Source organism: Anabrus simplex, chromosome 4, assembly GCF_040414725.1.
Source record: "Anabrus simplex isolate iqAnaSimp1 chromosome 4, ASM4041472v1, whole genome shotgun sequence".
NCBI lineage: Eukaryota > Metazoa > Arthropoda > Insecta > Orthoptera > Tettigoniidae > Anabrus > Anabrus simplex.
Window position 1 is genome coordinate 441,334,465 of NC_090268.1, and position 1,153,433 is coordinate 442,487,897.

The 1,153,433-nt window shown below is 40.9% G+C and overlaps 1 protein-coding gene across 1 annotated transcript; it reads right to left on the minus strand.

The window, feature by feature from the left end:
• Window positions 1-103,435: 103,435 nt before the first annotated feature.
• On the minus strand, window positions 103,436-621,495 carry LOC136872326 (opioid-binding protein/cell adhesion molecule-like). The gene is made up of 5 exons (XM_068227439.1): window positions 621,121-621,495; window positions 357,216-357,429; window positions 330,740-330,902; window positions 130,620-130,756; window positions 103,436-103,503 (listed from the first exon to the last, which is right to left on the minus strand). The coding sequence occupies exons 1-5, from the start codon at window positions 621,493-621,495 to the stop codon at window positions 103,436-103,438; spliced, it is 957 nt and encodes a 318-aa protein (XP_068083540.1).
• Window positions 621,496-1,153,433: the final 531,938 nt, after the last annotated feature.

A 1,153,433-nucleotide genomic window follows, 5' to 3' on the forward strand; every position in this document is an offset into this window, starting at 1 on the left:
CATGTCGCATGGTCGCCTTAGCCCCAAAAGGTAATACCACAAACATGGTTTACAAATAATTTCTGGGGTAAATGAAACGCAGTTTGTGGGTCAGATTTCATATGAATTTTCAGGTAATGTCTTAGTACAATGCCGAGGGAACGATTACTTTGATCAAATTACAAAATCCACGCGAGCGAAGGTGCGGGTAATTGCTAGTCTACTAATATTATTGGACGCAACCTTTCCACTGACAGCTTTGAGCATTTTGCTTAGCCGCGCAGCTCGTCTGCTTACTCCCAAATTTCCACAGCCCAAAGTGTACAACAGTTTCGTGACTCACCTCTTTTCTCGGAAATCACCAGAAGAAATCGTGCTGTTTCTTTGGGTTTTTCCAGTTCTCGTTGCAAAAAATTGTACACTGACTGACAGAGCAAATGCAACACCAAGAATGAGTGGTCAGAACTTTATGCCAATTGCAGGGTAGACTGACGTCACTGAGGTATGCTCATGATGTGAAATGCGCCGCTGTGCTGCGCACGTAGCGAACGATAAATGGGACACGGCGTTGGCGAATGGCCCACTTCGTACCGTGATTTCTCAGCCGACAGTCATTGTAGAACGTGTTGTCGAGTGCCACAGGATACGTGTATAGCTAAGAATGCCAGGCCGCCGTCAACGGAGGCATTTCCAGCAGACAGACGACTTTACAAGGGGTATGGTGATCGGGCTGAGAAGGGCAGGTTGGTCGCTTCGTCAAATCGCAGCCGATACCCATAGGGATGTGTCCACGGTGTAGCGCCTGTGGCGAAGATGGTTGGCGCAGGGACATGTGGCACGTGCGAGGGGTCCAGGAGCAGCCCGAGTGACGTCAGCACGCGAGGATCGGCGCATCCGCCGCCAAGCGGTGGCAGCCCCGCACGCCACGTCAACCGCCATTCTTCAGCATGTGCAAGACACCCTGGCTGTTCCAATATCGACCAGAACAATTTCTCGTCGATTGGTTGAAGGAGGCCTGCACTCCCGGCGTCCGCTCAGAAGACTACCATTCACTCCACAGCATAGACGTGCACGCCTGGCATGGTGCCGGGCTAGAGCGACTTGGATGAGGGAATGGCGGAACGTCGTGTTCTCCGATGAGTCACGCTTCTGTTCTGTCAGTGATAGTCACCTCAGACGAGTGTGGCGTCGGCGTGGAGAAAGGTCAAATCCGGCAGTAACTGTGGAGCGCCCTACCGCTAGACAACGCGGCATCATGGTTTGGGGCGCTATTGCGTATGATTCCACATCACCTCTAGTGCGTATTCAAGGCACCTTAAATGCCCACCGCTACGTGCAGCATGTGCTGCGGCCGGTGGCACTCCCGTACCTTCAGGGGCTGCCCAATGCTCTGTTTCAGCAGGATAATGCCCGCCCACACACTGCTCGCATCTCCCAACAGGCTCTACGAGGTGTACAGATGCTTCCGTGGCCAGCGTACTCTCCGGATCTCTCACCAATCGAACACGTGTGGGATCTCATTGGACGCCGTTTGCAAACTCTGCCCCAGCCTCGTACGGACAACCAACTGTGGCAAATGCTTGACAGAGAATGGAGAACCATTCCTCAGGACACCATCCGTACTCTTATTGAATCTGTACCTCGACGTGTTTCTGCGTGCATCGCCGCTTGCGCTGGTCCTACATCCTACTGAGTCGATGCCGTGCGCATTGTGTAACCTGCATATCGGTTTGAAATAAACATCAATTATTCGTCCGTGCCGTCTCTGTTTTTTCCCCAACTTTCATCCCTTTCGAACCACTCCTTCTTGGTGTTGCATTTGCTCTGTCAGTCAGTGTATGTCCGGCCTGGCGATGTAGAGGGCAACGCATCCGCCTGTCACTCGGAGGTCCCGAGTTCGATTCCCGGCCTGGTAAGGGTTTTTAAAATTTAAAATGGTCAATATCCCTGGCCTGAGGACTCGGTGTTTGTGTCGTCCTTAACGTTCCTTTCCTCACTTCCGCAATTACACTTAAACCCAGGTTTCTACCATATGGTGAAAAAGTGGCACAAGATCTGCAAAGGTCGATGCCACGAACAAATATCATTTGTGTGTTTTCAGACAAACTTTGCTTTATGGTAGTGTAAGCTGGGTGGACTCAGGATTTCCTATTCATAAGTTAGAAGTAACAGACATGAAGGTAGCGAGAATGATTGCTTGTAAACAGGTGGGAAAAATGGCAGGAGGTTACACGGAACGAGGAAATAAAAGCTAATTTAGGATTAGACTCGACGGATGAAGCTGTACACATAAACCGGCTTCGGCGCTTGGGTTATACCAGGTGAATGGAGGAGTGTAGTTTACCTAGGAATATAATGGACTCTCTTATGGAGGTTGAGAGAGGTAGAGGGAGACCAGAAGGACGATGGCTGGACTCAGTTTCTAACGATTTAAAAGTAAGAGATATAGAACTAAACGAGACCAGAGAACTATTTACAAATAGTGGATTTTCGCGGCGATTAGTAAATTCACAGATGCTTGCAGACTGATCGCTGAAAGGTATAAGAGACTATAATGAAGTATGTATGTATGTATTGTACCGGGAACACCGCTACGAGAGAAGTTCGAAGTATGTTTGTTGAACTTCGCGCGAGATGGAAGGTAGGCAGCCCGCCGAACGCAGTGACGTACCCAGCGAGTGACGTGGCCGCCGTTAGCCAGCTCTCCGCTACCATATATGGTAATGATCCAGCTCGTCCTCAAAAGTACATCTTTGAGCTAATTTATCGCTATTTTGACACTGCCATCTTAAAGGCCCTTACAATAGACATCATCTGTTCAGATTTCAAGAAAATCCACCGAGTATTATAGAAGCTATAAGGGTAGATAGTACCCGAGTTCTAGACACTTCCATGCGAACGTGTATAAAAGGAAGACCACCCGACCTACGAATTCAGTGTCTGTCACTCCGCCGTCTCTGTGACACGGGTGACAAGAGAAGTCTTGTGTGTGTCGAACTTCTAGTCGACAGTCTGCGATATCCAAGTTCGGTATTTCTCTAAGTGTTGTATCAGGACTTTGCCATATTCTTGAAGTGCCTGAATGGGACTTTGTTTTCTGCGAGCATATTGACACATTGGGACTTTGTTTTTTTTGTCGTGTGTCGTGATTGGACTTTGTTTTTTTCTTAAAGTGCCATATAAGAACTTTGTTTTTTTTCTGAAGCGTCTCATTGGAACTTAGTTATTTTCGCCGAGTGTCGCGAGAAGACTTTATTATTTTCTTAAGGTGACATACTGGAACATCGTCACGGAACTTTATTTTCTTCGAGTGTCGTGTTGGGACTTTAACATTTTTGCACATTGGAACTTTGTTATTTCTACACATTGGAACTTTGTTTTTTTCTTAAGTGCCACATAAGGACTTACTTATTCGACGACGATTGAATTTTCACGTTTGTTGTGTATCGCATTGAACTTACGCGAACTTATATTTTTGAATCAATTTCTGGAACATTGAACTTAGGGGACATTAAACATTACGTTTAATTGTGAAATATGCGATGCTTTCCAAGTGCTGCACAGGGACTTATGTTTTGATTCTTAAAGACTGTGACAATTAGGAATACGCATATCGCATTTCCCTAAAGCCTAGAACTTTCCAGTATTTTGAGTGATCCATAATTTATGAAGTCAGACGTTTTCTTTCAACTATTATTTTCTTTAATGGCTATTCACTTCGCTTATTAATGCAATAGGACAGTTTCCGAGTGCTACTTATTCAGTTCATTGCCAATATGTTTTCAACCTTCAGAACTGTGCATTTAGGACTGCAGTAACAGTAATCCTCTAGAACATCCTGACTTACAGTGAGCTTGCCTTATGAACTTGCATTTCTACCAGTACTTGTTCTTCGAGTGATTATTCTAGAACGTTTTTGCAGTAATCATAATTAAAAAGGTCATATCTGTTCAGACAGTGCCCTGAATGTGTGGAGTGCCGTACAGGAAATTCAGGTGTGAATTACGTCTCGAATCGAACCCAGGAGCACGTACCAATCTTCGAGACATTCCAGAACGTCGAGACACTTCCGGAACCTCCAGACGTTCCAGAATTCCTCATCCGAGCAGGTGTGGTCCCTGCCCAGTCGATGTCCAGCACCATCCCAGGACTTGGAGGTACCAACCAGCCACGACATTTCCACGCTGCTGTATGAAGGTGATATGAACTTGCTTTTGATGATCAATAAACTCAATTTATCAAAATAATCTCTCAATTTGATAACTATACCTCTCTCTGTACCAGATCCAATGATAAAGCCACAACAGAGATTAAGCCTCATGCTCGTTCATTTAATATCAAGCGCCTTAAAGATATGAACACATTTTTACGGGTACAGAGAGGAGGTAGTATACGTGGCACCCAACGTGGGGCCAGATTTTATTGGAGCTTAACATGAAAGACTTACATGCAGCCCAAACTGTGGTGACTAAATTCAATCAGAATAGGAGTGTTTGCAAATTTCAGTGGACACTAACTTAACTGAAATATAAGTGCATAATTTAAGTGCTTTGGTAGATGTGATTTGCAAAGACTTGGTTTAATTAATGTGTGTTGAAACATTGGCACTAGGACTTAAAACTTTGAACTTTTGACTGAATGCAAGTTTCGAAAATCTTTCAATTTTTTTTTTGAAGTGTGTCAATCATTATTTCTGTACTTGGTACTAGTGTTATATATTTTAATAAAATGGAGGAGATTATGGCAGCGATTGAAGCCCTTAGGCTCAGTATGAAAGTAGCAACTGAAAACTTAGAACACCGACTTAGTGAGTCCAGCTCTAATCTTGAACGTAGGATTGTTGAGACCAAAGAACAACTTAACGAATCCAGTTCTAACCTCGAACGCAGATTTAATGAATCTAGTTCCAATCTTGAACAGTCATTAAGAGAACAATTAAATGAGTCTAATTCTAATCTCGAACATCGGCTTAATGAGTCTAGTTCTAACCTTGAACGTCAACTTAGGGAATCCGTAGTTCAAATTAATGCTGAAGTAGATAAGAAGTTTGTAGAAGCGAATGCCAACCTAGAACAAAGGCTTACTCAGGCTGGTGCTCGCATTGAACAAAAATTTAGAGTCCAACGCTAGGGTAGATGAAAAATTTTCCGAAATCAATGACCAATTGAAAAGTAACGTGGAGGTCATGAAAGAAGAAATTAAAACCCAAGTTGTAGCTCTTCTTAAAGATGACTTCAAAGCCATTCTCCCCACTTCTCAGGCAATTGCTAAAGAGATGGAAGGCTTAAAAACTCAGTTACAGGAATCACATTCACAATTATCTTTAGCCCAGGTTAAAATAGCCTCTATTCAGGAGAACCTTAGAGATACGCTTAAAAATGACATTCAAAGAGTAATCAATGAAGTCAGTCTTATAAAGAGTAAACAGGGAGAGTTTGATAAACAATTTACATCTCAATTAGATACTACACACACTCAGGTTACGCGTATATGTCGAGACGTATCCGAATTAAAAAAGGATCTCCAAGATGAAGTTAAGGTAGTAGAAGATACTATTAAACAACAGGTGAAGGATGTTAAAACAGAACTACAAGAACAGATAGAAACCCTTGGTAGTAAAGTCTCTAATTTAGAACTGAAGGATACTCCCTTACTTTCTTCTAGTCTATTAAAAACTAATGAAAACGCAAACATTACTACTATCATCCGAATGACCGATGAAAAACCTGCCAAATTCTCTGGGAAGGAGGAATACACCGCTAGGGAATTTTACTCAACATTGAAGAATATTTTCAAGAAAATAAAATCAGTCCTGATCGACAGCTTCGTGTCGTTTCCAAGTTACTAGAGGGACGCGCTCTATCATGGTATTCCGCTTTTAAATATTGCTTTAACACTTATTCTGAATTCAAGGAAGCTCTATTGAAGCGTTTTTTGAATTCAGAGACGCAACATTTAATTAAGTTGCAGTTGTATGCTAAGAAGTACAATACTTCTATAAACACATCCCGTTACGCAGATTATTTTATCGGGCAACTTAAGAAGATGCAATTTTTGGATCCACCATTGCCTGAGCAAGAGCTGATCCAGGCGATCACGTTGCAATTCCCAGCCCAAGTTCAGGAGATTTTGGTAGCTGCTAACATACAATCTTTAGAACAAATGGATGGGATACTTCGTAGACTGGACACAGCCCACGCTCAATGTTTACCGAAAGGGAGTAAGACTAAAGAAATGACTACCAGTCCTGTCGCCATTGTGACACAAGGACATCCGGATCCGGAAATACCAGAGGAACGGCCTATATCACGAAACACACCTACCCGATATCGAGGGTGTAAAGGACGGCCGGACCGAGGGAAAGCGCCATACCAAAATAGATTAACATGGAAAAAGCCAACAGAGGCCCAACAAGTAGAGGATAGGGTTTCTTATCGAGATGAACTGAATAGACGATGGCGAGATACTCAAGAGTACTTGAAAGAACAGCGAAAGTGCGAGGATCAAGAAGGAGCCGCCTCGCTAGAGTATCAGCAAGCCGCTGGTAAGAAAAACGAAACGCCTGTCCCGAACCCTAACACGACGGGTGCAAAAAAAAAACTCCAATGTTTTCTTAAGAAGATTGCCTGAAAATGGAAGGAGGGAAGAGCCGCTCTGCATAACTCAGGTACATTATTGGCACGTAGAGGACTCGGAACTACTCCATGAAGACATGACACCGTCTAGGCCAAGAATCCAACGTAGCTTGCCAGTAATCACCATTAGGGTTGGCAATATTAAAGTAATGTCATTGGTAGATTCAGGAGCTCAAGCCTCACTTATTTCAGCCAGACTATTAGAAGCCATAAAGGAGAGACGTGATGTACTTGTGATGCCTGTTTCTCAACTTATGATCAAAGGGATTGTTCCAGATAAGTGCATTAAATGTAAACTACAAGCGTTTATGGAATTCGTCGTGGGACATGTTCAATTTGAGCATGTTTTTCTAGTAATCTCTCAGATGAAATGCAATGTTATCCTTGGATCGGATTTTCTCATCAAATATGGAGGAGTGATTGATTACACAGCAAACGTCATTACATTTTATAACGTTGACCCTGTAGAATTACAGCTGATCGAAGGAGACGACGGTCGGATACAAGGGATAGATACCCCGCAAGAAGAATTCGATGGTGGAAATAGCGATGCTGCACCAGTCGAAGATGAAGAGGGTGATCCCGAAGAAGTGGGACCCGTCGAAGATGTACCCCTAATAGATGAGATGTACGACGACGGTCCAGACAATGTCAGCTCCGTAATCAATGTGATTGAAGACCCAGTGGCCAACAAAGATGTTGCGGATTCAGTCAAGGAAATCTTCGAAACTTATCCAGACGTGTTCAATGATAAACCCGGAGAGATCCGAGATTTTAAATATCATCTGGATGTCAAGGATACTTCCACTTATAAAAGACGTCCCTATTCCATAGTATGGAGATGCAGAGCATAAGCAACAACACACATCATGGAACCGCCGAGGGAATACATAATGCTTCGAGCCTAAAAACATACTTCGAGAGAGAAGCCTAAAGAAAATCCTTGTCGAATTTTCCTTGCCCTAAGAGGGGGGGACATGTACCGGGAACACCGCTACGAGAGAAGTTCGAAGTATGTTTGTTGAACTTCGCGCGAGATGGAAGGTAGGCAGCCCGCCGAACGCAGTGACGTACCCAGCGAGTGACGTGGCCGCCGTAAGCCAGCTCTCCGCTACCATATATGGTAATGATCCAGCTCGTCCTCAAAAGTACATCTTTGAGCTAATTTATCGCTATTTTGACACTGCCATCTTAAAGGCCCTTACGATAGACATCATCTGTTCAGATTTCAAGAAAATCCACCGAGTATTATAGAAGCTATAAGGGTAGATAGTACCCGAGTTCTAGACACTTCCATGCGAACGTGTATAAAAGGAAGACCACCCGACCTACGAATTCAGTGTCTGTCACTCCGCCGTCTCTGTGACACGGGTGACAAGAGAAGTCTTGTGTGTGTCGAACTTCTAGTCGACAGTCTGCGATATCCAAGTTCGGTATTTCTCTAAGTGTTGTATCAGGACTTTGCCATATTCTTGAAGTGCCTGAATGGGACTTTGTTTTCTGCGAGCATATTGACACATTGGGACTTTGTTTTTTTTGTCGTGTGTCGTGATTGGACTTTGTTTTTTTCTTAAAGTGCCATATAAGAACTTTGTTTTTTTTTCTGAAGCGTCTCATTGGAACTTAGTTATTTTCGCCGAGTGTCGCGATAAGACTTTATTATTTTCTTAAGGTGACATACTGGAACATCGTCACGGAACTTTATTTTCTTCGAGTGTCGTGTTGGGACTTTAACATTTTTGCACATTGGAACTTTGTTATTTCTACACATTGGAACTTTGTTTTTTTCTTAAGTGCCACATAAGGACTTACTTATTCGACGACGATTGAATTTTCACGTGTGTTGTGTATCGCATTGAACTTACGCGAACTTATATTTTTGAATCAATTTCTGGAACATTGAACTTAGGGGACATTAAACATTACGTTTAATTTGAAATATGCGATGCTTTCCAAGTGCTGCACAGGGACTTATGTTTTGATTCTTAAAGACTGTGACAATTAGGAATACGCATATCGCATTTCCCTAAAGCCTAGAACTTTCCAGTATTTTGAGTGATCCATAATTTATGAAGTCAGACGTTTTCTTTCAAATATTATTTTCTTTAATGGCTATTCACTTCGCTTATTAATGCAATAGGACAGTTTCCGAGTGCTACTTATTCAGTTCATTGCCAATATGTTTTCAACCTTCAGAACTGTGCATTTAGGACTGCAGTAACAGTAATCCTCTAGAACATCCCGACTTACAGTGAGCTTGCCTTATGAACTTGCATTTCTACCAGTACTTGTTCTTCGAGTGATTATTCTAGAACGTTTTTGCAGTAATCATAATTAAAAAGGTCATATCTGTTCAGACAGTGCCCTGAATGTGTGGAGTGCCGTACAGGAAATTCAGGTGTGAATTACGTCTCGAATCGAACCCAGGAGCACGTACCAATCTTCGAGACATTCCAGAACGTCGAGACACTTCCGGAACCTCCAGACGTTCCAGAATTCCTCATCCGAGCAGGTGTGGTCCCTGCCCAGTCGATGTCCAGCACCATCCCAGGACTTGGAGGTACCAACCAGCCACGACATTTCCACGCTGCTGTATGAAGGTGATATGAACTTGCTTTTGATGATCAATAAACTCAATTTATCAAAATAATCTCTCAATTTGATAACTATACCTCTCTCTGTACCAGCTCCAATGATAAAGCCACAACAGAGATTAAGCCTCATGCTCGTTCATTTAATATCAAGCGCCTTAAAGATATGAACACATTTTTACGGGTACAGTATGTATGTATATATGTATGTATGTATGTATGTATGTATGTATGTATGTATGTATGTATGTATGTATGTATGTATGTATATGTATGTATGTATGTATGTATGTATGTATGTATGTATGTATGTATAAAGAGGTGAATATGGATGGAGAAGTCTCGTGAAGGATGAAACATTAAAATGTGAAAGAAAATGAAGTATGGGTATTCAGCAATGAGCAGGACCACTAATGATGTGGTTGATCAGGGTAAGTGCCCATAAGCAGTATTGTAGATATTACAACGCATCTTATGAGTGATAGCTCTCTAGGTAATCTCGTGTTCCATTCCAGGAGGTGAATAACACATTTGCAAGGACTGCAACGCTACTTTCTCTGCCGGATCTGATGAGGGATGGTTCACGAGGGAAAACGCGTGGCCGGTACCGTCACCGCAACTCTTTCTTCTCCATCTCCATTTCACCACTGTAGTTCATAACGACATCCCATTTCTGCGTGAAATAAGAACTTACAGTCTGCTGAGCATTGCCTAGCTCCTCACATTATATTCGATAAGACTTCTCTGTACCGGTGTGTAATTTTTATATTAAATGAGTTCACTGAAGCAGCTTTACCAATATGTCCGTCTGTTCTGCTGGATCGTTATTTCGTATTCTTTTTATTATCTCTGGAATTATCCGCCGGTGAATCATGAGATATTTACAGGTATCTTGAGTTCAGTCAACTTTAGGAAATCATAAAATCAAATCACCAAATGACCACTCCAGTAACTGCAGGAAAAAGCTTACCCTAGCCCGCAATACACTCTGTACCTGACGGGTTGCTAATGACTATCACGTTCATTAATATTCTGATATATGTGATTTTCATCGCTAGTAATGTGATTGCATGCAGACATATTTTATTACTATCTGTCAAGCCTGAGAGTATATGTCTTCTTGTCATGAAAGAATACTATTCTCTTCTCTCTTCTAGATGCTCTTTGGTTCTGTGACATTCCACAGCTTCAAAATACACCCAAGAGATGACAGGAAAGAACGTTTCTGATAAGAGAAAATATTCAACGTACGCACAAACTGGAAGGTACCGCATCAAGTCGAGTAGCCTTCTGTATGACCATTAATTAAGCGCAGACACAAAATCTTGGAAAGGAGGGTGTCCACTTACGCGAACCATTATTCAGTCATGGTCAACTGTATGTTGTATTATCTCCGGCAAGATCGTTTGAAAATGTTAAGATCGAGATACACCTGAATTGTGGAAATACAGGGAAGCAGTGTTATAAACTACAGTACATTACGAATGCGTCAAATATTATTTACCCGTAGTAAACATTCATAACACTATTGATATGTGCTGGCAAGACAATATGACTACGACAGGCATATCAAGACGAGTTATCCGACCTGTTCATAATGAATTCTGCAGCACGGGTCAACTAATGTGTTAAGTACAAAGGGGCATTATAGCGTCTTCAAGTAAGAAATTGAACCCAAAAAAATAAGGAGTTTTTGTGAATCATAATAATCTAGCGACATGTTGGAAATGAAATGGGAGAATTTTTTCTTATAGCAGGAAATTTGATTTACTGCAGGGTCATTGTGCACATCCAACCGCCTCCCTGCCCACTCGAAAAATCTTGCGTCTGACCATGAAATGATATTTAACGTAATTCTAGTTTAAACTCATCGCGAGAGGTCTATGCGGCTCTTTACGTCCGCTAAATATCTGGTACTCCGGTGCTGAAGATGAAAATGTGAAAATCTACAGGATGTTTCCTATCATTTGACCGGGTCATAAATAGAATGAATGTATCCCCCATATAGCAGCAAGGTTAGGAATTGTGCCAGCTGCCGAAGAGTCTGTTGCACTCCTCTTGGGCAGTGATTAATGCTCGACAAATGAAATGAAATGATACTGAAGTGTGTTGGTGGAATGAAAGATGACAATAAAACCGGTGTATCCGGAGAAAATCCTGTCCGCTCCGCTTTCTCCAGTACAAACCTCTCATGGAGTGACCGGAATTTGAACCCAGTGGTAAGAGACCGGTGAGGTGCTTCCTGAGATAAGGAGGTTCTATGGTCACTTTCCAGGTCTCACTTCCATGTTTAATACGGATTTAACATTTGAGTTCAATATTTTTAGCTTCATTTTAATGCGTACGTGAGGGGATATTCATATTGGTCGTAAACGTGCAAAAGCTTTTTGCTTTATTTATACGACTCACCGCATCTCTTTATTATTTTTTTTGCTATTTGCTTTACGTCGCACTCGCACAGATAGGTCTTATGGCGACGATGGGATAGGAAAGGCCTAGGGGTTGGAAGGAAGCGGCCGTGGCCTTAATTATGGTACAGCCCCGGCATTTGCCTGGTGTGAAAATGGGAAACCACAGAAAACCATCTTCAAGGCTGCTGACAGTGGGACTCGAACCCACTATCTCCCGATTACTGGATACTGGCCGCACTTAAGCGACTGCAGCTATCGAGCTCGGTGACACAGCATCTCTAATAGCGCCTCTATCCTCTCGCGCCGTGTTTCCTAATTAGCAAAATTTCCTTACACATTCTATAAACATTCCATCCAGAGTCAATCTACTACTCTAGCTTCATTTTTTAAGTCTTATATTTAATTTCTATGTCCCGAAAGCATTCTGCAAGAAGACAGGGATCATTCGCATAATCCAGTTCTTCCAATCGGTTACTAATCCCCACTGATTGCCCCCCTTTCTACCCCTTATATCACTTAAGATTCAATCCAATGTCATCATATATAAGATTGGCGACAGAAGACATCCTTGTTTTACATCATATTTCACAGCAAAATGATAAGTACGAGGTGTATGCATAATTCGCCGGTTTCTTGTGGTAATGAAAACACGTAATATTCAAGGGAAATTCACAGTGTGTTTATTAAAATTATTGGCCATCGGCTTCTACATACGTCATCCATTTTTCGGCTAAGTTATGAATACCATGCCAGGAAAAAACACTTATTTTGCAGCAAGCCATGAAGGCCCTTGGTGCAGTGGAAGGTAAAGGCTTCCACTATCCCCACACTTGATGGGGTAGAGTAGTTAGCTCTATGTCAGGCCAATTTTGACCCCAGGAATTAATCCGGTACTCATTTTTGGTGTAGGCTGAATGAACCGCAGGGTCATGTGTACCTCCGGAAGTAGAAATCTCGTCTCTTAACTTTTAAAACTTCCTGACGATGTTCGAACCCACGTCCTTCCGGACGAAGCGAGCACGCCTTTACCCCCTCGGCCAGGAAACTCCTATATAAAATACATATAGCCGAATATTTTCATATTATTGTATGTCCAACCCGAATGGGTTCGGGTATGAAGTGAAAATAATTTTTGTAGAGAGTTTTTCCGACCGGATGCAAATGTAATATTTTATTAAACGTTTGTTCTAGTAAATAGTTTCGTGCTGCGCCCTCGTAAAAATTATCGATGAGATGAAATACACTCGTTATATTTCCCTTCATAATCATTCCCGAAATGGGTTATACTCTTCCAGTTTTGCCCTAATGTTGAAGATTTATCCGGTTCAAACCAATTACCAGTTTAGAACTATACGTCTCATTCAGGTTCAGTTTTCCAACGCTCCACATGCATTTCACACTGCGATGTTTGAACTAGGGTTATCGTTAATAGGCTCAAGAAAAGTGGGTACGATAACCTGGATCAGCAAATGCATAGGTGCAGAGTTATCCGACATTTAATTCCGTTCATACTAAAAAGGAGTGGAATACACGACAAAACTTACGGTCCCGAAAGACGAAATACCAAGGAGTGTAAGTCAGGGAAGTGTGGCGGCCAAACATATGTGCAATCGTACATATCCAGCGCCCAGGACAAAGCATGAAAATGCCCGCGGCTGAAAGCAGCCATTTTTCACTTTGCGAAGCTCATATGGTGTTACGTTCTAGGGTACTTCTGCCTTGGTGTAAGGAGAGGTACTTGACGGAATCTTGTCTGTAGGTGGGTTGTGAAGAATTTGGTATTTTATGAAGGACTAGGAAATGTACCCGTGTTTCGCTACGGTATTCTACAGTGTATAGGATATGGAAGTAAATTAATGTACATGCTGTGAATAAGTTTTTTGAAACTGCATGTATCTTAGCGTCAACCACAAGGAGTAGGGGGAGGTTCCCATACGTTGTTTTCAATGTAAAGTGCGATTTGCGGAATTATGATGATAACGGCAGGCTCACTTTCCTACTTCCATTCACAATCGCGTAGGTATGTTTTCATTATCATGGAAGGCCCCAATACCTACTGCACGGTCACAATCCATTTGGGGATTTTTCCTTATAATAGCACGCGCCATTTCCTACTTCCAGACAGATTATAGTTGAGGAGTTTTTTTATAATAGGTGGTAGCTTCCATACCACCAGTGAAAACTGACCTGTGCTAGTATCGTTATCATGACAGGCCCCTTTTCTTAATGACAGTCACCAATTTGCTGAGTTTCCGTTATAATAGCAAGGCCACTATGCCTAATGCCAGTCACATTTTACTTGGGTGAAACTTTTTATACTGACGGGCACACTTGCCTACTCGCGAACACAATTGGTTAGGGGAGTTTTGAACGAGAATGTGTGGTCTCTTAACTTATGGCAGTCAAATCGAGAAGGGAATTATTAATTACAATGGTAGTCCCTCCATACTAATCTTAGTTACAAACAAGTTGGAGAAGGATCCCATTTCTACTTCCACTAAAAGTCGATCTGGATCTACAATAGCAGACGACCTCCAGCTGGGAGTCACTATCGATGTAAAATATTAATTATAATGGCAAACACACCCTCACATCACTACAAATCGACTTCATTGAATATATATAGATACACATACGAAGTATATTCATGTCTACAAGATTGCAAACCTTCATTTACAGATTAACTGCTGCTAAACGATACATCACATCGACAAACGGATTGTACCACAATAGGCCTCATTTAACGGTTTAAATGTCTGGTATTAAGGTAATTTCTTCTGTCTCATCTATTTACGAGTAAAATTGAGTTACAAACGTTGAACTGGGTGAAATTTTGGTAAGGTTTTCTCACAGTGTGTTACTTTTGGGTACTACTATGACAGCTACAAACATAGAATTCGGCTCACTTATGGATACTGGGTGGGGTCAATATTCGTGTAGAATTAGATGATTCTGCCTTTCGTAAAAGTGTTTCGAACTACGAATTATACGTGTACAAAGAGCAAAATGTAGGTATAATAGAGATACAGAGACAAATCTATCATGTAAGGAACAGAGATATGAAGAAACGTCATAGGACCAAAGTTGTAGATCACTCCAAATTGAACTGAGATTGTTCCGTCCGTTTCGTGATAAGACTTACCGTTTAGATGCGAAATACCTCGATACGAAGCTCTGCAAGGACAAAATTGCCTCAAAAAATTCCGAAATTTTTCGAGGTGAAAAATGATATTTTTTTGCTAGTGACTTTACTTCGCACCGACACGCATAGGTTTTATGATGACGATGGGATGGGAAAGGGGTAGGAGTTTGAAGGAAGTGGCCGTGGCCATAATAAGGTATAGCCCCAGCATTTTCCTGGCGTGAAAATGGGAAGCCATGGAAAACCAGATGCAGGGCTGCCGACTGTGGGATTCGAACCCACTATCTACCGGATGCAAGCTCAGAGCTGCGCACTCCGAACCGCACGGCCAACTCGCCCGGTAATTAAATATTTAAAGAACTTGTAAACTTTCCGTCGATTACAGGCTATGACACATAATTTTGCCAAATTCAATTTTATACCTCGCCCGGCAGACTGCCTCAATATTGCTTTGGGGGAGGGGTTAAAAATGAGGACCTTCAGGAAACCAAAGCTAAGAAATATGCAGATGATCGTTATTACACTTGCAACGGGTAACTGTACGGAAATTTCGCCAAAATCGTCAATGTACAGACAAACAGTACGTTTAAAACTGCACACCTCCACTTCGAGATTCACTACTCCCAAATGGTACGTCATATAAATAACCGGTTTGCGCCGTCAGACGACGCGTTTTCCCTGCTATATGTTTAGTTCTTAAATATGTTCTCGTATATCCTATATTTATGGCTTAAATTAAGTTAGAAATTAGAATATTGTAAAATTTCGGTATGTTGTATGTTTAGTCCTCAGCCTTGGATCCTCAACAGCTCCGCCGTCAGCTGTCATAGATGTCCTAGGCATCACTGAAGAGGCGTACTAGGGAAATGAGGAGAGAGGTAGTTTCCCGTTGCTTTCTTCACCGAGCCAGAGGTTGCAATTACATATCAGTCTGCCAAGCCCACTGAAACATGCACCAACCAACCCTATGAGCAATATTTTCATAGCAGGGACTGGCTGCAGAAGGAATGGCATTACTAGCATCACTCATACCTCAGTCACTTTCATTTTGTGAAAGCCAAGGATAAAGCTGAGACAGATCAATGAAAGTAACAAGATTGCTCTAGCCCATACCAGAAGACATAGTGTACTGTAAACACTAGGTCCGCCAGCACATTTCGGTACATTTTAAAATTCTACATTACTGTTTTTCAAACTTATGTATGAGATTGAATCATGAAATTTGGTCCATATATGGCCTATAATTTTGTCAATGTGCGCACCAAACTTGATGACTCTATCTTTGCTATAAGTGTGCCGACAATGAGATATACGTGTGAAAATCACCAAATTTGTGAACAATCCAGAAATACAGCCAAATCTAATGTATAAGGGATAGAGATATGAGAAAAGTCATAGGACCAAAATTGTAGATCACTCCAAAGTTGAACGCAGATTGTTCCATCCGTTTTGTTTCTAGCCGCGAAATACAACGAAACAAAGGTCTGCTGGGACAATAAAATTGCCTCAGTATTCCGAAAAATGTTTGGGGGGTTAAAATGAAAAATTTATTTATTTTGGAAGCTTTACGTCAATTACAGGGTAAGACATATAATTTTGCCAAATTTCAACTTTCTAGCTCGTCTGGCAGACTGTGCCACAATCTTGCTTGTTGGGGGGGGGGGGGTTACAAATGAGGACTTTCACGAAACTAAAGTTAACAAACATGCAGATGGTCATTATTACACTTGAAACGGGTAACTGTGCAAAAATTTCGCCAAAATAGTCCACTGTACATAGCCTGAAAAACCAACCGTTCATTATATCTCCATTATTAATCCTCCTATCGAAAAAATGCACACGAGAAAAAAGTTTTAGAAATGGATATTCATCAAGGTTGGTCGACTTCCAGTCAGGTTAGTATTGTGTATATTGTGAGAGAGTAAAATCAATATTTCGGTTCCGAATAAAACCCCAGTCTATTCCGCGTATTTGAAACGGTATGGACCTCAACACGTCCCTTTGGACAGATGAATGCTAAATATGATATTTGGTTGACATATCTCTAGTATTTTTCAAGTTATAAGAAATAGGCTTTTATCGCACCCTCTCTTGAGTTAAGTCCGACGGGATTTGTATCGAAAAACGTCCCGTTAATTATATCTCCCTTTTTAATCCTCGTATTGAAATGATGATTACGAAAAAAATTCGAAATTGATTTCCATTAAGAAGGTAGATTTCCCTTAAGTTTGGTTGTGTATATTTTGTGGGAGTCCAAAATCTCGGTTTCGGTTTCGTATAAACCCCTAGTGAATTCGGTGATTTAGAAATAATATTGGCGCTAAAACCTACCCAAGGACAGGTGGATTCTAAGTATGGAGTTTGGTAGAAATATATCCAGTACTTTTCATGTTACAGACAAACAGACAAACAAACAGAGACCAATGCTAAAAAATATTCAGATGGTCATTATTACACCTGGAACGGATAGCTGTGCGGAAATCTCGCCAAAATAGTCAATGTACAGACACACACTAGTTACGATTTTATAATAATAATAATAATAATAATAATAATAATAATAATTATAATAATAATAATAATAATAATAATAATATTTTTTTACGTCCCACTAACTACTTTTTAAGGTCTTCGGAGACGCCGAGGTGCCGGAATTTATTCCCACAGGAGTTCTTTTAAGTGCCAGTAAATCTACCGACACGGGGCTGTTGTATTTGAGCACCTTCACGATCGAACCTGCCAATTTGGGGTTAGAAGGCCAGCGCCTTAACCGTCTGAGCCACTCAGCCCGGCGATTTTATTTATATAGAAGATCCTAAGGACGTCTTGCACGAGTAAGTATAGGCAGTAACAGGGGATCCATAGTCGCCACCCTACGCTCCTTGGTTGAGACCTCCAAGTGTTAGCAATCGAGTTACCTTTTACGAAATGCAATAAATACGATTGATTTTTTTTCATTTATTTATTCAGGAAGAGCGACAGTAAGCAACAGCACTACGTCGAATCAGAGAGATCAGAAATATGTACATTACCACAATACCACCCTAACCTACAAGGACAAATTATTATTGATGGCTGAGTGCATTGAAGGTCATCACACATCACACTTGAGCACTGGTTTACAGACTAAACCTCAATTCAATGATAATTAAGTTCATCATATTCGTAGGTTATGACAAGTGGCTAATTGGTGGGATGCATACTCAACAGGTGGCGGTAGGTACTGACACACCAGTAAATATACTGTCTACACCCCGTGTTACTAATTGACAAACATAATTATGCGCATATTAACAGAAATGTTGCGGAATAATCGGCTACAATAATTACCACCAGCAGTAAAAAAGGGGGAATTTTCAACAGTTGCTCTACACAAATCCAGGAAATAAAGAGTAAAATATGTACACATTATCCTGGAATTGACTGAGCGGCGCGCCATATTAGAGAACTGAGTAACTCGTTTGCCCTATGAGACACGACATCGCTCGGAGGCAGGACCGGTTGAAAGTATTTTGAGGCCTCCTGCATGGCGTCTTTCAGGGTCTCCATTTGTTTACCTCAGGTCTATATAACCGAAACAATTCACAGTACTGGATGTTTAGATGATAAAGATTATTATTATTATTATTATTATTATTATTATTATTATTATTATTATTATTATTATTATTATTATCATTAGCATTCTTATTCCCGCCTACGTAGCGTAATGGTTAGTGTTGTTAGCCGCCGTCTTCGGGGGCTCGGGTTCTATTCCCGGAACTGCCAGAGATTTAAGAATGGCAGGAGTTCTGGTATGTGCTTGAAATTGTACATCCAGATCACCTCCATTCGGGGCGTGCCTGTAAAAAACTGCACCACCTGGAGATGAGGACAAGAGTTGACTTCTTCTCCTCCTCCTTCTTCTTATTATTATTAGCGTTTAGCAAGGAAATGATATACACAATAAGGAAAAGCACTGATGCATTTCAGGCTTTAGTATTATCTTTTATCACATCTGAATGCCCATCTTTTGAATCCACTGTAGCACTTCCGCTATTGATGAAAGGAAGTCTTCTAATCTACTTGGACAATCCCGTAGATGACAATCGCTTATAATGTGGGGAATGTCCGACTCGTTGGCTGAATGGTCAGCGTACTGACCTTCGGTCCAGATGATCCCGGGTTCGATTCCCGGCTGGGTCGGGGATTTTAACCTTAATTGGTTAATTCCAACAGCTCGGGGGCTGGGGGTGTGTGGCGTATCAACATTAGAAATCATCCTAGCCATTATTGTTAATGTGGGGAATAGAGTGGCGAGGGGATCCACAATCACATTCTAGAGATGATAGAATGTTCTACTTCTAGAGAGAATCCCTGCTCCTTCCATGATCTGTCCTGATCCTGTTCAGTCTGGAGAGAGAGTTGCACGTGGCAGTTGGGATACGTTAGCAACATTTCCCCTCTGAAGATATTATGCAGGGCAAATCAGTGGAGTTATCTCAGCAGTCTTTCTATCGCACCAAAGCACTGAAGTTCGGAGCAGCATCACAAAAGGGTGGATGCCGTGATTTCAGTCTTTGGAGATTAAGAGCTGGTATGAACGCTGTTCGCGGGCGCAGTATTTTCCTTCTCATTCTTCTACACGTGTTCCCCGGGTGGTGCTAAGCGAGCAACAGAAATAGGAAGTCAGTATATCCTAGGATCTCATGGCTATCAAATTATATCAAATATAATCTGTCACCACTAACTTAGTTTCAAAAACTACATATTTTTCTTCTAAGCATGTAAACCCATTACGCTTTAGCTTTTCATCAGTTGGGCGCAGTTAATGCAGAGTCATACACTAAGACAACGTCTTGTCTTTGTCTGTGGGAAATACCACGTTCAAAGCACAGATAACTATATGGCCTTTCTTAACGAATTATTATTCTAAAATTTGTGTCTACAGCTTCTCGCCAATTTCCTAGATGGTTTGAGTCGAATACACACTGAACGTCTTGTAATTCAGATGGTCTTTATTCTTCATCGTGGAGTTGAAAATTAGTTGAATCATTTTCATAGCACAGCACAGAAGATGGAGTAAACAACTTTTAAATTCAGAGATATTCACACTCAATTTCAGTACCGATAAATGGTTTTCCACAAAGACTCCTGTCGAAGTTACCACACTATTCCAATTGTACACTGTTCTTATTTAAAACCATAACTGACGGACGCTCGCTACCTCAGTTGTTGACCTTTTTATTACTCTACACTTGGTGCTGTATACTCTGTACTCGTACAGCCACATCATCTTGTGACCTCTTTAGAAATTTGAATAACACTCCTAGCTGCCGTGATGTTTCTTTCATCAGCTCCACATTACGCTTTCTCATTTGAGTACCTGAGAACATGATAAACCATGGGGTAAAAGTTTGGATTTCGCTGAATAGCGCACAATCAGTAAACATGCTAAGTTTATTTAAACAGGACATAGGCCTACACGTATTGACTGATAGATATCGACAATTGAACTAGAATTGTACAAGGGTGCGACTCCATTTCGAAATGTTTGTGATCGAGAAATACCGGCAATTCAAGTGAAAGGCGAAATGAATTTATAGGACCATAGATTCAGCCAGATATTCATCCTAATTTTATTAATAATGCTTTATTTTATTAATGCTTTAGTTTATTAATAATGCTTTTACAGCTGTGAGTGGTGGTGTGCCATTAAACCGGTCCTGATAGTAGATAAGATTATTTACTAAAATCCTTTGGCAGGGCGAGTATTGTATACTAAACCGGATGCTTAAAACCATACTGAACCAGACTGGTTCCAGCGATATCATAAATACCTATGATAACAAAATGATCGACACCTGTTAAAAACGAAGAAGCCTCTAGATCTCCGTAAAAACTCACAATTCTAGCCATATAGGCAAGCAAATAATGTTGAAAACAACCTAGGGATATAAGCTACAAATTTTAAGTAAATAAAATATAATACAGTTTGAGAATTTAAAAAGAAAATTACAATCCTTTCCTTAACCATCCTTATAAGGTCGATTAGATTAGTAATTTACCTTGTTCCACCACTACGAGTATTAATGGGAGTCGACGCAGCGTTCCACTTAAGCCCTTTTAACTATATTCAGTGTAGATATTTTAATAGCAACACTTTGGGATATTGAAACAAGGATCACAATACAGAAAAAATGTGTAACTTAATTTAGCTAGGATTTCAATCAAAATGGAAATGAGTTTAAGAACAAGCGATTTCAGCCTATTTTTCCGGAATTGCATTTAGGCCGGAAGTGATTTTCGATTTTTTAAAATTTTGATTTAAATATCCATGACTCACAATTTGAAACATTTCCGGGCCCTTTAGCCCTTCAACGTTCGGCAAAATTGAGAAAATTGCTTAACTTTACGTTTTTTTGCTGTATGTGGACCTTTACCTTGTCTCCTGAGAAATGTTTTCAACATTAAAATCCTGAATATCAAAACCCACTTGAGAAAGATATACCATAAATTTCCGAGGTCAGTGTTTAAAAGAATAATAAGAGCTCAGTTAACGAAATCGAATTACGTCATTATAAACAAGAAAGCAGAGGTTCAAAACATTTCGTTGTACGGATAAATTAATTATGTGCCACAGATCTTAAAGAACCACTACTCAATATATTCATCATTGGACTTGGAGAGTTGTTAACTGTACATTCTTCTTATTCAAAACAGGAATACTTCGATAGTAATAAGTGTGTTTTGCACTGTGTATGGTGGTGACAAAGTAAACGTCCGTTCGTTCGCCATATAAAACGCCGGGAAGGTATGCATGATAACTTAACAGCCTGGACGGACAAGTTGCCGTCTTAACTCCTAGCCATTCCAGTGCAAGGGCATCCTGTGTTACGTAGTTGTAGAGCCTCCCCAGGCTGAATATTCCTGTTCTATGGATCACCATATAAACCGACAAGATGATTTTGTATTTTTTCAGAGTTACGTGTCTGTACATTCATGGCTTCGTTTTTGATAATTTCTATGGTTTGTAGCACACATAATTACAAATTCCTATATATTATATATAAATGTATATGTATAGAATTTCCATACAATATGAAGAGATGTATTAGAAGACAAAAGCTTCATTCAACTTTTTAGCAGGTGGCAGTGTCCCGGGAATTGATGTGTCATTTCCACGCATTACACCTATGCTGATGCGCTGAATAATAAAAGTAATTGATCGGATATTAGAGCAATCCGTTGGCCAATATATTTGACTAGCAAATGTACCCGTGCTTCGCTACGGTACTCTACATTGTATAAGGATATCGAAGTAAATTACTGCACATGAAGTGAATAAGATTTTTAAATTGGGTGTGTCTTGGTTTTATCCGAGAAACAGCATTGTGAAATCCACAGACGTTGTTTCCAATGAAAGTGTGATTTGCGGGATTGTGATGATAATGGCAAGTCCACTTGTGTATTGCAATTCACAAAGAAGTTGGTAATATTAATTTTACGCCAGGCCCCATTGCCTAGTGCGAGGCCAAAATCGATTTGGGGAGGTTCCATTTCAATGGCAGATACAATTTCCTACTATCAGATAGATTGCAGTTGAGGATCTTTTAATATATTTGCAAGGACCTTCCTTACTGCCAGTCAAAAGTGAGTTGCGTTCTTATCATTATAATGGCAGACGCATTTTCTAATGCCAGTCAGCTTACTGCCAGTCGCACTGAGTTGGTGAGTTTCTGTTATAAGAGCAGGCCACTATGCCTAACGTCAGTCACATTTTAGATGGGTAAACTTGCTTATAATGGAAGAAACCCTTGCCTACTGACAAACAGGATCGGGTAATAGAGTTTGAAAAAAATTTCACGCTCCATTGTCTTCTGCTAGTCGAACCGAGAAGCGAATTATGCATTAAAATAGTGTACAGGAGATGGACGACGACCCCATTCTTACTACCTGTCAAAGTCGACGTCAGGAGGAGTGAATACAATAGCAGACGCCCTCCTTCTGACAGTCACTAGAGATTTGCAAAGTATTTAATAACAATGGCAGACAAACCCTTTCTAGATCGCTACAAATCGACGTCATTGAAAGAATATAGTCGTCGTACGGACGTATATGGATGTTCACCTTCATTTACAGAATAACTGCTGCTAAACAGAACATCAAATCGAAAAAAGGATTATACGATAAGACTCACTTTCTGGCCACACTTAGCGATATAAATAGGTGGTCCTATGATATGCTATCATTTCACAAAATTTCAATTTTCTATCTCGCCTTGTAGGCTGTGCTGCCATCTTGATTTGGGGGAACGGGGGATAAAATTTAGGAAATTTCCGAAAATTTTTAAGCCCACGAAACCTATAGGTTTTCGTTTTGGATAAATTATACGACTGCGTTCTTATGCTGAGCCCAAAATTTGAGACCCCCAGCGTGCCCCATTGAGGGAATTTCGAGAATTGTCGATTTTTCTAGGGATTCTGGGATCATCAGCTTCTCCCGTACCAAGTTTCAAATTTCGGAGATTTGTGGAAGTGCCTCATTAATTCACGTCTTTTTCATTTTTAAATGTTTATATATACATCGCTCCAGACCGACTTGCTTTTCTTCTTCTTTTATCGATTTTGGCCAGCTGTGGACTACGTAAATAACTCCTCATGATTTAAACTTTCTTTGGCGCCAGTACTCCTTCATCCTCCTGCTTGCTGCTTCTTTTCTTTCAGCCGTTCATTGTTGTTTCTTCTTGGTCGCTGTTTCTGGCTCTAGGAAACCCTTAAACGAGTGTAGCTTTTTTCCGAAGGTGGTTCTATTGCGGATGTCTTGATGTGTGATGTTCATTTCTTGCAAATCCTTCTTCTTGTTAACAAACCATTTTTCATAAGAGCTGCCTTTCCTATTGGGCTTATTGAAGTGGTTAAAGATTTTCTTGTTAAGTCTGTCATCAGGCATTCTTGAAATATGTCCAAAAAATTTAACTCTTCGCTTTCGAATGACATCTGAAATCCTACTGCACGTTTTATACATTTCTTTGTTACTGCGTAATCAATATGTGTCAGGACATTTCTCTGGACCGAGGATTTTTCTTAGAATCTTTCTTTTCTTCTTCTCAATTTCTTCAATGTCTTTCCTGGTTGTTAATCCCAGGCATTCTGAAGCATACAAGCACTCTGGTTGAATTACTGCATGTTAGTGGTGTAGTTTTGTCCTAATAGAGATCGCTTTCTTGTTGTATGTGTTTTTTTTAAGGTGTAATGCAAGCTCCATTTGTGTGGCTCTCTCGCAGTTTGCTTCTTGCTTTTAGATATATAGATAAAATTAAGGACCCAGGTACCACTCGATCCAACGAATCGCTGTAATACCTTCCTTTAGCATATTCTCTACTCGTGGCTGCATCTCCAGCGCTCATTGATAAAGGGGAATATTGAACTGGGCAAGTGTGTCTTTACTGGAAAAATCCCACAGGAAAGATCTATCCCTCTTGCATGGTAAAAGTGTCATGAATTATATTCTGTTATATTGGAACATTTTCGACACCGAATGCAACCCGATCATATTCGCGGTGTGGTTTTTGTCACGTAGTTGTGAGCTCGTATTCCGGAGATAGAGGGTCGGTTACACCACAACGGGCAGCCCTGAAATTCGTTTTCCATGGTTTCCCATTTTTCACCAGACAAAGGCTAGTTATTTGTTTACAATGCGACATCGTTTAGTATCGGACGACGACGTGTGGCACAGGGTTCCGTTGACGTGTATGGAACATTCCACAGCCAACCAGTTTTTTAAGAATGGCGTTGACCGTCTCGTTACCGTGTGCGATAAGTGTCTATACAGTGCTGGCGATGACTTCTGAGGTGTGATAAGTTCTGATGTAAAACAACAAAAACAACGACATTCAACTTTGATCTGCATTTAGGGAAGTCGCTCAGGTGGCAGATTTCCCACCTGTTGTGATCCCATCCTTTTCTTAAATGATTGCAGAGAAACTGGGAACTTATTGAACATCTCCCTTAGTAAATTATTCCAGTCCCTAAATCTCGCACCTATAAACAAATGGTTTTTTTTCCAATTTCTTCTCTTAAATTTTAACATTATATTTATATTGTGATCTTTCCCACTTTTAAAGACACATCTCAAACATATTCATCTACTAATATCCTTCGACTCCATCTCTCCATTGACAGCTTGGACATACCACTTAGTCGAGTAGTTCGTATCCTTTCTCTCAAGTCTTCCCAGCCTATCCTTTGCAAAATTTTTGTAATGCTACTCTTTTGTCAGAAATCACCCAGAAAAATCGAACTGCTTTCCTCTGAATTTCTTTCCAGTTCTCGAAAAAAGTAAACCTGGTAGGCGTCCAATACACATACAAAGTGCTTAAATAAGTTTAAATCAGTTAAAATGGAGTTAAACTTATTTAAATTTATGGTGACAACACACCCGTGTGAAATCAAATATTTTGAAATATTTCAACACTGATGATGGACCTTAGAGTCCGAATACCAGTTCTGAAATAAAATTTAGTGCGTTGATATGTATATGATTAATTATAATACTACTTACTACAATCTCTCAATACCATCATAATAATGCGCACAGTTTGTACCCTTGATTTAGAATAGCTTACTATTTATGAGATTACCACAATGAAGATCTTTCCTAATGTTGACACCTATGTACTCACAATGATCCTCATAAGTATATTTCACCCCATCAGCGCAGTTATTATAACGGACGACTTTTCCTATTAGTGAAAATCACAGCCTGATTTTTAACACCCGTTTATCTTTATACCATTGCCTGCTGCCTATATCACAACATTGTCGAGGTCTTTCTGCAGTTGCTAACAATCTTGTAAATTATTTATTACTCTGTGCAGAATAACATCATCCGCAAAATCCTTAACATTGATTGCAATTCATAACTCACACACATATATATTTTACCAGTAAAATATAGCCCGAATTTACTATTTTATTTAAAATCGCATGAGTTATGTCTCAGTGCAGCTCCAGGTAAATTATAGCTAGGACTTGGTACAAGAGGAAGGGCCCTATCTACAAGAAAACTTGAAAATTCTTTAAAGAATGAAGTTTGTTCAAATAAATGCACGTTGAATTGCATATCACCTTGGTGTAGATTTTCATCGTATTGACATCGTCTATCAGGTAACCCGTACTCCCAGGTCACCATGCTGAAGTTGACTGGAAATCTTTCTGCAGGCCTCATTCATCACCACGGAATGAAGCTGGAACACCCAGGTTGGTTCGACATGGGATCGAACTCGTATCTCTGAAGTTCTAGACGGTCTCAGACGACCTCCGACGATCTTGCGGGGCAATCACTCGTTTTATTACTTACACGAGTGTCCACAATTGCACAGTCCCCCGACACTTATTTGGCACCAACGTTTGATTTAATATTGATGTAATATGAAGTCGATCTTCACAAGTCCCTTGTAGATATAATTTAAAGGTTATTTAAAGATTAAGATGCAGATAGCATCGAATTTATAAAAGACATAAATCACAGTTTATAAGCATACGTTTTAGAATAATTAAACTGAACACTGTTCATATATTATGCACAGTTCGTGGTTGCTTTCAACGCTAATATGGTGACACGTGTCACTAGAATAAATATACGACTGAACAGGAGTTTATCCAAAGGACACTGCTGCCAGTAACGCACTAATACATTATTAATCACTTTGAGGAAGAAATAACATCAGCAATTATTCGGCACAGTTCAAAATTCAACTCAGTTTGAATGAAGTATTGTTCACTTCAACCCGGAATTTAAAGAAATAATGACGTGAGTAATTATTATACACAGTTGTAAATTCACTTCATTTTGAAATGGGTATCGTTCACTTCTACGCAGAGTTAAATCACTTGTGTCGAAGCACACGAGTATAAATTGTGTAATGGATAATCACTAGCATTTATGGTAGTGAAAAAGTTTAAAAACTTTCATAATCACTTCTACTTAATAAATGAAAGAAAATAAACTGACAGAGTTTAAAGAAATACCACAGTTGATAATATAATGCAGCGTTGTGTCATTTTGAAATTTAAAACACTTATTGATAAGAACCTAAGTTCCACAGTTGTAAAGTGGTGAGAACCTAAGCTTCATAATTATAAAGACTTGTCGCATGTCGAAGTTGCTACTCACGCACAGATTCAAAGTTCCAATTAACTGACAGAATCTAAGTCCACGACAAAGAATTGTAGAATTCGAAGATACATTTTTGTCAGCACTTTGTCTCGACGATGGTGTAGCGTGGTGAGTCAGACTGGACTCCCAGCTGTGACAGACTGACTTGGTTGGGTCGAGCTCATCTTATGTACGAGTTGTGCTTCTACGTCATCAGATATCATAATTTCTATGAAGTGGAATAACTCGAGAATCCCTCGATGGATTTACTTGAAACTTAATATTAGAGACGTTTACATGATTCTCTACAAAATTACGTATCCCTCTATTTGAAACGGTCATTATTACAGGAGTTTTGAAAATTTCCCAGTGGAACATTCGGGAAGATGTGACGTTTCTTCTAGAACACGCCAGTCCATGCTGGAGTTTTGAAAATTTCGCAGTCGAACATTCGGGACCGTGTGACGTTTCTTCTAGAACACGCCAGTCCATGCTGGGTAGCACGTGGTGGAACAGGCGGTAGCCTATCTTGCTCCTGCGTCCACGTCACTCGCACAGCCATAGCTGCTTCAAGCCGGCTCGTTTCACCGAACGTAGACATACCAAGCTCGCAGAAAATATCTTGCGTGATGATTAAATATTATTTATCTAAAAATACGGCATGTACCGCTCATTACTGGTACAATATATAAGGAAATATAAAGGTCCAGTTATACTGCCTTGAGGAATTTCCTCTTAATTATTGCGGGGTGAGATAACGCCTCGCCAACTTTAATTCCCTGAGTACTATTTTCTAGAAATATAGCCATCCATTCATGCACTCTTTTGTCTAGACAAATTCCACTCATTTCTGAAAGTAGTCTCCACCCTGTCAAATACCTCAGGTAGGTCTATCGGGATACAGTTCGTTCGACTTCCTGAATCCAAGATATATGCTATATCTTGCTGGAATCCTACAAGTCTAGCTTCAGTGGAATAAACTTCTATAAACAAGAACTGCCTTTTATCGAACCAGTTGTTAATTTCACAAAAATGTCTGATATAATCAGAAGGAATGTTTTCCCAAAGCTTGGATGTAACGCATGTCAAAGTTAATGGTCCGTAATTTTCAGCCTTACGTCTATCATCCTTTACTTTATGATATCTGTAGAAGATTCCATTTGCCTTAATCAGTACATAAACTGTAATGTAATAATCGTACACATACGCAGAAGTTGGCAAAATGGTGCTGCGAATTCCTAAAAGAAATGAATCAGTCATGGCAGAAATGTCATAACTCACATGATTACAAATTTTGGTGTGAGAAAAAGTCATGGATTTTTCTTTCTCAGTATAATTTCATCAGTAATGAAACCATAAGAGAACCAAAATTATTTAAGGATTTGCGATTTGTAATCTCTTCTTTGTTCAACGAGTTTTGTGTAAACAGACTCATGTATTTTCTGTAATGAATGAAGCGTTCATGAAGGTTAACATCAATGAGATGCTACATCATGTCTCAATTGCCTTTGAAAATTTTATAAAATTATAGAAATACATTATACTTGCTATTTACTTGCAGTAAACCCTAGATTTTGAAGGATCTGATGATTCATTCGTCGGTCAGAAAGGCAATCTAAACTTCCCCATCAGTATTAACATTTGATCTTTCAGTTGGCCATAGTAAAATTTCTCAATCAAATTCTAAATATTCTGAAACAATATACTTCATTACTTTTAATACGACCACTGTTTCATTGATATTGATAGGCAATGCACTTGATACGAATACAAGTTATATAGGATGTGCATCTTTCGCATTGATATTATGAAGTAAATATAAGCATTTTTGTATATTCAAAAGAGATTGACTTGAAAGGGGAGAGAAATATTTTAATTTTTCTTGAGCATTCTTCCCGTACGCAAAACTGAAAGACATGGCTTCTTAGAATTAACATACCAGCAATGTTTGAAGCCTCATATTGCCAAGACGTCAATTTCTTCAACAGTGCTCTTATTTGATGCTGTTTTGATCCTAATGAAATATTTTTCAGGTAGGTAGTTAACATTACGGTGCCACACGATTTTTATGATGCGAAAATATCTTTCATTTGGAAGTAAACTGTGTTATTTTGTGAGGACATTCTGTTCTTCTATTTATCTCTCTTGAGATCTATGTTAGACAGCGTAGACAGGCACAGCTCTCAGCGAACACATGTAGTTCCCGTTTTCGATATGTTCATTCGAGGAATACCTAACCGAAATGCCTTGAAACATCATGGTTACTGTTTTAACTTCAGTTGACAATAATACAAGTGTTAGCATTCATGAAATAAAGCACTCGACAAGATTGTCACCTTGCTGATTGTTGAAATCGATCCGCACAGAAAGGGCATCAGTCGGTGACTCAGGATGTTTCTGTAGGGGCCATCATTTTCAAGACACTGCCAACAGAGTGTTTGTGAGTTAGTCACGGCATTTCAGCACAGGCTTGTATATATCCCCTTACAAACATAGGCAGATAGATAGATAGAGAGACAGATAATGTATTTATCCTGCTAAAGTTGAGGAAAGCTGTCCGTGTCTTACACTTAACCAATAATATTATTGGCTTTATATCCCACTAACTATTTAACGTATTTCAAATATGTCGAGGTGCCGGATTTAGTCCCACAGCAGTCCTTTTACGTGACAGTAAATCTACCAACAAGAGGCTGACGTATTTGAGCACCTTCAGATACCACAGGACTGAGCCAGGATTGAACCTGCCAAGTTTTGGCTCAGGAGGGCAGCGCCTTAACTGTCTGAGACTCTTAGACCGGCAATTACACTTAACCAGTAACATAATCGAAATAATAAATAATTAAATACATATCATTAAAAAGCAACCTCTTATAAAATTAAAAACGATTTAGAACTATTGAACCTCGGCTATCAGAATTCTATTTATACATTACGAGTTACAAGACAATTAAAAGAGCATGCACGGCAAGACACAAATCAATTTCCTGCTTCCTCGACTAATTTATATTTAATTGCCCCCACCCGTCCGCTTTATTCTTCCCCTGCACCTTTCTAAACTCGTGTGGATACTCACAGTACAGGAGTCCAAATCCATTCCGACGTCATCAGGCCGTATTTTGGTAAAAATGTATACATGTATTCGCTTTTTCATCCTGAAGTTCTTTATGTAAAGCTTGGTACTGTATCCTACAAGGCAATGGCAGTTCCTCTATATAGATTGGTTGTATTGGGATCTCAGAGGTTAGTCTCGAACGAGCGCATTTTGCCAAGCAGGTAACGTTTTTAACACACATGGTCTGGTTATCCTTCGATAGGAGTTCCCAAATGTTGTCTAAGTCGTATGCCATGATGGGGTCTGTTTTTTAGCAGATGTTTTCCTCTTATCAGCATGTAGGTTATTAGGAACGCTCTGTCATCTGTTGAATATATTTGGAAGGTGGGAATGGTTAAGAGAATCAAATAGTGATCACAGGAAATGTATACTCTCTGGCTTGACAGGTAGTAATCAAATATGGCTGCGTGCAATGATATAACTAAGGATGAAAATCACATAGCGTGTATCAGAATATTAATGAAAGTGTTAGTTGCTTAAAACCCTGCTTAGTACAGAATGTATTGCGGGTTAGTGTAAGTCTTCGCCTGCAATTATTGACGAGATCATGTAATGATTTGATTTTAAATTACTCAAAGTCGGTTGAATTAAGGACTTATCAGTGTCTCATGATTCAGCGACAGGTAATTCCGGAGGGAATAAAACCAAAATGAAGCAAATCGGTGCAGTACAACGAACGGACGGATTTTTCATAGCATTTTTAGTAAACTCTTTTAATAAAAAGGTGGTTATTATTTTCTTCGTGTTTATCCGGAATTAGAGTAAGCAATTCAGCGTCGACAGAAAACTGACACCGTACCCAGGCAACCAGTGTACGTCATATGGTTGGAATAAGGACATATTTTAGGTGGCTAAAAAGATGTTGATGCAGGAGATGCTAGACCTGTAAAGAGGGGCGGTAAACAAAGCAATGGGGAATAATGTTAACGGGGAAATGTTAATTGAAATTATGAACACTGCGGAAGGAAGGGAAAATTATTTCTTCCGATTTATCGGAACTCAGTATCTCCCCTATAGTTGATTGAAAGGATGCATTCATTTTCTTTACTCTCCGCATGTTGTAAGAGGCTGCTAAGAGGGAAACAACTAAGGAATCCTTACTCGCTCTCTCTTCTCCTCAGTCACAAAACATATCCATCAGTCCATGTTTCTCCGTGTAGCAGTGAAACTTACATATAGCTTTCAATCTCATAATATGTACATTGCCAATATTTTATCTATAACATTGTGCACTAAATCAGTGACCATTTTGTTGGACGTAGATCTTGATAGGTGGCGCTATCTTGTGGCATGGTATGTGAATGTTGTAAGCTGGATCAGCCGCTATATTGTTGGACGCAGGTTTTGATAGGTGGGGCTATCATGTGGCATGGTATGTGAATGTTGTGTGCTGGATCAGCCGCCATATTTTGCACGTAGATCTCGATAGATGGCGCTAAATTGCGGCATGGTATGTGAATGCTGTGTGCTGGATCAGCCGCCATATTATTGTACGTAGATCTTGATAGGTGGAGCTAAATTGTGGCATGGTATCTGAATGTTGTGTGCTGGATCTTCCGCCAAACTTTGGACGTAGATCTTGATAGGTGGCGGTAAATTGTGGCATGCTATGTGAATGTTGTGTGATGGATCAGCCGCCATATTGTTCGACGTAGGTGGTATGTGAATGTTGTGTGTTGGATCAGCCGCTATATAGTTGGACGTAGATCTGGATAGGTGGGGCTATCTTGTAGCATGGTATGTGAATGTTTTGTGTTGGATGAGCTTCCATACGTTGGACGTGGATCTTGGTAGATGGGGCTGGCATGGTATGCGAATGTTGTGTGCTCGATGAGCTGCCATATTGTTGGACGTAGATCTTGATAGGTGGGGCGGGCATGGTATGTGAATGTTGTGACCTTGATCAGCCGCCATACTGTTGGACGTAGGTCTGGATAGGTGGGGCTGGCATGGTATGTGAATGTTGTGTGTTGGATGAGCTACCATATTGTTGGACGTGGATCTTGATAGGTGGGGCTCTCTTGTAGCATGGTATGTGAATGATGTGTGATGGATCAGCCGCCATACTGTTGGACGTATATCTTGATTAGTGGGCTATGATGTGGCATGGTATGTTAATGTTGTGTGCTGGATCAGCCGCCAAATTTATGGACGTAGATCTTAATAGGAGGGCTATCATGTGCCATGGTATATGAATGTTGTGTGCTGGATCAGCTGCCATGTTGTTGGACGTAGATTTTGATATGTGGGGCTATCTTGTGGCATGGCATGGGAATGTTTTGTGTTGGATGAGGCGCCATATTGTTGGACGTAGATCATGACGCTACATATTTTTCTATTTATCACAACTCTTTATCTGTCGGAAGTGTGGAATGAAGGGATGATTCATCTGTACCACCTAAATGTCGCAAGAGGCCACCAGCATGGGAACAACCAAGGAATCTGTACTTGATTTCTCGTTTTCTAAGCTCAAAATCATATCCATTAATCTCTCCTTTTTACATATATATGTAGGATCTCTTTTTATACAGGGTAACGCCCCCTCTCTGCCCAGTTGATGTGTGGTGATTTGAGTTGAGTTAGAGCTAAGGGATCATCTGTGGCCTGCTAATAGGAAGTGTCGCTGCATTTAGCTTGAAGTGAGAATGGGAAACTACAGACGACCACTTGCAGGTGCCTCTATCGCACATCTAAGCCTGCTGACAAAAATTTCCATCCACCTAGGAGAGTGGCTATTGTTAGCAGCTCTATCATCCGCAGTCCTGTAAGCGGAGACAGTTAGATTTTGAAGAGCGAAAAGAAATCCATTCACCCTTCGAGTACTAGGATTTCGGATCCTAAAAGACTCCGGTAACAAATTCGGAGTTTAAATGAAAAAACAATTAAAAGTCACCCTTATATCACCCGGTAGAAATCGGGATTGCCAGAAATCTTGTGCAGTTAAACATAACATTGAAAATGGAATACAATTTTACTCACGAGGGCGTATTTTGCATTATGCAACTGCAAACAGTTAAGGCAATATCGTCAATTAAATCATCGAGTGTTGTCTGCCTTAATGGCAGTTTAAGGGGAGGTATGGCTGAAATTTTGAAGGATTTTAGGCGAATATATATTGCAAAATAAAATAGCCCAGTCCTTACCGTACCGGAAAGTAATAAATTAGTATCTGTCCGACATCGGTAAAGCTATTAGCATTCATATAGCGACAGTTCTGAGGTGAGGATATGGTTGTTTCTTTTTAAGTGTTGTTTTCTCTGTTGCTCATTTTGGTAGTTGTTGCTGTGTACAAAATGCTCCTGGTGACGGAGTTTACCGTATAACCTGCAAATAATTTATCTACAAGATGTGTATATGTCAGTATTAACACTTGCTTTTAACTTTTTATGTAAGGTAAGGTAAGGTAAGGGTTATTTTGCCCGAAGGCAGGTCCGAACCTCCGCAGAGGTGTTCCTGAGCCGAAGTTTACGTGCGGCAGGGTGGCCAGTTCCTTTCCGCTCCTCCATTCCCTTACCCCCTACCAACAGCGCGTGGCAACCCATCCAACTCCTGACCATGCCCAATGTTGCTTAACTTCAGAGATCTCACGGGATCCGGTGTTTCAACACGGCTACGGCCGTTGGCAACATTTTATGCGCAGTATGTAAAACAGTTTTAATTTTTACATTTAATTAATGCCATGCGTTTCAAAATGATGACCTTCAGATCTCAAGAATTAAAAAAAAATCTTTACAGAATTATGAAATACCGAGCTCGATAGCTGCAGTCGCTGAAGTGCTGCCAGTATCCAGTAACCGGGAGATAGTGGATTCGAACCCCACTGTCGGCAGCCCTGAAGATGGTTTTCCGTGGTTCCCCATTTTCACACCAGGCAAATGCTGGGGTTGTACCTTAATTAAGGTCATGGCCACTTTCTTCCCATTCCTAGGCCTTTCCTATCTCATCGTCGCCATAAGACATATCTATGTTGGTGCGACGTAAAGCAAATACATAGCGAAATATGAAATGTATAGCATACTTTACTTTTACATCCATAAGGTATATTTTTACTAAATTTGGTTTCATTTCTCACAAAGTTGTGTCACAAGGAGCGTTTACTTATTGCGCGTCAAAATCTGTATAAACAAAATAATACCTTTACACCCAAATTACCTAGCTGAATTAAACTTAGTAAGCAGCTAATAGTAAGGTTGTATGTATGTGACATAAATTTCATTACAATAGGTTGAAAACTGAACAAGCTTGAAATTTCAGTTACACCTTCCCTTCAATGGATTTCTTCCATGAAGAAACGTAAACTTCATACCAAAAATATCAAAATTTGATCATTGTTGGAAACTCTGTTTGGGGCATATTTTGAGTCTTTGGCTAGATTTCCAAGCTGAGCATCAATTTTACCTGTTGTTTTGTTGTTGACATATTCAAGGTGGTATTCAAGATGGTGCAGTTCCGTTCAGTCACACCCCGAACTATAGTTGAAGGTGGGTGGAAATATACCAAGGGGCTTGCCAGCCATGTACTTTCTACTTACAAGTTTCGTACGTGCATTAATGTTGAATGGGGTCCCTAATCGCTGTTTACAAAGGGGCACTACAACGTGCTCTCTTTCGGTTGTGAAACAAAGAGCAGTCGTTTTACTACATACGTTCTGTAACTGTGCATTTGTAAACACGCCAAGAATGCAGAAAATGAAGTTGAATATCTCATTACTCTGCCAAATAGTTGATTGTGTGTGCCTTGAAATATCCATTGGGAGTTAATTGCGACATTTCTCGACGAAATACGTGTATAGAAGGCATTAGGCTATTTGGAAACTCCTGCACACACAGCCAGTGAACTTCTTTTGCATTTCAATCAAACCTCCCATAGATTAAAATCATGTATGTGTATTCCTCGTTGCTGACCACATCAGTCATTGTTGATAGCAACTGGAGTGCTGCTGTACCAAATAATAGCTTACTACTGAGCGTTCGAAAACAGAAGGGGGCGCTATAGAAGCGTAACGTTGGGGACCATGCAGCAAGTGTTCGTCTGATATTAATCTCTTCGTATTCTGACGTAATTCCACTTCAGGCAGTAATACCCCTCTGAAAATCTGATATTATACTTCCCATTCATCATTAGTGCATGCGGCCCACGTGATATATTTTAACCACAGAACAACCCTCCTGCCAATCTACAGTCTCTAACAGAAGGAGAAGTCCGTGTAATTTGGACGTGCGTGTAATTGGAATCGATAATATTTTTGACATTTTTATGTTTGGTCGCCCCTGTTCGAGGAAAAGTCAGCAAAACAGCCAAGGGTAGCTCTCTTCTGGGAAATTGATTTGCTAATGGACTTAAGGTTGAAGGGGGAAGAGGAAAGCAATCTTAATACTCGCATTCCGTGTAAGCTTATACGGTGACAAGTAAGTGTACTGTGAGTAGTTATTTCAGCTTTCACAAGTACTGGCCAAATATCTTGGACTACCGGAGAGTGGGCCACTAAAGCAGCAATAACAATTACGTTTTGTAATTTGAGACCGGCCCCGTGGTGTACGGGTGGGGTGCCCATCTCTTACCCGGATACCTCGGGTTCGATTCCATGCAAGGTCAGAAATGTTTACCTGGGTCTGAGGACTGCTTCGAGGTCCACTTAGCCTACGTGATTACAGTTGAGGAGCTATCTAACGGCAATTTATGTGACAAGTATTATGATGACGATTGGATTCAGCGAAATAGTTGTAAACATTGGGCTCATGAAAACTGCGCCAAAATTCAGGATGAATGATTTTATCATTGTCCTACATGCCGCAGGTGACGACCACAATCCATAGTGCGCTATTTTTTGCTTAGTATTTCATAGTAAATAGGTTAAGTAACTTATAAGTGTTTATATTTATTCTCCTTTCTTAATCTGCTTACCCTCCAGGGTTGATTTTTCCCTCGAACTCAGCGAGGGATCCCACCTCTACCGCATCAAGGGGAGTGTCCTGGAGTTTCAGACTCTGGGTCGGGGATACAATTGTGAAGGATGACCAGTACCTTGCCCAGGCGGCCTCACCTGCTATGCTGAACAGGGGTCTTGGTAGGGAACGGGAAGTTTGTAAGGGATATACAAGGAAGAGGGAAGGAAGCGGCCGTGGCCGTACGTTAGGTACCATCCCGGCATTTGCCTGGAGGAGAAGTGGGAACCACGGAAAACCACTTCCAGGATGACTGAGGTGGGAATCGTACCCACCTCGACTCAGTTGACATTCCGAGGCTTCGTAGACCCCGTTCCAGACCTTGAACAAATTTTCGAACTTCGTGGCAGAGCCGGGAATGGAACCCCGGCCTCCGGGGGTGGCATCTAATCACACTAAACACTACAGCACAGAGGTGGACAGTGTTTATATTTACCAGTACCAATTACATGATCAGCTGTTACAAGACAACAAATTTTAGAATATATTTTAGTTTTAATAATGTCCTAAAAAGATAATACCCGTAACCGTTACACAACGAATTTGGACCAGAATGGAGCTCTTCAAACCAATAGGCGCGTACTTGTTCCTTATCTCATTTGGCACGCTTTTCTACGATTGTCCACCTCACACAATAGAGTATGTGAATCAATGCAGAGGAATGTGGATACAATGCTGGGATTATAAACGTAAATATCATTACAATGGGGGTATTTATTTTAATCTTCATTCCACACGCTGTACAATATTGAAAGTACTCATTAACATTTTACATCCACTAATCAATAGTTACAGCGATACAATCTCGGTATCTCATATAGCTAAAATTTGAAATAATCAATTCATGATGCTTGCGGGAGGCTCGCTGTTCATTGACATTTGCACATCTAGGTGAACTTAATGACTTGATGACCCAAGATCGATCTTTTTGTGGGCTATAGTCATTACAATGCGTAGTGTTTTCTAGTGCCAGCTCTGCAGTCTGGTGGCAGCGTGCTTGCTTCTCACCCGGGGAACGGGGTTCTATTCTCGGGGCCAGGCCAGGAATTTTTACTTAGATCTGGGGGCTGTTTCAAGGTCCACTCAGCCTATGTGATTACAGTTGAGGAGCTATCTTACAATGAGTTGGCAGGCCCAGTCTAGAAAGCCAATAATAACGGCCAAGAGTATTCATCGCACGGTTTATTATGCCACCTCGTAAACGCCAGGGCCCTGCGCTGAGCAGTGGCTGCTTGGTGAGTCTAGTAGAATGGATCTACATGTATCATTTCGTTATTACTGGATGTATGAAACACTTCAATGGTGATTATTGGCTAAAATGATGCTTGAAAAAATAGGAATGGGAGACTACTGCAGTAAATGGATTCAGAATAAAGATAAGAAATTCAGCAAGGAAGTAACGATTAAGGTGAAGGATATTGAGAATCAGGTGATTATGTCAGAACGTGAGACTAAAAGTATATTATCGGAATTCTGTAAAATTATCCAAAATACGTTTAAAAGGAAGGAAAGGCATTCGAACAAAGAATAAGGGGTATGGTGAGGTGGCTAACGGGGATAGATTTTGGTACTCCATCGTCAGCGATATAATGGAAGGCCAGCTGAGAACAAGTGTTGAGTAGGTCAGCAGTATTATTAGCTGTCGTCGGAGTCTCATTGTCAATAGTGTTCGGGTGGTTGTCGTTGATTTCGTTATGTTGTGGAGCTGAGCAGCGGTAGTTGTTGTTGAAGGGAGTGATCAGTAGTAGAGCTCGTCATGGTTGTCGTCGCTAAGTGTATTGGAGCGTACGGCGGAGAGTAATGTTAAATTGTAGTTGCTCTTGTTTAGTCATGCTGTGTTATTTTCTTGTCGAGTAGTTCACTGTGTGGAGTGGTCTCGTGAAATGATTGTTTGAGTTACGGACTTGTCTGAATTCGAGGCAAATCCAGCTTCGTGATTGATAACATACTATCTGTTCCAAGCTGTGTGTATTAACCTGCTGAGTGCATTGACTGAGCGTGTGAAGCTAAGCGGAAAGTGAGCTGTCAATCAAGGTTACGAAAAGGTATAAAAACTTTCTGTGGGGAGGATTTGTAAATAGCAAGTAATGAACCCATAATTCTACGATGAGAAAATTTTTATTTTTATTTTCTCAATATTTATTTCAAATAAAAGTTACTTGTTTGAGAGCGGCGATTTCATGAGGCTGGATGTCTCGCGGGAGCGACCTCACATGTCGAGCCGAGCCGCAAGCTCGTGAAATACCGTGACACTTCGGTGGACTTCGAATATTCAACAATTTTTCATATTCAAGGAATTCTTCGTAACGAGATATTTTGGCAACACAGTAAATCCTGAAATAAAGAATCAAAATGATTCTTAAACCCTACGTGAAGACAGAACCCCCAGGGTAAATATAAATGCAGTTAAGCCCAGAGATAAATCTGCGTCAGATCCGCGGACTACTGACACGTGCCAAGGTCGATGAGTGAAGAAAACCCGCGAAACGCCCGGGCAAATATAATTTATTTCGGCTGTTGCAAGGATGGGAAAATCATGAAATTAACAAAGAAATAAATTGGAAGTCTGTCCGAAGTTATGGAACAAATTTCAGGAATATCGGTCTATTGGATGCGGAATTAGCATATTGCATAACCAAGCTCCATGGTGTGAGTAGCGTCACCCCATAGAGTATAAAATAAACCTCCCTCCGTATATTTCTCAGTGTCTGTCTGGTTCCTGGAGCAGCGGAGCCCCCGTCGCGAGTCAACAGAAATGTGTAAAAATTTGATGTCCAAATAAATTACTACATGTTCGTGGCTATCGTTCAGATCTACTGTTAGATATGGAAGTTGATAGAAATTTTCTGAGCTGCGGCTAATGAAACTTTGAAGGTTTAGAAGTAATTGAATTTCTCTCGATATTCAGCGTGTGTCTCTTAAGGAGGAGTTTGAAGTTAGCTACTGTGCCTGGTTTCTTCTTTATTGGAACACCTGGCCGTAATCGGGCGAGAAGGGGACAGTCTTGTGAACGCACTAGATGCGGTCATGTGAGCAGAGTGTTCGTCGCTTGCTAAACGTTTGAAGGTGCGTTGGAAAGTGTTGTGTAATTTAAGTTATATTTACACTGACTGACAGAGCAAATGCAACACCAAGAAGGAGTGGTCAGAACTTTATGCCAATTGCAGGGTAGACTGACGTCACTGAGGTATGCTCATGGTGTGAAATGCGCCGCTATGCTGCGCACGTAGCGAACGATAAATGGGACACGACGTTGGCGAATGGCCCACTTCGTACCGTGATTTCTCAGCCGACAGTCATTGTAGAACGTGTTGTCGTGTGCCACAGGACACGTGTATAGCTAAGAATTTAAGGCCGCCGTCAACGGAGGCATTTCCAGCAGACAGACGACTTTACGAGGGGTATGGTGATAGGGCTGAGAAGGGCAGGTTGGTCGCTTCGTCAAATCGCAGCCGATACCCATAGGGATGTGTCCACGGTGCAGCGCCTGCGGCGAAGATGATTGGCGCAGGGACATGTGGCACGTGCGAGGGGTCCAGGCACAGCCCGAGTGACGTCAGCACGCGAGGATCGGCGCATCCGCCACCAAGCGGTGGCAGCCCCGCACGCCACGTCAACCGCCATTCTTCAGCATGTGCAAGACACCCTAGCTGTTCCAATATCGACCAGAACAATTTCCCGTTGACTGGTTGAAGGAGGCCTGCACTCCCGGCGTCCGCTCAGAAGACTACCATTGACTCCACAGCATAGACGTGCACGCCTGGCATGGTGCCGGGCTAGAGCGACTTGGATGAGGGAATGGCGGCACGTCGTGTTCTCCGATGAGTCACGCTTCTGTTCTGTCAGTGATAGTCACCGCAGACGAGTGCGGCGTCGGCGTGGAGGAAGGTCAAATCCGGCAGTAACTGTGGAGCGCCCTACCGCTAGACAACGCGGCATCATGGTTTGGGGCGCTATTGCGTATGATTCCACGTCACCTCTAGTGCGTATTCAAGGCACGTTAAATGCCCACCGCTACGTGCAGCATGTGCTGCGTCCGGTGGCACTCCCGTACCTTCAGGGGCTGCCCAATGCTCTGTTTCAGCAGGATAATGCCCGCCCACACACTGCTCGCATCTCCCAACAGGCTCTACGAGGTGTACAGATGCTTCCGTGGCCAGCATACTCTCCGGATCTCTCACCAATCGAACACGTGTGGGATCTCATTGGACGCCGTTTGCAAACTCTGCCCCAGCCTCGTACGGACGACCAACTGTAGCAAATGGTTGACAGAGAATGGAGAACCATCCCTCAGGACACCATCCGCACTCTTATTGACTCTGTACCTCGACGTGTTTCTGCGTGCATCGCCGCTCGCGGTGGTCCTACATCCTACTGAGTCGATGCCGTGCGCATTGTGTAACCTGCATATCGGTTTGAAATAAATATCAATTATTCGTCCGTGCCGTCTCTGTTTTTTCCCCAACTTTCATCCTTTTCGAACCACTCCTTCTTGGTGTTGCATTTGCTCTGTCAGTCAGTGTACGTAAAACTTTGGGAGAAAAAGAGATTGACGACGCTCTCTCCACGATCAATGATAATACTACTGAGCTAGCATCTGTAGTTAGTTTTTTGAAGTAAGTGATCCATCTCCTAATCAACTCAAAGGAGTACAGGCCAGATTGTACCACTTTTCTAATAGGGTATGTGATCTATTGTCCTTGAAGTTAAATGACCTTCAGGGTAAGGAAGCTAGTGCTGTTGCTGAAAACCTTTCTAAAATGTCTAGTAAAGTTAGCCAGTTGTTATCTGGATCTGCTATTCCACAAACCGACCAGCCTGTGGTAGTAAATATCGTAAGTGGGTAGGACCCCTCTAAGGAGGAAGGAGGTAGTACTGCGGAGGCTATCCAACGAACATCTGCCCCATTAGAAACTGTGTCCGATCGTCGCACGTCCATTCCACCCTTCGTGTAAAATAATGCTCCTTCTGAATATGCTTCTCCGCCACTTAGGCCCCTTCCTACTACGTCCCCGGGTTTCAGCAGTTTGCCCCATCCTTTAGCAATGTTGCTCAGAGGTATTTCTAAGTTTTCTGTTAACACAACCAGTGACGTAATTTCATTCTTAAGGTTTGTAGTTGAGTTTCAGGATCATGCCCTGGTTTTTTCTCTTTCTCTGTGTCAAATTTTGCAGATCATTTATCCCTATGCAAACGGTGTTCTCTCAGACAAGATAGTTAGGGCAATTGCTGAACAGTCATCCATAGAAGACTTCCACACCCATCTGTTAGCTAATTTTATTCCAGCTCGAGCTAGGTCATCTCTAATTCAAAAGTACTATTATAGAGTGCAGCGACTTGATGAAAACCTGGCAGACTTCATAAAGACATCAAATTCTACACTAGGATATTTGCTCTACACTTCCCTGAAGATCAAATTGTACAGGCTATTTTGGAAGGAATTTCACCACCTTAGAGATCATACTTGTGTTTTGCGTCGCGTCCGCAAACTTTCGCCGAGTTAGAGGCTATGGCTGTCTCAGCCGAAGGAGTGAGATACGCCGATACCTTGCGTGTCGCGAAAGAACACCTCCATCCTCTAGTAGTTTTCGGCCTCACCCCGCCGACCCATCACACCCCGTAAATGTTACGCTTGCGGGTCGCCTGACCATCTTCGCAATAAATGTCCATTGATCAAATCTAGTAGGACAAATAATGTAGCAGGTTCATCCCAAGACTGCTTTAAATGCGGCACGTTTTCATATATTGCCATGAACTGCCCTAATGCTAGCAGCACCCCCTCCTGCTCAACTTCTGGTGCAACTTCCACCAAGGCCAATAATAATAAGTGACTAGTGGCTTCGGCTGAGTCGGCGAACCTATCTTCCCGAGGCTCAGCCCCAAGTAATCATGTCGAAATTTCAGGGAAAACTCAGTCTTCAAATTTAACTTTTGAAGGTCCCAAAGAATGTCTTAGGATTGCGGCTGATACCCCCGCACCTGTTCCTTTTCTGAAAATTGAATTGAATAATGAGCCCGTAACTGCTCTTTTAGATTCAGGCAGTGTTTGTTCATTTATTTCGGCTGAGTGGTATTCCAAATTAAAATCTATTTGTAAACTTCCTGATCTTTGCTCGTCTTCGGTTCAATATGTTTCGGCTAATTCTTCTCCATTGGAAATTTTAGGATCCTTAAATGCCAAAATTCGTATTTCTAAATTTACTTGGAAAGTTATATTGTTTGTGGGAAAGCACTTGTCTTGCCCCATTATATTGGGAGCCGACTTCATGTCCCATACTGATCTAGTGCTCCATCTTCAGAGCAAGTCGTGAACATTCAAATTTGCTTCTAATGTTAAAATCCCTTTACTTAAATGTAGTTCTGTGTCATGCTCATCTGTTTCGCCTACCCAGGATGAGATGTTAGATCTTAGACATCTTCCTGAGGAGCAGGCTGATAGTATTCGTAAGTTGTGTCAGTCATTTCCAGAGGTGTTTTCTGATAATCTTGGTTTTATTGACTTTATCGAATACAAGATCGAGGTTACGGATTCGATTCCTGTCCGTTTTCCAGCTTATAGGCTATCTCCACCTAAAATGAAGGCTTTGAAGGAGATCATTGATCAGATGTTGAAGGTTGGCATTATTCGGCCCTCTAAGTCGGCGTATTAATCGCCTATTTTCCTTGTTCCGAAACCGCAAGGTGGCTTCAGGCGTGTGATTGATTATAGGGCTCTCAATCGGAAGGTAGTGTTACAATCTGTGTCACTTCCAGACCTTCACTCTTGTTTTTCATGGTTTCGTAAGGCTAAGTTCTTTACCATCTTAGATCTTAACCAGGCTTATAATCAGGTACCGTTAGCAGAGGAATCTAAACACCTGACTGCTTTCGCCACTGATTGGAGTTTGTATGAATACAACCGCGTGCCTTTCGGGCTCCCCACGGGAGCAGCTGTGCTTACGAGACTGCTAGATAGGGTCTTCTCCGACATCAAGTTTGAGTACTTGTACCACTATCTTGATGATGTCGTCGTATTTTCGGAGACCATCGAAGAACACTTAGATCATCAGAGAGAAGTTCTCAATCGCCTTCGTAAGGCTGGGTTAACTGTGAAGTTGTCTAAGGTCGTCTTCGCTAAGCCTTCCATGTCATTCCTAGGACATATTGTGTCGCCCGATGGTGTTGCAGTCGATCACGCTAGAACACAGGCCATGCGTGATTTCAAGCCTCCCAAGGACATCAAAGGTATTGCTAGGTTCATTGGTATAGTGAATTTATTCAGGAAATGTATTCCAAATTTCGCCAATAGAGCGGCTCCCTTGAACTTACTACGTAGGAAAGGAGTCAAATTTGAGTCGGGGCCTTCTCAACAAGCCGCTTTCGGAGATCTCAAATTAGCTCTGTGTAATTTCCCTGTTCTGGCTATGCCGGATTTCTCGAAGAAATTCATCGTCCAAACCGACGCGTCGTCGTCGGCGGTGGCAGCAGTCCTTCTTCAAGAGACTGAACTAGGGAGGCGACCCATCGCCTACGCATCTAGGACACTTTCGGCTCAAGAAGCCAAGTATTCCATCTATGAACTCGAGGGTTTGGCTGTCTTGTTTGCGCTAGAAATGTTCCGCCTTTATCTGGAACATGTCAAGTTCGACTTGGAGACTGATAACCAAGCCTTAAGCTGGGTCTTAGGTAGGGCGCGTCGTACTGGTCGTATAGCCCGCTGGGCCATCGGAATTTCTGCTTTCCAATTTGACGTTAGGCATATCAGAGGTACTGAAAATGTTGTGGCAGACGGACTAAGCCGCATGTTTTCCAATGATGTAGAGACCCTTGAACTGGATGATAGTTCTTCACCTCCCGAGTCCATGCTACCTCAGGTTAATGACATTCTAACCGATGCTCCCATGTTGTTTAGGGATCTTGAGAAATATCAACGCGAAGATCCGACGCTGGCCCCTATCATGGAAACCCTTTCTTCTGGGGAACATGTTGTCCCTTATGTGTTGAGGAATGGTGTTTTATGTTGCCTATCGAGGCATGATAAGAAGATGAAGGTGGTGGTTCCAGCCGTTCTTGTGCCCATGATCTTCAAGTACTATCATGAGAACCCATTAGGGGGGCATTTATTTATCTTCAAAACCCATGAAAAATCCGGGAGATGTTCATTTGGAAAGGTATGGACGGTGAAACTCGTGAACTAGTTAAAGCTTGTAAATCTTGCTTGCTTACTAAACCCACCATGTCCACTAAGGTAGGCCTATTATCTTCTCATCAAGCATCGCGCCCAATGGAACGTCTGTATATCGACTACGTCGGACCTTTCCGCCAATCAAAGGGGAATGCCAACAAGTTCATCCTTGTGTGTGTAGATGGCTTCACAAGATTTTCTTGGTTATTTCCGACTAAGCTGGCTACCGCTCAGTCCACTATTTCCTGTTTAAATTCTGTCTTTACTTCTTTTGATCCGTGTCAATATAATGTGTCCGATAATGCCAAAGCTTTCACATCCAATCTCTTTCGTAACTTTTGTTTCGATCTATATATCTCTCATGTAACAACTTCTGCTTACTATCCTCAACCATCTCTGGCTGAACGGGTCAATCGTAATCTGAGGTCGGCTCTTATTGACTATCATCATGAAGATCATTCTAGGTGGGACACGTCCCTGCATTGGTTAGCTTTTGCTTTGAATTCGGCTGTTCAGGAATCTCATAAGTTTACTCCAGCTTCCTTGATGTTCAAGTTTGTTCCCAACACGCCGCTCTCTAACCTTTGGTCTCTTAGTGATATTCTCCCTGAGACAATAGATCCGGAGAACATTAAAGATCTTTGGAAGAAGGCCAAGGCCACTCTTAAAGTGTCTCATGAAAAGGTTAGGGAAAGATATGATCGTGGACGGAGACCCACCAATTTGAAGGTAGGCGACCAAGTAATGGTCAAGAATTTTGTTCCCGGGGGCAAGCTTGCCCCCAGATTTCATGGGCCGTGTATTATTCTCGATTTCCTCACACCCGTTACTTTATTATTAAGCAATCCAGCCACGGAGAGGATCTTTAGGGTTCACCTGTCGCAGGTGAAACCTGTGTAATTTCCGCGCTAACTTAGCTTGTTTTTATTTTTTACCTTTTGAAAGAAATCTGAAGGTTATATTTTGGGTTTCATGTTGAGGCCTTCTGCCCTTTGAATCATGTTCTTTGTATTTAAATATTCATTGCACAACCTCCCCCTTCAGTTGAACTGCTGTCCTGTCCACGTAGGCCATTATCAAGCTCCCGTCTCCTGCTCAAACACACCAGTGGCTAATTAAAATGAAATAAAAACTTCCACGCCGCTGGCCCCTCAGCCTCACCACAAAGACTGTACCCTAAAATCATTATGGTCCAACAAAAGTCTGCCGCCGAGATCGTAATGTTTCAGTGCCCCCGCAGCCGTGCGGCGCCGTACCGCCACTGTGGTGGAGTACGGATCCGCTCTACTCCAGTGAGGTCAACCAGTGTACGGCGAGCCGGAGCCCTCCTCCCGACCAAGGCGGATGTGCGGTGCACCACCTGCAAACTGCCCGCGGACTGTAAACAATCGTCTCGTGTGCGGCGTGCTTCACCACCACTACCCCTCTCATAGTAACGGGAGAGGTGTATCTCAGGGTAATTGAGGGGCCCGAGCGGCCTCCTCTGGACATCGTGTATGTCGATGATATGGAAAATCACGGTGTGTTTTTGTATCCTCGAGGTCCGAAAGCTGTAGTAACAGAAAAAATAAAAATACTTTTAAAGAAGTCGTTTCACGAGAGAGAGAGGGTTGAAAAAGCCTTGTGATATAAGAGAATGGATTGAGAGCGAAGAATTTATATATGTGGAGATAAGAGTGGCAGAAATGTTGAAGGCAAAAGGGAGCCTGGATTGTACGTAATACCACTATGAGAATGTGATGAGAATGAATTTCTGAGACAGGCTATATTTGCCGAGGAAGAATTTTTGAGACAGGCTGTATATAAAGTGTGAGATTTTTGTGGCAGGCTGTAGTATATTCCGCTAACAGTCCGAAACTGGGACCTGGAGAAGGTCGGTTCGAGATAATTATTGTGTAAAGCACGGTAAATTTCAGATCAGATCCCAAGTGAAAAACGATTTGGTGAAAAGTGTAAATCTTGGTAGTATAAATACAAGTGACTAGTAATGTAAAATCAATATAATGAATATTAGAATAATAGGAACTCACGGATAGAAGAGCATTTTGAATACATGGTTGGTGTTATTTGACTGTAATGAAAAGTTCCAATCAATAAAGTTCATAAATTACAAAGCGGTAATTTATCATAAAATGGGAAATATTTGCGGGATGAGATATTGGACGTTTGTAAAGCAATATGTTTGACTGTGTACATTTATTGAATTTCGTTTCACTGGATAGTCATAGATATGAATATTTGGAAAAATGACGGTAGGCAATTTGAAGGTTTCATCCTATAACTGCTGTGTGGATTTCTTTTGGTGGTGATGATTATTATTTTTGGACGACATCCACTAAATGTTAGACGTGTGTTGGAAGATATTATTCTTTCCTAAACTTCATTGTGCATGCTGAGGTCGTGTTTGAGTTGTGGATTGTTCGCCACGCGATATTTATTTTCAGTTTCACGTTCAGAAACAAGATAGAGACTTACTGCATTTTCCGACTTGCGTTCCTTATGTGGCAAGAGTTGTTTCGTTGTGTGTTAGTAGTTCGACCAGATTTACAGCTAAAGATATCAGAGTTCGTTTGAAATTACGATTTCGCCTGATATGCTAGGGGAAGTGTATACGACCCAGTTTCCGCCCGACAATAGGTTTAGAACCTCACATGTTATCCTAGGAGTATACTGATGATGAGACGTCCTAGTTCACGCTCAACGATAGAATTAGGAAGGTACGTGAACATAGAGGTTAGTGTTAGGGTGTACATATGTTAAGTAGCCCCGACGATAGGTCTGGGATATCAGCTGTACATACTCAAGTCTTAGATTAGATGTTTTTGCGAAGTGAGCTGGTCAATGGCAGTGTCTGCAGTGATATACGCAAGGTGTAGAGAGTTAGCTTGGTAATAACGAGGCCAAACCTACGCGCAGCCCTCAACAGCTGGAAGGCGTTTATTATGGAACCGCTATCGGCAAATGAGGGTTGTCTAATATTGGATACTGAGCTCATAATGATTGAATATTTTACTGCAGTTCTCCATGCGTGTTGAGTTCAAATAACTTCGATATTTTATTTTCTTTTATTTTAGGGACTTAATTGTCTTGTCGTTCTGACGTCCGTTTCGTTTGATAGTGTGCATGTTGACACTCAACGTATTAGTGTGAGACGTGAGTTACTAATGGGGATTCGATTCGTCAGCCAGTAATATATTTTAATTTCAACGTTTGTCGTTCTTTCATTTTTTACGTAGTTGAGTTTGATCAATTGATAGCTTTGTAGGTAGTGTGTTGGGACAAACAATAAGTAGATGGATCTGTGATGGTAGTCATTGTTAAGTAGGAAAGAATTATGTAATTTGTGTATTTTTTATCTTTGTGGACTTGTAATTTTATTAAGGGTAACGTAACCATTCATAACCTGAAAGTCGGTTTTATAATAATATTTTTCAAGTGATTTACCACTTTTTAATTAACTTCAGTGTTTGACATTTCTTCTAAATGCGTGATGAATAAGTGTTTCCTGCATTTCGCAGTTTTGTTCCTTCAGAACGACGTAACGTAAGATCCTCGCTTATCGTGTTGTTGTTGGTTCCTTCTCAACAGCTGTTTTGGTGTTGCACGTTTAGCATCGGGTTTATTTTATCACTTAAGGGTGTCATGAAATGACAAATACATGGTGGAATTTTGTTTCAATTGTGAATGCTGCTGTTAACTGGTAGTGAACACCATGCTTTTCAATAATATTTCGCAACCTATCAAAAGCAACTGATAGTCAATTTGGTTCGATTAAGGGTCCATTCGGCGGGTGTTCCGTATCCGAAAGGGTATTCGACTGGTGGATAAACTCGATTAAGAGTAAATCAGGCGTTCTACTTGCTGAAGGTCAGATTTTCCACGGATCGTGTGGATTAATTCTCAGTTATCGTTTGGATTAATAGGTGCCCGATTTTTCAGGTTTTCCTTTCATTTTTTTTTGTTTCGCCGTCCACTAATTCATGATATTCCTACTTTCACCGAAGCAAATTCTTCGACATTGTAAAAGAAAATATAGACGCTATGCAATGTGACTGCGTTGAAACATTTCATAATTAATAATTAATTTTTGATCAAGGATTTATCTAAATAAATTTTGTGCCATTAAGAATTTAATAAAAGTTATTAAGTACATATTTGCTCCTCATATCAAGTACTTAGGCTCTCTTCTGAACACCATCATTTGGTTAAGATCGTGACCGAAACATTCCCGCAACGACCCCAATTTTAGGAGTTCAATATTGCTCTACTGTAGCAGCTGTGGCCGACCAACGATGGAACGGTAAGTCAAGGGTTCAGTAAGTACGGAACTGTTGCATTCCATCCTCAAATATAATTAAGAGTGTGCAAGAATCGGGTGATTCTGAATCAAATTTCATCAAAAAACACGGTGTTTTATCCGTAACAATGTGCTTATTGAGTATTTGTACTGATGTTACTCTATAGGTGCTAAAGCGCGCAACATTTAAATTAAATGCTGAAGTTACAATGATAAAATGTATGACTTTATTTCAAACCTAGCAACTTGAACTCGTCTCTTTCCCATGATTTAAATTTACAAGCACAAACAATTATGAATTGCCATATTATAATGCTAATAAAGTTTTTGTTAGTTATAGAAAGAAATTTTAGGCAATTGCACTTATTTATTAATTTTACTCGAGAATAATATTAAGTTGAAACTGAGACCTAACATCGATGTTCCTACTACAAATAATCTACGTCTATTGAATACAAACTCCGAACTGTCAGTCCTATTAAAAAATTGAACCCATGAACTGAACTCCGAATTCAGCGATCTACAAAACGTTCTGTCGCACTTTCTCCCTAAGTGTAGAAGTCATCCAGGAGGAAATGAATTGCTGTTTCATTGTTTATGCTTTATCCAAAAATACCTAATTATAAATTGAACTTCTTCCTGTGGGCAGCATTCAACATCTAGCTGACAAAATTAAAACCAGAGACAAACTGTGTGGTAGTTCAATCAATCAATCAATCAATCAATCAATCAATCAATCAATCAATCAATCAATCAATCAATCAATCAATCAATCAATCAATCAATCAATCAATCAATCAATCAATCAATCAATCAATCAATCAATCAATCAATCAATCAATCAATAAATCAATCAATCAATGATCTGCATTTCGCGATGATGCCCGCGTGGCAGATTACCTTTAAGCCATATCCCTAGTATTTCCGTAACCAGTTCGAAGAACTTGGATATTCCTCGGATATCTCCCGTCATACGTGATTGCAATACCTAATTCCTCTTTCTGCTGGCCCCTCAGTGGAAGGTTAGCGTGTCTGTCTCTTAGCAGGAGGTCCCGGGTTCGATTCCCGTTAACTTCGGGGATTTATACCTGGATCTGACAGTTGGCTGGAGCTCAACTCAATCTACTTCATTACAAATGGGGAGCTATCTGGAGGTGAGGTAACAGAGCCGCTGTAGAAAAACAAGAATAACAGCGAAGTGGACTGGTCGTGCCGGCCATAAGACGCTTCGTATTCTACAAGCCTTCGGGTTTAGGAGCGCTCTGTTGTAGAGTATTGCCCCTCGGGGCTGTTGGGCCATGCGGTTTGGTTTGGCTTAATTCCTCTTCTTAAAAATTAATATTTGTCCCAGTTATGTCCTCATGAATTACACATTCATCTTAATATTCTAATCCTTCCTAATTTTAAAAGCTCCTCTCACGCTTATGTGTCTAATGTCATTCCATACCAACTCTCCACTGACAGCGCGGAACAAATGAGCTTCTCCATCCACTCTTAGGTACTAATCTTTTAGCCTGCTCTACTCACTTTCTGCATATGGTGCATCTGTTTGAGTGAATAACTTACAATTATTCAGAAAGTTGAACACCACCATGAGAATGATCTGGCAACGCTAGATATATACCCACTCCCTGTCCTCTATCACATAACCCCTCCTAATGCTCGCCGACACGAGGCTTTGTCACACGTTCAATCACAATCACCATTGATCTGCATTTAGGTCTGTCGTACACGTGGCAGATACCTTGTAAGTTGTTCATCTACTCTGTTCTTAAAATATTTCAAAGAATTTGGAAACTTATCGAACATCTCCTTCGATACGTTATTCCAATCCCTAAATCCTTTTCTTATAAATAAGTACATGCCTCGATTTGTGTTCTCGAATTTCACATTTATCTTCATTTTATCATCATTATTGCTTTCAAAACCCCACTCAAGATTTTTCGTCTATTAATGTCATTCCAAGCCACCTCTCCACTGAGAGCTCGGAACATTCCGCTTAGTCGTGCAGCACATCTCCTTATTCCCAAGTCTTCCCAGCCCAAAATTGCACCATTTTTGTAACACTACTGTTTTGTCGGAAATCACCCAGAAGAAATCGTGCTGCTTTCCTTTGCTTTTTTGTCAGTTTTCGTATCAGGTATTGCTGGGGAGGGTCCCCTACACCAGAATCATTCCCTAATTGGGGTCTTAACTATGACAGATCCCCTCCTTACGTCCTTATTATAATCCCTAAGTACGCTCATAACCAAATGCAGACATCTGTAACCCGTATTTACGATCACGTTTATGTTATTACCACTACGAAGATCTTTTCTTATAATAATTCCTAGTTACTTACACTACAGTCAACCCACCAACACAGTAATTAAAACTGTGAAACTCACGACCTGATTTTACACTCCGTTTAAATCTTACGATTGTCTTCTTTCCATCTCACAACTCTGTCGAGTTGCATTCTTAAGTGCCTTGTAGTCCTGTATCTTACTCCATACAGCATAACATCATCCGCAGAGGGCCTTATCTCTGGTCCCTTTCATATCATCTATATATGTGTATATACACAAGAAAACAGAGTGGACCAATAACACTATCCTGATGGACCATCGTCTAAATCATTACGGGATCAGATAACGCTTCACCTACTCTAATTCTCTGAGTTATATTTTCGAGAAAAATAGACGCTTATTCATTCTTTTTTTTGTCTATTCCATTAGACCTCATTTTCGTCAATTATCTTCCATGATCTAACTTGTCAAGGCCTTGGTCGGGTTAACATTAATTAATGAATCCTCTTCTCTTCCCGTCAGGGACAACCATCAACTGTGGAGGGAGTATTCGTTTATCGTAATTAAAATTATTACACGAGTTAGTGTTGAGCGTACTACAAACATACCAAAGATATTCCAATTAGTGAAATGCCTTCGAAATATATATTACGTACCCAATACATATTATACAACCTTAGTTTCTGAGGTATTTCATACTGCAACCTTTCCACCCCACGCCGTTTGCCGCATAGAACCAAATGACTGCATGCTAATCCCTAAAAAATCGGGATACCGCCAAATAGCACCATACGCCAAAGCGCCTGATGGAAAGGGACCTTTTTAGTCTAGAGTCAAATGCCACCTCATCAGGAAGGAACAAAAAAAATTCAGAATGATGGGTGAGCAAATGCTCTTCCGACCGTGCAAGGGTCTACTGCACCCTTCCGTTCCAAAGAATCAAACCACCGACCTCCCAAGGCCATGGTGCGTTCGCGGCAGAAGATCAAAAAAAAAAATCACATAACTAGCTTAAAGGCATAAATGAACGGAAGGAAACCTGGGATACAATGTTATTCGGCAAAATGACAGGCAGACAAAAGTTTAAATACCTATTTATTGAGCCTTGATAAATCAAATTAATTAAAGGTTGATCCTGAATATTTATAGTATATCAATGTTGAATATGCAATGTCCAACGGACTAAATACAAATTTTAAAGTGTCAAAAAAATGTATTTCTCCTTTACTTCTATCTTCTTCCCGACATGATGATAAATATTACATCATAATTTGTATAACATACTTTTCAAATTTTAAAAAAAATCAGAAATATCCTTATAAATGCGACGGTTATCATTAATAACTTTCTTCACTATCAGAAGAAGTAATTATTTATACAACAAATTAAATTGAAGATAACTTGAAGTGGTCACCTAACTAAATTAATTATATTACAAAAATAAACAAATAATAAATGAATGCTAGTCGATATAATCCTAATCAAAATAAAATGACTGATGTCGGGTCCAGAAATCGAACCCACATCCCAATGAATCCAATGACAAAAATTACGAAAATAAAACTCGATTTGTCATCCACATAAAGAGTGAAACACGACTAAAAGCATGTATAAAAAAAGGAAAATATGTACACAATATGAAAAATAATCAATAACAATATACACATGCAATTGGCTGTATATAAAAAAAATGTGACAACAAAAATCCATGGTTGCCTCAGAACTCGAACCAATGATATCCAAGATAGCATCGACAAACGGGACTGAAAAAACTGCCTTTCTTAATTAATCATATGGTCAACAAATAAATGATAATACTGGCGTTCCAGTTAGTTAAATATTATTATAAGATCATACATGAAAAAGTCAAAGAACCCTTTAAACAATAATCAGTGTCGCACGGCCTTCATTCTAAGTGGAATAGCTCGAACAATACAGCATACAGTAATCCTTTAAAAGGGACAAACCTTCTTCACTCTCCCCTCATCGTAAATCTCTGGACGTCAAAGCCCGGCTAATAATGGCTCGGTGTGGCAGAAATATCCTTTCAACATCTCAAGGTGAAAGCAAATCGTTTCCCTTGGAACACATATTTGTTAAATAATCTTATTTCATTATATATTCTCATATCATATTTCCAAAGCTTATAAATTCACTGTCCTGCCACAATTATATAATACAATATCAATCCACTGTTCATTGTCTCATATTCACATCCATCAACTCAGAATGACCAGCTTCGATTCCATCCGATTACAGAATACAGCCTAGGTTTTTCCTACATTTTAAAATCAAATCAATAAAATCAAATATGGATTTTAAACATATCCATAAGGATATTCTCATATTCAGAAAGGGAAATTATTCGACATTAAAGGAAAACGCTAATCACAATAGGAAGGCGTCTGTTCGATGTCTAGGCATGTCACAAGTTACGCATATAATTAATACAGCCATCTACAAATAGATCATCATGCGAATTACATGAAAATAAGAGTGCCTTGCTATCCTAATGTTAACAGTCGATAATCCATTTTTACAAGCATAATCACCATGCATTATCATAATAAGCTTGGATATCACGTAAATAAATTATACAAAATTACGGCTCGGCTCATTGCCAAAAACAAATCCACTATCTATTACATTTACCTAATCTAAGCACTCTGACTAACTAATATTTTATCATCACGTCAAATACATGCATTACGTTAATTATATATATATTTAAGCCCATGGAGTAGACTATTACTTCCATGAAATGAACATAAATGAATATGAAGACCACTCACAAGTTCTCTTTCTAATTAAAAAGAAATACATGCAATTTACATGTCTAATCTAACTTACGTGATCTGCATAATGAATAACCGCGCATTTATTAAAAAAATTATTTCATTTTAGTACTTATCATCATGTCGTAACAATCCAAGGTTCGGGTCCAGGGTAAGACCCTAATTCTTTCCTTTTAAGCTTCCATGGTGTTGACGTTGGTCACGGGTTCATGTCCGTTGCTACTCCCGCTGAGCACGTTCATAATCCAATGGTTATCTTCTACACTTATAACAGTTTTTATGAGATTAAGACTTGTTGCGTCACTTTAACACAAAAAATACAATTAATTGCACTTTAATGAAATTAATACTTGTTGCATCACTTAAAAAGTTACAATTATACCGTTCTTGCGATCACATAACTTCAACCTGTTTTTTAAATACTATTGTGTGTAGACAATTACAATATTCTCGAAGATATAAACTGTACATTTACAGTCTGAAACACTAAATAGATCAGAACACCATCAAACCGTGGTTCTACTTTGGATCCTTCGCGTGAAGTGGATACTGTTGTCATCATCGCGGTTCCTTTTATAAACTTTCCCCCTTCCATGCAAGAGACAGTGGATAATCCCCACTACTTTTTTTAATTAATAGTTCCACGTGTCGTATGACATCGGTAATACACTCAAACGTGTGACTCAGATTCTTAAGTAGTCTGGTTATGTGCGGAACCTGAAATGTTCGGCCATTTATTTAAAATAAATTATCAAAATAATGCCCCAACAATGTCTTCCATGAGGGTGCTGCGTACAAGGGACGCTTAGCTTGTTATATAATGCAACGATTGCGTATTCTTCCACACGTTAATATATTATAAAGAATTAGAATTTTGGCAGATGTCTATAATTAAATCATATCACATCCCGAGGTTTCCCATATTAAATATTATGCATGTCTCGAAATCTCATCATAATAATGCGATTCGCGAGCTGGCAACATCGTGTTCGGCCATTTTTTCAACGGGTGACGGTATCATTATCGATTTTTCTGGCTTGAGATTTTCTTCCCTCTCTCTCTATCTGTGTATCCTTTTAGTTAAGACGGAGTGGTGTTTAGCAGGTTACAAAGGTTGTGTAAGCATGTGCAACCTAATGCAACTTTTTGTAACAAGTACGAGGGAGCTTTACAAAGGTTTTTCACTGCCAAATAATTAATAAATAAATATGTACATGACCGATAAGGTCACATCTGCCTTTCCGTCGGACTCAAGAAATTTGGAAAGGGTTACAAATTTCTTGACTGATTTCAATTCATTGACGAGACTCTCATTTACATATTTAATTGTGGTCTCTTCGGCAGTGTATTGTTCTCATGAGCTCTCGGTTTTCAACCCTAAACCTTTGGTTATCCCGTTCGAGTATAAAAGCAACTTGACCCAAAATTTCTCAACGTTGTTCTAATTCTTCACAATTTTGACACGATGGGATATCCTCGTCTTCCTGGTTTTCAATCCTTGTCATCTGGACTTCAGCTTCCTCAAGATTCTCATCTTCTTCATCCAGTGGAATGTTGTCATCATCTTCATCTTGATCCTCTCCTTCCTCCTCGGAGTTCTGGTCTGGCTGGTCCAAATTTGCTCTAATGCTTCCTGGTGGATAATATGGCCGTAAATTGGCTGCATTATATATGGTTTCGGTTAAACCATCCATGCTTTGGACTTTATAGGCATTATTTTCAAGGTTTTTGATTACTCTGTAAGGTCCAATGTACAACTCCGCAAATTTGTGATAAATTTTGCTGGCGGGATCTGACACTGCTGGTCTCTTTACCAACACATATTCTCCTACCCTCAGTTGTCGATGGTATCTCTTACCTCGAAGTCGTCGCAGTCTTTTCTCTGCTTGTTGTCTCAGATATTCAGCTGTTGCCTGGATACAAAGTTCTGCTGAAAATCGCGGATCTTGTGGACATGGTATGGCATTTTGCCATGGTCTCTTCGGCATCTCATCAAAGTGAATGACGCTGGATATCTGGCCGGTTGACTCGTGTACAGTCCCATTTATGCACTCTTCAACAATTGGGAGGACATCTACCCAACGCCAATGTTGACGGGGGCAATAGATTCGGCAAAACTTCCCGATCTCCCTCATGATACGTTCTGCAGGATTAGATTCGGGGTGACGAATAGAGCTTAAATGGTGTTTCACCCCTAATTGGTCAATGTCACGCTTGAAAACCCCAGAAGTGAACTGGGAACCATGGTCTGTCAGAATGCATTCCGGTTTTCCCATTTTAGGAATGATTTTAGTTTTAATTTGGTTGATGGCCGCTCGGGTATTGGCTTTTTGGACCGGACATAATTTTACATACTTTGAAAATACGTCCACACACACAAGAATATATTGCAGGCCACGCCCAGCACGTGGTAACGGGCCGTAAAAATCCAAAGCATATAGCTCCTTAGGCTTACTTGGCAGCAAAGGTCGTGGTAACTGCTTCAACAAATAGGTATTAGGCTTCACCCTTTGACACGTGTCACAAGTAACCAATATTCGGCGGACTATTTTTCTAAGATTAGGCCAAATAAATGCCTCTTTCAGTGTTGCTGACACTTTATCTATTCCTGCATGACCTATGGCTCGGTGGGCTAACCACACCAACTCATTCTGTAGAACTGGTGGTACCACAATTCGGTATCGTGTATGATTTTCGTCGATGAACTTATGCAAAATGCCATTGAAGTAATTATACTTCTCCGCTCGCTTCTCCAACTCTGTATATCCTACCGTGCCTGGTTGGATTCTTCGCTTGAAAAAGTCAATCAGCCGACTCGTCTCCTGATACCTCTCTTGTTCCTCACCGATGCTTTTTAATTTCTCTAATGTCTCACGATCCTCATCCACAAGCTGGATCTGATGGACGAAAGTACTCCCAGGATCAGGATTCCGACTGAGTGCATCAGCAATGACGTTATTTTTGCCTGCACAGTGTTCTATTGTTAAATCATACTGCTGTGCAAACAAACACCACCGATTAACTCTTTCGCTAGTCATGGTTGATTTTAACATAAAAGTAAGAGCCTTATGGTCAGTTCGCAATACAATGGGGAAACCATAAATATATTTCCGCCAATGACTTAGGGCTGTTATAATGGCTAACATCTCAAGCTCAGTTACGGTATATTTCAATTCATGTGCTCGTAACTTACGGCTCATGAATGCCAAAAATGAGATCTCCGGTTCCTTTTCGGGGTCGGCGCCTACTCCTACATTTGATGCGTCCGTCTGTACAATGAACTTCTTTTTATAATCTGGGTACCCGAGCTTTACGCTGTTTGTGAGGAGTTCCTTCGTTTTTACGAATGCTGCCTCACATTCATCATCCCACTTCCATCGATTATTCTTTTTCATCAAATTTTGCAGAGGGGCAACAACCTCTGTGTACCCTGGACAGTGGTCAGCGAAGAAATTACAAATACCCAGAAACTGCCTAATATGTTTCACCCTAGTTGGTTTCGCAAACTTCTGAATGGCCTGAATTTTTACTGGGTTTGGGGTCACACCTTCAGAATCAATAATATGACCCAAAAATAAAATGCTCCTTTCGCAAAATTGGGATTTCGAGATATTAATTTTGAAATTGTTTCTGTCCAAATCTATAAGTAATTTCTTGATATTTTCGAGATGTTGCTCTACAGTCTCTGATGCAATCAAAATGTCATCGACATATTTTATCGTGAAGGCTTTCACTTCAACACTCAAATTTCGATCTAAAGCTCTTATGAGGGCAGATCCTGCATTCATTATCCCAAATGGGAGCCTGTTAAAAACATACGTAGTTTGATCAAACATAAAACCTGTTAATATTTTAGTTTTTGGATCAAGTTCCACATGGTGAAATGACGAAGTCAAATCAACCCCTGTGAATAACTTCATAAGATGAAATTTCTTCATAATATCCTTGATACAAGGAGTCTGGTCATACTCGGGGACTAGGCGCTTGTTTATTGCCCGTGCATCTAAACATACTCTTAATGAGCCATTCGCTTTCTCTACAATTACTAACGGACTTAGGTATGGTGTGGGGAATTTAGAAATCAGGCCGCTATCTTCCATTTCACGAATAATCTGGCTTACTTGATTATGGTATTTCTCTGGTACAGGATAAGGACGCTGTCGAAAAGGTTCCCAGCTATTTACCACTAATGTGTATTGAAAATTTGGAATCTTCCCAGGTCTTGATCCGAAAACTTCCCTATGTTTTTCAATAATTTGTTGCAAACGAATTCTCTCTTCATCTCCGATCTTGGCCTCACTGATCTTCTTCTGGACTAAGGATTCAAATAACAATTCTTCTTCTTCTTCTTTCACCGCCGTGACCATAATTTCTGATTCATCGATGACCTTCTTACTTATCTCTTCCCTTTCTAAGAAATTTTCTTCCCTTTCTGGTTCCGAACATAATTGAGTGTGCCAAATCATCTCTTCTTGATCTAAATTTTCAACGTCATTCAATTTCATCTCCTTTTGGACTGAGTCGAATATAAAGCGAATCTCGTTACTGTCCATGTTGATATTTGCTTTATATTCTCGTAGGAAGTCTGACCCAATAATAACATTGTACTTCATTTTTGTTAGTACAATGAACGGATGTGAAATAATATTGTCCCCCAGTTCCAAATCAAGATATGCTTGAGTATTGCAAATCGTAGTTCGATCGGGTATTACACCACGAACTTTAATAATCGATGTTGGAATTACTGGAATGTGGTTTTTCAACTTCAATTCTTCCAACAAGGCCTTTGATACGACGCTGACACTTGCGCCTGTATCCACCAAGCATCGAACCCGTACTCCATTTACTCTTATGTAGATTACCGGCAATTCTCTTACGACCTTTGAATTCCATTGGATCTTGTCTTCTAATAACTCATCCGGCTGTATCACCCACGTGTCGATCGTCAATATAGTCCATGTATGAGTCTGAGGATTGATAACCTCTGAAACTCCGACTATCTCCTCGCTTAGCAATCGCGCTTTTTTTTTGATGGATTTCCTCGTTAGCCTGATATTCAGGGGCACGAGGATTTAACCTGTTCTGATTAGCTTTATGATTCTGTAAAGCGAGACTTTCGGCTCCTTGGCATTCCGCCCTTTCCGTCAGCCGCCGTATGGGTTGTTCCCATATGTCTTTCCCTTGTCTAGACCCATTTAAGTCTCTAACATATTGCTGAGATTCCCTCTTTCTGTTTTCGAGATCTCCTTGGTAGTACTCTTTCTGGTGCCTGAAATTCTGATCGTTCCGACGTGGCCATCTAGAATAGGGCCGACGATCTCTGTTAATGCCCCTTTGCCTGTACTGCTGTTCGACATATTGTCGTCTAGGTTCTCCCCAAGAACGAGAATTCCATCGGGTGTCCCTAATATTTCGATTACCAACATATCCCTGAGTGGTATTCGTGCCTTGATCTTTGACTACTATTGTACTTTGCTTCTCTTGACAATCCAATGTATTCACCATTTCTGATTGTCTAGCCCTAATTTGATGTCCACTCGATGTTTGGTCGAGGTGTCGTAAGATCTGTTCTGCTTCTACAGCCGTCTTTGCATTCGCAGCAATCAAGATTCGCTGAACATCAGCTGGGAACTGTTTGGTAATGGCCGATAGAAGTTCCACTTCAGCCGGAGGGTTATCCAGCTCCCTCATTTTCACTAATTGCCCAGTGAAAAATTCACAAAATCGTGTCGGGCCCGTCATGGAATAACGACGTGAATACAGCTCCAAACGCAATCCTAATTGCGTTTCCATTCCCCAGTATTTATCGAGAAACATTTTCTTAAAGGTATCGTAGCTATCAAAACAATATTTGAAAGCTTGAAACCATACCAAGGCTTGGTCCTCTAAGAATTTTTCCACGACCCTTAATCTACGTTCCGGAGCTACCTGATGGTCAACCATGTAACCGTCCATCTCAGCCAAAAATTTCTTTGGTGTTACAGTACCTCCTGGTTTGAATCGCTTCGGTTTATCTTCATTCATCCGAATTATATTATAAAACGGTATGGATTCAATCGGCAATGTTGTAGAATTATGCATCTGTGCCGCCGATATCTGATCTGCACTATTATTCACACCCTTGAATAAACCCATTCCTTCTCCTTCTATCTTAAGATCATAAGGATTAACATAGCTTTTTTTTATTGGATCTGTTTTTATTCCTAAATCCTGAAAGTCATCCTGTAATTCCAGTTTCACAATCTTTTCTCTCAACTCATGTATAAGGTCGTCATGTATATCTACTTTTATCTTCGTCTTTTGCATCTTATGCGACCATTCCTCGATCCTATCTGACATCCTATCCTCATTCCTCCGTACCTCCTCTTGGACCGTGACTATTCCATCGAATGCCTGTTTTCTGACCTCAGATATTCGCTTATCCACGTTGGTAACAATTTCCTGTTTCAACGCATTGGTTTGGTTCCGAATGTCATGCATATCGACCTGAGTCTGATGGACCTCCTTCTTAACATCTTCTATTATCCTATCTGTACGTTCCTGGTGATCTGTCACCGTTTGAATATGAACATCGATTTGTTCCGCCATACTTAATGTCTGAGCCTCAACACGTTCGACGCGTTCAATTACCGTGCCTAACGAGTTTTCTAGCCGTTCCTGTTTTTCGTGCGTATTATCCAGTCGTTTTTCCAACTGTGCTGTGTTCCTTTCACATTGTGTCTGGTACCCCGTTATCTGTCCTACCAGTTCATCATAACGTTCAATTGTTTCCTCCAACCGTACGTTAAAGTTCCCCATCTGTTTATTAATTTCATCTCTCCCTTCCTTACACTCCTTCTGTATTCTCTCCATATGTTCATTAACCTGATCTAATTTCTGATCAATCATGTCCTTAACTGTTTCACTACTCTTTTTAATGTCTTCACTATTCTGACCTATCTTCTGATCAATCACTTTCATATTTTTATTAATGTCCTCTTTCATGTCCTCAAACCTTTTATTACTCTGATCTATCTTCTGATCAATCATGTTCTTAACTGTTTCACTACTCTTTTTAATGTCTTCATTATTCTGACCTATCATATTTTTAAATTCCCCTTTCATGTCCTCTATCAGAGCCCTAATGGCTTCCACATCCATTTTACACAATATTTCAATAAAATGGGCCCCCTTAAGTCGAACCTCGGATTAGGAGAAATCAACTTGAAAATGAAATGAATTCAAGGTCAACCTAATCCAAAATCATAAAATTTTCACAACAATGTGACTTGAATTAATTATATAGCCTGAATACAGCTATCTCAAAATTATTCAACAGTATAATTTATCAAGGGTACTTTTCATCACAATATTTGAAATATGTAACCTATCATTATTATATTTATATTATTATTATTATTATTATTATTATTATTATTATTATTATTATTATTAATTTTGAATAAGCTCGTATAATAAAAATATCGCAAGTTATATACCAACACAGGTGGCATATGCCAATAAATTAGGCCATCCTTCCAGTATTGAGGCAGATACACCTAATACACTGGGTAATATCGTCCCAAAACTTTCCACATCAATCCTAACTTACTGAAAATTAACAACAAACACTAAAGGCCTGAGGTCACCTTTACCTACCGCGAAACACTAACACAAATTTAATAAATGATTCACTATGAGTAATGAGGCCTGTTACAACCAGTACCTCCTGACAAGTACCCATGAATACGATTACCTGAAGGGTATCGATATTCATTTTTCCTCAGATTTAGGAAAACCATTTTAATGTTTCCCGGGATTTCATTAAATCCCTACATGATTTTGGGTACCTCAATTACTATGAATGACTGTCCTGGTTATCGTCACTTAGACTATAACCACGATTATGTTTTCATTTTGCCATAAATATCACATTAATTTTAATCTGTCATTCACTTCTCATACTGATCCAATTATCAGCATCCCATAAATTGAACAACCATCGTGTCCCTTCATATAATAATTGGTCAGTCCTATATTCCTAAATATGGCATTACCATGCCTGACGCCCATTTTCGCAAAAGTTATCATTTGAAATAATTATCTCTATCGAAAACATCGAAAAATTCTGAAAATGCCGAAAAATTCAAAAATTCCGAAAATGCCGAAAATACCTAACATTGTAAATGCCTAAAAATGCCGAAAATGCCTAAACGCTGGGCGCCAAATGCAACCTTTCCACCCCACGCCGTTTGCCGCATAGAACCAAATGACTGCATGATAATCCCTAAAAAATCGGGATACCGCCATATAGCACCATACGCCAAAGCGCCTGATGGAAAGGGACCTTTTTAGTCTAGAGTCAAATGCCACCTCATCAGGAAGGAACAAAAAAAATTCAGAATGATGGGTGAGCAAATGCTCTTCCGACCGTGCAAGGGTCTACTGCACCCTTCCGTTCCAAAGAATCAAACCACCGACCTCCCAAGGCCATGGTGCGTTCGCGGCAGAAGATCAAAAAAAATATCACATAACTAGCTTAAAGGCATAAATGAACGGAAGGAAACCTGGGATACAATGTTATTCGGCAAAATGACAGGCAGACAAAAGTTTAAATACCTATTTATTGAGCCTTGATAAATCAAATTAATTAAAGGTTGATCCTGAATATTTATAGTATATCAATGTTGAATATGCAATGTCCAACGGACTAAATACAAATTTTAAAGTGTCAAAAAAATGTATTTCTCCTTTACTTCTATCTTCTTCCCGACATGATGATAAATATTACATCATAATTTGTATAACATACTTTTCAAATTTTAAAAAAAATCAGAAATATCCTTATAAATGCGACGGTTATCATTAATAACTTTCTTCACTATCAGAAGAAGTAATTATTTATACAACAAATTAAATTGAAGATAACTTGAAGTGGTCACCTAACTAAATTAATTATATTACAAAAATAAACAAAGAATAAATGAATGCTAGTCGATATAATCCTAATCAAAATAAAATGACTGATGTCGGGTCCAGAAATCGAACCCACATCCCAATGAATCCAATGACAAAAATTACGAAAATAAAACTCGATTTGTCATCCACATAAAGAGTGAAACACGACTAAAAGCATGTATAAAAAAAGGAAAATATGTACACAATATGAAAAATAATCAATAACAATATACACATGCAATTGGCTGTATATAAAAAAAATGTGACAACAAAAATCCATGGTTGCCTCAGAACTCGAACCAATGATATCCAAGATAGCATCGACAAACGGGACTGAAAAAACTGCCTTTCTTAATTAATCATATGGTCAACAAATAAATGATAATACTGGCGTTCCAGTTAGTTAAATATTATTATAAGATCATACATGAAAAAGTCAAAGAACCCTTTAAACAATAATCAGTGTCGCACGGCCTTCATTCTAAGTGGAATAGCTCGAACAATACAGCATACAGTAATCCTTTAAAAGGGACAAACCTTCTTCACTCTCCCCTCATCGTAAATCTCTGGACGTCAAAGCCCGGCTAATAATGGCTCGGTGTGGCAGAAATATCCTTTCAACATCTCAAGGTGAAAGCAAATCGTTTCCCTTGGAACACATATTTGTTAAATAATCTTATTTCATTATATATTCTCATATCATATTTCCAAAGCTTATAAATTCACTGTCCTGCCACAATTATATAATACAATATCAATCCACTGTTCATTGTCTCATATTCACATCCATCAACTCAGAATGACCAGCTTCGATTCCATCCGATTACAGAATACAGCCTAGGTTTTTCCTACATTTTAAAATCAAATCAATAAAATCAAATATGGATTTTAAACATATCCATAAGGATATTCTCATATTCAGAAAGGGAAATTATTCGACATTAAAGGAAAACGCTAATCTCAATAGGAAGGCGTCTGTTCGATGTCTAGGCATGTCACAAGTTACGCATATAATTAATACAGCCATCTACAAATAGATCATCATGCGAATTACATGAAAATAAGAGTGCCTTGCTATCCTAATGTTAACAGTCGATAATCCATTTTTACAAGCATAATCACCATGCATTATCATAATAAGCTTGGATATCACGTAAATAAATTATACAAAATTACGGCTCGGCTCATTGCCAAAAACAAATCCACTATCTATTACATTTACCTAATCTAAGCACTCTGACTAACTAATATTTTATCATCACGTCAAATACATGCATTACGTTAATTATATATATATTTAAGCCCATGGAGTAGACTATTACTTCCATGAAATGAACATAAATGAATATGAAGACCACTCACAAGTTCTCTTTCTAATTAAAAAGAAATACATGCAATTTACATGTCTAATCTAACTTACGTGATCTGCATAATGAATAACCGCGCATTTATTAAAAAAATTATTTCATTTTAGTACTTATCATCATGTCGTAACAATCCAAGGTTCGGGTCCCGGGTAAGACCCTAATTCTTTCCTTTTAAGCTTCCATGGTGTTGACGTTGGTCACGGGTTCATGTCCGTTGCTACTCCCGCTGAGCACGTTCATAATCCAATGGTTATCTTCTACACTTATAACAGTTTTTATGAGATTAAGACTTGTTGCGTCACTTTAACACAAAAAATACAATTAATTGCACTTTAATGAAATTAATACTTGTTGCATCACTTAAAAAGTTACAATTATACCGTTCTTGCGATTACATAACTTCAACCTGTTTTTTAAATACTATTGTGTGTAGACAATTACAATATTCTCGAAGATATAAACTGTACATTTACAGTCTGAAACACTAAATAGATCAGAACACCATCAAACCGTGGTTCTACTTTGGATCCTTCGCGTGAAGTGGATACTGTTGTCATCATCGCGGTTCCTTTTATAAACTTTCCCCCTTCCATGCAAGAGACAGTGGATAATCCCCACTACTTTTTTTAATTAATAGTTCCACGTGTCGTATGACATCGGTAATACACTCAAACGTGTGACTCAGATTCTTAAGTAGTCTGGTTATGTGCGGAACCTGAAATGTTCGGCCATTTATTTAAAATAAATTATCAAAATAATGCCCCAACAATGTCTTCCATGAGGGTGCTGCGTACAAGGGACGCTTAGCTTGTTATATAATGCAACGATTGCGTATTCTTCCACACGTTAATATATTATAAAGAATTAGAATTTTGGCAGATGTCTATAATTAAATCATATCACATCCCGAGGTTTCCCATATTAAATATTATGCATGTCTCGAAATCTCATCATAATAATGCGATTCGCGAGCTGGCAACATCGTGTTCGGCCATTTTTTCAACGGGTGACGGTATCATTATCGATTTTTCTGGCTTGAGATTTTCTTCCCTCTCTCTCTATCTGTGTATCCTTTTAGTTAAGACGGAGTGGTGTTTAGCAGGTTACAAAGGTTGTGTAAGCATGTGCAACCTAATGCAACTTTTTGTAACAAGTACGAGGGAGCTTTACAAAGGTTTTTCACTGCCAAATAATTAATAAATAAATATGTACATGACCGATAAGGTCACATCTGCCTTTCCGTCGGACTCAAGAAATTTGGAAAGGGTTACAAATTTCTTGACTGATTTCAATTCATTGACGAGACTCTCATTTACATATTTAATTGTGGTCTCTTCGGCAGTGTATTGTTCTCATGAGCTCTCGGTTTTCAACCCTAAACCTTTGGTTATCCCGTTCGAGTATAAAAGCAACTTGACCCAAAATTTCTCAACGTTGTTCTAATTCTTCACAATTTTGACACGATGGGATATCCTCGTCTTCCTGGTTTTCAATCCTTGTCATCTGGACTTCAGCTTCCTCAAGATTCTCATCTTCTTCATCCAGTGGAATGTTGTCATCATCTTCATCTTGATCCTCTCCTTCCTCCTCGGAGTTCTGGTCTGGCTGGTCCAAATTTGCTCTAATGCTTCCTGGTGGATAATATGGCCGTAAATTGGCTGCATTATATATGGTTTCGGTTAAACCATCCATGCTTTGGACTTTATAGGCATTATTTTCAAGGTTTTTGATTACTCTGTAAGGTCCAATGTACAACTCCGCAAATTTGTGATAAATTTTGCTGGCGGGATCTGACACTGCTGGTCTCTTTACCAACACATATTCTCCTACCCTCAGTTGTCGATGGTATCTCTTACCTCGAAGTCGTCGCAGTCTTTTCTCTGCTTGTTGTCTCAGATATTCAGCTGTTGCCTGGATACAAAGTTCTGCTGAAAATCGCGGATCTTGTGGACATGGTATGGCATTTTGCCATGGTCTCTTCGGCATCTCATCAAAGTGAATGACGCTGGATATCTGGCCGGTTGACTCGTGTACAGTCCCATTTATGCACTCTTCAATAATTGGGAGGACATCTACCCAACGCCAATGTTGACGGGGGCAATAGATTCGGCAAAACTTCCCGATCTCCCTCATGATACGTTCTGCAGGATTAGATTCGGGGTGACGAATAGAGCTTAAATGGTGTTTCACCCCTAATTGGTCAATGTCACGCTTGAAAACCCCAGAAGTGAACTGGGAACCATGGTCTGTCAGAATGCATTCCGGTTTTCCCATTTTAGGAATGATTTTAGTTTTAATTTGGTTGATGGCCGCTCGGGTATTGGCTTTTTGGACCGGACATAATTTTACATACTTTGAAAATACGTCCACACACACAAGAATATATTGCAGGCCACGCCTAGCACGTGGTAACGGGCCGTAAAAATCCAAAGCATATAGCTCCTTAGGCTTACTTGGCAGCAAAGGTCGTGGTAACTGCTTCAACAAATAGGTATTAGGCTTCACCCTTTGACACGTGTCACAAGTAACCAATATTCGGCGGACTATTTTTCTAAGATTAGGCCAAATAAATGCCTCTTTCAGTGTTGCTGACACTTTATCTATTCCTGCATGACCTATGGCTCGGTGGGCTAACCACACCAACTCATTCTGTAGAACTGGTGGTACCACAATTCGGTATCGTGTATGATTTTCGTCGATGAACTTATGCAAAATGCCATTGAAGTAATTATACTTCTCCGCTCGCTTCTCCAACTCTGTATATTCTACCGTGCCTGGTTGGATTCTTCGCTTGAAAAAGTCAATCAGCCGACTCGTCTCCTGATACCTCTCTTGTTCCTCACCGATGCTTTTTAATTTCTCTAATGTCTCACGATCCTCATCCACAAGCTGGATCTGATGGACGAAAGTACTCCCAGGATCAGGATTCCGACTGAGTGCATCAGCAATGACGTTATTTTTGCCTGCACAGTGTTCTATTGTTAAATCATACTGCTGTGCAAACAAACACCACCGATTAACTCTTTCGCTAGTCATGGTTGATTTTAACATAAAAGTAAGAGCCCTATGGTCAGTTCGCAATACAATGGGGAAACCATAAATATATTTCCGCCAATGACTTAGGGCTGTTATAATGGCTAACATCTCAAGCTCAGTTACGGTATATTTCAATTCATGTGCTCGTAACTTACGGCTCATGAATGCCAAAAATGAGATCTCCGGTTCCTTTTCGGGGTCGGCGCCTACTCCTACATTTGATGCGTCCGTCTGTACAATGAACTTCTTTTTATAATCTGGGTACCCGAGCTTTACGCTGTTTGTGAGGAGTTCCTTCGTTTTTACGAATGCTGCCTCACATTCATCATCCCACTTCCATCGATTATTCTTTTTCATCAAATTTTGCAGAGGGGCAACAACCTCTGTGTACCCTGGACAGTGGTCAGCGAAGAAATTACAAATACCCAGAAACTGCCTAATATGTTTCACCCTAGTTGGTTTCGCAAACTTCTGAATGGCCTGAATTTTTACTGGGTTTGGGGTCACACCTTCAGAATCAATAATATGACCCAAAAATAAAATGCTCCTTTCGCAAAATTGGGATTTCGAGATATTAATTTTGAAATTGTTTCTGTCCAAATCTATAAGTAATTTCTTGATATTTTCGAGATGTTGCTCTACAGTCTCTGATGCAATCAAAATGTCATCGACATATCTTATCGTGAAGGCTTTCACTTCAACACTCAAATTTCGATCTAAAACTCTTATGAGGGCAGATCCTGCATTCATTATCCCAAATGGGAGCCTGTTAAAAACATACGTAGTTTGATCAAACATAAAACCTGTTAATATTTTAGTTTTTGGATCAAGTTCCACATGGTGAAATGACGAAGTCAAATCAACCCCTGTGAATAACTTCATAAGATGAAATTTCTTCATAATATCCTTGATACAAGGAGTCTGGTCATACTCGGGGACTAGGCGCTTGTTTATTGCCCGTGCATCTAAACATACTCTTAATGAGCCATTCGCTTTCTCTACAATTACTAACGGATTTAGGTATGGTGTGGGGAATTTAGAAATCAGGCCGCTATCTTCCATTTCACGAATAATCTGGCTTACTTGATTATGGTATTTCTCTGGTACAGGATAAGGACGCTGTCGAAAAGGTTCCCAGCTATTTACCACTAATGTGTATTGAAAATTTGGAATCTTCCCAGGTCTTGATCCGAAAACTTCCCTATGTTTTTCAATAATTTGTTGCAAACGAATTCTCTCTTCATCTCCGATCTTGGCCTCACTGATCTTCTTCTGGACTAAGGATTCAAATAACAATTCTTCTTCTTCTTCTTCTTTCACCGCCGTGACCATAATTTCTGATTCATCGATGACCTTCTTACTTATCTCTTCCCTTTCTAAGAAATTTTCTTCCCTTTCTGGTTCCGAACATAATTGAGTGTGCCAAATCATCTCTTCTTGATCTAAATTTTCAACGTCATTCAATTTGATCTCCTTTTGGACTGAGTCGAATATAAAGCGAATCTCGTTACTGTCCATGTTGATATTTGCTTTATATTCTCGTAGGAAGTCTGACCCAATAATAACATTGTACTTCATTTTTGTTAGTACAATGAACGGATGTGAAATAATATTGTCCCCCAGTTCCAAATCAAGATATACTTGAGTATTGCAAATCGTAGTTCGATCGGGTATTACACCACGAACTTTAATATTCGATGTTGGAATTACTGGAATGTGGTTTTTCAACTTCAATTCTTCCAACAAAGCCTTTGATACGACGCTGACACTTGCGCCTGTATCCACCAAGCATCGAACCCGTACTCCATTTACTCTTATGTAGATTACCGGCAATTCTCTTACGACCTTTGAATTCCATTGGATCTTGTCTTCTAATAACTCATCCGGCTGTATCACCCACGTGTCGATCGTCACTATAGTCCATGTATGAGTCTGAGGATTGATAACCTCTGAAACTCCGACTATCTCCTCGCTTAGCAATCGCGCTTTTTTTTTGATGGATTTCCTCGTTAGCCTGATATTCAGGGGCACGAGGATTTAACCTGTTCTGATTAGCTTTATGATTCTGTAAAGCGAGACTTTCGGCTCCTTGGCATTCCGCCCTTTCCGTCAGCCGCCGTATGGGTTGTTCCCATATGTCTTTCCCTTGTCTAGACCCATTTAAGTCTCTAACATATTGCTGAGATTCCCTCTTTCTGTTTTCGAGATCTCCTTGGTAGTACTCTTTCTGGTGCCTGAAATTCTGATCGTTCCGACGTGGCCATCTAGAATAGGGCCGACGATCTCTGTTAATGCCCCTTTGCCTGTACTGCTGTTCGACATATTGTCGTCTAGGTTCTCCCCAAGAACGAGAATTCCATCGGGTGTCCCTAATATTTCGATTACCAACATATCCCTGAGTGGTATTCGTGCCTTGATCTTTGACTACTATTGTACTTTGCTTCTCTTGACAATCCAATGTATTCACCATTTCTGATTGTCTAGCCCTAATTTGATGTCCACTCGATGTTTGGTCGAGGTGTCGTAAGATCTGTTCTGCTTCTACAGCCGTCTTTGCATTCGCAGCAATCAAGATTCGCTGAACATCAGCTGGGAACTGTTTGGTAATGGCCGATAGAAGTTCCACTTCAGCCGGAGGGTTATCCAGCTCCCTCATTTTCACTAATTGCCCAGTGAAAAATTCACAAAATCGTGTCGGGCCCGTCATGGAATAACGACGTGAATACAGCTCCAAACGCAATCCTAATTGCGTTTCCATTCCCCAGTATTTATCGAGAAACATTTTCTTAAAGGTATCGTAGCTATCAAAACAATATTTGAAAGCTTGAAACCATACCAAGGCTTGGTCCTCTAAGAATTTTTCCACGACCCTTAATCTACGTTCCGGAGCTACCTGATGGTCAACCATGTAACCGTCCATCTCAGCCAAAAATTTCTTTGGTGTTACAGTACCTCCTGGTTTGAATCGCTTCGGTTTATCTTCATTCATCCGAATTATATTATAAAACGGTATGGATTCAATCGGCAATGTTGTAGAATTATGCATCTGTGCCGCCGATATCTGATCTGCACTATTATTCACACCCTTGAATAAACCCATTCCTTCTCCTTCTATCTTAAGATCATAAGGATTAACATAGCTTTTTTTTATTGGATCTGTTTTTATTCCTAAATCCTGAAAGTCATCCTGTAATTCCAGTTTCACAATCTTTTCTCTCAACTCATGTATAAAGTCGTCATGTATATCTACTTTTATCTTCGTCTTTTGCATCTTATGCGACCATTCCTCGATCCTATCTGACGTCCTATCCTCATTCCTCCGTACCTCCTCTTGGACCGTGACTATTCCATCGAATGCCTGTTTTCTGACCTCAGATATTCGCTTATCCACGTTGGTAACAATTTCCTGTTTCAACGCATTGGTTTGGTTCCGAATGTCATGCATATCGACCTGAGTCTGATGGACCTCCTTCTTAACATCTTCTATTATCCTATCTGTACGTTCCTGGTGATCTGTCACCGTTTGAATATGAACATCGATTTGTTCCGCCATACTTAATGTCTGAGCCTCAACACGTTCGACGCGTTCAATTACCGTGCCTAACGAGTTTTCTAGCCGTTCCTGTTTTTCGTGCGTATTATCCAGTCGTTTTTCCAACTGTGCTGTGTTCCTTTCACATTGTGTCTGGTACCCCGTTATCTGTCCTACCAGTTCATCATAACGTTCAATTGTTTCCTCCAACCGTACGTTAAAGTTCCCCATCTGTTTATTAATTTCATCTCTCCCTTCCTTACACTCCTTCTGTATTCTCTCCATATGTTCATTAACCTGATCTAATTTCTGATCAATCATGTCCTTAACTGTTTCACTACTCTTTTTAATGTCTTCACTATTCTGACCTATCTTCTGATCAATCACTTTCATATTTTTATTAATGTCCTCTTTCATGTCCTCAAACCTTTTATTACTCTGATCTATCTTCTGATCAATCATGTTCTTAACTGTTTCACTACTCTTTTTAATGTCTTCATTATTCTGACCTATCATATTTTTAAATTCCTCTTTCATGTCCTCTATCAGAGCCCTCATGGCTTCCACATCCATTTTACACAATATTTCAATAAAATGGGCCCCCTTAAGTCGAACCTCGGATCAGGAGAAATCAACTTGAAAATGAAATCAATTCAAGGTCAACCTAATCCAAAATCATAAAATTTTCACAACAATGTGACTTGAATTAATTATATAGCCTGAATACAGCTATCTCAAAATTATTCAACAGTATAATTTATCAAGGGTACTTTTCATCACAATATTTGAAATATGTAACCTATCATTATTATATTTATATTATTATTATTATTATTATTATTATTATTATTATTATTATTATTATTATTATTATTAATTTTGAATAAGCTCGTATAATAAAAATTTCGCAAGTCAAATACCAACACAGGTGGCATATGCCAATAAATTAGGCCATCCTTCCAGTATTGAGGCAGATACACCTAATACACTGGGTAATATCGTCCCAAAACTTTCCACATCAATCCTAACTTACTGAAAATTAACAACAAACACTAAAGGCCTGAGGTCACCTTTACCTACCGCGAAACACTAACACAAATTTAATAAATGATTCACTATGAGTAATGAGGCCTGTTACAACCAGTACCTCCTGACAAGTACCCATGAATACGATTACCTGAAGGGTATCGATATTCATTTTTCCTCAGATTTGGGAAAACCATTTTAATGTTTCCCGGGATTTCATTAAATCCCTACATGATTTTGGGTACCTCAATTACTATGAATGACTGTCCTGGTTATCGTCACTTAGACTATAACCACGATTATGTTTTCATTTTGCCATAAATATCACATTAATTTTAATCTGTCATTCACTTCTCATACTGATCCAATTATCAGCATCCCATAAATTGAACAACCATCGTGTTCCTTCATATAATAATTGGTCAGTCCTATATTCCTAAATATGGCATTACCATGCCTGACGCCCATTTTCGCAAAAGTTATCATTTGAAATAATTATCTCTATCGAAAACATCGAAAAATTCTGAAAATGCCGAAAAATTCAAAAATTCCGAAAATGCCGAAAATACCTAACATTGTAAATGCCTAAAAATGCCGAAAATGCCTAAACGCTGGGCGCCAAATGCAACCTTTCCACCCCACGCCGTTTGCCGCATAGAACCAAATGACTGCATGATAATCCCTAAAAAATCGGGATACCGCCATATAGCACCATACGCCAAAGCGCCTGATGGAAAGGGACCTTTTTAGTCTAGAGTCAAATGCCACCTCATCAGGAAGGAACAAAAAAAATTCAGAATGATGGGTGAGCAAATGCTCTTCCGACCGTGCAAGGGTCTACTGCACCCTTCCGTTCCAAAGAATCAAACCACCGACCTCCCAAGGCCATGGTGCGTTCGCGGCAGAAGATAAAAAAAAACACATAACTAGCTTAAAGGCATAAATGAACGGAAGGAAACCTGGGATACAATGTTATTCGGCAAAATGACAGGCAGACAAAAGTTTAAATACCTATTTATTGAGCCTTGATAAATCAAATTAATTAAAGGTTGATCCTGAATATTTATAGTATATCAATGTTGAATATGCAATGTCCAACGGACTAAATACAAATTGTAAAGTGTCAAAAAAATGTATTTCTCCTTTACTTCTATCTTCTTCCCGACATGATGATAAATATTACATCATAATTTGTATAACATACTTTTCAAATTTAAAAAAAAATCAGAAATATCCATATAAATGCGACGGTTATCATTAATAACTTTCTTCACTATCAGAAGAAGTAATTATTTATACAACAAATTAAATTGAAGATAACTTGAAGTGGTCACCTAACTAAATTAATTATATTACAAAAATAAACAAAGAATAAATGAATGCTAGTCGATATAATCCTAATCAAAATAAAATGACTGATGTCGGGTCCAGAAATCGAACCCACATCCCAATGAATCCAATGACAAAAATTACGAAAATAAAACTCGATTTGTCATCCACATAAAGAGTGAAACACGACTAAAAGCATGTATAAAAAAAGGAAAATATGTACACAATATGAAAAATAATCAATAACAATATACACATGCAATTGGCTGTATATAAAAAAAATGTGACAACAAAAATCCATGGTTGCCTCAGAACTCGAACCAATGATATCCAAGATAGCATCGACAAACGGGACTGAAAAAACTGCCTTTCTTAATTAATCATATGGTCAACAAATAAATGATAATACTGGCGTTCCAGTTAGTTAAATATTATTATAAGATCATACATGAAAAAGTCAAAGAACCCTTTAAACAATAATCAGTGTCGCACGGCCTTCATTCTAAGTGGAATAGCTCGAACAATACAGCATACAGTAATCCTTTAAAAGGGACAAACCTTCTTCACTCTCCCCTGATCGTAAATCTCTGGATGTCAAAGCCCGGCTAATAATGGCTCGGTGTGGCAGAAATATCCTTTCAACATCTCAAGGTGAAAGCAAATCGTTTCCCTTGGAACACATATTTGTTAAATAATCTTATTTCATTATATATTCTCATATCATATTTCCAAAGCTCCACTGGCTTATAAATTCACTGTCCTGCCACAATTATATAATACAATATCAATCCACTGTTCATTGTCTCATATTCACATCCATCAACTCAGAATGACCAGCTTCGATTCCATCCGATTACAGAATACAGCCTAGGTTTTTCCTACATTTTAAAATCAAATCAATAAAATCAAATATGGATTTTAAACATATTCATAAGGATATTCTCATATTCAGAAAGGGAAATTATTCGACATTAAAGGAAAACGCTAATCTCAATAGGAAGGCGTCTGTTCGATGTCTAGGCATGTCACAAGTTACGCATATAATTAATACAGCCATCTACAAATAGATCATCATGCGAATTACATGAAAATAAGAGTGCCTTGCTATCCTAATGTTAACAGTCGATAATCCATTTTTACAAGCATAATCACCATGCATTATCATAATAAGCTTGGATATCACGTAAATAAATTATACAAAATTACGGCTCGGCTCAGTGCCAAAAACAAATCCACTATCTATTACATTTACCTAATCTAAGCACTCTGACTAACTAATATTTTATCATCACGTCAAATACATGCATTACGTTAATTATATATATATTTAAGCCCATGGAGTAGACTATTACTTCCATGAAATGAACATAAATGAATATGAAGACCACTCACAAGTTCTCTTTCTAATTAAAAAGAAATACATGCAATTTACATGTCTAATCTAACTTACGTGATCTGCATAATGAATAACCGCGCATTTATTAAAAAAATTATTTCATTTTAGTACTTAACATCATGTCGTAACAATCCAAGGTTCGGGTCCCGGGTAAGACCCTAATTCTTTCCTTTTAAGCTTCCATGGTGTTGACGTTGGTCACGGGTTCATGTCCGTTGCTACTCCCGCTGAGCACGTTCATAATCCAATGGTTATCTTCTACACTTATAACAGTTTTTATGAGATTAAGACTTGTTGCGTCACTTTAACACAAAAAATACAATTAATTGCACTATAATGAAATTAATACTTGTTGCATCACTTAAAAAGTTACAATTATACCGTTCTTGCGATCACATAACTTCAACCTGTTTTTAAATACTATTGTTTGTAGACAATTACAATATTCTCGAAGATATAAACTGTACATTTACAGTCTGAAACACTAAATAGATCAGAACACCATCAAACCGTGGTTCTACTTTGGATCCTTCGCGTGAAGTGGATACTGTTGTCATCATCGCGGTTCCTTTTATAAACTTTCCCCCTTCCATGCAAGAGACAGTGGATAATCCCCACTACTTTTTTTAATTAATAGTTCCACGTGTCGTATGACATCGGTAATACACTCAAACGTGTGACTCAGATTCTTAAGTAGTCTGGTTATGTGCGGAACCTGAAATGTTCGGCCATTTATTTAAAATAAATTATCAAAATAATGCCCCAACAATGTCTTCCATGAGGGTGCTGCGTACAAGGGACGCTTAGCTTGTTATATAATGCAACGATTGCGTATTCTTCCACACGTTAATATATTATAAAGAATTAGAATTTTGGCAGATGTCTATAATTAAATCATATCACATCCCGAGGTTTCCCATATTAAATATTATGCATGTCTCGAAATCTCATCATAATAATGCGATTCGCGAGCTGGCAACATCGTGTTCGGCCATTTTTTCAACGGGTGACGGTATCATTATCGATTTTTCTGGCTTGAGATTTTCTTCCCTCTCTCTCTATCTGTGTATCCTTTTAGTTAAGACGGAGTGGTGTTTAGCAGGTTACAAAGGTTGTGTAAGCATGTGCAACCTAATGCAACTTTTTGTAACAAGTACGAGGGAGCTTTACAAAGGTTTTTCACTGCCAAATAATTAATAAATAAATATGTACATGACCGGAAAGGTCACAATACATATTAACTATGTTATAAAATAACGGATATTCATACTATAAGGTGTGACAAAAATGTTGCTGTTTAAGGGCGTTACTGCAACGGAAATGCAACGTAGAGCGACTGCGATACGCGAATATATGCACGGACATACAGGCAGAAAGTGTAGTGTTTCAGTCGTGTTGTGCCTACGTGCGTGCCTTAAATGCTGCCACGCGTACTATGGCGATGGTATTACCAAATGCGTCCAAACAGGACCAACGTGCTGTTTTCTGTTCTTGGCTGCCGAAGGACAAACACTGGTCGACATCCATCGGAGAAAGAAGATTGTACATGGGGCAGCATGACTGTGGTGCACCGAGTTCGGTGCTGTTCGCAAGAAGCCCGCCTCATCAATTATGGACAACGAAGGTGGATGAGGCGATTAGAGAACATCCTACATTCCTGATCTCTCCCCATGCAGGCCTTGAAGTGTCGACGTTTGCGAGATGTGCAGCAGGCGATGTTTTACCACACGGGGTTTTCAACCTGGTTCGTTGGTGGGATGAGTGCCTCATTGCCCACGGATATTTTGCCTGATTAGCATCCCGATTCAGGATTGTACGTTAGTTGAACGGAGAATTTGATTGCCCCTTGTACATATGAATGGACGAAGACCATGAATAGAATTCCCCTCTCCCTACTCATGGATGAACACCAACCTAGAGAGAGAGCACGTCGGGTTCATAGCCATACAGTTAATTTGATCTCTGAAATCTAAATTATCTACTAACTTGCTGAAGTCCAACAAGTTGAGGCTCAGGAAATACTTTTCTAAATCCCAACTGTCTTCTATCAAACCAATTAAGAATTTCGGAAACTTTTCTAATATAACCGGAATGAAAGCTTTCCCAAAGCTTACATGTAACACACGTCAAACCTTTAATTACCTGTTTTATGTGTATCACCCATTCTTTTGTATACTGGGGGTACAATTGCAACTCTTCATTTAATTGGTATACCTCATTCATGTAAATAGCAATCAAATATTGTTTTTCAGATATGACACTATATCCCATTGCTTTTACTATATCCGCAGATATTTTATAAATCCCAATTACTTTTTTAGCGTTCAATGTGTATATCTATTAGTAAATACCTTTATTATCAAATGAAAATTCCCTACCTCACCAGTATTTTCCCCTGCTCTACCTTAACGTTCTCCTTACATGCAACTATCTTTACATACAGCTGGCATGTACAGTATATGCCCGTTGCTCACTTATAATTCCTAGAATGTCCTCCCAAGGACCCGTTTCTGGCTAAATTTACGTGCACATCCCATTATTCTCGTGTGACTGTCAACAACGTTTTCTATCATATTATCTTTAGCTGATTTCTTCGCTAAAATGAATATCTTGGTAATTTCCTTCAAGGAGTATTTACTTGCAAACCTTTCCTGACTCTACTTCCTTCTAACCTGCACTTCCTCTTTAACCCAAGAGAGGGCGCGTAAAATTACCCGTGAGGAGGCGCGCGCGCGTTGTTTTGACCGGATCAGGGAAAACTAACACAAATTAAGCGAAAACTATTTTTACATTTTCAAAAATTTAAATAATGGTGAACCCACTTTTAAATAATTTCGAAAGGTATTTTAACAATACAAAGATTGGATGTTAAACAATTAATGTCCATTCTGCGTCATCCCTTGATCCTTGAATTTCCGTACCGCACCGAGCACATGTCACTGCCGAGTGTTCTTCGCAGATATATCGCTGGCATACACGCCATCCAGTCTTGGCTTTCCTTCCCTTTTCCTCAGTTGCAGTAGGTGCATCTCACAGGACCTTATAGTTCTCGTGGAGCTGCGAGCTTCTCTTCTTCAGACAATCGTAACATTTGGCGAATGTTTCTTTCCTAAAAGTCTTTCGATTTCTCGATCCCTATTTCTATCCGTGACGTGCTGGACTTCATTATATACAAAGGTACTATTTCACCCGGAAATAAAACAAAACCGACACATTCTTACCATATTAACTGAAAACTTAAAAGAAAAGTTAACTCATAAAAAAGCGCCAACGGCCGTAACCGTGAGATTTGGATGGGTTTCCACGCGCTGTTTTTGGGGGGTAAGGGAATGGAGGAGCGGAAAGGAACTAGCCACCCTACCGTACGGAAACTCTGGCTCAGGCACACCTCTGCGGAGGTTCGGACCTGCCTTCGGGAAGAATACACCCTTACCTTACCATAAACACGCATACGTCATGGGGCGCGCCAGGAGTTTTAGACCGAGTCCATTGAACAATGCACTCTCAGACTAGAACTGAGGAGCGTGAGGGGTGAATTGTTTACGAACACTGATAGTGGACGAGTCTATCGTAAGGTACTGAGGGGATGGAAGCTAGCGCACAGTGCGCAATTTCAGGAATCTAGCGGGCCAAAAATAGTATCTCGGAAGCTAATGGACCGATTTGCATCAAACTTAGTATGTAACTGCTATTATTGGAGATAATTATGTGTGTGGTCAATCAAGTATAAAGAACAAATTACTACGCAAGGAATAGAATTAGTAATCTTTGTAATTTTAAACATTTTTCGTTATAGCTTTAAGAAATTAAATAGATGTTAATAGTGGGACATGCTGTTTAGAATGTTTAAAAACAGATACAGGAATACATCTACTTGCCAAACAATTTATTCATCAGATGCAGTTACATCATAATCGCTATCGTCACTTTCATTATCTCCTTCGGCAAAACCAGATACAGGAGGCTCAGACAGTAAGTTGAGCACTTCTCGTGAAAGCGGAATCAACTTCCTCCTCCTTGATTTCCATAAGCTGGTAATATAAGGGTCCGATGATATAAGCAGCCTATATCAAAGGTCAGTATTTGTGTCTTTCTGGAAGGTTTCCTATTATCTTTATTCCTGGTCTTCTTCGGAGAGGTGTCCAATAGGTATAATACAGTGCCATGACCCAAGAGTTTGTGCAAAGTTACAAGCATGTAGTACGATTTGTATTTTTGTAAGTACAATTGTATAGTTTTCTTTGCGTACATGCCAAATGTCACTTTATCAATGGCATACCCACACGAAAGATTTTCTACGATGACACGTAGATGGTTTATTAAATGTAGATCTACTCCAGTAATATCCGCAGAAGTGGAAGCCTCTCTGAAGAAACTACTAGCGGTTTCCATCATTGGTATTGCCAGCACTTTGCTTCGGATATCAACCAATAGACGCGTTTCCTCTCTGAACTTCTATAGTGAAGTCATCTACAGTATTTATTTATTGCGTGTGCATTTTAGGCTTTAAATCAGTGCGTAAATATATTGTATTGAATGAGAGTTATGCGGTAAGCCTACGTGTGTGATTTATTTCTTTAACATAAATACTGTGATCTTTTGTAGTCATCTGCAGTATTTATTTACTGCGTCTGTTTTCTAGCTTTTATTGTCTGGATAAATTTATTAAATGCAATTAAATACATCACCCGCCCCTCAAGTCCATAAAATTATTTGTCTATTTTCTCTCGCAATTGGCCTTATATTTCGGTGCTGAGGTTTCTTATGTGCCGCAGTTTACCTCTGACTCTGTACAAACCAAAAGTGGTCCCTGTAAAACCCCACGTCCCCTTCAGTTCATAAATGTAATTTGTACGTTAGTTTCTTCAGCCTTTTGTCTTGAACTTACATACTGAATTTCACAAATTTATGTGCCGCCGTTTTCCCGTGATGGCGCTGAGCGGAGCCGTTCGATATGGCAACCCTGTTGTCATAAGAGCAATATATGCTTTCATAACATGGAATGAGCTATAGTAGGCTAATGGCAGGCTCATCCTGACATTGTTGAGATGGACGTCCTTCTGCAAGGCTCATTCTCTGCTCGAACCAAGTTTTATTGTACTTCAGAAATTCTTCCAGCGTGATCGAATTTTAGCACACACAATTCTGACAGATTTCCTTATTGACTTGGATATATCCTCGGAACAATCCTCAAAGCCTACGTGTTCAATTACAACATTCGCAATATCATCGTTCCGCTTATATTCCCTGCTGTTCTTCAACAGCTTGAAAACCGACCTCCGGGTTACAGAGTACGTGGCTTCTGAAAAACGTTAATTACTCTCATGGTCGCGCCTGGTCGCAGAAAAAAGTCACAGTTTTCTATTCATTAAAGTATAGATAACTCATCCAAAAGACTTTCATTGCGGAAATAAAAGGCAATCCATTTTGAAAGTCAGCTCAAATTTGTATAATTAGATAGCGCTTGGACACCGTGTACCTGAATTTTAAGTGCATGTTCCAGAAAACAATATAGTAATTTTCAGAAAATGCGACATACTGTATAAAAATACATACATTCATCTAATATAATCACATTGCAAGATAAAGAAATATTTAGTTCTAATGTCTTTACTGAGCCCTCACATAACAATAACTGCGCGCCCACCTCGCCAGAATATGATGCCCTAACGGAGGAGAGCCACTTTAGGCCTCCGGTGAGAATAGATAATCAGACAGCGCGACTTTTCAACACTTAATTACTGTACCCAAGAGTCTTATAAACACGACTCACAGAAAATGGGCACCAAAGACAAGAGTTGAAAATATTATTTTTGGCCGGCTGGATGCTAGAAATTACCCACTGTGTAGCGGTCCGTTACGTTAAGAGCTATGAACATTTATTTCTGAATCCTGTCGAAAAGACGTGACGTGCCCTCCCAGGGTTAATCGCTTCATTCTCTGTTATAATATAGCTAATCTTTCCCGTTCCATAAGGATAGATAACATAACCAATATTTCAGTACACAGAAATATCGCAGCAGCCAAAAAGTTTGAAAGAATCTATAGTTTCACACGTATTGTGTCCCCCTGAACGCGTGGATCAGTGATTCATAGGTGGCCCATAACTTGTGAACGAAGAAAGTTTTAAGACATTAGATTTTCTATTGGTTATACGTCACGTTCTCTCCGGCAGGTCTTATGGAAACAATGGTAAATACTTTCAAAGTTCTTTCAGATCAATCGAGAAAAGACTAGCCACGTGGGCGACAAACCTAATGTAGAGCAATGATGAATGCAGATTGACAGAGGAACGGAAAGAAGGAACAACTCTTTCTTTTGACGGCTTCCCGGCTACGTAGAAGAAACAGCCTGGATTTGTGCTTCGTCGAGGAATATGGAGGACTCTGAATAGAGTGAGGGTCAAACACGCGATATTTGGCGATCTTCTACATAAGCGGGGGAAAGTACAATATCCGGAATGCGATTATGACTGGAAGCCTCCACATTTAAATCACAGAGATATGGATGACGGCTTGAACGCTATCCCATCCACACATCTGTGGAGAGAAGGGAAACATTTACATTTTCATTATACATATTTTATGCAAGTTCAACACGATAAATAAATAACCAACAAACTGTAAACCCTATGAACAAAAGGAATACACCATTTATAATTAATTTTCTTATAGAAATGTTCACATTATGCATTTTGTTTTTAATCTTGTAGTTTCTCAGAAAATTGCACTTCATATGTGTTAAAGGAATTTACGGTCCAGGGTTTTCACACATTCAATGCGCAGTCCGAAAATTGTACATGAAGTACTTGATCGAATAATGGAAAAGCAGCCCGCCTGTTGACGAGGATTGTCAAGTGTCGGGTTCGTGGACAAAACATTCAAAGACAAAGACACTTCCGTACAGGCCATGAAGGCCCTTGGAAGAGCGGAATGTAAAGGCTTCCACCATTGTTAACCGCGGCACTTGATGTGGTAGAATGGTTAGCTCTACGCCCGGCCGCCTTTGCCCCCAGGAATTAACCTGGTACTCATTTTTGGTATAGGCTGAGTGAAACTCAGGGCCATATGCACCTCCGGAAGTGGAAATCTCGTTTCTTACATTTTACGACTTCATGAGGGAGATTCGAACCCACGCCCTTCTGGGCGAACCGAGTACGCCTTTGCTGCCTCGGCCAGGCAGCCCCTGGACAAAACATTCACCACCTGAATTTTGGCTGGCAGGGGAGGATAGGTGCTTTCATACGGTTCGTAGTTATTAGATTGCATGCAAAAATTCCCCGATGTGCTCATGTGGAGTTATTTTGGTCGTCTATGCACTAGGTGCAATAATCTCATGCTTCTGTCTTCGCGCTATATTTTCTGCTTCTCCAGTAATTCCTCATCCTTTCACTGCATCTTTTCTTGTTTCATCCCTTCAGGAAGTTTTACGCTTTCTGTATTTTTCCTGTAAACCCGCGAATTTTCTAATGCTACTGATAATGTAGGCAGTAGTAGAGCAATTTATGTTCTAATACATGGCGTCAGCATTTATTCTGCTGGGTCGGTACCCGACGTCATTGATCCCGCCAAGGTCATTGATCCCATGAGATTAACCGCACCCACGTGCTTAAAAAAGTGAGGTTAGCGTCCGTCAGGATGATAGCTGTCACCTTAACAGCTATCAAAAGCACCTAGATTTCAAATTACGCGCCCCCTACGTAGTTAAGATGGCAGCAGTGAGGTTAGAGATGCTACGGTCTGTCAAGATAACAGCTGTCAAGAGCACGTGCTTTTGTTTTACAAACTAGGTCACGTGGCCGGTTACGTGGTCATGACGTCATGGGGTCATGACCTTGGCCGGGGTCAATGAACTCGGGTGCTGACTCAACAGAAAAATGCTGACGCCATGTTTTAGAACATATATTGCTCTACTACTGTAGGCCAGTCTAGAATTTCTGCTTTATTTGTGCTAAATACTTTCTTAACTTCGACGAAACCTATTATTTGTGTTTTGCGACTTTTGTCAAATTAGTCTTAGTCTTTCCGGACCAAGCTAACATTAAAAGAAATCTGACATTTTTTCAGTTTGGCTATAAGTTTCTTTATTCCTTCGAATCCAATTACTCTTAACATTTTGTTGATCCAAGTATCTTCCTCATTGTTTTTCTCTCCCTTTTCTCCAGTTCTTCAATTTCTCCTGTTTTAAGACTAAACATTCGAATACTGGGCGAGTTGGCCGAGAGGTTAGCGGTGCTCAGCTTTGAGCTTGCGGCTTCCACCCAACTGTCAGCAGCCCTGAAGATGGTTTTCCGTGTTTTCCCATTTTCACACCAGGAAAATGCTAGGGATGTACATAAATTAAGACCACGGCCGCTTCCTTCACACTTGTAGGCCTCTGCTAACCGATCGTCGCTGTAAAACAAATTCTATGGAAAAGAACTCCATAAAGGTTTTCCTGTTTTATGACAATGATGTTATAACGAATTTTTATTTTAACTGAGAATTGTTAATTTCTCACATTAGTCGATAAGCCGGGCCAATTTCTTGAGCACTATTCTTTACGTGGGTCATTAGGCTGTATTATTTTCCCAATTAATTCTCTCTACGACCCCGTACAGAAACGGGCAAGTGTTGGACACGCACACAAACTTATTCTGCTGTATCTTGCGTTTATGAGTCCTGGAATATTTTTGATGTTCAATACGAATTCTAATTAACTTATTATAATATTATATTCGTTTACGTCCATTTGGGACCGTGTTACACATTACTGGAAGCCTTGTTTGCAGTCCAATATCTTTGCATTCATTTCTGACAGCCGGTCTTCCTTCCTCTGTCCATCCCCTATTCAGTTTCCGCTCGTCATCGAAGCCTCTGAAGCTGTCAATCACTCGCCTGTACTTTGTTCGATTTGCGATGTCTTCCCTATTAAATTCAAACTGCTCATTGTCCTTTCCTACCTTCCTCAAACATTTGTCGGAAAATTCAAGTGTACTGTCAATCCAGTGTTTTAAAAATCTGTTTTGTCAGGCTCTTCTCGTCAATTACAAACAGATGTTCATAAAATTTGAGTATTCTTTTCTTTATTGACTCAATAATTCTCCCCTGCCCTCGTAATCCAAGCTGGCCATTTACGATATTTGGACCCAATAACTTATCTTAGTTCCGACATTCCCGTCGTTTGGAGACATAAACACTCTGTCTTTATCACTGTGATGTAGTGTCTTAGCTTAGCTCGCTTTGAGATGGCTTTCCTCTTCTATAACGTACATGTTGTGGAAAAAGCAACGGATACCTTCTCTCGCCTGGTGTACTTGGTTTCTCTCTCGCCAGTTTTCAGCTGTTCTATTTCTCCGAGGTACTTAAATCTGTCAGTTACGAATTCTACTGATAATAATTCTTTCCTTTTAATCCATTTACCCTCCAGGGTTGGTTTTTGTCTTGGACTTTCGAGGGATCCCACCATTACCGCTTCAAGGGCAGTGTTCTGGAGCCTGGTACTTTGGGCCTGGGGATACAGTTGGTAAGGAGGACCAGTACCTAACCGAGGTGGCCTCACCTGTTACACTGAACATGGCCCTTGTAGGGGGATGCTAGAATAGGAAGGGATACGCAAGGAAGAGGGAAGCAAGCGGCCGTGACATCAAGTTAGGTACCATCCACGGATTTGCCTGGAGGAGTGGGAAACCACGGAAATCCACTTCGAGGATGGCTGCCCGGCAGGGGCGGGAGCTGGAGGGAATCGAACACCATCCTCAGTTGACCTCCCGAGCCTGAGTGGACCCGAATCCAGCCCTTCACTTTCAAATTTGAGAGCCATGCCTGGAATCGAGTCCGGGCCTCCGGGAGTGTCAGCTAACCACATTAACCACTACACCACCGATGCGGAAATAATAATATCATTAATAATAAAAGTTAAGTTCACATTAGCATTCAGGTGTCCATATTACACAGTCTATGTGCTGTGAGTTGTGTGGAGTTTGTTTGTATCTCTGACTTTTGCTTGTGTTTAACTGTAACGTCAGAGTGTATTAAAAAACTCGTTGTTTCATTTTCTACCGTTATACTGCCCGTACTGGCTTTAATTACAAAGTGCTTTATTAACTGCCTTACCATGAGGAGAGATCAATACTCAACAATATCTTCAACAAAAACTAAAACGAAATCACGGACTGTAAAACGTGAATAGCCCTTTGAAACTAATACCGCAGTAGTGGATGTTATTGAGTTAATGGCTTCCACTTTTATTTGCTACATTCAGCGTCCCTGGTCAAGTTTATTTCTAAACTACGCGCTGTACAGATTCAGACTTGTGATTCATTTTTCCATTCTAACAACAATTTAAATGTTATTCACAACATGCGTTGCATCGAAAACTGCTGAAATTTCTGCTTCACAAGTAAGTGAATAGTTAGATGCACTCACTACACAATTCTGTTGTATGGGATAAATCTCCTACGGAGCTGATGTACATGCATATATATAATACCATGCGGAAGCAGACAATATGGTCTTGAAATCAACAATAAAAAGGCCAAAGTGGTGATTGTAGATCGTGTTAATAACAACTGGCCTGATTGCTGATTATGAAATTGTCAGTCCTTTCGAGTATCTGGGATCTATTTCCACAAATACCGGAGACTGTGAAACTGAGATGCGCAAGCGCATTGAGATTGCGAGAAGTTCAACAGAAAAACTTACTCGCACCTGGAAGGACATCTCCATCACTTCCAAGACAAAGCTCACCTCATTCGAACACTGATCTCCCCTATCGCGACCTATGCAGCAGAAACTTGAACGATGAAGACGGCGGATGGCCGCAGGATTGATGCTCTAGAAATGTGGTGCTATAGGAGATTACTGCGAATAACATGGACAACACACCGTACTAATGAATAGATCCTGCAACAGCTCGGCATCAGAACAAGAACTCAGATATTCTGGTCATATTGCCAGGATGAGCTTACAGCAAGCAAGTCACCATGCCCAAAACGGAGACTCCTGGAGGTAGATCACCAAAAGGCTTGTCACGTGATGCCACTACACCCTTACGAAGGGCTGAACTCGAAGAAAGATGCAATATCAGCAATGCCGCTGCAGTAACTATTATTAAGTCCCATTGCCATACTTAGACGGAACCTTCCGTCCTGCGATCGTAAGGCGAAAACATACCTTGACGGAAACTTCCGTCCTGCTGCATGGAACATTTATAAGTTCATTATCGCGGTTAGCTGTTCAGAGAGATTTATTCTATTTATTTTGCAGCCTACCCTATTGATGTCAGATGATACCTGAAGCTATTTTCTCTGTGTAGGTAGTAACTCTGAGCTGAAATACAGAAAATAAAAAGCACCTCAGTTTGCTGCTCGTTGTAAACGATCATGGCGGCATCCAAGAGATACATGGATGAGGTTATTCGTAACTGGCTTGAAAACAGTGATGTTGAAAGTGGAAATGATCCTCTGGAGAGTGAAAATACTTCTTATTCTCCTTTTTCAACTGACAGTGGTGAAAGTGATTCCGATTTCAGTTCCTAGGCGATAGTGCCAATTGAAACTACGTTAAAAACCAAAATTCAGCAAGAGCGGGTGAGAAGTCTAGTAAAATGATACTTGGAATTGTAATCTTGTTGACAATAACCCTGTTTCTGTATGATGCAAACCATTTTCTGACGAGGGGGTTGGGAAATAATCCGAAAGGAATGGACAGAGTGAATGAATTTCTAAACCCAAAGTCCTGGGATCACGTTACTAAGGAAACCAATGCCTATGCCTGCACATTTCTTGCTAATTTATCTGCTTCCCTCGAGACCAGTAATACTTATGAACGAACACATAGGGTTCCTGTTACTATAGACGAGCTAAAAGCTCTATGTATGTGATTACTTAAATTTATGTTAAAGTGGCTAAAAAATTATTGGTATATAAGGGAATATTTCCTTTCACAAGTAATGGTAGGCCAAAGGGTTAAAATACGAAGTATTTCCAGCAACACAAAATACAGTGTGTATCAGAACTATATAGAAGCATGGTTGCTTTTCGTGTTATGTTAAGAACTGTGGTGCAATCGGATTGGCGGAGAAGATGTTCTTCAGGGGTGTATGACGGAGACGGAGATAATGCTCCACGCGTATGCACAAGTTTCCCCGTTCGACTCGCATGGGACTGCCCTTTTCTCTGACAGGCAATATCCACAGTTTGTTTATTAATCAGCCGTAACTGCACACACAGTACAGGAACACACTTAACAGCCAGATCGTTTCCATTCTCGTCTCGAATATGTAAGGCTGCCGCCCCAGGATTCTGTATTCCTCCGTTCACAACATTGTAAGTGCAATGAAATACTGAACAAAGGAACTAATACGGCCAGTGGTTAGATTGCGACAGGTGTTCAATATGCCATCCTCCTACTTCGATGCACAGTTCGCAGCGATGTAGTAGTGACGTTTGGACTCTGTTCAGGGTGTGTGGTGTGTCTCGAATAACCCAGAAAGCTGCCTGTAATACGTTCATCTTCTCTCTTTATGGGGTCCGCATTGTAGTGGATTTGTTCAGAACAAACCCTATACCGCCTACTGTGGCTGGGAAACTTGTGCACTCGACCCGAGCATTAACGCTGTCTCTCACTTCCTACTTCCCCTCCCTTCCCTTCCCTCTACCAACACGCAGCGGCTGTCTCTCTTGTTCCCCCTGTGGCGGTAGAATAACACCCATGGTATCCCCTGCCTGTCGTAAGAGGCGACTAAAAGGGGCCTCAGGGGCCCTGAACTTTGGAGCGTGGGTTGGCGACCACGGGGCCCTCAGCTGACTTCTGGCATTGCTTCCACTTACTTGTGCCAGGCTCCTCACTTTCATCTATCAAATCCGACCTCCCTTGGTCAACTCTTGTTCTCTTCAGACCCTGACGGTATTACGTATAGAGGCTTAGGGAGTCTTTAATTTTCATGCCCTTCGTGGCCCTTGTCTCCCTTTGGCCGATACCTTCATTCTTCGAAGTGTCGGACCCCTTCCATTTTTTCTTTCTGATTAGTGTCATATAGAGGATGGTTGCCTAGTTTTACTTCCTCTTAAAATAATAATCACCACCACCACCACCTGTCTCTCTTGCATAGCAAATACGGTGAGATCGTCAAATTGAATCGTGAGGCCGCAGTAACCAGCTAACCAAATTTTCTCTAAAAGAAAAATTATCTCTCCCAATCAGATTGCACCATGTTTATTAACATAACACGAAGACCATCCCTGATGATTTTCTCTATATAGCTCTGATACACCCAATACAACAGCCAGGTAAACTGGAACGTGGAAGAAATGAAGTACAGCATCTCACACAACTTCTGGCTTACGGTCAGACTCCTCATCACTGAGATCTAACTCACATATTGACTGTTTCTAAATCGTTTTTACCTAAGACTGCATGAGATCTGGAGTAATTGCTGAATGGTATGGACAATCTTGGAGAAGGAGTACAAGATCGAAATAAATAAATCCAGAACAAAGGTAATGGAGTGCAGTGGAAGCAACTCAGGTGATATAGGAAATATTAGATTAGGAAAAGGAATATTTTTAAAGTATATGAACACTTAACTTGGGTAATAGAATAACTAAAGGTGGCAGAAGTAAGATGAAGGAAGGTCCTTCTTAAGAAAATAAATATGCTCACTTCAAACATTGATATAGGGATTAGAAAAATGTTGTTGAAGTCTTTCGTCTGGAGCGTGGCATTGCGTGGAAGTGAAACATGGACGATACATTGTTCAGAAAGAAGGAGAATAGAATGATTCGAAATGTGGTGTTACAGAAGAAAGCTGAGGGTGAGGGGGGTAGATCGAATCATGTATGTTTTTATTTTTGCTAGATGCTTTACGTCGCACCGACACAGATAGGTCTTATGGCGATGATGGGACAGGGAAAGGGTAGGAGTGGGAAGGAAGCTGCCGTGGCCTTAATTAAGGTACAGCCCCAGCATTTTCCTGGGGTGAAAGTGGGAAACCACGGAAAACCATCTTCAGGACTGCCAACAGTGGGGTTCGAACCTACTGTCTCCCGAATACTGGATACTGGCCGCACTTAAGCGACTGCAGCTATTGAGCTCGGTGGATCATGTATGACATGATAGTGAATTGAATTGGTGAGGGGAGATCGATTCAGCTAAATTTGACCACAGGAACAGGTTGAGTGATACAACACACTTTTAGTCACTCAGAAATATTTCAGTTGGTTTTTGAGGGAACTGTAGGCGGTAGACCAAGGTGTGAACGTGACGAGTAGACTAGAGTGCATGCAGTGTGTATTATTTACGTAGAAATGAAAAGGTTAGCACAAAACAGGGAGGCATGGAGAACTGCGTCAAACCAGGCTATCGACTTATGACTTAAACAACAACAACAACAACAACAACATTAAATGCGTATAAAATTTACAATGCTACAACCACAACGAAACAACCATACAGCGACCTAAATTTATGTCTTGATTGTTAATAATACCAAATTCAATTCAAACCAAGAAATGTAGAGTATGTAACACACAAGGGCGACAAAGTGAACGTTCAATGAGGATGGTACTGGCATTCCAAACACTTGGTAAATTATCGTCTAACTTCAGCACATATAATAATAATAACAACAATAATAATTTGATCACAGTGACAAAATTGATGGAAGAAAGCATTTGTAGTTCAAAGTATTTTACTATAATCTCTGTTACTCAAAAAATAATACACATATTCTAAGAAATTTCTGCTTCACTAGGATTGGAGGTGATTATTGTCTTAAACTAAAGAGGAATGTTGGGAGATTTTTGCACACCTTGATTGATTTCTATATGCTTCCCATTCGTGGCATGGCAGACGTCGAATCGATAATAATCAGTTTCTTGCCTCGTACGCTGGAGCAAGTCTGGAGTGGAAGTTGCGATGGCAGCTGTGTCCGTCTTCTGAGATGCACAAAGTCACATAAATCCTTGCCATAAGCAGTGATCTTAATGCAGCCCCAACAGAAGTAGTCCATTAGAGTGTAGAACAGGGCTTCCAGGCGGCCAGAGAATAGGTCCACCACTAAGAATCCAGCCATTCGAAAACTGAGCATTCGGCGCGATGCGTACATTTTAAGGTGCATCGTAACACATAATGTGTTCTAAAGTTATGTTTATTACGTACAATTTGTTTTACGTCGCACCAACACGGAAAGATTTTAAGGCAGCAATGGGATTGGTGTAGGAAGGAATTGAGCGTTATCTTAGTAAACGTACAGCCCCAGCATTCGGCTGTTGTGAAAATGGGAAACCGGGAAAACCCCTCCGGTAGTGGGGCTCAAATTCAAGGTCACAGCTGCGCGCCACTAAACGCACGGCCATCTCACTCGATCTGTATAATTATTTTCCTGTGATGTTGTATAAGAATTTAGTGGTTTGTCAATAAGGCCTAGGAAAAACGCCAAACGTTGTGCGTTTATTTACCACCCCTGTCACGTTAAAATATCTTGGTTCATTTGTACCATTCCTACCTTCAACACTTCCCTCAGACTAACGCAATACGGTTTGGCTAGATAAGTATTTGTTCTATGAATCTATTCCTTCTTAGACTCGAATTTCACCCAACTTCCCTCCCTTGAGCAACGTCATTAGGTTTCTATACACAATATGTTCAACCACATTATGCCCAATACCTTTCCTTGACGCCACATTTAATATAACCATCTTACTAATAAACGGTGTATAACATTTATACAAGGTTTATACCTCGTTTACGCGAAATTCGTTACTAACAAACCGTGTATAAGCCTCCTGTGTATACATCTGTTATAGTTATTCATAATAATAATAATAATAATAATAATAATCGTATGGCCTCAGCTACCGTGTGCAGACATTTCAACTTGACGCCATCTGGCTGTCTGCTCGTCAATTTCGACGTTCCGTTTAACTCTGGCCCACTAGATGGCAGACCGAGTAAACCGAAACTCTCTTGGGCGTCTGTGGCTGAGATTTAATGAATTTTGTCGGGTAAACTTCAATTGTGTCACCAGAGATCTTTTACATGCCTACATCGTACGACATGGAGTGTCGAATGGAATTTTTTCCGCCCTTCAAAAATCCGACTACCTCTGCCAGGTTTGAACCCGCTATCTTGGGATCCGGAGGCCGACACTCTACCACTGATCCACAGAGGCAGCTTGTTATTCACTGAATTGCTTATACAGACCAGGACCCTTGTATAAGCGCTGTATAGCAGCGAGTAGCGGAAAAAGAAACGAGTGAGCAGTTTATTTTCGTGGTATTTATTGTCTACAGTAATATAATCGTGGTGAAATATTCGACTTATCCATTTAACATTGAACACACATTGAATGAATGGATGATAACTTTGATAATATTCACGATATTTTAAACATAGAAGACATACACAATTCAGAGGTTATGGAAGGTAGACATCTTCGTAAAGTAAAACACTTTAAAGAGACGGAATGACAATGCATAACTACAAAAAGAAAATTATGGTTGGGCATATTTTTGTGTGATAATGTGTTACTGCTTAACAGACTTTTGAAATTGCGAGTTTATTATACATTATCTGAATCTACAAAGATCTTTATCAAATTTGAGTACCCTAAAAGGGACAAATTCCTCGGCATAAAAAATGGTATAATATGAAAACCGTACTTAATATTATTTCCATACTTTGTAGTTGAATATGCAGAAATATGGTGTATAAATGTCCAATAGAAACTTTTTGATCAAACTTTTGTTTTAAGCTACAAAACAGTTTTTCCATTCTCTTGAAAAGTAAGGATTTTGGAATGTGTACACTTTTCAACTCGCCGATTCAATTACAATTGCTTACGTATTCCGTACTATCCCAGAAAGGAGCTATTGATCTTTTCTTAAGATTTCCATTTATTATTTGGCGTTCATTACACAAGCAAGCTGAAGAAATGTTGATATCAGTATAAGCGAATTTCCAGGTGTCTCACTTAGTGTTGCCACTGCCTTTTCGATATGCCGTGCCGCTGTGCGACCTTCCGGAAAGTTTTGCTCGTAGATAACCAGCAGAAGCGATCATAAAGGCGGTGAACGTGCAAAAAACGCCAGTGAACTATAGGAGGACATTCCTATGCCTTGGAACGAGTGTATACGTGCTGTATAGTACTACAATGTGTATACTATGTGTATTAGTAATAAAAATATAAAACGCTTATACAGGGTTTATTCCCTGTATAAATATACAAGTGTTAAACAACTGTATAAGGACTTTTTATTAGTAAGACAGTAAACGTAAAATCGTTCTTTCTACAACATGAAGTATTAATATACCTGAAGATCTTTTGCCACTACTTCCACCATATGTGAGTAACCTGCGTGTAAGTGTAATGGCGGAAGTGTAGAGTGTTGAATGTGAGGAAACGAAGGTTAATCACGAGACAAAACACCATGTTCCCAAGCCAGGGATAGTAATCATTTACAATAAAAAAACCTGACCCAGCCGGGAATCGGACTCGGTCGTCCGGGTTGCAGGCGGACCATACAGCGGGACTGGACTAATTCTTTACTTACTAAGGGCCGTATGTAACAACGACATTATCTCAGTAGAAAATTTGACCGGAGAAAGGTTGACTGGTAAAATCGGATATCAAAGATAATAAATAGACTTTCAAGATGACAGCTCGTAGATGCCTGGAATATTTAAGTGAAATAAAAAATAACAACGACGAAATATGTGACCAAGGTTATGCAAAAATCAAAAACATCCTAGGTGAACCAAAAACCGCGCTACATACAGTACTTTGAGGATTACGATGAAGGTGATTCTGAAACGCATTTTAGGGTACTTAAAGCTTTGACACTGTGGTCATATCCATGATCGAACACAACGTGACATTCCCAACAAATAGGTAGGCCTAAGATGAATTCTCGATTATGGCTTATATCTTGTATGGTACGCCACTGGTTATGATTTTTTAATGAAGAAATAAGGGATAATGACTTATTTTGGGAGTGAAATACACGATGTGCAGGCTATCATTTTCCTTATTCTCTATTATGTAAGAAATTATCCGCTTCCCGCCGTACGAGGCGACTAAAATGGCCCCCAGGGGCTCTGAACTTAGGAGTGTGGGTTAGCTACGACGGGGCTCTTAGCTGAATCCTGGCATTTCTTCCACTTACTTGTCCCAGCCTCCTCCCTTTCATCTATCCTATCCGATATCTCTTGTCAATTCTTGCTCTTTTCCGGCCTCATCGGTATTACGTATGGAGGCCAAGGGAATTCTTCATTTTCACGCCCTTCGTGGCCCTTGTCTTTCTATGGGCGATGTATCAGATCCCTTCCACTTTTTATCTCCGATCTGAGGATGGTTGCCTAATTGTACGTACTCTTAGAAAATAATCACCACCTCTACCTGTTAGAAAGTAATCAGTTCTTGGAAGAAACTATGTCTACATTAAGGCGGCCACACACGCTACGTTTTGCTTGACGATTTGCATGCGCAAGCCAAAGTCGCAGAGTAAAACTGAACGTGTGTGTTAGTAAGTCGTGCGATTTAGTAGGCTTGCGCAGTCTTGTGCATGGCATGACTGAAGTCTGGAGCTGCTTGAAATTTTCCCGCGTGTACAAGCAAGACGCCGTGCAAGTTGTAGCGTGTGTGGTGACCGATTGCGTTCAGTTCCAACTTGAGTTAAAACTGCGTACGGAAATGTGTGATTTACGTGTGTTGCCGCGTACATTCTTATCTGAGTTCATTGATATCTACAGACAGAATACTTGTCTGTGGAAAATTAAATCGAAGGAATAATCAGATCGGAATAAGAAATATGTTGCTTACGATTTGTTAATAGAAAAACTGAAAGAGGTTGATCCCGAAGCAAATAAATATAGAGTTATTAAAAAAATTAACTCGCTTCGAACCTGCTTTCGGAAGGAGCTAAAGAAAGTGAGAGACTCGAAGAGATCGGGAACTGGCACTGATGAAGTTTATCATCCTACGCTGTGCTATTTTGATGAACTGTTATTTTTGGCAGATCAAGAAACTCCAAGGTCAAGTGTCTGTACAATGCAGGAATCAATGCAAGAGGATGACATAGTAAATCAGGTAAGGTAAAAATATATTTAGAGATATTATTGTGATATAATTATTATCTAATTAGTTCAAAACATATGGAAGCCTTTCTTTTACATGCAAGTTAAATTATTGTTTCCAGAACGATGACGACAATATTGATGAGGTTGAAATAGAAGAAGTAATATCACCGTCAGCTCCATCTTCTGCGTCCTCTTCTTCAAGGCGTCCAAAGAGAAGTAAAAATCCCGACCCAGCTGATGAGGTACTGCAGATTGTTGCAAAAAAACTCAAGTCCCAGGAGGAGGGAAAGTATGTGACATTTGGCAGGCATATTACAGAAGAATTGGCTGCACTTGATGACAACATGGCAACATTCTGCAAGAAAGTCATCAACGATGCAATTTTTGAGGCTCAGATGGGGACACTTAACCGAACAACAACTGTAGTGACGCGGGGAGTGTCATCCCACCCACAGTCGGTTGTGTACATCCGGACGGAGGACGACATGCACTGCGGAAACTCACAGACTTCCTCAAGCTGTGTCACTGGAGAATACCTGTCAAGTTTTCAAGTAAGTAATAGCAAAACGTTATGTAAGCCTACATTGAAAATCACACTTAATCGATCATTCGGTCCTGCCACTCTACCCTGCCTTCATTATTAAAGAATTGCATGAACATATCTCTTACTTCCTTCGCCTCTTGACCATAATTCCTATTGAATCCTCTTTGTAGTGGAATGAACACATTATCGGCTACCTCTGTATCCACAGCGTTGATTTCTGCATGACTGAAAGGTTGTGGAGACCAGTACGACATAGATCGACGACGTAAATAGTTATGCAAACAGCAACAAGCCAAAACAATAGTTTCTATACGATCTAATCTTAAATTGATTTCTGTGTGAAAAATTCTAAATCGTGAGGCCATTATTCCGAAAACATTTTCCACTATCCTTCTTGCTCGTGAAAGCCGGTAGTTAAACACTTTTTGTTCTGGAGTGAGATCCTTTTGACCGAAGGGCTTTAAAAAGTCTCTGCGCAAGGCGAATGCTTCATTTCCCACAAACACAAATTCGGTTTTGCTATTTTGTGGACGTCTTGCTTTCGGCAACTGGAGATGACCATCCGCTAATTTTTGGTAGGACCTTGTGTTTTCCAATATTCCCCCATCTGAAATTTGGCCATTAGTTCCAATGTCACAGTAAATATATTCATAATTTGCATTCACAATAGCCATTAAAACCAAACTGTTTTATCCCTTGTAATTCCAAAAGAACGATCCACTTCCACCAGGAGGGATTATTTTTATGTGTTTCCCGTCAACAGCCCCCAAGCAATGCGGGAATTGCCATCTCTCTTCAAATTCTGCTGCAATTTGTAACCACTCTTTCTCGCTTGACGGGAACTGAAAAATAAAAGAAATACAAATATTAGAACTTTCTCTCTTTTTTATTTCAGGTAGCAGAAAATGATCTGTGAAGAGCTGCGCACGTGCACGAGTTCCACATAACGACGACATTTATTTCCTACCGATGCTTATATTTTTATAATTATATATTTGTATTATTCATCAATTTAAATAAATAATTAAATAAATCATACCTTTCAGTATTCTTCCTTTAGTTCCTCATAAATTGCTCTGCATGTTTCTGGAATAATTACTCCAAGGGCCTGACTAGAAATAGCTGCAGAGAACTTCAGATCTCCATAATTCCTTCCAGTGGCCAAGAAACGGAGTGTTACAGTGAGCCTTTCGTGAGGAGTAATTGCTTGTCTCATGACTGTGTCAGATTTTCTAATTCAAGGAGTTATCTTATTAAGAAGAGTCAAATACGTATCTTCATCCATGCGCAAGTAATTATACCAGTCCTCTGGTTCTAACCTCAATTCACTCAGTAAGTTCGTGTGCGAAAAATCATTTCGTTTCAGTAGCCAGTCCTTCGTCTATCTCTTTCTAGAAAGTGTCTTTCTTCCTTTCTTCTTTTTGCAAATTATGGCAAGAGCTAGGTATATACTATCGTCCGACATGTTTCCACATAAGCTTGCGAACATAACTTCTGAGAAAGACTGAATGGTGTGTGCCAGTCTCTGCGTTCCGTCTTGCTAGCGACTTAGGTTTGCGCATGAAAATCGTCAAGCAAAACGTAGCGTGTGTGGCCACCTTTAGTCAGTTTTCAACCCAACACTTCTGTACGAGATTTAACACTGGAAGGACTCAGAATATCTAATTCATAAGTTGGAAGTAACAGACTTATAAGTTTTGATAAATATTGTTGAAGAAAATAGATGGTAACAATGGCTACTTGTTACCTGATATGAAGAGATACCGGCTAAGATAGGAATGAACACGGTATGAAGCCGTAATCTGATCCGGATTCGTCCGTGGGGTCATGTGAGTCGAATGGAAGAGGATCGATTACCGAGGAGAATAATGGATTCGGTTATGGTGGGCAAGAGAACTAGAAGGAGAGCAAGGCCAGGATAGTAAAACTCAAATGTTTGGCCATTTGATGAGAAAAAATGTGGGGATACGGAGCTAGTTACGAATATACGGAGATGGAGGTGAGTGGTCAATTCATCCTTTTTTTTCACAAGTTGCTTTAAGTCGCACCGACACAGATAGTTCTTATAGCGGTGATGGGAAAGGAATGGGTTAGGAGTTGGTCAGAAGCGTCCATGCCCTTAATTAAGGTACAACCCCAGGGTTTGCCTGGTGTGAAAATGGGAAACCATCTTCAGGGCTGCCGACAAGGGGTTCAAATCCGCTACCTCCCGAATAATGGATACTGGTCAGACTTAAGGGACTGCGCCTGTTGAGCTCGGTTGATTAATTCGCAAAGACTGACAGACTGAACTCCGAAATGCATAACCGTCTATAATGAAGATGAATGCATGTATGCATTTCATTTAACATTTTTTTTCGCAGCATGCCCCATTACATGGCAGTAATACTACATACTCTGAATAATCGTATCACCAAAAATTACTGCATGTTACTGCATGTCAGATACATTTATAACGAAATGACTTTGACAATGTGCATGCATGTGCAAACTAAACTACATTATTTGCATTTATTTTCACAGTTTTCAAAGACAATTGATTTCGCGAAACGTAAGAATTGTTTTAAATAAATTTTCAGTAATCTGCTCTTATCATTGGGCATGGCCCTGAATCTAAGATACCCTTCATTAAAATGATTGTTTCCCCTTCAAGAAATTCACTTTGAAATAATAAGCAATAGGATAAGATTTTAGCTTGAAGTAACATTACATTTAAAGAAGTTTTACAACAGTGTACTATAATGTTCGGTTTCGGTCTGTAACAGAAGCACATGGCATCGCTTTGAAAGCCAGCAACAGTTTGTAAGTGAGTTAAAACGACTTTCCCCACGAGACTGAAATAATATACGTGATTGATGTTCTCCCCTCGTGCGCTAATCAAAATACGACACGTCGCTAGGGTACCGACAATCATCGTCTGTATTAGCAGTGGATAGCGAGCAGACAAAATATCGCAATTACGAGTTTAAGTTATTACCTATAAAGAGGACATCAGAACAAAGGGAAAATAAATGGTAATTATTGAAGTTGATAGGGAATCATCGTTCCAGTTCATTTCGGGTTGGATGGAATAACCCGAGAAGGGAAGAAGCATATTTCATATTTCTGTCTGACTGAATCCTGCATTAAAGGAATTTTCTGATAGTCACTGGACACAAAAGATCAGAGTATGGATTCACAGACAACACAGCGGTATTTTGCAAGTGCAGAAAATGAGACGCACTTGAATGTAGTCCACGACTCGAAAACAAACATTAACAACAAAAAATATAAAACCTCCGACTCTACACTGCATAAACAATTCATGGACTGGTATATACACGTATACAAAGGTTAGACCGGATAAAAAGACATACATTCAAATAACACGTTCAAACAAAAAGGCTAAAGCGTCGGTATTTAGAAATGTACGCACTACTCGCCTCACGGCAAGAACCTCCACAAACACAGTATTGTGCTACGTTATCCCTGCTGGGGAAACTTCGGCACCAGAATTGTTCCAGGAACTTGAGACAATACAGAAAAGCATATCAGTCCTAAAATCTCACATATTAACTTCAGACCAACTACTGGACTTCAGGACTGACATATTACAGAGAACTGGACATCCTATAAATCACAAAATAATACCCTAGGCTAATTCGGCATAGTCGGAGAATCTAAGACAAAACCGATAACCGAAATATTACTTGATTAGGGAAATGTAAAAGATCCAGAGGAAGGCAGCACATTTTGTTCTGGGTGATTTCTGACAAAAGAGTAGTGTTAAATGATCTGGCTGGTAGGACTTGGAAATAAGGAGACGAGCTGTTGGACTAAGCGGTATGTTTCAGACTGTCAGTGGAGAGAAGACGTGGAATGGCACTAGTAGATGAATAACCTAGAATGGAATTTCTAAAGGTAGGAAAGTCACGATATGAAGGTAAATGTGAAAATCAATCGTGACAAACTGGGGCAAATATGCGTCTATAGGAAAATAAATTATGGAAGTACACTGACTGACAGTGACAATGCAACACCAAGGAGGAGTGGTTCGAAAGGGATGAAAGTTGGGGAAAAAACAGAGACGGCACGGACGAATAATTGATGTTTATTTCAAACCGATATGCAGGTTACACAATGCGCACGGCATCGACTCAGTAGGATGTAGGACCACCGCGAGCGGCGATGCACGCAGAAACACGTCGAGGTATAGAGTCAATAAGAGTGCGGATGGTGTCCTGAGGAATGGTTCTCCATTCTCTGTCAACCATTTGCCACAGTTGGTCGTCCGTACGAGGCTGGGGCAGAGTTTGCAAACGGCGTCCAATGAGATCCCACACGTGTTCGATTGGTGAGAGATCCGGAGAGTACGCGGGCCACGGAAGCATCTGTATACCTCGTAGAGCCTGTTGGGAGATGCGAGCTATGTGTGGGCGGGCATTATCCTGCTGAAACAGAGCATTGGGCAGCCCCTGATGGTACGGGAGTGCAACCGGCCGCAGCACATGCTGCACGTAGCGGTGGGCATTTAACGTGCCTTGAATACGCACTAGAGGTGACGTGGAATCATACGCAATAGCGCCCCAAACCATGATGCCGCGTTGTCTAGCGGTAGGGCGCTCCACAGTTACTGCCGGATTTGACCTTTCTCCACGCCGAAGCCACACTCGTCTGCGGTGACTATCACTGACAGAACAGAAGCGTGACTCATCGGAGAACACGACGTTCCGCCATTCCCTCATCCAAGTCGCTCTAGCCCGGCACCATGCCAGGCGTGCACGTCTATGCTGTGGAGTCAATGGTAGTCTTCTGAGCGGACGCCGGGAGTGCAGGCCTCCTTCAACCAATCGACGGGAAATTGTTCTGGTCGATATTGGAACAGCCAGGGTGTCTTGTACATGCTGAAGAATGGCGGTTGACGTGGCGTGCGGGGCTGCCACCGCTTGGCGGCGGATGCGCCGATCCTCGCATGCTGACGTCACTCGGGCTGCGCCTGGACCCCTCGCACGTGCCACATGTCCCTGCACCAACCATCTTCGCCACAGGCGCTGCACCGTGGACACATCCCTATGGGTATCGGCTGCGATTTGACGAAGCGGCCAACCTGCCCTTCTCAGCCCGACCACCATACCCCTCGTAAAGTCGTCTGTCTGCTGGAAATGCCTCCGTTGACGGCGGCCTGGCGTTCTTAGCTATACACGTGTCCTGTGGCACACGACAACACGTTCTACAATGACTGTCGGCTGAGAAATCACGGTACGAAGTGGGCCATTCGCCAACGCCGTGTCCCATTTATCGTTCGCTACGTGCGCAGCACAGCGGCGCATTTCACATCATGAGCATACCTCAGTGACGTCAGTCTACCCTGCAATTGGCATAAAGTTCTGACCACTCCTTCTTGGTGTTGCATTTGCTCTGTCAGTCAGTGTAAAAAGCATTTATAGATGAGCCTGATATGAGAAAAGGTGATAATGGAACCCAGATTTAAGTTATTAAGTTATCTTATCTTATATTAATGAACGTGTAAGTAGGTTCTCATATCCAGGTCCCCGTAAGACAGACACAAAAAATCACTCAATAAGGTGGATGAATCAGCGGACATTTTTATTCAACACCCCCACCCTCCAAATTTAGACGTGCCCTAACCATCTCAAGAATGTGAGATCCTCTCTATATACATATGTGTAAATATGTTTATATAAATATATCCTGATTCATTTTAATCATAGTAATTACTAAGGAGATTCGTTTTTATTTATTTAAGGTGTATTTGTTGCACATAATGTGTTATTGAATTATCTATAACTGGTTAAATAATGTAAATCTATCTATGTATATCCTAACTCTCTAGAAAGAACACGAAGAACCATTCTGCTACAGATACAATATTGGAACTAAAGAGTTGTATCACTGTCAGTAGCTTCTTGATTGACAGTTGTGGTGATGGTGCTGGTGACTTTTGTTTCCTCCAGAAGTACACCTGGGCAACAATCCTCACAGAAAAAATGGAATAAGTCTGATCTTCGAAAAGTGGAGATATCAGTGAAAGAATGACAAGGAGCACAGATGGCGTGAGAATGAAATTTTCTCTAGACCTCGCAAACAGAATACCATCGGGTTAGAAAAGAACAAGAGTTGACCAAGAGAGGTCTGATAGGATAGATGAAAGTGAGGAGTCTGGCACAAGTACGTGGAAACAATACCAGGTTCAGATAAGATAACCGTGGTTGAAAACCGAGGCCCAAACCTTCAAAGCGCCGGGCTGAGTTGAGGTGTTGGCCTTCTGACCACAACTTGGCAGGATCCATAGTGGCTCAGTGCGGTGGTCTAATACTACAGCCTCGTGTCGGTAGATTTACTGGCTCGTAAAAGAACTCCTGCGGGACTAAATACCGGAAACTCGGCGTCTCCGAAGTAGTTAGTGGGACGTAAATCCAATAAGACAATTATTATTATTTTATTAAAGTTCAGAGCCTCTGGTCACCTCTTACGAGCGGCAGTGGTTACCAAGTTTCTACACTACCGCCCCCAACCACAGGGGGATCTTGATTGAAAACTGCATCCTCACCATTAAACTGTTTGTTCACAGCTGTCTGTCCGTCTATACCTTCTCTGCCCCTTGTTAAGGTCACAGCACGATCAGCTGAGCAGAAAAAGAGAAGAGGTCAGCTTTATTTCCGGCGATACACAACAGTTTGTTTGAAGAGGAGAGTTTATTTTAAACCCCACTGGGATCAAGTCATGTGTGTGATCTCAATTATCTGCTAAAGGCGAGCTCCGCTACTAATATGACAACGTATTTTTAAAGTTTAATCATCTTTAACACGACGTCCTTGCCTTTGACTACATAACGTTACAACGTAAAATGTATCTACATAAGACTTTCTGCATGACAGAAGGCTATTGCATATTTACGGATTATCCCTCACAGTATCGTTAATAGGACGTCATCTGCTATTGTGTATGAAACTGCAATATAATAACATGACGCAAGGATGACACAGATCTAAAGTATAAACATGTTCACGAGACAAAAAAGAAACTGAATTAAATGATAAAGTCTCGAAAACTTAATTATGTAAATGAACAATGTCTAGAAAAACTGCAACAGATTATACAGTATGTCACTGAGAAGATTTCCATTATTTACACTGGAGGAAGCACACTACGAATGAAGGAAAAAGGTCCTATGAACATTGGACGCAAATCGAATATCTTGGAGTTATGGTCCACTACCCATTTTATCAATGATAATGATGTCCCAGTAATTTAAGGAGGCTCTATGTAACAGTACAATCATTACTATGAGCAACGATACATGGTTTAACTCACAGTCGGGTAACCAATAAGCTGTACGGTACGTGTCGAAATACCCTGTATTAATTTATATGATTCCGGGACACTGAATAAAAGATCGGGTCGATTACAGCGCGGTGACACAGATGAAGGGAATGTGCATTAACTGTGTGTGTACCTGTGTCCAGATACTGAAGATTTCCAATGCCAAGGGTGATGGAGTTAGCAGTCGCAGCCAGCTGATGGAATCAAAGGTTATAAACATGGACATGAATCACCACTAAAAACCGCAAGATGGACGTCCCGTAGCTGACCGAGGTGTTATTCAGGGACAATAAGGCTGACTAATACCATTCTATTATGCATGACGTTGGGAGTACGGAGAATTATTTGTATAATGCTATAGCTATTAGTTGATAAGAATTTTAGTTTATTACATTGTAAATGTGCAAAGGCATGGCACAGAGTTTATTTAGTGACACGTCTGAGTGACGTAACTTGTAGATATGGGTAAATTTGTTTGTGGGGAGGTTTGCTCTTCTTTTCATTTTATTTGACGTTACGTTTCTGTGTAGTTGTTTGGAATATAATGGTTAGTTTCATTAGTTTTTGGGATGGATTGTGTAAGAGGGGCTGGTATTCAACCGGTGGATCTATCATGCATGCCAAGTATTACTAGCGTATATTAAACTGTGTAAAAGAAGAAATGTAGCTGTGAAATCGCCCAGACCTCCAATAACATTTAGCGAAGGCCCATTTTCAATGTCGTATTTTGTTCGTTTTTAAGGCGTGATTCGATAACTGTAATACCCTACTTACACTTTGAATCATGTGAAGATACTATTGTGCTTGTTTTTAATTAACGTGTGAATTTGTGTTGTTATGATGTAAGTGTATAGTGACAAATTAGTGACTATGTAAGTCACGTAGGCCCATCGGGTCAAGATTAAGACCATTTTAAAGGATCCATGATAATAATAACGTTAATAATAGAGACAGGTGTTTTGGTATTTAGATTTCTGTGTTTGCTGGAATACTATCGGACCAGCTGTGTGAAATATTGTATGCGTAGATAAGGAAATAGTTTGCTGACAAATGCATCAGGCGACGATGTTAAGACGGATTTGAAGTCAGGACTCAGCGTGTGAATTTTTGAAGTCAGATTGTGATTGTACACATATGGAGGCTTATGAATTGAGAGACGAATTATGAATCACCTCACTGTAACGAGGGTGTTACTTTTGTATTGCGATTTGATATGAAAACGATATATTTTAAAGGGACGAAATAGTTTTCCCTTTGATAGCAGTAAGTTGTCCCGCTGCCACTGACCCAGCCGAAAGGGTGGCAGACCGGGGGAACCCGTATTTACGAGCGATCCTCTCGTCTACTTTTGGTACCTTAGATATCGCACTGTGAAATTGCAGTCCATCATGTTTTTTGTCCCTAAGGGGAGTGCTAATTGATTTATTTCCTCAGCCCACTTAGACAGACTTAAGAAATCAAAGACCCAGTCTTCTTTTTCTTTATTGTTTTCACGAAAATAAAATCTTTAGTAGGGATTTCAGGTTCCCTGCAGACGTCGTGGATTCCACGTATGGCTCTGGGTGTGTGAACAGCAGTCTCACAATTTTGGGACAGATGACTAGCGTTTTACCTTCTTGTGTATAAAAATTGTGTACTTCTCGTGAGTGTTTATGTGTTTAATTGTGTTGTGATATCATTTAGAGTCAACCATGGTGTCTACTATTGGTGCGGTGTGTCTTTGTATGTATGGGTCGGGGATCGATCCGAACCCAAGACTTTTGAAGCTTATGATGTTTTTATTATATTATCTAAGTTTATGCCAATGGGAAATCGATTTATGTTAGATTAAGTGTCACTCAGATTTGCTTACATGTAAGTATTATGATTGTGTTTTTACCAGTGAAATTGGTAATAGCTTCAGTGCTGAAGTCATTAAATAGTTCTTTAGTGAATGGTAGTACTCGGTTTTATCCTTTAATGTAAATAATTACCAACAATCGAAAATTATTTGACATTCGATTTATGTATTCGCCTTGTATATTCACGTCATTTTTCATCATCATCAGGATTAAAATACACCTCTTGGATTTTTAAAATTTAAAGAGCGTTCTCATTCGTTAGTTGTTATGACACCCATATTCTCCTACCCTTTATGCTTCTAAGTTATTTATATATATTTGATGCCCACCTGATTTCAACCCAGTTAGCTATCCTATAGATGTATCGCCGGAGACTCTCTGGGTAGGGAACGGATGCAGTATGCACCTGCGGAAGTGGAAATTCCGTTTCTTAAATTTCACGACCTCCTGAAGGGGATTCGAACCCACGTCCTTCCGGGCGAACCGAGAACGCCTTTACCGCCTCGTCCAGACAGCCCCTTATTGGTAGTGGTAGCGGACCATAACTCAGAAGATATTGGGTTTGGGACCATTGTATGGATCCTTTTTCATTCGTTTGTTGCGTGCTGCAGCGTCTGTAAATATTAGAATCTTTTTCAAGGACATTCTGTATATTAAATTGGAGAAAATATTCATTTATTTATTTATTTATTTATTTATTTATTTATTTATTTATTTATTTATTTAATTAATTTATTTATTTATTTATTCACTCCTCTCAGTTAATAGACACATCTGTCAGAACCATGATGTTTCTTCCTTCAACAGTTGTCGATTACAACAGAATATTTTACTAGCCAGTGCTAGTTAGGACGGATATCTACGAGGTACGTAATATACTACATAGTGCAGCCGACTTGCTGGCAGACTAAATATTATTACCAAACCGAACCAAACGAAGCCAAGTCCCATGGTGCAAAGCTCCGAAGGTTTATCGCCTACGAAGCGACCGTTGCTCGGCCCGAAGGACTGCAGATTACAAGGTGTTGTGTGGTCAGAACGACGAATATTCTCGGTCGTTATTCTTGATCTTATAGACTGGGGACGCCATCTCACCATCAGATAGCTTCTCAACTGTAATCAAGTAGGCTGAGTGGACCTCGAACTAGCCCTCAGACCGATGTAAAATTTCCTGACCTCGCGGGAATCGAACCCGGGGCCTCCGGGTAAGACGCAGTCATGCTACCCATGCAGCTCAGGGCTGGAAAATATTACAATCAAACTAAAATAATACGTTCAAACTTTTAGTTATTATTATTATTATTATTATTATTATTATTATTATTATTATTATTATTATTATTATTATTATTATTATTATTATTATTATTATTATTATTATTATTATGTAATACGTTTACGATCCAGGCTTGGCTTTTCCCTCGGACTCAGTAAGCGATACCAATCTACCGACTCAAGGGCAGTGTTCTGGTGCGTGAGACACTTGGTCGGTAACGCAACTGGGAAGGACGATCAGTAAATACCCCAGGCGGCCTCATCTGCAATTCTGAACAACAGCATTGTTGGGGGATGGTATGATCGGGAATGATAGGCTACAAAGAGGAAAGGAAGTGGTCGTGGCCTTAAATTAGGTACAATCGCGGCATTTGCCTGGAGAATAAGTGGAAAACCACGGAAGAGCACTTCGAGGACGTCTGAGGTGGGAATCGAACCCGCTCTATGCATCTGAGCTCCTAAGCCCAAGTGGACCCCGTTCCAGTTCTCGCACCCCTTTTCAAATTTCGTGGCAGAGCAGGTAAGCGAACCCGGGCCTCCGGGTATGCTAGCTAATTACACTAACCACTACACCACGGAGACGGACTATAGTAAGTACATATGAAGTTAATCATTATTCCGCATCAAAGTCAATGTCGGTTACAACATGATTTCCAGCTGACACTGTCTGATTGCAGGATGACAAACAATCGGGTGGAATATCCTTTGATATGTTTTGGCATCCTTACTTTATTTGGGTTGATATTCAACGCATTGTTATGTTGAAGAGTAGCCTACATATGTCTGGTAAGGAAATAGCAGCCTTCGATATTTTTTCCAAACAAAGCGATCTCCTATTATGATAATCGCTGATGTCCTCAACATAATGCCAGGCGAGTTGGCCGTGCGGTTAAGGTCGCGTAACTGTGAGTTTGCATCCGGGAGGTAATGGGTTCGAACACAACTATCGGCAGCCCTGAAAATGGTTTTCAGTGGTTTGCAATTTTCACACCAGCCAAATTCTGTGGCGGCACCTTAACGGCCCCTTCCTTCTAACTCCTATCCCATGGTCGCCGTAAGACCTATCTTTGTCGGTGCGACGTAAAGCAAACTGAAAAAAATTCTCAACATATCTGTACAGTGCGGTTGGAAACAATGTGAAGCGAGTATACGAGCATTATAGAGTTGGCCATACTGATGAGTAATTTGAAAATATATATACGTCAATATCTCGCTTCGCGGGCGATTTCAAATGGTCTTCGCGAGATGGTGTTGCTGAATCTGCAGATGGCATGAGAGCCACACCGAGAAATGAGCATCAGACACAAACACATTGTGGGTTTCAGCGAGTGTCACCGTAGCGTGCTTGCTCAAGCCCCTCCCCTGGCGCTCTCAAGCCGGTCATACACCAGGTTCACGTTCCTTACGACCATTCTGTATTTAAATATTGTGAACATTGCGCATTCTAGATATCTGCATTTTGAAAACCTTTCATCGAAGTGAGTTTTGCAGCCGTAAAAATTTAATCTCTTCACCTATCAATAACAATAAACTTGCGATTTATTGTAATAATAATAATAATAATAATAATAATAATAATAATAATAATAATAATAATAATAATAATAATAATAATAATAATAATAATCATCATCATCATCATCATCATCATAAGAGGAAGAAGAAGAAGTTAACTGAACAGATCTTCACACATCTTGGAACAAGAAATCAACTATAACCTGAATTCATGAAGTCAAGACAGATTTGGAAAGAAACAATATAAGATAAGAAGCAGCAACAGAGTGCGAGATTTTTAAAAATGGAATGATTCCAAGGTCCGGATATGAAGAGAACAGGCTCAAAATGGTCCGAGGAGGGGAGGTAGAGACATGGTAAGCAGATGAACGAGAATTGGGGAAACAGAAGGAACAACAAAGGATGAAGCATTAACGTTATCACGTGGTACCTTGAGGACGCTAACGGAGAAAGAAATAATAATAATAATAATAATAATAATAATAATAATAATAATAATAATAATAATAATAATAATAATAATATATACATATTTAATGAAATGTAAAATCATAGATGGGAGATCGTCTTTGTTCTAGAAAGACTGTTGCAACAGGGTGAAATATTCTTTTCTTTTTTTTTTTTTTGTTAGGGGCTTTACGTCGCACCGACACAGATAGGTCTTATGGCGATGATGGCATAGGAAAGGCCTAGGAGTTGGAAGGAAGCAGCCGTGGCCTTAATTAAGGTACAGCCCCAGCATTTGCCTGGTGTGAAAATGGGAAACCACGGTAAACCATCTTCAGGGCTGCCGATAGTGGGATTCGAACCTACTATCTCCCGGATGCAAGCTCACAGCCGCGCGCCTCTACGCGCACCGCCAACTCGCCCGGTGTGGAATATTCTTGTCGACAGGCTAGGGTTAATTGTGGAGTTGGGTTTGGCACGTAATAAGACAACCCGTGAATCCGTCGCGTATTTTTAAATGTGGGAAGTTTCCGATAAGTCCAGGTCGTGAGGAAACAAATCAAGGAAAGGTTGTTTCTGGAAACGGCCAAGGTTAAGAGAAAAAACAATGTAGATGGTTATTGTCAGGAAAAATAAAGACATGTGTCGAAATATAAGATGAAGATTAGAATATTAGTACGCCCTTGCTAAGGCTAGGAAATAATTACCAGTGATTTTTTAGGTACAGTGGAAATATTCCTAGAAACGGCCATAATTTCCACCGATTTTAATTTTGCACTGTCCAATAGAAATTATCAACAAATAAAACTAAAAATGTAGACTACTTGCGATTTGCATTGAATACTTTAAGCTCATCTGACACAATTTTAGGAACCACTTGTCATCCTTTACTTGTCAGGTTAGCATCGAGCAGCTCTGCGTGTTCAAGCTGCTGCAAGAACCAAACTGTTCCAGGAAAGTTCTACAGTCCTGTGCCGAGAGAAACGGGGAAACAAAATCCTTGTTGCACCTTTTGCATTACTATTGCACAGTTAATGAACGGAGTTGTCTGGTGGTTCCTGTAACGACAGATCATCATCACTTCCAGCAATAAAATAACTAAACGGACGAAAAAGAGGAGATACGTCACGCAGGACTCGGTAGCGGAATTTATAAGTTAAAGTTAATTGAAATTATAATTTTCTTTACATCGCTCCGACGCAGATACATCTTATGGCGACGATGGGATAGGAAAGTGCTAGGAGTAGTGAGGAACCGACCGTGCCTTTAAATAAGGTAAATAACCAAAATTTGCCTGGTGTGAAAATGGGAATCCCCGACAAAGCATGTTCAGAGATGCCGACAGTGGGTTTTGAGCCAATTAGCCTACTTCCAGAAGGGGAGCTGACAACTACGTGGCTCAAAACCGACAGTCACTAGCTCGCTACAAGTGAAATCGTCACGGAGGGATACCTCCGATACTTTTATAACCAAGGAACTGATAATAAATTAGTATTATATGTACGATATCAATTGTTATTCATGCTAGAACATTTCTGTGAAATTCACTTTGGATGTACTCGCAATTCTCCCGAGGCTGAGTGGAGCCCGTTCCAGTCCTCGTACCACTTTTTAAATTTGGTGACAGGGCTAGGAATCGAACCCGAGCCTCTGGGGGTGGCAGCTAATCACATTAACCACTACACCTCAGAGGCGGACTGCTGAACACCACAACACACTCAATCGGGCTCGACACACAGTGCTCAGTAATCCAGGGCAGTGCACACACAGACCTCAGTATTGCAAGACGACGATACTTAGACACTGACTGTGGTGCAACATCCTCCACACACTCCATATTTCAACACAACAACCAGTCATTAATCGCGGCGATCCTGTATTTACATCTCGGGTGATGAAATATTGGAATCTTCGGGGAGAGAGAGGGAACATTTACTGTTCTTGTTCCAGAAGGCCCTCGGAAAACCAGACGAAAGCACGATACGAAGAGAGGTGGTCTCCGGTATGCCCCAATAATCCCGTCACCGGGCGAGTTGGCCGTGCGAGCTTGCAACCGGGAGATACTGGGTTCGAATTCCACTGTCGGGAGCCCTGAAGGTGGCTTTCCGTGCTTTCCCATTTTCACACCAGGCAAATGCTGGGGGCTGTACCTTAATTAGGTCACGGCCGCTTCCTTCAAACTCCTAGGCCTTTCCTATCCCATCGTCGCTATAAGACCTATCTGTATCGGTGCGACGTAAAGCAACTAGCAAAAAAGTAATAATAATCCCGTTCAGGAAACACCGAAGGAGACTAGGACAGAGCTGACGCCCGATTGAGCACGTAACAATATAAAATAAGTATGTGTTCGTGTTTGTGTGTATGTGTGCATCACATTTATTTGTAGGCTATACGTTAAGGGAGTCATCCACAAAAGATACGAGTGCATCCTTGTATAGGAATGCAAAGGTGCAAATTTGTATAGAAGTAACATACCGAATGGTTCACCAGCTCCTTACTTTTTCGGAGATAGGTAACCCAACTAACGCGTATAAGAAAGTCATCCGAAAAACATTAGTACCTGCTTCTTAATGGCCTTAGTACAACAATACCGTTTATATAATGCTCACGAATATGCTAGGAATTATATTGCTTAAACTATAATAAATTTGGCAAATGATCGTAACTGGGAGTAACGCTATGTTACGTTTGGACGGGAACTGTCTATAACAGGGGTTTCCAATTTGTAAGGGCTCGAGGGCCATTTTGGAAACCTTAGTCGTGTTCGCGGGCCGCACTTGAATAGGCCAGTTTTCGTAAAATTCTGCAAATAGTACAGAAGCTCCATTATAAAATAATATGCATAGTTAATTTTGATTGCTTAAAACATTATTTTAAAATTAAATAAAAGGGTGATATGTGGAACCGGGCTGAGTTGCTGAGACGGTTGAGGCGCTGGCCTTCTGATCCCAGCTTGGCAGGTTCGATTCTGGCTCAATCCGGTGGTATATGAAGGTGCTCAAATACGTCAGCCTCGTTCCGGTATATTTAATGGCATATAAAAGAACTCCTGTGGGACAAAATTTCGACACCTCGGCGTCTCCGGAAACCATCAAGAGTAGTCAGTGGGACGCAAAAATAATAACCTTATTACTTGAAATTTGGATTTTAAATGTTTTAAAATCAAAAATTATCTGTTGAGAACAAGTGAATACTTGAAAAAAGGAACTAGTATTAACGAATAATTAGTTCTAACGTGGGCCTGTAAGGTGTATAAAAATTAATACGTTTTTGAGCGAGTTAATAAATATTTTTGTGACTTTTCTTCACATTATTTCTTACAGTGCTTTTTCGGGCCGCAAAAATCGCTTCGCGGGCCGCCATTTGGAAACCGCTGGTCTATAAGGACTAAAACATACTAGCTATGCATTGAAGCTCATGGTAGCTAAGGTGGCTAAGTCACGCGTCTCTGTTGTTGCATCAGCCAAGCTGTTTGGGATCCCACCTCTACCGCCTCAAGGGCAGTGTCCTGGAGCTTCAGACATTGGGTCGTGGGATACAACTGGGGAGGAGACCCAGTGAATCGCCCAGGCGGCCTCACCTGCTATACTGAACAGGGGCCTTGTGGGTGATGGGACTATTGGAAGGGATAGACAAGGAAGGGGGAAGGAAGCGGCCGTGCCCTAAAGTTAGGTACCAACTCGGCATTCGCCTGGAGAAGTAGGGAACCACGGAAATCCACTTCAAGGATGGCTGAGGTGCAAATCGATCCCCCTATGCTCAGTTGACCCCCGAATCTGAGTGGACCCCTTTCCAGCCCTCGTACCACTTTCCAAATTTCGTGGCAGAGCCGGGAATCAAACCCGGGCGTCAGGGAATGGCAGCTAATCACACTAAACACTACACCACAGAGACGATTTCGTATTCATAAAACTAAATTATAAGGATCTTTACGTTATATGCGTTAGTTGGCTTGTCTATCTCCGAACAATAAGGGGCTGGTGAACTACCAGGTATAAGTACATAGTGTAAATTACATTTAATCAACGAAGATGGGGATATTCTGGGTATGCGGTGCTTCCTCCTTATAAACGGGATAGCGAACAAAAGGTGCAGATCTCTGCACATGGTCACGAGGGTATGCAGAGGTTGTTGTAAGCATGTAAAGGATAGGGCATATAAGACCCCAAATAGAGTATAGTGCCAGTGTATTGCACCCGACAGGGCATGACCCAGGACCTCTCGTTAATAGTGGTGTTTGAAATTACAGACGCAATGATCTTTGAGGGAATAACACTAGAACTAATTAATATCCATATAATTTAGACAGGTAATATGAGCCTTTTAAATTTATTCTACAGGATTTCATTACCTGCGACCTATTGCGCAATATCTTCCTTTGTGTAGCTGGAACCCGCCGCGGAAACACAGCCCAGCTAGACTCGGGTGAGGCTGCAATCGGGGATTCACCATGACGTAACTCGAGAGAAGACATCCCTTTCCCACGACTAGGAGAATGAGGGGAAGCCAACTTTTTCGAAACGAACTATGGAAACCTCCATGAATTCAGACTAGCCAACTTGATTATCTACGATGTAAAAATTAATGAAATCTGAATTCTGGAGGCCAAGGCTATTGACCGCCCTGGTAGGGGGTGGATACGTCTGACCTTGCAAACAGACGTGCTTTCTTGTGTGTGTGTCCGCCTCTGTAGAAAGGTGAGAAATCGACTAATAATGGGAAATATTCATCACGCCAAAATGAAGCATTCGCTAATAAATGACACGGTGATTGATATTAGTATTTGTAAGATTCCTGTTGTTACTCATTTGAGTATAATTTAGCTAGGGATTTCAGTATCCTACTTTCACCCCAAGGGATTGTCAGTTCAGTTCCCTATGCCGGCATTGGTATTCCACAATGCTAGAATGAAGAGTGGGGTGTCTCACGTGTTTATGGTATAAAATATGTGATTCTTATGTTGTTTTGTGTGACATGTTGTGACTATAATTAGCGTCGGCGATGGTTCTGACCCATCGACGCGGCGAATTGCATTCTAGTGAGAGTTGGTTCAAACCCGGGAGTTTGTTCCACATTTATATAATTTCTTTAATGGTATTTCGTTGGGAAATAACTGTGTGTATTTAGTATATGGTTCGCTCAGACTTGTTGCATGAATGTTAATTGAATTTGTTAATAATGGCATATACCCTCCGTGTTTATGGTAAATGTTTCCGTTCGTTTCAGGTCACGGCAAATCGCTTTGCGATAAACAATACTCGGATCCATCACACACGAATACAAGTCGATAATAAACCACAACAATTGTTAATAATTAATGTAATTCATTTGTGAATGTAGATGCGTTATTCGCATCGTCATCAAGGTCTAATGAACAGCTTATATTAACTTAAACTTTAATCTGATCGTGTGCTCATTGTAGTTAAGTATGCCCCGTTCCTCCTACCGTGTATGCCATTAAGGTAATGTTATATAAGCGCCTATTTTATTATTTTTTAACCCGTAAACGCCCTGTAGATATGGCGGAGCCCTTTTGGGTAGGGGGCGGGTACACTATGGGACACAAAGGAGGATAATTTGATTCAAAAGCTGGAAAAATCCAAAGTACAGCAGCTCGATATTTTCTGGGTGACTTCCGATAAATCAGTAACGTTACTAGTTTGTTGCAAAGTTTTATCTGGGAAGACTTGACAGAAAGGAGACAAGCTGCTCTACTATGAGGTATATTACGAGGTGTCAGTGGAGAGATAGCTTGGAATCATATTAGTTGAGAAATATGTTAGAGTGGTGTCTTTAAAAGTAGGAAATATCGCAATATGAAGATAAACAGAACAAACTGGGACTGAAACGGGTTACACTCAGCCTCGAGGAATCAACTGAGAAGAAGGGGTTCGATTCCCATCTCAGCCATCCCCGAAGTGGTCTTCAGTGGTATCTCAATTATTTTCCACACAAATGCCGGGATGGTACATAACTCAAGGCCACGGCCACTTTCTTCCCTCTTTTCTGCCTATCCTTTCCAATCATCCAATCGCCCGGAAGGCCCCTCTTCAGCATACCAAGTGATACCGCCTGGGCGTTGTACCCGTTCTTCTTCCCATTTGTATCCTCGACCAAGTGATTAACGTTCATGTACTGCCCTTGAGGCGATTGAGGTGAGATCCCTCACTGAGTCCAAGAAAAAATCCAATCCTGGACGGTAAGCAGACTAAGAAGGAAAGAAAGAATGAAAAAAGAAAGAAACAAAGGAAGAAAGAAAGAAAGGAGGAAAGAAAGAAAGAAAGAAAGAAAGAAAGAAAGAATTCAACACAGCTAGGGCGGCATCCACGCAGACAGGCAGGCCGCTATACGCGTCAACTCGAAAGACTTGCATCTGGCCTCTAGAGAGGATGCACACCATTAATTATTATTTTATAACCTATAACTTTCATAAATGATTTCAGGCAACTTGGAAATTTATCGAATATTTCTCTGGATAAAATTTTCCATTACCTAATTCCTCTACCCATGAATGAGTATTTGCTGCAGTCTGCCATCTTGAATTCCAAATTTATCTTAATACGATCTGTTCCGGGGTTTCTGTGGAACGCAGAGATGGTAAAAGAAGGTGCGGGTTTGAATGGGTCCAACTTCAATATCAAAATTATTTTAAAACTTAAACTGAAGGTTATATTTTCAGAAATTCAAACTTAACAATTTTTTTATAATAATGAAACATCAGGTGCAATGACAACTTTAAAACAACTCAAGGAAAATACAAGATTAGTGAACTTGACAGATTCTGGGCTTCAAGCCCCTCGTTTAATAATTCCAGAGATACCGGATCCAGTTTACACAATCTTTAATCCAACTAAGGGATCATTTATCTAAGGACAGAAATCCGCTTAATTCAAGAGCATGTGCTCCCTAAATACAATCTCAAGCCTCCCAGAGGCAATCTTTCCAATTACAAAATTTGAAAAGAGCTAACAGGCTCTCCGTTCCTTTCAGCTCACTCGAGGCAACATAAACTTACAATCACTGGCCTCTCAAGGCACAACTTACGATTTGAAAAAATATTTATACAGGGGTATTTAATACCCTACCTACGGGGACCTTCATAGAAAAGAAACAGGTTAAATAACTGACCCAAACACAAAATGAATGGAGGCGTACCCTGCACTCCAAGATAATAAACAGTAAAAAACATAAAGGGCTCTAGGCCGATGAAACAGGGGCTATTCTCAAACTACTGAGGTGACTCGTATAGAATTCACTTTAACACATTACAGAACGAAAAACAGTTACAAAACGTAGTCCCCTCAAACCCAAAATGAAGGGGAGCTCGAGAGGATAATTCACTCTCTATCCCCGATATAAAGTTGAAGCTTTATGAAATTTTTACAATAGTCCGAAGAATATTTACATTCTAGAAACGTTTGTTACATAACTAAAGAGTCTGACCTTTCCCTCGGAGGTAGCAAGAAAGAAAGACGTTATGTGGCCATTACCTTGTAGATGTTCTGCTGAGCGATTAAAGAGGCCGCCCGCCTCCTGCTTGGCACACACTCAGATAGACGACGATCTTTTCACCAAGAAACGTAAAACGCCGCAGTTTATAAACCCTCAGGGAAGGTTCGAGGTAATTCAAGACCAAGCCAGCCACACCATCTCTGTTTTATTGGTGTTCAAAAGTACTACACAACATCAAACAAGAAGCCTGTGATAGGTTGAAAATTAATTACAGGAAATTTCTCATTGGCCAGATTCAAAACGGGCGGAAAGAAAAAGGAAATATTGCCAACCCAAAAATAAATGAACTTCAATCAATTACAAAAACCTAGAAATACAAAACTTCTTTAAAATATAAGTTCCTTCACCTTGCACCAGAGAGCATGATCATAGCTTTTAGTAGTGTCATCTGTAGAAGAATGTCCAAACTTCTTGATGAATGGCAAACAAAACAAGGAGAAGTTCACTCAGTCTAGAAAACTGCACAATAACAAAATTACATAATATTTCGGTGGTGACATCTTCTGATTAAAGTTCTAAGTTCCTGTTGTAGTAGTTTCCACTTTAGTTCGATAGAGCGGTTGATTTAGGCGCTAATTTTTAATGCGCGGCTTTGAGGTGTACCTCCCGATACACGATCTTCCCGACTTTAATCTCTCCACTAAGCCTTATTCGTCTACTAAGATGACAGCTGGGAGCATACCACTTAATCGAGCAGCTCGTCTCCTCACTCCATAGTCTTAACAGCAAAAACTTCACAACATTTTGGTGATACTACTCTTTTGTCGGAAATTACCCTGAAATTATCGCGCTGCTCTCCTTTGGATCTATTCCAGTTCGCGTATCAAGTAGTCCTGGTGTGGGTCATGAGGTCTTACAATACATTTATAAGGCGCCTACTTTAAGTCTTTACTACTACCCCTAAATACCCTCACAACAATGGAAAGAGATTTGTAACCTTTGATTACAACCTTGTCAACATCACTGCTCCAATGAAGATATTTCCTTATAATAACCCCTAGGTACTTTCAGCTTTTCCCATAAGGTGTTTCCACCCTATCAACTCAATAATTAAAACTGAGAGAATTTCTTCTGTTGGTGAAACTCACAAGTTGACTGCATTAGGAATTCATTTCTTCATTCTTCCTCACACATTTTTCCATTTTTCAAGTATTGGACCCGAAACTTCCTCTCCAATTTTCCTTGAAAAACGAATAGTTCATTTTGTTATTCACGGAATGTGCAAAATTATTATTATTATTACTATTATTATTATTATTATTATTATTATTATTATTAACTCTTTTGCGTCGTACCGACAAAGATAGTTCATATGGCGACGATTGCATAGGATGGGGCTAGGTGTGGGAAAGAATCGTTCGCAGCTCCGTTAGGAAAATGGGAAACCAGTGAGAACCATATTCAGGGTTGAACAAAGTGGTGTTCGAACCCACTATTTGATAGCTACGTGATCCAAATTCCACTGGTAGTTGCTCGTTAAACCACTTATAAAATAAAAATAGAGAAAGGTAAAGAAATCACTGAAGTAACAATTTTTCATTCGGGGCGTGATAGCCGAGTGGTATGATCACTGGCTCCTCAGCAATTTGGTCGCGTTTCGGAATTTGGTTTAAGCATGTGAGATATTTAAGACGAAACGTCTATTTCCTGTCATAAAACTGCAGGTTCACTGGTTGTTATTAAAAGTCATGTGATATTATAAGTTTGCTTTTCAGTCATAACAGTGGTATAGGAGTAGAATATCTGTCTCTTATCAGGAAGTCAGGGATTCGATTTCCGGTTTTTTCACGGTAATCCTTGACTGAGGTCTAGGATGGGTTGCATTCAGACACGTGAGATCAATTGAGGTAATTTCTGATAGGAGAATTAGCAGGCCTGGTCAATAAAGTCACGTGATACTGTTGAGGACACTGTAACACTCCATTATATGGAGGACATCTGGCTGGGCAGCAGTCATCTTGGTAGACAATGTTCTAATGAACTGTGGCGTGGCGGACTTATTCATTTGTTACAAACGTTCAGAGCTAAATATTCACGTAATATGTAGACCACTAATTAATCACTTTTGATGAAACCGGCATATGATTCACACTTTGTGGATGGGAGTAGTGAAAATCATCCACGATATACCTTGCCTGTCGTGAGAGGTAACCAAAAGGAGAACCTCAGGGACTCGTTGGAGCTAACGTTGTAAAATACTATTTCCCTAGCTGGGCTTGGAATTGAAAGCTCCTCGGTTTCATCTTTGCTAACTCACCTTCCTTGGTCAACTCTTGTTCTCTTTCCACCTCGACGGTATTCGTTTTACAAGACAGGAAGTTTTCATATACTGATATCTTCATTCATTGAAATGTTGAACTCCTTTCTTTTTCCTTCTGATTGCTGATTATCAGAATCCGAATTTTAAGATGCAGATACGGAAGAATGCGCACGTACTAAAGCGAGTAACGAATATACCCTTCACTGCAGAACGGTTGTGCTATGAAAATTGCATAAATATTAGGGTAACGGTCTATCAGAACGCAGAGAGTTTATGTTACTCTTGATACATTATGGAAGAACAGGCTAGTCAACAGTTCCTATTACCGAAATTAGTCTGCATTCTATTTTAATACTGCCTAGAAGCATGGACATTTCTTATAATAGATGATGGTTACCGTGTTGTACTTCTTCCCAAAACAATGACCACAACCAACACCATCGTCACATATATTTGAAGTAAAAATTTAATACATTACGAAAGTCTTGGTAGTCTAATAGTTGTTTTCTGGCGCATTCAGCTGAGGCGTATTGATTGCCGCATTGCACACCTGCTGTGAGTGTGTGGCATGCACGTTCTGAAAACCGTTTAATTTCCGACAGAATACATTATTCATGGGCTCGGATTGACTGATCGCAGGGTATCACCACAATCATTTAGCTAATGTTCCAGCATTTTACAGAATATTTTCGATTACAATGTCAGACAATACACCCTCTGATTTATTAATACTTGTTAACTTGATACATCTTCATTATAGAATGTTATGCCTTTCAGTGCTCAGTCAGCAAGCAACTGTGAATTAACTGAGTGATTCCGCAATCCTCCATTTGAAACTAGCTTTGTGACTTCGTTTACTACCACAGTTCTTATTAATAAATCATTATCCTGATCCCAACTCTCAATGTACTGTATTTTGTAAATTGTGCGAATGTGACTGTGATAGATATCATCCATTAACTTGCAATCAAAGACCAGAATCTGATGGAATCAGATGGCATCACGACGTCCAGTGGCATAACCCAAACGAACGGAGTACTACAGGGGGATCCAATGGGTCCTATATTATTCAATATCGCAAATCCAATGTTACATGAATCATCCATGAGAAGGACAAGAAAGTCATGATGTACATGTATGGTGATGACATCGTCATAGGAGGACCAATACTGCAAAAGTTGCGAGATACACGCAATATACTTTCAGAATGAGATATAGAAAATAAATTCACAATTAACACCAGAAGACAGTTCAAATGACACTCCGGAAAGGAGGAAAGATTGCATCAAAGACCAATTGTACTTAGGGGCAAAACAAATTAGCAATTGTAAATCAGTTCGAGAGAAAATAATGCCGGTTTTAACATACGGAATGGAACATACATGGGACCATTTAAAAATGAGTGACCTAGAAACTCTAGAGAAATTGAAGGCATCATTACTCAAAAGGACACAAATTCTCCCGATCAAGACTTGTATACGTACTAACAAAAGAAGACTATCTAATACCAGAGATCACAAAAAACTCAACGGACGCCTTTCAGCAAACATTAAGAAGACGAGAACAAGAAAAGAATTGATATCTAGTGGGAATTTTACAGCACTGACGCGATGACGAAAAGGGACTGTACCCAGTCAAACTACGAGTTGAGAAATATGTGCATCAATGAGAGATTCCATGAAGTGTGTGAACGGTATTGTAAGTGTTGTGGAAGATAACATTTGCAGTTTTGCAAAAGAGACCAAAGTCAATATGTGACAACGCTAAACAAACATAATGTACATTGTGAGCACTTCTTAATTATTATTATTATATCGGGCTGTACACCTCCACGCCGCTAATTCAAACTTTGCGCCAGTTGAAACTCCTCTACTGGAGGAAGTCTGAACTTTATCTAATGTGTTAATTTTCAAGTTTCTCAGAAGGTGTCACTACTTGTAAATTTTGAAGTTTCTGAACTGGGTCGTTTTCGATGTATTTTTGTTTTGCCTGTAGTAAGAAGTGTGGCATTCTCTTCCAGATGGCACTACCGCAGAATTACTATTATGTACCCTAGTGCGAAGTGAAAGAACTATGTTTTTGGAGAAATTTTGTGTTCATAAGTTTGTTCTTTGTTAAATTTCCTTCAGTCATTGTTTGTGTTGGCAATGTTAATCCTTTCGTTCCGCCAGGTTTCAGATTAGCCAATCCCGAATTTCTTTAATTAATTTATGACCAATCTGGTGTATCTTCTTCAACTTGGATATGTTGCTTAACCCTAGCCAATAAAATTCTTGTGGGAGGGTGTTCTCATTCCTGAAACGCCTCGAACTTTCCGCGAGGGTTTATAAACTGCTGATTTTCGGGTCTCCGCGCCACTTCAGTAACATCTATCAGTGTGTAAAGTACGTAGCAGGGGGCGGGAAGCGCCTCTTTCTTCGGGCAGCAGTTCAGCCACAGGTAATGTCCGTTTAATAACATCTTTTCTTGCTAGCTCAGCAGTTTAACTCTCGGGGCAGGTCCGAAGCCTTTCTACCATGTAACTTTTCCCCTAAAATGTAAAGACACTTCGTATCAATTCTATCTTTTGAACTACATATTGGGATAGAGAGTGCTTAACCCTCTCGACCTCCCACTCATATTGCGTTGAGGTGAACTTATTTTCTCATCCGTTTCTTCCTTAATGTAATGTAAATTGTCTTCTTCTATAAGTCGCCTCTCTAGTATGGGATTAGCCTTTGCAGTAACGGCCTAGGGCCAAGTTGGTTTTATATAAAGTATATTAGGAGTGCAAGAACGCCTCCGCTCAAGTTTGTATTCTAGAGGCCATGTAATATTTCTGTTTCTTTATGGAATAGGCCTCAGTAGGTTGGATGTTTTTACCCCTGTGTCTATGTCCTTGGAGGACAGCTTGAACGTGGAGTTTTGGTGTGGCCTTTGATAGGCTTGAACTTAAGAGCGGGTTGCTCTTTCTTAAAGTTTGGTTCTGCGTGCCTCGAGGAGGCTTTACTGTGTAATTTGGAGCAAGTGCTCCTGGGCATGATTGGGGTTTTCTGCCCCTCTGTTGAATCTTGTTTTTGGGTAAAGTTGGGCTAATAGCTCAAGAATTGTGTGTCTGGCTCTCGGAGCCCAAATCCTGTAATCACTGTAATTGTACATTTTCGAATTGTGTTTCGGCTACTGAGTACCTGTTCTATTTGTTATTTCTTAATCTTGAAAAGAAAATATAACCTTGTTAAATTTTATCTTAACTTTAATTTCGTATTTTGAGACCTGTTCACCCCCGCACCTTCTTTCACCTCTGCTAATCCACCAAACCACGGTAACTATTATTATTATGTTCGGGGGTATCTGTGGAACGCAGATGTGAAAGAAGGTGCCGGGATGCCGGGATGAACGTGTCAAACTACAAAATCAAGAATGGAATTTAAAACTTTAACAAAGGTTATATTTTCTCTTCTTTCTTTTTGGAATTTCAAAAATCAACAATTAACAATGTAACAGGTCCCATAGGCAAGTTAGAAATGAGTCAAGTAAAATACAAGGTAGTGAATTCTACAAGTCCTGGGCTTCAAGTCCCTCGCTTACATTTCCTGAGCTACACGCTCAAATTTACAAAGATCATAACTTTACTTAAGGGCAGAAATCCCCTAATACATGGAGCCCTTCCTCCAACAATTACAATATCATTCCTCCCAGAGGCACTTTTACAACACTAGAAAAGAGCTCTACCGAGCTCGATAGCAGCAGTCGCTTAACTGCGCCCAGTATCCAGTAATCGGCAGATAGTGGGTTCGAGCCCCATTGTCGACAGGCCTGAAGATGGTTTTCCGTGGTTTTCCATTTTCACACCAAGAAAATGCCGGGGCTGTACCTTAATTAAGGCCACGGCCGCTTCCTTCCACTTCCTAGCCATTTCCTATCCCATCGTCACCATAAGACATATCTATATCGGTGCGACGTTAAGCAAAAAGGAAAAAAAAAGAGCTGACAGGTTATCAGTTTTTCAAGCCCATTCATACTTCACAATTACTTGCCATCAAGGCACAACTTACACAAACGAAACGGGGGTATCTCGTGCCCAACCTACTGGACCTTAGCAGAAAAGAACAGGTTAGGTAATTGGCCCGAAACACCAAGTTGATTGGAGGCGTGTACTAGCACTCCTAAACATGCATTCTTAAAACCTAAAAGGCACTAGGCAGATGGAAGAGGGGATATTCCCAGTCTATGGAGGTGACCTGTATAAGAAAGAAATTTAAAACATTAAAGAAGAAGAAAAAGACAGTTGCCAAAACGTAGTCACCTCAAACCAAAATGAAGGGGAGCTCGAGAGTATGCATCACTTTCTATCCCCGAATTACGGTTACAGATTTTATGAAGTTTTTACATAAGCCCTCAGAAAATTACATTTTTAGAAAAGTAGGTTACACGGTAAAAGTTTCGGACCTTTCCTGCGGGTTAAACTGCTGAGCTAGCAAGAAATAAAAATGTTAAACGGCCATCACCTTGCTGAAGAACTGCTGCCTGATGAAAGAGGCACCAACCGCTTCCTGCTTCACATATACACACTCAGTTAGATGTTATTCAAATAGCCAAGAGACGTGAAAATCCGCAGTTTATAAGCCCTCGGGGAAACTTAGAGACCTTTCATGAATAATCAAGCCACACCCACTCACTTTTATTGGCTAGCTTAAAGTTGCACACCAAATCGTAGAAGAAGCCTTTGATAGGCCGAAAATTAATTACAGAAATTAGGGATTGGCTGAATTCAAACCCGGCGGAAAGAAAAGATCAATATTGCCAGCCCACAAATGAACAAACATAATTTAGTGAAGAACAAACTTAAGAATACAAAATTTCTTCAAATAAAGTTCCTTCAATTCACACCAAGGTGCATGATCATAGTTTTTGTAGTGACATCTGTTGCAGAAAGTCCAAAATTCTTGATAAATGGTAAACAAAACTCGTAGAATTTTATACAGTACTGGAAACTTCACAATCACAAAATTAAGGAGGTGACATCTTCTGAGGAAAAGTTTAAGTAGATCTAGTTTCAAGTTCAGTGCTTCTCCTGTAGAGGGTTTATTGGCGCAAGATGTAAATGTGTGGCGTAGAAGTTTACCGCCCGGTATTATTATTATTATTATTATTATTATTATTATTATTATTATTATTATTATTATTATTATTTTTATACATCGAGTTGAGCCTCTATGGACTGCGTGGTAACAACCAATTTCATTTCGGTGTCTAGGTCTTGTTCTTGTTCCTGCCAGTATCTTCTGAGCCCAGCGACGAGTTCCTGTTAAGCTCTTCAGACAAAGGCCCTTTACGTCGCACCGACACAGATACGTCTTATGGCGACGATGGGATAGGAAAGGCTTAGGAATGGGCCTCAATTAAGGTACAGCCCCAGCATTTGCCTGGTGTGAAAATGGGAAACCACGGAAAACCATCTTCAGGGCTGCCGAGAGTGTGGTTCAAACCAGCTATCTCCTGATAACTGGATACTGGCCGTACTTAAGTGACTGCAGGTATCGAGGTCGGTATGATTATTATTATTATTATTATTATTATTATTATTATTATTATTATTATTATTATTATTATTATTATTATTATTATTATTATTTCGGCAAGCCCATTAATAGAGCGCGTTCGAACTTGTTAATTGGTTTTCGCCTTCCTCTTCTTCCAAAATATGTTCATAAATTCACAGTGTTTACCCTCCATTCTTCTGACCACCTTCTACCAGTCCTGCTGCTAGTTTTTCCATACATGTGTATATTATTTACCGAGATCCCTAAAACTTTGCGATTTCTCATGATTTCTTCCCCCATAATCAATTTATTCACGTCCCCTCTTGTTTCCTCCCACCAATTTATTCTCCTGTTTTGGGATTTTATTACACTGAAAAATCTCCTTGTGAGTCTCAAAATGTGTCGAACACTTTCAGTTATTATTGTCGTTCTCCGCTATTAGCTCCTGTCTTCGGAAGCGCGGTACTGCTTTACATTTACGACTCGCAAGAGGGTTGGTATGTCGTTAAAATATTACATGCGGATCACCTGGATTGCGGTTACATCACTTCGGGGTGAGGACACGACATTAATACTGCTACTATTATCAATAAATCGTTAGAAACTAAATCTGACCATCTTAAGTTGACCTCCCCTTCTCTTAGAGAATAGGAATTTTCGTGGTGTGAAAATGGGAAACGATGGAAAACCATCTTCATGGCTGCCGACAGTGGGGTTCGAATACGCTATTTTCTGAATTCAAGCTCTGCGCCGCTAACTCGCTCGGTGAACTGAAATTAGGAGCATCTCCTTCTTTAACGTTACATTTGTGTAGAACAATTCACAGAATTTTATTAGAATTTGAACCCAACGCATTCACTATGGAACTCCAGACTGAGTAGCTCAGATGATAGATTGCTGACCTTCTGAGCTCAAATTTCCTGGTACGATCCCGATTCATTGCGGTGGTATCTGAAGATGGCCCAAACCTCATATTTTATCGGAGCGTAAGGCAACTCCTGCTGGACAAACTTCTGGCACCGCTACGACGCCGAAAACTATAAACGTACATAGGACCTAAAGCAATAACATTAGTGTTTATTGGAGAATGCCAATCGTTTCTTATTCACTGTTCCTATCTGTTGCTCTGATAATCAGTGTTGTAACTTGTCTTCAATTCAGTCTCTTTTACGTCGCACAGGCACAGATAGGTCGTATGGCGACGATTCGATAGGAAAGGCCTAGGAATGGGAAGGAAGCGACCGTGGCGTCAATTAACGTACAGCCCCCGCATTTGCCTGGTGTGAATATGGGAAACCACGGAAAACCGTTTTCAGGGCTGCCGACAGTGCGGTTCGAGCCCACTATCTCCCACACCTATGATCACAGCTGCGCGTCCCTAACCGCACGACCAACTCGCCTGGTAATTTGTCTTCTACCACAGCCGTATCCTCCATTTAAGACGCAGGGAATATGTCATCCTTTGTCCCGGTAATGTAAATTGAAGATTGAAGATTCGTTCTATTGGTGCATTAGAAATTTTTGCTCTCTCATACTTAGTTTCCCTCTCCGGACTCGAATGGGTCCAATGCTGCGGCTGCTTCAGGCACTCTTCGTCAATATGCATGGCACAGAGACACATTCGACCAGTCCGCATGCGGCATCAAAGAGATATTATTTTTCCATCTAACGACAGCAAAATATCATTTGATATTCGTTCTCTTGATTGCTTTCTGGAGAGTCCAACCAGTTGAATATGTTTGTGCTGGCTGGATGAGCGGTATTCAGAGAACTGTTTAGGTAAATATGCGCCTTTGTGGGGGAAAAACATTCAGCGTTTATTACGAGGAAGAGATACTGTGATCCTCTCAACTGTGGTTTCAAATTCGATAGCATTCCTGCGGACGCTCCGATATTCACACTTTTATTGTCAAAAGGATATGCTAATAATTAATTAGAACAAGTCAGTAATTATTACGTGATACATAGAAAAACAGCAGATATCCTCCGTGGCTCATGCGCCAGTGCACTGCCCTCTCACCGCTGGAAAATGTTTTCCTCCGGGAACTCAGGTTTTACCTGTCATCTTTCATTCCAGCAACATTCTCCAGTATAATTTCATTTCATCTGACAGGCGTTAATCATTGCCCCAGAGGAGTGCGACAGACTTCGGTAGCCGGCACAATTCCTATCCTCGCATGACTAGGGCATTCATTCCACTCGTGACCCGGTCGAATTACTGGAAGCAGGCTGTGAATTTTCATTTCCAGAAACACAGGCACGTTAACGTAACTCGAGGTCACCTTCAATACCTCAGAAGATAATTCATATATAGTTGGTCAAATGTGACAGCATATGGGTAATCCCGGCTGGGACAAAAAGGATATGATCCAGCAGTTCCAAAGAGGTCAGTTAGCGGTGGTTTTAACGTTTGAATACTGTGTTAATTATGGTTCAATCACTGCATATATTAATATATAAGTATTGTCTCCTTATGTTGCCATCTATTGTACCTAGGTCTTCCTTCTGATTCTCTTGGTTGGCTTCCCTGAATCTACGATATAGACCCGCGTATGAATCAGCTATCGGGAATGGGTCGTAAGTTCACGAATGCGTTAATTGTTGAGAGATTTTTACGCTACGTCTGAAAATTCCCCAATCATTACAATGTAAGTGGCCCGTTCTTTGATACTAGCTACGTGCATGGTATTTCAGTAAATTTTAGAACTTAGGTTTAGAGATGACTTTGATCAAAACAATAGTAAATTTAGATAAAAGTTATGAGCATTTCACACCAAATATGTAACCACAGATGATACCTGGTGTTAGGCAACACTTTATACCATTCCCGAGCAAGTTGGCTGTGTGGTTAGAGGCGCGCAACTGTGGGCTTGCATTTGGGAGATAATGCGTTCGAACCCCACAGTCGGCAGCCTGGAGGATGCTTTCCGTGGTTTCCCATTTTCGTACCAGAAAATGCTGAGGATGTACCTTAATTAAAGCCACGGCCGCTTCATTCCCACTCCTAGGCCTTTCCTCTCCCTTCGTCTTCGTAAGATCTGTCTGTGTCGATGCGACGTAAAGCCAATGGTAAAAATGAACTCACCCTAGTGTTGTCTACAGAAGAATGCGAGAACATTGTCAATATACCTAGTATTACATCAGCCATTATTTAGTTTCCTGGGACAAGTTTCTCCCTAGTTTCGGGTGCCAATAGAAGCAAGGAATGATGACATGGTGTTTGACTAATACTAGATGGTATCAGGGATTACACTGTAATACCTTGAAAAGATAAGAACATAATTACCCTCTGGAACGTTGCGTGATCTGAGAACACAACCCTGTCAGACATTATTCTATAACCTTGTAAAATTCCATTTGTTGTCTTTGAGATTGTTTTAAAAGTATGCCAAAAACGAAAGATATCATACCACTATTAACTTTTAACAAAAATGAACCGTTGAACCATATAAAGGTTTCTCTCTATTTTCTCTTCTCCATCTTCGTTCAGACCTAAGGCCCTGCCACTTCATCCTTCGCCCACTGCGGATTACCGTAACAGAAAACATCCACAGTTCTGGCGTTTCAGGCAAGCAAATCAATGTTGAAAATATCGTACGGTTATTAGCTATGAATTTAACGTAAATAAATTATATTAAGGTATGAGAATATATACTTTATTGATTCCTAAAGATTACAATAGTTTTCTTAATCATCGTTATCCGGTCGAGCAGGTTCGTAGTTTGCCTTTTTCTACAACTACCAACGCTAATGTGAATCAGTGCATTGTTTCACTTAAGCACCAATAGGTGCGCTAATGTGAGTCAATACAGAGATTCATTTAAGCCTATATAACTACATTCGGTGTGGATATATTTCAAAATATAAAAAAACGCCTGAAGATATTGACTCAAGGAACACATTCCTTTTCTTTCTTAATCTTTTACCCTCGAAGGTTGGTTTTCCCTCGGACTCAGCGAGGGATCATGCCCCTACCGCCTTAAGGGCAGGGTCCTTGAGCTTCAGACTATGGATCAGGGGATACAACTGGGGAGGGTGACCAGTACCTCACCCAGGCTGACTCACCTGCTATGCTGAACAGGGGCCTTGCGGGAATGGGAAGATTGGAAGGGATAGACAAGGAAGAGGGAAGGAAGCGGCCGTGGCCCTAAGTTAGGTAACATCTCGGCATTTGCCTGGAGGAGAAGTGGAAAATCACGGAAAACCACTTCTAGGATGGCTGAGGTGGGAATCGAACCGACCTCTACTCAGTTGACCCCCCGAGGCTGAGTTGACCCCGTTCCAGCCCTCGTACCACTTTTCAAATTTTGTGGCAGAGCCGGGAACCGAGCCCGGGCCTCCGGGTGTGGCAGCTAATCACACTAACCACTACACCACAGAGCCGGACAAGGAACACATTACAGAAATAATTATGTAAATACGTTCATTTGGCTAGGATTTTAATAAAAAATGAATACAGAATCAAGCGATTTTAAGCAGGCCGAAAGTGATTTTCGAAATTTGCTTTTTTATTTTGATATAGCTATCCAAGACTCTCGATTCGGAATAATTCCGGGCCCTTCAGCCCTTTAACTTTCGGCACAATTTGGGAAATTGTGTGTTTCGTGGTGTGGGGACCCGCACCTTGTTTGTTAAGAAATGTTTCCAACGTAGTAACATAGTAATGGTTTTCGGTACAGCAGGGCGGTTCATCACAGATGATTAAGTATCAGGTAGAAAACTCGGGACTGCAACGGGTAGGCCATTTTGAATACACTTCTAACACATCCGATGCATCAAATTTTAAAATCAGTAATAGAAAAATTCTTCAAGCGATATGTGGTAAATTGTATAGGTGGAGATATATTTGAACTGAAAGGTAACGAGATTCCTCTGTTTCTTTTCCTTCTTCCTGTGTCGTCAGTTTACCGAATGTTAGAAATGATGATGGAGAAATGCTTCCCAAATTAAGGCTGCGGTGTCATGGTGGTCAAATCACTGACCAAAGTTTTACGCACAGGAAAGCCTCGTCCACCTACCTCCACGTTTTCCGTATCTTTTCGCTTCTATGATCAGTGGGGAAAGGAATTTAGGCACTAATAGCTTAGAGTACAAATGTATTCAACCAAGGAACAAGTATCTGCTAGCCCGCACAACAGGTCTGCAGTGAGATTTACATAAATATTAGCTATCTGAACTATCCGAACCCCTAACATGTATGCAACTCATATACATAACTGTAGTGCAGCTAGATGATACTTGCGCCTTGTTCAAATACTCTTTCTATACAACCAATTAGGGCCTGCAATTCTATCGGTACTGATCAGCTGTGTTTGTCGCATGGCGTCTCAGAGATGCCATTTAATTTTCGAGGCGTGAGCACGAGTAATGATTGAATAAATTTTAGGACATTTTGAAAGAATGAATATACATTATTGAATCTAATTTATTGTTATAAAACCAACTAACAATGGGCGTTAGGCAATATAATTATAGGAACATAAAATGTCTCTCTGACATAACAAAGGGGCACAGCTCTACACACGTCTAATCGCTAGCTCAAATCTCATTTGTATTTGTGTGGTTATATTTTTTCTTGCAACTTGTAAGTCTAGTACGCCAACTGGGGTCTTCAATTCACGGCATTTCCAGTCAGTGGCCTTGATAGTTCCTTTGAAATGAGAGAAATAATTCAGTGTGGTGTCCCTCAGCAGCGGTGCGACCACTCCAGGTTTAATAGCGGTACATAATTATTGGTTCAATCGTAATGCAGTTTATAACACTTCCTTCGATACAATATTCACTGCGCTTCGACCACTCGGGAGTATCTGGATGTTAATATTTTCAAACAGTCTTGCACGAGAATACAATTGGCCGCGGATGAAACTGGTTCGGGTATGTGGAATGCCATATTTTTAAGAGTTTGTTTATTGCTAGTGATACAGAAGGTTAGTCGACCTGATACCTTCCCGTCTGTGCGTACGTCGATTGTTTTCTCATAGCAGCTCTTAAGTTATTAGGAGCGTTCTGCCATCTGCTGAGTAGGCTATATTCAGAAGCAGGGGAAGGTCAAAGTAATCAAAGATTATCTAGCAGAGAATATTATTCTTCCAACATCAGATGAAATGTATACTCTCAGTCTTGACAGGTGCTAATCAAGCATGGCTGCATGCAATCACATTACTAAGGATTAAAATAACAAAAATCAGAATATTAATGAGTGTTTCTCGCTTAGCAACCTAATGAGTACAGAGGATACTCTGGATTAGGGTAAGCCATTTTCTGCAATTTTTGGAGTGGTCATTTAGTGACTTAATTTCTTTCTTTCTTTCTTTCTTAATCCGTTTACCCTCCAGGGTTAGTTTTTCTCTCGGAGTCAGCGAGGGACCTCACACCTACCGCCTCAACGGCAGTGTCCCTGAGCGTGAGAGCTTCGGCCTAGGTATACAACTGGCAAGGAGGACCAGTACCTGTACAGGCGGCCTCACCTGCTTTGGACAAGGAAGAGGGAAGAAAGTGGCCGTGGACTTATATTAGGTACCATCCCAGAATTTGCCTCGAGGAATAGTGGGAAACCACGGCAAACCCCCTCGACGATGGCTGAGCTGGGAATCGAACCCAATTTTACTCAGTTGACGCACCGAGGCCGAGCAGATTTCGTTCCAACCCTCCTACCAATTTTCAAATTTCGTAGGAGAGCCGGGAATGGAACCCGGTCCTCTGAGGGGTTGCAGATAATTACGCTAAACATATCAATATCTGACGATTCACCAGCAGGTGATTCCGGAGAGAGTAAAAATAATAATAAAGCAAATCAATTCAGAACAGTGGACGGACTAGACATTTTTATCAAACCTTTAAAATATATAAATAGTACATGAGCTATATATGTTCAAAAACAATGGGTGCTGAGTCAGATTTTTCCCACGGGGTCATTTATCCCTAGTTGAGTAGTAAGGCTATGTAGGTACGAGAACGAGGTCATTGACCCCTATTTGAGTAGTAAGGATATGTATGTTCTAGACCATTGAACACACAATAGCGTCATAAACTTGCGTACGAGAACAAGCCTAACCTCACAGACTCCATTGGATGGGCCTAATTGGTCAGGGAATTATCCGGGGTGCCTTTGACCCCCTAGGTGACGTTATGACGTTATACGCATACGTACGAGGGAAATTATAACCTCACTGACCAACCTGGAGTGTTTTACTGCTATGTGAGGTTATGACGTCATACCCTTACGTTCGAGGGCAATGCTAAATTTATGGGCCAATTTGAAGGAGCCGAATCGATCGGGCGTCCATGGAGGAGCCACATATCGGTTATGTGACTTGCACGAACGCTATCCTAACGTCACACACAGGCTTTCCGTTGTTTCTTTCGTATCTGAACCAGAATACGCGAATTCGTTCAACACTTCTTCTTTTTATTTTTATTTGACTTGTTATATCTGAATGCTGCATATCCACCGTAACCTCATAAATATAAATGCTCCACGTTTCCTTTCTCTAAACATTAGCTTTGGCATTGTTGTAGAAGTATGAGCAATTTCTACTTCCTCTCATGTCAGCACCTAATGTGAAGAGAATTCTGAGTCCTGTGGATCCATCAGTCATAAACACCGCTATTGTTCGCAACTATGAAAAGGAATCTGAGTTGGAAGACGAGAAGTGGTATGAACAAGATGCACTAGATGAAAGAGGGCAAGATGAATCGCTGAGGTTTTATGTGAAAAATATTGCAGTGAAGTGGGGAAAGGAAAGGCGCAGCCTCAATATTCGAACCTGTAGGTACAATCTAATAACACAGGCGCAATGTGTGGCGCCTAAGTTCAAAGTAGGTGATATTTATTAACATTGTTAGGGATTTAATATGTGACATTGAAAGTACACGTTTGTCTTAATCTTCATATTATGTAAAGTAAATCATTTTATCCATTACATAAATAATGCACATAGCTACCATGAACACTGCTCTAGGGTTAAGGATAGAATGAGTCCATGTCATCGTAGGACATACTTGCTTGTTGTTTTAAGGGGCCTAACATCGATGGTCATTGGCCCATACTCTAATTGAGGAGTGACTGTTGTAAAGGTGGTAGGATTTCCACTTGAAATTTTTTAAAACCTATTTCGCCCACATGCATTACAGTAGTTGAATACTGTCGAAAGCCTTGAGAAATTGAGGCCAGAAAGATGAAATTCCTTAAAAGTAATAACATTCTCGATCATTGTAACGTTCCATATGCCTTTTAGAATAGAATAGAATACAATACAATAGAAGAGAATAGAACAGAATAAGTCCAGATACATGGCTTAACGGTTAGCGTACTGGCCTTTGATCATAGGGGTCAGGGATTCGGTAAGCGTCAGGGTCGGAAATTTTAACCATTATTGGTTAATTTCACTGGCACCGTGAGTAGGTGTATGTGTCCTCTTCATATTAATTTCCTCCTCATCACGACACGCAGGTCGCCTACGGGAGTAACATCAAACGGCCTGGCACCTGGTGAGCCGAACATGTCCTCGGACACTCCCGGCACTTAAGGCCATACTCCATGTAATTTTTTCTAAATTTCAATTATTAAAAAGGATCTATTTTTGTCCTAGCCATTAAGAGAGTTGTTTTAGTTTAGGACAACATGTATATTATTTTATTATTAATTAGTGCGAGTATTTGTTATATTACGAGAACGTGCGGTTTTCTCCTTAGCTTAACACAGACATTGTGAATTAACTGAGTGATTGTACGATTGAATGAATGGAAGGATGGATGACTGCGTGCCTGAATGAGCTGCTCGTGTATGCATGAATGAACAAACACTCCTCTCTCCCAGTCCAAGAGAGTCACCAAACCGGGAGACAGAATTCATAATTAAATCAGTGATTGTATGAGTTGAATGCTCTCAGTCTTCATCTACGGAGCCCCAGCAAGTAAGGTGAAGCCATCCCAATGAGGTTGTATAAGTGAATGTACGAATGAACTCTCGCGGTCACGGATATCCCCTCGTGCCGTTCATTATACGTTTCCTTGCGTTTTTCAACAACTTTCTTAGGGTGAAAATAGCGCCTTTTGAAGAAAGACTTCTCAGTCCTGTATGAAATTTAATCTGGACACATGGTCATATTTACTGTATTAGTACGGATTTAGCAGCTAGGAACTACAGTCGTTAAACTATAATATTACTACAAGCAATATCGAAGTTAGTGGCACTTACCATTGAGGATATGCACTGCTACAGTGGCTGACGCCACATTCCCTACTGCGCACGTGTAGTTGCCGGAATGTCTCTTCTGCGCATGCTCCAGTGTGAGCGTGGACACCACTGTGCCAGAAGCAAGAGTTGTGTTCACGCTGAAAAGAGAAAATGAACTTCCTGTGAACAAGCCTATATCTACAGATCAAATTGAACAAGAAATAGTGAGGAGTTAAATGGCTATGGTTTTGTTGGTGATATGCTTATAATTTCTTCCAATTACTCCTGACATTTAAATTCGAATATAACAGAACACTATAGGGAAAATTCTTGTAACAAGCAGTCGAAACCAATTATCAAAGTAGGTCTACAATGAAGGTTGGAACAAGCTTCATATTTGTTGTGTTGCATATTGAATCTATCTCAACGTTTCAGCTACTATTAACATTTTGATTTCTACACACCGCAATTGCAGCACTGACACTTACTAGAAGCCAGTGCAGAGTGTTGCTATTTTGGTTTAAGTGAGATACATCGTCTAAAACGTCATTGTACTACTTCTACTAGAGGTGCATCTTTTCTGATCTTCTGAGAGTTTGAGCAAATACTTAAAAATGTTCTGTAGTCTTCTGTTCACAGAAAGAAAGCAATATAACTTCATGAAATGTATCTCGCCATGTGAAAGCATGGCTGACCTGTTCGAACCATGCATTTCCAGCTGCTAAAGTTGCATGTGAAATAAACTGAATAAAGTACAAGAAGATGCAAAATGTTATTTCAATTCTATTATGAAATCTAATTGAAAGTTATTCACTGAAGAATGATTTATAATGGGAGATGTTCAATATATTTGTCAATGTTTTTGAAATTATTTAAGGAAAATGTAGGTAAACAACTAATAAGGGATCTGCCACCTGCACAACAGCCCTAAATGAAGATCAGAGGTGATTGATTGACTGATTGATTGATTGATTGATTGATTGATTGATTGATTGATTGATTGATTGATTGATTGATTGATTGATTGATTGATTGATTGATTGATTGATTGATTGATTGATTGATTGATTGATTGATTGATTGATTGATTGATTGATTGATTGATTACCACTCGTTACACAAGAAAGTGAAAGCGACAAATGCTACTGCTATTGGTAAAAGTAAAGACGACTTAAGTTAACGGCAATGGCTGGGAAACAGAAGATTTTCATCCTGTTGGTTATTGTGTCGATTGTAGTAATACGGGCTTACATGAAACCTTTGACAACGAAACAAGATGTACAGAACCCATAATTCTACGGTGATAAATGATTGCAGATATTTATTTCAGCTAAAATAACTTTTCTTAGAGTAGCCATGTTTTATTTCTAGAGTCTCTCTTCCTCAGTGGGAACAAAACTCACCGCAGCGAGCAAGCCACCCGCTCGTGACATGCCGGGACACTTCGGTTGATTTCGAGTACTGGCTAATTTAACAATTTAGGAAAATCCTTCACAAGGTGATATTTTGGCGACATAGTTAATCCAGGAATAAATGACTGAAATTATTAATAAACATTCAATGAAGCTAGAATCCACAGGGTGAATTTAGATGCAATTGAGCCTGGGGAGAAGTTGGCGTCCGTACTGGCGGATTTGCGGCACCTGTAAAGGTCATATCATGAGAAAGCGCGCCAAGTTACATGTCAGAAATGAATTTATTACGCCCGTTGTAAGTATGGGAAAAATATAAAAACATCACCATTGTGAATTGCAATTTTAGTGGAAATTTTGGAATAAATGTCAAGAAGATTGGTCCATCGCTTGTGAAATTATAGGATTGCACCACCAGGCTTCATGATCGGAGTGGCGTCACCTCTAGTTTTATAAAAGGAAAATTAAAATGCGAAGTTTAAATAATGTGTTAAAATTATTTGAGATATTGTTCTAACTGATTAAAGTTAGGAATGTTATAACGATCATACAGTCGATGTGAACATTACAAATTCGAATATCCCATGAGTTCAGAAAAATAATCGAAATAGTATTATTATTATTATTATTAATAATAATAATAATAGTAGTATTTACAGCAGGATAAAATTGTCTATGTTAAAACAGGTATTTAACAGTAATGTTGATTAAGATTTGCGTTCGTTTCGAAATCGTGTGAAGCCCGACAAAGTTATATTTATTCATGGGAAGTTAATATTTGTGACACCGTGTATTTTGTGATATAGGAAATCACGGTGTGTTGTTTTGTCCTTGAGGTTCGAAAGATGAAATTAAATGAGTGAAAAGATTCTTATAAAATTGTTCGTCATAGGAGTATCGAGGTTTGAAGAAATGGATGTGTCGAAATGAAATGTTATAAAAATAGTTGTGTAGCCGTTGATGTCATATGAAGCCTGTATTTCATGAATAATGCCGCCGTGATGATAGGCGATGGAGAATAATTTTTTAGACAGGCTACATTTGTCGATGGCGAAGGTTTTTTGAGACAGCCTGTATATTAAATGTGATATTTCTGAGGCAGGCTGTATATGAGGTTCCGTTAGCAATCCGGAACAGCTGACTGATTTGATGATGGTCAGATTTGAAGTGAGTGCGTTGTAACGCCTATTATGATTTCAAGACAAGAACTCCCCGTGATAAACAATTTCTGTAGAAGATTGTAGCTCTTGGCAGTTAAGTCCAAATGAAGATTTATGTAAAATTAGCATAGTACATGTTATAGTAAGTGACTTCACGAACAGAAGGGCATTCTGAAACACGGTTGGTGTTATTTCATTATTGTAACAAACTTTCATTCAGTATATTTTTATTACGATACGAAATGATCATTAAATCGGAAACATTGTGGGATGAGATATTGGACGTTATTAAAGTGATAGTTTGGCCCTATAGATTCAATGAATTTCGCTTCACTGGATAGTTCGTGGATAGAGATGTTTGGAACTGTGAGATTGTAGGCGATTTGGGCCTCACACTAGAATTACATTGCGGATTTTGCGATGGCGATGATTATTATTTTGGCGATATTTACGTAAAGTTAGACTAGTGCTGAATTTATTATTATTTTCCCAAACTTTACTGTGTGTGTTGAGATCCTGTTTGAGTCGTGGATTGTGTAGCCGCGCGTTATTAATTTTTCATTTCACGTTTTACTAACGAGAAGGGACTTAGTTACATTTCCAGACTTTTGTTCATACTGTGGCTAGCTTCGTTTCATTGTGTTCGAGTTTCGACCAGGCTTCAGGGTAAATATCAGCAATTATGTTTGAAGTTACGATTTTGCCTGATACTGTAGAGGATGGGTAGACATCCCATTTTCCGCTCGATAACGGATTTTGGACATTGCGCGTATCATAGGTGTACACGGATGAGGCTCGACGACAGGATTAGGGTGTCGTCTGCATTAGTCAAGTCTTAGGTTAGGTGTTTTGCGAAGTGACTTGAACGATGGTAGTGTCTGCAGTAGTGTATGTAATTCGAAGAGTGTTAGCAAAGTAATATTGAGACCATATTTCGGCACAATCCTTACCAGCTAAAAGGTGTTTACATAAGAGTATGGGACCACTAGTGGAATAAACGTGAGGGTTGTCCAGCATGGATACTGAGCTAACGGAGATTGATTATTACCGCTGTTAGCCACGCACGTTCGAGTTCATTGAACTTTAGTATTTTTCATTTCATTTCTTGACTTAATTAGTTTATCCTTCAGATGTCTGATATGCTTTGATAGTGTGCCTGTTGACACTTAGCTGATTTATGTGAGACTTGAGTTACGAATGCTGCTTCGATTCGTCAGCTGTTAATTTATTTTATTTTCAATTTTCGTTATTTAATTTTATAATAGGTGAGACTTTGGTCTATCAGTTCCTTGTAGTTAGTCTTTTGAGACAAACATAGGTAGACGGATTTGTAATGGTAGTCATAATAGCGAGAATGGAAAGACTTCATTTGTGATTTCCTTCGGTATTTATTTATTTTATTTTATCGTGTGGGCTTGTAAGTGTATTAAACTTAACATAACCGTTTATAACCTGAGATTTGGTTTTGTAAGAATATTTTCAAGTGATTTACCATTTTTTCTTTAACTTCAGTGTTTAGCATTTCTTCTAAATGCGTGATGAATAAGTGTATCCTGCATTTCGCAGTTTTTGTTCCTTCAGAACGACGTAACGCAAGATCCTCTCGGATCGAGTTGTTGTTGGTTCCTTCTGAACAGCTGTTTGGGTGATGCACGTTTCAGCATCGCGATTATTTTATAACTTAAGGGTGTCACGAGATGGCAATATATGGTGGAATTATATTTTCAATTATGAATGCTGCTGTTAATTTGTAGTGATCACCATGCTTTCTAGTAACATTTCGCAACCTATCCAAAGCATCCGATAGTCAATTTGGTTCGATTAAGGGTCCATTCGGCGGGCGTTCCCTTTTATGACAGGGTATTAGACTTGTGGATAACCTTAATTAAATGTAAATCTGGAATTCTGCTTGTTGAAGGTCATATTTTCCACGGATCGTGTGGATTAATTCTCAGTTATCGTTTGGATCAATAGGTGCCCGATTTTCAGGTTTTCATTTTCGTTTTTCTTCTTTTCGCTGTCCACTTGTTTATGATCTTTATGAAGAAAGTACTTCGATAAACATAAATGCAATGCAATGTGACTGCATTTAAACGTTAAATAGGCCTAATTAAAATATTTTTGATGAATGAATTTATAAACATAATTTTTTGCATTTGATAATTTAATAAAATTTAGTAAGCACATATTTGCTCCTCATTTCAAGTAGTTAGGCTCTCTTCTGAACACCATCGTTTGGTCAAGATCGTGACCGAAATATACCCGCTACGACCCCAAGATTTAGGAGTTCGATATTGCTCTATTGCAGCAGCTGTGGCCGACCAACAATGGAACGGTAAGTTCAAGGGTTCAGTACTGGTGTCTTTTTACGAACATGCAGACAAGTGAGAAACGATGTTTCTATAAGGTCAGCATTGGTGGGATAGTAGATAAATAAATACTCGTTTGGTAGCTTTTACACTAGGATTTATTACCTCTAATAACTCAATTACACACGTTAGCGCTGTCTCTCAGTCCTCACTATTCAGTCGCATCAAGTGTTTCTGTTACAAGCTAAGCAGTTACGCTACACATTCAGATGCATACGTACTGCATGCTATCACTTATATCCTAAAACAGTTCAGGATTTAGCTTGCAGTACATTTTTAACGACCACACTGTTACAATTTAAGCGCACGCACAACTGTCTAACAAGTCCGTATGAGATGCACGGTTCACAATAACACGTGAGACTTTGAAAAACGTTTTCCTTTGTGTATAGTTCTGACTAGTACGTCAGTGTGTGAGAATAGCAAGTGTACATACCCGCCTCTTGGTCACGTCAAGTCTACAGGTCGATTGTGTAGGAGAGGTAGTAATAAACATTTTCCCTGTTTCTACGTGTCGAGTCGTCTTTTTTTATTCCAAACCTCTCTGCTATGTTCATACCGCGTAAAAATAATTTCGTCTGGGTATTTCTAACCGGGTGCTGCCCTTGTAAGGCAGACCCTGCGAAGAGAGTGGGCGGCATCTGCCATGTGTAGGTAACAGCGTGTTATTGTAGTGAAGGATAGTGTTATGTATGGCCTGTGAGTGCAGGGATGTTTGGGCAGCTCAAACACTCAGTCCTCGAGCAACTGGAATTAACCATTGAAGGTTAAACCTCTGACTCGCCCGGGAATAGAACCTGTGACCTCTGAACTGAAGCCCAGTACTCATAGCATTCAGCCAAAGAGTCGGACTTCATATTGCGTGGTGCTGTTGATGGTGATTCGTGCACCGGGTGAGCAAGTTAAACCTTGACCAGATTCCTTGACGTTATTCGACATAAGTATGCTACGTACCGACGCCGAGTTTCACCATCTTCCTGCCTCATTATCAACATCGTCAAACATCCAGACACGCAGATTGTCAAAGGACATCGATTAGAAAGATCAGGTGAGCTGTGTATTTTCTCCGACACTCCAGACACTAAAGTCTAAATAATTTAAAACAACCAAGTCCATACTTCGTATTATGCACGTTATGTAAGAGTTAGGTGAATAAAGGTTCTTGCTATTTTATTGAATCTCTTCTTTTGAACATTTTCTTTGTTCCCACCTGAGCTTTTTAAAAAAAGTTCCAAGTATGAGGGGCGATCACAAAGCTTTCGTTCGACGGCGTGGAATGCTGAATTGGAATGCAAATCAGGCAAAATCGCCGTGGGTATTGGGGCACTCATCCCACCGACGCACCAGGTTAAAGTTCCCCGTGTGGGGACACTCCGTGTGTTGCGGCGTGATGAAGTCCGCGACGGCCTGCTGCACATCCTCGTCTGACAGGAAGCTTCGACCCTTCAGTCTGATGTCAAGATCGATTGTCAACACATGAATGGTTATGAGCCGGTCCACCCAAAACGCCCTCTTGTTGTTGTCCGTAATGGATGAGGCTGGCTTCCCAGATCGACCGGCGCCTTGTGTAGAAACGCAACCCGCACGGATCTTAGTGCACCATTCCACAATTGTAGTTTTCAAGGGACATCTGCCCGGTGTATGTCCTTAGGCAGCCAATATCATAATAACAACACGTTGGTCCTGTTTGGACACATTTGGTAATAACTTTACCATAGTTCACGTGGCCGCATTTAACGCTCGCACCTCGTCACGACACGACTGCCACACTAATCCCTTTGCCTACATGTCTGTGCTTAATACCCGCATTGGAGTCGAGGTACGTCGAATGTCCGCTGCAGCGATGCCCTCAAACCGATCACGCCTCATAATAATTATTACTTATTGGCGCCCCGCCCCATGCATTTCTCTTGATACCCTTTACAAATTTGTCTTTCCTTGAGAATTTGAGATGGAAAACCTTCCGTAAACGGATAACATTCACTCCTGTATCTCAGACATATTGCACGAAATATTAGGCATTAAAGGCAAGGCGATTAGAATTACGACTGTGCCGTTTTACTTTGAGCTCAAGGACCATTGAACATAGCATGATTGCGGTGGTGGTCTTACTGTTTCCCCCAGAACTGCAACACGGTGACTATTCTGTGTTAACTTAATCAAAGGAAAATATAGAAGAAGTTCCATCATTCGCAGAATTAAGGTATCGGAAGACAAAATGGAAATAAGCTCACCGGACAAAAAATTAATCACCCTAGTGCGCACACACAGATGGATCGTTAAGCCTGCATAGATGGCGTAGCGAACGAGTCCTGTGCTCAACCGCACGAGCATTGTACCAGTGTGAGCACAAGTCTCTAGCAATCGGTGAAACATTGAGGTTCCAAGCGGACATGGGTAGATGTAAGAATGTGACAGAGTTGCGAAAAGTGGCAATCGCTTTTGGCTGTGCCCATGGCCGTACGGTGCGTTAAGTTGCTGGTGTTTCGCAGCGGACTATTCAACGTGACTGCAAGCAATGGTATACTACCCGTGCCTAGGAAACACGACGTCAGAATTGTACTCGTAAAAATTCCTGGCTGAGAGGGACCGGACAAACTTTTCACGGCTTTTGAATCATTATCGCTTCCAAACGCGACAAGAAATGCTGAAGTCAGTGAATGAAGTTCTATTCCAACCTGCTAGAGAAAGAAAATTACGACGGGATCTGAATGCAATGAAGATACTGATAGTGTCACCTCGCGAGAGATCTTTGCACATAAAGCTATACGTCTTCAATGGGCTGGAAATCATCGAATGAGGACAGCAGCTGACTGGCGGATCATAATGTAATCTGACGAGTACGTTGTTGACTATATTCCAATGACGGACGTCGTCGAGTACACCGAAGGCCAAACGAAGCATTTCATACCGGACGTGTGCAAAAATCAGATTCAAGCCGGATATGGGTATGTGATGTTTTGGGAGTGGTTTTCGTATCATGGATTGGACCCGCCCACTGAGGTGACCACTAACATGAACCAGCATGTTTACTTAAACTTTCTGAATAATCGGGTGTTGCCTTTTAGTCAACATCTGCATGATGAATATGCTACTGATACCCCGATTTTTAAGATGGCAGCAAATTTCATTGAACAAGAAGCATATGTGATTGGTTTTATGGACCCTCCGTCACTCTGTTACATCTCCATTGGCCTACACAATCACCTGACGTGAACCGCATTGAAAATCTGTGGGACGTGTTGGAACAGCGGGTAAAACTTCAACATCATCATCCCCGCAATTTGGTGGATTTGGGCGATCAAATCCTCCGCTAGTCGCTTAGCCTGGATGAGACATACCTGCACAACCATGTGGACTCTCTTCCTAACCAAATCCAGGCATTTATCAAGTCCGGATACACGATATTAAATGGTGCTTATAATGATTTCTACACGGGTGATTTTAACGCTTTTCTTGTGAGCTAACCAACAAGAGCGAGAAAATTAAAGTCCTCCTATGCTGGACACTCAGCACGGACCAAGAGAGTTCGCTTGGAGAAAGTGAAATTGAGGGGTCTAGCACAAGGAAGAAAGTCAGACTCAGATAAGGTCGCTGCAGTCACCAATCCGCTCTTCGAGTTGGAGAGTTCATGGGGGTTGTGATCGCGCAGCTCATCATGAATCATGGATTATGGAGAGCCTTTATTTCCTCCAGTATTTCCTATTTGTGTAAAGAATGTAATAATAGTTACCTTGCAGCTTGAATCATTTTCATTATAATAAGAGCAGTGTGGCACCACATAGTAGAAACTAGAGGCGAGGTGACGGCTAATAAAGTGGGCTCTATCTACGTGCCTGAGCACTATCTAAGGCACTGCCGCCTCTCGGGACCCATTACAACACACACGTGCTATAAAGTGCATATTAATGCTCGGTGAAGAGCGATACCACCAACGGGCTGTTGCCTGGTAACCGCACTCTGCTTCTGTGTTATCTACTCCACTCGATTAGTGTTTCTTCACGACTACTTCCAGAAACTTGAAGTCCCAGACATCTACCTAGTAAGTATTTAATTATAAGTGGCATTGAATATCTTATTATGAAAATGTAATTAGCCGACACCCCAGAGACTCGGGCTCGATTCCTGGCTCTATCACGAAATTTTAAAATATTTTCCAGGACTGGAACGGGATCCACTCACCTCGGGACTTAATCTGAGTATAGGTGGGGGGGGGGGAGAGTTCGAATCTCACCTCAGCCATCTTAGAAGTGGTTCTCCCTGATTTCATATTTATTCTCCAGCAAAGTACCGGGATAGTACAGAATTTAAGGGCATAGCCATTTCTTTTCCTCTTCCTTGTCTGCGGGACAATTGTTTCAATATTTTCGTCCCACTGACCATATTTAGGCAGTTTTCGCAGACGCAGGGGTACAGGAATTCTTGTACCGACATGGGGCTGACATATTTGAGCACCTTGAAATACCACCGGATTGAAACAGAATCGAACCTGTCAAGTTGATTTAGGAATACAAATCACTACATATTCACGGAAGTCTGTCCGTGTGATACATGAAATTCTCAGGAAACAGAAGAATATCGAGCAATATCCTCTAATTAAGACAAAGTTTTCAGTCGTGAAAGAAGTGTACGGTTTGATTTAAAAAAAAATTGATAGTTCTTATGGTGACGTGGGATACGAAAGGCCTAGGAGTGGGAAAAAAGCGGCCGTGGCCTTCTTTAAGATACAACCCAGCATTTGCCTGGTGTGAAAATGTGAAATCACGGGAAACCATCTTCAGGGCTGCCGATAATGGGGTGAAACCCACTATCTCCCGGATGCAAGCTCATAACCACGCGCCCCTAACCGCACGGCCAAATCTCCCGCTTTTACCGAATTTAATCTCGCACGGTCTTAAGGACCCGGTATGGAAATATACAACGTTAGGCTTCCTCAAAGTAAAATGTACGAATTTTAAATTTGTTGTCTGACTGAAAACCCTGTATATTTTGCATATACGATCTAGTCTAGAGTACTGCTCTGAAGTGTGGGTCCCTTCAAAGCAGTACTTACAGCGAGTACATATCAGATTCTCAAAACGGATTAGCAAAAAGTGTTTGGGTATCAAGCTGTCATAGATAGATTATGATCTGCTTTGTACAAAGGGGCATATTGAGTCTTTTAGAACTAGGCGTATTCATGTCAATGCATGTTTCATACACAAATGCATCAGCAATTTCCTTGATTTTCGTAATTTTCTACAATTGTTACCAATTCTTGTTCCGACAGACCGTCACCTTTCAGTTACCCAAGTGCAGAACTGAATTACACAGCAACTCTTGGTTTATGCAAGCCCTAAGTTCCTTGAATGAAAATAGCGGGTTGGTGGATGCATTCCATACGTCAGCTAGTGAAATTCGTGGACATCTTACGGACGCCTCATAGACAGAGATTTCCTTGTATCCTGTTCTGCGTATTTGGTGACTGTAAGTTATACTTCCTTCCTTCTTTCCTTCGGTCATTTCAAGTGTATAAACATGTCCTTTTTTTTCTTCCGTATGGGTTTGTAAATATGTATATATCTTACTTTAGGCTATATTGCTCAGTTATTATTAGTATCAGTAGTAAGTGCTGGTAATATTGTTATTAATTGCAATTTATTATAGTGAAACCTCGATATATAGAATTGCCTCGGTAGTTATCGAAATTTTGAGATATAGAGAATATCGTTTTTGAGCATGTATGGCACGTAAGTGAATCATATGTATCTACGGGCTCATACTGAGTACATTATTTTTAACAGAGTCCGGCTCCATGGCTAAATTACTAGCGTGCTAACCTTTGGTCACAGGGGTCGCGGGTTCGATTCCCGACAGGGTCGGGAAATTTAACCATCATTGGTTAATTTCGCTGGCACGGGGTCTGGGTGTATGTGCTGTCTTCACCAACATTCCATCCTCATCATGACGCGCAGGTCCCATACAGGAGTAAAATAAAAACATCTGCACCTGGCGAGGCGAACATGTCCTGGGACACTCCCGGGACTAAAAGCCGTACGCCATTTCATTTCATTTTTAACATTTCCTAAAAATAAACAAAACATCTCTATTTTACATCATCTCTTCAATTACAACACTATTATTGTAGTAGCTTTTTAGAAGACGGGGTAAAGTCGTGAAACAATAAACATATCTCCGTTAATTTCTTTTGAAAAAAATCCGTTAGTCTCTTCTGTTTGTTACGGTGAACCTTTCCTCCTTTCACGTTGAAACTTCTCGTCATTACCACGCAGCCTAGAATCGAGAATGATGTTTTTCATCTACGGTATCGGGGGTTGCTTTCGTACGTGACCGGTAATTAATTCACACCTGAGAAACAGCGAGGCTCCGCCGATTTTCCGACCACTACAAGTTTAGTTTTCCGGTTCCCGTCATATTAGCTCCCAGCGTCATTGTAACCCTTATTGTACTTGTTAACTGTTCCTTACAAACCACAAACGCCGTATTGCACAGTTAATGTGGCACAAAATTCGAGTTACACAGTATTTTTTTGCTTCAAGGGAGGAAATGTTTACTTCGAGAAATCTAGAAATTCGTGTAACAGAATTTCGAGTAATAGAGAAATAAATACACGCGAAGAATAGGACAAACTGCCGGGAAATTTGAGTTACTTCGAGATACTGAAAACTGGAGAAATAGAGGTTCGAGATAACGAGGTTCGGGATATCGAGGTTCGAGATATCGAAGTTCGAGATATCGAGGTTCGAGATATCGATGTTCGACTGTATATCATGTGTAGTTGTAGAAGTAATAACTCTGTTGATGATAAATAAACACATCAAATACACATTTCTTAAGAAAGGAAAACATTAACACACATTCAGTCAATAGAAATGACTAAATGCACTTCGAGTCTGTGTTCATCTGCATTCGTGCATGCTTTTACAGTATTATCTTAACCTACATATTCCTTCGTCCACATATCCGGTTCTCATGGTTAGATCCGATATTCACGTATAATATTCCTTCAGTACGCCACTCACCCTGAGGCCCCTGGTTCGATTACCGGCCAGGTCAGGGATTTTTACCTGGATCTGAGGGCTGGTTCGAAATCCACACGTCCTATGGGACAACAATTGAGGAGGTTTCTGACGGTGAGGTACCGGCTAAGAATAACGCCGGAAGAGGGTTCGTCGTGCTGATCACGTGTCGTCTCGCATTCTGCAGGTTTTTGGGATGAACAGCGGTTGTTTGCTAGACCTAGGACAATCAGGATTGCTGGATTACATTCCTCGTTAGTTTTCAAATATAACATGGATACAATCCACCCTTTCTTGAGTTCTAATTCTTTGCTGGATGACGTACTCCGTGCACACCTTACAGTACATTGAAGAACGCCTTTCGCAAATTAACTTCCGACATTTCGGGCACGTAGGACTCGTCTCAGGTTCAGACACTGCTTCTTCCAGGCGCACATGTGGCTTCAATTATTTTTGCCTGTCAGGAATGTCAAGCAGCGGGACTTGCACATTCAGTTACCGAGATCGGCTTTCCGCTGTAGCTCCAGAATTTTAGTGTTAGGCAGTAGGAAACGTACTTCCGTCATCTGTTAGGTAAGAAGCGTAAACACGTTCCAAAACCCGTTATAAGTGAAAATGAAATATAAATTCATTAAATTACAGTGACATATTTCATTCTTGAAGGAACATCATCAGATTCTATCAAATCATATTTTCATTAGTTACTTTTTACTTACCTATGTACAGTTTAAACCCACATATAAGTCCTGGAGTATTATTAGAATATTGGATATGTTATCTATTAATTAACGGGCCGATAACGGTAATGTTCAAAATATATTCCACCGCGCTGTAAGCAGTGTTCATAATGGTGAAGCAGGTTTTGAAACAAAAATAGCTGCAAGTTCCTCAAAAACGAGAAGATGATCGCATGAAATGCAGGCGCTGCCTTGGGTGGATCTCCACAGATGAACACTTTCTCCTTTAATATTTGGCCTCTCCAGAACCAAGAAAAAAGAGTTGTTTGGCGATTGATGAAGCAGTCCAAGTGACTGACTATCATTGGAGAACCACTCAGTGTGCAGGAAATGTGGACGCTCGTACACTATGCCTAAACATCTTGCACAATATGCAATGCTGGCTATAGTTAGGTACAATTGAAAATTAGTGGATATGCTCAAACTCGCAGTCCAAAAACGGAGTTGAAGGCTCCGAACTAATGTCAAAATTTGACTCTCATGAAAATGCAATTTTAGGTTTCTTGAGTGAGTTGGATAATATAAGCTATTGTTTTATTAGGCACATTTTTAACAAAAGTAAATGAGTAATATTAATATGAATAATAACATTGGGTTTACGTTCCACTAAATATTTGACGGTTTTCTGCCACGCCGAGGTGCCGGAATTTTGTCCCGAGGGAGTTCTTTACGTGCCAATAAATCTACCGACAGGAGCTTCACGTATATTAGAACCTTCAAATACCACTGGACTGATTCGGGATCGAACCCACCAAGTTGGGCTCAGAAGGCCAGCACCTCAACCATCTTAGGCATGCAGCCCGGCGAGTACAAAAAAAGTTCACATAAATTCCCATAAAGTTCACATAAAAGGTAAAGGTTTGTTTTCAACATGATAAACTAGAAGATTTTACATTTAGATTATTTGTGAACTGCATCTGTGGTGTAGTGGTTATTGTGATTAGCTACCACCCCCCACCAGAGACCCGGGTTCGATTCTTGGCTCTGTCACAAAATTTGAAAATTGGTACGAGGTCTGGAAGCGGGTCCACTCAGCCACGGGAGGTCAACTGAGTTGTGCGGGGCGGGGCTCGATTCCCACCTCATCCATCCTCGAAGTGGTTATCCGTAGGTTCCCACTTCTCCTCCAGGCAAATGCCAGGATTGTACCTAACTTATGGCCACGGCCGCTTCCTTCCCACTCCATTGTCTATTCCTTCCAAACTCCCCACCTACCCACAAGGCCCCTGTTCAGCATAAGAGGTGAGGCCGCCTGGACGATGTACAGGTCCTTCTCCCCAGTTGTTTCCCCCTACCCAAAGTCTCACGCTGCAAGACACTGCCCGTGAGACGGTAGAGGTGAGACCCCTTTCTATGTTCGTGGGTAAAACAAACCCTGGAAGGTAAGTGGATTAGGATAGAAGCAGAGAAAGGTAAGAAGAAATATGTGTGACTTAAGGTGATGGAAGCGAAATACATACAAATTGTGTCTCTAAAATCATAAGGTAAGAACATAATAGTCTAGTTTTCTCTTAGAACGGTACCAAACTGGGATTTAAAAAAGTAATTTGCCTCAAATTTGGCGCTTTCTCTTAGTGTAATAATAAAAGAGCAACTTAGAGGGTTAAGGTGTACAACATTTAAAATCTTTGCGCAAGATCTAATTCACACTCCTAAAGAGAATGTTCCTCCTAACAGTGAATCGTTTGAAGAAAAATGTTAATCACAGCATCGAGGTTCAATTTTCCTTGTGTCATGGTAGTGGTCAGGTGAGATTTTAATCTTCTCGAGGTCGAAAAATAACATTCTGATGCACATAAAACAGCGGAAATTGTTAAAGCGATTTTTAGCATCTTAAAATTCTTCTGGTATAAATTAATCTCGATGAAGTTTTGGATGAGTCAGGTCTAAGTAATTCAATAAAATACAAGAACGATCGTTTGAAGTAAAACTTCATATTGGCATGTTCCCTATTCCCAGAGGTTTCCGAGGTAGAATACATTTCATGTACATTTGGTTTTGAGCCAGTGGAGTGCACGTATCTGTCTCACCCACCCAATCTCTGTGAGGTTTTGAAATGGGTTAGAGATTTCCGCATGTAATTTTCGCCATAATCGAGTTTGTGGGACATTAATACGTGAAGAAACTCGCCGTTTGCTGGTAGTAGGACGAAGCTGCACCATGTTCCTGTTCCTGCACTACACGTTCAGAAGACAAATGGGAACTTGGAAGAATACGTATTTCACTCAACATAGTGAAAATTGGTAAATATTCTACAATCAGGAATTGAACGTGTCGGAAAGCAGGAGCACTACCATCGCATAAGCCATAAGCATACACCGTATCTGCATATTAGTGTAGATGTGTAGCGAGCGTACTAACACAGTTCACCGATGCTTCTCTCTGATACACTCTCAATCTCCCGCACTACTTCACTCGTAACACATAAAGGTCAACTACGCGTTCAGCGGGCTGGCATAATGGCAGAAAAGCACCCCGCGCAAAGAGTTTGAAAGCAACGTGGTGGGATGGGCTACAATAAAACGTTGAAGTGGTTGGGTGGATAAGACACGTACATCCGCGCCACTAGCACAAAAAGAAATGTATGTAAATATGTTCTACCTGGGAAACAATTCGGAATAGAGCATACATATGTCCATATGACGTTTGTTGTTTAAAATTACCGTTCTTCTCATATCCCTGAATACTGACCCTTCCTCCTTCGACAGTCTGTAGAGGCCTACCTCAGACGTAATTGAGAATAAAGAATAATCTTAGTGGGTTCCTCGTGTCAGTCGTTATTGCGATGGGCAAGAATACCTTGCTATTGGCAGGCTATTGCTATTGCTATTGGTACGACGAAAAATTATAATTAGCTACTTATTTCTTTCTTTCTTTCTTTCTTTCTTTCTTTCTTTCTTTCTTTCTTTCTTTCTTTCTTTCTTTCTTTCTTTCTTTCTCCTTTCTTTCTTTATTGTTATTATCTCATTTTTTATCTTCCTCCTCCCTCTATGTGGTGATGTGCAATGCTGCCTGTAGTCGGCGCCCCTGCCTGGCCTGCATATAATGCTCCGCAATCGTTGTCCAACCTTAATCCGATACGGAAATCCACCTGTCTTTAAACAATCGGTGAAAGGACGTATTGCTGATGTTTAATTTCAAGACTTCGTTTCGGTGACTCCACCACCTGACTGAGGACACGTCCATGATTCTCATTTATGGACACAATTACCGGCCTTCCCTTCCACTCTACACTACCAGTACGATGACATTTCGTAACAAAAGAGAGCGTGCCTCTATTGCTTGGTGCCGCCGTATTAAATTGTACGCGATATTGTTCCGCCACTAACTTCAAACTCGGCCCTCCTTGATAGCCATTTTCGTACGAGCGAAAATAATACTCCACTATGAAAACCTTTTCCTCTCTCGTGAGGCCAATTCTCAACTCCAATTTCACAGCACAACGTTCTTTGAACTACTAGGAACACATAATGCTGATGCAACGAGATGCCGACGAACGAAATGTGCATGAGAGATGCGCGAAATCCAATACTGTGTATTTTGACGCATACTGTATATGAAAATTAATTTATAAATATAGCACCGATTAGGATAGGATGGGGCCGTACCTAAGATGATTTCTAATGATAAAATGGCACACACACCCAGACTCCGAGTCATACCAGTTAACCAATCAAGGTAAAAATCGCCAACCCGTCCTAAAGGTTAAGTTTAAGCAGAGTGGTTTACAACGCGACACCTTGTCTCAACTCTGTGTGCACATCAAACTCAATTAACAACAGATTCCCTATTACCCACCGTTTTCTTAAACATTTCCAAAGAACTTGCAAATTTATCAACTATTTCCCTTGATAATTTATTCCAATCCTTTACTCTACGTCCTATAAATGAATATTTACCCAAATTTGTCCTCTTGAATTCCAACTTTACATTCACATTGTCGTATTTCCTATTTTCAAAAGCTTCGCTCAAGCTTATTCGTCTACTTACGTCATTCCACGCCAACTCTCCACAGACAGCTCGAAATGTACCACATAGTTGATAATCTCGTTTGCTTACTCCCAAGTCTTCGCAGCCCAAAGTGTTCAGATTTTTCGTAACACTACTCTTTTGTCGGAAATCACACAGAACAATTCGTTCTCGTATCAAGTAATCCTGGTGTGGGTCCCATGCATTGGGGTCTTACCGGAGACCTATATGCTATCACCTTTACATCCTTACTGCAACCCCTAAATACCCTCATAACCATTGAAGGGAATTGTAACCTTCCTTAACAACCTCTAAAACCCACAACCAAACAGCTCCCACTGGCCATCGGCAACCAAGTAACCCCTGCTCAGCCCGAAGGCCCGTATTACGAACCCTCTTGGCCGTTGTTCTTGGCGGTCTAGACCAGCACCTCTATCTCATCGGCAGATAGCTTGTCAATTGCTTTAGGAATTGAGTTGGATTGTCCACCTTACCAGTCAAAGTACTCGCCATTCTCTTCAGTTGTACTGAAAGTTAATAAAATCGCTGGTGAAACACTGTGGCAAGGTCTCAATGTCAGTTCTCCTCTAAATCATGTTGCTGCATAGTTCCCTTCAGCATTAGACCATCTCAGTTTTAACTGTATTTACAAGATTAAAGACCGGTTATTTTACTGATATTAACTCTCTCGACATTGACATACAGTTGATCAAAAGTACATTAGTTAAGCAATTACGGGTAAAAGCAGACAACATAGCTTTGCAATTACATGATAAACATATGATATGATATGAAAAGAGCTCTCATTGTTGCGTAAAAACAATATGGAGTACTGTATGGTACAAATCGAGAATGAAACGTCAGTTCATCAACTAAATAAACTAGTAAAAGCACATCGCGACCTTTGTGAAATATAATGTAGATGGTTATTACTTTATAGAGAAATGTGAATGAGCAAAACGCTGCCAGTCAGATTCGCGTGGCACGAACATAATTTCATGTCACTTCTGTTTGACACAAATTTTTAATTTTTCTGTGTTACGCTTACATTAATTTATTTATGTGTATCTTATACAGCAACCGCCTTTCTGTGTTCATGAATGCTGAAAACAGATGCCAGAGATTTCTACATAACGGGTTGCCTAAAGGATCGCTGCTAGGTTTTATTCTGTTCAGATGGAACGTAAAACAACTCTGGCGGGACAAAATGAATGCACTGTGCTGTCTCAAACAATCTAAAAGTAGTTAGTGAGATGTAAAACCAAGAACATGATTATCTATTAATAATACTAATAATAATTGAATGGCCTCCTTATTGGACGTCATCTGGCTGATTGCTCGTCAGTTTCGAGATTCAGTTTTAGTGTAGGCCTATTATAAAGCAGAGTAAACCCAATCTCTATTGGGCGTCTCTTGCTGAATTTGAATGGATTTTTCAGGTAAACACCAAGTGTGTCACCAGAGATCTTTGACATGCCAACATCGTACATGAGACATTTTCCGCCATTAAAAATTCCGACTACCTATCCCGGGTGTGTACCCGCTTACTTGTCATTAGAGTCCGTTTCTCTACCACTGGTGCACAAAGGAAGTTCATACTGAGAAAGTAATTGGCAAATTGCGTCGATGCTTGTACGGTATCTCGTACACGGAACCTTTTTCGTATGAATAATTGGCATGATGATGACATCTTGTCCTGTGAATGGTTGTGGTATAACACATGGCAGTGGCATGCGGTGAACACATTCATTACCACGGCTGCAAAAATGATTTTTAGATATAAACAATCGTAGCCCCACAACAGTCTATAAGGTCAACATTACCATTTTATAAGTTTGAAAAGATTTACCCGAGAAAGGTCTTTCAAGAATATTTTCAACCACACACTCGCACATACTCACAAATTGATATTCACGACATTGATTACACTGTTATAACTTCATCTAGAGAAGATTTTAAACAATGTACTTAAAGTTTCACCCCGTGACGCTTCGTGATTCCTTAGTACAGCCATAGTTTTCACAAAAATACACTGGGGCTAAATATTTGTTTTTGACTTAAAAACCTAACCTAAACTGAACATGCAAAATTTAACTGTTATTTTACCGTCGCCGAAGTTATATAGTTTCACTCGCTTACTGAACATGCGTGCTTCAACGACAAACGAGGGAAAGTATTCGTCACGACGCATGCGTTATATTAATGAAGAATGGTACAGAACTCACGAAAACTTCACCTATAATCCACGAGGAACACTACAAACTTTCATTTCACTATATCCCACTATAGAGAATGCTTTCACTTTACGCTTAGCTCTGTGTTCATGCTGGCTAACCTAAATATTTTTCTGCGGCTATCGGAAAACATAATCTGCACGTGCCATCAATGAATTGCTCAAACAACTTTACGCTCACCGAAATCAAAAAATAAAATAAATTCTAGAGTACCATTGAGTTCATAAACTGGCTCTAATTTTCTTAGCAAGACGATGTGCAAGTGGCTATACTGTTAACCTGTTGATACTTTTCTTGTAGTCCTTAGCGTGTGGCGCTGATCACTTCGAGTGTCAAGTCCCTTACCTAAGCTAGCTGGCCTGTCGCCGTAAATTGCTGTCGGGGGAGGGCCCCGCTCCCAGGACAAGGAAGCTTCAAATATATGCGTCAAACAAGCGACTTAATTTCACTGGGGTATCTCGCGTTCGCGCCATCAAGGAAACCCAGCTCGCTGGAGAAGCTGAACTGCGGTTGTATGAGCGGATTGTCGAAACAGATGTACTTAGCTTGGCTTAGATGTTCACAGTTTTTTTAATCTTTATAAGCAGTGTTCTAAGGACTAATAATAACATTGAAATACAAAATTATTTACCCCAGCAGCGCTGGGGTAGATGGGGTTCACTGCACGCCACCGATATATGGTATCCTCTAACTGTCTTAAGAGATAAGTGAAGGGAATTCCAAGAGCTTTCAACCTAGACGTAGACTGGTGAATACTGTGCACCTATCTGAGACTGTGATCGACTCCACTTGCTTAAGACAGGCTCTTTAATTTCATCTTTTCTATCCGACCTCCTCTGGGCAACTCTTGTGTTCTTCACTCGATGGTATTAGATTTGTGGCGTCTAACGGGTGTCTTTCTTTTCCACGCCATTTATGCTCGTTCCCTCTCTTTGGCGAAACCATCATTTTCCGAAGGGCCATGCCTCTTCCGATTTTACACAAATCAGTGTTATGAGAGGATGGTTAATCAGTTGTACTTCCTCTGAAAACAATAATCACCGGGCGAGTTGGCCGTGCGCGTAGAGGCGCGCGGCTGTGAGCTTGCATCCGGGAGATAGTAGGTTCGAATCCCACTATCGGCAGCCCTGAAAATGGTTTTCCGTGGTTTCCCATTTTCACACCAGGCAAATGCTGGGGCTGTACCTTAATTAAGGCCACGGCCGCTTCCTTCCCACTCCTAGGCCTTTCCTATCCCATCGTCGCCATAAGACCTATCTGTGTCGGCGCGACGTAAAGCCCCTAGCAAAAAAAAACAAAAAAAAGAAAAGAATAATCACCACCATAGTGATAAAATATCACTCACTCTCTGGGTTCCCTCGACGCTCCTTGGCCGAAAACCTTCGACGTATTAGTGCGACTTGTAGAAAGAAATAAAATTCTCTGGTTTCATAATGAAGCGGAATGTATGCATTACGTTCTAAATCGATGAAAATCTAGCATCAATTATCCTCACAGAAAAATATGTAATATATAACGCTATGCCCTCGTAGTTTGAGAAACATGCCACTTCATTTCAGTTGACGTAATTGGACAGACACTACCCAGTATACAAGTCATTTTAAATAGTTTAATTCGGTAATGAGTAGCTCAGACGCTACAGTGCTGATCAACTGAGCCCTGCTTTTCAGATTCGATGTGGCTCAGTCCGCTGGTATTCGAAGGTGCTCAATTGCGTTAGCCTCGTGTCATCGATTTACTGGCACGTAACATAACTGCGGCGGGCTACAATTCTGGCACCTTCGCGTCTTGGAAGAGCATAGAATTTCAGTTAGTGGGATGAAAACCAATCTTTTCTTTATTAATATTCAGTTCAGACAACCTTTATTAACTAAAGTTGGCCTATGAAGAACGTGTGGGAGAGTCGTGCCTTCAAATATGTGAGTTGGAAAGAGGGGGCATTTTTGTCATAAAATAACGTGATGCATCCATTCTGGAAATTGCTGGTCGTGAGGGACGAAGTGTATCTGACGTGCGACGAGTTTGTACAGAACGATTCACAGAAGGCTGTAGTACACCACACAGACCACTCTTCGAGAAGATCAACATCTCATCCGAATGGCATTGCAGACCGGATCTGGATCCTCGTCGGCTCTGGCGCAACAGTGGAACAGTGTAACGCATCGCACACTACCAGGAGTGACAGTCCAGGGCCGTTTATTACGGTCTGGAATACCGGCGCGTCGTCCACTGCTCCGCCTACCTTTGACTAATGTGCATAAACATGCTAGACTGCAATGGTGTACGTAACGGCGTCAGTGGGGACAGGAATGGCAGCATATAGTGTTTTCGAACGAATCCAGGTTCTGTTTGTTTGAAAATTATGGCCGCATTTTGGTTCGCCACAGACAGGGGGAGAGGCATCACAGTGACTGCATTCGCACAAGACATACAGCGCCAACTCAAGGCCATATGGTGCGGGGTGCTACTGGGTACAACCACAAATCACAGTTGGTGCTTGTCCAGGGTACTGTAACCAGTTCGACCTTTGTGAATGAGACCCGTACTCATACCCTTTTTGCACGACACCCCCAGACGCCATATTTCAGCGGGATAATGTGCGACCACATGTCGCTGCACGAACACGTGCCGTCTTGTTGTCACGGGATGTCACACTGTTGCTCTGGTCCGCCCGATCACCGGACTTGTCGCCAATCGAAAATTGTGGGATATGGTGAAGCGACGGTGTGGCGCTGTGACCCAACACCAACCACAAAAGATGAATTGTGGAACCACGTTAACGCAGCATGAATCCCTATACCCCAGGACGCGATTCGCGACTTATACGTGTCGATGCCACCACGCATGGAACAAATTATTAGTGACCATGGAATACCCAGTGCCTGCTAGGCAACAGGACGCACACTGAACCTAGGTGTCTGTAAAGCCAATCGTTTCTGCAGAACATACTAATGAACATGTCCTATGAATGTGAACTTCCTATATCTAGTCTTTCACGGTGATGTGTTTTTTTTAAAAAAACATGAGTGTACATTAAAATCTGCTGTAGCTTAACCCTCTACCGCATGAATTATTTTTCATTTATTACTAATTTAGCACGTCTGTCAAGATTTTCACATCCGCGAAATGATTTGTTGACACCCTCGCGGCCTTCTTGGGAAGGGATGTTGTCAAACGGTGCTCAGTGCTGACAACCTCTGTAATTAGGAACGAATGATTGAGTGGTGCTTCGATAGCCGGAGGGACAAGCAAAGGGGATCAGGGGGCATAAGTCCCCAGGTTAGAAGTCGCGAAGCAGCCTTAGGCCTCTACTTTCGTAACACGATTGGTCTGGACTGGTTCTTGGCGTGCGGACGGTTAGAATAGGACCTGCACAAGACCACTAGTCGTTGTTGGTAACGGATTATAATTAATATTATTGACGGGAACGAGATCATGCGCTACTTTACATTGGCCAATAGGAATGCAAGTAGCTACTTCAGAAATGAAAATGGCGTGTAACAGTCTTCACTAGGTAAAAAAACAAATGTCCTTCTTCGGGTGGGATTTTGGGTTCCTGGGCATCGCAATGAACACATCTCTCCTCTGAGATGCTTTCCAAGTAATATCTCATTAGTTTCCACTTAATATAGCATTACAAATAAGATGACAGAGGGGCCGAAGTTATACCTTTCATTTCTCTTTGGTGAAGAAAATTTCAAGCTTTAATATTCAACTTACGTTCAGTGTTTTTGATATACCAACAGTTCGTAACTGGGGTTGATACCTTAACACTGGTATGTGATGTGGTTTTCCATAATGTGATATATATACGAGTTTCACGATTCTTGCGCTAAGTGGTGGTGCAGGGGGTGTATTACGGCTTCCCGCGAATTTGGTATTCAATGAGTCAAGCCTAACGTGACGTCACTGGGAAGATACAACAAGCTTTGAACTCGCCTCTCGCTTTAAAGTTTTGGTTGTGTTAAAAAATCTTACTTACCGGTACAAAACTCAGGACATAGTTTATCATTGATTCCCAACGAACGAGGCACTCAAAAGTACATGAGTAGATCGGTGTAAACGAATGGGCAAGATAAATATTAATAATGTGAGAATATGGTTCAGAACATTTTCTTCCGAATGATTATGAATAAGACTTGAAAATTGAACTACTGGGTCTACCAATACGGAATATACTGAAATCGGACGCTGTTCCTTCCCAGAAAATACCGAATTGGTATGGGAATAAAACAGACGCTAGTGCAGTAAGCCACATTGATTTTCCTTAATCTATGCTTTTATGTTTTTTTAATTTAAAATTACATTTCAGAGTTAAAATGCTTGTTATTAATTGTAACATGCTCACAAAAACCAAAAATAATTTTCTTTTCTGTTTAGGTTATAACGGTGCGAGAGCACCGCAGTGGTACGAGATCAGTTAGGAGAAGGGCCGTTACAGCATTAGACTCCTTATCTCCGAAAAAAAAAACTAGTGCAGGCAACCAACACAGAATCCGCTCCTCATCCAGATGTATTAATAAAAGACCAGGAAATTTGGGGGCTAAAGAAAGAATTAGTGATTCTGTGGAAGAAAAATACTCTCCTGGAGCAAATTATTGCTGTTATGAGGAAAGTTATATGTAAGAATCACGTGATATCTGCCAAGTGACCTATCCCTTACAAAATGAGACGTGAAACTATAAAGAAGTAATGGCAATTTTGTCCCAGTGTTTTACACCTGGTCAAATACGATATTTTCCTAAAAGGAAAAAACGTGTCAGATGGAACCCTGAAGATACTGCAAATGCACTCACTTTAAGAGCGCTTTCCTCCCAAAGCGTTCCCTTATTTGAGGAAAAGGAAATGCCCTTTAACCCTGTCAGTCAACACTTCAGAGTTGGACAAAAGTGTTTAAATGCAGACCGGGCATATTGAAACAAGTGATAAATTTAATCAAAGCTAGGTCACAAATGTTCAAACCATTGGAGGCTATGGCTGTTTTAAACTTCGATGAAGTGAATGTTGACGGTCACGTGAGATATGATTCATTCGACGATGTGATACACGGGCCACACAAAAAATTCAGGTGACGATGATTCGCAGTTTATTTTAAAAATGGTTACAGCCTGTGTATTACGACTTCGGTATAACATTGACAAGCACGTAGTTGGAAACAATTATCAAAGAGCTTTAAGGGGCCGGAGAGCGTGTCGTTGCTGTTACTTCCGACATCGGGGGAAAATGCAAACGTATGGAAAGAACTTCGCGTATCTACAAGTGAGGCATATTTTTCCAACCCTGTGGACAGTAATAGGGAAGTCTGGGTGTTCATTGACGTCCCTCACTTGTCAAAACTATTACGTAATAATTTCCTTGGCGATGGAATCACATTGCCAATTGGAACTACTGCCACAAAGTCTCTAGTAGAAGATCCCCTCAGCCATCAGAAAAGTGGCTTTGCAGTCTTAAACCATGTATTAGTTGAACGTAACTGCACGTGCTCGTCAAAATGTCAGAATGGCTGCACAGCTGTTTTCACGTCGCACTGCCCAACCAATTAAACGTATTCTACATAAACATAATGAGGGTAACATTATTGAATTAATAAATTATTTATTCGATGTTTTGAACTCAAGGGTCCCTAACGACGAAAAAGCTCCCCTTGGAAGTGGTTATGGCCTCAACATCGAAGTCAAGAAAGCACTTTAAACATATTTTTAGAATATGCGGCTGGGGAAAAGAAGCAGCCTCCTTCCGTTCCAGAAATTGTTTTAATATCTGCACACATTTAAAAGAAGCGCCTTAAGGAACGCTATCTATAGAACAAATCTTGAAACAGCTAGTGCATGAAGTTGGGATATTGACCAGAAGATGTCACTTCTAAATGACAGAGTAATATGTTACTTTAAAGTTTCCTAATTTGACTGGACTTCTTTGTTTCGTTTTGATGTACATCAAGAAGTTCTCACTTTTCTCCATAAATGTCTCTACTAAAAAACTGAGGTCATTCGCTCTGGTGCAAAGTGGAATAATTAGTGATTGGAAGATGTTTTGTATTTATAGGTTTTCTCAACATAATTGACTTTCATTTACTTTGATACTTCAAGGTTTGCAACACTTCCTTCTCATCCCGCCAGCGTTTGTCTTTGACCAATGAGATATTTTCTGTATTTATTTTTCAGCCAATATAACGTTTCTAGTACATATTTTATCTGCCAAAGAAATGGGAGGGTGTGTCCGAATTTAGTCCAGAGCCTTATCGAACCCTCCCCTCGGGTATAAAAGCTGCGGATTTTTCAAATTACCTTGTCTTATAGATCGTCGAATTACTGAATGTGTGTGTTAAGAGAGGAGGCAGGCAGAACATCAGCCCAGGTAATGGCCGCCAGTTTTCTATCCTTGTAGCCCTCTCCGCAAACTGACGCGAGGGAAGGTTCTAAACTTTAACTAAGTAACCGTCTGTTTTCTAAAATATAAACTTTCTTCTTTTTCATGTAAAATTTCGTAATGACTTAAACTATAAATCGGGGATAGAAAGTGCGTTAACCTCTTGAATTCCCCTTCAATTTATCTTGAGGTGACTACGATTCTGTGACTGTTTTTCTCCCTGTAAAACAGGGCCTCTCAAACGCCCAAAATCTCACGCGTGCAAATCGAGGCGCAAGAGCTCCGTGCACTGAGCATCGGTCGGGCTCGGCTAAGCTCGGCTAAGCTCGGCTCTACTCGGCGCAACTCAGCTCGGATTTGGAGTGCAGTGGAGAAGTGTTGACGAGGGAGAGAGGGGGAGCGAACAAGACAGGCGTGAGGAAAGACAGAATAAGCGGTATTGGTCCAAATCGAGGAGTGGGGGTCTGCACTCTGGTCAACCAAGCGAAGTCGTCTCTTGAAGCGCATGCACCCTGGGAGGCCCTGCTGTAAAGCATTTATTTTCTTTCGAGTCACCTCAGTAGTGTGGGATTAGCCTCTGCATCATCGGGCCACAAGTCCAAGTAGGGTTTTAAAACTTGGTTCTCTAGGAGAGCAAGTGTACGCCTCCATACATTTTTGAGTTGGGGCCAGTAATTTAACCTGCTCTGCCTTTCACGAAGGCCCAGTAGTATGGGTACTAGATAACCCTGTGTTAAATAAATTGCAAATTGTAGGTTGTGCCTAGAGAGGCTAGAGATTGTAAGGTTTGGTCTAATGTTGGCTTGAGTAGGCTGTAGGGAAATGGGAGCTCAGTCACCTTGGTAAAATTCGGAGAGCATGTAAGATCTTTTCTGATATTTGTGTAATAATTATTGGTGCCTTTGGAGGCCGCAAATTGTAACGGTTGGAGCAAAGTACTCTGGAAAATTGTGTCTTAGGAGGTTTCTCTCCTTGTCTTTCTAAACACTGTATTAGCGACGTTTGTAAACGTGTAAGTTTGGAGCTCGAAGCTCAATCCTTGGGTTTTCTAGTCTTGTATCAAAATTACTTTTGTACAAGATATCTTGTTCTTTTACTAAGTGAAGATATTTTTGTTAACATTTGATTTTCTGTAAAGATATATAATCTTTATTTATAGAAATTTTAAAGTAATATTTGATATCTCTCTGTTCTACGGAAACTCCCTAACAATATCCATAAACTCCCTTATTGGACTCTTGGGAAATGTGAAATGCATTGGGGCAAAGTGCATTTTTTGACTTCTAGACTGAATAAAGACTGGGTCTCGGTATATTTTTTAACAATCCCACTCCTTTCGAAGTGAAGAAGAGAACGGGTCCCCCGATACTAACTGGGAACGCGAACGACATGGCTCTATCTCGTGGAGCCTCTGCTTATGAGGACAAAAGTAAACCTTCTATATTTTCTGCCCCCCTGGCACCCGAGGAACGAACTGAAGAAGAATTCCAGAATTTCATTTGAAGAAAACTTTGCATCGAAGTGACTGACAACAGGTCCGATATTTTGAGTTTTGATGGAAGTGAAGAAAACTTGCTACTTGATACTGATCTGAGTAGTTTAACGATTCCAAATGAAGATGTAACCGACGATGCTTTAAATACTTGGCAGGTTACGTCGCCTACAAGTGTAAAAGCATTGACAGTTCGTTGGGAACACAAACGGATATATGTCGTCTTGATCCGAAACTATCCTCTTAACAAGACTGCATCACTATAATTTCTAAAGATGGCCTCACTTCTCCTTCCCCTCAGTGGTTGGCTACGACAATGGAGTTTGGAGTTATTTTTGCTGCCTTCCACGGACACTGTATTTTAAGGTGACACAAAGTAATGGAACATTAACATCAAATATACACACGAAATTTCCCCAAGTCGATAGGAAAATAATTACCTTGTATGTAAGGAGAAGGACTTTCATTCGTATCAGACATTTGTGGAAAATGCCAAATGGTAAGCAATGAAGAAGAATGCAGTAAAGAATATCCTACTATGGGTTGTGTCTCCTTAACTGCCATAAATTACACTTCCTGCCTTACCATAAAAATTACGCTTTAGTCAGTCACAATGTCGCTAACTTCACATTTTTGAAGGATATTTAAATTATACCGTGGCAAAAATAGCCCACTGAGCGCCGTAGCCTGCTAAGCCGTGGTAGCCTGCAGACAGCGAAATCCACATCCGTCTTGTCTGATAAAGAAGAAAACTGTTAAAACAATTTTAAGAACAACTTATTCATCGTAATATGATTTTAACAAAGAAAAAAAAGAAAAGCATACCTAACTAAGGCTTACGAGGCTGGTACATACATTACGGTACCGGTATGCACTATCATTTTCCCCACGATATATATTTTCTATTTTTCTCCTATTCTTTAAACATATTCATGATTTGAAAATACGTTCCAAGTCATGAAGGAAAAACTTTCCAGTTTGAAAGCGCAAAAGGAACGATAAATATTACTTTGCATTAAGCATTTAATGCAAGAGAATATTACAGACCGCAGATGTGTTCTTCCTGATGACATCACAAGCCGCTGACCAATGGCAGCACACATGCCCGGAATGGCCTATCTACTAAGTACCATGGGTGAATTGGATATTGGGATTTACGCATGGTTTAGTGTGCTGTTGGGACTTATGTTTTGCTATTACTGCCTTCTTGATTTACTGGCATCCAGGAAACGAAGCCGCGTGACTACCGTGACAGTTCGCGCGCTTCGCTTGGTCCCGAGGCACCTTACATTTGGTGTGACGGTGTGGGCTGCCGCACTTTTAACATTCAAAGACCGATCATTACTGCCTACTGGCCAAGGGTACATATTGCAAAGCGCAAGTGTACTTGCACGACCGTAGGTCGGTAATGTCTTTGAGGTTGAGCCAGAGGTACTCCTGAAGCCTATGGTAATGTGATGGGGAGGGTCTACGTAAAATGAGCGGTGTTATTGGCAGAGTGGAAGGAGTAACTTCGGCTGTAAAAAAAGAAAAAGAAAACAAGGCATCACTGGTATAAGTGACTGAACAGTTAGAGGTATGCCGTGAAACTACCTCTGTATAGAATCTCCATCCATGTAAGTAGTATAATTGGATGTTTCGGCGGCCACCTCCACCTCAGGCTCCCAGTGGCCACCTCCACCTCCACCTCAGCCAGAGGCCTCCCAGTGGCCACCTCCACCTCCACCTCAGCCAGAGGCCTCCCAGATGCCTCCTCCACCTCCCGCGGGAAATTTGAATTTGTAAACAAAGCCACGTGCTTTTTGACAGACAACAACGCATCGCTAACCTCAGTACTGCCATCTTGACGGGCCTAAACCTCAGTAGTGCCAACTTAACCTAACTAGCGCGAGGTAAAAAAAGCCACGTGCTTTTTGACAACTACGTGCTTTTTGACAGATTTGTAAACAAAGCCACGTGCTTTTTGACAGACAACAACGCATCGCAAACCTCAGTACTACCATCTTGACGGGCCTAAACCCCAGTAGTGCCAACTTAACCTAACTAGCATGAGGTAAACAAAGCCACGTGTTTTTTGACAGCCACGTGCTTTTTGACAGATTTGTAAACAAAGCCACGTGCTTTTTGACAGACAACAACGCATCGCTAACCTCAGTACTGCCATCTTGACGGGCATAAACCTCGGTGGTACCAACTTAACCTAACTAGCTCGAGATAAACAAAGCCACGTGCTTTTTGACAGCTACGTGCTTTTTGACAGCTGTCATCCGCCATCTTTAAACTACAGAGCGCTGTGCTACCCTCTTTCGTCACCTGTCATCGACAGTGCTGCCATCTTGGCGGGCCTAAACCTTAGTGCTACCAACTTAACCTCACTAGCTCGAGATAAACAAATCCACGTGCTTTTTGACAGCCACGTGCTTTTTTGATAGCTGTCATCCGCCATCTTTAATCTATAGAGCACAGTGCTGCCCTCTTTAGCTACTTACCTTTGAAATGTGGTGGCGGATAATTTGAAAAATGCTTTTCGACAAGCAGCCATCTTTAATCCAGAGAGAACAGTGCTGCCCTCTATGTGGTGGCGGCAAATTGAAAAATTCCACGTGCTCTTGTTTGAAAACAAACTCACGTGCTTTTTTGACAGCTGTCATCTGCCATCTTTAATCTATAGAGCACAGTGCTGCCCTCTTTAGTTTGAAATGTGGTGGTGGTAAATTCCACGTGCTCTTGTTTGGAAACAAAGCCACGTGCAGCTGTCATCCACCATCTTTAATCAACAGAGCACTGTGCTACTATCATGCGGGCAATTTCATCACCTGTCATCCGCCATCTTTAATCCACAGAACACCGTGCTGCCCTCTTTATGGCTACTACCTTAAGCACGTAGTAGCGGACAATTTGAAAAGTTCTGTTAGCTATCATCCGCCATCTTTAATCAACAGAGCACCGTGCTGCCATCTTTAGCTAGATACCTTTGAAATGTGGTGGCGGCAAATTGAAAAATTCCACGTGCTCTTGTTTGGAAACAAACTCACGTGCTTTTTCGACAGCTACCATCCGCCATCTTTAATCAACAGAGCATAGTGCTGCCCTCTTTAGTTTGAAATGTGATGGCGGCAAATTCCACGTGCTCTTGTTTGGTAAACATAGCCATGTGCTTTTTTGACAGCTGTCATCCGCCATCTTTAATACAGAGAGCACCGTGCTGCCCTCTTTATCGTAGTAGATGTAAATTCGTCACCTGTCATCCGCGGTGCTGCCATCTTTAGCTAGATACCTTTGAAAAGTGGTGGCGGATAATTTAAAAAGAAAAATTCTACAGCAGCCCTCTCTCGACGCTAATTGCATAAGATGGTGGCTATACATGACTCCTTAAGGGTGCTTACGCAAGATGGCTGCTATACACAGGTTCTTATGAGACGCCCTTGGGATGCTTGCGCAAGATGGCAGTTATACATGGCTCCTTATGAGATACCCTAGGGATGCTTGCGCAAGATAGCGGCTGATCTTATGGGATGGCTTAAGGGTCCTTGCACAAGATGGCTTCAGACGCCCTAAGGATGCTTGCGCAAGATGGCGGACACAAGATGGCAGCTATACATAACTCCTTATGAGACGCTTTAAGGGTGCTTGCGCAAGATAGTTGCTACTCTTAGCTTAGAGGCTAACGTGTCGTGATAGTTCGATTCATTAAATTTAGGGCTTAAATGCAAAATGTTAAATATATCGAAAACGGTGCACCGTAGAGCAAAACGGACAAAATTTTTCTGCCTAATACCTAGGTTCGCAGTATGAGGAACAAGAAAATCATAGTCTAATGATGGGATCAACGGTTCGGTTCCTACTTAGGCCCTTTGGCATTTGCTCTGTTTTAGCTTGTATTGAAGCGAGTCTTCGTAACATGATCAGGTCTAGCTATGGTAGAGAGTATAACGTACCGTGCAGGTTCGATTCATTAAATTTGGAGGCTTAAATGCAAAATGTTAAATATCTCGAAAACGATGCATCGTAGAGCAAAACGGACAAAATTTTTCCGCCTAGTACGTAGGTTCGTAGTATCAGGAACAAGAAAAAACATAGTCTAATGATGAGATCAACGGTTCGATTCCTACTTAAGCCCTTTGGCATTCGCAGCTATCTATTTCTACAAGATGGTGGCTGCTCTTATGAGAAACAAGATGCCTTGAGACGTCCTAGGGATGCTTACGCAAGATGGCAGACACAAAATGGTGACTATACATAGCTCCTTATGAGACGGCCTAAGGGTGCTCGCACAAGATGGCGGCTACTCTTATGAAGAAAGCTAGCTTAGAGGCTACTGCGCAAGATAACAGCTGCTGTTATGCATGTGGTGGAGGGCAATTTGAAATTCTATGTGCTTAATCAACAGAGCACCCTGCTGCCCTCTTTAGCTGAAATGTGGTGGTGGATAATTTGAAAAATTCTTTTGACAGCTATCATCTTTAAACAAAGGCGACTATACATAGGCTGTTAAGGCCTTATCATTCTCCTCCTCCTCCTCCTCCTCCTCCTCCCCCTCCTCTACCTCCTCCTCCGCCTCTTATGTCAAGGCATAGCTTTATATCGAACAAGTTTAAACCTGCATCGCGAAGGCAAGCGTGTGCAGCGATAACATTATTGTGCATGTTTAGACTTTCGAAACATAAGAAGAGTAGAATCAAACGCTGTACTCGATACGACATGTGATCAGAACATTGATTGATGCGTTCAGAAAACAAAATAAGTGATCAAGACTAGAATCGAACAATGTACTCAATACATCATGTGTTTAGAATATGTCAGGGGATACGCTTGTTCTAAGAAGATCAGATTGAAACATAACAAGACTAGAATAGAACACTGTAATCGATGTTGTTAACTTCAACATGTGATCAGAACATTGATTGATGTGTTCAGAACACAAAATAAGTGATCATGACTAGAATCGAACACTGTACTCGATACAACATGTGATCAGAACATTGATCGATGTGTTCAGAACACGAAATAAGTGATCAAGACTAGAATCGAACACTGTACTCAATACAACATGTGTTTAGAACATGTTAGGTGGTACCCTTGTTCTAAGAAGATCAGAATGAAACATAACAAGACTAGAATCGAACACTATAATCGATGTTGTTAACCTCAACATATGATCAGAACATTGTTTGATGTGTTCAGAGCAAAAGTACAATTTTGATGATTTGCGCAGCTAACTCGCTCGGTAAACGATATAGCCAAAGTATATCTTCAAATTATTTACCTTCCATCATTCGTCTTGTGTGTAAAAATCAGTCGAACAAGTTATCGCATAAACATGGCTGAAAAAAAATCGTGATAGGGTATGGAACCCAGGGGTTACATCTTGTCAGAAGGGCAAAAAGGATGAAAAGACTCTTCCTCCTCCTTACCGCACATTCCTTGGCTAAAGGGCTAATGGGCTAAAGGGCTAATGGGCTAAAGGGCTAAAGGGCTAATGGGCTAAAGGGCTAAAGGGCTAAAGGTGCGACAACCTCGTCGATCGCTATCAGCAACAACGCTTGTACATTGTAGAAAATTAATCTTTATTGGTAAATGGTTTTCTGTTCAGAACAAGGAATGGAACCTAGGGGTTACGTCTTACGTAATAAAATCCCCGAGGTGCGATGAGTTACGTTTTTCGAACTAGTGTTTGGAACACTGAACTTTTCAAGATGGCAAGAGTGAGGTTAGCAATGTTCTGTTGTTGGATTTTAAATTCCGCGCTACAGCATGCATAAGGTGGCAGCCCTTGAGGTTTACCGCCGTAAAGATGGCAAGAGTGAGGTTAGCAATGTTCCGTTGTTGGATTTTTAAAATTCCCCGCTATAACATGCAAAAGGTGGCAGCCTTGAGGTTTACCGCCGTAAAGATGGCAGCAGTGAGGTTAGCGACGCTCCATTGTCCTTCAAAGTGAGGTTAGGGTTCGTCAAGAAGACAGCTGTCAAAAAAGCACGTGGCTATGTTTACCAAACAAGAGCACGTGATCGTGACGTCACGGTCACGTAATCAATCCTTAGCTCGACGTCGCTAAGAGCAGCATTAGGATTAGGTATTCTTAAAAGTCTTGGGAACAGAGCAGCAGTATGAATTGCTATGTTTCAAACCGTGTACACATCACCTATCGATTTTACATACATCGACCATCGAACTAAACTTCATCCGCTAGATCGTGCTGCTATCTTAGCATGACTTTAAAGTACAATGAATAGCCATGTTTCAAAGCGTGTACACATTACCTATCGATTTTGCACGCATCGACTCTCGTACTAAACTTCTTCCGCTAGATTGTTCTGCTATCTTAGCATGACTAAGATGCATGAACTGAAAGTATGAAGAATAACCATGTTTTAAAGCGTGTACACATTACCTATCGACTTTGCATGTATCGACTCTCGTACTAAACTTCTGCAGGTAGATTGTGCTGCTATCTTAGCATAACTTATACGCATGAACTTAAAGTACAGAGAATAGCTATGTCTCAAAGCGTGTACACATTACTTATTGATTTTTCATCCAACAAATATCGTACTAAACTTCTTCCTCTAGATTGTACTGCTATCTTAGCATAACTTATACACATGAACTTAAAAGTAGAAAGAATAGCCATGTTTCAAAGCGTGTACACATTACTTATTGATTTTGCATGCATCAAATATCGTACTAAACTCCTTCCGCTAGATTGTGCTGCTATCTTAACACAACCTATACGCATGACCTTAAAGTAAAAAGATGTGTACACATCACCTATCGATTTTGCATGCATCGAATCTCGTACTGAACTTCGTCCGCTAGATTGTGCTGGTATCTTAGCATAACTTATACACATGAACTTAAAAGTACAAAGAATAGCCATGTTTCAAAGCGTGTACACATCAACTATCGAATTTGCATGTATTGACTCTCATACTAAACTCCTTCCGCTAGATCGTGCTGCTATCTTAGCATAACCAATACGCATGACCTTAAAGTAAAAAGAATAGCCATGTTTCAAAGTGTGTACACATTACCTATCGACTTTGCATGCAACAAATATTGTACTAAACTTCTTCCGCTAGGTTGTGCTGCTATCTTAGCATAACCTGTACGCATGAACTTAAAGTACAAAGAATAGCCATGTTTCAAAGCGTGTACACATTACTTATTGGTTTTGCATGCGTCAAATATCGTACTAAATATCTTCCGCTAGATTGTGCTGCTATCTTAGCATAACCTATACCCATGAACTTAAAGTACAATGAATAGTCATGTTTCAAAGCGTGTACACATCAACTATCGAATTTGCATGTATCGACTCTCGTACTAAACTTCTGCAGGTAGATTGTGCTGCTATCTCAGCATAACTAAGACGCATTAACTTAAAGAACAAAGAATAGCTATGTCTCAAAACGTGTACACATTACCTATCGATTTTGCAAGCATCGACTCTCGTACTAAACTTCTTCCGCTAGATTGTGCTGCTATCTTAGCATAACCTATACGCATGGCCTTAAGGTACAAAGAATAGCCATGTTTCAAAGCGTGTACACATTACCTATCGATTTTGCATGCATTGACTCTCGTAATAAACTTCTTCCGCTAGATTGTGCTGGCATCTTAGCATAACTTATACACATGAACTTAAAAGTACAAAGAATAGCCATGTTTCAAAGCATGTACACATTACCTATGGATTTTGCATGCATTGACTCTCGTACTAATCTCCTCCCGCTAGATTGTGCTGCTATCCTAGCATAACCTATACGCATGACCTTAAAGTAAAAAGAATAGCCATGTTTCAAAGTGTGTACACATCACCTATCGATTTGCATGCAACAAATATCGTACTAAACTTCTTCCGCTAGATTGTGCTGCTATCTTAGCATAACTAAGATGCATGAACTGAAAGTACGAAGAATAACCATGTTTTAAAGCGTGTACTCATTACTTATCGATTTTACATACATCGACTCTCGTACTAAACTTCTTGCGCTAGATTGTGCCGCTATCTTAGCATAACCTGTACGCATGAACTTAAAGTACAAAGAATAGCCTTGTTTCGAAGCGTTTACACATTACCTAATGATTTTGCACGAAACGACTATCATACTAAACTTCTGCAGGTAGATTGTGCTGCTATCTTAGCATAACCTATCGATTTTACATGCATCGACTATCGTACTAGACTTCTTCCGCTAGAGCATATAGCAATCGCTTTTGTGTATCCCTAACCCATGTGCATGAACTTAAAGCATAAAGATGAGCTATGTTCTAAAGCGTGTACACATCACCTATCGATAATGTATGTATCGAATATCGTACTAAACTTCTCCTGCTAGAGCGTACGAGTATCGCTTGTGCGCGCACGAACTTAAAGCATAAAGAATAGCAATGTATAAAAATATTGTAAACAAAGCAGGAGCATTACGTATAGTCAAGATTAAATGCGTGCACACATCATGTATCCATGATGCACACAGTACTAAACTTATTCCATTAGAATGTACAAAGTTCGCATGTGTTTGTACTGCTATCTTAGCATAGCCTATGTGCATGAACTTAAAGCATAAAGAATAGTTATGTGTAAAAAATCTTGTGAACATAGCAGAGTGTTAACTACGTAGGTGTAGACATTGAACATTACATGCTGAGGCAAGATACTACGTGACCGTGACGTCACGACCACGTGCTCTTGTTTGGTAAACATAGCCACGTGCTTTTTTGACAGCTGTCTTCTTGACGAAACCTAACCTCATTTTGAAGGACAACGGAGCGTCGCTAACCTCACTGCTGCCATCTTTACGGCGGTAAACCTCAAGGCTGCCACCTTTTGCATGTTATAGCGGGGAATTTTAAAAATCCAACAACGGAACATTGCTAACCTCACTCTTGCCATCTTTACGGCGGTAAACCTCAAGGGCTGCCACCTCATGCATGTTGTAGCGCGGAATGTAAAATCCAACAACAGAACATTGCTAACCTCACTCTTGCCATCTTGAAAAGTTCAGTGTTCCAAACACTAGTTCGAAAAACGTAACTCATCGCACCTCGGGGATTTTATTACGTAAGACGTAACCCCTAGGTTCCATTCCTTGTTCTGAACAGAAAACCATTTACCAATAAAGATTAATTTTCTACAAAGTACAAGCGTTCTTGCTGATAGCGATCGACGAGGTTGTCGCACCTTTAGCCCTTTAGCCCTTTAGCCCATTAGCCCTTTAGCCCTTTAGCCCATTAGCCCTTTAGCCCATTAGCCCTTTAGCCAAGGAATGTGCGGTAAGGAGGAGGAAGAGTCTTTTCATCCTTTTTGCCCTTCTGACAAGATGTAACCCCTGGGTTCCATACCCTATCACGATTTTTTTTCAGCCATGTTTATGCGATAACGTGTTCGACTGATTTTTACACACAAGACGAATGATGGAAGGTAAATAATTTGAAGATATACTTTGGCTATATCGTTTACCGAGCGAGTTAGCTGCGCAAATCATCAAAATTGTACTTTTGCTCTGAACACATCAAACAATGTTCTGATCATATGTTGAGGTTAACAACATCGATTACAGTGTTCGATTCTAGTCTTGTTATGTTTCATTCTGATCTTCTTAGAACAAGGGTACCCCCTAACATGTTCTAAACACATGTTGTATTGAGTACAGTGTTCGATTCTAGTCTTGATCACTTATTTCGTGTTCTGAACACATCGATCAATGTTCTGATCACATGTTGTATCGAGTACAGTGTTCGATTCTAGTCATGATCACTTATTTTGTGTTCTGAACACATCAATCAATGTTCTGATCACATGTTGAAGTTAACAACATCGATTACAGTGTTCTATTCTAGTCTTGTTATGTTTCAATCTGATCTTCTTAGAACAAGCGTATCCCCTGACATATTCTAAACACATGATGTATTGAGTACATTGTTCGATTCTAGTCTTGATCACTTATTTTGTTTTCTGAACGCATCAATCAATGTTCTGATCACATGTCGTATCGAGTACAGCGTTTGATTCTACTCTTCTTATGTTTCGAAAGTCTAAACATGCACAATAATGTTATCGCTGCACACGCTTGCCTTCGCGATGCAGGTTTAAACTTGTTCGATATAAAGCTATGCCTTGACTTAAGAGGCGGAGGAGGAGGTAGAGGAGGGGGAGGAGGAGGAGGAGGAGGAGGAGGAGGAGGAGAATGATAAGGCCTTAACAGCCTATGTATAGTCGCCTTTGTTTAAAGATGATAGCTGTCAAAAGAATTTTTCAAATTATCCACCACCACATTTCAGCTAAAGAGGGCAGCAGGGTGCTCTGTTGATTAAGCACATAGAATTTCAAATTGCCCTCCACCACATGCATAACAGCAGCTGTTATCTTGCGCAGTAGCCTCTAAGCTAGCTTTCTTCATAAGAGTAGCCGCCATCTTGTGCGAGCACCCCTAGGCCGTCTCATAAGGAGCTATGTATAGTCACCATTTTGTGTCTGCCATCTTGCGTAAGCATCCCTAGGACGTCTCAAGGCATCTTGTTTCTCATAAGAGCAGCCACCATCTTGTAGAAATAGATAGCTGCGAATGCCAAAGGGCTTAAGTAGGAATCGAACCGTTGATCTCATCATTAGACTATGTTTTTTCTTGTTCCTGATACTACGAACCTACGTACTAGGCGGAAAAATTTTGTCCGTTTTGCTCTACGATGCATCGTTTTCGAGATATTTAACATTTTGCATTTAAGCCTCCAAATTTAATGAATCGAACCTGCACGGTACGTTATACTCTCTACCATAGCTAGACCTGATCATGTTACGAAGACTCGCTTCAATACAAGCTAAAACAGAGCAAATGCCAAAGGGCCTAAGTAGGAACCGAACCGTTGATCCCATCATTAGACTATGATTTTCTTGTTCCTCATACTGCGAACCTAGGTATTAGGCAGAAAAATTTTGTCCGTTTTGCTCTACGGTGCACCGTTTTCGATATATTTAACATTTTGCATTTAAGCCCTAAATTTAATGAATCGAACTATCACGACACGTTAGCCTCTAAGCTAAGAGTAGCAACTATCTTGCGCAAGCACCCTTAAAGCGTCTCATAAGGAGTTATGTATAGCTGCCATCTTGTGTCCGCCATCTTGCGCAAGCATCCTTAGGGCTGAAGCCATCTTGTGCAAGGACCCTTAAGCCATCCCATAAGATCAGCCGCTATCTTGCGCAAGCATCCCTAGGGTATCTCATAAGGAGCCATGTATAACTGCCATCTTGCGCAAGCATCCCAAGGGCGTCTCATAAGAACCTGTGTATAGCAGCCATCTTGCGTAAGCACCCTTAAGGAGTCATGTATAGCCACCATCTTATGCAATTAGCGTCGAGAGAGGGCTGCTGTAGAATTTTTCTTTTTAAATTATCCGCCACCACTTTTCAAAGGTATCTAGCTAAAGATGGCAGCACCGCGGATGACAGGTGACGAATTTACATCTACTACGATAAAGAGGGCAGCACGGTGCTCTCTGTATTAAAGATGGCGGATGACAGCTGTCAAAAAAGCACATGGCTATGTTTACCAAACAAGAGCACGTGGAATTTGCCGCCATCACATTTCAAACTAAAGAGGGCAGCACTATGCTCTGTTGATTGAAGATGGCGGATGGTAGCTGTCGAAAAAGCACGTGAGTTTGTTTCCAAACAAGAGCACGTGGAATTTTTCAATTTGCCGCCACCACATTTCAAAGGTATCTAGCTAAAGATGGCAGCACGGTGCTCTCTTGATTAAAGATGGCGGATGATAGCTAACAGAACTTTTCAAATTGTCCGCTACTACGTGCTTAAGGTAGTAGCCATAAAGAGGGCAGCACGGTGTTCTGTGGATTAAAGATGGCGGATGACAGGTGATGAAATTGCCCGCATGATAGTAGCACAGTGCTCTGTTGATTAAAGATGGTGGATGACAGCTGCACGTGGCTTTGTTTCCAAACAAGAGCACGTGGAATTTACCACCACCACATTTCAAACTAAAGAGGGCAGCACTGTGCTCTATAGATTAAAGATGGCAGATGACAGCTGTCAAAAAAGCACGTGAGTTTGTTTTCAAACAAGAGCACGTGGAATTTTTCAATTTGCCGCCACCACATAAAGGGCAGCACTGTTCTCTCTGGATTAAAGATGGCTGCTTGTCGAAAAGCATTTTTCAAATTATCCGCCACCACATTTCAAAGGTAAGTAGCTAAAGAGGGCAGCACTGTGCTCTATAGATTAAAGATGGCGGATGACAGCTATCAAAAAAGCACGTGGCTGTCAAAAAGCACGTGGATTTGTTTATCTCGAGCTAGTGAGGTTAAGTTGGTAGCACTAAGGTTTAGGCCCGCCAAGATGGCAGCACTGTCGATGACAGGTGACGAAAGAGGGTAGCACAGCGCTCTGTAGTTTAAAGATGGCGGATGACAGCTGTCAAAAAGCACGTAGCTGTCAAAAAGCACGTGGCTTTGTTTATCTCGAGCTAGTTAGGTTAAGTTGGTACCACCGAGGTTTATGCCCGTCAAGATGGCAGTACTGAGGTTAGCGATGCGTTGTTGTCTGTCAAAAAGCACGTGGCTTTGTTTACAAATCTGTCAAAAAGCACGTGGCTGTCAAAAAACACGTGGCTTTGTTTACCTCATGCTAGTTAGGTTAAGTTGGCACTACTGGGGTTTAGGCCCGTCAAGATGGTAGTACTGAGGTTAGCGATGCGTTGTTGTCTGTCAAAAAGCACGTGGCTTTGTTTACAAATCTGTCAAAAAGCACGTGGTTGTCAAAAAGCACGTGGCTTTGTTTACCTCGCGCTAGTTAGGTTAAGTTGGCACTACTGAGGTTTAGGCCCGTCAAGATGGCAGTACTGAGGTTTGCGATGCGTTGTTGTCTGTCAAAAAGCACGTGGCTTTGTTTACAAATTCAAATTTCCCGCGGGAGGTGGAGGAGACCTCTGGGAGGCCTCTGGCTGAGGTGGAGGTGGAGGAGGCATCTGGGAGGCCTCTGGCTGAGGTGGAGGTGGCCACTGGGAGGCCTCTGGCTGAGGTGGAGGTGGAGGTGGCCACTGGGAGCCTGAGGTGGAGGTGGCCGCCGAACCATCCAATTATACTACTCATGTACACAGCTGAAAAGTTATATGTTGCCTCAAGGCAACAATATACAAGTTGTGATGGTGCCGTCAATACCGTGAATACACATTATTTGGAAATATATGTGTGAGTATGTGGTTCAAAATACTATTATTCAAGTGAGTTGTAATTTCACAATTAGTTTAATATCTAAATTTATTTATTTATTTATTTATTTATTTATTTATTTATTTATTTATTTATTTATTTATTTATTTATTTATTTATTTATTTATTTATTTATTTATTTATTGTCTGATTTGTTAGTTTCGTACAGTTCCAATTAGTTATTGAGTATCCGGGCTGAATGGTTCAGACGGTTGAGGCGCAGGCCTTCTGATCCCAACTTGACATGTTCGATCCTGGATCAGTCAGGTGTTATTTGAAGGTGCTCAAATACGTCAGCCTCGTGTCAGTAGATTTACTGGCAAGTAAGAGGTTTGCTGCGGCACCAAATTCTGACACCTCGGCGTCTCCGAAAACCGTAGAAAAATAGTTAGAGGGACGTAAAGGAATTGGCATTATTATTATTATTTGTTATTGAGTACGTCACGGGAAAATGAACCCATTTGATGAGCTGCATATCCATAAGTGGCTGGAAGGTGTGACCATTCTTAAAGAAAATAATATCTAGGAACAGCATTGCGAGACAAGAGGTTTTGTCCCTTAACCTCCGATTTGTAGAAGAGGATCTGCCTAGTAAAGGCCCTAACGGAGTGCTCGGTTCACTGAATGGTTATAGGTTCCATTCCTTGCCATTAGAATCATTTAAGAACAGTTTCGTAACTCCGAAGATTCACACAGCCTACACCAAAAATGAGAACCAGGTTAATGCCTGGGCTCAAAGATGGTCGGACATAGAGCTAACTACTCTACCACACATTGTACCGAGGTTACGAATAGTGGGAATTTTTATTTGCACTCCTGCAAGGGCCTTTTAATTTGCTTTTCTTATATTTGTATAAGTATCTAATGTGAGCACGAGACGCAGTTAAAGTGTGAGTGATCACGCAAAAATGTAGAGCATTAAACGCTGGAGTGTCCTATCATAGTTCGGTAAGTGTGTCAATTGGGAATATTGTCTCGCGAGGGAGGTGAGTATTGCCAGAAATGTAACTATGACGGGCACGTTCGAGGCGTATCTTTTAGCACGTTATATCTTATATTCCCCAAAAGGTGTTCTTTATTGTAGCGTCACCTTGGGATACGCACGCTTTGGAAATGAATACCTTAAAACACAGAACCTCTGGGACACTTTTATTATTTCTCTCTTGCTATAAGCTCATCCGGAGGGAGCGCACTTGGCGCTGAGGTTCACTCATCCTACATCAAAAATAAGTACCCGGTTATTCACCGGGTGCAGTGATGGCTGGGGTAGAGCAAACCACTCTATCTCACCAAATGCCGACTTTACAGATAGTGGGAGTCTTTACCTTTCACACCTCGAAGGCCCTTCATGGCCTCTACGGAGATGACTTTCCTTTATTTCATCCTGAGGGAAAAATTCACCGTTGTTCCGCTGATGTACGAGCTTAAGTATGGGAGTAATTTGTGGTGATGGTGAATATTGTATTATTTCATACTGTGACGTAGTAGCCTTTTTCCCGTACTCAAAAGAGTACGGAATGTGACACTTTACCGCACTGTAATTACTTTCCGCACTGTCTTATAACAAATCTCCCCTAATTGGTTGAACTCCGCTTCACACTAAAGTAAACACGGATACTCAGAGATAAATAAGTTGAATCAGAGATAAGGCTTTCTGCAGACAATGTTATTCTGTACAAAGTAATAAATAAGTTACAAGATTGTGAGTAACTGCAAAATGACTTCGATAATGTTATGAGATGGACAGTAGGCAATGGTATGATGTTTTTAAATGGGGTTAAAAGTAGGTTGTGAGCTTCACGAATAGGAAACGTCCTCTCAGTTTTAATTACAGCGTTAATGGGGTGAATGTTCCCTTTGGGGATCATTGTAAATACCTAGGTATAAATATAATTATAGATCTTGATTGGGGTAATCACATAAATATGATTCCAAATAAAGGGTACAGATCTCTGCACATGGTTATGAGAGTATTTAGGGGTTATATTAAGGATGTAAATGAGAGGGCATATAAGTCTGTGGTAAGACCCCAACTAGAGTATGGTTCCAGTGCATGGGACCCTAACCTGGATTACTTGATTCAAGAACTAGAAAAAGAAGTACAAAGAAAAGCAGCTCGATTTGTTCTGAGTGATTTCCGACAAAAGAGTAGCGTTACAAAAATGTTGCAAAGTTTTGGCTGGGAAGACTCGGGAGAAAAGAGACGAGCTGCTCGATTAAGTTGTATGTTTCGAGCTGTCAGTGTAAAGATGGCGTGGAATGACATCAGTAGTCGAATAAGTTTGAGTGGTGTCTTTAAAAGTTAGAAAGATCAAAATATGAAGATAAAGTTGGAATTCAAGAGGAAAAATTGGGGCAAATATTCGTTTATAGGAAGGGGAGTTAGGGATTGGAATAACTTACCATGGGGGATGTTCAATAAATTTCCAATTTCTTTGCAATCATTTAAGAAAAAGCTAGGAAAACAACTGATAGCGAATCTGCCACCTAGGCGACTGCCCTAAATACCGACCAGTATTTATTGATTGATCATGAATAGAAGGACGAAAATCATAAGCCTAGAAGTACCGAGTGATTTTCGCTAAAAACCACGCCATTTACTTATGTATTCCACATTTATTTCTAAACTGTTAGGTAGACAAATGTTAGACATGTAGCGTACCTTATTACTCAGAAATGTATTTAACATACTCATATAAGTATTAGGGCCAGCCCCGTGGTGTAGGGGTGGCGTGACTGCCTCTTACGCGGAGGATTCCTGTTCGATTCCCGGCCAGGCCAGGGATTTTTACCTGAATTTGAGGGCTGTTTCGAGATCCACTCAGCCTACTTGATTAGAATTGAGAAGCTATCTGACGGTGAGATAGAGGCCGCGGTCTAGAAAGCCAAGAATAACGGCCGAGATGATTCTTCTTGCTGACGACAAGACACCTCGTAACCTGCAGGTCTTCGGGCTGACGAGTCGTCGCTTGGTAGAACAAGGCACTTCAGGGCTGTAGTGCCATGAGGTTAGTGTTATATAAGTATTACATAATTTACTTACATATCTGGTGATTATAAGGTCAAATTTTCGAAAACTGAATGTTTTTTGTTTTTCATAAGTTCTTTTTCACCATTTTAATGATAAAAGACACTCATTTTAAAACCTTACTATATACAAAACACGCAGAAATGTTTCTAGTTTCTAGTTTCTAAAAATATTTTCTTGAAGGTAAACACAGAAACAAAAACAAAAGGAATGAAAAGTTCCGAGCTGCACACAGTTCTGTCATCCACCGAGAACTACTTGGAGTCATTCTCAGATAATGTTCTTTTCCTGTCAGGCCTCATAGGTCTCCAGAAGTGCTGCGCCTCACAATTATGCTTCAAAAGAAACAATATAAAAATAAACTCAGTAATTGGTCGAAGATAACAAAAGGTATTCATAGAAACTAACAGCAACTGCAAGGTCATAGCAACTGAGACCTCACGGGGATGAGGAAAGGGCACCTGACTTTATACCTACCCTGACCTTGACTGAGTCATTTGCGGCTAGTGAGTAATGTGTGAAGAAAGACCTGACGCTTTGTCTTCAGTGTCTTACTTGCCATAATGGTGTTTCTCCACCTGATTACAGCACTATGGTTCCGTACTCATTTACACAAGAAATGCCCTCTCTGTATTCGCAGCTCAAGTAACCTGCCGCCATCACAATAATGTATAGGTTAATCCATTTCTAAAAGAAAAACATCACACATATCGCAGTATAACATAAGTTCGTATTATCTTCGTTAATAGATGACCACGGGATTGTTGGACTTTAGTGAACTGTTCTTTGCTTCAAATAACAATAACGTTTAGACACTCATGTTCATAAAGACTTGAAACACTAGAGATAGGAAGTTCATATTCACAGGGCATGTGCATTATTATGTTTTGAAGAAATGGTTAACATTTGAACCATGTCGGCCCGCAGGTTCAAGGTCCACATTGATATCTATGCGCACCACCACCGACTGGTTAAATGTGCTTGGATCAGTGTGACTTGAGACGACGTGCAGGATGCCTCGCAGACGTATATACTTTCAAATATGTGGGTTTGAAAAAGGGCGCTTTATTGGCATGACAGAACGTGATTCATCCATCCGGGAAACTGCTGCTCGTGTGGGACGAAGTCTGTCGGCAGTGCAACGGGCGTTTACAGAATGGTTCACAGAAGGCTGCAGAACACGACGAAATGGCTCTGATCACACCACCCAGACCACCCCCCGAGGATATCGACACCTCATCCGAATTGCATTGCAGGAGAGATCTGCGTCCTCCTCGGCTGTGGCGCAACAGTCGAACACATCGTACACTCTCAGGAGTGACAGTCTGTAGCCGTTTATTACGGTCTGGGTTATCGGCGTGTCGTCCATATCTCCGCTCTTCTTTGACTAATGTGTATAAACATTCTGGACTACAATTGTGTATAGAACGACGTTACTGGGAGGAATGGCAGCTGATAGTGTTTTCGGACGAATCCAGGTTATATTTGGTTAAAAATGATGGCCACATTTCGGTTCGCCGCAGACAAGGGCAGAGGCATTATATTGACTGCATTCGTACAAGACATGCACCGCCAAATTATGGCGTCATGGTGTGGGGTGCTGTTGGGAACAATCATAAATCACAGTCGGTGCCTGTCCACGACACTGTGACCAGTTTGACTTCGTGAATGACATCCTGCGACCCGTAGTCATTACCTTTCTGCACGACACCAGATACGCCATATTTCAGCTGGACAATGCGCTACCACATGTTACTGCACCAACACGTGCCTTCTTGTTGTCATAGGATGGCAGACTGTTGCTCTGGCTCGCCCCATGGCCGGACTAGTCGCATATCGAAAATGTGTGGAATATGGTGAAACGACGGGTGCGGCGCTGTGACCCATTGCCAACCACCAACGATAAACTGTGGAACGAGGTGAGTGCAGCATGGATGGTTTTACCCCCAGCACGCCATTCGCGCCTTATACGCGTCGATACCATCACGCATGGAACAAGTTATCTGTGCCCATGGAGGACCAAGTGCGTACTAGGCAACAGGACACCGCTGAACCAAGGTGACTGAAATGCTAATGGTTTCTGCAGAACATACTCCAGAGCATTTACTGTGAATATGAACTTCCAATCTCAAGTTTTTCAAGGATTTCTGTTTTTTAAGAATATGAGTGTATTTTAATACAACATAACCCCATGCGTGCATCTCTTATATCTTCGATACCAGGACACGAATAAAAACAAAGAAACGTCAATGTATGATTCAAACATGGAAGATTTGCAAAGTGAGGAACCAAAATTATTTACAATTAAATTCATTTAATTTAAAATAACTAACACCACCACAGTATGAAATATTGTATGCTTGAGCCACTAAAGTGATAAGATTAAGTTGCTCGTTTCGAAATTTAAGCCGAGTCGCAACGTAAAGATAACTTTCTGTGGCAGTTGCGCAAATAAATGATAAATAACATCCAATATTATTAAAGTAACTAAATATTAAATCTGGGTTAAAGCTTAACGAATCTAAGAACAATAAACCAAGCTTGGTGCCAAGTGTAGGTATGGAGATTAGTGTGGCAGTCGTGTCGTGTCGCGGTGCTTGCGTTATTACCAAATGCGTCCAAACAGGACCAACGTGTTGTTATTCCGTTCTTGACTGACGAAGGACAAATAAGGTGGATATCCACCAGAGAAGGAGACTGTGTATGGGGTACCATGCCTGTCGAAAGCAACCGTTGTGGAATGCTGCACCAAGTTCCGTGCGGATCGCGTTTCAACACAAGACGCCGGCCGATTTGGGAGGCCAGCCTCATCCATCACGGACACTAACAAGCAAAGGTCGTCATGCAGAAGGTACGCCAACTTAAGTAGGAAGCACTAAGGTCCTGATCTCCACCCATGCGTTTATAACAACTCAAAAAGAAAAGGTCTTGAAGTGTCGACGCTTCCTCTCGGACGGGGGTGTACTCCTTCACGTACCAGGACATGGCATTGGTGGGTTGCGTGCCTCAATGCTCCTGATTCAGGTCTGTACGACCATCGTACGGACATTTTTGATCGCTCCCTTTAACTCTGGAGAATACGTAGCCGTGAATTTGACAACTTGAAGCCGTCTTCCCCGTTGAATTTCTTTGGACGCAGTTCTCTCTCTATGGCTACCCTCACAAGCCGAGCATAGAAGTCTTCTACAGGTGCGATGACTCTCACCTGGCCAAAGGATAATTTGACAGCGCATACTGTACAAGTGTTCTGTTATGGCGGACTGGCTTATAGTTTTTATTTTAGACTCTTTCATCCAGATATACAGGAACATTTATATATTTTCATAATGACAATGAGCCACGAAACCGTACATTCATTAACACAACGTACTGGATCTAATGAACATAATAAGGAACATAATAAGGAAAAAATGAGACCGGAATTTGCTAACGGCCGGGAAGCGTGCGATTGTGAAAGACTAGCAAATGTACCCGTGCTTCGCTACGGTATTCTACATTGTATTCGAATATCGAAGTTAATACTGTACATGCAGTAAATAAGATTGTTTTAATATTGCATGTCTCTTAGCGTTATCCGAGAGACAGCATGTGGAGGGTCCCCATACGCTGTTTCCAATGTAGAGAGTTTGTTACGGATTTGTGATATAACGACAGGCTTACTTGTCTACTGCCATTCACAATCGAGTGTGGGAAGTTTACATTATAACTGCAAGCCCCATTGCCTACTGCGCGGTCACAATCGATTTGCGGAGTTTTCGTTACAATGGCAGCCCCTCTTTCCTACTTCCAGACAGATAACAGTTGAGGATTTTTTATGATAATGGCAGGCAACTACCCTACTATCAGTCGAAATTGAGTTATGCAGTTATCATTATAATGTCAGGCCCCTTTTCCTACTGCCAGCCGGCTTACTACCAGTCGCACCTAGTTGGTGAGTTTCCATCAAAATAGCAGGCCACTATGCCTAATGCCAGTCACATTTTCGATGAGGACATTTGTTTATAATTGCGGGCACCCTTGCCTATTGCCAAACACAACCTGGTAGGGGAGTTTTAAACAAAACAAAACTGCATGCTATTTTGCCTTCTGCAAGTCAAATCGAGAAGTGAATTATTCATTATAATGGTAGGCCTTCCTTTTACTGCCAGTTACACAGGAGCTGGAGAAGGACCCCATTCCTACTGCCAGTCAAAGTCGGTGTGGGGAGTACTGATTACAATAGCAGACACACCCTTTCTCGATCGCTACAAATTGACATCAGTGAATATATATAGATCGGCATACGAAAGTATATGCGTGTTTACAATGTTGCAGACCTTCATTTGCAGATTAACTGCTGCTAAACGTACGTCATATCGACAAACGATTGTAACCACAAGACGCCAGATTTAGTGGCCTAAATGGCTGGGCCTATGATATCTCATCTATTCTTGGATCAGACTGAGTTAGGAACGTTGAACAGGGTAATGTTTATGTAAGATTATCTCACATTGCATTACTTTTCGGATAATTATGTGACAGCTACATACATAGCATTTGGTTTACATATGGCTACTGGGTGGGCAAATTTTAGTGAAGAGTTTGATGATTCTATATTTCCTATAAGTGACTGAAAGTATGAATTACGCATGTGAAAATTCCAAGTTTCCTTAACATCGATTAATAGAGAAAAATCAAACGTAAAAGGGATACAGATACGACAAAAATTCATAAGACCAAGGTTGTAGATCATTCCAAATTGAACGGAGATTGTACCATCCGTTATGTGATAGGACTCCCCCAAGTTCTGCACCACCATTAAAATTGCCTGCATATTTCGAAATTCTTCGAGGATAAGAAGGGAAAAATTTAAAGCTCTTGGATATTTTCTGTCCGTTGCAGGCTAAAACGTATAATTTTGTCAAATTTCCATTTTCTTTTTCTTCTGGGAGATTATGCCGTAATCTGGAATTTGGGCGAGGAGGGTAAAAATTGGGACTTTCAGGAAACTAAACCACAAAATATGCAGATGGTCGTTATTACCCCTTAAACGGATAGCTGAGCAAAACTTTCCCCAAAATAGTCAATGTAGAGGCACACAGTCGTTACGATTTTATTTATATAGATAGATAAGGAATCTGTTCCACGTAGAACACTTTTTGGGCTATGTCCGCTGGACTTAACCTGCAAAACTGACCATTCATGATATCTCCGTTATTAATCCTCCCGACAAAAATCATTAAATTTCAGCCATAGAGGCCCAAGAGAGTTTCGCATTAAACGGTCTGCCATCTAGTGGGGGCCTAGAGTAAAACGGAACGTCGAAATTGACGAGCAGACAGCCAGATGGCGTCAAATTGAAATGTATACACACGGTAGCTGAGGCCATACGATTATTATTATTATTATTTATTTAATCCTCCTGATGAAAAAATGCACATGAAAACAAGTTTTAGAGATGGAATTCCATCACGTTTGGTCGATTTCCAGTCAAGTCGGTCTTGTACTCTATATATTGTGGAAGAGTAAAATCACCATTCCGGTTCCTTATGAACCACCAGTCCATTCCGGGAACATGAAATGCTATAGACCTTTAAAACCTACCTTTGGACAGGTGGATGCTAAATATAAAGTTTGGTTCGAATAACTTCACTAGTTTTCAAGTTGAAAGAAATACGCTTTACACCCACCCGCACGGTCCGTTAATGATACCTCCCTTATTAATCCTCGTATCGACATGATGCACACGAGAAAAAAGTTTTAGAAATTAATTTCCATTAAGGCAGGTAGATTTCCATTAAGTTTGGTTGTGTACATTTTGTGGGAGTGCAAAATCAGGGTTTCGGTTTCGTGTAAACCCCCAGTCAGTTCAGAGAATTAGAAACAATATTTACCCTAAAACCTACCCAAGGACAGGTGGATTCTAAATGTGCAGTTTGGTGGAAAAATGTCTAGAAGATTCTAGCACTCGCGTACATACGAAGTAAATAAGGAAGAACATAATACAGTTAAGAGAGTTGAAATTAATAGAAAATGGATTATAACTGAGGACAGCTGGATAACGACAAATATGTAAATGCCAAGTGAATGTCTTGGAAAATCAAATGCTCCTCAATAAATTATGCTTGTGTGAGTTATGGATATAATAAAGCGGTATCAGAGGAGAAATTTAGGCGCAGTGATTCTTAGGTAAACAGATAAGAAAATGACTAATGGTGTTATTACTTTATCTATTCGAGGGCGGTTATAACTCCAACGATATTCCGCCAATATCCCGCAGATAGACCGATAGACGCCTCTCTTGCCTTCTACTCAAGGAACAACCACGAAATTAAAAGCATGATGATGAAAATGGCAATACGTCACTTCCCTGCTGGCAAGCAGTCAGAGACGTTGCCATGGTAACCTGTAGGTTCGTTGTCACTCTGTCAGATACTCAATACTCAATAAGTGTGTCAAACAATGAAATATACTTGTAAAAATCACCAAACTTACCAACAATCTAGAAAGACGGCCAAATCTAACGTATAAGGGAGAGAGATACGACAAAATGTCATAGGATCAAAGTTGTAGATCACTCCGAATTGAAGATTGTGCCATCCGTTTTGTGATACGACTTACCGTTTAGCCAACAAATAGCTCAAAAGGAATGTCTGCACTGTCATTAAAATTTCCTCCATATTTCGATATCTTTGGGGGTAAAAAGTGAAACATTTGAACATCTTGGAATTTTTCCGTCGGTTAGGGACCAAAAGCTATAATTTCACCAAAGTTAAATTTTCTACCTCGTCTCGCAGGTTTTGCCGCCATCTTGATTAGGGGGACGGGGGATAAAAATTAGGAAATTCCCGAAAAGTTTTAAGCCCACGAAAACTAAGGTTGTCCTTTTGGATAAATTGTACGACCGCGTTCTTATGCTGAGCCCAAAATTTGAGGCCCCCCAGCGTGCCCCCTTCAGGGAATTTTGAGATTTTTTGATTTTTCTAGGGATACTGGGGTCATCAGCTTCTCCCGTACCAAGTTTCAAATTTCTGATATTTCTGGAAGAGCCTATATACATCGCTCCAGACAGACTTGCTTTTATATATATAGATTGCTTAGCCTTGGGAACATTATACCATTGCGGTAGGAAGAGAAGGAATGTTAGCCATTGGGGATGAGACTGGAAAGACGAATGTACAAGAACGCTAAGGAAGGAATGGTTGAGTACACACACTCTCAAATTCAGAACCCTTGAGCGTTATTATTTTTGGTCTACACTAATGGCTGGCGGAGAATACAGTGAAAGTATTCTATGAACCTACCGATAAGAGGATGGGAATTATTTATTATTATGATCTAAGGCAGTCGCCTAATAAGTGCTGATGTAAGAATTAATAGCTCTCGCCAGGATTTTCAACTAGAATAGAATACTCCCATCCTATAGTTCAGAATCACCTGCAACTGTGGAGGGAGACATCAATAAATAATATTTTGATATATGCATACAGTAACAGTTTGTAACAGTTTAATGTATCTATTATTCGTTTAAAAATACAGTTACTCCTAATTACTATTTACACACAATTTCTAAACCGCAGTTTTTTGAAAAATATTTATTTCTGTCCTAGACTTTAACAGTGTTTTATAATCTAGGACAGGGATGGCTAACCTTTACCGACTGTCCTATCAATTAAAGGTCTTCTTTGTTATTTTTTACTTTCTAGCGTGCCATCGGTTATTTTACTTTAAGATTATCATGAAAACCCCCCATCTGACATCATTCACGTGTTAGTTCACATTTAATATAAATACATTCGACTCAATGTTTCTTGGATTTATTTTACAAATATCACTGCAAGTTACATTTTTAAAACCGGTAAACTTTAAGAATAGGGAATGTTTTTCTAACATAGTACTTTTTAAAAAGACGGTTATAGAATTAATTGACACATGTATATATGTTACGGGGTTACCCGTGGAGCATCAGAGGTGAAAGAAGGTGTCGGGATGAATGGGTCTAAGTACAAACTCAAAGTTAATTTAAAATTTTAACAAAGGTTATATTTTCAGACGGAACAACAAAATTATAACAACTTTCCACTTGGTGAAATAACAATTTGGAAACAAGACTTAGAAAGATCCAAGATTCCAGAATGTTAACACTCTTGGGCTACAAGCCCTAGTATTATAATTTTGAGCTCCTAGCTCAACGTTTACAGGCGAGCACAAATTGTTCAAAGGGCAGAAAGTCCCTAATCCCTGGAGCACTTGCTCCCAACTTCAAATATCAAGCCTCCCAGAGGCACAGTTACCACACTAGAAAAGAGCTGACACGCTCTCAGTTTTTCAAGCCTATTTAAGACAATACCTGAAACTTACAATTATTTGTCATCAAGGCACGACTTACAAAAAAGAAACAGGGGTACCTTGTACCCAACCTACTGGGCCTTAGTAGAAAAGAACAGATTAAGTAAATGGCCCAAAACACCAAATTGAATGGAGGCGTGTACTTGCACTCCTAAATATGCATTCTTAAAACCTAAAAGGCACTATGCCGATGAAACTGGGGCTATTCCCAAACTATGGGGGTGACTCGTATAAGAATAATTTAATACATTACGGAAAAGAAGAAAACCAGTTACAAAACGTAGTCACCTCAAACCAATATGAAGGGGAGCTCGAGAGGGTAAATCACTCTCTATCCCCGAATTACAGTTAGAGATTTTATGAAATTTTCACATTAGCTGGCAGAATTTATATTTTAGAGAAGTTGGTTACATAGTTAAAGTTTCGGACCTATCGCTCGGGTTAAACTGCGGAGCTAGCAAGAAATATAGTTAAACGGCCATTACCTTGCTGAAGAACTGCTGCCTGCTGAAAGAGGCACCTCCCGCCTCCTGCTTCATATACACACACTTAGTTAGATGTTGATCAAATGGCCAAGAGACGTGAATATCCGCAGTTTATAAACCCTCGGGGAAAGTTCGAGACCTTTCACGAATAATCAAGCCACACCCTCTCAATTTTATTGGAACATACAAAATTTACACTCAAAGTCGTATAAGAAATCCAGGATTGGTCGGAAATTAATTACTAAAATTAGCGATTCGCTGGATTCAAAACTTGCGGAAAGAAAAGGTAAATATTGCCGACCCACAAATGAATGAACGAAATTTAGTAAAGAAAAACTTATGAATACAAAATATCTTCAAAAAAAATGTTTACACTTCGCACCAGGGTGCATGATCATAGTTTCTGTAGTGGCATCTGTTGTAGAAAGACCAAACATCTTGATAAATGGTAATCAAAACATGTTGAAATTCACACAGTCCTGGAGACTTCACAATCACAAAATTAAGGTAGTGACATCTTCTGAGTAAAAGTTTAAGGAGGTATAGTTCCAAGTTCAATGTTCCTCCAGTAGAGGAGGTTTCATTGGCGCAAGATTTAAATGTGCGGCGTAGAGGTGCACCTACCGGTACAATATATATTAATTCAAGCGTAATATTAAAATATCTTATGTGTTCGCATGTCACCTAGTGGCATGTGTGCCATAGCATCACCATCCTTCATCCAGGACAACATGTATCTTGCCCCTGTTATTAATTAGCGCACGTAATGTTTTGTTACGAGACCGCACAAATTTCTCGTTAGCTTGCAATAAACATTGTGAATTAAGTGAATGACTGGATGGATGAGCTACTCGTGCATGAATGAATAAAAACTCATCTCTCCAAGTTACGGATAACCAACAACTGGGTAGAGTGTCCTTATTACTGGATGAATGATTGGGTGAATGGATGAATGAATGGATACACCAATGAATGCATGTCTTCAGTCTGTATCTAAGAATCTCCAGCAGATCCGGTGAGATAATTCCCATGTCGATGGATGAGTGGATGAATGAATGAACTGAATTCATACATGAATGAATGAAAACTCCTGTCTCCAAGTCACGGACAACCACCAGCTGAGGAAGGAGCCCTTATTACTGAAGGTTTTTAGCTAGCGGGAGTGGGGTGAATACCATGAGTTCCTTAACTGAGTCAAATATTACTGAAACTTCCTTTTTTGTTGAGGACAAGTACGTAATTAACCCAGGGTGTTATTACATTTAATACTCGATTCACTTTTGTGCGCAGTGAACTTTCGTGGTCAAATATTTTTTTCCGACCCCGATGCGCTAAGATATTAGTATACCTGGGGTCAGTCATCAATGACACGGGAAGCCGTAAAAACCGAGATCAAAAGGATAATAATAATAATGTTAATGGCGTAACATATCACTAACTACATTCATAGTTTCCGGAGACTCCACGGTCCGGAATGTAGTGCCACAGGAGTTGTTTTATGTGCCAGTATATCAACCGACACGAGGCTGACTTATTCGAATACCACCGGACTGGGCCAGGATCGAAACTGCCAAGTTGGGGTCAGAATTTCAGCGCCTCAACCGTCTGAGCCACTCAGCCTGGCAAATCAAAAGACGTATTTTCCTAGCTCGAGCTGCAGTGGTTAAACTCACTAACATCTGGCAGAACGGGGTAATATCAAAAGATACGCAGATTGAAACACTAGCTACGTCTTTTTCTACGGCTGTGAGACTTGGACCGTGAATGCTGGAGAAAATATCGAATTGATGCCTTTGAGATGTGGTGTTGGCGGAGAATTCTACGTGTTGCCTTGGTGAAAAAAACCCTGTTTCTAGGAATTGAGCATCAAAGAACGTCTATCTTCCAGTGTGAATGAGTGTTAACTCCTCGGTCATATTTTCACAACAGAAGGAGAGAACTTGGAAAAGACCGTTTTGCAAGGCAAAATTGAAGGTAGTATACCACGAGGAAGAACAGCAAGTACATGTTTAGATCAGGCGAAAATGATCACTGACCTACCTCTTCAGATCATTCTGAGGAAAGCTGAAATCCTCTCTGGATGGAAGCAACTTTTCTAGGCTGCAAAGCAGAAATGAGAGAGTTATGAGGTCTCGATGCTCAGCAGTGAGCAAAATGAATGATGATAACCGATAATCAAATAACATGGAATATGTCTGAAATAAGAAATTGCATTTATTAAAAATCCTTAGGGCAGAAAATTCGGTAACTTACCGTAGAGAAATTTATTGGAACTGAACAATATCTTATGTCATTTGTGATATTATGATTGAACTGCGACAGGTAGGAAGTGGAAATGTGTTTTGGATCGAAGTATTCATTACATCTCGCCATAGATTCACCGGACTCTTACCAAGTAATGAATGGGTACTGTCCATGTATGACATGACGCATTTCTCGAAAGTGTAGTTTCCATTATACGTTCTTATTACGGTATGTACAATCTCTCATACGAGGCTCCACTCCCACGGCAGGTAGATAAATCGTTAAACCATGTGAGAAGAGATTTGTTTTTAGATTAGCGGAGACGGATTTTTTCACTACATTAAGGAGGGATGTTTAGCATACAATGAAAAGAATGAGTTAATACATGTAATTTTTGACCAAGAAATTAGTACGTCCCCCCTTAAAATAGTAATTGCCACTTCCACAAATCACCATCTCGCCAGCACTAAGACTAGAACTAGTATCTCACTTACTAAAGCGAATTTTCTTCCCCTCTGGTGATACTGCGGTGCGCCCGGAGATTAGGCAGACTTAATATATCTCTTGATGTACGTACAGGTCCCCCTTTAACTCGATATAAAACTTTCAAAGCACACGCTTGGGATTTAACAACATTGCTCGCATGGATCTAAACGAAGTAGCCTGTGCACTGCACGCCTCAGAGTCCACAATTCCGTCTTCAAACTCGTTCACAGTAATAATTTAGAGTTCTTCCCTAATGAATACAGTCAGTGTCTCTTCAAACGGCAGACCTCAATCTTAATTTAGCTTCAATGTTCAACTTTACGGCTAAAATCGTCTGGGATAAGGTTTCTACTAACATGTATCATTTCAGTTTCATGGTCCCAATGAAAGTTTAAACAGATTAATAATTAAAATAATATCTAAATAATACAGGCTCCCAGGCTCAGGTTGAAGCGCGCTAGCCTCTGACCACTGGGTTCCGTGGTCCATATCCAGGTCAACCTTTGTGAGACTTGTACAGGACAAAGCGGACACGGGAAAGGTTTTTCACCGGGTATTCTGGTTGCCCTGTAATCTTTCAATCCAGCAACACTCTCCAATAAAATATAATTTCATTTATCAGTTGTTAATCATCACTCCAGAGGAGTGCGAGAGGGATTCGGCAGCCGGCACAGTTCCTATCCTCGCCGCTACATGGGGCTTTATTCATTCCATTCTTGACCCGACCTAATGAGTGCGGATATAATACCTGTCGCCCAATGGAAAACCACTGAAATCAGCCACCGAAATATTGGCGGTAAAACCTAATATTGAGGTGTGGAACAAATATCATAATGAGCTGAGCATTAATCCCTCTCCAATTCTCACAACATCGGTACTATGTCGGTCGGTGCAAAATCATGGGTCCCAATCAACCGTGTTTGCAGCTGTCAAAAGCTTGGAGCAATGTTCAACAGAAGCTACTACCCCAGGTGGTAACCAATCCACTGTCACCTTCAGTGACGCATGTAAGCGTTCGGAATCTGGGGAGCCTGCTCCAACATGCTTGGAGACAGAGGAGACTCCTACAAAAAAAAAAAAATACAACTAGTGAAACTTCTTTACGACTTTTAACATAAATTGTTTTCTCAAGTTCGGTAAACTGAAACAATTTATTGATATCCTATCCTTGCATAAAATCGTGATTGTGGCAATAAAGGAAACAAGATATACCGATGTACTTCTCCTCCTGAATTAAAACTTTATCTTCATATTGTGACCTTTCCTACTTTTAAAAACAACACCCATATTTCTTCGTCTACTAATGTCATCCCACATCATGTCTCCACTGACAGCTCGGAACATACAGCTTAGTCCAGCTGCTCGACTCCTTACTCCCAAGTATTCCTATTTTCTCAACACTTCTCTTTTGTCTTAAATCGCCCAGAAACGTGGTTTCCTTTGTATCTGCCCCCACTTCTCGAATCAAGAAATCCTTATTTAGGTCCCACATACAGCACCCATACTCTGATTAGGTTCTTACCAATGACGAATGACTTATAACCCCTCTTATTTATATCACCACTAAAGAAACTAAACGCCCTACAATTACGGTCCTAATTTTCAGGTATTCATAGGTTAGAATGCAAACTTTCAGAAGGGAGGACCAAGTATACTCCAGTCCGGACAACAGTTCCGCTACGAGATTCGCCGAAATATTAGAGGCCTCTCCTACATGTTATGTTACTCTCGCTGCATTATGAAAAGCAGCCGTAGAAAAGGCGACATTTCCTCCCTGCCAAATTTCAATTGAATTCTCTCCTATAACAGCATAAGCATCCTGGTTTTACGCATAATCGTACGAATGATCATTAACCTTCATTTACAACCCCTTTAATGTGATTACTCTGAAGTTAATATGCACTGAGTGGCCGAAAGTCATGGGGAGAAACTGAATGTGATGTTAATAACTAGTTGCCCCTGCGCGAGCCCTCAAAATGACAGCAATAGGGCGAGGCATCGACTCAACAACGTGTTGGAAATCTTCTGGGGGGATCTGGATCTTACACTGCTACCCATAATTAATCTTGTGTAGTTGGTGCGGGGTTCGTGGAGCGTACACCAGCATCGACAGCATCGCACAAGTGTGGATTAAGATCCGGGGATCTGGTGGGCCTACACATGGTCGTATTTTCACTGGAGTGCTCTTCCAACCACCTGCGTGCCACCACAGAGCGGTGGCATGGCGCATTGCCCTGTTGAAGCGCGGCACCTCTATCATGGCACTCTAAGGCCAGAAAGGGATGCAGATCATATGCACCTGTCAGCGTTCAATGCAGCCGGAGAATGGCGCTTAATTGCGACCGTGAGAATGCCACGCAGGCCAGGACTGAGGCACCCTCCGCCTGGACACAACCTACCTGACACGCATTATCCATAGCTTGATGGGGCATACGCCACACTCCCACGCGCCCATCAGCTCGATACAACTAGAACCGGGATTCATGGGACCATACCACATGCCGCCACTCTGCCAAGGTCCATTGCCGATGTTTGCGGTCTCATACACGTCGTTGAAATCTGTGTCGAGGTATTGTTGGGAGATCAGAAGAATGCACATGCCCGGTGAGGCACGGGGAGAAGAGGTTTTCACCAGCAGAGCCAGTGACGCAATGGTTACCATAGCAACCCCACTACTACCCAGGCGACTATAAATTACCTTCTACTGGCAGCTCTTCATTCTTGTCAGCTGTAATCCAGCAAACTGCAAAGTGTGAGTCAATGTTTTCGTGTAGCAGATAAGAGCCGATTTGTCTGGGCAGAACAGGAAGTTCGTGCTCGCAGGCCACATTCCTCATTCTTGCGTTCTTCTCATCTCTACACATTATCAGCAAAGGGACACGAGTTGATCGTCGGCTGGTGAAGACTATGCGATATAGTTGCCTCCTAACAGTCCTGGTAGAAATGGGTTCCTGACTCCTAACATTCAACTGGGCCGTGATCTTACTCACAGTAGCCCGTCGAGCGCCCGGTTTGGTTCGGTGGAGGCGATGTGATATCCCTTCATTAAACACCTGAGGTATTACCGTGCGGCGGTTTACGCGAATCGTAACATTCTCTCTGCGATTTTGAAGATACACCCTCGTCACTGCTAACCTCGGAAACCCTAATCCACGTGTAATATCCGGAATGATATGTCCATACGCCGTGCGCCGATGATCATCCCACGTTCAAAGTCGGTTTACTCGCGACATGTTGCCATCCTCACGACACTGGTGCCTGTGGCAGACTGTTTAGCAACGCCGCAGCTCTCCGCAACGCTCAGGGGTCATACACTGCACCTTCCCGTGTCTTTTGACCACTCAATGTACATTAACACCAGGGTACTTACAGCAGTCCGCATGAGGCACATTCACTTCAACAACATAGTAATTAAAGCTGAAGGGACATTACTGTAATTTACGAATGACCCATTTGAGTTTGTTATGTTCATTATACAGTATTTAGAATAGATAAACCCCTTATCTTAAGCTTTTAGTAGTGTTTTAGCAACTTCGTTTTGTGTAAGTTCGGAAAGTTGATTTAAATGTGGAAATGTGATAGATAAGTGAATGGAGTCTTAAATATTCTGGGCCTGATTGTTGATCTAACTAAGTCGATTCTGCATACTTACATTTATTTATTCAAGAATTATAAACGTATTGAAACGAAGAAAATGCTGGATATTTAATAATGTCGAGTATGTTTACAACATATTTTACTTCATAAACTTAAATATTTAATGAAGATATCATGGAAGTACGTAATGGAAATGCATAAGATGTTACAAGCTTTGAAACACTGGTTGAAACATTCATGAATTGCATCGTTTATGAAACTAATGATGACTCTTTGATCATTTTACTTAAACAATCAATACATAAACAAACATAACAATACACTTATGAACTGACATATGTTAATCAAAATAATGTGTTTAATTAATTGTTCGACTACTCAGTAAGTAATTCACATTTGAGTTAGTAATAAAATGTTCTGAGAAACTTGAAAAGTAATACGTATTTGAACGAAAGTGCATAGAAAATGTTTCTGTACTAAACACATTTTCCAGTCCATTTCCCTGGCGTTGATTTTCCTAAAATTCGCTCATTTCTATAATATTTTAATTTCAACCTCATTTGGTCGTCATTCCATCCTTGTTTCAAATACACACATATGCTGCACACAAGACGCACTGTTCATTTTTTACGTAGAACGAGGAGTGTGCGTTGTAAGTTGCATTGCCTAAAGTAAAAGGGACACGATATTGTGTAAGGTTAGTGTGATTATCTACCACCCCTCGGAGGCCCGGGATCGATTCGCGACTAAGTAATGAAATCAGAAAACTGGTACAAGGACTGGAACTGCGTCTACTCAGCCTCGAGAGGTCGAATGAGTATAGGGGTTCGATTCTCGTCTCAGCCAACCTCGAAGTGGTTTTCCTTGGATGCCCACTTCTCCTCCAGGAAAATGCCGGGATAGAACCTAACGTAAGGCCACAGTGGCTTTCTTCCATCTTCCTTGCCTATCCTTTACAATCATCTCAGCCCCCCACAAACCGCCTACTAGGTGGGGCTTTTTGGGCGAGTCAATGGTCCTCCTTTCCAGTTCCATCCTCGACCCAAAATCTCACACTCCAGGACTTCGCCCTTGAGGTGGTAAAGGTGGGATCCCCCACTGAGTCCGAGGGAAAACGAACACTGGACGGTAAACAGATTAAAAACAGGAAAAAAATAAAAGGAGGCGAGATAAAGTGTGACTGACTTGCGCAGCCTCAAAAATAAGAGATTTAATGAAAATTCTACATATACTAGCTTTATATTCCCTGATCAAAAGTAATTAAGAAAATTCAGTCAAGAATATCTACTGTGAATCGTATAAAACTGACATTTCCGTGTGTGTTTACTATAATTTTATCTCAAGCTTTTTATAAAGGACGGAGAGTCTCGCGTGGTAGACAGTGACTCTGGATATTGGCAGGGAAATTCTTTCAATCTAATGAACACAGATGGTTTGAATTCCACAAAACCCTGTGCTGCTGCGTTCAACATGAAATGAAATGCCGTGTGACCTCCGGAGAGGCAACCTGCGCATCATTATGAGGATGACATGATGAATACATATACCCTGTCCCCGTGCCAGGGAAGTTACACTATTATGGTTAAAATTCCCGAACCTTCCGGGAATCGAATCCGGGACCCTTGTGACCAATTGCCAGCACGCTAACCATTTAGCCATGGAACCGGACACATTTCCATTTCCGGGATAGTTATGATCGGGATTTTTTCAGTTGCAGAATTAAAGGAATTCATACGTACTTTCGGAAATTAATTTAACTGAGGAAAATGATGACGAATCTCCGTACGGTGTGGTGAAATTAGTTACTAAAAATTGGGTTAAAATGGTAGCAATAGCTGTTCAGGGAAGAAAGGTTCCGTAGGAACTTACTGATAAATTCGAAGTAGGAAATGTCATGAGGAATAAGTGTTATACACTATATCAAGGCACAGGGCAACAACAAGGGAACGTACAATGAAATGATACAGTGTAGAAGGTAAATTTCACAATTAAGTTAAATTTTCGACTGGACGTCTGGTAATATTACAAATATATATTGATACGTAAATATTAATAAACTACCCTAGCTCACTGTGGTGTAGCAGTTTGCTGTGATATTCCACAGCACTCGTGCTGGCGTCTTACTTCCAATATGGTTCAAACCTTTGCGATTTATTGATATATTTATTCGTAAAATTTTGTGATTAAATTTTGCTGAATGCAAGGTTCTCTAGGTAGATCGAATACTTTTTTATGACTAAAACATTCGCACCTTGATTCTGTCATTATCACTGTAGACAGCAATAATGTGATTAAGACCATGGCTGGAAAGTGCCACCGTCTACATTCCTCTTACATACTGTAGCTGGTCTCGAATAATACACTGACTGACAGAGCAAATGCAACACCAAGAGGGAGTGGTCAGAACTTTATGCCAATTGCAGGGTAGACTGACGTCACTGAGGTATGCTCATGATGTGAAATGCGCCGCTGTGCTGCGCACGTAGCGAACGATAAATGGGACACGGCGTTGGCGAAGGGCCCACTTCGTACCGTGATTTCTCAGCCGACAGTCATTGTAGAACGTGTTGTCGTGTGCCACAGGACACGTGTATAGCTAAGAATGCCAGGCCGCCGTCAACGGAGGCATTTCCAGCAGACAGACGACTTTACGAGGGGTATGGTGATCGGGCTGAGAAGGGCAGGGTGGTCGCTTCGTCAAATCGCAGCCGATACCCATAGGGATGTGTCCACGGTGCAGCGCCTGTGGCGAAGATGGTTGGCACAGGGACATGTGGCACGTGCGAGGGGTCCAGGCGCAGCCCGAGTGACGTCAGCACGCTAGGATCGGCGCATCCGCCGCCAAGCGGTGGCAGCCCCGCACGCCACGTCAGCCGCCATTCTTCAGCATGTGCAAGACACCCTGTTTGTTCCAATATCGACCAGAACAATTTCCCGTCGATTGGTTGAAGGAGGCCTGCACTCCCGGCGTCCGCTCAGAAGACTACCATTGACTCCACAGCATAGACGTGCACGCCTGGCATGGTGCCGGGCTAGAGCGACTTGGATGAGGGAATGGCGGAACGTCGTGTTCTCCGATGAGTCACGCTTCTGTTCTGTCAGTGATAGTCACCGCAGACGAGTGTGGCGTCGGCGTGGAGAAAGGTCACATCCGGCAGTAACTGTGGAGCGCCCTACCGCTAGACAACGCGGCATCATGGTTTGGGGCGCTATTGCGTATGATTCCACGTCACCTCTAGTGCGTATTCAAGGCACGTTAAATGCCCACCGCTACGTGCAGCATGTGCTGCGGCCGGTGGCACTCCCGTACCTTCAGGGGCTGCCCAATGCTCTGTTTCAGCAGGATAATGCCCGCCCACACACTGCTCGCATCTCCCAACAGGCTCTACGAGGTGTACAGATGCTTCCGTGGCCAGCGTACTCTCCGGATCTCTCACCAATCGAACACGTGTGGGATCTCATTGGACGCCGTTTGCAAACTCTGCCCCAGCCTCGTACGGACGACCAACTGTGGCAAATGGTTGACAGTGAATGGAGAACCATCCCTCAGGACACCATCCGCACTCTTATTGATTCTGTACCTCGACGTGTTTCTGCGTGCATCGCCGCTCGCGGTGGTCCTACATCCTACTGAGTCGATGGCGTGCGCATTGTGTAACCTGCATATCGGTTTGAAATAAACTTCAATTATTCGTCCGTGCCGTCTCTGTTTTTTCCCCAACTTTCATCCCTTTCGAACCACTCCTTCTTGGTGTTGCATTTGCTCTGTCAGTCAGTGTATAAAGAACTTCATTACCAGAACATCCATATAATTCCAACATTGGAATATTCAAAGAATATGGTTATAATTATCTGAGAACGAAGTGGATGGTTCAAATCCAAACAGAAGTAGATTCAACGGCAAAACTTCTTAATTCCACCTATGGAGTTAAACATGTTACATGGGTACATATAATCATTACTAACTACACAATTTACCATTGCATACCTTGAAGAGGTACGACGGGCCTCTTAGAGCATGTCACACTCTCTCAGATCACTGGATTTGTTATGGCGAAAGATGAAATATAACAGAGAAGTAAAAATCGATAATGGGCGAAGCGGCCGTTGCCTACAAAGGAATCATTCCCGGCATTCGTCTATTGCAGGAGAATGGAAACTACGGAAAACTATACTGACGACAGCCAACGGTGGGTACCAGCCCCTCTCTGTCTCCCGAATGCAGAGATGTAGAGCCACGACCGGTCCTCTGCTCGGTTGGTCAGTCGAAGTGCGGAGGTAGTGCGGAGTTGTAAAGCCACGGACCAGCCCTAGCCATCCTGTCTCCGAATTCGTCGACGGTAATCATAAAAACATACTCAAGGGAGAGGTTTAATATGTTAGCCCTTATTTCTGGAGTCGTACTAAGTCCTTATTAACCATTTGTATATTTTTGATTTTATACCCTTACTAACCGTTTGTATATTTTTTGATTTTTATACAAACAAATAAGTTCGCAGGAGAGGGGCATAATTTAATTTCACCGAATACGAATATTCCGTAGTGGAGTCAATAAATTCTATTGAAGCTGTTGTGCGCTACAGTATGTCTTGATAGTTCTTCGCTAGTCAAAGCAAGTTTTTGCATATCCCGTAGCGAAACGATTTAGATGATCAAGTCGATATTGTCCGGATCACAACGACGCGATAAAGACGCGAAAAGAAAACAGGACAAAAGACTATGCAATCCTTGAACTGTTAGCGCCAGTGCACGAACAATTTGACTGTAGTTCCTACATACGTGACATTTCACGACCTTGTATATGTTGGGTATTCAGCCGAAGGCTGGTTAGATCCTCAACAGGTCCACCATTAGCTGTCATAGATGGCCTAGAGGCGTACTAGGGAAACGAGGAGTAAGGTAGATTCCCGTTACTTTCCTCACCGAACCAGAAGTTGCTATTAATTATCAGTCTGCCAAGCCTACTGAATGCCTGCACAAACCGACCCTATGAGCAACATTTTGACACCATTCGCAGCAAGGATTGGCTGCATAAGGATGGCATTACTAACATAACTCATACCTCAGCCACTTTCATATTATAAAAGCCAAGGATAAGACTGTGACATGTCAATGAAAGTAACAAATTTATTCTAGCCCATACCAGAAGACACAGTCTTGCAGGCAAAGGCAATCCACGAACTTATGACTGTAGTTCGCACATAGGTGTACACTGTGTTGCCTCTACCGAAATTGCCAGTCCACGAACTTATTGACTGTAATTCGTACATAGGTGTACACTGTGTTGCCTACACTGTAAGCACTAGTCAAAGAAGTTATTGACTGTAGCAAAAGAACATACGCCGGTGTTTCCTATACTTTGGAAGCCTGTGCATGAACTCATTGACTGTAATAGCATAAATGCAGTATGTTCAAACCCTTCAGTCTTTAAATTAGCAGGGTTTGTCGCCAGTGTAACACATCTCTCCAAACACTGGTAGCTAATACGTCGTTGAGACCATATATTTTTGCAGCAGAGTAGTGACAGCACGAGGGGAGGTATAGAGGTGAATTTCTTTCTGCATGTGCTTCGAAAAGGGACTTGTACTGGTGTCTAAACAAAGCACTAGCCGCTTGTGTATTCTGGAGGTGCATCAGCCCAACCGATGATCTCAACGCGTCAGTGGGATGAAACGCTAGTTATCACACCAGCTGAGGAAGATAATAATTACAGCTTGAACAATTTTCATGTCCTTTCAACCCTGAGTTAAATCTTAAAACAGCAGTTTACATAGCGGGAGTGCTCAGCTGTGATCTTGCATTGCGGAGATAGTGGTTTGGAACCCCACCGACGGTGATTTTCCGTAGTTTCCCATTTTCACACCAGGCAAATGCAGGAGCTTTATCTTAATTAAGGCTAAAGTAGCTCCCTTCTCACTTCTATCACTACCCTACCATCGCCATAAGACCTATCTGCGTCGGTGCAACGTGAAAAAACAGTACTTTCCTCGGAAGAACCTACTGGAAAATTGGAGAGAGCACTATCTACATATCCATTAAAGATATCGAGTTTGGGCCTGTTTTATATCGTTCCCCAGCCGAGAGAACTAAACAAGTTTCATTTACAGCCTCTGTGACTTGGCAATATTTAGTATAATGCTACTCAAATTTTACCATGGGACTTAATATCGTCGCAGCGCTTAGGAAAGCCGCAATGCGATAATATTTCAGCTTAGAATTCTGACAAAAATGTGGTGTTACCTAAGGTTCAGTATTACATGAACTATATCAACGAATTTTTGTTCTAAGTGATACGTGTTCTCCGGGTTAGTATTTCTCTTCTTAACATTATCACATAAAGGTATTTCGAGTCCCAACGACGATACCCCGGTGAATCATCAGAACCTATTAGTTTTTATGCAATCCTAATGTGAAAACATCTTCCCTGTCGTTCGGTAATAAAAACTTCTGCAGGTTCGTAGATTCGAATACTTGCATTTGGGGCTGAAATAATAGAATAAGGGGTTTATAATGACTGAACGCATAGAACAGTGCTACATGCACTTATTTATTTATTTATTTATTTATTTATTTATTTATTTATTTATTTATTTATTTATTTATTTATTTATTTATTTATTTATTTATTTATTTATTTATTTATTTATTTACTTATTTATTTATGTGGGGTACCAAACAGCAAAAAGCCGAATTACAGAGTTCCACTATGAAAAATATATTTACAATGGAGTAGCACATTGCAAAACTTAAACAAATATATGTAAGAACAATTAGTAAAAGTCATCTAATAACAAAAGTAGCGGAAGAAATTTAAAAACTAACAAAATAACTGTAGAGTGGCAACAATTAACAATGAAGCATAAGGGCAAACGAAAAGAACGAGGAAAATTCAAGATTGAAAGTAAGACGAGGAGAAGAATTTACTGTATAACTAGCCACAGCAAGATAAATACAGATATGACACATAAGTAAAACTATAGTACAGTACAGTAAAACTTAAATAAATATTACATTACTTACAGTAGAGGCGAGAGCAATGAAAAGAGAAATAAAGGAGTTTGAAGGAATTGAGGTAGGTTAACGAAGAATCGATGAAAGGAGGCATACGATGAAAAAACGTCCAAGTTATTATCAGAAGATAAAGAGTTAAGGAGTGTTGAAATGGGGATCAAGGAAGTTCTTTGAACAAGAGAGGGGCGATAATACTGAATATGAAGTGGTGGATTTATCCTGGTTTTGCGAGTAGGGACATGCAGCGAAAAGTAGGATGCAGGTTCAGAAGAACAAAGTAAACCGTTAACAGAGTTATATAGGAATCTAAGGTCGACAACACCCTGCGAATAGATAACGAGCTAAGGTTTATCTTATCCAGTATCTAATTGCTGCTCAAATTTCGACAATAAGGTACTCTGGCTCTAACAATGGCACAGAAGAAGGCCAATGTGATTCAGATTAGTGGGTGAAGAGGTAGACCAAATGGGAGATGCGAATTCAATAATCGGTATGATGCAAGATGCATTGTAGGGTCTGAGGGCGTGGATATCGGTGATTTCAGTAAACCTACACAACAAATCGAGAAGTGACATTGCTCTTGAGGTTATCGTTTGTATATGGGGTACAAATAACAATGAAAAACAATACTCCTAAGTCATTTTGTTCTGTTAGAATTAAGAACGTGTTATTGGGGAGGAAATATTTAGTAGGAATGGGGAATTTACGAAGCGTGATCGAAATAGAGGAAAACGTGGAAGGATTCGGCTTAAGACGCCATGTAGAGCACCATTCAGGGAGATACTGTAGTTCAGCCCACTCCGTAAGGAGTTTACGTCTGGTAAATAATCGATTTGTTTGAATATTTTGCAGTCATCTGCAAATAGTAGAATTTAAAAAAAGGAGGATATAATATTAATGAAATTGTCAATAAATAGGGGACCAAAGACACTGCCCTGTGGGACGATTTGTCTTCTTGGTTGTTCAAGGAATACGTAATATCCTTCTCCAAAACAAGAGCTGAAATGCGTTCATAAGCTTCCTATATCGCTTACTTTTGGTCCAGCTTTCACAACTATACTTAGCTATGGGAAATACTAATGACTTAACCCTTCTTTCGAAGGCAGAGATACATCTCAACACTTGAAGATCTAATGCAGGCCTCAAAAGGATGCCGCACTTCCATGGGGAAGACTTCGACGAATGCATAATGAAGGCCAACACTAATTATGATCGCAAATCACATCCTACGCACTCTACTAGACAGATGTATTTATCATCAAAAAGCCATATCCCCAATTACAGATGATTCAATAAAATATTATATACAACAAACACTCTACACCTTAAATAAATAAATAAAGAACAAACCTCCTCAGGTACTTTCCATGCTTAAACTAAATACAGAGACATGAATGTACGCATATTTATATACGCCCCTGTGGTGCGGTGGTTAGTGTGAGTAGCTGAAACTCTCAGAGGCCTAAGTTCGATTCGCTGCTCTGCCAAACTGGTACGAGGACTGGAACTGCGTCCTCTAAACCTCTAGATGTCAACTGAGTAGAGGGGTTCAATTCCCACCTCAACAATCCTTGGAGCTTATCGTTGTTCCCCAACTCTTTTCCAGGCCACGGTCGCTTCCTTCGCTCTTCCTTATATATCATCTCTAACCTTCCCACCCCCTACAAGGAACCTGTTCAGCACCCAAGGATAGGTCATGGCCCTCCTTCCCTCTGTATCCCTGATCCGAGGTTTCACGCCGCAGGATACTGCCCTCGAAGCGGGAGAGGAAGGATCCCTTGCTACGTCGGGGAAAAAACAAACCTGGACGGTGAACTGGCTAAATATAGCCTATATATTTACATATTTGTATAGAGAGGAAGTTACTTTCTTGAGGCAGATAGAGGACGACGAAGATTTAAAGGATGATGACTTTAAAAAGGCCGCCTCTGTGGTGTAGTGGTTAGTGTGATTAGCTGCCACTCCCGGAGGCCGGATTCGATTCCAGGCTCTGCCACGAAATTTGAAAACTGGTACGAGGGCTGGGACGGAGTCCACTCAGCCTCTGGAGGTCAACTGAGTAGATCTGGGTTCGATTCCCTCCTCAACCATCCTGGAAGTGGTTTTCCGTGGTTTCCCACTTGTCTTCCAGACAAATGCCGGGATGGTACTTAACTTAAGGCCACGGCCGCTTCCTTTCATCTTCTTTGTCAATCCTTTCAAATCTTCCTATCCGCCCGCAAGGCCCTTGTTCAGCACAGCAGGTGAGGCCACCTGGACGAGGTACTGGTCATCCTCCCCAGTTGTATACCCCGACCCACAGTCTGAAATTCCAGGACACTGCCCTTGTGGCGGTAGAGTTGGGACGCCTCACTACGTCCGAGGAAAAAAAAACGACCGTGGAGGATAAACAGTTAAAGAGGAAAAAGAGGTGAAAAAGTCCACTGATTCTCCCACCTCATTCAGTGATTTTGTGCCCTCAGCAGCCACGAGTTTTCCTGAAGCACATTTTACCATTTTTTGCAGATAGAAAATGGACCATTGTCTAGTTCTTGTTTCGAAATTGCATTACGTCGAACCGACACAGGTAGGTCTAATGGTGGCGATGGGATTGGAAAGGCCTAGGAGTGGAAGGGAAGCAACCGTGAACTTCAATAGGGTACATCCCCAGAATTTTTCCTGGTGTGAAAAAGGTCAAACTCGAAAAACCATCTTCAGGGTTGCCGACAGTAGGGCTCTAACCCACTATCTCTCGGATGCAAGCTCACAGCTGAACGCCCTTAACCGCAAACTCGCCCGGTCCATTGCGTGGTATTACGGCGAAGAACATGTAATGGAATCCGCTCCAACAGTGCTGAGCAATCCATTCTGTCCGTCAGAGGGCATTGCCAAATTTGCTGCGTGAGTGTAATGTCCTCATCCCACTGTCTCACAGAAAATCTCTCACTTGGAATAAGACGGAAACACGCCCAAATTTTTGTAGCTGATCCATTTCATGATCTTTATTTGGACCCTTTCCAAGTTCTGCATTAAATGCACCTTTGATGGTTGGCATACCACGTAACAGCATTGTAACGGTGGCCCGACTATAGTGCGGAACAAAGTTGTCAAATTTCTACAAAATGCATGATGCAGTTTCCTTTCAGAAAGCCAAGTAATTTAAGGGTAATTACACTTACAATTTATGCACTTTTGAAATATCTCGTGTGAATGGCATAATGATCATTGTGTGTTCAAACTGTCCTCGGATACTCCCGGGCCTGAAAGCCATACGCCATTTCATTTACCGGCTCTAATTTACATTTAAAATGTAGCTGTATTGCACTTTTAAGTATTCAAATTAAGAGGCCAATTTTGACACGAGTTACTGAGCAGGATGAAATCAGACTGTAGAAATTTACAGTACACTATTTAACACCCTAATGATCCGAGCAGATCGCCAGCATACAGAAGGTTTATTGTAAATCTTGTTATAGCATTTATGAATATAAGATAAATAGGATAAAACAATATTATATGAGGAATATTGTATGAGGAATAAATAGTTGTGTTGATTTATTCTGAGACACATTCTCATGCAACCAGAAAAAATTTTAGAGTTATTTTCGGGGTTTTGTTTTATATAATTTAATTATGTGCTTTTAATTATCAGTGGTGGTGGTGGTGGTGGTGATTTTTAAGGGGATGCACAACTGGACAACCATCCTCTATTTACGTTAATCAGAGAGAACAAAATGGGAGGGATCCGACACTTCGAAGAATGAAGATATCGGCTAAAGAAGGACAAGGGCCACGAAGTGCGTGATTCGCAACCTAATATCTTCGGGGTTGAAAAGAAGGGAATTTGACCCTGTGAGGTCGGATGGGATAGATGAAAGTGAGGAACCTTGCACAAGTAAGTGGAAGCAATGCCAGGACTCAGATAAAGGCTCCGTGGTCACCCACCCACGCTCCCAGATGAGAGCCCTTGGGGCCCCTTTTAGTCGCCTCTTACGACAGAAATCCTAATTATCAGAGTTCGGCCTTGAGTTTCTGCTCACATTTTGGAAACACAAACTTACAGGTACAGAGCCTTTCCTCACTCTTTCTTAGTCATCAACAGCTGCTGGCTTCTTAGATTGGTCATGAATATTTAGCAAATTTAAACATTTGCAAGAAAAAAATGTAATTTTATATTGCCGCTTGAAGTCACTTATAAATCGGAATATAAGAACTACATACATTGAAAGTATGTTTAAATTATATACACATTCTTAGAAATGCTACATATTTGACTGAAACCTTCCTAAAAGTTGAAATAACGCCTGATCTAATGAATGTCTGTACTACTGAGAAACGTTCTAATGCAGAGTTTAAAGCGATGAAATTTCAACAATATACATTCTCTAGTTACAAATAATTTGTGAATGTCCATTTAGTATGTCTGGACATAAAGGTGAACATGGAAATCCCATTTCTTTTGTCCTCGCTGCGTTGAAGCTAGCCCACAACTCTGATAGATGGCGTGAAGAAGACGGAGAGCGCGCACATTTGTGGGCGTCTCCCCTCATCAGTGTTAAGGACTGATGGAGAGTGGTGTTCTGTCGGCCCGTCAGCTGGCATGTTGGTGTCATCAGGAGACCATTCATCACGTCCAGTGTGCTGCCATAACAGCCGTGACAACAACAGCATGCTCATATTAGAGAGGACTTACGCCCAGGCTCCGAGTTGATTAAATTATACTAGTGTTGGTAGTATCAAACTCATATACATTATATCAAATACGTAAAAAATAATTAAAGATTCCTATAAAATATACTCCTGCTCCATAAATTGATTGCATTAAGTTAAAAGAGGGGTACACTGTACCACCCAAAATTTGACCGCTAGTTAAAATCTCGGTCTGCAGAATATCTGCAGATTTTGCTGAATGGTATGTATAGGAGGAGACGATGAAAATAAACAAATCTAAAATAAAATTAACGGAGTGCAGTCGAACGCACTCGGGTGATCTATGAAATATTACATTAGAGAATGACGTCTTAAAGGAAGAAGGTAAATAGTGTTAGCTGGACAGTAACAGTAGTAACGATGGCAGAAGTAAGGAGGACAACAAATGCAGCCAGGCACAAGAAAGGAAAGCCTATCTTTCTTTCCTAAACCGTTTACCATCCAGAATTGATTGTTCCCTCGGACTCACTTCTACCGCCTCAAGTGCAGTGTCCTGGAGCGTGACACTTTGGGTGGGAGGATACAACTGGGGAGGAGGATCAGTGCCTTGCCCAGGTGGCCTCACCTGCTATACTGAGCAGGGGCCTTGTGGGGAATGGGAAGTTCGGAAGGGATAGGAAGGGATGACTGAGATAAGCTGTTGTGGCCCTACGTTAGTTATTATCCCGGCATTTGCCTGGAGGAGAAGTTGGAAACCATGAAAAACCACTTCGAGGATAGCTGAGATGGGCATCGTGCCCCTCTGTACTCACGTGACCTCCCGAGACTGAATGGACCCCATTCCAGGCCACGTACCACTTCTCAAATTTCGTGGCATAGCTGGGAATCGATCCCGGGCCTCCGGAAGTTGCATCTAATCGCACCAATAGCTACACAACAGAGGCGGACATATGTTTCCCATAAACCGCTTAGTGACATGCCTCATGGATATATCGAGGTTATTCGAATTGTTTTGGCAATGAGATGTAGGAATTTAGTTGGTAGAGGCACTGTATGTGGCCAATGGGTATAAATTAGAGTGGCTGGATTCCACCCAGTGCTTGCTTTCCCTTTTTATCGATAACTAAAGCAACTTGAAAGCAGAGTCGCTTTTTTGGAAAACACTAACAATATAACGGGGAACATTTATCGTAATTAGCTTATTTCGTTTCATTTCCCTGTATTGCAGTACGCATGATAGTATATGGTCCATTAAGTAAGAAGGTAAACATAAATAGAAGGCACATCATTTATTATTTTATTATTTCCTTGCATTTACTTAGACACATTACTTTACGGCTTAATGCACCAAACATTTTAGTTCCTTGCAACATTACGCATATCATAAATGGCTCGTCCTATAATTGAAGGCAATATACATATAACGAGGATTGCTGTATATTATTAGAAGTGCATTGATTTATCGACTGGCTTTCTAGCTGAGCCTGTATAACGGATGGATAGTGTCAGGTATTGAGGTTCGAAACCAAGTCTCTATAATTTTTTGAGTGTTCTGTGTTGTTATTAGAAGAGGTAGTTCGCGATCTCTCGGGACGATGTTTGAACAGCCATGTCTCCACCAACGATCATGTTCAGTCGGAAAGCCAACATTTCTAGCTATAGCTCGACAGCGTAATTTCCATTGCAGCAGACTTTTTCGCAGAGTTAGCATCTTATCCCACTCCCCCTGACAGGCTTTCAAGGGGCCGTTGATAGTGCATGGACGTCTATTTCCTTTTTAGAAGTCCAAATGCACAGAAGTCCATGGGTGGCCCATCAGGTGCCTTCTCCGGAATGTCAGTAAAAGGAATTGCACGTATTCCAGTTTCCATGTCAATCCTGTCTCCATTCTTTCCATGGAATTGCTTATTGTACTCTTGCTGTTGTTGTTGTTTGTTTGTTGTTGTTGGGTTATTACATTAAATTTTATTATTACACTAATGTAAGTGACCTTTACCACTGGGGTATTTCCCATTTGCGATACATTTGATAATAATAAAAAAGAGCAGAGGAGTAGAATGAGAGGTGTTACTGGATGCTTTATCTTTATATAACCCTACCAGATTTTTCGCCCTCCCAATGAGTTCTGGGATATTTGTGTATTAAATTGGTGTGCAGATGGTATGCAGATTTCACCTTCACATTATTCGTGATACGGCGAATAGTTAACTTGCCATTGTAGCAATACCCAGCGATGACCATGGAACCCTTCGAAAATTTTGCTGGCATTATTTATACAGTGGTTGATAATTATCCTCGTCCCTAGGACAATAGTAAATCGAGCGGGGTTTATTACAGTCACTAAGGTACACATATGCTTCGTCTAATGTCACAAAATGTTTCCACCTGTCCTCTAGTAGATAGCTCTCATACAGCTTTCTTTCGTTTGTGCGGCCTTCCGAAATGTGACGAGGCAACAGCTTGTGAACTCGGCGCTTATGCCGGATTTTCAAATTTCAGGTCCTTGTTGATTATGATATTAACTGTTCAAACAAATACCCCAAACTTATGTGAGATAGTCCATTGGTGGGCCGAATACCATCTAAGAGATGGGCCTTCACTTTTCTCAACACTTCTGGTGTACGGTTGTTGGCTGGCCATGGATTTGTCTGTTTCCTCCTCTGGAATTAATCCCAGTCTGCCTTTACCAATTTTATTCAATACAGCACTAATTCCATTCTCTGATACCAGGAAATCACGCTCCTTGCACATCCGATTCGGCATCGTTGTAGCTAATGTCACGACTAAAGCCTGGATTTTTAAGCTGTAACAGGTTAGATTGCAAACTAATTTGGTTAGTAGAAAGTGTCGGCCACCCGCTCTTCCATAATGCAGCAAGAGTAACATAAGCTATAGGGGCTCTAATGGGCCGTACCCCTAATTATTATGCAATCCCCATAGAACAATCGTTGTGAAGGTAGACTGTACTTGCTTCTCGCTTCAGTAACTTTGCATTCTAACTTATTAATGCATGAGAGTCTGGACTATCTCTGATACCAGGAAATCACGCTCCTTGCACCTCCTATTCGGCACCGTTGTAGCTAATGTCACGACTAAAGCCCGGATTTTCATGCTGCAACAGGTTAGATTGCAAACTATTTTGGTTAGTAGAAAGTGTCGGCCACCTGCTCCTCCATAATGTAGCAAGAGTAACATAAATTATAGGGGTTCTAATGGGCCGTACCCGTATTTTTTATGCAATCCCCATAGCATAATCGTTGTGAAGGTAGACTATACTTGCTGCTCGCTTCTGTAACTTTGCATTCTAACCTATTAATGCAAGAAAGTCCGGACTCAAGTGACACTATACACACACGTTCCCAGTACTGAGGTGAGTCATCATTCCCTGTTTTAAAGTGTTTAAGTTGATAACGGAGCCGCCAGCGGCCTTTAAATTCATCACCAAAGATCTCGAGCGACCTTCGGCATGTTCGGAATAAATAGCCGTCGCACGATGTCGTGGAGGAGTTGGCTAACTGACCCCGAATAAAATAAGAATCTCTCACGGTATTGAGTTAACGACTGCTGACGACATTTATACAGCAGCTGGAAAATATATTCTCACGTGGAGTCCGAACCAATATGCGAGCTCGTCTAGTGACTCGTATAAAGGCCTATAATATCAACTACCTCCTCTACTAATGTGGCATCAAATATTTTTCGTGTTAATGAAATTCTTCCCCGTATTTCTCTTGCTTGTCATACAGATGATACAAATCCATTGTGGATTGTAAGATGGGCTCCAGATACAATTTAGACATTCACTTCTAACAGTCTGATGGAAGATTTGGCTGGGAGCAATGAAAGACGGTTAGAGTTTTTCTTGTCTGTCAGAATGCGGTGTTTTAGCTGTTACCGCGCAATTGATTATAATATGTGCGTCAATTTTGTCCGTCCAGCAACATCTTGGCACACACAGGTTTATTGTCGTTATTCTTTCTTTGTTTTTATCTTAATCCGTTTGTTCTCCAGGGTTTGTATTACCGTCCGACACGGTGAAAGATCCCACCTTTACCACATCACTGTCCTGGAGGGTGAGATTTTAGGTCGGGGGCTGGGACGAAGATCAGTACCTAGCTCAGGCGGCTTCGCCTGCTATGCTGAACACGGTCCTTGTGGGGGTATGGGAAGAGTTGAAGAAATAGATAAGGAAGTGGGAAAGAAGCTGCCGTGCCTTTAGGTTAGCTACCATCCCGGCATTTGCCTGAAGGAGAAGTGGGAGACCACGATAAACCACTTAGAAGATGGCAGAAGAAATAATGGAATCCCCTCTACACAGTTAACCTCCGGAAGCTGTGCGGACCCCGTTACAACCCACTACCACTTTTAAAATTTCTTGTCATAGCCCGAAATCGAACTTTGGGTTCTCGGGGTGGCAGGTAATCACAATAACCACTACACCAGGAGATGGTTCGTTATTCACTGTTAGGAAAAGTAAATTCAGGTTCACTGTCGTCGAGTTGCATCTGAAATGATGCGTGTTTTAGGAGACATTGAATCCACCCTTCCTAGAGTAAAAACTTTATTTTCGCCCCAAGTCATGTTATTCCAGAACGTTTGAAAACAGTTTATTGTCTTTTTTTAAATTTCGGCTACAGTATCTAGATTTAGAATTCTTGTTCTGTTTCATAAACATCTGACTTCCATTTTTCGTTCTTCCCAGTGTTCAGCGTGAAAAATTTAGGTTCCTTGTTTCCTAAACCCGAAGTATATCTTCCTCTTCTCCCTTAATCATTCCTTCTTTCGTCTCTTCCATGACCCAGGATCACGAGTTTAACGAGTAGCTCAGTCAGTAGCCAGCTGGCCTTCTGAGCCCAGCTTGGTAGGTTCGATCCTTGCTCAGTCCGGTGGTATACGGTGGTGTTGAAATGATTCAGACTCTTGTAGCTAGATTTCCTCACAGTAAAAGAACTCATGTGAGACAAAATTTTGGCACCTCGGTGTCTCCGGAAACCGTAAAAGTAGTTAGAGGGACTTAAAATGAATAATATCATTATTATTTTACGACCGTCAGCCCTGCCGAAGCAATCCTTGGTATTACCTGGAAGGGATGAGTGAGCCAGGCCTGTGACCTCCCAGCCGGCCTGAGGGTACGGCTGTCCTCTCTTTATATCGTGCTCTTCGTCTGGTTTCCTTATGTTCGTTCTCTAGCCGCACTGCGAATATTCCAGTTCTTCATGAGAGGTGATATAAAAAGGACGTTAACCACGGACAAGACAGAGGAGTTGGAGAATAGTAGTGCAAGCTGTCATCAGAACTATTTTGTGTGGTGAGTGCTTCACCAGAGTTAATGTCAGAGTCAGCGGTGTCGTTATATTCTGCTGCTGCTGTTCATGGGGAGAGTGATCATTAGTAGTGCTCGTCGCTGTGTGTGTTGGAGGAACACCGCGGAATGTTAAAGTGTGATCGCTGTTGTTATTTGCGTGGAGCGGCCACATGATATGATTGCGTGAGCGATGGATTTGTCTGGGGGCGTGCCAAGAAACAGTCATCTTGTGTCGTGATTTCTAACAGACTGTACCTTCGAACGTGATTGCGTGAAGTTTTTGAGTTACAAAGCGGGCGAAGTGAAGTGAAAAGGTGTGCTGTCAGTGAATATTACAGAGAAAGGGATCGTCGTTCCAGGTAATAACCAGAGCAGGCGGCCTGCAGCGAAGAGGAGAAACGAAATGTTAAAAACCCACTAATTTCGTAACTGTTGGTACGAATTCTAAAATATAAATGTGTGTGTGGTATATAAGCGCAGAAAAGCTTTGTTCCGTAAATTAAAGGAGTGTTAGGTAGAAGAAATGTAAGTATTGTGAACATAGGGACCACAGGTCTTCGGTGAGTAGTATCGGCTGCCTACTTCCCAGGCACTCAGGCTTAAACGGACCTCACTGCTTTGCTGAGACCCTGTCCAAGTGACCTTCTTCCTGCCATCATTTTGACCTTCCGTCTGTCCATCACCATTCATGCAAATCGTTTCCGACAACCGCCGGGGTAGCGTCGATGTAAATTCTTCCGCCTAGTTTGAGGGAGACATTTAGAACATCTGCTCTGAGGTAATGTGCGTACTGATATTTACCTCGAACGACTATCCCTTCCTCTGTAATATTGATTGACAGCTTACCTTTCACTTTAAGTCACACGCTCTGTAACTCCACTCAATATTTTCACGCACGCCGGTTCGAACACACAGTCTGTTAACAATCACGACACAGGATGACATTTTCTTGGCACGACTCCAGACAAGTCCATTGCTCACACAATCATTTTAATTGCGTGCAGCTAAAATGTGAACCGAAAGAAAGTGGTGTCTCACGTCTACGCTCCATGTCCTGGGAGGTTGGCAGCCGAAATGAAATACTGTACTTATGCGTTCTTAGAGCCGAATCTTATCACCGTAGACCTATGGTTCCTTTGTTTATATTACTAACACTCCTTCAATTTACGAAGCAAATGGTTTCCGCACCCTGTACATGTGCTTGTATTTATGGGGACACACTTTAAATAAGATCAGTCAAGCAGACAGTGTTCAGTTTGTAACAATATAAAGTTATGCATCGGAGTGAAATTGGCTGCAGAGTGACCAGGATGGAAATATACGGAGAAGATTAGAGGAGGCCTATATCCAGGAGCGGACATCCCGTGGTCTGAGAATAGGAGGAAGAAGAGGTCTTATAAAATAATAAATGCGATGAACGTATACTACCAGCGACTACATATCCTCCTTCAGCAATATAATTAACTCAGATTCTTGACCAGAGATGGACTTAGTCTGGACATTGCGACAACAACAATATTTCTAAATGTTTTCCACAGATCTTTGAGGTAATGTAAAAGGCTGTCAGCGTGCTGTTTCAGAACAGGTTCCTATGTTTGCATATTCTCGTGGAGGTTGTTCTTTGGGATATCCTAAGGCGCAAATTAACGGGCTCTCGTATTCTGGGCCTGAAGTTGTGTAACGTGATAGCCTTACAGATACTAGCCTTTTTGACGTGTTTAATTACCTTAAGTATCATAATTGGCAAGAATTGCTTGTATACCTGTTGGACAGAACAGCTCAAGAGTTCCACGAGACTGTGCTTTGTTTTAACGTTCGTATGATACAAGGTTGATACTGCCAACATCAGGCAGAGTGCAGGATTACTTCATAAATATTTGGTCTTAGATCACTGAGTATTTTTGTGGGGGAAAGATGAAATACTGATACAGGGTCTATATCCAGCGCGCATGCTTGTTTGTCTGTGTTTGTTAGAAAAGTTACATGAAAATTGTTTTTTTGGAAAATTCATATGAAATTGATTGATTAATGACATATTTATTCCGCCAAGATTACGGCCATATTATCTTATACCATATCTAACGAGCAACTTACAGCACGCAATTTAATACTCATATCTGCTTATCTCAACATTTTATAGTTTATGTAATATATTAACAGAAGTATTGGTTTGTTATGGACATTACATAAAAAAGCAGGACAGAGCGAGTTGGCTGCGCGGTTAGGGTCGCACAGCTGTGAGCTTGCATTCGGGAGATAGTAGGTTTCAATCTCACTGTTGGCAGCACTGAAGATGGTTTTCCTTTGTTTCCCATTCTTACACGAGGAAAATGCAGGACCTGTACCAACAATTAACGCCATGGCCGTTACCTTCCCAATCCTTGCACTTTCTAGATTTCCGTCCACGAAAATCTTCGATGTTTTAGTGCGAATTTAAACAAGTAGCAAGAATGAAACGCATGTGATGTGCGGAACTGGAAAAACATGATATTTCAGAGTTGAAGCTGGACTTCATCGATGTTCAGCATTTAGTCCACCATATTTTTCCATCCTTATGGACTCAATATTCGAAGGGAAGTGATCAAAAACCCCTCGGATCATTCTAAATGCCGATAATAATCTATTAAGTGCTGAATCATCTGGAGAACTGGACTTTTCCTAGGAAGCTTGGAGGCCTGTGCTGGAGAACAGAGGCATTAGACCGAGTAGAACAAAAACTGAATTCATGCCCTTTGTAAGAATTGGAACCTGTGTCACTAACAGACGCCGTCAGGTATCTGGGTTCAATGCAATCACTGTCTGTTTGTCTGTATCTCCGTCTGTTCCTTATACAAATCCATACCGTTCCACAAATATGAGCAAAATATTGTGTACTTATTTTTTAGTACCCTGCGGATAACCCCATGTACAAAAAATTAAAACATCCCTCTCTATTCCGTATATCGAGGCTCCATGCCACACTAATATAGGCTAATATAGGGCAAATATCCAATTTGTCGTACAAGGGCGAGACAAAGCTCATTTTAAGCCTCGCGACGCGAAGAGAAAAATTCAGTAAAGCCCTACGGGCCCCCAAAACCATGTCTTAATGGCGTAAAACCAACCGTTATGGAGATATTGGCAACACACTTCCGCGCTATAGGAATCGGATGATGAAATGACCAGCCGGAACCATTACACCGTCAGCTCAAGGATTCTACAGTAGAAAACAGGCCTGGTGTTCGAACTAAGCACGTGCGTATATGTAGGATAGGCCAAGAAGAGAATCTGCTACACACATGACTGTCTGAAATAATAGCATCGGTACGGAGGAGGAGAAGGGGTAAAAGAGTCCAAGATGGTCGACGTTATGGTTGTGTGTGTACCCCTCTTTCTTATAATTTGGTTTACATCAAACCGACATAGATAGGTCTTATGGCAACGATGGGAGGGGAAAGGCCTGGGAGTGGGAAAGAAGCGGTCGTGACTTTAATTAATGTACAGCCCCAGCATTTGCCTGGTGTGAAAATGGGAAATCACGGGAAATCCTCTCCTGAGCTGTCGACATTAGGGTTCTAAACCACTATCTCCCGGATGCAAGCTCTCAGCTGCGCGCCCATAACCGGACGGCCAATTCGTCCGGTGTGTACACCTCTGAGCGAGAGTGGGAACTGGGTGAAGTATAAATGGAATAAAATAGGACCCATATTGACGGAGAATTCGTAGTTTTCGAGGTCACTGAGATGAGTAGTGATACTACGGATGTCGTTTAAGTAAAAATTCGGCACCCATAGGCATGGTTATCAGAAGGGGTGAAAAATAAAATGTCCAAATAGACCGAGATATTAGATGCATGTGTGTACAATATCTTCCAGCATAGCTCTAAACCAAACTTCGTACAAATACGAATTACTATCTAGAAAAGTTACTGGAGAGGTAAGACACCCCTAGAAATCCTACGGGAGGGTATGGCAAGCAAGAATATTCGAAAATACCAACGCTAGCCTCCATTCCATAGATTCCACGGTCGCTGTGATGTATTCTAACACTCAGCACGCCGATTAAATACCAGGCATGGTGAGAAGTGGTGATGAAGAAAATGTCTAGACTGACCGAGATTAGTTTGACTAACGAGAAATACAGTGATCTATAACTAAAATTTGAAATTAAACACATTGAAATAACTCTGAAACTACAAAATAATCCATAATGTATCAGTCAATGTTACAATAAAGAAATCTACAACAAATCGCTACACGCCTATTTAACAGGTAATCAAATACCTAAAAGTAAATAATCAATAACGAAGTGGCTGGGTAATACAGCTAGTTTTTTATAACGTCGACGAAACCTAATAGTTAGTCTACTCATCCAAGATCAAGTTCTGATATGAATATACTTTGAAATCCACTGAACACACTGGGGTTATAGTAAGACCAGAAGAGTTCTTTCAAATTTCTCTTACACTATTCGTTATAAAAATCTGTAGGCTATTTACGTGAAACACCCCCTTCATCGCAAATACTTTTTCGTATGTGCGTAATTTCGCTTACCCTTCAAATGACGAAGAAAATTACTCATTACTACGGGCTTCATGCTCTGCAGTCATCGACGGACACCCTCGCAGACCCACAGTTACTTGAATGATTCATAACATGAGAAAATCAGAGAGGGCATAATATTTAGCTCTGTTTGAAAATTAACCCTATCTAATGTAGGAAACGTGAGATGGAACATTTTCTCTTTGTTGTCGCTGTCTGTCTGGATATCTTCTCTCTCTGTCTGTCTGTCTGCCTGCCTGCCGGCCTGCCTGCCTACCTGCCTGCCTGCCTGTCTGTCTGACTGGTTGTCTATCTATCTAAACGTGGAAAACTACTGGACTTACTTAAACAACACAATTTATTTGGAATCTACTCACTCAGAATTGTGATATCAGGTGCATATGATGTCAGGGTAATCACAATGAGTTGGTATTATAGGAAGATTTTTCTCAAATTTTCCGCCAACATTAAGTCTATTCAAGGACTGTACAGAACGAACCTTTAAGAGCATATTTCCATTCCTTTGTGACATGTACGTATTTATCGTACGCCGGATAATAACGCGGATTATTAAGAAAAATTATATTTTTGGTCCAAGTCCCGTTGGACATGTCGTGAATGTCACATCAAGAGGGGTAACGGGGAATAAATATAGAGCGAGTATATTCTTTCAGATGGGGCAGATATTAAGGGAGGTATCATCAAAGTCAGAGCGCCATGCCAGTTGTCAGAGATATAACATGCAAGCTGAGAACCATGGAGAATTTCTCAAAACTTCGGACCAGAGACTGTACCGTACAATAAATTCGGAAATCGACCTCATTCTCCCTCGAACTTGTTCAACATCATCACATTTCCCGTTACTGAAACGCGCTTTCGTAGGAAAATACCATTTTCATACGACGCATTGTACGTGTGAATACAGCCTCGTTTTTCACATAATTTATTGAAGACAGTATGTAATAAACTAGAAATCCCCGTGCGAAGAACTGGTACAAATTCTAGTTTTTAATAAATTTGGCTCAAAACCAAAAACTACATTTCCCTGGTACGTTAACGTCAAGAAATGCCTCGAAGAAATGGCCTGCGACTAGTTGACGCGCACAAACGAGAACAAGCACTGCGACTTCTGGGACGTTCGAAGATGCGAACTGGACAACTGGTGCAAAGTGGAGAGATGAACGCCGTGTTCGTCACAGCGAGCTAATGACAATCTACTGGATCAATCAAAAACTGAGTAATCGCCAGAATGTATGTCGTGGTCCCTAGTCGTCCGATTAGCGAAGAAATAAATAAATAAATAAATAAATAAATAAATAAATAAATAAATAAATAAATAAATAAATAAATAAATAAATAAATAAATAAATAAATAAATAAATAAATAAATAAATAAATAAATAAATAAATAAATACTTTCTTGTCGGTTTTCGGTGACGCAGGGGTTCCGGAATTTTTCCTCACAGGAGTTCTTTCACATGCCAATAAATCTACAGAAACCAGGCTGACTTATTTTAGCACCTGCGAATACCACTGGACATAGCCAGTATCGAAGCTAGCAAGTTGGGGCCAGAAGATCAGCGCTTCAACAGTTTGAGCAACTCAGCATGGTAAGAAATGAAATGGCGTATGGATTTTAGTGCCTGGGATGTCCGAGGACAAGTTCGGCTCCCCAGACGCAGGTCTTTTGATGTGACGCCGGTAGGCGAGCTGCGCATCGTGATCAGGATGAAATGATGACGAAGACGACACATACCCAGCCCCCGTTAAAATTCCCGACCCTGCCGGTAATCGAACCCGGGACCCCTTGTGACCAAAGGACAGCATGCTAACCATTCAGCCATGGAGCCGGACACTCACCCTGGTGAGAATATAAAGAATTGCGCTTCAGTTGCTAAACATGTTTAGAAGGTTATGTACAGTATAAGGAACTAATTGAATTATAATCGAGGAACGCCAAACTGTGAACACTGAACGCTGACCATTCGGAACGCTGCATTGTACGCAACTGAGACCACGACATTGCACAAGAGAGCTTGTATTCCATTGGAAAAGGAGGAAAGAAAGATCCTGAGAGATATATGGGGTACCAAAAACCAGGAAATATGGGGGCATATATCAAAGCAGGAGGTATAGGAGAAAGTAGAACCAATTTGAAGTGTATTACGGAAAGGAAGGTTGAGTTTTTTGGAATATTTCATGTGGATGGATGCCGAAAGGTTAATAAGGAAGATATAGAATGCGACATGCTTAACAGGAAATAACTGGATGAAGGAAGTTAAGGAGGATTGGAAGACTGTTGGCATAAGAGGTAAAGGACAGTGCGTGATATATCTGTTTACGTAAAGCTCGTCGAAAATCACAAATGGACCGATACTAACATCAAGATCCAAAATCACAGCAGTGGAGAGAAATAGGAGGGGTGAAAGAATGAAGTGGTATTGGGAAGAACGAAGACGTGCTGAACGAGTCACTCGACTTCCTAAGGGTGGAAACGAATAAAATTATCTTCTTCTTCTTCTCCTTCCTCTTTACCTGTTTACCCGCCAGGGACGGTTTTTCCCTCGGACTCAGCGAGGGATCCCACCTTTACCCCTCAAGGACAGTGTCCTGGAGCTTCAGACTCTGGGTCTTGGGATAAAAGTGGGGAGGATGACGAGTACCTCGCGCAGGAGGCCTCACCTACTATGTTGAACAGGGACCTTGCGGAGGGATCGGAAGATTGGAAGGGAAAGACAAGGAAGAGGGAAGGAAGCGGCCGTGGCTTTAAGTTAGGTATCATCCAGACATTTGCCTGGAGGAGAAGTGGGAAACCACTGAAAACCACTTACAGGATGTCTGCGTCGGAATCGAACCCAGCTCTACTCAGTTGACCTCACGAGGCTGAGTGGACCCCGTTCCAGCCCTCTTACCACTTTCCAAATTTCGTTGCAGTGCCGGGAATCGAACCCGTGTCCCCGGGGGTGGCAGCTAATCACAATAACCACTACACCACAGAGGCGGGAAGAATACAATAAATAAATAAATAAATAAATAAATAAATAAATAAATAAATAAATAAATAAATAAATAAATAAATAAATAAATAAATAAATAAATAAATAAATAATTCGGAATTTAGTTATATTTAACTATAACTGAACTTAATTAAACTATTTAAATCACGATAGTATTTGAATCTAAGAATCTATGTGTTATATTCGGAGGATAAAAACAAAACACGCTGTAATTCGTCATTCGTAATTTAGTTCCTAAGAATTTCTGAGAAGGCACTAGCATGAGGGCCGAGGAAAAAGGAACATACCCATGGTGGAAACGAGGTGAAACGAGGTTAGAGAGTTTTCCATCCGTACATTCATCTGTTAATTTTTCTAAGGTACAAAATATTTATAGAAATAACGGAAACACTTTAAAACAATAAACCAAACCTATTGGGCTCGTATATCCATTACAAGGGAACTGAACGTATATTGCCAAAAGATAATATAAAAGTAATTACGAAAATGGAACGGCCTTCAACTGTCCCCTACATTAGGACCCTGGGCTACGTTTCTAGGACATGCACACAGCACATCACACACAAAAGCACAACTCTTATCCAATGACACGCCCAATCGCTGCCACAAGCATTAAACATTCACTCAAAATTCAACATACATTCACGACCTACACTCCGATGCTCGCAGCCCAGCAGCCTCTGGTTCGAAAAGAACCCCAATATAAATGCTCAGATCGAGCGACAAATAATAACACTCAACTGCTGGACACCCAGCCACCAATACTACGCTTCAGAAGGGAAATGAAAGGAACAGGAGGGGGAACAACCAATGTTCAAACAGAAAATCACATACAAATAAGGTACACTCAAATCATAGCGCAGACGCACTTCAACAGTCTGTAAGAGTCCTTTGAGTCTAAGAGAAATTATTCGAGGTTTCTGTTATACAGTTTTTTAAAGAAAAAACTCTGTGGCACTACTGAACAGCTCGGTTGAAAGCGTATCCATATTGTAATAGTCATAGCGTCCGCCATGTCAACTGGCAGTGGGCCCGGCCCGGCACCGTACAGACCCACCCCTTACGCTTCAACTGAGCCAATCACTAGCAGCGCTTAAATGCTCGCGGTCCCGTTGCAGAGGAGTATGGAAATGACTCCACGATTATCTGGAGTGTTCCATCTCGCGATGTTCCTGAATCCATCTAGCATCTGGACGATTCTAGAAGAGCCAGCGCAGGTATATAAGAGAGGAACGACCTGCCTGCAGTTAGTGAGAGTTAGACTGAGTTAGAAGTTGGTGTGGTTCAGTCGTGAGCGACAGCCAGTGTAGTGAAGTATGTGAACTGCCGTGATTATCGGACTAGTGTGCTACAGTGCAGACTGTCGGCGAAGGAGAGAACGTGTAGCCGTGCGACGTGGGACCTTGTGTGTGAGTGTAAAACTGTGTAGTCTGAGAACAAGTGAGAAACGAAGGGAGAGAGAGCGCGCGAACTGCGTACGTGTATGTTATGAGCAAAAGTTGTGTGTAGTCTTGTGTAGTTTTAGTGCCTAGCTAATAAATCTTAGAATTGAAGCTACCAGTCTAGTGTTAATTGATCCTACTACCCCGCCAACTCGTTACAATATTGTATAGCCCCTATAAGTTATACTTGTGAAATGTTTTATGTTCGCAGGATGTGAAAATTGTGAAGGTGTTGGTTATCGTGGTGGTTCAGCATGCGGCAATGCGAGAAGGGTGGAGTTATGTGCTCGAAAGTTTCTGTACAGTTGTGAGGAAACGTAAATGAAGGAATACTTCAGGTACATGGGATTTTGTTTGTACTAAAACATAATTCAGACTGACAACCTACATGTGTGATTTATTCTACGATTTTAATGTTTTTTTTTCTTGAAAGCTGTGAATGTCACGGCCCATCTATTTCACTTATCAGACGTAACCGTTTAGGAGATCACACTTTTTTCCCTTTTACCTGCCGAACTCAACACCACGCTCCAGTAATAAATACAGAATGCGATGCACGCTTTTACCACGGAATGCATTTTAATCAAGAAATCAATCATTGTCGTATTGTACGGCGTGTTGCGGGCTTGCTGGGGCGCTTTACAGATTACTTAATCCCACATACTGCAGCGTCTCCTGATTAAGATGAGATTGATGGCGAGCTAACTGGATTTGCTTCAGCGCCTCATTTATCAGACACCTCAAGTATTGGTAACGTTATCAGCTATTTTAATTAAAACACAATGTACAAGACGTGTTCGATATCAGACTTCATTTGGGAATACTTGGAACGACTGGCCGATATTCACCATCGCGAAATGTAATTTGTATCCGTTTTAATATCTACCAAAGGCAATATTTGAAAACTTCTCCCAACTAATGGTGGAAGGCATTTAGATTCGACAAAACCGCACCTAACAGAAGGACAATGTTGTGTATTGCAGACGAAATAGTGGCCCGTCTGTTTTGTTCTAATTATAGAGTAAGACCGAGCTTGATAACTGCAGTAGCTTAAGTGCTGCCAGTATCCAGTATTCGGGAGGTAGTGGGTTCGAACCCCACTGTCAGCAGCCCTGAAGATGGTTTTCCGTGGTTTCCCATTTTCACACCAGGCAAATGCTGGGTCTGTACCTTAATTAAGGCCACGGCCGCTTCCTTCCCACTCCAAGCCCTTCCCTGTTCCATCGTCGCCATAAAACCTTTCTGTGTCGGTGCGACGTAAAGCAACTTGCAAAAAAGAGGTAAAGAATTGAGGCATTGACAAGGGTGTAGGTAGAAATTATAAATATAGAATTTTACAGGAGGAGGAAAGAATATATTTTTCAAAAATTATGAAGCAGATGTTGCTGAAAATAAATCGTGTGAAATCATGGAGTAAACTATTTATCCGTTTAACACATAAATTTATGCAATTATGATTCAGACGATACAGATATTGATTCCCATAAGGAACCTGAAAGTTTTGACCACAATGGGTAAATTTATAATACCAATATAGTTGGCCCGTTATTGGACATTGTAAATTTTCCACCTGACAATCAATCAATCAATCAATCAATCAATCAATCAATCAATCAATCAATCAATCAATCAATCAATCAATCAATCAATCAATCAATCAATCAATACTGATCTGCATTTAGGGCAGTCGCCCAGGTGGCAGATTCCCTACCTGTTGTTTTCCTAGCCTTTTCTTAAATGATTTCAAAGAAATTGGAAATTTATTGAACATCTCCCTTGGTAAGTTACTCCAATCCCTAACTCCCTTTCCTATAAATGAATATTTACCAAATTTGTCCTCATCAATTCCATCTTTATCTTCATATTTTGATCTACCCTACTTTTAAAGACGCCACTCAAACTTATTCGTTTACTAATGTCATTCCACGCCATCTCTGCGCTGACAGCTCGGAACATACCTCTTAGTCGAGCAGCTGAGTAACTCATTCCTGGTTCCCAGTGTTTCGCCCCGGTGCGCTAATTTGGGCTCATCAGTTGGTAAATAGCACGCCTACGAAGATGAGTGGCTAGTGCACACCGTGGAGGCCACTGCGTTGGCTACTTGAAACCAATGGACATGGCAATACACTATGTGAGACTTTTTCTTTTTCAAAAAGTGATGCCTACCTCGCCATCAGGTGGTGTAACCAGAGCGTTCGGTCTCCAGGGAGTTGGAGCGGCGTCTCTTCGTCTGAAGTATCAGGTAGCGCTGGTCGCCCTATAAACGACAAGCCGAACGAGCATCGGCGGTTCAGTTTGAGCTCAGTCAAATTCAAAGTGCGGTAGGCTTCCTCCACTATGTACGTCAAACGTTCCTTCACATCTGTGTGTTCCTTCCTATGTGTTAATAGAGCCTCGCCAGAACTTGGACAAGTCCTCAAAATCCGGAACTTCTTCAGATTCGAAAGACCGGACAGTGAAAATTCCACAGACCGAAGTGTGTCCCCTCTTTTCTCATGTATCGCCAAAGGCTGGAGAGATGTCTTTACCCTCATTCTCGGTGTCTTCCTCGGCAGGAGTTTTCAATGGCACGAAACTTAAACTGACGCAAGACTTACTTTCTCAGGGCTTCCTTTTGTTTTGCATGAACATTTGTTCGTAAAATTCTTTTTAATTGTATACGCAAAGTTATTAGATCTACTTTCCCTACTGAAGCAATTCAGCAACGGGTAACAATATAACAGAAAAGTACCTAGAATGTACAACTTAAGAATGTTTACGGTTTTATAATCCGGTAGTATTTCTTGTTTTCCTTCAGAAATAAAGTGCCGAGTACGAGTCATATATTACATTTCTGATAATCTGTCGAGTTTATAATTAATTAAGTGAGCAGTAAGATCACACATGGTTTAACACATGGTGGATGCAAGGCAGTAATCAGACGGTCGTTGAGATCAAAGCAGGAACATTACTCGTCCAGTTAGAGTAATATGTACGTGATTAACGTAGCAGTAAATACAGTTAGCCTAGTGTGAAACACATTAACGAGGAACTAGGACAACTAGCCATTGTGAAAGACTATTGCATATCTGGCTCTGAATGAGCTTGAGAGCATAACATACATTGAAGGAACTTCTTGATCCGAATTCGATTAATTGTAGAAGAACGATCTCGTCAACATTCGATACATTATCAGATGGTAAAGTAATGCATGTACTGTCAGTTTTTTAACATCGAAAGTTTCGCGCGATTTAGTTGTTCAGGATTTTAATATCTGTTGATCCATCTCCCCGGCTTTTCACTTTACCCATCTCTGAGTTGGATGAGTTTGCAGCTTGCTGGACCTTGTGCATAAAGTGTTGAAGTTTGCCTGATGATGGAACGAGGTTTCCTGTAGAATAATATTTTTTACTGCTCTCAAAAATGCCATGAGTAATAGTTCAGTCGATTTGGGACACGCTCTTTCCAGGTGGCGGTGGTGACTATTTTAATCGTTTGTAGTGGCTCAGGCTCACGCTCATTTGGAGTTTAACCCTCTTGGTGTATACGTCAATTTGAATGTTGCGCCGAGCAACTATCCCAGCACATTGGTATTGATCTTACTTTTACTCGTAAGATTACTCCCGAAATATTAAATTATGTCTCTTATTTCTCAAATCACAGACCCGTACTACACTGAGTTTTTACCCACATTCCCAGTGTACCACGTTGTAATGAATAAAATTTATTATCTACATAGGCTAATAATTGTCTTTTATTTCAAAACCCTGCGGCCGTTACAAAAATGACAGTCTAGCGTCAATGTCTTGTCCCCTTTTCGAAAATTAAATTAGAATATATAGAATCTAAAAAACTTTGGCTCCTTCATGAATCTTCAACTTACTGGCCCGCGTTTGATTCCTAGGCAGGCCGATGATTTTAACTGAATAAATTTAATTCCTCTGGCTCGTTGACTGGGTGTTCGTATTCGTCTGTATACACTTCTGTTCGTCGCACTACAGAAGTATGCTATAGGCTCATAACGAATGTATTCTTTAACATATGGTTTGTGTCAGGAAGGGCATCCGGCTGTAAAGTTGGGCCAAATCAGTGACAATTGCCGACCAAAATAAATTGGAGAAAATGCCAGGAATAATAGCAGTAATAATAATACTTTGAAGAAGAAATAATATAACATCATATATTAGCAATGACATCGGTAAAGCAATGTATTACAAGAAACTACATCGAAACAGGAAGTTACACTGAAATGCAGGAAGAGGACTAAAAACAAAGAAGAAAAATACAAAACAAGAATGACTGCTTACTAATAGATTAACATAATTACAATTAATTATTCTCATACCAAGTCACACATAAACAATCTCAATCCATAATACTACAGTTTACACTAGATTGAGCCGTGCCATGTCATTCTAGTAACTTATCACTTCATTTACATCAACACATAGAATGTTATACGAAACATTGAAGTATTTTCATAAAACATGTAATGTTTTTGTGTAACGCATGTAATGCTTTATAGTTATTATTTCCTCGATTTCTGTATATTCGTATTTACATCGTTGCGTAATAATGCGTTGTCAGCTCGCTTGAACCTTCCCATAATCAGTATTTCCCGTAAGGAATGAGTGAGTCAGGCTGGGGAGCGATGACCTTGACCGTTACGTCTACGGAAATTTTCGAAAATGTGAGAATAGAACAGTGTTTGCATCCAAATAATTAACGAAGTCTAGTCATCCAATGTCAAGAATAATTGTGTGAACTCATTTTGGCATCCTAGATTAAATTCGTCCTATAAAATTCAAATATTTTATTCGTAACCATATTGTTCCTAGTGCTTCAAATAAAGACGCTAAATCGTGCTGGATTGCAGCACTAGAAGGCGCACTCATATGGAAAGGAAATTGAAAAATTAATCACAATATTAGTATTCACGGTATGTTCACATTATATTTCATGACCTATCAGCAAATTGTTTTGCCGTCTAGTTCGTAGCCCCTGCACCATTCCCCACCTTGTCGACAACCCGCTGTAGCGGGTAGCCGTGTGTGCACCACAATGAAACTTCCTGTAGGGGACCAGGTAGACCACCCACATTACTGTGGAGTATGCATCTGAAGCAACCGGTACAAATCCATTTCCTCCTGCTCTTTGCATTTATGGTACGATTGTTTGCTCATTCAGTCTTACGTGGCAGAATTATCAATCGATTAACATTCATTGTTATCTCTTTCTCATCTTTCTCCGATGTTTATTGCTTTGGAGATTTCTTTTTGTCGGACTTCACAGAGTCTCAAACTTGTGCTACATTTTCCGGGACTAGGTTGAAATTAGAAGTATAAAATATTAAAAAGTAGTTTGTAAGTTTCACTGAAAATTCAGTTGATAACGTGACTGAAAATATTCGAAAATTTCGAATTCGAGAGTAAGTGTACAGAATTACTCGTTTCTAATTCGGGAGTTCATTAATGTTTGCTTTCCATTTCCATACAAGGGAAATAAATTCCCTCGATGGTCGGGGGCTTTGCATAGTATCCTCAGCGTGTCGTAAGACGAGACTACAAGTAGTTCACAACTTGGGAGAATGTTTTGATGACCAGAGGTCACCTGGCAGAGTGGGACATTGTTTCCATCTGCTTGTACCAGGCTCCTCATCTTCACCTTTCATATATGGACTCCCGTTCTTTTCCGAGCCAGGCGATATCGGGTGCGTGAGACCCAGGGAGTCTTACATTTTCAAGTCCTTCGTAGCCCCATTCCTTTTTTTCTCAAAGAAGCAAAATTCTCTCAGTTCCTCCTATGATTCATGTTATGAGAGTATACCCGGTTTCCTTCTCCCTAATACGGGGTTTAGGATCAGATGAGGTGAAATTATATGGCATTATTATCACCACTACTACCAAAATGCCAAATATACTATAAATATAAGTCACTTATAGTAGACTATATTGATTTCAGTAAAATGAGAAAGTGTTAAATACCCGTATGTAATGTTTTTAACCCTCTAAAATGTAAAATATACAACTTGTCTATCCCCAGTAGAGTTCAGTCTTGCAGTGAACAGAAATTGATATGGTTTGAGGGTAGTTAATACTTGTGAGTTACTATGGAAATATGTAAAACATAGGAATACATGAGCTCCCTAGCTATCACGTGCCCGATGAACTACGTTGGTGGAGAGAAACAAGAATAAAGTGGCTACAAGTAAACTATTATTTAGAATGAGGGAGCTGCCTTCCCATGAACATTTTTCAGACTGGAACTGGGTACGCCCTGAGCAGAACTTCTAAAAGAGGTGAATGTCTTCAGTGATCCTCTCAATATCCCTTCTTCCCTTTCTCATTGACTGTGTAGCACTCCGTCCAGTTGTTGAGGAGAAACATCACATATCTCCTTTAGGACTGACCCGAACAAGGCCGGTACGTGCACAGCATTCTTAACCTCTGCTCTCTAGCTTGTATTCATGACACCCCAGAGTCATATTTCAAAAGAAAATAAACAACCCAGGAGGTTCGGTCAACAAGACAGATACATTATTAGTAGTAGTTTATCCCGTTAGGAGATATTATATTGATATTCCTCTGTGTCTTCGTTGTCACTTTATGTTTCATGAAAATAAAAAATCACTCGTGTTATTATTATTTCCAAACATATTTCATGACTACCTTGTCAATATTAATTGAGAAATGACATAACCACGTGTACACCAGGGTTCCTCAATCACGCATAAATTACTGTAGTAAAACAACAACAACAACAATCAATCAATAACCTCGTACGAAACGTTCCCAAGTTCAACATTTCGCTACCCCTCCAAAAATAACATAGCTCCTTGTTGGGCTGTTGAAGTGAAATACTCAGTGATGTGGGTATACAAAGTAGTAGAGAGAGTTTATTGATGTGAATATTACATCGTCGTATAAAATATTTGATGTCAGAATGTAATTTGTTTGTTAATATCTCATTCGCTATTCGAGAGTTATTTTTCTCAGATACAAATCAATAGTCCTGAAGGGCCATGGCCTAACAAGCGGCCACTGCTCATCCCAAATGCTCTCGTGTGGACGGCACAACGAATCCTCTCGACCGTTACTCTTGGCTTTCAAGACCGGGGCCACTATCTCACCGTCAGATAGGTGTTCAATTCTAATCACGTACGTAGGTCGAGTGGACCTGGAACCACTCCTCGGATAGGGCTAAAAATCCCCGACCTCGCCGGGAATCGAATACCAGGTCTTCGGGTAAGAGGCAGACATGGTAACCGTACATCGTGGGGCCGGCATTTTAGATTGAAAACAACTTAAATTTTATAGAAAATATGTTTAACATAAACGTAGTATGCTACATCAGAAGTCGGTAAAATACGATCCACTGATGTCTGTGGTAGGATAACAATCTCGGCATCCCATACCTGTCGTAAGAGGCAACTGAAAAGGGACCCCAGGGGCTCTTGACTTGGGAATATGGGTTGGCGACCACGGGGCCCTGAGTGGTGTCCTGGCATTGCTTCCACCTACTTGCGCCACGCCCCTATCAGACCTCCCTTGGTGAATTCTTGTTCTTTTCCGACCTCGATGGTATTAAAGCATTCGAGCCTATGGAGTGTTTCATTTTCACGTCCTTCGTAGCCCTCGGCATTCTTCGGCCGACGTCTTCATTTTCTCGAAGACCAACTGGAATTGTTGGATGAGAACATTCGGAAGTCATTTCCCGGGTTCGAAGTCTCGTCCTCCCTACTTTCATTGCGTCAACGGGTAGAGCTCAAAAGCATATGGGCAATGGAATGTTCGTAAGAGAAAAATAGGCACTACATAAAATATAACGAAAGTAGGATTCTCTATAACGTAAGAGGAATACATTAATATTATTAAATGAGAAGAATCTATGTTGAGAATATCTCCTAAACATTTTATTATACTGATAAAATCACTCGGAAAGTACACGAGATGATGCCATATTACAACACATAAACAAAGAAATAATCAAGACTGATGCAATAATTGTATATAGTATGCCTTAACGTCCTTTCACTTTATTCACAGTTGTAGTTAACGCTTGGCATACCTTAAATCATTTGATTAATACGCACTGATATTATATTATAACGACGAAAAGATCATAAGAAATCAAATTTATTTCATTTTGGTAAAACAACAACTTAAGAAATATGTGACATTCGTTAAGACGTATCCCGGTGCTGATGTAAATAGTGACCACAATCCAGTTGTAATGGACCTTAAAATGGTACGTTTCAGAAAAATTAAAAGAAATGTTAAACTATCCAAGCATATAGATATTAAGAAACTATTGGATCCCAAAGTAAGAAATAATGTTGGAACTGCACTGGAAAAGAAGATGGAATTAATAAGATACACTGAATCATCAGAGGTAGAATACACATGGAACGCCATTAATGATAGTGTGATTGAAATCCAGGAAAATGAAATTGGACAATGCAACAACATCAAAAGACAGAGTTGGATGACAGATGAAATTCTAGAACTTATGGATGAAAGGAAAAAGCACAAAAATACAGATCACTTTCAATACAAAATTCTAAACAATGCTGTACGCAGAAAGTGCAGGGAAGTCCGAGAATTATGGATAACGGACAGATGTAAAGAAATTGAGATCCCTCAAGAGAAGCACGACTATTTTAACTTGCATAAGAAAGAGAAAGAACTTGCTGGTTTGAAACGGAGACGATGTGGTCAAATTTGGAGAGATGCCAATAATGAAATCATCTTGGGTGTGGAAGGGAAACTTAAACGATGGAAGGAATATTAAAAAAATCTCTTCAAAGATGACTGAAATGATCCTCCTTCACCTGACGAGAGAATAAATGAAAATAGCCCTGAAATAACAAAACGTGAAGTTGTACATGCCGTAAAACTTCAAAAGAAGGGTAAAGCAACTGGACCTGACGGTGTGTACGCTGACGTTCTCAAAGTAATAACAGAACAGGAATCTACCGGCCTCAATATCTTAACATCATTATTCAATCAAATATATGTATCAGGAGAAATACCATCAGACTGGCTGAAATCAACCTTTATACCACTACCGAAGAAGCCTAACTCGTCTCAGTGCGATGATTATCGTATGATAAGTTTGATGCCTCACGTGCTCAAAATATTCTTGCGAATTATTCACACTAGAATATACAAAAAATGTGAATCCCACATGGATCAGAATCAGTTCGGTTTCCGAAATGGCGTTGGTACACGTGAGGCACTCTTCTCGTTAAATGTGTTGTTACAGAGGTGCAGAGATATGAGTGTTGATGTCTATGCCTGTTTTATAGACCATAAAAAAGCTTTTGATTGTGTCAGGCACGATAAGTTGATAGAGATTCTGAGATCAACAGGTATTGACTCCGGTGACTTACGTATAATCAGTAACCTGTACTGGAATCAGTTTGCAAATGTTAAAACTGATCAAGGAACTTCAGAAACTGCTTCGATTAGGAAGGGCGTCCACCAGGGTTGTGTACTGTCACCTCTGTTGTTTAACATTTACTCAGAAGCAATCTTTAAAGAAACATTGGAAGACTATGGAGGGATCAAAATTAACGGGAAAATCATCAACAACATCAGATATGCAGATGATACTGTTGTCATAGCTGATGACATGCCTGCCCTTCAGTGCATCATAAACTCCTTAGTTCAGCACAGTGAATAGTTTGGATTATATGTTAACCCCTCAAAGACGAAACTGATGGTGTTCTCTAAGAAGACAATTCGGACAAATCTCACAATAAAAGATAAAATAGTTGAGCAAGTGTCTTCTCTCAAATATCTGGGTACCGTCTTGGATGACCAATGTAACTCCAAACGGGAGATAATATCTAGAATTGAGCAGGCCAGGAAACAATTCATTACCATGAAGAAATTCTTTGTGAGGTCAGATCTCAGTCTCCAACTACGAATTCGTATGATCCGCTGCTGTATATTTTCTGTTCTCCTATATGGATGTGAAAGCTGGACTCTGGATCCAATCATAGAAAAACGTATTGATGCCTTCGAAATGTTCCTGTATCAGCGTCTCTTGCGGATATCCTGGGTAATGAAAATCTCAAATGCTGACGTCCTTCGTCGGATGAAAAAGCAAAAAGATCTACTGCTCACCATAAAACAGACGAAAACGCAATATCTAGGACATATCATGAGAGGTGAGGGGTATCAGTTATTACAGCTTATTATCGAAGGGAAGATACAGGGGAAGAGATCTGTTGGGAGAAGAAGAAATTCATGGCTGAAAGACCTTCGAAGATTGCACTGCTGTACTTCAGAAATGGCATTCCATTCTGCGCTGTCAAGATCAGAGCTAGTTACGTGGATCGCCAACCTCCGCTCGGAGACGGCGTCTTAAAGAAGAAGAAGAAGAAGGTGGTGTATTTATCTATAACAGTGATACTCGATGGTATCTGTTATTTAAATATGCTGATCATACGTCTTATTAGTACATTTCTTTTACACGCAAGATCGAAATTGAGCTCCGGTAAACGGAATATTACAGTGACTTGAAAACGATCAAATTACAGCTCGTGACCTCTATTTTATACTGATCTCTTTTAAAATCAGTACGATCAGCGGGTCACTCACAATCTCAAATCGTCCTTTTATAAATTCATGAGTAATGGTTCATCTCGCAAGACCTCCCACTTTTTTACTCATGTTGCCAGATCTTGGCAGTCATCTTTAGTCTGCGTTCCACCATATGGCATGCGTCATTACCGATCCACTATTAAAGTATTGCATTTATATGCATCAAAAATTAGCATTAAATACATCGGTTCGAATGAGGCCTGACTCATAAATTTCCATACGTTATCTCAGACGAAGGTGTTCTTTTTCTTCTTCCTCTTTTTAGTTAATTATGGTGAAGTGGCACTTATGAATGCGGTGTTGAATTAGTAAAAGATATTTATTTCTTAGGGGTTAACACACCTTAATTCAGCCCACTCTCCGGCAACCTATATTTCCACGCGTAACGTCATCTCTCCTCCTCGCTCGCACAAGTGAGAGCGCGATCTCAAGGTTCCGGGGTAATACGTTATCCTTTTCTCGATACAGCGCAGGAAACTGCTTCATTCGGGCTGGCGTATCGCAAGTCACATCCCGTTTCGGCATGTAGACTGCTAATTACGATATTATATGTCGCAGAATGTTGCGGGAAACGGCATATATGATTGACTAAACCTCCTAAAATGCCTATGGCATTGTGAAGAACGGTTACAATGCATATGGCTTTCAACAAAATAAATTCAAACTGATTACCATTACTTTATTTGTATCTAACAAGTAGTTTTTGAGAGATCTGTACGGAATTTTGAGTCAACAAGTGCACCGAAATTGGAAAGCTGACTCATGGCCTACGAGACTACCAGAAATGAAATAATCAATTCTCTAGAGTATGATGAGCTCAGGCCTCTGTGAAAATAGAGCATTCTTCTTTCTCTCGTCGGTTTGCCGGCAGACGCGCCCAGCTTACCTGCCTCCCGTTGACTCACTTCCCGCTATACAGCGCAGCGACAGCACATGATGCCCGCACTTCGCAGTTCAGGTCCGTGCTTAGAACTTTTATGAAGTGTTATTTCGGGGTATAATTGTCATAATGCCTCCACATGTGTACACGGTAAAATAAAGGGTATTTATGTCAAAACAAATTCTTGCAGGGAAGTCGTAAGGCAATTTATAACACAATTCCCTGGTGTACGCCGTCCACTTAGGGAACGTGCGGAAACTCGTAGAGAAATCCAGAGGAACTGGTTCTTTACTTCATAAGAAGAAAAGTGTTAAAAAACGTGCACTTAACGACAAAAAATAAGAAGTCGCAGACAGATTAGAACATACGGCTACAAGATCCCTAAGACGACTTGGACAAGAAACTGGGGTTGCGATGAGCTCAGCATTCAGCATGGCGGGCTATGAAAATGTTAAAATTAAAGGATCAATTTAAAAAGTGCATGAAAGAAACCCCCACACTTTGCACGAACTAAAAGGACGTATCCTGAGAGAAATATCACAATTATGGAAGACGATCTTATGCGTGAGAATCGGACTTTCCTAAGATGATGTCAAAAATGTGTGGATGCAGGAGAAGAACATTTCCAACGTCTCCTCTCATAAGGTACAAGCTTATTTTCTTAATTCTTAATTACTAAGTTTATTAAGCTTTATTTTCTTAAGTTTAATCGTTATCTCATGTCATTCATGGACAAAGTGGGCGAAGTGCTGTTTCTGTTCCTATGCCGAGGAACGGGAAGCGATGCGTCAACTTGAGGCAGATAAACTGGGGGCGCGTGCTGTCCAGTCGATGAAAGAAAAGCACTGTGTATGTCTTTAAGTCATGGCCATCCATTAGTAATTCACATCACAGCCAGCACGGTTGCTAGGCAGTGTGAAGTTCAAAATTTTGTGTCGCTACTTTCAGACGACCCACCTGCAAGAAGACATTCTTTTTGTCAGAATGAAGTACGAAAAAAGGAGACGATTGTATTTGATTGAATCCTCTTGAATACAAGGCATGAGTGTCTTGGCAACCATCCTTGGAGTTGAGTTCATCCCATATAACATGTTATCTGACCTAGGAATAATTTCCATATGCACAACGTGATTGAAGGTTCACCTTGATGGTTTACATCATCGCTGTTAGTTACCAGCGTCTCCGGCCTTATATTTACTCAGTCAAATTTCCCAACAGTTAATCGATAGATGTCTGAGAAGTTTGTGAAGACGTGGCTTAAAAATATCCACACTTAAAAAACACCAATTCAAGAGTTTTATTATAATGAGAAATGTGATGACAAAATGACAGAAGCACTTTGAAGTGATTAATATATACCTAGAACCGGGTTCAGTAAAATACTACTGTGAGAGCAAAGCAATTTCTCCAGAGTAGTATTTTGCTCCAACCAATTTGCTTAAAAGTGTGCAATAAAATATGTATTTCTTATTTTTAACACCTGTTACTTGGGTAGTCAAGTAAATAATGACGGCAGAAGTAAGGAGGGCACGTAGACAAGCACCTCGAACATTGATGTAGGTATTATGAACCCGACAGGGGCATGATCCAAGGACTTTTGGTTGACATTGATCTCCGTAATTACGCACGCAATGCTATTTAAGGGAAAGAATGCTGAAACCGATTAATATTCATATAATTAATAGAGGTAACACCGAAACTAATTCATATTCATATCATTGAGATAGATAAATTGTGTCTTTAAAAAAATATTCTACGAGATTTCTTTGTCTGCAACTTATTGCGCAGTATTGTCCTTTGTGTGGCGGGGGCTCGCAGGTGAAGCCAAGCCAACTTAGACCCGGGAGGGGTTATGAATGGGGATTCCCTGTGACATCACTCGAGAGAAGACATCCCTTCTCAAGACTCACTGAATGAGGGGAAACCAACTTTTTCGAAACGAAATATAGGAGCCATCTTGGACTCGGACTAGCCAACTTAATTACTTACGATCTAGAAAATTAATGAAACTCGAATTATGGGGTCATCTCCCGATTTAAAAGGGATAAATATCACTGGGACATTTATTTAGAGTGTTTAATGTCCTCTTCCTTGATAACTTTTAGAAGAAGAAAGAATACTGTGTGGTTTCTGCGTGGAAAAGTACTGGGCCATCTGTTTATTCTCACGACACCTCCTCGAGAAAGGGAGTTCACCACGCATGGTGGGGGAAGCAGGAGAGATTATAATTAATTTAAGGAGATTCACCGAAGGATAAGTGAGTGGTGATGTCTCAACCGCATCAAATAAATACTGGTCACCGATTAACCGTACTATTTTACCTCGAGTACGCCGGGAATAGGCGCTACGCAAATTAGTGGAAGGGGTATCGCTCCCTTGTAAAAACTACTGCAGTAAGGGACAAGCGTCATTCGGGGTTAGCGGCTCATCGACGGCGAAGCTATGCTCGGTTAAGCCCTCGTTCGTTCTTTGTTCAAGTGCAGTTAACTCCCATTTTAAGTGAAATAATACAATTTGCATAAACAGTGTATAGTTTTGATCTCTGTGACGCCAGTGTTAACTTTTTAGAAAACCGTGATGTGTAAAGTAATATTATTAGTATTACTATAGTACAATAATCTTACGTAGTCGATTACGAGATCGTGACCGGACGTTCACATTGAACGCTATCAACCGGAGTGTGAATTAAACAGTGACGTTGTGTGTGTACAGGATTAATTGCCAGCGGCTCCACCAGCATCGAACAATGGATCTTCAACTTCAAAATGGAATGGAAATGAAAGTAATCACCGTGGTGCCCATGGAGGAGGAGTAAGCTCAGAATGGACCTCCCGAGCTGACGAAGGTGTCATCATGTGATAGAGATGAGTACAAAGTCTTATTATCTGGCATGCAAAGAGGGATGGGAATATTTATTGTAAACTGACGCTATAAGAGATTAAAGATGTAGTCCTATTGAAATAGAGCGCCGGAATGGGCGCGTAGTTATTAATTATTAATTTAGGAAACCGGCAACAGGTCTGAGTAATTGATTGTAAATAATTTATGGAATATAATACTTTAGCTTTTCATAGGATAGAGATTTCTTCAATTATTTCTTTCTTGGGAGATTCCGTTTGTTTATTTACGTCAGAAAACCAGGAGTAATTAGTTTAGGGGAATGCAGTGAGAGTAGTTATTAGAATAATCATTAATGTGATAAGTGTATGGCAAGTAAAACGGTAAGTACTATTGTGTGTAAGGCACGTAACTACGAGGCTCAGCGGCCGAACTGACAGCCACAAAAACTCCACCCTTTGAAATACTTAGATAGGAAGTGATAAGATTAAATTGATTATGTGATTAAATTTATCAGGAAGTGATCATAAGGCGTGTGTCAAATATATTCGTGTGAATAGTAATAAATGAATGAATGTAATGCCGCGTGACGATAAAATGGCCATGCGCTGACCATCGATTAATGAGCAGTCAGTAATCTGATGTTAATTGCCGAGCGAGCACTTAATTGTGTTGTAATTGCTGAATAGATTCCGCACGATGACCATGTATAAGTATTGTAGCAGGTATGCCATGTAGGACGGCAGAAATAATAATAATAATAATAATAATAATAATAATAATAATAATAATAATAATAATAATAATAATAATAATAATAATAATAATAATAATAAATCGGGCAAAGATTACCATTGTAATACCGGGGTCGCGTTGTGATAATGACGTGATACTGTTGGGTAAATATGTGTTGAATTCAAGGTGATTTGCGCGTGTCTGTGAGAGCGCAGTTTATTGTAGAAGTACTTCCGAGAGAAGTGTTACCGTTTCCTTTTGAAAGGAAATGTTACGCCTGTTAATGGTGGGTTGTCGACCGCGTGTGGAATGGGGGCATTTCGTCTGACCTTGCCCAGTTGTGTTTCCTTTTTTGTGCGGGCGTTCCGTAAGCTGGGGAAGGAGCGACATTGCTGTTAAAGAGAAGTTGGCTTCTTGAACGGCGAAATAATGTGATTTACCTAACACGCCAGAGCAGTGTAGTTATTGACAAGCGACCCGGCCGATAATGATAATGTTTGCCAATGAATCATTGTTAATTGTTCGAGTATAATATAGATAGGGATTACAGGACCCTGCCTTCATCGCAAGAGGTTGTCAGTTCGATGCTCAACGTAGGCATAGGAGGCCTACAGCGTCAGAAGAAATATCAAAGTGCCTTTTACGTATTTTGTTGCATATCATGTATCATTTATGTGTTCTTTGTGTCATGTGTGGTTGTACATAAGGTCAGTGGTGGTTCTGTCCATCAGCTTGGCGATGTCTATAATAGCGAGGGTCGGTTCGAACCCCGGTGTTGTATCATATGTATGTATTTTTTTTCTTTTACGTCATTTCATTGGGAAATCTAGGTCTTCATTAGAATAGGGATTGCTCAGACGTGTTTTCGGACGCATGTTAGTTTTATGTGTTAGCGATAATATAGCCTCAGTGTTATGATAAAATTACCATTCGCTATATGTCACGATACATCGCTTCGCGATAAACGTACTCGTTTCTATCAAGTATAACGGACAGATGCCCACCTAACAAACCACCACAAATATTTATAAATTTTAATGTAACTCATTAGTGTTATTTAGTGCGCCATTTCCCATCATCATCAAGGTTGAATAAACCGGTTTGTGAGTTAAATATTTTAATTCGAATGTGTTCTCATTTTTAGTTATATATGCCCCGCTTCTCCTCCCTTGTACGCCTTTAAGTTTACTTTAGTTCAGCGCCTATTTATTTCATACTTCTTGACCCATGTGCGACCCTGTAGATTCCATGCCGGTGCCATTTAGGTAGGGGCGCGTGCAATTAGAAGGATGTTTTTGAAGACTTTCATCTTGAGCGTGGCGTTGTATGGAAGTGAAACATGGACAATAACTAGTTCAGAAAGAAAGAGAATAGAAGCTTTTGAAATGTGGTGTTACAGAAGAATGCTGAAGGTGAGATGGGTAGATATAATCACGAATGAAGAGGTACGGAACCGAATTTGTGAGAGGAGATCGATTTGGCTAAATTTGACCAGAAAAAGCAAGAGAATGATAGCGCACATCTTAAGACTCGTACGGTTGGTTTTGGGGGAAGTGTAGGTGGTAAGAACGGTAGGGGTAGACAAGGTTCGAATATGGCAAGAAGATTAGAGCACATATAGGATGTTTTAGTTATGTAGAAATGAAAATATTAGCACAGGATGGGTTGGCATGGAGAGCTGTATCCAGTCTATGGACTGATGACTCAAACAACAACCTTACGTTATACAGGCTGGTCGGAAACAACACGATATGGGTGTACGAGTGTTTCGCATAAATAATTTGAAAAAAAACAAGTTTGGTACCTCGCGCCGACGTCATTTCATGAGATGCTGAATTTACTGTTCATAAACTTTAGCATAATAGTATTTGATTTGATCCTGTGTTGACTTGTGTAAAACAATTAAAACTATCTAAAATGGTGTGTGTTCGGTCCACCTTGGCAATACACTTTTATGATTAAAAATTATTTATTCACACATGTTTCAGGAACATAGTACATTCCTTTCATCAGTTAAGTCCTATCAAAGAATAAAAAACACTATGACATTCTCATTTGTTTGGCCCAAAAGGACCTATTACATCATAAATCACCATATCTATATATAAATTAAGAGTTTTGTCTGTGCATTGCTAAGAATGTAGAAAGGATGGTATTTCTGTATCGGTCATGTCGATAGTAACATGAAAATGCACTTTTTAATTTTTCGTAATGTCTGTAATGGCTGAATAGAATGTAATGAAAATCGGTATATGAAATCCGGGAATAATTCGCTACAATTCAGGCCATAAATAATCTTAGTCACGCTGAGACAAATGGTAGTTTAAGGGGAGGGTCTTAAATATAATTCTCAAATATTTGTGTTATTAACGGTCCTATCGACAAATACTACATAAATAAAACGATATAATATTACATTTTTGATTATTAATATCTTACACATGTTTACCGTACCGGCTATCATTACAGAGATATTCATGAATTTGGATTTTTGTTGCTAAGTCCATATCAGCGTCGAGTCGCGAGAAAATGGTTAACAGAATGTAATGAAAATAGCTATGTTGAGTCAGGGAATAAAGAACTACCGTCTACGGTATAATTAATTAATTTAATAAGACGCCCTAATATTACACAGTCGAAAGAAAACTAAATGTTAAGGTCTACAATACAGAAACCGCATAACATTTAACAACAGTAACATTACATTGAGCATTGTTTGTTGTGATGTAATTTGTGTCTCTGTTGCCACTCACCTCCGATAGATCGGATTACTGCTGTGTAGCAATTACTTTTTTTTAAACTGCTTTACGTCGCATCGACGCACATGGGATTCATGGCGATGATGGGATAGGAAAGGGCTCGGAGTGGGAAGAAAGCGACCCTGGACTAAATTAAGGCACAGCCTGGTGTGAAAATGAGAGAACATGGAAAATTATCTTCAGGGCTGTCGACAGTGGGGCACGAACCCACTATCTCCCGGATGCAAGCTCACAGCCGCGCGCCCCTAACTGCACGGCCAAACCGCCCGGTCGTACCTAGTACGTACAACAGCCTGCCTGAATATTGGCGGGAAGTAGCTGGGGAGTCAGGTAACTTTCTCCTTTAGCATGCCATTCCTCTGGTTCATAAATTTTCTGATACTACTGGTACGTTACCAACTGGTTCATCATAGCATTCGAACTACTAATTCCTTACTGTGATGCACTGATTGGAATGAGCAGTGTGAATATTTAACGGAATAATGGCAGAGAAGTGTTCACGGCTGTCTGCGGCCTGGTCATTCCAGATCTGAAATTTCGGACTCTTAGATCGGCACCGTAGTACTGTTTATTAAAAGTGAGAAAATGTGCGCGGTTCATTTGATCGAGTATTTTATATGATAACATTGCTTTTGATCTCTACTTTGCTACCGACATTTTTGTAGTGGCCTAAGTTGACTTCAGTTAGGAAAACCATAAATTTAGTCCTTCTGAGAATTCCGCAGCGAAGCACGGGTACATTAGCTAGTCAATCAATAAAATACATTAGTGAAAAATTTTGACGACCAGTACCATCGTAGCATACTTGCTAGTGAGCGATTCTGTCAGCTTGGAGGTCTGTGTTCATATTACACCCTTGGCGAATTTGTTCTTCTTCTTCAAGGGGGCACTAAAACCGGTCTTAATACACGTGCAGGTTTAGCAAAACCGCATCGCAGAACCCATTGGAATTCATCGACTGCTCGATCGTTTTGTCTAATTTTTGCACGTGATAAAATGGACCCAAGACCAATCCTTGTAGGACTTCATGTGAAAGATTGAAATTGCAATTCTTGCCTCCTACTTCAACAGTTTGTTTCGATATTTAAATTTTTATAGAATGTTGAGCAGTTAACGTCTAATACTGGTACCATATGCTATCTAAAATAATATGCTTTTGGTCCACCTATATGTGTTGGTGGACAATGAAGATTAAGACCTAACAAAGAGTTACACAAGGAGACTGACGGAAGAATAGAGTCGATGAAGAAGGGATGAATACAATTTTATGGACATTCCTACGTATGAATCAAGAAAGGCTGACTCGAAAACTCCTTACTCATTTCGAAGAGAAAACATTGTTCCCAGGTGGTTTTTGGAGATATATGATGATATGGAGAGAAAGGGCATTAATCATGAAAACATCAAAAAAGGAACCATTTTCGACAATTAGTTTCAGACTTCAGCAGCTTCGGAGAAGGAGCAGAAACGAAATCAAAAAAGTGATTTTTTGAGAAGAAAGAAGGAATAAGATAAGCCAACGAATGAGCTATATTGGCAGAAGATCAAAGCCAGGGGAGGAAAAGATAACCTAGGGTAACCTACTTGTTTTCTGTAGTCCATTGTGGCCAAAATTGAACAGAAGAGGAAGAAAAGTCATCGTACTATACTATGCATACCACAATGAAAACTTCATTAATATCGACTGACCTCTTAAAGAAGGAAAGTATCGATAAGAAGAAGGGAAGTGCCACGAAGGCCGTGATAATGAGGGACTGCCTAATAACGTCAAAGTCGGAAGAGGACAAAGATTTTTACGCGATCTGCGCAACTAATTTAATAACTATATATCACAGTACCGTGGTGTGCATCATCCGCCTTCACTACTCCTTACCCCTCCATTTTGCATCCCTCCATTTACAGATCCGACATATTGTCAGCCAACCGTGTCGATGCATCTTGAGCTCAGAGGGGCAGTGCTTTTCAGAATGTATGAAAGGGGGAGGAGAGATTGGATCAATTAAATGGAAGAAATACCGAAGTCAGCTGACCACTTAAACGTACTATACCCGGAAAAGTTCTTGGGTTATTGAGCATGGGAAAAGTCTCAGGTAGTATACGATCTTTAGGAGCCGGTGAAGAGAAGGGAGTTTGCAGGGCGAAATAATAGATGTTATTTTGCTAATAAAATTTATTCAAAGTCTGCTGAAGATGCAAACATAACCCTCTTCTTATTTCGCATTTAAAACTGAGAATATGACTTGAAAATATCTTCACTCATATATGGTCAATACAAAATTTAAATTCAGAAACTCCCTGATATAAATGAAGTTGAAAAATCTCTTCATTAAATTCATAAGTTGAATGCAGTTTCATAAGTCTTTAGAAGTTCAAAAATAGACACTTATTTTCATCAATCACACTCGTAGGAAACCTACAGTCTTTTTAAATTCATGCCTAAATTTTGTTTAAATTATTAAATTGAAATTCATAAGTTGAATATGGTTTAATAAGTCTTTAGAAGTTCAAATATAAACACAGGTTTTCATAAATCACTCTTAAATGAAACCTACAGCCTTTTTAAATTAATGCCTAAGTCTTGTTTAAATTAATAAATTGATTATCACACGACAATGAACTTTCATAAATTGGTGCTTGTAATTCGTGGTTAACGTAACACTAAAAATATGATTTGAAAAAGTACCTCTTCAACAAGTCAATTATTGTCTAGTGGAATAGATTTAAAGTATTCAATTGGTTCATGTTTGTGGGTTACCGTAGTCACGTCCTAGTTCGTGAACCATGGGAAACGGCTGAGTGGCCTAGTAAGTGGTCCGGAGAGTCAGGATACCAGTTGCTATGGAATGGGAGTGGGCATCTCGGACATATTCTGAGTCCTGGCCCTCTTGTGCTCAGGCGGCTAGGGCTATAAAATTCGCCGGTGGTCCATAACCCGTTAGAGGAGAGATCCTCACTTGGACTATGTGCAAGTAGTGCAGCATCCTGCTTCATGAATTTACCGAGCTCAGAACACTTTAAGCAAGCCTCGGACCTATGGGAGTAATGGAGTCCCACTCACACTTGACAGGCGAGGGACTCCTTGGAAACAACTTGCCGAACGAAATGGAATTCGATGGAGAGCTATCAATATTAATGGGGCTTATGGAAGGAAGAAGGTAGAACTGGCTGAGTCAGCAAGGATGATGCATCTGGATGTGCTAGGAGTAAGTGATATTCGGGTAAGGGGGTTAATGAGGAAGAGATAGGAGATTATAAAGTGTACTTGACGGGTGTTAGAAAGGGAAGGGCAGAGTCTGGGGTAGGGCTCTTTATCAGGAATACCATTGCACGCAACATAGTTTCTGTTAGGCACGTAAATGAGCGAATGATGTGGGTAGATTTGTCAGTGGGAGGAATTAGGACAACAATTGTGTTCGTATATTCACCATGTGAGGGTGCAGATGAGGATGAAGTTGACAAGTTTTATGAAGCATTGAGCGACATCGTGGTCAGGGTCAACAGCAAGGATAGAATAGTGCTAATGGGCGATTTCAATGCGAGAGTTGGGAATAGAACTGAAGGATACGAAAGGGTGATTGGTAAATGTGGAGAAGATATGGAAGTTAATAAGAATGGGAAGCGTTTGCTGGGCTTCTTGGCTAGTATGGGTTTAGCTGTTATGAATACATTCTTCAAGCATAAGGCTATTCAACGCTACACATGGGAGGCTAGGGGTACCAGATCCATAATAGACTATATCTTAACAGACTTTGAATTCAGGAAATCTGTTGGGAATGTACCAGTTTTTCGCGGATTTTTCGATGATACAGACCACTATCTGATCTGTAGTGAACTAAGTATCTCTAGGCCTGGGGTAGAGAAAGTGAAATCTGTCTGCAAAGGAATAAGGGTAGAAAATCTCCAGGACGAGGAAATTAGACAGGAGTACATGGATATGATTAATGAGAAGTTTCGAACAGTAGACAGTAAGCAGGTTCAGGATATACTGTAGAAAGTGAATGGGTGGCACACAGGGATGCTTTAGTAGAAACAGCAAGGGAATGCCTAGGAACAACTGTGTGTAAAGATGGGAAAAGGCGAACATCTTGGTGGAATGATGAAGTGAGAGCAGCCTGTAAACCTAAAAAGAAGGCTTATCAGAAATGGCTCCAAACAAGGGCCGAGGCAGACAGGGATTGGTTCGTAGATGAAAGAAACAGAGCAAAACAAATAGTTGTTGAATCCAAAAAGAAGTCATGGGAAGATTTTGGTAATAACCTGGAAAAGCTAGGTCAAGCAGCAGGGAAACCTTTCTGGACAGTAATAAAGAATCTTAGGAAGGGTGGGAAAAAGGAAATGAACAGTGTTCTTAGTAATTCAGGTGAGCTCATAATAGATCCCAGGGAATCACTTGAGAGGTGGAGGGAATATTTTGAACATCTTCTGAATGTAAAAGGAAATCATCAGGGTGGTGTTGCAAACAGCCAAGATCATGGGGAGGAGGAAAATGATGTTGGTGAAATTATGCTTGAGGAAGTGGAAGGGATAGTAAATAAACTCCATTGTCATAAGGCAGCGGGAATAGATGAAATTAGACCTGAAATGGTGAAGTATAATGGAAAGTCAGGGATGAAATGGCTTCATAGAGTAGTAAAATAAGCGGGGATTGTTGGTAAGGTACCTTCAGATTGGACAAAAGCAGTAACTGCACCTATCTATAAGCAAGGGAACAGGAAGCATTGCAACAACTATCGAGGTATCTCATTGATTAGTTTACCAGGCAAATTATTCACTGGCATCTTGGAAGGGAGGGTGCGATCAGTCGTTGAGAGGAAGTTGGATGAAAACCTGTGTGGTTTCAGACCACAGAGAGGCTGTCAGGATCAGATTTTCAGTATGCGCCAGGTAATTGAAAAATTATACGAGAGGAATAGGCAGTTGTTTTATGTTTCGTAGATCTAGAGAAAGCATATGACAGAGTACCGAGGGAAAAGATGTTCGCCATAATGGGGGCTATGGAATTAAAGGTAGATTATTAAAATCAATCAAAGGCATTTATGTTGACAATTGGTGTTCAGTGAGAATTGATGGTAGAATGAGTTCGTGGTTCAGGGTACTTACAGGATTTAGACAAGGCTGTAATCTTTCACCTTTGTTGTTCGTAGTTTACATGGATCTTCTGCTGAAAGGTATAAAATGGCAGGGAGGGATTCACTTAGGTGGAAATGTAGTAAGCAGTTTGGCCTATACTGACGACTTGGTCTTAATGGAAGACTGTGCCGAAAGCCTGCAGTCTAATATCTTGGAACTTGAAAATAGGTGCAATGAATATGGTATGAAGATTAGCCCCTCGAAGACTAAGTTGATGTCAGTAGGTAAGAAATTCAACAGAACTGAATGTCAGATTGGTGATACAAAGCTAGAACAGGTCGATAATTTCAAGTATTTATGTTGTGTGTTCTCCCAGGATGGTAATATAGTAAGTGAGATTGAATTAAGTTGTAGTATATCTAATGCAGTGAGCTCGCAGTTGCGATCAGCAGTATTCTGTAAGAAGGAAATCAGCTTCCAGACGAAACTATCTTTACATCGGTCTGTTTTCAGACCAAATTTGCTTACGGGAGCGAAAGCTGGCTGGACTTAGGATATCTTATTCATAAGTTAATAGTAACAGGCATGAAAGTAGCAATAATGATTGTTGGTACAAACAGCTGGGAACAATGGCAGGAGGGTACTCGGAATGAGGAGATAAAGGCTAATTTAGGCATGAACTCGATGGATGAAGCTGTACGCATAAACCGGCTTCGGTGGTGGGGTCATGTGAGGCGAATGGAGGAGCATAGTTTACCTAGGAGAATAATGGACTCCGTTATGGAGGGTAAGAGAAGTAGAGGTAGACCAAGACGACGATGGTTAGACTCCGTTTCTAACGATTTAAAGATAAGAGGTATAGAACTAAGTGAGGCCACAACACTAGTTGCAAATCGAGGATTGTGGCGACGTTTAGTAAATTCTCAGAGGTTTGCCGACTGGACGCTGAAAGGCATAACAGTCTATAATGATAATGTAGGTATGTATGTAATTGCTTTTACCAGCTTAAAATGCTAAAATACACTCCTATCACCTGAGAGTTTGTAGGCTGGAACTGGTGAATGCGGCTCTACGAGCAGCAACTGGAACTCCAACGATGTTGTCAGCAACACGACGAACCAAGTACCACCAACGTCGTACTGTGTCCAACGTCGAGTCAGGTTTTGAGTTGACATGAGGCTTAACACTCGGTCTAGATTTCTGGTGTCATTTAATGTTCTTGACACATGAGAAAGTTCAATTGACACCGGATCGTGAGTATGAAAGTATAGCACTGTCTGGTTAGTTGAATATTTGCAAGTCAAGAATAAATTGTATTGCACTTAGAATCACGTGAACTTTAACACGCAGTTCATAGTGTGTACTTTGTAACTCATTCCGTTCTCTCACTTCAAAGTAATGCTCAAAAATAGTAATGGCTTTTAAAATGAATTAAAGTTCGGTCTGAAGGGTTTGGAATACATGTCACAGTTTTATAAAGTATTCACACTTCTTAAATAACATGAGATTTTAAAGACACAGTTCATATAATGCGAGATGTTTACACTATAACACCCTGTTATTGACACCCAGAACACGCCGCATTAAGTTCGAAGCGAAACTTAAAGTTCACAGTTTATGGAAATAGCGAGTTAAGTCCAGTCCATGTCTTATACCCACACGATGCGTTTAAATGTTACTAGCTATCACCAACACAAATTTTAAAGAAGTTTTCAATGTTAGTTAGTTCCAATTAAGTCAGTACTACGTATTTCATATAAATGGCGTAAAATGTCCTTAAGGTTTGCTCAGTTGCCTGCAATGACTGTTCAAACACTAGTCATATCTGAGTAAATTGTTCACATTCGGCTATGATATTTACCGAGGTTCTGATTATCAAAATATTCCAAGTTATGCGAAGTCACAGTTCAATGTTAAACACACGCAGAAATGTTATTAAGTTCGGAGATGCACCGATAATAATAGAGTTCAAATAATCACACGCAGTCTTTTTCCAAGTCCGTAACACAGCATAAAATTTACAAGTATCGTCTTGATACACGACGAAATATCTCTAAGTCTTTCAGTACGGTATAAATTTCATAACTCGGGCGGATCACTTCGCGTAACGCGACACCATGTGGCATGGTCGAGTTGTGTATTGCAACTGGCTGAACTCTGAGGGGCAACGACCTTATATACGAAAAGCTGGCTGGGTCTCTGCGATGAAAATTTGTTTCGTGAAAGGAAACTAGTAGGTGGATTTCCTTCACATTTTGGCTACTTTACTTTTCAAATACGAGCTTCACGCTGGTGGACTTCATATTTTCGTAGTTTACGGCGTTTAGTAGATATTAAAATCCTTCGAGATCATTCTAGGCGGTGGGTTTGCAGCACGTGGCGAATACGTCACCCAGCCTGTTCCTTGCTCGTGACGTAGCGCTGTCTCTCTCTCACTCCCACAGCGACCAGCTGAGTCTCACATGTTCGCTCGGCACGCTGTCTCCAAATGTTAGAGTTATCGATTCGGTGATAAATATGAATTACAAATATGATGTTCCAGGCCGTAGGTATTCCTGGTACAGTACAAGGCTGAAATTTATCTGACGTGACCAAGAATTACACAGCAGCTGGCGCTTTTCATCTACGGGTTCAACAAGAAACGTTTCATAAGCTCTTTCGCCAATTTTACATTTTTTCTTGATTCTATCTTTCTTCGAGATTCTTTGAAATAATCGTGTCTCCTGAAAACAGATATACAACTAGTTAGCTACTTTACCACTCAGTTGCCTAGCTGTGGGTAGAGCTATGTTCAGATTGCAATGCACAAGCTGTAGTTTTCACTTCTTTGGAGAAAAAAAATAACTACAGTACATAAATGAATTAGTTAATTAATAATACATATTATTTTAGTGAACATTAAATGCAACGTGTGCAGTAGGTTTAGTCAGAGTTTAAAATAAATATGTATATAATAATTTAACTATTATATGAACACAGCAAATCCTGGGAAAGGTGCATAAAAGTATTTTGCTATTGATATACCTGGTATATGCTAAAATATGCTTCATAATCATATCGTAAAAGTTTATTCTCTCTTCACACAGCACAGTATAACATCGTTGAACTTATCATGTAAGTAATTTAAATTAAAACATATTACTCATCTTGTTTATGGATAAGAACTAAAATAGCTCTCATTTATATCAATATTGTAAATGAAAACCTACAACCTGTTTTCCAGTCATTGACCTGGTCAGGGATGTAATGAATGAAGCAGATATAGGCTATTAGTACGATGGGGTCGCCACTCCCAAAGTGATTTATTAATGACTGATGGATGCTATGAAATGAGAATGGAGAGTGTTGCTGGAATGAAGTATGACAGAGAAAACCGGAGTACCCGGAGAAAAACCTGTCCCGCTCCGCTTTGTCCAGACATCTCACATAGAAAGACCGGAATTTGAACCACGGTATCCAGCGGTGAGAGACCGACGCGCTGCCGTCTGAGCTACGGAGGCTTATATTAATATTACACAACTTTATTATCAAATTTGAAATATTCGTGAGCAGAATCATAAGATGTATAGGTGACCATTTCTTAAGTTTAATAATAATGTTATTGCTTTTCGTCGCACTAACTACTTTTACGGTTGTAGTAGACGCCATGTTGCCGGAATTTAGACCAGCAGGAGTTTTCTACGTGGCCGTAAATCTACCGAGACGAGGCTGACGTATTTGAGCACGTTCAAATACCACCGGGTGAGCCAAGATCGAAACTTCCAAGTTGGGGTCGGAAGACCAGTGCCTCAACCGTCTGAGCCACTTATCCCGGCTTTCTTAAATTTTAACTCAAACTTCATAAAGAGGAATTCTTTCAGCCCTGGCGGTAGTTTATTGAAAAATTTTAAATCGAAAATATGATGGCATGATGCTCTTGCTTTTAGTCTGCATCGAGCTACATCAGATTCATTATTATTACTTGCATTATGGTTACGAACGTCACATATGAGTCTAACCGCATTTTCCTTCAAAAAGACGTGAAATAACTGATTACAGTCCTTACAGATAGATGAATAAGAAGAGTCTTGCAATTTGTAGTCATTCATGACTTATTAATAACGAGCAGTATATTTCTTTTTTATAAAATTAGAAATTGTTGTATTAGGCTGCAGTTTTCCCATAGGAAAGCACCATATTTAAAGCACTATGAAGAAAAGTATAGTAATGAGTTGAGAGTTTTTCAGGAATGTCATTAATTTAAAAGTAAACTCGTGTCCTCATCACGAGGCGTTGCAGCTCCTTTCAGGCACACCCCCAATGAAGGTGAGCTGCATGTAGCATTTCAACCAAATATCAGCCCTCCTGTCACTCTTAATTTTTCTGGCAGTACCGGGAATCGAACCCGATCCCCCGAAGACGGCAGATAATAACACTGACTGTTACGCTACAGAGGCGGACACTTCGTCACTAATAGCTCTGAACATAAATATTACTCTGAATAGTCAGCTGGCAATAAAATCAAAGTGTCAATCCTGATTCAGTTTTGGATCTAAGTGTACTTCTAACACTTTCACTGGTTCGTTGTTTTGTAAGGATATGTTTGAATGAAGATTCAGTGTCGTTTTAGACGTTTTAATGCAATTTAGATGCAACTTATTTGCAGAAAACTACTTAATAGCAAGGTTTAGTGCGTCATTCGACAAACGTTTGTACCCCTGTGCTAAGTTTACCATCGGTTTATAATATTGTGCCATCAGCGTAAACTATTGCAAAAGTACCTGCTCATACACTATTGAAAAATTATATCTATCAAGGCCAAAAATTAAAGTGGACCCAACATCGATCCTTGTAGGACTCAATTGGAATGATTGAAACTGCAATATTTTGCTCCCTACTTCAACCGTTTGTCCCTTTATTTCAGTTACGATATTATATTGTTGAGCAGTTCACATCTAATACCAAAACCATATGCCATTTTGCAATAACGTGTGGGACCATTTTGGTAAAGAGTCAAATGCCACATCATCTGGAAAAAGCCAAAAAAGGGAATGCCATTCCAAACTGATGGATGAGCAAATGCCCTCGGACCGTGCGAGGATCGACCGAACAACCCTACGTTCCTGTAGTTAAAACATGCAGCCTCACGGAGCCGTGGTACTTCGCGACAAAATAAAATGTTAATACTAATTTATAGGCATATCAGAACGGAAGAAAATAAGCATGCTATCAAGACTACGGCAAATGAGAATAGCAAAAAATCTTCGTAAGTATATTTAATAACTCGTGTTAAAACACACAAAAATAGTGACCCTGAATATAATGCTGTACATGTAGGACAAAATAACTATAAAATCTGAGGAATGACTCCGCTCAGTTTTCAAATGCACGTTCGATGAATGTTCTTTCTTTTATTTCCAGACCGTACGATAAGCACATTGAATTCTCGATGTTCAATTTGAAATATTCCCTAATGCATGCATTTATTTGTAAATGCGATGATTTATCATTAACCCATTTCATCTACATTGGGAGGAAACATTCTCAACTCCCCAATTCTTTAGCCAACATTGAGTGGTCGCCTAACGGAGTGCTAAAAATCCTAAATATCGCCATATAATCCAAATACACACAATAGACAACACAAAATAAGTAAATGTTAAGCCCGGTTTTCGAACTCACTTCGCACACAGCAACGACCCGACAGTGACAGAAAAATGTAGATGTCTGTATTTCATGGAAAATTTTGTGTGACGAATTTCCTGGGTTTTCCTTGGGACTCGAACGGATATTCCTCTGCTCGTCACCAGGATAGGGTCATTGAAATCCCTATCTATTCATTTTATAGGAGAAGGAACTAAAAGGCTGTATTTTAATCTGGCGTTTAAATACGAGAGGATTACCTAAGTAAACTACCACCAACTAGCTATGCGAGGGTACAATAATCCCCACTCCAATTTTCATATCTGGTTTTATAACGGTCTTCTGACATTGGTGATGCGGGCTAAACTTGTAGCTCATAATTCCATGACAGATAATTACATGCGGAAATGAGAATATAGTTGATTGTATTAATATCTTTTCTAAATAGCGACGCCTCTTCGGGGATTTCCCTTCCTGCATCTGGTTCCACAGCTAGCGTGGCTACTCCACCTTATCCTCTGCGGAGCAATTTCAATATTACAGAATTTTAATAATCCTTCAAAATTTTATCATATGTCAGAAAAGCTTACGTATGACGTGCAGATCTTTTATTTAGTAAGTAATGCAGTCATCCCGAAATATCCTGTCTTAAATCAAATTAGGAAGTTTGAACTACTATATTCGGCCATTTTTAGTGGGCGGGGCGATTACAGTGTTGTCTTCCCTCTTTGTTCTTTCCTGAGCTAGCTTTCTCCCGTTGGGGATTTTCAGGCCACAAAGTACTTGAGATGGCTTCAAAAAGTCGGGGAGGGTGGATCTTGCGCAATCGGATGCAACACAACTTCCCATACTACTAAACAAATCTGGAAAATGCCTTGTTTTTCTCAATCAATCACCGATACGGTTGTAATACCAAACAAACTATGACTGCTCATTGGTTCAACTCGAGGGAAAGTCCAGTAATTGACACAGACAACAGAGTTCGCGTGACTGCTCCATACAGTGAACAACTCAACACTGATACGTAACCAACGGTCACATAACCACGGCAACACGACAGTGGTAGTTAGCACTACAATACTCTCTAATTCTACTCACGCCTGCTGTTCCCCACACAGACTACAAAGCAGTCGACAAACGACAGTAGAACACGCGCTCAGTACACAGCGATACTCGGACGCCGGTGAGACTCAGATGGCAATCTGCACTAGCCGTTAAGCACCAGTCACTCACTCCACGTCGGTGCACACACAGTTCTCCGGTTAGTACTTCAAGGCAGCACTCCCACAGTACTCAGATCAGTACTCCAAGGCAGTACACACATGCGCTCCGCTCAGACCCCGATAGAACACTGGCGACAGCCAACACTACTGCTCTCCCAGGCGAAATACTTCCATTACTTACTGGCTGTTCGTTGATTGCCTTCTTTCTAAACCCTAGTGACGAAATGCTGGAAACGTCGGGGCTCAGCTGGATATGGAACATTCTCGTTCCACCTTCCAGAAGACGCAAGGGGAAACCAGATGAAAGGAACAGTAGAGAAAAACCCGTGACATGTGTTCAGGCCGGCTGGGAGGACCTGGGGATACCTTAGTTATCCCTTCCGGGAAACACAGAATGGATCTATGCCAGGAATGACAAGTAATGGTATGTTTTCATGTGCTTCAGAGCATTCGAGCTCAAGTCTGTTCCTTGTTAGTTATCGAAATGTATCGGGTTAAAAACAATTCTTTTCTTCATGATGAACTGTTTTTCTCAGACGTTTCGCAGTAAAACTGTTCCGTCAGTTGAACGACAGCACTGAACTTGCGAACGTGACCATTGATATTACTGTACAATGGTCTTCTGAACTTGGCTATGTTGACTACATGTGAAAAGAGCACTATGTCTCCCTCTACTCTGCAGTTACCAGTGAGTCGTGTATTTAACATAAAACAAACCCTTAACTTTGTCAGAAAAGTTATTTAAGGAAAAGAATACTGAGAATAGGAACGGGAATTGACAAATAATTTCAACCAAGCTGCACCTGCACTAATGAAGCTGAAACCAATTAGCAGTTTACTTTGGTTTAGCCGTCTTTTCAGTGAGGTTTACGGGGAATACAACTCATCAGCCTTCCCTTTGTAAGGTGTCGTGAGATGAAAGAGGAAGTTAAGGCACACTGAGAATTTCATGACAGACAAAGGGCACACAGTGTCTAATTGTTAATTTACTCGAGCTGGGGGAAGAGTTTGAGTTGAATACTGTAGGTAGAATTAATTACGGTGTTTAGGTGAGTTAAGAATGTAACAGAACTTTCAGTATAATATAAACAATAATAATCCACAAAAGACAGGCACTATTTTGCGGTCGTTTCAAATGAATGGACGAAAATAGGTTGACCTAAACAGATCTTTCACCTATTTGATTCAAAACCTATAACCACGAAGCCTTGGTTTAGAAACACCAAAGAAGAACCTCAAGTGCTATACAGATCAAACCGGGAGACACCTTTGACAGAGATCTTTTCCGAAAAAAATATGGTGACGAATGGGCTAAATCAAGACGAACAACCGAAAAGAAGACACAGTGTTTCTCGGACAGAGGAGCTTAAGCAGACCCTCTCAGAAATAATGAGGGAATTCTGGGCTCAATGAAAGCGAAGTTCACTGCGAAATTTTAAAAGATGTAACGTGGTCCTCGATGTGCCTAGGGAACAAATAATGATAATAATAATAATAATAATAATAATAATAATAATAATAATAATAATAATAATAATAATAATAATAATAATAATAAGGTTATATCGAGAAAATAAGAATGAGTTTTATATATGTCAATAATATCGTAATGACCGTGAGTCTGTACATTGACTATTTTGGTGAAACTTCCGTACAGTTATCCGTTTCAGGTGTAATAATGGCCATCTGCATGTTTTTATATTCGGTGTCTGTTTGTCTACATCTTGAAAACTACTGGATATATTTCTACCAAAATTCATACTTAGAATCAATATGTTCTTGGGTAGGTTTTAGGGCCAATATTGTTTCTAAATTCCTGAACTGACTGGGAGTTTATATAAAAGCGGAACCGTGATTTTGCACCACAACAAAATATACAAAACCAAACTTAATGGAAATCTACCTGCCTCAATGGAAATCAATTCTTAAACTTTTTTATCTTCTGCATAATTTCGATACGAGGATTAATAAGGGAGACATAAAAAACGGGACATTTATCGGTACAAGTCTCACCGGACTTCACTAAAGTGCGGGTGCGTGTAAAGCGTATATATTATAACTTGAAAACTACTGAAGACATTTCAACCGAACTTCATATTTAGCATCCACCTGTCCAAAGAAAACTTTTAAGTTCCGAACCATGTCAAATTCTGGGAATGGACTGGGGGTTTGTAGGGAATCGAAACAGTGATTTCACTCTCCCACAATACATACAAGACCAGCCTGACTGTAAATCGACCAACCTTGATGGAAATCCATTTCTAAAACTTCTTTCTCATGTGCATGTTTCGATAGGAGAATTAATAAGGAAGTTATCTTGAATGGTCTGTTTTTAAGGCTACGTCCAGTGGACAAACCCCGAAGTGTCTTGTACGTAGAGCAGATTTCTTATCTATATAAACTAGCAAATGTACCCGTGCTTCGCTACGGTATTCTACATTGTACACGGATATCGACGTAAAGACTGTGCGTGCAGCAAATGAGATTGTTTTAAAATTGCATGTCTCTTAGCCTTATCCGAGAAATAGCATGGGGAGGTCCACATACGTTGTTTCCAATGTAAAGTGAGGGTTGCGGAGTTGTGATGATAACGGCAGGCTCACTTGCCTACTGCCATTCACAATCGAGTTGGCAAGTTTACATTATAATTGCAGGCCCCAATGCCTACTGCGCGGTCACAATCGATTTGGGGAGTTTTAGTTACAATGGCAGACCCATTTCCTACTTTCAGACAGGTTACAGTTGAGGAGTTTTTATTATAATACCAGGCAACTTCCCTACCACCAGTCAAAATTGAGTTGTGCAGTTATCATTATAATGACAGTCCCTTTTTACTGCTGCTAGCCAGCTTACTGCCAGTCACACAGAATTAGTGAGTTTCCATGAAAATAGCAGGCCACTATGCCTAATGCTGGTCAAATTTTAGATTGGAACATTTGTTTCTAATGGCGGGCACCCTGGCCTAGAGAAAAACACAATATAATAGGGGACTTTCGAACAAAACTGCATGATCCCTTGCCTTCTGCAAGACAAATCGAAAAGTGAATTATTCATTAAAGTGGTAGGCCCTCCTTACTAATGCCAGTTACACAGGAGTTGGAGAAGGACCCCATTTCTACTGCCAGCAGTCAAAGTCGGTGTAGGGAGTACTGATTACAATAGCAGACACATCCTTTCTCGATCGCTACAAATCGACATCAATGAATATATACAGATGGACATACGAAAGTATATGAATGTTTACAATATTGCAGACCTTCATTTACAGATTAACTGCTGCTAAACGGTACGTCATATCGACAAAGGATTGTACCGTGAGGCGCAGTATTTAGCGATCTAAATGGATGGTCCTATGATATTTTCTCGCATCTAATCTATTCATGGGTCAGATTGAATCAGAAACGTTGAATGGGTTGAAATTTGTGTAAGATTATCTTACATTGCATCTTGTTAGTTTTCAAGTTTGTAAGAAGTACGCTTTACACGCACCCGCTCTTGCGGTAAGTCGGCTGGGATTTGTACCGAAAAACAGTCCGTTAATGATATCTCCCTTACTAAATCCTGTTATCGAAATGATGCACATGAGAAAAAAAGGTTTAGAAATTAATTTTCATTAAGGCAGGTTGATTTCCATTAAGTTCGGTTGTGTATACTTTGAGGGAGTGCAAAATCACGGTTTCGGTTTCGTAAAAATCCCCACTCAGTTCAGGGATTTAGAAACGATATTTGCGCTGAAACCTACCCAAGGAGAGGTGGATTCTAAATATGAAGTTTGGAGGAAATATATATTTAGTAGTTTTCAAGTTATAGAAGGACAGACAAACAGACAAAGAAACTAACAGACAAACAGACACCAAAGCTAAAAATGATGCAGATGGTCATTATTACACCTGAAACGGATAACTGTACGGAAATTTCGCCAAACTAATCAATGTACAGACACACAGTCGTTACGATTTTTTTTTTTTTCGCTAAAACCTACCCAAGGACAGGTGGATTCTAAATATGAAGTTTGGTGGAAATATATCCAGTAGTTTTCAAGTTATAGAAGGACAGACAAACAGACAAACAAACAAACAGACACCAAAGCTAAAAATGATGCAGATGGTCATTATTACACCTGAAACGGATAACTGTACGGAAATTTCGCCAAATTAATCAATGTACAGACACACGGTCGTTACGATTTTATTTATATAGTTGACGGATAAACATGAGCACGTTGAAAAGTGCAGACTTCCACTTCGAGATTCATATCTCCTAAACGGTTTATGATATTAAGAAACGGTTTGCGCCATCAGACGCCTCATTTATCGCTCTACATGTTTGTTTCTAAACCATATCCTCGTATCTCCCATATTAAGGGGGTATATTGAGTTTAAGTTTTGAAAAGGGTGAAATTTGGGTGCATTTTTAATATTTTACATTACTTTTGCTTACTTATGTATAAGCTAGAATCATAAAATTTGGTACACAAATGTCCCGTAATCGTGCCAATGTGCGCACACAACGTGATGATCCTATCATTCCTACAAGTGTGTCAAACAATGAAATATACTTGTAAAAATCACCTAATATACCAACAATCCAGATATACGGCCAAAGTTAACGTATAAGGGAGAGAGATACGACAAAATGTCACAGGACCAAAGTTGTAGATCACACCAAATTGAAGCGACATTGTGCCATCCGTTTTGTGATACGACTTACCGTTTAGCCAAAAAATAGCTCAAAAGGAATGTCCGCACAGTCATTAAAATTGCCTCAATATTTCGATATCTTCGGGGATAAAAGGTGAAAAATTTGAACATCTTGGAATTTTCCCGTCGGTTAGGGACCAAAAGCTATAATTTCACCAAATTTCAATTGTCTACCTCGTCTTGCAGGTTGTGCCGCCATCTTGTTTTGGGGGGATGGGGGATAAAAATGAGGAAATTCCCGAAAATTTTTAAGCCCACGAAACCTATAGGTTATCGTTTTGGATATACTATACGACTGTGTTCTTACACTGAGCCCAAAATTTGAGCACCCCCAGCGTGCCCCCTTGAGGGAATTTTGAGAATTTTCGATTTTTCTAGGGATCCTGGGGTCATCAGTTTCCCTCGTACCAAGTTTCAAATTTCTGAGATTTCTGTAAGTACCTCATTAATTCACGTCTTTTTTCATTTTTAAATATTTATATATACATCGCTCCAGCCCGACTTGCTTTTATATATATAGATGACGGATAAGCATGAGCACGTTGAAAAGTGCAGACTTCCACTTCGAGATTCATATCTCCTAAAGGGTTTATGATATTAAGAAACGGTTTGCGCCATCAGACGCCTCATTTATCGCTCTACATGCATGTTTCTAAACCATTTCCTCGTATCTCCCATATTAAGGGGGTAAATTGAGATCAAACTGTGAATAGGGTGAAATTTGGGTGCATTTTTAACATTTTACATTACTTTTTGCCTACTTATGTATAAGCTAGAATCATGCAATTTTGTACACATATGTCCCTTAATCGTGCCAATGTGCGCACACAACGTGATGATCCTATCATTCTTATAAGTGTGTCAAACAATGAAATATACTTGTAAAAATCACCAAATTTACGAACAATCCAGAAATACGGCCAAATTTAACGTATAAGGGAGAGAGATACGACAAAATGTCACAGGACCAAAGTTGTAGATCACTCCGAATTGAAGCGACATTGTGCCATCCGTTTTGTGATATGACTTACCGTTTAGCCAAAAAATAGCTCAAAAGGAATGTCTGCACAGTCATTAAAATTGCCTCAATATTTCGATATCTTTGGGGGTAAAAGGTGAAAAATTTGAACATCTTGGAATTTTCCCGTCTGTTAGGGACCAAAAGCTATAATTTCACCAAATTTCAATTGTCTACCTCGTCTCGCAGGTTGTGCCGCCATCTTGTTTTGAGGGGATGGGGGATAAAAATGAGGAAATTCCCGAAAATTTTTAAGCCCACGAAACATATAGGTTATCGTTTTGGATATACTATACGACTGTGTTCTTACACTGAGCCCAAAATTTGAGCCCCCCCAGCGTGCCCCCTTGAGGGAATTTTGAGAATTTCCGATTTTTCTAGGGATCCTGGGGTCATCAGTTTCCCTCGTACCAAGTTTCAAATTTCTGAGATTTCTGGAAGTACCTCATTAATTCACGTCTTTTTTCATTTTTAAATATTTATATATACATCGCTCCAGCCCGACTTGCTTTTATATAAATAGATGACGGATAAGCATGAGTACGTTGAAAAGTGCAGACTTCCACTTCGAGATTCATATCTCCTAAAGGGTTTATGATATTAATAAACGGTTTGCGCCATCAGACGCCTCATTTATCGCTCTACATGTTTGTTTCTAAACCATTTCCTCGTATCTCCCATATTAAGGGGGTAAATTGTGATCAAACTGTGAATAGGGTGAAATTTGGGTGCATTTTTAACATTTTACATTACTTTTTGCCTACTTATGTATAAGCTAGAATCATGAAATTTGGTACACATATATCCCTTAATCATGCCAATGTGCGCACACAACGCGATGATCCCATCATTCTTATAAGTGTGTCAAACAATGAAATATACTTGTAAAAATCACCAAATTTACGAACAATCCAGAAATACGGCCAAATTTAACGTATAAGAGAGAGAGATACGACAAAATGTCACAGGACCAAAGTTGTAGATCACTCCGAATTGAAGTGACATTGTGCTATCCGTTTTGTGATACGACTTGCCGTTTAGCCAAAAAATAGCTCAAAAGGAATGTCTGCACAGTCATTAAAATTGCCTCAATATTTCGATATCTTTGGGGGTGAAAGGTGAAAAATTTGAACATCTTGGAATTTTCCCGTCGGTTAGGGACCAAAAGCTATAATTTCACCAAATTTCAATTGTCTACCTCGTCTCGCAGGTTGTGCCGCCATCTTGTTTTTGGGGGGATGGGGGATAAAAATGAGGAAATTCCCGAAAATTTTTAAGCCCACGAAACCTATAGGTTATCGTTTTGGATATACTATACGACTGCGTTCTAACACTGAGCCCAAAATTTGAGCCCCCCCAGCGTGCCCCCTTGAGGGAATTTTGAGAATTTCCGATTTTTCTAGGGATCCTGGGGTCATCAGTTTCCCTCGTACCAAGTTTCAAATTTCTGAGATTTCTGGAAGTACCTCATTAATTCACGTCTTTTTTCATTTTTAAATATTTATATATACATCGCTCCAGCCCGACTTGCTTTTATATATATAGATATAGATGACGGATAAGCATGAGCACGTTGAAAAGTGCAGACTTCCACTTCGAGATTCATATCTCCTAAAGGGTTTATGATATTAAGAAACGGTTTGCGCCATCAGACGCCTCATTTATCGCTCTACATGCATGTTTCTAAACCATTTCCTCGTATCTCCCATATTAAGGGGGTAAATTGAGATCAAACTGTGAATAGGGTGAAATTTGGGTGCATTTTTAACATTTTACATTACTTTTTGCCTACTTATGTATAAGCTAGAATCATGAAATTTTGTACACATATGTCCCTTAATCGTGCCAATGTGCGCACACAACGTGATGATCCTATCATTCTTATAAGTGTGTCAAACAATGAAATATACTTGTAAAAATCACCAAATTTACGAACAATCCAGAAATACGGCCAAATTTAACGTATAAGGGAGAGAGATACGACAAAATGTCACAGGACCAAAGTTGTAGATCACTCCGAATTGAAGCGACATTGTGCCATCCGTTTTGTGATACGACTTACCGTTTAGCCAAAAAATAGCTCAAAAGGAATGTCTGCACAGTCATTAAAATTGCCTCAATATTTCGATATCTTTGGGGGTAAAAGGTGAAAAATTTGAACATCTTGGAATTTTCCCGTCTGTTAGGGACCAAAAGCTATAATTTCACCAAATTTCAATTGTCTACCTCGTCTCGCAGGTTGTGCCGCCATCTTGTTTTGAGGGGATGGGGGATAAAAATGAGGAAATTCCCGAAAATTTTTAAGCCCACGAAACATATAGGTTATCGTTTTGGATATACTATACGACTGTGTTCTTACACTGAGCCCAAAATTTGTGCCCCCCCAGCGTGCCCCCTTGAGGGAATTTTGAGAATTTCCGATTTTTCTAGGGATCCTGGGGTCATCAGTTTCCCTCGTACCAAGTTTCAAATTTCTGAGATTTCTGGAAGTACCTCATTAATTCACGTCTTTTTTCATTTTTAAATATTTATATATACATCGCTCCAGCCCGACTTGCTTTTATATAAATAGATGACGGATAAGCATGAGTACGTTGAAAAGTGCAGACTTCCACTTCGAGATTCATATCTCCTAAAGGGTTTATGATATTAATAAACGGTTTGCGCCATCAGACGCCCCATTTATCGCTCTACATGTTTGTTTCTAAACCATTTCCTCGTATCTCCCATATTAAGGGGGTAAATTGTGATCAAACTGTGAATAGGGTGAAATTTGGGTGCATTTTTAACATTTTACATTACTTTTTGCCTACTTATGTATAAGCTAGAATCATGAAATTTGGTACACATATATCCCTTAATCATGCCAATGTGCGCACATAACGTGATGATCCTATCATTCTTATAAGTGTGTCAAACAATGAAATATACTTGTAAAAATCACCAAATTTACGAACAATCCAGAAATACGGCCAAATTTAACGTATAAGGGAGAGAGATACGACAAAATGTCACAGGACCAAAGTTGTAGATCACTCCGAATTGAGGAGACATTGTGCCATCCGTTTTGTGATACGACTTACCGTTTAGCCAAAAAATAGCTCAAAAGGAATGTCTGCACAGTCATTAAAATTGCCTCAATATTTCGATATCTTTGGGGGTGAAAGGTGAAAAATTTGAACATCTTGGAATTTTCCCGTCGGTTAGGGACCAAAAGCTATAATTTCACCAAATTTCAATTGTCTACCTCGTCTCGCAGGTTGTGCCGCCATCTTGTTTTGGGGGGATGGGGGATAAAAATGAGGAAATTCCCGAAAATTTTTAAGCCCACGAAACCTATAGGTTATCGTTTTGGATATACTATACGACTGCGTTCTAACACTGAGCCCAAAATTTGAGCCCCCCCAGCGTGCCCCCTTGAGGGAATTTTGAGAATTTCCGATTTTTCTAGGGATCCTGGGGTCATCAGTTTCCCTCGTACCAAGTTTCAAATTTCTGAGATTTCTGGAAGTACCTCATTAATTCACGTCTTTTTTCATTTTTAAATATTTATATATACATCGCTCCAGCCCGACTTGTTTTTATATATATAGATGACGGATAAGCATGAGCACGTTGAAAAGTGCAGACTTCCACTTCGAGATTCATATCTCCTAAAGGGTTTATGATATTAAGAAACGGTTTGCGCCTTCAGACGCCTCATTTATCGCTCTACATGCTTGTTTCTAAACCATTTCCTCGTATATCCCATATTAAGGGGGTAAATTGAGATCAAACTGTGAATAGGGTGAAATTTGGGTGCATTTTTAACATTTTACATTACTTTTTGCCTACTTATGTATAAGCTAGAATCATGAAATTTGGTACACATATGTCCCTTAATCGTGCCAATGTGCGCACACAACGTGATGATCCTATCATTCTTATAAGTGTGTCAAACAATGAAATATACTTGTAAAAATCACCAAATTTACGAACAATCCAGAAATACGGCCAAATTTAACGTATAAGGGAGAGAGATACGACAAAATGTCACAGGACCAAAGTTGTAGATCACTCCGAATTGAAGCGACATTGTGCCATCCGTTTTGTGATACGACTTACCGTTTAGCCAAAAAATAGCTCAAAAGGAATGTCTGCACAGTCATTAAAATTGCCTCAATATTTCGATATCTTTGGGGGTAAAAGGTGAAAAATTTGAACATCTTGGAATTTTCCCGTCGGTTAGGGACCAAAAGCTATAATTTCACCAAATTTCAATTGTCTACCTCGTCTCGCAGGTTGTGCCGCCATCTTGTTTTGGGGGGATGGGGGATAAAAATGAGGAAATTCCCGAAAATTTTTAAGCCCACGAAACCTATAGGTTATCGTTTTGGATATACTATACGACTGCGTTCTAACACTGAGCCCAAAATTTGAGCCCCCCCAGCGTGCCCCCTTGAGGGAATTTTGAGAATTTCCGATTTTTCTAGGGATCCTGGGGTCATCAGTTTCCCTCGTACCAAGTTTCAAATTTCTGAGATTTCTGGAAGTACCTCATTAATTCACGTCTTTTTTCATTTTTAAATATTTATATATACATCGCTCCAGCCCGACTTGCTTTTATATATATAGATGACGGATAAGCATGAGCACGTTGAAAAGTGCAGACTTCCACTTCGAGATTCATATCTCCTAAAGGGTTTATGATATTAAGAAACGGTTTGCGCCATCAGACGCCTCATTTATCGCTCTACATGCTTGTTTCTAAACCATTTCCTCGTATATCCCATATTAAGGGGGTAAATTGAGGTCAAACTGTGAATAGGGTGAAATTTGGGTGCATTTTTAACATTTTACATTACTTTTTGCCTACTTATGTATAAGCTAGAATCATGAAATTTGGTACACATATGTCCCTTAATCGTGCCAATGTGCGCACACAACGTGATGATCCTATCATTCTTATAAGTGTGTCAAACAATGAAATATACTTGTAAAAATCACCAAATTTACGAACAATCCAGAAATACGGCCAAATTTAACGTATAAGGGAGAGAGATACGACAAAATGTCACAGGACCAAAGTTGTAGATCACTCCGAATTGAAGCGACATTGTGCCATCCGTTTTGTGATACGACTTACCGTTTAGCCAAAAAATAGCTCAAAAGGAATGTCTGCACAGTCATTAAAATTGCCTCAATATTTCGATATCTTTGGGGGTAAAAGGTGAAAAATTTGAACATCTTGGAATTTTCCCGTCTGTTAGGGACCAAAAGCTATAATTTCACCAAATTTCAATTGTCTACCTCGTCTCGCAGGTTGTGCCGCCATCTTGTTTTGAGGGGATGGGGGATAAAAATGAGGAAATTCCCGAAAATTTTTAAGCCCACGAAACATATAGGTTATCGTTTTGGATATACTATACGACTGTGTTCTTACACTGAGCCCAAAATTTGTGCCCCCCCAGCGTGCCCCCTTGAGGGAATTTTGAGAATTTCCGATTTTTCTAGGGATCCTGGGGTCATCAGTTTCCCTCGTACCAAGTTTCAAATTTCTGAGATTTCTGGAAGTACCTCATTAATTCACGTCTTTTTTCATTTTTAAATATTTATATATACATCGCTCCAGCCCGACTTGCTTTTATATAAATAGATGACGGATAAGCATGAGTACGTTGAAAAGTGCAGACTTCCACTTCGAGATTCATATCTCCTAAAGGGTTTATGATATTAATAAACGGTTTGCGCCATCAGACGCCCCATTTATCGCTCTACATGTTTGTTTCTAAACCATTTCCTCGTATCTCCCATATTAAGGGGGTAAATTGTGATCAAACTGTGAATAGGGTGAAATTTGGGTGCATTTTTAACATTTTACATTACTTTTTGCCTACTTATGTATAAGCTAGAATCATGAAATTTGGTACACATATATCCCTTAATCATGCCAATGTGCGCACATAACGTGATGATCCTATCATTCTTATAAGTGTGTCAAACAATGAAATATACTTGTAAAAATCACCAAATTTACGAACAATCCAGAAATACGGCCAAATTTAACGTATAAGGGAGAGAGATACGACAAAATGTCACAGGACCAAAGTTGTAGATCACTCCGAATTGAGGAGACATTGTGCCATCCGTTTTGTGATACGACTTACCGTTTAGCCAAAAAATAGCTCAAAAGGAATGTCTGCACAGTCATTAAAATTGCCTCAATATTTCGATATCTTTGGGGGTGAAAGGTGAAAAATTTGAACATCTTGGAATTTTCCCGTCGGTTAGGGACCAAAAGCTATAATTTCACCAAATTTCAATTGTCTACCTCGTCTCGCAGGTTGTGCCGCCATCTTGTTTTGGGGGGATGGGGGATAAAAATGAGGAAATTCCCGAAAATTTTTAAGCCCACGAAACCTATAGGTTATCGTTTTGGATATACTATACGACTGCGTTCTAACACTGAGCCCAAAATTTGAGCCCCCCCAGCGTGCCCCCTTGAGGGAATTTTGAGAATTTCCGATTTTTCTAGGGATCCTGGGGTCATCAGTTTCCCTCGTACCAAGTTTCAAATTTCTGAGATTTCTGGAAGTACCTCATTAATTCACGTCTTTTTTCATTTTTAAATATTTATATATACATCGCTCCAGCCCGACTTGTTTTTATATATATAGATGACGGATAAGCATGAGCACGTTGAAAAGTGCAGACTTCCACTTCGAGATTCATATCTCCTAAAGGGTTTATGATATTAAGAAACGGTTTGCGCCTTCAGACGCCTCATTTATCGCTCTACATGCTTGTTTCTAAACCATTTCCTCGTATATCCCATATTAAGGGGGTAAATTGAGATCAAACTGTGAATAGGGTGAAATTTGGGTGCATTTTTAACATTTTACATTACTTTTTGCCTACTTATGTATAAGCTAGAATCATGAAATTTGGTACACATATGTCCCTTAATCGTGCCAATGTGCGCACACAACGTGATGATCCTATCATTCTTATAAGTGTGTCAAACAATGAAATATACTTGTAAAAATCACCAAATTTACGAACAATCCAGAAATACGGCCAAATTTAACGTATAAGGGAGAGAGATACGACAAAATGTCACAGGACCAAAGTTGTAGATCACTCCGAATTGAAGCGACATTGTGCCATCCGTTTTGTGATACGACTTACCGTTTAGCCAAAAAATAGCTCAAAAGGAATGTCTGCACAGTCATTAAAATTGCCTCAATATTTCGATATCTTTGGGGGTAAAAGGTGAAAAATTTGAACATCTTGGAATTTTCCCGTCGGTTAGGGACCAAAAGCTATAATTTCACCAAATTTCAATTGTCTACCTCGTCTCGCAGGTTGTGCCGCCATCTTGTTTTGGGGGGATGGGGGATAAAAATGAGGAAATTCCCGAAAATTTTTAAGCCCACGAAACCTATAGGTTATCGTTTTGGATATACTATACGACTGCGTTCTAACACTGAGCCCAAAATTTGAGCCCCCCCAGCGTGCCCCCTTGAGGGAATTTTGAGAATTTCCGATTTTTCTAGGGATCCTGGGGTCATCAGTTTCCCTCGTACCAAGTTTCAAATTTCTGAGATTTCTGGAAGTACCTCATTAATTCACGTCTTTTTTCATTTTTAAATATTTATATATACATCGCTCCAGCCCGACTTGCTTTTATATATATAGATGACGGATAAGCATGAGCACGTTGAAAAGTGCAGACTTCCACTTCGAGATTCATATCTCCTAAAGGGTTTATGATATTAAGAAACGGTTTGCGCCATCAGACGCCTCATTTATCGCTCTACATGCTTGTTTCTAAACCATTTCCTCGTATATCCCATATTAAGGGGGTAAATTGAGGTCAAACTGTGAATAGGGTGAAATTTGGGTGCATTTTTAACATTTTACATTACTTTTTGCCTACTTATGTATAAGCTAGAATCATGAAATTTGGTACACATATGTCCCTTAATCGTGCCAATGTGCGCACACAACGTGATGATCCTATCATTCTTATAAGTGTGTCAAACAATGAAATATACTTGTAAAAATCACCAAATTTACGAACAATCCAGAAATACGGCCAAATTTAACGTATAAGGGAGAGAGATACGACAAAATGTCACAGGACCAAAGTTGTAGATCACTCCGAATTGAAGGGACATTGTGCCATCCGTTTTGTGATACGACTTACCGTTTAGCCAAAAAATAGCTCAAAAGGAATGTCTGCACAGTCATTAAAATTGCCTCAATATTTCGATATCTTTGGGGGTGAAAGGTGAAAAATTTGAACATCTTGGAATTTTCCCGTCGGTTAGGGACCAAAAGCTATAATTTCACCAAATTTCAATTGTCTACCTCGTCTCGCAGGTTGTGCCGCCATCTTGTTTTGGGGGGATGGGGGATAAAAATGAGGAAATTCCCGAAAATTTTTAAGCCCACGAAACCTATAGGTTATCGTTTTGGATATACTATACGACTGCGTTCTAACACTGAGCCCAAAATTTGAGCCCCCCCAGCGTGCCCCCTTGAGGGAATTTTGAGATTTTCCGATTTTTCTAGGGATCCTGGGGTCATCAGTTTCCCTCGTACCAAGTTTCAAATTTCTGAGATTTCTGGAAGTACCTCATTAATTCACGTCTTTTTTCATTTTTAAATATTTATATATACATCGCTCCAGCCCGACTTGCTTTTATATATATAGATGACGGATAAGCATGAGCACGTTGAAAAGTGCAGACTTCCACTTCGAGATTCATATCTCCTAAAGGGTTTATGATATTAAGAAACGGTTTGCGCCATCAGACGCCACATTTATCGCTCTACATGCTTGTTTCTAAACCATTTCCTCGTATATCCCATATTAAGGGGGTAAATTGAGATCAATCTGTGAATAGGGTGAAATTTGGGTGCATTTTAAACATTTTACATTACTTTTTGCCTACTTATGTATAAGTTAGAATCATGAAATTTGGTACACATATGTCCCTTAATCGTGCCAATGTGCGCACACAACGTGATGATCCTATCATTCTTATAAGTGTGTCAAACAATGAAATATACTTGTAAAAATCACCAAATTTACGAACAATCCAGAAATACGGCCAAATTTAACGTATAAGAGAGAGAGATACGACAAAATGTCACAGGACCAAAGTTGTAGATCACTCCGAATTGAAGTGACATTGTGCCATCCGTTTTGTGATACGACTTACCGTTTAGCCAAAAAATAGCTCAAAAGGAATGTCTGCACAGTCATTAAAATTGCCTCAAAATTTCGATATCTTTGGGGGTGAAAGGTGAAAAATTTGAACATCTTGGAATTTTCCCGTCGGTTAGGGACCAAAAGCTATAATTTCACCAAATTTCAATTGTCTACCTCGTCTCGCAGGTTGTGCCGCCATCTTGTTTTGGGGGGATGGGGGATAAAAATGAGGAAATTCCCGAAAATTTTTAAGCCCACGAAACCTATAGGTTATCGTTTTGGATATACTATACGACTGTGTTCTTACACTGAGCCCAAAATTTGAGCCCCCCCAGCGTGCCCCCTTGAGGGAATTTTGAGAATTTCCGATTTTTCTAGGGATCCTGGGGTCATCAGTTTCCCTCGTACCAAGTTTCAAATTTCTGAGATTTCTGGAAGTACCTCATTAATTCACGTCTTTTTTCATTTTTAAATATTTATATATACATCGCTCCAGCCCGACTTGCTTTTATATATATAGATGACGGATAAGCATGAGCACGTTGAAAAGTGCAGACTTCCACTTCGAGATTCATATCTCCTAAAGGGTTTATGATATTAAGAAACGGTTTGCGCCTTCAGACGCCTCATTTATCGCTCTACATGCTTGTTTCTAAACCATTTCCTCGTATATCCCATATTAAGGGGGTAAATTGAGATCAAACTGTGAATAGGGTGAAATTTGGGTGCATTTTTAACATTTTACATTACTTTTTGCCTACTTATGTATAAGCTAGAATCATGAAATTTGGTACACATATGTCCCTTAATCGTGCCAATGTGCGCACACAACGTGATGATCCTATCATTCTTATAAGTGTGTCAAACAATGAAATATACTTGTAAAAATCACCAAATTTACGAACAATCCAGAAATACGGCCAAATTTAACGTATAAGGGAGAGAGATACGACAAAATGTCACAGGACCAAAGTTGTAGATCACTCCGAATTGAAGCGACATTGTGCCATCCGTTTTGTGATACGACTTACCGTTTAGCCAAAAAATAGCTCAAAAGGAATGTCTGCACAGTCATTAAAATTGCCTCAATATTTCGATATCTTTGGGGGTGAAAGGTGAAAAATTTGAACATCTTGGAATTTTCCCGTCGGTTAGGGACCAAAAGCTATAATTTCACCAAATTTCAATTGTCTACCTCGTCTCGCAGGTTGTGCCGCCATCTTGTTTTGGGGGGATGGGGGATAAAAATGAGGAAATTCCCGAAAATTTTTAAGCCCACGAAACCTATAGGTTATCGTTTTGGATATACTATACGACTGCGTTCTAACACTGAGCCCAAAATTTGAGCCCCCCCAGCGTGCCCCCTTGAGGGAATTTTGAGAATTTCCGATTTTTCTAGGGATCCTGGGGTCATCAGTTTCCCTCGTACCAAGTTTCAAATTTCTGAGATTTCTGGAAGTACCTCATTAATTCACGTCTTTTTTCATTTTTAAATATTTATATATACATCGCTCCAGCCCGACTTGCTTTTATATATATAGATGACGGATAAGCATGAGCACGTTGAAAAGTGCAGACTTCCACTTCGAGATTCATATCTCCTAAAGGGTTTATGATATTAATAAACGGTTTGCGCCATCAGACGCCTCATTTATCGCTCTACATGCTTGTTTCTAAACCATTTCCTCGTATATCCCATATTAAGGGGGTAAATTGAGATCAAACTGTGAATAGGGTGAAATTTGGGTGCATTTTAAACATTTTACATTACTTTTTGCCTACTTATGTATAAGTTAGAATCATGAAATTTGGTACACATATGTCCCTTAATCGTGCCAATGTGCGCACACAACGTGATGATCCTATCATTCTTATATGTGTGTCAAACAATGAAATATACTTGTAAAAATCACCAAATTTACGAACAATCCAGAAATACGGCCAAATTTAACGTATAAGAGAGAGAGATACGACAAAATGTCACAGGACCAAAGTTGTAGATCACTCCGAATTGAAGTGACATTGTGCCATCCGTTTTGTGATACGACTTACCGTTTAGCCAAAAAATAGCTCAAAAGGAATGTCTGCACAGTCATTAAAATTGCCTCAAAATTTCGATATCTTTGGGGGTGAAAGGTGAAAAATTTGAACATCTTGGAATTTTCCCGTCGGTTAGGGACCAAAAGCTATAATTTCACCAAATTTCAATTGTCTACCTCGTCTCGCAGGTTGTGCCGCCATCTTGTTTTGGGGGGATGGGGGATAAAAATGAGGAAATTCCCGAAAATTTTTAAGCCCACGAAACCTATAGGTTATCGTTTTGGATATACTATACGACTGTGTTCTTACACTGAGCCCAAAATTTGAGCCCCCCCAGCGTGCCCCCTTGAGGGAATTTTGAGAATTTCCGATTTTTCTAGGGATCCTGGGGTCATCAGTTTCCCTCGTACCAAGTTTCAAATTTCTGAGATTTCTGGAAGTACCTCATTAATTCACGTCTTTTTTCATTTTTAAATATTTATATATACATCGCTCCAGCCCGACTTGCTTTTATATATATAGATGACGGATAAGCATGAGCACGTTGAAAAGTGCAGACTTCCACTTCGAGATTCATATCTCCTAAAGGGTTTATGATATTAAGAAACGGTTTGCGCCTTCAGACGCCTCATTTATCGCTCTACATGCTTGTTTCTAAACCATTTCCTCGTATATCCCATATTAAGGGGGTAAATTGAGATCAAACTGTGAATAGGGTGAAATTTGGGTGCATTTTTAACATTTTACATTACTTTTTGCCTACTTATGTATAAGCTAGAATCATGAAATTTGGTACACATATGTCCCTTAATCGTGCCAATGTGCGCACACAACGTGATGATCCTATCATTCTTATAAGTGTGTCAAACAATGAAATATACTTGTAAAAATCACCAAATTTACGAACAATCCAGAAATACGGCCAAATTTAACGTATAAGGGAGAGAGATACGACAAAATGTCACAGGACCAAAGTTGTAGATCACTCCGAATTGAAGTGACATTGTGCCATCCGTTTTATGATACGACTTACCGTTTAGCCAAAAAATAGCTCAAAAGGAATGTCTGCACAGTCATTAAAATTGCCTCAATATTTCGATATCTTTGGGGGTAAAAGGTGAAAAATTTGAACATCTTGGAATTTTCCCGTCGGTTAGGGACCAAAAGCTATAATTTCACCAAATTTCAATTGTCTACCTCGTCTCGCAGGTTGTGCCGCCATCTTGTTTTGGGGGGATGGGGGATAAAAATGAGGAAATTCCCGAAAATTTTTAAGCCCACGAAACCTATAGGTTATCGTTTTGGATATACTATACGACTGCGTTCTAACACTGAGCCCAAAATTTGAGCCCCCCCAGCGTGCCCCCTTGAGGGAATTTTGAGAATTTCCGATTTTTCTAGGGATCCTGGGGTCATCAGTTTCCCTCGTACCAAGTTTCAAATTTCTGAGATTTCTGGAAGTACCTCATTAATTCACGTCTTTTTTCATTTTTAAATATTTATATATACATCGCTCCAGCCCGACTTGCTTTTATATATATAGATGACGGATAAGCATGAGCACGTTGAAAAGTGCAGACTTCCACTTCGAGATTCATATCTCCTAAAGGGTTTATGATATTAAGAAACGGTTTGCGCCATCAGACGCCTCATTTATCGCTCTACATGCTTGTTTCTAAACCATTTCCTCGTATATCCCATATTAAGGGGGTAAATTGAGATCAAACTGTGAATAGGGTGAAATTTGGGTGCATTTTAAACATTTTACATTACTTTTTGCCTACTTATGTATAAGTTAGAATCATGAAATTTGGTACACATATGTCCCTTAATCGTGCCAATGTGCGCACACAACGTGATGATCCTATCATTCTTATAAGTGTGTCAAACAATGAAATATACTTGTAAAAATCACCAAATTTACGAACAATCCAGAAATACGGCCAAATTTAACGTATAAGAGAGAGAGATACGACAAAATGTCACAGGACCAAAGTTGTAGATCACTCCGAATTGAAGTGACATTGTGCCATCCGTTTTGTGATACGACTTACCGTTTAGCCAAAAAATAGCTCAAAAGGAATGTCTGCACAGTCATTAAAATTGCCTCAATATTTCGATATCTTTGGGGGTGAAAGGTGAAAAATTTGAACATCTTGGAATTTTCCCGTCGGTTAGGGACCAAAAGCTATAATTTCACCAAATTTCAATTGTCTACCTCGTCTCGCAGGTTGTGCCGCCATCTTGTTTTGGGGGGATGGGGGATAAAAATGAGGAAATTCCCGAAAATTTTTAAGCCCACGAAACCTATAGGTTATCGTTTTGGATATACTATACGACTGCGTTCTAACACTGAGCCCAAAATTTGAGCCCCCCCAGCGTGCCCCCTTGAGGGAATTTTGAGAATTTCCGATTTTTCTAGGGATCCTGGGGTCATCAGTTTCCCTCGTACCAAGTTTCAAATTTCTGAGATTTCTGGAAGTACCTCATTAATTCACGTCTTTTTTCATTTTTAAATATTTATATATACATCGCTCCAGCCCGACTTGCTTTTATATATATAGATGACGGATAAGCATGAGCACGTTGAAAAGTGCAGACTTCCACTTCGAGATTCATATCTCCTAAAGGGTTTATGATATTAAGAAACGGTTTGCGCCTTCAGACGCCTCATTTATCGCTCTACATGCTTGTTTCTAAACCATTTCCTCGTATATCCCATATTAAGGGGGTAAATTGAGATCAAACTGTGAATAGGGTGAAATTTGGGTGCATTTTTAACATTTTACATTACTTTTTGCCTACTTATGTATAAGCTAGAATCATGAAATTTGGTACACATATGTCCCTTAATCGTGCCAATGTGCGCACACAACGTGATGATCCTATCATTCTTATAAGTGTGTCAAACAATGAAATATACTTGTAAAAATCACCAAATTTACGAACAATCCAGAAATACGGCCAAATTTAACGTATAAGAGAGAGAGATACGACAAAATGTCACAGGACCAAAGTTGTAGATCACTCCGAATTGAAGCGACATTGTGCCATCCGTTTTGTGATACGACTTACCGTTTAGCCAAAAAATAGCTCAAAAGGAATGTCTGCACAGTCATTAAAATTGCCTCAATATTTCGATATCTTTGGGGGTAAAAGGTGAAAAATTTGAACATCTTGGAATTTTCCCGTCGGTTAGGGACCAAAAGCTATAATTTCACCAAATTTCAATTGTCTACCTCGTCTCGCAGGTTGTGCCGCCATCTTGTTTTGGGGGGATGGGGGATAAAAATGAGGAAATTCCCGAAAATTTTTAAGCCCACGAAACCTATAGGTTATCGTTTTGGATATACTATACGACTGCGTTCTAACACTGAGCCCAAAATTTGAGCCCCCCCAGCGTGCCCCCTTGAGGGAATTTTGAGAATTTCCGATTTTTCTAGGGATCCTGGGGTCATCAGTTTCCCTCGTACCAAGTTTCAAATTTCTGAGATTTCTGGAAGTACCTCATTAATTCACGTCTTTTTTCATTTTTAAATATTTATATATACATCGCTCCAGCCCGACTTGCTTTTATATATATAGATGACGGATAAGCATGAGCACGTTGAAAAGTGCAGACTTCCACTTCGAGATTCATATCTCCTAAAGGGTTTATGATATTAAGAAACGGTTTGCGCCATCAGACGCCTCATTTATCGCTCTACATGCTTGTTTCTAAACCATTTCCTCGTATATCCCATATTAAGGGGGTAAATTGAGATCAAACTGTGAATAGGGTGAAATTTGGGTGCATTTTAAACATTTTACATTACTTTTTGCCTACTTATGTATAAGTTAGAATCATGAAATTTGGTACACATATGTCCCTTAATCGTGCCAATGTGCGCACACAACGTGATGATCCTATCATTCTTATAAGTGTGTCAAACAATGAAATATACTTGTAAAAATCACCAAATTTACGAACAATCCAGAAATGCGGCCATATTTAACGTATAAGAGAGAGAGATACGACAAAATGTCACAGGACCAAAGTTGTAGATCACTCCGAATTGAAGTGACATTGTTCCATCCGTTTTGTGATACGACTTACCGTTTAGCCAAAAAATAGCTCAAAAGGAATGTCTGCACAGTCATTAAAATTGCCTCAATATTTCGATATCTTTTGGGGTGAAAGGTGAATAATTTGAACATCTTGGAATTTTCCCGTCGGTTAGGGACCAAAAGCTATAATTTCACCAAATTTCAATTGTCTACCTCGTCTCGCAGGTTGTGCCGCCATCTTGTTTTGGGGGGATGGGGGATAAAAATGAGGAAATTCCCGAAAATTTTTAAGCCCACGAAACCTATAGGTTATCGTTTTGGATATACTATACGACTGCGTTCTAACACTGAGCCCAAAATTTGAGCCCCCCCAGCGTGCCCCCTTGAGGGAATTTTGAGAATTTCCGATTTTTCTAGGGATCCTGGGGTCATCAGTTTCCCTCGTACCAAGTTTCAAATTTCTGAGATTTCTGGAAGTACCTCATTAATTCACGTCTTTTTTCATTTTTAAATATTTATATATACATCGCTCCAGCCCGACTTGCTTTTATATATATAGATGACGGATAACCACGAGCACGTTGAAAAGTGCAGACTTCCACTTCGAGATTCATATCTCCTAAAGGGTTTATGATATTAAGAAACGGTTTGCGCCATCAGACGCCTCATTTATCGCTCTACATGCTTGTTTCTAAACCATTTCCTCGTATATCCCATATTAAGGGGGTAAATTGAGATCAAACTGTGAATAGGGTGAAATTTGGGTGCATTTTTAACATTTTACATTACTTTTTGCCCACTTATGTATAAGTTAGAATCATGAAATTTGGTACACATATGTCCCTTAATCGTGCCAATGTGCGCACACAACGTGATGATCCTATCATTCTTATAAGTGTGTCAAACAATGAAATATACTTGTAAAAATCACCAAATTTACGAACAATCCAGAAATACGGCCAAATTTAACGTATAAGAGAGAGAGATACGACAAAATGTCACAGGACCAAAGTTGTAGATCACTCCGAATTGAAGTGACATTGTGCCATCCGTTTTGTGATACGACTTACCGTTTAGCCAAAAAATAGCTCAAAAGGAATGTCTGCACAGTCATTAAAATTGCCTCAATATTTCGATATCTTTGGGGGTGAAAGGTGAAAAATTTGAACATCTTGGAATTTTCCCGTCGGTTAGGGACCAAAAGCTATAATTTCACCAAATTTCAATTGTCTACCTCGTCTCGCAGGTTGTGCCGCCATCTTGTTTTGGGGGGATGGGGGATAAAAATGAGGAAATTCCCGAAAATTTTTAAGCCCACGAAACCTATAGGTTATCGTTTTGGATATACTATACGACTGCGTTCTAACACTGAGCCCAAAATTTGAGCCCCCCCAGCGTGCCCCCTTGAGGGAATTTTGAGATTTTCCGATTTTTCTAGGGATCCTGGGGTCATCAGTTTCCCTCGTACCAAGTTTCAAATTTCTGAGATTTCTGGAAGTACCTCATTAATTCACGTCTTTTTTCATTTTTAAATATTTATATATACATCGCTCCAGCCCGACTTGCTTTTATATATATATAGATAAAATTGTTTCTGTTTGTCTGTTTGTCTGTCTGTTTGTCTGTTCCACCATCACGTCGAAACGGCTGGATAGATCTCAACCAAACTTCATATTTAGAGTATACTGACCCCGGGGAAGGTTTCGATATGCATATCATTTTAAAATCTTTGAAAAGACGGGGGTTTTATAGGAAAAACGATTTTCCTCCATTTTCTCTTATACTATTATAGGCAAAATATCGAATTTGTCGTATAAGGACGAGACAAAGCTCAATTTAATCCTCTTGACGCAAAGAACAAAACTCGGTAAGCCCTACGGGCCCGAAAACCATGTTTTAAGGCCCTAAAACCAACCGTTACGGAGATATTGGCACCACACTACCCCTGCTCTAGGAATCGGATAAAGAAATGAACTGCCGTAACCATGGCAACGTCAGCTCCATGATTCTAGAGCAGTGAGATTACGCATGTACGTTTGGGCATAGCTGTCAACCAAAATAGGTACAAATAAGACTTAATATCTGGGAAAAAAATATACTGTTGTGTAAGGCACTCATAGGACTCCTTTGGGCGGGGATGGAAAGGGGGTGAAGAACGAGTGTAAAAATCTATATAAATAAAATTGTTTCTGTTTGTCTGTCTGTTTGTCTGTTCCACCATCACGTCGAAACGGCTGGATAGATCTCAACCAAACTTCATATTTAGGGTATACTCATCCCGGGGAAGGTTTTGATATGCATATCATTTTAAAATCCTTGAATAGACAGGGGGTTTATAGGAAAACCAGAATGGTTTTTCCACCATCACGTCGAAACGGCTGGATAGATCTCAACCAAACTTCATATTTAGAGGATACTCATCGCGGGGAAGTTTTCCATATGCATATCATTTTAAAATATTTGAATATATGGGGGGTTTATAGGAAAATCAGAATGGTTTTTCCACCATCACGTCGAAACGCCTGGATGGATCTCAACCAAACATTGTATTTAGAGTATACTAATCCCGGGGAAGGTTTAGATATGCATATCATTTTAAAATCCTTGAATAGACGGGGGTTTATAGGAAAACCAGAGTGGTTTTCCCACCATCACGTCGAAACGGCTGGATAGATCTCAACCAAACTTCATATTTAGAGGATACTCATCGCGGGGAAGTTTTCCATATGCATATCATTTTAAAATATTTGAATATATGGGGGGTTTATAGGAAAATCAGAATGGTTTTTCCACCATCACGTCGAAACGGCTGGATGGATCTCAACCAAACATTGTATTTAGAGTATACTAATCCCGGGGAAGGTTTAGATATGCATATCATTTTAAAATCCTTGAATAGACGGGGGGTTTATAGGAAAACCAGAGTGGTTTTCCCACCATCACGTCGAAACGGCTGGATAGTTCTCAGCCAAACTTCATATTTAGAGTATACTCATCCCAGGAAAGGTTCCGATATGCATATAATTTTAAAATCTTTGAATAGACGGGGTGTTTATAGGAAAACCACAGTGGTTTTCCTCTATTTTCTCTTATACTATTGATTTTCTGTAAACTTCGTTTACCGTACGTGAAATGTCTCTTCATTATAAACAACTTTCGTTATGTTCATAATTTACCTTACTCTTCACATGACGGAGAAATTTACAATTTTCTGCTGGTATCATGCTCTGCATTTAGTGACCGACAGACCGACAACGAACCTACAGGTTACCATGGCAACGTCTCTGACTGCATGCCAGTAGGGAAGTAACGTATTGCCATTTTCCTCATCATGCTTTTAAATTCGTGGTTGTTCCTTGGGTAGATGGCAAGAGAGGCATCAATCGGCTCATCTGCGGGATATTGGCGGAATATCGTTGGAGGTTATAACCGCCCTCGAATAGATTAAGTAATAACACCATTAGTCATCTTCATATTTGTTTACCTAAGAATCACTGAACCTAAATTTCTCCTCTGTTAGCGCTTTATTATATCCATAACTCACGGCATTTATTTATTTGTCGTTATCCGGCTGTCCTCAGTTATAATCCATTTTCTATTAGTTTCAACATTCTTAACTGTATTATTTTCTTCCTTAATTACGCCGTATGTACGTGAATGCTAGAAACTACTGGATGCATTTCCACCAAGATTCGTATTTAGAATACACCTGTCCTTGATAGGTTTCAGGGCAAATATTGTTTCTAAATCCCTGAACTAACTGGGGGTTTATACGAAACCGAAACAGTGATTTTGCACTTCCAAAAAATATACACAACAAAAGTTTATGGAAGTCTACCTACCTTGGTAGAAATTAATGTCTAAACCTTTTTTTCTCATGTGCATCATTTCGATACGAGGATCAATAAGGGAGATATCATTAAAGGACCGTTTTTCTGTACAAGTCCCATCGGACTTAACTCACGAGCGGGTGCGTGTAAAGCGTATTCCTTACAACTTGAAAACTACTGAAGACATTCGAAACAAAATTTATATTTAGCATCCACCTGTCCAAAGGTAGGTTTTAAACGTAAATAACATTTCATGTTCCGGAATGGACTGGCGGTTTATAAGGAACCGAAATGGTGATTTTACTCTTCCACAATATATACAGAACAAGACCAACCTGACTGGAAATCGACCAAACCTGATGGAATTCCACCTCTAAACCTTTTTTTTCATGTGCATTTTTTCGTCAGGAGGATTAATAAGGGAGATATCATGAATGGTCACTTTTGCAGGTTAAGTCCAGCGGACATAGCCCAAAAGGTGTTTTACATGGAGCAGATTCCTTATCTATATAAATCAAATCGTAACGACTGTGTACCTCTACACTGACTATTTTGGCGAAATTTTCGTACAGCTTTCCGTTTAAGGGGTAATAATAACAATCTCCATAATTTTTGATTTCCTGAAAGTCCTAATTTTTACCCGCCTCGCCCAAAATCCACATTGTGGCATAATCTGCCAGAAGAATAAGAAGATAATTGAAATTTGACAAAATTATACGTTTTAGCCTGTAACGAATGAAAAATCCTATATCATTAAATTTTTCATTTTTTATCCCCGAAGAATATCGAAATATGCAGGCAATTTTAATGATGGTGCAGACCTTCGGAAATTCCTATCACGTAACGGATTGCACAATCTCCGTTCAATTTGGAATGATCTACAACCTTGGTCTTATGACTTTATGCCGTATCTGTATCCCTTTTACGTTTGATTTTTCTCTATTAATCGATGTTAAGTCAATTTGGAATTTTCACATGCATTATTCATACTTTCAATTACTTATATGAAATACAGAATCATCAAACTCTTCACGAAAATTGGCCCACTCAGTAGCCATATGTGAGCCAAATGCTACGTATGTAGCTGTCACATTATTATCCGAAAAGTAATGTAATGTGAGATGATCTTACAAAACCTTTACCCTGTTCCACGTTTCTAAATCTGACCCAAGAATAGATGACATATCATTGGACCAGCCATTTAGGCCACTAAATCCGGCGTGTCTTATGGTATAATCCTTTGTCGATATGACGTACGTTTAGTAGCAGTTAATCTGTAAATGAAGGTCTTCAATATTGTAAACACGCATATACTTTCGTATGTCGATCTATATATATTCACTGATGTCGATTTAGCGATCGAGAAAGGGTCGGTCTGCTATTGTAATCAGTACTCCCCACACCGACTTTGACTGGCAGTAGGAAAGGGTTCCTTCTCCAACTCCTGTGTAACTGTCATTAGTAAGGAAGGCCTACAATTGTAATGAATAGTTCCCTTCTCGATTTGACTTGCAGAAGGTAAGTGAGCATGCAGTTTTGTTTAAAACTCCCCTACCCGATTGTGTTTGGCAGTAGGCAAGGGTGCCCGCCATTATAAAGAAATGTACTCATCTAAAATGTGACTGGCATTAGGCATAGTGGCCTGCTATTTTGATGGAAACTCACCAACTTGGTGTGACTGGCAGTACGCTGGCTGGCAGTAGGAAAAGGGGCCTGTCATTATAATGATAACTGCACAACTCAATTTCGAGTGATAGGTAGGGTAATTGCCTGCCATTATAATAAAAACTGTAATCTGTCTGGAGGTAGGAAAGGGGGCTGCCATTTTAACGAAAACTCCCCAAATCGATTCTGTCCGCATAGTAGGCAATGGGGCCTGCAATTATAATGTAAACTTCCCAACCTGATTGTGAATGCCAGTAGGCAAGTGAGCCTGCCGTTATATCACAAATCCGTAACAAACACTTTACATTGGAAACAACGTACGGGGACCTCCCCATGCTCTTTCTCGGATAACGCTAAGAGACATGCAATTTTAAAACTATCTTATTTACTGCATGTACACTATTTACTTCGATATTCGAATACAATGTAGAATACCGTAGCGAAGCACGGGTACATTCGCTAGTCTATATAAATAAAATAGTAACGACCGTGTGTCTGTACATTGATTATTTTGGCAAACTGTTCGTACAGTAATCCGTTTGAAGTGTAATAATGACCATCTGCATATTTCTTAGGTTTAGTTTTCTGAAATTCCTCATTTTAACCCCACCCTCACACCTAAAGCAACATTGAGGTACATTCTGCCAAACAATCTAAAAAATTTAAATTTGGCAAACATATATGTCAGCCTGTAGTGGACGGATAGCTTCCAAGATTTCATTTTTTACCCCCGATAATTATCGGAATATTGAGGCAATTTTAATGTCGGTGCAGACCTTCGTTTTGTGGTTTTTCGCGGCTAAACTCTAAGTCGTATCACAAAACTAATGGCGGAATCTCAGTTCAATTAGGAGCGATCTACAACTTTGGTCCTATGACACCTCGTCCTTATATGTTAGATTTGTATCTATTTCCCGATTATACCTACATTTTTCTCTTTGTAGAGGTATGAGTAGTAGTTCTAATCACTTATACGAAAAATAGAATTATCTAAATCTACACGAACATTGGCCCACCGGGTATCCATACTTGAGACAAATTGTATGTTTGTAGCTGTCACATCAGTACCCAAAAGTAATGGACTGTGAGAAAACCTTACCCAAATTTCACCCTGTTGAACGTCTCTAACGCAATTTTATCCACAAATGGATGAGACAGGAGAAAATATCTTAAGTCCGGCCATTTAGACCGCTAAATGAGACGACTTATGGTACAATCCGTTTGTCGATATGATGTATTGTTTAGCAGGAGGTAATCTGTAACAGAAGGTTTGCAATTTTGTAAACATGTATATACGTCGTATGTAGATCTATATATATTCAATGAAGTCGATTTGTAACGATGTAGAAACGGTATGTTTGCCATTATAATTACTACTTTACATCGTTAGTGGCTCTCAGTAAGAGGGCGTCACCACATCGACTTTGACGGGAAGTTGAATGGGATCCTTCTCCAACTCCTTTGTAACTAACATTAGTAAGCAGGGACTACGACTGCAATCAACGATTCCCTTCTCGATTTGACTGGCAGAAGCCAAGGGAGTATGCAGTTTTGTTAAAAACTCCCCTAACCGATTGTGTTTCAGAGTTGTCAAGTGTGCCCGCATTATAAATAAATTTACCCATCTAAAATGTGACTGGCATTAGGCATAGTGGCCTTGCTATTATAATGGAAACTCACCAACTCGGAGTGACTGTCATTCAGAAAAGTGGGCTGTCATAATGATAACAGCACAACACAATTTTAACTGGCAGTACGGACGGTGCCTGTTCCTATAATACAAATTCCTCACCTGTAATCTGTCTGGAAGTAGGAAAGTACGCCTGCTATTGTAACGTAATCTCCGCAAATCGATTTTGAGCGCGCAGCAGTTAATGGAGCCTCCCATAATAATGAAATCTTACCTATTCGATTGTGAATGGCAGTAGGCAAGTGAGACTGCCGATATCATCACAACTCCGAAACTCGTACTTGGAAAAAACGTACTGGAATCTTCGTCTGCTGTTTCTGGATAACGCTATGAGACATGAAATTAAAAAAGCTTATTCAATGCATGTACAGTAATTTACTTCGATATCCGTCTACAATGTAGAATACCGTAGCGAAGCACGGGTACATTTCCTAGTTAATTTATAAGACTCCAAATTTGGCATAAAGTATTAAAAATAGAGAGCAGGGTCTTAAAGAGAGGCAAACAAAGTGTTCGACATTTCGATTCTCAAAATTGCCGAAACGATTATTTATGCCTAACTGTCCCACCTTGGAATACGGTCAAAAAGATAAGAATTTGCTAAACATCGCCACCTTCAAGAAATGACATGCCCAGCTGTACTACAATGAAAAGGAACAGTTTGGCCACCTTCACTTGAAAACCAATTTTAAAAAGAAATATATATTTTTTTATTTCAATTACTTGAATGGAGTAAGATTTTCTGAATTAACAAAATATACGCCCTAGCAGCAGAGGTATATTTTAAATATATTTTGAATATGGTGGCACCATTGTCGCTCTCCTTCCGCTGAAAGCTAGCATTACATTTGCAAAAGTTATATTTAAAAACACGATTATATTCACCTTTCTCCGGAACCCACCACATTCAGCATTCAGGTTCAGTACACTTCAACTGCCAAACAGTATACAGTAGAAATCGGTTATAAAGATATTCAAGGGACCTGAATAGCTTCGTTACAAACGAGTGCCGTAGTAACCGAGATTCGTATTATGAAACCTACAGTAAAATAAACTTAATTAAGGTTCATCCTCTTCATTTTCGAAATATTCTGTTCAAATTGTACTTTACTGGGTCGGCAAACAAATAAATCACTAAAAATGTGAGACATCACAAAATAAGCCACAATTTACCATATTTCCTGTCCTCATTTGTCCTGGCTAACTCAGTGGCATCGCCCGCGTCCTTAATTTGGTTTCCAAGAACCACAAAATACAATCTCTTCAAGATGTAAGCAGGAAAGGAATTGCATTTTAATGAGTGAATGAGGATACAATTTTCTTGAAATATTTTAATGCTATAACACATAAATATTGTATATGAAAACAAATGCTCTTGGATAAGTCAATATACTTTCTGCTACTATTATTGTCCCTTGCCATCAAGTGGCAACAGGACCTCGCCTATGTAAAGTCTAAAATCTTTAATCTTGGAATCCGTATGTCAGTTTCATAAACACTACACTTTATATTGGGACCGATGATCTGCGATGTTAGGCCCCTTAAAACAACAAGCATCATCATCATCACATTTTATGCTTAGATAAGATTGAACAGACTCGACTATCTGCGTCATACTTAAACGTCCTTGTATAAGAAATAAGCAACAGCAATCTTCGCATATAAATGAAAACCAAGATTAAAATTATTCCCATTTAATTTAGGACATATAATCCCCAAGAATGCTTAGTTTAGGTATTTCTGACACCCCCGAAAAACACTGAAGCTAATATGAGCCCAATTTCATGATAAAAGGTGAGGATTGATCATCTTAACCCCTAAAATGCATACAAGGTTTCCCCTTAGCAATTTACAATTTAATGGCAAATACGAACATTGAGACACAAGAAAGAACAACAAATCACAAATATTCCAATGGATCTGATATAAGTACACTAAATGCATATGGGTCTTGAGATCTTGGTGATGAAATAACATCTCTAAATCATCTTCGGTGGCGACGTTCATTGTCCTCACCTATACTGGGGGAGAGGCAAGGCAGTCTTCCCCTCGCTCTTTCAAACAATAACATTCATCTGTCTGCAGACACACATAGACACACGGCAAAGCCTCCTTCGCATCTGCTTATCGTCACACGGCTAATGGGCCCCCTTCCTGTCTGACAGTACTAGACAGCTCTCAGCTGAGCCAAATCTCATCCCTTCGCTAAGGAACAGATTGCGGTCGTTTATGGACTCTCGATAACACATAATAACACATCTCTCTGGTCTGGAATCATTTTTCTCAAATTCTTAACTCACAGGCCTACATGTTTGACCTCTTTTGAGGCCATCCAGAATATCCGGAATATAATCACTAAATCTCTTTTCTTCATGCAACTGACCCCGGTTCATGCCCCGTGCATAACCATATGTTAGCTTGCCGGAATCATTTCAAAAACCCTTTCTAGAGCAACGTTGGGATTTAATATCCTCAGCATCTTCTGCATATCTGAAAAGCTCATGCACATTAACATAACATGCAATTCTTATTCTTTAGATCGCCTGGCACTCCAGTAGGAGTCTCCTCATTCGATACTTATACTTCCATACTTTAATTTTCAATGAGCCTAGCTCCACAAGCTTCCATAAATAAATCCCCAAGAGATTAACATTACTTTACGTGACTAGAAAAATCCTAATTTAATCCTAACACCCTCTTAACGGTACGCAAATTATACAAAGCTACTAACATAGAGAACACATGCATTAGTCCTAAGCATATTTAAATGTTTGCCATTAAGGCATAATGAAAGTTTATTTACGAAAAGAAATACGCGAAGCGGAACTCTCCCTCTCTCGTGCTAAAAGAAATATACTGTATGTTCAAATTTATCTGTTTCATTGCACATCACGCTCCTCAATGCTGGACTGGGTATGGACTTTGGCCCAACATTTTGCTAGCGTCGTCTTGGGCGGCTAGTTCTCGATTCATTTCCATGGTATAGTAGATCATGTTTCCGTATGCTTGAGCGCTGGTTTTTAGGAAGATCTCGTGCTTAATCAGTTCTTGCCGTAGATTACCGTACCGCCAATAACTGCAAATATACGCACACAATTAAGATATCTGTTCTCTCACTCCCGTCACTATTAGTTCAGTATATCGTGGGTTAGAACTGAAGAAACTATAGAACATGTCCCTCATCCGGGCTTGTAATTCGTCCCGTGGATCTCCTAATCATAAGTAGAAAACATTTGTTAAAAATTGTAGCAGTCATCTGCGTACTGATTTCCTGATTAATGTTTATTAAAATATTACTTCCTAGCCCCGTGTAATTGCTATTTTTCCAGGATACGGATGACGAAGACTGGCCAACACTAACACTGGCTTTGTGTGATTGCTACAACCTAACGACGCACGCTGTCTCCGAGTGAACGCCATCTCCTCTCAATGCTCCTTTATACGTTCTTGACAAAGATGCCACACACGGGGAAACCCTGTAATACAAACACTTCTCCTTTGCGCAAATTAAAGCTCGGTTCCCACGTTCATCCCGCTGAAATCATACTAAAAAAGGCAAGCACACTTAGAACATCAGATCAGATCGAAGCACACAGTAAATTACTACAACGTTTCCTGTTGTATTAACTTTGCCGAAATTTGTTCAGATGAGTAATTATTATCATATTTTCATACCTGCCAGGCCTAATTCATGCCATGTTTCTTCCTATAAGTGTGGTGTCTCTGAATCCTAATACAATATTAGATTCATTCAATCCTTTTCCCTGGCTTTTTCGCTCTTTCACACACCTTTGCACGCCCAATCTAGCTTGCCTTGCCTTCCTTCGAGCTCCAAGCTTCTTTTCGTCCCTTTCCAGTGTCGACTCCCGATACAGCGTCCCCGGTGCGTTAAGTAATATCTCTATCACCATGAAACGATATGGTTAAAATTTCAGCAACACATTTATCCTGGCATTTCCAAATCATTTGGACTGCGGAATTAACAAGGCCAAACTCACGAATACGTCAGTTTTTAAATTCCATTCTGCATTTGAATTACGTGCAACAATTTCACTTTTTCATCCAACATTAAAACTTTCCTTTTAGCAGTCATACTGCGTTAAAATGGGTAAACTTAGCGGAAACGTCTAGACGAAACTGACCGCAGGCAGGTATCAGTCAATCAATACTGATCTGCAAATAGGGAAATCACCCTGGGACAGATTTCCTATACGTTGTTTTCCTAGCCTTTTCTTGAATGATTGCAAATAAATTGGAAATTTATTGAACATCTCCTTTGGTAAGTTATTCCAACCTCTAAATCCCTTTCCTATAAATGAATATTTGCCCCGATTTGTCCCCTTGTATTCTAATTTTTTCTTCATATTGTGATCTTTCCTATTTTTAAAGATACCACTTGAACGTATTCGTCTACTAATGTTATTCCACGCCATCTTTCCATTGGCAGCTCGGGACATACCACTTAGTGGAGCAGCTCGTCTCCTTTCTCAGAAGCTTCCGCTAGGTACCGTTAATACCACAAGAATTCAGGTGAGGTACAATGGGATGGTGAATCTGCCTGCATTCCCGAAGTCTATGACAAAAGGAGACAGGAAATAATTTGCCAGATTTCCAGATTTCAATAAAATATTACTTAAAATATATTTATTCTCAAGAAATCTCATTCCAGGCTGAGGTTGAAATGACGCTATATGCGAGGTAGACGCAGGCAAGACTGGAAAACACATTTCATATGAGGAATATGTACGTACCACTGAAAGCATGACGTTATAGGCAAGTTGTCGCTTAAGCCGATGTCGTTTTAACAGACTTCAACTGTATTTCCCTCGATAATATAAGTAATATTGCCCAAACCACCCCAACAATTTTGAGGAATCAAAGCGACGGTGTCCGCCGAATTTTTATTGACATATGGCAAAAAGGTCGCGTGGATGCTGTGTAAGGAGGTCAAGGGATAGGCCTGGCCGCTTCCCATGCTCTTATCTGAAATATCAAGGCCTGACAATAAACGTTTGCTGCGTCCGCGGTGACTTTTGCGAATTAAGGTACTGGTGTGAAGTTTCAAAGTGGTAGTGAAATTGTGAATTACTTACACACTTACTTTAATTTTGTTTACTGTACAATGAACAGTTTATTTCTATTTCTTCTGTCACGACGGATGTTTGTAATGAGAGAAATATCTACCTACAAACTCTCACGACTTCTCATCATACCCAGTTACGTAGTATTGTCGGACATTAGGAGCCCCGGACGCGAGTGACGCTACTGTGTAAGGGAGCCACCCACTCGCTGCACAATAAAACGTCAGGAACGAGCCGGGCATGCAAGAACAGCCACCTCTGTCACCACTCAGTTTTCTCGTTGGAGGCCTCCCGATAGTGGCACAAAGATCTGGAATTGGACGGTACACCACTGGGATTCGAGAGGATTCTAGGATTCTAGAGAATTCTCCTATCGCAAGGTATTTGGAAGGACAGCCCTCCCTATTTAAGGCGGACCACACGAGCTCGAATGGTTCAGTTTTAATTGAATCCAGTCAGTGAGTTATCACTGTAAATGAGTGCTGTTGAGGAGCAATGGGTCAGTCGGTGGACAGTGACAGTTCAGTTTGGGTTAAGTTCTGTCAGTGCTTCTATTCGAGTGTGGTCAGTGCAGTTCTCTCCGCGATGTGAGTGTCCGTTCTATCGTCGAGGAGTGGAGTGCCTCGTTTCCAGCTGATGTGTGTGTGTGTGTGTGAAGGTGTGTGTCTCTGGAGCATCGTGAGATAAGTTGATAAGAGGCACAGAACACATTCTGTTGGGTGTGTACGGACAGTGTACGATACACAGAAATGCGATATTGTGTTCAGTGCGGGCAGTGAACTAACTGGCTGTGATAGAATACAGTGGGAATAACCATCAAACAGACTTAGACTGGCAGTTGTGGAAGATTGTGTATATTGATTATTTCAAACAGAGAGAGTGTAAACTGGTGTAATTGTACTCTGTAGTGTGTAAGCAATTCATACATCATCGACGTAGAATTTTAACGCTACCTCTTTTGTGCTTACTTACTCACCTGCCTTAGTGTTAGGCTCGTTTAACCCCAAACATGTCCAGTCACGTCTAGTCCGTCAAGAGGGAAATCCAACAAGGAAATCTCCGTTTGTTTTCGGCTACCACAGCTACATTTCATTCACACATACCAAGTCCCAGACCAGTGAAGTTCAAACCAGTCCCGTCAAGTGGAATGGGAACCAATCCGGGCTTGATTATGATGCGTCAGTCCAGTCCATTCTCATTGCTTTGACAACACGAGTCACATTCTGATCAGTGTAGTTATTTAGTGATTTTACTTCTTTCGTTTTGTGCATGAATATGGAAAAATGGATTGCTAAGAACTAATTGAATTAGCGAGAGAACGAGACGAGCTTTACAATGTGACGCACCCAAACCAGCGCAGCAGGGATATGATAGCTGCCATTTTGGAAGGAAATAGCAGTTCAACTGAAAACTTCTGGTGAGTAAAGAAGTAATTTTTAATAATACCATTTATTTCAACTATTATTTTAGCAATACATTTTTAACTCACGTCAGTGATTTTAGTGTTTTTAAACTGGAAAATTAAAATGTAGATTGAACTAACTGACACAATTTAGCAACAAATGCGGTCATTTTGCCAAGGCACAGATCCTGCTGGCGAGATTAAATAGCTTGTCAATGATTCACTGATTTTCATGGCTTCACAAGTACCTCTTCGATCGGAAGTTGGAGGGATAGCGGAAAGCTCGTTCACTTCCCTGATACCTTCAAGAAATCGATTTCCGAACACATTATCACCTTCATTTTTTCGAATATACACTGACTGACAGAGCAAATGCAACACCAAGAAGGAGTGGTTCGAAAGGGATGAAAGTTGGGGAAAAAACAGAGACGGCACGGACGAATAATTTATGTTTATTTCAAACCGATATGCAGGTTACACAATGCGCACGGCATCGACTCAGTAGGATGTAGGACCACCGCGAGCGGCGATGCACGCAGAAACACGTCGAGGTACAGAGTCAATAAGAGAGCGGATGGTGTCCTGAGGGATGGTTCTCCATTTTCTGTCAACCATTTGCCACAGTTGGTCGTCCGTACGAGGCTGGGGCAGAGTTTGCAAACGGAGTCCAATGAGATCCCACACGTGTTCGATTGGTGAGAGATCCGGAGAGTACGCTGGCCACGGAAGCATCTTTACACCGCCTAGAGCCTGTTGGGAGATGCGAGCAGTGTGTGGGCGGGCATTATCCTGCTGAAACAGAGCATTGGGCAGCCCCTGAAGGTACGGGAGTGCCACCGGCCGCAGCACATGCTGCACGTAGCGGTGGGCATTTAACGTGCCTTGAATACGCACTAGAGGTGACGTGGAATCATACGCAATAGCGCCCCAAACCATGATGCCGCGTTGTCTAGCGGTAGGGCGCTCCACAGTTACTGCCGGATTTGACCTTTCTCCACGCCGACGCCACACTCGTCTGCGGTGACTATCACTGACAGAACAGAAGTGTGACTCATCGGAGAACACGACGTTCCGCCATTCCCTCACCCAAGTAGCTCTAGCCCGGCACCATGCCAGGCGTGCACGTCTATGCTGTGGAGTCAATGGTAGTCTTCTGAGCGGACGCCGGGAGTGCAGGCCTCCTTCAACCAATCGACGGGAAATTGTTCTGGTCGATATTGGAACAGCCAGGGTGTCTTGCACATGCTGAAGAATGGCGGTTGACGTGGCGTGCGGGGCTGCCACCGCTTGGCGGCGGATGCGCCGATCCTCGCGTGCTGACGTCACTCGGGCTGCGCCTGGACCCCTCGCACGTGCCACATGTCCCTGCGCCAACCATCTTCGCCACAGGCGCTGCACCGTGGACACATCCCTATGGGTATCGGCTGCGATTTGACGAAGCGACCAACCTGCCCTTCTCAGCCCGATCACCATACCCCTCGTAAAGTCGTCTGTCTGCTGGAAATGCCTCCGTTGACGGCGGCCTGGCATTCTTAGCTATACACGTGTCCTGTGGCACACGACAACACGTTCTACAATGACTGTCGGCTGAGAAATCACGGTACGAAGTGGGCCATTCGCCAACGCCGTGTCCCATTTATCTTTCGCTACGTGCGCAGCACAGCGGCGCATTTCACATCATGAGCATACCTCAGTGACGTCAGTCTACCCTGCAATTGGCATAAATTTCTGAACACTCCTTCTTGGTGTTGCATTTGCTCTGTCAGTCAGTGTATTTATGTAAAACTGAAGCACTTCCAATTGACGCCTCGATCAATTCTACATCAGTTGAGATTGGTTTCTGGAAAATACCAAACGTTTTGCCAGTTTGCCCAAAGCACATTCAACAGAGCGACGTGCAACGGAAAGCCTGTAGTTAAATATGGTTTAGAAAAATCGAGTTGTCGTCTGGCTTAAGGTCTCATTAAATTGGAGCGTAACGGGAAGGCCACGTCAGCAACTAAATAAAATGGGATTGTCACATTTGTTCCAGGTATTTCTTGAGGACTGCGTACAAATGCCTTTCCCACAGACGATTCATTGAAAAGGCTGCTGTCATTATTTCGGCCAGAATCTCCAACATCGATCATTATCAATTTGCTCAGTGCGTCACCGATGGCCTTTAAACAAGTGAGTGAAAATATTTTTAATTGAAATACTGAGAACCTGCTCGTGGAGGACATTGAATGGCACAATGTTTCCCATGTATGGTGCCAATGCAGTTAGAAATTTGACACATTTCACTGAATGATTCTGCAATCCTGAGACAGTCCTGAGACGTTGGTACAGTCATACATATCGGTTGTAGAATGTTCCATATTGCTTCGTTCAGATCCGAAATGATGCCATGAACAGTACTCACTGCTACACGAAAGGTGTAGCTGAGGGACGTGAAACTTTCCCCAGTGGCCAAATATCTGCTAATAACAAACATAAAGTAATAAAACTAGTAGTAACCATTAAAATATTAAAAAGCAACTGATGACTGAAAATAATACAATTCATAACATAATAAAATAGTAACTTAAAGTCGAAAAAAATATTTATTTGTAGATTTATTACTTTATGTTTATCTGTATTGATTATTGATATCATTGTTCCAGATCTGAAGGCGAAAATACAAATGGCAAAACCTAAGAAGTAATTTCATGAGGGAGCGACTTAAACTAAAGACGGCAATTTCAGGGTCTGAGGAAAGTAGTTGGCCATTCTTCTCCGTGATGTCATTTTTGGATGAAAGCTTCCGAATGAGGAATAGCAAAAGAAACGTTTCAGACGAAAGAAAAGAGACAGCGACGATTGGAACAGGAAATTGGCAATTAGCTAGCAATAACTGTGGGACTCGTACATAAAACCATGCCAGTTGTGATACCTCAGGTGACCCACAGCTACAAGTCAGACCAGGAAATTCAAGGTCCACTGCTGAAACTGCCGCGTCAAGGGGGAAGAAACGGAAGCAAACTACTAATTATGATAAGATAGACAGGCGATATTTAAAATAATTAGGAAAATTATCGTCGGCTGCTCAGGACGATAAGGACCAAGACCTATTATTTTTCAAAAGTTTGCTGCCAAAAATCAAACAATTGAACTTAAATGAGGACTTGAGATTTAAAGTCGAAGGTCGTTCAACTTCTTCTGCGCAAACTCCAGCCAATTGTCCATCCTTCACCTTCCTGTGAATCATTCCAATCTTCGACCTCTAGTACTTACACATAAAGCAGCAAATTCCAAGATCAACACAAAGAGCAATTTCCCTTCTTTCCCGAACACTGTTATGAACAGAAACAACCTCCTGAGTAATAAAGCACTTCTTCTTGCACTCAGCAGTTAGTGGTTATTATGTTTTTCCTTTAAACGATTTTCTTACATGTCTGTGCGTTGTAATTATGTTAATATCATTGTAATTGCAATATTTATGTTAAAATAAAATCATTTGAATTGAAATTTATTTGTGTGGTGTAATAAATAACAATTTGCATTAAAATTATTATTTGTGTTAACTTACCTTAAAAATATTGCTAGCTAAAACTCTGGTTGTATGGCCTTTCGGTAATTAGTGTTTCGCTTTTCAACTTCCTTCTGAACCAGGTCATTAAGCTTCACAAAAATTTCATATCTCATTCGGAAAAAAAATATAAAATTTGAACGGTTCGTTCACCAAGTCGGGAAACAAGTGAGAGTAAGCACCATAGATATCCTTCCTTAAATTGATCGGATGAACCCACAATCGCGATCTTGCTTTCTTTCTCGATGAACTAACCGGTGCAAGTCTATAAATTTAACTGGCTCACCTTCCATTTCCAAGACAGAAGGAAAACTGAATTATATCCACACCTTCTGCGAATGTGACTGGACTGGACGGGCTTGGCCTTGACGGACCTAGGCGTACCCAGACGTGACTGAACTGACCCGTAAAGACTTCCTTGGTGTGAAACAAGTCTTACGGAAATATTTGTTTTTATTGAGCCCATTTTATTAGAAGAAAATGAAATTTAGGTATACTTCGAACACTTTGTTTCAGGTAGTGGTGTGTGAACTTGCATAAGATTATTATGACTCGGAAAATAATGACTTCCATTCATATTGTATCTAGTGTTGTGACAGAAATTTAAAATTTATAATTTTAAATGTAATTTACTGGTCTTTGCATCACTTTTCATGAACTGAGAGAGTGATCTAATAGATATTTTCAATGTGTTTTCCCTTACTTGATGTTACATTGCACGCGAAGTTTAGTGGCCTTTGAGCAAGGTGTTCCCAAGATATGAACTGACACGTGCCTTAAAACCAACTAGAAATTACCTTAACAAACACCTGACCTTCTTTATGTTGCGGCATGCAAACATGGTAGTGTAACTTTATGCCACACAGGAGTTTCTAATTTTTATGTCGAGTACTTCAGCAATTACACCCTCATGTACAAGAAAAACCTAATCCAAATCTTATTTCTAGGACGTTTCTCGGAGCAGCCTTGTATGAAACCCACCATACAAGCTGGAACACCAAACTAAACTGAACCCACGGCCCAACAACCCAAAAGGGCCATGGATTAGCAAGCGACCGCTGCTCAACCCGAAGGGCTTCAGATTACGTGGTCTTGTGTGATCAGCTCGACGAATCCTCTCGGCCATTATTCTTGTTCCTTGGTTCGACTCCAGAGAAAGTCCTGTAATTCACACTGTAACCAGTTATTCTTGGCTTTCTAGACAGGCCAAGCTGCAAAATCGAACTAAACACTATCAGAAAATTACGACAGAATATGGAAAATGTGAATTAATTAAACCCTATTTAAATCTGCATTTTATAAGATAAAAACACGAACTTAATGTGATTCTGAGTTCGCGACTATAACTGCACGAAGCTGAAACGTTTAATTAATTATTGGAGTCTTTAAAATATGTAGACAAATGATATGAAATAGCTGCTTACCCCTCAAAGTATGTATTAAATTAGAAATTTCCTAAGCTTCGTTTATAGATATACCGTACACATTCTTTGAAGGATATTGTGTCCTCCTCTGAAGTATAGTCGTTATTAGGATTAACTGTCAGCCCCGGAGGCCTGGGATCGTTTCCCGTTTCTTCCACGAAATTTGAAAAATGTTACGAGGCTTGACACGTGATCCATTCAGCCTTTGAAGATCAACTGAGTAGATGGAAGTTCTATTTCCTCCTCGTCCATCCTTGAAATAATTTTCCGTGGTTTCGCCACTTCTTTTCCAGGCAAATGCCGGAATGGTATCTAACTGAAGGAACAGGCTGCTTCCTTCCCTCTTCCTTGTCTATCAATTCCAATCTTAGCATCGCCCCCAAAAGGCCTCTGTTCATCATAGCAGATGAGGCCGCTTGCGCGTGGTACTGGTGCCCTCTACCCAATCGCTCTCACTCCAGGACACTGCACTTGAGATGGTGGGGGTGGGACCCCTCGCTGAGTCCGAAGGAAGAACTAACCTGGACGGTGAACGATTCAAGAAAGAAAGAAAGAAAGAAAGAAAGAAGGAAAGAAAGACTGAAGGATATTCTATGACATTCCTAAAAAATAATCTTTTAATCAGTGACCAACTGGCAACTCAGTAAATTTCTCTGTAGTGCAACTGTTTAGTGATCACTGGTGTATTATATATCTACCTGAACGCGAGAAGATTCATCACTAACAACATGTACGAGATGCGTACAGCTACTCCCTAGCAATTGGTATCCCGACCATTAGTTTCACCTACTATGCAACTCAGCTGTTGCCCAAGTGTAGCGCACTGCCCTATATAATTATAGCATTATATTGCGCTGTTCGCAGTCTCAACTTCAATTATCTGTTTACGTATTCGTGTTTGTCAAAGGCCTTGACTATCTAAATTTGTCATGGGACCCAGGCCATTCCTCTTCTTAGCAGAGTGTTCGGACATATTGTTTGTCACAAGACATTTGTAATCCATACGTAACCAGGCGATTTGCTTCTCAAGCGGCACTCGGAATGAATTGTTAATCATGAGGGTTTTGTAATCTGTATGTAATCAGGTCACTAATATTGGATCTGAGGCCACTGAATCAGTATAAATGGATCTGCAAATTCACGTTCGTTGTCAGTGTACTACAACATATGTACTTGCACTTTGTACGCTGGAGGAACTTCACTTAAAACTCTAAATCAAATCTATCTTATTTCCCTTCGAATTGTTCGACTTTAGAGAACCACTTGGTCTTCAAATAAAGTATCATGTCTACGAATTACTATTTAACGAGTCTTCCTTGGTTTTGATTTAAGGCTAAGGACGGAACCTAAGGAATAATTTTCTGCACTTAATCGAAATTGTGAACGTGTTACGTACGGTTGACTAGGAGACAAAAAACTTGGACATGGCTAAAGAATCTCACACGATGATCCAGTAATAATAAAAATGATAATATCGAGCAGACAAGCCACGAGTAAAATTCAGATGAACGCTCTCAGAAAGTTTTGAAATTATGAGAGAGGAAATACAGTGAGACAGCCTCTCCCCTCTCCTTTCATTGTTTTCTGGTAAAGTTAATAAGAGAGTAGCTAATGAGTTAGCTATACAGGGTGTTCCATGTGGTATCTCTGTGCGACACAATAGCAATGGACACAATTGGCAATCGCTCACGGCCTGCCACTTCTATCTTTCAATAAAATATTAAGTGAAACAACTTATTATTCTCAGACTACATGCAGCGAACGTAGGGCTACATATGTCACTTGAGAAAACACGATACATCACGAACATCAGTCAATCTCCTTGTACTCTGGATGTGGAGCAGGGAACGATCAAGAAACAAAATATTTTTAAGTACCTGCGATAATGGATGAATCACAATCTCTCTGAAGCTGTAGCATTATCATTTGGAGTTAACAAGCTTGATCATACATACCAATTAACGAAGATAACCAACATTAAGAGGTGTTTCTCCTGTAATATTAAATGAAGCACTACCAGACGGCCATCCGCCCTGAAGGCTTGTAAGCTTCAGATTGTCTAGTATTCATCAGAAAGAAGTCCACGGACAAACTTGAAATCCAGGAAGAAGATATTAGGACCAGCAAGCAAGGGAACAATCAAAAAGGTGACCCGACGAAGAGTTCTACAATTACTATAAAAGAAATCATGGTCTTGGCCGGGAGGAGACTCTTAGAATATTATGGACACGTCTGCAGGATACATCCTGCCAGGCTTACCAACAAGCTTCTCGCTTACTGGAAAAACAGGAAGACCAAGTCATCAAGGTTGAGGAAAAGTAAGAAAAGCTATGCAGTGAATGGGAATAACAGGAAGAGACTGAAAAGACCAGAATTTTACTTAGAGGTTCTTTAAACAAATGGTACACTCTCGACAAGGGAGAGGAAGGAACAACACGAACACAGAATGCGCAATTACTGGATAATATACAAACCCACCTCTACTGAAATCTTTGAATTTCATTGTCTTCGATTGGCCTATGGAAACAAGAAGAAGAAAAAACGTTTTCCATACATGCTGGTAAATGGGTGCAGTGAGTCCACCAAGGAATTTCTAAAAATGTTCATGATGGCACTAATAATAAATAAGATAAACTATAGAAACACCAAGTTAGTCTTCCAAGGTCACGGAAAAATGCTGCAAATCTCGTATTCTGTTACAAGAATCTTACCCGAAAGCCACGACGGAAGTGATAGAAAAATATGTAGGAACACGCACTCAAACTACTACGAAATAAATGAGTTATCAGATTCGTTAGCAAAATATGCATACGAGTAAAATACAATCTTTTAGCACAAAATGAGTATTGGAACATTAAAAATCTGAAATTCAATTTCTTTCTAGTATTCACAATCAGCACCATGATTTTCTATCAATCGTTATACAATAAGACCAAATAATGGACACTTGTATACTTCCTCCCGTTCATTTCTCCCTGTTGTCCTTGGTTCAACTCTACAGAGATATGCAGTTACCATTACCACTTTCAGTTGTATTTCTCCATTTGGTGGCTGACGTGGATATTCACTTCCTGGTAGTGATAACATGATTGCAGCATATATGGTCCTGACCTAGTGTGACGGAGCACTTCAGTCATATATGTAACTCACAAATCAATCGATGAAAGATTCCAAAACATAATTAACAGGTAATACAAATACTGTAGGTTCTATTCTTTCTTTCTTTCTTCCTTTCATACATAATACGTTCAGCCTCCACGGTTGGTTTTACCCTCGGACTCAGCGAGGGATTTCACCTCTACCGTATCAAGGGGAGGGTCCTGGAGCGTGATACTTTGGGCAGGGGGATACAACTTTGCAGGAAGACGAGTGCCTCGCCCAGGCGTCCTCACGTGCTATGATGAACAGGAGCCTTGTGCTGGGAAAGACAAAGAAGAGGGAAGGAAGTGGCCGTAGACTTAAGCTAGGTACCATCCCGGGACTTTCCTGGAGAAGAAGTGGGAAACCACTACACTAGAGAGGCGGACTCCGTTATATGTTTGTTGCCATTTTTATCTTTACGTTTCCACAAAATATTCATTTTTTAAAATGTATAGCTTCATAGAGGTTCGAAATCATGTTTTCGAGGTTCGCAGACAAGTATGGTGACCACTAGACCACCACCCTGGTTGATTGCAACCTAACTCTCCAAGTATTCATGCCTTGCATTCGAAACGGGAATTCATCAATTTTTCGGAAATTGTTAGGTTGCGTACCTGACACGTTTAAACAAAATTTGTTCGTCTTTTAGTGTTCTATCACCTCCACGTGGTCCGAAGTGCATCCCGCGTCATGACAATTGACCCCACTTTTTCTAAAATGAAAGCACATTGACGAAAACCCTTATACACGAGTTACAGTTGAATGTCCCCCGCACAGGCATCGGGGCTCGTTGAAATCCGGCCTCTCCTTGTAAGAAGTTGACTGTAGTACATCATTGTACGCCATATTGCGTGCACTGTAGGTGCAAGTCAAGGAAAGCAGTATTATTGTATAATGCTATTCATTCTAATAACTTTATTCATGTATCGTCGAAGGTTTATTTTGTAATGTATCGGAATTTGCACGTATAATGAAGCGCAAAGTTATTGATAGTTAAAATAAGAGCGGTACGTTAATAGTGTTTCATATGAAAACTGCTATATCTCTTTATATTTCGTTTTAATCGAGTAAATAAGAAGAATTATGTAATTGAAACAGCTCTGAGGATTACTGAATTAACCTTACTTGAAATGTGAGGTAGAGAATCCCTCCATTTACCAGCTGAGTGCTCCAGGGTGGAAATAGAGTGAGTACCTCCCACACAATATCAAACAGCGATTTATCTCAATAGAATGGATTTGAATGGATTTCTATGTTAAGACCTGGCAGTTCAAATATCGCTAATGACGAACGATCCACACTCACTGCTCATGGCATTATTCTGGATGACTGATGACTCAGCAACTGGGATGTTTGTATTTCGCAATTACCTCACCATGCAGGGATCATCTACACATGCTTGTCATATCGTATCATTTAAAACAGAATTGTAAAAGGAACGTAATATGAAGTTGATTTCATTCAGTGGTGAGGTTTATAAGGATGCATGCTCAGTGGGAACTAAAGAGCGCTCTGCATGGTGAGCCGTCTGTGTCCAATTAAGAACATTATTATAACCTGCACTTTAAATCACAGCCTGGTAATGAACAAGGAATAAATAGATAATGCACAGTAAGAATTCTCAAATATTACCATAAAACTGTTAGTTTATAAAAGTTAAGCGACACTTTATAGTTTTATTTCAAAATGAACGTTACTTCACACGTGGGTAGAAAGGGAATCATAGGTTAAGTGTGAGTAACGATCAGACATTACAGTGAAATGTCTATTACTATGAGATAAATCACTAAGAAACAGAGAAACGTTTTCCGAAATTTATTTGTCGTGCATTGCCGATTTTCATCCGATAGCAGATATGCCAGAGACTACATCTAGGAAATTTGGGTACGCAGATGACTGGGCCCTTGCTGTTAGCCATATAGACTTCGAAGTTACCGAGGGTATTCTAACCAGAGACCTATCTACTATGGGACGATACTTTCGTGACTGGAGGTTACAGCCAAGAGCAGCAAAGACAGTAGTTGCTTCGTTCCATCTCAACAATAAACAAGCGAATAGAGAACAGAAAGTTCACTTTGATGGCAGATTACTCTCACATACCAGGTATCCAAAATTTCTAGGAGTCAATCTAGATAGTTTCAAAGAACATCTTAGCAGAACTGCCGCCAAACTCAGAACCAGAAATAATATCCTGCAGAAACTGTGCGGCACTACGTGGGGGTCAACAGCTTCTACACTTCGGACTTCTGCCCTTGGACTAGTTTATCCCGTGGCTGAATATTGTGCTCCAATCTGGATAAACAGCGCTCGTGTTGATACTCAGCTCAACCAAACCATGCGTTTAATATCAGGGACAATCAGATGTACTCCAACATACTGGCTGCCATCATTAAGTCACATACCACCTCCATCCGTGAGAAGAGAACAAGCACTTATCAAGGTGTACAATAATATGTGCCACAATTCTTCTCTTCCTGTACACCTTGACCTCCCTGTTATTAACAGGAAGATACTTCGCTCTCGCCACCCTCCATTGAATACTGCAAGGAAGCTTGCTGAAAGTAATTTCAACATGATTGACAGCTGGAAGCAATTACGGAAGACCTCTGCAACACCAGAACAGCAAGCTATGCCATGCATCACATCTAAGCCACCAGGGTTTGAGCTCCCCAGAAAAATTTGGTGTACTCTAAACCGAATCAGAACTAATTGTGGTAGATGTGCAGACTCGCTTTATAAATGGAAGAAAATTCCACCTCCCGAGTGTAGTTGTGGTGCTGAAAGGCAAACTGTTCAGCATATTATGCAAGAATGCCCTCTCTCAGCCTTCTTAGGAGATCCAGCCGAGTTCCTGATGGCTACTCAAAACGGTGTTAATTATATTAGAGATACCAATCTGACATTTTGACTTAATGTGTTCAGACGTGAAAATAATTTTTAAATACTTTTATTGTGATGTGATTGTAAACCATACGATAAGTAATAATAATAATCCGATAAAAGATGATCTTGAACAGTTATGAACCTGAAAAGCTTTTGATAAGCTCTTATTAACTGATACACATACCCCGATAAAACTAAACCGGAAACTATAAACCCACCTACAGCAAAAGAAGTTGAAACAGTGCTTAAGGAAATGAAGAACTACAAAGCGTGTGGAGAAGACAAGGTTTCCGCAGAGATGTGGAAATATGCTGGCAGTGCAAATCATACATCCCTCCATATGATATTATAGAAGATTTGGATATCAGACAAATATTCCCAGAACAATGGACAACAGCTATAATTAATACAATTCATAACGAAGGCGAAAGGAATAATCCAGACAACTATAGAGATATTTCCGTCCTTGAGTGCACGTATAATATTTTCTCTATGATACCATATAATTGGATTAAAGAACAACTTGATCAAGAGTTAAGTGAATATCAGGGAGGTTTCAGACTTTGGAGAAGCTGTTCTGAACAAATAACAACTTTAACGCTAGTCATAGCATACTACAGAAAACAAAACAAGCCCCTTTCAGTACCGTTTATAGATTTCAAGAAAGCTTACGACTCCATCCACAGACCATAATTATTAAAAATTTTAAGGCATTTCGGACTTTACCCAAAGTTAATGAAACTGGCTGAACTTACTCTATCTACTACAATTTATAAAATGTTGTTCAGAGGAGAAATCTCTGAACCATTCTTGTAACAACTGGTTTAAGACAGTGTGACGGACTTCTACCTGTCAAGGGCAATGCCGTGGAGCTTCAGACTCTGTGTCAGGGATACAACTGGGGAGGATGACCAGTACTTTGCCCAGGCGGCCTCAACTGCTATGCTGAACAGGGGCCTTGCGGGGTGATGGGAAGATTGAAAGGGAGAGACAAGGAAGAGGGAGGAAGCAGCCGTGCCTTAAGTTAGGTATCACCCCGGCATTTGCTTGTAGGAGAAGTGGGAAACCACGGAAAACCACTTCCAGGATGGCTGAGATGGGAATCGAAGCCACCTCTACTCAGTTGACTTCCCGAGGCTGAGTGGACCCCGTTCCAGCCCTAGTACCATTTTTTTCAAATTTCGAGGCAGAGCCGGGAATCGAACCCGGGCCTCCGGGGTTGGCAGCTAATTACACTAATCACTACACCGCAGAAAGTCCCCTTGAAAACAAAATTAAGCTGGGAGACCAAGAAATAAAAATTGTAGAAAAAAATTTAGATTGAAGATAGGACGATGTACAAACAAAATTTCACAAAGTCTTCATAAAATGCATGACTGAGTCTGACATTTTAAAATTCAACACTTTCTCCCTAGGAAGATCAATCAATCAATCAATCAATCAATCAATCAATCAATCAATCAATCAATCAATCAATCAATCAATCAATCAATCAATCAATCAATCAATCAATACTCTGCATTTAGGGCAATTGCCCAGATGACAGATTCCCTATCTGTTTCTTACCTAGACTTTTCTTAAATTATTGCAAATAATTAGGAAATTTTTTGAATACATCCCTCGGTAAAATATTCCAATTCCTAAATCCTCTTCGTATAAGCGAATATTTGCCCCAAATTGCCGTCTTGAATTCCAAATTTATCTTTATTTTTTAATCTTTCTTACTTTTATAAACGAGAATGGACAAGTTAAGGAAATCTGGAGTAATAATTTTTAAAAGTAGGTAAGCGAGGCCATGTGGACAATCATAGAGAGTAATATTGTTCCTAAGCCTTCCCTATAGAAAGAGCTGCGGGCTGCAGCCCTCATAGCCTGGCGCTGAGCAACCAGTGTCATTCTGTGTTACAGGCTGCATAAGTATCAAGGTGTCTTGCTGGAGGTAATTAACACCACTTAGAACGGGTGGCTTTATCCAAATTCTCTAACCCGGATGGACGGCTTGTTGTATTGCCAGTCACTAGACCGACGCGGTTTGTGCTGACCTGGATAGATACAGGTCACGTAGACAACATACTGTTTGCATGGAGATGAGATCGTTGTATCTGGCAGAATCATCTGTCGTTACTTGAATGACGTTCATCTTTCACCTCTGTGTATCTTGCTTTTCGTTGGCAATAATGACATTAACGTATGAATGGCGACGTGATATTTTCCCTGATGATTCTTCGTCTTCTACCTCTTCTTCTCTTTCTTCTGCCGCTTTTCCCACCACCCGTGGGGTCGCGGGTGCGAACTATGTAGCACATGTGGATCTTGTCCTGTTTAAAGGCTGGATGCTCTTTCTGATACCAACTATATGCGGAAGGATATAATCACTATTAGGCCTATGTGTTTTTGGGATCTCTGGTGGTGTAGTGGGCTGTCTGGATATGAAGAGAAGAGTGTTGGGGTACACATTAACAACCAGTCCCCGAGCCAGAAAAATTAATCACATGCGATTAAAATCGCCGTCCTTGCCAGGAATAGAACCCGGAGCCCTCTGAACCGAAGGCATGTCAACACTACCTTTCAGCCAAGGAGTTGGACATAGTTTCTGTCATGAGTACCGAAGGAATCAAACACTGTTTCGACAACGCCTTAATTTCCCGTTTCCAGGGGTTATAATAATAATATGATAAATATCGCACAATGTGCATTTAGTTGTAACAGAAACTTGTCAAAGAGTTTTGTCTTTTGTTGCATAATATCAGATGATATCGGTCACAGTACGCTCCGCATAATTTACACTTGCAGTTATCGTCCGGGTCATGGAATTTATCTGTTAGGCATATATTGCCAATACATGACGTAGATCATAACTGGCTTGTGTCCATTCCCTATATATCATCGCATCCGTTGAATAAAACTCTGGCCATATCTCTTGTCTCTTCTTACTGAGTTCCTGCAGTACATCCAAGTAGTCTTTGGTAGCTGGTAGAAGCAGGTCGAGGCGGAGCTCATCGATGAAAAATTGCTCTCTTGCTAGTACATATGTAAGTCGGGATAATGTGTACTTTGACAGACACAGTGCTCTTTTGAAGAAGTTGGCTTGGACCTTTTCTATGTCTTTTCCAGAGTTATGTGTTGTAATGTCATAGTTATTGCTTCTGACCACATGACGTGTTTTTAAAGGCACTGAGACGTCACAGCAGTGTGTTATTGACATTCTATGGAGCTCCTTCCTTTCAACTTTGCATATCAGTACATTATCCAACAGGCTCTACACATTCCGTGGTGGTGGTTGTGGTCATCATTAGTACCACAACTAGGCTAGACTCTTCTCTTAAAGATAATGATGAAGAAAGAGAAGATGAAAATCTTTAGTGGAATGAGATCTATGCCCAGCAATATTAATACAACTCAGGTCAAAACAAGGGAGGAAACACGAAAGTGGGCAGCTCATACAAATAAATTTGCATACTAATATCACCTATGGTTACCGTACTCATTAGTTCATTCTCTAAACCGTCAACCACCATGTGGCGACTAAGGTCATGCCCATTCCGACAAGGAAGATTTGTAGGCCTACGATAATTATTTACTGCAACACACCAAAATTGAACGTACACAATATAGTTCCTTTTTATGTGTCCAGACCTGAAGAGAAAAACACGAAAGCAAAATACGATAAACCACTCATATTCCCACTCTAATATTATGCATGAATGTATACAGAGTTCGTCGGTAGCGTAAGTGAGTCCATTTGGTAGAGTTGGTTTTGTTGTCAGTAGCACAAGATCCAAGAATACGCTTGTCTGCAGCAGGTCACTATGGCACGACTCTTCACACGCAGTACGTTCGACTAACCTGCTTCAGCTCCTTGGGTGCAACGCTAAGTGGCACTTCATTGTCTGTCTATTCACATGCGTCTACACGCAGTCTTACCAAATGTTACCGGTTCATTCAGCGTACTATTTAAACACGCTTCAAATGTTGAAAAAATTTCACCTCAACTAACACATCAATTGAATTATTTGATCTTTATTTAAATAAAGCACACTATTTACTCAATAATGAAACCTCAACACACACGTGATAGGAGTATTAGGTACTCACAGTTGATTGAATCGAGACCACTTCCGAAGCTATTCTCAGCGCCGGAGTTCCTGCCATCTCTCGACCCATCCCTAGAGAGTACTTGGATACGTTGAGAGTATCGAGCTCTCAAGGTTCAACACCATCAATAATGCAAGATATAAGACATCGTTCGCACAGGTACTGCTAAATACATCGACTAATCACAATGGTAAATACGGTCTGGGGATGAAATAAAGGGAACAAATAGTCATAAAATAATTCTGAAATAACTATTATTAACAATTTACTTGTTAATTCCAATGGTCCGGAGGCTGGGTGTTTGTGCTGTCCCCAACATCTCTGCAACTCACACACCACGCATAACGCTATCCTCCTCCACAATAACACGCAGTTACCCACACATGGCAGATGCCGCCCACCCACATCGGAGGGTCTGCCTTACAAGGGCTGCACTCTGCTAGAAATGGCGACACGAAATTAAAAAAACAATTTACTTGGGTTTTATTACTGACTGTAAGTGGCGTTGCAAAACTTACTTACTTAAGGTAGTTTTAGTAGAATAGCGTTATTCATTTCATCTCATTAATTCCTCTGATGAGGTTGACGTCAGCAAGAGCACCCGGCTGTTAAAACTCGTTACGAAGGTTCGTCTCACTTCATACCCAACCTCGTGGAGGAACAGGACAAGCTTTGGACATACAAACACGTATTCTAAATTGCGTTATTATCTTAACATGCATTTATCTGATAATTTGATAATAAGTTTATAATTTTTAAAGGGTCGAGGGCCACGCTGGCAAGCGTAGGCTTGTTTGCGGGCCGCACTTTAATAACAGGTCAATTCTCGTAATATTCGGGGCCTAGAACAGAGGTTCAAGTTTGAAATAATAATATGTAGAATTCAATTGAAATTAAGGTTTAATAATAATTTTAATTACTCTAAAACCTTTTCTTTACAATTGCATAAAAGAGAGGCATTACGAATAAACGCTATTATACCCAGGAAATTTAATTTTGAAGAAGAGCACCCAACAACGTCAGTTCATTTGAATTAAAATTTGAAAAATGGCAAAAAAGAAAAAAAATACCTACAGACAAACTGAAATTAATAATGTGGTCTAAACGAAACTCAAAAAGGACAATTTAGCGGAAGTAGTGTGAAGGGAACAATGATATACAGTTGTAATAGCCTAAAATCCCAGCAGTGCACTTCCAGAAGTATTTGCCTGAAAATGTCTTCGAGTTTGTAGAATGTGTACCAGCCAGTATTACCAAAGTATTTCTTGGTATTAATTGCATGCTATGTTGCATAAAAGTCCACATGGAGGTTAGTATGGAGTTCAAGAATATGTATGAATAAAATAGCCATTTTGATAATGGTTAAGACCCAGAACTGGTATTTGTGAGGGCTCATATTCCGTCCAAGTTTGGATTTTTTTAAAAATCAATAATAAGCTATTCATATTAAGTGAATACCTAAAACCAGGAAATAATATTAAAGAATGGATTAGTTTAAAATATTTTTAAAAGGCCTTGCGGGCTGCTATTTGTAAATCCCTGTCCGAAACTATTATAATTCATTGTATTTCATGTTATGTAAAACGTTATATGTTTCTATGAATGTTGAATAATGAGCCCGAAGGCTGGTTGCATCCTTTACAGCTAGACCATCAGCTGTCACAGATGATTTAGGAGTCAATAACTGGGGAAATCAGAAATGAGGTAGTTTGCCGTTGCTTTCCTCTTCAAGCAATTATTTACTACCAGTCCAGCTATGCTTTATCTCCATACTACTGGAAATGGTTGTTTCCAGTCTGGTACTTTCAGGTTTTCCTATGGAACCGAGAGGTTATCTCTTTATGCCACAGGCCTGAAGAAAATCTATGTTTTGAAATGTGGTGCTGGCAAAGAATGTTACGCATACCTTGGACAGCATTTCGCACCAATGTTTCCATTATAAACCAGATCAACCCCAGAATCAGATTATCATCAACACGTAAACAAAAGAGTTATATAATTCATTGGACACACTGTGCGACATTAGAATGGCTGCATAGAAAAACTGATAATTCTTGGAATAGTTCCCGGCAAGAGAGACCGCGCAGAAATTTTCTACTCGATGGTCGAACATTATCAAGAGTATAACCGGGATGAACTTCTTTGGTACAGCACGTCTGGCTGAGGACAGCAAGGGATTGAGACAAAACTAACCAACAGCCTCCTCGGAGAACACAATTCTCAGAATAAAATATAAAAGAGAGAGAGAGAGAGAGAGAAATGAAGCGGGGTATGGCTTTTAGTGCCGGGAGTGCCCGAGGGCGTGTTCGGCTTGCCAGATGCAGTTCTTTCGATTTGACTCCCGTAGACGACCTGCGGATCGTGATGAGGATGAAATGGAGATGAAGACGACCCAGCCAGCGAAATTAACCAATTATGGCTAAAATTCCCGACCCTGTCGGGAATCAAACCCTGGACCGCTGTGACCGATGGCCTGCCACGCTAACCAATGAGTCATGGAGCCGGGCATATAGAGATATCATTCTGCGAAGCCCAAGGAAATGCGCGCAGAGCCTCTAGCTGTCTCTGTCATTGCTTCCACTTTCTTCTGCTCTGCGGGTGGGGGCGATAGAATAACCCGGTAACCTGTCGTATGAGGGCAAAAAACGAGTGTCTTAACTTGGGAGTGTGGGTTGGCGACCACTGGGCCCTTATCTGAGCCCAGCATTGATTCCAGTTACTTGTATCAGGCTCCTCACTTTCATCTATCCTATCAGATCTCCCGTGTTCAACTCTTGTTCTTTTACGACCCCGATGGTATTAGGGCATTCGAAGCCTAGGGAGTCATTCATTTTCACGGCCTTGGTGGCTCTCGTCTTTCTTTGCTCGATACCTTTATTTTTCGAAGTTGCGTATCCCTGCGATTTTCCTCTCTGGTTAGTGTTATATAGAAGATGGTTGCCTAGTTATGCTTGATCTTAAATCGAATCATGTAATTGTTGCCCTGATATGCCCGGGATGGGTAGAGTATGATCATGTGATCTTTTCGGAAGGGAAATATTACACTTATTTTATGGTGACGCTTCTCTCCTTTCTGATTTTTGTTGGATCAAGTACTGAAGTATGTTGCAGCAATCAGTCGTCTTCACAGTTTGAGTCAGTATCTGCAACACTTCAATGAATTGTTTTTCATTTGTGGAGACTCTACGCGGGTTGTGTTCAAGTATAACATTTTGAAGAACATCACGGCTTAGTCTGAATATTAACACTCAATTATCCAACGGTTAAGTTTAAAAGAAAATATACCACAGCGGGAGGTACACGGAGTAACTCACTGGGCAAACTCTTATGAGTGAAGTCAATCAGAGGTCGAACGATGTATACTCAACTGCCATAAGAATATGAGTGACAAGGAAACTATTAGCAACAGCTTGGAAACCTCTCTCTGGGGGGTAGAGACTCTCGATTACCCAAGAATACTAAAAGATGGTGAGAATTGTGGCGAGAGAATAGCGTACTAATGCGTTTCCAACGAAGTGTTAAGAATCGCGTTACCCTCTACAGGCGAGAGTGAATTACATCTAGCCCGCGTAGAAAGCCTCTGAATGGTCCTGCTTATTACCGAAGTCACAGAAGCGAACAGATACCAGATAATAGGAGAACCGCTGTGATCCCCACAGAAAATATAAAAGAAGCCAAAATCACTAATGAATTCAGGACTGTATATAACAAACAAATAAAGATTCAAGGACATATCAAGCTTTCATGACGTCCTCTCTAATGTGACTGAGCGTGTATCTGCAAAGGAATAGGTAATGATTTACAAATCTGTGAATATCAAATACTGAAACATATATCTGAGTAATATACACAGTACAACCTTAAGAAGGATAATTAATGATAATAATAACAATAATAATAATAATAATAATAATAATAATAATAATAATAATAATAAAGTATAGAAAATAGTAAGAATTTGAAATGAAACTAAAAGAGTGTACGTTCATACATTCAGAAAACCTGAAAACTACAGCAATGCAAGTCAATCTCTTGGAATAAACAGCCAACAGAACTGGTTTAAGAATTTCAGTAGAAAAAATCCAATTTATGTCATACATAAAAATATTCTCCCGAATTTCAAACAAAAGAAATTGGTCTAAAATTGGAGGTAAAGAAATTCAGATATTTGGGAGAAGTAATTCAAGGAAGAGCTTTGGAAGAGTCCGGTGTAGAGGAAAGGATACGGAAGATGGAAGGAGCATATTGTATAACTAGGATATATAAAACAAAATGTGTTTATCTAAAACCTCAAAATACAACACTACGACGCAACAGTCAAACGGGAATACCAGTGGGCGAGTGAATGGCTAGCACTGAATTTGAAGTTGAATAAATTAGAAGTACCGGAAAGAAACATTATACGGAAACAACTCGGTCCACTAGGAACTACAGAACTCTGGAAATAAGAAGTGTTCATGAAATATACCGGAACATGGAAAAAAGCAGATACAAAGTTTGAAGAGGCGACTTATAGTTCTTTTGGACATGTATACAGAATGGGTGACAACAGGTTAACTACACAGATCTTCAAATAACCTTGGAACAAGAAGTCAACAAAAACATAGATTCATGAACTCAATAAAGAATTGGAAAGAAACAACATAAGGGAAGAAGAAACAACACAGAGATAGAGAATTTTAGAAAGGGCGTGTTAACATACAAGGATTTTAAGATTGGGAGGTAAAGAGAACAGGTTCAAAATGGTCCGAGGCAGCGCTGCCAACCGTACGATCTGCTGTGTACCATCGTACGATCCACCCGCGAGTCGTACGTCTACCCTACGATCGTATGTTGTATCGTAAATTTTGTCTTGTTTTCCCTTGAAATGCGTAGATTTTTGGTCCTTCTTTTATTTGTGCAAGTTACTGTATAATATATCATAGATGACAAGTTGAAAAGAGAGGGAGAGGCTTTTCGCATAATGAGATTCCCAAAGGAAATTTACCAAGAATGGGCTCTCTTCTTTCTCAGTTACTTCACGGTCTCGCGCCTGTACTGTAATCAGTGGATTATAGCATTCGCCTTCAGCAGATTGACGATGACTGGAGGAATTTACCCCTTGTCAACGTCAATGATGATATTAAAGCCTGCTCTGAAGTAGATTCATTTTGGACTAAGTTACAGGAGGTGAAAAACACATTTGGTGAATGTAAGTTACCCTCACTTCCAGAATTTTTACTCTGTGTTTCGTCACTCCCTCACTTGAAAGGTGATTGTGAAGGAATATTTAGCAAAATTAATCTCACTTAAGTCAAAAACAGGAATATGCTAATTACGTTTACTGTGAATTGTTACTTGCTGGCCAGTCAGTGTGTTCAAGTCAGTGGTACGTGTAATGATTTCAAACCGTCGGAGTACATGCTCAGAGGGATGACTAAAGAAGAGTTGTATAACCAAACAGCAAACTCAAGCACTGGTACTACAGAACCTTTTGCTGTGAATGTGCCTGGAGTTTCCATAGAGGAAGTTGATTATGATGACGATTTACAGCTATGATTTAAGTCACTTCAGTGATTTTATATCTCATATCGACTGGTTCTTTGCAAATTATCTATTTCTTGAGTAATCTAAATAAAACTATTTTCGTATCCTTGATATTGCGCAAGTAGGCTACTGCATCTGTAAAGAGACTTCAAAGAGCGAATATTTTAATCGTTATTTTACGTCGTACGACCCTCTCTTTAAAATACGATCTTTTCGGGGTTATTGTATTATCCTGATCAACTCAGAGGTTGGCAACACTGGTCCGAGGAGAGGAAAACGACACCGAGTGAGCAGATGCAGGTGTATTGGAGGGAGATAAAGGAACAACGAAGGATGAAGCACTGAAATTGCCACGTGTATTCTGGAAGACCCCAACGGTGAAGAAATAATAATAATAATAATAATAATAATAATAATAATAATAATAATAATAATAATAATAATAATAATAATAATAATAATAATAATAATAATAATGGTCCCAGGAATTAACCTGGGAGGAGTCCTTGTGGCTTTTGTCATCACATGGCACTGGACAAATGGGAGTGAAACGCGTCGTTGCTTGTCATCTGCAACTATAACGTATTGGGTTCAGCAAGAGAACTCAACTTAGCCTCTTTCACTCCAACTCCAGCATGTAACCTACAAGAGGTGTCCCTGTTAAACCGAGCAACCCAGTGGAAGGTTGGGTAACCAATCCCAGCGGGAAACTGGGTCGGTGAGCCGATTAGTGCTGGTGGCTTCAAGGCTTACAACCTTGATGGTTAAGAACCCGTTACCTTTTAGGTAACCACCATTACGACTCTCGTAATACTCGAAGCATGGAAACAAAGAATATTTAGAAATGTACCCCAGGTGGTAAACAATCCACCCCCACACAGTCTGGAGCAAGCAGGTCATCGTATTCTGGGGAACCTGCACCTTCATGCTTCCCACTTCTATCTAATTCTGCTAAACGACAACCGAAGAGAAACATCGAGTACTTTGCTACAATAAATATTAATTCCCTACTGAAGGTAGGTAAGCTCAAACAAACGCTTGACCTGCTGGAAAAGTACAAGGTTATGATAGCAGCGCTACAAGAGACTCGGCTTACCGACGAGGATACAATAGAGTCCGGAGTGTATAGAATCTACAAGGGGAAACCTGGTGAAAGAATTATCAAGTCACTTCCACAATTTGGTACTGGGTTCGCGGTACACCACAAGATGGTTGACCATATTTTAGATTTCACTTCACCTAACGGAAGGACCTCCTCGTTGTCCTTCAGGTCTCGTAATAGAGCATACACAATCGTAAACTTCCACTTACCCACGAATGACACAAACCGTCCAAACCTGGAAAATGTAGAAGAATACTGGGCCACCTTAGAAGAAACTCTAGATAAGATCCCTTCCCACCATTGCATCATACTCATGGGAGACTTCAATGCACAAGTTGGTAAGGAGTGGACGTACCGGAAGATAGTAGGCCATCATCCAGCCCATATGAGAATAAACAGAAATGGAGAACGTCTCATTGAACTCTGTGACAAGTAAAACTTAGTCCTGAAATCAACAGCCTTCAAATGTCTACCTAGAAAGGCCGAAACCTGGAAGAGTCCAAATCCTATGCTTGGTGAATTCAAGTTAGACCATGTTGCTATAGCACGGCAACATCATACGGACATACAGAACGTCAAGGTATTGCGAGGAGCCAACATAGATTTTGATCACTACCTTTCACTTTTCAAGATTAATATGCAACCCTTTAGAAAAACATCAACTCTCCAAAGTAGTCATAAGATGCCCAGGTTCAATACTCTGCCACTGCGCGATGAGGATTGTGATTTTCAGGATACCCTCAGGAAGAAAACAGAGAAAGAAGGATGGCCTACCTTACAAAAGACCTTGCTGGATGCCGCTCAAGAAACTATCCCTGCATCATCAACCAAAGGCAAACACCCATGGTGGAGTTCAAAGTGTGATGAGGTTATAGAAGAAACGCGTAAAGCCTGGACTAGGTGGAACCAACATAAAACTGAACCCAATTATGAACCCTTCCTCATGCAGAGAAAAGCTACAGCTAACACAATCCGCAGTGCCAAGATAAATTACCTCAGGAGCCTAATGCAACAGCCTGAAAATAATATTCAGGGAAACAACTCAAGAGACCTGTACAAAGGACTTAAGAAGGAAACGACCCAGTACACAGCTCCTACCCTCATCCTCCACGGGCCAGAAGGAAAACTCCAACTGAACGATAAAGACTGCACCAAGACTCTTGCAGATTATTTCCAGAAGTTACTAAACGCAGAGGAACCTAAATAAAAGCTTATTTTCCATGAGCCTTCACACAGGAACCCTGATCCTCAACCACCTATGAGATAAGAAATAAAGGACATCATCGGTGGCCTCAAGAACAAGAAGGCTTCAGGTGAAGACGGCATAGTTGCCGAGATGTGGAAACATGCAGATGACCAGTCTTTGCAGAGTATCCATCAAATCATAAAGGACATATGGACAACAGAGTCCCTACCCGAAGGATGGACGTCTGCCGCGATTCATCCCCTCCACAAGAAGGGAAGTAAGAGAGACCTCAACAATTATAGAGGTATTTCCTTGTTACAAATTACCTGCAAGATCCTCTATGTAGCCCTGCTCAATACAGTCACCACACAGCTAGACTCACAGTTAGGTGAATACCAAGCTGGTTTCCGTAAGACTAGATCCTGTCCAGAACATATACACGATCTTAAGACAGTTCTCAATTACAAAAGCCGAGGTGGACATCCCTGGGTGGTGGTCATAGTACATTTTCAGAAAGCTTATGACTCTGTGGACAGAGACACACTTTTCTCCATACTATGGGAACTTGGTCTGGATGGGAAGACCCTGCGATTGGTTGAAGCAACTCTGAAGAACACGACGTCCAAGGTCAGGTTCAGAGGTGAACTATCCGAAAGCTTTCAAATCAGAACAGGGGTTAGGCAGGGTGATGGTCTCTCCTGCATTCTCCTCAACTGGCTCCTGGAAAAGATCATTAGAGAATGGAGAACTATGCTACCACCGGGAGCTGGATTGAAGCTTGGGTACAAGAGAGACAACCTCATTGTCCCGTGCCTAGCCTTTGCCGATGACCTCATTCTACTGGCAAACAATATAGAAGAGGCTACCTATAGCTGAGACGGGCAACGCGTACCCAGCGGCATTCAAAGAGTTCGGCAAACGTTTGGTCTCCCTGGCACTCAGTTGCCTGACAGGGGGTGATTTATGACGGCAGTGGGCTTTAAAACGGAAGTTCGCATTCCCTTTCAGAAATCCTCACACCTCTGTTGCCAATGCACCTCTTGTTAAATAGACGTCAGTCTCTTTTTTCAGCTCAGACAATTCACACTTGCTTTGTTCGCTGTTTGAAAGTTTTGGATTATTTCTTTGCTTCGTTAATTAATATGTGGGAAGTGTGTTGCTTTACACTTCGCTTCATGCAGTAATGTGGAGACCGTGGGAATCACACCTAGAAATTATACAACCGGGGAGAATGACCAGTACCTCGCCCAGGCGGCCTCACCTGCTATGCTGAACAGGGGCCTTGGTGGGGGATGGGAAGATTGAAAGGGATAGGCAAGGAAGAGGGGAGGAAGTGGCCGTGGCCCTAAGTTAGGTACCATCCCGGCATTTGCTTGGAGGAGAAGAGGGAAAACACGGAAAACCACTTCTAAGGATTGCTGAAGTGGGAATCGAACCCACCTCTACTCAGTTGACCTCCCGAGGCTGAGTGCACTCAGTTCCAGCCCTCGTACCACTTTTCAAATTTCGTGGCAGAGCCGGGAATCGAATGCGGGCCTCCCGAGGTGGCAGCTAATCACACTAACCACTACATTATAGAGGTGGACAATTATTATTATTGTTACGGAGATATCCGTGGAAGGCAGAGGTGAAAGAAGGTGCGGACAGGAATAGGTCTCAACTACAAAATTAAAGTTAATTTAAAACTTTAACAAAGGTTGTATTTTATTTTCAAAATCAACAATTAACAGAGTATAACAGGTACCAAGTAGCAGATCAAACAAATTAACAAATTACAGTTTGTTACCAGAGTTGGGCTTCGAGCCCCAAGTCTAATTCCTGAGCTCTCAGCTCACGATCACAATTGCTAAAGGGCAGAAAACCCCTAAGTACAAGGAGCACTTGCTCCGAATTACAATGTTACGGGAAAAAAAAGAGCAGACCCGCTTTCAATTTGACAAGCCTCTCAAAGGCCACAACAACTTTCACCTCAGACTGCCCTCAAGGCACACCAAGAAACAGGGGTATTAGATACCCAACCTACAGGGCCTTTACATGAGGAAAAACAAACATCAGGTTAAGTTACTGGCCCATAATGCAAAATAGAATGGAGGCGATAACTTGCACTCCTACACAACGTTTTTGTCTAAAAACCTATGTGGCGCTAGGCCGATGATACAGGGGCTAATCCCAATCTACGGAGGTGACTAGTCGGCAAAATAAGTTTAAGACTTTAAGAAGGACGAGAAAAACGGTTACGAAAACATAGTCACCTCAAATTCAAAATGAAGGAGAGTTCGAGAGGGTGAAGCACTCTCTATCCCCGCTTTATAGTAAAAGAGATTAGAATTTTTTACATACACCGAAAGGAAATTTGCATTTTAAAGGAATAGGTTACATATTAAAGGCTTCGAACCCTCCCCGAGAGTTAAACTGCTGAGCTAGCGAAATATAAAGATGTTAACAGGCCATTACCTTGTTGAAGAACTTCTGCTTGAAGAAAGAGGCACTTCCTGCCCCCGGCTACATATTCACACACTAAGAGAGATGTTACTGAAGTGGCCCCGAGACAAGAAAATCAGCAGTTTATATACCCTCGTGGAACATTCGAGACCTTTCATGAATGATAACAACCCGCCCACAAACTTTTATTGGCCAACAGCAAAAACTAATACACAAGACGAGGAAGAAACACCTCATTGGTGGAAAATTAATTACGTAAATTCATGATTGGTTACATTCAAAACGGGCGGAAAGAAAGGATTTATATTGCCAACCCACAACCCACAGAACAAAATAAAACTTAGGGATACAATATTTCTTCAAGAAAGTTCATTCCATTGCACCAGAGTGTGTTACCATAGTTTTGGGTAGCGACATCTGTTAGAGAATGTTCAAACTTCTTGATACGGAGCAAACAAACACAAATCAAAATAGACACAGTTCAAAACACTTCAAAATTACCAAATTTACAGTAGTGACATCTTCCGAGAAACCGTTGAGTTAATACAGTTTGTTAAAGTTCAGACTTTCTCCTCTAGAGAAGTTTCAACTGGCGCAATATTTGATTTCGCGGCGTGGAGGTGTACTGCCCGGTACAATTATTATTGTTATTATTATTATTATTATCCCAGTCCCTAGTTCGTGATTTTACTTTTCCTTTGCCGGGCGAGTTGGCCGTGCGGTTAGGGGCGCGCAGCTGTGAGCTTGCATCGGGGAGATAATGGGTTCAAGCCCCACTGTCGGCAGCTCTGAAGATGGTTCTCCGTGGTTTCCCATTTTGACACCAATCAAATGCTGGGGATGTACCTTAATTATGTTTTTTGCTAGTTGCTTTACGTCGCACCGACACATATAGTTCTTACGGCGACGATGGGACAGGGAAGGACTAGGAGTGGGAAGAAAGCGACCGTGGCCTTAATTAAGGTACAGCCCCAGCTTTTGCCTGGTGTGAAAATGGGAAACCACGGAAAACCATTTTCAGGGCTGCCGACAGTGGGGTTCGAATCTACTATCTCCCGAATACTGGATACTGGCCGCACTTAAGCGACTGCAGCTGTCGAGCTCGGTAGTACCTTAATTAAGGCTACGGGCACTTCCTTCCCACTCCTAGGCCTTTCCTAGCCCATCGTCGCCATAACACCTATCTGTGACGGTGCGACATAAAACAAATTGTAAATAATTGTTATACTTTTCCTTTCTTTACTGAAAGCGAGACACTGATATTAGCAGCATAAAATGAATATTTTAATAGGCCTACTTTGGTATCAATTTATGTTTAGTCTTTGTCGAGTTTATTTGCCAATTCTTTCACCCTGTTTTTCTTTCTTTCTTTCTTTCTTTCTTTCTTTCTTTCTTTCTTTCAACATCTGCGACCACCGCACGTGTTAACCACGAAACAAATTATCTGCAATATCGGTTTGTGCTGTGGTTCATGATCAATGTATTTACATATTGACTTTAGAATAAATTAAATGTTAACATGTTTAAATAATCGACGCAAAATATGACAACCTTGCTTTTGACAGCGCTCACTTGCCTTTTAAACGACATGCGCCTCTTGTGTCCAGAGGAAAGGAGCCGACTGTCAGCCCTCATTATCACTAGGGCGGGCAGACTGACAACACTCATTATTACCAGCGTGGGCCAAGTTTTGAGATCAGAGAATACCGCGTGGGTATGCGTTGAGCGTCAGGACTATACAACTTACAGAGTCTTTATAGTGTAGCGGTTAAGACTGGTCTGAATGTCAGCATCCAGAAGACTGAATTTATGACCAATATCAAGGAGGCCCCTTCTACAATTCCTCTCACAGACGCTGCCATACGAAAAGTACCTGCAGTTAAGTACTTGGGAGAATGGATCTCTGCGAATCAGAGCGAGAACCTAGCCATAGATGCCAGATGTACCAAGTCTGAAAGGGTTTATCACTCGTGTCGTAGTATCTATTCATCTAAGTGCCTCTCCAAGAACCTCAAACTCAGACACTACAATTCGGTCGTCAAACCATCTGTTCTGTATGCTTCCGAGTGCCTTGTAATGGCTAGGAAGGGTCCAATCAAAAAGCTGGAGTTAAAAGAGAGGAAGATCCTGAGGAGGACATTAGAACCAATCAGAGAGGAACGAGGCACTTACAGAATCTGCCATAATGATGAACTGTATGAACACCAGGAGGACGTCGTCACGTCTATAAGGAAAAGGCGCCTGACCTTTTATGGACACTTGGCCCATCTGGATTCCAAAAGACTCACCAACAGGATATTCACGGTAACAGGAAGAGGCAAGGCTTCTAAGAACAAATGGATCACGTCAGTTAAGTCAGATATGGAACAACTAGATATCCCACTGGGACAAACTCATGACCGACTACTGTTCCGTCAAGCCATCCGACACGGAGTTTTCCCAACGTCCCTTACAAGTAAGAAGACTACAGGAACTAAGTGGATAGAAGAGAAAAAACTGGCTCATAGTCAGCAATGAAGTGTATTGGAAGAAGAAGAAAGCAACAACTTTACCGAAGAGTGGATACGAGCCCCGTGATCCTCAGTAGGCCTAAACTATAAATAATAATAATAATAATAATAATAATAATAATAATAATAATAATAATAATAATAATAATAATAATAATAATAATAATAATAATAATAATAATAATAATAATAATTCGTTTTCCAATAAAGCATTTTACATCACTCCGTTTTCAGATAAACTTCGTGGTACGGGAGTAAACGGCCGGTTGAATTAACGACAAGACGGAAGTAGCATACATTTTTATTGCGCTGTTCAGTGGCGATGTTAAAATTCTACGGCCTCTCTTACACTGAAATTTCAAAATAAGGAAATAATTGAAATAGTTTAAATAAATGGATTACTACACAGAGAAGAGTAAATAATAAACTAATATGCAACTATAACGAAATAATACCCCATAGGCCCTATTACTTTCTCTTGTGAGTCTTTCTACCTAATTCTCGCTCACACACTCATTCATACTACAACTATTCAGTCAGCCCCTCTCAGCTGATAGTCTCAGCAGGCGACCTGAAATCTTGATAGCGACCAAATGGCTTTGATCTGAGTTGGCACATATTTCCATAATCTGGTTCTGGGCACCAAAAAGCAGCTATTAACGTTTTGTGTCGTTCACAGGAATAGAAAGAAGGAAGCCCGAACGGGTATTTAAGTGCTGAAAAGATTATAAATAGGCTAGTTTATAAGAAAGGTACAGTTATTAGTAAATACTTTCTTTTGAAAATCTGAATATTATTTCATAAACATCTGGCTCCTTTCTTGAATGTTCGGTAAGGTAGCCTTCAATTTATAGGGTTCCGAGTTCGGTTCTCAACCGGAGATTTTAAATACGTATAATTCCTTTCTCTGGCAAAGGGATAGGGAACTGTTGTAGGACTTAATACACAATTCCTCATCTATATACAACACACACCACATACAAATATTGTTAACATCAAGAACAGCATCTTTACGTAATACTGGGTCAAATCTCTGTAAATTACCGAGCCCAAAGTGTTGAAAAGTAAAAGAAGACCAGTAAGAACAACACTATTTCATAAATAATTTTGCTGTATTTACTCTAGCAAAAGTTGTATACTCGAGTGCACAAAAATTTATCTACATCCTCGAACGTAGGTAGGCTATATTCGTGAACAGTGGATAGTCGCCGCCCGCTTCGTCTGGTGTCTCAGTGGATTTCCTGGAAGGCCAAACCAGGACACTCGTATTCTAGCTGTACCCCAAAAATAATAGAAGTTCATCCCTAGGTATATTAAAGCAGGCTTGCCACGATACCTGGCTTCTATAGTCCATTTTCTATAATAATAAAAATAATAACAATAACATACGACTCAGTAGACAGAATTACTCTTTATAGGACATTAAGAGAACTATGACTTAACGACAAGATCAATAGGCTGGTGCAAGCCACCTTGCACAACACCATAGCCAGAGTAAAGTTTAAAGGACAACTCTCGGAGAGTTTCGCCATTAAAACAGGGGTGAGACAAGGAGATGGCATCTCATGCATATTACTTAATTGCGTTCTAGAAAAGATCATTGGAGAGTGGAGAAGATTCCTTCCAGAGAACACTGGATGGGGATTAAAGCCGACACCCTAAGGATATCATGCCTAGTCTTTACAGACGATCTGACTTTATTGGAAAATGACATACAGGCGGCTACTGCTCAGCTCCAAACATTCCACTCAATAGCGGCTAAAGCGGGTCTTTTGATCAACATAGGTAAGACCGAGTTTGTTACTAACATCAAAAATACCCCTGGAATGCTGAGAGTCAGTGATAATATCTACATCAGGAGAGTGAAAAGTGTAAAGTACCTTGGGGAATGGTTCTCAGAGGACCTCAGCGAAACAATGGCTCTTGAACACAGGAGACTCAAACTAGATAAGGCTTTCCATGCCTGTAGAAAGCTATATGCTTCAAAAAATCTGTCAATGAATGTCAAACTAAGACACTACAATGCAGTAATCAGACCTTCAGTCCTCTATGCAGCAGAGTGTATATATTTAACTAAGAAGACCCCACTAAGAGCCCTCGAGGTACAAGAAAGTAAGTTCCTGAGACGGATAGTGGGACCAAGAATTTTACCAGATGGAAGCCGATGGTATCAACCAAATCGTGAGCTATATAAACACCAATAAAATCTCATAGATGCCATCAGAAGAAGGCGACTGGCTTTTTACGGACACCTATCCACAATGGACTCAAATAGGTTATCCCATAGGATCTTCAAGGCTGCTAACAAGGGCAAAGCTACTGGATTCGTGTGGATGAAGCAAGTGGAGAAGGACTTTTCGGTACTCCATATAAATCATAATGACATAGCTGATCGGAGTAACTATCATACAACTCTTAAAACTAAAACCTTTGTAACATCCCTCACAGAAGTTACCCACAGACCGGAAGACGGGACCATGAAATGGTCTGAGGAACGAAAGATTGAATTTAGCCGGAAAATGAAGGACTACTGGGCCATCAGAAAAGCTCGAGGTACCAACAAGAAAACAGCTGACAAACCAACCGCTAAGAACACCAATTGTGGTAAAGAACGACGATGGCATCAAGAAACAGATAAAACACAAACACCGTGGTCCATAGATGGCCCTAACGAAGTAAAAACCGTTCGAATTCAGTACTGGTGTCCGACAACGACATGGTTTGTCCCCAATAATATTCAACTTAGTTTTGGAGAAACTGAATCGTGAATGTAGTAAACAAGTTAAAATATAACTACTCGAAGATTTCTTAGAAAGGAAATTCGCCTTCATCGCTTAGGTTTTGCAGTTGACCTTGCAGTCTCTTCTAACATCAGACAAGAAATAAGCCAGTCCAAAGAAAATCTTCATGAAACAGCGGCAAGAACTGGTCTCCAAATTGCATTACAAAATTTGCAGTGTCTGGAAGGAACTGGACCAAAATTCGACAACGCAATATAGGCTTATTTAGAAAAATCATCTAGTCGAAATTATTCAACCAGCTGGGACAAATCAGGAAGGAAACAATGAAAGAACTGTAAAAAACAAAAGACGTTATCAAATTACCTGGAAAAAATGCAAGAAAAATCTTTGTCAAAAAGTGCAAATTTATGACACTACGAAACAGTTAGCAAAACCACAGCAAATTCATGCATACGAACCCCTGATAACTGGTAGCAGGTCACATGTAAGAAACATCAAAAACAAGACGGAAAATATTCTCAAAAAAATCGTAGGACCAAAATATAAAAATGCAATTTGAATGTTAAAAACATAGAACATTTATCAAAACAAAAAAATCACAGGTAAGGTTGAAAGGCCAAGTTTCATCCCCGCACCTAATTTCGTCCCCCTAGGGATTTCCAGTTTGCACGGTTAGTACCTAACGTTTAGCCGCACGCACACGCGTAGCCTCATCCTGTTGTCTCGTGCGAGTTGGTTGTGTACATCACATTTAGTTTCCGTATGCAAGGAGGATTCAATTTTTATGATGATCTGAGTTAGTGCAGCGTTCAAATTAAGAGCCTGTTATTGCCAGTGTGAGCACTGGACTACATTTTACTCGTCTGGTGTTGTTTCTGGCGTGTAATCGCTGCAGTTAGCGTTAGTTATTGTAGCGGCCATTATAATAAATCACGGAATGTTCGTCATTTCATCTCCATTCATTTTATTTGTTATTTATGAAGTTTACTTTTAGTTTCAGATGGGAAAACGCATGAAGTGGGGTAAGGAGGCTATCAAGACGGCTATTGTAGTGAGGGGCAAGATAGTGAGTAAAAAATGTGCAAGTAAAGGGTTTAACATCGCACGAACAATACAGAAGTACTACATGTTGAAACGAATACCAAGCAGACATTTTTGATGAATGGCGTTCAAATAATTACTTATAGGGATAGTCAAACGCATTAGGTTAGAAAGGAAATTACGAACACATTTGTGGAAGTTTAATTTTTGACGTGTGTATGTCATATATTGGCTACCTTACGTTATAACAGTTTCATTCTATCTCGCCCGTAAGTGGAGAACATATTCAGTAATATATATATATACCAATTTGTAGCCTTGTCCATTATATTCCTGTAATTCTACAAGTAGAAATCCGGGAGAAACATGGCCTCCTAGCTTATCAGTTAGAAACAAAAGGCTATTAAAGTTCCACGGACACCCGCACAGACACTTCTTAACCAAGAACTATCCTTGAAAATCTGGAACAATTGGTTAGTGCAAATAAACTATTTGCATGAAATTGACATTACCGAAGAAATCATTCGAGATTCGGAATCTTACTAAGAAAACCAACATTTTCGGAGTTGCGTAAAGGAAAATATGCAGGATGGACAGAAAAAAGCATAATAAACACTGTCCATTAATGAATAAATATTGGGAAAAGGAGAGGAATCATGGTGCTAAATGAGTTCAAACGTGTTCCTTATTTGGGCATAACGAACCAAGAATAATAATAATCCCAAAGATTAAGCAGTTCAGCGTGTATGTTTATATGACAATTTTTCCATCTTTGATCGTGAGGAACCCAATTCCACCGTTTGTCCTAATAATTCTGGCACACGCTGTATACATAACTTTCTATACACTCTTATTCGTGAACATATTCGAAACATAATCGATGCTCCTTCTCAAGTAGCAAGAGAAAGGTGAGTCCCCAGAAAGCAATTAGTATGAGCTATTTCTTATGTCCTGCAGTGGTTAGAGGTTATTGAATTTTTTTGTAGCACAACTGACCCCAGGTATTACAGCCGACACAAACCGCCATATGTCGCAATTCATATGTTGGTCTACAAAACCCTCGTGTGCGGAATCTAATAACGCGGCCTGCAGCTGCTGCTTGGGATCACAGTAGGTTGTTCTGCACAGGGTCTTACGATATACTTAGCTAATAATATACCTCATCGTCGTAGAATAAGTTCAGCGAAATAATGAGGCTTATTATTTCCTTGTTAAAAGCTGAGATCAAGTTTCTCCTCTTCAGCCATGAAGACAATAAAATGAGCTTCACTGAAATTTAGTTGAAGTCGGGAAAGAAGGGCGGAGATCGACCAGTGCTACATATGTCTGTTTCTACGAGGCAGAACTATACAACCACGTTATTCCTTACTTCTCGAAAGGGACAACTGAACATGGGAGCATGGGTTGGAAACCACGGGGCACTTAGGTAAATGGTTCCAGTTTATGGGACTTGATTTGAGAACTGGAAAAAATTCAAAGAGAGAGAAATCGATTTTGTCGTGGTGATTTCCGACAAAACAGTAGCTTTATGAAAATGCTGCAAATTTTGAGCACGGAAGACTTGGGAGAAATGAGACGAGCTGCTTTGATTAAGTGATACGATCCGAGCTGTCAGTGGAGAGCTGACATAAATCAATCAATCAATCAATCAATCAATCAATCAATCAATCAATCAATCAATCAATCAATCAATCAATCAATCAATCAATCAATCAATCAATCAATCAATCAATCAATCAATCAATCAATCAATCAATCAATCAATCAATCAATCAATCAATCAATCAATCAATCAATCAATCAATCAACTATCAGTGTATCACCACTGATCTGCATTTAGGACAGTCGCCAGTGTGGCCGATTCCCTATCTGCTGTTTGCGTAGTAGACGAATAAGTTTGAGTGGATTTTTAAAAGAAGGATAGATCAATACGTAGTATTTGAAGATGAAGTTGGGATTCATGAGGACATATTGCGGCAAATATTCCTTTATAGGAATGGGAGTTAGGATTGGAATAATTTACCAAGGGAGATGTTCAATGAATTTCCAAATTCTCTGCAATTATTTAAAACAAGATCGATTGATTTTACGATTGGTTTTACGTACTGGCTTAGGTTTCAGCATTTTTCTGAGTCTGTTACCTATAGTTTAAACTATTTTCTATCAAATCATGGAGTAGTAGGATCACTGATGTTATTAGTGCCGATATTTTGGTCCAGGTGCGCCCATGACTTGAAAAGACTTCTCAACATTTGTACTCAGATTCATTATATGATGTGCGACATGAGTGACAAGCCCTGACAATTATAATTCTCGATAATTATAGTAGTTTCTTTTATGCATCGCGTATTTCCTTGATCATTTGTAATAGTTAGTAAATGTCGGATCAAACAAATACATTCAATAATATTTATATTTGTAGTACTATCTGGCGAAAGTATACTTACACTAAACGTGCAGCTTCCCACCCTATTCTTTCGTCGACTTTGCGACGCGAGTCGCAAAGTCGCGATTATTGTGGCCTGTCAACCGATACCGGTTTTGAGAGCCCTATCTTGATCTGATATTTCCCCGCTTGCTTTAATTGCTTGTGGAGTATGGGTTCGTTTTGACGTGAGGTCATGGTTGGCCAGTGTGTGGCCTGGCGCTGAGCGCGGGTTTTAGTGCAGGATTACCTTTGGCCTCTTATACTTGAGGCCATCGGTTTCGTAGTTGCCTAGCTGGTTGATAAGCGGGTTGCTTGCGTTTGGTAGCCGCTTATAAAGCTTGCTAGCCATGAGCCTCCGTCTTTCCCCCAGCGTGGTAATGTCGGTATACCTTGTGTGCCACTCAGCCCCTGTGATAAGGCGAAGTGCCCGGTTCTGGACAACTTGCACCTTATACAGGTTGCTGTTGGCGGCAATGCCCCATATTGGACAGGCATACTCGAGTAGCGGCCTAATCATAGTGACAAACAGTTGGAGCCTGTTTTCTGTGGAGAGGCTATTATTAGCGTTAAGTAGGGGGTATAATTGTGATACCCTAGTGTGGGCGATGGCCGAAATTTGAGATATATGCTGACGGAACGTCAGTCCTCGATCTAGGGTTACCCCCAGGTACTTCGAGGTTGGGGACCATCGGATAACTTCGCCAAAGAAGTCCAGACCGCCCTCAAGTCTCGAAGTTCGCTTCGTGAAGAGAGTAGCGTGACTCTTATTAACGTTAATTTTAATTCTCCACTTTTCGAACCAGGGTTCGAGAAGGGAGAGGCTGTCCTGAAGGTATGTTTCAACTCTGGGGGCCTGCCATGAGACCGCAGAGATCGCCGTGTCGTCAGCATATAGGTAGGTTTTAGCCTTCGGAGGTTTAGGCATGTCGGAGATAAATAGGTTAAACTGGCAGGGGCTGATCATGCTGCCTTGGGGCACGCCCGCCGTAATAGTACGTGCTGATGATAGTGCCTTTCTGACTGAAATTTGGAATTTCCTCTCTGAGAGGTAGCTCGTAATTAGAGCGGTCAAATGAGGCGGGAAGCCGAAATGTTTCATTTTATAAATAAGCCCTTCATGCCAGACCTTATCGAAGGCTCTATAAATGTCCAGAAAACAGACTCCTGTGTATCTGTTGTCATTAAAGTTTTTGGTTATGTCTTCTGTCAGTCTGAGTAGTTGGTGTGTCGTGGAGTGCCCTTTCCGGAAGCCGAATTGCTCATTCAGTTCCAGATTGAGGTCGTCTATAGTCGCTTGGAGACGGGATAGGAGGATCATTTCGAATAATTTCGAGATGATAGATAGGAGAGAGATAGGCCTGTAGTTCTGTGGGAACGTCCGGTCAGATTGAGGTTTGGGTAGCATAATTACCTTCGCTGTTTTCCAGCAGGCTGGAAAATGAGCGAAACGAAATATGGCATTAAATAGCTTAGTGAGAAAGGTGATAGCCTTCTTGGGGAGGTGCTTTAAGAATACCGCTGAGATCCCGTCCAGGCCGGGGGTTTTCCTGTTCTTTAGCCTTTTAATATGGGACATGACCTCAGCGGTAGAGACGAATTTGAATTCCAGAGGCGGGTGGGGTCGTCTATTTCCAGTAGATCTTCCTCCACCTCGTCTATGAAGTCCTCATTCGCAGGTTCAGCATTAGGAGAACACGTAGTTTCTAACGTGTCCGCCAGTGCTTCTGCCTTTTCCTCATCAGTGTAGGCTAACCCTCTCTGGCCGTGTAATGCAGGTATGCCTGTCCTTGCACCCGTAAATTTGCGTGCCATGCGATAGACGGAGCCGTCTGCTGAGCTTAATTCGGAGAGTTTCGACTGGAATGCAGCTCTACGATGGTGTTCGAGTAGTACTCGTAGGTTGCGCTTGTGTCTGTTCCAGAGCGCCTTCATTCGAAGGTCCCTGGTATTCATCCACAAGGCTCGAACCCGGTTCTTCAGTTTGAGTACTTGTAGAATCTCGAGTGGCAGTGAGGTAGCTTTAGGCTTTCGGGTAGAAGGTCCCACGGCGGAAGTCTTAGCTGCATTCCTTATGGCCGTCGTAATAATTTCTGCTTGGAGGTCGATATCCTCGGCTGAGCGAATGCTAGGATTGCCAGTGATAGCCTCGCTCAGTGTACTGCGATAACGTTCCCAGTCTATAGTGCGCATGTGTAGCGGGATGGTATCCGGTTCGTGCTGTGGGGCGGCGTCGAGGGTGAGAAGGACGGGAGTGTGGTCAGAGTCTAAGAAATCTTCAGTGGTGAGACATGGGAATAAATTGAGGTTCCGTGAGAGGGCCATATCGAGGTGGTCTGGAAGTAGGCTAGGGTCGTAGGGGTAAAAGGTAGGTTTATCGGAGGGATGAGCTAGTACGTTGTTATTATCGCAGTACGTGGCGAGAATACGGCTCCGTTGCGTAGTAAGGCGGCTTTTCCATCTGGTGTTTTTACAGTTTAAATCTCCCGCGAGGATTACTCTTGGTTTGATTCGTAGTATGGAGTCGAACTCGTCCGTATTAAGCTCAGCTTTGGGGGGTAAGTAGCACGAAGCAACAGCTAAAGGTCCTCGACTGGTCTCTACCTCCACTATAGTGGCCTCTAGGTGTGTTAGGCCTCGTGGGGTTGGTAAGCGAGTGTGTTTAAGTGTGTTAAACGTGCAGCTTAGTGAAGGGAGCAGGTATATATAGGTGGGAATGAAGGAAAAACATGGTAGCAAAAGATCTTAGAAGTCGATGCTAATTAGAAACTAATATGTAGAGGTCCCCATGAAGAAAAGAAGAAGAAGATACACAATAATTCCAAACATGACAAATAATTTCTACGTTTTTAAGTAAATACAACAGTGATATAAATATCTGATGAAGTCAGTCACACCGATAGTATGAGTAACTAATAACTAAAGCCAGTTTCTGATAACCAGTACGAAGAACGTTGGTTTTTTCTTTTCTTTTTTTTTTTTTTTTTTTGCTAGTTGCTTTAGGTCGCACCGACACAGATAGGTCTTATGGCGACGATTGGACAGGGAAGGGCTGGGACTGGGAAGGAGGCGGCCGTGGCTTTAATCAAGGTACAGCCCCAGCATTTGCCTGGTGTGAAAATGGGTGCGAAGAACGGGTACTTCTGCTATATATATCTAAAATCATGGGAATGTTAATAATGCTGTTGTTGTTGTTGCTTTTGTATGAACTCATGACTCCGTTCGGCTCCGTGGCTAACTGCTTAGTATTGGTCCAGGGTTCGATTTTCCGCCGGATCGGGTTATTTGTTCAGGATCAGAGACGGAGTGTTTGTACTTTTTTCAACATTACATTATTAATCGTAGTATGGCCACATTGCTTTAGGTACGCAGGTCGCTCATGGACATCAATTCGAAATACCTGCAACATTATTTTTATGAACGTGCAAAAATTCGTCAGCCTCGTGTCGGTAGATTTACTGGCACGTAAAAGAACTCCTACGAATCAAAAGTCAGACATAGCGGTGTTTCAGAAAACCGTAAAAATAGTTAGTAGGGCATTGCTATTATTATTCTACAAAGGCCTCTGGAACTGAATTACAAACGTATTCCCTCGAACGTGTGCAAATAAGACTGCTGAACGTAGTGCAAGTAATTGCTGTTGTTTTCTTATTTTTACAATTTGCTGAACGTCGCACCGACACAGATGTTTGTTATGGCGACGGTGGGATAGGAAAGGCCCAGGTGTTGGAAGGAAATGACCGTGGTCTTCATTAAGGTATAACCCCAGCATTCACCTGATGTAAAATGTGATTCCACGTCAAACCATCTTCAAGACCGCCTACGGTGGGGCTCGTGCCCACTATCTCCCGGATGCAAGCTAACAGCTGGGTGCCCCTAACCGCACGGCGAACTCACCTTGTACAAATATTTGTGAAAGTGTACAGGATGGCCAGTAGTTCACCGTGGGTCACAAATTACTTCGCCTCAGCCTTGGATAACAGTATACTGACATTTTTTCCCATTCATACTGGGTCTGTGGCAGCACCCCACCTATCCCCAAATTGCTGGTTTAAGTCTCGACGACGAACTTCTCTCCGGGATTGGGATTACGTAAAATAGATGCTGAGCACAAGCACTACTTGAGTGATCAGAATGCGACCTCTGCCCCCGGTTGACCATCGGAAAGATCTCTTCTCCTCTGTGAACTGTGTAAGTGGTTCCGAGAATTTGGCGACGCCAGTAAAAAACCTCCGTTATTGGGCACATAAAGCCGGAAAAACTTCTTAGCTCCCGATTTTCTCTTTCACTGGCCGCTCAGAATAGAATAGAACAGAATAGAATAGAATAGAATAGAATAGAATAGAATAGAATAGAATAGAATAGAATAGAATAGAATAGAATAGAATAGAATAGAGAACTCCCATGCCCAAGGAAGATAATAGAATAGAGTAGAACAAAATAGAAATGAATAGTATACATCCATCCCCTAGCAATAGAATAGAATAGAATACTCTAATCCCCTAGCTCCGGATCACTAGAAACTGGGGTCTGAGTAATCATTCATTGCAATCCTGTCCGCCTCTGTAGCGTAACGGTTAGTGTGATTGGCTGCCGTCCTCGAGGGCCCGGGTTCGATTCCCGGTACTGCCAGAAATTTAAGAATGGCATGAGGCCTGGTATGTGGTTGAAATGGTACATGAAGCTCACCTGCAAGGTTGGTGTGCATGAAGAGAGCTGCATCACCTCGGGATGAGGACACGAGTTTATTATTATTGCAATCCTAATTATTTGACACATAGATACTTTTGTTACAATTTATTTAACTATTACTACCTCAAATAATACAATCACTATTGATCAATAATTCGAACCGATCTCTAAATTATAGTTTCCAAGAGCTTTATTTTTTATGTTTGTTCTAGAATTTAACATTGTTATGTAGTCTAGGACAACAAGTATGTTACGCCCATTAATTCGTGTTGGTGCAAGGATTAATTTGTGTCACCAGTCTTCCCCTGTAGGTAGGGGCCGTAGAATATCACACACAATATCTCCTGCCTGCCCTAAGGGGCGACTAGAAGGCACCCCAGGGGCTCTCAACTTAGGAGCGTGGGTTGGTGACCACGGGGCCCTCATCTGAGTCCTGGAATTGCTTCCACTTACTTGTGCCAGGCTCCTCACTTTCATCTATACTATCCGACCTCCCTTGGTCAACTCTTGTTCTTTTCCGACCCAGACGGTATTTTTTTACATGTTGCTTTACGTCGCACTGACACAGATAGGTCTTATGGCGACGATGCGACAGGAAAGGGCAAGGAGATGGAAGGAAGCAGCCGTGGCCTTAACTAAGGTGTGCCTGGTGTGAAAGTCGGAAACCACGGAAAACCATCTTCAGGGCTGCCGACCATTATCTACCGCATACCGGATACTGGCCGCACTTAAGCGACTATGCACCTCTGTCCCGACGGTGTTAAAGCCTAGGAAGGTTTTCAACTTCACGCCCTTGGTAGCCATTGTCTTTCCTTGGCCGATACCTTCAATTTTAAAGTGTTGGATCCCTTCAATTTTTCCCCTCTGATTAATGTTATATAGAGTATAGTTGCCTAAGTATACTTCCTCTTAAGACAATAATCACTACCACCACCAGTCACAAGTTATCCTTAGCTTACAATAGATATTATGAGTGAATGAATGAATGAATGAATTATTTAATGAGTTGAATACGCTCAGCCTGAATCTACAGAACTCCAGCAGCTGAGGGAGGAACATATAATGTATTGTGACCTAAGGAATTTCACATACAATTAACATATATTTACTTTAATGAAAACAATAATGATATCGACAATATAACCAAAATACTAAAAGTTAAATTTGTGCTTGGTTTCTTTGATTCTCTTTTACCACATACTTTTTACTATCTCGACAAATGTTGTTGTCCTACCCGTTGCGATATTTTTTGTTCAACAATAGTATACTTTTATAAAATTATTTCTCTCTTTCTATTTTAGTTTTAAATCACTACCCAGTATTTGACCGTTATTGATTCTGTTTCTCCGCATACTCTCAACAAGTGTGCCTCCTTCATTCATTCTCCGCTTAAGAAACAAAAATTTTCTTCACTTTTCTCTCTCAGTCCCTTATTCTTATAGACTACTCCCTCGCGTTGCCTAGGTAACCTACAACCTGATTAGATAGTCGGTACTCCTATGAATTTTTAGAGGTAAATAACCCCCAGTACCTGGAACACACTCTGGAGAATTTCCGGGTGCTCCTGGGACGTACGTCTTACACGGTTACGCCATCTTGGTATACCAGATATGCGTCTTGCTTGAAAGCTCTCAGCATTAATTCCATGAGTCGCTTGAAAGTCACAGGTTCGTTACACAGACTTAAAGGCATAACGGTGAACCGCCACAACCACTGGCTAATGGATAACGCTATTCAGAGCCTCCTGGAATTATTCTGAATTCAAGTCGAGAGTTGAGAACAATTGGGATCTAGTTCATTCTAGGCGATGGACAGCACTCATTTTTGGGGACGTAATTCAATTTACAATAATCGACAGACAAACGGAGCTCACCGTTCATCCCTTTGACCAGCACTATAGGGAATGACAGTGGACTACTGGATTCTTCGATTACCCCATGTTGCTTCATGTCACTGAACATCTCGTCATCACCTTGGACAGAAGTGCTGAGCTGTTTTTATAAAGTCCGTAGAAAATTCTAATAATTCCCACTTATAGATGATCCTTGGTAGCATGTCCAGCTTCTTCTAGGAGCTTCCTTATTTAATTCTGCTTCTACCACCATTTTGACATGAATGTGTCTTATGTCTGGGGGAGGGCAACCGAAAATGTGCGCAACGATTCTAAATGTATGACTGAAGTGACGTCATATTATTATTATTATTATTATTATTAAGAAATACATTGCAATTAGGAAATATCCTGGTAGCAAGAACAACTACAACGACAAAAGTACAATAAAAATTCCATGGAAATAAAATATTAGAAGAAATACTACTAGTTCAGCATTCTAAATTCCGTATCATCGTATACAAATTCACACACAACTTAAGTATTTCCAGTGCTTAACCTCGCGGCTTACTACAGTATAACTACTATAAGCATTAGTCATCAGCGTAGGCTTTGTTCGCCAAAGATGCTGAGGCTACAAGCTAAGTTCCTTTGACATAGAATTGCAAATAAATCGTTCGTTATCAGTATTTGAGTTTCATTTATTGAAAGACATTCATGATCATAAGCTGACCGCAAAAATTTTTCTTTCAACACCTGAGAGTGGTGGGTGAAAACTGCGTTGTACGTGTGGACATCCAGATATGCTCGATAGGGTTCATATCGGGGCTCGTGGGTGGCCATGGTAGTCGTTGGACCTCCGCTGCATGTTCCTGGAAGCATTCCCGGGCGACGTGGGAGCGATATGGCAGCGCGTTATCATCTAGAAACACCACAGAACCATCTGGGCGCTGGAAGGCCAAAAATGGGTGGAGATGGTCTCCGAGCAGCTCAACATACCGCGTACCATTCAGAGTCTCTTCCAGAACAACTAGGGGGCCCATTCCATTCCAGGAAAATGCATCCCAGACCATAACAGACACACCAGGGCCCTGGACCACACCTTCCAGGCAGGCGAGATCCATCGCTTCGTGTGGCCTGCGCCATACACGGTGCCTCCCATCGGCATGGTGCAGTTGAAATCGTGATTCATTCGACCATATCACGTTACGCCATTGTTCCAGTGTCCATCCCTGGCGACTGGCGACAAATGTGCGTCGTTGTGCCTGATGACGTTGGGTTAACAGTGGCACCCGTGTGCGGCTTCGGCTCCCATACCCCATAGAACCCATGTTCCTATGGATTGTCCACTGAGAGACGTGTCTAGCACGGCCTGTGTTGAATTGAGCCATGATTTGTTGCACGGTTGCCCGTCTCACTACTGACAATCCGTCTCAGATGTCGCCGGTCACGGTCATTGAGGGTGGCTGGACGGCTGGTCGTTCGTCTGTTGTGGACGGTGACACCCGCATTCAACCATTCATGATACACCCTGGAGACGGTTGATGGTGTGAAGCCGAATTCCCGCACCACTTCCGAAATCGCACTTCCCATCCGTCGGGCACCGACCAGCATACCCCGTTCGAACGGTGTCAGGTCACGACGACATTCCATGTTACACCTGTAACATGCACAGCCACTGCTCACAAGGTCTCCTATACAACTGCCACTGGCACAGGGGGCGTGTGGTGCGCAGACAAAACACCTGGGCATCAGTGCTCCGCTATCCCATGACATTTGCTCAGTCAGTGTAGGTCAGTAGCGTCATCTCACGGTGCGCTTTCTCCTGTAACTAAGTGCTTGAGAAAACCTCGTATTAGTGAACCTTGTTCTACTCCTCAGTCCAGAATTAGTACTATGTGTTATTTCAACGAATCTAATATTAAACAATAAATTATTAAATCAATCAAAACTTATCTACGTTTAGGGTAGTCTCTCGGGTGACAGATTCTCTATCAGCTACTTATCTAGTTTTTCATAAATAATTTCAAAGAATTTTGGAAATTTATCAAACACCGAAAGCAAAACAAAGCAAAGTTATCTCCGTACAGGCCATGGAGGCCCTTGCAGGAATGGAAGGTAAATGTTTCCAGTTTTCGTAACCTCGGCACGTGATGGGGTGGAGTAGTTAGCTCTACGCCCGGCCGCCTTTGCTCCCAGGAATTAACCTGGTACTCATTTTTGGTGTAGGCTGAGTGAACCCCAGGGACATGTGCACCTCCGGAAGTGGAAATCTCGTTTCTTAAATTTTACGACTACCTGACAGGGATTCGAAGCCACGTCCTTCCGGGCGAACAGAACACGACTTTACCGCCTCGGCCAGGCAGCCCTTTTATCAAACACCACTCTTGTCAAATTATTACATTCCCTAACTCCTCTTCTTATAAACGAATATTTTCCCCAATTTGTCCTCTTCGGTTCCAAATTTATCTTCATATTTTGAACTTTTCTATTTTTAAAATACCACCAAAAACTTAACTGTCAACTGTTCTCGGAAAATCCACACCATCTCTCCACAGAGATCTCGTAACTTACCACTTAGTCAAGCAGCTCGTCTCCTTTCTCCCAAGTCTTCTCATCCCAAACTTTGCAACATTTTTGTAAAACTACTCTTTTGCCAGAAATCATCCAGAAGAAATCGAGCTGCTTTCGTTTTGATTATTTCTCGCGCTCTCATCACGGTATCCTGGTGAGGGTACCATACACTGGAACCACATACTAATTGCAGTCTTACCAGAGATTATATGACCTCTCCTTGACATCCTCACAACAAGAGCTAAATACCATCGTAACCGTATGAAGAGACCTGTATATTTTATTGAGAGTCGCGTGCATGTGTTTATCCCAGTGAGGAAGTTTCGCCCCATCAATGCAGTGATTAAAACTGAGAGGACTCTTTCTCTTTGTGAAAATTAGAACCTAACATTTCACCCCTTTTTTTTCCATCGTACAATTGTCTGCTGTTCATCTCGCAACATTGTCAAGGTCTTTTTGAAGTAGCTCACAATATTCTAACTTATTTATTACAGTCTAGCAAACGTACCCGTGCTTCGCTTCGGTATTCTACATTGTATAGGGATTTCTTCGTAAATTACTGTAAAGGCAGTGAGTAAGTTTATATTAAATTGCATGCCTCATAGCGCTAAAATAGAAACCAAACAGGGTTGACGGAATACGTTGTTTCCGATGTAAGGTAGGCATTGAGGAAATTTTGTAGATAATGACAGGCCACATTTCCTACTGCCAATAACAATCGAGTTCTAGAGTTTCTACTACAACGACAGGCTCACTTGGCAAGTGCAATTCACAATAGAGATGGAGAGTTTTCATTATAAAGACAGGACCTTTTTCGTAATAAAAGTCACAGTCGAGTTCGAAAGATTTGATTATAACAGAGAAATACATCTCTATCTAACGTATGAACAATCAGGACACGACAATAAGTCATACAACCAAAGATGTTGATCTCTCCAAATAGAACGGCGGTTATACTATCTATTTTGGAATACGACTTATCGATTAGCCACCAATTATCCCGAAACGAAGGTCTGCACCGTCATTAATATTGCATCCATATTTCGATAGTTTTCGGGTCCAAATTTGCATAGCTTGGAATATTTCCTCAAATGAAAGAGTGTGCAGGATTCGGGATTAGCACTCGCATACGTACGGAGTAATTAAAGAAGAAATTCGTACAGTTAAGAAAGTTGAAATTAATAGAAAATAGGATTATAACTGAGGACAGCCGGATAGGAAAATATGTAAAGACCAAGTTGATATATTGGAAAATGAAATGTCCCGCAATAAATAATGCGGGTATGAGTTACGGATATAAGAAAGCGGTAAAAGAGGAGAAATTTAGGCGCAGGGATTCTTAGGTAAAGACGTAAGAAGGTGACTAATGACGTTATTACTTAAGCTATTCGAGGACGGTTATAATCTCAACGATATTCCGTCAAAATTCCGCAGAATGGCCGATTGACGTCTCTCTTGCGTTCTACCCAAGAAACAACCACGAATTTATAGGAATGGTGACGAAAATGCCAATACGTTATTTCCCAGCTGGCAAGCAGTCAGAGACTTGGCACGGTAACGTGTAGGTTGGTTGTCGGTCTGTCGGTCACTCAATGCAGAGTATCATACTCACAGAAAATAGAAATCTTCTCCGTCATTTGAAGAGTAAGCTAAATTATGAACGTAACAACAGTTGTTTTAAATGAAGAGGCGTTTCATGTAGAGTGCACAGATTTGACAGAAAATCAATAATATAAGAGGAAATGGAGAACTCTTTTGGTTTTCCTATAAACCCCCATAAATTCAAAGATTTTTAAATCATATGCATATGAGAACCTTCCCCATGATGAGTATACTCTAAATATGACTTTTGGTTGAGATCTATCCAGTCGTTCGGCCGTGATGGTGGAACAAACAGACAAAGAGACACGGAAAATGAAAACCACCGATTCGGTCTTGAGTTGACCTAAACGGATAAATATCTTTAAAAATTGGCAAAACAAACGAAATTACAGAGAACGGACATCTTATAATTTTATTTATATAGACTATATGTAGTGTATCATCAACCTAAAAAGTCTTAGATTCCAGTTTTTTACTCGTATCATATATGCTTTGAGGAATTCTGCCCTTACTGATTACAGGATCAGATAGTATAGAATCCCTTTTACATCCTTGTGATATGAGTGTGCGAGCCACTCTCTACCTTGAATGTGTGTGTCATTGCACACGAAGTTGACGGTACCTAAGAGAGGCTTCTATTCTCCGAATTATAACTGTTAGAACGGAAGAGAATGGTGTACATTCAAATTTATCACATTGGATACATCCTGTACTCAATGTTCCCAGGCAAATTTGTAATGCAAAGCGCGGACGGCAAAATAATTGAAGATTTCTTGTTACGATGAGGACGCGAAATTATGCTGGTCCAGAATGTCTACAGGACTCCCTATCATTGTCTTCATATTTTCCTTAATTTAATCCTTGCTTCCCAGTTTATTCAAATTTGAAGCAGTATTACACGAAGTTACTAAATTTAGATTATCTTGAATGTAATGGAAATGTCCGACTCACTAGCTTCAATAGTTAGCGTCATAATTTCAGTTCAGAGCCCCTCAGGTTCGATCCCCGTTGGGGAATTAGCAACACCTCGATAATTAGCTTGACTCTGGGGACGGCATGTTTGTGTTTGTGTTGATAAACACGTCCTCAGGTACACACAACACACCGCCAACCACCACAGGTACACCCGACAGGGAATACATACCTTCCGAGCAGCGTTGGTATCGGGAAGAGCACCTCTAATCACTTAAGGCCGTCCCCTAATGGCAGATTTCCAATCTCTTGTTTATCTGTACACTTTTTAAATAATTTCTAAGAAGATTGACGTGTATCAAACATTTCGCTTGGTAAATTATTCGTGTTCCTAATATTCATCTCCCTACAAATGTGTATTTGCCCAAATGTTTCTGCTTGAATTCAAAATATATATTTATTTTTAAAACTCCATTTAAGGTAATTTGTAGTCCTCTCTTCGCTGCGAGCTCGGGACATAACATTTAGTCGATCTGCTCATCTCCTTCATTCCTTCGGAGTGCAATGTTTGTAACAGTTCTGTGGCACTACTCTTTTGTCGGAAGTAATTCAGAAATAATTCTGCTTCTTTCCTTTGAATTTATTCCAGCTCTCGTACCAAGTAATTCTGGTTATTTATGCACTCATGTTCATAAGAAACAGAACACCTTGAAAGACTAGAGATAGGAAGTTCATATTCACAGGACATGTCCATTGGTTTGTTCTGCAGAAACGATTAGCATTTCAGTCACCTAGGTTCAGCGTGCGTCCTTTTGCCTTGCAGGCACTGGGTCGTCCATAGGCACTGATAACTTGTTCAATGAGTGATGACATCGGCGCATATAAGGCCCGAATGGCGTCCTGAGGTATAGCCATCCATGCTGCATTCACCTGGTCCAGAAGTTCAACTTTCGTGGTTGGCATTGGGTTACAGCCACGCAACCGTCGTTTCACCATATCTCAGCTCTGTAATTTTCGACTGTTAGATCGGCACCATAGTACTGTTCGTTAAAAGTGAGAAACTTTGCAGTTTTTCATTTGATCGAGTATTTTATATGATAACATTGCTTTTAATCGTTACATTCCTACATTACATTTTTGTAATGACATATATTGACTTCAGTTAGGAAAACCACAAAGTCAGTCTTTCTGAGAATCCCGTAGCGAAGCACGGGTATATCAGCTAGTTTTATATATAATCTGCTGCAATCCGCGATCTCACTCGTTTTATGAGAGAATCCGCCAAAATTCGTGGTCTGACTCATTTTCTGAGAGATTACGGCAAAGTTTCTCCCATCTTCAATCTTTTTATCTAGCAATCGATTTCGTACTTCCCTGGCTAGGTCCAGGTATTCCACCCGGCTAGTTGGGTCCCTAAATCTTTGCCATTTTCTTCTGATGACACAGAACACAGTTCTCTGCGAAACGTCAAGAATTTTACCTTATTTTCTTGGCACGGCATAAGCCCAAAAGCCTATATCATGTCTATCAGTACGGGCCGTGAAAGCATCAGTGGCAACTGTATATTTTTAGCTTACAATGATAATTTTATTACAATATATTTATATTTAACGTTACATTACAAGTGTAATAGCATATAGCAATAATTTCAAAGCAATGAAGCAGAACTTCGTAAAGCTAACAAAGAAATAGTCAGCATTTCTGGAATTTTACAATTAGTGGACGGATCCTACCATTTATCCTAACAGTTTAATATCCTTCAATTCAAATTTACCTATAGTCGGTTCATAGATCAACTTTTTTCCCTTTTAAAGTCTTCTGGTAGGTCCGTGGAGATTAATAAAAGAAAAATACACCGGAATATGAAAGAAACACACATGGATTCACCGTGCTAAGGCTCTCCTTTCCTCCTTCTTCCTATGTATTTGTGAAACACGGGCCATTAAATTCAACAGACAACACCACATCTATGCGTTGAATGTGTGGCGTTGGCGTAGAATAATGCGTGAACAATGGACTGAAAAAGAACCAATTTGTCTATCATCAAGCAACTTAACGCCTCCAAATGTTTGTCTTCCCGTATAAAGCAGGATATTCTGCAGTTATTTGGGCACATCACATGAACATATGGAGAAATTCACCATGCAAAGGAAATATCGAAGGAGACACCGTCAACTGGCCTGTAGATTTGTTCGTGCTTGCGGGCGGAGACAGCTCATTCATTGCACGGTGGAGGGTCGTTTAACAGCGGTATGGAGGAAGAGGAAACTTCGAGCACCTTATTCTTTTTATTATTAGTGGTAGTTAGTTTACGACAATTCGCACCATTTATCATTACGTTTTGATATACTAAACTGGGACTTACTGTACAAAATCGAGAGAAAATAAGTAACTTAAAGCAAAGAATTTGGTACTATTAATGGGACAATAATTATGAGTTCTGAATACAGGCAATTTTTATTAGATTTGTAATTTTGTCTGCATTTTAATACTTAATTTAATTTTTTGTACGAAAGAAGTCAGTTCCCAGACTAAGCAATCTTTAGACCGGTCTCTCTTGTCGTACGAGAATGTAAGGTGGATGGTCTCAAGATCTCTCATTCATCTGCTAGAAGCGACAGACATGAATGTATCCAGAATAATTGGCGGTCCAAACAGGCGGAAACAATGGAAGGAGAGTAATCAGAGTAATGAGGAACTGAGGGTCTAATTTAGGAATGAACTCGATGGATGGAACACGCAGAAACTGGCTGCAGTGGGCGATCGTGTTAGGCGAATGGAGGAGTGAGAGTTACTTAGGAAAATAACAAGATCGATCATCCTGGGCAAGAGAAGTAGAGGGAGAGAAAATACGACCATATTTCGATTGAGTTTATAATGGTTTAAAGACAGACGCATGAGCCAGTCACAAACAGAGGATTATAAAAACGATTAGTTGATTCACAAAGGCTTGCAGACTGAACGCTGAAGGGCATAACAATATATAATGACAGTGTATTACTGTATGTAGGTATGCTGTTGAAAGAAATATTACTTTTGTATGTTATATAGGTATCAGGAGGAAGAAATGATTTAGCTTCGTGTGCTTACATGTACAGAATTTACCATTAAACAACTTAATTTATAATTATACATGTCTTAACCACAAAAATAAGTAATGTGACCCAATATGCCTGTAGGCTCAGTTCTTAAAATGTCATTCCGTATAAGCAATCATAATATTCGTGCAAATAATTTTTTCAAAAGAAACGAAGCTAATTCAATCTGTTTTAAAAAGAATAAAGTGTTACGATTACTGCCCCAAAATGGAAAAATCATACCCTTTAAAATAAAACCTACTCGCTTTAATATAATCTACTAAAATTATGGTATCGGTACTATTAAATCGTTGAATCCCAGGCAGGAGGCCATTTCCCTCACACGATTATTACTCCTGCTGTATATGAGAATCTTATTACCAAACCGGACCAAATCAAAAAGTAATATTTTATAGGGGAGAGAAAACGCTCACTTCTATTTCAATGGAATACACGGATTATTAAGCAAAGTATTTCTCATAAAATGTTTACAGTTTAACCCTTTTTTTGCAAAGGATGTGTTTGGTACGTTTTACCACTGAAACTGTAAATCATTTTATCTGAAAGTCACAAACTTCTATGCAGCGATCAGAAAACTCACTGAATTTAAATATACGGCGATTAGAATAAATTTATAAACAGAGAAGGCATAGATTAGTTAAATTATTTATTTAATGCGTTTGTTTACCCTAGGGTTGGTTTCTTTCCCGGACCCCATCTCTAACGCCTCTACGGCTATTGCCTTTACGTCGCACCGACACAGATATGTCTTATGGCGACGATGGGACAGGAAAGGCATAGGACTGGGAAGGAAGCGGCCGTGGCCTTAATTAAGGTACAGTCCCAGCATTTGCCTGGTGTGAAAATGGGGAAACCACGAAAAACCATTTTCAGGGCTGCCGACAGTGGGGTTCGAACCCGCTATCTCCCGAATACTGGATACTGGCCGCACCTAAGCGATTGCAGCTATCAAACTAGGGGGAGGGGGCAGTGTCTTGGAGCGTGAGACAATTTGTCGTAGAAATAACTGAGGCCGAGGACCAGTACATTGTCCAGGTAGCCTCAACTGCTATGTTGAACAGTGCCCTTGTGGGGGATGGTAAGAGTGGAAGGTAGAGGGGAAGAACCTTCTGAGGCCTTAAGTTAGGTACCATTCCAGCACTTGCATGCAGAATAAGTAGAAAACCACGGAAACCACTTCGAGGATGCCTGAGGTGGGAATCGAATCCCTTCTACTCAGGTGACCTTCAGAGGCTGAGTCGACCCCGTTCCTGACCTCGTACCACTTTTCAAATTTCGTGGCAGAAACGGGAAACGAACCCGGACCTCCAGGGGTGCAAGCAAAACGCACTAACCACTGCACCACAGAGGCAGTCTAGTTAAATAATATTAAACGAAATCATTCAATATAACATTGTAAATCGATCAGTGCTCTGCTGTTTCTGGTCACTTGGGCCGGAAATGTCTCCACATTGCCTACATGGATATGTTATGGTTTAGGCAATTCAAGCCACGGCATTTGGTACTTGTTGCCATTAAGCGTTATTTTCAAAACCCTGCGGGACGTAGATTGGGTCTTTTGGCGATTTATTTTTCTTTCATATTTTGGAGTTCCTAACCTACGTACGTTTTCTATGTGTTTTTTCAAATTTGGTATCATTTGGAAGTAAGCGTCTCTTATACCGGCTTAAGGACCAGTGAAGGCGAATAACTATAGGCTAAAAAAGAGTGTAGTGAGTTGATTGGTCCTCTCCTGGACCATAGGGGAGGAGAGAATGCAAATCGGTAGACCAAGTTAATATGCCCACTTCAACAGAACGTCAAAAGTGCTGAAGTCCGTGTCCAAGGTGGATAATGGGGTGACGAGGCCAAGTACACCGACTTATAATAAATTCACACCAGTACTTTCTATGCCACGGCCTAACGTCTGGTCCTCGCTGGCGAGGATGAGATGGTGGTCCAATTTTGTAGAATTGCCCCCTTCATTAAAGCATGCTATTTATTTATAAATCTTCCCTCAGTTTTGGGTTAATACAATGGACAAAGCATAACAGAGTAATGTAATTGAACCACATAATGGTAATATAGAAATAGTTTGCAGTTCTGGAACGTTTAAATTGAACGGCTTCCAAAACTTCACAATGAAACTAGGAGTAGTTTCTCTAGCTCCCAGCATTAATCCTATCGCTTAAATATCCTGCACTCCAAATTTGCTTTTATAATAAGTTATGGTCGGTTCATATATCAGCTTCTGGCTGGTTTGTGGATATTTAAAACGAACTGTGGGATCTATTACATCGTCGTTGCCGGGACGAAACCTCCTATGTGATAATATTTTGGAGATATACTGACCGGCAGCACATACATTAAGACAAGCGAGATTGCCTTGGCAATATTCACACAATATTGCTCCTTAGATGACAGAACCTTACCGGCCAAAGTTCTAAGCTACAATCTTTCACATAGCAGGTTCTGTACCGAAAGTGGCGATATATCCCACATCCTCTTGATTGCTTGTTGGCTGTGATGTAAATTCTGCTACTGTTATCTTTATCGGCAAGTCTGGATACCTCTTCGGTGACCCTGTAACTTTTCTTTCTGAGGGAGTTTGCTGTCAAGGATCGAATCTTGTTATGTTTGGTGTTCCGCAGCATTTCTCCATGAGGAAATATCCTAAACCATGAGGAAGGGTATCTGTCATCGACAATATCGACAGGGGTTTCCAGGAATAGATCGAAGAGGGCACACATGAACTGACAGAATGGTGGAATCATTACACTCACCTCACTCCCTTAGTCAGCACCTCGTCGCCGTGCCTCCAGATCACGGACTCGCCGGGCTCCTCCACCTGCGTCGCCAGGCACAGCAGTTCGACTGCACTCCCTGCCACTGACAGAATGGTGGAATCATTACACTCACCTCACTCCCTTAGTCAGCACCTCGTCCCCGTGCCTCCAGATCACGGACTCGCCGGGCTCCTCCACCTGTGTCGCCAGGCACAGCAGTTCGACTGCACTCCCTGCCTTGTAGTACCTCTCCAGCACCTCGTGGTTATTCTCGTCCATGATGAACACTTCGGGCGCTGCGAACAGAGATAGTTGAACAGCCTTAGCTTGGCGGACATGGCGAAACAAGTGAGATTATGTATACAAATCTAATTACAGGAGCACAGCGACGAAAAAGGAAAGAAAACGAATTAAAGGAATCCAGTCTATTGGAAAATAAGAGGACCAAACATTATTTTCTGCTATAATTTTGTTGATAGGATAAATGAGGAATAAAAATGGGAGGATGGAGCACGTCAGTACATTTTCCCTGTGGGTGGGAGGTGTGGAATGCATCCACTATACGCACTGCCCATCGTAAGAGGCGATTAATTGGTGGACCACGGGATCTCAACTTCGAGGAGGTAGTTGATGACAACGGTACCCCCTGGCTCCTCACGTTCTTCTTTCCTACCGACACTTGCTCCTTCCGACCACGACGGTATTAGGTTTGCGAGACCTAGGAAGTACTTATTATTTAGCCGACTCCTTCGATCTTCCAAGTATTGAGCCTCTTCCAATTTTCTTCTGATTACTGTTGATAAGAGGACAATCACCACCATAAGACCTATCAGTGTAGCTGAGACGTAAAGCAAATCGTCATTCCTTCCTAGGTCTTCCCATTCCCCTTCTTTCTTGAACCGTTCTTTATGGGCATGCACGTGGTGTTCTTGTGCGAGGCAATCGATTCACATGTCTTATTATCGAACTCCTTAGCTTCTCTTCTCCACAGTCCACTTCCAGTTCCATTCTCATGTCATTGTTCCTTTCATGGACTTTGCTGGTTGATTTGGAGGAGAATTCATAATATTTTCACGATTCGATACGTATGTGCATGGGAAGTTTTCTCTTGTTTCGGAATATTATATCCGCGCCCCAATTACCACACTTTTGGAAATAACCTGTTCTGGTTTCTTTCCGATAGGTATGCCGATTCGAGTGAATAACTGTGATTAGTGTAATGTTAGTAAACCAAAAATTCTGCATAGTTTTTCCGAACATTTGCAAACATACTTACGGTAAGTGTATTCAAAGATTCAGTTGACACAATTTGCCATATTACGGCAATTTCAGATTAATAGCAAAGCAAAGCAAAGCAAAGCAATGTCACCTCCGTACAGGCCCTTGGAGGGGTGAAAGATAAAGGCTTCCACTACCCGTAACCTCGGCACTTAATGGGGTAGAGTGGTTAGCTCTACGCCCGGCCGCCTTTGCCCCCAGGAATTAACCTGGTACTCATTTTTGATGAAGGCTGAGTGAACCTCAGGGCCATGTGCACCTCCGAAAATGGAGATCTCATTTCTTAAATTTTACGACTTCCTGGTACTCATTTTTGATGAAGGCTGAGTGAACCTCAGGGCCATGTGCACCTCCGAAAATGGAGATCTCATTTCTTAAATTTTACGACTTCCTGACGAGAATTCGAACCCACGTCCTTCCGGGTGAACAGAACGCCTCTACCGCCTCGGCCACGTTGCCCTTTATTTCAGATTAATATCACTGAGATATTTTAAAACGTTAAATGTGATGAATCATACACTTTAGGGACTCTTTTTCACGATGGCGATCTCAAAATACTGCAGGAAACTTACAAGTAAAAGGTAAGTAATATAACAGAATCCGGTTTTCCAGGCAGTAATAGGTTGGAATGAAAATAATTTGTCAAGGAGGAAGAGCTGGCCAAACTCGCTCTTTCGTAATACAGAGAGAGTAGGCCTAATATAAATTCTATGGGTTCTGACGGCCACAACCTTAGGTTTATGCAACGCTCATAGCATAACCGTTTTGCACGTTACTGTATACGTATTACTTGCTGCAGTAAGATCGCATTCTAACCTACTATTGCATACAAATCAGGATTATTATTATTATTATTATTATTATTATTATTATTATTATTATTATTATTATTATTGCCTAGGCATTAATTATGATTCCAGTCCTTTGAAGTCTGCTCGGCGTATGAAATACTCTGTCGTCGCCATAAGACCTACTGTATATGTGTCGGTGCGACGTAAAGCAAATAGAAAAAAAATAGAAAAAAAGATACTCTGATCATTTAAATTACAACGTAATATTGCAAATGTACGAGATATATTGAATCACATGCACGGTTCACCCACAGTGTGTCTTAGAAAGATTAAAACCGAGCTTGATTGCTGCAGTCGCTTAAGTGCGGCCAGTATCCACTCTTCGGGAGATAGTGAGTTCGAATCCTACTGCCAGCAGCCCTGAGGATAGTTTTCTCTGGTTTTCCATTTCCACACCAAGCAAATGCTGGGGATGTGCCTTACTTCAGGCCACTGCCACTTTTTTCCCATTCCTAGTCCCTTCCTCTCCCCTCGACGCCATAGGAACTATCTTTGTCGGTGCGACATGAAGCAACTTAAAAGAATACGAGGAAAAAGTATTAAACTTTCAATATAATACACTCTTCGGAAAGATATAAATCCCAGTTATTATTTGAAAATCCCCATAAATATATACAGTAATAAAAATGTGAGGTATGTTAGCAGATTAACTAGAAATATCTTATATTTGAATATTTGCATTTATCTACCAATATCTAATATTTACGCCTTCGTACCTCAGATGGCAACGCACCGGCATCTCACCGCTGGGTTCCGTGGTTCAAATCACGATCACTCTATGTGAGATTTTTCCTGGAGAAAGCGGAGACGGGACAGGTTTATCTCCGGGTAGTTCAGTTTTCCCTGTCAATGCGATCCTCGTCGGTGACCTTTCTCTACCGGCCGCAAACTATCGATAACATTCTGCGAGATGCTGGCACAACATTACAGTCTCTCCGTAAAACTCTACCACCTCTCGGTTTATTTCACCTGCGGTTACATGTTTTGCCCTCAAAAATTGTATAACTGGGCGGGTTCTTTAGGGAGACCAGTTTTCCAAACGGATCAACTTTTGTGTTTAGCTACAACTATAGCTGTAGGTGGCGGGTGAATGAAAATCTGCACAGTTGCCGAGCGCATGCATTATAATTATCGCACACTAGTAATTTATTTATAAAAGACCAAACTCCCGAAATTTTGGTCTTAAAATCTTAGTTTTCATCATCCCCCGTATTTCCACTTTTCTGTGTCTGAATTTACTAAGAACTGTACTTTTTCGTTTTATCTTCTATTCTGAGTTTCACATTCAATAGTATATCAGTTCCACCTCAACTAAACATAATATGGCATATCGTCGCTGCCGGGACAAAACCTGTTATGAACAATATTTTAGGTTAGAACTTTGGCCGGTAAGGTTCTGTCAGCTAAGGTGCAATATTGTGTGGATATTGTCAAGGTATTCTCGCTCTGCATAATGTATGTGCTGCTGGTCAGTATATATTCAAAAATAGTATCACATAGGAGGCTTTTTCCCGGCAACGACTTATGCGTAACTTTTTTATTGATCGTAAAATGAATATAACTTTCTTTAATAGTTGCTTTACGTCGCACCGATACAGATAGGTCTTATAGCAACGAAGGGATAGGAAAGGGCTAGGAGTGAGAAGGAAGCGGCCGTGTAAATCCCTGGCTTTTGCCTCATGTGAAAATGAGAAACCTTGGAAACCATCTTCAGGGCTACCGTCATTGGGGTTCAAATCCTCTATTTCCACACAGCTAACTCGCCCGGTAATATATGTGTTAAATATGTTGGAGAATATGACGTTGTTGAGGGACGTTGTAGTTGTATTGTGACACTGGAGCACTGTTTTTCTATTCTTTATTTTGTTTTCTACAACAAACACAAATAAAATGTGAAAATAAGGAATTATCATGCACTGACCTGTGCTTTGCTGGTGGAAAACGAACAGGGAGATTTCAGCTCTTTGGTAACAAAATTACTTTGTTCTCTTCCAAATATTACGATGGAAGAAGAGAAACATTAATAATCAATTTCCGTTAGACAGCGTTCAAACGATTATAACAGAGATGAAAAGAGCACTAATTCCTTTGTAGATGATAAGATTTGATCTAATAAATTCCATTCACGCTGTGAGGGGGGAACTTCTAGCAAAACCGTACTTGCCTTCAAAGGGATCAATCATCCGCCATCCAATATGATGTTTAACTTTTCGGTGACTTTGATGGCAGAATGAACTCGTATTTTGACAGGGGTAAAACATGCTGTTCCAAAGAGTTTTTAAACAATGGAACAATCTACCAACCATGTTTGTATTTACCTTATTGGCAGAAATGTTATTGCTCTCCCGAATTAAAATAAAACTACAGAACGAGAAGGACGGTTTTTAAAACTGATGTTTCAACGTATTGCAATGGCCAAAAGATTTTGATCACATTCTTAACAATTTGCAGCACGGAGAATATCCAACCTCATGTCCCTTTATATTCAGAATAAGTTCAAAATGCTGCCTTAATTACATAGGTTATCACAGCTTCGTGACTACAAAATTAAAATGTGATACTGAGTTAAAAAACTTTTCTTTGATTTTTCAAAACATTTAATGATGAAAATTGGGTAGTCCTCCTCTGCGGCGTAGGGGCTAGCGTGATTATATGCCACCTGGAGTCCTGTGTTCGATTCCCGGCTCTGACAGGAAATTTGAAATATGGTACGAGGGCTGAAACGGCGTTCACTCAGCCTCGAGAGGTCAACTGAGTAGGGGCGGTTCGATTTCCACCTCAGCCATGCTTGAAGTAGGTTCCCGAGGTTTCCCACTTCTCCTACAGGCAAATGCCGGGTACTTAACTTTAGGCCACGGCCGCTTCCTTCCCTCTTCCTTGTCTGAAAATAAATCCACAGCCTGTTTCCTGTCATTCGACCGGGTCAGGAATGGAATGAATCAAGCCCCCATCTAGTGGCGAAGATATGAATTATGCCGGCTGCCAAAGCCTGTCGCACTCCTCTGGGGTGATGATTAATGAATGACAGATGAAATGAAATGATTTTGGAGAGTGTTGCTGGAATGAAATATGACAGGGAAAACCGGAGTACCCGGAGAAAAACCTGTCCCGCCTCTGCTTTGTTCAGCACAAATCTCACATTGAGTGACCGTGATTTGAACCACGCATCCCAGCGGTGAAAGTCCAGCGCGCTGCCGCCTGAACCACGGAGGCTCCCTCTTCCTTGTCTATCCCTTCCTAACTTTCCATCCCATCATAAGGCTCCTGTTCAGCATAGCAGGTGAGCCCACCTGGGCGACATACTGGTCACCCTAAACAGTTGTATCCGCCGACCCAGTGTCTCAAGCTCCAGGACACTGCCCTTGAGGCGGTATAGATGTGATTCCCCGGTGAATGCGAGAGAAAAACCAACCCTGGAGGGTAAACAGATTAAGAAAGAATGAATGAAAGAAGGACAGAAAATAGGGCAATGCAAATGTTGACAATTTGAAGAAGATTTTCGCTCAAGCTAACCTCCGTGGAGTAGGTTAGGTGGAAATAATTCAGCGACATTTTTGAAGTTAAGAGAATATAATCGAAACCGACTTTCAACCTATTAGGTCGTGTTACGTACATTTAGTACGTGTTGAAGAGAGCAACCGACGCGAAATCGGGAGGTCATGGGTTCGGATCCCACTGGTGTCTGGTTGGCCATTTTTGTTCTGTACTTAACATCTCTTCAACACGTACTAAATGTACGTAACACGACCTAATAGGTTGAAAGTCGGTTTCGATTACAATGCGGTAGTGAAAATTCAATATTCATTGACTTGGCCCTCAACGGGCAAATTAAACGCACTCTACAGTGTGATGGTAGTAGTACCAGACCTGTAGCTCAGATCCTTTCCAACAGAACAAAGTTGGCCTAGGCCACCATAGCTCAATTGGTAGAGCAACCGACGCGAAACGGGAGGTTGTGGGTTCGGTTCCCACTGGTGTCTGGTTGGCCACTTTTGTTCTGTACTTAACATCACTTCAACATGTACTAAATTTACGTAACACGACCTAATAGGTTGAAAGTCGGTTTCGATTACAATGCGGTCGTGAAAATTCAATATTCATTGACTTGGCCCTCAACGGGCAACTTAAACGCACTCTACAGTGTGATGGTAGTAGTGCCAGACCTGTAGCTCAGATCCTTTCCAACAGAGCAAAGATGGCCTAGGCTACCATAGCTCAATTGGTAGAGCAACCGACTCGAAATCGGGAGGTTGTGAGTTCGGATCCCACTGGTGTCTGGTTGGCTATTTTTGTTCTGTACTTAAACATCTCTTCAACACGTACCAAATGTACGTAACACGACCTAATAGGTTGAAAGTCGGTTTCGATTACAATGCGGTCGTGAAAATTCAATATTCATTAAGAGAATATATTTTCACTGCTGTGTATATATAATGAGCCTCCGTGGCTCAGGTTACAGAGCGCCTGCCTCTCACTGCTGCGTTCCGTGGTTCCAATCCCGGTCATTCTATGCTAGACTTTTGGTGAACAAAGCAGAGGCGGGACAGGATTTTCTCCGGTTTTCCCGCTCAACTTTTATTCCATCAAAACTCCCCACTATCATTTCGTTTCATATTTTTGTCATTAGCATTGCATCAGAGGTGTTTGACAGGCTTTGGCAGCCGGCGTATGTCTCTTAGTGCCGGGAGAGCCCGAGGACATATTCGGCTCGCCAGGTGCAGCTCGTTTGACTTGACGGCCGTAGGCGACCTGCGAGTGGCAGCCGGCAGAAAACAAATGGCTTATGTCTTTTAATGCCGGGAGAGGTCGAGGACATATTCGGCTCGCCAGGTGCAGGTCGTTTGATTTGACGGCCGTAGGCGACCTGCGAGTGGCAGCCGGCAGAATAAAATTCCTATCCTAGCCGCTATATGGGGCCTTCACTCATTGAATTCCTTACCCGTTCTAATAACTAGAAACAGGTTGTGGATTTTCATTCTTTCAGTATATATATAAAGTTATTCAGAGAATAAATAGTCCTTAACGAGGACAAAGTATTTTAAGCACATTAATAACTATAAAGTTGATTCATAGTGAACATTTTAAGGCTTTGAGAACAACATTATTCATGAACGATACTGGTACGTTGAATCTAAAGTGGAATTCATCAAACAACTTGGGTGTTGTTCCTCTAGCACCGATCACATCACCGCGATGTCATCCAGTCCACATTCACGTCGGTAAAAGCGATATAGTTTTGCTTATAAGTTCTCTTCTCTTCCTAATGTACGTCGCTGGGTTGGCATGCGTGTGATTCACACGGAACCGTGGGTCAATAATACATCCATATATTCAGTCCAACATTTATTTTCTCTATGAGAGTTTAAAACCAGCATCAGCATAGGTATTCTGTGTGAACACACGAATCCTGAATTTGACACCCTTTTTCTGTCGTAAAAGGCGACTACAAGGGATCCCAATTTTTCCTAACTTGGGAACGTGGGTTGACAACCACAGAACACTTAGCGGAGTCCCGGCATTCCTTCCACTACTTGTGCCAGGCTCCTCAAATTTATCATTCCTATCCTACCTTCCTTGATCAATACTTGTTCTTTTCCGAACAAGATTGTGTTAGCTTTGCGAACTCTAGAGAGGTTTTTACTTTCATGCCCTTCATGGCCCTTTGTCTCTCCTGGATCGATACCTTCATTTTTCGGAGTGTCGTGTCCCTTCTATATTTTCCCTCAGAACAGATTTAACAGTCGATGGTTGCCCAATAATTCCGTGTAAAACGTAATCACCACCACCACCAGAATGTTACAGAAATGCAAGTAGCCGTTTTGTAATAATTAAGTCACTTGTCCTTACACACACATAGAAACTTTCAAGGATATTATTAAATCACAGATATCACAGGACGAAAATACAAAATTGGCTGATTATTGCACAAAATGGGCCAGAATGCCAATAATGAGAATTGGAGATAATGGTGCGGAATACTTAGCGAGACTTTGATAACGGCAATTGTGATATTACTAAGCGTATTTTGGTGGACACCTAATCCTTTCAAAATATTCGAGGTCTACTTCGTAATATCTCCCCTGCCACCAAATAAAATTCATATAACTGAACAGTTTTTAAGTTTAAAGTCGGATATTGTAATGTTCACTGTGATATGGTAGGCATGGTTAAAGGTTACGAACATGACGGCTCCAGTGCCGATAGATTTTGTATTTTCATCCTGTGATGTCTGTGATTTAATAATATCCTTGAAAGTTTCTATGTGTGTGTAAGGGTAACTGACTTAATTATTCCAAAAAGGCTAATTGTATTTCTTTTAATGAGACCAGCGATCAAGAGGACATAAGTTGTGGAGAGACACCCTGTTAAGGACGTCGTGGAAGGAACTACGGAGGGAGAGAAGGAACGAGGATGTTAGGAGACAATATTCTTAGACGATCTGGAAGCAAAAATTTACGAGAACATGAAAAGAGTACCTCCAGGCAGAAAAATTGGAAGAAGACACAGAACACTGGATCTGAAATAGTGCAGAACACTGACGATGACGACGACGATGATGATGATGATTATGAGCGACAGTTCATTAACACACCTGCAATAATAATAATAATAATAATAATAATAATAATAATAATAATAATAATAATAATAATAATAATAATAATAATAATAATAATAATAATAATAATAATAATAATAATAATAACGTACATCGATGGATATACTTTGTATACTGTTCAGTCTGCAATCATCTGTGAATTTAAAATATTCCACCACAAAGCTCTATTTGTAACTGGTTATGTGGCCACGTTTAGTACTGTATCTCTTATCTTTAAATCATCATACACTGAGTCAAACCATCGTCGCCTTGGAGTCCCTCCACTTCTCTTATCCTCCATGACAGAGGCCATCATTCCGCTAGGTACCCTGTTCTCCTCGATTCGCTCAAACGACCCAATCATCGAAGCCGGTTTATGCATACAGCTTCATCAATCGAGTTCATCCCTAACTTAGTCATTATTACCTCATTCTGAGTACCCTCCTGCCTGTGTTCTCACCTGATTGTATCACGAATTAATTTCACTAATTTCATGTCTGTTACGTCTAGCCTTTGAATAAGATATGCTGAGTCCACCCACCTTTCAATCCTGTAAAGGAAAGTTGGTCTGAAAACAGACCGATGCAAAGATAGTTCCGTCTGGGAGGTGACTTACGGAATATTGTTGAACGCAATTGCGAGCCCACTGGATTAGCTTTACAGCACCTTAATGCAAACTCACTTATAGTACTACATTGCCATCAAGGGTGAATACACCGCCAAAATTAAATTAAATGATCCACATTTTCCAGCCCTGTATTCCAATAATAATAATAATAATAATAATAATAATAATAATAATAATAATAATAATAATAATAATAATAATCTTGAGGGCTGGCAACAGTGGAGTTTGAACCCACTACCTCCCGAACGTGCGCGCACCGGGCGAGTTGGCCGTGCACGTAGATGCGCGCGGCTGTGAAATTGCATCCGGGAGATAGCAGGTTCGAATCCCACTATCGGCAGCCCTGAAGATGGTTTTCCGTAGTTTCCCATTTTCACACCAGGCAAATGCTGGGGCTGTACCTTAATTAAGGCCACGGCCGCTTCCTTCCAACTCCTAGGCCTTTCCTATCCCATCGTCGCCATAAGACCTATCTGTGTCGGTGCGACGTAAAGCCCCTAGCATAAAAAAGAACGTGCGCGCCCATAACCACATGGCAAACTCGCTCAGTAACGTTAAATTTAACATTTTTTTTGAATCAGTGAACATTCCACTAAGATAACCGAGTCAAAAACATCATCCTCTGGTCCTGGATATGTAAAGGTAAATTGAACTTTGCCCGCCTCTGTGGAGTAGTGCGGTTAGCTGCCACCCCCAGAGGCCCAGGCTCGAATCCCGCCCCTGCCACAAAATTTGAAAAGTGGTACGAGGCCTGGAACGGGGTCCACTCAGCCTCGGGAGGTCAAATGATTAGGGGAGGTTTCCATTCCCACCACAATCATTCTCGAAGTGGCTTTTCGTGGTTTCCCACTTCTCCTCCAGGCGAATGCCGGGATAGTAACTACGACAGCCGCTTCCTTCCCTGTTCGCTGTTCTAACAAAACAGTGCGGAACGTAATTACAGTACGGCAAAGTGTAAATTTCCGTACTCATCTGAGAATGAGAAGACAATTACGTCATAGTATCAAATACACTACTATAGATCCGCACCTCGGCTTGCCAAGGCTACCAAGCGAACACTGCTATGCTTGAAGGCGTGCAGATCCAAGGTGAACGGTGGTCAGCGTAACGTTATTCTATGGTTTCTACATTACAGCCGCAATCTCACCGGCAGATAGACCTTTAAATATTCTCACGTAGTCTGACTGCACTTCATACCACCTCGCAGACCGAGGTAAAAACCCACGATCTGGCTGGAAATCGAACCTTGGTTCTCCAGATCGGAAGCAAGCACGCTATCCGTAGAATGCGAGGCCGGCATTGACACGTTTAGTGAGACGAATATTACATGAAACTACTGTAAAGAAACGTTGATGTAAAAGGGTATGTTCTCGTTTTAATTGTAAATTGACTGGATAAGAAATGTGACATTATAGTAAACTCATGTACATTTTTTGAATAAGCGACTCTCTCAGAGGGACAGCCCCTTACAGTACATGCCCCCACATCGTTTTACTTCCAGTTACGACAATAGGGAACATGCATGATCCGGGGTTTTAATTAAAAATATGCTAATCTGATACAAAATTGCATGCAGAATTCAAAAATGTGATCAGAATGTACAAATAATAACTCCAAACATGATAAAAATCTACGAAAATGTCACGTCACGCAAGTACGCGATCTCATTGGCCTGACGTCATCGTACAGGTTGACTGAATTAGCAGACGAAATAACACGTAGTGTGCTGTGAGAAGCAGGATACACTTCGCGTATTTCTACTTTACGTTAGTGTCTAGTATGGTTAAATTCGAGGTCTATACATTGGATAATAATCTGAGTGGTATATTTTAGACTTAAAATGAATCCTGCGCAGACAGTGAGGCAGAAAACTTATAAATGATGTAGAGTTCCGATGTGCAATAGCACATACCCTATAATGTAACAAAGAATAGGCGTGTACAGCATGAAAGGAAACGACGTGAATTTAACAAATGTATAACTCTACACAAAACCAATGCTTGTCTGTTGGAGTCTTATAAGTTAACAATGCTCAATTATAATAATTATCATAATATTAATGAAATAAATAACATAATTGCACACAGGTGAAAATAGTGATGTAGGTGTTTAAAATATAATCCAACTTAGCCTAAGTTTTAGGTTATACAAGCCAAGTCAATAAACGGAAGGGTAAAAATACCGCGCGAGTTGGCCGTGCGGTTAGGAGCGCGCCGCTGTGAGCTCGCATCCGGGAGATAGTGGGTTTTGAACCCCACTGCCGGCAGCCCTGAAGATGGTTTTCCGTGGTTTCCCATTTTCACACCAGGCAAATGCTGAGGCTGTACCTAAGGCCACGGCCGCTTTGTTCCCATTCCTAGGCCTTTCCTGTCCCATCGTCGCCATTATGTGACGGTGTGACGTAAAGCAAACGGCAAAAAAAAAATAATAAAGTCACAGCACCCAAAGACATTCCTGTATTGAGCGACTAAAATGTCACCAGGACATTTTTCTTTCCTGATCTGCTCAGCTTGTTAAAAGCCAAATGTAATTAATGTTACTGGCTTCACGCCCCGCTAACTACTTCTACGATTTTCGGAGACGCCGATGTGCAGGAATTTAGTCCTGCAGGAGTTATTTTACGTGCCAGTAAATCTACCGACACGAGGCTGACGTATTTGAGCACCTTCAACTACCACCGGACTGAACCAGGATCGAACCTGCCAAGTTGGGGTCAGAAGGCCAGCACCTCAACAGTCTGAACCACTCAGCCCGACTTGTGAAAACTAGATGAAGTCATATTTACCTTTATCATGTTTAACTTTTTCCCTCCACAAAGATATTTAATTCTCTTTCATGGGCCCCGAAAGTGGGTAGGCCAGTTGTCCCAACCATAAATATATATATTTTTGGGAATGATAGATTATAGCCCTATAGTACTATGATCTTTCTTTCTTTCCTTCTTTCTTTCTTTATCAGTTTATCCTTCAGGGTTGGTTTTCTCTAGGACTCAGCGAGGGATTTCACCTCTACCTCTTCAAGGGCACTGTCCTGGAACGTGAGACTTTGAGTATGGTGATGAAACTGGTGAGGAGGGCCATTACCTCGCCCAGGGGGCCTCACCTGTTATGCTCAACAGGGGCCTTGTTGGAGGATGGGAGGATCGGAAGGGATAGACAAGGAAGAGGGAAGGAAACGGCCGTGGCCTTAGGTGCCTGGAGGAGAAGTAGGAAAATACGAAAAACCACTTCGAGGATGGCTGAGGTGGGATTCGAAACCCTTCTACTCAGTTGACCTCCCGAGGCTGAGTAGACCCCGTTCCAGCCCTCGTACTATTTGTTTTCAACTTTCATGGCAGAGCCGGGAATCGAAACCGGGCCTCCGGGAGTGGCACACATTAACCACTACACCACAGAAGCGGACTAGTACTATAATGCTACCTATATGTTTATGTTAGTGCTGAAATCCGATTTCTTACTTTACATTTTCGGGCTTTCAGCATTAGTAATGTTATTCTTTAATAGGGGAATCAGTCTAGAAGGAAATGTTGAAAGTGATGTGATATCTATCCAGGTTCGTTGTTATCCTAATACTATGGTTTACAGTACATTGCACGCATATAAAAGACGCCACTTACAAACCTGCTTGTTATCCGCGAATTTCTGCGGCCACAAAAGTCGCATTTTTCAAGAATGATGACATCTATACATGGTAGATTGTCTGACTGTGCTGTTTTGAACCTTTCTTCTGTCATATCGAAGTTATTCGCGATCATGAATAATAAACAATCGGCTTTTAGCAACGGCTGATGCACAACGGCTGGTAGAGCTCCATGCGGTACTGGATCGTGACGTCACAGCGCGCCGCTTACGTCAGAGGCCGTTTCACTCGCCTTGCGGAAAGGCACTATTAAATATTTTTTTAATGGTAGAAAACAAGGCAACATACCACAATGTAATACGTTTACGTACTATTTCATTAGTGTACTTTTCAAAAAAAAATATTTTTGAAAATGATGCATGTTCCCAATTGACACCAGCTGGGTTCCGGACTCCGCGGTATGAAATGTTCCACCTTGCGTGTTCATGATGCACCTGGCCAACGCAGGCATATGGATAAACTGATGATACGGAGCACGCAAAAACTCCGTCTTTAGGCAATTCGTAATTAAGAGACTCTCTACAAATCTGAAAGTCCTTTGAAGTAAAGTGGAAGCTGAGAAGAGAACCACGTAGCAATTTATGGAAAGATCGGGGATATTTGGAGATAATAGATATACATTTCACCCCCTTTCGGTTCCTGGCTAGCAGGGGAACCGCGTTCGATTCCCGCCCATTGCAGGGATTTTAATATTTGTTTCCTGTTTGCACTGACTTGAGAACTGCGCCTTTTTTGCCCTCCTTAACATTAGATTACATTCTATCCTCACAGACACACATGTCACCGACAGGCATCAACTGAACCAGGCCTGTCGGGAGGCCACGTGGCAATATCATTCAGGTGCTAATAAACCAGGTAGTGTTGCGGTTTAATTTGTTGTCGATAAGCACCTAATGAAATACCTTGTTCCAATCAACGATCGTACCATTAAAATCACAATCAATCCCAAACCAATCACTCCCATTGTACCGCTGTCGACGTCAGTAGCCCGTGATAAAAAGCAAACACAGTGCACGCTGAAATTTACACATTCATCAGAGGAATACCTCAGAGAAACATATTATGAGGGGAAATTTCATTTTTTTTGCTAGTGGCTTTACGTCGCACCGACACAGATATGTCTTACGGCGATGATGGGATAGGAAAGGCTTAGGAGTTGGAAGGAAGCGGCCGACAGTGGAATTCTAACCCACTATCTCCCGGATACAAGCTCGCAGCCGCGCGCCTCTAACCACACGGCGGGGAATGTCAATGAGAAAATAGCCTGCAGAGAAGAACGATGTCCGAAGTACTTAGGGAAAAGGTATTGTGTTGAGGGGATTCAGTGAATAATGACTGCAATTGCTTACAATTAAGAACATGTATTTTTGAGGTTTTAACATCAATATGTAGTTTAATTCCACCGAATGTGTTAAGAACAAAAATAAAATACGTACATGCCAGGAAGGACTTCAAGCATTTTACAATGTTCGGTCATTAGTCACTTTGCAGGAATATTTTGAGTTGTAACACTTTTCCAGATTATAATAAACTATCTATATTACCCGGTGCTGCTCGAGCACTTCATTGAATGTTTACTCTTAGGTACAGTACTTTACTACCTATTAATTACTTGTGAAGCAAAATTTTGTATATTTCGTTACCGCAACGTTGACGGATTAAGACTTAGTTTGTAATTTAAGAGTTAATATTATGTGCTTAATAAAAATTTCATTTAGAGATAATTTTGTTTCTCGTTAATTAAACTAATCTCGTTCAGTTTCAACATTCTCTTCATCACCATTTCTCACCATGCCTATGCAGGTGAACTGGTACTTAAACGGCATCCACAGTGTCACAATACATCTCAGCGACCGCAGAAACTATGGATTCGACGCTAATATCGGTCGTTTCAGATTATTTCTTCCCCTAGGTTTGTTGGGGTTGTCTTACCCCTCGAGATAGTAATTTGTGTTTATACAAGGTTCGGTTTAGAATTATTCTCGAATATACTGTAGACACATACAACTACAATCTCGGCCATTTTGATCACTTTATCTTTGACACCTATCAATTTTAAGACCTATATTACCGGTTTGAAGTGATTATAATTTTTAAAAATTGTGATGTTGATTGATTATTTATGTTTAAGTGTATAATTTTATGTTTTAGTTTGCAAACATTTAGTTTAGCTTTGAACTATTTCCTTGTGACAAATAATAAAAATAAGTTATAAAATAATGTATTTACGCGTTCCATTATACAGTAGACATTATGGATACGATTCCAACTGTCACCAGTCAACCAAGGGGCACCGAAAACTATGTAGTCAACACTAACCTCGGTCAGTTTGGATATTTTATGATTCACCCCTTCTGAATTACGATGCCGATGGGTGCTCAACTTGGACTTATACCCTCACGAGTGTCACTTTTCATTTCAGTGACCCCGAAAACTATAGATTTGACGCTAATATTGGCTGTTGTCGATTAGTTTTCATGTAACAGCATCCCCTAGGGGTATCTTGCCCCGAAAGTATATTTTAGAGATAGTAAATCATATCCATACCGAATGTGGCTGACAGCTGTTCTGGAACTTACTGTGCCGGTTACGACCTGTACATCCCGTATTTTTTGACTATTAATTGTACTTTCTCGTCACGCAAGACGTTCCGTGCGAAGTTGGTTTGTCTACGTTCGGAGAAGCGTGTAGGCGAGCCAGCGACTGCTGTGTGTGTGTGGCGTAGCTGCAGGGACAGTACAGACTACCCGCCTGACGCCACGTGTAGCCTGCATGGCCTGGTCTGTTCTGGATATGAACGTCACGCCTTCGCGAACATTCGATTGAAAAAACATAAAAGTTCTATTATAATAATAATAATAACAGTGACATGAGCAATACGTCATTTTGTAGAGGATAACATAAACGTCCCAAATTGTGAATCTCAAGAAAATCCGTCGAAGGATTCGCGAGATAATCAGTCTCAAAGGGATCACGTTATCTGATAACGTAGGAGCCCCAAACTGAACATAAGGAGAGCTCACTTTACCCAGATCAGACAGACGTAGCCGGGAGGCCAGCCTGACTCTCCACACCACAGTGTTGTTGTTCGTCGGAGTGCTGACCGAGGCTATCTCGAATATTTAAAGTCTTCATGCGGGACTTAAACTCTGAATGTCAAGTCGAACTTATAAATTGTGCGCGTGTGAACTCTAATGTATAACAAAGTATTTATAATGGATATTGAGTCCATCAGTTAAGTTGAACTTATAATTTTTGCGCGTGTTTGAACCCTGTTCATGACAAGTCGTGTATTGGACTTAGGTGACAACAGTAAAGTAAAACATGTGTGTATGTAGAAACTTCTCGATATAACTTGCTTTCGTTCTTGTGGAACTGAGTTCATTGCCGCGTTGCCTGTGTGAAACTTGATCTCCGAACCAATATTAATTTAAATGTGACACTACTGTAAAATTCTAGGAAATGTGATATTTCTCTTTAAATCTCAGTCAGCAGAGCTTAATCTCTGAACATATATCATTAATTTCAGTGCGACACTATTACGTTATACTCTTAACTGTGGCATTCTTTTCTTTAAATCTCAGTCAGCATAATTTCCTTAATAGACATGAGTATTTATGAAAATGTTCGAATTTTCCCATTAATGTTAATGCAAATGATTACCATGATAACAGTATAATCGTGTGCTAGGGAACAAGTGATTCACTCCGAACTCAAACTATTTTCTTTATCCAATTCAAACAAAACTGTGTATTATTTCTTCTGAACTGTGTGTAAATTATTTGTGTGTGACTGACAGCAGTGTCTTTGATAAACTCTCGAACAGTCACCTATTTTATTTAATGTCAAGTGCGCCTAACAACGAACTGTGCTTTTCATTTCAACTTTATTTCTCCGTCAAAGTGTTTAGTATTATTGCATGATTGACAGCAGTGTCTTTGATAAAATCTACAGCAGTCATACATTTGTTTCAATGTCAAGTGCTACTTTATTTAGTGGAATATCAGCATGAACAGTGCCAAGTGCGTGAACAATTTTCAGTTTCATCATTTCCATTCATGAACTGTGCTCTATTTTTCCAAACTCGATGCTACCCGCATCTTCATCTTTAGTGAACTTATAAATTCTACCTACAAGACTAAGAGTGATTTCGACTGCATGTCACAATCACATTAAATGAAACAGTGCTGTTAAACCAAAGTGTCGGGGGACTGTGTACATTTGTTGGACACTCGTGTAAGTTATGTGACGAGTCATTACCCCGGAACATCGGAGATCGTCGGAGAGCGTCGGAGATCGTCCAGAACGTCGAACGTTCGAGACCCAAACCCATATCAAACCAACCTGGGTGTTCCGGCCTTATGTCGACGTAATATTTGCAACCTGCAGAACGTGTCCCAGTACCGTTCAGCCTGATGCACTGGGAGCACGGGTCATCAAAAGGCGGTGTTGAAGACAGCGACTATCAACAGTAAGATGATGTGCACTTAAAAATGCATTTTCTGAATGAAATGAAATGGCGTATGTCTTTTAGTGCCGGGAGTGTCCAAGGACAAGTTGGGCTCGCCAGATGCAGATTTTTGGATTTGACTTCAGTAGGCGACCTGCGCGTCATGATGAGGATGGAATGACGATGAAGACGACACATACACCCAGCCCCCGTGCCAGGGAAATTAATCAATTAAGGTTAAAATTCCCGACTCTGCCGGGAATCGAACCCGGGACTCCTGTGGCCAAAGGCCAGCACGCTAACCATTTAATCATGGAACCGGACATTTTTTGAATAAAAACTATTACTCAATCTATTTAAAAAATTCTTGTAGATAGGGCCCTGCCTCCTCTGCCAAGCCCTAGCTAGAAAGCACCCAGAATTGCCCTGAGACCTACTTCGTGCTAACTTTAAAATTAATCCAAAAAGTCGGGCTATTTTACTGGTACAATACATACATATACATCCATAATTTCGGACATTTTGGACATTTTCTTTACCACACCTTCTCATTCCCGTTGCCGATGAGGTATAGCGGTATGTGGATTGTCAGTATTCATCTAAGCTACCCCGAAAGCTATGAATTCGACAGTAATATTCGTACTATCGACATTTTTAACGGCATCCCCTTCGCCAGGGGTGCCAGGTGTGCCTTACCACACCACAAAGTTTTTCCGGACAGTATCGTAAGACATGTGTGCTGGAGTATAACACATACATTTGTAATCTCAGCCATTTTGGACATTCTTTTCCACTCCTTATCAACTTCCATTCTGACTGGGCCTAACTAAGACTTAAACGATATCCAGAGTGGCATGGTGTTAGGGGTGTCCTGCATTTAAGGAGATTTTCTTCAGATATTAAACCCTACGTTTGGTCGAGAGCTATGCTGAAACATACACACATTCGACCGTAATCTCTGTTATTTTGCATATCTTCTTTCTCACCCCTTCTCACCCCCTTACCTATGCGGCTGTACTTGGACTTAAACTACATCTGGAGTGTCATTATTCATCTCAGCTAACCCGAAAAGTATGGGTTCCACAATGATATTGGTAGTTTCTTATTACTTTTACACTTCACCCACTTTCCACCATCCAGAGGATTGCACACGCATACTTCCATAATCTGGGCCATTTTGGATTTCCTTCACCTCTTCTCAACCCCCGCCCATGCCGATGGGACATGAACTTTGACTTCAACGACACGCGGAGTGCCACTGTTCATCTCAGCGAAACCCGAAACACATGCATTGAACACTATTTCCGATCATTTTTACATGCTAGCCCCTCGCTATTCAGCCCCTGGGAGTGGTTTACCCTTGTTTTTTTCAGATAGTCATAAGTGTAGCAGAATCGCTCCCTGTCCTGTCCTACATTTACGCACGTGCCTACTTCGAGCACCAGGCCTGTATTCTACGTAGAATCCTTCTTGAGCTGACGTTGCCATAGTTACGGCTGATCATTTATTTATCTGATTCCTACAGCGGGATAGTGTGATGCCAATATCTCCATAACGGTTGGTTCTGGACTCTTAAAACATGGTTTTAGGGGCCGATAGGGTCTTACTGAGTTTTGATCTTCGTGTCGTGAGCCTTAAAATGAGCTTTTTCTCGGCCTTGTACGACTAATTCTATATTTCGCCTATATTACACTATGTTAATGTGCCAATGGGCCTAAATCTAGCAAATGGACAGGGGACAGGGCTGTTTAAATGTTCTAAAAGGTAGGATAAGGTGGTACATTTTCGATGAAAATTTAATTAATCATTCACTCACACTTAATTTGTGGTACTACCAACATTATTCTTCATTAAGAAAGAAGTAGTCAAGTTTAACAATGGCACATATTTACAATAGTATTATAAAACACTCACTATAAGAATTTTACGAAGCAGAGAAGCCTGTCTTTGGTCGCAGTTGTACCGCTGGTGGTACAGTTCTGATCACACAAAGTACAATTTGGATCACGCACATTTTCCATACACAATGTATCTCTTCCATTTTCTCCCAACACATATTTCATGATACCGCTCATTGCAGTCGTGGCATTGAATCCATCGTCCTTTTATCATCTAATTCTCACAATTATAATTCAGATGACAAAGTCCACACTGGTTTTCTTTCGAATTTATCATCTTGAGGATTTGCTGTGCTTGACATGCAGGGTACCGTTGGATTTATGTTTACGCTATTCTCATTCTCAAACAGAGATTTTTTGAATTTAACAAAATGAAAATTATCTGATGTTAAATGGGAATAAGATATTACTTTTATTTCTTATTTCGGCGTGGATTTCATTTTCAGGTGCCGGTAAGATTTTGTTTTCATCGAATCGTCGGGTGATACAGCACTTGCAACAGTACAAGTTAATGTTGAATCATTTCCGATAATGGTCGGATTACCTGGTTTTGAATTAGGATTGAATTGCAGTTATTCATTACATTCAGCGATACAATGGTGGGTTCATTTTGGATTGACTGCATGAAGGAGTCTCAGGAATTTTAGGCAAGGGTATTTTTTCTTCCATAATCACAAGAATGAAGATCAACGGAGGTGTATAATTGACTATTTCATATAAACGTCCTTTTCTGACCTTTTGTGCGACATCTGCGGTGAGAAAAATGCAAACATTAATGATCGAAATTGTTCCATTCCGTCCGATCGAAACAGTACCGCATATACTTCAATAATGTGCCCATAAACTAGTTACTGAGAAATACAAGAGGTAGTGCACCATCATACTCCCGTCTTGAGGTTCATATATATATAGTGATATTGTAAATAGCACTTTAAACTTTCGCAAAAGTTCCCAGAGCTTAGTTAAGACAGCTTCAAACTTATAACAACCTGAAATACAATGAAGCATCGCTCAACTTGGAATGTAAAATTGGCGGTTTCTTGCGAACTAATACAAACAGATGTATTAATTTTCACATTTACAAGGGAGCTTCTTCTCTCTTCCAACAGCTGGTCACACTTAAGTGGTAATAGATAACAATGAAGAATAAAACATAGCGGGTTTTGTAAGTTTAATCGGAATTGTACTTATACCGAAATTGTACAAGTCTACCCTGAACAAAATTTGGTTGAGATTGGTAAAACAGTATAGATTTGTGTAAGGAACGGACAGACAGACAGACAGACAGACAGACAGACAGACAGACAGACAGACAGACAGACAGACAGACAGACAGACAGACAGACAGACAGACAGACAGACAGACAGACAGACAGACAGACAGACAGACAGACAGACTTATATATACTGAGAGATAGTAGCTAATGTAAGAAATATGTACACAACATTTTTCATAAACATTGTGTAACAAGTGTATTTTAAGTAACAATCATTTAAACTGCAAAAACCTTCAAACTCTTCTCCTGAAAAATCATGGATTGTGAATTTTTACTCCTTCGTTCTCAGCCATCGATTAGTCAATCCCTAAAAACTGTTTATAGGCTCACTATTTCCGTAGATTTGATAAGTACTTTTATTGCAGATATGACTTGACAATTTGCCTTGCGTCGCGCCGACACAGACTTATGGAGACAATAAAAGTGAATGTCATAAAACTGACACACATTAGTTAGAAATGTAACTAAATCATTGGCTTTAGACGGAGAATACTTTCAAGCTTTAGTATTGAGACCCTCGGGAAACGTCTATATGGCCGAAGGAAGTGTAACTCACCATTTCTTTAATAATAATTATGCTATTTTTAATGCTACACTAAATATATTTACGGCACTTTGAGACGCCCAGGTGTCATAATTTTGTCCCACAGAAGTTCATTTACGTGTTAGTAAATCTACCGAAACAGGGATGACATATTTGAGTACTTTAACGTACCAACGGTTGTTCAGGGATTGAACCAACCAACTTGAAAATTCAGAAGAAAAAAAAAGCTAACAAAATATAATATATACACCGGGCGAGTTGGCCGTGCGCGTATAGGCGCGAGGCTGTCAGCTTGCATCCGGGAGATAGTAGGTTCGAATCCCACTATCGGCAGCCGTGAAGATGGTTTTCCGTGGTTTCCCATTTTCACACCAGGAAAATGCTGGGGCTGTACCTTAATTAAGGCCACAGCCGCTTCCTTCCAACTCGCAGGTCTTTCTTCTCTCATCGTCGCCATAAGACCTATTTGTGTCGGTGCCACGTAAAGCCGCTATTAAAATGTAATCTATACAAATAAATTTGTAGGGGGTCTACTGTCTGTAATTTCGTTTGTTTCAATAGTTTTCAGACATTTACCCGTTTAGGTCAACTAAAGGCCGTATAATTGGTTTTTATTTTTCGTGTCTGTTTGTTTGTTCCACCACCACGGCGAAACGGCTGGACAAATCACGACCAGTCTTCACATTTAGATCACACTCATCCCTCGGAAGGTTCTGATATGCATATGACTTATCGGTCTCTGAATAGACGGGGGCTTTATAGGAAAACGACTGCAGATTTTTCCCATTTTCTCTTATATTACTGGGCTATATGTGTAACGACCCTTCATTATAAACAACACTTGTTATGTACATAATTCCACTTTCTCTTCAAATTACGGAGCAAATTATCATTTTCTGCGGGCTTCATGCTCTGCTTTTAGTGGCAGACAGACCGACATCGAACCTACAGGTTACTATGTCAACATGTCTGACTGCTTGCCAGCAGAGGAGTAACACATTTTCATTTTCGCCATCGTACCTCTAAACTCGTGCTTGTTCTTTAGGTAGAGATGTCATTCGGTCATTTGCTGTATATTGGCGGAATACCGTTGGAGGTTACAGTCATCCTCTTATAGCACTAAGGGGAGTTGTTAATATTTCAACAGTACAGCGGAGTGTAGCCCATTATTTCACACCATAAGGTGTTTTCTGTAATTTGCTATAATTTTTACTGTAGTTTATTCTACTTCTGTTTTCCGCTTTAATTTCTTGCCTCTGCCTTGCCTCTTTAGCTTAAGTAATGACACCTTAAGCCACCTTATTATCATTTTTCTATAATTAATGTCTAAATTCAAAAGTTATTCTTGGAGAAGTCTTCCACGTCAACAGTCGAGGTTTGCTTCTTAGGACGCAGAGCAAGGTCTCTACGAAACGTAAAGAATTTCACCTCATTATATTTACACGGCATAGCTCAAGAGTCTATATCATGCCTATAGATACGGGCCGTGAAAACATCAGCGGAAACAAAAATGATGCGTTTATTTTGAAAGGAGATTCCACATACCAATTTTCACTCCTGTAACATCTTACGTTTTTGAGAAATAAGTATCTTCATAAAAATACTTTAACTCCTTCCCCAATAGTGTTAACCACCCCTCCAATCTTAAGTGCATTTTCCGAAAACAAAAATACATGCCTTTTTTCATTTTTCGAGGCAATTTCAAATACCAATTTCCAGGGCGAAAGCATCTTCGGTTTTTGAGACGTAAATATCCTATGAAAGAATTTCAACTCCTTCTTCACTCCTTTGAACATCCTCCCAGCCCCCCATGTGGATTTTCCGAAAACAAAATAAATTCGTGTTTATTTATTTTTAAAGTTTTTACGTCTTTAGCATATTAAGGTTTTGAGATAAATTTTTTAAATTGAACACATTTTTCCACCTTTCCACCCCCTTAAGTGGAATTCCAGATAACTAAAATTAAGTCTGAATTTTCAAAGGAGATTTCACGTCTGTAACGTATTCAGTCTTTGAGATACAATTATCCTCTTTAAAAGAATATATCTCCTTTTCCACCCGCCCCCTATGTTGATTTACATCCCCTACAAAAATACATGTTTCTTTATTCTTGCGGTAAATTCTAAATACTAATTTTTACGTCTGTAGCATAATTATTTTTGAGATATAAGTATCCTCATAAAAAATAATTCAGCCCATTTTTCAGTTCTTTCACCGTACTTAATTGAATTTTCTGAAAACTAAATTATGCGTGTTTCTTTTTTCAGAGGAGATTCCAAATTCCTATTTTCACGACTGTAACATCTTCAGCATTTAATATATAAGTATCCCCATGAAAGGATTTGCATCCTTTCTTCAATTAATTTAACCCCCACCCCTCATTAAGTGGATTTTTAAAAACAAAAATATGCGTGTTGCTTTACTTTCAAGTAAGATTCAAAATACTAATTTTCCTGTCTGTAACATAGGGAAATCAACCCATATTTCAGTCCGTTTTACAAGTCCCCTTAAGTGGAATTTCAGAAAATGAACAGCACGTGTTTCTTTGCTTTTAAACGAGATTCCAGATACAAATTTTTACACCTGTAGAATGCCAAGACTTTGAGATAACTCAATTTTAAAATGGACCACAATTGTCACTGTTTTCAACCTCCCCCTCCCCCTTTCGTGGATTTTCTATTAGAAAAAAATATAGAATTTTTGCTTTGAAAGTAAATTCCATGTACCAGTTTTCACGTTTGTAACATCCTCAGTTTTTGAGATATACGTATCCTTACGAAAAAGCATTCAACACATTTTCACTTATTTTTACCCCACTTAAGTGTATTTTCCGAAAACAAACATTCTTGTTTCTTTCGAGGAGATACCAAATAGCAATTTTCAAGTCTTTAAAGTGTTAAGTGTTGATATATAGATATATACTTATTTTTACTCACCCCCATTTTAACTTCCTTAGCGACAGAATATTCAAGAATCCCTACTTAATGAGCACCTTCACTGTAATTTAATTGTGCGTTCAAACTTTCATTTATTTATCTCCAGTAGGTTTGGCTCGGCGATGATGAATCAGTCAGGACATGTTATTATATACTGTATACAGATATTACTTTAAACATAAGTGCTTGCTGATTAACTTATGCTTTGCGCGTTTGTAACAGCATCTGTGAAAGAGCTTGCCTGAATAACCGTTTACAAAATTAACCCTTGAATATTTAGGATTGGTTCGTGGAAATAGGTTACCTAATATTTCACGGCAGTCCAGGAGGGAGAGTAGAACTCATAATCCGGTGAGGCTACACACGACAAGCGAATAGCAGCCTGAAGGCGTCTCTCATTAACATGTTCTGTAACATTGGCATAAATTCAATTTAGCTACATTATCCAGCCTTGCCCCAGCATATCATTAATGCAGATAATTCATCGTCGCCTGTCATCCACATCACTTGGGCTCGCTCTCCACAGCATGTTCTGCGAGTGATCCTGCAACCTTGGGCTCTTCTCAATACGAAGACCTAAAAAGGGGCGTTGATAGCTCGTGCAGGATTTAAACTGTGCGCTACTATGCTGAGATAAGATATCGAAATACATCCTTGTGTGTCTGTCATTCTCAAATTCTGATGAATCAATTTTTTGTTGCTAAAGGCCTTCAAAACGTAGCTAATTCCCTATACAACCGGTTTTGAATTTTCAATTTCTTGTAGCTAAACAACAATCCACAACAGCTTGGTTTAGCGTAAAATAGCAAAACTTGCAAAACTGATTCCCAATGAGTCTGGAGAAACGCCGGGATTGCACCAAAGACACATGACATCCAGCTTAATACATCTCTGTTCGCTATCATGCTGTTCCTTCATCAAGCATATTTCCCACTGCTTCATCCTGCGCAGCTAAACGCCCAAATCTTACCAGAATGAGCCCTCTTGCGGAACATATTACACATTAGTAGAAAATGCCAGGCCATGCATTTACAGTATAAGCACAACAAAAATGATAATATCCTCTTAATATGCGATTGTGGGGCAAAAGTCAGGCTCCATGGCTAAAATGCTAGCCTTTGGTCACAGGGGTCCCGGGTTTGATTCCCGGCAGGATCGGGAATTTTAAACATAATTGGTTAATTCCGCTGGAACGAGGAATCGTCATTGCATCCTTATCCTACGGGAGTCAAATCAAAAGACCTGCACCTGGTGAGCCGAAGTCATCGGATATATCCCGGCACTAAAAGGCATACGCCATTTCAATTTAGGGCAAAAGACCCAAAACATCATGCATCTATTAAAAAACAAAATGTGCATTTATATGCGCAAGAACAGTGGTCACATTTTGTTCAGATACTAGTGATTTGCATAAATAATTTACCAGCATATTCATACAATGGTGGGACAAATACCAGGCGGCCTGCGAGCGCCGTGCATTCAATATAAACGTTCCGCATGCACAAATGATGAATGGGATGTCTGCTAACTGATTTTCACAGGGGCACTACTAACAGCAGGCACGTTTCTTCAGAATATGAAGAGATAACCAGGCGGGTCGCTCGCAGTATGTTTCTCACCGCTACGCGTCTAATGCACCCCCTCGCTTACGACCGCATAGTACTAGGCTGATGTATGTACTAGTGTACAGCTCCACTACTTTTGCTGTCTGCATATCGGCAACGGCTAGTGTGTTCAGCAATGACGAATACACAGACATCATTGTAATCTGTGAATAATGTAGTGAGAATGCTGCCGAAGCTCCAAACATGCGTCTGCGTTCTACAGAAGTATTTCGCAGAACAGTTTTAGTTTTCGTTTCATACAAACAATTCTTTTATAGAGTGGAATGTCTACACGTGTATAAATTAATAAGTTATTTTTTCTGCACGTTTGGCGTATTTACAAATGCACCCTGTTGTGGAACGTGTGCAGTAAAATGACTGCTACTTGTATCACAACATCCACAATCCAGCCCGTTGTAACACTCCTTCGAAAATAAGTGATTATGCATCCCGTGCATCACCGTTGCATGAGGGACATTTGTAAGTAGAAGGTACGGCGTTCGTGAACCACCTGTTATATATAAATGATTTAAGTTCCGGTCCCTACTTATTATAAAGGATTCAAGAAAGTAACAAATACCTTTAATTTTAATAAAAAATATAACGTCATTTGCTTTACGTCCCAGTAATTACTTATACGGTTTCCGGAGACACCGATGTGCAGGAATTTAGTGCCGCAGGAGTTCTTTTTCGTGACAGTAAATTTACTGGCACGAGGCTGACGTATTTGAGCTCCTTCAAATACCACAGGACTGAGCCAGAGTCGAACCTACCAAGTTGGGGTCAGAAGGTCAGCACCTCAGCCGTCTCAGCCACTCGGCCCGGCAATAAAAATGAAAGGGGTACAGTACTTTCAGTTCGTGGTCCTCTATTTATGCTACAGCTGTGAACAACAAGAAATCTTACCTGTAACCTTCAGGAATATCCTCTTGACCCGAGGTGGATGAGTCGCCACTTGACACTCATACAGCCCCTCGTCTCGCCTGTTAACGTAGAGGATCTCCAGCCTCCAGTTACTAGGGTAGCGGAAACTCAGCCTAATCCTCTGATCAGAGCTATACTCCACCTTGCCCACCGTGAGCAGGTGGATCTGCTCCAGCTTGCGGTGTGACCACGTTACCTGCAACAACATATGGCGACATCTTTAGAACTAGTGAAGGAGAGCAATAATCATGACAAAATGAAACAATAAAAAAAAGAGACATTACCACACATCGATTGCAGGTATTTCAGTCGCCTAAACAAAGAATACTGTAATGTTTTCGAAACAATGGCGAGCGGTTCATAATATACAGAAAACAACACGATTCAACACGGGAAAAGCACTAAATAGCGTTGTTCCCTAATCGTACAACACCTAGCGTGATGATATTCTACGCGGGTCACATTCTATTCTAGTGCATCAAATTCATCCCTGCGACATTTTAAAATCTTTTACAGATTCTTCTACTCATTAATCAAAATGATATTCTATTTTAAGTAATGTTGCATGGAAAACGAAACAAAGGAACAAATACCTTTCTTTCTTTCTTTCTTTCTTTCTTTCGTTTTTTTCTTAATCTGTTTACTCTGCAGAGTCGGCGTTTTCCTCGGACTCAACGAGTGATCCCAACTCTACCGCCTCAAGGGCAGTGTCCTGGAGCGTGCGAATTTGGGTCCCGGGATACAACTGGGGAGGAGGACCAGTACCTCGCCCAGGCTACCTCATCTGCTATATGAACAGGGGCCTTGTGGAAGATGGGAAGATTGGAAGGGATAGACAAGGAAGAGGGAAGGAAGCGGCCGTGGCCTTAACTTAGATACAGTCCCGGCATTTGCATGGTGGAAAAGTGGCAAAGCGCATAATACCACTTCGGGGATAGCTGAGGTGGTATTCGAACCCTCCTCTACTCATTTGACCTCCTGAGTCTAAGTGGACCCCGTTCCAGCCCTCGTATCACATTTCAAATTTTATGGCAGAGCCGGGAATCGAACCGGGGCCTCCGAGGATGGCAGCTACGCAGGCGGACAGTAAAACGGTGCTGTTGGCCAATAGGAATACCTTTATCATTGCAACTTATATTCCTGGCCAAAGCTTAACACTTGAAAGGATTTTTATCAAAGTTTCCAAAACATCTTCTTCGTCGGCGGGTGCAGAGTGGGTCTCGGTCCACAAGTGGCCACGGCTGGTCCATGGTCTGACAGCTCTGCACTCTGACCGGCCAACCGAGCAGAAGAGTCGTGGCCACGGCTCTGTATTCGGGATACGGAGAAGGGCTGGTCCCCACCGTCATCTGAGAATGCTTTTCCGTGGTATTCCATTCTTCTGCACTCGGGACAGTTCCTGTATAGTTAACGGCCACCAACCTTCTCAACCTCACCGCACATCTCATTCCCCGATACAAGTCCCCCGGCCTGAGGGACAGCGTCACCGTCTAGGAGGCCCGCCTCCCCCGTCATGGGACTAATTAAAACATTTGGCAGTAGTAAATATTCTTGGATGAATTAGAAGTGGCTCTGTGTGAATTCAGCAAGAACAGCATTTATTCATTGAAATAGACCAATTTGTCTACCAAAGGGTCTGCTATCAGTCTTAGGGGGAGCGAGGTTGCGCAGTCGATCCCCCTCCCGCCCACACACACTCTTTGTGGAGAAAACATTACAGAAATTATTTTTAAAAACAATTTGTACGTTGCCTTATCACCGTATTAATTCCTTTATTTTCTTTAATTATAAACAACAATTTTAGCCGAAAATGTCGTTAGTCATGCCAACCGATTTGTATAGCGCCACAGCAAGTAGTGGAGACTTTGCATGTGTTGTGAGGAAGGGCAGCAGTGGTATATGATTTGTATGATTCACCCACTTACCGCGCGCATTCGTCAGTCTGGCATTTTCCTCAATATCCGTTAGTTTCTTAATGTGTAGTCGAATACTAAATGATGTTTAATATTATGATAACACCAAACTTCTATTTAATTGTAATACATGTGTGAGATATTTACTTTGGTGAAAGTTTGATTGTTTAGTATTGAATCAAAATCTGAAAAAAAAAACTATTATTACCGCACTTAAGTTGGTAAACAGTCAACCTTTACCTCTCCGTCGAAATTCGCTCACAGAGCAAAAGAAAACTTTGTAGCTATTTTCAGTTTCGATGTATAACACCCACTCCTACCCCACCCCCACCCGCGCCGTCAACTATATCCCACAAATCCGGGTACATTTGTTGACTGTACACTTTTCCCCCATCTTCTAATACCCAATCGCCGCTACTGTCTGCTATGACAAATTCTATCGAAAAACTGTAACGAAATCGCATACAGATATACCAGGAGTTTGACACTATAATTAATTGAAGATAGTTCATCACTCAAGCAGTGTGCCGCACTTTACCCAACTCTAGCGCATAAGTATTTCTTCTCACACTTAATGGTAAGTTATTAGTGGAAGAGAGCCTCAAAACTAGCTGGTTACCATCGGCGGAAACGAATTTTAGTTCCCACGGGCGAGCTACTTCTCTAATGGAAACAAGAAAGTTGGGAACAGGCAAAACTTCTAAGTGGATGAAAAAAACAAAATGGTCTTGATTAAAAAAGTGAATTCACATCGCAGCTCTGGCGAGGCACAAGTTTGTTGTAATCTACTTGAGGAAGTGACTGCATTGTGATGAGCTGAATATTTACCTTCCATTCATCTCCGGCACGTCAACAGGCGGCTGCTGTGTGCATAACTCAACTTCATCGTGATATTACGTCACAATTCACCGAACACTTCTACCTCAGTAAGATGGAAGACCAGCGAGAAGACTTAGTATGAACCGCTGAAGGCAGATGGGATGTACAACAAGTTCCTCGGATCAGGCTGGGAAGTATCCTGCTAATTGTTCTGCTGGGTGGGGAGAGCTGAGAGATAAATCTCGAAATGACTAGGGAACCATGTTGATTGTTAATGAACTACCATCTTTGAAAAGGTAAATTGTACATCCTTCCGCTTAAGACCAAAGCATATGGGGCCGTGTTCTATCAGGCTGCCTCCACATGTACCACTTTGTGATTGTCCTTGGGCAGTCTCAAGATCTTATGGAAATACAATATTGCTTTCACACGTACACACACTGCAGTCAAGTTCAACCACTGTCACAATCTGTGGACGATATCACCCACAAGAGCATCGCTGTCAGTGGTAGAACGCAATTCACACGTACCACTTTGCAACCACACGCCAACCTCGCGCACGCAGGCTCACATTAGTAGTTCCCTCCGTTTCCAGCCGATGATACGTATTTCCGCACTATTAATTAATTAAAACATTTCATCTTACATTCTCAAAGACCGATACAGCAGCCGGGATGAAGGACTCAGACGGCTGAGGCTGCCCTTCTGACCCCAACTTGTCAGGTTCGATCATGGCTCAAATACGTCAGTCTGGTGTCTGTAGATTTACTCGCACGTAAAAGAACTGCTGGAATCAATTGCGGCACTTCGGCGTCTCCGAAAACAGTAAATAATATTATTATTTATTATTACTTATACAGTAAATGAAACTGAATTTCGCTCCAGCTTTCTGTAATAGGATTGATCTATTGTACCCTATTGCGATGCCGCCGTCTTTGTCGACGTAACAACAGCTACAACAATGATACCTCTTCGCAGTCCATTTCAATACTGTGTATAGTGGAGGGTGGATGGATTGTGGTCGATACGAACTTAAATAACCACAAGGAACCACGCAATTGTTGTTAATAGTGGTAGATTGTAACCACAACCGAACTATTCAAGAAACCCCAGCTTTGCAGTTGCAAAATTTTACGTGTGAAGGCAGCCTGCAGTGAGCGCTGCTGAGCGTCATCAGCGCTACAAATACTCTCAGTCATCATTCTTCGCTTTTTGAGCAGACTTAGGCCTACAAGTGGCCGCGACTTTGCCGTGGCTCTACGCCTCTGCATTTGGCAGACGGAGAGGGACTGGTCCCCACACCGGCTGTTCTGAGAACGGTTTCCCGAGGAATTCCGTTCTTCTGCATTAAGGCGAATGCCGGGACAATTCCTAGCATAGGCCACGGCCGTCAACCCCCTCGTAAACCCCCTCACCATCTCCAATCATCTCCTTCGCCGTATCACGATTTCCTGCCTGAGAGGCGGCGTCACCGTCTAAGAGGCCCGCCTTCCCCTTCAGAGACGGAACGAATACGTATTAGTAATAATTCTAGGCGAATACTGGCGGACAGCAGCTCAGATTTACTTGCGTAGACAGAGTTAACTTCGAACCAGTCCCGAGATGCTTTTAAGATTCTTCACCTTGCTGCGATTTGATCCATTGATCTCCGGGTAAGAGGCAGGCTAAACAGTATAGGCCCACTCATCCATCCTCTTAATAACACGAAAGAATCTCAACAAAGACCAGTGCATCAGGTGTGTTCCTCACCACCACGTACACTGTTGTTGTGGTTGTTGTTTCAGACACCAGTCTAGAGAGTGGTTTGATGCAGCCTCCATCCCACCCTATCCTATGCCTACCTTTCCATTTCTGCATGACTGTTGCATCCTACATCTACTCTAATCTGCTTGTCATATTCATACCTTGGTCTACACCTATCATTCTTACAGCCTACACTTAACTCATATCCAACTGAAGAAGCCCTGTATGTCTTACGATGTGTCCTAACATTCTAACCCTCCTTTAGCAAAATCGATTTCCGTTCACTAACTCCATTCAATTCCTATTCATTCGTAATTCGATCTGCCCATCTCGCCTTCACGATTCTTCTGTAACACCACATTTCAAAATTTTCTGTTTTCTTTCTTTCTTGGCTAGTTATCGTCCGTGCTTCACTTCCATACAATGCTACGCTCCTGAAGATAGTATTCAGAAACATCTTCCTAATTCGTATATCAATGTTCGAAGTGAGAAAATTTCTTTCCTTGAGAAAGGCCTTCCCTCCTTGTGCTAGTCTGCATTTTGTGCCCTCCTTACTTTTGCCACCTTTAGTTATTTTGCTACCCAAGTTACGAAATTCTTCTACTAGACTTCAGTTCGTAATCCAGAATTTCTTGCATCACCTGACTTCCACTGCGCTCACTTTTATTATGAACTTTATTTTCATCTTGTATTCCTTCCCCAAGACTCTGTCATTAACATTCTGTCATTTTTCCACATCTTCTTCAGTCTTAGATAAATAATAATATCTTCATCAAATCCCAAGATTTTTATTTCCTCTCCTTGTATTGTGATTCCCTTCCCAAATTCCTGTCTGATTTATTTTACTGACTGTTCTGTTAACATTGAAAAGGAGGGAGGATAAACTGCATCCTTGCCTCACTACTTTATGGATTGCTGATTCTTTTTCAAAGCCCTCTATACTTATCAGTGCAGACCGATTTTAATACAGATTATAGGTGATTCTTCCTTTTCAATATCTGACTACGTTCACCTTCAATCTCAAATAGTTTGGTCAAATCAACATTATGAAATGCCTTTCCAAACATCTACGAACGCCATTTACATGGGCTTGTCCTTCTTCATTCGATCCTCTAAGATCAGACGTAAAGTCAGGATTGCTTCACGTGTTAATTCATTTCTTCTGAAGCCAAATTGATCTTCTCCCAACTCAGTTTCAAATTGTATTTACATTTTTCTTCTTCTGTAAACAATACGGGTTTAAAATTTGCAGGCGTGGGATACTGAAAGATACTAAATTTATGGTGCGGTGGTTTTCACACTTCCCAGCACCCGCTTTCTTGGGAATAGGTATAATAACATTCTACCAAAAATCGGATATCACTTCTCCTGTCTCATATATCTCTCAAATTAAATAGAATAACCTCATAATGCTGGTTTTTCCTAAGGCAGTCAGTAATTCAGAAGGAATGTCATCAATTCCACGTGCCTTGTTCCTATTTAGGTCTTTCAAAGCTCTGTCAAATTCTGACCTTAAAAATTCGTCTCCAATTTCATTGCCATCAACGGCCTCTTCATGTTATAGAACCATACCATCTACGTCTTTACCTTGATGCAGCTATTGGATATGATCATCCCATCTTTCTGCCTAGTCTTCACCGTTTACATGCTCAATGGATATGAACTATGTGGAAATGTACAGTCGTAATATTGTAAGATGAACTCTGACAGTCCTTAGAGGGGATTGGGTGCCGTTTATTGCCTGCCTGGATGGAGAGAAAGAGTACGGGGTATGGTTATTATAGAAACGAGTGCGGACCCACTGCGTTTGTCATGGAGATAAGCCTACTGACGGGCTCGTGTTTCTTGGAGTTGGCAACACAAAACAGCGGTCTGAACGAGCGGACAAGTGATCCAGAAGTGAAGAGAAGGAGAAAGGAATGCAGGAATGGGGCAACACAGTGCAATGCACTAGCTGTCAGAATGCTTCTTCCAGTTGTATGCCGATGACCTTGGTTTAATATCTTAGAATATAAAGTGAAGCAATACAGGTAGTTTGTTATGAAAATAACTATTTACCAAGATCCGTGTGATGTCGATCGTGAAGAAATATGAGGAGTCCCCAGTAGATGGGGCATGGAATATGCATACAGTGCTTATATATCTTAATGGGGCGCACTGATGCCAGGTCTACTGCACATACAAAGTTGTGCAATACCAGGTACATGATGCGACAAAACCGTTATACAGGTGTGCATTTTGTGAAGAACATGGAAATTTCCGATAAAATTGCTTGCTGCACGTAATTTAATCTCGATTCCTACAGATGGAACGAGACAGTAAGCAATGCACACATTTTATTAAATTAGGGGCACGCAGCTGTGATAGTGGGATGGAACTCCACTATTGGCAGTACTGAAGATGAGTTTCCGTTTTTCAAATTTCCACACTGCACCTTAATTATGTCTACGATCGATTCCTTCCCTCCCCTAGGCCTTTCCCATCCCATCGTCGCCATAAGATATATCTCCGTCGGTGCGACGTAAAGCAACTTGTAAAATAATAAATATAATTGTTACCGTGGTTGGTGGATCAGCAGAGGTGAAAGAAGGTGCCGGGGTGAATGGGTCTAACTACTTTGTCAAGAAAGAATTTAAACAGAAATGGAAGGTTATATTTTTTGAACAGCAACAAGTTAACAAATCCTCACTTCGTGAGATAACAATTACATAGCAAATTAAAAACAAGATTCAGAAAAGAAAAAAATTCAAGATTTTAAATCTTTAACACATTTCGGCTACAAGCCCTTAGTTTTAAATTCTGAGTGGTAGCTCAAAACCCGAATTTGTTTCAAGAGCAGAAATACCCTAATACGCCGAGCCCTTGCTCCTCATTACACTCTCCGGTCTCCCAGAGGCACGTTTACAATACATAAAAGAGCTGACCCGCTCTCAATTTTTCGAGCCTATTAAAGGCCATACCAGGCTTTACCATTAATTGCCCTCACGGCACAACTTACAAAATGAAACGGTGGTATCTTGTACCCAACCTACTGGGCCTTAGCAGAAAAAGAACTGGTTAAGTAAATGGCCCGACATACAAAGGAATGGAGGCGTGAATTTGCACTCCTACATGAAACTTCTTAAAACCTAAAAGGCACTAGGCCGATGAAACAGGGGCTATTCCCAAACTATGGAGGTGACCCGTATAAGAAAGATATCTGAACATTGCTGAAGAAAATAAATTCAGTTACCAAAACGTAGTCACCTAAAACCAAAATGAACGGGTGCTGGAGAGGGTAAATCACCCTCTATCCTCGAATTACCGTTACAAATCTACTTACGTTTTTACATAAGCTGGTACAAATTTACATATATATAGAGATGGGTTACATGGTAAAGGTTTCGGATCTTTCCCGCGGGTTAAACTGCTGAGCTAGCAAGAAATAAAGATGTTTAAAGGCCATTACCTTACAGAAGACCTGCTGCCTGATGAAAGAGGCGCTTCCCGCCTCCTGCTACACGTCCATACACTAGGTTAGATGTTAATCAAGTGGCCGAGAGACAAGAAAATCAGCAGTATATAAACCCTCGGGGAATGTTCGAGACCATTCATGAATAATCAAGCCACGCCCTCTTACTTTATTGGTCAGTCTTGAAAGTACACTCAAAATCGAAGAAGAAAGACACGATTGGTCAAAAATTAATTACAGAAATTCTGGATTGGCTAAGTTCAAAACCGTCGGAAAGAAAAGTTTAATATTGCCAACCCACAAATGAGAGAACGACATTTAGTAAAAAAACTTATGAGTAGAAAATTTCTTCTAGAAAGTTCCTTCACTTCGCATCAGGGTGCATGATCATAGTTTTTAGGCAGTGACATCCATGAGAGAATGTCCAAACTTCTTGATAAATAGTAAACAAAAACACGTCGAAATTCACAGTGACATCTTCAGAGGATATTTTTAAGTAGGTCCAGTTTTAAGTTCACTGTTTCTCCTGTAGATGAGTACTTTAAGGCGGAAAATTGAAATGTGCGGCGTAGAGGTGTACCACCCGGTACAATAATAATAATAATAATAATAATAATAATAATAATAATAATAATAATAATAATAATAATAATAATAATAATAATAATAATAATAATAATAATGTCAATGCTGGTCTACAGTATGTGGGGAAATAAATGACCACACAGCGGGAAAACACTAACATTATTCGTTTGGTTCCTCTTTCCCTTTTTCGTTTCTTTCCTTCCTTTTGTCCATACACAATAACACATAGTCAACAACAGTGATCGGTCACATTTAGCAACAAACAGAGTTCTTTAATAATTTTAAGACAAGAGAACGGCTCTCGGAGCTTCTTTGACACATGGGGGGAACTAGAGATTCTAAAATCCCAAGAGCTACGAGCCTAGAGTACTGTAGTTCATCTGACATTTGTTGCCGTTTTACATGTCAGGGAATCCAACGTGAGGAATTCAAAAATAATCAGGAGCGGAGTTAATACTACAAATACACGCCAAGACTAATTTAAATTCCAGAAGTTTAGTGAAATTTAGAAAATAAATGCCGGGACACTAAAGCGACACGGGATGCAAAAAAGCACAAAGCCATCCCGTGACTTAGCATAGGAATAAAACCTAAAGGGATATGAGGCCAAATGATACAGTGAATAACCCGAAACTAACTTGTGACTAGGACGAAGGCAGACATTAAGGACCTAAAATGAAAGATGCACGAACATTTCGAACGTTCCAGTGACAAGAAATTAAACTGAGAAAAAGAAAACAAGGGTCTAAATTCGTGCTTTCTTTTAGGGCACTATAGGTATTAGGGCGAATACATTCGGTGCTTGAAGAACTTTTTATAACCTGCATGATTTAGATGTAAATTGAGTTACAAAATACCTACACTAAAACTGAAGTAAGAAAGGCTCTAGGGAAGCACTATTATATACCCTGCAGCCACTAGAATCTTCTGGAGGATGAAGAAGCCTACCTAACATGTTGCCCCCGCACGCTTGCTGCTTCGCGTGAGGTGAGAACCTCGTTTCAAGAAAATTCGCAAGAAGCAACCTAAAGATCGGACAGAAATAATCGGTTGCCAACTTCTAACTATAACATTTCCTACTAAATTAATATAAATCAAAGCGGAAGATTCCACCTTGATAACTTACGAAGTCAGTAGTGAGCAGCACGGGCGAAACCGGAGCTAGGAGCATGAGGTGTCGTTCGCTTCGTCTACGTGACATGTGTGATATTTGAGAAAACTTATGTTGATACATTTTTCCACGGTTTTATTGTTTTGAAATTGTAGAAAGACATCTCGCATACACCTTTTTGAGACTCACTGATTTTTACTGAGGGAGTCAGTACTGTAACTAAACTGTAGGCGAATTCTAAATCAAAAGGATTAAGTCCAACACTTCGAAGAGTGGAAGTACAACTAAAGGGAAGGGCCAAGTAGGGCAATGAAATGAAAGACTCCCTAGGCCGTGCAAATATATTACCGTCGGTTTGGAAAGGGAATAACTAATAACTTCAACATGGCCAACACGTAGGGAGCCTAGTACAAGTAAGTGGGAATAGTGGTAGACTCAGCTAGGGATACCGTGGTCTCTAAATCACATTCCAATTATAAGGACACATGTTGCTCTTCTTCCTTTCCGATGTCCGTTAGTCAACTATATTTCATTTCTTGCATAGGCTGAGTTTTTTTTTTTTTGAAATATCTGAATGCACTCAGGAATTGTATGCTGGAGTGGAAAGGACACAGGACTTCATTAAGGGGAGACTGAGACTTTAGACCGGACAAAAATGCGATTTTTCACTTTAGGTTTCTCGTTTAAAATTAAAGTTTTCTCTTTATAACATAAGAAACGTTTTGTTAATATCTCCAATACTTCCGGAGTTATAAATACGTCATTTATCGGTAAGTTTGTTGCTCGTTTCACATAAATTTTCTTTTTCAGAACCTTATCCCTGAAAACTTTGGAAGTTCCCAAGAGTGTAAGACGAAATTTTGCACGCATGTGTATTTCATAGAGACGAAGATATACCAGAACTATAAACTTATCTTTATTTGTTAAGTTTTAAAAATTGAAATAAAAGTTAATTAAAAAATTACAACTTGAAAATAACTTCATGAAAAACAATATTTATACATGATGGACTTCCTTGATGCTAGTGATTCACTGAGTTTTCTATGTACAAAGGACTACGTCCCCCTTAAGAATGTTCCATATTTTTATGTTCCTAATAATTTAAAGAGAAATAAACACAAATGTTTATAATTTTCTAAATATTCGAATGTGATTTAATAGAATCTATTACAATTATAAAACATATTCATGTGTTTAGAAATTGTTACGGGGATACCGTGCCGGACAGAGGTGAAAGAAGATGCGGGCATGAATGGGTCTATCATGTTATAGTTAATTATACATAATTGTATATGCTTATATGACTTCTAAATATGCAGGCATATATTTTATGAGTAATGTCATATTCAGTTTCCATTTAGTATTCATTTACATTGCAACGGAAAAGTTTAATACACCCTATTTTTCTATGTTCAAAGCTATAGGAGACTTAAGAGAAGTTCCAGATTTTCAAGTTCTTAAGCATTTAAACGGAAATAAACATAAATATTTGAGTGTGATTATGTTCTTTCACGAACGAAATAAGTCATTCTATTTTAATTAATTTGTTTATTTTATAGGTTTATTACTGTTACCACATTTTCTTAGAGTTAATTTTTAAATGTATTCCTCAGAAGTAGTTTCGTCAGAGTGAAGAACCTAACAGCTATAAAATTTATTTCTTAATGTGTTTCAACTTACTGACGAGGAATCAAACCTACGCACTTCAGAATGAGCCGAGTAAGCCTCTCCTACCTCCACCAGTTAGTCTATGTTTTTATTATTGTTCTTGTTTGTAGGTCAAAACATAGCAACAGATGAAGGCACAGTGCTGATTTTAAAGACATGTGAATGAGGAAAAACCTACTCCTTTCACAGATACATGAATGGCAAAATGTGTATGCAGAAAAGACGAGTTCACAGTAGACAGGCATAAGGGAGACCACTGTGTAATCACATTAGTATCCAAGCGAATAGCATTCCTCCAGACAGTATGGTGAGGGATTCTCCTTCAACTGCAGGTGATGTGCACGTTTTACGGAGATTGGAAAGAGAGATGATTCGGGAGTGGGGTCGTCCTGGAAACGAAAGTGAAAAAGCCTTTGAATACAAATTGTCAGAGACAGCTGCTCGAAGACGTCTTGCAAGAATACTGATCACCACGTCATTTCTACCTGAGAGTCAGCAGATTTTTAAACTATAGTATAAGCGATCCTTGGTGATCAAGTCATGCCCAGTCCGCTCGCCATTTTCTGCTGGCAATGTGAGTCAGTTATTAACCCCCGCGTCGTATATCCAAGGTGGGAAGGTGCGTTTGAGCGCCGCTAACCTCTCACAGCGACGTGTGTGTGGTAAGGAATGGAGTAATGTCCTCTATATTGTAGTATTTCAAATAAATAATATAATGGCATATGGATTCCTGAGAGGCCATGAGTGACCTGTACGTCTGTGAGGCTGGGGCCCTGACTGGTATGGATTCTAATGTTGGCACAAATACCCTGGTCTCAAACCTGATAAATTAATCAATAAATGTTGAAATCCCAGATTCAGCCAGAAATCGAACGCGGAACGCCTTGAGCCGAAGACTTGCATGCTAACTAGTTACCAATGGGCAGCGGGTTACAAAAAAAAAAGTCGAACCGAATGTACAGAATTAGAAGTAGTCGATAAAACAGAATTTTTTGAAATTATGCAGGATGTACCATAAATACTTGGAGAAATAGCGTGGGCGGGTTCCTCGTACGCAAACAGGGTAAAAACATCCTATAAACATACACCCTGAAATGCTTCACTTAGGAGGTATTATTGAAAGAACAAAGATTTACAAAGATAAATTACCTGTATGACATTGGTTGCTCAAAGGAAGTGCTCAACTCATGGAAAGGGGAAAAAATGTTCAGTATGTCTTCTTCGAGTACGTGTTTCCAGCCGACGCGTAATGTAGGCAGAGCCACAGTGGCGCGATCAGGGGGCGGAGACCAGATTGCGGCGGGTGTTGGTTCACTGTTGAATAACACTTTATCGCAAGGAAATGGACGACAGTTTTATCATGGTCAACAGAGCACGCCATGACTTTTCACCGCGCAAACACTTCGACCTCGGCCTGGAACGAACCCTCTATCTCGGGATTATTGGACCAACGCGCTTACCATGCACCCACCAGCCAGGATAACGCTAAAATCACTCGAGTTTCTGACAAAATGAATTATTTTAAGTCACTTCAATTGTTGAAGTGTACATAGAATCAGTACATTCGATAACAATTATCGCGTCCTCTTCTAGTGGTTAGTGCGATTAGCTACCACCTTCCGGAGGCCCGGGTTCAATTCCCGGCTATGCCACTAAATTTGAAAAGTACTACTAGGAACGGTGTACCGTCGGACTCGAGAGGTCAACTGAGCAGAGGGGATTCGAATCCCACCCCAAGCATCCTCGAAGTGGTTTTTCGTAGCCAACTGGGCTAGGTACTGGTCATCCTTCCCAGTTGTATCTTTGACCCAACGTTTCACACTCCAGGACACTGCACGTGAGGCTGCTAGTGGTGGAGACCCTCGATGATTCCGGGGGAAAAACCAACCCTGGACGCTGAACATATTGAGGAAAAAAGAAAGAAATAATAATAATAATAATAATAATAATAATAATAATAATAATAATAATAATAATAATAATAATAATAACTTTACCATAGGTACAACTACTCCTTTCATTTGGGGCGAGCGCTTTTTACAAGGCCATGTGTTATATGAATAGGGAACCTTGAATCAGAAGAAGTTTCGAACTTTATCTTCAGATGTCTCTACTGTAGACTTATCTGCCCCCTCTGGTGGGAGGATAAACAATTAATTTTCTAAGAAATTTGTAGTTTCTAGGTTTACAGAACTGCAATATTTGTAGATTTTTTGTGTTTAGGTTACTAGCACTGCTATCCCTTCCATTTCCATCAAAATTTTCCACCAATCACAAATTTTGTATATTTATTGAATTAGCCAATCAAAATGGAGGATGTGTACAGCGCTTAGGCCTAGAATTCTGGAACTTTCCTCTCCGCTGTAAAAGCTGGGAATTTTTGGGCCGTGTTGCCTTTTCAGTCGATCCAATCAAGATGTTAAGAGTGTGTTCGTAGGGAAGGCAAGGGGGCAAGCCTTGCCGTCGTCGGAAGGCCTGCCAGTTCAAGGTAATGGCAGAAATCTTTTAACCGTGTAATATTCTCAGAAAGCTAACTTGAGGAGAAGGTTTCAAAATTCATTCTTTACGTAAATCTCAATCCTTTCAATGTGAATGTTCAATGAAGTCTAAGGACTTTATTCTACGTAGGGAATAAAGTGTTAACTCTGTTTTACTTCTGTTTTACCTGTCATCGTTCATTCCAGCAACACTCTCCAATATCATTTCATTAATCATTGCCCCAGGGGAGTGCGACAAGCCTCGGCAGCCGGCACAATTCCCATCCTCTCCGCTAAAAGGGGGCTTCATTCAGTCCATTCCTAACCCGGTCAAATGACTGGAAAAATGCTGTGGATTTTTAAAGATGCTCTTTTGAAGTATGTAACTTTGGAACTACAATTCTTTCTCCAAATTACTGTGTCCCTGTTTATTTTAGGGTTGTCAAATCATTATTGTTACTGGAGCTGTCGAGCTCACCTTTGTCTATCCAATTGTTATTTGGTGTTGTTCATCAAGTGCTAAATTTAAAAAAAAGGAAGAAGTGAAATGTCATACTTTTAGAGTTTTAAATTAAGCTTTGATCGTTTCTCGGTCAACTCATTCAACCCCGCACCTTCTTAGGTGTGTGTTCCACAGTATTGCCGTAACAATAATAATAAAAATAATAATAATAATAATAATAATAATAATAATAATAATAATAATAATAATAATATTAATAATAATAATAATAATGTTGCTCAATGATAGCATATTTAAGCTCCTCATTGTCCTGCACGTGCATTCTGGGTGGTGGTAATCGAGCAACAGTAATCAGACAGCCAGGTTGTCATTGTGATCCCATGGCTCCAATACATGAGGATAAAAACAGTCAAATGTCATGTCCATACAGGCCATCAAAGTCCTGAAATGGGTGGAAGGTAAAGGCTTCCACCATCCGTAACGTTGGTACTTGGTGAGGTAAAGAGGTTAGAATTACGCTCAGCCGTCTTTTCCTCCATGAATTGACCTGATACTCATTTTAGAGTAGGCTGAGAGAACCTCAGGGCTATGTGCACCTTCGCAAGTGGAGATATCGTTTCTTAAATTTTCCAACTTGCTGACGGGGATTCGACACCGTATCTTTACAGATTAACCGAGGACACCTTTACCACCTCTGTCAGACAGACACTACACTGTATGAGAATTCGGAGTACAGAAAGTTCTTTACAGAGCCAACTACAATTTAAGAAACTCGGACATACTATCCGGATCTGTTAGTTCAATATTGAAGACATAAGCAGATCTAGACCGGAACTTCGTGATTTATCTTGTTTACAGAACGTGTTCCTAGTATTGATCTACCCCTGTGAAGCCTGGTCGACATTTAACCGAATACGAACTAAACATGGAGCATGCGAGAATCTGGTGTTCAAATGGACGGACAGTGTGAATGTGCGGCTGATTGGCAGACTGTTCAGCACATCACTCAAAAGTGTTCTATGCATGATTACTCACGAGATCTGAAAGACTCCGTTTTAACACTTCAAGCAACTCAATATGTGCAAGGTTTAAGTCTTAAATTAAGACATTTTATTTTGCACCCAATGCAGTGAACATACACACAATATTAACAATGAACACAAAAATGAAGCTTTGTACGGTGTATGTATATATGCCATTTATTCCTCGTTTTGGTGTTAGAAATCCGACACCACTATTTGTTAAAGTATTTCTAAAAATAATTTTACTTATTTTCAATACCACCAATTACTTTTACTGTTTTGGGAGACGCCTACGTGCCGGAACATAGTTCCGCAGGAGTTCTTTTACATACCACTAAATATACCGATACGAGGTTGACGTATTTGAGCACCTTCAAGTACCACCGTACTATCCTAGCCTGCCAAGTTGGGGTGAGAAGGCCAGCGCTCTACCATCTGAGCTACTCAGTCCGGCTCAAGTATTTTGATACGCCCTCTATTACCATGTAACTCTAAATGGAGTGAACGAATAAGAGTGAATATCAAGGGGATGGTAGCCCTGTCTACTATGAATTGTTTGAAGAGGAAGGTACGCTATTTTGAACAGAAATACCAGATGGTCTCCAGCCCCGTACTTTCTACATGCCCCTCATGCACCAGTGGTGAATGGGGTGCCTAATCTATGATTTTCAAAGTGGCGGTGTATCGTGTTATATTCCGAAAGTGAAACAAATAGCAGCAGTTCTACTTCACTCGTTCTGTAACAGGGTGCATTATTGTGTAAAGACGCCAAATATGCAGAAAATGAAGTTCAGCGACTTATGAATTGTTATATCGTGTGATTCTACAGTCCGTTCCAATATCGTTTGCTGCAGTCCAACTAACGTGCACATTGTTATAGGGTTGCTATTCTCCTGCAGGTGTACTGTGTGGTTCGAATGTTCAGTGAGCACATTTTGCACAAAAGTCTGAACCCTAGTGAAATGTTATATCATCCGTTCGCAAATCATGGAGCCTTGAAATAATGTAGCAGTTCCTTTCACCACATAACTATGTTAATGTGTCGTGCCTTGTGACAGGGTGTAACGAGCAGTCGAATCTTTGCATTAAACTTGGTATCAGTGCAGTAATTAATGTCTTAAACGCCGAACTGGATGGCGTCTCTACTCTGCTCTTGTCATGTTTCCAGCAGTGCAGCGTAGCGGATGTGATTAGGCGTTCGCCTAGCATTTGACGGAATGAGCCAACGGGGGTTGGAATCATGCATCGTGCAAATATTTTGCATCGATATGATGATTGAACATGTAAATACAGGCCCACGTCTGCCACTTTTAAACGAGAGAATGACGTTATTATTCATCGTGTGCCCTGCGCTTACTCCGCTGGTTAGGGCCTGAATGTACGGCAATCACTGCTGTCGTTCTGCATGTTTTCCACAGAGGGATACGTTGACATGGGGAAGCAAGAAGAACGCGTGCGATGCACTAAGTCTGTACCAGAAACGGTATACAGAAAGGCGACACCCGGCTGCTACGACATTCCGCCGTGTTGAAAGACGCCTGAAGACAGTAGGCGTGATTTCCAACCAGACACCAGTCCGCGAAAGGCCTGTTACATCGGATGAAATAGAAGAGGCTGTTATGTAGACAGCTCGTAATAATCCAAACATCAGTACAAGGACGATTGCACGACAGGTGAACACCAGCCCACCGTAAGTCTAGTGAATACTGTATGAACATAAATTTCACCCATGCCATCTTGAGCTACAACTAGAACTCCATGGGCGGGATTTCGATGCACGAATGGAGTTCTGTAGGTGGTTGTTACGCAGGCTGGACAATGAAGCATCATTCATATCGCGTATCTTGCTCTAGGACGAATCGCGCTTCCACAATAATGGAAACGTCAACCGCCACAACATGTACTACTGAAGTCCGGACAATCTTCACTGGGTGCGACAGGCGGCCCATCGTGTACGATGGCGAGTGAATGTTTGCTGTTGAATCATGGGGGATCACCTGATTGGACCTTATTTCCTTGAGGGCTATTTGACGGGCCCAGACAACCTGCACTTTCTGCGTCAGGAACGCCCACTGCTGCTGGAGGATGTGCCCTCGCACAATCGTTTGACGATGTGGTTGCAAACAGGATGAAGCTCTACCATATTCGACTTTGCCCGTTCGTAATCATATGAACGAGGAACTTCAAGGGAAATGGATAGGACGAGGAGACTCCTTTTCTTGGCCTGGCAGATGACCGGATTTAACGCCGTTAGACTTCTTGTAGGGACATTTAAAGGACTTCATTTACACTGAAGCGCCGGAAAAACCCGACCAGCTCCGGCAACTCATCACGGACGCCTGCCGAGCAATTACACCTGGAATGCTTCAGCGCGCAGTACGATCTATTGGACAGCGGGCCCGAATATACATAAGCCAAAATGGTCATCACATCGAGCATTTGCTGCGATAAAACATTGTCAGGGCAGTTGTGTTCCTATTATTTCCGGTCTATACGTGTCCGGCCTGCAAACTAATCGGCCTTTGTTAGGGCCACCCACACATTCATACGCACATAGTTTGCATGAAAGTGCGTAATGAACTTACATTGCGTGCGGTAAGTATTAAACAAATATTTTAAAAATGTGTAATCTTCGCCCCCGTCTCGTACCTCCCACCTGAAATGCAAGCCCGCTCGACAAAGCCTATACCAACTACACTATGGTTCCGCACGTCACACGGGACACTTTAACAGCAAGTATTAGGTTTACTGCGGTCACAATATCAATTTAGTGTTTCACCAGTGTGGCAGGTTCATATGATCTAGAAGGCCCACTCATGTCTTCCAGTGTTTAATACGAGTATAATATTATGGCATCCTATCATGGTCAGGCGGTAAATACCAAGAAATCCGGTTCTGTTGTCTGAGCATACCGCCAGGGCAGATATTTTCGGGACGGAATGAATATTGTGGATTTCATGAAACTACATTGGAAGGGCGGTTGAATCACGTTGTATGTACTGGCATTACACTCTATTGAAGTGTTGGTTGTTATGTAGAGATGAGAAGAATGCAAGAGTGAGGAATGTGGCCTGCAAGCACGAACTTCCTATTCTGCCCAGACAGATCGGCTCTTATCTGCTCTTATCTGCTACACAAAAACATTGACTCACACTTCGCAGTTTGCTGGATTACAACTGACAAGAGCGAAGAGCTGCCAGTAGAAGACAATATAAAGTCGTCTGGGTAGTAGCGGAGTTGCTATAGTAACTATTGCGTCACTGGCTCTGCTGGTGAAAACCCCTTCGCCCGGTTCCTCACCGGGCACGTGCATTCTTCTGATCTCCCAATAATACGCTGTATGTGTGTTGAAGGATCCATTAGCCGGACTGAGTGGTTCACACGGTTGAGGCGATGGCCTTCTGACTACAACCTGGCAAGTTCTATCCTGGCAGAGTTCGGCGGTATTAGAAGGTGCTCAAATACGTCAGCTTCGTGTAGGAACGTTTACCGCGATATAAACGAACTCCTGTGCGGCAACACGTCTCCAAAACCCGTCAATCCTCGGCGCTAGCAAACCACCTGCTACATTCTAAATGTTATATTAAATTCTAAACTGGGCAGAAATGTGCGACATTCAAAAAGTAAACCGCTAACTGAAAAGCTTATTTCAAAAATGTAACAAATCCAAAAACTTAAAAATTTAGATAATGATGGGAAAAGTCCGTAGATAGGAGGCTCCATAATATAAAATAAAACGTCAAAATGGCCCACATCCACGCCAAACAAGGCATGTTGTGCTTCGAAGTTCGCACTTTCAAGGCGGTCTAGAGCAGGTCATTTTCTCCTGGTTTCCACAAACGCAGCCAGTTCTTTCAGATCGCACAGGTTTGTTAACGTTTGATCGCAGTCTGACGCACTGTGTACATCTCTTTCGTTTGTTGACTCCTACTGTACATACGTTTGAGGTTCTTCAGGGATTGGGTACTCTTATTTCATGACGCGCATTATTTATGATTATTTCTCATCTGTGTTTGCAGCTAATGAAAAATGACTAATGAAAATACATCGAATTGTAGAAATATGTTATTTATGACCATGAATGGCAGGGGGGGTTATTGCACAACAACGGGAAAGGTAAACAATAAAAAACATAATGAAATGAGTCTGAGAGACTCCGTTTACTGTAGTTTAAGGTTAAAGAGAGCAAGATGACCAGAATCAGTATTTGCTACGTGGAGAGTCAAATGAAAACATCCGTTATGAGAGAGACGCAATGACTTAGAATCAACTATCTTCATAGCGAATCTGAAATCAAATTAGAAGGAGAGGAAAATGTTATTAATAATTAGTTGTTTATTGTATCGTGGGATACAACTGGGGATAAGGACCAGTACCCCACTGAGGTAGCCATACCTGCTTGCTGAACAGGACTCTTGTAGTAGGATGGGAAGATAAGAAGGAAGGGTTTAATCTTGTAACTTCAAACTCGTAACGTTGTCTGACCTATAAGGTTAAAACTTAGCTTCTTCCGAACATTGCAAATTTTGTCTAATCTCTATTGATGAATGGTTGTTCTCTTCAAACCTCATGCTGGTTACTGTACATAACCGTTAAAAATTGAATTTTCGTTTCTTTCAATTTTTAACCTTGCGTCTCGAGAGAAGGACATTGAGCTACCATATTTTTGACAACGGCAGTAACACTTTCATCGATCGTTATCTGCAAGAGGGCTTCTACTTTGTTAGGTATAGAACATTTATCTCCCTGTTTACTTCTTCTGACTCTAAATTTACAATAATATCTAACCTCTATAGGTAAAAACTTGGTTTCATCCGAACTTTACAACTATGTGTGTCTCCCTTACTTTTACATTTAATCTTGTAACTTCAAACTCGCGATAATGTCTGACCTCTATAGGTTGAAACTTGGTTTCATCCGAACATTAGCACTATACGTAACCCTTTACCCTTTTACCTAATCTCTGTTGATAAATGGTTGTATTATTTCACAATTTGTTGCATACGCTGTTTACTTAAACACTTTATTCTACTATTAGCAGAGAGAGGACACTGTGTTCCCCTGCGAGCAGTGTAAGGTAACGTTCACAAGACAGGATAACCTTACACGTCATAATAAAATAAAACATCATCAGATATCTGCTTGCGACTATAACCCTACTATGTTCCCCTGCGAGCAGTGTAAGGCAACGTTCACAAGACAAGATAACCTTGCACGTCATATAAGAACAAAACACCCTAGCATAACATCCGCTTTATGTGTAGTTTGTGGGACGTATTTCGCTAATGTGGAGCAATACCAGGCTCACTTAGCAGAAGTTCATCAGATATCTACTTGCGACTATAACCCTCAGGCAACGCGAAGAAAGCGTGTAAATACTGATGTAGATATAGAAAGCTGAAGTAACAAAAAACCATTGAAAAATGAAGAACTTCAAACTATACACTGCTAACACTGTAACACTAATGTACCATCTTCACATTTTCAGGGTCACTTACGAAGTAATTAGCATAAAAACAATGCTTGTAGAAGTGCTAGTAATAAAAAATCGAAGAAATTAATACTGCATTTAAAAGTACGATTTTCAGTTGCAGAATTCGTACTAGTCAGAAGTTTCAAAGCACGGGAAACTTTTAAAATTGCTTTCAACCGGACGTACAACAGCTTCTTGACAAAACTTTGTGTAATCGTAATTTATTTATAGTGAATTTCGAACGTTTTGTGTTGTATATTAATAGCATAGATGAAAGTGAAATAAGTGAAATTAAATCATTTAATACCAAGAATGTTGTAGTTAGTGAGTCAACTAATTTCAGTGATGTATTTAGGGATATCTCGAACGTTAATTCAACGAAGAGCGAGGAATTTCAAGAAAAATAATCAGGGTGGACTTTAGTTGAAATTTTGTATCTAGAGGTTAACATCAATAAGTACAATCCCCTGCGAGGATCTTCATACATTCAGCTGCCGACATGGATTAAGCGAAAAGAATCTGTTGTGAACGTTCAAAGCAATCATGAGGCGTGTTTTGCATGGGCTGTTGTGTCGGCTTTAAATCCTGCGAAATCGAATGTAGTGAATAGAACATCAACGAATCCTCACTATTCAACACCACTAACTTTAGATGATATAGAATTTCCTATACAATTAAAGGGGATTAAGCGCTTTGAACAACTAAATAATATTAGCATTAATGGGTGCGGTGCAGACAAAAGTCTGTAGTAGGTCTTCTGTATTATACATGTAATAAGAAGAGTTCTCATGTTAACTTACTCTATATCGAAAACAGTGAGAATAGTCACTTTTTTTGGATTAAAAATTTGAGTAGACTTGTTGGTAGTCAGTAGTCAAAACATAATGGTAAAAAGTGGTTATGCGACGGATTCTTGCAGTATTTTAGAACTGTAGATCAGTTAATAAACCATTCTAAGTGTACCGGGGTGGTACACCTCCACGTCGCTAATTCAAACTTTGCGCCAGTTGAAACTCCCCTACTGGAGGAAGTCTGAACTTTATCTAATGTGTTAATTTTCAAGTTTCTCAGAAGATGTCACTACTTGGAAATTTTGAAGTTTCTGAACTGGGTCGTTTTCGATGTATTTTTGTTTTGCCTGTAGTAAGAAGTGTGAACATTCTCTTCTAGAGGACACTACTGAAGAACTACAATGGTGCACCCTAGTGCGAAGTGAAAGAACTGTTTTTGGAGAAATTTTTATTTCAAAAGTTTGTTCCTTGTTAAATTTCTTTCTGTTATTGTTTAAGTTGACTGTATAACCCTTTCCTTCCCCTTATTTGAATTTAGCCAATCCCGAATTTCTTTAATTAATTTATGAACAATCAGGTGTATCTTCCTCAACGGGGATATGTTGCTTAACCCTAGCCAATAAAATTCTTGTGGGAGGGTGTTCTCATTCCTGAAACGCCTCGAACTTTCCGCGAGAATATATAAACTGCTGATTTTCGGGTCTCCGGGCCACTTCAGTAACATCTTTCAGTGTGTAAAGTACGTAGCAGGGGGCGGAAACGCCTCTTTCTTCGGGCAGCAGTTCATCCACAAGGTAATGGCCGTTTAATAACTTCTTTTCTTGCTAGCTCAGCAGTTTAACTCTCGGGGCAGGTCCGAAGCCTTGTCCATGTAACTTTCCTTTAAAAATGTAAAGACACTCGGTGTCAATTCTATCTTTTTAAACTACATATCGGGATAGAGAGTGCTTTACCCTCTCGAGCTCCCACTCATATTGCATTGAGGTGAACTTATTTTTCTCAACCGTTTCTTCCAGTCTAGCGTAATGTAAATTGTCTTCTCGTATAAGTCACCTCTTTAGTGTGGGATTAGCCCTTGCAGTAACGGCCTAGTGCCAAGTAGGTTTTATATAAAATGTGTTAGGAGTGCAAGAACGCCTCCTCTCAAGTTGGTATTTTAGAGGCCAAGTAATTAACCTTTCCTTACTTAATAGGCCTCAGTAGGTTGGGTATTTTACCCCTGTTTTCATGTCCTTGAAGGACAACTTGAAAATGGAATTTGGTGTGGCCTTGGATAGGCTCGTACTTAAGAGCAGATTGCTCTTTCAAAAAATTTTGTTTCCTGCGCGCCTCGAGGAGGCTTTACTGTGTAATTGGGAGCAAGTGCTCCTGGGCATGATAGGGGTCTTCTGCCCCTTTGTTGAAATGTGTATATCGTAAAGTTGGGCTAATTGCTCAAGAATTGTGAGTCCGGGGCTCGAAGCCCAAATCCTGTGAATACTGTAATTGTACATTTGTTACCTTGCTACACTGTACCTGCCATTCTTGTTATTTCTTGATTTTGCTAAGAAAATATAACCTTGTTAAATTTTATCTTAACTTTAATTTCGTATTTTGAGGCCCGTTCACCCCCGCACTTTCTTTCACCTCTGCTGTTCCACAGATACCTCGGAACACTAAGAATGACTGCAATCATGTATGTACAGAGATACCTACTACAGGCAATAATGTTTTAAAATTCACGAATTATGACAAGCAGATGTGGGTGCCTTTTGTGATTTACGCAGACTTTGAAGCCATCCTCAAACCATTCAGCACATGCGCGCCTAATCCTGACAACTCTTTCACTAATACTACACACATGCATGTCCGTATAGCTTTGCGTATTATATCAAGTATAGTTATGACAGCACGCTTAAAAAGTTAGAGCTGTATCGAGGACTTGATGCTGCTAAAGTATTCTTAGATCGACTTGAAAGGGATGCAGTACGACTTAGCAGTATTCTAAATACTAACATTCCTATGAAACAACTTACCGAAATCCAGTTACAAGAAGATGAACGTGCTACAAATTGTAGTGTTTGTGATGGCGAATTTTCTGAAAATGACCCTAAAGTTTTCGATAATGACCATTTAACTGGCTTGTATAGATGTCCCTCTCATAATAGCTGTAATCTTAAGTAAAGAGTTCCAAAATTTATTCCAGTAATTTTTCATAACTTATCTGGTTACGACTCACATTTTATTATTTCACAGTTTGGGGCTTCAGATGAAAAAATGGATATAATTACTCAGAACAAAAAGCGGTACATTGCATTTACAAAGTGCGTAAAAGTAGATCAGGAGTATACTATAAAATTGAGATTTCTTGACTCGTTTCGCTTTATGGCGAGTAGCCTTGATATACTTTCGAGTAATTTGCAGCCAGAACACTTTAAGGGAATTCGACGTGTTTCTCCTGAAGAAGAGCAGTTTAATTTACTTCGGCGTAAGGGTGTCTTCTGTTATGAATATCTTGACTGCTCAAAACGCCTCGAGAAACGCACCTTACCATCAAAACAATCATTTTACCGCTCGCTGAATTAAGCTGATATTAGTGATGATGACTATTTACATGCACTGAAACGTCTTACTTTTTTGTCGTGTCTGTATAGGTGTAAGCATGTACACTGAGAATGATAGAAATATAGCAGCACAGAGATGGCAAATCAATAAACCAATAATGAAAACTATGAAATACAGCCAAAATTGTAGTGCAGTCACGAATAATCAGGGATCATTAGAGAGTACAACCAAGTTATGAACTTGGACACTAGTCCGGCTAACGCGGTAACGTAAACAAGCAGCAGTCCATCCAAGTATGGCATGCCATACAGCTCTCCACAAAATCCATGCATATACAAGTACTCAGATTTCAGTTTCAAAGTGAACCGTTTTAACAGAGCGCAGAAGGAAGCATTTTACTGTGTCCAATTTCCAGAGGGACCCGAGGTTAAGTACAGATAATAAAGGGCATGGAAATACGTGTGATAAAAATCAGGGAAAGAGAAGGAACTGTTTTTTCATAATAATAATAATGTATTACCACAAATACCAAAAACGATATTTACATGCGAAAGAAAGTGAACAGATGTTTAAAGAGAACAACAATATTTTCAAAATAGATACTTCGGATTTTTAAAATAAATGGGACGACCATTAAATAATACAATTTTCTATCCAAAACAGCTAGAATCAAAACAAGAGATGAATTTTTCAATAGTTTTCATTAGGAATATCCTACAAATGCTAAACACATATTACCCTTTAATACAAAATTTTAAAAGAATTCGAAAAGGCATATAGGCCACTGTACAATCGCAAAAGGAAAAGAAAAGAGAAGTCCGGGACAGGAACGTGAGAAAAAAGGAAGGACGAGGAAGAGAACAGTACCTAAGGCTGGCAACAGGGATTAGGAAGGATAGAACCTACAAATATTAATACAATCCTGAAATTCTAACAGAAGCTAGGCGTTAATATGAATACAGTTAGTCCTATTCTTGCGTTTGTTCATGAAGTCTTTTAGTATCCAATGGTTCATATCACAGTAATTTTCACGTAGTAGAAAGCGAAATTTGGAAAAAATCGCAGTGTAGTTCCAAGACAAACACCAATGTCAATAGCTCTGCCTAGTGATATTTGGTAACGTGAACAGTCATTAGGAGCCAGTTCGGCATGATGAAATAGGGGAATACAGCTCTAAAGAGAAAATTAAGTATGGGAAGGGAATATAGATTTAAAGTTCGCTCATCCGTCCAGCAGTCCTTGAGCTTCAATCATGAACAACAAACACCATTTTAAAAACATTGCACACGGACCAGCCGCTGGCGCAAATAAAAGAAAGTCCTCCCTCCACACAAGTCGTCTTCTTCATCCAACTCGCCGATAGAGCCCAGAGCAGGCCTTATTTATATTACGATGGAAACGTCCAGAAAAGACGAGAGCAGAAGGTACACACTGCGCAGCGAGGTGATAGGGGAGGAGAGGAGGGAGGGCAGGCGTGCGAACAGTACCAGCTGGACGGGCGAAGAGAGCACACACACAGAGGTTAGTAGCAGCATGTCGAGCATAGCAGACGTAGAATCACGTAGAATAGTAGAAAAATTAGGAGCACGTTATAGCACAATGTATCTGGGATCAGTTCCACATTCAAACGCTAGGCGAATACTCTGACTTATATTTAAAGACGGATGTACTTTTCTTAGATGATGTTTTCGAAAATTTTCGCTGTATTTGCAAGAAATCCCTCAGCCTTGATCCATGTCAGTAATTTACAGTACCTGTGTTAAAATACACACAAGTGAATTTGGAACTGCTTACAGATATCGATATGGTGCACTTTATAAAATCGTCTATTCGAGGTGCTCTACCTCAGTGTAGTGGGCGGTATTCTAAGGCGAATAATAAGTACATGCCGAGTTCTGACTCTAGTCAGGAATCTCAGTATATTGTTTATCTCGATGCTAACAATCAGTATGAGTGGGCGATGAGTCAGCATCTACCATTAAGTAGCTTCCGCTGGCTAACGCAGTGCGAAATTGACGATTTACAGGTGCACACCCTAGACGATGAAGCTAATAAAGGCTATTTCCTTGAAGTTGACATACAGACTCCTAGAGAGTTACACACACTTCTCATAATAACTTATCGTTCTGCCCTCAAAATATGAAGTCTCCGTACATCACATCAACAACAAATATGCTAATTGCTAATTTGTGTGACCAATCTAAGTATTTAATCCATTATCGGAATTTAAAACAGTGTTTTCAGCATGGTTTGAATTTAACCAAAATTCATCGCGTACTAGAATTCAATTAGTCACCGTGGCTAACACCATATATCGATCTCAACAATGATTGAGAACAAGTGCAGTTAACGAATTTGAGAAAGATTTCTATAAGCTCATGAATAACAGTGTCTTTGGTAAGACTATGGAAAATGCTGACAAACGCGTAGATGTAAAATTGATTACAAACTGGGAAAATGTTAAGCAAAGTAAGTAAAATAAGTAAACCGAATTTCCATAGCTGTACTATTATACATGAAAATTAAGTTATTACACAGATTAATCGTGTTAGGGTTAAGTACGACAAACCTACCTACGTTAGCTTTGCTGTTGGCTTTTAATTAGCTAAAACACTGATATATGAATCCCATTACGATTATATGATGAAGAATTACGTTCATAAAGCGCAATTGCTCTACACAGATACCGATTAGCTTACTTACCAAATCAAAACTGATGACTATTACAATGATATAAAGCCAGACTTAGGTAGGTTTTATAGTAGTAACTATCCTGAAAATAATTAATATAATCTGCCACTAGTAAACAAAAAAGTTCTAGGTAAAATGAAAGACGAATATGCTAGAAATATTATCGATTCATTTGTAGGCACTAAATCCGAATCATACTGCATAATGCTCTTAAATAAACTACAAATAAAGAGCTTGAAAGGAATTAAAAAGAACGTAGTTCAGAATGAGCTAAGTTTAGAAAATTATACAAATTGTATTAATAGTAATACACCTATTTTACATAAGCAAACGGCTGTTATTAAAAGCAAGAAGCATCAGTTGTACAGTTATTTAATTCATAAGGTAGCCCTTACTAATGAGGACCGCCAAACAGTTTGTGATTCCAAATTCTACCAACGCTCTAGCCTGGGGGCATAGTAATATTGATAGGTATTACTTCACATAAAGCAGATGTGTGTGGGTTTGTGTAAATATTATGCTAGAGCTGTGTACTTTGTAATATATACGCTAAGCTGTCGTACATCACAATTTACTCTACATATTGTATAAAGATAGAAAGAAGGGAGAGGTACGCTAAGAGCGTAGTAGAGCGGATGATTTAAGTTTAAACTAGTACATATAAAATTAGCAGAATTACATTATTAATTGTAAGATAAAACATGTACATGCAAGACTTGCGTCGAGAAGGGAGAAGTACGCAAACATCACTACGGTAAAATAATTCAAGATAAAACTTGTACATACAAGATGTAAATATATAATGTCGAATTGGCATATTCTTTTATTTTAGATTAGGTATTACTTTCTCCTCCTCCCGCTCCTTCCTCTTAAATACTCGAAAAAGAAGACTAGGTATGTCAAGAAAGACAGTGTTCAGCAGATTCGTCAGTATGTTATCGTCTTAGAAGAGCAGCTCAGTAAGTATGTTGAGAAGATAATTTTTTCTGAACAGTGTTTGATTCTAGTCTTGCAATGCAGTGTTCTACAACATCCAACTATAGTATGTGATTCTAGTTATAATATGTTTTAGAACGGTAGTATGGGTTCAAGTCCAAACATGCACAATGATGTTATTACTGCAGGACGTGCACACTCTTGCTTTTGCAATGCATGTTCGATAGAGATGTACCTTGACAGAGGAGGAGAAAGAGCAACTTAGTAAGTATGTCTAGAAGGAATTTTTTTCCTGAACAGTGTTCGATTCTAATCTTGCATTGCAATGTTCTACAACATACTATAGTATGCGATTCTAGTTGTAATATGTTTTAAACAGCAGTATGTGTTCAAGTCTAAACATGCATCGCTGCAGCTACGCGAAATGTGCACTTGCTATGCATATGATCGCGTTGTATGTTTGGTAGAGCTACACCTTAACAGAGCAGTTAGAGGAGAAGGAGGTTATAACTACCGCTATCTCGTGCAAGCTGTTCAGAATTCTAGTATTTGTTTTAGAACAAAGGTATCCCTAGACATGTTGTGTCGTGTATCGTGTTCTAAACACATCAATCAATGTTCAATCGCATGTTGTATCGAGTACAGTGTTCGATTCTAGTCTTGTTATGTTTCAATCACTTCTTTCGTAATCTGATCTTCTAAGAACAAACGTATCCCCTGACATGTTCTAAACACATGCTGTATCATGTATCGTGTTCTATTTTAGTCTTGATCTCTTATTTAGTGTTCTTAATACATCAATCAAGGTTTTAATGCCATGTTGAAGAAAACAACTTCAAGTACAGTGTTCGATTTTAGTCTTGTTACGTTTCACTCACTTCTTTTGTAATCCGCAAGTTTAATGATGCACAATGATGTTATCGCTGTTCACTCATGCCTTAGCGATGTATGCTCGATAAAGCTATGCCTTGACTGAGGAGGAGGAGGAGGCTGTAACAGCCACCCCCTTCTCGTATAGTAGGCTCTAAGCGCTAATTAGAGTCGGGAATGGCATCTTGTCGTAAACAATTGATAGTCTCCTTCAAGATGGTAGATGAGAGGTTAGGTTCGCGAATGCACTACAGTTTTACTTTTTAATGAAGTTAGCTAACGGAATTTTTCAAATTAGCCGCCACCACATTTCAAAAGTAGTTGCTAAAGATGGCAGCAGGGTGCTCTATTGATTAAGGATGGCAGCTTGTCAAAAAAGCACATAGAATTTCAAATTTCGGCCACCACATTTCAAAGGTAGTAGCTAAAGGTAGCAGCACGATGCTCTGTTAATTAAAGATGGCGGATAACAGCTGTTAGAAAAGCATATGGAATTTTTCAAATTACCCGCTCGTAATGTTTAGTGTCGTAAAGATAGAAGCACGGTGCTCTGTTGATTAAAGATGGCGGATGACAGCTGTCAAAAAAGCACATGGAAATTGCCCGCCACCACATTTCAAAGGTAGTAGCTAAAGATGGCAACACGATGCTTTGTTGTTTAAAGATGGCACTGTCAGCTGTCAAAAAGCAAGTGGAAATTACCGCCACCACATTTCAAAGGTAGTGTCATAAAGAGGGCAGAACTGAGGTTAGCGATGCAAGATGGCGGATGACAGCTGTCAAAAAAGAACTTGGAATTTTTCAAATTACCCACTACCACGAGCCTATAAGGTTTAGTGCCGTTAAAATGGCAGCACTGAGGTTAGCGATGCGTTGTTGTTGAGGTTTTTTGCCGTTAAGATGGCAGCAAAGATGTTAGCGATGCAAGATGGCGGATGGCACCTGTCAAGAAAAGCACGTGGCTGTCAAAAAAGCAGGTGGAATTTCAAATCTCGCGCTGAGATTCAACTTTCCCGCCCGTGAGGTTTAGTGCCGTAAAGATGGCAGCAATGAGGTTAGCGATGCGTTGTTGTTTAAAGATGGCGGGTGACTGCTGTCAAAAAGCACGTGGCTTTGTTTACAAATTCAAATCTCCTGCTAAAATTCAAATTTCCCTCCAAAACTCAATTTCCCACTGGAGGAGTAGGCCTTTGAGGAGGGCCCGAGGAGGAGGAGGCTGCCGAACTATCCACTTTTACTACTAATGTTCCCAAATCAATATTGTCAAAGTAGTAATCAAACATTCGAATGCACCGTGAATGTTAATGTACCCATTGTAAAATGCTTACAATTTTTATTTGATTAACTTCCCACAGACATAGATAGGTCAATGGGACAGGAAAATGTTAGGATTGCGAAGAAGCGAGCGTGGCTTTTATTGTGGTACAGCCCCAGCATTTGCTTGGCTCGAAAATGGGAAACAAAATATACCCTTCTTCAATCTGGGGTTTGAACCCACTATCTCCCATATGTAAGTTGATAGCAACGTGACTCAAACATCGCGCCTATCGCCCGGTATTTTTGTGCAACAAGAGGATGTTTCAAAGATAATAAAAGAAAAAAAATAAGCACTTTCAAAAATGGCTTTCACGGTCGTAGATATTTTTTGAACCAGGAAAGTTGATACGATTTATTGCTGGCTAGAATCGGTGTTTAGACCACTGTGAGACGTGCGACTTGAGCTCATCAGTTAAACTGGCACGCCCCTCCAAGACTCTGTTTAGCTGTGGCAGAGCAAATGCGTGGTCCCGCCGTGTTACCAAACAGGGATTGCTAACCTGTAAAGGAGAAGTGAATTCTCTGTTTTCAAAATATGTACTCCCCATGGAGATACTATTTCAAAAGTGGCTTTCACGCCGTAGATCTTACGATCACAGGAACAGGACCAGCGTTTGGGTGGTTAGGCCGTGTGCATTTGCAGAGTTCGGCCAGACCTGTCATTTGGGCTCAAATACAAATAAATAATACAAATAAGGGATGGTATTGTATCTTACATGTTTGTCTTTGAATAAGGATAATTATTTTAAATGCATGTATCAGTACAATTTGTATTACAATAGGCTAATGGTTTCCCCTCCGTTTCTGCTGCTCCGAAACTAGGGAAGAGAGTATCGTCGTTGCCGGGACAAAATCCTCCTATGTGAAAATATTTTTGGAGATATGCTGACCCGCAGCACATACGCTATGAAGAGCGAGAATGCCTTGACAATATTCAGACAATATTGCACCTTAGTTCGCAGAACCTTACCGGCCAAATTTCTAAGCTAAACTATTTCACATAGGAGGTTTTGTCCCGGCAACGACGGTATTCTGGCCTATTTTATGGAATAACCAAAGGAGTTTCCATACAAGGCGGAAATGTGTTGGTATTGACCTCAAGCGCTGCAGACACTCCCGTAGTGATCGCTTAAATCTTCTTTTTTTTATTTAACCTTTCAATCCGAGTGACTGCAAATTAACTTCCTTGCTAGCCGTAATATGAATGATCAGACCAAGAAACGATTCTTTTGTTCTCAGTTAGTTCTTTATTTATTCGAACATCCACCTTTGTTAACACTGACGTTTCCCCATTTTCACGCCACGCAAATTGTGCCTCAATCAACGAACTAATCGATTCCTTCCCACTCCTAGCCCTTTCTTGTCCGATCGTCGTCATAGGACTTATATGTGTGGAAGCGCGTAAAAGAACAACAACAACAATAACAACAAAAACAATAATAATAATAATAATAATAATAATAATAATAATAATAATAATAATAATAATCATAATAATGGGATGTGGACTTCTGTGAGATCTCTTTGAAGTCTTTCGAGCGGACACCTCATAGGCGACCTGCCCCTCTGTGAGGATGGAGCCCTATCTATGTTAAACACATACACACACACATCCATCCCCCGAGCCATCGACCCGATCGGGAAAAGGACCCAAGACCTTTGGACCAAAGGTCAGCGTGCTAACCATTTACCCATGGAGAGGGGCAAGCTCATGTCCTCATACTTAGGTGGTACAACTACCTTAAGGCACACTCTGAACTGAGGTGAGCTGTATTTACGATTTTAACCATATGCAAGCTCTCCTTCCATTCTTAAATCTCTGGCCGTACAGGAAATCGAACCCGAGCCTCAGAGGACGGCAGTTAAGAGCACTAATCCTTATGCTACGGGGGCAGACGTAAATCAAATTGTAGCAAGAAAGTCCTTTATTGAATTCTCAAGCAATAGAAGTTGGTTGTCGTTTGGACAAGTTCTGTTGGCTAAATTTCAATGTGCTCATTTCAATATGATGAGAGGCTTTGAGACTAGACATTTAGTTCGAGAAGCGGAGACCGTCCTCATTCATTTCTAATGCTTCGGCCACTGGAAGTTGTCTGTATTTCCCCGGTTGCAGATCATAATGTTCTGAGAAAAAGGGTCAGTAATAAAAATGTCCGAAGGAATAATATACCAAAAGTCAGTACGGCCAATGCAAATAGATAAAGTGACCAAAATACTAAATACAAATATAAATTATACACATTCATCTTCTGATTTTTTTTTACTCGCAGTTTAAAGTTCATGAATATTTGACAATATTTTTTCGTTAGGCTGTCTCAAAAGAATGTAGATTTTGCGTTAGCAACGTTTTCATTATGATGTTACTCAGCTTGTAAACGTCGTACGGATACGTGATGACTACCTAGCACGCTTTCAAACTTTGAATGAAATGCTTCTACTGTGTTGTTCGTTCACTCCTATTTGTGGCAGGATTACCACAATGGTATCTCATACGTTAATAATAATCACTTCCCATTGTTCTTACACATTACTTTTTGGACTTGACGTATAGGTTATTCCTTCTTTCGATTTATCATAAAGGTCATTTTACTTTGGTCCTGTATTTCTTCCGGACATGTAGACTTTTCGACGTTTGTTTTCTGGAATATTTTGACCCCCAGATCTCCTCACAAATGAACTGCTTGACGTTAAATGTGGACTTCAGCAGGTTTTACTATATGTTCTGATGCGAAACTACAGATGATAGGCAGAGCCACCGTGTGGTGTTGAAAAGAGATCTCTACAGTACACACCAAAGCTGTGTCGTGCTTGTCAAACCTCCCTGTGATGTTAAATAGAGACACCTGCTCTCTATGTGCACATGATCAATATTGTTTGAATTATTTCATTATATTGAACTGCTGTTATTGGAATTATTTTCTGTTCTTCAATGATTCTTCCATTGATATTGTACTTCATTTTCATATTACAATTAAGTTTGGAATTAATGCTTCCGTGTTCATACTGTACCGGAAACGCCCCTACGAGAGAAGTCCCAAGTATGTTTTTTGAACTTCGCACGAGGTGCAAGGTAGGCAGCCCGCCGAACGCAGTGACGTACCCAGCGAGTGACGTGGCCGCCGTAAGCCAGCTATCCGCGACCATATATGGTAATATTCCAGCTTACCCTCAAAAGTACATTTTGCGCTATTTTATCGCTATTTCGACACTGCCATCTTAAAAACCTTTACAATGGACGTCATCTATCAAGATTTCAAGAAAATCCACCGAGTATCATAGGAGTAATAAGGGTAGATAGTACCCGAGTTCTAGACACTTCCATGCGAACGAGTATAAAAGGAGGACCACCCGACCTACGTAGTCAGTATCTGTCACTCCGCCGTCCCTGCGACACGGATGACAGGAGGGGTATTGTGTGTGTCGAACTTCTAGTTGACAGTCTTCGAAATCCAAGTATTGGAACTTCGGTATTTTCTCTAAGTGCTGTGTCGGGACTTTGTCATATTCTTGAAGTGCCTGATCGGGACTTTGTTATTTTCTGCGAGCATCGTGTTGGAACTTTGTCATATCGACACATTGGAACTATGTTATTTTTTCGTGTGTCGTGATTGGACTTTGATATTTTCTTACAGTGTTATATAGGATCTTAGTTATTTTTTTGAAGCGTTTCATTGGAACTTTGTTATTTTCGCCAAGTATCGCGCTAAGACTTTATTATTTTCTTAAGGTGACATACTGGAACATTGTCATCGGAACTTTATTTTCTTCAAGTGTCGTGTTGGGACTTTAATATTTTGACACATCGGAACTTTGTTATTTCTACACATTGGAACTTTGTTATTTTTTTGAAGTGCCACATAGGGACTTAGTTATTCGACGACGATTGAAAGGACTTTGAATTTTCACGAGTGTTGTGTACCACATTGAACTTACGTTTCGAACTTATTCGAACTTGTATTTTGTGAATCAATTTCTGGAACATTGAAATTTTCCGAGCGTGTAGGATGAACTTGTGCCCTATCGACATAAACTTTCGTGTGAACGATATGACTTTTTTCCCAAGTGCCTCATTGAACTTACGTCTTGTAAAAACTGTGGAACTTAGGGGACGTTCAATATTACGTTTAATTGTGAAATATGCAATATTTCCCAAGTGCTTCACGGGGACTTGTGTTTTGATTCTTATCCTAATTAAAGACTGTGACAATTCAGAATACGCCTGTCGCGTTCCCAGAAAGCCTAGAACTTTCCAGTATTTTGAGTGAATCCACAGTTTATGTAATCAGACTTTTTCTTTCAAATATTATTTTATTTAATGGCTATTCGCTTCGCCTATCGACGGAACAAGACAGTTTCCGAGTGCTATTTATTCAGTTCATTGTCAATGTGTTTTAAATCTTCAGAACTATGCATTTAGAACTGTAGTGACAGTAATCCTCTACAACATTCTGACTTACAGTAAGCTTGTGTTATGAACTTGCCTTTCTACCTGTACAAAGTCAAAATCATCTTGTTCTTCGAGTGATTATTCCAGAACGTTTTGATTTAATATCCCGAGTGCAGTAACAATCATTAAAAGGTTATATCTGTTCAGAGAGTGCCATGAATGTGTGGAGTGCCGTACAGAAAACTCAAGTATGGATTACGTCCCAAATCGAACCCTGGAACGTGTGCAAATCTTCAAGACATTCCAGAACGTCGAGACATTCCAGAACCTCGAGACATTCCAGAACTCCTCATCCGAGCAGGTGTGGTCCCATCCCAGGACTCGGAGGTACCAACCAGCCACGACACCTCCATGCTGCTGTACGAAGGTGATATGAACTTGCTTTTGATGATCAATAAACTCAATTTATCAAAAGAATCTCTAAAATCGATAACTATACCCCTCTCTGTACCAACTCCAATGATAAAGCCACTCTCTAGGATAAGATCCATGCTCGTTAATTTAATATCAAGCGCCTTAAAGATATGAACACTTTTTACGGGTAGAATACTGAGAATTGCATTTACACATTTCAAAAGCAATAACAATACATTTTGTAATTATTTGTGGAAGTTACTATTCAAAGTTCCAAATTTCTCTCCACTTAATGTATAAAGGCGACTTTTGCAATAATAAAAATATTTTTTTCATAATCTATCAATTGCATTTTATATTTTCATGCTCTGAAGTGTGCATTAGTGCAGGCATCGTGCACTGGCAGAAGCGTGAAACATAGCTCGATATTTACTATCACCTAGACAGTTTTACCCTTTCCCTGTAAAATTATACATTTATAAATCAAACGGTTCGCCTAACATGTTCACACACAGTACACGGCACGTAGTAACTGATCTTAAGACGGGAGAGATAGAGGTTCTTCGTATGAGCCACCCATATCCGACATAGGTACGCTCCTGGTGCTGCTCTGTCGGTCTGTATGTAGCAAAGTTCGTTTATGAGCTTCTAATAAGAGTTAAGTTTGAGAAACTGGAGCGTTAGTTTTAGGTTTGTTTAACATGTTAAAGTTTATGAAGTTTGACAGGGAAATGATTTGTTTCATATTCGTTACCTGGCTGACACAGAGATTTAGTGATTTAGATAATGCATCGATTGGCGTACGTGGGTGGTGGCCCATCCACATATTGACCATGCCAGGTACTGCTTTTGGAAATCCAATAGGCTATTCACACTACAGTAGTTTTCGCTAACTTACACTTGGATAAGTTGTTTGCAGTTGCTGTGATTTTTGATTACAGCTGTATTCGGCTACCATGTTTGGGTTTTAATTCGTTATTATGTTCACCGAAGAAGAGGGAGGAGATGAATTGGGTGACTTTTCGGTTGAAGGAGCAGATCATTTACTGTTATAAAATGTCCAAATTATAATTGTTTGAAGGACGTTGCAGAGGATGTAAAAAGGGGTCTTATCTTGTGAGGCTTATTGGCTTATTGTTTATTGAACAGGGATGGAGGTTGTAGGCTTAATTAAGATACAAGAAAGAAAGCTGCTACTTAGCGCATTGTTTATCTGCTCATGTTTAATATTGTGTACCATCCGGTAAAGCATAGAGCGCTGACGATCGTAACTGTCAGTTCTCAGATTGGTCAATCATTCGCACATGAACCGACATGAATCAGGGATGATGGAGCCAGCCGACTCATTAAGCGATTACAGGGAGCAGAGGGGTGATTAGTAATTAATGAAACCTTCCACTGAAATTTCGAATCAAGTTGAATGAGCAAAGTCTCTCCTCGCACAAGGGATGCGCCACTTCATAGCGTGAGGGTAAACGATTCAAGAGTAGAAATATTTTTACAATATTTATTTCAATCAGAGCTAAGTAAAGAAGAACGCAACACTACAAAGAATGTAAGGGAATGTTTATTTATATTTCACGATGATATTGGACTTGAAATAATTCTCCCTTGCATTCTTTCTTCCTATCTTTATCCGTTTACAGTCCAGGCTTAGTTTTTCCCTTGGACTCAGAGAGGAATCCCACCTCCACCGCATCAAGGACAGTGTCCTGGAGCGTGAATATGGTTCCGGAGGATATAACTAGGGAGGAGGACAAGTACCCTGTCCAGGCGGCCTTCCTTGCTATGCTGAACAGGGACTTGTGTAAGGAGATGGGAAGATTAGAATTGGTGGACAGGGGAGGGACGGGGAGGTGACCTTACCCTTGAGTGAGCTAATGTATGAGAAGTAGGAAACCACGGAAAACCACTTTGGGGATTGTTGAGGTCGAAATCGAACCCTCCTCTACACAGTTGACATTCCGAGGCTGAGTCGACCCCTTTCCAGCCCTCGTACTACTTTTAAAATTTCGTAACAGAATCGGAAATTGATCCCGGGCATCCGGGGATGCTAGATAATTACACTAAGCACTATACGACAGAGGTGATAGTACATTCCAAAGTGACAGGATTGTTATTGTCCCTTAGAGGAAATATCCACAGTTCGTTTATTAAACAACCGTAACTGCACACAGTACAGGAACACACTGTAATTAAGACACACGTTTTCAGTCAAGGAATGCTCCTCTCGTCTGTTGGTCGCAGTAACCTTCTTTATTATTTAACATGTTCGAAGATGCAACGCTGCCTCCTTCGCTCACAACATTGTAAATGGAGTGAAATACTTAACGAAGGAATCAATATGCCCAATGATGTTCGTCGCAAACGATGCCTGTATTCTTAGTACAAGTACTTCTTCTCTTCCTACGGTGTTCGCACAGTAGTCAGTTTGAGCAGAACAAACCGTGCACTGCCTACCGAGGCTGAAAGGCAACTATGCGGAACGAATGAGAAGCTTGTCCATTCGCAGCGGGCATTACCTCTGTCCCCCACTTCCTCTCCCTTCCCTTCACTCCTCTGACGCAACATCAACATGTTTATATATTTCTAAATATTTGAGTGTGATTTGATAGAAACTGATGATGTTCCTTCAAGATCGAAATAAGTCCATCTATTATAATTCAATTGTTTCTTTTTCAAGTAGAATACTGTTACCATATGTTCCATTTTAACGTATTACTTAAAATTCATTTCGGCAGACCTATAGGAGCTAACAGTTATAGATTCGTTAAGCAGGCATTCCCCATCACCAATGGTATGCAAATATGGCTCATAGGGTCTGTTCGAACATTTGAATGGGCTTGGCAGACTGATATGTAATAGCAACGTCTGGCTTGGTCAGGAAAGCAACGGGAAATTAACCCTACTCCTCGTTTTCCTTGTACGCTCCTCCAGAGGCAACTAGGACATCTGTGAAAGCAGATGGTGATGTTTTGAAGATCTGACCAGCTTACTCAACATTCTGACTGATAATTAAGCGGATGTTAATCTAGTTTTAATTAAAACAATAATCCCCATCACCAGCCACATTGACACAACAGATAAAATAGAGGTTTTGTATGAATGTGCCACTTCCCACACCCTTTCTCGTTTCATGATGTGCTGTACGGGAGCGAACATGCATGAACATTCTACGCTAATAACTGCATAGAACGTTGTTTTCAATGTACAAGGATTGATTCTTGTTTGTATTTTGCGTTCGATCCAACATAACATGCAATACACTTAATTACTGCTGTAAAATCGTGACATTTTACAGAGAAAACTGCCGTGTCGCAGCCGGAGCGAACCCAATTACCAAGTGAAGAATTAAATGGATAGAGAAATCTACCTATATAAATATAAATATTTGTATGTTCCTGCATATCTTTGGAACGCTTGGAGCAGTTTTAACCAAACGTGGTACACATATAACTTACTATTTGGAAAAACACTACCCGGGAGCGGAGGGGGGAGGTAGGAGATACCCTTAGCCCAACGGGGAGAGGAGAAATGTACAATTAATCCAAAGGCACGCTCTCGGTGTGGGATTCTTGGCGTTTTGGGGCATTGAGATGAATAGTGACATTGCGGATGGCATTTAAATACACGTTCAGGTCCCGTTGGCATCGCAGGGGTAAGGGTGTGAGAAGGAAGAAATATGTCCAAATTGACCGAGATAATGGATGTATGTGTGTATCTTCCAGCATAACTCTCAACCGAACTTGGCACACAAATATCTTACTATGCGGAATCAATATTGTGGGTACAAGGCACTCCTAGGTATGGGGGAGGATCAAAAACTGCCTATATTAATGTAGAGTCCATAGTCTTCGCGGGTCGCTGAGATGAATTGTGAACTCCAGATACGTTTAAGTCCAAATTCATCCCCGATTGGCATGAAGAGTGAAAAGGGGTGGAAAAAAATGTGTTCAACATTACCGTGATTATGGTTGTAGGTGTGTATGTTCCAGCATAGCTTTCATCCAAACTTAGTTCACATAGGACTTACTATCTGGAACAATTCTCTCGGGGGTACGGCACCCGTACGAATGTGGTGACATGACGGTCGATATTAGTGCCCTATCCATAGTTTACGGTGTCGCTGAGATGAATAGTGTCACTCCCGAAGCCGTTTGTCCATGTTCAGCCGTGTCCGCATGGGGGTTTGAAAAGGGTTGAAAGAATAAACGTCCAAAATATCCGAAATACTTGCCGAATCCACAGTGACTGGTAACAATACCATTGACAGGTTGAAGCCGTGTACATAGAATCCACGTGTAATTACATGAAATTATCTATACATGTATATACCATCCCTATTCTGTCTGATATTCACAGCAATACTGAGGTAACGATACAAATTCAACGTATTTTGATTGTTATCACTCTTTTACCAAAAAATGTCCGACTCATTGGCTAAATTGTTTTCATACTGGCATTTGGTTCTAGGGGTCCCGGGTATGATTCTCGGATAGGTCGGATATTTTAACTTTCATCTCTTAATTCCGATGGTTTAGGGGTCGGTGTTTGTGACTTTTCCAGCATTAGATTTCATCATCGCTAGAGCCCCTTTCGTACAGACGGGCAGGTCGCCTGCACAACATCGAAACGACATCCTCTCCGCAGGCCACACTCCCTTGTTATCACTACAAGAAAAATATAATTAAACTCCCATAACTTCCCCCCGCCCACCAAATTCTATATGTTAAAGAAAATTACGATTCCTTGAATATAGTGATGATGCCAAATTTGCCATATTGACACTCACACTATATTCTATCGACATGAGGTTCATGTTCATCTCTGGTTGTTTCGCCCTCCACAACGATTCTGAATAAATATGATTATTTGGAAGAGTGAAAATGGAATATTTTATAGGTTACAATACAATACAGTATAGACCATCATATATTAAATGTTTAAAGAAAAATACCTTATTTCAGTAAAGCAAATGAATTATCTCCATTATTATGCCATATGCAACGATACTAAACTCAATATACAAGCTCGAGATGGAATCTCTACCGCTGATATTGGGGAGTGACAACACATTTTTATCGTGTATACTTATTTTTAGGTACTTCTACGGTAATGATATGATTCGCGCACTCTTCGCGTACCTGGATATTCCTCCATGGAACACCCCTCATTCATCATTCAGGCGAATTTTCCACTTTATTACACATAGCAGTGTTAACATCATCCACTGTCATAAGAATGACCTATGTCGTACTTCCTACTATGAAATTACCACGTGCGAAGTGCGATGTCTAAGAAATGAGGCTGTAGTTTTGTTTTGCGTAGATCCCAACCAGAATCGAACAACATATAGAAGGTAAAACGTTCTGAGATGCATTCGCTTACAGAATCTGGGTCGCCATGTCAGCAAAACCATAAACGAGCACAGTATAATAATCAATCAATCAATCAATCAATCAATCAATCAATCAATCAATCAATCAATCAATCAATCAATCAATCAATCAATCAATCAATCAATCAATCAATCAATCAATCAATCACCACTGACCTGCTGGTGGTACATTCCCTGCCAGTCGTTTACCTGGTCTTTCTTATATAATTAAAAAGAACATGTTCGGCTCACCAAGTGCAGGCCTTTTGATTTGATTCCCGTAGGTGACCTGCGCGTCGAGATGAGGATGAAATGATGATGAAGACGTCACATAAACCCAGCCCCCGTGCCAGCGAAATTAACCAATGATCGTTAAAATTCCCGACACTGGCGGGAGTCGAAACCGGGACCCCTGTGACCAAAGGCCAGCACGCTAACTATTTACCCATGTAGCCGGACACATTGAACTAATGCTCGGAAACTAACGTTATAGTGAACGCAAAAAAATATTGGCAAAAGTAGCAGACTGCAGTGATAGAGGAAAATAAAATAAACAGATTTCTTCCCGCCCAGTAAGTCGAGCTATCATTAATAAGGGAAAAATCTTCTCCCCATGATTAAGTGGATTTTAAGTCCGACTCGTTGGTTGAATGGTCAGCGTACTGGCCTTCGGTTCATAGGGTCCCGGGTTCGATTCCATGCCGGATCGGGGATTTTAACCTTCATTGGTTAATTCAAATGGCCCGGGGGCTGGGTATTTGGCTATCCCCAACACCCCTGCAACTCACACATCACGCATAACACTATTCTCCATCACAATAACACGCAGTTACCTACAAATGGCAGATGCCGCCCACCCTCATCGTAGGGTCTGCCTTACAAGGGCTGCGCTCGGCTAGAAATAGCCACATGAAATTAAAAAAGTGGATTTAAAGATTTTCTGCCTCTCAGCCTGGCGAATCCCGAGGCATATCTATTAAAATGATGTTAGCTAGACGAGCTATTTCATTACGGCTGATGCCATTATGGATGCCAGCACCGTCGTGTAGGAGTACGTCTTATCCGGAGGCTTGGAGTTCGATTCCCGGCCAGGTCAGGGATTTTTACCAGGATTTGGGGGCTGGTTGGAGGTCCACTCAGCCTATATGATTACTATTGAGGAGCTGTCTGACGGAGAGGTAGCGGCCCTGGTCTAGAAATCCAACAAGAACGGCTGAGAGGATTCGTCGTGCTGACTATACGACACCTCGTAATCTACAGACCTTCGGGCTGATCAGTGGTCATTTGGTAGGCCGTGGCCCTTCGGGGCTTTTGTGCCATAGAGGCGCGATGTTGGTGGGTCATTATGGATAATAAAGGAAAAGTTACGGCACATGATGCGACGCAATTGTGGGCTTTGAATAATGTAGTGTACCAGAAACGCTGGTCCAGCATTGGTTTCGAAGTACGAGTATATCAAACTTTAAAACATCCTCCGCGTGCCGAGCGAGCAGCCTGCGAACATGTAGTGAGTGATGTAGGAACCAGGTCCAACTCGCCAAGGCTAAGTTACGTCATTCATCGAACATTCCATACCTTCTACTCTTAATAACTCGTATTTTAATTATGATACGAATAATATCACCGTACACCCCATTTTAATACCTCCAATACTATCAACTTTCACTAACATCGGCCACGGATTAAGAAAGTTATTGATAGAAACGAAATAGATGCAGTCTCCGCGACTTCAATATAAAAGAAACGCGAGAATTGGACACAAGGGTCGGTAGATGCAGAGTGGGTCTCGGCCCATAAGCGTCCACGGCTGGTCCTTGGTCGAAGAGCTCTGCACTCCGACTGGCCAACCAAGTAGAGGAGGGGTGGCCACGGCTGTACTGTGGCTCTACGCCTCTGGATTCGGGAGACGGCACAGAGCTGGACCTCGCCGCTGGCCCCAACAGTCGGCTGTCCTAGGAATGGTTTTCCATGGTTTTCCATTCTGCTAGACTAAGGCGAATGCCGGGATGGTCACCAAACCCCTCACTTTCTCCGAGCATCTCCTTCACCGTAACAAATCTCCCGGCGTCACTGCCCATGAGGCCCGCCTCCCCCTTCAGGAGAGGAATGACAACATTTTAGTAGTAGTGGACACAAGTCAGCCGTACCTGACAGCTGGTGGTTGTCATTGCCACGATACAGTAGAAGTCTTCGATACTCTGCAAAAATATTGTTATACTTCTTTGTCTACGGACGGACTTAACCGTGTAGTTAGCGAATGCGATCTTGTGCATCAGAACTTACAATTCTAAAGTTCATAAACTGTGCATCGATACTTAAAGCTTTTATGAGTAAAACTTTGAAATACTAGTAATTTTCTTAACTCCACAGTGCTAGTCTTCGTGTGAAATATTTCCACATTATTTGTGAACTCAGGACATTTTGTGAACGAAGCCGATTTTTACTATTCATAAATTGATGATATTTTACTCCTAACACCCAATTGAAGCGACTGTCATTTAAGTCATTATGAATAATGTTCTTTTGGCGTCTAGCAGTGTTCATTTCAATGAATAAACTCTTCATATAACTGTAAATAGAATCAAAGTGATCTTGAAATCCTGGAGAACCCGTCGAGTGTTTACGTCCTCAATTCTCCAAACATTTAGAGCACTAATTAACTTTGATTTTTGTGCTTAATTTCACAAGTGCAAGTGATGTTAGGAAGTGCTTCCACTAACATTCGGCTTCAAAAATCTTATTTGAGTTCTTTATTTTTTCGTCTCAGTTTAAGGACTAGTGCAGTGAAGTGTCTCTTGTCCGATTCCATTCACACTCAACTCGAAATATCAGCTTATCTTTAATCCCCTCACGGGAACTGTGAAAATCAATTATAAATTAAACTCCCTCACTCGTCCATCCTACAACTCCAGTGGACTTGTACATTTGCTTGCTCTATTGTTCCACGCGATCGAAGCCTGCAACTTGAACTCCGAGACCTTCCAGAACATCTAGAACTTCAAGACCATCCAGAACAGCCCTGAAGGGATTGGGAACGTGATACCATGGTGCCGAGGGATGTTCCATGGTGAGGACGGGTGATCAGCGGTTCAACGCGTGACATCGCCAGCAGCAGCGCGAAAGAACATCGTGCCCAACTGACCCCCAACTGTACTGAGGTGATACAATCTTGACTCTCTTTAATAAATCAGCTCATTAAAATAGATATGACCTTCATTCGAACTAAAACCGCCTCACTCTCTGTGTCCGCTCATATTTAATGCACCGTCCACTGCTTACATTCATCTCATGCTCTTCAAGCTCTAAAGTACGGGCTTTTCCTGGTTCCTTAGTTTTAGGAAAGTCATATCGGTGATACTACCCATTCAATTCAGATATCAGTTTCCTTCAGTTTCAAGTATTACCTGAACCGTTGAATATCCCAGCTTGCCCCTCACTTCGTAAAAAGGAAGTGTCACTAAAAGAAATCTTTCCTCTAGGTCACGAAACTGTACTTGAAATAAAGATATGTAAGTTTTTCTTTCATGAACGAAATAATGTGTGTAGTTAACAACCAAGTAGTTTCTTGTGACATATTCATAATGGGAGAAGTTTGCCTTCAAATAGAATTATTTTCAATTACATATACTTAAAAATTATAATGAGTCCCATGTCTGAGTGACAGAAACAATTTACTGCAATTGACGTATGGAATGAAATCATTCGAGTCCACAATGTATGCGCCTGATTACTAGCAGCAATGAGCACTTTATTACGCTACCTGAGATTAATGTGAAAGCCATTTGTCTCCATAGAAATAAGGGAAAACTTAATTAAAATAGGGCATAAATAACGTATCTGTTATTTACTGTCCTCGGCATTATGTCACTGCTGGTAAATAAATCACTCACGCAGGCATTTGCAAGAATGGTTTACTGCTATTTAGACATATTGTTCATTAGTCACCTCTATTTATTGAGCATCATCCGGGGGTTATTTTAAGGTTATCAATGATTCCTTCTTATTCTTGAGAGTTTCCAGAAGATTTTTCTAAATGAGAGAAGTACTCTGCATTCCTTCAGCTAGTTCTAATATTTTATTTCATACGTCCCAAAGATCAAATGTTCATATTAAGTGGCAGCACACGACGTAAACACTAGGTAATATTCCTTTGTGTGTATGTATGAGGGCCATTCGAAAAGGAATGAGCCTTAGGCTATATAATGAAAACCACTGAAAAGATCGTAATGTAATTGCCTGCGGAAGAAGGCGCGGTTCCTATAAGAGCGCTGAAGTCCTAAACTCACCGCTGGAGGGACATGGGTGCACACCACGTTACGACAGAGAGAGCACGCGTGTGCTTTGATGGTCCACTGCACCCAGGCGTGCTAACAACAGTGAAGCGAGCGAGTTGGCCATGCGGTTAGAGGCGCGCGGCTGTGAGCTTGCATCCGTGAGATAGTGGGTTCGAATCCCACTGTCGGCAGCGCTGAAGATGGTTTTCCGTGGTTTCCCATTTTCACACCAGGCAAATGCTGGGGCTGTACTTTAATTAAGGCCACGGCCGCTTCCTTCCAACTCCTAGACCTTTCCTCTCCCATCGTCGCCATAAGGCCTATCTGTGTCGGTGCGACAAAAAGTCACTAGCATAGAAAACAAAGAAACAGTGAAATGGAGGCTTCAAAACAAGAGCAAAGGGGGTGTAGTGCATTTCCTGGCAGCAGAAGGACTGAGGAGCAGGACAGTTCATCGAGGAATGGCACAAGTGTACGGAAAGCACTGCATCTCCGTTGCAACGGTCAAGGCGTGGCAGGCGATACAGGGAATGGGGCACGGTCTGGAACGCCACACCGCATTACCGATGCCATTTTCCAGCAGATGGATGCCCTCATAATGTAAAACGGGTGAGTTACGGTAGCAGCCATTGCTACAGAGGTCGGAGTGAGCGTCGAAAATTTTCACGCCACCATTAAGGACAGATTGAAATTTCGCTAAAAGTGCACCCAGTGGGAGCCTCACAGTACTCAACCAGAACAGGAAGTATGTCGAATGGACCTCTCTCTTGAACATCTGCTGCGCTGTGCCAAGGATGGAGATGAGTTCCCGTCACGCGTGCTCGAACCCGAATCAAAACGACAAAGTCTCCAGTGGAAGAATGCAAGCATGGTCAGTGCAACTAAAAAAATCCAGTATGAGGTTAGGAAGGCTCTGAGAGGCAAACGATTTTTCTCGGACACCGACGTCAAGCAGTACGTCCGGAACTGGTTCACAACGCAGCCCCAGACGGCCATTCACCGCCTAGTGTCGCAGTGGGACAAGTGCCTCAACAGCGCTGGGCAATACTTTTGAAATAACGGTACAGGTGTTAATTTTCTAGCCCCCGGCTTGTTTCTTTCTAAATGGCCCTCATATTATTCCAACAATAGGAGAAATTTTCTTGTACAATGAGAAAATACAATCAGTCGTCCACATTCGTTGATGCAGTGAGCTTTGAAGCCATCTCTTTTCATTTTCGACTCGACTGTGAGATTATACAGTCTGCAGAAAATAACTTTGATAAATAAATTTATAAACTACTTGGAAAATCTACATGAAGAAGAAACAACCTCATTGAAATAAAATTAATTTAATTAAGTTGATTCAAGTATAATACTATTGTTTATGTTTACCTTTTCACGTAGTTCATAAATTTCTTACTCAAAATTAGTTTTGGCGGGAAAAATAAATAAATCCTTTATTGCTAGACATTTCATACTTCGAAAGATGGAGAATTCACTAACTTTTAATTAATTTGGAAGTGTAATAATGTTATTAAATGCCGGTATTCAGAGCAAAATATATCTCCTGTATATTACGAAACAGTGATTTTCACGTTCATGCAGACGTATTTTATATAAACCATACAACATGCAGGCTTACACCTACTTAACTAAGGTTATTTACAATTATACGGAAAAAAGTTATGTGTTGATACTTTCGAATTACGGTTATTTTAGAGTCCATTAAAAATTACTTAATTCCTCTGCTCATTAAGCCTTGTTGTTTTCGATTATATAACATCCCGTACAGAAAGTATATTTTAGGGGTTCATCGCGGACACAACGGTGACAGCAAGCGCAGAGCCCGCAGTGGCGAGGGGACGGCGTCACCTGAAAGAAGCGGCATGATTACGCCTAGAGAAAGTAAATGAAACAGTCGCCAGCGGAGAGCGTATCGACACGACGCCACAGAAGATGACTAACGCAGCAGTAGTCGAAACGTCTGAGAGAAGCGAGAGGAGTAGACCACGGCATAATAGCCCGGAAGATTTTTATTATATAAATGAAACAGAGCTCACCAGCTATATACGTGCTCAGGATAAATAAATAACCTAATATATAATAATAAAAGGAAGTTCTGTCTATGTGTCTGTGCGTGCGCGAAGCCCAGCAAAATCTACAGCACGTAGAGATCTTAAGTTTTGAACATAGGTAGATGGAAGGGGGTACGAATGCACCTCGAAGCCGGAATTTTCATTTTCGCTTTCGTTGGTGAGTTATGAACGAAAAGCCATCGGAAAATGTGTATGGGGATATGACAATCCAACATCTGTCTCTGTCGCTAGGCAACGTACATAAGGTAGGTAGGGAACACAATTCAAGGAGCCATTTTACGTCCATGGCGAAGGAAGCCGCTTTTGGTCTTATATGGTGTGAGGGTATATGACCCTCTCGGATGGAGACGTAAATTCTTGAGCTATTCGAGGGGAGTGGGATATGTGTCGACGCCGGGTTTCATTCTCTTCATTCTTACTATCATATATTATATTATGTCATTTCAACTCATTAACTCATCGGATTAGGTTGTCGTCTTGAAAGATATCCAGTCGTAAAAACTCGCTGCGAAGATTCATCTCACTACATACCCTAACCGCGTAGAAAAAGGGGACATGTGTTGGACATGTATGCATTTAGAGGAAATATATAGCACACAAGATAGACGATAAGAATAAACAAGAATACGTATATCAGTCAAGATGCCATTTTAAGTCCTGGAATAGGAAGCCATTTTCCTTCGTTCCATGATGTCTGTCTGTCTGTCTGTCTGTCTGTCTGTCTGTCTGTCTGTCTGTCTGTCTGTCTGTCTGTCTGTCTGTCTGTCTGTCTGTCTGTCTGTCTGTCTGTGTGCATGTGTGCGATGCCGACCCAAATCTACGGCAAACAAAGATCTGAGATATTTGCCACAGGTGGCCACAGGTTTTCACCAAATACGCATGGCTATGTCAAAGAGTAATTCTTGCTCCAAGAAGTGAAGCTATCAATGTCATCAACAAGCAACTTTTACAAGAATTACCCGATATTCTACAGAGTTACAAGTCTATCGACTACATGGCAGAGCTTCGAAAGGCTTGGAGTCACCTGGAGTACCCTCGAACATCTTAGAGCGGACGATTGTGACACCGATTATCCTTCTTAAGAATAAGAATCCTGCCCTCTGCAATGAACACGACTCTGAAACTGATGACTAATATTATTGAAGCCATTCTCATGAATGGGCATGCCGCGAGCGAAGTAATATTCATTCCTCGGATTCGAAAAATTTCTTCGGAAATACAGTTTAAGTTTAGATGTCTGTAGTTCCCCATGTGGTTTAGTTTCGCTATGAACATCAAGAACAGTGTCTTAAAGTTGTAGGACTCCATCTTAGAAAAGGCTGCTTCTCCCATTGTCAACTGTACGTGGTTTGTTCAAGAGTTGGAAACGCAAACGCACTATATATTTCAGCGCCGTTTGTAAGGACACTAATATTGTATTAAACAGTTGAATGAATAAACTTGGTCAAAGCCGCGGGTACATGCTATTAAATAAACTAGTAAATTAAACCGAACTTAAAACTGAATGAGTCCGCTGGAATCGTAAATACAGTACAATCATTTTCTTACATAACTTGCTGACGAATGTGAAAAACCAGTTTCCCGCCCTACTCTCCGAAGCGACTTATATGGATTGACTTGCAGTCTTGGCTGAATATTTTCTAAGCTCTCCTGTGTGAGAGTTCTTCTCTCTCCCCGTTTGTTTAAATTACATAACCAGTACTCCACCACTTGTTAACGAGTTGTTGTACGCAACGTTTTGGTGGTATTGTAGAAATCGGAACTGCGAAATTAACCATGCAGCACAATTTAAAATTAAAATTTTCACCGGGCGAGTTAGCCGTGCGCGTAGAGGCGTGGGGCTGTGAGCTTGCATCCGGGAGATAGTACGTAGATTCGAATCCCACTATCGGCAGCCCTGAAGATGGTTTTCCGTGGTTTCCCATTTTCACACCAGGCAAATGCTGGGGCTGTACCTTAATTAAGGCCACGGCCGCTTCCTTCCAACTCCTAGGCCTTTCCTATCCCATCGTCGCCATAAGACCTATCTGTGTCGGTGCGACGTAAAGCCACTAGCAAAAATTAAAATTGTTACTAGCGAACTGATGTGTCATCTGTCAAGCTTGACACAAGCCATATGACGCTCGCCTGGCGATTCCATTGGCCGGTGAGCAGAAGTGGGAAGTCTTAAATTAAACTCCCCGTATTTTCGCGGACAGTCTGGATATTAGATATTTCTGAAATCATTTCTACGTTTCTACCAAACTGTTCTGCTCCAGAATAGCGGAGCACTAAGCTGCTCTTTAGGTATAAACAACCTTTTCTTACTTAGGAACACAAGACATGTTACTGACTAGTAAAACATCCGAATTGAAGGTTTATTTTCTGTTGCAATCAGTCCTGCACCTGTGCATTCTACAAAGGTTGGGTTTCCAATGACATCTAATGCATACCAGCACAGGGTAGTGCAGTTCCTCTTTTGTTTTCAACGTGAAAATTGTTCTGATACTCAATATTCCCTTGAAAGTTTGCACCCCGTGGGTTGACTAGATGAACAACTACCGAGCTACTTAGCCGTGCGATTAGAGCCACGCAGCTCGCATTCGGGAGAAAGTGGGTTCGAGCCCCAATGTCGACAGCCCAGAAGATGGTATTCTATGGTTTCCTATTTTCACACCAACCAAATGAATGGCTGTAGTTTGATGAAAGCCACGGCCGATTGATTCAGTCTCCTAGCCCTTTCCTACAACCACCGTATGCGTGAATGGGACGTACAGCAAATTGAGGGAATGTAGGAAAACTGATAGACAATACGCCGTCAGGGCGACAGCCGTAAATGCAGGTCACTGATTTATTTATTTACATAGTTTACGCCCCCATAGGAGCACTTTAATCTGTCATATACATTAAAGTCTTATAGTATTAAATAGAGCTGGCTTTTCAGCTACTTTTTCCCTTCCCAAAACCTCTTCATCCTGTCAGACCTGGCCGCCCATTGGTTGTAATTCCTTCGTTCAAACGTCATGAGTTTCAATCGTAAGTGTTTATTCCTTAGAAACCCCTTCTCCCCTCTGCTTTAAACTTTGATCATTGATAAATTTAATTCTTCTAAATCATTCGTGATCGCCTGTGAACCATGTGTTCTATCTTTTATTTTTCCAAGAGTAACTTACTAGCAGTCTGAATATATGACAAAAAAAGGGAATTCTCCTTTTCCGCATTGTATTTTTATTGATTCGCTTTCATGATATACCAATTCATTAGGTAATAGTCTCCATTGGCCATCAACTTGGTGTTTATTATCGATGATTGGCCTGAAGATCCTTCTATCTACTTTCTGCAATTCATCGGTTGTTGATTTAGTATTCAACTTGAACAGTTATTCACTAGCGTTAATTTGCTTCGAGTTTTACAAGTGTGTTGTAATTTCGAAATTTAGCATTCATGGAGAGAGATGTTTTAAGTTGGCCAAGTGAATCGCTGTGCTGATTTCAGTTTAGATGTTCAGCTCTCGATCGATGTTTTCTCTTTTGTGTTCCAGGTTTTAATTTCCGCAAGATATTTGACCTTATTCACAATATTAATTTGTTTGCTATTGCTGAGGTGAATGGCTGGTGTTTCAAATCTGAAGGACATTTCAGTCTTTACAAACAAAATTTGCAGTCCGATTTTTTTTAAATTTTCTTGAGTTTTCAGTTTGAAATTTAGCTTCCTCCACACTACTTGCTAGTAAAACAAGATCATCTGCGAATGCTAGGCAGTTAAGTTTAATATTTTTGCCTATCTTGAAGTTTGATTGACATTTCTTTAACCATTCTCGCATGAACTTCTCCAGGACAGAGTTAAACAGTAAAGGTGAGGGTCATTCTCCCTGTCAAAGTCCAGTGTGGATTTCAAACGGCTCAGAAAATTCAGCTCTAAAGTTGACTTTCGACTTAGTATTATTAAGAGTGAATCCAATAATACTGATACGTTTTTGGTGTAAGCCCAATTATTTGAGGACTTCCAGTAGTGACTCACGATGAATACTGTCATCAGTGTTTTTGAAATCAACAAAAGTGATGTTTAATCTCTTGCTCCGAACTCTATGTTATGATCGACTTAAGACTGATGATTTGAACGGGAGAGCTTCGTCCTGGTCGGAAGCCTATTCTCCCAGTTCCTATTCAAGTTGTTGCTGAATTCTTGTACGTATAATGTTAGATAATATCTTATAAGTAACATCAGGCAGACATAAACCCCGATAATTAACGGGATCCGATCTATCACCTTTTTTTTTTTTTTTTTTGTGCAGTGGCTGGAATATCGCTGTATTGCATTCCTCAGGTATTTCTTCAGTATTCCACATGCCTATGATATGTTTACTGTATGTATATTTTTAAGGGTTTGTTTATTTGCATTCTTCCATATTTCTGCTACCAGTTGATTCTTGGAGTTTTATTTTTTGGGAAAGGATCAAAATCGAACTGCCTTTGCTGGCAGGACCTAGTGTTTAGAGTGCACTATGTCTTCTGGTACGGGCTAGAGCAAATTTGTTACTTTCATTGATCTGTCTCTGTTTTATCCATGGCTTAGACAATATGAAATTGACTGAGGTATGAGCGATGCTAGTAATGCCATTCCTTGTGCAGCCAGTCCCTGCTATAAATGGTGTGAAAATGTTGCTCATAGGGTCGGTTGGTGCATGCATTTCAGTGGGCTTGGCTGGCTGATATGTAAGAGCAACTTCTGGCTCGGTGAGGAAAGCAACGGGAAACTACCTCACTCCTCGTTTCCCTAGTACGCCTCTTCAGTGATGCCTAGGCCATCTATTACAGCTGATGGCAGAGCTGTTGAGGATCCAACCAGCCTTAGGGCTAAAGACTGAACATTCATACATACATACATACATACATACATACATACATACATACATACATACATACATACACATATTAATGGTTAAGTAATTCTTTGAAATAGTCGGCCATAGTTTTAGCATTATCCCTATTATTGTGTGTCATTTCGCGATTCATATTTTTATTCATAAGTGTAGGTGGAGTGTACTTTGAATGATATTGCTGGAATGATTTGTAATAGTCTCTAGTTTTACGTTGAATAAATGCTTCTTGTATGGTATTCAGTGTTTCTTTATGATAATTTCTTTTAATTCTTCTCATTTCTTTGGCTGTTTCTTATTTGGCATTCATGAGTTCTTCCCGGTATTTTTTTCAGTTTTCCGTTGTTGGTCGGATAAACATGCCTTGTGCCTTTCTTGAATTGCACTGTCACATTCCTCCTTCCACCAGGCATGTTCCTTTCTCGTAATGGGAGCAATTTCCTCAGCTATAGTTTTCAGTTTGTCAATTATCGTCCCCATTTTGTCACTGAAGGGTGTTTTAGGTCCCGCTATATATATTTTATAATTCATTAAATGACTGGGATAAACATTTCTTCGCCTAGTGGATTGAGGCACTTTTGTCTCCGTTTAGGTGTTTACTTTTATTTTTGATGTATAATGATCTGAATCAATGTAAACCACCCCCCACCCAGGAGGACATTCATATTATAAACTTCTTTGCAGTAATCTCTATCCATGACTACAAGGTCAATTTGAAACACCCCCAATTTTATATTGTGACATTTCCAAGTCATTAATTAATTTATTTAATTATTTATTTTATAGTGTAACATGTAAAGGACCAATTCGACTAAATCTATTCACTTTGAATGTTGGATTTGAACAATGGGAAACGCTTTTCATACACGTTGTTTTACGTCGCACCGACACAGATAGGTCTTATGGCGATGTTGGGATAGGAAAGGACTAGGAGTGGGTAGGAAGAGACCGTGGCCTTAATCAAAGTACAGCCCTAGCATTTGCCTGGTGTGAAAATGGGAAACCACGGAAAACCATCTTCAGAGCTGCCGACAGTGGGGTTCGAACCCACTATCCCCCGGATACTGGATTCTGGCCGCACGTAACCGACTGCAGCTATCGAGCTCGGTAATGAGAAACGAACGTAGTTCCAGCATAGAAATGCAACATATTATTGAGGGGATACGGCGCTTCTTCAATCTATTAGGATTGCTTATGACGTCACACACTTTAACCATTCGTACTCGTAGGTCGGATACGTTCCGACATATGTTTACTCGAAGAACAGCGCATGTGAAGGGGCATCATTTAAATTTGTATCATCTCTTGGTCAGTATTACGTCTGTAAAGGTTCCACTTTACGGTCTGTGCGATATATGCATTAAGTAAAGATGAGTGGCCACTGAACGGAGAGGCACACTTTACACTCGAAATAGTACAAAGGACTGTGCTATTTGAGGTAATGTACAGAAAAAGGAAAAGCGAAGGAAAACCCACTTCGTCTTCAAAATATTTTCAACGAAACTAGGTATTATTCAAGGTGATTGCATCTAGGTGTGCTATATAGAGGGTACAAGTAAACAACAAATTCTTCATTTCCAGATTTACGTAATCATGTGAAGAAATTCATTTCACATTTTCGTACAGTTTCAGCCGTAAGAACAGCTAGCACTACACCCAAACCTTCCCAGAATAATAGAGTTATCTAACCAGAGTGCTAAGGGTCAGAAGATATTTTTTTACTAGTGGTTTTACGTCGCACCGACACAGACAGGTTTTGTGGCGACGATGGGACAGGAGAGGGCTAGGAGTAGGAAGGAAGCGTACATGGCCCTAATTGAGATACAGCCTGGTGTGAAAATGGGAAACCACGGGAAACCATCTTCAGGGCTGCAGACAGTGGTATTCGAACCCACTATCTTCCGGATGCAAGCTCATAGCCGCGCGCCCCTGACCGCACGGCCAACTCGCCCGGTAAGGTTTAGGAGATATTCTCAGCTGACTTTATGGAATGGCGATCAATAAACGTGTGGAATGAAGTAGATGTAGCGAGCTGATACTCTTTAATTAAACTGTGATTAATATATTATCGCAAACTAGTGCGATTTTAATACACTGTCAGCTTATTTTAGATATAAACATCAGTTATGTCTGATATATTGTATTACCAGAAGTGTGAACGCTACCGAACAATTAGCTAAGTAGCTCATGCCCGCAAAATTTAAATACATATTATTTACTGAATGGAAAGAAATCTTGAGAGTGAGTTGGGAGAAGATAAATTTAGCTTCAGGGGAAGTGTAGGAGCAAGTCAGTCAGCAGCTACTAAAGGCGATAAATGTGTCACCGATGCTGAATAAGCAACAGGCTGATGACCTGAACTTCCCGCACCGAGTTTACCGCTCGGAGTTATTTGTCATACTCTTCTGTCTCCAAGTTCCTTCCCGCTCCAACAGACATCTTCTCCACCCTCAGCCCTACATGACACCAACCACTCAATATCCTAGTCCGTCTCCAACTCTATTTGATAATGTTAATAACAGACACACAGCTTGGTGTTACTGCGCCTTACAATGGCAGCGAAGAGGGACAGGTTTTACACTAAACACAAAAATCATTGAGAGAAATTCCTCATGCAGTATTATTTGACTTTTATCTTTTTATATATATATAAATGGCATGAGTAAAGAACTGTAATAACGAGTCCGGATTACTGGGTTCTGATAGGTTAGAATGCAAACATACTTTAGCAAGTAACAAGTATACCCTACACTGTACAACGGTTATGCTATGAGATTTGCATAGATTTAGGAGTACAGCCTATAGAACTCCTTGAATGGATGCTACTCTTCCTACATTATGGTACAACGGGTTGCATGACACTTCCTACAAACCAAATTACTTTGCATTCTAACCTATTACCACCTAAAAATCCGAGGTCTAGTAATAAGTGACAAGGATTTTTGCGTATGATGTCATTCTGTATGGAGTAGTAAATAAGTTACAAGATTGTGAGCAACTGCAAGAAAGACATTGACAATGCTGTGAGATGGACAGCAGCTGATGATAAACGGTGCAAAAGTCAGGTTGTGAGTTTAACTATTAGGAAAATTGCTCTCGTTTTTAATTACTGCGTTAATGGTGTGAAAGTTCCTTACGGGGATCACCGTAAGTACCTAAGTGTTAACATAAGGAGCAATCACGTAAAAGGGATTGTAAATAAAGGGCACAGATCTGTGAATATGGTTATGAGGGTATTGAGGGGACGTGGTAGGGCTCTAAAGTAGAGGGCATATAACTCTCTGATAAGACGCCTACTAGAGTATTGTTCCGGTGTATGAGACCCTCACCAGGATTACTTGATTCGAGAACTTGAAAATATCAAAGGAAAAGCAGCTCGATTTTTGCTGGGAGATTTGTGACAAGAGAGTAGCATTACGAAGATGTTGCAATGTTTGTACTGGGAAGATTTGGGAGAAAGGAGACGAGCTGCTAGACTAAGTGGTATGCTCCGAGCTGTCAGAGGTGGGATGGCGTGGAATGACATTAGTAGACGAATAAATCTGAGTGGTAATTTTAAAAAGTAGGAAAGATCAAAATATGAAGGTAAAGTTCAAATTTAAAAGTACAAATTAGAAAGACAGGGACAGGAATTATTTAACAAATAGGATGTATAATAAATTCCGGACTCTTTGCAAATTATTTTAGAAAAGACTAGGCAACCAACAGATAGGGAATTTGCCACCTGGGAGGCTGTCCCTAACGCAGATCAATGGTTATTGATTGATTGATTGATTGATTGATTGATTGGTTGGTTGGTTGATTGATTGTTTGAATGATTTCTTTTTGATTGATTGATTGATTGATTGATTGATTGATTGATTGATTGATTGATTGATTGATTGATTGATTGATTGATTGATTGATTGATTGATTGATTGATTGATTGATTGATTGATTGATTGATTGATTGATTGATTGATTGATTGATTGATTGATTGATTGATACGTCAAACGTTAGGTAAAAATATATGTATTGCAGATGAGTGTAAATAATCTCGTGAGATTATGTTGATGAGAACTGTCATCTTGACACACGACGACTCGGCTATGAACATGAGTTTTCTCATAGTCATCGATTTGGAATGTTCTTATTAATAGGCTGTGTATCTGATGATGGTACACATCTGTTAAGTTTCTTATATTTTATTATGGAAATTTACGTTTGTTAATTCGTCTGTTGAGAGCCCAAGTGATTACGCAGTGTAGCTGCATCTTGCGCTGTGTGAATGAATAAGTACGTTAATTAATTAATTGATTAAGATAACTGCAAACCTAATAATTGTAGATTTTTATTAAATGTAACATGCTGTTCTTATAAATTTACTCCCCTGCTACGAAGCAGTGCAAAGTGAAATTTATGGTTACTTTTTAATTTTCCGTGTGGCATTCATGATTAGCAAAAGATTGATAAGAATTAGCTAATTTTATTAAACTGCATGTTCAGTTTTCAACTGAAAAATTACTTTATATACCACGGTAAAATAATTTTCTCTGGCTAACAAATTAGCGCATAAAATTAAATAATTCATTGGTCCACTGTGAATTTCATTCACGAGTGAGCACTTTCCCGTGATACACATAACATGTTGTGTTATTACAAAGAGCTACATAAGTGGAGTTTATCCTCAAATTACAAGTGTTAATGGAAACTTAAGTAATTAAAAACGTACTATTTTCAAAATAATAGTGTGCTGGAACAAGTCGCGTCACAGTGTTGTGTGGTCATCGGTCCCGGCCTGTAATTGAAGCTTGTAACTCAGTTTTGTTTCCGGCCGTTTACAATTTACCGCGGGATTGTTTTCCCTTTCCCAGTTGATGAACTGCTAATAATCAACTGCCTACACTAAAAAGCTTTGAAATAATTGTTTCTCCCCAAACATTTCACAGTTCAGCTGAAAACGAGCTAGGCTATATGACAGAATTCACCCCAGCTCTTCACCAGAGTCCACTGCAACAAAGCTTTGAAGTTTTCGTGGGGCCTTACATGCCCTGGAGGATCACATTATCTGAGGAGTTTCACACCGGGCCCGCATTTTATGGAATTTTCCATTCCTTTACTTGCAGATTCATTAAAATCGAAAATGTCGGCGAATTATATTTGCTCCGATGAGGTTGACGTCAGAAAGTGCATCCGTTCGTAGAATATCCCTGCAAGGGTTCATCGCACTTCATTTCCAAAACCGTGGAGCAACGGGACAAGGGTTTGGTCATACTCTCCGCGACTTCAAATGCATAACATTCCTCTTTTATGTCTAAGGTATTTTGGGTATGCCCTTAATTTGATTACTTAATAAATACGTTTATTTAATGTCAAAATTAGCAAACAGTCGACTAAGTAAATTACCTAAAGCAACAACGATAACTTTTTCGTCAAACATGCTGGTATTTAAAAAAATTACTCTCCCATATCACAACCATGAATCATGATAAAAGGAATACACGAACATGTTTGTAAATTTAGTGCTTTAATACTACTACATAGTTTTGAACACTACATATTGAACTGATGTTTGCTGCATGTGTATGGACATATCTCACAGTTTGATATTAGATAAATGTTCAGGTCCTAGTTATCAGAAGCAGTACATTAACTTGTGGTGATTTGACTGTCTAATGTGTCTTTCGTTCTCCGCCGTGCGACGTTTTCATCAAATATCTTGGAGCACACCTTCTCTGTGAAATAGTGTACAGACACGTGGCCCGGATCCTCGAAAGTGGCTACAGTGAGAGCAGAACTCATGTATAGCATACATATGCAATCTGAGGTATACTTTGACCATGTATCCCCATCATTTACACACTTATCTTGGCCATGTCTAAGCGTAATTCGTATTTACCACACCCAAATCACTGGGTGAGGTAGCCGTGCGGTCTAGGGGAGCACAACTGTGAGCCTGCATCCGGGAGATAGTAGGTTCGAACCCCAATGTCGGCAGCCCTGAAGATGGTATACCGTGGTTTCCCATTTTCACACCAGGCAAATGCAGGGGTTGTACCTTATTTAAGGCCATGGCCGCTTCCTTCCTATTCCTATGTCTTCCCTAACACATCGTCACCATAAGACCTCTCTGTACCGGTGCGACGTAAAGCAAATATCAATGAGAAACAAACGTCCCAAGTCATCCTTCATAAAGTATTACATTCTCCACAACCCACCTACATCAGAAATTCAATATCAGTGAATGAATGAACGAACGAATCAATCAATCAATCAATCAATCAATCAATCAATCAATCAATCAATCAATCAATCAATCAATCAATCAATCAATCAATCAATCAATCAATCAATCAATCGATCGATCGATCGATCAATCAATCAATCAATCAATCATTCAATCAATAAATCATTCAATCAATCAATAAATCAATCAATCAAGCATTCAGTCAATCAAGACTGCTCTGCATTTAGTGTAGTCGCCCAGGTGGCAGGTTCCCCATCCGTTGCATTCCAAGCCTTTGCAAAGAGTTTTTAAATATATTGAACATCTCCCTTAGTAAGTTATTCCAATCTCTAACTCCCCTTCTTATAAACCAATATTTGCACCAATTTGTCTTCTTGAATTACAAAATTGTCTTTATGTTGTTATCTTTCCTATTTTTAGGCATAGAAAATTGTAAAAAATTAAGTACAAGGAATGTCGTGATAAGGGTATTCTTTAATAATTATTTACCGTCATGTCTTAACGGATGTAAGATATTTACTATTATGATTATTATTATTATTATTATTATTATTATTATTATTATTATTATTATTATTTTAGGCCTAGGATGGACCACGTGGTTCTTAAATCTGGTGAGCTTTTTTCCTCCTCTTAGCCCAGTATTCCTTCATTCTAGCGCTATGGATGTATTTTCTTTCTTTCGTCCTTTTCATTCCTACTCTTGTACGCAGTGATTTAGCTGTTAGTGACTCGAGAGGGTCAGAAGTTTGATTAACTTTCTGAACTTATCTCGGTTAGAAATGTCAATGTGATGTATGTTTATATATTATTGCCTTTCAGAACTAAATGCGTCCATTTGGCAATTCGTTGCTTCCCCTCTAGATACGGTGTTGAAGATCCTTGAAGTGAGTCTCTGGCTGTCCATCCTGACTATGTGACCATAGAGCATTAGTCTTCTCTTTCTCAGAGCTGTTGTAATGCTCTCTGTTTTACTGTAGAGTTCCTTGTTGTGCCTGATTCTGAACCTTTCTTTCTTCTTTCTTTATTCGTGTCAGAAGTATCAACTTTACTGTACCCATCTCCTTTAATGGGACCCATGATCCTCCAGAGGATCTTTCCCTCTTTGACTTTCAGTTTTCTGAGTTGTCCTTTCCGGGTCATGTTTAGTCATTCTGAGGCATACAGTACAGATGGTACAGTAGTGTCTAAGATTCAAGGAGAGGGATTTACACTTGTATATGCTTATTTAATTCATCTACTTTTCATTGCAAGGTCCTCATTAACATTTGGGGTTATCTATTCTCCAAGATATTTGAATGAGTTGGCCTTTCGTATTATTTTTCCCCCAAAGAAATGAATTTGGGTGCTTCTCTGATGTTGGTCAGACATTCTGCTCAGCTGACAGCGATCTTCAACCCTACTTTAAATGCTATGCGTTCGAGGGAGGATAGATGGTTCGTAGCTTCATCCGTACTTGAAACTAAGAATGTGAGGTCATGTTCTTCTTCTTCTTCTTCTTCTTCTTCTTCTTCTTATTATTATTATTATTATTATTATTATTATTATTATTATTATTATTATTATTATTATTATTATTATTATTATTATTATTATTATTATTATTATTATTTCTGGTTCTAATCCAATCAGCATAGCATTTCACATACGAAGTAATGAAGATATGCTTAAACTCATTACAAACTTAAACCGGAAATACATTTGAGAAGTAAAATCTAATTCTTTGGGTAATCTGCAGTGAAATGATAGGGATCTAACATTAAAATTACTATTTACTCATGTGCAAGCGAAGGGCAATCAAAACTCGAAATGAGTTTCAAGTGTACCAGAGACCAAGCCTCACTCAAGCGCAGGAAATGAGGTTGAGAGCGCAAACCGTAGATAAGTACGCAAGTAGGGAATAACATTAATACACGAAGGTAAATATTCCTTGTACACGAAAGAACTCCATCGATATTTCTGTTCGTACCGCTAATAAATGTTATCAAAGCGTATGAGTTGTTCCATAACCGTTTCATTTCCTTACGCGCATGTGAAAAGTGTGCCCCTACCAGACACGCAACCCACTTTGCATCCCTTTAACACGACATTCTTCACATTCATTTCCGGTGTAGAACGCCTTGCCTTGGAAATGCGATTTCGTTTTAATCATATTCGTTCAGGTTTACGGTAGAAATATGGAAGTTCCAAATCATTCGCTTGATAAAAGTAGTTCGTATTATAGTAGCGGATACGAAGAAAATGGGAAGTGTGTCAGCCTTGCTCTAGTTGTGACTACTTCTGTTTTGTTCCTTGGAGGAGTGAAATAAAAAAGATGTTAATAGTTCTTCTGTATTTTCGCCACCAAATAATTGTTAACTCCGTGTGTGGGGAATGGCAACATACAACAACGGTATCCGCAACCACCATACATACCCCCACACCCGCTTCGCCGGCTCAAAATGTTGAAGAAGTTTCTTTCTCTTTCTGCGGACCGATATGTTGAATGTTAACGATAAGATAACCTCATTGAGCTTTTCGAAGTTCAATTGATTCTCGTTGGAGAAAATCAATCAATCAATCAATCAATCAATCAATCAATCAATCAATCAATCAATCAATCAATCAATCAATCAATCAATCAATCAATCAATCAATCAATCAATCAATCAATCAATCAATCAATCAATCAATCAATCGATCGATCGATCAATCAATCAATCAATCAATCAATCAATCAATCAATGAGTCAATCAATCTATCAATCAATCAATCACCACTGATCTGATTTTAAGGCATTCGCCCAGGTGGCAGATTCCCTATTAATTGCTTACCTAACTTTCCTTAAATAATTGCAAAGAATTTTAAAATTTATCGAACATCTCCTTAGGTATATCTCGTCTTCCCATCAAAGAATATTTGCCCAATATTGTCCTCTTGAATTGCAAATTTATCTTCATAGTGTGATCTTTCTTACTTTTAAAAGTATCACTCAAACTTATTCGTCTACTACTGTCACTCTACGCCAGCTCGGAACATACCACTTAGTGGAGCAGCTTGGCTCCTTTCTCCCAACACCTCAAAATCCACAATTTGCAACATTTTCGTAACGCTACTCCTTTGTCGTAAATCACCCAGAGCATATCGTGCTGCTCTTCTTTGGTTTTTCTTCAGTTCTTGAATCAAGTATTCCTCGCTAGTGTCCGCCACTCTGGAACCATACTGAAGTAGATGTCTTACCAGAGACTTATATGCCCTCTGGTTTACATCCTTACTAAAACACCTAAATACCTTCATAACCATTTGCAGACATCTGTACCCTTTATTTATAATCCCGTTTAAGTGATTGCCGCAATGAAGATTTTTTCTTTCATTAATACATAGGTACTTAGTTATCCCCATGAGGAACGTTCACCCCATCAACAAAGTAAATAAATCTGAGAGTTTTCCTGTTTATAAAACCCACCGCCTGACTGTTAACCCCGTTTGTTATCCTACCACTGTCTACTGTCCATCTCACAACAGTGTTGAGGTCTTTTTGTAGTTGCTCACAATCTTGTAACTTATTTATTACTCTGTACAGGATAACATCATTCCCAAATGCCCGATCTCTGATTCCAGATAAGGCTTTCCCACTCCCCTTAATTATTTAAGTTCTATTTTCTGGAACTATAGTCACCTACTCAGTGACTCTTTCATCCAATCAGATTGCTCTCATTATTGTCAGTAGTCTTCCACGATCTACCCTATCAAACGACGTAGATAGGCCAATGTACTCCGTATTGGTGAATCAGATGATCATTGTCGACCCCCACACAACGCCTTCCGGAGAACTATTTTCATAAAAGTATGTGAACATTAAATTTCGGTGAAATTGACTGAATGCTCAATAAAATGTCATTCGATAAACGAGGCTTTGGTTGGATTCCTGACCGAGCCGTCAATTTTAACTCGGAGACTGAGCGTTTGTGTTCGCATTAATAGATCACAGCAGAAGCAAGCAATAGTGAATACATCCACGTCATACGCTTGACGTTAGAAAGAGCATCTACCCGTAAATCTGGGTTAATGAAATTCAAATTGCCACGTCCGAAAATTAATTCAAATGAGGTCAAGGAGAAGATAAGATTTCGATGAAAATATGTCTTCGTAATATCTCCTGGGACAAGTTCGTTTATTATTTTCTTTATTGTATGGCTCTGTGTGGGAGTGTTTGGGGGCATACTTTGTTCGTCTGGTGCAGGTTTTTCTAGCTGACTCCCATGGGAAATTTGCACGTCAAAATGTGGGGTGATGATAATGATGCGCTGAAAATATAATAAACGTGGCTCCTGTACGGGTGCTCCCCCGACACTGCAGTGAGCCTGAAACTCTAGCTCATGTTTTTGCTTAGGAATGTTAGGTACAACAGAGTAAGATCTAGAACTGCAGCAGCATTCTCCCAGAAAGTTACGAGGTGCATGAAAAGGTGCCATGTGTTGCTCACGGTGCATGCAACTAGAGGAGAGATATATTCGCAACTGACTGAGAAGAAGACTCTGGACCTCACCATGTGAGGTCGACTCCAGTAGGCTAGTAGAGGTAGGCGCGGAGAAACGTGATATCTATGAACCAACCGTCAGTTACTTCGAAGGTTCATACAACATCTCCCGTATAAGGATGTTAGGACATTTCATCGGAACAAGAGGAACCGTATCAGAATTCTTAGCTGAGTTTTACAAAAGTGCGGTTATTCCCAAAAATCTATATTGTGATTATCCATCTTAGCCATTAAAGGCTCAGTCCAAATTGTTATAAACCACATTTATAGTGCTGCGTACTAGAAGGATTCACTCCAGAAATCTCTCCATATTTATGTGTTATGGTATACATTTTCAGATTCAGGCAGCCTACCATTCTAGGGAGTAAAATCAATAGAAATATAAGGGAGGAAGAGTGTGAAGCTCGGATGGCACGTAACTTACCCCTGTCGAATAACACTAAGGGGTCTGCTCGCTGCTTAACGTCCCCACTCGACGGATGAATCGCCATCAACAGCCTCATATGCCCTCACTCCACATGAATACTTGGCAGAGGTTTGTAATTTAATTTAAGCCTTTCGCAGGCAATGTATTGAATACAAATTATAAACCACCACCTCTCCCACCTTGCCAGCCAACATTCTGATGGGTTTTTTTCAACAACGGGACTCAAACCAGTTAACAAGGTGTCAGACCAAGATGCCTTAGTGATCATGGCACAAAGCGGGTAACCAGTACGTTTCGGAATTTGGAACACTTTTCTGTGAACAACCTATATATTAATCCTAGTGCTGCAGGCCGTCTTCCAAGTGTGCTCTTTCATGAAGCGACATCGTGTCTCTGAGAAACGGACTTCGAATTAAACTTAGATGGAATGGAAGTCATCAGATGGCATCAATGTCAAGTATTGCTCGTTCCGAATAGTTTAATTTTCCGTTCTGAAAACCTTTGAGGCACAAACGAGGATTGTAGGCTATTATTCGGCTTCAGAATTGGAGGTATTTTCATGCTGACATTGAGGCTATATAGGGCAAAATGGCAGCCAACACAATGATTTTTCTGTAAGTAACTGAAATTGAACTGAAATAACTGAAAACTGGTTGTTGTGTTAATGAAGAAGGCATTTTGAACTTTGCGAGTTTCATGTTTCTGAGACAAATTGTATGAGAAAATATCCCCTTTTAGTGTAGAAGAGTCAATCACTTTTAACTAATATTAAAAGTAGTATAGAAAAATTATTTTCATGATTAAATCAAAATAATGACGAAGACTTCATTTTATAAAAATTGAATAGGTCAGTGTTTCAGATTTATAAATTGATGTTTGGTAAGACTAAGTTACAATTACGATGTTCTTTCAGAAACTGTTTCCTTTTAGTCTTTACACTGCAGCATTCGACAGATAAACCTGAGGAAGATCCAGAGTTAAGAAACTTTGCAATGAAATACACCCCGACGCATTTTTCATAAAGGTAGATAGTACATCTGAGACTTAATTAAAATATGGGCGACAGATTAAGAAGCCAAACAGACACTAAATGTGATCGTGAAAATTCTCTCAGAGCTCAACGGCAGAATATTAGAGCCAACGGTCCATTGCCATATGCAAGAGGACTCCCCTTTACACTGTATTCAGGTTATTTGGTTGATTTTGTTGCAGTTTACTGAGTATGACTTTGTTCAGTTTATTAATGTTTCATTTTACCTGGCATGGTTCAGGCCTTTAGGCCTTCTCTTCCTTGCAACCAGGCACTGAAATATACGTGTGCTACCATTCACCACCGGCTTAGCACGCGTGGATTTCGTAATTTGGTAAAATTAATCCTTCCGCGGTACTGTACTAAGACATTATCTGAAAATACCTAAGGTATAAAAACTCACCGAAAAAAGTGTATCATTTACCCCAGACACTCTTTGTAAGCCACGTTTTTGGTCCTAAGATGCCCATGTGACATATAACTGTACATGTGAGAAACAGTCTTCTCTCACGGCGAATAGAAACAAAGACAAAAAATATTCCTTTATATATAAAGGAGATTCCAAATACTAATTTTCACGTCTGTAACATCTTCAGTTTTTGAGATATAAGTATCCTCATCAATTGAATTCTTGTTTTACTCCTTCCGCCTTCGTTCAGTGCATTTTCTGGAAACTAAACAAAGAAAATATCCCTGTACATTTAAAGGAATTTCCAAACACCAAGCTTCCTGTCTTTAACATGTTAAGTTTTGACATATTTGAGATATACCGGTACTAATTTTAAAAATTCACCAGCTTTTACAAATCTTTCCAGCACGTTAAGTGGATTTTCCGAAGAAAAGAAGTGTTTATTTATTATAACTGTTTTGGCTAGTTGCTTTAAGTCGCACCGACACACATAGGTCTTATGGCGACGATAGGACTGGAAAGGGCTAGGAGTGGGAAGGAAGCGGCCGTAGTCTTAATTATGGTACAGGCCCAGCATTTGCCTGGTGTGAAAATGGGAAACCACGGAAAACCATTTTCAGGGCTGCCGACAGTGGGGTTCGAACCTAATATCTCCCGAATACTGGCTGCACTTAAGCGACTGCAGCTATCGAGCTCGGTCTTTATTTTAAAGGAGATTCCAAATACCAACTTTCAAGTCTGTAATATCTTCAGTTTTTGATATATATGTATCCTTATAAAAATAATTCAACTCCATGTTTACTTATTTTCACTCCCCCCCCCCCGATACTCACCCTCCCCGTTAAGTCGATTTTCCGAACACACAAAGATACGTTTCTTTATTTTTAAGGAGGTTCCAAGCACCAATTTTTGCGTCTGAAGCATCCTTAGTTCAAGAGAAAATACATATTTCTTTATTTTAAAAGAAGAATCCAATAACAATTTTCACATCTATAACATCTTCGGTTTTTGAGATGTCAGTGTCCTAATAATAAGAACTGAACCCCATTTTCAGTCCATTTTGCCTCCCCCCCTCGCCTAAATTTGCTTTTCCGAAAACACAAAACACATGTTTCTTAATTTTTCAAATAGATTAAATTACCAATCATCACGTCTGTAACATGTTAAGTTTTTGAGATATACAGTACTGTAGATATGTTCATTTTAAAATATCACATCATTTTTCAGTTTTCCTTAAGTGGATCTTCCAAAAACAATTTATCTAAGTTTATTTATATTTACAGGATATTCCAAATACCAATTCTCACGTGCGTTACATGTTACGTTTCTGAGATATACTGTAGGTATAATCCTTTTAAAAAATCAATCGATTTTCCACCCTTGTTCCGACCCATTAACTGGATTTTCCAAAAACAAACAATTCTCGTTTCTTTATTATTAAAGGAGATTACAAATACCAATTTTCATGACTGTAACATTTTCAGGCTTGAAATATAAGTATCCTCCTAAAAGGTATTCAACCCATTTTTCGCCTTTTTTCACAACACTTGATGGGATTTTCCGGAAACAAAAAAGAGTGCTCGTTTTTTTATTTTTAAAGGAGATTACAAATACCAAATTTTACGTCTGTAAACTTCTAAATTTTCGAGACATAGATATACTCGTTTAAAAATTCATCCGCCATTTCACCCCAAGGGACCGAATATTCAAAAGTCCCCCTTTAGTGTTCACCTACGCCCTAATATAAATGTGTCGCCGAAATTTCATTTCTTTAGACTTAGTAGTTTTGCTTTGGCGATGATGAATGAGTCAGTCAGTCAGTCAGTCAGTCAGTCAGTCAGTCAGTCAGTCAGTCAGTCAGTCAGTCAGTCAGTCAGTCAATCAGTCAGGATATGTTATTTTGTATATACAGATTACATTGTATTACATTACAATAATCACATACATTAAATTTAATTAATAACAATACAAAAATGATGACTGGTGAAATTAATTTGAAATAAATTAAATATAGTAATGTGAAAATTTCTGAAAACTAATATAATACATGCCAAAAATAAGAAGTGTATAAAATTAAGTAATATTGAAAAATAAAGCGATTCAGGATATTAAACTGATGTTCGAGCAGGGCATCCATGACGACAGAGTGATTGTGAGTAGCAGCGTCAAGTTCACATATGATTCTTACTGGTGCATAAAATGTCTCCAAAGTGCTTCTTTGGAAATGCGAATAGTGCTTAACCCTCTGATACTTTCAGGAAGGAGGTTTCACTCTCGACAGGCAATTACTGTGAATGAATTTTCGTAAATGGCATTTCTATGGGCAGGTAAACAAGGATGGAATTATTAGTAGATCTGGTGTTAATAGTATGAGAGGTATTTAAAGTATGAAGTGAGCTAAAATGACTTTAAAGAGTGCAAGACTTAACGGAGATGGAGTGTGACGGATGTGTAGTCGGGGCCGAGATAGGTGGTTATGTGAATTATATGAAGGAGTTACATGGTCATAGTACCGTAGGTTACAGACGTACCTCACACATGTATTTTCACCACGTTGAAATATGCTCAGTAACTTGCACGTAGCGTCTCTATAATTCGCGTCACAATATTTTAAATGATGGAAAACCAGAGCTGGTACCAGCATTTGTTTCAGTTTTTCAGGAAATAATTATTTGCACCCGCGCAGCATGTGCAATGCAGAGAACGTTTTCTGGATGATGGTTATAATATGCATTTTCCATGGCATATTATCACCGAATGTAACGCGAAGGACTTTTACTGATGACATCAATAGTATGTTAGTATTACGCGACATTATAAATGGAATTTTCTGGTCTTCGAACACAAGTAAAGAAGTACCTGAATGCTTCCTAGTGATCATCGTTCTGGACACCTGAGCCAGTAAATTCTGGGATCGAAAGACAGTCCTTGAGAAGAGCGACCCACTGTATCACCCTGGCAGATTGTGCGGGGTACTTTGATACTGAGTGGCCCTGACGGTAGAGCTCTGGCCTTCTGAACCCAACTTGGCAGGTTCGGTCCTGGATCAGTCCGGTGGTATTTGAAGGTGCTCAGCTCTGTCAGCCTCGTGTCGGTAGATTTACTGGCACTTAAAATAACTTTTACGGGACAAAATTCCATCAACTCGGCGTCTCAGAAAACCGTCAGAAAGTAGTTCGTGGAACGTAAAAATGTAACATCATTATTATTAATTGAAATCTTACAAAGACGTTCCTTCCTCGATTTATGACGAAATATAATACCCGATTCCTGGCGAGGTCATTTATTTCATTAAGTGGAAAGTTCATGAAAGAAAATCAAGCAGGAATTTTAATTACGACTGATCTCTTTCAGAGTGTGTAGTGAACCATTTGTTAATTCAGAAATCACTGCAAATGAACAAAATATTTGAACTGTGGTGTTAGGTTCTGAACTAATGCGTGCACTTCATTGAGAGCAATTTATTTTATGTCATAACGATTTACATTATATGTGTAAAATACTAGATCCACTGAGGGATGAACAACATAGTTCATAGCAAATTAATTTCTCTCATGCTGATTGGATGTATATGGATACGAAGACAGAACTTACAGAGGCAATGGGAGTACATAATAATATTAACGGTCAGTGGTATGTTATATACTCATCTCTTTCATTTAGATTCAATATATAGAAAGTATGCTTTTGAAGATTCTATCTTGATTTCTCATAGTCTATGGAGCTGATTTACACGCAGTTAAGTACTAGATTTCAATGAGTCTAAGGTATCCGAAAGCCCGCATGTAAGTTCTGTAGGAAGACTTGCATACATATTAGGTTGTTTAAAGGACCGTATCCCTAATGTTAATGAAACTATTTAAATAACATCGTTGTTCGACCCTGAAAAATATTTCTACTCGTTGAAATCTGAGCTTTCACTGCTTACAAATCCGCTCGCTACTCGTTGCACAATCGTGTTGGTTGAGTTCTGCTATTCCTCAGTATAAAGTACGAATAAAAATGTATTTTTACTCACAGAATCGTACCTCACTGATATTGAACATAGGTAAATGTATATCCCAAATGCAACTTGAGCTAGAAATGTGTCATTTTCAGGATTTTGTTTATCATCTCCTGTAACGTTTACTGTACTCGACTAAAATTAAGTCGAGTACAAAGTTTAAGAAAAAAGATAAATATTAGTTTTATTACTTCAAACAATCTTTAAAATTTATATCATTTAAGTTTACCTAATTCAAGAGATTTTTAAGATTTCCCTATAAATTTGGTGCGAACGGATCTCGTAATTGCTTTTTAAAATTTTTGAAAATCTTAATGATGCCGGTCTAGTAGTTTATGGGAGTAAGGGATATATTGCGCGGAAAATATCCTCTTCTGAAAATTTAGCCACTGATCCAGCAATTAGGCTATTGACACCAACGAAAAACAGCCAGAAAATATCAATGCAGTAATAAAGGAAGCATTTACGAAGAAACGGTGGACTTCTGTAAGCAAAAATACAAACTCTCATCCTTCTCGGCAATCGGCTGGATGTTAGGCGTTCAAGGAATCATGACTAACTTTTTGTCAAACTTTGCAATACCTTCGGTAAGAATAAAGATTTTATCTATAAGATCGCCATTACTACTCACAAGAAGTCCATCACGTCCTTCAAGAACCATACTTGTAGACCTCAGATAAATGTTTGATGTGCCTCACACTTTTGCCTACTCGTATGTAACTTCATACTATCTCGTGTAGGATTAATCCGATCATCTATGTATATTATTATTATTCAGGTAAATAATAAAATATCACAGTAATTCAGCACGCAAACGAACAGAAACAAGGCGTGAATTACAATCGTAATACTGAAATCTAGAAAGACATATCTCAACAATTTTCTCTTGTCGTTTAGCCCTCTTCTCTGTAGCGCCCTCAGATATGCTTGTGTTTCCTGAGAACGGAATAGTCCTTCCTAGAAGTTTAGTGTTCGGCATTGCCATAATTGCAGTAAATACATGCACAAAATTTCCTTCAAATTTGATTTGAAAGAAGAATACTTCAGACATTGTCAGTAGTAGTGGCATTGCAGACTGTTGTTTAAGAGAAAATACAACAGGACAGCAACGCGTCACTTTCTTTAAAATGATATTTGTATGTGGCGTCGACCTCTGTACATCTTTGCCACTACATGCACCATATGATAGGAACCTGCGTGTAAGTAGAATTGCTGATGTGTAGAGCGTTGTATGTGAGGAAAGGAACGTTAAGACCGACACAAACACCCAGTCCCCCGGCCAAGGATATTAAACATTTACAATTAAAAACCCCTGACCAGGCTAGGAATCGAACCCGGGACCGCCGGGTGACAGGCGGACGCGTTGCTTCCAACATCGCGGGGCCGGACCACGCGCCCCTCGATAATAATGAGAGGAATAATTGGAATGGCCCGACCCTTAAGTGAATAACGGTATCGTTAATAAAAGGGAAGAGCCGGAAAACACACTCAAACTTCAGAAAACTAATACCGTGGACTACACTTCATTACTTTTCCATTGGATTGATTTACATTCATTTTGTTTTGCAACTGCAAGACTCTGTTCATACAAGTCAGGAATTTCCTCAGATCTTCTCCAGACAATATTGTCAGCAATTCGCACAGTTTTGATTTCCTCTATTCCATCCTTTAAGATCATAAATAAAGTTGGGATTGCTTCAGGTATTCCCACATTTCTTCTTCAGTTTCAACTAAAGTAACTCATAGTGGCAGCCATTAAGTTCGCGGACTGGCCGCCTATATTTGCTGTAGTGTACTATAGCACAGGGGTGGTGTTGTTGGTGTGGTGGTGGTGTGGTGATGGTATTGTGGTGATGTTGGGGGGGGGGTATTTTAAGAGGAAGTATAACCGGGCAACCACCCTCTATATAACACTAATCAGAGAGAGAACGGATCTGACAATTCAAAAAATGAAGATTTCGGACAAATAGACGTATGGGACACGAAGGGGGTGAAAATGAAACGCTCACTAGGATTCACAAACCTAATTCCGTTGAGAACGGAAAAAAACAAGAGTTGACCAAGGTAGGTCGTATAGGATAGACAAAAATGAGAAGCCAGGCACAAGTAAGTTGAAAAAATGCAAGGACTCAGCTAAGGGTCCCACGGTTTGCTACACACACTCCCAAGTTCAGAGCCTCTGGGGATCCTTTTAGCTGCCTCTTATCACAGGCAGGGGATACCGTGGGTGTTATTATACCGCCCCCACCTGCAGGGCGACTATAGCGGGGAGTTTGCATCACAGGACGTTGCCGTGACAATTCTTTGCTAGTCCCAGCAAGAGGCAGTTGCGTGTTTACATTATAAGCAGAACTACGGTCTTTGTCGGGAAGGTTAGTTGAATGTCAGTGGCTGAACTTGAGAATGTCGTAGCTTGAGCAACGGAGAAATTACAACTTCTGCCAAAACTTAGGCAAATCCGCTAGCGAAATGTTTAAGATGATCACGTCGAAATCGGTCGGAACACCACGACGGGAAAAAGACGCTAAAAGACACGTCAAAATACTGTAATCATTGAACTCTTCCACGAACCTATTGACTGTAGTACGTACATAGGTTTACGGTGTGTTGCCTATACAGGAAGCGCCAGTTCAAGAAGTTACTGACTGTAGTACATGATTGTTCGAAGTGTTGCCTACACAGTAAGCGCCATTTCAAGAAGTTACTGACTGTAATACACGATTGTACGAAGAGTTGCCATGAACTTTTTGGCTGTAGTTGTAAGTCCATCTGTGGACCAGTCGTCTTAGAATGTCGGATCCAAAGGTCGTTGAGGTACTCCGAATATTGAAGTGCGGGAAAATGTCCATTCGACACTCTGTTTTACAATGCCGTCTTTCAAATTATTTCTGGTGATACGTTTGTTACTCATCCGCGAAATTTTTCTTTAAAACTGCAGAATGTGCCACTGTACACTGCCTTTTGATACAGTAAACCGGAAATTCAAAATTGATGATGAGGCGGCCTGGATGGAGTCAACAAGCACGTCATAGCTGAGGCTGTACATTTCTTCTTCTTCTCTTTACGTCAAGGCCCGCTAGGAACCACGTGTCAATTTCAATTCAGCCTTCTTTTTTGTTTTCTCTTTCGTTTTTTCAGTATTCCTTCATATATCACTTTGCTTTATTCTCCACTTCACAGATCGCTTATGACCCGCGTTTTGCTTTCATTCTTCCTTAGAATCCTCCAATTCCTAAAACTTTCTTTCTAAAGTCTCTATTTCCGTAGTTTCGCCTTTTCATATTTTATCCCCACCTAAATCTTTCTTGACCTCTGGCTAATTTTTGACCTTTACTTCAAAAGGTTCAACAATATCCGTTTTGTCAATCTTTTATCGTCCATTCTATAGATATATCCAAAAACTTCAGTCTCCTTTCTCATATTGTTTCTGTTATATTACGTAGGTGGATCAAAAGGTTAGTTGCACTAACGCGCCGCAGCAGCGCGCTGTGTGTCGCAAACGTGGCCGCAGCGGAGATAGGGACAGACACTGCGCACACGTCTGTCAGGCAGGTCCTTGTGGCGTCTCGTCTAGTATTGTGTGAATAGAGGCCAAATGCAATGGCGCGTTAACTGGACGTTCACTCCAAATATGAGGTGCGTGCGACAATCCGATTCCTATGGGCCAAAAGGAAGAATTGCACGGATATTCATCGTGAAATTAGTGCTGTGTATGGGGAGCGGGCCATTTCCCGGCAAGGTATAGTAAAGTGGTGTCAGCAATTCAAAGCCGGACGCACGGATATCACGGACAACTATCGCGAAGGCAGGCCCGCAACGTCCAGGACCCGTGCAAAGGTCAACAGTGTGAATGCTATCATTAGACAGAACCGGCGCATTAAACTGAACATGTCGTATGGCAGTGTGTTCGCCATTGTTCACGAGGACCTTGGATATCGTAAGCTGTGTCAAAGATGGGTCCCACGTCTTCTCACCGATGAGCACAAGGGACTACGTTTCCACTCCTCCCTGGCATTTTTGAAACACTAAGCTGCAGACGGCAACGGGTTTCTGTGGCGAATCGTCACAGGCGACGAAACGTGGGTCCACCACTTCACCCCCGAAACGAAGCGAACATCAATGGAATGGGTGCACCCCGCATCACCACAACGAAAGGAGGCCAAGGTTCAACCTTCAGCGGTAAGGTTATGGCGACAGTGTTCTTTGACATGGAGGGTTTGCTGCACGTGGAATTCATGCCGAAAGGAACGACGATCAACGCGGCGTCGAATTGTCAAACGTTGCACCAGTTGCGTAAAGCGATTAAAGAGAAGCGCCGGGGGAAATTGAGCGCCGGTGTGATTTTGTTGCACGATAACGCAACACCTCACAAGGCCCGCCAAACGAGAGGACTGCTGCAGCGTTTCAAGTGTGAGGTCTGGCAACATCCACCCTACAGTCCCGACCTAGCGCCATGTGACTTTCATCTGTTCGGTAAGCTCAAAACGGAGATCGGTGGTCGACGTTTCCAGACCGGTGAGGAGGTGAAGGCCGCTGTTTCTGAGTGGTTGCAGAACGCTGGAGGAAATTTCTATGCATCCGGCATAGACAAGTTGGTTGTGCGTTCGCAGAAATGTTTGGAGTCTCTTGGAAACTATGTGGAAAAGTGACGTTACAGTGTATGTCGTTATAGTCAGTGTTGCTGTTGTATAGGTGGTGTAATAAATGGCCATAACTGGGAAGTGCAACTTATTTTCTGATCTGCCATCGTATCTGCGGTTTGGTATAGTTCCTTATTGCTTCTTAATTTTCCTTGTTCTGTCGTTTTCATTATACCTAAGATTTATCTCATGATTTTTCTTTCTAGTACAATTATTTTTATTATTTTTAGTGAATGAGAAAGAAATTACCAATAATGACAAAAACACTCAATTTGGAAGTACAATTGTTGTGAAGGTTATAAGGAATACTTTTGAGGAACTTAATACGATATAAAGTGTTGAGATGGAGATATCGTACTTGATTAGAGACAAGAAGGGAAGACTGCACGTCTCGCTTCACTGCGACTAATTTGAATTCTCCTCGTAGCCTTTCTCCCTAATAGCCTCTTGAATGTAGAGAATACTTCACAGTGCTCAAAGCTCTTCCATCCCCTCGCTAATACGAGATCTAACACGTAAAGCTCTGGGTTTCCTTGTCCTACAGCTAAGAGAATATATCTCAAGATAATACGGTCCAAGGCGCCATACATCTGTGCAAGGAAAAAGGACGTGTGATAATTTTTTGTTAGAAAGGGTCAGCTTCTTCTAATGTTTCCATCGTATTCTGAATACTCCACTCGATGTTCCATTCACAGTTATTACTTCTGATCTTGGGGTATGAAAGCTGGTAAAATTCATCATTTTCGGATATCATATCTCCTTATTATTTTCCACTGTGGTAGGGGAAGGCAGGACACATCCACGCTGTCCCTTAACTGTCACAGAAAATGAGCCAGGGGCTTTCATCCAGGGAGCGTGGGTAAGCGACCAGGGTTACCGTAGTTCAATTATTATAATCCTGATATAAAAATAAATGTTCTGACAGTTAGCGCAGGTGGGAGGGATTACTGCAGTGCCGTCGTTGAGAAGTAAAAGGTTTGGCAAGTCCAAAAGGACAGCAGACTCATCTCCATAGCGATCGCTGTGAGTCCGCCCTCGTTTCAGTTGCAACGATACACCTGTTCCCATCTCTCCAGGTAGACAGTAAAAGAAACCCTCCCTGCGTTACCTGTCAGATCGCTTCTTATAACATTAGGGATATGATAGTGGCGTCCTTCGATGTTATGCATTTAATTGAAACAAGGGGATGTAGTCTAACGCCCCCACCCACAGGGGCCACTTCCCACTCCTGCACCGCCACAGAAAAGTCGGGCACAAAACGTAACGATATCATTTACCCTCAACCTGACTTCAGTCACATAACGTACGAACTGTGATGTGTCAGCAAATTTTTGAAATACAAAGCTTTAAACAGATAGGCCTATGCCAATTAGTATGGTAATTGTAAATAGAATAGTAAGGAATTCCGAGTAGTCTTCACTTTCTATCAATATTCCGATAAACAAAAGGTGGATATATAATAAGAACTTTCGATTGCGTTTTAGTGAGCACATGTAAATGATAACTTGCACGTACTCGTGCTATTGCTCCACTCCACGGAGGATTGTTCCCAGTTGATTTAGTGTTTAACCAGCCATTCTCTTAATGTTTCGTCACCTGCAACTAGCAGCAGTTCACAACTTCACCTTTACTGCGACTGAAATTACAGTACAAGAGAAATTTATAATGGTGAGATTTCACAATGCAATCAATAAACAAGTGATATGGAGCTTTATTAAAAGGATGAAGGGAATTAGATTATGATATTAACTGAGAGAGAAAAGTATAAATCACACATTCCCTATGGAGAGAATTAGCTAATCTAAAACTTGAACCATAGCAGATGTGAATATAACAAATGTCTTCTTTGAACAACTTAATCATCCCACGCTATGGTAATAGGTGTCTTTTCGTGATGATGAATGCAGTTATAAAAGAATAAAATACAAGGCGATCTACTCAACGTTCCATCTTTCAAAGAATGGGAGGATTGCATAAGTAGAGGGAAGGTGCACGAAAGAGTTGTTGATTTATCATTATCTGTGACTAATTTTTTTTCAGCACTACAGATAGAAAAAGTAACTACAACATACGTGACGCAATAACAACACTACGGCAAAACATCATAGTGTTTACAGTTGTAACACGAAACATGTAATGTTATGACCTACACCACTACTGAGCTTCATCCTTTCCTCACTTCGAGGAGCGCTCTTTATATGAAAGCATTCTTTATGTTGTAAAGAGAGGCAATTTCAACCCACTATCACAAGCAAATGTGTTTTAACCACTGCTGTGTATTCGGAACTTTTTGGTATGGCAGTCGTCAAATATTCTGCGATGTACCCAAAGGGTGAGACATGGGTTGTGATTGTTGTTTAAATTTTTAAAGAAGGTCGTAGCTCCTTTGAGAGAACTTACAAGGTACATAACACTGCCTTCTAGACTCAAACGGTTACTATTAGCCAACTTTAAACTTCAAGAGCATAATTCCTACGAACTTCTAAACACCTTGCTTCACCCTTTCACCAGCACAGGTCTACATATTACGAGCCGGAGAGAATCGGACAGAAGTGTGAACTATTCAAATGTTATGTCAGGTTCTTATTCGAAGAAATACTAGACCGTGAATAAAGATCACCCCAGTATTCGCTCTGCTTCTGAACACAGGCTGTGTAACAATAACGTTCACACCGAGCAAGTGGCCGTGCGGTTTGCGTCGCGTAGCTGTCAGCTTGCCTTCGGGAGGTAGTGGCTAGAGCCCCACGGTCGTCAGCGCTGAAGATAGTTTTCTTTGGTGTCCCATTTTCACATCATGCAAATGGTAAGGCTGTACCTTACAGTAACTGAGGCCACGCTCACTTCCTTCTAACTCCCAGATATTTCCTATCCCACTGTCGTCACTGTTGGTGTGACGTAAGGCGAAATGTAAAGAGAAAATGTTCACTCTGAGTTTGAAGAGGAGTTGAATGCATTAGTTCCCCAGTTCTGCTAATTAATTACACATATTTTTCTTATTGGAAACCTCATGCATAGTTAATACATCGCTCCACATAGGGATGGCGTCAGTTTCCATAGAAATCCTTCCAGAGCATGCCAAGAACTATGGAAAAAGTTGGTTTATAAAGGCAGAGTACACAACGAGAACTCTGCAGTAAATTAGAGGACAGTGGCTACTAAAATTTGAAGGCTTGGTGAACGTAACTAACCAACTTAGTGGCCAGAGATGGAGGAATACCATTTATTAGCTCTAAATTGCGTGCAAAATACCTGTATTCTATTCAAAACCTCTCCTCAGTGAAGTGAGTTTATATGATGCTGCATATATTTATCCGTCCGTCGGATGGAGACTTTAAGCCTTGAGGAGACTCCCTGTATGTTTTTCGACAGGAGTAGGCTATGTGGCGACACCGTGCGTCACGCTCTCTCTACCTCGTTATCAGCACCAACATCCTCATCTTGTCCCCCACCCAAAGCAGGAGGTCGCTCAAGAGCGTCAAATGAAAACAACAGAAGCAAGCCTCTACGGAGGCCATACGATATCAATCAATCAATCAATCAATCAATCAATCAATCAATCAATCAATCAATCAATCAATCAATCAATCAATCAATCAATCAATCAATCAATCAATCAATCAATCAATCAATCAATCAATCAATCAATCAATCAATCAATCAATCAATCAATCAATCAATCAATCAATCAATCAATCAATCAATCAATCAATCAATCAATCAATCAATCAATCAATCAATCAATCAATCAATCAATCAATCAGTCAATCAATCAATCAATCAATCAATCAATCAATCGACAGTGATAGTAATTATTAATTAACTGGTGTAAATCGTGAGGAATTTTCTCTATACCTATATTCCAGGAAAATTTTCGGCGACGGAAGGAGGTGACTGCTATGAAATATTGAGGGCATTCTTACAAAATAAGCTCCTAAAGAAATAATGTATAGGGTGTTCCTACATTCTCATTTTTCACAACATGTTAAAGGAAGCACAATTTAGAAATTCGTGTTTTCGTTACATCACAATGTCCAGCCGTCAAATGGAAAATATCTCAAATTCTCCTGAGTTTGGGAGCAAGGCCAGAAGATAAATTTATCCTGCGTAACTGTAACTACGCACTTAGCAGTATTGAAGTATTACCTTCGTGCTGAATATTGACCTATGTGCAGTGATACAATTCCACAGTGTCCCAGTTTGGCATTCAGCCTGGGCTATTTCAACATTCACGGATACTGACCCTGAAGTTATCAATCAATCGAACGTGATTCTATGCCATTTCCGTACTCAGAATTCTGCTTCTCTTCGTCTTCTCCTTCTTAGTCTTCTCAGTCGCGTAACCCATGACAGAGTACCGTGATCTCATGCTTACTCGGAGTCCACCAACAGTCACCATTTTCTACGGTGGTCTGCTTTCGGGATTGCCACTCGAAGATGTGCATGAGTTGGGTCTTTGGTCTGGTCTATCCATCTTCTGGGAGTTCTTCCATGCTGCCTGATAGCATTTACTTTTCCTAGAACAACTAGTTCTACAAGGCTATTTCCTTTCTTTAATATGTATCCGAGGAACTGCGGAGTTCTCAGTCTATCAAGAGTGGAAAATCCATTCAGGGTAACAAGCGGTTCGATTATGGAGGAGTTAGATCTTTTCTTCGTCCAAGATATTTTTACCATCCTCTACCAGAACAATATTTCAAATGCGTGAATGCGCTTTTTGTCCTTTGCCTTCACTATCCACTACTCACAGCCATAGAATACTGACACAAACTAGAGCTTTCTTTGTGCTCGGTCACGCCGGAATAATATCTGTAACGTCTCCATTATTACATAACACACACGTCCTTTCCTGATACCTAGGTATGATGTGACATTATTTTCATATCAGTGTTCGGTATTATCCAGAATAGTTGTATTAGAATAGTGTTTACGGCTCTTATGTTTAAGGTCAATCATTTGTAACATCGTTGTCCCTTACAGCCCATTCCGCAGTTCAGTGGTAGAGAGCCTTACTCTTATCCCGAGGAACAGGATTCAGTCCCGCCCGCCAGCAAGCAATTTCTATCTCGATCTGAGTACTGATTCGAGGCCTATTGTAACTAGAGAATAGAACTGAGGGACTATCAAATGGTGAGAAAGTCAACATTAACTGCCAGACTAATCAGGCATTAAATGGTAATCTGCCTGCTTTCGGGCTAAGCAATGGTAGGTTTGTAGGCTATTTCATTGTAGAATTAATTTTACATGTTTGTTGATTTGTGTCTCACAGACACAGGGCTACAATTTTTTTCATTAATTCGGGATGTCTCTTTGCTATTGTCTAACTTAAAATATTACTTGATGGGTTCTCCCTCTCATTCTATAATTGATATTTATTGTAAAGGTGGAAACGAAAATGAACAATAATGTAGGAAATTACGCCGTCTGATAAAAGTACTTCAACCCCACTCCGAGGTGTCGATACCTTGTTTTAAAGAGGAAGGTGGAGCATCTGATTTCCAATAGCTAGGACGGATATGAATCTCGATAGTTCGAAGAGAAGAAATAAAATTTTCATATTTGATGAAGGAATGAAAAGAGCTACAGCAACGTACGGAGAAACTGGAGACACTGAACTTTTTAGGAATAATTTCTTACGTCATCAAAGATAACTGAAACCCGCGTCAACATTCAGGGGAAGATATCTTCTATATAAATAAAAAAATTGTAGGGGGTCCGCTGTCTGTAATTTCTTTTGTTTTGACAATTTTTCAGATATTTATCCGTTCTAGGTCAACTCAAGACCGAATCGGTGGTTTTTACGTTTCGTGTCTGTTTGTTTGTCTGTTTGTCTGTTTGTCTGTCTGTTTGTCTGTTCCACCATCACGTCGAAACGGCTGGATATATCTCAACCAAACTTCATATTTAGAGTATACTCATCCCGGAGAAGGTTTCTGTATGCACATCATTTTAAAATCTTTGAATACACGGGGGTTTATAGGAAAACCAGAATGGTTTTTCCACCATCTCGTCGAAAAGGCTAGATAGATCTCAACCAAACTTCATATTTAAAGTATACTCATCCCGGAGAAGGTTTCTGTATGCACATCATTTTAAAATCTTTGAATACACGGGGGTTTATAAGAAAACCAGAATGATTTTTCCACCATCACGTCGAAACGGCTGGATAGATCACAACCAACCTTCATATTTAGGGTCCACTCATCCTAGTGAAGGATTCGATATGCATATAATTTGAAAATCTTTGAATACACGGGGGGTTTATAGGAAAACCTGAATGGTTTTTCCACCATCACAAATCGAAACGGCTGGATAGATCTCAACCAAACTTCATATTTAGAGTATACTCATCCCGGTGAAGGTTTTGATATGCATATTATTTTAAAATCTTTGAATAGACGGGGGTTCATAGGAAAACGAGAATGGTTTTCCTCCATTTTCTCTTATACTATTGATTTTCTGTAAAGTTCGTTTACCGTACGTGAAACGTCTCTTCATTAGAAACAACTTTCGTTATGTTCATAATTTACCTTACTCTTCACATGACGGAGAAATTTACAACTTTTCGCTGGTATCATGCTCTGCATTGAGTGACCGACAGAACGACAACGAACCTACAGGTTACCAAGGCAACGTCCCTGACTGCATGCCAGCAGTGAAGTAACGTATTGCCATTTTCCTCATCATGCTTTTAAATTCGTGGTTGTTCCTTGGGTAGAAGGCAAAAGAGGCGTCAATCGGCCCATCTGCGGGATATTGGCGGAATATCGTTGGATGTTATAACCGCCCTCGAATAGATTAAGTAATAACACCATTAGTCATCTTCTTATTATTTCTTTACCTAAGAATTAACCTAAATTACTCCTCTGTTACCGCTTTATTATATCCATAACTCACACTAGCATAATTTATTGAGGGGCATTTGATTTTCCAATACATTCACTTGGCATTTACATATTTGTCGTTATCCGGCTGTCCTCAGTTATAATCCATTTTCTATTACTTTCAACTTTCTTAACTGTATTATTTCTTCCTTAGTTACGCCGTATGTAGGCGAGTGCTACAAACTACTGGATGTATTTCCACCAAGACTCATATTTAGAATATACCTGTCCTTGATAGGTTTTATGGCAAATATTGTTTCTAAATCCCTGAATTGACTGGGGGTTTATACAAAACCGAAACAGTGATTTTGCACTTCCACAGAATATATACAACCAAACTTAATGGAAATCTACCTACCTTGGTAGATATTAATTTCTAAACCTTTTTTCTCATGTGCATCATTTCGATACGAGGATTAATAAGGGAGATATCTTTAACGGACCGTTTTTCTGTACAAGTCCCATCGGACTTAACTCACGAGCGGGTGCGTGTAAAGCGTACTCCCTACAATTTGAAAATTACTGAAGACATTCGAACCAAATTTTATATTTACCATCCACCTGTCCAAAGGTAGGTTTTAAACGTAAAAACCATTTCATGTTCCGGAATGGACTGGCGGTTTATAGGGAACCGAAATGGTGATTTTACTCTTCCACAATATATACATAACAAGACCAACTTGACTGGAAATCGAACAAACGTGATGGAATTCCACCTCTAAACCTTTTTTTTTTCATGTGCATTCTTTCGTCAGGAGGATTAATAAGGGATATATCATGAATGGTCACTTTTGCAGGTTAAGTCCAGCGGACATAGCCCAAAAGGTGTTTTACATGGAGCAGATTCCTTATCTATATAAATCAAATCGTAACGACTGTGTGCCTCTACATTATTTTGGCGAAATTTTCGTACAGCTTTCCGTTTAAGGGGTAATAATGACCATCTCCATAATTTTTGGTTTAGTTTCCTGAAAGTCCTAATTTTTACCCGCCTCGCCTAAAATCCACATTGCGGCATAATCTGCCAGAAGAAAAAGAAGATAACTGAAATTTGGCAATATTATATGTTTTAGCCTGTAACGAACGGAAAACATCCTAGATCATTAAATTTTTCACTTTTTATCCACGAAGAATATCGAAATATGCAGGCAATTTTAATGATGGTGCACCTTCGGAAATTCCTATCACATAACGGATTGCACAATCTCCGTTCAATTTGGAATGATCTACAACTTTGTTCTTATGACTTTTTGCCGTATCTGTATCCCTCTTACGTTTGATTTTTCTCTATTAATCGATGTTAGGTCAATTTGGAATTTTCACATGCATAATTCATACTTTCAATTACTTATACGAAATACAGAATAATTAAACTCTTCACGAAAACTGGCCCACTCAGTAGCCATATGTGAGCCAAATGCTATGTATGTAGCTGTCAAATAATTATCCGAAAAGTAGTGTAATGTGAAATAATCTTACAAAACCTTTACCCTGTTCCACGTTTCTAACTCAATCTGACCCAAGAATAGATGACATATCATAGGACCAGCCATTTAGGCCACTAAATCCGGCGTGTCTTATGGTATAATCCTTTGTCGATATGACGTACGTTTAGTAGCAGTTAATCTGTAAATGAAGGTCTTCAATATTGTAAACACGCATATACTTTCGTATGTCGATCTATATATATTCACTGATGTCGATTTTTAACGATCGAGAAAGGGTGGGTCTGCTATTGTAATCAGTACTCCCCACACCGACTTTGACTGGCAGTAGGAAAGGGTTCCATCTCCAACTGCTGTGTAACTGTCATTAGTAAGGAAAGCCTACAATCGTAATGAATACTTCCCTTCTCGATTTGACTTGCAGAAGGCAAGTGAGCATGCAGTTTTGTTTAAAACTCCCCTACCCGATTGTGTTTGGCAGTAGGCAAGGGTGCCCGACATTATAAAGAAATGTCCTCATCTAAAATGTGACTGGCATTAGGCATAGTGGCCTGCTATTTTGATGGAAACTCACCAACTTGGTGTGACTGGCAGTAAGCTGGTTGGCAGTAGGAAAATGGGCCTGGCATTATAATGATAAGTGCACAACTCAATTTCGAGTGATAGTAGGGTAATTGCCTGCCATTATAATAGAAACACCTCAACTGTAATCTGTCTGGAAGTAGGAAAGGGAGGCTGCCATTTTAACGAAAACTCCCCAAATCGATTCTGTCCGCGTAGTAGGCAATGGGGCCTGCAATTATAATGTAAACATCCCAACTCGATTGCGAATGCCAGTAGGCAAGTGAGCTTGCCGTTATATCACAAATCCGTAACAAACACTTAACATTGGAAACAACGTATGGGGACCTCCCCATGCTCTTTCTCGGATAACGCTAAGAGACATGCAATTTTAAAACAATCTTATTTACTGCGTGTACACTATTTACTTCGATAACCGAATGCAATGTAGAATACAGTAGCGAAGCACGGGTACATTCGCTAGTCTATATAAATAAAATTGTAGGGGGTCCGCTGTCTGTAATTTCTTTTGTTTTGCCAATTTTTCAGATATTTCTCCGTTTTAGGTCAACTCAAGATCGAATCGGTGGTTTTTACGTTTCGTGTCTGTTTGTCTGTTTGTCTGTTTGTCTGTTCCACCATCACGTCGAAACGGCTGGATAGATCTCAACCAAACTTCATATTTAGAGTATATCATCCCTGGGAAGGTTTCGATATTCATATCGTTTTAAAATTTTTGAATACACGGGTGGTTTATAGGAAAACCAGAATGTTCTTTCCACCATCACGTCGAAACGGCTGGATATATCACAACCAAACTTTATATTTATGGTATACTCATCCCGGGGAAGGCTTCGATATGCATATTATTTTAAAATCCTTGAATAACCGGGTGGTTTATAGGACAACCTGAATGGTTATTCCACCATCACTTCGAAACGGCTCGATAGATCTCAACCAACTTCATATTTAGAGTATACTCATCCCGGGGAAGGTTTCGATATGCATATTGTTTTAGAATATTTGAATAGACGGGGGGTTTATAGGAAAACCAAAATGGGTTTCCTCCGTTTTCTCTTATACTATTGATTTTTTGTAAACTTACCTTACCGTACGTGAAACGTCTCTTCATTAGAAACAACATTCATTATGTTCATAATTTACCTTACTCTTCATATGACGGAGAAATTTACAATTTTCCGCTGGTATCATGCTCTGCATTGAGTGACCGTCAGACCGACAACGAACCTACAGGTTACCATGGCAACGTCTCTGACTGCATGCCAGCAGGGAAGTAACGTATTGCCTTTTTCCTCATCATGCTTTTCAATTCGTGGTTGTTCCTTGGGTAGAAGGCAAGAGAGGCGTCAATCGGCCTATCTGCGGGATATTGGCGGAATATCGTTGGATGTTATAACCGCCCTCGAATAGATTAAGTAATAACACCATTAGTCATCTTCTTATTATTTCTTTACCTAAGAATTAACCTAAATTACTCCTCTGTTACCGCTTTATTATATCCATAACTCACACTAGCATAATTTATTGAGGGGCATTTGATTTTCCAATACATTCACTTGGCATTTACATATTTGTCGTTATCCGGCTGTCCTCAGTTAAAATCCATTTTCTATTACTTTCAACTTTCTTAACTGTATTATTTTCTTCCTTAATTACGCCGTATGTACGCGAGTGCTACAAACTACTGGATGTATTTCCACCAAGACTCATATTTAGAATACACCTGTCCTTGATAGGTTTTAGGGCAAATATTGTTTCTAAATCCCTGAACTGACTGGGGGTTTATACAAAACCGAAACAGTGATTTTGCACTTCCACAAAATATACACAACCAAACTTAATGGAAATCTACCTACCTTGGTAGAAATTAATTTCTAAACCTTTTTTTCTCATGTGCATCATTTCGATACGAGGATTAATAAGGGAGATATCAATAACGGACCGTTTTTCTGTACAGGTCCCATCGGACTTAACTCACGAACGGGTGCGTGTAAAGCGTATTCCTTACAACTTGAAAACTACTGAAGACATTCGAACCAAAATATATATTTAGCATCCACTTGTCCAAAGGTAGGTTTTAAACGTAAATAACATTTCATGTTCCGGAATGGACTGGCGGTTTATAGGGAACCGAAATGGTGATTTTACTCTTCCACAATATATACATAACAAGACCAACCTGACTTGAAATCGAACAAACGTGATGGAATTCCACCTCTAAACCTTTTTTTTTTCATGTGCATTTTTTCGTCAGGAGGATTAATAAGGGAGATATCATGAATGGTCACTTTTGCAGGTTAAGTCCAGCGGACATAGCCCAAAAGGTGTTTTACATGGAGCAGATTCCTTATCTATATAAATCAAATCGTAACGACTGTGTGCCTCTACACTGACTATTTTGGCGAAATTTTCGTACAGCTTTCCGTTTAAGGGGTAATAATGACCATCTCCATAATTTTTGGTTTAGTTTCCTGAAAGTCCTAATTTTTACCCGCCTCGCCCAAAATCCACATTGCGGCGTAATCTGCCAGAAGAAAAATAGGATAATTTAAATTTGACAAAATTATACGTTTTAGCCTGTAACGAACGGAAAACATCCTAGACCATTATATTTTTCACTTTTATCCCCGAAGAATATCGAAATATGCAGGCAATTTTAATGATGGTGCAGACCTTCGAAAATTCCTGTCACATAACGGATTGCACAATCTCCGTTCAATTTGGAATGATCTACAACCTTGGTCTTATGACTTTTTGCCGTATTTGTATCCCTTTTACACTTGATTTTTCTCTATTAATCGATGTTAAGTCAATTTGGAATTTTCACATGCATAATTCATACTCTCAATTACTTATATGAAATACAGAATCATCAAACTCTTCACGAAAATTGGCCCACCCAGTAGCCATATGTGAGCCAAATGCTATGTATGTAGCTGTCACATAATTATCCGAAAATTAATGTAATGTGAGATAATCTTACAAGAACGTTACCCTGTTCCACGTTTCTAACTCAATCTGACCCAAGAATAGATGACATATCATAGGACCAGCCATTTAGGCCACTAAATCCGGCGTGTCTTATGGTATAATCCTTTGTCGATATGACGTACGTTTAGTAGCAGTTAATCTGTAAATGAAGGTCTTCAATATTGTAAACACGCATATACTTTCGTATGTCAATCTATATATATTCACTGATGTCGATTTTTAGCGATCGAGAAAGGGTGGGTCTGCTATTGTAATCAGTACTCCCCACACCGACTTTGACTGGCAGTAGGAAAGTGTTCCTTCTCCAACTCCTGTGTAACGGTCATTATTAAGGAAGGCCTACAATTGTAATGCATAGTTCCCTTCTCGATTTGACTCGCAGAAGGCAAGTGAGCATGCAGTTTGGTTTAAAACTCCCCTACCCGATTGTGTTTGGCAGTAGGCAAGGGTGCCCGCCATTATAAAGAAATGTCCTAATCTAAAATGTGACTGGCATTAGGCATAGTGGCCTGCTATTTTGATGGAATCTCATCAACTTGGTGTGACTGGCAGTAAGCTGGCTGGCAGTAGGAAAATGGGCCTGGCATATAATGATAACTATACAACTCAATTTCGAGTGATAGTAGGGTAATTGCCTGCCATTATAATAGAAACTCCTCAACTGTAATCTGTCTGGAAGTAGGAAATGGGGCTGCTATTTTAACGAAAACTCCCCAAATCGATTCTGTGCTCGTAGTAGGCAATGGGGCCTGCAATTATAATGTAAACTTCCCAACTCGATTGTGAATACCAGTAGGCAAGTGAGCCTGCCGTTATATCACAAATCCGTAACAAACACTTTACATTGGAAACAACGTACGGGGACCTCCCCATGCTCTTTCTCGGATAACGCTAAGAGACATGCAATTTTAAAACAATCTTATTTACTGCATGTGCTCTATTTACTTCGATATTCGAATACAATGTAGAATACCGTAGCGAAGCACGGGTACATTCGCTAGTTATAAATATTTTAATAGTAGAATTTATAAATCATGCGGGTTTCTCATACCTGACAAAACAATAGTTGCTCTAAAACTAAATGAGATTGTGCGTAATTTTATAGACCGAAATAATTTGCATAAAAGACAAAGCACTAGCTGAATTTTAGAAAATGGAGTAGGTCTAAATTTGCGTGGATTAATGGTGTCCGTAGGTCTGCTGGCCCCTGTAGTGTTAGTCCGAGGCCGTACGCCAGGAACACCTCACGACTGGGGTACCACTCATAGAAGAGGGCATGCAGTCCCAGCTAGCGCTGGCAATGAACTTTCTAGCAACTTTTTGTATTAATTTAAGCTTACTATGATAATACTGTATACACGCAGGATGTTTCGAAACAGTACCATGATTGGAAAATCGGATATTTCGAGATTCGTTGCCCAGGTAGCAAACTGGCTTGTTGAACTGTCCTCTAGAATTCGGTCGTTTTGGGAATCGTCGTCCAGGTGGCAAACTGGCTTGTAGAACTGTCCTCTGGATTTCGGATGTTTTGAGACTCGTCGCCCAGGTACCAAACAGGCCTGTACAACTGTCCTCTAGAATTCGGATGTTTTGAGACTCGTCGCCCAGGTAGCAAACTGGCTTGTTGAACTGTCCTCTGGGTTTCGGATATTATGAGACTCGTTTTCCAGGTAACAAACTGGTTCGTTGAATTTTCATCTGGAAATTGGATGTTTGGAGACTCGTCGCCCATGTGGCAAACTGCCTTGTTGAACTGTCCTCTGGAATTCGGATGTTCCGAGACTCGTCGCCCAGGGAGCAAACTGGCTTATTGAACTGTCCTCCAGAATTCGGATGTTCCTAGACTCATCGCCCAGCTATCAAACTGGCTTGTTGAACTGTCCTCTGGAATTCGGATGCTCCGAGACTCGTCGCCCAGGTAGCAAACTGGCTTCCTGAACTGTACTCTGGAATTCGGATGTTCCAAGACTCGTCGTCCAGGTAGCAAACTGGCTTATTGAACTGCTCTCTGGAATTCGGATGTTCCGAGACTCGTCGCGCAGGTAGCAAACTGGCTTATTGAACTGTCCTCCAGAATTCGGATGTTCTGAGACCTATCGTCCAGGTAGCAAACTGGCTTGTTGAACTGTTCTCTGGAATTCGGATGTTCCTAGACTCGTCGTCCAGGTAGCAAGCTGGCTTGTTGAACTGTACTCTGGAATTCGGATATTTAGAGACTCGGATAATTTGACACGACACGGGCGCATCTACACTATCCCCAAAATGATTCTCGTGGCAGTGATTATTAGGGAGCGGATTTTTATGTAATTACATAATTTTTTGCGTAAGTTTTAACGCAAGTTACGAAGTTCGTTATTCCTATTGTGCATCCCCAAGTGCAAAAACTGAATCTTATTTCACATAAAAACACATATTTTCTTTTTTTTAATGTAAATACTTATTTTAAGAAAATCTATAATAAGCACATAAATCGGCAATATTTGTTGATCAATAAAATTTAAAATGGTTCTGTGTTATAAAACAATGCTCATATTTTCATTTTACGATTACGGTATTGTCTTTAGCAGTGTATTTATTATAATGTATCTGAATGTTTCGGCTATTTATGGACTTCCCTCCATAAGTTCTAAAACTTGCTTGTCACTGGCTACGTCGTTACATTTAGACAGCGATTTGGTTTGCTGCACAAGATGTTTCCTTGCATGTCATTCCAACTCTTTATGAGTCAGCCCTCTCGGGGTTTGTTTATAGAATATCACCGAAAGGCATTCACGGGGAGATAAGGTGACGTAATTCCGTTACGTCATAGGAGACTCGGAAGAATATTGCCCCACCATTAGGTAGTGGAATTTCATCACTCCTAAGAGTAAGGTTAGCTGTTCGGGTCCATATATCATTCCCGTGGTCGTGCGATTTTGTATGGATTTATAAGAAATATTTCCTTCAGTATCCGCTGCTATTCTTTTTATTGAAACAGTGATTCACCGTAAATGCGTGTGTCGTAACCTGCAAAATAATGCCAAAAGAGAAGTCTTCAACAATATGTAGTGGAATTTAAAAGCATTTTCACTACCGATGGAAAAGTATTATTTTGCCAACTGTGTGGTAAAACAGTACGTGCAGATCAACGTTCTCAAGTAATCCAGCATTTGTCTGGAAATAAGCATACTGCGGCTGCTTCGCGTGTGCGTTCGCGACAATTACTAATAGCTGAACCAGCTACTTCAAATGCAGGCCCATCTAAATATTCCCAGTATTATTTAGATGTGTGCAGAGCATTTGTTTGCGCCGACATTCCTCTTGGTAAAATAAATAATCCAGGACTGAGAAATTTCCTAACAAGGTACATTAATTTTGAGCCTCCAGACTAATCCACATTAAGGAAAAGCTATCTCCAAAAATGTTACGAAGAAACTTTACCGAGAATTCGGGCAGTATGTGATAGCGAAAAACTGTGGGTGAACATTGACGAAACCACTGATTCATGTGGCAGAAAAGTAGGAAATGTTGTAGTTGATGTGTTGAAGAATGACAAAACTGCTTGCGAACATTCTTATTTGCTAGCGTGTAAAGAAATGCTTGCTGCAAACCATGTCACTGTAGCTAGGTTATTCAATGAAGCCATGCACTTAATTTGGCCAAAAGGTATAAAATACGACCATGTATTGCTTTTCCTTACTGACAGTGCAGCTTACGTGAAAAAGGCAGCCGAAGGCCTTTCTGTGAGCTTTCCGAAAATGATACACGTAACTTGCGTTGTTCATGCTCTACACAGGTTATGCGAAACTGTGCGGCCTCAGTATCCTCAAGTGGATAAATTAGTGTCTAATGGCAAAAAAGTCTTCGTAAAAGCACCCTCAAGAATCGATCTCTTTAAAGAGAAAAACCCGGATCTTGCGCTTCCTCCTCTGCCTATTGTTACGCGGTGGGGTACCTGGCTTAGCGCTGTGGTATACTACGCAGACAATTTCGAAAGTTTTGCATCCGTTGTGAACTTGCTAGGTAAAAACGAAGCGTCGTCAATTGAGATTCTTCAAGAGATACTAAAAGACAGCTCTTTGAAAAATGATTTGGCGTTTATATCTGCCAATCTAAGCTTCTTGTGTAAAACTATAGACATATTTGAAAAATTCACTAACCTGTTGTCCGAAACAGTGAAGGAAGTGCGCGCTGTTGAAAATAAATTAGATTCACTCCCGGCTTCGCAGGTACAGGGACTGTTAAAGGTCAGATATCAAAATTTGTTCAGGAAAAACAGAGGATTTCAAACAATGTACCAAATTTCTAATGTATTAGAGGGTGCTCATGTTGGCGAAATTGATGGCGTTATTGTTGGTGACATTCCTCTCTTTAACTATGCTCGTCTGACTTCCTGTGATGTGGAGCGATCGTTTTCGCAGTATAAGGCGTTCTTTATAGATAATCGGCATGCATTTGTGATGGACAATTTGGAGATGACCTTTGTTGTTCACTGCAATTCTGAGACTACTTCTAGCAACTAATATTCCAGCGTGTGATGGGTGAGTACGAACTGGTACTATTTTTTTAAAGACGATAGGTTGCTTTTGCCATATTTAAACAAATCATTCATAACCATTCATAATATCTACTCTGAAATATCAAAAAATAATATACCATACAGCACGTTTCCATACACAGATATCATTTTGCCTTAAGGAGCACGTTTGAACATTATACTTATTTACTTCTTGAGCACGAGCAGTTATGTGATATTTAAAGGAAAATAATTTCAATTTTTATCACATATTTTAAAGTTTTTCAGCACATAAAAAATAAATATTTTTCACATTTTTAGCACATAAAAATCCGCTCCCTAGTGATTATCGTGTTAAGCGGAAGTACAAATAGCCCATTATCCCTCATTTCAGTTAATCATAAAGAAAGTTATACTGCCTCTTTTGCATGGGCCCTTGCTGGCAGAGGCACTGATTTAATAAAGAAAGAAAGAAGACCATGAAGTGTGATATCCAACTGGGCATGTGGCATTTTTGAAATGAACGTCGTGTCCTCTAATTCGGATTCCAGTGGAATTGAAAGCGCATGGGCAGATTATCAACAGTCATTTGAAACTACAAGGCTCATTCTCTAGTTCACGCATGTCAAGATCACGAGCTGACTGACAGCTCTGGGTGTATGAAGAACAGCTGTTACGAGTGCTAGCCCAGGACGTTATCAGATAGCGCAAGCCTGGAGGGGTGTATATTAAATTTTCATAACTACAGTACTCCGTACAATATGTGTATATATTCCTTCACATAAGGACGTAAATAACTAAACAAATAGGGTATAATAAAAGTAGCAACTCCTGAAGCACCCATGTTGATACAGGAGTACACAAACATACCCTAAAAGAATACTAGAGCCCGGATGTTAAAATAGTTATAGGTTACAATGCAAACTTTCTTAAGCGGGTAACAAGTATAGTCTCACCTGCACAACGGTTATGCCATGAGCTTTGCATAATAATTTGTGGTACGGCCAATCATAACCCCTTGACGTTATGTTACTCACGCTACACAACGGAAGAACGGGCCAGTCGACACTTCCTAATACAAAATTAGTTTTCATTCTAACTTATTACTGCCTTAACGTCCGGGCCTTGCAAATCACTAAGTGAATCATTATGCCACAGCCTATGCAGCTGTATATTTCAACTATTACTTGTAGTTCAAAACAGGTACCTGGAGCCTGTCACAGGCAGGTGTGCACAGCGCAGCCGAGTGTGGGGAAGCGACTTGCGCCTCGTGCACAGGCTTTCTGTGCGGATAGCGGGCAAAATTTGACACCCGTGGTTTAGTACCTCTCAAAATCTAATTAGAATACGGAACTCCCGTGCATGGCTAAGCTGGACGTTATTTCAGGCCGTCCCAGGTTCGATTGCCGGTCATGTCGGTGATTTTGACGTTCGTTGCCTACTTACTTTAAACATGTCTGTATTCAGACCAAAATCTCTGCACGGAATTGAAAGCTGGTTGGACTCAGATTATCTTATTTATTAGTTTAATGTAACGGATATGAATGTAACAAGAATGATTGCTGGTAGAAACTGGTGGGAACAATGACAGGAGGGTACTTACATTGAGGAGATAAAGGCCATTCTATGAAAGAAGCTGTACGCATAGGCCGGCTTCCGTTGTGGGGTCATGTGGAGCGAACAGAGGAGAATATGTTACATAGAAGAACAAAGGACTCTTGTCGTAAACGATGAGAGAAGAACAACAGGAATTATGAAGAACGTCAACCAAATAACAGAGCGAGCAACAGGGAAGCACAAGGTAGATACAGTGTATTTTGTAGGCCATTCCCTCTCACAGCGCTCTCATTGGTCGACCGCGCGAGACGTATACTGGAGGGCTAGGAGTGCGCGCCTGCATACAGTATAAACGCCGGTGATTAAGAAAATGAAGTTGTTTTAATAAATAATTGTTTAAATAAAATGGTACTTTACATACTTCCTGCAATCATTCAAGTGATACTTTCGATAAGTAATGGAAGAAATTCTGAGTAATTACATCTTAAAAGCCGACTGTAAGTTCAATACATACATAGAAACACTGGAATAGCTGTTGTTGGATTAATTGTGTTTAGAAATCACGTTTTGATGTCTTACGAAGTTGTTGAAGCTGAATCTGCCCACAGCCGACTTTTCTTCGCTGAATACTTCATTCATAGCATATAATTTGATGTTTTTTGTTGAGATGACGTATTGTAATGAAAGTACTAGTTCTGACGTACGGAGAGACAATATTCTCGTCAAGTTCGGGAAATTGTGATTTGTGTATAGAAGTCAAAATCTGCATTACTTTTTCATATTTATAAATATGAAGCCCGTGAGAACAGTACCTCAAACTGCATAACGTTTTGTCATCATTCACCGGTTGTTCGAGTAAGGCTTCCCTTGAAACGATTGATAACAAGTCATGAGGCACTTCCTGTAACAATGGAGACATTTCGCCTTTATCACCCAAGCTGTGTCCGGCTCCATGGCTAAATGGTTAGCATTCTGGAGTTTGGTCGAAGAGGTCCCGGGTTCGATTTCCGGCCGCATCGCGGGCTTAACATTCATAAGTTAATTCCTATGGTTCTCGGACTGGGTGTATGTGTCGTATTCAACATTATAATTCATTTTAGGTGGGTCCCCATCCTCACAGATGCGCAGGTCACCTATAGGACGTCAACTCGAAAGACCTGCAGCAGGACACACGCCATTAATAGTCCAAGCTATTATCTACTGAGCGACATTTGAATGCCAGCTAGCCTTAAAGATATGTAATTGCATCTTGGTTTACGTCTTCAATTTTGAAGTCCTGACTTCCATGCTTAACAACTCCCACGTTTCTCCCGACGAATCTATGGGATCAGTTGTTAAGCGCCCCACAACAAAATATGTGCATAATTCATTGGTTCCGAAGTTCAAGATGATTCATTACTGCCTGTAAATTTATTTAACATTTGTTCTACGTGCCATCGACACGGATGGGTCTTATGGCAATGATGGGACAGGAAAGGCCCAGGAGTGGGAAGAAAGCGGGCGTGGCCATGATTAAGGTACAGACCCAGCATTTACCTGGTGAACAAATTGGGAAACCACGGAAGACCATCTTCAAGGCTGCCGACAGTGTAGCACGAATCCCTCTATCTCCCGGATGAAAGCTTACAGCTGCGTGCCCCTAACCGCACGGCCATCTCCCCCGGTACTGCATGTAAGTAATACAAGTAGAATTCTGTTACGAACTTCAAAAGGGGACGGATTGCTATGAGGGTCGAATCATAAGTCATGGCAGCTATTTTTTTCTCGCGAACAGGGGACAACACGGAAAATGTAAGATATGCATTTGGAAATATAGGGTATGTACTTATGCATAGTGTCTGAAGACAAGTTCTGACTTCAGGGGATTCTCGTAGGAAAGCGACAGAATACAGGCCATTGGTAAATATTGTTTTATTATGGTATAGACAGCAAATACATAAGACTACGTACAGAGGACATGTCTCCACTGGTTACAGACCTTCGAAAATATCGCCCAAGGTTTCCACTGTGCGTTGCCAGTGGTGGCGCAGGCGCTGAATACAGTTCGCTGCATGTGAATCACTGACGTGTGACACCTCTCTCCGAAATGCTGTTACGATTTCCTCTTTGTTAGCAAACCGTTGTCCACGTAATGGCTTCTTGACTTTGGGCTGTCGCGTTATCGTGTAGGATTATGGCGTTGTCCAAAAGATCTGGAAGTTTGGTTCGCATTGCACGGCGCAATTGGTACAACTGCATTGACAGTGTGCCCCTCACGCACTGGATGACACACAAGAACACCTCGCCACTGTTCTATAGGGCATGGCATGCACACCTAATGCTTCCCGCAGCTCTGCATGGCATTGGCGTGCATTTAATATACGGTCGTTGCTCCTGCTTGTTGACTTCCATTTTGTGACGCTCTCACTCACACCCTGAATTTGGAGGCACCCTTAGATCCACACTGTTCTTTACATACACCATCTAGTGGCATCATACGCAAGTACATACCGTACGTTTCCAAATGCATATCATAGATTTTCCGTGTTGTCTCCTGTTCGCGAGAAAAAAAATAGTTGCTACGATTTATGTCCCGACCTACGTATAAAAAACTCCTTGGCCACGCACGCGTGAAAAATTATTCTCCAACCTTACTTGTTTAATTTGGCAGTTATGTAAAATAAAAGACATACTTGCACTTTTCATGTGTTCAAAAAGTCCCAAGAGAGACAAATAGAAATTAGGAACCCCTTCTGAAACGAAGTAACGTTTCTCGTTTAGCAACTCTCACTTGTGTAATCACCCCCACAAAGCGTTTCAGAGTATTTCCTGGCCCCTTAAGTTTACGCCATATCCACTTCTAACTGCAGTCTTTTCATATTAGGCACTCTAGAGTTTAACACGTCGAAGGTGTCATTGATTAGCTCGATGAAGTTGCTTTCAACGTACTTGTTTAAAGTATGCTGCACTGCCTGCGCTATGCGCCTGGAAAATAACTACGCGGCCATTCTCAAAATCCACATGTGTAACCCTTGTGTACGTTCAGTCTTCAGCTCTAAGGCTGGTTGGATCCTCAACAGCTCTGCCATCAGCTGTCATAGATGGCCTAGGCATCACTGAAGAGGCGTACTAGGGAAATGAGGAGTGAGGTAGTTTCCCGTTGCTTTCCTCACCGAGCCAGGAACCGCTATTACATATCAGTCTGCCAAGCTCACTGAAATACATGCACCAACCGACCCTATGAGCAACGTTTTCACACCATTCATAGCAGGGACTGGCTGCACAAGGAATGGCATTACTAGCATCGCTCACACCTCAGTCACTTTCATATTGTCAAAGCCAAGGATAAGACAGAGACAGATCAATGAAAGTAACAAAATTGCTCTAGCCCATACCAGAAGACATAGTACACTGTAAACACTAGGTCCTGCCAGCAAATTCATGTTTAAACAACAATGGACAAAATAAGGGAAACGTTCTATGAATCTGCATATACTGAAAGAGCCTTATCACATCAGTCACCGCGACAGCTGCCGACAGGAGCCCTCCACGTGACGTCAGCATGGGGCGATGTTACGCGGGAAATAAGGTGTGGGAATCGGGAATGAGCCCCTTGAGGGAAGCAAGCTAGCAACAATAAAGCTTGCTGGCCGGTGGCTATGCCGCTTCGCAACAATTAGGTGCCAGAACGTATTCTTTTTTCAAATTTCGTTGCAATATTTTCATTGGTGTTGGAATTGTTGAGGAAATGGTGGGTTTAATAGCGACTGGGGCACTTACGTACATCAGCTGTTGTTCCCATCGAGCAGACTGGAGAGTCAATAATTGTTAAGCCCACGCGTGCCTTCCCCTTTCTTTCACTAATACCTCCCTTCTTCACATTTTCGAAACTCTTCCTCTTTCCCCTATTAGTATTGATGAGATATCGTGATCCATTCGTCTTATCTTTAACAGAACGACCACCACAACAAGAACAACAAATTTCGTTCATTTGAAGTGTAATTCTGTCCGAGCGAGCACTTTACACCTGCAAATGACATGTTCCTGAGATTTCTGCCTATAGTGCAATGATGATGATGCCACAGGAGCTCAATCTGAAGAAAATTCTGCTTGATATAAAAAAAATGTGGGTTCGGTTCTGACCGGTGTGTAGTTCACAATACTTTTACTGTACTAGATATCTCTGCCGCACATACCACGCCGATGGCTTTCTTTTAAAACCTCGTATGTCCCAATGCTCTTCCTATTCATTATATTACTTAAAGACTGGTCACGGCTCCTAGCTACAAATTTATATGCAGTCCATCAGGACAATTTTCGTTTTGTTCATTTTCCTATGCTGATTTATAAAGGGAAATGATCCTCATATACTGCAGGAGTGCGTAAATTCGTCATGCGAACATCATCCCTATAATACGGTACGTAAAGGCGGGTTCTCACTAGGAAGCTGCAAAATGCAACGCAATGGTTGCTGCAACCGTTCGTAGCGAGGCGCGCTGTGATCCATCTGGTTGTCGGTATTCCGGCGAACACAAAGCGGCGCGCAGTGTGTTCGTTGACGTGTTCCAAGCACATTTCTTTGTCAGGACGCGCAGACGTCATGGGGTGGACTGAGGAATCCTGTCTAAATTTAATAGAATTATATCGCAATTCTACATTATTATGGTACCCTTCAGTGAAGTTCCAAAATGATTTCAATCTCAATGACATCTCATACAAAAAAAATACGTTTAATGAAATGAAATAAAATTAAATGAACTTTACCTCAATGTGATATTTTAATTCACTGACGATTGTCTGACACACTTATGGTACACATTTTCTTATGATTACCGGGCCAGTTGGCCATGCGGTTAGGGGCGCGCAGCTGTCTACTTGATCTGGGAGATAGTGGGTTCGAACCCCACTGTCGGCAGCTGGTTTTCCGTGGTTACCCATTTTCAGACGAGGCAAATGCTGGGGCGGTACCTCAATTAAGGCCACGGCTGCTTCCCTCCCAGTCCTAGCCTTTTCCCATCCCACCGTCGCCATAAGACCTGTCTGTGTCAGTGCGACGTAAACCAAATAAAAACATAATTTATAACTTGCTCGGATATTCTGAAGAGATACTGCAAGCTGATGAAGCTATCACCGGTGGCTAAAAATCTCAAATTAAGTGCCAATTTATCTTGAACAGATATAGCTTTTCTAAATTTCGTGTCCCTTGTTTTTATTTTCGGTTCAACCAAATTTAATAAATACTGGAAATCGGTCCGTGATATACGAGTGAAAATCTTAAAATATCCGCTTATTTCTTGCGATTTCAAATCCAGAAGCAAATTGGAATTAGCTTTACCTTTGTAAAAGTCACCTTGCCACCAACAACGGGGATGTTCATAGTCCTCGATTAGGTAATACAGCAGAATATACACAGCAATTGTGAAGAGTATACTGGACGACATTGTTGCATGTACGACAACGAACTTTGCGGAACTACTGGTGTTCTCATTGAGGGTTGACGAACGTACATATTATACATGGTTCCAGCAATCGTTGCGTTGCATGTTGCAGCCTCCTAGTGAGTAGCCGCCTTAAGGTTCATTTTCCTTTACATACTAGCGTAGGAAATGAACACAACGAAAATTATTATCTCATTGATTGCATATAAATTTGTAGCTGGGAGCCGTGACTAGTCTTAAGGAGTAATAGGTAGGAAGACCACTGGGACGTACGAGGTTTTTAAGAAAAGAAACCAATCGATGTATAGCCCACACGACTTAAGCTGAAAGTAATTTTCGAAACAATTATTTCAATGACATTTGAGTAATTCTTGAGAGCCAAAATATTGAATATCAGAAAGTGAAAGTCATGTATTTTTACTGCATTTTGTCAGTATCTCAGCCAAATCAAAATAAGTACAATTTACCTGCGGATGTTTTGGTTATTATACTTCTAATGAATATGGTTCTGTCATTCAGCAATGTCGGCGCATGAGCATTTAGCAGACAATATTGGCTGAATTTGTTCACCAGAAAACAGTGAAGTGTTTCAGTGATTCTAAATAGCAGGTAAAAAATAATTATTAATTATAAATGTCTTCTGAAATTCAAATCAATCGATTTCAGATCCTGGTTACGTGTTCATAACAACGCCTGACTCAACATCATGTACGAATGCTGGAGGCAAGAGGAATATGAGTTATCCTACATTTACTAATATTCATTAAACGAACTAGGAGAAGAAGAAGATAACATTGAAACAGCGTATGGAATAATTTGACAGGTATCTTTTTTAAATAATTTGGAGGAATAATCCTCCCTTCAGCATTGGACAGTTCGGCCAATACATATAGGGCCTCAAAATTCAGATGGCATTTAAAATATGGGATCACTGCAATAAACGAGTAATTTCACTCAATGCTGAACTGACACATTAAAAAATTCTTATCGTACCGGAAGCTCTATATACACCAGAATTCTTAACTTTATGAGGTCATTCTAAAATTGCAGATATTGAAAAACAAGAGCGTATAATTCTTACGAAAGTGGAATATGGATCAAAAGGCGAACTGAAGACCTCTATGGTCACACGGATAGTTTCATCAATACTGTACTGAGGGGACGTTTGATATTTTTCCGACACATTTTAAAGATGGATACTAATAAAATCACAAGAAGATTCTTTAACGTAATAGATTCCCAAAACAGGAAACTAAACTGGCAGAAGGAAACAAGAGACTACCTGAATGAAATGAACATCGAGGAAAACATCATGAGAAATCACGAAGTCTTCAGGACCTCAGTAAATAAACACACATTCGCGGTCAAAACTAGCAGCACGACTGGTTGAAAGTGGTCAGTAGAACAGAGGAGGCAACACAGTGAGTTAATGAAGAGAAATTGAAAATATAGGAAGGTGAAAGTCATAAAGCCAATGAACAAGTTTCAACGCGCTCTATGAATTGGCATAAAGAAACAAGATGAAGAAGAATTTCCACCGAATTTGAAGTAAAAAGTTTCATTTGCGATACTAATCCCAAGTTCCAGTGCAGGAATGACCTGGCCACAGTCACTGGTGAAGACTGTGCCCTGCTATATTTCGGTTAGTGTGCAAATTCCCCATCTCTCTCAGCATCTCCGCATCGAGAGTTGGACCCGCGGTGTGGGGGTAGCGTCACTACAACCTACCTGTAGGCCCTGGGTTCGATTCCCGGACAAGTCTGTGATTTTTATGTGGATCTGAGAGCTGATTCGACGTCCACTCAGCCTACGTGATAACAATTGAGGAGCCATCTAACGGTGAGAAGGCGGCCCCGTTCTAGGAAGCCAAGAATAACGGTCGAAAAAGTGTCTTCGTTTTGACAACACGACACCTCATAATCACCAGGCCTTCGGGGTAAACAGCGGTCGTTGGTAGGCTATGGACCTTCGGGGCTGTCGCGCCAAGGGGATTGGTTCGAACACGGTCATGAACACACACGTTATTATTATTATTATTATTATTATTATTATTATTATTATTATTATTATTATTATTATTATTATTATTATTGTTTCGTTTCGGCCAACTAAGGACCACGTCACTTCAACTGTTTCCCTTGAGCTTTAATGTTGTTCCAGTATTCCTTCATTCGTATACGGTGTTGCCTTTTCGCTCTTTCGTCCATGCCCTTCCAGTTTTGATCTTCGGCTTTGGTAGGAAACTCTGATGTTCTTGGAGTTTTTTCTTAATTGGGACACGCTCCTGGATATCTTCAAATGAGATCCCTTTTCTCCTGGAGGAAAGTGAAAATGCGGTTGGTTAACCGTGTTGAATTCATTCGGGCCATGTGTCCATAAAAAGTAATCCTCCTTTTTTGCATCACATCAGTTATTTTCTCCACATGCGAGTACAACTCCTGTTTGTGCCGTCTCCTAAACTCGCCGTTGTCTTTGACTGGACATAAGAATGTCTCAAAATCTTTCTTTCCTTGGCCTCCAATTTCTCCATCATGCCTTTTTTGTTCATGGCGAGACATTCCGCTGCATATACGGCCTCTGGCCGGATGACAGTGCAGTAGTGTTTGATTTTTCCATTCAGAGATATAGATCTTTTGTTATAGACATTTTTAGTCCGATGGTAAGCCATTTCCATTTTATTCCTGCGTGAAGAAAAGGCTTCTTTTTCGGACAAGTTAGGTTCTATCCATTCACCAAGATACTTAAATTTTTCAACTCGCTTGACTTTTCCGTGAGTCCCTTCTAGCTCACTTGGCTCCAATTTGATGTTTGTAATGAATTTAGTTTTCTCAAAGGAGATTTGGAGGCCCACCTTTGCGCTGTGTTTGAAGCTGGTTGATCTGCTTCGTGGGCACATCCAAGGAATCGGCGAAAACAGCGAGATCGTCTGCAAATTCTAGACAGTCAATTGAAAGTTTCATGTTCTTGTGGCCTAGTCTGATTTCGCTTTCGACTCCTTCATAACTCATTTATCTGCGCCATTCACGGATCAATTTCTCAAGAACGCAGTTGAACAACAGAGGTGAGAGACCATCTCCTTGCCTAACTCCTGTCCCTATTTCAAAGGCATCTGAAGTCTTTCCTCTAATCTTCACTTTTGAGATGGTGTTGGTGAGAGTCTGTTGGATGATCACTCTTGTTTTACCGTACAAGCCAAATTCCTTTAAGATCTGAAGTAGGGTAGTTCTATCAATTGAATCATAGGCCTTCTTAAAGTCGATGAACGTTACTGAGTAGATAGACTAGGCCGCTCTGCGGCCAAGTACAGTTATCTCATTAATATTCATAAGGTCAAGGTCATTGACCCCGGAAGTCCCGTTAAGGTCATTGACCATGACGTCATCGATGACGCTATTAGGTCAAAGACCTTTAATGACGTCATCAATGACGTCGTTGAGCCAACACCCTCTAGGTCATTGTGACTTAGAGGTTGTTGACACAACCCTTGGTCGGGGGAGAGGTGTTGGATGAGTCTAAGCCCTCCTCACCCCCCTAAGACCAGTTTGGTCGACAGTCTGCTTAGAAGCAGACTGCAACGAACTGCCCGTGCGTGCTCCTTTTATAGACAACTAGCGAATGTACCCGTGCTTCGCTACGGTATTCTACATTGTATTCGAATATCGAAGTAAATAGTGTGCATGCAGTAAATAAGATTGTTTTAAAATTGCATGTCTCTTAGCGTTATCCGAGAAAGAGCATGGGGAGGTCCCCGTACGTTGTTTCCAATGTAAAGTGTTTGTTATGGATTTGTGATATAACGGCAGGCTCACTTGCCTACTGCCATTCACAATCTGGGAAGTTTACATTATAATTGCAGGCCCCATTGCCTACTATGCGGACAGAATCGATTTGGGGAGTTTTCGTTAAAATGGCAGCCCCCGTTTCCTACTTCCAGACAGATTACAGTTGAGGAGTTTCTATCATAATGGCAGGTAATTACTCTGCTATCACTCAAAATTGAGTTGTGCAGTTATCATTATAATGCCTGGCCCATTTTCCTACTTCCAGCCAGCTTACTGCCAGTCACACCAAGTTGGTGAGTTTCCATCAAAATAGCAGGCCACTATGCCTAATGCCAGTCACATTTTAGATGAGGACATTTCTTTATAATGGCGGGCACCCTTGCCTACTGCCAAACACAATCGGGTAGGGGAGTTTTAAACAAAACTGCATGCTCACTTGCCTTCTGCATGTCAAATCGAGAAGTGAACTATTCATTACAATTGTAGACCTTCCTTACTAATGACAGTTACACAGGAGTTGGAGAAGGAACCCTTTCATACTGCCAGTCAAAGTCGGTGTGGGGAGTACTGATTACAATAGCAGACCCACCCTTTCTCGATCGCCACAAATCGACATCAGTGAATATATATAGATCGACATACGAAAGTATATGCGTGTTTACAATATTGAAGACCTTCATTTACAGATTAACTGCTACTAAACGTACGTCATATCAACAAAGGATTATACCATAAGACACGCCGGATTTAGTGGCCTAAATGGCTGGTCCTATAATATGTCATCTATTCTTGGGTCAGATTGAGTTAGAAACGTGGAACAGGGTAACGTTCTTGTAAGATTATCTCACATTACATTACTTTTCGGATAAATATGTGACAGCTACATACATAGCATTTGGCTCATATACGGCTACTGGGTGGGCCAATTTTCGTGAAGAGTTTGATGATTCTGTATTTCATATAAGTAATCGAAGGTATGAATTATGCATGTGAAATTTGGTACACATATGTCCCTTAATCGTGCCAATGTGCGCACCTAACGCGATGATCCTATCATTCTTATAAGTGTGTCAAACAATGAAATATACTTGTAAAAATCACCAAATTTACGAACAATACAGAAATACGGCCAAATTTAACGTATAAGGGAGAGAGATACGACAAAATGTCACAGGACCAAAGTTGTAGATCACTCCGAATTGAAGGGACATTGTGCCATCCGTTTTGTGATACGACTTACCGTTTAGCCAAAAAATAGCTCAAAAGGAATGTCTGCACAGTCATTAAAATTGCCTCCATATTTCGAGATCTTTGGGGGTAAAAAGTGAAAAATTTGAACATCTTGGAATTTTCCCGTCGGTTAGGGACCAAAAGCTATAATTTCACCAAATTTCAATTGTCTACCTCGTCTGGCAGGTTGTGCCGCCATCTTGATTTGGGGGATAGGGGATAAAAATGAGGAAATTCCCGAAAATTTTTAAGCCCACGAAACCTATAGGTTATCGTTTTGGATATACTATACGACTGTGCTCTTATGCTGAGCCCAAAATTTGAGCCCCCCCAGCGTGCCCCCTTCAGGGAATTTTGAGAATTTCCGATTTTTCTAGGGATCCTGGGGTCATCAGTTTCCCTCGTACCAAGTTTCAAATTTCTGAGATTTCTGGAAGTGCCTCATTAATTCACGTCTTTTTTCATTTTTAAATATTTATATATACATCGCTCCAGCCCGACTTGCTTTTATATATATAGATGACGGATAAGCATGAGCACGTTGAAAAGTGCAGACTTCCACTTCGAGATTCATATCTCCTAAACGGTTTATGATATTAAGAAACGGTTTGCGCCATCAGACGCCTCATTTACCGCTCTAAATGTTTGTTTCTAAACCATATCCTCGTATCTCCCATATTAAGGGGGTAAATTGAGTTCAAATTTTGAATAGGGTGAAATTTGGGTGCATTTTTCACGTTTTACATTACATTTTGCCTACTTATGTATAAGCTAGAATCATGAAATTTGGTACACATATGTCCCTTAATCGTGCCAATGTGCGCACCTAACGCGATGATCCTATCATTCTTATAATTGTGTCAAACAATGAAATATACTTGTAAAAATCACCAAATTTACGAACAATCCAGAAATACGGCCAAATTTAACGTATAAGGGAGAGAGATACGACAAAATGTCACAGGACCAAAGTTGTAGATCACTCCGAATTGAAGGGACATTGTGCCATCCGTTTTGTGATACGACTTACCGTTTAGCCAAACAATAGCTCAAAAGGAATGTCTGCACAGTCATTAAAATTGCCTCCATATTTCGATATCTTTGGGGGTAAAATGTGAAAAATTTGAACATCTTCGAATTTTCCCATCGGTTAGGGACCAAAAGCTATAATTTCACCAAATTTCAATTGTCTACCTCGTCTGGCAGGTTGTGCCGCCATCTTGATTTGGGGGGATAGGGGATAAAACTGAGGAAATTCCCGAAAATTTTTAAGCCCACGAAACCTATAGGTTATCGTTTTGGATATACTATACGACTGTGCTCTTATGCTGAGCCCAAAATTTGAGCCCTCCCAGCGTGCCCCCTTCAGGGAATTTTGAGAATTTCCGATTTTTCTAGGGATCCTGGGGTCATCAGTTTCCCTCGTACCAAGTTTCAAATTTCTGAGATTTCTGGAAGTGCCTCATTAATTCACGTCTTTTTTCATTTTTAAATATATATATATACATCGCTCCAGCCCGACTTGCTTTTATATATATAGATGACGGATAAGCATGAGCACGTTGAAAAGTGCAGACTTCCACTTCGAGATTCATATCTCCTAAACGGTTTATGATATTAAGAAACGGTTTGCGCCATCAGACGCCTCATTTACCGCTCTAAATGTTTGTTTCTAAACCATATCCTCGTATCTCCCATATTAAGGGGGTAAATTGAGTTCAAATTTTGAATAGGGTGAAATTTGGGTGCATTTTTCACGTTTTACATTACATTTTGCCTACTTATGTATAAGCTAGAATCATGAAATTTGGTACACATATGTCCCTTAATCGTGCCAATGTGCGCACCTAACGCGATGATCCTATCATTCTTATAATTGTGTCAAACAATGAAATATACTTGTAAAAATCACCAAATTTACGAACAATCCAGAAATACGGCCAAATTTAACGTATAAGGGAGAGAGATACGACAAAATGTCACAGGACCAAAGTTGTAGATCACTCCGAATTGAAGGGACATTGTGCCATCCGTTTTGTGATACGACTTACCGTTTAGCCAAACAATAGCTCAAAAGGAATGTCTGCACAGTCATTAAAATTGCCTCCATATTTCGATATCTTTGGGGGTAAAATGTGAAAAATTTGAACATCTTGGAATTTTCCCATCGGTTAGGGACCAAAAGCTATAATTTCACCAAATTTCAATTGTCTACCTCGTCTGGCAGGTTGTGCCGCCATCTTGATTTGGGGGGATAGGGGATAAAAATGAGGAAATTCCCGAAAATTTTTATGCCCACGAAACCTATAGGTTATCGTTTTGGATATACTATAAGACTGTGCTCTTATGCTGAGCCCAAAATTTGAGCCCTCCCAGCGTGCCCCCTTCAGGGAATTTTGAGAATTTCCGATTTTTCTAGGGATCCTGGGGTCATCAGTTTCCCTCGTACCAAGTTTCAAATTTCTGAGATTTCTGGAAGTGCCTCATTAATTCACGTCTTTTTTCATTTTTAAATATTTATATATACATCGCTCCAGCCCGACTTGCTTTTATATATATAGATGACGGATAAGCATGAGCACGTTGAAAAGTGCAGACTTCCACTTCGAGATTCATATCTCCTAAACGGTTTATGATATTAAGAAACGGTTTGCGCCATCAGACGCCTCATTTATCGCTCTAAATGTTTGTTGCTAAACCATATCCTCGTATCTCGCATATTAAGGGGGTAAATTGAGTTCAAATTTTGAATAGGGTGAAATTTGGGTGCATTTTTAACATTTTACATTACATTTTGCCTACTTATGTATAAGCTAGAATCATGAAATTTGGTACACATATGTCCCTTAATCGTGCCAATGTGCGCACCTAACGCGATGATCCTATCATTCTTATAATTGTGTCAAACAATGAAATATACTTATAAAAATCACCAAATTTACGAACAATCCAGAAATACGGCCAAATTTAACGTATAAGGGAGAGAGATACGACAAAATGTCACAGGACCAAAGTTGTAGATCACTCCGAATTGAAGGGACGTTGTGCCATCCGTTTTGTGATACGACTTACCGTTTAGCCAAAAAATAGCTCAAAAGGAATGTCTGCACAGTCATTAAAATTGCCTCCATATTTCGATATCTTTGGGGGTAAAAAGTGAAAAATTTGAACATCTTGTAATTTTCCCGTCGGTTAGGGACCGAAAGCTATAATTTCACCAAATTTCAATTGTCTACCTCGTCTTGCAGGTTGTGCAGCCAACTTGATTTGGGGGATAGGGGATAAAAATGAGGAAATTCCCGAAAATTTTTAAGCCCACGAAACCTATAGGTTATCGTTTTGGATATAGTATACGACTGTGCTCTTATGCTGAACCCAAAATTCGAGCCCCCCAGCGTGCCCCCTCAGGGAATTTTGAGAATTTCCGATTTTTCTAGGGATCCTGGGGTCATCAGTTTCCCTCGTACCAAGTTTCAAATTTCTGAGATTTCTGGAAGTGCCTCATTAATTCACGTCTTTTTTCATTTTTAAATATTTATATATACATCGCTCCAGCCCGACTTGCTTTTATATATATAGATGACGGATAAGCATGAGCACGTTGAAAAGTGCAGACTTCCACTTCGAGATTCATATCTCCTAAACGGTTTATGATATTAAGAAACGGTTTGCGCCATCAGACGCCTCATTTATCGCTCTAAATGTTTGTTTCTAAACCATATCCTCGTATCTCCCATATTAAGGGGGTAAATTGAGTTCAAATTTTGAATAGGGTGAAATTTGGGTGCATTTTTAACATTTTACATTACATTTTGCCTACTTATGTATAAGCTAGAATCATGAAATTTGGTACACATATGTCCCTTAATCGTGCCAATGTGCGCACCTAACGCGATGATCCTATCATTCTTATAATTGTGTCAAACAACGAAGTATACTTATAAAAATCACCAAATTTACGAACAATCCAGAAATAGGCCAAATTTGACGTATAAGGGAGAGAGATACGACAAAATGTCACAGGACCAAAGTTGTAGATCACTCCGAATTGAAGCGACGTTGTGCCATCCGTTTTGTGATACGACTTACCGTTTAGCCAAAAAATAGCTCAAAAGGAATGTCTGCACAGTCATTAAAATTGCCTCCATATTTCGATATCTTTGGGGGTAAAAAGTGAAAAATTTGAACATCTTGTAATTTTCCCGTCGGTTAGGGACCGAAAGCTATAATTTCACCAAATTTCAATTGTCTACCTCGTCTTGCAGGTTGTGCCGCCAACTTGATTTGGGGGATAAGGGATAAAAATGAGGAAATTCCCGAAAATTTTTAAGCCCACGAAACCTATAGGTTATCGTTTTGGATATACTATACGACTGTGCTCTTAAGCTGAGCCCAAAATTTGAGCCCCCCAGCGTGCCCCCTCAGGGAATTTTGAGAATTTCCGATTTTTCTAGGGATCCTGGGGTCATCAGTTTCCCTCGTACCAAGTTTCAAATTTCTGAGATTTCTGGAAGTGCCTCATTAATTCACGTCTTTTTTCATTTTTAAATATTTATATATACATCGCTCCAGCCCGACTTGCTTTTATATATATAGACGGATGGAGGGTGGAGAGGGAGTGAGCAGAGAAGAGGGGACGCGGTGTAGAGGGGATACGATGAGATCAGAGGGAGTGAGCAGAGAGGAGGGAATGTGGTGGAAAGGATGTGGAGAGGGGAGAGAGCGGCATTGAAATTAAAACTCTAGGAAGAGTGTGCAAAATATTTATTGTACATCGTACTAGACTTGGACATACTTTGACAGCTTACTTTACAGATTCATCATAAGACTTGGACAAACTCTGGATTACAAAGACTTGGACATACTCTGACAGCTTACTTGGACATTTACAGCTTAAAAGTGTACAGACTTGAACAAACTGTTGATGAATACAGCTTACAAAGACTTGGTTATTAGGAATACAGCTAACTTGGACATTAAAACAAGTGTACATCAAAGATTTGGACAAACTCTGAATGAATACAGAATACAAAAACATTTCCAAAATTGCGAATACCTATTGGTAACTATAATGACCAATAGGTAGACTATGTATACCATTCCATAATCGTTTGTCATCACGCATCACCAAAGATCTTTTATTTTGCCGAACAGTGAATACAGTATGATTTTTGGAGTGAATGCGTACCTCTGGATGCAAGCAAGAGGTGTTGGTGTATAGTACACTGCGATAGTCATTGACATTCAGAAATTGGGTGACACTTTTTAGAACACCTTTTGCTTTGCAATGACCATTGGCATTTTCCGTAGAAAAAGCGTACATTTTAGGCGATAAACCTACAAATTCTGTCATCACATCACCAGCACACTCATCCTACATTAGACCTGTACACTTCTTGTTCATAGGAGTAATTCCAAATATGTTGTCCGAATCGTAATTAGAAGTGTCAAAATAGTTAGGATGCTTTTTCATTACAGAGTAAACATTTATCTCATGTATTAAATAGATCAAACTATCCGTGTCCATATACAAAAGTCTTACATCAGCAAAATTGAGTTTGGCAAACTCGTAGTGAAATTGGTACATAACTAATTTTGAAAAATCAAGTATAACCATTCCTAGGTAGATAGGCTTGTTGTAAAGAATCTCTGTCTTATTTAACTCGAGAGTGAGTAGATCCCCGTCAATAACCTTTGCAGAATGAAAATTGGGCATTGCAATATACTTCCGGGCACCATAGCGCCCTTCCCAGCTGTTGACTAGGAGAATGCGCCGGTGTTTCCGAATATCCTCCATGGATTTACCATAACAACAATTGTTCATCAACTTGAAAAATTTTACCTCAAAGTCAGTTGTGGCACGTTGTCTGTGTTCCGTATTCAATTGCATGTATGGCTGTAGCCATGGTTTTTGATCAAATGAAATAGCGCGATGGATGTATCGGAGCTGTAAACCGTGTCGTAAACATTGCACTAAATTTTCTATGTGCAACACGTAGCGTTTCTTCGGACTTAATGTTGCCAGTAATTTTTTATTCCCTGACTGTGAATGTGGAGGCGTTCATTGTTCTACACAAAATGGAAGGTCTGAATGGTAATCGTGAATCTCCTGAGGATATACCAAATCAACCTCCAAAACGAAAGAGCGATCAACCTCAGCTGCAGCTTGTTCTAAATTAAAATTTGAAATTTCATTTTGCGTCAACCAGCGAAAGTTTCTATAATGAAGTGATTTTTCCATGGCATAGCCGTATAAGTTATTGCAGTCAAAATATGCCAAATAAGATGTGGGTCGATGCGGTTTAAATGCACTCATGTAGGGATTATTAGCCATTGCATGTTTTTGCACGAGTGTGACAAGACCACCTCGTATACCGCGTTCGAAAAATAATAGCATGTCAATGTCAGTGAGCAATTGCAGTTCAATCTGGGTGTATAGTAACATCGCGTCCCAAGTAAGGCCAGCAGACGTGTAGTAGTGTACGGGGTCCAACCGATAGATATTTTGACACAGTTTTCGAAATTTTTCAAACGTTTCAGTAAGTAAGAGTGTGTCAATCTTTAAATAGAGGTCTGAATATTCACCTAAAGTATTTACTCCAAACGCGTTCCAGACTTGCTGAGCATGTGAGTAGTCTTCGTCAGAAATGTGACAATTTTTTAATTTATTGAAAAACATTTCTTTTGGCGGTAATGCAGTCTCATTCAAACGTGACCAGTCATGTAGATAATCGTACGGCAGGACTCCTTTCCGAATAGATAATCTAAAATGTTCACTATCTGGAAAGTGTTGACGAATAAAATGCAGATCTTGAGGAAGAAGACCCGTAACTAGTTCATCTAACGAAAATGGCATAAACCGGAATGAATCCAAAAATCGAATGCACACATTAGCCCTCCATTTTGCGAAGGCAATGAAATTCTCGTGGTTTTGAGCAATTAGCGAAAATTTACATTTAGTACCTAGTTTTGCAAAATCCTGAACCAGATAATGAGAGTCGTAGCCTGAAAGGTTGTGGAAAAAGCAGCTAATATAGTTTACGTTTTTGAAACCCAAGTTACAGGATTGATGAGCAGCACCTCGAAACTGACCTGTAAAATGATTGTGATCTCGTACCTTGATATCTGTGGGTGAAAAAGCTTTTTGACAAATGTGGCAGATGATAGATGTGTTAAAATGTAGAATATCTGCATCTGACATTTGAAGTGGAACTGGCTCGATTAAAAGTTCACCTAGACGGTCGGCTAGAACGTCTAGCTCCTTTAAGAACCAAGCTGTACACTCTTCGCCACGATACGATTTAAAATAGGATAATGTGGAATTATAGGAGCATACGACATTAAATGCACAACTATACGGTATATGCCGTTGAGTTTCTTGAGTGTATGATTTCAAGTTACTCGGCTCGCATGTGTCAATGGGAACTGTAAAACATTCAAAATCAGCGTACACAGTGAAAGGCAGAGGGTCCTGCCGATGAAAATTTCGAAATTTCATAATACTATTTTCACCTTCAGGGAGGACAATTTTTACAGCAGGTTGTGTTGAACAGTCGGTGTAATGACAATTCAATTTTGTCTGACTAGGAAAATATTGTAAGCAACGGTCACAGGTATACACCCGATGTTTACGACGACTGAGCTGTGAGCTAACTAGCCTAGACAGATCTTTGATGAAGCAGTAATGGTTGCAAGACTCACCAGAAATGTAGAGCAAGTTAATGTGATTTTGTTTCTTTACTTTAGTAATATACAGAGGTCCTACAATTTTACTGTTTTCCACGCCATATACATTTACAGAATACAGAAGATTTTGCCGTTCAAATCGTTTCAGGTTACAAAGATCAAGTGGAAAATCTATATCACTTAAATTGGGAGAGCACATCAATTCAAAAAAATTCTCTGATAATGAGAAGGTCTAGTAACATGATGTTGAGCCGGATGGAGGGCTGCTGCTAACGCCCAGATAAAGCAGTAGTCATCATTATTTTCGACATTGATAACTGCACGACGATTCTGTATCTCTGTAGGAAGTGTTACATGCTTAGATCCAGAATTTATAGGATCGAAACGACAAACATTTACCTGTAGGTGCGAAATCATTTCAAGTGATTTCCCACTATCCCGTTCTTGAAATTCAACAAATCTCGTTAAAAGTTTTTGTACAACATTAGTTTGATACCAGTCATATAAATTGTCACTACGAGACAATGCTTGCATTTTCGTAACCAAATGTATATCGTCTGTAATTTCTTGACCTTCTTTTAAAATCACAAAAGTACAAAGTAATTCTGTATTTACCTTAAGTAATACATGTTGGTGCAAACATTGAAGAATTTTACTTTTAAAAATAGGGAAACATGACTCGAGAAATAAATCAGGATGTAGAATTTTAGAACTATTGTGAATTTTTCCAGAACATACTCTACTCTGGAAACATTGAGCGGCATCTTGCCAAGAAAGATCTTGAGCCATACTTTAAAAATATACACACAATTCTCAAGACAGTAAAGTCTTAGCCAGAAAAATCACTTTCAACAAGAAAGATCGTGGACCATACAGTACTTAGACATACAATGTACAGTTTATTCTGAAGACAGTGAAGGAAAACTTTGAGTTTATTAACAATCGTTGGAACACAATTCTCAAGAGAGTAAAGACTTACCTATGAAGATCACGTTCAACAAGAAAGATCTTGCACCATAATTAGACATACAATGCACACTTTATTCTTAAGATAGACCTTAAACCATTAATAAATACTATAGAGGGGACACAATTTTTTTCACTCAAAGTAAGTTGCCTTCGACAAACTCTACCAGGCATCGCTTGTTTGAAATGCCCATATATTTCAAGTATAATTGTCTTTCTAGCAGTGCTGAAAGTGTAGTTTCCGGTATCGCATTGAAACGATTAGGAAGGAAAACTACAAAATCTTCACAGTACTCTGGAACCATATTTTGTCCCAATTTTTTCTATGTTTGTCACTCGATAGGGAGTATTTACTGCTAAATCTTGAAGCCGTCGCGTCTCCGGACCGGCAGATAGGCCGATGCTGTTTACTGCAGAGACAGGGTCCATTGTTTAGAAATCTAGGAGTAGAAACGTAAAACAATAAATGCTGAGCAATATTTCACAAGAAATATGCTCTAGGTCAAAATATACTCACCAGAAAAGTAGATGTACACTGCAGGAATAGTAGATGCACACTGATTCCCGGTCAAATCTTTAGCCCGTATTTATAGTACGACAATTGGGTGTGGTCATCTTTTACTGACCTAAATAATGCATATATAAGACGTACAAGTCAGGCTGCAAGTCATTCAGAAGCAAATCGTCATGGAACGGTGTAATCTCTTCCGAGAATGGTAAGGTAGCTATCATGGCATTACTTTTTAGAAACAAATTAAAATAAGTACTTATATAGTACTTTTGCGCATAGGCTGACAGCTGAGGAGGTAGAGCAGCTGATTCGGCTCGTTGAAGGGATGCTGTGGGGTAGAGAAGACCCCCTACTCTTGTAAGTGTGCTTAAAGCTCTTTATTCTAACGTTACTAGTGTGTTGTGACTTATTGGGATCGAGTAGCTCACACGGTTGAATTACTGGTCTTCTAACCGAACATAACGGGTTCGATCCTGTTCCAGTCCAGTAGTACAGCCTCATGTCGACAGATTTAGTAGGATGTTGCGTGAGCAAGACTTACGAATAGCACAGCCTTATTTATGTCCAACACACATCCGTCTGCTGAGTCTCAAGCAATGAAGAGTAATTTGCATATGGATGAGCTTTGTCAGCCCGCTAACTTTCGGTAGAGAAGACTCTGGCTTCGAATTCTGTGAGGCCGGGAATTTTTACTGGGTTACATATCTATTTGGCCGGCCCCGTGGTGTAGGGGTAGCGTGCCTGCCTCTCACCCGGAGGCCCCGGGTTCGATTCCCGGCCAGGTCAGGGATTTTTACCTGTACCTGAGGGCCGGTTCGAGATCCACTCAGCTTACGTGATTAGAATTGAGGAGCTGTCTGACGATGAGATAGCGGCACCGGTCCCGAAAGCCAGGAATAACGGCCGAGAGGATTCGGCGTGCTGACCACACGACACCTCGTAATCTGCAGGCCTTCGGGCTGAGCAGCGGTCGCTTGGTAGGCCAAGGCCCTTCAAGGGCTGTAGTGCCATGGGGTTTGGTTTTTTACATATCTAGTTGAAGCATGTTAGCGCGCTTCTGCTGATAGTAGGATTCGAACCTACCATCTCTCGAATGCAAGCTTGGTTTGTTGAAAGGTATTTGAGAATTGTACTGGACAGAAGATGGTAAATATACGAGAGAGAGAATGAAATAATTTGGCCAACTAATGCTCGGCTCGTAAAAACGTTATGGTCTACACTTAACTCTCGCCTGACATAATTATGCAAATTTTTTTACGAATGGAGAACCGAACACAGTCCTAAACCTGACAGCGATAATTTATGATACCACACTTGAGCAACAATATCATCCTAATTGCACATACTCCAGGAGACATGACACATTCACCTTCTTAGTTGAATAAATCAGCGTTAAGGCTTAGGTCAGGAAGCTTTTACTTAGTTTTAAGAGCTGGTCCGTGTTCCACTCAGCTTACGTAATTTAACGAGCTATTTACCTCAGAGGTTCCGTGGCTCAGGCGGACAGCGCACTCGGCTGCTTGTTGTGGGCTTCCGTGGTTGAAATCGCGGTCAGAGCTCCGTAGCTCAGGCAGTAATGCGCATGGCCTCTTGCTACAGGGTTCCGTAGTTTAAATTCCGCTCGGCTGGACAAAGCGGAAGCGAGACAGATTTATTTTTCACCTCAACTTCGCGGTAGGAAATACTATTTACCTCCGAGCTTTCGTAACTCAGTCAGCAGGTTGCTCGACCTCTTGTCATGAGATCCCGCGGTTTCATTCCCGGACACAGCAGAGACAGAGCAGGTTTTTCTCTGCTCGTTTGTAAGGGTTCTTAAAGCTCTGGAATATGTTGTAACTTCGTATTTTATCATTGCCTGTGGACAAAGACGAGATGTGCAGAGAAGCGGCTATGTATGGGAAAGAACAAGATGTGCTCGGTACAAGTATGGTCTCTTGAAAGCATTTGAATGAAATAATTTGGCTCATAAAATATTTATGGCTCTCACTAGCATTCATAAAAAAATGGTTACGACCCAGGAATCGAAACCGGTGAGCAACAATTTACGACACCAAACTTTTACTTAGACTAATATATCTTACGGATTTTTTGGGCTGGTTCAATAAACAGTTCCGAGTTCTATTTGCGGGTAGGAATGTTTTAGACTAGAGAATCGTAGTCGCGCCCGACACCTCGTAATCTTCAGGTGTCCGAGCTGAGCAGCGGTTACCAAGGCCCTTCCGAGCTGTAGCTAAAAATAAGATAGTATTTCCTCAGATGAGACCACACCTTTGAACAGACGAAAGTGGATGTAACGAAATTCTTAAACCAGTTAAACGGACTTCGTTCAAGTCCTCTTAAATGTTATGGCTGAGATGAGAAGTGAACCCGAGACGTGTGGCACCTGGAGTACTCTGTGCCCCAGGCAGCCGAGCCGACACTCTTCGCCTGGCTTCATTCATTCTATTCTTGACCCGGACTCTCCGTGGCTCAGGTAGCCTAGGTCTCGTAGCTCAAATCTCGGACAAAGCCGAGACGGGTGAGATTATTCCCTGAACACTCTCTGTCAGATGAGTGTAACAGGCTTCGTCAGGGATGCAACTAGGGAGGAGGAGCAGGTAATTCAAATCCCAAACAAAGCGGAGGCGGGACAGGTTTTTCTCCGCATACTCTGGTTTTCCTCCAACACTCTCTAGAGGAGTGCAACAGGCTTTAAGTCGGGGATACAACTGGGGAGGAGGAGCAGGTCTCTTACCTTTTGCTTCACCTGTGTGTCTAACGTTTCTATACCTATACAGCACAACAGACAACGCCAACTTTTATTTATGCTTGGGTATATACTCTCTTTGGGTTTAGCAAGAAGACATTTTGTAGCAAAATCCTTTCTGCAGATTGACCTGAGCTATCAACTCTTGAAATACAATTTGCCTCAGAGCCTCCGTGGCCCAGGCGGCAGCGTAATACTAGAATCAGTAGTTTAAATCCCGGTCACTAGACAAAGTGGAGGCGGGACAGGTTATCTCCCCTACATAGTTGGGCAAGTACTTACGGCTTCTAGCAGCTAACCAGAGAGCTCAATGTAGCAGAGTCTGCTTAATGTTACTGTTTCATTTTCTGGAGACGTCGAGATGGGGGCACTATCTCAACGTTTCTGAAAAAAAGAAGCGGTTGTGGCCTTAAATCGAACTCAGAAAGTAGTAGCTTACTAGAGGGGCCGTTTTTGAGCGGTCTAGATAATGTTATAGAGACATAGAGGTTCTGTAAGCTTCTTTCTCACGTTATAGTCCTACCCGAGAACTTCTACAGACGGCTCTGAATGTAGTTAGGTCAACAGAAAATTTAAATACTAATACTAAATTGTTTTACAGGCCAATGATGGGGGAGGAGGAGGAGGAGGACCTTGAATGGTTGGAGGAGTTAGAAGAATTGAGATTTATGGAAGAAATAGAGGAGGAGGAAGTAATTTTTTTTAAAATAAGAAATTTATTTCTACATGTGTGTGTGTTACACCTTACAAAGCACTGTTACATTTACATTCTTCTCCTCACTGTACCCGTCACCTCCACACCTTTCGTCCTTGCATTCCACTACCACTTAAAAACAGTTTTGATTTCATTGCACCTGCCACAACCAGAGCAGCTAGTTTTTCTCCTACGGAAGCGTCTGGTGCCGTGACACGTTGCAGAGCTTTCTTCAACAGAATTTTATCAGCTATTCGGCGGAGTTCAGGATTATTATCCAGTTTACTCTGACGATAGGCGAGATCGTGCTCCTTGCAAAATGAGTCTAATGGATTAATGCCTTTATCCCCTCGAGCTAAGCGAATGCTGAGATTGGTTCCAGGGCCGCAGAACTGATAGGCTGGAATGTGCATTTCAAAAGGTAGGTTGTCAATCACTTTATCGATGAGCCCACCACCAGAGAGCATTTTCATCGTCGTCCTCTTCTTTCGTCTTGATGCTACTGCACCCTTCTTTCTTCTCGACGTCACACCCATGATAGGAAGAGAAAAAGTCCTTACACGAGCTTTTATTGCCTCTGTGGTAGAGTTTTATGAGTTGACAGGTACGACACTGTTTAACGGAAGGTATCCTTGCAATGGACACTTCGTTGTGATGCTCAAATTGACTGCACGGTTGGAGTTCCGAAAGCACGGGGTCTTGAGTCCACACCCTGGGAACGTCTTGCCAGATTTCTTTTACCGCATTTGCCGCCACGTAGAGAAGAAACGCTTTCGGTAACGCTTTCAACTCTTCTGTCGTAAAACTATAGAGTTTCTTCTTGCAGGCGAAAAACTTGACTATAGCACGCTCAGTGGGATTAGCGTCTAGTCCTTCAATATAACTCCACTGAGATGAAACAGACATGATTACAGCACAGTATTCGCTTCCTCACTAACGTCACTTACAACAGTGTTATTTGTTTTACAGCAAACGTTCTCGACTTCCCGGCATGCATTGCAACACAGCCAATCAAACAGCTTCCAGACATGTAGAAGGCAGTTATTTTTTTTCTTTCCAAGAAGAGTAGACAGTGATGGACAGCCTAACTCGTGAAGGTCTACGAGTTGGCAGCTCGGCGAGACAAATTCGCGTAACCAAACACTTTTCTCCAAGCCTTTTACGAAGATAAGATCGGCGCCTGACAGATGTGCATTCATAACCAGTGAGAGGTAGTGGTATGGAATCTCCCCTTCTTCCTACTTCAGACCCAAATGTCGTCTTAACCATGCAGTTTGCTTCCGATCTTCCTCTACTTGCCAGTGAAGGGGATAGGGTGGTTTAAAACTAAAACTAGTTACTTTTGGCCTCCACAGTCTAGTACAATCGAGGATAGCAACGTCCTTGTAGACAAACTTGTTTCCGTCTACCTTAAAACCCTGCACGTCCACAATCAAGGTCTTCGCCATAATAGAAACAGGTTACAACACGTTCACACCGCTTTAGCGACTGATCGCTATCACGACTATGGCGAACACTTAAAGATCTTCCCCCTCCACCTCCTCCTCCTTACTTGTACGCCACTGACAAAATGAACATTTTCTGGAGCTATAGTCTTCTATTTCGAGCGGAAATTTCGGAAGTCTGTGTCCAAGCTGGCGGGCAGCGTGGTGCAGGAGAAACTCTTTAGGTAGGCAGAATAGTTCATCGTCTGTCAGTTGCCGTAGTACTCCGGTCTTGTAGAACTTGTCAATAGCCCGACCAATGATTTTCCGAGCTTGAGGAAATAAATCAGGATCTACTAGTACATCCTCTTGTTTTTCCATGCAGAGGGGGTAACAACATGGCTCTATAGGACCATTCCAGTCGCGGAAGGTTACAACTTGAGGTGACGACTTGAGATGAGGGGGTAATCGTTCCCATGCTGGTGCTATAGCACAGAATGCATAGTGCACTACGTATTCCGCTGGTAAACACTCCAACTGGTGATCGGATAATGCCAAGGGAGAATGATAATTCAAATAAGCATTTATAGCTTGACCAACGGCGTCTAGATAGCGGAGAAATGTATGCTGAGACATGATGCTCTCGAGATTATAGACTTCAATTACAATAAACACAACTTTTTATCATGGGCGTTGGCCCGTCAAAGTCTGTTTGATTATCACCTCTATTCTTGTAGTGGCTTTGACATTGGCGACAGGCAACAACCTCAGGTAATAGCTTTAGATGGAGTGGTAGATGCTTCCAGGCATATTCGACGTCGTGTGCTGCATATTCAGTGACATGTGAAGCAGGTAAGTAGTTTAGTAATTGTCTTGGCATACTTAACAAGGAGCCACGCTTCTTGTGGCTAGCAATAGCTTTACTCACGAGATGCCTGTATAGTGTAAATAAATCGTCGACATTTTCTATACACTGTACACTTTGTTCTTCCCAAGTAGATTCCATAGCGTAGACTGATGTTCTCGATGTAACAGCACGTCTATTTACATTCTTGTTACCATGTTTGAAAGAGGGTAATAGGTCACGTTAGACTCGTGAATTATAAGACAATAGGCGGTAGTATTTGGCGGAATATTTTCAGCCGTTTCAAATTCGAGGCGAATGTCTACAGGTGAGTCTTTTACCGATTCTTCATGGTGTGAGCAGTCGATGATCACAAGAGGTGCAGTGTCCTTGAAATCTGTTGGTGTGAAGAGAGGCGATCCTTCCTTCTGATAGTACGAAGACTGGAACTTGCAGAACATCTCGTACAATGTGCTGAATTTATTTTTTGTAAAGTCCAGTTCCATGTTTTCGTACGGATACGTTATACTATTAAGATAGGCACGAAAATTTCTCAGTTGACCGTGATCGAATTTCGAAGCATCTTCAGCATGTTGAAATTTTTTATTAGTTTGGAAGCCAAAGATTATGTAGAGAGGCTTTTCAGTGAATCGTGAGGTTTTTACTGCCCAGCTGTGTCTATCTGTTGTCGGCAGTGTTGGATACTCGTGCAGGTCCCAACTGCGAAAATGGATAGGAAGTGGTGTGTCATTTTCTACAATTTTCAGTAGACGAAGTTTCATCTGATCGGAAGGTGTTACTTGAGGCACTCGCCACAGTATACGATTGAGCAAAATTTTACAATCTTCGGGCGTTACTGCCGCCTTCAGTGCATTGTAGTCACTACGGTCACGTACTAGAATAAGTTCTTGTTTTACGTTCGCCATAATTCTCCTGTGATTCTCGGCAAAGCCGAGAATTTTCTTTAATTTCAACATGCCTGTAAATGATCCATCCGTTTGCACCATCCAGTCGTTGTTGGAACCTGGACACCAGGCACCCGTTCTAAATGGTTTACATTCTTCACTCCCGTACGATGCATACATTTTCATGGCACTCGTAATACCAACATTCTTTGTAGAATCTACCTCTACACCGTTAACTTCATAACGCGCTTCCGAAAACAAGAAAGCGAGTGCATTATTGTTAAGTTTGGATGTGCCTGCCGATGTTCCATCTGAAACTTTTACTACTTTTCCCTCGATGTAGAGGTGACTCAAGTAAGGGAGTGTATAGACATCTTGTTGATTGATTACTAGTCGTATTTCGTCGTTGTTACCGATCCCATAGGTGAAGGGTTGGTATGAATGGTACTCAACTCTGACGACTCCCTCCTGCGTCTCCGCTGTGTCCACGATTTCTAGCATATCTTCCATGATGTAGCGTATATCCTAGTTTCTTCAGTATCTCTCTGTTAACACGTGTGAGTGTAAGCGCTTGCCGAGCACAAGTGAGACGATCGGTAGACGGTCGCATTCTTTTGTACACTACTTTCATGATGGCTTCAGATGTAGTGTGTAGGCCACGTCCGTCTGCGAGTCGAGGTTAATAAGATTGTTTGCTCTGTTTTCTATCCGAAGTGTAATGTCGCTGACACTCGTCACACTCACTGGATGGTAGAGTACAACGTTAGGTCTCTCTCGAATTGTAAAGCCGCCGGGCTCGGTAATGATGAACTGATATAGCGTGTGACTCGGCTGATGATTAGTAAAGACGTCTGTGATGATGTTACACGAAACAGTCACGTGATTATCTTCTAACAGTTTTATAGGCTGATCCGACTCGTGCACCTTACCGCCCTCTAGCGTTCGCTTAGAAAATCCCAGCAGAGGACCGATAGAATCTTCCTGTGTTTCGAAATCAATTTTAAATGAAGATCGTATACTACACTTGTGAGTAACGTTGCTCGCCGTAAGATCAAAGTATCGCTTCTTAGTAACAAAATCGTCGATTTTAAATTGCCGGACCAGTACCTCTTGAATTCTGTCGTTAATATCTTCTACGGAGTGGGTTCCTGGAGGAAACGTTAACACATATTCGTCATAGTAGAATTTATTTTTTCCCTCGTAAACGTTGTAAATCTTGTTGTGTGCTTCGAATGCAATAAGGCCTAGTTCGTAGGGTTGACGTCCCAGTTGAATAGGTTACTGTTGTTTCCGCTCCTTTTCCTCTTACCGTGAATATTCTAGCCGCACCTGACATCACGCGTACACTAACAGTCCTATTGTCGGCGCTGGGCTTCATATAGAAACCTAAGACAGAGACGGTCACATTCAGAGGAGTTGAAGCGTTGCAAATGATCCACGTTGTACTCTATCTTTGCACTGCTCCCAAAATAGCGGACGAGTTCAGCAGGAGGAGGCAGGTTTCCATAACTGTCAAAATAGCGCACTCTATGTCCCCGCTTAACATAGGCTACATAATGCGTTCCTGGTCCTGAACTTTTGTCCAGGTTGACGATACCACTTTCGTTTTTATGCACACGTTTCGGTAGAGCATCACGCATGAATACACCCCGAAAGAAACGTATTTTTAAACGTTTTGCAAACTTTTCCACCTCCTCGTGGCTTAGTGCCCTACGGGGCAGTGCGCTTATTAGTTTTTTGGTGTCATGTAAATACCTAAACCTTTTTTGTAGGGCGCTAGACGCATGTTCACCCCTTTACCTCTTAATGCGATTGCTTCCATCGTCTTGTTATGCCTTTCACTTTCCTTTATTTGCTGTTTAGCCTCTTCAACGGCTTTTACTGTTCTTGCTACAGCACTCGCTCCTCCCAGTAGTGAGCCTAGAGCGGCGAGTCCGGCAAAAAGAGCGGGTAGAAATCCTCCTCGTTTTGGTACCGGAATAATTCGAGCACGTTTTCGGAAAAGTAATTTTCTCTTTGGACTTACGCGAGCTTTTGCCGCACGAAGAGCTTTTCTTAGCGCTACTTGTTGATTTTTTTCACCTTGGTAGGCGATACGTGCTGCATGCACAATATCGCGAAGTCCTCCTCTCTTCTTCTTCGTAAAGCGTTGCTTCACCATAATGCACTGTACACGTTGACTCTACACTATCAACTGATGCTACACACTCTAGCATACATCTATTTATCTAAATTGTTTCCTCCAGCGTTAGCCTACAGGAATAACCGCTGAATATTCCATCATAATGTACAAGGGAAAATCGTTAATAGTTTTTCCTTCACTCACCTCCTCCTCCGTCATCTTAAGGAGAAATGTAAATTTATCTTCTCCTTTAACAGCTCCATCGATGAAGTTATAAAACTCTTCCCCATTCTGCCTAATTATCAGATGTTTGTCGTCCGGTTTATATGTTAAAATGCGAATAGATCCATCGTACGGCATTATAAATTCGCTAAGTCCACTTGCCAGCACATACTTTCTTGCAGTCTTATCTTCTACTTGTCTACACATTAGTTGTACGAGAAAAATAGACGGCAAGGATTTAATGTAAAGAGATAATCTGCTATCTACAAATCGTTTCGTTGCAACGTCATGTGAATTGACAGGGACTCCAACATTAGTCAACCTTCTTCTTTTTGTCATTTCAACTACTTCTTCCGTAATTGTACACACTTTATCGATCTCACTCGTAAGAAAATGTTTTGTGCACACATCCTGGGCATCAACCGGATCTGCTACATCCGCTAATCTTAACGCATTCATATAAAGGGCTTTGTCTCTAAGGTTCCCAATCTTGCTTATTTCTCGAGAAACAAAGTGTTTTGTGCAAGCGTCTTGATCATTCACGGGATCGGCCACGTTGATGATGCGTTTCCTTTTTACATCATATCCTTCACTATCTAACTGTGGAAGCAGCTGAAGATTTCTGTCTACATAGCTTTTATTAGCAGCATCGTTACTATTCGCAGGTATTCCCGCACCTTTTATGCGACGATTCTTTGCATCGTAGTGTCCATCGTTACCTTGGAATAGAGTCTTTTGTTCTACATAAGCTTTTGTACACACATCTTGTTCATCAACAGGGTTAGCCACATTGACTAGACGTTTATATTGAGCATCATAGTTTCCCTTTATTCGTTTCAATCGGAACCAGTCAACATATTTTTTGTACACGCGTCGCTAGTAGTTGCGGATTTTCTACATTCATTAAACGCTTTTTATTAACATTATAATGACCGTCCGAAGTACGTTGGATTGTTTGCCTATCGACATACCTCTTATTCGCCGGATCGGTTTCATTTACAGGGTCTTCAACAGTTTTCTTATAGCAATATGTTCTTCCGAAAGCATCCATCGCGGCACTGCTCAATAGTGTGTCTATTACGTGAGTATTTAACTAGATTCATTCCTCTCCCACCGTCAGTCGTTATGAAGATTATAAAACAGAAAGATACACTTCCCGTTACGAATGTCGTCTCACAACTAGTCCCGTGTGCATCAGTAGAGCTGCATCGTCATGGTACACTATTACCATCATCTATTCGATGTATCGTAGCGGGTCCATCTGGCTGCGGAAAGAGCAACCTCTTAATCACACTCATTACTTCACGTCAGGGATTACGCTTCCAGAATATTTACATCTTCGCGAAGTCCCTTTATCAACCACTCTATCAATATCTGAAACAGGTTATGGATGGATTAAGTGACATTGGTATACAATATTTTTCTTTCTCCGCCAACCAGGATGTAATACCTACAGATGAAGTACTACCATATTCTCTCATGATTTTCGACGATGTTATAACAGAGCAGCAAAACGTAATTCAATCCTACTTTTGCATGGGACGACATAAAAACGTTGACTGCTTTTATTTGTGTCAGACCTATTCACGTGTACCGAAGCAGCTTATCCGTGATAATAGTAACCTCATAGTGTTATTCAAAATGGATGAGTGTAATATGCGTCACGTCTACGATGATCATGTGAATACTGACATGACCTTCCAAGACTTTAAGAAGATCTGTGCTATGTGCTGGGATAACAGTCGCCACGGGTTCATTGTTATCGATAAAGATCGTCCCCGGAACGAAGGACGGTATCGTATGGGGTTTGATCACTTTATCACTATTTAATTGACTCCTTCACAGGGCGAGCGTTTACTTGTATCCCTGCCGACGTCATGAGCAGACATTTAACGCAGGAGATTATCCGGGCACGAAACAATATTCGTCAAAAGTATCGAGAACTTAAACGCTATCGTGCAGATAGTGATCTACTCTTGCAAAAACATATTGCCGAACCACTTCAAGCTATACTTAGGACACCTTCAAAGAAGAGTCTCCAGTCGATTGGAACGCAGACGACACCTTTAAAGAAGAGTCTCCAGCCCGTTAGAACGCAGACCGTTGAAGAAGAAGAAGAAGAAGAAGAAGAAGAAGAAGAAGAAGAAGAAGAAGAAGAGAAAGATGATCAGGTGTTTACTCCAGCCAAGTCAAAAACACCTCAGTTTCTACGTACGACAGTTCTCGCAGAAACGCCAACGCGGCAGTCTGCTTTGTCTGCTGTTACCTCTACACCAGAGTTCAAGAGCTACCTGAAAGAGACGTACGGTGAACTCGCAGCCAAGTATGTTAAGAGATTATTTATGGGAAGAACGGATCGAACGTATGGCGTTCGTTACGAAAATGATCGGTTCTACATTGGCAACACTGAAGTAACACTGGACAGCAAAACAATAGTTGTAAAAAGAGTTGGTTATGCAGTAAGTGAAGGTCTTCTCGAACTACTTTTTTCCTACATTCCTAATTCTGAGGTGTATACAGAGAGTGATCTTGAGAAGTATAAATCCATCCTACGAGCGACAAATGCGTACAGACGAAATTACAATTCTTCGGCGGCAGTAAATGCTAACAAGAGTTACAAGTACCGAGAAGTTATTTCTAAATTGTTCCCAACCCAGCAAAATATTCGTCACCTTTCGGCTAGTGGGTTGCGCACAAAGATGTGGATGCCTCGTGTAGACTATACCTACTGGAACGATCCTAACAAGTTAGTTGAGCGATTGCTCTTGCTCGATGCATCTCGCAGCGCAGGACATACGGGACACGAAGGTGAGATTCGTGAAATAGAAGAAGAACTACGCCGTGCTAACTTTATCGTGTAATGTCTCCGCGGAAGAAGAAAAAAAAAACATCTTCTCATGTAAAAGAAGGGATTGCTCGTGAGTTGCACAAGACAGCCCGTCGACACTATCGTCGTAGACGAGTCATCACACGGGGAAAGGATGATCTTTGGCAAGCAGATCTCGTAGAAATGATTCCCTACGCAACCAGTAACAGCGGTATCAAATATCTCCTGACTGTCATCGATGTCTATTCCAAGTTTGCCTTTGCAGAGCCTGTACGTGCTAAAACAGCAAGCGTTGTCACAGCTGCGTTCAAGGCCATTATCAAGCGTGCGGGACCCTACCCACGTCTTCTTCAGACAGATCAAGGCAGAGAGTTTTATAATAAGGAATTTTCTACTTACCTGAATTCGCTTAACATCCATCATTATTCTACGTACAGCAACCTTAAAGCGAGTGTTGTAGAGAGGTTCAACAGAACGCTTAAGACCATCATGTGGCGTGAATTTACTGTACGTGGTTCCTATCGCTGGTTAGATATTCTTCAAAACATTGTCGACCGGTACAATAACACCGTTCATCGAACAACTGAGATGAAACCTCGCGATGTTCGTGACAACCGCCTGCTCAAGACTGTGTACAGTAGAGTAAAAATAGCAGACCCGAAACGTCATCGATTCAAAACAGATGATTTTGTACGCATTAGCAAACATAAATCGCTTTTTGATAAGGGTTACACTCCAAACTGGAGTACCGAAATCTTCCAGATTGATAAAGTGCAACTTACAAATCCAGCTATATACGTACTCCGCGATCTTGCAGGACAGCCCATCAAAGGAGGTTTCTATGCTGAAGAACTTCAAAAAACACAGTATCCCAATAGTTACCTAGTGGAAAAGGTTCTGCGTAAACGTGGAAATAAACTGTATGTGAAATGGCTAGGGTTCAATAACACGTTTAATTCTTGGATTAATAAATCAGATGTGTTGTAACTCTCAGCTCAGTGCTGCTCTCTGCTCACCCGATTCTCCTCTCGGCATCGTTCCCACGCCTCTACCCGTAAAAGGAAGCACACACGTTCAGTCTGGCTATTTGCTCTTTAGACGTCCTAATGGCCGCTTCGCTGACGTATTACTGTCAAAACGGAGGCTTGCTTGTTAATGTCGTAACTGAAAATAAAATTGACATAGTTGCTGTCGGTATATTAGTAGAATTATGTAGAAGAAACAAGAACATGTATTATATGAAGAAGAAAAAATTATATTTTATGAATTATAAATCCGACTGTAATGTATTTGATACTACTTTAAATTTTCTCTCCTTGTTACGATTTATAATCAGGGAAAACAAGACTGATGATATGGACGTTTTTGTAAAATGTGAGAGGACTGAATTAAATAGTTTAGAACTTAATTATCATATATCCTATCTATTTAAATTAAGAGAACATGTGCCAGAAGTTAGCTAAACTAGCTCAAGGCAACGTCTTTCTGATTGTCCTCAGAATAAATAGTTTGCACACTCCCCTCGAGTTTTTATTATTTCACTAGCGCGCTCTCCCCTCTCCACATCGTCATCCCCTCTTCCACATCGTTCCCCACCGTATCCCTACCATCCGTAGTCTATAAAAGGAGCACGCACGGGCAGTTCGTTGCAGTCTGCTTCTAAGCAGACTGTCGACCAAACTGGTCTTAGGGGTGGGGGGTGAGGAGGGCTTAGACTCATCCAACACCTCTCCCCGACCAAGGGTTGTGTCAACAACCTCTAAGTCACAATGACCTAGAGGGTGTTGGCTCAACGACGTCATTGATGACGTCATTAAAGGTCTTTGACCTAATAGCGTCATCGATGACGTCATGGTCAATGACCTTAACGGGACTTCCGGGGTCAATGACACCTTATGAATATTAATGAGATAACGGTACTTGGCCGCAGAGCGGCCTAGTCTATCTACTTTACTGCAAAAGGCTTGCTCCTTAGTTGAAGATATGAAAGGACAGATTTCAGATTCATAATCTGCTCCACACATGACCGTCCTTTCCTGAAACCTCCTTGGTAATCACCCAGCTCTGGATCTAGCTGTTATTCTGCCCTGATTTGAAGAGCTTTCGAGATAATTTTGTAGGTTATAAGTAGGAGAGAGATGACGCGATAGTTGTTAACATCCGACTTGTCGCCTTTCTTATGAAGTGGGCGGATTAGGGCAGATGTCCAGTCACTTGGAAGTATTTCAGTATTCCAGATTTCATGTATGATGTCCGTTACTTTCTCCACTGCATTGTCACTAGCAAACTTCCACAATTTAGCTATTATCGAATCTTCACCGGCACTTTATTATTCTTCAAGTATTGGATAATCTGTCTGACTTCCTCTTTCGTAGGTGGAGCTGAATCTCGGTGGACTCTTGTTTTATCTTCAAATGTGAATCTGGACATTGAGGTCCGCAGTTAAGAAGGGATTCGAGGTACTTTGCAAAGATCCGGCAGTTTTCCTTGTCGTTATGGGCTAGGTTTCCATTGGAATCTATGAACTGTAGGCTCGGTAGGCCGTATTTCCTCAAGTTGCTTTTAAATGTTTTATAAAAGTCGCGTGTATTGTTCTTCTTGAAATCCTGCTCAATTTGAGCCAACTGGTGTTTATTAAAAGCACGTTTAACGCTGTGGATTTTTTTTTTTCGCTGCACACTTTTTCTCATTCAAGAAGTTTGTCCAGTTGACTTGGTTCTTTAGCGAGTTCCATTTCTGCCAGGCAAACTGTCTTTGCCTTATCGCTGCATCGCATTCACTGTTCCACCAAGCATGCTTCCTGGGCTTAGTAAGCTGAACTGTCTCTTTAGCTGTTTGGACCAGGGGCCTCGCGCAGTTGTTCCCAGTTCTCTGCATCCACCGATTGTAGTTTCTGAGTGAACTCATGGTTAGATCCTAGTTTTTCCCTATCAAATCTTTCAATCCTTTTGGCTCGAACCCTCCTTGTGTTTCTCTGGAGCAGTTTGAATTTTATTATTATTATTATTATTATTATTATTATTATTATTATTATTATTATTATTATTATTATTATTATTACTATTATCATTTCGTGTCAGAGCGTTTATACAATACAAATTAAACAAACTACACGACACTTTACAGTGCGGTCACATTGAGTCCATCCATTAACCAGCGACAGCAATACCCTCCTTGGTCGTTTGAACGAGGTCTTGAAGTGTACACTGGACAGTTATACATGTGTGAGTTAGCTTGTATTTCTCCGCAATCACAAAGTTCTGTCTGTCGTTCTAAGTACTCCCCTTCTTGAGGTTGTCCAGAGATCTTCCAACACCACTCCTCAAAGGATTAAACGACCTCCTAGTAGCCCAGTTGAGTTGATGCCCAGGAGGTGAAGATTTATGAGGTAACATCCACTCCGAAACGTGCTGTGCCCTACTTCGCCACACTTCTGTCCACGCTGTTACTGGTGATTTGTTTGAAGTGGCGGAGACATCGAGGAATCTCTTTCTTGATTTTAATCTTTTAGGAGGCTGTCGAAGTCCAAATAGCAGGTGACTCCTCTTGTACTCCACCTTTGTCCCTCCAAATACCAGGGGTAGCGAAAACAGGCAGGCAGTAGGGGTTGCTTTCAGAAAGCCCGTAACTACTCTGCAGGTTTCATTTAAAGCTACATCCAGCAAACTGAATCAAAAAGGGCTTTCGTATTCCACCGCAGAGGAACTGATTGCCAATGAATTACTATCAGACGTTCCCTTACGGGGAACAAGTCACATTTGACAGAACAATACCGTCGGATTTGACCGACTCGTTGGCTGAATGGCCAACGTACTGGCCTTCGATTCAGAGGGTCCCGGGTTCGATTCCCGGCCGGGTCGGGGATTTTAACCATCATTGGTTAATTCTAATGGCGCGGGGCTGGGTGTTTGTGCTGTCCCCAACATTCCTGCAACTCACACACCACACATAACACTATCCTCCACCCTAATAACACGCAGTTATCTACACATTGGAGATGCCGCCCACCCTCATCGGAGGGTCTGCCTTACAAGGGCTGCACTCGTCTAGAAATAGCCACACGAAATAAATAAAACCGTCGGATGAGCACTCCTCTTGGTCGAGGAAAATTTACGAAGGATTTTGTTCCAGGCTGGGACCTTCTGTCCAGTATTCATTCAGTGTGCCCTGTATGATAGCGCCCCGTCCAGGGTGACTCCAAAGTACTTTGATAAAAAACGTATGCTCCAATAGCCTCCTCTCCCACTGTCAGGAACTGACAGTTCGTTTGGTTTGTTAAAATGTTCCTCTTAATAAGAGAATGATGCCCCAAGTGTCCATCGGTTTCGCCGTTATCATAAAATGGCCCAGTTCATGGTTTGATTCAGATATTAGGAAATACTGTCAGACATTCCCTTACGAGGAACAAGTAACATTAGACAGAACACTTAGGTTCGGGTTGGCGTGTCTTTATATCGATCTCTTATCAGCTACAGTGGGCAGCTAAAAGCTCCTTACTTCCGACAACCTGCGTGACTACGGAGCTGTCACGCAATGGGATCAGCTTTCCGGCCCCCAACGGCAACAAATGCATTCCACCGGTTCCATTCCAGTAAATTGTAGTAAACATTTCATGAGATATCCAGAGTAATCTCAGTAATACGCCTGGGATCACATTCTGCAACACAGTTCGGAATTTCTGAAGTGAAACTGGATGTACCATAGGCACTTTGTTTACCCCTGCGGGTGGTGTGGTGGAATACATTACTGATATTTGCTGGTTGTCGTTAGAGAGAACTGAAGGATTTAACCCCCTAGGGGCTTCCGAGTGAGTTGGTTATACGGTCCGGGGTACATACCTCTTAATTTGTACTCGAGAGAGAGTGGATTCGAACTTCACCGATCTGACTCGGTGCGACGAAAAGGAAATAGCAAAAATTTGTAGTTTTCAGCGAGTGATTTTGACGACGGCGCCCATAACTGAGTATTGCTTCGAGCCAGCGTTGTCTTCTTTTATTCCAATTTGCTTTACGTCTTACAGACACAGATGTGTCATACGGTGATGAAGCGATAGGAAAGGGCTAGTAGTATGAAGGAAGCATCCGTGGCTTTAATTAAGGTACTGTCCCAGCATTTGTCTGGTGTTAAAATGGGAAACCACGAAAAACCATCTTCAGGGCTGCCGACAGTGGGATTCAAACCCACTATCTTTGGAATGCAAGCTCAGATCTGCGCGGCTCTACCCGCACGACCAACACACTCAGTCCTTCCTTCCCTTTTATATTCGGTGAAATATGTACTCTAGAATAATGTTTTCAACGATGGTCGACAGTGAAATTTAAATCGACCCCAATCTGTTGGAAATGGAGCACAAATCAAGTGTTTGAGAAAGGAAACTAGCCGACCTAAAGCTACTATGCAAAGCAGCTAATACATTGCCTGACAAAATGATTGAAGCACCCAGAAAAGAAATGGTCAGATATCAATGTAACTTCGTACACGTACACATCAGCGGTGGTTTTGGAAATGGTTGGAGTTGCAATTCTCTGTGAGAGATAGAACGGCCACCAGAGCGCGTTAGTTTTGTTCGTGTTTAGTGTCCTTACAAGGCCTGGTAGGGCGTTAGCAGCGCCAGATGTTGAGTGATCACTATGAACGACACGAAGATGCAGCGTTATCAGCACCTGACAGATTTTATTTCTAATATTTGTACCCTTTATAAATATTTACATACTTACCAGTTTAGATTAATTACTGTAACTCTTCTACATAAGGGATATATTAAGGATATTTGTAATTAGGCACTATGATGTTTCTTATTCTGAATAAATAAATCCACAGTTAAATTAAACCTGACTTCCTATTCCCACTTTCATCCACCTACGTTCCACTACAATCGATTTGCACCATAAACCTAGAGATGAGAACCGCAACTAGCATGAGACAGTTGATGTAAGTGGGAGACATAACTGGCGCACCGTCAATCCCCCTGCTACAGCGAGCTCTCCCCCTCGAGCGAACAATTTCAACCTAATAGAGTTCTAGATACTCTCAAGTATTACAAGATATGACAAAAAGCCGTACCTTTCGGATGAGGGAGGAAAATCTTCCGTAAGGAAGGTATTCCCACAAATTGGATTTTCAAGCGTGGGTTTACTAGAAAGATAAACGGATCAGTGGAGAAGCCTGTAATTCCCAGAGGTGTACGACCTTCTTATAATGACGAGAATTTTAATTGAATGTCACTCTTTACTTCCGTGGGTGTGGCAGATACAACACAGGCAGTTTCATAATTCAATTCATACGCACCTTGGTGGAACAACTATCCGAGGTTTCAAGAGTGTGAACTTACTACTAAGCTCCTCTGTTTATGTTCCTTGCTTGACCTCGTTGAAGACATGTCCTCTTCTGACCTGTACATTGTTAAATTCATGTGGCCTAGGGCAGACCGTTCCAACGCAGCACTTAAGGTCTAAAGATCCCTTAATCAGCTCCATTTATGCCCAGCACTGACCTTCCCAACTCTATGTTGTTGCTCCTCTGTTAATATAAAGTAACGTGATGGCAGGGTAGTAGATAAATAAATACTCGACTGATATATTCTGCACTAAAATTTATTAACTAACTACTAAGTAACTAAGGCAAACCGAGAGCACAACTTTCACTCATAGTACAGGACACACCCAACTTTTAAGCTCTCACTAACTCAGTCAGTCTTCGTCCATTAGCACACACAGTGTCAATCGGTCACACAGTTGCTCCTGTTGACGCTGTCACATTGCTCAGTTCACAGCCTGCACACATCAGTCTCGCAGTTCGATGCCCCTTAACTCCAGTAGAACTTCCGTTGCCTTTCCCGGCCGATATCTAGTTCTCCCTTCCACTCCGCTACAGTACACACGTTCGCCACACAGCGACTGACCCAAGGGACCCACGTACGGAAGGAGTACTCAGTTTTCGGACAGGAGACTCTGTACAGACTGTCAGATCACTCTCGGACTGTCGGCACTCAACTCCCCGACTGAGTTCCGCTGAACTTACCCTGAGCGCAGCTGCTACGGTCGATCCCAACAACTGGATGACAGATGACGCTGAGATCGACTCCAACTACTCGAACTAACCTGACAAGTCACTCCAGTCTTACATGTACCTCGGCTAATTGTTCCAGGATAGTCCGGAGGCTGGATGCATCCAAAAACCTAGCGAGATGGAAGGATCCAGGTTAATCGTTCTCCTATTTTCCATTTGCGCAGCACTGCCAACGGGCGAATGGAGAGGGGGACCGGCCGGATGGTGAGTTCCTGCTTCAATCACTGGCCCCGCCCAAAGTGAATGCGGACGTAGAGGCCACCCGCGTCGCAGTAAGAATGCACGTGCAGGGTTACTGATCTTGCAATTTTACACGATATCGCAAACCAGTTTAGAGATTTAAATGGATAGTTTTATTTAGGTTCATTCTTTACCTTAAGGCAAAGAAACGGGCTATCGCCAATTCACTTCTTTTCTCTTTTACAATTTGTTTTAAGTTGCACAGGCACAGGCCCATCCTTTTATGCCGATGATGGGATAGGAAAGGCCTAGCAGTGGGAAGGTAGTGACCGTGGTGATAATTAAGATGGAGCCCCAGCATTTGCGTAGTATGGACACTGGAAACCACGGAAAACCATCTTCAGGGCTGTCGACAGTGGGGTTAGAATCCTATATCTTCCGGATGCAAGCTCACAGCTGCGCGCCCCTACACGCACTGCCCACTAGCCTGGTAAGTTCAATTCTAGGAGCTCTTAAATGCCTTTAGATATATTCATTAAGGTGCGAGGAACAAGAAAACATGCCGAAGTGCTACACATTTCTACTATCACTCTATGCATAAAACATAGAATTGCCACTACGAGAGTATATGTGTACCTTGTTTAAAGGCTGATTGAGGAATGATGACGTCATACCTGACGTCATAACGTGTAGAGAGAGTCAGGAAATCAATATCAAAAAACTAAGTCCGATTTGTCGCTATTACTTTTGCGCAGATAATTTCATCAGTTAACAATACCCTTAGCAACTGGCGTCTACATTGTAGGCAACGCAGCATACACTCATGTACACTACAATCAATAAGTTACTGGACTGGCTACATTGTAGGCAACGCGGCGTATGATCATATACTACAGTCATATGTTCGTGGTTAGACGCCTACTGTGTCGGCAATACAGTGTACATTTGTGTACTACATTCAATATATTCCTGGATTGGCACTAACAGTTCAACGATCACATATTTTTTGACCCTTCTCACGACACTTTCCGTCGTGGTTATGCGGACAATTTTGGCTTCATATTCCCAAACGTTTCGCTAGCAGATTTCAATATTTTTAATCAGAACTTGAAATTTGCCTTTTACTCAAACTACGGCATTTTCAAATTGCGCCGTCCACATTCAACTACCCTTCACAACAGAGACCATGGTCCTATCAATACTGTTGCCTCTTGCTGGAACTAGCTAAGAACTGCCACGGCGATATACTGTGGTGCAAACTCTCAGCTGTAGTGCACCACAGCGACACTAGACGGCCAGTGCACGAACTTAATGACTCTGAGTTAAAAGCAAAGGTACTCAGCAAGGGGACATTTGACATTTAACCAACACTGGAAGTAGAGCTCGCCTTTTATGACAGCCAGGGGATACCGTAGGTTACTGTATTGCACAAAGGGAGAGGTACAAATTCACAAAGAAGGAGAATGTACTTGGAGCCCCTGTGAGAACGAGGAAGGGAAAAATGACCCAGTATTTGGTGCGAGTACAGCCACCTTCAAAAATCAGGATAACACCAAAATCCCTATTCTCGGGTGGGCGTTTTCGGTGCTGTTATATAATATGAGGGTTCGTCCTGTATTGTCATGGTCTCACATGCATATTGCTCATTTCTATATAATAGGCATCAAAGAAATTCTGACTGTGCAGCGTTCCTAAATTCACGTTTTTCTGGTGTTTCAGTTATCTTGAATTCTTCTTTCGAGGTTCCACGACACAGCTGATATGTCATTGTCCTTATGTGACAGTTCTGCTTTTCAGCACCCATAGCGTCGCCTGCCTGTCGGAAGAGGTGACTAAAAGGAGCCTTCAACTTAAGCCGTATTTTAGTCGACATATACTCGGACGGTAAAAGGTGATTTAATATAACCTGAGGATGTTCTTGTAGATCGAAACATGTCATTCCGTTACTAGGAGTTTCCTTTGACATAAATATACCTTATGCCTTGGGAGTATTCTGAAAATTTGTGTTACGAATTTGTTGTTGTTTGCAAAATCAGTCCAGAGAGTGGTTTGATGCAGCATTCCAACCCACCCTATCCTGTGCTAACCTTTTCATTTCTACGTGACTACTACACTTTCATCTACTCTAACCTGCTTTTCATATTCAAACCTTGGTACATCCCTGCCGTTTTTATCGTCTACATATCCCTCATAAGCTAACTGAACAAATATTGTGTGTCTTAAGATGTGTTCAACAATTTCATAATTCTTCTGGTCTAATTTCTCCAAATCGTTCACATCTCACCAATTCTATTCAGCACCTCTTCATTCGTAGTTCGATCTATCCATCTCACCTTCAGCATTCTTCCGCATACGACATTTAAAAATCTTCTATCCTCTTTCCTTCTGAGCTAGTTATCGTCCGTATTTCACTTCCATACAATGCGACACTCCAGACAAAGGTCTTCTGAAACATTGTTTTAATTCCTATATCTTCTGCATTGATTCATTCTTCTTGGTTTATGATTCCTGTTCCGAATATTTACTTGATTTCGTTTACAGCATGTTCTACATAAACGCTCAAAATGAGAAGGAACAAACTGCTGGCTTGTCTAACTCCTTTCTGGATTGCTGCATGAGTTTCGTAAACTTCAATTCTTATCATTGCAGACTGATTCTTGTACAGGCTGTAAATAATTCTTTCGTCTCGGTATCTGATTTCGATCACCTTTAGATTCTCAAATAACTTGCTCCAATCAATAAAATCGAATGTATTTTCTAGATCTGGGAATGCCACATATGTTGGCTTGTTTTTATTAATTCGATACTTCAAGATTTAGCAAAATTACCGGCATGGACTGTGTGACGGAAATGTAACCAAGTAACCGTGCAGGCTGTGATGTGAGGTATGAATGGATGACCAGACACTGTTACCTAGCAAACCTTCTGGCTATGTCTTATGGCTAGCGGTCATCTGAAATTAGCATGAATGACCATGAACAGGAGATGCATTTTTTAGCATTTGATTTTCACAAAGGGAAAGGTGGTTTCTCTTTTTGACAGATAAGCTATAGTGTTATATTTCGTGTTCCGACAGATTGAGAAAATTTTAAAACTGTATTATGTTAACGAGGAAGAGAAAGTACGAAAGTCTGCAACCGGACACATGTGTATTAAAGCATTGTTAGACTCACCTAGGGGACCCGTGGTAGCCAACCAATACTATAAGACTGGAAGCACGCTTGTGGGTAGGGCGGAGATACAGGTTGCTTTACGTAGCACTGACAAAGATAGATATTACAGTGACGAGGCCATGGGAAAAAGCTAGGAGTGGAAAGGAAGCAGTCGTGGCTTTAACTAGGGCACTGCCCCAGTATTTGCCTGGTGTGAAATTGGAAAACCATGGAATGAGGTGATAGAATACCTCCACGATATCCTTTGCTCGTCGTAAGTAGTGACTCATGGGGCTTTCAACTAGGGAGAGTGGGTTGGACACCACGGGACCCAGGTTTAGTCTAAGAATGCTCACCTGCACGTGAGCCAGCCTCCTCTAAACTTTCCTGATCTGACCTCCCATGGTGAACCTTTTTTTCTCTTCCTCCACAACTGTGATAGCTTTGTGAGGACTAGAATATGTTTGATTTTCACACCCTTCGTGGTCCCTTCCTTCCTTCCTTCCTTCCTTCCTTAATTTCAAATTCTACCCCGCGCGCGCGCATTGAGGAGAGTGTTGGGATAAACACAAACACCCTGTACTCGAGCCAGAAGTATTAATCAGACGCTATTAAAATACCCGACCAGGACAGGAATCGAAAGCATGACTCTCTAGACGAAGGTCTCAGTGTTGACCATTCAGACAGTTAGTTGGACCACTTCCTTCCTTTTTCCGATAACTTCATTCTCTGAAGGGTCAAATTTGATTCGTTTTCTCCTCTGAGCAGTGTTGACAGTTGTACTTCCTCTTAACCTTCCGCTGGCATTGCTTACCATTCTCTTCACTTCACTCGCGACGCTCACTTCGCTTGTGCCGTACGAGGCTAAAGAGATCTATATTGTTGTTTCCCCGTAAAGCTGCACCTTTGGAAGTTATGAGTAGACTGCGGTTAGTAGTAATTGTCGACCAGCCCGCTCTTCCGTTGTATAGTGATTAGTAACATAAATTCTAGGGTTCTGATGAGCCGCGCCCCTACTGTTTATGCAAATCTCATAGCATAAATGACGTACAGGGTAGTGTATAACCCACTTGTTACTTCAGTAAACTTACATCCTTACTTACTACTGCCTAAAAATCTGATCTCCAGTTATGAGCGGGGCCAATTAGTCCTCTCTTAGAGAAGTCAGATGATAAAGTAATTCTCGAAACTGAAGGTGAGTTCGAACATTCTGATTAGAGACAACTGTGATCACGACAGCACATGCGATGTTTCTGGGGACGAATCTGAAAGCTGAGTACACAATAGCAAGCTGTGTCATCGAAGGCCTCTTCGTATACTTTTAACATCACCGGATATCTAAGGAATCAACGCCTAGATCATTTTCCGATGTAACAAAGATGTAAGAAAGTTCTTCAAAATCTTGGCTTTAGATTTGACCTTCAATCGCGTACCTAGAAGAGCTTCAAGTAGTGGCATTCATTCACATCCTTACATCAGAATACAACAAAATCTGGGGTCGCCTAAAGAAGAACTCAAACCTCTGCCCCAACCAGTCCTACGCAGGTAACATATGCCTACAATGAAAAGTTTATTAATCGCAAAACAATGACAACTGCACTAAATGTTATCTACCGATCTGTGGTCAGCACATTGTCGTTATTTGTCAGAGGAGTCCTGTGATCGTTGAGGTACGCATGGAAGACAGTGACTAAATGAGCCCAGAGTTCACAACACAACATGGGTGAACAAAATAAGTATTTGATATAATCATGTTTTCTTGATAATAATTTGAATGTATTTTTTTCAATTTGCTTTACGTCGCACCGACAAAGGCCTTATGGCGACGATGGGATGGGAAAGGTCTAGGAATGTTAGGAAGCGGCTGTGGCCTTAATTAAGGTACAGCCCCAGCATTTGCCTGGTGTGAAAATGGGAAACCACGGAAAACGATCTTCAGGGCTGCCGACACTGGGGTTCGAACCCACTATCTCCCGATTACTGGATACTGGCCGCACTTAAGCGAATGCAGCTATAGAGCTCGGTTTTGAATGTATTACATTGAATGCTAAAAATAATGATGCCCATGATAACAATAATTTATTTTGTAAAATAATATTTTTAATTTTTAATGATCAGTTCCTACTTACTTCACTTAAATATGTATCGCCGTTGTATAAATAAAGCCTCTCATCTGACAATGCACCTCCTCTCCATTGTTTTCCTTAAGAGTAGACATGCCTGCCAGTCACAAATTGATTCGGAATTCAAGAGCAAACATCCACAGTTCTAGGCCCTTCAGGCAAGCAACTCAATGTTAAAAACATCCTAGGGATATGACCTACGGATTTTATGCAAGTAAAATATGACAAAGTATGAGAATATATTATTTATTTTTCTTAATTATCGTTATCCGATCGACTGAACTACCTGTTTGCCTTTTTCTACCACTGCGAGCGCCGATGTGAGTAAATGCATTGTTTAACATAAACAGCACTAGGAGCGCTAATGTCAGTCAATGCAGAGTATTACTTAAACCCAGATAACTATATTCCGTGTGGACATTTTTCAAAAACTCTAATGAAGCCTGAGGGCATTGAAACAAAGAACACATTACAGAGAGGTTTATATAAATAAGTTGGTTAGGCTAGTACTTTGATGAAAAAAAAAAGGAAGCAAGTGAAGAGAAAAATAATTTTTGGCTGTTCTACGGAACTGCGTTTAGACCGGAAGAGATTTCCGAAATTTGTTCCTTTGAGTTTGATAGAGCTATTCATGGCCCACAATTTAAAACATCTGTGGTCCATTTGACCCTTCAACTTTCGGCACAACTGAAGGAATTGCATAAGTATGAAGGATGAGTTCTCCACCTAATCAATATTTTATTTTACATAGTGTCAATATTATTTACATAAAACCTCTTATTCTAAGGAAGAGGACCCCACCCCCCGCATATTTTTGGCACAAGAACGCACTTTGAACATCTCACAAACCACTGGACATAATAGTGGCATTTATTACGGATGGCTTGACACCTGAATCTCGGTGATTCTTGATAGACTGTAAGGACTGTATCCGATTCCAATCTCAGTAAATATAATATCCGAAAATAGCCCCTTAACCATATGTATAGGCTATATCTTAACATTAAATAATTTTATAACAGTGGCATTCATATTTATTTAATGGCATCCTTGTTTATTTTTAATTTTAGTAGTATTTGTTCTGTACAGTCGCTATTAAGTAGGTTCTCTAGCACCTAAAGATGACCTATTTACAGGTCGAAACCTGTATTTAAATAATGTTGACACTATGTAAAATAAAGTATTGATTAGGTGGAGAACTCATCCTTCATACTTGTACTTGAACTAACAATACGGACCAGGAAACTAATAGATTATAGTATGGAATTGCATAATTCTACGTTTTTTTGTAATATCGGGATTCCTACTTTGTCTGATAAGAAATATTTTCAGCATTAAAATTCGAGTAATTTTGCGTTTATAGGAAGAATAGTTGCAGACTGGAATAATTTACCAAATGTCCTAGTTCTCTGCAATTATTTAAGAATATACGAGGTAAGCAACTGTTGGGGAATCTGCCACCTGGGTGACTGCCCTAAATTCAGATCGGTGCTGACTGATTGGTATGCAGCCCATCATAAATATTTTCGTTGTGTTTATTTTTCTCTGCACGTATAAATAAACCTTATTTTACCGTACTGAAAGAATGTATGTGTGCATGACGTACTTACGCACTGGTAAAATAAAATGCATTTAAGGATCATTTTCCTTTACACCTTGGCATAGGAAAATGTGAACAACGAATGTTATCCTGATGTTCTATGTGTGCCTGGGAGGCGTGACTAGTCTTAAGGAAAATAAAGGATATGACGAGCATTGTGACGTACGTACTATTTTTTCTTCAAGCTCTATATGCATATTTCAAATGAAGATGATTCAAAATGATCATGTACTGTACAGCGTAACGTTACCATGGTGTTTGTAATAATCAGAAACAGTCTATTTCGGTAAATACTGTATAAAAGGTTTAAGGAATAAACGAACATTTTGTCAGTACAATTCGAACATGTAATTCGTTGCCTAATGGCCTAAGGGACACCCTACCTCAACCGGAATTTAAAAAGAAATGTTGTCAGCGGTACGTGAACGGATCAATTGAGTGTAAATACAGGTATTCTGTTTTAATATTTTGTTATGTTACTCCGTGTATCACATTTTTACTAATTTTTTGACTCATTAGGACAGATTTATTTATTCTGAGTCATTTTATGTACGTTTCTTTTTCTTTCTTTTAATATTTTTTGCAACTGTGAGTAAAGTTTAATATAGTGTGAGTGAGTGTGATAAGTTATGTTAAACTGTGTGTGCGTTATAAGATATGGCTTCTCAAAACAGCAGGCTTTTTATAGCCTCAGTCACGGCATGTAAATAAAATCTTAAGGATAAGAAGAAGAAGGAAGGGAATGCATATAAAAGGCGGCCAAACCAAGAGTTATACAAATACTGTGAAAAGATCACGGACCTCGTCAGGGAGGGACGCCTAGAAATTTGTGGACACGGCTACAGGATGCATCATGCCAGCTTCTCGTTTACTGGCTAAAGAGGAAGACCAAGGCACCGTGGTTGATTCAGGTAAACAAAGATCTACAGCAACTGGGAGGAACATAAAGATAGTTAAAAGACCTGACGTCTTTCAGGAGGACGATTACACACATGAGGTTCCATGACATACCAACAAGATGGAAGACAGGCAATCTCTGGACAAAGGAGAGGAAAAAACTACCCCGCCGGAGGATGAGCAAGTATTGGTCAAACATCAAAACTCACCCCAAACGCAATAGTTGAATACCTTGGTCCTTAGTCGACCAATACGAAATAACAATAATAATCTGCACATATAAACTTTCTTCGCACGGAAATTGGTAATCTATATCACGATTCCTTCAAGAATTTACGTCAATTCACATGCATGTATTCAAGGCATGTTAAACAGATAATCTTCTAGGAAAGCAGTAGCGTGAAGTACAATAAAGCTGAACAAACTGGAGACAGAATGTGCCAGATCACAGAGTTTATTGGACTATACAGTTCCTGGTCCGAAGTTGTGCGTACTTCTGCCCAATTTTTCTCGGTGACATTGTTGTTCATCTTCACTGGGAGTGACGCTGTGGCTGCCGGCTCATGAAAACAACCATTGACGATAACCTCTCGTTTTACCTGTCCTATCTAAAAGAGTTTGAGTCTTTAACCCAACTTGAAATGGCCACGCCCTTGTTACCCTTCTACCGAAAAAGGTGTACATGAGAAAAATGTTCTTAGATATTTATTCCCATTAAGGCTGTTAGTTTTCCATTAAGGTTGATGGTGAATATATTGTGGGAGAGTAAAGTCACTCTTTCGACTTCCTACAAACCTCCAAACCAATCCGGGATTTGGGAGTATTATTGACCCTAATACCTACACAAGGACAGATATAAAGTTTTGGTATAAATGCATAGAGTAGTTTACCAGTTATAAGAACTCAACAATCGGACGAACAGACAAATCGACAAAAAATGTCCGCTCGAACTTAAACTAGAAACGGTCCATTAAAGATATCTCCTTTATGCTACTCGTATCGAAATGATGCAAATAAGAAAAGTTTTAGAAATTGATTTTCATTAAGGCAGGCAGAATTCCATGAAATTTTGTTGTGTATATTTTGTGGGAGTGCAAAATCATGGATTTAGAGACAATACCGGCCCTGAAACCTACCCAAAGACAGGTGGATTCGATATATGAAGTTCGGTAGAAACATATCTAGTAGTTTTCATGCTATAAGAACTCAGAAAGACAACAGCCACAAAGTATGCAGATGATCATTATTACACCGGAAACGGATAACTAAATGAAACTTCCGCAGAAATAGTCAATGTACAGACATACGGTCGTTACGATTCTTTTATATACGAGGGCTGATCAACAAAGACTGAGACATATTTTTCAAAGTAGTCCCCTCCTACTTCAATGCACTTTTTATAGCGTCTCTGCCTGTCCTTGAACACATGATGCAGGCCATTCTTTGTCAGGTCCTTGAAAATCACCTCACTTTTCTTGAGCATTGCTTCAGAGTTCTCAAATCGATGCCCCTAAGCTTTGCTTTCAGTGCTAGAATAAAAAAACACAGGCTGTAATATCAGGACTATAAATTGAATACGGTACACAGGTAATGTTGAATCAAGCCAGAAACTGCGTGACTTGATTTGTGACGTGAGGCCGTGCGCTGTCATCATGAAGTCGCCACCCAGTCCGAGAAAGCTCTGCTCTTTTCTTTGCAATGTGCTTGCTCAGTGTGCCAATACTGACGTGTAGTGACAGTAGTGTAACAGTAGTGTAACAGTAGTGTAACAGTAGTGTAACAGTAGTGCTCCTCTCGCGTCACCTCCATTGTCTGCACGTAGCGTCTACACAACAGAGCATTTCTACCAACCTGCCAATACGAGAGTGCTGCCGCCTACGGACATTATACATAAACACCCCCTCTTTTCAAATATTTATGTTACAGATAGGAAACTATCACGAAGCTGCAGAAAAAAATCAGTCTCCGTCTTTGTTGATCAGCCTACGTAGATAATAATAATCGTAATTATAATATTTATACAAAACAATAATAACAATAAAAGCTGCAAATACTGTAGCTTAAGTATTTTGTCACCAGTGAGGTTCCGTCTCACGAACAAACCGCAGCGTTAAGAAATTAGGCGCGACCAACAGGAGTTTAAAGCAATAATCACCGGTACCTTCGACACTCTACCATTAATTCGTAGAGGGAGGTTTAAAGAATAGTAAGTCCTATTCCTCTAAACTACATTTCACTGGAGTGGGGTTGTGTTGAGGTGTTTTGTAAAATTGAGTGGTAGCCAGTGGAGAGCGCCACCTGGAGTGTGATTAAAACCTCACAGGCTTATGGAAATTCTCATTTAAATAATCGTGTCTGCTAATTTGCTACGGCGCTGCCGCTGACATACAGCCGCTAGATAATTCTTGGCTGGGCCGCGCTGTCATTTATATTCATCTGAATTACATCTGGCCAGTGCTCTGTATTCCCTGCTGTCCTGAGAGCAGCGGCACGTAGCTCGTGAAGTAAGTCTAGGGAGTGTGATCCCAGACACACATAACCGTGATTGATGAGAAACTGTAAGAGGATCGGACGTCTGTCAAGACCAATATTTAAGGCACATTGAAGTGAATAATTAGCCGTCATGTCCTAGCAACGAACAAATTATATTATCTTCTCCTATAATTAGGTTAATCGTTGTAGTTATGAAGGAGGATGTTCGTAAGTTGTCATTACCAACTCTTAGTTATTGAAGAAGGGACTTGAGTAGAAAACACCCTGATTGGAATCTACGTCCGGAAACATATCGTTACCATGCTACAGGTACAATATTTCAAACCAAGTTTTAAAAATCTGCCGCATTTTCGGAGGGGAAGGAGCGATAATAATTTTAATTTGTTTGCTAGGGGCTTTACGTCGCGCCGACACAGATAGGTCTTATGGCGACGATGGGATAGGGTAGGCCTAGGAGTTGGAAGGAAGCTGCCGTGGCCTTAATTAAGGTACAGCCCCAGCATTTGCCTGGTGTGAAAATGGGAAACCACCGAAAACCATTTTCAGGGCTGCCGATAGTGGGATTCGAACCTACTATCTCCCGGATGCAAGCTCACAGCCGCGCGCCTCTACGCGCACGGCCAACTCGCCCGGTAATAATTTTAATTAGTTGTGGCCTAGTTAATTATATTTCTAACATGAATCCTATCATTCCACCCCTTATTCTGGTCAAATTTCACCAAACTGCTCCCCTCTCAGCAGTTCAATTAAGTGTGTGTTCATTGCTAATTCTTCTGCCCACTTTAACTTCAGCATTATTCTGCAACACATCATCTCAAAGGTTTCTATTGCCTTTCTTTCTGAGCTAGTTATTGCCCATCCCGTGCCACGCTCCAAACGACAAAAATATGCTTCTAATTTCTAAGTCGTCCGCCTCCGTAGCGAAACGGTTAGTGTTATTAGCTGCCGTCCTGAGGGGCCCGGGTTCGATTCCCGGTACTGCCAGAAATTTAAGAATGGCAGGAGGGCTGGTATGTGGTTGCAATGGTACATGCAGCTCACCTCCAATGGGGGTGTACCTGAAAAGTGCTGCACCACCTCAGGATGAGGACACGAGTTTATTATTCACCACACATAACACTATCCTCCACCACAATAACACGAGTTACCTACACATGGCAGATGCCGCCCACCCTCATCGGAGGGTCTGCCTTACAAGGGCTGCACTCGGCTAGAAATAGCCACACGAAATTATTATTATTATTATTTCTAAGTCAATATTTGAACTAAGGAAAGTACATTTCTTAAGAAATTCTTTCCGTGCTTTTGCTGTTCTGCATTTCATATTCTACTTACTTCTGACATCTTCGGTTATTATACTACCTAGAGTAAAAATATTCATCTACCTCCTTTAAGAATTCTTTTTTTTTTTTGCTAGTTGCTTTATGTCGCACCAACACACATAGGTCTTATTGCGACGATGGGACAGGAAAGGCCTAGGAATGGGAAGGATGCGGTTGTGACCTTAATTAATGCACAGCCCCAGCATTTGCCTGGTATGAAAAAGGGAAACCACGGAAAACCATCTTCAGAACTGCCGACAGTGGGTTTCGAACCCACTATCTCCCAGATGCGATTTCACAGCTGCGCGCTCCTAACCGCACGGCCAACTCGCCCGGTAAGACTTCATGTAATAATCTAAAATTTGATACCTCACCTACCAACGTTCGACAGCGCTCCAGTGGGTTTATCTGGTACTTAATTTCGCTAGCTGTACTCGTGCGATTTAGAAACTTGTCCACACCTTCCGCAGACTCCTTTAAATCAAAAATATTATCATAAAATCTCAGAGTTTCGATTTCCTATTCTATCTCCAAATTCCTGTTTGAAAACTGAAACCTTGCCTCACTCCCTTTTTTATTGGCCCTATCATTTTTCACAGCCCTCTAATTTCATCACTGTGGAATAAGTTTGTACCAGCTTGGGGGTACCGTGCGTGTATCCTGCAATACCCAGCCAAAAGGCATTGTTGCCGTGATTCAGGAGAAAGTCTCAGGTTATCGCATGTCTGTTGACACCAGTATTTAAGTTATCACGTTCGTTCATGTCCTGCAAACCAACACAGGATATACAGCGTACGATCTCACTACTTGTTGTACCTATAAAGTAACATCTAATTAATAAGCAGAAAATTACCAAAGCTGTTATCACACGGGACGGAAATACCTTTTGAAAGGGTGTCATGTGTATGTGCCTTGAATACTATTTACTTCAAGAATGGCACCTGCAAGAAGAATCAAAACCAAAATAAGCTTTTCAAGAGGAGTGTTTGTGTAGTCATTCTACCTTTTGGTGTGGGTGGTAGAATACATTATCCGTTTCCCCTGCCTCTAGAGAAAGAACACCGACACGTAAAAGAACTCCTGCGGGACTAAACTCCACCACCTCAGCGTCTCAGAGAAGCGGCAAAAGTAGTTAGTGGAACTTAAAGGCATTATTATTATTATTATTATTATTATTATTATTATTATTATTATTATTATTATTATTATTATTAAGAATATGGGAGTGTGAGTTGGCGACCACTATGCGTATAGCTGAGCCTCACACTACTGCCTTTTATTTGTACCATGCTCCTCACGTTCATCTCATCAATTCGACTTCTCTTGCTCAACACTTGTTAGATTCAGACCTGTACCTACCACGGTTTACTTTGGGTCACCAGTACTGCTTTCGCGTTACTTTGCTTGTAGTATAATAAGCGGGTTCTGCCGCACCTCCGCCGCCGCACGCCTCCGCCCGCCTCCTCCTCCGCCGCCGCCTCCGCCTCCGCCGCCGCCCGCGGGAAATTTGAATTTTGGCGGGAAATTTGAATTTTGGCGGGAGATTTGAATTTGTAAACAAAGCCACGTGCTTTTTGACAGCTGTCATCGACAACAACGCATCGCTAACCTCACTGCTGCCATCTTGACGGGCCTAAACCTCACTAGTGCCAACTTAACCTAACTAGCATGAGGTAAACAAACCCACGTGTTTTTTGACAACTACGTGCTTTTTGACAGACAACAACGCATCGCTAACCTCAGTACTGCCATCTTGACGGGCCTAAACCTCAGTAGTGCCAACTTAACCTAACTAGCGCGAGGTAAACAAAGCCACGTGCTTTTTGACAACCACGTGCTTTTTGACAGATTTGTAAACAAAGCCACGTGCTTTTTGACAGCTGTCATCGACAACAACGCATCGCAAACCTCAGTACTACCATCTTGACGGGCCTAAACCCCAGTAGTGCCAACTTAACCTAACTAGCATGAGGTAAACAAAGCCACGTGTTTTTTGACAGCCACGTGCTTTTTGACAGATTTGTAAACAAAGCCACGTGCTTTTTGACAGACAACAACGCATCGCTAACCTCAGTACTGCCATCTTGACGGGAATAAACCTCGGTGGTACCAACTTAACCTAACTAGCTCGAGATAAACAAAGCCACGTGCTTTTGACAGCCACGTGCTTTTTGACAGCTGTCATCCGCCATCTTTAAATTACAGAGCGCTGTGCTGCCCTCTTTCGTCACCTGTCATCGGCAGTGCTGCCATCTTGGCGGGCCTAAACCTTAGTGCTACCAACTTAACCTCACTAGCTCGAGATAAACAAATCCACGTGCTTTTTGACAGCCACGTGCTTTTTTGACAGCTGTCATCCGCCATCTTTAATCCATAGAGCACAGTGCTGCCCTCTTTAGCTACTTACCTTTGAAATGTGGTGGCGGATAATTTGAAAAAATGCTTTTTTGACACCAGCCATCTTTGAGCGCCGTGCTACACTCTTTAACTAGTTACCTTTGAAATGTGGTGGCAGGCAATTCCACATGACAGCAGTCATCTTTAATCAAGAGAGCACCGTGCTGCCCTCTATGTGGTGGCGGCAAATTGAAAAAATCTACATGCTCTTGTTTGGAAACAAACTCACGCGCTTTTTTGACAGCCGTCATCCGCCATCTTTAATCAACAGAGCACAGTGCTGTACTCTTTAGCTAGATACCTTTGAAATGTTGTGGCGGCAATTTGAAAAATTCTATGTGCTCTTGTTGGGAAACAAAGCCACGTGCTTTTTTGACAGCTGTCATCCGCCATCTTTAATCAATAGAGCACTGTGCTGCTATCATGCGGGCAATTTCGTCAGCTGTCATCCGCCATCTTTAATCCAGAGAGAACAGTGCTGCACTCTATGTGGTGGCGGTAAATTCCACGTGCATTACAAACCCATGTGCTTTTCTGACAGCTGTCATCCGCCATCTTTAATCTAGAGAGAACAGTGCTGCACTCTATGTGGTGGCGGCAAATTCCACGTGCTTTACAAACCTATGCGCTTTTCTGTCATCCACCATCTTTAATCTAGAGAGAACAGTGTTGCACTCTATGCGGTGGCGGTAAATTCGACGTGCTTTACAAACCTATGCGCTTTTCTGTCATCCACCATCTTTAATCTAGAGAGAACAGTGCTGCACTCTATGTGGTGGCGGCAAATTCTACGTGCTCTTATTTGGAAACAAATTCTACTCGCTCTTCAGCTGTCATCCACCATCTTTAATCAAGAGAGCACCGTGCTGCCCTCTTTGTGGTGGCGGATAATTTGAAAAAATTCTTTTCGACAAGCAGCCATCTTTAATCCAGAGAGAACAGTGCTGCCCTCTTTAGCTACTTACCTTTGAGGCGGTTAATTTGAAAAATTCTTTTCGACAAGCTGCCATCTTTAATCCAGAGAGAACAGTGCTGCCCTCTTTAGCTACTTACCTTTGAGGCGGTTAATTTGAAATATTCTATTTAACAAGCTGCCATCCTTAATGAAAAGAGCATCGTGGTGCTATCTTGCGGGTAATATTTTACGTCACAGCTGTCATCCACCATCTTGCATTGCTAACCTTAGTGCTGCCCTCTTTAGCTACTTACCTTTGAAACAAAAAATCTATTTGACAAGCTGTCATCCGCCATCTTTAATCCAGAGAGAACAGTGCTGCACTCTATGTGGTGGCGGATAACTTGAAAAAATCTTTTTGACAAGCAGCCATCTTTAATCAACAGAGCACCGTGCTGACATCTTTAGCTACCGCCATCTTACATCGCTTACCTCGCTGCTGCACTCTATGTGGTGGCGGTAAATTCGAACAAGTTTAATCACGCATCGGGAAAGCTAGAGTAAGCACGTGCTGCAGTGATGACGTCATCATGCATGTTTAGACTTGTCCGTTTTCTTAAGAGTAAGTCGGTGTAAAGGAATGTGGTAGCGGTAAATTCGAACAAGTTTAAACATGCATCGGGAAAGCTAGAGTAAGCAAGTGCTGTTGTGATGACGTCATTGTGCATGTTTAGACCTGATCGTTTTTCTTAAGAGTAAGTCGGTGTAAAGCAATGCAATAAGTACAACATTTTTTGAATGCGATCAAATATTTATTTACAAATGTACTACAACAGTGTTCGTTTTTGCTGCTGACAAGGTTGGTGTGCTTCTTAACAACGTATGCTTCTGAAATGCCTCCTGCAACATTCAAATTAAACAAAGCATTTAGAAATATATTATACTAAGTATGTTATGCTTTACAGAGAAGATCATATACTTCTTACCTTGCTGTTATTCCTTTTCGGAATCATCATCATCATCATCATCATGAGGTACTAGAGAAAGTTCATTCATACACTGTGTACAGTGTTCAATCCTCGGATTTGGTCCATCCCAATCATCATCACCATTTTCTCCTCGATGCTTGTAATGTCGTTCACAAGTTCTGCATAAAGCTACTTCGATTGACATCTTACTGTGTAGAGGAAGGATGTCCCAAAAATTATGTACGTAAGAGGCAGCGTACGTATATAAAAATCCTGGTGGTAAGTATTGAATAAGATGTTTCGGCATCAACGATCTACGTTTATAGAACATCTTAATAGCCTCACTCACTCGTGAAACATAAATAAGATGTTGCGTATGAGCATGCAAACAGCATGCACATTTACAGTTTTGTTCCATAGCGTACGATGTCGAAGCACACACTAATGAAAATGATAAAGATCTATTCTTATTTATAGTCTCGTAACAATATTCGTTAGCGGATGGTAAGTAACATCACTCATATGAATAATAAGACAATAGGCTGCTGTGTTAGCAGGAATGTTTTCAGATGTTTCAAATTCTAAACGAATATCAACTGGAGATTCTTTTATAGATTCTTCGTGATAAGAGCAGTCTATAACTACAATCGGTGCTTTATTTTTAAATTCTTGAGGTGTAAATAGCGGACGATCTTCTTTCTGATAATACGATGATTGAAATTTACAAAACATGTCATAGAGCATCCCAAACTTATTTTTCTCAAAGTTAATGTCGATGTTTTCGTAGGGATACGTAATTCCGTTGAGATATAGTCTAACGTGTCTTAATTTGCAGTGATCAAAAAGTGAGCTATCTTTTTCGTGATTGAATTTACGATTAGTTTGAAATCCAAAAATAATGTACAAGGGCTTCTCAGTAAAACGTGATGTTTTAACAGCCCAGCTATGCTTGTTTGTAGGTGGTAACACAGGATATTCATGCAGCTCCCAACTTCTAAAACGTATAGGTAATGGTGTATCATTTTCTACAATCTTGAGCAATCGAAGTTTTTCACGATCAGATAAGGTTACATGTGGAATCAGCCACAGTATACGATGCAGTGTTATTTTCGATTCTACAGGTGTTTCTACTGCTTTAAGAGAATTGTAATCACTTCGATCACGGATTAGAATAAGCTCTTGTTTTGCGTTGATTATAATACGTGTAAAGTCTTCTGCGAATCCAAAAATATGTTTCAGTGATAACATACCCGTAAAAGTTCCATCCTCATTAATCATCCAGTTGTTACTAGCTTTTGGACACCATCCAGCCATCCGCAAAAGATTACTTTCTTCATCACAGAAAGAAGGGTAGAGTTTCATTGCACTTGTAATACCAACATTCTTCGTTCGATCTATTTCAACATTATTTACTTCATATCGCGCTTCAGAAAAGAGAAAAGCTAGAGCATGGTTGTTTAGTTGTGAAGTGCTTGGTCCACTTCCATCAGACTTTTCTAATCGTCCTTCAATATAGAGGTAGCTTTCGTGTGGTAAGGTGTAAACATCTTGTTGATTATTAATAAAATGAATTTCATCATTGTTATTTAATCCAAACGTAAAAGGTTGATAGGAATGAAGCTCACTTCGTACTACACCTTCACGACTTTCTACTGTATTCGTAATGTCTAGCATTTCTTCCATTTTGTTGTAGTAGTTTATATCCCAAATCTTGGAGTATCTGCTTATGGGTATCTGTTAACTCGATGAGTCTCTGCACACATGTAGTATGTCTTCGGAATGTACACCGTGTTTTATAGATGGTTTTCATACTGGTTTAAGATGTAGTTTGTAAGCTACGTACGCATGCTGATCTAAATGAATAAGCTGATTATGTTTATTTACAAGTCTAAGAGTAATGTTGCTAATGTGTTTTACAGACACAGGATGATAAAGAACTACTGCTGGTTTCTCACAGATAGTATATCCACGTTCCTCTGTAACAATGAAGTCATGCAGGACGTGCGAAGGTTGTAGATTACTATTCAAGTCTGTAATAATATTACAAGTAATGTTCACATTATAATCATCGAAGAGTTTTATAGGTTGATCAGACTCGTAACGTACGTTCGGTAGGAGCTCCCTCGATGAAAATCCAAGCAGTGGGCCAATCGAATCAGGTTGTGATTTGAAGTCAATCTTAAATGATGATTCAATAACACATTTATGTGTAATGTTGCTTATAGTGATTGAGAACTTGTAATTATGATTACTAAAACTATCTTCCCCAAACTGATCAATTAACGTACTTTCAATATAGTCGTGAATATCATCTACTGTATAACTACCTGATGGTAGTGTTAGCACATACTCATCGTAATAGAACTTGTTTAAACCATCACGCACATTATAGATTTTATTGTAGCTTTCAAACGATACTAGTCCAAGACTATGCGGCTGATAACCAAGTTCGATTGGTGGATTAAAATAGACGGTTGTTTCAGGTCCTTCTCCACGTACAGCAAACGTTCGTTCACTGTTCGTCATCACGCAGACACTAATGCACTTTCTCTACTGTCTGGGTTTGATATAAGAACATAAGACATAATCGTCCGCACATGCGTGTATTAAAGTTTTGCACACGGTTTTTATTGTAAACAATGTCTGCACTGCTTCCGAAATAACGTATGAGCTCAAAAGGAGGAGGTAAATCTCCATAGCTATCAAAATACCATACTTTAGATTTACGTTTTACATAAGCAACGTAATGAGTTCCAGGTCCACGACTGTCGTCCAAGTTAATTACGGCACTTTCACGTTCACGTGGGCGTACTGGTAGTTGATCGCGCATATACACTCCTCGAAAATAATGAATTCCTAGTTGTTTAGCAAACGTAAAAACTTCATCATGCGTTAGAGCTCGATATGGCAGTGCATTCAGTAGACGTTTTTTGGAGAAATGTAGATACCAAGCCCTTTCTTGTATGGCGCTAGCTTCATGTTCACACCTTTGCCTCGTAACGCAATTGCCTCCATCGTCTTGTTATGACGTTCACTCTCTTTCAACTGTTGTTTCGCTTCTTCTACAGCTTTGACAGTTCTCGCTACAGCACTAGCACCACCTAGCAATGACCCTAAAGCTGCTAAGCCAGCAAACAGCGCAGGAAGAAATCCTCCTCGTTTTGGTACAGGAATAATTCGCGCACGTTTACTAAATATTGCTCTGCACTTTGGAGAAATTCTCGCTCTTGCTGCGCGTAACGCCTTAGTAATAGATACACGAGGATTGTATTCCCCTCGAATAGCTTTTTGCGCAGCCTTTATAACATCTTTCCATCCAACAGTTTTTACTTTCTTCTTCTTCTTCATGTCGTTTGGATATCGTTGTTTCACCATGCTGGACACGACTTTACTAGTCAAGAGCAAATCATAAACTAACCGTTACCTCTTGTTTCGTTTAATATATATATTACTATTACATACTTTATGATTCAGTTATCATGAAGATTATAAAGCAGCAAGACACGCTACCTGTTACCGACATTGTAACACATCTCTTACCTAGTTCTAGTACAACTACAAGAAAACGTCATGGAACGTTGTTTCCTTTTACTGTTCGATGTATTATATCAGGTCCGTCGGGATGCGGTAAAACAAATCTTTTACTCACACTTATTACTTCTGTAAATGGTGTACGCTTCGAGAATATTTACGTTTTCGCAAAGTCACTCTATCAGCCGCTATATACTATTCTACAAACTGTAATGCACGATCTAGTTAAAGATGGAATAAGATATTTTAAATTTAATTCACATGAGCAAGTACCATCACCAGACGATGTGCTTCCTAATTCTCTTATGATCTTTGATGATGTTGCAACAGAACAGCAAAACGTTATTCGTGCATTCTTTAGTATGGGTCGGCACAAATATGTTGATTGCATCTATTTGTGCCAAACCTATTCTCGTGTGCCTAAGCAGTTGATACGCGACAACGCAAATGTTATTGTGCTTTTTCGGCAAGATGAGCGCAACATGCGACATGTGTATAACGATCATGTTAACACTGATATGACATTCGATGACTTTAAACGTATGTGTGCTAAATGTTGGTCATTACACCGTTACAGCTTTTTAGTTATTGATAAAGAAAGTGATGTACAGCATGGACGATATCGCATGGGTTTCGATCATTTTATATGCATTAACACAGAATTGCAGTAACTACTTGATTAAAAACCACCATCATGTTAACATCTAGCAAGGAGATCACAAAACATATCATCCAAGCTCGAAACAATATTCGACGGAAATTTAAAGAGCTTAAACGTATTCAAGCAGACACGGATTTATTTTTAAAAACACAACTAAGTACACCACTCAAAGAAATTTTTAATTCTACTTCATTACCGCAGTCTACTTCAAGTTTTGCTTCTATGCAAACATCATATCATAAAGAGAAGCATGAAGAAGAAAAGCATGAAGAAGATACTGAAGAGAAGAAGCAGGATGTAGATCAAGAGAAAGATAAGGAAGAAGAAGAAGAAGAACTTAATGATACATCACCATCTAAGCGTGTTGAGTTTTTAACTACAGATGTTATTGCTGAAACACCTACTACATCGACGCAAAATCTACCATCTTTGTCTGAGGTTATGATTACACCAGAGTATCGCAATCAGTTTAGAACTTTTATTCAAGATACCTATGGATCTCTCTTTGCACCTTATATAGAAAAACTTTTTACAGGACAAACTGACACTACCTACGGTATTCGCTACGAAGATGACTGTTTCCGGATAGGAAATTCAAATGTTAAGATTAACCCGCCATCGGTATCGTTGTCCGCACTTACGCGAGAGGTAGCGTGTATAGGGGCTCCCTAACATCGGCTTGGTATATGATTTTAGTTCTTATACGAGCTCTTCTCGGCAGTTTGAATAAATTATACTAGTATTTGGTTATTTAGTATATATACTTACATATTTGTATATATCCACAATTGTTTATTACCTAAATATTTGCTACTACAATTTCGACTCGTACACTGTTTTCGTTCTTTTAGAAGGTAATTATAATTTTGTTTTAACAGACTGGTTTTATGTTAACTATTTATATAAATTTACATAACTATTACTAAATATTATGATAAATAACAAAAATCCTTGGCATTACAAATACATTACAGTACAAAACAAATGTTAATATGATTTGTAGACCACATTATTTTGTATCATTGTCCTGTTCACTAATTTCTTTCAACTTCTTGCGAAAAGCATTCACTTCATACTACTTTTGTTAGTCCAATGTGCTCTTTTCACGTTGAGCGTTTGCACGCATCACAGCAAGCTGACGTAAATCGTTTTTTTCGAACTGGGAGTAGGCACATCTTGATTTCCGCCCGGAAACGTCTGAAAATATATACAGTAAACACCATAGCTTTTTTTGGTAATGATTATAAGCAAGTTTTACAAAGTGTTCAATTAGATACTTGTAAAAATGGAGAAGTGAGAATTGTTAGCAATACTTACCTGGGGCTGCTGGTGTCGCATTTCTGACGGGAAGTTCTTGTCCAAAGATATTTTTTATGGAAATTCTGAGACCAGTTGACAGAACATCGACTAAAGCACGCCTCTACAGATGTGGCTTTACGATTTCCAGGGCAAGATTCTTCAATCCAGCTCAAAATAACAGATTCACTAGGCCTATTAGACATTATAATTTCACTGTGATACTGTTTACTAAAACAGTACACCAGCACGGAATGCGCAAAAATTGTGACGCCAAAGGTATCGAGGCTAGAATGTGCCTAACACTGCCTGTGACGCGACCGGTATCGTAGCGAGGCGCGGACTAACACTCCAGACAGAACGCACTTCCCCCACTCCTCCACGTGACACGTGTGCGTGAATCATCGCGTAACGAAGGAAAACATGTGACTCATAAACTCATTTGAGAATACCTGGAGTTTGAAAAGTGTGAGTCTTAAAGCAAAAAACTTTTCTTAATAAGGAATGTTTTTGTTAGGGGCTACCTAACAACGATACCGATGGCGGGTTAATAGCAACAAACTCATTGTAAAAGGTGTTACCTATAAACCTACGAAAGGACTCTTAGAACTTCTTTTCTCACGAATACCTGACAAGGATATAATTTTACAAGATGATCTTAAAAAGTATAAAGCAATACTTTTTGCTACTGATGCAACACGACGTAATTACAGGAGAACAGAAGCTGTAAATGCGAATAAGAGTTACAAGTATCGTGAGTTTATTTCTAAGCTGTTTCCGACTGCACGTAGTCTAGACGTTATCTACAAGCCTTTGTTGCCGTATGTGGATGTAAGATACTGGAATGACCCAAACTTACTCGTTGAACGATTACAACTTTTAAGAGCATCACAAGAGGCTGGTCACATTGGTCACGGATCAGAAATTCTAGAAATAGAAAGAGAACTACGTTATGCCGGTATTATTTTGTAATGGCTCGTCAAGAGAAGATCTCACCTGTAAAGGTAAACATCGCACATGAGTTACATAAACCAGCACGTCGCACCTACTGTCGCAGACGCGTTATTACACGAGGAAAAGATGATCTCTGGCAAGCAGACTTAGTAGAAATGATTCCATATGCCTCTAGTAATAAGGGGTATAAGTATCTACTTACTGTTATCGATGTGTACTCAAAGTTTGCTTTTGCACAACCCGTGCGTTCTAAAACAGCAGCTCAAGTTAAAGAAGCATTTAAACATATTGTTGAAGAATCGAAACGCTGCCCAAGGCTTCTTCAAACTGATCAAGGTAAAGAGTTTTACAACAAGGATTTTTCTTCTTACCTCAAGTTACTTGGCATTCAACACTACTCTACGTTCAGCAATCTCAAGGCAAGTGTTGTAGAACGCTTTAATCGTACACTCAAAACAATGATGTGGCGAGAATTTACAGCGCAAGGTTCATATCGTTAGATTGATCTGCTACCGAGACTTTTATCTACCTACAACGATACACCTCATCGCACTATCGGAACAAAGCCACGTCTTGTTACAAAGAATACACCTCGTCTAGATGCTATTCATCTTGTAATTAAAACAGCTGATCCACGTCGCCATCGCTTTAAAGAAGGCGATTTCGTTCGCATCAGCAAACACAAGTCTATGTTTGCAAAAGGATACACACCTAACTGGAGCACTGAAATTTTTCATATCAGAAGTGTTAAGCTTTCTAATCCAGTTACGTATTTACTTCGCGATCTCAGAGGACAGCCTATTGAAGGAGGATTCTACATCGAAGAACTGCAGAAAACAAAATATCCTGATCACTATTTAGTTGAACGTGTTATTCGACGTCGTGGCAATAAACTGTATGTTAAATGGCTTGGTTTTAATAACACCTTTAATTCATGGATTAATAAAGAGGATGTACTTTAAATCTTATGTGTGTTTTCTTTTAATCCTCTACGTTTCCTTTCTTCTAATTCACTAGGACATGCTGTAGGATTAAACAACACCTGTAATATGTTTTGACAATTCATATTCATTTTAGACTATATACATACATTTTTATCCTTTGTTCATGTTACGGTCTTTGACACTCAGTTTTCGTTTTATTACACCTACAACGACAAGTGCTGCTATATTCTTCTGAGCAGCTAAAGCACTAGGTAATAACACATACACACACAGCATAACTTTACGAAGCAGATTTTAACAGCTACACGACATACTCTATGCAGGCAGCATGTAACTACATGTCAGGCGAACGTGTTCTAGGGCCGCAGGGGAGATGAAGCACGAAGAAAAGAAGATCAATCACTCTATTGATGAGTCCACGCCCAACATGCTTCCTCATCTTTCTCCCAGCACGTTTCTTCACCTTTTCCTTGTTTACTCTCTCCACAGCCATGATAAGTGTTTATAAGCGAAGACAACTCGTTAGTTTTAGGTCCGTGATACAGTTTAATTAGTTGACATGTACGGCACTGTCTCACAGAAGGTCTTCTAGCTAAACTCACGTGTTCATGATGTAAACTACACGTTTGAAGCTCTGACAAAACAGGATCTTGAGTCCACTCACGAGGCACCTTATCCCAAATCTTCTTTACAGCATTTGCAGCTACATTGACCAAAAATGCCTTTGGTAATGCATTTAACTCTTCTTCAGTAAAAGTGTTTAGTTTCTTTTTGCATGCATAAAACTTTACGATCGCCTTTTCAACTGCGTTACACTTAGTATCTGTTAGAAATGACATGATGTCTTTACTCTACAAATGTTTCTTTTACACTAAGGTTATTTCGACACTGCACTTTACATATGTTGTTCACTTCCCGGCATGCACTGCGACACAACTAATCAAAGAGCATGCATACATGTTGTAAAGACTGTTTAGTTGTTTCTCTACTATGCTCTTTCGGAAGAGTTTTAAATGATGGGCACCCCAATTCATGCATGTCGATAACTTCACATGATGATGGTAGAAAATCACGCAACCATTCTTTCTTTTCACAACCCTTTAAAAGAACAAGATCTGCTCTTGACAAATGTGCATTCATCATTAAAGGTAGAAAACGATAAGGTATTCCTTTTTCTTCCCACTTCAAACCTAAATTGTTTTCAATCCACTGAGTCTGCTTTTTATCTTCATCTGTTTGCAAACAGTAAGGGAACGGTGGACTAAATACTAAACTAACAAGTTTTGGTGCCCACAACACACAGCAATCTAACACAGCCACCTCTTTAAACACAAACTTGTTTCCGTTTACTTTAAAGCCTTGCACATCAACTATTAATGTTTTCGTCATGTTTGCACTCCACACTCTATCACTGTTTCCCGAAGACTAAAGCTTTTAGTCAACGAACGGGTTTAAACATGCATGATGACGTCATCACTGCAGCACGTGCTTACTCTAGCTTCCCGATGCGTGATTAAACTTGTTCGAATTTACCGCCACCACATAGAGTGCAGCAGCGAGGTAAGCGATGTAAGATGGCGGTAGCTAAAGATGTCAGCACGGTGCTCTGTTGATTAAAGATGGCTGCTTGTCAAAAAGATTTTTTCAAGTTATCCGCCACCACATAGAGTGCAGCACTGTTCTCTCTGGATTAAAGATGGCGGATGACAGCTTGTCAAATAGATTTTTTGTTTCAAAGGTAAGTAGCTAAAGAGGGCAGCACTAAGGTTAGCAATGCAAGATGGTGGATGACAGCTGTGACGTAAAATATTACCCGCAAGATAGCACCACGATGCTCTTTTCATTAAAGATGGCAGCTTGTTAAATAGAATATTTCAAATTAACCGCATCAAAGGTAAGTAGCTAAAGAGGGCAGCACTGTTCTCTCTGGATTAAAGATGGCAGCTTGTCGAAAAGAAATTTTCAAATTAACCGCCTCAAAGGTAAGTAGCTAAAGAGGGCAGCACTGTTCTCTCTGGATTAAAGATGGCTGCTTGTCGAAAAGAATTTTTTCAAATTATCCGCCACCACAAAGAGGGCAGCACGGTGCTCTCTTGATTAAAGATGGTGGATGACAGCTGAAGAGCGAGTAGAATTTGTTTCCAAATAAGAGCACGTAGAATTTGCCGCCACCACATAGAGTGCAGCACTGTTCTCTCTAGATTAAAGATGGTGGATGACAGAAAAGCGCATAGGTTTGTAAAGCACGTGGAATTTGCCGCCACCGCATAGAGTGCAGCACTGTTCTCTCTAGATTAAAGATGGTGGATGACAGAAAAGCGCATAGGTTTGTAAAGCACGTGGAATTTGCCGCCACCACATAGAGTGCAGCACTGTTCTCTCTAGATTAAAGATGGCGGATGACAGCTGTCAGAAAAGCACATGGGTTTGTAAAGCACGTGGAATTTACCTCCACCACATAGAGTGCAGCACTGTTCTCTCTGGATTAAAGATGGCGGATGACAGCTGACGAAATTGCCCGCATGATAGCAGCACAGTGCTCTATTGATTAAAGATGGCGGATGACAGCTGTCAAAAAAGCACGTGGCTTTGTTTCCCAACAAGAGCACATAGAATTTTTCAAATTGCCGCCACCACATTTCAAAGGTATCTAGCTAAAGAGTACAGCACTGTGCTCTGTTGTTTAAAGATGGCGGATGACGGCTGTCAAAAAAGCGCGTGAGTTTGTTTCCAAACAAGAGCATGTAGAATTTTTCAATTTGCCGCCACCACATAGAGGGCAGCACGGTGATCTCTTGATTAAAGATGACTGCTGTCATGTGGAATTGCCTGCCACCACATTTCAAAGGTAACTATCTAAAGAGTGTAGCACGGCGCTCAAAGATGGCTGCTGTCAAAAAAGCATTTTTTCAAATTATCCGCCACCACATTTCAAAGGTAAGTAGCTAAAGAGGGCAGCACTGTGCTCTATGGATTAAAGATGGCGGATGACAGCTGTCAAAAAAGCACGTGGCTGTCAAAAAGCACGTGGATTTGTTTATCTCGAGCTAGTGAGGTTAAGTTGGTAGCACTAAGGTTTAGGCCCGCCAAGATGGCAGCACTGCCGATGACAGGTGACGAAAGAGGGCAGCACAGCGCTCTGTAGTTTAAAGATGGCGGATGACAGCTGTCAAAAAGCACGTGGCTGTCAAAAAGCACGTGGCTTTGTTTATCTCGAGCTAGTTAGGTTAAGTTGGTACCACCGAGGTTTATTCCCGTCAAGATGGCAGTACTGAGGTTAGCGATGCGTTGTTTTCTGTCAAAAAGCACGTGGCTTTGTTTACAAATCTGTCAAAAAGCACGTGGCTGTCAAAAAACACGTGGCTTTGTTTACCTCATGCTAGTTAGGTTAAGTTGGCACTACTGGGGTTTAGGCCCGTCAAGATGGTAGTACTGAGGTTTGCGATGCGTTGTTGTCGATGGCAGCTGTCAAAAAGCACGTGGCTTTGTTTACAAATCTGTCAAAAAGCACGTGGTTGTCAAAAAGCACGTGGCTTTGTTTACCTCGCGCTAGTTAGGTTAAGTTGGCACTACTGAGGTTTAGGCCCGTCAAGATGGCAGTACTGAGGTTAGCGATGCGTTGTTGTCTGTCAAAAAGCACGTAGTTGTCAAAAAACACGTGGGTTTGTTTACCTCATGCTAGTTAGGTTAGGTTGGCACTAGTGAGGTTTAGGCCCGTCAAGATGGCAGCAGTGAGGTTAGCGATGCGTTGTTGTCGATGACAGCTGTCAAAAAGCACGTGGCTTTGTTTACAAATTCAAATCTCCCGCCAAAATTCAAATTTCCCGCCAAAATTCAAATTTCCCGCGGGCGGCGGCGGAGGCGGAGGCGGCGGCGGAGGAGGAGGCGGGCGGAGGCGTGCGGCGGCGGAGGTGCGGCAGAACCCGCTTATTATACTACTTTTGCTGATTGATCTATATTTGGTCTTTTATCCTGATTCCGCAAACATATGCTCGGTGTGTAATATTGAATCGATGATGGTATAGTCCTCGAAAGACTCTTGCGCGTTACAAAGGCAATACAACCTTTGTAGTTGATGTTACATGGTTTAATTTCAAGTGGTCTCCTCCGCTTTCTCATGTACCTTGAGTTCACTCTTTGCTGTTTCAAAAGTTGAGTGTCTCCTTAAACGACTTACCTAAATAATATTTGTTCTATTTTAACTATTTCGACGCTACGTGTTAAAGCGTGACAGTTTGGTAGGGTGTTTTCTCCTTTTCATAAAAAGTATCCCTGCTATATTACCTGTCACACACCTTGATGAGAACTCGTTATCCCATAAGTGCCTATTTTATTATGTAATCCATACTTATAATAATTACTAATAACTATCAATACAAATTGTTATGTTTGTAATACCTACAGCCTCTTTCATTTTCACGCCCATATTGGCTTCGTTCTTTCTTTAGTTAATACCTTCATTCTAGAAGGGTGAAACCTCCATATTCCTATCAATTTAACTGTAGATGTCGACTTACATTCGGGAGATAATAGGTTCGAACCCTTGAAGACCGATATTTCCTGTTTCCCATTTTTACATAAGAATGTACCTTTATTAATGGCACTGCCAGTTCGTTCCCAAATCTATCCCCTCCCCATCACATCGTCACCAAAAAACCAACCTGAGTTGGCACGACATAAAATACTTTGTAAAAGAAATCAATGTGATCTTAAGCCAACTATCAAAACTACTACCACCAAGAGCCAAATTCAGGGAAGTCTCCCTTGTAACACTGGGCAGAAAATTGCATTTGACCGTGAAGGAATCATTTCTTGATGGTCATGCTCTGGTATGATGTATAGCAGGGCTTACCAACGGCGGCCCGCGAGTGCTTTCTAAAATTTATTTTAAGAAATTTTAAGAAAATTTACAAAAATAACTTCATTCCTCATTCAAAAATGTATTAATTTAACACACATTATATAACCAAGACAGAACTAAAAATTTAAAATACAAACTTGGGCGGAAACAGAGCCCTTACAAATGTCAGTGCTAGGTCTTCACCATTATAGAAATGACTATGAGATCCACACCAGCCACGCCGTGGACATTGCACTCAACGTAGCACGCAATGAATAACAACAAATATTTTAATTACCTTTGGTGTAAGAAGTAGTTAAATTATTTAGTTCTTCTCTCATTGGTGGTACCCGGCTTGTCCACTCGAAGTAATTTTATGGGAAGTACTCCTGGAATTAAATATATCGCAGGAATATTAGGCACTGTGACGGGAACTATTTATTTATTTATTTATTTATTTATTTATTTATTTATTTATTTATTTATTTATTTATTTATTTATTTATTTATTTATTTATTCACCAATAACAAGATACAGCTACACTTTCCAAATCGAAAACTATGAGAATATCCTTCGTTAAGCTTTGTTTTGACTGCGCTAATTAATTTCAGGGTGCCTTTGGTTGTTTTCCTTTTTTCATTTGTCACATATTAATTCAAATGAACTGAAATTGTTGGGTGCACTTCTTCTAAATTCAATAGTCCTGTGTATATTTTACGTTTCCCTCTGTTATGCAATCGCATAATGGCTTTCTTAAGAAATTGGAATTATTAAACCTTCGTTTCAGTTGAACAGTGGATATTATTTCAGACTGGTCCCTGTGTTATACTTGCGGAATTTTTCGACAATTGGCCTGTTGTTCAAGTGCGGCCCGCGATTGCCAATGTGGCCCTCGACCCCTTACAAATTGAAAACCACTGAAGTATAGAACGCATCCCTTTGATTTATTTTGCATTTTGAAATCGATAAGGAGGTACTGTTAATCAACATGTATAGTAAATTATATTCAGAGTAGTAAAATGACCCGAATTTATTAAATTAACAGAGTATTATGCCTCAAAAATGTTTCCAGTTGATTGTTACACTTCCGATGTCGACGTCAGCAAAATATCCGTCATTCGAGCCCCCTTTAGCTTCTCTGCTCCAACAGTTCCAGTATTACCAAGAGTGAAATTTACTAAGTTTTTCCTATATGGTAATATAAAGGAAAATTGTTCACAAACTCACTTGAAGTTTTAGTGTGACTCTGAAGCCACATAGCTCAATACACTATAAAAATATTGGTCTATCCTCAGTTCTGTTATTTGTGATCGCAAGATTCTACCTTCCTCAGAGGCTCAGTTTTTGTTGAGCGAACTGTAGGAGCTGAGTAATAAATAATGTCCTGCGGTGTCCGAAGATGCGCGGTGATTAGTCTTCTAGCTGACGCCGTATAGGCGACCTGAACACCTTTAGGGATGGTGGACTACCTAATACAAATTCTGATGATGAATACGACACAAGTACGCAGCTCCCAAGTCAGACGAATTTACCAATGAAAGTTAAAGTCTCCGGCCCGGCCGGGAATAGAACACGGGCACTCTCGGACCAAAGCATTTAGGCATAAAGCCACGAGCATTGTGAACGAGTTGGCTTTCTGATGATTGAAACTAAGGCCAACACAGACACAAATAACCTCGAGAACCGACAAAAGGTTAACGGAAAATTAAGATGGAAAATTTGGAATAGGTCTATTTGAGGCAGATAGTGTATTTTCCCAGTAGGATGGATAGAAAAATCAGGAAAAGAATAGCAATTACCTGAATAATTACTGGTTGCTTAGGTTCATTCTTAAGATTGATTGTTGGCTCAAAATCAAGAGAATCACACGTGTTCTCACGTATGAAGTTGAGACATGTTCCGCAGCCAAATAATTATTATATCTGGTCAACTTATTTCTAGTTTGTCAAAGAGGGACAAAAATAAACTAGCTACGAAGGATCAACCCCGTAATACTGCAAAAAAGCATAAAAATAGACTAATGATTGTACAAAAGGAGGAATAGTCCGAGAAAAGGAGTTGGGCTTGACACGTAGTAAGATGTGCTGCTCATAAACGTACAAAGGCAGTAATGGAGCGGTATCCGACAAGAGGACATCCGTTGACAAGGTTGTCAGATATAGCGTGGTACAAAGATGGGCCGTTAAGGATGGGAACTCCGCAGGACATGGCAATCTGGGAGATGACGTGCGAAACTTTTCTGTGAGAAGAAGATTGATCATGATCTGAATATGATGATGATAATAATTAGAAGTAGTAGTTGCCATTGATGCTTTCACGGCCGGTGCTTATAGACATGATATAGACTTTTGGGCTTATGCCGTGTGAAGGAAATACGTTTGCAGAGAACGTTTCTCTGCTCCTTCAGAAGAAAATCTCCACTGTCCACGAGACAGGCTTCTTAAACAATGAGGTTTGAATTGAGACGTTATAATAGAACTGGAAGTGGTATGTTCATTCAACAAGAGATGGCACTGTGCGACCAATGGCCACAGACTCTTGCTGTATGCCCGGGTTCGATTCCCCGCCAGGTCAGGGATTTTTCCTTGGATCTGACGGTCCTCTCAGCCTACGTCAGGAGAACTGAGGAGCTATCTGACGGTGAAACAGCGGCTCCGGTATAGAAAACCAATAACAATTGAAGAAAGGATTCTTCGCGCCGAGTACGAGTCAGATTGAGCAGCAGTCGCCTGGTAGACCAAAGGCCCTTCGGGCCGTTAGCTCCACAGTATCCGTTTCTCCATCTTAAATTTATATTTCCAAACCACTCACTACCACACATTGTGGCAATCAGTATTGCTTAATTTGCAAGTATCAAAGCATTTAAAAGCAGCAATACAAATCACCGTACCAGTTCAGATAGGAATTTCTTATAAAGTGTGTGACCAGTGTGAGTGACGTTGTATTAGTGAATGTACATTTCCGAACCACAAATACCTGTCTGTTGTACACGTAGAGAGGCATACCCAGGATTCAGCACCGTAAAATGGAAATTGAATCTTGGTGAGGACGTGTTATTGATCAGCAACAAGGAGCTACTGGTGTCTGGAGAAATAAGTAAAATGGAGATCAGCTAGATAAAAAGTGATGGCATGGCTCCTGGAGGCTACGACAAGGCAAGAGAAATGTGCCCACTGCGTGCTCATACTGCAGTAGATCACCGCCAGTGAGATGATCAGATAACTCCCTCATTTCCTTGCTGCTTCAACGGAAAATACGTGGCTAAGGTTATAAACCTTCGTAACATGATTCCAAGAAGGAGCAGAATGAGAAAACTGTGAAACAAAACTTACAGGTTATGGGCCTCATTGGCATCCGCTTACGGAACCTTCTCGTAAAACTCTACTGTGAACCAGAATGCGACATTTGGATATTCTAATTTATTTCGAATCAATTTGAAAGCTTTCCAACAGGATCGAAATTTCTTGAGTTCAGTGAAACCTATAGATATGTTTTTCTAATGCCGTGTGGACTCCGTAGAGGCCTGATGCAGTTCTTCCAAGTAGACACCTGCAGGGGTCCTGCACATCAGGACGGGGCCCTGGCTGTGATAAATTCCAGTACTGAAGACGGAACGCACACCCATTCCCCGAACGATAGGAAGTAATCAATTAAGGTGAAAAACACCAACCGGCTGGGAATCAAACAGAGAGCTATTCCACCAAGGAACCGGGTACTAATCAAATGAACATATTAAAAGAAAGTAACATGAAATTAATGTTATGTTCCAGGAGGATGAATTCAGTGTTATTTTGGGGTTCCCATTCGTCCCGCCTTTCACCTTATCAGCCAAGGTTTTGATAATAATATGCCGCAGGATCCCGGCTTAATCTTCCAAAATACCCCATTTCGAAATATCCTTCCCGAGAAAAACTATGGATTGTAGAATGTATTTCATTTTACATGTATGCACTCCTGGTGGCTAATCCATTATTACATGTATGCACTCCTGGTGGCTAATCCATTATTACATGTATGCACTCCTGGTGGCTAATCCATTATTACATGTATGCACTCCTGGTGGCTAATCCATTATTTCAACGTCGCACTGACAGAGATAGGCCTCACGGTGACGATGGATAGGGAAGGGCTAGCAGTGGGAAAAAAAGACCGTGGCTTTATTTAAGGTACAGGCCCAGCATTTGGTGTGAAAATGGGAAACCAAGAAAAATCATGTTCAGGGCTGCCTACAATGGAGTTCGAACCCATTACCTCCCGGATGCAAGCTCCCAGGTGCGCGCCTCTAACCGCAAGGCCAGCTCCCCGGTAAACGTTGTTTCTATTAAAGTTCTGGTATCGGGCAAGTTGGCCGTGCGGTTAGGAGCGCGCAGCGGTGAGCTTGCATCCGGGAGATAGTGGGTTCGAATCCCACTGTCGGCAGCACCGCAGATAGTATCTGTGGTTTCCCATTTTCACGACAGGCAAATACTGGGGTTGTACCTTAATTAAGGCAATGGCTGCTTCCTTCCCATTGCTAGGTCTTTCCTATCCCATATGTGTCGGTGCGACGTAAAGCCACTAGCAAACATGGTGGTGTGACATATGGTAATGAGTTTCACTTCTCCCTCCATGCTATTGTTGGCAGTATTGTCTATCAATGTCCAGTTACATACGACACTAATGTAGTTGGTTCCTGGGCGAGGCACTAAAGGCGTGCTCAATTCGCCCGGAAGGACGTGAGTTCGATTTCCGTCAGGAAGTCGGAAAATTTAAGAAACAAGATTTTCAATTCCAGAAGTGCAAATGAGTCTGAGGTTCACTCACTCTGCATTGCAAATGAGTACGAGGTTACTATTTGCTTCCTGAATTGGATTTACGCCGAACCGAAAAATATACGTCTTATTATGACGATGGGATAAGAGCGGGAAGGAAGGGGCCGTGGCATTAATTAACGTAAAGCCGTACAGCTTGCCCAATGTGAAAATGGAAAACCATGGAAAATGTTCTTCAGGACTTCAGAGAGTGGGGTTCCAACCCACCATCCCTGAACACACGGCCAGCTCGCTCGGTACGAGGTTAACTCCTGGGTGCCTGTCGCTTTTCGAATGTCCGTTTTGTCCCGTGCGTACATGAACTTGCTTTGCGATGTTTGGAAGAACTTGCGGAATGTAGCTTACCTTAAACATTTCCACACTGTCAGTTCCCAAAATGAAATTAAGATGTCTTTCTTCATTAATAAAATAATGCTCTGCACGTATGACAAAAACAGCTTTAAAGACCAATTTTAAGAATTTAACTTGTAGTTTGTTACTACCCCAATATAAAAATAAAGAATTCTTGAATATGCTCATAGATCTATACGACGGGGATTTATTTCCTCTTCTTCTTGTTCTACTTCTCCTTCTTCATCTGTTTTCTATCCAGAGTTGGTTTTGTCCTTTGACTCAGCGAGGGATACTACCTCTACCGCTTCAAGGGCGGTATCCTGGAGTATGACACTTTGGGTCGGGGATACCATTGGTGAGGAGGACCAAAATCTCGTGCAGGCGGGCTCACCTGCTATCATGAACAGAGGCCTTGTGGATGATGGGAATATTGTAGGGGACGGACAAGGAAGCCGCCGTGGCCTTAAGTTAGGTACCATCCCAGCATTTGCCTGGAGGAGAAGTTGGAAACCACGGAAGACCGCTTCGAGGATGGCTGAGGTGGGATTAGAACCTGCCTATGCTCAGTTGACTTCCCGGGGCTGAGTGGATCCCGTTCCAGCCTTCGTATCACTCTTCAAATTTCGTGGCAGTGCAGGAAATCGAACCCGAGACTCCGGAAAGTGGTAGCTAATCATACTAACCACTACTCCACAGAGGCGGATGGACTTACTTCTGAATGTAATTATTAAGATGTCCCGTTCATTTAAAAAATGATGATCTAGTTTGTCATTAACTAAGAATAAGAATAAGAATAAGAATAAGAATAAGAATAAGAATAAGAATAAGAATAAGAATAAGAATAAGAATAAGAATAAGAATAAGAATAAGAATAAGAATAAGAATAAGAATAAGAATAAGAATAAGAATAAGAATAAGAATAAGAATAAGAATAAGAATAAGAATAAGAATAAGAATAAGAATAAGAATAAGAATAAGAATAAGAATAAGAATAAGAATAAGAATAAGAATAAGAATAAGAATAAGAATAAGAATAAGAATAATTGAACCGGGAGCACACCTTCCCCGGTCAGTTAAACTGGGCGCCTTATATAAGGCCATCTAGGTAAGCAAACTGGATCTGGTGTACTACAAGGTACTTGGGTCTTCAGCTGTTAGATGTCTCTCCCATCGGTTTAATTGCTCCCTCTAGCGGGATGAACACCATTTTATAAAGCAAGTTTTTTGCAGTTGGCAAACCTTAGGTTTTGAGGATTGTTTTGTTTATGTATCGAAGTTGTCAACACTTCAGCTGGTTCCTTCCTCAATAGCAATCAACCTATCAGAAACTTGTATTTTCTGTAGCCAATTAAAATTGGGGGTGTGTACAGGAATCCAGCATACCAGTAATGAGTTCTATAAAATGAAGGGCGCATTAGGGCGGTATTGTCTGAATTTGCTCTAGTAATTGTGAGTGCGGCGTGTCCATAGGGAGACAGGGGCGCGGCCTCTGTGATGAAGTCCCAGCGACTCAAGGGAATAGCAGAATTTTCATAGATGTGTGACAGGTCCTGTGGATAGTGTGACGGGAAGGTTTCAACCTTTTTATGTAATGTTAATTCCTAAATTTGATGGGATAAAGGTAGAATATTCGGCTCTGTTCTATTTCCTGCTGGGAAGTAAGTAATGTACGGTAACAAAGAGTGATCACCTTTGTCGGTTCTCATTCAACTTTTCATGGGTTGAGTATATTTTATTTCTTAAGACCTTTTAGCATTAATGTTTCTCATTTAGGCAGCCCGGTGTAAAATTTGATTAGCCTCTGTGTCTTTGAGCCATAAGAAAACAGATGCCTCTGCGGGGCTGCACTATGATATATTTGGAGAGCAGACTCCTACAACATGTATTTTCCTGGAGCATTTCTTGCTCTTATCAAATTTTGTACCTGGCAAAAGCAATTCAGCTCTTTCCTGGGTAAATTAACATTTGCAATTCTGTCAAGTTTTTGTGCCTGTTATTCGGACTTCTAAGTCCACCATATTGTTAGAGCTGACGATCTCATTAATATTGTTGTTATTCATTCACATTATCTATTACTCCAATTTTCAACTCAGAAAAATGAAAGGAAAATAATTACATTTCAAAATTTGTTGCGTTAAATTCTGCTCTACTGAATTCCTTGTCCAGCCGTTCAAACCGGCCTCTTCCAGATCTTCTGTGAGCCACTGAAAAGCCAGGAATAATAATAATACTAATAATAATAATAATAATAATAATAATAATAATAATAATAATAATAATAATAATAATAATAATAATAATAATAATAATACCTGCCCAGTGTATGGGACGCAGAGCTGACTGCGACCAGGCGGGTCCACAGGTGGCGGATAGTGGGCATCCCTCCAGATATGGAGGGCAGCTGCGATATAAGCAGGGAAACCTGACAAATAAGCAGTCCCGGACCAACAGCGGCATTGCCACCAGGATGTGGTGGGACTATGGAGGGCACCATAGTCTCTAAAAAATGTCACATAAATCCAGTGACGGCAATGTGACAATGCGAGTGAGTGCCGCCTAAAAAGCACTCTGCCATTCCCGTGGCGTCTGTTCCCCATGTTAGGGGCGGCCTGGAAAACTTCTTGGTGCAGCGAACCAAGTCGTAGCAGATGGAAATGCAAATTTCTAGAAGCACAAGCTCTAAACAAGTATCAGTCATGAAAGGTGCAATGAGTAACTCATATCCTCGTGGTGGCGAAGCTACCGAAGCTGGGCATTCGGATCCGGGGGTCCAGCAGCATTGCGCAAGTCAAGACCAGTCGGAGGGTCTTAGAATCCCAAAGACAAATCACAAATGTAAACACAGAACGTTCATAAGGACACTGAATGTAAACTCGATGTTGAAAATAGGGAAACAAATGGAACTGACTAAAATGATGGATGAACAAGAGATGAAAATATTAGCTATACAAGAAACAAGATACTGAGACGAAAATACGGTACAAACACACAACTACAGGATTTATAAAGGTAAACCAGCAGAGAAAATACAAAACACTAAAGGTCTTTGGATGTTTGGAACAGCATTTGTAGTACACAATTCACTGGCAGACAAGATAACGGAATTCAAATCCACCTCACCAAATGTCAACACTAGCTTTCAAAAACAAGAACAAGAAATACACAATAATAAATGCACATGCACCAATAAATAAAGACAACCAACAAAATACACAGAAAGTAGAAAAATTTTGGGAAGGTCTGGAAGAAATCCTAGGAAATACTCCAGAGAAAAATATTGTAATTCTGCTAGGAGACTTCAATGCACAAATTGGAAGGAATGAACCATCAAGAACCACAGGAAAATTCACGGCTCACAGCAAGACAAACACGAATGGTAAGAGGTTGATAGAGTTGTGTGAAAAATTCAATTTGAACATCATGACCACCAAGTTCCAGAAGAAGCCAAAGAAACAAACAACATGGATATCACCTAACAAATTATTGGGCGAATTTCAGATTGACCATGTTGCAATCAGTTATGAAAACTCCAGAGAAATTCAAGATGTACATGTAGCTAGAGGAGCAAACTTCGACTCTGACCACTATCTGAGAAAAATTAAGATGAAATTAACACCAGAAAGGAGAAAAAGTAGTGGTACAAAAATTACAAGATACAGAATAGAAGATCTGAAGTTCAATCAGCAGACTGTGAATGAATACCAGAACAGGATAAATAAGATTCAAAGTCACAGTTGGACTGAGATGGCAACATCAATACAACAAGCAGCGGAACAAACAATCCTACGAAGTAAAAAGAAGAAACATCCGTGGTGGAATGAAGTTTGCGAAGAAGCACTACAAAGAAGGGCTCAGACATGGAAGAAATTGAACTCAACTAAGAGACCAGAAGACTGGGAGGCATTCAAAGCACAAAGGAAAACAACAGCTAAAACCATAAGAGGTGAACGGAAACATTATGACACACAACAACTAAAGAAACTAGAAGAAGATTTCGTGAAAAACAATACACGTGATTTCTACCAGACATTCAGGAGGAACTTAACAAGATACAAACCGCCAACCCTATGCTTCAAAGATGACGAAGGAAATCTAATCACTGGAAATGAACAGAATTGCCAACACCTTGCAAATTATTTCCAGAAACTACTGAACTGTAAAAAACCTGAGGAAACTCTAATGTTTGAGAAACCCAAGAACCAGACACCGGACTCAGAACCACCTAATAAAGAAGAAACCAGGGGAATAATAACAGGACTGAAGAACAATAAGACGTCAGGTGAAGATTCAATAGTTGCAGAGTTATTGAAATATGCCGGAGAACACTTAGTGACTCAGCTAGAAGCACTTTTTGAGGAGATTTGGCAGACAGAGAGCATCCCAAAGGAATGGAAGACATCATTAATACACCCGATGCACAAAAAAGGAGACAGAACAAACGTTAACAATTACAGAGGAACATCATTGCCACCAGTTGCCTCTAAAATTCTATCCAAGGCACTACAAAACAGGACTGAAGGGATAATAGAAAAAGAACCTGGTGAATACCAGGCAGGATTCCGGAAAGGGAGATCATGCAGCGAGCAAATTTTCAACCTAATTTCCATAATACAACTACGTGCACTCACAGCCAAAAATCTAGTGATTGTATTTGTGGATTTTAAGAAAGCCTATGATTCAGTCGACAGAGCAACCTTGATAAGCACGTTAGAAGAGTTTGGGATAGATAAGAAAACTAGAAATTTAATCAAAGAAACCATCACAGACACTACATCACAGGTTAAGTTTATGGGTATGTTGTCAAAACCATTCAAGATCGAAACAGGTGTCCGACAAGGGGACGGGATGTCACCACTCCTGTTTAATGTTATACTTGAAAAAGTGGTCAGAGAGTGGAGGAAGAGACTGACGGAATTAGGGGTGGAAAATGGAATATCACTGGGAAGATCTGGAGTCAAAATTGACTGTCTAGCATTCGCAGATGATATGGCAATACTGGCAGAAGACACTGAAGCAGCCAAGGTACAAATTGAAACACTTCAAGAGACTGCTGTAAAGACGGGACTTCAGATATCCTTCGAAAAGACGGAATTAATGATTCAGGACAAAAAGGATCCGACACAAAATATTGTCACCAAATATGGAACAATTAAAAGAGTACAGAAGTTTAAATATCTAGGGGAATGGATAACCCCAACAGGACTACCAGGAATAGCACTACAGGAAAGGGCAAGAAAGAGGGAAGCAGCATACCAGTTATGTCGAAATGTCTACAATAAAAAATCAGTTTCATTCACTGTAAAAATCAGACATTACAACACTGTCATCAAACTAGAAAGTCTATATGCGATCGAATGTATTCCACTGAACAGGAAGGGCTTACTAGAAAACGTTGAAAAGACAGAAAGGAAGATCTTGAGGAAGATACTAGGGCCCAGGAAAGTGGGTCAAGAATTTAGACTGCGACCAAATGAGGAACTATACAAAAGGACCGAAAAAATCACAACATCCTTCAAGAAGAGAAGACTCTGCTTCTACGGACACATTAAAAGAATGCCACCAGAGAGAACAACCAAGCGAATTCTGGAATACATGGAGAACAGGAAGACACAAACTAGCTGGCTTAAAGGGGTCAAGGAGGATATGGAGGAAAATAATATATCACAGCAGGTAGTATACAACAGACAGGAATACAGAAAAATCATCAACAAAATTAAGGGATTCCAAGATCAAAGTAGCAAAAAACGGACCGGCAACAACTGATCACGAGAACGTAAAGAAGCCCACTCCGAAAGGATAAAGAAGTACTGGGCCGATCGAAAGAGGAAGAACCGTAAATGAATGATGCTTAACGTGGTCCATAGTAGACCCATTCGAAAACAATAATAATAATAATAATAATAATAATAATAATAATAATAATAATAATAATAATAATAATAATAATCGTAATCACGTACACTGTGCAGGTATTTTAATATAGCGCCATCTGACATAAAAATGGCCTGGTTTAAAATATTACTTTATGAGAATCCTTAAAATCAAAACCCACGGATAACAGCCCCAAAGGGCCATGGCCTACTAAGCGAGCGCTGCTCAGCCCGAAGGCGTGCAGATTATGAGGTGTCGTGTGATTAGCACCACGAAACTTCGCGGCCTTCATTTGTGGTTTTCTAGACCGAAGTCGCTATCTCACCGTCAGACAGCTCCTCAATTGTAATCGCGTAGACTGAGTGTACCTTGAACTATCCCTCAGATCCTTGTAAAAATCGCCGATATGACCGGGAATCAAACCGTAGGCCTCCGGTAAGAGGCAGGATTTCCACACCTACACCGCGGATCCGACATGAGAACCCATAGTTAGGCATACACTTATAATGAAACTAAATATTGTCTCAAATTAAGGTAATAAGTCTCGTGTCGTGTCTGACGGTTAGGGAATGGAATTGTGGATTGCGAGATTTATCTCATTCACACCTTAAGAACTATTTAGAACAAGCATTATGATTGCTCAGCAAGTACAAACAATGAAATTATCTCATCTATAGTTCATGCAAGAAATGCAAATACACCGTTCACTGAATAAAATAAACGAATAACCTAATATATACATGCGACTTGATAATAACGTATACAAAATATTCACAGTGAATGGATTGAGTTTTATAAATGTTGCCAAGATAATCTCAGACGAATAGCAAATCGTTCGTCGAAGTTTTCAGAGTAATAAAAAGAGGTCCAGTGGAGGAGCAGATTGATATTTGGTATAGTTCGTAGTTCGTCTTACACTCGCCTATCTCCCCGTATTTGAAATAATGAATGATACAATCAACAAACGTAATAAATGAACTCCCAAAGCTTGCAAATTGCCGAAATTGTGCCCACGATGACTGAAGACAGTTTTGACATACATACGTCTTAGATCCGGGGATAATATTAAAATTTGTGTAACGGAATAGTGTCAAGTAACAAAATGTGTGACTGGAGTGTAACCAAGCAACCGTACAAGTTGTGATGTAAAGTATTGTTACCCAGCAACCGTGCATCCTGTGATGTAAAGTACTGCTAATTAGCAAATCGTGCTGGCTGTGATGTAAAGTATTGTTACCCAGCAACCGTGCATCCTGTGATGTAAAGTACTGTTAACTAGCAAACCGTACAAGTTGTGATGTAAAGTATTGTTACCCAGCAACCGTGCATCCTGTGATGTAAAGTACTGTTAACTAGCAAACCGTACAAGTTGTGATGTAAAGTATTGTTACCCAGCAACCGTGCATCCTGTGATGTAAAATACTGTTAACTAGCAAACCGTACAAGTTGTGATGTAAAGTATTGTTACCCAGCAACCGTGCATCCTGTGATGTAAAGTACTGTTAACTAGCAAACCGTACAAGTTGTGATGTAAAGTATTGTTACCCAGCAACCGTGCATCCTGTGATTTAAAGTACTGTTAACTAGCAACCGTGCATCCTGTGATGTAAAGTACTGTTAACTAGCAAACCGTGCTGGCTGTGATGTAAAGTATTGTTACCTAGTAGCCGTGCATCCTGTGATGTAAAGTACTGTTAACTAGCAAACCGTACAAGTTGTGATGTAAAGTATTGTTACCCAGCAACCGTGCATCCTGTGATGTAAAGTACTGTTAATTAGCAAACCGTGCTGGCTGTGATGTAAAGTATTGTTACCCAGCAACCATGCATCCTGTGATGTAAAGTACTGTTAATTAGCAAACCGTGCTGGCTGTGATGTAAAGTATTGTTACCTAGTAGCCGTGCATCCTGTGATGTAAAGTACTGTTAATTAGCAAACCGTGCTGGCTGTGATGTGAAGTATTGTCACCTAGCAACTGTGCATCCTGTGATGTAAAGTACTGTTAATTAGCAAACCGTGCTGGCTGTGATGTGAAGTATTGTTACCTAGCAACCGTGCAGGCTGTGATGTAAAATACTGTTAACTAGCAAACCGTACAAGTTGTGATGTAGATAGATAGATAGATAGATAGACATGATTTATTTTAACTGGCAAAGTTAGGGACACGTGTCCCTGTCTTACACTTAACCAGTGAAATACATAATTAACATAAAAATATATAACATACTGAATAAATGAAAAAAGAGAATGAAACAAATTACTACGGTACTATGCTATCCTGCTGCACATAAAAATAACTATTATAATACACAGTATAAATTAACATTTTGCTTCCTGCGAAGAAATTAACATACAACAAAGAACGAATTACAATTTCAATAATAATAATAATAAATAATAATAATAATAATAATAATAATAATAATAATAATAATAATAATAATAATAATAATAATATAGATAAACCTACTAATATTTACAATTAATTTGTCCAATTCCAGAAGTATATCGCATTGACGAAATGTTCAGTTTTCATGAGTTTACTGTGGGTGAAAAACATTGCAAAATGGGGATAGGGATAAGGATAACTATGCAGGAAAACCACAGCTGAGTACTTTCTAACACTACTGATGAATAATACTAATAATAATAATAATAATAATAATAATAATAATGATAATAAGAAGAGAAAGAAGAAGGACCATGGGAAGAAGAAGAAGAATAAGAAGAATGACCATTAGAAGAAGAAGAAGAAGAAGAAGGCTGTCGCACTACGAGCTCGTTTCATAGAGATATTTTGAACACATACTTTTAAATCTTCCGTGGTTTGATATCCCTCTGACCTCCTGCGGAAGGAAGTTCCATTCACGGCTGGCCACAACAGTGAAGGAATTGTTGTAGGTTGAGGATTTATGCTTAGCAATAGCGAGCAATGTCGAGCTCAGCGCTCTGGTGTTTTTATCATGGTGTTCAGAAAGGCTATGAAATCGTTCATACAGGTAAGATGGGGATTGTAAGGTAAGGATTCGGTGCAATGAAGTCAGGGTATGCAGCTTGCGTCTGTCTTCAAGGCGTAGCCATCCGAGGTCGACGTAAGACTGGGTAACATGATCTGAAAATTTCAGATTACATATAAATCTTACACAGGCATTCTGTGCACGTTGTAGTTTATCTCGAAGCTCGGTTTTCACATCTTTGTAAACTACGTCACAATAATCGAATATTGGAAGAACGAGGGTTTCAACTAGTTTCTTCTTTAAACTGAACCGAAAAGTAAATTTGAAATTGTTTAATGTGTGCAACGTAGCAAAAACTCGTCTACTCACAGATATTATCTGAACCGTCCACGAGAGGTGCTGGTCAATGGTTACTCCGAGATTTTTTACGCTCTTGCAAAAGGGCAAAACTTGATTTTGAAGTTGTACGTCGGGGATGGACATGCGGAAATTGTCGGAAATAAGTCTTGGGTGGGCAATTACTATAGTTTGGGACTTTTTTGGGTTCAAAATAAGTCCATGCTGGTAAGACCATTTACTTATGGCCTCTAGATCCATGTTAATTTTCTCGATTGCTGTCAAAACGTCTGTTGGTTTTGCATGGATGTACAATTGTACGTCGTCAGCATAGATGTGACGTTTACAATGTGTCAGCTGTTTAGCTAGGTCGTTGATATAGACAGAAAATAGCAAAGGAGCAAGGGTTGACCCTTGTGGGACACCTCTTTTTACATATTGCCACGAAGAAAATGCACCTTGATTGGTGACACGTTGTTGACGTTCGTGTAAATAAGCTCCCAACCATCTCAGAGTACTGTAGGAGAAACCTAGGTGATAAAGTTTGGATAGGAGCAACTCATGGTCTACAGAGTCAAATGCTTTACTGAAGTCCAATAATACTAGGATAGTCAGTTTTTGCTCGTCAATAGCCTGTCTTATATCGTCAGTCACGCTCAGTAAGTCAGTACATGTACTGTGATTGCGTCGGAAACCTGACTGGTGTGGGTCTAATATGTCGTGGTCGTTGAGATAGTTGGTGATTTGATTATGCACTATGTGTTCGAGTCCCTTGGCTACTATTGACAGTATATTTATAGGTTTGTAGTCACTGTTTAGTCTAGGAGATTTTATCTTTGGTAAAGGATGCACCAGGGCCATTTTCCAGACAGTTGGAAATACACTATTTTGAAGGGAGAAATTTTATATGAATGTCAATACTGGAATAATAGCGTCGATAATTTTCTTTAGCATTATGATACATATATTGTCCACCCCTGTGGATTTAGTTTTGATTCGCATGATAGCCGCTTTCACTTGAAGGGGTGAGACATAACTAAAATAAAATTTGTCTCTGCCTACGGGTGGTGTGTTGTAATTTGCACCAAAAAGATTTTCTTTTGCTTCTTCGTTTAATTGTACATGGGAGGATACGAAGTGGTTATTCAATTCATCAAGAGAAACTTCCAAATCGTCTACCTTGTCCGGTTTATTTAGTCCAAAATGGCGGATTGACTTCCATAAAATAGCGGGTCTTACGTCAGGTTGTATAAGGTCATGGGCGTACCGTAGTCGAGCGTTTCTTACTGTCTGAGTCGTTTTATTACGTAGTCGTTTGTAATAGATAAAGTTTTCCTCTGTCGGGTAATGTTTATATTTCCTATGAGCTGCATCCCGCTTAGCCATCATTGCTGTAATATCATCATTTAGCCACGGGGAGAGTCTTTTGCAGACGCGTGCTGTTCGTATAAGGGCATGTTTGTCAAAAATTTGTAGTATCATGTTATTGAAAGTGGTGGCCATGTCGTCAATATTAGTTTTATGAGTTATCTCCTGCCACGGCATCGAAAAAGCGTCTTCCAATAATTTTTCGTTGTTAATACGGCTATAGTCTCGGTAAGTCGCGTGCTTAGGTTTATGTTTAGGGCATTGCAGTGCGTAAGACATAAAGATGATGTCATGGGCTGACAGTCCGGGAGCAGATGTCTGGCCGTGATGTAATACTCTGTCAGGGTTGTTCGTTACTATTAGGTCCAGTAGTGTGTGTGAAGTTTTAGTGTGGTGAGTGGGAGAAAGTGGGAGGACCGCCATGCTGCATGCCTGAAACGTATTCAATAGATGGGTGGCTTCGGAAGAATCTGGATCTAGAAGATTTGTATTAAAATCTTCCATCATTATAAAATGTTCGTACATAGGTAACAGTCTGTTAATATCAGTCTCTAAGTCATTCAGACGGCGAGCTTTAGGCGGTTTGTATACTACACCTACCAAGCATTTAACAGTAGCGACCTGTATCTCTATGAACATGTACTCAGGTTTACGCTCGTACTGTTGAGGCGACTGACAGATAATTTGAGGTTTCAAGCGCGAAGAGACAAAAGCACAGATCCCACCTCCCCCTTTGCCAAGTCTGTCATTCCTCAGAAGGCAGTAGCCAGGTAATTCAAGATTCTTAGCTTGATGTTTGACTTTCAACCAACTTTCACTGCATAAGATGATATCAAAGGACAGTAGAATGAAAATCGCTTTTAGTTCATCTATACGAGTTTGAGAAACTAAACTCTGGGCATTAAGGTGACATATGTGAAGTGCGCTTTTATGTCTATTTAGAGCTGACTGGAGAATGTGTGTTGTAGCTTCAAGGGGTGGGGTTCGGGTCAATGGACTAGAAGGTAGACAGGTTGAAGGGCTGGGCGGGGAAGGGGAAGTGTGACAAGGAAAAGTATTGCAATGGTCAGAGGGATTACTGCTGTCAGTGGTATGCATTGCCAATTGCTAAAATGAAAACTAACTAGAAGTAGAACACAGCATGCGAATACAACCAATGAATAATCAGCAATTTACGTATTTTAGATAGCTAAATTGTCTATAATAATAATAATAATAATAATAATAATAATAATAATAATAATAATAATAATAATAATAATAATAATAATAATAATAATAACGTGCAACAGCTGATTACGCGTACAGAATAACTCAAGTAGGAGCTTATTCTACGTAGTGTAGATGTTAGATCTATGTAGACGTAAATACGAGGGCCTGATTTAAATTTGAACCAGTTAGGAAAGTGATTAAAGAGTAAGTCAATCGACAGATGGTAGGATAAGAAGACAGATAAGCTAATCGATATTAAGATCAATTAATACGGTAAATGGATGGATAGATAGATAGACAGATGATAGATAGATAGATAGATAGATAGATAGATAGATAGATAGATAGATAGATAGATAGATAGATAGATAGATAGATAGATATTTTGTTAAACTAAATAAAAAGATAGCTTCTCGGCTGTGACTTACGGTAAAGGATGGGAAGTAGACTCACATTGTCAAGTGATAAAGCAGCACTGCAACAGAACCTTACGCCATAGGAAGTTCCTTTAACTGGCAAACTCTTAATTTCATCCCGTCCGTCTTCTTGAGTATGATGTCTCCTGAATCAGTCCAAGTGTCTGTAAGTCCAAAACGCTGGATAGCTGTCTTCAAGATGGACATTCTGACAGCCGTAAGATCTTCACGGATTGTTGTAGATGATCCTTTCAGTTTCCTTTTCTTCGTGAAAACGTCCTGCCGTGAGCGATAAGACACAAATTTCACTAGGATAGGTCGTGTTTTTCCTGGAGATCGAGGTCCTACTATGTGACACCTATCGATGTCATTAAGTCTCACATCTGCACCTACTGCTTTGCACACGTTGAGCACTAGTTCATCGCAGTTTTCGTTCGAAATTTCAGGAATGCCGAAAATTCTTACATTATTTCTCCTGCTATATTGCTCCAATGAATCACACTTAGCGTCCATATCCTCCTTCAGTTTGCGGATTTCCGCCTCCTTCTTATCAAGTTTATCAGTTAACTCTGACAACGCTTCTATAATAAATTTTAAAATTTTTTCAAGTTCCTTTATGACCTCTTCTGTTATGCGGGTCGAGATGGCCTGCACAACTTTTTCAAGGAAGCTGTCCGAGTTAATGAAGTCGTCCAGCGCGCACTTCACGAGGCGGTCTACGTTGGCAGCACCGGTAATGGCTGGGCTTCCAACTCCGTTGTTTCGGCGACCCATTTTCTTTACAATGCGAATTTGGAAGAAAAAGAAGATCAATACCAACAAAACGTGTGTGTATATTGATTGGTAAATACAAATGTTACACTTCCGCAAATTTTTGTCACTTTCACTGCTGTATAACACCTTCAAATCACTTGATTACTGTGGAGCCTCACTCACTCACGTCCATCACCAAGCAGCACAACAGACATGTAAAGTATTGTTACCCAGCAACCGTGCATCCTGTGATGTAAAGTACTGTTAACTAGCAACCGTGCTGGCTGTGATTTAAAGTACTGTTAACTAGCAACCGTGCATCCTGTGATGTAAAGTACTGTTAACTAGCAACCATGCATCCTGTGATATAAAGTACTGTTAACTAGCAACCGTGCATCCTGTGATTCAAAGTACTGTTAACTAGCAACCGTGCATCCTGTGATTTAAAGTACTGTTAACTAGCAACCGTGCATCCTGTGATGTAAAGTACTGTTAACTAGCAACCGTGCTGGCTGTGATGTAAAGTATTGTTAACTAGCAACCGTGCTGGCTGTGATGTAAAGTACTGTTAACTAGCAACCGTGCTGGCTGTGATGTAAAGTACTGTTAACTAGCAACCGTGCATCCTGTGATGTAAAGTACTGTTAACTAGCAACCGTGCTGGCTGTGATGTAAAGTACTGTTAACTAGCAACCGTGCTGGCTGTGATGTAAAGTACTGTTAACTAGCAACCGTGCATCCTGTGATTTAAAGTACTGTTAACTAGCAACCGTGCATCCTGTGATGTAAAGTACTGTTAATTAGCAAACTGTGCTGGCTGTGATGTAAAGTATTGTTACCTAGTAGCCGTGCATCCTGTGATGTAAAGTACTGTTAATTAGCAAACCGTGCTGGCTGTGATGTAAAGTATTGTTACCTAGTAGCCGTGCATCCTGTGATGTAAAGTACTGTTAATTAGCAAACCGTGCTGGCTGTGATGTGAAGTATTGTTACCTAGCAACTGTGCAGGCTGGGATGTAAAGTATTGATACCTAGCAACTGTGCATGTTGTGATATAAGGTGTAGTTACCTAATAACCGTGCAGGCAGTGTCTTTTGGCAGGCGGTGATCTGAAATTTGCAACCGTTGATGGATGACCATGACCGAGAGAAATGCAAGACATATTTATAATTGCTTGATTCATCCACAGGGAAAGATGACACTATTTTTAATGTTGTTGAAAACATTTCTTAGCAGAAAATGTACGGGTCCCCATACTACGAAAAACGTAAAATTAAGCAATTCCTTAAAATGTGCACAAAGTTGAAGGGTTAAAGGGCCCAGGAAGGTTTCAAATTGCCAGTCTTGGATAGCTGTATCAAGCTAAAATGTCGAAAATCACTTCCGGCTTAGGTGTAACGTTTACTCCTCATCTATTTTGTTCAAATCCAAGACAAAAAGTAACTTATTTGCATAATTCTTTCTGTAATGTGTTCCTTGGCTTAATACCCTCAGGGTTTTTGATTTTATTGAAAAATATCCACACCGAATGCAGTTATAAGGACTTAAGTGAAACTCTGCATTGAATCATATCAGCGCTCGTAGAGGTAGAAAAACACAGAGCCTTAATCTAATCGACCGAATAACGATGATCAAAGAATATAATCTCATACTTTATTATATTTTATTTACCTAAATTTCGTAGCTCATACCTTGAGGATGATTTCAACATTGAGTTGCTTGCCTGAAGGGCTAGAACAACTGTACAACGAGATGGAAATAAGGGATTGCCGGGGCGGTTAGGTCACAGCACTGCAAGGCACAACAGTCTACACTGAAGTCGTGTGTCCGTAATACCATGTAAGGAGCTCTGTTCTAAGTTACACGCACTGACACTGCTATGGAGTGTCTCGTAGAAATGAAAGAAAATGGACATAAACTACCACCATAGCCGGAGAGCTCTTTTACTTGAAGATTGCTTCATGAATGCGGGAGCTTGTTGAAATCTTAATTTACTTCCAGTACGTTACCCTGTAGCGTCTTATTAGGTCGTAGCAGCAACTTGTTCGTACCAGTCGAGATTTAATAAGGTTTCCTTACAAAGCTATAAACATGTCATGACGCAGCGCTGTGATCTCTTAATAAGAAGCCAAGCATGTGAACAAATGTTATTCAGAATGTGGAAAATCACTCCCCGGCATCCGACAGGGCTGTACAATCTACTGTTCTTTACTTTTTCACACACGCCCACACAATAAATATATTTAATTTAATATACTCCCTGCCATATAAGCGTATTCACTAAGGTTACGACCTGTTAATACTGAAGGCAGTTATCTTCTTAATGTGAGGTTCGTTTCTGTGTCACTTACCATACAGTTTAGTGACCCTACTTGCCGATACGACGTATTACAGTTACCACATTGGCACTACAGAGTTATGACCTTTTTTTCGTGACTGGCGAGATTTACGTATTGCCAATGTCGTAGGCCTATAGTTAAAATCCCTAGTGTTACATTTTAGGGTAAAAGTAAAACATAATTTCTTCTTCTATAGGATTGTAAATCCGTTACAGTAAGTTGAATTGTGGCATGAGTCAGTAGTGCATTTATTAACGTAGTTGCTGTGAAATGACGAAAGCACCAATTTATTAATACGGAGTTATTTAGTCTATACAATAATAAATTTTATTGCGCACAATGTGCAAAATTTACATATTACATCAAGTAAATTACAATTCACTCAAGGAGCACTTTGTTCAGAGCAAAATTGCTTCAGAGGGACTGTTATCTTCTTGCACTTCATTACGTGATATGTATCACACTGTTCATTGCACAGTACACATACACACTCCTGACTGGTCCGGTGGTAGGACTTCTTGGCACAGGTACGGTGATGAAAGCCGTGTATTGCAAAGCGTGTCACCAAATGTCTCAACTCATATTCCTCTTTCATCCAATATTTATTTATCAGTGCGTCTGTACTGTAAAAAGCTTTCCTCGATCGAGTCCCTTTTCTCTCGCACTCCGTCTATATCACGTATAGAATTCATGCAGGATGTATAAGAAGCAATAAAAATATACAAGAACTCGTCCTAAAAGCAAAGCAACGTTATCAGTTCAGTTGAAATGGAGGTAAATTTAATTATTAACCTTGTCACGACTGTGGCTCGGTTTGAAGGCGTAGCCGTTGCGTATTCTTATTGACCTTCGGCGTAAGTACATGTTCTATATTTGCTTGTGTGAATTATTACAGCTTATTTTTACTTCAGTCCGACGAGTAATAGGAAATTTCAAGAAGGAAGCTGAATTATGTACACCAGGCAAACAGAGAAGACCACGGTTATAGTAACGTGTATATAAAATAAAGGCAGAAATACATAACATTAAATAGTGTGAGGGTGAGAATATCTTGTTTGATCATTTTCTTGGCCAAGGGAACCTCCATTATGGATACACACTGAAGTTAGTTTGTAGATAGTTATGTCTGACGACTTCAATATATAATTGTCAAGTTGGCAGCAGTGATGAGCCGTATTTGCATGTTGGTGTATAACCTTACGTGCTGAGGACTATACATAGCAGTATACTGAGGGTTCAGAAAAAATACCACGTATCAGACAACACTTAAGACTGGTTACACCTCCCAACCACACATCGATGAGCAGTACATCAGAACGATATTCGTTGTGTTCATTTTCGTACGCTAATTTGATGACTATGATTCTTGTTGTTTAAATAATGAGCGGTTAGGGGCGCGCATCTGTGAGCTTGCATCCGAGAGATTGTGGGTTCGAACCCCACTGTCAGCAGCCCTGAAGAAGGTTTTCCATGGTTTCACTTTTTCACGCCAGGCAAATGCTGGTGCTGTACCTTCACTAAAGCTACGGCCGTTCCCTTTCCCCTTATAGGCCATTCTTATCCCATCGTCGCCATAAGAACTGTCTGTGTCGGTGCGACTAACACCTTGGACAATGGCCCCTAGTGGTACGAGGTGACATGAAATGTAACGACAATCTAAAATTTCAGAATTCATGCACTCGCTAGAATTCAAAACGATGAACAATCAGTGGATCCGACCCACAATTCCCCATTTTACCATAAAATAACTTAAAACAATGGTATAAACTGACAAAGGACTGATTCCAAAGCAAAATCCTAATTAGATGATGCTTATTCTTTTAAGGGGTCCAAATCCAGTCACCGGCCTCTCATAATGGTTCCACATGTATCGGTACAAATCACACGTGACGTACCACTCACTGGTAACGCAAACATGTGGTGTTCCTCACATAATGGTATCGCTCGTAGGCAACGCAGACCCATGGTGTTCCTCACAGGCGCGGCCCACACCCGTGGTGTTCCTTACACAGTGGCACTAATCACAGGCAACACCAAGATCCTTGGTGTTCCTTACACAGTGGCACTAATCACAGGCAACACCAAGATCCTTGGTGTTCCTTACACAGTGGCACTAATCACAGGCAACACCAAGATCCTTGGTGTTCCTTACACAGTGGCACTAATCACAGGCAACGCCCAGATCCGTGGTTTTCCTTACACAGTGGCACTAATCACAGGCAAACCTATGGTGTTCGGCATGTAGTGATACTAATCACGACTGCTGTAAACCCATAGTGATCCACCACCGATAATACAAATCACAGACCCATGGTGTTCTTCACATAGTGATACCAATCGCAACTAAAGTCGACCCACGGTGTTCCTCGCGTAATTATACTAATCATAGGTGACGTCATGGTTCAAAATCCATTATCCCTTGGTTGCCCTATTTAGTGGCCTCTTACGACATGTAGGGTCACCGTAGGTGTATTTCTCATCTGCGACCCCCACCTACAAGGGGCCCTATGCTAATTTTTGAAAAAGAAAATGTTAGGAAGGCTAGTGGCTATAAGTCGCACCGACACAGATAGGTCTTATGGCGACAATGGGATAGGAAAGGCCTAGGAGTTGGAAGTATGCGGCCGTAGTATTAATTAAGGTACAGCCCCAGCATTTCACTGGTGTTAAAATGGGAAAACACGGAAAACCATCTTCAGGGATGCCGACAGTGGGATTCAAACCCACTATCTCCCGGATGCATGCTCACAGCTGCGCGCCCCTAACCGCACGGGCAACTCGCTCGGTAAGGGAAGTAAGAGAGGAGAGGTGAGGTGAGAGAGAGAGGAGGTTTACACAAGTACATAAGTCGAAGGAATGCGAGATTCGGCTTGTGGACCCGTCGTCACTAACATATGCTCGCTATTTAAGAGTCACTGAGAGTTACCATTTAGGACAGGCAGGGGATACCGTGAATATATTCAACTGCATTTGGGCCGATAATCTAGATGTTAGGCCCATTTAAATAACAAGCACCATCATCATAATCATCATGTTACACCGCCCCTACGTACAGGAGAAATCGTTCATGACAGCTTTAATTTTTTGAATTTTTTGATAAGTAGAATCCGTACGTAATTCTACTACGACTGAAGATATCTCACGGTACATTCCTTAAATTATCAGCTCCATCACCCTAATTCACTACTTGTTCTCCTCTTCAACGATATTTGAAGGAGACATTTAGCCATGACAGAGACTAAGCATTAGGGAGCACATCCTTAACTGGTGGAGCTCTCAGCGAGATTGCCAGGTAATATAACCACTTTGGTAGCAGCAAGTTGAGGAGCAAACATTTGTGATCCACTCTGTAAATTGAGCCTACAGAATGTCCCCCTGTGTTTACGTGCTACAGCTTTCAAACCCTTGAAACAGCAGCAGTCAACAAAACTAGGAAACCTGCTACAATACACTGGTGTATTGGAGTTCGGTAGAGGGTCAAGTTTTAAGGAACAAGGGTGGGAGAACCATATTGTGATAGCAGTCGCGGTCTTGTGGCTTACTACTTACTTACAAGCTCTGTCATTGCCCCAGTAATGAAGTAGCCTGCAGTAGCACAGTGAGTTACTCGTGAATTCTTCTGATCATGAAACTGTTCCCATTGAATTTTTTTTATTTTCAGTCTGAATACCAACATAATTAAAGGAACCGGAAAAGGAAGTCAGGACTTAATCATGGAAATGCAAATTAAACAAAAATTCTTATCGATATATTTTGGTTTAATATATCAGAAACCTTGCTTGTTTCCCATTGTTTCTTTACGCGTATGTAGATTTCTATATATTCATCTTCTTCTTAGTACTTATCAGTGTCTTGGAGTCTGCACTTCTCATGGAATTGGCCTAGTTTTAACGTTCAATGTGTCCCCAGACGCCAGCTATATACTGAGGGAGTTATTTGCAACTGCTTGTTTCAGTTGTGTTTGGTAGTTGGGTGTGTTGTATGTGTATAGAGAGAATTACTAAGAAGAAGTGGGACAATCCACACTTCTAGCCCTTCAGGCAAGGAAACATCCTAGGGATATGAGATACAAAGTTGAGGTAAATATAATAAACTATGAGAATATATTCTTCATTTATTCCTAAAAATTACGTCCTTTTCTTAATCATCGTTATCCGGTCGATTAGATTAGCAGTTTGTCTTTCTCTACCAGTACGAGCGCTAATGTGAGTCAATGCAGAGTTTAGCTTAAGCACTTATAACTACATTCGGAGTGGACATTATTAAAAAACCAGAAAAAAACTTGGGGGGGGGTATTGAACAAAGGAACACATTGTAGAAAGAATTATGCAAATACGTTAATTTGGATAAGATTTGAATCACAAAGAATATGAGTAAGTAAACAAGCGAGTTCAAGCTGTTTTCTCGGAACTGCTGTTAGGCCGAAAGAGATTTTCGAAATCTGTCTTTTAGCTCGATAGACCGATACAGGACTCACAATTTGAAACCTTCCCGGGCCTTTAGCCCTTCAAATTTCGGCAGAATTGAGGAAATTTATTGCTCAATTTTACTTCTTTCGTAGTATGGATACCCCTACATTGTCTGCTAAGAAATATTTTCAACATTAAAATCGAAGGATCATAAATATATCTCTCGGTGATGGCCACCCGTCAATGGTTGCTAATTTCATATGACCGCCAGCCATATTGAACCCTTAACTTACCATTCCATCGTTGGTCGGCCACAGCTGCGACACCAGAGCTATATTGAACTCTTAAATCTTGGGGTCGTTGCGGGAAGAAATTCGGTCACGATCTTAACCAAACTATGGGGTTCAGAAGAGAGCCTAACTACTTGAAATGAGGAGCAAATGTGTGCTTACTAATTTTTATTGAATCATTAATTGCACAAAAATATTTTTTGAATATAAATCCTTGACCAAAAATTAATTATTAATTATTAAATGTATCAAACGCAGTCACATTGCATAGCGTTATTTTTCTTTTACAATATCGAAGAATTTTCTTCGGAGAAAATAGGTATCTCATAAATTAGTGGACAGCGAAACCGAAAAAGTGAAAAGAAATACTGAAGAATTGGGCACCTATTAATCCAAACGATAACAGAGAATTAATCCGCACGATCCGTGGAAAATCTGACCTTCAACAAGTAGAATTCCAGATTTCCTCTTAATTAATGTTATCCACCAGTCGAATACCCTTTCGGATACGGAACACCCGCCGAATGGACCCTTAATCGAACCAAATTGACTATCAGTTGCTTTGGATAGGTTGCGACATATTATTGGAAAGCATGGTGTTCACTTCAAGTTAACAGCAGCATTCACAATTGAAAAACAAAAATTCCACCATGGATTGTCATTTCATGACACCCTTAAGTTATACAATAAACCCGATGCTAAAACGTGCATCACCCAAACAGCTGTTCAGAAGAAACCAACAACAACACGATCCGCGAGGATCTTACGTTACGTCGTTCTGAAGGAAACACTTATTCATCACGCATTTAGAAGAAATGCCAAACAATGAAGTTAATTGAAAAGTAGTAAATCACTTGAAAAATATTATAAAACCGACTTTCAGGTTGTAATGGTTACGTTACGCTTAATAAAATTACAAGTCCACATGGTAAGATAAAACAAAATACAGAATTATCTCCTATTTAACAATGACTACCATCACAGATTCATCTACTTATTGTTTGTCCCAACACAATACCTACAAAGTTATCAATTAACCACACTCAACTACGTATAAAAATGAAAGAACGACAAAAATTGAAAATAAAATATATTACCGGCTGACGAATCGAACACGCGTTCGTAACTCAAGTCTCACACTAATACGTTGCGTGTCAACACGCGCAATATCAAAGCAAAACGGACGTCAGAACGACAAACAATTAAGTCCGTAAAATAAAATAAAATACTGAAGTTCATTGAACTCAAACACGCATGGCGAACTGCAGTAAATATTCAATCACCGCTAGCTCAGTACCCAATGCTGGACAACCCTCGTGTTCAGGCCATTAGTGATTCCATAATCTTAGGTGAACACCTTCCAGCTGTTGAGGGCTGCACGCAAGCTTGGCCTCGTTATTACTAAGCTAACACCCTTCGCATTGCATACACTACTGCAGACACTACCATCGCTCAAGTCACTTCGCAAAAACATCTAATCTAAGATTTGAGTATGTACAGCTGACATCCCAGACCTATCATCGGGCCAACCTAATGTCTACACACCCTAACACTAACCTTTATGTACACACGCCTTCCTAACCCTATCGTTGAGCGTGAACTAGGACGTCTCATCATCAGTATACTCATAGGATAACATGTAACGTCCTAAATCAATTGTCGAGTGGAAATTTGGTCGTATACGCTTTCTCTAGCATATCAGGCGAAATCGTAATTTCAAACACTCTCTTAGATGTTTCGGCTGCAAACCTTATCGAAAATAATAGCACACAACGAAACAAATATTGCCACAGAATGAAAGCAAGTCGGGAAATGAAACTGAGTCCCTATCTTGTTACTAAACGTGAAAGTGAAAATAAATAACCCGTAGTGAGCAATCCACAACTCAAACACGATCCCAATATGCGAAATGAAGTTTGGAAAAATAATAATAATTTCCAACACACGTCTAACACTACTTGACTGTCACCAAACAATAATCGTCACCACCACAAAAATCCACACTGTAATTTTAGTGTGAAGCCCTCAAATCGCCTACCGTCATTTTCCAACTATTCATATCCATGACTATCCAGTGAAATGAAACCCAATGAATCTACACAGACAAACCGCTTTAAAACGTCCAATATATCATCCCACAATGTTTTCGATTTAATGATAAATTACTGCCTTGTAATTTATGAACTTTACTGATTGGAAACTCGTCATTACAGTCAAACAACACCAACCGTGTATTCAGAATGCCCTTCTATCCTTGAGGTCACATTATTTTATTATTCAATATACTGACTTTACGTAACTAGTCATTTGAATTTTACTACCTAGATTTACAATCTTCACCAGAAATCGTTTTTCACTTGGGATCTTACTTGAAATTTTATTGTGCCTCACACAATAATCATCTCGAACCAACCTTCTCCAGGTCTCAGTTTTCGGATTGCTAGCGGAATATACAACAGCCTGCCACGTAAATCTCACATTTAATATACACCCTGTCTCAAAAATTCTCCAGTCCCGAAAGCAAATATAGCCTGTCTCAAAAATTCATTCTCATCGCCTTCTCACGGCGGTATTATATGAAATATACCGGCTTCCTCTGCCTTCAACATCTATACAACTCTTATCTCAACATATATAAATTCTTCGCCCTCAATCCATTTTCTTATATTTCAAGACTTTTCAAACCTCAATCCTCTCGTGACAAACAACTTGTATAAAAATATACCTTTTTATTTTACTGTTACTACAACTTTCGGACCTCAAGAATACAACAACACACCGTGATTTTCCATCTCACCGACATACACGATGTCACAAAATTTTACTTCCCATGAACAAAACATTATTTTATAGGATATCAATGGAATTTTCTAGACACCCGCAAACCTTGTAGAACATACCTGTTAAATCCACTTTTAACATAGGAAAATTTTATCCCGCGATAAACATTTTTGTTTTTATTATTATTATTATTACTATTATTATTATTATTATTTCGACAAAAATTCTGTATTCCAACGATATTCGAAATTAAGACATTCACCACGACTACGTTATCGTTATCACCTTCTTAAATGTTCTCAATTCGGACAATATCTCATAGAATATTAACATAATATTCAAACTTCGTATTTTATAGTTCCTTGACGTAAATTTTACGGCACTGAAGAGTTTCACACAATGACCAGAAATATAATACCTTCGCCTGATCATTACTAAATATCAACCCGACATACGCGATGAAAAGTGGTAGGACAAACAATAATCTAACTACAACATTGATACAAAATATTCACAGACCTGTAATGTAGCCACCATCCTGGATTATGGCTGCATCTAGCCAGCAGACCTCTTTTATCTAGCCTCCCATGACTAGCTGGGATGTCTTCTTATGTATATGCATATAACTCAAATTACACAACACTTTACAACGCACTTTCAAAACGTCTACCAGGCGACGAGCTCTCTTCTCAAATGACCACGTCCACAGGGTTCGCAAGGCTGTTTCCTCTCATCCTATTACGGTCCAGATGTTCCAACAGATAAGAAACCAGACCTCGCAGCACACATCCAGACTCTAACAAATATTATACGCACACACTGCATACAAAGAGAAACTCAATTACTTATTCACCCAAATATCTAAACCTTCAAATTTCCCATTAGCGGCAGCTCAGAATATTTCTATCATCTTCCATTTTAACAGTATATTTGAACCATAGACACGGACATGTAATAAGTTACTGGGAGAACAAATCTCCACACTTTTCTGCTGACGAGTGACGTGGGCTTCGCTGCTCCAACAACCAGACAGAGAATGTGAAATATAAGGCGGGAGATTTCTTTTATACTCTATGCAGTGACGCTACTCACACCATGAAGCTTGATTGCACAATCTGCTAATTCCGCATCCAATTGACCGATTTTCCTGAAATTTGTTCCATAACCTCGGACAGACTTGCGATTTACTACGGTGTTAGTTTCATATTTTTCCCGTACTCGCAACAGGGGAAATGAATTATTTCTGCCCGGGCGTTGCGCGGGTTTTCTTCATCCGTCGGCCTTGGCACGTGTTGCTAGTTCGGGAGCCGGGCGCAAATTCTTCTCTAGGCTTAACTGCATTTATTTTCACCCTGGGGGTTCTGGCTTCACATAGGGTTTAAGAATAATTTAGATTCTTCATTTCTGGATTTACTATGTCGCCAAAATCTCTCGTTACGAAGAATTCCTTGAATTTGAAAATTTGTTCAATATTCGAAGTCCACCGAAGTGTCCCGGTATTTCACGAGCTCGCGGCTGGCTCGACACGGGGAGCTCGCTCCCACGAAACAGAGACTCTTGAATTGCAAACATGGCTGCTCTCAAAAAAGTAGTTTGTAGCTGAAATAAATATTGGGAAAAAAATTCTCATCGTAGAATTATGGGTTCAATATCGCATATCCTGCACGGTTGCTAGGTAACAATACTTTACATCTCAGTCTGCGCGGTTGCTATGTTATACTTCCATCACACATTTTTTGTTACATAACACTATTCCATTACACGTGTTTTTGGCTGACCCCAAGCCCTAAGGGTCTTATTCAAGAACAAAACATTGATACAAAGTCGACTTTTGTATCCACCAAAGTCACGATTTTCCCATTCATAGTCGAGACTTTGCGGTAAGTGGACTTTGGCCGACATTTTTCTTCAAAGTTGCCAATGGCCCGTACTTTGACTCACAAAGTCGACTGTAGAGGATAATACAATGGCGGACATTCAAAACATAATATATTTTGTGGAAGGTTTTGAATACTTCCAGGATGTTATGCAAGCCCCTCATACTGTTCATCGAATTCTACGAGATGCGCGAAACCCGTCTGAGTTCTACAGAGATAGCGAATTTAGAATTAGGTACAGGTTCGATAAAACGAACTGCGATAGATGTCTGCGTGGGTGATGTTTGAAGGTGCACTAATGATGGAAAAATCAAATAGGACTACCTATTCCTTAAATACAACCGCTAATTGTTTTAAGATTTTAAGCCACGGGAAAATATGAATTAATTGACATATTAATTTATTATTTATTGTAATGTTCTTACACATAACTGATTGAAGCTATGAGTGTGCTTAATGTGCTAGTTAGAGGCCTGATTTAATTTGAAGTATTTTCTGCTGAGTTACGTGGTGTAAGCCAGCCAACCGTTAGCAGAATCACTAGTTTGTCATGTTTCACAAGCTGATTTTTTTATTTTCTTCTATGGCTGAAAAAACATACATCTTCATTACAGACTGCCATGCCTTTCAGCGTTTAGTCTGTAAGCCTCCGTGAATTTATTTATCTTCTACTTGAAACTGGTTCTGTGTCATCGTTTATTTCTATACCTCTTATCTGTAAACTGCATCTAACCATCGTCGTCTTGGTCTCCCTCTACCCCTATTACCCCTATAACAGAGTCCATTATTATCCTACCTAACATATCGTCCTCCATTCGCCTCACATGGCCTCAGCAACCAAAGCCGATTTATGAGTACACTTTCATCCATCGAGTTCATTCCTAATTTAGCCTTTATTTCCTCTTATCTACTTCCTTCGTGCCATTGTTCCCACCTGTTTGTATCAGCAATCATTCTCGCTAATTACCGATGAAATGCGAAAGCAAATTCACATCCAGACAAAAGATTAAGTGAAAAATTACGATACGCTAGGCCTGATCAGAAATAACTAAAAATGCTTGACGGAAGCCGGTCTTCTCTTGCTTTATTTCACTATTACAGACATTTTCATTGACAACCTGAAATGCGATTCATATAATCTCGACTCTAAAAAGTATACTTAAGCCAAAGTCTACTCTGTAGAAAGTACCGTCTATGAAACATACTATCGAAGTAGAGTTTGTAAAGTACCCGCTTAAGGTCTTGTTCTTGAATACGGCCCAAGTAATATTTATGTGAAAACTATGGTATGGCAATCTAATTGTAACGTTTTACCAAAAAGGATGAAATTGTGTCCTCCTGCTTCAGTACACGCTCTACAGCAACGGACCAAAGAGGCTTAACGACACCAGGCATATGCAGTAGAGAGTACGACGAATATTTCCCCGCATTCAGATGGAGTGTTCTATTCTGTATCTCTCCCTCTGCTCCAAAGTGTGTGTTGTCAGATCACAGACATTGCATTCTGATGTCACAGGATGTTTGACAGAAGATGTCATAGGGCCTATTGACGGTTTTGAAAAATGACAGCCATAATTCATTTATTCCCTTCCGGGCTGAGCAGCCCCTTCGGGGCTGGTGCCCCTTTGGGTTTGGTTTTTGACAGTATCAAGCTTTAAGGAATTCCACATATTTAACTAAAGTAGTTATTTCTAGCACACAATACAATTTCACTGAGAAATACGCGAGTATTCTCCGCATCATAAGTATGTGTGAAGACTGCAGTTGTTTTGGCCTTGTCTACATATGAGAATTCTTTTGGATGTTTAAATTCGTTCCCTCCTCTGTTCGCTATCTGTTCATCTCAACAAGTAGTAAAATATAGCCGCACGTCGTAACGCTCGACCACGACCAGCTATATGCCCCTGGGGAGCTGCGAGTGTTCATTGATCCTTGCACCGCACAGCTGTCACTAAGCGCCCACTGACCAACATAGCTGGAGGTCCTTTTATTCATATTGTGACTGCGTTCAGACTGTTTACCTCTTTATTAGGAGTAAGGGGAATCACGCTCATCACCCCTTATTGCTTGCTATTCGAACTGCACTTGGTTATGCCCGCACAATTAAACAATCCATGCAGTGAATCTGCAAAAGGAATTATGAAAAACGGCGTAAAACCAATTAAAAATAATCGTTAAGTTTACATAGGATTTATTTAACTCAAAGAGGCTTACAGACAGGACGCCGGAAGGCATAACAGGCTATAATGAAGATGTGTCTACGTCTGCGTGTATGGTGAGTTGTTTGGGTCATGCTGCAGAACTCCAAGCCACACATTCCTCTACTGCATAACAATATCCTACATCTACTGTAATCTGTTTGTCATATTCATGCCTTGCGTCTACCTGTACCTTCTTATCGTCTACACTTCCGTCAAATAACCAACTGAACAAGTCTTCGGTGTTTTGCAATGCGTCCTATAATTTTATCTCTTCCCTTCGTCAAATTTCTCCAAAGCTTTCTTCTCATTAATTAGATTTTGTATCCATTCATTCATGACAACCGTCTCCCCTTCTGCATTCTTCTGTAATACCTCATTTCAAAAGCTCTTAATTTCCTTCATGATTAACTGCTTATTATCCATGTTCCATTTAAATGCAATACCACGTTCGGATGAAAGTCTTCACAAACGTTATTCTAGATTGTGTATATCAATGTTAAAAGCAAGCAAATTTCTTTTCTAAGAAAGGCGTTCCTCCCTTGAGATGGTTTGCATTTTATGTCCTCCTTACTTCTGCCATCGTTTGTTATTTTGTGAATGAAACCATACTTTCTAGTGTCGACTCAGTAAACTGTAGCATAAAAACTTTCCAGTCTGTCAAACACAACAATTTCAATGTAAATGATAACACTATAAAAATACCTGCAAAAAGTGCACACTACTATACAAAGAATGACATGTTTCGTACTACAAGGACATCCTCAGATTCTGAGTCCTGAAATAGTGTTTGGTGACAACGCACTTAGCATCGGCATTCTGAGTAAGTACATAAGATTTTTCTTTATGTTAATACTTTTAAATTCATTATTAGTTAATATTTGTTCATATTATCACCTAACTGTCTGTCATTGACAAGTTTAAGCAACGTAAACAATACTGTACATATATACGCTTGTTTTAAGTGATTTAATAGATCCTGAGTATGTTCATATAGAACAAAGCGCGTCATTCCTTGTGTAACATCTGTATTTTCTACAGGTATGTTTATAGTTTTATAATTTATATTGAAATTGTTGCGTGTTTGACAGACTTGAAAGTTTTTTATGTGGTTAGTTATTCCACTTTCTAAGTAACAATATGAATCTATTTCCTTTACGAGTTCATTTTAAGATAATATTTCCTTCATCTGCTGACTTCGTTACTGCATTTCATTACTTTCATATTAGATTTATTTACATTTTTCTCTTTCTCTGATACTGCGCGATATCATTACAAATTTCCTCAAACTTGATAGACGAAACTATAAAATTTCATGTATACATATAAAGTATCTCCTTCCCAGCGTTGTCCCGCTGGTGCAGGCTCTGCTTTCTTGGTCAGTGAACGCCATTTGGCAGGTTGTAGGCCGACGATTATTAAGTCACCATTTATTGTGTCTTGCCAACGCTCCTTCGGTCATCTTCTGGGGTGTAGAACTTCAACATCAAAATGGAGGACAGTAACCGGCGCTGAATGCAGACTATGGCCATACCATCGTAGCTGTCTTCCTCTCATTTTAATCACAATTGTAGCAACATCAATTTGCTCTCGAATGTGTCTTTTCTGGCATGCTCAATGAGGGAGATAACCCGGTAGCAACTTAGAGTAGTGTGATAGTAAAATAAAGTTAGAACACGTAGAAATTTCCACACAATTTACGAAATGCTGTAGTCTATTCTCGAAGCAGCTTACATTTTCGGGAAAGGCTCTTAAACAGCTGCAGGTAATTCATTCCAGTCATCAATTCTCCGATTTAAGAACGAGTTTTCTGCGATCTACCTTCTTCTTCCTGCGGATGACCTGTCCTACTTATCAAGTCGACTGCTCAATTCTCCCCAAGCTGGCTTATTCGTGTGAGCATAATACATGGCACATAACCGTGTTCATTTCCTGCTACTCTCCCACCCACGTTTTTCTATTATACTTCTCACGCTACTTCTAGCATTGAAATCATTAAGCACGCATCTTTCAGCCTTTCGCTGTACCGTCTCAAGTTTCTTAATGAGTCCTATTTGGGATGGATCCCATACGGCTGCTCTATATTCCAGGACTGGCTTTATGATTGATATACTGTATAGCCCAGCACCTTCGCCTGGGAACTGCTGCCCTTTAGCACCCACATCATGGAGTGTAAGGACTTACGCTTTGGTAATTAGTAATTACACTTCCTACGTGGGTGTCCCACTTTAACTTCCTTTTTACGTGGATTCCTAGCTACTTGCATGTGTCACCTTCAACCAGAGCGTCTGACCCAAGACAATATTTAAAGTCCGCTTCCCTATGTTTCTTTCCCATTCTTATGGGACTGCATTTTCGAAAATTTATTTTCATTTTGTTATCGAGTGCCTACTTATGGAATATATTATCGCTGCAATTCTGTACTTGTTTTGTATATTATGCAGTCGTCCGCAAACAATCTGCATTCATTTGGAATTTCGTTCGGCAGATAGTTGATAAATGCCGTAAATATCAGTGGACCTATAACACTACTCCCGACATTATACAAACTTCGTCGGAGTATTTAATTCCCACCTTTACACTCTGTCTGTCAAAAATTCCCGGATCGACAGAACCATCCTTTTATTAATATTTATTTCCGCCAATTTTCGGACCAGAATGTCATGTGGTAGTACATCAAATGCTTTAGAAAAATCAATTACAATAGCATCAACTTGAACACCCCTGCCTGATGACTCGTTAATATGTTAAATGAGCGACAAGATTTGGCTCTACCGGGCGAGTTGGCCGTGCGGTTAGGAGTGCGCAGCTGTGAGCTCGCATCCGGGAGATAGTGGGTTCGAACCCCACTGTCGGAGCCCTGAAGATGGTTTTCCGTGGTTTCCCATTTTCACACCAGGAAAATGATGGGGCTGTACCTTAATTAAGGCTACGGCCGCTTCCTTCCCATTACTAGGCCTTTCCTGTCCCATCGTCGCCATAAGACCTATTCTGTGTCGGTGCGACGTAAAGCAACTAGCAAAAAAAAAAAAAAAGCTTTGGCTCTGGCAGGAGAAACCTTTTCTAAAACCGTGTTGACGGCCATTAATCCATGAACTTTTCTCCCAGTGTTCTCTTAGATATTCTGATATGAGGTGTTCCATTTGTTTACATCCAATGGACGTAAGGTTAATGGGTCTATAGTTGTCCATTAGCAGTCTGTTGCCCCCTTTAAAAATCGGAACTAAGGTTTCTTTCTTCCAGTGATCTGGAAATTGCGTATTATTGAGAGACACAGTAAATGGTATTTCCATGGCATGTAGTCGTTGTTCTGAAATGTTATCAGATGATCGACATTCGGGTCCATACAGCTCAACTGGCCATACTACTGTCCGATATATCTTGGATTTGAGACGAAGTGGCATCTTTTTGAATCGCAAAATCCATAGGTGACTTCCTTCCACCGCAACCAGGTTGCATTTAGCCTGGCTCTTATTTCAGCAGTGAAATTTCCATCAGTCTGTAGGCGAGACCCAAGCATTCTGTCTTTCTCCAGCGACTTGAATGGTACAGACGCTTGGATGTGACTCCAGACATTCCGCATTTTTCACGTTCAGACGGAGTCCATACCGGAAAAGGCGATTATCTCAGTCTTCAACTTAACGTTGGAGTTTCTCTCGGGTTACATCTGTTACCAATACGTCATCTGCATACAGAAGAGTGCAAGGAACGTCCCGTTGAAGGTCGCGAGCGATGATGTCCATGACAGGAACAAAAAGGGATCGTGATATTGCTGAGCACTGGTGGACTCCAACTTTTACAGGAAAGTTTTCCGAAGTGCCGGCAGCACCTGGTGGTGTTCGTGTATAACATCTTGACTACGTTCCCAATTGACTTTGTCACACCATGGTGGCGGAGCGTGTGCCTAAGTGGGACACGATCGAAGGCCTTTTCAAGGTCAAGAAAGGCAATGTGCGGCGGATTTCTCTTCTCACGAATGCATAAATCTAACCAAGATTAACATTAACGTTGCACTAACTACTATGAACCGAGGTATACTGTGTCTCACCTGCTGTAACTAAACTCCGCTGGATGGAACTACTGTTAAACGAATCATAAAGATACGTTTTGTGCAATTTCAGGAAACCTTGTTCCATTAACAAGGAGTATAACAGGCAGTTAATCATAAAATAAAAACCACTTATTTCGGAGACGTTGATTGTTATACCTTTCATTTAACAGAGTTTGGTGCTAAATTACAATTGGTATCGAGCGGCATTTGGAAAAAAATGAAATGATAATCTTGAAAAAATATCTGGAGAAATGGGTACATTAAAGTGAGAACTAGTGTTGCCCGGTCATTGCCATCGTTTTCCAAACAGCCACCAGTTACAGCGATCAATAGACCATGAGGAATGATGACAAGAAGAGGATAGATGCACTTGGGCATTGGTGTTAATGGCGTCTGATAAGATTACTGTAGTAAATAGATGCAATGTAAAGGAAATCAATCAGGTCAACTGCGCACTACCATCTTGTATTTCAGTGAATCTAAAATGTACAGATAATACAGAGAGAATGCACAAGTTATCGATGTCCTTCATCCTCCCCACCCTGGTCGACCTACAGTGGGATGACCAGCTGCACTGGACGTGTAATCTGATGTCTGTCAGCCGTGCGGTGTATCAGTGTCCTGATGTGGCCGTCTCGTCTCTTGGATGAGTGCTTTCTCCCACATGTGAGGGCGGTGTGAGTCATTTCCTGGGACTACATATCTCGCTCTTCCATGTCTCTGCCGGACATGATGGTAGCTTCTTATTTCCAAGAGATATTCTTTGCTCCATTTTTCATAAGATCGTCTGTTGCCTGTTGTTTGAAATCGGAATTTTCGTTTCAAGTCTATGTGCAGAAGTGATTCAGGTCCAGTAGGTGCATATTTCATTCGTCGTTCGAGGTTTAGGATGTGAGCAGGAGTTAAAGTGGTAGTGCCTTCATCCTAGAGTAATGGATGTAAAGTTATTGCGGCCTCCACTCTGGCCAGGATTGTGTTAAGTGTTTCATGGTCCCTTTGACTGCGAGCTAAGACCTTTCTAATATACCACTTGATTGTGCCGGCCATATACTCCCACGAATACCATGGAGAACTGTATTAGTAAGAAATGCGAGGTTGCAACTACAGTGCAACCTCGATATCTTACATCACCTCGGGAGCTAAATTTTATTTCCAGTTACCGAAATTTCAAGATATACCGTTTTTGATAGGACATAATAGAATCATACGTGCTTATACTGAATACATTCCTTTTAACAGTACATAAAATATACAAACAAACTCTATTTCACGGCAACACTTTAATAATAACCCTTGTTTCGAGGTATCTGTGGAACAGCAGAGGTGAAAGAAGGTGCGGGCTGGAATAGGTCTCAACTACAAAGCTTAAAGATGAAGTTAAAACTTAAATAAAGGTCATATTTTCAACAGATAACAACGGTTAACATTTCTCACTAGGTGAAATAACAAAAATATCAGGTACAATGTAATTTTACAATTCCTGGGCTACGAGCCCCAAAGTCTGAGCTCTCAGCTCACAACCAAAATTACGAAAGGGCAGAAAACCCCCTTCATTATATGGAGCTCTTGCTCCCGCTTAGTAATGTCAAGCCTCCTAGAGGCACCTTCCAAAATGCCAGAAAGAGCTGACCTGCTCTCACTTTTTACAAGCCTCCCAAAGGCCTTGGTTACACATCAGAATTCACTGCCATAAAGGCAACCTTTACAAACATTCACAAGGGTATCTCGTACCCAATCTACTGGGCCTTCACAATAAGAAAACAAAATATTAGGTTAAATTACTGGCCCAAAGAACAGAAGGGACTGGAGGCGTGAACTTTCACTCCAAAATACACTTTTAAAACCTACGTGGCTCTAGGCCGAAACACAGGGGCTAATCCCAAGCTAGGGAGGTGACCCGCATGAGAAAACTTTAATACATTAAGGAAGAGAAGAAACGGTTATGAAAACGTAGTCACCTCAATTTCAAAATGAAGAGGAGTTCGAGAGGGTGAAGCACTCTCTATCCCCGCTTTACAGAAAAAGAGATTTGAAGTTTTTACATACACAGAAAAGTAATTTACATTTTAAAGGAATTGGTTACATATTAAAGGTTTCGAACCCTCCCCGAGAGTAAAACTGCTGAGCTAGCAAGAAATACAGATGTTGAAAGGCCATTACCTTGTTGGAGATCTGTTGCCCGAAGAAAGAGGCGCTTCCCGCCCCCTGCTACATATCCACACACTAAGAAAGGTGTTACTGAAGTGGCCCGAAGACAAGAAAATCAGCAGTTTTTATACCCTCGCGGAAAATTCGAGACGTTGCATGAATGATTACGACCCGCCCACAAAATTTTATTGGATAACAGCAAAAACGAATACACAAGACGAGGAAGAAACACCTTATTGGTGGAAAATTAATTACAGAAATTCCTGATTGGCTACATTCAAACCAGGCGGAAAGAAAGGATTTATATTGCCAACCCACAACTGACAAAACAAAATTTAGTAAAGACAAAACTTATGAATACAAAATTTCTTCAAGAAAGTTCATTCCATTGCACCAGAGTGCGTACTCATAGTTTTTAGTAGAGACATCAGGTAGAGAATGTCCACACTTCTTGATACATGTCAAACAAAAACACATCGAAATTCACACAGAGCCATCTTCGGAGAACCTGTTGAATTAATACAGTTTTTAAAGTTTAGGCTTTCTCCTGTAGAGGAGTTTCAATTGGCGCACAATTTAAATTTGCGGGGTCGGGGTGTACCAACCGGTACAACCCTTACTATATTAACTTTTTAGAAGATATCATACCGTACATACAGTAGTGAAACAAAAAACAAACCTCAGTTAACATCTTAGGAAAAATCCGTTAATCCCTTCTGTTTGTTACTGTTAAACTTTTCTACCTGGAAGTTGAAATTTCTCGTCAATTCCACGCAGCCAAGGTTCGAAAATGGAGCTTGTCGTCCGCCACTTCGCGGGTTACATTCGTACGTGACAGGCAATTAATTCACATCCAAGAAACAGCGAGGCTTCGCCGACTTTCCGATCTCTAGAAGTTTTCGTTTTTATGTTCGCGTAATATTATCTCTAAACACCACTCTAAGCCTTTGTTTTGTTAATTCTTCCTCACAAACTACAAATACCGTATTGCACAGTTATTAAGTTGCACAAAATTCGTGTTACAGAGTATTTTTGCTTCAAATGAGGAAATATTTGCTTCGAGAAATCGAGTAGTTCGTGTAATCGAATTCAGAGTAATGGAGAAGTGAAGATTAGGACGAACGGCCGGGAAATTTAAGGTACAGTACTTTGAAATGGAGGTTGGACTGTATTTCCTTGTTGCAGATATAGGAGCGGATCATAAACTGCTATTTATCACGTGGAGCCTTTGCGGGCATAGCGAGTATTAGGCTCTGTGATTGCTGTTGTGTGGTGAGCGTCGTGCGAGATAGAATTAATCCGAGCTGAGCAGCGCACATAAATCAAAATAGCCGCTCTCCAGGGGATAAATGTAAGAGAATGTCACAGTGAATTGGTGGAAGTCCTTGGGAATAATTCCCTCCCATATGGTGAGGAATATTTCAGCAAGGACTTGCGGCAACCGGTGATCAGCGGTCTGTGTGCGGACCGACGTGGCGCGTGCCGTCATAGAGCAGCTCTTGGAGGAACACAGACGATGGACGCCACTGGAAAGCGCAAGTGGCATGGAGAAACGCACTATCCACAGGATTTTGCGTACAGAGCTGCAACTGCAGCAAGTGGTCCCGTCCTGTTGCCAGTGTGTTGTATATAGCATACACCGTTGAACTTCCGTTAATGCATGCGGTACCCAACACGATGCAATTTTACGCAGTTGTTAATGGTACACACTCACCGACAGCCAGCTATGCAAAGTAACGAACAAAAAGCACAACATACATAAAAATCAAAACAAAGATACAGGTGTCTCTCCCATACAGTCAAGGTGAAGATAGCAAGTCAATGTACCAGTGGTACAGTCAGCATCACAAACACTTGAACGTCTCTCAAAGAAGGAATAAAAGCCAAAATTAACATAATTTATACTGAACCACACATCATAAAACACGAAGGAAGCGTCCAGGTGTACAGGGATTTACTAGGTACAATAGTCTGCATGGCAACAGGCGATATATATAATATTACAAATACAATATTATATTACAATATAATTACTTTACTTTCTAGTGGCTTTGCGTTACACCGACACAGATTGGCCTAATGGCGGCGATGGGATAGGAAAGGCCTAGGAGTTGGAAGAAAGCGGCCATGGCCTTAATTATGGTACAGTCCCAGCATTTGCCTCGTGTGAAAATGGGAAACCGCGGAAAACCATCTTCAGGGCTGCCGACAGTGGGGTTCGAACCCACAATCCCCCGGATGCAAGCTCAGAGCTGAGCGACCCTGACGGCATGGCAAACTAGCCCGGTGACAATATAATAAAAATATAATACTATATTACAAATATAATGTTAGATATCCCTTCATGTTATCGTACAACTTTAGCAAACACTGCGCTTTCTATAATAACATGCAAATTACTTAGATGATACAACTATTTTAGCTTTACCATTACAAGTACCTCAATTATTTCATGTTAGTAAGATACCTCGAGAGAAGACTTCCATTCCACTTGTAGTTTTGGCCGTCATCAGTATCAACCCCACGCAAAGTGATAGGCCACACTGCATCGTCTTCCACAATGCACGTGGCGGAATATTTTCTACAAAGCCCTTCCTCAGTAATTGTCACAGATTAGGTGTTCCCTCATCCAAAAAGTAATCTGGAACAAGATGCTAATTGTGCAATTACCTATGTCCAGATCTATTTTATTTCGAGCGACACCATTTCACTTTGTACATTGCTCCTCACACTACCAGCTGAGCTTCCTTATTCTGCACGCTGTGTTTTTATCGATGTTAAGCCGCCGCACGTTTTGTGTACTAACACGTGATTCTACACAAGAGGACACTGTAATGTAAGACTAAGACGCGAGAAGCGTCTACAAAGATACCAACGCACGACGTGTAATTCGAGTGTGCGCCGATAATTATCTTCGTTGTGGAGAGCTATTCTTTAAGGAATTCAGGAACAATCAAAACAAAAAAAACCAAACAAGAAGTTAATAAACTTACGATACAAGACAGTTTTATGGACAAAGAACAAATCACTTTACAGATTTGAGCCTAGGAAAACCATCCAGTCCCGTCATTTGATGAAAGACCACAACATATGTCTGCAGCGACAGTGCTTGTACTCTTTAAGATGATGATGTTCGACAGTTCCATGACATAATTAACTGAATGCCAAACATGGAAAATATCACTTCAGAACAAATACAAATCATAACGGGCAATAAAAGCTAAACGAACAGCTTGTCATCCTCCACTCAAAATATACATGCGATCAATTCCCCGATTCAGATTCGCTCTTCTCTACCCTGCAATGAGTACAAAAGTAGAAGTTTTTAAATAAACCAGAAAACTATGTCCTTTACGTCACCCAAGTTATTTAATTTAAACGACTGTGGTGAATGGAAATGGAAAGTTCAAAGTTGATATGAAATAAAACCTTAGCGTTAAAACATTCATCTGATGCGTGTGTACAAAATATGGCTATAAACGACTTTTAAATAAAATATTTTCATGCCCTATGTTTGCTTGTCCGCGAGTTAGAAGGCAGACAAGAAAAACATCATTAAACTAATAAAAATGGAGAGAGAATATAAATGACATCCCTCTTTGTTCTACGTTGATTCTACCTCTTTCTGCACCACAAAGGGAAAGGCGTGATTATGTACGCAGAATGTTCAAAGGCCAATTGAGACATTGCAATGGGGAAGGTACATTGGTACTAACTGCTCAAAATACGAATTTTAGTTTCACTATTGAAAATACAGTAAATGGTCGTGCCAAGGAAAGTCACGCGCTCCTGCGTAATCACACGACATTGAAAACGTGGCCGTTATAAAGGCATAGCGATTGATGTGGACTAGGTAGTAACTCGAGGTAGAAACAAGGTCGCGTTTTGTGTCTTTCATCTCCAACGACTGTCAAATGAAATCTGAAAATGTGGGCTGATAACTGCTTACACGGAGTACGAAGAGGACTTTTTTAATAGTCTTCATGTACATTCAGTCGAAAATAGAATTAACATATTTAGTTACCCGCAGGTACACTCTCCTCAGAAACAATTGAATCTAACGATATAGTGCCCATTGTGGGTTCTTTGTATTTACATGGGAGTTTAATTATATTTTTATATTAATATTAAAATGAAGTGTTACAAAATTTTAAGTTCAAGTAATATAAAATACCATGTGCCAATTTCTTTTGAGTGACGATACATAACTCAAGAATTATTCGAACAGTGTTACTTGAAATTCATATTTTCAGGACACTCGTTCTGCCGTGCGATTGGGAATTAAATATTATAGAAAAAATAAAGGAACAATACAAGACCATGGTTTGAAACGAGTGTTGAATATTTCAGGCATAAAAGTGACAGATAATATTATATATAAGGAAAATAACTCTTAATTCGTAAGACTAGAACATTCTCAGCCTTTACTTATTACGACATTGGTGTGATTCAACACACACTAAGGAAGGTATAAATTTCGCAAGGCTTTCCTTGTTTGGTCAGAATACTTGTGTCTTCTTATCACCCTCTGCAATTTTCATCACGGGGGTTACCTGTTCGTGAATGTGTTATAGCTATAATACCAACACGGTTAATGGAGACATGAACGACGCTCAGAGAAAGCTTCCTGACATGCAGGATCTTTTCTATTACTACTGTTCCGAACATAAAAGTTCGTTTTAAATCGCTTTCCAATATGTTATTCATCTTTTGGCCTCCTTCTCTTCCTCCTCTGCAGAGGTTATTAATACCTCAGCATTTTAGCAACAACTGATTTCTATTACCTGTGATCCTGAGGTCATTTGCTCGCTTTTCTGGTTGACACAGGTATCAAGTTTTGTGGCATCGTACCAATAACAGAACACTACGAAGAAATTTGCAGCTTTTTTTATAATATAAAATGTGCATGCATTTTCATATAGTTTCAAAATACTGAGTATACCCCCAGTATAACTACAAATCCGACAAATTAGCAGGGAAGTCTCAATTTATAAATCCATTGAAACAACATGACAAGAACGGAAAGAGCTGATTGGTAGTTGTGGAGATTTTCAGATTTCATTCCAACAGGTGAGGGAGATATTTCTCTTAGAAATAAAGTTGTACTTCGAAACGATTGAATATTGTTCCTGTTCTTTTCTCTTTTTTTGCAAAAGTTTAGTAGAGGGCTAGTAGTAAAATGCAATGGTGTCAGTAACTCAATTTTGACGAAAATTGGAGATTGCTCATTTTCATACCAATATTCTCATTATACGTGAAAATTTTGGAACACAAACTACAGCATACATTTATCTCAGGGTCATTTATATAACTGTCTCTTGAAACGCATGAGCACAACCTCTGATGTTGCTACGGTAATTTCCTTTTGGACACTCGCTGATAATATGCTGGATGGTCTGCTTAGAACCACCAGAATTACAATTAGATGTAGAAATAATTTTCCATTTGTAGTGGAAATCTGCGCAGTTACCATGGCCAGATCGTATCCTTTTGAGAGCAGACCAACTCTTCCAAAGAAGCTCAAATTCACGTAGCAGTAACGAAACCAATTCGTGGCAGAATTGACCCGGGCCTAGCATCTTGTATTCCCTTTCATTCTTTAGTTATATTGAACTTTGTATTCTCCAATTCTATTGCAGTTGTTATGTGTGGATTTAGAAACGAATCAGATGGACCTGAGCGATGTCGCGATGTATTGCTAATTGGGGATTATTAATTGATTTCTTGAATTCCATGAGGAGAGCATTGTTACGTCGAAGACTTGCTGAGGATAGGTACACAATATGTGGGTCCACACTTTATTGTGCCGGTGATGAGATGCATCGTGGTGTTGAGCCACGTTAAGGGCTTTTCAACCCAAAAGGAATAGAGCAATGTAGGGGGCCCATATTTTGTCCCTTAGCAGATTTTGACTTGTAGTAATTCATGAATATTACGGCCAAGGATATAAATATGTATATACTATATGTTACTGACTATATTCTCCAGTTACGGGCAAGTTACTGTGAAACTCTTATAACGTATGATATACAATATTTGACATAAATCTATAAAGGGGCTGCCTGCCCGAAACGGTAACGGCGTGCTTGGTTCGCCTGGAAGAGCATGGGTTCAAATTGTCGTCAGGAAGTCGTAAAATTTAAGAGATTTCCGATCCAGGAGGTGCATATGACCCTGAGGTGCACTCAGCCTACACCAAATTGAGTAACAGGTTAATTCCTGGGGGCAAATGCGACCGGGCGTAGAGCTGACCATTCCACCCCATCATGTGCCGAGGTTACGGATAGTGGAAGCCTTTACCTTCCACCCCTCCAAGGGCCTTCATGGCCTGTACGGTGATAATTTTGACTTTTTTTTAACACTAAAATACCCAAACTACCAAAAAAATGTGTTCGTAATTTCGCCTCCCGCCAAATTTATGGAAAGTACAATATTTTTTTATACATTTTTTTTCATTCTAACCTTACCAGGCACTTTTCATATCATTAATTAATTCAAGGCCATTTGTGAAAAATATTTTCTTGGTATTGTTGGTATTATTTTTAATATTGTCTTTCAGTGTTGCTCGCGGGATGTTAAACGCTTCAGTTGCACGTTCGTAAAGTAATTATTTTGTGCCTCACTGCCTTAATGGCATTTTTCATAGACTCCTTATCCCACTACTTGCGTTTCCTTCTCTGAAAATTATAAGCTTCATAAATAACAAGTCAAATGAAGGAGGACGAAATTACGAACATTCCCTGATTTAGTGTAATGGCCGCTAAAGTAACTCACGCCAACCACCTCACTGTAGTGATTACATGCCGGGAACTACACCGCAAGACTGAAATTCAGTAAAGTATTTCATACACATTTTAGTGCTCACTCTTGGAATGACAGGCTCTTAATTTGAATCCTGCACTAACTGATCTCAGCGTGAAAAATGAATCCTCCTTGTACACGGAAATTAAATGTGGTGCACACAACCAACTCCCACGGCAAGACAACGGGATAAGGCTACTCGTGTGCGTGCGGCTAAATATTAAGTACCCACCGTGCAATTTGAAAATCCCTAGGGGGACGAAATTAGCAGCGGGGAAGGAATTCCCCCACCCCCGTACCTTACTCGGCAGCCGGAAACACAAATTCCAAAGCTGAGCATCGAATTAATGTTGCCCGTACCACATCATTTTTGGATTGCATTGTTGCGAGTTCTTACTTTGAACTGGATGTTAAGAAGATGCTGCCTAAAGGGGAGTGTTCTAATGTAGCTCTTAGATATTTTGTGAATCTATTATGTCACAATAACTGAATACACATGGAATTGTTTATTAGCCACTTTGCGTTTTAGATGGAAGCAACGTAATGATGTAGAATGAGGATTTGTTCATTTTTCTAGCAGAATGTGATACGTTTCTAAACACTACTTGTACCATTATCAGCACCCTTAGGTGCATTAATCTCTAGATAGCAGTTTTTTAATTAGCAAACATTTAATAACATGAAAACTTCGGAGGGACGTCAGATTTAATAAAAAGACAGTTTTTCAAGGCAATCACAAAAATTACAGAGCTTACAACGCCTTAAAGGGAGGACAGACACCCCATGATGCCAAATAGATGAACGTAATTCATGGAATTGTACGCAGTTACTAACTTTGGATAGGTTGGATTTGTTGGATGAGAACTCTAATGTATTTTACAATATGTAAATCACATTAATTCTAAGGAATTTTCTTGCTACTAGATTTGACGTCCCACTAACACATCGAAGGTGACGAAATGATGGAAAATGCCCAGGACTGGGAAGTTAGCGGCCGTGGCCTTAATTAAGGTACAGATAGAGAATGAAAACGGGAAACAATGAAAACCATATTCAGGGCCGCCAACAGTAGGATTCGAACCTACTATCTCCCGAATACCAGCTCGCAGCTGCGAAATTCCGAGTTTATCTAAGAAATAATTTATATTATTGTTTCCAGAAAACCGGATTATACAGATAAACAATAGCGTATGCTTTATGTTGTTAAGTTCTTCCTACAATATTATTGACGAAAAAATGATCATATATAAAATTTTCCTTCCCCTGAACATTTTTTTGACTTACTGCCTTTCTTATGTAAATGTCTCAGTAGCCCCCTTTTATCTACTTCGAAGTTTGTAAACATATACCAGGTGGTCCTCCAGCCCCTAACGTTCTACATAAAAGTTTTCCGCATGCATTAATGATGAACGGGATGTCTAATAACTGATTGTCACAGCGGTATGACTGCCTCAGGCAGGTTAGGTCAGAATACGAAGAGATACAGCCGGAGGGCCACTCGCTGTATGTTCTTCAGCGTTACCCGTCTAATGCGCCCCTTGCGTTAGTACGCCTAGTTTTCTAAAGCTCAGTAGTAGTCTGGTATTTGGTACAGTAGCACCACAGTTGCTGTCTACATATCGACAATGGCTGGTGTGTTCAACAACGACGAATACATAGACATAATTTTATTCTGTGGAGAATTCAGCGGAAACTCGCAGACGGTATGCGCGGGAGCTCCCCTATAGCCACCTGCCTTCTGTACACATATTTTGACGAAGAGAGCAGCTTTTATGAGCTAATGGATCTTTCAAGGCACATACAAGCAACTCTTTGGTAACGTGGAATATCTGCATATTTAAAATTCAATGAATGTTTTAATTAACTTGATTAAATTTAGAAATTTAATTTCTTTTTTCAGGTGTGTGTCGGCCCGGCGGTGCAGGAGTAGTGTGCCTGCCTCTTACCCGGAGGCCTCGGTTACGATTCCCGGCCAGGTCAGGGATTATTACCTGAACCTGAGGGCTGGTTCGAGGTCCACTCAGCCTATGTGATTCCAATTGAGGAACTTTCGGACGGTGAGATGGCGGCTCCGGTCTAGAAAACTAAGAATAACGGCCCCCGTGGGCATTCGTTGTGCTGACCACACGACATCTCATAATCTGCCGGCTTTCGGACTGAGCAGTGATCGCTTGGTAGGCCAGGGTTTATTTTTATTTTCGGGCGTAATACTGTTACCATATGTGGTGGTTTATAAAGGTATATACTCAAAGTTAGTTTCTGCAGAATGGAGAACCTAAGAGTTAGAAATGAACTGAGTTGAAACGGAAACGAGATGGCTTCAAATGTTACCAGAAAAATTAAATGGTTTATTAAACTTTCCTTTGGGCATCCTTGGCGTATTTAAAAATGTACTCTGTCTCACTACGTCTGTTGTCATATGACAAGTATTTGTTTCACACCAGACTATACTATAGTCGTCTGACGAGAAGTGCCGTGGATGCGGTGTAAGCCGAAGGCCTTCCCTATCTGGAGGCTTGCACGAGCTTCGAGTTGCCGACGTACCTCGAAGGGCTGGCCACGAACAGGTGCGAAGTTGGCTCGAGGATGAGCCTGACTGTGCTAACGAGAACACGTACGTGTCTCTCGTTCCGCTGTCCCTCTCCTCACCAGGGGCTCTGTACTTTCGCAGTACTAGTCAGGCATCTGTACTTGTTAGTATATTTCCGAAATTTCATTGTCTACTGTGTACTTTTAAGTACCAGTACCAACCGGGGCACGACACCTACAGGGAGGCCTACCTCATCATCGTGTTCCTCACTAGACTCGGGGGGGGGGGGGGGGGCAGGGAAGGAGGTCTCCACCGCCGCCGTCGAGAACATCGAGAACTGGGCGATAAGCATTCGCCCCACGGACCCAGGCCAGATCAGCCGCTACGAGAGGAGCTTCTCTGCTTACTTTCAGGTCACCTGAATACCAGGCCAGAGGAACTGCCCTACCGGCATCGGCAGCCAGGAGACAGCCACCCATACGTTATAGTGGACGTCTACAGTCGGGACGCAGACAGCCAGGAGGCAGAGGCACAAGCAGGTGGGAACGGACCCACGCTTCTTGGCTCCTCTGGAGCCGAGGACCGAGGACGACGGCGGTGGCGCTCCCGAGCGCTGCGACGGTGCGACACAGGTTGATTTGCTGTACTTCACGAAGTACACGCAGACCAACAAGGCCGCCAACCAGCAACGCCCTCGGGCGTTCAGAGGCCGCTACTCAGGCCCGGCCTACTAGCAACTCGTTCACGATGCAGACATCAATATGCGCCCTACAGGACAGTGTTCGCACAGAGATGCCAGCAGTGAGTGACGCCGCCACCAGCCAGGAGGAGGGAGATGACGGCGACGCAGTGAGGCCACCCGCTATCCCGAGGACACCAGGCCTGGAAGAGGGCCAGAAGGACGAGGCCTCTTCCCCTGCCGAGATGAGACCCCCGGGAAGGAGACGCCGCCCCAGGACCAGGAGGAAGAAGACGACGACGGCCCACTAGGTGAGGGCACCCCAGCCGCAACCCAAGACTGCTCCCAGGACAGCAGTCGACCGAGGAGCCAATTAGAAGAGGACCTCAGAGGGTAGCTGCAATCAGGTGAGATTCAAACGTCCCCCTCAACAGCTCAGTGTTTCCGCTGTTTGACGTCATCGTCAGGTCGGCTGTGGGCTCCAAGTGAGGTGCAACCGCTGTGGTGGTGATCATCATTACACGGCCTGCGCTACACTTATGGAGGCGCCGGTGCGCGCCAACTGCGCGGTGGGCCACCCTGCCTCTCACCACAGTTGCCCTGTATACCGAGCCATGGCGTGGGCAGTGAGGAACGAGCCCGGCGTCATGACCCACCCCCTTCCAGGAGGCCCCCACCTCGGTGGGCTTGGCCTCATTCTCCTGGATCGGAGACTGGGTAGAGGGACCCCAAGGACGTCGGTGCGACAGGCCCTAGTGGCTATCGCCGCATGGCTCGGCTGCCGGCAAGGCCCGCGCTAGTCACAGGACTGATCCTCTGAATAACTGGACTGGCGTGGAATTGGCTTATGACTTGTGCATGATACCTGTTCCCAACTAACGCAATTACCTGGACCTCTTCAGAACCACATCCTTGCATGTGCTATCTAAAAAATATCAGGTTTTACATGTAGGCATCTTTCTATTTCCGCCTATGTGGTTTTGTCCTGACCCTTACTACCCGATTACACCACTATTGATACCCACCAGCACATCTGGCCTGGTAGCATGCTGAGCATGGGGACAGGCAGATACTCCTGTAGTATCACACTTCCACTCCTCCCTGTTATCTTTCTCTTCTTAGAACTAATAGCATGTCGGAGGCCATGTAGATCACGCGGGGCGGCGGGCTTCGGGGGCCCCCCGAAAAAACAGGAGTTGGCTCAGTTCAGTGAGTAGACTCGGTGAGTTAGCGAGGAGGTCAGTGTGAGCTCGGCTGGTGACAGCGCCAACGACTGTGACTGTGGGACTGAGTGAGATTGTAATGTTAGTGACCAGAGTCCGTGTGAATTACTGTGAACGAACAGTGAAGAGGGAGAGCCAGAACTATGTAATTGCGTAACATGTACTATTCGTGTATGTTAATGTGTACTCCAGTAACTAGTTAATAAATATTAAAACTACAACGTAACCAGGTTATGTCTTAATTGAATTACCCTACCACCAAGTTACAGTATATTAAGTGTAAATGGTTTTTAAATGTCCTAATATAATCATTTCCTTTTTTGAAATATACAGCATCTTACACAACAGATCATAACCAACACAATTCATACAAAACCACGACCTGGAGGAGGTCATCTTAACGAATAAATAAAATGATCCGGAAATTCGAACTTGTTTAGTGGCTGAACTTTCCACGTCCCTTTTCTTGTTTTTCAGCCTGTAATAGTAGTTATTTACCCGACAGTCGCCAAATGTGAGCTTTTACTTTACGAACGGAATGTTTAATAAGTCTTCGCGTACGGCACGCGAAGGATTTCCAAGCGAGTAACATTAATATATCATTTTAGAGGCCGTTGCATACAATATTTCATTTCGTACTATTTATTTATAAATAACTTGCATTCGTTGTGTCGCAAGTCGTTAGTTTTGATCCATGCATTGGCGATTTAATGTTCTCTAGTAAGTGTCTTTCTATAAAATAAATTACAGATATAAACATCACAGTTTACGTTATTGGAAGCAGCTAACGGTCCTCTAAGCTACCAGAGTCGTAAACATGGTCCTCTGGCCCTGGATTAATGAACGTAATACGAACTTTATGATATACTAGTGGGCCCTTGGTGCTCCGCAGCACTTGTTATAAATAGGTTAGGTAACTCGTCTTGATATGCCTGTTGTAGTCATATTGTTTTGCCTGCCCTTTTCAACAGTGTTATGAACATTCAACATTGGTACATGATAACTGATTCATTCATAAGGTAGTACATAATATTTCTTTACATATAGTACTCACTGAGCTTCGACCATTCGGGCGTATCTGGATCTTAACCTGTTGTCCGAGATAATGTAAGATGCAATTGGCCGTGACTGAATGTTGGTTCGGGTAAGTAGACACCCACTAATAACTACTTGTTTATTACATGTAATGGGCATACAAAAGGCTAGCCGACTTGATAACCTCGCCTCTGTGCGTACGTCGATGCATGTAACTTATTACGACAGTTCAGCCATCTGTTGAGTATATTTAGAAGACAGAAAAGGTCAGAGAATCAAAGAGTATATAGCAGATAATATTCTTCCATGATTAGAGGAAGTGTATAATATCCGGCTTGACAGGTAGTAATCAAACATAACGGCATGCAATGATATTACTAAGAATGAAAATCACATGTATCAGAAAATTAATGAAAGTGTTAGTCGCTTATAAACCTGTTGTATTGTGGGTTAGGTTAATCCTTTGTCTGAAATTGCTGGAGTGATCATTTAATGATTTGATTTTATGATTACTCAAAGTTGGCTGAACTTAAGACCTATCAACGTCTCGTGATTCACCGGTAGGTAATTCCGGAGAGAACGAAACAAAAATAAAGCAAATTGGTCCAGTAGAACGGACGGATGGACATTCCAAAGTTGTTTTTAGTAAACTCTTTTGATATATAGACACGATATTTATCTGTTGGAAATGGATTGACCAATACGTTAGTTAGTACTGTGATGGTGGCACATTACTTGAGCTTGGAATGAAATGACGTCATATTCGTGCAGATGAGTAGTGAAACACGGTGCTGAGATGAGATGGAGCAACGTAAAATTCAGTTTACCTTGACGTACTTTCACTCTGACTCTTTCTTCAACCAACCAGAAACGATTTGTAATAAGACAGTGCGGAAAGTATTTACTGGGTACAACAAAGTGCCGATTTTCCGTACTGCTTTGAGTTCGGGAAGTAGACACCTAAATCATAGTCTATACAGGGTGTTAGGTGTATACGTGCAGATATTTCTTGTAGCAATAGAGAACGATGTGACTAACCACTATATATCAAACTTTTAGTAATCCGCGGAAGTTATTTTCGAGAGCAAAGGAATACGATGTTTTTAGAATAGGTAGTGTGCCTTGTTCTGTGAATGAATAGCTTTCCGTTGATAACAGGCAAGTCACGCGCCATCCGTGCCAAACCGGTTTCTGTTTATGTTTCAGAGCAAATATACTACTGTAACAGCTCAACGCTAATGCAATGCCACGAGATGTTACGTAATATACTTGCCAAACTGGTTTTATGTTTACGAGCAACTGAACTACGATAACAGCTGAAGGCTGCTACCGGTGTACGTACCTACATTTCGTGCTTCCTGCCGGGCTGTATGGCTCAGACGGTTGAGCTGCTGGCCTTTTGACTCCAACCTCGCAGGTTCGAACCTGGCCCAGTCCGGTGGTATTTAAATGTGCTCAAATACGTCACACTCATGCCGGTAGATTTAGTGACACGTAAATAGAACCCCTGCGGGGCTAAATTCCGGCACCTCTTCGTCTCCGAAAACCGTAAACGTAACGCAAATACCATTATTATTATTATTATTATTATTATTATTATTATTATTATTATTATTATTATTATTATTATTATTATTATTATTATTATTATTGACTACTCGCCAATAATGTCTGCCCAGAAAATACTTCTCATCGTTTATAACTATGGATCTCGTCAGTTGTATAATGTCCTAAATATGATGATTTTCAAAATTGGCTTTACGTCGCACCGTCACAGATAGGTCTTATGGTGACAATGGGACAGAAAAGGTGTAGACGTGAGAAGGAAGCGTTCGTGGCCTTAATAAGGGTTCAGCTCCAGCATTTTCCTGATGTGAAAATGGGAAACCACGGAGAACCATCTTCAGGGCTCTCGACAGTGGAGTTCGAACCCAGTATCTCCCCAATGATAGTTCACAATTTCGCGCCCCTAAACGCACGACCAACGTATTCCAAGCTCTAATGCCGGGCTGAGTACCTCGGACGATACGGCGCTGGTATTCTGATCCCATCTTGGCAGGTTCGATGGAGGCTCAATTCGGGGGTATTTGAATGTGCTGAAATACGCCAGTTTCGTGTCTGTAGATTTACTTGCATTAAAAAAAGTCCTGCGGTACAACATTCCGGCGCCTCGGCGTCTCCAAAACCAGTCAAAGTAGTTACTAGGACGTAAAAAATTACATTATTATTTCGTGCTTACAAACGAAAAGCATATGTGTAATGGTAAAATAAAGCATAACTTACTGCTTCCTTTGCAGTGTTTAATAAATTTATCAAAATAAAAGTGGCCAGTCTGAGTTGCTCAGACGGTTAGAGCACTGGTTTCTTGGTTCCAACTTAGCAGGCTCGATCTTGGGTCAATCCGGTGGTATTCGAAGGTGCTCAAATACGTCAGCCTCGTGTTGGTAGATTTACAGGCACGTAAAAAGAACTCGTGCGGGACTAAATTACAGCGCCTCCAAAAACAGTACGAGTAGTTAGTGGGACGTAAAGCAAATAACATTACCGGTATTATTATTAATTTTCAGTCTTATTTTTATTGCTACTACTCATATTGAACTTCTTCTTATTACTCTCTTTCCTCGTCTGATTATTATTATTATTATTATTATTATTATTATTCACCTGTTCATATTTTCGTCTTATTCCTCTTTTTACTCTCCTTTTAAGTCGTATACTTGTTATTCATATTTGATATTTTGTTATTAATATTATTGTTAGTTGTATATTATTATTGTTATTTTTACTATTTAGATTTAGTTTATTTCGTTCATTTATAACTTCTCTTTAGCTTCAAGTGACACAATACTTTTTCCGTCTTTAATTCACCTGTTGTGTCGTGTGCAGGTGTACATCTACGTTTCTGTGCTGTGCTTCAAGACAGTGCTGCAAGGTCTGTGTTTGTTTCCCCAGCCCGGGTTGCGTTTCGTTTCTCATCTGTCACAGTTACATCTTACGTTCTGTTACATGTTTAAGTTTGACCTTGTGATACATCGCCTTTAATCTGCTCTGTAGCCTTTTAGCATGGTCAATGACCTCAGTGCTTATTTTGTTCACATATCTGGACTAAGAACTCGTCTCACTTGGCCCAGCAAGTTCAAGGCCAACTACTTCTCTCTGTTTGTTTGTTTATTTACCCATGTATGTATGTCAACATTGTACTATGTCAACATCGTACCATGAAAATTTACTCAATAAACGGAGTGTTTGGGGGGATCTCTGTCCTGGGTGGGGTGCTCTGCGGGCCTCCTCTGGGGTCCGTGTTGTTGCTGCGGTTATCTCTCTGCGCGGTCAGGTATTTACTAACAGGGCCGATGACCTCGATGTTAGGCCCCTTTAAACAACAAGCCTATTTACTAACATATTCAACTCAATTTATTGTATGTACAAGACATACGTCCAACTTGAATTATTTCATACCCACAACTCTACTTCGTTACTACATGGCCCAAGAGCTACACGTCTAGCTGACGGCCCACCCACCCCTCTACGAGTGTGGGAATGAAATAACTAATTTGATTGAATTGTTTTCATATTTCAGTAGTGATGAATATAAAACAAGCATTTTTTGAATTTTTATACGTGTTAATGATGATGATTGCTGTTTTAAGGTCATCGGCCCTTAAAAACGCAGTGTCTTCTGTTTTAACTCGTAGTGAATAAGAAACAAAATATAAATTTCTCGAACACACGTAAAGAATCAAAAAACCGAGCTCGATAGCTGCAGTCACTTAAGTCCGGCCAGTATCCAGTATTCGGGAGATAGTAGGTTCGAACCCCACTGTCGGCAGCCCTGAATATGGTTTTCCGTGGATTCCCATTTTCACACCAGGCAAATGGTGGGGCTGTACCTTAATTAAGGCATGGCCGCTTCCTTCCCACACCTAGCCCTTTCCTGTCCCATCGTCGCCATAAGACGTATCTGTGTCGGTGCGACGTAAAGCAAGTAGCAAAAAAAAAAAAAAAAAACACATGCAGTGTAGGATTGAGCAACTGCCGAAATGCGTTCAAGGTCAATGTCTAGCGTTTTAACAAGCACGTCTTCCGCACTCGCGCACTGAAACGCTCGATTTATAATTTTTGTTACCGGTACATCAATTTCCCTGCTCGGATTTATGAGAATATCGACCTATCGAGACTCAAAATACTAAGGCGATACTGTACTGTACTCCCAAGCCATTACGTTGCAGAAATGGCGTAACATCTGACATACCAAAGTAAAACTCGTAGCAATTGTTCAAAGTGATCACCCTGGGCTTCCCTGCAGGCTTCACTTCTCCGAATCCAGTTGCGACGCATTCGAGCCAAGACACCAGGGTTGTGTCCGACTCGTTGGCTGAACGGTCAGCGTACTGGCCTTCCGTTCAGAGGGTCCCGGCACTAATAGCCATACGACATTTCATTTCATTTCATTTCACCAGGGTTGTTCAGAATATCCTCTGCTGCTTAAACAATACGTTCACGGAAGTCGTCCTAAGTGGTTACTTCAGTTCGATATACTTTGTGTTTCATGTTCCCCCAGACATTAAAGTCCATTGGAATAACGTCTGGAGATCTGGCTGGCCAATTGATAGTTCCACATCGTCCTGTCCACCGTTGAGGAAATGTCTGCACCATTGTGTAAAATCCACGTGGTTCTGCGTAGTCGAAGCGACACGTCCTCTGAAAGCTCAAGTAACGTACTGTATCCACAGGAGCAAGGTAACATTAATAAAAAGATGATTAGTCCACGTAACCGACTTCCTACTACACCCATCCAGATATTAATTCATAACCGATGCTGGAAATTGCCTTCTCCTACTGAATGGGGACGTTCCACAGCCCATGAGTGGGATATAGTGGGTTCGAACTCCTCTGTCGGCAGCCCTAAAGACGGTTTTCCGTGGTTTGCCATGTTCACACCAGGTAAATGCTGGTGCTGTTCCTTAATTAAGGCCACGGTTGCTTCTTCACGATCCTAGCCCTTTCCTGTCCCGTCGTCGCCGTAATATCTATCTGTGTCGTGGCGACGTACATCAACTCGTAAGAAAATGGTAATCAGCTGTCAAAGACACTGCACCCGTTGAATATGGTCAGGATGCACTCGTTCTTCATGCAGTGCCCTACGTATGATCCAAGTTGGTACACCAACGGCACGTGTTATACTACGCGTACGACGCCCGGGATCATCGTTTACTATTGTTAGGATGCCCGGCTCCATGGCAAAACGGTTAGCGTGCTGGCCTTTGGTTACAGGGGTCCCGGGTTCGATTCCCGGCAGGGTCGGTATTTGAACCATCATGGTTATTTTCCCTGGCATGGGGCTGGGTATATGTGTTGCCTTCATCCTCATTTGATTATCATCAAGATGCGCAGGTCACCTACGGGAGTCAAACCAAAAGACATGCACCTAGCGAGCCGAACCCGTCCTGGGATCTCCCGGCACTAATATCCATACGCCATTTCATTTCCATTGTCAGGATGTCTTCTTCCGCGTCTAGAATTACACGTGGCCGTTTAGGCCATCGCTTCTGAAAGCGTGATGTAACACAACCTGCATCGCGAATACGCTGCAGTACAGCAAGTATCGTTGCTGGATTCGGCACCCGTCTGTTGGAAAGCCTTTTCCGATTTTCCCATAGATTCATTGAGGGCGACCCGTCTTCTGTTCTGCCACACGATACACTAGCAGCATATCATGGTATTCGTGGTATTCATACACTGGCATTATTCAAATACTACTACTACGAAGTAACTCGCGTACTAGTACAGACGATAATTCGCCTCTCTGACAGCTGTTATTCAGGTCAAGGTCAGACAGACAGCTCATACCTCTAGTCCGGGGGTTTCATGTAGGGGCGGGAACACGTCCCACCACACCCCCGTCGCTAGAAACAGCAGACGACCGACCGGCCCGTGACAGGTCTAGTGAATTTGTCAAACTGCTTACGTGAAATATTCTCCCACAGTGTGATTTCAATACCATGGATTCTTGGGAGACCAACTCGCAGTATGCAGAAACACCCCGTGTTGACGTGTACGTAAATAAAGTTTCTTACGTCAACGAAAGAATGCGTGGGATAGGATTTCCAAGTGAGTAGTATCAGAACTGAATTGTCAAAGCACATCGAACGTTTTGCTTCATATCAATAAGGGACATGTTATAAAAATAAATAAATTAAACGTACTTCTTTTCGTGCTTCCAAACGAAAAGAACTTGTTTAATGGTAAATTAAAGCATTCTGCTTTTGCAGTGCCTATTAAACGTATCAAAATAAACGTTGCCAGGTTGAGTGGCTCAGACGGTTCAAGCTCTGGTTTCATGAACTTAGCAGGCTCGATCCTGGCTCAGTCCGCTGGTATTTGAAGGTGCTCAAATACGTCCGCTTCTGATCGGTAGAATTACAGGCACGTTAAAGAATACCCGTGGGCAGAATTCCGAAACCGCGCGTCTCCATTGGCACGTAAACATTTATTATTATTATTAATATTATTATTATTATTATTATTATTATTATTATTATTATTATTATTATTATTATTATTATTATTATTATTACTGAGCGAGTTGGCCGTGTGATTAGGAGCGCGCGGCTGTCAGCTTGCATTCGTCGTAAAGCCACCTACCAATATTATAATAAAAACTGTGTTAGTCCATTATTACTAACTATTACGAAAATAAAATTAAACGCCCCACTCAAACTTCGTAGCTGGTAATCTGTCAGAAAATACTAAAGAAAATAGTGAACTTTTAACAAGTCCGAATTATTATTAATCTTATAATTGCGGACATGTCTCCGGAATTACCGAAACATGTACTTACAAATTGTTTTACGTCGCACCGACACAAGTAGGTCTTACGGCGACGATGGGAGAGAAAAGGGATACAAGTGGGAAGGAAGCGTTCGAGGCCTTAATAAAGGTACAGTCCCAGTATTTCCCTGATGTGAAAATGGGAAATTACGGAAAACCATCTTCCCGGCTGCCGACAGCGCAGTTCGAATCCACTATAACCAAAATGCAAGCTCACAGCTGCGCGCCCCTAACCACACGACCAACTTAATCCAACCTCTAATGCCGGACTGAGTAGCTCGGACGATAGAGCGCTGGTCTTCTGATCCCACCTTGGCAGGTTCGATGGCGGCTCAGTTCGGTGGTATTTGAAGGTGCTCAAATAAGCCAGTCTCGTGTCTGTAGATTTACTTGCATTAAAAAACACTGCGGTAAAAAATTCTGGCATTTCAGCGTCTCCGAAAACCGTGAAAATTAGTTAGTGGAACGTAAAGACATTATTATTATTATTATTAGTAGTAGTAGTAGTAGTAGTAGTAATATTATTATGATTACGGAAGTTCTAATTAAGCGGGTCCATTACAGTCATCACTTTACCTATCGGCACTTACTGTCCAGTAATAAGCCTTCTGTCCGCCTCTGTGGTATAGTGGTTAGTGTGATTAGCTGCCACCCCCCGAAGGCCCGGGTTCGATTTCGAGCTCTGACACGAAATTTGAAAAGGGGTACGAAAGGTGGAACGGGGCCCATTATGCCTCGGGAGGTCAAATGAGTAGAGGTGGTTCGATTCGCACCTCAGCCATCCTGAAAGTGGTTTCCCGTAGTTTTCCACTTCTCCAGGCAAATGCTGCGATGGTACCTAGCTTAAGGCCACGGCCGCTTCCTTCCCTCTTCCTTTTCTATCCCTTCCCATCCCCCTGCAAGGCCCCTGTTCATCCTAGCAGGTGGGGCCGCTTGGGCGATGTACTGGTCATTCTCCCCAGTTGTATCCCCGACCCAATGTCTCACGCTCGAGGACACTTCCCTTGAGGCGGTAGAGGTGGGATCCCTTGCTGAGTCCCAGCGAAAACCAACCCTGGAGGGTAAAAATATTAGGAACAGGAAGAATAAGCCTTATATTACAAATGCCCGGCGGCAATTCCACAGTACCGGTAGCTCTTTTTCCTTCGAGCAATGTTCACGATGGATGAAACTACGCTTTTTGAAATTTGTCTCATTAATAACAATTTCACTGAATACTTATAGCCTTTTCTTTCAGTGTCCACCGTCCTTTCATTGACCTGAAAAGTTTATGAATAAGCATGGACAACTCGCATTGTCTATTGTCAGAAGTTCATCGTAGACTGTCGCAATAACAGCACAGAAATGTTGCGCCCATTTTTCATTACTTATTAACTATTTCCTTTAATTTTGTCAGCTTGGATCACTGAGTAATGTCAATGACGTCTTATAAATCACACACAACTACACAACACTTGATTCGCATGCATGTGCTGGTACGGATCTTCAACGTCACTGCAAGAATTCCGTGTACTTTTCAAACAGACTACCCTAGACCGGTTTTCGAGTACGGCAAGTGGCCAGGCACGTGAGTCAACCTCTCCTACTTGCCAAGCCTTTAGGGGAAGTGCACAACAACATGTGTTGGCTTGCGATAAGAAACAGGTTCAACAAGCCCTATACTCTGCTACTGTACTTCCACTACGCGTGGACAGAATGACGTAACCGGCGCATCCTGCTACGGCCGTTCAAAACACATTAGGTCCTGAAATATTTGGCTCTGTTATGGGCAAACTAATAGGACAAGGTAAAAAGTACATAGCATATATTGTGAGATGTATTTTTCTTTGCCGACTAGCTTAATATCTGCACGTATACCCCTAACACCCTGTATATATATCAAAAATAAGAGTTGGACCGAACCCCTCCCTTACCGAGAACAATACCCCAGCATATATACACACACATCGGGAGATTATGAGGCGTGAATCGCGACCAAGAAAGGCCAGATAAAACGGCCTTGAACCGGAAATGACCCTCATTACCAATGCAAAAAAATATGGGAATAATGCTACTAATTTCGTGAGCAAGGCATTTTTGAACTTCAAGGTAAAATTACACTTACGACGGACTCACCGCTTTAAATGTAATCACATTTCATTTCCCGCCAATTCAAATATAATCCACACGGAACAATTAAATCGTTCCTCCCGCGAGATTACAATCATTCTTCACATACGCGTCTTTAAACTGCGCCATCTCATAACAATTACCCAACAACAATAAGCTCCCACGCATCATGGAGAAGAAAAAAGCCCCGAGCAGGTATCGTCATGGCACAGAGGGGGAACATCTCTGGACCAAAGAAGCAATGATCAAAACCCAAAGAGAAACACAGGCATGCGATTAGCCTAATATAAGGAAAACAAACACGGCGGCGTCGCTGGCAAGCCAGCGACCAAGATAGCCACAAAGCTATATTAAATAACACCGCACCCCAAACAAACATAAGGTACAGAAACAAGATCAAAAATGAAAATTGAGCCGAGCGATACGTGATCCTTTCACTCCCCTCACTCGTCAACACACACCCAAACATCCAGACATTACCGGTATCGGCAACAATATGACCTCAACTCCAGTTAACGGTGGAAATCCAATTCAAATACTATGACTCTCACGGTCATCGACAAAGGCCTCATACATCTCGGAATCAGGGTACACGGCTCAAACAATCCAGCAGTGGCATCAGAGAGGATCCCGTAGTCATACACAAAATCATCAGGTTACGCGCCTCGTACGACACGAATGGAACTTCACGTCGACACAAGGGCGTGCGTTCTTCTGACGGCGTAACACTTTATAATGCAGTGCACACAATTAAAATCAATCTGAGACCCAGCTATCAACATAAACCAATCACAATAAAAACAACAAGCACGCAGCCCATTCACGCAGCAGAGCAGAAGGATGCGTATCAATCAGCTATGAATAAAAGCGAAAAATCCACGAGAGAAACGTAGAACCAATATTAAAACAGGAATTAGCATCCCTGAAATATTAGCAGTCAAAATTAAAGGAAGGATGGTAGTATAGGCTAAGTTTGAACAGATTAAAAACCAATCTGAAGCATAAAAATGCCACTCCGATCGGCGTGGGCTCGATTTTATATTCTTCTCTCTATGAATAACGCAAAGATTCGATCCAAAGAGATATTACAACTATCTCGTCGGAAAGAATGCTGTCTCGTGTTCACAACCGAGAGAGCTGCCCTCTCTAGTGCAATCTTAGAAATAGTCAATCAATGAGAAGCCCGGAAGAGGCCATTAACAATGACAGAAAGATAACTTTTATGTAGCTGCTATTCAAGCATGGCTCAGAGTTTTGTCTGTAGATTGCTCAGAATATAAAAAAGATGGTATTTCTGTGTCAGTCATGTCCACAGTAACAAGGAAATGCACTTTTTAATTTTCCGTAATTTATGTCTGTCTGTCTGTCTGTCTGTCTGTCTGTCTGTCTGTCTATACACGCATCACTAGAAAACGGCTCAAGAGAATTTAATGAAAATTGATATGCAAAGTTGAGGAATATGTCGCTACGATCTAGGCCATAAATAATTTTATTCACGCTGAGCGAAATGGTAGTTTAGAGGAAGGCCTAAAATTTAATTCTCAAATATTAATGGTTAGTGATCATATCTTAATAAAAACCGGTATGCAAAGTCAGGGAATAAGTTGCTATAATCTAGGCTTTAAGTAGTTGTATTCACGCTGATGGAAATGGTAGTTTAGGGGAAGGCCTAAATTGTAATTCTCAGATATTTATGTTATTAGTTATCTTATCTGAATGAAAATCGTTAGGCAAAGTAGGAGAATGAGGTGCTATAATCTAAGCTATAAATAATTGTATTCAGGCTGAGAAAAGTGGTAGTTTAGGGGAAGGCCTAAAATTTAATTCTCAAAAATTTTTGTTATTAGTGTTCGTATTGACAAATACTACATGGTTAATGTTATATACAATTAAATTTCCGATCATTTATGTCTTATACATTGTTACAGTACCGGCTATTATCACAGAGATATTCATGAATTTGGATACTAAGTCCATATCAGCGCCGAGTCATGAGAAAATTGGTAAACAGAATTTAACGAAAATCTTTATGTAACGTTGGAGAATAAGGAACTACTGTCTACGCTATAAATAATTTTATAAGAAGCCCTAATATCACAGAGTCCAAATAAAACTAAATATGAAGGCCTACAATATGGAGAGCTTATGAAGTTCATCAACAATGAAATAACATTGACTATTGTTTGTTGTGATGTGTTTTGTGTCTTCTGTTGCCAGTCATCTTCGATAGATAGGATTACTGCTGCGTACCGATTATTTTCTTAATTTCCTTTACGTTGCACCGAACGATGGTGACGATGGGATATGAAAGGGCTAGGAGTGTGAAGGAAGCGCCCTTGGCCTTAATTATGGTAAATCCCCAGCATCTACCTGGTGTGAAAAGGGGGAAAATACCGAATAACATATTGAGGGCTGCCGACAGTGGGGTTCGAATCCACTATCTCCCGGATGCAAGCTCACAGCTGTGCACCCCTAACCACAAGGCCAACTCTCCCGGTCGTACAGGGAGTAACAGCCTGCCTGAATATTGGCGGGAAGTATCTGGGGAGTTAGATAACTTTCTTCTTTAGCATGCCATTCTCTGGTTCATAAATTTTCTGATACTACCAGTACTGGTACGTAACACACCGGTTCATCATAGGATTTGAGGTATTCAATCGCTACTCTGAGGCACTGATTCGAATGAGCAGTGTACATATAACGGAATTATCGGAGAGGAGTGTTCACGGCTGTCTGCGGCCTGGTCCTTCCAGCTCTGAAACTTTGGACTGCTAGATCGGCACCATAGTACTGTTCGTTAAAAGTGAGAAAATGTGCGGTTTTTCATTTGATCGAGTGTTTTATGCGATAACATTGCTTTTAATCACTAAATAACCTATGTTGACTTCAGATGGGGAAAACACAAAGTCAGTCTTTCTGAGAATCCCGTAGCGAAGCACGGGTACATCAGCTAGTATGAAATATAAGTTTTCCATACGTAACTCTTTTAACCATCACCTGTAATCGCAGTACAGTATGTTTTGGACCGTCGTGGTCATCCTCAGTAGAGGACGGTTAGACATGCACAATGACTTTCTTCATCTCTTGACATGTCACATGCAACGTTTGAGACAATTAGAGAGTGTAGCCATCTCTCAGTAGGACTTTAAAGCATTCAACAAAATAAATCAACCCCAGCATTTTCCGGACGCTACGCTATACAGTCCAAGAAAATTCAAGCGACTAGTGCTACTGCGTTCGTGTTGGCAGGTTTTCCTCCAATACTCGTTAATTCCAGAGATCCTTACATACTAAATGCAACGGAACGAAAAGAAGAAAGCCTGACTGTTTGAAAATGCTTCGCCTAACATCAGACGACAGCGTTTTGAATCAAAAGGGTGGTTTATAGGCAACCAGGAAATAAGAACCCAGTTGAGAGAAGTTGAATTTGGTAAGTGGTGCGATCTCGTTCAGAAAGGAAAAGAGTTATCCTCTTCGTCAATATCATCCAACCAATCAGTGGGTTAGTCGCCTTGAAGGATTGTCTTGTTGTGAATGGCATGTTGCCTTGAAAATGACAGGCAACGTGGCGACTGTACGAACTATTCTAGGCAGGACGGCGGACACTAAGCGTTGTCGGCGCTGCCGCAACAAGTTAGAAACTCTTCCTCACGTTCTCGGTCACTGCACGCATGGAAAAGCTCCACGAAATACTAGGCACCATAACATACACAACATAAAGATGTGCATCAGGAAAAGAAAACAACATATGAACCAACCATTCAAGCACATTCCCGGGGATTCTCCTTTAAATTGCATCGAATTGCAGTGCGTACAGACTTTGTCAATTTTTAAGATTTGAACGAATTTTACATGATGTGTTGTATTGAAAATCCGGTTCGTATGAAAAAGCAGTTCGGTGATATCAAGCTGATCATTCAGGTATTGCAACTGCATACGTCTTCGCTGTTGATCTAATTGTTCTTGGCGTTGTTGAGATATTGTGCTGCACTTGTCGATTCAACTCGTAAAACTTCAAGTCTGTTTTCTCGCTAATCTCCCGATTCTTCTGCTTGCCTTTGAAAAGTACTGATTTTTAACACGTTCATTGTCGTCTAAACATTCTTGATAAGTGCGGTTTATATCCAGTGACGTTCTGTAATTGCGTGTACAGAATGGGGGCCTATGTTCGAAGGTGGGCGAGGGATTTACAGATGACTAATGCATGTGGTACTATGATTTAAGACTAGAGGCTGCTGTACTATGACTATGAATATTTTATTATTACTTAAGAATATGAAGTTAGATCATTGTTATATTGCAACTGTATACGTCATAACTCTTGATCTAATTGTTGCTGGCGTTGTTGAGACGATTGCGCTGCTCTTCTTATTCTCGATTGATCTCACAAACTCGTACCATGGCTGGAGAAAGAACAGACCACGATCAACTACTTTTAGAGTTTTTCGAGCACAAAACACATTTATTGATGTGCACTCACATGTTTTAACATTTACAAAAAACAGGCAATGTGTTGCTTAATTACTTGAATGTACATCTCAATCACGGCATGTTGGATTCCCATTTCAAAATAACAGGCAATGAGTTGCCTAATTACATGAACCTCCTAGCAAGAAAGGTCCTTAAAAAACGATAACGTTTTCCCATCCTCCTGTATTCACCAGTTCATACCAAGCTATAATGATATAGCGTAAGTCGTTGTCGCCTAGCGACAATCTGTCCATAAGTTCGATCCAATCTTGGTTCGGCTTTGTAATTAAATTATTCCATAAAATTTCTCATTATAAAAAACTGTAAATCCGATTTCATTCAAACCACTTCATAAACACGCTCGTATTCGAATTAATCGTTGTGTCAAATTTTTTTTTTTTTTTTTTTTTTGCTAGGGGCTTTACGTCGCACCGACACAGATAGGTCTTATGGCGACGATGGGATAGGAAAGGCCTAGGAGTTGGAAGGAAGCGGCCGTGGCCTTAATTAAGGTACAGCCCCAGCATTTGCCTGGTGTGAAAATGGGAAACCACGGAAAACCATCTTCAGGGCTGCCGATAGTGGGATTCGAACCTACTATCTCCCGGATGCAAGCTCACAGCCACGCGCCTCTACGCGCACGGCCAACTCGCCCGGTGTCAAAATTTTAAGTCAATCGACCAACTACTTTTAAAGTTATGCAATCACAAACATACCCAGGCCGAATCTATATATATATCTATATATATGAAAGTCATTGTATGTATGCGGGTGGGTGGGTGGGTTTGAACCACATCTCCTCCCAAACCATTGGAGCGATTTCAACCAAATTGGATACACTTATGACTTGGTATCAGGAGACAAACCGCGTGGGGGTAAGACATCCCAAACATCCCTGGGGGCGGGGGGGGCGGGGGTGTCATATATAAAAATAAATGAAAATAGTGTCGAATCCATACTTTTCGGGGTCGCTGAGATGAATAGTGACACTCCGATTTTTTTAAAGTTCAAGTTCAGCCCCCTTTGGGGTGGGGGCGAGGGGGTAGTGATATATACAAATAATCGAAAATAATGTCGAATACATAATTTTCGGGGTCGCCAAAGTGAATAGCGACACTCCGCATTTTCAGTATCAGGAGAAAAACCACGTGGGGGTAAGACACGCCAGGAACCCTTAGGGGCGGGGGGCGAGGGGGTCATATATAAAAATAAACTAAAATAGTTTCGAATCCATACTTTTCGGGGTCGCTGGGATGAATAGTAACACTCCAATTTTTCTTTAAGTCCAAGTTCAGCCCCCTTTGGGTTGGGGGCGAGGGGGGAGTGATATATATAAATAATCGAAAATAATGTCCAATACATAGTTTTCGGGGTCGCCAAAGTGAATAGCGACACTCCGGATTTTTGGTATCAGGAGACAAACCACGTGGGAGTATGACATCCCAGGAACCCTTAGGGGTGGGGGGCGAAGGGGTCATATATAAAAATAAACGAAAATAGTGTCGAATCCATACTCTTCGGGGTCGCTGAGATGAATAGTGACACTCCGATTTTTTTAAAAGTCCAAGTTCAGCCCCCTTTTAGGGTGGGGCGAGGGGGGAGTGATATATACAAATAATCGAAAATAGTGTCAAATACATAGTTTTCGGGGACGCCAAAGTGAATAGCGACACTCCGGATTTTCAGTATCAGGAGACAAACCACGTGGGGTAAGACATCCCAGGAACCATTAGGGGCGAGGGGCAAGGGGGGTTCATATATAAAAATAAACGAAAATAGTGTCGAATCCATACTTTTCGGGGTCGCTTAGATGAACAGTGACATCCCGGGAAATTTTTAATTTCAAGTTCAGCCCCCTTTAGGGCGGGGGGCAAGGGGGAGTGATATATAAAAATAATCGTAATTAGTGTCGAATCCACAGTTTTTAGGGTCGCTGAGGTGAATAGTGGCACTCTGAACTTTTAAAGTCCAAATTAAGGCCCCTTTTGTGGTGAGTGGTTAGGAAGGGATTTATGTATAAAATAATCGAAAATAATGTCACATCCATGGTTTTAGGTGTCACTTAAATGAGGAGTGACACTCCGGTTGTCGTTTATGTCCAAGTTGATCCCCAATTGCCAGGCGGGTGATAAGGAGTCAAGAACAGAAAATATCCAAATGACCGAGATTAAGGATGTTTTTTGTACGTTCCAGTATAACTGTCAGCAGAACTTAATACAAATATTACCTACTACCTGAAAAAAATACTAAGGGGGAAAGACACCCCTTGAAGCCTTAGATAAGGGTACGAAATGTAATTAAGACTGAAAATGACCGATATTAGTGTTGAATCCATACGTTTCGGGACTACGGGAACAATTTCAAACAAACTTGGTCACTTATGACTTATTATCAGGAGACAAAGTACTTGGAGGTATGACAACCCTAGCACACCTACGACGGGATGAGATGTAGAAATAATTGAAAATAGTGTCGAATCCATTCTTTTCGGGGTCGCTGAGATGAATAGTAACGCTCCAATTTTTTTAGAAGTCAAATTTCTGCTTCCTTTCGCATAGCGGTGAGAAAAAGTGAAAAACAAAATTTCGAAAATGACCGAGAGAATGGACGCATGTGTGTATACTGGACCTACTGTCTGGAGAAATATACCCTAGGGGTAAAGGACTCCTAGTCTCTAAAGTAGGGGCGAAATGTAAATATTAACCGAAAATGACCGAAATTTGTGTCTAATCCATTGTTTTCGGGGTCGCTTAGATGAAATGTAACACTCTGGATGCCGTTTAAGATAAGCTCAGTCCTACTCGGCAGGCGGATGAGAACTGGCAAATAATTGAAAACGTCCAAAGGGACAGAGTTTAAGGATGTGTGTATGTTTTAGCATATCTCTCAATCAAACTTGGTATACACATGACTTACTATATAGAAAACATTACTGTGGAGGTCAGATACATGTAGCCGCCGCTGGTGTTGGGGAATGAGAGGGGCTGACGTGCAAAAATAAGGAAAATAACCAATATTAATGTCGAAATCCATTGTTTATGTGTCGCTGATACGAACTGTGACGCTGTGGATAGCGTTTAAGTCCACGTTCCGCCTCCATCGAGGCAGGAGCTGAGAAGGGCTTAAAAGTAAATAGTATAAAATGACCGAGATTAGTGTTTACTCGATAATTAAATAATCTAAAACTTGAAGTCGGATACATCTAAATAACTATAAAACTACATGATAAGTCATAAAATCAACATCTCAAAAAGAATTCTATAAGCACTCACTTCACACTCAACTAACTGGTAATACAAATATTAAATGTAAACATTCAAAAACTATCCGGGCAACGCCGGGTACTACAGTTAGTTTTTTATATAAAGACTAGCAGTTTCCCGCTGGTTCCGCCCGCAATGTACAAAGTATGGTGTTGTTCGTTACTATCCTCACGGATGTATTTGCAAAGTTTCGAGTTAATGAAATAACGCACATGATCTGCTGTGGTAATAAATTGTAATATTATGTCAACAAAACACTTGAAGATATATCACACAAATAAATTGGATTAAACTTTCCTTGGAACAACATTACGCGCCGAACTGTTTAAAAGTCATTCAAAGATCTTTGTCATGGAGACAAGTATACTCACAACTTTTCTCAGAATCTACCAATTTAAGTAGTTTTTACAGCACAAGGAAGCGCTTGATTCACTGAGTGTTCTTAGACCAAAACGAACTGCGCGCCTCAGTTAGAACGAAATATATGATTGCATCAATAAGAAAAAAATGAGACGTCAAATTGAATGTGCACTCATAACTTTTCTCAGAAGCAACCAATTTGAATAGTTAACAGCTGACATGAAAGAGCTTGATCCACTGAGTGTTTTAGGTCCAAACAAACTTCAAAGAGACAAAAAATTGAAAAATCAAATAATTTGAGGAAAGCGGAAGTTAAGTGATTTATAGTACCCGATGTCAAATCTGTGCGTGAATACATATCAGTTAAAACACAGATGAAGGAAATTTACCCGATAGAATGGCCGGACTGACTGACTTTAATTTTCACAATATTTTTTAATATATGGATTATCTTTTTGTGTACTTTGTCCTCAGGGGCAATTTCCATTTTGGGAAGTGAAAATAAATAAATAAATATATATATATAAATAAATAAACAAATAAATAAATAAATAAAATATATAAATAAATAGATAAATAAATAAATAAATAAATAAATAAATAAATAAATAAATAAATAAATAAATAAATAAATAAAAAATAAATAACATTGGAACTTTTGCTCTTATATCATTACTACGCTCCCATCGGCCTGCATTCACAATTTACAATATTTTTAATATATGCTTTGTACCTGCCTTTTCACCATAACATTCGGAAGTACCATTCATTTAATTATCATTGTGTACATTGCACTTGATTTTCATATTCGATTAGTGAAGCCATTATAGAGAATGGCTCTTGGCGTGCGTGCTATACGTGGTATGAGTGGATGAAATATGGGAAAAGGGTTGAAGCAAAACTGGAATAAATTAGCTAGCAATAGTTGACGCAGAAGGTGAGAAAATATGTTTTTTAATAATAACATTCAGTGATTTAAACAGATGTTATGAGTACTTTGATAGCAATACTGAAAAAATATGAATTAATAATAATTATTATTGCAACTTGTGCATAAAGCGGACCGTTTTTGTATTAGTGGAAATGTTTCAGCAGGAGGCATTAGGCGAGGGCGTAAATTACACGAGCATAAAAACGTCCACGCCCCACAAGGACAGTATTATGCATAATTTTAGTCAATAATAAGCCCGCCTGTGGGCCTTCATCGAGCCCTTTTAGTACCAGGTGAAAATGTAAATGTGCCACATAAAACTGCCAGGCTTTTTAATTGAAAATTCAGACTTTTTTTGCTATTTACTTTACGTCGCGCCGACACAGATAGGTCTTATGGCGACGATGGGACAGGAAAGGCCTAGGAATGGGAAGGAAGTGTCCGTGGCCTTAATTAAGGTACAGCCGCAGAATTTGCCTGGTGTGAAAATGGGAATCCACGGAAAACCATCTTCAGGGCTGCCGACAGTGGGATTCGAACCCACTGTCTCCCGGATGCAAGGTCACAGCTGCGGGCTCCTAACCGCACGGCCATGTAGACTTTTAGAAACAATAATATAACTCAACTCGTTTAAAAGTTATGAAAGCGAAACTTAATCAAGCAGTGAAACATGGTCATCTAAATTCAGGATAACTATCAGATTATTATGAAACTTATTCTTTACGTTATTAATTAAAATAATTTTGTCACGACAATTATAATTTAAAAATGTGATTATTCCCGTTACCTCACCCTTGCAAATGTATTATAATCAAACACTGGAAGGCGCACATACATAACACATGAACCCAGAAACGCATTTTGCTTGTTCTAAAAGTATGTGGAGGGGTGTCAAAACCCCGAAATTATATAATCTAGTATATTAAAAGAATACACCAACAATGGGTATCACACAAGTAAACACAATTAAGTGATAACATTGAAAATAAGCAGCCGTGTAGCTAATGAGCTGGTGACCTCTGAGACTTTGTGGACAGCAATTCTGAACTTGCTGACGAATCAAGTGCCAATTCTGCCTCAGAAAATGGATTACCTGCAAGAAATGTGACTGTACACAAACAAGCAAATGATACTTCGTAGTGATGATGTTGATAATGACAGTGGCTGGGAAGAAAGGAATGTTGACCAGGACAATCCTGCACAGGATCCGCAGCAGTTCCTGGACTCATTAGTTCCTTAATTTCCTTCTCTCTTACACCACTCTTCTTACACTTTGATGCTATGTTTTTACGAGTCGTGCGTAAACAAGTCAAGGAAATGTCAGTATCGCTCGAGAGTATCGATAGAAATAAAACAAAAGAATTTTGTCAGAATATCGTAACTTGAACTCTATTTAATAGTCTTGCCAAGGATAGGCACAAACTGTTCGGTCCAGAAGACTATCAAACAATAAAGAAACGAAGCGTCTTGCAGAGCGACGCTGCCAAGTTTTGTTCATTTTTGAGGAACGCTCACAGCTACTCTGGCATTAAGAGAGATTTAATGGGTCTGGCACCGTTGTTAGCCGGTTAGAGTTCCGTTGATCGAAAATATTAACCATCAGCGGTTGGTGGAATGAAATTTGTAATTGCTAGATTGTGTCCAATAGCCTGGATCCGTACTGCTCACTTACGTAACTTTTGTTCGATATGCACATGTGTGCAAATGTAGGAGCTTTATTTTGTGACCCCGCAGTTCATTGCCTAGGTTGGTTTTTTCCTTCTCTCTGTTACATCATTCCAAAATTTAAACCAGAAACAGAGAAACAGAAATCATAAAACACCCAAATCAAGTTAAAAATAAAGTCGCATTGCCGGACTAGCCCTGCGCAAATCTCAAAACCTGAACAGAAATCATAAAACACCCAAATGAAGTTAAAAATAAAGTCGCATTGCCCGACTAGCCTTGCGCAAATCTCAAAACCTGAACAGAAATCATAAAACACCCAAATAAAGTTAAACATAAAGTCGCATTGCCCGACTAGCCTTGCGCAAATCTCAAAACCTGACAACACACGAGCGACTTCCATGTCAACGACAGCATTCCAGTACCTGAAGCAAGGAATGCCTTTCTTACTTTTTGTACCTAGAGATCCGTAGCTTTTACCGATAAAAATCCAGGTGAAGGTCTGATGGCACTGACACATTAATGATACGCTTTGGACATCGAGGCTATGAACACTGTGTACTTACCGCGAGGATTAGGTGACTTTGACAAGTCTGGGATGGAAATGTGGGACCGCTTACTCGGAAACATAGTGGCTGGAAAAGATGACCAATATGATTCTGTGACGTAACGTTTTCAAGATGTGTACTATTTTATAAGGCAAGGGACTTCAGGAAACTTGGAACCTTAGTAATCGTTGGAACGGGTGAAGCCGGCTACGAGAGCTAGTAGCCATTTGTATTAAAAGGCCCGAAAGTAGGGCTGTACGTTTCAGTTCAGATGCTACAATACTCAAACACCTTACGAGGTTTAGTGTCCTGTTCTCTGCTGATGTCTGGGTAGTCTGTAGGTCCACATTTTTCAAGTCTGGTGCAGTGTGTCACTGATCTTAAATGAAACAATAGGCTACAATTCACTTGTACATATATTAGATATTGAGTTATGGTTGAGGCATTTATTAAAGAATGTTCATCATGTCTGGGTGTGCATATCGAACAAAAGTGACTTAAGTGAGTAGTACGAATCCAGGCTATTGGACACAATCTAGTGATTCGAAATTGTATTCCACCAAAGGCCGATGGTGAATATTTTCGATCAACGGGATTCTAACCGAGTAACAACGGTGCCAGATGCCTTAAAACTCACTTAATGACAGAGTAGCCATGAGCGTTCCTCAAAAATGGACAAAAGTTGGCAGCGTCACTCTGCAAGACGCTTCGTTTCTTTACTGTCTGATATTCTTCTGGACCGAAGATTTTGTGCCTATCCTTGGCACGACTATTAAATAGAGTTCAAGTTACCATATTCTGACAACATTCTTTTGTTTTATTTCTATCGATACTCTCGAGCGATACTGACATTTCCTTGACTTGTTTCCGCACGACTCGTAAAAACGTAAGAAGAGTGGTGTAAGAGAAAGGATATTAAAGAACTAATGAGTCCAGGAACTGTTGCCGAGCCTGTGCAGGATTGTCCTGGTCAACATTGCTCATTATCAACGTCATCACTATCATTTGCTTGCTTATGTACACTCACATTACTGCAGAGTTCTAAGTGTGCGGTAGTAGACTATGACGTAGTTGCCATCTTTCCGCACTCAAAAGAGTACGGGAAATGATGCTTTATCGTACTGTAATTACTATCCGCGCTGTTTTATTAAAAATATTCTCAGACTGGTTGAACTCTGCTTCACAGTAGGGTTAACACGGAGAGTGAGGCGGCCGGGCTGAGTGGCTCAGACGGTTGAGGCGCTGGCCTACTGACCCTAACTTGGCAGGTTCGATCCTGGCTCAGTCCGGTGGTATTTGAAGGTGCTCAAATACGTCAGCCTCGTGTCGGTAGATTTACTGGCACGTAAAAGAACTCCAGCGGGACTAAATTCCGGCACCTCGGCGTCTCCGAAAACCGTAAAAGAGTAGTTAGTGGAACGTAATGCACCCATCGGATGAGTCTGATTGGCAACATTTTAATAATTGTATTTGTTAATAAATAGTAATAGCCAGCGTTCTTAAACAAAGGGACAGCATTGGAAATTAATGGTAGCTAGCTCGTGAGAATGAAGCCTTGATAAGAAGCCAGGTTTCTCTCTCTGCTAAAAATAAATTATTGGGAGACCTGTTATTACATCATCTTTTGGAACTGCGTAGTTAGAGTGGAAAGGTACTGGCAGGAGTGACTGAGATGGAGAATCATGGTTCTAAATACCCGAATCCCCTTATTTTGGAATGAACTCGTCCATATAGATGAACAGCGGAGTATGTGCTCCAATCAGATTGCTGCATTTAAATAATTTCAAAATTAGCGCGACCAAATGAGATGTGGCTTGTAATTAATCCCTGTCAGTATTTAAGGAAGATTATATCAAGAGGAGATGTCAGTAATTATTGTAGTAATTCTGAACTAACTTATTGGTTTGTGGCAAATGGATTGGAATATTGTGTATCCAGATGTTTGTTATCACCGGCAGTGGGAACCCCTTGCCAGCGTGGAGAGTGGTTTATCAGTGCGGCAGAAGATATAGTCCAACTAACGCCTACTGTATTGTAAAAGAAATTACGAACAATTTTAGAGTCACGATGCATCATGGTAGTAACAAGAATTGATGCAATTTGTGTGTACAAGGCATTTTATGTTTTTAGCAACTTTATTTTGGAGCTACCCAGCATTCCTTTGGTTGGGATTTTTAGTGGCAAGAATTAGTGTTCCTACGCCGATTAGTGCGCCAACATCCCCCTAGTAGTGGCTTCTCACGAGAGAGTCATCATCAAGAGTCTTGTGGGGGTCAGACGTGTCTTAACTTTGCTCCGTATTCAAGTACAAAGGTACAGAATTGTGTGTATTTATTACTACAGTGGAGGTGGAAATACGCCTTATAAACAGTAGTTGGGCTGTTAAGGTATTTAAAACCACCCAAGTGAGTGGAGTATTAAATTGACAGATTTTACGAATGTTTAGTCTATGCAGGGCGAAGACGAAACTTTGAATTATGCAGTAGTGCATCTTAGGTGACGCAGTTAGAGTGTGTAGCCCGCAGAGCAACCCAAACAGTTTAAAATATATGTGTAAGCCGTAAATGGTGGAGAACAATTAGCCTGCTACCGCGGAGCTGTTAGTATGTTTGAAACATTTGAGCGGAGGAAATACTCTCCCTCTCTATAAGTATTTAGGTCGTGTGGGGGTGGACACTTTCTCCCCAGCTGGGGCTTTACAAAGGAAACCGTTAAGCCCGTGAAAGACTTCGTTTCGTGAGAAGCAGCAGTGTGTTAAAGCAGAGTATGTAAAGTCCGGCCTAAGTTCCCAAATATCTGAGTACTGCGTATGTGTGTATATATGTGTTACAGTGTAATGTCTAGTTTTAAAACAAGTTATCGTGTTTAATATTATGAGTAGGAAATAAGCATTGTTAAGTGTGTCAAGCAAAAGTGGAAAGTAGTAATATAAGCCAATGCCGGATACAACAAGAATGGTCAATGATATTAACATGTTGGTCATGAATCTGTAAGACAACATGGCTCCCTTTAGTCCTGGCGATCCCGAAGTGCCCTCAATGTGAGTACACAATCTCATGTTTGATTTAAAATCTAAAGCTTTCCTTTGATAATGGTATCTTTATTTAAATAGGTATGCGAGTGACGATGATGTAACTATAAACCCGAGTACACAGCCAGAAAATTAGGATAATTCCGTTTATGAGTAGTGTAAATATTTATATTTATTATTATTATTATTAATCGTGTATGTACTAAATGTGATCTGTTAGTATCGAACAAGTTATATTTTTGAGGCAATTATTATTATTATTATTATCAGTAGCATTGTCGGTATTGCATTTAGGCGGAATTTTTTGTTTCACGCAAGCACAGTTATCGTGGTGGAGGAGTGATGAAGACAATTAATGATAATAAACATATATATATATATATATATATATATTCAATAGTTACTGTCGAGAATTCTGTTGGGACGACAGTAACACTGATACATCCACATATTGGTTGCTGTGGCAAGTAACGCGGTTAGACAGTTGAGTGAACAATGTTAAATAAAAGGATTTATTTTGGCTCAGGTAAATCAAAGTGTTGTCGAATAATATGAACGATATTGAGCAACGGTAATTTATTTGAGATGTTTGAAGGTCCGTAGTCGAGAGTATATGGTAATACATGAGGTTATTTATCTGAAGATAATTATGGAAAACAAAGAGTATGGTGAACATATTCTCAATAAAAATGGAAATATAAGTATCAGCGTGATAGCTGAGAGGTAATAGAATTCGTGCAGAATAAGAAATGATGATAACGTCGTAAATGAATAAATGTGAGGAAATAAATAAGCCAGTTAAAGAAGGTATACGAGTTAGAAGGACCAGAATATACATGTAAATGGTTTAGCCGTGACACAATATTGTTCTATTCAGAGAAAATTATAGTACGCATTTAAATGATATTTTAAAGTTAGGTTGGTAACATGGATCACGCAACTGGACTGGTGTGGATGCTTGCCAGTAGGAACTATTTTATTGGTTTTAACAGATGATTATTATTATTATTAATATTAAATATATTTTATTACTTTATTTGTCTCGTATTAGCCATCAATTTAGGTACATTCTTTTATTGTCTGTGCATTGTCTATGCATTTTATTCTGAAGAAACCACAGTAACATTGGCAATGGGTCATGGTTATATTTCAGCGAATTATAATATGTTGAGACGCTGAAATAGGCCAAAAGTGTGGTATGTGCTGATGACAAGGTTCATATATGTATATATTAGTGGAACTTTAGGTATTAGGTTAGGATTTCTGGCTGCGTTATCTCGCTTGGTGTACATATTAGCATAAGTTAGTGTATGTTTATTTAAAGTAGGAGAGTCTGTCTTTTCTAGATTAATTTTACGATATCTAAGTAAGGGTCACTCGCATATATCGAAAGCAAAGCTTTAGATTTGTGTGCAACAACAACCAAGGTCCATTATGTGAGTTAAAGTTACTGAATTCTCAGGTTAAAGCAAGTATTGTTTATTGCACCTAGAAGGAAGATATCGAAATTATGGGAACTCAGTAACGGTTTTGATAAGAGAAATATTATTATTATCATTATTAATATTGGTGAACTCTATTATGAGAATTTCATGGTTATGCCTTTACACAGTGGATTAGGTATTTCATTGAATTATGGCAAATATGGTTTTATAGAAAAAGAAAAACAATAAGCACTGTTAAGAAAGATTCTATTTCAATGGTGTTACTCATGGCAAATGAATGTTCTAAGAAAACTGACATAAACATACTATAATTTATCAGGATGGTGGATCAAGAGTACCGTAATTACAGGTCATGTTAAGATATTATTATTATTATTATTATTATTATTATTATTATTAATATTGAATATTATTATTTAACATTTCACCAATGCAATTCACAAGCAATTAGGGAGTCTTGATGAATACCATATTAATCACTTGTGTCAATCAATTGTGGATTTATTAATTAATTAAATAATTTACATTTTATATTTTTTTAATTCAATTTATCTACGATTTGGTTAACAATAGTATTGGATTTTGGTAGGTGATTATAATTCTTTAGGACTTTTTTTTATGATATCCAACATAGGAATAACATTCATTAAATGATATTATTATTATTATCGTTTCAATTATTATTATTATTATTATTATTATTATTATTATTATTACAATATTATTATTATTATCATCTCGATGCATTGTAAATTTATTAATATCACTATATTGGAGGATTTGAGTCACAAGATAATGATTTCCAGTGGTCAGTTAGGCAATTAATTATGTAATTAATAAATTTGAGTACAATCAAATTAGTAAAATTAATTAATTATTATATTATGGTAACTTTTGGTATGTTTGTTTGCAAACTTATTTCACATATCTGAGAAGTTAGTAGTGACATTCCTAGATTTTGATCTGCGCAAAATCGTCGTATTATTTCAATTATTATTATTATTATTATTATTATTATTATTATTGTTATTATTATTATTATTATTATTATTATTATTACTATTGTATTACATTTTAGGTTGTTTTTTTTTAAACTACAGATATGCATTTGGGATACACTGTGGAGACTTTCCTGTATTCTTTTAATTGGTTTACAATGCAATTCAGTGATATCAAAACAATTTTATTAATTAGTTAATCGATACTTTATTTTTTTATATCTATATAAAACAATTTTATCTATTATAATTATGTTGACTGATGGCACGTAGTTTTTTTGATGAATAACTTGAATTGTCTATACAAAAATTTATTCATATCAATATTATTATTATTATTATTATTATTATTATTATTATTATTATTATTATTATTATTATTATTATTATGGTTATTATTATTATTGCCATCACTAAATGTTCTCATGAGTATATTGTTATTCAATTGATCCACCTGGTTTATAAACAACATTATCCTAGTAAATAATGTATAGTTACACAGACATTATATAATTGGATGCACAAATATGGGAAACATCATTTAAAACAAAATTTTATGGAAAATTATAAATATTATTCTTTAGGGATTAATGAGGTAGTCATGTGTGTCATTATTGAGAATTCGTGTACAGTCTTATAAGGTAATAATGTAACATTAACAAAACTTATTTTACATTTAAAAAAAAAATTATTCACTTTTCTCTTTTGATTTATCAATAAAATTTTATATACATATTTAAACTCAAATCAGTCTGAGTCATAAGTCATTGTAGTCAATAGTTTTACCGAATGCACTATCCCTATGCATCCTGATTCGACGACAGGGACTGATCGCGCCTGAGAAGAGGACCTCACCACCTTCGGTAAGTATTTTTTTTTTTAGGGCAGCCGAGGCAACGTGACATCTAATCTACACCAAAGGAGCTCTGCAAGGGTGCATAGGTAATCAGGATTAAGTTATAAAATGTCACCCAACGTTGGAGCTTGACTGTCGTCTATAAGGGAATGGTAAGTCAATGTTAGGATTATTTAAATGACCAGACTGAAACTTAGAACATTCATTGAACTTGCAGTAAAATGAACACTGTGTAAAAGGCGGAATTTCATATATGTGATACATATTGAATATATGTTATTAATGTTTATCTATGTAAAACATGGGACATTTGTTGTTGTATATAGCACGTAAGGTCACCTAGGCATAGAGGCAGACTTTTATGCATAATGGTTATAACACAGGAGCAGTGGGAGCAGCTGGTCGCGAGCATTAGTATGCTCAACACCAAGGTAGAAACTGTACAGAGTGAGATGAAGGAAGGACAGGACGAAATTACCAAGAACTTAACAGAAAGTTTAGAAAATAGTCAAACAGTACTCAAGGACGAAATTACTAGGAACTTAGCGGAAAACTTAGAGAATAGTCAGGCAGTGCTTAAAGATGAAATTACTAGGAACGTAACTGAAAGTTTTTCCCAGAAACTAGAGGATACGCGGGCTATGTTGGAGACACTCGATGATAAAATTGTTAGTAGTCAGGGCGAACTGAGAAAGGAATTCCTAGATAACCAAGAAAAGTTATTAAAGCTCTGCGAGACTAATAGGGCACACACTAAGCAGGAGTTGCACAGTTTAGCCGTTGCACATAAGCAATTAATTAAGCAGATAGGCGATGTAAGCATATCATTTACAAAAAGTTCGCAAGAAACCAAAGAAGAAGTGCAAGCTCAGTGTGAAAAGATGTCACAAAAGATCGTTATGATCGAAGATAGGGTCAGTCAGGTGGAGACGGAGACACGTAATAACCTTACGGCGGTTAGCACTAAAATGCAGGAAACCATGGAAAGGTTGGACCAGGGATTCAAAACGGTCGAGGCCAACCGGGTAGCAGACCAGGAAAAGGTGACACAACAATTCGCTGACATGAAAGAAGACATAGTTGAATGGCAGGTGGACATGAATAGTAAATGGGAACAGTTAGATAAAGGCTTGATCTCTAGTGAAGAAGGGGTTAGAGAAGAGGTGAAAGAAGTCCTAAATAAGGAAATACACCAGTTGCAAGTACAAAGTGATAACTTAGCAACGTTAATAAAATTTGTAACAGAGGAACAAAGCGAAATTAAGAGACAGCTGGCTCAAACCACGACACCACAGGTAGTGACAGATGCTAATCCGTTCCGGGATTTGTTGATTAACAAGGAATCCAATACTCCGTTAACTTCAGTTGGAGGTGGACAGACAGTTGCTGCACCGGCAAATCTCATAAATGTGCTTAAGATTACTGACGAACAACCGAGAAAATTTAACGGGAGTGGATCCTTAACTCCAAAAATGTTTCTGAAAGATCTCAAGACCTACTTTAGGGAAATGCAAGTACCTGAATAAAAGAGGTTAAGAATCGCAGAAAGATATCTCGAGGGTTCTCCTAAAACATGGTTTATTGGTTTCCGATTTTTATTTGAAACTTTCGAAGATTTTGAAAAGGCATTTCTGAATCGGTATTGGGGAAGCGACGCTCAACAGAATTTAAGGCTTGAGTTATATTCCCGAAAATACAATTCCAGTATGCCTACGAGATACAGTGATTACTTTTTGAATCAGCTGGTCAAGATGAAAGAGCTAGATAATCCTCCTTGTCAACAGGAGTTGGTTCAAGCCATAGTAAAGCAGTTTCCTCCAGATGTACAAAGGATGATGATTACCGCCAAAGCACAAAGTCCTGAGGAAGCGGAAGGAATTTTGCGACAGCTGGACAACACTGTAAATATGAGCACTCCGAGGCATGCCAAGGCCACAGAGCACAGGGCGTTTGTAGTTGACGCGGTGAAGGCAAAGGATAAACAAGACGAGAAGGGACGTGTCACTGGTACAATTTCAAGACGACTACCGAACGAGAGGAATACATCAAGTGGTCGAGAATTTTATGAACATCGGCAGTATCAACAGAACTACAATTATCCCAGGTCATATTCGAGAAGATACTGGAACAAGGAGCAAAATAGATACCAAAATAGGAATAGAAGTCAGCCATATCAACGGTACAGTCGAAGAGGAACGTGGAGTGATCATCCATCGCAGAGATCAGGCTACAGGAATCCGGAATACCGCAATTATGAGAAGAAAAGGTATGTGCAGGAACTGCGGGAGCAACAGCAACAGCAAGAGCAACAAAAGTGGAAGCAAGCGTTGGACAGACAAGACTTAAATCCCGATCTCACTGGAGCAGAGAGTATTGAATTTCAGCGAGCAAGGGAGCAGGATGGTCGACGCCAACAATCGCTTAATCCAACGGCTCAAACTTACCACTTGGAGGTAATAGTCAAGAAAAGAAGAAGAGCACCAATTTTGAATTCTCAACTAAACCTAACTGGAATTAATAGATGAAAATGCTAATAAAAGGAATTGAGGAGAGTTCAGGGAAGAAGATTTCATCGTCCGCTAAGAGTGGGAGAACTTGTATTGATCCGACGTCCAGCTACTTCAGTACCTGCAGCTAGATACTATGCTAAATTCGCACCACTTTACATAGGCCCATATCGTGTCACTCAAACCTTTAACAACAATGCATACAAGATAACGGATCTGGACGGGAACAACGAAGTCATTTTCAATGCTTCAAACTTGAAACTCTATAGACAGCCACGACACGAGATTCCACCACAAGTTAACATCGCCGAGCAGTGGGGAAAATCATCAGAAGATGACGTCTGCTCCGAGAAGGAGGAAGGAGATGCGGAGGACACGGATTCATCATCAGATGAGGAAACGACATCCCTTGTTTCCGAGGGAGAAGACAACACCATTTCGGCCCAGCGCCAGGGAGAAGAGAGAAGAGAATGCTGTCCGGTATGTCTGCAAGAACAAGTAGAATTGAGGAACGTTTTACTAAATATAGCAGAACAGTTAATAGAGGAACAGAGACGCCTTCTTCAAGAGAATCAAGAGCTCCGGAGTAACTTGCTTAAGTCAAATAGAGCATAAAATAGTACAGACTCACAGATGGTTGCAAGTGATGCATGCAGGTTATATTATCAACATGGAGGTGAAAAAATTTTCTCGATACTCTCAAAAATTTTATTTAAAGTGGGAGAGTGTTGCACCCATCGGATGAGTCTGATTGGCAACATTTTAATAATTGTATTTGTTAATAAATAGTAATAGCCAGCGTTCTTAAACAAAGGGACAGCATTGGAAATTAATGGTAGCTAGCTCGTGAGAATGAAGCCTTGATAAGAAGCCAGGTTTCTCTCTCTGCTAAAAATAAATTATTGGGACACCTGTTATTACATCATCTTTTGGAACTGCGTAGTTAGAGTGGAAAGGTACTGGCAGGAGTGACTGAGATGGAGAATCATGGTTCTAAATACCCGAATCCCCTTATTTTGGAATGAACTCGTCCATATAGATGAACAGCGGAGTATGTGCTCCAATCAGATTGCTGCATTTAAATAATTTCAAAATTAGCGCGACCAAATGAGATGTGGCTTGTAATTAATCCCTGTCAGTATTTAAGGAAGATTATATCAAGAGGAGATGTCAGTAATTATTGTAGTAATTCTGAACTAACTTATTGGTTTGTGGCAAATGGATTGGAATATTGTGTATCCAGATGTTTGTTATCACCGGCAGTGGGAACCCCTTGCCAGCGTGGAGAGTGGTTTATCAGTGCGGCAGAAGATATAGTCCAACTAACGCCTACTGTATTGTAAAAGAAATTACGAACAATTTTAGAGTCACGATGCATCATGGTAGTAACAAGAATTGATGCAATTTGTGTGTACAAGGCATTTTATGTTTTTAGCAACTTTATTTTGGAGCTACCCAGCATTCCTTTGGTTGGGATTTTTAGTGGCAAGAATTAGTGTTCCTACGCCGATTAGTGCGCCAACATCCCCCTAGTAGTGGCTTCTCACGAGAGAGTCATCATCAAGAGTCTTGTGGGGGTCAGACGTGTCTTAACTTTGCTCCGTATTCAAGTACAAAGGTACAGAATTGTGTGTATTTATTACTACAGTGGAGGTGGAAATACGCCTTATAAACAGTAGTTGGGCTGTTAAGGTATTTAAAACCACCCAAGTGAGTGGAGTATTAAATTGACAGATTTTACGAATGTTTAGTCTATGCAGGGCGAAGACGAAACTTTGAATTATGCAGTAGTGCATCTTAGGTGACGCAGTTAGAGTGTGTAGCCCGCAGAGCAACCCAAACAGTTTAAAATATATGTGTAAGCCGTAAATGGTGGAGAACAATTAGCCTGCTACCGCGGAGCTGTTAGTATGTTTGAAACATTTGAGCGGAGGAAATACTCTCCCTCTCTATAAGTATTTAGGTCGTGTGGGGGTGGACACTTTCTCCCCAGCTGGGGCTTTACAAAGGAAACCGTTAAGCCCGTGAAAGACTTCGTTTCGTGAGAAGCAGCAGTGTGTTAAAGCAGAGTATGTAAAGTCCGGCCTAAGTTCCCATATATCTGAGTACTGCGTATGTGTGTATATATGTGTTACAGTGTAATGTCTAGTTTTAAAACAAGTTATCGTGTTTAATATTATGAGTCGGAAATAAGCATTGTTAAGTGTGTCAAGCAAAAGTGGAAAGTAGTAATATAAGCCAATGCCGGATACAACAAGAATGGTCAATGATATTAACATGTTGGTCATGAATCTGTAAGACAACATGGCTGCCTTTAGTCCTGGCGATCCCGAAGTGCCCTCAATGTGAGTACACAATCTCATGTTTGATTTAAAATCTAAAGCTTTCCTTTGATAATGGTATCTTTATTTAAATAGGTATGCGAGTGACGATGATGTAACTATAAACCCGAGTACACAGCCAGAAAATTAGGATAATTCCGTTTATGAGTAGTGTAAATATTTATATTTATTATTATTATTATTATTAATCGTGTATGTACTAAATGTGATCTGTTAGTATCGAACAAGTTATATTTTTGAGGCAATTATTATTATTATTATAATTATCAGTAGCATTGTCGGTATTGCATTTAGGCGGAATTTTTTGTTTCACGCAAGCACAGTTATCGTGGTGGAGGAGTGATGAAGACAATTAATGATAATAAACATATATATATATATATATATATATATATATATATTCAATAGTTACTGTCGAGAATTCTGTTGGGACGACAGTAACACTGATACATCCACATATTGGTTGCTGTGGCAAGTAACGCGGTTAGACAGTTGAGTGAACAATGTTAAATAAAAGGATTTATTTTGGCTCAGGTAAATCAAAGTGTTGTCGAATAATATGAACGATATTGAGCAACGGTAATTTATTTGAGATGTTTGAAGGTCCGTAGTCGAGAGTATATGGTAATACATGAGGTCATTTATCTGAAGATAATTATGGAAAACAAAGAGTATGGTGAACATATTCTCAATAAAAATGGAAATATAAGTATCAGCGTGATAGCTGAGAGGTAATAGAATTCGTGCAGAATAAGAAATGATGATGACGTCGTAAATGAATAAATGTGAGGAAATAAATAAGCCAGTTAAAGAAGGTATACGAGTTAGAAGGACCAGAATATACATGTAAATGGTTTAGCCGTGACACAATATTGTTCTATTCAGAGAAAATTATAGTACGCATTTAAATGATATTTTAAAGTTAGGTTGGTAACATGGATCACGCAACTGGACTGGTGTGGATGCTTGCCAGTAGGAACTATTTTATTGGTTTTAACAGATGATTATTATTATTATTAATATTAAATATATTTTATTACTTTATTTGTCTCGTATTAGCCATCAATTTAGGTACATTCTTTTATTGTCTGTGCATTGTCTATGCATTTTATTCTGAAGAAACCACAGTAACATTGGCAATGGGTCATGGTTATATTTCAGCGAATTATAATATGTTGAGACGCTGAAATAGGCCAAAAGTGTGGTATGTGCTGATGACAAGGTTCATATATGTATATATTAGTGGAACTTTAGGTATTAGGTTAGGATTTCTGGCTGCGTTATCTCGCTTGGTGTACATATTAGCATAAGTTAGTGTATGTTTATTTAAAGTAGGAGAGTCTGTCTTTTCTAGATTAATTTTACGATATCTAAGTAAGGGTCACTCGCATATATCGAAAGCAAAGCTTTAGATTTGTGTGCAACAACAACCAAGGTCCATTATGTGAGTTAAAGTTACTGAATTCTCAGGTTAAAGCAAGTATTGTTTATTGCACCTAGAAGGAAGATATCGAAATTATGGGAACTCAGTAACGGTTTTGATAAGAGAAATATTATTATTATCATTATTAATATTGGTGAACTCTATTATGAGAATTTCATGGTTATGCCTTTACACAGTGGATTAGGTATTTCATTGAATTATGGCAAATATGGTTTTATAGAAAAAGAAAAACAATAAGCACTGTTAAGAAAGATTCTATTTCAATGGTGTTACTCATGGCAAATGAATGTTCTAAGAAAACTGACATAAACATACTATAATTTATCAGGATGGTGGATCAAGAGTACCGTAATTACAGGTCATGTTAAGATATTATTATTATTATTATTATTATTATTATTATTATTAATATTGAATATTATTATTTAACATTTCACCAATGCAATTCACAAGCAATTAGGGAGTCTTGATGAATACCATATTAATCACTTGTGTCAATCAATTGTGGATTTATTAATTAATTAAATAATTTACATTTTATATTTTTTTAATTCAATTTATCTACGATTTGGTTAACAATAGTATTGGATTTTGGTAGGTGATTATAATTCTTTAGGACTTTTTTTTATGATATCCAACATAGGAATAACATTCATTAAATGATATTATTATTATTATCGTTTCAATTATTATTATTATTATTATTATTATTATTATTATTATTATTACAATATTATTATTATTATCATCTCGATGCATTGTAAATTTATTAATATCACTATATTGGAGGATTTGAGTCACAAGATAATGATTTCCAGTGGTCAGTTAGGCAATTAATTATGTAATTAATAAATTTGAGTACAATCAAATTAGTAAAATTAATTAATTATTATATTATGGTAACTTTTGGTATGTTTGTTTGCAAACTTATTTCACATATCTGAGAAGTTAGTAGTGACATTCCTAGATTTTGATCTGCGCAAAATCGTCGTATTATTTCAATTATTATTATTATTATTATTATTATTATTATTATTATTGTTATTATTATTATTATTATTATTATTATTACTATTGTATTACATTTTAGGTTGTTTTTTTTTAAACTACAGATATGCATTTGGGATACACTGTGGAGACTTTCCTGTATTCTTTTAATTGGTTTACAATGCAATTCAGTGATATCAAAACAATTTTATTAATTAGTTAATCGATACTTTATTTTTTTATATCTATATAAAACAATTTTATCTATTATAATTATTTTGACTGATGGCACGTAGTTTTTTTTGATGAATAACTTGAATTGTCTATACAAAAATTTATTCATATCAATATTATTATTATTATTATTATTATTATTATTATTATTATTATTATTATTATTATTATTATTATTATTATTATGGTTATTATTATTATTGCCATCACTAAATGTTCTCATGAGTATATTGTTATTCAATTGATCCACCTGGTTTATAAACAACATTATCCTAGTAAATAATGTATATTTACACAGACATTATATAATTGGATGCACAAATATGGGAAACATCATTTAAAACAAAATTTTATGGAAAATTATAAATATTATTCTTTAGGGATTAATGAGGTAGTCATGTGTGTCATTATTGAGAATTCGTGTACAGTCTTATAAGGTAATAATGTAACATTAACAAAACTTATTTTACATTTTAAAAAAAATTATTCACTTTTCTCTTTTGATTTATCAATAAAATTTTATATACATATTTAAACTCAAATCAGTCTGAGTCATAAGTCATTGTAGTCAATAGTTTTACCGAATGCACTATCCCTATGCATCCTGATTCGACGACAGGGACTGATCGCGCCTGAGAAGAGGACCTCACCACCTTCGGTAAGTATTTTTTTTTAGGGCAGCCGAGGCAACGTGACATCTAATCTACACCAAAGGAGCTCTGCAAGGGTGCATAGGTAATCAGGATTAAGTTATAAAATGTCACCCAACGTTGGAGCTTGACTGTCGTCTATAAGGGAATGGTAAGTCAATGTTAGGATTATTTAAATGACCAGACTGAAACTTAGAACATTCATTGAACTTGCAGTAAAATGAACACTGTGTAAAAGGCGGAATTTCATATATGTGATACATATTGAATATATGTTATTAATGTTTATCTATGTAAAACATGGGACATTTGTTGTTGTATATAGCACGTAAGGTCACCTAGGCATAGAGGCAGACTTTTATGCATAATGGTTATAACACAGGAGCAGTGGGAGCAGCTGGTCGCGAGCATTAGTATGCTCAACACCAAGGTAGAAACTGTACAGAGTGAGATGAAGGAAGGACAGGACGAAATTACCAAGAACTTAACAGAAAGTTTAGAAAATAGTCAAACAGTACTCAAGGACGAAATTACTAGGAACTTAGCGGAAAACTTAGAGAATAGTCAGGCAGTGCTTAAAGATGAAATTACTAGGAACGTAACTGAAAGTTTTTCCCAGAAACTAGAGGATACGCGGGCTATGTTGGAGACACTCGATGATAAAATTGTTAGTAGTCAGGGCGAACTGAGAAAGGAATTCCTAGATAACCAAGAAAAGTTATTAAAGCTCTGCGAGACTAATAGGGCACACACTAAGCAGGAGTTGCACAGTTTAGCCGTTGCACATAAGCAATTAATTAAGCAGATAGGCGATGTAAGCATATCATTTACAAAAAGTTCGCAAGAAACCAAAGAAGAAGTGCAAGCTCAGTGTGAAAAGATGTCACAAAAGATCGTTATGATCGAAGATAGGGTCAGTCAGGTGGAGACGGAGACACGTAATAACCTTACGGCGGTTAGCACTAAAATGCAGGAAACCATGGAAAGGTTGGACCAGGGATTCAAAACGGTCGAGGCCAACCGGGTAGCAGACCAGGAAAAGGTGACACAACAATTCGCTGACATGAAAGAAGACATAGTTGAATGGCAGGTGGACATGAATAGTAAATGGGAACAGTTAGATAAAGGCTTGATCTCTAGTGAAGAAGGGGTTAGAGAAGAGGTGAAAGAAGTCCTAAATAAGGAAATACACCAGTTGCAAGTACAAAGTGATAACTTAGCAACGTTAATAAAATTTGTAACAGAGGAACAAAGCGAAATTAAGAGACAGCTGGCTCAAACCACGACACCACAGGTAGTGACAGATGCTAATCCGTTCCGGGATTTGTTGATTAACAAGGAATCCAATACTCCGTTAACTTCAGTTGGAGGTGGACAGACAGTTGCTGCACCGGCAAATCTCATAAATGTGCTTAAGATTACTGACGAACAACCGAGAAAATTTAACGGGAGTGGATCCTTAACTCCAAAAATGTTTCTGAAAGATCTCAAGACCTACTTTAGGGAAATGCAAGTACCTGAATAAAAGAGGTTAAGAATCGCAGAAAGATATCTCGAGGGTTCTCCTAAAACATGGTTTATTGGTTTCCGATTTTTATTTGAAACTTTCGAAGATTTTGAAAAGGCATTTCTGAATCGGTATTGGGGAAGCGACGCTCAACAGAATTTAAGGCTTGAGTTATATTCCCGAAAATACAATTCCAGTATGCCTACGAGATACAGTGATTACTTTTTGAATCAGCTGGTCAAGATGAAAGAGCTAGATAATCCTCCTTGTCAACAGGAGTTGGTTCAAGCCATAGTAAAGCAGTTTCCTCCAGATGTACAAAGGATGATGATTACCGCCAAAGCACAAAGTCCTGAGGAAGCGGAAGGAATTTTGCGACAGCTGGACAACACTGTAAATATGAGCACTCCGAGGCATGCCAAGGCCACAGAGCACAGGGCGTTTGTAGTTGACGCGGTGAAGGCAAAGGATAAACAAGACGAGAAGGGACGTGTCACTGGTACAATTTCAAGACGACTACCGAACGAGAGGAATACATCAAGTGGTCGAGAATTTTATGAACATCGGCAGTATCAACAGAACTACAATTATCCCAGGTCATATTCGAGAAGATACTGGAACAAGGAGCAAAATAGATACCAAAATAGGAATAGAAGTCAGCCATATCAACGGTACAGTCGAAGAGGAACGTGGAGTGATCATCCATCGCAGAGATCAGGCTACAGGAATCCGGAATACCGCAATTATGAGAAGAAAAGGTATGTGCAGGAACTGCGGGAGCAACAGCAACAGCAAGAGCAACAAAAGTGGAAGCAAGCGTTGGACAGACAAGACTTAAATCCCGATCTCACTGGAGCAGAGAGTATTGAATTTCAGCGAGCAAGGGAGCAGGATGGTCGACGCCAACAATCGCTTAATCCAACGGCTCAAACTTACCCACTTGGAGGTAATAGTCAAGAAAAGAAGAAGAGCACCAATTTTGAATTCTCAACTAAACCTAACTGGAATTAATAGATGAAAATGCTAATAAAAGGAATTGAGGAGAGTTCAGGGAAGAAGATTTCATCGTCCGCTAAGAGTGGGAGAACTTGTATTGATCCGACGTCCAGCTACTTCAGTACCTGCAGCTAGATACTATGCTAAATTCGCACCACTTTACATAGGCCCATATCGTGTCACTCAAACCTTTAACAACAATGCATACAAGATAACGGATCTGGACGGGAACAACGAAGTCATTTTCAATGCTTCAAACTTGAAACTCTATAGACAGCCACGACACGAGATTCCACCACAAGTTAACATCGCCGAGCAGTGGGGAAAATCATCAGAAGATGACGTCTGCTCCGAGAAGGAGGAAGGAGATGCGGAGGACACGGATTCATCATCAGATGAGGAAACGACATCCCTTGTTTCCGAGGGAGAAGACAACACCATTTCGGCCCAGCGCCAGGGAGAAGAGAGAAGAGAATGCTGTCCGGTATGTCTGCAAGAACAAGTAGAATTGAGGAACGTTTTACTAAATATAGCAGAACAGTTAATAGAGGAACAGAGACGCCTTCTTCAAGAGAATCAAGAGCTCCGGAGTAACTTGCTTAAGTCAAATAGAGCATAAAATAGTACAGACTCACAGATGGTTGCAAGTGATGCATGCAGGTTATATTATCAACATGGAGGTGAAAAAATTTTCTCGATACTCTCAAAAATTTTATTTAAAGTGGGAGAGTGTTGCACCCATCGGATGAGTCTGATTGGCAACATTTTAATAATTGTATTTGTTAATAAATAGTAATAGCCAGCGTTCTTAAACAAAGGGACAGCATTGGAAATTAATGGTAGCTAGCTCGTGAGAATGAAGCCTTGATAAGAAGCCAGGTTTCTCTCTCTGCTAAAAATAAATTATTGGGACACCTGTTATTACATCATCTTTTGGAACTGCGTAGTTAGAGTGGAAAGGTACTGGCAGGAGTGACTGAGATGGAGAATCATGGTTCTAAATACCCGAATCCCCTTATTTTGGAATGAACTCGTCCATATAGATGAACAGCGGAGTATGTGCTCCAATCAGATTGCTGCATTTAAATAATTTCAAAATTAGCGCGACCAAATGAGATGTGGCTTGTAATTAATCCCTGTCAGTATTTAAGGAAGATTATATCAAGAGGAGATGTCAGTAATTATTGTAGTAATTCTGAACTAACTTATTGGTTTGTGGCAAATGGATTGGAATATTGTGTATCCAGATGTTTGTTATCACCGGCAGTGGGAACCCCTTGCCAGCGTGGAGAGTGGTTTATCAGTGCGGCAGAAGATATAGTCCAACTAACGCCTACTGTATTGTAAAAGAAATTACGAACAATTTTAGAGTCACGATGCATCATGGTAGTAACAAGAATTGATGCAATTTGTGTGTACAAGGCATTTTATGTTTTAGCAACTTTATTTTGGAGCTACCCAGCATTCCTTTGGTTGGGATTTTTAGTGGCAAGAATTAGTGTTCCTACGCCGATTAGTGCGCCAACATCCCCCTAGTAGTGGCTTCTCACGAGAGAGTCATCATCAAGAGTCTTGTGGGGGTCAGACGTGTCTTAACTTTGCTCCGTATTCAAGTACAAAGGTACAGAATTGTGTGTATTTATTACTACAGTGGAGGTGGAAATACGCCTTATAAACAGTAGTTGGGCTGTTAAGGTATTTAAAACCACCCAAGTGAGTGGAGTATTAAATTGACAGATTTTACGAATGTTTAGTCTATGCAGGGCGAAGACGAAACTTTGAATTATGCAGTAGTGCATCTTAGGTGACGCAGTTAGAGTGTGTAGCCCGCAGAGCAACCCAAACAGTTTAAAATATATGTGTAAGCCGTAAATGGTGGAGAACAATTAGCCTGCTACCGCGGAGCTGTTAGTATGTTTGAAACATTTGAGCGGAGGAAATACTCTCCCTCTCTATAAGTATTTAGGTCGTGTGGGGGTGGACACTTTCTCCCCAGCTGGGGCTTTACAAAGGAAACCGTTAAGCCCGTGAAAGACTTCGTTTCGTGAGAAGCAGCAGTGTGTTAAAGCAGAGTATGTAAAGTCCGGCCTAAGTTCCCATATATCTGAGTACTGCGTATGTGTGTATATATGTGTTACAGTGTAATGTCTAGTTTTAAAACAAGTTATCGTGTTTAATATTATGAGTCGGAAATAAGCATTGTTAAGTGTGTCAAGCAAAAGTGGAAAGTAGTAATATAAGCCAATGCCGGATACAACAAGAATGGTCAATGATATTAACATGTTGGTCATGAATCTGTAAGACAACATGGCTGCCTTTAGTCCTGGCGATCCCGAAGTGCCCTCAATGTGAGTACACAATCTCATGTTTGATTTAAAATCTAAAGCTTTCCTTTGATAATGGTATCTTTATTTAAATAGGTATGCGAGTGACGATGATGTAACTATAAACCCGAGTACACAGCCAGAAAATTAGGATAATTCCGTTTATGAGTAGTGTAAATATTTATATTTATTATTATTATTATTATTAATCGTGTATGTACTAAATGTGATCTGTTAGTATCGAACAAGTTATATTTTTGAGGCAATTATTATTATTATTATAATTATCAGTAGCATTGTCGGTATTGCATTTAGGCGGAATTTTTTGTTTCACGCAAGCACAGTTATCGTGGTGGAGGAGTGATGAAGACAATTAATGATAATAAACATATATATATATATATATATATATATATATATATATATATATATATTCAATAGTTACTGTCGAGAATTCTGTTGGGACGACAGTAACACTGATACATCCACATATTGGTTGCTGTGGCAAGTAACGCGGTTAGACAGTTGAGTGAACAATGTTAAATAAAAGGATTTATTTTGGCTCAGGTAAATCAAAGTGTTGTCGAATAATATGAACGATATTGAGCAACGGTAATTTATTTGAGATGTTTGAAGGTCCGTAGTCGAGAGTATATGGTAATACATGAGGTCATTTATCTGAAGATAATTATGGAAAACAAAGAGTATGGTGAACATATTCTCAATAAAAATGGAAATATAAGTATCAGCGTGATAGCTGAGAGGTAATAGAATTCGTGCAGAATAAGAAATGATGATGACGTCGTAAATGAATAAATGTGAGGAAATAAATAAGCCAGTTAAAGAAGGTATACGAGTTAGAAGGACCAGAATATACATGTAAATGGTTTAGCCGTGACACAATATTGTTCTATTCAGAGAAAATTATAGTACGCATTTAAATGATATTTTAAAGTTAGGTTGGTAACATGGATCACGCAACTGGACTGGTGTGGATGCTTGCCAGTAGGAACTATTTTATTGGTTTTAACAGATGATTATTATTATTATTAATATTAAATATATTTTATTACTTTATTTGTCTCGTATTAGCCATCAATTTAGGTACATTCTTTTATTGTCTGTGCATTGTCTATGCATTTTATTCTGAAGAAACCACAGTAACATTGGCAATGGGTCATGGTTATATTTCAGCGAATTATAATATGTTGAGACGCTGAAATAGGCCAAAAGTGTGGTATGTGCTGATGACAAGGTTCATATATGTATATATTAGTGGAACTTTAGGTATTAGGTTAGGATTTCTGGCTGCGTTATCTCGCTTGGTGTACATATTAGCATAAGTTAGTGTATGTTTATTTAAAGTAGGAGAGTCTGTCTTTTCTAGATTAATTTTACGATATCTAAGTAAGGGTCACTCGCATATATCGAAAGCAAAGCTTTAGATTTGTGTGCAACAACAACCAAGGTCCATTATGTGAGTTAAAGTTACTGAATTCTCAGGTTAAAGCAAGTATTGTTTATTGCACCTAGAAGGAAGATATCGAAATTATGGGAACTCAGTAACGGTTTTGATAAGAGAAATATTATTATTATCATTATTAATATTGGTGAACTCTATTATGAGAATTTCATGGTTATGCCTTTACACAGTGGATTAGGTATTTCATTGAATTATGGCAAATATGGTTTTATAGAAAAAGAAAAACAGTAAGCACTGTTAAGAAAGATTTTATTTCAATGGTGTTACTCATGGCAAATGAATGTTCTAAGAAAACTGACATAAACATACTATAATTTATCAGGATGGTGGATCAAGAGTACCGTAATTACAGGTCATGTTAAGATATTATTATTATTATTATTATTATTATTATTATTATTATTATTATTATTAATATTGAATATTATTATTTAACATTTCACCAATGCAATTCACAAGCAATTAGGGAGTCTTGATGAATACCATATTAATCACTTGTGTCAATCAATTGTGGATTTATTAATTAATTAAATAATTTACATTTTATATTTTTTTAATTCAATTTATCTACGATTTGGTTAACAATAGTATTGGATTTTGGTAGGTGATTATAATTCTTTAGGACTTTTTTTTATGATATCCAACATAGGAATAACATTCATTAAATGATATTATTATTATTATCGTTTCAATTATTATTATTATTATTATTATTATTATTATTATTATTATTATTACAATATTATTATTATTATCATCTCGATGCATTGTAAATTTATTAATATCACTATATTGGAGGATTTGAGTCACAAGATAATGATTTCCAGTGGTCAGTTAGGCAATTAATTATGTAATTAATAAATTTGAGTACAATCAAATTAGTAAACTTAATTAATTATTATATTATGGTAACTTTTGGTATGTTTGTTTGCAAACTTATTTCACATATCTGAGAAGTTAGTAGTGACATTCCTAGATTTTGATCTGCGCAAAATCGTCGTATTATTTCAATTATTATTATTATGATTATTATTATTATTATTATTATTATTATTATTATTATTATTATTATTATTATTATTGTATTACATTTTAGGTTGTTTTTTTAAAACTACAGATATGCATTTGGGATACACTGTGGAGACTTTCCTGTATTCTTTTAATTGGTTTACAATGCAATTCAGTGATATCAAAACAATTTTATTAATTAGTTAATCGATACTTAATTTTTTTATATCTATATAAAACAATTTTATCTATTATAATTATTTTGACTGATGGCACGTAGTTTTTTTTTGATGAATAACTTGAATTGTCTATACAAAAATTTATTCATATCAATATTAATATTATTATTATTATTATTATTATTATTATTATTATTATTATTATTATTATTATTATTATTATTATTATTATTATTCTTGTTTCGTATAGGCCAGCTAAGGACCACGACATTCAACTATTGCATTTTGGAATGGGCTTTGATGTTTGCCCAGTAGTTGCGCATCCTCAGGCTGTGTTGCTCCTTCCTCTCCTTTGTCCAAAGGGCGCCAGTCTTCTTTGTTGATAATCTGTCCTGGAACTTCTTATGTTTAAGCATCTTCCTGAGTGCTGTACGATCCTTTAAGATTCCTTCTGTTATTCCCAGTTCCTGTAGATCTTTATTCACTTCCATCAGCCATGGTGACTTGGTCTTCCTATTTTGCCAGTAGCTGAGAATCCGGTTAGTCAACCTGGTAGGATGCATCCTGTAGACGTGCCCATAGAATGCTAGGCGTCTCTTCCTTGCTACATTCGTTATTCTTTCACAGTACTTGTAGAGCTCTTGGTTAGGCCGTCTTTTATAACTGTCCCCTTCCTTGACTGGCCCCAGTATCTTCCTCATTATCTTTCTTTCCTGGATTTCAAGTTTTTCCATGAGTCCCTTCCTGTTGAGTGTTAAACATTCTGAAGCATATAAGGCTTCAGGGCGGATGACTGTCTGGTAGTGCTTCATCTTAGTATTACGAGAGAGACACTTTTTATTATACGTATTCTTGGTCAGTTGGTAGGCCATTTCAAGCCTGTTAACTCGAGTTGACAAAGCTGTTCCTTCAGAGAGACTGGATTCCAACCATTCTCCCAAGTACTTAAACCTATTGGTTTTCCTGATCTCTCCCTGTTCCAGATGCAACGTACAAGGAGATTCACCGATGTTCGTGATGAATTGTGTTTTTTCGAGAGACACATGTAGCCCAACCTTTGCTGCTTGTTGTCTGAGAACATTTAGTTGTTTCACTGAAGTTTCTATTGAATTAGATATCAGGGCCAGATCATCGGCATACGCCAGACAGTCAACATTGAGCTCATTGCGCTTATGTCCCAAATAAATGCCACTTGGAATCTCCATTCTAGCTAACTCCTTTCGCCACTCTCTTATTACTTTCTCCAAGGCACAGTTAAAGAGGAGAGGGGACAGACCATCTCCCTGTCTCACTCCTGATTTAATTTCAAAACTTTCTGATATGACTCCTCTGAACTTTACTCGTGACCTGGTGTTGCTTAAAGTCTGTTTGATTAGGTTATGGGTCTTCTCATCAAGTCCTAGTTCCTGCAAAATCTTCATAAGAGTAGGTCTGTCTACCGAGTCATACGCCTTTGTAAAGTCGACGAAAATGACAACGTATTTCTTACCGGCCATTTTTGCTTGATGTAATACTGATTGCAGATTGAGTATCTGTTCTGTACAAGAGCGTCCTTTTCTAAATCCTGCCTGGTACTCTCCTAATTGTGGGTCTAGTTGAGGTTCGGCTCTATTTAATAAGGCTTTAGAGAAAATTTTGTATGTGACTGGTACCAATGAGATTCCTCGATAATTATTGATGTCAGTCAAGTCTCCTTTCTTGTGCAAGGGATGAATTAATGCAGTGGTCCAGTCACTAGGTAATGTTTCGGTCTCCCAGATGTTTTGTAGAATTTCTGTCAGCTTGCTTACAGTCTTGTCTCCAGCCTGCTTCCATAGTTCGGCTACTATCGAATCTTCTCCGGATGCTTTGTTGTTTTTCAGAGACTGGATGATTTGTATTACTTCTTCTTTGGATGGTGGTTGGGAGTTTGGTTGCTTGATGTTGTCTTGGTAAACAAAAAAGGTATCAGGTGATTCACAATTAAGGAGATCCTCGAAGTACTTGGCGAGAAGGTGGCAATTGTCAGTGTCATTATAGGCTATCTTCCCATCTGGTCCACGGAAATGGAGACTGGGTGGACTGTAGTGACTAACGTTCCGTTTAAAGCCTCTGTAAAAGTTTCTGGTATTGTTCTTCTTGAAGTCATCATCCAACTGTGTCAATTGGTCTTTTGTGAATTGCCGTTTCACTTGTCTGATGATATTGGCAGTTATCTTCCGTTGCTCTATGAATTTCTGTCTGTTTTCTTGTGTCTTCTGTGAGTTCCACTTTAACCAGGCCATCTGCCTCTGCATTACCGCTTCTTCACATCTAGCTGTCCACCAGGCATGCTTCTTCTGTTTTAGTAATGGCGCAGTCTCTGTTGCTACTTTTACTAGATTTTTCCTCAATTCATCCCAATCTCTGCATTCTATTCTTTCCAATTTCTCTGTAAACTGTTTGCAAGTTGCAAGTTTTTCTAAATCAAACTTAGTAAGTTTAACTGACTTGGTTCTTTTAGTGTTCCTAGGTAGAAATTTCAGCTTTATTTTGGAGAGGTAGTGGTCGGAGTCCAAATTCGCTCCTCTTAACACTCTTACATTCTGGATCTCTCTATGGGCTTTCCTTGCAATGGCAACATGATCTATCTGAAATTCCCCTAAGAGGTTGTTGGGTGACGTCCAGGTCTTCTGTTTCCTTGGTAGTTTCTTAAAGGCCGTTGACTTCATTACCAGGTTGAAAGCTTTGCAGAGACCCACTAGACGCTCCCCATTTCTATTTGTTCGTAAGTGAGCTGGGTATTCTCCCACAATGTCTCTAAATTTGCGCTCTTTCCCTAACTGTGCGTTGAAGTCCCCGAGTAGAATGATTGTATGACGCTCTGGGACTTTGCTGATGATGTCCTCTAGTTCTTCCCAAAATTTGTCGGTACTTTCAGGGTTACGTTTATTGTCCTCATTGATGGGTGCGTGAACATTTACTGCAGTGTATATCTTGTTTGTGCACCGGAAGGTTAGAAGGGACACTCGACTATTGGGCGAGTCGAAGTCAATTACCGAGTCCAGTATCTTATGGCTTACAATGAACCCAGTCCCCAGGTGTGGCACATTCTTCATTCTTCTGCGCCCTACCTTTCCCTTAAAAATACGGTACCCCTGCGAATCAAAGGCATGCTCATCTGTATACCTGGTTTCCTGTATTGCTGTGAGTAGTATCTTGTGGTGAGTCAAAGTATCAGTTAAATGCTTCAGTTTGCCTAGCTTAAGTAGTGAGTTGATGTTCAATGTGGCGAAATAGTTATGTTCCTTATATCGGATCTTATTGCTAGTAGTTCCAGGACGCTCCGACTCGTCCTCAAAGCATGTTGGTGTGGGCTCCCCAGAATCCGAAGGCCTACTATTATTATTATTATTATTATTATTATTATTATTATTATTATTATTATTATTATTATGGTTATTATTATTATTGCCATCACTAAATGTTCTCATGAGTATATTGTTATTCAATTGATCCACCTGGTTTATAAACAACATTATCCTAGTAAATAATGTATAGTTACACAGACATTATATAATTGGATGCACAAATATGGGAAACATCATTTAAAACAAAATTTTATGGAAAATTATAAATATTATTCTTTAGGGATTAATGAGGTAGTCATGTGTGTCATTATTGAGAATTCGTGTACAGTCTTATAAGGTAATAATGTAACATTAACAAAACTTATTTTACATTTAAAAAAAAATTTATTCACTTTTCTCTTTTGATTTATCAATAAAATTTTATATACATATTTAAACTCAAATCAGTCTGAGTCATAAGTCATTGTAGTCAATAGTTTTACCGAATGCACTATCCCTATGCATCCTGATTCGACGACAGGGACTGATCGCGCCTGAGAAGAGGACCTCACCACCTTCGGTAAGTATTTTTTTTTAGGGCAGCCGAGGCAACGTGACATCTAATCTACACCGAAGGAGCTCTGCAAGGGTGCAGTAAAACAAGTAACAGTATTATTATTATTATTATTATTATTATTATTATTATTATTATTATTATTATTATTATTATTATTATTATTATTATTATTAGAGTGAGAGGGAACACCAAAATATCGTTGAATTGTTTATCCACCTCATTGCAGGGCTGTGGTTTCGTACCCATCCACGCAAAAAACGGCGTCTCTGTATTCCGACTTCTATTATTCTGTCGCCATCACAATACTGACTAATGTGTAGGCTAATGCGATAAATACATATCACAGTATATCATAAATTTCGTATTACCTCCAATAATCCAGGAGCAGAGGACCGCGTGTACGACTCTGCTAGTTTATTGGACAGTTCCCTTCTTCCAACAGCATCAATTTTTATGTTTCACTACAACATAACCCGATATATACACCTCTTACATCTTTCATAGGAAGACACGAACAACAAAACATGAAAACGTCCTTGCGTGGATCAAACATGGACGATTTGTATCGTGAGGAACAAAAATTATAATTATCACCATCATCACCATCGTTGACCATCTCCAGTTGCCCGGGTGTGGTGTACGACCCCCTCCATCTTTGTCTGTCCATGAACCACTGTCCTCTCATAATCTTCGCCCAATCTCGTCCTCTCTCCTCAACATCTTTCTTCACCAGATCCGTCCATTTTCCATTGGGTCTGCTTCCTGGTATTTTTCCTTTTACTTCTCTTTCGTATTCTCTTCTGACAGTCCTGCTTTCACTCATCCTTCTTACATGTCCAAACCACTTCAGTCTTACTTTCTGGATCCTCTGTAATAGGGAGTCTCCAATTCCCAACTCCTCTCGGACTTTTTCATTCCTGAATTTGTCCTTCCTGGTTTTCTGTATCATGGTGCATAGGAACTTAATTTATGCACAAATAAATAATAATTATACATAATTCAATTTACGTAATCAAAAATTCAGAACAGTGTGAAATAAAATGTTGTACTCAACAGCGCTAATTCTATGTTATCCATTTCAAAATTTTGCTTACTCTTATGGCTCGAGCGTAATCATCCCAATCGTTACGTGGCTCTTGCTTAAATAAATAGTCTATCAGTGTCCACACAATGCCTACTTTTGAAGCGCAAAATCGTTTACAATGCGCCTACTTTTTGTAGTATTGCTGATAAATAAATACATGCTCATTAGTAAACATTCATACATTGATCGTCTATTCACTCTTTTGGGGTCAACTCCCCGCCATTCAAGTGACCTTCGACTTATTTTATATTTTATTTATATTTCTGTCATTAACTTCTTCTAACTTTTTCTTGTCACCCAGATATGATGAACATTCTTTAATAAATCCCTCAACCATAATTCCAAAGCTATCTAATATACACTGACTGACAGTGACAATGCAACACCAAGGAGGAGTGGTTCGAAAGGGATGAAAATTGGGGAAAAAACAGAGACGGCACGGACGAATAATCGATGTATATTTCAAACCGATATGCAGGTTACACAATGCGCACGGTATCGACTCAGTAGGATCTAGGACCACCGCGAGCGGCGATGCACGCAGAAACACGTCGAGGTACAGAGTCAATAAGAGTGCGGATTGTGTCCTGAGGGATGGTTCTCCATTCTCTGTCAACCATTTGCCACAGTTGGTCGTCCGTACGAGGCTGGGGCAGAGTTTGCAAACGGCGTCCAATGAGATCCCACACGTGTTCGATTGGTGAGAGATCCGGAGAGTACGCTGGCCACGGAAGCATCTGTACACCTCGTAGAGCCTGTTGGGAGATGCGAGCAGTGCGTGGGCGGGCATTATCCTGCTGAAACAGAGCATTGGGCAGCCCCTGTAGGTACGGGAGTGCCACCGGCCGCAGCACATGCTGCACGTAGCGGTGGGCAATTAACGTGCCTTGAATACGCACTAGAGGTGACGTGGAATCATACGCAATAGCGCCCCAAACCATGATGCCGCGTTGTCTAGCGGTAGGGCGCTCCACAGTTACTGCCGGATTTGACCTTTCTCCACGCCGACGCCACACTCGTCTGCGGTGACTATCACTGACAGAACAGAAGCGTGACTCATCGGAGAACACGACGTTCCGCCATTCCCTCATCCAAGTCGCTCTAGCCCGGCACCATGCCAGGCGTGCACGTCTATGCTGTGGAGTCAATGGTAGTCTTCTGAGCGGACGCCGGGAGTGCAGGCCTCCTTCAAACAATCGACGGGAAATTGTTCTGGTCGATATTGGAACAGCCAGGGTGTCTTGCACGTGCTGAAGAATGGCGGTTGACGTGGCGTGCGGGGCTGCCACCGCTTGGCGGCCGATGCGCCGATCATCGCGTGCTGACGTCACTCGGGCTGCGCCTGGACCCCTCGCACGTGCCACATGTCCCTGCGCCAACCATCTTCGCCACAGGCGCTGCACCGTGGACACATCCCTATGGGTATCGGCTGCGATTTGACGAAGCGACCAACCTGCCCTTCTCAGCCCGATCACCATACCCCTCGTAAAGTCGTCTGTCTGCTGGAAATGCCTCCGTTGACGGCGGCCTGGCATTCTTAGCTATACACGTGTCCTGCGGCACACGACAACACGTTCTACAATGACTGTCGGCTGAGAAATCACGGTACGAAGTGGGCCATTCGCCAATCCCGTGTCCCATTTATCGTTCGCTACGTGCGCAGCACAGCGGCGCATTTCACATCATGAGCATACGTCAGTGACGTCAGTCTACCCTGCAATTGGCATAAAGTTCTGACCACTCCTTCTTGGTGTTGCATTTGCTCTGTCAGTCAGTGTATGTACAAATGAATGTACGATTTAGTTGAAGATCAGTGCCACACTGCAACGGTCTTGAAAACTGTGGGCCTACAGACATTAGGAGAGATGGGGTAACTAAACCTCATAAGGAGTGTGAATATTGTAACTGATAATGCTCGCAGTGTTTCTTGGGAAAGTTCAACATTCGATGGAGCATGGCCATAAGGAGAAATAGAAAAACATATCTGCAGACCGGTATGTATGGATGATGTTTTCAGTCTTAGCTCTGCAACCGGTTTAGATAGACAGCGGACGTTTTGATTGCCTTTAGAAGCTGCACTATGGTAAGATACCATAAGATACCATATTACTAATCTGATATAAACTCGTACGGGCATGTACTGTATATAATAGCTAGGATTATATTTTTTCACAATAATCATTAATATGAACAACCGAATGGGTGAAATCTATAAGGGTGTAAGTAAGAATTTCTGTATTCACAGAAAAGTACGTTTATCAGTCATGAATCTGTCATCACTGATACGCATTTGGGGCTGTCTCCCGGGTGGTAGATTTCCTACGTATTGTTCACCTAATCGTTTCTCAAATTATTCCAATCTATCAAAAATTTTGTAAATTGTTCCAGACTCTAATTCCTCTTCCTATGAACGAACATTTGAGAAATTTGTCCTCTTATGTTCAAAATTTATTTTCATAGCATGACCCTTTCTAAAAATTTCCATCAGACTTATTCGTAAACTAATCTCATTAAAAGTCATCTCTTAAACTTACAGCTTGGAACATAGGTCTTACTCGAGCAACACGTCTCCAACGCTAATATTGCAATATATTCGTAGCAATAATTATTCTTGGGAAATCACCCAGAATAAGTCGTGCTGATTTCTTCGGACATCCTCCAGTTTCCGAATCACATAATCCTAGTGAGTGTTTCAGACAGTGGAACCGTATTATAATCGAGATTTCACGAGGGTTTACGGCCTATCTTTGGCATCCTTACACAACTTTTAAATAACCGTATGAAATGAACTCTAAACTATTTTTACAATATCGTTAATGCGATTATTCCAATGAAGCTATTTCCTTAAAATAACACCTAGGTACCTGCAGTGATTTTTATAAGGTATTTCCACCCCCATCAACACAATCATTCAAACGGAGGGGTCTTTTCATCTTGACGAAGTTAACCACCTGATAAGTCGCCAGATTTACCATCATACGGTAAACACACATCTCGTTACATTACCCCGGTTTAGGGAGAGGGACGGATGTTTAACAGAATTGAAGTAAATGTTTAGGGATGCATAAAACTGGATCGCGAGTGGCTTGTGGACCACCCGGTATATATTTTGGCGAGGCTGTCAGGCCGAGGCTGTAATGGAAGGACGTGGGTTCGATTCCCCACCGGGAAGTCGAAAATTTATTTCCTCGAAATTTTTTGGCAGTCATTCACAATACTGTAACTTATTTATTATTCTATAAAGTATAACACACCGGGCGAGTTGGCCGGGCGCGTAGAGGCGCACGGCTGTGAGCTTACATCCGGGAGATAGTAGGTTCGAATCCCACTATCGGCAGCCCTGAAGATGGTTTTCCGTGGTTTCCCATTTTCACACCAGGCAAATGCTGGGGCTGTACCTTAATTAAGGCCACGGCCGCTTCCTTCCAACTCCTAGGCCTTTCCTATCCCATCGTCGCCATAAGACCTATCTGTTTCGGTGCGACGTAAAGCCCCTAGCAAAAAAAAAAAGTATAACACCATCCTCAATAAGGTCCTTACTCAAATCATTTACATGTAAGAAAATAAAAATATAAAGTTCCAATTATACTTCCCTTTGGGACCCCCTATTAATCATTACAGCATCAGATAACACTTCACCTACTCATATTCCCTGAGTTCTGTTTTCTAGAAGTTTAACCTCCATTTCAATCACTCTCTTGTCTATTCTAATAGCTGTAAATGTCTTAAGTAGTCTCCTATGATGTGTACTGTCCAGCTCCATGCCTAACTGGTTAGCGTGCTGGTCTTTGGTCCAGAGGATCTCGGGTTCGATTCCCAGCCGGGCCGGAGATTTCAACCTTAATTGGCTAATTCCAATAGCACGGGGCTGGGTGTGCGTGCCGTCTTCAGCATTAGAATTCATTAGAATTCATCCTCACAGGCGCACAATTCGCCTATAGTGTGTCAGATTAAGAGACCAGCACCACGTCTTTTCGAAGGCGACACGCTTTAATATTATTATGATCTATAATATAAAACTCCTAATGTTGTCAACTCCGTATAAATTTAAATCGACAGACCTTATTTCTGTTCATTTCTGTTTCCTTTCGTTTTTGAAGCTTGATTGGTTACTTTATCCTTTTGTGAAAAGTAATTTAATTTAATAGATGTAGATATTATTACCTTCGAATCATCAGAGAATCAATCTCCACGCGCTGCCACTAACAGTGTTCAGTCTGACGATAGATAAGAGTAAGGAGTTACAGATAAGTTGTGTGCTTGAAGGTTCCTGGACACACGAATTGGAGGTGAGAACTTGTAAAGCCTTCTGTCCTGATTAATGGTCTCGGCTCGCCTCCTTGCCACCTGCCATCGATCCTGCCGCTAATGCAAAATACTTCTCTGGGGCTACACAACTTCCGACGGACGGACAGACAGCAATTACTTGTACATCAGCGATGAATGAAATTTGTCTTGCGTGCTATGTCAAGATCCTGGGCAAAATAATATTTGCTGCCTAATAGTTCAAGTAATATCAACACCATTTTGAAATACATTTCTCAGAGCTGAATGCTGAGAAATTGGTGAACACATCTTGAGAAGAATACCAATATCAAAATTTCTCCTTCTGTTTATTGGAATTGAGTAAGCTTTCTGAGTCCAAAATTGTTTTACGAAATCATAAATCAAAGTCATGAAGGCTCTTAGGAGGGTTTCACTATCTGTAACTTTGGTACTTGGCGGGATACGGTTGTTATCTGCAGGCCCGGCTGCCTTTACCTCCAGTAAATAACCTCGTGCCTGGTGAAGACTGATTGAACCTCACGACAAAGTCTACTTCCAGTAGTAGAAATCTCGTTTCTTAAATTTTCGACTTCCTTGCGGGGAATCGAACTTACATACTTGTGGGTGAATCGCCTTTACAGCCTCGGCCTGACAGCCTGTCCAAAATATACACCGGGGGGTCCACCAGCCCCTTGCAATACAGTTTTATGCATCCCTTCACATTTACTACAATTCTGAAAGACATCGGTCCCTCTCCTTACACCTACGTAATATAATTAGATGTGTGTCTACGGGCTAGAAGACAGCAGGAATCGTGCGCGTCACTACTAATTAATTTTGAGTACCTCGAATGAACCCGTAAAACGGGTACTGAACCGCAGAACACATACATTAAAACAGGAGGTGGGCACACAGACAGGGAGCACGGTACTGTATAGGCTGGGAAGTGGGCGCCGTAAATCAAGTGTCGCAGTAGCTCACATGGCAAGCGGGCGGGGATATACGTGATTGTGGACAATGCTCTAGGTAGCAGGTTCGAAAACCCACATACGATTTTTTAATGAATCAGTAGCCTGCTCTCCGGATAGACGACAACCGACGGGCGTGACATTTCGGAGTTTGGAAAGACGCCTGTGGGATACTGCATGCCTGGTAAAGACACGGCCAGACGTTTGCCGACAATGAAGAGGTCGTGTTTGACGCTATCCGGCGTAACCCTCATACTAGCACACGGGCCATTGCACAGGAGATGAATATCAACCAAGGTCAGTTATGCGAATATTGCATAGCCACCGGTATCACCCGTCCCATCTGCACTTAGACCAGGAGTTCCATGGTCATAATTTCGAAATCCGGATGGCGTTCTGTCAATAGATCCTACAGTGTATGGACACTGATCCTGCTTTTTAGCGACTCTTATTTACAGACGAAGCACGATTCCACAACAATGGAACCGTTAATCGCCATAATATGCATTATTTGAGTGTGGATAGTCCCCATTGGGTGCGACAGACAGCTTTATAGGTACAATTGGGCGTGAATGTATGGTGTGGAATCAAGAGTGATCATCTCATCGGTCCCCATTTATTTGAGGACTATCTGACCATCCAACGCTATCTGCGGTTTCTCCGAGATTAACTACCACCGTTTTTGGAACGTGTGCCACTCCTTGACCGCTGCACGATGTGGTTTCTACATGACGGAGCCCCACCGCACGCGGCTGTGGTCGTCTGGAACCATCTCCTGCGACGTATCCTGAAAGATGGATAGGAAGGGGAGGACCCGTGCCCTGGCCCGCCAGATCGCCAGACGGTCCTTACAACATCGCGTGCAGCTCTGTGTCGACCACGGAGGTCGTTAGTTAGAGCAGGTGCTGCGTTGAACGACGTGGATAACTGGAATCCTGTCACATGTGTCCTAGCCTCTATCAACCCAGCTCGACTCCAACAGCCCTTTTCAAAGCAAAATAAACAAATCAGTCCGTGAAAAGTACCGATATTAATTATAAAACCTTGTCACATCCCAGGCAACTGGGTTAAGAGAATACTTACATGAGACTTGAACTTTCTAATCCTCGAGCATTGTCAACTGTCACAAACCCTCCAGCGTGATAGCCATGTGAGCTACTGCGACAATTGACCTACTTCCCAGCCTATACAGTACCGTGCTCCCGGTCTGTGCGTCCACCTCCTGTTTTAAAGTACCTTTTCTGAGTATCTGCACTCCCTTTACGGTTTCCCTCGAGGTACCCATAATGAATTAATACTGGCGCTCACGATTCCTGCTGCTTTCTGGCCGGAAAACACCCATTACCCTGGTTTAGGGAATTCACTTGGGTGGATTTCAGAGAGAGTAAAATTGCTACCATCACATTTTAATGTCACTGTATGAAATACACTTTTCTTTTACAAACATACCGGGTGGTCAACCAGTCCCTGGCGATCAAGTTTTATGAATCCCTTCACATTTACTACAATTCTGAAATAATTGATGGACCCCCACAAGGCCTCCTGTTCAGCATAAGAGGTGGGGCCACCTGAGCGAAATGCTGGTCTTTCTCCCCAGTTGTATTCTCGACCCAGTGTTTCATGCTCCATGACACTGCCCTTAAGGCTGGGTCCGTGGGAAAGACCAACCCTGGACGGTAAATAAATAAATAAATAAATAAATAAATAAATAAATAAATAAATAAATAAATAAATAAATAAATAAATAAATAAATATTGATCGTATGGCTTCGCTATAGGGTGCAGGTCCTTTAATTGTGCGATATAGCCTGCCATTGTCAATTCCTACGTGCCAGAGGACAGATAATCGAATGTCTGTTGAATGATCTACGATGGAGATTTAATTGTTTTCTCCGGTAAATAAAAAAATTATATCCTAACAGATCTTTTAAATGGCAACATCGTACGACATGGAGTGGAGAATTGACTTCTTTCCGCACTTGAAATAAGGCAAATACTCCAATACTGATTTACTTTACAGAAGGATCTAAAATATTAAAAATAGCAATTATAATATATAAGTTTGGGAACTGTTAGTTTATCAGTAGTCAAAAATTCGGCGTGTCATTTTAGAAATTATGCCATATTCAAACTAAAGCTGATGTATAGAGAGAAGATTTCACAAACATCCTTTAAAACTATGAAAACAAAATCTGAAATTTCTGGCTTATTATGTTGGATATTTAGTCCAAAAATTTTAGTTGAATTCAGTAGTTATGTTCACTTAAGAAGTTAAATTCCTAAAACATGCGCGTGTCCGCCTCTGTGGTGTAGTGGTTAGCGTGATTAGCTGTCACCCCCGGAGGCCCGGGTTCGATTCCTGGCTCTACCACGAAATTTTAAAAGTGGTAGGGCCTACGAGGGCTGGAACGTAGTCCACTCAGCCTCGAGAGGTCAACTGAGTAGAGATGGGTTCGATTCCCACCTCAGCCATCTTGGAAGAGATTTTCCGTTGTTTCCTACCTCTCCTCCAGGCAAATGCCCAGATGGTACCTAACTTAAGGCCAGGCCCGCTTCCTTACTTCTTCCTTGTCTCTATTCCTTCAAATCTTCCCGTTCCTCCGCAAGCCCTCTGTTCAGCATAGCATGTGAGGCCACCTGGGCGAAGTACTCGTCATCCTCCCCAGTTGTATCACCAGACCCAATGTCTCACGCTCCAGGACACTTCCCTTGAGGCGGTAGAGTTGGGATCCCTAGCTGAGTCCGAGGGAAAATCCAACCCTGGACCGTAAGCAGATCAAGGAAGAAGTAGAAGTCATGTGCGTCAGATGCCACGCCCCTTCTTCATGCATTGGAATTTCTCATCTTCCCTGAAATCTTACGTCCGTTTTGTCAGGCAGTTGACGGTATCACACTTAGGAGTATTGAAGAAGGCTGTAAACCATGGTGATTGCCGCGGAAAGTTTGTTTTGAATTGAGAGATTCCGCGTGAGATTGAGGGCTGTGAAATTCAACAATCATTTCCAACACCCTTTTTCTACGACTGACAGGCGGATAGACTGAGCACAGTACTACATTTAGCTGCGAGGGAATTACCCAATATGTAATTTTATGGATTTCACTGTTTCATATAAAAGTCCTTTTTGCGAAGTTTTCAAAATGAGTATTTAATTTATTTCTAAAAATTCGAATTAGTCATGACATTAAACAGCTTGCAGGCGTTAAATTTTTGAGGCCGTAGAAAATCCTTAAAAGAATTACAAGGTCCTGGACCTCGCCATTGCTGAGGAAAAGGTACATCAATAAGACCAAAATTCAAATAAATACCTTTTCTAAATCTTTTAATCTAAATTTAACTGATTAGTGTTTACGGCTAATAACAATGTATTTTAAATCAGTGAGAAAAGTTACAAGATTCTAACTCAAACATTGTCCGATCAGTGAGCAAAGTTACAAGATTCTAACTCAAACATTGTCCGAGTTACAGAGCAAAGCAAAGCAAAGGCCATGAAGGCCCTTGGAGGAGTGGAAGGTAAAAGCTTCCACCATTGTAAACCTCGGCACGTGATGGGGTACAGTGGTTAGCTCTACGCCCGGCCGCCATTGCCCCCAGGAATTAACCTGGTACTCATTTTTGGTGTAGGCTGAGTGTACCTCAGGGCCATATGCACCTCCGGAAGTGGAAATCTCGTTTCTTAAATTTTACGACTTCCTGACTAGGATTCGAACCCACATCCTTCCAGGCGAGCCGAGCACGCCTTTACCGCCTCGGCGAGGCAGCTCCTGTCCGCATTACAGAGAATTTAGGAAATCTGTGATTTTTTATGCATGTCTCCACTTAAGACAGCACCAAATTTTACATTAAGTATTCATTGTAATTACCACATTACTACAGAAGAAGACAACATAAAAATATCGCCCACACATACAGTTTAAATGTAAAAATTACTCACCGTCTTGTCATGTAACATCCCGATCTTGCAGTCTAGCCGCACAGATGAACCAACGCGCGCTGTTAAATTCTGCGGCTCTTCACCGTCCTCGAAATAAGGACCCCACCGGGAGCCTTGGTGGTGATGATGCGGTGATGGTGGCAGACGTATTTGTGGTTTTATGGGCGGTGGCCGGGTGGTTGACATTGTTTCCTCAGCGTCCAGTTCTCCTGTTTGTACCACTGTCACTACTAAATCAGTGGACATCAGGTCCGTGGAAGGCGAGATACTCAGTGTGTCGTTCAGTGACTCGGCCGCCGTCGTGAGGAGAGTGGCGGAGTCTTCCAACAGTGGCGCAATGAGCGTCGTGTCATTGTCTGCAAACAGATAAAACATGAATGACAGGTCTGGAAATTAGTTTTAAAAATATTTATCATCTATAGTAGGGTTTACCAAACCTCTGTATCTGAGGTCCCCTCAGTATATCGCATTCGTGTCCAAGGACCCTAGCCATAGAACATTATTCAGAATTCAGTGAACAAAAAACATAATTTAATATTTGATTGTATTCATTTAATTTAGGACTAATATTTAATTTCATTCAAATTTGAATTTCACTTCATTTACAAAAAGATGCTTTAGTTATGCACAGAAATTAGAATAAAAGTGACACTTGGCTAATAATTACAACAGACCGGATCTGGAAAGTTACTTGAGGAAATTCACTTACTATAGCTCTTGGACCAATAGGAAGAATGGTGCTGTTTTGCAAACACCAAGAGTTTTACAAACGTAACCACTCGAACTGAAGGTCAGCTTCTACATTAGTTCCTATTCTGTACTTCGTTTTGATTTGTGTGAGAGCAGAAAAGGTACGCCCACACTGGAGTGTTCTCATGAAAAGCATTAAGTGCAGTGTTATTTTCTTCCTAGAAATTGTAGGGTATAGGGGATGTAATGGACCCAAACGTCGGTCAGATAAGTGCACAACTTCTTCACAAACTAATGCCCACTCGTATCATTTACCGGCCAAGAATTACATTTACTATGTGTAAGTTACACAACAGCGAAGACATTTGTTCCTAAATCCTGAATAATGAGCTATGAATTGTGTGTGTACAATAAAATGTCGCTCTTTAAACACAACTTACAATATCATTGCGGACCCCTTGGATTATCGTCGCAGCCCTCCTGAGGTCAACGGACCACAGTTTTGGAATGGTTGATCTATAGGATAACCCAATTACAGATGATGCAATGGGGAATGAAATTTATAACAGCAGTAAGAGAAAATTTACAAATACATACAAATGTACACATACCTACAAGTATACATCTTCACAGATTTTCTAGAGATATGGTATATACTACAGATCAATCACAAAATAATTCACACATAACTAACACAATTACTACCTTCCACCCGGAGAAAGACTTTCCGTATTGCAGTGGAAGGGTGATGAAGAATGACAAGTGACATTCTCAGCTGATTTACGGTCCTAAGGACTTGCATCAATCAAGAATTTTGGTTTGCAAACGTTCTACATTTGGGCAGGTGGACTGTGAATTTCTGCATTGGTCGCCTGCTTGGAACATGAAGTGGAATTAACCCCAGTACAGCCAGACAGTCCACTTTACTCCTCATGCATTTAGTTGTTAAGAGTGCGTTCGCACATTTTCGGCCCGATACCACTGTATTCATTGAAATATTTTTTTTTTCAAATTCTTCAAGCCTTCTTGAAGACAGTTTCCTACCCACGTGTCCAAAAGTAACCCACTTCATGAACCATATCTGAACTCCCTCGAGGCGGTATATGTGACCTTACTGATAAGGTAGCCACACATCACAACCATACTTGAGAGAGGGTATCACCAGGGAACAAAAGGGTGTTTATTTACATGACTGAAATCTTTACAATAAATTTTTATAAACCAGAATAGTCTGAAAGTTTCCTTTGTAATATTATCAAATTGTTCCTCAATGGATAAGCCATTACTGTTAGTCAGAACTACACCTGGGCAATTAAACTCCTCCACACGATGTAAGAATTCTCCACTTATCTTATATCTGTACAAGACAGGTGTTAAATTTCGAGTAAATTGTATGACACCACACTTAGCTTTATTTACTCCGAGAGACCACTTATAACACCATTCGCTTATTTGCTTAAAATAATCCTGTAAATAGTCACCATCACTGTCTTCTTATAAGACGCTGTACAGATTCAAGTCGTCAGAGTACAAGAGACATTCAATGTACTGAACGAGTGAAGTATTGTCATTTTAGAAACAAACAAGTAGGTTAGTCCCTAACAGTGAATCCTGTCGGACGCCAGATGAAGATTGGAAGGATTAGAGTTCAAACCTTTGGACTTGACAAAATATGTTCTTAATTTAAAAACTCAAAATACCTCAGGTTCTTAAATTTAAAACAATGAAACTTCAGAAATATTTGGCCTATTAAGGGTGTGCAGCAATTGCAGTTAACTCCTCGAAAATGAACGTTCCCTGCGCCCAGTTCTTTAAGTAGATGGCATGCGACTTTTATTTTACTTTGAATTCTCGGGGAAATTCCTGTGTTTCAAATACGTGGCACAAAGATGAGAAGACGACGATGGTTAGGCTCAGTTTCTAACGATTTGAAGATCAGAAGTATAGAACTAAATGAAGCCACAGCGCCAGTTTCAAGATAGAGAATTCTGGCGACGTTTAGTAAATTCACAGAGGCTTTCTGACTGAATGATGAAAGGCATAACAGTCTATAATATGTATGGACAAATTGGAAAAAGATAAATCTGTTAGCAATTAGCAATAAATGTATATTAAAAATTAACGTTACACTTTGAACAACCTCGAAGTAAAAAAAGAACACCCGCCCGATGGCCATGAACATAAGTCATCAACTCTATATGGTATGATAGAGTGGTTAGCCGGCTCGATCCCCCGTTGGTCGAGAAAAAGTTGCACCATCACAGTTTTGGCCGGCAGGATAGGAGAGGTGGTTGTACTGTAGTTCATACAAATCACTAGATTGCGTGCCAAAAGCCTGGATTCAATTACAAACCTCCCCGCGGTGTTCATATGGACTGGTGGTTCAACAAATACAGTACCAACAAGTAGGGGCAGCTCTTTTCATCGATAATTCTTGGTGGCTAAAGGTATGGACCAAGAACTCATTCCACCATCAGTTCCCACTTCAGCCTAATTGTCAACATAAAGGAATTTGATTTATTTTAATAATCCATCCTAAATGCCATAATCCCCCTGTAAGGCGAACATCCTTTCCCTCGGAACCCCGTCATATGCTTTCTCTAGATCTACGAAACATTAATATAACTGTCTATTCAACGTGCATGTCAACATTTGAGTGCATATTTTGGCATTCTCAAATGCTTAGTTATCCGAAGCCCGATGATAATAATATTAGTAGAGGGAGCAGTAATTTATTGTAATCCAAAATATGTTTCGACGCATGCGTTATTTCCCTTATTATTACATTGAACATTACAATTAAAATTATTTACAATTTCAATCCAGTTTCTAAATTGTAGTTTTTCTTTATAATTATTTTGCCCTAGACGGCAACAGACTTAATAGTCCAGGAGAGATATGTATCGCATTAGTGCTTACTTTTGAGTCGTCAGTATAGAGATATCCTATTACAACATACATTTTCAATGAATTCAATGACTTAAAGAATGCCTATACGAATTGGTGAGTAAATTATTTCATGAAAATCCAAAGAAAAGCAGCTGGATTTGGTCTGGGTGTTTTCCGACAAAAGGGTAGCGTTACAGAAATGTTGCAAAGTTTGGTTTGGAAGACTATGGGAGAAAGGAGACGAGCTGCTTGAAGAAGTAGTATGTTCCTAGCTGTCAGTGGAGAGATAGCATAGAATGACATCAGTAGACGAGTAAGTTTTTTCTATTTGCTTTACGCCGCACCGATACGGATAAGTCTTATGACAACGTTGGGAAAGGACAGGCCTAGGAATGGAAAGGAAGCGGCCGTGGCCTAAATTAAGGAACAGCCCCAGCATTTGCCTCGTATAAAAATGGGAAACCACGGAAAACCAACTTCAGGGCTGCCGACAGTGGGGTTCGAACCCACTATTTCCCGGATGCGAGCTCACAGCTGCGCTCCACGAATAAGTTTGAGTGTGTCTTTAAAAGTAGGAAAGATCACAATATGAAGATAAAGTTGCAATTTAAGAGGACAAATTGGGGCAAATATTAGTTTGTGTGAAGAGGAGTTACGGATAGGAATAACTTAAAGGAGGTGACGAATAAATTTCCTGTCCCTTTGCGATTATTTACAAAAAGACTAGATAAACAAACGATAGGGAATCCGCCCCATGGGCGACTTTTCTAAATGCAGATCAGGATTGATTGATTGATTGATTGATTGATTGATTGATTGATTGATTGATTGATTGATTGATTGATTGATTGATTGATTGATTGATTGATTGATTGATTGATTGATTGATTGATTGATTGATTGATTGATTGATTGATTGATTGATTGATTGATTGATTGATTGGGAGAAATCTTAAACCAACGAAAAATATGTTTTTTGAAGATATATATAAGTAGTGCGAATTTCTTAATGATTGTAAGTGCCTGATTTTACTCACTGCATAAAAACATTTCAATTGTAATTTATTCAGTGGCAAGGAACAGAACTACCACTACTAAATTAATAAAGTTAAGGGGTAAAAGTATTAAGGAGAAGTAATGCCAGGGTCAGCTCTCCGAATGGTGAGCACGCACGTCCCATAACTTGTGGGTCCATGGAAGGAATGAACGCTAACTCTCTCTCAAGAGAAGAGAGTATTCTAAACTTAACTGCAGATAATACGTTAGGGAATATTTGATGTTAAGAATTGCTTCTCGAACTGAAGTGTCTTTTCATAATAAGGTTCTTTTGTATCTCATACAAGCTCCGTGGAAAGGAACGCGGCTGTGGATTTCTCGTGATGGATAAGATAAACAGCAGAAAGTATTCTCGGTTTCTCATACATCAGAGAAAAGCAAGATGTGTCTGTGTATTCTTACTTTCCTCAATGGATATCAACAAGTCAGACGCAAAGTTGGCAGTCAGACTTTACTCCCTCTTATGTACACACGGTGTATCAAAAGTTATAGCGACCGAGGGAATTTAGGGGCGCGCTATTGTGAGCTTTCATTCGGAAGGTAGTGGGTTCGGCAGGCCGGAAGATGGTTTTTCCGTGGTTTCCTCACCCAAGTTTGATTCCCAGCTCTGCCACGAAATTTGAAAATTGGTACGAGGAGTGGAAAGGGGTCGTCTAAGCCTCGGGAGGTGAACTGACTAGGTGGGGGGAGTGGTTCCGATTCCCACCTCAGCCATCCTCGAAGGGGTTTACCGTGGTTTCCCACTTGTCCCTCAGGAAAATGGCGGGATGGCTACGGCCCCCTCATTACCACTGCCAGCCCTTTCCTATCCCGCCTTCGCCACAAGATCTATCTGTGTCTGTGCGACGTAAAGAAAAAAGAAATAAAGAAGTTTTGGCACATGCCGAAAATGTACAAAGGTGCCTGAGTTAATATGGGATCGCAATCGACCTTTCCGTCAGATAATGGCGGACGTATGTTGATGCTTCGCCACTGACGAGAAGATACTGTATATCGTGCGCTTCACGCATTTGTGGACCTGTTGCTGACGCTCTAGTTAGTACTATGAGGGGCGATCAAAAAGTTCCCGTTCGACGGCCGTACAGGACTGAATCCGGTTTCTCTTTATGCATTATCCGAAAACAGTGGGGAGAGAAGCACCATCTCTGGACGTAACTCAGAACTATCTCCATATTCATGGTGGGGTAAAGTGAGTAATACAGATCATACGAGTATTTACCTAGAATGCATTCGAGAGCTTCTGTCAGACGGAAGAACGAGAAGTTCTCGAATAGAATCTTATTCATAGAGCTCATACGCCGATATCAAGTTGGTAGTGAAGGTTTCTTTGCTTTCGCTATACTTCCTATAAGATTTTGCTTAACGTCACACAGACACAGCCCCAGCATTTTCCTGCTGTGAAAATGGAAATCCACGGGGACGATCTTCAGGCCTGGTTTTGAACCCACACTCTCCTGAATGCAAACTAACAGATTAGGGCCTCAACCTACACGGCCACTCTGTCGGTGAAATAAAATACTTGTTAACACAACTGATATGTAATATATTAATGAAAATACACAGTAGAGTAATAAGAGAATGAACAGAGTTAAGAGAGTGATTGAGAGAATGAAATTACACATTTTGACAACAAGCAATGGCGTAATATAAAAATTTGTAAAATAGCTGAAATCTAAATTGGTTGTATCTTCGTCAAATAATATGTACACCGTACACGGCTAGCCTTTAATGAAATGCTTCCTGGGACACTAATTCTTGTTGATGTCCAGAGTTCGCTTACATTTCAGTTACTCGAATGCAAGTGCCTATCCTTAAGTGATCTCGGATGCATAGTAATCGATTCTGGAAAGTAATCAAATCTGCCCGTCTCTATAAAAGATTCTCTCTCACTATACAGCGTATATAAGATACGTAATACTGTACACGTTAGGGAGCCATTTAACGTCTATAGCGTAGGAAGCCATTATTCGGTCCCCCTCTTCTTTTCTTTTTCTTTTTCTTTTTTTTATTTATTCGGGGCGTCGACCCAAGAAGATCTGTTGCCCCTATTTTGAGGAAAGGAGGAAAAGAACATTAAGGAAGACACAAACACCCAGTCCCCAGGCCAGGGATATTAATCATTTAAAATTAAAAACCCCTGACCCGGTCGGGAACCGAACCCGGCGCCGCCGGGTAACAAGTGGACGCGTTGCCCCCTACACAGCCGGGCCGGACTCTGTCCCACTCACGAAGATCCATATCCAGTCCATGGTATCCCAAAATGTTATCAGTGTGTACGAGTGCGATGTCCAGCCAAATACTGTATACGACACGCAGAGATCTGTAATTTTTAACATAGGCCCTACCTGGGCACATCATTTCACCGATCACGCATGGCTGTGTCAGAGACAAATTCTTGCTCAGAGATATTAATCGGTCAACGTCATCAACGAACAACTTCCACGAAACTTGCCCGGTGTTCTACAAATTTACAATTCAATCGACACAACATGTAGTACAGAGGAGGCTGACATCTACACGACAGAGCTTTTGAAAGTTATTAAAGCAGGCGCCGAATGTATCCCTTGATGACTTAGGTTTACATTTCACGTCGGCCGAATCCACTGTAACAGCAAATAATAATAATAATAATAATAATAATAATAATAATAATAATAATAATAAATGTTTCTTCTATGCCAATTCAAGATACATTTGTGTTTAAAGAGGTTGGTATAAATGACGTAAAGCGAGTTATGTATTCTATCAAATCAAATGCTGCTGGACACGATGGCATACATTTGTCTTTCTACAAATACATCATTGGCGCCATTCTGCCGATCGTAACACACATTATTAGCTACTGTTTAACCCAAGGAATTTTCCCTACGGCGTGGAAGGATGCCCTCGTCATCCCAATCCCGAAAAAGAATGGACCCAGTATTCCTCCAGATTACCGACCAGTTTCTATCCTACCACCCCTGTCCAAAGTGCTGGATCGCCTGGTATATGAGCAAATCCTTACGTACTTACATAAATATGCTTTACTTGACTCTTGCCAATCAGGTTTTAAGAAAAAACATAGTACCATGACAGCTCTGCTGAAGGTGACAGATGACATTAGATGTGCAATGGACAACAAACAAGTGACAATACTTACTCATTTAGATTTCAGTAGTGCATTTGATACTGTCGATCCTAGGCTGCTTCTTCCCAATTTACAGTCCTTAAACTTTAGCCAGAAAGTGCTGCAATTTTTCTATTCTTACCTCACGAACCGTCCGCAGTGTGTGGTCGCAAATAGTAATAAATCAACGTGGCGAACAAAAAATATTGGTGTCCCACAAGGGTCAGTCCTTGGCCTTTCCTGTTCACTTTATATATAAACGATATCACCAGATCAATTAAGCACTGCAAGTACCATCTTTATGCTGATGATCTGCAAATTTATTACCACACTAGAAGTAATAATATACAGCAAGCAGTATGTAATGTAAATGCTGATCTTGAGCAAATTTATGGCTATGCAATTAAAAACAACCTTAAATTAAACCACTATAAAACGCAAGCCATTATCATCGGTACATCAAAGAACCTTCACATTCTAAAACAAAATTGCATTCCTCCCATAACTTTAACTAATACTGTTATACCTTATTGTGAATCAGTTTCTAACCTTGGAGTTATTATAACGGAAACTCTAAACTGGTCAGCGCAAGTTAAGAATATCTGCAAAAAGGTTTATTGCGGCTTGCACTCCTTAAAACGGTTCAGAAATGTATTCCCTGGATCACTAAAAATTCAACTTCTTCAGTCATTATTTTTTCCCATTTTTGACTACTGTGATGTCACTTTTCCGGATATAACAAGTGAATTAAGCTTGAAACTATAACGCACTCAAAATGCTTGTCTTAGATATGCTATGGATTTACGGTATGACGCTCGAGTTTCTCCCTATTATAAACAATTATGTTGGTTACGACTAGACGACAGGCGTAAACTACATTCAAATACTCTTGTGTACCAGGTACTTTCGAAAGGCATCCCTGCTTATCTCTCCAGCAATTTTCGTCACCTTGGTTCTTCACATCTCCATGATACTCGCTCAGTGTCCCTCCTAGAAATACCTGTCCACCGAACAACCACATACCATCGATCATTTACTATCACCGCTTCGGGATGGTGGAACGCTCTTCCCAAGGACATCAAGGACGCTGCCTCAAAAAGCATATTTAATACTTCTTAACAGAAGTTCCTCGTTAAGTGCTTCCAGCAAGGTATGTGTATGAGTGGAACGAGTGATTGTGTGTGAAAATGATATGAGATTATTGTACAATAAAATATTCAGTTAATATGATAACTTAAATTAAATTAAAAACATCCGTACTGTATTTACGAAGTGGAAGTAGTCTAAAAATAGCTAGTAGTAACTACAGTATTTAACTTAGACTAGTATTGCAAGGATACAATTAGTTAGATTTCATTTAATATTTTTAATAAGCTTAGTAGTATTTTTATGTTAGTATTTCTTTCGTTGTGTACTGAAATGAGTATTTTTTCAAATCTGCATTATGTAGGCAGTTCCTTTTTCTTTCTTTCTTCTTTGCTTGTCTTAAAAATTAGTGTTGTTTGTAGTTCTTAGTATTCTAAGTTAATCAGTGTCATTGTTAACAAATAATAATATGTGTGTGGTAAAGTGTAAGAGCCCTAACTTCGCCACAGAAAATAAAGGCTTTTATCTATCTATTTATCTAACAACTAGGAGTCACCTGGAGTACCCTCGAACATCTTGGAGCGAATAACTGTGGGACCGATTATTCTTCTCTGGAATATGAATCCCTCTCCACTGCAATGGAACATGACTCTCAGACAAGAACTTGATGCCCAATATTCTTGAAGACAGCATCATGACTGGACATGGCGCGAGCGAAGTAGAATTCATTCCTCGGATTCAAATCATACTTTCGGATATACCGTTTCAATTTATACATCTGCAGTTACCCGTTCGTTTGCTTTTCGCTGTCTGCATCAAGAAGGCACGAGGACAATTCTAGGACTCGATCTACGGAAACCGTGCTTCTCACATGGTCAACTGTACGTGGGTTTTTTAGGAGTTGTAAAGGCAAACGCACATTGCATCTTAGCTCGAAATGGAAGGACACTCCATGCACCTTATCCGGAAGCTTCATAAAGAAAATTTAGTCTTTTATATACAGTAATACTAGCTAAACCCGGTCACACTTCGCTGTGGCTCTGTCTGATATGAAATGAATGGGTAAGTAAATAAATGTATTCTAGCGAGCATGAGATCAATCGCACTTCTGAACATCTGAATTAAATTATTGTTGTCATGTAATATCTTTTGCAACGACTCAACGATATGCCTTTTGGTTCCAGTAGAGATTTGGCAGCGTGCATTCAATTGGTTATTTTCATCTCCTATTTAATAGATTTGGAGAAATTTATGATTATTGCTGGGATTAGGAAGTAAGGACTAATGATGTGGCAAATTTGCCCCCGAATTTTAAACGTCTGCATACAATGCTCTGCTATAACGTTAGCGCCGAATGAAGTCATCTGAAAACAGGAATTGTAATTCCTTATATTTTTGAGGAAATGTTTTGAATCATCGATAATTCCTTTTAACAAACTTTTCAGTGGTTCATTTATTGCTCAAGTTCAGACAGTTTCACTTTTCTGCTCGCGCAGCACATTCCCAGGTCTGCTGCTTTAAATGTCATTGCTGTGCAGAGCGGACAAACTTTGCCCATTGTTCCGAATTTTACGAATTTAGATGAGGTATTGTACTGAATATCCGGTTAGTATCAAACAGCAAATCAGTGACATGAAGGTCGTCTTAGCTGTTGATATAACTGTTCTTCTATCGCGCTGCTCTTCTTCTTCTTCTTCTTGATTCAACTCATAAGACTCTTACTATGGGTGGCAAAAACACAGACGATGATTGACTACTTTTGGTGTTTTGCGAGCACAGGACAAATCCATACACGTTTATTCACATTTACAATTAAAGATAGTGAGTTGTTTAGTTACATGAAAGTAAAACTCGATCAAGGCATGTTGGATACTTTTTCCAAATAACAGGCAATGAGTTGCTTAGTTACATGAAACTCCTAGCAAGAAAGGTACTTCTTAAATATGGCAGCGTGTTCCCATCCTCCTACATACAGCAATTCTTACCGGACTATAATGATATAGCGTGAGTCGTTGACACCTAGCAACAATCTGTCCGTCAATGTCGAGCTAATTTTGGTCCGGCTTTGTAATTAAATTAACTCTATAACATTACTCATTATTAAAATCTACCTATCCGATTCGTTGAAACCACTTCCTAATCATCCTCGTATTCAAATTCAACGTTGTGTCAAACTTTCAAGTCAATCGACTGACTACTTTTAGAGTTTTGCGATCACAAACATACACATGGTGAATTTTTATATATGTACCGGGAGGTACACCTCTACACCGCTCATTCAAAATCAGCGCCTTAATAAACTCCTCTATAGATCAAAAGGTGAAACTGATACTATATCAAGTTGGAACTTTAATCAGAAGATGTCACCACTGAAATATTAAGTAATTGCGTTATGGTGAAGTTTAATAAAATAACTGAATTTCTCCTTGTTTTGTTTTGCTATACATCAAGAAGTTTGGACATTTTTCCACAAATGACACTACCAAAAAACTATGATCATGCCCTCTGGTGCAAAGCAAAGGAAGTTATTATTGAAAGAAATTTTGTGTTTATAGGTTTTCCCAACTTTCATTTTTTGTAACTCTAGGTTTGCCACACTTCTGTCTCTTTCCGCCAGTTTTGAACCTGGCCAATGAATAATTTATGTAATTAATTTTTAACCTATCATAGGCTTCTTGTTCGATTTTTAGTGTAACTTTTGAGTTTAACCAATAACATTGAGAGGGTGTGTACGGATTAGCCCAGAATCCTCTCGAACCTCCCTGAGGGTATATAAACTGAAGCTTTTCATGTTTCCTTGTCAATTGATCGCCGTCTTTCTAAGCGTGTGCGTGTTAAGACACGAGGCCGGTCGCCTCTTTCTTCGGCCAGCAGAACATCTACAAGGTAATGGCGACATAAATTCTCTTTTCTGTAGCTACCTCCGCAGCTTTATCCGAGGGGAAGGTCCGAATCTTTAACTATGTAACAAACTTTTCTAAACTGTAAATCTTCCTTCGGGTAATGTAAAAATATGTCATAAAGTTTTAACTGTAAATCCGGAATAGAAAGTGAGTTACCCTCTCGAGCTCCCCTTCAACTTGGTTTGATGAGACTACGCTTTAGCAACCTTTTTCTCTGTAATGTTTCAAAGTGATTTCCATGCGAGCCACCTCAGTAGTTTGCGAATAGCTCCTGTTTCATCAGCCGAGAGCCCTGTAGATTTTAATTTTTCATAGTCTGGATACCTCTGTGTAATACTATTTCTATTCGTAATTGCTGCCTTGAGAGGCCAGTGAGTGTTTAATTTTGATGTAATGTTGCCTTGTGTAGGCCAAAAGAAACTGAGAGCCTGTTAGCTCTTTTCAAGTTTGGTAATGGTAAAGTATGCCTCTGGAAGGCTATGTATTGTAAATTCAAGTGCCTTTGAATTTTTCAATTTCTGAAATTGTCATTGTACCTGTAACCTCATGTTGTTCAGTCATGAAAAGATTGTTAAGTTTGCGATTTAGAGAGTAATATAACCTCTGTTAAAGTTTAAAATTCAATTTTGATGTGGTAATTAGACCCATTCAAGCCCGCACCTTCTTTCACCTCTCTGCGTTCCACAAATATCCCGCAACAATATACGAAGATGGTCTTTTATATTGTTTTAATATGATTTGTACTATACACCAACCCAGTATCTTTAGCACTGAAACCGATAATATAATTAAAAATTAAATAATATTATCCATGCAAATAATATAAAAAGGCGAACTGTACTGATATTAATATAATGTTTTATTTCTATGTTAAATAAATGGTGTAAAACGGTCTAACACCTGCAATAAAAAACTCGTGGATATCCACGGATACATATTAGTAATAAATAAATCATACATAATAATCAAATAAATAATAATAAATAAATGCAGGCCAGGTTTAATAAAATTACTCAGTCATCTGTAACGAATCGAAACAATGACATCTTCAAACCTTGTCTATACATTACTGGTCAGCCCCAAACCTCAAATATTGATACTCATAATTATTCACATTTATGAGATGGATACTCCTAGGTTTTGCGCAGAATTTCAAAGTAATTTCTCCCGGAATTGAAACTTCCCTCCTATTCTTGGATTAATGTGGTTCCTTTGTTAACCCCGTTTCGTTGGCGAGGCTGTTATTCATGTTCACGCTCGCTGCCTGCTGACAAATTCATTATCCTCACCACACTCTGCTCTACTACAATCCTGGGCTGCTTTTTGGTGCCGTGCTTACAAACACTTCTTAGGAGAAGAAAGTTTCTCTCGAGTTGTCATCACATACATGTGTGGTGCTTGGAGAGAACTAAAGTAGAATGGGAATGTTTGTTCTACCTCGTTGTATACGCTGTAATGCACTGGATTTGTAAAGTACTAAGCTGCCCCTGTGGATTTCCATGCTCGTTGATTTTGTAAAGGCATTTGACAGAGTACAAACCGAAAACTTATCCTAAAAGATACAGAAGTTGACAGAGAAGATATCCTCATTATCGAAAATCTTTATTGTAGAAAAACAAAAGGCCGTTGCCCATATCGAAATCAACTGAAAAAACAGATAGCCATCCAAAGACAAGTTACACAAGCGTGTGCTTTATCTCCATAGTTATTCATCCTTTACTAAGATAAAATTTCCAAACAGTTGTAGAAAATCTCCGGAACTGAATATACGTAAACGGTGGCGTAATTAACAACATAAGATACGCGGGTGATACGAACATCTTGTTTGGCAAGGCCAGTGTTCAGCATAGCATATGGGGGCGCCTGGTACTGGTCATTCTCCCCAGACGTATCCCCCCGAACCAATATCTCACGCTACAGGACACTGCCCTTGAAGCGGCAGAGGTGAGATCCTTCGCTGAGTCCGAGGGGAAAACCAACCGTGGAGGGTAAACAAATTAAGAAAGAAGAAAGAAAGGTGAAAGGTCCAGTGATGAACATTAATGGGATTCAGTCCTATAAAATTCCTTATCTGATTTAGAAAATAGTATCATCATATATTTGGATAATTCTAACAACTACTGAGAAAATAAATCGGTTTGGTACAAGGTGAGATTTTATATCTATAATTTGTCAATTCTACGGACAAATAGTTTATCATTTTCCTCAGGATCTCTACCATCACTTTTATACTAGAAATGATATTATTCTGGTCAATAACCTGTGTGAATATTTCAAAACGTGAATGCATTCTATCTGAGTTAGTGATTAATGATCCGCCTTCCTGTTTTTTAATCGGAGCGACGCAAGGATGGGAATGAGCTAGGTTCGGGAAGGGGGCGGTCGTGTCGTTATATTAAGGTACAGCCCCAGCATTTGTACGTTCGTATATTTGCCCTTCCTGTATTTTCTGATTCATTAGAATGAATTTTAGACTGTAAGTGATATGGATTCCAGGTCTCGGGTATACCCCATATATCCTCTCAAATTCTATATAGAAATATTTGTATAATTTTTCACTTAAATGTCAATAATATGTATAATTTACACACCTTCTATTTTTTGTTTTACGCCGCACCGAGATGGAGAGGAATTTTGCGTTATGTGATGAAAATGGACAGCAGTGGGTATTAAGCGAATAACTTAGAGATGCATTCTGGTAATCTTAGTTTGTTTTCTGGGAATGTGTAAATGTTAGCGTAACGATTAAGGGGACATATCCGAGGGTAATGGATTTTACTGCCACAAAGTATTGTGATTATTGCTATTGTTGTATTATTTAACTTTGATTGATTGAGCAGTGAATGTGCTGGGGATAGTAAAGTGGAAACTTTGGTCATCAACCGATGTAACTTAATTGTGTTTAGCCTTCAGCTTAGAAACTTGGATGGTCAGGGCTCATCAACCGCAGTGACTTAGATTAGGGCCATATGCCACTGTAGCATCATTTTCCTTGCGATCATCATCCACAATGACTTTAAAGTAACTTAGAAGTTTAGATGTCGGTCCATGACATAGTCGCAGGTCACATCGATTCAATTAAGGGTCCATGCCGTATAACCACTGTGTGGCACACACCAATTGGACTGCCTTAATTATACCCAGAGTCCAGAGTTCGTGTTACGAGAGCCGGACCATAAAGAATCACTATGATGGTACATGTAGTCTCACATGGAAGCCGAATTTAAGGATTTCCAGACTTTCCTTTCTTTAATTAATAATTGAGACAATGGTTTCTAGTAAGAATGCCCATCAGTCAGTTACGTTAAAGGCTCACACCCGTGTTCTGACCCACTATGTAAAGTAATTGTGGTGTCCAGTGGACACAATTGAGTTAAATGATACCGTGGATATAGCAGAAATGCTTCATGAAATATTTGAATAAATAGGAACATTTTTTAAACAGACCTTTCATTTGAGTAGATAGATTAGAATTACTGAACCCTACCTTTACCTCAGCAAGTGACGAAGAACCCGATACGACCCAAGAGACATATCTCATGAACTTTGCTGATAGGTAAGAAAGGTAGGTATCCTTCAGTATGGAGCAAAAAGGTTCAGTAAATACATACATGAGACTTGAGTTGTGTTCATTTCAATTGCGAATTATTTTATTATATTTTGAAATTTATATTTATTTCGAAATTTTCTGGTTTTCTCACAGTTAGAAGAAGTAAAGTGATCTCCATACAGGCTGTGAAGGCCCTTGGAGGAGTGGAAGACTAAGTATTAACTTGGTACTTGCTTTTGTTGCAGGCTGAGTGAACCTCGGGTCCATGTGCACCTCCGGAAGTGGAAATCTTGTTTCTGTTTCTTTTATTTCCTGATGGGGAATCTAATCCACGTCCTTCCGGGTGAACCGAGCACGTCTTTGCCGCCTCGGTTAGGCAGCCCCTGCTTCCAACAGTTATGGTATTTTGTATCTTGTGCGGCCAGAATGCATCGTGAAAGCCGTGGAGAATTTAACTTGCACAAAAAGATATTTGCTCAATTCAGCGAGGAGTGGGATTTTAAAGTGAGTACTAATATCTCTTTACAATATTTGTCGATAAGAAAATGGCGTATGCGTTTTAGTTCAGGGAGTGTCCGAGGACAAGTTCGTAGGCGACCTGCGCGTCGTAATAGGGATGAAATGATGATGAAGACGACATACACCCAGGAAGCAACCGTAGCCTTAATAAAGTTACATCCCCAGCATTGGCCTGGTATGAAAATGGGAAGCTATGAATTAATCTATTATGGATACAATTCTCGACGCGCCCGGTAATTGAACACACGGCTCCTGTGAGCAACGGCCAGCACGCTAACAATTTAGCCGTGGAGCAGGACGTATTTGTCGATTATTTTAGATATGAATCGGTGGGTTATCACAGATCAGCATTTAGTGCTGTCGCCTAGGTGGCAGATTACCTTGTCTCTAAAAAACCTCCAGGGCAAATTTAGACATTTAAAAAATCATTTTTGTGTTTAATTGGCTCTTAGATACCAACATTTTACAAATCTGCAGAAAATAATATTTTGGGTGGGAGAAAACATTCGGCCATGGGGCCTTTGGGGGTTCTGTGATGGGAGATTTTGACTTTAACTTTAGTTGGATATTAAGTGGCAAAGTACGACACACTTGTAAAAGAAGTATTTTTGGAACATTTTTGAGAGTAGTTCTAGGTTTATTTATGGTTCCATCATGTATGATGCGTCCGAGACTATACCAAGTTTTGACACTTCCACCGTGCAGCTACCTATACCTTGCAATACAGGAAGATGCTACAATTAGATGGCTTTCTTCAATATACTTGAATGTCCCAATGCTCTTCCTACCCATTATGTTCCTTAAGACTGGTCACGCCTCCCAGCACCGTATTTATATGCTGACCATCAGAATAATTTTCTTGTGTTCATTTTCATATGCTAGTGTGTAAAAGAAAATGGACCTTACCATATCGTATTGTAAGGATGTCGTTTGCATGCGCATTTACGCACTCCTGCAGGTAGGGAAATGAACATAACGAACATTGTTCTGATAAGTTGCGTGAACATTGGGTAGGAACAGCATTGGGAGATTTTAAAAGAAATCCCTCGAATTATGAAAGGTCATCACAAGTTACATGATTTGTCTGAGCCTAGGGTTACCATATTCAGAAACGTCAAAGAAAACTCAAAAGGATTGATCAACACACCCCTTAGGACAACAGAATTCCGAATGAAACATTATTAGTTCAATTTTATGTTGTCAATTAGCTATAAATACATAAGAAACAGGTCACTGGCGCGATGATTTACGGCTGAAAAATAGAACCCTGGACAGTACATTCTGCTTCCCATTGCACTCTTCCCGGGCCTACGCCGGTTGGATATTTTTCTCGTAGTTTTTTCCTTTAAATGGACATTTCCTCTTCGACATCATGATAAATCACCTTAAACGAAAACGAAACAAAAGCATGACCAAAACTCATTCTTCAGGCATAAGAAATTATAAATTATAACAATGTTTCTGTGCCGCTCGTTTCGTAAATAGAGGAACTGTTGTTACAACTTACCCAATAAGATGATTTATTGGGTGTGGAATATGTAATTTTTTGAAGATGCAGCGGGTTAATACACTAGTTCGCCCGAGTCTACAAGGTTAGTGTATCGCACAAACATAAACTGTTAAGTGTAAACTGGAAGAAGCGAGAACTATCGCAGCTATCATTAATCCAGCTAAAAGGATCGATACATCGATTCTAAGCAAAGCAAATCGATATTTCTGGTTTTACTAGCGTAACAGATCGACTGTGAAAGAAAAAATATAACTTGTTACGATACGAGATGAAAATAAAACTCAAAAGTTTTTACTTCCGAAAAATAAAAATGCGGACATTAGCAGAAATCTTGAAAATCTACGCGGACTGTACATTAAACGTCAAAAATGTGGACATGTTGGCATAAATGCGAATGTATGGTAACGCACCTGAGCCATAAAAAGATAAAACACATGGAACCGGGCGAGTTGGCCGTGCGTGTAGAGGCGCGCGGCTGTGAGCTTGCATCCGGGAGATAGTAGGTTCGAATCCCACTATCGGCAGCCCTGAAAATGGTTTTCCGTGGTTTCCCATTTTCACACCAGGCAAATGCTGGGGCTGTACCTTAATTAAGGCCACGGCCGCTTCCTTCCAACTCCTAGGCCTTTCCTATCCCATCGTCGCTATAAGACCTATCTGTGTCGGTGCGACGTAAAGCCCATAGCAAAAAAAAAAAAAACACATGGAGTATCACATTATCCTTGTTGCGCCTGCGAAAACTGATATGTGGTAATATTTTTTAAGAAATACAGACCAGCAGCGCATGCATTATGAAGAGCGAGAATTCCTTGACAACTGTCGCACACTACTGAACCTGAGATGCCAAAGTTCTAAGATAACATATTTCAGAGGCGAAACGACGATATGACACATGGGGTCGGTAGAGTTCTTAAATGATTTCGAAAAGTTGGAAATTATCAAACATTGTCCTGTTAAATTATTACATTCCATAATTCATCTTCTTATCAAGGAGTAACTGGCCCAATTTCTCCTCTTGAATTGCTACGTTATCTTAATTGTATGATATTTCCTACTTTTAAAAACTCCACTTAACTTTATTCGTCGTCTACTAATGTCATTGTTAGCCATCTCTCTGCCGATAACTCTAAACATGTCACTTAGTCGAACAGCTCGTCTCCTTACTTTCCCAGTCTTACAATATTTTCGTAACTCAACTCCTTCGTCGGAAACCACCCAGAACAAACCTGCTGCTTCCCTTTGAATATTTTCCAGTAATCCTGGTGAGGGTCTCATACACTGGAACCAGACCCTCTTATCACAGACTTGTGCACCCTCTCCTTTAGTACATGCTTACTACAAGTCCTAAATACACCCATAACCATGTGAAGAGATCTGTAACCTTTCTTAACAACCTCGTCAATGTGATTACCCAAATGAAGGTAAGTGCCAAAGTACTTCCTTCTCCTCTTAGTCTTTTCCTATCCGATTATCGCCGTAACATCTACCAGTGTCGGTGCGATGTAAAGCAATTTTTAACTGATAAATGCTTAGAGTGATATTCACAAAATTATTTGAGTCATTTTCCCTTGTTTTTATCCTCACTAACCAAATGCTGTCGGCATTGGTGGAGAGAAAGTATCGATCAAAAGATTTCCAACTAAATTGTGAAGCATGGAAACAACTGCAAGGAATTGGAAAAGAACTAGTCCTGACCTTGTACAAGAACGTCGTAGAATTGATTCTGATGACGGCAACAGAAGCTACTTATATCTAGTGCCTGACAATGTGCAGCCTCTCGGGGCAACTTGGCTAAATTCGGTCCATCGCCTACGAAATGCAATATGGCAGCCAGATAAGCAGATAGCGGTAGTCGGCAAGCTAATCGTTCGATAATCACTCACCTGTTTCGCAGTTAACCTCCCTACATCCACAAGTTTCAAATGCGCACACTTCGAAGAAATTAAGTATTTTAATCTTAAATCCCCTCATACTTCACATCGGTATTTACAAATCTTAATTTCTACACTTCCTTCTTAAATAGAACACGCAACTCCAGTACGCCAAGGTTTTTTGAAAGTAGGTAAATAAGTAAATAGTTTCCACATTAACGCTGCATATTTGCTGGCGAGATGTCGTGTTTACAGTGCATTATGTCTTCTGGTATAGGCTAGAAAAAATGTGTTACTTTCATTGACCTGTCTCAGTCTCATCAATAGTTTTGACAAAATGGATGTGAACGAGGTATGAGCGATGCTAGTGAAGCCATTTCTTATGCAGCTAGTCCCTGTTATGTATGGTGTAAAAATATCACTCATAAGATCGGTTAGTGCATGCATTTCAGTGGCCTTGGCAGCCTGATATGTAATAACAACTTCTGGCTCAATGAAGAAAGCAACGGGACACTACCTCACTCCTCATTTCCCTAGTATGCCTCTTCTATGACAGCTGTTGACGTAACTGTTGAGCATCAAATCAGCCTTGGGGCTGAATACCCATTATACATACACGTGCTCCACAGATAGAAATTAGCCGCTTTCTTGGTTTTGCAGTTAAGATTTCGCTAAAGTTTTAAAACCTTCCTGCTTAGTGGTACCTTATTGAGTTTCATAAATTCCTCGCACTTCTGTAAATGATTTGTGACAATGTTACTTAAAAGTGGCTTGAGAAATATTTCTAAAAAAGAGTTGTGTAAGCCCATCATCAGAAGTGTCACAATTTATTTCACTTGTGACTTTCTCTTTCAGGAGATTGGAGCAGTTTAGTAATTCATTTCTGGGGAGGCAATGCACGGCTGCAATAGTAAAATCAGAGACTATTGTCAAAAGATGACTACGGTCATTACAAAGAAATAGTGAACTTTCATTTTCAGATGGATGTAGCCTATTATTAAATGAATGGCTGCTTGTGATGATGCTTGCTGTTTAAAGGGGCCTAACATCGAGGTCATCGGCCCATTTCATGCATCAAAAGTACACTTTCCCTGACATAAGTTTCAAACATTGACATATTAAAATCGTAATTATGGATAACCCTTCCCTATCCCATAGTCGCCATAAGACTTGTCTGTGTCGGAGCAACGTGAAAATACTTTTAAAAAACGTGAAAACCATCGACTGTTTCAACTGCATCTAATGTAAATTTTGTCAGTTGCTTACGAGTTATCGAATAAATTAAATTTCGTGTTGCTATTTCTAGCCGAGTGCAGCCCTTGGAAAGCAGACACTCCGAAGAGAGTGGGCGACATCTGCCATGTGTAAGTAACTGCGTGTTATTGTGTTGGGGGATAGTGTTTTGTGTGGTGGATGTGAGTTGCAGGGACGTTGTGAACAGCACAAACACCCAGCCCCCGGGCCACTGGAATTAACCAATAAAGTTCAAATTCCCGACCCGGCCGGGAATCGAACCCGGGACCCTCTGCGCCGAAGGTCAGTACGCTAACCATTCAGCCAACTAGTCGGACAGTTAGTGAATAAGTTAAATATAATGAAACCGGTAGACTATTCTATAAAATTTGGCAAGCCCTTGAATAGGATACACAGTAGTTTGTTAGCCAGCTTGACTTAAACGCTCAGGACCTACACGTCTGTCGACATCTCTCATGCCAAAACCTGTCACAAGTTTCTGTCATATTGTAGTAATATTTGAATATTCGTGTCTCATTGCTGTCGAAAAGTTCAATATTACGAAAGGCATAACAAATGCACTGATTAGTAATTGTAATGACGGTATTGCCCAATGTTTGGACACTGATATTCCATTGCTATCTTAAAGTGTGCCAGTAGAGCGTAGTCGACAAATCACACACGAGCACAGCCAAGAGGTTTCACATTATCAGGCTCCCCACTACTTCACTACAACCGCAACACTCGTTAAGAGGACACCACCTCACCTCAATCCGGACTCCGTATCAAGAAATGGGACTACAATTTGATTTGAAGGCCCTAAGATGACCAGTTTTATTTAATATGATATCTTAAAGTCTGAAATAGTAATAAGAATACTACTACTAAAACATTTTCATAACCCCCTATGAAGGGGGAGCGGGCCTCTTAGAAGGTGACGCCGTCTCTCAGGCCAGGAGAACTGTTACGGTGAAGGAGGTGTGCAGAGGTGAGAGGGTTGGCGGCCGTGGACTACGCTAGGAACTGTCTCGGCATTCGCCTTAGTGCAAGAGAATGGAAAACCAGGGAAAACCATTTTCAAGACAGCGGACGGTGGGGAACAGTCTCTTTCCGTCTCCGGAATGCAGAGGCGTAGATCCACGGTTGAGCCGCGGCCAACCATCCTCTGCTCAGTTGGTCTGTCGGAGTACAAAGCTGTCGAACCACGCACCAGCCATGACCACCCCTCCTCGGCTCAGTTGATTGGTCAGAGTGCAGAGCTTTCGAACCACGAACCAGCCATGACCACACATCCTCTGCTCAGTTGGTCGGTCAGAGTGCAGAGCTGTTGAACCACGGACCAACTGTGACCACACCTCCTCTGCTCAGTTGGTCGGTCAGAGTGCAGAGCTTTTGGACCACGGACCAGCCGTGGCCATCCTCCTCAGCTCAGTTGACCTGTCAGAGTGCAGAGCTGTCGAACCACGCACCAGCCATGACCACCCCTCCTCTGCTCGGCTGGTCGGTCAGAGTGCAGAGCTGTCGAAACACGGAACAGCCATGACCACCTCTCCTCGGTTCAGTTGGTTGGTCAGAGTGCAGAGCTTTTGGACCACGGACCAGCCGTGGCCATCCTCCTCAGCTCAGTTGGCCTGTCAGAGTGCAGAGCTGTCGAACCACGCACCAGCCATGACCACCCCTCACGTGCTCGGTTGGTCGGTCAGAGCGCAGAGCTGTCGAACCACGCACCAGCCGTGACCACCCCTCCTCGGCTCAGTTGATTGGTCAGAGTGCAGAGCTTTCGAACCACGCACCAGCCGTGACCACCCCTCCTCGGCTCAGTTGATTGGTCAGAGTGCAGAGCTGTCGAAACACGGAACAGCCGTGACCACCCCTCCTCGGCTCAGTTGATTGGTCAGAGTGCAGAGCTTTCGAACCACGCACCAGCCGTGACCACCCCTCCTCGGCTCAGTTGATTGGTCAGAGTGCAGAGCTGTCGAAACACGGAACAGCCGTGACCACCCCTCCTCGGCTCAGTTGATTGGTCAGAGTGCAGAGCTGTCGAAACACGGAACAGCCGTGACCACCCCTCCTCTGCTCAGTTGGTCGGTCAGAGTGCAGAGCTGTCGAACCACGCACCAGCCATGACCACACCTCCTCTGCTCAGTTGGTCGGTCAGAGTGCAGAGCTGTCGAACCACGCACCAGCCGTGACCACCCCTCCTCGGCTCAGTTGATTGGTCAGAGTGCAGAGCTTTCGAACCACGCACCAGCCATGACCACCCCTCCTCTGCTCGGCTGGTCGGTCAGAGTGCAGAGCTGTCGAAACACGGAACAGCCGTGACCACCCCTCCTCTGCTCAGTTGGTCGGTCAGAGTGCAGAGCTGTCGAACCACGCACCAGCCATGACCACCCCTCCTCTGCTCAGTTGGTCGGTCAGAGTGCAGAGCTGTTGGACCACGGAACAGCCGTGACCACCCCTCCTCTGCTCAGTTGGTCGGTCAGAGTGCAGAGCTGTCGAAACACGGACCAGCCATGACCACACCTCCTCTGCTCAGTTGGTCGGTCAGAGTGCAGAGCTGTCGAAACACGGAACAGCCGTGACCACACCTCCTCTGCTCAGTTGGTCGGTCAGAGTGCAGGGCTGTCGAAACACGGAACAGCCCTGACCACCCCTCACGTGCTCGGTTGGTCGGTCAGAGTGCAGAGCTGTCGAACCACGCACCAGCCATGACCACCCCTCCTCTGGTCGGCTGGTCGGTCAGAGTGCAGAGCTTTCGAACCACGCACCAGCCATGACCACCCCTCCTCTGCTCGGCTGGTCGGTCAGAGTGCAGAGCTGTCGAAACACGGAACAGCCGTGACCACCCCTCCTCTGCTCAGTTGGTCGGTCAGAGTGCAGAGCTGTCGAACCACGCACCAGCCATGACCACCCCTCCTCTGCTCAGTTGGTCGGTCAGAGTGCAGAGCTGTTGGACCACGGAACAGCCGTGACCACCCCTCCTCTGCTCAGTTGGTCGGTCAGAGTGCAGAGCTGTCGAACCACGCACCAGCCATGACCACCCCTCCTCTGCTCAGTTGGTCGGTCAGAGTGCAGAGCTGTTGGACCACGGAACAGCCGTGACCACCCCTCCTCTGCTCAGTTGGTCGGTCAGAGTGCAGAGCTGTTGGACCACGGAACAGCCGTGACCACCCCTCCTCTGCTCAGTTGGTCGGTCAGAGTGCAGAGCTGTCGAAACACGGACCAGCCATGACCACACCTCATCTGCTCAGTTGGTCGGTCAGAGTGCAGAGCCGTCGAACCACGGACCAGCCATGACCACACCTCCTCTGCTCAGTTGGTCGGTCAGAGTGCAGGGCTGTCGAAACACGGAACAGCCCTGACCACCCCTCACGTGCTCGGTTGGTCGGTCAGAGTGCAGAGCTGCCGAACCACGGACCAGCTATGACCACACCTCCTCTGGTCGGCTGGTCGGTCAGAGTGCAGAGCTGTCGCACCCCGCACCAGCCGTGGCCAATCCTCCTCTGGTCTGCTGGTCGGTCAGAGTGCTCAGCTGTCGCACCACGCACCAGCCATGACCACACCTCCTCTGCTCAGTTGATCGGTCAGAGTGCAGAGCTGTTGAACCACGGACCAGCCGTGACCACCCCTCCTCTGCTCGGTTGGTCGGTCAGAGTGCTCAGCTGTCGCACCACGCACCAGCCGTGACCACCCCTTCTCTGGTCGGTTGGTCGGTCAGAGTGCAGAGCTGTCGAACCCCGCACCAGCCGTGACCACCCCTCCTCTGGTCGGTTGGTCGGTCAGATTGCAGAGCTGTCGCACCACGCACCAGCCGTGACCACCCCTCCTCTGGTCTGCTGGTCGGTCAGATTGCAGAGCTGTCGCACCCCGCACCAGCCGTGACCACCCCTCCTCTGGTCGGCTGGTCGGTCAGAGTGCAGAGCTGTCGAACCCCGCACCAGCCGTGACCACCCCTCCTCTGGTCGGCTGGTCGGTCAGAGTGCAGAGCTGTCGAACCACGCACCAGCCATGACCACCCCTCCTCTGCTCAGTTGGTCGGTCAGAGTGCTCAGCTGTCGCACCACGCACCAGCCGTGACTACACCTCCTCTGGTCGGCTGGTCGGTCAGAGTGCAGAGCTGTCGAAACACGGAACAGCCGTGACCACCCCTCCTCTGGTCGGTTGGTCGGTCAGAGTGCAGAGCTGTCGAACCACGCACCAGCCATGACCACCCCTCCTCTGCTCAGTTGGTCGGTCAGAGTGCAGAGCTGTCGCACCACGCACCAGCCGTGACCACCCCTCCTCTGGTCGGTTGGTCGGTCAGATTGCAGAGCTGTCGAATCACGGAAGAGCCGTGGCTACCTGTTGGCCGGTGAGCCCATTCGGCATCCGCCGACATGTAATAAGAAGTACAGCGTTTAGTTTTATTGGTTTTGCACGAACATTAGTCACCGTTTACCTGTGAAAGTGAAATAATTTGTTATTATAATTTCGTGTCAGAGTTTTGATACAATACAAATAGACATAAACAATCACGTTACATGGCACTTGACAGATGTAATTGGTACAGTCACACTGAGTCAATCCTTTAATCGGCGACAGCAGTTCCCTCTTCGGTCGCTTAAACGAGGTCTTGGCGTGTATACTGAACAGGGCATATTTGACAGTTATATATGTGTGGCGTAGTTTGGTATTTCCCCTCAATCACAAAGTTCTGTCTGTTTCTCTAAATACCCTCACCTCTTGATATTGTCGCTAGGTCGTCTAACACCACTCGTCGAACGATTAAGTGACCAAGTAGCTGATATCTAGGAGGTGGAGATCCTCTGTCCTACTTCACCACACGTCTCAGCGTGCTGTTATTGCTGATTTGTTTAAAGTGGCAGAGACATCGAGGAAGCTCTTTCTTGATATTAATCTTTCAGGAGGTGGTCAAAGGCCAAATAGGGAGTGACTCCTGTTGTTCTTCTCTTCCGTCCTGTTATATCCTGCCACCACTTCTCTCCTAACATCAGGGGGAGCGAAACCAGCCAGGCAGTAGCGGTTGCTTTCAAACATCCCAAACTACTCTGCAGGTTTCATTCAAATCTACATCCAGCGTACTGAACCAAACAGGGCTTGCCTATTCTATAATTTGCTATAATAGTGTATGAAATAAGATAAACTTTTATGAAGTGTTACAGAGTATTTCAGGAATGGATACAGATTATTTATTTTATCTGTAATTATACAGTTAGGTCCATAATAGGCCATTTTTGTGTAGGACCAGGGACTACTTTCAATCTATCATTCACTACTGATCTGCATTCAGGCCAGTCGCCCAGGTGGCAGCTTCCCTATCTGTTGTTTTCCTAGCCTTTTCTTAAATGATTTCAAAGAAATTAGAAATTTACTGAACGTCTCCCTTGAAAAGTTATTCCAATCCCTAGCTCCCCTTCCTATAAATGAACATTTGCCCCAATTTGTCCTCTTGAATTCCAATTTTATTTTCATATTGTGATCTTTCCTACTTTTAAACACGCCACTCAAACTTATTCGTCTACTAAAGTCATTCCACGCCATCTGTCCGCTGACAGCTCGGAATGTACCACTTAGTCGAGCAGCTCGCCTTTATTCTCCCAATTCTTCCCAGCCGAAACTTAGCATCATTTTTCTAACGTTCGTAACGTTGTATAATGACACCCTTTATTTTGTGCTTCCAGAGAATGAAAAATATGAAATTGCGTATGTTTTTTAGTGCCGGCAGTGTCCGAGGACAAGTTCGGCTCGCCAGGTGCAGGTCTTTCTTGATTTGACAGGCGACCTGCACTTCGTGATGAGGATGACATGATAAAGACAACACGTACACAGAGCCGCCGTGCCAGTGAAATTAACCAATTATGGTTAGAATTCCCGGCTCTGCCGGGAATCGAAACCGGGACCCCTGTGACCAAAGGCCAGCACGCTAACTATTTAGCTATGGAGCTGGACTCCAGAGAATTATTTTCATGTTATTTCTTAACTGTTGTAAAGAAGAATGATTTTATTGCGCGCGTTTTACTTTCAATGTGTGTTCATATCAAGGAAGTGTGAATGTACAAAATGTGACCAAATTTCGTTTTTGAGCAACGTATAATTAGACGTTTAATGTTATTCTTAGCACCTTTTTCATGGCATTTTCATAAATATATTTGCATTGATTTATATTAGGTTAGTGTAATATTTATCTGTCCGGGCATCCGGCCTTAAAACAGAGCCAAATCAACATGTGCGACGCAGTTAGCACCCACTACCCTACAGGTGTGTGAAAAGCGGTAGGAAAAGAAGAAGAGTGTAATATTTTGTGGTGGTCACAAGGGATTAGGTTACAGTTTGCATTTGCTTTTCGTCTCACCGACACAGATAGGTCTTATGGCGACAATGGGACAGGAAAGGACTAGGAATAGGAAGGAAGCGGCCGTGGCCTTAATTAAGGTACAGCCCCAGCACTTGTCTGGTGTGAAAATGGGAAACCACCATCTTCAGGGCTGTTGACAGTGGGGTTCGAACCCACTGTCTCCCGAATACTGGATACTGGCCGCATTTAAGCGACTGCAGCTATCGAGCTCTGTGGTTTTAGTTTGTTTACTATAGAAAATAAGGAATCGGTGCCATTGGTGGCAGTGGGATTCGCCATTACCTTCCTGACTAATAGGAGCTTCAATGTTTTCAAAGTGTAATAGTAATCAACCGGAGGTCAACAAAGACAGACTACTTGTACACCTCCGCGTTTGTCGTAAAACTATCCTGGCTGTTCGCATCGATCAGGGATAGTCTGTATGAGAAGACTAGTATTTTACTACTGCTTCCTAATTCCTTCTCATAAATGGTTAGACTAATTCTTAACACAATTTGTGTTGCACTAACTCCAGTCTCGACTGTTACTGTACATGTGGTAAGCCTGAAACCTCACTATATCTTGTCCTGAATGTCAGTCAGCATTGCGGTCTCATTAGCCACTAAGCCTCTAATTGTCGACTGCATTCACCTCCACTACGTACGTACCGGTACATCCTGTGAAGTTAACTCTGTCAGCTTCTAGTAATCTCATCACCAAGCTCGTAACACGTGAGCGCCTTCTCCTTCTCATCACTTCCTGTCTGAATCCTCATTTGTACGACTCTGCAAACATTAATACTTAATAATGTGTGTTGTACAAACACACATACTCATTATGTTATGCCTTTCAGCGTTCAGTCTACAAGCCTCTGTGAATTTATTAATCACCACCACAATCCTATACATGTGGCCTCGTTTAGTTCTACATCTCTTGCCACCGTTGGAAACTGAGTTTAACCATCGTCATGTTGGTCTCCCTGTACAATACATACCCTCCATAACAGAGTCCGTCATATTCCTAGGTAAACTATCCTCCTCCATTCGCCTCACCTGACCCCACCACTGAAGCCGATTTATGCGTACAGCTTCATCCAACGAATTCACTCATATCTCAGCCTTAATCTCCTCATTCCAAGTACCCTCCTGTCATTGTTCCCACCTGTTTGTACCAGCAATCATTCTCGCTACTTTCATGTCTGTTACTTCAAGGTAATGAATAAAATATCCTGATTTCACTCAGCTTTCATTCCCAAAAAGCAAAATTGGTCTGAAAACAGACCTTTGTAAAGATAGTTTGGTCCAGGAGCTGACTTCCTTCTTACACAATACTGTTGATTTCAACTGTGAACTCACTTCATTAGCTTTACTGCACCTTTATTCAATCTCACATACCATAATATCATCGTGGAAGAAACATCTTAAATACTTTAAATTATCTACCTGGTCCAGCTTTGTATTCCCAATCTGACATTAAATTTTTTCGAATTTCTTACCTACTCACATAAATTTAGTATTAGAAAGGCTAATTTTGATACCATACTCATTGAACCTACTGTTAAATATTGGTACGAAAATGAGAGAAAATCTGCAATTTTCCTCTGTCTTTGCTATAAAAGTAAGTCAGGGTTTTCATATCATCAAATATTAGACGTGTCAGTTTCCGTCGGTTAATAAGAAATTTGTTTTCCTCTTGTAATTTAGAAAAGGGATGACAGAAAATCGTATTCGTTTCTTAAGTCCTTAGAAACTCAACTAGGAGCTGCCAATGATGTTCTTCACTAGTGACAAGAATTAACTATTATAATACTCCATCATCTACCAAAGCTACCAAGCGGGAACATATCAACAAGTATAGCAACGCAGCACATGATCCGGGAACACTACAAAGTGATATAATATTGTTACGTGCCAGTAACCCCATACGGTACTTCCTGGAAGGGGCTAGCAAGCCAACTGGGAGCTCGCAGCCCGGACGGGATGGGCGACCTTTCTGCGTATCGTTCCCTGCGTCTGGTATCCTCGTAACACTTTCTGGGAGGTGCAACGAGAATGTTCCATCTCTAGCCAACTCATGAACATTCTGGTAACCCATCAACGAGGAGGCCGCTGCGAACGAGCAGTGGCAGTGTTTTTTTGGTAGGGGCTTTACGTCGCACCGACACAGATAGGTCTTATGGCGACAACTGGATAGAAAAGGTCTAGGAGTTGGAAGGAAGCGGCTGTGGCCTTAATTAAGGTACAGCCCCAGCATTTGCCTGGTGTGAAAATAGGAAACCACGGAAAACCATCTTTAGGGCTGCCGACAGTGGGATTCGAACCCACTATCTCCCGGATGTAAGCTCACAGCCGCGCACCTCTACGCGCACGGCCAACTCGCCCGGTTGTGGCTGTGTTGGTGGGTCCAGTGTAGGATGGGTGTTCCAGCACGTCACTGTTGCACTGTCCGACTCGCTGGCTGAATGGTCAGCGTACTGACCTTCGGTTCTGAGGGTCCCGGGTTCGATTCCCGGCCGGGTCGGGGATTTTAACCGTAATTGGTTAATTTCAATGGCTCGGGGGCTGGGTGTTTGTGCTGTCCCCAACATCCCTGCAACTCACACACCACACATAACACTATCCTCCACCACACTAACACGCAGTTACTACACATGGCAGATGCCGCCCACCCTCATCGGAGGGTCTGCCTTACAAGGGCTGCACCCGGCTAGAAATAGCCACACGAAATTATTATTATTATTATTATTACTGTTGCACTTCGGCAGTCGGACTGGAGTTACAATAGAGTTGGCTGACACCAGTGTGTATGTGTACTGCCTTGGAGTACTGGAGTGAGCTATTGGAGCTGGTTGCCGTACGTGCGCCACCGGAGTCAGAGTATCGTCCTGTACTTAGCGGAATACTGTGTGTGTACTGCCTTGGAGTACTGGAGTGAGCTATTGGAGCTGGTTGCCGTATGTGCGCCACCGGAGTCAGAGTATCGTCCTGTACTTACCGGAATACTGTGTGTGTCAGCGTATGGAGCAGCGGTCGTGAGTGTAACCGGGACAGTGTTGATGGTTGTTGTTGTTGTGAATAGTATTGTTTTGCTGTTTAACCCTCCTGAGTTGTTGCTGCCTGGTTGTCATTGTTACGTAGTTCACTGCATTTGACTGTGTTCAAAATTGTACGTGCAAGCGAAAGTGAAAGGCCTGCCGTATGGATACAACTACTACACCTCACTGTTTCCATTCCTTCCTTGAAGCGGGAGGAGGTCCTCCTAGATTTGTATCGACAAAGGAGATGTGAGGAGAAGGTAAGTGGGTTGGTGACCTTGTCCTATACCAGGAACTCACCCGTCATTTGCCTCCTTGCACTAGAATGTGAAACCACGAAAAACCATTATCAAGACAGCGGACGGTGGTGAGCAGCCCCTCTGCGTCTCCCAAATACAGAGGAACAGTGCCCAAGCCTACTCTGCTCGGTTGGCTGGTCGGAATGCAGAGCTGCCAGACCACGGACCATCCGTGGCCACTTGCAGGACGAAGCCTATTATACAGCCGCCACCATTTATGAGGATTATAGACCCGTTCAGGTAATGACAGTTCAACTGGAGTCCTGCTGTGAGAGACTTGTAGTGAGTGTGGTTATTCATAGTTGAATAGAATCGTTTGTGTATGTATGCATTATGTATGTATGTATGTATGTATGTATGTATTATGTATGTATTTATGTATGTATGTATGTATGCATGTATGTACTTATTCGGTCATCTTATCTTATCTTATCTTATCTTATCTTATCTTAATCTGTTTACCCTCCAGGGTTGGCTTTTCCCTCGGACTCAGCGAGGGATCTCACCTCTACCACCTCAAGGGCAGTGTCCTGGAGCTTCAGACTTTGGGTCGGGGGATACAACTGGGGAGTATGACCAGTACCTCGCCCAGGCGGCCTCCTGCTATGCTGAACAGGGGCCTTGTGGAGGGATGGGAAGATTGGAAGGGATAGGCAAGGAAGAGGGAAGGAAGCGGCCGTGGCCTTAAGTTAGGTACCACCCCGGAGAAGTGGGAAACCACGGAAAACCACTTCCAGGATGGCTGAGGTGGGAATCGAACCCACCTCTACTCAGTTGTCCTCCCGAGGCTGAGTGGACCCCGTTCCAGCCCTCGTACCACTTTTCAAATTTCGTGGCAGAGCCGTGAATCCAACCCGGGCCTCCGGGGGTGGCAGCTAATCACGCTAACCACTACACCACAGAGGCGAACCTTACCCCAATATATGGCATTTAATTGCTTGACCATCGCTGACAATAACTTAGTAGGAACGGTTTTCCAAACGCCCTTGAGTCTCTGATAATCATAATTATTTAATGCCAGGTTATTTTCAGTTCGATTTTTGAGGATAACAATTATTATTATTTTAGTAGGTCTAGTAGTAGTAGTAGTAGTAGCAGTAGTAGTAGTAGTAGCATTTAACAGGGCTTATATTGATGACAATAAGGGTCGTTCTTTCTTACAGTGGTTGAGTGCGATGCTATTTGATAATGAAGTCATAGTCGAGACCACTAACATTTCAGCCAGACCTCGCACACAAGAATTACAAAGAAACTGGAAAATTTGATCCCCAATGAGTTGACATAACATTACGCCTGTTGCCTTGAAGGAGGCGTGCGGTTCCTCCTTTGATTCCCCTCTCGCTTCATTGTCGAGGCAGTGGGCTGTGTGGACAGGCGTGTGTTTCGTTCATGTTAGATATCCTTGTACTTCAGTTTTCTCCATCTCCTCCCACTCTTCAGATGTGTGCATGTGTTAACGCCTCTGATGGATGTGTCCAATGAGAGAGGGAGAGTGTAAGCAGGTACTGGGTGTCTCTGAGGGCTGTACTGATTTTTTGCCTGAAATTAACATTTCTGGCCCCGAGATTTCGAGTGTACCCTTGGTGTGTAGGCTTACGTACCAGCTCTTTATGCTGGAGATGCTGAAGATACTCAAATTTACCATCTGCGGTTTCGAACTGAAACATGCAGTCGTCAACTTTAAAATACCGCACGCATCAAACGTACCAGGTGCCAGTCGGATTCATTGCCAGCCATCTCGTACACACTGAGGAAGAATATTCCAATTACGGAAATTGACTCTGAGCACACAAATCCTTTCAGAAAGCCCATTAATCAAAAATAACTTCCATTTAAGTCAGCGGGCTGCACATTGCTGCGTGACCTATCCATTTGTTAGGCAATCGCTCATGCAAGATATTTGTGGCGACGTGACTAAAAATGGGATGGTGTGGTGTCGTTCACAAAGCACATATGGAGAGTGTCTGTTCGAAAGACCATTTTCACCATCACCATGGTCGTGCTCGGTACAACTTTTAGAGAATTACATCTTCCTTACGTGGATTGCTCATAGCATTCGATAGTATGTAAGTACTCTAATGCATGTGGACGAAAAACTGAATGTGTTTTTGAAGTGAAAGTGCCACTTCTCGTAAGATGTCGATCATCCAGTAGCAAGTCTTCAAAAGTTTCCTATAATTGGTATCTTATGAGTCTGCGTAGGATTTACTCATCGCGGAAAACAGGTAAGATGAACTTTTCTATTGTTCCTGCCTGCACAGAGACGCTGAATTGTTGTTGATATCGTGATTGAGCTCGATGATGAGTGTTTTATAAATTGAAGATTCCATCTCTGGTGAATGAATCCAGATTCGTAGGTAAATAATACGTTAGGTATACATTCTACTTCTTCAGCCACCAAGTACAGAAATTAACTTTGGAGAAAAATGAGGCTGGTAAGTCTTTGTACACGTTGAATTCGATATGGTGGTGATTATTGCTTTAAGAGGGGGTACAACTGTGCAATCATCTCTATTATTGGCATGCAGAGAGAAAATGTGGAACATGGCATCGGCCAAATGAAGACCAGGGCCCGAAGGGCATGAAAATGGAAGACGTCCATGGCCTCGATACCTAATTCAGTTGGCGCCAGAAAAGAACAAGAGTTAACCTGTGGAGCTCCGATAGGATAGGTGAAAGTGAGGAGCCTGGCACAAACAAGTGAAAATAATGCCAGGGAGCAGCTAAGGGTCCCGCGGTCTCCAAACCATTTTAGTCGCCCCTTACGACAGGTAGGGGATACCGTGGGTGTTATTCTACCGCCCCACACACAGGGGGTTTGAATTTGTTACGAAGCTGCTACTGTCACATAATGCTTTATACTGACGTTTTCATCTCTCTTTGGAAACGATCATATGTCTCGTAGTCGTCCGCGTAATCACTGGAAAGCTTTCTTTAAAGGATAGCTATTGGGAAAACAACCCATGTCGAGCGAGTAGCTCTGTGGTTGGGGTCAAATAGTTGTCAGCTTTCATTCGGAAGATAGTGGGTTAAACCCTACTGTCGGCACCCTGAACCTGGTTTTTCATGTTTTCCGATTTCAACATCAGGCTAATGCTGGGGCTGGACCTTAAATAAACCCTCGGTCGTTTCTTTCCCTTTCCTATCCCATTGTCGCCGTAAGACCTATCTGTGTCGTTGCGATGAATAGCAAATTATAAAAGAAAGGACGTCCCACATCTGCTGCATTACATTCGGCGTGAACATACATAAAACCATATCTACCATTTCTTGGTGCAAATAATCCATCTTGGCACATCTGATACTATGTACCGTATCGACTGCTCTAGTCAGGTAATCTGAAGTTATCCACGCACTGTACCTAATCTTCTACTCCCGTGATGTGCAGGTAGTGGTAGAGATGCAAAAGGTGCTCGCTTGTGAACTTCAATCTAACAAAAACTCGCCCCGACAATATTAAGATTGATTAGTATATGCAAGTAACGATATCCCTAAAATGAAGTATAATTGGGACCGCATGTTCATAAAGCGTTTCCTCTGTGCTTTATGTCTTCTTTCCACTGGTAACGTGGGTCCCACACAGTACGATACACTCAGTGGATACATAAATATTTCTGAAATGGAAGGTGCTATTGATGTGCTGTCTCCACAGGAATTAAATGTAACCGAGTTCTAATAAATGTAGCCATACACAGATTTCAATAATGATTAGAATCTGGAACTTGAAAATAGGTGCAATGAATATGGTATTAAAAGTCGCTTTTCCAAAACTCAAGCGTTGTCAGTAGGTAGGTAATCCAAGAGAATTGGGTGTCAGATTGGAGATACTAAGCTGGAACAGGTAGATATTTTCAAGTATTTAGGACGTGTGTTCTCCCAGGATGGTGGTATAGTGAGATTGAATCAAGTTGCAGTAAAGCTAATGCAGTGAGCTCGCAGTTGCGATCAACGGTATTGTGTAAGAAACAAGTCAGCTCCCGGATGAAACTATCTTTACATCGGCGTGTTTTCAGACCAACTTTGCTTTACGGGAGTGAAAACTGGGTGGACTCAGGATATCTTAAGTTAGAAGCAACATGAAAGAACACTGGCAGGAGGTTATTAGAAATGTCAAGATAAAGGCTAATTTAGTAATGAACTCGATGGATGAAGCAGTACGCATAAACCGGCTTCGGTGCTGGGTCACGTGAGCCGAATGGACGAGGATAGGTTACCTGGACTGTGTTATGGAGGGTGAGCGACTTAAAGGCAAACCAAGACGACGATGCTTAGACTCAGTTTCTAACGATATAAAGATAAGAGCCCACAGAACTAGTTACCAATAGAGGATTGTGGCGCCGAAATTAAATTCACAGAGGCTTGCAGACTGAACGCTGAAAGGCAAAACGGTATATAATGAAGGCAGAAAGTTACATTATTCAAGTGGGTCAATACCTATTGACATTAATTAGATAAATCTAAAGTAAATTACGGGTCAATATTGTTTTATTCAGGACTAGCTGATGTACCCGTGCTTCGCTACGGAATTCTAAATTTTATACAGAATTCTAGGTTAGGTAGTGTAAACGTGAGCCAGATTGTATTAACTTACATAACTCTTAACGTTGCCCTAGAAACACGACGGTAAGTCACCAACGTCTTTTCTCATATAAAGTCTGGGTTAGGGAATTTTCATTGTAATGGCAGGCCGGCTTGCCTACTGTCAGTCACGATCAGGTTGGGGAGTTTTCATTATAATGACAGACACTCACTCTCTGCCTGCCTTTATAGATTCTCGGAAAGACTCTTTTAGTGTTTTTCCCAACTGAAATGAACATGGGTCATTGCAGTGACGTCAGTAGGAATGGTGCGATTAAAAGCAATGCTTTCAAATGAAATACTCGATCAAATGAGAAACCACACATTTTCTCACTTTTAACGAACAGTACTATGCTGCCGAACTAACAGTCCAAAGCTACAGAGCTGGAATGACCAAGACGCAGACATCCGTGATCCGTGAACAATCTTCGTCCTTTTCTCGGCGGGGGGGCAGGGGGGGGGCGGGAGGGGGTTTCAAATAGTGGATAGTCCCAGGGAAAGAACTATGCCCGTTTACTTATCTGTTTCCTGGGAGTGCTCGATGAGTCGGAAAATCTCAACTTACTACACTGGCGGGGGAAAGAACTATCTGACGTGGAGGCAATTTTACCTCCAAGCCAGAGAAGAAACCACATCTTCGATGCTAATTTGGAATAAAATTAATATAGATTTAATAAAAGTAAAGAGGAAGAAGCATTTCTTAAGAAATTGCTCTTTTCAGGGTTGAATTTTGAGTTATTTAGTTAATTGTGGTACTATAATTTGGAATAGGCCTAAATTGAAATTCTAGACCAGTTCCAACTGAGCCTCTGACTTAAGTGCGCACACTGCTCATTCAAAACAGCGCGTCAGAGTAGGTATCGAATAGCTGGCATACTATGATGAACCAGTGTGTTACGTACCAGCAGTATCAGAAAATGTATGAACCAGAGGAATGGTATGCTAAAGAAGAAAGTTATCTAACTCCTCAGCTATTTCCCGCCAATATTCAGTTAGGCTGTTATACTCGGTACGCAACAGTAATCCCATCTATCGGAGTTGAATGTCAGCATAAGAGACAAAGAACATTACAACAAACAACGGTCAATGTAATGTTATTGTTGATTAATGTTACGCGCTTTCGATATTGTAGGCCTTCACATTATTAGTTTTCTTCCGGTTCTGAAATAGCACTCTTATCATAGTCGGTACGCTAAAACTGAATAAAACATAAACGATCGGAAATTGTATTCTCTAACTTTTGTTATGCAGTACTTTTCCATAGGACCAAGAACATACGTATTTAAAAATAAAATTTTAGGTTCCTTCCCCTAAACTACCATTTCACCCAGGGTGAATAACATTGTTTATAGCTTAAACTGTAGTTTCTTATTCCCCGACTCTATATACCGATTTTCATTGAATTATGTTTACCAGTTTTGTCGGGGCTCGGCGTTGATATGGACTTAGCAACAAAAATCCAAATTCATGAATATCTGTGTTATCATAGCCGGTACGTAAAAATGCATAAGACGTAAATGATCAGAAATTTAATTCTATATAACTTTAGTTATGTAGTATTTATCGATATGACCACTAATAATATAAATATTTGAGAATGGAATTTTAGGCCTTCCCCTAAACTACTATTTCGCTCAGCGTGAATAAAATGATTTATAGCCTAGATTGTAGCGGCTCACTCCCCGACTTTACATACCGATTTTTATTAAATTCTCTTCAGCCGTTTTCTCGTGATGCGTGTACATACATACAGACAGACAGACAGACAGACAGACAGACAGACAGACAGACAGACAGACAGACAGACAGACAGACAGACAGACAGACAGACAGACAGACAGACAGACAGACAGACAGACGGAAATTACGGAAAAGTAAAAACTGCATTTTCTTGTTACTGTGGACATGATCGATACAGAAATAAAATTATTTTCAAATTCTGAGCAATGTACAGACAAAACTCTTATTTTATATATATAGATTCTAGAGCAAGCCGTTTACGATCATCTTATGCTTCCCAGATGAGGAATTTTCATCCTTTAAGTTAGGCAGGGGATATCGTGGACGTAGAGGAAAAGTACCAAATATGGAACATTTTTTTTTATTTTCGTAAGAACGTCGAACTCCTTTTTTATATTTTAAGATTGTAAACGCGTGTCATGTTGCTACAATCTGTCTACTTTCCAGCTACTTGTTTTCAATCTGATTAACACTTAATATTTTTTTGTAAATTACAAGACTTAATGGAAATTGTAATTTTATTCTTCAGCAAAATTGTTCCTAATATGGAATTCTCTCATGCTACTCCTATGCCTCTTAATTTAATGAAAGTTCGTAGTCAACATGATTGAAATAAAGAACTCATGAACAGAATTTACAATAATGGACCATTATTTGAAGTATTCACACACAAATGTGTCACCTGCCCTTGAACACTCGATATGGTACCATAACATGCACTCCAAGCACTAGGCCTAATCCATTTTTCGCACCTTCTGTCAATTGAATACTTGCCGTCACACAGTAGAACCATGCACCGTCTTCAGTACTTCGATCCACTTTTCCATGTTTCTCTATATCAAGATAAGATGATACATCTCTTATCCGAAGTCTAACTGCCATATTTTGTTCCCGTGTTTCTTTTTTGCGTAGTCTTAGGTCTACTCAAACCACTTCACGAGGGTTGAATGTCTACTGTTGCCGCAGTTGTAGCTTTCTTTGCGAAAAGTATCTTCCCTCTGCCGTTGTCTCTTTCTTTGTTGTCAAACAAAACAACGTTGTTCTTGGTACACCACATGCTCCTGCTGCCATCTTCCCTGTCCTTACTTCGGTGATAGCTTGATGCACATCTACACCCACATCTTCCGTACCTCCCTCATTTCCTTCGCCCTCCCCCCCCTCCTGCACCTCGCGGTATCCTTCCTACCAGCCATTGTTCTGAAGGAAAGAAAAACTGCCCATGCATATAACAAAAGTATGGCTTCTAATACCGAATACTATCCCATAATTGGAAAACCACAGTATTCCATATTAGGTACCAAGCCGCAACTGTAAACTATCTTACAAATAAAATGTGTCAATTCATCAAATTTATTTGTACACGATGTAATTTGTATGGTTTGTTCGTCCTCCACGCACAGGTAACAAGCGTTTTAATGATTCTGCAAGCCCTTGGTTTGTAAAGGACTGCAATTCTCACGTCCGCAAAATTTCTTGGAGGTTGAAAATCACTCGGTTGACTGTCACAGAAAACGAACGCAGTTCAAATGAAATGAAATGGAATGGCGTATGGCTTTCAGTGCCGGGAGTGTCCGAGGAAAAGATTGGCTCGCCAGATGCATGTCTTTGATTTGACGCCCGTGGGCAACCTGCGCGTCGTGATGAGGGTGATGAGGATAAAATGATGATCAAGACGACAAATACACCCAACCCCCGTGCCAGCGAAATTAACCAATTCATGTTAAACTTCCCGATCCTACCGGGAATCGAACTCGGGACCCTGTAACCAAAGGTCAGCACACTAACAATTTAACAATGGAGCCGGACGCAGCTCAAATAACTTCCGTCAACTCACACCTCAGAGTCCTTCCTTGTGCATCTTTCTACCTCTTCCATACAGCGATGCCAAGTTTAACTTAACAGATATTGGGGTATTCCATATTCCGTACTCTTCCTCTACTGTCCGAAATAATTCTTCCTCCTCTTCCATTGCAGGGAGACCTTCATGGGGTTCGTTCATTCTCATAGCAGGCAACTCCTCTGTTAAGAAAACTGTGTCGAATTGCACGTCACAATTGGACGAATCAAGAATTAAATCCGGAGCCTGTAGTTAGAGGCTAAGACCGCCACTGGGCTGATGATACCTCCACCTTAATGTAAATAGTTCGTGGATTTCGCTCTCCAATATATGAGATCACCACGTACAGTAGATTAGGAGTTCGAACAGCTATCGAGAAGATATTTGTGTATCGGTTCCCAATAACAGTTTACTTGCTGCACACTCGAGCGAACTCTGTTTGCCGAGCAACCTACATTTCATCTAAGCGGGTGGCAAAGTTTACAGAGGAAGGAGGATCTCCTAATTGCTTTGACTTTCATCGTCCGGGTGAAAAGCAAGCGTAATATGTGGCTTTAAGCGAAGAGACAAGCGAAATTATTTAATCTCTTAGACTGCACCCAGCACTTTTGTGTACAATTTTACTCTCTTGTTCAGCCAGGTACAACAATTACACCTTTGTCCTGTTGGTGGGGACGCCGTAAATAACTCGCCCGATTGTTCTCCTAATCCCATTGTGTTAGGGACTCCACCACGCATCTTCCGTACTAACCATTACAATAATTACATGGCCGGCTTCAACTTTCTACTTTAATGTGTGAAAGCACAAATTCGTCTCCGCGCTATTCACACAGCCCACAAATTACCTTCAGAAACCTTTTAAATGAGCTGCAGTGAACACGAACTAATTATTTCAGGTCGTCGTAACTCGCGTGAGGCGTTGTATACAGCTCTGTTTGGGTTAGGAACAGTTTCAGAAAGGAAAAACTTTTGAAATATTCTATTAAAATATTACGTAGTTGGCCGTCTTGAAGGTCTGACACAAAGATTAGGCGGTTCGAATCCCCTTGGCCGAAGAAATAATCGCCATGAGAATGTTGCCCGGTAACGTAGGAGAGGTGGTGTTATACAATTCCTTAAACACAACATCACATGCCAAGAGCCCGAGTTCAGTTCAAAATCTCTTTCTAGTGCTCCTATGGAGTGAAGGAATTTGACGCTGCTGATGGTGGGAATACCTGGAACAACCGTCTGTAAAGGTGAGAAAAGCGAACATTTCGGTGTAAGAGCAGCTTTTAAACATAAAATGAAAGCGTATCGGAAATGGCTTCAAAAGGACCCCTGCAGGCAGGGAATTTTTCGTAGATGAAAGAAACACGGTAAAACAAATACTTGTTGATTCAAGAAGAAGTCTTAGGAAGATTTCGGTAATAACCTGGAAAGGCTAGGTGGAGCGGCAGAAAGCCTTAGGAAGGGAGAGGAAATGAAATGGGGAGTGCTGTAGATAATTCAGGAAAACTCATAATAGTTCTCAGGGAATAATGAAGAAGGGTTGAAGGAATATTTTGAAAATCTCCTCAGCGTGAAAGGAAATCTTTCTGGTGACGTCGCGAACAACCGAGTTCTTTGGGAGGTGGACGATAATCGTCGTCTTACACACACAAAGACGTGTGCTGTTCTCTTGCGATGGATTATGTTTGTAAGAAGACACGAATCAATTTCTGATCTATTTTCGAGCGTCAACTTCACATTACAACTACCAGAAATTGAATGAACATATCACATTTTAACAAACACCATTATTCATATCTGCTTTCAATTATGCCAAGGTAATAGGGATTTGCGTTTAAAAGTAGGCAGGTTTGTGTTCATCCATTAATTCCATGAGCCTCTCTCCTGACCTTCTGTCCGTGAACATTTTTTGAGTATGTCTTATGGCTGGGTGTGAACGTGACAAAATGTGTAACGGAACTGACGTCACATTAGTCGTTACCGTAGGGCTCGGTGATGAAATAGGAAGTGTACCGTCAGTGACGTCACATTAGTCGTTACCGTAGGGCTCGGTGATGAAATAGGAAGTGTACCGTCAGTGACGTCACATTAGTCGTTACCGTAGGGCTCGGTGATGAAATAGGGAGTGTACCGTCAGTGACGTCACATTAGTCGTTACCGTAGGGCTCGGTGATGAAATAGGGAGTGTACCGTCAGTGACGTCACATTAGTCGTTACCGTAGGGCTCGGTGATGAAATAGGAAGTGTACCGTCAGTGACGTCACATTAGTCGTTACCGTAGGGCTCGGTGATGAAATAGGAAGTGTACCGTCAGTGACGTCACATTAGTCGTTACCGTAGGGCTCGGTGATGAAATAGGAAGTGTACCGTCAGTGACGTCACATTAGTCGTTACCGTAGGGCTCGGTGATGAAATAGGGAGTGTACCGTCAGTGACGTCACATTACTCGTTACCGTAGGGCTCGGTGATGAAATAGGGAGTGTACCGTCAGTGACGTCACATTAGTCGTTACCGTAGGGCTCGGTGATGAAATAGGAAGTGTACCGTCAGTGACGTCACATTAGTCGTTACCGTAGGGCTCGGTGATGAAATAGAAGTGTACCGTCAGTGACGTCACATTAGTCGTTACCGTAGGGCTCGGTGATGAAATAGGGAGTGTACCGTCAGTGACGTCACATTACTCGTTACCGTAGGGCTCGGTGATGAAATAGGAAGTGTACCGTCAGTGACGTCACATTAGTCGTTACCGTAGGGCTCGGTGATGAAATAGGAAGTGTACCGTCAGTGACGTCACATTAGTCGTTACCGTAGGGCTCGGTGATGAAATAGGGAGTGTACCGTCAGTGACGTCACATTAGTCGTTACCGTAGGGCTCGGTGATGAAATAGGAAGTGTACCGTCAGTGACGTCACATTAGTCGTTACCGTAGGGCTCGGTGATGAAATAGGGAGTGTACCGTCAGTGACGTCACATTAGTCGTTACCGTAGGGCTCGGTGATGAAATAGGGAGTGTACCGTCAGTGACGTCACATTAGTCGTTACCGTAGGGCTCGGTGATGAAATAGGAAGTGTACCGTCAGTGACGTCACATTAGTCGTTACCGTAGGGCTCGGTGATGAAATAGGAAGTGTACCGTCAGTGACGTCACATTAGTCGTTACCGTAGGGCTCGGTGATGAAATAGGAAGTGTACCGTCAGTGACGTCACATTAGTCGTTATTGTAGGTTTGGTCGCCACAGGTGCTCTGCGAAATGATGCAAGTAAATCCTTCGTTATGAATATTTGAGTTTCGTTTATTGAAAGACATGTTCATTAGCTTTTCGCAAAGGGAAAAGTTTATTCATTCTCCTATTTGTTTTATATCACACCGACTCAGACAGGTCTCAGGACGATGATAGGAAAAGACAAGTCTAGGACCGGGAATGAAGCAACCGTGGCCTTAATTAAGGTATAGCTCCAGCATTTATTTGGTATTAAAGGTGGGAAACCACATAAATCTTCCTTCGGGCTGCCGACATTTGGGTTCGAAGCTGCAAGCTAACAGCTACACAGCGCGACTCGTTCTGCCAATTCGCTCGTAATATTGCTTCCTTAGTTCAGCTTATCAGTGTATGACTCAAACTGACTTCACGATACGTTTCATTTAAATAAAAGCTATGTTATTGTTAATAACAAGAAATTAAATAACAGGCGTTAGAAGCATGGGGGAACTTCAGATTATTTTTATTTATTTATTTATTTATTAGCCGAGATACCTGAACTGTGTTGCAGTACATTCTTATATTATCATGGCTGCAGAGTATTTATAAAGTAAATTGATACACTCCAGTAATATAAGTTTGTTACATCAAATCAGTTAATAACAATTTTGGTTACATGAATCGATCTAAGTACCGGTACTACATATCACACATAAGTTACGTTTGCAGCGTAGGTTTCTGAATGCAAAGAAAGCCCTTAAGTACGATAGAACTTGGTTTATTCGGATCTGAAAGTTCCAGGAAAAGTCGAATTCGAATAAAACAATACCACACACCTCACTTTCCCGAATCTCGATTACAAAACGATCCGTGCACTTTCAGTGTTTCCTCAAGTTACAATGTCAGTCAAATGTGTCGAAATTAAAATACAGTACATGGAATTTTACCATTACTTATTTATTAGACACAATCTATGGAGGGCCATATTAAACTAATAATATCCAAACCAAACCACACCCCATTGCACTACTGTCTTTGAAGGGCCTTAGTCTAACAAGAGACTGCTGCTCAGCCCGAAAGCCTGCCGAGTACGAGGTATCGTGTGGTCAGCACGACGAATCCTCTCGGCCATTATTCTTCGCTTTCGAGACCTAGACCGCTATCTTACCGTCAGACAGCTCCTCAAGTCTAATCACGTAGGCTGAGTGGACCTCGAACCAGCCCTCAGGTCCAGGTATAAATCCCTGACCTGGTCGGGAATCGAACACGGGGCCTCCGTTTAAGAGGCAGGCACGCTAACCCTACACCACGGAGCCGGCAAGAAATAATATACAAAATTAAATAAGTATAATCAGTTAACAATCTTTATAAACAACAATATTGTCAACGTAAATTAACAACAAGAATGGCAAGGATAACTGGTAAGGGTCGGTCACAGAGTTAGCAAGAAGAAAGTTCATGGGTTGGAAGGACAGAACAAAACGCAAACCTGCAGAAGACTTCTAAGGAATCGTTTAATTTTGCGTTTGAAGGATGCGAAAGGTGTGAGTATGTCAATATCGGGTTGTGGGTTACCAAGAATAGGGAGACGGTGTAAGATAGAGCGTTGTTGTAAGGTTAGGCGCGGACGGGACACATGATGAGTATGCAGGTTGCGTTTTGGATGGGGAGGTTTGGGGGGTGGGGGTGTATAGGGAAGTACGTTGAAGGAGTATTTATTACCTTTGGTATAGCCGCTGATTATCTTACGTACTGTAGTTAGCAAACATCGGAGAACTATAAAAGCAGTTCAAACATGAAGAAGCACATCAAACATACAGTATTATTTATCCTTCATTATCTCGTCGCTGCCGGGACAAAAACTCCTATGTGAGATGTTTTAGCTTAGAACTTTCGCCCGTAAGGTTCTGTCATCTAAGGTACAATATTGTGTGAATATTGTCAAGGCTCTTCATAATGTATGTGCTGCGGGTCAGTATATCTCCAAAAATATTATGACATAGGAGGTTTTGTCCCGGTAACGACGATCTGTTTCCAACGCTGGCCATTTTACTTTGCAGCCAGTGGAATCTGAGATTTTTTCAAAATAACTTGTTGTTTAATAAGTATTTCCATAACATGGGTCATCCCCTATAGTGCATATAACGAGTAGAATACGGCTAGCGCCTGCACCAGTTGGGAGATGCGTGGTTTACTGCACTGTTCCAACTCTCGGCTACGCTGGTCCGAACCACACAGTAAATAATAAAGCGAAGATAGATGGCAAGTACCGTGTCCCACGATAGCCACCATGTAGTGAGAAACACATACTAGGTACATAAATCCACATTTCATGGGCATATTTAAACGACAAGGTTAGTACATTTTCGTGACATCAACACGCAAAATCCTTCACATTCAGGCAACATAACTAAGCAAAATATAGGCTCAAAACTGAGGCCAGAGATATGAACGCCACAAAGCGGGATAAAATTATTCTGTCAGGGCGACGGCGACCCATCAACGGTTCAGATGGCGTAACAATTAACCGTTGCCTGCGTTATGATACAAGGCAAAGCAAAGTCACCTCCGTACAGGCCATGAAGGCCCTTGTATGAGTGGAAGATAAAGACTTCCGCCATTGTTAACCTCGGCACGTGGTGGTGTAGAGTGGTTAGGTCTACTCCCGGCCGCCTTTGCCCCAGGAATTAACCTGATACTCATTTTTGGTGTAGGCTGAGTGAGCCTCAAGGCCATATGCACCTCCGGAAGTGGGAATCTCGTTTGTTAAATTTTGCGACTTCCTGACGGGGGTTCGAACACACGTCCTTCTGGGCGAACCGAGCACGCCTTTACCGCCTTGGGCAGGCAGCCCCTTATTATACAAGGCCTGCAGCAAAACCATCTACCATATCTGATCAATGCAGCTATCGATATTAGGTAAAAATGGCGGCGCGTTCGGTTTGTTCAAATGTAAACATGAGCCTCTTGGGGGGCAGCAGTTAAGATTTTCTGTTATTTTGGTTTGATTAGGAAATGTTTGTGATATTTTTATTGAAATTTGGTTTCAGAACTGATAAGAAACATTAGGAACGCGTTGTTCGTGTTGTATACTTGGTTCTAAACCATATTAAAGCAGATACAGTCACATACGAATCAAGTGTATGCATCGTGATTACTTTTACGTAATTAGAAATAATTCATTAGAGTGCAATTTGTCATTAGAGATTATATTTTCCGGATAAGGCGATAGGACTGAGTTGGTGTCTATCCTAGTACATTTCACAACTACTATATCTTTTGAGTTTAAAAAAGTTATAACGCTATTTATTTTACCCGTACAGATTACGTTGTCTTAGGCAAATTAGAGGATAGAGGACGGTAAGCATTTATTGACCAACGATTTGGGTGTAATGTATTTTATACGAAAACCCATGTGCCAGCAAAGAACTTCAAGTCAATTCTACTTTTAAGAGATAAGGATTATCTGAAGTGTAACAAATGGAGTACAGGGTGACCCAAAAGGCAGTTAACATTTGACGAGGCAACACTTCACGGAATATTGGAGGTAGATACATATGACTGGCATGACATGAAGTTTTATTGACACCAGAATAAAGTACACAAAATGACCAACAGATGATACTGGGCAGCAACGCGTCAGGTACAAATGGCCACACAAGCCTGACATGACATGGTGTTTTATTGACACCAACAACAAGCTCAGAAACAGGCCAATAGATGGCGCTGGACAGTAAGATGTCAGTGGTGCCGCATGAGGAGCTGTCGTCGGACATCCCCGCACCAGTAACTTTCCATCCATCGGACACTTGCCCAGTCCACAAGCCAGGAGACTTCCTTGAAGTGGGAGAAGAAGACGACTCGGAATACACAGATTTAGAAGAAACAACGGAGGAAGGGGCCACGTACAGTGAATGCGGCTCCCGAACCACATCTCAAACAACTGAACAAGAAATCCAAACTGATCCCTGTTTCCAAACCATACCTCAAACTACAGAAAAAAGAAATCCAAACTGTTCCACCAACTGAACCCACAGAACTTCCAGATAATTTTCATACCCCTACTACATCTCCACGACCTCGGCCAACCAAGACTCGAACCCACACCTCACCTAAGAATCCTCAACCTCACTCACTACTCATTATGTGCTTCAACTCTTTACAGCTGAACCATTCAGCTGCAAGCTGCAAAAACACATACCCAGTCCACAAGCCAGGAGACTTCCTTGAAGTGGGAGAAGAAGAAGACTCGGAATATACAGATTCAGTTCCCCAAGACCAGCACAAATGTGTGAACTGCAGCGGCAAGCACGCCGCCACTTACCCAGGCTGCCCTTTCTTCAAGAAAGCCAGAAAATATCTCCGACAACCACAACCAACAAACCTCTCTATCGAAGTCTCAAATCAAGGCCACCACCACATCTCAAATATACCCTCACTCCTGGATCTCAATATAAACCCTTATCCCGTAAACAACCAAAGCCACACATCACAACCCAACCTCACCGTACAACTCCTCAGAAATCTCCTTCTCCTACTAACCAACATCACATAAACCAAGTATCCACCCCACCATCCCACCACCCAGCAATACTGGATGCCCCAACATCCCACACCACATTACGAGCACCTCCCTAAATACTGACAACCTCTTTACCAAAGTCTCAAATCAAAGCCACCACCACATTTCAATCGATCCATTTCGCCTCTCCTATCCTTCGAAATACTGGAATTTTACCAACAAAACCGAAAGTCTACGCCTTCAGGATCAAATTGAGGTGAAGGACAAAGTAGGTCGGGGATCTCAAACAAACCCACAGCTGCCGCTCGGCAATTCGAGGTTCAGGTTGAGGGCGTCAGATGCGCCTGCAATCGTGGCACGTCATGTTTGACCTCCCAGGTCCCCCGAACTCAATCCGTGTGATTATTGTTTATGGGTCACCCGAAGTCGCAAGTCCACCGCGATCGCTCGGCTTCGTTAGCGATATTAAAATACAACATTCGACAGCAATTTCTCACCATACGTACCGATATGCTGTACAGTTCTGTTCACAACATTGTCCCTCGACTGCAGGTATTCTTGATGAATGACGGCCGACACTTTGAACATATGTTATAAATAACATCTTCTTTGCTAAACCTCGTTTGTTATGCTAAGTATTGCTCGTATATCGTAGAAAGCACAATCTCTTGCCGTTGTGTGTACTTCATTTTCGTGTCAATAAAGCTCTCATGTCATGCACAACATGTGTGCCAGATATTATTTTCTACCTCCAATATTCCACCGGGCGATTTGGCCGTGCGGTTAGGGGCGTGCAGCTGTGAGATTGCATGGAGATAGTGAGTTTGAGCTCCACTGTCAGGATCCCTGGGGATAGTTTTCCGTGGTTTCCCATTTTCACATCAGGCAAATGCTCTCCCATCGTCGTCAAAGACCTATCTGTGTCGGTGTGACGTAAAGCAAGTTGTAAAAAAAATTCCAATATTGCGCAAAGTATTGCCTCGTGAAATGTTAACGGACTTTTGGGTCATCCTGTATAACAGATATGTGAATCATTATCAGAATCATTGATATGAGAGAAGTGAAATTCGTGACAGAATTATATTTGTAATACATATCTTGAACGAGGTAGGCTATTACACTTAAGGTGTGTGGTAACAGGAAGTTCATTCAAATAAATGCATTTCTAAAACGAGTTTTGATTTCTTGGAAGAATAATTTGGGACTAGAATAATTTACCAACGGTGCCTTCTGCTATACACCAATTAAATAGATTTCCATCTTCTTTGAATCATTTAAGAAAAACTAGGTAAAAATTGATAGGTAATCTGCCACCTAGCCGAGAGCCCAGCCAACTGTAATTGATTGATTGATTGATTGATTGATTGATTGATTGATTGATTGATTGATTGATTGATTGATTGATTGATTGATTGATTGATTGATTTCTAAGTGTCATGACCCCACTGGCCTTGTTGGTCATATCTCAGCTGTAGTTTTCCCATCCCGGATGATCTTCAGTACTCCTCTGGGCACATTGGAAATAAACTGGTGATAGCCTTCTCTTGACCTATCCATCTGGTTGCAGTCCTTCCCCGGGGTCTGCTACCCTAAACCTTCCCTTCCATGATCAATTTACCTAGACATTCTCCATGTGTCTTGCAATGTACCCAAAGAACTGCAGTATTCTTTAAATGATACGAGAAGAAAGGCGTTATAAAATTTTCAGCTGCTGATTGGTTCTTCTTGTCGTCGAAAGTACACAAAGCATTCTTCTGCAGCACCACATTTCAATGACATCGATGCGTATTCTGTCCAAAGCCTTTAAGGTCCAGCTCTCACCGCCATATGAGAAAACACAGAATACAAGTGTTTCAGCGATACATATTTTTGATTTATTAGTAAATACCGGTGCTTTTCTTCTAACGAATTTCTTCAAGAGGTACACTCGGATGTACTAAATAAAACATCACGATCTTACAATTTTCGGTAATTATACACAGTCCGGTTATTACTTTCTGGGCTGACGTATTTATAGAAAAAATGATTAAGTCACACAACTTTATTTGTGGTCAGCGTGTCAAAATGTTAACTGCACACACTATTTCTAAGCATTTTACTTATTTACTTAATTATTCGTTTTGCTCAATGCCGAGTTGCCAACCAAGAGGATCTAATTGGATGGATTGATTTAAATCGAAGATTACTCGAAATCTTTTCCAGTTGTGGTGAACAGCGCGTTGGCGCAAGCTGACGAACTTTCAAGTCCGAAGTTATATTTGCCGGACTAGATAGAAATTTATCAACATTTATTTTTAAACAGTCTTCAAATATTCGAGGGGTTCGCGTACCCCCGCGTTCCCCCTGAGAAAAGCCCTGGTGAATCCCCTGTTTTTCCAGATCAGATCAGAGATGACAAATAGGAGGATATGTACGAGTTCGACATAAAATACCACTAATGATACTTATAATGAGAAATCATTGGAAATCTAATTTAAACTTGCAGCCTCATGCCATCATTAACTACAATACCTATAGTTCCGATAGCAGGTGACTTCCTGTTTGAATATCTACCCCGTATTGGCTACAACTCATGCTAGTGACGACATCACTCAGATATTCCCCCCCCCCCCCCACTGTCAGGAGCCTGCAGAACCCTCTAGAACACAAATAAAAGTTCCGGTCCTCGGGGGTTAGACATTCACGTGGTGAGGAAGTGTGACAGACCCCAGAGAGACGCACAGCCGAACAAGTTTTGATCTTCTGCAAAGTCGAGCCGAGGATGAGATTGGGGTTTCAGTTTCACCAGGCGGAAATGAAAACATATCTTTGTGGTTGATGCTGGTTTGCTTTAAAACCTGGGATATCCAAGACCGAGCGGTAGTACAGTGTAATAGGTGAGGGAGCCCCTGTCATGTTCCCTCAAGTATCGCTGTTTATGTGATGGAAAATACAAATAGTGTTATTATTATTATTATTAGAATTAGAATAATCTATATATATAAAAGCAAGTCGGGCTAGAGCGATGTATATATAAATATTTAAAAATGAAAAAAAGACGTGAATTAATGAGGCACTTCCAGAAATCTCAGAAATTTGAAACTTGGTACGAGGGAAACTGATGAACCCAGGATCCCCAGAAAAATCGGAAATTCTGAAAATTCCCTGAAGGGGGCACGCTGGGGGGCTCAAATTTTGGGCTCAGCATAAGAACACAGTCGTATAGTATATCCAAAACGATAACCTATAGGTTTCGTGGGCTTAAAAATTTTCGGGAATTTCCTCATTTTTATCCCCTATCCCCCCAAATCAAGATGGCGGCACAATCTGCCAGACGAGGTAGACAATTGAAATTTGGTGAAATTATAGCTTTTGGTCCCTAACCGACGGGAAAATTCCAAGATGTTCAAATTTTGCACTTTTTACCCCCAAAGATATCGAAATATGGAGGCAATTTTAATGACTGTGCAGACATTCCTTTTGAGTTTTTTTTTTGGCTAAACGGTAAGTCGTATCACAAAACGGATGGCACAATGTCGCTTCCATTCGGAGTGATCTACAACTTTGGTCCTGTGACATTTTTTCGTATCTCTCTCCCTTATACGTTAAATTTGGCCGTATTTCTGGATTGTTCGTAAATTTGGTGATTTTTACAAATATATTTCATTGTTTGACACACATATAAGAATGATAGGATCATCACGTCGGGTGCGCACATTGGCACGATTAAGGGACATATGTGTACCAATTTTGATAATTCTAGCTTATACATGAGTAGGCAAAACGTAATGTAAAATGTTAAAAATGCACCCAAATTTCACCCTATTCAAAATTTGAACTCAATTTACCCCCTTAATATGGGAGATACGAGGATATGGTTTAGAAACAAACATATAGAGCGATAAATGAGGCGTGTGATGGTGCAAGCCGTTTCTTAATACCATAAACCGTTTAGGAGATATGAATCTCGAAGTGGAAGTCTGCACTTTTCAACGTGCTCATGCTTATCCGTCATCTATATAAATAAAATCGTAACGACTGTGTGTCTGTACATTGATTATTTTGGCGAAATTTCCTTACAATTATCCGTTTCGGGTGTGATAATGACCATCTGCATCATTTTTAGCTGTGGTGTCTGTTTGTCTGTTTGTTTGTCTGTTTGTCTGTCCTTCTATAACTTGGAAACTACTGGATATATTTCCACCAAACTTCATATTTAGAATCCGCCTGTCCTTGGGTAGGTTTTAGCGCAAAAAATAAAATCGTAACGACCGTGTGTCTGTACATAGATTATTTTGGCGATATTTCCGTACAGTTATCCGTTTCAGGTGTAATAATGACCATCTGCATCATTTTTAGCTTTGGTGTCTGTTTGTTTGTTTGTCTGTTTGTCTGTTTGTCTGTTTGTCTGTTTATCTGTCCTTCTATAACTTGAAAACTACTAAATATATATTTCCACCAAACTTCGTATTTAGAATCCACCTGTCCTTGGGTAGGTTTTAGCGCAAATATCGTTTCTAAATCCCTGAACTGAGTGTGGATTTTTACGAAACCGAAACCGTGATTTTGCACTCCCTCAAAGTATACACAACCGAACTTAATTGAAATCAACCTGCCTTAATGAAAATTAATTTCTAAACCTTTTTTTCTCATGTGCATTATTTCGATAACAGGATTTAGTAAGGGAGATATCATTAACGGACCGTTTTTCGGTACAAATCCCAGCGGACTTAACGCAAGAGCGGGTGCGTGTAAAGCGTACTTCTTACAACTTGAAAACTAACAAGATATTTGAACCAAACTTTATATATAGCATCCATCTGTCCGAGGGTAGGTTTCCTTGGAGTCTGTTAGTTAGTTAGTTTGTTTTTTTGTTTGTTTGTCTGTCTGTTTGTCTTTCTCTAACTTGAAAACTACTGGATATTTCCACAAAACTTCATATTTAGAATCCACCTGTCCTTTGGGGAGGTTTTAGGGCAAATATTGTTTCTAAATCCCTGAACTAATTGGGGGTTTATACGAAACCGAAACCGTGATTTTGCACTCCCTCAAAATACACACAACCAAACTTAATGCTAATCTACCTGCCTTAATGGAAATTAATTTCTAAACCTTTTCTTCTCATGTGCACCATTTCAATCACTTACAGGAAAGATAGTATGATCAAACTCTACACGAACATTGGCCCACCCAGTACCCATATGTGAGCCAAATGCTATGTCACATAATTATCCGAAAAGTAATGCAATGTAAGATATTCTTACACAAATTTCAACCTTCAACGTTTCTGATTCAATCTGACCCATGAATAGATTAGATGCGAGAAAATATCATAGGACCAGCCATTTAGATCGCTAAATACTGCGCCTTACGGTACAATCCTTTGTCGATATGGCGTACCGTTTAGCAGCAGTTAATCTGTAAATGAAGGTCTGCAATATTGTAAACATTCATATACTTTCGTATGTCCATCTGTATATATTAACTGATGTCGTTTTGTAGCGATCGAGAAAGGATGTGTCTGCTATTGTAATCAGTACTCCTACACCGACTTTGACTGCTGGCAGTAGGAATGGGGTCCTTCTCCAACTCCTGTGTAACTGGCATTAGTAAGGAGGGCCTACCATTTTAATGAATAATTAACTTTTCAATTTGTCTTGCAGAAGGCAAGGGATCATGCTGTTTTGTTCGAAAGTCCCCTACTCTATTGTGTTTGGCTCTAGGCCAGGGTGCCCGCCATTATAAACAAATGTTCCAATCTAAAATTTGACTAGCATTAGACATAGTGGCCTGCTATTTTCATGGAAACTCACTAATTCTGTGTGACTGGCAGTAAGCTGGCTAGCAGCAGTAAAAAGGGACTGTCATTATAATGATAACTGCACAACTCAATTTTGATTGGTGGTAGGGAAGCTGCCTGGTATTGTAATAAAAACTCCTCAACTGTAACCTGTCTGAAAGTAGGAAATGGGTCTGCCATTGTAACTAAAACTCCCCAAATCGATTGTGACCGCGCAGTAGGCATTGGGGCCTGCAATTATAATGTAAACTTGCCAACTCGATTGTGAATGGCAGTAGGCAAGTGAGCTGCCGTTATCATCACAACTCCGCAACCCTCACTTTACATTGGAAACAACGTATGTGGACCTCCCCATGCTATTTCTCGGATAAGGCTAAGAGACATGCAATTTTAAAACAATCTCATTTGCTGCACGCACAGTATTTACATCGATATCCGTACAATGTAGAATACCGTAGCGAAGCACGGGTACATTTGCTAGTTATTATTAAACTAAGGGAATCGTATAATTTTCGATTTTCAACCAAACTCGAAATTTATTTTTTGAAAAGCCTGTTTTTTTGTCTATACTTAATATTAATGATACAAATCCAGTGCATTATCAATATATGCACTCTCCTTTACATCCTTACTACAACACCTAAACACCGTAATAACCATGTCGAGAGATCTGTACTCTTTATTTACAACCCCATTTATGTAATTACCTCAATGAAGATCTTTCCTTATATTAACACCTAGGTACTTACAGTGATCCCTAGGGAGCGGATTTTTATGTGCTAAAAATGTGAAAAATATTTATTTTTTATGTGCTGAAAAACTTTAAAATATGTGATAAAAAATTGAAATTATTTTCCTTTAAATATCACATAACTACTCGCGCTCAAGAAGTAAATAAGTATAATGTTCAAACATGCTCCTTAAGGCAAAATGATATCTGTGTATGGAAACGTGCTGTATGGTATATTAATTTTTGATATTTCAGAGTAGATATTATGAATGGTTATGAATGATTTGTTTAAATATGGCAAAAGCAATCTATCGTCTTTGAAAAAATAGTACCAGTTCGTACTCACCCATCACACGCTGGAATATTAGTTGCTAGAAGTTGTCACAGAATTGCAGTGAACAACAAAGGTCATCTCCAAATTGTCCATCACAAATGCATGCCGATTATCTCTAAACTGCGAAAACGATCGCTCCACATCACAGGAAGTCAGACGAGCATAGTTAAAGAGAGGAATGTCACCAACAATAACGCCATCAATTTCGCCAACATGAGCACCCTCTAATACATTAGAAATTTGGTACATTGTTTGAAATCCTCTGTTTTTCCTGAACAAATTTTGATATCTGACCTTTAACAGTCCCTGTACCTGCGAAGCCGGGAGTGAATCTAATTTATTTTCAACAGCGCGCACTTCCTTCACTGTTTCGGACAACCGGTTAATGAATTTTTCAAATATGTCTATAGTTTTACACAAGAAGCTTAGATTATCAGATATAAACGCCAAATAATTTTTCAAAGAGCTGTCTTTTAGTATATCTTGAAGAATCTCAATTGACGACGCTTCGTTTTTACCTAGCACGTTCACAACGGATGCAAAACTTTCGAAATTGTCTGCTTAGTATACCACAGCGCTAAGCCAGGTACCCCACCGCGTAACAATAGGCAGAGGAGGAAGTGCAAGATCCGGGGTTTTCTCTTTAAAGAGATCGATTCTTGAGGGTGCTTCTACGAAGACTTTTTTGCCATTAGACACTAATTTATCCATTTGAGGATACTGAGGCCGCACAGTTTCGCATAACCTGTGTAGAGCATGAACAACGCAAGTTACGTGTATCATTTTCGGAAAGCTCACAGAAAGGCCTTCGGCTGCCTTTTTCATGTAAGCTGCACTGTCAGTAAGGAAAAGCAATACGTGGTCGTATTTTATACCTTTTGGCCAAATTAAGTGCATGGCTTCATTGAATAACCTAGCTACAGTGACATGGTTTGCAGCAAGCATTTCTTTACACGCTAGCAAATAAGAATGTTCGCAAGTAGTTTTGTCATTCTTCAACACACCAACTACAACATTTCCTACTTTTCTGCCACATGAATCAGTGGTTTCGTCAATGCTCACCCACAGTTTTTCGCTATCACATACTGCCCGAATTCTCCGTAAAGTTTCTTCGTAACATTTTGGGAGATAGTTTTTCCTTAATGTGGATTCGCCTGGAGGCTCAAAATTAATGTACTTTGTTAGGAAATTTCTCAGTCCCGGATTATTTATTTTACCAAGAGGAATGTCGGCGCAAACAAATGCTCTGCACACATCTAAATAATACTGGGAATATGTAGATGGGCCTGCATTTGAAGTAGCTGGTTCAGCTATTAGTAATTGTCGCGAACGCACACGCGAAGCAGCCGCACTATGCTTATTTCCAGACAAATGCTGGATTACTTGAGAACGTTGATCTGCACGTACTGTTTTACCACACAGTTGGCAAAATAATACTTTTCCATCGGTAGTGAAAATGCTTTTAAATTCCACTACATATTGTTGAAGACTTCTCTTTTGGCATTATTTTGCAGGTTACGACACACGCATTTACGGTGAATCACTGTTTCAATAAAAAGAATAGCAGCGGACACTGAAGGAAATATTTCTTATAAATCCATACAAAATCACACGACCACGGGAATGATATATGGACCCGAACAGCTGACCTTACTCTTAGAAGTGATGAAATTCCACTACCTAATGGTGGGGCAATATTCTTCCGAGTCTCCTATGTCGTAACGGAATTTCGTCACCTTATCTCCCCGTGAATGCCTTTCGCTGATATTCTATAAACAAAACCCGAGAGGGCTGACTCATAAAGAGTTGGAATGACATGCAAGGAAACATCTTGTGCAGCAAACCAAACCGCTGTCTAAATGTAACGACGTAGCCAGAGACCAGCAAGTTTTAGAACTTATGGAGGGAAGTCCATAAATAGCCGAAACATTCAGATACATTATATTAAATAAACTGCTAAAGACAATACCGTAATCGTAAAATGAAAATATGAGCATTGTTTTATAACACAGAAGCATTTTAAATTTTATTGATCAACAAATATTGGCGATTTATGTGCTTATTTTAGATTTTCTTAAAATAAGTATTTACATAAAAAAATTGTGAAAATATATGTTTTTATTTGAAATAAGATTCAGTTTTTGCACTTGGGGATGCACAATAGGAATAATGAACTTCGTAACTTGCGTTAAAACGTATGCAAAAAGTTATGTAATTACATAAAAATCCGCTCCCTAGTGATCCCCATAAGGAACGTTCACCCCATCAACGCAGTAATAAAAACTGAGAGGACTTTTCCTATTTGTGAAACTCATAACCTCACTTTTAACCCCGTTTATCACCATGTAACGTTCCAGACGTCACAGTGTAATTACGTTAATTTTATTATGTCTAATTCAGGAAAGGTATATTTTTACGTCATGATATTTATCTTCGTACATAATTTTATTATAATTCATATTTGATCATTTTCTCACTATTATTTCATAACTTTGTGTCTGAGTCGTTGGCTGAATGGTCAGCGTACTTGCTTTCGGTTCAGAGGGTCCCGGGTTCGATTCCCTTCATTGGTTATTTCCTGTGGCCCGGGGGCTGGGGGTTTGTGCTGTCCCGAACATCCGTCAAACTCGCACACCACACATAAACTATCCTCCACCACAATAACACGCAGTTACCTACACATGGCAGATGCCGCCCACCCTCATTCGAAGGTCTGCCTTACAAGGGCTGCACTCGGCTAGAAATAGCCACACGAAATTATTTATTTCATTACTTTGTGACTACGACTTTTAAACGAGGGCTGAATATCCTTACATTAACATAGATTCTTGCGATATTCGATAAAATTTAACTTGCGGTAGATTTTCCTACATCTTACCACATCATCGAAGAAGAAGAAGAAGCTACAAATTTAGACCTCAATATCTGGGAAAAGCCGGCACATGTCCAACCGTTCTAACCGCAGCTACTGTGTCCCGACCTGGGTAATTCAAACTGGTCACCGCCTACATTTTCAAATGAGCGTCCCGTTGCCATGGATACTGAGTTAGATAGCTAATGGGAGAACAGTTGATATCATCGTGTGATCCATCAACTTCGATATCTGGAGTAGAGACGGACGTTTCACCTGATTAGACCACGTTTTTCGACCTGTAATAAGAGCCAATAAAGTTTATTTAAGGGCGTGTTAGAGCTCCTGGCGAGGTTATCTCGTTTTTAACCTTACGTCTTATGACTTGTCTTATGGTTGTAGTCTGATAGTTTATCATTCCTTCACTTTGTTACCACGACGTGGTACTTAGGAATTTCGGAATGATGGGTGTGCAGCCACTCTCATCAGGAAGTACGAACAGCTCTACAACTAGACCTGTTTGTCATCATCATCATCATCTGTTTACCCTGCAGGTTCGGTTTTTCCCTCCGACTTAGCGAGGGATCCCACCTCTAACGCCTCAAGGGCAGTGTCCTGGAGCTTCAGACTCTTGGTCGGGGGATACAACTGGGGAGTATGACCAGTACCTCGCCCAGGCGGCCTCACCTGCTATGCTGAACAGGGGCCTTGTGGAGGGATGGGAAGATTGGAAGGGATAGGCAAGGAAGAGGGAAGGAAGCGGCCGTGGCCTTATGTTAGGTACCATCCCGGCATTCGCCTGGAGGAGAAGTGGGAAACCACGGAAAACCACTTCCAGGATGGCTAAGGTGGGAATCGAACCACCTCTACTCAGTTGACCTCCCGAGGCTGAGTGGACCCCGTTCCAGCCCTCGTACCAGTTTTCAAATTTCGTGGCAGAGCCGGGAATCGAACCCGGGCCTCCGGGGGTGGCAGCTAATCACGCTAACCACTACACCACAGAGGCGGACAGACCTGTTTGTACCAGTCTAAAATAACAGGTAGCATTAAAGTAGATAGAAATGAAACTACGGTACGCACTTTCAGTAAAGTTGGAAGTATTATTCATTCAGTATCCTCTCCGCATAATCCAAGGGTTTTTTCTAACATCTCAGCATAACAGGGAGTGGTAGTTTCGAAGCCATCACCCAATTAGTGGTTAGTGCACTTGGCAAGGCAGGATTCGTACTTGACGGCAAATGGAGGTATCTCAAAAACGACCAGTAATGTTCCAGCTACAGCGACGTAGGCGTTCCAAGGACCAGCAAACAAAGCCAGATGGTGAGCAAGCGGGTTAAAGATATTGCAAGTTTCCGCGAGGTAGACTCATTCAACTTTTGTTAAATTCATCTCTGACTTAAAATTCAGTTCTCGTAAAACCGTGGTCATTTTTAGTCAGTATAATAAACTGCTATTTTCTTGGTTCAGTCTGCATTAATTAGTGGCTGCCTGGCCGAGGCGGTAAAGGCGTGCTCGTTTCACCCGGAAGGACGTGGGTTCGAATCCCCGTCAGGAAGTCGAAAAATTTAAGAAAGGAGATTTCCACTTCCGGAGGTGCACATGGCCCTGAGGTTCACTCAGCCTACACCATAAATGAGTACGAGGTTAATTCCTGGGGGCAAAGGCGGCCGGCCGTAGAGCTAACCACTCTACCCCATCAAGTGCCGAGGTTACGAATGGTGGAAGCCTTTACCTTCCGTCCCTCCAAGGGCCTTCATGGCCTGTATGGAGATGACTTTGCTTTGCTAGTCTGCATTAATTAGATTTTTGATTTCTAATTCTCCTGATTAATGATTAGTGCGCGGTCACCCAATCCCTGGGATGAGAGTCCGTTATATGTTTATTTGTTTCTAGGCCATAAACTTAAGGACTGGCGCCCAATTTTAGCTTGGGTAGTTGCATTTTTCGCTCAGCTGTTGAGCATGTTGAGGGAACAAATTAAATAATAGCTCTCCATCGAGGGGCGAGTCACAACCACACCATTTCCTGCTGTCCATCGTATAACATTATCGAGGTAATTTTGCAGTTGCTCACAATCATGTAACTTATTCATTACTCTATATAGACTGGTACATGTTTCCGAGAATTTCATCACTTAGTGAAATACAGGCCAGTACTTAATACATTAGAAGTCACAAAAGAAATGAAAAGGCAAAGCAAAGTCATCGCCGTATAGGCCATGCAGGCCCTTGGTGTGGTGGAAGGTAAAGTTTTCTACTGTCCGTAACCTCGGCACTTAGTGGAATACCTGGTTTACTCTATGCTCGGCCACCATTTTCCCCAGGAATTAGCCTGGTACTCATTTTTCGTGTAGGCTGAGTGGACCTAAGGACCATGTGTACCTTCGGAAGTGGAAACATTTGAAGTCACAGTAGTTCGAAATATTAGACATCAAGTGCTAATTTACTGAAAACAAATCGTCTATGAAATTTTCATCAGAATGTTGTGAAAACATAATCTGGAATATAACACTTTCACCTCACTGTAGCCTATTTAAAAAATTTATATAAATGCCATTGTCACCCGATCTGTGCTGTGAGTATGAACTTGCGTTTACTATTACGAGTGGAGTAATATTTCTGTAATTTACGGTGCTATAATGTACTAACTTCATGCGGTTATTTTATATATGCAAATTTTCTGGTCAAGTGTCCAAATATGTTGCAACAAAGCACCAAGTGCTCCATATATTTAATTTCGGAACATGTACAGTATTTAAACGAGCTGAGTTTCTACCAAAGACTACTGGCGTATTTTGACAATTCATCGTACTGCTTAAACGTATGAAGCCAAGTGAATGTATTTTTGTTTTCAATTTTGTATACCAACAGAAGAATTTGGGAACAAAACTTTTCTTTCCATTAAGTCCTCTAGAGAGTACATTTCAAGTAAGTGATTCTTCAGCATGTGAACGCAAACCACACTGTACGTGTGCATGCAATTACTTATTGCATCTTTGTCTTTAAAATTGTGACAATTATACTCTATGACGTAAACCATCAAATGTGGTCTCACTCCCTACCAGTCTACTTTTGAAAACACGTGAAAAATTCATGTAAAATAGAAACCACTTTTCCTTTTGCGAAAATCAAATGACCATAAAATATATCTCCTGGTCATGGCATTCCATCAATGGCTGCTAATTTCAGATGGCAACCAGCCATAATACACAGCCTGCACGGTTGCTAGGTAACAATACCTTACATCACTGTGTGCACGGTTCCTATGGTTACACTTTCGTCACATGTTATGTCGCGTTACGTTACACAGATTTTCGGATGGCCCCCACCCATAATACATATTTATGTCAAAGTGTTATTTTATTCACGTATACCACGTACATTGACGAAACTGGCGATGTCTGCTTGCAGCTATCCATTATCTTGTTGTTTGCTCAACAGTTCACACAAAAGACCTGTTGAGTATAGAGGATCCATTTTGTGGAGTATAAGACTGGTTACAGTACTATACATGTTGTTAGTTTAAAAATAGGCAAGAATGTGTATTAGAGCCAATTATTGGCAAATAGCTGGCATACCCAGTTTTGAAAAACTTCATAGTATACTTAAATAAGTCATTAATATTTGTGTAACTACGAAAGCGGTAAACAAAATACTGGCAACGTTGTCCAGACACTCACAGGAGTTCGGGCTTTAGTAAATAGGGTATGGGAGCTGTCAATTGTCGCTGTGGTCGATGTGTAGAGTGCAATTGGCAATATACGTTATCCCCTCCCTGTCACTTCCTAGGTAAAGGAGTGGGGACCCACAAACGGAGCAATGCGGAAGCAGTTCAGCAGCGACCAGCGATCTAGTCAACTGGTGCTATCCCAGCAGCCAGGGTGACCTGCAGTGAAGCGCCGTCTGATCAACTTATTCCCATATCGCTTGTTGATATGGGGGCGCTTAATGCAAAATTTGTGTGTACTGTGGAAAACTGATCTTTATATGATTTCACTCTGAAGGAGTATTCCCGACAAGACGTGACAGAAAAAGCATGGCACCAGGTGGAAGAAGACGCCGGCCCACCAGTAGAGCACCACCCATCCGCAACCAACAACTGCACCCGGCGAAGCAGTCAAGCGAGGAATAACTCAAGAGAGGTAGCCGTAAAGGGAGCGTTCAAATCTCACCCGACTATCCCCTGGTGCGGAGCTGACATCGTTTTCGTGGTGACGGTTTCTTATCTGCGGGGGAGGACGCCTCGTCTTGATGGTTGCCTTGGTGGCCCCGCTGGAGTGCTGGCTTCTCCTTCGTAGTAGGTATCTGTGCTGTGGGGTACCGGGCTCGTCAGTCGCGGTATGAGGTGCGGCCACCGACAGGTTACATATGGACTGCAAGTGCGCAGCGATCTCTGTGCTGGTGACGACAAAGGGAGGCGCCGATGTGCGCCAACTGTGCGGGGAGGCCAATGGACCTCGCACCGCAGTTGCCCGGCTTACAGGGCCATGGTCCGGGAGGAAAAGAAGGAGGCCCGGCGTCATGTGCCGCAACCATCCAGCGTCACCCCATGTCTCGTTCTCCGGAATCGGTGACAAGATAACAGAGAAGCCAAGGGTACCAAACTGTGCAAAGTTCTTAGGATCTTTAGCGGCATAGCTTGGTAATCGACAAGGCTTGCGCTAGTCACAGCAGTGCCCAGAGTGTCTAATCCCCTGAATACATGGATTGGCATGGAACGGGCTAATGACTTGTTTACGATATCTGCTCAAAACTAACAATACCTGGACATCCTTGGGTGTGCTATTTATAACATACCAGCTTTTCCCTGTAGACATTTTTCTATTTCCGGCTGTGCGGTTTTCTCCTACTATTTACTACCAGCATCGAGTACCACGCAACCTGCCTGATAGCATGTTCGACATGAAGACAGACCGATACTCCCAGTCCCCCCTGCTGTGTCTTTCTCCTCTTAGCATTAACAGCACGTCTGAGGCGATGACGATTTGTTCTCTTCTCCACGCGGGGGGGGGGGGCTTTGAGAGCATACCAAAAATGAAAGCGAGGGAGTTCAGTGTGCAATCTAAATGAGTACGCAGCTGAGCACGTGGATTAGTTCTGTAACAGCGCTGTGGACTATGTGCTTTGAAACACTGTAGTGCTGTGTGTGGGCTGACCGCGAGGGAAGAGTTACGAGGTAACAGTGAATAGAGACATGTGTGTGTGTGTGTGTGTGTGTGTGTGTGTGTGTGTGTGTGTGTGTGTGTGTGTGAGTGTGACTACGCGCGAACTGTAAATGTTCGGCTATTCAGTGTTGTTCTGCAGTGCGGTTCCTGAGAAGTGAAAAGTCTGGCAACTCTATGAAACTCCAAGCTGACATCAGACTCGCATCCATAACGACGGCAGTGGACCCGACCATGTTTCTATGGCAACTATATCCCTACTGCCTGTCCTGCCAGACAGGCAGTAAACTGACCCTCCCTGAGCAAGATGTCAGAACGCTTCTTTTAGCATTAGGACTATATGGCTCGAGGAATGTGTAAGTGTCACTGCGTGTTTGTGTGACTGAACATTGGTGGTGGTGGTAGCGGTGGTGGTGATTACTGTTCTAAGAGGCGGTACAACTAGGCAACCGTCCACCTTTAACACTAACTGGGGAGAAAATATGGAAGGAGTCTGACACTTCGAAACATGAAGATATCAGCCAAGGAAAGACAAAGGGCCACGAAGGGCATAAAAATGAAAGACACACTTGCAATCTAATAGCGTCGGGGTCGTAAAGGAACAAGAGTTGACCAAGGGTAGTCCGTTAGGATAGATGAAAATGAGAAGCCTGGCAAAAAGTAATTAGAATCAATTCCATGATCCAGCTAAGTACCCTGTAGTCACCACCCCACGATCTCAAGTTGAGGGGAGACCTATACCTCTGAAGATAGAAAAATGTGGCTGATTAAACTTTCTTGTTCCGCAGAAATGGAAATTAATATACTAAAAGTAAACTTCGTATGGCTAGCACATTATTCCTTAATAAAACATGCCCTCATATTTATACATCATATAAACCTATGTCATTATATGTATTTAATTATTGAAAATGGCGGTGTATCATGGCCAATATTTTTCTGTTTCGCTGATAAATCCTAAACAAATGAATAATTTTCTACGATTAGTTTTTCATTATCATTAGTAATGTTATAGCTAAAAAAAACTCGAATCAGTGGATTCCACCGAGTATAAATATTCCTGAATTCATTTTCTATTATTAATGCTTCCATTAATTTTCAATTGATATTTTTTTAAACCTAAACAATGAAGCTACCTCAGTAATTCTAGTATATCATCTTCTTCTTCTCAATCAAATATACATGTATGCAAACTGTCATCTACACATCTCCAAAATGTTCAGAGTTATCAGAGAATAGCTTCCGAAACACAAAATTTCCTGGAATTCATTCATTCATTCATTCATTCATTCATTCATTCATTATCATTATAGACTGTTATGCCTTTCAGCGTTCAGTCTGCAAGCCTCTGTCAATTTACTAAACGTCGCCACAATCTTCGATTTGCAACTAGTGTTGTGGCCTCATTTAGCTATATACCTCTTATCTTTAAATCGCTAAAAACGGAGTCTAACCATCATCGTCTTGGTCTACCTCTACTTCTCTTACCCTCCATTGCAGAGTCCATTATTCTCCTAGGTAACCTATCCTCCTCCATTCGCCTCACATGACCCCAACACCGAGGCCGGTTTATGCGTACAGCTTCATCCATCGAGTTCATTCCTAAATGAGCCTTTATCTCATCATTCCGAGTACCCTCCAGCCATTGTTACCACCTATTTTACCAGCAATCATTTTTGCTACTATCATGTCTGTTACTTCTAACTTATAAATAAGATATCCTGAGTCCACACAGCTTCGCTCCCGTAAAGCAAAGTTGCTCTGAAAACAGACCGATGTAAAGATAGTTTCGTCTGGGAGCTGACTTCCTTCTTACAGAATACTGTTGATCGCAACTGCGAGCTCACTGCATTAGCTTTACGACTCCTTGATTCAATCTCGCTTACTATATTGCCATCCTGGGAGAACACACAACCTAAATACTTGAAATTATCGACTTGTTCTAGCTTTGTGTCACCAATCTGACATTCAATGCTGTTGAATTATTACCTACTGACATCAATTTAGTTTTCGAGAGGCTAATTTTCATGCCATACTCATTGCACCTATTTTCAAGTTCCAAGATGTTAGACTGCAGGCTTTCGGCACAATCTGCCATTAAGACCAAGTCGTCAGCATAGGCCAGACTGCTTATTACATTTCCACCTAACTGAATCCCTCCCTGCCATTTTATACCTTTCAGCCTATGATCCACATAAACTACAAACAGCAAAGGTGAAAGATTACAGCCTTGTCTAACTCCTGTACGTACTCTGAACCAAGAACTCATTCTACCATCAATTCTCACTGAAGCCCAATTGTCAACATAAATGCCTTTGATTGATTTTAATAATTTGCCTTTAATTCCATAGTCCCCCAGTATGGCGAACATATTTTCCCTCGTTACCCAGTCATATGCCTTCTCTAGATCTACGAAACATATACACAACTGCCTATTCCTCTCGTAGCATTTTTCAATTACCTGACGCATACTGAAAATCTGATCCTGACAGCCTCTCTGTGGTCTGAAACCACACTGGTTTTCATCCAACTTCCTCTCAACGACTGATCGCACCCTCCCTTCCAAGATGCCAGTGAATACTTTGCCTCGTATACTAATCAATGAGATACCTCGATAGTTGTAGCAATCCTTCCTGTTCCCTTGCTTATAGATAGGTGCAATTACTGCTTTTTCCCAATCTGAAGGTACCTTAGCAACACTCCATGCTAATTTTACTACTCTATGAAGACATTTCATCCCTGCCTTCCCACTATTCTTCACCATTTCAGGTCTAATTTCATCTATTCCTGCAGCTTTATGAAAATGGAGTTTATTTACCATCCTTTCCACTTCCTCAGGCATAATTTCACCAACATCATTTTCCTCCTCCCCATAAGCTTGGCTGTTCACAAGGATGATTTCCTTTAACATTGAGAAGATGTTCAAAATATACCCTCCACCTCTCTAGTGATTCCCTGGGATCTATTATGAGTTCACCTGAATTACTCAAAACAGTGTTCATTTCCTTTTTCCCTCCCTTCCTAAGATTCTTTATCACTGTCCAGAAAGGTTTCCCTGCTGCTTGACCTAGCCTTTCCAGGTTGTTACGAAAATCTTCCCATGACTTCTTTTTGGATTCAACAACTATTTGTTTCGCTCTATTTCTTTCATCCACAAACAAATCCCTATCTGCCTCGGCCCTTGTTTAGAGCCATTTCTGATAAGCCTTCTTTTTACGTTTACAGGCTGCTCTCACTTCATCATTCCACCAAGATGTTCGCCTTTCCCTATCTTTACACACAGTTGTTCCTAGGCATCCCCTTGCTGTTTCTACTACAGCATCTCAGTATGCCACCCATTCACTTTCTATATCCTGAACCTGCTTACTGTCTACTGTTCGAAACTTCTCACTAATCATATCCATGTACTTCTGTCTAATTTCCTCGTCCTGGAGATTTTCTACCCTTATTCGTTTGCAGACAGATTTCACTTTCTCTACCCTAGGCCTAGAGATACTTAGTTCACTACAGATCAGATAGTGGTCTGTATAATCGAAGAATCTCCGGAAAACTCGTACATTCCTTACAGATTTTCTGAATTCAAAGTCTGTTAAGATATAGTCTATTATGGATCTGGTACCCCTAGCCTCCCATGCGTAGCGGTGAATGGCCTTATATTTGAAAAAATTATTCGTAACAGCTAAACCCGTACTAGCACAGAAGTCCAGCAAACGCTTTCCATTCCCATTTCCTTCCATATCTTCCCCACATTTACCAATCACCCTTTCGTATCCTTCAGTTCTATTCCCAACTCTCGCATTGAAATCGCCCATTAGCACTATTCTATCCTTCCTGTTGACCCTGACCACGATGTCACTCAATGCTTCATAAAACTTGTTAACTTCATCCTCATCTGCACTCTCACATGGTGAATACACGGACACAATTCTAGACCTAATTCCTCCAACTGACAAATCTACCCACATCATTCGCTCATTTACGTGCCTAACAGAAAATATGTAGCGTGCAGTGGTATTCCTGATAAAGAACCCTACCCCAGACTGTGCCCTTCCCTTTCTTACACCCGTCAAGTACACTTTATAATCTCCTATCTGTTCCTCCTTATCTCCCCTTACCCAAATATAACTTATTCCTAGCACATCCAGATGCATCCTCTTTGCTTGCTCAGCCAGTTCTACTTTCTTTCTTCCATAAGCCCCATTAATATTGATAGCTCCCCATCGAATTCCATTTCGTTCGCCAATTTGTTTCCAAGGAGTCCCTCTCCTGTCAAATGGGAGTGGGACTCCGTTACTCCCATAGGTCCGAGGCTTGCTTAAAATATTCTGAGCTCGGTAAATTCATGAACCCTACTTGCACATAGTCCAAGTGAGGATCTCTCCTCTAACGGGTTAGGGACCAACGGTGAATTGTATAGTCCTAGCCGCCTGAGCACAAGGAGGGCCAGGACTCAGAATATGTCCAAGATGCCCACTCCCATTCCATAGCAACTGGTATCCCGACTCTCAGGACGACTTACAAGGCCACTCAGCCGTTGCCCATGGTTCACGAACTAGGACGTGACTACAGTAACCCACAAACATGAAGCCAAACGAGCAAAAAATATTACCGATAAAGAGATTGCTTGGTTGACAGGGCTTCATAGTTTTTGTCAAAACTCCGAAAGCATTTGAGATATTCACAAAAATGTTGCGCCCTTATAAAGACGAAATTTCTAATATAAAGGTAAAATGATATCTTTAAAAAATGACATTTTTGATCAGTCAATGGTGTCGGCCCCCCCTTAAGACACCTTAAGACCACTTTTAGTCGCCTCTTAAGACAAGCAGGGATTACCATCGGTGTTATTCAACCGCCCCCACCAACAGGGGGTGAAGAGAGTGAGAGCCACTAGTGTAAATGTGTGCTTTGTTTGTAAGTGGTCCTTTGCGATTATTAATACATCTTAGAGTAGAAGCTACCGGCCGTGTTTTATTTACTTATTATCCAATCTGGTGCGATCCAAACTCAATACTGAACGTACTCGTAGTTTAACAGGTCTTGAAACTCAGTCCTGAAACACAACCATTCTCTGTCGTTTTGGCGAGGCTGATCGAACCCAGTTCTTTACCTCACGCCAGGAACACAATCGTTGTGGTCGTGGTGATTGTTGTTTTAATAGTAACTGCAACTGGGCAACAATCCTCTTTTAACACTCATCAGAGGGAAAATGGAGAGGTCCGTTACTTCAAATAATGAAGGTATCGCCGAAGAAAGACAGGGGCCACGAAGGGCGTGGAAATGAGTGACCCCGTAGCCCTTGAAAACCTTTTACCGCAGAGGTCGGAAAAGAACAAGAGTTGAAAAAGGGAAGTCGGACAGGAAAGATTAAAACGACGAACCTGATGCAAATCGACTCAGGAGATACGTGGTCTCCAAACCACGTTCCTAAGTTGAGGGCTCCTCATTATCCTTTTAGCCGCTACCGTGCGAGTTGGCCGTGCGGTTAGAGGCACGAGGCTGTGAGCTTGCATCCGGCAGATAGTGAGTTCGAATCCCACTGTCGGCAGCCCTGAAGATGGTTTACCGTGTTTTCCCATTTTCACACCAGGCAAATGCTGAGGCTGTACCTTAATTAAGGCCACGGCCGCTTCCTTCCAACTCCAAAGCCTTTCCTACTACATCGTCGCCAAAAGATCTATATGTGTCGGTGCGACGTAAAGCCACTCGGTAGCTTTTAGTCGCCTCTTACAACAGGTAGGGCTACCGTGGTTGTTGTTCGAACTCGCGACAACTGAACGGAAGTGTATATACCACGATCGTGGATGTAGGAGAGTAGAAGCAGTGTTCGAGCATCAAGTTTCTACGTAAAATGTATTCCAAAGTCACATATTAGCATCTGTTAGAATATGTAAATATTCCGTCACCGAAGTAATACATTCAGCATTAACTTTAGGACGCGCGGCTTCTCACACGAGCATGACTTAAAATATCTCGGCCACGCATTTTGGGCTGTGGTAAATAGAAATGTATTAAAGCTCATAAAGTGTTCTTGAAACTTGTGCATTTTATTGTACATCATTCGTTTTGATTTGGTGTGAGTTATTTAAATTAGCGTACGTTTCTACCTCTCAGTGAAATAGCTGCAATTAATTTCTGTAACCGCACACTCCTTGTTGGTGTCCCGCATTTGCCTGCCAGCACTACATTACCAGCAAAAACATATACCTGTCGCCGAAGAAGGAACTCCCGTGGACAAACTTTCACATATAATCCGTTTTAATTCACTGTTAATAAAAAATAATGCAGCTGACTAATTCCGCTCGGAATATATCACTTCACTGTTCTGCTTCTGGGTCCCTTTTCGTTCTACGAGATTAAAGAATTCTCCTCATTCTTTACACTCAGCACACAATAATCCAAAGATCGATTTAAAGCCATCTCCCGGTCTCCTTCCATAATATTAAACCGAGACACCTACTAGGCAAATTACGAAGTAAAAGTGTGTTCCAGTACTGGCTAAGTTAGATGAATGACCCTGAATGGAAATTTGAAAAGTAGGATAGATCATTGTATGGAGATAAAGTTAAAGAATATTCATTCACAGGAAGAGGAATTGAGGACTGGAATATTTTATCAAATTTCTAAGTTCTCGGAGATCATTTAAGAAGGTAAAAAAATGATGGGAAATATGGCGCCTAGGTGACAGACATAAATGATTGATTGATTGATTGATTGATTGATTGATTGATTGATTGATTGATTGATTGATTGATTGATTGATTGATTGATTGATTGATTGATTGATTGATTGATTGATTGATTGATTGATTGATTGATTGATTGATTGATTGATTGATTGATTGATTGATTGATTGATTGATTGATTGATTGATTGATTGATTGATTGATTGAGTTGGTCATGCGGCTAAGAGCGCGCAGTTCTGAGCTTTAATTTCATGAGGTAATGGGTTCGAACCCCACTGTCAGCAGGCCTGAAGATGGTTTTCCGTGGATTCAAATTTTCACGCCAGGGAAATGATGGGCCCGTACCTTAATTAAGGCCTCGGCCGCTTCTTTCCCACTCCTACGCCTTTGTCATCACATCGTCCTATCTTTGTCGGTGTTAAGTAAAGCCAGTTGTTATATATTATATATTATCTTATAGGTACGTTAGTGTGAAGTCTGACCTGCAGCATTTTGGCTGTTGACATTGATATTATGACATCGATGTATTTCGGCGTCACCCTGAACAGTGACATTACCACAGTTTCTTATTTGGAAAGTCGTTGTTTTTTATTTACAGAGCCCTGTACGGATGCGGATTTACTCGCAGATATCCGCGGAGTTAGTATCTTGGCCCCTGTCCGCCAAGCCCTTGTCAGATGATCCATGCTGAACATAAGAAGACATCTAAACTTGTTTCTTAGAAAGCGGGAGAACTAAAAACTGAATTTGGTGACCACACGTCTCACTGCTCATTTCCCTGCCATTTATAATAACGTAAGCAACGGGTTAGAGGGTGGTTGTAGACAGAAAGGCACATACCTTACTCTGCTCCTCGCTTATGGGAATATCTGTACATAAACCATGACGTAATCTGCATGCGCATGCGTATAGTCTTCAGGATCGTAGCACAAAATCTAGTGTGCTCCCTGCATTGTCAGTCAAAAACGTCGCCTACGCAGTACTATAAAGGCCGGGAAATGGGGAGGATTTCACCTTAAATTCTTTGTTCTACGTAGTTCTTGAATTCGCTACTAGGATCGCTCGTAGTGCACTAATTGGGTGCTTTAACTGCATATCTCCTAGTGCTGTCGTCTCTACCGGCTTCTTAATTAATTTCTGCACTTCGCGAAAAATATTCAAAATACGTGGAAAGTATACAAAGTAATTCAGAGAGGATCAGGGAATTCACAGGAGAAGTATACGATGCCTAAATCCTAACTATGCTATCTACTGTGGCCTGGGTAAATATCAACAGGATCAGTTTCCATTATGTCCTAAAATGCTTTTTGTCCAGTGACGATATTCTGCTCTTCTTCAGTCATTTAAGGACCGAAAATGGGGGGGGGGGCATGGAGATAACTATATGACGGGTGTAAGGTCTTGTATGTATGCCACTGAGTCAATACTTCAAACTGGCCTGATAGTTGCCTCGAAACATGGGAATGTTGACCTAAGGAATATTGGAATTTTGACCTAAGAGATGAAGCCTACAAATATGAGAATTTTGACCTAAAAGTTGAAGTCTCGATTTCGAAATCGTGCGTCAAATTGTTATGAAAAGGAACTGCATTAAGAAAACTCCTTGTTTGTGCCGAAGTTCCTGCTGTTCCAGCAAATGTATTTTCAACATTACACAAATCATCCCACTTATTCATAGACACATAATTTCAATGAAATATATGCTATAAAGTCATCCAGAGGATACTGACTTACTGTAATTTAAAAGTAATTAACGACTTTTTTCAGAAACTGCAGGTAATATGGCCAATATTTCAATAGCTATGGTAGCAGGATACTTGGTCAGTGTAGCAGAACAAAGACGAAATTTTGATGGTTGATTAGTAAAATGATCAAGTTATGCAACTCAAAATTCAGCACTATTCCCTATAAGGATCCAGGACCGGGGAGGATTATATGTCCTAAATCAGTTTTTGCATCACTTCGCATGAGTTCCGATCATGGTTATGTGTATAGTTTGGTTCAGTAAATGAGAGATTCGTAACCACTTTAATCAGATTCATGTATAATATTTGTGGGATTGTATTGAATTAGCGGAGTTCTTGCTCATTATTTTCCCATTTGATTTATTTTTTCTATATTCTATTGCAGTGAATTTAAGTTAGGCGGCCACTCTAAGACGAAAATATTTCAGTGTTAATTATATTTTTTAAATGTGTAATTTGGGACTTAATCCCGAGGAATAGTACGCATATGGAAAGTCATAGCTTATAACTGTAAATATATGAGGGTTATTAATTTTTTTTGTTTGTCGTACTCAACAGTTCAATTTAGCGGGATGATAGATCGAAAGAAAAACCAATGTAGTAAAATTTTATTATTTGTAAGAAAATTCAACCTTTTCGACATATTCAAATGAAAAGAATATAACACTCAAATTATTGATTTATAAAGATATGATTTCTTGTATACTCAAATTTCAACAGCGAACATTTGTAATCCACATAGAGACTTGTTTTGGAATATGGATCAAAAAGCTGATTTGAATGGCAGCACGGACTTTCCGATGCTTAACGAGTATTTAGTATTTGGTAAATTTTTAATCTAACAAGGTTGTAGAAAATAGTGTATATGTTTCAACAATCGCCAAGTAAATGTTTATAAAAAGTTATCTGTGCCTATCTTAATCGAAAAATTGCTTCCATAACCTCTTCCGTTCATTTTATGCTTTTAAGTTAGTTGTAAGATATTTTATTTTTATTGCTGCAAATGCTCTGCGCCCTCGAGTGGCCTGGGTTCAGATCTTAGGAACGGGAGAGTAGCAGTGACCTTGCTGTGGCGTAAGGGCATGTGTCGTCTCCCGTGAGTGGATTATGAAATCCCGCTGAAGCGACATTGTCACCGGGCCGAAAATGTCCCTTGACTGTTGCCTTCTCTGGAGCATGGTCTCATGTGTTCATGACCCGACAGGGTTACCTGTATACAGTTCACATGGTCCCATGAGCTATGGGGATGATGGGGAAGGTCCCAATACATACATACATACATACATACATACATACATACATACATACATACATACATACACATAAAGGCTGTTATGCCTTTCAGCGTTCAGTCTGCAAGCCTCTGTAAATATACCAATCGCCGCTGTAATCCTCCATTGTAACTAGTTCTGTCGATTCGTTTAGTTTTATATCTATTATATTTAAATCGTTGGAAAAAATTGAACCATCGTCGTCTTGGTCTCCCTCTACTTCTCTTACCCTCCACAACAGAGTCCATTATTTTCCTTGGTAAACCATCCTACTCTATTCCCCTCACCTGACCCCAACATCGAAGCCGGTTTATGTGTTCAGCTTCATCCATCGAGTTCATCCCTAACTTAGCTGTTATCTCATCATTCCGAGTACCCACATGTCATTGTTCTCCGCCGTTTCTACCGGCAATCATTCTTGCTACTTTCATGTCGGTTACTTCTGACTTATGAATAAGATATACTAAATCCAACCAGTTTTCACTTTCATAAAGCAAAGTTGGTGTGGAAACATACCGATGTAAAGATAATTTCGTCCGGGTGCTGACTTCCTTAACCAAGAATTCTACCATGATAAATATTGCAGCTACAAATGACTATTGGTGCAGCTATATTCTTTAATCGAGATTATCTCACCCTCCATGGCATGCGAAATTACCGTGGGAACGTACTCACCGTGGCAAGGTAGCGATTTATTCGGACATTGTCGAGTATTAAATAATTAACATTTATAATAAACGTTAACCATGAGAAATTTTGGCAATATCATTAACCAAGGAATAAATAATCGAAATTTGTAAGAAATATGAAAAGAAGATATAATCCTCAGGGTGGAAATGAATTTAATTAGGTCTGGAGAAATTTTGACATCCATTCTAATAAACTGTCCGCGCGTGCCAAGGCCAAGCTACCACATGAGCGCGAAATTTTCTACATGAAATTAAGTAATTACACCCGTTACAAGTACGGGAAAAATCCGTAAAGAGTACCATCTTGACTTTGAATTGGGTTGCATTTTTGGGGTGAATTTCAGAAAAATGGTCTAGTGGTTAAGAAGTTGAAGATCGCACCACCAGACCTCATGACCACGGTCGCGTCATCTAAAATCTATAAATATATCCACCATCTGAACAGCAGACACACTCTCTTTGTAAGTTCCAAAGGAATAACCCGCGCCGTGCATCTCCAAGGAGAGGGTTTCATTAATTGCCTCCTCATAATAACTTGTGACATATATTCATTTAGTTGGTTCGAGTAAAAATGTTTAGTGGAATTGATATACAGTAAAATACCTGAAATTCTGCAGACGAAAACCGCGAAGGCATTGGTATTTTTCAATAAAGTGCTGTGTGCTTTGCACTCAGTGAAGCCAAACATAAGCGGGTCCAGATAAGCTTTGGGTCCCGTATCAAGTAGCCACCTGGCGATAGTCCATTGAGGGAAGTTCTCACGGGCAGTTGATTTTCTCTGAGGAAACGGAGAAGTCGTATATACAGTGGTCGTCTAGAATATTCTTTAATCATGTGTTATATATCAAAAAAGTGTAGAATCGGTGTAATAATAATTAATGTATAAGAAGATAATATATTCTCCAGTCATGTGTGGCTTAATCTGAGACGAGCTGGCTAATATCTAGCCGGTATCCCCGAGATGACTTCATTATGACGTGTATCTAAATTTAATATGTTGTAGATTAGATTGTACATGCTTGTCCTACTAAATTACTATGTTGCGTGTGTAAATTTAAGTATATTATAATGTCCAGGCGAAGTGTCTATTGTTCATGTCAAGGTGCGAATCTCTTAAATACGTTTGAAATCTCGCTAACAAACTCTAAAATACAAAGTTTAAATATTGTGCTAAAAATCAGTGAAATATTGTTCAGGCATATAAAAGTTACAAATATGATAACGATAAAATAATCGTGGTGAATGTGATAAATTCAAATATCAATAATAATAATAATAATAATAAAATTAATACTCACGTCACGATAAATTTCTGATGGTAAATTATGTATTCAACAGTAATGTCGAGTGAGATTTGCGATTTACCGAAATCTAGTGAAGTCTGATAAAGTTATCAGTTATTTTTGGGAGACTTAAATTTTTGTGACACCGTGTATTTGTGATACAGCAAATCACGGTACGTTATTTTGCTCTTGAGGTCAGGAAAATGTAAAGAAGTAAATTGTGAGATTCTTAGAGTTGTTTATCATGGAGTTATGTATACTTGAAAAGTATTTGGACAGGAAGAAATGGATTATATTGGAAATGAAATATTATGAGAATAGTGAGGAAAATGTTGAAGGCAGAGTGAGCCTGTATTTTGTGAGTACGTGTAGCCGAGAACTGAGGCTACGTTTGTCGATGGAGAAATTTTTTTGTGACAGGCTGTATATGAAAATGTGATATTTCTGAGACAGGCTGTTTGAGATGACGGTGTCCTGTAAGCAATCCAGAAGAGTTGGCTAATTTAATAGTGGTCAGAATCTAAGTTAGCGCGTTGTAACGCCTGTTGTAATTTCAAGTCGAGAATCTCCCATGATAATGAATTTGGCAATTAAGATCAAGTGACGAGTGTATGTAAAACCAGCGTAGTGGAAATTTGAAAATTTAATGTTTAGAATGATAGTCTAGCTTGTGTAGATTGATGGAAAGTTACTTCACTGGATAGTTCATGGCAATACATGTTTGGAACGTTGAGATGGTAGACCATTTGGAAACCTCACGCTTGAATTATACTGTGGATTTCGTGATGGTTGTGATTACAGTTTCGGTGATATTACGTATAGTTAGACGAGTGTTTATTTATTTTCATTTACCGAAGTTTACTGCGTGTGGTGAGATTGTATTGAGTCATGGATTAAGGTAGGCAGACATGTTGTTTAATTTCGGTTTCCCGTTTCTGTTGGAAGAAATGGACATAGTTATACTTCCAGATACGAGTTCATTCTGTGGCGAGTTTCATTTCATTGTGTTAAAGTTTCAATGAGGTTTAGATTTAAAGATCCGAGATTGTGTTGGAAGTTTCTATTTCGCCTGACAGTGTTAAGGACGTGTAGACATCCCAACATCCGCTCAACGATAGGTTTAGAATGTTTCGTGTATTATATAAACTTAAGGATGTGGAGACACTACGTAGGTTCGACGAGAGGATTAAGCTGTTTTCTGTATATAGCCAAGTCTTAAGTTAGTTGTTTTGCAAATCGACTTGAACGATATTAGTGTCTGCAGTAGTGAATACGAAGGCGAAGAGTGTTAGGAGCTATTATCAAGGCCACGTTTCACTATAATTCTTACTAGCCAAAAGGTTCTCCCATAATAGCATGACACCAATAGTGGCATGAATGTTAGCCCTCAACTGCTACCATCTATGTTTGTAACGTAACTGGTATCATACGTCTGTCAGACTCCAAATATTTACTTTTAAATTAAACAATGTGTTCTTAATTTTTGGTTATTTATTCAACATAATCCCTTTAAATATATGTTCCCAAACATGTCAGTGCAAAAGGTAGAAGAAAAAATTACAAATCCAGAAAACAATAATAAAATATTAGAATGATGCTCCAAAAATGTAGACGCCTCTGTTTTTCTTAAAACCTAGATAATTTGATTATTATGATCATTTCGCTGATATGTCAGTGTTATACAAAGACCATACAAACAATTAAAACATAAAATTACTGGAAAACTCAAGATACAATTTTCAATTTTAAGGTTCAAAGTCATGGTTTTTTAGAAAGCACAATTTTCCTTATCACAGGATATGTTACCTTATTTTTACATGTATATACTGAACCCGATAGGGGCATGATCTAAGGACCTTTGGCTAATACTGACATTCCAAATTACAGACGCAATGCTATCTGAGAAAAGGGACTTCGAAATTAATTAATATCTGCATCATTACGATAGATAAATTGAGTCTTCAGAATTTATATTACAGGATTTCTTTATTGACAACTCGTTGTGCATTACTTCCTTTGTGTAACGGGGGGGGGGGACCCAGCAGGCGCCAAGCCTAGCCAGCGTCAAGAGGGGATGCAATCATTGGTTTCCCATGGCGTCACTCGAGAAGAAACATCCCTTCCTCACGACTGAGAGAATGAGGGGAAACAGATTTTTTCGAAGCGGAATACCGGAGCCATCTTTATTTCGGACTAGCCAACTTAATTCTCTACGAGATAAAATTTATTGAAATATGAATTCTGGAGTCGTTCTTCGCTTTAAAAGAGACAACTATGATTGAGCCGTCTATTTAGAGTCTCTAATGTCATATTACATGCTAACTTTTCATACAAGAAAGAATACGGCCTCAGTTATGAGTGGAAAGTTACCAAGGGCCTTCTGGACATCGTCACCTTTCACCCTTCAGAGGGGAGTTCACCAGAGCAGAGAGGGGGAAGCTGGACGGACTTTAATTAATTAAAGGAAATCTAATGAAGGATAATTGGGCGGATATGTCTCGGTCACATCAGATGATTTTTGGTCACTTGATAGTTGCACTATTATACCTCTAATGGGCCGAGGAAAGGTCGTATGCAGATTTGTAGAAGGGGAAATCGCTTCTTTGTAAAAACCACTGCAGTAAGGGGAGAGCGTCATTCGGGATTTTCAACTTGGTGAGGGCGGAGCTATATTCGCGACGCTCGCACTAGTGCTTTGTTCTAGTGACTTAAACTTAAATTTTTTAAGTGAAGTCAAATAATAATGAACAGAGTTATTTTTCGTGACTCCTACGTGTATATTTAATGAACAGGGTCGTATCGCTAACTTACAGCGCGGAACGTAATAACAGTATTATTATTATTATTACTGTAGCATGGCAGCGCCAACTAGCAACAAAGGCTAAATTAGCTGCGATAGACGGAGTTCGCTACTGAACCGCGAGTGACGGGATAGTATTCAAAGTAGTGCCTGAACGTTCATGTTGAACGCTGATTAATTGAAGTGTAAATTTAAATAGTGATGTGTCTGTGCACAGGAGTACTTCCAGTGGTTTCAGCAGCAAGGACCAATGAACTTCAAGCCTGAAGTGGTGATGGAGCTGCAACTGATTACCGTGGTATCCATGGAGCAGCAGTAATTACAGGTTGGATCTCCTGACCTGACAACGATGTCGTCATCGTGATAGAGATGAGTTTTAATTTTAATATCTGGCATGTTTAGTGGGGATGGGAATTGTTCATCATAAGCTGACGCAATAAAAGGTTAAGGATGTAGTTGAATATAAGTGCCGAAATGGGCACGCAGTTGTTAATTCTTAGTTTAGGGAGTCGGCGACACGTCTGAGTGATTGATTTTAAATAATTTAGGGAATATAATACTTTAGTTTTGCATGTGGTAGAGATTTCTTCAGTTATTTTACCTTGGGAGATTTTTGTTTGATTACTTGCGTCACAAGACCGGTAATAATGAGTTAGGGAATTGCAGTTAGAGTGTAATTATTCTAATTTGATAATTTCATGACAGGTAAAAATAGGTAAGTACTATATTGTGTGAAGGCACGTTACTACAAGAATTTCCGGCGGAACTGATAACCCAAGGCCTTCCCTGATATATATTTAGATAGAGAGTCTTATATTTAAGTTGGATTATTTGATCAAATTTATCAGGATGTGACTATAATGCGTGTGTCAAATATTAATCCGTGTGAATATCAAATTAATTAATGCATTGCCGTGTGATGATAAAGTGACCGGGTATAACTATAAAGTTATTAATTAGGGATGAATTGTCCTTGAGGGTGCAATTAAATTGTGAGTGCAAAGTAGATTCTGCACGATGACCAGGTATGATCAAAGCACCAGGTGAGTCACGTGGAATACAGTCAAAGTTGGAAATAATATACATAAATACATACATTATCATTATAGACTGTTATGCCTTTCAGCGTTCAGTCTGAAAGCCTCTGTGAATGTACTAAACGTCGTGAATGGGTGGCATACAGGGATGCTGTAGTAGAAAGAGCAAGGGAATGCCTATGAACAACTGTGTGTAAAGATGGGAAAAAGCGAACATCTTGGTGGAATGATTAAGTGAGAGCAGCTTGTAAACGTAAAGAGAAGGCTTATAAGAAATGGCTCCAAACAAGGGCCGAGGCAGACAGGGAGTTGTATGTAGATAAAAGAAACAGAGCGAAACAAATAATTGTTGAATCCAAAAAGAAGTCATGGGAAGATTTTGGTAACAACCTGGAAAGGCTAGGTCAAGCACCAGGGAAACCTTTCTGGACAGTAATAAAGAATCTTAGGAAGGGAAGGAAAAAGGAAATGAACAGTGTTTTGAGTAATTCAGGTGAATTCATAATAGATCCCAGGGAATCACTGGAGAGGTGGAGGGAATATTTTGAACATTTCTCAATGTTAAAGGAAATCATACTGCTGGTGTTGTGAACAGCCAAGCTCATGGGGAGGAGGAAAATGATGTTGGTGAAATTATGCTTGAGGAAGTGGAAAGAACGGTAAATAAACTCCATTGTCATAAGGCAGCAGGAATAGATGAAATGGTGAAGTATAGTGGGAAGGCAGGGATGAAATGCCTTCATAGAGTAGTAAAATGAGCATGGAGTGTTGCTAAGGTTCCTTCAGATTGGGCAAAAGCAGTAATTGCACCTATCTATAAGCAAGGGAACAGGAAGGATTGCAACAACTATCGAGGTATCTCATTGATTAGTATACCAGGCAAAGTATTCACTGGCATCTTGGAAAGGAGGGTGCGATCAGTCGTTGAGAGGAAATTGGATGAAAACCAGTGTGGTTTCAGACCACAGAGAGGCTGCCGGGATCAGATTTTCAGTATGCGCCAGGTAACTGAATAATGCTACGAGAGGAATAGGCAGTTGTGTTTATGTTTCGTAGATCTAGAGAAATCATATGACAGGGTACCGAGGGAAAAGATGTTCCCCATACTGGGGGACTATGGAATTAAAGGTAGATTATTAAAATCAATCAAAGGCATTTATGTTGACAATTGGGCTTCAGTGAGAATTGACGGTAGAATGAGTGCTTGGTTCAGGGTACTTACAGGAGTTAGACAAGGCTGTAATCTTTCACCTTTGATGTTCGTAGTTTATATGGGTCATCTGCTGAAAGGTATAAAATGGCAGGGAGGGATTCAGTTAGGTGGAAATGTAGTAAGCAGTTTGGCCTATGCTGACGACTTGATTTTAATGGCAGACTGTGCCGAAAGCCTGCAGTCTAATATCTTGGAACTTGAAAATAGGTGCAATGAATATGGTATGAAAATTAGCCTCTCGAAGACTAAATTGATGTCAGTAGGTAAGAAATTCAACAGTATTGAATGTCAGATTGGTGATACAAAGCTAGAACAGGTCGATAATTTCAAGTATTTAGGTTGTGTGTTCTCCCAGGATGGTAATATAGTAAGTGAGATTGAATCAAGGTGTAGTAAAGCTAATGCAGTGAGCTCGCAGTTGCGATCAGCAGTATTCTGTAAGAAGGAAGTCAGCGTCCAGACGAAACTATATTTACATCGGTCTGTTTTCAGACCAACTTTGCTTTACGGGAGCGAAAGCTGGGTGGACTCAGGATATCTTATTCATAAGTTAGAAGTAACAGACATGAAAGTAGCAAGAATGATTGTTGGTACAAACAGGTGAGAACAATGGTAGGAGGGTACTCGGAATGAGGAGATAAAGGCTAATTTAGGAATGAACTCGATGGATGAAGCTGTACGCATAAACCGGCTTCGGTGGTGGGGTCATGTGAGGCGAATGGAGGAGGATAGGTTACCTAGGAGAATAATGGACTCTGTTATGGAGGGTAAGAGAAGTAGAGGGAGACCAAGACGACGATGGTTAGACTCGGTTTCTAACGATTTATAGATAAGAGGGATAGAACTAAATGAGGCCACAACGCTAGTTGCAAATCGAGGATTGTGGCGACGTTTAGTAAATTCTCAGAGACTTGCAGACTGAACGCTGAAAGGCATAACAGTCTATAATGATAATGTATGTATGTATGTATTAAGTGATTTTATGAATGATTTTAGTAAACATTTTTTGCATTGATATAAATTAATAAAATTTTAGTAAGCACATTTTTGCTCCTCATTTAAAGTAGTAAGGCTCTCTTCTGAACCCCATCGTTTGGTCAATGTAATGACAGAAATAAACCCGCTAAGACCCCAAGATCTAAGAGTTAGATATTGCTCTATTGCAGCAGCCGTGGCAGAAGACCAACGATGGGACGGTAAGTTTAAGGGTTCATTCCTTCTTACAGAATACTCTTGATCGCAACTGCGAGTTCACTTAATTAGCTTTACTGAACCTTGATTCAATCGCAAATACTATACTACAATTCAGGGAGAATTCACATTCTAAATACTTGAAATTATCTACCTATTCCAGCTTTATATTCCCAATCTGGTATTCAATTCTCTTGGATTTCTTACCCACTGAAATCAATTTAGTCTTAGAAAGGCTAATTTGCATACCATGCTCATTGAACCTATTTTCAAGTTTCAAGGTATTCGACTGCAGGCTTTCGGTACAATCCGCCATTAAGACCAGGTCGTCAGCATAGGCCAGACTGCTTATTGCATTTTTACCTTACTGAATCCCTCCCTGCTACTCAATACCTTTCAGCAGGTGATCCATGTAAATTATGAACAATAAAGGTGAAATATTACAGCCTTACGGAAAATTCCCATGGAGGGAATTACTGTAGATATTTTTCACCAATAGAGCTTGTCAAAAACAGATCAGATGTAAGGCTTTTCAGGCGTTTGCTCTATTAACCAGCGTGTCGTCTTAGGTCTGGTGTCAGACGAAACGCTGGTTAATAGAGCAAACGCCTGAAAAGGCTTACATCTGATCTGTTTTCTATTACAGCGTTTTCTAACCCCTGTAAGCACCTTGAACCTACAACTCATTCTACTGTCAATTCTCACTGCCGCCCAATTGTCAACATAACTACCTTTGATTGATTTTAATCATCTACCCTTAATCCCATAGTCCACCAGTACGGCGAACATCTTTTCCCTCGGTACTCTGGTATATGCTTTCTCTAGATCTACGAAACATAAACATAACTGTCTATTCCTCTCATAGCAGTTTTCAGTTACCTGCCGCATACCGAAAGTGTTATCCTGACATCCCTCTGCGGTCTGAAACCACACTGGTTTTCATCCAACTTCCTCATTCATAATTTTGTTGAAATCATTTAATTATAACAACCGATTGTTGAGTGACTACCACATCGTCGCGGACAGTTCCGGAGTTGGAGCAATAATACCGTGCATCAACAAATACTTGTCTATATGAGAAGAAAGCATCATTCTCATATTAGGAAGTAAATTCATTTGTTCAAACATAAGAAGGAACTGTAAATTATTTTATGTAACAAGGAAGATGCGATGTTAAAATGTCCACGTTTTCTGTATATTCTTAGAATTTTACACCTTTCTTCACGGTTGCAAAACTACATCAAATTTTCCTTAATTTGGCACCATGACAATGAAGTCAAATTTAACGAAACTAATGGCGAAATGTTCGGAATTGCGGGGTCAAGCTGGAAACAAATAACTCCGATGCAGAATTATTTATGTGTACACTAGGCATATTTGTTTCAAATTCTGACAAAGATAACGTTGATTATCTTATAGCCGTTTTAAATAAACACCGTAATCAAATTATTCAAATACTTCAATACCGCAAATCTGCATTTTTTCGACTAACTGTTACCTACACGTCTTTGATAGGTTCGTTTGTTTAATTGGGGCTATAGTGCTATCCAGCGTAGGTGAAGCAGTGGTCCCAATTAAAAATTCCATTTGTTGAGTTTCCAATCTCACCGCTAGATTGCAGCTAACTGAGATATTGTTGAGTGAATTTATCGAGCGCAAGTGGAATGGATTTTCGTGTATTTGTCAATGAAATCCAAGCACCAGATGAACAGAAAAGTGGCATGATAAATTTCGTCAGATACGTCCAGTGTGGAAAGACAGACTTTCAAAACATTGGACAATTTTTACCAAACAAGATTCGATGGTGAAATAACAGAACCTCGAACTCTGGCGGATGCAGAACGGGTCTCGGACCACGAGTGGCCACGGCTGGTCCGTGGTCCAACAACTCTGCACTTCGAACGCCAATTGAGCGGAGGAGGGTTAGTCACTGTTCTAACGTGGCTCTGCGCCTCAGTATTCGGGAGACGGAGAGGGGCTGTCCATTCTGCTGCACCACTGCTTCCGTGATATACAGGCCGTACTGCAGCTCTGATGACGTCACGCTTTGAGTGGGACTTCGAGGCGATACGCATCCGCTCCGCTTGAGTAACACACTCGTTTAAATTACTTAAGAATGTGTTAACGCCTTATAAAACCAAAAACTATTCATAAATTTTTCTTAGTTCTGACATACAATGCATATCCTTCCCCGTAACGTGCTATTTCTCGCGTATATCCGTTCGTATCCGTGAGTAGAGGGTAACATGTTCTTGCGATTTCTATCCATTTTCTAGTCAACTGGAACATTCACATCATACACACATATAGAAAACAAGCAACCAATTACCAATAAAATATACTACAAGTCTAAATTATGCTGTACCACCAATTCCTACGAGAAAGATTGCGAGTAAGCTAACCTCCAACGATAACAAAACATTTACTGTCACTGTCATGAAATTCAGTTGTAAACGGCAAATAATGCCTACACAATTATTTTCATATTCCATTTTTACGGAATAACCCTGTTCCATTTCCTATCATGGGAAAAATCTCAGCAGTGCTATTTCACAATACATTTCTACCTAAAATAGTAAATTGCATAAATTGGAATTCAATTTTCAAATACACCGAATTAAAATAAGCCGTAAGTCTGATTGCACAAGAATGTATCTAATGTTACCCATGTTCTTGACATAATATGAAATTTTAACTCACTATCTGGATGAGACATTCTTATTTCCCTTAGAATTTAGTCTTCAGGAAAGTGGTTGATACACACAACTGTGTGGTGATTAACTATTAATTTCTCCCTAGGAATAGCCTTCTTCGATAACCTGTTTCTTTATCGGAAGGAAACACAAATACTGGAGTGTTCTCTCCTCGTTTATAATTCGCCTTTGCAGCCAGGCACACAGCAACTCTTAGCATGGTGATATCTCTCACTGATAAACTTAATTCAATTATATACACATCGTGGTTGATAATAAAACGCTGAATGCACGAACTCAATTCATTTTACACTATGGATATAATATTACACAAATAAACTACAGAGCGATATTATATACCTGTATCGTATACTGAACCTTAACACTCCTGAATACCTTACCTAAAAATTCCATTACCTAGCATCACCTTCTGGTACTCCTACTCGATCATCATCCACCTCGGTATTAAGCATTCCCATTTACCGCTCAACTGCCTACAGTAGATCATTTGTAGTCGCCTCCAGCCGAATTTGGACTTCCCTACCTGCTGAAATTAGGAGCGTGTCAAACCACCTCCGCTTTAAGAAACTTTGTCAAACCTGGTTAATAAATAATTATTCACAACATACGTAGGATTACATCATAGCTAAGTTATTAGGTTAATTAAAACATTTCATTGATATTAAATTGTAGATAATTTAGTGTATATTTAACTCTTTATGTAGGTGTATGTACGGTCGGACAGAACAGCAGGCTTCATAGCCTGAGTCGCACCATATAAAATAATAATAATAATAATAATAATAATAATAATAATAATAATAATAATAATAATAATAATAATAATAATAATAATGCTATAATTAGCTCTGTATATTGGCGCACGTTGCGATAATGTTGATAGCAGCACTCGGTTGCCTCCGGAAAAAGCGAAGAACTTACATGTTTCAGGACTGTGTGCGGGGTCGTGTGACGTATGGAGGGTGCGCTAGGTGAGAGGCTGTGAGGAGGAGGTAGTACGTAGTCTAGGAATCGCTGGCAACTGGACCAGTGATAGACACGAGCAGCCCCGAAATTAGTCGAGCGCGCGGTTAAATTGTGCCGTACGCGCTGGGTTTTGAAGGGATTTTAATTTCACGATTTAGCAATTCTGATGTAATCAACCGCAATGAGCCAGAATACTTCGTAAACTACAGTTTGTATAGCATCAACAGGTCTGCGTAGCCTAAGTTTATGTGATAATGAATCTTTTCATTAGTAATAGGTGGTTTATGAAAATTAAGAAGCAATATGCGTCAAGCAACAACACTAGTCTTTTTAAGACGTTCTTGAAGCAATTATCCCGAAAGCAAGGTCTTCAAAACCAGAGGAAATTGGAGCATCTTAAAATGAAATGAAATGACGTAGGATATATTCGGCTCGCCAGGTGCAAGTCTTTAGCGAAATTAACCATTTATGGTTAAAATTCCTGATCCCGCCGGGAATCGAACCCGGGACCCATGTGACCAAAGGCCAGCTCGCTAACGATCTAGCCATGGAGCTGGACCATCTGAAAGTAATTGCACTTCACATTTTCTGTCTTTCATTCTTCATTATTTGTTAAACGTGACCGTGCTCTAGCCGTGTGCCTTCATAGGAAAGTTGGGTTACTAATCAAGCAATGCCACTGTTTTACTTCTACTGCTATGTAAACATCAAGTAAAAATAAACCTGAACACCATGACCTTAATTAAGGTACTGAAGTAGTGACTATTTTCCACAGCATTCAACCTCCAGACATTTTAACCACGCGCCGCCACTGACAGTGGGTATTCAGGTATGAATCCGATGGGGTGCACCCATTGCAGACCACTGTGAAGAAGGGAGATAAAACCACTCTGAGAGGAGAACGGGACGTCCAGGTAGAGAACAGTTTAGGATGTGTAACTCTGTTACTACAGGAGAGACAAGTCAGCAGCTCCGAGATTTTAACAGTAATTTATCTCATATCTTAATAATAACGTTAGAGCCTGCATCTCGCAGCGTCACCTTCAATCTCCGTCCGCTGGTCTCTGATTGCTTGTGACGCGCCCGTCCAAGCCACTCAACCGAGCTCGTGCTGCGAATATCACTGAGAATCAGGCTGCTGGCACAGCTCAGAGGACAGACCACAGCTACTTCTCTACCATATTCTATTTTAGGGTAGCGTTACTTCCCTCTGCGGAACGATGGTAGAGTACCAGTATACAGACTCCAAGAACACAGGCTTAAATGCGGCGAAGAGAGTCAGATTTTTGAAAGGTGGTGATGACAATGATGATCATGATGCTTATTTTTCAAACGGTCCTAACAGCTAGGTCATTGGCCCCTAATGGTACAAAATGGTATTAAATTTAATGACAATTTAAAAGTCTAAAATTCATCCACTGACCAGAATTCAAAACGTGATGATGAATGTGAATTTAAAATAATCAGCGGGTCCAACTCACAATACTGAAAGGTAAAAATAATTCCAAAATCGATCCACTGACTAGAATTCAGAAAGTAGACGATGAACAATGATCATGAACTTAAATCAATCAATGGATCTCACCCGCAATGCCCCACCTTCCCAGAAACTATCTTAAAACAATAGTTTTACTGACCAAGGTACTGCTTCCATAGCACAGACCTGAATCGGTGATGCATGTTGGCTAAAGGCGTCCAAAATCCAGTCAACGGCCCCTCATAACAGTACTTACCGCTAGTAAAGCAGGACCATATTATTTATCATGTTGCGTACTAATCTAAACGTAGACTCACGGTGTTCCATGCATTATGCTACTACTCTCAAGTAAGACTACTGTACGTCGCACAGGTAGCACAGACCTATGGTGTTTCTCACATAATGGTGCCTCTCATAGGCAACGCAAACCCATGGTATTCCCACATAGGTGTACTAATTACGGGCGAGGTATTCCCGTGGTGCTCCTCACATAGTGGGTACTAATCACAGACGACGCAGACCCACGGTGTCGCTCATATAGTGGTACTAATCACAGGTACATTTAAGCCACAGAGAACCACACTCTGCTGCTACTAATCACAAACCTATTGTGTACCTAACACAGTGGTACTACTCGCAAGTAAAGGTGACCCATGATGTTCCCCACGTGATGGAACTAATCACAATTAGCTGTATACTTCTAATTAAATAATCCCTTGGTCGCCCCGTTTAGTTGCCTCTTACAACAGGCAGGGTCTATTGTTCGTCTGCGTCCCTCACCCACAGGGGGTACTGAAAAAGTGGAAGAAGCTCCATTTGTTATTCCATGTTGTACGATGTCAATAAGTAAAATATGTCCGATGAAACCTCTGGCGCTTATTCTACAACTTAATAAATCTCAGCCATGGATCGCCCAACAGGATTCTGGATTCCTTACTATCTGTTTGTGTAAAATGGAACGTCAAAATTGACACCTAAGCAGCCTAAATGCCATCAAATAAAATAAGTGTAACTCGGTAGCTAGGACATAATAATAATGTTATGACCTTCAACTAACTACTTTCGCGGTTTTGGGAGATGCCGAGGTGTTGAAATTTAGTCCCGCAGGTGTTCTTTCACGTGCCAATATATCTACCGACACCAGGCTGACGTATTTGAGAACCTTCAAGTACCACCTGACAGAGCCAGGATCGAACCTGCTAAGGTGGGATCGGAAGGCCAGCGCCGCAACCGTCCGAGCCACTCCTTTCGGCGACACAATATTATTGTTATTATTATTATTATTATTATTATTATTATTATTATTATTATTATTATTATTATTATTATTGTTATTATTATTACGCTGTATCTGCCTCACTGGTGTAGTGGTTAGTCAAATTAGCTGCCACCCCCGGAGGCTCGGGTTTGATTCCCAGTTCTGCCACCAAATTTGGAAAGTGGCACGAGGTCACAATAGGGTCCACCCAGCCTTGGGAAGTGAACTGAGTAGAGATGTTGCGATTCCCGCTTCAGTCATCCCCGAAGTGGTTTTACATTGTTTCCCACTTCTTGTCCAGGCAAATTCCGGGATGTGACCTAACTTAAGGCCAGTGACGCTTCCTTCGCTCTTCCTTGTCTATCCCAACCAATCTCCTCATCCCTCATAAGGACCCTGTTCAGCTTACCAGGTGATGCCGGCTCTCTATTTGTATCGCCGAACAAATGTTTCCCTCTCCAGGACACTGCCCTTGAGGCGATAGAGGTGGGAGGGGGGGGACGAGCCCTGGACGATAAACTGACCAAATAAAAGAAATAGTGGTATTATTATTCTTATGCCGCTCTGTATCTGAAAGTCTTTTCCGATATTTTGCTTCCAATATTGTTTTGAAATAATTTTGGGGTGCTTTTCAGTCTTTTGCCACATCACGTATCTTAGAAATAAGGACATCAATTTTAGGCTTTTGCATAACTTTACTTTATTGTACTGTACATCAAAAGGTGTATTTAATTCACTTACAAATTGATTATAAATTGTCATATATTTAAAAGAAACAAGTACTGAACCAATAATTCTACCACTGCTAAATATTGCAACTAGAAAATTGCAACTACAAAATACAACTACAAGCGCAACCATAAATCTTTATTGCAAGCTCATCTCACCCTCCGTGGCGGGACAAGTCACCATGAGACGTCGCCGTGGGAGCGTGAGAGCCATCCATTCGGACGGTGTCGGAACACTTCGGCCGACCTCGTGTAATTAATAATTTCCATATAATAAACCTTCATTGCAAGAGATTTAGGTAATATCATTGCCCAATAAATAAATAATTAAGAATTGTAAGAAATATTAAATGAAGCTAAACCCACAGGGTGGAAAAGTCTTTAATTAAGCCTGGAAAAATTACGGCATCCATACCGCCAGCCTGGCCTCACGTGCCAAGGTCAAGCAGTCATAAAGTGCGCGAAACCATCTACGTGAAATTAATTAATTATGCCCGTTAAAAGCACGGGAAAAATCGGTAAACAACACCATCATGACTTGCAAATTAGGTGGAATTTTGGGGTGAGCTTCAAAGAAATCGGTCCAATTGTTATCTAATTTTATGATTACACCACCATACATCATGAGCGGGATAGCGTCGTTAGAGAAGCTTCCACTGGACAGTGGCCACCCTCACTTGGTCGGTCGTCGCGAGGGTGGATCCGCGCCGCGTTAATATCAAGAAGAGGTCTTAAAGTGTTTCTTCAAATAAACTTGTGATATGTAATGAGTTAGCTAGCTTGAAATAAAATATTTTACCGAGTGGTAAAGTGGCAAAAGGCATTTTATTAGTTGAATTAGTAATAGAATTCCTTAACTTCCGTAAATGAAAACCGCGAGTGCACAGATAGCTTTCATTAAATTATTGTGTGTCTTTGTAACCAGTAGGGGAGTTGTAGACTAGCCAAGATAAGCTTCAAGTCTCATATCTCGTGGCCACCTGGCATAACAAAGGGGTGAGAGCGAGGAAGATTCTCACGGAGAGTCGAGTTTTCACCAAGGAAAAGTGAAGTCGTACATATAGAGTGCATCTAGAATAATTCACTATTTACATGTTTTGTACCAATTGAAGTGTAGAGTCTGTGTAATTATAAATAGCATAATCAAAAGAGAAGAATGTTCTCTGAAAATATGAGTGGTTAATTTCTGAACGAGCTGGCTAAAATGTAGCCAGGATGACTTCGGTGGCTACGATGCTGTTACAAGGTTTATCTACTGTTAAAAAGTTTTGTAGATAGAGATTGTAAATTCTTGTCCCATTAAATCACTATGTTGCGCGTGTAGAAATTATGTATATTATAATGTTGAGGCGAAGTGTCTATTATTCATGTCAGTGCTGCGAAACTCTTAATTGTGTTTAAACAATTATTATGAAATTATAAAAAGTAGTTTTAAATATTGTTATGAAAAATATGTTCGGGCTGATAAAAGTTATAATAATGATGACGATAACATAGTCGTTGTGAGCGTAATAAAGTCAAATATCAAATTAATATAAATAATAATAAGAAGGGGAAATAATATTATTATCACGTCAGGATAAATTTGAGATGATATATTATGTGTTCAGAAGTAATGTTAAGTGAGATTTGCGATTCATGCCGAAATCCAGCGAAGTCTGACAATGTTAACATTCATTTTTACGAAGCTTGAATTTTGTGACACCGTGTATTTGTGATAGAGAAAATCACAGTACGTTATTTTTCTCTTGAGGTCAGAAAAACGTAAATACGTTAATTGTGAGATTCTTATAAAGTTGCTTATCACGGATTACGTATATTTGAAAAGTTTTCAACAGGAAGGAATGGATTGTAATGGAAATGAAATATTACGAGAATAGTTAGAAATATGTTAAAGGAAGAGCAAGCCTGTATTTTATGAGTGATATGTAACAAACAGGAGACTGAGGATAAGAATCCCTGTTTTAAGACGGAGAGGAATTTGTGTGACAGAGTATGTCAAGATGTAATATTTATGAGAGAGGCTCTGTAAGATGGCGATGTCCTGTAAGCAATCCAGAACAGTTAACTACTGTATTTTAATAGAGATCAGAATCGAAGTGAGCGTGTTGTAACGCCTATTTTAATTAAAATTCGATGTTCTCCCATGGTTATTACTTTTATACGAGATCGTAGACCTTGGCAATTAAGTCCAAACGACGATTCTACGAAGAACTACACTTAAGGTAATGGTAATTACAACAGCATGAAGGCATTGGTCGTTTGTGCTGATTTTCAAGATATGGAACGATGCTATATAGGTATGTTAACGAGCAAAATTTCAGACCCATTGGACTGTTGTTACAGGTCTCCCCACGTGATTGGTCGCGGAGGAATCAACTCCAGTATACGGACTCTGGTGTAGCGTAGTTGACTTGCAGTCAGTGCAGTGAAGTGTTCCCCGTCAAACATGCCTCGACGACAGAGAAGAGCACGCTATCAGCAACTGTCGCCGTTTGAGAGGGCTCGGATAATTGGGCTGTGTGAGGCTGTATTATCGCTAAGGACTGTCGCTGCACGTGTTGGCCGACAGGCATCTACGGTACAACGTGTATGGCAACAGTGGTCAAATGAAGGTACCCACACTCGTAGACCTGGCACAGACCCAGCGCGACAGACAACTGTGAGAGAGGATCGCCGGATCATTCGGATGGCCCGGATCGAACCCCATGCAACAGCAGCGCAAATTCGAGCAGCTGTCGCACGTCACGTTACACAGCAAACAGTTTTTTGTTGTTGTTGTTGTTAAAATGAAGCCATGTTTTCCAGTGTTGACTTAGTTAAATGTAACAAAGGATTTTCAGTCTGTCAAACACACAGCAAATACAATGTAAATTAAAACACTATAAAGATATCTGTAAAACACACACTAACATACAAAGAATGACATGTTTCGTTCTACAAGAACATCCTCAAATTCTATCAAATCACTTAAAAACAAGCTTTCATCTCTCTACCATTGACAAGTTCACGCTACGTAAACAATACTGTACATATATAAGCTTGGAATGTGGCAGTCTTGGTGGGGTGATCCATCCAAGTGCTGACCACGCCCCATGTTGCTGCAGGTTGGCAACGGGACAATATCAGCGATTTTGCGCAACGCCGAAATTATTATTTTCGTCCGTTTTCTTTGAAATTCGGCTAAATCACTTCAGGTCCATAACATAACTACAACATATTAAGGTCATACTTTTCACTGTTTCGTCGTTAGGTGGCGTGTTCATATGATCACACTAGGCGGATGTGTTAGCATTTCATTCTGTATAGCATTTCTTTAGTTTTTATAGATTTTATGTATTGATAAATTATGAACAAAATACACTAAAATAAACTAAAGCTGGTAATTTATGAAGAATATACATCAATTACAATATGTACATACATAAATAAAGCAATGAAAGTGTTGTATGTCCGGCGCTTCCTTCTCGCTCCGCCAGCCAGCTGCACGCGCGCCTGTGTATCATTCTGCTAGCTTCGACGCGCAGCCCTCAGTGCGCGTGCCTGACCATCGAGTGTACTATAAATAGGAGCTCCCGGCCTGCTCACTGGCCCACTTGCCCCGGTGTCCAGCTCCAGAATACACCCTACGTCGAGCACGGAGGCTACTCCTCTTGAAAATGTGCTTCGACCAGGTGGACTGAATTTCTGGCAGTACGAGGTTTCACCTCTGGTCACCGCTCCCTTACCTGTTTCCGCTGCCTATGTTCCGTAATTCTTTTACAAGCCATTTTCATTCCCTAATTTATGCAAGCTCCCTTAGTTTCGCTAGGTGGAATTTCTTCAATCAATTGAACTTGCTTTTTAGGAATTCAGGCACTTCAACAAACAAGGACTCTCATAAACATTTATGTTAGTGTGCCAGATAGTTCTCGACTATCAACGTGTCAATTCACAAAGACTATCTTTTCAAGATAGGAGTGTATATAAAGACTGTAAACCTGTACATATTGTATAAAGACAGACTTTTCTCAAGATTCAATATTCCTTTTTGCTTCAAAATAAATTTCAGTTATTTGTGTAAATATTATAAAGTGAAGCAAATAAAAGTTGTGTTCTGTAAACTTCAACCTTGGTTACAACAGAAAGTCTCAAGATATTCGTAATATATTACATTCAAGTTATCTAATTCACAGAAATTACCGAATAGGAACAAATATAAGAACTGTGTGCTTCACACTGTATGAAATAGGACAAAGCATGGAACACGGAGCCCAACATTACATTTTATGCACTCGGTGCGAACAGTACTGGAGCATTCCTTTCCAGCACAGCGTCATCGATTGCAGGGCGCTACGAGGTGCCCAATCCCGTAAAGTCGTACATCATCAGTGACACTACTATGCTGGATACTGTATCTTGAGGTGATGGGGCGGCCTCTTACTACTGGCGTTATTTTGAACTTATGTAGATATGTTTGCACAATGTGGCGACGAAATTCTAGATGTGACAAATCACATCCAGACCTCCTTACCAGTAACAATGAATTGTGAATGGATACGCCCAGAAGCCATGTCAATAGCGACCACCACCATTTCTTTCCACGTATGGCTACTCTGTAGTACGACACATTGTGGTCTATCCTGTCTGTTCCACCCATTCCACTGTTGTAAGCTCCAAACACAGCCGGCCGATGTATGCGCACTTTCCTTTTCTCTGCCTTAGAAACTGGTTCAACACCGTGGCATGTTGATACTATGGTAACCATGGAGTTATCAACCCACCAAACAACACTTATACCCTCCGAGTTAATTGCCATGTCCCACGAGCCTGTCTCTTCATTACATTTGAAGGTGTGGTCGAGCAGTCTTTGGGAATTCTGTTCTCTCGAATGGTTCCTGTAGCGCCATATCCGCAATGTTTTAGATGAGCCAAAAGTGCCATGCCAGTAAAAATATTATCGAAATATAGTTGAAAGGGTAAGTGTGACATATCATCAGGTAGCTCTTCCAGCATCAGTACCATTGGAGCAGCACACTTACCAAATCGATGCTCATATTCAATATTACCATGAGGATTCTTTCCTTGATATACGTCATAATTTAGGAGATAGCCCGAGGGAGTGTTCAAACACCAGACCAAAGCGGATGGGCTTTCCGCGGATGAATTGCTTGCAGCTGTGCCTACCATAATATTCCACCATGCATTCGTCAAAATCTAAATCCTTTTCAGGCGGGAAATTCGCAAGGAATCTCTTCTTCAGCATTTTTATAAGAGGTCGTAATTTCCACATTTTATCATTCATATCAGGCTGAGTATTATCCGCGCAATGAGTGAAGCGACAAATTTCCAGAAAACGGTATCTTCTCATAGCATTTACAACAAGTGTATTACGTACATCATCCGCTGCTTCCCAATACGATCGTTTGCTAGGCACATTGTTGTAACCGGAAAGAATTAGCACAGCAAAAAATACTTTTAATTCCTCCTTAGATATTTTGGGTCGTCACTATTCTTAAACAAGGCAAGCTTGCTTGATTCTTGAATCATGAACTCCATCACTTCGTTGTCAAACACTAGTTCAAAGCACTCTGTAGGAGATTTGCCGGATAAGGTGGAAAAATCGGCTTCCGGGAATATGCCAACTGAATCTCGGTTGACATCCTTATTCCACACAGTATTTATTCTTTGAAGTTTAGTTTTCTTGCTAGATGACTGATCTAAAATACCTGCTGAAACGGGATCATCGTCTGCGCCTCTTATACGATCGTTACCAGCGAGTACAATTTCTGCCTTACTCGAAAGCTGGCGACCTGTGAGGTTATCAACCAAACCACCAACATCTTCATCTTCTGAATCTTCGTCGGAGTGAATATTAGCTTCCGGAGGTTCAATAAAAATGCTGTTAACCTCTCCAATTGGTTCGTCCGATTCAAGAATATCTAATACTTCTTGGAGCATAATGTCCCTGTAAAAAGAGAAACAAGGTTTTGTAGCTGCATATATGTTAACAAGTCGCAATTTATTAAAATATAGAATAGATGACCGTAAATTGAATAAAGTTGTTCAATAAAAATTGATGTATAACAGTAATAGTAACAGGTAGCATAACGTCCACCATCAAATACACGCACAGGGTGAATAGCTAACACAAGCGCCTAGCGTGATCATACGATCACGCAATGTTTTAAGTACCTACGGGAGTAATATTTACTGTTAAATGTAAATTAACTGCATCACAATGTGAACATAGATCACTCCCAAACTTGTTAAGCATATGAGTTGTGTAATCTAAAAATAAATAAATGTGAAATATCAAACTTACTTGAAGCGCGCCATCATGATTCAGCTGCTGTGACAATGACACGAAACGAAAGTCGATATGTATCACGTAATAATATGCTCGGACACAGTTGCCACATGCTTCTAGAATTGATCTACACAGTCAGCAATCAATTCCAGCTCTATACAAAGCACTGGGAGCTATCTAAATGAAGGAATGCAGGCCGTGATCATATGGACACGCACGGCGTTAATGGGTATGTATTGCAGATGTTAGATAAATCAGTTGCAGTGTGTTTTCAAGACTTATATATAAGTTAATTAAGAATTGAAGGCTCATGAGGATTAGTTCTGGAGCAAGATAAAGGGGGGTGAGATAATTTTGTTACCAGTATTTATTGTTCTAATTTCAGTTGCAAAGGATGTAAGAGCGATCCTTGTTGAGTGGGCTTAGTGAGTTGGAGTTTTATTGAAGTTTGTGTTGTGTAGTCTGGTGTGAGTTTTATGTGTTACGAAGTATGTCTTTTAGTATTAAAATATTTTAGGGCGTCTTTTAAGTTTGTCGTGTGGGCCGGGTTCAATGTTACCTTATTGTTTTATGAGTGGGTTTGTGTGGTTATGTGTATGGTCTAAAACTTGTTTGTGAGGTCTGCTGCATGGTCGAGTAGGTACGGTAATTTTGTTGCATCGTGTAGGTCTACTATGCGTATAGTTTTGTATTTCACAGTTAGATGCAGTAGCCAGTTCTGTACAGTCTTCAATTTTTGGAGATTACTTTTAGATATGGTTCTTATTGCTGGGATGGCATATGTGAGCAGAGGTCTCATGAATATAGTAATGATGTGTGTGTTTTTCTTGGATAATGTGCTGTTTTTATGTGTGTAAAGATATAGGGCTTAGTGTTAGTGTAATATGTTTGGATTTTTGTACAGTGTTTTTAATGCGTGGTGTTAGTGTTAGTCGGACATGGGCGTGACTCCAAGGTATTTCTCTGTTAGTGTCCATTGTATGTCTTGATTGTGTAGGGTGAGATCTTGTGTAGCTCTTATATGACGTCTAGTGATTAATATGGATTAAGTTTTAGTAGTGTTGACAGCTATTTTCCACTTTGTAAGCCAGGGTTCCAATAGTCAGGTGTTGTATGCGATGTGTTGTTATGCCTGGGAGCAAAGGCGACTGGATGTAGTGCTAACTGTTCTCCCGCTTATTACCAAGATTGCGGATAGTGGAAGCTTTTACCTTTCTCTTCTCCAAGGGCCTCAGGGCATGTACGGAGATGATTCTGCATTTTTTATTTCACGCACCACAAAGACACAGAGAAAGCAGGGATGATTAACATGTATTCTACATCCTTAAGTTGACCACAAGAAATCAAGCACACGCCTCCTTCTGTGGGCGGGGATGCTGGAACACCACCTATCGGGAGTAAGGGGGCAACATTTCGGGGAGAGTGGATTCGTGACCAGGAGGGCAGCAGTTCACTCTGACATTCCTTCCACTTGTTATGTAAGGCACCTCGATTTCACCTTTTTAATCTGACCTCTTTATGTCAAAACTTGTTCTCTTCAAGCTCCGAAACTCTTATTATTGTGAGTTATAAAGAGTCTTTAATTTTCTCATCATCCCATGACCCATTCTTTATCTTTATTCTTCGAAGTGTATGGCCCCTCTTTCATCTTCTAATTAAAGAGGCGATGGTTGATCTTTTGTCCGGATTCCTAAACGTTTCGACCACTGATGCTTTCGCTTCCGTCTGTTCATCACTACGCCTTTCTCTAAAACATTCTCGCCTGTAGTCATTTTAACCATGTCAGTTTCATCCGTACAGGTTTCACCCAAAGTTTCTTTACGGGCCAACGCATCATCTCTGTTTCACCTAATGATTTAACACCTAATTACTTCCAATTTATACATTCTATTTAGTTTGATCATTTACAGTCATCTAAAATATGTTTCTCTGTTACTGTTGTCCTCAGCTCTGCACTTATATTCTGTCTAGAGTGTGAATACTGCCAAGTTCTTAGGCAGGCGAAGACATTATCTGTCTGCTTGAAATCTTCGTACTCTCGAGCGATGATTTCCAACACTTCTGTAACGTCATCGTAATCCCTGCGTTTTGTTCCTTTGACATTCTTCTCATTTAGGATGGACTGTACCACACTTCCAGATGTACGGAATAGATTCAACGCTGCCTGGGTGAAGTGCCGCAGATTACAGGAGTGCATTTTGACCGGAATATGCCACTATAAAAACCGAAGATTTGGAGAACGATTGTACGTTGAGTTGCATTGTACGGGACGGAGTGTTAGCCTATCATAAACATCTACATGTTATGGAAATGAAGACGCGATCTCCTCAGTCCTCTTGTAGGAGACACTAACAATATATTTTGAAATTCAACGCTCACCATCAAAGAATTATTATAACAGTTTGGTAATACTAGGTGACATTAAAAACAGTTGGCGCTATTTTCTGAGCGTGTGTTGAACGACCTTGAGGAACCGACAAAGTGATGCCAGCTGTCTGAAAATAGCGGTTTCTAGGAGGAAGGATGGAGCGGACGTTTGCGCTGGTGAGCAATTTTACTTCTGTCTTGTCTTCTAGGTTAGATAAATTGACTTTTCTTCTAGTGTACCCTGAAGGAGACGTTAGGGCCATAAGCTAGCACGGATTTGCTTTCATCAATGTAAATTATATGTTCGATGATTTGTTCCTCACCGATAACATACATAGAAGCTAGACCAACTAAAATACCTCAGAACTTAACCGACCTATGCCCGCAATGATGGCCGTTGGAGTGCTAGCATGTGTTTCTTTTGTTTTGTGTGTTGTTACCAATTACTTACGGGAATTTGAATTTTAGTAATCGAAAATGATATTGATTTAAACATTTCAAATGCTATAGAGCCCTTCAGTGCTGTAAGAAGATGTTTGACCGAGCTGGATAGCTGCACACGTTTAATACGGCCAATATCTAGTATTCGAGAGATCGTGGGTTCAAACCGCACTGTCGGCAGGCCTGAAGATGGTTTTCCGTCATTTCTCATTTTCACACCAGGCTGTACCTTAATGAAGGCTACGGCCACTTCCTTCCCTTTCCTGTCCCATCATCGCCATAAGACCTATATGAGTCGGTGCGACACATAGCAACTTGTAAAAAAATATAAAAGAAGCTCCTTGTTTGTAAAAAGCGCACGTATTCGAACAATTCCTGTAGTGATATGGTTATTGTCCTCATGTTCTTCTCAGAATCTGTTTCCTTTATATTTTCTCTTACCTGTGAGTATGTATAGAGCTTAATTAGATGGGCAGTATCAGTGGCGGCGGCTGAGAATTAGAAGTAGGGTTGGGTGCAAAAAATGTACAGAAAACAAAAAAAAAAGTATGTGGGTTCGTGGGATATAGCTGGTGGTCTGGGTGGGGGGGGAATGGGTTGTATTTACATCAAAATCAAAAAAAAAGTTACAAAACTAAGTTTTTGTTCTCTGAGCGAATTTCGACAGTTCACAGGGAGGTAAAATTAGGCAGTTTACCAACTTAAGTGTGGTGATAATAGTTTTATTGAGATTTTGGTTCAATACTACACCTACAATAACACTTCCACCCATAAACCAATATTACTCACGTTTTACAATTAAATAGCAGTGCGGCGTGACTATACAATTAAAAATCAGTTAGTATTTGACTACACCACAAGAAACTTACAGACTGCCAGAAGAATGTCCATGACCTTGGCAAAAAGAAGACCCTCCTACCCTTCCTCACAGCAGATGCAAAGTCTTCACTACTTGCTGTGGCGCTATGCGAATTGTTTAACCCCGATGAACGATATTTTGTGCGTATTTCCGCTAATAACTTTAATAATAATTAAATTAAATAAAGGAAACAATTAGGTGATAAGACAACATGGCTTGCACAAATGGCTTTTTTAAATAATTCCTTTAACTCCTGATGTCAGCCGGCTAAAATGTAATTAAAATGTCATGTTTCCTCCACAAAATGGGGGGGGGGGGCGGGTAAAACTGCTACCCATCGCCGCCCCCCTCCTAATCACCGCTACTGGGTAGTATGTGCTGCGTGTAAGTCCAATTATAGGGGCAGAGTAAAAGCTTCAGTATTCAGATTTCCAAACGACCTAGTGAAAATGAAAACCTACAACCTGTCTTCCAGTCAATGACCGGGTCAGGGATGGAACGAATGAAGCCCCTATACTTCGGTGAGGATAGGAATTGTGCCGGCTGCCGAAGTCTGTCGCGCTCCTCTGGGGCAATGATTAATGACTGACAGATGAAATAAATTGATTGTGGAGAGTGTTGCTGGAATGAAAGATGACAGGCAGAAACACAGTACCCGGAGAAAAAAACTGCCCCTTCCCCACTTTGTCCAGCAAAAATCTCACATGGAGTGACCGGGATTTGAACCATGGAACCCAGGGGTGAGAGACCGACGTGCTGCTGTCTGAGCCACGGAGTGTCCGAATGGCCTAGTGTTAAGGTAAATTAATTAGGTGTATTCATAGCGAAACCTCGAATCAAGTGATACTAGTATTGTGTGCATTAATAATTTGATATCAAGTTAATTGTTAGGGAAGATATTATACCCATAATACGTGTTGATCCAGTTCGGGTGCCACGCAAAATTTTGAAGTTTCCTCAGTCGGTCAACGTACCTGACTACAAAATTAAAACAGTCTCGGAAATATCCCAAGAATTGTGGCTCAGAGTTATGACTGAGATTCGAACAATTTTTAAGCGGGTACAAGAATGATGTAATTACATAATTTTGTAGTGTTTTTACTGGAGATACGTAAACGAAATCTAACCCCATTTCTCGTGAATTGAAATGAGGATTACCTTCTTTTTTAAATATAAATTACATGAGGATGATGTACCATCAATTGCGATGAGTGTTAAGGTCACTAGTGCTGTAGATGTTCAAGAGTACTGGTATCGTACAAAATTTGTGATACTTAATATAATTGTACTTATTCCGGGTTTTTTCGTGGATCGCCGAGGTGACAGAAGGTGCCAGGGTGAATGGTTCTAACTACAATGTCAATAATTGAATTTAAAACGTAAACTGAAGGTTATGTTTTCAAAACACAAAATTTAACAGTTTTACATGTACAAATAGCAATCATTAAACAAGTCTAGGAAAGACAAGATTGGTGGTATAAACAGATCGTGGGCTTCAAGCCCTCACTTACTTTTCCTGAGCTCCTAGCTCAAATTTACAAAAGAACACAAATTTATACAAGGGCAGAAATCCCCTAATACACGGAGCACTTGCTCCCTAAATTACAATATCAGGTCTCCCAGAGGCACTTTTACAACACTTGAAAAAGAGCTAACGTGCTCTCAGTTTTCCAAGCCTATCGTACTCAAGGCAGCATAGCATGAAACTGTAATAATATCTGGCCTTACAAGGCACTATTTACAAATTGAAATTTTATTACACAGAGGTATCTAGTACCCAACATACAGGACCTTAGTGAAGAAGAACAGGTAAAAAAAAAAAACGGACCGAATACAAATTGAATGGAGTCAAAGACTGGGCTCCAAAGATTAAAGTTTGAGACCATTCAAGATTAACTAGCCACACCCTCTCATTTTTATTGGTCAGTTTAAAAGTTACACTCAAAATCGAAGAAGAAGTCTGTGATAGGTTGAAAATTAATTGTATAAATTTGGGATTGGCTAGATTCAAAACTGGCTGAAATAAAAAGGAAATATTGCCAAACCAAAAATAAATGAACATCTATCAGTAAAAAACTTATAAAATACTTCTTTGAATCACCAGGGTGCATGATCATAGTTTTTGGTAGTGACATCTGTGGAAGAATGTCCAGACGTCTTGATGAATGGCAAACAAAACAAGTAGAAACATAGTCAGTTAAGGAAACTTTACAATAACAAAATTACATCATATTTTAGTGGTGAACTCCTCTGAGTAAATTTATAAGTTGGTGTAGTTTCAGTTTCACTATTTCACCAATAGACGAGTTCATTTAGGCCCTAGATTTAAATGCGCGGCGTTGGGGTGTGCCTCCCGGTAAAGTACTTACTCAACATTTCAAGTGGATTCTGGAGAGTTGAAGTGCATTTGTTTGCTTATTTTACAAAATGCTCTGTGGTCAATGATGTTACATGTAAGGTTAATAACGCCATCCGTTGACATCTCGTTATCTGATTTGCTGTCTGGAATCGTATACGTTAAATATTTTTATTGTGTGTGTGTATGTGTGTGTTTCAACCTGACGTTGATAAAATAATTCTCCCTTCGTTATTTTCCCACTGAAATTACAATTAGAATTATGCGATAACGTTGCTTTCGGTGCATAATTATTCATATTTTGAGTTAATTAGTTGCATATCAAGACGTTTGACATTTGATGTTTCCTTTAGGTGATTCAGTACAACCATACATGATCTTTCCCTTAAATTCTCATGTCGCCCACCGACGCACGCCATGTTTTTTCTGGGTTACGGTCTGATGAAATTGTAGTTGGTCTTGATAAGAGAATACGTCAGAATCAACAGCAGCAATAATGGCAATAATGGGATGACTGAACAATCAATCAATCAATCAATCAATCAATCAATCAATCAATCAATCAATCAATCAATCAATCAATCAATCAATCAATCAATCAATCAATCAATCAATCAATCAATCAATCAATCAATCAATCAATCAATCAATCAATCAATCAATCATTCAATCAGTCAATCAATCAATCAATCAATTAATACTGATCTGCATTTAGGGCAGTCGCACAGGTCGCTGATCCCCTATCTGTTGTTTTCCTAGCCTTTTCTTAAATGATTTCAAAGAAATTGGAAATTTGTTGAACATCTCCCTTGGTAAATTATTCCAATCCCTAACTTCCCTTCCTATAAGTGAATATTTACGGCAATTTGTCCTCTTGAATTCAAAATTTATCTTCATATTGTGATCCTTCCTACTTGTAAAGACACCACTGAAACTTATTTGTCTACTTATGTCATTCCATGCCATCTCTCGGCTGCCAGCTCGGAACATACCACTTAGTCGAGCAGCTCGTCTTCTTTCTCCCAATTGTTCCCAGCCCAGACTATACAATATTTCTGTAACGCTACTCTTTTGTCGGAAATCACCCAGAACAAATCAAGCTGCTTTTCATTAGAATTTTTCCAGTTCTTGAATCAAGTAATCCTGGTGAGGGTCCCATACACTGGAAACATACTCTATTTGAGGTCTTACCAGAGACTTATAAGCCATCTCCTTTATATCTTTACTACAACCCCTAAACATCATCATAACCATGTGCAGAGATCAGTAACCTTTATTTACAAACCCATTTATGTGATTGCCCCAATGAAGATCTTTGCTCTGAACTTCTGGTCCGGTGTAGAAAGCAACGGGAAACTACCTCACTCGTCATTTCCTGAGTACGCCTCTTCAGTGATGCCTAGGCCATCTATGACAGCTGATGGTGGAGCTCTTGAGGAACAACCAGCCTTCGGGCTGAGGGCTAAATATACATACATACATCATATTATTAAAATTGCAAATTAACATCTGTCAGTTATTGACACTATCTTACATTACTTTGCAGATGACCCACACTTCAGTGAGTTTGTAATGGAAAACCTGAATGGAGATGTCTCTATGTGTGACCTATTTTCTGACGATGATGATATAATCGATCCAGCTTATATTCCTCAGGACGACGCTTTGTCATCCTCTACTGACGATAATGAAAATGGTTTTGATTCTTCTGATATATCTATCCTTTCCAGAACTCCGACTGCCACACAACACACCAACACACATTCTCAGCCAAGCGCTCATAGAGAGCACACCATGGAGAGCCAAGCACCAACCGAGCCAGCACCCTGCATCAGCTAGCTCACCAGCCGCCAAGCGTCATCCCAAGCCCCGTACAGCCTGCCAGTCAATAGGAGGGCAGAACCAAGCACCGTACTCCGAGTGAGCCAGCACCCCGCCAGCAGCCAGCTCGTCGCCGCCAAGAGACTCCCCTAGCTCCCGCACAGCCTGCCAGCCAATCAGCGGGCAGGGTCAAGTCCAGAAGCCATACCAGCCGTTTTCAGCGCGGTCCGACCTGCTTCATACTGTCAAACAGAACTTTCTGCGGTCGCCGCCAGTCACCCAGCCACAGCAGACCCGAGCAGATCCGCCTGCCTTGTGCGGGCACACTAAAGAAGCCAGGAAAAAAGCTATTGTCTCGCGCACAGTGTGGTTGCCTGTTCGTGACTTGTCTCGGCGTGATCCGACAAAACTGTACCTGGCACGACTGGTGCCCACTGTGTACACCTCGATAAGCGACTGGTCCTCTACGGAGTTTGACCGTTCCAGTGCTTCTCATCCAAACCAAGCACCCACCTGCCACTTACCAGCCAAGAATACCCCAGGAATATGGACAACCTTTGTGGACCGAGTAGCTGAGGCCCCATATTCCGAATTTTCCCAACCCATGAACATCACTTTCAAACAAGACCAGCTACATGACAAAATCAACTACTTCGTTCTCGCCGGCCCCACTTCTAAGAAGACTTACCCAATCTATCGAAATTTTCTTGTCACTTCACTCCAACCCTATACCCACCTCATACATAGCACTCATGAACAAAATGACTGCTTCTTCATTTTCACCAACCATCAATCTGCCAACCAAAAAATCAAGACAGTACTAACCAATATCAAAGCCAGATTCCAACTCCGAGAAATCCAACCACCACCAGTAGAAGATGAACCACCAGCTGAAGAAACAGAGGAAGAGCAGCACGACTTCAAACATCCCTTCCACTATACCAGACACAACACTCCCTTCCCTAGATCTGAAAAATGCAATCTCCTATTACTACCTTTAACAAACCCAGGACACATCCCACTTACCCGTCAATCAATCATTGAAGCCATCCAACCAATCATCAGCCGGCACATCGCAGTCATCGAGGAAACAGCTGGAAGCAGCTGGAATTGATAAGATTTCTGGGCATATATACTAAAGGCAATGGGTTTGGATATAGTACCATAACTGAAATACTTGTTTGATTATTGTTTAGTTGAAGGAGCTATACCAAATTAATGGAGAGTTGCTATAGTAGCACCTGTGTATAAAGGAAAGGGTAATAGACATAAAGCTGAAAATTAAAGGCCAGTCAGTTTGACATGCATTGTATGTAAGCTCTGGGAAAGCATTCTTTCTGATTATATTATACATGTTTTCGAAGTTAATAACTGGTTTGACAGAAGGCAGTTTGGGTTTAGGAAAGGTTATTCGACTGAAGCTCAGCTTGTAGGATTTCAGCCAGATATAGCAAATATCCTGGATTCAGGGGGCCAAATGGACTGTATTGCGATTGACCTATCTAAGGCATTTGATAGGGTAGATCATGGAAGACTACTGGAAAAAATGAGTGCAATTGCACTAGAAAAAAGAGTGACTGAATGGGTGGCTATATTTCTAGAAAATAGAACTCAGAGAATTAGAGTAGGCGAAGCTTTATCTGACCCTGTAATAATTAAGAGGGGAATTCCTCAAGGCAGTATTATTGGACCTTTATGTTTTCCTATATATATCAATGATATGTGTAAAGAAGTGGAATCAGAGATAAGTCTGTTTGCAGATGATGTAATTCTGTACAGAGTAATAAATAAGTTACAAGATTGTGAGCCGCTGCAGAGTGACGTCGATAGTGTTGTGAGATGGACGGTTTACAATGGTATGATGATAAACAGGGATAAAAGTCAGGTTGTGAGTTTCACAAACAGGAAAAGTCCTCTCAGTTTAAATTACTGCGTTGATGGGGTGAAAGTTCCTTTTGGGGATCATTGTAAGTATCTAGGTGTTAATATAAGGAAAGACCTTCATTGGGGTAATCACATAAAAATGATTGTTAATAAAGGGTACAGATCTGTGTACATGTTTATCAGGGTATTTAGGAGTTGTAGTAAGGATGTAAAGGAGAAGGCATATAAGTCTTTGGTAAGACCCCAATTAGAGTATGGTTCCAGTGTATGGGACCCTCACCAGGATTACTTGATTCAAGAACTAGAAAAAATCCAAAGAAAAGCAGCTCGATTTGTTCTGTGTGATTTTCGACAAAAGAGTAGCGTTACAAAAATGTTGCAAAGTTTGGGCTGGAAAGATTTGGGAGAAAGGAGAAGAGCTGCTCGGTTAAATGGTATGTTCCGCGCTGTCATAGCAGAGATGGCGTGGCAGGACATCAGTAGCCGAAAAAGTTTGAGTGGTGTCTTTAAAAGTAGGAAAGATCACAATATGAAGATAAAGTTGGAATTCAAGAAGGCAAATTGGGGCAAATATTCGTTTTTAGGAAGGGGAGTTAGGGATTGGAATAACTTACCAAGGGAAATGTTCAATAATTTTCCAATTGCTTTGCGATCATTTAAGAAAAGGCTCGGAAAACAACATATAGGGAATCTGCCACCAGGGCAACTGCCCTAAATGCAGATCAGTAGTGATTGATTGATTGATTGATTGATTGATTGGTTGATTGATTGATTGATTGATTGATTGATTGATTGATTGATTGATTGATTGATTGATTGATTGATTGATTGATTGATTGATTGATTGATTGATTGATTGATTGAAACACATAATTGTCACATCCTCATCACCCCAATCAGAAACCGATCAATTCCTCATATACTCAGCATACTCCAAAAGGCAGGTATCCCAGCTCCAATCCAAATTGACCTAAAATCCGAAACCACAATCAGCAATGATCTTCGTCCTCCTACCAATTCTACCATCGAAACATCCGACTCATGCGCCCAAACTTTCCCTCTTCTCCACCCCCCATCCCCCCCCCCTTCTACCCAATCAACCAAGATCATACGGACAGACGGGACCGAGGCTGAACTATCCCCGGAAGCAGGCTCTAACCCACCCACACGCACAGACACACCCCACACCCCCCTCTCACCCCCCAACCGCCGAGCCCGGCATGGGATCCCATTAGTCCCACTACCGAACACGGACACACTACACAAATACACTCAGACTAAGAGCAGGTGTAAAAAACACCAACACGCAACACCTCTACAGGAACTCGAACCCGTACCCCCTCAGACCCACACTCGTAACACAGTGTTTTAACTACGTGCACTGAGCTCACCCGCTGCAACAGATGTGGTGGTTCTCACCGCCACACTGCTTGCACGGTACCAGGTGCGCCAACTGCCACAGCAGTCATGCCGCCAATTTCCCTGTCCCCTTTCATCAAAAGGGCAGTTAAAGCACACTACAGGCACACACAACACTTATTCACACACAATAAGCCTCCCCCACTCCTAAACCTTCCTGTCCCTCTACGTTCGAACCCAGAACCTTCAGTCCCAGATCACACTACCCAGCCCAACCAGGACACCCAAACCCTACTCAACCTTCTCCTAATAAAACTCCTTTTGGCCCAAAATCAGACTCCACGCCCCAACATGCCCTCGAGACAGCTAATCACCAATTAACCCCCATCCAGCAAGTAACCCCACCAAGTCAAATTAAGTTCTCACTTCCTAAAAGCACTGGAACTCGGGCTCAGCCGAGGCGGTGTGCCACCAACTGCAAATGTCAAATGCTGATTTTCCAAATTCAACACCATAGATGCTGATTCTTTACTTAACATCCGCAATTACCTGCTCTTTTAATATTCTAAAATAGCAAGTTGCGAACTTAACATACGATGCAGCGTTGCAAATATCCGAACGCAACACTAAGCTAGGCAAACCGTGTTTCCACACAGGGCGAGCCATGTCACTGAATAAGTACATTGCCTTAGACACCACACACACACACCGACACACCACGCACTTACACAGTTAAGCATCATTGGGAGTGGTCACCCACTGGATGGATGACCACAACACACACATACAAATCCCACCTCAATACGACAACCATTAACATCATGAAAATCCCATATATATTAGATAAATTTCATTAAGATTCAAGAGATTCAAGATACCCGTCTCCCTTAGTCTCGAAAATCATAGATTAGGGAGAGGGTATTGTTTATTGTAATCGTTTCATAATTTCATAATTTGTGATACATGCCGTATACAAAATTAGAATGAGTAACTTAAATAACTATTGTGAATAGTGTTAATAATTGTTACATGCAATGAATGTTCATATAAAGCAGGTGCATAGAAATTGAACAGAGAAAGAATACTATAAACTGACTGTTGGAGTTCCATTCATATATAGTATTATGGCAGAAAAAAAACCACAACATTTATTTATAGTGATATCTTTTCAGATTATCAAAGATAATATTGCCTTTACAGGCTGTTAAGAAAAGAGAGAAAACGGAAATTATTGTTCTACAATACATAAAACTATTAGAACTAATGTAACGAGGTAGTTCCTTGCTAACCCTTAAGCCTATGTACCTAATTGCTCTAGACTTCAAAGACTTCAACGGAGTTATATTGTCTAGGTTGCCTTAGGCACAATTCGGTTCCTGGCTGACATGTATCACATCCTTTCCTTCCTTCAATTTCCTGCTCCACCTTCCCCTAATAAAGTTAAATAATTTTGCAATTCTATCCGGGTGCATCCATTCTCTGTTCAATAACTTTACAATTGTATACAACTGATTTTCGTTCTCAATTTTCTTTACATCCTCATCGTCTATGAATACCCCTCATTCTCTTTTTTGTTATAAAGTCTACATTTATTCTCATTCTCCCATATACAGGGTGTTAGGGGTATACGTGCAGATATTAAGCTAGACGGCAAAGAAAAATACATCTCACAATATATGCTATGTACTTTTTACCTTGTCCTATTAGTTTGCCCATAACTGAGCCAAATATTTCAGGACCTAATGTGTTTTGAACGGCCGTAGCAGGATATGCCGGTTACGTCATTCTGTCCACGCGTAGTGGAAGCACAGTAGCAGAGTATAGGGCTTGTTGAACCTGTTTCTTATCGCAGGCCAACGCATGTTGTTGTGCACTTCCCCTAAAGCCTTGGCAAGTAGGAGAGGATGACTCACGTGCCAAGCCACTTGCTGTACTCGAAAAGCGGTCTAGGGTACTCTGTGTGAAATGTACACAGAATTCTTACAGTGACCTCGAAGATACGTACCAGCACATACATGCGAATCAAGTATTGTGTAGTTGTGTGTGATTTTTAAGACGTCAATGGCATTACTCAGTGATCCCAGCTGACAAAATGAAAGGAAATAGTTAATAAGTAAATTAAAAATGAGCGCAACATTTCTGTGCTCTTATTGCGACAGTCCACGATGAATTTCTGACAATAGACAATGCGAGTTTTCTATGCTTATTCATAAACTTTTCAGGTCAGTGAAAGGACGGTGGACACTGAAAGAAAAGGTTGTAAGTATTCAGTCATACTGTTATTAATGAGACAGATTTCAAAAACCGTAGCTGCAAATATGCGTGAACATTGCTCGAAGGAAAAATAGCTACTGTGGATTTGCTTTGCTAGTTACTTTACGTCGCACCGAGACAGATAGGTCTTATGGCGACGATGGGACAGGAAAGGGCTAGGAGTGGGAAGGAAGCGGCCGTGGCCTTAATTAAGGTACAGCCCCAGCATTTGCCTGGTGTGAAAATGGAAAACCACGGAAAACCATCTTCAGGGCCGCCGACAGTGGTGTTCGAACCTGCTATCTACCGAATACTGGATACTGGCCGCACTTAAGCGACTGCAGCTATCGAGCTCGGTCTACTGTGGAATTGCCACCGGGCATTTCTAATAGAAGGCTTATTCTTCTTTTTCCTAATCTGTTTACCCTCCAGGGTTGGTTTCCGGACTCACCACTACCGCCTCAAGGGCAGTGTCCTGGAGCGTGAGACATTTTCCTAATCTGTTTACCCTCCAGGGTTGGTTTCCGGACTCACCTCTACCGCCTCAAGGGCAGTGTCCTGGAGCGTGAGACATTGGGTCGGGGGATACAACTGGGGAGAATGACCAGTACCCCGTCCAGGCGGCCTCACCTTCTATGATGATCAGGGGCCTTGCGGGGGAAAGGGGAGATTGGAAGGGATAGACAAGGAAGAGGGAAGGAAGCGGCCGTGGCCTTAAGTTAGGTACCATCCCGGCATTTGCCTGGAGAAGTGGAAAACTACGGGAAACCACTTTCAGGATGGCTGAGGTGGGAATCGAACCACCTCTACTCATTTGACCTCCCGAGGCTTAATGGACCCCGTTCCAGCCCTCGTATCACTTTTCAAATTTCGTGGCGGAGCTGGGAATGGAACACGGGCCTCTGGGGGGTGGCAACTAATCACACTAACCACTATACCACAGAGGTGGACAGAAGGCTAATTACTGGACAGTAAGTGCCGATAGGTAATGTAACGGACCCGTTTAATTAAAACTTCCGTAATAATAATGTTACTACTACTACTACTACTACTACTACTACTACTACTACTACTACTACTACTACTACTAATATCTTAACGTTTCACTAACTAATTTTCACGGTTTTCGGAGACGCTGAAGTGCCAGAATTTTGTACCGCAGTACTTTTTTAAATGCAAGTAAATCCACAGACACGAGACAGGCGTATTTCAGCACCTTCAAATACCACCGAACTGAGCCGCCATCGAACCTGCCAAGGTGGGATCAGAAGACCAGCGCTCTATCGTCCGAGCTACTCAGACCGCCATTGGAGCTTAGAGTAAGTTGATCGTGCGGTTAGGGGCGCGCAGCTGTGAGCTTGTATTCTAGTGATAGTGGGTTCGAACTCCACTGTCGGCAGCCAGGAAGATGGTTTTTCGTAGTTTCCCATTTTCACATCAGGGAACTGCTGGGACTGTACCTTTATTAGACTTCGAACGCTTCCTTCCCACTTGTATCCCTTTTCTCTCCCATCGTTGCCGTAAGACCTATTTGTGTCGGTGCGACGTAAAACAATTTGTAAGTACATGTTTCGGTAATTTCGGAGACATGTCTGATTAATAATAATTCGGACCTGTTAAAAGTTCACTATTTTCTTTAGTGTTTTCTGACAGATTACGAGCTACGATGTTTGAGTGGGGCGATTAACTTTTATTTTCATAATAGTTACTAATAATAGACTAACACAGTTTTTATAATAATATTGTTACTGGCTTTTCGACGGATGCAAGCTGACAGCTGCGCGCTCCTAATCGCACGGCCAACTCGCCCAGTAATAATAATAATAATAATAATAATAATAATAATAATAATAATAATAATAATAATAATAATAATAATAATAATAATACATCTTTACGTGCCAATGGAGACGCGCGGTGTCGGAATTTTGCCCACAGGTATTCTTTAACGTGCCTGTAATCTACCGATCAGAAGCGGTCTATTTGAGCACCTTGAAATACCAGCGGACTGAGCCAGGATCGAGCCTGCTAAGTTCATGAAACCAGTGCTTGAACAGTCTGAGCCACTCAGCCTGGCAACGTTTATTTTGATACGTTTAATAGGCACTGCAAAATCAGCAGTAAGCTAGAAGGCTTTCATTTACATTTAAAGTTCTCTTCGGTTGGAAGCACGAAAGGAAGGTACGTCTAATTCATTTATGTTCATAACATGTCCCTTACTTGTATGAAGTAAAACGTTCGATGTGTTTTGACATTTCAGTTCCGATACTACTCACTTGGAAATCATATCCCATGCATTCTTTCGTTGACGTAATAAACTTTATTTACATAGACGTCAACGCGGGATGTTTCTGCATACGGCGAGTTGCACTCCCAAAAGACCATGATATTGAAATCGCACTGTGGGAAAATATTCCACGTAAGCAGTTCGACAAAAGCACTAAACGTGTCTCGTGCCGATTCCGTTGTCTGCTGTACCTAGGGAAGGGGATGTGGCTGGACGGGTTCCCCGCCCCTACATGAAACCGGTCTGTCTGACCTTGACCTGAATAACAGCTGTCAGAGATGCGAATTATCGTCTGTACTAGTACGCGAGTTACTTCGTAGTAGTAGAATCAGTAGTATTACTTGAATAATGCCAGTGTATGAATACCACGAATACCATGATATGCTGCTAGTGCATCGTGTGGCAGAACAGAACACGGGTCGCCCTTCATGAATCTATCGGGAAAGGCTTCGAGCAATTTATATTTTGTTTTTTATTCACTACGAGTTAAAACAGAGGAAACTTTGATTTTAAGGGCCGATGACATTAAGACAGCAATCATCATCATCATCATCGTCGTCATCATCATCATCATCATCACGTATAAATATTCAATAAAATAATTGTTTTATATTCATCATTACTGAAATAGGAAGTATAAGTTAACATTTAACTTAAGAAGGTTGCCTAGAGTGTTTTGTTAATTTACAAAAGAAAAATTAAAATTTCTTTTAGTGTAAGGCAATCTGTATGTTTTTGTTTTCTAAACTGTTGTACTGTAATGTTTAACATAGGTACATTTTGTTGTTCACAGGCGTTTTCGTGTACGTTCGTAAATCCGTACTTTTCTATTCGAGATAGTCTTGTTACCGTCCACCTGGAATTACGGAGCCCGTACTGTATGGCAGTTATTTTTCTACAACAGAGTGTTACTCATGCGACTGTAGTTCCTACGACCACGCCACTTTTATGTCTGTGTCACTAATGTGCGCTTTGTTCGGCTCTGTACTGCTTGACCATGTGGCTCTCGTTACCTTCTTCTGCCACTTCTTCTACTGCAGCCTTATGTCTTATTCTACCGACATCATCTTAACACGCAGTAGCGTAATCTGTTGCGATTTACCGAGCTCGATAGCTGCAATCGCTTAAGTCCGGCTCCATGGCTAAATGGTTAGCGTGCTGGCCTTTGGTCACAGGGGTCCCGGGTTCGATTCCCGGCAGGGTCGGGAGTTTAACCTTAATTGGTTAATTTTGCTGGCACGGGAACTGGGTGTATATGCCATCTTCATCATCATTTCATTCTCATCACGACGCGCAGGTCGTGGATACAGGTGCTTATGTACCACAACATCACCGGCTTTCAGGCCGGCTCCTTGGCTAAATGGTTAGCGTGCTGGTCCTTGATCACAGGGGTCCCGGGTTCGATACGCAGCGGGGTCGCGAATTCTAACCATCATAGGTTAATTTTGCCGGCACGGGGGCTGGGTGTGTGTGTTGTCTCATCATCAATTCATTCTCATTACGACACGCAGGTCGCCTACGAGTGTCAAATCGAAAGACCTGCTTCTGGCGAGCCGAACTTGTCCTCGGACACTCCCGGCACTAAAAGCCATACGACATTTCATTTCAGCGTGGCCAGTGTCCATTATTCGTGAGATAGTGGGCTCGAACCCCTCTCTCGGCAGCCCAGAAGACGGTTTTCCGTGGTTTCCCATTTTTACACCAGGAAAATGCTGGGGCTATACCTTAATTATGGCCACGGCCGCTTCCTTCCCTGTCCTAGCCTTTCCAGTCCCATCGTCGCCATAAGGCCTATCTGTGTAGGTGCGACGTAAAGCCAATAGCTGCTGCGATTTGTTATTAGCACCATCATAGTAAAATGTAATATAGTTGTGGCGGAATCTTCTTAGATACCTTCGATATCTGTGGATTGTGTATAATTTGATAACTCATCTGTACTCATGAAAGCGACCGTCGGCCTGGCGTTCAGGTTAATAGCTACATCTCTCTAACGCGTAACCTTGATTATGTTTCTTAGATTTGTTGATGTGTATGTTTGATGTTTATACCCAGTACGAGATTACAGCTGACTCATCCCCACGAGCTTGACCTGGTTCTCGTCTTAAGCATAGTAATCTGTAGGTAACTACTGCGTCCGATGCTAACTCACGTGACATACATTTCATCTTGTTTCCTCTTAAACCACGCGTATTTTACTATTTTCTTCCACGTATTTCAGCTTTTAATTACGGTACCTGATAATAATAATAATAATAATAATAATAATAATAATAATAATAATAATAATAATAATAATAATAATAATTGCTTTACGTCCCACTAACTACACCGAGCTCGATAGCTGCAGTCGCTTAAGTGTTGCCAGTATCCAGTAATCGGGAGATAGTGGGTTCGAGCCCCACTGTCGGCAGCCCTGAAGATGGTTTTCCGTGGTTTCCCATTTTCATACCAGGCAAATGCTGGGGCTGTACTTTAATTAAGGCCACGGCCGCTTCCTTCCAACTCCTAGGCCTTTCCCATCCCATCGTCGCCATAAGACCTATCTGTGTCGGTGCGACGTAAAGCCCCTAGCAAAAAGACCTATCTGTGTCGGTGCGACGTAAAGCAAAATAGCAAAAAACTACTTCTACGGTTTTCTGAGACGCTGAGGTGCCCGAATTTAGTCCCGCACGAGTTCTTTTTATGTACCAGAAAATCTGCCGACACGAGGCTGACGTGTATTTGAGCACCTTCAAATACCACCGGACTGGGCCAGAAGTTGGAGTCAAAAGGCCTGCACCTCAACCGTCTGAGCCACTCAGCCCGGAAGGAGGTACGAAATATAGGTACGTTTAATTTATTTAGTTGTATAACATGTCCATTATTCATTTGAAACTAAACGTTCGATGTGTTTCGATAATTCAATTCCGATGCTACTCATTTGGGCATCCCATGACTGTTTTCGTTGGCGTAAGGAACTGCCATCTTTCTTCTACCTTTACGCAATGCACAACGGGGATCGTACCGTATTTCACGTCCTGGCGCGCTTATCCCAACCAATAATTATATCAGTCGTACTGGTCCCGCACCGATACAGGTTTTCAGGTCATTTCCATACTCACTAGACCACGGGGCTGATGACCACAGATATCCCAACCCCCTAAATGACAAAACAGCAAATGAACCAGTATTAACGCTGAGAATTCGGTACATCTTCAGGGTCCGAAACCGATGACCAGGGTTGTCTGAAGCCCCTAAGACGGAAACTAAATACTGACAACAACGAACCCAGTCTGGCGAGAATGTAACGTAATATGGCATACACTACTGTAGTAGTCACCTTCAGCTGTTATCATAGCTCAGTGGCTCTTAAACATAAAACCAGTTTGACAAGTATGTTACGTAACATCTCGTGCAATACATTGGCAGCGTTCAGCTGTTACAGTAGCACACTTGCTTGTAAACATAAACAGAAACCAGTTTGGCACGAATGGCGCGTGACTCGCCTGTTCTCAATGCGAAGCTATTCATTCACAAGAACAAGTCATACTACCTATTCTAAAAACATCGTATCTTTTTGCTCTCGAAAATAACTTCCGAGGATTACTAAAAGATTGATATATAGTGGTTCGTCACATCGTTCTCTATTGCTAGAAGAAATATCTGCAGGTATACACCTAACATCCTGTATATTACAAAATTCTTCTAATGACCTCTTATTTCTACATTGTGTATCAATGTCTTGTTTTTCAATATCCTTAATTCTTAGAATTATATTTTTACATATTTTCCACCTCTCTATACATTCTTTTTTCCCAGTAACATCCCATTCCAATCGTTTCTAAAATATTCCGTACCCCATCCACCCAGTATCCTTGGTTCTGATGTTTCATTTGGTGTTGATATGCTATCTGTAAAATTTCGCCCCCTTCTCGCAACTTCATTCTCAACCAATACTTTATTATCCTTTTAATAATGTCCACTCGCAGACTTATATCTTTGCACATCATTCTCACTCAACAATTAGCTGTACAGCTGGGTAGACCCATAATTATTTTCCCAAATCTACTCGTAATTGTATCAAGTGAGTCAACCCTTTCTTCAACTCGCCAAATTTCTGCTCCATACAAGACTCTAGATTTGACTACTGCATTAAAAATATTTTTATGCACTCTGTAGTCTGTATTGGGCATCTTCTTCTCCAGTATGCTAATAGCTGACAGTGCACTCATGCCTTTTAGCTTTGATCTATTTATTTGCTTTGACCACTTTCCGTTTCCACTTAAAATCATACCCAAGTATTCTACTTTATTGACAACTTCTAACCTCGTCTCGCCCATCCACCCTTTTTCATTCTTTGATAATGTATGACCTTTTTTACACACCATTACCTTAGTTTTCTGTACATTGATTTTTAAGTTCCATTCTTGACAGTAGTTTACCACCACATTTATACTACCTTGCATACTATTGGGTGTCAAAGTGAGCAGAAGGATGTCGTCAGCAAAAATGAGGCCCGGAATATCCCGATTCTCAGGACTTGGGTAAACCCCTGCCTCGAAGCCTTTCGATTGAAAGATATTAAATTTCATTAATAAAGTACACAACAGATAACAAACACAACAGGCCAAAAGAGGAGACTCGAACGAGACACCGGTATCGACAAGACACAAGACGGATATACAGAAACTAGCGCCGACTGCCACATGTATTCACTATCGCCAATAGGACACGCTATATTGGACGTCAGAAATGAGGATGTGAGGTGGCTCCAATAACCGACGAAATACGAGATACTCATCTGAGATTATATGGCCATGTACCGCGCAACAACGACACTTCGCTTGCAGAAAAGCACTGGAATTGAACACTGCGGCGCCGTCAACCACGAGGGTGGCCAAAGCAATGATAGATCGATGCTCTGAAGGAAGACGTGTTCTTGGTTGGCGTACCGCCAAAGGACGCCACGGATCTGGCGATGTCGGGAGCGAAGAGCAAGTCAGCGGACTGCGCAATGCTAAGGAGAAGAAGATTTGGTATTCCCTGTCGCAGGCCATTTAAAATTTAATACTTTCATCAGTATCTTGGGTCTAATAATGAAAATACTTACTTAATGAACACTTAAGGAGGGCGGTTATGCTAGTGCATTCATAGATCATGTATGGGAGACAGAATTTCATTAGTAGTTCCTTTTTTATGCTGAAAACTCTTAGCAGAAAAAGTAGGGGTCTCCATACTAGGAAAAACGAAAATTAAGCAATTTCCTCAATTGTGCCGAAAGTGTAGGGGCCATTAGGTGGCCAGGCAGGCAGCAATTTTTGGTAATGAGACAAAGACTCTCACAGTGCATTGGCACTGCCGGTGGCTGCAAATAGCCTACGCAGTGGCCTCCACAGTATGCACTGGTGTGCTATTTACCAAATGATGAGCCCAACTTAGCACACGGGGGCGAAACGCTGTCACCAGGAATGAGTTAGCTGGAAAATTTATAATATTATCCAATAACGGACCATTTATATTGGTATTATAAATTTACTCATTCGGGACAAATATTTCAGGTTCCCTATGGGAATCAACATCTATATCATCTGATGGCCAAGCAGGCATCAATTTTTGGTAATGAGACAAAGACTCTCACAGTGCATTGGCACTGCCGGTGGCTGCAAATAGCCTACGCAGTGGCCTCCACGGTATGCACTGGCCATGCGTCTTGGTGGGTGTGCTATTTACCAACTTAGCACACGGGGGCGAAACGCTGTCACCAGGAATGAGTTAGCTGGAAAATTTATAATATTATCCAATAACGGACCATTTATATTGCTATTATAAATTTACTCATTCGGGACAAATGTTTCAGGTTCCGTATGGGAATCAACATCTATATCATAGTTCTATCAAATTGAAAAAAATAAATACGAAAATTACTTCCGGCCTAAGTCCAGTTCCTGAAAAAAAACCAAAACTCTTTCTTTTTAATCGTTTTCATTTTTATTCAAATACTAGCCAAATTAACTCATTTACATAATTATTTCTGTAATGTGTTCCTTGGTTCAATATCCTCAAGCGTTTCTTTCGATTTTTTGAAAAAATGTCTACACCGAATATATTTATAAGGGCTGAAGTGAAACTCTACATTGACTCACATTAGCGATGGTAGTGGTAGGAAAAGGCAAACTGCTAATCTAATGGACCGGTTAACGATGGTTAAGAAAAGGATTATAAATTTGAACAATAAATAAACAATATATTCTCATACTCCATTTTATTTTATTTACCTAAACTTCGTAGCTCACATCCCTAGAATATTTTCAACACTGAGTTGCTTGCATGAAGGGCGAGAACTGTGGATTTTTTTAATTTTTCATAACTTGTACCATTTCAAACACTGTGATCTTTTAGAAAAGTCGGCATAAATTTTCAGGTGGGAAGTAGGGTTATGTCCTGTCTCCTGTGTTCCTCTAATTTCCGTTAGACGGCCTCACTCCTGCAAATGATCAAAACAAAACGACAGGTACTAACGCTAGTGTAAGCATATAACGTGCTCTTCATAGATCGGAAATGCCGGACTGTAACTTCATGACGTGTCCCTTAGTTTCCAAATAGTAGCTGGAAGGCATGATAGTACCGCCCATTGGAGTAGAATAACACCCCCGATAACACCTGCATGTCGTAAGAGCGACTAAAAGGGGCCCCAAGGGTTCTAAAATTCGGATCGTGGGTTGGCGAAAACGGGGTATTAGAGCATTCGATGCGTAGGGAGACTTTCATCTTCATGCCCCTGTCATTCTTTGGATGATACCTTCCATTGTTTCTCTCTTATCAGCTCTATTAGAGGATGGTTGCCTGGTTGTTATTCCTCTTAAATAATAATCATATCACCACCGCCACCTCCCTTTGGAAATATTTATATTATATAACAACTTTGAAAGTTGATTCTAACCGTGATATTTACTTATTAAAACGTTTATTGACATTACTCTTGCAAAGACTGTGATATATTGTTAATGTTTGATATCATCATTTCGTTTACAATCCATAGCTGCAGTTTGGTAATTCTGCCTGTACTGGATAATAACACGACTTATAAGCCGTACTCTTCTTCAGTTAATGAACGTTCCGTGTCTGAACACACCAGCCTCTGCTGTAACAGATAGTGGCAAGTAGAGCTGAGAAATAAAATATGGAAATGCATATTCTCACTACAGCCAGATATCTTAATAACTACAATTAAAGTTTTTTAATTAAGGCGATTGAAGCATGATTATTCACGAATAGCTTGCACGTTAGTGCATATTCTGACGAAGAATATATTAGTTATATCTTATGACGGATATAACTTTCAAGTTTCCTGGACTCCGATAAAGCTCATACACTGAAAAAATGGAAATTGCAACACCCAAAAGGAGTGGTGCTACATTGCTGAAATTGAACATGCAGGACGAGTGTTCGGTTGTGATTCGATGACTACACTTTTAGGTCCCTCTGACGCAAGTTTGGACCACAATCAATACAGGATGTGCCCACCACGAGCTGCAATACATTGATGAATTCGTCGAGGCATGGAGTCAATAAGGCCCTGGATCGCTTCTTGAGGAATTGTAGCCCATGCTAGCTACACTGCATGGGTCAGTTGCTCCAGAGTTGTGGGTGGCTGAGGACGGTTGGCCAGTTGTCGACCCATCATGTCCCACACATGCTCAATAGGACTGAGGTCCGGGGATCTGGCAGGCCATTCTCAGGTTGTGATGTCGTGGAGAGCTTCTCGGGAGATGCGTGTAGTGTGATCCCGGGCACTGTCCTGCTGAAACATCCCATTAGCAATGTTCGCCATCGTAGGGACAACCACTGGATTGAGTATCCTATCAACGAACTGTTGAGCAGTCATAGTGCCCTCAACAAGCACTAATTGTGATTTCACATTAAAGCCAATAGCTCCCCAGACCATAATGCTTGGTGTTGGCCCTGTGTGCCTCTTGACAATAAGATCTGAGCGACTCCTCTCCCCGGTACGTCGGCGCACACGATTCCGGCGTTCACTGCGGGCAAGACAGAAGCGCGATTCATCACTATAGACGACCCTATGCCATTCGTTGACCCACGTCGATCTTTCTCGACACCAGGCCAGCCTTACACGTCGCTGTTGTGGGGTCAATAGAACACCTTCTGCAGGTACACGGATTCGTAAGCCAGCTGCACGCAGGAGATTACCAGCTATTTGTTGTGTAACGTGGGGTGCCACAGCTGCTCGAATTTGCGTTGCTGTTGCATGGGGTTCCATCCGGGACAACCGAATGATCCGGCGATCCTCTCTCACAGTTGTCTGCCGCGCTGGGCCTGTGCCAGGTCTACGAGTGTAGGTACCTCCATTTGACCACTGCTGCCATACACATTGTACCGTAGATGCCTGTCGGCCATCTTAACGTTAATCCAGCCTCACACAGCCCAATTATTCGAGCCCTCTCAAATGGCGACAGTTGTTGATAGCGTGCTCTTCTTTGTCGTCGAGGCATGTTTGACGGGGAACAATTCACTGCACAGACTGCAAGTCAACTACGCTATACCAGAGTCCGTATACTGGAGTTGGTTCTTCCGCGACCAGTCACGTGGGGAGACCTGTAGCAAAAATCAGATGGGTCTGAAATTTTGATCGTTTACACATCTACATGGCGTCATTCCATATCTTGAAAATCAACACAAACGACCAATGCCTTCATAATGTTGCAATTTCCATTTTCTTAAGTGTAATATGGACCAATCCATCTTTAATTGTATGGTGAGAATAGCTACTACCATACACCACGTCAATTTTATCTCATTAACTCCTCTGATGAAAAATGACATGGCGTATGGCTTTTAGTGCCGGGAGATCTCAGGACGGGTTCGGCTCGCCAGGTGCAGGTCTTTTGATTTGACCCCTATAAGCGACCTGCGCGTCGTTATGAGGATGAAATGATGATGAAGACAACACATACACCCAGCCCTCGTACCAGAGAAATTCACCAATGATGTTTGTACCGGTTGGTACACCTATACGCCGCACATTTGAATTTTCCGCCTTAAATTACTTTCTACCCGAGAAACTCTGAACTTTAACAACTGAATTAATCCAACAGTTCCTCAGAAAATGCCACTGTGTGTATTTCGATTGTTTTTTTTAGTTGATCAAGAAGTGTGGACCTTCTCTAACAGATGTCTCTACTAAAAAACTATGATCATGCACCCTGGTGCGAAGGGAAGGAACGTTTTGAAGAAATTTTGTATTCGAAAGTTTGTCTTTACTAAATTTTGTTCTTTCATTTTTTGGGTTGACAATATTAATCTTTCTTTCCGCCAGTTTTTCAACTCAGCCAATCCCGAATTTCTTTAAATTATTTTTGATCAATAGTGTCTTTATTCTTCGATGTTGATGTATAACTTTAACTACCCAATAAAGTTGAGTGGGTGTGTATTAATTATTCATGAAAGGTCTCGAAGCTTCCACGAGGTTTTAAAAACTGCTGATTTTCTCGGCTCTTCGCCACTTCAACAACATCTAGCGTACTGTATTGAACCATTCTGTTCATGGACCAATAGTATAGATTTTAGTATTGGATATTGGGATTACATAAGACCACCCATGAAGTCATTGTCTTATAGTCTATTTTATAAAAGATTCCAGAAGAAGCGTTCTCGTGTGAAGAGAGCTAGAGCGCCATTATGAGAATCTCCAGAACCTCATTAAAGGGAGTTATGTCCCAAGCCAAGCCTCTTAATGAAGATTGGGGACGCTTCCCGGATCCCGGCAAAACTAACCTTCGGAGGGAAGAAAGAATTAAATTAATATCTTTGGTTACGGAAGAGAAGCATTGGATCTGATACAAGAATTGCAACCTGCATAATTTCTGCTTAATTTTGATATGCATTAGGGTTGCAATCAAAAATGCATTCGTTAAGTAGGGTACTTGACGTGCTTTGTGCGGAAAAACTTCGAGTCGCGGGCGCGCGTATCCTGCACGCGATCAAGCGGCGTGGCTACGTCAACCTGATTATAAATGCAAGGCCGCCTGGCACATCAGCCTCATTCTTTGACCGTAAGGCTGCTTGAACGAAGTCGTCATGCTACAAGTCGGCACCGCGAACAACGTTTTATCTTCGAGCTGCACATACAACTAGTACTACTGAATCTGCGAGGAAGTAAGTAATCAACTTGCATATTCAGCTAAATTCTTGTATTACCTGTGTTGATATGCTATGGTGAGATGAGGTACTGCCTATAATAGACTGATGAACTAGTAGCTTCATATTTCTGTGAGGTCAAGTTGTAACTGACGTAATGCTATGTAGGCTCAGGGTAGTTCTGATACCACTACATGTTGTCCGAGTGAAAGGATGGAATAACAGTGTTACTAAGAGTAGTGAAGAAACTATAGTGTACCAGGTTTAAAATTCAGAACAAGACTTGGTCAATTTAACGTGTGAGGCACGATTGTAGTGGAAACAGGCATCGAATTTGGACAGTCTGTAATAAATGAATTTGTTTTCAGTTACCCCTGCATCAAGCCAGAACGAGCTTCTACATCATCATTGCGAGGAAGCCACAACGGGAGCTGAAGCCGGCACGACATCGGCAATCGATCCAGGAACGTTGGGCGTACCTGATCAACGCGACGTCAAAGGGGACATCTTCCAACCATCTAAGGAGCTGTACGAAGGACTCACGCAAGATAGAATGTCTCCAATTGTTCACTAGTATCCGCTGCAAGCGTCGCAGTTTGTCATGATGTGGTAAATTCAGTGGTCCACAGGAAGGGCCGCTCCGTCATGTCATCAATCATATAAGGTCAGAGCTTTCCAATTCTGTTTCAAGCATGTCATTTAAATTTAGATAGGAATAGGGGGGCCGTCAGCCAACAGGTTAGTTTATGGTAGGAACATTCTTGGTAATAAAGAGCTAGGCCTCAAGCTCGAACCCCGTACATTAGGGTACATGATAGTTTGTAGATTCGTTGTTGGTGTGTTTATATTTCATTTCGATAGTATTATATTAGCGTACGTGTTATCTTCATGGGTCAGGTCGACCTCCCTTGGTCATGGTAGGTTAGTCAAACAGGCAGGCACTATTTATTGTGTCGCGTTCAGGCATTTGTCTCTGCTGACGTAGGCTGTATAGTTGAGACCAGGATTTACCCCGTAATTCACCTAGCTTTACTGACAGGGCGAGCGAGTCCGAATGTTTGAGAGATGTGGGCATTATGCATGTAGCTGACTGTATGAATTGATATGAGAGAGCCCCAGCACAGTTTGAGAGTGTATTGGATGCATTTGAGATGCCTTATTATGGCCATGTACTATAGCTTACTGATTTGTGCCTTTGTATTATCAAGGTTGAGCCCATGGGAGGCGGAAATAAGATTTGTTATATTGCTGGTGATATTGAGATGAGGGCGGATAGCCCGTGTGTATTTAAAAGAGTGCTTTTAGCAGCCAGATTATGTGAGGTGTTTTGAAAGGCGAAGTTTCTTAGAACTCAACTACTAGTCAGTCAGCTGGGCTCATAAATTGTGTGGGCTGCCGCTTGTCGAGTGCACGACTGGTGAGGGTTACTGTGCCTGACGTCACAGTCTTGAAACTTGGTTATATGGCTGTCTGCAGCTTGTCGAGTGTGTAAGGGGGAGAAGACGACCTTGATGTTTTGAACGCAGGGAGATATTTTTGTTCTGTTTGTTCTACTTTAATTTTAACACTGGCCCGTTTGATATTGACCCCTTGGACATGGTGGTTGTGTTCCTTTTATATTGTTTGTATATGAATATTCTACGCCTTACTCTTCATGGGACCAGGGTTCGAGACCGAGTCAGGACACTGTGCATTATGTGTTTATATTTGTTTGCACCGGGGTTCGATGGTACGAGGCGTAGTAAATTTTATGGAAATTACTGTTAGATATGTATTTCAGCAGATATCCATTTTTCTAGGTTTCATTACTTACACAATTGTAACATGCTTGTTACAGCACAGCTGTTTCGTGAAGGCAGTGAACTGGTTGTCATCGGCTCAACATTATCTTTACCCCAATCATATTTGAAAGCTCTTATATTTGTAATTAGTATATTTTTATGTAATAAATCCCTGATTGTAAAACTTTGAATGCAGCGATGTTTTCTGTTAGATATTTTTTTAAATCTTATTTTAGCTGATTCATACCTGATTAGTCACATATCCTAGTGTTTTATCTTAATATTGCCCTTTGTTCACCCATGTTATCCCTGAGAAGTGCGCGATTGTACGGCCGAGCGTGGATATGTGTTCAGGTAAGACTATGTGCACAAGCTCATTCGCCAGGCAGGAACCATAGGGTCCTGTAGGACACAGTATGGAAGTATAGCAAGGGGCGGGTTGCGTCTCTTCCTTGGAGCAGCAGCTCTTCAGCAAAGGTAATGGCCTCTTAACATCTTTATTTCTTTCTTGGTTAGCAGTTAACCCCCGGGGAAGGTTCGAAACCTTTTCAAGTATCCTACCTGTTTAAAATATAACTTAGTGCCGGCTTATATAAACATATTCTTATTACTTTAAATGTAAATCGGGGATAGAGAGTGGTTTACCCTCTCGAGCTCCCCTTCATTTCGACTTGAGGTGACTATGTTTCCGTAACTGATTTTCTAATCTTTCCTAATGTGTTAAAATTTTCTTATACAGGTCACCTACATAGTGTGGGAATAGCCCCTGTGTATCGGCCTAGCGCCACTTAGGTTTTAAAATGTGTATTTAGGAGTACTAATTCACGCTTCCATTCCTTTTGCGTTTTGGGCCGTTTTTTTAACCTAGTATTTGTCCACTAAGGCCCGGTAGAATGGGTACAAGGTACCCCTGTTTCTTTGTAGGTGTGCCTTGAGGGCAGTTTGTAGTAAAGTCAGTTTATGGCCTTTTGATAGGCTTGAAAGATTGAGAGCGGTCAGCTCTTTCTGGTATTTTGAAAGGTGCCTCTAGGAGGCTTGACATTACGAGGTGGGAGCAAATGCTCCATGGAATTAGGGGTTTTCTGCCCTTTGGTAATTTGTGGTTGTGAGCTGAGAGCTCAGAAATTATTAAACTTGGGGGCTCGTAGCCCAGAATTGTAAAAACCCCTTAACGTGTGCTTTCGTTTGTAAAGTTGCATTGTACCTGATTTTTTTGTTATTTCACCCTGTGAAAATTGTTAAATCTTGTTATCAGTTGAAAATATAACCTTTATTTAAATTTTTAATTACTCTTCCGGAATTGTAGTTAGACCCATTCCAGCCCGCACCTTCTTTCACCTCTGCTGATCCACCAAAACACGGTAACAATGATTAAAATCACCCACCCTGCCCGGAATCGAACCCGGGACCCCAGTGATCAGAGGCCAGCACGGTAACCATTTAGCCATGGAGCCAGGCAACTCCTCTGATGATGCTACCGAGAAGGACATCCGGTTGTAAAAACACGCTCCCGGTACGTAGTTACGTCTCACGGGATAAGGGTTGAGTACACACTGGTATGTTAATCTTGGCGACGCTTTACAACTGTATAAATACAGTCAAATTTCCATAGCTTTTCTAACAGCAATAATAAATTAGAAACACAGGGTATGGAGCTCTCTGGCAGTATAAAGGTGTTTGACACTGCCATCAGAAGTGTGGCCACCGGCGAGTCGGCCATGCGGTGAGGGGCTTGCAGCTGTGAGCCGTACATTATTTAAGACCACGGCCGCTTCCTTCCCGCTTTTAGTCCTTTCCTATCCCACGGTCGCTATCAGGCGTGTCTATATCAGTGCGACGTAAAATTGTAAAAAAGTGAAAAAAAGTAATTGTGGCCGCATAAAGTGGAAAGCGTAGCAATGATGGAGTAAAGGAATTGCAAACGTCGTTGTAGAGAGGAATGGCCATCAGGGATACTAGCGAAGTTGTTCAACGTTCTGATGGTGATGCAGACATTCAACATGGCTGATTGGTCGATTTTAAGTTTAGTCCTGACACTCCTTGTTCTGTTCAAGCAATCAAACGTAGATTTCTACGGACAGGAGAAATAAGGTGGAAGTAGAGTATATATAGAGAAAATTGTAGTGCATCAGAATTTTACAAATAATAATTATATTAAAGTTATTGGTTTTATATCCCACTAAATACATTGACAGTTTTCATACACGCCGAGGTACCGGGGTTTATTCCCGACGGAGGTTTTTTCGTGTCAATAAACCCACCTACATGAGCAGGACCTCTCAAACTTCCAAAACGAGGCGAAGAGATCCTGTCCACAGTTCATCGGTCCTACTCGGTTATGTTCGGACCAGCGTTCATTCTCGGGGCGACTCGGTTAAGCTCGGCTCAACTCGGCTCGGATGGCAAGCCCTGCAGAGTGAGCGAGGAAGGAGGAAGCAGGCGGAGCGAGTGAGACAGGCGTAGGGAAGGGGAGGGACAGCGCTATACTGTGGTCAACCTAGCGAAGAAGTCTTATGCACCTTGCACCGCGCAATGCACTCTGAGAGGCCTTGCACAAGAGGCTGACAAATTTGAGCATCTTCAAATACCACCGGACTGAGCCAGGATCGAACCTGCAAACGTCAGCTCAGAAAACCACTTCAGCCACTCAGCCAGCAAATTTTAATCTTTCTGTTTTGAGAGAACAGTAAGAAAGGGTGGGAATAATGTGTGTGTGTGTGTGTGTGTGTGTGTGTGTGTGTGTGTGTAATAATCATTACAATTAACAATTTTACTATTTCATGTTATGTTGCTAGTGCACGTTTTCAAGTGTCCTATACAACTACACATTGAAATAAGGGCGTAACCAAGATGGAAACTGGGGGTTAGACCGCCCCCTACGAACATTTTACAAAAAGGAAATAAACACAAACAGGCAATAAACAATAAACTACATACACATCCAGAGACATAATTGTAGAACCAAGAGATATGTTCAATCTATTTTCTAAGAAGCCTCATAAGTTGGATTTAAGATAGCAAACTGTACATACCATTCGCTGTATTCGGCTACATGGCTAAATGGTTAGCGTGCTGGCCTTTGGTCACAGGGGTCCCGTTTTCGATTCCTGGCAGGGTCGGGAATTTTAACCATCATTGGTTAATTTCGCTGGCACGGGGGCTGGGTGTATGTGTCGTCTTCATCATCATTTCAAGTCGCCTGCGGGAGTCAAATCAAAAGAACTGCACCTAGCGAGCCGAACTTGACCTCGGACACTCCCAGCACTAAAAGCCATACGTCATTTAATTTCCATTAAACATTCGACGTTTTAGTTCACACATACGTGCACATCTGGGAATATTATAGTCCACCATTGCCGACCCCGCGGTGTAGGTGTAGCGGGTTCAATCCCCGGAGAGACAAGGGATATCTACCTGGATCTGGAACTGGCTCGAAGTCCACTTAGACTACGTGATTACAACTGAGGAGCTATATTAAGGTGAGATGGTGATCACAGACCTTCTGGCTGAGCAACGGTCGCTTGATAGGCTGACGCCTGTCAGGGCTGTTACACTATGTTGTTTGTTTGTGTTTATAGTCTATCCTTTGTTACTTGTTGTACATACAATTATGATAAGTATTTTCACCTTATGCTGTGGAGTTTAAGAAGGCTTTATTGCCCACGTGTCGCTCAAAGAGAGAATAATATGAAACACAGCAAATACACGCATGATATATCCGGGGCAACTCAGAATTTCCCCCACTGAGAATGATGATGGTCTGCCTCTGTGGTGTAGTGGTTAGTGTGATTATCTGCCACCTCCGGAGGCCCGGTTCGCTTCCCGGCCCTGCCACTAAATTTGAAATGTTGTACGAGGGCTGGAACGGGGTCCACTCGGCCTCGGGAGGTCAACTGAGTACAGGTTGGTTCGATTTCCACCTCAGCCATCCTGGAAGTGGTTTTCCGTGGTTTTCCGTGGTTTTCCACTTCTCCTTCAGACAAATGCCGGGATGTTACCTAACTTCACGCCACGGCCGCTCCCTTCCCTCTTCCTTGTATATCGCTTCCAAACTTGCCATCCCCTCGCAGTGGCCCTGTTGAGCATAGCAGGTGAGGCCACCTGGGACATGTACTGCTCATCTTCCCCCGTTGTATCCCGACCCATAGTCTGAAGCTCCAGGACACTGCCTTTGAGGTGGTAGAGGTGGGATCCCTCGCTGAGTCCGAGGGAAAATCCGACCCTGCAGGGTAAACTGATAAAGAAGCAGAATAAGAAGAATAGGAAGAGAATGGTATCTGGCGCTGGCCTTCTGACCCTAACTTGCCAGGTTCAATCCTGGCTCAGCCGGGTGTTATTTGAAGGTGCTCAAATACATCAGCCCCCTGTCGGTAGATTTACTGGCACGTAAAAGGACTCCTGCGGGACTTTAACGTATGTTTCAGACAATTGAGAACATGTATACAGTACGGTAACTTTGCTGGGATAATGGATCGTGTAAAACATGGAAGTTGCAATCTCGGTATGGAGATTAACTGGAGCAGGACAAACCTAATGATAGTCAACAAACGTACAGAGATTCAGGTCCCACGACCCCTGAACATCTTCCAAATGGTTTGCGAGTTTACCTACCTGGGTTGAATATTCGAGAATACAGGTAGCTGTTAATAAGAAATTAAGCGCCGTTTCTAGCTGGGACGAATAGCTATGGCAACATTAAATAATATCTAGCAAGATAGTGAAATTATAACGGGAGATCAAAACGTTTCCGTTCGACGGCCGCACAATTCTGCCAATCAGACAATATCACCGCGAGCACTGAGGCCCTTATGCCACTAACGCATCAGGTTGAAGATCTCCGGTGCCAGGCTGAGTGGCTCAGACGGTTGAGGCGCTGACCTTCTGACCGTAACTTGGCAGGTTCGATCCTGGCTCAGTCCGGTGGTATTTGATGGTGCTCAAATACGTCAGCCTCATGTCGGTAGATTTACCGGTACGTAAAATAACTCCTGTTGAACTAAATTCCGGCACCTCGGCATCTCCGAAAACAGCAAAAGTAGTTAGTGAGACGTTAAGCCAATAACATAAAAAATATAAGATTCCCGCATGGGGAGGGATCAGGACTATAGGACAGGTGCTCGGTTGTCTCCCACTTGAATTGGCATACGTTCTGCACGATGACTTTTGTAGTATGGGGTTAGACGTTATAATGAAGCAGCAAGACTCCTTGGCGCATTTTTCTCGGACATTTCCTCTTAATTACCCTCCATAATTTCTCCAGTGCTGCGCAATGCCGTTCCCCAGTGATGGACACATCAGGTTCCTTGAAATCAATCAGCAATGGGGCCCGGTAATCAAAGAACAGGGTGAGCATCACCTTCCCCGTTGACGGTTGTCTCTTGAAATTCTTGGGACGACGGGACGATGAATGACACCAGTACATCCTCGACGCTTTCGATTCCGTTTCCCAGTGGTAGCACCAGCTTTCGTCGCCTGCAAAAATGCGCTCCAGGAACGTGTAGGCTTCCACATTGAAACGCATCAGGGTTTGTAAGCAAATACCCATCCGGAGTGCTTTTCGTTCGGCATGCTACGCCCGTGGTTTCCATTGGTTGCAGACCTTCCAGTAGCCTACATCCTGCCAGATAATGTGTTGCTCGCTACCGAAACTGATGTCGAGATCCATTGCTAGCGCACGAATTATTATGCGCCGGTCATCCCTAATCGCCTCAACCACCGTCCGCTTGTTGTTGTCCGTAATGGATGAGGCATCTTGTGTCGAAACTCGACCCACACGGTGCATGGTGCACCGCACCACAACGGTGGTTTTCGACAGACATGCTGCCCCATACACAGCCTTCATTCTGCGATGATGTCCACCGGTGTCTGTCCTTCGGCAGCCAAGAACAGAATAACAGCACGTTGGTCCTGTTTGGACGCATTTGGTAATAACATCTCTGTAGTTCACGCCGCCACATAACACGCACGCACCTCGGCACGATACGACTGCCACACTAATCCTTTTACCAACATGTCCGTGCTTATATACCCGCGTCGGAGTCGCGCTACGCCCAGCAACGCCATCAAAGGAGAACGTTTTGATCACGCCTTATACACTGAATACGAAAGTCTAGTCCAGTCACCTGTCTTGTTGATCTTCATGCATGGATGCGAAATTTGGACCGTAAAAGCTAAAGATAAAAACAGAGTCAACGTCTTCGAAATGTGGTGCTATAGAAGGATGTTGCTAATACCATAGTCAGCCAGGCAAACAAATGATGCTGACATTCAGGAGGTTTAAATACAAGACAGTCTATGCTAAGTTGCGTACCAGAAAATCTTGCAATTCTTTGGCCACTTTATTAGAATAAAGATCACACACTGCAAAAATTAAATGTTGAACAAATGATTTATGCCAAATAATCACGAGAACGAAATCTAGAAATATGAATTTATCAAATAAGAGAGACGTCACACTAAATTGCCATGGAGAACTGACGTCCGGAAAATGCGAGATCGCATCAACTTATGAAAGAAGTAACAAAGTTCTCGGGTCGAAACAGTCAGTCGTAAGTGTAGCGAATAAGAGTGGGATACAATAACTGCGCTAGTCCACATTGAGTTATCTCTGTGTGTGTGTGTGCATGTGTATGTGCGTGTGCACGGATATGTACTGAGTGTGTGGAACAGTTTGTGTGAATAGGATATAAATGTTTCATTGTTGGGAGGAGTATTGTAGTGTTGGTTAGCATTGTTGAAAGGTTGCTGTTGTGACCGCTGTGTAGTTGTTAGTGTTAAACCTTTCACTGTGTGGAGCATTCACGTTATCTGTGAGTTACTTTAGTTGACTGTGTTGGTTGTGTGATTTACGAGACTCATCTGGCATCGAGCCAAGGAACAGTCATATCTTATAACAGTTAGGAGCTCTGTGTTCCTACCTGTCTGCGTGCAGCTGCTGTGTGAAGTGACTGAGCTTGAGGAGCCAAGTGGAAAAGAGACCTGACTATCACGATTACCTCCCATTCCAGATAATACCAGTGTTCCGGAGTACCTTCTGTTAGAGCACTTGAGACTTGTAAATTAAAATAAATTTGTGAAGTGTTGTCTTTCATGGTTGAATATAATGATGGTGGGGTTGTAGGTAAATAAATACTGTACATGTCTGGTGGCGTTTGCTCTACGATTTTTCAACTAACTGAAATCCATACTTACACAGGCACACAATCATTCAAAATAGGGTTTTCTCAGGGTGTTCTCACCGTTCATTCACTCAAGTATGCTCTAAGATTACAGCTAAAGGTAAAGCATTAGTCACTTGCACCGTAGGGGAGTTCACTGCATAGTGTACTCCAACAGCGGCAGCACACTTCACAGTTCACGCGTGAATAAACGCAGTCTTACATTCACACACTCGATAGTCTTCGTCCTCCAAGGTCCACGTCACACAGTATTTCACCAGTTCACACACTTCGCAGTGCTACCACCTACAGAAATGAACCGTCAAATTCACTGGCAGAATCGTCTTGAGCAAATATAGCTCACTGACTGCGTTCGCACTGAGCACTGAACAGCCAAAACTGCTACAATCTGTCTTTTATAGCGGGGCCAGCCTGCCAGATTGCTCGGACGGGCAGAAGCTGCACGAAATCTCTAGAGATGGAAAGTTCTGGGTTTGTCTTTGTAGTTGTTTCTCATACGTACGGATGACGCTGGAGTGACAGATGGGCTGGCCAATGTGCGCCCGACTCCCTACGCATTGGTTCGCTTTGAGGCGAGTGGCGAGTCTCGATTCCGGTGATGTCACTCAGTACTCCTCCCAACAAAATGGCGGGCGGGACCACTACAGTAGGGTAAAGGGAGTAATGCTCGTGATGCAGGTAAGTTCATTATAAATTTTTGAATAAGCGTCATGTGTCCGCTAGTGCGATGAAAGCCAATGTAAGTAGCTGGAGACATCTGTTGAATATTTAGGTAATTAGTAGTATGGTTGAAGTTCTTAGTCTGCAAGAGGGAAGTTCACGATACTCATTCAAATATTTATCACGGACTTATCTGAATCACGAACTTATTCCCGTTCACTCTGCACAATATGCGTGTACTAATTAGACCACTCAACATCGTACTTACAACTTCATTATAGGCTCTTATGCTTTTCGTCATTCAGTCTACAAGCGCCTGTCAATATAGTAATCGCCACCACAATCCTCTATTTGTAACTAGTTCTTTGGCCTTGTTTAATTCTATATCTCTTATCTTTAAATCGTTGAAAACTGAGTCTAAAAATCGTCGCATTGGTCTCCCTCTACTTCTCTTACCCTCCATAGTATAGTCCATTATTCTCCTACGTAACCTCTTCTCTTCCATTCGCCTCACGTGACCTAACCACCGAAGCCGGTTTATGCGTACAGCTTCATCAATCGAGTTCATTCTTAATTTAGCGTTTATTTCCTCATTCTGAGTACCCTCCTGCCATTGCCCCTTTCTCTGTGTACTAGCAATCATCCTCGCTACTTATGGCAGTAACTTCTAGATTATGAATAAGATCTACTGAGTCCACACAGCTTTTACTGCTGTAAAGCAAAATTTATGTAACAAACAGACCGATGTAGAGATAATTTCGTCCGGGAACTGACTGCCTCCTTACAGAATACTGTTAATCGCAACTGCGAGCTCACTGCATTAGCTTTATTGCACCTTGATTCAATCTCACTTACTATACTACCATCCTGAGAGAACACACATCCTAAGTACTTGAAATTATCTACCTGTTCCAGCTTTGTATTCCCAATCTGACATTCAGTTCTACTGACATCAATTTAGACTTCGAAAGGCTAATTTTCATACCATACTCATTGTACCTATTTTCAAGTTGCAAGATATTAGACCACAGGCTTTCGCCACAATCTGCCATTAAGAACAGGTCGTCAGCATAGGCCAGACTGCTTACTACATTTTCACCAAACTGAATCCCTCCCTGCCACTTAATAACTTTCAGCAGATGATCTATACCAACTATGAACAATAAAGGTGAAATATTACGGCCTTGTCTTACCTCTGTATGTGCCTTGAACCAAAAATTCATTGTGCTGTCAATTCTCACTGGAGGGAATTGTCAACAAAAATGACTTTGATTCATTTTTATAATCTTACCTTAATCCCATTGTCCCCCAGTACTGCGAACATTTATTCCTTCGGTACCCTGTCATATGTCTCCTCTAGATCTACGAAACATAAACACAACTGTCTATTCCCCTCAGATGATTTTTTCAATTGAAATGAAATGTCGTATGGCTTTTAGTGCCGGGATATCCCAGGACGGGTTCGGCTCGCCAGATGCAGGTCTTTCTATTTAACTCCAGTAGGCGACCTGCGCGTCGTGATGAAGATGAAATGATGATGAAGACAACACATACACCCAGCCCCCGTGCCGTACGAATTAACCAATTATGGTTAAAATCCCCGACCCGGCCGGGAATCGAACCCGGGACCCTCTGAACCGAAGGCCAGTACGCTGACCGTTCAGCCAACGAGTCGGACATTTTTTTCAATTACCTGACTTATACTGAAAATTTGATCATGATAGCCCCTCTGTGGTCTGAAATCACACTGATGTTCATCCAACTTCCTCTCAACCACTGATCACACCCTCCCTTCCAAGATGCCAGTGAACACTTTGCGTGGTATACAGATCAGTGAAATACCACGGTAGCTGTTGCAATCCTTCCTGTTCCCTCGCTTATGGATAAGTGTAATTACTGATTTTGCCAAATCTGACTAACACTCCATGCCAATCTTGAAACGCTATGAAGCCATCTTATTCCTGCCTTCCCACTATACTTCACCATTTCAGGCCTAAGTTCATCTATTCTTGCTGCTGTACGACAATGGAGTTTATTCACCATTCTTTCCACTTCATCAAGTGTAATTTCATCAACATCTTAGTCTTCCTCCCCATTATCTCGGTTGTTCGCGTCATCACAAGAAAGATGCCCTTTTACGTTGAGAAGGTTTTCAAAATATTCCTTCAAACTCTCCAGTGATTCACCTGGTTTCACTCCGTTCCTAAGATTCTTTATTACTGTCCAGGAAGGTTTCTCTGTTGTTTGACCTAGACTTTCTAAGTTATTACCAAACACGACTTCTTCTTGGATTCAACAAATACAGTATTCCTTCGCTCTGATTCTTTCCCCTACATCCAGCACAACTCCCTGTCTGCATTTGTCCTTATTTGGAGCCATTTCCGATGCGCCTTCTTTTTACGTTTACAAGCTGCTCTCACTTTATCATTCCACCAAGATGTTAGCTTTTTCCCAACCTTACACACAGTTGTTTCTAGACATTCTCTTGCTGTTTCTACTATAGCACACCTATATGTTACCCATTTTAATTCTATAGCCTTAACCTGCTAACTATCCACGAATTGGGACTTCTCACTAATCATACCCGTGTAATTGTGTCAAAATTCATCGTTCCCGAGATTTTCTACCTTTATCAGTCTACAAATAGATTTCATTTTCTCTGTCCTAGGCCTAGAGGAACTTATTTAATTACATATCAGATGTTGGTCTGGAATACCGTCGTATACCTGACAGATTTCCTGAATTCAAAGTGGGTTTTGATATATTCTATTATAGATCTGGTGCCCACCCCTCCCATGTGAAGCAGCGAATAACCTAATGCTTGAAGAACGTATTTGTAACCCCTAATCCCATACTACCACAGAAGTCCAGCAAACGCTTCCCATTCCTATTAGCATCCATACCTTCCCCAATTTTACTAATCACCCTTTTCGTGTCCTTTAGGTCGATTTCCAATTCTCGCACTGAAATCGCCCATTACCACTATTCTATCCTTGCTGTTGACCCTGACCACGATGTCACTCAGTGCTTCATAAAACTTGTAACTTCATGCTCACCTGCACCCTCACATGGTGAATTCATTGAGACAGTTCTCGTCCTAATTCCTCCAACCACCAAATCCACCCATATCTCTCGCTCATTTACGCGCTTAACAGGAACTATGTTTCATGCAATAGAATTCCTGATGAACAGCCTAATAGTATTCCTGATGAATAGTCTAATAATATTTCTGATGAACAGTCCTACCCTACACTCTGCCTACCCTTAATAACAGTCGTCCAATACACTTTACAATCTCATATCTCTTCCTAGTTATCTCCGCTTACTCGAATATAATTAACTTCAGACGCATCCTCTTTGCTGACTCAGCCAGTTCTACTTGCTTTCTTCCGTAAGCCCCATTAATATGGATAACTCTCCGTCGAAATTCATTTCGATCGCCAAATTCTTTCCAAATATTCCTTCGCCTCTTAAATGGGAGTAGGACTACGTTACTCCCTTAGGTCCTAGGCTTGTTTAAAACGTTATGAGCGTACTCGATGAAAAATTCTGTGAAGCAAGATGCTACACTTACTTGCGCATAGTTTAATTGAGGATCTCTCCTCTAACGGCTTAGGGACCACCGGTGAATTGCATAGTCCTTGCCGCCTGAGCACAAGGAGGGCCATGCCTCAGAATGTATTCGAGATGCCCATCCCCATTCCATAGCAACTGATATCCCGACTATCAGGACCACTTACTAGGCCACTCGGCCGTTGCCTAACGTTCATGAACTAGGACGTGACCGCAGTAACCTACACCATGAACCATTCTACATTTAATAAGACCGATAAAACAGAGGGTGTTTGATTCGTAACATTTGGTTCTGCTAGGGTGACTTTCTTTTGTGCCTCATGTGAATCATACTAGATAGTACCTGTGGACATACAAGTCATGAACTATCACGTGCTTTCTCGCTCCGAACTACCATCTCATGATCGTTACCTCGGGGACTTACGCGGCATAATCCAAGGTGAGAACATCGCGCCGCCTAAGACGGTAAGCGACCTTTCTCGGAATTGACTTAATAAAGTAACTTGTACTTACCAGTGGCATGCACTGAGCCCCAACTACCCCAGCGCTCCTGGGGCAAAGAGTTTTTGTATTTACATTTTCTCATTATTCCTTGAAACATTTCTTTATCAAGTTAAAGAATTTCGAACAGTAAGTCAAGGCAAGTAGAGCCGTTCGCTCTGCCGCAGTTTCTTTGCCGGCGCGAAACCAGTCCAGGTCTCTCCAACGAGCTGGGTTGTTTTGCCGGCGCGAAGGAAGCTACCCCAGCGAAATTCAAGTCGCTTGGTTGACGCATGAAGTTCAAGACTCCTTTACTCGGGGAGGCGGTGTGATAGCTGGTGGCCTCGCTCGAGATTCACAGCAGCTTACGGCGGGCGAGCAGCTAGCTTGGGTACAACATAGTTCAGCACCACACACAGGCTACAAGATAAAATAGTATAGCCACTGACAGATAGTTTAGGTAATAGAAATAGTTATTTAATGAAATCAATTGCAATTGATTTTATTGTTAGAAATGAAATGAAATGAAATGTCGTATGGCTTTTAGTGCCGGGATATCCCAGGACAGGTTCGGCTCGCCAGGTGCAGGTCTTTCTATTTGACTCCCGTAGGTGACCTGCGCGTCGTGATGAGGATGAAATGATGATGAAGACAACACATACACCCAGCCCCCGTGCCATCGGAATTAACCAATTAAGGTTAAAATCCCCGACCCGGCCGGGAATCGAACCCGGGACCCTCTGAACCGAAGGCCAGTACGCTGACCGTTCAGCAAACGAGTCGGACTTTATTGTTAGATATCGGCATGTATGAAGTTTTCGGGGGCGACTCATTGATGGCACGGGTAGAGGAAATGTTATGATGCACACGGAAAAATAATTAGGTTGTCCAGTTTAAACACAGAACCAAGCGCGATGTACCAAATATGTTATATTTGGTTGCTCTGTACGCTTGGATTATAGCTGAAGTTTCGCTAATTCTGTGGCATTCTTCGTGAGTATAACAATACGTCATGAGGAACATTCCTCTCGTTTTTATTTGCTGTGCCTACACTCAGTAAGCGAGTGAAAGTGTAAAACTCAGGTGACGGTAAAATACTTGTTAAATTTTGCTCATTCAGTTTAGGTTAGGTTTTTTTAAAACAAAAGTTGGTCCCATAAATTTCTTTGAAAACCACAACTAAGTTATACTGTTGCGAAGTGACAGCGGGTTAAACTGTAAATAAAGTGTTAACAATTTGCTGTAGCTTAAGGTGTGATGGTGTCGCCACTACGGTGCGAGTGTGTGGTTGAAAAATATTCTTATTTAAGTGAATTATAATTTCATAAGTTCTTCAGTACCTAAATTGTCTTATTCATTTTCTAATCTGTTCGCTTCTTATATTTCCAATTAGTTATCGAGTGAATTTATAAAATAGCAATGTTGGTTCTGGAGAGAGTGGTGGGGCAGCGATTGCTTTTTTAATTTTATTTTTTGCAGCTGGAGTAACGAATGTGTTCACCGCACGCCACTGGTACTTACAAGGGAACATCCACAATGGTGAAGTCGCCGATCGCGATGAAACTTAGCAAACATATTGAGGTACATGTAAAAACAATGCCAGCATCAATTTTAGGTGCCAACATTCATTAGCGCGTTAACTAAGGGGCCTAAAAGTTGCGACATTTCATGTTCCGCGCGAACAGCGATGAATTCCTCCTGACCAATGCTTAGCCGGAACACTGCTTTGTGCCACACCTCTGCTCCTCCTCCCCTCCGCCCCGCGCAGCACTCGTTTCCCTCTCACCGCGCTGTGTTGTGCCTTTCACTGCAAAACATAAATACATCGTTCAATACAAGCACAAATAAAAACATTCTATCTAGATTCCTTATACCAGAGTACGTAATACGGGAAATACCAGCAGTTTCTAACTCGGCGTTTATAATTGCTGTTGTTCGCAATTTCGCTTCGTTATGACACAACTGATAGCGTACACAAAATGGGGGTAGGGGAGTGGCCATGAAAAGAAGGTCTGGACCTGTAATCATATTTTGGTATCCCGAGGTACAACATCTCTACATTCATTGAGATCCTCTACCCGAGCACGTAATTTCTTTAAATAAAAGGATATTTAACGTTGTTTCAAGGTGGGTGATTTATTTTAATAAATTTTATATGTAGGCCCTATGTCCACTCTAAATGACACTACCGACAGCTTCAAGGTGTTTCAGACGTAAATAATAATTTAAGCCTAGGTCGGACGCGGTACCTTATACCACCTTTGTCCACGCCCGATGGTGCTTAACTCGGGGTTGTACCCACGAATTGACAATCCACCGGAATTAGCAGGAATGAAAATATAACATTTGCATAAAATATGAGTAAATACGTTTAGGTTATTTATTATCATTATGTGTGAAACGGAACGTGATTTAAAGGATTTCAATAATTATAGTACGTAAAGAAGCAAAATATAGCGCCGGTCTCGTTCCACAGCCAAGCAGCCCGCAAGCGCGAGGAGAAGGGAGGGGAACGTGCCGGGGAGAACCACTTGGAAGGTAAAAGGCAGTGCAGAGGGTGTGTCTCCAGACGGGACGTGTGTGTGCCGGCTTAGCATTGGCCAGCAGGTGTTCATAGCTGATCGCGCGGAACTTGAAATGTCGCAAATTTAGTCCCCTTAGTTAACGCGCTAATGCATGTTGGCGCCTAAAATTAATGCTGGCATTGTTTTTACATGTACCTCAATGTGTTTGCTAAGTTTCATCGCGATCGGCGACTTCACCATTGTGGATGTTCCCTTGTTAGTGTAGTTGTGACACAGCCTACTTCCCTTAATAACCTTGGCTGTTATTTAGGAAGGGGTGATTTTCAATAATAATAATAATAATAATAATAATAATAATAATAATAATAATAATAATAATAATAATAATAATAATAATAATAATAATAATAATAATACATTTATTACACTACCCAGCATGATTATTGCGGCAAAGCATCTGATACGTGATTTTAACTAACAAAATATCATTGGTTGTATTGTATCACATATAGTTTTTGTGTTATCTGCCATTTACTGTCTGAAAATGTGTCATTGCGGCACAGTGCTACTTTGTGATAACAACGAATCTGCTGTTTATGGATTCCTGCAAGAGGAGCTTAAAGGCTGTACTACTTCATAACCGTAACATTCTAGCTTCGATTCCTGTGGCACATTCGGTTTCACTAACAGAAAATTACAGTATGTCACAATGCAAACTGTTTTAGATAAAATCAAGTATCATGAGCACCGGTGGGATGTGTGTAGCGACTTGAAGGTGTGTGGTATTGTATCAGGACAACAAGCAGGCTACACTAAATTGACTTGTTATTTATGTGAATGGGACAGCAGAGCTAGATGTCTACACCTTTCTGGTGTGAAAAATGTTACAAATATTACAAGTGCACAAAAAATTACTTTGCTACCGCTACACATCAAACTCAGGAATCATGAAGCACTAAGTTAAGGCCTTGTACAAAATTAGCCCCTGTTTCAAGTACAATGCAAGCAAATTTCTACATTTTTCTGATGAAAAAGTCAAGGAAGGCATTTTTAATGGACCACAAATTAGAAAGCTTCTGAAAGACAGAAACTTTGAACAGACGATGAATGTCGTGGAACTTGATGCACTGAATTCAATAACAGACGTGATAATGAAGTTCCTAGGAAATTTAAATGATGAACAATACTAAACAACATTGAAAACGATGTTGGGTGATATGAAAGAGTTGCGTAGAATGAGTCTGAAACTGCACTTCCTTCAGTCTCATCTCGATCAATTTCTGGAAAAACTTGGGACTGTTAATCAAGAGATGGGAGAGAGGTTCCAAGGAGGCAGAGAGAAGATACCAGGGGGGTTGGGATGAACCAATGATGGCCGACTACTGTTGTTGTTTGAAAAGAGAAGACAAACTTGATGCAGTCCGATGCTGGGGAGCCAAGCGTTCATTTCAAGCGGTCATCTAGGACTGTTAATTTTGTTCACATTTATGAATTCATAAAGATACTGAATAAAAGTTACATTGTTTGCTTGTAAATCACGTTTAAGTTTCAAAATAAAATGCTTTCATTGCCTCAGAGTTGTTTGTTTATGTGTTTTTGTGTAAATCAGTATTATATTACAATAAATGTTAAATATTTCATTGTAATTTTATACTCAATAATTATTCATTGTATATAAGAATTCAAGACAATATTCAACTATTTCAGACAAAGAAATATAAATATTTCCAAAATTATCAACATTTTTCAGTACTTTTTAAATGCAATATTCAGGTCTATCTCTTGATTTGATATACCTATTGCGAGAAAACGTGACGTGATACGTAGAAACGGACAACGGATTCGTGTTCAGCGACCCAAAATTAGTTAAGATCACCTATCACACCTCTTGCCGCAAGAAAAAAGTTTGAAAATGCTGGGTTGTGTTATTATTACTCCTTAGCATTAGTAACACATACTAGCGGGGTCTGCATTTGACATAAAGATGTCTTATGCCTGGGGTTCATCCGAAAATAGTTTAACGTGACGCTACAAAATGTGTGACGGAAGTGTAACCATAGCACCGTGCAGGCTATGCCTTATGGCTAGTTGAAATCTGAAATTAGCAGCTGTTGATGGATGACTATGATCGGGAGAATAATTATGTTCATTTGATTTTCGCAAAGGGAAAGGTGGTTTCTTTGTTCTTCTTTTTTGTCTCTCTGTCGCCACTTCCCACGGTTATGTGCCATGTCAGAATGAAGGCGTGCATTGTTTAGTTCTTCATGTATGGTGTCAAGCCAACGCTGTCCTAGTAGTCCTATTGATCTTTTCCCATCAATCAGCGATGCCAATTCAGTCTTTTGCAACTGTTACTTCAGTAGCTTGAAGTGCTGTACATGCCCATACCAGCGGAAACAGGTTTCCCTCACCTTTTCAGTGATTGATGTCTCTCCATATAGATTGCGAACTTCATTGTGACTGACATGATCATGTATTGTCAAGCCAGTTGTCCGTCGGAGTATCTTTGTTGCTCAGCTATAGTATTGTTAGTCGTAGTATTAAGCATTATAAATATTTAAGTTGTGTGTGAATTCGTATATTATGATGCTGGATTTAGAATGTTAAGCTAGTAGTATTTCTTGAAATATTTTATGTCCATGGAATTGCTTGATGTAGGCTACTTTTGTTGTTGTTGTTTTGTTGTTGTTGTTGTTTGGTAATTAAGTGTTAACTTTACCTTATTATCACACTGCTGTAAGTGATCCTTGCCACTGGGATTTTTCCCAATTTCTATAAAAAAATTAATCACGCCAAGTCGCTGTTTCATCTCCTTGGTGGGAGTCCAGCATTCTGCCCCATAAGGAACAATTGGACCGATAAACTTTAGACTTTAGCTGGACTGGAATCTTCTAATCACATAGCACACCATCCACTAAGCGCCATTTTACATACGCGCAGTTCATATGATTTTATAACTCAGGACTGAGGGTTCCATGTGCAGTTATCGACAAGCCAAGATATTTAAATGGCAGAAGAACGCCTTTAATTTGAATCGTATTCAGATCATTTGATCTCTTGTCAATTATTCAACTTTTTTTAAGGTTGAGCCCTTGTGGAAATTCTGTGGAGCGATTGGTCCATGCCTGGACTTGTAGTTGTAGGCCAGTCTGATCCTCAGAGGCCTAAAGGACACCTTCAGCTTGTATCAAGGTACAAGGTACATATTTCTGTCGATCTCTTGTAACTATAGCCATGACTGTAATGAAGAGGAGAGTTGAGAGTACAGATACCTGATGGGGAACAAAACAAATCAGGCAAATTAGCAGATAATTAAGCCACTGATTGTACTAGGCCCTTTAGACTGTGGTAGAGCACTTTGGCCCAATCTATCAGCTCTTCAGGGGCACCATGACAATGAGGAGGGGAGGGATTGCTAGATAAAGTAATGCGGTATTGTTCATTGTATCTAGACTACACAGTTAGTAAAAATGTAGGAACTTCATAAATTTGTATAAATCCTTCGAACTTAGAGTTTCAAGTAGTAAAATGTGGCAAGCTACTCCAACTTTGTAAATTGCAAGAAATCCTTAAACATGAATCTGGAAATGTCAATTAATGAAATGTAACTATGTTCGAAAGCGAACTTTAGATAATAAACGTGTATTAGATGTCCTTTAATATTCAGTTCGTGGAAAGTGGCAAGCTAGTCCACGTACTTAACTTTACCGAAACAATAAATTGAAACTCTTTTGCAGCTCTCATTAATAATAATTATTTTGCTTACAAGATCTCACAAAAGTTTAAGTTAATATTGATAATGTACACCTGATCAAAATATACACTAACCAACCTCTCTTTTTCCTCCCCGTATGCAACTTGACACTATCTCGTGTAGGGCTAATCCATTCAACTATATATTTATTGTTATTGTCCTCAGTTACTGAAATTGGACTTCGGTAAAACAAGATGAAATCTTAAGAATAATTTTCAAATGCTCACCACAAGGAACACAGATCTCGAAGTCCTTGAAAGGAAGATGAGCAGCCTAGAGAAAATCCCAGAAATGATTGAGGAGGGCCTCACCGACCTAGCGCTGGACATGACGCTGAATCTTATTAAGGAAGCCCAACTAAAAAGACCCCCCGAAACTGCAAAGATATGGTTCGATAAGGAATGTTGCGACCTTAGAAAAGAGACTTTAGAACTTCTGCAAAAAGCAAGACATTCGGATAGTAATTACATACTGGCAGAATATGCGGCGAAGAGAAAAGGATATAAAATAACAATCAGGAAGAAAAAAGCCATATTCTTTGAAAACCCAGCTCTCACGCAAGGTAGGGATGCTTAGAGGGACCCCTTCATCGCTTTAAAGAAGAGAAAGTATTGTATCACCCCAGACTTCCCAATAGCATCAAGGGAACAACATTTCTTTAAGACTCTAAATGCAAAAAATGTTCAAAAAGCTCTACCACTTCGTGAGAACACGGAAGCAGTGTCCGAGCCGATAACACAGGACGAAGTTAAAGCAGCAATACTCAGCTCAAAGGATAAAAAAGCTGTGGGACCAGACGGCATATTCAATGAAAATCTGGAAGACACAATCGATGTACTACTAGATATATGGACCACTCTGTTCAACAAATGTTCCACTACAGGGAAGATTCCGGAAATTTGGAGACAATCAAACTTAAAAATGTTGTACAAAGGAAAGGGTGACAGAGATGATCCTGATTCATATAGAGGAATTGCTCTAGAAAATAACATCTACAAAGTGTATTCAGGAATTTTAGAGAACAGGCTCGTCGCAGAGACCTACACAGAACAGCAGTTCAGCTTTATGAAAGGAAGAGGAACACAAACTTCATAGATAGCATACATGACACAATGTGACATCAAAATGGTAAATTCTTTGCAGTCTTTTTTTTTTTGACTTCAAAAAGGCATTCGATCTACTTGACAGAAAAATTATAATTACAAAACTGGCCAATATGATTGGACAAGATAATCCACTCACCATAGCAGTCAACAACATCCTAGCCTTCAATCAGATCACAGTACAAGATGGGAAAACATCATCGAACAACATAACTCAGGGAAACGGAGTATTGCAGGGCAACCCTTTAAGCACCCTCCTCTTCAACATAACCTTAGCAGATATCATGCAGGTCACTAACAATAGTTCAGTTGTACTTTATCAATATGCAGACGATATTGTTATAGGTTCGAGTAGCAGGGAAGAGCTACAATGGTCAATGGACAAACTTGAAGACTAGGCAGTCAACAACAGCCTTGTGATAAATAAGAATAAAACAATTCAGATGGTTTTCCGGAAAGAATCGCATCTAGTGACAAAATACAATGTGGAGGGGTGGACCTAGACACAGTGAACTCGTTCTCATATCTGGGTGTCACTTTAAAACCTACGGTCGCCTCGTTTAGAATTCACTTAAGAGAAAGATCTTTCGCAGCCATCAGAAGCATATATGACATTACAAACCCGAGTAGGTTATCGCTAGACACTGCCATGGCCTTATTTTACGCCAAGGTCCTCCCAGTTCTCACATATGGTATGGAACTTATTTGGGAAAAACTAACGGTGTCCAACCTTCGGACTATTGAAAATGTAAAGGCCAGATTTCTGAAACGAACACTGAGCATCTCCAAAATGTCACCATCACGACTTGCGTATGAATTATCCAAAGAAACTCTTTTACTGGAAGATTTGAAAATAAGAATGCAGCTTCTACATACGCAGCAAGAAGAGGAAGTTCTCCAAGAGAGAAAGAGGAAACAAGCAGAAATCAGCCTGGACTTCTACTCAACTGATGCTATGATTGACCGCAGCCGGACCGGTCCAAATAATGACATGAGAAGTGCCTTGAATAGGCTGGCGGTACATGGCTTTCCCCATCGTCTATGCTGGCGATCAGGCTTTCATGAACCATCTCTACATTGTGTGTGTATGTTGTGTGACAAACATTGCGATCGCTATCATTTCAGCAAGTGCAACAAGAGAACAAAATCTTTACTAGAATATGCGAAAGATTAATGTATTTTAATGCACATTTGTGCGCTATTAAATAAATAAAATATTATTGTTATTGTCCTGTAGCTGTTGCGGGAAGATTGAATAATAATAATAATAATAATAATAATAATAATAATAATAATAATAATAATAATAATAATAATAATAATAATAATAATAATAATCATAATCATAATCATAATAGTAATAATAATAATAAATATGAAAACTGACGATGAAGATGAGCGTTATAACTTGCAGGCATACTTCAAATAAAGTGTAAATTGTCTACAAAGGTGGACATTGAATTGTGGGCGTTCGCTAAATATCTAGGAACTTTTAATTGGCGAGATAGGGAATATAGACCATGTAATTGAGCTGTTCAAATTCTCCCCGTTCTTGTGAAGGTAATTTTCTCTGAATTGATAATCTTATGTGTATGAAAAATACCCTGCTTCATTTCAAGTGTGTGAAGTGATCCCTTTCTTTTGTTGTTTAGGGAATACGGTGGCATTTCCTTTGTGCTGCGCTTTGTGTGTCTCTAGCCTTGTATTACCCGCATCTCCTTTGTTTAGATTCTCTCATGCTCGGCAGGACATTTCATGCCTTCATTAGCGCTTATCCAAATTTGACTTTCCACCACACTTGACCCTGTTGCATTCGTACTGGTTCGTCCTGCAACCCAGCACGGCGTTCCATGGCTTTAACTCGCGACTGCGAGATTTTCTGCTGTGTGTCACCGTTAACTTGCTCACTGTTGTGCGTCAAGTATGACTCCTTTGCAGGTTTCACGAAAATGAAGACCGAGCGAGTTTGCCGTACGTTTAGAGGCGCGCAAGTGTGAGCTTGCATTCCGGAGATAGTTGGTTCGACCCCCAATGTTGGCAGCCCAAAAAGTGGTTCTCCGTATTTTCCCATTTTTATATCAAGCAAATGCTGCAACTGTACTTTTACTAAGGCCGCGGTCCCTTCCTCGCCATTCCTAGCCCTTTCTTATCCCATCGTCGCCATAAGACCTATCTGTGTCGGTGCGACTAAAGCCAATTTTAAACAAAAAAACGCAAGGTAATATTGATAGTTTAAAATTTGCGAAAAGTGTAGGTATATGAGCGCTAAACTTCATCATAGGAGCCTTCGAATTTGAAACATTAATAACGAAAACAATAAATTAAGGTTAAGCAAAAAAAGTCCTCTCAGGCAGTGTTCATAATATCTGAAAAAGTAGTACTTTGTTGACTGCAAACTGTAGAAATAACAGAGGAATACAATTAGGTTACTGTAATTGAATTTAACGGATTTTCTACTATTTATATTAATTCGAGGAAGAGGCCTGCAATATGTGACAGAGGAAATTATAATATTAACATCCTGAAACGTATCGTACTTGGTAATACTTCTACGCAGATATCACACTATAGTACTAACTCCTGTTCATCGTTGCTTGCGTGTTTAGTTTTGGCATCACCTCCTGATGCTCCGGTGCCATACAAGGTTCTGTGCCCTCGATGTAACATGTACTACAACTGATCTTATTGATACTGGCGTGCATGATGTCATCGTATTCTCCTTTCAGTTTTAGGTCTAATCCTTCGCACGACTGGCCAGCGTAGTGATTGATGCAGTGAAGTACTAGTACAGACATAAATTACCGTTCAGTCTGGTGCACACGATAATCCTTGATATACTATCACCACACAGCTGAACAGTTTGGTAGTCCAACACAGATGAACAGTCTAGAAACTAAGAATAACTCATATAAATATTCATTGCTAAGATCAAATTAAAGCTAAGTCCGTAACTTCAGAAAAATATTTCTTACTACATGTTTAAAATATGCATGTATTAACAACGGCATGATATTCCGCTAACCGTTCATAGCTGATATGTGACAGTTCATCCACCCGAGTCCATAGTCTACATTCTCTCACACTATCTATTTTTAGGCATCCCACTATATTTTCATCTTAAGCTCACTTTAAATAAATTCCGTTTTTAGGTAATCCTCCTCATTTTAATTAAATTGCAAGGTCTTTCCAACACAGCTGGGTATCTCCAAGCTTACTGTATTGCAAAATAGTATTAATATCCATCCATAGATTTCACGTTTCTCTCTTCACCTTCAACTTGATTTCATACTCTGGAAACCCCGTCTCCCAGTTCTACCGAGGATTATCAACCCTCTTTGTTATACAGATAATAGGTGTCTGATTCTTACGAAATATACACAGAATATAAAATATTATTTAAATACATTTCTCATTGAAAAATTAAAAGCCATTAATTAACTTCCTCGTTATAGCATAACAGCATAACAATCATGATACAGTGCCCTATAATAATATGATTTCAAGGATGATGTAAAATGTACTCTATGAATGTAGGCCTACGTGTAACATGATATGTCACATCACATGTGAAGTATGAGTGGAGCTCCCGCTTTATTTCTTATTATTCTTACCCCTGGATATCTTGAGTGTTGAACTGACATGTGACAGTCTGTGGAACTTTACTAACAGCGGTGCAAAAGAGAGGATGAAAGAAGAAAATAAATACATCGTGGACCGAAAATGGCTTCCAACGCCAGGGCTTAAAATGGCTCATTGGCTTGAACTACCTATCTTATGCACGTTGCCTAGCGACAGGGTATCTATGAACGAAGGATTGTCCCATCCCAAGACACATTTTACGACGGGTTTTCGTTAATAACTCATCCACTAAAGCGAAAATTAAAATTGCTGCTTCGAGGCGCATTCGGACCCCCTTCCATCTACCTATGTCAAAAATTTCAGATTTCTGCATCCCGAAGATTTGACTTGGCATAGAGCAAACACACACGCACTCACAACACAGAGAAAGAGATAAACACTTCATTTTATTATCATAGAAGATATATAAATATAATAATAATAATAATAATAATAATAATAATAATAATAATAATAATAATAATAATAATAATAATAATAATAATAATAATAATAATAATAATAATTGTACCGGGCGGCACACCTCCACGCCGTTAATTCAAAATTTGCGCCTGTTGAAATTCCTCTACTGGAGGAAGCCTGAACTTTAACAACCATGACAATTCTAAAGTTTCTCAGAAGATGTCGCTATTGTAAATTTTGAAGAGTTCTGAACTGTGTCTTTTTCGATTTATATTTGTTTTCTCTGTAGCAAGAAATGTGAACATTCTCTTCTAGATGGCACCACTTAAGAACTACAATTGTGCACCCTAGTGCAAAGTGAAGGAACCTTTCTTTGAAGAAATTTTGTAGTCATAAGTTTGCTCTTTGTTAAATTTCTTTCTGTCATTGTTTGAGTTGGCAATGTTAATCCGTTCGTTCCGCCAGTTTTGAAATTAGCCAATCCCGAATTTCTTAAATTAATTTTCGACCAATCGGGGCTTTCTTCCCCAACCTACTCTCTAACTGTGTTCGGTAAACAATAAAATTTTGTGGACGGGTTGTAATCATTCATGAAACGTCTCGAAACTTCCGCGAGGGTATATAAACTGCTGATGTTCTGGTTTCCTCGCCACTTCAGTAATATCTATCATTGCGTAAATTATGTAGCAGGGGGCGGGAAGCGCCTCTTTCTTCGGGCAGCGGTTCATCAATAAGGTAATGGCCTTTTAATAACTTCTTTTCTTGCTAGCTCAGCAGTTTAACTCTCGGGGCAGGTTCGATACCTATTACCATGTAACTTTCCTCTGAAATGTAATAGACTCTTGATATAAATTCTGTCTCTTTAAACTACAAATTGGGATAGAGAGTGCCTAACCTTCTCGAGCTCCCATTCATTTTGTTTCGAGGTGACTACGTTTTCATAACTGTTTCCCTTCTACTCGTAATGTCATAAAGTTTTCTATCGTGTCACCTCCGTAGAATGGGATTAGCCCTTGCATAAGCGGCCTAGGGCCAAATTAGGTTTTAATAAAGTGTATTAGGAGTGCAAGTACGCCTCCTCTCAAGTTGGTATTTTGGAGGATATGTAATTGTCCTGTTTCTTTATTGAGTAGGCCTCAGTAGGTTGGGTATTTTTACCCCTGTTTTCATGTGCTTGGAGGTCAGCTTGAAGGTGGAGTTTGGTGTGGCCTTTGATAGGCTTGAACTTTGAGATCGGGTTGCTCTTTCTTAAATCGGTTTCTGTGTGCCTCGAGCAGGCTTTACTCAGTAATAGGGAGCGAGTGCTCCTGGGCATGATTGGGGTTTTCTGCCCCTTTGTTAAACCTTGTGTATAAATAAAGTTGGGCTCATTGCTCAGGGATTGTGTTTTGAAACTCGAAGCCCAATATATATTAATAAACTGTAATTGTACATTCTTATTTTGTTGCTATATAACCAAGTTCCTGTTGTACTTGTTAGTTCTTGATCTTGAAAAGAAAATATAACCGTGTTGAATTTTAAATTAACTCTAATTTCGTAAGTTGAGGCATGTTCATCCCAGCACCTTCTTTCACGTCTAACTACCACGGAGAGCTCCGTAACAAGTGGTAGCAGAGCGTGGTTGAATGGGTTTCAAATTAGCCCCTTTTGGCGGCTAAACATTACTTTGCTCTCGAACTCTAACAATTTTCTCTGTCGCTGGACTTTTCCTTTTCATTTTTCAAAATTGTTTAATTTTTTTGTCATCATGCCCGGCCTCGCGATGTCCTCCATCTCAACTATTTGCGCAAGGAGGAGTTGATCTATGAATTAACAATTAGAAATGTGCAATCTGGAGGCACGTTTGCGGTAGACACAAATAAGCTTAGAGAGTCCCTTGATTTGCCCATTTCCATCCCCACTTTGGGAGAGAAAGAAATTGACGACTCTCTCTCCACGATCACGGACAATACTACTGAGCTAACATCTGTAGTTAGTTTTTTTTGAAGAAAATGACCCTTCTCCTAATCAAATTAAACGTGTACAAGCCAGGTTATTTCATTTTTCTAATGGAGTTAACGATCTGTTGTCCCTGAAGTTGAATGACATTCAGAGGAAGGAAGCTAGTGTGGTTCTTGAAAACCTTTCTGAATTATCCAGTAAGGTTACCCAATTGTTAACTGGGGAAGTTCCTCCCAAAACCGACCAACCCGCTACGGTAAACGTAGTCAGCGAGGACCGTTCTCCCACCGGGGAAGAAGGTACTAAATCGGTAGGAGTTCAACAAACATCTGCCCCATTAGACCATGAATCTGAACGACGTACCTCATTGAATAATGTACGTTCTGAATTAGCTTCTTTGCCACTTAAACCTTTACCTACTATGTCACCCGGGTTCAGCAGCTTGCCTCATCCATTAGCAATGTTGCTCAGAGGTATTTCTAAATTTTCGGTTAACTCTACCAGTGAAGTTATTTCATTCTTAAGGTTTTTAGTTGAATTTCAGGATCATGCCCTTGTCTTTTCTCTTTCTCCGTGTCAAATTTTGCAGATCATTTATCCCTATGCAATTGGTGTTCTCTCAGACAAAATAGTCAGGGCAATTGCTGAACAGTCATCTATTGAAGACTTCCATGCACACCTTCTCGCAAACTTCATTCCGGCTCGAGCTAGATCATCGCTTATTCAAAAACACTACTATCGGGTACAGCGTCTGGACGAAAGTCTTGCCGACTTCATCCAGGACATCAAATTTTATACAAGGGTGTTTGCTCTGCATTTTCCTGAAGATCAAATTGTTCAGGCTATTGTAGAAGGTATTTCACCACCTTACAGATCATACTTGTGTTTTGCGTCGCGTCCGCAAACCTTCGCTGAGCTTGAGGCTATGGCTGTCTCAGCCGAAGGAGTTAGATACGCCGATACACTGCGTGTCGCGAAAGAACCCCCTCCATCCTTGCGGGTCGCCTGACCATCTTCGCAACAAATGTCCATTGATCAAATCAAGTAGGACAAATAATGGAGCCAGTTCATCTCGAGGCTGTTTTAAATGCGGCGCGTTTTCCCATATCGCCAAGAATTGCCCAAATTCTAATAGCACCCCCTCCTACTCAACTTCTGGTGCAACTTCCACCAATGCCAATAATAATAAGTGACTAGTGGCTTCGGCTGAGTCGGCGAAACCTTCTTCTCGAGGCTCAGCCCTAAGTAAACATACCAAAATTTCAGGGAAAACTCACGCTTCAAATTTATCTTTTAAAGGCCCTAAGGAATGTCTTAGGATTGCGGCGGATTCCCCCGCACCTGTACCTTTTCTTAAAATTGAGGTGAATAATGAACCTGTAACAGCTCTATTAGACTCTGGCAGTGTTTGTTCTTTTATTTCGGCTGAATGGTATTAGAAATTGAAATCTATTTGTAAACTTCCTGACTATTGCTCATCTTCTGTTCAATATGTTTCGGCTAATTCTTCTCCATTGGAAATTTTAGGTTCCTTAAAAGCCAAAATTCGTATTTATAAATTTACTTGGAAAGTTAAATTGTTTGTGGCAAAGCACTTATCTGGCCCCATTATATTGGGAGCCGACTTCATATCCCATACGGGTCTAGTGCTCGACCTTCAAAGTAAGTCGTGCACGTTCAAATTTGCTTCTAATTGTAAAATCCCCTTATTGAAATGTAATTCTGTATCATGTGCATCTGTTTCGCCTACCCAGGATGAGATGTTGTTAGACCTTAGACATCTACCTGAGGAGCAGGCTGATAGTATTCGTAAGCTGTGTCAGTCATTTCCAGAGGTGTTCGCTGATACCCTTGGTGTTACTGACCTTATTGAATACAAAATTGAGGTCACGGATTCGATTCCTGTCCGTTTTCCACCTTATAGGCTATCTCCACCTAAAATGAAGGCATTCAAAGAAATCATCGATCAAATGTTAAAGGATGGTATTATTCGGCCCTCTAAGTCGGCGTATACTTCGCCTATTTTTCTAGTCCCGAAAGCCCAAGGTGGCTTAAGGCCTGTCATTGATTATAGGGCTCTCAATCGGAAGGTGGTGTTACAATCTGTGCCCCTTCCCTTCATTCTTGTTTTTCATGGTTTCGTAAAGCTAAGTTCTTCACCATCTTGGATCTGAATCAGGCCTATAATCAAATTCCTCTGGCTGAAGAATCGAAACATCTTACAGCGTTTGCCACGGATTGGAATTTGTATGAATACAACCGCGTGCCTTTCGGGCTCCCCACGGGAGCAGTTGTACTCACTAGACTGCTAGATAGAGTCTTCTCCGACATCAAATTCGAGTACTTGTACCACTATCTTGATGATGTCATCGTATTTTCGGAGACTTTCGAAGAACACCTAGATCAACTGCGAGAAGTTGTCAATCGCTTTCGTAAGGCTGGGTTAACTGTGAAGTTGTCCAAGGTTGCCTTCGCTAAGCCCTCCATGTCATTCCTAGGGCATATCGTGTCGCCCGATGGTGTTGCAGTCGATCACTCTAGAACACAGGCCATCCGTGATTTCAAGCCTCCCAAGGACATCAAAGGTATTGCTAGGTTCATTGGTATGGTGAATTTCTTCAGGAAATTTATTCCAAATTTCGCCAATAGAGCGGCGCCCTTGAACCTTCTTCGTAGGATAGGCATAAAATTCGAGTGGGGGCCTTCGCAACAAGCCGCTTTTGAAGACCTGAAATTAGCTCTCTGTAATGCCCCTGTCCTTGCTATGCCAGATTTCTCGAAGAAATTCATCGTCCAAACCGACACGTCGTCGTCGGCGGTAGCTGCAGTCCTTCTTCAAGAGACTGAACTAGGGAGGCGACCCATCGCCTATGCACCTAGGACTCTATCGGCTCAAGAAGCCAAGTATTCCATCTATGAGCTCGAAGATTTGGCAGTCTTATTTGCCTTAGAAATGTTCCGTCTCTATCTGGAACATGTCAAATTCGACCTGGAGACTGATAATCAAGCGTTAAGCTGGGTCTTAAGTAGGCCGCGTCGTACTGGTCGTATATACCGTTGGGCCATCCGAATTTCTGCCTTCCAATTTGACGTTAGGCATATCAGAGGTACTGAAAATGTTGTCGCACACGGACTCAGCCGTATGTTTTCCAACGACGTCGTGACCCATGAACCGGTCGATAGTTCATCACCTCTAGAGTCCATACTATCGGAGGTTAATGCCATCTTAACAGATGTTCCCATGCTCTTTAGGAATCTTGAGAAATATCAACGTGAAGATCCGACGCTGGCTCCGATCATGGAAACCATTTCTTCTGGGGAACATGTTGTCCCTTATGTCTTGAGGAATGGTGTTCTATGTTGCCCGTCGAGGCATGATAAGAAGATGAAGGTAGTGGTTCCATCCGTTCTTGTGCCAATGATCTTTAAGTACTATCATGAGACCCCATTAGGGGGCATTTATACATCTTCAAAACCCGGGAAAAGATCCGGGAAATGTTTATCTGGAAGGGTATGGACGGTGAAATTCGTTAACTAGTTAAAGCTTGTAAATATTGTTTGCTTAGTAAACCAACCATGTCCACCAAGGTAGGCCTTTTGTCTTCTCATCAAGCGTCGAGCCCCATGGAACGTCTCTACGTCGATTACGTAGGACCCTTCCCCCAGTCAAAGGGGAATGCCAACAAGTTCATCCTTGTATGTGTAGATGGTTTTACTAGATTTTCTTGGTTATTTCCGACTAAGCTGGCTACCGCTCAGTCCACCATTACTTGTCTAAATTCTATCTTTGCGTCTTTTGGTCCTTGTCAATATATCGTGTCCGACAATGCTAAAGCAATCACCTCCAATCTCTTTCGTAAATTCTGTTTTGATCTGACCATATCTCATGTGACAACTTCGGCTTATTATCCTCAACCATCTCTGGCTGAGCGGGTTAATCGTAATCTGAGGTCGGCGCTGATTGCCTATCATTATGAAGATCATTCTAGGTGGGACACGTCCCTGCATTGGTTAGCTTTTGCTTTGAATTCGGCGGTTCATGAATCTCATAAGTTTACTCCAGCTTCTTTGATGTTCAAGTTTGTTCCCAACACGCCGCTCTCTAACCTCTGGTCTCTGAGTGACATTCTACCCGAGACAATAGATCCAGATAATATTAAAGATCTTTGGAGGAAGGCTAAAGCCAATCTTAAAGTGTCTCATGAAAAGGTTAGGGAAAGATATGATCGTGGACGGAGACCCACCAATTTGAAGGTAGGTGACCAGGTGATGGTCAGAAATTATGTTCCCGCGGGCAAGCTTGCCCCCAGATTTCATGGGCCGTGCATAATCCTAGATTTTCTTACGCCGGTTACGTTGTTATTAAGCAATCCAGCCACCGAGAGGATATTTAGGGTTCACCTGTCGCAGGTGAAACCTGTGTAACTTCCGCGCTAAGGTAGCTGATTGTATATTTGTTTTAACATTTTGGATGTATTCAGAAGGTTATATTTTTTGGGGGGGTGCTTCATTTTAAGGCCTTCTGCCCTTGGAATCTGGTTCTTTGTATTTAAGTATTTATTATAAAACCTTCCCCGAACAGTTAAACTGCCATCCTGTCCTTGCCATGGCCATTACCATGCTCCCGTCTCCTGCTCACATAAAACTGTGGCTAAGTGAAATGAAAAACAAAACCTCCACGCCGCTGGCCCCTCAACCTCACCACAAAGACTGTACCCTAAAATCATCTGGTCCAACAAAATTCTGCCGTCGAGATTTTAATGTTTCAGTGCCCCCGCAGCCACGCGGCGCCGTACCGCCACTAAGGAGGGGTACGGGCCCGCCCCTCTCCAGTGAGGCCAACTAGTGTACGGCGAGCCGGAGTCCTCCTCCCGGCCAAGGCTCATGTGCGGCGCACAACCTGCAACTTGCCCGCGACCTGTATGTTCGCCGCGGGCGCGGCGTGCTTCAACTCCACTACTCCTCTCATAGTGCGGGCGAGCGGTATCTTAGGGTACTTGAGAGGTCCAAGCGGTCTCCTCTGGACACAAGCAGCGGCAGGTGGTCTGGCCGTCAAACTTAATCAACATTGAATGTACTTAATCAGCTACATGGACATTTAATATCAACAATTACTACATTTTTGGATTCAACTGCAATATTTAGTGGACTTAGAAAATTTTTCTTCCCTTTCAAGAATTAAAAGTTTTTCCTTCTGAATTCAACTTCTACAAGCTTAAAGGCATTACATCAAAAGTAACTACAAAGAATTTTGAAACTAGTTCCAATCATTTAAGAAAAATTGGTTGTAAATATTTCTGCAATTAACTTCTATATCAACATCATAACTTGGACCTTATTTTAAACAAAAGTTTATGCTCTTCTGTGTTACCCCTTGGAGGGACTTTTGGGGGGGGGGAGGTCTGTACCGGGCGGTATGCCTCCACGCCCTTAATTGAAAATTTGCGCCTGTTGAAATTCCTCTACTGGAGGAAGCCTGAACTTTAACAACCATGTTAATTCTAAAGTTTCTCAGAAGATGTCGCTATTGTAAATTTTGAAGAGTTCTGAACTGTGTCTTTTTCGATTTATATTTGTTTTCTCTGTAGCAAGAAGTGTGAACATTCTCTTCTAGATGGCACCACTTAAGAACTACAATTGTGCACCCTAGTGCAAAGTGAAGGAACCTTTCTTTGAAGAAATTTTGTAGTCATAAGTTTGCTCTTTGTTAAATTTCTTTCTGTCATTGTTTGAGTTGGCAATGTTAATCCGTTCGTTCCGCCAGTTTTGAAATTAGCCAATCCCGAATTTCTTAAATTAATTTTCGACCAATCGGGGCTTTCTTCCCCAACCTACTCTGTAACTGTGTTCGGTAACCAATAAAATTTTGTGGACGGGTTTTAATCATTCATGAAACGTCTCGAATCTTCCGCGAGGGTATATAAACTGCTGATGTTCTGGTCTCCTCGCCACTTCAGTAATATCTATCATTGTGTAAATTATGTAGCAGGGGGCGGGAAGCGCCTCTTTCTTCGGGCAGCGGTTCATCAATAAGGTAATGGCCTTTTAATAACTTATTTTCTTGCTAGCTCAGCAGTTTAACTCTCGGGCCAGGTTCGATACCTTTTACCATGTAACTTTCCTCTGAAATGTAATAGACTCTTGATATAAATTCTCTCTCTTTAAACTACAAATTGGGATAGTGCCCCCATTTTTCCCGAGCTAAGCCCAGCCATCGAGCGAGGAATCCCAAGGTGGACCGTTCGATCGTTGGCTATCACTTTCTAGAGGCATTTAAGGGTTGTTAAGGATTGATGACCAAGCAGGATAAAAAGAAATATTAAAACAACACTCTGACATTTATTCACATAAGCAGACAAACAAATGAAATATTCTTGCTAGTTCCTTTTTAATATAACAGAGAACTTTCATAATATTGGACTTCTTCCTCGATTTAGAGTGACACGTGTTCATATCTCCAGCCTTACTGTGCTGTAATGAAACCAAAGAAGTAATTAGGCCACTTGCCTTTTCAAACCAAACATTTGACTGAAAGAATTAAATAAATTAACATGTGTTCAAAGCTTTACCAATTTAAAGTAGTCTCAACACGTGGTTTTAAGATGTACACAACTGAATTCGTCATTTACAGTATTTAATATTGGTCAATGACACCAACATGAATTTCAGTAGAAAATGAAAATTGTTTCCAAAGTTCTCAAAATTAATTAATTATTATTCTGATTATTATTATTATCATTATTTTCTTATCATTCAATTAACCTGTTTCATTGTCACACGATCGTGTTCTTATTAATTTTCCACTGCATCATTTACCTAATGATCATCGTTAGCATTTTAGAGTAATTATTTTTAATTAGTTATTAATTACTTATTTTCACAATGTTTCAAAGCAATCATGCGGCTAATGAATTTCTACCTCTGATCTTTGCATTTCATTTCTATTCAAATTAATCTTAAAGTATTTCAGATTTTTAGAAATTTACATTACCAACGTGTGAGCTAGTTAAATAAATTTTATTTACAAATCGAGTGCCTTCACAAAGTAACGAGATGATCTTTCCTTTTAAATCTCGCTAATTAAGAAAATAAATTCCTTCCTAGTCTTCCTTGACTTAACTTAATTAAACTTTCCCTTAAGGGCATAAAATTATTTCTTAAGGCGACACACAACGATGAGTGTGATCTGCGTCACAGCGAGTGCGTGACCAGATCAAAATTAAATGAAATCAACATGGCACAAGAGAAATATACACGTTTACACACACACACATTCACACTAGGGAAACACGTTTTTATGTACACTATTTACATCGAATCCTGATTTGGCAAATTTATTCATGATTTTTATTGGTGGTCGGGACGCGTAATGTCCAGCAGAAATAATCCGTGTACTGAAATTCTCCTACATTAATGGTGGCTAGTGATCGAAGTCATGGGTATCACTTGATAGAAACACATTTCACATTTCAACGCAATGAAATTATAATGGAAGATTCTAGTAAAATCTATAAGCACTACCATCATGTGGGCTACAGGTTGAATTTACCGCAAGCGTGAGCCTTACTCGTCTTATTTTTACTTCCTACTTGTGAAATACACTCGCAACACGTGCTCCAATAATTATAATCCATCTTGCGCTCCAAATACACAAGAATAAATCAAATATCACCATTAATTCATCAACTGCTCAATTATACAACAAATATCCCTCAGGATTGGCCATATTCCAGACCCTTCATGAACAGAGCACATTCCATCTCACATTTAGGAACTCTACAGTAGTTTTATGGCTCACGAGCGTTTACTTCTGTTTTACCCGATCTTTAGTCAATATTATTATTATTTAAGTGATTATTACATCTACTGATCCTCATGGAATATCGTAAAATTAGATGACTTCATCATAAAAACAACAAGTGATCTTAAAAGACACTAGGTTCGACCCTATTCACTCAAAATGTACACGCAAATTTTTCGTCCGGTAACTTTCAATATTACAAGGAAAGTAGATTTATCGTGTGGTCAGTGATTATTAGACATGAAGCTCCTTAAGCATGGGAAATCATTCAAAGACAACCTACATGTCTACTCTAATAGATTCCAAAATTTCATTCACACGTACCTAGTCTACCACGACACCTTAAGAAGTAGGAAAAATGAAATATTTCTAACTACAGCAAACTAATAGATCTACGACTTAAGAAGAAAGACCTCTAGTTGTACAAAAGGTAAGACAGATAAATAAAATTAAAAGGGTACTCAAGTTTTTGTGAAGTTCGATTCCCGTCGACAGTCAGTTATTTCAGCATACTCCGGCCAGTCTCCTTCCAATTACCAGAGACGCCTTACATTTTTACAGCTCCATGGAGGCTCTGCAATGGGTGTCCCTCGATGAAATTGTGTTGCCGGTGGTTGCGGAATTCTTCATCTTGAGATGTTCAATTCTAAGACGTCTTCCGTAGATTGCTGGTCACAAGCTGTAACTGAGATGACAAAATTAAGTATTTTGCACAAGCACACGCAGAATATAAACAGCTCGTCTACACTGTCACACTTAACTTGGCTCCTAGGCGTTTTTATTCCACAGAATTCACTAATTATCAGACTAAATTCTGGTAGAACGGGCGTCGACTTGGCTTGAAAATTTTCCTTCCACGTGGTCCGGTAACGTGATGTCTCACACAGCGAAGAGCATTAATCATTAAGAGAACAAGCATTAAGAGAACGATTCACTCGAAGCAAGGCCTTTTATCTAATTAGCCAGGGAGGCGTGTTCTTCAGCGAGAACGGTAATTGGCTGATGGTCTCCTTTAATTTGCGCAGACTATTCCAGAAACAAGCTGGGTTGTGCGCGTGCGAAGGCAGTCACGTGGTTTGGCCTGACCTTGGCACAGTCTCGCTGGTAATCTCACCCCTCTGAACGACGAAAAAAACTCGTTCTCAGCTCGCCACAACTTCCCAATAAACCTTTTGCTTTCCACTTGTTAAAATATTCGTAATATCGCCAATTTTAACGGGGACAATAGAGAGTGCCTAACCCTCTCGAGCTCCCATTCATTTTGTTTTGAGGTGACTACGTTTTCATAACTGTTTCCCTTCTACTCGTAATGTCATAAAGTTTTCTATCGTGTCACCTCCGTAGAATGGGATTAGCCCTTGCATAAGCGGCCTAGGGCCAAATTAGGTTTTAATAAAGTGTATTAGGAGTGCAAGTACGCCTCCTCTCAAGTTGGTATTTTGGAGGATATGTAATAGTCCTGTTTCTTTATTGAGTAGGCCTCAGTAGGTTGGGTATATTTACCCCTGTTTTCATGTGCTTGGAGGTCAGCTTGAAGGTGGAGTTTGGTGTGGCCTTTGATAGGCTTGAACTTTGAGATCGGGTTGCTCTTTCTTAAATCGGTTTCTGTGTGCCTCGAGCAGACTTTACTCAGTAATAGGGAGCGAGTGCTCCTGGGCATGATTGGGGTTTTCTGCCCCTTTGTTAAACCTTGTGTATAAATAAAGTTGGGCTCATTGCTCAGGGATTGTGTTTTGGAACTCGAAGCCCAATATATATTAATAAACTGTAATTGTACATTCTTATTTTGTTGCTATATAACCAAGTTCCTGTTGTACTTGTTAGTTCTTGATCTTGAAAAGAAAATATAACCGTGTTGAATTTTAAATTAACTTTAATTTCGTAAGTTGAGGCATGTTCATCCCATCACCTTCTTTCACGTCTAACTACCACGGAGAGCTCCGTAACAATAATAATAATAATAATAATAATAATAATAATAATAATAATAATAATAATAATAATAATCAGATAGCAGGCAGGGACCCTCTTCGGAGGCAGGCCTGCCTACGTGAGTCCCAGAGCACACCGGCCCGGTGTGTATCATCTGGTAAGTGTCCAGCTCAGTGTAACTAATAAAGACTTTCAACGGCAGTGAAGGCGGAGATGAAGATCATTGGTGCGGCGGAACTGGCGTAAGAGGCATCCTTGCTTTTTGGGACCGTAATAAAAAGGGTGCTTAAAATGCAGGTGCGTCTGAGTGGCATCCACCGTCTTCCAGGTCCGCGCCTGACACCTTGTGGGTGCGGTGGCAATGCCAAGCTACAGGAACTAACAATCCCCGGTTCTAAGCAGCCAACACTGCTGTATCTCTCATTACAAGCCAAGCATGATTCATGCAGCTAGTAGCAACATTACCCCAGGTGGTACCCAATCCACCCGTCGCATTGAGACGACAACCAGCCTTTCGGATTCTCGGGAGCCTGGACCACCACGAAAACATGCGAGAGAATCGGAGCTCTCTGGTAAACTGTCCCATAAAACTCCCACATACGTTCAATATCCACACTTTGATTCAACCAGGATAATCACTAAATTAGAGACACAACTTGATTGACAAAAAAATCTTATCCTTGCCTTGCAGGTAACTCGATTTATTGATGATACCACCTTGGATTATGGTAATTACCGTACATTGAAGAGTAAAATAGGCCAAAAAATTCTAAATAGGAACCCTTTATGTGGTATGAGCTTCATAATACAAAAATGTGTACTGAAATCGATACAAGAAGTTAACTCCATCAACAATTCATGGGAGAAATCTCAGACGAATTCCTAATAAAAATTGGTGTCCGGCAAGGAGATGGATTGTCACCTCTTCAACTTCGTCCTAGATAAGGTGATGAGGGAATGGAAAAAGAACTGAAAGTGCAAAGTAGCTGGAACCCAGTAAACATTGGGACACAAAATACAAGCTTGAAATTCCATGCTTATTCTTCGCGCATGACCTGGCCCTTTTGCCTAGCGATGAAGTCACAGCTATAAAGCAAGTTTAAATTTTCAAAGAATGTGCCAAAAATGTCGGACTTCATATCTCCTTCCAGAAAATTGAATTTTTCTGTTCAAAACTATACATCCATAACCTCAATACAAAATACGGACAGTTCAAGTGAGTCCCTCACTTCAAATATCTGGGCGAAACCCTCGAACCAACCGGACAAGAAAAAATAGCCCAAAACAACAGTGTTCAAGACGTCAGAAGAGCATATGAGAGAACAAGGGAACTCTGCAACAAAAATGTATGTTTCTCCACGTTAAGTTCAAACATTACAATACCGTAATCAAACCTGAGGCTTTATATGCATGGGAAACTGAAACACTTCATAAAAAGAGCGAAAATTCATGAGGAAAATTGTAGGACCGAGGCACACGGGGGAAGGTTACCGTCTGCAATCCCGGAAATTCACAGAAAAATGATTTAATATTGCGGTAGACTTCAAGAAAAGAAGGCTAACTTTTTATGGACATGTTAAGAGGCTTCCAGAAACCATACTAAGCCACCAAATTCTTGAAAGAGTTTATAAACTGAAGAATGCTCCTTGGACACAGCAAACAAAAGCGGACATGTACAACGCACAACTTCAGCGTGAAGAAATTTTAATCGAAATATATTATATAGGAAGAAAATTTACAAGCGTGAAGTTACCCCAGAGAATGAAGTACCAAAGAGAGCAGGTACCAAGTGGACGGAAGAAAGGAAGAGGATCTTCAGCGAACAGATGAAAGCATCCTGGATCCTCCGCAAAAGAAATCATAAATAAAGCTTCGTGTGTTCTGAAATGCACCATTCACGCGTAATAATAATAATAATAATAATAATAATAATAATAATAATAATAATAAAGATGATGATGTAATAATAATAATACATTTTCCAGAATATATTCATTACAATTTAGGGATGATGAGTACACGAAGGTGACTTCAACCCCACATAAACTACAAAATTAAATAATGACAATTACAAGAGAGTACTGGCTTATATACAACCACCGTATTTACATAGACTCATTAAGCCTCCATTGCCCCCCAGTATTACCAACAGATGTTTTTAACCTGTTATCATAGTCACACTGCTGTTCTATTACTAATATTTCTTGGCAACATGTACTGCTAAAGCGTGGTGGTATCAAGAAGTTATAAAGTTTTGTCGATAGCATTCAGCGTAAAAGCGGATTAACTGTAATAGTAACATATTCTGCTAACATTTCTTAATCATTACCGACTTTAGTGGATGAGAAAATATATTGACAACACGGGAAATCTGTTGCTAACATGGCCTGTTGATAAGATCATCACAGGCGTTTTTCGAATGACTTTGTAACATCGATGTAAACTTGGCTTTATTTACATAATGAGTTATTCATAGGATTAGTCGTACTTCGTGAAATAAGTCTGTGTACCCATAGGCCTAAGCGGATCCTAGCATATACTCCAGTTACACCGAATCCTTCATTCTCGCGTACACTCGAAATTAAGTCAACATTCGTTTATCCCCCCTCCCCCCACGCATACAGGTAAATTAACATAAATAAGAAAGTTCACTTCTGTTCACTTATTTATTTATTTATTTATTTATTTATTTATTTATTTATTTATTTATTTATTTATTTATTTATTTATTTATTTATTTATTTATTTATTTATTTATTTATTTATTTATTTATTTTATTCTCCAAGAAAGATATCAGCTTAAATATCTTTTACATCTTTACAACATTCTGAAATAGGAATTTCTATTTCCTGTGATGTAATTTCGTTCCACTGCCGAGCAGAACGAATAAAGAAGCCACTCTGATAAGCTGCTTTTCTATAGCAACCGTGCAGACAGTCATGTAAGGTATGGATGGATGCTCAGACAACGTTACCTAGCAAACGCCTTATGTCATATGGCTGATTGCTATCTGAGATTAACAGCTGTTGATGGATGGCCATGAGTGGGAGCCATATTTATGATCATTTGAGTTTCGCAATGGAAAATATGGTATATTTTTTCTGCTTGGCGTTGAGCCTTCTCTACTTTCGTCATGTCTCTACTGTAGTGAGATGCAAGGAAGGAAACCCGTTCAATAATATCGACTGTTCTAGTATCAAATAGGCCGTTTGAATTAATTTCTTTCTAGGAGCCAGTAGAGCTCTGAAGATAAATCCTAACACTCTGTAATTCTTTTCAACTTTCTTCTTCCACAGGCTTGTTCCATTTTCAATTGGTGCAAATATGCGTACCACGCAGTTCAGTCGAGTTTCAAGTCATCAGGTTTTTACCACAAACTAGAATTTTGTTGTTGTAACTTTTTCCGGTTAAAGCTAATCGGACATATTTACATTACTGTACATTTAATGATATTTATTCATTGCACAACACCGCCATATTACCAAGATTTGACTGGAAAATATCCCCCTCGTTCTCATTATTTCTCATAACTCTGTAAACGATTGTGTCATCAATGTACTGCACCATGATGGACGGACGATATTCAGCAAGGTAGATCCAACACAAAAATCGTTAACAGAAGTGGTCGTATCACACTACCATGGATCACATCCCCAACTGAACACAACACGTTGCATTCACCAGCTAGCAAAGGTCTCAACTATGCCAGCAGTTTGCCTTGAATGACGTAGTTGATGACGTTTCAACAATAATCAACCGTACTAAAATTGGTCGGCGGAATGGTATTTAATGTTATACATCCTCGAAACAGCGGAAGAGACGGAACGTGGAATCCTATTGCCTGCACAATATGTTCTTCTATATCTCCTCGCACTCACCTGATTGGTGGGCAGCATTGTTCTCCTCACCAGAGCCAACGTTTCTACTGTTGCGTACGGTTGCCCGTTCTTTATGTCCATCATCAATTCTCTTCTCGACCTTTTCCTTTTGGGCTCCATCAGTTTGGTGCACCGGTATGGATGTCTTTTCAGGTGACCTATGGATCTGTTCCTTCTACTATCTAAACATTCCACCAGCTGACACGTTTCACTTAAACATTTCGGCACTTCCTCATTGCTTACCCTTCTGATCCAGGGTACTTTCAGCATGCGGCGACAGCACCACATTTCAAAGGCCTGGATAATTTTTATCCCTGTGCATGAGCATCCAGCTTTATAGCCCATACAATCCAACACTCCATGTTTATATGTATTTATTGTGAATGTCAATGCTAATCCTCATAAATGAGCAATATCTCTACCCTATTTCAGTTTCGAATAGAAAGTCTTCTTCTGCGACAGTCAATTCTTGTGCGGTTGAGTGCGCATGACATTAACAATTCGAGAGCTACGCAGTCCACTAGGAAGATATTAGCTTATTCGAAGGAATGCTTCCACTCATCATTATTTTCCATCAACAATCTTAATCCACCAGTTCCTCAGCAACACAAGTCAGAATATTACAGTATTGCTATCTAGCGCCGAAGAAGTGAAATTGTACATAATACAAACCGTTCCGTACGTTATAATACATGGCTTTGGAATAGAGTCCGTAAGACGCTATTGGAGTGCTCACACTGAAGTTCAATGCTGGGCCGCTAGAATCGCTTTCTTGCCCCCAGTCGACAAGGTTGCTGATTTAAGCGTGGTTATTGAGTGAGATGGTTGTTGATATATGTATTCTTCTGATGTTAAGCACTCGCTGTTCCAGCCTTGGTTTATTGCTGTGTTCGTTATTAACGAGAAATGAATGGTAGTGGCATTTTATAAGCTTCCAGTGAACAGTGTTTTGAAAGAACGGTGGGTTGTTGCTATTTCTCGCGAAGATGACGAACCGGGATCTCTCAGGGTTCCAACAGAAAAATCTAGGGTAGGTCTTAAACACTTCAAAGAAGAAGACATTAGTATAAGTACTTCTGTAAAGACACTTCAGTTAATAGAGTCCCTTCAGTTTTTGCAGACTTCTATCTATATAATTATATAAAATAAAAGTTTTGTCTGTACATGGCTCAGAATTTGAAAATAATGGTATTTCTGTATCGGTCATGTCCATAGTAACAAGAAAATGCACTTTTTACTTTTCCGTAATTTCTGTCTGTCTGTCTGTCTGTCTGTCTGTCTGTCTGTCTGTCTGTCTGTCTGTCTGTCTGTCTGTCTGTCTGTCTGTCTGTCTGTATGCACACGCATCACGAGAAAACGGTTGAAGAGAATTTAATGAAAATCGGTATGTGAAGTCAGGGGATGAGCCTATACAATCTCACTCACGCTGAGTGAAATGGTAGTTTATGGAAAGGCCTAAAATTGAATCCTCAACTATTTATGTTATTAGCGGTCTAATGAAAATCGGTATGTGAAGTCGGGAAATGAGCCTCTACAATCCAGGCTATAAATCATTTTACTCACGCTGAGTGAAATGGTAGTTTAGGGGAAGGCCTAAAATTGAATTCTCAACTATTTATGTTATTAGTGGTCATATTTTAAAGAAAATGGGTATACAAAGTCGGGGAATAAGTAGCTACAATCTAGGCTATCAATAATTGTATTCACGCTGAGAAAAATGGTACTTTAGGGGAAGGCCTAAAATATAATTCTCAAATATTGTTGTTATTAGTAGTCCTATCTTGATGAAAATCGTAATGCAAAGTCAGGAAGTAAGTCGTTATAGTCTATACTGTAAATTATTTTATTCACGCTGAGTGAAATGGTAGTTTAGGAGAAGGCCTAAAATGTAATTCTCAAATATTTCTTATTAGAGGTGTAATCGATGAATGCTACATAACTAGGGTTATATAGTATTAAATTTCCTATTATTCATGTCTTATACATTTTTACCGTACTGGCTATGATCACAAAGATATTCATAATTTTGGATTTTAGTTACTAAGTCCATATCAGCGCCGAGTAACCAGAAATGGGTAAACAGTATTTAATGAAAATCGGTATGTAAAGTCGGAGAATAAGAAACTACAGTTTATGGTATAAAATATTTTACAAATCACAGAGTCGAAAAGAAACTAAATGTGAAGGCCTACAATACAGAAAGCTCATAACATTGATCAACAATAACATTACATTGACCATTGTTTCTCGTGATGTGCTTTGTGTCATCTGTTGCCCTTCATCTCCGGTAGATAGGATTACTGCTGCGTACAGAGTATTTTTTTTATTTACGTCGCACCGACATAGATAGGTTTTATGGCGACGATGGGATAGGAAAGGGCTAGGAGTGCCTTAGGCCTTAATTAAGGTACAGACCCAACATTTGACTGGTGTGAACGTGGGAAACCACGGAATACCATCATCAGCGCTGCCGACAATGGGGTTCAAATCCACTATCTCTCGGATGCAAGCTCACAGCTGCGCACACGGTCAACTCGCCCAGTCGTACAGAGTGTAACAGCCTGCCTGAATATTGATGGGAAGTTGCTGGGGAGTTAGATAACTTTCTTCTTTAGCATGCCATTCCCCTGGTTTATAAATTTTCTGATACTTCTGGTACGTAACACACTGGACCATCATAGCATTCGGGCTATTCAATCCCTACTCTGAGGCACTGATTGGAATGAACAGTGTGCATATTTAGCGGAATAATGGCAGATGAGTGTTCATGGCAATCTGCGGCCTGGTCATCGCAGCTCTGGAACTTTGGACTATTAGATTGGCACCGCAATCTAACCGCAGCACTGTTCGTTAAAAGTGATAAAACGTGCGGCTTTCCATTTGATCGAGTATTTTATATGATGGCATTGGTTTTAATCGCTACATTCATACTTACGTTTTTGTAATGACCTATGTTGATTTCAGGTTAAGAAAACCACAAAGTCAGTCTTTCTGAGAATCCCGTAGCGAAGCACGGGTACATCAGCTAGTTATTAAATATAAAAAAGTCATTTTAAAATGTAGAAAAGCTCCCAAGAGAAGAGAGTTTGAAATATCGGAGAGTGAAAATGAGTCTAAATGAATTAAAATTGCATTTTCCTCTTAAACAATCGCTGGTTTGAAGAGTATGGAGGTGGTGCTTCCCAAAAGTACTAAAGGAAGAGATAGTATAAAGAAACAATTTGTTTTTATGGAGCGTTCGTGAAATGGTTCGATGCGCATGACGTCTGCAACACCTCACATGAGACATATTCCAGCTGGCATTTGTCAGCAGAAAATGAACGCTTCAATTGGCTAATTAATGAGTTCTTGGCAGATGTTAAGAAAATTCGAATGCGTCCGGAGAAAGCAAAAGATTCACGAAGGAAACGTTACCAGGCGTTGGTGTTGACTACCCTATCCACTGTGGCCTGCGTGAAGTACCTCATAAGTATACATTTTCATTATATATTGAAAAGGAACCTAACAAGCAATGATACTGAGCTCTTCTTCAGCCACCTACGGCGCAAAGTGGGATACAATGACACGGTCTACCTTAACGCAACCGAAACATCGCTCCATTCTGGGATTGTAGTGACATCAAAACATGGCAATGTTAACCTGAGGGATGAAGAGAAGATCCGAACCAATTTACTACAATCAAGAGAGTTCCAAATGGTTGGAAAAGATAGAAGGCATGAAATTCGCGAGGATGTGGAGATTCCGCAGATCCCTGAGCACATAATGTCTATCATTGCAAAATACTTGCAAGGTAAATTGCATCAGATCTGATTTAACAATACATTCCTGTAAAATACAACGACTGTTTCTTTAGATATGGTAGCAGGATACCTGGTGTGTATGGCAGAAAAACAAAGAGACATACTTGTTAGAAGGCTGTTTTAAACCTAACACTTCTGTACCTAGTGAATGTCCAACATTATATCATAAGCGGTTTCAGTATTGAGGAACCCTCAGATACCCTAAATCATCGTTTGTGGCACTTCTGCAGTGCACGATGGAATTCGTTATCTCTGCTGTGCAGTAGTTACCTCGAAAACAGTTACTAAAATTGTGTACTTTTTTCTGAATGACTTGTTCTCGTGAAGAAAGCGGAAAGACGACAAACTACCTCTTTTTCTACTGCAAAAAATACTCAAACATCTATTAGACAGAATTGCCTCAAGCCACTCAAGCAGAAGAGAGACCGTTTTGAAACTTGATAAGAAGCCTCAATAGGAAAGTTCCAAACCTTTGGTGACCTATCAAAGCCAATGAAGCACAGCTCTATAAATAAGGTTCTATAAATACTCACAAAAACTTTCAGCTCTTTTTATTTAGGATATATTATTTACGTGAACACAAGGGGGGCAAGAACGCCATTCTGGTGGCTGAATGGTGAACAAAGATGCCGCCCGTTTTGATTAGTGCATTTCAAAGTCTTGTTTTATAGCGTAGGCAACGATACACACGAAATGAAATGGCGTACGGCTTTTAGTGCCGGGAGATCCCAGGACGAGTTTGGCTCGCCAGGAGCAGGTCTTTCCATTTGACGCCCGTAGGCGATCGGCGCGTCGTGATGAGGTTGAAATGATGATGAAGACAACACATACACCCAGCCCCCGTGCCAGGGAAATTAACCAATGGTGGTTAAAATTCCCGACCTTGCCGGGAATCGAACGTGGTACCCCTGTGACCAAAGGCCACCATGCTAACGATTTAACCTTAGAGCCGGACAACGATACATATAGCCTACAAAACATGTCCAATATTTCCGGTATTGCGTGCAGGACTCGAACGGCAAACTAGCCCAAGTTGTCTGTTAGTGGCCTTCAGTGCCATAGTGAGAGTATGTTGCGCATTATTTGCCGGTTAGACACAAAGGTCAACTGTGTTTTCCTTCCTACTCCTGCCCCACCCAAGAATGGCTTGTAATGGTTAAGTTTTCTCCTATGATTGTGAATGCGTTACAAAGAGTCTTTTAAACCGTTTCTTAGGATCACGTTCATTTAGTGAGGAAAGGATTATAACTAAATCTCATGGAGGTTTCGAAGTTTATTTTAATGCGTCATGGTATACATAACCACCTTGACTATATAGTGGTGAAAAATTACCCACCTAGTCAACACAATATATACCAGGTGTTCAAACTAAAAGTGGCCCGAAAAATGTTCACAATAAGATTGACGCGGGTTTGACCCTTGATAATAACATCACAGAAGACGCTGGAAATGGCATTATCTGAATAAATGGTAAACTGAGGATCCAAAAGTCTTGAATGCACTTCACACTGGTAGAACTCAACACCTGAAAGTTCGTCCGGATGCTTTAATGCACGCACAAAAGGGAATTTGTAAGGATATCTCGACACGATGATCTCTTAATTGGGGCCGATGACCTTCGATGTTAGGCCCCTTAAAACAACAAGCATCATCATCATCATCATCATCATCATCATCATCATCATCATCACGATCTCTTAATTACCGCTTGCGTGGATAAACAACGTTGAGACTTCGACGGACATCGTTCCCGGCTTTCCTTCACTCGAGCAACGTTTTCTTGTATCCGAACTCTTTTCGGATTGTTGCGGTTAATATTCGCTTGAGAGCCTGTTTCAAGCCATTTCGTCACCAAGTTTCGCAATGCAGACTTTGCTGGAGGTTTTTCCAAAACATCTAGAGTCTTAATCTCTTGCGCAAACAGTTCCGCACAGGTTTTCCGCACACAACACTCGACAATGAACATGCTCTATTTTATCGTGAGCACCATTTTGTATTGCAATCCATCTGGTCACTAAACACGTCTGCTCCTCTCACTTACTCACACGTAATGACACAGCGACGTACTCGGTAGGCATGTGACAGCAACCGATTGGTGCATCGAAATCACGGTTTCCAGCATTTCCTGTGATGGACAGTTTTCCTGTTCATTAACAGGGGCCAGCTCCACGCCAGCCTTACAAATATTTATCAGTTCAGTTTTATATTGCTCGCCCTGTGTAATATATTGTATTGGATTTGTGGATGAATTGATTTCTTTATAATAAATTTTGAGTAATTATACTCTAAAGCAATACGGATCAGACCATGAGGTTAAAAATTACGAGGACATTTTTTGCTGACCATATTTTCCCTTTTCAAATATAAAACAAGACTTTTGGACCGAAGATTTTATCAAGAATACGAATAGCTCCCGTGTTCCATGCGCGCGTCATGAAAATTCTGAAAATCATGCTTCATCCATTATTTCTCTATCGCGTGTTGACAAAACTAGAATAGACTTCTCATTAAGTGAGGAATTTAATTGAACTGAAGTACAAGTAGGAGCAACACACCTTGTGGCAAATCTTGAAACAAAGTACTTTGAGATCATTTTTCTATACTTTTTACTATTGTTCTTAAAATTCTATACATTGTATGTTACATTGGAATAAAGAAATCCTACGTAAAAACGTCACTAAAAGTCTCGAATGAACTTCATTCTCTCCTCGACTATAATAGTTTCGAAAGTATGTATGTTGTGTATTCAGCCCGAAGGCTATTTTGATCCTCCGCAGCTCCACAAACAGCTGTCATAGATAGCCTATACGTTACTAAGGAGGCATACTAAGGAAATCAGGAGTGGAGTAGTTTGCCTTTGTTTTCCTCACCGGGCCAGAAGTTGCTATTACATATCAGTCTGCCAAGCCCACTGAAATGCATGCACCAACCGACCCTATGAGCGATAATTTCTCACCATTCATAACAGGGATTGGCTGCATAAGGAATGGTATTAATAACATCGCTCATGGCTCGGTCACTTTCATATTGTGAACCAAGGATGAGACTGAGACACGTCAATGAAAGTAACAGATTTATTCTAGCACATACCAGAAGACATAGTGCACTCTAAACACTACATCTCGCCAGCAAGGGCACATCCAGGAAATTCCCACGTCTGTGGTCACTATTACGTGCGGTTGTCATTATGTGAATTGCCGTAAGCCCAATTTTATGGATGGATGCCCTTCCTAACGCCGATGTATGGACACCGGACTCACAATTACCTGTTCCTGTGGTGGCTAGTAGAGTGATGTATTCTTTGTGCAAGAGTTGTGAATTAATACTACCACAAGCATTCACCACCGAACAAGAGGAATTAATCAAGCGGGGAAAAGACCTCCCGTCGAGCTAGAAATCGACCCGGGCCTTCTAAACCGAAGCCGACTATCCTGAGCAGTCAATCAAGGAATAGCATTGTTCCGTAAAACTATAGTCATTACATAATACAAGCATCAGTTAAACGTGTAATGTTTAATATTCTCTGCCTTTCCCACTTTCTTGATTTTATTTTGAACTGGACTTCACTATTTCTTATACATTCTGTGGTGAAAGTCCTCATGAGGTACACACGGGTATGACGACATCCCCTTGAGTGTCCCAGTACCAGCCCGGAGGTCACAGTCGGACTGAGCTGTACATAGTGGTGAGTAAATTAATTATATTGAGAAGCCGGCTGCAGGCAGATATTGTATTGGTTTACAGCGTTCGGTTTATAAAGGGGAACGACCACTCGGGGCACGTATCAGGACTTACATTGTGGGTGGCTTGCGATGTGAACAAGTATTTAATGAAGCATTATTTTTATTATTTCTTTCAATTGGTATATACTGCACATTTCAAGTAATGTGCGAGCATGAAAATTACTTCAGCGACTATCACATTGCAACGGTTTTCCATGGTTTCCCATTTTACACCAGGCAAATGCTGGGGCTGTACCTTAATTAAGGCCACGGCCGCTTCCTTCCCACTTCTAGCCCCTCCTTGTTCCATCGTCGCCATAAGACCTATCTGTGTCGGTGCGACGTAAAAAAAAAAAAACATTGGAACTAACATTTTCAAGGCTAAAGTGATGTCAGTGGGAAAGAGAAGTAAAGCAGAGGGCGTTTAAGACCCTGGCAAGACCTCAGTTAGAGTATGGTTCCTGTGTAATGGACCGACACCAGAACTTTTTTTTTTTTTGTTTGTTATTTGCTTTACGTCGCACCGACACAGATATGATTTATGGAGACGATGGGATAGGAAATGCCTAGGAAGTGGAAGGAAGAGGCCGTGGCCTTAATTAGGGTACAGCCCCGGCCATTTGTCTGTTGTGAAAATAGGAAACCACGGAAAACCATCTTCAGGTCTGCTGACAGTGGGGCTCGAACCCACTATCTCCCGATTACTGGATACTGGCTGCACTTAAGCGACTGCAGCTATCGAGCTTTGTGACACCAGAACTACTTCATACGAAAAGTAGATAAGGTCCAAAGTCCTCTGGGTGATTTCCGAGAAAGGATTAGTGTTACGAAAATGTCCCAACATTTAGGCTGGGAAGACTTGGGAATAAGGAGACGAGATGCTCGACTATGTGGAGAGAAGGCATGAATTGACATTAGCAGACCTATAGCACGGCAATAAGAAACAGTTATTAAAACGACTGAGACCTCTCAAAAACTACTCTACTATATTTCCAAAACATCTTAAAATACAACTGTAAAATCATCAATCTTACGTATTCTAGACTACTGCGACACTGCGACACTGTACTTACGGACATACCTCAAGACAGTAATAGATGCTCGAACGGAGTTTAAACAACTCTATTCGGTTTATATTTAAACCGCGATATGATTCTCTCTTTTCACCTTATTATAGGGAGTTGTCATGGCTTCGTGTTCATGAGCGTCGCAGTCTCCATATATTGTCCCTTCCACATGGATTTCTAGACTCAGATGTACCGGATTATCTCTCATCAAACATTAATTACCTCGCCTCCTATCACAACCACGATACACGATCTGGCTCCTCCTTAACAATATCTCTGAGGCACACTACGGCTTACAACCGCTCCTTTGTAGTCACTGCCGTTAGGCTGTGGAATGCCCTGCCTGCTACCATTAGGGATTTGCTTTCTCTTAGGAGATTTGACGGATTACCGAAATCACTTACTCAATACTTCTAGCTGATTTGTTCGATGAGTGAACTGTGAATGAATGCGTGAATGAGCATATTTTCATAACAATAATTAGAAATGTCAAAAAAATGTTCCTAGAAAGAAACCATAATTTAATTTCATCGATTGCGAATGTTGAAATATTCAAGCTCTTCAGTTTTTAGGATTTTCCTAGTCGTGAAATTACCAGCGTTTCGCCCCAGTGCAGTAGAGGGCTCATCAGTTGGAATGCTGCACCTTTCCAAGACGCCGGCGCTGGTACGCCGTGGAGACACCACTGCAAGCCTCCTATATAGGACAATACAGTGACGGTGCACTTGGCGAAGCTTGTTCTTCCACTTGTATAAATGCCTGCCTTTAGCCTATATCAAAAATTAAGTTTCCTAGAACCAAACCAAACCCCATAGCGCTACAGCCCTTGAAGGACCTTACCCACCAAGCGATCGCTGCTCAGCCCGAAGGCCTACAGATTACGAGGTGTCGCGTGGTCAACACGACGAATCTCTCGGCCGTTATTCTTGGCTTTCTAGACCGGGACCGCTTTCCTCAAATCTAATCACGTAGGCTGAATGGACCTCGAACCAGCCCTGAGGTGCAGGTAAAAATCCCTGAACTGGTCTGGAATCGAACCCGGGGCCTCTGGGTAAGAAGCAGGCACGCTACCCCTCCCTACACCACGGCGCCGGATAAAAGGTTCCAGAAGGAAACCATAATTTAACTTCATCGACTGCGATTGTTAAAACATTCAAGCTCGACTTAACAGCTAGAATCAGAAATGTGTTTGCTAGTTAGGGGTTTTTACAGTGTTTCCTTCTTTCATTATTACTATTCTTAGTTTTATAATTATCAGCATCATTTATATTGTCATGTTGTACATCCTAATACTATTTTTTTATTACTATCCCCATATTTGCTATTCATCATCAGTCGTGTAACTCATTGCTGAGCGTCGTGACCCCATTTGACTTCACACAATATTCTGGACTAAACGGCGCCAACTTTGACGATGTTCAGCTTCTCTTAAAGCCAGCTGAAGAGTCAGACCGGTGGTACACAGAACTTGATCAGTCCACCTGCTCGGTGTCCTTCCTCGTGGTCTTCAGCTGAAAATATTGCCTTCCATGATACATTTCTCCAGATTTTCTCCGAAGAATTGGACAGTTCTTTTTATGACGCGAGAGGAGAGACGTTCGGAGATATTCAGTTCCTGAATAATAGATGCATTAGCTCTTATTTCCGTCCACGGTACACGGAGCAGCATTCTCCAACACCACATTTAAAAGGCGTCGATACGGCACTTATCTCTTGCCTTGAGGGTCCAGGTCTTGGAACCATAACGGAAGACAGAGAACACAAGAGAATCAACTAGTCTAATCTTTGTACTGTCAGCTATTAGTACTATATCATTTAAAATATTTGTTGTATTTAAAATATAAATTTTTGTTAATTTTATTAAATGCTGTGGTTAAATGTACGAGAAGGACTTGAGCCCTAAATTCGCCACGAATAAAGACGAATTAATTTCTTACTTTCTTAAACGAATACGCTTGAGTGGAGCTTTCAAATGTAGGAGAGAAGAGGACAAATTGCGGAAAATATTCATTTATACGACGAGGAGTAAGGGCCTGGGAAATGTTCGATAAATTTCTTTGAAAATGTTCAGGGAAAAGCTAGGTGAAAAATTAATGGGGAATCTGCCACAGGAGAATGGAAAACCATCCTCAGGACAGCCGACGGTGGGGACGAGCCGAATACAGAGGTGTAGAGCCATGGCCTTCCCTCCTTGCTCTTGCTCTTGGTTTAACTCTGAAAGCACAGCATTGCGTATGTGCAAAGGAAAATTTACTTGCATTTTGTATCTGATTTACAAGTTTACATGTGTGCATTTACCTGTGAAGTGTTGCAGTAGCTACTGTAATCGCACAGGTACGTAAAACATTCAAAACATTTTACCTTTTGCTGATCGAAATAAATTTTAAAATATTTGTTATGACGTAAATATTCTTAAACTCTTTTTCTGATACAAATTGTATTACTTTCGGAATGAAAACTTATAATTTTGAAAGGAATAATAAGTCGCGCATTTGAGGGTTAAAGATTGATATGCGTCAGGTGGTAACAATTATAACAGGACTTAATATCTCCAATGTACCACGATGCCATTTAGTGATCGTTAACGTCTACGTTCCAAGTCAACAACATAGAACGATTGAGTATTATTGCTACTTTAGATGTGCTCTATTCTGCTGCCACTCTACTCCAATATATGGCATTTCTGTGATGATTACGAAAATCTAACCCGTTAACAGCGGGTAAAACACAGCTAGTCTATATATATATATATATAAAATAACATGTCCTGACTGACTGACTGATTCATCATCGCCGAGCCAAAACTACTGGACAAAGAAATGAAACTTTGGGGATACATTCATATTAAAATGAAGGTGCTCGCTAAGAGAGGATTTTTGGATATTCCGCCGCTAAGGGGGTGAAAAGTGGGGTGAAATTTTAAAATGAGTGTATCTATACCTCAAAACTTTAAAAGTTTACAGATGTAAAAATTGGTATTTAAAATCATCTTTAAAAATAAGGAGACCCGTATTTTTATTTTCAGAAAATCCCAATAGGAGGGGTGAAAAAAGGGAGAAAATGGATAGAATATCTTTAATGAGGATACTTATATCTCAGAAATTGAAGATATTACAGACCTGAAAATTGGTATTTGGGATCTCCTTTAAAAATAAAGAAACAGGTATTATTTGTTTTTGGAAAATCCAATTATGGTGGGGGCTGAAAAGCGGATGAATTTTAAAATGAGTGTATCTATATCTCAAAACATTTAAAGTTTACACATGTAAAAATTGGTATTTAGAATCTCTTTTAAAAATAAAGAAACACGTATTTTATTTGTTTTTAGAAAATCTAAATAATGGGGCGTGATAAGGGGGGTGAATTTTTAAAACGAGTGTGTCTATATCTCAAAATTTTATAAGTTTACAGATGTAAAAATTAGTTTTTGGAATCTCCTTTAAAAATAAAGAAACGCGTATTTTTTGTTTTCGGAAAATCCCAATAGGACGAGTGAAAAGGGGTGGAAAGTTGGTTGAATGCCTTCAATGAGGATACTTATATCTCAGAAACTGAAGATATCACAGACCTGAAAATTGGTATTTGGGATCTCCTTTAAAAATAAATAAACACGTACTTTTATGTTTTTGAAATTTTAAAATGAGAATTTCTACAGTAGGCCTATATATGAAAACTTAACGTATTACAGAAGTGAAAAATGGTATATTTTATCTCTATTACAAATAACAAAACGTGTATTTTTAGTTTTCGGAAGAACCACTTGGGTGGGGGGAGGGTAAAGGTGACTGAAAATTGGGTTGAATTATTTTAATTAAGATACTCATATCTCAAAACTGAAGATCTTACAGACGTGACATTTGCTATCTGGAATCTGCTTTAAAAGTAAAGAAACACGTATTCTCGGATAATCCAATGAATGGGGGGGGGGGGAGGTTGAAAGAATTAAAAAATTAATTCAATTAATTGTATGAGGATACTTACATCTAATAAAACCTAAAATTGTTACAGACGTGAAAGTTGGTATTTGGATCTCCTTTAAAAACAAAGGAAAACGCGTTTGCGGGGAGGAGGAATCGTATTGGGGGGCGGGAGTGAAAAAGGAGTTGAATTCTTTTCATGAGGACACATATCTCAAAAAACTTCAGATGTTAGAGTCGTGATAATTGGTATTTAGAAGATCCTTTACTATTAAAGAAACAAGTATTTTTTGCCAGAAAATTCACTTAAGGGGATGGGGGCGTGGGGCGTGTGACAGGAAGTGAAAAAAGTTAATTATGTTCATAGGGATACTTATATCTCAAAACTGAAGGTAACAGACGTGAACATTGGTATTTTGAATCTCCTTTAAACATAAAGAAATACGCCTTCTTCTTTTTTTGGGGGGGGGGGGTAAATCAACTTGAGGGCGGTGGGGTGAAAAAGGAGGCGAGATCAATTGATTGTACTGTCATAATGTACTTATAAGGAGCCTCCGTGGCTCAGGCGGCAGCGCACTTACATCTCACCGGTGGGTTCCGTGGTTCAAATCCCGGTCACTCCATGTGAGATTTGTGCTGAAAAAAGCAGAGGCGCGACAGGTTTTTCCCCGTGTACTGCGGTTTTCCCTGTCATCAGTCATTCCGGCAACACTCTCCAATATCATTTAATTTCATTATATTTATCATTCATTAATCATTGCCCCAGAGGAGTGCGACAGGCTTCGGCAGCCAGCACAATTCCTATCCTCGCCGCTAGGTGTGGGCTTTATTCATTCCATTCCTGACCCGGTCGAATGATTGGAAGCAGGCTGTGGATTTTCAGTGTACTTATTCTGATCATAAACGGCTCATTTTTAATCTTTTCTGGGTTCGTTTTCAAGAGCCACTTTTCCTTTGGAGAACGTTCTTAGATTACAGTAGATTCTCCTGGCATATAAATACAAATTTAAACACATTTGAAATAAACGATAGGAATGAGATTTACCGTGCAGTTGTTCACCTCTATAGTAAGGTCAATAATGCACGGAAGTATGTCATTCGTATCGCCGGAAAACCCGCGCACTTGCCTACGCGCGACAATGGTGTTGGTCATATTGTCAGCAATGACAATGGCATCAGATGTAATTTACCGCCAAGTAGCGGTCTTCCATCTTGCTGTGGGGTCCAGAATAATAATAATAATAATAATAATAATAATAATAATAATAATAATAATAATAATAATAATAATAATAATAGTAGTAGTAGTAGTAGGCCTAATAATGTTTTGGACCGTTATCAAAATGTGCGGACCGCGCTGGAAACGTGTCCTGGACGGGTAATGACTACGAATGCAGTCCGGCCGCGGGTTCAATACCGCCAAGGTGCGGTACCCAAGAAGACACCACGCCGGATCTCCTCAAGCATTTGATCCATATGAAGAATGCTTATAGGGAAAGATGGCAAAGATTTAGGGACCCAGCTAACCGGTTGGAGTACCTGGACCTAGCCCGGGAAGTACAAAATCGATTGCTGGAAAGAAAGATTGTAAAATGGGAGGAGCTTTGCCGCAATCTCTCAGGAAACGAGTCACATCGCGAATATTGGTGGATTCTCTCAGAAAACGAGTCAGATCACGAATTTCTGCGGATTATATATAAAACGATAAGCATGCAATTATAAATTTCAGTATAACACCGTAGCGAAGCACGGGTATCTTGCTAGTCTGATATAAGAGGAAACAACCTGCAGAACTGACACAGTTGAAGTTTTATTGGTATAAATTAGTGGTTACAGCGTTCTTTTCTTTATTTTCTTTCCTTGCAAGTTGCTTTACGTCACACCGACACAGATAGGTCTTATTGCGACGATGGGATAGGAAGGGGCTAGGAGTGGGAAGGAAGCGGCCGTGGCCTTAATTAAGGTACAGCCTCAGCATTTGCCTGGTGTGAAAATGGGAAACCTCGGAAAACCATCTTCAGGGCTGCCGACAGTGGGGATCGAACCCGTTATCTGCCGAATAATGGATACTGGCAGCACTTAAGCGACTGCAGCTATCGAGCTCGGTGACAGCGTCCTTGTTCGATAACTACGTGCCCTCTCTGATGACATCTTGTTCCCTTGATGAGCTAAAGTTCAACAGTTTTGATGAAAGTTGAAGATACTTAATTAAGGTACATCTAGTCCGTTTGTCAAATGTGAAGTGAATGGAGATTACAGAGTGTAGCGTAGAAGAGATTCTCGAGTAAAGTGAAGATAATTTATTCCATCGTAGGTGAATTCTCCATTGGTGTCTGAACAAGTTCACCTCCATCTTGTAGGCTGCTGAGGCGAGCTTAATTTCCTGTGTTCGCAATGAAACACTTCACGGTCTTGGTGCTGCACATCAATATTCAGAGCTGAGCAAGTTTATTTCATTTTCTGCCTCTGCCACCAGTTAATTAAGGCTGTGTTCCTTAATGGTTTTAATTTTTATCACCTGCCCGTCGGGAGACAAAGTTAATTATCGTTGGTCTACTTCTCCGTTTTTATTTTACGGTACTTAATGCACCAAATAATATACAGACGAATACAAAATTAATTTCTCTACAAGCTTTGTGCCATACAGCTGTGTGCCCGTTTGCATTCTGCACATTACCCACACCGCTCATATTCGTATTTTTAATGCACAATTGAAGTCGTCCCAACGGACAGTGAATGTATGAACTTCGTAGTCTGTCTTTCGGTCTACCGAGCTCGATAGCTGCAGTCGCTTAAGTGCGGCCAGTATCCAGTATTCGGGAGATCGTGGGTTCGAACCCCACTGTAGGCAACCCTGAAGATGGTTTTCCGTGGTTTCCCATTTTCACACCAGACAAATGCTGGGACTGTACCTTAATTAAGGCCACGGCCGCTTCCTTCCCACTTCTAGCCCCTTCCTGCCCCATCGTCGCCATAAGACCTATCTGTGTCGGTGCGACGTAAAGCAAATAACAAAAAAAAAAAAAAAAAAAATCGGTCTGAGCACCATGTCCAAACTTCGACATACACTGTGTGTATAAACAGAATGTAAACATCCTACTTTAAATAAATACGGCACTTTCTCAGGCTCAGGCGGCACGGCACCGGCATCTCAGTGCTGGGTACCGTGGTTAAAACCTCGATCACTCTATGTGAGATTTGTGCTAGACAAAGCGGAGGCAGGACAGGTTTTCACCGGCTACTCCGGTTTTCCCTGTCATCTTTCATTTCAGCAACTTTATCCAATATCATTTCATTCATCGGGCGTTAACCATTGTCCCAGAGGAGTGCGACAGGCTTCGGCAGACGGCACAATTCCTATCTTCTCTGCTAGATTGGGCTTCATTCATTCCATTCCTGACCTGGTTGAAATTGGAAACAAGCTGCAGATTTTCATTTTCACAATACTTCCTTTATTGGCACAATAGGTATACTAAAGTCGGTACTATGTCCGGTTTAAACTGTGTCTACGTGTTTTCATTGTTTTGGTACGATATCATGGGCAAACAATGCAGCAGTATTTCTTCAGAGTCGTTATTTAAGTTCAGAATTATCTAAATTAATTTAAATAAAGGTGGTGGAACTTTTCCTCTAAACGTACCAGAATCGAACACCCCCCCTCCACCCTCTGATCTTCTTTGGCGAAGTGATCCGGTGGAGAAAAAAATAACCACATACCAGGGAGTTATCCTAGTCAGAGGATTCACCTTCAAGGAATATATACATTCGATTCCGGCCCGAACGAACAGACGCTAATCTGTAATTATACCCCTCATGAAAGCCTACCAAGGCCTGAATATAGAAAACACGTTCACGCTGTACAAGACCTCTCTTAGACCAATACTCAAGTATGAGAGAGCTCAGCAAGTGTATTTCATTTCCTGCCTCTGGGGAATGGCAGTCAAAACCCACCTGCAGAGGGTGTAGTGCATATAAAACAGTGCACCGCGTCTTATCTCAGGAGTACTCTGGTTAGAACGGAATCGTGATAAACACGAGTCCCTTAAGAGAGACAATATTAGCACCAGAATAAAGAAGACGACCCGAAAATTCCATTCTGGCCTATTATGATGCCCACGGCCATTGCGAGTGCGAATTTGTCGAGACTTTAGGAATGGCACTAGTTTATACAGAGTGTAATGGAAATAAGCCGGCCCCGTGGTGTAGGGGTAGCGTGCCTGCCTCTTACCCGGAGGTCCCGGGTTCGATTCCCGGCCAGGTCAGGGATTTTACCTGGACCTGAGGGCTGGTTCGAGGTCCACTCAGTCTACGTGATTAGAATTGAGGAGATTTCTGACGGTGAGATAACGGCCCTGGTCTAGAAAGCCAAGAATAACGACCGAGAGGATTCGTCGTGCTAACCACACGACATCTCGTAATCTGCAGACCTTCGGGCTGAGCAGCGGTCACTTGGTAGGCCAAGGCCCTTCAAGGGTTGTAGTGGCATGGGGTTTGGTAATGGAAATAAAGTGGGTCATTTGAATTGGTGGGGAAAGAGGGAATTCTAAACAAACGTCTTCAAATATTTTACTTCTATCATAACTATTGTAGGAAAAAATAATTCACAGAACTTCGGTCTATGTTTTTGAGAAAAATATAGGTACAGAATACTCCCCTATCATAAACAGAACATCAGCACTTCTGTTATATGGCCAGGTGGCCATGCAATGTAGGTCAATGTGTCTCAAGGTCAGTGCTCTGCGGCCTGCATACGATCTCTCAGGTAAAATCGCTTTATAAAATCATGAAATGTGTGATATGGTTATATGTTATAGTGAGCCAAGATGGCGGGATGGATGTACAAGGCTTTTATCGCTGTTTCTCAGGGACTTCCACACCAGGGCTGGTTATTGTCCTCTAAAACCACAATCGCGGCTCCACCACGAAATTTGAAAAAGTGCTGAGAGAACTGAAACAGGGTCCACTCAGCCTCGGGAGGTCAAATGAGTAGATGGGGTTCAATTCCCGCCTCAACCATCCTAGAGGTCGTTTTCCGTAGTTTTCCACTTCTTCCTCAGGCAAAGGCTGGGTTGGCACCTAACTTAAGGCTATGGGCGTTTCCTTCACTCTTCCTTGCCTATGCCATCCAAACTTCCCATCCCCCATAAGGCACCTATTCAGCACAGCAGGTGAGCCTGTTAGAGATACTGGTCCTTCACCTCAGTTTCATCCCCGTCCAAATATCTCACGCTCAAAAAAACTGCCCTTGATGCAGTAGAGGTGGGATCCCCGGCTGAGTTTGGGGGAATAACCAATCCTTGAGGGTAATCGATTAAATAATAAACAAAACAATCAATGACTCAATCAGTCTATAAATAACTTCCAGGCTGCACAGTACTCGTCTGACACCGACGGTGTTAGAGCATTCGACGCCCATGGAGTATTTCATTTTCACACCCTTCGAGCGCCGCTATTCTCTGACTCCTCCCCTCCACTTTCATAGCCAACAAAGTCATGTTTCGATTACGCAACAACTTTACCTCACCGATCTTACCTCCTCCCAGACCCCTCTAACTGCAGCAGACTTCGACCTCCTAATGCCAGGCTCCTCACTTTCAACAACTCAATCCGACCTCCCTTGATCAACTCTTCTTTTTTTCCGACCCCGATGGTATTAGAGCATACGAGTCCTAGGAAATATTTCAATTTAATGTCTTTTTTGGGCCCTTGTCTTTCTTTGGCCGATAATTTCAGTTTTCGAAATGTCAGATTCCTTGAATTTTTCCTCTGATTAACGTTAATAGAGGATGGTTGCCTAGTTGTACTTCTTCTTGAAACAATTATCTCCACCACCACCACCACCGTTTAACTCAACATTACACCCAGGATGTTTGTGCACTGACTCATTAATCACCTTGTTTTTTGGAATACAGCCATCGAACGAAAGGAATTAAATACAAACTCATTACTGGCACTGTGTACTCTAGTTAAGAACACAGGAATAATTGACTGGTGTTAATTACAAACAGTGCTGTGCATCCGTAACACTATTGACTGGCCTTTTTTACACTAAATAAAAAATGATACAACTAATTCATAACTTCGTGCACGCCAGGCGCAAACGCTAACATAATAATATACTGTCATCGGGTCAGCGTATCAATCACGAACAGAAATAAATTCATTAACGGGAACACCACTTTCATTATAGTACCAATCACGAAAAGAGGTGTCACTTTGGAAGTGATTGTAATTGAATGTACAGAGTTGATTACTTGGACCACATTCCGCCCGAGGTTTTAAACATTAAATAAAATGTGATGGGGCGAAGGAAGGATGGGAGCTGTTCTGGCTTCGTTAACTAATGCACATGAGCCTTCTCCACGGGAGGCGTGGCAATAATGATAAATATGTATTCCACAGAAGAGCGAACAAATTTCAGTTTAGAGTGCGGATGAAAATGTAACTGTATCTTGTCTGATCTGACATCCCTCGGGATAATAATAGTTGACGGTAGTCTATCATTATTGTAACGGCCGCAGGGTTTTTAAGGCTTTTGTAGACTTAACTTACTTATCTATACTAATATCTTAAAGAGAAAAAGATTTCTTTGTTTGTTTGTAATGGATAAACTCAAAAAGTACTGAAGCGATTTAATTCTCCTATGTACCTATAGAAAGCTACATTACCAGTGCGTAACATGGGCTGTGTTTTATTTTGAAGACAATTAGATATCTGTAGGAAATTTGAAATAATGTAAACAAAGGTATCAAAAACTTGCCTTATAAAGGCTAATATAGACGAAATATTGAATTTGTTGTATAAGGACGAGACAAAGCTCATTTTAAGCATCACGAAGCGAAGAACAACACACGGTGGGGCCCTGCGTGCCCCGATAATGTTGTTTTAAGGGGCTGAAACCAACCTTTATGGTGATATTGCCATCACACTGTACCGTACCCAGGGGTAAATACCCTCTAGGACGATGCCTCCATTCCTGTATGAACATCCGACTAACTCAGGGTTGGGCAGAGTGTGGGTTGGTTGTCGATTGGGTCAGGATAAAAAGTCGAAGTTCTACACTAAAATAGCAATCAATAACAGGAAATGGAGGTATAACACGAATGAGAAACAATCATAGGGGTAAGATGGATTTATTAATAAATATCCCCGATCAAATCACACGAAAATAATTAAATCAAGAAAAATAATAATTTGTAAAAAATAAACTCAAAATATTGAAATAAGTTGAAATCAGAAACGTTAATTGAATGATTATACAAATTTGACATTAAAAAACAAGTTCAACAAAGAACATTTATATAAATCAAGACTGAGTTTCTTCTTATAGTCCAATGTTTATGTTGTATGGCAACAACTGTACGCAAACACTGCCATGTGGTATTTCCGTATGGAGTTTCACACTATCGCATCCCAACGATACGGTTTCAAAGTTAAGTTAATCCCGAGAGTCGTCAAACTATTTCCGTAAAATAAAAGTTACATTATAAGAAAAATTACGACGGAAAGAAAAATAATTAAGACGCACCGGACGCTATGTAAGTTATGCAAAATACTAGGGGCAAATCCTACACTATATTTACAGCAATTCAAATAATCAAACTAAACATATATATACATCGGATATCGAGTAAAGTCTTAAATGCTACACTGCTTCTAATGTGAATCCCGGTTCACTACAAAAGATCTAGACAGAACTAGATAAACCAACGATACTTCAGCACTCGGGCTGTTCCCTTTAAAAACAACGAGACAAGGTATACAATCATAAATAATAATGTAAAACCATCCTGTAAGGGAAAAACATATAAATAATCCTTGATATCATGAAGAAAGCAATGGGCAACATTGCCTCCTTCTGCTGCGTTTGAGCGCTCAACAGCGCGGTCATCCGTCATGTACTTCCGGGTATATTACGAGCTGGAAAGAAATGTTGAACTCCACTATGCTAAAGATTGGATTTTGTCTCCCGAGGCCGCCACTAGGAAATACTGTCTCTTTCACATATACCGATAACACAGGCCAGGAATCAGCTTGCCATGAGATAACGCCCATCATCGGCTATACGGAAACTCACGTATATTCATTGCTTCTTAGCATGCTTGGGCCATTTAACAACATCAGACTCAATAGTCTGGAATTATCACTGTCCATTCTGATCACAATATACATTCAGAAGACACTAGGCAGGCACACACATCTGCACAATACTCTATATCTTGTCAGGCATACCATCAGCCTGCACCAATACATTATAATTCAGCATGCAATTATTATCTCATTATTCCTCATGAATCCCACTGGCCTTTCCACATAATGAGACGCAGTTCGAGTCCTTGGCAGACCATCAGGCAAACAGAATCCAACTTAACTTCAAAGATCTTATTTTAACAACGACGTTCTGCAGCTCCTTCTGGCAGCTTCTGTAAGACCATGCATCATGCAAAATAGCTATACCTGTCTCTCTGAATAACCGAAATAAAATGAATTGATACGTGTTTGACGTAATATAAAAATGAACCTGTCGATCTAGCCCTTCTAGCATATATTTAAGGAAAACTCGGAATATCCTACGCTAAGTACTATATTTACAACAATAACTGATCCTATCAATCCCTCATTTTCCCAAACATCTACTCATAAAGCAAAATGAAAATAAAATAAACATGCATTATTCTCGTATCCGAATCTATCATAGTAACAAAATTAAACAAACACATGCCGTCAGGCTTACTTTGAATGAAAATTAAAATTCTATCTACACTGCCCTAGTACCTTAACATAACTTACATATCATGCCGTAAATAATACATGCGTCTTACTGTATATTCTACATGACTCTCGGGAAACCAGGATAGCAGCTTACATCCCCACTGCTTTATGGGTCTACTCCATGTTAATCACAGCATTAACATGTGGGAATGCACTTCCTTCCTCTACAGGCGTATCCATCATCTTGCTGGAAAATAATTCAATGGAACACAGAAGACTATTATTGATGATCTCTTCGCTGCTTAATGCTGCGAGCCGCAATACCCTTTCTTTTACCAGATCAGCTAACACACTGATTCACATATATATAACACACTTCACTTAAAGGGTAAAAATACAGTTTTTAAAGCAGCCCACGGTTCGGTACGAAAGTTCCACGCGAATACGCGCCCGTCGCGAAATAGTGAACCAATAGCACGTTTCCACTACACTTGTTACTCAGCGGTCACTAAACACCGTCTTTATCAATTGAAAGTAAACTCTGCCAAAATTATACTATTTCATTTACTTAAGCACAGTAAATTATTGCGACTGCACAATTTAAAGTATCAATGAAACTCAGTTACTGTTACAGGAATGATACCACGTTAATCACGATCACCAGCCACAGTGTTAATACATCCGCACTGTGCAAATCTTTACCACGGAGATACAGAGTTGGTACATCCGTACTGCTCAAATTTTTACTACCGAATGACGCTCTCCAGAGCTAAGGGTTACTGAGGAGGCTTCGGTGACGCCAATAATATTGGGGTTCCCGGGTGTCTGAACCAACCACCAATCAGAGAGTTCGTCATGTATGATGACATAATACTTATTGTAATATATTTACAAAACACAGTTCAAACACTAGCAAATCTCTTCCACTAATTTTTATAATACATTTCCAAATATATCTGACTTCAGAAACTGTGGAAAACCGATCTCTTACAGAAACTGACTTTATCCACAGAGCACGTTGGTCATCCTGGAATTAATATTTGGCGCGGTGTAGCCTCCAGGTTTGCCAAATCCTTAAGTTCCCATTGGCTGAAATATCTTGCTTGGTCAGCATCAATACACGTGTCGATCCTTGCCAGCGCTTGGGTACGCTATCTTTTCTCACGGTCATACGGAAATATGAAGCAACATCCAGCGAACCACTGTCTTGCTCAACATCCGGTATCAACTATCTTAGGGTACGATGCTTTAACATGTTAGACTGTAACTTTTATGAATAAATTTTACATATTGGGTCAAATAATATTCTAATTATTATTATGGGCCGGTAGGATACGGCTCAACACTACCCCGCTCAATAAATCGGATGAAGAAATGACCAGCCGTAACCATGGCGACGTCAGCTCAAGGATACTACAGTAGAATACAGGCCTGAGGTTTGAAGTAGGGACGTGCGTAAGCAAAGAATAGACCAAAGGGAGATTCTACTACACATATGAGTGTCCGAAAAGAAGCACTGTGGGGGTAAACCACCCCTATGGGTGGAGATGAGGAGGGGGTGGCATAAAAAATAATCGAATATATTGTCGAATCCATAGTTTTCGGGGTCGCTGAGATGAACAATGACACTCCACATGTGGTTTAAGTCCAAATTCAGCCCCCATCGGCATGGGGGTGAGAATGGATGAAAATGTCCAAAATGGTCCAGATTATGCATTTATGTGTATGTGCACCCCTCTGGGGGGGGGTGAAAAGGGGGGTGAACTATCAGTCAACGCCACAATAACGAAATGTACAAAAATTCGCTTCGCACATAATTACTTACTTAATCTGTTTACCCTCCAGGGTTGGCTTTTCCCTCGGACTCAGCGAGGGATCCCACAACTGCCGCCTCAGGGGCAGTGTCCTGACATTGGAGCGGGGGATGGAACTGTGGAGAATGACCAGTACCTCGCCCAGGCGGTCTCACTTGCTATGCTCATAACGCTATCCTCCACCACAATAACACGCATTTACCTACACATGGCAGATGCCGCCCACCCTCATCGGAGGGTCTGCCTTACAAGGGCTGCACTAGGCTAGAAATAGCCACACGAAATTATATATACCTGTTTTGCTGAAGAGGGACCTGGGTGGGGGATGGGTAGATTGGAAGGGAGAGACAAGGAAGAGGGAAGGAAGCAGCCGTGGCCTTAAGTTAGGTATCATTCCGGCATTTGCCTGGAGGAGAAGTGTGAAACCACGGAATACCACTTCCAGGATTGCTTATGTGGGAATCGAACCCACCTCTACTCATTTGACCTTCCGACGCTGAGTGTACCCAGTTCCAGCCCTGGTACCACTTTTCAAATTTCGTGGCAGAGCCGGGAATCGAACCCGGGCCCCCGGGGGTGGCAGCTAATCACACTAAGCACTACACCACAGAGGCGGACTTCACACACAATTAACAGGTAATAAAATACCTAATGGTAAACAATCAATAAAGTGCCCGGGCAGCGCCAGGTAATGTAGCTAGTTAGAAATAAAATACAAATTTTAATAATACATTTCTGTTCCATTATTAAATTTCTTATTCTATACAACTGAACCCGATGTATTCACGATGAGTAATCTCCAACTTCGCGCGCGATTCAACACAGCGCCATCTTATGACAGAGTATGCGTGTGACGTCAATCAACTAACGATGGTGAAAGTATGGAGGATAAGAAATTCTAACTAATATAAGCAGGGAAGACGTTTTGTAATAAACTCACTTGGAGGAACTTACTTTTCGTATTTGAAAGACTAAGGGACTGATGGGCTGTAGATGGGGTCCACCGAGAACTCAAGGGAAAATTTACCTCATGTAAGTGCCTGATCCCCACGAGGTTTCCACAGCGCAGTGACACGATCTTGTTGTAATTGTTGACAGCTGATGTCCTCAGAGTGTTCCATTGAACGACGGATCTCTTGATCACATTCGGATACCATTGTCTTTGTCATCCTACTCACATCAGGGAACACATAGGGACAATTATGCCAGACCACACCAGGCATAGGTGTATCACATACTGAAGATGTCTGGCTCCAAGACTAACTGGTTAGCGTGCTGACATTCGGTCACAGGGTCTCCGGGCTCGATTCACGGAAGGGTCAAGAATTTTACCCACAATTGGTTAATTACCCTGGCACGGGGAGTTGGAATATGTGCCGTTCTCATCAACACTGCATCCCCATCACGGCGAGCAGGTCGCCTGCGGGATTCATATCAAAGGACCTGCACACGGCCACTCGGAAAGCCAAACGCCACTATTATTATTACATGCAGAAGAAATCTAGATCTATACGGATGACAGGGATATTGGTCTCTAAACCATACGTTCGTTACTGATTCCTCATTTTCATATATCATTGGATAATAATAATAAGAATAAGAAGAAGAAAAAGAATAGCCTATTAATAATAATAATCCGCTTCTGTGGTGAAGGGGTTAATGTGATTAGCTGCCACCCCCGGAGGCCCGGGTTTAATTTCCCGCCATGCTACGAAATTTGAAAAGTGGCAGGAGGGAGGTCAACTGAGTATAACGGGGTTCATATCCCTCCTCAGCTATCCTCGAACATGTTTTATCGTGGTTTCACACTTCTCCTCCAGGCAAAGGATAACATGATGGCAAAAATATTGGCAGTCATACAAATTTTAGTGAGAAATGGGAGAGTGTGTGTAGGTACTTTAAGGCAGATACAGGATCCAAGAAGGACACAATAAGATACAAAAGTTGAAAACTAGGAAAGTAGCTGGTATTGATAAGATTTCTGGGGATATGCTGAAGACAATGGGTTGGGATATAGTACCATATCTGAAGTACTTATTTCATTATCCTTTGTTTGAGGGAGCTGTACCAAATGAATGGAGAGTTGCTATAGTAGCCCCTGTGTATAAAGGAAAGGGCGATAGGCACAAAGCTGAAAATTACAGGCCAGTAAGTTTGACATGCGTTGTATGTAAGCTTTTGGAAGGCATTATTTCCGATTATATTAGACATTTTGCTAAATTAATAACTTGTTCGATAGAAGGCAGTTCGGTTTTAGGAAATTTTATTCCACTGAAGCTCAACTTTTAGGATTCCAGCAAGATATAGCAGATATCTTGGATTCAGGAGGTCAAATGGACTGTATCGCAATTGACCTGTCTAAAACATTTGATAGGGTGGATGATGGGAGACTACTGTCAAAAATGAGTGCAATTGGACTAGACAATCGAGTGACTGAATGGATGGCTGTATTTCTAGAAAATAGATCTCAGAGAATTAGAGTAGGCGAGGCTTTATCTGACCCTGTAATAATTAAGAGGGGACTTCCTCAAGGCAGTATTTTTGGACTTTTATGACTTCTTTTATATATATATATATATATATATATATATATATATATAAGTGATATGAGTAAAGAAGTGGAATCGGAGGTAAGGCTTTTTGCGGATGATGGCATTCTGTATAGAGTAATAAATAAGTTACAAGATTGTGAGCAACTGAAGCATGACCACGATAATGTTGTGAGATGGACAGTAGGCAATGGTATGATGATAAACGGGGTTAAAAGTCAGGTTGTGTGTTTCACAAATAGGAAAAGTCCTCTCACTTCTAATTACTGCGTTGATGGAGTGAACGTTCCTTTTGGGGATTTTTGTAAGTAACTAGGTGTTAATATAAGGAAAGATATTCATTGGGGTAATCTCATAAATGGAATTGTAAATAAAGGATACAGATCTCTGTACGTGGTGATGAGGGTATTTAGGGGCTGTAGTAAGGATGTAAAGGAGAGGGTATATAAGTCTCTGATAAGACCCCAACTAGAGTATAGTTCCAGTGTATGGAACCCTCACCAAGATTACTTGATTCAAGAACTGGAACAAATCCAAAGAAAATCAGCTCCATTTATTCTGGGTGATTCCCGACAAAAGAGTAGCGTTACAAAAATGTTGCAAAGCTTGGCCTGGGAAGACTTGGGAGAAAGGAGACGAGCTTTTCGACTATGTTGTATGTTCCGATCTGTCAGCGGAGAGTTGGCGTGGAATGACATTAGTAGACGAGTAAGTTTGAATGGCGTCTTTAAAAGCAGGAAAGATTACAATGTGAAGATAAAGTTGAATTCAAGAGGACAAATTGGGGCAAATATATTCATTTATAGGAAGGGGAGTTAGGATTGGAATGACTTACCAAGGGAAATGTTCAATGAATTTCCAATTTCTTTGAAATCATTTAAGAAAAGGCTAGGAAAACAACAGGGGCTGCCTGTCCGAGGCGGTAAAGGCGTGCTCGGCTCGCCCGGAAGGACGTGGTTTCGAATCCCCGTCAGGAAGTCGTAAAATTTAAGAAATGAGATTTCCACTTCCGGAGGTGCATATGGCCCTGAGGTTCACTCAGCCAACACCAAAAATGAGTACCAGGGTAATTCCTGGGGGCAAAGGCGGCCGGGCGTAGAGCTAACCACTCTACCCCATCAAGTGCCGAGGTTACGGATAGTGGAAGCCTTTACCTTCCACCCCTCCAAGGGCCTTCATGGCCTGTAGGGAGATGACTTTGCTTTGCTTTTAGGGAAACAACAGATAGGAAATCCGCCACTCGGGCGACTGCCCTAAATGCAGATCAGTGTTGATTGATTGAATGAATGCCGGGATGGTACCTAACTTAAAGCCACGGCCGCTTCCTTCCCTCTTCCTTGTCTATCCGTTCCGATCTTCCCATACCTAACCAAGGTCCCTGTTCAGCATAGAAGGTGAGGCCACCTGGGAGAGTTGCTGATCCCCCTTTCCGTTTGTATGCCCCCGACCGAATGTCTCACGTTCCAGGACACTGCCTTTGAGGCGGTAGAGGTTCGATCTCTCGCTGAGCCCGACGGAAAAACAACCCTGGAGGGTAAACGGATTATGATAGAAAGAAAGGAGGAAAGAAATACTATACCCTATAATAATGTCACGAATAAAACCCCATTTGTTGTACTCTAATTTATTTCAGGATGGCAAAGTAATTGCACACACACGTATACGCACATAATTCTATTCAAACATGAGTGGACACACTTATATACCAACTGCTGTATATTTACAAGTCGTTCACAGCAGGACTCCAGCTGGACAGTCTTTACCTGTAGGAATCTTTAATCCTAATTACAAGCTATCCTTACTTCCATTTCTCCGGGTCGAGTCACCCCACACAGCGACAACGTCCAGACAGCTAAATTAGAAAACAGAGCAACTCGCCACGCAACACACGGTGCCACAGCTCCTTGGTTCGATTCTAGACAAAGTCCAGTAATTCACAGAGTGACATGCAGTGAGCAACTACACAGCAGGACAGTACTCCTCACAAAACGATCATTAACACAGTTCCACTTAAACTCAATATATGTGTTTTCATCTCTGACTTACGGCGATACTCAGTTCAAAGGAGTATACACACCGTACTCCAAGGCAGTACACAGTCGTCTGTCCCCTACGCCGTCTTAGGTCCAACTAATCACTCGACACTTCGACGCAACAACAAATTCAACTCCTCGATCAGTTCTCGGTGGGATACTAGCGACAGCCAACACCTCTGTCGCCCTCAGCCCAGCCACCGAACCTCAACACACTGACACCAACATTCGCAGGCGTAATTTGAGCATTTCGATTGGTGTGTTAGGGATTACCGGGGACAACGGGCACGTTTTGAGGGCAATTTGCTACCACAAATGTCTTCCCAATATTCTCCATCTATCCTTCGATATTCTACGTTAATAACTGTAATTTAATTACCAAACCTCTGAAAAGCAAAGAACATTCGCACAGAATTGAGAAGTGGACCTAAATAAAATTTATTCATAACTTGGCCTGTTTTTATCCGTAAACTTAAGAATCAAATAGACAACACGATAAAAAGGTATATATTTTTACATAATCTGATCACATCGTATTTTTACTAAAAATAAAATCTCTTTCTATTTGAATTAAAGCAATTCATTATTTTTGAAAGGGCAACATCAGTATTCCTTTTGATACCCAAAGTGGATAACCTCTCCTGGGCAGTCGCCTCCCTACATTATGTTTTTAAACGGCCCAAGCATGAGAAATACCTGTCACAAATTGCTGAATTCGTCGGAAATGTAAAAAGCAAATGAGATAGTTCAGAAACTGAGACTAAACACACTTTTCAAATACTTCTCTACAAAAGTAATTTTGCGAAGATAATTTTGTTTCACTGATCTAAATTAAACAGAGTAGCGATAAACGCACGTTCTAATTGTAAATTATGCATTTCTAAGTCTGTAATATAATAAAAATTTGTTTTACTTAAAATATAGCGGGAAGGGGAAGGGGACGGGGACTTCCACCCCTTGCCACCCCCGAATTACGGCCATGCCAACACTGACTCATACACTGACTCCGAGTCGTCCAGCAACAACAGACTGCCCGTGGTCAGCCTCCATTCTTATAGTTCCGGTGATGTGTACCAGAATATTCGCGATGTGGCTAGAGAGGGAAGATTCTCGTTGAGTCTCTCAGAAACTCACAAGTAAACCAGGCAACGAGAACAATACACCGAAAGGATGGCCATGGCCTCCTGGAGGACTGACTCACTACCCCTTCCAGGAAGTACCGATAGTGGCTACTACGGTGCTGGCACGCAGCAATAATAATGACTCTTCTAAGAAGTGGAGAGGAAAAAGGGCGTAGAATCATTAGAGGAAACGTGGGATTCAGTTACTAGAAAATCATCCAGCGAAAAGTGGGTATGCTTCAGCAGTGTTACCAACTGAAATTGCACCAGTGGAGAGAGAACAAGCAGCCAGAGAATTACTATTGTTATCAACTCACCTGCCGCCACTAGAGCGAGGGCCAGCAGCCATAGAGCGCTAGAGCAGCCGGTCGGGCGCCGGCCCATGATGCGCTCTTATCCTATGTCGCCCGGCCTGTGCTGTTTGCAGGGCCGAACCATCACCTGCAAGGAAAACAAACACCGGCATAAAATATATTCTCAGAAAGGCACGTTAAACCATTATACAAGCATTTCCATCAAACATTATTTTTTAAATCCATATAATTGTTTATATCTACAATTTGAATTCCCTTGTAACCGAGTTTATGACATTTAGTCACAAGCTGGCATTATATCCAAGGGTACAAAGTGTTGAATCATTCTTTCATTCTTCCTAATCCGTTTACCCTCTAGGGTTGGATTTTCCCTCGGACTCAGCCTCAAGGCCAGTATCATAGAGCGTGAAACTTTAGGTCTGGAGGATACAAATTGGAAGGAAGACCAGTAACTCGCACAGGCGGTCTGAACTCCTGTGCTGAACAGGGGTCTTGTGAGGGTATGGGAAGATCGGAAGGGATAGGGAAGGAAGTGGCCGTGACATTAAGTTACGTACCATCTCGGCATTTGCCAGGAGGGGAAGTGGAAAACGGCGGAAAACCATTTCGAAGAAGGGTGAGGTGGGAATCGATTCCCCTCTACTCAGTTCCCCTATGGAGGTCGAGTGGACCCTGTTCCAGTACTCGTACCACTTTTCAAATTTCTTGGTAGAGCTGGGAATAGAACACGGGCCTCGGGGGGTTGCTAATAACCTTAACCAGTAGACCACGGAGGTAGATTAAGTGTTTAATGAGCTTATAATTGCTCTCCCTCCCAATACGTTATTTATGTTACGCCTGGGAGTTAGCCGTGCGGTTAGGGGCGAGCATTGGTGAGCTTGCATATGGGCGATAGTGGGTTCGAGCCCCACTGTCGGCAGACCTGAAGATAGTTTTCCGTGGTTTCCCATTTTCACACCCGGCAAATGCTGGGTGTCGGAACACTACTGGGCAGTCGGACGGAACCACACCCTGGCTATCAGCAGGGGAGCGAGAGTGTGAAAAGGCACAGCAAAATGCGACCCTCCAGTTTTAGTTTGTTTTCTTTTCTAAGCTGAGGCACTGCCTTTTTTGCTGTCTGCTTTAAATGGAGACTGTTGGACTTGTCTCGGCAACATGAGTCGAGAGTAGATTCCACTTGAGCTATTATGTTTCACGTGTGGCAGTTAGCAATGGTCGCGGCGCGCTGTTGTATGTCTGAAGTGTTTGATGTAATAGATTATTATTAATTGTCCTCCGTATATGTGTTTCAAAATGAGCTACCAGAGAGATGTTGTTCCACCAGCAAACAAACATTTTTTGGTGCTCAGGGCCGGATCTTGTGAATAGTTTTTCGCCGTATGTTACGAATACTAACTTATTGTAAACTTTCGTGCACGGGTCTTTCAGTTCGTATCGGATGTTACGCTACTTTACGTACGGTAGCCAGTGCCGTGTTGTGTGCTTATCTGCTGACGAAGCGCTATGTGGCAGATTATCGTGCGGGCTCCCGTTCAAATACAACCCGGCTTGCTGTTGAAGAATTCCTCTGGAGTGCTCAGTAACCTACTGGACCTGGCCGCGCGCCCGAGTTCGACTCCAGGCCGAAGCATATCTACAGGCAGACGTAAGTACCTAGACTAGCCCTCACGGAGTCCCTTACTCATTTGAAAGGTTAGTAGTCGCGCGGGGTTTTGACAACACCCCAACTGTCATTTCACAGTACAACCTATATAAAGATATCTTTTTAAATGTATTTCATTATGTCTATTATAGATTTACAAACGAGACTAGCACATAAAAAGTCATAAAATGCGCGTTATTCTTCTATAAGAATCCAAAATATTGAAATTATTACTCAATTTCTGCATCTCAGTACAAAACAAATTAATTCAAGAATATGTTTTAATTACACTCAATGTTTCTGTTTTCAGATTGAAGTAAAGACTTGTAAGAATACATTCAACATTACACAAGGTCAGAAACTTAGTCTGTATCACTTTGTGGTTCACCTGAACCTTGATAACATTTTCCACACACATTCCTCATATGTTTCAGACACATCACTCTACAACAGCGATCACAGTACGATTTAGTCTTTACATCTTTGTTTCTAGGGCACACTGTGCACCGTGAATTCTTCGGAGCTCGTTCTCGGACGTTTGTCGTCTTACTGGGGTCATCAGCACCACTTAGTTTTGCCGCTTTTTCACGAATGGTCTTGGGCAGCCTTTCGGTATTTACTCATTTACGCATTGTGTGATTCACTAATTCCCTTCCAAGTTCACGCAGGAACATTCGGCGTACAAGTTTCTTCCCGGGGTTGTTTGAAGAAAATATGATCTGAGCGTTAATTCCAGCAATGTCAAGAATTCTGAAGAATACTGTTAATGGCCAGCGATGTCGAATATGTGCCAGACACTTGATCCACTGTGTCCACTCCCGTTTGAGTCATATTGTTCATTGTTGCAGTTGCAGGTTTCTTTTCATCTCCTGTACTAGTATCAATTTCATCATCAAAATGCATTGACGAAAGAAGAACTACACATTTGTTCTTCTTTGAGACATAAGAGACAATAGTCATGTCTTCCCGGAACCCAAACAGGCTACTTTTTACATCTCTGTTCTTCGCACACGTGAACTCCACTGGTAACTCCCTCTTAATCTTACGAAGTGTACCAACTAAGGTCAGTTTCTTTTCACGAAGTTCTCTTGCAAGAGGAATGCTGCAAAACCAATTGTCAGTTGTTATGTTACGCCCAGTCCCTTCAATAGGTCGAACTAACCTCTTTACAACTTCTGTCGGTGAGTTATTTACTACGTATGGCCCTTCTGGTTGTTTGCCAACGTAAATTTACATTGACTGAGTGTACCACGTCTTAGCATCAGACATTGTCATAATTTTCAAACCATATTTACGTGGTTTGCTTCGGATGTACACTCGAAAACTACATCTACCTCTAAAACGAACAAGTTGCTCGTCAACAGTTGCATATTCGGAAATTGTGTAATTATTCTCGCAGTTGGAGAGAAAAAGTTCGAAAATCTCCCTAATTGGCGCTAATTTATCAAGTTCCCTCCTCTGCCGTCGGTCCCTGATGTCATCAAACCGAAGAGCACGCAACAAGAACAGGAATCTGTGTAGACTCATTGTTGCATGAAATATCTCTACTCCGAAACCAGTCTGATCCCATAAGTCTTTGAGATTTTGATGTTCAGAGCGATAAACACCTGCCAGTATAAGAATACCAATCACACACTTTATTTCGGATTCATCGGTATGCTTTGCGTCACGATCTCTCGAATAATTTCCGACAATAGAGTCTATGTAAATATTTGTGCAATTAGTAATAGTTCTTATCAGTACATCATCCACGAACAGCGAAAAACACTCGAGCACTGACTTAGCACTTTTAGCACGGACCTTGACACCAGGGAGATGTAATACTATGTTTTGTTGACGCGTCCTAACGTTCCTTGGAGGGGTATCTTTCTTCCACTCACTCTGTTTATCTTTGCCCAAGTAATGATTTCCTCCTTCATGATAAACTGCATCATTATCACTCTGTCCGTCATTATCAACTTCACTATCAGCCTCTGTATCACTGTCATGGATAAGTTCCTCACAATTGTCGCTTTCTGCTGGATCTGACTCATCGAAATCTTCTTCACAACTTTCATCTTCTTCTAAAAGTTTCCGTATTCTAGCCTCCTGTAGTTCATAGCTACACATGTTCACAGAAAATGAGACTTTCACCACTCAAGCGAGAACCGCGTACTGAGCCGGAAATGTTACGATAGTGGTCGCGTGGGGGTATGACGACACCCCACGTGTGAAGAAAGAGCGCTAACGCCTGTCACAGCGATTCTAATTATAAGCTCTCGATCAATACTTCGTGCTCAACGTCAGGTAGAGAGGTATAAGAGATTACAGCAAGATAAATGAACTCGATCGCAAGATTTAGCCTATAAAATGAACGTGGGGTGTTGTCAACACCCCACGCGACTAGCAACAACCAATACCTTCTTACCTAATATGGTTAGTCATGTTATCCTCGCCCATTTATTGATCCAGTGTTCCTAATTATTGTTCTTGTGCATTCCTCTTTTACGGCCCTTATCTGTCAGCATGGATGAGACTAGCAGGAAGAAATTAGTCACTACTCACGCAGTAGCGAAAGTCTCGCGAAATTCGTACAAGAATTTCAAACGGATTCAAATAATCAGGCCATCGTAGTTCGTTTGAAGGAAATGCCTATTATTCGTGACAAATTTGAAACTGCTCAGTCTCACCTAGAAATATTTGAGGATTTCCAACAGCATGCAGAAGACAGAGACCACTTTGAAACCATGTATTTCGACACAGAAGCAAAAATGAATAGCTTAATAGCATTGAGTACCGAAGCTGCTGGCCCCAGTAGTTCTCGTTCTAGTGACAGTCAGTCTTGTTTAAGTGAAACTAAGAAGGCAATTAAGCTCCCTACCATAAAACTGCCAACATTCAGTGGTGATGTAACTGGATTTAGACATTTTTATGACACGTTCATGAGTCTTATAGTTAACTATGAATCGCTGGACAACATTCAAAGATTTCATTACTTACTGAGTTCTCTAACGGGCGAAGCGCACGTACTAATAGCAAACCTCCCAGTCACTAGCTCCAACTTTAACGTGGCTTTCGATACGATTTGCAATCGCTATAATAATCCGAGGTTAATTGCATCCGCACATCTTAAGAATCTATTGAACTTACCTACGATGAATAAGCCATCAGCGAATGAACTCCGTGCTCTACTCAATCAAGCTTTGAGCAATTTGAACGCTCTCAAGGCCTTAGAGGTAAATGTACCTTTAGATGATTTGATTGTTTAACAGCTAATTCTTGAAAAAACGGAAGCGTCAATTCGTAGAGAGTACGAAACCACTTTGAGTCCCAAGACATTTCCTACTCTTAGAGATACCTGCGAATTCTTGGAAACGAAATGCAAGTCCATTGAGATTGTGAGTTCTACTTTGCCTGTAAAACCAACCCTTTTGAACACCGGAACGAATTACCCATCCAATCGTAAGCAGCTTCAAACCCAGAAGTCATGTGTGATGACCACTCCGCAGTGCACGTACTGCGACGAAGCTCACACACTAAGTAAGTGTCGTAACTTTGCACGCATTTCTGTCAATGAACGCAGAGACTTTGTAAGAAGCAACAATCTGTGCTTCAACTGTTTACGGGGAGATCACAAGGTACAGGTTGTAAATCTGGTACCTGCCGCACTTGTGGTAAGTGGCATCATACTCTAGTACATGCAGACACTGCATCTCAGCACTTTACTCAACAACATGGTCTGTCACGCAACACCGAGAAAGCGAGTACTTCAGCACAATCAGAGTCACGCATCAATAGCTATTATTCACAAAAGGTGAAACCAAGTAAACTCATCCTGTTATCCACTGCACGCATCAGAATTAAGGATAGGAATGGGAAGTGGCAGACATGTAGAGCTCTACTAGATTCAGGCTCCCAATCATGTTTTATGTCCGAGCCTGTGCCCAGCGATTAAGGCTGCATAGAAAGCCTAACAGAACACCTGTCCAGGGAATAGGTGATACCACTTCACACAGTGTTTCAATAGATATTGGCTCATGCACTAGTGACTTTACAAATGCAGTAAATTGTTTTGTGCTTCCTAAGACAACAGATGACCTACTGTTATTTATGTTACGCCTGGGAGTTAGCCGTGCGGTTAGGGGCGAGCATTGGTGAGCCTGCATATGGGCGATAGTGGGTTCGAGCCCCACTGTCGGCAGACCTGAAGATAGTTTTCCGTGGTTCCCCATTTTCACACCCGGCAAATGCTGGGTGTTGGAACACTACTGGGCAGCCGGACGGAACCACACCCTGGCTATCAACAGGGGAGCGAGAGTGTGAAAAGGCACAGCAAAATGCGACCCTCCAGTTTTAGTTTGTTTTCTTTTCTAAGCTGAGGCACTGCCTTTTTTGCTGTCTCTGCTTTAAATGGAGACTGTTGGACTTGTCTCGGCAACATGAGTCGAGGGTAGATTCCACTTGAGCTATTATGTTTCACGTGCAGTTAGCAATGGTCGCGGCGCGCTGTTGTATGTCTGAAGTGTTTGATGTAATAGATTATTATTAATTGTCCTCCGTATATGTGTTTCAAAATGAGCTACCAGAGATATGTTGTTTCACCAGCAAACAAACACTGGGCCTCTACCTTAATTAAGGCCACGGCTGATTCCTTCCCACTCGTAGGCCTTTCCTATCGCATCGTTCGGCATAAGACCTACCTGTGTCGTTGCGACGTGAAGCAAGTTGTACAAAAAAGTACGTTACCTTCCATTGCCGCTGAACAGGTGTTATTTAATGCTGTTCCTTACAGTTTATTTACAGCATGGTATCTGCGTATTAATATTTATTATATTTTCACGATTTGTTATTTTATTATCTTGATTTCTGTATGAAACGCGTGCAAATAGTTGCATTTCGTTTTTTGTTATATTAACGTAAAACCAATTCGAGGATGGCTGAGGTGGGAATCGAACCTTCTCTACTCAGTTGATCGCCCAAAGCTGAGTGGGCCGCGTTCCAGTTTTCAAATTTTGTGGCAGAGCCGGCAATCGAACCTGGGCCACCGGGGATGGCAGGTACTGTAATCACATTGATCACTGACAATGAAATGCTGACAATGAAAAGCTTGCTTAATAATATTTTTATTATTATTATTAATAATAATAATAATAATAATAATAATAATAATAATAATAACTGCCTGTGGGATTAGGGTCACGGAGCTGTAAGCTTGCATTCGGTAGATGGTGGGTTCGAGTCCCACCGCTGGCAACCCATAAGATGTTTCTCGGTGGTTTCCCATTTCCACCGGTGGGGCTGTATCTTAATTGGGGCCATAACCGCTACCTTCGCAATTCTAGCCCTATTCATCCTTCTCTCGCTGAAGTATTGAAGGCAACGATTAACATATAGTTTTCTGAAGGAATGTCTAGGAGGAAGTGTTGTATGCTTTCGATATAAATCTAAATATATTTCCAGAAAAGGACATTGAATTACAAATTGAAATTTACATTTAAATGTAAAAAATGAGTATAAAAGTTCCATACATATTTTACAGGAAATTTCAAGCGTTTTAAAAATTTGAATGCATGAACAGTTCCGTTTTCACGTAACGTTGTTAGCTGCTAATCTACAGAAATTAGAATTTTACCACATGTGTGCTACCGAAAGCTGTAGCTCTCCCATTGAACAGTATCTCCTCCAGCTGGGACGGAACTGTTTGAAGTATGTTGACAACACGGTGGAAGTTGTAATAATATATGGTGGTCGGAAGTAACGTAAACCGGGTGAATGAACGTTAGAGGTCAATCAATCAATCAATCAATCAATCAATCAATCAATCAATCAATCAATCAATCAATCAATCAATCAATCAATCAATCAATCAATCAATCAATCATGATCTGCATTTAGGGTGGTCCCCAAGGTGGCAGATTCCCTATCACTTGTTTAACTCATATTTACCGTAAATTTATTTATAATTCTTTACCTAGCATTTCCTAAAATATTTTCAATGAACTTGGAAATTTATCGAACATTTCCCTTTATCACTTGCTCCTCGTCCTATAAATGAATATTTTCCCCAATCTGCTCCTTTCAATTTCAACTTTACCTTCATATGATGATCTTTCCTACATTTGAATGAGCCAGTCAAGCTTATCCTTCCACTTATGTTATTCCATACCAACTCACCACTGACAGCTGGAGACATACCACATAGTCGAACATCTCGTCTCCTTATTCTCAAGTCTTCCCAGCCAAAAGTTCGCAATATTTTAGTAACACTACTCCTTTGTCGGAAATCACCCAGAACAAGCCGGGCTACTTCCCTTTGAAAATTTTCCAAGTTTTCTTATCAAGTAGTCCAGGCGAGAATCCCATACACTGGAGCCATACTCTAACTGCGGTCTTACCAGAGACGTACCAGGTGTATGCATAAGCTCTTGCCTGTTTTTGTGGTAAAGAAAACACCTATTTTTCAAGGGAAATTCATTTTTTGTTTATTCAAAATATTGGCCATCGGCTTCTACACACTTCGCCCATCCCCAGGTAAGTTATGAATACCATACCAGAATAATTGCTTGTCTTTTCCGGCAAACCATTCGTCGAGCTATTTTTCGAATTCGTAGAAATTGCTGAGGTGCTGCTCTGCGAGCGCGAGGTGATAGTCGATTGCGCCATGTCGGAAGAGTACGGTGGATGCGGAGGAATGTTCCAACCAAGGGATTTCAAGGTGCCTTTCACTGGTTTTGATGTGTGAGACGGTGCATTGTCGTGTAACAAAATCACTTTCCCGTGTCTTCTGGCCCATTCCGGTCGTCTTTCGATCAAAGCGTGATTTAAATTAATAATTTGTTGGCAATGGTGTTGTGCATTAACGGTTTCGCCGCACAATTGCTCGTCTTCGCACTTTTATGGTCTACCAGAGTGCGCTGTCTTTCAAATTGAAATCACAATGTTTAAAGTGTCGGAACCGTGTTTCACATCTTCTAATCTATTCACCATATGTTTCTACCAGCAAACGATGACTTTCCACAGCCTTTTCCTTTTGATTAAAGCAATGCATGCCGCAAATGTCCATTTTTAGGCACAAACGTCAATAAATAAAATAAAATGGAGTTATACGTTGCTGCTGACACTTTGTACCTCAAGGAATACAATGGAACCATGGTTCTGGACCAAAACACGCCATATTACCTTACAATACGTTGTCGAATATGAGGATGAGTTTGAGTATCCGCCAAATCCAACACCAGTACTGTCCAAGTCCGCCGAATTCCTATCAGCCAATCAGCGCTTCACTTCACTTCCCAGCATGCGCCGTGTGTGTGTGTGGGTGTGTTTACTGCTATTCCACATGTCACAGTGCTGAAGCCCTTCATTCTGTGTGAATGACACACATTGAGACCACATCATTTTAAAGTGAGGTGTTCTAAAACCCGGCAAAGTACGCGATGTGTCAAATGTGCTATCAAAACATTTTCGAAAAGAAAAGACGAATAATGAGCTGTTCAGTTTTACTCTGCTTTAGGAAATCAGGAAGATCTAGGACTCCAGATTGAAGCAAAAGAAGAAGACGTAATGGTTTGTTAGGAAGGAATAGACGCAGATGTAGAGTAAGCGCATGAAAAATGTAAAAATCTAAATATCATTTTGATAATGATTCCTGAACTGTGTTGTAATAGAATGAGACCTTCCTTCATAAGGTGGTAATAAAACTTGGTGTTCGGATAGCTGAATTAATTTAAATTACTATCCCTTAATTACCGGTACTAACAGTAACCTAATAAGTATTAGCACTTGTCTCACAGTACTCTGTTTTCAAATCTTTCATGGCTTTGTTTCAGAACCTCCTAAATCCCAATCTCAGCATCAAACCCAAACCCAAACATCCAAATCTCCTCAACTTTGCTTCTTAACCCGAGAATGGTGGCGTAGTGCATGTTGTAACCTGGCGCAAATTATTTTTTTTAGATTGCGCTTATTTTCAAACTTACAGACCTTGGGTGCCACATACCTCTCCCCTCATTCCTTGTCTTTTGTCTGATGTCAGTGGCATTGTAGTGAAGGGTCTTCATTGTTAGAAAGAGGGATTATTGTCAAGCGGTGTAAGAATGTGGCTCGTTAGAACCCACGCCAACAGTTCCGTTCGTCAGAAATACAACAGGAACAATGTCCAGTGTACCCAGTGACTTACTTGTGTAATCATGTTAGGAATTCATTCAGTCACCTCCTTATCGCTGAAAAGAGTTATTAAGACTATGAGGAAAGGGCGTAGTCTCTTTTACACTCTGTGGAACGGGAAGAAGTTTTAGTGAGAGTGAGGATAAATTAGAAGTAGTAGTCTGTAACAGTACCAAGCTCTTACTTCCTCACTTCATTAAAGCATTGGAAATGTACCGTTAGCAACCATTGATAGTTAAGCAGCATTGGGCGTGGTCACTCTCTGGGTCGGTGGCTACCGTCAGTAATGCTGCCTAACACTCTAAAGCGCCTCACGCCTCTATTAATGTTTATGAAACAGGCACTGCATCCAGCGCACATGCGCCAGGCCACACACTGGCCAATGAAACACTATAATATAATTTCGTGTGGCTATTTCTAGCCGAGTGCAGCCCTTGCAAGGCAGACCCTCCGATGAGGGTGGGCGGCATCTGCCGTGTGTAGGTAAATGCGTGTTATTGTGGTGGAGAATAGTGTTATGTGTGGTTTGTGAGTTGTAGGGATGTTGGGGACAGCACAAACACCCAGCCCCCGGGCCACTGGAATTAACCAATGAAGGTTAAAATCCACGACCTGGCCGGGAATCGAACCCGGGACCCTCTGAACCGAAGGCCAGTACGCTGACCATTCAGCCAACGAGTCGGACAATGAAAGACTGAAGAATATCATGCTAAACCGAACACCAACAACATCAACGTCAGAGAATATAATTTCACGACAGGGCATTCGAGACCTACAGAGGTCAACAAGCCATAAACTTCACGGATCTAAGCTCCAGAGCCGATGAAAGAACGAGTGTGTCTGTCTAACAGTGGTACGGGGCAGAGCGCTAATGAACAAGTAGTACATATTAATGGTGATAATGATTTACCTTCATCAACGGTTTTCGACCATAACAGGAAAGGATTGTGTTGAAAAACGGACAAAAAGTTCTCCTCCTAAACCTCACGTGCTTGAACCCACAACCTTGAACTCATTTACCGGGAGTGATAGTCGCAGCAAGAAGTGCATCATCGCCTGAAGAAGCTTAGGGCATTTTTTCGCGAATGATAATATGTTGCAACTCACTGTTATCTGTACGAACCTGGAAACTGAAAGAATCAGAGTAAATTATACTCAGAAACAAATTATAATTACTTTATGGATTGTCATGAAGAGAATAATTATTTCCAGTTATGTAATTATTTTGGAAGGACCCGTCCCTACCACCCATGGATATACTGCAGGAATAGCATTAACAATATATCTGTGACTTTAAGAAAAAAATTGCATATGCATTTTTGAAAACAACATATTCTGTATCACACACACACACACACACACACACACACACACACACAACAAATGTACATAAATAAAATAGAAAAACCTTGAAAAAATATCATCTGCTTGTGTGTTGTACTGAACATTTGATCATTGACATTTTCCAACAAACGCCATCACACTCCTTTTCTTTTTTACAAGATAAACATCAATACGTCTCCTTTTCATAACACAACAACGTTAAAACCTCATCAAATAACACAATTATAGATTCATTTATTTTTATACACTTGCAGTTAAACATTTGCATATAAAGAACAATACAGTCTTTCCGATAAAATGTTATTAATATACTATGTTAATTTTAAATGTGTATTTTTCCTAGCATCTCAAAGATTTAGAAGACAAAATTCATGATTTTTTGAGTTCTAAACAGTTTTGTAAAAACAATATGCTATATCATCTTATAAGACAACTTTATTTTTATAATCATCCTTTGCAAACTAGGATAGTTGTTTTTTAACTAAAACTTGATAGAAGTGTAGCAGAATCTGAGCCTGTCGCTGAATTCAGGAAGATAGGATGTTTAATAAAGGTTATTCATGTGCACGATAAGTTTTACTTTTATAACATTCATATGTTGTGAAGCTAATCAGTACTTGATATATACATTTACTTTTGATAACATCTCATGATGCTGAGTTAATAAAACTAATACATCAGTATATGACAGATAAAAATAAGTAATTTTGTTATTGGAGCAAGTTCAATCATAGTGGTCAGAAAGTATTTCACGCCACCTCTTACGTTACATCAATGAGCGCCATCTGTCCAGGGCTAAATATTTCAAAAACCATATTCAGGAAGACTTTTATACGTTAAAATTCTACGATATATGGCTAATTTAAAAGTGTAACATTAACCCTATGTTACTAAAAATAATGGTTATTTCTGGACAGTTTTCTTGAGATTTGTCGAAAATACAGGTAAATGGATTTGGTTGCTTTTGATACTAGGCACGTCATATCCAATGTTGAAACTGCCTGCACATTTCTCCATTCCCGTTTCCAGATACTGGTCTGTTCTAAGTCCCGAGAGGGCTGCACTACTTCTATTCCCCACATCCTATAAAAGCACAGATTATGAGACAGGATTAGTAAGTTCAGTAAGTACACAGTCGTCACGCTATCATGTAACCGAAGCTGCAAATATGAGCTTGAAGAGGTGGTCGCGCAAGGGAGTAGAAACTCATATGAACTACAGTTGCTCAATAGCCTCACATTACAACTAGTTATGAAACCGCCACGTATGTGGCGTTCCTCCGTGGATCAGTGCTACGGTGTCGGCCTCTGAACCCAATACTGAGGGTATTACAGCTGGGGATCATTCGAAAATTTGTTTAACATGAAACGACGAAATGTGTGAAGGAAGTGTAACCACAGTAGCTGTAGAAGCAGTGATGTAAGGTATGGATGGTCAGATAATGGTACCTAGCAACCGTACCGGCGATGTTTTATGATTGGTTGCAAGACTATCTACAACAGTATCAGACCTTAATACTGATTCAACATGTCCGAGGCATCGGTTGAATGTAAACAAGCCTTTGATACATTAACTTAACTTTCTGATTATCGTATTGAATTGCTAAGTTGTCAATATTAACGAGCAGAATACTTTACTTTGGGTAATAGACCAATACTATCTAGAGCTATCCCGTATTTAGATAAGCAGTATATGGAAAACTCAAAATATAAGTCATTTCTATGAAATAGTATGAACCAGGAAATAGGGAATATAGGGTTACGTTCTAAAATAATCATCCTGAGAGAATATCTGGTGTGTTTCAAAGTGTGTCAGTTTCAATTCATAGATCAATAAATCAATATATCAGACACCAATGATCGTCCAAGTGGCAGATTACGTATCACTTGTTTTCTCAGTCTTTTCTTAAATGATTTCAAAAGTTGGAAATTTATCGAATTGGTGTAGACATAGTAGGGGGCATCCTTGTTAAATTAGACTAGACTGTAATTCTTCTTCCTATAAAGCAATACTTGTTTTAAAAATACATTTATTTGAATGACCTTTCTGTCATCGTACTATTTTAAATATAATAGCCTACCTCGTTGAAGAAATTTTTTAGAAGCGTAACCTTATCACAAATTTCAACACTCTCATAACTATGATTTTGATCATGATTCACTAAACTGGGAGAATTGATTTGAAGTTCTCCGGTGGCATATGCATTTTCGTATAAAACACATTAACACCCAAACCGTTGGAAACGTAAATACGTACTGTAAGTGACAGTATATCAGTTGATACCTTGTCCTCTGATTTAACAAAGAGAATATAATCTTCATTCACAGATAAAATACAAAGCTTTATCTCTTTTTATAACCTCACTTTTAAAAACCTCAAAAGGTGTAGTAATTGAGAAATATGCTGGATAGGCACCAACACAGAGTTTTGTCCTCATACGGAAGAAATAGCTCATCAACTACACGTAAAATATCATCTCTTCACAAATTTATCCTCGAATGTCTAATGCACCCTAATAAATTATTTGTAGCTATGAAATCATCACAATGCATTAAGTACACTTCATGTGAATGTGAGTGCATCTGCTCTAATACATCCAGGAACAAAATACGATCGACACGTCCTAATAGTTTTAAAACTAAATTTTAGTAAATACATCACTACACTAGCTTTTCATAATCAAAGCAAACCAACAGAAAGCACCAAAGTGATTCCTCGCACATGCTCATGTTTACATTTGAACAAACCGATCGCGGCGTCATCTATGGCTGCGTTAAGGACTGACATATTGCAGTTGATCTTGCTGGTTGCCATCTGAAATTAGCAGCCATTGATGGCTGTCCATAACCGGCAGACATATTTATGCCCATTTGATTTTCACAAAGAGAAAAGTGGTTTCTTTTAGTGTCTACTAACCCCATGTCGTGCGATGCTGGAGTGTAAATGTAGCCAAGTGGCACATTTGTTGGTTACCCGAGAATCTCTATATAAAACGCTAACATGTGTGTTTCAGAAAACTCAACCTCTTAAAGTAGGTGTTAAAAGTTGCAGTTTACCATAATCTTCCAAATCGTCTCAATAGTACAGGCAAAATCTTGCATTTCTTCAAAAATAAAACTGAAAAAAATGTGTTTTCTGTAACTCGTTTCATTACAAACCCGCACCAAGATTTGGATCGACGTTGATGGATAGATTGTCGCCAGGTGGCGTAGATTTACTCTTTAAGAAGAAATTCTGTATACAGGAGGATGGGAACACACCGCCGTGTTTTACGAAGTACCTTTCTTGCTAGGAGTTTCATGTAACTAGGCATCACATTGCCTGTTATTTGAAAATAGCAATCGAACATGCCGCACTCGAGATATAGGCTAGCTTCATGTAAGTACGAAACTCTTTGCCAAGGAACCTGTTCATTTTCGCATCAAATGGGAAAGCAAAGAATGCCAGGTATCCAATCGCGTTTCAATGAACATCATGGAAATAAATCACCATTTATGTAAGCAAATATAACTAGTTTGATCAAATTAATAAACAAAGAAATCTAAAAGTAGAACATATTTAGAGAAATTATTTGTTCTGCAAGTGAAAGTATAAGTAAATGTAATGAGGAATATATAAATAAGAATACTACCAAAGATAATGAAGAAAATTATTAATAAAAACTACATAACGTAGAATTAATTAAAAACACCTTTTTTATTTATTGAGACGGAGGAGCGCATCCCGGGTATCAACTAGTAGTCATTACAATTTAGCCTTAGATCGCTTAGCAGATACCCACAACTCTGCAGTGACGTGGAATAAAATTTAACGTCCAAATTGACACTCATATAGTCTATTTGGGACCAATAAGAATTCCTGCACATGGTAGCTGAAGCCGTATTATTGTTATTCTTACTCCACCGGAATTTCTCTGAGAAACAGTCAGAAGAATGTGTGGGCCAGGATCAGGATATAATTACACCAGGTTAAAAGTGTGCACATCGATATATTTCAAATACTTGGTCTAATTTGCTTTGCTTCGTTATTTTCCCTTTTATTACAAGAAATGCATACCAAATTAATTCTGCTATGTTACAAAACAATGTAAGAAGAGTGTTTTGAACCCTTAACACATAACATCCAATGGGGGAACCAGCCTTCATAAAATGAACTTTCTCAAACTTCTAACTAGAAATCTCCCACATTTAGATCATGGGACGAGTACCAGATAGTTCTGGAGAAATACCAACATCCGAATCGAATCACCAAAGCCTACTGTAATCTACATTAGTGACGTAAAAATTACTAATCTTACAAAGGAATAGCTCAGGCATGATAAGTCTTCTCATCCGGGGCGAGAAAGCTTCAAGAAACCCAGAAATTTCCAGAAAGCACTGGTACTTTACAAATAGTAAATTACACAGTAACTAGCCGACTCCAAGCGGCTTCAGTGATGAAATACAAGGTTAACTTGATCATCAAACCTTTTCAAAGCCCGGGTACCGATACAGGTCGGCAATTGTAAATAATTGTGGCCGATAACCAAGGAGGCAAAACGGGTATGTAACAGTGGTTAGTCCATACTGACAGTGACTAGATTCGTAGAGTTCCAGAAAGTGACAGCCAATTTTAAAATGAGCAAACTCCAGTCGTTAAACAATTAAATGTTAAAGTTTACGAGGGGCACTCAAACGTGCGCGGATATCCGTATAAGGGAGGTCGCATTCTAAGTAACTTTACTCCCCCCTTCATCCCCTATTCACTCTGACAGACATTGAAAGTTTACCTCCATGTCCACGTGGTCCGGAATCGAGCCTCGAGCGGGCGAGCCAGCACAATCAGCTGATAAAGTTCAACTCGCGTGTCACGGCGATCCGAAGCCCCTGCCGGGGCAAGAGCCTGGGTATAAATGCAGAATACGCTGACTCTCGTTGGTCGCCAGGGAGAGGCGGGGCAAGTAGCCAAGTGACATGCAGGCAAGCGGCACGGCGGTCAACCTTGGGGAATGAACTACTCTAGAGCGGGAATACAACATCCCTTTACCTTAGAGCCATTAGTTGCACAGGAGGGAGTTACAATTTTATAATTCAATGCCTAAATAGCACAATACAACTAATAACCACTGATTAAAAATAAGAAACAGCTCAGGCAATTTACAAGCATGAATGTGAAGACGGATAAAGGAATAATGGGGGGGATACAATACATGGCACAATTACACTGACATACAGTACAAGAGGTCATAGGATAGCAGTTTCTTAACTAATAGTCTGTGTCGCCACGATACCGTGACGTCTTGGAAGAAACCAGACTCGTATCTGGTGTGGTCTGAGTGTAAACACCGTCTGTGCTGGTCAAGGCAAGGCGACATGAATTATTGTCTTTCGAACGGGACATGGTCTTGGGGATCACATGAATGGAATATTCCATTGACGAAATTGTGCGGACCTTAACCTTCCTGGAGCAACGGTGCCCCTTGTTTACCGGGGATGTGTCATGAAAGGCGGTAGCACCCACAGTGAACAATACAGTGGCCGACCATGAATACTTAATGATTGCGATTAGCGGCGCCTGGCTGGAATTGTCCGCGGTAACAGACAATCCACACTGGCTGAAATCACATCCAGATTCAACGCAGGAGGTACCAGGCACATATCCAGCACATCAGTGCAATGTTCATTAATGTCGATGGTATATGGGAGCAGCGGGTCCTTGTTAACACCAAGACGCCGGACACAGCGCCTCACCTGACGCTGCTAACTGGACACTGGAAGACTAGCGACTTGTAGCTTTGTCCGATGAGTCATTATTACAGTAATGATGTACATGGTGCAGGCCCCATTGAACCCCAGTTATTGAAAGGACACCATTGGGATTGGTGGTACTCAGTAATGATTTAGAGTGCGATCATTTGGCATGGGCTAAAGCTGGCGATGATCTATGACTACTACGTTGAACTGTTTGGTGACTTAACTTACCCCTACACAGATGAGATATTCCAGCAAGATAATTCACCATGTCATCGGGTCCAAATTGTCCAAAAATGGTTCTAAAAGCGTTCTGGAGGATTTCAATGACTGCTGCAGCCACCTCGTTTGACTTATATGGACCCTGCCGAACATCCATGGGATGTGGGGGTGAGATCCATTCACACACAAGCTGCGCTTAACTATCTGAACGGCATGGGCCAGAATTTCTCCACTCATGTTCCTTCCACTTGTGGAATGTGTGCCATGGGGAGCTCCTGCAATCCGAGCTAAAGGAAGGCCTACGCCATAGATGGCCGATGAAGGAACCACGATCCTTGAACTAACGGCATGTGTGCGGGAAGCACCGGGAGCAGCGGACTTCTAATAGTTTGTTCTGTAAAAACTAGATAGCGATATGTGGAGTCAAAGCACAAGCAAAGCCACAGTAGTGTACCTGGCTGATTATGTTATGCTTTTGCAAAGGCAATCGTTCAGTTCGTTTGTAGTTGATTGTTTAAGCTCTATTTTTAAACCAGCTTTTATGTTTGCGTGCAGTATTTCTATGAGTACAGGTAGCAGTCAATGTATAGAGTCGACGCATAAGTTCGTGCGGTATTATTTTGGCTTGGCAACAATGCGGCGTGGAGGAATTGTTTGTCGTTAATTCGTTGTTATGACTTTCGAGTTTTTGTGTTGTGAAACACAGGTTTTCTTGACTGCGAGCGTATTATTTGTACCTATTTCAGACAAATGGATATGGAATGTCAGGATGAGTAAAGTGAGCATTTTACTCTTTGAGTTTACCCGAGGATCCAGTGTAGCAGGTGAACCCTTGACTTACCGTACCATGCCATCGTTGGTCGGGCACAGCTGCTGCGGTAGAGCAAATCTTGGGGTCCTAGCGGGAATTCGGTCACGATCTTAACCAAACGATGGGGTTCAGAAGAGAGCCTAACTACTTGAAATGAGGAGAAAATATGTGCTTACCAACTTTTATTGACTCAATTAACTGCACAAAAAGAATCATTTATATAAAATCCTTGATCAAGAAAATATTTAATTATTTAATGTTTCAAACGCAGTCACATTGTATGGTGTTGGTTTTATTGATTACAGTATTGAAGAATTTTCTTCGGAGAAAAATAGAAATATCACAGATTAGTGGACGGCGAAACTGAAAAAGTGAAAATAAAACCAGAAAATCGGGCACCTATTGATCCAAACGATAACTGAGAATTAATCCAAACGATTCGTGGAAAATCTGACCTTCAACAAATAGAGTTTCAAATTTACTCTTAATTAAGGTTATCCACCAGTCAAATACCCTGTCGGATATGGAAACACCCGCCGAATGGACCCTCCATCGAACCAAATTGACTATCAGTTGCTTTGGATAGGTTGCAAAATATTACTGAAAAGCATGGTGTTCACTACAAATTAACAGAAGCATTCGCAATTGAAAATAAAATTCCACCATGTATTGTCATCTCGTGACACCCTTAGAGTATAGAATAATCCCGATACTGAAACGTGCATCACCCAAACAGCTGTTCAGAAGGAACCAACAACAACAACAACACGATCCGAGAGGATCTTACGTTACGTCGTTCTGAAGGAACAAAAATTGCGAAATGCAAGATACACTTATTCAACACGCATTTAGAAGAAATGCCAAACACTGAAGTTAAATAAAAAAGTGGTAAATCACATGGAAAATATTATTATAAAACCAACTTTCAGGTTATAAATGGTTACGTTACGCTTAATAAAATTACAAGTCCACATGGTAAAATAAAATAAAACACAGACATTCTTTCCTTTACAACAACGGGCGCTATTACAGATCCATCAACTTATTGTTTGTCCCAACACACTACCTACAAAGTTATTAATCGACCACAATCATCTACGTATTATAAAAATGAAAGAACGGAATAAATTGAAAATAAAATAGATTACCGGCTGACGAATCGAACCCGCATTCGTAAATCAAGTCTCACATAAATAAGCTAAGTGTCAACACGCACACTAGCAAAGCACTCCGACGTCAGAACGACAAAACAATTAAGTCCGTAACAAAATAAAATACTGAAGTTCAATGAACTCAAACACGCGTGGCACACTGCAATACTATTTCAAATCACCGTTAGTTCAGTACCCAATATTGGACAACCCTCACGTTCATGCCACTAGTGGTTCTATAATCTTAGGTAAACACTTTCCAGCTGGTACGGGCTGCGCGCAAAATATGGCCTCAATATTACTTAGCTAACACTCTTCGCATTGCATACACTACTGCAGGCACTACCATCTCTCAAGTCACTTCGCAAAAACATCTAATCTAAGACTTGAGTATATACAGCCGACATCCTAAACCTATCGTCGGGCCTATCTAATGTCTGCACCCTAACACTAACCTCTATGTACACACACACCTTCCTAAACCTATCGTTGAGCGTAAATTAGGACGTCTTATCATCAGTATACTCCTAGGATAACATGTGACGTCCTAAATCTATTGTCGAGCGGAAATTTGGTTGTCTACACTTCCTCTAGAATGTCAGGCGAAATCGTAACTTCAAACACACTCTTTGATATTTTAGCTGTAAGCCTTGTCGAAACTAATAGCACACAATGAAACAAATCTTGCCACAGAATGAACGCAAGTCTGGAAATGCAACTATGTCTCTATCTTGTTAATAAAACGTGAAATTGAAAACAAATAACGCGTGGCAAGCAATCCACAACTCAAACACGATCTCGGCATACACAATGAAGTTTGGAAAAACATAATGACTTTCAACACACGTCTACCATTACGTAAATATCGCCAAAAAATAATCATCACCACCGCAAAAAACCACACTATAATTCTAGAGTGAGACCCTCAAATCGCCTACCATCTCACCATTCCAAATATCCATATCCATTAACCATCCAGTGAAGCGAAATTCAATGAATCTACACAGCCAAACTATCGCTCTAATAACGTCCAATATCTCATCCTACAATGTTTCCGATTTAATGATAAATTATCGTCTCGTAATTCATGAAACTTTCTGAGCGGAGATTTTGTCATTACAGTCAAATAACACCCACCGTGTATTTAGAATGCTCTTCTACCCTTGAGGTCGTATATCATAATATTCATTATGCTGATTTTACGTAAACTAGTCACTTGAATTTTACTGTCAAGAACTACAATCTTCAACACAAATTGTTTTTAACTAGGGATATTGACTTGAAATCATAATGTGCGTCATAGAGCACTCACTTCGAACCAACCTTCGCCCGGTCAGCTGTTCCGGATTATTTGCAGAATATACTACAACCTGCCTCAGAAATATCACATTTAATATACAGCCTGTCTCAAAAATTCTTCGCCATCAGCAAATATAGCCTGTCACAAAAATTCATTCTCATCGCCTCTCTCGGCGGTATTACACATGAAATACAGGCCTCCTCTGCCTTCAACATCTATACAACTCTTATCTCAGCATATCATTCAGACACAATCTATTTTTCCAGTTCCGAGAGTTTTCAAGCCTCAATCCTATCGTGACAAACAACTTTTATAAAAAATGTTTTTCATTTTATTTTTGCTACAACTTTGGGACCTCAGGAATGCAACAACACACCGTGATACCCTTCCCATGAATAAAACATAACTTTATCAGACTTCACAGGATTTCCAGATGAACGCAAATCTTATTGAACATAACTATTAAATACACTTTTAACATAGAACAATTTTATCCCGCGGTAAATATTATTATTATTATTATTATTATTATTATTATTATTATTATTATTATTATTATTATTATTATTATTATTATTATTATTATTAGTATTATTATTATTTCGGCAAACATTTTCTGAAAACATACGATATTCTCAATTAAGACATTCATCATGTCTACATGATCGCTATCACCTTCCTAATTTTACCCAATTGGAACGATATCTCAAAGAATATTAACACAGTATTTAAACTTCGCATTTTTTACTTTCTCGACATGAATTTTATAGCCCTGAAGAGTTTCACACGACGACCAGAAATATAATACATTCGCCCGATCACTATTAAATATCAATTCGACACACGCATTGAAAATTGGTTGGGACAAACAATTTTCTAATTACAACATTGATAAAAGATAGTTACAGACCTGTAATCTTAGCCGTCATCCTGAATTTCTAGCTGCATTTAGCCAGCTGGCCTTGTACATAGCCTTCCATGGCTACATTTGACATCACCTTCTTATATATATAACCTAATCTACACAAAAATTTACACTCGGTGTCGATTAACACCGCAAAAAACGCACTTTGTTCGCGTTTAACATGCGACGTGCGCTCCTCTCAAAAGGCGACTGCCACTGTTTTCCCAAGATTCTGCTTTCATTCGCCCTACCGCTGGCCAGGTGTTCCAAACAGATAAGAAAATCTGACCTCGCGGGCAGCCTCCAGACTTCTCTTTTGACCACTATTAAACGCACATGATTGTAATAGAGGGAGAAACTCAGCTACGTATTTCAGCCAACTACCTAAACCTTCCAAGTTATCATCGACGGCAGTTCAGGAAAATTTCTATCACCTTTTACTTTAATATTCTGCTTGAACCATTGACATGAATATGTAAAAAGTTACTTTGAGAACAAAACTTCACACTTTCTTGCAGACAAGTGGCGTGGGCTTCGCCATTCCGAGAATCAGACGAAGTGTGTAAAATAGACGGAGGGAGGTTTCTTTTATACTCTCTGGGAGGGACGCCACCCTCTCCACGAGGCTTGATTGCACAATTTGCTAATTCCACATCCACTTGACCAATTGTCTTGAAATTTATTCCATAACTTCGGACGGACTTACGATTCACCATGGTGTTAATTTAATATTTTCCCATACTTGCAACGATGCGAAATGAATTATTTCTGCCCTGGCGTTTCGTGGCATTTTTCGTCATCCATTGGCCTTGCCACGTGCCGCCAGTTCAGGAGCCGGACGCAAACTTTTCTCCAGGCTTGACTGCATTACATTTACCCTGGGGATTCTATCTTCACATACGGTTTATGAATAATTTCGATCCTTTTCTCCTCGATTTACCATGTCGTCAAAATCTCTCGTTATGGAGGATTTCTTGAATTTGACAAATTATCCAATACTCGAGGTCCACCAAAGTGTCCCGGCATTTCACGAGCTCGTGGCTCGCTCGTCACGGAAAGTTCGTTCCCACGAGACAGAGAGGTTCTTGAAATAAAACATGGCTACTCTCAAAATGTTGTTTGTAGCTGAAATATGTATTTGGAATTATTAAAAAAAATCATCGTAGAATTATGGGGTCACAGGGGCTGTGAGAACAATGTTTGAAGTGTACGGGAATGAATCAATTGCTGAAAGAATAGCACAAAAATGGTTTTCCCCGCTTTCGAGCTGGGCAGTTTGAATTGTCTGATGATCCACGTTCTGGAAGACCTTCAGATTTTGACGAAAATCGCTTGAATGAGAATCCTTGTCAAACAACGCGGGAACTGGTGCATATTTTTAAATGTGATCCGTCCCTGTTGTACGCTATTTGCATTCGATGTGTAAGGGTATATGGGTACCACATGTTATAGGTGACAGTTATAGAAAGCAACGAGTACACATCTGTTCCTCATTGCTTGCTCGGCACCGGTTGGTTGTGATAGGCACGACGCATTCCTTTCGAACATTGTCACTGACGACGAGAAATGGTGCCTGTATATCAACATGAAGAAATGGAAAGAGTGGCTCAGCCCATCAAATAAAAGCAACTCCCTGTGGCAAGGATAGGCCATCCACAGAAAATCATGTTGTGTGTTTGGTGGAGCAAAGATGGCATTCTTCACCATGAACTTCTTCCGAGAAATGTAACGCTTAGCTCTGCTGTGTATAGTGACCAGCTAAGACGGCCTACTGATGCTATTGACAAAAGAAAAGGCAAAGACAACAACCAGTCTTATTGCTCCATGATAACCCTCGTCCGCACACAACGCAGTTGACCAAAGGTGTGATTACTGAACTTGGCCGGGAACCTCTTCCTCATCCTTGCCCCCTCAGATTTCCATTTTTTCCGCTCTTCTTCTAACCACATTCAGGGGCAAATGTTTCCTGACAAAGCTTATCTTGACCAATGGCTAACAGATCTCTTCCAGGCAAAACCAAAACTGTTCTACAGGCGAGGCATTCAACTGCTACCTGAAGGTTGGCAGGTCATAGAGAAAGGAGTTGAATATATCACTTAGTGATTGTGATTGCGAGTTACAGTGCTTGACACTGACAATAAAATAAATGAAATAAAATATAAAATATAAGAACCGCACGAACTTATGCATCGACCCAATACTGTTTACTTATCACATGTCAAAATAATTCATTTTATTTCCTGTGCATAACCTAATGACATGAATATATATAACGTATTTCCTTAGCACATGGCATCTGTCTACAAAATACCTTTCCTTTCCTCACCATAATCTAATGCACAATAAAATTGTTTAAAGTTTAAATCTGTTTAGACACGCGCCGTGCAAGCAGCTGTCAGGCTGTACATTCCTTCAGAGCGCATGCTCAGCTCGTTTACCTGGCTGAGCAGGAGAGCTGTTCATTGAGCGAATTGTGTGAGCCTTTGGCCTACACGATGCTGGATCCCTATCATATTGTTGTGGTGCCACCTCTCCTGTTTGAAGTCAGCGAGTCTTCGGGATCACGACGTATTTCCCAGCCAGGTGGAAGGAATGGCCAAGAAATTTCAAGACAGAAGGGTACAATGGTATGGACACGTTGAAGACCGTAACCAGGATTTTTTGGCGGGGGGGTATTAGGATTTGGTTGCGGGGGGGGGGGAGGTTCCGAGAGGAAATGCTATAGTAACAAATATATTTTACATTCAAAGAGATTTTATAGGAAGGAAATTTTGAGTTTTAGAGCACTTCCGTTTACTACTCAGCGGGTGAAGTAGAAAGGTAAATTGATAGTGGTCTGGTGGGAGAACACGTGCGTGTAGTGCGACACAAATATTTCTGTCATTTGTTTAGAAATGGAGGTAACGATATGTCTCGCTGTAAGTATTAAATACAGTATATTTAGAGGTTTGATTAGTTTTTAAAAATATTGCAGTGGTTCGATAACGTGAACATCTTTTTATCTGTTTATTGAAATCGATTTTTATGGTGCGAAGTGTACTTTAAGAACATAAAAAACAAACAATCCGTACAGATCACTAAAATTATATTTCAATTTATGTTTTCCGTCAATTGGTTAACTATATTCATAGAGAAACATTTAAAGATGACACAGATTTTTTGGTTAAATTTGCTTGTTTATTTTGTAAATGCTATTTTAAAATATTTTTAATTTATTATAGACTGTTTGCCGGCCCCGTGGTGCAAGAGTAGAGTGCCTGCTTCTTACCCGCAGGGCCCGGGTTCGATTTCGATTCCCGGCCAGGTCAGGGAATTTTACCTGGACCTGAGGGCTGGTTGGAGGTCCACTCAGCCTACGTGATTAGAATTGAGGAGCTTTCTGACAGTGAGATAGCGGCTCCGGTCTAGAGAGCCAAGGATAACGGCAGAGAGAATTCGTCTTGCTGACCACACGACACCTCGTAATCTGCAGGCATTCGGGTGAGCAGCGGTCGCTTGGTAGGACAAGGCTCTTCAAGGGCTGTAGTGCCATGGGGTTTGGTTTTGGTTTGGTGGATTGTTTAAATTTGCCGAGTTCATTTCTATTTCGGAGCGGCTTTGAACCGCCCCCCCCCTCCCGTAACCTCACCCATATGTACGCCCTATGGCACGTTATAAGAAGGAATAACAATTGCGTTAGTAAGGTAATTGAGGGAATGAGTGTGGAATGGAGCAGAGGAAGAGGTCGGCAGGAAACAACATGTGAGCATTGCACTGGCGTAGCAAAGGGGGGGGGGCAGGGGGGCAGGCCCCCCAAAAAATATTTCCTGAAACTAGAGCGAGGATCAGCCGTTGTTTTACGTACGGTACCAACAACTTAAAAACTTACGCCGAAATGTTCAGTTAACGTAGCGACAAAGAATCTACTAGTAACGCTCAATAGGGGAATACATAATTCTCCATATTTGTACTGCTTGAATGAAAGGAAGACAATTAGGATTTTGATGCGCGGGGATATTTCCCTGTAGAGGTCTCACTATTGAGAATGTAACCGTGTGTTGACAATAATGTCAAGATATGAAGAAAGGGGCAATTAGCAAGGGATTACCCAGCAGGGGGCCGGAACGTGACCACCGAGATAACGGGGGCTACGTCCAGAAACATTTACAAGCTTACAACATCGTGTCAGCTATTGCATATCGGTTCCAGGAAACAACAATATCCTAGGGATCCTCGGGTTGTACTGTGGTTGAGAAATGTGCTGTGTTTAAGTTGCAGCGTTGGGAAGACTGTGACGGGATTGTGAGCTGCACGTTAGTTCCTCATTTTGTGACATATAAGTAACTTTTTTGAAGAGGAGCCGTTTTGTCACTGAGAAGCCAACACTATGTGCATTCTCGGTAAGTTATGAAAAAAAAAAAAAAATAGCAAGCCAATCGCGGATGCGTGCCTAAGTTCGATAGGTGGGCCTGTATATCTTGTCAAATGCTCGGAGACTGATTGGAACCTCAAATGGCACCATCAAAAGTGCGGGTAACTATTTTGTAATTGGCGGGCGTGATAACTCAGTCCCAGTGGTTCTATCTTCTCAACAGGACGGCCCAGGCTTGAATCACAATCGATACATGAAGCATTTTTAAAATGGGAAATCACGTTCTATTGATACGGATTCTACTTAAAACACTATATCCCGTCCCTTACCTTTCCTTGTACTTTTGAGCCAGGACCTCATCATTTATGGTGGTGTATTTTGAGTATTCAATCATTCTTCGGACTTACCTTGTACCTTAAATGGTGAGTGGATGCAGTGGCGTACCCACAAAATAATTTCAGTGGGTGGGGTGTAAGTCCAGACCAGTAGTGTGGATACAACTTTTCCTTGGAAGGGGTTGTGAAAATATTTTTTAATTTTTATTTAGAATTTGCTTTACATCGCACCGTAGGTCTTATGGCGACGATGGAAAAGGAAAGGGCTGAGAGTGGGAAGAAGCGGCCGTGGCCTTAATTAAAGTACAGCCCCAGAATTTGCCTGGTGTGAAAATGGGAAACCACAGAAAACCATCTTTAGGGTTGCCGACAGTGGAGTTTGAACCCACTATCTCCCGGATGCAAGCACACAGCTGTGCGCCCGTAACCGCAAGGCCAACTCGCCCGGTGGATATGAAAAGAAAGCCGGTCCTACCGAGTGCGGTGACGGATCTTCAGTAGATAATGTTTGTTTTATTGTTACCATGTACAATCATACCTTCTGTACTCTTAACATAAACCGACTGCATTATTGAAACTGTTCCTTCTTCGTTTGTGAGGAAGTAGAATCTTCATTTAATTTGTCTTCTTAAAAAAGGAACCACTTTGGTACTACACCTCGTGAAGGTCGTAGATATTTCGATTACGGGACACTCAAGGCCAACTCTACTGCACCCACAAACAAAGCTATATACTCCCCATCCCATGCCTTTCTTAACTCTGTCAGTGCCGGGAATCGAATGCAGGATGCCTTAAGTCAAATTCTAAAATAAGGAGACCTAAAAGTATCCATCTGGCCCCACGGTGTAGGGGTAGCGTGCCTGCCTCTTAGCGGAGGCCCCAGGTTCGATTCCAGGCCAGGTCAGGGCTGGTTTGTGGTACACTCAGCCCATGTGTTTATAATTGAGGAGCTATCTGACGATGAGATGGCGGCCCCGGTCTAGAAAGCCAGGAATAACGGCGGATAGGATTCGTCGTGCTGACCACACGACACCTCGTAATCTGCAGGCCTCCGGGTTGAACAGCCATCGCTTGGTAGGCGATGGCTCTTCGGGGCTGTTACGCCATGGAGTTTGGTTTGGAAAAGTGTACAGAGAAGGAAGCGACACCCCTGCAAGGCTCTTCAGCTTCCAGCTAGTTCTTCTGTCCGGCCTCGTGCATTTAGGACAGTAAGAAAACGTACGCCTTAATAAATGCTCCTCATAAAACCTTTGTAAAAGTACTAACTGCATCTATTTATAACAATAATCACAAACGCCTCCTTTTCATGAGGTTCAGTTGGTTGAGTCGCTGCCCTTCTGAGTCTGAGTTCGCAGGTTCAAATCCCGGCTTGGGTCGGTGGCCCTTAAAATGGTGTTGAAATGGCAACAGCTCAGTGTCGTTGGTTTCTGGCACGTAAATAAAACTTATACATACGAATATTAGCGTCATAAAACTCTATACTACTATATTCTGATCCCCAGGCTTGCGAGGGAAACGAATTAACAATTTACTTTACGTCGCACCGACACAGATAAGTCTTATAGCGACGGTGGGATAGGAAAGGCTTAGGAGTGGGAAGGAAGCGGCCGTGGCCTCAATTAAGGTACAGCCCCAGCATTTGCTTGGTGTGAAAATGGGAAACTGCGGGAGACATTTTCAGGGCTGCCGACAGTGGGGTTCGAATCCACTATCTCCCGGATGCAAGCTCACAGGTGCGTTCCCCTAACTGCTAGCGAAACTAGTAGGACAAGGTAAACCCTACACAGCATACGATGTGAGCTGTACCCTTTCTTTACCAACTAACAAAATATCTGTACCCATACGCTTTACATTATATATTTATTTATTTGTTTGTTTGTTTATTTATTTACTAGTGCCTTCAGTATAGTGGTGGCTCCAGGCCCTCTCCTACACTTAACCGCATATTAATCAGAATCTTAAATAAAATACTGAGATACTTAAAATAGTTAAAACTACATAAATTAATAGAATTGAAAATAAATTTAAATAAATTACTCACTAAATTAATATTAGAACTAATAAATAAAAAACTCTTAAAAATGACTAATCGTCAGGAACGCACACATTCAGTCAGCTGTCCTGAGCAGGTAGTCTCAGCTACTTTCTCTGACCTGAACTGGCAGGGAATTCCATAATCTGGCGACAGTCACCACAAATGATCTATTCATTTCATTTGTGCGGTGGAATTTGTGAAATAGAAAGAATGAATCTAGAACGTGTATTTAAGTTGTGAAATGACGATAAGAAATTGAATTTAGAAGAAATATACAGTACATTGGCTGACTTTCAGCTAACACTGATCACCATCGTTAAAGTGTGTAGCTGCCGACGTTTATCAGACATCAGCCACGAGACAGCTTGATAGTGTGGGGTGACATGAACATCGTACCTGGTATTGTAAATAAATCACAGGCAGGAATTCAGTGCTCGTTGAAGTTTAAATGTTTCTTCTCTCGTCATGTCAACTAAAACGTCACAATAATAGGGAGAATGAGTGTCTGTATTGGTTTGGCCTGTAGCTCAAATGGAAATACATCCCTCTGACGTTTAAGAGAGTGAAGAACTCCAGAAATCTTTTTACGTATTTCTTTCGTGTGATGAGACCAATCAACTGTTTCATTCATCATTACGCCGGGATTTGTAACCGTTGTACTGTAGGGAATAATATTATCATTCGGTAGGATAGGCGAGATTGCGACATTGTTTGAGCAGTTCAGTAATTTTCGAGATCCAATTATAATTGAGAATTTTTGCAGTTTAGTATAACAGAGCTTCGTTGTGCATATACACTGAGTCCTCGGAGGTCCCTGTTAACATCTTGTCTTGCAGTGTCGATATATTTGAAGATCGTCAGCACAGAGGTAATGTGTGTTATTTACTGTCACAGATGGTATGTCATTGACATAAATACAGAAAATTAGGGGCCGTAGAACACTGCCCTGTGGGGCAACACTAAGTTTCATTTTCCATTTAGAGGCCTTGTCGTTTACTGCTGCACGCTGTTGACGGTTACTCAAATAAGAACCAAAAACCTTAAGCGCAGCCATGTCGAAATTTAGCAGCTCCATTTTCTTTATCATAGTCGGAGTTACTATAGTGTCAAAGGCGCTACTGAAGTCAAGAAGGATAAGTATAGTGAGCATCGTTTGTCCATAGCGTTTCTAATGTCTTCAGTAACCTTCAAAAGTGCTGCCGCGGTACTGTGACCCTTCTCAAATCCAGATTGCAAAGGGTCCGAAAGAGCATTTTCATTTAGGTATTCCAGAACTTCCTCGTATACTAAACGTTCAAAGTCTTTAGAAAGCGCGGGGAGTAGGGCGATAGTCGGAGGGTGATTGTGGGTTTAAACACTTAGGTACCGATATAATATTGGCTGTTTTGCAGACAGTAGGGAAAGTTCGGTTTAGTAAACAGTAGTTCAGTATGTGCGGCAGTTTAGGCAAGATAGCACCCATAATGTTATGTATAAAAGTAACAGGAATATGATCTACACCTGTAGTCTCTGATTTAATCGAGTACAAAGTCTTTTAACCTGATTTTGAGATACTGTGAAATGTGAATGGTGGATTGGCTGGAGGGGAGGTCGGTGAGTCGGTGCAGTTAATTTGGGTAGGTTGAATATTTATTCTACTAAAGTAATCGTTCAGTTCGTCAAGTGGAATGTCAGGAGTTATCTGTCTCTGTTGATGGTTTCCTATTCCTTGAGCTCTAAGTTGGTCCCATGCGCGATTAGAATTTAAGTTGTTAGATAAATTCCGGAAATATATGCATTTTTTACTTCTGATTAACTGCTTTGTGCGATTTCTTAAGATGCGGTTAGATTCGAAGTCTGTCATCTAGGGTTTGTTTATAATGTCGAAATAAAGAGTCACCGTGGGCCATCATTCTCATGCCTTCATCATCTAGCCATGGACAACAAGAAGGATGAGAAACCTGTATTCGACGCGCGCGCGCGCGTGTGTGTGTGTATCTTGGCCGCATTATTTGTATAAAATGTCGCTTCTTCATTGCTTATCACATGACCATTATTATAATAACATTACCGTATTTATTCTAAACCAGAATATTGCATCCTTACTCAAAATGATTATTTTTGCATTCATTTCACTTGTTCTCGGAATATATGAAATGTTGCAGTTATGTTAGGGTGGGAGTAATGGCGGTAGCCGGAGGGGGGGGGGGGATGTCGTCCAAGGAGTCCAGACACCCCAGGAGTTTTAACGAATGTACTTTTATTAAGCATTTTATATAAAATGCATATTAATATTAGCTTCCGGAGGCTGAATGATCAGTGATGAGGCCTTCGGTTCAGCGGGTCCCGGGTTCGATTCATATTCAGACAACATACTACACTACCAACCACCAGAGAAACACACAACACTGATTACACCTCTCTATATAGGGTTGGCATCGGGAAGGTCATCCGGCCGTAAAACAGGGCCAAATCCACATGTGCGACGCAGTTCGTACCCGCGACCCCACACATGTGGGAAAAGAAGAAGAAGAAGAAGAAGAAGAAGATTACTTTTTTTTTGCAAGGGGCTTTACGTCGCGCCGACACAGATAGGTCTTATGGCGACGATGGGATTGGAAAGGCCTAGGAGTTGGAAGGAAGCGGCCGTGGTCTTAATTAAGGTACAGCCCCAGCATTTGCCTGGTGTGAAAATGGGAAACCACGGAAAACCATTTTCAGGGCTGCCGATAGTGGGATTCGAACCTACTATCTCCCGGATGCAAGCTCACAGCCGCGCGCCTCTACGCGCACGGCCAACTCGCCCAGTAAGGAGATTACTATTGGCCTCCGGAATCCACACGAATCCACCACTCTTACTTGGATCCAAAGACACTCATTTCCTTTTTTTAGGTATTCTACACCACCTAAACGATGGAAATTTGGACAACTATCAAAATAAATTTCTGGATGAATGCCCCCCCTCCCCAAACTGAAATCCTGGCTACGCTACTGGAGCATTGCGTGGGAGAGAACATGACAGAAGACGATGTATGGGAGCGAGGAAGATGGAAAAAGCTCTCCAGAACATTCGAAGAAGAAGAATAAGAAGAAAAAATAAAGAAGATGTCAGCCTATCGCTAACTCAAACTAATAAGAACATAAGTTCTATATGAAAAACTTAGGAGGCACCCTGCATTCTGAGGTATACCTGTTCATTTTGCGCTGCTCACATTTCAAGAAGATAAGTTGAGGGAGTTCCTGATGGAAGACATCTAAAAAGAACGGTATCAAGAAGTTTGTAGGGAGAAACGTGTAAGCCATTGTTCTTAGCAATAGCATGCTATCGGCTCTTTCTAATTCTTTGTAGACAAGATTTATATGAGTTCTTGTGAAGAGTACGAGATTGCTCATGAGGTGTTCGCCTGCTCATCAATCAAGATCTCGGCCGGAGAACACGCGTTAATTATGAGTCGCCATCACTCAAGTTTCTTATCGCCAACACAAACTCGTGTAATGGCTTTATCTACAACATTTCCATATTAACGACGTGAAACTTACATCCAGCTCCCTTATTAAAAGATGGCAGGTAACAGTACATCACACTGCAAGTTATTAGACGACATTTACAAGCAATCTCCCACTGACTGCATAAGTCTTCACCTTAATATGGAATTAAGTGACGCACATGCTCTCATTGTTTCACTGACCAGTGCCAATTTCAGCGGGTGGGCGAGAGGGCCCAAAGCTACGCAACACTCTGCCATTTTCAAATTTAGAAAAAGGCGTAAGGTAAGAAAAGAATAACGACAGTAAAAACCAGGCAAACAAGTCATATCCACGATGATAATTTAACGATAGAATTTCCAATAAATGTGTTAGACAATGATTTTTAATAAATGTTATTAAATCTAACTTCGGGAAATCAAGCGATCATAAAACGTGTGACGCGCTGTTGCCTAGCAACCGTGCAGGCTGTGATGTGAAGTACTATCATGAAATGGCGTATGGCTTTTAGTGCCGGGAGTGTCCTAGGACAAGTTCGGCTCGCCAGATACAGGTCTTTTGATTTGACTCCCGTAGGCGACTTGCGCGACGTGATGAGGATGAAATGATGATGAAGACGACACATACACCCAGCCGCCGTGTCAGCGACATTAACCAATGAAGGTTAAAATTCCCAACGCTGCCGGGAATCGAACCCTGGACCCCTGTGGCTAAAGACCAGCACACTAACCACTTAGCCATGGAGCCGGACAATGTGAAGTACTGATGGATGGCAATGACATACAGATCCACGGCCTGTGCACCTCCCTTTATACAGATCCATGACCTGTGCGGCTCTCAAGGTACTGTTGCTAGGCAACATCGCATTTAGTTAGAAGGCATTGTTTCGTTACTCAAATGTTCGGATGACCCCAGTTTTAAGATTTCTGCCGGTGTCACATTAGCGAAAATGCTAAGGTGCTATCCTGTCAGCTGGAAGGTCCGTGTTCAAATCTCTCCTATGGGCAAATTTCTTTTTCATGAATATGCCTTATGGCTGGGAGTCATCCTAAAATTTGTGTAACGTAACGCTACAAACTGTGTGACGGAAGTTCCGTAGGCCTTGGTCAACAAAGATGTTGCAAGTGGAGTTACTTTGACATAGAGTTGCAGTTCTGTTTGATGGAACATTTTCACTTATTGATTGAAATACTTATTCATCACTGGCGTATACCGAGGGCTACCAAGGCTATCGGTGAAGCCCAAACCTCATATGAGACCGATGAAAATCTAAAGCACATTATAATGCAAGCATCTGACACATTCTTTCATTTACAAAACTTCAAAGCAATGAGAAAAAACGCCGCACGTATTTCTGAGAGCAAGGCACCGGAAACAGATATCGCAGCCCAGACTCTGCGTCTCTCTCCCCGCCGACCCCCATCGCGCGGCTTGCTGATGCATGCTCGATAGGTGCGTGGACTGGGGGAATAGGTATTGTGCCGTTTGTTTTAGGCAATTCCCCCGCCCCCTTTGGGCTTTGATGGCTGCCTGGTTGCGCCCTTAAGGTTCACATTTGTTTTTTCCATTTATTATTATTAGCTATGTTCGGCCTTTTACGGGTTATTATTTATAGATGTGTCTCTAACTAGCACCTTCTTTCGACCACACATATTTGTCGTGTCACGCTACACAAATTTCGGATGATCCCAATCATAAGACATTTTATGGCAAAGGTCCCTATGAAAATGTGGATAGAATGGGGGAAAGGGATTGGGTCGATTGGAGAAACTGCATTTATACGATGTTGAGGGCTAAACTGTTCTTAATTATGTCTTCCGCTTTGCTAAGACGTTATTTTTGACTTAGACACTGTCTCAAGCCGATGTTCAACAGACCGTACTTAAACACCTCGCAGGACAATGTTTAAGCTCAAATTTTAGAAGTAAATCGCAATCGGAAGTCATGTGGCTGAAACGCATCATGCTGAGATGATTCGGGGAGAAATGTTTGTCAGCTATAGGTCATTTCCTGAGAAATCGCAGCAACCGGTAAATATCCACACATACCATACAACGAACTTCTTCTAAATTTTGAAATAGAAAGTTTGGAACTGAGGAGGCAAAAGGATGACATGAAGTTTTTGTACAAAACTGTGAATTCTATTATTGACAACCCTGACTTTTTATGCCTCTTGAGTTTCCACGTGCCCCGCCTTAATGCGAGGACAAATGAAACTTTTCATAACAAAAAAAGTCAGAACAACCGTTCACAAAAATTCCCCACTCTAGAGGCTATGCAATGTCTACAGTGCAGTTCTGAAAAATAATTCTTTAGACTTCTGTGTACCTCTAGACCTGTTTTTAGAACAATTCAGCATCTCCGCGAAAAATATCTAATTTGTAATGATGATTTGAACCACAAAATGTATTATAAAGATTGTATATTAAGCCCTATCCCATAAATGTAATTATAAGTCTTAGAACTAGAAGAAAATAATAGTTTAGATATGAAAATACTTTTTTTATTTTTATTTTACTCTTTCATGTAAAGATTAAATTAGATTAGATGTGAACTACTGCTCCTTTCTCATTGTAAATACACTGACTGACAGAGCAAATGCAACACCAAGAAGGAGTGGTCAGAACTTTATGCCAATTGCAGGGTAGACTGACGTCACTGAGGTATGCTCATGATGCGAAATGCGCCGCTGTGCTGCGCACGTAGCGAACGATAAATGGGACACGGCGTTGGCGAATGGCCCACTTCGTACCGTGATTTCGCAGCCGACAGTCATTGTAGAACGTGTTGTCGTGTGCCACAGGACACGTGTATAGCTAAGAATGCCAGGCCGCCGTCAACGGAGGCATTTCCAGCAGACAGGCGACTTTACGAGGGGTATGGTGATCGGGCTGAGAAGGGCAGGTTGGTCGCTTCGTCAAATCGCAGCCGATACCCATAGGGATGTGTCCACGGTGCAGCGCCTGTGGCGAAGATGGTTGGCGCAGGGACATGTGGCACGTGCGAGGGGTCCAGGCGCAGCCCGAGTGACGTCAGCACGCGAGGATCGGCGCATCCGCCGCCAAGCGGTGGCAGCCCCGCACGCCACATCAACCGCCATTCTTCAGCATGTGCAAGACACCCTGGCTGTTCCAATATCGACCAGAACAATTTCCCGTCGATTGGTTGAAGGAGGCCTGCACTCCCGACGTCCGCTCAGAAGACTACCATTGACTCCACAGCATAGACGTGCACGCCTGGCATGGTGCCGGGCTAGAGCGACTTGGATGAGGGAATGGCGGAACGTCGTGTTCTCCGATGAGTCACACTTCTGTTCTGTCAGTGATAGTCACCGCAGACGAGTGTGGCGTCGGCGTGGAGAAAGGTCAAATCCGGCAGTAACTGTGGAGCGCCCTACCGCTAGACAACGCGGCATCATGGTTTGGGGCGCAATTGCGTATGATTCCACGTCACCTCTAGTGCGTATTCAAGGCACGTTAAATGCCCACCGCTACGTGCAGCATGTGCTGCGGCCAGTGGCACTCCCGTACCTTCAGGGGCTGCCCAATGCTCTGTTTCAGCAGGATAATGCCCGCCCACACACTGCTCGCATCTCCCAACAGGCTCTACGAGGTGTATAGGTGCTTCCGTGGCCAGCGTACTCTCCGGATCTCTCACCAATCGAACACGTGTGGGATCTCATTGGACGCCGTTTGCAAACTCTGCCCCAGCCTCGTACGGACGACCAACTGTGGCAAATGGTTGACAGAGAATGGAGAACCATCCCTCTGGACACCATCCGCACTCTTATTGACTCTGTACCTCGACGTGTTTCTGCGTGCATCGCCGCTCGCGGTGGTCCTACATCCTACTGAGTCGATGCCGTGCGCATTGTGTAACCTGCATATCGGTTTGAAATAAACATCAATTATTCGTCCGTGCCGTCTCTGTTTTTTCCCCAACTTTCATCCCTTTCGAACCACTCCTTCTTGGTGTTGCATTTGCTCTGTCAGTCAGTGTATTACATAATAATAGTTTTGGTATTAGGTTATTAGACTAGTTAAGATACGAAATTATGATTTGTATCTACTTGTTTCTTGTAAGTATTAGATAAGTAATATTATTTCTTCCTCAACGTAAATATAATGTTAGAATAGTTTAGGTATTAGGTTATTAGACTAATTGAAACATTAAAAAGAAACACGTGTGAACATCTGCCACTGTAATTGGGATTAGAAATCCTGTAGTGCGCAGTAAATAAATAAAATAAATAAATTCATATCAAATGTACAGGGAAGTACAGTTTAAAGAATTGTTTTGCTTTTCAGGAGAATAATTAAAAGGACTAGTTTACTGAGCCTGACACAAGGAGCTGTTCACTATCTGTCAACCTGACTACGATTCTTGGTCACCGACATATCGTCGTTACATCTAGAAAAACCGCTATGTGATACTATTTCAGTTTGGAACAGGTCTTCGGAGACTCCCGGCACTAAAAGCCATAGAATACGCCATTTCATTTCATTTCATTTCAGCTTAGATCTCTGACCAGAATATTTGTGTCATCTCAGGCTCAGCATTGCCAGAACTATGTCAAGGAGTTTCCCTGGAATAATAGAGCTCATTATTACATACATATCAGAATGACTTGTCCCGATCGTCACAGGGCAGTCCCATACTGCACATCATATGTACTGCCAAGAAGTAGGTTGTGTGCATGTTTCGTTCTGTGCGGATAATCACCGCGCTATCTCGGCAACGATGAGGTAGGAGAATGAAAGGACTGTGGACTCATGTACTTGCCTGGTGTAAAATAGGGAAACTACGGAAATCCCTTTTCTAGGCTGCCGATGATGGGGTTAGAACTCAAGCCCCCGCAGTACTCTCATCTCCGTTCTCTCCAGAAGTGTTTCCTCCTTTTTCCGTAAAGCTATGTTTCCGAAACCATAATATCTATCCGAACTTTCAATAGTAGTATACATTTCACATTTAGATGTTTTGGCATTTGTATCACACATCACTCTAGCACTGTCTCTCCGTTTGTTACACATCCAGCTTTCTCTCTGCTACCTCTTGTTCTAGTTCACAACCACCGTCCACTTCGTTCCAATGGTATTTTTAATATTAATTTCACCTGTTTGTTTGCTTCTAGCCTTTACTTCTGCCTTCCTTGTGATGATCTTAAAGCCCCTTCGTTCCAGTCCTTCTTGCCACAGCCCGACTCTTTGCTATAAATCTTCAATATCAGATGTACAAAATCACATGCAAAAACAAGCTCCCATCTGCAATCTTCTCTGATTTGTTCTGAGATTTTAAGCGATTGGTAGCATAAGAGATTGCAATGGTTCGAATATTTTCGGTTTAGAAAAATTCATTTTCTAAAGCACTGTTTTAGAGGGACTACCTTGTCATTGTAATTCGTTCAGTCATTAATTCAAAATTAGCTAAACGTTATTAATTTAATTTTTAATATTTACATAAGAGAGGAAGAAATGTATGTAGATTTCATCAAAATATTACGGTCAATTATCCATGTCTTTAAAAATCTGACTACTTTTCCAAAAATATAATAAGTGTATGTGAAACATGCAAAACGTAGTACAGTATTTATCAACTTCTGATCAAAACAAAGTAATTGATTGTGATTAAATTTTACCTAGCGCTAGATGTACTTCGCACTTAAGCAGTCAGGTTTCCACGTAAGTCCGAGCATTTGTCACCTACCCATTGCCATTAACCCTTTGTGATCCAATGTCGCACTCAGTCCAACATCTTTAATTTTCCTCTCCGGTCCTCTGGCGAACCTAGTCCGACACAGCTTTAAGGTTACAGTATATATTTCGTATGCTGGAACAGAAATGGCGTCGCAGTATTTAGCCTGGACATTTATCTGTTCCGTGATGCCATCTACTGTTAATTTGTTTTAACTGTGTTGGTTATTCTGTGGAGATAGTTCGTCTCTATTGTGTTTATATTACTTTATCCAGATGGCGTTCACTAGTCGTGGCATGGAACTAGATGATATTTACGGTCAGTTGTTTCACAGTGGCGATATTGACGTTGATTTGTTGAACAACTATGAAAGAGAAATTACTACTCCCGAATCTGACAACAATTTTTGGAGTGAGGAGTTGGAAGTTGAGGTGGGAGACGGTGGTGAAGATGGTGATCAGGGGGTGAAGAATGAAGAAGGCGACCGCTATTTATCAACGTATTCTCACAACAGTGCTATGAAAAAAAACGCCTCGTAATACAGAAATGAAACCAGTAGCCTTGGTAAGTAACTCACACATCTTCCAGGTGTCAAATTATCATGGGGCTTACCGGGGGCGCGGAGATTAAGAAACAAAATACCCGTAAGTGCGGCCTGTGGAGTAGCTGTGATGAAGAATTTTGTGTAAATGGGAAGCTACATATCATAGGTGCTTGTGAGGCCTAATATCTAAGGTGTGTTCCGTCAGGGAAATAAAAGGAGGCAGAGTGGGATATCACTTTATTTTGATAACTGAAGGGTATGGGGAAAGACAATGGTAACCCTCAAATTTGAATATTTCATGGTAAGTAGAGTAATACAATGGTAACCCATATCTACACTAATTGGTGCTACGAGTTTGTCTTATTGATGACAGATGGCAGCACAATATTGGTTTGTTTCTATGGGAACCCACACTCTCTAGTGAGAGACAATGGTAACCCACAAATTCAAAATGGAGGCAGCAGCTGGCAGTAGTAAGGGAAGTTGTGATATTAATGCAATTTTAAGTGAATTGTCTAGTGATTCCAGTGATTCTGACTGTTTTGATGACGACATTAATGATCCAGACTTCAGTTTACAGAAGGAGATGGAAGATTCTACTAATATTAATTCTAGTACAAGTGAGGTAAGTTTTGTTTTCCACCACATGTTGTTATTTGCTGGTTACCATTATCTTTGTGCGGGCTAGTTAAGCTGCGTTTTTATTTGGATTTTATTGGATATTGAACTATTATACGAGATCATGATACTGCAATACAGTTAATATATATTTTCATACAACTATACTGTAATGTATAAATCACACGATGCTTAAAAATGCAGTATACTCGTATTTGTGGATTACCATTTTATTCATCATTTCATTGATGAGGTTACCATTTTATTGATGTAACGAAACTAATAATTTAAAATGCCTCTTTCTATACAATATCATTTTGTTACCAGAATGAAGAGGACCACAGCAGGATTGACCCTCAGAATAAATACATCCCAATGAAGACATCAAGAAAAAGGAAAAGGAAACTGAACAAACAACAAAGGAAGAAACTTGCAAGGAATAGTGGACTTGAGTACACTACAAAAAAAAAGTACAGTGATCCAGGCGAGAAATGTACCTGGTGCGTCTTGTAAATGTGCTAAAAAGTGTTTTGAACGGATTGGGGAGGGGCTTATACAGAGTATAAACAAGTCATTCTGGAACATTGGGGACTTCAACAGACAAAATGCTTATTTGTTTGGTTGCCTGCGGCTAGAACCCGTAAAAAGAAGATATACAGGCAATGAGATTAGTAGACGTAACAACACTGTGCGATACAGTGTAATAAAAGATGGCAGAAGCACTGATGTCTGTAAAGTTGCATTTTTAAGCATCCACGGTTTACAGCACAACAGAGGTAGGGTAGAAAATATTCAATTAAAAATGCGAACAGGGGCTACTACTCCACCAGACGATAGAAGAGGCAAACACAAGAACAGACCACATGCCTACTCAGAGGAAGACGTGCAGTTAGTTAAGAAACATATAGAAGGCATTCCAAAATACAAAAGCCATTATAGTAGAAAAGATAATGGTGATAAATTCTATGTGTCAATGGAATATTCTATACACAGTTGCTACAACCACTATAAAGATGAATACTGTCCTGATATCAAAGCAAATCCTGTATCTTTCGATAAGTATCATCGCATTTTTATTGAAGATTTCAATATTTCATTCAAATTGCCCAAATCAGATACGTGCCCAACGTGCGATTCACATGAAATTGAACTGATGGCTGCGAGAAATGACAACAACATAGAAAAGTTAAAACAAATAAATGTACAGAAGGAATTACATCTCATAAAAGCCCAGGCAGGCCAAGATAATCTAAAAGTACAAACAGAGCGGGCAGTTTTAGATAAAGAGATCCATGTAATAACTTTTGATCTACAAAGGGCATTGCCCACTCCTAAACTCTCTACAGGACCAATGTTCTATAAGAGGAAATTGTGGACATACAACTTTAGCATTCATCCCTGTAATTCCTCACCCGGTCATTTTTTTGTTTGGGATGAAACAGTAGCATCCAGGGGTTCAGATGAAATAGGCAGCTGCTTACTGAAGTATTTTGAAGATCACGATATACGGGGAATAAGTTGATTGCAATTTCAGACAACTGCTCCGGGCAAAACAAAAACTGGAATATTGTGTATGTTCGGATGCTGCTTATTGCAAGAGGAAGATTTTCCTCCGTTGAGCACCACTTCCCTCTTTCTGGACACTCCATGTTGCCAAGTGATCGAGACTTCGGTGTTGTGGAGAAGTACGTTCGTCGACATGTGCAGTATGTATACTCCCCTAAAGACTGGGTGGACATCTTGAAGAAGTGTGCCCAAAAGAGACCGTTTTGTGTCCATGTTATGAAATCGGAAGATTTTGTGTGCTGCAGTGACATGAGATGTTTGTTTAGTCAGAAGAATATCTCAGAAGAAGGGCACAAGGTGTTACTCCGAGATAGTGTACGTCTCATCCTCACTGCAGACGAGCCAGGGATCATGATGGTATCAAATACATTTAATGGGGAAGATTGGCAGAAAGTAAACTTAAACAAACGAGGTCGTCCTTCAACCTTACAAGGTACCTACCAGTCTTCGAAAGAAGTATTCCGGATCACTTCCAATTGACGCAAAGAAGAAACACGACCTCATTTCTGCACTGAAATGGATACCTCCTATTTACCACGACTTCTACAGGGCCATAAAAACTAAGAAGACATCTGCAATTGAGGATGAGTATGTAGATGCCTCTGCAGACGAGATGTGACAACATTCAGCAGTCTTGTGCTAGTTGCAGGAAAACAATGGTATGCCACAAAATAAGTTGCCATTGCAAAGAAAATAGAATCATTTGTACATTATTAATTCAATGTTTATATTTTTTTCTATTGATTTGTATGCTTCAGTCTTTGAACAGTAAATACCAGTTGCATTACTAATAAAATGTCAATAACTTTTGTATGAAATATTTTTTTAAACCTTTCCAATTGAATATCTCCATTCATGGCCAATGTGGGTTACCATTATATTTCCCCATACCCTTCAACTGTCCAGGGAACTCAGGACTGCACCCAAACACATGCCTCCATACCTTCACAAAATCTTGATGATAGTTTTGTAAACATGATGGATAATAAAGAAACGTGCTGTTCATACTTTGAATGAATGTACAAATTCAGCATTTTACTTACGTGAGATTTCCTCCCCAAAAATGGTTTTCCGTGGTTTCCCATTTTCACACCAGGCAAATGGACCCTATGCAAGATGCAGTAGGAAAATTAATAGGCCTCTAATTAATTGATGTTAACACCTCAGAAGTTGAGGAAAGATTCCTTTTTAACCCCTGAGTGTCCGAAGTCGAGTCCCAACATGTTCATTCTGACTCGTTGTAGGCCAGAAAATGGTGGGTTTGTCCTTTCTCGGCGTTTTTGGCTTATTGGTCCTTTTTTACTTTTGTGGGCATTAAGAGCAATTTCGCCTTCATTCGACTATATTTTTACTGCCCGTTCTCAATTCGAATCATAATGTGTGCATCCATCGAATTTTAAACATATTTTCAGTAGTAAATACATATCTTTGAACCGTATATGAGAATATAGAAATGAAATTCAAATGCAATGATATGAAATGAAGAAATGAAACTTTTTTTTTTTTGCTAGTTGCTTTACGTCGCACCGACACAGATAGGTCTTATGGCGACGATGGGACAGGAAAGGGCTAGAAGTGGGAAGGAAGCGGCCGTGGCCTTAATTAAGGTACAGCCCCAGCATTTGCCTGGTGTGAAAATGGGAAACCACGGAAAACCATTTTTAGGGCTGCCGACAGTGAAACTAGTGCTTCAAGATACCAAGGGTATCAAACTACGTGTAAGATAAGTGAAATATTGGAAAAGAGAAATTTTTTGACTATTTTTGAAGAGGAAGATCTCACTTGCTTCAAGTGAAAACACATAAGACCCGTCGACGTGGAGAGAAGTGTCTCCATGTTTTGCAACGTGCTGTCTGGAAACCGCCGATCCTTCACACCCAAGAACCTCGATATGAATAGTGTGATATACTGCAAAGGCAAATGAGGCAATGTTTACGAATTCCGATTCCTGCAAACCTAGTGTGGTTAAGCCAAACTTGATTCGAGTTATACTAATTTAAATTTCCTTCTTCAGGGTGTCAATTGCGGGTTCGTTGAATTCATTCTAGGTAGAAAAAGAATATTTCATTCCAAATATTTTCAAGTACTTTTTTTAACAAACATGGAATTATTTTTCTAAATTTCGTTAATCTGCTGTAAAAATACACCTTCTTCTTCTTAATGTCCGACTCGTTGGCTGAACGGTCAGCGTACTGGCCTTCGGTTCACAGGGTCCCGGGTTCGATTCCCGGCCGGCTCGGGGATTTTAACCTTAATTGGTTAATTCCAATGGCAGGGGGCTGGGTGTATGTGTTGTCTTCATCATCATTTCATCCTCATAAAGACGCGCAGGTCGCCTAAGGGAGTCAAATAGAAAGACCTGCACCTGGCGAGCCGAACCCGTCCTGAGATATCCCGGCACTAAAACCCATACGACATCTCATTTTCTTCTGAATCTGTTTACCTTCCAGGATTGGTTTTACCGTCGGACTCGGCGAGGGATCCTACCTGTACCGGCTCAAGGGCAGTGTACCGCAGCGTGAGAATTTGGGTCGGGGGATACAGCAGGGGAGGAGGACGAGTACGTTGCCCAGGCGGCCTCATCTGCTATGCTGAACAGAGGCCTTATGGAGGGATGGGAAGATTGGAAGTGATAGAAGAGAAAGAGGGAAGGACGGGCCGTGGCCGTAAGTTAGGTACCATCCCAGCATTTGCCTGGAGGAGAAGTGCGGAAACCACGGAAAACCACATCGAGGGTGGCAGAGGTGGGAATCGAACCCACCTCTACTCAGTTGACCTCCCGAGGCTGAGTTGACCCCGTTCCAGCCCTCGTACCACTTTTCAAATTTCGTGACAAAGCAGGAAATCGAATCCGGGCTCCCGGGGGCGGCAGCTAATCACGCTAACCACTACACCACATAGGCTGACTCTATAAACATACACTGTCTAAAATAAGAACTACTTCGCCCGTATATTTTTGCACTGTGGGTTGCATACCACCAGAATTTTGCATTTTAGAACATTAAATTCTTTCATTAAATATGTAAACTAAAATGAATAAATTTGAATCGCATTTTCAGGATTTTTGGCACTTTTAGGCCTTTTCTGGTTAAGGTTTGCTCTTTTCTTACAGGTATTTAACTTCCAAGCCCTAATAATAATAATAATAATAATAATAATAATAATAATAATAATAATAATAATAATAATAATAATAATATACAGAACCAGGTAACTCGCATTAGCGCCTACGATGATATAACTGGAAGAAGCTGACTGCAATACAGAGCAACGGCGATTCACGAATAACCGAGTACCGTTCTGGACTGCAGAGAGAGTGAGAGATACAGAGACTACAGTATGTACTGAAATGTCTAGGAATTCAGACATATCTTCCTTTCATTCAGTTCAAAATGTTGGTGAGTTAAGTTTTTGTAGTCGTTTTTGAATTTACTACAATGGTCACAAGTTCGACCGTCGGTTCGCAGTACTGACTGGAGGCAGAGTAAGAAGTCACTAATTTTATCAATGTTTTATTCTTCAAGTCGAATATGACCTGGTGGTCTACACACTAAGACTTAATCTAGAGTTGTGAGCCCTGATACATATGTGGAGCTTGCTTTTATATTAAGATAACTTTTACTTATCATTAACAAGTATGACAGAAATATCATTAGAGCGGATGTTGGTTTAGGTCAACAGTGCCGCTGGCTTCAGCATGACATACATAAGATAAGGGACAAACAGTCAATAAGAGGAAGTAGTTGTTGCCTTAAGCGATAAATACATTAGTTGGCGGCAGCTTTCCTCGGGAACATGATAGCAATAAGTAACTATTTACACTTTTAGAAACACATTAGTCACATTAGCAGGCGGTAGCCTTCCTTGTGTCTTGGGACATGATAACATTAATCATCTATTTACAGTCTTAAGGTCGGAACAACACATTCCTAATGTCCTGCGACACGAAAATATTAATTATCTATTTACAGTTTAAAATTGATATCTGGTTTCCTCGAGCGGTCTTGAGTGAATATGACTTCCCGTCTTGGAAACTGTAGGCAGGGAACATAACTCCTCCCCCCTTCGATTATCGTTACTGACCTCAGTAACCTTTAACTTTCTTGTTTTACATTTTTCATACAATTTTTCACATATTTGATACAATCTTTTTCTACTTACTAATATTACAATACATAGTACAATACAGATAATTATTCCATTAATTGGAGTAAATTCTTTTACAACATTATACTTTGGAGTAATTGGTTTTAAATCTAGTTTCAGTTCATTTGCATCGAGATGCGAATATATGAAGTTTACTTCATGTTTTATATAGAGTTCTTTTTGCACATACAAAAGAGGAAATTGCTTAAAGTAATTCGTTGGTTTTGGTTCCAACGTGATTCCCATAGTGGAAATTGGACATGAGTCATTTGAATACACAATATTTGGTCCTGTAATTCGTATAGTCTTTTGGTTATTATCACACGTTTGTAACAGTGTCTCTTGATTAGCACTAAAGAAAAGGAGACGCTCATTATTTAGCGCTTGAAATATTTGCACATTATTTTTAACACTAGCAAATTCACATTCAGTAGTTTTAGTTAAATTACAAGGTGTTACTCTTATCGTATAATGGATACACACATAAGTTTGTGTTCCTTTAATACATGGTATAGTAGACCATTTTGATGTGGGTCCTTGTAAGTAATATTTTTCAGAGGGAATAAATACAATATTATCAACAGTAGGTACAGGGTAAATCTGATACAATTGATAATTATTTCCATCTGTAATAGGTACAGAAAGGATTACAATTAATTCTGTATCCAACATTATTGTTTGGGTTTTTGTGAATTTTAAATTTTCATACAGGTGATAAGGATCAGCATGTATTAGGGATTTTGTAGGATAAATAGAATACAAATGTTTTACAATATTTCGTACATCTTCTTGAGAAAACAGTTCCACATTGGCTATGTCATTGAAGGAAAGGCTGATGGTGTCTTCCAATGTCTTGATGATTCTTCTTAATTCGTTCACACACATTAACACGTATTGGTGATGTTCCAATGTGCTTATTTTGAAATCTGCCTTCTCTAAATTATCTTTAATTATACCCAGATTGAGGTTGACATGGTTCATTTCTTTATAAAATGTATTAGCAATAGAGTTACTAAATGATACTAGACTATTAATGTGTTGCATTTCTTTAATATTTCCTTGTCTTAATGATTTAATTTGCTTTTGTAAATTATCTAAATCATCTTGATCTAAATTACCTGAGATAAATTTAATTACTTTACCTAGGCCGTTAATGAGTCCACGTTTATTTCTGTATTTTATAGGTAGAAGTTTATTTAGCTCATCCTGTGTATCTTTCGGTGTATTAATTAATTCTTGAGATAGATATGGGAAAGTATTATTAGAATACTTTATAAGAGATGAAGCTGCATTTTGAGTATTAATGTAAGATGGAATAAATTAGTTAGGTTGAAATGAAACATGAATTTGTGATAATTATTGATTATTACCGCAGGTCCAAGTGAATCTGCGTAGAAACCCAGGGTTTTTATTTTTCTGACGTTAATTGAGCCATATCCTGAGAGGAATCTGGAAGAGAAGAGATTTTTCTCTTAGGTTTTATGTCTCTAAAATTTCTGACATGCACTTTGCCATTTTTCATTGTACAGTGTACTTTATTACCTTCTATTTTAGTTATGATACCTTAATTGTACAGATTCTTTGACTTTTTATTTCTAGTCAATGGATTTGCTACGTAAACAGTTTCTCCGATTTTGTAGGAGTGCTTAAAAGTAGGATTGTTTGGTTTAGGGTTCTTTTCGTTTAGGATTCGAAATTGGTCACTTTGTCCTTGAATGTATTCATTGATTTTTGGCGTGGGAGAAAAATGTGATCTAATACATCGTAGTAGGGTCCATAGAGTATATTAAAAGGTGGTCTTTTGGTTGTCGAGTGTACTGAAGAGTTGTAGTTTATGATGATGTTCACTAAGAGTTCGGATATAGGAGAGAACTTGTCATTGTCTCTTGAAATGCGTAATTTTTCGAGCAGTGTAGAATTGAACCTCTCTACAGGAGAGTTAGATGAGGAGTTCAGTGGAGTTGTTGCGTGATACTCGATGTTTGAAGCTTTACAATATTCTTTTATAATATTGTTTTCAAATTCTCCGCCTTGATCGTGCGTGATCTTTTTAGGCAGGCCATGGTGTGAGAAGTAAAGTTGTAACTTATTTAATATAGCAAGAGCTGTGCCATCTGACAATATATAGGCTTGGCCGTATTTGGAGAATACGTCTAGTATTGTTAAAATCCGTATTTGCTCAAAATGGAATGTATCTATGTGGACTTGAGCGAAAGGGTGGTCTGCTGTTATCGGTCCTTGGTTCTCAACCCGGTTGGGATGTCTTTCATACTTATTTCGCTGACATAGATTACACTGATTGATCAAGTTTCGAACTTGTTCTCTTAAGTGAGGCCAGTAGTACTTGGTTTGCAAGTGATCTATGGTCTCTGAGGTTCCATTGTGATTAATTGAGTGGTATTGCAAAATTAAATGCTTTTGTTTTTCGGAGTTTTCTACGTCTTCCAACAATTTTGATGCTCTGATAATTATGAGTTCAGAGGTGAACAGTTTCTGGCAAGTTCTAATGAAGGGAATTTCTAAAGTTATATCATCAAAGAAAACAGCATACTTGTTTGAAGTTATTATTACCTTTAGTAGGAGATCTTTCAAATCTTGGTAAAGGTTTGTTTTTGTGACTATCATGTAATGTCGTGTGTTCTTTCTGAATAGTGTCTGTTTAATTAATTTGGGAGAGTTTCCATATTTTACAATGATTTGATTGCGGTTTTGATTTAAGTTCCTTTCGGAAGCTTTTAACGTGAAAATGGGACCCTCCTGGTTAGAGTGTACAGTTTGGTTATCAAGGTCATCCTGATATCCGTCATTTTCAGCTATGGCTAATTTAGAGTCTGTTTCATCGTTTGCGTTTATCTCAATTCGAGACAAGGCATCCGCGACATAGTTGGTTTTTCCTTTTACATAATTTATATCGAAATCAAATTCTTCTAGTTTGATTTTCCAGCGATACAGTCTCGAACTCGGGTCTTTCAAAGTGAAGAGCCACTGTAGTGGTCTGTGGTCACTTTCTACTTGGAAATGCCTTCCATATAAGTAGGGCTTGAAATGTTTGCAACTATCTACTATGGCGAGTAATTCTCTTTCGATAGTTGAATATTTTCGTTCGGTTGGGTTTAGTGTCCGTGAATAGTAAGCAATAGGATGTCCCTTTTGTGAAAGAACGCTTCCGATTGCGTAGTCTGAACTATCAGTTGTCAGAGTGAAAGACTCATTAAAATCTGGATAGCTTAGGACAGGGGCGTTTATTAGAAGGGTCTTGAGTGTTTTAAACGCATTCTGATACTCAGAATTCTCTGTATCAATTTTGGCTCCCTTCTTTAAATATCGTGTTATAGGTTGTGCGATTTTCGCAAAGTTCTGGATAAATCTCCTATAAAAACCAGCCAATCCGAGAAATTGCTTAATCTCTTTGGTGGTCTTGGGGACGGGATATTCTTTGACTGCTTTAATTTTGTCTGGATTCGGTTTGATTCCAGTTTGTGTCACAATGTGACCCAAAAAGGCTACTTCCTTGTGAAGGAATTCAGTCGTGTCCAGTTGTACCTTTAGATTGACTTCTCTAAGTTTTTGAAATACTTGGGACAAGTGTTGCATATGCTCTTCTAGAGACTTGTTGAAAAGAATTATATCGTCCATATAAACGAAACAAAACTTGTATAAAAATGGTCGCAAGACGTTATCCATAGCGCGTTGAAATGTGGCTGGGGCATTTTTAAGCCCGAAAGGCATTCTTCTGAACATTAGGTGCCTATTGTCGACCGAAAAGGCGGTCTTCTCGACTGATCTGGGGTCCATTTCTATTTGATGGAAACCCTGTGCCAGGTCTAAGGTGCTGAAATATTGGCAGCGCCCTCGATTGTCGAGAATCTCTTCGATTCTGGGAAGTGGGTATTTATCTTCGATAGTCTTTTTATTGAGCTGACGGAAGTCCGTGACCAGACGCCATTTTCTTTGCCCTGAAGCGTCTAGCTTTTTGGGAACAATCCAGACTGGGTTACAATAAGGCGACTCGCTAGGAACTATTATGCCTTGTTCTAAAAGCTTTTCTACTTCCTTGTTAATTATTTCTTTCAAATGAGGTGGATATCTATAGTTTCTTTGGTATACTGGTTCTTCGTCAGTAGTCCGTATGTAATGTTTTACTACATTGGTAAACGATAAATCGCAACCAGGGTAATAAAATATATCAGAGTATTCAGAACAGAGACTGTGGATAGCGTCTCTTTCTAGCTCATTTATGTGTTGTGTTCTGAGATATTCCTTTATGTCTCTATCTGTTATGGAATTGATTTCTAGTGGCTGAATATCCACATTTTCAATTGGTTCAACCAATATGGGCTCTTTAAATTTTTGTTGTTGATGTGTTTTACTTGGGTAAAGTACTTGGTAATCCTTCGCATTCAGGATTGCATCAGGAAAGTGAAGTCCATTATGCTCAAACTGGGGAAGATATACATCTCCCTGTTTAATGTTAATTGGAATTGAGATGAAGTGTGGTTCTTCTGCAGGCTGTGTGAGTTTCTGCTCGGTAAGTGAGTGAAAATGAAGTGGTATTTCTTGTCCTGATAGAGTAAGTTTATTAGTACTGTAGTCTATCTTTGCGCCTAGTCTGGCGAAATCTGCGGTACCAATTAAAGCATCGAAATATTTATGCCATTTCATTACTCTAAATTTTACTGGAGTCAATATTGTATTCAGAAAAAATAGGAAAGCTTACATTATCATTGCCTATTGTTTGGGCATGAACTGACTGAATACAAAATGGTTCCTTAAATAAATGATCAGCAAAACATGCGAATGCTACGCTTGGATTCATGATAGAATTACACGCTCCACTATCAACTAGGATTTTAAGTCCGTGCAAACTAATAAATGGTAGTTGAGGTGCATTATGGATATTGTTTAGGTCTTCGACCGTGACGGCTGGGCCGAGCGAAAACCCTGATTTTGTGTTTCAATTTCCGATTCGAATTGTTCTACTGGCTCTAAATATGAGTCGTAGCGGTATTCGAAATCTTGTTCCAATTCCTCGACATGTGGAATTTCAGACTGACAGTTTTCAAATTCTGTGTGCTGAGGATTATCTGCGTGAGAATTTAAGTTACCTCTGATTGTTGAGACACCTGACATAGGTCTTGGAAGATTTCGATCTGACGGAGCGAAACGTCTTCCAATATTATTCGGAGTAGGGTAAGGACGATTTGTCGGCTGTGGTGGCCTCATGGGTATTGTGCTTCTTTGTTGCGTGATTTGTGGTGGTGTATTGGATGAGACAAAGTTGGTCCGAATGTTGGGTTGACTTTGTACGTTCTGTGGCACTGGGTTGTGCGTATTATGCATAATTTGAGGAACTGACCTCGGTAAGAAACTCTGAGGTGTGAATGGATTGTGATTTGTATTAATGTGGTTGTTAGGCATGTGTTTGGGAACAGGTTTGTGGAGAAATTGTTTATGTCCTCCTCTTAATTGATCCATGTAGCTCTCATGTGCTCTATCATTATCATATTATCTGCAAATTCTAAGTGCATGACTTAAATCTGGGACATGAGCGTAACGTAAGAAAGCTCGGTACGGTTCTAATATTCCGGCTTTAAATGTGCTCAGACCTAGCTTCTCTATTTCTCTCAACTTCAAGTCTAGAACCTGATCTCTATAGTTGAGTTTACACAGGCTCTTATATCTAAGAATTAGTGCTTCCAATCGTTCGTGGTAATTGGTGTAAGGTTCGTTATGCTTTTGGAAACAGTTAGAAATTTCTTGGAGCACAAGTCGCTCGTTTCTAACATCTCCGTATTTTGAGACAAGCTTTTCTTTGAATCTGTCATAGTTAGTGTTAGCATCTAAGTCTAATATACTTCTCGCTTCTCCTTTGAGTTTTGATTTCACTACATTAAATAGGAAATCGTTAATTAAGTCCGCATGAGGGACTGTTGCTACTCTTCTGAAGTTATTCAGAAATGAGTCGCACCTAGCAATAAAATAATCTAGGCTACAAGAAGAGGTGCCATCAAATTCTGGCAATAATTGTATGTGGGCCTATTCAAATTTTGAGAATAATTCTCCTTCCATTTCTTAGGTTAAAAAATTTGTTTTGCCGTAAATACAATTATTTAATTAATTAACTAATGTAATTGATTGTGAAGGGTAACGTATCTGTTTGATCCTACTAATTCACATTCAATTAAAAATAAATATATATAAGTAGTTAGTAATTCATTGGTTTAATTCAATTGACTTTTGAAAAAGCAACGCATCTATTCGATCTCACTAATTCTCATTTCAATTGAAAGGAAATATGCTTATTTATATTTTTGTAAAGTTTAATTCAATTTGATATTGAAAAAGCAGCGCATCTATTCGATCCCACTAATTCGCCATCTAATTGAAAGGAAAATATGCTTATTTAATTGTTCGTAATGTTTTAATTCAATTTGATATTGAAAAAGCAGCGCATTTATTCAATCCCACTAATTCGCCAACTAATCGAAAGGAAAATATGCTTATTTAGGGTTTGAATAATTATATTATTCTTTTTACTTAAACTAATTGAACAAAAAAAATGAACCAGGCTATTCTGAACTTGGGCTCACAGAATAATATTTATAAATGTGAAGGCGGCACTTTACCGTTGGTACTTATAGTGAAGGCGGCTGTTTTACCGTTACCACGTATTTAGAAATAGCACATTGAAAAAATTTGTTGATATTCACTTACAGGCTTGAAAAGATGAACAGCAATTTCAGCATCCTCGGTCTGCAGTGGATAGTCGGCGGCTTCCCCTCTGGTCGTCAGTTGCGGCAGTTTTGACGGATCGGCAGCTGGCAAATCGGCAGGCGGGCAGCAGCAAAGTCCAACTAGTGTGGTCAAAGCCGAAAGCCTCTCGTAGAAGTTGTCGCTCACCTCCAATCTGCTCTGTAGTCGATCTGGCTAGGATAGACGGCTTGCCTATCCCGGAGCGGGCCCCCAGTTAAGTTTTTGTAGTCGTTTTTGAATTTACTACAATGGTCACAAGTTCGACCGTCGGTTCGCAGTACTGACTGGTAGAGTAAGAAGTCACAAATTTTATCAATGTTTTATTCTTCAAGTCGAATATGACCTGGTGGTCTACACACTAAGACTTAATCTAGAGTTGTGAGCCCTGATACATATGTGGAGCTTGCTTTTATATTAAGATAACTTTTACTTATCATTAACAAATATGACAGAAATATCATTAGAGCGGATGTTGGTTTAGGTCAACAGTGCCGCTGGCTTCAGCATGACATACATAAGATAAGGGACAAACAGTCAATAAGAGGAAGTAGTTGTTGCCTTAAGCGATAAATACATTAGTTGGCGGCAGCTTTCCTCGGGAACATGATAGCAATAAGTAACTATTTACACTTTTAGAAACACATTAGTCACATTAGCAGGCGGTAGCCTTCCTTGTGTCTTGGGACATGATAACATTAATCATCTATTTACAGTCTTAAGGTCGGAACAACACATTCCTAATGTCCTGCGACACGAAAATATTAATTATCTATTTACAGTTTAAAATTGATATCTGGTTTCCTCGAGCGGTCTTGAGTGAATATGACTTCCCGTCTTGGAAACTGTAGGCAGGGAACATAACTGGTGTACCGGGATATACTTGCTGACCTACTATCACAGCTCACAAGGAGATGCGGACGAGATTGTTTAGAATAGCATTAATGTTATAACGCATAACTATTCGTGGAATTCCAGACGGCATGTAAAGAAATAAGTAGCAACCCTGCGTTTGAAGGAGAATAGTTTTATGAATGCGCAGCATACTTCACTGCGACTTTATTGAAGACTGCTACGCAATAAAACGAGAGTCTGGCCAAACACACAAGCAGCTGGACCGACAATAATTCTCGACAGCAATGCATCCTGAGTTCGACACCGTCTGTAATGAGTGGTTGTGGCTCTCTCTTGTTGTTTAGCACTGCAACTTTCATTACGAACGACACGTGTGGAGGAAATTAAATTCTGAAATATTAGATAACAAATTACAATGTTTCCAGTTGCAAGCGTTAAGAGATATGAAATAAAAAGGATGTCATTACTACTACGTTTACCACAAAGACGCACACACGAAATGCAGCCAATTGTGTACAGTTTTATTTACAAAATATACACACATTACACGCAGAAAAATAAACCAAGATTTTGAACACTTGGCTGCTAAGGAGAAGAAGAATAAGAGAACGAAACACTTGCATATCAACCAACTACCAAGGCAACAAATTCACAAAATCGTTTAACGACTTGCACTCATAACTCTCACTAAATCAACTCCACTCAACCCCAAAGACTGCCTCTTTATACACATTGCCTGGCCAGGCTTCTAGAAGAATATGATACAACATGTTTTATCGTAATTTCGGAGCCTCCAGTAGCCCATTTAAAATGAATGGATTTTTCTGTAACTCTCTATTGCCAAAGATACGTTGTTCGGGACTATTACCGTGTGTCGCACGATATTGTATTGGATTTGTACATCATATGTACAGGTAATAAAAAATTATATAGTTTTAATTACGTGTTCATACATCAAATAAACTCTCATTAATATACATACAAATAACATAACCTCACATACAACACACGAATAACAAAGCCACGGTTGATACCAAATAAAGTGCGGGCCTAACTACATAATAATAATAATAATAATAATAATAATAATAATAATAATAATAATAATAATAATAATAATAATAATAATAATAATGGAGCTCTATATTTCCATTATTTATCCATGGGTTACAGAATTGTTTCCAAGTTATACTAGTCCATTACACCTGCATCACGTGTTGTTGCTTTATGAAATTTCTGCACAGGCTGACAACTTTAAGAATCTATTTCATGCATTTAATTCATCTTCCTGTCCATCAGGTGTCCGATATGCCAGTACTCAATACGATGTAATCAGTCACCTCAGGCAGCGAAAGTTCTCTGCCGCCCTTCCGGTTCGGTGTATGTCACACGTTGACCTGCCCCACTTTTACGCCTACATGCCCTTCTTGCCGCCAACCCTATATGGAGGTACATATTCACAATTTCTGACCGAGCGAGTTGGCCATGCGGTTACGGACGCGCAGCAGTGAGGTTGCATTCGGGAGATAGTAGGTTCGAACCCCACTGTCGGCAGACCTAAAGAGGGTTTTACGTGGTTTCCCATTTTCATACCAGGCAAATGCTGGAGCTGTGCCTTAATTAAGGCCACGACCGTTTCCTTCCACCTCCTAGCCTTTTCCTTTCCAATCGTCGCCATGACAAATATCCGTGCTGGTGCAACATAAAGCCATCAGGAAAAATTTTCTGCTGGTGTCGATATTGTGGTATGTTGTAGGTGAATGAATATATTTGCATAAACACCCATTTCTCCAGCTAGAGACGGTTTAAATCCCCTACCCAATCAGAAATCTAACCAGGGATTATATAAATCGAAGGCCTATATGCTGGCCATTCAGCAAAGTAGCAAAACGCACCTTAAGCAGTCTGTAACGAATAAGGTGCAGCCACACATTCAGGTCACATTACTCACGCGTAGAAGATGAGATGAAATGGCGTATGGCATTTAGTGCCGGGAGTGTCCGAGGACATGTTCGGCTCGCCAGATGGAAGTCTTTTGATTTGACGCCCGTAGCCGTCCTGCGCGTCATGATGGGGATGAAATAATGATGAAGGGGACACATACACACAGCCCCCGTTCTAGCGAAATTAACCAATGATGGTTAAAATTCATGGCCTTGCTGGCAATCGAACCTTGGGCCCCTGTGACCAAAGACCAGCACGCTAACCATTTAGTCATGGACCGGGACACGTAGAAGATGAAAATGTGTTTTACGAACAACGATTCGGAAGGGCTTCTTTTTTCATGTTAAAAGTCATTTCATACCATTCTACATAATCTATATAAATAAATTCGTAACGATCGTGTTGTCTGTACATTGATTATTTTGGCATAATTTCCGTACAGTTATCCGTTTCAGGTGTAATAATGACCATCTGCATCATTTTTAGCTTTGGTGTCGGTTTGTCTGTTTGTTTGTTTGTTTGTTTGTTTGTTTGCCTGTTTGTCTGTCCTTCTATAACTTGAAAACTATTGGATATATTTCCGCCAAATTTCATACTTAGAATCCACCTGTCCTTGAGTAGGTTTTAGCGCAAATATCGTACCTAAATCCCTGAACTGAGTGGGGATTTTTACGAAACCGACACCGTGATTTTGCACTCCCTCAAAGTATACACAACCGAACTTAGTGAAAATCTACCTGCCTTCATGAATATTAATTTCTAAACCTTTTTTCTCATGTGCATCATTTCGATAACAGGATTTAATAAGGGAGATATCATTAACGGACCGTCTTTCGGTACAAATCCCAGAGGACTTAACGCAAGAGCGGGAGCGTGTAAAGCGTATTTCTTACAACTTGAAAACTACTGAAGATATTTGAACCAAACTTTATATATAGCATCCATCTGTCCAAGGGTAGGTTTCCAGGGAGACAGATAGTTAGTTAGTTAGTTAGTTTGTTTGTTTGTTTCTTTGTTTGTTTGTCTGATGTCTGTTTGTCTGTCTTTCTATAACTTGAAAACTACTGGATATATTTCCACCAAACTTCATATTTAGAATCCACCTCTCCTTTGGTAGGTTTTAGGGCAAATATTCTTTCTAAATCCCGGAACTAATTGGGGGTTTATACGAAACCGAAACCGTGATTTTGCACTCCCTCAAAATATACACAACCAAACTTAGTGAAAATCTACCTGCCTTCATGAATATTAATTTCTAAACCTTTTTTCTCATGTGCATCATTTCGATAACAGGATTTAATAAGGGAGATATCATTAACGGACCGTCTTTCGGTACAAATCCCAGAGGACTTAACGCAAGAGCGGGTGCGCGTCAAGCGTATTTCTTATAACTTGAAAACTACTGAGATATTTGAACCAAACTTTATATTTAGCATCCACCCCTCCAAGGGTAGGTTTTAAAGTTTATACCATTTTAAATTCCCGGAATGGACTGGGGTTTTATAGGGGACCGATATGGTGATTTTTACTCTCCCACAATATATAAAGTACAAGACCAACCTGACTGGAAATCGATCAAGCTGTTTGGAAATCCAATCCTAATTTATTTTTCTAACGTGCATTTTTCAACGGGAGGATTAATAAGGGGGATTACATGAAAGGTCGGTTTTCAGGCTAAGTCTAGCGGACATACGTGGAGCAGATTCCTTATCTATCTACATAAATCATACCGTAACGACCGTGTGTCTGTGCATTGACTATTTTGGCGAAAGTTTCGTACAGCTTTCCGTTTAAGGGGTAATAATGACCACCTGCATATTATTTTAGCCATAGTTTCCTGGAAGTCCTAAATTTTACCCCCCCCCCCCAACCTCGCCCAATATCAAGATTGCCTGACAATCTGCCACACGAGCTGAACATTTGAAATTAAGCAAATTTATACGTTTTAGTCGGTAACCTACGGAAAACTTCCAAGATCTTTAAATATTTCACTTTTTATGCCGAATAATATCGAAATATAGACAATTTAATAACGGTTCAGTCCTTCGTTTCGAGGTATTTCGCGGCTAAACGGTAAGTTCTATCACAAAACGGATGGCAAGATGTCCGTTCAATTTCGAGTGATCTACAACTTTGCTCCTGTGATATTTTGTCGTATCACTCTCTCTCCCATATAGGGTAGATTTGGCAGTATATTTCGATGGTTCGTAAATTTTGTGCTTTTTACACGTGTATTACTTAGTTTGACACACTTATAGGAAAGGTAGAGTCATCGAATTTGGCAGGCACATTGACACGACCAATGGCTATACGCGAACCCAATTTCATGAGTCTAGCTTCCACATAAGTATGTGAATAAATCTTAAATTATGAAAATGTACCCAAATTTCACCCCATTCAAATATCGTAACTCAATCGAACCCATAAATATGTGTGATACGGGAAAATACTTTAACATAAATATGTAGAGCGATAAAAGGGACGTCTGAAGGTTTAAACCGTTTGTTCGTATGATGTACCGTTTAGGAGCTTTAAATCTCGAAATGAAGGTTTCCACTTTCAAACGTGCCCATGCTTGTCTGTCATCTATATAAATATAATCGCAACGACCGTCTGTCTATACATTGGCTATTTTGGCGGAATTTCCGTACAGTTACCCGTTTCAGTTGTAATAATGACCATCTGCGTATTTCTTAACTTTGGTGTCTGTTTGTCGGTTTGATTGTATGAGTTTTTATAACTTGAAATCTACTGAATATATTTCTACCAAACTTGATATTTAGAATGCACCTTGTCCTTGTGTAGGTTTTAGGGCCATTATAATTTCTGAATACCTCAATTTACTTGGGTTTTATCCGAAACCGGAACCATGATTTTGCACTTCCTCAAAATATGCATATCCGAAATTAGTCGAAATCTACAATCCTTAATGGAAATCCATTTCTAAAACTTTTGTTCTCATGTGAATTTTTCGACAGGAGGATTAATAAGTGAGATACCATAAACGGTTGGTGTTGCAGGTTAAGTCCAGCGGACGTAACCAAAATGTGTCGTACGTGGAGCAGATTCCTTATCTATCTATATAAATAAAATCGTAACGACTGTGTGTGCATGTACATTGACTATTTTGGTGAAATTTTCGTACAGATACCCGTTTGAGGGGTAATAATGATCGTCTGCATATTTTTTGGTTCAATTTCCTGAAAGTCATAGTTTTACCCCTCACCCAAAATCCAGATTGCAGCATAATCTGCCAGACAAGCAAGAAAATTGAAATTTGGCAAAATTATACGTTTCAGCCTGTAACGAACGAAAAACTTCACAGATCTTTAACTTTTTCATTTTTATCCCCGAAAAATATCGAAATATGGAAGCAATTTTATTGATGGTGCAGACCTTCGTTTCGAGGTATTTCGTGGGATAAACGGGAAGTCCTATCACATAACGGATGGCACAATCTTCGTTGAATTAGGAGTGATCTTCAACCTTGGTGTTATGATATTTTGTCATATCTGTATCGCTTATACCTTAGGTTCGTCTCTATTTCTCGATTTTAAGTAAATTTGGACTCTTTACCTATATAATTCGTACCTTCAATCACTTACAGGAAAGATAGTATGACAAAACTCTACACGAAAATTGGCCCACCCATTATCCATATGTGAGCCAAATGCTATGTCACATAATTATTCGAAAAGTAATGCAATGTAAGATAATCCTACACAAATTTCAACCTATTCAACGTTTCTGACTCAATCTGACCCATGAATAGATGAGATGCGAGAAAATATCATAGGACCAGCCATTTAGATCGCTAAATACTGCGCTTTACGGTACAATCGTTTGTCAATATGACGTACCGTTTAGCAGCAGTTAATCTGTAAATGAAGGTATCCATCTATATATATATTCATTGATGTCGATTTGTAGCGATCGTGAAAGGGTGTATCTGCTATTGCAATCAGTACTCCCTACACCGACTTTGACTGCTGTCAGTAGGAATTGGGGTCCTTCTCCAATTCCTGTGTAACTGGCATTAGTAAGGAGGGCCTACCATTTTAATGAATAATTCACTTCTCGATTTGTCTTGCAGAAGGCAAGGGATCATGCAGTTTTGTTCGAAAGTCCCCTACCCTATTGTGTTTGGCTCTAGGCCAGGGTGCCCGCCATTATAAACACATGTTCCAATCTAAAATTTGACTAGCATTAGGCATAGTGGCCTGCTATTTCCATGGAAACTCACTAATTCTGTGTGACTGGCAGTAAGCTGGCTGGCAGCAGTAAAAAGGGCCTGTCATTATAATGATAACTGCAGAACTCAAATTTGACTGGTGGTAGGGAAGTTGCCTGCTATTATAATAAAAACTCCTCAAGTGTAATCTGTCTAAAAGTAGGAAATGGGTCTGCCATTGTAACTAAAACTCCCCAAATCGATTGTGACCGCGCAGTAGGCAATTGGGCCTGCAATTATAATGTAAATTTGCCAACTCGATTGTGAATGGCAGTAGGCAAGTGAGCCTGCCGTTATCATCACAACTCCGCAACCCTCACTTTACAGTGGAAACAACGTATGGGGACGTCTCCATGCTATTTCTCGGATAAGGCTAAGATACATGCAATTTAAAACAATCTAATTTACTACACGCACAGTCCTTACGTCGATATCCGTATACAATGTAGAATACCGTAGCGAAGCACGGGTACATTTGCTAGTAAATCAATAATAGAATTATTACTAATCCTATGGCACCTGTTTCAAAACAAAATCTAAGCCCACAGTTCTAGCCTTTCAGGTAAGCAACTCAATGTTGAAAATATCTTAGGGATATCAGCTACGAATTTTAGGCAAATGAAATATAAGCAAGTATGGGAATATACTCTTTACTTATTCCCAAAGTTGCAATCCTCTTCTTAATCCTCGTTATCCGGCCGATTAGACTATCAGTTTACCTTTTTCAACCCCTACGAGCGCTGATATGGGTCAATGTAACTTTCGCTTAAGCCCTTATAACTACGTACGGTGTGGACATTTTTCGAACAAATAAGAACACCTTAGGATATAGAATCAATTATCACATTGCTGAAAGGATTATGCAAACAGGTTAACATTGAGTAGGATTTGAATCGAGAAATGAAATCTCGTATGGCTTTTAGTGCCGGGATATCCCAGGACGGGTTCGGCTCGCCAGGTGCAGGTCTTTCTATTTGACACCTGTAGGCGACCTGCGCGTCGTGATGAGGATGAAATACGTACTCCGAGCCCCCGTGCCGTAGGAATTAACCCATTAAGGTTAAAATCCCCGACATGGCCGGGAATCGAACCCGGGACCCTCTGAACCGAAGGCCAGTACGCTGACCGTTCAGCCAACCAGTCGGACTGAATCGAGAAGAAAACGAGCAAAGCAATAAGGGATTTTAGGCCAGATGCGATTTTCGAAATGTGATCTTTTAGTTTGATTGAGCTATCCAAGACTCACAACTTGAAACTTTTCCGGACTCGTTAGATCTTCAACTTTCTGCAAAATTTAATTTTACGTTTTTCGTAGTATGGATAACACTACTTTGTCTGCTAAGAAAAGGTTTAAGCATTTAAAGAAAAAAGACATAGTTGATCAGGAGAACTACGGGACGAGACTAGCCAAGAATAGCTGAGCCAAATAGAAAGCGATGGAGAAGGCCTACGTTCAGTACTGGACGGCTGTGGGCTGACGGGAAGGAGGAAAGTAGTATATCTACAGACTTTCTCATTTTTCCTTTTCTATTCCAAGGCAATCACTTAGCTACAGCTAAAAGTCCTGTGTCTCCAATCTTGATCGTTCAGTTTGATAGAAATTTGTCACTTTGGTCCGTGTATCTATTGGACTCCTGGAGTCAACAGCTCTATGATGTGATTAACTGGCTGTACCATCACTCAAATAAGAAATTAATAATGAGCCTATAGTACTGTAACGTGCTGGCAGGATAGAACGCAGGAACTGCCAGGGTCCAATTTCTGAGATTTAATATCTAATAATTTCCCGGTCTAGAAAGCCAAGAATAACGGCCGAGAAGATTCGTCGTGCTGACACCTCGTAATCTGCAGGCTTTCGGGCTGAGCAGCGGTCGCTTGGTAGGCCAAGGCCCTTCAAGGGCCGTAGTGTCATGGGGTTTGTTTCGGTTTTTGTTAATATCTAATAATTTATTCTATATGATTAGAGCCCCATGCCGATATCCAGTGTTGTCTTCCACTCCGCAGCAGTGCACCGGCTGGCCCAAGAGACGCACATATGGCAACAGGGAATGCAGAACGAGTCCTCGGTTCTATGGATGGACACTCCAGCGGACTGTCGCTCTCAGTTCATACTCTTCCAGTGACTGGCTGACACTGAGTTTAACACCAACTGAACTCTTAACTCATGCTGGCAACTGAACCCAGTAAACCGAACTCGCAGGCCGTGCCTGAGTTATGTACAACTGGGTGGGCCTTCGAGATACAACGGGCAGTCGAAGCCCGTGGAAGGCTCTCGTCGTTTCTGCACCCCACGAAGCCTTCGGCGACTTAACGGCCACGGTAACTGCAGTAGGGTCTGACCAATGCGCGCCGGCTCTCTCCCGTCAGGTTGGCAGTGCGGTGAATAGCGGGGCTCCATGGCGGTGACGTCACAGGGAGCGGTGGCATAATGGATCGTTCTCCCTCCAGTCTTGCTCCATAAAACAGCGAACATACCACAGTACTGCAAAAGGTCCTCACAGAAACACGTTTATCAGAAAATGTTGAGCCTACAGATATAATGTTCGTTACGGGAATGCATAAGGTTTGTATCTACATGAGAGGTGAATTATATTTTGATTCTAATTAAAATTGTTGTTGTTGTTGTTTGAGTCATCAGACCATATACTGTTTTGATGCAACACTCCATACCACCCTACCCTGTACTAACCTTTTCATTTCTACGTAACTACTGCATCCTACATCTGCTCTAATCTGCTTCATATTCATACCTTGGTCTACCTCTACCGTTCCTACAACTTACACTTCCTTCAGACACCAACTGAACAAGTCCTGGGTGCCTTATGATGTCTCCTATCATTCTATCTCTTCTTCTCGTCAAATTTAGCTAAATCGATCTCCTCTCGCCAATTCGATTCAGTATCTCTTCATTTGTGATTCTATCTATCCATCTCACCTTCAGCATTCTTCTGTAACACCACATTTCAAAAGCTCCTATTCTCTTTCTTTTTGAGCTAGTTATCGTCCATGTTTCACTTCCATACAATGCCAAACTCCACACGAAAGTCTTCAAAAACATTTTTATAATTCCTATATCAATGTTTGAAGTGAGCAGATTTATTTTCTTAAGAAAGCTCTTCCTTGCTTGTGCTAATCTGCATTTTATGTCCTCCTTACTTCTGCCATAGTTAGTTATTTTACTACCCAAGTAACAATATTCATCTACTTCCTTTAAGACTTCATTTCCTAATTTAATATTTCCTGCATCACCTGCCTTCGTTTGATTGCACTCCATTACTTTTGTTTTGGACTTATTTATTTTTCATCTTGTACTCCTTACCCAAGACTTCGTCCATACCATTCAGCTGCTTCCCGAGATCTTCTGCAGTCTCAGATAAAATAACAATATCATCGGCAAATCTCAAGGTTTTGATTTCCTCTCCTTGGATTGTGATTACCTTTCCAAATGCCTCTTTGATTTTCTTTAGTGCCTGTTCTATGTAAACACTGAAAAGGAGGGGGGGGGGGACAAACTGGAGCCTTGCCTCACGCCTTTCTGGATTGCTGCTTTTTTTAAAAAAGCCCTCGATTCTTATCACTGCAGACTGGTTTTTGTACAGATTGTAGATAATTCTTTGTTCTCGGTATATGATCCCAATCACCTTCAGAATCTTACACAGCTTGGTCCAATCAACATTATCGAATGTCTTTTCTATATGTACGAATGCCATGTACGTGCGCTTGTCCTTCTTGATTCGATCATCTAAGATCAGACGTAAAGTCAGGATTGCTTCACGTGTTCCTATATTTCTTCTGAAGCCAAATTGATCTTCTCCGAACTCAGCTTCAACTTGTTTTTCCATTCTTCTGTAAACAATACGTGTTAAAATTTTGCGGGCATGAGATACTAAACTAATGGTGCGATAGTTTTCACACCTATCAGCACCGGCTTTCTTGGGAATAGGTATAACAACATTCTGCCTAAAATCGGATGGGACTTCTCCTATCTCATACATCTTCACTGAGAGCTCTGTTAAACTCTGACCTCAAAATTGGGTCTCCCATTTCATCAGCATCAACAGCCTCTTCATGTTCCAGAACCATATTATCTACATCTTTACCTTGATACAACTGTTGGATATGTTCCTGCCATTTTTCTGCTTTGTCTTCTTTCCCTAGAAGTGGCTTTCCATAGGAACTCTTAATATTCATACACCTAGATTTCCTTTCTCCAAAGGTTTCCTTGATTTTCCTGTATGCAGCATTACCTTTCCTAGGACCATACAACCTTCGACATCCTTGCAATTTTCCTTCAGCCAGTCTTCCTTAGCTACCTTGCACTTTCTATCCACTTCATTCTTTAATCGCCTGTATTCTTTTCTGCCCTCTTCATTTCTAGCATTCTTGTATTTTCGTCGTCTGAAAAATGCTAAATACGACGAATATACAGTAAAATGCGCTCATTATTTTCTCTTATTTTCGTAACAATGCATAACGAGGTACTGTATCTTCCTGCATGGCCTTAAAATAGCCTCTATATTGTATTTGCCACATATATTCTCAAACTTGTCTGACGTACTTTTTATCTAAGAGAACACCGCTACCTGCGGACAGGTAGGGTACTACTTCCCTGTGTGTGAACATGTGCGCATCTTCCAACTCGATCAAACTCACAACGACAGTCTCAAACGGCAATTTAACATCGTGTCCAATCACGAGATGTATGTATGTTCGGTATTCAGCCCGAAGGCTGGTTTGATCCTCTGCAACACCGTCAACAGTTGTCATAAATAGCCTAGGCGTCGCTGAAGAGGCGTACTAGGGAAATGAGGAGTGAGGTAGTTTCCCGTTGCTTTTCTCACCGAACCAGCCCTTGCTATGACATATCAGTCTGCCAAGCCCACTAAAATGAATGCAACAACCGACCCTATGAGCGATATTTTCACACCATTCATAACAGGGGCTGGCTGCATAATGAATGGTATTACTAGCATCACTCATACCTCAGTCACTTTCATATTGTCAAAGCCAAGGATGAGACTGAGACAGGCCAATGAAAGTAACAAATGAGATATAGCCCATACCAGAAGACATAGTGCACTGTAAACACTACATCTTGCCAGAAATGCTACGAATGTCGAACATGGTTCGGCTTCACATGTTACAGGCCGAGTCTCGAACAGATGATAACATATTCCACCACCTTAACAACAACTGTCAACGCTGACACGAAAATACGCGCCATAAGTCGTAAAGGATCAGAGAAGTGATAGAAGTGGCGGTCAAATTTCCCGAAAGTGGACCCAATACAAGTGCTACAACTTATGAAAAACGAAGAAGATTATGGTGGTGATGATGATGATGATGATGATAACAACGAGTCAACAGCCATACACGGCACTCTTAAGAATAAGTGCCGAACAAATCGTGGCGCGTATGAATTGACGTGAATTTTTGTAGTGATTTAGAGCTGGAAGTTATTAATCGTATTCAATGTTCGCTTAACGCTAAAACTTCTCCCTCAGGCCTGGTCATACTGTATATGGCGTTCTGTAAACTACAGTTCATTTTGTAACTGATTTCATTACATTGACGTTTATACTGTACACTGGGATTATTTTAATACCATACAAATCATAAATGTGAACAAATGAATCCATATTATCTCCGTTCTTAATCTGGTGCATGTTGTGGATTAAAAACGAATTCGTGCTGCTGCTATTTGTGAGAGAGATTGACTTAAGCCTCTATCTGAACAAGAAAGGTACCATTGTAGAGTTTCATTCACACGGGTCGAGTAGATGGAAGAGGCTAACTGTAAACGATCTTGGGGAAGTGAGCGGAGTATAGTAGAGCTGTTCGCCTGCGGTTTGTTCTACTCTGCATTAGCCTGGTTTAAATGGAACTGAGAACAATAGTATTCGGCTTAACAGCGGCTAGTTTTACCAGGCTTGCAGCTCTAATAAGAATCATGGTATTTGGTTTACGACTCACTAACTACTTGTACGGTTTTTGGAGACGCCGAGGTGCCGGAATTTAGTCCCGCAGGTGCTCCTTTACGTGCCAGTAAATCTACCGACACCAGGCTGAAGTATTTGAGCACCTTCAGATACTCCCGGACTGATCCAGGGTCGAACCTGCCAAGTTGGGGTCAGAAGGCCTGCGCCTCAACCGTCTGAGCCACACAGCACGGCCCTTGCAGCTATGTACTCGGGGCTGGTCCCCACCGTCAGCTGTCCTGAGAATAGTTTCTCTGTTCTATTCTCCTTCACAGTTCCTATTATAGGCCACTTTCCTCTTGAACCTTCTCCGCATCACATCTACTGCAACGTATCTCCTGGTCTCAGAGCCCTCCGTTCCTCTTCACCGTACAGAATAGAAACTTGTGCTCTTAGTTTAAATGGATCACCTGTACTAGACATTATTCCATATATCGAAAACATTATCACTCTTATGACAACATGCTGCCATTTCGAACGGCTCTGTTCAAGAGCATCACGGGAAGATGGTGGCACACACATTTTTCGAAATTAGTGGTTGAGTTCAAGATAAATTGTGGAATAAACCAAGCTAAACATTATTTTTGACTGAGGCTTAGTTTGGTATTCACAGCATAATGGGAAGACTGCGGCATATATATGGATGACACTCAGTATTTAAGTTTCTAATAAGTGCACACTGATATAAGGAACAAACAACATACGTGTCACATCAATAGACCACTTGTCTACAATAAGCTGCGACTACCGGATTACACGTTACATGCACCAGAGCGGCCGCCTCGGTGGTGTAGTGGTTCGAGTGATTATCTGCCAACCCCGAAGGCCAGGATTCAACTCCCGGCTCTGTCACGAAGTTCGAAAAGTGGTACAAGGGTAGCCTCGGGGTGTCAACTGAGTAGAGGGGTTTTTGATTCCCTCCTCAGACATCCTCGAAGGGTTTTACCGTTGTTTTCCACTTCTCCTTCAGGCAAATGCTGGGATGGTACCTAACTTACGACCACGGCCGCTTTCTTTTCTCTTCTTTGTCTAACCCTTCCAATCTTCCCGTTCCCCCATAACATGCCTGTTCAGCATAGTAGGTGAGGCCGCCAGGGTGTGGTAGTGGTCTTCCTCCCCAGTTGTATCTACCCGACCCGAGGACTCACGATCCAGGACACTGCCTTTGAGGCGGTGGAGGTGAATCCCTCGCTGAGTGTGAGGCAAAACCAACCTCGCTATGCTGAACAGGGGCCTTGTAGGGAGATGGGAAGATCGGAAGGGATAGACAACGAAAAGGGAAGGAAGTAGCCGCGGCATCCAGTTATGTACAATCCCGGCATTTGTCTGGAAGAGAATTGGGAAACCACGGAAAATCTCTTCGAGGATAGCTGAGGTGGGAATCGAACCTCCCTGTTGTCAACTAACCTCACGAGGCTGAGTGGGCCCCGTTTCAGCTTCCGTTCCAGCCTCACTAGCACTATTCAAATTTCGTGACAGAGCCGGGAATTGAACCCGGGTCTCCGCGGGTGGCAGCTAATCACACTAGCCACTACACATACAGAGACGGACTGTACCAAAAACTAAACATTTAAAATACGCAGTGGAGAGACGTCTGGAAAGGGTTCAACACCATGGATTCCGCCAGCCTCTGCAGCGAAACGGCTAGTGTTATTAACTGCAGTCGTCGGTGGCCCGGGTTCGATTCCCGGTACTATCAGAAAATAAGAATGGCACTGTCGTATACAAGAAGCACAACATAAAATCACAACTTAAAGTTTATTTTGTGAGATCTTTCACACGATACATAAGAACAAATTGTCTTTGAACTCCCTTCTTATTCTGAGGACCCATTGAATTACACAGTGAGTAAGCTCGACGCTGTACTAAGAAGTATGTAAATTTATACAGATTTATCCTACTATGTACAAACTGATTTATATTAATAATGTGGAATGTAAAGAATATATTAACTACTACAATAGCTGATGGCTATCTACTATCTGAAGTTTTAGTCCTTTGAATATAATGCGGAAGAATAGAATGACTACTTATAGCTAAGGGCTCTAGGTTCATGAATATAATCCTAGCTTGAATACTATACAATATTTCATCATAGCGGAATGCTATGTGATTTCGCTAAGTTATAAGGAAGGAGAGAACTAATGAGGCTGTAGCGAGTCCTGAGATGATACATCCCGATCAGCGTTCGGTTCACCTAATCAGTCCACATTTTCAAGAGGGTACCTCCGTGGCTGACCTACGGCATACAGCTGACTGCCCGCTGTCTGTGATATTTACTAAGTGGCTGACGTCACACACTGCGTCAGCGCAGCGGCTGGATATACGACATACATTCCCGAACACCAGAGGAATAAGCGGGTTGCATGCTTGCAGGCGAAGGACACTACAACAGACAGGATTGTTGTTATATGGCTGACATGCACCATACCTCCTGTTTGGGTGTGCTTCAAAAGAGCTGCACTACTTCAGTATGACGACACGAGTTTACCTTACTTCAAGACGGAATACTGTAAGTGCGATATTGAAACCTGGGCAATTGCAATATCTGAATAAGTGTGGCAACATGCGATAGTTACTGGTCTCGGTGTATTTGTGCCTGTAATAACTGATCATGTCGTTGTCGTACTGCAGTACATCTCAGTTGCAAGAACTCAGATTCAGAGTGGAAGCTCCATGCTGTGAGGCCAAACTCTCACACACTCCTCTATCTTTCCCTGTACCCATTCCCAACAAGGGTTCACACACTACCTCCAGCGTCCGGCTCCATGGCTAAATGGTTAGAGTACTGGCCTTTGGTCACAGGGTTTCGGGTTCGATTATTTCATCGTCATTACGACGCGCAGTTCTCCTATGGGCTTGAAATCAAAAGACATTCACCGGGCGAGCCGAACATGTCTTGGGACACTCCCGGCTCTAAAAACCATATGTCATTTAATTTTCCTTCCTTCCTCAACAACGGCCGCAAACGTTTCCATTCCAACATAACGTTCCGCTGAGCACAAGGGATTTAAACTTGTCGTGACTGCTCTCCAGTCATATGAAACGAAGCCAGTGTCCGTAAAATCGTCCTTCTGTATTGTAGATTGGGCAGGCCAGTTACTGGCGTTGGTATTACTACTGCTAAAATGCTTTCATTTTCAATCAATCAATCAATCAATCAATCAATCAATCAATCAATCAATCAATCAATCAATCAATCAATCAATCAATCAATCAATCAATCAATCAATCAATCAATCAATCAATCAATCAATCAATCAATCAATCAATCAATCAATCAATCAATCAATCAATCAATCAATCAATCAATCAGTCAATCAATCTATCTATCTATCTATCTATCTATCTATCTATCTATCTATCTATCTATCTATGTATCTATCTATCTATCTATCTATCTATCTATCTATCTATCTATCTTGAATGAATGAATGAATGAATGAATGAATGAATGAATGAATGAATGAATGAATCAGTCACTCAATCACTAATGATCTGCATTTAGAACAGTTGGCCTGGTGGCAGATTCCCTGTCTGTTACTTACCTAATCTTTTCTTGCTCTGCTTTGGTTGAGCCAGTACAGAACGGTACGCTTTACCGGGAAATAATTAATTTTGCTTTAAATTGCCATGAAATAGAAAATTTATTTATCACCTCGATTGGAAAGTTATTCTTATCGTTAACTCCTATCCCCCTCCCCCGACAAAAAAATTATCCAAATTTGTCCTCTTTAATTACAACTTTATCTTCATTTTGCGATCTTTCCTACTTTTAAAGACACCACTCAAACTTATTCCTTTACACAATTAAGGGCTATACGGCCTCCGAAGAGGCCTGATGCAGGTTCTTCCAGGTGACGCCGTATAGGCGACCTGCTCGTACGTGAGGATGTGATGATGAAGGCGGCACACACATTCAACCCCCGAGCCTTTGTACTTAACCAATAAGGGTTAAAATCGCTCACCTGGCCGCGAATCAAACCCGAGTCTCTCTGGACCAAAGGCCAACACGCTAAACATTTACCCATGGAACAGGTCATTCGGCATCTCTCCAATGACAGCTCAGAACGTATCTCTTAGTCGAGCAGCTCGTTTCCTTTCTCCCAAGTCTTTCCAGCACCAACTTTGCAAAATTTTCTTACCGCTACTCTTTTGTTCTTGAATCAAGTAATCAAGTAATCCTGGCGAGAGTTTCATTGACTGGAACCATACTCTAGTTGGGGTCTTACCAGAGACTTATACGCCCTCTTCTTTACATCCTTACTATAACCTCTAAATACCCTCATAACGATGTGCAGATATTTTGTACTATTTACTTACAATACCATTTATGTGAATATCCCAATGAAGTTCTCTCCATACATTAACACACAGGTACTTACAGTGATCGATTTCCACAAGAGACTTTCATCCCATCAACGCAGTGATTAACAGTGAGAGGACTTTTCCTATTAGTGAAATTCACAACATGACTTTTATCATCATACCATTGCTTGATGTCCATCCTACAATATTGTCGAGGTCTTTATGCAGTTGCTTACAATCTTGTAATTCATGTGTTACTCTGTACAGTATAACATCATCCTCAAAAACGTTATCACTGATTCCAATTCTTTACTCATATACATATTCAAGGAAATATCAAGGTCCAATAATACTACTTTGATGAATTTCCGTAATGATAAATGAAATGGCGTATGGCTTTAATGGGCGGTAGTGTCCGAGGACATGTTCGAGTCGCCAAGTGCAGGTCTTTCTATTTGACGCTGTAGGCGCATCATGATTAGGATGAAATGGTGATGAAGACAACACATACATCCAGCCCCCGTGCCAGAGAAATTAACCAATGATGGTTAAAATTCCCGACCCTGTCGGTAATCGAACTCGGGACCCCCGTGACCAAAGGCCTGCACGCTAACCATTTAGCCATGGATCCGGACTCCCGTAATGATTACAGGATCAGATATTCATTCACGTACTCAAATTATCTGTTTTATTTCCTACAAATATAGCCACTTATTCAGTCACTCTTTTAATCGAATTGCACTAATTTTGCTAGTAATCTCCCATGATCTGCCCAATCGAATGCCTTGCTTGGGTCAATTGCGATTCAGCCAATTTGACCCCCTGAAAATACGATATCTAGCAGGTTCCTAGCACATAGTGGCCTTCGGCAGGAAGCTTCAACAACTTTGATGAGCAGGATTACACAGAAGTTTGAAAGCAGACTCGAGTCTCCTGTACATCAACTTTACCTCTTTTAGTTACAGGTTGACATTTTCCCTTCCCTTCCTCTTTACTTTCTATTGACGGAACCAATCAGAGAAAATCGCCTTTGCCACTGAGGCACTCATCCCACTGACGCATCAGGTTGAAGATCCCCGTGTGATAAAACACCATATCCTGCTGCGTATCCTCGTCCGACAGGAAGTGCCTACGCTTCAAGGCCTTTCTGAGAGGACCGAAGGCGTAATAATCGCATGGGGAGATCAGGATTATAGGGCATCTCATCCACCGCCCGTTTAATGTTGTCCGTAATGGATGAGATTGGGCCTTACAGATCGGCTGGCGTCTTGCGCCGAAACGCGACCAGCACGGAACTCGGCGCACTATTCTGTAATGGTGGTTTTCGATAGACATGCTGTCCCATGCACAATCTTCATAATCCGATATTGTCAATCGATGTTTGTCCTTCGGCAGCCAAGAACAGAATAACAGCACGTTGGTCCTGTTTGGACGTATTTGGTAATAAGTTCGCCATAGTTCTCGTGGCCTAATTTAACGCTCGCACCTCGACACGTTACGACTGCCACATGAATACCTTCGCCTAGATGTCAGAGCTTATATAACCGCAGCAGCAACGCCCTCAAACGTTTTTTATCACGCTTTATATCAGTGTTGCCAACTTAGCGGGATTAGAAGACTGTCAGCGGAGAAATATATCATTTAGCGGATAGCGGAATTTTTGGCCGAGTTCTAGATTTATTATAGCGGAATTTAGTGTTTGATCCATTTTAGGTTTTTTATTCAAATTTGTACTCCAGTCTGTCTCCGAGCTATTAGGTATTTCTTGTCAGGAGGACTAGCAGTCACATGAGGGAAACATGTTATTTGGATCTGATGTTATGAGATCATGGTATCATAAAGTTGTAATGCGTGGGGAAAGGTTACTTATCTCTTAGTTGACGAATGACGATAGATAATGAAACTGTGAGAGAGTAGCATTTATATTTATGCTACGAAGGAAGACCGTTTAATGAACTGGCCTGTTCTGTGTGACACTTAAGGTAGGGGATTCCTAGTTTTCACCCGGCAGTAAAACGCGTACAAGTTTTAGCTTGCAGGCAGGGTTAATCCCAGTGAAACTCACAGATCAGGTGAGTGCAGACATTTACTTTTATCGTTTTATTATTATTATTATTATTATTATTATTATTATTATTATTATTATTATTATTATTATTATTATTATTATTATTATTATTATTATTATTATTATTATTATTGAACCCTTTAGGTCCATATAGAGGGATACCTACCTTTCTTACCTATCAGCAAAGTTCATGAGATCTGTCTCTTGGGTCGTTTCGGGTTCTTCGTCACTTGCTGAGGTAAAGGTAGGGTTCAGTAATTCTAATCTATCTACTGGAATGAAAGGTCTATTCAAAGGATTCCTATTTATTCAGGAAAATTCTGAAGCAATCTGTCACTGGTATCATAGAAGTCAACTGTGTCCACTGGACACCACAATCATTTTTACATAATGGTCAGAACACTGGTGTGAGACTTTAACGTAACTGCCTGATGGACATTCTTACTAGAAACCATTGTCTCAATTATTAATCATTTAAGAAAGGAAAGTCTGGAAATCCTTAAATTCGGCTTCCATGTGAGACCACATGTACCATCATAGTGATTCGTTATGGTCCAGCCCTCGTAACACGAACTCTGGACTCTAGTTATAATTAAGGCCGTCCAATCGGTGTGTGCCACACAGTGGTTCTACGGCATGGACCCTTAATTGAATCGATGTGACCTGCGTCTATGTCATGGACCGACATCTAATCTTCTAAGTTACTTTAAAGTCATTGTGGATGATGACCGCAAGGAAATGATGCTACAATGGCATATGGCCCTAATCTAAGTCACTGAGGTTGATGACCCCCTGACCATCCAAGTTTCTAGGCTGAAGGCTAAACACAATTAAGTTACATCGGTTGATGACCAAAGTTTCCACTTTACTATCCCCAGCACATTCACTGCTCAATCAATCAAAGTTCAATAATTACAACAATAGCAATGCTCACAAACTTTGTGGCAGTAAAATCCATTTCCTTCGGATATGTCCCTTTAATCTTTACTTTATTTTTAATATTCCCCAGACAACAAACTAAAATTTCCAGAATGCATCTCCAAGTTATTCGCTTGATTAAAGTTATTTCAAAATGCGGTTTCACTGAATTTAATAATTTAATAAATTTAAATGATTTAACGAAATATTAACAAACAACAAATTTTATCTCCGCGGACTCTGGTTTCCTCACAAATTTCTACGCAGCTGTGATGTAAAATTCAATATTGCGATGTTTATCTGGCTGGAAAAGAATTTGTTACATCATTCATGTCCAGCTATATATATCTCGTATCGTGATTTCACACTTTAAAATCTAATCTAATCCTAACCGTTATTAACACTTGGATATCCTAATAATCTACGTACAAACCAAACAACTCGCCATATAATTACGATGTCATATCTCGTCATCACTGAATTTTGCACACCCCTCGCAGACAAACCGATCAATCACGACCATCGCTCTATATTTTGGACAACCCTGAAATTGGGTTACTCTGTTCCTTATACTCAAAGTTCATGGTTTCAAATGTTCATTACGTCCCCAATTACAGTACTGCACAATACTTAGATCATTACCGGCTATGAAATTTCAACTAAATCCAGCATTTTAACGTTTCCCTGGCCGAGAATACAGTCTCAATACCAAGCCTGTCCCGTTAGATAGCTGAGGTGTCTCACCCCCCTCGCTCGCTTGGCAGTTACAGGAACCACCTGGTTTATTCACAGTTGACTGACTTCTCAAAATGTTCCCTTTAAACTCTGCCGACATAATTAAACAAATACGATATTCTAACCAACAAAATGCACAGATTATGCTTCAAGATGCCCACACTAATTATACGCGTCGCCAATTGATACCGCTATAGATTTCTATGAATTTCTTTCCATTCCCAACATTATAAATATTCCTCGGGCTATCATATCCCGGCTTCAATGACAGGACTCTAACCTGATTCGCACATCTCGTCTCAACTCATATAAAACACTCCTCGGGCTTCAGTGTCCCGGCTTCAATGACAGGTCCAACCTGATTCACAAAACTAACCTCTGTTTCCCAGCTCCACAATTATCATCGACCAAGAACTGAAATAAAATCCTCACTAGAAATACCGACGTCTAATATCGCACAATGCATTAATAATGAATAACTTCGCATAAATGATATCGTATTTAATAACTTGATTTTTACGAGAAATGACTGAAACATTCTACTAGATCTTTTATTGTCAGTCAGACACAGTTTAAAATGGGCATTAAATAAAAACGTTTCTCTCCGTGACCAAATTCATCCCCTAGGTTCTCACCCGACAGCGCGCTTCCACTCGATTGAAAATGAGTGACCATGGATTATTATTATTAACGTCAAATTGCAGACAGAAGAATTTTACGTCGAATGAACATCTTACATTGACATCACAAAATACAGGCAGTACACTCACACGGATGACGATCTACATTGGACGTGATATCACTTTGGAATCCTATTCAATAACTTTTTACAACATTATACGGCCCTCGCAAAACTTCAAAATTTTATCCAAGTGGAAAATAAAACAAATGACTCTTTTAGTCGTACTCTCACATTTACAAAACTTAGTAGGGCGACCACTGCGTCGTATATCCCCATGCAAATACACTTCTAGAAATCACGAGACGAGATATAAGAGGTAGTAAGATGGAAAGCCACCTACCTCATGTCTTCATGCCAGTATTCGTCTTAGGGCTCACCTGTGACCCTGGCATTTTATTTAGCCATCTTTACATTCATGGCTGTACATCTCATTATGTTTCTTCAGGTTTCCTGGAATAAAGCATAAAAAAAAAATACCCTTCACTTGTTTGCGGAGCGCACACGATGGATTGTAATTATTCCCGCACACGAATTACTTAATCACATTAGAATATTTCAGTACTTTGACCGTCCTATCTGGTACGATTATTTCACTCAAGAAAACTATCTCCTCGTGGAGTCAAGACTTAGCCGCAATGGCTAAAATCTGCAGTCGAACTCAGTCTACTTTCGTTGGTTTGATTTCGCAGAGCAGCTCAACAATTTTTCGTCCGCTTTGTATCGCAAATGCCGGAGAAGGAAACTTCGTCATGGCGTCCCTTCATATTTATAGCAGTTACCCCCTCTCTTCGGATCTCTCCCTTTGCCGCCAAGAAAATTCCTATAAATTTTCTGACTTACCTAAACTGTAATTTCAAGAGTTTTGAAAGTGATTACATGCTTGCAACATTTCTGGCGGTAGTGTTCATGGACATTTAAAAATTTTACGGGTTCGATTTGTGAGATGATTGACCTCCTTTGATAGGCACTATATTTTTTTGACTTGGCGTGGTCACGCCGTGTACACGCGCTTTGAAATAGTTCATAAAAATGACTTGAGATTCTTCCGCCGTCGACACGTGTGGTTGACGTCACGTACCCCAGAGCGTGGGACCGAAGGTAATCACCCCCTCGTCACGTGTCAAATCCATGCTATCAAGAATCCAACTTTCAATTATTTTGTTACATTATGCATAATGTTCTTAGGGCACAAAAGTCATGGGTTCATATTTCCCCCAAGACACGAATTCCTTTCGCACAGTGACAAGGAATTTCCTTTAAATACTCCAGATGGCGAAATTTCTAATTTTGACGTCTGATGAAACATGACCTTTGAATGTAAATTCCTTTCCTCTCTCTTATGCAGTTGGTCATCTTCTGGTGTGCGGATACTGGTTGATGCCTTCAGCTTCCTGGTAGTTCTCCACTGAATTTTCGACTGAGCTATTTATCCCTTCCTCGCCGTCAAAGTCCTCCTCGCTGTCAAAGTCTTCTTCCTCAGAACCTTCCTCAAATTCTCCCTGTTCTATCGAGATTTTCTCTGTAAGATTCCAATACTCCTCAAATGCTCTCAATATCACAGAGTCTGGGACTTGCCTGCATTCCCTACATCGTTTCAGTGGGTCATCCTGCTTTTCTTCGAGCGGTTCCACATCTTGATCCACCACTGATTCAATGAGGTTAACTTCCTGGTCTGCCGTATCTTCAGGTTTGCGATAAACCTTCAAGTTGGCTGCATTGAAAATAGCCTCAGAGCGTCCATCTAACGACTGGATTTTATAGGAATTATTTCGGAAACTCTGGATGACTTTAAATGGACCCATATACAACGGTGCAAACTTCGCGTAATACTTGTCCCCAGGTTTTGAGAGAGCGGGTTTACGAACAAGCACATATTCGCCTTCTTTCAAGGGCCGATGAAATCTCTTATTTTTGACGCGTCTCAAACGTCGGTCAGCTTGCTGACGAAGATGCCTAGCTGTCTCTTCAATGCGCATCGCTTGAGTCGGCCGTGGGTCGCTCGGACACTTCACCACTGCGTGCCATGTTCTCAGAGGATAAATATTGGAATGAACCACATTTGGGACGCACCCTATAGATTCGTGGATTGTGTTATTCACGCAATCTTCTATGATAGGTAACACATCCATCCATCTCCAATGCTCTTGAGCACAGAAGATCCGACAGAACTTCGCGATGACCTGCATAATTCGCTCTGACGGGTTTCCCTCAGGATGGCGAACTGAACTAAGAATATGTCGAATTTCAAGCCTTTGCAACTCCTGTTTAAATTGAGCTGAGGTAAATTGTGTACCGTGGTCCGTTAACAAAAACATGGGCTTCCCCATAGTTGGAATTATGGTCCTATTTATAGCTCTTAATACCAATTTAGTGTTTGCTTTCTGTAATGGACATAACGATGTGAACTTAGAGAATACGTCCACGGTTACCAAGACGTATCTATTCCCTCTACGTGACTTGGGAAGGACTCCGTAAATATCCATCGCGAACAATTCACGAGGTTTAGCTGGTAAGAGAGGTATCGGTGCCTGTCGAATGAGGTACGGGTTCGCCTTAACCCTCTGGCATGTGTCACATGTAATTACAAGGCTTCTCACGTCTTCTCGTAGATGAACCCAGGTGAACGTTTCCTGAAGGGTAGCGGTGACCTTGTCAATCCCACCATGACCGGTTATCCTATGGGCATGCCATATAAGACCCTTCCTAAGTGGTGGTGGTACCACAATTCGAGATTTAGTGTGATCCTTGTCTATGAATTTCAACAAGGTGTTGTCGACAAACAAATAGCTCTCAGCTAGCTTCTCAACTTCTCCACGTCCTGGGTCGTCATGTGGAAGTTCTCCCTTCAACAACGAAATTAACCTGCCACAGAACTGGTCCTGTCGTTGACATTCTGGTAATCGTGTCAGCTCATTTAGAAAGGTTCTATCCTCGTCAGTTAACTCCACGAAGTTCACCTCATGTTCGTTATCGTTTGGGTTTCGACTTAGGGCATCCGCCAGGACATTTGACATTCCTGAACAGTGCTCGATGGTCAGATCAAACTGCTGGATAAACAGTGCCCACCTAGCTACTCTCTCGCTAGCAACTACCGTCTTCATCACAAAGGTCAAGGCCTTGTGATCCGTCCTAATGGTTATAGGGAATCCAAAAATCATCTTTCTCCAGTGCTGTAGTGATTGAACAATTGCAAGCATTTCTAATTCAGTGACACTGTATTTTAGCTCGTGTTTCCTAAGTTTACGGCTAAAGAATGCCAAGTAGTTCTTCTTCTTGGGTTCTTCTCCTTCCTCTTGGTATAAAACTGCACCAATCCCTACGGTGGAAGCATCAGTTTGCAAGATAAAGGCCTTATCGAAATTCGGGTACCCTAGCTTCACACTTCTAGCTAACATCTCCTTAGTATCCCGAAAAGAAATCTCATGTTCCCTAGACCATTTCCATCGATTGTTCTTTACTAGCAAATCTTGCAATGGAGCCACAACCTCCGTATAATTTGGACAGTGATCACTGAAAAATTGACTCATACCCAAGAACTGTCGGACGTTCTTTACCTTGATAGGCCTTGGAAAGTTGTCAATTGCCTGCAATTTTACTGGGTTAGGGCGTACTCCTTCACCATCAATGATGTGTCCTAAGAAGAGAACTTCCCCCTGTCCGAAATTTGATTTTTTCAAGTTGATCTTAAAACCAGCCACCCTGAGATTTTCGAGCAGCAACTCGAGATGATGAAGATTTTCCTCGAAATCCTTCGACGAAAGCAATATGTCATCGACATAGCGCGTAGTTATGGCCTTAACTTGTTCGGTGAGGTTGCGATCTAGGGCGCGTATGAGAGCTGCACCGGCGTTTTTTATTCCAAACGCGAGACGGTTAAAAACATACGTGTGCTGGTCATACAGGAATCCAGTAAACAATTTTGACTTCTCATCGAGCATTATATGATGATACGACGAGGTCAGATCAATATTAGTGAAGCGGCGCTTGCCCCTAAACCTCCTAATAACTTCTTTGATGGGAGGAGCTCTATCATTTTCAGGGATTAGTCGGTCATTTACGACCCTTGCATCCAAGCATACCCTCAGGGACCCGTCGGGCTTCTGAACGGTAACTAAGGAATTAACGAATGGTGTATTTGCCTTGGAAATCAACCCACTTTCTTCCATCTCTTTAATAATTTTTCCAGCCTCCTGGCGATGTTTCTCCGGAATGGGATACGGCCTACGTTTGAACGGCTCCCAACTGTTTACAGCCAACACATATTTGAAATTTGGAATGCATCCTGGCTTTGAATCGAATACATCCTGATATTTGAGAAGTAGTTCCCTCAACCTCATCTTCTCTTCCGCCGTCCCTGGGCATTCTGATACTTTCTGATTTATCAAATCTTCTACAGCCTTTCCCAATTCAGTCTCGAGGACATCCCACTCTTCCTGGTTGACCTCTTCTGTTCCCTGTTCTATCTCCTCTTCTGCCTCCTTAGAAACGGTAGTGAAATGGACTTCTTCCTCACACATTCTTATCCCAGTCTGACCCAATGATTCTTCGTTTAGAGCTACTAATTCCGGTCCGTCATCCTTCCTAAATTTCACCTCTCTCCTTCCTAAATCGATGACGGCATTACTTTCACAAATGAAGTCTGCCCCCAGAATAACATTATAGTGCAGCTTTGAAATTATGACAAAAGGATGCGAAAATGTCATGTCTCCTATCTGCAAATCCAAAAATGTCTGCGTTTTACAAATGGCAGTTTTGTCGGGAATGACTCCTCTAATTTTGATATTTGCTACAGGAATTTCTGGCAATTTCTTCCGAGTAGACAATTCGTTAAAGAAATTTTGTGAAATTAAGCTGATGCTGGCGCCCGTATCCAATAAACAGCTCACCTTAAAATTGCATATCCTGACATTAATGATTGGTAGCTCTCTTATTTTCCTAACCTCCTGTCTGAGGTGGTCTTCCACTAATTCATCTGGTTGTATAATCCAGGAGTCAATCTGGGCTACTATCCAGCCGTCGCGAGAAATATATTCAGGCTGTGTGTGGGAATCCTGTCTCGTAACCACTACTGGAAATTTGGAGTTTTTTTTTCCGCTCATTTGACGAGTTCAGACTTTCGTCGAAATGAGGCGCGTTAGGGTTTAATTCCCTATCCTGGTGGTAGGTCTTTCGGATAGCTCCAGTATGGGACATGTCTTGAGCTCCTACACAGTCAGTGTTGACTTCCCTTCGTTGGATGCTGTCCTTCCATTTGTCCTGTCCGGTACCTGACCTCAGCTCTCTCAAATACTGGTCCCCTTCTCTCCTTCTCTCTTCAGGCCCGTGCCAACGGTCAGAACGTCTGGAATTTTCGTAACCGTCCCCTCTTCTGTTGCCTTCATTCCCGCGTGGGTTCCTTCGTCTTAGATCTGAGTTCCCCTGGTATCGACCCTGGTTTCTTCTCCACTGTTCTCGGCGTCTGTCCCACTCTTCGTGATGGTATCTGGGCTGTTCCCAGTTCTTCCTACCTTGGTATGGCCTGGTGTCGAACCGCCGCCCCTCATTCTCATATCTCGGTGCTCGGGAAACTTCCCTCTCTGGCGCGCTCTCCTGGCTGTGATTTAAGACATTCACCTGGGGCTCTGAATGCCTGACTATTCGCGGGGCTGATTGATGCGAATGGGTCTGGTCCAGCTGTCGCAATATCAATTCTGCCTGCATCGGGGTTTCGACCTTCGCAGCAATTAATATTCTCTGGATATCCGGTGGGAACTGTTTCTGGATAGCCTGAACCAGTTCTTGCTGACTTGGGGCTGATTCCAGTTCCTTGAACTTAACTAATTGTTCGGTAAAGTAAAGCGAAAATTTCGGCGGTCCTGCTGTGTTATACCGGCGACTATATAACTCTAGCCTTAGGTTCTGCTGAATCTCAGAATTCCAAAATTTGCCCCAAAAATGCGGTCTGAAATTCCTCGAACGTGTCAAAGCTATATCGGAAACCTTTGAACCACAGCGACGCAACTCCGTCTAGGTACCGTTCCACAGTCCTTAGTTGCCTCTCTTCAGGTATCCTATTATCGCGAATATACTCCCTAAGTTCTCTAAGAAAACCCTTTGGCGTCTGGGTACCACTGCCATCGAATTTCTTAGGCTGATCTTCCTTGAGACGAATCATGTTTATAACATTAGTGACGTTTTGCCCCTGAGAATGGGTAGAATTGTCAAAGTGTCCGTTCCCTGCAGGATGTATGGGACTACTAGCGTCGCTAGGGCAACTGAACGACATATCTGAGGTGCGGCGAGATTTACTAACCACTTCCTCTATCTTGGCCTGGACTCCTACGATATTGTTCACTAACCCATCCAGTTCCAATTTCCGGGCACTAACTTCCCCCTTAAGAGCCTCATGAACAGATGTCAACTCATCGCTCAGTGTTATGACCTTATCTTGGGTATCTTTAAGTTGTTTCGATAGGTCTACCCTTGTATCGCCTAAATCCTTTCCTAGTTCCTCAATATCTGCTTGTACCTCCTCAATACTCCTAGCCGTTTCTTCCTGAGTTGTACCTAATTTTCTCATATCCTCTTTATTCATCTGGATTAATTTAAAGTCAATGGCCTCAATACGCTGGTCTACAGTTGCCTTGACGTCTTCGGCTACCTGGTCTACTTTGTCATTTACGACGGCTATCTCTTTACACAACATTTCCTTATGTTCACTCATTGCTGTGAAGACCTTTGACTTATCGTCTTCACGCATGATGTTGAACTTCTCTACCTCTGTCTTCAGATCCGCCTTAAGCTCAGCTTGATCTGACATCAACTGCTTATGTAGTTCCCTACTTTCGTTGACGTGCCTATCGAGGTCTCCTCTAATTATGTCCTGATTTTCACTGAGAACACGATGTAGCTCGCGAGTTTCCTTGAACTGCTGATTTATTTCATGTTTAAAGTCAACCTGTGCTTTTAGTGTTCTGCTCCACCTTCACATTTAAGTCACCAATGTCTTTCCTAATATCCCCACTAGCTTCTTTACAACTATCCTGCGTGTCCTGTACGACCTCCTTCACGCCTTTTAACTCATCGTTAATAGATTTTACACTCTCACTTAAGTCCTTCCTATCGGCTTCCGCAACCTTCCTATCGGCCTCCATTTTCTCCATAAAGTCCTTCATCATTTGGACCACCTGCCCTTGGGCCAATTCTCCCTCCTGCATAAACATAATGTATTTAACAGAAAACGATAGGTCATCGGTGAGCCCGAGACTTCAACGGCGTATAATAAGACTACAACGATAAACATCACACCATCCTCCTATCTAACACATCACACTGTTAATGCAACATTCTCTAAAATTTTTATTTAATAAAACGTGAACTGCAATGTTCACTCGATCAAAGTGATCAGCCAAAACACTCAAACCAGTATTCAAAAATTTGGGAAATTACACTAACACACTTAAATTATACCTTTCATTCAGTAGATAAATTACTCTCATAGTGGTATCTCCTAGCCTTACTCATCGGGCGTTTATCTATTTCTTCGAGTTCGCTATCAACTCTGGCGCACGATTTTATCATCCATAATGTGGCATAGCCTCAACATTATTTCTCTTTTCCCGTAGTACACGATTTTTTTCAAAATATCCTTATCGTTATCGTGACTTAGGTTCCCTCATCGTTATCGTGACTTATGCCCCATCGTTAAGTGACTGATGCCACCACGTTGGAAGCCATTTTAATGAACCCTTTAGGTCCATATAGAGGGATACCTACCTTTCTTACCTATCAGCAAAGTTCATGAGATCTGTCTCTTGGGTCGTTTCGGGTTCTTCGTCACTTGCTGAGGTAAAGGTAGGGTTCAGTAATTCTAATCTATCTACTGGAATGAAAGGTCTATTCAAAGGATTCCTATTTATTCAGGAAAATTCTGAAGCAATCTGTCACTGGTATCATAGAAGTCAACTGTGTCCACTGGACACCACAATCATTTTTACATAATGGTCAGAACACTGGTGTGAGACTTTAACGTAACTGCCTGATGGACATTCTTACTAGAAACCATTGTCTCAATTATTAATCATTTAAGAAAGGAAAGTCTGGAAATCCTTAAATTCGGCTTCCATGTGAGACCACATGTACCATCATAGTGATTCGTTATGGTCCAGCCCTCGTAACACGAACTCTGGACTCTAGTTATAATTAAGGCCGTCCAATCGGTGTGTGCCACACAGTGGTTCTACGGCATGGACCCTTAATTGAATCGATGTGACCTGCGTCTATGTCATGGACCGACATCTAATCTTCTAAGTTACTTTAAAGTCATTGTGGATGATAACCGCAAGGAAATGATGCTACAATGGCATATGGCCCTAATCTAAGTCACTGAGGTTGATGACCCCCTGACCATCCAAGTTTCTAGGCTGAAGGCTAAACACAATTAAGTTACATCGGTTGATGACCAAAGTTTCCACTTTACTATCCCCAGCACATTCACTGCTCAATCAATCAAAGTTCAATAATTACAACAATAGCAATGCTCACAAACTTTGTGGCAGTAAAATCCATTTCCTTCGGATATGTCCCTTTAATCTTGACTTTATTTTTAATATTCCCCAGACAACAAACTAAAATTTCCAGAATGCATCTCCAAGTTATTCGCTTGATTAAAGTTATTTCAAAATGCGGTTTCACTGAATTTAATAATTTAATAAATTTAAATGATTTAACGAAATATTAACAACAACAAATTTTATCTCCGCGGACTCTGGTTTCCTCACAAATTTCTACGCAGCTGTGATGTAAAATTCAATATTGCGATGTTTATCTGGCTGGAAAAGAATTTGTTACATCATTCATGTCCAGCTATATATATCTCGTATCGTGATTTCACACTTTAAAATCTAATCTAATCCTAACCGTTATTAACACTTGGATATCCTAATAATCTACGTACAAACCAAACAACTCGCCATATAATTACGATGTCATATCTCGTCATCACTGAATTTTGCACACCCCTCGCAGACAAACAGATCAATCACGACCATCGCTCTATATTTTGGACAACCCTGAAATTGGGTTACTCTGTTCCTTATACTCAAAGTTCATGGTTTCAAATGTTCATTACGTCCCCAATTACAGTACTTCACAATACTTAGATCATTACCGGCTATGAAATTTCAACTAAATCCAGCATTTTAACGTTTCCCTGGCCGAGAATACAGTCTCAATACCAAGCCTGTCCCGTTAGATAGCTGAGGTGTCTCACCCCCCTCGCTCGCTTGGCAGTTACAGGAACCACCTGGTTTATTCACAGTTGACTGACTTCTCAAAATGTTCCCTTTAAACTCTGCCGACATAATTAAACAAATACGATATTCTAACCAACAAAATGCACAGATTATGCTTCAAGATGCCCACACTAATTATACGCGTCGCCAATTGATACCGCTATAGATTTCTATGAATTTCTTTCCATTCCCAACATTATAAATATTCCTCGGGCTATCATATCCCGGCTTCAATGACAGGACTCTAACCTGATTCGCACATCTCGTCTCAACTCATATAAAACACTCCTCGGGCTTCAGTGTCCCGGCTTCAATGACAGGTCCAACCTGATTCACAAAACTAACCTCTGTTTCCCAGCTCCACAATTATCATCGACCAAGAACTGGAATAAAATCCTCACTAGAAATACCGACGTCTAATATCGCACAATGCATTAATAATGAATAACTTCGCATAAATGATATCGTATTTAATAACTTGATTTTTACGAGAAATGACTGAAACATTCTACTAGATCTTTTATTGTCAGTCAGACACAGTTTAAAATGGGCATTAAATAAAAACGTTTCTCTCCGTGACCAAATTCATCCCCTAGGTTCTCACCCGACAGCGCGCTTCCACTCGATTGAAAATGAGTGACCATGGATTATTATTATTAACGTCAAATTGCAGACAGAAGAATTTTACGTCGAATGAACATCTTACATTGACATCACAAAATACAGGCAGTACACTCACACGGATGACGATCTACATTGGACGTGATATCACTTTGGAATCCTATTCAATAACTTTTTACAACATTATACGACCCTCGCAAAACTTCAAAATTTTATCCAAGTGGAAAATAAAACAAATGACTCTTTTAGTCGTACTCTCACATTTACAAAACTTAGTAGGGCGACCACTGCGTCGTATATCCCCATGCAAATACACTTCTAGAAATCACGAGACGAGATATAAGAGGTAGTAAGATGGAAAGCCACCTACCTCATGTCTTCATGCCAGTATTCGTCTTAGGGCTCACCTGTGACCCTGGCATTTTATTTAGCCATCTTTACATTCATGGCTGTACATCTCATTATGTTTCTTCAGGTTTCCTGGAATAAAGCATAAAAAAAATACCCTTCACGTTTGCGGAGCGCACACGATGGATTGTAATTATTCCCGCACACGAATTACTTAATCACATTAGAATATTTCAGTACTTTGACCGTCCTATCTGGTACGATTATTTCACTCAAGAAAACTATCTCCTCGTGGAGTCAAGACTTAGCCGCAATGGCTAAAATCTGCAGTCGAACTCAGTCTACTTTCGTTGGTTTGATTTCGCAGAGCAGCTCAACAATTTTTCGTCTGCTTTGTATCGCAAATGCCGGAGAAGGAAACTTCGTCATGGCGTCCCTTCATATTTATAGCAGTTACCCCCTCTCTTCGGATCTCTCCCTTTGCCGCCAAGAAAATTCCTATAAATTTTCTGACTTACCTAAACTGTAATTTCAAGAGTTTTGAAAGTGATTACATGCTTGCTACATTTCTGGCGGTAGTGTTCATGGACATTTAAAAATTTTACGGGTTCGATTTGTGAGATGATTGACCTCCTTTGATAGGCACTATATTTTTTTGACTTGGCGTGGTCACGCCGTGTACACGCGCTTTGAAATAGTTCATAAAAATGACTTGAGATTCTTCCGCCGTCGACACGTGTGGTTGACGTCACGTACCCCAGAGCGTGGGACCGAAGATAATCACCCCCTCGTCACGTGTCAAATCCATGCTATCAAGAATCCAACTTTCAATTATTTTGTTACATTATGCATAATGTTCTTAGGGCACAAAGGTCATGGGTTCATTATTATTATTATTATTATTATTATTATTATTATTATTATTATTATTGCTCATTTTTATTGCTCATTATTTGGGATCGGCTTTCTTGGCGGAATAAAGCGGATTTTTAGTAGTATTTAACGTATTTTTAAAATATAAGTTGGTAACACTGCTTCATATATATAGAGTATATAGTTTGATACATTTTCCGTCGATGAGAAGAAAGACGGGAGAGAGATCTTCTCGGCCTATCAGGTATTCATCAGATCAATCCAAGCGCAGTAGAAGTGAGTATCGATAAAATTATTCCGGAATGAACTACGCGAATGGGTGGAGTTTATTATCTCCGATACCTCAAAACTCTCGACGTCCGGTCACGTACGTGTAATATGGTTCATTCCCTCCTCATATTTACAGCAATATCGCATTTCTAGAGTATATTACTGAGAAATATGCTTATATATACCTCATGCCACCTTTATTTCCTGGAACATGACGTGAACAGCCGGCTTCCTTTATGCTGGAAGCTGGTTGTGTTACAGGGAAACGCAAAAAAAGGCAAACGTTCACGTAACAGAAGAGATATCGTATATGAGAGTGTAGACCGCTAGCCCCTCGTTTCAGAGCAAAAAGCTGGGCATATAAGGTATCAGGATATATGATTGCGTCCCGTTGAGGTGAAAAATCACCTGTTCCTCTGAGGCAGATATTACGACAACCTGTCGTGTAGTGGTATCAGTGTCCATCATCTGTATCGCCGTTACATGCAGCAACTCGCAAATGCAAGAACTGACATTTGATTGATAGCCCTTTACTGTGCGGCTCCTTGACTGTGTGGTCAGCGTAGTGGCCTTAGATTCAGAGGTTTCCAGCTTCGATACACGGCCTGGTCGGTGATTTCAACTGAATATAGTTCATTTCTCTGATTCCGGTAATGGGGCTTTCCTTTTCTCTGCAGTAAACATTCCAGCCCTCAAACCATGCAGTAGTGAATGAAACCATTCACATTGGGCTATCGTCAGAAACGGCATCCTGCTATTGAACTATACCGAATCTATAAAACATGCCTATCCCTGGTAACTGGTAAAGACAAAAAAAAAGGTACTCAGTACACTCTGAAACGCCACATATTACCCAAACTTCTGAGATTTTGGTCTGATTGCGTTCGCGAATACACAAGCTAACAAATCTATGTGAAGTAATAGCGAATACAAAAGTTGTGAATAATTCTATATGAACGCTTAAAATTTGAAACAAATTTGTTGGAAAACCGCTAATTTCACCATCTAAATATCAGTTTCGACCCCCGCAAATGGTTTCGTTACGTATTCCCTGGAAGGAGAGGAAACTCACTGCAGTTACCACTGAGTTGTTCGAAAGCACAGACTGCGCTAGAACTGTTATTATCCGTTTAACTTCCAGGGAGCTATCGACGGCATAATTTGCAGCGTTCCGGGAACGCGAGACACCTCGGTCGAGGGTACAACTGGGAAGGAGGACCAGATAAAACCAAAGACATGACAAAGAGGATATGAGTGCTAATAGCAGTGAAGAGAAGAATAAAGTTTTATTCCTTTGCACATACAAACAATCCTTAGTGAAACATCATTATTATTAAGCTCTAATTAGAAACTGTATAAGTGCCAAACTGTAAAAATCAGAGAAAACCAGAATTTTTGTTCATTGTATAACATTATTTTATCACAAATTAACATGCAAGTTATACCAAAAAAGGAGTGATTACCTCATGTCCTTTTATGGGGCCTGGGAAGTATGAAAATGTAAAATTTGCAATTTTTTACTTGAAGAATATTCCTGGGAGTATTCTGAATAAATTTATATATATTGAAACGGGGATGCCCTGTCAGCATTCGCCGTCCATGTATTTCTTGTGGAAAATGCGCTAATACGCGTCTGTGAAGGTTTGAAACGAGAGTCGAGCGCGCAGGCATCATGTGTGACAGCGCAGGCAGGTGAACGCTCGCTGCAGGGTACCAGCCAAGGCCGAGTGACGTCACGATCGAATGTTCCATTCCTTCGATATCATTATATCCAGAACGGGATTTTCGATCGTAATCTGAAGCACGTCATCTTGTAGGCCTAAATAACAGACATCACTGTGCAAGGTTTCAAGCAAATCGGCGTAAGGACGGCCGAGTTATGGAAGGTTAAACAATCTCATATTTTCAGCCTGGCCAGCTGACCTGTGGGTATAAAATGAGCCCGCTGGCTCCGAAGAATTGAGAGTGTGTTTCGTCGAGTCCCAGCTGCGCGATATGGTTCGAGTGTCGAAGTGTCGAACGTATACTCGTGGGACTTTAACTTCGCGTGAAGGAAATAAGTTGCCTCAGAAAACTTGTTCAATAATATTACAAGTGATAGAATCGGTTTAGCTGATCAACATTTGTTTAGCTTGTGAATTTCGTGTTGCAGGACACTTTGTTAATTTACTTCGTAAAGACTGTGTCTCAGTATAAAATTAATTCCTTTTGAAGGACTGTGTTTAATTTACTTCGCAAAGACTGTGTCTCAGTGTAAAATTAATTCCTTTTGAAGGACTGTGCTTAATTTACTTCGCAAAGACTGTACCTATATTTCTTTTCGAGAGACCGTGTTGGTTTACTTCGTAAAGACCGTGTCTTAGTGGAACTTAGTTTTCTTTTCACAAGACAGCTTGTTACAATTCATGAACTGTTCCTCTACAAAACTTGGTTTCAAGTCACGAGGCTGTACTGTGGTCGATTAAAAGTCTCTTCGTAGAAACCTCAATGTATTTCAAAGTTCCTGTGTACTAAAACATTGCATTAATTTCATCGTATTCATTACGGACATTACGAAAGACTGTGTCCGAGGAACTTGATTTATATCTTTTCTTTGAACTGTAATTAAGTGAAGTTGCAAACGGTTGAACCTCAAAGTCAGAGAAGGTTCCAGATTTTGCGTTACCTACCATTTCAAGTTCGTCAGTGACTATTTCATTTACTGAACAGTGCTAACTTTCATCATCATCACGGAACTGTGATTCGGAATTTATTTCTTAGAAGTATTTTGCGTCCAACACTATTGACCGTGGAAGTCGTGCATTTAACAAACAGTGTCGTACCACAACCTTCAGTGCAGTGCTGAGAGGAGTTCTATGGTGAGAAGAGGAGTCCAGCGACGTGGGACATCTTCCGGACTCTCCAACTCCAACTATTCGTCTGTAAAGGTGATGTGATTTATCTGAATAAACACCAAGTTCCACTTAATAAGAAGTTATTGCACTACTCTTCTCTCTCCGACTCTCTGAGCATGGACCGTACACGCCCTGGCGTCAATCCATGTTCTCCACTAAGCTAAAGTACAGGCGTTACTGTTCCAATATATGCAGTATATTTCTGCATCATTTATGCTGTATAAAAATATTTAAAGAGACTGTGCGTCATTCAGTTCAGTAGTGCCAAGCCCCTCATTACAGTCTTTGCTTTTCTCTGAAAGTGGTGTGTTGAAACTCCTTGGGAGTTTTTGTTTACGCATGTAGTTATGTTGGCAACGTGTCCCGTGTCCGCACTCTGCTTTACCTTTGTCTCAGTTTTGTTCGACGGCAATGCTTGTTTATAAACAACAACAGTTATTAGGCTTTACATTTGTAACTTTCTTTGCTAGTGGTGTTTTCTTTCCAAGTGTATTTCAGAAGTTATTTAACAATACCGAGAAGCAGTATACTGTTTAAAAAGCGTAAATTCTGCGGTAATAAGCATTTAAATAGTAGTAGTAATGACTATAATCTATGCACGTCCTCTAACCTACAAATACAGCACGTTGAAGAGCATGAAAGCAGGGAAAGTGTTTCCAGTAAGAAATTATCTTATTTGAAGGATGAGTGTTCAACTGATGGAAATAGAAACCAAACCAAACCCCATGGCACTACAGCCCTTGAAGGGCCTTGGCTTACCAAGCGACCGCTGCTCAGCCCGAAGGCCTGCAGATTACGAGGTGTCATGTGGTCAGCACGACGAATCCTCTCGGCCATTATTCTTGGCTTTCTAGACCGGGGCCACTATCTCACCGTCAGATAGCTCCTCAATTCTAATCGCGTAAGCTGAGTGGACCTCGAACCAGCCCTCAGGTCCAGGTAAAAATCCCTGACCTGGACGGGAATCGAACCCGGGGCCTCCGGGTGAGAGGCAGGCACGCTACCCCTACACCACGGGGCCGGCTGATGGAAATGGTGAAAATGTAAATAGTACAAACTGTGTTAATACTGGTAATATTATATTTAGTGTAGATAAATTATCCAGGTTCATCAATGAGAACACAAATTGTAAATACTGTCACTGTGATTGATCTATGTACATATCTGAAGATAATAACGTTACGCTAGGTTTGTCTTCTAAATTGATTCTTAAGTGTGAAAACTGTTATTTTAGTGCTTCAACTATAACTTCAGAAGTTAGCAAAGATAAATTCTATGATATTAATTTAAGAATGGTTTATGGCACGCGTTGTATAGGTAAGGGACGGAAAGATGCAGAGATGTTATGTGGAGTTCTAGATTTGCCAACACCACCCAGGAAATTTAGTGATTACACTGACACTTAGAAAAAACCCTTGTTAGAGGTGAGTAAAGAAAGCACAACTAATGCTGCCAGAGAGGCTGAAGAACATGAAGGGAGTAAGGACATAACTTTGCTGTAGATGGGATATGGCAGAAACGAAGACATACTTCGTGTCATGGTGTTGTTTTTGCAAAAACTGGAGAAGCTGGTAAGGATTTAGACCTTGAAATATTGACAAAACATTGTAGAGGGTGTAAGTTAAATACATATATTTTTGTTATTTGCTTTACTTCGCACCGACACAGATACGTCTTATGGAGACGATGAGATAGGAGAGGCCTAGGAAGTGGAGGGAAGTGGTCGTGGCCTTAATTAAGGTACACCCCCGGCATTTGCCTGGTATGAAAATGGGAAACTACGGAAAACCATCTTCAGGGCTGCCGACAGTGGGGCTCTAAACCACTATCTCCCAATTACTGGATACTGAACGCACTTAAGCGATTGCAGCTATCGAGCTCGGTAAGTTAAATACAGTACAACATAAATGTGTCAAGAACTATAAGGATTCAAGCGGAGGCATGGAATCTGTTGGAGCAAAGGAAATTTATCTTAGGTCAGTGGCAGAACGAGGTGTTCGGTATGTGAATTATTTGGGAGATGGGGATTCGAAAGCTTAGTGATGTGTGGGGTGTCTACCAACTGATTTTAACAGGGGAACTACTGGCAGCGGGCAGGTTACGTCAGAATATGAAGAGATAAGAAACAGAGTTACACTCGCAGCATGTTACTAAGAGCTGGCGGTCAAATGCACCCCTTGAATTAGTAAACATCGTTTTCGACCGCATAGTTCTAGGCTTGTGTATGGTACAGCCGCATTATATTTACTGTCTGCTTATTGCCAATGGCTAGTGTGTTCAGCAGCGACGAATGCATAGACATTATATTAATCTGGACAGCCCGGTCGGAATGCAACCGAAGCTCAAAGCAGACGTATGCCTTCTACACAAGTATTTCACCGAACAGTATCGTTTTTGTTTCATACAAGCAACTCTTTTATCGAGTGGAATTTCCTTTTCTGCATCTTTGGCGTGTTAACAAACATGCTGGGGCTGTACCTTAATTAAGGCCACGGCCGCTTCCATCTCATTCCTAGGCCTTTCCCGTCCCATCGTCGCCATAAGACCTATGTGTGTCGGTGCGACGTAAAGCAAAATAGTAGAATTTTTTTTTTTTTACAATTGGTTTTACGTCGCACCGACACAGATAGGAATTATGGCTACGATGAGACGGGGAAGGGCTACGCGTGGAAAGGAAGCGGCCATAGCCTTAAATCAGTCCCAGCACTTGCCTGGTGTGAAAATGGGAAACCACGGATAACCATCTTCAGGGCTGCACACAGTGGGATTCGAAACCACTATCTCCCGGGTGCCAGCTCTCAGCTGCGGGGCCCTAACTCCACGGCTAGCTCAGCCGGTACAATTAAATAGAAGTACGGCATGATCATGCAATTGAAAGTTATTTAGTATTTTAATACACACTAAGGAACTAACAGACAATGAAGAGGCTGCCAGACTGACGAATGCGTGCGGCATACCGATGAATTATAACTCTGTGTCCACGACCTTGGCAAAAACATTATACCCCTACTACCCTTCCCCACAGCACATGCAAAGTCTCCACTACTTGCCGTAGCGCTGTACAAATCGGTTAGCCGCGACGAACGGCATTTGGTGCTTATTTCCGCCAAAAATTATGTTAATAATTAAGGAAAATAAAGGAAAGAATTAGCAGATAAGACACAAAGGCCTGTACAGATAACGTTTATTTTACAAATAATTCGCTGTGAGCTTGCATTCGGGAGATCCTGGGTTCGAATCCCACTGTGGGCAGCCCTGAAGATGGTTTCCCGTAGTTTCCCATTTTCACACCACGCAAATGCTGTTGCTGTACCTTAATTAAGGCCACGGCCGCTTCCTTCCAACTCCTAGGACTTTCCTATCCCATCGTCGCCATAAGACCTATCTGTGTCGGTGCGACGTAAAGCAATTAGCAAAACAATTATAATAATTCCTAGTTTCAGGTGGCTAAAGTGAATATGTAATGTATACTCCACTTTCCTTTCACGCCCCACCCCCTAATCGCCGCTACTGTTTGTTAACACGCCAAAGATGCAGAAAAGGAAATTTAATCACGTGTTAATTTATACATGTGTAGACATTCCACTCGATAAAAGAGTTGCTTGTATGAAACAAAAACGATACTGTTCGGTGAAATACTTGTGTAGAAGGCATACGTCTGTTTGGAGCTTCGGTTGCATTCCGACCGGGTTGTCCAGATTAATATAATGTCTATGCATTCGTCGCTGCTGAACACACTAGCCATTGGCGATAAGCAGACAGTAAATATAATGCGGCTGTACCATACACAAGCCTAGAACTATGCGGTCGAAAACGATGTTTACTAATGCAAGGGGTGCATTCGACCGCCAGCGCTGAGTAACATGCTGCGAGTGTGACTCTGTTTCTTATCTCTTCATATTCTGACGTAACCTGCCCGCTGGCCGTAGTTCCCCTGTTAAAATTAGTTGGTAGACACCCCACACATCACTTATGCATGCGGGACATTTATAAGTAGAAAGTACGGCGTCCATGAGCCACCTGGTATACTAGTTTGTGACTCAAAGCCATACGGGGCAGAGGTTCCGATAGAAAAATTGCATGTATAGGCCATGTCCAGAAAAGTATGAGCACTGGACTCAGGAAGCTGAAAAACGTTTTGAAGGGTAAAGTTCTGGAGGACAAGAAGGCAGTAGGTGGTGGAGGCAGATTGACAGATGGTGAAGTAGATTTGCTACAGAGGTATTATGATTTAGCTACTAGACGTAATACACACTCTTTTAAAGCAATGAAGAATGAACTATAGGCATGATTCTTACATAAGGCATCATCCGACACCCACTCGCAGCATGTGCTATGCCCCAAAGGTTCAAATTCTTCGTGTGGGTTTCAGAAAGCTTTATCATTAGGTACAACATACCAACACAAACATTCACTACCATATACAGTCATAGAAGCTATCAGACCAGTATACAGGGACTTGACAGACGACGAACTATTGAAAAGAACTTGAAACAAAGTTTTAATTACTGCATTTGGAAAATACTACCTAAAACTGTGTTTGTAGAGTATGACATGGTGATAATAGGTGTCTGTGATGCTGTGGTGACTTTTTACGAAGGGGCAATTGGTAGGCTAAAACTTCTGGAAGGGATGGGCATAAAATCTGGTTTCAACACCATATCCGCTTTGCGGAAAGATAGCAAGGAACGTGTCTCAAATGACCAAAAAGCTGCCAGTCTGGCATCTAAAGAAAATAGAGTGGAAAATAGGAACAGAATCAAGACTCAGGAGGGACTAGAAGCAGATGATGATTATTCTGCAGGAATGCACTGATGTAAGTTGTAAAATGAAAGAGATTTCTTCAAATGCATTTTTTTCAGTATAATATTTTTATCATCAAATAATGTTTCTTTTTCTCAGAACCTGTTAAAGATAACACAATGAAACTTGACTCACACACTGCATACAATCTACATTATGTATTGAAGTAGAATTGAGAACTTACGTTAAATAGTTTGGAAAATATTATTTTTTATTAAATTTCAGGCCTAGTTTTGGCCATAAAATACCATGGAAAATATTCAAACTTATAGAAACATCCGTTACAATTAGAGCAACTATTCTACTTCCATAGCTAAATAACACTGTCAAAATTATGTTAAACAAATTAAAATTAAGAAAGTGTATACTTTCTGAGAAAAAGGAACAAGAATTTGAGACTTATTTCTGTGAACTTTTTAATCCAACAAATATTTGTAAGTTAATAGCCAAGAAAAAAATTGAACTAGAATATTTATGCATTGTGTAGTTTTCTGTCAGTTTATGATAAATAACAGTTCATAAATTGCAGAGAAATTTAAAACTGAACTAAGGTAAACGTTTATGAGGGTTGCACACTTCCCAGGCAATTGAAGTTGAAGACTGAAATGTTTCTTCCGCTGAGCTCGTTATAATATGAAAATACCTCGCTGTTTGGGTCGTCAGTTCACAGCCTGGTTTAATGCAGCTACAATACCTTCCTCTGCTTATATTTTAACTTAAACGCGCACTACTTTATGAAATTCATACGATGACCTACCCCTGTTATTCTCATCACCTACACTAACTCATTAACACTAACTGAACCAGTCCTAGGGTCCTTAATATGTGTCCTACCACACGTTACTTTCGCCAAATCTCACTTCTAACACGATTTACATTCAGTACCACTTCATTCGCGAGCCGATCTACCCACCTCAGTAATAGCATTCTTCTGAAACACCACATCTAAGCTTCTCTTACTTTTCTTCCATGGAAGATAATGATCGAAAATTATGAATATTGGACTGAACAAATGAGAGACTAAATGAGTGGCTGAATTTCTAGAAAACTGATCTCAGAGAATTAGATTAGTGAATAATTAAATAATCTTGTAGTGAATAAGACCGAGGTTCCGCAAGGCAGCATTATAGGACCTTTATACATCCTTGTGTACATAACTGGTATGAGTAAAGAACTGGAGTTGCAGATAAGGCGTTTTGCGGCTGATGTTATAATTAATAGAGTAATAAATAAGTTATAGATTTGTGATTGATTGCAAAATTGCCACGGCAACATTGTGAGATGGACATTAGGCAATGGAATGCTGGTAAACCGTGTGAAAAGTCGGGTTGCAAATTTCGCCAAGAAGAGTCCTCTCAGTTTTAATTCTGTTTTGATGGAGTATCGGAAACTCTTGGGGATCACTGTAAGAGTATAGGTGTTACTTTAAGGAAATGTCTTCATTAGGGCGATAACATTAAAGGGATTGTGAATAAAGACAAGGACCCTTAAATAAATCATACTGTAGGAGTGTATGAATACGTCATGTACACATACATTCCTAGAGTACGGCAAGGTTCATTTTCCTTGGCACATACGCATAGTGAATGAACGCAACCAAAACTGATCTGATAGACTACATATCCATATGTGGCTGAGAGGCATGGCAGTCTTAAGGAGGGTAATGGAAAGAGCGTTGTCAAACACGCAGTATTGTGCCCTCAGCGACGAAATTATGTATATTCAAACCATGAACCATTGCATTTAACCCGAGGCAGTTACATGCTTAAGACAATGGTAATCCCACTGTTTCTAATAATTAATCGAAATTACAGCCTTTTCTGTCATTAAGTTTCGGAAATACGGAAGATTCAAAAATAGCACATAAATGTCAAACAGATCTAGCCGGAAAGAGTATATTAGTACATCAATTTTATCAGGAAATTATAATTGCATGTTCAGTACAAAAATCTATAAATGTCAATATGTTCCGTATTTAGGCTTCCGATTCCCCTTAAAGCTTACAGTCAGGACGAAGAATGGTGACGACGACAGTAGGTATCGTCAAGTGGGCTCACCCGTGCAGAGCGTTTCCTCGAGAATGTAATTTTTAGAGGCATATTCCAGTAGTTCAGGGATTTAACCGGGTCACTGTATGGAAACTCTCTAAATGTTTCCAAGAGGTAGGATGTGTTGCTCTAGGCCAGTGGTTTTCAAAGTGGAGTACGCGTAACATTAGGGGCACGCAAATTTATCGTAGCTTCTAACTTCAATGAGCAGCTCAGGAAATAATCGAGGCTGCTCGCTTTAGATAAAATCCTGTGCTGATTTAGTGTTTTTGTCTACCACTACAGAGTCCACTTTCCGAACTATTAATTCCAAGATATGTGTCAGTTTGTAACTCCCTTCCATTAGGAATGTTAAAACGCTTACATAAGCCGCATTGCTCTTTTAAAATGTTTGTTTCGAAATCCCCTTCAGTTTTTTCAGTAGCACTGGGAATAGTACAATAGTAATTATACTAGAAAATATAGAAAAACTCAAAATTCCACTCACAAGAAAACCACCTTTATCGATCTGCCTTGTGAAAGTTTGCCGCGTTGTCCGAGAAGCGAACAGAAGACTCAAACAATTGGGCTATCGTCAATCAATGGAAATGCTAGGAACAGTTCTTCGGCCATTGCTGACAGGTCAGTTTTGGGCTTCTTGTCTAAACTTTAGTCTGAAGGAGTTACGAGGATTCCTTTGCCCAGCCAATCAAATCAATCACGTCTCATCTGCATTTACGACAGTAGCACAGGTGGCAGATTCCCTATCTGTTGTTTTCTAGCCTTTTCTTAAATGATTTAAAAACAATTGGAAATTTATTGAACATCTCCATTGGTAAGTATTCCAAGGCCTAACTCCCCTTCCTATAAATAAATATTTGCCCCAACTTGTACTCTTGAATTCCAACTTTATCGTCACATTTTGATCCTTCCTCATTTTAAAGTCACCTCTAAAACTTATTCGTCTACTGATGTCATTCGATGCCGTCTCTCCGGTGACAGCTCGGAACATACCACTTAATCGAGCAGCTCGCGTCCTATCTCTCAAGTCTTCCCAGCCCAAGCTTTTCAACAGTTTTGTAACCCTACTCTTTTGTCGGAAATCACCCAGAACAAATCTAGCTAGTTCTTCCTTGGATGTTTTCCATTCCTTGAATCAAGTAATCATGGTGAGGGTCACATACACACCAACCATACTCTATTTGGGGTCTTACCAGAGACTTATGTGTCCTCTCCTTTACATCTTTACTACAACCACTAAACAACCTCATAACCATGTGCACAGATCTGTACCCTTTATTTACATTCATATTTATGTGATTACCCCAATGAAGATCTTTCTTTTTATGGACACCTAGATACTTACAATGATCCCCAAAAGGAACTTTCACCCCATCAACGCAGTAATTGAAACTGAGAGGACGTTTCCTATTTGTGAAACTCACAACCTGCATTTTAGCCCCGTTTATCATCATACCATTGCCTGATGTCCATCTCACAACATTATCTAGGTCATGTTGCAATTGCTCACAATCTTGTTACTTATTTATTACTCTGTACAGAATAACATCATCCCCAAAAGCCTTGCCTCTCATTCCACTTCTTTACACATATCATTTATATATATAAGAAAACATAAAGTTCCAATAATACTACCTTGAGGAATTCCCCTCTTAATTAATACAGGGTCAGATAAAGCTTTCCCTACACTAATTCTCTGAGATCCATTTTCTAGAAATATAGCAACCCATTCAGTCACTCTTTTGTCTAGTCCATTTGCACTCATTTATGCCAGTAGTCTCCCATGATCCACCCTATCAAATGCTTTACACAGGTCAATCGCGATGCAGTCAATTTTACCTCCTGAATCCAAGATATCTGCTATATCTTGCTGGAATCCTACAAGTTGAGCTTCAGTGGAATATCCTTTGGAATACACCAGGCGGCCCGCGAGCGCCGTACTTTCTACTTACAATTATCCGGCATGCACTAGTGGTACATGGGATGCCTGATCACTTCTTTTCGGAGGAGTGCTACAAGCTGCTGTATTGGGGATATTGTGAAATAAATAGCAGTCATTTTACTGCACACGCGTTCGCCTCCGTACCGCAACGGTTAGTGCTATTAGCTGCCGTCCTCGGGGGTCCGGTTTCGATTCCCGGCACTGCCAGAAATTTAAGAATGGCAGGAGGGCTATTATATGGTCGAAATGGTACATGCAGCTCACCTCCATTGGGGGTGTGCCTGAAAAGAGCTGCACCACCTCGGGATGAGGACACGAGGTTACTTACTGCACACGTTCCATAACATTTGTAAATACGTCAAAGGTGCAGAAAAGAAAATGTAATAACTTATTAATTTATACACGTGTAGGCATTTCACTCCATAAAAGTGTTGTTTGTATGAAACAAAAACTAATACTGTTCGGCGAAATACGTGTGTATTTTACGTGCGTGTTTTAAAAGAACGATAAATAATTATATACATACATACATTTTCATTATAAACTGTCATACCTTTCAGCGTAAGTTCTTCCCTGCAAGTTTATAACTCCATGTAAATTACGGACAACGAAGGTGAAATATTACATGGAGCTTCGGCTATAGTCTCACCAGATTCCCCACAGATTAAGGTGATTCGTCGTTGTTGAACACACTAGCCATTGCCGATATGCAGCCAGCAAATGTAGTGCTGCTGCATCCTAGTACATACACCAGGCTAGTACAATGCGGTCGGAAACGAAGTTTACTAATCCACAGGTTTGCCTTAGACGGGTAGCGGTGAGAAACATACTGTGAGCGACTGTCCGGTTATCTCTTCATATTCTGATGTAATTTGCCTGCTGGCAGTAGTGCCCCTGTGAAAATCAGTTAGTAGACAACCCAGTCATCATTTGTGCACGCGGAACATTTATAAGTAGTAACTATAGCATACATACAACAATAGCATTAATATTATTGGGGAACAGGGTGGTGTAGCGGCTTAGGCACTTGTCTGTCATCCCGGCGAACGTGGTTTGATTCCAGTTTTGCTGGGGTGCTGTCAGGAAAGGCGTGCGGCCTTAAGTACCCAGCCACAATTCTTTCATTCCTCAGTGCATTTAGGGACCCTGTGTAAGGGGCGATGAGTTGTGGAAGATGATGGTCATAGTTAATATGATTTGGCATCCAGCAACAATTATAGTTATTTCTGGTAGGCCTATAATAGCAATATACTCGTACGTGCGGGATACGAAGTAAAAACAATCGGATTGTAGGGGCATGCTAAACAAAAATGTGAATACCACTGCTACAGGGCATGGAACAGGATCGTTTCCAACACCTACAAGCAATACGCAGCAGCCAAGACATATACGAGAACTAGAGATTGACCTAGACAATGCTCCAGTGTACTCATCAGCGATCGATATAATGGATAGAACCAGACTGATGGAGGCAAACTTAGTTCACGACGTCCCGCTAAATAGCCCGTGCTCACACGAGCATGAAGTGGACGGTGAATTCGAACGCAAACCTTTACAATACCTCCCACATTTTCTGCCTGCCTTTCACTTTCTTTCATGATAATTTGTTCCTCCTGTCCAAAGACAAAGAATACACAAAACAATGAGTATTGATTGAAAATGAAAACCTTCAACCTGTTTTCCAGTCATTGAGCGGCTCAGCGACGGAATGAATGAACCATATAGAGGCTATTAGTACACGGGGGACTCCACTCCCAAAGTGATTTATTAATGACTGATAAATGTTATGAAATGCTAATGGAGAGTGTTGCTGGAATGAAAGATGACAGGGAAAACCGTAGTACCCGGTGGAAAGCCTCTCCCGCCTCCGATTTGTCAGCACAAATCTCAGTCTCACATGGAGTGACCGGGATTTGAACCACGGAACCCGGCAGTGAGAGGCCGACGCGCTGCCACCTGAGCCACGGAGGCTTATTAAAAATTTCGACTGTGAAATTATATCTACAATTAAAAGAAATATTTATTTATTTATTCATGAACATAACAGGCGTTCAGCCCCAAATACATGTTCATAATAAAATAGTCCAACCTAAGCCACCACTCTCCACCATATACAAAATAAAATGAACAATAAAACAAAAAGACCTAACGCCACAGTTATAGACCAGAACCAACTCCATCAACAACAGTTTACAACAACTCACGAATAAAAATAAAAGTAAAAATAAGACTAAGAATAACAACTATCCCATTTCATATTGCTGGTCCCAAACTATCTTACCTCCTCAGCCGGGTCTATGTTTACATTCTACTGCTGGTGTTGCAACTTTCTGCTTGTTATCACTCACACGTACCCACTCATCACGCAACCTTCTTGCTTCAGCATTTTCATCACCTTTATTGTTCCCTGACCTACTCCAAAATAAGCTACAACAGCAACATTACACGATTGCATACCAAACCAGCCATAACACTAACATTGCATTCAATCTTTCAGATTCCACCTCCTATAGTAGAAGGCTAAATAATAACAACAATATTCCGTCATTGCATTCCAATCCACCATACCACAACTTTTACAAATCCGCGTTAACATTGCTTCATTTCATTTCATTCCGCCATAACACTCCATAATAAAATTACCTCTCCATCTGCAAAAAATTCGGCAATGAATAACAAATACCAATCATGCATATACCAACACCTCTCCAACACATTTCTTCGTCCTCTCCATACAAACAAACCAAAATTTACAAAATGATAATAAAATCACCTCTCTCCAACTCCAAAAATGCAATACTCATACCAGACACCAATACAATAATACCACCTCCCAACTCCCACGAATTCAGCCGTAAATAAACCATCTCAATACCAAATCATCTTCGCACATCACCTCATATACCACCTCTCTATCTCCGTAAAGTTTCTATTTCTCCCTCCGCTCAAACTCTGATTCCGCTCGAAACTCTCATGGGTTAACTCTGACCTTACTTTTTTACCCTGATCTTGCCTTACTACACCACTACACTCAGCTCTCTCAGCTTCTTGTTGCTCACTCTCCTTGCCCCCATCACCCATTTGTTCTTCAGCCTCTCCACTGCACTGTCCGTCCACTGCTCTTTCCTTGCCGTTGTTCATACTTCCACTTAGCACCTCTCTCTGTCTCTCTTGACACTTTTCAGTAATACTTCCGATAATTACACTTCTACCCTCGTTATCTTTCACTTGCCTATTATCTTCCACTCGTTTGTCTTCCCCATTATTCACTACACTCCTCTTAGCCTCCTCATCTTGTTTCATCCTCCGTTCTAGATCTATCAGTCTATTCACCGACCATATTCTCCTCCAGTTGTTGCCTGACACCACTAATTCCTGTCCTCTGATGACTGCATTCAACCCCTGCTGCCTGGCTCGTATCATGTGTTTTTTAAGGATTCTTTCATTCCTCCACGCTTCAGTTCCCATGTCCCTCCTTATCCATGTTTTTTCCCTTTGTACGTTACCTGCATTACGCACCACTGTATCAGCCATCAATGTAGAAAATAATTGCACTTTGATAAGCCTATTACCTCTAAATCTTCCCACTCTTGTCACATCATCATTGTCCACTTCACTGAAATTTATTTTCATTTTACCTTGAATTATGTCCACTACTTTATAAATTCTACTCGTCTTATCTTCCTTCTTCCCCTCTTCCACTCCATATATAAATAAGCATTTATTTCTGCGACTTCGGGTGTTAGCAACTACGTCGGCTTTCAGTTTCGACATCTCCTCTTCCAATCTCCCTATCTCCTCTCTTAATGCTGAAACTTCTGCACCATTTCTTCTCACCTGTGAAGCTGTGTCTTCTACATTTTCTTGAAACCACCCCTTCATTTTTTCAAACTCCCTCGTTTGTTCCTTGATCATGTTTTTGATTTGTTCGAAGGAACATGTCTCCGCGACCACCTCTTTTACGATTTTTCTGATTGTTTCCATGTCCTCCCAGCTCATATTTCCCCTGGAAGTCGGACCTGGGTTCAGGTCTACTCCCCCGATCCAAAGCAATATCAAAATCACCGCTGCAGAAAGCATAAATTCTCCTATTTTATCCAGTTCTATTTTACATCCTCTTGTCTTCACTTCTTCTTTCTTCCCTCCCAACCACCTATGCTCGCCCTCTACTGTTCTACACCAATCATTGCCTGTAAGCACCTCGCTGACTTCCAACACTCCGCACTTACACTACCTTCTCCCACTCCAGGGACCCTCCACTCCGTACGTCTGCACTCGCCGGTGGCTCTAGGTGAACTGGACAATTAAAAGAAATACTCCAGTCGAAAGCTACAAAAATATTACAGTTTTTAAAAGAACGATAAATAATTCCATATATACGAAGTACATACATTTTCACTATAGACTGTTAAGCCTTTCGGAGTTAAATTCTTCCCTGCAACTTTATAACTTTCAGTACATACTCCATGTAAACTACGAACATAAAAGGTGAAATATTACATACTTGTCTAACCTCTGTAAGCCTGGAACATGAATTCATTTTGCCACCAGTTCTTATTTATGATCAATTGTCAACATAAATTGCATTGATTGCTTTTAATAATCTACCTTTACTCCCGTAATGCTCCAGTACGGCTAGCACTTATCCATCGGTTCCCTCTCATACGCCTCCTCTAGATCTACAGCACAAAGTACGAATATAACCGTCTATTCTTCTTGTACCATTTTTCAATTTTCTGATGCATACTGAAAATACCATCCTGACAGCCCTTCTGTGGTCCGAAACTACACTGATTTTCATCCAACATACTGATCACACCCTCCATTCTAAAATACCAGTGAACAACTTGCATGGTAAACCGATCATTGAAATACCTCTATAGTTCTTGCAATCGTTCCTTTTCAATCGTTTAGAGATAGGGGCAGTTACTGCCTTTGTCCAATCGGAAAATACATTACTAACATTCCATTCTAATCATTTTACTTACTATAATTTATTGTATTATTACAATTATTATTATTATTAATATTAATATTAATATTATTATGTAATCATTTTATTACTGCCTCCCCATTATATTTCATAATTTCAGGTCTAATTTCCTCTAATCCTGCCGCATTATGACAATGGAGTTTATTTACCACCCCTTCCACTTCTGCACGTGTAATTTCACCAACATCATTGTCCTTCCAGTGAGCTCGGTTCTTCACTACGTCACCAGAAAGAAGAAATATTTCCTGAAAAACTTAAAATACAGGTATGATTCGGACTTGAGGTAAGTTGATCTTATTCTAATGGGTATAGACGATGTCTCAAAATGAGCTTTTAGCCCTTGTCCACGAATTCATCTGTGCTGATTACACTCACGTTTTCTACCGCCTTTTTGGGAATAGCCTCTTGGCGCCAATCATAAGACCCATTAACTTTTATCAAGATGGCGTCTACTGTGTGTAAGTCTGTGATATGCGTGGTGGATAATGGTGTAGGATGCAGTGAAAAATGTGGCAAATGCAGAAGAGTAGTTAAAAATGGGATTCTGTGTCGTAAGTGTGATGAATGGTACCATTTTTGTTGTTAAAATATTGTAAATATGACTGATATTGAAGAAAGTATGTGGCTGTGTCCCGAGTGTAGGTTAAATAAACTGATAGTGAGGCAGAAAACAAGAAAGAGAGACTTACGAAAGTATACTTAAGATTTTAGAAGTGCTACAAGAAGACTTATGTACACTAAAACTTGAAAATGAAACCATAAAGGAAAGAATAAAGAAACTGGAAGATAAAGAAGACATTGGAGGAGTTAGATCGCCGTGAACGGAAGTGACGCGTAGCCATTTTAGGCTGGGAGAAACTACGCACTACTTAAAACTGGGAAAAAACTCTTTGCAGTGCCAAAATAGATTTCAGTCATTGCAATAAGTTCCAGAAGAAGACACATCAAGTTTTCCGAATAATTTTTAATCCAGTGGAGGTAAAACTACAGAAGAAGAAAACCAATCGAAGGTCAAGATCGCCAAAAATTAATCTCTATGCAGACAGTCAAGGGCGGGGTATGGCAGAAGGCATGAAGGATGAGCTGCATAATCCAGAAACTGAGGTTTTAGGACTAATAAAACCAGGTGCCAAAACTGAAGACGTCCTTTCAAGTTGTGATCCTGTGTTAGAGAAGGACAATTATGTGGTGATTGTGAGTGGTACAAATGGCATTGCTGCAAATGAAGGTGAGGAAGTAATTACGACCCTCAGAGGTAAGATTTCCAAAGTACCTGACTCAAAAGTAATTGTAGTTAATGCGCTACCCAGGTATGACCTTTTAGAGGACTCGTGTGTGAACAAAACTGTACATGATGTAAATATAAAAATCAAGAGATTATGCAAGAGTCTTAGAAATGTCTATGTAGTAGATACTTTAGGTCTTGGCAGGCAAATGTTCACTAGGCATAGGTTACTGTAGGATAACATAAAGAGGGTGCCTATAAAAATTATACACATTTCAAGCAAAGAAAAACTATGTTAACATTAAGGCCGGTCTCCACCGATTAACATTTAACACCAACGTGTTAAATTTAACATGTTACAATTGACAAGTATATTGTGGTTGTGTCTTCCAATTACTCTGCATGTTAACTCAGAATGTTGAGGTTAACCCTTTTAACATGCTGGCGTGTTTTCCGCTCCAGGTGGAAAACATGTCAAGTGAATTCGTTGTTCGTAAGATGTCGGCACAGCTTCGGCAACTTCCTTGCCGTTTCCATGTCTACAGACAGCCAAACGATGCAAACGACGTGCATCTCGGGAAGTAGGATTATAGCAAATACAGTATCGGTACCGGTACGCCAACGCGTGTCGTTCTCTCTGCACTATACTAAAATTTATAGTCAGAAATGGAGTGGAGCAAGATTACTTTGAACTTAATTAATGACATAATAGAAATGCCTTGTTTGTGGGATGTCTCATCAAAGGTATATAGAGATAAAGCGAAGAAAGGCGATAGTTTCCAGGAACTCTAAATTATCTATAATTATTCCCGCGAGTGTATCGAAAAAACTAGCGTCCCTCCGCTCCCAGTACAGTCGAGAATTGCAAAAAAATCAGAAAAGTCTGAAGTCGGAGGGACGGGAGTGGACGAAGTTTATACTTCATAAATGAAAATGAAATGGCGTATGGCTTTTAGTGCCGGGAGTGTCCGAGGACATGTTCGGCTCGCCAGGTGCAGGTCTTTCGATTTGACACCCTAGGTGACCTGCGCGTCGTGATGAGGCGGATGTTCATATCGTGTTCAGGTACACTTGGCCAGTTACTGCTCCTTCAAAAGAGAATGGCCCAATCAAATCCCAAGATGACAACCCGCACCAAATTAACAGCATTTTCCACAAAAAAAAAAAAAGTGGATTGTTTGCACAACATTAGACGCGGTTATGACGGTTAACAGTTTCGTTTATCTTAAATTGTGCCCCATCGGACCAAACAACTTTCCCTACGAAGACCTCATCCTCTAGCACCATGTTCGGAAATCACTCATAGTAATGCTTTCTACGATCAGGGTCATCTTCACTTAATGCATCCAAAAGTCTTGTGATAATAATAATAATAATAATAATAATAATAATAATAATAATAATAATAATAATAATAATAATAATTTCGTGTAGCAATTACTAGCCCTGTTCAGCCCTAGTGAGGCAGGCCTCCGATGAGGGTGGGCGGCATCTGCCATGTGTAGGTAACTGCGTGTTATTGTGGTGGAGGATAGTGTTATGTGTGGTGCGTGAGTTGCAGGGATGTGGGGACAGCACAAACACCCAGCCCCAGGGCCATTGGAATTAACCAATTAAGGTTAAAATCCCCAACCCGGCCGGGAATCGAATCCGGGACCCTCTGAACCGAAGGCCAGTATGCTGACCATTCAGCCAACGAGTCGGACAGTCTTGTGATGAAAACTTTCGACTTTGCTGTTTTAATAATACTGCGTACGCTGATGCTACTAATCCCGGTCTCACGCTCACATTGCTGTGTAGATTTCTGCGGTGAGTGCTCAAAGCGTTCCAAAACCATAGCCGAAGACGCGGGGCTTCTTCGTGTGCGAGGCCTCCCACATCTGATATTGTGAACATCGCATATTGTACCATGAGTTTCAAATTTGCCTCGTATGCGTGCAATGGTCTCTTCTCGTCGTCAACTACGGCTACTTGATTTAGATGCGACTCGGGGTCTAGAATGTAGTCTAATTTTCTATTACTGGTTATCTTATCAATTCACCTCGTGCTGCTGTTTGTTGCAAGACCATGAATCTCCACATGTACATGAAACCGTATGCCTCGGAGGGACTGCTCAATGAAGGTGTGGTGGCGGGTGTTCCTAAGAGTTTCACCAAAAGGAGGGAAACGCAAGACGAAAGCTAATATTTCGGACTCAGCGCATCTTCTGCACAGGGTATCGTGTTGGGAACTTCCTGGCATGGCTCTTACAGGCGCTACGTTGCACATGATATTCAGAGCACCCCGCCACTCCGATGTAGAGGGAGACCATTATGTAACACTGACATCTTGGATAAAACATGTTTGTATCTTTCACCTTTTCTTTTTGTTTTGCCATTTTTGGGGGTCGGATATAGTCTAGTTCTTCATCTGCATCGCTTTACCGACACCAACTCTATGTACACTGATGTGTACTTTTATCGCGGATGGTAGTGTGGAGATTTCTGGGTAGATAAAGAGTTGTGTGTTAGGACAAACTTAAACAACCAGTCCCAGGGCCAGGTTAATTAATCATACGCAGTTGAATTTCGCATTCCCACAAGCAATTGAACCTAAGCCTTCAGGAATAGGTCACTATATCGACCTTTTTCCAAGCACGTTCTAATCTTCTTCTACAGCGGGGTTCTGGGTGCGAACGGTGTGTCTCATGCCGATTTGGTCATGTTTAGGCAGGATGCCATTCGTGACGCCAACCCTATGTAGAGGGATGCAATCTCTGCTGCGTATTGCTGTGGTAGTATGGAGTGTTGTCTGAATATGAAGAGGAGAGTGTTGGGACAAACACAAACAAGCAACTCCAGAGCCAGAAGAATAACCACATGCGGTTAAAATACACGACTCAACCGGGAGTCAAACCCGAGACCTCAACGCTGACCATTCAGACGACGTGTCATATCAAGCATTTTCTAACTGTATCATAATATTAAGAACGTCAACAATGAATTCATTATCAGAGTATCAGTCTACCTATGAAAGTAGAATTTTGAAACTCATTTTCCGCCTGCTAGACTCTCATTTACTGAGCAGTGTGAGCGTAAAGAACTTCTTAGGCCTGTCTCGACGGCGGCCGAGACCTCAGACTATTTAGGGTCTGGAGAAAGCCATTCGCTTTCGTTCGATGCACGAGAGCCTGCCTGAGATACCTCTCATTTAGAGCGGTGGGGTTGTAAACAGGAGTTTTATCGCCAAGCTTTACGACATTCTTAATGCAGCAACAGCGTTCTCACAACACTACGTGTCTAATGCCACGAGCAGTAAAAAAAAAACGTAATAAAGGAATTTCTTATTCGTCCATTTATACGTTTCTTTGGAAAGACTTTTGTATCAAATTTCCCTTATTCAGATTTAAGTTACTGTAGACATTGATATGTATTTTTTCTTAATCCGTATATCTCGGCGGTGATGGTAAAATAATTTTTTGTCATCGTCCCGGGGTGTTGCATCTTTTCTTTCTGGGTAAACCGCCCAATGGATGTGAGATGCATGCATCACATTTAAACACATACAGTCCTTCCCCCTCCATTCTTAAACATCTCGTTTAGTACCGGGAATCGAACCTCGCCCACCGAGGATGGCACGTAACAGCGCTAATTGTTAGACTACAGAGGCGGAGGGTGGTGATGGTCACCATTATTATTTATCCCACGGACACAGATCTTAACGCGACGATGGGAGAGGGAAGTGCTAAGAGCGGGAATGAAGCGACCGTTGCCTTAATTAAGGTACGGCCTCAGTATTTGTCTGGTGTGAAAATGGGAAACCTCGGAAACCATCCTCAGGTCGGCCGATATTTGCGTTCGAACCCACTATCTCCCGAATACTGGATACTGGCCGCACTTTCGTGATTGCAGCTATTGAACTCGGTTATGATCATTTTAAGAAGTCTTCTCGCAAATACAGGTACGTTAGAATGTGACAACTCACCTTAATTTGGATCTAATGTTTCAAATTTTAAGATATTTCAGAATTATTGAGAATTCCTCCGGGACCTCGGAGAGATGGTTCAAATGTAAGACATGTCCGGTAAAAAGGAGGACGTTTGATTACGTTGTACTCACTGCACCTCTAGTCAAGCTTCGAGATTCAGGACTGTAGCCTTTCAGCGCAGTCAATTCGTCAGCACACACCGAATTGTTTAGTAAGTTGTATTTGTACTTAATTCAATACCTCCCTCACTGCTCAAGCTTCACACCGCGCGTACACGATAAAGCAGCGGCAGCAACCAAAGTCAGGTATCTAGCAATAGATACCGCAATGACTCTATTTCCTAAACTTAAAATTGCACCAGTAGTAATGAACGGAATCAAGATATTGTTGCAAAAATGGACTGTTCCAAACTTGAGAAGATTGGAAAATATTTAAAAGCCAGATATCTGAAACGAATTCTTCATGTTTCAAAATATACAGGAAACTGATTCACATATGTAATGAGTGATTCATCATTTTTCTTAGAGGATATTAATTCTGTGATTAGACTTCCGGATACGATTACATCGATCGAGGTACTAGAAGAAAAAGAAGAAAGACGACAAGCACAAAAATTAGCAGCAAATTCCATCAACACGGAAGTAGAAAGACTATAGTCAGCAGAGGAACTAACTACGAATTACGGCACACATACACGCGCTTTGTCATCCGTGGGTTCCACGGAAAGATATGTCTGCCGAATGGATTTCTCACCCCAAGTGATGACTGTGTCGGACGACTTTGTGACATGCCCTGTTCTCGTTATCAGTTAATGACCTGTTCCAACAGAACGAAACCTCTGAGTGCATTTATTAAAGACTGGTGAGCGAACCGTGAATTATGTACATGGTCCGCTATATATATACGGATATTACATTAAGTATGTGATGCTTTAAAAGCCAGATTTTATTATATATGCGCATTGTGCTTAATAAATATTTAAAAAGTAGTAAACAATAAATTTCACGTTTATTCAATAAAGAAATAATAATAATATTTTCTGAGTAATACATTTAACTATATTTCGGTTGCTTTCCGCAGTCTTTGGAGCAATAGCAACTACCCATCTCTCTAAGCAATGGTAAATTGTGAAGGAAGTGTTGGCGTCTTACAAACTGAGAGATGGCAGTGTAGAAACCCTGCACTACATTTTCTCAAAGGAGGAGGAAGCAAGGTATCCTGGCTCTGACATGATTATCCTTTTTCACGTTGCTCCAAATATTGCAAGCGTCTCTTGTTCATCCAACTAAACTTATAGTTCTATCATAGAGCAGGTGGGCGCGCCTTGTTTCACAATACCTTCGGCGTCTGGGAGATTGGATTGGATGACATTTTCACAGCATCGTATCGCTTCTCCGTCTGCTTGCTTCCACTTTCTCAAGATATTCGCTATTCTACCGGAGGCGAACGGAGTGGCAGGGTTTTATTACTAAACGTGAATGGAACAGTTTAAATAACGGAGGAGGAAAGTGATGTTCCACCAGCAAGCACTACAGTAGAATAGACGCATTCTCGTAAACACCGTCAACAAGAAAATGTGCACAGCGCGTCAGTGAGATGGAGAGACTCAGATGTTGATTAAAAATATTATATACCTTTATTATTTCTGGGGTCACTGGAGCCACTCAGACTCATTTTGGTTTTGGCCGGGCCCTTCCTGACGCCAACTGACTTTTGGAATGAAAATCCCACCCCACGATTAACCGGGATTTGAACCTCAGCATTCCTAGTTTGAAGCCTACAACCAAGTAACTGAGATACACACGCCCTCCACTCAGACGTCGATTAGGACTATTATTATTATTACTTACTTTAATTTCCGTTTCGGCCGTCTATGGACAACGTATGAGAATTTTTGCTGTATTTTTATCCTTCTCTACCTTCATTATCTGCCAGTATCTTCTCATCCTTTCTCCTACTTCCTTCTTCTGCTCTCCTGTGTAGGAAACCCCTGTTCACACTAGCGTTTCCCCAGTCTCCTGGAAACCGCAGAACGTTTTGACTCCTTCTCCGTATTCGTCTTTATCGATTTACCCTGCAGGGTCAGTATATCCCTCTGACTCAGCAAGGGATCCCACCTCTACCGCCCCATGGGCTGTGTTCAGGAGCTTCAGACTCTGGGTCGGGTGATACAACAGGGGAGGATGACCAGTACCTCGCCCAGGCGGCCTCACGTGCTATGCTGAACAGGGGCCTTGCGGGAGGAATGGGAAGATTGTAAGGGATAGACAAGGAACAGGGAAGGTAGCGGCCGTGGCCTTAAGTTAGGTACCACCCCGACATTTGCCTGGAGGAGAAGTGTGGCACACGATGAAGGCTCAACAATGTGATGGCCAGTGCCTTGGAAATGTACGACACTCTGATGAGGCAACTGCTTCAGTGGGGCGAAAGGCTGCATGTTCGAAGACTGGAAAAACCTGAACATTATTAATTTTTATGAATTCTTTGTTGAAAAATTTCCGATAGCCTGAAAATCATGCTCATGTCCTTGTAGGGGGCATCATTGGTATAAAATCCTGTCCAAGGGATGCGAAGTAATTTTCTCCTGCATCACATCTCAAATGGGCTGATCACCCTAAACAGCTTCATGCCATCAACCCCTCCCCCCTTGAACTCACTATCTTAGATTAATTCTATCAGATGGCAGAGAAACCGTCTCTTTTTTGGCGATAGCTGAAAAGTATTTAAATTTGGTAGTTAAACAGGAAGTTTCTAACATTCAGTGTGGAATGTATTTATATATACCCTTCCAAAATCCAAGTACCGGAAATGAACCTGCGAACTTGGAATCCGAAGGCCGAGAGACTACGACTGATCTATAGTTGACAAAAAAGATGCGCTGGAATTGAACATTAATGAACAGAAATAAAGAACATGAGTTTTACCTTGCTATATTTTGTAAGAGATCGTGTTCGCTTTGCACGCATTATTTTATGATATTTTCCGCAGCTCTGTCCACATAGTAGACACTGGTGTTCTTCGTTCGATTCATGGAATCTCTGTTCAGCATATTTTGTGGAGAAACCCATGGATTGCTGATCTTGTTGTGACGCGTCTCTGGCTCTTGCACACCTTATTCCAGTTGTCATCCATCATGGCTGAAGTAATGTAGAATTCTAGTCCTATCTCCTTATTCTTCTTTTCTCTGGTATTGACTAGTTCCAGGTAGGGTGCTCTGGATAGTAACCAGCCATGTAGCCTGATGTCCTCCACGAAGTAAGTCTCCTTCACGAACTCGTTCACAAATCGACGTAAAGTGTTGATCGGACCCCTTGGTGTTATTCGACGGGGGTAGGCTCCATGCCAACACCGGGTTTCACCCTCTCCTTACCTCACCATCATCCCACATCCAGACGCGCAAGTCGCCTATGGGTGTCAAATAGAAAAACTGCCGCAGACGAGCCGAACATGTCCTCGGACACTCCTGGCACTGAAAGCCATACGATAAATAATCAATCAATCAATCAATCAATCAATCAATCAATCAATCAATCAATCAATCAATCAATCAATCAATCAATCAATCAATCAATCAATCAATCAATCAAGCTGTACTTAGTCTGCCACCTTGGTAATAGCCCTAAATGCAAATCAATGGTGATTCTTCGACTGAGTAAAAACCCCAAAGTTGCAATGTTCCTCACTTAACATGAAGTCACTGTGAACTGCAGGTCATAAGCATATAAATGAAAGAGTCATCCATCAGATTGTGTTAAACCACTCCGTCCATCGCAGAGAGAATTGGACGTGCATTCCTGGTGATCCAGTATAGGCATTACGGCCCACTAATTCTCCCTGTATTAGAGCGTGGAGCGCCACGCTCCCTCTTGTCGGCTAAATAATGAACTACTTACACAATCTAATTTTCCTGCGCCGACAAATTGAATTACCTGTTCATTAGGAGTGCGATACAAATCTCAAAATCAGGTGAGAGGCCGCTTGTTACTGTCGCTGTATGAGTCTCGACACTAAGTGCCTCATTCCTCTCATACTTTATTGTTAACGAGGATTCTCTAGAGCCATAACTCACGATGCTGTCCAATAAGACTTGCCTTTCTCCGTGACGATGTTCCAAATATACTTGTCGACTAACTAATATGAACAACGTAAAACCTCTGGTTAATTTGGAATTACACAATTATTTGTATTGTATCAGCCACTGTTTTGTATACAATTATATCTTACGTCATTTAGGCTACGTCCGAGTCAGTTTTGGAGCTCTCTTTTACTTTCCGTGTTGAAAGATTAACCAGAACTCTGACGGTTATCTATGGCTCGGTGTTTAGTTGGCTTTGTCGAGTAAACACCAGACCCGATCTGAAAGCCAAGATTAAGGCACGTGTCACACGATACAATGCTTTCCACGCCACACCACTCCACTTCTCAGAAACACTGTTTTTCCTTGCTGTCCCCTTCCGGCAACTGCCGGCAACTTCTAGTCTCCGTCACATCTTTTGCGTCTTAGTTTGACTTTGGACCATGGACGCGAACGTTATCCTTAGCATTTATATTTTTATGAAAGGAAGATTGTGGAGAAAGAAAAGTACTAGGGTTCATTGAGTCCGCCGATTGAATTCATGTCGCCTAGAATGTGGAGCTCATCGTTTTCTTCTAGATGAACGTACCAGTGATCCAAAAATAATTATTTAATTACTTTCGAATGAGTGGGAATTCCTTTGATTAATTGTCGTCAATCCTTGAAACCAGTTTACAGTGTCAGGACACCAAGATGAGAAAATGTATTCCACCGACATTTTGAGGCAAAAACTTCGAACTTGTACCGCACACAATGTTGACCGTCTGAAGGACTGATTTAGTGAACTGCCAGTATGGCCTTGCTACTTACAATATACGCAATTTCTGTATTAAAAAACACTGATAATTCTCACGAAAAAATAGAATGTTATAATGTAATTTACAATAACGAAAATGGAAATTGCAACACCCAGAAGGAACCGTGCTACATTGTTGCAATTGAACATGCAGGACGGGTGCTCGGTTGTGATTCGATGATTACACTTTCAGGTCCCTCTGAACGCAAGTTTCGACAACAATCAATACAGGATAGGCCACCGCGAGCTGCAATACTTGATGAATTCGTAGAGGCATGGAGTCAATAAGGCCCTGGATCGCTTCCTGAGGCCCATGCTTGCGGCACTGCACGGGTCAGTTGTTCCAGAGTTGTGGGTGGCTGAGGACGGTTGGCCAGTTGTCGACCATCATGTCCCACACATGCTCAATAGGACTGAGTTCCGGGGATCTGGCGGGCCATTCTAAGAAGGTGATGTCGTGGAGAGCTTCTCTGGAGATGCGTGCAGTGTGAACCCGGGCATTGTTCTGCTGAAACATCCCATTAGCAATGTTCGCCATCATAGGGACATCCAGTGGATTGAGTACCCTATCAACGTACTGTCGAGCAGTCATAGAGCCCTTAACAAGCACTAATTGTGATTTCACATTAAAACCAATAGCTCCCCAGACCTTAATGCTTGGTCTAGGCCCTGTGTGCCTTTCGACAAAAAGATCTGAGTGGCCCCTCTCCCCGGTACGTCGGCGCACACGATTCCGGCGATCATTGCGGGCAAGACAGAAGCGCGATTCATCACTAAAGACGACCCTATGCCATTCGTCGACCCACGTCTATCTTTCTCGACACCAGGCCAGCCTTACACGTCGCTGTTGTGGGGTCAATAGAACACCTTCTGCAAGGACACGGGCTCGTAAGCCAGTTGCACGCAGGCGATTACCAACTGTTTGTTGTGTAACGTGGGGTGCCAGAGCTGCTCAAATTTGCGCTGCTGTAGCATGGGGTTCCATTCGGGTCATCCGAATGATGCGGCGATCCTCTCTCACAGTTGTCTGTCGCGCTGGGCCTGTGCCAGGTCTACGAGTGCGGGTACTTTCCTTTGACCACTGCTGCCATACACGTTGTACCGTAGATGCCTGTCGGCCAACACGTGCAGCGACAGTCCTTAGGGATAATCCAGCCTCACACAGCCCAATTATCCGAGCCCTCTCAAACGGCGAGATTTGTTGATAGCGTGCTCTTTTCTGTCGTCGAGGCATGTTTGACGGGGAACACTTCACTGCACAGACTGCAAGTCAACTACGACACACCAGAGTTCGTATACTGGAGTTGATTCCTCCGCGACCAATCACGTGGGGAGACCTGTAGCAACAATCTAATGGGTCTGAAACTTTGATCGTTTACATACCTACATAGCACCGTTCCGTATCTTGAAAATGAACACATACGACCAATGCTTTCATGGTGTTGCAATTTCCATTTTGTTAAGTGTAATTGGAAACAATTCTTTTGAAACAAAGACTGCTAAAAAGCTTGATTAATTATTTTTTCAATGACCTAAGTTATTGTAATATTGAATAAATAGTTAACATATAACATATACAATATTATTGTACTTGCCAACTTCTGTCTTTTTGGAGCCGTCCAGTTCGGCAAAATTTGGAAACACTTGTTGGGAATTTGCAGTCCACATTTGAAGTCTGTCGTTCGCAAATCCAACACACAAGAACGATTTCGTGCTTTTATTAATAACTTTTCAGCAACTATGAATGGAACCGACATTTTGAATTAAAAGAACTTCGAACGTGTGGCACACACCATGTTGACCGTCTGAACGAACTAATCTGATTTAGTGAGCTCCGTCGCCAAGAGGGGAAGACAGCAGCCTGCTGTTGACGAGAATGGAGGGAGGTGTATGGTGTGAATGCTGCGGGCCCCTTTTACAACTCTGTGGGGGGGGAGTATGGATCGTATAGGAAGGGCCTAAAGGCCGAGATAATTCGTCCAACCGACCACAGATGAACTCAGGACTGAGCAGAGGTCGCTTGGTCGGCGGTTTGGTTTCGAGTAAATACCAGATGTAGGGGCAGCCTAGCCGGGGCGGTAAAGACTCACCCCGATATCCGTGGTTTCGATTGCCAATCAGAAAGTCTGAAAATTAGAAACGAGCACATGCTTCTCAGGTTCACTCAGCCTACACCAGTCCTGAGGTGGTGATGGTGAGTATTTTTAAACGGAAGTAGAACTCTTTAGGAGAAAGGCATTGGCCAGTCTTGACAGTGTTTTCAAGAGTAGGTACATAACATTAAGAACGAAGGTTCCTTACCAGTAGCGATGTGCAGAGCCCTAGATTAGATAGTGGGGCAGATTAATGATTTTATCCATGCAAGTTTTCTGACTGGAGAGCTGCAAGTTTGTGTCAGATTTGTCTCTCCCTTACACATAACAGATTTCATTTTCTACAACCACAGAAATAACGGGTGATTCACCAGCCTCTTACTTTTTTCGGAGACAGGCAACTCAAATAAAGCTTATATCCTAAAGATTGTATGAGCACCAAATAACTTGAAATTTCTCCTTTCTTAATCTGTTTACCCTCCAGGGTTGGTTTTTATCTCGGACTCAGCGAGGGATCTCACCTCTACCGCCTAAAGGACAATGTCCTGGAGCGTGAGACATAGGGTCGGAGGAAACAACTGGGGAGGATGACCAGTACCTCGCCCAGACGGCCTCACCTGCTATACTGAACAGGGGCCTTGGTGAGAGAAGGGATAGAAAAGGAACAGGGAAGGAAACGGCCGTGGCCTTTAGGTAGGTACCATCCCGGCATTTGCGTGGAGGAGAAGTGGGAAACCACGGAAAAAGCACTTCCAAGATGGCTGAGGTGGTAATCGAACTCACCCCAAGTCAGTTAACCTCCCGAGACTGAGTGAACCCCGTTCCAGCCCTCGTACCATTTTTCAAATTTCGTGGCAGAGCCGGGAATCGAACACGGGCCTCCGGGGGTGGCAGCTTATCACACTAACCACTACACCACAGAGCTGGACTTAAATTTCTCCTATTGGTCGATAAGGCTGTCCGTTATATGTGCGTCACCATTTAAATTGATCCATGGACCTAGCAAAGGAAAAGCTACTATGCATAATTCCGCGCCTAGTACAAAGGACCATTCTGAAAACGTGTGATTTATTGCGCATTAAAACAAAACAGGTACCTCTAATACGATCAAATTAATAGGTTATGCCACGTGTTCTGTAATGTAAAGAGTTTAAATGAACACTGCAGAATACCAGACTGACACAGATATTGACTTTCGAGGTGGAACGTACTTAACCTCGTGTGTGTGTGAGTATCGGCTGCGTAATGGTTCGAATCCACCATAACGCGAATATTGAGAACGACAGAGGTGCTCCGTTTTAATTGGGAAACAATAATCATCAATATCATTTTCCTGTTGGTCTCTGATCTGATCTGATCTGGCGTCTTTCTCTAAAGGATGGGTGGGGGAACGATTGGGAAGGAATTCGGCCTTGGTCTTTTACTAAGGTACCTTCCCGGCCTTTGCTTGATGGTAATAATAATAATAATAAGTCCGCCTCTGTGGTGTAGTGGTTAGCGTGATTAGCTGCCACCCGCGGAGGCCCGGGTTCGATTCCCGGCTCTGCCACGAAATTTGAAAAGTGGTACGAGGGCTGGAACGGGGTCCACTCAGCCTCGGGAGGTCAACTGAGTAGAGGTGGGTTCGATTCCCACCTCAGCCATCCTGGAAGTGGTTTTCCGTGGTTTCCCACTTCTCCTCCAGGCGAATGCCGGGATGGTACCTAACTTAAGGCCACGGCCGCTTCCTTTCCTCTTCCTTGCCTATCCCTTCCAATCTTCCCATCCCTCCACAAGGCCCCTGTTCAGCATAGCAGGTGAGGCCGCCTGGGCGAGGTACTGGTCATACTCCCCAGTTGTATCCCCCGACCAAGAGTCTGAAGCTCCAGAACACTGCCCTTGAGGAGGTAGAGGTGGGGTCCCTCGCTAAGTCCGAGGGAAAAACCGAACCTGGAGGGTAAACAGATGATGATAATAATAATAATAATAATAATAATAATAATAATAATAATAATAATCATCATAATCATAATCATAATCATAATCATAAGGCCTCAGCTACCGTATTAGACATTTCAGTTTGACGCCATCTGGCTGTCGGCTCGACAATTTCGACGTTCCGTTTATCTCTAGGCCCACTAGATGGCAGACCGAGTAAACCGAAGCTCTCTTGTGCGTCTATGGCTGAAATTTAATGAATTTTGTCGGGTAAACACCAAATGGTCACCAGAGACCTTTTACATGCCAACATCGTACGACAATGAGTGTCGAATGGAATTTACCCGCCCTTCAAAAATCCGACTACCTCTGCCGGGTTTTAACTAACTTGGTGGTGAAAATGGGAAAACCGAGGGAGACCATTTTTCGTACGACCAGCATGGAATTCTAATCCACAACCTCCCAAGTCCGACGCACACAAATGATAATCCACACGTACGAGGTTGCATCACAGCACTTATTCATTTCCTCACAATGCAGTTCTATGAAGAGCACGTTGAGTTTTTACTAATTTATAGAGAAAGTACGGTCGATCAATGAGTATGGCACGTGCTCCGTAATGGTAGAAACAAGGTTAAATGAACACTGTAAAGCATTATTGAAGACTTTGACATGGATAATAAGTTTCGATGTCGAACAGCCATATATATGTAATAATTCTTTAGAGACGGGTTTGAGTGTTGTAATTGTGGCTGTGTCGGTTAAGGACTGTGACTGACTGTCGGTAATGCAGTGGTTCGGTTCCAACTCGATGCATTTTTTTTACCGACGGATCATGATCCATTTTAACCGACACACAATGTTGATGCACACTAACAAGGTCACATCACAGCACGTTATTCATTCACTCACGATGTATTCCAGTGACGCATACGTTGATATGTTGCTCATTCATGGGGAAACAAGGCAGAAGGCAATCCAGTCGCAACGTCGTGTTTTCCTCACAAAAGACTACGGACTACCGACTACGTTCCGAAACCTTGTACGAAGATTGTGGTCAACTGGGACGCTTGGAAAGAGATCCCCCTATAACGTCTGGTACATGTGAAGGCGATGTTTTGCGCATGTTAGTACTCGGATATTTGCACAACAGACTAACATTAGCCGGTTTATAAGTCATACCATCTGCAGTTACATGAACACCTCCACAGATCTGATTTCGATGCCGGAGAAACATTTTGTCAATGGGCGTTGCGCAGCGTGGCTAATAAAGCACCTTTCTTTGTCAAGAGTCCGTTTTTCAGACGAATCATGATTTCACAACAACGGGGTCATGAATCGGCACATTATGCACTACTGAAGCGCGGAGAATCCCCATTGGGTAAGACAGGGTGGGTTTCAAGTGCAGTTGGGAGTAAATGCCTGGTGTGGGATGTGTTGTGTCTATCTTATCGGACCATATTTATTTGGCAGACACCAAATGGGAGCACGCTATATTCCTACTCTTCAAAATGAACCCCCACAGTTGCTGAAGAAAGTGCCACTGCGCGAGCGATTACGAATGTGGCTTTACGTCGTGCCGACACAGATAGGTCTCATGGCGACGATGGGATAGGAAAGGGCTAGGAATTGGAAGGAAGCGGCCGTGGCCTTAATTAATGTACAGCTCGAGCATTTGCCTGGTGTGAAAATGAGAAACCACGGAAAACAATCGTCAGGGCTGCCGACAGTTGGGATTCGTACCCACTATCTCCCGGATGCAAGGTCACAGCAGCGGGCCTCTAACCGCATGGTGAATGTGGTTGCAACAGGACGGGGATCAGTAGTCGTCCTGAACCATCTTCATACTTCATATCCAAATAAATGGATAGCAATGGGCGGACTAGTTCACTGGCCCCCCACTTGACTTCTTCCTGTGGGGTCACTTACAGCAGGTAGTGTATGCCCACGAGCCTGAACATCCTGATCACCGTCGGTAACTGATCACTGAGGCATGCCAGGCTGTTGCCCCTGACATGTTTCAACGTGTAAGAATGTCTTTTAGAACGTCGTGCTGAAATCTGCATAAACCAAGGTGGTCAACATTTCGAACAAACCCTACTTCCTATCTAAAGACGATCACGTCGTGGTCCAACCTGTCTACGTAACTTCTTCTTCTTAATCTGTTTACCCTCCTGGGTCGGTTTTTCCCTCGGACTCGGCGAGGCACCTAACTCCACCGCCTCAAGGGCAGTGTCCTAGAGCTTCATACTTTGGGTCGGGGGATACAACTGGGAAGAATGACCAGTACGTCGCCCAGGCGGTCTCACCTGCTATGCTGAACAGGGGCCTTGCGGGGGGAATGGGAAGTTTGGACGCGATAGACAAGGAAGAGGAAGGAAGCGGCCGTGGCCTTAAGTTAGGTACCATCCCGGCATTTGCATGGAGGAGAAATGGGAAACCGCGGAAAACCACTTCCAGGATGGCTGAGGTGGGAATCGAACCCACCTCTACTCATTTGAGCTCCCGAGGCTGAGTGGACCCCGTTTCAGCCCTCGTACCACTTTTCAAATTTTGTGGCAGAGCCGGGAATCGAACCCGGCCCTCCGGGTATAGCAGTTAATCACACTAACCAGATGCGGACATCTTTGTTATTTTAGTTTAGATAATAGAAATACACTGCCGCTAATAATTTCTACCATATTGGCGAGCATTATATAAATGGTATAGTTGTACTAAGGCCTAAAGGGACAGGTACTAATGTTTTTTCGGATGACTATGATACACGCGTTGGTTGGGTTACCTACCTCCGAAAATAATAAGGGGCTGGTGAACCACCCGGTATTTAACAGCTAAATATAAATTCGACAAGGTTTTAAAGGAGGGGACTGAGAAAAACGTCATAGTGGACACCAACTTCGACTAGGAAAGGTTTTGATATATCTGCAGTGAATTTCACATGATTGTTTACATCCTTGTAAATATCCAGGTTAAATTTTACATACGATTCTTTAATGGCATGAACTTGCAACACTGTCCAAATTAGATCTCTCAGTATTGTGTGGAATGCTTTCCGAAGATGGATTTTTGTCGGTCTCTCTGTGTTTTTTATTAGAATCCTCAAAGCCAGAATTGCATTTACGGAGGACTTGCTCAGTACACACTGAACGAACTTTCTGACACGATTTGTGATCACACCTTCGTAAGTTGTGAAGCTTATTTCCAAAAGGTACCAAGTCCAAAGAAACCGAAATTGGGATTTTGATGTAAAACGTACGTTGCTAGGTAGCTCCATCGTATGAAAGAAAAATAAATAAGCCTAAACCACCTAAATCCATGTCAAACAGGGGATTCAAAATCTCATTTGATGCCAGTAAGTACCAAATATTGTGCCCCGAATGTGCCAATACTTACCGTATCAATGCAGCCAATGGGAGGCCATTTCTGGGTCACGGGAACAGCAGCTAAATGGCCGCGCTATGTTTACGTGACGTGAAATGACTTTTCTTACGAAGTTGGTTTTGTTACTGTGTGCTATTTGTATTTCAAAACTATGGGATCAGATATCTCAGATGAGTACTGCGATACTCCTGAAGAAGTAAATAAAGCAAGGAAGAGGGTGTCAGCTCCAGATAAATAGAAGAAGACGCATACTAAAGTGCAAAAGTACGAGAGTAAAGAGAGTGTTAAACCAATAATTGCTCGTTTCCACAATGTCGGTGAGTTGTGTAGAGCCCGTGATTCAGCAGAACAAGGAATAGTAGCGTTCCATGGTGCCTTCTGGGAGAATACAGATGCTGTTTCTAAGAAAAAAAAGTTACTTCGTATATTGAAGTTGTTATCACCAGAAAGGCACAGGCCTAATCAAAAGACACAAAGTACGCATGTTTCGAAGAAAATGACGATTAAATATAAAGCTAGAAGTGATAGTGGTGTTGTCAGTGTACTGAATAATATTATTCATTGTCTAGTTCCCAAGTTATTTGCTATATTAATGTTCTTTAGACACAAACTACAATAATAATTTCTTAAGTTCAGTACTGATACTTTGCATTATTTTCATAGTTTTGTTAAATTTTATTTAATATTATTTAAATAATCTATGCCTTCACTGTAAATACCATTAATTTAGTTTTTGTATAACTAAATACAGTCAGTTTTATCGAAGATTCTGATGACTGCAGTGAAATTTATGTCTTTCAGGTGAAGGTATTTAGAGCTTCAGTGCCAAAAAGTACCAAATTCATAATTTTCTTTGAATATTTCCGAAACCGCAGAAGTTTAAACAGAAATACTTTGTATAACAATGCATTTATTTTTTCTTAACATAATTAAAGTGTTCAAATGGATTTTCAGTTGAAATTTTACACTCTGAGCGTTTTTCTTCTCTCCTGTAAAATATTACTTTTTGATTTGCTACCTTTTGGAAATAAGCTTCTCAATTCTCCTCTGTAGTTCCCACAGATTCTAGAGTCACCTCAGTTCTCGTAAAATCGCAAAAAATCTTTGCATGAATATGTTTCACAATGGGGACCGTTCTTTATCTTACTGAAGAAAACCTGTAATAATTTTATTTCAGTGTCACCACATCTCTTCCACAGCCGTGCTGTAATCTCGTTTATCTGACAAAATTAATTACATCCCGGACACAGATCGCACAACACAGATGCGGTTTACTCTATCGTCTGACAGATCGAAAATGAACGTTGAAAATGACAAAGAGGAAGTGTAGACGACGTCAAATTAAATTGTCCGTACTCGGTAGTTCAAGGCGCAGGGTCGGAACTCCTCTATGTTTCCTGTGGTAAATGCTATGCTATATTCTCATTAACGGATAAATAGATTGCCATGTAAATGAACAGAAGCACGTGTATGCCAGTAAATTGATTCTAATATTACAACTGCGAAGTGTCCATGCGAAATGATATGGTTGACATAAAATGTATTTCGTTTCTTTTATGGTATGTTATCAGTGTGTCCAAATACTTCCACAATGTATTTCAATTCATTAATCCAGAATGAGATCAACAGATTTCCAAGAAAACAACTTTCAAATGCAGAGTACATACTGAAAATGCACTTTTAAATGTACAATAGCTGTAGTCTATATGATAAATTTTGATTTCATTTTACAGTGAATATAAGTTACTACTTTTACATATTTTATTACAGATATGTCTATGATCAAGCTCGATGCTCCCTGAACTTTGCCCAAATCTTGAGGAATGTTTTCATGGCAATTATTCTATATCGTACCAATGTAGGTAAGCATGGCTCAAATCTGTGTCTAAACATACCGCGTAGCACAGTGTTTTCTTTCCAACACTAGCTATGTTCTATCCTGAATTGTTCATGGAATGATTAAAGGTTCCGAACTAAATGATTAACCGTGTAATGGTGTTCACATTCGGCAGGTTTTCATTTTTGGACTTGCATTGTTTTCCAGTTGCATTTTGTAGTTATTCACAGAATGATTGGTAACGGAGTTGCAGTTATGTAGACTTAAGGTGCTCATTTAGTTGATTTCAAACTTCCCATCTGCATAAATTGTGACCATAATGGACATAACGTGCACTCAAGGCTGCCCTTTCCTTCGACTCACCCCATTACTTTCCTCCTTTTAGACATCTGCGAGGAGTTCCGTTCTGGGGATTGCTGCAATCTCAAGTTGTGAATTTGATCCTATGAATTTGAATTTTTTACTATATTAAACTACATAATGTTGAGACCGAAATGTTATTGATGTTGAGGTATTGGACAGCTCCGACTATCCCTTCGCACACGGTGCACGCACCCCAGAAGCAGGGTGAAATGTGGGGGCATAGATCTAGGTAGGAGGTATAAGAGGAAGTAGAATCAATTTCAAGTGTATTAGGGAAAAGTAGGTTTGAGTTTCGTGCGACATTTTAGGATGGATGACAACAGGTTAACAAGGAAGTTTGGAATGCGACATGCTTAACGGGAAATAACTTGATGAAGGAACGTAGGGAGGATTGGAAGACTATTGGCATAGGAGATAAATATCTACTAACGGGTGTGCAGGTTAGATCTGTTTACAAAAAGCTCGTCGAAAGTCACAAATGGACCGAAACGGAGATAAAGATCCAAATTACAGAAGCAGAGAGAAATAGGAAGAGTGAAAGAATGAAGAGATATCGAGGAGAACGAAGACGTGCTGAACGAGCGACTCAATCTTTGGGGTCGAAACGAATAAAATAAATGAACTTTAAGACCCTGTGCGAATATTGGTTAATGCTGGGTCCCTGGTTTGAGAGTTGTACAAATTTAAACTGGAAAATTTTAGCTATATTTTAAATGTTCATGCGTGATATAGGCCTGTGCCGAACTTGCTCTTTCACTTGTTCCCAGTAGTGACCAACACAAACTTAGAAACTTCCAAATTACACCATACATTACTAGGCACTAAATTCAAATACACGGTTTTGAACGATTCCAAACGAATGCCGACGAAGCTTACGACAAGCCGTCACGCCCACGAGAACTCTAAACGGTCGCATAAGCCGTTTAATGATTCGTAGCATAGGAAACAAAATGGAATATAATAATTTAAACACTGCATTTTAGATCATATATAAACAGAAAACATAAGTGGGGATTTTGGGTTAATGTTAACAGATGCATTGCCTTGAACGATAAATCTGAATTAATGTTTTCTAAATAGCTTAGAGAATTTATATCAAACTAACGTATAGAGTAGAAAGGATTTGAAAGAATTGGAAAATAATAATCCATCCTCTCCATACAACACTGTCTCAAAACAATCTTGCTTTATCCTATTCTTGAATATTTAACTTACATACCGGAATGAAATTTTGACGTGCGGCTCACCAAACTCAGTCCGCGGGACGCTTTGGATCACTTGAACTGGAGGAAACATTGCGAGAAGGCAGACCCACGTAAATGGGAGAATGCAAATATGATGATGATATCACAATAACATTTCAGAGAAAAGTATACATCATAAGGCACACGCGGCACGGTTGGACCGTTAAAGGTCACTCTAAACGATTTATTTATTATTATTTAATCAGTTTACCTTTTTTTGCTATTTGTTTTACGTCGCACCGACACAGATAGGTTTTACGGCGACGATGGGACAGGAAAGGGCTAGGAGTGGGAAGGAAGCGGCCGTGGTCTTAATTAAGGTACAGCCCCATCATTTGCCTGATGTGAAAATGGGAAACAACGGAAAACCATTTTTAGGGCTGCCGACAGTGGGATTCGAACCTACTATCTCCCGAATACTGGATACTGGCCGCACTTAAGCGACTGCAGCTATCGAGCTCGGTAAATCAGTTTACCCTCCAGGGTTGGTTTCTCCAGCGGAATCAACGAGGGATATACAGCCTCAAGAGCATTTGGTCGGGGATACATCTGGGAAGGATGAGAACTACCTAGCACAGTCGGTCTCACGTGCTATGCTGAACAGGGACGTTGTAGGCGACTGAGAAGTTTAGAAGGGATGATCAAGGAAGAGGGAAGTAAGCGGCCGGGAGCCTTAAGTTAGGTACCATCCCGGAATATGGCTAGAGAAGAGCTGAGAAACCATGGAAATTCCCTTGGAGAAAGGCTGAGGTGTGAATGGAACACCCTTCTTGTCAGTTGATGTCACGAAGCTGAGTGGACCAAGTTCAATCCTCGTATTACTTTTCAATTTCGTGGCAGAGCCGGGGATCAAAGCCGGGTCTCCGGGGTGGTAACCAATCACACTAAACACTACACCACAGAGACGGATCTGAGTATTGTTGCTAATCAAAAGACAGCTGCGCTTCCGGCTTCAGACTTTGTTAACTCACCTGTACAGGACAGTAGGCGCAATTTCTTGAAAAAAATTTTAGTTGCGAAAACAAAAACAACAATAATGTTATTAGTTTTGTGTCGCACTACTTTCATGGTTCTCAGAGACATCCAGATGCCGAAAGTTTGTCCCAGAAGAGTTCTTTGAAGTGCCAAAATATATACCTACACGAGGCTGGAGTATTTGAGCACCTTCAAATACAATCGGACTGAACTTGGATAGAACCCACCAACTTCAGCTCAGAAGGCCGGCGCTTTACCATCTGAGCTACGCCGCCCGGCACGGAAACAATACAACGAACGTTTTTTCTAGCATATTTAATTATTAATCCTTTACATATTATTATTTTATGATCAGACTAACATTTGTATATATATGTCGGTTTTTATTAGTCAACTGCCACGGACAGTGGCATGGGTTCGATTCCCGGGTCTGCCACGAAATTTGAAAAGTGGTACGCGGACTCGAACCGGGTCCATACAGACTTAGGAGGTCAGCTGAGTAGAGGGGGTTCGATTCCTACCTCAACCATCCTCGAAGTGGTTTAAAGTAGTTTCATACTTCTCCTTCAGGTAAATGCCGGGATGGTACCTAACTTACGGCCACGGCCGCTTCCTTCCCTCTTCCTTGTCTATCCCTTCCAATCTTCCTGTCCCTCCACAAGGTCCCTGTAAGGCATAGCAGGTGCGGCCGCCTGGGCGAGGCACTGATCCACATTGCCAGTTGTATTCCCGCACAAATGTCTAACTGCCCTTGAGGCGGTAGAGGTGTGATCCCTGTTGAGTCCTGGGGTAAATCCAACCCTGGAGGATAAACGGATAAAATAAATAAATAAATAAATAAATAAATAAATAAATAAATAAATAAATAAATAAATAAATAAATAAATAAATAAATAAATAAATAAATAAATAAATAAATAAATAAATAAATAAATAAATAAATAAATAAATAAATAAATAAATAAATAAATAAATAAATAAATAAAACTCGCACCAGAATATATATGGGTGTAGTTTTACTGGAAAGTGGTAGAGTTATAAATAAAAAGCATATAATATTTTTGTAGGAACTAGAATTTTAAGTAGAGCTGGTAATCTGCACCTTCTAATAGGACTAACGTTTTATGAAACGTATTCACTTTTACGCATCCATAAATGACATTTTGCCACGACTTCCTTCATAATTTCTCTCCCCGAATGGCCCTAATAAGAGACTGAGTGGTAGTAGGTGGTCTATAAGTTACTACAGGTCAGAGAATACCCTAATTGAATAAGTAATATCCAGGAATATACGAATACGTATTCATAGCCATAATACAACTACGCGTTTATTCACATTGAGGAGGAGACTAAAGCTTAAGAAGTATTACAATTTACATATGACAACAATGACATTTACAATAAGATACACAAGTTGAAAACTGGAAAAGTGGCAGGAATTGATAAGATTTCTGGGGATATATTAAATACAATGGGTTGGGATATGGTACCATATCTGGAGTACTTATTTTATTATTGTTTGGTTGAAGGAGCTATACCACATGAATGGACAGTTGCTATAGTAGCCTCTGTGTATAATTTATTTATTTAGCGTTTGGCTGTACATATCAATATTAGTCAGAAAAAGAAATATATTTACATTATTTACAGTTTGACTTTCAAGTTGTTAATAAAGTCTATTACAGCTGGACCTACTTCCACAAAGTCACTGAAGTTGCCACTATAGGAATATGTCGGGCAGTCATTCACTATGTGCCGTATGGTCTGTCTGGGAGCACCACAACTGCATTCTGGCGAAGGTATATGTCCCCACTTGTAGAGAAGATCTGCACATCTGCCATGGTTTGTTCTTATCCTGTTCAGTGTTGACCATGTTTTCCGTGGTAGTTGAAAGCCACTTGGTCGTGTTGTGATGTCTTGCAGCTGACATGGAATGTTTTTTAATAATTCATCCTTCCAGGTTTGCAAGAGGTTGAAATTATAGTTCACCAGGTGTCTCGCTGTCCAGACGGAGGGGTTCCGCGAACGTAAACGCCTGGCTTCAGCAGCAATGATGTCCTGGTGTATTGGTAGCTGGTCGTTTGCATTTATCTTCTTATACTCCCGGAGTAAGGCGTGTTTTCGTTGAAGTTCCGCTGGTGGAATGTGACTCAGTGCTAGTAACCAGAATGTAGGTGATGATTTTACTGTGCCAGATACAATTCTCATTGCCTGATTCAATTGGGCATCGACAAGTTTGGTATAGCTGCTATTGAGCCACACTGGACAACAGTACTCAGCTGTTGAGTAGACCAGGCTGAGGGCGGTGGTGCGTAAAGTGTCAGCTGACGAACCCCATGTAGTGCCACACAGTTTCTGAAGTATGTTGTTTCTAGACTTCAGTTTTTCAGCCGTTTTCTTCAGGTGTTTCTTGAAGGAGAGGGTTCTATCTAATGTGATTCCCAGATAGTTTGCTTCATTGGTGTGGGTCAAGCGATTTTTACCCAGGTACACTTCTAGTTCACGATTAGCTAGCTTATTGCATAAGTGGAAACATGTCACTGTAGTTTTGTTTCAGCCTCCATCTTCGGAAGTATTCTTCAAGAGTGCATAAGTCAGTAGTTAGGATATGTTCTGTGCTTTCGATCTGTCTATCCTGAATAGCAATTGCCCAATCATCTGCATAGCCAAACTTTCTTGATATGGTTGCAGGCATGTCAGAGATATAGAGGCTGAAGAGAAGTGGGGCCAAGACAGAGCCTTGAGGCAACCCATTGTCAAGTTTCTTCTTATTACTGATGGTGTTTCCCAAAATTACTGGGAATCTGCGATTCGTTAACATGTTATCCACAAGTCTGGCTATTCTTCTACAAGGTATTGTGCGTAGGAGTTTATAGATCATGCCATGCCTCCAGACAGTGTCATAAGCAGCTGCCAGGTCAATGAATGCAACTGATGTCTTACGTCTTTTCTGCAATCCGGCTTCAATGTGGGTGGTCAGTGATAGTACTTGATCGACACAGCTGCGATTTGGTCGAAATCCAGCTTGTTCCATAGGTACTTGTTCAAGGATTATAGAGCTTATCCTGTTGTACAGAAGTCTTTCCAGTAGCTTATACACTGTGCTGAGTAGTGCAATAAGTCTGTAACTTTGAGGTAAGTCATTTGGTTTGCCTGGTTTCAATATGGCGATAACCTTTGTTCTTTTAAGTGCAGGAGGTATGTTCCCTGTTTGCAGGATACCAGAGAAAAAACGTGCAAGCCATGCTTTTGCATATTTTCCACAATGCAGCAGGAATTCCGGGTGGATGCCATCAAAGCCTGGAGCTTTACACTTTTTAACATCTTTTAGTGCCTTTGAGATGTCCTCTGGTGTGAATGGACAAGATACTTCATTATCCTGCTGACACTTTGCTTTTAAGACTTTGAGCTCTCGTTTAATCTTCATGGTGTAATCTCTTTGCTTGGGTGATTTTGATGTTGTCACCATGTGTGAGGCTATAGTATCTGTTATCACGTAATATTTTGTTTCCAGCTCCCAGTTTTCGAAGAAGGGACCATGCTTTCCTGCATGAGTGTTTGAAGTTGATATTCTCGACGGTTTCAATCCAATTCTGTCTTCTTGAGGCGTCAAGGCTGTGCAGTAGTTCATTTGATATTTCATGGTCACCAGTTCTGAGGAACTCTTCATATAATTTTTCCCTGACTTCACTCCATCCAGGAATATACTCCTTCCTAAAACCTCTAGGAATAAACATTTTCGCTATACTGGTCACTGCGCCCACAAATCTCTCATAATTTTCACTAACAGGTGGAATCCAACCCAGACATTTGTGAAGGTTCTCAGAAAATTCAGGCCAGTTTGCCTTTTGGAAATTCCATCGCGGTCGTGGAGTAGAAGTGATAATGGGCACTTTCACACTTGTTTCAATAATGACTGGTCTGTGTTGACTGTGAGGAAAGGCACGTAGCACTTTGCGTGATGTTGGTAGGGGCAGACAGTTATCATCCGTTGATACAAAGCATAAATCAGGGTTGTGGTCCCGGTTCCATGAAGCTGATCTAAAAGTAGACAAGTCTTTCGCATCAAAAATAAGGTGCATGTAATGTGCGTCGGCCCAGGAGACCAGAGCTTCGCCATTGTCGTCATTAACACTATGTTTCCATTCGGTGTGATGACTATTGAAATCACCAAGATAAACAGATGGATGTGGGTAAATTGGGACTACAGAAGGAGGCCACTGAACGGCAGGTGGTTTGTAAACATTTATGACTTTTGTCCCACTTACATCTATGACAACGGTGTGGATGTCGTCGTTGGTGTTAGTAGAAATCAGATAGGCATTCTCTATAGTATTGTGAACATATGTAGCTATACCATACATCTTGTGATATGTTGCCCCTATGAGATCATATCCTGGAATATTTCCTCTTGAGTTTAGTTGGCCTATATCTTCTGTGTGTCTGTGTATAAAGGAAAGGGTGATGGACATAAAGCTGAAAATTATAGGCCAGTAAGTTTGAGGTGCGTTGCATGTAAACTATGCGAAAGCATTCTTTCTCATTGTATTAGATGTTTGGGAAATTAATAACTGTATCGATAGAAGGCAGTTTGGTTTTTGGAAAGGTTATTCCACTGAAGCTCAACTAAAAATATTCCAGCAGGATATAGCAGATATCTTAGGATCAGGAGGTCAAATGGACTGTATCGCGATTGACCTGTCTAAAGCTTTTTATAGGGTGGATCATGGGAGATTACTGGCTAAAATGTCCGGCTGTATGGCTAAATGGTTAGCGTACTGGCATTTGGTCACTGGGGTCCCGGGTCGATTCCCGGCAGGGTCGGGATTTTTAACCATAATTGGTTAATTTCTCTGACACGGGGGCTGGGTGTATGTGTTATCTTTATCATCATTTCATCCTCATCACGACGCGCAGGTCACCTGCGGGAGTCAAGTAGAAACATCTCCACTGGTGAGCCGAACATGTCCTCGGACACTCCCGGCCCTAAAAGCCATAAGCCATTTCATTTCAGTTCAGTGGCAAAAATGCGTGCGATTGGACTAGACAAAGGAGTGACTGAATGGGTGACTATATTTCTAGAAAACGGATCTCAGAGAATTCGAGTAGGCGAAGCTTTATCTGACCCTGTAATAATTAAGTGAGGAATTCCTCATGGCAGTGTTATTGGACCTCATATTTTCTTACATATACTAATGATTTGAGTAAAGAAGTGGAATCAGAGATAAGGCTTTCTGCGGATGATGTTATTCCGTATAGAGTAACAAATAAGTTACAAGATTGTGAGCAACTGCAACGTGACCTCGATAATGTAATAATAATAATAATAATAATAATAATAATAATAATAATAATAATAATAATAATAATAATAATAATAATAATAATAATAATAATTGTACCGGGCGGTACACCTCCGCTCCGCTAATTCAAACATTGCGCCAGTTGAAACTCCTCTACTGGAGGAAGCCGGAACTTTAACTTCCACATTAATTCTCTGAGTTCTCAGAAGATGTCTCTACGGTAAATTTTGAAGTGTTCTGAACTATGTCAGTTTCGATGTGTATTTGTTTGCTCTGTAGTAAGAAGTGTGAACATTCTCTTCTAGATGGCACCTCTTAAGAACTACAATTGAGCACCCTAGTGCGAAGTGAAGGAACCTTTTTTTAAAAAGAAATTTAGTACTTATAAGTTTGTTCTTTATTAAATTTCTTTCAGCCATTGTTTTAGTTAGCAATGCTAATCCTTTCTTTCCGCCAGTTTTGAAATTGGCCAATCGCAAATTTCTGTAATTAATTTTCCACCAATCCTGGTTTTCTTCTCCAGTTTTGACACGTAATATTTTGGCCGTCCAATAAAAAGCTTGTGGGCGGGTGTTATCATTCATGAAAAGTCTCGAATGTTTCACGAGGGTATATAAACTGCTGATTTTTGGGTCTCTGCGCCACTTCAGTAACATCTCTCATTGTGTAATTATGTAGCAGGGGGCGGGAAGCGCCTCTTTCTTCGGGCAGCTGGTCAACCATAAGGGAATGGCCGTTTTATAACTTATTTTCTTGCTAGCTCAGCAGTTGAACCCTCGGGACGGGTTGAAACTTTCCTCATGTAACCTATATTTAAAATGTAAAAGACACTTGGTATAAATTCTGTTTCTTTAACTACAAATTGGGATAGAGAGTGCCTAAACATCTCGAGCTCTCATTCATTTTGTTTTGAGGTGACTACGTTTTTATAACAGTTTCCCTTCTACTCGTAATGTCATAACATTTTTCAATCGTGTCACCTCAGTAGTATGGGATTAGCCCTTGCATAAGCGGCCTAGTGCCAAATAGGTTTTAAAGAAGAGTATTAGGAGTGCTGTTACGCCTCTTCTCAAGTTGGTATTGTACCAGTAAAAAAGCCCGACTCTCAGATTAAATTTTAAAGTAGCATGACTATAGTTCTCAGGGCCAAAAACTGGATTAATTGTAGCTAGGGCTCGGTACAGGAGGTAGGTCCTATCTACAGAAAAACTTTGACTCTGATTGCACAAGAGTTTATTCAAATAAGTCATGAATTGGCACATCACCTCTAAGTAGAAATGGATTGTCTTCCTCGTATTCCAATAGTATGGCTCGGGTTCCCCAGCTCACCAAGCCAAGCTGGTTGAAGCACGTTCCAGAAGACTCCAGGGATTCCAGGGACTCCAGATACTCCAGAGAGAGGCAGCTGTACTGTCTGGATTGACGGCAAGTAGAGATGTCTCGAACTCTGAGGCCCGGGTTGAACCCCGGTGATCCAGGCGATGAGGCAATGAGACTGAGAGGATTGATGTTCCCAAGGTCACTAGTAGCACTGAGTCCATGAAAACCTTGGATGATCAACTTATAAGCAGAGTTCTTGATAATTGTACATTAAGACTTCCAACACTCCTAAAACGATATGAGTGGTATTAATAATTTTAGAGTTCATCACTAGGAAAATCCCCTTTTTAGCAACGAAAAATACAAGTCCCTTCTTTTGAAATTATAGTTAAACTCAAAGTTCATTACTGGCGAAGGTGCAAGTCTTTGCCTAAACTCGAATGAAAACACAAGTCCATTCACTTGGAAGTTTGAATATACACTGACTGACAGAGCAAACGCAACACCAAGAAGGAGTGGTCAGAACTTTATGCCAATTGCAGGGTAGACTGACGTCACTGAGGTATGCTCATGATGTGAAATGCGCCGCTGTGCTGCGCACGTATAGAACGATAAATGGGACACGGCTTTGGCGAATGGCCCACTTCGTACCGTGATTTCTCAGCCGACAGTCATTGTAGAACGTGTTGTCGTGTCCACAGGACACGTGTATAGCTAAGAATGCCAGGCCGCCGTCAACGGAGGCATTTCCAGCAGACAGACGACTTTACGAGGGGCATGGTGATCGGGCTGAGAAGGGCAGGTTGGTCGCTTCGTCAAATCGCAGCCGATACCCATAGGGATGTGTCCACGGTGCAGCGCCTGTGGCGAAGATGGTTGGCGCAGGGACATGTGGCACGTGCGAGGGGTCCAGGCGCAGCCCGAGTGAAGTCAGCACGCGAGGATCGGCGCATCCGCCGCCAAGCGGTGGCAGCCCCGCACGCCACGTCAACCGCCATTCTTCAGCATGTGCAAGACACCCTGGCTGTTCCAATATCGACCAGAACAATTTCCCGTCGATTGGTTGAAGGAGGCCTGCACTCCCGGCGTCCGCTCAGAAGATTACCATTGACTCCACAGCATAGACGTGCACGCCTGGCATGGTGCCGGGCTAGAGCGACTTAGATGAGGGAATGGCGGAACGTCGTGTTCTCCGATGAGTCACGCTTCTGTTCTGTCAGTGATAGTCACCGCAGACGAGTGTGGCGTCGGCGTGGAGAAAGGTCAAATCCGGCAGTAACTGTGGAGCGCCCTACCGCTAGACAACGCGGCATCATGGTTTGGGGCGCAATTGCGTATGATTCCACGTCACCTCTAGTGCGTATTCAAGGCACGTTAAATGCCCACCGCTACGTGCAGCATGTGCTGCGGCCGGTGGCACTCCCGTACCTTCAGGGGCTGCCCAATGCTCTGTTTCAGCAGGATAATGCCCGCCCACACACTGCTCGCATCTCCCAACAGGCTCTACGAGGTGTACATATGCTTCCGTGGCCAACGTACTCTCCGGATCTCTCACCAATCGAACACGTGTAGGATCTCATTGGACGCCGTTTGCAAACTCTGCCCCAGCCTCGTACGGACGACCAACTGTGGCAAATGGTTGACAGAGAATGGAGAACCATCCCTCAGGATACCATCCGCACTCTTATTGACTCTGTACCTCGACGTGTTTCTGCGTGCATCGCCGCTCGCGGTGGTCCTACATCCTACTGAGTCGATGCCGTGCGCATTGTGTAACCTGCATATCGGTTTGAAATAAACATCAATTATTCGTCCGTGCCGTCTCTGTTTTTTCCCCAACTTTCATCCCTTTCGAACCACTCCTTCTTGGTGTTGCATTTGCTCTGTCAGTCAGTGTATTTAAAGTTAATCACTGGTGAAATTCATAAAGTCTTTGAGTGACCACTGACGAAAACACAAGTCCTTTCACATAAATGAATTCACTGACGAAATTTATAAGTCTTTTAAACCAACACTGGCAAGTGTACAAGTCTTTGAGTAAATGCAAGTGAAATCCTAACTTTGTTTAGAGCCGTTGGAAAGTTAAAATTCATCACTAGCAATGTTAATCAATCGCTGTCTATTAGAAGGATGAGATCCTCAACAGTCGCAAATATTCCACGTAAATAATACAAGTCCATTCAATGATCACGTAGAAAAGATCTGGTCTCGATCACATGAAAATAATACAAGTCCATTTAGTGAACTCTTAGAAGAATTCGGGTCTCGAACCCATGTAAATAATACAAGTCCATTTCACGAACACTTAGAAAAATTCCAATCTCGAATACTCGTAAATAATACAAGTCCATTCAATGATCACGTAGAAAAGTTCTGGTCTCGAACACATGAAAATAATACAAGTCCATTTAGTGAACTCTTAGAAGAATTCGGGTCTCGAACCCATGTAAATAATACAAGTCCATTTCACGAACACTTAGAAAAATTCCAATCTCGAATACTCGTAAATAATACAAGTCCATTCAATGATCACGTAGAAAAGTTCTGGTCTCGAACACATGAAAATAATACAAGTCCATTTAGTGAACACTTAGAAGAATTCGGGTCTCGAATCCATGTAAATAATACAAGTCCATTTCACGAACACTTAGAAAAATTCCAGCTTCGAAGACACGTAAATAATACAACTCCAAACACTTAGAAAAGTTTCAGTATCGAAGGCACGTAAATAATACAAGTCCATTCAATTAACACTTGTAAATATTCTAAGTTCAGTTACGAAGACTTAGAAAATTTTCTACAACACTCGAAGTCTTATGCGTCCACTTATAGTACTTGGAAGGATCGTCTTCCCACACTTGTATAATGACAGAGTTCCACGATGATAGTAGCAGCAAGAGTGTCCCCGCTGACTACTCAGCTGAGACTGTGTGAATAGGCTACAGTAGGTCCTCCTTTTATACAATCCGGGATGTCTACGTCATAATACGGTTTGATTGAATATCTCCCAAATCCCTCGATGGATTTGCTTGAAACTAGAGCATTGGGACGTTTAGGTGATCCCAAACAAGATGACATATCGCTCGATTCGCTAGCCTCATTATTATAGAAATTTCAAAATTTTCTCCATCAAATTCTCTAGAACAAGTGACGTGGAATCCAGAAAATACCAGTCGAGGCTGGCAACTCGTGTTGAGACGAGCGGGCGGTCTAGCTAGCCCCTGTGGCTACGTCACAGCTCACAGTCGTCATACACTCGCTAGCTGGTGCTCGCTGCTGGTAAACAAACCAGGCGCGCTCGGAACATTAAGCGTGGTAAATAAACGTAACTTATGCTCAAAAAATACTTATGTACAGGTCGTAACCGGTACAGTATTTTGGGGGCAATGTAATTGTCCTGTTCCTTTATTGAATAGGCCTCAGTAGGTTGGGTATTCTTACCCCTGTTTTCATGTGCTTGGAGGACAGCTTGAAGGTGGAGTTTGGTGTGGCCTTTGATAGGCTTGAACTTTGAGAGCAGGTTGCTCTTTCTTAAATTTGGTTTCTGTGTGCCTCGAGCAGGCTTTACTGAGTAATAGGGAGCAAGTGCTCCTGGGCATGATTGGGGTTTTCTGCCCCTTTGTCAAACCTTGTATTTGGGTAAAGTTGGGCTAATTGCTCAGGAATTGTGTGTCTGGGCCTCGGAGCCCAAATCCTGTAACAACTGTAATTGTACATTCTTGATTTGTTGCTAGGCTACTGAGTACCTGTTATATTTGTTATTTCTTGATCTTGAAAAGAAAATATAACCTTGTTAAATTTTAAATTAACTTTAATTTCGTATATTGAGACCTACTCATCCCAGCACCTTCTTTCACTTCTGCCGATCCACCAAACCACGGTAACAAGTGGTAGCAGAGCGTGGTTGAATGGGTCTCAAATTAGCCCCTTTTGATGGCTAAATGTTGCTTTGCTTTCGAACTCTAACAAATTTTCTCTGTCGCTGGACTTTTTCTTTTTCATTTTTGAAAGCTGTTAAATTTTGGTCATCATGCCCGGCCCTCGCAATGTCCTCCATCTCAACTATTTGCGCAAGGAGGATTTGATTTATGAATTAACAATTAGAAATGTGCAATCTGGAGGCACGGTTGCGGTAGACACCAATAAGCTTAGAGAGGCCCTTGATTTGTCCATTTCCATCCCCACTTTGGGAGAGAAAGAAATTGACGACTCTCTCTTCACGATCACTGGCAATACTACTGAGCTGGCATCCGTGATTACCTTTTTTTTGAAGAAAATGACCCTTCTCCTAAACAAATTAAATGTGTGCAAGCCAGGTTATTTCATTTTTCTAATAGAGTTAACGATCTATTGTCTCAGAAGTTGAATGACATTCAGAGGAAAGAAGATAGTGTTGTTCTTGAAAAACTTTCTGAATTGTCCAGTAAGGTTACCCAATTGTTAACTGGGGAAGTTCCTCCCAAAACTGATCAACCCACTACGGTGAACGTAGGTAGCGAGGAAGAGTCTCCTAAGGGAGAAGCCAATAGGAAAACTGTTGGAGCTCAACAAACCTCGTCCCCAGTGGACAACGAGTCTGAACGCCGTATCTCGTTGAATAACGCACGTTCTGAATTAGCTTCTTTACCACTGAGGCCTCTACCTACTATGTCCCCTGGGTTCAGCAGTTTGCCTCATCCATTAGCAATGTTGCTCAGGGGTATTTCCAAGTTTTCGGTTAACTCCATCAGTGAGGTAATTTCATTTTTGAGATTTTTGGTCGAGTTCCAAGATCATGCCAAAGTATTTTCCCTCTCTGCTTCCCAAATTCTACAAATTATTTATCCGTATGCCATAGGTGTCCTCTCAGACAAAATAGTCAGGGCAATTGCTGAACAGTCGTCTATCGAAGACTTTCATGCACACCTTCTTGCAAACTTCATTCCGGCTCGAGCTAGGTCATCGCTTATTCAAAAGCACTACTGTCGGGTACAGCGTCTGGACGAAAGTCTTCCGACTTCATCCAGGACATCAAATTTTATACCAGGGTGTTTGCTCTTCATTTTCCTGAAGATCAAATTGTTCATGCTATTGTGGAAGGCATTTCACCATCCTATAGGTCATATTTGTGTTTTGCGGCGTGCCCGCAAACCTTTTCTGAGCTGGAAGCATTGGCCGTATCAGCCGAAGGGGTTAAATATGCCGATACCTTGCGTGTCGCGAAAGAACCCCCTCCATCTTCTAGTAGCTTTCGATCTCCGCCACGCCGACCACTCTCACCCCGTAAATGTTACGCTTGTGGGTCGCCCGACCATCTTCGGAACAAGTGCCCATCCATCAAAGTCTAGTGGGACAAGGAATGGAGCAGGGTCATCTCCAGGCTGTTTTAAATGCGGCGCGTTTTCCCATATCGCCAAGAATTGCCCAAATGCTAATAGCACACCCTCCTGCTCGACTTCTGGTGCAACTTCCACCAATGCCAATAATAATAAGTGACTAGTGGCATCGGCTGAGTCGGCGAACCCTTCTTCTCGAGGCTCAGCCCTAAGTAAACATACCAAAATTTCAGGGAAAACTCAGGCTTCAAATGTATCTTTTGAAGGCCCTAAAGAATGTCTTAGGATTGCGGCGGATTCCCCCGCACCTGTAACTTTTCTTAAAATTGAGGTGAATAATGAGCCTATAACTGCTCTTTTAGATTCAGGCAGTGTTTGTTCTATTATTTCGGCTGAATGGTATTCGAAATTGAAATCTGTTTGTAAACTTCCTGACTATTGTTCGTCTTCGGTTCAATACGTTTCGGCTAATTCTTCTCCATTAGAAATATTAGGCTCCTTAAAAGCCAAAATTCGTATTTCTAAATTTACTTGGAAAGTTAGATTGTTTGTGGCAAAGCACTTGTCTTGCCCCATTATATTGGGAGCGGATTTCATATCTTCTACTGGTTTAGTGCTCGTCATCTAGAGCAGGTCGTGCACATTCAAATTTGCTTCTAATTGTAGAATCCCGTTGTTAAAGTGTAATTCTGTATCGTGTTCATCTATTTCGCCTACCCAGGATGAGCTGTTGTTAGACCTTAGACATCTACCTGAGGAGCAGGCTGACAGTATTCGTAAGTTGTGTCAGTCGTTTCCAGAGATGTTCTCGGATACTCTTGGTGTTACTGACCTTATTGAATACAAGATCGAGGTTACGGATTCGATTCCTGTCCGTTTTCCACCTTATAGGCTATCTCCACCTAAAATGAAGGCATTGAAAGAAATCATCTATCAAATGTTAAAGGATGGTACTATTCGGCCCTCTAAGTCGGCGTATTCTTCGCCTATTTTTCTAGTCCCGAAACCACAGGGGGGCTTCAGGCCTGTGATTGATTATAGGGCTCTTAATCGGAAGGTGGTGTTACAATCTGTGCCCCTTTCAGAACTTCACTCTTGTTTTTCATGGTTTCGGAAGGCTAAGTTCTTTACCATTTTGGATCTAAATCAGGCCTATAATCAAATTCCTCTGGCTGAAGAATCTAAACATCTTACAGCGTTTGCCACGGATTGGAATTTGTATGAATACAACCGCGTACCTTTCGGGCTCCCCACGGGAGCAGTTGTGCTTACGAGGCTACTAGACAGGGTCTTCTCCGACATCAAATTCGAGTACTTGTACCACTATCTTGATGATGTCGTCGTATTTTCGGAGACATTCGAAGAACATCTAGATCGTCTGAAAGAAATTCTCAATCGCCTTCGTAAGGCGGGTTTAACTGTGAAGTTGTTCAAGGTCGCCTTCGCAAAGCCCTCTATGTCATTTCTAGGGCATATTGTGTCGCCCGATGGTGTTGCAGTCGATCACTCCAGAACACAGGCCATCCGTGATTTCAAATCCCCCAAGGACATCAAAGGTATTGCCAGGTTCATTGGTATGGTGAATTTCTTCAGGAAATTTATTCCTAACTTCGCTAATAAGGCGGCGCCCTTGAACCTTCTTCGTAGGAAAGGCATCAAATTCGAGTGGGGGCCTTCTCAACAAGCCGCTTTTGAAGACCTGAAATTAGCTCTTTGTAATACCTCTGTTCTTGCTATGCCAGATTTCTCGAAGAAATTCATCGTTCAAACCGACGCGTCGTCGTCGGCAGTGGCGGCGGTCCTTCTTCAAGAGACCGAACTAGGGAGGCGACCCATCGCTTATGCCTCTAGAACTCTATCGGCTCAAGAAGCCAAGTATTCCATCTACGAGCTCGAAGGCTTGGCAGCTTTATTTGCTTTAGAAAAGTTCCGTCTCTATCTGGAACACGTCAAGTTCGACTTGGAGACAGATAACCAAGCCTTAAGTTGGGTCTTAGGTAGGCCGCGTCGTACTGGTCGCATAGCCAGCTGGGCCATCAGAATTTCTGCCTTCCAATTCGACGTGAGGCATATTCGAGGTACTGAAAATGTTGTGGCAGACGGACTAAGCCGTATGTTTTCCAGTAATGTAGAGACCCATGAACTGGTTGATAGTTCTTCACCTCCTGAGTCCATACGGCCTGAGGTTAATGCCATTTTAACTGATGCTCCCATGTTGTTTAGAGATCTTGAGAAATATCAACGGTATGATCCGACGCTGACTCCCATTATGGAAACCCTTTCTTCTGGGGAACATGTTGTCCCTTATGTGCTGAGGAATGGTGTTCTATGTTGCCAATCGAGGCATGATAAGAAGATGAAGGTAGTGGTTCCAGCTGTTCTCGTGCCAATGATCTTCAAGCACTATCATGAGACCCAATTAGGGGGGCATTTAGGCATCTTCAAAACCCGGGAAAAGATCCGTGAAATGTTTATCTGGAAGGGTATGGACGGTGAAATTCGTGAACTAGTTAAAACTTGTAAATCTTGTTTGCTTAGTAAACCAACCATGTCCACCAAGGTAGGCCTTTTGTCTTCTCATCAAGCGTCGCGCCCCATGGAACGTCTCTACATCGATTACGTAGGACCCTTCCCCCAGTCAAAGGGGAATGCCAACAAGTTCATATGTAGATTGTTTTACAAGATTTTCTCTGGTTATTTCCGACTAAGCTGGCTACCGCTCAGTCCACCATTTCCTATCTTTGCGTCTTTTGGTCCTTGTCAATATATCGTGTCCGACAGTGCTAAAGCTTTCACTTCAAATCTTTTCCGTAAATTTTGTTTTGATCTAGCCATCTCGCATGTGACTACTTCTGCTCATTATCCTCAACCATCTCTGGCTGAACGGGTTAATCGTAATCTGAGATCGGCACTGATTGCCTATCATCATGAAGATCATTCTAGGTGGGACACGTCCCTGCATTGGTTAGATTTTGCTTTGAATTTGGCGGTTCGTGAATCTCATAAGTTTACTCCAGAATCATTGACGTACAAGTTTGTTCCCAACACGCCGCTCTCTAACCTCTGGTCTCTGAGTGACATTCTACCTGAGACAGTAGATCCAGATAATATTAAAGATCTTTGGAAGAAGGCTAAAGCCAATCTTAAAGTGGCTCATAAAAGGTTAAGGAAAGATATGATCGTGGACGGAGACCCACCCATTTGAAGATAGGTGACCAGGTGATGGTCAAAAATTGTGTTCCCGCGGGCAAGCTTGCCCCCTGATTTCATGGGCCGTGCATAATTCTACATTTTCTTACGCCGGTTACGTTGTTGCTAAGCAATCCAGCCACCGAGAGGATATTTAGGGTTCACCTGTCGCAGGTGAAACCTGTGTAACTTCCGCGCTAACGTAGCTGATTTTATATTTGTTTTAACATTTTGAAAGTATTCGGAAGGTTATATTTTTTGCGGGGGGGGGGGTTCATTTTAAGGCCTTCTGCCCTTGGAATCAGGTTCTTTGTATTTAAGCATTTATTGTAAAAACTTCCCCCACCAGTTAAACTGCCATCCTGTCCTCGCCATGGCCATTACCATGCTCCCGTCTCCTGCTCATACAAAACAGTGGCTAAGTAAAATGAAAAACAAAAACCTCCACGCCGCTGGCCCCTCCTCTTCACCGCAAAGACTGTACCCTAAAATCATTAATGTCCAACAAATTCTGCCGCTGAGATCTTAATGTTTCAGTGACCCCGCAGCCGCGCGTCGCCGTGCCGCTCCTGGGGTAGAGCAGGGGCCCGATCTACTTCAGGGAGGTCAACCTGTGTACGGCGAGCCGGAGCCCTCCTCCCGGCGCACCACCTGCAACTTGCCCGCGGCCTGTAAACGTTCGCCGCGTGTGCGGCGTGCTTCAGCGCCACTACCTCTCTCATTGTGCGGGGGAGCGGTATCTCAGGGTACTTGAGGGTTTCGAGCGGTCTCCTCTGGACACATGCAGCGGCGGCTGGTCTGGCCGTCAAACTTAATCAACATTGAATGTACTTAATCAGCTACATGGACATTTCATATCAACAATTACTACATTTTTGGATTCAACTACAATATTTGGTGGTCTTAGAAAATTTTCTTCACTTTTAAGAATTAAAAGTTTTCCTTCTGAATTCAACTTCTACAAGCATAAAGACATTACAACATCAAAAATTACTACAAAGAATTTTGAAACTGGATCCAACCAATTTAAGAACATTTTTGTGAATCCTTCTGCAATTAATTTCTAAATCAACATCATAACTTGGACCCTGTTCTCAAACAAAATTTGGTGTTCTTCTGTGTTACCCCTTGGAGGGACTTTTGGTGGGGGGAGTTCTGTACCGGGCGGTACACCTCCGCACCGCTAATTCAAACATTGTGCCAGTTGAAAGTCCTCCACTGGAGGAAGCCGGAACTTTAACTTCCACATTAATTCTCTGAGTTCTCAGAAGATGTCTCTACGGTAAATTTTGAAGTGTTCTGGACTATGTCAGTTTCGATGTGTATTTGTTTGCTCTGTAGTAAGAAGTGTGAACATTCTCTTCTAGATGGCACCTCTTAAGAACTACAATTGAGCACCCTAGTGCGAAGTGAAGGAACCTTTTTTTTAAAGAAATTTAGTATTTATAAGTTTGTTCTTTATTAAATTTCTTTCAGCCATTGTTTTAGTTGGCAATGTTAATCCTTTCTTTCCGCCAGTTTTGAAATTGGCCAGTCGCAAATTTCTGTAATTAATTTTCCAAAAATCCTTGTTTTCTTCTCCAGTTTTGACATGTAATCTTTTGGCCGTCCAATAAAAAGCTTGTGGGCGGGTGGTATAATTCATGAAAAGTCTCGAATGTTTCACGAGGGTATATAAACTGCTGATTTTTGGGCCTCTGCGCCACTTCAGTAACATCTCTCATTGTGTAATTATGTAGCAGCGGGCGGGAAGCGCCTCTTTCTTCGGGCAGCTGTTCAACCATCAGGTAATGGCCGTTTTATAACTTATTTTCTTGCTAGCTCAGCAGTTGAACCCTCGGGGCGGGTTAGAAACTTTCCTCATGTAACCTATATTTAAAATGTAAAAGACACTTGGTATAAATTCTGTTTCCTTAACTACAAATTGGGATAGAGAGTGCCTATCTCGAGCTCCCATTCATTTTGTTTTGAGGTGACTACGTTTTTATAACAGTTTCCCTTCTACTCGTAATGTCATAACATTTTTCAATCGTGTCACCTCCGTAGTATGGGATTAGCCCTTGCATAAGCGGCCTAGTGCCAAATAGGTTTTAAAGAAGTGTATTATGAGTGATGTTACGCCTCCTCTCAAGTTTGTATTTTGGAGGCCATGTAATTGTCCTGTTTCTTAATTGAATAGGCCTCAGTAGGTTGGGTATTTTTACCCCTGTTTTCATGTGCTTGGAGGACAGCTTGAAGGTGGACTTTGGTGTGGCCTTTGATAGGCTTGAACTTTGAGAGCGGGTAGCTCTTTCTTAAATTTGGTTTCTGTGTGCCTCGAGCAGGCTTTACTGAGTAATAGGGAGCAAGTGCTCCTGGGCATGATTGGGTTTTTCTGCCCCTTCGTCAAACCTTGTATTTGGGTAAAGTTGGGCTAATTGCTCAAGAATTGTGTGTCTGGGTCTTGGAGCCCAAATCCTGTAACAACCGTAATTGTACATTCTTGATTTGTTGCTAGGCTGAGTACCTGTTATATTTGTTATTTCTTGATCTTGGAAAGAAAATATAACCTTGTTAAATTTTAAATTAACTTTAATTTCGTATATTGAGACCTATTCATCCCAGCACCTTCTTTCACCTCTGCTGATCCACCAAACCACGGTAATAATAATAATAATAATAATAATAATAATAATAATAATAATAATAATAATAATAATAATAATAATAATAATAATAATAATAATAATATTTGTTTTACGTCCCGCTAACTTCCTTGACGGTTTTCGGAGACGCCGAGTGCCGAAATTTAGTCCCCCAGGAGTTGTTTTGCGTGCCAGTAAATTTACCGACACGAGGCTGACGTATTTGAGCACCTTCAAACACCACCGGACTGAGCCAGGATCGAACCTGCCAAATTGGAGTCAGAAGTCCAGCGCCTCAACCCTCTGAGCCACTCAGCTCGGGCCTCGATAATGTTGTGAGATGGACAGCAGGCAATGCAGCGATGATAAACGCGGTTAAGAGTCAGGTTGTGAGTTTCACAAATAGGAAAATTACTCTCAGTTTTAATTACTGTGTTGATGGGGTGAAAGTTCCGTTTGGGGATCATTGTAAGTATCCAGGTGTGAGTATAAGAAAAGATCTTCATTGGGGTAATCACATAAATGGATTGTAAATAAAGGGTACCGATCTCTGCACGTGGTTATGAGGGTGTTTATGGGTTGTAGTAAGGATGTAAAAGAGAGGGCATATAAGTCTCTGGTAAGAGTATGGTTCTAGTGCATGGGACCCTCACCAGGATTACCTGATTCAAGAACTGGAAAGAATCTAAACAAAAGCAGCTTGATTTGTTCTGGGTGGTTTACGACAAAAGAATAGCGTTACAAAAATGTTGCAGAATTTGGGCTGGGAAGACTTGGGAGAAAGAAGACGAGCTGCTCGACTAAGTGGTATGTTCCGTGCTGTCAGCGGAGAGATGGCATGGAATGACATTAGTAGACGAATAAGTTTGAGTGGCGTCTTTAAAAGTAGGAGAGATCACAATATAAAGATAAAGTTGGAATTTAAGAGGACAAATTGGGGCAAAAATTCATTTATAAGAAGGGGAGTAGGGATTGGAATAACTTACCAAGGGAGATGTTCAATAAATCTCCAATTTCTTTGAAATCATTTAACAAAAGACTAGGAAAACAACAGTTAGGGAATCTGCCACCAGGGCGACTACCCTAAATACAGATCAGTATTGATTGATTGATTGATTGATTGATTGATTGATTGATTGATTGATTGATTGATTGATTGATTGATTGATTGATTGATGAAGGTACAGCCTCAGGATGTGCCTGGTGTGAAATTGGGAAATTACGGAAAACCATCTTCAGGGCTGCCAACAGTGGGATTCGAACCCACTATCTCCCGGATGCAATCTCACAGCTATTCGCCCCTGGCAGCACGGCCAACTCTCCCGGTGGTCAAATGAGTAGAGGTGGGTTTGATTCCCACCTCAGCCTTCCTGGAAGTGTTTTTCCGTGGTTTTCCATTTTTCCTCTAGACAAATGCAGGGATGGTACCTAACTTAACGCCATGGCCGTTTCCTTCCATCCTTCTTCTCTATCCCTTCCAATCTTACCATCGCTCCCACAAAGCCCCTGTTCAGCCTAGCAGGTGAAGCCACCCGGGAGAGGTACTGGCCATTCTCCCGATGTGTATACCCCGACCCAATGACTCACGCTTCAGGACACTGCCCTTGAGACTGAAAAGGTGTAATCCCTCGCTGAGCTCGAGGAAGGAACCGACCGTGGAGGGTAAACAAATAAAGGAGAAGAAGAAGAAGTTGTTTGTCATTATGTTACCTAGCGAATCGGTCGAGCGGTTATGGGCGCGCAGTTAGTTTGCATTCGAGAGATAGTGGGTTCGAACTCCACTCTTGGCAGCCACCGGGATGGTTTTTCGTGGTTTCTCACTTTCACACCTGGCAAATATCCGTCTCCATGGCTAAATATTTAGCATGCTGGTGTTTGGTTCAAGGGGTATCGCGTTCGATTTCCGGTCGGCTCTGGGATTGTAACATTGGTCATTTAATTCCTATGACTCGAGGGCTGAGAGTTTGTGCCGTCTTCAGTATTAGACTTCACCTTAGGTGTTGCCCATCCTCAAAGACGTGCAGGTCGTCAAATCGAAAGACCTCCACCAGGCCTCTCCGGAGATCACGCGCCATTATTATAGCAGGCAAATACCGGGGTTGCACCTTAAGACATCGGTCACTTTCTTCCCACTCCTTGCCCTTTCCTATCACATTGTCGCCATAAGACCTATCTGTGTCGGTGCGACGTAAAGCAACTTGTAAAATTGTAATTATGTAATTGTGATGAGAACTGTCCTTTGCCCGACCCCTTGGCTGAATGGCCAGCGTTGAGTCTTCCGGTTTACAGGGCCAAGGTTCGATCCTCGGGCGGGTCGGAGATTTTAATCATCTCAGTTTAATTCTTCTAGTTCGGTGTTTGTGTGTTTGTCTTTGTCGCAGTATTTTGCTGTTCGTTTTCAGATAACACCATACACTTGTAACCACCGCAGAAACTGTGAGAGCGTTAGTGTAAGGAAAGGCATCCCCTTTTAAAACAGGGCGAAATCCACATGTGCAACACACTTTATACCCGCTACCCCACGATGTGGGGAGAAAGCGCTATAAAAACGAGGAGAAGAAGAACTAAAAATGAGCATTGTCCTCAGAAAAAGACTCATAAATCACTTTCTTTACCCGAATGCACAGGAATTTGTAATGATAATTAACTGTGTATTTGCAATTTCTCTTGTCTGTATTCAATAGGAGTTCTGTAAGAGAGACGTTTCTGTGGCAGAGTTCGTAAAATGAATTGCACGCAAACAACCCGCCCCCTTGCGAGACAACTTCACACGCGTTGACTAATATTTCCCTCCAGTGAATCTCCTCCCCACCGTTCCGGATATGTAAACAAGCTTTTTAAAAATTCACGGACCGTTCTGAGCAGATTGTTCGGTAAATTCGTTCGATTCTTTTGTTTCTGTTACGAAGGTGATGAAGGGGCTGTCATCAGGTCCTGTTCATCATTCTCAGCTCAATTGAACCGTCTTCACGTCACAAATCTGCCACCACCTCCAAGACAAGTAATGAAATTAGAAATACTGCCATTAAAAGGAGAATGATTCTTAAATTAGGAAATAAAGTTTTCTAAGGCTCTCGCCACACTATACTGTGAAGATTATAGCTTCTAATTTGGCGTTTTGACTCTATCTGGTGGTTGTGCTTGTCAGATGGCAGCCAATTCTCTGACTAATATTTAAATCGTTAACAAAATTATTATATTTCCCTTTGGGAAACATACATGTTCCGCTCCTTGTTCTTCTTCTTCATCGCGAATTGGTCAATTAGGAGCACTCGGATTCAATAGTTATTGGATTTTCCCTTTAGCCCCATTTTCCTTCATACGTACTCTTTCTCTTATCCTCAAAACCGCATGTAAATGTGATTTTTCTGAATTTATCTCGGACCCACAGATTTGGCGATCCTAATTCCGTCAGGTCTTTCTCTCTCAGGTAGTACCCATTTCAACTAATGGTTTATTTCTTTAGGAATGTGAAAATTGTAATTATAATTAACTGTGTGCTTGCCATTTATCTTGTGTGCATTTAATAGGAATTCTGTAAGAGAGGCGTTTCTGTGGCAGAGCTCGTAAAATGAATTGCTCATAATGTAACATAAAAACTTTCCAGTCTGTCAAACACACGAAAATTTCAATAAAATTGTGGAACATTATTTTGTTTTTCGAATTGGGCCTCTATGTGCTGTGTGTTAAAAACTAATCTCATTTTCAGTGTCTGTGCCTTGTTCGTCAGCCGGCTTTGACGTCATGCCGGTACCACTTGATCCCGTTGATCGGCGCGTTCATCCGCCATTATACAAAGAACAATATATTTCGTTCTATAAGAACACCCTCAGATTCTATCATATCACTCAATCATGCTTATATATTGAAACCGGTCAATACCACGTCATGGGCATGTCATGAGGTCCAGCTAACAATATATGCCCCTTTCCGCGACGTTGTGCGACATATAGTTTCGGAATAAACATTTCTTCACCCAGACCGGGATGCGAATGGCACCGTGTCGGCTCCGAGAGCATAAGTCTCGTTACGCGCAATGAAGAAAATAGAGCCATGTACAGCTTGCCCTTGGAATTACGCTCACACTCCGCAGACAGAGAGGAGAGAGAGCACGCCAAGCACAGGAGAGTATGTAGGAGAAAAGGTGTTAACACGAGAAATATAAATTCTCAGCGATTTCCCCGCAAATTAACTGGTGCCAACCCACCGTATTCAGTTGTTAATAATAACAATAATAATAATAACAATAATAATCTATTTTTGGATATAACCTATGGAAATCTATGAGTAAGGACTTATTGGAACCGGCGTATTTGATGCAAATTAATGATTTTTTTTTGCTATTTGCTTTACGTCGCACCGACATAGATAGTTCTTAGGGCGGCGATAGGATAGAAAAGGCCTAGGAATGGGAAAGAAGTGGCCATGGCCTTAATTAAGGTACAGCCCCAGCATTTGCCTGGTGTGAAAATGGGAAACCACAGAAAACCATCTTTAGGGCTGCCGACAGTGGGGTTCGAACCCACTATCTTCCGATTACTGGATACTAGCCGCACTTAAATTAATGATGTAAAGAAAGGTAAATATTATTGAGTGGAACGATACTGACGCACATTGTGTAGCTGCCAGATGTTAGGGTCCGACCATTCGAAGGAAACGGATGGATCCCCAGGACATAAGAAAGGAAACTTGAATTAGAGAAACGAAGCTTACGAGATTACAAGAGATTCAGCGATCAGAACTACATGAAATATGATCACTATAAATTAGGAGTCAAAAGCTACAATTTGATCCCTCTCACGACGCTGAGAGATGACTATTAGCGGAGCAAAATTTCCCTTGGGGGCGTGGCTTGTCACCTCCCTAACTGCCAAGCCAAATCGCCATAAATGAAACCCAGACTTAACTCCATTGTCCGGTATGATTTGTGCTTCCATAATATTTACATGCCGGTGTGAAACATTGTGAACCAGAGTGTTTAATCACTGTGAGCCAGTAAAAGTTAGAAACTACTGTGTGATATCCAGTGCCTAGTAAAATGTATCAGATCGTTACAGGTAGCGCGAAATCGGGCCGTGTGATGTGAAGCAATTACGGTGGTGTTTGAATCAACTACACTCGCACCATATGTGCCTGCATTCATCTATCCAGGGAACGTCTAGATTTTCAAATGCACGGGGCCATAGTTCTGGACATCATGAACGGGACCAAGCAGACGACGAACCAAGGACTTCATATAAGCGGAAGTGTTAAGTACATTCAAATTTCTTACCATGAATATCATATCCCGTAATGTGCTTAAAGTCTGCCTCTGTGGTGTAGCGGTTGGTGCGATGAGCTGCCATCCCCGGAGGCCCGGGTTCGATTCCCGGCTCTGCCACGAAATTCGAAAAGTGCTACGAGAGCCGGAACGGGTCCACTCAGCGTCGGGAGATCAAATGGGTAGAGGTGGGTTAGATTTCCACCTCAGCCATCCTCGAAGGGGTTTTCTGTGGTTTCCCACTTCTCCTCCAGGCAAATGCCGGAATGGTACCTAATTTATGGCCACGGCCACTTCCTTCCCTCTTCCTTGTCTATCCTTCCCAATCTTCCCACCCACACCCCCACAAGGCCCCTCTTCATCGTGGCAAGTGAGGCCGCCTGGGAGAGGTACTAGTCATTCTCGCCGCGTGATTGTCTCATTCATTCGAATGAATATTCGAAAATAATCGGATGGAAAAAATATTCAGTATTCGATTACCTCATTCATTCGAATTAACAATCGAAAATATATTTGGATAGAAAAAATTATTCAATATTTGATTGCCTCATTCATTTGCATGAATAATCGAATAAGCTGTTATTTTTAATTAGGTTATCAAATCACTAAACCGAGCCTGTTGGTCTCGAATTGGAATAATCAGCCACATGAGAAGACACAAAGTTGATTATCCAAAATAGGGGAGGTCCGTGTAATTTGGACCACTTAAATTTAAACGTCCATAACTACATTGAAAGTGATATTACTACCTCAAACCTTATACATGACCATTACTACAATCTATAAAATGACCTGGTGACTATAAATGTTAACATTATCTTCAGAATTTACATAAAAGTAATATTAATTCTAATATTTGTTATCGTGTAATTTGCACCGATAGCGTGTAACTTGGACCAGGTGATCGTGTAATTTGCAACGATAGCGTGTAACTTGGACCATGTGGTCGTGTAACTTGCACCGATAGCGTGTAACTTGTACCAGGTGATTGTGTAATTTGAACCGATAGTGTGTAACTTGTATCAGGTGATTGTGTAATTTGAACCGATAGTGTGTAACATGTACCAGGTGATTGTGTAATTTGAACCGATAGTGTGTAACTTGGACCAGGTGATCGTGTAATTTGCACCGATAGCGTGTAACTTGTACGAGGTCATTGTGTAATCTAACCGATAGTGTGTAACTTGTACCAGGTGATTGTGTAATTTGAACCGATAGTGTGTAACTTGTACCAGGTGATTGTGTAATTTGAACCGATAGTGTGTAACTTGTACCAGGTGATTGTGTAATTTGAACCGATAGCGTGTAACTTGTACCAGGTGATTGTGTAATTTGAACCGATAGTGTGTAACTTGGACCAGGTGATCGTGTAACTTGTACCAGGTGATTGTGTAATTTGAACCGATAGCGTGTAACTTGGACCAGGTGATTGTGTAATTTGAACCGATAGCGTGTAACTTGTACCAGGTGATTGTGTAATTTGAACCGATAGCGTGTAACTTGTACCAGGTGATTGTGTAATTTGAACCTATAGTGTGTAACTTGTATCAGGTGATCCTGTAATTTGCAACGATAGCGTCTAACTTGTACCAGGTGATTGTGTAATTTGAACCGATAGTGTGTAACTTGGACGAAGTGGTCGTGTAATTTGCACCGATAGCGTGTAACTTGTACCAGGTCATTGTGTAATTTGAACCGATAGTGTGTAACTTGTACCAGGTGATTGTGTAATTTGAACCGATAGCGTGTAACTTGTACCAGGTGATTGTGTAATTTGAACCGATAGCGTGTAACTTGTACCAGGTGATTGTGTAATTTGAACCGATAGCGTGTAACTTGTACCAGGTGATTGTGTAATTTGAACCGATAGCGTGTAACTTGTACCAGGTGATTGTGTAATTTGAAGCGATAGCGTGTAACTTGTACCAGGTGATTGTGTAATTTGAACCTATAGTGTGTAACTTGTATCAGGTGATCGTGTAATTTGCAACGATAGCGTGTAACTTGTATCAGGTGATCGTGTAATTTGAACCGATAGCGTGTAACTTGTATCAGGTGATTGTGTAATTTGAACCGATAGTGTGTAACTTGTATCAGGTGATCGTGTAATTTGAACCGATAGCGTGTAACTTGTATCAGGTGATTGTGTAATTTGAACCGATAGCGTGTAACTTGTATCAGGTGATTGTGTAATTTGAACCGATAGTGTGTAACTTGTATCAGGTGATTGTGTAATTTGAACCGATAGCGTGTAACTTGTACCAGGTGATTGTGTAATTTGAACCGATAGCGTGTAACATGTACCAGGTGATTGTGTAATTTGAACCGATAGTGTGTAACTTGGACGAAGTGGTCGTGTAATTTGCACCGATAGCGTGTAACTTGTACCAGGTCATTGTGTAATTTGAACCGATAGTGTGTAACTTGTACCAGGTGATTGTGTAATTTAAACCGATAGTGTGTAACTTGGACCAGGTGATTGTGTAATTTGAACCGATAGTGTGTAACTTGTACCAGGTGATTGTGTAATTTGAACCGATAGCGTGTAACTTGTACCAGGTGATTGTGTAATTTGAACCTATAGTGTGTAACTTGTATCAGGTGATCGTGTAATTTGCAACGATAGCGTCTAACTTGTACCAGGTGATTGTGTAATTTGAACCGATAGTGTGTAACTTGTATCAGGTGATCGTGTAATTTGAACCGATAGTGTGTAACTTGTATCAGGTGATTGTGTAATTTGAACCGATAGCGTGTAACTTGTATCAGGTGATTGTGTAATTTGAACCGATAGTGTGTAACTTGTATCAGGTGATTGTGTAATTTGAACCGATAGCGTGTAACTTGTACCAGGTGATTGTGTAATTTGAACCTATAGTGTGTAACTTGTATCAGGCAACGATAGCGTCTAACTTGTACCAGGTGATTGTGTAATTTGAACCGATAGTGTGTAACTTGGACGAAGTGGTCGTGTAATTTGCACCGATAGCGTGTAACTTGTACCAGGTCCTTGTGTAATCTAACCGATAGTGTGTAACTTGGACCAGGTGATTGTGTAATTTGAACCGATAGTGTGTAACTTGTACCAGGTGATTGTGTAATTTGAACCGATAGTGTGTAACTTGTATCAGGTGATCGTGTAATTTGCAACGATAGGGTCTAACTTGTACCAGGTGATTGTGTAATTTGAACCGATAGTGTGTAACTTGTATCAGGTGATCGTGTAATTTGAACCGATAGTGTGTAACTTGTATCAGGTGATTGTGTAATTTGAACCGATAGCGTGTAACTTGTATCAGGTGATTGTGTAATTTGAACCGATAGCGTGTAACTTGTATCAGGTGATCGTGTAATTTGAACCGATAGTGTGTAACTTGTATCAGGTGATTGTGTAATTTGAACCGATAGCGTGTAACTTGTACCAGGTGATTGTGTAATTTGAACCGATAGCGTGTAACTTGTACCAGGTGATTGTGTAATTTGAACCGATAGCGTGTAACTTGTACCAGGTGATTGTGTAATTTGAAGCGATAGCGTGTAACTTGTACCAGGTGATTGTGTAATTTGAACCTATAGTGTGTAACTTGTATCAGGTGATCGTGTAATTTGCAACGATAGCGTGTAACTTGTATCACGTGATCGTGTAATTTGAACCGATAGCGTGTAACTTGTATCAGGTGATTGTGTAATTTGAACCGATAGTGTGTAACTTGTATCAGGTGATCGTGTAATTTGAACCGATAGCGTGTAACTTGTATCAGGTGATTGTGTAATTTGAACCGATAGCGTGTAACTTGTATCAGGTGATTGTGTAATTTGAACCGATAGTGTGTAACTTGTATCAGGTGATTGTGTAATTTGAACCGATAGCGTGTAACTTGTACCAGGTGATTGTGTAATTTGAACCGATAGCGTGTAACATGTACCAGGTGATTGTGTAATTTGAACCGATAGTGTGTAACTTGGACGAAGTGGTCGTGTAATTTGCACCGATAGCGTGTAACTTGTACCAGGTCATTGTGTAATTTGAACCGATAGTGTGTAACTTGTACCAGGTGATTGTGTAATTTAAACCGATAGTGTGTAACTTGGACCATGTGATTGTGTAATTTGAACCGATAGTGTGTAACTTGTACCAGGTGATTGTGTAATTTGAACCGATAGCGTGTAACTTGTACCAGGTGATTGTGTAATTTGAACCTATAGTGTGTAACTTGTATCAGGTGATCGTGTAATTTTCAACGATAGCGTCTAACTTGTACCAGGTGATTGTGTAATTTGAACCGATAGTGTGTAACTTGTATCAGGTGATCGTGTAATTTGAACCGATAGTGTGTAACTTGTATCAGGTGATTGTGTAATTTGAACCGATAGCGTGTAACTTGTATCAGGTGATTGTGTAATTTGAACCGATAGTGTGTAACTTGTATCAGGTGATTGTGTAATTTGAACCGATAGCGTGTAACTTGTACCAGGTGATTGTGTAATTTGAACCTATAGTGTGTAACTTGTATCAGGCAACGATAGCGTCTAACTTGTACCAGGTGATTGTGTAATTTGAACCGATAGTGTGTAACTTGGACGAAGTGGTCGTGTAATTTGCACCGATAGCGTGTAACTTGTACCAGGTCCTTGTGTAATCTAACCGATAGTGTGTAACTTGGACCAGGTGATTGTGTAATTTGAACCGATAGTGTGTAACTTGTACCAGGTGATTGTGTAATTTGAACCGATAGTGTGTAACTTGTACCAGGTGATTGTGTAATTTGAACCGATAGTGTGTAACTTGTACCAGGTGATTGTGTAATTTGAACCGATAGTGTGTAACTTGGACCAGGTGATCGTGTAACTTGTACCAGGTGATTGTGTAATTTGAACTGATAGTGTGTAACTTGTACCAGGTGATTGTGTAATTTGAACCGATAGCGTGTAACTTGTACCAGGTGATTGTGTAATTTGAACCGATAGTGTGTAACTTGGACCAGGTGATCGTGTAACTTGTACCAGGTGATTGTGTAATTTGAACCGATAGCGTGTAACTTGTACCAGGTGATTGTGTAATTTGAACCGATAGCGTGTAACTTGTACCAGGTGATTGTGTAATTTGAACCTATAGTGTGTAACTTGTACCAGGTGATCGTGTAATTTGCACCGATAGCGTGTAACTTGTATCAGGTGATTGTGTAATTTGAACCGATAGTGTGTAACTTGGACCAGGTGATTGTGTAATTTGAACCGATAGTGTGTAACTTGTATCAGGTGATTGTGTAATTTGAACCGATTGTGTGTAACTTGGACCAGGTGATTGTGTAATTTGAACCGATAGTGTGTAACTTGTATCAGGTGATTGTGTAATTTGAACCGATAGTGTGTAACTTGTATCAGGTGATTGTGTAATTTGAACCGATAGCGTGTAACTTGTACCAGGTGATTGTGTAATTTGAACCGATAACGTGTAACTTTTACCAGGTGATCGTGTAACTTGTACTAGGTGAAGGTGTAATTTGGACTGGTAAATATGAACACTTGTAAGTTATTTAGTGTATTTGTTATGAAACACTAAGCAATTAAATACGACACTATGAATTTTGGTTATCACATTTGGCATGTAGGAATATGATAAAACAATTCATCCTGAATTTTCAGGGGGCCAATCTTTACAACTATTGCACTCAATCCAATCGTCATCATAATACATGCCACACACAATGAAAACCGGTTTCGATTTTCTTTCTTTTTTTGCGTCAGCAGTGAACAGTTTCTCGACCGTTATTCAGCCCGAAGGCCTGCAGATTACGTGGTGTTGTGTTATCAGCACGACGAATCCTCCCGGACATTTTGCTTGGCTTTCTAGACTGGGGCCGCCATTTCACCGCCAGGTAGCTCCTATTGTAATCCCATATACTGAGTGGTCTTCGAACCAGCCCTCAGATCGGCGTAAAAGTCCCTAAGCTGGCCGAGAATCGAACCCGCGGCCCTCTACACCGCAACGCCATTCTCACACTATAAAACCAGTTCTTATAGACTCACAACTAAAAGTACGAAGAAACGTAAGTAATACATTTGTTTCAGCGGTCGAAATTACACAGTCTCGGGCAGTCCAGATCACACGACATGCAAAGATCTAAAAAAAAAAAACTGGGCCGTGCTGTTAGGAGCGTGCAGCTGTGTGCTCGCATCCGGGAGATAGTGGGTTCTAACCCCACTGTTGGTAGACCTGAAGATGGTTTACCGTGGTTTCCCATTTTCACACCAGGCAAATGCTGGGGCTGTACCTTAATTAAGGCCACGGCCGCTTCTTTCCCATTCCTAGGCCTTTCCTGTCCCATCGTCGCCATAAGACCTATCTGTGTCTGTGCGCCGTAAAGCAACTAGCAAAAAATAGGATCTAATAAAAAGGTAAATAATAAGCAAGGCACCTAAAATTTATGAATGAAACTGTGTTAAAACTTACCTAGATATATCATCAGTAATTATACAACTTAAACACTTTGGCTGATGTAACTATTTCACAGTACACTTACTTGTAGCCGTGTAAGCTAATTTTGAAAATGCTATTTGTTCGGGGCGTCGACCCATGTGGACCGACCCTTTTTTCCTACTGGCACCATATAGTATGAATCTGCCTGCAATTGGAATGGCGGTAGTGTGGAATGTTGTGTGTGAGGAAAGGAAGATTAAGGATGTCACAAACACCCCGTTCCCAGGCCAGGGATATTAATCATTACAATTAAAAACCCTGATCCGGCTGGGAATCGAACCCGGGGCCACCGGGTGTCAGGCGGACGCGTTGCCCCCTACACAGTAGCCGTGTATGCTTACAAAGAAAATATTGAGATCATTTTTCTCTACAACCCTCCCCCCCACCCCCCTCCTTTTCAACTTTAAGCACATTAGGAAAACAACTACCAGGAAGAAAGCTACCCTCGGCTGTCTTGCTGACTTTGCCTCAAATGGAGGGTGACAAAATTTGCAAATGCCAAACATATTATCGGTCAAAATTACAGTCTTATTATTATTATTTTGTTTTTTGCTTTACGTCGCACAGACACATGTTGGTGTTATTGCGGCGATGGGACAGCAAAGTCCTAGCAGTGGGAAGGAAGTGACCGCGGCCTTTGTTAAAGTACAGCCCCATCATTTGACTGGTGTGACATGGGAAACCACGGGAAACCACCTTCCAGGCTGTAGACAGTGTGGTCCAAACCCAATATCTCCCGGATGCAACCTCACAGCCGGGCGACCCTAACCGCACGGCCAACTCGCCCGGTGGTCAAAATTAGACGCACGTCCAAATTACACGGGTTTCCCTTACATTTTATATTCATTTGAAGAATAAATGCCTATGACGACGATCTGATTTCAGACCGCGTAGTTCAAAGGTTGTGACTCAAGAGAGATGAGTCCAATAAGTGGAACGAGGACAAGGTAACAAGAATTCCAATGAAGAGCCAGCCAGTGGTCGCAAAAGCTGCCGACGCATCAGAAAGTAGAAAGCCCTACACTTTTATCCATTACATTATTTGCGGAGCTTACAATGGCAAAGTGGCTTCCTGCAGCGTGGAGCTGTTTTGAATATGGAACACCTGGTGGTTGGCTGTCACTTGAATATGTAACTAGCTCGCCGCTCGCCCGATATTAACTGCGGATGGCTCGACTTCCCACTCAACACTTCATTTCCCTGCAGGATTTCCACATACCTGGTCTCCGGGAACCGCATAGCAACCTCGATCTTTTCTTCGATCGAATTTCATATTGTACCAGCCGCAATTTTAAGAGGACATTGTATCATGGAACATCTTCTAGAACATACACGTCTATCCGAACACTTGCGTCTCATTGCACATGCAGGGTTGTGCCATTTCACTGTCCTAGAACGAAAATTCTCTTTCTTCTCCTTCTTAATCTGTTTACCCTCCAGGGTCGGTTCTTCCCTCGGACTTACCGAGGGATCCCATCTCTACCGCCTCAATGGCAGTGTCCTGGAGCTTCAGACACTAGGTCGGGGCCCAGGCGGCCTCACCTGCTATGCTGAACAGGGGCCTTGCGGGGATTGGGAAGATTGGAAGGGATAGACAAGGAAGAGGGAAGGAAGCGGCCGTGGCCTTAAGTTGGGTACCATCCCGGCATTTGCATGGAGGAGAAGTAGGAAACCACGGAAAACCACTTCCAGGATGGCTGAGGTGGGAATCGAACTCACCTCTACTGAATTGTCCTCCCGAGGCTGAGTGGACCGCGTTCCAGCCCTCGTACCACTTTTCAAATTTCGCGGCAGAGCCGGAAATCGAACCCGGAACTCCAGGGGTGTCAGCTAATCACACTAACCACTGCACCACAGAGACTGACAAAATGAAAATTCAATGGAGTTAAATGGACGCAATTGCCAATATCTAAATTAAACATGGTGCATAAACTCAGTCATTTATATCAGAGAGATACGGTATTTATCAAGATCGAAGTAGAAAAGATCAATATGGCAGTGACTGAGACAATGAAGGATTCAGAATTGTTAGGACACGGTACTATTGAAAAAAGATAATTGAATGAGCAAGCTTAATGAACGGTCGCGTCAAACAGAAGAGGCTAGACGCACATAAAATCTCAAGACTTACGAAGAAAATCATTAGAGGAAGAAGATTAACGAGATCTACATTTATTGGAGAACGAGTGATTACGAAAGCTGTAAATAAAACTGTGAATTAAGAAGAGAATCATAAAGAAAACCATGCACTGAATTATCGCGACGGCAAAGAATAGGCCTTGACCCAGTTACAAGGAAGAAAATTTGGAGACTATTGAGAAATAGCGAATTTAACTCGTAAAATAACAAGTATAATATATATATATATATATATATACATATTTATATATATATATTTGGTACAAGGGCAGACATATTGGTAATCTACAAGCGTAATTGAGAATACAATCAAGACTAAAGACTTGTCATTGAAGATAGAATGTGAGAAAACCATGGGTTCCACATTATGACGCAGCTAACTTCATATATTTCTATTTTATTTGCGCAAGATATGGATCCTATGCATTTCTAAGAAGACGATGGTGAGATATGAGCAGGAGGCTGAGCTGAGGTGACGGCAAGGGAGGCTTACATTTCCGAGAGCATCCTGAAGGCCAACGACAGGATGTGATTGCCAAGCCCGAGTCGCAGATGTGGAGAAACTAATTCAGTCCCCGTGGATCCGACGGAAAAAGATAAGTCTTCTTTCTTAGCAATGTAAGTTAAACCCATGTTGCAAATTCTAATATCATCATTCATATTTGTTGGTGAATAGAGGTTCAATCCTTGTAGTCTTCAAAATATCTTAAATATGTTCGATTCTCGCGGATTAATGTTACATTTGTGTCAGAACACATGGATAATAGGTAGTCATCTGAAATGACATAACCAAGCCATCGCAGTGACATTTAAGCATATTGGAAAGTTATCATATACGAAGTATGAGATCCATATCGGTAGGATATTTAAGGTTATATGTGAGTGATGGTTAATATCTTGTAATATGAAGGTTAAACAGTGCCATATGAATCCAGAATAGGGTGATATATGGATATGAGGATAATATTAGATGGTAATGAGGTTAATTAAGAAGAGATGGATCGATAAAGTGAATAGATGAGATTTAAAGGATTCCAAGCGTCAAGTTAATATATAATTGACCGGGCGAGTTGGCCGTGCGCGTAGAGGCACGCGGCTGTGAGCTTGCATCCGGGAGATAGTAGGTTCGAATCCCACTATCGGCAGCCCTGAAAATGGTTTTCCGTGGTTTCCCATTTTCATACCAGGCAAATGCTGGGGCTGTACCTTAATTAAGGCCACGGCCGCTTCCTTCCAACTCCTAGGCCTTTCCTATCCCATCGTCGCCATAAGACCTATCTGTGTCGGTGCGACGTAAAGCCCCTAGCAAAAAAAAAAAAAATATATAATTGAGAATTATTTGGAAGAAAATGAAGAAGTATGATATAATATTGTGACCGTATCGTCACACTGAATATTTATTCGGAAATTAATATGTGGGGAGTGTTTATGCTTGGAGTTTCTTTGTTGGCACGCGAACTCAGTTGCATCATGTTGCGTAAAATCTTTGCCAGATTGGCGCCTAACCCACGCGGAATGTGGCTTAAGAAATCCCCAAAGTGATCGCCCACGATGAGGGAAGACAACAAGAAAATAGTTTCTGCTGACTTCCTCCCTAAAACAAATGCCGACTCACAGTAGAGCCAACGTGAGGAGGTGATTTTAGAAGTACGTTCGGGATAATAACGCTTAAATTAACCATGAAGCACACGTCGAAATAACAGCAAGAATATTGGGTCAATGACAAAATAATAAATTAAAATAATATAATATTATTTACGAAATTACGTCTCAAAGAAATTACGTAACCTGCTATAGCGTCCTAACGCTAGCTGTGAAGCAGACAGCCAACAGCGGTTGCCCGTTGGGCTCTTGATGTAAACGATCGAATTACTATTAAACCACTGATCGTTTTCCATTGCGCATTACATCTCATATTAGTGATTTGGCAAGCCTCACAATCTGCCGCATCGCTGATTTCCTTGAACTTAGTGGACCTGAAGATCTCAAAGTTATAGCGGGGATTTCCTCTGTCCAACCCCCACTCCATGTGAGACCATATACGCTCGCAATTCTCAGGGTAGCTAGTTAGTCAACAGGCAGTCTATGAGCTGACCAGACGGTCAGTTTGTGGTCGGGATTTCCTGTTCCTTGTATAGAAAATGTTGATATAAATGGGAGTGCAAATATGTATAATTTTTCATACGAATTGCCAGTAAAGAACTTAACTGAGCGATAGTGCTGTATGAATTAGAAGATTGTTCGCAACGCGCCACATAATTACGTGAACTACGTCGTATGTTCGCATCGCGAAACTGTGACGCAGTGATGTGCCGAATCTCGGACGGAGAATACAAATCTTCAATTAATCTCCCGTGGTAAAGGGAGAGTCCGTGGCGTGTGAGAATAATTTGAATTTTGTGATGGTAGACATGCAAAAAGGTAGCACGAAGGTCTGTGTAATATGGTATAAACAGAATTCCATTACTAAGTTATAGAGCTGAATGACGGCGTAATTGTAGAAGTACAGAGAAACAGATGTACGAGACAGGGTTTTGAAATAAATATTGGAACCCAATATCACGTTAATCCAGTTGAATAAACTATTGTAATGATGAAACCGTGATTTATGTACTACCCTTGCCGGACTGAGGTAGAGCTGCGTCCGGCATCAAAGTAATAAATATACAACATTTATTCTGCAAAAGATCGCAATCATATCAATGAAAGGGGAACTTTGACTGTGAAATGTGCAGAAGAAGTCTCTGTGAAAATCAGTGTGAATAGTATCTTTCCAGTGTACACGACTCCAAGACATGGATTATTCAAGAGTCATCGCGGGACATCTGGAACCCGTGACCTCCCACCTCAGCGACATGGAGTACACGCTTGAGGCGGGTCCCTTGTGGACTCGGACTATGATGGACGAAGCAAAGTTGTTGAGTACCAAGTTATGACTTTGTAATGCTGTAAAGATAATTTATAGTATTAAATTGTCGGATTTGTTCGCTTAGAGTGGTCAGCAGGATCCCTTTTAATTTAACTACTTGAGGTTATTGGGGAAGGAATCAAATAAGAATAACTGCATGTATTTTTGGCCCAAATTATTTTATTGCATGTGCATGTTTTGGGGTTATTTGTGTTTACGAGTGCTGTCAGAGCAAAAGGGGGGAAGAGAGTACTGAATTTTGGTGAGTTAACGAATTAGCGTTCCCCTGAGTGACTATTCAAGATGAGTCAGGATAATATCACGGTAGGGTCTTCGCCACTGCCTTTGAACAGTATTTTAATGTTGGATAGACAGTGCACTCTCTTTCTAATGTAAAGTAGTAGAATTTATTGCATGGTAGGTTAAGACGTGGCTGTATCTAGATGTGTGTGAAGAATTCATTGTGCCCAATTTCGAATATCCACCCTCCAAACACTAGTTGGGCCCCTGTGTAATATTTTTCTTTGTTGTTTTTTGGTATTTTTATTTTTAGTAAGTTAATTTATTTGTTTGGATATTAAATGTCGATTTACTGAACATAGCATAAATTTATATTAGGTACACATTCACATCTCTTTGGCCTGAGATAATAGTAAATTTTAGCTTGTGAGCTAGTGGAAATTGTGGTTGACTCTGCGGTGAAAGGAACGATGTCTGAACTGCAGCCTTCTGTAAAGTTGAGAAAATATGAAGTTATATAGCGGCGTGATTTTGAGAGATATTTATAGGATACTGAACTCCCGAGCTGATTATAGCATCTTTATAATGTCGTCAGTGTTATTGCGTGAATATAATGAGCCGCTGACCATGCATTGAGGGTGCGTTAATGTGTGGAGAAGTTTGTTTCAAGCAGGTTATTTTCCCGTCGAGAGGGCTGTCCCAAGAGATTTATGGCTGGCGACCAGAGGGTTGAGCTTTTGATAGAAGACCGGTGAGTCGACATCTCTATGCCGGTCGGCAAGGAAATGAAAGTTTTTCAGACACTGTGTTCTTCTGTTGTAGGAGATGTATTTTTACTTGAGTACCACATTCGCAACAAGCTATGTCGAAATTAATGTAGGAACATTTAATTGTTATCCCTAATGGTGCGGTAGATAGGGTATTGTTTTTTCAGGAGACCTGGTATAGAAGGAACCGATGTCACTACTTCGAACCTTGGGGCACAATGAGAATTGTTAGTCACACAGCAGCGGATAATAGTAAAACAGGATGCAGCCATTATTTGTATTATAGGCCTATGTGTTTTCTTTTCCGGGTGGTTGAAGTGTGTGAACATGATGTTTAGATAATTATTGATTCATTGAAACTAGATTTTCGTGTGAATCTATTGATAGTTTGTTTAAATGAAGGGCTTAGACCCTTAAGACGTCTACAGTTAGTCATCAAATGAGGCGGTTCGTAGACACCAGAATTATGTTCGCTTTTTATTATTTGTGGGGTTATGTTGTAATCCCGCAGAATTTGCTTATTGTTTTTTAATTTCATATATTTTTATATATAATTTATCCTGCTGTATTGAAACTAGACGGCCACTCTACTAAATTAGTGTTTGAATATGTAAATTGGGAGTCAAACCCGGGGAATATTTCGCATTCGCAAGGTCGTAGCTTATAACTGTAAATAGTCAAGTGTTTTATTATGATATTGTTTGTCGAATTCAACAGCAAAAATAAAACATAGGGCTGATTAACAACAAAACCAGTTACACAAAGTGAAACTTTAGAAAGGTAATTCAGCCTTCTCCGATTTGTTAGGGTGGAAAGGAATCAACACTCAAGTGCTTAATTAATACAAGTTTTATCATTAAATTCGACACCGTAATTTCAATAGTTCACATAGAGGCACTTGTGAAGGTGTGGACGGTAAGTGTACTAAAATGACAACGTGGAATTTGTTTCCAGTTGCTTTATTGAGTGTCAAATCTACTGGTATAAATTCATGGAATTAAAAATCAAGGTTGTAAAGTGTCTATGATATGTTGCAACGAGAGTTCATTAAACCTTTAGAAAACTGTATTTTTGCTTATCTGTGCCGATAATTGCATCCTTGTCTCTTCCGTTCATTTTAAGCCTGCAAGTTAGATTTGAGTTGGTTCTAGTTCGTAGCCATGGACGCACTAGGCCCTTGAGAGGCTTGTGCTCATATCTCGGAACGGAAGGGTAGCGGCAGACCTCCCTATGCTATACGGGCATTTGTCACTAGGCAGAAAAGGTCCCTTGACTGTTGATTTCCGTAGCGCATGTTCCCATGTGTTCAAACCCGGTCGGTGTAAATTTGCGTTGTCACATGGTCCCATGAGCTATGGGAGTTAATGGGAAAGGTCCCAATATATTGTACCGGGAACGCCGCTACGGAAGCGAAGTTCGAAGTATGTTTATTGAACTTCGGCGAGGCGGAATATATGCAGCCCGCCGAACTCAATGACGTACGCAGCGAGTGACGTAGCTGCCTCGGGTGTCCTCTACATGACCATACATGGTCGTGTTCCAGTCTACCTGCAAAAGTCTATTTTGCGTTAAAATATTGCTATTTTAACACTACCATCGTAAAGACCATTATAATGGACGCAACCTGTCAACATTTCAGGGAAATCCTTCGTGAACTTTAAGAGTTGTAGGGGAAGATAATACCCATGTTCTAGATACTTCCCCACAATCCGGTATAAAAGGAGGACGACCCGGACTACTAATTCAGTGTATGTCACTCCACCGTCTCTGCAGCACGGGTGACGGGAGGAGCGCTGTGAGTGCAGACCGAGCCTATAGTTGGAAAAGTCTCTGAAATCCGAGTGTTGGAACTTTGTTACTTTCTTAAAGTGCCGCGTCGGGACTTTGTTATTTTCTTCAAGTGTCGCGTTGGGACTTTGTTATCCAGTGACTATTGAAGGAACTTAGAATTCTCGCGAGTGTCGTGACTTCTACAAGTACCACGTTTGAACTTATATTTCGAACTTGTGCTTTCGTGGATCAATTTCAGGAACATAGAAATTATCCGAGTGTGTAAGTTGGACTTGTGTTCTATGACAAGTTGTGTCAACGTAAACTTTCGTGTGAATGGTATGATTTTTCTTCCAAGTACCACATTGAACTTATGCCTTATGGCAAACTGAGGAACTTACGGTATTTTCAAACATTGCGTTGGATTGTGAAAATATTGAATACTTTCCGAGTACTGCATCAGAACTTGTGCTTAGGCTCGTTTCAACATAATAGACTGTGACATCTTAGAATACACATGCCATGTTCCGAGGGAACATAGAACTTTCCAGCGTATAAGTGAACTCACAATTTATGGAGTTAGAATTTTTCCAAGTACCATTTTTCTTTAATGATTATTTACTTTGCTTATCGACGAACTAAGACATTTTCCGAGTGCTATTTCATTTACTAAGCTTATTGCAAATGTACAAATGTGTTCCGAACCTTCATAAACTGTGCATTAAGAACTGTGGTGACTATAAACGACAATCCTATAGAACATTCTGGTTTATCGTGCCTGTGTTAGTAAGCTCACGTCACGAACTTAACATTTTACACATTAATTCCATCAGTACAAGGTCAAATATTTAATGCAATCATCCTGTTTTTCAAGTGACTGTTTAGGAACATTTTCTATTCAATGAAGTGTCTGAATCAAGGATTTAGTAAGACTTGTCACATTTCATTGTACGAGTAGATGCAATCATTGAAAGGTCATATGTATTTAACAGTGCCACAAATAAACGGAGCGCCGTACAGGGACTTACACGTGAATCACGTCTTAAAAATTGAACCCCGGAACGTGTGCGTCCAAAACTTTGAGAAATTCCAGAACTTCGAGGAATTGCAGAACTTCACAACCAGGCGGGCGTGGTTCCTACCCAGGCCGTATCCAGCGCCATCCCAGGACCCGGAGTTACCAACTAGGCACGACGCTTCAATTATACTGTATGAAGGTGATATTAACTTGTTTTCAATGGTCAATCAACTCAGATTATCCAAATAATCTCTAAGTTCGATGAACTACATCCCTCTCTGTACCAACTCCAATGTTTTAAGCCACACCCTAAGATATAGTCCATGCTCATCAATTTAGTGTTAAGCGCCTCTAAGATAAACATCTTTTCCTGGTACAATATATATGAAGAAAGTGATATTGAAGTAGCAAATGAATATGAGGAAGGATATATAATTTTAATGTGCTGCTACGTCGGTAAAGAAGGGAATGATTAATTATGAAGAAAATGTGAAGAGTGTTGACGCAATCCAGGATCATTAATATTCATGTTACCATGATGAGTAATTGTTGAACAGGTAATCCGTATCCTTCGTCAGTGAAAACATATTGTGAGGTTAACAATAAGTTATGGCATTAGTAAATCATTGAAATGATTCATTTTAGGGGATGTTGGGTAGTGTATTGATTAAAATTAACCTAGATCACTACTGTAATGTTAATAGTCATTGAAGATGTACATGGCACTCACTAACCGTATGCATAGGCATTGTTATTTCTTCATAAATTATCACAGGAGGTTACATAATTCACAGACTCTTCATGACTGATATTCTGTACCTATTTTAGTAAATGACACTAGGTAATGTTTCGGAACTGAGTTATTGATGTGAGAATATTTTTAATCAGACACAGTTATATTATTAACCTAATTTTGAAGATTAATGAGATGTATGATACCTTTGGGTTGACTAGTGATATTAGGTATTCATGTAAATATTAGCTGATATTACGACCAATTTGATACTTACCTCTTTTCTGACGCATTTCAAAAATCCTACCGTAAAGAAAACCTAATGCTCATCCTAAGTAATTATGACAAGAAGAATGAGAGATGATCCTGAACTATGATACTTGCCAAAAGGATTTGTAAATGATTTGAGAAACCTTCATTAGAATTTAGGAACATTCTTATTTTATGTGACTGCTAACATTTCTTGATGGATACGGTACTTTTGTATCCATCTCTTGGCACAGGCCAGAGCAAAGTGTAGCTGCCACCGTAGTCTCAGTCTCATCCATGGCTCTGACAATATGGAAGCTGCTGGGGTATGGGTGGTGCTGAGTAATGACATTCACAGCACGACTGGTGCATCTGAGTATTATGAAAGGTATTGCTCATAGGGTCGGTCGTGCTGCAATAGCACTTTCTGACCCTGTGTGGAAAGCAATGGCAAAGTACCTCACTCCTCGTCTTGCCTAGTGCGCCTCATTTTGGTGCAGCCTTTGGTTTTTGCGGTTTCCTTTTAACCGCATAAGCATTGGTGGTGCTATTTGAGGATCCAACCAGTCTCTGGGCTGATGACCTAACAGACAGACATTGATTGTTCATGTATAGGTGATATGTGAGTTCATTTCAACAATTTAAATATGAGAAGGTGATATGTGAGTTCATTCCAACAATCTGAATTTTAAATATTTTATTGTTGTACATTATTATTATTATTTTTCAATTAACGATCCTAAGTGCTGAAATTGCATTGGTGAATTTGAAATGAGTTGATAATTTTTTTCAACTACATTTTCCTTTCTTGATTTCCTTAGAATTTGAATAAATAGTTACAATTAAGATATTGTACCGTACCCAGGGGTCGTAACCCATTAGGACGATGCCTCCATTCCTGTATGAACATCCGACTAACTCAGGGTTGGGCAGAGAAGTGGGTTGGTTGTCGATGGGCCAGGCTAAAAGTCGAACTTTCTCACTTAAATATAAGTAAATGACAGGAAAATAGAGGTATAACTCGAATGAGAAGCTATATTATGGGGTAAGATGAATTTATTCACAAAATAGCCCAGAATCATATTAATATAATACAAAAAAATAAAAAATAAAAATGACATTGACATAATCTCAAAATTTGAAGAAAGAACTGGACATTAAAACGTGCATTAATAAAAAAGTTAAATGTGAAATGAAGTTTCAAGCATAACATTGAATACTTGTAAACTTTTCAATATATTCTTCACCTGATTGTCCAGCGTTCATTTTATGTAATAGTATACGTACGCGTATACTGATACGTAATCGATTCGCATGGAGCCACATAATTTAAAGTATCACATTGATACGGGTTTTTAAATTTCTAGAGTCGTCGCAAGATTAAACGTTAAAAGGAAAAATTAAGGTAAAATAACACTTTCGATAAAAAGGAAAATTAAGACGCCAGAGCGTGATGCCCTCTATTACGATATAACCCAAGGCACTCCTTTAATTTTGTGTAGTTTCATTCTATTGCTGCAGGAATTATACCTCTTGACATCTTTCTGCCATCCGCTGTTCTTTTTCAGCCACAATCTTCCTCTTAATTTCTTTGTGCACTTGGTTGTATTTATTTATCTCTAGGTTTTTCCACTTCCGCCACTCATTCATGAGTTCCAGTACCTCATCGGTCATCCACGGTTTTGTCTTGATTTTTATCACGTGTTAAGTGCTGTTTCCCCGTGCCTGTTAGAATCTGCTTCATTTCCGTCTACAATTCTTCTATACCTGTATCAATGTTCTTCAGTTTATCGAAACCTTTAGGTAGGTCATGCTGAATCCTCTTACGAATCTCTTCATTCTTTACCTTGTTGATGTCTATCCTCACAGGCCTCATGGTCATACGAACTGTCTTGAAGCGCAGTTGGATTTATGCTATCACAGGGTTATGGTCTGATCCGATCTCTGCTCCAGGAGAGTTTTAGCCGATTTGAAACTGTTGCGAAAGTGCTGATTCATCAGAATTAAATCAGTCTGGTTTTGGACGATGTGTTCTGCGGTACCTTGAGGTGACTTCTGTCACGACACAAGAAATCAAACGAAGTGAGAGCGTTTCGCACGAAAAGGGATCAAATAAGCAATAGAACAACAAATAAAATAGAGACATTTACCATAGAGATCCCAAGGAAAAGGTCGTCGCAGATTGTGAAAGCAAGGGCACACGAGGCCAAGCGGAACGATTAAAACTTAATTTTAATTTGTCCTTGGCTGAAATAATAAAATGCTCAGATTTTGTTGAGAAAAGAAACTTTAATTAAATTAAACTGATTAAAAAACATCCGGCCATGTTTAACAACTACAAATTAAATCAATTCAAATATCAACAATTAATCAGAAATTAGCTAAAGGGAAAATGCATTAAAACCAATCTCACAATGTTGAAGTCTTCAGTTAGGATATGAACACCGAAAACATTTTCTAAGGCACTAACTCGGCTTTGTACTAAGGGTTTGAAATCGGTAACGAAAAACAAACGGCATACAAGCATCAAATAATCCAGGGGAAGAAAAACAATTATAATCCAATCACAAGACCGGAGGAAAAATCCAACCACACCAGGAAAAATATCTCATCCCAATTGGCGAATGTCAAATGTCATAATAATAAGACGACACTCAAATGTCAGACTCAATAGAGCACACGCCCCCAATCTGTTTACATTCTGTTACATGGCAACCGGTCACGTGACACCCACATACCAACAAGATGGCTACTCAAGCCAACCGAGTAGTCCATTAGAAAAGTTTTCACCTTATTTCCTTTTATTCTCAAAATGGTGGTTACAAAATCTCCAAGATAATAACCATGATTGCAATAACTTAAACAATATCAATTTAAACCACCGAATAGAGAATTATACCATTAACGTATTCGTAAGCAATTATTGTTAGGAGCTCCTACAGCATAGATTCATTTAACTTTACCTTATGACCCTTTTAAGTTATTCCACCATGAAGGTCAAATGGAAGTACATATTTACAGTTTCATTGAAACCCCAATAATACATCTAACATAACATTGACATGATTAAGACCTGTTTTTTTAATTTTCCACCAATTCAGAATTACACGAACATTGAAATAATAATTTCACACACGGTTATTACGCCAAAACAGTTTCTATTTTTTCCTATATAGCATGCATTAGTAGATCTCGTTGATCAGGTTAGTGCCGTAGACAAGTTCAAATATACTCACAAGGTCGGAGAATACCAACTTCTAAGAAAAACAAGCCAAACTTCAGGCCTAATCGCCCAGGCGGGCGATTATTCACCCAGAATCCAGTCTTACAATCATCTCCACAGCTTTCAAGTGGGTACTTTTATCGCTTAATATTCAGCCAGATCGTTGGCTACCAAGCTGCCTTCTTGAGACTAATAACCAGACAACTGAACTACTCAGTGATTGTCGTCGAACAACTCACGATCGCGGGGCAAGTTCGACTGTCCGTACCCAGGGATCAGCACATTCTAGCGACCAGGAAGGCTAGTACGGTGCTAGTCCACTAGGAGGCACAAAATTACCAAGCATATAATAAGGAAATGCATATAACGACGGTCCAGCCCACACAAGAGGCAAGAAATCAAATGACGGCATAAACTGAGCGGCGAAATACTTCATGACTCGCGTCTAGTTATTTAAAATCCATTATAGCCTCCCCCTGGGAAGGATCAACATGGGGTGGGGCGTAACAGGCAAGAACGATGAAACAATCAGCCTTACCAACATTAATGCCAACAAAATGTTCTTTTGATATAATTAACAGAAACATGTATCGAGGCCAGTTAAGATATGCCTAGGATCAGGGGCGAATATAGAATATATATTTGGGGGGGGGGCGGCAAGATTAATGTAAGGTTAAGTAAATTTAAGAAGTCAGACGATTTCAAACACTTTAGAAAGGAAAAAGGAAACATTGATTTGGGCAGATTCATACATACATACATACATACATACATACATACATACATACATACATACATACATACATACATACATACATACATACATACATACATACATACGTACATACATACATGCATAAAGTACACCAATGGTTACAAAACGAAGTCTAAGTTTCTTGGTACGCTTGCAAACTGATCAAGAACTTCTTCGTCACTAACTATAATGTCTCTGTGGATAGAGAGTAAAGCAAGCCCGTTAAGCCTACTTTCAGATGTGCTGTTCCTTAAGTAAGTCTTCAGTCTCCTTAGGCTAGAGAAAGTTCTTTCTATAGCTGCGACAGAAACAGGAAGAACTGCGAGTAATTTGAGAAGGGTAAAAATTTTGGGGAAGAAAGTATTGTCACATTTTTCTAGAGAACTTACAGCCGTTTTTGCAAGATTTGAAGGATTTTCCTGACTCCACTTTTCTTTCCACAACATAAACTCACTTTGCACAATCTCTTTATGTGACAGATCTTCTTCGTAGACACTAAAAGCAGCCTCCAGTGAACCGAAATCTGTTATGATGAACAATTGTGGAAGGATGTTTTGTAAGGATGCAACTGTTTCCTTGTGAGATTCAAAGCGTTTTTTTAGTGAGTTACAAAAATCGTCCAGGTATGGCACATAAACAGCTACGCGATAGTATTCTTCTTCTGTGGTGTAAGGAACGTTTCTACGTGCAATTTGAAGGCGGCAAATTCTTGAAATCTATTCTTTAATGTCATGTTTGGCAGCGAATGACTTTACTTGATTATACAAGGCTTTAAATGTGTCATCAGCATTTGCCCTCTCCTTCTATAGAAGGTGTAAGACACTCGTGACGTTAGTCAAGGCCTGTGGAAGATCTATATTTTTATTTTGAAACTGCTCAGATAAGTTATGCGTGGTTGATAGCATCCAGCTCAAAGAAAAAAGATTAACTAGAAATGCAAATTGACTAATAGCACTCCTTAGAGTGTGAGCCTTAGATGCTGAATCACTTAATTCCTCTTCTATATTGCAAAGGGAGAGAAAGATAGGCTCCAAAATGTCTTTAAATAAAATTACTGAGTCGTGCCTTTCTACCCATCGGGTTTCACACAGTGAAATAAGTTTCTTTTTCGTTTGTTCTGGACAACATTCAGAAATCGTTTATTTCAATATTTCGGTTCTTTTGCCTGACATATGAAAGAATCCACAGACTTCTTTTATGACATCCATACAGTTTCTGATAGAAGGTATTTTGCTCGCATCTGACAAACATAAATTTAGAGTGTGTGAAGAACAATGTGTATACAGGGCCAACGGTAGCTTTTCCCTGATGGAAGCTTGAACGCCTTTGATTTGCCCGCTCATCGTAGCAGCACCGTTGTACCCTTGGTCTCTCATTTTGTTTAGGTAAAGCCCCAATGTTGACAAGGTCTCCAATATTGTGTTGGCCAAACCTGCTCCAATGACGTCATAAACAAGGACGAATGTCAGAAAATCTTCTCTGATTTTGAAAGTTTGGTCCTCTACGTAACGTACACAGAGAGAAAACTGTTCGATTTGGCTGATGTCAGTAGTTTCATCTGCTAAAACGGAATAAAAACAGACTTTCTGACATTTTCTACAATTTTTTATTGGATTAAGTGACCGAATGTGTTAGTAAATTCGTTTTGAATGAAAGAACTTGTGTACATCGTCTTCCCACCACTGGTCGTTAATTGGTCTTAATATTATCTCCACTGTTGGCTCGGTATCTCAACAAAGATAGAAAATTTCCATCATTTTGGTCCGGTTCTTCAAGGCTTATTCGTCCAGAGTCACGATGACCCCTTAGAGCTATTTGCTGCCACTCGCAAAGTCGTATTGCTTGTAATATAGGGATTAGCCGTTTTCTATTATTCTCAATATCCTGTCTTCTTTGGGCATTTACTTGATTGAAAACATTTTCAGACTTTTTCTTAAATATATCTTTTGTATTTTCAGCGATCAAAACATATTTCTTGTGATAGGATAAGTTTTCATGTTTGCTAAATATTTCCCTGGCTTCTTTAAGATTGGTAAAAGCCTGAGTGACCAACGCCCCTGTTACTTGGTGATTTCCTTTCCCTTCATTTTCGGTATGGGAAAATAGCACGCAGTACTTGCAAAAACATCCAGATTTTTCCTCTGAATAAGCTAACCACGTAAATTCTTCCAGCCACTTCATTTGAAAAGATCTACTATGAATTGAACTAGTAATGGAGGGAAATTTGTATCCAGGCTGAGGTTTCCAAACATTTTCTAACATAAACTTTTTTTTTCGTTTGTGAAAGACTGAACGGAATTGTTTTGACAATAGTTTCCGATATCATAGATATTTTACCTTACTTGGTTAGGCCTACTATCCTCCATAACCGGAACTACATTAATTGAGCTCGAAGTAACGACATCACAAGAAGCAGTTCTACCAACTCAACCAACTTCAGCATTGTCACCGTCGCGCCCATTTGCACTTTGTCCATTCGTAACACTACCGACTTCAGGGTTATCGCCAACAGGCTTATTGACACTTGTTCTTTTGGGGAAAAGGTTTTGAATGCAAGCTTGCCTCTTCATTACGATTGTGGTTCACTTACGGCCAACTTCAGTATACTGATAAAGTACGTAAACATTAACACTTAAAACAGCACCATACTTCAGTACAACAGATGTCGAACAAACGTAAACAACAACCGATGATTGCCACTGAACTGTTCATCACACCTCTGGCGCCCGGTTGTTGTGCTGGCCTCTGGCGGCGACTGGTGCAGTTCAGTTGTGCGCGCACGCGCAGATAGCCGGCGGGAGCGGGAGCCTCCGGTGTTCCGTGATCACTGCCACGAACTTCACACTACTTCCACCCCACTCCCCTCACCTACAGGGAAAAGTAGGCGAAGCCTTCGCGCATGATTCATTAAAATATTTCAGATTACGGTACTTATTTTTTCTTTATATTCACTATTTCGGGGGGGGGGGGAGCAAGGCCCCATGGACCCCCCTTATATACGCCTCTGCCTAGGATCATACATGACGGAGCGATGTCAATATCTTCCAGGTCATTGATGTTCATTTAAGTCCACGGATCCACACTGCGTATAACATGAACACATACCTTCACATTGAAATGTTCTCATAACCGATAACCGATAACCGATAATTTAGAATGAGTAGCACACAGATCATTGGAGTTTCCTCATAACATTACATAAGATTTCTTTTGACATATCCTACACCAGGAAAACAGGTCATATATTTCGTGGAACATAGTAATGATGGTCTCATTAAAATAATTCTGGGTAGGGAAAGGCATGACCTCTTGGGCGAACGCAAATTTACAGAGAAGGACACAGTAAGAAAGAAGAAAATAGAAAATAAAACAAAATAAGGAAACATAAGTATCTTCAAGTAATGAGTCAGTGCAACAGATACTACATTAATAATTCAGTGACGTTACCACACTAATCACTTTACATCAGGAATGTAACCATCCGAACATGAATATCGCAGCGCTCACCCAAAACGCAAGCGCGACATGACAGGGATGGTCCAGAGAAGGTATAACTCAAATTATCATACATAGAGTAAGCATAAGGAATAAAATAATACATAAACACTAATTAAGTTTCAACAACACATCCGTGCAATCACAAGTCAGTGAGTAATTTCAGTAACACAATTTTTTAAAATTATCAAATTCATCAACTGGGACATAAAATAATTATTGAACTTACACATATTCAACTTCCATATCACACTATGCATAACCTCATTCCTTAGGAGAAAGGTAAGGATCAGTAACAGCAATAAATCTGTGACACACCGAACAAACAAGGATTAGAAAAAGGAAATATCCTAGAGTTAGAGGTATCGATATTCAAGGCAAGCCAACATAGGTAGCTACAGTCGGAGACTTTGCATGCAATCAGATGGAGGGTATGCGATTAAGTGTGTCATCAACAACCGAACTATCAACAATTACCAGGCCCCAGGATAAAATCAGGCATGAGGATAATAATTCATATTAGTACCTTCCCTAACACCATAGGAGTAGCGGGACAGAAAATGACAAGAAGAAACACAGGAGGTAAAATAAATCTGACATCACGCAGTTCCCCAAATCACACGATCATTCACAAATGCACCCATAATGACCACTTAATTATGAAAGGTAAAGAAACGCACCTCAATTAAGTGACCAACAGGGAAAATAAGGAACAGAGACCTAGCACGGCTCACTACCGATTATCCCAAGGGGATCTCGGCCCAAAACGCGGTCTAACAATAAGTGAAGTCCGCAGACCAACACTGTAGCTTCACAGCAAACAGGTACGCCTCAACCCAGGATCGACCCCTTGACCTCCTGCATGCTAACCCAAAACTCCACCCACTGCACTAACTATACACCACGATTAACGTGTGCTGACAGAAGTAATTACCCTAAATGTGGTTACAGTGTTGCCTGATTTGCACTCTTCAACGTCATTTTTTTGCCGGATATAAACGCAGGCCGAACTTTTGTGAGGGATATTTTGTTATTGCTGGCATGTGGGGAGTCGCGCTGCGACGCCCGAGGGCGCGAATTTCGGTTCACTGTCTATATGATGCAGCGTGGCAAATTTCATAACGCAACATTAAGCTAGGCTAAACAATACATGGGTAAGCATACAGGGTAAGCCACTCCGCATAAATAAATAAATTACAGTGTCAGCCAACAAACGAGTTGAACATTCCGGTTATACACACACACACACACACACACACTTACGCGTTATATAAAACACACACTTGCATACAAGATCGCAATAACATTAATAAATCACTCAAACGATAAAAAACGGAACCTATTACACTCATAACACACCGGCATCGGTACCTCACAAACCACCTATCTCTCCGGAGATAGGTGGAACATACGGTTAACGAGGGATAAATGAGTCAGTGCGTCTAATTTGGTCCACCACGGCAAAGTCTCACGACTTTTCTTGTACCGGCCAGCCGGTGATCCATACAATTTTATCCGAAACAAACTTATATAAAAGACGTGAATTAATTTACGCATTTCACAGTCATACAGCATAACCATAAGATATATAAAAATTACGATGGAATTAAGAACACAAATTTCCAACCATCCTGAACCCAAAATTATTGCATTAAATAATTGATAACGCCTTTTTTTCCCTCGGAAATGTAACATTCTGAAATGCATAAACAATGTGTGAAACATTCCACTGTATATTGCATTGAAATGTGGATTCGATCACTTAATGTTCTTTCGGAGACGCTGATGTAACGGAATTTTGTCCCGCAGGAGTTGCCAGTAAATCTACCGACACGAGGCTGACGTATTTGAGCACCTTCAAATATCACTGGACTGAGCCAGAATCGACCCTGCCATCCAAACCGTTATGAGAGTGTCTTCGTAATTACAGAGACGGGCTTGAAGTCGTATGTTTTCGTATTAGTTTTAAATGTTACGGCATTAGTTCATCATTTAATAACGGAGTGGTGTGTAATTACAATAACTAACAAAGTTAACTCAGAAAAATACTAGACTACCTGTACCTTTGCAACACTCAAGCCACTGAACTGGCGTAGGACTGTATTCCCCCCTCTCGGTGACGTCAGGCGTCTTAGCCAATAGCAGCGCAGCTCTTCGGAATAGCCTCCCTGAGCTGTGAGTTATTCTAGTTACACTGGAAGATTCTAACTTCAAGAAATACAACGATTGCGAACTGTGAAATCGTGTTGGTGATGAACGCAACACCAGAACGGCACAGCAAGTGCGAACTGCTACTTTCATGCAACTGTTTCATTCAACAACGGTTATGTTCCCGAACCGGTTGCGTTGTATGTGTTCCAGTTTAAGTATAAATGAATTATTGATTTCACTTTTCAGAACCATCAATATTACAAATTCTGTTAACTATGCCATGACACCAGAATGCAATGCGCGTTAGTGATGGGACATTCGATTCATTTTACTGAATCGATTCATTTGATTCAGTTCACGTTACTGAATCGATACGGTGATCCGATTCACGGCACATTAGAGTCACCGCTCCTACTGCATCTGTATAGTATGTAATGGTAAGACAGCAGCAACAGCATTCAGTGCTCGCAGCTGCCATCTGGTCTTCATACTATGAACTCCTTTCTTAGAAATAAAATGCTACTCACTCTAATACATCGAAGGTTTCCGGCGACGCAGGATGGGAAAGGTCTGGATTAGGAAGGTGGCAGCCATTGCCTTAATGAAGGTACAGTCCCAGGATTTCCTGGTGTAAAAATGTGGAAACTACGGAAAACCATCTTAACGGCTGCCGACTGTGGGATTCGAACCCACCATCCCCCGACTGCAAGCGCATAGCTACGCGATACTAACCGCACGCCCAACTCGCTAAGTCATTTTTGAGAATATGTACGGTACTGTATTTTTCTATCAGCAGAGGATTTTTTTAAATCGTCATATTTGTATAGGCTGCCCGAGATGTACAGTAGCCCACTGGTTTTCTGATTCAACATACTATTGGTTAAGTTATTGCGTCAGTCGGCTCACTTACTGTCCACATATTATTGAAGTCTTGTGCAACGATGTAACATACCAACTGAGACAATACTGAGCCATTCTTTCCAATATAAAACAGATATTTTTGAGTGGTCATGAGCATGACTCATAGTCATAGGGCAGGCTAGAGTCGAGTTTAATTAATTGTCAAATGTCAACTAAGTAATAATACTAAGATTCATTAAACTAATAGGTGTAGTATAACCTAATAGCCCACCTAACTAGCTACTTTAGAATTATGTTTTGACTACCTTTTTAACACTGAAAATAAATCCATCCATTATTTAAACCTCCCTGTAAAAAGAGGACAGTGAATGCAAGTGGGTATTATTTTCAAATGAGCTGAGCTCGGGAGTCCATTTAGCGTATGATTCTTTCCGTGTACCATGGCTCTGTATGCATTGCTTCAGAGGAAGCCCGGCTCTCCGCCAGTGTTCACTGTCCAGTGTGCCGATAAGGAGCCGTGTGTATCTTGTGTCTCACTGAGCCGCTCTCGTTCACGATTCTCTCGGTGTGCCATGGCTCACTGTATGTCTCGCTGCAGCGGAACCTCGGCTCTCCGTCACCCGCCAGTGTCCAGTGTGCCGATAAGGAGCCGTGTGTATCTTGTGCCTCACTGAGCCGCTCTCGTTCACGATTCTCTCGGTGTGCCATGGCTCACTGTATGTCTCGCTGCAGCGGAACCTCGGCTCTCCGTCACCCGCCAGTGTCCAGTGTGCCGATAAGGAGCCGTGTGTATCTTGTGCCTCACTGAGCCGCTCTCGTTCACGTTTCTCTCGGTGTGCCATGGCTCACTGTATGTCTCGCTGCAGCGGAACCTCGGCTCTCCGTCACCCGCCAGTGTCCAGTGAGTCGATAAGGAGCCGTGTGTATCTTGTGTCTCACTGAGCCGCTCTCGTTCACGTTTCTCTCGGTGTACCATGGCTCTGTATGCATTGCTTCAGAGGAAGCCCGGCTCTCCGCCAGTGTTCACTGTCCAGTGTGCCGATAAGGAGCCGTGTGTATCTTGTGTCTCACTGAGCCGCTCTCGTTCACGATTCTCTCGGTGTGCCATGGCTCACTGTATGTCTCGCTGCAGCGGAACCTCGGCTCTCCGTCACCCGCCAGTGTCCAGTGTGCCGATAAGGAGCCGTGTGTATCTTGTGCCTCACTGAGCCGCTCTCGTTCACGTTTCTCTCGGTGTGCCATGGCTCACTGTATGTCTCGCTGCAGGGGAACCTCGGCTCTCCGTCACCCGCCAGTGTCCAGTGAGTCGATAAGGAGCCGTGTGTATCTTGTGTCTCACTGAGCCGCTCTCGTTCACGATTCTCTCGGTGTGCCATGGCTCACTGTATGTCTCGCTGCAGCGGAACCTCGGCTCTCCGTCACCCGCCAGTGTCCAGTGAGTCGATAAGGAGCCGTGTGTATCTTGTGCCTCACTGAGCCGCTCTCGTTCACGATTCTCTCGGTGTGCCATGGCTCACTGTATGTCTCGCTGCAGCGGAACCTCGGCTCTCCGTCACCCGCCAGTGTCCAGTGAGTCGATAAGGAGCCGTGTGTATCTTGCGTCTCACTGAGCCGCTCTCGTTCACGTTTCTCTCGGTGTGCCATGGCTCACTGTATGTCTCGCTGCAGCGGAACCTCGGCTCTCCGTCACCCGCCAGTGTCCAGTGAGTCGATAAGGAGCCGTGTGTATCTTGCGTCTCACTGAGCCGCTCTCGTTCACGTTTCTCTCGGTGTGCCATGGCTCACTGTATGTCTCGCTGCAGCGGAACCTCGGCTCTCCGTCACCCGCCAGTGTCCAGTGAGTCGATAAGGAGCCGTGTGTATCTTGTGTCTCACTGAGCCGCTCTCGTTCACGATTCTCTCGGTGTGCCATGGCTCACTGTATGTCTCGCTGCAGCGGAACCTCGGCTCTCCGTCACCCGCCAGTGTCCAGTGAGTCGATAAGGAGCCGTGTGTATCTTGCGTCTCACTGAGCCGCTCTCGTTCACGTTTCTCTCGGTGTGCCATGGCTCACTGTATGTCTCGCTGCAGCGGAACCTCGGCTCTCCGTCACCCGCCAGTGTCCAGTGTGCCGATAAGGAGCTGTGTATATCTTGTGCCTCACTGAGCCGCTCTCGTTCACGATTCTCTCGGTGTGCGATGGCTCACTGTATGTCTCGCTGCAGCGGAACCTCGGCTCTCCGTCAACGTCCGGCGAGTGCGCCACTCAGCACTGTCCGCTGGGAGTAAGCTGAATCGTGTGCCGTGAGCTCGCCGTTCCTGTGAATCGATTCAGTCGGATACTTTAATGAATCGATACACTGCTTCGAATCATGTATTTAGTAGCCAACACTAATGCGCGTACTGTGCCAACACTTGTTCGGTTAGAAAAGAGGGAGTGAAGGGATTGGACTCGAACTGAATCCCAGGAAGAGCTCGTCGCTCGGGTGCTTACTGCTGTGTACTCTCTAGCGCGTGCCTGGGGTGTTTGAAGGTGTACGACTAGTAGGATTGCCACGTTTTAGGAATATCAAAAAGAGACAGGTCATGTGAATAGGACATAGCGACATTTGCTAAAGAAATCACTCAGCTATAATTTACTCTACTAAAATTACGTTGTAGACACAAAATTTATTACAGTATTTCGTTGTCTCATTTACATTTTCTACGTGAAAAGTTTGAAACCCACATTTTTCTTCACTTTTAGCCTTTTACCAATAATGATGGATCTCCCTTAATCAAGTCAAGCAAGTTTTAAGAACTATCATAAACATTACTTGAAACTTAAATAAGTCCTGAGAGTTCATATCTATCTTCTTTCTTATCCGTTTACTCTCCATGGTTAGTTTTCCCCTCGGATTCAGCTAGGGATCCCACCTCCACCGCCTCGAGGGCAGTGTCCTGCGGCTTCAAACTCTGGGTCGAGGTATACAACTGCGGAGAATGACCAGTACGTCGCCCAGGCTGCCTCATCTGCTATGCTGAACAGGGGCCTTGTCGGGTGATGGAAAGATTGGAACGGATAGACAAGGAAGGGAGAGGAAAGCGGCCGTGGCCTTCAATTAGGTACCGTCCCGGCATTTGCCTGGAGGAGAAGTGAGAAACCACGGAAAACCACTTTCAGGATGGCTGAGGAGGGAATCGAATCCCCCTCTATTCAGTTGACCTCCTGAGGTTGATTGGACCCCGTTCCAGCCCTCGTACCACTTTTAAAATTTCGTGCTAGAGCCGGTAATCGAACCCGGGCCTCCGGGGGTGGCACCTAATCAGAATAACCAGTACACCACAGAGGCGGACAGAGTTCATCCATCAATCATCAATAATCAATGACCTGCATTTAGGGCGGTCGCCCACGTGACATATTCCCTATCAGTTGTTTACCTCATATACACATTTCATTATAATTGTTTGCCGATAAATAGTTTCAATGAACTTAGAAATTCATCGAACATTTTCCTTGATAATTTATTCCAACCCCTTATTCCTCATCCTATAAATGAATATTTGCCCAATCTCTCCTTTTGAATTCCAATTTTATCTTAATTTTGTGCTTTTAAAAGCTCAAATCAAGCTTATTCTTCTTCTTGCGTCATTCGAAGCTAACTCACCACTGACAGCTCGAAACATACCACGTACTCGAGCATCTCGTCTTGTTACTACCAAGTCTTCCCAGCCTAAAGTTTGCAAAATGTCAAAAACACCACTCCTCTGTCGGAAATCTCCCAGAACAAATCGTGCTGCTTCCCTTTGAATTTTTTCCATTTCTCGTACCAAGTAGTCCAGGTGAAGGCACATACACTGGAAGAATATTATACAGCAACTGGTGTCTTACCAGAGACTTATACGTCATCTCCTTTACATCCTTACTACAACCGCTAAATACTCTCATAACCATATGAAGACATCTGTAACCTTTCTTAACAACCTCGTTAATAAGATTACCCTAATGAAGATCATTCCCTACGTTAAGACCTAGGTACTTACAATGAGGAACTATCATCCCATCAAGACAGTAATTAAAACTGTTGGGGAACCTTACAAGCCGACTTTTCATCCCATTTATATTCGTACCATTGTCTGCTGTCCATCATACATCGCTGTTTAAATCCCCTGCAGTTGCTCACAATCCTGCAAATCATTTACTGCTCTATACAGTATAACATCGTCCCCAAAACTTATCTGTCATGCCAAATCTTTGCTCTTATCATTTACATATATATAAGAAAATATAAAGGTCCAATAATAGAGCCCTGTTGGACCCCTCTCTTATTCGTTGCAGAATTAGATAACACTTCACCTACTCTAATTCTCTGAGTTCTATTTTCTAGAAATGTAGCTACTAATTCAACCACTCTTTTGTCTGTTCAAATCGTCCTCATTTCCGTAAGTAATCTCCCATGATCTAGCCTATCAAAAGCCTTAGATAGGTCAATAGCAATACAGTCCATTCGACCTCCTGATTCTAAAATATCTTGGTGGAATCCTAAAAGTTGAGCTTCACTGGAATAACCTTTACTGACACGAACTGCCTTCTATTAAACCAGTTAGTAACTTGGCAAACGTGCCTAATATAATCAGAAAGAATGGTTTCCCATACCTCACAAACTACACATGTCAAGCTGACTGGCCTGTAATTTTTCGCTCTATGTGTGTCAGCCCTTACCTTGTATACTGGGGTTACAATTGCAACTCTCCATTCTTTTGGTACAGCTCCTTTATGCAAACAGTATTCAAATTAACATTTCAGATATGGCACTATATTCCAACCCATAGCCTTTAATACATCCCTAGGAATCTTATCAACCCCAGCTCCCAGCTACCTTTCTAGCTTTAATCTTTTGAGTATTTTTTATCCTAGGTAAATTACAGTATTTCGCCATTATTCGTTGCCTCCTCTATCAGGACATTATCCTTATATCCAACTACCTTTACATATTAGACTGATTATTTCCGCCTTCTGTAAATCGTCGAGTATACACTCCCCTTGTTAATTAATGATCCCATGGATGTCCTTCCTGGAACCTATTTCCGCCGTAAAGTATCTATACATGTGCTTCCATTGCTCCCTAAAATTCATGTGGCTCCCAATTATGTTTGTCATATTGTCATCCTTAGCAGATTTTTTCGTAGAATTCAATTTCCTAGTGAGCCCCAACAATCCCTCCTTACTCCCGCAAGCATTCATAAGTCTATATCTTTATTATCTGCACATCCTTCTTAATCTCTTCATTTCCTTGTTATAAACTATTCGCTACAACGTGCATATCTGTTTTTACAGCCCCTTAACAATTACTTTAAACCCATCTCATAAACTGTTTACACTTTCCATTGATCATAATTGATTTTTAAAAATGTTGCTGAACATGTATTCCTTTCGTAATTCCACTTGTTTCTAATAATGTTATTTGCTTTACGTCCCAATAACTATATTTGTTTCTAAGAGTAGAAAAAAAAATTATTTTGACATATGTATCTGAACCACGTGTACTTACAATATTAGTATATTTGGAACAGCATCTAAATTAACTTAAGAGAAAAAGTCACCCATATTCCGCTAATGAAACAGTGGTGTGACATAGCGGCTAGAAAATGATGTGAAAAACATGTAGAAGATATTTACAAAAAATAGTGCAATACGTACAGTATAAATACATTATGGAACATGGTTTGTTCTAAATATTTAACGTAGTTTGGGTTTATTGTATATGTTTTGTTTTAATTTACTTTAATGTTAAACGTCATAACTTTTCTTAACTAAAACAATAATAATAATATAACTCTTTACTTTAAATTTTCATTATCCGAAACCACTTTCCCCACTTTGCTCCGATTAACAGGGGTTCTACTGTAATTCTTTAATTTGGTTATTGGATTTATGAAAATGGTCCCCCTCCCCCCTGTTTCACCCGTACCCGTAAAACTTTAGCAGAAAGCTCGAAAGTACTTTATCCTCTGGGTGACAGTAACAGTTTCGAACCCGTAACACCCAGGGAAATACTCCACCACGCCAGTTGTATATCTGTATCCCAGTACTGAAAGAAACAAGTGAAATCATATTATGATGGAGAGCATTCTCCTTCTTGAGAACTGGCTGAGTTTCCTCAATCGTTAGAGATAGTATTGCCGTCCCAAGACTTAATCGGTCCCTCGTGCTCGTTTACGCCGTCCATTCCCAATGTCGTCCGCTCATTCCGCAGATGGTGTCCGTTTCTCTCTCGGCTAAACCTCAATGAATCAATCCGACAAACAATCAAGGAAAGTCTCCAACTACACCCAGGAGTCGCGTCGAGGACAGCAATAGCCTATTGCCTCTCATATCTCGTAACTGGTCGACCGGAGAAAGTGCGGAGAGCTCTAAGCTATTGCTTTTAGTACAACGAAAGTTAAGCGATGATGTTAACAACCATGCATTACGTATAATAATAATAATAATAATAATAATAATAATAATAATAATAATAATAATAATAATAATAATAATAATAATAATAATAATAATAATGCTTGGATAACAAAACGAGAGCAATCATTCAACAGGACCTGTTGAACACCGTCTCCAGAGTGATTTCACATAGATTTCAAATTAAGACAGGAATGAGACAAGGAGGTGGACAATCAATCAACCACTACTGATCTGCATTTAGGGCAGTCGCCCAGGTCGCAGATTCCCTATCTGTTGTTTTCATAACCTTTAGACGATTGCAAAGAAATTGGAAATTTATTGAACATCTCCCCTGGTAAGTTATTCCAATCCCTAACTCCCCTTCCTATAAAATAATAGTTGACCCAATTTGTCCTCCTGAATTCCAACTTTATCTTCATATTATGATCTTTTCTACTTTTGAAGACACCACTCAAACTTATTCGTATACTGATGCCATTCTACGCCACCTCTCCACTGACAGCTCGGAACATACCACTTAGTCGAGCAGCTCGTTTCCTTTCTCTCAAGTCTTCTCAGCCCAAACATTTTTATTACGCTACTCTTTTGTCGGAAATCACCCAGGCTCTCTCCTATGCTCCTCAACTGTGTTCTGGAGAAAGTTATTCTAGAATGGCGCAAAAATCTGAATAATAAATATGTTGAGAATGGGGTCAGACCAGGTTGTAAGGACAAGAATATAATAATTAATTGCTTAGTCTTCGCGGATGTTCTGTCGATTTTTTGTGATTCACTTGACACACCCAAAAACCATATAAGGCAACTTCATATGCAAGCTGCTAAGGAAGAACTCCACGTTTCATTTGAGAAAACAGAGTTCATAACAAATATCAAGACAGTTCCCAGAAATATACAAGTCAATCGGGGCAAAGGAGAGCGGACAGAGAAATTCGAATACCTACGCGAGTGGATAGAACCTAATATTTGTGAGAAAGAAGGATTCAAATCATATTTTTTTTGCTATTTGTTTTACACCGCACCGACACAGATAGGTCTTATGACGACGATGGGATAGGAAAGGCCTGGGAATGGGAAGGAAGCGGCCGTGGCCTTAATTAAGGTACAACCCCAGCATTTGCCTGGTGTGAAAATGGGAAACCACGGAAAACCATCTTCAGGGCTGCCGACAGTGGGGTTCGAACCCACTATCTCTTGAATACTGGATACTGGCAGCACATAAGCGACTGCAGCTATCGAGCTCGGTAAAATCAATTATCAACAAGATAGAAATGGCTTGTCACCTCACCAAAAACATCTATAATAAACGGACAATATCTTTCAAATCCAAGTTTAAATATTACTGTACAGTAATTTGACCTGCCGTCCGGCCCGTTGGTGTAGGGGGCAACGCGTCCGCCTGTCACCCGGCGGCCCCTGGTTCGATTCTCGGCCGGGTCAGGGGTTTTTAATTGTAAATGTTTAATATCCCTGGTCTTGGGACTGGGTGTTTGTGTCGTCCTTAACGTTCATTTCCTCACATTCTACACTTTACACTTCCGCAATTTCCAAATACACGCAGGTTCTTAACGTATGGTGCAAGTAGGGGCAAAATAACTTTCTAGGACGACGCCCCGCAAAAAATAGCATTTAAAGAAATCGAATTAAATATATACATGCAGCGGATTGCCTCGCAATCAATAAGAAAGGTCTGGTAGAAATACTGGAAGCCAACGAAGGAAGATTCGAAGGGAAATCTTGGGCGCTATAAAGGAAAATAGTGAATATAGGAAAAGGCACAAACATTAACTATATCTGTATATGGAGAAAATAACACACATTATTAGGTATGGTCACTTAACACGAACGAGATGAGAAAGATTGTCAACTCGGAAACTAAAAGAGTCTCGTTTACCGAGGTAAAAATGGATTTACAAGAAAAGGAGATCTTACGTGATAACATCGTGCAACGTGACCATATACAGTAAAGAATAAACTTGACGTTCTACAAAGTTTTTGAACTAAACCTAAAATGAAGACAGACAAGACGTGGACCGAAGAAGGATGCGGAGTACTGGGCGAGTGTTAAATATCAAGACAGAAGACGGTTGGAATAGCGTGGTCCAGAGCTGGCCGAAACGTAAGAAGAAGAATATACAGTAATATATGATGTTATTTATCGTATAAGCCTCTCACCGCTGGGTTCTGTGGTTCAAATCCCGGTCACTCCATGTGAGATTTGTGCTGGACAAAGCGGAGGCGGGAAATGTTTTTCTCCGGGTACTCCGGTTTTCCCTGTGATATTTCATTCCAGCAAAACTCTCCAACATCATTCCATTTCACCTGTCATTCATTAATCCTTACCCCAGAGGAGTGCGACAGGCTTCGGCAGCCGGCACAAATCCTATCCTCGTCGCTAGATAGGGGCTTCATTCATTTCATTTCTGACCCGATCGAAACAAGCTGTGGAATTTCATTTATCGTATAGTTTTCAATGCTGGAAGTGTCCGAGGACATGTTCGGCTCGCCTGATGCACGTCTCTCTATTTGACACCCCGTAGGAGACCTCCGCATCTGCATGTGGGATGATGATGGAAACGAGGTAGGGAGAGTATTAACCCCATATCGGCACATAACCTACTCCTGTAAATAAAAACCAAGGGGTAAGGATGCAAAATGGAGGGCGTGTAAGTCTCTGATAAGACCCCACTTATACTGTAGTATGGTTCTAGTGTATGGGATCCATATCAGTATTAATTGATACGAAAACCGCAAAAGGAATGTGACACGATTTGTTCTCGGTGATTTCCGACAAAAGAGTACGGGCTGGGAAGACATGGGAGTAAGGAGACGAGCTGCTCGACTAAATCGTATTTTCCAAGCTATCAGCTGAGAGATGGCGTGTAATGGCATTAGTGGACGAATAAGCTTGAGTGGAGGATTTAAAAGTAGAAAATATCATAATATGAAGATATAATAATTTAAATATTGAAAAATACAGTATTAAAGAGATAATGTAAATAAAGTTTTCTGCTGTTGTTCTTGATGCTTCACTCCAGCCTCGAAAGTCTAAGAAGCAAGGTAGAGATCTTCGTCTATTGAATCGTTGTCCGGAAATACGCATATAACGCTGGCAGTATTTACTCGTTAGATAGCAATTCTTATCCGCTCTCACAGAAATTTCGTTGACGAAGAGTCTCCAGTAATTCCAGATAATTGTTTGAGATTATCAGAATAAGACTTTTAGTCTCTTAATAACATTTTCCCATCGTTTCAACTGCGGATATTACGGAGATGTAGTTGTCTGTCCCTGTTCGCACGGCTAGTTCCGCAGCAGAACCAGCAGCCTAGCTAATATGAGGCAAATGAGATGGTGCTATAGTATCAGCACACGCGACATCCCACAGCAGAGAGATGTGCCCCTGTTCTATGGGACTAACGCCAAATCATGAGGGCATTTTCCATCTGTTTGACTAATGTCACTCGGTTCTAGGACAGAAACATCGAGAGATGTAAAACATTTTTTGATCATGTCAAACACCAAGCAAGTGCCCGCGCAGTCTGGGAGACGTAGCTATCAACTTGCATTCGGGAGAAGGTTGGATAGAACCGCACGGTTGTTCTCCGTGGTATCCCGTTTTCACACCAGGCAAATGCTGGGGCTGAGGCTATGGCCGGTTCTTATCCTATCGTCGCCATAACACCTATCGGTGTCGGTGCGAACGTTAAAGTAAAATGAAGAGAAAAGAAAATGACAAAGAATTTATTAATTGAACAGTCTTCAAAATCGACCAGCATTATTAGGGCAATTTAGAGCATGAGGGACATAAACGTCGACTTCCCCTACACATATGCACCTATATAATTTGAATTCAAGAAGATAGATTGGGACAAATAATCATTTATAAAAAGAGGGATAGAGGATTGGAATAAGTCATCAAATAGAACGTTGGATAAATTTCCAAGTCCCTTGAAAGACTTGGCAAACAATTGTTAAGGAACATGCCACCAGGGTGAGAGCCTAAACTGGAGATCACTAATGATTAATTGAAAAACTTCTCTCAGATTTCCTGGATGATAGGCAAGTGTTTCAAAAGTGATGGATATCGTCTTCACATTTAGTAAATCAGAACAACAAAAACGAACGTACGGACTGACAGTGCATTCTTATAACAATGGTAAGATATTACCATCACTTACTCGAAGCGATAACAACGGAGGCACTCGTAGAATAGAAATGGTGAAACGCAAGGCACTTCCAACTTCAAAAGTTCGTCAACGAGGCAAGTTGTAACAAAACACGAGCGCTCCGCGAGCTGCACTTTTGTATCTGTTTTACTTCCGGAACGCCGCCACCCTTTCCGTCAAACTCTTGTGAGTGACGGCTCCGAGAAGTTGAAAACCATAATAACTTGTTCAGAACAAAGAAGTGTCTTCTCATGTATAACGTGACGGCTGAGAGCTATGAAACAACTCGCTCTCTTCTCGTCCAGCTCACAAACGATGAAGATGAATAGTCCTTGTAATTTACGTCTTTAATGGCTGTCATCTGTACTGTGTGTTGTTATTATATCATTCAGTCTTGGTTGCTCATACATACAGCTAAGTTGTCCACCTCGAATACCTTCTGGTCCATATAAGATATAGACATTTTATTTTCAAATTCTTAAATTATTTTATAAATGAGCTCATAAAATACTGCCCTATTCCTCTCGATCACATACCTTATTACCCATACCCGTAATATATAAAGAAGCATTGTGACAGTTCGAGCTGGAGGGAGGAGCATTGCACGAGCCATTGCCACGGTGTTGCCAAATTTCTGCATTCCTTTCTCCTTCCTCTCGTTCGTTCAGACCGCTTAGAAGTGAGAGGTTTGGCAACTCCAAGCAACTCGACCTGGCCAGCAGGGTTATCTCCATGGTAACCGCAGTGGGGATGCCCAAGTTTCCATGGCAGCCATATCGCCCGCTACCTTCTTTCCACCCCAATGGGCAGTAAACAGACCTCCCACTAAGAAATGTCAGAATGCATATTTCGACATTACGACCAGAGAAACCGGTAGCAACTTGGTTTCTCAAATGGAATGTTACTAATTTCAACCAAAAAAATAAACAAGAATAAAGCGACAAATTCAGTGATGTGCTTATTTTACAAATCAGACGAGTACTTTTGGATATATTAAAGAGTTTCAAATGTGCAGGCATTAGACAGAAGAAGATTCGCACTCGCCTTGATGTCGGGCGGGTAGTTCTCGTGCTTGACTCTCGCCTTGTTGATTGTACCGGGGGTACACCCACCTCGCGCTTTTACATTAAGCGCCTTGGAGAACGCCAGCTGAAATATAAAACTTGCAACAACTAGCTCTAGAAGTTTCAACATTTCTCAACAGACGCCGCTACTATAGACTTATATTGTGCCCTCTGGGGTAAAGATGAACTATTAAAATTCAAGAGTAACTTTGTATGTAAAGGTTTCCGAAACTGGAATATTTAGTTTTTTATGTTCAAAAGTTATCTACACTTATATCTCTCCCCGTCAACTTAAGATGTTGGCCAATGAAAATTTTTGTATACTTACTTATCATCCAATAAATATTTATTGGATTATCCAGTAAGAATTAGGGGTGTGTCGGGCCTTAGCCAAGCGTGTTCTGGAACTTTGCCATCTACTATAAAAGCTGGAATTTTTGGAACCAAGTTTTCTTAGTGATCGCTCCAGTCTAGAGTGTGTTTTTAAAGGAGGCGCGGGTGCCTCGTCCGTCTTCGGGAGGTCTACCAGCTCAAGCTAATAACCATGTGATAGCTCGAGGGGAAGGTTTCCAGTTTTAGTAATGTAACTTTTCTTTTCTCCAGTGTAAATTTCGAACTTTAAGTGTAATTTCAAACTTGTCGAAAGAACTGAACCGAAATCCGGGAACTGGCTTTTCAGGTTACTATGTTTTTGCAACTTTTCTGTGTGGAAATTTCCGAAACTTACATATTTTCTTCATCTAGTCACCTCAGTAGTACGGGCTTAGCCTGTATAATGTCGGCCCACCAGCCCAGCTAGGGTTTTATGCATTTAATGTAAATTTCAAGGAGTGAAAGAGATCGCTCCCTTTCCATTTTGCTTTTTGGATCAGTAATTTAACCTTTTGTTTTTACCAAAGGCCTGGTAGAATGGATTCGTGCTACCCCTGTTATAATCAATGTCATTCCTTTACATGTTAAAGATGCCAGACTATTGAGCAATTAGGTTGTGCATTTGATAGGCCTGAAAAGTGTGAATTTTCCGAAATAGATTCCTAAGAGTAAAATTTTAGAGAAAAGCCGCTCTTCCTATTAATGTAAAGGTTGAATGGTGCCTTTGGAAGGCTAGAATAGTATGATGTTTGGAGATTAGTCTCCTAGATAATTTTGTGGAGCAAAGGTGCTCTTGTAAGGAATATTATTGGATGGAGCAATGGTCGTTCTTGTCACATTACACGGTAGGAGCTTCAAGCTCGTATTGTTAATTAATGTTATTTAATTGTTCTATGAATCCATTATATTCCTTCTTGAGCTCATTGTGGTACCTGAGGTTTTGTCATTCGCTTAGCGAATTGTTTTTGTTAAAAGTTAACATCTGAAAAAGAAAAGGAAAAATGGGAAAGAAATAAAACTGCCAATTTTAAAGTTTTAAGTCAATCTTTCGATTTTTTATATCCACCCATTCAGCCCGCACCTTCTTTCATCCCTGCGTTCCACACAATCCCCGGAACATTGATAAACACACGAATCTCGCCATTATCTCGAGGGGGACCGGAAAATAAACAGCATGATGTAGGCCTGTAACAGTTTGGAGTTCCAAAGCTTTAGTTTCATTGCCGTTGTATCAGAAAAAAGCCACATAGCCTACCGGTAACACAGCGAAACTGTAATATTTTAAGTGTGTGTGACTGACCGTCAAAACATTTTTGGCAATGCACATACTACCCCAGTATGGTATGTATGCAATACGTTCTGCATGTGTGTTTACCATCAAAGCGTGAGTCATGCAGGAGGACAATACAACATTTAATATTTCGGAAAGTACTCTTCGGATTTGCAAGATAAGCACATCACTGTTTTTGTCGCCTGATTCTTGATTGTTCTGTCGGGTGAAATTATTATAGCCTCACTTGAAAAGCTAAGCTGCTGCCGGTTTCTCGGTAATTACGCACGTGATCGATAGGAATGGGACAATAGGTTATGAGCCCCTCAAAATAATTTAGGAATTTGGAACCGGAATGCCTATATCCTAAACGGATCAGAAGATATTTGAGGTAGACAACTTAGCTGAATCACCCTGTATATTTTCATTATACAACGCTATGACTTTCAGCGTCCAGTCCGTAAGCCGCTGCAAATTTATGCTACGCCTCCACAATTCTCTATTCGTACCTTGTTCTGTGGCCTCATTTCGCTCCATACCTCTTATCTTTCAATCATTTAAAACTGAGTCTAACCACTGTCGTCTTCGGCTCCCTCTATTTCTCTTAACCTTCAAGACCGATTCCATTATTCTCCTAGGTAAACTCTCCTCCTCCATTCATCTCATATGTCCCCACTACCGAAGCCAGTTTTTGTGTACCCTTCATCCATCAAATTCATTCCTTTTTCTCCTTCTATCCTCCTGCCATTTTCGCCCTCCTGCTTTTACCAGCGATCATCCTTGCTACTTTTGTGTTAGTGAGATTTAATACAATAAATAGGGAACACAATTATAACCACAAAAATCGTGTTAGATAGGCAGGTAAAATAGCACTCAGTCTGCCTCTGTGTTGTAGTAGTTAGTGTAAATTACCTGTCACCCACTTAGGCCCCGGTACGAGTTCTGCCACGAATTTTGAAAAGTGGTGCGAGGGATGGAACGGGGTCCACTCAACCTCGGGAGGTCAACTGAGTAAAGGGGGTTTGATTACATCCTCAGCCTCCCTTGAAGTTGTTTTCCATGGTTTCCCGTTTCTACTCCAAGCAAGTGCCAGGATGGTACCTAGCTTAAGGCCACGGCCGCTTCCTTCCCTCTTCCTTGTCTCTTGTGTCTAATAATAAGAAATATGTATATTTCTAAGAAAATTGTTTCTGTTTTTTTTTATTCCTGAGATTCGTGTAGCCTAAAATATTAAAAATCGAATGATATACTTTATTACTTCTTATATGATTTATGTTTTAATTTTATTGGAATTGGTATCTGTATTTTAATTTTTAAGTTTAATGTTTAATTTAATATTTTAATATTATAAAATGTAGTTAGTATATTCATAAATTTGTATTGTGTTATAAGTAGACGCTACATAAAGGGGCTTTTCAGCCTCAGTGTCATGCATGTCATCATTATCAATAAATTCAATTCAATTCTTCCAATCTTCCCATCCCCCAACAAGGCCCCTGTTCAGCATGGCAGGTGAGGCCACCTTCCCAATTGTTTTCCCCGACCAATGCCTCACGTTCCAGAACATTGGCCCTCAGGCGTTAGAGGTGGGGTCCCTCTCTGAGTCCGAGATTAAAATCAACCGTGGGCGGTAAATAGATTGCGAAAGAAAGAAAGAAAGAAAGAATGAAAGAAAGAAAGAAAGAAAGAAAGAAAGAAAGAATGAAAGAAAGAGAATAGAACCCAATATTTAAGCATAGAAACCTAAATATGAAAGAAACGATGATGAATACAGCTATAAAAGTCATTAAAATTCAAGTCCGCTTCTGTGTTATAGTGGTTAGCGTGCTTAACTGCCAGCCCTGGAGGCCTGGGTTCGATTCCCGTCTCTGCCCCGAAATTTGAAAGGTGGTACGAGGGCTGGAATGGTTCACTCAGCCTCGGGAGGTCAACTGAGTACAGGAGGGTTCGATTCACTCCTCAGTCATCCTCGGAAGGGTTTTCCGTGGTTTCCCACTTCTCCTCCAGGCAAATGCCGGGATGGTACCTAACTTAAGGCCACGGCCGATTCCTTCCCTCTTTCTTGTCTTTCCTTTCTGTTCTTTCCATCCCCTCACTAGGCCCCTGTTCAGCATAGCAGATGAGGCCGCCTGGGCGGGGTACTGGTCCTCCTCCTCAATTTTATCACCCGTACCAAAGTCTCACGTTCCAGGTAGAGTTGGGATCCCTCGTTGAGACCGAGGTAAAAACCAACCCTGGAGGGTAAACGGTTTTAGAATATAAGAAAGAAAGAAAGAAAGAAAGAAAGAAAGAAAGAAAGAGAATAGCACTCAATATTTAAGCATAGGCACCTAAATATGCTAGAAATGGACATAAATACATTTTAAAAATGATTTAATATATAAAAATTGCAACGAAATGAAACCACTTTTCTTTTTGCGCCAATCAAATGATCATAACTATATCTCCCCGTCATGGCCATCCATCAACAGCTGCTAATTTCTGATGGTTATCCAGCCATAAGCGTACGAACACGCCGGGTGGATTACTCCCCACTCAGCGTTCATCACTACTTTCTATTCATACAGGAAGCTGAGAGATGCAAAACAAACCCATATATTTCTATGGTGGCGTTCATGCCGGCACTTCACTCATCCCACTTCTCTCCGCTTTTCCCTCAAGAATCCAATCGCTTTGATTTTGGAGCGATGTGCTTCTTCAGAGCTGTTCTGTGATTGGTTGGCTCAAGTCCATGGCCGCCTATTCATAATATTACCGGCCTATGTTCGTTGAAAGTAAAATATCAATATTAAATTACTACAATGATTGTTTAATATTAATACCCTATAAATTAAGTATTTGCTTGAAGTGCGTATTACTTTATTGAAGTAGAGAATAATATTGCGTTATTGTAACGACCGATTGTTCACGGTTGACGTGATAGTTGCTGTACTTCAGTTCCTTGTAGCAAATAATGAAATGTTTGTCTTCTTCTCCTTCTTACACCGCTTTCTAACAGACCTGTGGGGTCGCACAAGTGGATTTGACCTTGTATCACGGCCGAATGTCCTTCATGACGCCAACCCTATGTGAATCACAGCTGCGTGTTTCTGTGGTGGTTGGAAGTGTTGTGAGTTGTGTTGTCTGAGTGGGATACAATCAAACACTCAGTCCCCGAGCCAGAAGAATTAATCAGACGCGATAAAATTCCTAGACCCCCCGGGAATTGAACCGACTATCAACTGAACCGAAAGCCTCAACGCTGAGCATTCCGCCAAAGCGACGAGCGTCTGCATTGACATTCGTAAATAATCATGGAATTTATGTGGGTGTTTCTTCACTTCCTGGTATAAATGGTGGAATTCACCGAATTTCTGCCTACTCTTGTTAATTGGATGTGAGTGTACCTTCTGTCAGAACTTGAAATCAAGTACAATTTGCTTGTCACCGTAACTTCATCATCACTAATACTACTGTATTTAGCCATTATGGACACAGATAACCAAGAACATTTGCATAAAAGCAAAATTGAATTTGAAGAACCAACGTGATTTTCTTGTGATGGCTGCACAATCATAACTTAATGGATAATGTTTCCTCGTTAATGAAGAAAGAGCGATGGTCCCTCACATAGTAATAATAATAAGAATTTCGTGTGGCTATTTCTAGCCGGGTGCAGCCCTTGTAAGGCAGACCCTCCGATGAGGGTGGGCGGCATCTACCATGTGATCCTTCCACATCCCATTCGATGTTATTATGATTCCTAGATATTAAAATTTATTAACAACTTCTAATCATAAACCTTCTAACCCCCAGCGCCTTTCGTTCATAATTTATTTCCTCTTTTACAAACCATTACTTATGTTTTCTTGATATTTGTTTTCAAATTCCATGTACTGCAATATTCGGCCGTTTACTTATGGCTGTTTTGCATACCGACTGCTGTTAGTGAGAGCAGAAAGATGTCGTCTGCGAAATTCTTTGTTATTTAACCAGGGGCTTGTCCTACCTTGCTTCCTGTGAGAGTCCATTACACCAGTAATAAAAGGTAAAAACAATATTGGTGATAATTTACATCCCTCCTTAAGTCCGATATTCGAGTGTATCCTGCCTGCCATTAGGTCTTCCCTAACTTTAATCGAGCATATCACTTCTACATATAATTCTTCAACGGCTTTAATAATTTTATTTTTATTCTATTCCAGCCAGTTTCGTAACAACAGCCCGTCTTCTAACCGATTCAAAAGCTTTTTGCAGGTTTATTGCTGCAATATATAATCTACCTCCTTTCCTCCTTATGTATTTATCTATTATTGTTTTAATTATAAATATATTATCTGTAGTTCTCATTCCTTTCCTAAATCTTGACTGGTACACTGGAAGTATAGAGTAATCTTCTGCCCATTTCATAATTCTTTTTGGTAAAATACCGGAGTAAATCTTACTGAGTGTATCTAACAAGATAGTTATTCGTGTTCGATCTTCTCCCCTTTCTTTTATATATCGGGCAAATTACTCCTTCTTGCCGACATCTTGGAATTTTTCTGTCATCAAAGATTTTGTTAAATATTTTAGTTATTATTTATATCATCTGGCTGTTATTCCCTAGCTCTTCCCAGAATTCATACGTAATTCCATTGACATCACCTGTGGTTATTATATCATCTAATACAGGCAGAGTAAACCCCACATGCCTCAGTCTCAGTTTTATTCCTTTCCCATGTATCTTTACACACTAACAACTCCATAAAATACGTTAACCACTCCTCATCGCTTATGCCTAACTGATTACTACTTTTATAATCTTTGCATATTGTACTAATTCTTTTCCATACTTTCTTAGTTTCATTTCCTTTACAATAACTATAAATTAATTTTGTCTCTTTGGTCTGCCAGTTCCTTTTCATTTCCCTAATTAAATATTTGTATTCATTCCTCTTTTTACAGAAATCTGCTCACAAATCCTGAGATCCCTTATCTCGGTTCATTTTTAATGCCTTCATCACTTGATACGTTTTGTTTATATTCCCTTTTCTTATTCACAACCATTTTTTACCAGCTACTTATATTGATCTTTCAACCTTTCTTATTGCTTCAAATATGTTATTATCCTCTATCATACTCTCAATACCTATCTGCAAAATTTCAACAAGTTTTCCCCCTACAGTAGTCGCTAAATTCGTCTCTATGTTCCTCACTCCACCTGTACCTGACTAATTTTCTCTGTACGTATTTAAAATGCTGTTTTTCTTCTTGTTTACCTTCGTCCCTCAGTAATCGGATAGCAACTGGGAAATGATGAAACGCTGTCCAATTTTTACTTGAATATCCTTAACATAATTTAAAGCCTCCCTAGCTGCTAACACCAAATATATAACACCCCCTCTTGACTCGACTATGAATGTTAAGTTACCTGATTTGTCCCCCAACTAGCCCTATTCAAAATGTACAATTCCTCTACCACGCACATTTCCAGCAATTTACCTCCTTTTGTGTTACACACTTTGTCTTTACTTCTCCTTCTTTCTATTGACATTTCATCAATTCCTCAGTTTCTCTTTACTCCAACCCTTGCTTTGAAATCACACTTTATAATTATTCCCGCTCTTTCATTTTATAATTTAATCTGGTTTATAACATCAATAAAATCTTCAGAGAAATTTTTCTTCTCAAACGGGGAGCCCGGTGAGTGGTTGTAACCAAAACCTATGAAAATCTCATTTCATTTCCTCACATCCCGTTTCCCACAATTTTACCTGATTGCATATTTTGTCTTTTACTATAACTGATATCCTCCCCCCCCCGGGTAATGCCGTTCAGGCTCCTTCCATGTTTCGTTCTACTCCATGTCTTAAAACCCGGTATTTGTACATTGTAGCCCCCCGACAACCAAGTCTCTACAATCCCAATAATCTCACTATCTCGCGTTAGATCTCTAACTTCATAATTTCCCAGTTTGCTCAATATACCATCGATATTATTAATCCCACAACCCAGTCTAGTTATTTGTTCGTGGGTACATCTGCTGTCGCCAAGGCCTTATTTCTCGTCATTCGTGTTTTTTTTAACTGGGTAGATAACTAATTCCTCTTCCAACCCCCTAACTTCCTTAGACCTTTTCAACCCTTTTTTAGCCCAAATGTCTTTCAAATTTAACGCTGGCTTACGTTTCTTTCCTTCTTTTCTCCTTGATTGTCTTGCCTCCTAAGGACCCCCTCCTCTTCTTGAGTTGGTTTCCTGGATTGGTAATGCCTGGTTTTGAGCGCCGAGTCATCCAGTTCACTGTCCCTGCTTTGTTGATTGCCACACGCAGCTGCTGACTCGAATCTACTGTCGTCACTCACTAGCCCGCTGGCCTTCTGTATAGCTGACACATCAGGGCAATGCTCCAGTTTGCGTAGCTGACTAGCAGTCCATGTCCTACTCCAAGAATTGCCCGCTGTTATAGTCTGTCTCCACGGATAAATGATTTTAGAGCCGAATGCCTTTCCTCCCTTGACGAAAACGTAATGCTCGCATATTTTTCATTTCTCCTTGATCTAATTATTTTTAATCCACATTTTTGCTCCCTTCAAGTTCTTCGCGCTTCCCAAAATTATTCGGGCCTTCAAACTTGATACCATGTATAATTTCACTGGTCTTATTCCAATATTCCTCCCTAATTTAAAGGCACTATCGATATCACTCTCATTACACTCGACCTTCACATTCTCCCTGATTAAGAAAAGTATTCTGTCTAACATAGCATTAAAGTTCCCTTTTACTGTTTGTACCAGTCCGTAGATTATTATGTTTCTATTCCTATCTTCCTTCACTCGTGTCTTTTCCTTTTCTTGGAGTTCCTTAGCTTTCCTTCTGGATCCAAGGCTTTCTTCCTCATTTCATATACCTCGTTCTTGTTCTGCAGTACGTTCTCTTTGATATCCTTAAGTTCTGTTTGTATGAAGGTCTTCAAATCCTTAAAATCACTTTTCTGTTCCATTAATATTTCCTTGGTCTTCTCCGCTTAGCATTCTTGCATGACCTCTTTGAGCTTCTCAATATCTTCCCCTGGCAGCCCAGGGCCTGGATTTAATTCCACCCCACCGATCACAAGTAGCACCATCACCACAACTAATTAGATATTCCATTTGCGTGATGTTGAAGCTATTTTTCACATTTGAGTTGATTTTACTTTCCACCTGCCCTGCCCCTGCTATAGCACATCTGTATTGATTAATTGAATCTCTCATGGTAGCACACTCCTACACGTTTTACTCCCTCAGCACACCACGTCCTTTCACCTCGCATGCTGAATTGCAACTCCGTACGCAGTAGTAATATGATATTATTGTCCATAAAGTAATTCGTACTTTATCGAAAGATTAAATTTGTAGAGTAGATTACTAATTTAACATTGATATTTTACCTTCATTGAACATGGGCCGATAATACAGTATTAAGGATAGGTTGCCGTTGCCTTGATCCAAGCAATCACAGGGCAGTACTCAAGAAGCACATCGCACCGATTGGATTCTTGAGGGAGGAGTAGAGAGAAAGGGGATTAGTGAAGTGCCGGCATGAACGCCACTATTGAAATATATGTGTTTGTTCTCCATCTCTCAGCTTCTTGTGTGAAGAGAAAAGAGTGATGAGCGCTGACAGAGGAGTAATCCATCAGGTATGTTCGTGTCGTAAGGCACAGCCTGAACGGTTGACAGGTAACATTGTCTGACCATGCATCCATACCTTTCGTCACTGCCTGCACGGTTGCTATGGTTACACTTCCGTGACACATTATGTTGCGTCACTTTACGCAAATTCTACGTCAAATTCTGTGAGGTTATAATGAGTTATAAACCCAAAAAGTTACAATAATTCCTCCAAAACCGTTTGTCGTGCGAATTGTCTGTGTATTGTAGAGCCTCAGCTGACACCGGACCCTTTCTTTTTTCTTAATCTGTCTTTCCTCCTTGGTCGGTTTTTCCTTCGGACTCAGCGAGGGATACCACCTTTACCGCCTCAAAGGCATTGTCCTGGAGCTTGCGACTTTCAGTCACGATATAAAACTTGGGAGGAGGACCCCCGCCCAGGCGGCCTCACCTGATATGCTGAGCAGGGGCCTAGTGAGGGGATGGGAGGATTGGAAGAGATAGACAAGGAAGAACGAAGGAAGCCCCCTTGGCCTTAAGTTAGGTACCATTCCTGCATTTGCGTGGGGGAGAAGTGGGAAACCACGGAAAACCACTTCCAGGATAGCTAAGGTGGGAATCAAACACTCCGCGACTCAGTTGACCTCCCGATGCTGAATGTACCCCGTTACAGGACTCATACTGAGCCGTATCCTGCCGGCCCAAAAGTTATACTCAGGTCATTATTTGACATAATATGTAAATATTATTGATATGAATTGTAGTCATATATGGTAAAGTAATGAATCGCAGGATAGCTGAGACAGGAAATCTATGGAGACAACAAGTCGCTGGATATTGCCCAACACTTCCTCGGGACCGTAAGAAAGGCTTAGCGTCACTAGGAGTTGGCACGTGTACAAGATGCTGACCAAGCGAAATATTCAGCCAATGAGAACGCGTGGATGTGGCAAATATGGAGTCTACATCGCGCGAAGTCATAATCCCAGGTTGACCAACATGAAGAGTTGCATGGAATCAATTCTGTTTTTTGACGGATTTCCACAGGTCTGAGGGTGAAATATGATCAGGAGTACGATATAAAAATTATAGGAAGAGATTTTATATTATTTTAACTGTGTTTTATTGGTATGTTATAATTAATATTGGGTCATTATAAATGGCAAGCACTCTGATTGGTGGTTTGTCTAGACATGCGGGAACCCCATAGCTAAAACGGCGTTAGCCACGCTTCCTTAGCACCTCAAGCTCTGGAGAGCGTCACTCGAATAGCGGATACTGACGTGATGTGAACGTTGTTCGGTGTGCTCCGAGAATAGTACGTGAAAGTTGCCACGTGAATATATTAATAAGAGTATATGGTTTTTAAGACCAATAAACAGTGTTTTCAGTCGTGCAGTGGAATAAATCAACTGATGCAGAGTTAATTGCAGATCATACTGTCGCAAATTTCACTACCAATAAATAGACGGTGAAAATTAGCCGCAGTTTAGAAAGTGAAGGAGAGACGTTCCCTTGTCTCATATTTTCGTGTCGGTCGCGTTTCGCGAGGAACTCTCGATCCGTACCGCGTGCCGCTCTCAATAACTGTGTATATATACCCTAAAGTGTTAATTTTCAAGTGTATTTATGTGTCAGTGTGTTGGCTGATTTTATAGCCAAGAAAGGGTTGTTCGGCACGTGCAGAATTGAGCGGTGAAGAGAGATTCATCCGAAGCCTTCTGTGTTACAGTGTTCAATAACTTTCAGCAAGAAGATGGCATCGCCCATGGAAGAAGGAAGAGTATTTCTATGTGCTAAAGCAGTGATCAATATAGAGTAAACACCTAACGAAGCAGGGACGTGAGCCGCTGCCATGTGTCCGGAGAGTGGTCCAAGATAAGGCGCATGTGTTAATTATGGAATGTTATATGGGTTACGGTAAAACACTAGTGCAGTTTTGTGTAGGGATTTTCTTTAACGTAAAGTAAGCCTGACGGCATGTGTTTATTTCACCTTTGCATTGTTGTATATACGGACGACAGAGAAATGCATGTTCTCTATATTTTTATTTTTATTTATGACTAGGTAGATGGGATAATGAGGGAGTTGTTAGGATTAATTGTTGTGAATTTATGCATGATAATTTAGTTTAGTATTATTATTATTTTTCCTTGTATATTAGTACCAGCAGGATTAGATTGACAAGTTCATCCAATTTCAAAGTTAAACTCTTACTACGTTGAGAGTAAACTCAATTTTATTTTGGTCATTTAGAGAGTTAGTAACAGTTAAATTGTATGACGCATGGTATTTCAGAAGCTGTACGTAAGGAGCTGTATAACAATGTTGAAAGAATACGATCTTCGAATTTAGGTTGGAAACTGTTTGCCCAATGATTTGTACGGGAATTGAAGCCGGTCTCATAATGTACAAGGCTGATGAAAATTGTAAGAGATATAAGAGGTTATAATGCATGCGGAGTTATAAAGTTATTATGCATGGCGATTGCATGCCTGATAAGTGAAAGAATAATGTGCACTGGACCTGCTATTGTCTTCTGAGAGAATATTAATTAACAGAATTGACGGAATTGATTCCAGACCAATGAGTCTGATGTGTGTATATTGTCGAAGCATGCTAGGAAGGAATACGATTATACGTGATTTTCCGTGTAGCCGAAGAAAGATGATATCACATTGCCAGCTGATATATTGGCCATGTGTGAATGAGATAGTATTTACGTGATACAATCTTGGCGGACAGAAACACAAGCCTTAGTACAGTGTTGAGATCCAATATTTCCTTTTAGCTGGCAGCGCAGCAGGAAATACATGACGGATGATCGCGCACTTGAGTGCGCAAATGCAGCAGAAAAGGCGATGTTGCCCATTGCTTTCCACATGTTTTACAAAGGATAATTATATGTTTTATCTTACAGGATGGTGTTTTGTGATGTTTCATGTTGTTTGGATATGTTGTCTTGTTGTTTAATGGGGAACAGCCCGAGTGCTGAGTTATATTGATGGTCAATCTAGTTCTCACTAGATAATTTTTGGTGAACCACGATTCACGTCGAATCAGTGTAGTACGTAAGACTTCTTTGTGATACGTTGCTTATCTTGTTCATTGTAAATATAGCGTAGGGAAATGCAACTAGTATTTTTCATAATTCATATCATGTCCCATTGCGTCTTAATTTTCCTTTCATCGCAAATTTTCTTTTATTGTAATTTTCCTTTAAGTTTCATGTTGCCACGACTCTAAACCAATTAACAACCCGTGTCGATATGATACTTTAAAGTGTGTAACTCCATCCGATATGACTACGTATCAGTATATGCGAATATATGTTATCATATAACATGAAAAATGGACAATCCGAAGAATATTATTTCTAAAAGTTTCAAGTATTCAATGTTGTGCTTGATATTTCATTTCACATTTAATTCTGATCAATTAACGTTTTTAATGTCCAGTTCTTTCTTTAATTTTGAGATTTTGTTTATGCCATTTTTATTATTTGATTTACTTGCTTTTCTACTAGTATGATTCGGGAATATTTTTGAATAAACTCATCCTACCCCATATTATTGTTTCTCATTCGAGTTATACCTCCATTTTCCTGTCATTTTCTTATAATTAAGTGAAGAACTTCGACTTTTAGCCTGACCCATCGACGACCAACCCACTCTCTGCCCACCCCTGAGTTAGTCGGATATTTCTTCAGGAATGTAGGCATCGTCCTAGAGGGTATTTACCCCTGGGTACGGTACAATACCACTTTCAAATTTCGTGGCAGAGCCGGATATCGAACCCGGGTCTCTGGAGGGGGCAGCTAATCACGCTAACCACTACACCACAGAGGCGGACCGCCAGACTCTGCAAAATGTAAAACTTAGAAAGATGACATTCACTTTAAAATCGTAGCAAAGCGAGGGGATTCTTCTAGTCCTAAGTAGCCTCCTTTACATGTTCCACTTGTTCTAGTTCTGTATTTCTGATGTGGCATTCTGTTCTCTTAGGTTTCGTTCCTACTAACAATACTCAACTTATGAAAAATGCCAATTACTACATTATACCAGCTTTTTCAAGCTCCTGGATATTAAGTTTAATCCAAAGAGGAATTATTCATAGGGAGATAACTGCGCGCATATCCAATATTTTTTGTTGCGTAGACAGAATGAAGGAGTAACTGCCTCATCTGACGAGCTCAGGAAGGAGGGAGCTATTCAGGCTGACAACTTGACGAAACGTAATTGGAGCTTTGTGCGGATTATACGGCTCACTATTTGCTGCTATACATTCCCGTCAACGAGGTACAATTAGCTCTGTTTCCTCAATACGATGTCCGATATCAAGACACTTCCTAATAATTACGGAAGGGATGAGAATTTCTCCTTGCTTATAGCCGTCGGTATCCTCCGGGAGTCCTGTTAGAGTGCATGGGAAAACGAAATATATACTTAAATTCGTGTTTGCGCAAAGTATTATCATAATTATTAACAGTGCATCGTCATATGTGTGTTTGTGTGTCGAGAAGAAACTCTATGGTATACGTGGTTACAACATGTAGGGTATCCGGTGTCAATTCCTTCTGCTGAAATGATGTCATTTTCTCAATGTAGCTGTGAACGACAGACAGACATGTAGACTAGTATGTAAGCCTGTCTTCGATAATCGAAACGACTGTCTATAAAGTAATTGTAAATTCTAAATAGACTATAAATATATCTTATGAATGGAAGTTTCACTTTACAGGTTTTGTACGGCGTTTGAATGGAATCAAAACAGTTATTACAATATTTCCTTACAAAACATTCTGAGGGCAGTTGTAGGTCGCAGTTGTACTGCGGATCTGCGTCCTCTTGATAAAGCTGCAAAACACTGGTGTAGGGAGAATCATCCCAGCTTTAAAGTTTGTCCTGGCGCGTTATTCACTACAGCGTCCAGCTCCATGGGTAAATGGTTAGCGTGCTGGCCTTTGGTCACAGGGGACGGGAATTTTAAACTTAATTGGTTAGTTCTCCTAGCATGAGCACTGGATATATGTATCGTCTTCATCATCATTTCATCGTCATCAAGAAACGCAGGTCGCCTACGGGAGTCATATCAAAAGACCTGCACCAGACCTCTCCGGAGGCCACATTTCATTTCATTTCACTCATCGTGGTAGAGAAAGCTAAATTTAGAGGAAATTTCCTCCACTTAAGAACGAATAGTATACCCCGATTCACAGATGCTAAGCATAATCTTGGAATAAAACACCTTTTATCTGAAGCTATGCCCGTATGGATTTCTCTATGAACGATAAGTTTTCTAGTTTCATATATATTCCTATTGTTGTTGTTGTTTGAGTCATCAGTCCATAGACTGGTTAGATGCAGCGCTCCATGCCACCCTATCCTGTGCTAACCTTTTCATTTCTACGTAACTATTGCATCCTACATCTGCTCTAATCTGCTTGTCATATTCATACCTTGGTCTACCCCTACCGTTCATACCCCCTACACTTCCTTAAAAAACCAGCTGAACAAGTCCTGGCTGTCTTAAGATGTGTCCTATCATTCTATCTCTTCTTCTCGTCAAATTTAGCCAAATTGATCTCCTCTCACCAATTCGATTCAGTATCTCTTCATTCGTGATTCGATCTATCCATATCACCTTCAGCATTCTTCTGTAACACCACATTTCAAAGGCTTCTATTCTCTTTCTTTCTGAGCCAGTTATCGTCCATGTTTCACTTCCATGCAATGCCACGCTCCACACGAAAGTCTTCAAAAACATCTTTCTAATTCCGATATCAATGTTTGAAGTGAGCAAATTTCTTTTCTTAAGAAAGTTCTTGTTGCTTGTGCTAGTCTGCATTTTATGTCCTCCTTACTTCTGCCATCGTGAGTTATTTTACTACCCAAGTAACAACATTCATCTACTTCCTTTAAGACTTCATTTCCTAATCTAATATTTCCTGCATCACCTGCCTTCGTTCGACTGCACTCCATTACTTTTGTTTTGGACTTATTTACTTTCATCTTGTACTCCTTACCCAAGACTTCATCCATACCATTCAGCAACTTCTCGAGGTCTTCTGCAGTCTCAGATAAAATAACAATATCATCGGCAAATCTCAAGGTTTTGGTTTCTTCTCCTTGGACTGTGATTCCCTTTCCAAATTTCTCTTTGATTTCCTTTACTGCCTGTTCTATGTAAACATTGAAAAGGAGAGGGGACAAACTGCAGCCTTGCCTCACTCCTTTCTGCATTGCTGCTTCTTTTTCAAAGCCCTCGATTCTTATCACTGCAGACTGATTTTTATACAGATTGTAGATAATTCTTCGTTCTCGGTATCTGATCCCTATCATCTTCAGAATCATTAATAGCTTGGTCCAATCAACATTATCGAATGCCTTTTCTAGATCTACGAATGCCATGTACGTGGTCTTGTCCTTCTTGATTCGATCCTCTAAGATCAGACGTAAAGTCAGGATAGCTTCAGATGTTCCTACATTTCTTCTGAAGCCAAATTGATCTTCTCCCAACTCAGCTTCAACTTGTTTTTCCATTCTTCTGTAAATAATACGTGTTAAAATTTTGCAGGCATGAGATACTAAACTAATGGTGCGGTAGTTTTCACACCTGTCAGCACCGGCTTTCTTGGGAATAGGTATAACAACATACTTCCGAAAATCGGATGGGACTTCTCCTGTCTCATACATCTTGCACACTAAATGAAATAACCTTGCCATGCTGGTTTCTCCTAAGGCAGTCAGTAATTCAGAGAGAATGTCATCAATTCCAGGTGCCTTGTTCCTATTGAGGTCACTCACAGCTCTGTCAAACTCTGGCCACAAAATTGGGTCTCCCATTTCATCAGCATCAACAGCCTCTTCATATTCCAGAACCAAATTATCTATATCTTTACCTTGATACAACTGTTGGATATGCTCCTGCCATCTTTCTGCCTTGTCTTCTTTCCCTAGAAGTGGTTTTCCATCTGAGCTCTTAATATTCATACACCTAGATTTCCTTTCTCCAAAGGTTTCCTTGATTTTCCTGTATGCAGCATCTACCTTTCCCAGGACCATACAGCCTTCGACATCCTTGCATTTCTCCTTCAGCCATTCCTCCTTAGCTACCTTGCACTTTCTATCCACTTCATTCTTCAATCGCCTGTATTCTTTTCTGCCCTCTTCATTTCTAGCATTCTTGTATTTTCGTCGTTCATCAATCAGGTCTAGTATCTCCTGAGTTATCCACTGATTCTTAGTTGATCTTTTCTTCCTTCCTAACATTTCTTCAGCAGCCCTACTGACTTCATTTTTCATGACTCTCCACTCTTCCTCTATAGTGTTTCCTTCAGCCTTTTCATTTTGTCCTTGTGCAACATGTTCCTTGAAACAATCCATCACATTCTTTTCTTTCAACTTGTCTAGATCCCATCTTTTTGCATTCTTTCCTTTCTTCAATTTTTTCAACTTCAGATGGCATTTCATGACCAACAAGTTGTGGTCAGAGTCCACGTCTGCTCCTGGAAAAGTTTTGCAATCCAACACCTGGTTTCTGAATCTCTGCCTAATCATAATGAAGTCTATTTGATACCTTCCAGTGTCTCCAGGTCTCGTCCACGTATACAGCCGTCGTTTGTGGTGTTTGAACCAAGTATTGGCAAGGACTAAATTATGATCAGTGCAGAATTCAACCAGCCGACTTCCTCTTTCGTTCCTTTGTCCCAATCCTAATTCTCCTACTGTACTACCTTCTCTTCCTTGGCCTACCACTGCATTCCAGTCTCCCATCACAATTTGATTCTCGTCACCTTTTACATATTGTATTAAATCTTCTATCTCCTCATATATTCTTTCGATTTCTTCATCGTCCGCTGAACTAGTAGGCCTATAGACCTGCACTATTGTGGTGGGCATTGGTTTGGTGTCTATCTTGAGGACAATAATTAACTATGCTGGTCGTAGTAGCTTACCCGCTGCCCTATTTTCTTATTCATTATCAAACCAACTCCTGCATTTCCTCTGTTTGATTTCGTGTTGATAATTCGGTAGTCGCCTGACCAAAAATCTTGTTCTTCCTGCCAACGTACTTCACTTTTGCCAACTACATCTAACTTTAGCCTATCCATCTCCCTTTTCAGATTCTCTAACCTACCACAACGATTCAAACTTCTAACATTCCACGCTCCGACTCGCAGAATGTCAGTATCCATCTTCCTGATGATCGCCCCCTCTCGTGTAGTCCCCACCCGGAGATCCGAATGGGGGACTAGTTTACCTCCGGAATATTTTACCCGGGAGGAAGCCATCATCAGTACATCATTCATACAGAGAGAGCTGCATGTCCTCGGGAGTTAGTTACGGCTGTAGTTTCCCGTTGCTTTCAGCCGTGTAGCAGTATCAACACAGCTAAGCCATGTTGAGTATTATTACAAGGCCGTATCAGTCAATCATCCAGACTGCCGCCCTTGCAACTACCGAAAGGCTGCTACCCAGATTTCGATGAACCATTCGTTAGTCTGGTCTCTCAACAGATACCCATCCGATATGGTTGCACCTGCGGCTCGGCTATCTGCATCATTGGGACACGCAAGCCTCCCCACCGCGGCAAGGTCACATGGTTCGCAGAGGAGGATTCCTATTGTATATATTCTAAATTTATCTAAATATGTAAATTACTTTTGTGATTTATTTCTTGTACATAACGTGTGGAAACATGAGCTGTAATACCAATTGCAAAAAAAAAAATTGGAATAAGAGGTTAACATAAACAACCTGGGTTTAGAAAGTCAAAAATGATTTGTAAAGAAATAATGAAGTAGAAGATGAAACAACACAGAGAGACAGAGAGAGAGAGAGAGAGAGAGAGATTTAAAAAGAAAGTGTTAAAATGACAAGGTTTCAAAGAAGGATGGCAAAGAAAACAAGCTCAGAATGCACAGAGGAGAGGAAACAGAGACATAGAAAATGAAGGAGAACTGGAGGAAGAAGTTGGACCAACAAAGGGTGATGCATTGAAACTGTCACTTGTCACGTGGTCCCTAGAAGACTCTAATGGAGAAAGAAAGAGAGGAAGAAAGAAATAAAAATAATAATAATAATAATAATAATAATAATAATAATAATAATAATAATAATGATAATAATAATAATAATAAAGTCAGGGTTCGATTCCCGGCTGTGCCACGAAATTTGAAAAGAGGTACGAGGGATGGAACGGGATGCACTCAGCCTTGGAAGGTCAACTGAGTAGACGGGCGTTCGAATCCCTCCTCAGCCATCTTCGAAGTCGTTTTCCGTGGTTTCACACTTCTCCACCAGGCAAATTCCGGGACTGAACCTAAGGTAAGACCATGGCCGCTTCCATCCCTCCTCCTTGTCTATCCATTCCTATCTTCCCATCCCCACACATGTCCCGTGTTCATAGTTGCAGGTGAGGCCTCCTGGGTGAGGCACTGGTTCTTGTCGCCAGTTGTATCCCCGACCCACAGTCTCAACGCTCCAGGACACTGCCTTGAGGTGGTAGAGGTGGGATCCTTCACTCAGTCCGTGGGATTAACCAACCCTGGAGGGTAAACGGATTGAGAAAAGGAAGAAAGTAAGAAATAATAATAACAATAATAATATTAGTTTCATATCCCAATAGCTACATTTGTTACCGTTTCCGGAGACGCCGAAGTAACGAAATTTTATCGCGTAGGAGTTCTTGTGTTGCCAGTTAAGTCTTCAGCTCGGAGGCTGGTTACAACGTCAAAAAGTATCACTCAAGGTTGAGCAGTTATGGGGAAATAAAAAAAAAACGCAGATGGTGCCGTAATGAGGTGTACAAGGAATGGTGAAGAATGAGATAGTTTGCCATTTCTTTCTCCTTAAGTTGAAAGAGTTCTCTTACGTGGTAGTACGGAAGGCTGGAGTATTTTAACATCTTCAAACTCAACCGCACTGAGCCGGGATCGAACCCGCCAACCTGAGGTGAGCTACACAGCATTGTTACACGCCGTCTCTTCGCTAACATTGTATTACTTTATTTAGTTTGTATTATTGACGTGTTTTAATTTGCACACTTCCATTACGTTCTATCATCACTGCTAATTAATTAAACTCTGAACCACATTAAACGAACACTGGTATTTATACTGTGAACTCTTTGTATCCCTTAAATGTACACCAACATATCGAAAACATTCACACTTCTATACACGGAGAGCCTGCACTAACATCGCAATGATCAGCTTAGTTCGATAGGGAAGTTTTACCACGCAGTGTGGATTAATTTCATTCCGGTAAAGGAGCAGTAATTCTATCGCATAACCAGCAACATAACGTACAATATTTTGAGTGATTTTCAAGGTCCTTAAAACAATAACAAATTTCCAGATGTAGATTTAAACTAATTAAACTGCCATTTACATTCATTAGAAATGCACTCGTATTTAAATTTTCCAATTCACGCATTTCATTCAACACAAAGCCTTCTGGCGGGTCACGAACTTGCTTTCAACAGGACCTCTTCATTTGAAATGGTTTGTTGGCTGGAATTGTATTGCTAACTGAAGAAAGGCAACTAGTCCTCAAAATTCACAAATTCACTTTTCAGCACAATCTAAATGGGTAGACACGCTGTTGTAAATGTTCCACCTCGTCAAAACACTTGGGGAGATGAAAGTTAGTATCTGAGGACATATGAATATTAAATAAACTATTTGTGGCTTGCCCGCAAATTGCCACGCAAATAGAAACAATTAACATTCCATGGTTCCCCATTTCTCTATGTAATGTTTGGGCGCCATGGTTACAGTTTTAAATAAAACTGTAAACCAAAATTTATATTTACTAGCATAGAGACTTATACTTAAATCACAGGGGTAGGATTTTAAATAATTAACCATTAAGTATCGCTTAAGAGAGAAAATTAACGCAATATTAAATACAAATGAATTTATTATTTTAAAAAATGAGATGAATCGGAAAAGTTTCCTTAAAGCGTGGAGGGATTTATAATTTACTGAATTTACTATTGCTTGCTTTATCTAATTGAAGCTCACCAATTACAGCTTTCGTTGACGTCATCTGGTTTCCGTGGTTACTCGTTCTCTTCTTCTCGATGTAGACTCTGCTGCATGGACATCCTTCTTTCCTTCTCTGATATGGTACGGGCTATCTGGACTAACACTCCCTACTTGCCTAGTCTTTAAATTAGACATTGGCCCTATACTTGTAATAACTGATCAGCGTTGATCATATGAGGAGAAAATTCAAAGATATGAATTTTTCCATATTAGTAGAAATCTCAACCCAACTGAGCTATACTATTTATACGGTACAGACTTGTACCAAATTTCGGTAGACTTGAACTAAACATAGTTCTTCGTCCACCATATTTACTGAATATAACACAAGCCGTAAGCTTGTTTCGTGTCACGCAGATCCGATAACATTACCGCAGCGACAACACATTGTACAAAAGTAACTATGTCGCGGAGCGACCACACACTGTATCAAAAATCAAATCACGTCGTTCAAAGTAGATGTTCACAGTAGAAGTACTAGTGATGGAGTATCTCGTTAGGATGTTAGCTTCACAGCAGAAGTTGTACTTAGGTAGGTGCCGTTCTCGTGTTGAGAATCAGTATATATCCGAGCTCACCCCCACTCTTGGTAACAGTTCAATCTCAAAACTCATATACAACGAAGTATCTGATTCGATAGATCGAAGCATCAACTCCCCTTCTCTTCTTCCTCGACAAGTCCAGAAGGCGTGGCGAAGATACAGCTGACCCTCTTGCAAGCCTCGCGCACGGGTCGCTGTTTACTAGTCTTGGTCATAAAATAAACCCATGACTAACGCAAAATCCCAAGCTTCAAGAATAACCCTCCGTATACACAAACATGAGATGAAATGAAAACAACTATGTCTCAACATATTGACCGTATTTACAACATAATGAATTCTTATCCTACATAATATAATAATTTAAATACTAAAACGATGTTATTATATATACAATATGATTCCAAAATGCCTTGATTACAAATGATTGACGTTGAATAAATGTGTTATTACAAATAATCGCCGATGGCGGATAAACTTGATATCAAATGATATCACGTAAAATGATATTATATTAAATTAGTAGGGCTGGAGAAGCCTGGACGGTTACACTGTTTACTGCTAAAAGAGAACGTCTGCCATCATTTTTACAGGTATGGCAACAAGTTGAATTTTGCTTTTACTGCAGATAGGAAACACGTCCGGAATGTGTTCTTCTTCTGCTGTAAACAATAGTTCTAAACCACTGTTTACAGTTCTAATCACCAGTGGCGCTAGTGGCAGCTACTCTCAGCTGATAAATGATTCCATTTTGTCTCAATATTCCTGCCAAGCTTAAAGGTTCAAATGAAGTATGTTCTATGCTTATGTGGTACACACATACAAAATTCCAAATGAAGTTAAAACTTTGCACCTTATTGGTGACAAATGTGCTTTTCAAAACAACAAACACATCCTTGTTAGATTTATGATGGCTCTTTGTGAAACTAAGAGATTGGACAAAATAAATTTAGTGTTTCCAGTTAGGGGGCTTTCGTTTATGCCTAATGACGGCGACTTTGGAATTATAAGGAGAAAACTAAAAAAATTAGACGTATATTATGAAAATTATGAAGTATTGATCTGATTAACACTTCCCCAAAAATTTCTGGAAAGTTTGCTGTGAAGAAAATGTTATTTGAAGATTTCACTGACTATGGGGTTTGGTGGTGAGTTTTACAAGAGCAGATGCTTAAGCAATGACTATTATAGGAAAAATTTAGTAAAACCTAAGAATATAACGTTTTCAATCTCAAAACACTGTGAGATGTCAGTTTAATATGAGATGTCGGATGAGACTGAATGCAGTATGCATATTGCTGGATTGACAAGTGATATTTTCCGCTTACGAAACACTACGGGGAACTTGGAACTACCAAATAATAAAGCCTATTCAGCTGTATTGCCTATCAGCCACACAAACGTTTTAGATTTAATGGAATCATTGGTTTACATTCCGGATGAAAAGCTCCGATTTTCGGAATAGAATAACATGATGACCTGTAACTACCGTGTCCATTCAAGAAGATCAACCAACAAGCTCGTAAGTAGTACTGTGCACTAGGTATTATGATATTAAAACAACAAAATAGCATAATGACAATATTGTTCCATAAATAAAGCAGTTTTCAAGATTTTAGCAAGATTTTTCCATTTTTAAACCTCATAGATCGCAAAAAGGGATAATGTCCACGTTAAAAGAAAAATGTTCTACATTTATCAACATATATATTTAAAAATATTGATATATCATTTAGATCCATACTAACCCTTGAATACTGGAAAAAAATTGAATAACCTGATTTTGTAAATAAAGTGTCAAAACACTTTTTTTATCATTTCCTAAAATCAGGATTTGTGGGTTGTGGCGTTTCTGTAGTTAACGATAGTCATCTATTTTCTGACACCATTGTAACCATGGCAACGAGTTTTCGTCTATGTATACTCGGTCACTAGCGGTGGTGGTGAATTTGTTTCTAGACGAAGGACAACCATCTTCTATTAACGCTTATCACCGAGCGAGTTAGCCGTGCAGTGTAGCCGTGAGCTTGCTTTCGGGAGATAGTGGGTTCGAACCGCACTGCCGGCAGCCCTGAAGTTGGCTTTCCATTGGTTCCCATTTCCACACCAGGCAAAAGCTGAGATTGTACCATAACTAAGTTCGCCGACGTTTCTTTCCCACTCCTAGTCCTTTCGTCTCCTACCGTCGCTATAAAACCTATCTGTGTTGATGCGACGTTAAGCAAGTTGTAAATTAACACTCATCAGAGAGAAGAATCTGAAGGGGTCCAACACTTCAGTAAATTAAGGTATCGGCCAGAGGATCATAAAGGTCACGGAGGGTGTGAAAATGAAATACCGAATACATTCGGGGTAGGAAAAGAACGACAGGTCGGATAAGATAGACGAAAGTGAGAAGCCATTCACCGTTCAGCCCCTTTCAGTCATCTCTGACGTCAGGCACAATGGGTGTTTCTCTACCGCCTCCACCCACATGGGTTACTAGATCTTAGCATCATCTTCTCACTGTACACTTTCTCTCTGTAACTATGAGCTTGAGAAAATCTCGTATGAAGTGAACTCGTTCTCTTCCTCTGTTCAGAACTGAATTCCTGGAAATAGTCGTTAAATTAATCCAGGAATTTGGATCAAAAGACGGCCGCGTAGTTCTACACGAGAGGTCTGGCAAATAATAATAATAATAATAATAATAATAATAATAATAATAATAATAATAATAATAATAATAATACGCCTTTACGGCCGAATTGGACCACTGTAGTCAATTTCTGTCCGGACTTCTATGATGCTTGATGTTTTCCTTTTTCATTTCTGTTCTTCCAGTATTTATTTAGTTTATCTGATCTTCGTTTTCGTACTTCTTCTGAAAATACCCTTTTAGCTGTTTCTATTTTATCAATGGAAGACATGGATGGAAGAAGAGTTTAAGTTACGTTGTGTCGTTATTCGGTAAATTGCACATATACGTTCCTTGGAGGCTGTTCTGGATGCTACCTAAATGGCTTCTCGGTAGTGTCAATAGATGGCGTGTGATGTGCTATATTTAGTTGCGCCGTTCTTCCAAATATTGCTGGTGCCTGACTTAAAATACACTCCAATACTGACTTACGGAGAGCCAGCACTCATCAGTCATCAAAAGCGAAACGCCTGACGCAGGAGTAGTCTCTGAAGGAGAAACATCTGATATTTCAGCATATGGCAGTGAATATATACCATGTGAAACCTCAGATGATTCGGATACCAAATCCTTACTATCCGAATGGTCTGCCGTTCTCAGCCAAGTGTCATTTGAAACACCACAAACAAAATGACTTAAGTTTTCAACTGAGAAGTAAGTAATTTTATATTTTTATATTACTCTCCTTAGGGAACTGTATCAGGAAGCCAGGCTTATAATATTATGTTTCATGACAAGTTTCAGTTACATGTAACTAATCTCATGTTAAGACCCGTATTGAAATTGGCTATAATTTGTGTACAAATTTGTATTTTTTATTTTTATATTCCAACTTTTCAATACAATTGATTTTGTGTTGTTAGAAGTTCACACTGCTACAACACTACATTAAAAGGGACATGTTTCGCTTGGTTTCAAGCATCCTCTGCCTTTGTAATTTATCTCAAGGTTAAGACCCGTCATTGTTAATTTGCTTGTAACTAATTTGTACTTAATTATGATTCTAAAATCTAAGTGATAAAATACATAAACATAGGTATTTGTAAACACAATGGACAGTTTAACAATTTAAATGACAGTGCTTAACTTGTGATATTCGTTAATTCTAATAACAATGACGTCCAAAACACTGTCATTTATTCACAATAACGAGATTTGGCTAAAATTCTCAAGTTCTTTGTTAAAAAAAAACAATTGTTAGTTGACTTATTGTATAACAATTTGAGTTGTAAATCCATTAAAACTCAATAGTGTCTAAAGCTTAAAATCTTAAATGCATTGGAAATATTCTGCTTCGTATGTTGATTTGAGGCATGCTTCTGTAATATGTTAGTTGTAGATGGTGAAATGCAACTATTAGTCGTTTCCTCGAAAAGTCTTGATTTGACGAGCAGATTTTACATTGGAAGTAGATCGTTTTTATGAGAGCTTCGTCAATAGGGACGTCAATCCGAGAATCTTGAGGTGTTGGTGTTTTATTTTTACAATATTTAAATCATGGTGCGTCCCTTTGACTGCTACTACAGTGCCTCGTGGTACTTGTTACATTACGGTGACTGCTTGCTTTCGTGTTTCTACTCCTTGTGTTATATTAACCTGTCTCGAAGTGTTCGCAACAGATGATCAAAGAATGATACTTTCTTCTTCCTTATGAAATACGTTATAGGTTGTATTCCCTGATATACTACTACCGAGCTCGATAGCTGCAGTCGCTTAAGTGCGGTCAGTATCCAGTATTCTGGAGATAGTAGGTTCGAACCCCACTGTCGGCAGCCCTGAAAATGGTTTTCCGTGGTTTCCCATTTTCACACCAGGCAAATGCTGGGGCTGTACCTTAATTAAGGCCACGGCCGCTTCCTTCCCACTCCTAGCCCTTCCCTGTCCCATCGTCGCCATAAGACCTATCTGTGTCGGTGCGACGTAAAGCAACTAGCAAAAAAAAAAAAAAAAAAAAAAAGATATACTGCTACATTTGGAATGAGTCCTCGCATAGCTTCCACTGACTTGCTGCCAGGCTCCTCACTATCATGCCTTCCCTGATCTCCCATTGTCACATTTTATTCTTTTTACGATCTCGACCGTGGTAGGTTTACGAAGCCTTGGGAGTCGTTCATTTCCGTTCCCTTCGTGGCCTTTACCTTTTTTCACTGATACATTTATTGTTCGAAGTGACGGACCCCTTCCAATTCTTCCCTCCCATGAGTTTTGATTTTAGACGAAGTACAACTGGGCAACCATCCTGTATTAACAATCATCACCATCAACATATCCCTCTCCTGGATATTTCTAACAATATGTTGGACAAGTTACTTACCCCACCTAGTGGATAAACAATTCTTATTCAAAATTTAAAGTTTTGATGTGGTTTTTGTTAAATCGCCTAAGCCCTGCCACTTGTTCCCGTCTCCTGCCATCGTTGGCGTAACACCCTTGGTTCGGAGGCTGCTATTTGAATATCATACGTAACTACCCTCCACTACAATAAGAGGAAGATTCCCGTACGCTGCAGATACCACCCACCCTCATCGGAGGGTCTGCCTTAATAGGGCTGCACTAGGCTGGCAACAGTCATACGAAATTATTATAGTTGGTTGAGGGCGGCCAGAGAGATCAGCGTAAGGGCAGATTGACTCAAGTGTTAGTTATGTGAGAGTGGAAACCTTACGGAAAAAGAAACACTAAGTGATCTGCAGCAATGGACGACATATTCTGTATGTAAGTGTAAATAAATTCAATAGCATTCTAGCAGTGTAGATGAGAGAAAGACTTTACACTCACGAGGGGAGAAGCCACTGCCATATATCTTGGTCTCGTGTAACTGAAGTGATTTAGTAGGGATTCACTAACTTCCGAGTCTCAAGTGCTTCGTTTTCCCTGTGGTACATCACACGTCACTCGGTGCTTATCTGCCATTGGCTGCGGCGTGATTGCTCCCCGCTAAGAGGACCCCGGGGGGCAGTTAACCGGGCCACGTTTATAGACTGCTTGGGCGAGACGGCTTAGCTACCACATCCAACTTCTAACTCCTGTTAAGCTCACTGTACAGCACTGATTCATAAGTCCGTCATAAAGTTCTCGTCTCCCGCAAGTGTTAAACCAAAAGTCATTGAAGAAATGATCTATCGTAAAATTCGATGTGGAACCATCTTAAAAACATACGACCTTCTGCTATGAGGAACAGCAATTGGAATTCCTATGGACGTACTATACCGCACCGAGTGCTCTGGTGGCAGTGGATTACAGCAATTTTACTGGCTGCCGATGTAGTGTTATGCCCGGCATATCAAGCAATCCGCACGGCTTGGAACTAACAAGCAAACCTGTTCAATCGATCCTCTGATATCAAGACGAGAGTTGTTAGACAAGAGGAGCATAAAATACTAAGCTGTATGCAAATTACCAGCAGCTAATGGTGAATAGTTTTAGAGGCGCGAAAGGAATAATGTGTTGACTTCAAAAAATCATAGGCCTATATGCTGAATTTTACATTTAAATTAATAAACTCATTAGACATAACCACTCAATCATTTTTAAAAGACTCTAACAATAAAAAGGAGTTCATAATGTAGCATTCCTATTTATGCATTTATATGATAGTATCAAACTAGGATGGCAAGCCTACGGAAGAAATTCTTCAATCTTCAAATCCAACATGCCAACCCATCTAAGGAAGATAGTCTTTGACCAGAGTGTTCTCCCTGTACTGACTTGCGGTTGTGAAACCTGGACATTGAGCAAAAACTCAGAACAACCCAAAGAGTTATGGAACGGTTTATGCTAGGCTTCACGAAGAAAGATAGGAAGAGAACAGATTACATCAGGTCAGTCACTAAGGTCAGTGACATTTTAGAAAGGGTGTTTACCCCAAAAATGGTAGTGGGCAGGCCGTGTTGCTTGGAGAACTGATGGTAGGTGGACAAAGTTTGTGATTGAGTGGAGTCCGAAAGATCATCTGAGACCTAAGGGAAGACCACCAGACAGATGGGATAAAGACATCCGGAAGATTACTGGAATCAATTGGCAGAACATCACTCAAGATGGAGAGACCTCATGACAACCTACTTAAAGATTTCACATCATAAGAACAATTGATATGGCTGATAGTGATAGTGATAGTGATGATAGTTTGGTGAATTTAGAGAACTGATGGTAGGTGGACAAAGTTTGTGATTGAGTGGAGTCCGAAAGATCATCTTAGACCTAAGGGAAGACCACCGGACAGATGGGATAAAGACATCCGGAAGATTACTGGAATCAATTGGCAGAACATCGCTCAAGACCGTCCCAGATGGAGAGACCTCATGAAAACCTACTTAAAGATTTCACATCATAAGAACAATTGATATGGCTGATAGTGATACTGATAGTGATGATAGTTTGGTGAATTTAGAAAACTATCGTTTTGCAGATCATCGTTGCGCGAGCAATACCGCGTATTTGACAATTATTCTCCTTAGGACTGGTCACAGCTCCCAGCCTCATAAGGATATGCGCAGTTTACGTTGTGTTTTAGAATTTCTTACGCATGATGGCATCTCCGACAATGGAGATTTACGAGACTATTCCGATTTTCAATGGCTTGTTTCAATTTTGACCCACTTTTTGTGTTTGTAGCTGAGGGTATGGTATGCATGGTACCGAAAATTAAGTTCATTTTCCTTTATGGTATAAAGGGGAAAAGTAGAGGAACAAAGCACTCTCGGGAGTGCGGGATTGACTATTGCGGGACCATTCACTGTGGCAAGGTAAAAATAAACATTTAGACACACACAGCATAACAATTCGTGATTGTGATTTATATTTGGGTCTCCTATTACCAGAGGGTCCTTATGAGCCCATAAATAAATGTTCAAGCAGGTTTTATACGGAGGTGATGAATTAGAAAGTATGCAAAACTTACGTGGAATATCTTTTAGAGAGCAAAATGTGTTCATTGCCATGTCCAGGGATCCAGTAGGCCACACCGAAAGAACATTTACTTTTAAAACCTACCTAAGAGTACTGCACGCGATTTTCCATTGCTGGAACGGCTACTCGCACTGCTACTGGCTGACGTCCTTCCACCACTAATGAGAAGAACATAGCGTTACCAATCCGCTATCGTCGAAGTGGTTTCCTGTAGTTTCCCAATTATCTTCTAGGAAAATGCCGGTATGGTACCATACATAAGGTCACGGACGCTTCCTTCCCTCTTTCTTGTCAATCCCTTCCAATTTTCCCATCCCCATGAAGCCCCTGTTCAGCATAGCAGGCGAGGCCATCTGGGCGAGGTACTAGTCCTGTTCCCCAGTGGTATCCCTGACCCAAAGTTTCTTGCTCCAGGACACTGCCCTTGACGTGGTAGAGGTGGAATCCTTCGCTGAGCCCGACGGAAATCCAACCATGGAGGGTAAACAGATTAAGAAAGAATTGAATGAATTGAGTGTTCTTGGCCTACAGGTACGGAAACCTAGCTGATAAGGGGAGAATATTTCATTATGGATAAATGAATGAAAAGATGAATCATTTAATTAATGTACTTCGTGCATGCATGAATAAAATTATAACTCTTCTGTCCCTGTATGGGAGGTAACTAACCGCAGAGAATGCTCCCATCCTGCAGCTACGTATGGCCTCCAGAGAGGGCTAGTGTTTGTCTTTTTCGCGTAGACGCTCTATTGGGCTACCTGCATAACTGCGAAGATGAGGACCCTACCTAGGATGACTTCTAATAGTGAATGCGCCGCATACACCCAGCCCCAGGGCCATTGGAATTAACCAATTAAGGTTAAAATCCCCGACCCGGCCGGGAATCGAACGCGCGACCCTCTGGCCCAAAGGCCAGCACGCTAACAATTTATCCATGGAGCCGCACACTCAAACATTTAAGGATGGAACATTCCATCTGTAGAAAACTAAAAAAACCTTGACGTGTAATTTAAGGAATGTTAACTACAACGTATTTCAAAATGTTGCAATTTTTTGTGTAGATATTTTTTATTACAATTAGTAACTCACTGAAATTAGTAGGCTTCTTCCATACTTTGCTTTTCATTCTGATAATTCCGTAGCCATATTCATTCTGCCTTAACACATATGTGTGTCTATGTGTCAATCAATCAATCAATCAATCAATCAATCAATCAATCAATCAATCAATCAATCAATCAATCAATCAATCAATCAATCAATCAATCAATCAATCAATCAATCAATCAATCAATCAATCAATCAATCAATCAATCAATCAATCAATCAATCAATCAATCAATCAATCAATCAATCAATCAATCAATCAATCAATCAATCAATCAATCAATCAATCAATCAATCAATCAATCAATCAATCAATCGATGATTTGCATTTAGAGCTGTCGCCCTGGTGGCAAATTCGCTATCAATTATTTACCCAGATTTTTCTTACATATTTTCAACGAGCCATTAAATTTATTATTAAAATATAGTATTCGAAAGTGGTTTCGGTGTAGTCTGGTATCTACTAATGCCAAATTTCACATTATGTTTCCCAAAGAAGAAGAATTGTTGGGCTGGTGAGGGTTAAAACTAATTCCCATACCTTTATGCACATGACTGTCATATGAATCCCTGCACATCGAAATCTCCTCAGATTAATAATTTACAGTCTAAGATAGGTGTGTGACAATTTTGGAATATTTATTGACAAAACTCTAGATGTATTATCTTCTTCGACTCTAGTCGAATACGTCCTCCGTATAAGCCGCAAATGTTCTGCTGTACACAGTGCGCCTTTGAAGTCGACAAAAGACAGGAATGATCTTTGACAATCAACGAACATCCCCCCCCCCAAAAAAAAAAAACCTTCATTGCTGCTCTTCAGCCATCTGTGTACAGCAGACAGTTGATCCTTGATATCAGCTTTAGCAGACCTGAAAATCCTCCTATGAATGGAGGAGTCCTTGTTAGCTTTTGGGCTGGTGTGCAAATCCACGAGAATATCAGAACGACGAGCGGTCCACGGAGGCACTTTGCTAGCACCTAACTTCTCAGTGTCACCGGGACTAATGCTTCGATTGGATGGGAAGTTTCTGGAAACAATAATTTTTATAGGGACGAAAACTTAGGCACGGGAAAGGTGAGTTTAGCATTTAACACTGATATTTGATCGTTACCACGGATGATATTTTACCACAAGGCTACTTGGTGAAATCCATAGTTCTGGCAAACAACAAAACGAAAGTGGCAATAAAAAGTCCGGCCTTCCTTCACTACAGCCAAAATGACGTGAGTGTTTCCTAGCAATAAGCGGTCGCCGATAATAATAATAATAATAATAATAATAATAATAATAATAATATATTAAACTAGTACATATTTTCTACAAGTTGTTTTACGTCACACCAACAAAGATAGGTGTAATGGCGAAGTATTTTTTTAAGTTGAGGAAGGAAATTACTTCAAATAATTCTTTGGTACAGGTTACCCATCAGTTTTATTACTCTCGTCTTTCGCACTGTTCTTCTTAGAAACATCTTCTTTTATTATTTTATTTCATTTTATTTTATTTTATTTTATTTTATTTTATTTTCTTTTCTTTTCTTTTCTTTTCTTTTATTTTTTATTCCGTCTCGTTACTTCCTCCGGTCGTAAACTAACCAAGAGTCACATAGCTGTCAGTTTGCATTCAAAATAGAGTGTGTTCGAACACCACTGCCGATAGTCCAGAAGAATTGAAATGCTGGGGCTGTAACTTTATCAAGGCCGCGGCCGCTTCCTTCCCACTCCTGCCCTTTCCTATTCCACCGTTACCGTAAAATAAATCAAACACACTTATCTATACCATCAGGTGAATTTCTTCATTTTCCTTGCACTTCTTCTTTCTAAGTAATTTCTATCCAATGAAACTCGGCCTCTTGAATGCCCCATCGTTGTTTTAAGTATTCACTGCAAATACGTGAATTTTGGCGAATTTCTTCTTCAGGGTATCTGTAAGGTTTGCGATGACGCTAGAACCATTTTTCAGTTCTTTCCCTTGGTAAAAATTTAACTCTTTTTTCCAATTGCACTACCGTGTTGTACCATCTCTCAGTAGGCTACATCAAACTGTTTCTAGACCTATTTGAAATCCACTTTCCAAACCTTGTAGTAGGTTGAAGTGTTTTCTTTCCGTAATCGCTTTCTATGCCGGGGTTCTTCTTCTTTACCATAAAAGCTGTACAGACAGCTAGGTCTCAAGCTGATCATCACGATCCTTGGTTTCGCGATGGACCTTGAGCTGTTTCACTAGCTCTTCAAGGGCTTTAACGAACCCTTGCTCATCCTCCGGTAAAGAAAAGGATGTTGTGGGCTCAACCCTGACCTTAGACTGCACACGATACCCGAGTTTTGATGTCAGTACCATATGACATAGTCTAACATTTGCACTTCAAGTATCACAACTTATGAAGAACGGTTGGAAATTCTAAAAACCTACGATGCTTTGAGGCTGAGAAGCAAAGATTTCACCCTTTGCGTCGCAGCTGACGGATGAGAATAGTCATGAAATTTTCTGAGCCCTCGAACTTGAGAAAAATTGCTTTCAATAATGTCTTTAATACATCGTGCTGCCACCGTTTATTTAGGTCAGTGGCTTTAGGGGAATAAGTTAAAATGTATGCTTCGTTCCTTTGCATGCCTGCTATCATTAGTGCAGCCTGCAATGGCGCAAAAAGGAAAAAGTACTGAATAGTGAACACTATTTTGGCTTTTAACGTTTTATCACATAAAATAAATACACTGGGTTCCCTTTAAGCCACATATATGTTACTGTCATGCGTTATTAGTTCCTAGCTTCTGCGTGCACAGTGATTATTATTCCAACTACCTCTACCTCGTTCTGGGCAGCTTCAGCGTGAGGGTCCCACGTGATGTCACAGCTCCGCTTTGCTACTGCGCATCTCTCCCTTGATCCCAGCCTTCTATTCTACGTTCCTTGCTTTCAAGTAATGGCGTGTCAGCGTAATGTTACGATGGTTGCGCGAAATTTTTGCTAGTGGTGTTTTGGAGTTATTTCTACAACTTAGTGTCACATACACTATTATACAAGTCAATATACTGATATGTCTACTAGAGCGCATCTCTGTAGATACGACCGATTCTGGATTCTGGAAGTCGACTGTATGACAAACCTCCCATTTCACAACAGCGTCCGGGCCTAGGAAGACGAGTGTGTGCCTAATCTTCCGTGTCACAGTTGTGTGGTCTTGTCTGTAGAGACCAGGTCCGGAAGGTTGACCAAGTGACTGACCCTCTTAGTCACATCAGCATGTCTCCATGTTTGTAGAGCCCAGTTCTAGGAAGTAAGTTCGCGAAAGATCCGACATCTCTCAACAATGTGTGGATTTGTCTGTAGAGCCTGGTCCTTGGAAGTGGACTGCGACAGACCTTCCTTGTTACTGCGGTGTGTGGCCTTACCTATAGAGCCCGGTCCTAGCATGTCGATTGCGACAGACATTCCTTGTCAAGGCAGTATGCGGCCTTGCTTGTAGAGCCCGATCCTAGGAAGTCGAGTGTGGGGAAAGAACCTTCTTAGCAGAGCTGTGTGCGGCCTTTCCTTTAGAGCTCGGTTCTAGGAATGAGAGTATGTGACAGACCATTCTTGTCACAACTGTGTGCGGCGGTGCCTGTACTGCCCGTTCCCAGGAAGTCGGGTGTGGGAACGACCCATTTTCTCATTGCTGTGTGCGTCCTTGCCTGTAGTGTTAGGGCCTAGGAAGTATAGTGTGTGACAGGCCCCCCTTGCCACAGCAGTGTGCGGCCTTTCTTGTATAGCCCGGTCCTAGGAAGTAAGAGTGTGACAAACTCTCCTTGTCACAGTCTGCCTGTAGAGACCCGTCCTAGAAGTGGAATGTGTGACAGATCCTTCTTGTCAGAAGTGTGTGCGGCCTTGTCCATAGAGCCCGTGGTTTCCCATTTTGACACCAGGCAAATGCCGGGGCTGTACCTTAATTAAGGCCACGGCCGCTTCCTTCCCACTCCTAGCCCTTTCCTGTCCCATCGTCGTCATGAGACCGATCTGTGTCGGTGCGACGTAAAGCAAATTGCAAAAAAAATTCCTACAGCCCGGTCCTAGGAAGTCGAGCGTGGCAGACGCTCCTAGCTAATCACAACTGTTTGCGGCCTTGCTTGTAGAGCCCGTTCCTAGGAAGTCGAGTGGGGGATAGACCCTTCTTCTCAGAGCTGTGTGCGGCCCGGCGTTTAGAGCCCGGTTCTAGAGAGCAGAGTGTGTGACAGACACTTCTTCTCACAGCTGTGTGCGGCCTTGCCTTAAAGCCCCGTCCCAGGAAATCGAGTGTGACAAACCAGTGTGCGGCCTTTTCTGTAGAGTCCTGTCCCAGGAACTAGGGAGTGACAAACGCTCCTTGTCACAACAGTGTGCGGCCATGCTTGTAGAGCCTGGCCCTAGGAACTCGAGTGTGACAAACCCTCCTTGTCACAACAATGTGCGATCTTGCCTGTAGAGCCCAGTCCTAGGAAGTAGAGTGTGTGACGGTCCCTCCTTGTCACAGTAGTGCGCGGACTTGCCTGTGGAGGTCGTTCCTAGGATGTAGAGTGTGCGACAGACCGTCTTTGTCACAGCAATTTGCGGTCATGCCTGTAGAGACCGGTCCTAGGAAGTGTGGGACCCTTCTTCTCAATGCTGTGTGCTGCCTTGCCTGTGGTCCCCGGGGTCAAAGTAATAGAGTGACTGACCCTCCTTGTCACAGCAGTGTGCGGCCTTGCATGTGGAGGTCGGTCCTAGGAAGTAAAGTGTGTGACAGACCCTCCTTTTCACAGCAGTGTGCGACCTTGCTTGTAGAGCCTGGTCCTAGGAAGTAGGAGTGTGAAAAACTCTCCTTGTTACAGTCTGCCTGTAGATCTTGATCCTAGGAAGTAGAATATGTGACAGATCCTTCTTGTCACAACTGTGTGTGGCCTTGCGTGTAGATCCCGGTCCTAGGAAGTCCAGTTTGGCAGATCGTTCTTGTCTCAGCAGTGTGTAGCATTGCCTGTAGTGCCTGGATCCATGAAGTGTATTTTATCCCTTGTTTTTACAGGTATTTTGTGGTGTAATATTTCTATATAACCTCCGTGTTCGACAGACTACATTCAAGTAGATCACAAGCCCTTGATATTACACTTCCACTTGATGTGGATTCAGCACATTATAACACTGAAACAAATCACACGTATTTGCCCGGGTCTGGAGAGCTGAATGTTTGACACATCCTGCATGTTAGAGCAGTGTATCCCTTTGACTTTCGAGTCGAGGATGTAAAAGTTCAGCCCAGAGAATTTCAAGGGTAACAAGTACATAGCAGGACTGGCTACAGTTTCAGGCAAGTGCTTGGGACCCAAAATTTCATTTTGAAAATTTTCCTACTCGAAATCACTAAACAGATATGAAATTCTTAAAGAATTATGATCGCTACGTGTCATGATTTGCTCACGACTAGTCCCACCTGATCAACAGACGGGGACAGCATAGTTCATTTAAGTCTAAGGTACAGTGTGCTTCAGCTAGCCATTGAGTCTCCTCATTTAAAATTTTCTTCGCCATGGAAACGGAGGAGGGGAGACCGACATAGACATCCCGCCATCACGCTAAACCTGAGAAGTGATCGTCTTCCCCGTGGGGGCAGCGTTGGTTTCCGGGTCCATCTGGAGGCCTTAATGAAGATTCAGTGAAATTGAGAAACTGCAGAAAGCTATCTTCGGAGATGCCAAGCGTGTACATGAAAATTATTTTTAGATGCTTGATTATGTTACACTGTGCTTGTAACATAGCTACGGTAGGTGTAGCTTAAAATGGTGAGAGATCGCTACCTTTTCGAGCTTGCTGTAATTGGCTTTTGGGCTGGGAGGTTTGGAGAAGCTAGGTTGAAAGGTTCGATATCGGGTCGGTCAGACTGTATCTGAGGAGCTCAAATAAGCCAGCTCGCTCTCGGTGAATTGAGCGGCAAACCCTAAGGCGCAACATGCTCGATATACCTCGGCCTACCAAGTGACCGCTGCTCAGATCGGAGGCCTGCAGGCTACGAGGAGACCTGTACTCAGTGCGATGAATTCTCTCAAGCGTTATTATTCGCTTTCTAGACCAGGTCGATTATCTCAAAATCGGATTCTTTATTGATCTCATGTAGGCTGACTGGACCTCGAACCAGCCCTCAAATCAAAGTAAGAAAATCCATGACCTGGCCGGAGGGGGTAGGTCCTGGGCCGTCGGGGCCCGCAAAAGAACTACTACTGGAAAAATTTCCGGTATATCAGCATCTCCGAAAGAGTTAATGCATTTATTGGGAATTCAAGGGGAGAGATTGGGGCAAATATTCGTTTGTTAAGAAGAGGAGTTAGGGTTTGGAATAACTTACCAGGGGAGATGTTCAATAAATTTCCAGTTTCTTTGCAATCGTTTAAGAAAAGGATAGGGAAACAACAGACAGGGAATCTACCACCTGAGGGACTGCCCTAAATACAGATCAGTAGTGATTGATTGATTGATTGATTGATTGATTGATTGATTGATTGATTGATTGAAACTATTATTATTTTTATTATTATTATTATTATTAGCTGTTGACTCTTGCCTCCCTCGCGTCTTCTAGATGTTGTATGTTGGCGGACTGGTTACCAAATGGGTTGGTGTGTCACCATCATCGTACAGTAAGTCATTATATCAAAAAAACGAACCTATTGCAACTCCACGTTCACTAAGGCGTTTACGATTCTTCATGTATATGTTCCACCGTTTTGACGTAAATATTTCTTATGGCTGGGGGTCATCCGAAAATGTGTGTAGCGTAACGCAACAAAATGTGTGACGCAAGTGTAACCATAGCAATCCTGCAGGCAGTGATAAAAGGTATGGGTGGATGGTCAGACAATGTTACCTAGCAACCGTGCACACTGTGATGTAAGGTATGGATGGATGGCCAGACAGTGTTACCTAGCAACCGTGCTGGCAGTGATGTAAGGTATGGATGGATGGTCAGACAGTGTTACCTAGCAACCGTGCAGGCAGTGATGTAATATATGGATGGATGGTCAGACAATGTCACCTAGCAACCCTGCACACTGTGATGTAAGGTATGGATGGATGGTCAGACAATGTAATCTAGCAACCGTGCAGGCTGTGATGTAAGGTATGGATGGATGGTCAGACAATGTCATTTAGGAACCGTGCACACTCTGATGTAAGGTATGGATGAACAGTCAGACAATGTTACCTTGCAACCGTGCAGGCAGTGATGTAATCTACGGATGGCTGGTCAGACAATATTACCTAGCAGTCGTGCAGGCAGTGATGTAAGGTGTGGATGGATGGACAGACAATGTTACCTGCCAACCGTGCAGGCAGTGATGTAAGGTTGGGTCGATGGGCAGACAATGTTACCTAACAACCGTGCAGGCTCTGTTTTATGACTGGTTGTCATCTGAAATTAGCAGCCGTTGATGAAATGCCATGACCGGGAGATATATTTATGATCATTTGATTGGCGCAAAGGGAAGAGTTTTTTCGCTTAACCAGCCACTTTCTCTACATCCATTATTATATTAATGATAATAAATAAAATACAGGATTTATCCTCGGAAATCCCGAGTTAGTCCACCGTGCCGCAATGATATTATCTCTAGCGACAGTCTTGTCGCTTTGCATGAGTAAACTGTAGCCGCATTTCCTTCTTCGCTAAGAATAGTACATTTTTCAGGACTGACTTCTGACATATAAAAGATATTTTGCTATAATTTACTCGATTTCTTGGGAACAGACAGTTTCCGTTTCCGGTGCCAACCTCGCAGACACTGTTTTCTGTCACGTCAAACAAGACTCCAGATATATGAGTGTCATATATTCCTTTCTGGCAAAGCTTGCCTCTGTAGTCATTAGAGCAGTTTATCCAGATATAGAAATGACGTTCTCGTTAACACAAACAGATGTTGCGAACATTTCTAACATTTTCTTTAACATCCATGTTCATTTGAGTATGCTTATAACATACGTACATTTTCACTATAGACTTAATTAAGGCACATCCCCAGCATTTGTCTGGTGTGAAAATGGGAAAACCACGGAAAAACATGTTCAGGGCTGTTGACAGTGGGGTTCGAACCCAATATCTCCCGAGTACTGGATTCTGTCCGCACTTAAGCGACTGCAGCTATCGAGCTCGGTAAGAGCCGGGAATCGAAGCGGCAGCTAATCGCACTAACAACTAAACCACAGGGGTGGACATTGACCTCAGTACTTATTTTAATATGTCATTTGCAAACTTGTCTTCGTTCCTTCAGTTTATGATGACAATGTCTCTCAAGTCATTGCTAGACTGCTTTCTGGCTTTTATTGTAGAAAGAAGCAGAGCTATTTGGTTCATCGTCCACTTTCTCCCTCGCTGTGTAACTGGACTCACCTGAATTGCACATGGAAAGGGATTCCACGAGCATCTTTCCCTTCAAAGATGACTTAGAGTTCGTTGCTAAGGTAACCATGACGTCATATTCCCCTAAGCATGTATTCCTTGAACGAACTGAACTGAAATGACAATATCTACAACACCCCCAGTCGTTCCTCCCCGAATACCTGGTAAAATTCTCTAGATGAAGCCCATCTGCTCGTTCCAAAGCTACTCTTTCTTATCCTTGGCTGAACTGAGATGAGTTTCTATGAACTCTTTTCATTGATCGAGTGTTCTCTACAGATTAATAGTGAGTTATAATTATAAGAAGCAGTCCGCCTCCTTCATGTACCGGCTAGCGGCATTGGCTGCCGTCCTCGTGCCACGGATTCAATACCCGGTATTGCCAGAAATTTAATAATGCAGAATGACTTGTATGTTGTTAAAATTGTGTATCCACCACCATATTTCAAAGGTATCTAGATAAATATAGCAGCACGGTGCTCTCTTGATTAAAGATGGCGGATGATAGCTAACAGAACTTTTCAAATTGCCCGCTACTACATGTCATAAAGAGGGCAGCACGGTGCTCTGTAGATTGAAGATGGCGGATGATAGCCGTCAAAAAAGCACGTGGGTATGTTTCCAAACAAGAGCACATAGAATTTTTCAAATTATCCGCCACCACATTTCGAAGGTATCTAGCTAAAGAGTGCAGCACGGTGCTCCCTTGATTAAAGATGGCGGATGGTAGCTGTCAAAAAAGCACGTGAGTTTGTTTCCAAACAAGAGCACGTGGAATTTTTCAATTTACCGCCACCACATTTCAAAGGTATCTAGATAAAGATGGCAGCACGGTGCCCTCTTGATTAAAGATGGCGGATGATAGCTAACAGAAATTTTCAAATTGCCCGCTACTACGTGCTTAAGGTAGTAGCCATAAAGAGGGCAGCACGGTGTTCTGTGGATTAAAGATAGCGGATGACAGCTGACGAAATTGCCCGCATGATAGCAGCACGGTGCTCTGTTGATTAAAGATGGCGGATGACAGCTGTCAAAAAAGCACATGGCTTTGTTTCCAAACAAGAGCACGTGGAATTTGCCGCCACCACATTTCAAAGGTATCTAGCTAAAGAGGGCAGCACTGTACTCTGTTGCTTAAAGATGGCGGATGACGGCTGTCAAAAAAGCGCGTGGATTTGTTTCCAAACAAGAGCATGTAGAATTTTCAAATTGCCGCCACCACATAGAGGGCAGCACGGTGCTCTCTTGATTAAAGATGGTTGTTGTCACGTGGAATTGCCTGCCACCACATTTCAAAGGTATCTAGCTAAAGAGGGCAGCACGGTGCTTTCTAGATTAAAGATGGCTGCTGTCAAAAAGCATTTTTCAAAATATCCGCCACCACATTTCAAAGGTAAGTAGCTAAAGAGGGCAGCACTGTGCTCTGTTGATTAAAGATGGCGGATGACAGCTGTCAAAAAGCACGTGGATTTGTTTACCGATTCAAATCTCGCACTAGTGAGGTTAAGTTGGTAGCACTAAGGTTTATCCCGTTAAGATGGCATCACTGCGGATGACAGGTGACGAATTTGCAGCTACTGCGATAAAGAGGGCAGCACGGTGCTCTGTAGTTTAAAGATGGCGGATGACAGCTGTCAAAAAGCACGTGGATTTGTTTACCGATTCAAATCTCACGCTAATGAGGTTAAGTTGGCAGCACTAAGGTTTAGGCACGTCAAGATGGTAGTACTGAGGTTTGCGATACGTTGTTGTCTGTCAAAAAGCACGTGGCTGTCAAAAAACACTTGGATTTGTTTACCAATTCAAATCTCGTGCTTGTGGGGTTAAGTTGGTACCACTGAGGTTCAGGCCCGTCAAGATGGCAGCAGTGAGGTTAGCGATGCGTTGTTGTCGATGACAGCTGTCAAAAAGCACGTGGCTTTGTTTACCAATTCAAATTTCCCGCGGGAGGAAGAGCGGGCCCCTGGGAAGGCTCCAGGGAGGAGGAGGAGGCACGGGCCCCTGGGAAGCCCCCTCGGGAGGAGGAGGAGGAGCAGGCCCCTGGGAAGGCTCCCGGGAAGAGGAGGAGTGGGCCCCTGGGATGGCCCCTCGGGAGGAGGAGGAGGAGGCACTAGAACCATCCAATTATACTACTTTAGTTAAAAAAGGATTTAGTTCTGTTGTCCAGCTCCTCACAATACAAAGAAACAAGTTCGACATACGCCTCAAAGGAGACTTGCGCCTGAAATTGACGAACATAAAGACGGATATTCAAACTTTAAATGAAATCCACCAAGCACAAGGCAGCCATTGAAAAGGTAAAATAAAACAGTAACAAAGTTTTCAAACTTTCATTTATTTATTCAAATTTTAACCGTCAACTTTCTCAGTTTTTCCAGATTCCATTTTAACAATGAAAACATGTACGCCTGTTTTTAAATGTGCGTCATTGATCTTAGTTAATTATTTCACATATTTGTTCTTAAAAAATCTGTAAAAATATACATTTTATTTCTTCTATTTTATTTAAGAGTGACCGGATAAAACTCGTATGGTTGTTTTTCATGCGGTAATAAAATTGTTTAAAATGATGAAACTGATTTATTATTTACACTTTACTTCAAATGAAATTAGGCATACAGTGAAAATGAAAAGGGGGCGATAGGTGTTAGTCAGCCTCCACAAACGGGAGGTGGGCCACAAAAGGTTGGGAACCACCGGTCTAGAAGCAGCGTACTTGCATGTTCGATCAGTGCTGTATTCTAGAAATCCGTATCGCATTTCGCGGACTGTTAGACTGGTTAGTTTGATAACGATACAGTGAACTTTTCCTAGGTGTACTGGCTTGCAACGACATTCATTCAGTCCATGGCTTCAAATGACATAGTATAAAAGGGTAACGTCCCTGGATACGTTTCACACGATTGATATTAGGTTACGTTGCAGAGAGTAATAATAATAATAATAATAATAATAATAATAATAATAATAATAATAATAATAATAATAATAATAATAATAATAATAATAATAATAATAATAATTGTACCGGTTGGTACACCCCGACCCCGCAAATTTAAATTGTGCGCCTACAGGAGAAACTCTGAACTCTAAAATCTGTATTAAATCAAAGGTTTCTTGGAAGATGTCACTACTGTAAATTTTGAAGTGTTCTGAACTGAGTCTATTTCGATTTGTGTTTGTTTGCTCTGTAGCAAGAAGTGTGGACTTTCTCTTCTAGATGTCACTACATAAAAACTATAACTGTGCACCCTGGTGCGAAGTGAACAAAGTGTTTTGAAGAAATTTTGTATCCATAAGTTTATTCTTTGTTAAATTTCTTTCTTTCATTTTTTGGGTTGGCAATATTGATCTCTGTTTCCGCCAGTTTTAAATTCAGCCAATCCTAAATTTTCTAAATTAATTTTCCACCAATCCTAGATTTCTTCTTCAGTTTTGACATGTAATCTTTAGCCGACCAATAAAAGGTAGTGGGCGGGACTGTTTTATTCACGAAAGGTCTCGAGCTTTCCCCGAGCATATAAAACTGCTGAGGTTCATGGCTCGTCGCCACATCATCGACAACTTGCTTAGTGTGTGATTATGTAGCAGGGGGCGGGAAGCGCCTCTTTCTTCGGGCAGCAGTTCATCAACAAGGTAATGGCCGTTTAAGAACTTTATTTCTTGCTAGCTCAGCAGTTTTAACCCGCGGGGGAAGGTTCGAATCCTTTTCAATGTAAACCTTACTATATTCAAGTAAATTAACCGCAATTTGGGATAGAGAGTGCTTAACCCTCTCGAGCTCCCACTCATGTTGTTTTGAGGTGACTACGTTTTCATAACCGATTTTCTTCTCTTCTTAATGTAATAAATTATTCTTCTACGAGTCACCTCCCTAGTATGGGATTAGCCCCTGTATAACTGGCCGAGTGCCACCTAGGTTTTAAGAAGTTTCATGTAGGAGTACGAGCTACGCCTCCAGTCAATTTGGTTTTTTGGGCCATTTAATTAATCCAAAGTTTTGTTTTCTTCATGTGAAGGCCCTGTAGGTTGGGTTCAAGATACCCCTGTTTCACTGTATGTGTGCCTTGAGGGCAGTTAAGAGTGAAGTTTGTTGTGGCCTTTGATAGGCTTTTAAACTCGAGAGCGGGACTGCTCTTACCAAATTTGATCTCTGCGTACCTCTAGGAGGCTTGGCATTCTAATTAGGGGCAATTGCTCCTTGGTATGAAGGGGTTTTCTGCCCTTTGGTTGTGAGCTGAGGGCTCAAGGAATGTAAAACGGGGCTCGAAGCCCCAAAACTTGTAACGACTGTAATCTATAATTTCTTAATTTGTTTATTTGCTACTTGGTACCTGTTACACTTTTGTTATTTGTTGTCATTTGTTGATTTTGAAAATAAAATATAACCTTTGTTAAAGTTTTAACTTAACTTAAATTTGGTAGTTGAGACCTATTCCAGCCCGCACCTTATTTCACCTCTGCTGTTCCACAGATACCTCGGAATAATAATAATAATAATAATAATAATAATAATAATAATAATAATAATAATAATAATAATACGTATCTCTCCATTTTTCACTTGGTTTTACGTCTTATGGAGACGATGTGATAGAAAAGGGCTATGAATGGGAAGGAAGTACAACAACTTGCTTTACGTCGCACCGACAGGGATAGTTCTTATGGCAATGATAGGATAGGGAAGGCTTAAGAATAGGAAGGAAGTGGCCGGTGTGAGAAATGGGAAACCGCAGAAAAGGGATTTAAGTGGAAGTGGCCTTAATTATGGTTCAGCCCCTGCATTTTCCTGGTATGGAATGGGAAGCCATGGAAAACCATCTTCAGAGCTGCCGACAATTTAGTTCGAACGCATCATCTCCCAAATGTATCCTCACAGCTGCGTGACCCTTGACGACTTGCTCGGTGAACCGTATATTACACTATATTGGAACATTGTCTCGTAATAACAGGATAGATTAGATTAATTATACTGGATCTGTTAAAATTAGATTCAATTACATTACGCTGCGTAGCATTATGTAATCATTATTTGCCACAAAGAATGCTATTGTAATTGGGATGAGAATCATGAAGCATGCAATGAATTAAATTAAATTAATATGAGGGCAATGGCTCTCAACTTGGGACCATGGGTTGGAGGCGACAGATTCCCTAGCTGAGTCTCACATTATTTCCACTTACTTGCGTCATGGAGCTTGCTTGGAGCATTTCTATCTGTTCTCCCTTGATGAACTCGTATTACATTGTGACCCCGACGGTTTTCGATGCCTAGCGAGTCTTTGACTTTCACGCCCACCAAGCGAGTTGGCCGCGCAGTTAGCGGCGCGCAGCTCTGAGCTTGCATCCGGGAGATAGTGGGTTCGGATCCCACTTTCGGCAGTCCTGAATACGGTTTTCCGTGGTTTCCCCATTTTCACACCAGGCAAATGCTGGGGCTGTACCTTAATGAAGGCCACGGCCGCTTCCTTTTCACTCCTAGGCCTTTTCTATCGCAACGTAGCCATAAGACTTATACCTAGCGGTGCGACGTAAAGCCACTAGTAAAAAAAAAAATCCGCCCCTTCGTGGACCTTCACTTTTTTGCTCATACCTTCATTCTCCGACGACTCGGACCTCTTAGTTGTTTCTTCTGATTAGCATTAATAGAGGATGATTGTCAGTTGCACCTCCCCCTAAAACAACAATGACAGCCACCACCTCTTACTCACCTCTCTATATTCACTCTAAACTTTCAAAATACGTGGAATTCCACAAGGCGATATTTCCTTTGGCTACTTGCACAGCGCTGTGATGAAATAACGCCCTACGTACGGAAAGGTTCATCATAAAGAAAGTAAAATACACGAAATCTAACAAAGCAGACTTGATAATAAGCTCTTGGGCTTTTGCCATGAAAGGAAATCCTTTACGTTTCGCAGAGAAAATCTAGACTTTTCACGAGGAAGACTTCCCTAATAGTAAGGGTTTGAATTTAAGAATGCTTTATTGTTGGTCTATAGTAAATGGTACTGCCGTTCGTCACTGTGCGCTAGCCTTCCGAGTGGGACGTGACGAAACTAGCTTAGCTCCAATTAAGATGTCTCTTGTTCCATTGTGTGTGCGCGCGAAGTAAACAGCAAGGTCATCAGACGAATTAGGGACGACTGTGTCCGCCTCCGTAGGGTAACGGTTAGTGTTATTAGCTGCCGTCATCGGAAGCCCCGGTTTGATTCCCATAATTTTAAAACTGGTAGGAGGGCTGGTATGTGGCTGAAATGGTATATCAGCTCACCTCCATTGGGCGTGTGCCTGAAAATAGCTGCACAACCTCGGGATGAGGACACGAGTTTAATTTGTCCGGCTCCATTGATAAATGGTTAGATTGCTGGCTTTTGGTCCAGAGGGTCCCGCGTTCGATTCCCAGTCAGGTCGGATACTTTAACCTTAAATGGTTAACTCCCTTGGCTCGGGGATTGGGTGTTTGTGCTGTCCCCAACATCCCTGTAACTCACACACTACACGTAACACTGTCCTCCACCACAATAACACGCATTTACCTAAACATGGCAGATGCCGGCCACCCTCATGAGAGGGTCTGCTTTAGAAATACCCACACGAAATTATTATTAGGGACGATTGTGGAAGAAGAAATAAAATATGGCGGTAGGTTGTCATCATTGTAACTGCCCCAGCTGTTTGAGGGTTTCGTAGACTTTCTTATTAGATCGTTTTCACTGTTCAAGCTAACCTCCAGAGCGCGCGTGTCAACACAGAGCCGTCTTATAACGGAGTAGGTAAATGACGTCAAAATTGAATACAAGCTTTGCCTTAGTTTGAAGCGCTATTTCAACAACACTACGTTTCACATTTTCAATTCTTCTTCTTCTTTTTGTTGTAACGTGTAGCCTTCTCTTTTGTCTGACAGTTGACACATTGAACACAATCGTAAATTAAACACTTTCGGGCATAGGGCCTCTACGCGTTCTCCCGAAACGCTAAGAGCGTCTAAAACATTTCTTTCCATGTACCCTTTGTCCAGGAACGTAAGTTTACGTTCAAAAATAAAACAAGAGAAGTGCAAAGACAGGCTGACAGACCGAATTGCTAAGGTTCTCCACACGCACACTATAAAAACCGTGTTTGGCACAGTCACCAAAATTGGCCATACATTAGGCAAAAGCACGGACAAATATTGTCCCCACTATTACACCCTGGTGTGGCAAAAATCTCAGTACTTGCGACAAGGTAGGCCTATATATTGGCTAAATATGACGGTTCATTAGGACTCGCACCAAAGAACAGCAGCCAGACAAGTCAGCAATAGCTGAGCAAGCCCTGTCAACGGGTCATGATAGCGTATTCAGCGATATTCCAGCTCTTACCCACACTAAACACTAGAGTTCTAGTATTATACGGGAAGCTGAGGAAATATGTAAACTTTCTAAAAATCTGAACGGGAACACTGGCTACCAGTTAAGTAATACGTGGTTGCCAGACAGTAAGGATTTACGCAGGTAGTACTGTAGGTATCTGTGTTTTCAAAATTAGTTCTCTGTTCATCCCTAGACGATTCACCCTAGTCTATGTGCTATGTGCTCCGTCATACTTTTGTTTTTGCTATTTGCTTTACGTCGCGTCGGTACAGATAAGTCTTTTGGCGACGATGGGATAGGAAAGACTTAGGAATGGGAAGGAAGCGGCCGTGGCCTTAATTAAGGTACAGCCCCAGCATTCGCGTGGTGTGAAAATGGTAAACCACGGAAAACCATCTTCAGGGCTGCCGACAGTGGAGTTCGAACCCACTATCTCCCGATTACTGGATACTGACCGCACTTAAGCGACTGCAGCTATCGAGCTCGGTGGGTCATACTTTCATACACCTATTACTTTATCATTGTTACTCTTTACTCCCCTGCTTTCAACCTTGTTTTAGTACGTCCTTCTTTCACCCGCATCCACCTACGTTCTCTTACCCCCACCCCACCGCCTGACTCATAAGCATTTTTGCTCGTTTCTCTTCAACACACTTTTCCTTTCATCTTCACCTCTGTTATGTTCTTCTATCCTGTCAGTCTTTCGATGCACTTTTTTTTTCTTCTACCACATTGGTCCCTAATTCGTCTGATGACCTTGCTGTTTACTTCACGCTCACATAAGATGGAACAATAAACATCTTATTTGGAGGTAAAATGGTGTCATCACCCCCAACGTGGAAGGCTAGTGCATATTGAGCCATCTAGAGACTTAAGAGAGTACCACTCTATACAGATAATGCTGAAGGGGGGAGCATTGCACGATGTTGCCACATTCCTGTATTCTTTTCTCCTTCCCTTCGCTTCCTGTTTACTTGCTAGTTCGTCCACACCGCTGTGTTCTGTTGTAGACTACTTGGCCATACAATGACTGACTTGGTTATCTGTAACTGGGGCCGGGCTGACTAGCTCAGTCAGTACAGCACTGGCCTTCTGAGTCCAACTTATCAGGTTCTATCCTAGCTCAGACTGGTGGTCAGCCTCGTGTCGGTAGATTTACTAGCACGTAAAAGAACGCCTACGGTAAATTTTGGCACCTCGTCGCCTCCGAAAAGTGTAAAAGTAGTTAACAAGACGTAAAGTCAATAACATTACTGTTCTTTAACCGGGGTGGTGGTACTTGTAGCTTGTCAAATTCTTCAACACACCCAAACTTTGTCTCTATATACCTTAGTAGCATAAATATAGGACGTACAGGAAATAAGAAAAAAATGAGTTCAAGGGGGAGGGGGCATATATCATACTCCACACCACCCAGCGATAAAGTACCTGCTCGGAATATGTATAAAAGTACAAGAATTTTACAGATTAGTATTTAAAATAATGTTAGATACCTCAAAACGTCTACAAATCTCAAACCGAACCGCTTGGGACAAGATCTAACTTAGGAGTGAGGGGCCTTGGCAACTCCAAGCAATACGAGCCGGCCAGCAGGTTTATCTCCATGACAACCACAGTGAACCCACCCCCGTCTCTATAGCAACCATACTACCCACTCTATTTTCCCCACCGAATAAACGGACCTGTCTCTAACAACTGTCAGAACATATTTTTCAGTTTTACCACCTTATATATACAGTAGACCAACGGTAAAATATCCTCAGATTCAAACCTTCATTCTTGTGAAAAGACGAGATTTTCTTTTGAAGACGTAGAGCAAAGTTCTCTGCGAAACCTAAAGTATTTCACCTAAATTTCTGACACGACGAAATCCGAAAAGTTTTTGATCATGTCTATAATTACGAGCCACGAAAGCATCTACCCAAACGATCTAATAATATCTTATCGTTATCTAAGTTTTAGTCGATCACACCAAATTTAAGCAGGTCGTGGATCAAACATATCTTAATATTCAAAGAAAGACATTTAATATTCTCGAAAAGTACCAAAATTACATATCTTTCTTGTTATGTAACAGACATCTCATATCATATGAAATTAAACAATGACCCAATCAATCAATCAATCAATCAATCAATCAATCAATCAATCAATCAATCAATCAATCAATCAATCAATCAATCAATCAATCAATCAATCAATCAATCAATCAATCAATCAATAAATCAATCAATCAATCAATCAATCAATCAATCAATCAATCATCTGCATTTTGAACTGTCGCCCTGGTGACATACCTTATCGATTGTTGGGGTAGCCTCTTCTTGAATGTTTTCAAAGGAATTGGAAATTTATCGAACATTTCCCTTGATAAATTATACCACTCCCTTACTCCTCGTCCTATAAACGAATATTTGCACCAATTTTTCATCTTGAATTCCAACTTTATCTCCATGTTTTGATCATTCCTACTTTCAAAAACTCCGCTCAAACGTGTTCATCCGCTAATGTTATTCCATGCAATCCCTTCACTGACAGCTCGCAACTTAGCACTTACCACTTCGTTGAGGAGCTCGTCTCCTTACTCCAAAATCGGTAACATTTTCGTATCCGTACACCTTTGTCGTAAATCAACCAGAACAAATCGAGCTTTCCATTTCGCGGATGACGTAATCCTGGTGAGGGTCCGGTACACTACGTACTCTTACTCGTGGCTTTGCTCGCGTGCATTTCGTAATTCCTCGGTACTATACTAAGACATTATCTGAAAATCCCTAAAGTATAAAAACTTACCTAAAAATTGAGTGTGATTTACCCCAGAAGCTCTTTACGAAACCAGGTTTTTGGTATTGCTTTTCAGACTAAGATGACCATGCGGCATGTAAGAAACAGTCTTCACAAAAGTAAAAAAGAAGGGAAAGTTTCTTTATTTTATAAGGAAATTCCAAATACCTATTTCCACGTCTATAACATCTTCAGTTTATGAGATATAAGTATGCTTATAAAAGGCTCTCCACCCTTTTTTCACAATTTCTCACCCACCCCTTTTAAGGGAAATTTTCGCAAACAAGAAAATACGTGTTTCCTATTTTTAAAGTAGGTTCGAAATACCAATTTTTACGTCTGTACACTTTTAAGTTTATGAGACATAGACATTCTCATTTAAAAAATTGACCCCCTTATCGAAGGGATATCCAAAAATCCTCCCTTAGTGAGCACCTACACTCTGATAAAAATGTATCCCAAAAAATCACTTCTTTATGCCTAGTAGTCTAGGCTCGGCGATGATGAATGTGTCTGGACATGTTATTTTATTCGTGTATATGGATGAATAAAATAATTTTTATCAATATACATTGATTAACGTTTATTATCTGATACGTTTCGGACATTTCCACATATAACGGATATTTCAGTTAGCGATGAGAATAACTTACTTTATTCTGGAGTTTATAGAATTGGAACATTTGTAGCAAGTGAACGGCTTCCCTAACAGTAGAGACCTTTGTACAGTGGATATTTCAGTGCGGCATGATTCAAGCTTCTCTCAGAAGAAGAATTCTGCTGTTGTTTTACGCCTCTCCAGTGGCGCGACAAACGTTATGACATATTGCACAGAGAGACGCGTGATTAACACACCGAGGTTTCCCCTCGGAGTGTTACGGTACTCCAAAGGTTATAAGCATAAATCTGGGTAATACACGGCTGGTCGCTGGAATATCATCCGCGCCACCGAGCTGATTAGTAATTCACGACGAGCTGAGCTGGAAGCTCTCTGGCTTGAAATCTAATTCAGGGACATCACTTACATATGAGGGAAACTGCTGCGCTTGAATCTAATAAATAAAGGAGCCTTTTTTAACTCAAAAAACGAAATCGGAAGTTCGTACTCTTACGTGACTGTATTTTTCTCGCTAGTGATGTAACATTAGACCAACACAGACATACTTTATACGTTCTTAATGACTGTGCTTCTAAAAGACTTAAGGGGAATCGTGACTGAAATACCTCGTTTTTCACAGAAAAATGTAATTTACACTGACTGACAGAGCAAATGCAACACCAAGAAGGAGTGGTCAGAACTTTATGCCAATTGCAGGGTAGACTGACGTCACTGAGGTATGCTCATGATGTGAAATGCGCCGCTGTGCTGCGCACGTAGCGAACGATAAATGGGACACGGCGTTGGCGAATGGCCCACTTCGTACCGTGATTTCTCAGCCGACAGTCATTGTAGAACGTGTTGTCGTGTGCCACAGGACACGTGTATAGCTAAGAATGTCAGGCCGCCGTCAACGGAGGCATTTCCAGCAGACAGACGCCTTTACGAGGGGTATGGTGATCGGGCTGAGAAGGGCAGGTTGGTCGCTTCGTCAAATCGCAGCCGATACGCATAGGGATGTGTCCACGGTGCAGCGCCTGTGGCGAAGATGGTTGGCGCAGGGACATGTGGCACGTGCGAGGGGTCCAGGCGCAGCCCGAGTGACGTCAGCACGCGAGGATCGGCGCATCCGCCGCCAAGCGGTGGCAGCCCCGCACGCCACGTCAACCGCCATTCTTCAGCATGTGCAAGACACTCTGGCTGTTCCAATATCGACCAGAACAATTTCCCGTCGATTGGTTGAAGGAGGCCTGCACTCCCGGCGTCCGCTCAGAAGACTACCATTGACTCCACAGCATAGACGTGCACGCCTGGCATGGTGCCGGGCGAGAGCGACTTGGATGAGGGAATGGCGGAACGTCGTGTTCTCCGATGAGTCACGCTTCTGTTCTGTCAGTGATAGTCACCGCAGACGAGTGTGGCGTCGGCGTGGAGAAAGGTCAAATCCGGCAGTAACTGTGGAGCGCCCTACCGCTAGACAACGCGGCATCATGGTTTGGGGCGCTATTGCGTATGATTCCACGTCACCTCTAGTGCGTATTCAAGGTACGTTAAATGCCCACCGCTACGTGCAGCATGTGCTGCGGCCGATGGCACTCCCGTACCTTCAGGGGCTGCCCAATGCTCTGTTTCAGCAGGATAATGCCCGCCCACACACTGCTCGCATCTCCCAACAGGCTCTACGAGGTGTACAGATGCTTCCGTGGCCAGCGTACTCTCCGGATCTCTCACCAATCGAACACGTGTGGGATCTCATTGGACGCCGTTTGTAAACTCTGCCCCAGCCTCGTACGGACGACCAACTTTGGCAAATGGTTGACAGAGAATGGAAAACCATCCCTCAGGACACCATCCGCACTCTTATTGACTCTGTACCTCGACGTGTTTCTGCGTGCATCGCCTCTCGCAGTGGTCCTAGATCCTACTGAGTCGATGCCGTGCGCATTGTGTAACCTGCATATCGGTTTGAAATAAACATCAATTATTCGTCCGTGCCGTCTCTGTTTTTTCCCCAACATTCATCCCTTTCGAACCACTCCTTCTTGGTGTTGCATTGTCAGTCAGTCAGTGTATAATTATAACCTTAAAAATACCCCTATTCTTCCCCTTTAATATCCCGATATCAGTTTTCCCTAACGTCATTTTTAAAGTACAGTCGAACCTCCATACCTCAAATTTTCATTACCTCGAAGTAACTTAAATTTCCCGGCCGTTTTTCCTATTCTTCGCGTGTATTTATTTCCCTCTTACTCGAAATTCGGTTACAGGAATTTATCGATTTCTCGAAGCAAACGTTTCCTCCCTTGAAGCACAAAATGAAAACAAAACCTCTGTAACTCGAATTTTGCGCAACATTAATTGTGCAATATGACATTTGTAGTTCGTGAGGAAGAGTTAACAAGTAAAGAAAGGGTTTCAGTGATGTCAGGTGCTAATATGACGGGAACCGAAAAACTGTAACTTCTAGCAATCGGAAAATACGCGAAGCCTCGCTGTTTTTCGGGTGTGAATTTATTAATTACCGGTCGCGTTCGAAAGCAATCTCCGAAGTCGCGGATGACAGGCTCCATTTAAGAATCCCGGCTGTGTGGTATTGGCGAGAAGTTTCAACGTGAAGGGAGGAAAGGTTAACACTAATAAACAGAAGTGACTAAAGGACTTTTTCCAAAGGTGTTAACCGAGGTATGTTTCCTGTTTCACTACTGTATGTACAGTATCCTGTCTTCTAAGAAGTTACTATAATAAGGGTTATAATTAAAGTGATGCTGTAAATAGAGTTTGTTTGTATATTTTTAAATACTCTTAAAAATAATGTACCGGGCGAGTTGGCCGTGCGGTTAGTGGTGCGCAGCATCTGGGAGGTTGTGGGTTTGAATCCCGGTGACGGCAGCCCTGAAGATACTTTTCCGTTTTCAGCTTTATAATTATCACCCTTTCCTTTATACACAGCGGCTTCTGTATCAACTCTTCATTCAGTTCCATGGATTTCAGGAAGAACACTAGAAGAAAGGTACCCCCTGGAGAGATGAAAAAGAGGAGTTACACCGGCAGAGAGTGCGAGAATACTGGGCAAAGATCAAAGCCCAACAGCTCATCAAGCATGGTCCAAAGTAAGCTCACTCGAACCAAGAAGAAGAACCAAAGAGGCGTTTAGCTAAATGCTTCCTAACAAAATAGATTTGTACTTTAAGGTTGTGTAGTTGAAAATATGAATTAATTACAATATCCACAACTATGTTAGCAATCCTACAGGAGGATAGGAGTATACATTCATTGAAATGGATGGGACGTTTTGTTTCACAGCGACATTACCGGTATGTAAGATTGGTTATTGTTAATTTTCGGTATTAAGTTCATATTTATATTCTCGTCCATTTATTCTATAATATCATTAACAACACAGTACGGATTAAGTGGGCTGCTGTTAACGTATTAAACGGCTGAGGTGCAATTTATACATATATGTTTTTAATCTATTGTCTATTCTGTGTGCACACCCAATGATATTAAATTTTTTACTTAAGCAAATTTTCATTCCTCCCCTGAAGGGGGCAGGCGGGCCTCTTAGGAGGTAACGCTTAACACTTTCCTTCTCCTCCTCAGCTACAAGTCCTACACCCGACCCCGTAGTACCTAAGTTTTATGAAGATGATGTGCATAATAAATGTTTGGTTTTAAGAATGTATTTACGTGATTTATTTATACATTTTCCCATAATATTTTTTTTTCTTTTGTGGATCATATTGTCCTTTTATTTTTTGGTGACAGATGGGAGGACTCTACGGTTTATGCCACCGGGCGAGTTGGCCGTGCGCGTAGAGGCGCGCGGCTGTGAGCTTGCATCCGGGAGATAGTAGGTTCGAATCCCACTATCGGCAGCCCTGAAAATGGTTTTCCGTGGTTTCCCATTTTCACACCAGGCAAATGCTGGGGCTGTACCTTAATTAAGGCCACGGCCGCTTCCTTCCAACTCCTAGGCCTTTCCTATCCCATCGTCGCCATAAGACCTATCTGTGTCGGCGCGACGTAAAGCCCCTAGCAAAAAAAAAAAAAAAAAAAAAAAAAAACGGTTTATGCCTTTCCGTCACAGATCAAAGTTAAGCATCACCTTAGGGTGGGAGGAGGGACCGGTAAAGATGTAGAGGAGTTTGGATAACGTGTGGGAAGGGGGATGCGGATCAAGAGGAGTTGGTTATGGGAGTGGTGGTTTCGGTTGAGGACTCGAAGGAAAGGCACGTTAGAAGTGGGTTAGAACATAGGAGTCTAGTTTAGGGAAGGGAAAGATATTATGCAAGTCGGAGGTATGAAAACGGAATGGGAGCCGGAGGGCGTTCAGTGGAGAGGGGAGAGTGGTAGAGGTTGGGGTTGGAGTGGTCTGTGACTGCCCAGGAGGTTAGGTGTTAGGTAATACGGGGTCGGATGTAGGACTTGTAGCTGAGGAGGAGAAGGTAAGTGTTAAGACCGAACCAAATGCCAGCTAGTCGATGAACGAGTAGGCCAGTAATGGCAATCTCGATTTTCAGATTAAGGAAATGGGGACGGAAGGTTACGTGAAGCTACTACTGAAATGTTTTCATCCCTCCCCTGAAGGGGGAGGCAGGCCTCCTAGACTGTGACGCCGTATCTCAGTCCAGGTGATTTGTATTGGAGAAGTTGTGAGGTTTGGCGCCCGTGCAGGAGAATGGAAAACCACGAAAATCCAGGACAGCGGATGGTGGGGACCAGCCCCTGTCTGTCTCCCGAATATAGAGAAGTAGAACCACAGCAGAGCCGCGGCCACCCCTCGGTTAGTCAGTCGGATAGCAACGCCGTTGGACCACGGATCAGCCGTGCCTACCTTTAGGCGGAACCGCAACCGTCGACCGATTTTAAGCACGGACGCCACTGACGTGTAGTTCATTTGTGTGGGCTCAGTGTGACAGGCGATCGAATATCTGGGTTGTATATAAGTGATAAATATGTATTAATAGTATATAAACTGGAAATAAGTTACAGTCTTTAGAATACAGTTGGCACAAGACTGTATGGGTAGGGCGCGTTACAGAGTGACATATGCAATACACAATGATGAAACTGATGCTGCTGTCTCGTGGCAGTACTGACAATTGAATGGAAATACACTGACTGACAGAGCAAATGCAACACCAAGAAGGAGTGGTCAGAACCTTATGCCAATTGCAGGGTAGACTGACGTCACTGAGGTATGCTCATGATGTGAAATGCGCCGCTGAGCTGCGCACGTAGCGAACGATAAATGGGACACGGCGTTGGCGAATGGCCCACTTCGTACCGTGATTTCTCAGCCGACAGTCATTGTAGAACGTGTTGTCGTGTGCCACAGGACACGTGTATAGCTAAGAATGCCAGGCCGCCGTCAACGGAGGCATTTCCAGCAGACAGACGACTTTACGAGGGGTATGGTGATCGGGCTGAGTAGGGCAGGTTGGTCCCTTCGTCAAATCGCAGCCGATACCCATAGGGATGTGTCCACGGTGCAGCGCCTGTGGCACAGGGACATGTGGCACGTGCGAGGGGTCCAGGCGCAGCCCGAGTGACGTCAGCACGCGAGGATCGGCGCATCCGCCGCCAAGCGGTGGCAGCCCCGCACGCCACGTCAACCGCCATTCTTCAGCATGTGCAAGACACTCTGGCTGTTTCAATATCGACCAGAACAATTTCCCGTCGATTGGTTGAAGGAGGCCTGCACTCCCGGCGTCCGCTCAGAAGACTACCATTGACTCCACAGCATAGACGTGCACGCCTGGCATGGTGCCGGGCGAGAGCGACTTGGATGAGGGAATGGCGGCACGTCGTGTTCTCCGATGAGTCACGCTTCTGTTCTGTCAGTGATAGTCACCGCAGACGAGTGTGGCGTCGGCGTGGAGAAAGGTCAAATCCGGCAGTAACTGTGGAGCGCCCTACCGCTAGACAACGCGGCATCATGGTTTGGGGCGCTATTGCGTATGATTCCACGTCACCTCTAGTGCGTATTCAAGGTACGTTAAATGCCCACCGCTACGTGCAGCATGTGCTGCGGCCGGTGGCACTCCCGTACCTTCAGGGGCTGCCCAATGCTCTGTTTCAGCAGGATTATGCCCGCCCACACACTGCTCGCATCTCCCAACAGGCTCTACGAGGTGTACAGATGCTTCCGTGGCCAGCGTACTCTCCGGATCTCTCACCAATCGAACACGTGTGGGATCTCATTGGACGCCGTTTGCAAACTCTGCCCCAGCCTCGTGCGGACGACCAACTTTGGCAAATGGTTGACAGAGAATGGAAAACCATCCCTCAGGACACCATCCGCACTCTTATTGACTCTGTACCTCGACGTGTTTCTGCGTGCATCGCCTCTCGCGGTGGTCCTACATCCTACTGAGTCGATGCCGTGCGCATTGTGTAACCTGCATATCGGTTTGAAATAAACATCAATTATTCGTCCGTGCCGTCTCTGTTTTTTCCCCAACATTCATCCCTTTCGAACCACCCCTTCTTGGTGTTGCATTGTCAGTCAGTCAGTGTATAATTATAACCTTAAAAATACCCCTATTCTTCCCCTTTAATATCCCGATATCAGTTTTCCCTAACGTCATTTTTAAAGTACAGTCGAACCTCCATACCTCAAATTTTCATTACCTCGAAGTAACTTAAATTTCCCGGCCGTTTTTCCTATTCTTCGCGTGTATTTATTTCCCTCTTACTCGAAATTCGGTTACAGGAATTTATCGATTTCTCGAAGCAAACGTTTCCTCCCTTGAAGCACAAAATGAAAACAAATCCTCTGTAACTCGAATTTTGCGCAACATTAATTGTGCAATATGACATTTGTAGTTCGTGAGGAAGAGTTAACAAGTAAAGAAAGGGTTTCAGTGATGTCAGGTTCTAATATGACGCGAACCGAAAAACTATAACTTCTAGCGATCGGAAAATACGCGAAGCCTCGCTGTTTTTCGGGTGTGAATTTATTAATTACCGGTCGCGTTCGAAAGCAATCTCCGAAGTCGCGGATGACAGGCTCCATTTAAGAATCCCGGCTGTGTGGTATTGGCGAGAAGTTTCAACGTGAAGGGAGGAAAGGTTAACACTAATAAACAGAAGTGACTAAAGGACTTTTTCCAAAGGTGTTAACCGAGGTATGTTTCCTGTTTCACTACTGTATGTACAGTATCCTGTCTTCTAAGAAGTTACTATAATAAGGTTTATAATTAAAGTGATGCTGTAAATAGAGTTTGTTTGTATATTTTTAAATACTCTTAAAAATAATGTACCGGGCGAGTTGGCCGTGCGGTTAGGGGCGCGCAGCATCTGGGAGGTTGTGGGTTTGAATCCCGGTGACGGCAGCCCAGAAGATGCTTTTCCGTTTTCAGCTTTATAATTATCACCCTTTCCTTTATACACAGCGGCTTCTGTATCAACTCTTCATTCAGTTCCATGGATTTCAGGAAGAACACTAGAAGAAAGGTACCCCCTGGAGAGATGAAAAAGAGGAGTTACAGCGGCAGAAAGTGCGAGAATACTGGGCAAAGATCAAAGCCCAACAGCTCATCAAGCATGGTCCAAAGTAAGCTCACTCGAACCAAGAAGAAGAACCAAAGAGGCGTTTAGCTAAATGCTTCCTAACAAAATAGATTTGTACTTTAAGGTTGTGTAGTTGAAAATATGAATTAATTACAATATCCACAACTATGTTAGCAATCCTACAGGAGGATAGGAGTATACATTCATTGAAATGGATGGGACGTTTTGTTTCACAGCGACATTACCGGTATGTAAGATTGGTTATTGTTAATTTTCGGTATTAAGTTCATATTTATATTCTCGTCCATTTATTCTATAATATCATTAACAACACAGTACGGATTAAGTGGGCTGCTGTTAACGTATTAAACGGCTGAGGTGCAATTTATACATATATGTTTTTAATCTATTGTCTATTCTGTGTGCACACCCAATGATATTAAATTTTTTACTTAAGCAAATTTTCATTCCTCCCCTGAAGGGGGCAGGCGGGCCTCTTAGGAGGTAACGCTTAACACTTTCCTTCTCCTCCTCAGCTACAAGTCCTACACCCGACCCCGTAGTACCTAAGTTTTATGAAGATGATGTGCATAATAAATGTTTGGTTTTAAGAATGTATTTACGTGATTTATTTATACATTTTCCCATAATATTTTTTTCTTTTGTGGATCATATTGTCCTTTTATTTTTTGGTGACAGATGGGAGGACTCTACGGTTTATGCCGTTCCGTCACAGATCAAAGTTAAGCATCACCGTGGGGTGGGAGGAGGGACCGGTAAAGATGTAGAGGAGTTTGGATAACGTGTGGGAATGGGGATGCGGATCAAGAGGAGTTGGTTATGGGAGTGGTGGTTTCGGTTGAGGACTCGAAGGAAGGCACGTTAGAAGTGGGTTAGAACATAGGAGTCTAGTTTAGGGAAGGGAAAGATATTATGCAAGTCGGAGGTATGAAAACGGAATGGGAGCCGGAGGGCGTTCAGTGGAGAGGGGAGAGTGGTAGAGGTTGGGGTTGGAGTAGTCTGTGACTGCCCAGGAGGTTAGGTGTTAGGTAATACGGGGTCGGATGTAGGACTTGTAGCTGAGGAGGAGAAGGGAAGTGTTAAGACCGAACCAAATGCCAGCTAGTCGATGAACGAGTAGGCCAGTAATGGCAATCTCGATTTTCAGATTAAGGAAATGGGGACGGAAGTTTAGGTGAAGCTACTACTGAAATGTTTTCATCCCTCCCCTGAAGGGGGAGGCGGGCCTCCCAGACTGTGACGCCGTATCTCAGCCCAGGTGATTTGTATTGGAGAAGTTGAGAGGTTTGACGCCCGTGCAGGAGAATGGAAAACCACGAAAATCCAGGACAGCGGACGGTGGGGACCAGCCCCTGTCTGTCTCCCGAATATAGAGAAGTAGAACCACAGCAGAGCCGCGGCCACCCCTCGGTTAGTCAGTCGGATAGCAACGCCGTTGGACCACGGATCAGCCGTGCCTACCTTTAGGCGGAACCGCAACCGTCGACCGATTTTAAGCACGGACGCCACTGACGTGTAGTTCATTTGTGTGGGCTCAGTGTGACAGGCGATCGAATATCTGGGTTGTATATAAGTGATAAATATGTATTAATAGTATATAAACTGGAAATAAGTTACAGTCTTTAGAATACAGTTGGCACAAGACTGTATGGGTAGGGCGCGTTACAGAGTGACATATGCAATACACAATGATGAAACTGATGCTGCTGTCTCGTGGCAGTACTGACAATTGAATGGAAATACACTGACTGACAGAGCAAATGCAACACCAAGAAGGAGTGGTCAGAACCTTATGCCAATTGCAGGGTAGACTGACGTCACTGAGGTATGCTCATGATGTGAAATGCGCCGCTGAGCTGCGCACGTAGCGAACGATAAATGGGACACGGCGTTGGCGAATGGCCCACTTCGTACCGTGATTGCTCAGCCGACAGTCATTGTAGAACGTGTTGTCGTGTGCCACAGGACACGTGTATAGCTAAGAATGCCAGGCCGCCGTCAACGGAGGCATTTCCAGCAGACAGACGACTTTACGAGGGGTATGGTGATCGTGCTGAGTATGGCAGGTTGGTCGCTTCGTCAAATCGCAGCCGATACCCATAGGGATGTGTCCACGGTGCAGCGCCTGTGGCGAAGATGGTTGGCGCAGGGATATGTGGCACGTGCGAGGGGTCCAGGCGCAGCCCGAGTGACGTCAGCACGCGAGGATCGGCGCATCCGCCGCCAAGCGGTGGCAGCCCCGCACGCCACGTCAACCGCCATTCTTCAGCATGTGCAAGACACTCTGGCTGTTCCAATATTGACCAGAACAATTTCCCGTCGATTGGTTGAAGGAGACCTGCACTCCCGGCGTCCGCTCAGAAGACTACCATTGACTCCACAGCATAGACGTGCACGCCTGGCATGGTGCCGGGCTAGAGCGACTTGGATGAGGGAATGGCGGAACGTCGTGTTCTCCGATGAGTCACGCTTCTGTTCTGTCAGGGATAGTCACCGCAGACGAGTGTGGCGTCGGCGTGGAGAAAGGTCAAATCCGGCAGTAACTGTGGAGCGCCCTACCGCTAGACAACGCGGCATCATGGTTTGGGGCGCTATTGCGTATGATTCCACGTCTCCTCTAGTGCGTATTCAAGGCACGTTAAATGCCCACCGCTACGTGCAGCATGTGCTGCGGCCGGTGGCACTCCCGTACCTTCAGGGGCTGCCCAATGCTCTGTTTCAGCAGGATAATGCCCGCCCACACACACTGCTCGCATCTCCCAACAGGCTCTACGAGGTGTACAGATGCTTCCGTGGCCAGCGTACTCTCCGGATCTCTCACCAATCGAACACGTGTGGGATCTCATTGGACGCCGTTTGCAAACTCTGCCCCAGCCTCGTACGGACGACCCACTTTGGCAAATGGTTGACAGAGAATGGAAAACCGTCCCTCAGGAACACCATCCGCACTCTTATTGACTCTGTACCTCGACGTGTTTCTGCGTGCATCGCCTCTCGCGGTGGTCCTACATCCTACTGAGTCGATGCCGTGCGCATTGTGTAACCTGCATATCGGTATGAAATAAACATCAATTATTCGTCCGTGCCGTCTCTGTTTTTTCCCCAACTTTCATCCCTTTCGAACCACTCCTTCTTGGTGTTGCATTTGCTCTGTCAGTCAGTGTATTTGAGGAACTTCTTAAACCAATAATCTAGCAAAGGCAGTTTTGATAGTCGGGCAATTTGTGCACTGAGAGCCTCATATTGCAATTTTCTGATCAAAAAATAATAAGACGAAAATCTCTTTAATTTTTAAAGAGGAAGCATCTTGAGTTCTTGGAACAATACAATCTATAGAGTCTACTTTATCGCAAGTTTTTTTATAAAGTTCCGGTTCATCAGTTGCTCACCCCCGCTGTTGTGAGGGACAATATGCCCTCCAAACAGCTTTGTTATACTTTCCAATTCCCACGCGCCGGTCCTCGTTCCAAATTCAATTTGCCGTGATCCACTTTGTGAAGAAAGCAGCGCAGCGGCACCAGAGTTTCAGCATTACCACTCAGTGAGGTGAGACCTTGTCTTCCACTTCTGATGAACAACCAAACTTCGTCTTATTATCTAGTCCTGTGTGATATATTCACCTATAAATTTCGACAATGCTTAATTTAGGCGTTGACATGGGAAAGGTTGTAAGTAAAAAAGTAGAAATTTATATTTTTCATGCAGAACATAGTAAACGCTCATGTCAATGGCATAGGAAAGGTAGCAAGTCAACTGGTACAGTAGATTAGTTTCTACGATTAGCGCGAGACGGAACATGTATTTAGTCCACGAGGTTTGACATGGAAATCAGCTCGTGCCTCTGTTGGAATTAGCTATAACCTTTCTCATTTGTTGAAAATCAACTGCGTGTGAACATTGTTTATAGCTGGTATAGTTCGTGACAGTGATACATGAGTTGCCTGTGTGCCTCCGAAACCTATCCAATTGAAAATGGTATGTCGTTATTACCAGGATCTTGATATGACGTTCATACTAGTTCTTTGTTTTTGAAATAGGCACTACTTGTGGCCAACTATGGCTCCGCAAGAAGATTTTATATTATCAGGATGACGCCTGGGGATTTTCAGGACTTCGCAATAAGAAAGCAAGAGATGTTTAAATACTCAATGGCTTAATAATAACACTGTGATCTGAATAATTATTTAAAGAAACGAACTTCCCTCAGTCAAGATAACGAGTTAGAACCTCAAAACAGTACGGCCATACCACTCGATCAGCAACATACAGAGCTTACAAACACTTGAACGAGACTAACCATCAGCGAACCGAAAAATGACTTACTGGCTTTACTGGATTCCTTGGATGAAAAATATAATTTGTTTTACCGTGAAGATCCGCTTGAAATACACACGTCATCTGACAAACTGATAACACGTACCTTCTCGAACAATTTGGGCCTGAAACATAATTAACATAAATTTGTGTGTTTAAATGATAATCGATTACTCCTTGATTTTATATGATTTATTTTCAGTAACATCAGCTTCTGAATGTTGTAGAAACTACTTCTTTCTTCTCCTGTAAAATTAAAATTTTACGTCTTAGTACATTTTCCATGCCAAAGCCTCAATTAGTTTCTTTACAGAAATGTGGAAAATATGTTCACGATTCGAGTGGATCCACGAAGCACACTCTCAGTCAAAACGAGTCCAGCCCAGCACTGTAACGGTTAGCACTATTGGCTCCGTCCATGGTGACCTGTGTTCGATTACTGGTACTGCTAAAAATGTATGACCGGGCGAGTTGGCCGTGCGCGTCGAGGCGCGCGGCTGTGAGCTTGCATCCGGGAGATAGTAGGTTCGAATCCCACTATCGGCAGCCCTGAAGAAGGTTTTCCGTGGTTTCCCATTTTCACACCAGGCAAATGCTGGGGCTGTACCTTAATTAAGGCCACAGCCGCTTCCTTCCGACTCCTTGGCCTTTCCTATCCCATCGTCGCCATAAGACCTATCTGTGTCGGTGCGATGTAAAGCCCCTAGCAAAAAAAAATGTATGATTGACAGAAGTGTTGTTACGTGGTTAAAACGGTACGCGCAGCTCACCTACTCTTTTGGGGGAGGCGAGTCTGATAACGATTGCACTAACTCGGGATCAGGAAACGAAAATATATTCTGCCTCGTGGCTAACTTACTAGTGTACTGGCCCTCGGGTTCGATTCCCGGATGGCTTGAGGATTTTAACCTTTATTGATTAGTTTCTCTCGCAGGGGACCTGGATATGTGCAGTCTTCAACATTATAATTCATCACAGGTAAGGCCATATCTTCACAAGTACGCAGGTCTCCTTTAGGCATCAATCAAAAGGCCTGTGCCATGCATTTCCCCACACTATATGCTATTATAACTGAAAAAACAGTTGAAGCACACTGAATTTGAAACGTTAAGTATCGAGTGAGTTGGCCGCGTGGTTAGAGTCGCGTAGCTGTGAGCTTGCATCCGGGAGATAGTGGCTTTGAACCTCACTGTCGGCAGCCATGAACAGGGTTTTCCGTGGTTTTCCATGTCTACACCAAGCAAATGCTGGGTCTGTACCTTAATTAAGGCAACGGTCGCTTCCTTCCCACTCCTAACCCTCTGCTATACCATCGTCGCCATAAGACCTATCTCTGTCTGAGGGACATAAAACAAATTTGTAAACAATATATTCAACCACTCCCACCCACAGGGTGCCTTGAAGGCATTTTGTCTCGGTGCATTACCCGCATTGTTCTGAATAATTAACCGCAGTCTTACTTTGATGTAAGCCGCTCCCCGTTGCTTCAAGAACTCAGGGGTCACTGACCAAATGATTAAGGAACTCTGGCACTGAGCATTAGGCATATTTTATGGAATACTTTGATTTTTCGATTTCGACATATTACTGTACCTCTGACGATTGCGGATGAATTAGCGGTATTATATTCCATGTTCCACCATTTTTAAAGGCGCAGTGAGACATTTCAATCCTTGCCGCACAGCCATTTAAACGCCCTTTTCTGTTCGTTCCACACAGAACATTATCCTGTACACGCATTTATGCATTTTTCATCGGATACTTGTGAAACATGGATTTGAAATAACCTCCCTACAACTGATCCTGCATTGTGCTACTATCACCATGCGGTTAGAGGCTCAAGAGCTTGCAGTCGGGAAATAGTGGGTTCCCTCCCCACCGTCGGTATCACTGAAGAAGGTTTTCACTGGTTTCCCATCTTCATACCCCTTCCTTCCCTTCCCACTCCTAGCTATTTCCTATCCGATCGTCCCCATAAGACTTATCTATTGTCGGTGCGATGGAATGCAACTTGCAAATGTTGTCAGTGCAATTTTGATTTCCCTTACAGGTATTTGCCCGGATTTATATACTGTAATGATTTAAGTTTTCTTTGGATTAATTTTGAGGTTACATTTGCCTAAAGTTTCTGATAACATGTAGATCATCCTCTGTATACCTGTGTCTGCTTTTGCTATTATGGGAATATCACCAGCCAATTCTATGCAATTTGTAACTTTACCATTAAGTTATTAACTTCGATCCAGCCCTTTTGCCTTTCTGGACTCTGATGGCACATTGGTTGGTGTATATTTATTTGTCTAACTCCGCTTCTTATTTTGATATTCTATATGTAGTATTATGTATATATCATTCCAACCAAGTCCTGTCATTTTAATCGTTTAGAAAAGCTGCTTCTAGTCCCCATCGTCAAAAGCTAATCCTAAGCTGACAAAGAACACGTATACCTTCCCGTTCTTCTCCAGTATTCTATCAAGAAACAAAGGCAATGACACAGGTACCCTTTCCTGATCGATACACAAACTGGTCATTATCGATGTAATGTTCCAATTTTATTTTAATTTGATGACGCAAAGATCAGACACCACAGGTCAACAGTGAGGAACGCAGTGCTGTGCGCGGGCGAGACGATGGTACTAAGAAGGCATGGGACAGAGAAAGTGGAGACAGTGTTGTCAGGTCCCGCAAAATTGCAGGAGATCTCCCGATCTTTTTGCAACACACCAGAACACCCGAAAACACAAAAATCTGCGGAAATGCCTTCTTACCAAAATTTAAGGAAAATGAATAATAATATTTAATGGTTCATAATATATTTAGGCCCTTTTCTCGTCTCTCTGCGTTTTATCGATAACATCATTCGAATGGAAGTCACAGATTCGCATAAAGAATATAAAATCTGCATCCTGCTACGACTTGAGGATTGGTACACAATTTCTTCGCCTGATGAATAACTACATCTACAGGAAGATTGGGAAGGAGAAGAAGAAGAATTGAGTTACCAGCGAGTACTATTACTATACGAGAAATATTCAAATACTTCGAAGTTTGAAAATAATGAAATAAATATGAATGGATTACTCCTTGATTGTGTATGATTTATTTTCAGTATTTTCAGCATTTAGAGTATATAATGAATCTAGTTGCTTATAAAATATCAGTATATGAACTAATTCTATATCTGTAATATTTGTGATGACAACAGATTACCATAACACATGGTTACTTCTATTCACAAACAGGTATTCGAGAGAGAGATTCATTTTTCGTTTTGTAATGCATTGTGGTTTTGAAGTTTTTTCCATTTTGCATTCTTTCTGTGAGTGTATTACTTAATGATTACAAAATGCATTCAGTCTAATTCCACTGTCATAAGCCGTAATGCAAAAGCAAAAAGGAAAATAAGAAAAAGTCGCAGACCGCCCATGTGGTGTAGTGCTTAGTGTGAATAGCTGCCTCCCCCGGAGACCCGGGTCCGATTCTCGGCTTGAAAAGCGGTACGAGGGCTGGAACGGGATCCGCTCAGTCTCGCGAGGTCAACTGAGTAGAGGGGTTCGATTCTCACCTCAGCCATCCTCGAGGTGGTTTTCCACGGTTTCCACTTCTCCTCCAGGTAAATGGCGGGATGGTACCTAACTTAAGTCAACGGCCGCTTCCTTCCTATTCCTTGTCTGTTCCTTCCAATCTTCCCAATCCCCACAACGTCCCTGTTCAGCATAGAAGGCGAGGGCACCTGGTCCCTCTCCCAGTTGTATCCTCCCGACCGAAAGTCTTACCCTCCAGGACACTACCCTTGAGGCGTTAGGGGTGGGATCCCTCCCCGACTCGGAGAGAAAAACCAACCTTGAAGGGTAAGCGGATTAAGAAAGGAAGAAATAAAGAAGAAAAGTGTGAATATTAAAAAATGTGCATGATGTTGGAAAAACGTCATTTTCTGTTTCATATTTTTACACGTATAAAATGTACTACGTGCCTGAGATCTGGAGCTTTCCTCTTGTAAATTCACTGGCATGTACCTTAGTAATTTATCTGTAAATATGTATATTGTCGTTTGGATTGCAGTTATGATTTGCCTGTAAAAGAAATTCAAAACTTCAAGTTTCAAGAAATTTACAAAAGGTAAACTTCAATGGTTGGAAAACTTCTGTCTTCATAGTAAATAAAACAATCTAAAAATGATGTATAGTTTGATTTAAATACGAATAAGATACTAGTTAATTATAGACAAATTGTTCTCTTAGGATAGGTCTGGCACTCTTGACTTTTAGAATATTTGAAAAATTTGCATGTACATATTAGAAAATAATGAGTATCTGAATATTGAATTTTCACGACCATATTGTAATCGAAACCGAATTTCAACCTATTAGGTCGTGTTACGTACATTTAGTACGTGTTGAAGTGATGTTAAGTACAGAACTAAAATGGCCAACCGCACGCCAGTGGGATCCGAACCTACAACCTCCCACCTTAGCTCAATTTGGTAGAGCAACCGCGGTTGTACTTAACATCTCTTCAACACGTAATAAATGTACGTACCACGATCTAATAGGTTGGATGTCGGTTTCGATTAATTAGTACCTATTGAACTAGTAAAGCTACATTGTTGAAATTTTGTACAGATATTTATACTACCACATAATTTGAGACGGTATCTTAATATTTATAGGAATTGGAAATTTCAGTCCCAGTGTCCCTTAGAAATCGAGGTACACATTTATGTAGTAAGGGACTGAACAGGTTAAAATATGAATGACGACTCCGGTACTTGGAAGCTCTCCTTTAAATGCGTCGCAGTGTGCTCGAGCTGCCAGGCGCACGGTGCGATGCACACACTGGCTTATCAAGTACAATTAGGGAGAGTCTCCTTGTTTCTCTGGCTATTCTGTAATTGCCTGATGTATTTGATTTCATTCCTGTGCTCTGGAACTAAATTACCCCTTTCGACCCACTCCAGATAAGGAGACAGTCATGCGCTTCCTCCACGAGAGTGGTATTTTCCGCCAAGGGTCTCTAGAAAACTGGTGGCCAATGGGATGGGTATGCGCTTGAATTAACAAAGAAAAATAGCCGTTTGTAGCATCGTAGACAGAAATTCAATTCACTTATGCCTCGTTGGCGCTGAGCACTATTACTCGTTGAAGTAGAAGTGGGAACTAGTTGAGAGGAAGATAATGGGACTCCAAATAATAGAAGATGGATCACACAGAAAGAAAGAAAAAAAAGAATTATATCTCAAGGTGGAAAAGTTACCATCCGGAAGGGGAGAGCCATGATCATCGGACATATGTAAAGAATCAACCTGTGAAGACTCGCCGATCTATATAAATAAAATCGTAACGATCGTGTCTCTGTACATTGACTTTCTTGGCGAAATTTCCCTACAGTTTTCCGTTTCAGGTGTAATAACGACCATATGCATATCTTTTACTTTCCTGTCAGTCGGTGTGTCGGTTTGTCTGTCTGTCTGTTTGTTTATTTGTTTGTTTTTTCTTGTTTGAGTGCTTATAACTTGAAAACTACTGGATATATTTCTACCAAATTTTATATTTAGAATCTATATGTACTATAGTAGGTTTAAGCGACAATATTATTTCTGAGTGCCTAAATTTACGGGGGATTTATTCGAAACCGAAACCATGATTTTGCACTCCCGCAAAATACGCACATCCAAAATTAATGGAAATCTACGTTCCTTAATAAAAACCAATTACTCAAACTTTTTTCTCATGTGCATCATTTCGATAAGATGATGAATAAGGGAGATATCATGAACGGTCGGTTTTTCAGGCTAAGTTCAGCTGACATAGCCCAAGTGTGTTGTACGTGGAGCAGATTTCTTATCTATCTATATAAATAAAAGCGGAACGGCCGTATGTCTGTACATTGACTATTTTGGAGAAATTTTCGTACAACTATCAGTTAAAGTAAACTTGTGTCCTCATCCCGAGGTGGTGCATCTCTTTTCAGGCACACCCCCCATTGGAGGTGAGCTGTGTGTACCATTTTAACCACATACCAGCCCTCCTGCCATTCTTAAATTTCTGGCAGTACCGGGAATCGAACCCGGGCTCCCGAGGACGGCAGCTAACAACACTAACCTTTACGCTACGGGGGCGGACAGCGATCAGTTAAAACGGTGATAATGACTATCTGCATAATTTTTGGCTTTAGTTTCATGCAAGTCCTAATTTCTACCGCCCTCTCCCAAAATCGAGAATGCGGCACAATATTCCAGACAAACTAGAAAATTGAAATACGGCAAAATTATACGCTTTAGCCAGTAACCGATCGAAAATTTCCGAGATCTTTAAATTTTTAATATTTTTCCCCCGAAGAATATCGAAATATCGGGGCAATTTTAATGACGGTGCAGACCTTCGTTTCGAGGTATTTCGTGGCTAAACGTTAGGCCCTATCACAAAACGAATGGAAAATTTCGGTTTAAATTGGAGTGATGTATGACTTCGGTCCTATAACCTTTGTCGTATATCTATATTTTGTATGTCACATTTGTCACTATTTCTCAATTGTAAGTATTTTTTCCCTTTCTACACGCATAATTCGTACTTTAAATCACTTATATGTGAGGCAAATGCTACTTTTGTAGCTATTACATAATTATCGGAAATATAATGCACTGTGAGACAGTTCGACCCAAATTTCACCCTATTCACCGTTTCTAACTCAATCTGACCGAAGAAGAGATGAGATACGAGAAAACATCATAGGACTATCCATTTAGACCGCTAAATACGGCATCTTATGATACAATCCGTTGCCGATATGACGTATTTAAAAACATGCATATATGTATATATTAATGTCGATTTGTAGCGATCAAGGAATGATGTATCTTCTATTTTAGTCCGTATTCCCCACATCTACTTTGAATGGCAGTAGGCATGGAGTCCTATTCCAACTCCGGTGTAAGTGGCATTAATAAGGAGGACACACCATTTTAAAGAGTAATTTCCTACTCGGTTTCATTTCCAGAATGCAAGGGAGCGTGCAGTTTTTGCTCAAAACCCCTCTACCCGATTATGTTTGGCTGTGAGCAAGGGCAACCACCATTATGAACAAATGTACCCATCTAAAATGTGACTGGAATTAGGCTTAGTGGCCTGCTATTTTAATGGAAACTCACCAACTCGGTGTGTCTGGCAGTAACCTGGCTGGCATTAGTAAAATGGGCCTCTCATTATACTGATTATAGCACAACTAAATTTTGACTGGCAGTAGGGAATTTTCCCGCCATTATAATAAAAACTGCGCAACCGTAATCTGTCTGGAAGTAGGAAAGGGGGCCTGCGTTTGTAACGAAAACTTTTCAAATCGATTGTGACCCCGCATTAGGCAATGGGGCCTGCCATTTTTTTTGTAAACTTCCCAACTCGATTAGGAATGGCAGTAGACAAGTGAGCATGCCGATATAGTCACAACTCCGCAATTCACACTTTGCATTGGAAACAACGTATGGGGACCTCCCCGTGCTGTTTCTCGGATAACGCTAAGAGACATGCAATTTAAAAAAATCTTATTCACTGCATGTACAGTTATTTACTTCGATATCCGTACACAATGTAGAATACCGTAGCGAAGCACGGGTACATTTGCTAGTCAGATAATTAGATTTTTTGAGATCAGGAAAATTACCGTGCGGTGAAGAAGGACCTGAAAGAACTGGGAACAAGGAACGTAAATCAGCAACAGAAATGCTTACAACGCCATCCTCAGAAGGAAGGAGGAGATTGCAGGCTGATAGGATGTAAGAGAACTGGACGGGGATGAAAGGCCGGAAACAGATGAAGCTGAATTCGAACATACATGGGCCATAGCCAGCCAAAACGAAAGCAGAAGAAGAAGACTCTTAATATTCGCTTCCTCCAAAGAGATCTGATGTGTTTAGACCTGTTAACAGCCAGAATATTCAAATTATGCAGTCGGTCGAGAACAATTGATCGAACAATGAGAAAGTTCAGGCGTAAGGGCGTGGTCGGTTCATTCAGAAGGATGTGAGTTCTATTCCCCCTCAGGAATTCGAAAACTTTAGAAACGAGATTTCTACTTCCGGAAGTGCACATGGCACTGAGGTTCACTCAGCCTACACCAAAAATAAGTACCAGGTTAATTCCTGGGGGCAAAGGCGGCCGGACTTAGAGCTAATCACTGTACCCCATGAAGTGCCGAGGTGGCGGATAGTGGAAGGCTTTACCTTCCTCACCTCCATGTGCCTAGTACGGAGATGACTTTTCTTTGTTTTGCTGTAGACTACCATACTAAGTTGAATAGAAAAATACTCGTACTAAACGTACATGCACAATATATGGTTGCCAACCTCCAGGGTTTGACCTTAAGTCTGCAAGTGTTTCATATCTCATGCTCGAGCTCCGGGTTCTCCTTGGATGAATGGTCAGCTCTGAGGTCTTCGGATTCTAGGGTCCCGGGTTCTGTTCCTAGCTGGGTCAGGATTTTAATTACTTCCGATTAATTATTCTAGCTCAGGGACTGGGTGTTTACGTTTTCCCAATATTATCTTCTTCACAACACACCACACTATCAACCACCAGAGAAGCACTCGAGTAGTGATTATATCCTTCCACATAGAGCTGGCGACAGCAAGGGCATCCTGGAGTAAAACAGGGCCAAATCCACACGTGCAACACAGTTCTCACCCATGACCCCATAGTGTGGGAAAAGTGGGAGAAAAAGAAGAATTCAGGCTCCGGTTTCTTGGTAAAATGTTTCAAAGGCTGCTTCTGTTAATGTGATTAGCTGCTATCCCCCGGAAAACAGGGCTCGATTCTCCGCACTACTACGAAATTTGTAACACGGTACGAGGGCTGGAACGGGGTCCAGTCAGCCTCGGAAGGTCAACTGAATAGAGGGGTTTCAATTCCCACTTCAGCGATCGTCGAAGTGGTTTTTCGTGGTTTCTCACTTCTCCTCCAACCAAATGCCGGGATGGTACCTAACATAAGGCCACGGCCGCCTCCTTCCCTCTTCCTAGGCTATCCCTTCCAATCTTCCTATTTCCCCCACAAGGTCACTGTTCAGCATAACAGGCGAGGCCATCTAGGCGAGGTACTGCTCCTCCTCCCCAGTTGTATTTGGACTCAAAGCCTCACGTTCCATGATACTGATCTTGAAGCGGTATTGGTGGGATACCTCACTGATTCCGAGGGAAGAAACAACCCTGGACGGTAAGCGGATTAAGAAAGAAAGAAAGAAAGAAAGAAAGAAAGAAAGAAAGAATATGTTTCAATATATTACAAAGATTTTGAAATTATGAATATCCAAGTAAAACGTTCAGTTTAATTCCATGGAATTAATTAAGTTCGCCTCTGTGATGTAGTTGTTATTGTGATTAGCTGCCAGCCCTGAAGGCCCGGGATCAGTTCCTGGCTCTGCCACGAAATTTGAAACGTAGTACGAGGACTGGAGCCGTGTCTACTCAGCCTCTTGAGTAGAGAGGATCGAATCGCACCTCAACCATCCTCTGAATGGTTTTCCGTCGTTTCCCCACTTCTTATGCAGGCAAATCCCTGGATTGTACCTTACTTACGGCCATGGCCACTTCCTTCCCTCTTCCTTGTCTACCCCCCCTTTTAATACTCCATTCCACAACAAGGCCCCTGTTCATCGTAGCAGGTGAGGTAGCCTGGGCGAGGTACTGGTCCTCAACTCAGTTGTAACCCCTAGCCAAAGTCTCACGCTCCAGGATACTACTCTTGAGGCGGTAGATGTAGGATTACTCGCTAAATCCGGAAAACCTACCCTGGAGGATAAACGGATGAAATAAATAGTAAAATTAACAATTAAAGTCCGTCTCAGTAGCTTAAGGGCCAGTAGCATTGGCTGTTAACCTCGGAGGCCCGAGTTTAATTCTTGGTACTGCCAGAAATTTAAGATTGGCATGTGATTGAAATGGTACATGCAACTCACCTCCATTGGGGATGTACCACCAGGAAGAAGCTGTAGCACCTCGGGATGAGAACACGAGTTTTCTCTAGCAATCTAAGAGCGCTTGTCGAGTAAATGTAGCTGAATACAATGTTTGTGGACTTAGCCCGCGACTCCTGCGCACAATCCGGCGTCAGAATATGAAGAATTAAAACCAATGTACAACGCCAGAGAAACAGAGATACTAGGACGTGTTATTTCCAATTCCCAGCATTCAACATTAAACATGTCAGTATATGACGATTCATTTTAGCAACTTCAAAACCAGCTCTATCCTAGGAGTGTGCTGCGCGGGCGGGAGGGTGGATGGCAAATTCGTTTTTTAACTATTCTTGATTGAATTCCACTAATATTTTTCCGTATGGTGGAGCCCTTGTCGTAGTCCTGTGGACAGCAGACTACAAGCGGCACTTGAACATTTTCCAAGCTGGACAGTATATCATCCGTTCTTGCCTCGCCTGACTTTATACAAAATTTCTCAAATTCAATCAATCTCTCACAAAAGTCAAAATATTTTTTTCTTTATTTTGAAAAAATATAACGTAGAAGATGACACCTGGGGAGTTCGTTCACATGGAATGAACGGTGTGCAGAAGAAGTAAGAAGCGGAATATGTATGGGTAAAGAAGCTTTTGGAAAGGTGAGAGGGCTTTTGACATCTTAGGCAATAGCTATTACTTTAATAAAAGACGTTCGCAGAGTGTTTTGTGTGGAGTGTTATGTCATATGGAGCTGAAACATGGACATTAAGGAAGAACGACTTCCTCTGGGACCCGTTGGAGAGAAACAATACACGCTGTGTTCTCAGTAGTAAAACACTATGTGTCGATTCTCAAAGGTCTAGAACCTGATGTGCGTCTCAGCCATTGCCATACTGACTACCCTGCAAGCATCTTTGTGCACTATACTGCGGAAATATTATTTCTACCTAAGAAGTGTACATAAGAGCAATTTCAGACAAAAAGCATACGTAAATACAGACAGACAGACAGACAGACAGACAGACAGACAGACAGACAGACAGACAGACAGACAGACAGACAGACAGACAGACAGACAGACAGACAGACAGACAGACAGACAGACAGACAGACAGGCAGACAGACAGACAGACAGACAGACAGACAGACAGACAGACAGGGGGAAGAACGGAAAGACATTAAACCAGTTGTCTCTAACGTCTTTATATGACTCTGAAAGCTGTTTAGTCGAACTAATTGAACATTTTCATCACGTGTAGAGAAGCTTTAATTAAGTTGCGAGAAGAACATCAATGATTCCACCTAATCGATACTATCAATTTGCCTGAGATAAACTAAAAGTGTAGTACATGTTTCGTCTAGTGACTAGACACCATCAGCTATGCAAAGTTTTGGTGCAATTGTAAGCAGCAAGGGCATTTTTCATTCTTCTTAAATTTAAGAAGACATTAAAAAATCTTAAAAATAATGAACTTAGCTGAAGAAATAGGAACGTGTTACGGAAAAAAGGGGGGATTGGTGAAACTATCAAATTTCCGTTTAAACATTTCTTTTAACAGTAAAAATGGTTTATACCCGAAATACGTTTTATGACATATTCAATATAATTTTAAAAGTTGAGTAGTCCACATGATAGCGTTAGTCTCAGATGTACTGGGAACATGATGACTTTTGATCTTTCTATGACACTGGATTTTGTTTGAAGTTTGAAAGAAAAGTTGTATTTTGCGTGCGTTGAAGAGAATTATAACCACATTTAAACTGACATTCCACGGGAGAATCTTAAGGGGTTTTGTACGCACGTGGTTTGCAACTCGATCCCTCAACATCCAGAGTATTATTTTTCCTTTACACCTTTGGGGAGTAATCTCCAGCTATTGCCTCGGCCTTACCTTTGGTGTTTTCCATAACCCATTCCTTTAGTTTGAGCTAAGTTAATTACTTCTAAGATATTTAAATGTCTTTTTAAGATTAAGAAGAGATGAATATGTCCTCACTTTTTATAAAAATTCCACCTAAACATGACGTACCTGATGATGTCTAGTCAGTAGACGAAATGTGTACTACACTTTATAGTTTGCCAAAGGCAAATAAATAGTATCGATTAGGTGGAATCATTGATTTATTTATCTCAATTGAATATCACATCGATATGAATCATGAGGATGATAATTTGCATTGCTTTTACCACACAGACAAACCCCTTGCGTCGTAGAGTAGACTGTGGAATCCTCATAAGAGACCGTTAAGTTGTGCTTCGCTAAACATAGAACAGTTTAAGGTCGGTGAGTCTGTAGACGCTGCCCCACCGGGCACTGAAGTGCTGAAACTCATCAAGATGTACTGCTATCGATCTCCTTGTTTTAAAGAGCATAGCTACACAATGCGTAGGGTGACTTCTCGCCCTTAATTGGTCATTGTCAGCACGGACCAGTGTGGTTTAAATTATTCACTGGCCCGGAACACTCGGACTATCTCGGAGAGCTTATGTCGGTAATTGGAGCTGTCCGCAGCTGGAATCACATTACGTCTAACTTCCTGGTTACAGACCAATACACGTTCTTATCGCAGTATTTCTTTGGCTGTTGCAGAGACAAGTCAACTGAGGTGGCCAGGAGGGTAAATACTTGCATATACCAACTGTATATATAAAATAGAGGCATACAACTCTAGAGGCTGGAACGGAAACTCTGGGGGCTCTAGCTGAGTCAGGCATTATTTCTACTTATGAATTAGTTGAATCACGCAATGCGGATTATAACCGGTACAGCCAAAACCAAGAGGAATTATAAAGGGAATCACAATCCAAGGAGGGGATATAATGATAGGACACATCTTAAGACACGCAGGACTTGCTTGTTTGGGTTTTGAGAGAATGAAGGTGGTATAGGATGATGATGCTGCTTGTTGCTTGAAGGAGCCTAACATCGAGGTCATCGGCCCCTAGTGAAATAACAAAGAGTTCAAAGTCATCCACTGACCAAAATAAAATAAAAAATGTCATGAAGAATGAATGGATGGACATGAACCCAACAAAATACAAAACAAAAAAAAAAAAACGTGTATGAGACTCAAGGAAGATCGTAAATAATAGTATTACTGACCAAGAGACCACTTATGATGCTTGATCTCTAAAGGGGTGCAAAATCCATGTCTAAGGCCCCACAGAATGGTACATGTCGCGAGTAAAGTAGAACCATGGTATTTGACATGTTGGGGTACTAATCAAAAGTAGCGAAGGCTCACGGTGTTCCACATAAGATGGCACTACTCACAAGTATTGCACTACGTACGGGTAACGCAGACCTATGGTGTTTCTCACACAATGGCGCCACTCACAGCCAACGCAAACCGATGAGGCTCCTCACCTAGGTGTACTAATCACGGGCGCCGGTATTCCCGTGGTGTTCCTCACAAAGTGGGCACCAATCACAGGCTACGCCCAGACCCGCGGTGTTGCTCACATGGGTACGACGCACGGGTACTGGAAACCCCCAGGCCAATCTCTTTACTGCTATTAATCACAAACCTATTTCGTACCTAATTTAGTGGTACTACTCGCAAGTACAGGCAACCCATGATGTTCCCCGCACGATGGTACGAATCAAAAGTAGTTTCATGGTTCTAATTCAATCATCCCTAGGTCGCCCCTTTTAGTCGCCTCTCACGACTGGCAGGGGTACCGTGGGTGTATTTTTCGTCTGCGTCCCCCACCCACAGGGGATAAAAAGAGAGAAAAAGAAGAAAGAAAGGATCCGTCACTTCGAAAAATGAAGTAACGGACGAAGAAAGGCAAGGGCCACGAAGGGCGTGAAAATGAAAGACTCCCTAGGCCTCGAATGCTCTAATACCGTCGGATCGGAAAAGAACAAGAGTTGACCAAGGGAGGTCGGATAGGATAGACGAAAGTGAGGAGCCTGGCACAAGTAAGTGGACGCAATGGCAAGACTCAGCTAAGGGCCCCGTGGTCGCCAATCCACACTCCCCAGTTGAGAGCCCCTTGGGCCCCTGTTAGTCGCCTCTTACAACAGGCAGGGGATACCGCGGGTGTATTCTACATGCGCGTCCCCCACCCGCAGGTGGTAGTGTGTTTGGTCCGTGAGAGGTATTTTATTTCCCTCAAGTCCACCGGCAAGCCGGTTAGGACCCCCCTATCCGCCACCTGGGACGCGCCACGTGGGAGTATCACCTATCCCCCTGTTACGCCAGCGTAGTAGGTTCGTGGTATGTGGTAGGAACGGTAGGGGTAGAGCAAGGTATGAATATGACAGGCCGATTAGAGAAGATGCAGGACGCGGTCGTTATGTAAAAATGAAAAGGTTAGCACATGGTAGGCTGGCATGGGTAGCTGCATCAAACCATTCTATGGACATTACTCAAACGAAATAACAACTACAGCAGTCGAATAAACACCTACATTTTGGCTACAAGCTAATCTCATACGTGGATAAGCCTTGGCTCAGCTGCCAGTTTATCAGAAAGTCACTGCTGCCGAAACCAATAGAAAGCGATTCAGAATTCCACCAGTTAAAAGAGCAAGACTTCTGAAAGACTGTGAATTCAACTAAATGCAGACCTAGAAACAAGAATTGGTCAAAAAAATTATCTGTCTCGATTCCAAAGTATCGCAAACATCATGACGAAGCCAAGTGGTATAGACTTGCAACGGCGAACGTGATCAACTCTAAAGAGGATTAGGGCAAATCACGGCAGATGTTCTGAGCACTTCTTCAAGTGGAGACTATATACTTCCCCAGAATGCGGTCATGTAGCTCTCAAGCAGACCATCCGCTATAAAGCGTGACTCAGCTGCCCCTCCCAATATAGTTTTATGCAACCAACTATATTCGTTCCGTCCTGAAAACATCTGCCCTGCCGGTATTCTCAGACAACACAACCGGATATCATTGTATTTAGCGTCTCGTAATGATAGGACGCCATAATGTTATCCTCGTATTAAACACTGGAAGACATGCGTGTGCCTTCTAGATTATATGAACTTGACACGCCGGCGAAATACTACTGTAAATTGATATTGCGACCGCAGTAAACCTAATACTTGCTATAAACTTCCCAGTGTGCCGTACGGAACCTTAGTGTAGTTGGTAAAGGCGTGGCGGAGGGGACTTGCATGTCAGGCGGGAGGTGCGACTCCGGGGCGAAGATTACGAATTTTTGAAATATTTGTTTAATGCATACCGCACGCAATGTCAATTAAAAACCCACTTACATGCAAATTATGTCTGAATGAATATGTTTGTGGCTCTAAGAAGGGCCGATTAGTTAGCAGGATGGGCACATACAAAACGGAAATAATAGGGACACCACTGTCCTGACTTTTTTTTCGCAGCAAATGTTAGAAAAGATGACCGTTTTGGTTTATGAAAATTCGGGAACGGTATCCAATAGATCGCCTTGCGCGCTGAAGCATTCCAGGTGTAATTGCTCGGCAGGCGTCCTTGATGAGTTGGCGGAGCTGGTCCTTTCTTTCCAGAGCTTCAATGTAAAAGACGTTCTTCAAATGTCCCAACAAGAAGAAGTCTAACGGCGTTAAATCCGGTGATTTGGCTGGCCAAGGAACAGGACCTTCCCGTCCTAACCATTTCCCTGGAAGTACCTCGTTGAGGCGGTAGCGAACGCTCAAAGTTGAATGTGGTGGAGCTCCATCCTGTTGCAACCACATCGTCAAATGATCGTGCAGCTGCAGTGGGAGTTACTCATGCAGAAAGTACAGGTAGCGTGGGCCCGCCCAATGGCCCTCAAAGAAATAAGGTCCAATCAGGTGATTCCACACCAAACATTAACTCCCCATTGTGCATGATGGGCCGCCTGTCGCACCCAGTGGGGATTGTCCGGACTTCAATAATACATGTTGTGGCGATTTAGGTTTGCATTATTGTGGAAGCCCGATTCGTCCAAGAACAAAATACGCTATACGAATAATGCATCATTGTCCAGCCTGCCTCACAGCCACCAACAGAACTCCATCCGAGCTTCCAAATACCGCCCATGGAGCTCTTGGTGTAGCTCAAGATGGTGTGGGGGAAATTTACTGTATGTTCATGCAGTATTCACCGTACAGTATTCACGTACGGAGAACTGCCGTTCTCCTGTCGTGTAATCGCCCTTGTACTGATGTGTGGATTGTTACGAACTGCCTCCAGAACGGCCTCTTCTGTTTCACTCGAAGTAACGGGCCTATCGCGGGGTGGTGGCTGTTGGGAAATCACGCCTGTTGTCCTTAGGCGTCTTGATATACGGCGGAATATCGTAGTTGCCGGGAGTCGCTAGTCGGGAAACCGTTCCTGATACAGACATAGTGCCCCTTACGCGTTTTATCCTGCTTACCCATAAATTGGGGAGCATGCCAACATATTCCTCAGTGGAAAACATGCCGAAATACAGCAGGGATTACAGTACATTCAGGCCCTAACCAGCGGAGTATGCGCAAGGCACAAGATAAATAACAGTGTAATTCTACTTGTTTGAATGTGGCAAACGTGGGCCTGTGTTTACGTATTCAAACATCATACCGATGCAAAAACATTTGCACATTGCAGGATTCGAATCGCTGCTGGCACATTCCGTCAATTGTTAGGCGAACACCTAACCACATCCGCTAGGCTACACTGTTGGAAACATGCTGGTAGTACGACGAGAGCAGAGTAAATGCGCCATCCGGTTCGGTGTTTAAGAAATTAATTACTGCACTGATACCCAGTTTTATTCATTGATTCCCCTCTTTGTTACACCTGGTCACGAGGCACGACACATTTACATAGTTACATAGTAAAAGGACCTTGCTACATGATTTCAAGGCATCATGTTTTGCGAACGGATGATGTAACATTTCGCTAGAGTTCAGAATCGTGTGCAAAATGTGCTCTTTAAACATTACTACCGTAGAGCACGCCTGCGGTGGAATAGCTCCCTTATAAACATGTGCACGTTAGTTGGGTTGCAGAAAACGATATTGGAAGGGGCTACTGAATCACACTGTATAAAAGATTGTACTTTAATCTTCTACAAAGCGAAATCTGTGATTTTATGGAAGCAGCTCCAGCTGTGACAGTTTTTATCAGCAACGTAAAAGTCAAACTGCAAATAGTGTAAATTGTATATCAAATAATGTTTTATTTATTTATTTATTTATTTATTTATTTATTTATTTATTTATTTATTTATTTATTTATTTATTTATTTATTTATTTATTTATTTATTTATTTATTTATTTATTTATTTATTTATTTACATTTGTGACATACGAAGTTTGTAAAACATGCAGCAGGACTTCAGATGCAAAACGCAAACGAAGGTTTCTGGGTCTCTGGACATACTTCAGGAATGCCGGACGACAGACTCATTATGGAAGTTTTTAACCATTTCAACAAACCCATTAGGAAAGGCAGCTCTTATTGCAAACGGTTTGTTAACAACGAGAATTATCTGCAAGGAATGAACATCATTGATCAAGACAACAACATCAGAACCAATTTCAAATACGAAGGTACACACATTTAAGAAGCTCCCAGAGCCAGAAACAACATTGGATGGCTGAAAAGAAAGAAGCTCTTAGGAAGGGAATGAAGGACCACTGGCGCCAAAGAAAACTGAAATCATGAAGAGTTATTTACGTAGTCTATAGTGAGCGCTTATTGAAGTGCTCATTTAATTTGTGAGTCATTTATTCGAATGTACAAACAATATTTCATTTTATTAAGTGCTTGTAACTGGCAGGAAACATCTACTTTCAGCAGCACATGTCGCAATTTCTGCAGGGAGCTTGGAGCTCGGATTTGTTTGCTCACCAGCTAAATTTGGAAGGTGGAATTTGGGCATGACGCACACAAAGCCGAACAAGGGAACAATAGAATTCCAACGGACAACATTTCGGATGCCCGGGCGAGAGGCTAGGGTAGCTTATAAGAAATGTTCGAAGTAAGCGTCAGGTACGCGATGCGTCGAGCCAATGAAACGATAGAGCCACCGTCGATGTGACTAGGCTTTGGTCTAGGGAAAAGATGGCCCAATCGAGGATACGACGGCGTCTTCGAGGACGTGTTAATAAAAACGATGGCCGCGTCAGTTATTTACCCTATTATTCGGCGAGATTCTGTGCAGGTAACAATGGTAAGAAGAAGTTTTTATTTACGCGAGTGATCGTGTGGGGACTCGCAAGATTTTGTTGGAAGACGCTCAGTCTGCATTTGATATACTCAAGTTTTCTAATACTGGGAGAATGGCATTTAACTTACGATTACCAAAGGGAGAGAACAGTTCCATTTAATCATTTCAAAGTGCATAGTAACCTGCCTGTGTAAATTGTTTTCCGAGGGCATAAACTTTACAATTTCAAGTCCAGCCTTTTATAAATGAGAAATATTTGACCTAGTTACGGGAGTAGATAAGAGAAGCGGTTCCGCGACCGAATGGGAACTGGTTTCACGGTCGGTGGAATTTACCCCGGCTGTGAACGAGGGGATGTTTTAGACGACATCCAGAAGCAGAAGCAGCAACGGAAAATACGACATCACCTTTCTACCCCTCGATGGAGACAAAAGGACTGATCCAAGTCTTTTCTGAAGGAAGCATTATCATCGATATGGCGGGCTAAAAGCAAGATGGGGTCGGCTGTCTCCTGAGGACGAGCGGCCACAAGTCAACATAACAGATGAGTATAGAGTTTCAATGTAATTATGTGAGTGTGAACGTTTTTAATGCTGCAAAAGGGGATAGGTTACTTTGATATTTAATTTCTGTAGACGTAGCTTTGTTTGGAAGGACTACGTCCCATTTAATATAGGAAGCTCCTTAATGTAAATAAAATTTGGTGACATAAATGTGGACCGTCTGAATGAGGTCGCAGCTTGCTTTCTTACATTTTATTCTGATTTATTTAGCTGAGTGGTTAGCGTCATTTCTTTTACGAGTCAGTCTTTTCTTTGCCTTATATATTTTTTGATTTGTTTTGTTTTGATATTTGAGACGCAGTGTATGCGTCGGGGCTTAATTGTAATTGTAAATAAGGATTCAAATTAAAGTCAGGAAGGACCGAATTAAAGTATTATTAATTGGAGCTCAAAGTGTACGGAAACATGCCGTCACGTTTTCTGGGATTTATTGCAAGATGTGTGAATGAGAGTGTGTAAGACAGTGGAGTGTGGATCCACGAAGTTGTTAGCGTCATATTCACGACTATTTTGTATATCTAGGAGGTAAATCGTGGTGTAGGGGTAGCATGCCTACCTCTTACCCTGAGGCCCCGGGTTCGATTCCCGGCCAGGACAGGGATTTTTACCTGACCTGAGGGCTGGTTCGAGGTCCACTCAGCCTATGTGATTAGAATTGAGGAGCTATCTGACGGTGAGATAGCGGCCCCGGTCTAGAAAGCCCAGAATAACGGCCGAGAGGATTCGTCGTGCTGACCACACGACACCTCATAATCTGCAGGCCTTCGGGCTGAGTAGCGGTCACTTGGTAGGCCGAGGCCCTTCAAGGGCTGTAGTGCCATGGGGTTTGGTTTGGTTTTTTGGTTTTAGGTGGTAAATTAATTATTGATTTACGAGTTTCACGAACGCAGTTTAGTATTTCGAGTTCCGAATATTAGAATGACATTTCTGTAAAATGTATTATTGTTATTATTATTATCAATTTAATATTTATTATTGTTATGAATAGGAGTTTCTTGCGATGTTGGATTGAGATATTTCAGTAAGTTTCCGATGTTCAGACATGATCGATTGTCAATGTAGCAATTTCTTAGTTTCAGTTTACCATATTTATCACAGAGTTGGCCACTTTATTATTCATGTTTACTTTGAGCGTGAGTGCTTTGATTTGTGACCAGCGCGGTCGTGTTTCTTTCATGCTAGCGAATGTTAGACGACGTCCTCCATATTTCTTCTTTTTTACGCTATTTTAGGACATGTGTCATTATTTTGTGTGATTTTGAGTAAGAGGGCGCGTTCCTCATCTGAAAGGTCTTCATGTTCTTGATTGTGTGACTTTCCTCGGGTAGACTGTTGAGCAGCGTGTGTGAAGGGTTGCATCCTGTGGTTTTGTTATTTGCTGCTTTACTTTGGGAGACGTGGATCTCCACTTTGTGTCATTCCGCCGTGTGTTGGCGAGGGTGATACGTCTGTCTACCGAGGAGAGTTTTATTTGAGCGGCCTATATTTCGTGATTTTATTGTTTCTGTCCATGTCTCTACGGTTGTTGTTACTGTCGAGAGTTTTATATCGAGACGTTTGCTTCGGATTTTCCTTTACGGTATAACTGCGGAGGAATATTTTGTGTCATGTCATCTCTTCCAGGTTACAACGTTGAAATAGGTGTTAAATGGTAAAGCCTACTCTGTCACTTTTGTTATTGATTTTGTATCATGTAATTATTTTTCAGGAACCTGCGTTGAATAGGAATTGTTTCCTTTATTTCCACTGAGGCTTTGAGTAGATGCGTGTTGCGTGAATGCCGCATGCTTTTCTTAGTGAGCCCTAGAAAATATGACATCATGTTTCTGTTTCCTGGTATGTATATATTGCCATTTACCTGTTTTTGATTGGTGTGGCTCCAATCCACGTTGTTTGATATGCTCATGAGATTGTTCATGGCTCGAGAGGTATATTTTGTACGTAGGATGTTTTACCACTCAGCGTGTTATATATTGTACAGTTAGGTTAGTTTTGTTCCCCCCTTTTGCGCATTAGATCACGTCTTTTCTTAAGGTTAGGGACCCCACTGCAATGTCAAGTGTGCAGAAATGGGGAACGTGTTAACGAATAGTAAAGCCAGGAGCGTGGTGCGAGCACGCAAGCCCATGTGTTAAAATTAATGAAACTTCAAGATTTGATTTGATATGTTAAATATGTGTGTCGGCATACACTGTAAATTTGTAATATATTCTATTTCTCAAGATGGACTTTATCCAGCTGAAAAAAAAAGAAAAAACAACAATCTGAGTCATGCAAATCTGGATCATTTGATATTTTGCTATGTTTTAAATATTTATCTTGTTTATTTTAATAAACAGATTTTGCTCCAAAACTGACGTCATGCTTCGCCTTGCTTTATTTGTAGTTTTAATTGACCTCACCGTATCCGTATTTAGTTATATGTTCCCCCTGAAGATCCAGGGTGTATGTATTTCTAGGGCATTACTTTATCATTGCTCGGACTGAGCACGCCTGGGATCGGCTGACTAGTGTGGAGCGAATGACTTTGATGGTAAAAACGGGGACAATATGTGGCCAAAATCGTTTATGAAAAATTAAGTTTTGAGGAAGGGAAGGATTATTTAAGTATACAGATTGAGAATAGTGACGGTATTCAATCTGTTTAGTCTCCTTTAGTCGTGGCCAGAAACTTTGTACTTTCTATGTAAAGTATATGAACTTGCAGGAACGAAAGATTAAGGCCTGTCCATCAGGATTACCATCTGTCAGGTGCTGTAGTCGAGCAGGGCCGCCCGCTGGTTGAAGAGGAGAGAGACGCGTAAATAGAAGTGTGCTCATACATGGTTGAATAGAATTCTCTATGTATTAACTTAGGCCATCCTCGAATTAAACAAGAACAATAAAACGGACAGTGTGTTATTCGTAACAGTATAGATATTAGCATTTCATAAATTAAGCTGATGTGTGTTCGGAGGGAGTCTGCAAGGATTCACTGTCAAGTCGAAAATACAAATCTCGAACAGGATGATTCTTTCACGTATTTAGGATGTATGTTCTTTCAGGATGCAGTAAAGCTAATGCCGTAAGCACGTAATTGGGATAATGGGTATTCTTTAAGAAAGAGCTGAGTTACTGAGTGAATTTATTTACGTCGGTGTGTTTTCAGACTTACCTCACTGTACAGGAACAGAGCAAGTGACCGTGCGGTTTGGGGCGCGCAGCTGTGAGCTTACATTGGGCAGATAGTGGGTTCGAACCAAACTGTCGGCGACCCTGAAGATGGTTTTCCGGGGTTTCCCATTTTCACAACAGGCAAATGCTGAGAGGTACCTTAATTAAGCTCATGGCTGCTTCCTTCCCACTCATTGCTGTTTCATATACCATCGTCTCCATGTTTCAATGTGATGTAAAGCACATTGTAAAAAACCACTGTACAAGAGTGAAAGGTGGGTGGAGGTAGGATACCTTATTCTTAAGTCGAATGTAACTTAATGTTATTAGTAAAGCCCCGATGTTTAGGCTGCAATGCGTTGGAATGCATACATACTAAATGTACACGGGGCAGTCAAATGAAACAGTACACCCTCTACAAGTTGACCATGGAATTGTTTTATTCAAAAGTAATTACCTAAAGCATTAATACATTTGTCCCACTGGGAGACGAGACGGTAGGTCGCTAATAAATCTACAACCGCACCTCGTTCGAATGAAACCGACGTCCACTAATGTCTTTCTTCATCCGTGATTCTTCCAATTCCAGCAAAAGGCCACCAGTCCGCCCTATCAAGCGAGGAGTAAAGGCTCGATTGGTCTGTTGTGCGGCCTTCTCGGAATCTCCTGTGCCACTCGTGCACACTCGTCAGGGACATGCAGTGTTCGGCATTCGCAGCAGACATGCGACGATGCGTTTCGCGTACTCTAGCACCCTCAGTCACCAAAAAGCGAACTACACGTCTTTGCTTGCCTCCACTTCTACAACTGGACGAACACATTTGACCTATCCGCGCACCAACGAAGACATAACCCAACAACTGCGTGCACCTGTGAGCTGTCACTATGCAGTTCTCCTACCTCAGCGATGGCAGTATGGAGACGTAACAACAGTGTTGCCACCTTTCGCGCAGGATATGTCTAATGGCGGGTGTTGGGTTTTAATTTGCCTGCCCCTTATAATGACAGTTATGCTCTATCCCGACAACAGTTCTGCCTTGATATTTGCATAAATAGTACGGTCCCGGCCTATTAGAACCCCCAGAATCAACGTATGTTACTCTCGTTACACTACGGAAGAGCGGGTAAACGGCAGTTCCTACCGGGTAAATTGATTTGCATTCTAACCTATTGCACCCTAAACATCCAGGCTCCAGGTTATTAGTTTTACGTCCCACTAAGTACAGTTTTATTATTTTGGGAAGTGCTGAGATGCCGGATGTTTTTCTGCTAGGGTCTTTTTAAGGGACGTATTTGAGCGCTTTCAAATACAACCGAACTGAGAGGGGATGGAGCCTGCCGAGTTGGGCTCTGAATAACACATGAGATACACACCCGGGCTTAATATTCATCTATGTAGAAATTAATTGTTCTTAATATATATTCTGGACGCGATTTGGCTGCTACATCAGTTCAGTTTAAGCATCCAGAATGTTGCACATTATTTAAATAACCAGAGTTCCCCTGTCTCATACTGTACGATAATCTGATTTTCCGATGCAGATTCTCATCTCTACTTTCTGCGCTTTCAACAAACTTACTTACTGCGACCTATTTGCACTGGATTGTTCTAAACTGGCTAAGAAAATCTCCGGGAGGTGAATTCGGCCCTCATAGACTTATAAATAGAGAAAATGAAGCACGTCCCATAAATAATAACAAAATAACACAGACCAGGAGTTAATTGAAATGACCGAGCTCGATAGCTGCAGTCGGTTAAGTGCGGCCAGTATCCAGCATTCGGGAGATAGTGGGTTCGATCCCCACTGCCGGCAGCCCTGAAGATGGTTTTCCGCGGTTTCCCATGTTTACACCAGGCAAATTAATGCCACGGCCGCTTCCTTCCCAGTCTTAGCTCTTTCCTGTACCATCGTCGCCATATGACCTATCTGTGTCAATGCGACGTAAAGCAAAAGAATAAAAAATAAATGAGACACATTTATTAGAATAAATCGGGAGGAAATCAACCCAAGACTGGCATAAAAGAATAAATAAATAGGGATATGGGAAGTCAGTAACTCACATACATGACGTTCAACAACGGTCCATCCAAAGCGAGTGTTACACAATTTCATATTTCCTCTTTATACCTTTAAAAATCACGGTAGAGAAATCTGATTTACGATATAATATTTCTCTCACCAGACAGTAAGCACAGATTTTAACATTAAATTCATAGCATTTATTACTTGAAATATTAAAAATAATAATCCCGAGGTGGAGGTGAACAAACTTTTTACATTATCCGAATCTCTGCTCTCAATTTTTTGACAATCCTAACGGAGATTAAGTCCCCAGTAAAACCAAAGATGCCAGCGAAATCAAGACCGGGTGAAGAGAACAATCATGGAACATGAAATAGCAGTGAAAAGGGTTGCTATATTAACAAAAAAATCATTAAACACGCGGCAGAAAGGTGTACAAATGGGGTTAAAATTCAAAACAAACAGATAAATTGGGCAGGATGGCTAGAAATGAAAGTAAGACAAAATGGGAACAATGATAATAATAACTAGATACTAAGAAGTAGCATAGACCCGGTAATCACACCACACTGACGCACACACTTAGAGACCGGCATACGAAATATAAAGGACTACAGTTCAATGTTATGACACGCAACGACAAGAATCGTGCAGCATAAAATACTTCGGTCAACGGCTCATGAGTTCGATCTGAAAGCACATATCAGAAGCCTGGATTTTCGCAAAAGAGGAATGGAACACCTAGTCCAAACGCACAAGGTAAACAACTTACACGCTGCATAACACGTAATCATATCGTGCAGAAAGTTGAACATGAATCACATATTATCAGCGACAAAACTCAATGTAGAGCAAGAACTCAAGCGAAGGCAACGAACATAACCAAAAACTAAAGGTCCCCAATCAAACACAACAAGCGAACCCATCAAGCACGTGAACAATCGGGCCGTTGTCACCTTTCGCTCCTAGACGAACTGAGCATACATAAGTAGACATGTGAAGAAAGGGATTTAACGGAAAATAAGTCTGCAACAAGATAATAACGGAATAACACCCAAAACGAGAGACCTCCTTATATATAGGCTCACTACCTATGGCAAACCGAGATTGATAGGAACCAACATGAAGACCGGCATAAAAGAACAAATATTTCAAACCGTGAATTATAGGAACGAACATTACCTCGAGAAGAAGTAGTCATAGTTCTGACTGCAAAATCTGAGAGTAGTAAAAAATAACGTTTTAAAACGTTTATAATACCTTCTGTAAAGACGAAAGCCACATCACAGAACAACGTCTCCTTCTTATTTTTTCCCACCCTCCGACATTCAAAGATCACACAACATGCAGATAAGATAGAAAATGCTTTGGCGATCCTCATAGCATGAGCTGCCATCTGTCTAAATAGGGATAAATTACACATCGAGCACGGCATACATGATGTTAAGCAGCCACGACAGACTGGCATCAGACATCGCATAAAATGCGGAATCTGTAGAACATCAAAACAAGAAAAGCAGCTTACGGGGTGTGGCTTAACATTCCTGCCACCTCTCTGAAATGAGTCTCACTTTTTACAAGGGAAAAGGCTTACAGCTAAACGCGCTTGCGCGACTACAGCTAATCATAGACTAAAGGATAATCTAAACAATTTCGATTTTATTTATTTGCTATTTGCTTTACGTCGCACCGACACAGATAGGTCTTATGGCGACGATGGGACAGGAAAGGCCTAGGAATTGGAAGGAAGCGGCCGTGGCCTTAATTAAGGTACAGCCCCGGCATTTGCCTGGTGTGAAAATGGGAAACCACGGAAAACCATTTTAGGGCTGCCGACAGTGGGGCTAGAACCCACTATCTCCCGATTACTGGATACCGGCCACACTTAAGCGACTGCAGCTATCGAGCTCGGTATTTAGAAATGTAATTACACACATGTTCACATAAAATATAAATGAATTTTGAAGGAATATGTTGGTACAAGCGTTCATTCACTAAGGCCAACACAACATCTCTAAGAAAAGTGACTTTAGACAATTATACAGTTCCGCTCCATCAAAATTATTAAGACTGGAATGGGTCGAGTACGGTCTTACTCCGTTTCTCTTATCCCATTTTCTTTTTATATTATCAATTTGGTGTTAAACCCAGTTTTCGCCCCTTTTGTCATACAGATTCTTAGAAGAAAAGGGAAATGATTTCCATACCTGAAACAGAAAAGGTGTGAGTGTACGGTTCACTTATTACAGGTTTATTTCAAAAATTTTCTCATGGATATAGGCAGAACAGAAAATATTGCATTAGGAAGGAAATAAAGTCAAATATCACGGGCTCCTGAGATAGTATGATTTTAACAACGAATTATGAGCTTTGGATGAAATATGGTTAGTGACGTCTCCCAACCTCAATGGGTGAACTGGGTGTGAGATGATGATAATGGAGTAGAGGAAGTGCGAAACCCGATTTCAGCACATAGCACCAAGTGGTCGGCTCAGTGGTTAATGTCCCCACCCGACGGAGGAGAGATCATGAACAGGGTCATATACCATCACTCCGTATGAACACAGCAGAAAGTTTCCGGACTGAATAAAGGATTTTGGCTCGCGTTCTATTGATAAGAATGGTATACCACCATATTATCTTATAATGGATAATGCCATGTCTGTGTTTTCGTACCGGCTGATGATTAGAGCCTTGCGTTCAAAACCCATTGCAAGAGTGAAGAAAATGAAAATGAAAATACTCAGAGTGTTTCCGGTCGTGCGACTGGGTCAGGAATGGAATGAATGAAGCCTCCACCTAGCGGGGAGTATGTGAACTGTGCCGGCTGCCGATGCCTGTCGCACTCCTCTGGGGCAATTATTAATGGTTGACAGATGAAATGATATTAGAGAGAGTTGCTGGAATGAAAGATGACTGGGAAAATCGGAGTACCCAGACAAAAGCCTGTCCCTCCGCTGCTTTCTCCAGCACAAATCTCACATGGAGAAACCTGGATTTGAACCCCGGAACCATGCGGTGAGAGACCGGCTCGAGCAGCGCCCACTCGCTGCATGGAAATAGTCCTCCTCAGCACAGGTCGAAATCCCGGAAGAGCTTCCCCCTGAGGACATCTGAGGTCCTTACCGTCTTGAGCAGAGAAGACAAGGCTGCAGCGGTGGAAGAATAGGGCCCAGCACCTCCGCGGATAGATGGCCAACAGCTGACCGGTTAGCACCTGGACATAACGAAAGGTGGCTGGTGTGGAAGTTCTCGAAAATGTTGCGGTCTAGAGTGGGAAGATCCAGGGATAAGGAATGGGAGTTCAGCCCAAGTGATACAAGGTGTGAACGTGGGCAGCAAGAAAGCTCGAGTCACGTCCTTCAGTTCCCTCTGTGCCCAACATCTTGTACAGAGTATTATATCCTACAAGCCACTCACAGTGCATTGGATATTGCGAAATGTGGGCTTATCTAATATGATCCCACATATTATGTTTGGTTTACTTCAGACCGAATTGTAGCTTAACTGTAAATCTGTATGTTTTCGACTCGAGAAAAATTATAATTACAACCTTGAATTATACGAAACGTACTATAACTCTTTTCCAGAAAGAAAAACAAATAACTCACGCCTTTTATGGACCTTATTTTTAAATTGCCAATTCTGAAATCCAAAAAGGAATATTTAGTGTTGTGTGTATTATAAGCCCTTCCTTTTAATTTATGTATTGTATTCAAAGGTAGTTGATAACGCCTCCCGACTGCCAGCCGATTTGGGGTCCTTATGAATTTAAGGCCAAATTCATTTCGTAGTTTGGTAATGAAATAATGATTTATTAGTATCATCTCTGTCATTCAATTCTGTGTTTATCATGGTGCTCTCAGAGCAGCATTGTTAGCACACAATTCACGGCGTCATCTCGTCCACGTGAACATTGGTTTATGCCCTGCACTGCATAGGCGAGTAATCCAGCCGTGGTTAGTTTCTCCCGAGGGAGATGAACAATGTGTAATCCTGGAGGATGAGAGACCGTATTGAATGCGGCCTTAGTGACTCAACAGGCATTGTACTTTTAACTATTTGTGGAAGAGAGTCCTGGGATTACTCTCTCTGCCAAGGTGAACCAACACTATTATAATTCATGATATCCGTATTCTAAAGGAACATTGTATTTTACGTGTGGTATTGTAAGTGTGCCTGTGCGTTTACTTTACAGGCTAGGAAAATGCCTGTGTGTCTGACAAAGTAAAATAATGATACAGCAGGATCAGATTGTTATGAACTTTTGTCCTTACAAACATTCCCCAGTATTATGTTACCTTCGACTGATAAAACTTACAACGCGGTTTAGGGTGGCAGTAGGAATCGAACTTGTCTCTCTGTTTTAAGATATATGGAAATTCCTTTCATATAGAAACGTGACACATTTGGACAGAACTAACGTCAGATACATAAAGAGAGCACTGTGCATCTCAATGATTTCAACAAATCGCCTTGTATATCAGCTAGCAAGAATATCTTCCTTCGTAGAAGCTCTGATGAAGTCTTATAATCTGACACTAACCCCAGTTACCAAACCGTTCCTGGACGAACGACTCCAGAAAAGTGCAGAGACAGACCCAGAATTCCTTATTACACCCGCCCTCAACAATGATGAATGGAAAACAGCCAATTTGGGGCTACGTCACCTGTACACGAGAGGAGCCATTCACCGTATTTGTAATTAGAAATGTGTTTGTGCCATGTGTGGCTCATACTGTTCACTATACCACCTGTTCGACTGCACATAAAGAATACTTCCTCTTTCTCACTATGCAAAAGTGAAACATTGTAGTGATAGTAAATTTCCCTATTTTTAAAATAATTTGACCCATTATGTTTTAATTTCATGATGTTCATGGCCCTTGTACTATTTTGGCCGATACCGTCTTTCCTCGAAGTGTCGGATACCTTGTATGATCAATGTTAATAGAAGATTGTTGCATAGTTGTACTTTCTCATAAAACAAAGATCATCACCACCAGCTCCATTCACCACCTGCAGTTCGTTAGTTCTAACCACGGGAAAAAGAAGAGGAAGAAGGAGAGGAGGAGGAGGAGATGAAAGATGTCCCCATTTTGGAGGAGGAGAAGTATATTATCTTTCATGACGATATTTTGTCCGAAGAAGGGAATGAGTGTAGACTTAATCGTTACCAAGGAGCAATCAGAACTTTGAAGGAGCTAGAGGAATTCGCCCTGCGATTGGAAGTAATCCAGTCAAGAGCAAGACCATAGCAATTCAGCAAACTCTCATTGACTGCTGTAGAATGTAAAGTACAGTTCTGTGCTGGTAAGAACGTTTATCAATATAATGTTGTCTGCTATTTAACTATTTTTGTTCTAAGTGTCAAATGGGAAGCGGTCATTTAATGATGTCAAAATATTTTCGCCGAGAATTACGCATTGAGTGTGCGACAACATAGCAGCTGCTTCGTTGGACAGTTGTAAATTTTAAATACATTGAGTACAAAGTGCTTCACATTTGACAAATACTACGATGTACCGGTAAGGTCAATGATCAGTGTAACGTATTCTGTTATTGTTCGTGGTGTTTACAAGTGTCTAGTGTGTATCAATAGAGAATGTGCACTATTTTCTAGTACACGTTAACAAAGCGGAAACTATTCTCAATGTCACCTCACAATTGCATAGAAGACAGGTTTCAATGTAAATGTATGCGTGTATTTTATTTACCTTCTAATCTTCGGTAGTGGCGAAGCTAGAACTAATGGTCTCCTGTCTTACCACACCACAGTACAATAAAATATGTTACCCACTCCGCCGAAAGTGACCCAAACTCAGCAATGGAAATCTCACAGCAGATCTGGTCGAAGTGTCTGGGATGTAAAAATTGTATTCCTATGTTTTGACTTCTTGCGCTACCTGTGGGTCTTCTTAACAAACTAAGTTACTCAGCAGTTTGAGTCTGTACCAGTAGATGTCATGAATGCTTTGTAAAATCGGTAGGAAAATTATTGAAAGTTGTAACTGTGCTTTTCTCAAAATACAGTTTTCTTAATAGCAACAATCAATAATTAATAAATTCTGAAGTATTTCACCTAGAAGCATGAATTGTTTTTAAGGGGAGTCCTAATGCTGTACCTCGTCAATGTTAAAATAGCTGAATAAATGATCCTTTCATTGAGGAGCCGTTAATCATAGAACGACGATTTCTTAATGTGACGTTAACTCGTGTCGTTTGCATACACCGATCTGGGATAGCTTTAAAATATTTGCTACGAAAAAAGTTACGATTTTTTAAAATATTCCCCAATTTTAACTTCTTTCTGTAGATATCTTATAAATAAAGTTGTAGGGGTCCGCTGTCTGTAATTCCCTTTGTTTTGCCAAATTTTCAAATATTTATCCGTTTTAGGTGAACTCAAGGCCGAATCGGTGGTTTTTACTTTTCGTGCCTGTTTGTTTGTTTGTTCCACCATCACGTCGAAACGGCTGGATAGATCTCAACCTAATTTCATATTTAGAGTATACTCATCCCGGGGAAGGTTTCGATATGCATATAATTTTAAAATCTTTAAAAAAGGCGGGGGTTTCATAGGAAAACCACAACGGTTTTCCTCCATTTTCTCTTATACTATTGATTTTCTGTAAACTCTGTGGACCGTATGTGAAAGGTCTCTTCATTATAAACAACATTCGTTATGTTCATAATTTACCTTACTCTTCAAATGACGGAGAAATTTACTATTTTCTGCCGATACCATGCTCTGCATTGAGTGACTGACAGACCGACAACGAATATATGGGTTATCATGGTAACGTCTCTGACTGCTTGCTAGCAGGGAAGTAACGTATTGCCATTTTCCTCATCATTCCTTTAAATTCGTGGTTGTTCCTTGGGTAGAAAGCAAGAGAGTCGTCAATCGGCCATTCTGGGGGATATTCGCGGACTATCATTGGAGGTTATAACCGTCCTCGAATAGCTTAAGTAATAATACCATTAGTCATCTTCTTATATGATTAGCTAAGAATCCCTGCGCCTAAATTTCTCTCCGATTACCGCTTTCTTTTATCCATAACTCACACCGGCATAATTTATTGTGGAGCATTTGATTTTCCAATACATTCACTTGGTATTTACATATTTGTCGTTTTTACATCTGGAACACCTTGGGGTAGGCAATCAGTAGAGACACACTTAATTTAAAATGCCACATCGGCTAAGGAACGGACTGAGATGCACGACTTACGACTGACAATACTAGACTGCTTATGCTGCTGTGCATGACAGCGTATGCATGACTGCTAATGCAAGACTGACTATCCAGGACTGACGGGAGGTAGAGGGAAGGCTGCGGCAGGGGTGGGCTGGAGGGGAGTAGCCAATGCGGTGCTTTATTATAACCACATGACTATGACGTATACAGCGCTGGAAATACAATATCATAGCTGTGCGTACTCGCGAGGTTAAAATTAACACTTAACTAAATATATTACATTCCTTCCTCCTTAAGTTTTTCAATAACAACAAAACATAGGTAATGCCATACACTTGATTGGATTACACAAAACACACCAATATAAGCCACATACCAAAAAGTGATTATATAATGAAACCAGTAACCATACAATTACAATTGAAAACTCAAATTAACATATACCTTGCTATACAGTACTATACAAAAATACAAAAGAATGAGTAGGTCACTCTACTCTGGATTGAATCTTACAATAGGTTTCCTATCTCGAAGTGGATAACGTCTCGTTGCGGCAGGTGACGTGCGGGTTGGAGAGATCGTCTGCTAGCTGCTACTGGGCTTTGACGCGGTGATGAGACAGGTTGTGAAGGGGAACTTTGTTGACACTCAGAGGCTGGTGAAAGCAGAGGAGCGGATCGTGAGGGAAGGTCAACTAACTGTGACGTTCCTCGCTCAGAGCTAACAACAACTGGGCCTGACTGTAATCCTACTAGCTGGTCTATATGTCTTTTTCAAGTCAATCCAGACCCGAGTTGAATCAAATATGTAACTGGGCCTAGTCTATGCATGATTCTACCTTCTACCCATTTATCTCTTCCTCTGTAGTCTTTAGCTAACACTGGTTGTCCTATAATTAATTGCCTAGTGTGACTACCTCTTGCATTAGTTATTTGTTTGTCCTGTTTATTTACTACAGTTTTCTGCAAATTAGGTCTGATTAAATCCAATCTAGTTCTCAAAGGACGATTAAACATAAGTTTAGCAGGAGTTTCATTAGTAGTGCTATGTACAGTGTTACGATAAGCTATTAAAAATCTACTTAAAGCTAAATTTACATCTTCATGTCCAAGGATTGCACATTTTAAGCGTTTTTTCACAATTTTAACTGCGTTCTCAGCCTGTCCATTAGAAGCTGGATGATATGGTGCTATCAAGGTTTGCCTTATCCCGTTTTCTTTCAAAAATCGAGAAAATTCATCAGAAGAAAAGGGAGGGCCATTATCACTGACAATGAGTTCAGGAAGACCAAATCTACAAAACATAGGACGTAATTTCTCAATAACTTGCTTAGCTGAAGTTGAGTTAACAGTTTCAATTTCCAACCATTTGCTATGAACGTCCATCACAATCAAATATACAGTATTTTTCCTTTAAAAGGACCTAAGAAATCTACATGAAGTCTTTGCCATACATTGGGTGGAAATTCCCATACATGGAGTGAACTTCTAATAGGACTGTCCCTCTGGGCAAGGCACGCTGAGCAACTGCTAGCTATGGCTTCGATGTCCTGATCAATTGAAGGCCACCATAAGTACGATCTAGCTAATGATTTCATTTTAACTACTCCAAGGTTTCCACTGTGTAATTCGTTTAACAAGGACTTTCTCAAGGACCTTGGAATTACAACTCTGTAGCCCCACATCAAAATTCCTTGTTCTACAGTTAGTTCAGCTTGCCTTTTAACAAAGTGGCTTAAAGTTGGATCTGGCGTATTAGGCCATCCATACAACACATAACCAAGGATTTTGTTTAACTCCTGATCTTTTTGAGTTTCAATACGTATATCATTAAAGTTAATGGGAACCTCAGATTCCATTATGCATTGTAAATAACTACCTATGTACTCCACACTAACATCAACGTCCTCGATCTGATTGGCTGATACAGGTAGCCTAGATAAGCCATCTTCATTGCCATGGCATTGAGATTTGACATACTGAATGTCATAGTCATAACCTGATAGAAACAATGCATAGCGTTGTAATCTACCTGCTGCAAAGGCTGGTAAACCTTTTTTAGGATCATAAATTGTTAGAAGCGGTTTATGATCTGTACACAGAGTAAAATGTCTTCCCCATAAATACTGATTAAACTTCTTTACACCATACACAATGCTCAAGGCTTCTTTATCAATTTGGGAGTAGTTTCTTTCAGCTGAGTTTAAGACTCTACTTGCAAAAGAAAGTGGTCTCTCAGTACCATCTTTTTCAATTATACTTAAAACACTTGCAATGCCATAAGGTGATGCGTCACATGACAACTTGAGTGGTAAGTTAGGGTTGTAATGTGCTAGTACCTGAGCTGAAACTAATTTTTCTTTGACTAATTCAAAAGATTTTTGACAAGCTGAATTCCAGTGAAAATCTGTATCTTTTCTAAGTAGCTGGTACAAAGGTGTAAGAATAGTAGCTACATTAGGAATAAATTTAGCATAGTAGTTCACAAGACCGAGAAATCCTTTAAGCTGTGTAACATCTTTAGGAACTGGAGCTTCAACAACTGCTTTGACCTTATCACTGGCCGTAGCTAAACCATCCTTACTTATGACATAGCCTAAATATTCTAGACTGTCACAGAAAAACTTGCACTTATCTTTACCAACAGTCAAACCATGACTACTTAGGCGTTTACACACTTCTCGTATCCTTGACAAATGTTCTGCTGTATTTGCTCCTGTCACAATAATATCATCAAGAAATGAGGCCACACCAGGTGTACCGTGTAGTATTTGTTCAATAACTCTTTGAAAAATACCTGGTGCTAACGAAATTCCATAACAAAGACGGTTGTAAGCAAATAACCCTTTATGTGTACTTATAGTACAAAGTTTTTTACTTTCTTCCGCTAACAACAACTGCATGTAAGCTGATGACAGATCCATTTTAGAAAACTTATCCCCTTTTTGTAAGACAACAAAGATGTCTTCAATTCTAGGAAGTGGGTGTCTATCCACTTCTAGAAAGGGGTTTAAAGTGACCTTAAAATCTCCGCAAATACGTATTTTACCATTCTTTTTTAATACCGGCACAATCGGAGTGGCCCTTTCACTTGAGGATACTGGCGAAAGAACTTCCTCATCCACTAAACTTTGCAATTCTTGTTCAACCTTTTCTCTTAAAGAATAAGGTATTGACCTAGGTTTGTGGTACTTAGGTAATGCATTTGGCTTGAGGTTTAGTTTTACTGGATCTCCTTTAAAACAGCCTAATTTACTAGTAAATACCTCTGGAAATTCCTTAAATAAGTCTTGTACTAATTTAGACTCTGCATTGGTTTTTACATTCGATAAGTTTACATTATTTACACTCCTGGGAATGCTTATAACAATTGAAGCTCTTTAATCCAATCACGCCCCATAAGAGGATTAGATCTATTACTAATAACATACAATTCTAAACTCTTTTCCAGGGACTGATATTGAACATTTACTTCTAACTTCCCTACAGGCTTGATTTTCTTGTGGGTGTAAGAATTTAAAACTAAGGCTGTGGGAATTAATTGTACATGACTTAAGTTAGCCTTGTAAAAATTTTCAGAAACAACAGATACACAAGCACCAGAGTCTACTTCAAAATTAACTGGCTTTCCTTCAACAATCAAATTTACTCTAATAGGATCAACTTGTGTTACGTTACCTAACTGAGGTTGATTGATTTGATCATTTTCATCACACTGAAAAATGTTAGAAATATCATACACCTCATCACACAATTTTTCGTGACTAACAATAGGTTCATGTAAGTCTATATAATGCTGGTTAGGTTTAAGTTTGCTACCCTGCGAATTCTTACTACCCTTTGAAAATGAAGAATTGTTTGTAGGCATGTTTGGTTTTACATGAAATTGAGACTTGCTCTTATGTTTTGAATTGCACACCCTCTCTAAGAGACCCTTCTTCCGACAAAAATTACAAACATATTCCCGATAACGGCACTTGATAGTAGTATGACCACCTTTATAACCACAACAAAAAAACTGAGGCACTTTCACAACACGCGATGACACATGAGGTACATTGGAGCTCGGAGAATGTCGTGTTGAAAACTGCTGCAGTCGGGGTGTGGGGTGGTAGGCCAAGGATACTGCGTCCTTGTCGGTCGCTTCCAACGATAACGCCAGCTGTTCAGCCTTCTGGAATGTGAGATTCTCCTCCGACAGTAGTCGTTTCTTGATAGATTCATTACGGATGCCACTGACTAATCTGTCCCGGAGATGATCAGGAAGCTTGTCCTCGAACTCGCAATATTTGGATAATTGCTTAAGTTGAACAATATATTCGGATACAGTCTCATGTTCTAATTGATCTCGTCTGCTGAATTTATATCTTTCCACAATAAAGGAAGGTTTAGGATGGAGATGGTCCTGGATAATTTGAACTATGGTTTCAAACGATTTCTGAGAAGGTTTATCAGGGGTGATTAAATCTTTCAACAAAGTGTAGGTTCTAACACCGACCACCGTCAGAAATGTGCTAACTTTTTTAGCATCTGGAATGTCATTCCAGTGGACGTAAAGTTCAAAGCGTTCCACGTAGGTTGACCAAGTTTCTTCCGAACTGTCAAATGGTCCAATATTACCAATTAAGGACATGGCGTGATAGAAGTGAGCTAAAGGCGAAAAGGCAGCGAAAAAAACTGTCGTTCAAAGGCATGGAGTGAAAGACATACCCAATATTACGTCGTGAGAAGAATGTTCGAGAGAACGGAGTGCACTATGTTGAGTCATGTAGTGTGGAACATACCAGAATGTTCTGTCGCTATGAGGAAGCGCTGGAACGTGATGACTTTCATCATTTACCTCGTCGCCAATTTTTACATCTGGAACACCTTGGGGTAGGCAATCAGTAGAGACACACTTAATTTAAAATGCCACATCGGCTAAGGAACGGACTGAGGTGCACGATTTACGACTGACAATACTAGACTGCTTATGCTGCTGTGCATGACAGCGTATGCATGACTGCTAATGCAAGACTGACTATCCAGGACTGACGGGAGGTAGAGGGAAGGCTGCGGCAGGGGTGGGCTGGAGGGGAGTAGCCAATGCGGTGTTTTATTATAACCACATGACTATGACGTATACAGCGCTGGAAATACAATATCATAGCTGTGCGTACTCGCAAGGTTAAAATGAACACTTAACTAAATATATTACAGTCGTCATCCGGATGTCCTCAGGTATAATCCATTTTCTATTAATTTAAACTTACTAAACTGTATTAATTTTTTCCTTAATTACCATGTATGTATGCGAGTGCTAATCCCGAAAGCTGGACACTCTTTTCTTTGAGGAAATATTCTAAGCTATGCAAATGTATAACTTTTGGCCCAGGAAAATTCCAAAATATGGATGCAATTTTAACGACGGTGCAGACCTTCGTTTCGGGGTAATTGGTGGCTAATCAGTAAGTCGTATCACAAGTCAGAAAGCAAATGGCGTTTCATTTTGGCGATATCTACAACTTTTTCCCATTACTTTTCGTCGTATTTCTATCCCTAATACATTAAATACAGCTGTATATCTCGATTTCAAGTTGATTTTGTACTTTTACACGTATATGTTATCATTTGGCACAATTATAGGAAAGGTAGAATCATGACATTCGGCACGCACATTGACATGACCATTGGCCATGTTATAGCCAAATTTTATGATTCTAGCTGTCACATCAGTATCAAAAATATAAAGTAGTATGTGAAAACTGTACAAAATTTCACTCCATTCAATGACTCTAACTCAATCTAACCCATAAATATAGGAGATACGAGTAGATGTCAAAGGACCAACCATGTAGAGCACTGAAAGGGGCGTCTGATGGTGAAGTCCGTTTGTAGATACGTCGTACAGTGTGAGTGTGTCTGTACATTGACAATTTTGGCGAAATATCTGTTTTAGCTGTAATAATGACCATCTGCATATATTCAGTTTTGGTGTCTGTCTGTCTGTCTGTCTGTCTGTCTGTCTGTCTGTCTGTCTGTCTGTCTGTTTGTTTGTTTGTTTGTTTGTTTGTTTGTTTGTTTGTTTGTTTGTCTATAACTTGGAAACTACTGGATATATTTCCACCAAACTTGATATTTAGAATCCACCTGTCCTTTGGTAGGTTTTAGAGCAAATATTGTTTCTAAATCCCTGAATTGACTGAGGAATTATACGAAACCGAAACCGTGACTTTGCATTCCCACAAAAATATACACGACCAAACTTAATGTAAATTTACCTGCCTTAATGAAAATTAATTTCTAAGCCTTTTTCTTCATGTGCATCATTTCAATACGAGGATTAATAAGGGGGATATCATTAACGGACCGTTTTCCGGTACACGTCCCACCGGACTTAACTCATGAGCGGGTGCGTGTAAAGCGTATTTTTTACAACTTGAAAACTAATGAAGATATTTGAGTCAAACTTTACATTAACATCCACCTGTCCAACGGTAGGTGTTAATCGTCAATAACATTTCATGTTCCCGAAATGGACTGGCGGTTTATAGGGAACACAATATATACAGTACAAGACCAACCTGACTGGAAATCGACCAAGCTTGATGGAAATCCATTTCTAAAACTTTTTTCATGTGCATTTTTTCGACAGGAGGATTAATAAGGGGGATATCATAAACGGTCCGTTTTTCAGGTTAAGTCCAGCGTATATAGCCCAAAAGGTGTTGTACGTGGAGCAGGTTCCTTATCTATCTATGTAAATAAACTTTTAACGACTGTATGCCTGTACATTGACTTTTTGGCGAAATTTTCGTATAGCTACACGTTTAAGGGGTAATAATGTCCATCTGCATAATTTTTGGTTTAGTTTCTTGAAAGTCGTAATTTTTACACTCCTCACGATTGCGGCATAATCTGCCAGTCGAAGAAGGATATTGAAATTTGGCAAAATTATACGTTTTAGCCTGTAACGGACGGAAAACTTCCAGGATCTTTAAATTTTTCCCTTTTTATCCCGAGGAATATCGAAACATGGAGGAAATTTTAATGATGGTGCAGACCTTCGGGAAGTATTATCACATAACGGATGGCACAATTCCCGTTCAATTTGGAGTGATCTACAACCTTGGTCTTACGACTTTTTGTCGTAATTCTATCCCTTTTACGTTTGATTTTTCTCTATTTCTCGATGTTAAGTAAATTTGGACTTATCACATACATAATTCATACCTTCCATCACTTATAGGAAAGATAGAATCATCAAACTCTACACAAAAATTGGTCCACCCAGTAGCCATATATGACCCAAATGCTATGTATGTAGCTGTCACTTAATTATCCGAAAAGCAATGCAATGTGAGATAATCTTATACAAATTTTACCCTATTCCACTTTTCTTACTGAATCTGACCCATGAATAGATGAGATATCATAAGACCAGCAATTTAGGCCGCTAAATCCGGCGTCATATGTTACAATCCTTTCTCGATATGATGTACCGTTTAGCAGCAGTTAATCTGTAAATGAAGGTCTGCAAAACCATTCCCAGGCCTCTTTGTAGCGGGTGTTCGGTTTTAATTTGTAGACAATGTTAAATTCCGTGCCACGAAGTCTCTTGGAATTTTGTTCATATTTTCTGAATTTCATGACTTGCACACTCTTAAATTATATTTCTGTACTTACGCTCTTCCGCCTTTGCTGGCAGGACCTAGTGTTTACAGTGCACTATGTCTTCTGGTATAGGCTAGAACAATTTTGTTCCTTTCATAGATCTGTCCTCGTATTATACTTGGCTTTGATAATGTACCGGGCGGTACACCTCTACGCGACGCAAGTTCATATCTTGCGCCAATTGAAACTTCTCTACTGGGGAAACCCGGAACTTTAACCACCGAACTAACTCTACTATTTATCAGAAGATGTCACTGAGTGTTTTTGATTTTCTTTAGTTTTTCATTGATCAAGAAGTGTGGACATTCTCTAACAGATGTCTCTACGAAAAATTATGGTAGTACACTCTGGCGCAATGGAATGAACTCCCTTGAAGAAATTTTGTATTCATAAGTTTTTTCTTTACTAAATTTCGTTCTGTGGTTTGTGGGTTGGCATATTAATACATTCTTTCCGCCTGTTTTGAATTCATCCAATCAGTAATTTCTGTAATTAATTTTCCTCCAATCATAGCTTTCTTCTTCAAATTTCCATGTGTAATTCTTTGTCTACCAATAAAAATTGAGGGGGTGTGTCTACTCATTCTTGAAAGGTCTCGAATTTTCCACGAGGGTATAAAAACTGCTGATTTTCTTGTCTCGGTCCACTAGTATAATATCTAACTCAGTGTGTGAATATGTAGCAGGGGGCGGGAAGCGCCTCTTTCTTCAGATAGCAGATCTTCAACAAGGTAATGGCCTTTTAACATTTTTATTTCTTGCTAGCTCAGCAGTCTAACTCTCGGGGAGGGTTGGAAACCTTTAATATGTAACCCATCTCTTTAAAATGTAAATTCCTTTTCAGTCTATTTTTACCGTAAAGTGGGGATAGAGAGTGCTTCACCCTCTCGAGCTCCCCTTCATTTTGAAATTGAGGTGACTACGTTTTCATAACCGTTTCTTCTCTTCCTTAATGTATTAAAGTTTTTTATACGAGTCACCTCCCTAGCTCGGGATTAGCCCCTGTGTATCGGCCTAGAGCCACTTAGGTTTTAATATAGTGTATTTAGGAGTGCAAGTTCACGCCTCCAGTTCTTTCTGTACTTTGGGCCATTAACTTAACCTGATGTTTCGTTTTCTTCATGCGAAGGCCCTGTAGGTTGGGTATTAAATACCCCTGTTTCTTTGTGTGCCTTGGGGCAGTTAGTGTAGAGTCAGCTTACGGCCTCTTAAATAGGCTTGAACAATTGAGAGCGGGTCAGCTCTTTCTTGTGTGTGAAAAGTGCCTCTGGGAGGCTTGAGGTTAAAAGTCGGGAGCAAGTGCTCCATGCAATTAGGGGTTTCCTCCCCTTTGGTAATTTGTGGTTATGAGCTGAGGGCTCAGGAATTTTAACTTGGGGAACGAAGCCCAGAACTTGTAAGAACCCGAATCTCGGGCTTTTCTTGTAAATCTACTCTGGTACCCGATTTTTTTTTCCCTAGTGGAAACTGGTTTAAGTTTGGACTTCTTGATTGTGTACCTGATTTAACTTGTTGTTATTTGTTGTACGCTCAAAATTTTATGTCACCATTGTTAAGGTTTGAAAATATAACCTTTATTGAAATTTTAATTCATCTTTCGGACTTGTAGTTAGACCCATTCCAGCCCGCACCTTCTTTCACCTCTGACTTCCACGGATAACTCCGTAACAGACAATATGAAAGTGACTGAGGTATGAGCGATGCTAATAATGTCTATCCTTATGCAGCCAGTCCCTGCTATGAATGGTGTGAAAATGTTGCTCATAGGGTCGGTTGGTGTATGCATTTCAGTGGGCTTGGCAGATTGATATGAAATAGCAAATCTGGCTCGGTGAGGATAGCAACGGGGTAGCAATGGTGAACTTCGTAGCCGTATCTGACCACTGCTATGTAAACTGGATTACAACAATTAACGTCATTATTTTCAGCGCTTATTTCTACAGCTTCATACTCCTCATTTCCCTAGTACGCCTCTTCAGTGATGCCTAGGCCATCTATGACAGCTGATGGCAGAGCTGTTGAGGATCCCATCAGCGGCATCTCTGACGGACTGAACATACATCCTGTCACTGATTTCTGCTTCCCTGTTTGGTCTTCAGCTGTCCCCACGGATGGAAATAAAATAAAGAGCGTGTTCTCATTCTTTGGGTGCATTGTGAATGTTTGTAGACCCCACCTAAGACAGGATAGTACCTTCTGTCATATTTCAATATTTTGGACCTGAAAAAAGTCGAAAACACACAGATCTCTGCTTTCTTCACAGAATTGTTAATGGTGCTCTTAAATGCACATCTCTGTTACCTCATTTCCAATTACATGTTCATCCATGTAGGACCCTACAAAAGATCACTATTCTATGTTCCTCGAGTGAGCCTAATAATCCAGCGACGCGCGATATTCTACTCCCTTCCCACAACAGCAAATGCCCTGCATAGGATTAACATCTTCATTCTCTATCATCTCCTCAAAACCAAATTGAAAGGTGTTGTATTACTCCTTTGGTATATATTTTAATTTGTTCTTACACTTTGTTGTTCATTTTATCTGTTATTTAATTTCTAAATAACTTGTTAATAATAGGTTCCTTCTTTGTTAAATTTTATAGCTTGTTTACCTTCTTTCATAATCCGTTTAAGTTCCAGGGTTGGGTTTTCCCTCGAACTCAGTGAAGGGTTCACCTCTACCGCCTCAAGGGCAGTGTCCTGGTGCATGAGACTTTGGTCAAATAATACAACTGTGAAGGAAGAAAGTGGACTTTGGTTTCGTACGATCCTAGAATTTGCTTGGAGGAGACGTGATAAACCACTTCAGTCTACTCAGTTAACCTCTCGAGGCTGAGTATATGAATTTCCTGCCCTCTTACCACTTTTCAAATTTCGTGGCAGAGCCGGGGATGGAACCCGGTCCTCAGGGTGTGGTAGCTAATCACATTAACCACAACACCACAGAGGCTGACCCTTCTTTCCTTACTGTTAATGTTTTATATTTCCATACAGTCAGTGCAATATGGTGAACTTCGTAGCCGTATCTGACCACTGATATGTAAACTGGAATACAACATTTAACGTCATTATTTTCAGCGCTTATTTCTACAGCTTCATACTCAAACGAGATTGGTGGATACGAAGACCGAGCCTTGTATCAGGAGACAAGTCACTCCAGGTTAATAGAGCCTCTCTACTCTGTTGACCGGCATCAGACGGGATAATTGAATGTCTCCCGTCGCTGAGCTGAGAAAGTGAAGAGTTTCTCCTTTGTCTGCTAAATGAACACACGTTATACGGCCTTCTTATTTGTTTCTCCTCGTCGTGAAGCATTTATTACGGTTGCTTTACACACTTCATTCCACCTCGCTAAACAATGTGTCGTCTAGATGAGAACGAAGCTCATCACCTAACTTAAAATACTTACATTTCATCTCTATATATACGATACATTAAATATTGGTTTTAAATTAGAGACTATATCGGTGAATAATATTTAATTCATAACCAGTGTTGAGAAGTTACATTCAATTTGCTAGTGGATTTACGTCACACCAACACAGATAGGTCTTATGGCGACGATGGGATAGGAAAGGCCTAGGAGTTGGAAGGAAGCGGTCGTAGCCTGGTGTAAAACTGGAAAACCACGGAAAATCGTATTCAGAGCTGCCGATAGTGAGATTCAAACCCACTATCTCCAGGATGCAAGCTCAAACCGCGCGCCCTAACCGCACAGCCTACTCGCCCGGTTATATTGAATTAGCAGTGAGTATCATGAGAACCATTTGAAACACTTTAAAGTTCGCATTGGTCCATCTATGTTTTATTCCTAACTATAACAAACATTACCCAGCTGCGCGGTGTACGAGTATCGTGCCTGCCTCTGACCCGGAGGCACCGTGATCGATTCCTGGCCTGGTCAGGGATTTGTACCCGGATCTGAGGGCTGGTTCGAGTTTCACTGAGCCAAAGTGAATGCAGTTGCGGAGCTATCTGACGGTGATATGGCCTTGGTCGCCAAAGATTCTATGGCTGTAGATTTATATAAATAGAGTGTTTTGAAATAGAAAGTGTACCGTCTGTGACGTCACATTGGTTTTACCGTAGGACTTGGAAGTTCCTTTGACATAGAGTTGCAGTTCTCCTTGATACAACATTTTCAATTATTGAAAGACATGTTCATGATCATTAGCTTTCCGCAAAGGGAATATTTTAAAGAAAAATACTTTTAAAAAAAGAAAATGCAGTCTACTATGAGAAATCCCGCGTAGCATTCTTGGTAAATTTCAGTCATATTTATATGAAATACTTTCATTTAGATATTTTCGGATCATTCGTGCTTCAACGGTTGATAAGACAGGATCTGTGCTGATATAATATCATTTTTGTTATAATATTCATCAGTAGGTTTGCGAATTTACACATTTATTCACACAAAACCACGCCTTATTCGAAAACAGTAGTTATTTCAGGATTTAATTCAGCACTGTTGGCAGACTGAAGAAATCAAAATGCAATAATGTTTTCTTGCGGATGAATATCTTGGAATTATACTGTGTACGTCTGTGACATTTAAAGGCTTAAAACTTAGTAGGGGGATGGTGGAGGAACTGGTAATCATGCCTGATTGTGTTCAGGCAGTGAATCGGGCTCTTTCATTGGAGATTAACCTGCAAAGTTCAAAGCTGATGGTGCAAAGTAACTTCGATTGATTGGAAGGATGGTGGACGTTTAACTCGTGGATTAAAATTAACACCACTGAAACTATCATCTTAGTGCACGGTGTCACCCGCTTTGCCTTATACTCCGCGCTGTAATGTATAGCGATGTCTCAGAGGAACATAATGCCAAACTCCAGCTAGTTCAGAACGCCTGTGCTGGTTTCGTCTTCAGTATTTCATAAAACATGTTACTACAAAGCAGCAGAGTGTTTGAAACTCAGGAATAAACGATAATACTCAGCTGCTTGCTTACTGTTGAGAATTTTAAAATCGAATGCTGCATCATATTTGTCTATGTCCGTTATTCATGTGAGTGAGTTGCAAGATCGCGACAACGTATTTACAGCTATCACCATACAGGTTCCACAAGATCGTACGGTGAAGTGCAGTAAGTCGGGCAGTCACTGACTCTCAGTCATATAATGACCTTACACCGTATTGTGAAGTAGAGGTATGTAGCGTAAAAACTCACAAAAAATGTCCTCAAAACTGCTACCTTTCCATTTACTCAGCCAAGCAGTGTTTACAATCTCCGAAAACAAAAATACCGTACAGTACTAATATTCATCCAAATACAATATTTATTTTTTTTTTGCTAGTTGCTTTACGTCGCACGGACACAGATAAGTCTTATGGCGACGATCGGGCAGGGAAGGGCTAGGAGTGGGAAGGAAGCAGCCGTGGCCTTAATTAAGGTACAGCCCCAGAATTTGTCTGGTGTGAAACTGGGAAACCACGGAAAACCATTTTCAGGGCTGCCGACAGTGGGGTTCGAACCTACTATCTCCCGAATACTGGATACTGGCCGCACTTAAGCGACTGCAGCTATCGAGCTCGGTACAATAAAATTCATTAGAATGCGTGAACCAATAGTAAGTAGCAATAACATCAAATACAAATACTTACTTAACTGAAACGTGTTACTAGAAGGAAGAACATGCAACATACACACTTTGCCCTTTCTTCTCATATTGGGTGAGAACGCAGCCTCTTCCTATATGGTCTGTACTCTCTGTACTTTCGTTTACTTCCGGTTCTTTTTAATAGAAAATTACCAATTTTTGAATGTCGAAGGATCTGCTTTATTTTTGGAATCAAAAGTTAATCGCATATTTACTTATTCAACACACGAAATAAACGCCAAAGAAAATAATAGTAAGCTACCAACAAGAAAATGAAGCACTACACTGTCATGAAAAATGATTTGTAAGCACATCACAATATTATTCATAAATTTGACGAACATAAAATTTACAACTAGACGCTGCACTGTTAAACGTTTGACGTTACACCACACTTCACACTTGTTAAGAAACGATTGACGTATTTCGGTGCGGGTTCATTGAAGAGTGTGACTGTGAACAAATATACGACTAGGAGATCCACAATTGATAAAGTCTGAAATAGGGTAATTCCGGCCGCAATATGAGACAGAAAAATTCCACGTATCAGACTATCCGGACGCTTCATTGATTGTTATTAAACCAGCTCAAAGGTGAATCACAACATTCAAAGTTTGGGAGTCTCCTGGAGAAATGGAGGCCACGTCATACATGTCCAGGAAATGAGGTATGTCCAAATAGCGTACGAAATATGAACATCTCCAATAATAAACAAATTTTATTTAGAAATTTCGCAGAACCGTATATAACGGCTACGGTTTGACATTCGAACCATACAGCGTACATAGAGGGTTATAAACCGTATATGTACGATTCAAACTGTACGTTTAACAACGCTGTAGCCAAGTGTATTTTCACCAAATTAATCTATAAACCTGAAATATTAGAAGAAAAAGTCTCCAGATATACTACGCGCTTTAGATGTTCAGTTTTTAATATTAATTTATCCTCGGCACTGAAATTTATCTTATATTAATATATGGGTTCTCTTCTTTGTTGTTAGATTTTTGTGTATTATGTGATTAATTTAAGTCACGGTGGTAGCGAGTTACAACCAAAGCGACCTCTGATCCTAGTTGTAATTAATTTTAATCACATTTCAAATTTATAATTTCTATTATGGAAGCCTAGGAATTTGAGAGAGTGTGGTATTACGTTAAAGATGACTGCGATAATGAGTTCACGATGCTTACTCATGAGCGAAGTGAACATACACTTCCTTCTCCTTTATCAGAGGCTATCCCTCCAAGTTTGAGCAGTGAATTTTGTTAAGTTATTTAATTAATAATTATTTCATATGTTGACTTCAACATAACCGAAGAAACACTGTGAGAATATAATCACACTTCATATCTCCATAATTTCCTTTCCAGTTCCTTCTAATATATCTTTTGTACTTTTGCACAATTCTTCCTGCTCTTTTGAACTATGCATTGCAGACCGAGTGTACCTTACTCTCAAAGCCGCTCTTGACGAAGAGCTCAACTTCCTCTGTCGAGAAGGCGTTGTGTAAAGAAATGGAAATGTATGAACGAAGGAATGAAATGAAACAAAACTAGATAATAAGCGTGGAGAGGCAGGCGAAAATCAACACGTCCCACACTGTTTGCTGCAGTGAACAGACGCAAACAACGTGCACAATTTTGTATGCTCTTAGAGGTGGTTTCGTGAAATAGCTTTTGTTTTTTGTAGTTGGAAGAAAGGATATGTTTTCACCGTAAAACTAATACGGGGTCGAAGGAAAAGATGACGGTCCTTAGACCATTCACTGTCACACAGAGCAGCTTTGAAGTACTCTCGGTCCGTATTGTAGATGCAGAATAATGTTACCGTAATACCGAAAACCCACGTTACCGACTTAGGGAACCGGGAAGTGTGATAGGCTGAAAAATGTCAATTTTCGGCTCAGAGATTCAAATATAATCTCCAGTTTGGTGAACCAGTTATTGTGCTGAAGTTATATTTGACATGCTGAATATCGCTAGATGCCAGCTACAAGTCAAACACTCCTTTTGGAATTTCCGTGAGTCACATTTTTTAAAATTTTGTGTACTTTTTTCTCAGGAAATATCACATTAATATATTTGAAACTTAGTAGTCTCTTAGACACTATGTAGATCTGCTTGTGGAAGAAAATTTACTCGGATATCTTGATTAGTTCATGCAGGCCAGCTCGAGGAGCACTGAAGATGTTACACAAAAGTTCAGTTTTCAACTAGGAAATCAAAAATCTCAACTCCTGTAAACAATAGGTCAATACTTCAGCAGCTCATAAAGGGCTTAAATGTTATGCAAGCAAATTTTCTTTAGTCTGATTTGAGTATTTTCTCAGAAAGAGGTACATAAGTTGAGGGAGTTTTTAACAGTATTTTTAAACATTATAATTTCAATGTCCTTTCTGACACAAAGTATTAAACATAGAAGATTCGTATTCTACCCAAATAATGACAAAAGTAGTGATGAACATATCAAATTCAAATTTCCCGGTTCCTTTAAAAGGTTTAAGAGTCGTGGACAGTTATCACGCACATACAATGTTGAAAATTTCTAGAAAGAGACGTTCATTTTCAAATTATAAAAACCAGACCAATTCTTAAAATATTCCAAAATGTACATCTTACAGTATTTTCAAAGTGACGTAAATACAAAATTGATGATATCTCACTTTTATTTTCGTGAAAACTTTTATAACTTCTATCATCGTATACCAAACGTTTAAAACTCGACACGTCTCGTATCTCATGTAAATAGAGGCTTGAACACTACGTCTATTTGCAATGTGACGTGATTCCAACGTGCATTTATTTCCAATGTGTCTTATATGTGTTTGGACCAAGGAGAGGGAGTATAAGTATCTTGTAAGACTTTAACTGGAGTATCGTTCACCAGGATTACTTGATTCGAGAACTGGAAATAATCCAAAGAAAGGCAGCTCGATTTGCTCCAGATGACGTCCGGCAAAAGAGTTTCGTTACGAAAAAGGTTGCAAAGTTTGTGCTGCGGACATTTGGGAAAGAGGTGACGAGCTGTCAGAAGATAGAATGCGTGGAATGCCATTAGTAGACGAAGAAGATTGAGTGGTGTCTTTCCATGTAGGAAAGATCACAATAAGAAGATAAAGTTGGAATTCAAGAGGACTAGCTGTGGCAAATATTCGTTTAAAGGAAGAGGAGTTAGGAATTGGAATAATTTACCAACGGAAATGTTGAATAATTCCCAGATTCTTTGCAGTTATTTAAGAAAAGACTAGGGAAACAGCAGATAGGGAATCTGACATCTGGGCGACTACCTTAATGCAGATCAGTAGTGACTGATACTTTCGGACAAGTTGACACTGTGCAGGGACTGGCATCTCTACACGTGGAAATACTCACCTAGGGAAATTAAATTCAATATCTCAGGCTTAAAATCTATTCGGTTAAGTCCAATGAAAGATTTCTGCAAATTCACACATTGTTGAAGAGGGAGAAAAATGGTCTTCACTCAAGCCCCGACAAGAACAGTGAAACAAGAGAAGATAAAAGTAATACAAATCCTTCTAAATAAACTCGTCTTAACGGAGGATGGTCCTGCAAAGTCATTTTGATGAACATGCTGACAATATTCATAATGATAGCGACAGTGATCACGGAGACTGAAGACGAAGTAATTTACTCCATTTTTAACATTATTCAAAAAATGTATTTTTCACATGTAGGTGCTGTAAATAACCGGGGTCATTTCTTCATGATAAAAAATTGAAATGTAGGTAAACATTGTGGTTAAAATATTTAAACGATCGTAAATGTCACTCAAAATTTTTTAGTTCCAAAATGACCTAACTCCAACTTCAACGAGGTAATTACTATAATATCCATCGGTTATGGATTTTTAAAATACAGTGCCAATATATTATTAATATTAACAAATGCATAACAATCGGGAAATATTCCGCTGGCAATTGTCACTTACAGTCGTGTGATAATAAAGTAAACTTAAATCATATTTACCCAACAACAACAACAACTACTACTACTACTACTACTACTACTACTACTACTACTACTACTATTGCTGCTGCTGATGCTGCTGCTAAAACGGTTACAACAACAACAAGAGTACAACAAGGAATTCCATATGTATTGAAGTTATGAATGAAACAACATTATATGTACATAATCACATCTGAATTAAATTATAAGAAATTAAAAATTCGTGGTTTATGACGTTTTGCATTTCATATATTCACGTCACTTTGGAAATAAGATGTTGAATTATGTTGGACATAGTAGTGTCTATCAATCAAAAACATCTCTCAGGAAATAAGTATTGAAAGTTATTTAAAAATAAGTTTTGCTTGGATCACTTCCAAATAAAACAGACCGTTTTCTAAATGCCAACACGAAACCATTCGATACCCTGTTAGCGAACTCCCTCCTTTGAATATCGTAATGCCAATTATTCCAATTCGTCCCAAGCGGCCTCACATGCTATGCTGAGCAACGACCATGTAGGGCGAAGGGAAGATTGGAAGCGATAGACAAGGAAGTGGGAATGAAATGGCCGTGGCCTTAAGTTAGGTACCATACCGGCATTTGGCTGGAGGATAAGTGGGAAACCACGTAAAATCTGGTGAGGCTGTGCGGATCCCGTTGTAGTCCTCGTACCACTTTTCAAATTTCAAGGCAGAGCCGGGAATCGGAGCCAGGCCTCTGGAGGTGACATCCAGTCGAACTAACTACTACACCACGGAGGCAGACTTACAACGATTCACCCATTCTTAAAATGTTTCTCCGTATTGTGTACATTACTCAGTAATAAATATGTCTTACACCTAAGAGAAGAATATGACGCTATAATTTCAGGTTTGATGGATAACAATTCAGTAGCTTACCCATCTACCAGAGTGCTTATTTCAAGAAAAAGGAAATGGAAAAGTCAAAATAACTAATTGAATGCATATAATTTGAAGAAGAATTTTAGTGGAGTACTACGCTGGTGAGTGAGAGACCAAGTTAGTTTCTATGTATTACTTCACTTTGACTCGGGACATTTCATTTTTCAACGTTTCAACGCAAAATAAAGCGAAAATATAAACAGGAGTAGTGTTTTTATTAACCCAGTTGTTAAAATAGAGAAATAGTAAATATAATTTAAAATTGAACTTCTGCGAATATTATATGAAATGAAGTAATAATTAAACACAAACACGTGAACATTGTACAGAACTTAGTTGTTTAGTTTTGCCAGCTAACGGTTCAATTATCCGTTCCCTACATACGTTATGAAGGCCATACATTAGAGTTCCATAATGGTAACATCGTAGCACGCAATGGATGGATATTAACAGCAATACTCTACGACATCTTGCTTCTTTAATATTCGCTTACCAATGCTAAGTCATACGATAAACACGAATGACAGGGAGTAGCAAGTGACACCACGACTCACAAATTTCAATTGTTCAACCACACAAATTATAAATTAATATTCATTATCTTGGAATTCGGCGCATTACTTTCTCGGTTATTCAATGAAATTGTCTTCATCAAGCAGAAATATATTATCAAAATTTACTTCTGGTGATATGTGCTGGCTACCGTCCGACGGTTTGGCTGGAAGGCCTTCGGAACAGAGGATCGCGGATTCGATTCCCAGCAGGGTCGGGGATTTTAATCGGGTCGGATTAATTCTTCTGGCTCGGGGACTGGATATTTGTGTTTTGTCCAAACACTCTCATCTTCACATTCAGACAACACACCACACTACCAATCAACACAAAAATACGTAGCAGTGATTACATTCCTCCATGCAGGGTTGGCGTCAGCAAGGGCATCCGGCCGTTGAACAGGGCCAAATCCACATGTGTGACACAGTTGCGTCCGCAACTCCACACGTGTGGAATAAGTGATAGCAGAAGAATAAGATGATGATGATGATGGCTACGTGCTGATATCAGTGTACAGAGTATAACAAATGTGTTAATGCACAAAACATGAGTAGTATCCAGAAGCAATGAACACTGACTGAGGAATTAAATGAAACCATTTCATACCTTCAACATTTTTGTCAGACTCAGTTGACCAAATCTTCAGATTCACTGGGGAACTTTAAAATAAATTGCTACGGATATTTGAAAATGCGATGAAACCAGTCAACCTTCTTTCAGCAACATTTACTCACTCCCGTTACAGCTACACATTAAAATACAACAATAGCGATAAAGCAAAAATAAACTGTCAAAGCTTTTTTCAACGCACAGAATATTCGCCATAATTAAATGTCAGAATGACACTGCAAGATTAAGGCTTTTGAAAGCGAAGGCGCCCGTCATCTCAGGACAGATGAGAGTTGATGAACGTATGCCACCTGGATGTCATGAATACTGGTGTGTCTGAAACTCCTTGAACAGACTGACGACAGGAGTGGGCAGATCCAAAGTCAATATAGCAGGATGGGGCGTGATGTGACTGTGGCGAAGCATATGCTCCAGTGTTCATTGCGTCCATCTTCCTGCAGTGAAGGTGTTCTTTTTTATGCAACACGGAATGCACCTAATGTTGTTAGGATCTGGTCGAGATTAGTGTGAAGTGCTTTGATATTTCTCTGTGGTAAATTTTGTTCTGTTTGTTATGCATCATTGAACTGTTTGCTAAGAATAATGCCATACTTTCCAGTGTCGACTTAGTAAATATAGCATAAAAACTTCCCAGTCTGTCACACACAAACACTACTATTTCAATATAAATGATAACACTCTAAACATACCTCTAAAACGTCCACACTCTTATACAAAGAATGAAATGTTTCATTCTACAAGAACATCTTCAGACTCTCACTTAATTTATATCAATATGTATTGTCAAGTCATGAATTTACGAGTAATAGCGTGAAGAAAAATCTTCTGTACTTATCTATACTGCCCACAGATTGCTATTTCGGGACTTTACACAGACCTATTTCAGTGTTTGGTGACAGCGGACATAACATAGGCAGTCTATAGAACACGTAAGTTTTTCCTTTACGTTAATACTCGTAAGTTCATTATTAGTTAATATTTGTTCATATTATCAGCAAACTCTCAATCATTGACAAGTTTGCTCAACGTCAACAATACTGTACATATATACGCATGTTTAAGTGATTTGATGGAATCTGAGGATGTTCTTGTAGAACGAAACATGCCATTCTTTATATACTAGTGTGTATATTTTACAGGTATATTTATAGTATTATATTTTATATTGAAATTATTGTGTTTTCGACAGACTGGAAAATTTTTGTTACATTATTGAACTGTGTAAATGATATTTCGGATGCGATAATAATAAAAATATCAGAATTGTTTAAAGTAAATGAACCAATTGTATAAGAGTTACGCCCAAGGAATATCACTGAGGTCAATGACTAAGCCGCCGTTTCTTATGCGACATTTATATGTGTCTTCCTCCTTTATTAGTTTCTTCCAGCGCATTATGACTGTGTACAGAGTGGAGAAGTGTATACGAACTTTTAACTCCAAGAGTTCTACATGTTCCTTGCTTCTTCTAATGGAATTTTAGCCTCGTGTCTGCTTTAAAGTTCATTCCAACTCGGCATCAGAATAAAATTATGAGTAAATAAAGAAGTTTAAGTAGGTTTGCGCAGTGCTGCCAGCATCACTCAGAATCTCCAGAGTACAGCGTCCGGCATAACCCACTAATGAGAAAATTAAAAATGAACGTCAAGACAACATTCCGAGAGCTCAATGCTTATTGTACATTAGACTAAGTTTATTTACACCTTTGGAAGTGCAATTTTAGCCGGCCCCTTGGTGTAGGGGTAGCGTACCCACGTCTTACGCGGAGGCCCCTGGTTCGATTCCTGGCCAGGACAGGGATTTTTACCTGGATCTGAGGGCTGGTTCGAAGTCAACTCAGCCTACGTTATTACAATTGAGGAGCTATATGACGGTGAGATGGCGGCCCCAGTCTAGAAAACCAAGAATAATGTCCGAGAGGATCCGTCGCGCTGACCTTACGACACATCGTAATCTGCAGGCCTTGTTGCTGAGCAGCGGTCGCTTGGTACGCCATGGCCCTTAGGGGCTGTTGCGCCATGGGGTTTTCGTGTTTAAAGCAGGATAAAAATATATTTTTAAAAATTTGGGGTATTTCATATTCGAGTGACTTACCGCTGTCATGCTTCTAACTATGAAGACCGTGGTTTGAATCTCGTTCAAAACAGGTGATATTGTTGCAAAGGAAATACGCGTCCAGTGGTCCTTTTATCGAATAAAACTGGCTATGAATACGATACCAAATTTCGCGCAAAACTACAGACTCGAATTTATAATAATAATAACAACAATAATAATAATATTAATAATAATAATAATAATAATAATAATAATAATAATAATAATAATAATACCGGGCCGTACACCCCTACTCCGCAACTTTAAATCTTGCGCCAATAGAACCTCCTCTACAGGAGAAACACTGGACTTAAAACTGGACCTACTTAAACTCTTGCTCTGAAGATGTCACTGTGTGAATTTTGACTTGTCCTAATTTTCTCTTTATCAAGAAGTTTGGAAATTCTCTCATAGATGTCTCTACTAAAAAACTATTATCATGGACCCTGGTGCGAAGTGAGGGAACTTTCTTGAATATATTTTGTACTCATAAGTCTTCTTATCACAAAATTTCGTTCTTTCATTTGTGGGTTGGCAATATTGATCTTTTCTTTCCGCCAGTTTTGAACTTAAGCAATCCAGAATTTCTGTAATTAATTTTTGACCAATCGTGTCTTTCTTCTTTGATTTTGAGTGTACCTTCTATTCTGACCAATAAAATTGAGTGGGTGTGGCTGTTTTATTCATGAAAGGTCTCGAACTTTCCCCGAGGGTATAAAAACTGCTGATTTTCTTGTCTTTCGGCCACTTCATCAACATCTAACCTAGCGTATGGACGTGTAGCAGGAGGCGGGAAGCGCCTCTTTCATCAAGCAGCAGCTCTTCAGTAAGGTAATGGCCGTTTAACATCTTTATTTTCTTGCTAGCTCAGCAGTTTAACCCGCGGGAATGGTCCGAAACCTTTACTAGGTAACCTTTCTTTCAAACATGTAATTTTCTGTCATTTTTGTAAAACTTCATAAATATGCAACTGTAAATCGGGGATAGAGAGTGCTTTACCCTTTCGAGCTCCCCTTCATTTTGATTTGAGGTGGTTACGTTTTCTACTCTTCCTTAATGTGTTCAATGTATTCATTATACGAGTCACCTCCATAGTTTGGGAATAGCCCCTGTTTCATCGGCCTAGTGCCTCTTAGGTTTTAAGAAGTTTCATGTAGGAGTAAAAATTCACGCCTCCATTCATTTTTGCATTTTGGGCCATTTACTTAACCTATTATTTTTCTACTAAGGCCCAGTAGGCTGGGTACAAGATAACCCCGTTTCATTTTGTGTAAGTTGTGCCTTGATGGCAATTTATGGTAAAGCCTGGTATTGCCTTTAATAGGCTTGGAAAACTGAGAGCGGGTCACCTCTTTTACGTATTGGAGATGTGCCTCTAGGAGGCTTGACATTGCTAGGTGGGAGCAAAACTCCATATTATTAGGGGATTTCTGCCCTGTGGTAAATATGTGTTTGTGAGCTGAGGGCTCAGAAATAGTAAAACTTGGGGCTTGAAGCCCAGATTGTTAAATTGTCTCTAAATCATGGCTTTTCTGGTCTTTTACCTGATTGTCGGTTATTTGTTGACTTCTTGTTATTTGTTAAACTTTGAAATTCTATGTGAAAGTTGTTAAGTTTTGCTATTTTTGAAAATACAACTTTTATGCAATATTAATTCATATCTCGGCCTTGTAGTTAGACCCATTCACCCCGGCACCTTCTTTCACCTCTGCCGATCCACCAAACGACGGTAATAATAATAATAATAATAATAATAATAATAATAATAATAATAATAATAATAATAATAATAATAATAATAATAATAATAATAAACCGTCACGCAACCTCAGATACTATTGTACGGTCATCCTACCAGTCCTACCAGAAGCCTTAGATGCTGAAATTAGAATTCAGAAGGCAAAGATCTTGAAGAACAGGGCGAATTGGCCATGCGGTTAGGGACCCGCAGCTGTCAGCTTACATTCAAGAGATAGTGGGTTCGATCCCCACTGTCAGCAGCCTTGAAGATGGTTTTCCGTGGTTTCCCATTTTCACACCAGGCAAATGCTGGGGCCATACCTTAATTGACGTCACGACCACATCCTTCCCGCTCCTAGCCTCCACCGTCGCCATAAGACCTATCAGTGTCGGTGCGACGTAAAGCAAGTTGTAAGATATAAAATTAAAAATCTTGAAGAAAATCGTCGACCTTGTGAAAGAGACTGAAGATTCCAGGGGAATATATAACGCTAATTCTACGCCCCTTTCGCTTTACGTCGCACCGACACAGACAGGTTGTATGGTGACGGTGGGATAGGAAAGGGCTAAGCTGGGAAGGAAGCCCCAGCATTTGCCTTATGATGTGAAAATGGAAATTTACGGAAAACCAGCTTCAGTCTTGCCAATTTAGCGTTCGAGTCACTATCTTCCGAAAACAAGCTGACAGCTACGAGAGCTGTAGGGCGATGCCAACTCATTCGATGTTTCTAAGACTGAAGTGGGAATCAGTTGGTGAAATTGTAAACATAAATTCCAACATCAAATTAAATTTCACAATTAATGTTGCTGGGTGGATGGGGAACCGAACATTCTGGAAACAAAAGGAAAGGCATACTGCTGGGAAAGGAATTGTAAACACTAAATTATAAGGAGAAGTGTAGTTTTAAGAATTAAGGTTATTGACAAGCATGAAATTGCTTCAAAGCGAAAAATAGAACAGGAGAAAAGCGGATGTATATGGTAAAAAAAGAAATGACTGGTAATATGGTTGTTAAGCGGGGTGTACAAATATGAAGCCTACGGACGAAATAGAGCTGAAAGTAAATGTTTACTATGCTATAAGTTAATGGGGTTGGCACATCGTTTAAAATACTGCTTACAGACAAGGGAAGTAGGAGAAAATTTAGTGGATGGGAATAAAATGAGGAAAACTGAAAACGAAACTCAGTTGTATAGGATTGTGTAGTTATTGAACACGGAGTTGATGCACCCAGGAAGAATTTTCAAAATAATTCAATATTATCAAGGGAATGTGGAGAACAAGGTTGATGGAAGAAAGAAATTGTACATACTAGTTCGAAACAGAAGTGTGCCTAAGGCAATCAAGACAATATATCTTTATTGAATTCTAGAACAATTAGGTACGTAGATTATAGTTATAGCATATAAATAAATCACCACCTTATTCTAAAGCCTAATACATAAATACATTTCCACCCTTGTTTTTGGCTAATAAACCTTAACCTCTCCAAACAGGAGTAGAAAATGGAACTGCTAAACTCCGACCTGGCTGCGCTTAAGTTTTTAGTTCTTATTTGAATAACCGTCAGCAGCTTGTATCAGTAAACGATAAGGACCCTAAATGGAAAATGAAACTTAGTGGGCCCCACAGGGGAGTATGCTAGGGCCCTTAATTTTCTATATTTATATCAATGAAATACCATCAATGACATGAAATAACACACACCATTCTGTGCTGACGATCGTCAAATTTATCGACACTGCAAGTTTTCAGACTTAGGTCAATCAATACAAGATATTAACAATGACCTTTGACGACTCAGTATATATGCACAACTAAATCTTCTTATAGTAAACTCCACAAAATCTCAGGCAATCGCAATTGGCTCACGAAAATCTACTGAGCTGCTCAAACAATGTTGCAATTCCACTTATCCTACTGAATGGTAACATTATTCCCTACAGTAAAACAGTTAAAAATCTCGGCGTAATTATGAATGAAACACTTGATTGGTCTGATCACACGAAAGAAATCCGTAAAAAGGTTTTTGGAGGGCTTCACTCTTTTAAACGGCAAATTAATACAGACACTTGTTCTCACTATTCTTGATTATTGTGACGTTGTTTTAGTTGACATGACGAGAGAAGAAACACTTAAACTTCACGGAGCACTGAATTTCTGCCTGCGATTTATTTACAATATCGGGTACGATGTTCATATCACCCCATGCTATAAGGCTCTCTTATGGCTGAAGCCTGATAAACGTCGGCAGCTACACATTTTAACGATGCTGTTTAGAGTGTTAGCCGAGAATCAGCCACTGTATATTTCTTCTAAATACAATTTTTGATCATTTCACAACTTAAATACACGTTCCAGATCCTTTCTTTCTATTCTATTCGAACGCACAAATAAAATTAATAGATCATTTGTGTCGACCGGCGCCAGATTACGGAATCCCCCCCTCTCCCCCCCCCCCAACCCTCCCAGCTCAAGTCAGAGAAACTAGCTCTTTGTCAAGATTTGAGGTCGCCTGCCAAGACTACCTGCTGAGGACAGCTGACTGAATGGTTGAAGTATAAATATGTGCGTGCCTGAGGTTTAGTCAGTTTTAAGAGTTCCTGATATTAATTAGTTTTAATATTAATTTAGCTAGTAATGTATTTAAATTCATTTTCAATTCTATTAATTTATATAGTTTTAACTATTTTACGTATCTTAGTATTTAATTTAAGATTTTGATTAGTATGTGGTTAAGGTCCGCCTCTCTGGTGTAGCGGTGTGATTAGCTGCCAACCTGCAGGCCCGGGTTTGATTTCCGGCTTTGCCGCGACATTTGAAAAGTAATCCGAGAGCTGGAACGGGATCCATTCAGCCTCGGGAGGTCAACTGAGTAGAGGTGTGTTCGATTCCCACCTCAGCCATCCTGGAAGTGGTTTTCCGTGGTTTCCCACTTCTCCTCCAGGAAAATGCCGGGATGGTACCTAACTTAAGGCCACGGCCGCTTCCTTCCCTCTTCCTTGTCTATCTCTTCTAACCTCCCCATCCCCCACCAACGCCCCTGTTCAGCATAGCAGGTGAGGCAGCCTGGGCGAGGTACTGCTCATTCTCCCCCGTTGTATCCCCTGACCCAATGTCTCAAGCTCCAGGACACTGCCCTTGAGGCGGTAGAGATGGGATCCCTCGCTGAGTCCGAGGGAAAAGCCAACCCTGGAGGGTAAAGAGATTCAGAAGAAGAACAAGTGGTTAAGTGTAAGAGAGGGCCTCGAGCCCTAATTTCGCCACTGTAAAAAGGGACTAATAAATAAATAAATAAATAAATAAATAAATAAATAAATAAATAAATAAATAAATAAATAAATAAATAAATAAATAAATAAATAAATAAATAAATAAATAAATAATCACAGATCATAACGGTTGAAAAATATACAGGGTGGTAAGCAACAAACTAGGTGGACAGGATGTTGGTTATGCTGATACATAACATGAAAGCAATTATTCGATAGCTCCCACCGTTGTCAACTTATCAGCTGCGGAATTCAGCCAATCAGAACGTTTTGCTGTTGAATTTAAGTGGATTTTGCCCGGCACTGTGGCTTAATCTGCAGGTGACTTAAGAACGGCTTGAGTAATCAGCTCCGAACTCAAACACACTGTGTGTTTCAGGCAGTGCGACGGTAGCGTACTTGTTTTAGAGCGGTGCTATCAGCTGTGAGGTCTGTATTCAAACCCCTCCCCTTACGAAGTTTCATTCTTCAACTGGTGCTCTCATACCAGTCTTAATTTACGGACAGATTTACCAACACCAGCTTGTAAAACCCATTTCTATTAGGCCGCGAAATGATCTCATTGGCTAACTTCAGCAGTTGATAAAGTGACAGTCGGATTATTTGTTTCAAATTGTCTATCCGTATAATCAACACCCTAATGCTCATATACCCAGTTCACGTTTTTTCCCACCACCCTATATATTTCTTCGTAACCTGCACACTTGACTTGCGCTAACTGTTACCATAATCTGACACTAACGTTATTTTCTTCTTCTTCTTCTTCTTCTTATTATTATTATTATGATTATTATTATTATTAGTATTATTATTACTGAATTTCTTTCCAATTTGTTGAGGGTGAAATTGATTTGGTCCCATTTTTACGGCGGATGCCCTTCCTGACGCCAACTATGTGGCGAGGTTTGGATGTGTATTGTGGTGTGCTGTGTTGTGTATTAATGATGAACAGCACGTCCCGACAAACAAGAACAGCCATTCCTCGACCGAGAGGAATTAAACTACACAGGTAAAACACTCAGCCCACACGGGAATCGAACAAGGGACTTATCAACCGAAGGTCGGTACGCTGTCCACTCATTCATGAAACCGAACATTAATAACATTAGTAACGAAATGAGAAGCATTTACTTCCAGTTAGGTAAATTCAGGAAACAACAATAGAAAAGTAGGCCTACTGTACACACGGGAAACATAACTCTGCTAATAACCAAAAGTTGTGCATAGAAAATTATTTGAAATGAGGTACACCCTTTGTGTCTCCTCTACGGTTTGTACAGTTGTATGCCGTCCAAACAGACGGCATATATTACGTAGTTAATTTATTCAGTCTAATTATTGAAAGCAACTCACTGCTAGTGGAGAAAACTATATTATCACGAAGTTTAAAATATTGTATTGGCGTCACTATTTTGTTGGAAACCACACAGCCTAAATGTATAGACTCCTTTCTAGTTCGTTGTCCATCTCTCATTTCATAGATACCATACTCTACACGTGATAACTTCAAAGGATGCAGTAGGACTTAGCTCGGTCTTTTGAGAGTAGGTGCAGAAGTATTTATTCAGCAGTATGAGAATAATGTAGGTTACAAGGATAATGTCTAGATAGAGGAGGTGGCTAATGCTAAAGAAATATTGAAATTTACCTATGATAACAGTGACATTTACAGAAAGATACAAACGTTGAAAACTAGAAAAGCAGCTGGCATTGAAAAGGTTCCGGGGGATATACTAAAGACAATGGGTTGGGATATAGTACCATATGTGAAGCACTTATTTTATTGTTTGCATGAAGGTGCTATACCAAATGAATGGAGAGTTGCTATAGTAGCCCCTGTGTATAAAAGAAAGGGTGACAGACATAAAGCTGAAAATTGACTTTTGAGAAATTATTGTAAACAACCTCAAATTTTTCAGCATTTAAGGACACTTTTACTCTCCGTCCCGCGGAGTACGGAAAATAATAGTAATCCACCATGTGTAATAATCACATAACCACATTTCAGTTGACAATTGTAGTGTAGATACGGTATATTAGATAGTATATTGCCTGATATATTCGTGTGTATTTTTGTGAAAACAGCAGGTTTCATTTCTATTACAGCATAGTAGGATAAAGTAGTACTAATATTAATCTGTCTACGTGTTCAACTTTGTTGGTAATCTTTGAGTACCGGTAGTTCTTGCGAATATCTAATTTAGGCCTAATTGGAATTTTCACTTCTGTTTGTACTTAGTTATAACCTATTGTAATTAGGATCCGTCTGAACGTATTTTGAACATTATTGTAGTGTATTATAGTAACTTATTAGAAATTAGAGTGCCTATCCTATTATTTTGAGTAGTTTTGCGCATTTCGAACTTTAAAACTAATTTTATTTTCTGTTTGCTTGGTGATAACCTGTTGTAATTAGAATACGTCTGAACGTAGTTTAAAATTATTGTAGTGTATTGTAGTATCTGAACTTAGTATGAACGTAGTTTGAAATTATTGTAGTGTATTTTAATATCTTATTAGAAAATAGTGTGAAAATACTGTGAAATATTTGTGTAGTATAGTACCGTATCTTTGGTATCTGTAGTAACTCACTTACTAGAATTCTGTTGTAGTAATTAGGGTAGACATAACTGCAGTTAAGAATTGTGGAATTATTGTGTGTTATTCTCTGTTTTTAGTAAAATTAACAGCAATTTCCATCCTGTTAGGGTGTTGTAGGGATACAAAATCGTACAATTAAGTAGTATTGTAGTGTACACTAGCCTATATTAATGAACTTATTGTCGTGTGATCTTTGTGAACTATCCTAGACAATATTTCTTTCCTTTCATTTATATTTTACACAGAATAAGTTATCTCATTTTTCCTTTTATTTTCATTATTCACTAAAAATGGCTAAGGAGTGCAAGTGTAGGAACTGTTGGTGTGGCCAGGCATTAAGCAGTAAAAGGGAGGAGTCGGAAAGCTTGACGGAGATAATTAGGATTATCTCAGAAGACAGGAAGGAAAGTAGACCTCCCTCACACAATGTACAGGATACAGTAGGTGTAAAAGAGGGATGGGAAGGAAAGGGGGAAATTGTAGAAGACAGGTGGACTAATGTTTTAAGGGAAAGGTGATTGCAGGCTAAGAGCTCCATTCAGGATCAGAATTCAGGATAGGTGTCTGTGAGAAATCGGTACGAGTCTCTGCAGGTAGAACAACCGAGGGAAAAAGAGGAACAAGGAACTGTTGCTGAGAAGTGTTGAAGTAGGAGAAAGGGAAGAGATAGGAAAGGGAAATGTGGAAAAGACAGGTGGTTCAGGGTCATGGGATGGAGGAAAGTGAGGAGGAAGTAGCTTCTGCAGCTGTCAAGAAGGACAGGACTGACCAGGAGGGAGGGGATCAAATGAGGTGGGTAGGGTTGAGGCTCTGGTCATGGCGGATTCCATCGTTAGACATGTCGGGAAAGTGTGTGGAGGAAGGGGTACCAGGGTAGAGTGTTATCCAGGAATTCGGTTAAGGCAGATGTTGAGGAAAGTAGAATTGAAGGAGGAGGGTAAGGAGAAGGTGGTAGTGTTTCACTAACAACGTACTAACAATGTAAGAGAAGCAGGTATAAGTACCAACATATTTGGGGATGTGTGGGACTTGGTAAATGCAGCACGAGTGTAGTTTAAGGAAGCACAGATTGTTTTCAGTGGAATACTGTGTAAGAGGGATAATGACTGGGAGGTGATTGTGGATTTAAATGAGACTATGGAGTGGGTATGTGGCAAACTAGGAGTGAGATTTCTAGATCCTAATGGCTGGGTAGGAGATAGGTATCTGGGCTCAGATGGCCTTTACTTAAACCGCAGTGGTACATATAAGTTAGGAAATTTGTTTACAAGGGTCATAGGGATGTACATTCAGGGAAACGGAGTGGCCTAGGGAACGGTGTTAATTAAGGGAACAGGGAACAGAAAATCAAGTAGGGATGACATAAAACTGTTAGTGCTCAACTGTAGAAGTATTGTAAAAAAAGGAATAGAATTAAGTAATTTAATAGATATATAGTTACCAGATATTATAATAAGAGTTGAATCATGGCTGAGAAATGATATAATGGATGCAGAAATTATCTCACGCAACCGGAGGGTGTATCGTAGAGATAGGATAGGAATGGTGGGAGGGGGAGTATTCATTCTGGTGAAAGAAGAATTTGTAAGCTACGAAAAATTAAAGATAAACATGATATTCTAGGTGTAAGGCTTATTTCTAAAGATATTAGGCAACTTGATGTCTTTGGAAAGGGTAGCGATGAAGCTGATTCAGGATTATTCGATAAGATACACAGCTATGTGGGGAACGTGATTGTAGCGAGTGATCTCAATTTACCAAATGTTAATTCGGAAGGTAATGCGAACGACAGGAATCATGAGCAACAAATGAAAAATAAGTTAATATGGGTAGAGCATCTGATTCAGAATGTGATGGAACCAACTAAAGGGAATAATTTTCTGGATGTGGCGCTGGTAAAACCAGATGAGCTCTGAAGAGAAACCGAAATAATAGATGGTATTAGTGATCACAAAGCTGTTTTTGTGGTAGTTAAAAATAAATGTGAAAGAAAGGATGATATTAAAATCAGGAGTATTAGGCAATACAATATGGCTGATAAAACAGGCATGAGGGCGTTTTTAACAAGTTATTATGATCGGTGGAAAACGGTAAATAAAAATATAAACAGACCCAGGGATGGTATAAAGCAATTGTTGAGGAATGTGGAAACAGGTTTGTACCTTTAAAGGTGGTAAGGAATGGTAAAGATCCGCTATATTATAACAGAGACTAAGAAGGAGGTGCAGGTTGGAAAAAAATAGAGGTAGAAGTGGCCGTGGAAGTAAGGAGAAATTGAAGGAACTTACTAGAAAATTTAATCTAGCAAAGAAGTCAGCTAAGGATAACATGATGGCAAGCATAATTGGCGGCCGTACAAATTTTAGTGAAAAATGGAAGAGTAAGTATAGGTACTTTGAGGCAGAAACAGGTTCCAAGAAGGACATCCCAGAATAATTAATGAACAAGGGGAGTGTGTATGTGAGAATCTTCAAAAGGCAAAAGTATTCAGTCAGCAGTATATAAAGATTGTTGGTTACAAGGATAATGTCCAGATAGAGGAGGTGACTAATACTAAAGAATTATTAAAATTTACCTATGACAGCAATGGCATTTGCAGTAAGATACAAAATTTGAGAACTAGAAAAGCAGCTGGAATTGACAAGGTTTCGGGGAATATACTAAAGACAATTGGTTGGGTTATAGTACCATATCTGAAGTATTTATTGCAGTTTGACATGCATTGCATGTAAGCTTTGGTAAAGTATTCTTTCGGATTATATGACATGTTTGCGAAAATAATAACTGATTTGATAGAAGGCAGTTTGGGTTTAGGAAAGGTTATTCCACTGAAGCTCAACTTGTAGGATTGCAGCAAGGTACAGCAGATATCCTGGGTTCAGGAGGTCCATTGGACTGTATCGCGATTGACCTATCTAAGGCATTTGATAGGGTAGATCATGGGAGATTACTTGCAAAAATGAGTGCAGTTGGACTTGACAAAAGAGTGACTGAATGGGTGGCTCCGTTCCAGAAAATATAACTCAGATAATTAGAGTTGGCGAAGCTTTATCTGTCCCTGTAATACTTAAGTGGGGAATTCCTCGAGGCACTATTAATGGACGTTTAAGTTTTCTGATGTATATCAATGATATGAGTAAAGAAGTGGAATCAGAGACAAGGCTTCTTGCAGATGATGTTATTCTCTACAGATTAATAAATAAGTTACAAGATTGTGAGCAACTTCAAAATGATCTCGATAATGTTGTTAGATGGACAGTATGCAATAGCATGATGATATACGGGGTTAAAAGTCAGGTTGTGAATTTCAAAAATAGGAAAAATCCTCTCAGTTTTAATTACTGCGTTGATGGGGTGCAGGTTACCTTTGGGGATCATTGTAAATACCTAGCTATTAATGTAAGGAAACATCTTCATTGGGGTTATCACATAAATACGATTGTAAATACAGGGTACAGATTTCTGCACATGTTAATGAGGGTATTTAGGGGTTGTAAGGATGTAAAGGAAAGGGCACTTACGTCTCTGGTAAGATCCTAACTACAGTATGGTTCCAGTGTATGGGAACCTCACCAGGATTACTTGATTAAAGAACTGGAAAAAATCAAAAGAAAAGCAGCTCGGTTTGTTCTGGGCGATTTCCGACAAACGAGTAGCGTTAAAAAATGTTTCAAATTTCGCGGTGGGAAGACTTGGGAGAAAGGAGACGAGCTGCTCGCCTAAGTGGTATGTTCCGAGCTGTCAGTGGAGAGAAGGCGTGGGAGGACATCAGACGAATATGAGTGGTGTCATTAAAAGTAGGATAGATCACAATATGAAGATAAAGTTGGAATTCAAGAGGATAAATTGGGGCAAATATTACTTTATAGTAAGGGGAGTTAGGGATTGGAATAACTTACCAAGGGAGATGTTTAATCATTTTCCAGTTTCTTTGCACTCATTTATGAAAAGGCTAGGAAAACAACAGATAGGGAATCTGCCACCTGGGCGACTGCCCTAAATGCAGATCAGTAGTGATTGATTGATTGATTGATTGATTGATTGATTGATTGATTGATTGATTGATTGATTGATTGATTGATTGATTGATTGATTGATTGATTGATTGATTGATTGATTGATTGATTGATTGATTGATTGATTGATTGATTGATTGATTGATTGATTGATTGATTGATTGATTGATTGATTGATTGATTGATTGATTGATTGATTGATTGATTGATTGATTGATTACAGACCAGTCAGTTTGACATGCATTGCATGTATGCTTTGGGAAAGCATTATTTCTGATTATATTAGACATGTTCGCGAAATTAATAACTGGTTTGATAGAAGGCAGTTTGGCTTTAGAAAAAGTTATTCTATTGAAGCTCAACTTGTAGGATTCCATAATATATAGCAGATATCATGGATTCAGGAGGTCAAATGGACTGTATCGCGATTGACCTATCTAAGGCATTTGATACGGTAGATCATGGGAGACTACTGGGAAAAAAAAAAATCTGCAATTGGACTTGAAGTAAGAGTGACTGAATGGGTGGCTATATTTCTAAAAAATAGAACTCAGAGAATTAGAGTAGGCGAAGCTTTATCTGTCCCCGTAATAATTAAGAGGGGAATTCCTCAAGGCAGTATTATTGGACCTTTATGTTTCCTTATAAATATCGATGATATGTGTAAAGAAGTGGAATTAGAGATAATTCTTTTTGCAGATGACGTTATTCTGTACAGAGTAATAAATAAGTTACAAAATGGTGAGCAACTGGAATAGGACGCCAATTATTATTATTATTATTATTATTATTATTATTATTATTATTATTATTATTATTATTATTTATTTAGCGTATGATGCTTCATTTGACAATCGTTTAAAATGTTTTTACATATAAGTGTTATTAGAAAATATATAAACATAAAATACATGGATACAGATAGATAGACTAACTAGGAGGTAAACACACTCTCTCTCACACACGCACACACGCACACACATATATACACACACACACACACATACACACACACGCACACACAACTGCAGGTTCTGAAATTTCATCACAAGCTGATGCCAAGTCCTTCCAGCCAAGTGAGTGCCGTAGGGGTTACTTGATGTAGCTCCTCCATAGGTCCAGTGAATGCTCAACGTCCGTAGGTTTAAAGTACCGTACACGTGTCCTCTGGGTGGTGCTAATCGAGCAACAACAGCGAGATGCCGCCGTACTGCCCTTCAGGGCCTCATGGCTATGACAATCGTGCAACGAACTTAAATAATAGTCCTTCTGAAGACTCACATTCAAACACCCGAACCTTCGGCTCTGTATTAACCATCTGCCAACTTAACATAGGACGCCGATAATGTTGTTAGATGGACAGTAGGCAATGGTATGATGATAAAAGGGGTTCAAAACACGTTGTGAGTTTCAGAAATAGGAAACATCCTCTCAGTTTTAATTACTGCGGTGGTGGGTTGAAAGTTCCTTTAGGGATCAGTGTAGGCACCTAGGTGTTAATATAATTAAAGATCTTTATTGGGGTAATCACATAAATATGATTGTAAATATAGGGCCTCTGCACATGGTTGTGAGGGTATTTTTGGGTTGCAGTAAGGATGTAAAGGAGAAGGAGTATAAGTCTCTGGCAAGAACTTAACTAATTTTAATGGTCCAGTGTATGGGACCATTACCACGGTTACTTGATTCAAGAACTGGACAAAAATCCAAGGAAAGGAGATCGATTTTTTCTGGGTGATTTCCGACAAAAGAGTAGCGTTACAAAAATGTTGCAAGGTTTGACGAGCTGCTCGACTAAGTGGTATGTTCCGAGCTGTCAGTGGAGAGATCGCGTGGAATGATATTAGTAGGCGAATAAGTTTGAGTGGTGTCTTCAAAAGTAGGGAATTTGAACCTTTAAAATTTTCTCTTTTCTTAGAATCGTTGTGAATAGCGACAGACCTCATGGGTAAACATAGTTAGTCCTCATATCAATAGCTGAAGGTGGGTGTTCCAACATGGGGCTTATGACTGGCTCACTTCACTCAATGAAACAAAATTATCTTCAAATTGTATACATTTCATGGCTTTGAGAGGGATTTCATTTCTTCAGTGTTGCAGTAAAAGACAGGCAATGTACGGATTGAATACATATATCCTTGTAAACTATCAAATTAAATAAACAATATAAAATAAATTCACGGTATAATAAAATCATCTTGAAGATTTCAAGGAATATTTACCCGCCTATGTTCTGATACCCCTGTTAGTTAGGCTGCACTTTGAACATCTACATATAGTGACATCTTGTGGATATATGGAGAATTCTATCTTAATGTTCATTTCTGAAGCCTATTTGTTTCCTGTTTGCGGTTGCCACCCAGGAGCCTATGCTACAACTTCCACTTATTTGCATTTAAGAAGAACTGTAATAATTATGGGTTTGCAACTCTTCGCCTTTTATCACTTCTAGAGGTCGCTCCTAGTTTTCTTTTATTCAACTACTGAGCTGAGTGGCTCAGACGGTTAAGGCGCTGGCCTTCTGACCCCATTGTGGCAGGTTCGATCCTTCTTCAGTCATGTAGTGTTTGAAGGTGCTGAAATACGTCCGCCTCATGTCGGCAGATTTACTGGCACGTAAATGAACTCTTACGGGACAAATTTCCGACACGTCTGTGTCTCTAAAATCCGTCAAAGTACTTAGTGGGACCTAAAAGAAGTAACATAAATTGTTATTCTTTATTCAACCAATCATATCCCAGTCTCCCATTATAAAACGGAGACACTCTTTCCAGCTAAACATTATCTTGACTCTCACTCACAGCACCTGGGTAAGGTAGGCTCCGTCATCCTAAACCACGTGACTCTACAATATAAACAGCGTCCTCTTGGGATGTATATTTTGGGATTGTACCATAACTTACCTAATTCTTTCTTAATGCAGGGATTTCAGTACGTTAATATATTTCTGGGTCATGCGAGATTTCTAGCTCCTTTAAGCAACGAATTGAACCACACGATTGTGGACTCTCATTTCCCTTCTCGATTTCTTTTTCTTGTGACCGGCATTTCCAAAATGTAATCTTATCTTTCGCTTTCCATCCGTTTCTTTTCCTTCCTTCCAGTCACAAGGTCGTATGGTTTCACTGAGCCTAGTGCCCCATAGTTACTCTTGTGCAATGTTATGTGATCGCTCGGTGTTTTCATCATCTCCTTACTCTGTGTGTTTTGGCCTATTTTTTCAAATGATCATTTTCTTACCTCTCTATAATTTTTGAAAATTTAACTTGTTCTTGGCCTATATTTGTAGCATGAGCTCAGCTCCTGATAAGTATAGGATTCTTCCCGTTCTTGTGTGCATTACCGTTAGCTTCCCTGAACAATAAAAGAGCAGCGAGTGTTCTGGCATGTGAAATCTCGCAGGCCTTGGAAATTTGGAGCTCAATTCACTCTTGTTATTAACAAAGCTCCGAGAGCTCTTGACTTCTTTTAGCATTAGTTATCTGATTTCCGATTGTTTTCAGTTTAATATATCACTATTGTTATAATATACTTGCTATACCCGGCCATGATTCGCTGTGGCTCAGTCTGTTATGATATTAATGGTTAAGTAAATAAATGTATTCTAGCGAACATGAGATGAAGCCCACTTTCGAACATCTGAATTAAATTAATGTTGTCACGTAACATTTTTTGCAACGACTCAACAATATGCTTTCTGAATCCAGTAGAGATTTGGAAGCATGCATTCAACTGGTCATTTTCACCTCTGATGAAATAGAATTTGAAAATTTTATTATTATTGCTGGGTAAAGGAAGCAAAGAGTAATGATCTGTGATAAATTTGTCCCTGAATTTTAAATGTCGACATAAAATTCTCTTCTATGGCGTTAGCGTCGAATGAAGTTATATAAAATCAGGAATTGTAATTTCTAATGCTTATGAGGAATTGTTTAATAATAGTAATTCCTTTTAACAAATGTTCAGTGGTTATTTTGGCTGCTCGAGTTAAGGCAGCAGCCATGCCCGGGGTTTCTCCTTTGAATTTCTTCGCTGTGCAGCGCGAATAAACTTTGTCCACTTTTCGATTTGAACGAATTTAAATGATATATTGTACTGAATATCCGGTTGCTATGAAAAAGTAATTCGGTGATATGAAGCTCGATCATTCAGGCATTGCAGCTGGATACGTCTTCTCTATTGATCTAATTGTTCTTGGCGTTGTTGAGATGATTGTGCTGCACGTCTTCTCGATTCAACTCGTAAGACTTCAAGTCTTTCTTCCCACTAACCTGGCAATTTTTCTGCTCGCCTTTGATCAGTGCGGTTTGATATCCGCTGGCGTTCTGTGATTGCGTGTACAGAACGGCCTCGTATGTTCGAACGTGGGCGAGGCATTACAGATGATTAATGAACGCCGTTCTATGACTTAAGACTAAAGGCTGCCGTACTATGACGATCTTTTTATTATTACTAAAGAATATGAAGCTCGATCATTCGGATATTGCAACTTTATACGTCTTAGCTGTCGATCTAATTGTTCTTGGCTTTGTTGAGACAAATGTGCTGCTCTTCTTCTTCTTGACTGAACTCATAAAACTCGTACTATGGCTGGCGAAAACACAGACGACGGCGATCGAATACTTTTACAGTTTTGCGAGCACAGGACACATTTATTCATATTTACAATAACAGGCAATGAGTTGCCAAGTTACATGAAACTATATCTCAATCACGGCATGTTGGATTTATATTTCCAAATAACAGGCAATGAGTTGTCTAATTACATGAACTTCTTAGCAAAAAAGTTCCTTCGAAAACATGGCGGTGTGTTCCCATCCTCATATATACAGCAACTATTACCGGACTATAATGATAGACCCTACAGCGTAAGTCGTTGTCGCCTAGCGACAATCTGTCCATCAAGGAAGATCCAAACTTGGTGCGGATTTGTAATTAAATTAATTCCAAAAAACTACTCATTATAAAATAAACTACTTATTAGATTTCCTTCAAACTACTTCCTGAAGACGTCCGTATTCGAATTCAACGTTGTGTCCAAATTTAAAGTCAACTGGCCGACTACTTGTAGAGTTTTGCGATCAAAAACATACGCAGGCTGATATTTTATATTTAAAGTTTGTTTTACTAAAGCGCCGCGCCGCTAGTTCAAATATTGCGCCAGTTGAAACTCCTCTACAGGAGAAAGCCTGAACTTTAACAAACGGTATTAACTGAACGGTTTCTCGGAAGATGTCACTACAGTAAAGTTGGTAATTTTGAAGTGTTCTGAACTGTGTCTATTTCGATTTGTGTTTGTTTGCTCCGTATCAAGAAGTTGGACATTCTCTAACAGATGTCTCTACCAAAAACTATGATAACGCACTCTGGTGTAAAGGAATGTACTCTCCTGAAGAAATATTTTATTCCTAAGTATTGATTTTACTAAATTTTGTTCTGTGGTTTGTGGGTTGGCAACAGTAATCCTTTCTTTCCGCCTGTTTTGAATTTAACCAATCACTAATTTTTGTAATTAATTTCTGACCAATAGTGTCTTTCTTTTTCGATGTTGATGTGTAACTTTTAGCTATCCAATAAAATTGAGGGGGCGTGTGTGTACTCATTCCTGAAAGGTCTCGAATTTTCCAAGAGGCCTTAATCTTGCCAGGTAAAATAAAACATTACTAACTAACTAACTAACTAACTAAAGACGGCTGATTTTCTTGTCTCGGGGCCACTTCAGTAACATCTAACTTAGTGTTTGTGGAAATGTAGCAGGGGGCGGGAAGCGCCTCTTTCTTCAAGCAGCAGTTCTTCTACAAGGTAATGGCCTGTTAACATCTTAATTTCTTGTTAGCTCAGCAGTTTAACTTTCGGGGAGGGTTCGAAACCTTTAGTATGTAACCTACCTTTTTAAAATGTAAATTCTTTTCTGTCTATGTAAAATCTATAAATTTCTTTTACTGTAAACCGGGGATAGAGAGTGCCTTACCCTTCATTTGGAAATTGAGGTGACTACGTTTTCATAACCGTTTCTTCTCTTCTTTAAAATATTAGCTTGGGATTAGCCCCTGTGTTTCGGCCTAGAGCCACTTAGGTTTTAAAAGTGTATTTAGGAGTGCAAGTTCACGCCTCCAATCCCTTCTGTACTTTGGGCCAGTAATTGAACCTGATGTTTTGTTTTCTTCATGCGAAGGCCCCGTAGGTTGGGTATTAATTACCCCTGTTTCCTTTTGTGCCTTAAGGGCAGATACAAGTGAAGTTTGTTGTAGCCTTTGATAGGCTTGTAAAATTGAGAGCGGGTCTGCTCTTTTCCTTAACATTGTAATTAGGAGCAAGTGCTCCTTGTACTTAGGGGTTTTCTGCCCTTTAGCAATTATGGTTGTGAGCTGAGAGCTCAGAAATTAAACTTGGGGCTCGAAGCCCAAATCTTGTAACGAACTGTAATTTGTTAATTTGTTGATTTGCTACTTGGTACCTGTTATACTCTGTTATTTGTTGATTTTGAAAAATATATATATATATATAACCTTTGTTAAAGTTTTAAATTGACTTTAATTTTGTAATTGAGACCTATTCCAGCCCGCATCTTCTTTCACCTCTAACTACCACGGATATCTCCGTAACAGAAACAAATAAACCACTTTTCCCTGTGTGAAAATCGAATTTTCATATGTATGACTCCCGGTCATGGCAATCCATTAATTGACGCTAATTTCATAAGACGCAGCCTGCACAGTTGCTATGGTTACATTTCCCTCACACATTTTATCGCGTCACGTTACATAATTTTCGGGTGACCTCCAGCAATAAGACATATTTATGCTAAAAGTGAGAGAGATAGGTCATATATATTTTTATTTTATTTTATTTTATTGATATTTGTTCCTGGCTTCGACCTCTAGAGATATTTTGCCACTACTTGGACCATATGATACGAACCTGACTTATATTTGAATTTCGGAAGTGTAGAGTGTTGAATGTGAGGAAAGGAACGTTGAGAACGACAAAAACACCCAGTCCCAAGGCCAGGGATAGTAATTTACAATTAAAAACTCCTAACCCGGCCGGGAATCGAACCCGGGGTCGCCGGGTGACAGGCGGATGCGTTGCCCCCTACACCGCGGGGCCGGACTAGATAATAAATTATTGTTTTCCTTAATGTGGTCGTTTAGCCTTATGTATGTGCCCCTTTATCCGCATCGCTATTACACTCGTACTGCCTCAATAAAACAATGTATACTTTCATTTCTCTCCTTACATTTGTACATTAAGTTGTTTAATGAACAGAAATATTCATTAACTGGGGAACTATAAATTCAGTTGTCAAGTTAAAGTACGGACCACACTTGGTGGTAAGCGAAATATTGCGGTCGGTTGGTCTCTTTTATCTCAACCGCCCTCATTTCTAGACGCTTGAATGCGGTTGTGATCCCAAACAATTCCTCGAACTGACGGGGATGCAGGTTGTTCAGCGTTCCTTTTTGTTGGGTGCTCGGGCTGTCTGCAGCAAAATTAATAGAGCCTATTATAGGACCCCCTGTGCCCATTCATAAGTGACACAATACAACGTGTCGGACATAGTTTGCGTATTACGCAACACGACATATTGATAAGGCTGTCATAAATCCCGTGACCTCAGTTTCCTTGTTTTAGTCCAAAATTTAATAAACCTTGTTGTAATTGCCAGCGATAATCTCTCTCAGGTGGAGAGGACGAAACAAAATTATTGGAACGAGGTGTAATAATGTGCCGCGAGCAGCAGAACATACACTCTTCTCTACGTGACACTGTAAAAGAATAAATCTCATCTAGAGTGTAACCAAGAGACCGGTGCTCATCCCGAAGGCGAAGCGTGGTCAGCGCGACGATTATACTTGGCCATTATTCTTGCATTACGGGGATCTATTGTGCTGGCGGTGATTATTGTCTTAAGAAGGAGTACAATTGAGCTCGTTGAATCTCTAGTAATTTCAGTTTTCTTATACAGCACAGAGACGTGAAAAATGCTCGAACACGATCGAGCACGAATAAAAAGCTTCGAAATATGGTGGTGAAGGAAAATGCTGAGGATTCGTTGGAGAGATCATCGTCACTCCAACATGCGGATTATGATCCAACTGCACATAAAACTTTGTCTGTCATGCAAGGTCTCATTGCGGATCATGCAGTACTTTGGATATATACGAGGGCCATCCAGAAATTATGTTTCCCTAGTTAAAACAATTCACAGTTCTAGCCCTTCAGGCAAGCAACTCAATGTTGAAAACGTCCTGGGGATATGAGCTACGGATTTTAGGTAAATAAAATATAATGAAGTATGAGGATGTATTTTTTATTTATTCCTAAAAGTTACAATCCTTTTCTTACTTATCATTATCCGGTCGATTAGATTAGCAGTTTGCCTTTTCCTAGTACTACGAGTGCTAATGTGACTCAGTGAATTGTTTCTATTAAGCACCACTGCGAGCGCTAAGGTGAGTCAATGAAGAGTTTCACTTAAGCTCTTATAACTACAGTCGGTGTGGATATTTTACAAAAATTTGAAAATCGCCTGAGTGTATTGAACAAAGAAACACACTAGAGAAATAATTATGTAAATAAGTTCATTTGGCTAGAATTTGAATGAAAAGAAAATGAGTAAAGAAACACGTGATTTAGGCTTTCCTTACGAACTGCATTTAGGCCGGAATTGATTTTCGATTCTTTTAGTTTGAAAGAAATGTTTCGGGCCCTTTAACCCGTCAACGTTTGGCACAATAGGGAACATGCATGATCCGGGGTTTTAATTAAAAATATGCTAATCTGATTCAAAATTGCATGCAGAATTCAAAAATGTGATCAGAATGTACAAATAATAACTCCAAACATGATAAAAATCTACGAAAATGTCACGTCACGCAAGTACGCGATCTCATTGGCCTGACGTCATCGTACAGGTTGACTGAATTAGCAGACGAAATAACACGTAGTGTGCTGTGAGAAGCAGGATACACTTCGCGTATTTCTACTTTACGTTAGTGTCTAGTATGGTTAAATTCGAGGTCTATACATTGGATAATAATCTGAGTGGTATATTTTAGACTTAAAATGAATCCTGCGCAGACAGTGAGGCAGAAAACTTATAAATGGTGTAGAGTTCCGATGTGCAATAGCACATCACATACCATCCCAAACAAATTGTTTATAAACGTTTCAAAGACGCTAAAACTAGGGAGAAATGGATTTTGGCGAGCTGGAGAAATGCTGGTGATATATCGGAAAAGTCTACAGTTTATTTTTTTAAGATTTTAACGTAAGATGAATTTGTTTGAATTTTCAAATCACTTTTCCATGTCAGCTGTTCTAGTGGTAAAACTTTAAATTTTAATGTATGATGCTTTATTTAAATGCTTCAATTACATCTTGGAATATGAAAGTAATAAACAGTGCATTAAATAATGCTGATTATTAAAGTATTCTCCAAACCTAACCTATGTTTTGGGTGATCCATGTCAAGCTAATAAATCAAAGGGGTTATGAACCATTTTGACAGCTCTAATTCTACCAATATATCGTGGCATGGGACAGTTATGTATGTCTTTATTGAAGAGCTTAATTGGTAAAGAAATTTAGGCTATATCTAAATACTCTATAATGTAACAAAGAATAGGCGTGTACATCATGAAAGGAAATAACGTGAATTTAACAAATGTATAACTCTACACAAAACCAATGCTTGTCTGTTGGAGTCTTATAAGTTAACAATGCTCAATTATAATAATTATCATAATATTAATGAAATAAATAACATAATTGCACACAGGTGAAAGTAGTGATGTAGGTGTTTAAAATATAATCCAACTTAGCCTAAGTTTCAGGTTATACAAGCCAAGTCAATAAACCGAAGGGTAAAAATACCGCGCGAGTTGGCCGTGCGGTTAGGAGCGCGCAGCTGTGAGCTTGCATCCGGGAGATAGTGGGTTTTGAACCCCACTGTCGGCAGCCCTGAAGATGGTTTTCCGTGGTTTCCCATTTTCACACCAGGCAAATGCTGAGGCTGTACCTAAGGCCACGGCCGCTTTGTTCCCATTCCTAGGCCTTTCCTGTCCCATCGTCGCCATAAGACCTATATGTGACGATGTGACGTAAAGCAAAAAAAAAACATTCCTGTATTGAGCGACTAAAATGTCACCAGGACACTTTTCTTTCCTGATATGCTCAGCTTGTTAAAAGCCAAATGTAATTCATGTTACTGGCTTCACGCCCCGCTAACTACTTCTACGATTTTCGGAGACGCCCATGTGCAGGAATTTAGTCCTGCAGGAGTTATTTTACGTACCAGTAAATCTACCGACACGAGGCTGACGTATTTGAGCACCTTCAACTACCACCGGACTGAACCAGGATCGAACCTGCCAAGTTGGGGTCAGAAGGCCAGCACCTCAACAGTCTGAACCACTCAGCCCGACTTGTGAAAACTAGATGAAGTCATATTTATCTTTATCATGTTTAACTTTTCCCCTCCACAAATATATTTAATTCTCTTTCATGGGCCCCGGAAGTGGGTAGGCCAGTTGTCCCAACCATAAATATATGTTTTTTTGGGAATGATTTATTATAGCCCTATAGTACTATGATCTTTCTTTATTTCCTTCTTTCTTTCTTTCTTAATCAGTTTATCCTTCAGGGTTGGTTTTCTCTCGGACTCAGCGAGGGATTTCACCTCTACCACTTCAAGGGCAGTGTCCTGGAACGTGAGACTTTGAGTATGGTGATGAAACTGGTGAGGAGGGCCATTACCTCGTCCAGGCGGCCTCACCTGTTATGCTCAACAGGGGCCTTGTTGGAGGATGGGAGGATCGGAAGGGATAGACAAGGAAGAGGGAAGGAAACGGCCGTGGCCTTAGGTGCCTGGAGGAGAAGTAGGAAAATACGAAAAACCACTTCGAGGATGGCTGAGGTGGGATTCGAAACCCTTCTACTCAGTTGACCTCCCGAGGCTGAGTAGACCCCGTTCCAGCCCTCGTACTATTTGTTTTCAACTTTCATGGCAGAGCCGGGAATCGAAACCGGGCCTCTGGGAGTGGCACACATTAACCACTACACCACAGAAGCGGACTAGTACTATAATGCTACCTATATGTTTATGTTAGTGCTGAAATCCGATTTCTTACTTTACTAATGCTGAAAGCCCGAAAATGTAATGTTATTCTTTAATAGGGGAATCAGTCTAGAAGGAAATGTTGAAAGTGATGTGATATCTATCCAGGTTCGTTGTTATCCTAATACTATGGGTTACAGTACATTGCACGTATATAAAAAGACGCCACTTACAAACTTGCTTGTTATCCGCGAATTTCTGCGGCCACAAAAGTCACTATTTTTCAAGAATGATGACATCTACACATGATAGATTGTCTGATTGTGCTGTTTTGAACCTTTCTTCTGTCATTTTGAAGATATTCGCGATCATGAATAATAAACAATCGGCTTTTAGCAACGGCTGATGCACAACGGCTGGTAGAGCTCCATGCGGTACTGGATCGTGACGTCACAGCGCGCCGCTTACGTCAGAGGCCGTTTCACTCGCCTTGCGGAGAGGCACTATTAAATGTTTTTTTAATGGTAGAAAACAAGGCAACATACCACAATGTAATACGTTTACGTACTATTTCATTGGTGTACTTTTCAAAAAAAATATTTTTGAAAATGATGCATGTTCCCAATTGGGGAAACTGATTAATGTTACGTTTTTCGTACTTTGTCTGCTAAGAAATACACTGACTGACAGTGACAATGCAACACCAAGGAGGAGTGGTTCGAACGGGATGAAAGTTGGGGAAAAACAGAGACGGCACGGACGAATAATTGATGTTTATTTCAAACCGATATGCAGGTTACACAATGCGCACGGCATCGACTCATTAGGATGTAGGACCACCGCGAGCGGCGATGCACGCAGAAACACGTCGAGGTACAGAGTCAATAAGAGTGCGGATGGTGTCCTGAGGGATGGTTCTCCATTCTCTGTCAACCATTTGCCACAGTTGGTCGTCCGTACGAGGCTGGGCCAGAGTTTGCAAACGGCGTCCAATGAGATCCCACACGTGTTCGATTGGTGAGAGATCCGGACAGTACGCTGGCCACGGAAGCATCTGTACACCTCGTAGAGCCTGTTGGGAGATGCGAGCAGTGTGTGGGCGGGCATTATCCTGCTGAAACAGAGCATTGGGCAGATCCTGAAGGTACGGGAGTGCCACCGGCCGCAGCACATGCTGCACGTAGCGGTGGGCATTTAACGTGCCTTGAATACGCACTAGAGGTGACGTGGAATCATACGCAATAGCACCCCAAACCATGATGCCGCGTTGTCTAGCGGTAGGGCGCTCCACAGTTACTGCCGGATTTGACCTTTCTCCACGCCGACGCCACACTCGTCTGTGGTGACTATCACTGACAGAACAGAAGCGTGACTCATCGGAGAACACGACGTTCCGCCATTCCCTCATCCAAGTCGCTCTAGCCCGGCACCATGCCAGGCGTGCACGTCTAGGCTGTGGAGTCAATGGTAGTCTTCTGAGCGGACGCCGGGATTGCAGGCCTCCTTCAACCAATCGACGGGAAATTGTTCTGGTCGATATTGGAACAGCCAGGGTGTCTTTCACATGCTGAAGAATGGCGGTTGACGTGGCGTGCGGGGCTGCCACCGCTTGGCGGCGGATGCGCCGATCCTCGCGTGCTGACGTCACTCGGGCTGCGCCTGGACCCCTCGCACGTGCCACATGTCCCTGCGCCAACCATCTTCGCCACAGGCGCTGCACCGTGGACTCATCCCTATGGGTATCGGCTGCGATTTGACGAAGCGACCAACCTGCCCTTCTCAGCCCGATCACCATACCCCTCGTAAAGTCGTCTGTCTGCTAGAAATGCCTCCGTTGACGGCGGCCTGGCATTCTTAGCTATACACGTGTCCTGTAGCACACGACAACACGTTCTACAATGACTGTCGGCTGAGAAATCACGGTACGAAGTGGGCCATTCGCCAACGCCGTGTCCCATTTATCGTTCGCTACGTGCGCAGCACAGCGGCGCATTTCACATCATGAGCATACCTCAGTGACGTCAGTCTACCCTGCAATTGGCATAAAGTTCTGACCACTCCTTCTTGGTGTTGCATTTGCTCTGTCAGTCAGTGTATTTTGAACATTTTAGAACATGACATGGCAACCGATACGGCAATTTTGGAGTTATTTTTAGACAAGCTGCCACTAATGTTCTCACGGCCCGTACTTGTAGACGAGATATAGGCTCTGGACTTATGCCGTGTCAAGAAAAGGTGAAATTCTGTACGTTTCGCAGAGAACTTCGCTCTGCTTCTTCAGGAGGAAATCTCGACTGTCCGAGAAAGGCTTCTCAAACAATGAGCTTTGAATTTGGACGTTATATTAAAAGTGGAAGAAGTACATTCATTCGTCACCAGATGTGTCCCCGGACGTGTTCTTCAATAGTTGATTGCTGAATGCAGACTTCAAGGAGCCAGACCATACGGACGGGTAAGAACGCGATGTATGACAATAATGATAATAATGGTAGTAACAATGGCGTATGACCTCCGAAGATGTCTGGTGCTGGTCCTTTCCTAGTAGATGGCCTATAGGCGACCTGCGTGTCTGAGGAATGATTCATCATGATGAAGACGGCAGACACAACCAGTCCCCAAGCCAGCGAAATTAGCGAACTATGGTTAAAATCCACGATGTGGCCAGGAATCGAATGGAATACCCTCTGGACCAAAGACCAGAAGGGTAACCATTCAGCCATGCAGTCGGGCATTGGCATGGTAAATGCCCTCGGACACAGTTCTGTCCGAATAACCACTCTGAAGGCTTTCGATATAGATGAATGGTTGAATATGGTTCATCGGCTAGATGGATGACTAATGATAGTGACGACGCCTCAACCGTGAGCAAAACGAATATGAAGGATAAGAAGAAGAACTGGGTATCCATCCTTCCTTACCAGCAATTACAGGGAAGAAATGGTAGAGCTCCGATATTTCGAAGAACGAAGATAGGCTATCGGCTAAAGGAAGACAAGGGCTACGAAGGGCCTCACAAACCAAACACGGAAAGAATAGGAAGAGAACAAGAGTTGACCAAGAGAGGTCAGTTAGGAGATATGAAAAGTGAGGAACCTGACATAAGTGGAAAAATGCTAGACTCAGCTAAGGTAAACGTGGTCGCCAACCCACGCTGACAAGCTGAGAGTCCCTTTTAGACGTCACTTACAATAGACAGAATATACCGTCCATGTATTCTACCTCCCGAAACCACAGGGGTGGTTTTCTGGGTCAGCTACCTCGCTCACACAAAGTTTCTCCATTGTTGGATGAGTGGACATCGAAACCCCTATTACATCATGGTAAAATCCCTGCGGTGACGAGGAATGGAATGTAGGCTCGATACTATTAGAAGGCGTGGGCTATGATGACCTACCATAGTGCTGGCCGGTTACGCTGTAACCTTCACTGTTCACGAGTTCCGAGACAGTCGATAAGCTTTAATAGGAGGTCCTACTGATGTGGAGTATTTACTCGGTCCATGTAACAAGCTTAAACAGCTTCATTTTAGATAAAAACTCCTATTGACTATAAAATCAAGCAGGGAATATTGAAGATTAACTTAAATATTATATTTATGTGGTCCGCCTAAGCAATATATTTTATAATTTATTACGCATAGTACATGTTTCGTTCCCTAAGGGACATCATCTGCTAGAATAATGTAATTTTTGAACTCTGATATATTATTGTAGTTTATTCTACCTGATGATGTTCCTTAAGGGACGAAACATGTACTAGATACGTATTGAATTAATGGACCACATATATATATAATGTTAGAGTTAATCTTAAATATTCGCTACTTGATGCATTTGGTCAGTCTACAGGGGTGCATTTAGAAATATTGGCATGAAATAACTTTCGGTAGGTGTTCGACTATTTACCTGAAGAGTCAGCGTTTGGTCCGTCGGTTGAGAAGGGGCCAGGTTCGATTTCCGGCTGGACCAAGGATTTAAATCTTCATTGGCTAAATGTTTCTGCTCAGGGGCTGGGCGTTTGTTCAGTTTTCATCACTGGAATTCATCTTAGGTAGTGCCCCATCGTGTGATGCCAGTTTGCCAATAGGCTTCATTTCGGAAAGATTCACCAGGCCTTTCGGAGGGCATGCGTCAGTATTATTATTAGCAGACGTCCGACTCTTCGTCTGAATTGCTAGCGTAGTCGCCTTGGGTTGAGAGGGCCACGGACTTTTGATTCCCGGCCATTTCTGAGACATCTAACATTAAATGCTTATTTCCCCTGTCTCCGACATCCCTTCAGCTCACACACAATGCTGCCTTCACTGCAATAAAACGCAGTTTCCCATACACAGCAGATGCCGCCCTCCCTCGTCAGAGGGTCTGCCTAAGAAGAGCTGCACTAGGCTACATGAAATCTATATATGAAAACAGTTTACTCAAAACAGGTTTCGAATATCCGTCCGTCCGTTCTACTGGACAGATATCCTTCAATTTTGGTTTATTCTCTTCGGGATCACCTCGGTGAATCAAGAGACATTCATAGATGTCTAAGTTCAGCCATCTTTGAGTAATCATAAAATCAAATCATTAAATGATCACTCCAATAATTGCAGGCGAAGGCTTACCCTAACCCGCAATACATTCTGTATTTAGCAGGTTGCTAAGCGACTAACACTTTCATTAATATTCTGATATATGTGATTTCCATCCTTAGTAATGCCATTGCACGCAGACATGTTTTATTACTACCTGTTAAGGCAGAGAGTATACACTTACTCTGATTATGGAAGAATACTATTCTCTGTTAGATACTCATTGATTCTCTGACCTTCCCCAGCTTCTCAGTATACTCAGATGGAAGAAGGTTCCTAATAACTTATATGTTGGTAAGATAAAACAGTCTACGTACTTACAGACGGGAAGGTATCAAGCCGTCTAGCCTTGTGTGTGACCATTAATAAAGTGCTGGGACAAACTCGTGGAAAAGTTGGTAGTCTACCTACCCGAACCTACCCGGCCAATGTTGCTCTATCTCGGGCAAGATCGTTTAAAAAAATTAAGATCCATATGGTCGAAGCACAGAGAATTTCGAATGGAGAGAAGAAGTGTTATAATATATATTACAGGTATTAAATCTTCACAAGACTATTGAAAAAGGCCAGGCAAGACAATATGACTGCGACAGGAATATCAAGACGAGTTATCTGACCTGTTTATAAGGAACGCTGCGGGTCAGTGCGGGTCTACTACTACTACTACTACTACTACTACTACTACTTATTATTATTATTATTATTATTATTATTATTATTATTATTATTATTATTATTATTATTATTATTAATTCCTTCTTCATTATGCCCAATCAATGAGCTCGTTTGAATTTTTTCGTTTTCCTGATGATTTTTGCCTTTTTATCCTCACACAATCTCTTCATGAATGCACTGTCTTGCATCTTGCATTCTGAGGACTACTTCCTACCAGTTTTCTTTTTACGAATGTGTGGTGCAAGTATGCCGCTGTACAGGTATGCCGGTGATTTGCATAAATGTTAGGGGTTCTGACAGTTCAGATCGCTAATCTATATAAATAAAATTGTAGGGGGTCCGCTGTCTGTAATTTCTTTTGTTTTGCCAATTTTTCAGATATTTATCCGTTTTAGGTCAACTCAAGACCGAATCGGTGGTTTTTACGTTTCGTGTCTGTTTGTTTGTCTGTTTGTCTGTTTGTCTGTCTGTCTGTTTGTCTGTTTGTCTGTTCCACCATCACGTCGAAACGGCTGGATAGATATAAACCAAACTTCATATTTAGAGTAAACTCATCCCGGGGATGGTTTCGATATGCATATCATTTTAAAATCTTTCAATACTCGGGGGGTTTATAGGAAAACCAGAGTGGTTTTTCCACCATCACGTTGAAACGGCTGGATAGATCTCAACTAAACTTCATATCTAGAGTATACTCATCTCGGGGAAGGTTTCGATATGCATATTATTTTAAAATCTTTGAATAGACCGGGGGTTTATAGGAAAACCAGAATGGTTTTTCCACCATCACTTCATAACGTCTGGATAGTTCTCAACCAAACTTCATATTTAGAGTATGCTCATCCCGGGGAATGCTTCCATATGCATATCATTTTAAAATTTTTGAATAGACGGGGGGTTTATAGGAAAACCTGAATGGTTTTTCCACCATCACTTCGAAACGGCTGGACAGATCTCAACCAAACTTCATATTTAGAGTATACTCGTCTCGGGAAAGGTTTCTATATGCATATTATTTTAAAATCTTTGAATAGACGGGTGGTTTATAGGAAAACCAGAATGGTTTTCCTCCATTTTCTCTTATACTATTGATTTTCTGTAAACTTCGTTTACCGTCCGTGAAACGTCTCTTCATTATAAACAACTTTCGTTATGTTCATAATTTACCTTACTCTTCACATGACGGAGAAATTTACAATTTTCCGCTGGTATCATGCTCTGCATTGAGTGACCGACAGACCGACAACGAACCTACAGGTTACCATGGCAACGTCTCTGACTGCATGCCAGCAGGGAATTAACGTATTGCCATTTTCCTCATCATGCTTTTAAATTCGTGGTTGTTCCTTGGGTAGAAGGCAAGAGAGGTGTCAATCGGCCTATCTGTGGGATATTGGCGGAATATCGTTGGATATTATAACCGCCCTCGAATAGATTAAGTAATAACACCATTAGTCATCTTCTTATTATTTGTTTACCTAAGAATCACTGACCTAAATTTCTCCTCTGTTACCGCTTTATTATATCCATTACTCACACTAGCATAATTTATTGAGGGGCATTTGATTTTCCAATACATTCACTTGGCATTTACATATTTGTCGTTATCCGGCTGTCCTCACTTATAATCCATTTTCTATTACTTTCAACTTTCTTAACTGTATTATTTCTTCCTTAATTACGCCGTATGTACGCGAGTGCTACAAACTACTGGATGTATTTCCACCAAGACTCATATTTAGAATACACCTGTCCTTGATAGGTTTTAGGGCAAATATTGTTTCTAAATCCCTGAATTGACTGGGGGTTTATACGAGACCGAAACAGTGATTTTGCACTTTCACAAAATATACACAACCAAACTTAATGGAAATCTACCTACCTTGGTAGATAATTATTTCTAAACCTTTTTTCTCATGTGCATCATTTTGATACGAGGATTAATAAGGGAGATATCATTAACGGACCGTTTTTCTGTACAAGTCCCATCGGACTTAACTCCCGAGCGGGTGCGTGTAAAGCGTACTCCTTACAATTTGAAAACTACTGAAGACATTCGAACCAAAATTTATATTTAGCATCCACCTGTCCAAAGGTAGGTTTTAAACGTAAATAACATTTCATGTTCCGGAATGGACTGGCGGTTTATAGGGAACCGAAATGGTGATTTTACTCTTCCACAACATATACAGAACAAGACCAACCTGACTGGAAATCGACCAAACGTGATGGAATTCCACCTCTAAACCTTTTTTTCATGTGCATTCTTTCGACAGGAGGATTACTAAGGGAGATAACATGAATGGTCACTTTTGCAGGTTAAGTCCAGCGGACATAGCCCAAAAGGTGTTTTACATGGAGCAGATTCCTTATCTATATAAATCAAATCGTAACGACTGTGTGCCTCTACACTGACTATTTTGGCGAAATTTTCGTACAGCTTTCCGTTTAAGGGGTAATAATGACCATCTCCATAATTTTTGGTTTAGTTTCCTGAAAGTACTAATTTTTACCCGCCTCGCCCAAAATCCAAATTGCGCCATAATCTGCCAGAAGAAAAAGAAGATAATTGAAATTTGACAAAATTATACGTTTTAGCCTGTAACTAACGGAAAACATCCTAGATCATTAAATTTTTCACTTTTTATCCCCGAAGAATATCGAAATATGCAGGCAATTTTAATGATGGTGCACACCTTCGGAAATTCCTATCACATAACGGGTTGCACAATCTCCGTTCAATTTGGAATGATCTACAACCGTGGTCTTAAGACTTTTTGCCGTATCTGTATCCCTTTTACGTTTGATTTTTCTCTTTAATCGATGTTAAGTCAATTTGGAATTTTCACATGCATAATTCATACTTTCAATTACTTATATGAAATACAGAATCATTAAACTCTTCACGAAAATTGGCCCACCCAGTAGCCATATGTGAGCCAAATGCTATGTATGTATCCGAAAAGTAATGTAATGTGAGATAATCTTACAAAACCTTTACCCTGTTCCACGTTTCTAACTCAATCTGACCCAAGAATAGATGACATATCATAGGACCAGCCATTTAGGCCACTAAATCCGGCGTGTCTTATGGTATAATCCTTTGTCGTAATGACGTACGTTTAGTAGCAGTTAATCTGTAAATGAAGGTCTTCAATATTGTAAACACGCATGTACTTTCGTATGTCGATCTATATATATTCACTGATGTTGATTTTTAGCGATCGAGAAAGGGTGGGTCTGCTATTGTAATAAGTACTCCCCACACCGACTTTGACTGGCAGTAGGAAAGGGTTCCTTCTCCAACTCCTGTGTAACTGTCATTAGTAAGGAAAGCCTACAATTGTAATGAATAATTCCCTTCTCGATTTGACTTGCAGAAGGCAAGTGAGCATGCAGTTTTGTTTAAAACTCCCCTACCCGATTGTGTTTGGCAGTAGGCAAGGGTGCCTATCATTATAAAGAAATGTCCTCATCTAAAATGTGACTGGCATTAGGCATAGTGGCCTGCTATTTTGATGGAAACTCACCAACTTGGTGTGACTGGCAGTAAGCTGGCTGGCAGTAGGAAAATGGGCCTGGCATTATAATAACTGCACAACTCAATTTCGAGTGATAGTAGGGTAATTGTCTGCCATTATAATAGAAACTCCTCAACTGTAATCTGTCTGGAGGTAGGAAAGGGGGCTGCCATATTAACGAAAACTCCCCAAATCGATTCTGTCCGCGTAGTAGGCAATGGGGCCTGCATCCCAACTCGATTGTGAATGGCAGTAGGCAAGTGAGCCTGCCGTTATATCACAAATCCGTAACAAACACTTTACATTGGAAACAACGTACGGGGAACTCCCCATGCTCTTTCTCGCATAACGCTAAGAGACATGCAATTTTAAAACAATCTTATTTACTGCATGTACACTATTTACTTCGATAACCGAATACAATGTAGAATACCGTAGCGAAGCACGGGTACATTCGCTAGTAGTTATATAAATCTCACTGCAGAACCGTCGTGCGGGTAGCAGACACTTGCACCTTTGTTGACATTCTAACCTATTCGAGTCTAAAAATCCTTTCAGAAATGCTTTACTCTGGCACGCGGTATTTTTACTGTGGACGAGCGCGCGCTCCTATACCGCCTGCGAGTCATTCGGTCGGTATTCTTAGCTGACTGGTCAGCGTGACGGCCTTCGGTTTATAGCGTCCAGGGTTCAATTCCCAACCGCGTAGGGAATTCAATCGCGTCTCGTTGATTCCTGTGGCTTGGATACTGAGTGTTTTTGTTGTTGCCAACATGCTCCTTTTCATATTCGGCCAACGCTGTGAACAACAACGCAACGGTGAATACATCCCTTCACATAGGGCTGGCGTCAGGAAGGGAAACCGACAGTTAAACAGGTCTGATTCCACTTGTGTGTCACAGTTCGCACCCAGGACGCCCCACATGTTGAAAAATCGGTACAAGAAGAAGAAAAGGAATGTAATTCCACCCTCCGACTCACGTTATCAGAGCTTCAGAAGGACGTCCTTATGAAGAGTACAGTCACTTAAAAAGGAAATAGCTCATGGTATTGTAAAAGTATCTCTCAGATAAACTTTTCTCAGGAGTAATTTAACCCAACAAATACGATTTCAGTTGGTGGTATCCGTAAAGATCGTATCAACATGGGAGGTAAATTATATTTTGTTTATACAGTAGGAGCTCAATATGCCGCTGTTGTCGGAGGCATGCAGTAACCCGTGCTATATGTAAACCAGAGCAAAGAGAAAATTACCTCTAGGGCGACAGAAGATTGGGAAAGAATAATACGCTACAAGAGAGCACAATTTTATGAAAAACGCTGTATCTAAAGTACACATATTCGACATTCAATTCTTCACACGATCGATTATGTTCAATTATTAGTTCACAGAGAACATTTCTTTTTGTGTGACATCACAGCACCTGCTCCGAACTCAAGACTTAACTAGGAGGTACCGGTTGAGTTGGCCGTGCGGTTGGGAACGCGCGGCTGTGAGCTTACATCCGAGAGATAGTGGCTTCAACACCCACTGTCGACAGCCCTGAAGATGGTTTTCCGTGGTTTCCCATTTTCACACCATTCGAAAGGATGTCTTTATCAACAGCAGATACTTCAGTATGTACAGTCAGTGAAAAAGAAAGGACGTAGCGCATGGTATTATGTAAGTACCTTCATTAGGGCAACGGACGCTTCCCTCCCACTCCCAGCTCTTTTATATTCCATCCACGCCGTAAGACCTATGTCTTTTCGTGCGAAGTAAAGCAAATTAATTACAAACTAGGAGGTTTTCTGACAAAATCTAAAAACCAACATGGTCACTTCCTTGGATAGCGCGGCGGCAGGCATACAAGTTTAACCCTGAGAGTGCCTATAGGAGTGCGAATACATTCCTCCCAACTCTCGCTAAAACTACCAAAAGCGCGATTGCGCCCTTGTTGCAGGTACCTAATTAAACAATAATTAATGAGTATTGTTTCGTTGATGGTAGTCAAAACTGCTTGTTGTAGAAAAATAAGAGCCCACCATTTCCATTATTGTATACAGGTTGTATCAACGCATAGTTGTTCTCATTCACTTTTGAATAAATTTTACAAAGGTTCTCTGTCTTAAATGTGAAAGGCAAAAAAACGTCATAAAACTAAACCAAAACCCATGGCGCAACAACCCCGAAGGGTCTTGGCCTACCAAGCGACCGCTGCTCAGCCCGAAGGCCTGCAGATAATGAGGTGTTGTGTGGTCAGCATGACGAATCCTTTCGGCCGTTATTCTTGGTTTTCTAGACCGGGGCCGCTATCTCACCGTCAGAAAGCTCCATAGCCTGGGTAGACCTCGAATCTGCCCTCAGATTCAGGTAAAAAGCCCTGACTAGGCCGGGAATCGAACCCGGGGCCTCCGGCTAAGAAGCACGCATGCTACCTCTACAAGACAAGGACAGTGATAATAAGGAAAATTCTGATAGTGAAATCCTGACGCGACCAAAATTTACAATCTCAGTAATTTGAGGTCTGGAAGGTTAATGGATATTATAAAAAATGTCTTCTCTCCACAGCATCCGGCAGATCTAAATCCTCCGGGAGTGCCACTGAAAGGCGATGTACTGTGTGTGAAAGATATGATTTACAGTGCACTTCACCCACTTATGTTTCGGGATTCACAACGTTTTTAAGTGATAATCAATGTCAAAAAGTACGTATGTGTTCATTTTTCCTTGTAGACACGGATATGATAATTTTCTTCTGTTCACGCCGAACGGAAAATCCAGTTACTTTTACACCTGTCTACGAGAAGCCAACACATCATATGTTATCCTACCACAACATTCTTAGGAGGGTGTTTTAAATTATTACAACTGTTATAGTTCTGAATATTTAAAAAAATAATCCATTTCAAGATAATTTTTGGTATTTTTTCCTAAAAATGGATTCTATCTGATATTTATTATCAGTATCAATACAACCAACCATTATGAAGAGTTTGGTGTAATGTTCAAATATCTGGATATTAGAGAAGTTGTGGATCATCACCAGGAACTTCGCTGTTTGGAACGTAAACTAGATAGCATTCTTAGCATAGCCAATGTGAACATGAGTGACACATATGTCGTAATACTGAAAGAAGTATTCTGACAGTTCTTAGAGGGAGGTCCGTTTCCTGCGTGTCTCTGTGGGAAGAAGTGTGTAAGGGGTATATTTGACATGGAATCGTGTGAGGGTCCACTCCGGTTATATTGGAGATAAGCCAAGTGACCAGCTCGCGTTGCCTGGAGTTGTCAAACCTCTAACTCCTCAGTGGTCTGAATAAAATAGCAAGTAAGTCGAAAGCAACTGGGAAGGAGAAAGGAACCCAGGAGTGTGGCAACACCGTGCAATGCTCCACTCTCCAGCCTTGTATGTCGGAATGCTTCTTTCAATATTACGGGCATTAGAAGGTTAACTTGTTGAGGTGGGTTGGAGGATGGTCATCTTTCCTTTCCCCTGTGTCCATAAATGTTCACCAACAGTTCACATACCGTCATTTCTGTGAATAAACAGGCACACAGATTCTAAAACTCCATTCAGCCATTGCTTGAAGGTCGGTTTAGAGCGGAGTCTGTAACAGTGATAGATTGTAATTGAGTTCTAGTGCTGTTGAAGTTACTTTATATTTATTAATTAACGATTAACTTATTAAACTTTAAATTTTGGTACAATGGTATAGTAAACTTATTCTCTGGATCTCAAATCCGACATCAGTCGATTTGACTTATCTTTTGGCCATCAACCCTGCTAACTGAAACTTAATGTTGATGATTGTCAATCCGTTAGGACTTCAGAGGTCAATCCGATTCGCTTAAGACATCAGGTAATTCCCAAGGATCGTGTCGACGTTGAAGTTACTGAGCTGCCTTAATAATAAAGAGAAAGTCTAGAGTTCGAGTCTCGGAAGCTAGATTTTCCAGCATCATATGGAACTACCCACGGCTATCAATCGAAGTTGAACTTTAGTTTTTCAAGTCTTTATTCTTATTGCTTTGAAGAAACAGTTCTTGTTGCAACGGTTTTGCTATTTTTGCCCCCTACGCAGTTCATTACCATGTTCAAAAGATAATATTTTTCATGGTTTATTTGTTTGAGAAATTCTTTGTACCGCATTCAGTCCGAATGTGTGGTGGATCGGACCGCCTTTAACCGGGCTTCCACTGTGACTAAAATTAACCGTATTCTTTTATTGGCAAAGTTAATTTGACTAAATTTGCCCGTACGTTTCTCGAAAAATATTAATCTTATGAGGTTGAATTTTTATACAGTTGTAGATAGACGCCATGACAATATAGCTACTGATATTTTTGTTTAATTCTGAGGGAAACGTTTATGTTCTATACTTTTTCTACACTAATATTTCCCTATATGTTTTCGCCAAATATTTGTGCAACTTCCATGATTCAATTAGAAACAAAAATTCAGTAACGGCACAGCTATGAGTGGATCAACTGTAATAGCTTCACACCTCTAGGTAAAGAACGTGCTGAAAAATTACAAAATTTTGGGAAATATCGATTTTAATTTGACGGTACTTTTAGTGCATACCACTCCCCATATTCAAGATTTTCATTGTATTTCTTGTCATCTCTTGCTACCATCCCAGACCTTTCCACCTTCATGGTTCCCTTTGCCAGCTTTTCTTCATCTAAATCAGCTTTAGCAACCCACATCGTATAGACTGGAAAATATTTAGTGAATTTCTTCTAGGCTGAACATCTAGCTGCTGCAGCACTTGAGGATCCCGCACATTCTCCTCAGTGAATGCCAATAATGCATATTAACTCCTAGAATCCGTGTCGGACATCCAACAAATACCATTTTGACATAAGTTAAATATGTCTTAGAGCTATGGTTTGAGCTCATCCAACCGTTATTGTAACGTGACGCGACAAACAAGAATATGAGACGAAATTATAACCATGGCAACCGTACAGGCTATGTCTCATAGCTGGTGCCATCCGAAACTAGCTGCCGTTCATGGAAGGGCAAGACCGGGAGACGTATTTGTGATCATTTGATTCTCACAATGGGAGAAGTGGTTCCTTTTTTTGAACTTTCCTTTTCCTGAAAATTCTTGACGGTGTGGACATTCACTCATTATATTTCCGTACCCGATCAGCATTTCCACAAAACTGCAGCTGCGATGGCCTTTTTGTTTCCTCTAAAAACATGTTATGATGTGCGTGGGTTGTGCAGCAAGGGACAGATAAGTAGGTGACCTGGGTCTTGTTCGGCACCACATTCACACGAAGTGTCTGAGTTTGCTGGAAGGACATTTCTTCAGTTTGATCTTGCATCGAGGGACGTCCACTGTTAAGTGGTTGAGAGGCCTCCATACAGGGTAAGGTAGGTCGGCGCCAGTTCTAGTTCTTCCTTTGGTGACATGTCTGTGGGCAGTGAGCTCCTCCATATGTTAAGAAGAGTTGTTTTTGCTTTTCCCTCCAGCGGCAGAGTCCTAGCAAGGAAGCTCTTGCAGTATCTGAGGCGAGACCTTTTCCCCTTGGTGACCATGGAGTGGATGCCGATGGTCATTTTCCTGCTTTGTTCTCTCGCCGTCTGCAGCAATGGAGCTCCGGACGTTGGGTGGAGCCTTTCCAGCAATCGGGTACAGTATCTGCACTGGCGTTGGTTTGAGGAATCCCGATATTATCCTTGCAGTATTGTTGACTGCAGTAACAACCTGCTTAGCATGTACTGAGGAGCTCCACACAGGACCGGCATATTCAGCGGCTAACACACACAGCGCAAGTGCAGAAGACTTCAGGATCTGCTTCTTAAACGTGCCATTTCGAACTTCATAATGCGTTACCTACAAATCACACAACCATGAGGATAAGACAATTCTTGACCAGGACATGTAAAAGCCAAACGAACAACGGAATGCAGCATAGCTTCTGTTTACCAGGCTGGCCTACACACATAACTCTCCTAGAACGCATTAACACCTCCAAAAAGGAACTAATCTAGAAAACAGAAAAGGCAGAAATTCTCAAACTTGAAGGACCAGATTCGAAATGGAGGCGTGGCCCTTATATGTCACGTGGTATTTAAAAGGACGCTAAAATTGAGTTTGGGGTACTTCCTCGGCAAAAAAATAACATGCATTTTATAAAATAGACTTCCAGTTATGATAACAGAATAGAATTTACTGCATGTTTTTACACACACTTTAACGGAATGCTTCAATTACATCATACATTTGAATGAATTTGATGAATTGAATGAATGAAACAATGAATGCGTTCATGAATTGAGGGACGCATGATTTCATGATTGTGTTAGTGCATGAATTCTTCTTCTTAAGACGTCTTCTCCGAACGGAGGTTGGCGATCCACGTAACTAGCCCTGATCTTGACAGCGCAGAATGAAATGCCACTTGTGAAGTAAAGCAGTGCCATCTTCGAAGGTCTTTCAGCCATGAATATCTTCTTCTTTCAACAGATCACTTCCACTGTATATTTCCTTCGATAATAAGCTGTAATAACTGATACCTGTCATGATATGTCCTACTTGTTGTGTTTTCCTCTGTTTTATGGTCAGCAGTATCTCTTTTTGCTTTTTCATCCGACTAAGGATCTCGACATTTGAGATTTTCATTACCCAAGATATCCTCAAGAGACGGCGATACAGATGCATGAATGAATGGATGGACACTCTTCTCACCTAGTCACGGACAGAGACCAGCTGAGGAGAAAGTATTCGTCAACGAATGAACTGGGTTTCTGTAATAAAAATATGAAGAGTCCTTTTTCCCAGTCTCGGATAACCACCAACTTGAGAGAGAGTTTCATGAATGAATTGATGGAGTTCAATGACTGCATGAATTCGTGCATGAAGGAATGAATAAACAGTCTCCTCACCCAGTAACGGGTAACTACTAACTGGGTAGAGAGTAAATGAGTGATTGAATGTATGAGAGAGTGAATCAGTGAATGAAATGAATAGAAATTTATCAAATTTTACAAAAAGTCAAAAAATGGGTGCTATCAGTCCAAAATGTCTTATAAACTTTCCTTAACTGGGCTTTCGCTGTAACAGCCATAAAATATTAAATGCGAGTATAATGTTATTACCGGGAACAGGACGAGAAACCTTATTAAGTTTTGTGTTACCACTGCGGTATATCTTTCAGTCTGGGCGTAAATAATGGAACTCCCAATTGTCTACAGTTCCACTGTCCCTCTCGTACAGTTTCTATTTTGTGGCTGTCACCCGCAGTCGGCCCTAAAAGTAACAGATGAAGTATTTCAAAGAAATGGAATCATTTCAGAAGCTGGAACTCCGCTGTCAATGTTCAGCAGTGTGCTGTATCAAATGATGGCTGGCGGAACGAAGATTGAGAGCTTTATTGATATTCTCCCAACTCACTGTCGAGTGGTTAAATAAACTTTAGCACACCACAGAGAAATGGGTCGCGTGACTCTCAAAACCATACATTAGCTCTTTAGAGAATGAGCTACGACTCTACATTTTATGAGCTCTCTCAAGACTACCTTTTACTCTCAGAAAAGTTAAATCACGGTCTAAATTAAGACAGCGACTCTACGCCATCTATTTAAAACTACGACCTGGACGATGACTAGGCTGAATATGGATTTCTTCTTTCATTTTAGCATCGCTCGCTCTTGGGGAATAACAAAAATTGTATAGTATTATACAGCTCAGCTTACATTAGTTGAACAGAACGTTAACATTGATACTGTGCCCTGCTGTACACTCAGCAGTAGTAATAAACATGTTTGTAGCAAATAGTGTAAAAATTTCCTAAAAGTCCAAGGAGACAGCTTCGCGACTAGAAGCTTCCTAAAATAGCTTTCTAATTCCTGTATCAATGTTAAAGTTAACAACTTTAATTTCGTAATAAAGTCCGTCCATCCGCCTATATGGTGCAGTGGTTAGTGTGATCACCTGCCACATCCGGAGACCTGGGTTCGATTTCCGGCTCTGCCACGATATTCGATAAGTGGTACGGGGACTGGAACTGGATCCACTCAGACTTGGGAGGTCGGATGAGTAGAGGGGATTCGATATCTATCTCAGTTATCGTCGAAGAGGTTTCCCATGGTTTCTCACTTATTCTCCAGGTAAATGCCGGGATGGTACCTAACTGAAGGCCAGGCCAATTCCTTCCTTATTCCTTGCCTGTCCCTTCCAATTATCCTATCCCCTACACGTCCCCTGTTTCAGCATAGTAGGTAGTGCTATCTGGGTGAGATACTGGTCCTCCTACCAATTGTATCCCCGATGAAATGTCTCACACTCCAGGGCGCTGCCCTTCAGTTGGTAGAGTTGGGATTCCTTGCTGATTGCAACGGGAAAACCAGCCGTATACGGTAAACGGATTATATAAAAAATAACAGTACATCAGTAGGCGGAGAAGTTCAAGTGGTGTCCTTAAAAGTAGAAAAGATCACAGTATGGAGATAAAGTTGGAATTGAAGAGGACAAATTTGGGCAAATATTCGTGTATAGGAAGGGGAGTTAGGGATTGGAATAACTCACCAAGGGAGATGTTCAATAGATTTCCAATTTATTTGCAATCATTTAAGAAAAGGCTAGGAAAACAGCGGATAGGGAATCTGCCACCTGGGCGACTGCCCTAAATGCAGATCAGTAGCGATGGATGGATGGATGGATGGATGGATGGATGGATGGATGGATGGATGGATGGATGGATGGATGGATGGATGGATGGATGGATGGATGGATGGATGGATGGATGGATGGATGGATGGATGGATGGATGGACGCACGGACGGATGGATGGATGGATGGATGGATGGATGGATGGATGGATGGATGGATGGATGGATGGATGGATGGATGGATGGACGGACGGACGGACGAATGGATGGACGGACGGACTGACGGACGGATGGATGGATGGATGGATGGATGGATGGATGGATGGATGGATGGATGGATGGATGGATGGATGGATGGATGGATGGATGGATGGATGGATGGATGGACGGACGGACGGACGAATGGATGGACGGACGGACGGACGGACGGATGGATGGATGGATGGATGGATGGATGGATGGATGGATGGATGGACGGACGGACGGACGGACGGACGGACGGACGGACGGACGGACGGATGGATGGATGGATGGATGGATGGATGGATGGATGGATGGATGGATGGATGGATGGACGGACGGACGGATGGATGGATGGATGGATGGATGGATGGATGGATGGATGGATGGATGGATGGATGGATGGATGGATTGAACAAAAGATCTTCTTCCTTACTTTGCAAGTCTGCATTTTATGTCCCCCTTACTTCTACCATCATCAGTAGCATTATTATTTTACTTCTTTGAAGACTTTATTTCGTAATATCACATTTACTTCATCATTGATCTCGTTTGACTGTACTCTCTTATTTTGGTCTTGTATTTATTTTCATCTTGTACTCCTGCTTCAAGACCGTGCAAATGCTATTTAGCAATTTATTGAGATCTTACGCAGACTTGGATAAAATAAATACATCATCGTCAAATCTCATAGATTTAATTTACTCTCCTTCGAGTGAGATTCCCTTTCTTAATTCCTCTTTGATGTCCTTTACGGCATGCTATATAAACATTCCAAAGGTGAGTGGACAGACTGCAGTCTTTTCTCACACTTTTATGAATTGTTTCTTCCTGATCGTCATCCACTACATGAAAAAGTGGAATGATGCTTGTACACAATATGCATGGTACGGACCTACAAAGGCTGATCTACGGTCAAATTATTTGTTCTCATAATGAATATTCACTATATAGGCAAAACCAATTTTAATTCCGTAGTCAACCTATTAATTTCTTATTTATATTTTTTACCCGCGTGTTATTTTTCAAAACAAGTCTTGGGAATTAGTGCAAGTGTTGCAAAAATACGCTATTTTCCAACGTCTACCTTTTTCTTTTACTCGTGGCTGCACACAACACAATGTTTAGAGTTGGAGCATGTAGTGTGGTCCCTTCCTCTCCTTTACTTGTTGATGGTCAACAAGTTCTCACCACTGTTGTTTAGATACAAAGCTAGCAAGTATATCCTGACATACGACCGGAGCGAAAAAGTACGTCTGCTTAGCTTTTTTGCTGTGACAGTGCATAGTCCGGTACTTTACCCGCCATTCTCAATTTCGTCTTGTTACGGACATCATCAGGTAACGTGCATAAATACGTGCAGAAATGTTCTTTCTCCTACTTGAAAATTAGTTGGGCGATCTCCTAATTAGAGAGCCGGGCTGAGTGGTTCAGGCCGCTAGGCTTCTGACACCAACTTGGCAGATTCAATTCTGGCTCATTCGGAAGGTGCGCAAATACGTCAGCCTCGTGTCGGTAGATTTATTGGCAAATAGAAGACCTCCTTCAAGACAATATTCCGGCACTTCGGCGTCTCAGAAAACGGAAAAAGTATTTAGTTGGAGATAAATCCAGAAACATGATTGTCATAATAACAGATGAATTGCTAGCAGTTCTGGAGCATATTTACTGTTTTATATGTTTCGTTCTTTCTTTCTGGTGTAGAATTTGTTCTTACATGGTAGCGGTTCTTAAGTATCGAAGGTATTGGCTGTGCGGTAAGATCGCACATCTGTGAGCTTGCGTTCGGGAGATACTGGCTTCGAACTCCAATGGCGGCAGCCCTGAAGATTTCCGATTTCACACTTGGCAAATGCTGAGGCTGTATCTTAATTAAGTCCACGGCCGCTACCTACCCACTCCTAGCCCGTTTCTGTCCCATCTCCACCGTAAGACCTACGTGTATCTGTGTTGGTGCGACGTAAAGTAAAATGAAAATTATTTTCATTCTCAGTGACGATATATAGATGTCATCAATAAATACTGTAAATAATTAATTTCATGTATTGTTTGTACATCTATGCATGAACACAGCTTATTGTCCTTCAAAATGATCACCTCCCATGGTTAAGCACTTCTGACAAGGGACATGAAAGTCTCGCATGTTTTGGGCGAAGGCAGTCTGTGGAATTTGGTTGACTTCAGCGATCACATTACGTTGAATGTCGGCCATATCCGTAAAGAGTTGTCCTTTTGAATGTTACTTCATCTGTGCGAGAAATAAATAATTGGCAGTGGTCAGATCCGATAAAGAAGGCGGGTAGTGGAACACAACACAATCTGCTACACGGTTACGGCGGTACGAGGTTGGTGGTGGTGGTGGTGGTGGTGGGGTTGTGTTAACGTGCAGCAGCAACCAACATCATTTTGCGGTACCAAGACGCACTTTTCTTCATCCTTCGGTGCGAACCGGCGTCCACGAATGTATTTCTTCAGCTCGATTATGGGGCTACAATGAGTACATGGCACAATGAAGACACGTTGTAGAAACTGAGGTGCGCTATATAAAGTCAAAACGCACGGACATGCCATCCTTCTTCATTACAAACGCCCTCCCGCACACAGCAAACTGTTTGAGAGATCTGAGTGGGAAAACTGGTTAATAATCTAACTATCCATACAGTTTCCGCATATTTGGGGACATATTGCCATGAGTTCTGCTGATTACTTTCGAAGAACGAAATGTTCTAGCATACTTTTTGACAGGTGCTTCTTTTTGATTTGGTTCCCCTCATACAGTATGTACGTACAGGGTGACCCAAAAGTCTGCCAATATTTGACGATACAGTACTTCACGGAATATTGGAGGTAGAAAGATAATAGTTTACTCACATGATTGATATGACATGGGGTTTTATTGACACCAAAATAAATTATACAAAATTACAAATACATGGCGCTTCATCTGATACAAAAGCAGTAATTACCAAACTAATCGAGGTTCAGCAAAAACGATGTTCTTTATGAAATATGATCAACATGTCGGCCGACATTCATCAACAATACCTGCAGTCGGGGGACAATATACTGAACAGCACTGTATACAGTAGGTATGGTGAGAAATTAGCATCCCTAATGAGGCCGAGCGATCGCGGTAGACTTGCGACTTCAGGTAAGTCCACAACCAATAACCACACGGACTGAGGTCGGGGGACCCGGGAGGTCAAGCAGGACATGCCGTGATTGCAGGCGCATCTGACGCCCTCTCTCACGACAGCCTGTTTGTGTACTCGTTGTTGATGTGAATAAAACTTCATGTAATGTCTCGTCAAATGTTAACGGGTTTTTGGGTTACGATGTATGTGTTTATGTGCAATCTGCATCCTCCTTTGGGTGGAGGTAGTCACCTGTGTGTTGGAAGAGGCAACTGGAAGGGGTCGCACTAGTTCTTACCTTGGGAGAGTCGGGGAACTTAGCTGTGTCTCGGCATTGCTTCCATTTTCTTGTGCCAGGCTCCTCACTTTGATCTACTTTATTCAATCTCCCTTGGTCAACTCTTGTCATTTTACGACCCCGACGGCATTAAATTCGCAATGCATAGGCAGTCTTTCAATTCCACGCCCTTCGTGGCCCTTGTTTCTCTTTGGTCGATGACTTCATTTATGTGGAGTGTCGGAATTCTCCCCACCATCTAGTTGTACATCCTCTTAAAACAATTATCACCACCACCACCACTGGATAAAACCTGCTTTCTTTACAAGTTTCTTTACGTCGCACTGACACAGATAGATCTTATGGCGACGATGGGACACGAAAGGGCTTGGAGTTGGAAGGAAGTGGCCGTGGCCTTAATTAAGGTACAGCCCTAGCGTTTGCCTGGTGTGAAAATGGGACACCACGGAAAACCATTTTCAGGGCTGCCGACAGTGGGGTTCGAACCTACTGTCTCCCGAATACTGGATACCGGCCGCACTTAAGCGAGGATAAAACCTGTGGTGCATTTGTTTTTCAGTGTCGCTCCTAAGAGAGTTCTCCCACTCTAGTGGTCCCCTTGGTGGAGCGTATTAGAAAGAGCTAGCTGTAAGGGTGATTTTTAAAACAAATGAATGGCATTGTAGAAAATGAGGTGTGAGGGTTCAGAAATGAGCTCACTCGAGAACTAAATCAAAGTTGCTCACTTACCGCAAGAGTTACGAGTGTTCGTCTCCTTATTATGAACAGCTCTAACGCTGAAGAAATTTAATACGCCTGCCTACTTTAAAACCCTCCCCCATTGAGCAGCGGAAAGCTGAAACTACCTTCATTTTTCTCTCCAGCTCTCGGGATTACGTAATTCATGTTTAGTAGCGCATCCAGCATATAATTCAGAGAGTGGTTTAAATGTAAAAACAGTCGAGTTGAGATCTAATCTTCGTGGGTTATACTTTATGAAAAAAGAGAGCAAAATTAAAGGCTTTAAGTCTAAGTAGGCGAGTGTGGAGTCTCGTCTCACGGGACCCTGACTGTGTAATGTACTACTCTTCCGCAGGCTCCTCTTGCTATTAGGCACTTTTTCCTGTGGATGGAGTGGTATCCTCTTCCTGACGCAAAAAGCCATTAAGACGGGCACTCAGTGCCCTGAATTTTAGAGAGTGGCTTGGCTAATCTTGTGCCCCTAGATGAGTCTAAAATTGCTAGAGTCAGGCTGATCACTTTCTCCATCCAGTCCGACCTCCGTTGATCAATACTTATTCCCTTCCAACCCCGAAAGTATTAGGTTATGTGGCCCTTCGAATTTCATATCAGTCCACGTACTCTTTACTTAATAATATGAACATTAATAAGAATTGGCGGATATAGCCGCTTTGTCCTAACACATTTCAGATACAATATCATAGCAATAAAATGTCTATAAAATATATTTGCTACGAAAATTACTAAATAGCCCCAATTACCTGATACCCAGGCTATTCCTTTGGTAGTAACTTGCAAAAGGCTCGATTCCTTGTACATCAAGATTCGCTGTCACTTATATCAGTAGAATCTTCTCCTAAATTAATTACAAATTCGTCACACTGCACGTCAAAAACACTTCTCACACGCAGTCTCTTTTTATCCGGGCTGGTATCGCGACCAGTGGTGGAAAATTATTTTCACGCACAGTAGACACTCGAAACAGGCACGCCAGTAAAGTCGGATGTTAATTTCAATTATACGGTCGGGATATATTTCCATAAACTTGTTAAATATCGTACTTTTAACACACTATCCTTCTCTCGTAATTGCAGAGGTTTATCTCTCTTACGTTTGACAACAGCTAGAACCGCTCTTTGCATACAACTGAATTGAGGTCGTACATTCATGCGTGCGTGACCATGTAAACAGGGGAATTCCGCGGGCAGAGTATGCAGGTTTAAGAGATTGGCCAGAAACTTAGACAAATGTATTATTTTCAATCGGTACTACACTTCTGCATTATTCAATGCTTACAGTTCAAAGGTTCGAAGACGGCATTTTACAGTATTAATTTTAAATTTAGAAATGGACTGTTTACCTGGCGAACGGACGAAGAAAGTAGTGTGAATTGTGGTATTATTTACACCTACTGTAGGCTACTCTCTGGTTGGAATTTAGATATGGTGTTACCACTAGAGCTGATGTATGTTGGCATATGTTGGGCAGGCGACCATTATATATTTACGAATAAAGCACAGACTGTATTTTAACTCTAATTTTTATTAGTATGGCCTAAAAATGCGCATACACAATTCTGTTCAACCACGATTACCACACGAATTCCTGGCTATTTACAAGCCTCTGCTCTTTTCACGCAGGAGGTGGTCCGGCCCGTTGGTATTACCGGGGGACGTTAATCCTCATTGACAAGCCTTTCACTTCGCAATGTCCAGTACATCTAGGTTTGTACTCAGTTCTACACAACATACGCTGACTGTTCCTTGCTACGACTCCAGTAATTCACATAGTCAAACAAAACAGCAACAGCTCAGCAGTGTTAAATAACAGGATAATACTCCTCACAATGTCGACCATTAACACAGTTCCAATGTCTGGCTCCACAGTAGTACACACGTAGTACTACATGGCAGTATACACAGTACTCCGTTCCGTACGCTAACTCCAGCAGAATACTAGCGACAGTCAACACCTCTGTCACCCTCAGCCCCAACACGCCGACTCCAACACTGACCGACTGTTCTCCCTAGCTTTCTTTGTTTAGCGCAGTTGATGCGTACCGGGATATTCACGATGTGGCTAGAGAGGGAACATTCTCACTACATCTTCCAGAAACAAATGGTGAAACTAGGCCAGCCGTGCCCTCAAGGCCTGATGGGAGTTCCCCGGACGTCTAATTCAATAGTTCCTTCCAGGAAGGGGCTATGGGGTCTACTACAGTGTTGGCAGGTAACAATGTACACTCATGTCAGGGCGCCTTTAACGATTGTTAGCAGAATGGGAATGCAGTACACGAGTCGCATGCGTTTGTGCTGCTGATACAGATAATATAACCACAGTCATTCTACATTCTACATTAACCAATCAACGTTGACCTAGCGGCTAAGGGCACGCAGCTGAGAGCTTGCATTCGGGAGTTATTGGGAGTTAACCCTGAAGATGCCTTTTCTTGGTTCGCTATTTTCATACCAGGAAATTGCTGGGGCTGTACCTTAATTAACTCCACGTCCACTTCCTTCCCACTCCTAGCTTTTCCCTACTCCATCGTCGCCGTAAGTCCTATCTGTGGGACGTAAGAGATATTGAATATAAAAAGGATCATCTGACGTCAAAATCGTTATTGGTCGTGTACGACACCTTATTAGCTGTGTCTCTCCAACTACCCTCAATGTTTCTCTCCTGATGAACTTGAAGACAGATTTCCTAAACAATACTCCATTAATGCGTGTCTCTGTACCAGTATGAACATATTCTCGTACTTAACAACACTCTGAGAAAATCGGGCGTACAACATTCTTATCTCAATCGGAGAGTTTATGTTCGTCGCTTGTCGTGGAGTTAGGACTTGACGTCTGCCCAAATCCGCTTTTTACAGCCTTGGAGACGTTTCTCCTTCCTGTATTATTTACAGTATTAAAAATAATGTGTGTGCCCTGTTAGAGTCAGTTAATCTCTTTAGAGGTACCTCCATTCTACGAAGAGCTTGAGCAGAAGAGTAACACACAAGAGGGACCATCTCATCCCTGACATCAATTCACAGAACATGAACGACGGATTAACACTGTTCCAGGAAGACATGACAGTATCATTATCGTTGGGGAAACAGAACACATCTCTCTGTTCACAGCAGGAAGCTCCCCTTACTACCACCTGTAATCACTCACCGGACACCCGTACGCTCATCTGCGGTCCTCTTTCTCTCTTGCAGTGGTGATACTTGCCTCAGAAACCAAAAATCAAACATCACCACACATAAGATTAATTAAACGAGTGCGAGGTGGAAGTAGAGTCTCAGTAAATTTATTACTTTACTCTGAATTGCGGACAATGAAACCCTCTTCGTGTCTGTCTCAGAATGAAAGGGTCCTCTATCCCTGAGGCCAGTTTAAGTCCACTAAACATGGACTTCCATCCATGGGCGCTTCCGTATGCATACTGCTCCAATGTTATTTGACT

Coding starts and splice junctions, on each gene's coding strand:
- LOC136872326 (XM_068227439.1), bottom strand. CDS start 621,495: ATGTTTTATCTGTTTGCAGACAATGACACGACGCTCATTGCGCCACTG. Junction 357,430..621,120: donor GGATGTTACATGACAAGACG/GTGAGTAATTTT, acceptor ATGTTGTTGCAG/GTAACGTGGTCACACCGCAA. Junction 103,504..130,619: donor AGCAGTGCATATCCTCAATG/GTAAGTGCCACT, acceptor TAATATTTACAG/ACGCTGCAGCACGCAACAAA.